We start from the raw sequence: 1,153,433 nt of genomic DNA on the forward strand, positions 1-1,153,433 counted from the left end.
TTGCGCCTCTCCTTGCCAACCTCTTTCTTATTGCGTATGAGTTGGAGTTCCTTCATGCACTTGTCAATAACAAGGAGATTAGTGAAGTCAAATAATTTAATTTCACATTCAGCTATATTGATGGTGTTCCTCCCATTAACAATCCAAACTTTTCTGATTGAGTTCCATTAATATATAATCCGGAACTAGAAATGAAAGAAAAAACTGACACGGCTTTTCACCGCTTCATTGTTAGACTTATAAATCGAATTTGACATTATCAGTCTTCTCAGTGCCAGACTATTTGACAAACGAGAAGATTTTAATTTTGAAATTATAAATCTCCCCAACCTTAGCAACAATTTACTAACTTCCTACTGCATATGTGATATACATTTCTGAACACTTTCGGTATTCAAGAGCTTGAAGCTGTGATTCAGACTTTATAAAACGTTACTAGTGAGCAGAAGGTTGATGAACCAGGATTATATCAAAGAACGTCTCTCCCTTTTTCTAAAAAAGAGTTCATCGAAAAATACCAAGACCTTGTTCATAAATATTCCTTAGCAACTTCACAAATAAATCAGGATGGTCTTGAAGTATATATTCTAGGTACTGGCGTTATTTATCATCTCAATTACGTGGTATAGTTGGTTTTTTTTATTATCTGTCTCTGTATATGTTTACTGATAGGTTCATTTTTGGTAATATCCTTTTGGAGTGGTTCGGTTTTTATACATCCCGCCATAGCATTTATGTGCTATGATTTTTTTTTATTCTTGTCTTTCATATTTCCGTATGTGTTTTGTCTATAGAGTGATTATATGCCATTTTGTTTTCTTTGTTGTCGTAGTTGTTTGTTTTATAGTGATTAAGATTAAAACACTCTGTTGACTGCTGTACCCTAAATTTTGACATAGTTACCCATGCTGCCTGTTTGTTTTGCTCACACATTGTTGTCAATATAATCGAATTATATGCGACTGTCATACACGTGAGATGTTTATCTATTTACAATACCAGGTTTAATTCACCATTTTCGATATAAGGAATTGCCTGTACTAAGGTTTGAGTATGACAGTTGTTTTCCATCCGTTTGTTATCCTTGGAGTTGGTTTTTTTTTTTAATCTCTTTTTAGGTTAACTCTTATACCTGACTATGCAGTATGGGCTTTGATTATTGTTGAAAGCGGTACAGTGACATTTAGATGTTGATTTCTGTGTCATTTAATCTCTTGTGGGGAGTTGTCTCATTAGCAATCGTACCACATTTACTTATTAGTATCTCAAAATGTTTCTTAGCTACTTAGTGAATAATATAAATTCCACCTTCTTTATTCTTTTGTTTATCTTTTGTCAGAAGTATTTCATTTTGTTTTCTTTGACTTATTGTTGCATCAACGCTTTAAATTGAGTCTTTTAAAGCCTCGTTTACTAAGATGAGTCCGTACATGTTGGGGTCTATATAGGTTGCACTCTGTAAATACAGCTGTTTCTCAAACCACGCCTCTTTTTGGGAGATGTAGAATTTTCAGAGAAAATTAATTTTATTTTTATACTGGTTCCCAGTTATGATCTCTATGTTTCATCTCAAAGAGACATGACTTGTGAATGTTACCAGTAAATACACATATGCATAGTGTTTATATTGAAATCTGTGGTAATCCTACAGTCAAGGTAGGGATAGTTAAGAAAGTTAGTGTTAGTTTAAACTCTTAGAAGTTCGGGGCATATAAACGTTGAAAATATGCCGCACAGTCCTATATTTTGACCTTTGAAAAAAATTGTAGTGCACATGAACTTTCCATTCTAGGATATGATTTTTTTCAGAACTTCATAGTACAAGTGGTACAGTTTTAGCCGTAAAAGGAGTTACTATGGGAATTTGCATTGTCAATATTTACAGAAATCAACCTATATGCACCTAAGTCAAAACAGTTCGTTGATAAGTGCAAATATCTGGCAGAAATAAATTCTCAAAAAATCTGTTGAAAATTTTCTTGACTACAACAATCGGGGCAGTAGCACGAATAGACAAGTCAGAAGCAACAACTAATTTATCACATCGACGAAAGGATAAACACACGTCATTGTTTTTTTTAATTTTTGGACCATGTTGATGTTCATAGTGAGTTGAATTAGATTAGAAAAAATGAAGATGTAATATACTATTCAACATAAAACCCATTTCACTATTTAGATTAGAAATATTAGGGTTATACGTGGTTGTGACAAAAGACCAAATATATTGATCACATAACAACTGAGGACTATAATTATAACAGTTTATTGAACAGGCGTCCATATCTAAGTAGTAAATGGACCTCAAAAAAGCGGTCACGATTTTGATTCTTAATGATGACTCCTGGATTTGTTATGTGGTATTTTGTAATATAATGCTTGACTATCAATTATAAGTGCAGACATCACATCTGAACTTACCCAAATGATCAATGAAAGACTTGGAAAAAAATATCTTAGTGGTTTTTTTTTCACATGTAACACCTTTATCAATTGTAGAACTGCATTCTTTAAGAAAATTTACAACCAAAGATTTGAGACTAGCTACTTAAATCAGTCCCGGTTTTGGGTGGGGTTCACGTTGCTTAGTTTTTAGATTTTCATGTTGTTTTATTTGTATATTGTTGTTTGTCTTGGTGTTGTCAGTTTATTTTTTAATTTATGAGTTTATATTTCCCTTTGAGATCTTTTGCCTATCCTTTAAATGTGACTATTCAAACATTTTTTTAGAAAACAAAAAGGTTACTATCATTTTTTTTTTTAAACTAATCAATATTCTATATTCTTCAAATAGCCTGTTACAACTTTTCTTCAAAAGTACAAGCTCCAATGAAGTATCCCTATGAAATGCGTTCTGCATTCTGCGCATCTAGGAAAATACCCAGAATATAATAAAATAAAAACATTTTTAGTTCTAGTATATCAATCCTTTTAAATTGATGAAAACAATATTTTTGAGATACTGTTTTGTTCTTATTCATAATCCTTCATAGTTCGTTTATAAACATATCATACATGTCTTAAAATTTAAATTTTTTTCTTGGAGACATAGTAGGACTTGTAAATACAAAAACACTAAAACTCTCAAAAATAATTAAAACCATAAAACCAAGACTCAGATAGTTTGTATCCAAATACTGTATGTTTTGCTTAAATCTTGTTTTACATCGCATTATTTCCCTTTCCATAACATTATCAGCTACATATAAATGATATTCATGAAGCTTCTTTTTTATTTGGTCACGTGGTTGTATACAATAGTTTATAATAATATTTCATCATTTTCTAAAATGTGTTCCTGATTTGTTGTTTCCTCTTTCATTTCTGAGTGTGTTAATATATTTTTTAATTAGTTGTTTCCAATTGTAACTCTAATTTTTTTTATAGTATTTTTTTTTCATCTTCATTTAATTGTTCATCTTCGTTTATTGGTTCATATCTAAATGTCGTTTCGTGCTATAATTAGCTTTCTAATTGTCGTGTTGTCTCCCATGGTCATTTTGATTTTATTTTACAGTAGAAGATAGGTTCGTCCCTAATTTATATTTTCAGGTTTTCCCATAGTAGACTTATAGATTATAGACTTTCAGACTAGTCTGATTAACTACCCTGTTGATTGTTCTTTTATATTCAATATCTTTCAAGATAAAATTATTTAATTTCCAGAACCCATTGCTTCTTTCAAAAGCACCTATTCGAAAGTGTAACACTATCTATTGATGGTCAGTCTCTCTTGATGCAGCTCAGGTATAATTTACCAATATTTAACAAGAGATTGAAAATTTTTTCCATTTAAAATAAAATATATCTTACTTGCTTTTTGTCTTATCTGTTTTCCTCCATGTAAACTGGTGTGTGCTTTCATATTAAAACACTAAATTCCTTTAACATTATGATTTTTTTATAATAATTTAAGTTTATGAACAGACTCTGTAATTTTGGTATTTTTATTTAAACTTTTCCTATCTTTATTCTTAAACGCTTCATTGAAATCGCCGGCAACCAAAGTGATACCTATATAATTTTCCGTTATACAATATTTACTTTCTTAAAGAAAGAATTTCTATCTGTTGTATATGTTGGCACATACAGACAAACTAAAGACAATATCATATTGTCCATTTTCACATTTGATAAAATGAGCCTTCCGTCATTATTGCAGAATATATTAATGACCTCAGTATCTCTGTATTTCTACTGTATAATTGTATTTTGTGCACTTTTGAAAAAAATAAAATATTGTTTAACATGTTTAAACTAAATTAGATTTCTTTGGGTTTTTTTTTTATGTATCATTGATTTACTGTATCATTGACGCATACTGCAACACTGCTGTTAATCATATTATGATATGTTAAAGTCAATACATTTTCGTAGGGACGTTGGATTACTAAAGGCCACAGCAATATTAAGCACATTTGTTTTTTTTTAATTTAAGAACCTTATTGCTGTTCAGGCTCGCATGCGATTTGGCCATTATATTGTTTTAATTGAGCACCATCAATAAGTCTTATGTAGACTAAGCGCCCATCTGGTGTACCAATTCATGAGCTTTTGCTGTCTTAAATACGTTTTTATTCCATACAAATACAACAAAAATTAAAGCAAGTATACTTATCTTAAATTCGTAATTTTAAATCTGGAAGTAAAAATAGTATCTTTTAGTATCTTATAGTAGCTCCGCTGTGAGCTTTGATGACCTTCTTTCTCATCTTCATCATCCGCTAGGGTTACATTACATTATAACTATTCTTTTTTTTCTGCCTGTTAATTTTCTAACATGTTTGAGAGATTATGCACTTGACAAAGGATGCATAAATACATTTTCTCCAATATACAGACTTGTCAGTCTAATTTGTGATGTAGCTCTTTTCCGTCTTTTTAAACCAGTAAGATCGGAACCTTCACATGAGGAAAAGAGGAAATTCCTTCCTGTTTACTAAACCAATAGAGGAATTGATGCAATCAACATCAGCAACGTTCTACATCACAAGGAGGTAACATCTATAATTCCTATTTATTTTCAAAATCAGTCTGTTCCTATTGTATCCTACAGTTACACCAAAACCATTGCACCCAAAATATTTAACTATAAACAAGCATTACAGGACCTTGATTTAGAACAATACCTAAACAAACCTCTGACATGTGACTGTTCCCACTCGCATTACAATTACGGCCCCTCTGGCCATGTTATTACTGGGGATCTAAACATAATTCACAATGAAAATCTCCGAAAGGTGATTTATCATGGTCCTAAGTTTAGAGAACCCCAACACATCAATTGGATCCATAACTTCAAAATAAATATGGATTCCATTGAGGACTACGCCAGAGCATGGGCTAAACGAGAAGAAGTTCAACAAGACACTTTGCCAGAATGGGTCAAAACAATCAGGTCTCTGATAAAACGTCGAATTCATAAGTTGAAAAACTGAGTAAATGATCGACCAAAGTCCGTTTTCAGAGACAAAGAGGCTGTGAAATGTCTTAACCTGTCTAAAATTCTGTCCGCAGTGAAAGAGGGTCTTCAGAAATACTGTGAAACTCTTTACTCGCGTAGTGGTATTAACCATATGTGGATTCTTAAAAACTCTAAAGAACTTCTTGATAATTTTAAATCTCGGTCTTTTTCTGAAATTAGTTCTATCAAAACTTTTGATTTTTCAACCTTGTATACCACCATTCCCAATGTGAAATTGAAAAACCGTCTAAAAGAAATAATCCACAATGCTTTTCATCATAAAAATGGTAGCATACGCTATAACTTTATTACTTTGGGATACCATAAGGCATATTTTGTTAATAGTGAACAAAAGGGTAAAACATGCTACACAGAGGAACAAGTGATCAGTATGCTGGAGTTTCTTATTGACAACATATTTGTTGTATTTGGAGGTATACTTTTTCAACAAATTGTCGGCATTCCTATGGGAACGAACTGTGCGCCTCTCCTTGTCGACCTCTTCTTATTTTCATATGAATCGGAGTTCCTTCAGACACTTGTCAAAAACAAGAAGATCAAAGAAGCCAGGTTATTTAATTTCACTTTCAGATATATTGATGATGTTCTTTCCATTAACAATCCGAACTTTTCTGATTGGGTTCTATTAATATATCCACCAGAACTAGAAATTAAAGAAACAACAGACACGGCTTCCTCCGCCTCATTTTTAGACTTATACCTCGAATTTGACATACACAGTCATCTCAGTACCAGAATCTATGACAAACGAGACGATTTTAATTTTGAAATTATCATTTTCCCCCACCTTAGTAGCAATATACCAACTTCACCTGCATATGGGATATACATTTCCCAACTTATTCGGTATTCAAGAGCTTGCAGCTCCTACTCAGACTTTGTAAAACGTCACCAGTGTCTGAGCAGAAAGTTGATGAACCAGTGGTATGTCAAAGAACGTCTTGTCCTTTTTCTAAAAAAGTTCATCGGAAGGTACCAATAACTTCTTGATAAAGATTCCGTATCAACTTCACAAATAATACACGATGGTCTTGAAGTATAGATTTTGCGTACTGACGTTGTTTATCATCTTAATAACGTGTTATAGTATTCTTTTATTTATCTTTATTAATATTATTTTTACTGTTAAGTCTGTTTTTTTGAGATATCAATTTGACGTGACTCTGTGCTTATGTATCCCGTCATACTTTGAACGACAAAATTATTTTATTTATTAATATTACTTTTACTGTTGAGTGTGTTTTTTGTTATATACATTTGACGTGACTCTGTACTTATGTATATCGTCATACTTTGTACCACACAATTATTTTATTTTATTTATTAATATTACTTTTACTGTTTAGTCTGTTTTTTTGTTATATCCATTTTACGTGACTCTGTATCTATCCCCTCATACTTTGAACGACAAAATTATTTTATGTCTACCTGTGCGAATTTCAAACGCGCGATTTTCCGCCAGTTCTTAAAACCTTCCATCCGTTATGGGTGGATTTTACATAGATACAAAAAAATCGTGGATGTTAAATTTGATGTATGCCTTTTTGTGCTTCTTCGTTACATTTGTTTGTTTTTTTATAGTGATTAAGATGATAACACAATGTTGACTGCTGTACCCCTGTTTTTGTCATTTTTACCTATTGTGTCTGTTTGTTTTGTTCACGCATCGTTGTCAATATAATGGAATTTGATGCGACTGTCATACAAGTGAAAGGTTTAGCTTGATATACAACCAGGTTCAATCCACCAATTTCTACATAAGAAAATGCCTGTACCAAGTCAGGAATATGACAGTTGTTATCCATTCGTTTGATGTGTTTGTGTTTTTGATTTTGCCATTTGATTGGGGACTTTTTTTGTGAATTTTCCTCGGAGTTCAGTATTTTTGTTATTTTACGTTTTATTACTGAAATGAAAAACCAAATTTAGAAAAAAATGATTATTCCAAAATATGAAATTCTGAAACCTGAATTCTCGTATATTCAACATGTCTAAACTCTATTTCATCTTATATCCCATTAAATTCGTTATACATTATTATATTCTTTTAATCCATGAATTAAAGATATGTTTAACTTATATCATATTGTCATATTGTCTTCAAAATTCTGATGATATTTGAGATATTTATTCTAATTTTTGGACGGTAAATTGGTATTAAATGTAAGTTTAAGACTAGTTTTTCTTAAACTTTTCACAGGTCATTAATGTATGTTGCTCTCGATTGTAAATCGGCTATTTTTAGACCTCTTTCATACAACATATACAAGTGGGAGGGTTGCATCTATACAACTAATGATTTCAAGATAAATACGCAGCTGAATACAAAATAATTTAAAAAGTACAATACTGTTTGTATACACGATCAATGGGACGACGAAGACTATGGATAAACGACTTTGGTATATCATAGTTATATATGGTAAATCCAAATAAAAATATGCAATCATAATAATCGGCTTACATATTCATTTCACCTGGTTAGCAAGTAAACTAACAAAATAAATTGCAAATTTTCTATGCAAATTTCATAATATCTATTTATATTTTTATTCAATTTTAGAAAAATAGTTTTATCAAATATCCATAGGTAGTTTTATTTGTCAACTATACAATGTTTTGTTATGATATACATCGTCTGCTGGTGTGGTGTACAATTGATAAGGCGGATTCGATATAGTTAACGTTGTATTTGATACGATAAACTTTAATTAAATGAAGACTGCACATATACTGTATATGAATCAAAGAAATTCTGTATTGAAGGTTGTTTTTATTTGTTGGTACTGCTTTTCCAGGAACTGCAGATTGCTATACATCTGCGACGAAAATTATAAGTTTTCTGAACAAACCAACAGAAGTTTTCAAAATAACGAATGTTGTATTAAGCATGTCAAACTGAATTAACATTTCTTTTATTTTGCATCTCCTTTCCTATCATTATTGAAAGTAAGTGTCTGTCAATTTAAGTAACAGGGGGGTTTTACTATTATATATGGACTAAAGACAGTTTATATATATCATGAATACACACAGTTTTCGAGATTTTAATAATCTTTTTTACATCAACTGTCCTTCTTTTCGTTTACAATTGATGCGTCATTGTTTTATTTTACTCTTGATTCCGTATTTTAAGTAAAGGACTCCACTTTTAAATGTACGCTACTAATTCGCGAAACTCTGTGCGTTTATCATTTTATCAAAATTCAAAAAGCTCATCATATTCTCTTTTTATACACATTACGACATTTTTTGTTGGCAGCTCTCATATGTGACGGTCGGTGCATCTGAAAATTAGATTGGACAGTTAAAAAAGCCTCAACACAGGTTTATGATGTTAAACACTAAAAAATTATCATATATTTCTAGAGTGTCGCATTCTTATTTAAATTTCAGCAAATGCGTTAGATTTTCATAAACTTTTAAAAAATATATATTGTTGTACATATTTTAAGCAAGCGATTGATTTAAATGTATACATCCTTTTTTTAATTTTACGTACAATTATCTCCAGTATATTGTTTGACATGTTGATATAAATAATATAAGCGACATTATAATGCATGACATTTATACAATTTGAAGAAAGATGCCTTTTCACGAAACAAATAACTTGTATTTTTTTTTTTGCAGGATTATTATTAGTTATACAGGAAAACTGAACAAAGTATTCTAAAAAAGAGAGAATCAAACGGTCAATCAAAGGAAGATAAAAAATAGGGTAAATTGATACCGGGCAACACGAACCTAACCAAGATGCTGTGTGAACCTATATGGCCTGGAAGGGTAAGCAATTTCTGATTCACAAATGACAAGTTTTGAAAGGGTTTCTTGTTCCTTGTTTCGTGTTGAGCACCCCTGATGAGTCTTTTTTTTTTTCTTTCTCATTTTTCATGAATTTGTCGGCATTTGCATGTTTAGTTTTTCATTTCATATTGTTGTCCTATGTAAATCATGCTGTTTAAAATAACATTCGACATATCAACACGGGAACTGCAAACACGGGGTATAATTATAAGCTGGTAAATGTTTCTTTATTTTTCCATTCATTGGCAAGCTTTGACTACCAAATAACTATCTTTTATCATAGGCGTAACTAAATAGATTTTTTTTAATAATTTAAAAAAACAACTTTCAATTATTACATCGTATAGATGTAGCATACATTTCTATAATTTTGATTGGCCGAAGCATTCCATAAGTTATATCTTATGTATAATTAAAAAGCATTTTAATTTTTATAGGGTTATAAAAGCAATGAACGTGCACATAATTTCTTCATGCAGATGTGTTTCGATCAATGCTTTTACAACACAATAAAATTACAAAAATACGCATTCAATCTAACAATAATAGGAATCAAATAGCATAAAAACAGACCACCACACCCTCAAAACACGTATTAGTGAGCTCTAGACCTGTGGTGTTTATTGTAAATTAGGTGTAATGTATTTTGTTTTGAAAACTGTACATCAATAATATTTGGCTTTGTTTATACCAAGAATGCAATTGTAAATTCTGAAATTTAATTTATAATTGAGAAATATACATATGCTAATAGAAATTTCACATAGATGATTTTTAAACATAACGAATTGGTTAGATTTATTTTCCTTTTTAATATTTTAGACAAAACTATGGAATTTCTAACAGTTTGTTCCCAACTCCTAAAGTAGATGGATTCATTGCAATCTTAAACCAAACAAAAGCGTTAAATAAGAAATAAACGCTCTCTTTCATGATCTGCCGTACTTACATTAATTATAAAAAGTGACGTTATGGTCATGATTTTGACATAAAATTGGAATCACCTCGATTTGTTGTCCGACTGTGTCTTGTTGTCCTGTCAATCGCTTAAAAAAGGGTATTCATTGTTGATAACTGGCAACACAAATTTTCAAGTTGACATAATACTACATAGAAATCCAAAGACTGATTATCGCAAACCCTGCCAAACGATGGGGTGATTTCAGTTGACACAGAAAGTTGTACAGATTCTGGTCAACTATTGGCAACCAGTATAATGATCATTCGGTGATAATCACGTCAATTTTAAGAATCAGTCATGATAGATTTCCATTACTTTTATCATTTCGAACAAGACTTGCGATAAACAGATTATGCATATGTGTAACATTGCAATGTAGCTGTGGTAGTGCAGTAAATACTAAGTGTCGAATTGTAATGTCATAAGGGTAAGCAATAATTGTATACCACGTGATAGCAGCATGTTGCAACTGAAGAATCAGAAAAAAATGGCTTCCATTTCAGACAACGCGTTTTTCGGTTGATTGTTTGCCGTCACAGACTTACTTACTTGCGTTTTTGAAATCATAGAGCAATTTTGTTCACATCATTTCATTATTGTACCTTACTGCAGTAATGCAGAATATATGTTAACATACCGGTAAATAACATTTCTCTTTTTTGCCCCGTAACACATGCATACTACGATCCGAATAATCACGCATTTCTTTTAAAACACCACTTTTATTACACGATTTTATAACAAACTTTCTAAAAGTGTCAGTTAATAAATTTTGAAATTATAAGAAACAAAGTTTTCAACTCCTTCAGACAACGTTTATTTTTATTCGTTTTTTTAGGCTTTTACAATCCCTGTACATCACTACCTGACTATGATGTTAAAGGGTTTGATGAATCAAACACTATTTGAAGCACTGACTTCATTGTTTCTACTACTGTGAATATATAGTATATGAATATCAACATTGTGATAAAAAGGGGAACAGAACGACCACACACACATACACACACTCTTACACTTGCGTTAATATAACATACATCAACTTGTGTATTGCGAAAAAAAAATGCTATCTTTGTAAAGATGTGTTCTTTATAAACTGTAAGTTATATTGTTTTTGTTATATCATTTGAATCAAAAGTTATTTTTACTTTTTTCTTTGCTATATAATGTTAATTTCCCTGATATTTTTTTCATTTTTGCTAATAGCTCTTCAATACTTGGTTTCTTTTCATACAATTTACATTTGTATATATAGTTTTTTGCAATTATAATCATCCAATTCAACAGTAAACTCTCATTTTGAAGGCCAAGAAAAATGTGTTTCTTGGACAATGTAAAGTTCGCAAAATATCAATAGTGAAAAAGACTGATATATAAAATGTGTTATTGGACATTCATAAAACAAACGCTCCATGTTTTCATCAGAAGTCTTACAAAATGTACAAAGCTTTGAATCTTTAGGTTTAACTTTATACAAGAACGCATTAGTTGCAATCATTCTATGCAAAAAAAATGCATTGGCAAGTTATTTAATTAGTGTCTTAACATAATTTTCTTAAAATAATATAATATTCTACCCAATCTGCAATTTCAATATCTAGTAATTCCTCTCATTGCAATAACTTATCTGTTTGCAGTTGCACATTTCTGTCAACAAGATCTTTGTATACAAATTTGATCTTTTTGTTACACAATTATCTCTTCAAAAAAGTGTCAGTACAGTAAAAAATGTCTAAATTTACATGAGCAATGTTCTCTTTAATATGTTATCTCAATTAGACCATAATACTTCAAGAAAATATTTGTTTGAAGTCTTAGTCCCATCTGACTAAAATTACAAAAATCCTTAGTCTCTAGGTTAACAAGACCAAACAAAGACTGCACTTCCTTTCTTTGCCACTGAATGAAGTAAAGAAATTCAACTGGAGATGCGAAATTTAAAATATCTAATGACAACATATCTTGAAAAGAAATATTGGTAGTAGGCTTTACTACATGAAAAAAATACATCTTTCCAAACAGGATTTTTCAGACTATCTGAGATTTCTCTGAGTTTCTCTTTTGGAAAATGCAATACTCTTTCCCCAACATATTGTTCAAAGCTTTTCCATAACAATGATTGCCAATTAACATATAAATTGGACCAAAATAGCTTTATCCAACCAATCTTAAACCATATATATATTCAATCAATGTATATTGATCTTATTTAAACCTCCTAGTGGAATATCTCCAATATAAAGAACTTGGTCTTTTTTTATCAGGTTTTCCATTCCATACGAATTGAAAAAATTAAATTTAATATCATTTAATTTTGACTCTGGCAAGTTGGATAGTGCAGTTAACAGGTGCATAATTTTGGAGGCGCCAAAGTCTTGATAACAATAATCTTTCCCATTATGGTTGATTTTCTATTTTGCCAATTATTTAGATTGCCTGACACTTCCTTTTACCTTTTTGGAGAAGTTAATTTCTGGCATACTGTCAAAATCTAAAGAGAAATCAATTCCAAAAAAAATTTAAATAGCACCACTGAAGTTTTTATTCGGGACAATGAATCATATCTGAATACTTTTTGTTCCCAACCCACACAGATTTAGTTTTGGAACAGTTAATCTTTAACCCAGATACTTTTATGGAAAGAATCAAAACATTTTAAAGTCTCCCTCAATGATGTTTCCCTTCCATCTAGAATAAGGAAAGTGTCGTCAGCATATCGACTTAGAATTGTTCCCTTTATATTGGGGTTTGACCATTTTTGCATAGAAAGTAACTCAACAGCTAGAACAAAAAGGTTAGAGGAGAGGGGTCTCCTTGTCTACAGCTTCTCTCCAAATTCAAGAAAGTTGATATATGACCATTATTTATAACACAACGTAATACTTTCATATAAAATACCTCAAACCATCTGCAAATAGATGATTCAAAATTGAAATTCTTTAATCCCCCTTCGATGGAGTCAAACGCCATTTCAAAATATACAAGTAGTGAAAAACCAGCTTTGTTATGTTTTTTCAAATTGTGCATCAAATCAGGCAAAGTTTACCGCTGATGGATTTTGCTTTTTTTAGGCCTTTTTTGATTATATAGCTCCTCAACTGTTTCGGTTTTTATACATCCTTGGCTATTAAAAACTCAGGTTTGAGAGTTCTTGATGCAGTTGAATCCAGAAAAATGCTTCGCACGGATGAGATGTATATCGTGTTGTTTTCATTGTTTTTGTTTTAGAAGTATTGTTGTTGTTGTAAATTATTTTATTTACTTGCTTATAATCGGATGTACAAATCAGTATTATGTAGTCAACATAAGTTTTGTGATCATGCCGTAGAGAATCACATTCATACCAGGAAAGCTCTGTGTAAAAGCCACTAATAATGATTCAGGTTTGAGTAACAATTCTGAAGCTTATCGGAAACCTAATTTCATGTCAACTTCATGAACATTTTAAACATTATGATGGATGAAACTCGACGTTCTTCTATTTACTGTCGCGTATCATGTTCTTGCAAGATCATGTCATTTATTTTTTTCAACCCCGAACCTGAGATGCTGAAGGCTCGAGATAACCTGTTATTGTTCAAATCTTTGTTCTTTGGTCTATGCATAGTTGTTTCATTGACATTAATTCCAGATTTTCCTTATTCTTATATGGTATTTCCACAAACATTTTAAGTCCCCTTTTCCTGAATGTGACCTACTGAATTAGACTTATTACCGGGTTGGTACACTCATGAGCAACAGGACGGGTGACACATGTAGACCAGGATCTGCTTACCCTTCCAGAGTAACTGAGCTCATCCCCAGGGTTTTATGGGGTTCAAATTGCTCATTCTTTAATTTTCTATGTTCCGTTTTGTGTACTAATGTTTGTCTGTTAGTCATTTTCTATTTTAGCCATTACGTTGTCAGTTTATTTTCGACTTATGAGATAGAATGTCCCTCTGGTATCTTTCGCCACTCTTATACTCGTATTTTTAATGATGCTAAGGTTTTTTGCAATACATTTATGTGTTGTTATATTAGAATAGCCACTGATTTAACAAAATAATGCTATACTCATTATGATATGGGAAATATAATATTTGAGGTTAATCCAAAATCAGTCAGCTTACGATTAAAAATATCTAGATGTTAAAATATTTTTAGAATCATTAGACATGTGTTTAAGCATTTGTCGGACTTTAAATAAATCCGATTCGAAACAGCTTGTGAACAAATTTAAAACAAACTATCAAAAACGGGCATCAACAATATCAAAATAACAAAAATACCCTTACTACGTGCCTGGCTCAAGACAGAAACATGGATATGTGGCGCTGTTAATCTTTTTTTCGATCTCAAAACCATCTGGTTTTTATTTTGATTAGTTATTTTGTTATTACCAACATTTGATAACGTATGTACAAAATTTCAACGGAAGACATACCTCACTGTAATTTTACATTTAAGTTATTGTTAGCATATTTAACGTATCCTTAACTATAATATATTTTACTATTATATATTATCAAATCAGTGTTCAAAATGGACTTACATTTAAAAGAGACAATTTTATCAATATTAACGGTACCATTTTTTCTACACCAGATGCGCATTTTGACAATAATATCTTCCGTGATACTCTAACTTTTTTAATTTAAAAGTCAAGACACACAAAACCAATCATTATTATATGTTAGAATGCTGTCGATCAATGATCAAATGAAATAACTCGATCTTAAAAATATAAAAATACGCTATAATTTTGAATGTCAATTAGAGTGTTATTATGTAAAAATATTTGTAAAATAAATGTCTCTGTTGTGTTATTTTATAAATTATATGCGCATATTCAAATTACTGTTTAATTGTATACTTAAATAGACGAAGCGCATCTAATTCTTATGTTGATTTGTTGACTTATAAACGTTATATGTGTATATAAACATACAATGAACTTCAGTAAAATAAGAACAGCTATATCATTGCTAACGCTATGTTACAAAACAAAAAGACAGAATAAACAAAGCGATTGTGAATGAAAACAAAACTACTAGTATACGTACTTGTCCCGGGTATATGAACCCCGTCGTCATGGAAAGTCTAGAATATAAGAAAAGCAATAGACACAGTGATCAGGACACGAAGTTGGTGTATTGTCTTGAATAAACCTGCGAAGAACGTCAATGAAGAAATAAAAGGAACATTTTGTAATGCTTAAATGTGAATATTGAGGATTGCTGATAATAAAACGGATACTAGACGCTATGATTGAATACCGATATAGTTCATGACCTAAGTTCTTTATACATATCAGTAGAAACAATCAATAATAATGGACGTGTAGATCTTTAACATGCTCTCTTTGAAAAAAAAACATGCTATCTTTGAAATTAACATGATATCTTTGAAAATGATTTTACCGTTCAAATCAGGATGTTTTATTTTTAAGTAACGTACTTTTCGGTAATCTCAAAGAATTGAATTATAACGCGATAATGTTAATTGCAGCATTTTTCTCAAAGTTCTACGGTGTAGGCAGCGCTTTTATATGTTTATAACTATTCCGGATGACTTGACTTCAATCTCACTGACTATGTAAATTCGTTTACATACTGAAGCTTAATTTGTTAAAGTATATACATCATATATGCGTGTATATGTGTTAATTTGCGGAAGTAAATTTATCTGTCAATTTTCAAATGCGCCATTACGATGCATCATAAAGTATTATTAAACAGTTCAGTTTGTGTTTCATCAGTTATTTCTTTTCTGAATGGTTTAAACTTCTTGCTGTATTTATAAAAGTAGGTACCATATATATTATATTACTGTTTGTTAACGCAGATAGGAGGCGGTAAAGTAATTTAAAAGTATTTCAAAATCATTACTCACAGTACAATCATAGGTCTTAATTCGCCCATCTTGATTCTGTTGCTTCCTTTCAAACTTATGAATCTTTTGCTGGCGTCGTTGCAGTAATGTCGTCGATCCATCCATACATCAATGAGATACGCTAAAATGTAAAAAAATACCATTACTTATACAGTAATATGACTTATATATAAATATGAATATGAAACCTTTGATTCATAACAAATTAATAACAAAGCAACAAGCAATTCAAAATACTAATATACAAGTTTTAAATCAATATAGGAAAGCTAAAGCTATAAATACAACATGTATTAAAATGTATCAAAATGTTAATACAAAAGTTAGGTAATTGTATATCATACTAATTTAACTATTTCACGGTTTAATATATCAAAGCACATACTGTATTTAACGAATTTGCGATTGTTTAAATATCTTACTCGGTACATTTTTTGTGTGGCTTATATAGCGGTTTATCCAACAGAGTTCATAATGGATGTCACTAGGGGACGAGTTTTATACATTTGAAGATCAAATATTTTGCTTGAGTAAAGTCTTGTTGCACTTTGAACGCGTATCCCTGTATTTATTATAAAACTATTTCAACCTCATATGAACTTAGTTCAACGAAAATATTAAAAAATCATTCCGAAAATATATTTTTCTTTGTTTAATTTAAGGAGTTTGTTTTTCTCAATGTTTTTAACTGTTGTTTCTTTATTGTTTTGCATGTCCGTCTTTTACGTCTGGTTTTTGTTTGCCCTGTTGGAATCGATTGTCCCTTTTATATGTTTTTTTTTTCAAGTATGGTGTTATTTATAAGTTTTGACCCCAAAGGCATGCAGGTGTCAACATCTGATATTGGTAATTGTTGTAAGTACTATTTCATGGTTATTTACATACGTTTTGAAATAAACGCATGTATGCTGTTTATATTGCTTGTGTCGGTATATAGAACAGTGGGGCCTGATTCTCTCCCTCATGATTAACTGATTGTTATTATCAGCATAGTATATGTAACTACCCAATACACCTATAGCATCGTATTGGTTAGAAAGAGAATTTGTTGAAATAATTGTTTTAACATCAGAACCATCCACATTAACAGATTTTATTTCACCATCGAAATTCATCAAATACAGTCTTTGTTCAGTCAGGTCTAACAAAATATTGAAACATGTTCTTTAACAATTAAAAACCAATTGAGAACAATTGAAGGTCTTTCCACATCAATTTTCAAAGTTATTGAAAAGAAGCTAGTTTCGGTTTACTCAAAATTAAAATTGGTATCCACTCATAAGTTTCTACAAATATACTTTTGAGTGAAATAAGGGAGACAATGTGGTACTTCCGGTGAGGTAAACGTCACTTCCGGTCTCATTTGATAGCTTATTTTACACTGATTCCAAAAATATATAGTTTCTATATACTTTTGCATGTAAAACAGGAGATAATTGGCCACTTCCGGTTTATCGAAAGTCACTTCTGGTCTTATGTGATAAGTTTATGTATTTATATTACAAAATATATAACCCGAATAATTCAGTCGTTATATTCCACTGCTCTACGATGGCTACATTAACGCCTGAAGGCCTTGTTACAAAATATATGGATTCTGAGTACTTTTCCATGAAAAAAGTGCATACAAGGCTACTTCCGGTTTTCTCAAGGTCACTTCCGGTTGACATTTTTCAAGGTCATTTGTCAACCAACCTTTTATAAAAGGTCATATGACTTTATAATGAACCAAGTTGAAGTAATAATCAATTAACCTTATAATTAGACATTTCAGGGGCACTAACTCCTATAAGATGCCATCAGATTGTTTTAAACCAAATGTTACATATCTTCATTACAATAAAGCAAACATTTTGCACTTGTTTTTTCATATATATCTTTAAAAGTGTTGGAGAAAATGCAAAAACAAGGTAAAGTCAAAAGTAAGAACTTGACCTTGACCTTTGACCTTGACTTCATTTTCTAAGTTAGGACCTAGGGGCCTCAAATAAAAACATTCCAGGGTTATACGGTTAACGGTCGATGAGTTAATAACACATACCGACAAATTTATTTCTTAAAGGTAGATAAATCCTATAAAATTTCATCGAATCGCTTCGATCCAAATTAGCCAAAAATTCCTGAGAATGTAACAAGCAATTTGTAAAAAGAATTTTGTGATATCTTTTTTTTGTTACAAAGGAGATGCACACAGATGATAAACAGTGAATAGGGAGATAACTCTTGCAAAGAAAATGGTTCGGCTTAGCGGGGTGAAATTTAAAAGCGCAGAAACTATACGATACAATATAAGAAATATCTAAGCGACATATTGCGAAGCAAACATTTATTGCAAGAACAAAATTTGGCGGAAGAAAAAAAAAATAATAATAATAAATATAAATCAATTGTTTTAAAAACAATTGTTAAACGGTCTTTCCCCTCCGAAACATGATTAATTGTTTTTTTTGGTTGGTTGGTTGGTTGGTTGGTTGGTCGGTCGGTCGGTCAGTCGATTGATTGATTGATTGATTGATTGATTGCATGGCACTTTTTCTGTGCGACGCAACTAACTTAAATAACGCTTATATTCTGACCGAACGTGACTGCGTACTTTATACATCCCACACAGCCAAACGGACGCCTGAGATGTCCTCATAAAAATTGATCCTAGCATCATTCGTTTATAAATTTTCTCTAGTTTCTATGTTACCTCTGACTTCCATTTTTCTTCTATTTGTTGTGTATGCGTTTTGATTGAATTTGTAGGAAAACGGAGTAAAATTTAATTTTGGAAGTTTTATTTTCCTTATTTGGATATGGAATGTTTTATTCTACATTTAGGTCCGCGCGCGAGATGGTGTTGTGAAGTCACGTGACCCTCGAATATATATATATGTCTGGAATAAGAATATTAATTTCTTTTCAGGGGAGACCGTTGAACAGAGCACATGTGTACTGATCGGACAAACATGATCACTTTTGGTTTTATTATTTACAGGTCATTGATGAGGGATCATGCATGCATCTTACGTACACATGTTTACGGGAGCACAGATTTGTGTTTCAATACATGATTAAAAAATTTGATTGTAGGATTTCAGCAATATTTACGATTTTTCTACGTCATGGAATTTTATTTCTCAATCAAGCGGACCGCGTCTAACGGGAACATGAATTGGAGCCGATTTTTGCAGGAATGAATTTCTATTTAAGAAGTTTGTACATCAGAAGGATTGCATTTTTACAGTCAAATGTACAGGACTGAACTTCAAGGCGAAATGGGATTCCTCAAAGTAGAAGGAAAAAAAAGGGGGGGCTAGAGGTGGAGGATGGTGCACCTTGGTTGATAAATTAAGATAAGATGCATGTATACATCATGATAGCTGCAAAGTTTGAGGCTATAATTAGTTCATTGTGTTCATTTTACTATTTCAGTGGCATGGAACCCCTAAAACAATGACGCGTACCATTTTGACAAAAACGTTCCAGTTATATCAAGTCGCGACTAACATTTTGGTCAAATTTTTTTCATACGGCTTACGGTTTCCGTGTTACAAAAACATAAGGACAAATTCATTTGGTAAAGGCAGATAACTCCTTTAAGATCTCACTGGATCGCTTCGATCCAAATTAGGCAAAAATTCCTGAGGATGTAACAAACAATTTAGAAAAAGAATTTTGTCGATATCTTTTTTTGTTACGAAGGAGATGCACACAGATGATAAACAGTGATTAGGGAGATAACTCTTGCAAAGAAAATGGTTCGGCTTAGCAGGGTCAAATTCAAAAGCGCATTAACTATACGATACAATATGAGAAATATCTAAGCGACATATTGCGAAACAAACATTAATCGCAAGAACAAAATTTGGCGGTAAAAAAAAATAATAATAATTAAAAACCAATTGTTCAGAGAACAATTGAAGGTCTTTCCACATCAATTTAAAAAGTTATTGAAAAGAAGCTAGTTCCGGTTTACTCAAAGTTAAAATTGGTATCCAATCATAAGTTTCTTCAAACTGATGCGATAAAAGAATGGTTTCTATATACTTTTGAGTGAAATAAGAGAGATAATGTGCTACTTCCGGTGAAGTAAACGTCACTTCCGGTCTCATGTGATAGCTTCTTTTACACTGATTCCAAAAATATATAGTTTCTATATACTTTCGCATGTAAAACAGGAGATAATTGGCCACTTCCGGTTTATCGAAAGTCACTTCTGGTCTTTAGTGATAAGTTTCTGTATTTATATTACAAAATATATCGATTCTGAGTACTTTTCCATGAAAAAAGTGCAAATAAGGCTACTTCCGGTTTTCTCCAGGTCACTTCCGGTTGACATTTTTCAAGGTCATGTGTCACCAAACCTTTTGTAAAAGGTCATATGGCTTTATAATGAACCAAGTTGAAGTAATAATCAATTCACCTTATAATTGGACATTTCAGGGGCACTAAATCCTATAAGATGCCATTAGATTGTTTCAAACTAAATGTAACATATCTTCATTACAATAAAGCAAACATTTTGCACTTGTTTTTTCATATATATCTTTAAAAGTGTTGGAGAAAATGCAAAAACAAGGAAAAGTCAAAATTGGAAACTTGACCTTGACCTCTGACCTTGACTTTATTTTCTAAGTTAGGACCTACGGATCTCAAACAAAAAGATTCCAGGGTTATACGGTTAAAGGTTTATGAGTTAAAAAAACATACCGACAAATTTTGTTTGGTAAAGGTAGATAACTCCTATAAAATTTCATCGAATCGCTTCGATCCAAATTAGCCAAAAATTCTTGAGGATGTAACAAACAATTTAGAAAAAGAATTTTGTCGATATCTTTTTTTGTTACGAAGGAGATGCACACACTTGATAAACAGTGAATAGGGAGATAACTCCTACTAAGAAAATGGTTCGGCTTAGCAGGGTGAAATTTAAAAGCGCATAAACTATACGATACAATATGAGAAATATCTAAGCGACATATTGCGAAACAAACATTTATCGCAAGAACAAAATTTGGCGGAAGAAAAAAAAAATATATAAATCAATTAAAAACCAATTGTTCAAAGAACAATTGAAGGTCTTTCCACATAAATTTTCTAAATAATTGATAAAAAGATAATTCTGGTTTACTCAAAGCTACTATTGGCGTCCAATCAAAGGTTTCTTCATACTGATTCAATAAACATGGTTTTTATAGACTTTTGCCTGAAATAAGGGAGATAAGTGTCAACATCCGGTTTAGAAAATGTCACTTCCGGTCTCATATGATAGCTTTATTTACACTGATTCCAAAAATATATGGTTTATATATACTTTTGCCTGTAAAGAGGGAGATAATTAGCTACTTCCGGTTTAGAAAATGTCACTTCCGGTCTCATATGATAGAGTTATTTACACTGATTCCAAAAATATATGGTTTATATATACTTTTGCCTGTAAAAAGGGAGATAATTGGCTACTTCCGGTTTAGAAAATGTCACTTTCGGTCTCATATGATAGCTTTATTTACACTGATTCCAAAAATATATGGTTTATTTATACTTTTGGCTGTAAAAAGGATGATAATTGGCTACTTCCGGTTTAGAAAATGTCACTTTCGGTCTCATATGATAGCTTTATTTACACTGATTCCAAAAATATATGGTTTATATATACTTTTGCCTGTAAAAAATGATATAATATGCTACTTCCGGTTTATAAAATATCACTTCCGGTCTCAAATGATAGAAAAATGTATGACATTCAAAAAATATATGGTTTTTATGTACTTCTACATGAAATAAGTGCAAAAATGACTACTTCCGGTTCACTCAAAGTTAAAACAGGTTGACATTTTTCAAGGTCATATTTTCACCCAACATTTTGCAAAAGATCTTATGGCTTTATCATGTACCAATATGAAGTAATCAATTTACCTTAAAATAAAACATTTCAGGGGCAATAACTCCAATAAGATGTCGCTGGATTGTCTCAGACCAAATGTATCATATCTTCATCACAATATAACAAACATTTTGCACTTGTTCTTTAATATATAACATTAAAATTATCGGAGAAAATGCAAAAACAAGCAAAAGACAAAATTCAGAACATGACCTTGACCTTTGACCTTGACCTCATTTTCGAAGTTAGGATCCAAGGACCTTAAATAAAAAGACTATATGTTTAAACGGCTTACAGTTTATGAGTAACAAAAACATAACGACAAATTTATTTGATAAAGGTAGATAACTCCTATAAAATTTCATCGAATCGCTTCGATCTAAATTAGCCAAAAATTCATGAGGATGTAACGAACAATTTAGAAAAAGAATTTTGTCGATATCTTTTTTTGTTACGAAGAAGATGCACACACTTGATAAACAGTGAATAGGGAGATAACTCTTACAGAGATAATTGTTCGGCTTAGCAGGGTGAAATTTAAAAGCGCATAAACTATACAATACAATATGAGAAATATCTAAGCGACATATTGCGAAACAAAAATTTCAAAAGTTGGCGGAAAAAAAATAAAAAATAATAATAATAATAATAATAATAATCAGAACAAATACAATATGTCTTTCCACAGAAAAGTGGAAAGACCTAATAATAATCAGAACAAATACAATAGGTCTTTCCACAGAAAAGTGGAAAGACCTAATAATTAGAACACATACAATAGGTCTTTCTACGGAAAAGTGGAAAGACCTGATTATAATTTATTCATCAATTATGAATACATAAGTTCAGTTTGATAATACAATGCAATATTTAGTCTTATTGCACTTTGCACGCGAATATTTCTATCTAATAATTTATTTATTTATCTATTTATTTATTCATTTATTTATTTGTATATCTATTTATTTATGAATCTATGTATCTATTTATTTATTTGTATATCTATTTATTTATGAGTCTATGTATCTATTTATTTATTTCTATATCTATTTATTTATTGGTATATCTATTTATTTATGAATATATGTATCTATCCATTTTTGTATATATTTATTTATCTATTTATTTATTCATTCATTTAATTATTTTTATATTTATCAATTTGTGGATGTATTAATTAGCTTATTTATTTAATTATTAGTTTATTTATTGTCTTTTATTCATATTTTTATTCATTCATTTATTGATTCCTACATTTGTTTATTTATTTATTCATTCATCTATTTTTTTTTTAATTAGTTTATTTATTTATATAATGCGGTTTAAAGTTATATCAGCATAAACGTTAAACATCAATCCACAAATCAATCAAATGTATAGTTAAGAAGTGGCAATAATAAATCTGACAATCAATGATCAAATTTGACGAAATTTCAAGTAAATTTCCTGTTTTGAAACGCTGACCTGTGGTATATATGCATTATATTTCCCAACCACATGTTCTTAAACGTGTTTAACAAAACTTATACAGTCAATGTATACAATTCTAAACAGTATCTGTAAATAAAAAAAAAGTGACTGATTATTCGTATATCTAGCTGGCTATACATTTTATCTTATTTTTTCTTGGCTAGATCATCAACTAAATAGTGAGTTCCAATATGTGAAAATATGCTTGTCCATCTTTACTGTATACCGATGATGACTGAACGTTTTTTTTTCGGTTTATTTAAAACTGTTACGGTTGACTCCACCATTTGTCTTGAACTGTTTTTGACAAGATCTTTAACAAATGAGCTACCTCTGATAGAAGTCAATCTTAAGCAAATATAAAACTTTGATTGTTTATAGAACATTCAAATACGAAATAAAAGTTAAATTTTGTTCTGTTATGAAGGGTTCTTTCTCGTTTCAATTATTAACGCGTAATATAACAACATGACTTATTCACATATATATACAGTACACAGATATTTATGTCGTCCTATTGAACAGTCAAAGGTAAGAAATCAATTTTTTTATCGTTCTTCAATTTTACTATTTAAATTAAACTTGACACTTTATATTGGGTGTTTTTTTTTTTAATTTAGAAATTATTACGAAAAAAAGTTTCAGCTTCCTCAAGCAAAGTTGACTATAGATGGAATTTGCTATCATTTGAAGGTTCCTTTTGGTCATTTAGCTTTTTACTCATGTCGGTTCTTATACATCCATGTCTTTCAAACATTTGGCTTTGAGTCTTCCTGTTGAAGGTAATTCATGGAAAGCGCTTCGGACACATACAATTTACAAAGTGATATTTTCATTAGTTTTTTTTTTTTTTCAAACATAATCACGTGTAAATCGTTATTTTTGTTTAAACCTGCTAATAAAGCAAGCTATTGTTTTTATTTAGTTCCACTCCTTCTTACAATCATGCAAAAGGTAACTCATGGTTGAAAACAATTACACATTTTTTTATGTATTTTGTTTAGAATTAAAAGTTAATTTCAAAACTATCCATTCTGTTATAGATAATGCATATTTTAAGGTTTTCTTGTCGTAGAACATACCGAGGGGTATCAGGATTGTTCAAATGAAAGACTGACCGTAGAGAGGTCTTTCTTTGGGCAATCCTGATACCCGAGGTGTGTTCTACGACAAGTAAAACCTTGACATATGCATTATCTGACTTATATACCGCCTACAAAATATTATTTTCTACAAAGGTTTGCAGAATTAGCATCCTACTTTACCGACCACACTTTAGTGGGATATTCCTTTATGATGCGTTCAGGTTTTAATACGCCCTAAGGCTCAGTTAGAATGTGAAATAAACTCACTAATTAATCTAGATATAAACGTTATAAATCATTATTCAGACACAATAAAAATATTACTGTAACTATATGAAGTGAGACACACATTAAAAGTGATAACAACCAGTATGAGAAGAATAATCATTCACTTCATGGATATACACTAATTATTAAGTACCATATCACAATTGAATATGTTGACTCATTCGAATAAATCATATTTGTCATTGGTTTGATGATTAGTAATATGAAATACAACTCAATTTGTTAAGGACGTTAAACACACCGAAATGACAAACAAAGAAGTTCATAGCTTTTCAAACCTTTGTGTGTGATTTTGATTCCTAAAACATTGCGGTATTGTATTGGTTATCACATATGTAAATATACTACGATAGATACATTCCGTTTGTTTTTTTTTTTAATCTTTTTTCATCGATTGATCAACATCAACATGTTTTTATATGTATGCTATCTTTTTATATTTATACATACATAGAAGAGAACTAAAAGATACCAAAGGGACATTCAAACTCACACATCGAAAATAAACTGACAACGACATAGCTAAAAATGAATAAGACCAACAGACAAACAACAGTACACAAAACACAACGTAGAAAGACTGTGCAACACGAACCCACCCAAAACCTGGGGGTGATATCAGGTGTTCCGGAAGTATAAGCCGATCCTGCTCCACATCTGGACTTGGATATTCCTTTATTATAGTAACCTATATACATCCATCTGAAAGATAATGGAGATCCGTAAAAATGGTATAACATTTGTGTGTGTGTGTGTTAGAGAATATGTTATTACCTTATGTAATGTGGTACGTTTGCAGGAATATACATAAACATGCAGATCTAAAAAAAAAATAAAAGAGGTACTTGTCATTTTGTGTATTTTATCCTCAAATCATATAAGCAAAATATTTAGTAGCTTTATACTTATATATCACGATTTTAGGAATTACTGTAAGACAAAGTATACAAAAAATATAATTCCCGATATCCTATTGGAACACTCAAGTTGATCACAAAAACAATTATTATACATTTTCGAACTGTATTTAATTAAACGAATACAAACAATATACTCGCCAGGTCAAAAATCGAAAATAAGTTTTTTATCTACACAAAAAGATGAAAACTATAAAAACCAATAAAGAATCGCATTAACTCATAAATAGCAGGACCAATTATGTTGACATGTTAAGCGTCTCTTTCTATGCAGGATCATTCACCAAGCAACTTATAACTCGGTACAAATGTGAAGATATGGATAAGGAAATAATTGGTGTGTCGACTATTCTCATAGTTCTAATATTTGAAAGACGATGAGCTCACGTTTCTCCTCAGTTAAGACATATATACGTCGTAAAAAATTCAACCAGTGGGAGTGCATTATTAGTTCTTATTTGATTGACGACAGTTTGCTGAAATAGCTTTCAATCAAGTTCAAAAAATATTTTGTCGAACAACGAGTCTATCATTTTAATAAGATTGCATTTGTGGAATTTGTTGTAGGAATCCGGTTTTGTTTTATTTAATAGCACTGTTCAATAAGAGCATACAATTGATATGCTATTGATCAGTAGTTATGTTTGTGTGTTGGTTGTGCCAATGTCGACAGCATTCCTAGAACTTTTATCTACGTTTCTGTCAATTATAAAACGTCATAAGTGAAAAAGTCCTACAAATATCACTAATTAACAGATTCAACAAATCAGACGAGTACAAACATAAGAGTCATCTCAGTCACCATCAACTGACACATTTAAGACGGTCAGTTGATCTCAAATTATGTTCGGCAAAATAAGCATCCATCCTGTAAATTAAAATGAACGAAATATCTAGTTGGGCTTTTATACAATTATTATTGCTGTATCATAGTTATATGCTCTAATCATTCAAAGAATAACGAAAATTGTGCTAATGTATCAGTCAAAAAACCAAGGAAGAAAAAACAGAAAAACGGTTAACACCCAGTACAAAAGTAAATTGCAGAACATACAGACCACAGACCATATTACACTACATAAGAAGCTAAACACAAAATAAAATGTCCAAAGTGATCTAAATTGAAAAGTTACTTCTCAACTGAATGTTCCGATCAGGTTAACAATGGCCTTCAATGACCTTTGACCTTTGACCTAAAACTCTAATAAACATTAACAACAAAAAATGCTACAAACATATTAATTTTAATACCTGTTTGTAACATCTAGTCGTATCATAAAAGTGCTACTCAAACCTGTGAATACAACAAGTACGTTTGTTCCATCCGATTTGCATCTTGAAAGTGTGTTACTATTACGATTAATCCAGTAGACATGATCATTGGCGGATAAAACAGCTACACCTACCGAATTGGATGATGTTGTCACAACATGTTGCAAAGTTATGTTCTGTGATGGATATGGAAATCTAGAAAAAGAAATATGTTTTATTAAGCATATTTAATGAAAGCTGATAAGTGTGTTTAAAATGTCGAATAACAGAGCACGGGTCAACTTGTAAAACATGCATCATTTCTTGAGTACTTATTATATTTTATTATCAAATAACATTTCGCAGGTTTTTAAGTTTTATATTCATGATTAAAATTACTGCATACAGCAATAATCGCTTATTGTGCTTGTCTTTTTTTGTTTTTAATTTATATACAACCCTGTTCTTCTACAGCACACAGTGATGATCCCCCTTTTGGACATTAAAATATATCTAATAGTTTTTAACATTTTTTTGTTGTTATCTATATCTGAATTTGAAAAATAGGTCGAGTATTATCATCAAATATTCACACATCGTAAAAAGATTAAACAGTGAAGGTAATTACTGAGTTTGCTATGAACGGATATCCTGATGGTGGTATTGTATATCGAGTTCTTACTAAAGAAACGTCAACATTAAGTGACGTTATCATAGAAATAGTGTAGCTGGAATATTGCAGACACTCTTTCTTATTAAAATCACGTTTTACCATGACAGTGACTTTGAGAAACATTATACATTAGGTAACTCGCTTAATATGATTTTCACAGATTCTGAGAGTTGAACGAAGGAAGTTTCCACAAATACTGACTTTGATCTGCAAAACGAAAATAGTTTATATATTCGAAAATGGGAAGAAAACAAATGTACTGTTAGTCAATTGGATGTACGTAATAATTCCGTTTATCCGAGTGAACAGTCTGTTATTTGCAGTGCTGAATCAATTGAAATGAAATCTGAGGAATTTTGTGACATTATTGAGGCAACTAAAGTTGACGTTGCAAAATTTTCAGACCAAGAGATAGCTACCTTGGAACTTCCACGCGTAGAACAGAAGACAGTGAGTTCTGGTGTAACAGAGGTTGTTAGCATTCGAAAGTTTGAATTGAAATATAATGAACTTAGTGACATTGTTGAAGCAACCAAGGTTAAAGTTGTGGTATTGTATGCTCCGGTTGATCGTCTATGTTATCTAAGACGAACTGGAAGAAACGATTGTTAACGAACGAATAGAATAGCTGGAATGGTGTGAACTGTCGGAGTGTATGCCGTGTATTTAGTATTGTATATGTTAACTTGTAATGTCTGTATGATACATGCAATGGGAATTAATGTTGTTAGTTTGGTGTTTACGTATGTTAATTTATATAATGAATGCTCAGATTTCTACGATTACAACAACAATATGGATATCCTAGACCCGACCAACAAGTGTTTTATGACCATTAATACGCATTCCATTAAATTAAACCGTATTATACACGATTCGTTTTCTTTTAATGATATTTCATAATATCACTGCTGTCATTCTGCAAATCGAGAACAAAAATATCGTGAACGGTACAGTGTCCAAATATTGCGATAGAATCGTGAAAATTCTGGTACCGGCCGATCGTGCAAACAAATGAATACAAATCAACTGCAAAATCTATGACAATATGCGTTGTAAATTAAACTGGCGATAAAGAAAAGAAATATGTTAGTGAAAATGGTTCAATTTTCTTAATAATACTGTTCACTAAGGTAAAAAAACAATATGCAGCGCTTTCTAAGAAAACACAAAAGGCAAGCGACACATAACCTAATTTGACTCATTAGAAAACAACACGTTTTGGGATATATAATGGTCACATTCAAATAAATATTTTTATATTTGAAAGTAAATCTTTTTATTGTCAAAACGTACAGTAAACATTTTTTTAATTTTTAATCAAAATTGATCATGAAAGAGATAGCGTTATTTTCATCGTGAAAGCAATACGTAACAAAACAATATTGAAGAAGATTTGCTCGTTTTTTAAGGCCGTACAGGGAATTATACATGCTCTCATTTACATCAGTTAGTCTCTAATGGATTGTTGTCTCATTGGCAACCATACCACATCTTCTAATTTGTTATGTTTCATTTGTATTTATAATTAGAACATCAGATATTATAACTAGTGAAGTAATGGTATTCACTGAAGAGTTTGATATCTTAATAAGAAGGTCAACGTTACATTTGTTTTTTTAATTGACCAACGACAAATATAATTTTCTATAAAACCTTTTAAAAATTAATTCAATTAAAACATATTCATTACATCTATAATAACATATTACAATTACTTCCAAGCATGGTCATTAACAGAAGAAAAATAAATTACAACAAATATTTAAAAAATCTCTAATAAAAACAAGTATTTATACAAAAATTATATAACCACATGTGTAGACCTGCTTTTACTTACGATGCAAACACAACTTGACATCCGATATAAAAGGCCTCGCAGAAGCCTACAATGTCAGAAATAAAAGGGAGGCGAAAGATACCGAAGGGACAATAAAACTCATAAGTCGAAAAGAAACTGACAACGCCATGGATAAACAAGAAAAAGACCAAACGACAAACAGCATTACACAAAAAACAGCATAGGAAACTAAAGACTGAGCAATATAAACCCCCCAAAAACTGATGGTAATCTCAGGTGTTCCGGAAAGGGTTAGCAGATCCTGCTCCACATGTGGCATCCGTTGTGTTTCTCATGTTAGTTTAAACTAAGCTTTAGTTCGAATTCAGTAGGTCAGATTCGGGGAAATGGGGAAATAAGTATCTTTGTATCTATTATGTTTTTTGAATTTGCAAATGTGCGACGCAAGATGTCTAGGGGTTCTCCCTAGGGATACATTTGATATTGTGATATCTATTTTTTTACACCTTTTTGCAATCGAAACTTTGAATCTGAGATTTAATCTGGAATCCCATCACAATAAAATATGAATTACTGTTTTACGACATCACATACAGATGAAATTCATACTTAATCATATAAACAAAAACGACAAGAATCTTCCTTTTATAGCTATGAACGCTGTCTATAAACAATGTTAAAATCAAAGGAGGCATATTTTACTGAAAATTATGATATAAAAGTGTTGCCGGACGGTCAGAAATACAGTGATTGCTTTTTGGCATACGAACTTGTCGTCATAGTCATATTCAAAACCAGAGCAATGACATTGAACAACTATAGACTAACAGAGTATTCCCCAACAAAAAGTATGACATAAAGTCAGAAAAGCCCTTCGTTTTTGCTATACAAATAACATAATAAATTTTTATATAATTTCAAAACTTTTTGCAATAACAATAAAGGATACCATATCTTTCACGATCTCAGGAAAGAAGTACCCGAACTTAAATCGTCTTAAAAATAAAACATAATGTTATCAGTATTTCCAATTTGGAGTACCTTCTGTTTAAGTTACTTCAGATTTGTATCTTTTAGGCATTTGACAGATACATCTTTTTTTTCAGTTTCTAGCGATCCTTCAATTATTGAAGATTATACGCCGGGCGTCAACTATAAATTGTTTCATAATGTACAAGGTAACCAGAAAAAAAGAAACAAAATCATAAATCAAAATAATGTATCTACATTTGAAAAATAACTTTTACAAATGTAGATAAAACCATATACATTTGATAGCATTAATAGTTAGGGGTAGACAATAGGGATGAGAGCAGATTCTGAGATCATACTCTTGAATCACTATTTGTTGTGGCAGATGATTCCAATCTATAACTGTACGCGGATACGATGAATATGTATAACTGTCTATAGATGTTTGTATTTGCCTTAATGAGTGTGGATAGCTATGTGATATTGTCTAGTGGGATCAACAGGCTAAATGTAGGGACTGCAACAATTTCGTGTATAATTTTGTAAAATACAACAAGTCTGTATCTTAAACGCCTAGTTTCAAGTGTGTACCAGTTTAAGTCTGTCATCATTTCAGTAAATGAGCTGGTGTAATGGAAGCGGTTGCATGAGAAGTGGGCTGCTCTTCTCTGAACTTTTTCAATTCGTGAATAAATATGACATTATACAAAACATAGTCATTTAGTAATTATATAATGAAATAAATCATGGTTGTTTACATTTTTTAGGTAATTGAAATGTTATAGAGTAATCTGTCTTTTATAATTTTGTAAAAAGTTGATCTTTAAACTGCGATTTTCTAAGATATTAATCATAGTGTGAATCATTGTATGATGGCGTTTTATTTTGTTGAAAATTTTTCCTCATATCTCAATAAATTAGACCAACTTTTCATCTTGCATGTGTTTTTCTCCTCGATCATATAACAATATTTAAAGCACGCACGACGGGTGTTACATGTGTAGCAGGATTTGCCTACCCTTCGTGAGCTCCTGAGATCAACCCTGTTGCATTAAGGTTTCTACATTGTGTTTTGTGTACTATTGTTTATTTGTTTGTCTTTTTCTTTTTCAGTTTATTTTTGACTTGTGAGTTTTAGTGTCTCTCTGGTATCTTTTGCCTCTCTTTTTTTGCCCCTCCCCCTTTCACGTATTCTTACACGACCTTATACTAAATATAACGAATGATAGTCGTGAATATATCCACAGCTGTACCATTTGTAATACAAAGAAAAACAGCTCTTTTCACGGATGCTTATATTAAAATTGATAACTAATTACCAGATATTATTTTTTTATTGTTTGACTATTATAATATACAATTCTGAAACAATTGATTCTGAATGTACACTCAAAGAGTACTATAACACGCAAGTAAATAGTGCACAATATGTGTGTAATCCTCAAAACACGGTCAATATAATGCATCAATTCGTGTGTGCCTATGCGTATTCCACATATGATTCAATGCCCGAACAAGGCTTCTAGCTTCTCTGGTTAACATTGATGTATACATGTGGAATAATACAATATCTAATGCATGACATATTGAAATGTTGTGTTCGTGAATCTGACGGTTAATGTCGAATCACTATAGAATGACATATCAGAAATAAATATACCAATCTTCATATTCAATTTATGTGACAAAATGTTAAATATCTCTTCAAACTTGAGTCCCGTAACTCCAGAAAAACAATCCGGAAAATTGTAAAAATTTAAAGGAAAGTTCACTGAGTCAATATTAGCAACAGTTTGAAGTGGTCAAGTAATGAATGCAAGCATATTGGATTAGTGCTTGATAGATGGAAAAGAGAAAATCGATTGACTGACAATGTCTCTTCTCTCAATTCTTGGAAATTAAACGTATTTGTTTTCGTAATCGTAGTCCAAAGACATAACATAAATTCCCCCATAGACGAACAAACTACGATAATACTTCATGTTTAAGAGGGAAGTTTGATTATACACAGAGGATCATATAAACCAAATAGCAATATAATACGTTTGCCCCGAACTTAAACAACAACATAAACCACAGCTAACTAAAATTATGATACTGCGAAGCACTTAACAGTACATATCTTGAAAAGACATAACAACGTACAAAAGGTATAATACTATTATATCCTTTTGTCTAATTAGTTAAAGCATTGATGCAATCAAAATTTCTAAGAGATTCCAAGCATTTTTCGTATTATATATGAAATGTACAATGATTAACATATCGCACAATATCTCCTCTCTCAATTCTTGGAAAATAAACGTATTTGTTTTCGTAATCGTAGTCCAAAGACATTACATAAATTCCCCCAAGCCCAACAAGTTCAGTCACTCTTTGTGTGTCAACATCAACTCCCATAATTGATTGAGTAGTTGAAAAAAGAAGTTTTCCACGTACAGCTGAAAAGGATTGTTTAAACAATTACTCATTCTACAATCTAAAAGCAATGAAAAAATAACAGGACTAGTTGTTGTGAATTTCACTTATATAGTTCAAGGTCATTGCTATTTAGATGTATTTACGTGTTATTGACAAATGATAATGAATTATCATGGACGCAACAAAACTACTTGATAAAACTAATATCAGTTGATAGTGGCTACTAAGTTATTTTTATTTTATACATATTTACGATCAGAACACGGCTTAAGTAAACAAATGTGAAACAAACAACCATAATGTCCGGATGTATGTAATTACATTCAATACTATTATAGTAACACTTAAAAGAATAATGAGAATGTGAAGAACAAATATGGTTCCATTATATAGTGACAATTGTCGAATATATGAAAAAAAAGAGAACTGTAGGAATGCCGTTAATACATATTTATACGTTTTACAGATATATAGTATAACACCAATCAAGTGTACGACATTTTAAAGTTACGAATATCAATTCTGCTTGAGAGGAAATGATTTCGTTGCCAACTGCATTAAATAGTCGCTTTATTCATAATACAATTTGACATTGACATAGAATACATCTTATATATGCAATCTAGTAAGGTTAACAACGAAAAATTTCCAAAACAATTACATAGTGCAAGTCATTCACATTTCTATATTCTGGCTAATTAGTTTTTACAATTAATAAAACTGAATATTATTACTATATGTATAGTGTCAAATAACAACAATCAACTTTCAATATATGTAGGCGTGGATCAGTTTGAAAATAAACTGATGCAGTCACTGAATTGGATTATATGGATGCCTAAGAATGCAACTTGAACATGCGAATGAGTGTTAAAAAAATAATTGTTATACTTTATAAATTAACGCATTATTTCGCTAAAACAAAATAGCTTCATCAGGCGAGTTTGGCCATCCAGATGAACTCAGATGATGTTGCGAAATGCGTGCAGTTTATCATTCATGTCCTTTAGATATATTTTGCAGCTTGTAGTAAACAGCGTTAACTAAATCAAAAGCAAATAATTATGTAAGTTAAATAGTATGATGATCAAAATTATATTCCTTGGTTTTTACAAACATCAGGCTTAATAATCACCGATCATTTTATACCAAAGGAAGAAACTGCCCAATCACATGACACCTCTTAAGAACAGGACATACTTTCACACATAAAGACAAAAACAAAAATTCGTGATATAGAAATTATCACAACCACATCTTTCTTCCAATCTTCAAATGTATGTCACATGTTTAAAGGGGCAATACACCTTTCGACTATTCACTAGTATGCCCCGCCCCCTTAGCAACACATGGTAACCCAGTATACTAGGTCAAGCTAATCAACACAATGGCGGTTATTATGAACATTGAATAACAACAAAGTGTAGAATTTGTAATAGCAATTATAAATAAAGAGCTACATTTTGTTCATATATTCGCTTTTGTGTCACACAGTTAATAAGAATAATTATTTATGAAGGATTGAAACAAAATGTAAATTGATAACATGATGTCATCTTAAAGAAAAATTGTCCATTTATTTTTTAGATCGTTGACTTTAAAATTTTCGGCTTTGAATGTTTATGATGAAGGTAAATCCAGAAAACCACTTCGGACACTTGCAATTTATTACGTGTTGTTTTTTTTTTATACTAAATAAAGGAAGTAATTGAAATATTACAGATGTGAAGCTACTGAATTACGCCAAGAAAATGTGGTTTAACAATAAGACATACATTTTCTAGAATACATTACATAAATAATAGATTATATGTTTTATTAAGCATATTTAATGAAAGCTGATAAGTGTGTTTAAAATGTCGAATAACAGAGCACGGGTCAACTTGTAAAACATGCATCATTTCTTGAGTACTTATTATATTTTATTATCAAATAACATTTCGCAGGTTTTTAAGTTTTATATTCATGATTAAAACTACTGCATACAGCAATAATCGCTTATTGTGCTCGTCTTTTTTTTTTTTTTTTTTATTTATATACAACCCTGTTCTTCTACAGCACACAGTGATGATCCCCCTTTTGGACATTAAAATATATCTAATAGTTTTTAACATTTTTTTGTTGTTATCTATATCTGAATTTGAAAAATAGGTCGAGTATTATCATCAAATATTCACACATCGTAAAAAGATTTAACAGTGAAGGTAATTACTGAGTTTGCTATGAACGGATATCCTGATGGTGGTATTGTATATCGAGTTCTTGCTAAAGAAACGTCAACATTAAGTGACGTTATCATAGAAATAGTGTAGCTGGAATATTGCAGACACTCTTTCTTATTAAAATCACGTTTTTACCATGACAGTGACTTTGAGAAACATTATACATTAAGTAACTCGCTTAGTATGATTTTCACAGATTCTGAGAGTTGAACGAAGGAAGTTTCCACAAATACTGACTTTGATCTGCAAAACGAAAATAGTTTATATATACGGAAATTGGAAGAAAACAAATGTACTGTTAGTCAATTGGATGTACGTAATAATTCCGTTTATCCGAGTGAACAGTCTGTTATTTGCAGTGCTGAATCAATTGAAATGAAATCTGAGGAATTTTGTGACATTATTGAGGCAACTAAAGTTGACGTTGCAAAATTTTCAGACTAAGAGATAGCTACCTTGGAACTTCCACGCGTAGAACAGAAGACAGTGAGTTCTGGTGTAACAGAGGTTATTAGCGTTCGAAAGTTTGAATTGAAATATAATGAACTTAGTGACATTGTTGAAGCAACCAAGGTTAAAGTTGTGGTATTGTATGCTCCGGTTGATCGTCTATGTTATCTAAGACGAACTGGAAGAAACGATTGTTAACGAACGAATAGAATAGCTGGAATGGTGTGAACTGTCGGAGTGTATGCCGTGTGTTTAGTCTTGTATATGTTAACTTGTAATGTCTGTATGATACATGCAATGGGAATTAATGTTGTTAGTTTGGTGTTTACGTATGTTAATTTATATAATGATTGCTCAGATTTCTACGATTACAACAACAATATGGGTATCCTAGACCCGACCAACAAGTGTTTTATGACCATTAATACGCATTCCATTAAATTAAACCGTATTATACACGATTCGTTTTCTTTTAATGATATTTCATAATATCACTGCTGTCATTCTGCAAATCGAGAACAAAAATATCGTGAACGGTACAGTGTCCAAATATTGCGATAGAATCGTGAAAATTCTGGTACCGGCCGATCGTGCAAACAAATGAATACAAATCACTGCAAAATCTATGACAATATGCGTTGTAAATTAAACTGGCGATAAAGAAAAGAAATATGTTAGTGAAAATGGTTCAATTTTCTTAATAATACTGTTCACTAAGGTAAAAAAAACAATATGCAGCGCTTTCTAAGAAAACACAAAAGGCAAGCGACACATAACCTAATTTGACTCATTAGAAAAAAACACGTTTTGGGATATATAATGGTCACATTCAAATAAATATTTTTATATTTGAAAGTAAATCTTTTTATTGTCAAAACGTACGGTAAACATTTTTTAATTTTTAATCAAAATTGATCATGAAAGACATAGCGTTACTTTCATCGTGAAAGCAATAAGTAACAAAACAATATTGAAGAGGATTTGCTCGTTTTTGAAGGCCGTACAGGGAATTATACATGCTCTCATTTACATCAGTTAGTCTCTAATGGATTGTTGTCTCATTGGCAACCATACCACATCTTCTAATTTGTTATGTTTCATTTGTATTTATAATTAGATCATCAGATATTATAACTAGTGAAGTAGTGTTATTCACTGAAGAGTTTGATATCTTAATAAGAAGGTCAACGTTACATTTGTTTTTTTAATTGACCACCGACAAAATATAATTTTCTATAAAACCTTTTAAAAATTAATTTAATTAAAACATATTCATTTCATCTATAATAACATATTACAATTACTTCCAAGCATGGTCATTAACAGAAGAAAAATAAATTACAACAAATATTTAAAAAATTTCTAATAAAAACAAATATTTATACAAAAATTATATAACCACATGTGTAGACCTGCTTTTACTTACGATGCAAACACAACTTGACATCCGATATAAAAGGCCTCGCAGAAACCTACAATGTCAGAAATAAAAGGGAGGCGAAAGATACCGAAGGGACAATAAAACTCATAAGTCGAAAAGAAACTGACAACGCCATGGATAAACAAGAAAAAGACCAAACGACAAACAGCATTACACAAAAAACAGCATAGGAAACTAAAGACTGAGCAATATAAACCCCCCAAAAACTGATGGTAATCTCAGGTGTTCCGGAAAGGGTTAGCAGATCCTGCTCCACATGTGGCATCCGTTGTGTTTCTCATGTTAGTTTAAACTAAGCTTTAGTTCGAATTCAGTAGGTCAGATTCGGGGAAATGGGGAAATAAGTATCTTTGTATCTATTATGTTTTTTGAATTTGCAAATGTGCGACGCAAGGTGTCTAGGGGTTCTCCCTAGGGATACATTTGATATTGTGATATCTATTTTTTTACACCTTTTTGCAATCGAAACTTTGAATCTGAGATTTAATCTGGAATCCCATCACAATAAAATATGAATTACTGTTTTACGACATCACATACAGATGAAATTCATACTTAATCATATAAACAAAAACGACAAGAATCTTCCTGTTATAGCTATGAACGCTGTCTATAAACAATGTTAAAATCAAAGGAGGCATATTTTACTGAAAATTATGATATAAAAGTGTTGCCGGACGGTCAGAAATACAGTGATTGCTTTTTGGCATACGAACTTGTCGTCATAGTCATATTCAAAACCAGAGCAATGACATTGAACAACTATAGACTAACAGAGTATTCCCCAACAAAAAGTATGACATAAAGTCAGAAAAGCCCATTGTTTTTGCTATACAAATAACATAATAAATTTTTATATAATTTCAAAACTTTTTGCAATAACAATAAAGGATACCATATCTTTCACGATCTCAGGAAAGAAGTACCCGAACTTAAATCGTCTTAAAAATAAAACATAATGTAATCAGTATTTCCAATTTGGAGTACCTTCTGTTTAAGTTACTTCAGATTTGTATCTTTTAGGCATTTGACAGATACATCTTTTTTTTCAGTTTCTAGCGATCCTTCAATTATTGAAGATTATTCGCCGGGCGTCAACTATAAATTGTTTCATAATGTACAAGGTAACCAGAAAAAAAGAAACAAAATCATAAATCAAAATAATGTATCTACATTTGAAAAATAACTTTTACAAATGTAGATAAAACCATATACATTTGATAGCATTAATAGTTAGGGGTAGACAATAGGGATGAGAGCAGATTCTGAGATCATACTCTTGAATCACTATTTGTTGTGGCAGATGATTCCAATCTATAACTGTACGCGGATACGATGAATATGTATAACTGTCTATAGATGTTTGTATTTGCCTTAATGAGTGTGGATAGCTATGTGATATTGTCTAGTGGGATCAACAGGCTAAATGTAGGGACTGCAACAATTTCGTGTATAATTTTGTAAAATAAAACAAGTCTGTATCTTAAACGCCTAGTTTCAAGTGGGTACCAGTTTACGTCTGTCATCATTTCAGTAAATGAGCTGGTGTAATGGAAGCGGTTGCATGAGAAGTGGGCTGCTCTTCTCTGAACTTTTTCAATTCGTGAATAAATATGACATTATACAAAACATAGTCATTTAGTAATTATATAATGAAATAAATCATGGTTGTTTACATTTTTTAGGTAATTGAAATGTTATAGAGTAATCTGTCTTTTATAATTTTGTAAAAAGTTGATATTTAAACTGCGATTTTCTAAGATATTATTCATAGTGTGAATCATTGTATGATGGCGTTTTATTTTGTTGAAAATTTTTCCTCATATCTCAATAAATTAGACCAACTTTTCATCTTGCATGTGTTTTTCTCCTCGATCATATAACAATATTTAAAGCACGCACGACGGGTGTTACATGTGTAGCAGGATTTGCCTACCCTTCGTGAGCTCCTGAGATCAACCCTGTTGCATTTAGGTTTCTACGTTGTGTTTTGTGTACTATTGTTTATTTGTTTGTCTTTTTCTTTTTCAGTTTATTTTTGACTTGTGAGTTTTAGTGTCTCTCTGGTATCTTTTGCCTCTCTTTTTTTCCCCTCCCCCCTTTCACGTATTCTTACACGACCGTATACTAAATATAACGAATGATAGTCGTGAATATATCCACAGCTGTAAAATTTGTAATACAAGGAAAAACAGCTCTTTTCACGGATGCTTATATTAAAATTGATAACTAATTACCAGCTATTATTTTTTTTATTGTTTGACTATTATAGTATACAATTCTGAAACAATTGATTCTGAATGTACAATCAAAGAGTACTATAATACGCAAGTAAATAGTGCACAATATGTGTGTAATCCTCAAAACACGGTCAATATAATGCATCAATTCGTGTGTGCCTATGCGTATTCCACATATGATTCAATGCCCGAACAAGGCTTCTAGCTTCTCTGGTTAACATTGATGTATACATGTGGAATAATACAATATCTAATGCATGACATATTGAAATGTTGTGTTCGTGAATCTGACGGTTAATGTCGCATCACTATAGAATGACATATCAGAAATGAATATACCAATCTTCATATTCAATTTATGTGACAAAATGTTAAATATCTCTTCAAACTTGAGTCCCGTAACTCCAGAAAAACAATCCGGAAAATTGTAAAAATTTAAAGAAAAGTTCACTGAGTCAATATTAGCAACAGTTTGAAGTGGTCAAGTAATGAATGCAAGCATATTGGATTAGTGCTTGATAGATGGAAAAGAGAAAATCGATTGACTGACAATGTCTCTTCTCTCAATTCTTGGAAATTAAACGTATTTGTTTTCGTAATCGTAGTCCAAAGACATTACATAAATTCCCTCAAGCCCAACAAGTTCAGTCACTCTTTGTGTGTCAACATCAACTCCCATAATTGATTGAGTAGTTGAAAAAAGAAGTTTTCCACGTACAGCTGAAAAAGATTGTTTAAACAATTACTCATTCTACAATCTAAAAGCAATGAAATAATAACAGGACTAGTTGTTGTGAATTTCACTTATATAGTTCAAGGTCATTGCTATTTAGATGTATTTACGTGTTATTGACAAATGATAATGAATTATCATGGACGCAACAAAAGTACTTGATAAAACTAATATCAGTTGATAGTGGCTACTAAGTTATTTTTATTTTATACATATTTACGATCAGAACACGGCTTAATGTAAAACAAACAACCATAATGTCTGGATGTATGTAATTACATTCAATACTATTATAGTAACACTTAAAAGAATAATGAGAATGTGAAGAACAAATATGGTTCCATTATATAGTGACAATTGTCGAATATATGAAAAAAAAGAGAACTGTAGGAATGCCGTTAATACATATTTATACATTTAACAGATATATAGTATAACACCAATCAAGTGTACGACATTTTAAAGTTACGAATATCAATTCTGCTTGAGAGGAAATGATTTCGTTGCCAACTGCATTAAATAGTCGCTTTATTCATAATACAATTTGACATTGACATAGAATACATCTTATATATGCAATCTAGTAAGGTTAACAACGAAAAATAATTTACAACTTCAGATTTCCAAAACAATTACATAGTGCAAGTCATTCACATTTCTATATTCTGGCTAATTAGTTTTTACAATTAATAAAACTGAATATTATTACTATATGTATAGTGTCAAATAACAACAATCAACTTTCAATATATGTAGGCGTGGATCAGTTTGAAAATAAACTGATGCAGTCACTGAATTGGATTATATGGATGCCTAAGAATGCAACTTGAACATGCGAATGAGTGTTAAAAAAATAATTGTTATATTTTATAAATTAACGCATTATTTCGCTAAAACAAAATAGCTTCATCAGGCGAGTTTAGCCATCCAGATGAACTCAGATGATGTTGCGAAATGCGTGCAGTTTATCATTCATGTCCTTTAGATATATTTTGCAGCTTGTAGTAAACAGCGTTAACTAAATCAAAAGCAAATAATTCTGTAAGTTAAATAGTATGATGATCAAAATTATATTCCCTGGTTTTTACAAACATCAGGCTTAATAATCACCGATCATTTTATACCAAAGGAAGAAACTGCCCAATCACATGACACCTCTTAAGAACAGGACATACTTTTGTAATGTCACCTTTCAAATAATAGAGATCAACCAAAATTGGAACACCCAAAGTATAAAAAAGAGAGTTAGATTTTGGATGCACCAGCTACGTATTCTTGAATCTGATGGACAAAATGAGAGAGCTTAACAACAGTTTTATCAAAAAACAAAGGGTTTATATAATTTTTCGAACTTTCTTACTTTCAAACTTCGAGTCATCTGGGTCAATTTACATTCATTCTACATCGATTGGACAATGAAATTTACTCAACTTAACCAAGAATTGGAATCAACCGAGTTCACCTCATTCGAGGTTAAAATGCATTGATCGAACAAACATTTACCTAGACTGAGACATTGTTCGACACATCCGAGTATTGACACAACCGTGTTCGGCACAACGGGATTCGACTGTACCGTATCATATTGGTATATGTAAAATCGACATGTGAATATTATCCGGTTGGAAGCCAGTTTCGTTGATGTGTTCAACAACAGTGACACATTATGTTCTTCCAGTCACGGCAAAAACAAATTTAAAAAATTCAAAGGTAAGTTTTAAAAAAAATAATTCCAGAAAATTAACAGATATCAGTAAATTAATCAATTCAAACTATTTAACATTTAGTGCGCAAAGTTCACACTTTATTAAAAACACTGGACCTGAAGGAATATCAGTCCCCGTGGATATAATCAGCTCAGTAGTATGTACTGGCCATGCTGCCATTATCTATAACACACCTTTCCTGAATTGTCCGTTTATAAATTTATAAATAAACGGAAAATGTTCAACTACCCCAACCAAACAGACCTTAGATAGATTTGGCTATTATTTTCATTTATTCCTTGGTCATAAGGCTATTCAAGTGTTTAGGTTCTTATGTATTCGAGGCTTTCACACATTTGACTTTGATTGTTCCTAGTGAAATTGAGTCCAACATAGCGCTTCGGCCGAACACACTTCATACAGGTTTTTGTTTATTCTTTTTTAATATAATTCGATGACTTCATTTCAGTGGGTGATTAATGAAGCGCAGATTCTAAAAAAAAAAAAATACACGATACATAAATAGGCTGACGTCATCGCAGATATTTTAAGTATTAATTAATAACAAGAAAAATAAAAAATAGTATTGTAGAGAAAAAAGAAAAAAAATCATGTTATATGCCCTTTTTAAATTTCGGTTTAGTCTTTTTGTTTCCTTCATATCTGTCTTGTTTGTTGCCCCGTTGTAAAGTGATGCTGATGCATATTACATAGTTTGAGCGTCCGTGTTTTGTCACTGTATGGGTCGTCTCGTCAGATGGAAAAGCACTTCAAGATATTTAATTTACTCTTCAGGATTCCAAACCTTTCTGCCTAAAAAATAAAGTTGTTTAAAGTGATAGTGATAACAACAAAAATATAAACTATGGAATTATCCGTAAATTGTTACTTTTAATCCTTTAATACTTTGTTTACATCAAAACTGAAACCCAAACCACTTGCACCTAAAACGGATGTTCCTCTAGTCGTCTTAGACATTACACGTTTACAGCTAATTTAAATCCAGATAAAAATGATATACAAGCATAAAAATTGCTGCCAATGAGAGAACTTTCTATAAAAGTTCAAATAAAGTGGATGTAAGCAATAATAAGTATCTGTACGGCCTTCAAAAATGATAAAAAAAGTCGGTTATAAAAGGTCCCGAAATGAAATATATGAAACAATTTAATTGAGAAAACTAAAGGCCTAATTTATTAAACAAAATTAACCAAAAAAAATATCACAGACATGAACCAACGACAACCATTGACCTACAGGTTCCTGACTTGGTACAGGCATTTACATGTGAAGAATAAGGCGGGGTTAAACATGTGTGTGAGAGCTCAACGCTCCCATTACCTTGGTCAGTGGTGTAACTGCACAGCATACAAACAAACTATAAAAATCAGTTGAAAAGGCCTTAACTTATCAGTTCGATACAAAGATACTTAAAAATAGATAGGAAATAGCTGGGTATATATCCAACCATCATCCCTAACAACAAAAAAGACAATAGATACAGATCTGATAGTACTCGTAGTTACTAACAGCTAGTCCGAAGCCAATTACAACTAATAAAAACAAAATCATGTATCTAAGAGTAAAATATCAATCAGTACACATCCAGCATCCAATGGATATAGTGTAAAGACGTCATTAACAGTCAGAGACAAAGATGACATTGTGCAATGCCAAAATATAGGTATCGACGGATTGAAGTACCGTGAAGGTACATGTGTGTAATATTTAGAACGGTTTTAAAAGATTTGTTATAACGACTTCATTGATTTTTTTATATTAACAGGCCATTTTAGATACAGAAAAAAAAGAAAAGGACACCAAGTGTAAATTCAAATTTCTAAACGATACACACAGTTATAAGCACACCAATTGACAGAATGTAAATATGCATACATGTAGCAGCGGTGGGAACAATGTGTTTTTCTACAATTTGCATGCACTGAAGAAACTGTTCAGACTATTTCACATTAAAGTCACCTAAATAGACTTTATATGTTGCAGTTCTGCAAATTTAGATAATTATATTTCCCGTGGGAACTCCTTTTACGGCTAAAACTGTACCATTTTTACTATGAATTTCGTAAACAATCATATCCTAGAATGGAAAGCGCATATGCACTACTATGTTTTTCAAAGGTCAATATATCGGGCAGTGCGGCATATTTTCAACATTTATATGCCCCGAACTTCTAAGAGTTTAAACTTATACTAAAATTCTGTATTACCCCTCCCTTTCCTTTGGGTCTTCCACTGATTTCAATTTGTCAGCTACTCATGTATGTTTATACTGGTAACATTAGCAAGTTATGTATCTACGAAATGAAACATAGACATGATAGCGATCATCTCTGGGAACCAGTAGGTAAACAAAATAAAATATCTATGAATATAATATCTCTCACCAAAAAAAAGGCGTGGTTTTTGAAACAGCTGTGTTTACAAAGTGCAACATAAACTAACATTCATTTAAATAGAATAATCTTGAAAAAAAAAAAAATTCTCACATCAAAAGTCATTTATCAGAATCATAGCCTAAATGAAATGACTGCATATGCTCTTACTTTTCTTTTACAGCACATGTTATACCCCTCCCCCTGTTTCAATTAGAAAAAAAAACATTGAAAACAAGACTTAATAAATGTCAGCTTACATTATATGGATGTTTTCTGACATGAGATGCCTTGGCCCTGTATAAAACTATTCTGATAACAAATTGAAAGCATTTCAGAATACTATTAATGTAGAGTTTAGTAGTTAATCATTACAACATTCAAGATTATATAAAGTATCCAATCCTGCCTCTGTCTTCAGTCCACATCTTACTGTATATAGATATAAGAAGATGTGGTATGAGTGCCAATGAGACAACTCTCCATCCATGTCACAATTTGTAAATTTTAAAGTAAACCATTATAGGTCAAAGTACGTCATTCAACACGGAGCTTTGGCTCACACTGAACAGCAAGCTATAAAGGGCCCCAAAAATGACTAGTGTAAAACCATTCAAACAGGAAAACCGACGGTCAAATCTATACAAAAAACGAGAAACGAAAAACACTTATGAACCACATCAACAAAGGATAACCACTGAACATCAGGTTCCTGACTTAGGACTGGCGCAAACAAATGCAGCGGGTTAAAACGTTTTAATAGGCGCCAACCTTCACCATACCCTTTAACAATAGTGTAACGTCACAACATAGAAAGACACACTATAAAATATCAGTTTTAATGGCTTAACTCAATCAAAAGACATATTAACAAAAACAAGTGAACATACACTGAACGAATAGATTAAGATCTATGACACAATGTAAATACAAAATTAATAAACAAAAAAGGGGGTTAGATGTAAAACAATATCAGAAAAACAACTATAATCTTGGACAAAATGCCGCCAAATGAAATAACGTACACAGGTAAATGAAAATGATTTTGCTGTAAACAAGATCCTTTCTTAAACTTTCCTTTTGCCAACAAAGATCTCGATGCCATCAACCTTTGCAATATACTTCATAATAAATAAGCTAACTCGAAAATACCTTCCTATTTTAATGATCAGTCTGTACCAATCATTTCTTATACCTATAACAAACCAATTGCAAATATGATTTTCAATTAAAAACACGTGTAAGAGGATCTTCATATTGACAACTGACAAACCTCCTGATTGCACCTTTGCTAGTTCCCCATTAATATATAATGAGGATGGCCACGTTATTACCGGAGACTTAAATATTGTCAAAAACACTTCCCTGCGAAATGTGTTATAATCCAAAGGCCCGAAATACAGTGAGCCTAAATCCACCAATTGGAAATACAACTTCAAAATTCTGATGGATTCAGTCGAGGATGATGCCATGCAATAGGCTAAACGCAAGAAAGAAGACGTAGATACTCTTTTTGAATAGATTTAGGAAGTGAGGTCGTTTATACAAATCAGAATTAAGAAACTGAATGGGTCTATTAATACTCATGCTACATCTATCTTTAAAGACCTAAATGTTGCAAAACACTTGTCCTACCTATATAACAAATATAGTGTTGTCCCCGCAGATAAAGCCCCAAACAACATCGTGTTTGTGTATAATCATATTACATAAACTGCTTGATTAATGAATGATGTATTGATAATTCACTCATACATATACCCCGCGACATTTCCTGAAGAGGAAATCCTGGATAAGTTTGTTCTATGTTCTTTTGGATCTTTCATGACTGTATACGATACCTAAACTACATAAGTGTCCTTACAAACAATGCTATATTGTTTGGTCTTCCAAGTGCTCCACGAAACCGCTTTCTAAATTATTAGCATCAATTCTATCAGCAACAAAGCCGGGCTTTAAAGTTATTGTGACACTACATATCGTAGAGGACACGTGAATCAGATGTCGATACTTAAAAAATCCTAAGATCTTTTAAAATACAAACAATCTAAGACTCTCTCATCTTGCAATAGTATAAAAAAAAATACTTTTCTTCACTTTACACAAGAATTCCCCATTCCAGACTAAAAGATAAATTGAAAGAGTTGGCCCCTGCTTTGTTTCATTAAAGAAGAATGGCCAACGTAGAAACAATTATATTGTCTTAGGGACGGACAAATCCTTAAATCACCCTGATTCAAACAACAAATTTTCTGAAACTGATATTATCAAGATGTTTGATTTCTTGATTGACAACATATTTGTTACGTTTGGAAGACGTGTTTTTCAACAAACAATCGGTATTCGAATGGGAACACATTGTGCCCTCTTTTTGTCGAATTGTTCCTTTATTCATATGAGGATGACTTCATGCAGGAAGTTCTTATGAAGAAAAGAAAAGAAGTTTGCAGTATCCTATAACTTTTCTTTCCGCTGTATAGATGATGTTCTCTCATTAAATAATTCAAAATTTTAAGACTTTGTTGAACGCATCTATTCCATAGAACTTGAGATAACAGATACAACGGATACAGCTTTGTCTGTCTCATATCTGGATTTACATCTGGAAATTGACAATGAGGGTCGGTTGAAAACAAAACTTTACGACAAAAGAGATGATTTCAGTTTCTCAATTGTGAACTTTCCAATTGTATATAGCAACATTCCAGCAGCAGCTGTATACGGAGTATATATCTCCCAGTTAATACCCTATTCCAGTGCTTGTATTTCCTAACATGATTTCCTTGATACAGGGTTGACCGTTATGAAATATCTTTCTCACATATGATAACGGATATGTTCCTAATGTCGTAACTACAATTCCGTCCTCTTTTCCAGACTTTGACCTACGGAATAAGACTTATTACAAAGTTTGTACTACCATGAACAGCCACATGTGTAACAGGATCTGTTTACCCTTCCGGAGTACTCGAAGTCACTCCCAGTTTTTGGTGGGGTTCGCGTTGTTGTTTTTAGTTTTCTATGTTGTTTTTTGTGTAATATTGGTTGTCTGTTTGTCATTTTCTTATTTAGCCATGGTGTTGTCAGTTTTTTTTTTTTTTTGACTTCTGTCATTAACTGCATTCTTCTTTGGACCAAGATTTGTGTCTAGGAGCTATAGTTACTCCTTTGGCACGCTTCTCCCTGATTTGGAAAATCGAGCGTTAGCCAGATGATATTGTGTTTTTCTTCAAAATAACCAAATATGCTTTGTAACTGTATCACAAGCCGTGGATTTTATGCCATCCATGTTCGAAATGTATGCCACTTATGTGGTATTGTCAGTAAGAACTTTAACATGCTTATTTCTGATCAAAGGAAGAAAAGATTTTAATGTAAGAAATATCGCAAATATTTCTTAATAGTTTCTTCAATTTTGTGATTATTACTTGTTCGTCTACCTCCAACTGTATTATCATTGACTATTCCGCCCAATCCTAATAATAAGCCATATGTTTGTACAACAGTTTGTGGACTGCCATGGCGTGTATTTCTCTATTACGTAGACACATTTGCAATCCACTATTCTAATTTTCTTTTCATCTGATTCGAAATATGCATGCTTTGTTCAAATTGTCCGTTTGATTTTTTTTTTCAATGCAAACATGTTCTTATTTTCTATGAATCTATGGAAAAAACTGACAAATTCAGCAGCAGAAAAAGAAGATAACATAAGTTGAAAACTTAATTACTTTTGATGTTCCTCAGCAAAAGTAACACTATAGTAAGCATGTTACAAATCAATCAAAGCCATAACTCATTTGTTCAAGCCCTTGGATGGTGTAAACTTCCAATAAAAACGTGTATGGTGTAATGGTGTATGACATATGGTGCAATAGTAGAAGGTTTATGGTGCTATAGTGTATGGTGTAAGGGGAATGGTGTAATGGTGTAACGTGCGATCGGGAATGGTTTGAATGAATGTGTACGACATTTAAAACTATGCAAAATATTGATTTTTAATTTTATACATTAATTTACAATATTGTGATCAAAATTCGTTTTTTAAAATAAATAAAAAAATTTGTAGTCGCACGCTTTCTTTGAAATTAAATTGCATTATGGTGTAATGTGTAAGGTGTATGGTGCAAAGGTGTAACGTGTAAGGTGTAATGGCACAGGGTGTATGGTGTAATGGTGTATGGTGAATGCTGTAATTGTGTATGGTGTAAGTGGGAAGTTTACACCATCCAAGGACTTTAGTAACTGGTTAAATGGCACTTTCAAAAGTTTCCATGTTAAAATGATGATACTCAATGTTTTCATTTAAATATTTCAAGTTTAAAACAAGTCTAAATTTTTTATTTTTTTAAGGGGAGGGGGGTTAAACAGATATGCGACAGAAAATGGTCTTCGATTGGTTGAACTTCATTTTTTAAACCAATTATCAATAAGTTTCTGATTTCATTTGAAACAATTTCACTTTCTGTTGTGTTAAACACAGACTTTCCATTTAAAATGGGTTCCTTTGGTTAAAAAATATTCATGAATTATATATGACAATGGCTTAATATACCTTAGATTAGGTTGTCAGACGTAATTTTTCTCCATTCATTGAAACAAATTTTCATTAAACAAGCTATAAAATGTTAACTCACTTCATTTGATGTAACAAAAACTTGTTCTGTAGATTCCCTCCTCGTGAGGAGTTTTTGCAAATTGACCTAAACCTCGGCCACCTCTTCCAGTTCAGAAGCCCCCTCGACCCACTTAAAAGTCTCATCTGAAGCCATATCTAGGATCTCTTTTTACCACCTGAAAAAACCACGGTCTCGGCCAATTTTCAGTTGAATTCCAACCTTGGATCATAATTTCTGGCTTTTAAAAATGTCTTCTTGTCATATTAACATGTCTGTTTGCATAACCCAATAACGCCAACAAGTCATTACAGTTATCAATGTGCTCTCCTGTACCGGAGTTACCATTATATGATTATTGTTCTCATCCTGTGTCATCTTATTGACATTCAATGCACTGCATGCTCTTATGAACAATCTGAACTGATATATAATTAACGTTCCAAAAAAGTTGGTTTATCCTATCACAGTTTTTAGGCCAAGCATTATTTTAATGCTTAATTACATGAAGGAACTGGTATTGTTATTCGTTCATACTATTTGTAGATTGTTCTTAAGTCATGCATTTACATTATTTGCCTAAAGCTCAACGATTATAACGTCACAAACTTTCTTGACCCGACATCTGTTAGACATTAAGAGCAACTTTGTGACCACCAACCATTTCATATAGGTGGAAAAGGGAGGGGGAATTGTACGACTGGCAGAGTCACCGGTTTTCCTGAAACTTAGTCTAAACATGTACTGTAATTAGGTGAAAACGTAAGAAAAATGCCCCCTCCCCCTCCAAATGCTCATCGATCTAGGTTGCCATGGTAACCAAGTCAATGAGTTTTCCCGTACATCTTAAGGAATTTAGCATTGAAAAACAAATAACTACTATTAAGTCATTTGGAAGCAAAACCAGAATTTATTTCATGATATTTGTTAATATTTTTCAGAATCATGATATTTAACAGACAAAACAACAATGTCATATATAGAAAATATTTTTTTCTGAATAATGTCCCAATTGCAGGAGCAGAGGTAATTTGTCATCGTATTTGTGGAGGCAAATTATACACATAATAAACAATATACATTTTTGCATCCACCTCAATTTAAGCTTTTTTAATACATAAAAAGTATCACTGTTTCTAGTCAATAAATTATAACGAAATATTGGGATTTAGGGTGTAATAGTAGCTATGGAAACCAACATGTGTCATTTTTGCCTTTTATATTACTTTTAAAGTTTGACCATGTTCTTAAAATAATCTCAAAAAAGTAATAATTATTGAATGACTATGAAGTGCAAACTATTGGCAATTAAATTACCATAAATTTGACCCAAGGTCAACGGTCATTGATGACCTTGACCTTTGACCTTATGTAAATTAATTAAATTGTGTAAGAAAAGATAATAGAAAGAAGGAAACAATGCATGGGGAAAATGTACAAGACGTTTAAAGTCACTATTTTGTTAACAGATCAACATTTAGAAGTCGAGGTCAACCAATCTTATTTGAAAAAAAACAAACTTTTGTGTAGTAATTGCGTAATGAAAAAAATAAGCATATTTTTTCAATGACCTGCCTGTTCAAATGTATTCCAATCCCAATGTTTTGCTTTTATCTCATCCATGCTTTCGCATGTTTCGGGAAAGCTGAATTGTGTTCATGATTAGTATGCTGTATTTCTAACATTATATACATGAATATATTTTATTATATCATGTCTTGCATCAATTTTCGTCTCTGATGTTTCAATGGGTCAATCTAGAATCTAATTTTCTACTCACAAAATTGTATGTTTGAAAATGCGTTTTCAGTTAAGCAACATTATAATGTGTAATTAGAACAAATATGTTAAAACATGTTTTTTCTTTCAGGCGATTTTGCAATTTCACATGGGGAATTGTGGTATACAGGGTTGAAAAATCAAAAGTTTTGATAGAACTAATTTCAGAAAAAGACCGAGATTTACAATTATCCAGAAGTTCTTTAGAACTTTTAAGAATCCACATATGGTTAATACCACTACGCGAGTAAACAGTTTCACAGTATTTCTGAAGACCCTCTTTCACTGCGGACAAAATTTTAGTCAATCTATTGGACAATTTTGTAATGGAACATGCAGATGAGCCGGCAATATACCGTTGTTTGTACTGAATTTGGTGAAGCTTAAGTATCCAATACAAACAAAGTAAGTCCTCCGATTTGTTGGTTAATGTAATTTGTTCATTGAAGCCATGAAGGACTTATGATTTGCAAAAATCTCATCCTTGTCAAATGATATGTTTTTGTATGTGGGATTACCTGAGTGCTCATTTATTCCTAATTCTTTTACAAGACATTCGTAGTAAAACGATTTACATACAAAGACAATATTATTTGAAGCTTTGTCCGCAGGAACAACAACATACTTATCATGAAGAGATGATAGACATATGCATTTCACGGCTTCTTTGTCTCCAAAAACGGACTTTGGTCGATCATTCACACAGTTTTTCAACTTATGAAAGCGACGTATTATCAGAGACCTGATTGTTATGACCAATTCTGACAAAGTGTCCAGTTCAACTTGTTCTCGTTTAGCCTATGCTCTGGCGTAGTCCTCAATGGAATCCATAATTATTTTGAAGTTATGGTTCCAATTGATGTGTTGGGGTTCTCGAAACTTAGGACCATGAGAAATCACCTTTCGGAGATTTTCATGTTGAATTATGTTTAGATCCCCAGTAATAACAAGGCCAGAGGGGCTGTAATTAAATGGCGAGTGGAAACAGTCACATGTCAGAGGGTTTTGTAGGCATTGTTCTAAGTTCAGTGCTGAAATATAACTGTCAAAATGATGAAAGATTAGTTATCATATTTTTAAATCACAAAATTTAAACTAACAATGGTAAGTTGGAACTCACAGGAAAGGCCCCTTTTTCAAAAATAATTGCAATATTTCTTACTTTTGCTTCTCTTCACAATTATTCTTATATATAGTAAAAAAACAACGTCAAAATCAAATACATTACAACTTTCATAATACTTGAACGGTTCAAAATTATTTATTTTTTTTTTTTGTGGAAGGGGCGCTGCCACTGGCATTAATTTTCTGTTATTTGTATTGGAAAACAGACGAATATAATTTTGTTACAGCATATTTGCTGAAACTTTTGCGGGTAAGTAATGGATTTGTGTTTCGTACTTTAATCAATGTATATTTTTATGTATTGTATGTGTCTCTGTGAAAACTAAAGCTCTAATTTCTGCAACAAAAAAAAAAAACAATAACCCAAAATTTTGCCTATGTTTGATTCTTGGCGGAAGCAATTGCATTAATTATTAACTCACAAACACAAATCTAGAGAATTGAATTTACCTTGTCGAAAGAGTACATACAGACAGCCTCATAATCCTACCTGTTGATGGTTCATTTTAGTACATCAAACTATGTTTTGTGTTTTTTTAGTCCTGTCTGTTAAGGAATGAATAAAATATCTTTCAATCAATAAAGCAATCAACCAATCAATCAATTATGTAGAATTGAAATGTCTGTTTTTTTAACCATAACATTTGTTTTTATTTTACTAGTACCTGTTTTATAAACATATTATGAATAACAAATTATTATCCGTTAACTAAGATCTAATACCAGGAAGTACATGTGTTGGTAGTTTGTCCATCTGAAATCTATGATACTTCTTTCTGTTCTATCAATAAGTTACTTGTAAACACAATTGTTTTATGGTTTAAAGTTATAACATGGATCTGCAGTAAGAAAACTAACAATCTTAGTCAATAAGGAATGTAGTTGAATGCACTTGCCCTGTTGCCATGTGCGGAACATGAACTCACAATCTCAGTGTTTGTAGGCTAGTTATACAGTAGTTCGACAATTTATACCATTAGCAACCGAGGCCTCTTGTTTTAAGTATGTGTCTGTACTTTGATGTATAAATATATGTCATATACATTTTCTACATAAGGAAATGCCTGTACCAAATAAAAATAAAAAGATGTGGTATTATTGCCAATGAGACAACTATCCACCAGAGATCAAAAGGACAAAGAAATTATCAGCTATAAGTCACCGTTCGGCCTTCAACAATGAGAAATATCCATAGACAGCTATAAAACGTCCGTGAATAACAAATGTCCAACAATTCAAAGAATAAAACTAACGCCTGCTTTATGTATAAAATAATTAACGACAGCAACACATGATATACAACCACACACACGACAACCGCTGAATTACATGCTCCTGACAAGGGAAAACAGAATGAGAAACTACTTTAAAGGCGCGCCAATCTCGTCCTAACCCTGGACAATGGTGCAACAGTTCAACATAAAACCGAACTATGAAAAACAGGACCATAATAAGTCAGGAATAGGTCAATTGTTTTCATTCGTTTGATGTGTAAAAATAAAATTACAAAAATATCGAGCTCCGAAGAAATGGCAAAATCAAAAGCTCAAACACATCAAACGAATGGATAACAATGTTGCGAATACCGCGAGACCGGCAACGTCTCGAATTACATTTGTATCCAATGTCGACGTGGCTTTAAAGAAAAGTACATGTAACAAAAATACAGAACACCGTGTCAAATTCAAAACGAAAAGTCCCTAATTAAACGGCAAAACCATGAGCTTTAACACACCATACGAATGAATAACAACTGTCATATTCCTGACTTAGTAAAGACATTTTCTTATATAGAAAGTTGCGGATTAAACGGATAAAAACATCTTGTCACGAATCAATCTTAACGCAAAATAGAAGACTTGCCCACGCTCTGCTTATGAGGAACTGACATCACTATCTTCTAAATTTTGCTCTCACAATTGATACATCAGGAAATGAAATTTTAGCTCACCTCCCCTAAAGAGCCAAGTGCGCGTTTTTAAATGCCTTCGCGTCCGTCATTAGTTGTAGTCCCTTGTAGCCCGCCCTCAGTTTTCTCTTCATTCTTCTACAATCTACTTCCCCTAACAATCAAAAGGTCAAATTTAACCAAATTTATCCACAATCATCATTGTGCTATCTAGTATGAAAAATGTATCTACTAATCACATTACCGACAAACATGGCAGACATTGCTTAAAAAAGAACATAGTGGTAATATACAATGTATTTTATTTTGAAAAGCACGATGAATAGAGAAAATCTAATGAGGCAGAATGTTGAGATTTACCTACTGTCCGTTAACATTTAGAACCTGCAAGACAATTATTCGTTGGAGTTGTTTGTTCCTAAATGACAATTGTTTCCATTTTTGTTCATTTTTGCATATTGTCTTGCGAACTAAAATAGAAAGAGAGAATCTTGTAAAGTCATTAAGATCAACAATCCACGATCAAATAAGCCTATGTTCGACACCGTCTGACGACTTCTCATTGAAAGGTTTGCCCTCACATGGTTATTGTGTACCATTTTTTTGTGTGTTTTGCCTATCATCTATGAAACTATAATAGACAGATAGATACGTCTAACAGCAACAGTGAGCAGCAAGACAAGAACTCCAAATGAATTAGTGAATAAAATCGTCAGTCGACAACTTATTTTAGTAACTGATTTTAAATGATGTTTGTAACAACTTTTTTGTGTTTAAGTCCATTGTTAAATATGCACATATATATATATGAGCGACACAGCATATTAATATCCATTTATATATGATAGGTATCTTTCTCCCTTTACTCTGGCTTATTGGATAATAAAGGAAACATTTAATGTAAAATTATAGTATAAACATGATAAAGAACTGTAAGAATAATCAGTAAATAGTTTTTTACTGGCATGTTTAACCCCGCTGTGTTCTGTGTGCGCCTGTCCCAGGTCAGGAGCATGTGATTCAGTAGATTGCCGTTTTTTGTTGTGTTACATATTTGCTTTTCGTTTATTATTTTGTACATTGATAAGGTCGTTTGTTTTGTCGTTTGAAGTGTTTTACATTGTTCATTTCGGGGCCTTTTTATTGCTGCCTATGCGGTATGGGCTTTACTCATGTTTGATGTCCGTAGGGTGACCTATAGTTGTTAATTTCTGTGTCATTTTGGTCTATTATGGAGAGTTATCGCATTGGCAATATACACCCCCAGTTTTTGGTAGGGTTCGTGTTGCTTAGTCTTTAATTTTCTATGTTGTGCCATGTGTACTATTATTTGTCTGTTTGTCTTTTTCATTTTTAGCCATGGCGTTGTCAGTTTATTTTCGATCTATGAGTTTGACTTTGCTCTGGTATCTTTCGCCCTTCTCTTTTACAACATCTTCTTATTTTTTTATAGGAATAAGAAAACGTTCTGATCAATAAATAATTATATAGGTTCTGCCATTATAGCCCTTGATACAGCCTTCATTTTCAATGCAAGTATTGTTGAGCATTTTAACAAAACGAAACAACATTCATCAAACTTGGAAAACTATTGTTCAATGAAAAAAACAATTAATACAACTTTGCTTTGTGTAAAACGCAAGATCAACTGCTAAGCTTACAAAATAATTTCTGAAAGAGGCAAAAGCTATCAAAGGCATATCCAAACTCATAAGTCAAAAGTAAACTGACAACGCCATGGTTAAAAAAGAAAAGGACCAACAGATAAACAATAGTGCACCAAACACAACATAGAAAATCAAAGACTGATCAACACACACCCCACCAAAATTTGCGGTGAAGTCAGATGATCCGGTGGGTAATCAGATCCTGTTCGATATGTGTCACCGTCGTTTTGCTTATGTTAGTACAAAGGCATCAGTACAATGTCTGGTGGCAACTAAGCGAACAATGTTACACGAAGGAAAGTGTAATCATTGTACTTCACGATATATTATAATATGGGAATGGAACATTTTTTTCTTTCGACTGACAATTCTGAAGATGACATGAAATTAAATTTTGGCAGAAAAATCACAAACAACAGTTTTACCAACGGGTGTTTATAAAATAATGTTCAACAAAACAATAAACGTAGATGTTAATATAGCATAATAAACAATACATTACTCTGATAAACCTTGACGACATCGTATTGTTGACGTCAGAAAACGTCAACAAAGCTGCATTTACCGCCAATTAATGGCAATTACATACAGGAACATCTATGTATTTACGTTAAAGGAAAAAATTGTAAGGTGTGCATGTCCATCTGGCAGGTGTCATCTGACCTTGAGCTCATTTTCATGGCTCAGTGGTCAAAGTTACATTTTTTTAGTTTTGGTCTTTTTGTCTAATACTATATACAATAGTTCAACTATATTTGGTGTATGGAAATACTTTATGATGTACATGACAGTCTCGCAGGTTTTATTTGACCTTGACCTCATTTTCACGGTTCATTATTCAGTGTTAAGTTTTTGTGTTTTGGTCTGTTTTTCTTAAATTATAAGCAATAGGTCAACTATATTTGTTGTATGGAAAGATTGAAAGCTGTATATGTCTGTCTGGCAGGTATCATCTGACCTTGTCCTCATTTTGGTGGTTCATTGGTCAATATTAAGTTTTTATGGTTAAGTTTGTTTCTTAGATACTATAAGCTAAAGGTCAACTATATTTAATGAATAGATCAATTGAAAGGTTTACATGTCTGCCTGGCATCGTTCATCTGACCTTGACCTCATTTTCATGGTTTATTGGTCAATGCTTAGTTTTATAGGTTAAGTCTGTTTCTTAGAAACTATAAACAATAGGTCAACTATACTTAGTGTATTGAATGATTGTAAGGTTGAGATGTATTTCTCGTTTGGTTTATCTGACCTTGATCTCACTTTCTTGGTTTATGTTCAGTTTATGTGATAGTTGTAGTAAAGATTTTCATTTAGGACTATCAACATAATCTCAATGGTTAGTAAAGAAGGCGAGACATTTCAGCGTGTGCACTCTTGTTGTGTGTTGGTCTGTTTCAAGTACAAAAGAAATAGGTCAACTATATTTTATGTATGGAATGACTTTAAGATGTATATGTTTTATGGCAGATATCATCTGACCTTGACCTCATTTTCATGGTTCATTGGTCAATGTTATGTTATTTATATGTTTTTCAATCATCATAAACAATAAGTGATAGGTTAACTATACTTATTGTAAGGTGGTGTATATGTTTGTCTGCCAGCATTTATCTGACCTGCTTTTAAGTTATGCTTTTAGTTAAACCTTTTGGTTGCCGTTTATACTCTTTCCCCGACCTTGAAGACTTTTAACACAACATCAATGGTCAGGAAATAGTTATTAAAAAAACATATAAATTTGATACGCCAGACGCGCGTTTCGTCTACATAAGACTCATCAGTGACGCTTAGATCAAAAAAGTTAGAAAGCCAAACAAGTATAAAGTTGAAGAGCATTGAGGACCCAAAATTCAAAAAAGTTGTGCCAAATACGTCGAAGGTAATTTATGCCTGGGATAAGAAAATCCTTAGTATTTCGAATAATTCATACTTTGCAAACAGTAAATTTATTAAAAATGACAATATAATTGATATTCATGTCAACACCGAATTGCTGACTACTGGGTGATACCCTCGAGGACGAATCTTCCACTAGCAGTGGCATCGATACAGTGGTGTAAATAGTTTTTAAAGGTACCAGGCTTATAATTTGATACGCCAGACGCACGTTTCGTCTACATAAGTCTAATCAGTGACGCTCCGATCAAAATAGTTAGAAAGCCAAACAAGTATAAAGTTGAAGAGCATTGAGGACCAAAATTCATAAAAGCTGTGCCAAATACGGCTAAGGTAATGTATGCCTGGGATAAGAAAGTATAAATAGGTGAGGCATTTCAGCGTGTGCACTTAACGCCTATTGATTATTCCTAAGGGGTTATAGGTGTTTACATTGTTTTTCATTTGCCTTTGAATTTATCAAAATATATATCAAAACCAAAAATATATGATGAAAAAACTCATCAAATTTCATAAGTTTATGTTTGTTTACACCAGAGCAAGGTTAAGTTAAAATATGAAATTGTATGACATCTATAAACTGATTGTATAGAAATCGTTTCTAATGAGATACCAGGTTGAAATAAAATATTTTTCAACCTGGTATCTCATGTCAAAAGTTTTCTAGACAGTTAAATATTATCGATTGAAAATACATGTCAAGCCTTTAGTTAGAAATTTGAAAATCTAAATGAAAGATGTAGAGATATGTTTCAAAATAGATGCGGAGTTTACAGCCGATTGCATTGAGTGTGTAGATAAAGGTAATATATTTGGTTGCTAGCTGTTGGAATAACTGGGGATAAAGTTTTGTTAAATTTCTATTTGTTATGGCAGAATTCGTTAACTTTGTTAGCAATTTAAGATATGATACACATTCAAAAATATTACAGCCGATTGCATTGAGTGTGTTTACCTAACCTTATAATGACTTCGCGGTTCACATTTAGAGGATCTAGTTGAAATAATGAATATCTTATGTGTACTGCTTATATTATTTGTGTATGTGCTAGCATTATTTGCAGTATGTTTTCTATGTTGTGTCTTCTGTACTATTATTTGTCTGTTTGTCTTTTTTATTTTTAGCCATGGCGTTGTCAATTTGTTTTCAATCTATGAGTTTGACTGTCCCTCTGGTGTCTTTCGTCCCTTTATGTTATAGAACGAACAACTACTGATAAGCTATTGTTAATAGATATAAGAAGATGTAGTATGAGTGCCAATGAGACAACTCCCCATCCAAGTCAGAGTATGTAAAAGTAAACCATTATATGTCAAAGTACGGTATCCAACACGTAGACTTTGCTCACAATTTACAGCAAGCTATAAAGGGCTCCAAAATGACTGGTTTGAAACCATTCATATAGGAAAACCAACGGTCTAATTGATATAAAAAAACAAGAAATACTTATGAACCACATCAACAAACGACAATCACTGAGCCATGAATACACAGACTACAGGTTGGTGCCTCTGCAGAAAATGGTGCTAGCGTTAGGTATTTCTTAACGTTTATGTTCTTAATCTTGTTTATAGGATTTGGTGTTCAAAACAGATCCTTTTTAAAATCTTTACATGTATTGCTACATAAAGGATACCACAGGAAAGATGTGTTTAGCCAGTGAACTTAAAAAGTTTGAAAAAGAAACGAAATTAATGTTATCGAGTTACTGCCCATACACATATATGATATGAGCCAACGGAAAGGAAGGGACCATGAAACGCTTTTCACTTATCTCATTATCATCTCTTGTTGTGAAATGCCATTATGGCTTTTTGGCTAATATGTTATTGAAACGTCATTATGAAATACTTGTATCAGATAATACATTAAAGCCCGAATATTAATATCTAAAATGTACTCAAGTCAAAGCCAAGTAATGATATGCAGTAGAATGTTCTAACATGATTGATTCGCTTGTTTTCAGTTATTCAGTTGAAAACATTCGAATGTGACACAAAGTATCAGTCCTTTCTCTGATTTTCCTAATGTGACATAACTATGTAAAGTGACACTGTATGCTAACGTGTCTCAGAGGGGAATACCCATTTTGTTGATCATTTAAAAGGAAAGTACATATTTGTTTATGTATCGTTAATATATCTTATATGATATGTCTCATATTTCAACCTGGTATCTTATGTGAAACTTTTTCTATTCAATCAGTTAGATAACATCAATGAACACATTATGACATTTAAATATTATCGATTGAAAATACATGTCAAGCCTAAAATTTAAATATACGTTGTAGAGATATTTTTCAAAATAGATTGAGGAGTTTAATCTAAATGAATTTGTATCATGTCTTAAATTGTCAAAAACATTTATTGCCAACAATTTTAAACAATTCTGCCACAACAAATAAACATTAAACAAAAAAGGATCTCCAGTTATTCTAACGCATTTAATCAAAATTATAAAACAGTATTGAAGGTCCAATCAAAATAAAACCTATCAATATAATAAACAAGACAAAGTAATCTCCTCGATCATTTAAAAAAATATCATCTACCGGTTATATTATGTAACTACAAAAATGATTAAAACGATTACTAGATTAAACACACAGTGTGATTATTACAATATGGGCTTCCTGATGTTTTCTCTATGTGTCAATTTTTTTTTATATTTCAATAATGATAATATACCTATACACAATGTTATTGCACTAACATTCGTAATTCCACTTACTGGTCTTTCTTATAACATGATTGATTGATTGTTGGTTGCTTAACGTCCAGTGGCAAATATTTCATGCTCTTATGACATGAACAATAGTAGTTACTCTTTTATAGATAAAACATATACATTTAAATACATCATTTGTACATGTAATTGGTCTTTATATATTTTGCAATGAATATCATTAAACAAATCTCTTTTCGCATTAATAAACAGACCATTCCAAAAAGAAATCTAGATGTTTATATAGACTAACAAACAATGCTTTGCGTCAAGTCCTCTTTTTTTCAATATTGTGTCAACCTTCTTTAATTTGATAAACTTTGACCACATCGTATTGTTGACGTCGGAAAACAATATAAAAGTTGCATTAACTGTGAATTAACGACAATCACATTGTAGAACATCTATGTTTTTACGATAAAAGAAACAATGTTAAAAGAATAAAATTGATGAAATTTAATGTTTTAAATACTCTATATTACTTCGTAAACTGCAGCATGATTATTGCTTTCATTGCATACTAATAGTTCTCTCCTTTCTCTATTGAAATGTATTGCTTTAGGTTTAACTAGATTGTCTCCTTTCCGCATTAAGATCTTACTATCTTTTCCATCGCATCTTATAACTATAACATTGTTTAGATTTGCTACATGATACAAACACGTCAAGGTTGCTAGCTACAGCTAAACCACAAGGTTCAACAATAGATTGATCTCGATAGACCCAAATTTCTTGACCTACTGTATTCAGACAATGAACAGTGTTATTTTTTCTGTTAGTATAGTATATCCTGTCTTTAAAGACGACAACTTTCCGACCTTTTTCAGTATCTATTGATATGGTATCTAAGGCTTTGCCTGATGTGTCGAGGACGACTATTCCAACTTTTTCAACCATCACATAAAGTTTATTGTCCCAGTAAGATATTCCGAAACAATGTTCTGTTCTAGAATGATTCTTAGCAAGTTGTTGAGTTTGAATCTCCTTTTCTACAACACCTGTACTAAGCTTTATAACATTCAGCATATTAGTACCAGAACTTCCATATGTAATAGCAATATGGTCAGGCTCTATCATTGTTAAATCATAAGGATATCCAGGAATTTTAATGTAGTTATAGTAACTACCAGATTTATAAGGTTTCAGTACTATGTTTGTATCCCAATGATCGGCAATAAGCATATATCCGTTTGCTAACAAATAACAACCGGTAACGACAATCTTCAAGCTAGTTTTTTCCAATTTCAACTGTTCTATCAATTGCAGTTCCTGTACGACATTAACGAGTGGCAAAGAAACTTGCATTTGGGCTTGATTTAATTTTGTTTCCTTAAAACGCAAATTCGCATTGTTTTCTTTAATTGATATGCTACCTAGGTGACTAACATTGTCTAAAAATGATGAAATGTCAACATCGAGTTCAAGGTTTATTTCATATGACTTTGCGGCATTCAATATGGCTTTCATGGAATTAATCTCTTGTTCAACAACTTTGCATATTTCTCGCGTTCCTAGAAATATTTGCTCAGCTGACGCAATTCGTTTCAGGCTTTCGGTATCCTTTTTTAACTTTGCTAACTTGTCGTCTCTTGAGATAAGTTGCTTTATTGTATTTGCGTATACAGTTTTACAATTTGCAGATTTCGTTGAAAAATCTGAGGACAATTTCTGCTCCATATCATCTAAATGTTTATTTAATATTTCTCGCGTTTCCTTTATGTATTTCTTAATATTTTCCTCTTGTTTATCGAATGCTTTAGCAGATGACTTAATATCTATAATATTTTTTTTACTATTATGTAGCGCTCCATTTATCGTATCTTCTAAGTCCGTAAATGCAGTAGACTCTTTTATATTTACAACAGCTTCGATCAGTGGAATGACTTCACAACAGGATTTATGCTGAGCAACGCAGGCGATACATATTGCGTTGTCGTGTGTAGGACAGTACAACTCGTAACTTTTCCCATGTTGCTCGCATGAATGGCTTACCAGCACATCCTTTATTTGTTGATAATCAATAATGGAAATGATGTTGTGGGTTCTGGTATTTTTGTTAGATCTATGTACTATTTCACAGTCCTCACAAAGTCCTTCTTCACAATTTGCACACCATTGCCTTGCATCTCTGATAATAATATCATGATAACATATAACACACACAACTTTGGAAGTCATGTTAAAGTTTCTGTAGACAAAAAGAATACATCTAAGGTCATATCGAAATAACAAATAATTCGTAGTAGACATTTTAGGACAAATTTTCAATAAAATATGAAAATGAAAAGAACACTCTCAATTTGGAGGTGCTATTTCTGTTTTATATCAACAAGAACGTTCAAACCCCAAATATGAACGCCACAAATGTATACCTTACTGACACGTGAGAAGCTTTATGATGAAACGACCTTCGATGTCCCTTAAACAGAAAAGCTAAATCCATGTATTCAACTTTACCTGAGAGAGTTGAATTCATATTTTCTATAAAACCTCTGACCTGATGCCATCATGGGTGCGATCCAAAAAGTTAACCAATAGAGTAAGGTACTAGTTTATAACGTTGACAGATACAAAAATGTAGCAGTGACTAATACAAGCATTGAAAAACAATGAAATTAAACCCGATCAGCCCCGGCTTGCACATCTTGTAATACAAATTGAGTGTTGCGTAAGATAATTAAGTATTCGTTACAGTGTATCACCTAATCAAATATTTATATAGATGTTTTCTTCTTCCAAACATTTACAGTTCGCAAAAAGTTTACTACAGTAACTTAGACATTGATCAAATTAATGTACTTATGCAAATTGAACTTAGTCATTTACAAAATATTATTTTAAAGGCCAAATACATAGAAATTCAGGCAATATAAGACAGATAAAACGAAAAAATTAACAACCTTCTAAAAAAAAATAGAAAACTAAAGACCACCAAAGGGTTGATATTGTACAGATTGAACAGATCGTTGGTTGTCTTTAAGACTGCTATTTCAGTAGATGAACGCATACTCTACATCTAGTTTCAGTGAGATTTGACAAAGAATTCGAATGAGAACCATATGTTTTTGTTACATTTTGCACTCACAAAGAAAAATGTGTACTCAGTCACAAAGTCACGCAAGGAATAGTCCGCAATCCGAAAATTTATTGATCATACTACTTGTGTTTTCTATAAATATATGGGTTGACATGGCAAACAAATATTAATCAGATCATGAGCTGCCTCTTGCTCTTTCACTATATCGGATTTTATTGTTTTATTGAAATTTATTTTGTTAATTATGATGCATTATTCACAATTGTACATTTACGCAATTCTTGGCACATTATAAAAGGCGCAGAGCTAGCAATTGTAGCGATAGGATCAATAAAAGGTGTAACGGCAGTTGTTGCATTTCAGATCTTTTTTTTAAGCATGTATAATTGATTGAATTTTATACTAATTTAAGAATAACACTTTTTTCAAGCTATACTACCGCAATAAATGAAAAAAAAAGAAAATAAGAAAACCACATTAATTTTACCAGATGTGTCGGATAGCTGTTTCAGAAAATGAGGCCATTTTAAGTAATTTTCCTATCAAATAATTTAAATCTGTACGCATTCAATCCACCTTTATCATAGGTTTAAACCTGTTTACAAAAGGTTCTCAAAAAGACAAAGATATATATAAATAGTAATTTCACCATGACCCTATAGTAGGCCAAGGATGTCTTAAAAAGGTAGAAAAATCGTATGCTTAACCGTATTTTCTGACCATTTAACAGAACATTTATAAAATATAAAATTATCAAACCATTAACTTGAAATTGACACCATATTTTGCCTTTTAAACGACGTTAAGGGTATGCGATATAACTCACAAAATTAAAACTACTTATGGATTCAAAGAATGGTTCGGTGGAACTCCTAGATAAAGCCGTTTTTGATTTTTTTTTCAAAAATAAATACAAGATCTCTTAATTCTGCATCTGTACACAATTATTATCATTTTTTTTTATGTGGAAGGGGCGATTCCACTGGCACCAATTTTCTGTTATTTGTATTGGAAAACAGACGACTATAATTTTGTAACTGTATATTTTCTAAGGCTTTTGCGGGCAAGTAATATATTTGTGTTTCGTACTTTAATCAATGTATATATATATATATATATATATGTATTTTTTGTGTGGTTGTGTAAACTTATACTCGAATTTCTGCACACCAAAAAAAAAAAAAAACCCAATGTTTTCTATATTTGAATCTTTGGCGGAAGCAATTGCATTACTTAATAATTAACTCACGAACAATAATGTAGAGAACTGCATTTACCTTGTCAAGAGTTCATGCAGAAATCCTAATAACCATATCTGTTGATGGTATATTTTAGTGCAGTAAACTATGTTTAGTGTTATTTTTGTCCTGTCTGTTAAGGAATGAATAAATTATCTTTCAACTAATTAATCAATCAACCAATTAATCAATTATGTAGATTTGAAATGTCTGTTTCTTTTCTTACCATGACATTTGTTTCTATTTTGCTAGTACCTGTTAGAGGCCTCGGTGGCTGAGTAGTCTAAGTAGTTACTACTGTAATCAATAGCCAGTCAACACTGAGGTTTTGACTTCGAACCCGGCTCTTGCAGGTCCACTTGACAGGTGCACTCGACTCCAATCTTAATTGACTAGGATTGTCAGTTTTCCTATCGAAGGTCGGTGGCTTTCTTAGGGCACTCCAGCTTCCTTCACAAATAAAAACTTACCGCCCCGAAATAGCCTAAATGCGGTGCTACAAAGCGGTGTTAAGACAACAACAATTAATCAATCAATCACTAGTACCTGTTTTATAAACATATTATGGATAACAAATTATCATCCGTTACCAAAGATATAATACCAGGAAATACATGTGTTGTAAGTCCATCTAAATTCTATGAGATTTCTTACTATTCTATAAATAAGTTACATGTAAACACAATTGTTTTATGGTTTAAAGTTATACATTGGCCTGCGGTGAGAAAACTGACAATCTTAGTCAATAAGGAATGAAGTAGAATGCACTTGCCCTGTTGCCATGTGCGGAATGCCAACTCACAATTTCAGTGTTTGTGGGCTAATTATACAGAAGTTCGAAATGTATTCACTAGGCAACTGAGGCTTCTTGTTTTAAGTATATGTTAGTACTCTAATTTATAAATATATGTCATAATTCTACATTTTCCACATAAGGAAATGCCTGTACCAAATAAAAATAAAAAGATGTGGTATGATTGCCAATGAGACAACTATCAACAAGAGATCAAAAGGACACATGAATTAACGGTTATAAGTCACCGTTCGGCCTTCAACAATAAGTAATATGTATAGACAGCTATAGAAGGCCCGTGAATAACAAATGTACAACAATTCAAAGAATAGAACTAACAGCCAGCTTTATGTACAAAATAATTAACAGCAAACATGATATACAGCAAAACACGACCTCCGTGGAATTACAGGCTCCTGACTTTGGACAAGGGAAAACAGAATGAGAAACTACTTTAAAGGCGCGCCAACCTCGTCTTAAGTTTGAACAATGGTGCAACAGTTCAACATAAAACCGGACTATATAATACAGGACCAAACCAAGTCAGGAATATGACAGTTGTTTTTATTCGTTTGATGTGTAAAAAATTAAAATAACAAAAATATCGAACTCCGTAGAAATGACAAAATCAAAAGCACAACCACATCAAACGAATGGATAACAAAGTTAAGAATACCGCGAGACCGGCAACGTCTCGAATTACCTTTGTATCCAATGTTGACGTGGCTTTAAAGGAAAGTACATGTAACAAAAATACAGAACACCTTGACAAAAAAGACAAAAACATTAGCTTTAACACTCCATACGAATGAATAACAACTGTCATATCCCTGACATTTTCTTATATAGAAAGTGGCGAATTAAACGTATTAAAACATCTTGTCACGAATCAATCTTATTGAAAAATAGGAGGCTTGCCCAAGGTTTGCTTCCGAGGAACTGACATCAGCAATCGAAATTTTAGCTCGTCTCCCCTAAAGGGTCAAGTGAGCTTTTTAAATCACTTCGCGTCCGTCATTAGTTGTAGTCCGTTGTCGCCTGCCGTCAGTGTACTCTTCATGCTTATACAATCATCTTCCTCTCACAAAAAAAGGTCAAATGTAACTAAATTTATCCACAATCATCATTGTTCTATCTAGTATGGAAAATGTATCTACTGATAACATTTCAGACGAACATGGCAGAAATTGCTTAAAAAAAGAACAAAGTGGTAATGTACAATGTATTTTATTTTAAAAACCACAATGAATAGAGAAAATCGAATGAGGCAGAATTGTTCAGAATGTTGAGTTTTTCCTACTGACCGTTTACATTTAGAACCTGCAAGACAATTATTCGTAGAAGTTGTTTGTTCATAAATGACAATTGTTTCATTTTTTGTTCATTTGTGCATATTGTCTTGCGAACTAAAATAGAAAGAGAGAATCTTGTAAAGTCATTAAGATCAACAATCCACGATCAAATAAGCCTATGTTCGACACCGTCTGACGACTTCTCATTGAAAGGTTTGAACTCACATGGTTATTGTGTAAATTTTTTTGTGTGTTTTTGCCTATCATTAATAAATCTATAATAGACAGATAGACACTTCTAAGAGCAACAATCAGCAGCAAGACAAGAACTCCAAATGAATTAGTGAATAAAATCGTCAGTCGACAACTTATTATAGTAATTGATTTTAAATGATGTTTGTAACAACTTTTGTGTGTTTAAGTCCATTTTTACATATGCACATAGATATATATTTAGCGACACAGCATATTTCTTTGCATTTGTATATGGTAGGTATCTTTCTCCTTTTCCTCTGGCTTATTAGATAATAAAGGAAACATTAAATGTAAAATTATAGTATAAAGAACTGTTAGAAGAATCAGTAAATAGTTTTTTTACTGGAATGTTTAATCCCGCTGTGTTCTGTGTGTGCCTGTTCCACGTCAGGAGCCTGTAATTCAGTAGATTGTCGTTTTTTGTTGTGTTACATATTTGCTTTTCGTTTATTATTTTGTACATTAATAAGGTCGTTGGTTTTGTCGTTTGAAGTGTTTTACATTATTCATTTCGGGGCCTTTCTTTGCTGCATATGCGGTATGGGCTTTGCTCATGTTTGATGTTCGTAGGGTGACCTATAGTTGTTAATTTCTGTGTCATTTTTGTCTATTATGGTATATTATCGCATTGGCATAATGCACCCTCAGTTTTTGGTGGGGTTCGTGTTGCTTAGTCTTTAGTTCTCTATGTTGTGTCATATGTACTTTTATTTGTCTGTTCGTCTTTTTCATTTTCAGCCATGGCGTTGTCAGTTGATTTTCGATCTATGAGTTTGACTGTCCATCTAGTATCTTTCGCCCCTCTCTTATACAACATCTTCTTATTTTTTTATAGGAATAAGAAAACGTTCTGATAAATAAATAATTATATAGATTCTGCAATAATAGCCCTTAATATAGCCTTAATTTCCAATGTCCCGTCGAGCAGTTTAACAAAACGAAAAAATATTCATCAAAATTGGAAAACTATTGTTTAATGAAGAAAAAAATGAATACAACTTTGCTTTGTGTAAAACGCAAGCTCAACTGCTAAGCTTACACAATAATATCCGAAAGAGGCAAAAGCTATCAAAGGCATATTCAAACTAATAAGTCAAAAGTAAACTGACAACGCCATGGCTTAAAAAGAAAAGGACCAACAGATAAACAATAGTACACAAAACACAACACAACTTATATACCTATATGGAGTTATTTTCTTTCAGAACGATAGGTCATTCTTTCGAAGAATCAACCCGGACGATACCATGTTTCAATGAAATATGCTCCAAGGCATAAAATAATGACCTGTGTGAGGTCATTATTTTCCTTGATAAAAATGCAAACTATAATTTACTTCAAAATTATATTCGTCTGATAGTTTCTGTTGCCGATTTGGGAATTTATTTTTTAAAGTTCAATCTATGATAGGTGTAAAAAAAAATCGTCATTATCAGAATTTTAATTTTAGAAACAAATAATGTAAAGTTTTTTTAATTTATCGCTACAATACAGAGACATTATCATATATGCGAGATGAATTTTAATGTAAAACTTTCATAACACTTTAAAATAAAGCCAGATTTAACATATTCGTGTGTAAGATTTTGAAAATCTTATTGATTCATACTGATTAGGTTGATTGATTGATGGTTACTAAAGTCCAGTGGCAAATATCTCATGCATGTTCAGGACGATACACACTGAATAGGAAATCATACTGTGACCTACTTGTATTGATATTCGTTTTCGTGGAACATGTACATGTATCACGATTTCGTGCCCCCTTCGTGTCAGTTCTTAACTTTTTTACATTTATGTATACCTTTTACTCTATCAAATGATTAACTGATAAAATATTCTTATATTCTATTGAATATCATTCATGTACCTCACAATGAGGTCGGGTGGGGGGAGGGTATATAATTATATCCTGATTAGCTGTATTGCTATTCAAACGAAAATTATTCTGAATATTTCATTCGATTCAATTCAAATTGTTGAATCACTTTTCCGCGATAAAATGTCATTACAAATCGAAAACAAAAACATAGCACCTCCCCCTTTCCATAAACTAAGTTGGTACAATAAATACTTACCTCGGGGTGTCAGGATTGCCCAAAGAAATAAATACTTACCTCGGGGTGTTCTACAACAAGAAAAACCTTAAAATATGCATTACCTATAACATAGAAAATGAAATTAAATTTTGTCAAAAAAATCACAAACAACGGGTGTTAAGAAAAAAATAAACTTAGATTTTTTTATAGCATAATAAACAATACTTTACTCTAATAAACCTTGACGACATCGTATTGTTGACGTCAGAAAACGTCAACAAAGCTGCATTCATCGCGAATTAATGACAATTACATAGAGGAACATCTATGCATTTGCGTCAAAGGAAAAAATTGTAAGGTGTGCATGTCCAACTGGCAGGTGTCATCTGACCTTGAGCTCATTTTCATGGTTCAGTGGTCAAAGTTAAAACTTTAAGTTTTGGTCTTTTTTTTCCAATACTTTATACCTCATTTTGACGGTTCATTACTCAGTGTTATGTTTTTTTGTGTTTTGGTCTGTTTTTCTTAAACTATAAGCAATAGGTCAACAATTTTTTTTGTATGGAAGGATTGTAAGCTGTATATGTCGGTTTAGCAGGTATCATCTGACCTTGACCTCATTTTGCTGGTTCATTGATCAATATTAAGTTTTCATGGTTAAGTTTGTTTCTTGGATACTATAAGCAATAGGTCAACTATATTTAATGCATAGATTGATTGAAATGTTTACATGTCTGTCTGGTATCGTTCATCTGACCTTGACATCATTTTCATGGTTCATTGGTCAATGTTTAGTTTTATTGGTTAAGTCTGTTTCTTAGAAACTATAAGCAATATATATTTAGTGTATTGAATGATTGTAAGGTTGACATGTATTTCTCGTTTGGTTTATCTGACTTTGATCTCATTTTCTTGGTTCATGTTCAGTTTATGTGATAGTTGTAATAAAGCTTTTCATTTAGGACTATCAACATAATATCAATGGTTAGTAAAGAAGGCGAGACATTTCAGCAAGTGCACTCTTGTTGTGTTTTGGTCTGATTCAACTACTATAAGAAATAGGTCAACTATATTTGATGTATGGAATGACTATAAGATGTTTAGGTTTTATGGCAGATATCATCTGACATTGACCTCATTTTCATTGTTCATTGGTCAATGTCGTTTTATTTATATGTTTTTCAATCATCAAAAACAATACATGATAGGCTAATTGTACTAATTGTAAGGTGGTGTATATGTCTGTCTGACAGCATTTATCTGACCTGCTTTCAGTTATGCTTTTAGTTAAACCTTTTGGTTGCCGTTTTTACTCTTTCCCTGACCTTGAATACTTTTAACACAACATCAACGGTCAGTAAATAGTTATCAAGTCTTATAATTTGATACGCCAGACGCGCGTTTCGTCTACATAAGACTAATTAGTGACGCTCAGACCAAAATAGTTAGAAAGCCAAACAAGTATAAAGTTGAAAAGCATTGAGGACCAAAAATTCCAAAAAGTTGTGCCAAATACGGCTAAGGTAATCTATGCCTGGGATAAGAAAATCCTTAGTATTTCGAATAATTTATACTTTGCAAACAGTAAATTTATAAAAATGACAATATAATAGATATTCATGTCAACACCGAAGTGCTGACTACTAGGCTGGTGATACCCTCGAGGACAAAACGTCCACCAGCAGTGGCATCGATCCAGTTTTGTAAATAGTTTTCAAAGGTACCAGGCTTATAATTTGATACGCCAGACGCGCGTTTTATCTACATAAGACTAATCAGTAACGCTCAGATCAAAATAGTTAGAAAGCCAAACAAGTATAAAGTTGAAGAGCATTGAGGACCAAAATTCCAAAAAGTTGTGCCAAATACGGCTAAGGTAATCTATGCCTGGGATAAGAAAGTATAATCAGGTGAGACATTTAAGTGTGTGCAAGTAACGCCTATTGATTATTCCTACGGGGTTATAGGTGTTTACATTGGTTTTATTTGCCTTTGATTTTATCAAAATATATATCAAAACCAAAAATATATGATGAAAAAACTCATCAAAATTCATAAGTTTATGGTTTATCACACCAGAGCAAGGTTAAGTTAAATTATGAACTTTTATGACATCTATAAACTGATTGTATAGAAATCGTTTCACATGAGATATCAGGTTGAAATATGATATAATTCAACCTGGTATCTCATGTCAAAAGTTTTCTATACAATAAGTTAGATGACAGTTAAATATTATCGATTGAAAATACATGTCAAGCCTTCAGTTAAAAATTTGAAAATTTAAATGAAAGATGTAGAGATATGTTTCAAAATAGATGCGAAGTTTACAGCCGATTGCATTGAGTGTTTAGATATAGGTAATATATTTTGCTAGCTTGCTTGCTAGCTGAACCGTGAAGTCATTATTAGGTTAGGTAAACATACTCAATGCAATCGGCTGTAATCTTTTTGAATGTGCATCATATCTTAAATTGCTGACAAAGTTAACGAATTCTGCCACAACAAATAGAAATGTAACAAAATCGTATCTCCAGTTATTCCAACACATTTAGAGGTGCTAGTTGAAATTATGAACATCTTCTGTGTATTGCTTATATCATTTGTATATGTGCTAGCATTACTTGCAGTATGTTAGAGAAAGAACAACTCTTGATAAGCTATTGTTTATAGATAAAAGAAGATGTAGTATGAGTGCCAATGAGACAACTCCCCATCCAAGTCACAGTATGTAAAAGTAAACCATTATAGGTCAAAGTACGGTATCCAACACGGAGACTTGGCTCATACCTAAAAGCAAGCTATACAGGGCTCCAAAATGACTGGTGTAAAACCATTCAAATAGGAAAACCAACGTTTTAATCTATATAAAAAACAAAAAAATACTTATGATCCACATCCACAAACGACAACCACTGAACCTTGAATACACAGACTACATGTTGGTGCATCTGCAGAAAATAATGCTAGTGTTAGCTATTTCTTAAAGTTTATGTTCTTAATCCTGTTTATAGGATTTGGTGTTCAAAACAGATCCTTTTTTAAAATCTGTACATGTATTGCTACATAAAGGATACCACAGGAAAGATGTGTTTTGCCAGGGAACTTAAAAAGTTTGAAAAAAACGAAATTAATGATATCGAGTTACTGCCCATACACATATAAGATATGAACCAACGGAAAAGAAGGGACAGTGGAAGGCTTTTCACTTATCTCATTATCATATCTTGTTGTGAAATGCCATTATGGCTTTTTGGCTAATATATTATTGAAATATCATTATAGAATACTTGTATCAGATAATACACTAAAACCCGAATATTAATATCTAAAATGTACTCAAGTCAAAGCCAAGTAGTGATAAGCAGTAGAATGCCCTAATATGATTAATTCGCTTGTTTTCAGTTGTTCAGTTGAAAAAATTCGAATGTGACAAAGTATAAGTCCTTTCTCTAATGTGACATTACTATGTAAGGTGACATTGTATGCTGACGTGTCATAGAGGGAATATTTATTTTGTCGATCATTTAAAAGGAAAGTTCATATTTGTTTATGTATCTATAACAAATCTTATATTTTATGACTCATATTTCAAAAAGGTATTTCTTGTTAAAACTTTTCTATACAATAAGTTAGATAACATATTATGACAGTTTAATATTATCGATTCAAAATACATGTCAAGCCCTTAGTTAGAAATTTGAAAATTTAAATGTAAGGTGTAGAGATATGTTTCAAAATAGATTGAAGAGTTTAATCTTTTTGAATTTGTATCATATCTTAAATTGCTAACAATGTTAACCAATTCTCCTACAACAAATAAAAATTAAAAAAAACTATTCTCCAGTTATTCCAAATCATTTAAAATCAGTATTGAAGGAATGATTGAATTAAAACCTACCAATATGCTAAAGCAAGATAGAGTAATTCCCTCAATCATTTAAAATATATCAATTACCGCTTATGTTATAAAATGTAACTACAAAAATATGTTCAAAATTTACTACTATACAATAACAATGTGGTTACCTTCCTGATTTTTGTCGAGCCTTCGACTTTTGTCGCAGAAAGCTCGACATAGGGATAGTGATCCGGCGGCGGCAGCGGTGGTGTTAGCTAACTTCTTAAAAGCTTTATATTTAAGAAAATGGAAGACATGGATGCTTCATACTTTGTATATAGATGCCTCATGTCATGAAGTTTCCGATATGTACGTAGCTTGCAAGGTCCTTATGCACGTCAGACAGTTTTCACTTGACCAGGACCTCATTTCATGGATCAGTGAACAAGGTTAAGTTTTGGTGGTCAAGTCCATATCTCAGATACTATATGCAATAAGTCTACTATATTTGATGTATGTAATGATTGTAAGGTGTACATGTCTAGCTGGCAGGTGTCATCTTACCTTGACCTCATTTTCATGGTTCAGTGGTCAAAGTTAAGTTTTTGAGTTAATGGTTTTTTTTCTAATACTATATGCAATAGGTCAACTATATTTAGTATATGGAAATATTTATGATGTACAATGATGAAAACAATAAAAAAAACCTTCATTTACCGCGAATTATTGACAATCACATTGAAGAACATCAATGTATTTACGATAAAGGAAACAATGTTAAAAGAATAACATTTTTTAAATTTAATGTTTTAGATACTGTGGATTCAATTTGTGGATACCAATTTTCGTAAATTTCGTGGTTTGAGGTGAACCACGAATTAAAATGTTCAACGAGGTACAAATTATGTTTAGGCTTGTATGAAGACTTTGGTAAAACCACAAAATCAAATATCCACGAAAATACAATATTTCCACAATAAAGTACTCTATATTATTTTGTAAACTGCAGCATGTTGGTTGTTTTCATTGCATACTAATAATTCTCTCCTTTCTCTATTGAAATGTATTGCTTTAGGTTTAACTAGATTGTCTCCTTTCCTCAATAAGATCTTGCTATCTTTTCCATCGCATCTTATAAGTATAACATTGTTAGATTTGCTACATGATACAAACACGTCAAGGTTGCTAGCTACAGCTAAACCACAAGGTTCAACAATAGATTTATCTCGATAGACCCAAATTTCCTGACCTACTGTATTCAGGCAGTGAATAGTGTTCTTTTTTCTGTTAGTATAGTATATCCTATCTTTATAGACGACGACTTTCCGACCTTTTTCAGTATCTATTGGCAGGGTTTCTAAGGCTTTGCCTGATGTGTCGAGCACGACTATTCCAACTCTTTCAACCATCACATAAAGTTTATTGTCCCAGTAAGATATTCCGAAACAATCTTCTGTTGTAGAATGATTCTTAGCAAATTGTTGAGTTTGAATCTTCTTTTCAACAACACCTGTACTAAGATTTAGAACATCCAACGTATTACTACTAGTTCCATGTGTAATAACAATAAGATTATGATCTATCATTGTTATATCATAAGGAAAATCAGAAATGTTAATGTATTTGGCAGGTTTATCAGATTCATTTGATATCAATACGATGTTTCTATTCCAATGATCAGCAATTAGCATATCTCCGTTTGCTAACATAATGCAACCGGTCACGACCATCTTCAAGCTAGCTTTTTCTAATTTAAACATGTGTTTCAATTGGAGTTCATGTACGACATTAACGAGTGGCAGAGAAACTTGCATTTGGGCTTGATTTAATTTTTGTTCTTTAAACTGTAAATTGACATTTTCTGCTTTAACTAATATGCTGCCGAGGTGACTTACGTTGTCTAAAAATGATGAAATGTTTGCATCAAGTTCAAGGTTTATTTCATATGATTGAACAGCGTTATAAATGGTTTTAATGGAATTTATCTCTTTTTCAACCACTTTGCCAATTGCACGCGTTCCTAGGAATATTTGCTCATCTGACGCAAATCGTTTTATGCTTTCAGTTTCATTTCTCAACTTTGTTAACTTGTCGTCTGCTGAGATTAGTTGCTTTATTGTATTTGCGTATGCAGTTTTACAATATTCATATTTTGTTGCAAAATCTTCGGTCAATTTCTGCTCCATTTCATCTAAATGTTTATTCAGTTCTTCTCGCACTTCCTTGATGCATTTCTTAATATTTTCCTTTTGTTTATCGAATGCTTCAGCAGATGACTTAATATCTATGATATTTGTTTTACTATTATGCAGCGCTCCATTTATCTTATCTTCTAAGTCCGAAAGTGCAGTAGACTCTTTTATATTTACAACAGCTTCGGTTAGTGGAATGACTTGAGAACAGGATTTATGTTGATCGATGCATACGATACATATAGCGTTATCGTGTGTAGGACAGTACAAATCGTAACTTTTCCCATGTTGCTCGCATACATGGCTTACCAACACATCCTTTATTTCTCGATAATCATCAATGGAAATGATTTTGTGGGTTCTGGTATTTTTGGTAGATCTATGAACTTTTTCACAGTCCTCACAAAGTCCTTCTTCACAATTTGTACACCACTGTCTTGCATCTTTGATAGTATCATCATATTGACATATACCACACTCAACTGTGGAAGTCATGTTAAATTTTCTGCAGACAAAGAATAAACATCTTAGGTCACATAGAAATAGAAATAAACTGTAGTAGACACCTGTAGTAGGGCAAAATGTTTTTTAACAAAATAAGAAATTGAACAAAACGCTTTTAATTTGTTGTGATGGAAGTGCTTTTTTTTTGTTTTATCTCATCAGGAATATTAAAAAACAAAATGTGAAAACCACAAATGTGTACAAAACTGACACGTGATAAGCTATATGATCTAATGACATTACATGTCCCTTAAACAACATAGCTAAATACCTGTAAGTCAGTTTCACCTGAAGGATAAAATTGAGAATGGAAATGGGGAATGTGTCAAAGAGACAACAACCCGACCATAGAACAGACAACAGCAGAAGGTCACCAACAGGTCTTCAATGCAGCGAGAAATTCCCACACCCGGAGGCGTCCTTCAGCTGGCCCCTAAACAAATATATATACTAGTTCAGTGATAATGAACGCCATACTAAACTCCAAATTGTACACAAGAAACTAAAATTAAAAATAATACAAGACTAACAAAGGCTAGAGGCTCCTGACTTGGGACAGGCGCAAAAATGCGGCGGGGTTAAACATGTTTATGAGATCTCAACCCTCCCCCTATACCTCTAGCCAATGTAGAAAAGTAAACGCATAAGAATACGCACATTAAAATTCAGTTCAAGAGAAGTCCGAGTCTGATGTCAGAAGATGTAACCAAAAAAAAATAAACAAAATGACAATAATACATAAATAACAACAGACTACTAGCAGTTAACTGACATGCCAGCTCCAGACTTCAATTAAACTGATTGAAAGATTATGTCTTCATCATATGAATATCAGGCACAATCCTTCCCGTTAGGGGTTTAGTATCATACCATCATAACATATATGAGAAGAACATAACCCGTGTCATGCCAACAACTGGTTTTTAAATAAATGTGTTTAGTGCCGATGCAAAGACCCTATAAGTGAATCAATATTAACGCCAAAATATGCAATCTTTAATGAGTTGAATTCTTATTTTATTCATAATTTATGACCTTATGCACTAGACCAAAAAGGTTAACCGATAGAGTAAAGTATATAAAGTGGACAATCACATACACGTAAATTTGACCAGAACAAGCATTAGCCATGTATTGTAAACAATTAAATAAAACAACCCAACCGAGGCCCGCGTATCTTTCAATATTTCAATTGTAATTCAATGTTGATTAAGTATTCGGTACAATGGATCATCTAGTCAAATAACCATATAACTATTTTCTCCTCACAAATATTTTCTGTTCACATAAAGTGTATCTATTACAGCAGCTTAGACAGTGATATAAGCAATGTAATATCGTGCAAATTTATTTCTATCATTTAAAAATAATGACCACAAAGGGTTGATATTGCTTAGGTTGAACGGAATGTTGGTTGTCTTTAAGATTGCTTCTGCATTAGAAAAATGCATCCTAAATAAAAAGAAAAAAAAAGAGCCTGTTGAGCCTGTTCCCTTTTGATATTTTTTTTGAAGCTTTTGGGTCGATGCTACAGCTGAAAAGTCTGTGTTAACATGGCAAAAGTTGATGCTATCATTCAGAAGTTTACACATCGCTGGAATTTCGAAAAACCAAGGATTGTCTAAACGTATTTTGCATATTGTATTTGATTTGTTAGTTTTCAATCCCTTTCAGCTTCGAATTTGATTTGACTTTTGATTATTTTGATTACAGTGCTACTTACAAGACTTATGTAGACAAAATGCGCAATTGTCACATTGAACATAGTCGACAACTGTTCATTTACGCATTCCTTCACTCATTGTAAAAACTATAATGCGTTCAGTCAAGCAATTGTTAAACGCCACATTTTTTTAAACATTTTGTGTATGCATGTGTCATTGATGTAATTATTTCATATATATTATTCTATTCAAAGAGTTAAACTCTCTTTTATACTGCGACTAGTTGTGTTTATTTCCTAAATATAGTAACACAGCTATAGTTTGTGCAATGTCACGTCAATTTCATCATGGAACACCTTTTTTTCCACAATCAGGGGTTCATGAAGTAATGAAAATAAGTTTGAAATTTGAGTTACAATTTAAATAGCTATATATCAATGTATTAATTCAAGTTGCAGTTTTAAAACAATATAAGATCGATGTTATAAAAATATAAGCATTTTTGTATTCAGCACAAAACCTCGCTCTTCCCCATGTTCTCAGCCTCATATGAAAATGTTTATATTTTTCTGAATTTGACCTAATATTTTATATCTATGTATATAATCTATACTACGGCAAAACATGATAAACACAAAACTTACCCCCACGAACTGACCAGGTGTGCCGAATATATATATAGCTGTTACAGAAAATGAGATCAAATTCAGTAAATAAGCCTTTCAAATAAATGACACTGATGCACTATCAATCTACCTGAGTTAAAAGTTTACACCTGTTTAAAATCAAAAAGCTCTCAATACGACGGAGATAGTTCTTCATTCAGTGTATCTGTTATAGGTCAAGGATAAACACATGTGTGCTTACCTGTACTTTGTAAAGATTAAGCTTAAAATTTACAACATAGAAATATTAAGGTTAATAAACACGTAAATATGACACCACTTTTGTTGTTAACTTCTTCCTATTTAATACGGGTTTTTTTAAACACTGTTATTAAATAAACTCATCATAGATACCAATATTGAAATTTTATATTTCCGCCAGACGCGCGTTTCGTCTACAAAAGACTCATCACTCAATGACGCTTGAATCAAAAAATGTAAAAGGCTAAATAAAGTACGAAGTTGAAGAGCATTGAGGACCAAAAATTCGTAAACGTTTTGTATTAAAGCGATATTTCAGATGAAAGATATGAGAAGATGTGGTATGAGAATACATATTTTGACTTTTAAACGACTATCGGCATAATGAAAATATGGAATATAACTGTCAAATAAATGAAGACAACATTATTAATTGAGGTATTGCAGTGCACGATGTAGTGACGATATCGCCGATATTGTCAACTTCGTTCATGATTTCATACCAGCACGCAACATTGTCTTACTTGTTGATATAGCCGACATCGTTCTTCTTGCTGTCTACATCGTTCACAACGCCAATATCGCCAATATCGCTATGTTGACACTATCGTAATGACATCGTCTACATCGTCCCCTTTCCTGTCTACATCGTTGACATCGCCGACATCGTGATGTTGACAACATCGTGACGACATCGTCTACATTATCCCCCTTTACTGTCTACATCGTTAACATCGCCGACATTATGATGTTGACATTATCTAGACGACATCGTCTACATCGTCCACCTTTCCTGTCTACATCGTTGATTTCGCCGACATCACGATGTTGACAACATCGTGACGACATCGTCTACATCGTTTTTCTTGCTATCTTCATCGTTGACATCGCCGATATCGCGATGTTGACAACATCGTGACTACATCGTCTTCATCGCCTCTTTTCAGTCTACATCGTTGACATCGCCAACATCGTGATGTTGACAACATTGTGACGAAATCGTCTACATCGTCCCCTTTCCTGTCTACATCGTTGACATTAATTTTCGGATTTATGTAATTATTTCATAAAGGCATAGCATAAATAATTTGATAACTGATAAATGTAAAATATGTCAAAGCAGTTGGTTGTTAAGAAGTGTTTAGTTTATCAATTTCAATTTTTTCAAATAATGTATTTATATTACGCCTGTGTCGATGTTCTTAATAGTAGAACTTATTTGGACATTTCTTTAATGTTTGCAAATCTCTACCCTCCTCTCCTCCTCCTCCTCCTCCTCCTCCTCATCATCATCATCATCATCATCATCATCATCATCATCATCATCATCATCATCATCATCATCATCATCATCATCATCATCATCATCATCATCATCATCATCATCATCATCATCATCTTTGTGATGTTGACATAATAGATTACGTTGTAAAATAGTGTTTTGACATTGTCTTTTTTCGCGATGTCGGAAATGCCAACCATGCAGAGACAAGATGATAAAAACAAATCGACAAAGTAGTACAACACCATGTCGACAAAGTTGTATTCAAAACTAACAATGTAAACACGAGTAATGTGTTAGCGATATCGGCAATGTCAACGATGTAGACAAGAGTATAAAACGATATCGACAACGTTGTACACTATCGTGTTGACATTGTCTACTTCGAGATATCGTCAATGTCAACGTTGTAGACAAGAGTATGAAACAAAATCGACAACGTAGTACAATATCGTGTCAACATTGTCTACCTCGCGATATAGGCAAGGTCAACGATGTAGACAGAAGTATGACACGATATCGACAACCTTGTACAACATCGTGTCGACATTGTCTACTTCGCGATATCGTCAATGTCAACGATGTAGACAAGAGTATGAAACGATATCGACAACGGTGTACCATATCGTGTCGACATAGTCTACGTCGCGATATTGTCAATGTCAACGATGTAGACAAGAGTATGAAACGATATAGACAACGTTGTACAATATTGTGTCGACATTGTCAACTTTGCGATGTCGACAATATCGGTACTACTTTGTACACTGGACATGAATGGAGGAATTTCATTCATCCGAAGTGCTTCTCTGGATTAACCTTCATCAGGAACGCTCAAAGCCAAATATTTGAAAGCCGTTGATGTATAAAGACCAAAACAGTTGAAATGCTGTCAATATGATCTGATGATCATTTAACAACAATGGTATAACAAACATCAGGAGAGTTGAGAATCCAAAGTTATGGCTTTATTGGTCTGTTTATTTAAAAAAAAAAAGAAGAAAATTACAAAAATATTGCATCTTTTCACAATTAATATCATGATAAAAAAAAACGTAAAAAATGAATAAACGGAGAATATATCACGTATAAGTTTAAGAGTCGAGACCTTGAAACATTCCTCAACAACTTCTTGGTTTTAAACTGTACGTTGCATGTGCGCCACATCTCCAACCTCTTTTTATTATTTATATCGTATATCAAACCATTATTTAAATGATCATGTATTCTTTGTGTTTCAGTGTAAAATGAATGCTTAATTTAGTATTTGTATATTTAGTAGGGATGGCAACGAGTACTCTAGTACTCGAGTATCGCTCGGTAGTACCGAGTATCGATTACCAAAATGATACTCGACTAATCGGTGTCCTGTTAGAATGTTGTTGCTTTCTTACATTCAAATAAATATTTTTATCGAGAGCGCTCGAGTATCGCTCGGTAAATCCAACGAGTAATCGATTAGTAAATCTTCACCGAGTTGACATCCCTAATATTAAGTTAAATGCAAAAAACCTATATTTGTTTTTGTTTTTTGGTGGATTTGAATTTTATGTTGAAGTAATTTTATTGATTAATTACTTATGAAAAATCGTAGAGAGAATTCATGGATAGTTTATTTTGATAGAGCAACATATATCCTGTGTTATTGTTGTCCTGTCTTGTGAAAATCACAAAATGTCATTCAAACCGAGAAATCATTTAACCAATCAATCAGTCAATTAATAACACAGATCTGAATATAAAAACGTTATTCTCTTTAATCGCCACATTCCCCAATTTTATCAATGGGTGCATTGCAAAGTAATATTCAACAAGTCAGATAAAGTCCAAATACATCAATGATAAATAAAGTCCCGTATCTGCTATTTGCTAGTACAAGATTTAAAACATTTTACAAAAATACATGAACAATCATATCTGGAAGTATGCAAATACAATTTTATATTATATCAGTTGGTATACTCATAATTAAACGAGACAGTTTGCAGATACATATCGGAAAAAAATGTAGTTATAATGTAATAAAATTGAGAATGGAAATAGGGAATATGTCAAAGAGAAAACAACCCGACCAAAGAGCAAACAACAGCCGAAGGCCTCCAACACATCGAGAACATTTAGCACCCGGAGGTGGTCCTCAGCTAACCTCTAAACAAAATTGTGTACTAGTTCAGTGAAAGTGGACGTCACACTAAACTCCAAAACATATAAAAGAACTAAAATTGCGGCGGCGTTTAACATGTTTTGTGAGATCTCAACCCTCCCCCTATACCTCTAGCCAATGTAGAATAAAGAATCACATAGCAATACGCACAGAAAAACTCAGTTTAAAAGAAGTCCGAGTCCGATGTCAGAATAGGTAACAAAAGAAACAAAGTAAAATACATTAACAAAGGACTACTAGCAGTTACTGACATGCCAGCTCCAGACCTCAATTAAACTGATTGAAAGATTATGTCTTACTTATATGAAAATCAAGTACAATCCCTCCCGTTAGGGGTTTAGTATGATACCATCATAAAACATATGAGAAGAACATAATCAATATCATGCCAACAACTGGTTTTATAATAAATGTGTTTATTTCCGATGCAAAGACCCTATGAGTAAATCAATATTAATACCAAAATATGCAATCATGAAAGACCTGACATGTCCTTGTACCAATGATAGAATTTAGTAAATGTTTTGACTAGTATGTGATATCGAAAACCCTGGTGTAATAATTTTCAGTAATACAGAGATTTCTTTCGTTGAATTCAAATACGTTGTTACATACACGAGCAAATCAAACAAGTTGAGATATATAAGTATGCTTTAAATATATCACTTTGTAAGCATTCAAATGATGCGGAAATTCAATAAGTATGTTTATCTTTTATAACATTTCTATTTTCATGTCAATGTTGCATAGAATAGTTATCCCATTGGACATGTTAGATATTCTATAATCCACATTGCTTTCGAATATCATTTCCATTAGACTCGCAAATAAGCCGAATATAATGCTCATGTGGTGTTTTTGAAATTAATATGGTGCAAATATTCCCTAGGCACTCTTAAAGCATAAACCATATGCATTCAATGAATATGTTGAAGTAATGACTTAAGGACTGTAACAAAAACTGAATGAACCTTCCCAACCGAAGAACTCTATCAGTCGATGTCTTTTATTACATCAATGCTGTTTTTCTTTATATGTATGTAGTTTATGGATATTTGATGGGCAGTATTTGCTTTAAAAGTAATTGTCTGTCTATCTAAAGTCTGTGTAATATAGAACCTGACATATAGTATAGATATTTATATACCTTTGTCTATACAAATCAAACGATATACTTAAGCATGCTGTAAAAAGTATTCCATACATGATCATTTTGATTAACCTCGCCATAATCATTTTTTTTTTTCTTTTATGTGTTCTTTTTGTTCAAGACGCATACGGAGACGCAGGATTGTCACTTACAGTACTTTTTAAGAACAGTCCAAAAAAAAATGATAAAATTATATAATATAAACAAATAACACCTCATGTATTCAGATTTTCAGAACACAAATTCTTAAAAAAAAATAACCCAACTATGTCTATCGAAAAAATATGCATTTCTTAGTTTAAATTCATCTACCGCTTCACAGTAAGCACCTAATCTACGACTTTTTTTTTGGGGGGGGGGGGGGGGTAAGTTTTGTGTTTATCATTTTTTGCCGTAGTATAGATTATATAAATAGATACACACTATTAGGTCAATGCCAGAAAAATATAAACTTTTTCATATGAGGCTGAATACAAGTCAGGAATATGACAGTTGTTGTCCATTCGTTTGATGTGTTTGTTCTTTTGATTTTGCCATTTGATTAGGGACTTTCCGTTTTGAATTTTCCTCGGAGTTCAGTATTTTTTTTATTTAACTTTTGAGTATTTTGATAAGCGAACATAACATATGGCTAGGTAAGTATTATACTGCACAAACACGTCGACAAAAATTTCTATTTAAAATGTAATATCTAGTTTTGCTGTTTATTTTGACATGTCTGTGATATGAGACAAGTGATGATCACAGTTGTATCTATAATTATATTCTTTAATATTTATGAGATAATATATTATACATATTAGTTTGTTAAGCATGCTAAGGTTACGTAATTTCCATTTATATTTTTTTTCATAACAAAAGACACGATCGATGATTCTCTTTTTGACGCTATGCACTCAAAACTCTTTGGAAAAGTGTGTCATTTTACAGGAAAACAAGCTGCATCTAGTTGAGTGCAAGTACATGAAGCGTGAAAATGTAATGAATAACATTTTGATTTCGACAGGAGAATAGTGAACCCAGTTTCTCTTTCATAAGCTAAGTTATTATGAATTCGTGTAATCCAGGATAAATTGAAGGTGAAATTTACGTGATCTGTGTGTTAATAAAACCGTTCCAATAACTCTTTGTTGGGTTCATACTTTGTCTGTCGTTGCGTAAAATGTTTTCAACTTTCCAATTTTCCAGTTGTAGTCTTAATTTAAGCCCTTCCTTCCTGTGCGTCTGACTTACTTAATTAAAAATCTGGTTTCTTTAATGAGTTTGTTTTCTTAGTAATACATATTAAGACAATCAGAATTCACAAAAATCAAAAAAAAGATAAAAGCGTAAACTGTTTAATGAACGAGTTATAAAAAAAATACAAATACAAACAATAAACTGAAATAAAGACAAATCATATCCTTGTACGAATGCTTGCAATTGATAAACTACCGTTTAAGGTTACCAAGTTTACGAATTTTAACATTAACTAAAAGTTCTTTATCTGCTGAGATGAAATCGTCCCGACCTACATGTTTATATTGTTTGAAGTACCTAAAGATATGATGTTTCACATCCAAGAATGTTACTCAAACATAATATATTCGCCCAAAACTTCAATGCATAAAACAACTGTAGCATTTACTTGTGGCGTTAGATTATAAATTAAGGAAAGTTGTTGTTAAAAAAATACCTAACACAATGATTGGACAACAAAGTAGAACCTCATTAATAAGTAAATTAAGGTAAAAAAGTTAAACACAGAACAGACTAATTACAAAATTTATGAAATGGTATAACATCAAACTGTTATCAATATTATATATAAAATGCCATAATAACCCAACGACTTAGTTGGCGACATCACATCTGTACGACAACACGGAGATTCTCCCAGGTTTTTGGTGGGGTTCGTATTACTCGGTCTTTAATTTTATATGTTGTGTTTCGTATACTAGTACTGTTGTTTTCAAGCTGTTTCCACGCTTCAGGATGTAACCAATTTTGACAAACAAAATCTTAAGGTGAAACATGCGAGTGTCTTGTATATTTTGTTTACAGAAATCACAAAGTGCCGTTGCTGAGGAACAAATTCATCATTGACCTAACTAATACTCACTAGAAATATCGCAATATCGTCACACAGTGCGTATTGCTTATTTACATCACACTCCGTTCAGAGTGAGATGAGATATACAATGAATAGCATGCCACAACTATATGATAAAATTTTTTACCAAAGTCATGACCAAGAGTTCATGTGTTGGATAGGATAGTTTGGAGTTCAAAAAGACAAATACATTTTGTATAAATTTTGTGTCTGTTTATATCCTAGGTTATTCCAATAAAAAGGAATCAACAGTTTTAAACATGCCTTGCTGTTCGATAAAATATTCCTTTTGTTTTTAAAAATCACATGATTTCTGATGCTTAGAATAAAAACCTAATACTTCTGTCTTCGGCAGTGACATACATGCTAACGACAGAAGAAACATCCAACACATGCCTTTTTTCCAGCGTAACTTTCAGTGTAGTATTTCCATCCGTCTTCAGTAGGTTTGGAATCATCTATTAAAGGGTACGTCCCAAAGGACAACAGCTCACATCTGTCAATATAGCAAACAGAAAGTAGAATATATTTAACAATTTCAAAATTGTACTTGTATTATTGTTTAAGAAATCATTCATGACAACCGTAGATTTTCTTCATTTTACCATGTGTAGGGCGTTTATGTTCGTTTTTATTTTATCCCGAACAATAATGAATTCGAATACAGATGCCGAGCCGAAGGTTGAATTTTTTAATTTGGCAACCGTGAAAGCCTTATAAAAACGAAAGTGTTTTTTGCTGTTCCGTTGTACCCCCACACTCTCCCCACCCCTTATATGATAATATTACATTATGAAAAAAAAAAAAACAAAAAGCAAACTCATTTGAAATATTCTTTTGTCTAACTTTATGACATTATGAGGCGTTCAAGAAGCATTAGCACGTCCGATTTGAATATTTGACGCCAAAATCAAACATATGAAGTCACCTTATTTATTTGTCAAATGCGATATTATCATTTCACGGAAATTTTGTTTCATGAAACATTACATCAAATTAATATCTGAAATGGACTATTTTTTTTTCATTTTGCATTATAATAAGAATAACCTTATTGCAGATACAGTTTTAACAATTACAAGACTTTTGCAGAGATTAAACCAACTACATCAACTGAAAATGACCCTGTTAGTATGAAATAACGAGCATTATTGCTGCTGGTATCTCGGGTTTTCAGAAAATATTTACCAAGACACAGTGAGAAATAGTTTTCGCCAACAAGGAAGACTTTTTATTGGATATATTGAGACCAAAGTACACACACGTCATGCAGTGCGTGTTTTGACTTTGATGAACTTGTGTCCAATTTTTTGTTCAGCTATGAGTGTTCCGATCTACCTGTGAGACGGATATTGAAAATTTTTGCTGGGGAAGCGTCATTATTTGGACATTGATATAATAAAAAATGAGTGTCCAAGGAAATTGAACGATTCAGTGTTATAAACACGATTTTTGTAGCAGCATGTAAAAGATGTTACCGGCAAAATTGATATGTTTTAGCATGATGCTGCACGATCCCATAGAGCAAGGCGTATTTACCTTGATATAAAAATCGCCGGATTTTAACTTTATAAAATATCTTTCGGACGGCAGTTAATCATTGCAACATAAATGGCAAAATAAACCACAGATTTAATACAAAATGTAGCTCAGTCCATGCTTATGAAAGCAGACAAGTTTAAGCTGCACATGGTGGTCACAATCTATACCAACTTTAACGTCATCAGATATTATTTCAAATCGTTGTTCGGTTCCTTTTGTACATTTTTAATTTTATTTTTTTTTTCAATGTAACAAACAATGGTTGTTATATACAGATTTGAAACGCATTTTAAACCATGGATCATATGCTTCGATTTTGCACAGTAAATGATTACGTAAATGTAAATATGAAAATGTCATAGAATGTCTGTCGTTTTTGTATTTATATCGATATCCTTTTGACGTTAGGACATAAGAACGATAGCATTCGTAAACAAATTATCTTTAAACGGTAAATGATGAGCAAATAAATTACCTTTTGTCCTGGCTGTGGTATTTAAAAACTGCACATGCGTTAAGTTGTGAACACATCGCAGCACAAAGAAGCTCCGTTGAGAAGAAATTTCCCAGACTTAAAAGTACAACTCTTTTATCCGGATCATGACAACTGTTAAAATACCCGATTGAGTTTCCTGGAACTTAGATTTTAATGAGTTTTTATTCAAGAAAGCATGAAAAAATTCGACTTCCTGATAACTCTTCATAGTTCAACTGTATCAATATACAATTTGGAAGTTAAGAAGTTAAAAAGCAGATTAAGTTCGTGCTATAATGTTGTCTCTGTTTTTAAATTCAGTTAACATGTTTTTTCCAGAACTTGTTTACTGTATGTGTTCACTTCTGATTGTGACATTTTAACTGAGTGTGTATTCACGTAGCGATAAAAGCATGCAAAGCATGGGATAATTACACTTTCGACGCACCTGGTCTTGCTTATATTTGAATGCATGCGATTCCCAAAGTGTTGGATTATTTACCATTTTTACCTGCTTTTCTTTTTACTCGATTAATGAGATATGAACATTGGTTAAATACTGTTGCCTTAATTCATTTTCTTATTACTCAAAAGTTCAACTCAAAACATTTGGCCTACACCAAAAATATTTTTAATGTATATGTTTACATTTCGGGTACACTAGGATAACATTGATTTCGTACTCAATAAACTGATGGCAAATTGTACATATAAAATACTGGCTTTCAATATTTGGCTTTGAACGTTGCTGATGAATATATTTATAAAAAGCCTCGAACACATGCAATTATTTAGCGTTATTTTCATTTTTATTGTTCTTTATATCATATATATTTAACGACAGTTCCTTTGTGTAAATGTCCTCATAATACATAGATGAAATGTTTTAGTTCATATTTTTGTACATAAATTAGGCCGTTAGTTTTCTCGTTTGAATTGTTTTACATTATCATTTCTGGGCCTTTTATAGCTGACTATGCTGTATGGGCTTTGCTTATTGTTGAAGGCCGTACGGTGACCTATAGTTCTTAATTTCTGTGTCATTTTGTCTCTTGTGGAGAGTTGTCTCATTGGTAATCATAACACATATTCTTTTTCTTGTTTTTTTATATCAAAAGCAAAACTATCATGATGGTGACGATAAGTTTGTTTTAATGTTTTCTGTTATCAAATTGAATCTTGACGGACATTTACTGACTTAAGTCATCAACTGTTACAGTGTACCTACTCGTGCACATAATTAAAGAGACACAAAGAAAAAAATGTCAACTTTTGAGTTATTTCACCTTAACCATAGCATTGTATAGGTAATTAAAACTTGATGCTTTATATGTTATATAACTAATACTGATTGTTTTCCTAATATTTTCCATTTTAATTTGAGAGCCAATAACAATGTTTTTAGGAATATGAACTCCCAAGATCTTTATATTAACACGAAAGACCTAAATCGGTTGGTGCAATATTTTGTGGTCCCTGCAGTATACACCCTTAGTAGTGTCGAAGTAGTAAACAAAAAACAATAGCGAAGAACATATAAAAAAATCGAAATTGGTGCGATTTGTCAATGAATTTCAATATGAGGTTTTTGTCAATAATGGTCCTGTTCACCTATTTGTAGGTTATATTTTTCCGTTAAGCTCTGTTGCTTTTTTGTAAAGATTTTTCTATCTAATAATAACCAAGCTATACTTTTCCTTGTCTGTGATGTTACTATATTTTTTGTGACATACGTTTCTAATATTTATTTGATTGGTAAAACGGTGTATTACCCCAGGACAATAAGTTGTGTAACAATAAAGATTTCATCTGACCTTGACCTTGAACTGCACTCTCAAATAATTCATTTTTCAGGAATAAACCTGAGTTCACACAACACGCACAAAACCTACAACATATGTCATTGCTTGTTATGACAAGCTTTTTTCTTAGCGTCAAAGAAATGCAATCACCGTAAATACACTTGGTATCCTATCATATATGTTCTTGTAATTCTTTGAAGGCATTGTTCTCATTTTTTTTTAATGTACAAAAGTGTTGCAGCCATCGTTAACTGATTTTAAACATTTATAATTTGTCGTTATTTCAATATTTCAAAAGTATTTACAAAATTTGATTGCAGATATCTATTCATATATACTTACGATTTTGACATCTGTCCCCATGATAGCCATTGGCACAGTTGCACGTGCCTGTGGATCCGGATGGAACACAATCCCCGCCATTTTGACAGTTGACCCCGTCACAAGGAGATATTGCTTCACAAACAAAAAAGAAAAGAAAAGAAAAACAGGTTTTTATTCTATTTATCAATTCTCAAATCAGATAGAATGATTTACGCTCACTCAATAAAAAAAATTACCCAGGTAATGTAGCTCTACACGATGAGCAAGTATGAATTCGTTTAGTAACAAAGTTGTTTTGAAAAATGTGAAAACGGACAGCATATATCATGTTAATATTTTAGTTGATGGCAAAATGACATAAACATTACTTACCAATGAACACTGGCGTATAAATACATGGAATAAAGATAACATCAATAAAAAAAAAACAGTACTGTTAAACTCTTACCAAAAGGTAAACCCAAAGCTGCCCTTGTATTGGGTATTGATTGCGATGTCATGTAGCCACCACATCCTCCCATGTGCATCTCCCAATCAAAATAAAATTCTGCACCCATGTTTCTATTCGAAGCTAACACGGATGAGCGATCAACCCATCCAGTCATGAAAGGGTTGGAAATACCCACGATGTCTGTGCAATATTAAAAAAAAATAAAATAATTTATTTTGGAGTGCTCAGAAATGACGTTTCTTTATTACTTGTAATATATATGACGAAGTAATATCTTCTGAAGGATGACAACAAACATATTGGTAAACTTTAGTCCTTTTAGTTATATATATAAGTTTAGCAGCAAGTACAAAACAGGATAATATTCATATTACATTAACATTTAACATGTATATTAATTTTCTGGTGGACGTTAAGCTGCCATCCATCATCATCATCATCCAAATTGTCATATTCTTTTGTACAAAATTGTTAAAAAAAGAATTTTCAAAGAAAGACGAGCATGATGATTTCACTTTTGTAGTAACTTTTTCAATATCGCCTACGAATTGTTATTAAAAAATTATTCATCTTGATAAGTATTGATCTTAAGCTTTTATTATGAAACAAGGATGCCATGTTGTGTTTCTATAATTATTAAGAAATCTTACTTTGAAAATTCAACCATTTTAATTTAAATCGATATACATATTTATTCTACGAAATAGTCTGCAGAACAGAATGATTTCTTACAAATGACATAATAGGGCGGAGTGTTTGCGATTTCTGTTTTTAAACATTTATTGTATATATCGTATTTCAAATGTGTACCATTATTTACCAGGGTATGTATTATCCGGGTTATAATAGAACGTAATGTAGCTGTTTGGATCAGTATTACAATTTTTAAACGTGTAGTCTACTCCAGCAGTTCGGTATCCTTGTGTATTGTAGTTTGTGGCTAAACTCATCGGTAAGAATCCAAGAAAGATGTATGGTGACATAATGTTCACATTTGTAATCTCTGGGCCCATGTAATTCGTATTACTGTTATAAGCGAAGTAAAGAGTAGTCGAACTTTGATATGATAACAAGTTTTCTACGGTAACTTCTTTCTGTGTACCGCTACTCAATCGTATACGAGTTTTGGCAAACCTTCTAGTCGAGTACAACTTTGACATGTTAACTGGTGTTCCATATGATGCCTTTGAAATATAGGTATACCCCCAGCTTTCTTCAAAAGAACAGTAAACTCTGATAGATTTATCACTTTGATAAACTGTGTATTCTCCACTCTGATATCGATTGTTCGCCTGGTATATCTCCTGACATGAACCTAGAATGTTTAAATATTTGAAAATTAAATACAATGTCTACATAATAAAGTTCATTTTTGGACATTATATAAATAACTATGGGTAAATGTAAGAACTTACAAAACGAAACTGATAATCATAATAAGCTAAAGTAAGCTACAAAACGCATGGGATGACAACATTTGAAAGAACTCAGGAAAAGCCAACGGCCTGAATGTTACGACAGGTAACATGATTTTAGCTAACGTTATATGATGTTTCTATTTCTTTGTAGCATCATTCCAGCAGCGCCTCCGTATCAGGCATGTATCTAACAGTTGATACGATATGTCGGAGCTAACATTTCTTATTTTGATTTCCTTAATTGAGAGTTTTCAAGAAATCAACTTGAAGATGTTGTCATTTCTTAGATGTTTTACTATTTTTGAATATCTGCTTCACATGTCGACGGATATGTTCAAAAAGAGAGACCAACGATACCAAAGGGACATTCAAACTTATAAGTTGAAAATAAAGTGACATTGCCATGACTTAAACAGACAAAAAGACCCACAACAGTACACAAATTATCGTGACCACATGCCTATTTATTTTACTCATGTATCTTACCGAAGTGGAATTGATACCAGGTTTGAATTTACAAGAGCAACTCAACGAATTCCACACTGAGCAGGATTCTGTGAGCCTTTTGCAGAACTATAGATCATCTTGATTATTCGTGCGGTCATATCTTAACATACCTTTTGATTATTTATAGGAATAATTTCTGGATGTATCCTGACGTTGATTCACACAATTTACTAGATTTCTAACATTGCATTGTCAGTTCGTTTTCGAGTTAAAATATCCTTTGGTATTTTAATCCTCTGAGTTTTAAAATGTATCACTCGGTGGGTTGTTTAATGTTCAATTAACCATAAATGTTAACTTCCTTATATTTCCATTTAAAGATATATAAAGGGGTCTTCTCTTGTATAGATAAAAAGGAGCGGCGCTTATTCCGACGCCATTGTAATTTGGTTTTTAGGAAATCAACGTCTAAGCGTTTATTTCATGACAAGGATTTGATTAATTGATTGTTTTGCTGTTGCTGATAAACGTCATTTTCAACACGTTTGTCTTTAAAACAAAGAAATACTCACTATATCCTTCTGAATACTGTAGGATAGCTGACATCATGCATTTAATAACCAACAATAGCGAGAGAAACATTCTTAAGATTAAAGGCCTTTACCTGAAGAAAAAATAAATAAAATAAGCGATGAAAAATAATTTAAGAATCACAATAAATAACAGTCAGTACTGCTTAAAATTAATCATTCGTCATTAAATCAGTAGTATAACTGTCGGCGAAATTCTCACGATAACACACAATATATGGTTGTTGTTTGCATTATGACAAGTGGCAAACAATTAATGTTTGTTCAGGAAGACTAATAGAAATGATATTACAACAAACAATATGACAACAACACATTTTCCAAATTCAACATTAACTATATAATTAGGAGATTAACGGAGAAAAAAAAAAGTGAACACATGTTTTACTATTTTGTAAAATGATGATTTACAAACAAACAAACACCTATCATCCTGGTACACGCATGCACACAAAGGTGCTGAGCTTTGATATTCGCATTGCATTTCTAAATTGTTCTTATTTTGATGTCATTCTTCCACTTTTTCATGAGGGATTGGGGTTCAGCAATCAACTTTGTGTTATAATCCTAATAACTTTGAAAACAAACAACTATGTCAATAGATATAGGAAGATGTGGTATGAGTGCCAATGAGACAACTCTCCATCCAAGTAACAATTTATAAAAGTAAACCATTATAGGTCAAGGTACGGCCTTAAACACGGAGCCTTGGCTCACACCGAACAGCAAGCTATAACGACCCAAAATATTACTAGTGTAAAACCATTCAAACGGGAAAACCAACAGTCTAATCTACATACAAACTTAGAAAAACAAAATAGCATATCGACACTCTATAGACAAAGTTCATAAGCAAAGATGAAAGACAAGAATACACGAAATGACCATGTATGTTTTAAAGTGTATCCCTCGTTGCAACATAAATCTCATCAACGATACAAGGCTTTTGATTTTGTATGCAAGACACACGTTTTGCTAACAAAAGACTAATCAGTGACGTAAGAATAAAAAAAGTAAAATAGTCAAATAAAGTGCCAGTTGAGTAGAAAAGCACCCGAAAGTCCGATAGGTTTCGATAAAGACAACTGTGGTAGAAAATCTTTAGTATTGTAAATGTTATGTAATATGCGGTAGGAAGTCACTTTGAACAAGGCATTCAACATAAAAAGGGACAGATGGATAGGATTGCAGCTAAACTAAACATAGTGTTAATTATCTTTGCTGGTACCTGCAGGAGTCTTAAAATTATGTTTCCCTTTCAAAATTATGTTATTAATGTCTATTTTAAAAAAACATGAAAAAGACGGATGGATTAGTGTGACTTATATTATATGAATATTGTCATTACAAAATGATAAATTTAAAAATTTTGGGGGGGACTTTCAACGATTTGATCATATATTATAAAAAAATCATGATAAATGCAAGGTATCCAATTTAATTCAACACTTCTTTGTGTAAAAGAGAGACAAAAGTAAGCAGAGGGACAGTCAAACTCATAGATTGAAAATCAGCTGAGAACGCCATGGCTAAAAATAAAAAGACAAACAGACAAATAATAGTACAGAAGACACAACATAGAAAACTAAACGACTAAGCAACACGAACCCCACCAAAAACTGGGGGGTAATCTCAGGTGCTCCGGAAGGGTAAGCAGATCCTGCTCTACATGTGGCACCCGTCGTGTAAGTATATATATATATATATATATATATATATATATATATATATATATATATAAAAGTCTAAATTGAAAACAACGTTCAAACCTATGATTGCGTTGGATAAAAACCGCAATTTTTATACGTGTGCATGTAAAACAAATTTCTTGGTAGAGGGGTCTAAATACAGCACAAACAACAATTTCCAAAAGACCAAAAAAAAGTGAAAAAGTCTATTTTAACAAAACGCATTTGACTAACAGGTCGAACAACTGATGTTCTTAAACCCTGCTGACTGCCATTGGCGATTGCTAAATAAATGGATCACCAGATCTAACAAAATGGATCTTAATATTAATATATATATATATACATATATATATAAATGTTATATATAAACTCGACTTGTATAAAAAGAGAAAAGTGAAAGAGAAAAAAAGAAAGAGAAACAGTGGTATGAACCGAGAAAAGATTGCGTCGCTAGTATGCGTTTTAAATCCTGTTATAAGTTTTTATTTAAGTAAGTGGGTGTGCATTTTTAGAAAAATTCCACAGATAGGTTACGGTATTCTGTATAACGTACAACATGACGCAATTTGAAAGAAATAGGCATAAAAAGACTAGGCATCTTAACAAAAAGAATTAATTATATTCATTTTACTTTGTAAAACACTTGCGTTCAAGAGTCCAGTTTTGGACAAATACATATTAAGACCTTCAATTACAAAAAATAAAATGGTTAAAAAGTTTCACGTAAATACATATGATTTTGATTTATGAACTTTAAAATACAATTATGTTTTGCCATTTGTAGTAAAAAATCTGCTGTATCGTAAGTCCAATTTCATTCGTAGTTTATAATAATGCTGACATTTCAATTGTTTAGATTCTGTCATAAACTCGAGTATTATCTGTTCAATTCAATAAATTGCTACTCTAAAAGTCGTGTTTAACCCGTGTTTATCTGTTGATGGTGCACCCTGTTTGCAAAGGGGCATAACTACTTACACATTTGTTACACTCTGGAAGTTTCAAGCTGTGTGTGGTTGTATGCTGTTAGTCCAATAGAAAGTTCAATTTCTTTTATAAAAAAGAAATTTGATTTAAACACAAACGTTTTGAGCTCTTTACGGATGATAAAATAATACATTTAACCCCAAACATTCATTTAAATGATAAACATAAGTACATGTAAATCTCAATTCTGCATATTTGTAAAGAATAATGTAGAAATTCTCGATTTGATAGATATTGCAACCGAATGTGACTTTGAATGTTAAAATGTGTTTTAATTGTTATAATTAATTGTACTGCAGATGTTACTATTTTAACGACTTTAGCTAACTTGAAACATAAACAGCTGCATAAAAAACGAAATTATATTTCTGCAACATTTAAAAACGTGAAAGTCGGTAATTTTAAGTCGGTAATTTCAAGACAGAATTCTGCAATTTATGACGACTTTATGTGCATTCTCTGCTTCTGACACAACAACTATTGTCGGACATTTATAAATAGAACAAAATAAACAGTCGTTAATTTTAATTTTCAATTCTTTCATATCTTTGAAGTATTTGTATTGTAAGCAGACGATATAATGTTTACGATATTACTGGATGGTTCTATTCATAAAGTATATTGAATGAATTTGTAGAGCATTGTACACAATTCCAATTAAGACTAAATTTTCGAAAAACAAATTTAATGATATTTTAAAGGTGATGAAGTATATTAAGCCCGAAATAATGTTGATCTAGAGAATGTATGGATATTTATTTAATACATTTGTTGATTTGAACTTGTTCATCCTTTTTCAACCATGCATCTGAAATGGTTATGATATTACAAACCCTCAGCATAAAACTTGTTGATAAAACTCAAAATCAATCCTGAATTGTAATTTTTGTCTAGACAATATTTCCGCGAAAAACTTAAATTAAGAGAGATACTAAATATATATAAAATACGTGTTTTTATCATTAATATGAAACGACTATAGCAGTAATTACATTCGTACTCGATCGAAACCGTGCCTAAATAACTAATTTCAATCAAACAACGTTATTGCCTTGCCTTACGTAAGATGTCCGACATAGAGAACTAAACTTCATACAATTGGGTTTATCGGAATAGGAGATCATGGGCAAACATTTAGGGTAAAGTACTTATAGGGTATTCAAATGAAGTACCAAAAAAAAAAAAAACTCATGACTAGGCGTATAGTTGTGCACAAAAAAACCCCGAAAGTTTCGAAAACATTTGGCCACAGTTAAGGCGATCTATAACATGTGGAAGAAAAATCTGAACTTTTGAAAAATGAAATAAATCAAAAAGAGTAAATACAGAAAATGAATATGTATGGAATGTATATATTTTTATAAACGATGATACATGTGTCATCTCAAGACATATGCAACTATTCCAGTGATAATCCTGTTCGATAACACTGCATGTTACTGGTTTAAATAGGATTATGTAAACATTACTGGTTACCCGTATGATGATTTAGAAAATTAAAAAAATATATAAATATTTCACCTCGGTTACCAGCCATTCGAGGTTTTCTTTTATTGATATGAAATAATATCATAAAATAATTGCATTAAGAATCAGAATACTAATCTACACTGATCAAGTTGATGACTTAATATCTTCTTTAATCTAGCTATATCCTTGGGTATTATTAGAGTGACAATAACGTGTCATATTTAATTGAAATTATATTGAATTATTTGCACGGGCAAAAATAGTGTCAAAAATCTTCTACGTTTGAAAATCATTTGGTCGCCGTTTTTGACGTACTAACTTCATAATTTTATCAAAACAAACAACATGGATCCACTTTTTAAAGAAAACGCATGCATCCAGCATTTATTTGAATTTAATCATAAAAATCTAACAAAATATATCAACAGTTGCTTGACAAGGCTAAAATGCCTTCACTGCATATTACAAGACAAAGATAAATCGCAATTGAAACTTTTAATATAGTTAATAAATTATCACCTGTCTGTTAACATGATCTATAAAATGTAAAAGATTGTAAATATTCTTTCAGATATGATAATATACTGGATATATCACATGTAACAACTAAACAGTTTGATAAGAAAAGTTTTAAATTTGCATCTGCTACTCTGTGGAACAGCCTACCTGGCCATTTCAGGACTGAGAACAGTTTTTTTCTCAATCTAAGAGCCTTATGCAGTCCTGGAATGGTTAAAAGTTCTGTTGTTCTGCATGTAGATAAGCTTTTTCATACTTGAGTAATTGCTTTAAATGTTATTATGCATTACATGTTGGATGTTTGCTATATTTTTATTTGTGCTTATATTTTATTCATGCTTCAGTTTTGGCATGTTTAGATATGTATTTTAGATGTGCTTTGCATCTATTTCAATTTGCCTGTGCTGTCATATATCTTGTCTGCATGTTGTGTGTTTTAATGTTGTGTTTATGTTATTATACATGTTATATATTCGGTAAAAGGCTCTGAAGAGCTTATGTTTGTATTGTTATATGTAAACCGAATCCAAATAATACTTTTGAATTCGTATTCGTATCTTGACAAGCCGGCCCAAGTTGTCTGTGAATATAAACAGTCATGGTTGATGCATATATATCTCTATTTTGAGCTAGAGATAGATATATATTAAAGTAAAGGTGAAGTATGCAATTTATTAAAAATAATGAGACCCACTTTCATGAATATTTAAAGTAATACGTTTTAATTAATAACTAGATGAATACATGTAGTGTCGTTGTTTACTTCCGACAGCGGCCGCCATTTTAAAAATATTGCTAACGAATGCAAAAATTCTTTTCAATCAAAATTTGAAGCAAAAAGTTTGTTACCTTAATTGATTTGGTTTTCGATTTCATTAAACATGTTAAAATGAATTTGTTGTCAATCTTTTTTATGTTGATAATAAATAAGATGTGAAAATTGACAATTTAAGAAGGTCCCATTGCCATTTAGTCGAGTTTTAACGAAGAAGTCAATGGAAGCTGTGAAGATATATCACCTCTATTTTCAAACCTATTTTGAACCAAGAAAGCATATTTCTGAACTAAAACTTAAATCATTTTAATTGTTAAAATAAAATAACTGTAAAACGCGGGGTTGGAAGGTAAATTACTCTATGTAACAAAAATGTTATGATCGTTTAATCTGTGTAGCCTTTTCATTTTCATAGATAAGCAATCGGCCATTAATGATATACAACTGAACTGTAAAAGTCACTTGATGACTGCGATAGTTGGATACGGAAAAAACACTCTATGTGAACAATTAATTGTACCATGCTATGCTCTGTTAAGGTAGCACAATACAAAGATTTTTCATCCCCAATCAGACAACTTTAAACTGATGTAATCCTCTCATTCTTCTTTAAATTTTATAAATGAGGTACCAAAAGAAAGAAGAAGGATTAATCTTTCAAATTGTGATAATTTCATTATGACACAGTTTTGGAGGTCAAGCTGTGTTGTACAAGAATCCATGAAATATTTTGGGATGCTATGAATAACAAAGAAGCTAAATTCATTCAAGTATGGGTATCACAATACAGCAACTAATTACATAACAATTAATTATGTAATAATTATGTCATAATGAAATTATCACAATTTGAAACATTAATCTTTCTTCATTCTTTTGGTACCACATTTATTAAATTTAAAGGAGGATGAAATGAATTACATCAGTTTAAGGTTGTCTGATTAAGAGTGAAAAAATCTTTGTATTGTAATACCTTCAAAAGAACTTTGGGTCATGGAGTCACTGCTTTGGTACTGGCATGATGTAGTCCGATGACGGTTACACCTAGGAATGCAGCTCTTCGGACGCAAGCAATTATTAACTAATAAATCAATCATTAAAAACGTTAATTTCTTACCTTTTACAAGAATAAACCAACTTTCTGAATCAACAATAATGGGACGGATCACGAATAAAATGTTGAAGCTTAGTTGAACCTTTTGAAGAATAATAAATCCTAAAATCCTTTGTACAACAAGACAGTAAGTGAGAATGATCGTATTCACTGTCGCTAGATCCTATCATATCATATCAATAATTTACTTTACTAGGTTTATATAAAATTAGTTTTTAAAGAATTATGCTTGTCGTTTTGCTCAGATAGGCACATATATAAATGGATCAATGGGACTTAATTAAAAAAGCATGCTTTTTACAATATGACAAAGAAACAATCATTGGAAATATTTATGCCTAATTTAACTGAACACAAAGGGCAATCATAGTATATATATAAGTTAAAGCACATGCTAGTAATGCACTAAACGAAATAAGAAAAACAGATATTTTCAAAATTAAACGACAAATTGTATATGACTTGATTGACGTCACATGGTGATCCTAAACCCAAAAACAAAAAGTGTTTGAAGCGGGCAGAATATAAGTTAAAATTCAGAGAAATTAAAATACTAGTACACAATATTTTCCTGTTATACTAATCCATGGGTATCATTCAAACAAAAGCAAATGACTCAGTATTGGTATGATCAAAAGGGCTCTCGTTTGTTTTCATGTGGATTCTTTTATTTTCTTGCGTACCAATTTTCGTAGATTGAGACAAACTAATATGTTCGTGGATATTTAATTTCGTGGTTTTGCAGAAGTCTGCATACAAGCCTATAGACAATTCGTTATTCGTTGAACAGCTATTTCCGTGGTTCACCTGTTACCACGAAACCCGCGAAAATTGGGATCCAATGATTAATAATGATTCCACAGTAGATGACTTAATTATTTATTTGTGGAAACTTTTGATTTTAAACGCATTGAGTTAACATTAAACGTAAACGCATTGAGTTAAAATAAAACGTAAACGCATTGAGTTAACATTAAACATAAACGGCTTTGATTGTTTTCTTTTATATTCTTGATGTCCCTAATATAGAAAGATTTTTATCATTTTTATTACGGGTTGAGTGAAATCAACTCATCATAGATACCAGAATTGAAATGTTGTATTTGCGCCAGACGCGCGTTTCGTCTTCAAAAGACTCATCAGTGGCACTCGAATAAAAAAAAATTAAAAAGGTCAAATAAAGTACGAGGTTATACCGGGAGTGAATTTACATTGCTGTACGACGTGTCTGGGTTTTTGTACATCCAACATTCATGTATTTATTTTTGATGTTTTTGGTATGATTCCGGTTAAATAATGTGTTATGTCGTATCGTTTGTTGTCCAAATAATTATAAAATTGCCTTTCAATACCACCATTGTCATATTCCCGAATATAACTGTTATACTGAATGTGAATTTGCATTGCTGCTGTGCAGCGTGTCTCGGTGTTTTGTAGTCCAAATAGTTATAAAATTGCCTTTCCATACAACCATTGGTATGAACAATTTTTTTGGGACTAATATTGTAAAATATTTGTATAAAGTTCGAGATTGCATGTGAGTTACGTAAGCGCGTCACTGTTATTAATATCCTGTGGTCGTTGATGGAATATGTTCGTTGTTGTTCTGCAGTTTGCATGTTGTGTTGACTATTATATTATTTGTTTGTGCGTTTCTCTGTTATGAATGTTCTTGCGTGTGCTTGTGTTGTATTTCTGTCACGTAGTGTTTAAGCAATATTTTTAACATTGTCATAAAGCGGGAGATTTGGCTTGCCATTAAACCAGGTTCAACCCATCATTTTGTCTTAAAATGACCTGTACCAAGTCAGGAATATGACAGTTGTTATCAAATAGTTCGTTCCTATGTGTGTTGGCGTTTGTTTTGTTGCACTTCGGTGTTCCTGTTGTTCCTCTGTTTTCCTCTTATAGTTGATGTGTTTCCCTCGGTTTAGGTGTGTGTTTTTCCCAATCGATTTATGACTTTTGAACACCGGTTTACTACTGTTGCCTTTATTAAGTCATAACATTATTATTCCGTATATCAACACAAGTCTGAAAACAATCAGTATTCATTGACCTACAACGTAGTGATCCCGTACTCATAAACGTAATAGTCATAATCTATACAAATACCAATCTTCATTTAATTTTAAAGTATAGTGGTCAGTCATAACATTACTATTCCGTACATCAACAAGAGTCTGAAAGAAATCAGTATTCATTGAACTGCATCGAAGTAAGACAAGACTCGTCAATATTATAGACATTTATCAATCTTCATACAATTTCAAAGTATCTAATAGTAAGTGTCAAATCCTGGGATAGAAATTATCGTTTAAGATGTTAAATGGACCATAGTGAAAGCATGTGATCAGTGAAAAATTAATGAAAAAATACGATAGATTACCTTGCTTTGACACTCACAAAACATATTTAAGTAGTATGCTTCCCTGACCAAGATTGCTTTGATGGTCCTTTGGGATGAAAAACCATGGGTTCACTGATATGTTGATGCCATCAAGTACATGTTAAATGTTGTGTTTGGTAGCATAACATATATGCCTTATACCAAATCAAATCTATAACTCAGATATTTTATCAGATTATCTTCTAGTATTAGATTAGTTTACGTTGATCCATGTTGTTGAGAGTTAAATGAAGTGTTGTTTCAATAATTCTACCACTTGGTCGATGTCAAAAGGCATCATCAGATCTGTGGGTAGTACTGCGTTACTGACATTATTTATTGCTTAATGAAAGACGAAAGATACTAAAAGAACAGTCATTTGTCGTAAATAAACTGACAACGCCATGACCAGAAAGGAAAAGGACAAAAAAAGAACAAAAAAAAAACAACAGTTAACAAAACATTACAAAGCACCGGGGTTGATTTGGGCAAACAGTTTATTGCAATTGGATTGCATGTAACTTTGCTCTTCTTTGTAGGTTTGTCATATAGCTCATAGTATATTCAAACTCAAGTATGTGGCTTTCCAGTAATTGTAATAGAGCTTTCCTGATAAAAGCGAAAAAAAAAGTGTTTTGGACTCAACACGTCTTTGAGTAATAAAGTCATATTCTAGCACAGTGTTGATATTGTTGTTTTTGGCTTTCCATTCTCCGAGATTAGCACCAGCTATGAAGTAAGTTCATCAGTACCGACATGATTTATAACATAATTTGTGTAACTATCAAATTTTTCGAACACTCCTAGGCAAATTTATCATTTAATGGATTTGCCATTGTTTTTGGGTCCTTTTTGCTCATCATATAGCTCACACCGAAATCAAGCGCTCATGCTTCTAGTCTTTCATCTTTTTCTTTTTGTTGTGGTTAAGCGGGTTTTTGATGAATATATATCAAGAAAAGAACTGTAGACGCACCACAGTTATTAGAATGTTTTTTTCATTTTATAACGCTGCTGTTGGCCTGCCAATCTAAGGAAGTATCATCAGCTTAACAGTCAGTGCTTTTGTACTGACATTATTCCCAACATTCATTTTATTTAATTATCCGATGATTAATTGACTGAAGTCTCGATTTACTCAGGCAGATTTCATTTTTCATAGTTTTGAAAGTAAAAAGAACACTTAACAAATTGCATGCGTCTGAACCGCTTTTCTTAATTTACCTTCATCAGGAACAGTTAAAGCCGAATATTTGAAAGGCAAAGATGTATTAGAACACAAACAGTTGAAGAGCTAAAAGACCAGCAACAACTTCCAACTTCATCCAAGGTCAACTTTGCAGAGGAAGTTGCAACCTTAGTTTCTGAATAAGCAGGCATGGGGCGAATTACATTGCAATGCAATGCATAATATAACAATTACTTTGACAAAACGATGTATTAAATTACAATTACAATTACATGCATTTATCAAAGTAAGGCATCCTTTAGGCACATTCTACCCGGCCTTAACTTTCAAATGATATTTCTGAATACCCGACTGTTTCACAAAACCTATCAAAGTTGATTGGTCTTCTATGTTTGGTTTTAATGTTTCAAGATATACATCTCTGCGTTTTCTCTAAAAAAGAAATTACAGAGATGAAGTTTGATACTTTTTTTAAGTTAATGTTTACTTTACTTTTATAAATATACATTTGTTTGTTTTTTAACTATTTCAATCAAAATGTTTACTCAGATGTTCTTTCCTAATTATATAATAAACAAAGAGCCTAATCTATGACCAAGTGTCAAAATGGTGAAAATATTAATTGTAAAACAAATTAATAAGTGTTTTATGACAATGTTCAATTATCAGTTATTTAATCATGACAAGGTATGCATTGATCTTTGGACAACAATGGAACACTTTTACAGTAATGCTTTTTCATAAAAATCTTCTTCTAAGGAAAATGTATGAAATACAATGAAATAAAAAAAAAGAACTCAATCTCATAAACAGTGGTGTGTTATTCAATCAAGTGATTTATGTAAAGTGTGAAAAACAAATAGAAAATAGATGATTTTGTTCTTAGTTAATCAAGAAATCTTAATTTCTTTTTTAGCTAAATCTTCAACAATCTGTTAAAGATATATAGTATTTGAAAAAAGTAATGCATGTAATGCAATTTATTGCATGAAATTACACAACTTTTTGCTGAAGTAATGCATTAAATTACAATTACATGTAATGCAACCACTGCCTTATTACACATTCCATGCAATTACTTGAAAACATGTAATTCATTAACAGGCATTATAATTACAAATTTGCATTACCCGATGCCTGTCAATAAGTATCATTGTAGTTTTCATTTTCAAATAGACGTTTTGTTTGTACTGTTATATTGTACATGTTGTAATCATGGTAATAAAAAAGAAATGAGAGATGATTTTAAGGTTACAGGTACGTATATCACGGATTTAAGTGAAGTTTCGCTAGCATCTAGAACATCAGGAACTGCATATGAATATCGAAAAAAACCCAGATGTTATATCGATAGGTCAAAACGTCTCTAGGTCACGACTACTCTTTGCCTTCTTTGCGACCTTTCCACGTCAATGCAATGAATTCAATAAAATATATACATGTCAATTAATAAAGTAAAACTTCAGTAGCAATAACATGAATAACTACGTTAAAAGAATATCGTTCGACAGCATTTCGAAATATATTGATTTAAGGTCAATATAACTTACCCTTTTTTTAACGTGTTTCTACTTATTTGCACTACTATGTTTCGGATATTTAATTAACTGTATCTCAGAGAGTATATGCAGACTATGTAAACATACTTTTAAGTGCCCATGTGCAGTTCCGCAGGATCTAATTTGATGCAACATTTTATAAAATTCCACGCAATCTCATATTTACGTACCTTTTTCCTTAGCAACGTATACATTATTCTGTCCTTCAGTGTAACGATTATAATACCCAAGTCTCCTTTTGGGTTTCTCTTTGGGTCTCCCTGTGCGTCGCATATCGTTTAAAGATTAATTGTTCATTCAGTCGTTAACAATCACTGTTGGATCGCTATTAAATTGTTTGGCGATACAGTTTTGTTTGCAAGTAAAAGTTTGCAGTAAATACTTATTCATACGTAAGGATGTTGTGGATAGCATCCGAATAAAACAAAATAATTTAGGCCTCAAATGTTTTACGAGATTTTACTGCACCTTTCAGTAAATTATATAAATAAAGCAGTCGGTTAATAACCTACGTTTTTGGTGTTAAAAATTCTTATACCTACTATGTATATGTACAATAATGGTGTAGCTAGTTGGATATACCCAAGGAGACTTAATATCGACGTTTATATTGGTGTAATAATTAGAATAGAAAAAATATCGAGCTCCAAACAAATTCAAAACGGACAGTTCCTTATCAAATAGTAAAATCAAAAGCTCAAACAAATCAAACAAATTAAAACAATGTGAAAACAACTATCATAGTCCTGACTTTGTAAAGGCATTTCATTATGTAGAAAATAGTGGATTAAACCTGGTTATATAGCTCGCTGAACCTCTGACTTTTGTGACAGTCGCAAACAAATCCTTTGTATTGACAACAATGTGTGGACAGACATATTAGGTAAAAATGTCAAAAATAGGGGTACAGCAGTCAATTTTGTATTATATTAATCACTATAAAACAAACAATTATTTCAACAAAAAAGGAAATAAATAGCATACAGACAAAACACATCAGCAAAAATAAAAGACAATGATACAAAAAAATCTCCATTGCATGGTAACACAAGGGCTGGATGTATAAGTACCAAGCCACGTCAAAAGTATATTACTAAAATTGACTAAACAGTTAATGTTAATTATTTACAAAGATAAATAAAAGAATACTATAACACGTAATCAAGATAATAAACAACGTCAGTACCTAGAATCAATACTTCAAGAGCTTTGGAGTTGATAAGGAATATTTATCAACAAGGTCTGATATCTTTCAATGAACATTTTTTAGAAAAAAGGACATAAGCCTGGTTCATAAAATTTCTGCTCAGACAATGGTGACGTTTTGTAAAGTCTGAGTAGCAGCTGCAAGCTCTTGAATACCGAATATGTTGGGAAATGTATATCCCATTTGCAGGTGAAGTTGTTATATTGCTACTAAGGTAAGGGAAATTTGTGGTTTCAAAATAAAAATTGTCTCTTTTGACATATATTCTGGTACTGAGATGACTACGTATGTCAAATGCGAGGTATAAGTCTAATAATGAGGCGGAGGGAACCGTGTCTGTTGTTTCTTTAGTTTCTAGTTCTGGAGAATATATCAATAGAGCCCAATCAGAACATTTTGGGTTTTTAATGGAAAGAACATCATCGATATATCTGAATTTGAAATTAAATGTTCTGGATTCTTTTATCTTCTTGTGTTTTGACAAGTGTCTTAACGAACTCCGATTCATATATAAATAAGAAAAGGTCGGCAAGGAAAAACGGCCAGTTCTTTCCAATAGGAATGCCGACAATTTGTAGAAAAATTTTACCTCAAAATGCAACAAATATGTTGTCAATAAGAAACTCAAGCATACCAATTAATCACGTGTTCCACAGTGTAGCATATTTTACCTTTTTGTTAACTATTAACAAAATATGCCGTATGGTATCCAAAAGTAATAAATTTATAGCGCATGTTACCATTTTTATATTGAAAAGCATTGTTGATTATTTCTGCTAGACGATTCTTCAATTTCACATGAGGAATGGTGGTATACATGAATAAAAAATTAAAGATTTCAGAGAAAGATCGAGATTTAGAATTATCCAGACGTTTTTATACAGTTTTTTTTTGGAATCCACATATGATTTATACCACTACACGAGTAAACAGTTTCACAGTATTTTTGAAGACCCTCTTTCACTGCGGACATATTTTTAGCAAATTATAATTCCTTGACATATTGTGTTAATGTTGCTGTAACAGTAATTGATTGGTGGGTAATTGTCTTTTATTGTTATTAACCATACGACAGCTATCAAAACGACCAGCAAATTTATCTGAAACTGAATTCTAATTATTCTTTATTTTTGTCCTCAAAACAATGAAATTGACAACTTGTCATTTAATTTGGTGATAAACGGACATCACGTGATGAAATATAACATGCATAACGTATATAATTGTATGATGACAAACTTTTAATTTGTATTTGATAATCTATATAGTAGTGTCATTCAAAAAGCAATCATAAACCTTAAATGATATCATACTTTATTAATTTCGTGTGTGTGAAGCATTTATCTAAATTCATCGGAAATTCTCAAACTAAAAACAATTATAGTCCATGATATACTAGACCCTTTAGCGTGAATAGTTATATGTCAAAAAGGGTTTAAAAATAGTCAAAATGATCTGAGTTCAATGTCGCACGAGGGAGTTAAATTTTGAATGAAAAAAAACATATATATTTACATTACCTTCTATTTGAATTGTTCAATCCCGTGTCAGAAAAACTTGTATAAACTCCAATCCCTTTCACTGCAAACTGATTCGTACTGATCCAACTATCCAACGTATTTTCAGCAACGACAAGGCCATTTCCATATGTAATTTTTCCACCGGCCCAACTTATCCAAAATGGAAGATACACATTGCAGTTAAGAATATTCCGGGAATTTAGATATTGCATATATCGACTTCCAGCGTCTAGCGAATCGTTTATTCGATATAAAATACGCAACTTCTTGTTGAAGCTTTTACCAAATTGAATCTCATACAATGGTTTTGATGAATTTTTGACATCGGAATTTGAAAGAAGAACAAATGCGTTTTTATATGACTTTACTTCGTACATCAGGGACGTTATTCCACCAAGGTCAAGGTTATACTTATTGATGTATGTACTATACTTCATAATAGCATGTGTTCTTCGTGAAGATATTCCATGGCCACTATTTGGGGTCGATACAGTTTTCAAGATATGTACACCTACAATATATACAAGTAAAGACATTAGAAATTCACAGACCTTGTCGGTCTTCGAATAAAAAAAAATCTACCATAAAGTGGCGCCCTCCCACAGATAAAATCTATCAAAATGAACTTGAAATGAAGGATACCATATATTCAATTTAATAAGGATTAATTTAGGTTCGTGGGTTCAAATTTCATGAATTGAGAAAAATCAGTATGTTAACGTGGCTATTCAATTTCGTGGTTTTGTCAAATTCTGCATACAAGCCGGTAAAAAGGGTGTACGTCATTGAACTTATAACTTCATAGTTGACGATAGTTAGTATGAAACAAATGGTAAAATTTGAAAAAATATTCATATCTAAACCTCCAGAAATTGACAATAAGGATCAGTTGAGTATTTTACTTTTCGGTATTAAGTTATGAACGAACCCTTTTCGAGTATAACATTCCGGCCACTGATACAAATTAGTTTATTGCACTCAGTTGAAAATTATCCAACATTTGTAAAGATTTTTGTGAAAGTTTAGAAAAAAAAAGAATGGAGAAATAGCTGAAGTTTACCTTTCGATTTGTTTGTAAATGAGAACATAATGACACGAAGGACTTGGTTGAACTTTGTCTATGGCATACCTGTGTCTCGTATGACCATGGACACGTTCGACTTGTTAAAGTCTCTATTGAAGAACTATTCGGTACTCTATTCCTCGATTTTGACATCACACGATTCGACTGATACGACTTGACAAACTTAATGTTAACCAACTAATTTTCGCGAGCGATTTATTTTTGCGACTTTCGCGAGAAGAAAAATAACGCAAATAAATCGTCGCGAATATGTAAAACTGGGATTTTTCCATACTTGTCTAAATCAAGTAAAATTGAGAATCGCAAAATCAAATTCGCCGCGACATGGGTCAAAAATGGCTATAAGCGAAATAAAATATTTGTGAAAAGAAATTGGTTTACAATATTTCTATTAGACAAGAAATAACGATTAAATGACAAAATATCATTAAACATAGCACACGACTTCGTAGATGACTATAGTCTATTTCGAACAAATATACCTGAGAGCTTTCAATTCCTTTAGGTGTGCGTTTCCCTTATAAAGGTTATAGAGACAGGTGCACCGGACCCTACAAATGTGTTATTTGCAATCAGTGTAACATAAACTTCCACAAAGCAGACATTGTAAATTTGAAATTGGCAACGGTTCCTGTTTGCAATTTTACCGTCAAGTTTAAATACCCAATAAAAAAAGCCTTCCATGCCGACAGGTCTCTAAATACCAACATTTAAATGGTTAAAAGATAAACGCCTGCTGATACTATATTTACAGAACGAAATTCACGTTTAATTAGCATAACGTTTACTTCATATGAAAGTATAGTATAAAGCAAATTATTACCAACTATTAAGCTAAATCCGGAATTTTTATTAAAAACAACTCGTGGAAGATACCTACTTTCATTTTGTTTCCAATGTTTCGCAAGAAACACATTCCGTTAAAAAAAATCCTAAAAATTAAAAGGTAAAACTAAATACGAAGTTAAAGAGTAATGAGGACAAACGATTGCAAATGATTTGTATGTGAAGCACGAACGCAAATATTCAACCAAATACAAGTTATCTACCTGGCAGTGTACAAACTTTGATAAAGCCTTGAAATAAAGATAAGATGTCCACAAAAAACACAGAAATCGTCCACAATACAAAAATAAATAGCCACGAAAATGAATGAAACCACCATGTTTGAAAATGGTCTTACCTCTAGTGGTAAAAACATGTAGGTATAACATTAATATTTCTGTATGCAAAACCATCTTAAACACCAAATTCATAAAATCCTGTGCTCATTTGATGACATGAAAAAAAAAATGAACAATTCATTCATTTTAAACATTTGACTTTTTAATAAAAAAATTAAAAACATTATAATTATCCGATAATTAAAAAAAATCAATGAATATCCATATTTGCATAACAATGTTTTCACCATAACACCAAGAATAAATATATAAATATATCCGAAGATATTTATCAAATTATTGTATTGTAATAGTTTTAACAATGAAAAGTATGTACATAAAATATTAACCCCTTCCAGAGCGTCGTGAAGATTGTTTTTATTTTATACATTTACTCATACATTAAACAAGTAGTCAACCTTTAAAAGCCCGTACAGTTCTTTGTGTGTTCGATATTATCAATACATATACCCATGATTACATATCTTTGTACACATGATTACGCTAAGATTAATATGACAAACACATTTGAAGACATACTATATCAATTTGAAGTATTTCAAAAGTTTGGATAGGGACAACTCTGTAAATATATAGTACTGCCCTTATTATATGCGTTGTTAATATTGTTTGAAACAATGCATTAATTTTGTAGTTTAATCTTATATAATAATTATTTAACAAGCTACATGTTACCTTTGATAGATTTCTTAAAGAAATAAAGTTAATATGGGTCAAAAAAGGAGATATTTAGGTTTTCGAACCGTCGTATACTTTTTTTTTAAACCAAACCTTACGAAACAAGTCATAGACTATTTCTCAAAAGAGATAAATGCAGTCTAATTAATCCAAAGCCGCAACTACAATTATAATGGGAGTTTTTGGACATAGAAATAAAGGTTACTTTGTATTGCTAAAATGTTAGACAACTTATAATTCAAACAAGCTGATGATTTCCTTGGTTTGAAATTAAAAAGGAATTCCCAATCAATTTGTAATAGAATAAATGTTTTTATGATTATAAAGTAAATGCATTTCAAATTAAATAGATAAAAGTCATTCAATTCATTAAGTAGAAAATAACTTTGTCGACTTCCGCATTTCATATTCTCGTCAAACTAAACATCATATTTCAATGTTTTTTTTTTATTTTAAGTTTTGTGACTTTAAATTGATCTTCACATGACATAAGCTCTGCTGTACTCGATTGTGAATTGGCAATATTTAAACAACTGTTACACAAGTGGTAGGTATGTATATATCTATTTAATCATTTTAACACATATAACCTACATATTTCATGCCTCTACCAAGACAAGAAAATGACAGTTGTTTTCCATTCGCTCCTTTGATGATAAAGTCGACCATTTGATCTTTATAAAGGTTATTGACCTTTGACTTTTCTTATTTACCTTGGACTTCGGTAGTTTTGTCAAAACATTTGTTTTACAAGATAAGTGAAAGGGTACCCGTTTAACATTTTTAAAATGTTCTTTTGAAATAATTTCGTATAATCGAAGGTAGAGATTTGATAAATAAATAATGTCATAAAAACAATATATTTTCCCCCTCACTACTACAGAAAACAAGATAAAGTTGATAGGTTGCTAGTTGAATACCGCCTCTCAAAAAGGAAAAAAAAAAAGAAAAAAATGTCCCTAACAAGTTTTATGAAGTATCATCAAAATTTATTATTTAAGATTTTAGTCGACAAAAAATGTAACACCAACATTCACAAAAATGTATGATTAAAATGTTTTTTAAAATTAATGCAAGGTTAATACAAAATATTTACACCAACTGAACAATACCTTTATTACAAAAGTTGAAGATGACCAGGAGGACAATTGATTGACCGTCTAAGATCACGAGGTTAAATCCTATTTATAATTGCCTAATTCGCATAAAAAAAATGTAAAATAGATGATCGGCTGTCATGTTTTTTTTTTCCCAGCGCTTTTCATCTGGTCTGCTAATAAAGAAACAAAATAAATTACAAATTTGCTATGCAGATTTTATGTTTTCCATCTGTAGTTTTCTATTACATCAGTAGGCAGTTTTATCTATCAAATGTTTGGTATATGAGATAACTGACGAGTCGAAAAATGTAAAGGTAAATAGTAGTACACATTTGAAATAAGGAATGTATGGGAATACACCGAATGAAACAGATAACCAACATGGCTACACAATTTTGAAAAGATATAAACAATATGTGTTTGAATTAATCAACTCAAAAATAAAAACATTCTACATTGTAAAATAGTAGATCATCAAGTAATCTATATAGTTTTAAATCAAAATAGCAATTTTTTTGTAAAGATATTATTATTTTTAATCTAATAATCAAATTCTTTTAAATAATAAATGCTTTATATAAATGATTATCAAGTTAGATGCTTGAAAAAAGCCTTTGATATAAATTCAGGTGTAAATCTGAAAATCTACACATAGTTACTACAGGAATACAACTAATTACAAAAGAACAATGACTTATTTCAAAATTGAAATCATCCTATTCGTCGTAAGGTTTTTCTTTAAACTGTTCTGTTGTCTGTTTCTACATGTACGTATGAATCTGAAAATTAGGAATGCTAGTTTACAACTTCGCCCTTCAAAAGTGCTTAAACTGAAGGAAACACAAACGTTGCGCACGACGATGTAGGTCTCATGTTTATATGAACATATTTGGGAAATACAGTTGAAATCAAAATCTATCCTTATATTAATAAACACATGTAACGTTGTGCGGACTTCGTTATGGAACTTCTATTGTAAGTTATTCTACCATGTGGTTGTTACTCTATACCTCAATGGTGATACACCTTACGACTTTTGTTTTCTTCACAATATTATAGTGCCATGACTGCTGGAACATGTCTACAAACTTAAATAGAACACGTTCGGGACAAAGGAGCTCTCTCACAAAGCTTTTTTGGAGATTTGAGGATGTGAAATCTAACGAAGAATTCTTAAGAGATAAACTTTCGATCCTTTTTTATTTCATTATTGATAAGCACAGATTTTTATCGGATTTAAACCCTGCGATTATCATTTAATTATCGGAAGAGGAACTTGAGTATGCTATAACTTTAGAGACGAAAATACAAAAGATGCGTAAATTTCTAGAATCGACCGCCCGTACTAACTATTCACTTCCGATAACAGACAGTTCACCTAACCCTTTAGCCCACAAGTTTGATGTCAAAAGAAACTAAATAGCACCGTTCGATTAGCAACAGGTGCACGCTCCTCATATGTCAAACAGAGGTAGCCAATTTTACATATCACAAGAACATACCCGCGGTCCGTGACTGAATTAAAGTACCAACGCCTATTTTTTAGCCTGGATTTTTAGTATTCGTATTGTCACTTGATAAAGTCATGTTGATTATAAGGTGCACATTTTACTCTGCTTTCAAATTCTATTTTTTTTCCCGTCCTGATTTTCTTGCTGCAACTTTATCCCTTAAATTGTATGTAATTGTTTTTATATTTTTTCATTTTTTTATATTTTGAGGATGAGCGAATCAGGCGAAAGTATGTTCATATATTTTATTGCATTGTACTTTGGAAGAGGTTAACTTTTTAGTAGTTAGACCCGTCAAGTCCAGGCTGGAAAACTGGAAAGGAAAAATTAATGCTTACATTAAATATGTACCGTCCTTTACACCATACCCCATGGTGATACTCCTATCAAAGGAGCAAGATACATAACATACATACAACCGGAAACTACATGTGACATATACTATTGGTATCGGTATCGGATTCGACCCGGAACTTGTTAATTATTGGTAATGTTAATTCTGTGGAAAACAAAAGGGCCTGGAATGGTGTAATTTTTAATCAGCACCATTGTCGTATATTAGTTATATATAAAGTTGAATTCTTTGATTCGTCGTTTTTAGTCAAGCCGGCTACCAAATTGGACCTCGTTATTTTAGTATTATAGATGAAAGTTAGAACTTTCTAAATTCTAAAGGGGCTTTGACTACAATTTCAAGATTTGCACTTACAAATTTAAACTACAGTAAAGCTATAGAATTTTTACACCAGCGTTTCGGACAAACTAAAAAAAATCACACAGACGTACATGCAGACTTTGTTAGCTCTACCCGCACCCGATAGTACAGTACATTCATGCCAAATATTTGATAACAAGTCAGAAACACCCAAAAGAGGACTAGACTCACTAGGGAATCGTATTGAGCATCACTTATACCTAATATGCTAGATAACTTTCCAAGTAGAAATAAGGATATAAAATCACCCGTGAACATGGTTTAAAACAGTTGTCACTTGATGAACTCGGACAACGCTTATTAAATGAGATAAGTATTCTAGAAATCTGACAAAGAGTTAATTAAGAATCCGTTGAAACATAGTATAGCACAATGTATCTTGCAAAAATTTATACGCAAAATGACAATTACAAAAAGCCTTATGGAATTGAGGTAGACGCTAACAATCGAAAGCCATGCATTTATTGCGAAGAGTCTCATAGCCCTAATATATGTATACACATTGTTAATAAAAAATCACGCCTAGAAGTCAATCAATGATGAACATTCAAATTGCACACAAAGAAGAGGAATATGATTTAGAAAATGTCTTGAAAATCGAGTCATTGGGAATTACAGCAAAATTACCATCGGAAGACGATCATGAACCACTACCGTCCAACATCGACAAACTAAAAGCTAGACGTAGAACAGAACATGTAATACAAAGACTCAGAAACGATCCATTTTTTTCTCAGAAAATATGGCGAGATTATTACCGATCAGGAAAAGAGAGGTTTTATTGAATAGATATACAATCCAACAACAAAGACGGAACATGCACATAATATCCCTCACCATTCAGTCAAGAAAGATTCAACGACGACACCAATCCGACTGTCGTCGATCACAAGACACGCCTAGTTTGAATGAATGTTTGTGCAAGGACCCACCGATCTTAACTTACATATCTACACTATTGATACGATGTTGAGAGAATAAATATGCTGTTGTCACCGATATCGAGAAGGCGTTTCTTCAAATCACGCAAGACGAAAAAGACAAAGATTTGACGAGATTTTTCTGGCTAAAGGACTCAACAGACCCTAAATCAGAGTTGATTGCATACAGCTTTAAAGCTATACTAATCGGTGTAACTTTTTCACATTTATAGTATATGCGACATTACTGAAACATTTACGTGAAAGTCGTCATATATCAGAAATTTTCATATAGGGATTATACGTCGACAACATAATTGCAGGCTTGCTGAGGGAGTTGTGACCTTAGTTTCTAAATTAGTATGCTAGTAATCATTTTCAGATCGACGTTTAGTTCGTAATGTTATTTTGTAATAGAAACATTTGTAATATAACATGATAAATGAGAGATGATTTTAAGATAAAAGGTACGTATCTCACGTAAATAAGTGAAAATTTTGCAAGCATCTAGAACATGTGGAACTGCATGTGAACAATTCTAGTGTTATATCTTAGAAAATAAGTCTCACGTCCCGACTTTTTTTGCCTTCTTTATGCGTTTTTCACGTTGGGACAACAAATTCGGTGACACATATACATGTCATATCAATAAAACTGAAATTTCAGTAGCAATAATATATCACTTTAAAAGAAAAATCGTAAGACATCAATTCGAGATACATTGATTTTAGTCGATATTTCTAACCTTTTTTAACGGTATTTACGTGTTTCTACACATTTGTATTACTATGTTCCAGATACGTAATTAACTGTATCTCAGAGAGTAAATGCAGAATATATATATACATATACTTTGAAGTGCCCATGTGCAGTTCCGTAGGATCTAAATGCATGCACAATTTTAAAAAACTTCAGGAGATAATATTTACGTACCTTTTACCTTAAGTTTAATGCTCAGCAAAATATACATTATTCTGTCCTTTTTGTTCTTCAAGTCACAATGATGCTATATAGAAGGATATAGAAATAGGACACATTGGTGTTTTTCCAACCGGTAGTTGAACTCTCGCCAAAGTAGCAAGTCTGTTAAGATTTCTGTGATGTATAAATTCGCATCACTGTTTGGTTAGAATGGGGAGGTTAAATTGGATGCCTCACGTAGAGACATTGACAAATTCTATACACGTAAAATAATCCCAGCATCAACGCATTTGATGAGTTTGTAGGTGGACACTATATTATTCTGCCCTCTTAAATCATATCGTTAGTGGCGGCTCAAATTTCCATTCCTTCATTCCTGTTGCCCTACAATACAGATCCATCATCCCAGGTTTTGTATCAATTGTTTAGAGTGTCTCGGTCTGAATATGCTTAAATAGATCACCAATGTCAGATACGCGTGTTTTCGAACATTTAAGATCTTTTACCAAAATGTCATTATAATTATATATAATACCCAAGTCTTCCTTTGGGTCTCGCTTTGGTTTTCACATTCCATGTCGTTTATAGATTGATTGCTCATATAGTCACTGTTAAATTGCTAGCAAATCTCTCGGCTAAAAACTGTTGCTTGCAAATACAAGCGTGTTAGATGTTTTTTGTCTACGTAAGAATTTTGTGGAAATGATCCAAAAAAGACAAAATCACAGCCACCTCGGATGTTTTACGAGATACTAAAAGAGATATATTTGATGAACACTTAAAACAGCTTTCTTAGACACACCATGCACACTGCACCTTTCAGTAAATTAAATACCGTTAATATTATTTAAAAAAATTACATGAATGATCAGGCGATGTTCAAATTTTGACATAGAACAGATTAGGTCTACTTGACTTAACGCTTTAAAGATAGGACGGAGATTGATATGGTAACCGATCTGAACACATATACTCAAACGGTTTTCATCAAGGTTTTAGAAACCAGATTGAAGTGATGTTAGCTCTGAAATATTCTTCGTATTAACTGAAATCATCGGGTTTTATTTATGAACAAAAAGAAATTCGTGGTTTTTTTTTTCGCTAGCGTTAGGTTCGGGGACGAGACTTTTGAATTAAGCAAACATGAGTTCATCACATGTTTTTACAGATTCTGTCAATAAACTCATTATGTATCCCAGGATAAAAATGTTCTACGCCAGATGTGTGTTTTGTGCACAACAGGCTTATAGGAACGATAGAATAAAACAAGTTAAAAAGGTGTAATAAAGTACAAATTTGAAGACAAATGAAGATCTAATATTCTAAAAGGATTTGCCAAATCAGCGTAGGTAAAACGTAAAATAAGAAAAATAACGAACTCCGAGAAAAATACAAAACGGAAAGTCCGTAATCAAATAGCAAAATCTAAAGCTCAAGCAAATCAAACGAATGGATGACAACTGTCATATTCCAGATTTGGTACAGGCATTTTCTTATGTAGAAAATAGTAGGTTAAACCTGGTATTATAGCTTGCTAATTAGCCTCTCAGCTATTGCATATTTGATAACGCGTTTGAGTTTTTGATTTTGACATTTGATAAGGACTATGGTTTTTAATTTTCCTCGGATTTTGGTATTTTTTGCTATTTTACCTTTTCCTTAGGAAAATATCTTTAAAGGGGCACTACCTGTCAAATTCATGTTCACCGATATAACTCAAATTCTCATACTTGATTTATAACAATGTTAAACATTTATCAAAATTATAAATAATCTAATAAAGAATATACAGGGCATGGGCTCGATAATATGTATCTTCGTTTCATGTGTATTTTATTCTAGACGCCATCTAATTAACTATAGAGTTGACCTCCGAAGACTTCCGATGGTCACATAAATGATATAAACATAAATGTACAGATATAAAAAGAAAGAAAACTCGTGCAATTGGATTTTTGTTTAGGTCTGTTTAATTTCATATTATAGATTAAAAATATATGTTGATCATCGTTTTTACCTGTATCAGAATGATTTTTTGTGGATCGAATAAATCAATCAAATGATTTACCTTTGTTTCACTTTCAATGTTGACATTCTTTCCTGAAAAAACTTAACACGCACAATTCATGCGTTATCCATCTCTAGCTAAGGGGTTAAATAAAGTTTACATGAATACGTATTCAATGAGGTCGAATTATTCACTCGAAGTAAAAAATTCATCATCAATGTTTCTTACCGTATACTTTGGCAACATTGAACAATACTGGCTGCCTAAATCGAACGATTATTTCACTATTTCAATTTCATTAATGAGTGAACAAAAAAAATCATATTTTAGATTTTTTATATATCTCGTATCTAGTGCTCCTTTAATATTTCGCAAACGTTTTTTGAAACAGTAAGTTAATTTGTCATGACTATGTCCAGCCGTTGTCTTTACGTCATTCATAGAGCTGTGACGAGAACAAGTCTTGATAAGGATCTAAATAAGTCATTATTTGCTGAAATTATTCCACGTACCTTAAAAAGGAATAGCTCTCATCTTAATTGTTAAGCAGCACTATTTCAATTCGGTCTATGTCCGACTAAGAACTACTCGATACCATTTCAAAATTCTGTTAAGCTATACCGCTCGGGAACTGCTTGCTAAAGTATCTTGAGACATCAAGGTATGGTAGTCTACACATCATGTGTCTGCACTTATCCGATAATGCCATATTTCTGTCAAAGATATGCGGCTAGCACAGTCACGATTTTTAAGCAGCATGGCATCCATTTGACGTGGCGCGGTACTTCCAGTCATATTATTGTGCTATGGTAAATTTTTGTATTCTTGTCTTTCATTATTGCTAATATGTTTTATCTATATGCCTTTTGTGTTCCTTTCTTGACATTTTTTTTATAGTGATTAAGATCATATCACTATGTTAACTGCTGCCCTTTTTTGACATTTTTTCCTATTATGTCTGGGTTTATTTGTTCACAAATCGTGGTCAAAGAGGTGTATTTTTTTATTTGACTGTCTTACAACATTGTACAAGTGAGAGGTTTAGCTAGTTATAAAACTAGGTTTAACCTACCATTTTCCACGTAAGAAAATGTCTACCAAGTTAGTGATATGACAGTTGTTTTCCATTCGTATGATGAGTTTGAGCTTTTGATTAGGAAATTCCCGTTTTAAAGTATCCTCGTAGTTCAGTAATTTTGTTGTTTCACTGTATAATTTGAGAACACACTACTGTATATCGGTTTTTTCGAGTCGGAATCTTTTCGCGATTAGATTATACAATGGGATTATATTTTCAATTTGTTTAATGTTTCGCTGAAGTGAAAAATACTTGCGAAAAACACTGTATAGAGACCATATACACATGTATAAACTGTCAGATAATCGATTGTTTAAAGACTACATCAGATCTATAGAATTTTGGGGTATCAATTGTATTTGATTTTAATCACAGGGCTTAGGGAAGTGCTAAGCTCCTTATCTTGTGAATTTATATATACAATTTCGATATGCATCAGTATTTTGTGAAACGACAATTTTAACATTAACTTTTACTTTTCCTCTTGCGTAGTAGATTTTAAAAATACAGCACTTTGATTTCATTTCTGATGTCAATATTGCACTAGTGCAAATATCAGTTGCAATTGCACGCTTATATTTACTAAATGTTTGTGATAATAATTGAATTGGAAGATCGGTATTTCAATACAGATAGCATAATGTTTTGATTCAAATGGGTTCAATTATCATAAACAAAACTAACAAATATCGTAAAAAATAAATCAATGAACGGTACAGTAATCAAATATTAAGTGTAGCTTTTTTTTCAGAAGAAAAATCATACAATGGCAATAAAAATTGACATATGTCATATATTCTGGAGGATAATACGCTTGAAATATGAATACCAGTTGTTAAATGAAGTTATTTTTATAAATAAGAGCTTTTGGCATGTCAAAATACTCGTGTTTTCGAAACAGTAAAATACAGCTCGAGTTAAAAAAATGACTTGTCATAATTTGCATTAACTAACATAAAACGTTTTCGATACATTTTTGTATATAAAATGTGTACAAACATAAGCTTTGTTTTATAATTAAAAAATATTGCACCACTGAATTCGTTGTTGTTTTGTCGCTTCAGAAAACATACCAGAAATAAACTTTAAGGCGGTTATACTTCGTTGAAACCCTCTCAGTCAATGAAATAACAAAGCATGTGATAAAAGGCATAACATACAAAATAGCACACGAAAGGACAAATATAAATCGATGAACGGTACAGGAAAAAAATAATAAGAGCTTTTTTCTAGAAGAAAAATCATACAATGACAATACAAATTGACATATGTCATATATTCTGGAGGATAATACTCTTGAAATATGAATACCAGTTATTAAATTAAGTTATTTCTACTAATTATGAGCTTTTGGCTTGTCAAAATACTCGCGTTTTTTAACAGTAAACTACAGTTCGAGTTAAAAAATGAATTGTCATAATTTGCATTGACGACTTAACAGACATAAAATGTTTTTGATACATTTTTGCATATAAAATGTGTACAAACATAAGCTTTGTTTTATAATTTATTATATATTTTTTAAAGCATTCGATAAAAAGCATACAATACAAATAAGCACATAAAAGGAACTGAATTATACATGAAATACAGCATCGTCAAATTCATAACAGGCGAACTCCATCTTGCTCATACATAAGAACACATCATTTCATACAGGAAAAAAAAAACAATACGTATTTTCCTTTCATCTTATTATTGACAATGGAGATATAATTGATCCCAAAAGCATGCAAATAAATATTGAGTAACAACATTCATGACATTGGAATTATAAAAACAATAAATCAATATTTCAATGCATTAAAACAAACGTCAGGTCAAATGTCCAAAATTGTTATACAATGTGAAGGATTCAGAAATGATTTGAAAAAATGTCAAATGCATGAAATTATACACTATACACTGACATATGTGTACTTATGTGAGAATTGCACACGTTATTTATATAATGAATATGCTTTTAATAAATAGAAATTCAAAGTAACAAAACTCCCATATTTGATGCTTAATAAATCCTTATTTGAAATTATTTATTGTGAATTGGTGGGTCTTCATTATATATGAACATCACTGATTTCTATTAATTCGAACGACTTGAACATTTCAATGTATTGTACATAATTTCATGGAATAGAGATTTGTTCTACAAAAATATGTTTATGATTTTACTAATTCATGACTCAGAGTTTATTGCCTTGTTGGTACATGCAAGTTGTAATTGACTACAATGAGGCAACTGTAATATACTGCTTTTTGGTCAAGTATTTGTTTAAAACAATTTTTTTTTCTGATATTAAACTAGTTCTATAACCTGAAATGTTTAATATACAAGGCCTTCAATCGGCGGTATGCTTAAAAAACAAACAAAAGAAAACTTCTACATTAGAATAAACACGATTAAGTCAGAAGAAACACCCAACACATTCCTCGTTTTCATCATAACATTTGGTGTAATATTCCCATCCGATTGTTATAACAGTTGGGAAATCTGTAAGAGGGTCCATTCCAAATGACACAAGTTCACATCTGTAAAATGAAATATTCAGGAAGAATATATTAACTACTTTAACATTTTTGTTTAGTAAACATGATAGTATGTATTTTTTTTCAACCTAAAAATTGTACAATTTTAACGTTCCACATAACATGTTCGTAAAATTAATAATAGTCCTAGCAATACTCTTTTCGATTGTTCTTTTAAAGTATATCTCAAATGTCGTATATACTGTTTCATATTATTTTTATTAAATGTTTCCCAATTGTTTTTTTTTAAATAAGAATTGAAATAAACCACCGACAACTGTAATAGAAAAACAAAGGATATTGGGTATCCGTCAATGACACAAATTTAATTACATGAGCTATAGTTCCTTTTAATAATCAAAGTAATTTTGGTTCTGGTTGGGTATAATTTCGTTTGCAACCATTCAATTTTTTTTTATATATCTCTTTTAATTATTTTAAAAGGGATTTTACCTCTTATCCTGATCATGGTAATTAAAAACTGCACAACCGTTAGTTGTGAACACAACATAGCACAGCGTAATTTCGTAGAAGAGACAACACCCAGGCTCAAGAGTACAGCTCTTTTATTATGATCTTGACAATTGTTGAAATGCCCAGTGAAGTTATCTTGAACTAAAATATGTAATAGCCAATTAGTTCAGCAACTGTTAATACATTATTGTAGCTATGCAGTGTGGTAATTATTCAAATGCTGTGCATATAATTTAAGAGAATAACCATCAGTACGGATTGAGGAAAGAATGCTATCAAATACTACATGTATTATAAGGACATTAAATAAAATTTCATAGAATTAGGACTCGTCTTTGAACTTGATCGAATCAATATTTTAACCAGCTAGGTCGCAAGTTTACTATTGACAGGCAGATATGTCTTTTTTCTTGAGACATTACTCTGAATCCGAACTGATCAAACTCTACTCCTACTCTTTTGCGAAGAATCAGCAAATATCAATGTTTATCTTAGGCCTGCGACACAATGTTGTAACATCCTGAAAGTAAACGCGTGAATTATGGTAACAATTAATAAACAAATTGAAATTGATGGAAGTACGAAATAATCACTAAGATATTCATTTGTTTGGGGTAGACAAATGAAAAATTACTGGTTAGCATAAGTAAAGCATATTGTTTACAAAGGGTAATTTGAATTAAGAAAAGCTAGACTACGCTTGAGGTTAACAAATTTATCGGATTGTCTGCATCACTCCACTCAGACCTTCATTAGATTACATACTAGGAGGACTTTGCGACGTCAAGTGCGTCGACCCAGTATTGATATCATTGACGCGAATTATACTCCGACGTCATCATATTTTAGCTGAATTACGAATGTTTAAATAGTCATTAATAAGTTTAAATTGAATTTTCAAAGCCTCTTCTGGTATACTTTTAAAATAAGGAAATACTCTTTAGCGCGTTTTTCAAAACCACACAAATACAATCCGATAAATCGACATCCGGATTTTCATCATAATGATGTAAATATAAAGCCTTTTGGAATATGTTCGTTATGCTCACTCGACCAAAAAAATGCATATTCTGACTCGTAGCTAAAATCTTACAGTATCTTATAATCGGTTTATAGTATGTTTACATTTTTTACCTGTTTTTTAAACGTTGTACGTGTACGTAAATACTTCAAATACGACTTTTATATACAGGTAGTATCCTTTCATTTTTTTTCGATGAATCATGTTCTCTTTGTCAATTTACATTTCTATCAACATTGTCGAACGTAGTTGAAAGTGTCATGTATAACTCACCAAGAATAAGAGGCTTATGATTTTGTACGCCAGCCGCAATTTGCCTACATAAGACTTATAAGCGAAACTCGAATGATAACATTTGGATTTCAAATACAATAACGAAGTTGAAATGCATTGAACATGTTGAACACCAAAACTTCAGAAGAAAAGTTTTTCAAATGTGGTCATTCTGTCTTACTTTTCGAATGATATTAGGAAGGATAATTTTGGTTTTCATTGCACGAAAACTTGAAGTGACTGCAATTGCAGATATTCAAATACTTTTATCTGATCTAAATTGCTTGAAAAATAAATACTTGTTTCAATTTCTAAAGTTCTTATATGTGGTACTGGGTTATGACGCGACGTTGCATAATTTAAAAATAAAATTTAAAAAATCTACAAACACTGAATATATGTATATATATCTAAATATTGACACAGCACTACTGACGAAAAAACATTGTATTTAAATTGATACAGATACGTTAATATAAACGTATTGACACATATTTCGGCTCAACAAATGAGATATTTTGTGTTCATCTGTTCCCAATTACAATGATACAGTTTGAAAGTTATTGGCGTTATATTGCAAAATGGATATTTATCAACTGATTCGTGATATTTGATGTCATAGAACAAAAACTGTCAACAATGAATGCGTAGTTGTTCATTTATGCAACTCAAACTGGCAAAGTATAATAGTCCATGCGAAAATTTTTTCAACAAAATTGATTATTGTTGTGTCTTTAAGATTTCACTGGTAAATCGAGATTGAACTGAAACGGTCAGTTTTATACGAAAAAGTAGTGAACAATGTAACAATAATACATGTTCAGGCAAATGTCAATTTTCAGATATATTCACTGTGTAACGTATAGTAGTTTCTGACTAGTCGCTTGCGGAGAGATAAGTTCTTTTTATTCAATGTTCAGCTGTCGAGTCATTAAATTCGTTTTTTACATTATATATGTACTGAATTTATGATCAGCTACTGAACAAAACTGGATTTACTGCAAGATATATATCTTGAAATACTAAATTTGCAAACAGGTCACAGCTTAAAAAAATCTCTCAACAAGACATAACGTTTAAAAGGTTTTTCTTTTATAAAAAAAGGGGTGTTCAGACTAACATTCATTTACCATGTTTACTTATGTTAAAGAACATATTTGTATACATATACACGTTTTGATATCTTGTGTTAATAATGATTTGAAATAAAAGGTTTCTCTGTAAATTAACGTTTTATGAAGCATTCTTACCTGATATAAACAGCTTCCAGTGTCCAACTGTATCAGCTAATGTGGTAACTCCGAAACATTTCACTATTAACGGATCCTGATCTATTCAGCTTGCTGTTACAGATTCGTTGACAACATTTCCCGAACCAATCATTATGTTTCCTGCCTCCCAAGTAATCCAGAAAGGTCTATAGTTATTGCAGTTGACAATGTTTGGAGTATTAAATATTTGGGTAACAATTGAACTCGGCTGCAATGATGCGTCATTCCTGCGTCTGATCAGTAGACCCATATTTTGATGTGAACCGATTGTTATTTCATAAAAGGGTTTTGCTGAATCCAGTGTGTCAGAACTTGAAAGGTACAACACCACCTGATTACATGCTTTCACCTCAAAGATAAAGGATCTTGATAAAACACTGTTCATACCATAAGGCCGAAGGTCAACCATGTAGTCCAGAATGTTTGCTTCAGACGAACTGCTTTGGACGCTTACATTTTCTGTTACGATTTTGTATTTAACAGATAATGCTGAAAAAAAAGAATATATATTAAATTTAAGGAAAAGTCGATTTTGTTTTAAATGTAAAATAATTTCTAATAAAATAAATCAGTTAAAAAACTCGTTCACATGTCTGATGTCAAAACATACTTTTATGTTTGATATATATTTCTTAAAGTTTAGGCAGATAAAAATGTGAAAATGAACATGAACCAAATTTTGAAAAAAATACTGAAGTCTAACAAAACAAAACAAACCCTGAAATCTTAGTTATAAAAAAAATAAAAATTGAAATCTAAGTGATAAATCACTTGCATTTAAACCTGTGACTTAAACGAAAGGATACGAAATATATAAAAATATATTTGCATTTGAAAAGATGTATATTATATATTACTTTTTTCTAACTTCATAAAAGTTTTATTTAAGTTTCGGATTATCTAACAGAGTGTTTGTTGTATAGTGCTTTGGACGCAAAAAATTTATAACGTGTTTTTTTCACTTTGTATACATATTTGTCCGAAGTCAAACTGGCATTTTCAGTTAAGTAGCTATCCAGGTGATGAAATAAATAACTTATATAATTTTTGGCAGTTTATTCTACATTTCGTACAAGCAAAGTGCTGTGTTAACTTAACTGACTTAAGATTTTTAGTTTGTTTTATGATAGAACTGTTTATGTGGTCAGATCTTTTTCAACGGCCAATATTATAAAAAATATCAAATCTAAATTGTTGTGCGATTTCTTGAACTTGTATTTTGAGTCGTACAACGTAGTAATAAACACCCTAGTAGCATCTTTATCAATATCAGTGTCACCGTTTGTCAATTTTTCAGAATTACTGAAGCGACTTGGTTTCGTCCGAAGTATGTTGAATATTAGACTTTTTTCCGATTCCATTTTTTTTTTTAAAACTAATCACATCCAATCAAGACATTAACGCTCGTCAGAGTTACCGTGACATCTTGGTCAAGAAAACGGCGTGAATTGAGATAAATCATCTGTTATCTTAAAGCTACCAATTAAACCAGTCTGAACTCAATATTTCTTTTTTTTACGCATCAAGTAGAAATGTACAGTTAAAAGAAAAGCATCAGTATTATCTTATTTGTTAACAATTCTACCCTTGACGCTATTTCCACCAAACATACCATCAGCGTGAAAAGCATGAACATTTATTGTAGTTCTGCCTCGATTGGTTACAACCCCTAGTAAAAACAAATTGGTCTGAAAGTCTGAACAATAAATTATTGAGTCATGTTCAATCTTTCGGTTAATTTTCAGATTATTGACTGCGGTAAAGTCAGTACTGTTCAGACGATTCGCTTACAGTCAATTAAGTACTGTTCAGTAGCTTTTCAAACAACTCAGTAAATTGTTGATCTGTACCGGTAAATAACAACTACTGAACAGTCTGAACATAGACTGAATAGATTTTAATTGACTGCAATTGAATGGTCTGCACAGTACTAAATTTACTGCACTAGTTAATTCTGAAAATTTACTGAAAATACTGAAATTGTCGTAATTATTTATTGTTCAGTCTTTAAAGAGCTGTTCAGATCAAAATGACCGTTTCAGACCATTTGTTTTACTAGTGAACGTAGAGTCGAACAACTGATAACACAACTTTTTTGGCGCATTTTCCGATTTTGCTTTAAATTGATGGTCTTCGAGGCTTTAAAGAAGTCCCTAATAAAAATGTCTCTTCTATATAAAATGCTCGATTTACCTAGTCCTTGTTGAGCAAAGAACACTATGGCATCCTTGTAGTGTTTCTGGGGTTTAACCCCGAGTTTAGAGAAATTACAGTAGGTCTTATTGATGCTAATTAGTGAGAAGGATTGTTTGTCACGAATACTGTCTTTGTCTATAATATCAACGCATATTTGTCAGTTTTCTTGCAAAGTGTACCCGATGTCTCGAGAGGGTCAACATTACTTTAACCAACAAAGAATTGGTTAAATCTTGTTCATATCTGGTGCTCCTTTTTAAAACAAAGAATATGCTTCTGATTTCAAAACAAATTATGTCTACTTGTGTATGGTGGAATCAGTTTCTGCCTCACTACAGATCTTATTCGACTAGGTAAATATATCATCACGTTTCGTTGCTGAAGCATTTATCATACTTTTCCTTCCAGGTTCTGTTGCTTGACTTAATCAATTTGTAAACTCCAACTTTAAAGCGCATTTTAAATTTTAACGAACTAGTATTATTTCCTTTTACCTGAATATACAACATATCGAACACACCTGAAACCCAAACGCACCCTACAATCATTGTTTCTTTCACGGTTAAATTCAACAAACACTGCTAAACAACAAAACCTAACAACATAAATATATCAGAAAACTTAGAATTTCTAATGTGAACATGAACTACATGTGATAGTAACTGCAAAAGACCTTTGAAAACTTATTAGCCAAATAGTTTGCTTCTTACAAATGCATCTCGAAAAGTCAATCGGGTCGATAGAAGTAATATACGGCGGCTTTACGGTTGTAATCTACACCTTAACTACACGTGGAAATAATTGCTAGGTGAACATGGTGATTTTTAGGTATTATTTAAGAAAAATTTAAGATGCTTTTTGTTTACATAAAGGGCTTGTAATAAATCTATGGAGTCATAGACAAAGTCTATTGTGTTTTATGAAATTCAGGAGTAAGCATATTTACCAATTTCAATCAACAATCATGTTTATAAAGTGGTTTCTTATGAGATTAATCTACCAAAACATCAGTGGGGTTTTTGATGAAAATTGGGATAATGCCATTTTCAACATCATTGGCATATATATCTTTCAAAAAAAAAACGTTTAGTAACCTTTGCTATATCTATTTAAAATCAGGTAAAATATGCGGTAAATTTAAATACAAATTAATTGGCACGCGTTATAATTGAATAAATGATCACAACTAATTTGTAATAAACGAAATGTATATTTGACCCTTTGACTATTCAATAATTGATCACATTAGCATTTGAAATAGATAAAAATGCATACATGAATATATTACAATCAAATAAACATAAGCCAAGCATTGACCAAGCATAAAACAAAAGTGATCGAGTGCAAAGATTTTAATCAGATTCAAATTCATCAAAGAAGATTAATACTCTTAATAATAATTGTTTGTAAGGAATATAGATTGAAAAATTCATTATAAAATTCCTGAAATAAGAATAGAATCTTTTATTTCATATGCGAACATTAAGAGAGTTGTAAGTCTTTGAAATAAAACAATTTCGATGCAGACATATATAACGGACGAAAATTTCTGAAACGTTCTTTGGTGTTTAAAAAAACTTAATTATTCAAACAAATACTAATTAACAAAAGTTAACATTATGAAATTCGATTTTTTGTAACTAACAGTAACTAGTTTGTATTTGTATTCTTTTGTTAAACTGCCTTATTGTGAATCGCTTTTAACTAGTACCTAGTTTTTGTCTTTCGTTTTTACTTTTCACTTTTATACCCTTTACATATGTATTCACAATTCCAAACTTTAAGACAGCATTATCATCCGTGCTTGGTTTCATAGAAAAGGATGGCCAAGGTAGATACAGGTATCTTGTCTTAGGGAGGGATAAATCATACTTTGCAAAATAAGCATTGATTCAAAACCAACTTCTCTGGAACTGACAAATCAAGATGCTTGATTTCTTGATGCACAATTTGTTTGTTTCGTTTGGATGACGTGTTCTTACAAAAAAACTATCCATGTTCCCATTGGAACCAACTGTGCTTCTCTTCTTGTCGACTTGTTCCTTTACTCATATGAAACAGACTTCATACATGAACTTCTTTGGAAGAATGAAGAGAAGATAGCATCATCATTTAACTTCACGCTCCGCTATAAATATGATGTTCTCTCACGAAATAATTCAAAGTTTGGTGAACTATCCAACTATTGAACATCAAACAAAGGATACAACTGATAAAGTGTAGTCTGTTTCATATCTTGACTTACATCTAGAAATTGCCAATGAGTGTCGATTGATATGATTTCAACTTCCTAACTGTGAACTTTCCATTTCTATATAGCACCCATCCTCTCTTCTTAAATTAAAATGCCACATGTAAAGTAAAATCTGCTCACCCTTTCATAGCATCCGAGGTCAACTCGGTTTTTGGTGGGGTGCATGTTGTTCAGTCATTTTTTTATATGTTGTTTCTTGTATACTTTTGTTTTATTTTTCTCGATTTTCGTTTTTGCAAAGCATTTCATTTTTATTTCGACTTGTGAGTTTTAATGTTCATTTGGTATCTCTCGACTCACACTTGAAAGTTTTGCGTGACTGTCGATGTAGTATAAAGGCAAATAGATAAAAAATTTCGGTGGAATAATAAACAACCAATGTCCCTTAATTTCGAGGTTTAATTTATATGACATCACGGTAATGGAATTTAATCCAAAGCAGCCATTTGAATAAAAACAAAATTTCGCGATGTAATCGTCAATCCAGTAGTCATTGCTTCGCCTCTGTCATGATTTATCAAACACATCTCAGAAATCTGCAGGTGATACACTTAACAATTATTACAATGCATAACGATCGTACGCTTAATATCGCCTCGATAACATTCGGCATTGATGTTTAAGCAATTCTGTTCACCAAGTCAATTTTGTCAATAAAGTGCTTAAGTATTTATACGTCCTCGGCTTTCAAATTTTAGATTATGAATGTTCCTGGTTAAAATGAATGAAAAATGCGATACAGATATACCAGTTTACAATGATATTAATATTTGTTTCAAAGAAATTAATGAAAAACAAGAATCGAAAAGAAAAAACCGCACACCAAAACAGACTACATCAACCACTAACATCTGCTAAAACAATATAATGACGATGTTGAAAGGGTATGATGTATTTTACTTTTTTTGAAAAGTAGTTGGTATTGTTTAAGTGTCATGATTCAATAAAGATGAATAAATAAATGAAATTGATATACCATGTAACATAAGCATGTGATAAATATGAAACGAGGCTAATAATTTTACCGAAAACATATGTTCTATGTTAAGAATATTACTTTCTTACCTTTTACAATTTGGAAGAAAATTTGCAAATGAAATATTGTTGAATACATCTCGAACTAGAAATTTTAACTTTTATGTACTTTTGTTAAATGATGATGATTAACACTTATAAACCAATATACAATCAATAAAAGTACACATGCGTGCTGCAGCTGGCGTTTTTTACTAGTCGTATAACCAATCATATTGTATGCTTTCTGTTTGTTCTAACTTCAAGATTATTAAACCAGGTTCCTTTTCTGTCTATTCTTTTTTTCTTTAAAAGAATTAAGTTATTCTATTTCTAATCCAGATATGTATAAAAAAACTGCGGCATAAAGGAAGCATAATCCAATTAAATTAAGGAGCCTTTAATTTGCAGGAGATAATGGAAACGGTAACCAGCAGATTAATATGGATCAACACAATGCACAGGACTACATGATAATCATAATTAGTAGAGGAAAAAACGATTGACTACTTAATACAGCAAACAATAATACACAATTCCCTATCAATTACTTAGCTATATGATTCCATGATCCGGGTAATTTACCTACTGATATGGAATCGTAGCGTCTTCAGTAATGAAAAGACAGTATCCAGTTAAAGATGTAAAAAACACATTCACAAAAAATGATTCAAAGATCAATGGTATAAAGCTTGATAGATTTTTGTTTTCTTTGCACCAAATACATAAATCCAACTACTTAATAAAAAAAACAACAAAAATATATGTGTGTTCCTTGGCTCGACTACTGTATATTATAAGCTGTCGATTCAATTAGACAAATGAATAGTATGAAAAATACAATATACACTATACAATATCAATTCAATAATACAGACTAGAAAGATAATCTCAGGTTAAATTTTTGTATTTGAAATACTGAAGAACTTCACTACAAAGTTCCGTGTCTGATCAGGAAAAACCTATTTTAGGAATCATGTGTCCTTACATCAATACCAGCGAAACGCTAGTGTAGGATCTCACTAGGGAAATGAAGAAAAAAAACATAATTCTGTTTGTAAATATGAAAGGAAAAACATATTGTCACTAGTTGCGGCTATAATATAATGGCTACACCAATCGCATTACGATTATTATTGTATAATCATTCCACTTTAAACATTATTGTATCCATCAAAATACAAATTTATCCAAATTTTTGTTCGTTAATTATCATTAAAGAAATACGATGTCTACAATACGGAGTACAGACTAGAATTGTTAAATACATAAAGCAGTCGCTTTACAGTCTTATTTTTGGAGCTGAAAATTCTTACGCCTATCATGTCCATGTATTACACATGCGCAAGAAGACAATGTTATCCAATGATAGGTATTTGCCTTCGGATTTTTTTATATGCCTAACGGCAAGTGGTAAATATTTTAAAAAAATAGAAGAAGTTAAACAACGATTCAAATAAGTCACCCTCTTAAATTAATTGAATGATATATTAATACATGTTGTTTATTTAACTTTAAGGACAAAACAGGACACTTTAAAAAGGTTCAATCGTTCGGTATGGTATCGAGCACATTGAGTGAATGGTCATTAAATATACAAATGCTGTTTGCATCAATATGTTATACCATTTTATTTAACTATCATTCTCTGAATGTACCTTCCACTCAGTTGCAATCGTTTTGTATTAATAAAATTGATAAATAATTAAACATTGACATGATTGAGTTTCTAGTTTATTGCACTATTGTATTGTGCTTAATCTGATGATGCAATTCTTTTGGACAAATATTACGGCTTTGGTTGACCTAATAAGATTGTTTTTGTTTAAAAATATATAAATCTAATATAAATTTGATTTTCAAACAATTGATCCTGATTTTACCTGCCATGTATCAAACAATTGTTGACCTTCTTACTTTAATAAACCTTTATATATAGTACAGGTGAAGCTAAGCGAAAATAGAATTAGAGATAACTTTTTTCTTAATTTCATTTTCCAAATTAAACAATTGCAAACTACATCATGACTTATTAAATACTTTTTTTTCCGTTTATTTCTGTTTAAAAGTAACAACCAAGACATGCGGTGTCCCCGTTGTAGCATTTACTATAAAATATCCATCCGGCCTCGGTGTGATGTGGTATGTCAGTTACAACTTCTCATTCAAATGCCAGTATCGCACATCTGAAATGGACAAATAGGCTATTTTGCTGAATAATATGGTAAGTTTAAGGTATAATTATCGGTGTGTCTACGTGAACTTTTTGTACGAACCATGCAGTTCTACATCTTCGAAAATACAAAAAATATTGGAGTGTTTCAAACGTTAAGTAATCCCATACTTTACCAAACTAATGTAAGTTCACCTGTCCACCAGGATCTCAAAAAAGATGATGATGTGAACATCTATATGACAATTGACGATTTTTACAATGAGCAATTTATTCAATATTTTCGTTTTCAGCTATAAGAGTATTATCTTGAAGATATTTAAATTAAGACAATTTACAGCTAGTTAATATGTGGAGAAACGTTTCTATTGTTGTAGATTGTTTGTTAAAACATGATCAAATATATTCATAAAAAGAATAATTAGTATAAGATATAACAGCAAATTGAATAAAACAACAATAATGACTAAAAATAATTCAATAGGAAAACATGTCTATGAAGATCATAGACTTTTTCATTTTTAAAAAGTACCCTCAATTTTAAATTTGTTTATTTTTTGAAAGATGAAAAATTTCAGGATGATGTAAAACACGTGAAGAATGTGAGAAAGTGATTAAATAATGAATTTATCTAGCTCTTGTTTAAAACAAAAATTGAAGCTGTTAATTTTTTCCTTGATAATATTTATGAACGTTTTGACAATAACGTTTTTTTTCGACAAGTTGTAGGTATTCCTATATGCACCAATTGCACCCCTTTAATAGCACATTTGTTCTTGTACTAATATAATAACTTTTTACGACCAAACTCAATAAAGACAAATCTAAATAGCATTCAACTTTACTTATCACTTCAACAACCCTTACCGTTATCTTGATGATATTTTTTTTTGAAAGTATCAATAATTTTCAAAATAAACTGCCGAAGTTTAACCAAAGGAGCTTACCTTAAATACATTAAATATAAACTGTTATAACTGTCCTTTCCTAGATTTAGATATTTCGGTTTTACACTTGAAACTACACTAAATTTTACGACAAAAAAGGACGATTTTTCGTTGCATATTCTTAATTTTCGTCTTTTGGAAAGTGATGTTCCTTTGGCACGATCGTACGGTATTTATTTATCAAAACTAGTACGCTATGCCCGTGTATATTGTGGCGTTTTAAATTTCAATGAAAGTAATCTATATATTACTGGTAAATTGTTTAGTCAGAGATTTCGTTACCACAAATTTCTTAAAACCATTACTAAATTCTTCCATAGATAATAATATTTGGTGTGCAAATTTGGTTATACCTGTAGAATACTTATTTTGAATGAAATACCATATCTTATTTTTACGGAGATGTTGTTTACCGAGCCCGAATATTTAAATGAAATCCGGGTAAACTTATCGATCCGTTCAATAAACTTATTTTAACAGGATACCAATTCAACAATACAATTAGATTTTTGAATATTGTTTTTATTGGTATTAATATTGATTTTGTTATCAGTAAATGAAAATCAAACTAAATATTATGTTTATATACATATGCACTTTTATGGCTCTACAATCTGTCGATACGTGTATCTTGGCATTGCACAAGGTCATATTTTTCTCGTAATGCCAATGACGTCTTTACACTAAAACCATTGGATGTTGGATTTTTTTTATTAGTTGTTAATGGCTTTGAACTAGCTGCCAGTAATTGTTAGTACTCTCAGATCTGTAGTTTGTGTCTTTTTGTTGTGGGGATGTATAAGTACCCTGCCACGTCCATTCTGAGTTTATTTAGACATGTTAAAAGTAATTTTGCTTTGTATCCATCTGATGAGTTGAGCCGTTTTCAACTGTTTTTATAGGTTGTTCTTATTTTGTACAGTTACACCACTGTGTCAGGTTAGGGGAGGGCTGGCGCCTTCAAACTACTTTATACCCCGGCATATTATATATGTGCCTGTCCTAAGTCAGGAGTCTGCAATTCTATGGTTGTCGATTGTTGCTGTATGTCATATTTGTTTGTCGTTCATCACTTCATACTTAAATGATGTCGTTAGTGTTCTCGTTTGAATTGTTTTACATTTGTCATTTCGAGGCGTTTTATATCCGACTATGCGGTATGGGTTTTGCCCATTGTTTAAGGCCTTACGGGAACCTATAGTTGTTAATTTGTTTGTGATTTGGTCCAGTTAGTAGAGTTGTCTTATTGGTAATCATACCACATCTTCTTATTTGTATATAGACAATTCCATGCCTAACGGGCAAAAACAAGTTCATAACAAAATGTTGTTGAAAACACCAAATTCCGATTGATTTCATTCACAATCAGGTCCGGGAATTACGCGGCGAAAGCTTCGTCAAACTAAATATTAATTCCGACGAAATATTGGGTGGAATACACATATGATTTAATAATATAAACCATTTGACATTGACTGTTTTTCTATTGAATTTGGTGAGAAACGTCAAAAAAATTGATTATAATCTCTACATATGTATTAATCAAATCCAACGTTACGAAACAACTTTCACGCAGGAATTAAAAGTAGAGGGATCCAGGAAGCATCATTTACTTTTAAGTGTGATGCTATCTTCTATTTATAAAATACGATTGCAACCACATTTACTCCAGATCAATGTAGATTATAAATTAACAACAATACGTAATCTTTCATGCTGCTTATTTTTTCTGCGTTTTCAATGCATAAGCTAACATAACAAAACAGTATTTTGAGGACAATAGAATAACATTGATATTTTCGTTCATTCATAAATAAAAATAACGCTTATATGTAGACATCATTTGTTTTGAACAATAACACCTAATAAGAAATCAATAGACAATGTAAGAGATTGTGTTGACTTATTGTGAGATCTTACTATGACAATTATTCCTTGTTGTTTACAGATCTATCTATCTACATACACGTATTATAGTTTAAATTATTTACACATGTGCATACATAGGACAATGTTGTCTTTAAAGGGCGATAACATGCTATAGGAGATCATCAATAATTTTAGTTATTTTTTTGTTGGTTTTAAGTGTCATTTGTTGGTCATTATGTTTGTATGAAGTGTCAATTTTCTTTATAGAATTCACTAAAGATACATTTTCCTGTATACAATTTTACGGACAAGTTTATATACCAAATGAAAGAAAGCATTAAACACTAAACAGTTTGCTACATACTAACAAGTCATGTTCAAAAGAAGAACTTAAGGCAAATACATTATTATATACCACCAGGGGGCACTTTACATGCAGTCATAGTGTCATACAATATGTGCATGGCTAAATGAATAATAACTTAATGAATTTTAGTCTAATCAAGTCTAGTACTCATTCAATAAATCTTGAAGCCAGATGAGAACTACCGTTGGTACTAGCGATAAATTGTGTAATAAAATTACCATCCCTGGCATAAGTATATTGCAATTCCAGTCGACTTTTAACAGACCATGAGCTACACGTTTTTCATGATAATTTGAAGTTATTAAAAATGTTTTTCTTTGACTTCAAATAGTCTTAAGACCATCATATTGAACAATTTTTTGTTAATTGTTGTTTAATTCTTCCCAAGTCAACCGAACGATTAGGTGCCGCACATATTTTTGATTAAAAAAAAACAGAAAATGTAATATAAGTTTTCGTTTTATATTCATGTAAATGTATTTTTCAAAGCTGTGTAAAACATGTACAAGTATTAACACATTGAATTTACTAAGGAAAGTGACAGTATCAACACAAACTGTAGAAAATCCATGAAAAATTAACAAATATAGTTACCTTTATTTTGTAATTTAAAATAATAATACTACATACAATTTGAAATGGCGCTTCATATATTTTCAAGTGAGTTATTTGTTTTGGGAAATAAAACATCACATAAGAGATCATTTTAAACATTATCAAAAAAATATATTAATTTCATCCATATTGATTATTTGATGGTATAAAATTCATACAAACTTCATTTAGCATATCATCTTCTAATTAATCGGACTTGGTTTAATCCATCGACAAATGCGAGAACCAGACAGTTGCACCACATGCCCAAAGATATCGTGAGAGATTGTAAAAAACATCAATAATTGTGTGTAGAGGGGGCAAATCGTTGATACGCTAATGTATTCGCAGTATATTCAAGTGTGATGATTTTTCCGATTTCAATCAAATTATAATACACATATCTGTAGTTGCATATATGTGTTCACATGGTTATAATCAAACTAAAAATATATTAACAGAATTATATAATAGCAATTTGCAGTGTTGTTATGTTGTAGACATAAGCAGTCTATTAAATTAATATTCACCCTTTGTGTGGGTCGTTACAATGGTTTGAAACAATGCCAAGGTGTTCAATTTGTAGTTTCATTTAACACAACATGTGGAAAACCAGGCATTCGTTGATAAAAAAGCTACTGTAAATTTATTATATTATTTTTTTTTTATTTCGTGGGTAAAGGTTAACCACGATGTAATATTCAACAAAGTACACATTTTCTGTAGACTTGTATACAGACATTGGTAAAACCAGAAAAATGATATATCCTCAAAAATATTTTTTTCTGCAATCCAAAAAAATTAATAACCACGAAAATTAATGAATCTACAATGTTTGAAAATGATTTTACCTTCAGTCGTTGTAACATGTAGATATAAAATTAAGATATCTAAATTCAGGACCATCTTACACACACTATTCACTCAATCCTATATTCATTTTATGACACGTATAAAAATGAACATTATATATACTTAAACAGTTAATTTCAGGCATCCTAATTGTCCGATATAAAAATATATCAATAAATACCAGTATTGACATAACAATGTCCACATCATTACAACAATATTAAAGATATACATATCCGAGGACGTATATCAATTTGGTGTATTGTAGTAGTTCAAACATACACTAGTATGTACAGAAAGTATTAACCTTTGTGAGCGTTGTTTAAACAACATAATCATCAATTCCTGGTTATAGTTACTTATACGTCAAACAAATAATCAAACTTTATGAACTCGTACAACTAGTTACTTGTCCGAAAAGAAAAGTCAATGCATGAACCCGTAATTGCATATCTTTGTCTACATGATTAAATAAAAATTGATAATATAAATATACAAAAAGACATATATCATTTTGTTGTTTTCTAAGTGTTTAGACAAGGAAAATCGGTTAATATGGTATTAATTCTCTGTGTGCATCGCTAATATTGTTTTAATCCCATATTCCTAAAATCATGTATCGTTTGCCACTTGAGACGTTTGATAACATGCCAATAAAAATTAAAAAAATAGTAATCAATTTTTGTTTTTGCAAATGTTCACCTGTTCATTAGTTGTAGAGAAGTTTAAAACAATATATAAAGGCAACAGTAGTATACCGCTATTGGAAAACTCATAAATCGATAGAGATGAAAACAAATCCGGGTTACAACTAAAACTGAGGGAAACGCATCAAATATAAGAGGAGAACAACGACACAACAAAAACACAACATTAAAATGTAACACACACATTTATTGTCCAATAAAAAAAATTAAATGCAAATACCTTACAAAATATCTTTTTCACATGATAACACTCAGATTGAAGACATAGATGTATTTCAAATAGGGATGGGCACGATTACTGTCAATTCTAATCGACTTCTTTTCTTATGTAATCGATTAAACGATTACACCTATTTATGTGTGTAATCGATTACAATCGATTACTTTATCAAATGTAATTACACTACTTTTCGATTACTGTCAATTACATGCTACAAAAATAACTAAAGAAAGATAACTTCAATTATACAGGGATCATCTGATCAGAAAAGCTAAGAAGGCAATTAAGAATGCTTTATACCGATTTAAATATATAAACACTATATATTTGTATTGTCAAAATTGGATACTTATATATGTATCTCATTTACTTAACTAAAATATGAATGCATTAGTTCATTGTCAAGATGACTTTGTAACCTTTCCTAATTCTTTGATCATCACATTACATTATGGACCAAAGGTTTATCGATTCCCAGATAAAACCCAATTTCTTATTGATACTATTTTTGAATGTTACACATTATGTTACACTACTGACTCAGTTTAGGATAAAGGTTGGCGCCTGTTAAAGAAGTTTAAACCCTCTGCATTTTTAAGCACCTGTCCTAAGTCAGTAGCCTGTTGTACAGTGGTTGTCGTTTGTTGGTGTGGTTCATAAGTGTTTCTCGTTTCTCGTTTTTCAAATAGATGAGACAGTTGGTTTTCCTGTTTGAATTGTTTTGCACTAGTCATTTTGGGCCCCTTTATAGCTTGCTGTTTGGTGTGAGCCAAGGCTCCGTGTTAAGGGCTGTACTTTGACCTATAATTGTTAACATTTTAAACATTGTGACCTAGATGGAGAGTTGTCTCATACCACATCTTCTTATTTATATTTAAGAAATTTTAACACAATCAAGCTGTTTCCTTCAATGTTTATGTAGTACATAACATTACTTAAGATATTTTCTATTTTTCATTTATATGCATATTAAAGATCCTTAAGTATTTTCAAGTATATTATGTCATTCATTCTGTTTTAAAAGCTGGAAATACAGTATTGTAATTTGTCAGGGAAACTGATGGAACAAAAGGCAGCTTTGAGGCAAAAATAAAGTCGACCGTTTAATTTTGTCAGGTTTTGTGGACCTTCTTCTTTTCAGTATTTCTATTTATTCATTGTTTCTAATTATAATAAAATTAGGACACCTATTTGACTGTTCGAAAGTAATCTTTGAAAGAATTTTGTAGTTTTAAAGGTAGATAGATAGATAATGTCATAAGTAATAAAAGTGTGAATTTTCTCCTCACTAGTACAGGAAAAAGAGAGGCGAAAGATACCAAATGGACATTCAAACTCATAAATCAAAGATACACTGCCAACGCCATGACTAAAAAGGAAAAAATCAAAAGACAAACAAACAAACTTACAAACTAACAAGCAGACAAACAACAGTACACAAAAAACCAATATAGAAAACAAAAAAACTGAGAAACACGAATCCAACCAAGATGGAATGATATCAGGTGCTCCGGAAGGGTAAGCAGATCCTGCTCCACATGTGGCAGCCGTCGTGTTGCTCATGTCAGTACACACCTGGTGATAAGTCTAATCGGTGGGTCACATTCGTAGAAAAGGGGACGACATAGTATCATCTGTGAATCAGATATTCCATAACGGTCGACCAACTTGAGATGCCGGCCGTAACATTTACGAAGGAATGATTTCAACTTCATTAATTGGATCTCTTGGTTCAATAGCTTCCTTGTAAGCAGTAACCCATTATCAAAGAAATCATGATAGAAAATACAAGCCTTTTTTTGATTATCGTATCAACTGGAAGCTATATGATACGTATGCAGGCGCTGCTGGAATGAGGCTTCAGAGAAATGGAACGTTCACAATGGGGAAGCTGAAATCATTTCTGTTGTCGCAAAGTTTTGTATTCTACCGACCCTCATAGCCAATGTATAAAGGTAGGTCAAGATATAGGGCAGACTCAACTGTTTCATTTATCTCAAGTTCGATGGGATAGATGCGTTCAACATAGTCACCAGATTCCGAATTATTTAGTGAGAGAAGATAGGTAAAGTTGAAACCGCTTTTACTTGAATACCACCGCTAAGACAACAACAACGGAAAGATCGCCCTTTAAAGGTTTATGAATTATCATCAACAGTTTTAATTCTATCAAAATTTAAGTGGACTAAAAAGTTGCACCACCATTAACAACAAACACGAAAAAGTGTAACTGAAATGTTTCCAAAATGAATGCTCAGCTTAATACAAAATAAGTATAACAGATGTTCATTACCTCAACTGCATACGATCAGGGAGACGTCACGCAAGGGTATATCATAGTTTTATATGACAAATCCAAATAAAAATATGCAAACATAAATAATCGGCTACCAGGTTCTTTCAGCTGGTCAGCAAATAAAGAAACAAAATACATTACAAAGTTGCTTTGCAAGTTTTATTATACCAATAAATAGTTTTATTCAATTTAAAAAAAAAAGTTTGATGTAATATCAATAGGAAGTTTTATCTAATACCAATAGGTTGTTGTATTTATCAAAATATTAGTTGATGAAATTAAGGACGAGGTCGTGGGTGGCTCTGACTTGTCCTTATATACGTTTTTGTCTGTTTTGATATGACATACGTCGTCTGCTGGTGTGTATTGAAATAAAAAGGCGGACGGCTATAGCTAATGTTGTTTTTGATTTCCGTTGATTGAAGAACAACCTGACAACGAAGCGATACGATCGGTTGAATGTATCAAAAATTTAAAAATTTGAATAGATTTACCTTCATTAGTGCGACAAGAAAGATCCATTCTAAGTTTGACATTAAAGGAGACTGCATATATACTGCATATGAATCAAAAAGGTTAATGTATTTGAGGTTGTTGTGGAACAATGATGGATTTTTATAATTTTGCATCATGTTCTATAATATAAGAAGTTCGCACTTATTGAGACAAAACATTTGTTGGAACTGATGTTTTTGGTAATGCAGATTGCTATATATCTGCGTCGAAAAAATTAGGAGTAATTTGAACGAACTAACGCAAATCTTCAAAAAAACTTTTTTTATTTACATTAAGCATCTGAGACTGCATTACTATTTCTTTTATTTTATATCTGTGCCTTACTCATTATTGAAATTTCGCGTCTGTCAATATAAGTAACAGGGATATTAAATCACTATATATAGACTAACCACAAATTAAATGAAGCATCAATATACATAGTTTGAAACATTTTAGTCATCTTTTCTTAAATGTCAACTATTTTCCTTTACTTTTATAAACGACGCATCATTGTTTAATTGTACACTTTAAACTGTCCTCTAGTAAGGTAGTTCACTTCCCAGTCTAGGCTAATAGATGCAGACTGCAATGTTTTATTTCCTTGCGAAACTCTGTTCGTTTGTCTTTTTATTCACAAATAAAAAAGGCTGACCATTTTTCAATTTCCTCAATTTTATATAGTGTGATTATCAGCATTATGCCATCTAATTTGACAGTTTGTACATCTGAAAATATAAATAAACCTATAAAGAAAAGCATTGACACAGGTATATTATGTTCAAGAGGAGAGTCTCCAGTCCTCTCTTTAGCTGTCTTTAATTTTTAGAGCGTTGCTTTTCATACTTTAATTTCAGTAATTTCGTCAGAACTTTACAAAATTCTTAAAATATATTGTTCTATATAGTATTGTGCAAGCAATTGATTCTTTATATGCACAAACTTATCGTTTTGTATTGTGAATCTTGGTTACAATTATCCCCAGTGTATACTTTGTCATAATGACAAAATAATATAATTGACGTAAGCATTTGAATGAATTTTCCTTCATTAGTGCGACAAGAAAGATCCATTCTAAGTTTGACAGTAATGAAACTGAACAATATTATGGTATTTCCCAAAGAGATTGAGGGAGCAGGATTGCTTATTTATACTAAAGGACGTACGTCCATGCAAATTCTGGTTAAATAAATAATATGTCATTAAATAAAAAAGAAGCTACTGATTTTACAACAATTTACCGACTAGTTTTTGAATACTAATCCAACTAATTATCTGGTATTCGAAGCGTTACGTTATAGTATTCTAAAATACGACTTTGAGAACAAAAGAAAATAATTACATAGCATACACGTTTTTTACGATTCTGTTATTTTGATTGGCCAATGCACTCTAAATTTATATATCATTTCACGTTAAAAGGCGTGATCTATGACTGCACTTGCTATATTATTAATGTTAATACAATGCACATAAAATCACAAAAAAAAACCTGATTTAACACGTAATTTTATAGCTGTGGTATCAAATGTAATAATAAGAATATAATGGTTCTTTTTGTTATCTTATACAGTTGTAAAAGCGTTGAACGTAAGACTATTGTTGCTATGAAGCGCTTCCACGCTTAGTTCAAAATGGGATTCGATCGACGCTTTAAAACCCCAATACAATTTAAAAAAAATGTTACATTCATGTCTTAGATAAAATAAAACAAAATGCATAGAAGATAGTCCAGCACACTATCAATATATGGAAATTGGTGACACTTGCTTCTGAAGGCTTTTGTAAATTAGATGTTATCCATTGTGTTTTCGAAAACGATTATTGCTGAACATCAATCACAATTTTGACTATGTTTTGCTAAGAATGCATTGATAACTTCTGCAATATAATTTATGATTTAAAGTATGTATTTTCTAGAGAAAAATTGTGCAATAATGGTTTTTAGACATAACGAATTAGTTTGATATTTGTTTTTTATTTTTCTTATTTTAATAAACTTATGGTATTTTCTAAAAGTTTTGTCGCAACTCTTTAGATTAAAGAATTCCATGTAATCTAAAACCAAACAAACACCTTCTTCCATGATATTCTGTACTTACTTTTGATTATCGAAGTGACGTAATGGACTTGTTTTCTAACATAATGATATAAACAGATAGTCTCACACTCCCTCTGTATCTTGTTGTCGGTCAACCGCTGAAAAAAAGCGGAGGATACACCATTCTATATTTAAGTAAAATTAAAAGACAAATTAACAGTGTAGTCTATGCTTTTGTTTTGTATAAGAAAGGAGTGAAATATATCAAAGAGACATTCAAAACTCACGAAGAAAAACTCCGTGGTAATTATCGAAAGACGACCATTTCACACAATACGACATAGAAAACAAAAGACTGAACATCGCAAACCCTACCAAAACAAAGGGAGATTTCAGTTGACACATCATGTTGCTTATGGTAGATACACATATGGTGATCAGTTTGATTCCGAGAGTGAGTACGTGCATTTAAAAAATCAATTATGACAGGATCATTTTACTTGTGATAATTTTACTAACACCTCTAATATACAGATAATGTATATCTGATACATTGCTATGTAATTGAAAAAGTGCAGTACACACAGAACGTATAATTTGAACATGTTAAGAAAACATAATGATAGTAGCAAGTTCTGCCAACCGTATGATCTCAACCTTGCAATTTAAAAATTAACAAATATGGCATCAATTTGAGAATTTATGACGTGACAACCTCACTTATGTACGTTTATGAACGCATACAGCTACTAATGTTGCTACGTATTTTCATATCCAGGGCTTGCTAATGCTTGGATTGTACGTACCTGATACATATAGAACAAAACGCTTATTGCTTGACTTCATCACGGTAAATTATTAGGTGAGCCCAAAGGACGAACCAGATATTATATCATGAAAAAGGCCGTGTATCAAAACAAAAAGTCCTTTATTGGTTAAACATGTAATTAAAAAAGAAAAATTACTTGAAAAAAGTGAAAATAACAAACGAAATACTTTATTGCGTCGAATCGCGAAAAAAATATACCTAACGTCAGTTTGCATCACGTCATTCAGAATCTAGTCACAGTGTAGTACACATGGTGTACCTTTACCAGAAACATGGCGAAAAGAATGAAACTTGATAATTCTTTTAACGTTTCATTATTTCTTTATTTTGTGTAGGTTTCTTTCCCATAGCAGATTGTGATACGATCCGAATAATCATACATTCATTATAAAATACCACTTTAATAGAATATTTGTCATTGTTTTAGTAGTTGTAAAATCTTTAACTTACTTGATCATAATCAGATTGACAATCTGTTTGAAAATCATATTTTTCTTTTCTTTATAAGTTCTGTAATCATGTCGAAGGAAATTCCTGTGTAAAAACAAAACCACTATCAGTTATTCAAATTTGAACAACGAGTCTTTTTACTATTGTTTATCGTTTTCTTGCAAGATAATGTAATTTGTTTCACACTGAACAAGGAATAGTGAACATTGAAGGCCCACAATATTCTGTTATTGTTCATATCTTTGTTCTTTTGTCGATGCGTAGTTCTGACATTGGCATTTATTCCAGGTCTCTATATTGTTATATTGTACTTCCAAAAGTATTATACTCGTATTGTTACTGATAACAAGATTTTTGCAATTTTATTTGGTATAACTTAATGCCCACTGATTTAATGCGTTAACCATGTAATCAAAACCATCCGTTAGCTGACTATGCGGTATGGGTTTAGTTAATTGTTAAAGACCATACGGTGACCTATTGTTGTTTAATTTTATGTTATTTGGTATATGGTGGATGTCCCATTGGCAACCATACCCCATTTTGTTATTTGTATCTATCAATTATAATATAATAATTTGGGCTAATTCCAAATGAGACAACAACCTAATGAATCGCATCCATCTAGATGTTAAATCATTCATAAATCTATAGACGTTTTAATGTGTTTTCAGAATTTTCAAGCTTTAAATAAGTCAAAGATCGGACATTTACCATATCCAAATAAAAATTGTACCCTAAAGACGTGTCAGGCTAAGGACAGACACATGCACATACAGCGTTGTTATATTTTCTTCGATCTCAAACCTGCCGATTTTAATGTTGATTATTTTTTTTATTGTTATTAAATTTATTTTATCACATGTACAGAATTTCATCATAAGACATGACCCACTGAAGATGAACTTTTTATTTACAGAGTGTTTAGTAGTAAACCTTCTTTATTAGTAAACAAAAATCAAATCCATCTAGAAAATAATAGTTAACAGTTAATGTAAAAAAATAAATCATATTGAACTTATCCCCAGCGAAAATAGATTAATCAATTATGTTTTTGAAAAATAGTGTTTTCCAAATCAACTGAAATTCATTGTAAACTGTATTCAAAACAAGACAACTCTAATAACATACACGATACAAATTTGTCATCACCAGATGCGCATTTTGACAATATATGTCTGTTCATCGATGCTCAAACTAATTGAATTAAAAAGGTTAAAGACAACCAAAACCAACCAATAATTCATGTTAGAATGTTGTCCATTAAAGATCAAAAGAAATAACTCTATCTTAAAAAAATAAAACTACCGTATCATTTTGAATGGCAATAAGAGTGTTATAATGTAAAACTAATTGTAAAATAAAAGTCTGCGTACTGTCATTTTATAACCAATATGCCCATTTCGATGCATTTTATAATAGCATTCATGCATAGACGCAATGCATCTAATTCTAATTTTAAATAGTTGACGTATACGCGTTATATAAACTAACATACTATAAATTTCAATAAGATAAAGACAGTTATATGTATGCTCATGCTATATTATAAAACAAAATGACAGGCTAATCAAATCGACCGTTATTGAAAACAAACTACTAGTATACGTACTCACCCCGTGTATTTTGAATCCAAGAGTCCTAACAACCATGTCGGAAACTATGATGCAAAGTCTAGATAATGAATAACAATGGATACAGTTACACGATTTTAGTATAGTATTCTGAAAGCACATGCACAGAACGTCAATACAGAAGCATAAAAAGAAAATGTAGTTTTGTTTAAATGTGAAATTTTGGATTGCTAATCATAAAATGGATACCAAACGGACTGGTTGAATAACGGTATAGTGCATGAACTAATTACCTTTATATATAGCAATAAAGATTGGAAATTCTAAAGGACCTTGCATTTGGTCTCTGGTGGAGAGTTTTCTCAATGGTAATTATATCACAACTTCTTATCTTAATATTGTAGGTCTTTGACATGCTTGTTTTGATATATAATTAACGTACTAATATCGATGCTTTTTTAAATAACGTATTTTTGTATCATTACAAGTAAATGAATTGTTATCAGCTAATGTTGATTGCTGCATTTTGACAAAAAGTCTACGGTGCAGGCAGCGTTTTATATGCCATTATAACTATTTCCGGGTGACTTGATTTCAATCAAGATGATGACTATGTGATATCTTTCACAAAAGTTTATTTCTTCAAGTTTATATATGCGTGTATTATTTCATAAGTTATTTCTTTCTGAATAATTTTTCTTCTTGCTGCATGGATAAAAGTACATATATACTTTTAATATAGTATAGTTTGCAATCGCAGGTAGGATGCGGTTAAAGTAATTCAATATTACTTCAAATTTCTTGATCAATTTTAGGTCGCAATTTGCCCATTTTTAGATCTGGTGTTTACTTCAAAATCTATGCATCTTCTTCTTGAGTCATTCCTGTATTAAAGTCGATCCATTCATACTTCGGTGAGATGCGTTAAAATGAAATGAAAACCATTATTGATCTAACCTAATTAAATGTTTCATTTGTTTTGGCTGCGACTCTCGAAACTTCTAACTTTGAAAGAAAATACTCCTTAAACAATTATTCAATAACTGTTCAGCAAATATGGAAATATGTGTAGTGATTTGAATTTTGAAACATACTTATAATTCTTTTAGAAAACCGGTAGTGGCACAAAAGGTCTGAACGAACGTGATAATAGTGTAGTGACTAAAATTAAAGAAATGTATTATTACTTACCGCATGTAGAACAAAATAAAAATACCGTTGTATTTCATTTAAAACACTAAAAAACAAACCTTAATGTACAGTTTTAATGATCCTCAAATGTTATCATAAAACGAACACAATACTTTTTGTAACTATATTACATGTTACTGATATAAGGAAGTCAAATTCTTAAACAATATTACTTTAAATATACTTACTGAAGTGTATACATACACTTATTGATTTTAAATAAATACAGTACTTTTCATTGGCGTTTTATGTTAAACAAAAGTATAAAGCTGCTGTTATATTAATAGCTAGAAGAGTTAAAGTCGATAATACAAAAGCAAAAAGAGTTATATGATTGACAAATATTTAATAAAATTGAATACTATAAAAAAGCAACAAGCAGTTCGCAGTGATTCTGTTAAAAATAAATATAGCAATGCTAAATTTATTTATACAACATACATAAAAACAAAATTCAAAATATGAATACATAAGTTAGATAGTTTAAATTCACCCTAAGTTAACTATTTCACAGTCTTATGAAATCAAAGCACATACGAAACGTCACAATGAACTTGCAATTGATAAATTTTTACATTTTGTTTTGTCGTGCATTTTTGGCATAACCGTTTATTACATGTAATTATAATGGATATAACTACTGGACATTTTACTTCAGTAAGATATCCCTTTTTATATAATGTATCAACCTCCTTTTGTTTATTTCAAAGTTAATTTTAGTACATTATCAAACAAATCCTTAATATGTTCTTCCTAGTTTATTTCAGGGGTTCGTCTTGCTCGATGTTGTTTTGACTGTTGTTTATTTTTTTTACTTTTCTGTTTGTATGTCTTTCTTTGACTTCTGGATTTTGTTTGCGTTGTTGGAACCTTTTACATACAATGTATTTATTTTATTTTTCAAGTTGACCTCATCAATAAGAGTTCACTCCAAAAGCATGCATGAGTCAACTTCTGATATTGCTGTTCGTTGTAGTTAAGGCTATTTACATACCTGTTGTTTTAAACACATATATGCTATTAATATCCCTAGTGTCGGTATATAGAACAGTGGCTGCTGATTCTTTTGATTTATTCCTCATTATTAACTGTTTGTTATTATCAGCATAGAAAATGTAACTACCAAATAAACCTATAGCATCGTATTCATTAGAATGAAAATGTGTTGAAATGATTGTTTTAACATCAGAACCATCCAAATTAACTGATTTTATGTCACCATCGGAATTCATCCAATACAGTCTTTGTTCAGTCAGGTCTAAAATATATTGAAACAGTTTCTTAAACACTTATAATTATTTATTCATCCGTTAACAATATATAGCTGTACAACGTTCAGTTAAATAAGGAATGGACTATCCACTCTTGTTGCATTATGCACGCATATATTTATATTTATCTATTTGTATATCTTTTTATTTATTTATTTTTTTTTTTTTATTTATTTATTTATTTATGTATTATTTATTCATCATTTTATTTATTTATTTATGTATTCATATATTTCATTGATCTATAGATATAATGCGGCTTAATGTTATTTCAGCGTAAACCGCTTAACATCAATTTACGAATCAATCAAATGTACATTTAAAAAGGGGCAATAACAACATTTAAATCAAGTTTCAAATTTGACAAATTTCAATTAAACTTTAAACAGTATTTGTAAATACAAACAAATGTGACTACGTATTTGTATATCTAGCTGCCTCAAAATGCTATCTTATTTGTTCCTTTGCTTGATCATCAACTAAATAGTGAGTTCCAAAAATGTGCAAATAGGCTTATCCATCTTTACTGTATACAAATGATAACTGGACGTTTTTGACACTTTAGATATGCCGGTTTTTTTTAGCTAGAAATTATTATGGAAAAAAAATTTCAACCCCCTCAAGCAAAGTCTACCTTAGATGGAATTTGCTATCATTTGAAAGTCCGTTTTGGCATATAGCTTTTAACTTATCTCGGTACTTTTACATTCCTGTCTTTCAAATATTTGGCTTGGAGTCTTCCTGATGAATGTACTTATATAGAATGCGCGTCGTACGCATAAAATTTACAAAGTTGTTTTTTTTTTCATTTTTTATTTAATATTTGTTAAAACATCATGAACATGTCAAACATAATCATTTGTTTACATGTTAACGAAGCAAAATATTGTTTTCATTTAGTTCGACTCAACCTAAGATGCATGCAAAAGGTAACTCATGGTTGAAAAATATGCACACAATTTATTTTTTGTTCAGAGTGAAAAGTTATATTCAAAACTATCAATTCTGTCTACTTTACTCATGCACATGTGATATATAATTTAATAAGCATGCAATTCGAAAAGCCTGGAAAGTGATATTACACCACAATTTGCAGTGCCTTTCATTCAAAAGATAAAGTCAATGTTCTGTCATGATCAATCAAACAAAATAATCATCCGTTTCATCGGTACATACTACTTATTAAGTCCCATATCACAATTAAATAATTTATGTAGTTTCATTCTTGTAAATCATGTTTTGATTGATTTGATGATTGTTACTACATACTACTTGATAATATCAAAAATACTACTCACGTTATAAAGGACGTTTAACACCATGCAATGACAAATAAAGAAGTCCATAGTTTTTCAAACCTTTGTGTGTGATTTTGTTTCCTTAAATATTGATTTTTGTAATCATATATGTGAATATACTACGTAATATTTGCATACACTAGGATACATTGTTCGGCAGACTATAGAATTTTTTTCGTTTTTTTTTTGTTTTTGGTAATCCTTTGCGTTGATTAATCAACATCAAAATGTATTTATTTGTATGTTATCTGTTTATATTATTACATTCATAAAAGCGAGGCGATAAATACCGAATAGATCGGTAACAAATAACAATGACAAACAGAAAGGCATGTGGTCTCAACATTAATAGGTTTTAATATATGTTTTATATACATAAAAAAAGGCAGATATATAGAGTCATAATGAATGGATGGATGGCAAGGTTGGATGGTATTTACCGCCCCTGGTATTTACTGGTGGTATTTTCCGGTATTTACCCTCCCGGACAGAACTCCTCAAGTGATCAATACTGGCAAATACTGGCCAATTTAAATTTTCATGGTGTTTTTTATTATTTTTTGAAATAAAAACTAGAAAAAAGTAAGATATATTTTTATCTTTTATCATGTTTTAGGTGATATAAATGAATGAATCTGATATGTTTTATTCATTTTTAACACTTATACCTTCTAATTTAGTCCTAATAAATTATGATATTCCATATTTAAGATATATAAAGAATTGACATATTAATTATTTCAACATTTATAAATCCAATTATTTTTTTTTTATTGAAAACGCAAAATTTGTACAGGTAAACGAAGTTACAGGTGTCTTATTACCTATAACCTGACATTGCTAGGTGTGAAAATTTAATTACTAAAATAACAGCCCCCCCCCCCCCCCCCCCCCCCCCAATAAATGATGTCAAAACATGGGTTGAAAGTAATAAAAGTGATATTTGAAGATACCCTCAAACAATAAAATATTTCCTGTTTATTCAACTGTGCGACAAAAATCATCTTTCTGCTGGTAATGGAAGGTATGAAGGACCTCTTATGGCTTCTGTAATTTATACTTTAAACCAAAAAATCTATAATGTGGTATATATTTTACCTTTACATAATCAATTGTTACATACACACAGTACAACCACATTGATCTTAAGCACCAAAATGAATCCTAAAGACCGTATTAGGAACTTTTATACAATATTAGAAGACAACAATAAAACCAGTGCAAAATGTAATGATTACAATGCTATAGTCAGTGCAAAAGCCACATGACGAGTTCCCTTGGTAGGGAAGAAACAGTCTTTATCTTTTGTAAAAAAAAAATCATTGTAAATCACTGTTTATTAAGAACGTACAATAGAAATAGAAATGAGAACATTTAAAACGACTTTATCTTGGGACTTTTTATAGCTGACTATGCGTTATGGGCTTTGCTCATTGTTGAAGGCCGTACGGTGACCTACAGTTGTTAATTTCTGTGTCAATTGATCTCTTGTGAAGAGTAGTCTCATTGGCAATCACACCACATCTTCTTTTTTAAATCTAACCACTTAAATTATTTCATTACTAACAGTAATTGACCAAGTTGAGAGTGGTTTTTACAGTAATGTCCACTCAAAATTTCAATCGACCAGTATTTGCCAGTATTTGGCAGTATTTCCCGGTATTAACCGCCGGCATGGTCAATACTAGTATTAGACACTTTTTTGACAACCTTGATGGATGGAGAGAGAGAGAGAGAGAGAATTTAATTTAAACTTGTAAGTATACATTAATTTGCACACAAGACAACTATTCTTGATTTATACCTATATCCATACAGAAAACCTGGATGTTGGATGTAAAGTTAGCTATCATACTAATGTCAGTTAAATCGAATCTGGACTTGGATATTCCTTTATCAATGTAACCAATATACATCCATCTGAAAGATAATGGAGATCCGTAAAATGATATAACATTTGTATGTGTATGTGTGTGTGTGTGTGTGAGTATATTTTTTCCAAATGTTATTTGGTACTTAATCAGGTATATATGTAAGCATGCAGATCTAAAAAGAAAGGAGGTACCTGTCAGTTCATGTCAGTTTGTGTATTTTGTCCTCAAATCATTTAAGCAAAATATTTAGTATCTTTATACTAATTTATCAAGATTTAAGGAATTACTGTAAGATAAAGATAAAAAATATATTACATATGATATTCTGTTGGTACACAATGGGCGTTCACATAAACAATTATAATACGTGTTTGAACTGTATCTGTATTTGATTAAACGAAAAAAATAAGATATTCGCCAGGTCAAAAGTCGAAAATTATGTTTTTTTTCTACAAAAAATGATAAAAACTGAAAAATCAATTAAAAATTGCAATAACTCATAGATATCAGGACCAATTATGTTAAAATGTTAAGCATCTCCTTCTATGCATGTATCATTAACCTAACGATTCCAAGTTCGGTAAGATTGTCAGGATATGGGACTAGGAAATAATCGGTGAGACGAAATTATCATTGATCTAATTTTTCAAGATAAATGAACAGGAAAACATGTTTCTCCTCAGTTAAGACATATACACGTCATAATACAATCAACCAGTGGGAGTGCACTATTATTCGTATTTTATTAACGACAGTTTGTTGATATACCTTTCAATCAAGCCCCAAAAGTATGCTGTCGAGCAACCCAGTCTATAATTTTCAAAAAATTGTATTCGGTGCATTTGTTCTTGGAATCCTTTGTTTTTCTTTTTTTACATAAATCATTAAATTTATGTCTTCTTATTCCTTGATTTATTTTAGAAAAGAGAACTGTTAAATCAAAACATATAGTCGATTTGTAAACGGTCATAACTAATGCTTGTGTGAAGTGTGTAAAAATCTAAACTTTTGATATTATTTCCAAACTGTAATGATTGTAATCAAACATTTTGGAGTAGATCTTTAGAATCTATGATAACTTTCTTTTCTTATACAGCTTCGAATGGATAACAACTGTGTTTGTAATCAGACTTCCAAAGACTATTTGATTTAAGTAAAAATCTTCGTGTTGAAGTAATGTATAGAGAGTGGAAATTTAAATGGTCATTACGACTCGTCATTAACCTATATATACCAAAAAGGAGTTTTGTTTGACATTCCAGAAATAGTTTTTAAAAATTCGACTTGTTTCATACGCTTTATTACGAATTTTAATTAAAAGTTCTTCAATAGTAATCAAAAAACAATCAACATTGGTTAACAAAAAAGAAAATGGAGGAATGGAAACTAACGAACAACTACATTTTCAGAAAAGATACTACATTAGACGGAGATACATCAGTATTTGTGTTCTATACATGTAGTTCATAATTTTATCAATATTCAATTAAAACCATTGATTTGATTCTTTTGTTTGGCATTGTTCCGTTGTTATTTGCTAGCTGTGCTAACAACATGTGTCTTTGAAACCTAATTCTTTTCGAACACCATGCCCCCCCCCCCCCCCCCAGTCCATGATTTGCTTAGTGAAACTCCAAAAAGATTTCAGATGGAATAAATACTAGGTAGGAGGGGCAAATGGCAATATATGGGTACGGTAAAATTCGCAACTGTTTGACTGACCTTTAAATCAATATAAAATTGAGAATGAAAATGAGGAATGTGTCAAAGAGACAACAACCCGACCATAGAACAGACAACAGCAGAAGGTCACCAACAGGTCTTCAATGCAGCGAGAAATTCCCGCACCCGGAGGCGTCCTTCAGCTGGCCCCTAAACAAATATATATACTAGTTCAGTAATAATGAACGCCATACTAAACTCCAAATTGTACACAAGAAACTAAAATTAAAAATAATACAAGACTGACAAAGGCTAGAGGCTCCTGACTTGGGACAGGCGCAAAAATGCGGCATTGAAAGCTAAACTTTGCTTTATGAACCATTAAAAAATATTGTTATGATCAAGTTAATATGCAGACAAACATCTACATCTACAAACGATTGTGTGGACCACGGAATCCAAGCTTAACACTTGTTGTTGATCAATGATCGAATAGAATAAGGTCAAAGTCAGGGAATACCTGCCAGACTAATATGACGACTGCGACAAATGCATCTCAAAGCGGTATTATATATATCATGAAGAATTAATCAGTATTTGACAGGAACAAAGAAATTATCACAGGCAAAAGTCCTCATGCGTTTAACATGAGGTCAAAATCATCTAATAACAGATGTGTAAGCCTTATGAATAGTTTAGCGCTATAGAGTGATACCCTATATCACTATGTTAACAAATATCATTCGTGTTTTTTTCAGTGTCAATTTCGACAGCATTACTAGCACTTTTGTCTACGTTTCTGCCTAATATGATACTTCAGCAGTGACTAGTTCTACAAAGATCACTTACTAACAGTTTCCACAAATCAGAAGAGCCGCAAGCAGAAGAGCGAACTCAGTCGCCATTAAATGACAAATTTAAGTCAGGCATTTGATCTCAAAGTGTGTCCAGCTAACTTTACTAGGTCAGTTGATTTCGTGCATCAGCAAAATAAGCATTCATAAACTTTCAAATCAGAACATAAGATTCTCCGGTAAGCTTATACAATTCTCCGGTAAGCTTATACAATTCTCCGGTCAGCTTATAGAAGAAACTACGGATAAAGAGATACAACCCGTGATTGGGAAATCAACTGCTTCTCAAAGCCTACACTGACAATTTGAAACCGTGCATACGTAGAATTCAAAAATTGGAACTGAGCAACGTAAATAGCAACGACATTGACAACCTTTCTGAATATAATCAAATGATACTCAGCACTAAAATACAACAAGGCTTTAAAAGATATATAAATATCACTTTAGAAATGCGTTTACTTAACATGATAGATGTGCCTTAAATACAGATGACAAAGCTTTAAAATAGAACAAACAACACCCCGAAATAAAAAAAAAACAAAAAAAAACCAGAGCAATATCTAACCTTTACAGCTATTGCTTGGCGGTTAAGGGCAAATTAATATATTGCAAAATAAACTTGTAACCGTTGACGAAAAAATTCCGGTGTTTTATGCTTTCTTCGCACCACTTGGTTTATCACTATTTTTGTTTGTGGACAAAGAGCTGTGACAAAATTACATATAAAAACAAAAACAGTATTGAAGTCAATTGATTGTGTATCTTAGAATTATGTGTTGTCGTTAAAATTCACTTTCTGATTAGCATGCATTTACAAAAAAAAACTCATTTCGTTCATACACGGTATCTTGCCATATTGCCATAACAAACCTTAAATGGTAAGAACAAACTTTGTAATAATAAGGAATTTTTCATGGGCGTTTTATCTTTTGAAATTCCCAGGTTCTGCTGGGACAGACTGATTTTTATAAATGCTTTGCTTTTCATGTAGCCAATATATCATTTGATAACTGTTAAACAAAGGCGAACTAAGTACAATCCATCCATATACTGGACATATAAAACTAGTTATGTCATTACCATGACCGAAATTAAAGAAAAGAAATAAAAATAGTTGATAAGGCTATATCATGTATATGATCAATAAATACACATGATAAATGTAAATTCAATTGTTGATTGCTGTACATTAATCTAACATGTGGTACACTCGAAGCTTAAAATTGATAAGATAATAAAGTATTCATATCAACTGTGTACAATACACGGCTTTCCGCAAAATAGATTGACCAGGGGACAAATAATTAATAGTCTGGGTGTTATTTGAATTGTATTTAATAATCAGATATAAAAAAAGTGTCATTGAGAAGTGAAATTATGGTATTGTTGATTAGTATTAGTTACTTTACAATTTATTAATTAAGCTTTATTGTATAGTTTTTTGGAATTCTGTGAAATGATGAAAAGTCCTATTATGTAACTATTATACAGCAATAATAATTTTTTAAACACAATTAGATATAACTGTTTATAAGATTAATATTGCTGTATCATAGTTATATATTCGTATCATTAAAATGAAAAACAAAACAATGTTCTAATGAATCAGTCAACCTAGTACAAAAGTAAATTGTTGAACAAACAGAGCACATATCATATTGCACTACATAAATAAAGGCAACAGTAGTATACCGCTGTTCGAAATTCATAAATCGATTGAGAAAAAAACAAATTCGGGTAACAAACTAAAACAGAGGGAAACACATCAAATATAAAAAGCTAAAAATTCAGCAAATGTATTTCAGCAAAAAAAAAATGGCCGAAGTGATTTAAACGAAAAAGCAGTTATTTATCAAATGGTTGTTCCCATCATGTTAACAAATGACTGGTCGCCTTTAAATACCTTTAACCCTTAACCTCTGATAGAGATTTACAAAAGACATTGCTACAAATATATTAATGTATAATACCTGTTTGTAACATCTAGTCGTATCATAAAAGTGTTACTTAAACTAGTGGATACAACAACTACGTTTGTTCCATCTGATTTGCATCTTGAAAGTGTGTTACTATAATGATAAACCCAATATACATGACCATTGGCGGAATCAACAGCTATACCTGTTGGTTTTGGTGATGTTGTCACAACATGTTGCAATGTTATGTTCTGTGATGGATATGGAAATCTAGAAAAAAATGAGCTTTAATGCACTAACGATGCCTTTTTATTTGTTATTTGTAGTATTTCATAATATCACAACTGATAATGATTTATATCACAAAATTAGAACACATTTAACCCTCTACGAAATGAAGCATGTAAAATATTAATTGACGAAATAAGAATTTAAACATGAACAACTGTGTTCTAGGAAAATATACCTTAAATTACAGTCAAACGCACGTTTTATATGTTTACGAAAAATTATTTTCCAGTTGTAGTTATAAATATCAATTGTAAAATACGCTAAAATAAAAAGAGTCAGTTATGAGGTTTTTTCCTATTTTAAATAAGTTTAGTGATAACATTTGTTAGTGCGAGAATACAAAAAAAAAAAAAAAAAAAAAAAAAAAAAGAAATTCTGCTTTTTATGGGGGATATTTTTACTACATAAAATAAATTTAAAAAATTTTGTTTTCCTAAAACAATTTGCCAAAAGTTAATAAAATACAGAGCCTATCAACGATTGTTATGCGGACCATTTTATTGAAAATTAAAACTGATATTTATGGAAATTTTTTTAATAATTTGTAAAGAAAAACTGGAAATTGAATAATAATCAACACTAATATAAATATTTTAAATCTTTGGAAGTCAAACATGATGAAAGAACCGAAATATGTACCCTGATTTATATCTAAAACTATAGACAAAACAGATTAAACACATTGATCAATCAGTGATTATAAAGTGCGAATCCTGAAATACCATTTTTTACTGTATCTGTCATGTATGTCTGATGTAGAATGATAAATAAACAGACGAAAAAATGTTGATTTTTTAATTAAATAAGAAATAATATATCAAATGTATTGTATATATAAAATTCATGATACAGGTACGAACATGTAAGAGATGCACACTGGTCTATATCGTGTCTACAGCCACGTAGGTAGAAAATCAATACACAAACAAGTAAATATTAAGAACCTTTTACGAATAGAGCGTGCAGGAGATTCAAAAGCAGCATTAAAGCTTTATTGTCAGAAAAATACACAATAAACATAATTATTAATGTGGTATAACTTAAAACAGGCTTTGTTAATCATTTTGTTTATTGAGCAAAATTCCAATATGCTGCTTTTGATATGCGATTCAAGTTTACTGTCGAGTAATGATACACTACTTTGATTTTCACTGTAGGAGCGATTCATTTCTATAGTGTAGGTAATGAATGAAACCTGAAATATGTACCACTGATAGATAACACAAAGATTGTACGAAATTGATAAAAAAGGGCATATCTGTCTGTCTTAAATCAGTAGTACCTGTTATTGTAAATTTTACTACTGTTGGAAGACAGCTCATCAAATGTGAATATAACATTCTAAGCGTTGGGATACATTAATTTTTATATTTCTGGATGAGTACTCGTCATATGAGGTGCTCCTTCATTAGAGGAAGATTCGATTTACAATTACAGGACCAGTGTGCTCTTATATGCAATTGAGAGTAATTTAGACGAAAAGCTATAGTTACCATATGCAACAAACAGTTATTGATATATATTTTCTATTCTTTTATTCTAAACGTGAATTGCATTTGTTTCGCTCTGTATATAATATACATTGTTTAACATTTCTTACCGATATAACATGTTACTTTTATTATTCTTCCATTAGTTTATTTATTTTGTATTTACATTGTGTCATAGGTCAAATTTATTTGTTCAGTGTATGTTCAATGGTGTGAATATGTCCTTTGATTGAGTTAAGCTATTTCAGTTGATATTTTATAGTGTGTCTTTCTATGTTGTCCAAATATTTATAAAATTGCCTTTCAATACCATCATTGTCAAATTCCCGAATATGACTATTATACTGAATGTGAATTTGCATTGCTGTGACGCGTGTCTCGGTGTTTTGTACATCCAACATTAATGGATATATTTTGATGTTTCTGTTATTGTTTCGGTTGGATAATCTGTTATGTCTTCTCGTTTGTAGTTCAAATAATTATAAAATTGCCTTTCCATACCATCATTGGAATGTAAATTGTTTGGACGATTATTGTGAAAATAATTGTATAACGTTCAATATTGCATGTTAGTTATGCAAGCGCCTCACTGTTTTTGATATCCTATAGTGTTTTTCTTTGTTGGAATATGTTCGTTGTTGTTCTGTGGTTTGCATGTTGTGTCGACTATTATATTATTTGATTGTACGTTTCTCTGTTATGAATGGTGGTGCGTGTGTTCGATCTGTGTTTCTGTCACGTAGTGATTTAGCGAAATGTTTTAACATTGTCATAAAGGGGAGGTTTGGCATGCCATAAAACAATGTTCAACCTACCGTTTTTTCTTAAACTTCTTAAAATGTCCTGTACCAAGTCAGGAATATAGCAGTTGTTATCAAACAGTTCGTTTCTATGTGTGTTGGCGTTTGTTTTTGTTGCACTTCAATGTCCTGGTGTTTATTTGTTTTCCTCTTATAGTTGATGTGTTTCCCTCGGTTTTGGTTTGTTACCCGGATTTGTTTTCTCATAATCGATTGATGATTTTTAAACACAGGTATACTACTGTTGCCTTTATTCAGCATTACTGTTATATCAAGTTGTCTTTATAGTATTAAGATGTGTCATTATGATATAGTAATCTGTCAGAATAGCATAGTGAGGTTTTAAGATAGTATGAAAAGATGGCTCCATATAATATCAAGATGTCTTTGTAGTATACGACTTTATCGTCGTAAGATAGTAATATGACAGAATAGTATAGTAAAATGACAAATCAGTATGAAAAGGTAACCCCATGTTATCTTAAGATGTCTTCGTAGTATTAAAGATTATCTTCATATGACAAAGTATATTGACAAAATAGTATGATAAGTTAATTCCATGCTAAATCGAAACGTCTTTAAAGTATATAAACTTATCTTAGTGATATAGCAAATTGACGATGTCGTTATAGTATACATTTTGTACCATTTTTTCTTCAAATTATATCTCAACCATTAAGATATGATTATCGTTATCATTAGGCAGCGGTGGCGTTCCATAAAAAAAATGAAAAAAAAATGGTGAAATATAATGTTGAAAACTGTATTGTGAACAAAAAGATAAATGAAGGAATTCGGCAAATAAACGTTGAAACATTAGACATATAAATAGTATAGAGTCAATTATTTCAAGACCCATTTTCATTTTTCTTGGATTCATTTGGTTTAGTTGTACCTATGCTATAATGAAAAGGATACCAAAATCCCCCAAATAAAGTGTTTTCTCTTTATTTGATAAAGTGTGTTTCTTGTATGTAAAACTATTACAGTATTTGTGATGCATTCAAAATAATACATGTAGAAATTTATTCTTTTTATAAGCAACCAAGACTTGACAAATCAATGAATATATATTAATGTAATTAGCTTGGCATATTTGTTTATGATCTTGTACCATTTATCAAGATAACTATGCAATTATTCATGACAGCACATCAGTACTGTACCCAATTTCGTTTTATATACGAGTATTGACAATTCGTCTAAACAACAGCCCAACAATGTAAGATCTGTAAGTTTGCGGAAGCAATATGTTTGTTCTTCCATGCCCGGGATTCGAACTCATGCTACTGAGATATCGTGGCACCAAATCGCCTTGCACTATGCCCGACGCGCAAGACCACTCGACCACCTAGGCTCTATAATAATAAAGCTTTCGGTGGCCGGGTGTTACCTTTCCTCGTCAGTTTTTATCTAGCGTCGTAACATAGTACATGATATATAAGGCATGAAGATGTAATTGTTACAGATCAAGTGCATTATCTATTGTAAAGGATCCTACAAATTAATGTTAGATGCAGTCACAGAAATATTCATATTATAAGTACGTGTGAACCAGTGACAACTCTACAACTCTATATATATATATATACATTTTTTTTAAAGAATATATCTAAAAAAATACATTTATCAACACAACCTTATATATGTAAGTACTTTTAGTTCGATTCTTAACAAGAAGTCAATATTAGCAAAATAAGTTGTTTTGCACCTTTTTTTTAATTTTATTTCATGTCACTTTGCAGACCATTTGTTGTGCATCGCCCGATCGCATGAATAGTAACCCGTACACACCGATAGGCGGCGCAGTGTATGATACTATGAACATATATATTTTGACAGCTGGTTTTTAGTTTTTCGATTGTGGCACCATTAAACTGAACATACGACTGGATTACGATTAGTGTCATAAAACTTTTTTAATGTATCAAAAAAAAAAAAGCTTTGTTTGAATCGATTTTGCGTGTGTTCGTGTATTGCTGAACGTAAGTAGATATCTAGAATTCCCCATAGTTAAACGCATGAATATATACATTTTTTAATTTAACGGATGAGAAATGTTTCCCTAAAACATGTGTTAAAAGCCTTTTTTTTGTAAGCATTACCGCAAGTTGGTTTCCATAAACAACATAAAAAGGAGTAATATTGTTATTAAACCTTAAATTATAATTCAGGTATCAACATGTGGACCACGCCTGATTGATATGATTGTTGTGTGCATTGCACATTGCGGTTTAACAATGCCAATATAATAAAGGTTATATTATACATATGATTTTAAACATTATTATTATGTCTCTCAAACATGTGCTATAAGACTGTCAAATTTGCAATGAGATGCACCTTTTACATTTTGATTGATTGACTAGTTGATTGGTGTGTCCACGCCACTTTCAGCACTATTGGGCTATTTAGTGGCGGTCAGCTTGTATTGGTTGAGGAATCCGGTGGCAACCAAAGGACGCCAGAGTGCCCGGAGTGAACCACCGACTTTCGGTAGGAACACTGACAATCATATTCAAATAAAGTTGCAGTCAAGCGCACCTGACACGTGCAGGGCTCGAACTTACAACTATTTGGAGACTGAGCCTCCCTTGAAGTTTGAAGGTTTCTTTGTGGCTATGATCTAGAAAAAAACAGCATGAAAAGCGCTGTTAATTTGCTTTTGGTGTCGTCATATACACGCTGTGATTTTGTGTAATGAATGTAAACATCATATTCTTTGGTTTTATTATGAAAAGACATACAATATCTGTTTACAAGTTTCACTTCTACGTTCATTTAGACAAACATTGTGATCCAGTGAACTCAAATAGACAATATGCTAGCTTCGTTATTAGATATCCACTCCTGATAGTTAAAGTATCTAGCAAATTTAGAAACGTAGACACAAGTGCGGTAAAATTATTCACATCTAAAGTGAAAGTGTTCAAATTTAAAAGCATTTGATAAAACATAATCATGATAGTATTCGGTATGTTTAGGTTATATATACATACACTTGTTAACCCAAATGCCGCAGCTCACACATGATAAAGTATTAAACATATGCTGAACCAAACTCGTACGTTCAAGATTCTCTATATGTTGTGATTCAATGAGGAAGATGTTAGGGTTTTGCAAACCGTTTTTAGATAAGAAGTTATCAAACATTACTTCTGATAAAGAATTGTAAAACAGGACGTGTTGACAAATAAAATTTAAAGTCACACTTTGCAGAGGTCCAACAATAAAAAAAGGAATAAAGAATAATTCTTTGTTTTTATTTTTTTTCTGAATAAAACTTTAAAGATTTTAGCAATCATTTAAATGAATTGTAATGATTCAATATATGACGAAATGGCAAGTTATCATTAACTATATTTTTTTTTGACTATTCACAAAAGGACAGATTAGAACGGACGACCATTTTACAGAAAGTTTTTTTTTTAATATCAAATACCTATTTAATCCAAAAATGTATTTCCAAACTAATTATTAAAGAAAGCAGGACTACAATAAAACAAAACTCTATGTTACATATGCAAGCATCATAACAAATTATTGAAACATAAAATCCAAGTTTCTGGTACGTTTAACTTTTTATATTTTACTGCACAATATGTGCATTTGGTCAAACAATGTTTACATAAATATTAAACAATTAAAACCTTCAAACAACTGTTGCAGAACTTATAAAACCGAATAGTATGGGTAAACCTGGACACTAGATAAACAGTAACATTGACATATAATGTTTTGAAATGCATACAATCATGAATTATAATTGAATTAAATCAGATTTTTCGCTGTCATTAAATTAAAGAAAACTGCAGAATTTAACATTTCCATTAGGGATATATCGTGTGCATTAATGAAACAACAAACATAATGTAGAAAAAGCTTTATCATACTTTTTACATATATCAACAAATAGTAAAGTTTTTATATTTGGTGCGCACATACTGTTTTCAGTCTCTTATACACCTGGAATGTTCAACAAGGAAAATCTTGTAATTTTACAAAATAAATAAAATTCGTCATATTTTGTTGCCATGGAACTCGTTAAATGAGAAATCTGACTTAAATATACATATTGCATCAAAGTCACAAAAACAAACCTGATTACACTGAATTCATTCAGAAATAGTTCCATGTTCAATTATAAGTTAAAAGGAAGACTGAAAACGGCAGATAAAAAAGTGATTTTGTGCCAAGATTTTTTACACCATATATCTTTTTTTAATCTAACAAAGCTATGCAATATCAGTTGTAAATTAACATCTAGGCAAACATTTGGACCGAGTGGAATCAAAGTGAAAAGATACAAACACTGTCAATGCATATCAGCAGCTTCTGACAGTTAAAGTATATAGCCATTTGTGAAACGTAGGCACTAGTGCGATAGAGTTATTTTCCTCTAAGCTGAAACATCAATATTGGCCAAAAAATAAAAAAATGAAAATTTTAAATCTTGTGAGAATACACAATCTTGCATATTTTTTTTTTTATTTTGGAAAGGAGGGGGGATTAAATACACATATACTAGTAAACTTACATGCCGCAGCTGGCTTATGATAAAGTATCAAACATGTGCTGAACAACACTCGCACGTCCATGTTTCTCTATATGTCGTGAATTAATGAGGAAGATGATAGGATTCTACAAAGAAACTGTTTACAGATAGTAAGTTATCAAATATTACTACTGATAAAGGATTGTTCAAACAGGACGTGCAGAAAATTAAATGTAGATTTACATTCGGGAGAGGTCCTACAATAAAAATACGAATTGAGAATCAATCTTTTTTTAGGCTTTTTTAAATGAATCTTTTAAGTCTTTAGCAATCATTTAAAAAGTAAAGTAACAAACATACAAAACTCCAAGGACAATTCTAAACTGAAAGTCCGTATTCATATTGTAAAATCAAAAGCAAAAACGCATCAAACGAATGGATAACAACTGTCATATTCCTGACTTGGTACAGGCATTTTCTTATGTAGAAAATGGTGGATTAAACCTGGTTTTATAGCTCGCTAAAAGTGTCACTTGTATGGCAGTCGCATAAAATTCCATTCTATTGACAAGAATGTGTGAATTAAACAAACAGACATAATAGGTAAACATGTCAAAAATAGGGGTACAGCAGTCAACATTGTGTTATAATCTTAATCACTATAAAAAACAAACAAAAATGTCAACAAAGAAAAACAAAAACGCATATAAACAAAGCACATAAGCAAACATGAAAGACAGGAATACAAAAATTTACTGTAGCACATCAACACAATGACGGGGTGTATAAGAACCGAGCCACATCAAATGGATTTTACCAAATATAGACTCAACAGTAAAAGTGAATGAAGTGTACTGATACAATATATGTGTTGCGTTTAACTGTAATGACATACATTTGTTATGTTATCAATTCAATAATTCAAAGTTTGGTGACTATCTTAAGCACATTTATCCCACTGTTGAACTTTAATTAATGCAAATTTTAAAAAACAATTTATAAATTTATTAAACTCAAAACTTTCATACAACCGCCAAGGAACGTATATACCCAAACAGTATGTTGAAACATTTTTTGCAACATTTATTTGTAGTATTTGTATTTTTATCCATCTGATGAGTTAAGCCTCTTTCAACTGATTTTTGTAGATTCTTATGTTGTACTGTTACACCACTGTCCAAGGTTAGGGGGAGGGTTGGGATCCCGCTAACATGTTTAACCCCTCCACATTCTGTATGTTTGTGCCTGTCCCTAATCAGGGGCCTGTAATTCAGTGGTTGTCGTTTGTTTATGTGTTACATATTTGTTATTCGTTCATTTTTTGTACATAAATTAGACCGTTAGTTTTCTCGTTTGAATTGTTTTACATTGTCATTTCGGGGCTTTTTATAGCTGACTATGCGGTATGGGCTTGTTGAAGGCCGTACGGTGACCTATAGTTGTTAATTTCTGTGTCATTTGGTCTCTTGTGGAGAGTTGTCTCATTGGCAATCATACCACATCTTCTTTTTTATATTTACTGCAGTGTTATTTTGGTCTCTTGTGAAGAGTTGTCTCATTGGCAATCATACCACATCTTCTTTTATATATTTGTTAGTCTAGTCATGGTAGTCATGTTTCCTTATTTTAGTTTCTATCAATTAAATACAGTTTTAATATAGTAGGCAAACATGCATAAAATAGGAAAGGGAACGTAGTTTTTAACAAAGAGAAAACCTGGCAGTCCTAAATTAATTTTGAAAATCTTATAATCATCAGTGATATTATTTCATTTTCTAAAATGTATATGTTTTATTTCATGTTTAGCAATGATAGGATTTGTAGCCTGTATTTCAATTTGGCTTGTATGAAACATTTACAGATATAGTGCGTTTTATAGATAAAGGATGTCACCAGTATTATCAGAAAATGACAAAATACAGTAATATCATGTTTAATCTGATTATAGTCCTCATCTTTATACTATATGCACTTCGAATTCACATAACTTAGTTATCAACAAACGATGCATCAATTAAATTATTGTTATCAATATTTCCTGTACATAAAGCAGCAACAAATAGAACAAGGAAGTTATGTCAACTGATTGATAACAGATATTTAAAATTACGATGTTTCTGACACGACACAATACTTCCTTTAAACAACACCCCATCATGAATTGTCTTGAGAAATATAAATGATGTAACTCATATTTTTCTTATTGCTTGCAAACGGAATATAAGGTGATAAGATCCTTAATATTCGGTGGAGAAAGAATATAAAGGGATCTAATTAATGCATTGAAGAGCAACTCTTTGTCCACTTGGGCCTTTTTTAAACAAGGACCTTAACATACAAACTCCATTATAGAGAAAAACTCCTAGCTCAATATCTGTAATATGCCGTAAATCAAAATGTACGATTTGTGCATAGATGAGATCCAAATATTCATAGTATTACAAGGACAATACGATGATGACTGCTGTTTATCTTTTAGTCGTTTATCTTTTGATAATGTTGTTTATTTTTCAACTTGTGGTTTTGATTTATCCCATGGTATCTTCCCTTCTATGTTGATGTCAATATTTCTCGGTTGATATAAATGCTTTTTTTGCAACAAAGGCCAGGACAAAAAATATTCATGACAAACAAATATTATACAGGGTATGTCAAGGTCAACGAAAATGTATACAGGATTATAATTTAATACGCCAGACGCGCGTTTCGTCTTCATAAAACTCATCAGTGACGCTCAGATCAAAATAGTTATAAAGCCAAACAAGTACAAAGTTGAAGAGCATTGAGGACCCAAAATTCCAAAAAGTTGTGGCAAATACGGCTAAGGTAATCTCTTCCCGGGATAAGAAAATCCTTAGTTTTTCGAAATATTCAAAGTTTTGTAACAGGAAATTTATAAAAACGACCATATAATTGATATTAATGTCAACACTGAAGTGCTGACTACTGTAAATGTATTGTTTTAATGGTAACAAAATATCCTTTTAGAAACACGGATAGAAACCACAAACAACTGGAATGTTTCTGTTTTTATAGCGATGACGTGTTTTTCTTTACAATACGTATTTCAAGATTTATGTTTGTTTCATAAAAATAGAAAATAATTTGTTATTCGTATTCGAAGTTCACTCATATATATATTTTTTTTATAAAATATGCATTTACAAAATTAAAAGGATTAGTGGCATTAAGGCCTGGTATGTTTTGTAAAACAATTTCAGATTTGCATAATATACTGTTTTAAAATGTATAAAATCATAAATTGTGAATGAATGACATCATATTTTTAAGACGTCATAATTACGTTTTTGTATTCACAGTTGTCATGACATCAAACAAAACTGCAGCAATTTTGCCGCTTTCCATCGTAATATCCATTTTGGAAACATCGTGCGTTGATTAGAATCAACAAACTAATTTAACATATTTATGAGACACTATATTATATATTATATCTATTGACATAATCTCCACAAATACAAAGTTGTTTCGTTGCTACGTACATTCATTTCCAATATGTCATATAATCATAATTTGATGTAATAACATTAGCGGTACCAATTTTACTGCACCAGATTTGCATTTTGACATTAAATGTCCGTTCAGTAATGCTCGAAGCCAACATATTTGAAAATCCGAACTTCCAAAAAAATATTAAGAGCTTATCACCATATACATGGTAAAGGAAACCAAAGTATAGGCAAATTAAAACTAGAAGATGTGGTATGAGTACCCGGGAGACAACTCTCAAAAAAAGAGACCAATTAACGTAGAAGTTAAAAACTAAAGATCACCGTATGGCCTTCAACAATAAGCAAAACTCATACCGCAAGGTAAGCTGTAAAAGACTCAGAAATGACAAACCCTCCTTCTAAGACAGTGGTGCTACAGTACAACTAATAAAAAAAGCTATGACAATCAATTGAAAATGGCTTCAATGGCTTCGTCAGATAGATACTGAGATCAGAAATACAACTCACAAAAATCCTGACCGGACTTGGCAGGAAATTGTTACATCCCCCACAACAAAAAAGACACAAAGTACAGATCTGAGAGTAATCGCAGTTACAGACAACTAGTTCATAGCCAATAACAACTTGTAAAAAAAAAAAATATAAAAGACTTAAATAGCAATTAGTACACGTCATTGACAGTCAGAGAACAAACATGACATTGCGCAATGTCACAATATAGGAATCGACATAATGCAGAAGTGTTAATGTTCATATGCGTGTAGCAGCAATTATATGCAGCATGATTTTAATTAACTGATTAAAATGAATATAAATAACAGTAGAAACAATATTTAAAAATCTAATTACAGTGTTTAATTGGTAACCTCTTATATTGAGTTTATCAAAAGGATTGGTTGGTTTACTCGGATAGTATCTAAATTTCAGGGATCGCCGTACAAATTAGGATGGGCTATACCGTTTTAGATAAGTATTCTACAGTCAAACTTCCAAACCACATTTGTATCAATAGAATAATTTAGTAAAGCTTTTAAGTAATTTGTGGTGACTAAATAATTTACCAGTAATACGTATTTTATTAAAATCTGAAAATGACACTACAGAAATGGACATATCGAACGATTTGGGTTATATAAACATCGTAAGACGGTGTCAAAGGAACATCACCGTTTAAAAAAGTGAAAATTAACAATACGGAATGAAAAATCGTCCCTTTTGTCGTAACTTTTATTTTGGTAGAGTTTCCAATGTAAAACTGCAATATATAAATCTAAGAAAGGACAGTTATTGCGTTTAATATTTGATTTATTTCAAGTAAGTTTGTTAGGTACATTTCGCCAATACGTTTAATTATATCGTGATTATTTTACGAAAAAAAATATCATTAAGATAATATAAGTGTTGTTGAATTAATCAATTAAATGGAACACAAAGGCATATTTACTTAAACTTGACTAGACCATGACCAAATGAACGTCATTTTTTTTTTGAAATGCACAAAATAACCGAAGCATGTTATAAAAACTAGATGCTCTAAAGAGCCTGTGTTGGTCACCTAGGTCTATGTTCATCATCAACAATTGACACTTTCCATCTTTGTGGACTAGAATAGACTTCATGACAAAAATCTTTTCTTTGTTATTCTAGTCTTGTTGGTCATGTTTCCTTATTTAAGTTTCTATCCATTAAATACAGTTTTTAAGATAGTAGGCACACATACATAAAAAAGTAGAAACCGTCGTTAAAGGGCAATAACTCAAATAAAGAATCGTCAAACGATTTCAACTATTTTTGACTGAACTGTAGATCTTGTCTAAATAAATACATATTTTGTTTTAGAGCTGCTGAAGTTTTCTGTAATTTTAATATAATATGTACAAAAAAGTAGTACATCACACTATAAAAATATTTTTGAGAAAGCGCTGATTCGATTTTCTAAATCTTTTTAAATTTTAATCTATTGACTAAAAGAAATGCATTACGAAATAACTATGTTCTCGGGACAGATAGTGCAATTTCGTAATCAATCGACGGCCATAACTTGACGACAAAAAGCGAAATTCGTCAATACCAAAAAAAGAAAGATATTTGAAAGTATTGGTTGAGTAGATCTTATGCCATTGCACGACGACAGCTGGAGTCGCCCGCCAACCGAACAACTAAAACTCATTATAAAAATTCTCCGCTAGAGAACAAAATACAAATTCTTCCACAATTAAAATCCAGAGAATGATAAGAAGTAATATTTTAAAACAAAGGAGTATTGCTCTCCCACCTGGTTTTGCTTAAATCACGGTTTGGGGGGATTCAAGCATATGAAAGTTTGAATTATTTACTTTAAAAAGATAATTTTGAATCAATGTCCCCAAATATTTTATTTCCGTTGTCTTCAAATGTCAACTATCGCTTAAAATTACGGTTGAAGTCAATTTTGAAGGTGTATGGACCATTAAGTGTACATGTTCAATAAACTATGCCTCAACGAACCAAATCATTGAAATGTGTGTGTGTCCAGTAATAAAGAGTTCGTGCATTTTTAAGAAAATATCAAATAAATGATTATAAGTATATCTGAAAGACCATTCCAAATGTTTGCAATTAGATACTATTACATGTCTTATTCCACACGTAACAGTTAATCTTTTGTAGGTGAAACGCGCGTCTGGCGTAAATACAAAATTTAATCCTGGTATCTATGATGACTTCATTTACAACCACTGGGTCGATGCCACTGCCGGTGGAGTTTTAATTCCCCGAGGGTATCTCCTGCCCAGTAGTCAGCACTTCTGTGTTGACATGCATTATCATTGATATGGTCATATTTATAAATCAACTGTTTACACAAATTTTGAAATTTTGAAATACTAAGGCTTTTCTACCTCAGGAAAAGATTACCGTAGCTGTATTTGGCAAAACTTTTAGGAAGTTTGGTCCTCAATGCTCTTCAACTTCGTGCTTTATTTGACGTTTTTAACTTGTTTGGATTCGAGCGTCACTGATGACTCTTTTGTAGACGAAACGCTCGTCTGGCGTAAATACAAAATTTAATCCTGGTATCTATGATGAGTTTATCTTATATCAATGGTTTGTCTATCATGTTGGATGACTGAATTTCAACTTTGTGTAGTATTTTTGTAAAGACCTGCCTGTTCAAATGTATTCCAATCCCAATGTTTTGCTTTTATCTCATACATTCAATCGCAAGTTTCGGGAAAGCTGAATTGTGTTCATGATTAGTATGCTGTATTTCTAACATTATATACATGAATATATTTTATTATATCATGTCTTGCATAAAAGAGGGACGAACGATACCAGAGGTACAGTCAAACTCATAGATCGAAAACAAACTGAAAACGCTATGGCCAAAAAAAAAGACAAATAGACAAATAGTAGTACAGATGACACAACATAGAAAACTAAAGACTATGCAACACGAACCCCACCAAAAACTGGGGATGATATAATGTTCTTCTCTGCAATTTTAAAATAAAAAAACAAAGTGTCTTTTTCAATGGATCAATCTGGAATCTATTTTTCTGCTCTCAAAATTGTATGTTTGAAAATGAGATTTCAGATAATCAACATTATAATGTGTAATTATAAAACATATGTTAACAAAAAAAAAAAAACAAAAAAAAGGGCATATAGGCATAGAAAAAAAAAACAAAACAAAAGGTCATATAGACATAGCAAAAATAAAAACAAAAACAAAAGGGCATATAAACATAGCACATAATAAAAAATGAAAGACAAAAATACAAAAAAAAAAATGGCCATAGCACAATAACGCAATAACGCAATGGCGGGATGTATAAGTACCGAACCACGCCAAAAGGATATTGCGTGGAAATGGACTAAACTGTAAAGGTTTATAATTTACAAATACAAATTAGAGAACACTATAACACCTTATTTACAAAATAAACAACGCCCATTCCCTAAAAGCTATACTTCAAGACCTTCAAAGAAATAAGAAGAAGTAGTGTGAGTGCCAATTAAAACAACTCTCCATCGAAGTCAAACAAAAAAGTAAACAATTATAGGTCAAAGTACGGCTTTCAACACGAAGCATTGGCTAACACCGAACAACAAGCTATAAAGGACCGCAAAATGACTAGTGTAAAACAATTCAAACAGGAAAACCAACGTTTTAATCTATATATAAACCGAAGAAAATGCACGAGACGTCAACTTTCTGCTCAGACACTGGTAACGTTTTACAAAGTCTAACTGGCACCTGCAAGCCCTTGATGAGTTGGGAAACGTATATCCCATATGCAGGTGAATTTTGTATATTGCTGCTGAGGTGGGGATATTATTTATTTTAAAATTAATATCGTCTCGTTTGTCATTGATTTTGGAACTCAGATGACCGCTAATGTAAAATTCGAGTTAAAAGTCTGAACATGAGCGGAGGAAGCCGTGTCTGTTGTTTCTTTAATTTCTAGTTCTGGGGGATATATTTATGGAACCTAATCAAAAACATTTGGATTGTTAATGTAAAGAACATCATCAATATATTTGAATGTAAAATAATAAATGATCTGGTTTCTTTGATCTTCTTGTTTGTGACAAATGTCTGACGAAATTCCGGTTCATATGAAAATAGGAAAAGGTCGACAATGAGAGGCGCACAGTTCGTTCGAATAGGAATGCCGATAGTTTGTTGAAAACGTCTACCTTCAAATGCAACAAATATGTTGTCAATAAGAAACTCAGTTTTAGTGAGCTTGTTTGCATTAAATATGTTCCATAAACGAATACATTGTATGTCAAAATTTATCAATGTTGTGATCGTTTGCATATTTCACAAAATTCTAATTAAATATGATAATTACTATATACTTTACAAAGAAACTTTTAAATTCATAAGTCGAATAATAGTTGACAACACAATGATAAACTACAAAAACGACACAAAAAACCCAACAGTCTACAATACGCAATATAAAAAAGAAGGAATGAGAAACCCTAGCTGACTAAAAAAGGGGGCTGATCTCAGGTGCTCCGGACGGGTAAACAGATTATCTTCCACCTGTGGCAGCCGTCGTGTTCCTCATGTTAGTGCAAATTATCAGATGTCAACTTTGTCTTTGATTTGTCTTTTAAACTGATTCAAGTGGCACTGATGACTCTTGCATAGACAAAACGCGCATCTGGTAAACAAAAAAAAAAGAAATCTTGTTTCTTTAGAGAGATTTTATTTACACCAATTCTTTACTGTTTAACTTTCCAAGTAAACAAAATCATGGAAAATTATTTGTTCAAAATAAAAATACTGGTATGAATTTGCCGTTGACATTTTGGAAAAAAAATCTATTAATACTTTTGATTTAATGACGGTAAACAATTAATTTTAAACAATCAATAAAAACAGTTAATCATTGTAACGACTTAAAGAGTGGCATCTGCAGATATTTAAACTATTTTCTAAATTGAGGACTAAACTTTATACAAAATAGTTACACCCAATGTACAACAGCTGTAGCAAGTCGTACTACCAGTACAGTTGGCAGACTGTTTTGGCAAACTTTTATGGTACTTTGCTTGCTTATTATCGTCTTTTTTACCCCTTGCCACTGGTTTTTTTCAAAAAACTAGTAAGTAACGTTTCTAATTTCAGGATATTAGTTTGTTTGGCATTCAAAACGCATCAGTTAATTGATAAGTCTTTGTTTCCTTGCATTGTTGTTTGAGATTTTGCCGCATGCCATTTAAAAGGAATGGAATGTATGACGAATCAATGAACGAATATGAAAGATGATCAGAATAAAAAGACAAAAGTTAAACCACCAAAGGAGACACTGACATCGAGAAGTCGATGGTCAGAGGCCATTGTTATATATTATATCACTATTTTACAGTCAAGTGGTTGACAAGATCTTGTATTGTTTCGGGTTGGCCTTCTTCTATTACTATCGGTGTTGCTGTGATATACATTATCTGCGGCTGTGCTGTCTGATATTTAAGGTGACTGCGTTAGCAATTGGAGTTTGCATATGGTTGAAGTTTAATGAAGAAGTATTCGACAACAAGGCAACAGGAAAAACAGACTTAAATGCCACTACGTCGATATTATATATTGATTGAAGAAGTGATGTGGTTTAGGTTGTTGCTGAAACTAACAAGAAGAAAATGTTAAAGCTTCATTATATGATGAGGAGTTGGCAGGTTTTGACTAATATTGGTTAAGACGGCTGTTTCTAGTGCGTTAGTTGGCTATGCATCTACGTCGAAGAATTTTGACGATGACTTTGTTTAAAAAAAGAAATATTCTCTACAGTATCTGTGTTTTAATGTTGCTCTATTTTCGTTTCCTCTGAATTTTCTGTCGTTTTTTCGAAGTTCGATATTATAATTGTGTGTAATAGTTGTGATTTTTCCATTATATTTAGGCGTAAAAAAATGATGCTGCAGCAATTAATTTGGTTTGGAATCTGTTATTACATATATTTTACGTGAATTTCATTACTTTCAACAACGAAGCATTATTTTGTAATTTGTACTCTGAGAACTACTTTGTTTTATGATAAGGGACTTACCTTTAAAACGTTGATTATAAATGGATGCCGTCAATGTTTTCCGTTTTGTTTTTCTTTTAGCAAATTAATATAATTCAGCATGGCTCACTTTTTTCCTCAGAGTATTACTTTTGTCGTTGTCAATCTTATTCCCTATTATTGAACAGTTTTTTTTTATTCTGGAAAATTAAGATGAATCAACGCTTTTTTTTGTGTGACATGTAAAATATATCAAAACACTGTAGGATTTCAAACAATACGGTTTGCCTAAAGGAATCTGGATCTCTTGTCAAATACCAACATTTTCAACAAGGTTTAAATGTTTCAAATAGGTTGTCCAAGCTGTCAGATATAATGAATTTGAGCCATTAATTATACCGGAGGGAAATTAGTCTATCTTCTTATTTCTATTTTTTTTTCTCTTAGATATGACTACTGAATGTTACATACATACATGAATTACTATATCAGCCTTCATACAACCAAAGACATACATGTACATTGCATTAGTAGCATTAGGTGTCAACTTTTGAAAATTTTTACTTTTTCGTGTATTGGACTTAGCGCCATGTATTTTCGAAACGCGCATGGCGTACTAATATTACAGCCTGGTACCTTTATGATAATGTAACTGTGATTAATTGTTCTTTTTCTTAAATTCGCAGACATTTGCATTTATTATCTTCATCAATCATTTGTAAACATGTGTATAGTATGGTGATCGATACTGCTTTGTGCAGAACATTTGATGAACGAACAAATGTGGGATCTTAAATTGTTCTTTATCTTTCCATTTTCATTTCGTCTTTATTCACATCGCATGAATATTTTTTTTTTATTTCTCCTTGTGTTGTTTTTTTTTTTGAGTGATTTTGTTGAGGCGAAGGGGTTAAGATATATTCGAAGTCATACAATATTGAAACGTATGGTAATACTTAAAGTGATCGAGTATCATTAAATTAAGACGTACATGTAAGGTGCAATCACTATGTTCTCTCCGATTAAAATTCTAAAATAAGTAGTTTTTAAAAGATGAAACAGAATATACTTCAATGACTTCTGCATAAAATTCACACTTTAGAAATATGTGTTTTGTTGCTATAATGTTCATAAAAAAATTATCCAAAGTAACGTGATAGACTTGTATACTGTCGGTAATTCATTGAAGAGCTAATTATTTGTAAATGTATCAATATATTCCAGATTTAATATCAATCATACTGAAGAAATTTAAACCCAGTGAATGAACTTTAAATCAATTTATCATGCATAGTAAAAAAACTGTACCTTTCTTGATTTGGATAGCTCAGTTTTCTGAGGGAAAGTCGGCAATAAAGCATATAAGTTCTCGTTCTGTATTGTCCATTTTCCTATTGAATTAATTGATGACGGTAATGTTCTTAATGCCCGTTCTTACAATGACATCTACAGAACTAAAATAAAGAAAATAAAAAAAAAATAAAATTACATTTTAACCCGTTTTTAGTTAAGAAGTTTAATGATTTATGACAGTTAAAAGTATATCTGATGCAGTTATTATAGGTCTTTATAAATGCTAGCTTTAAAATATAAATTAACTAAATATATGGGTGTTTTTTTCTATATCTCATGAAATGTGTATGTAAATAAGCATTTGAACTGTTGCCACATATTACTGTTGATTGCAGCATTGCTGTTGTAATGCATGATGTAATAAGCATTTCACAGATGCCATTATAACTATTCAAATGACTTGAACTACAACCCGCTAGTTTAAAAGATATTTTACAAAGTTTTGTTTTTTCAATGATATATATACGTGTACATGCTTCTGTTAATATCTGGGGGGAAAATGAGAACAACACATTAAATGAGATCATGCGTTCGAAGCACTTTTCTGGATTCACCTTCATCAGGAACGCTCGAAGCCGAATATATGAAAGCCGAGAATGTATAAGTGCCGAATCATTTGAAGAGTTTTATGACAAAAAAATATACCTAAAAAATAGCCAAATCAATCTAAGATCAACTTTGCAGGAAGGAGTTGAAACCTTAATTTCTTTCTAAATTCAAAATTTAAAAACGGACATTTTTAAAAAAGGTTTGTTATGAATCATGTCAGTACAGAAGTACTGACTACTGAGCTGATGATACCCTCTGGGACTGAAAGTCCACCATCAGAGGTATCGACCCAGTGCTGTAAAAATGAGAACAACACACTAAATAAGATCATGCGTCCGAAGCGCTTTTTCTGGATTTACCTGCATCAGGAACGCTCAAAGCCGAATATATGGAAGCCGAGAATGTATAATTATAAATAAATAATTTTAACTAACTATTGACTATATATTTAGACTTAATTTTTGATTGTATTTGAACAATATGTTTTAAAGTTGGTATTTTATTTACAAAACATATTTTTCATTTCTGAAAACATCTTTTTCTGCATATAAAGTGTCTGCATATTTACAATTTCATATTAGACAATTTATGTGAATGTTAGAAACTTTTTTTTTATCAATTCGCTTCTTCAATAAACTGGTATTGCACAATCAAAGGTAAGCAATCTTTTTATTTTCCTTCACCTTTTCCATTTATTATGTAAGTACCCTTAAGACTTTTAATTGACAACTTTACGCTTCAGATTGACCGTTTTTGAATGCAGAAATTAATAAGAAACGTAGCTTTCAGCTCCCTTAAACGGATATTACTATTTGATTTTAACGCTCTTTAGTTATATCAATTCTAATACAGCCTAAAACAGGTCCAATAAATATTAGGCTTTTAACGTTGCTGAAGAGGGTGAATCAATGATAGTACTTCGGACTCAAAAAATGTACTCATTTTTCTAAGCTTGTTCCAATTTAAGAAAATTAAGACACAACTATCATAACTTTTTTGATAAAATATTTGTAAAATGTTAATGCAGCAACCTATCTTTTCCTACTTCACCTTCGAGGCTTGCAACAGGTAATTCGTTTTTAAAAAAACGCAATCTATCCATTCTATCTACTTTGCCAATGGTTATGAGGAAATGATTACATACAAATGCAATATGTATGTATGGAAAGCGAGATTTCTCCATAATCTGCAGTGCATTCCACTTAAACGATCCAGTCAATTGTCTTAAATGATCAAGCAATATGATACGAATAATTATCCATTGCATAGCATATACTTATGAGTAAGTACTATATTACAATTAAAGTTGCAATCTTTTTTGAGTAATACTTATTTTTCCTAAATTCGATTATTGGTATGGGGAATACTACTAAAATTGTTGTATAGGACGTTAAACACAAGAAATAACAAACATAGAAATGCATAGTTGTTCAAACGTTTTATTTTGTGTGACTTTGAATATTGCTTGTTATTTGTCATTAAACTGTGAAGTGCCTAATTTACCTAACTTTTACCTACATTGAAGATACATTGATAGGACATCTATAGTGTTATCTTAGTTTTTGTTCTTGGCAGTGATCAATCAATGTTTAAATATAGTTGTATGTTATATGTTGATAATATACGCGCCTCCATATATAGATATATTTAGTTGTGGCACACAGGCAGGCCTGTCAGATGGTTAAAACATTTTGAATCAATAAACAAACTAGAATACACTTATTCATTACACATACCGATATCCATACAGACTGCACGTACTTTTATGTTGGATGTAAAGTTAACAATCATACTTATGTTAGTTAAATCAAATCTGGATTTGGATATTCCTGTTTCGAAGTAACCGATATACATCCAACTGAAAGATAATGGAAATCCATATATAAGGTCAATCATTTATGCTAATATCTAATGTCAGGATACCTACAAGATATAGATAAACATGCAGATCTGACAAAATGGTCTTTGTTAGCGTGTACAGTGTGATCACTCATCATTTCAGCAATAAACACAAAATATTATCATGTATGAATATACATGTCGAAATAAATATTAGATAAAAATCTAAAGGATACAATCTCTGATAAACTGTTAAAAAACAAGAACACTATAACATTAAATAATAACATAAACGATGCGAATACATTTTCAAACTATAGGATTAAACAAACACAAACAAAACATTAGGTAAGCCGACTATACTGGTATTTAAAGAAAATCAACAAGAGAAAATGTTACAGGACGTATCTGTCAACCGATTCATAGAAGTGACTGTCAAACTTGTATGTATGTAGTGTTTATATCAGTCTTTCTTTCAATGCGATTCACCTCATATCCTTGAGTGAGAAGTTTTGTTATTTTTGGGAACAAACCCCACAACGACAGGACCTCCTAACTATAACTACGTGAAATTTATAAAACCTTAGAATATTATTACTTTGTGAAGGTTAATGATAAACACTTCTGGGGTGCCAAACATTTCTAGAATTAACCTGATTGTTGAGTTTTTATGACTGTAAAAAAATAGTTGTTGAATAAAAAATCATATAGTGGTGCATTTCATTTTTTGCTATGGCCCTTTGAAAGTACCAAATTTTGATGATTTTTCCATTTTTCAGCAATTTTTACCTATTTTTGGGCTATTATCGTGAAAAAATAACAGTTCCATAATTAAACTTTTTTTTATACTTTAAATAAAGATGAAGTGAACCAATCTGAGTAAATGTAACTAAAAAATATAGGTAGGTGTTAATATAAGAAAGTTTTATCATATTTTGATCCTTTTTTGTGCCAAATTTACCTTGCTGTCAATTTTGTAAATTTGTTATTTTTCTCAGTTTTAAGAACGAAATGCTTTTTTTTTCAATTTTTTTTCTTTTAAATGTTTGAAAAAATACATATCTAAGAAATTTAAAAAGAAAAAATGATATGGGATGTACATGATTCTTGTTAAATCATTTCTTGTACCTTTTACCCATTTTTTCAAAATTTTGGCTAAAAGGACTGACTTGATTGGTCATAAAATTTGCAAAATTGATTACTCAAAAAAACCACTCATTGTAAATACAAATTATTTTCACAGAGTTGAGTCTGAACTCATTTGATTAACAAAAGTCTGTCGACAAATTTTGCAACCAAAATCGACATTTATGGCTGTAAGCAAAGAGTGCAGCATTACAATAAGTTCGCATGTGATACATTTGTTGTTGTTTTGTTCAAAACCAGAATATAAACCCATTTTTGCTGGATTTTGTTGCTTTGAAAGAACTTTGTTCAATAAATACATAGTATCGGGTGTAGTTCATATTGTAGAAAAATCTCAAGTTATGCTAATATTGCCGAACTGAAATAATTTTCAATGAACATTTTGGAGTATTTTAAGGCTCTAAGTTATGTATCATTGTCATAGTAAGATGAGCCTTAACATGGGAATACAGCAGTTGTGCTTTATTCAATTTACAAAAGACTAGTTATTCAAGTCAAAATATTCAGTGTGACAAAGTCCTGTAAAAGTTAACTGTGGAGAGTAGAATTCCCAATTAAATTAAGAGTCATTAAAGCACATAATTAATATAAAACACAGGTTTGATTACACAACTTAATATTGATAAGGTCGTTCAGAGTAGTCATGGAACAACTTGCTTTCCAAATGTAACATTGGTATTTACGTTTTAAAGAATTTTAAATAAATAGTTTTATTTAAAAATATATCTGTATTATAATATCCGGAAATATATAAGAGAACTATAAATAATGTGTGTGTATGGTTTAACTTAATAACGTCGTAATAAGATAACTTGTATAAATATTGAAGTGTTTTTAATATATGGGCCTTTCGATGATTACTTAGTCATTTTGGCTTGATAAAATTGTTTTTTTTTTAAATTGAAACAAAACACTTACGTCGGCAATACCTCAACCTTTAATATGTGTAAGCAAAAAAAAAAAAACAAAAAAAAAACGTTTAAAGATATTAAAGTATAGGAAACAAATAAACAATTACGAAATCATACAAGGTACATATTTGGCGAATATAGATCAGTAAGTATTTCTATATTTCATTATGTTCTCGATTTTCATGTGAAACCAAAGAATTTATACGAGTTTGAAGAAAAAAGGTTTTTACAGTAACAAGTATGTTTAAATGTTCCCTCGTTTGTTTCCATATACTATTGATATTGTTAACTGTAGCATTTTGACTGGAAATGAAAGGCTAACGACATATTCCAAAAACTCTTTGTCAATAAACATTAAGAATAATTTGAGAGTGAATTTGCAACTGTTTAAACATATAACAAGGACAGATACATCATGGCATAATTGTGAAGATCGAGTTACATAATCATCACTACCTTATGTTGATCAATGATCGATAACACTAAGTTCGGGTGCGAAAGCTCTGACATATAATCATTAAAAAGCCAAATTCCCTTATTTCTGTTTGTGAAACTATTATCTTAACTCTAAGAAACTGCATACAATAAGTAGATTAATGTTAGCAGGTAATGGAACAGCTAATTCACTATTGTTTATTTGGGATCAAAAACCCACATTTCAAGATTATACTGGGTATTTAGGCGAGTGGCATTTTTCAAAAAGACGCCTAGTTAACGACTTTAATGCATCCTCCTAACATACGGCTATATTATATATCATTCGAAAGCTTATTACCTGTACTTTCTGATTGCCCGGTCGTCAATATTTCGTACGGTGTAATTTTTGTCAAATCAAGGTCAAAGGTTAAAATTGAACATTCCTAAATTTTGCCACAATTATACAAAATGCCATTTTCTTGTACTTGTATGGATTTTTTTTCTTCTAAAAATGATCTAAACCTTAAAAAACAAATTACCATAATTCCAAATCAAATGCAAACGTAAATGTTGATGGCGCTTTATTTACAGAAAATTGCATTTATAAAAAAAACTTCCAAAAATCATAAAATTGCAATAAAATCTAAATATTTTCTGAAGTTTGAATATTTGTATGTCAAAAATACAATAGATTTATCGTTTATAGGCCGAGGGAATTTTTTTCATCATTTTAAACTGCAACTAATATGATATTGGTCAAAATGCAGCCTTCTAATGACGCTTTTGCAGTTGCCCTTAAAAACACATCTGTAAATGGGGATCATTTTGATTTTATTGGCTGGATAATATTGCCAATATCGGCAGATAATCATCAACCATATCTAAAAGAAAGGGTAATGGAAGAACTTTTATGAACAAAAAAATGTATAATTGATAAAAAAATAGTTTTCCGATTTGGAAAGACATGTAACTAAGATTATTCTCGTTCAATGTTCGAATGCAAACTGTTTGTACCATGCGCTTTTTAATATCAAATCCGGCGAATTCCTTTTAATGTTAGACTATTATTATATACTTTACTAGTTATTTTATTAAATTTGACTGAAAATTAATTATTCAGACTAATTAAAACCAAATACCCTTCATGAGCAACTGTAATCACCATACTGGTTTATGTAGTGTTCGCACATTTCGGTATAGTATTTTAAAAAGTTTTGTGTGTCTGTCCTACTTTTTCGCCTTTGTCATGCTGTCATCTGTTTTTCTGCGACTATAGTTTGAGACTGCCTCCTTGTCATTTTATTTCTTCTTTCAACCAAAGAAAAGAAAACCATAAGGTTCAAAGCTGAGCGAAACAAAGACAACATAACTTAAAATTCAGATATCGATGCAAAATATAAAAAGTAAAACAGCAAAAATTACCGAACTCCAAGTTAAAATTCAAAACGAAAAGTCTCTTACCGAATGACAAAACCAAAAGCTGAAACACATAAAACGATTGGATAACAAAAAATTGTAATGAGCAATATTCCTCCAACATTGCTTGGTAGAATTAAGGAAGTTCAAAATACACATATGGAGGTTATACGTGAAGGAATTTGTTTAATAATAGACATATTCAAATAGAGTTAAAAATAGTTATCTCTTAAAATTTACCAGAACATACCTGATTTCAAGCAATCTCATGAAGTTAAACCCAATCTTATTAAAATGTAGATCTCTAATTTCGTTATTCTCATACAATAAATGAGCAGGCGAGTCGTGAACGATCTGAATTTTAGTCAGATTGTTTTAACCCATGTTTTTTACACTTATACATAACATTTTGTACGGTTTTTTTCATGAACTTATAAATCACCTATTATTGTTGTGAGATATTCGCACCAATAGAAACCCGAACGGAAAAATATGAAAATAAAGTGAGAAAAGCACCAAAAGTCTCTGTCAGATCAACAACAGAGGGCTCAGTACAAAATAGATGTCCAAAAACATAATTTAAGATTAGATGACATAAACCCAAGTAAAAAACTGGATAAATAAAGGCAACCGTAGTATACTGCTGTTCGAAAGTCATAAATCGATTGAGAGAAAACAAATCCGGGTTACAAACTATAACCGAGGGAAACACACATCAACAATAAGAGGAAAACAAAGAAACAACAGAAACACTGAAGTGCGACAAAAAAACAAAAAACAAAGAAACGACAATGCAACATACATAGAAACGATGAATAAGATAACAACTGCAACTGGATAAATTCAACCACAATTATAATTTCTCCCAATTGTATTGATATTTTAGAATAAAATAACTTCATTTTAACCATATTTATTCTTAATGTACATGTACTATCTTTAGGTTAATATGCCAATGTCCAACCAATGCTTAACAGATGATCTACTAGAATAGTGCTATTTTTTCTAAATGCCTTAAAATATTGTGTGGCACATCTAATTTAAAATTGTAATGCAAAATCATGGCCAATTAAATTTGAAACAAAAATGGTTCAAATGCATTTACATTTCTGTTTCTATTACGCAACATTACTTGTAACACTAGCTGAAGTAAAAATCAATATCAAACCTGCTTTGATTTGTAAGAGGTTGCATACTGTTACAAAAGGTAATTGATGCTGATTGGTAGATTTATGTAGTGACACATACACAGTAATTTCGTTCTTGATACTAATAACTATAACTTATGTTTTGTTGATGGGGATTGCCAGTTTTCCTGCCGATGGTCGGTGGTTCTTTTGGTACTTCGTGGGCCTAAACCAATAAAACCTGATCGCCGCTAAATACTTTAGTAGCTAAAAGTGCTGAACCGAAAATTGCGTCAAACAACAACAATTCATCAATCATTTTTATATTATAATTTATGTATATGTAAACTATTCAGGGAGTGTATGTACTGTTATTGCGAATTGCTAGAATTTCCATCTAAAAATTAATGTAAGGAAATATAATTGCGAAAGTCTCAATTTATTTACAAGAATAACGTAGTTTGATAAGCTTAAATACCTTGACCAGGCATAAAGAACATTTCAGTGGCTAGCTTATAGTAATTTTTTACCTCCTAAGTCAATGCAAGATGCAGTATAAGCAACCAAGGAAACATATGAATATTGAAATATTGAAGTATCAAAGTTTCACTCCAAAACTTTCCCCTAAAAGCATGAATGACCTGTGTATTCTGTCCTTTAACATATTTGCACTTTTAAGATTTGTGTTTTTCAACCTGATATCGACTACATACAAATTGTTTTAACAAAGAACAGCTAAAAAGTTATCTTTTTGCAGATGGCGTAATTTTTGGCAACTGCATGGTTGTTATAATTGGCTGTTTTACTAAAAAGAAGCGTAATTGCAGTAATCAAATTATGTCAAAAACATCCTTTGCACTAAATCAAGTTTGTTATTTGGTTTTATGGTGAATAACAGTTGAATCACAGACAAAAATTTTGGTTTTCATGCATTTTTGTCATTTTCAATAGAATTTCTGGAAAACGGCGCTATGCATTAAAAATCCGACATTAATATTCCAAAGTGCTCTTGATAAGTTACTATTAACATCTGTTCTAACAGAATTCTATATGTCCATACAAAATATTATTATTCAGAAGACAGAATATGCATAAATGCCGACATCTTGTAAAATTAGAAGTTGTCTGTCCTCGACCTTTCGTTGTGATTTGACGGAAACTGCACCATACGAATTGTTGACGACCGGTCAAAAAAGAAAGTACAGATGTTGTGCTTTCGAACGATATATGATTTAGCCGTATGTTAGGTGGGTGCATTAAAAATAAAATGTTATGGTTAATTTCAGTCGTGTAATTTGTGTATTTTTGTCTTTAATTTTTATTCATATTCTTAGTCTTTATGCCATTTTTTGCATCTTTGTTACATATTTGTTTGTTAGTGATTAAGATTAAAACACAATGTTGACTGCTGTACCCCTATTTTTGACATATTTACCTTATATGTATGTTTGTTTTGTTGACGCATCGTTGTCAATATAATGGAATTTGATGTGACTGTCATACAAGTGATAGGTTTAGCTAGCTATAAAACCAGGTTTAATTCACCATTTTCTACATAAGAAAATGCCTTATAAAGTCAGGAACATGACAGTTGTTATCCATTCGTTTGATGTGTTTTATTTTTTGATTTTGCCATTTGATAAGGGAATTTACGTTTTGAATTTTCCTCGGAGTTCAGTATTTTTGTGATTTTACTTTTTGTCACGCCTATGAAATAATAGCTTAACTCGGACATCATTTGTGCCTTTGTCAGATCTCAATATCTTCAAATCACTCTGCACTTACAACTTTTAAAAACAAATTAACTTGTCATTCAAATGATCGAAATCATATCAACACAGCCTTCACATGGAACTAACAGCATCCAAAAATACAAAGTAAGATCTAGTGTGTACAGCTATTGCTTGGCTTCAAAGGGTAAATATACATGTATGCTTTCTCAGCACAAGTTGGCTAATTTCTGCCTAATGTCTGCTGACAAAGAGTTGTGACCAAATAACTTATTGAATTAATGAAAAGAATTTTATTTAAAGTCAAATGTTTCAGTGTGTATCTTAGAAATATGTTTTGCCATTAAAAAATCGTCTTTGAAATTAGCATGCATTTACATGACATATGTAAACAATTTCGTATATATACAGTATTTTGCCTTAACATAGCATGAACAGTTAGGTTATAAATGTAAAAGTATGTTATTTCTTTTTACTTTTGGACGTTCCAGTGCGACACACATTTTCATTACTTCTGTGCTTTACCTATAGCGAATATATTATAAGTTTACTATTAAACAAAATGTAACAAAGATATTGTCGTCCAAGACACGGCCATATAAAACTATTTATTCCAGTAACGTAACGTGCAATAAAGAAAAAGAAGTAAAACTACAGTTGGGTGCAGACCAAGCATTACATGTGGAAGGGCGGAAAAAGTTAACGCGGCGTTTCATGTAAACGCCGAGTTAACTGTGCGTTAACTTCGAAATTTCAGTAGACATAAACAGTAAACGGGCGTTTTACTTTCGCGTCTAACTCCGCGTTAACGTGAATGAAAGTGCGTCTTCTATTTTCGTCAATAGCAAACGCACGTTAACTGTTGGTAGTAACCGCGCGTTAACGCAGATTGTCACCGTATCCTGTAATATGAAAAGTTTCAAAGCCTGACAGCACATAGATAAATAAATGTTGCATCCATTTTGTGTTTTAAAAAGTGACAACATTTAGGAAATTTGATGAAGAATTTTGGAGGGACAGTCAAAGTCTTAGATCAAAAATAAACTCACAATGCAATGGCTAAAAAAGAAAAAGACAAACAGAAAAATGCAGAGTTATACATGTATTTAGAAAGAAACTGTTAAGAATGGAGAACGAAGCAACGTAGACCATAATGTTTATATTTCATCATATAAAAATATATTTCCGATGCGTTAGATAACCTTTCTATCCGCCTTCTAAAAAAACAAATCCTTTGTTTTATGATAGCTACATGTATATTTGTTGATCAGAAGTGTGTAATTTTATAGCCGTTATTTAATGTGTATAAGAATATGAAATGAAAAAAGAAAATGTTTTAATGTGTACAATATCTATACAGGGTATAACGAGTATAGTAATTTGTCCATAGGTCTGGTCAGGAGCAGACTTGTCAATAGGTCTGCAGAAAAAAACAGACATAAGTCTGGTCTACCAATTACTAAGTTAAGTGGCTTGTCTGCTTAAAATGTCTCAAATTAACTGCTAAAACTGGCAAAATCATTACTGAAGTTAGAGCTGAGTTTTGCACGATCAGATAATGCTCAAGTTCCTAGAAAGAGTTTATATTCATTTTAACGACGTTTCCGTCAAAGTGGAAACAGAGACTTTCGTATTATATGTCTTTTGTAAAAATATTTGTGTGAGTCGATATTTGTACATGTAACTTTTGAAAAGAAAATATAGACAATCTGCTACTTAAACTTATTGGAACTGATTTTTGCAAATATTAAGAATATATATTTAGAATTAAAAATGTTTTTGAATTGTCTTGGTTTTAAACACATATACGTAAAATATACAGATGAAAGTCGTCTAAATAAAATAAATTAAATGTACAAATGTAAACGAAGTTTATTCCATAATTAACACAATCAATTAACGCGAGAAGTAAACGCGCGTTTACTTTCAAAGTGCACGTGAAAATACACTTGTGAAATCTGTAGTAAACAAAACAAGTTTACTACTGACTAAACGCGCGTTTCCTCGGGTAAATTTCAATTTTGACCTCGTTAACGTAATTATAGTAAACGCGAACATTGATGTTAACTAACGAAATATGTACATGCGGCGTAAACGTGCGTTTGCGTTATGTAATGCTTGGTCTGCACTCAACAGTAGTTGATAAGGCTTTGCTATCATCAACATAAACACATATGAGTAAAATCAAGTGTTGATGGCATATCATGAATCGAACATATGGTGCACTCAACGTTAAAAATTAATTATATTTTAAAGTATTCTAATTAACAGGGAACAAAACACGGATTTCCGAAAAATGAATCTAGTAGCTGATTTAAATTAAGTAGTTTGGATGATATTCATGCTGTTTTGATTACTAGTAATCATACGTGATAAAACGTTGTGGCCGCGAAAAGGGAAGTTGTTGTATTTTAAATTTATATTAATGAACCAGTTAAAAACAAGAAAAGTAAAAAAAAAAGACTAACACTAAGTACAAAAGACATGCAGAGAGAAACAGACGATAGACCACAATAAATTTAATCCTGGTATCTATGATGAGCTTAATTATACACTACGCAAAACGCTATTCATTTAGGAAATGCATTCGAACTAAAAAATTAAACGAGTCTGAACTCATGTAATCAAAAAATGAAAAACTATTATTTCTCAATCGGTTGGACAGTAATGTTTGCAAATAAAAGGTCTGATTTAATAACTGTTGACAATAAATCTGCAATAGATTAGATATACGCACGAACATTTTACAAATCAATCAATATATTGTACCTGTTTAGAACATCTAGTCGTAGCATTACAGTATGACTTATATTTGTGAATAAAACAACTACGTTTGTTCCGTCTGATTTGCACCTTGAAAGTTTGTGACCACCATCATCATTAACCCAGTAGACATGATCATTCGCTGGATCAACAGCTATACCTGTTGGAACAGTCGTTGTACTCACAACATGTTGCAATGCTATGTTCTGAGAGGGATATGGAAATCTAAAAATTAAAAATTACTGTAAGGCAATAACGATACTGATTAAAAATGATGTTTTGTAGTTCATTAAATCATACCTCACTGAATTATGATTTTCATCACAAAATCAAGACACCTTCAATACTCCATGAAATTGGGCTTTTACTAATGTTGCATACGAAAAGAAATTTTACAGGATAATATTTGTTCCTTAAAATATATATACCGTTATTTGCAACTAAAGTCGACAGTTTATAGTTACGGCAAATATTTATCCAGGGGTTTGCCTAAATAAAGATATGAGCGGTTTTTTTTCCCCTATTTTGAAAAAAAAATAAAATTGAATGACATTTAGAAACCTTTATGTTCCTCAAATATTAAAAGGGAAAAAAAATGTTTTTCGATATTAAATAGATATAGAAATGTTTAATGTTTGTATAAAGAAATATATCCACACGATACATTTGTACTACATGGTTACTATAATTGAAAATCATTGTAAAAGATAATCACGACATTTTCTTTAGCTACAATCCATCCTATATTTCTCTATTAAGATATGATCGAATGCAACAGATTACAAAAAAACCCACATTGCTTGCCATGAGTGACAAGAAAATGCATCTGAGTTCCTCTCCGGTTTTAGTTGAATACATGTACCTGTAATGTAATCTGAATTATCTGTGTAGAACTTGTTAGTTGTTCTTTTGGGCTATGGTATTATCTGGTTTTTTTCAAGTATGAGTGGTATTTGCGAATTCGACCTCCTCCTTTTCTGTTTATTTATTATATTCTAATAATACGTGACGTAATTACAAATTAGAAACTTTTTAAACACTCTTGTGTTCTCTGTTTTATTGATTTCAAATTTCGTGAATAATAAAGTACATCAAATAATAAACATAAATATAACAGAATAACATGCAATTAATTGTCATAAATATTGTACATCAGTTCTTTTGTTAATTCTGTAAAATCAAATAAGACAGCTTTATCAATTAATATCGACATGACCAGACTAAGCCTTCATTGAGAGAAATATTTGTCATTATCAAAGGCTGAATTCAACTAAACAGAAAGTTAAATCACTTGTGAGGGCACGGTAAGAAGTAACACAAACAAAGAAGTACATATGTATAACATATTAATTCCTACTAAAGTCTATAACGGTCAAAATATGTCAAAAACATAAATAACATAAGCATTACATAAAAGCTGACATAAAAACCCCTGAGTGAAATCAAGTGTTGATTGCAAATCATTAATCGAAAATATGGTGCACTCGCGTTGAAAATGTATTATTTTCTAAATATTCAAATATTACTTATTGGGGCACGGTCAGAAATAACATAAAGAATTAAATATAGATATATTTGTAACATATAAATTTCTACAAAAATCGATATTATAAATAACAAAAACATGCATGCAATTAAAAAAGAAGGGCATATTTTGTCTATTACAAAAAAAGAAGAAGTGAATATTAAAGTACTTCAGAACCAGTGTGCTCTTATGTGCACCTAAAGGTACTTTTAAATCTTTTTACAATAAATAAAAGAAACATTATCATTTATCGATTGAGAAGATACGCATAAAGGTGTTAAAAAAATATTAAAACAAATTAAAGAAATATCATTAACTTCATAACCTATCAAAACCAGACACGTCGACACCCACTAAGTACGAGAAATGCTAAGGATGACAAACATAAGAAACAGTTAAAGGTACTTATAACACCATTCCTATCACTTAAATTCAACAGAAGACACACTTGCTACTAATGTTTGAAATTATAAAAATCTACATATTAGAAAACAACGAAGCCACGCATTAGTTGTTTTATGACTCCATGACGAGGACCTTCAATTTTCCATCATGTATGAGGAAGACCGTTCTTTTACCTATATTGGTTTATTTTTACAAATGGTGACCTGGATGAGAGAGTTGTCTCATTGGCACTCATGCAACATCTTCCTTAATCTATATACATGTTAGTTCACATGTTTTCTACAATCATTTGCGCTATTGTGCTGTTGTGATTTTGTTATTATATGTTTTACATTTTTCTGATGTAACTACGGACAATGAAAGCAGATTATAATGCATAAAGAACAAGATGGTACATTTTCTTGGACAAAAAAAGCGTTTGCAATTTAGGCTTCTCGAACATTTAGTTCAGGTATTCTCTATATCTCCATTTTAACACAATGTAGTATACAGTTATTATAGCCATATGCATGTCAATTTCACATACATAAGGGGTGATGACAAAAAAAATGACACACTTTTAATTATAGTACACATCATTTTGGTAAATTATGATTGTTGTGTAAAGTTATCAGTTATGTCTTGAAAAAAATACTTTGTAAAACCACTTTTGATTTTGTTGTTCAATAGCATACGGAAAATATCTAGAATAGACTTTTTTTTATTTTACCACAAAAAGAGGAATATAGTATGTTCATCAGTGTAACATATTGAGCTTTCCTTTAAGTAAACGGAAAAAAAAAAAAAAATAAAAAAAATTCTAGAAATTAAAAATAAGATTATATTCCAACTGCATCATTTTCAAAATGTTATGTTTAATTGTTTCACAGGAAAATGCTTCAAAGCTAAGCACTGTTGGTTATCATTTTGTCATATTTTCAATTGAAAAAATGAATACTGAAAATGTGAGCAACGTTAAAAACACTCATAATGTACAATATATTTTACTTACATTTTTGAATAAGATTAGTAAAATATCATGAACATGAAAAATTGTTTTCAATTTAGGAAAAAGTATGTCAATGTTATGCGAATAAAACTTTTTATATTTTCTTGCAACATTAAATTATAATGCTTTCCCCCCGTCAACATGGTATATAATTTACGAAAAGTCAATTTCGTTAGCACATTTTGCACTTTTATCAACGGACTGAGTTATCCAAATCTACTCTTCAGTCTTAAAGTTACTGTAAATAAAAAAAAAAACACTTTACTATATCTATTTACCATATTAAATACAGACAAATCTCGTATTTAAATACTAACAGATTCCCAAAGCTCGTCTGCTTTGTTGTTTTCAATTCGCATTTTGGACATTTTATTTATGGCGACATGCAAGACCTGCAATGTTGTTATCTCATTTAATTCTTTATAACTTTGTGAGGTATTCTATACATGTGTTGAAGTAGACTTACCGCACAATGTCACTCAAATCAATTCTTGGAAAATAAACGTATCTGTTTTCATAATCGTAGTCCAAAGAATACACACGACTTCCTCCATGACCAACAAGTACAGTCACATTGAGTGTATCAACATCAACTTCCATAATAGATTGAGATTGGGTATTTGCAAACAGAAGTTTTCCACTAACAGCTGAAAAACATTGTTCATGGGGTTATTCAATCTACCATTTTGTTAAAAAAAATACACTATCAGTTGTGCCAAAGTCAAAATAGCCTGTCATAATATACTGAACTTTCGACCCATGCAGTTCTTTAAATAGTGTAAATGCCAGAAAATGAACGGTATGACAAATTATTATATTATGCATTATATTTTTTAGAATATAGTTGAGGGTTAATTTTAGCTTTATGTATTATTTGTTATTCACACATTATAACGATACAAGGACACAACATAATTAACTGAATAATGTCAAATTACTTATTAAAACACCTAATTTGTTTTGCCTACAATCGTGGGTACATATTGTGAATTGATCATATGGCTGATATACTGTGTTGATACTAGTATATTGCTGCAAACTAGTCAAGTAGTCAAACAAGATATGTAAGATATGTGACCTTTAAATGTTTCGTGAGAGTTAAAAGTCCTTTTATTACGCCATTACATGTAACGGCTGTTTTTTGTTTTTTTTTTTAAAATCGATCTAGTCATCCTGGTCATTTAAAGGAAATTATCAGTTGAATCAAAACAGTGACGATGAACGCATTCCTGAAATCGTTTAAAACCCCGAAGTTAGTAGGAAAGATGAAATAGAAATATTTATAGCATAGCAATTTTCTAAGATAAAAAGTGATTAGTTTTGTTACTAAGATATATTTTAGCAGACTTCAGATTGAGATGACTATCAAAAAGGCGGGACGTTTAGTGATTCCCATAATATTATGACATTTTTCTAATTTAGTCTGTATTATAAAAATCCGTAATATTTTGATATCGAACACAATATTTCTAGTAATGCATGAAAGGACTGCAAATTTATTTGAACTTAAGTCAAACAAGTCATTATAGCTTGAAATTGGAGATTGTAACAAAGAAAGTAATAGGACTATGAACTAGCGGTTTTATTTTTATCACTGAAAGTCATGTAAAATTCAAATTTAAGAAAGCATACCCATTACAATGAGAATTTGTCACATTTGTTGTTAGTAATCATATTATGATTTTGTTTTATGTAGCAAGTATGATTGTGTCAAATTACAACCCTGAAATTGCTTTATTATGATATTTCAGCTTATTTTAGTTATTACGCATGCATAGATTGAATACTTAGTATTAAATTTGAATGCTTGTATTATTTAAAACTTAAATTCAGGATACATGCATATTATGACAGGTTTATAGATAAGTGTAGCTTATCTAGTGAATTTTCATTTTGTTTTCTAAGGAGATTGGTATACCTACACTCAAAACATCTGACTTTAAATGAAATGTTCAACCAGTTTATTAAGCTGTTTAGCTAGGAAATAAATAAATAGTTTTTGTTAGTCCATATTTTTACAAGTAGGATTTTTACAAAAATACACTCCTTTTCAAACATGTAGAAAAAACGGGTTATACAAAAATGACAACTCGTGTCGCATTATACACCATTATAAGCCACATGTTTATTAAGGCATAGACACGCTTGGTTGTTAAAATCTCAGAATATATTAAAACAATTTATTAACAAAACAAGCGTTACTTCCTAAGGATTTGCATTATTTTCGCAAATGTTTGCGCTATTTCCCAAAGATTTGCATTATACGTAAAATATAGCTTGAAATAAAAGAAAAGTTCGTGTGGCTCTTACACGCTAACGTATTTTTTTTTATAGGATTCATTAATCTATTTTCTTGTGTGGATCTCATAAGGAACTCCATTATTGACCCTTTTACGTAAATAAAATATATACGCACATCCAATCAAATAAGTCTGCTATCCTTCAAAAGTTTGCAATCTCATTTGTAGTTTTTGAGAATTGATATGACGATTTTTAATTAAGGTACACGTAAGGGGCAACAAGAGGACGTAGTATTAGAACTACAATATGTACAAGCAATTGTGAATTTCAACAAAACTTTGTATTACCGTACAAATGTGACTTGCCATGACATTACCATTTTGAGAAGAAAAACTTCTTAATCTATGAAGTAATGGCTTATTGGAGTATATTTTATAGCTAGCTAACAAACAATTATAACCCCGCAACTTAACGTATTCGCCTGTCCCAAGTGGGGAGCCTGCAGAAAAGTGGTTGTCGTTGGTTCTTTTCTGTCACATTTTTTTTTTCGTCAATTGTTTTGTTGTTTATAAGGCTGTTTTTATCTCAACTTAATTGTTTGATATTTTTTTCTGTCTGTGCCTTTTATAACCAACTATACGGTATGTTTTTTTTTCTCATTATTGAAAGTAGCTCGGTTATTTATTGTCTAAATTTTAAATGTTTGTTTTGTTTTTGACTTTCTTATTTTCTCTATTTTTTATACCATAGAAAACATTCTTGTAATTTTAACCAACATTTTACTTGCTTATATTTGAAATAAAAAGTATTTTTTTTACTGAAGAGTAGCACCTGCATATATATTCAAATCAGTCACTTTATTTATGAGACTGTAAAAAGTCAAGAGCCTTAAACTATTTTGTTGTCATCAATGTTTTCTTTTTGTGTCTTTTTGTGTCTTTTTGTGCCTTATGTTTTTTTTTATTTTTATTGTTGTATTATAGAAAGGTGGCAATTACATATTTTGCACTAGGAATAGGACTTACATAAGAGTTTTCTAACTGGATATTCTGACCAGCTATATCTAAAAGTATTATATTTAAATAATGACGCAAAGTGAAAACAAAAGATGTATGACTGGTGACCCATACAACGATACTTTCTGTGTGAACCAATGGAATGCGTGTGAAATTGATCTTACTATTTCTAAATGTTCATGTACTATTGGCTGGTTTTTTTTATTGTATGGATTACTCTAAAAGATATCTGAAATTTCCCATAATTAGAACATATGTACACTTGTTATGGGATGAGAAAGTGGTTTCAGAAAAGAGTTTTTTGTTCGAATAACCGTACGTATCATTGAATATACAATAGAAAACAAATAAGAAAAAAATGCTAATGTAAAATAACAATGCTGGTCTTTTTCGAAAACAATGCATGTTTGAAAGAATGTGTGCAAACATTACACGTTGTGTTTAAGAATACAAGTATTTCTGATATATCTATTAACTTTGAATATCGCATTTAAACATAATAATAACTTTACAATTATTTTACCTTTGAAACAAACATCTTATATTTCGCTTGGATATGCAACCTTTGATTATTTATCATTATGTTGAGGGATCTTTTTACATGTTTTATATACATAATGAAAACACAAAATGGAGGTTATCTACAGAGTATAAATGAATATCATATGCTATGAGGTACAAGATTTATATCAGGATAAACATGTCAGACACGCAAATTTTCTATTATGTAACCGTAGACTTTTGTTATTTCCCTGTATTTAGGTAACCAAATTAAACCAGTTCATGTGGAACATGCAAATTAGACAAGATATCATAATTATTACAGCATGATAACATCCCATGTATATGTAACATTGTAGTTTGGAGTTGACATGGAAAAGTTAGGTTCGCAACATCGAAATTTTTGAACAGATGTCTGGCTAGAGTTTAAACCACCTCTTATATATAAAAGACCTACTCATTCATATATTTCATAAAAAAATAACAACCCATATATATTTCCCAGCTATAATAACATCTTATTTAGAAAAACATTTTTTTTACAAACATCTTAACAGAATATAAACATTTGAGAAATAGAAAACAAAGTGCAAGAAAAACAAAAACAAACTCACAGTGTATGCTTACAATCGGTAAAACTATTGTTTCCATCTACTTCTTTAAAATAAATCAAACATGTAAAAAGATTGAAATCAATCAGCTTACCGTTCCAATTAAAAAAAAAAAACGCTCATTACTAGTACCGTCCAAAATTATATTATTATTATAAGAAAGGAAGAACATAATCGTATGTTCAATGTAAAATAGGAAATGTTGAATTTTGGTTTCAATTTTAAAAAGTCCAGGTACAACTAGACCTGCATTGGAATCGAATAAACTTCAAATGAAAAATTACTAGCTTCGCTAATAAATAATCAACATCTTCATGCACGGATAATTTACCGACAATGCGGTAAAAAACAATGTTGCGTATCCTAAAACAAATTTCAACAAGCGAAAACAAAAAGATGATGATGTAAACAGTGGCTATATTGGAAGATCGACAGTTACACATATTTAGTCAGTTTAGAAACTGGTAACAGCAGTGAATTTAACGGACAGCATTAGTATCGTTATTGGCATCAAAAGAGAATATGAAAACAAATTTTAATAATTGACAAAATATAGCACTTTTTGGTTTATGTTTAAATTTGTTTTACGTTAACTTACATTCCTCAGCTGAACTATGATACAATATCAGACAAATGATGAACCACATGTGTACGTCCATTACGTTCTGTATAATGTGATATAATAATGAAAATAAATATTAAACAGTTTTGCCAAGAATAGGATACCATTTATAGAAAACCAGTTTTTAAACAAACAATGGACAGAGTCATGTTCAAGAAACATGATAAGGTCGTGTCAATGATATAATATAAAAATCTATTGTGTAGATGTCAAGCACTGAGACACTTTTCTCAACATCTGTAAGAAAGTGTCTTGTATGATTATTTTTACCTACTTAGTGCAAAGACTTTATTTTAACATTGTACAATTTATTGCATGAACCCTGAGTGTTGTGCTCTTTTATTGAATATTTGACTTGATTGTGATATTGTGTGGTAATATTTACAAATTCTGGAAAATACCAGATTTGTATTGATGGTTTTTTTTATAATTGTTATATAACTAAAAAGATATCTGAAATTTTCAATAATTGAATCATTTTGACTCTTGTTATTACTAGGAATGAGAAGTTCTTCTCTGAACAGAGTTATTTTTTGTTCAAATTACCGTGTGCATGATTGAGTATACAATAGAAAAATAATTAGAAAAAAGTTAATCTGAAATTTCAATTCTGGCTAATTTCGACATCAATACATAGTTGCATGAATTCAAGAATTCGTGTGTACATTACACGTTGCGTTTTAAGAGTACACGTATTTTTCATATATATTTTTAGATTTTAATGTAGGTATTATGCTAATTATGGTTTAACAGTTATTTAACCTTTTAATCAACAATCATATGTATTTAAAACTCAGAAACATACAAGTGAACCAAAATTAAATAAAAACACACAAGACTAACATAGACAGGAGGTTCATGACTTTGGACAGAAACAAAATAGCGTAGGAGTTAAACATGTTTTGTGAGATCTCAAACTTCTCCCTATAATTCTAGCCAATATGCAATGAAAAAACAAACAGCAAAACGCACAGTAAAACTCAGTTTAAATGAAGTCGGTGACCAATGCTATAATGGTTAACAGAAGAAACTAATCAAAATGACAATGGTATAGATAAAATTTACTAGGGACTACTACACGTAGCAGTTACTGACATGCAAGCTCCAGACTTCACAATTGAACTGGTTACAAATCTTCATCATATTAACATCGACCACAATCAATCCCGTTATTGGTTAAGTTCCATGTCATCCTACATTATACTAACAGAACATAACACTTATCCTGCCCACAAGCGGTTATAGAATACATGATTGTTTTTTTTTCGATGCATTTTTCGGTTAAAACGTTTGGTAAGCTTTTGAGGTAAATAACAATATCGTTGTGCCCTATCTAGAATATTACTAGAAACAATTAAATGTGAAATACCCGAACGTATGAGATGTCTGCACGTTATCTATATTTACGAATGGTGTTTTTGTAGTGATCATACAATTTCGAACAGATTCGAAAGTACTTATCTGAGCATTCAATTTATCAAGTACATGTACTTTCAACGAACTTTGAATGACCAAGAATGATATTTATTATGTTTCTATTTCTAACCTGTATTGTGTCATCTTTATCTAGGGAACAAAGACTGGCGTCAAAACATGAGCTATCATACAATTATCGAAGCAAGTAAAATGTAAAAATGTAAGGCGTAAGACGTTATGCGCTATATGTCATCAAGTACCGACACTATACGTAAACTACACAACCAGAAGACAAAAGACAGGGTAAATCAGGGTATTGCCTGACGTCTGACTAAAGAGAAAAATGAGGCTGAACTATGAAATATGATTTCTAGATAAACATATCTAAAGTAATGAACAAAAAAACATTTTCGTTCGGACACCCACTCCATTATAGTGTATATTATAGGAGCATAAACCTTAAGCACGGGGAGGCATTTTACTGTCTCCACACCGAAATAAATACAAACACCAGTATAACATGTATAAAAAGGTGGATAACTGGGAAGCTAACCTTCGCATGTATTTATAACATATGTGAACAAGCACAAGCGTTACACAGTATCGTATGGAAATTAAATTCTATGTTCAATAAAACAAGTATTCGGATCGGATGAATTCAAAATGAAAACAATGTAAAAATGTCAAAAAGCAACAAAAACGGAACAAAGTCAATATTCATATGAACTTGTAACCAGTGATCATATTGAGAGTGTAAGAGACATTGGTAACGTTAAGCTTTGACAACAATATTGCAAACAAAGGTTTAGATGTAAAGTCTGTATTAAAATAAAATGTGTTGAGTATCATTTTGTTTATATATGTTTATATTAACTTACATTCCGTAGCTGTCACATAATAAAATGTTAAACAAATTTTGAACCACACTATAACATTTATACCCCTCTTCTTTAAATTGTAAGCTAACATAGAAAATGAAAGAATAGGACACCGTTTTTTTTGGAAAACAAATTTTTAAATAGACTTTAGCTAGTGACAGAGGAATGTTCAACAGACCGTTGGAACAATATCATTTAAATACCATTGTGAAGCGTGCAAACACAGTAGTTTTAATATTTAACTTTATAACATACATTTAAATGAGAATTAATAATACAATAGATATGTGTCTCGCGTTACTGATTCGACATATCATTTACTACATTTTTGTAAGTACTTTATGTGCAATAGGAATGAAAAGGAAGGACGACCATTTTACAAGGAAATCGATTTCAGAATATGAATATTTTCATTTCATTCCCCCTATACAAAAATATGTTCATGACTCATTATTTGAGAAAGCAGGACAAGAATAATAAAAACTATAAAACGTACAATATGTTTAACATTATGACCTGTTTTAACTTGCTTACTCGTCAAAGCATAACAAATCATATTTATTTATATAAATTAGAATTTGCAGGTCCCATAACAGTTAATACATCAAATAACCGGGTACATTTAACTATACCGATTTTAATCTACCAGATGCAGATGCAGTCAAATAATTTAAAATAGATATTCGAAAATGCTGTGTTTATACATGCGTTGTCAGTTAAGCAACATCATAATTTGGTACATTATTTCTGTCTTGAAATAATGTAAGAAATAAGAATCAGATTTGACCCACAGAAATGTTCAACATACCATGGGAACAATACCATTTAAATACACTTTCTGTAGATTCAAACAATGTAGTTTTAATATATAAATTTATAACATACATTTAAATGAGATTTAATAATACAATAAATATGTGTCTCGCGTTACTGTTTCGACATATCATTTACTACAATTTTGTAATGATGTGCAATAGGAAAGAAAAGGAAGGACGACCATTGTACATGAAATTCAATTTTAAAATATAAAATTTTCTTTTCATCTTACCTAAACAAAACTATGTTTATAACTCATTATTCGAGAAAGTAGGACAAGAATAATTAAATCCATGAAACTTACACTATGATTAACATAATGACCTGTCCTAACTTGCTTACTCGTCGAAGCATAACAATTACCAAATATTCATATAAATTAGAATGTGCAGACCCCCAAAAAAGTTAATACATCATATCACCGGGTACATTAAACTATACCTTTTTGTAAGTATGTGGCATAGGAAAGAAAAGGAAGGACGACGATTTTGAAATTTTCATTTAATCCTCGCTCAAGTGAAATAAATATTTTCATATAGTCGACCAACACTGTTTATAGAAAAAACCCTATGTATTTAGAATTGTAATGACAATTGCGCTTTTTGTCACGATAAAAGCTGAGATAATTCAGTCCTCTGTCGTTTCTTTGAAATGAAATGAATTAAATATGGTTTTCTTATTGTATATTCGACATGTATCGAATTCGTTGAAATTGATTTTTTTTCCATCATAAGTAAAACAAGAAGGATTGACATTTACTCAGCACATGTGCTCATCAGATGCTGGATTTCAATATCACATGTTCCATTATTCCCATCGACTATTTAATTGTTTGTTTATACCACATACTTACATTGATAGCTCAGGTCATATTGTCTAACCTAGTTTTGAGTGAAATTGTCAATTCTGTAAAAAACTATTTTTATTATCCTTACTGAAATACAAGGTCCAGTAACTCGATGCAATATTATTTTAAACTTTGAAATGACGTGACCGGAATGTTATCAAAAAAGAGGGAAGGACGGATACTTGTCAACAAAATGGAAAAGACTTCAAGGTCTTGATTTTGATCTAGAAACATAATAATCAGTATTGTATGGAAAAAAAATAGTGATACAAAAGTATACATTTGGATATCAAACATGTCTGAGTATTATTACTTTAGCTATTTGAAAACAAAATATTACTAACTATATGTAGAATTTAATATTTAAGTCGTTGCATGTCATTTATAGCACATTAACTCTTAATAATTATTCATATTCAACTATCTCTTTAATGAGCCTTTTTTTAAGTCTTAGAGTCATGATCTTTTTAATTAGTTGTTACTGGCTTTGAACTAGCTGTCAGTAACTGCGAGTACTCTCTGATCTGTATTAAGTGTCTCTTTGTTTAAGTGATATATAAGTACCCTGCCATGTCCTCTCTGTGTTTTTGTTACTTGTTTTCGCTTTGTATCTATTTGATGAGTTGATGGGTTAAATCCTTATCAACAGATTTGTATAGTTTATTCATTTGTTGTACTGTTACGCCACAGTCCCAGGTTAGGGGGAGGATTGGGCGCTTGCTAACATTTTTAACCTTGCCACATTATGTATGTACCTGACCCGTCTCAGAAGCCTGTTATTCAGTGGTTGTCGTTTGTTGATGTATGTCACATTTTTTTTAAAGCTGAATATGCGGTATGGGCTTTGCGCATTGTGGAAGGCCGTACAGTGACCTTTAGTTGGTCATTTCTGTGTCATTTGCTCTCTCGCCAGTGGCCACATGTGGTTCTCCTCAAAATAATCTTACTATGTCATATTTCAAGTCAAATCCTAAAACATTTTATTAGATAAAGGTACTGAAATGCAGACATACACTTACTGAGTTAGGATACAATAGCTGTTTTATTGCCACTATACTTTAACAAAATATTAGGCCGCCGTTATATCAAAAGCTAGAGAAGGTTAAGGCGAAAATGAAAAAGCAAATATAGTGATATGGATAAGTAAATAACAAATACAGTAGCAGCACAACTAGCAATTCACAGTACACATATTAAAAACAAGAAAGCCTCAAAAACAACTTAAAACAAAATACCAATACAAACAATATATCGTTTTTATCATCCTTAATTAACTAAATCACAATAAAGTAAATTCAAAGTACATACGAAACCTAATAACGAACTTCATTTTTCTTTGTTGTGCATTTCGTTTGTTGGCTGTCGTAACCATGTACACCACCTAATTTTCAGAAACATTGCTCTATAAACAAGTTGTACTACTGATCTATATCAAACACTGTGGTCCTTGTTTTTGTAAAAATATAATGTGAAAGTTTACTTCTATCACAATTCAATACTTACTGTTAATTAACGAAACTTATAAAGTCAGTATGTTTAATTTAAAATATTATTTATATATTGACATAACTTTCGATATTTTTATATTTCAAGCTTAATGTTACGTTTTTCATATTTTCTTATATTTAGTTTTCAATGATTTTTTTTTGGACTAAATAAAATGTGTATTAGCTTCATCTTCGACTTAATGTTAAACTTCACACGTAATACACATTGTTTTTATGTTGGCATCTTATGCACTTCGTTCAGACAGCGTTGTGCTATTGGTATTGTATGAACTGTAATGGTTTATAATATCATTCAAAATATTTCTTTGTATAGATCAAAGGTTCGCTTAGGGTATGGTTTATTATATTTCTAGCGTACGTAATCTGTGTTTGCGCTTCGTTAGGCGGAAGATATTGTTCCTTAGTATACAATCTTATTGAAGTGCAAAAAAAAACTATAACAAAAATAGCGATCTCCAAAGCAAAAAGAGGAAGTCCATAAAAACTGACAAAATCAAACGCTATATACATGATAAAATCAACGGAACAATGACAAAATATATGCCATATTTCTGACTTGGTACAGGCTTTTTCCGAAGAAATGTGAAATCTGAATGTAACATAGTTAAGAACATATACAAGAAGCAACATGAACAAGTAGCTAAAATATATAGGAATACAATCAATTGTAAAGATATCAGATATTAATATCAAACATATCTGTGTGGTAGTAGTAACTAGTATGCCATTGAGATTTTTTATCTATCCAATGCAAAAGTGTATTAACGTAAATAACAATTAATACATTAAAAATCATTCGTTAGACCTTAATTCTATATAAACTGACCAAACAGAAAAAATCATAATTTATACAGGTTTTGAAATAAATATTGATAATTAAAAGTTAAAAGTAAGCTACGTAAATATGGAATTGGGCATAACTGTGTTTTAGGTTGATGCTTTGCTTGGTGTCAGTGGTGTCAGTATACATTGCAAAATTTACTTTTTTAAAACACACTACTAAAAGAAAGTTTTTCAAAACTTCCATTGGTATTAATGGGAATCAAACTATGAGGTCTCATTTTTTGTACGCAGGTAGGTTAATGCACTTTAAACACAAAATTGGCAGAGAATATTAGTATTTGCATCAAAATCTAAATCTGACGTCGTTAACCAAACTACGCGGAATCTGATTGGTTAAATCGTTTCATCGACGTCAATGTTGAGCTTGCACGTCACGTCTTACTTCGTGATCTTAGCTGATCGGACACCTTGTCACGTAAAGACACGTTTAAAAGATGGATATTGCTATTATTTTGAGGTAAGTTTGTTTTATATAATCATATTCTTTTACTATCAAAGCCCGTTCTTTTACCGTCAAAGGCCGTATATTTCATTTCATTGAAGAAAGATAAGACATATTGACAGAAGGGGGTGTTAAATTGTACACTGACACTGTCACTTGGCGTTGTTCCGTCTATTTAAAAACGGCATAGACGAAAGACAGAGTTTCTAGAAAATGAAAATAGTATGTGTAACTTACTTGGCTGTGTAAAAAAAAATAATGTGGGTGTTTATGAAAAGTGCTGTCAAACTGACATGCCATGGTCATATTATGAAGGAAAACACTTCTGTATATTATGAGCATAAATCTTCAAATTTCTCTTAATGCACATGATTATGTCCCATTTTCTCTTAGATATTTGAGTCGTATTATCATATACATATAACAAACACAAAGAAGGGGTCAACGAAAGAAAAAGAGAATATAGTAAAAAATATGCATGTACATGTACATTGAACATTGGAATTTTTTTTAGCTGCATCATGGCACACTGTGTGCAATCATTCCAATAGTTTGTCTGAATTTAGTAAATTATCATAAGTAGGACTTTTATATAAAAAAATAACTAGTTTTTAAAATTATTTAGTATGATGTGAACATTTTTCAAACACAATAATGATTTCATTCATGTTTTAAAATCTCATATTAAGATTTAATTCGTCTCTTTTTGTGTTTATACATAGAAAAAAAATGATTTATTGATTTATTATACTTTAAAAGGTGATATAAACACATTAGTGTTATATTGATTAACTATCAAAATTGACAAACGGTCTGTCTGTTGTAACTATGGTGTCTAGTACAGATTAGAATCTTGGAATGTGCAGAGAATTTATGGGTATCCAAATTTTCGCATTTCTTTAGCTGCCGCAAACAAAGCAAAAATTAAACACAAGCGAGAGAAAATAAAAATATACAGTATCACATTTATCATACATGTATCATGTATTGTTGAATATATTTCATGTGGTTCGTGTCACCTGTGGGTTGCAACCAATGTGTTTCTATTCTTAGTTTGCAATGTGACAGAACTCAGTGAAATATATGCCGTGAGAAAAGATATACTCTGGCTTTTACACAGTGTGCCATTGCTTGGGTAGTTAAATTTTGTTATGGCGTCAATTTACATTGATTATATGTTAACTTTTCATTCAAGACCCTTGTGAAGTTATTGGAATGTAGCATGTTGCACTTTAACACCCACATATTCGGTACAATGAATTAAAAATTTTACATCATGTTTTATTACAATAATGTAACGACTTAGTAGCCTTAGTATGCGTTATATATTTCATACCAGACGTGAGCAGCCACAATTATTCAACAAACGACTTTTTTAATTGGTAGTGAGCATATAATTGTAACTCTGCAATTAACTTGTAGGTTATTAATAAGTGATCTGGGGTCTATTTTATTTTATTTAATAATTAGTTTATCCTACATCTAATAAGATATACAGTAACCAGCTGATTTAACTGGACCATTAACATGAATAGAACAAAATTATTTTTTTCAGTTTAGAAAAAAAACTTTCCTTTTTGGTACAGCGAACTTAGAATTCCCTATATTATATCAAACATTAAGCTTAATTATAGCAAGATGAGAGTAATTTACCTTCTAATATGAAATTTTGCCGTCTTTTTTTTTTTTTATAAAAAGACATTATAAAGTCCTCACTCTGACTTCACTGAGACTTTGAGATAAAGAAATAATTTGATTGAATGCGGGTAACCTGAAAATAAAATGAATAAAGTTTTGAATCTGACGGGAGAATAGTGAAACCTTTTTTCTTCAAAGGTATAACTAAAACAAGTTAATGTAATATGCTAGGTCATCCATGATGAATTGAAGGGGAGAACTACACCAACTTCATGTGAACCAACCATTTCTTCGGCTCTTTGGTTGGTTTGTACTTTGTCTGTCGCTTAGTAAAATTTTCTTCGTCCATCGAAAATAATTTCTTTTCAAATTTGAGTTTAAATGTACCGCCCTTTCCGTGCATCTGACGTACCAAATTAGATATCTGGTATCTGAAATGAGTTTTTTTTCTTCTTAAAAACAAATATTAAGATACTACAATCCACCAAAATAGAAAAAAAAGTCAAAAGTTTTATACTTTTAAAAACTTCACCTACGTAATGAAAACATGCGAAGACAACGCGTTCTATATAACAAATACAAAAATAAATTGATATTAAGACATCTTATGTCATTGCAACGAAGGATCGCAGTTATTATCAATCATTTAACGTTAGAAAGTTTAAAACTTTTAAAGTTAGCCAAAATGTGTTTACCTTCTGATATTTAAATTATCCCGCTCTATACCCTAAAATCAATGACTGTACTTCAATTTTGATATAAAACATTGTCGGTTTATATCCTGCATAGAGTGAGATACGAAAAAGTAAAACGAAAATCTGCTTAATTTTGATTGGCTTATCTGCATCACAAGACGACATTGCGGCATTTCCATTCTCTCTTCGTTATGTCATTGCTGACTTTCAAAGGTTACGACAATGAACATTTCGTTCATGGCAATGGCCATCAGTGATTTCTTCAATAATATAAAAAAACACACACACACACACATTTCACCTGACAATCTTCTTTTTGTAAATTTGTATTACATTATGAAGCTAACAAAAAGTCTAAAAAAGTCTGATGTTCAAGTTTGACACCGGAAAAAGACTTGAATGTGCAAAAGACTAGATCAATATTTCGCTAAATTTTTAATTTAACACATTGCGAGTGTTGACCATAAGAGAATTAGGTTTAAGTATTTGTGAAAATTGGATATTGCTTGATATCAACTCTCGGTATTTAATTTAAAAAGTAATAATATATATTGAAATTTAATAACGACAGTTGATATCAAGCGATATCCCATTCTCACTCGTTATGGATCCTATAAGTATCAACAAAAAGAATTATAATATCAATGAAAAACCTAAAAATATAACAAAAGCTTTATTTTTTAATTTCAGATATCAACACAACATACAATTTGAGATGGTGCTTTATACATTTTCAAATACATTATTAAATGAAGACGATTTGTTTTGGGAAATAAAACATCGCATGCATGAGAGATAATTTTAAAAAATATAAAAAATATGAGGTTTGTTTTCATCCTTGTTGACTATTTGATGGAATATAATTTATACTTAACTTTATCAACTTATCATTTTTTTTATCATTTTTTTATTAATCAAACTTGGTTAAACCACTCGACAAATTCGAGAACCAGATAGATGCACCAAATGCACAAACATATCCACAGACGATAGTTTGTATAAAACATCAATAATTATCTGTAGAGCGAGCGAAATCGTTGATGCGCTAATGTATCCACTGATACATTGACGTGTACCTTGTACATTATATGCAAGAGTGATTGATATGTTCAATTAAATAATTATACATATGTCTGTAGTTGCATATATGTGTTCACATGGTTATAATCAAAATAAAAAAATATAAACATATTTATATGATAGCTAATTGAATTTCAGCAAGGATGTAGACATGAACAGTCTATTCAATAGACTATGTACTATATAATTATACAACAGGTCACCTTTTCTGTGGTAGAACATTCTGGTACCTAGTCAAGTGAGAGCAAGGTAAAGAAGTAAAATCAAGCTTTTAATCGGTACTATTTTTGGGGAAATTTAACTGCTTAACATTTTCTTTACATGACAAAATCATCGGAAAACAGGTAGTAAACTTTTCCCTAAAATTACACCTATTATTTGATTTTACTTATCTTCGTTGCTCTTACTTGACCGAGTTCTAGGATGTCCTAACCCAGAAAAGGTCGCCTGTCAACAAATTTGAAGTCAGAAGTCGGTAATATGAAAACAGTATATTAATACTAGCCCTTTGTTTGCGTTTTTAAAATGGTTTGAAACAATTCCAAGGTGTTCAATTTTTAGTTTGATATAAGGATGTTAACATCTGAGGAGCCAAACATTTTTAGAAATAAATTTGTTTTCTTAACCTTAATTTTGGGTTCATATGACTGTAAAAAAGTAACTTACGAAGAAAAAATCATATGGTGGTTCACTTCTTTTTTTGCTACGACCATTTGAAAGTACCGATTTCTTATGATTTTCCCATTTTTCATCATTTTTACCCATTTTTTGGCTATTATCATGAACAATATTATAATTTCACAATTACACTTTTTTTCTACTTTCAATAAAAATAAAGTGGACCAATCTGGATAATTTAACTAAAAAAATCTATAGGTTGGTGTTAATTTTACGAAGTTTCTTAAATTTGTGTTGCTTTTTTTTGTGTAAAATTGACTATGCTGTCGATTTTGTAAATTTGTGATTTTTTTTCTTTTTTAGAACAAAAAGCATATTATTTCAACTTCTTTGTTATAAACGACTTAAAAAACAAATATCTAAGAATTTCGAAATGGAAAAAATTGATATGGGATGTACATACCTTTGGTAAAATCATTTTATTGTACCCTCACCTATTTTTCTCATAATTTTGGCTGATTGCAATTTAAAAAATGTATTACTAAAAAAATACTTATTGTAAGTACACAATGTGTTCACAGAGTTTAGTTTGATTATGATATGTTTTATATTCATTCATATTTCCACTTGTATCACATGTTTTGGAAATAATTCCCAAACGAGATTTCAACGAGACTGAAACCTCAAAAGAATACATCCTTAACAAAACATGTGTGTTGAACCAGATATTCGTTGATAAAAGCTACTAAAAATTCATTACTATTCGTGGAATACTACTTTTATTATTATTTCGTGGGTATAGTCGAACCACGACGAAAAATATTAAACGAATACTAAATTCTCTGAAGACTTTAATGCAGATTTTGACAAAAATAGAAAATGGAAATATCCGCAAAATAAAAAATAAAAGGTTCTGCAATCCACGAAAATTGAAAACCACGAAAATGATAAAATATATTTATTTATACGTAAAACAAATAATGAACCTTTATGAACTCGTAAAGCTAATTATTTGTCCAAAAAGAAATATCAATACATGTACCCGTAATTGCATATCTTTGTCCACATAAGTAAACATCAACAATATAAATTTACCCGAAGACATATATAAATTTGTTGTATTCTGATTGTTTAGAAAATTCTGTTAATATAGTATAATTCTTTGAGTGCGTCGCTAAGAAAGTTTTAACCCCATATTCCTAAAATCCGGTATCGTTTACCACTTTTGACGTTTGCTAACACGTCAATACAAATAATAAAATAGTTATCCATGTTTTGGCAAACGTTCAACTGTTCATTAGTTATTGAGAAGTTTAAAACAAACAAATTATTGTCCGATCTTAAAAACATAAATACAAATACCCGTAATAAACATATTTTTGTCCACGTGACAACACTAAAATTGATGACATACATGTAGATATATCCGACAACTTATCAATTACATGCATTTTAACATGTCTACCTTTTAAGACAGGGACAATTTGGTATATAGTATTTACCCTTTGTATGCTACTGCAAACTTGTTTCTAAACCATGTTTTCATGTCACAAATTCGAAGACCAATTGATTTGTTGATAAGAACACATTTGAAAATATTTTGCTCTAAGCTGTAACAGGAGTGATTGAGGTTTTTGCTCCTTCGTGTTTCTTTTTTAAAAACCTAACTTAACCAGTTACAAGCTCGATTAAAAAAAAATTATTCGCAGTCTCAGTACGCGAAAACCTGGACTGAAATTGTAATGCTATTTTTTAAAGCAAATAAATGTTTCAATTTACATTCTATTGATCTAGAAACAGAACACCAAAAGTTAACCAATTATCATTCATCTCATTCATTCGTATATTAAATGAAGATAACACTCTTTAAATTGGGTGCGTCCGAAACGTTTTACTGTATAAACTCCATAATATTCAGAAATATCAAACCCATGGTTGTGTCATTGTAGCATACTTGCATTGAGTGCGGGATGTCGTGGGTTCAATGCCCAGTCGGGTCACACCAAAAACTTGAAAATAGGTATTTGCTTCCTCTACGCTTGCCAAGCGGCAGTTAGGTTAAAAGGACAAAAACTGATCGGCAAGGGATCTGAATAATTTGTCCGGTTACAGTGACATGTCTTCAATTGCTTTGTTACCTTGTGACTTAGCCCGATAAAAATCCTATTCAGCGTGTAGGTCTAGTACAAAATAACGTTTATATTCATATTAACATTTTATCATCCTGAATATGAATTTAATTTGCCACTAAACGTTACACAGTCATAAATATTTATAATCCAACAACTTAAACACTCTATAGGATGTAAAAAAAACCAATATGTAGGAAACTATGAACATACCACATTGTAAAAAACAGAATATCGCTGATTATGTCTAAATGTCATTTTATGAAATGAAAATAGAAACCTGTATGTGAATAATGTGCTTTAGGTTTCATTTATAATGTTTGCCGAGTTGGAACACGGAAACACAATACTTGACAGTACTCTTTATACGTACTTAACCAGTCATAAACTATTCAAAGGCTGTTACAATCGAAGAGTTTTGAAGCTCTAAATGTCTATAAATGAAAAAAATAAATATCTGTATGTACAGGTCATCGACTTTCAATGAAAAGAGTTTTGACGGCTTTGAAAATTTGCAAAAAGAATAAGAGCTACAAAGAGGATTAACATGTATTTTTTGTTAAATTCAGCAGTCTTTATTATTTCTTTTAGTTGACGTTTGAAGAAATTTTTTCGTAGGTCAACCATGTAATAGTATTCCCAGTGATCTTAGATGATGGTTTCCAGTAGAGTAGTGTCTGTACTTTACGAACGAAAAGACGGGAAATCCAGAACTGATACTCCAAACTCAATATACTAACTTCACCTGCGTATGGGATATATATTTCCCAACTAATTCGGTATTCAAGAGCTTGCAGCTGCTACTGAAACTTTGCAAAACGTCGCCAGTGTCTGAGTAGAAGGATGATGAACCAGGGGTTTGTCAAAGAACGTCTCGTCCTTGTTTCTAAAAAAAGTTCGTCGGAAGGTACCAAGACCTTGTTGATAAATATGCCGTATCTACTTCACAAATAATACACGATGGTCTCGAAGTATAGATTCTGTGACTGACGTTGTTTATCATCTTAATAACGTGTTATAGTATTCTTTTTTTTTTCTTTATGAATATAACTTTTACTGTCTAGTCGGTTTTTGGTTATATCCATTTGACGTGGCTCTGTACTTATACATCCCGTCATTGTGTTATTGGGTAATGGTAAAAAAAATGTATTCTTCGCTTTAATTTTTGTTAATGTACTTTGTCTATATGCACTTTTGTGTTTCTTTGTGACATATGAAGTGGCTGTGTACTTATACATCTCGTCATTGTGTTATTGTGCTATGGTCAATTTTTGTATGCTTGTCGTTCAATTTTGCTAACGTGCTTTGCCTATATGCCTTTTTGTGTTTCTTTGTTTCATATTTGTTTGTTTTTATAGTGATTAAGATTGTAATATAAGTTAAACTACTGTACCCCTATTTGTGACATTTTTACCTATTACGTCTGTTTGTTTTGTTCACACATCGTTGTCAATATAATGGAATTTTATACGAATGTCATACAAGTGAGAGGTTAAGCTAGCTATATATAAAACCAGGTTTAATCTACCATTTTCTACATAAAAAAATGCCTGTACCAAGTCAGAAATATGAGAATTATTATCCATTCGTTTAATGTGTTTGAGCTTTTAGATTTTGCCATTTAACTACGGACATTCCGTTTTGAATATTCCTCGGAGTTCGGTGTTTTTGTTATTTTACTTTTTTCTCCTTAGTTGAATAGAAACCGACAAGACCATCATGGCCATTGCAAAAAAAAAACGACGAAAAGAGAATCAGGTGTCTACAAAACAGTGCACAAAACAATAAAAATAGAGAAACACGAACACTTAAAAAAAAATTAGATTGACCAAAGGTGAACCGGGAGGTTAATAAAATCTTGCTCTACATGTTGTTCATGTTGCTCGTCAAATTACATCGTAACTGGTATTGATTCATCCTCCGTTTTATTATATCATATCGTGTATAATGAAAATGTTTTCCTATAGTTCCAAGTTGACTGTTTTCATTCTTTTGTTGACATTTCTAAGTTCCATGTTATCATTTCACAGCTCCAAGTTCATTTTCCTTAGTTTTAAGTAGACAGTTTCCGGTTTCATGTTGAAATTTGGAAGTGGGAATTGTAATATTGGAACTGCAAAATGTAAACTTTAAAGTGAATATCGATCATTTCTAAATAAAATTTCTTAGTTCAATGTTAACAATTCCTATCTCAATGCTAGATCTGAGAAATTTCAATATGGAATTATCAATATCTTATATAAAATCTCTCTATAAATTCTGCTCCATTACCATTAGTGTCTGTTTGAATTCACTCTGGCTGCTGAAATATCAATCTACAAGACACATCAAATGTGGTGTCGATCAATAAGTTGGAATTTAGAAGTCTACTGTTCAAAGTCTAAATGTTTATCAATGTCAGTGCAAGATTATTGGCCCTCTTCAAATTTCAAAATTCAAATTTCAAGAACAAACAAACTGAAAGCAGGATAACATGTAAAAGATTATAAACCTCAGAAAACCCTACTAGAAATGATTACTCAAGCGAGTAGCAATCGGTTATTAAACACAAACATATTCAGTGATCTTTTTACATGTATTATTCAAAAATCTTACAACGGAATAAACTATGCAAGAAATGAAAAATGTACCTTTTTCTTCATCATATTTAAAAAAAAAAACGAAAGATTTACATGCACTTGTTCGAAGATCTGTCGCTTAAGAACTGGATTTTGAAATATCATTTAATATTACAATTAGGAGTGATATGATTACCAATGAGACAAATATCAACCAGGGATCAAATGACGAATATAAAAGCAATTATCGCTGACCCTACGACCTTCCAAAAAGAGAAAAACTCATACCGTAAAGTCAGCTATAAAAAGCCCCTTTTATGAAAAATATGAAAATATTCAAACAAAAAAAAAAAACGGTTTAATCTATACAGTACAATTTACGAAAAACAAATATGACAAACAAAAAAACAACGACAGCCACTGCATTAGAGACTGCTGACTTGATATTGAATGTGGTGTGGTTGAAAAAAGTAAATTGTTTGCGACAACTGTTTGATTTGTCTTTCCTGAATTTTGTGAGTTCATCATATCTAATACAATTTCTTATTCAAATACTAGTAAACATACTGAAATTCAAAGAAAATTAGGTGAAAAAACCGGCACCATGTTCTTTAAAATTGTGAATTCACCTGACAAGATGTTTATTAAAAATGTAAGGGATTATACCTTTAACCTATAACATGTATAATTTTGTCAGAGTTAAAATTCTTATCTGCACTTTTTCTGAACAAATTATGATACTCGTATTAGTTTGGACAAACTTGAAAGATATTGTTCCGAAAACAGATAGAAAGTGTTTTTCGCGCTTCAAATAAAAATTCCGGGCATGCACAATTATAGTTTAATATATTCGCTGGTAAATTGTTGATTAAAATGTTCCTTGTGTTTTGACGGTATATTCTTGTTCGTTTAATAACTTTATTCTTGAATTAAACTGTACTGGTGTACCTTTGAACGAAGTCATATTTACGGTCATATTCTCAGAACAGATTCATTTCTTTGTGACATTAACCAAGCTGATTTTAAAATGTAATGTAAGCAAAATTTAAGTATTAACATTTTGTATTGCAGCATAAATATAAAATACATGACAGTGGACAGTAAGTCACATATCTTTTCACGTTTTAGGTACTTATACATCTTTGATTTCCGAATAAATGGCTCTTGTCTTACCCGATTGGTAAAAAAAGGCGCTAAAACGCATATCAAATGAAAAGTGTTATTAACATGTTTTACCGAAAAATCAAAGATTTATTTTTCCTGGGTAAACATGTGTCTTTAATGTTAGCAGAAGGATGTCTTGGTTGTAAACAATGGAATTAATTATTGTTCTGCTTAGATATTTTTTGTGAGATGAATATTCACCTTGCACCGCCTCATGTCGCATGACTATTTTTATGCTTTTATTCTAATTTTGTGTACCCTTTTTTATTTGTTTTCCGAAATATGTATTTGGTTGGGTAATGTCTATCTGTCATTATTATACTGTCAATAACAAAACCATTTGTGTTTATTCGATTTAATTTATGCTTGTTTAGATTAAGCAAACAAATAATTTGTTCATGTATGTTCGTACAATTTTAACAGCAAAATGCCGATTATTACCACGTGAACCAATTCTTGCTGTTTCGGTTGATAACAAAATTTCGACAATATAACGAGACTGTCTTACAAACAGGAGGTTAAGCTATATCATGTACATGTAGCTACGAGAAACGGTTTTACACACCATTTTCTTCGGGAAATGCCCGTACCAAGTCGGGATTATGATAATTGTAATCTAGTTGTTCCTTTGGTGGACATAGTCAAGCGTTTACTTTTGTCAGTTTAAACATGACTCTTGAAGATTTTTTTGTAATATTTTTTGTTCAACCAGACAAACTTTTATTGATGCCGAGACTTTATTAATATTTCTGTCTTTTTAATGATAGTACAAATTAATGTTTGGGGATCTTCTTTATCGCCTAATTCCATTTTCTCATACCGAATGCCGTCGAGTGAATCTGAAATATTTCAAACACTAACTTCATGTCGTTGCAACTTCGATAATAAGAGAATTTATCGCAGAATGTTGGAAACAATCCGAGTCTTTCAAACCTTATTAAGGTTAATGACCACACTGAATTATATAAAATGTATTCTGCAAATTGATAAAGGATCGCCTTATTATACTACCGGTAACACAGTTCAGGGTACAACAAGGATTATTGGGTATGATTGCAAATGAGACAATTACCTATCGAAGAATAACCAGCGCATATATATATGACTTTTTTTTTTATTTCTGTTGATTTTTGAAAACAGATTTATTAAATTTGAGTTGTAATATTTTCCGTAGAACTCTAGAATTGTCACGATTGTGATGTCTGAAAAACGTTAATTTGAGATAACAAAAATATGATAAACATTATTAAACATAAAACACATGGACAACACAATGTCATGCGCACACAAATGCTTAATGTTGACATGTGCGTAAAATCAAGCAAACATAAAGATACGGGAGTAAGTATTAAATGATACGTTTGAAGGGATTATATGAACAAAATTTCGACTATTCTACACATAAACCTTTTAGGATGCATAGTTATTTTCTTCTCAATTGTATATAGTGATTGTGTACAAATTATATTTTGTTAAATATTTTCATCAATAAATGGTATCAATATGTTCATTTAAAAGTAATTATTTCATTGAAACTCTCAAAATCGTTAATATCTATTTACAGGAACTAAACATTAGCTATTTGATTAATTTCTCAGGATATCAGAATTGAAATTGTTATTAACTTTTTCAAATAATGCTAATGAAATATTCTATTACTCAAAACCTTCTACGCCAAGGAATGGATGGCTGGAGCCAAATTTAGCACAACGTTTTTGTTTTTGGAATTTAAGAACTAAATTGTTATTCAGCTTCGTATGTGATATGCCATTATGCTGTTTTGATTGAGCATCATCAATGACTTTTATGTAGACGAAACGCCCTTCTTGTGTATCAATGCATAAGCCTTTGCAGTCTTCTGGTGTATCAATGCTGTGTTGAATGCGTTCTTCCTATACAAATACAATAAATATTAAAGTTATGAAGCAAGTAACTTATTTTTATAACTTTTTAATTTTAGCTTTTTATGGAGGGGGTGCAGTAAATTGGAAAAACATTTTTAAAAAAGACTGTAAGAATATATATTATCTTTAATTGCTGATGATTTCTTTCCTAATAATAGTAAAATTATCTGAAAGAATACCTATTTGACAGTTTGAAAGTAATCTTTTGAAAGATTTATTTCGTAGCATTGTCGGTAGGGACTTGATAGATAGATAATGGCATAGATAATTAGAGTTGAACTTTCCTCATCACTGCTATAGGAAAAATAGAGGCGTGACATGTCAATGGGACATTTAAACTCATTAGTGTAAAATAAACTAAAAAAGCTAAAATAGATAAAGATCAGCAGACAAACAATAGTACACAAAACAAAATATAGAAAGCTAAAGACTGACCAACACGAACCTACCAAAAACTTGGGGTGATCTCAGGTGCTCCGATGGTTAAGAAGATCCTACTCAACATGTGGCAACAGTCGTGTTGCTCATGTTAGTACAAACCCGGTGATAAGTCTAATTTGGTAGGTCAAATTCGTGGAAAAGGGTACGGCATTGTAATTGCAAAGATTGGAACATATACATTGTCATTTGTGAAACGGATATTCCATAAAAATCTGCCAACTCACAATGGCGGCCGTAAAATTTATGAAGTGACTATTTCAACTATATAACTTGGAGCTCTTGGTTTCAAAGCTATTTTATGAGCAGCAACCTTCTATCAAGGAAATCATGATAAGAACTACAAGCCCTGGAATATCGTATAAATTCGGATATATGTAGTTAATATGTAGGCGCTGCTGGAATGTTGCTACATAGAAATGGAAAGTTTACAAATGGAAAGCTGAAATCATCTCTTTTGTCGTAAAGTTTTCTTTTCAACCGACCCGCATTGCCAATTGTTAGATGTAAGTCAAGATATGAGGCATACTTGACTGTATCTGTTGTATCCTTAATTTCATAAGTTCGATGGAATAGATGAATTATTTAATGAGGGAAAAAATAGGTAAAGTTGCTATCGCTTTTACTTGAAAACTACCGTAAAGGAAAGATCACTCATAAAACTTGTTTGAATTATCATCAATAGTATTCATGATATCCAGATTTTAGTGGACAAAAAAGTTGCACCAGCATTTAGAAGAGACATAAACAAGTGTAACTGATTTTTTTTTCAGAATGAATGCTCAACTTGATACTAGATAATTACAACAAAGGTACATTACTTCAACTGCACATGATCATTGAGACGACGAAAACAATAGATAGACGGGCAAGGATATATCATAGTTTTATATGACAAATCCAAATAAAAATATGGAAAAGCAAGATATAAGCTTGCTGTTCTTTTTAGCTGGTCAGCAAATAAAGAAACACAATAAATTGCAAAGTTGTTATGCAAATTTTATAATATCAATAGATAATTTTACTTAATTTAAAAAAAAAATACTAAAAAAAATGCACAATGCAATATCAATGGGAATTTTTATCTTATATCAATAGATTGTTGAATTTATCAAAATACTAGTATACTAGTATACAAAATGAACCACGAGGTCGTTGGTGGTTTCGACTTGTCCTCATATCCGTCTTCATCTGTTCTGCTACGATATACGTCGTCTGATGATGTGGTGTACAATAAATTAGGCGAACGGGGAAGAGCTTACGTTGCAATTGATTTTTATTGATATCAGAATAACCGGACAACGAAGCAATATGATTGACTGAATTAAAAGGATTGCATATTTACTATATATGATTCACAGAAGTTATGTACCTGGGGTTGTCATGGAACCATGATGGACTTTTAAAATTGTGCATCATATTTAATAATGTAGTTAGTTCGTTGTTTTTGAAGAAATATTTGTTCGAACCGCTGCTTCTGGTACTGCAGTTTGCTATACAGTTGTGTCGAATGACTAGGAGTAATCTGAACGAACCAACACAAATTTTCAGAACAACGAATGTTGTATTTAGCATCTAAGACTGAATTAATGTTTTTTTTTATTTTATTTCTCTGCCTTCCTTTCATTATTGAAAGTAAGCTTCTGTCAATTTAAGTAACGGGGGAATTTTACCATTATATATAAACTAAAGAAACATAGGGTGTAGCATCAATATACACAGTTTTAAAGATTTAATGCTTTTATTGTAGGTCAACTGTCCTTGTTTACATTTATAAACGATGCGTCGGTGTTTTATTTCACTCTGGGATTCGTATTTTTAGTAAAGGGCTCCACTTGTTTTTAGTGTAGACTACTATTTTGAAACCAATGTTTCCTTTCCTTGCGTTTGTCTTTTTATTCACAAACCAACAAATTTACATTATTACGTTTGTGGTTAGCAGCTTATGCCCTCTTATTTGACAGTTTGTGCATCTGAAATAAAAATGAACCTTAAAATAAAAGCATTAACACATGTTAATGATGTTAAGCATACCATTTTATAACATACTTTTAGATTGTTGCATTATGTTTTAATTTTAGTGACGTTGTAATTCATGATATTTTTTTAAATTTGAAGTCAGACTTTTAATGAAACCAGTAACTACTAACGGATCATTAAGTGTATTTTGTTGCAAGATTTGTATTGTAAATACATATTCACCATATATCAAAAAGGAAAAAAAATAGTCATCAAATGAACAATTGAAAAAAAAGAGAAACACAAATAGTAAACTTATTGTAGGCAACACGAACCCAAACAAAATGCTGATTGAACTCATATGGTCTTGAACGGTAATCGATTCCTGATTTACATATGACAAGTTTTGAAAGAGGTTTTTTGTTCCATGTTCAGCCAACTAATGAGTCTTTATATGCAAAATGTCTCTTTGAAGGATTTAATTTTAAAGCAATGTACTGTGATGACATTATTTTTGTGATTAGATGCTAATTGTTTTTATAAATTTGTCGACATTTGTATTTTAGTTCTTTTTTTGGTATCATATTCCTGTATATAGCATGGTGTTCGAAATGACATTTGTATGAAATCATGTAGCATAGAAGATTGATCAGAACACAATCAAAACCTGAATAAGTGAGCTAGAGACTTGTGAAGGTTATTGTAAATTGGATGTTAAAAGTGAAATAATAAAACGACTGAATTCCAAGGAAAATTCAAAATGGAAAGCCTTATCAGGAAAAATGGTAAAATCAAAAACACAAACACATAAAACGAATGGAAAACACCTGTACAGCATTTATCTTTCAAAACTGAACATCAATGACATTTGTACCAAGAATACAATCATCACTTTTGAAATGCCATTCATAATTTAAAAATATGAATTTACTTTATGAAATCTTTCAAAAAATGGTGATAATATAATTGGATGTTATTTTAATTTTGTGTACATTTTTATGGAATTTTCCAACAATTGAACGCAAATCCTGTAATTAAGGGATTTCCCGTAATATAAAAACTGAACAAAACATTAATTGAAAGTTTAGCGCTCTGTCCCATGAACTCCCGTACTTAAATTAAGTATGCAATATGACGTTATGAGCATATTTTCGACATTTTTACATAAACGCGCAAATCGAAAGACATATTTTAAATGACATGGTAGTCTGTTCTTATTTTTTTTTTATAAGAAGAAGGGAGAGATATCAAAGGGATAATCATAACTCATTTTTCAAAGAAAAACTGACCGTGGTAATAAACGACTAACGACAAAAAGAACAATAAGTCAACATAATATATATAGAAAAACTACAGAGTGAGCATTGCGAACCATTCCAAAACTGAAGGGTGATCTCAGTTGACCTTATTGTGTTGTAATGTGATTGATGTTGTACATTAGATGTAGAGCTTAGAATTGTTACATGTCAGGGAAAGCAATACTAGTAGCGAATCCACATGAACCCAACCTTGCGTTTATGAACTCATATAGTAATTTTGTTCACATGATTTCCTTTGTGTACCAAACCTGATATCTGTTGACAAGCAAACCTTAGAAATTGCAAAATAATAATCATTTGATTTTCAGATGATAACTATTCATTTCGATCAAATTATATTTCCGTTGCTAAATAATTTATAAAAAAATGTTGAAACACAAGAAAAATGTACATAGGAATATTTACCATATTTAAATATGAAATGTATTTTCTTTTACATCAGTATGTTCATGTCATTGAGGAAATCAACTAAGTAGCCATTGCTTCTGGTCTGACACGATTAATCATGTTTTATAACATAATTTGTTTGAAATTCCCTGCAGACAAATTTCAAAATATTAAGAAACTAAAGTTCAAACTGAAAGTCCTTTATTTTTTTTTATCCAGGATTTAAAAAAAGGAGTATAAAAAGCGGAAAAATATCAACGGAATACTTCACTTCGTTGAATCACACCTAACGTCATAGGCTGCATTGCGTCCTATAAAATGTTATCACGGTTCCAGTGAACATGGCGTTTCGTTTACCCAAAGAATGTAAAATTAATAATTGTTGAAACGTTTTATTATCCAAAAGCATAGTATGATTTATCATTGTTGTAGAAGTATTGTCATAGTTGTTAAACTTTTGAAGGCCCACAAAAACCTGCTTTTGTTTGCATCTTTGTACTTGTGAATATGCATAGTTGTCTCATTGACATTTCTAACAGATCTCCTTGTCTTATATAGTAGTGAATTAGACTTGTATTGTAACTGATGCCAAGGTTTATTTGCAATATTTGTTTTATATTTTAAATGTCTCTGATTTAAAACCATAATGATATGTTAATTATAATGGGGATAATATCATATTAGACAACAACGACTCACATAGATGTTTTTTGAATCAATAGACAGGTGTTTAAATATTTGCCAAGCTTTAGATAAATCCGATTGAAAACAACGTGTGAACAAATTTAAAACACGCTATCAAAGATCAGACATTACCAATATCAAAATGACAAAAACGTTCCTGGCCTAGGACACACACACGAACATGTGATACTGTTAACCTTTTTTAGATCTCAAACTTAACGATTTTAATGCAGTTTTTCCCCTTTTTTATTATAAATAAAGTTGTATTACATATGTTCATAATTTCATCATAATACATACCTCAATGGTGGCGAGTTTTAAATTTACATAGTGGATAGTAGTAAACCGACTAAAAAATAAAATTCATCTGGAAAATAAAAGTTACAAGTTACTGTAAAAAAATGTAGCGTATATAACTTATACCCAATTATAATAGATATGTCAATTATCTATTTAAAAAAAAACTTGTAGTTTTCCAAATCCAGTAGACTTCATTATATACTTCAATCATAGCAAGACATTAATAATAACATTAACGGAACCAATTTGTATGCACCAGATGCTCATTTCGACAATACATTTATCTTCGATGATGCTCAAACTTATCCAACTTCGTAAAGTAAAAAACGAATACCAATCAATAATTGACAGTGGGATGTTGTCGAGCAAATATCGAACGAAATAACTTCATGGTAATAAATTAAACTACGAAATAATCATTTTGAATGTCAATAAGATCGATATTAGATAAAACTATTTTTAACATAAATGTCTTTGGTATGTCATTTTTTGCTAAATATATGTATTAATTTTATTGATGAATAGACGAAATGCATCTGATTTAATTTTGAATAGTTCTAAACGTTACATTAACAAACATTCTATAAACATAAGTAAATAAAAACAGATAACTCTATGATAACGCTATAATACAACACAAAAACACAGAACAAACTAAGCGATCGATATCTAAAACAAAAGATACGTACTTGACTTGGGTATATGGAATCTTACGACCTACAATATTCACGTCGCTAGCTGTAATCCGGAGTCTATATTATAAATAGCAATGACACTAGGGATTAGAACACAGTTGTAGTGTACTGTTCTAAAAAAAAATTGCACGGAAAGACAATGGAGACACATGATAAGAACATATTATGGTTAACTGTAAATTGGGGGTAGCTAATCATGAAACGAAAACAAGACGTAATGGTTGATGTCCCGTTTGATCAATGCATATGAGTGTACAGGTCTCTGTATTAAATGGTGCGTGTATCTTCGTTGTGCCAACTTTCACAAACGCCATTACAATATCTCATATATTTATTTTGTACACTTCATTTCATTGGCTATTTCAAAAGATATTTCTTTTCTGACTAGTTTATTATATATGCTGTATTGATACATAGATCTATACATTTAATATAGTAGTGTTTGGTAACGTAGATAGGATAATGTTAAAATATTGAATATAACATCAAAGTTTTCGATCAGAGTAATTACAGAGGTTGCAATTTTATCACTTTTAGTTATGTATCGTCCTTCAAAATCTATGCATATTGGTTTTGAGCCGTTTAGTGTATTATTACATCGGTAAGACATATTGAAATGCCATAAATGCCATTACTTATCTAACCTACTTATCATGTTAATTTGAATTGTCATTCGTTTTGGGTATCACTATCTTTACTTTTAACTTTGAACAGAACATGCATGAAAAATAATAATGTTAAAACTGTATAGCAAATATGGAAAAACAAAGACTTTAATGATTTGAATTTTAATTTACAGCACAAATAAGATTTTATTCACAAAAGGGCTAAGTGATAGTTAAAATAAAAAAGAAAATAGATAGAAATATAATACTACTTAACGAATGTAGAAGTAAATAGTTATGTCGCTGTCTTCATTGAAAGCACTAATTACTTAACTTATTCTACTGTTATACTGATGCCTAATCGTTATTAAAAAGTAGTGCCCCATAACAAACACAACCACAATACTGCTGTATTTTTTTCCTAATTATATTAATTTTTTCTAGTATAAGGAAGTCAAACTCTGAAAAATAACTTTAAAGTAACGTATCAAAAAGACATAACATAAGTGCCTTGATACGAATACAGAATTTTAATGACGTAATATGTTGCAAAATAATAAATCGTCATCATTTCAATAGCTAAAGAAAGTAAAGTAAAATACAATATCAAATACTGTAATATGAATAAAAAGTTTGTTATAGTATTGAAAACAATAACAAAGCAGCAAGCAATCCGCAATACACAAGTTAAAAAATTTATATAGGAAAGATGAAGCTATTAATACAACAAACATCAAATTTTATTAGAATATAAATACATCAGTTAGATAAATTTGTATCATCTTAAATTTACTATTTTACAAGCTAATGCATACAAGCACATATGAAACCTAACAACAAACTTGCGATTGATGCAATCGTTTAATTATCTGTGTCATTTTTTGTTTGTTATGGTTTTTCATAATTATTGTTGTAAGTCTTATTTGATGGTTATTTACATACCTGGTGATTCAAACACATATATACTATCAATATTGCTGGTGGCGGTAAATAGAACAGTTGGAATGGATCCTTGAGATTTATTCCTCATAACTAATTGATAATTATCAGCATAGTAAATGTAACTACCCAATACACCTATAAAATAGTAGTCATAAGAAGGATAATTTGTTGAAACGATTGTTTTAATATCAGAACAATTAACATTAACTGATTTTATGTCACCATCGTAATTCATCCAATACAGTCTTTGTTCAGTCAGGTCTAAACAGATATTGAAACAGTTGTTGAAAAAATTATAATGTATTCATCAATTAACAATCGATGGATATATAGCGTTCAATTCGATCATATACTGTTAGATTCACTCTAGTTACATTCTGCACACATTTGGATTAATACATTGATTTATTGATTTATTTATTTTGTGAATGAGGCTTAATGTTACATTACCGAGAAACGTTAAACATCACGCAAGAAATCAACCAATCGTAAATTTATGCAGAGAGCAGCAAGAATAAACCTCACTATAATTTATCAAATTTGACGATAATTTAAAGACAATTCCATATGTGGATTCTAAAAAACTCTAAAGGAATTCTGGATAATTTTAAATCTCGATCTTTTCTGAAATTAATTCTATCAAAACTTTTTATTTTCAACCCTGTATACAACCATTCCCCATGTGAAATTATAAAATCGTCTAACAGAAATAGTCCGCAATGCTTTTCAATATAAAAATCCTCTCATACGCTATAAATTTATTACTTTATGATACCATTCGGCATATTTTGTTAGTAGTGAACAAAAAGGTAAAACATGCTTTACAGAGGAACAAGTGATCAGTAAGTTGAAGTTTCTCATGGACAACATATTTGTTGAATTTGGAGGTAGACTTTTTTAACAAGTAGTCGTCATTCCTATGGGAACAAACTGACCGACCTTTTTTATTTTCATATAAGTCGGAGTTCCTTCATACACTTGCCAACAAAAAAAAAACAAGAAGTAGATCAAAGAGGACAGATCATTTAATTTCACATTAATTCTATAAATATTGTTGATGCTCTTTCTATAGACAATCCAAGTTTTTCTAATTGGGTTCCATTAATATATCCTTCAGAACTAGAAATTAAAGAATCAACAGACACAGCTTCCTCCGCCTCGTATTAACACTTATAATTTGACATAAGCGGTTATCTCAGTACCAGAATCTATGACAAACGAGACGATTTTAAATTTTAAACTATCAATTTCTTCCACTTTAGTAGCAATATAACAACTTCAACTGCATATGGGATATACGTTTCCCAACTTATTCGGTATTAAAGAGGGTGCCGCTGCTACCAAGACTTTATAAAACGTCACCAGTGTCTGAGCAAGTAGTTGATGAACCAGGGTTATGTCAAAGAACGTCTCGTCATTTTTCTGAAAAAGTTCATCGGAAGATACCAAGTCCTTGTTGATGAATATTCAGTATCTTCACTAATACTACGTTATGGTCTTGAAGTATAAATTGTTTATCAACTTAAGTACGTGTTTTAATGTTCTTTTTATTTGTTTTTTGTTAATTATTAACCTTTATTGCGTAGCCCATTTTAGGTAATATCTTTTAAGCGTGACTCGGTCAATGTGTTATACTGTGGTCATTGTTGTATTCTTGTTTTTAATTTTTACTTATGTGCTTTGTCTATATGTCATTTTGATTTTCTTTGTTGACATATTTGTTTGTTTTTACAGTGATTATGATTATTACACAATGTTGACTGCAGTACCCCTATTTTTGACACTTTTACCTAGTATGTCTGTTTGTTTTCTTCACATATCGTTGTCAATATAAAGGAAATCTATGCGACTGTCATACAGGTGAAAGGTTTATCTACCTATAAATCAAGGTTTAATCCGCCATTTTCTGCAAAAGGAAATGCCTGTACCAAGTGAGGAATATGACAGTTGTCTTCCATTCGTTTGATGTGTTTGAGCTTTTGATTTTGCTATCTGGTAAGGCACTTTACGATTTGAATTTTTGAATTGAAATTTTCTTGGAGTTCGGTATTTCTGTTCTTTTTCTTTTTTTTTTCAGAAGATATTTGCATTTGTATCCAGCAATGCGAGTGTTAATCAAATGTGCTGACCAGCTATTGTAGTTTACACACTTTTAAATTGTAAATAGTCATGTTTTCTTTTATTTACAAGCTTTTGTTTTTTTAAATTGACATTTTCATCAACCATATTTCAAAATCAAATGGTATTTTACGAAATTTATGCCATCAACATATACAATTTCAAATAGTATCGATATATAAAATCATTTGTTACTACTTATTCAATTATCTAGCTGCCTATGAGTTTATCTTAATTTTTCAACGCAATAATGTTTCTCTTAGCTCGATCATCGACTTACTCGTTGAGTTCAAAAAATGATCAAATAGACCTGTCTTTTTTTACTGTATAACCATGATAACTTTTTATGTTCAAATCGGTATATTAAAAACTGAAACAGCTAGCTCCAACATTTGTCTGTTATTGATAATATCTTTTAAGAATGTGAATAAAAGTATCGATGTCATATTTTTTATTTACATCTAGAAATTGACAATGAGAGTCGTTTTAAACCAAACTTAATTATTGAAGAGATGATTTTAGCTTCTTACAGAGAAATTTCTATTTGTATGTAGAAACATTCCAGCGGCACCCGTATATTGAGTATATATTTCGTTTAGTTTGAAACGATATGACAAGTTTTCATTTCTTAACATGATTTTCTAGATAGAAGGTTGTTGCTAGCAAGGAATCTATTGTACAAAGTCAGAAATATGACACTTGTTTTCCATTCGGTTGATGTGCTTTTGATTTTGCCATTTGATTAGGGACTTTCCGTTTTTAATTTTCTCGGAGTTCAGTATTTTAGATATTTTACATTTAAATTCAAAGTAAGTGATGAAGTTGAAATCAACAAATAGCTAACATTTAGAGGATTAAAATGAAAATAAATTACATCTGATATTATTATTGATTAAGGCCGTGTGGTTAAAGTTATGCCAACGAGACGGCTAGGTATGAGGTATCAAAGGCCTGGAACGTAAACAACAGTACATCCATTAAATATCTTTGGATAGACTTAAACATGTTAAATGCTTTATAAACTGACCAAATAGAAAACAATCCATAACCCATGCAATTTTTGTTTTGAAATAAATTGTATAAGTCAGTTACGCAAAAATGAATTTGAGCAAAACTCGACGTTTTGCTTATTATCAGTTTAGCATAAACGTTTAAGACTAATTTGATGTATACAACCCAAAGTAAACAACTGTTGGAGAGCTAATGTAAACCTAGCAGTAAGGTTTATCAGAACACGGAAACACAGTCCTGTGGGCAAACAGTAAAATTGAAGTATTTTAATATCCTAACGAAAAATACTTCTAATCTTCCTTCATATTGTCATAATTGTTTCATCATCAAAAATTTATGTTTTAAAAAACTGATGATCATCAATACAATAAATTTAGACTGTTGTAATGTTCGTTAAATCAATACGATGGGTGCAAAAAATTATCTTTTGCCTTTCATTTGGACCACATCATTTATACTACCTCATATATAAAAGCTACAGCAACGACTTTGCAATTACAAATAAAATTCACAGTGTTAGTCCAAAGAATAGGTATTTTGTTTTCTGCTTTTCATTTAAACAATATCTTTAAACAACTGAATCAATAAATTACACTCAACTAATTTTTATGAAGGAAAATAATATATGCCTTTTGCAATTATAGTAGTCATTAGAAAAATTTGTGTTCAAAATTTTAATACAAAATATCAAGGCAGTCTCTTGCATATACTGTTTTAATGAAATTGCTGTTACTGACTTTTTTTTTTCAAATTGGAAGTAAATAATTTGTCAAAACATATCAACTCGAACCTATATCAAGTTGAACACTATATCTGGCATTGTACTCACATGTAAGTGTCCGTGAAATACATTATGTATTCAGGAGACGCAGGGGTGTGTTCCTTATACAAATACTTCTCCAACAGAGTTATGAGAAAACTGGATCTTTAGATACAAGAACAGTAATCTAGCATGACACTATAATTGTAAAGCTTTAATATCAATACTCGCAACCAAAGCTAAGTTGTAAAATATATATTACAATACGTAATGCATGTAGTGTATAGTAATTTTAGCTTATATATATGCATACTTATTGATTATAACTCACACGTGCATTCTGCAGCTGACATATGATAAACTATGAAACATATACTGAACCTGTCCCGAACGTTCATTATTCTCATTGTTTTATTTCAAGTAAAAACATATGTGTCCAGTTATTCTTTCCAAGGGCAGGAAACAATTTGTGGAAAACCAGTTTTATATAGACTATACATTATGACAAAGGAATGTTCAACAATAATGTGTCGATGATATAATTCAAAACGTCATTGTACATGTTTATAGGCAAAAGACGTAGAACAAAGAGTATCAATAATTATACTGTTATCTGTACTTTTGATCATGCAACGTCTAAGTTTATATTAACAGTTAGATAACGATTCAATATGCATGTGCAGCTATTACTTATTTTAATATAATGATGAGTTATCATTAAGCCATTTTCTTTCCAGCTTGAGTGAATCGAAACAAAGGGAGGTACGATTATTGACAGTGAATTCGATGTAAAAATATTAAATACCAATTCAATTTAAAAATAAATTCCCTACCTCATTATCAGCTTAAGGGGGGATGTAATAATCCTATAATTAATACATGTGCAGTTGCTATAAAACATTAGTTTAAACTTGAACGTACACAAATGCAATTTCCCATAGGAACTCCCTTTGCGGCTAAAACTGTGACACTTTTACTATGAAGTTTTGTGAAAAATACTATCACAGAACGGAAAATTTATATGCACTACTATTTTATTCAAAGGTCAAAATATAGGGCTGTGTGGCATATTTTCAACATTTATATGCCCTCAACTTCTGAGAGTTTAAACGTATACTTAAATTCTATACTACTCTTACTTCCATTTTTGGACCTCTTAAGAATTAAAATTTAGGCGCTACCATGTTTTTCTATACTGGTTACATTCCCAAGTGATGTCTCTATGAGCTGAAACACAGAGATCATATCTGGGAACCAGTATGTTAAAAAATGAACATATTATATATCTCCCCAAAAGAGGCGTGGTTTGAAAAACAGCTGAATTTACAAAGTGCAACTTATACAAACATTTATTCAAATAGAAAACTCTCTAAAACACTTTTTCTCACAACAATACTTATTTATCAGAATTATAGCCTTAAAGAAATCACTGCATATACCCTAAGTTTCCTTTTACAGAACATTTCATACCCATACCCCTTTTTCAATTTTTTAAAGAATTTGAAAACAAGACTTTAATTATTGCCAGCTTTTCCTATGTGCATATTTTCTGAACTGTCTAAAACCTGTTTGAAACTATTCTAATAATAAATTGAAACCAGTTTAGAATACTATAAATGTAATGTTTAGTAGTTAATCATTCCAACATTCAAGATTATAAAAAGTATCCAATCCTGCCTGTGTCTCCAGTCCACATCCTTCTGTATGCCTATTTTTCAATGAAAGTTCACAATTTCTGCCTCAAATGGTCTGTTTAGAACTCTTGTCACAACAGTCTTATCCCTAACCATATATGTAACATAAGTTAGTTAATATATGAACTAGAAGTGTTTAAACAAAGCCATATTTGCAAGAGTTGTATTTATGAAGATATCAGTCTGGTGTATAAATTCACTAAAAGATTGATAGAAATGACCGTTTACATCTGATTTTTGCATAACTTCCTAGCACAAATAATGTTTTCTTTACAAAAGACCTTTAAAATAATAAAATCATAGCATTTACAAGTTAAATTATCTGTTTGATGACCAAGGGGTAGGCATGTTTCTCTTTTTTTTACCCTGGGGCCTCACATTTCCTATTTTTGTTCCCTGTTTCTAGCATTGTAGACTATTTAGTACATATTAAGGATAGAATACACTATTGTAAGTTTTATTGAGGTCTTTTTTAATACGAACTTGTACTTTTTTATGCCGCAGTCACAAAAAGCACGTTAAGGTGTTACGGCTTACTTTTGGGTTATCGACAGGACAAAAACATCCCACCAAAAATATTCAAGAAGGAACAATGAGTTGCAATGACTGCGAAGAGTAAATATAAGCACTTCTAAACGTTTTAGATTACAAATATGCATATATTATGAATCTTTTTTGAATTCAGGGCTTTAAGTAAATCATGCATACTGTAAACTGTGAATTTATGCTGAGTCATCTTAGTTAAGGCCCAGGATTTTCTCAATCTTCATGAAATATTTAAAAACCTTCATATTTGAGTTAAATTCTTAAAATCTCTGAGATAAACCAGATTTTGTGAAATTCTGTATGTTCTATTTTTTAACCCTATATAGGTTGCAATTCTGTAAATATAGACAATGCAATTTCCGATAGGAACACCCTTTGCGGCTAAAACTGTGACACTTTTACTATGAAGTTTCGTGAAAAATATGCCCTGAACTTCTGAGAGTTTGAATTTATACTAAAATTCTAGACTACCCTTATCTCCATTTTTGGACCTCCTAAGAATTAAAATGTAGGCGCTACCATGTTTTTCTATACTGGTTACATTCCCAAGTGATGTCTCTATGAAATGAAACACAGATATCATACCTGGGAACGAGTACGTTAACAAATTAACATATCTATGAATATTATATATCTCCCCAAAAGAGGCGTGGTTTGAGAAACAGCTGTATTTACAATGTGCAAACTAAAGCTTAGAACTATCAGGTAAATTAAACATAATCGATTGTAATCAACTAGTTGTCTTCGGTGTTACTTAACGCCGAAACACTTGAAAAAAACCTTCAAACAATTGTTGAATATCATTTCAAATATATTATGAAGGTTAACCAGACCACGGAAATAGAGTTCTATAGACAAGCAGTCTTTAAATATGTAAACGAACAATAATTATAATCTTAACATCGTTTCAATGTGCACAATGCATGCTATCAAAATGATATAATCAACACTGAAATCTTTTTAGACTGTATCAATGTTAGCACAATCAATACAACTGTTGCATTGTAATTATACTTAGTACCTCAATTGCATTATGTTTATGCCTCCTCACTACATGTATAAAACCTTAAGGTGGCTCACCCCAATAAGGACCCCCGATAGAAATTTTTTATTTTCACATATTTTGTAGATTTTTTTATGCTGAATCCAAAAATGCAAAGAAAAAAGGGGGTCACCAGGCTCGTTTTCCCCTCAAATGGAAGCGAAATGTGCGATTTTGACCCTATTTCAAAACGTTTACACCCTTTCAACAATAACGACTACATCAAATTCAAATACTTTTAGAACCATGTCAGTATGATTATTATGTGAAAAAACAATTAATTTTGAAATGTAAACGTTCCCCTTGGTTGTTTTAGACTTAAAAATCTTTTTATTTTCAGATTTATGTCTAAATTTGGCATTTTTTAATTTCAGTTTAAGGCTAAAAATATTGGTTAAATCGATTTTTCGTAATATTTCCCCGGTAGATTTTTTTTAAAAACGGATATGTCAAAGCTATGAACTTTTCGAGCATTTTAAGGTAAAATAAAATGGGTGTTACCAGGCTTTTAAAAAAGTTACGAGCTTTTGTTTAACCCCTCTACCCCATGAGGTCTGATTTCAATGCACTCCATTAATTACTTTATTGTGATTTTTTTATTAATGTCTTTAAATAAATAATGTTTGTAATTATATCAATGGACGAAAGCTGAATATAAATGTGATGAACATTTTACTGTTTGTTATAAAAAAGCGAAATTTTTATTATTTTGTTGAAATACGGTAATTTTGTCTGGCGCGAGTTGCTTCCCTCTAATCTGGCGCCATAATCGGACAACAGAAATTTCAGGGTCGCCATTGCTGAGCAGCATACTGCACTGATAAATACGACCATGTGCATGAATAACAGACATAGTGGCGAATAGACAACGATGAAGGTAGAGTCATTACATAAGAAAACATAGATTTTAATATATTAGACAGCCAAATGTTATCAGTATCACGTAAAATACAAAGTGGGGGGTTATCTCAAAATACTCGATACTGTAGAAAATCACTGCGGCTGAAACCTTGCATGGGCTAAATTTCTGTTCTATGTATTATCGTTATGGCTGGTATCTTATTTATGTGTTTACTTGACCCTTAACCTGTTAACTGGCAAGTTGTGAACATGTATAGCCTGTTTTGAAATATCCGTGTCAAAGAGAAGGGGATGGTCATTTTCAGCATCTCATGATCATGATGATCTGCGCTATCGTTAGCGTCAAATAAGTCTTGATTTTATATCGTCATTCGTAAAATCTAATTCGTAGCCACGTTAGGGAGCTTGCATTTGATTTTCATCCTGCCTTTTTTTTTTACTCCAAACTGCTGTCCTGCCTTTTTTTCCAAATTTCATCCTACCCCCCCCCCCCCCCCCCCCCCCCCCCCCCCTTCATAAAAATCAAATGGTAGCTCCCTTAGGGTCAAATGAAGTTAAATATTTATCGTTAGCGTCTATAATGACTAGTAAAACAGGTTGGGAACAAACCCTCTACATGGTGTTTATACCTGTAAACTGAGAGGAATAATCCTTCTATAGAGGGATAAACGAGGGGTATTTTTGTGTAGACTGGATTTAAAGCAAAATAGGGCAGAATGGCATTTTCTAGTTATATTTTATTATAATCTATAGCACTATATATGCATCAATTATTGCACTTTACTGTATTCTGTATTTCTTTACCAAAAAATGGCCTGGGATGCCCAGTTTTCTGCTAAAGTGACAGAACTTGCAATCTATTGTATACCTATCTGAACACCTGATCAACAACAAAAGGGACATGCAGTTGACCTTTAAATTTTATGTTAAATCTAACAATAGAAATTCTGTTCAGTGAGGCATATAACTGAGTGGAATTTACCTGATCATCACAGCTTTCAATTATGGTGTACAATAGATTGTATATTCAGTCAGTTTAGCAGTAAACTGGGCATGTGAAATGAAATTAAGTACATCAATTGGTGCATCAACTGTAGCAGGTTACTGCCATTATAAGTAGAAAATGCCATTCTGCCCTATTTTGCTTTAAATCTAGTCTAAACAAAAATTCCCCTCTATAGAAGGATTATTCCTCTATACAGGTTTAAACACCAGTGGCAGATCCAGGGGGGGGGGGGGGGGGTTTGGGGGGTTGGAACCCCCCTTTTTTTTGACGATCAATGCATTTGAATGGGGACATATAGTTGGAACCCCCCCCTTTATCCTGGGTTAGGAACCCCCCCCCCCTTTTTATAAATGGCTGGATCCACCCCTGAAAACCATATAGAGGGTTTGGTCCCAACCTGTAAAATGAGGTACCCCATAACTTCCCTCGGACAGGGGTTCATGATTACCACTCCCTATCCCCAACTCCCATTTCTCTTCCCTTTTACTCTAAAATTTTCTCCCCTAACTTCTACTTCCATTCCCCTTGCTCCCAGACAAAAAAATAGCAAAATATATTTCCCAGATTATTCATCCCCCCTCTTTTCGAATTCTTGTCCTTTCACCCAAAATCATGTTCGCTCCAGTATACGTTCATCCCTTTTACATTCCCACCCTGAGTCTGTTTGTATTCTTCCTTTTATCTAAATCATGCTTTTGTTAGTATAGTTCTATAACAATAAAATAAAGATATATTAAGTTTATTTTTATTGTTTAAAAAAAAAGTGACTCACACGAGATCTAAGGTTTTTTTTCTATTTATAATCTTCATAAGATTTACTTCTACCAAATTGGTTACTTTTATTTTCACTCCGACCAGGCTAATTAACGGTAATGGACCTGCACATGATACCCCCTTTTCTCGCTTCCTGATCCCTCATTCCCATGTTCCCTTATCCCTGTCCACCCGCTCAAGTAATACTATAATATATGAACTCGGGGGCATTATTTTCTATTTCTGTTTTCTTTTTTACTGATTTTGCTATTTTTCTTACTTTTTTTTTTTATTGTCAATGTGCCTCCAAAAAAAAAATGAAAATATCAGCATGAAAACGTTAAATAGTGAATATATAATGCGAAGGCATATATTATAGGACTACCCGCTCAAGGGGTTCGATTGTTTCGTTTGTTTTCTTGAGAATATATAAATGGCCTGATTTGTAAATTATAACCACTACAGTACGAGGCAATACATTTTATTGATGGATTCGTCTTGATCACAATTTGTTTACAATTAAACACCCCCCCCCCTCCCCCCTCCCCCCCCTGTCTCTCTTTTGTATAACACATTTCATAACGTCAAGTATCAGGTTTAAACATACACGTAGGGCTTATCTTGTTTACCAAATAACACATACATTTGAGTTGAAAAATTCATTATTGTTTTGTGCTTAGTATTTTTAAACACAAAATTTGTTTATCCCATATTCCAAACAGGTTACAAGACACCTCAGCATAATTTGGTTGACGAGGAGTACAAATGTAGCTCAGCTGCATTTTAGAATTTTTAGGCATAGAAATAACTTGTCCCTGGCATCGAAACAGCATGCCCTGAGAAGTCTGTATTCAACATATATATAAAAACAAAATCACTATTTACACTTGCTGTGCATGTAATTTTATTTTGTTTGCTCATTATTGTTGCCACAAATTCTTCATTTTTTTACGCCGTAGTGGAGTGGGCATTAAGTTTTACCCTTGTCTGTCTGTACGTATGTCCCAAAATTGGTGTCCGTTCTCTAACTTCAGTTTGCCTCAACCAAATGTTATGAAACTTATACACAATGCTTATTACCAACAAACACAGAAGTTTGAATTTTTTTTGGTGGTGTCACTTTTACTGTTCTAGAGTTATGCCCCTTTACAAATGGAAAAATTGCTGAATTTTTTGTTTCTGTTCTCTAACTTTAGTTTGCCTCATCTAAATGTTATGAAACTTATACACATTACTTATTACAACAAAATTCAGATCAAGTAAAACTTTGGGTAGTGTTACTCTCACCGTTCTTTAGTTATGCTCCTTTATAACTTTATATGCAAGTGGGGGCATCATCTGTGTCCCATGGACACATTCCCCATTTATTTAAAATATGAACTACATTATGCTTTTAAATGTCAATCATGGTTGATTTTCTGACAGAATTACTCTGACATTTAATTTCAGGCTTCAAGTACATGTAAGAGGAAGGAGTGATTTGTTGTGAAAGATCCTGGAATGTTCAACTTTCCTTGGAAACTATTGGCAAAGAACTGACAGAATTTACACGAGAAGCCAGTATCATCTTGTCTTGCAATTGGGAACTATATGTAAAGTGCAGAAACTTAAGAACAACATTAGAAGCCAAGATCAACAATACTTAGAACTACATGTATAATCAAAGTACTGTCAGAATCCATATGAGAGAACCCAAGATCATCTACACTTGGTGTCTATATGCAAAGTGTTGTCAGAATCCACTTAAGAAGCCAAGATCAACTATAATTTGGAACTATATGCATTAGTGCTGTCAAAATCCATAAAAAAAAAATCCAAGATCAAAAGGACCTACTTTACCTACCTGTCCCAATGATGAATACAGATTATTGAGTCTTATAAAAAACACTGATGAAGAATATTGATATAAAAATAATGAAAATATAGAGCTGATCAGCTAATGATTGTACATGTACATGATGTATACATGTCAACAATTACTAGTATATTGAAATTTACAATGCTAATAAATGTTTTATAAATTTGATCTCATAGACATTTTAGGAATAAAAATCAAAAATGTTTCAAAAAATGAATTTTAATAGAGCTTTTTTGCTGGCTGTAGTGAATTTTGCTGCAAACACAATTCATGATATGCAAACTGCAATATATGCAGTTGTCTTTAATACAGAAGGTAGCTATGAGATTTGATAATTTTGGAAATCATAATACCAAGTGGCAGTTGTGGTAAATGCACATCCCTTTGCCTCATCTTTTACCTCGCCAACCCCTGACCTAAATGGCCACTTGAATTATTTTACATCATTTGGCATTTGTTTTCCATCCATATGCTATTCAGTTTCTATTTCAAAAGTTATATTTTCTGGATAAAAGGAGAAATAAAATACAGTTTTGTTCAATGAGACAGCAACCAAACAAAACAACCAAAAGAATTATATATTGTCTGGGAAAACTTGTGTCTCACTATTAACTGACAACATTTTCACCTACTGTAAATTCAGAAATTATTGCGTGCATTTATTATTGCGATTCTTGACGAATGGACTAAATTGCGAGTTTAATTATTGCGATTACAAAAAAAATCTGCATAAAGATCTATAATTCATTTATCAGAATGCAAGTTCTTATTATAATTTTTGCGATATTCACCCTGTCGCATTATTTGCACTTATAATAACCTCACAATAATTTCTAAATGTATAGTATCACAATAATCCAGATTAATTTTGTTTTGTAAATTTAGATATGCACTCAAATTAATACAGATTGCTACAAAGATCTCAAGCACATTTCATGGATCAGTGATCAAGGTTAAAGTTACCTGATTAGGGTTGTTTATCAGACACTGTAAGCAATAGGTCATTTGTCAATGTCATGTTTTTGTGTTTTTGTCTGTTTTTCTCTAATACTAAAAGTACATGTAATAGATACACTATATGTATGCAATGATTCACAAATGTAAGGAGTACATGTCTGTCTGGCAATTGTCATTGACCACATTTGCATGGTTCATTGGTCAATGGTAAATCCTCTTTTAACATGCTACATTGTGTAATCAATGGGTTATTATATTTGGTGTATGGTATGATTATTAAATGTATATATTGAAATATTAAGTAAAAAGATGTGATATGATTGTAAATGAGACACTCCACAAGAGACCAAATGACACAGAAATAAACAACTAAATGTCATTATACGACCTTCGACAATGAGTAAAACCTATACTGCATAGTTGGGTATAAAAGGCCTCCAAATGACAAATGTACAATTTAAAAATATTCAAATGAGAAAACTAATGGCATATTTATGTACAAAATAATGAATGAAAAACAAATATGCCTGTCTTGCAGGGTCTATCTGAACTTAACCTTATGTTCATGGTTTTGTCTGTTACTGGCATACTATATATATGTTTAAAATATTTGGTTGATGTTGTGATTGTAACAGAGGCGGATTTAGGGGGAGGCCCATTGGTTGATTATATAGGGAATCACTTAAGCATGACTGGAGCAGGCCTCTCTTAGACAGTCACCCCCCCCCCCCCCCTTTCATGAAAAATTCTGGCTCCGCCACTGTGTAAGGCTGGCTTGGATTGGTTTATCTGATCATTTTCATGATCATTGATAATATTAAGTTTTTCTGATACTTGTAGTGAAACTTTATCTTTAGGAATATCAACATAAAACCAATCATGAATGATGATTAGTAAAGCAGGTGAGACATTTCAGCTTGTGCACTCTTGTTAACACAAAAATTATATGGACTGTCGCTAGAAAATAAATGGACAATGCATGCTTGGTATGGACAAAAATTCCTCCTTTTTACCATACGAGGCTGCGTATTTATCTCGGGTGGAGGTGGGGGAGGGGGCACTTCCTATATTCAAGGTGATAGGACGTGCCGTTGGAATAGGTCACCTTTTCAAGCTTGAAAATATGTGAAAAGGTCGGGAAAACTATCAAACATATATGATAAGGTCAATAAAGTTTCCTTAACTTCTTCGTCTGTCATCTTTCTTGGTGTTCCCGGGTGTGATTTTATCAACCAAATTTTCTCTTTTAAGACTTTGGTATTCTAGTCTTACATTACACTACATGAAACCCAAGCATAATAGGGAAAAGGTTACATTTTTACCTACGCAATATATGAAAAGGTATACATTTTTGAAATATAAATTTTTGAAAAAGGTGGGCCCCAGCGGCACCCCTTATCAATTAAGTATTGAAGTGCCCCCTCCTACCACCCCCCCCCCCCCTCGGAGGTATTTAAACATCCAGCTGTATGAACACCCTGCCATAGCAAGGGATTATCTGTCAGATTAGGGAAGTCATATTTCTATACCCTACGATATGAAAATAAGGAGATGTGGTATGATTGCCAATGAGACAACTATCCACCAAAGTTCAAATTTAAAAGTCAATAATAAAAAAATTGCATCTCCATATTATCATCATAGGCCGATAATTACGTTTCTTTGCAGCTAGCAGGTGGGTCAAACCAGTGTTCACACATCATTAAAAAAGTTGTCATGCATATTTCTTGCCGCAATGACACACTCCACTTTAATTTTTTTAAATCAAGAACTTTCCTTATTAGCTTCCCTTTTGAAAAAAACGCATGTCAAAAAGTAATACAGAAGTTAAAGTTTGCCAATATCACCGACTATTATAGCGTCCCTGTGTACTGGGCGGAGTTTTAAAATTACAATCCCAACTTTTCCTAAACCTAGTAAGTAGTATAGATTTTGTGTATATATAATGTCTTTAACTGGTAGTGTTTGGAACTGCCCGATAGACTGCGGATGTGTGTCCTAGGCAAAATCCCGACTTGGTCAAGCCAAATATTTTGCGCCGCAAAGCATGTGGTATTGAGGGATAATAGCATATACCGATATATAAGGCCGGAATACTAGTAAGGTCCCGGTTGCTATTGACCAATTGTCTTTCATCTACATGATCAAAGGTTGAAAACTTCAAATTATTGAAATGTCCGGTTTTTTTTCTGCGTAAAACAAAAAATGTGTTGCTCGAGTTCCGTTAGTCTTTTATAATAACTCATTCTTAATCAATTATTTAAGTTTTTACGCTGATATTTCCTCTTTCTTTTTTTAATGCGAACTCTGTTGGCATATTGATAGATACAACAGAAAATAGAAAATTAACAAATAGCAAAATAAGTAAAAGGAAAATATTATAAATAGAAAACATTGGCCCCGAGGTCTCATGTTATAGTACTAGAGTTCCAAATTTCATAGAATCATGATACGAGAAAATTTGTTAGATATTTTCGTGCCCATTATTTGATAAAGTATATAAATGTTTAAATAAAAATGTTATGTGTGACTGTCAAGTATTTAGTCTTTGTTTGAAAATTGAAATGTCCAAAAAAAAATTTGGAAAATAAAAAATACTTAACTATTATAAAAATTTTGCAGTGTTAAAATACTTCCCATACTCCGGTTTTGTTATGTTCAAAAATATTTGGCAAATAAAAAATACGTAACTATATATATTATCAAAATTTTGCAGTGGGAAAATATTTCACATACTCCGGAATAAGACCCCAGCAATACTTGGAAATGAAGATATTTCAAGTAAAAAATAGATTTATGACAGTAACAAAATGTTAAAAAAACGCCAAACGGATAAAACGGTTAAAAGCTTATTAGAGCTTATGTTGACTCTGTTTGTACACTTTGCCGACTCTAAATAAAGCTTATTTATTATTTTTTTATTTCTTTATTATTTATAGCGTGCAGATGAACCACGATGCCGTTATACTATAGCATACTATATGGGTTTTACTTGTTTTTGAAAGCCGAAAGGTGACATGCAGTTTACATCGCTATCCTTTGTTTACGGTTAAACATTGCGTCATTGGCAAAATATTTTCATATATATACTAATACATCTAAAAGACATCTTTTGATATATTCAACCAGTATTTAAATGAAAATAGGGTGCGAACGGATCCAAGGGGCGAACGTGTAGGGTGAGAATGTGTTTTTGGAGCGAACGTACCAGATACCGTCGTACAAGTCAATATTTATATTTTCTTTTTTTAAATGTTATGCTTTAATATATCATGTATAATTCTGTCCTTTTTATGTGAAAAATGAACAAACCACTCTGTAGTCCTGACCGTACGTATTTCCTGTTTTGTGGCTTTTGTAGAACGTTTTGCATGGTTTGTTGACATCGGGAAAGGGTTCTTTCATACACGCCCGCGTTCCAATGTCGTCAAAACTATTTTTGAGAAAACCCCTCAAGGCGACCGTTTCCAAGGCGCTCGTCGTCAGTAACATGCGTTAAAATATGCGCACTGTTAAAGGGCCGAGCCACCTTAAACAGAAACAATGCAATCTACCACAGTGTTTGTCCAATCTACATGTAATTTTGTTTTCTGTTTTTCAAAAGAGACATGATCTTTATACACTTTGATACATAAGTTGCACTCAATGAATATTTATGCTGAAAAAAACATATGTGTCATGTGCAATTATAGTAGTCACTTGAAAATGTATGCTCCAAATCTTAATATAAATTTTCAAGGTAGTCTCTGGCACATCCTTTTATGAAGAAATTCTTTTTACTGAATTATTGTGATTTCTTTAATCAGAAATCACAAGATTGAACAGTAAATAAACGATTTACCCGAACACATTCTTTCAAAAGTATATCAAATAGGATACTATCTGTAAAATTTTATAAGAATCTGTGAAATACCTTAGCTATTCAACTACATTTCCGTGGTGTGCTCTTTAAACAAACACTTTTCCGACAGAGTTGTAAAGAAAAACAACTGAAATCGACACTACATCAATTATACGGCCCTACGATGAATCAGTAATCTGAATCTTAATGTTAAAATAGCAAGTATCAATTTAATTAAAATCTGATCACACACCTTATCAACGATAGGAGGAATGGAATAATTATATAATGAATACATGTATAGCTACCCTACAAAACATAAACGTATCAGGTAAATCATACTGAACCGATTGTATCTCTTATTTGGACAAAAAATATTTCTTTAGTTTTGTTCAATTCATAAATAGTTGAAGAAAAACAAAGCGTCAAAAAACTGTTTAATCTCTTACAAAACCACTCAGAAAGGTTAATCAGAACATGGAAACAGAGTACTTTAGGCAAACAATAAAACTGAAGTTTTCTTTGATATTTCAAATAACAATACTTCTAATCTTCACATCGTTTTACTATACAAAATTCATGTTAACAAAAAGTGACGATCAACAATGATACAATTAAAAGCTCTGTTTGAAATTTGTGTATATCTTGTGCATTTTTATTTCTAATTTTGTTTCCATTTAAAAAATAGAAAATATATTTATACAAACTTGGTAAATGAGGTAAAGTCAATTCATACTGATGACACAGACAAACATGTGAATTGTGTGCAATCATAGCAGTCATTAGAAAAAATGTAGGCACAAAGTCTTTATAGATATTATCAGAACAGTCTCTGGCACATCATTTTCAGGAAAACACTTTTTACTGATTTGTTGTGTTTTCTAATTTATACTGAAATAAATGATTTGCCAAAAAAATATTCAGTGTTCAGTTATTCTTTCCAATGGAAGGAAACAATTTGTGGGAAACCAGTTTTTATATAGACTTGTAGTGCTGACAAAACAATGTTCAACAAAAATGTATGAACAATATAGTTTAAAATAAATTCATTGTGTATTGACAAAATTATTGAACAATGAATGTTGATAATACTACATTTGTCTGTACTTGTTATCGTACACTATCTAAGTTTGTAATATACACTCAACTGGCATTTTTGTTAAAATGAATGTTTCCAATATTTTAAGGTTACGTCAAATGGGAAAAACCCAGGCTCTGAAACATTATGAAGTGTTGTTAAACAGCTCTACCTCATAAGGTCTGATTTGAAATCATTTCATTAACGTTTGAATTTACCATTTGCCGCCTCATCACAATACTGTGTATAGTTATATCTATGGACAATATCTAACAATTTGTTTAAAGAGGCAATAGCTGTCAAAGTCATGTTTCTCGATTTGAATCAAATTGTCATATTTGATTTATGACATAATAAAACGTACATCTTACTATAAAGGGTCAATTTACGCTGCATGTGTTCGATGACATGTTGCAGCATTTCGTGTACATTTTAGTCTTGACGCCATCTAATTACCACCTATGTGACCTCAAATGACTAATAACGGTCGTATAACCCGATATAAACATAAACCTAGATATAATAAGATAACACACTCGTGCAATTAGATTTTTTAGGTCTGTTTGATTGTATATAATAGGTAACAAAATATGTTAATCATCGTATCAACCTCCATAAGAATGACCTTTTGTTGATCGAATCAGTCAATCAAATGGTTTACCCTTGTTTCATTTTCATTGTTGACTTTATTTTCCTTTTATAACTGAACACGCCTAGTTCATGCGTAATCAATCTCTATTTAAGGGGACAAATTGAATGTAACATGAACACGAATTAAATAAGGTCGCTTTATTCAGTTGCAAATTCAACGGCAATGTTTCTTGGCTCATATTGACAGAAGTGTACCAAACTTGCTGCTAAAAGCAAATTAATATGTCACTATTAACTATTGAAGAAAGACATCTTATTGCTTTACATCTCGTAGCTAATGCCCCACAAATGTATAATTGTTGGTATTTTAAAAGCGAAATTTAGTTATTTTGGTGAAATAAGGTAATTTTAAGGTATTGTTTATTTTAACGAAAATGTGTACTAGTTCAATGAAAATGGACGTCACACTAAACTCCGAAACATATAAATGAATTAAAATTAAAAAAAAAATATGCAAGACTAACAAAGGCCAGAGCTTCTAACTTGGGACAGGTGCAAAAAGGTGGCGGGGTTAAACATGTTTTGTGATATCTCAACCCTCCCCGTACACCTCTAGACAATGTAGAAAAAACTAATACATAGCATTACGCACAGTAGACATCATTTTAAGAGAAGTCCGTGGCCGATGTCAAAATGGGTAACAAAAGAAACTTAGCAAAATGACAATGATACATAACTTAGCAAAGGACTACTAGCAGTAACTGACATGACACATCCAGACCTCGACTAAACTGATTGAATGATTATGTCTTCAGCATATGAAAATCAAGCACATTCCTTCCCGTTAGGGGTTTAGTATCATACCATCATAAAACATATGAAAACAACATTACCCGTACCATGCCAACAACTGTTTTAAGAACAAATGTGTTTATTTCCAATGCAAGGACCCTACGATTGATTCAATATTATTATTAAAATATGTCATATTTTATGACCTGACAACAGTATCATAGCTATAAGACTTCTTAAAAAGTCTGTTTAAAGATTTGTTTAGCTTTTTAGGTGAATGATTACAATTGTGTGCTTTGAAAAGAATATTACAAATGTACCATAACAGATCTGTTGTGAAATACATGTATAAGATGTCTGCATGTTTATTTATATTTACGAATGATGTCCTTGTACCGTTGACAACATTTATGTATGTTTTGACTAGTTTGTGATATCGAAAACCCTGGTGTAATAATTTTTCAATAATAAAGAGCTTACTTTCGTTAAAATCAAATATGTTGTTACAAACACGAGCGATTCGAACAAGTTGAGATATATAAACACCAAAAGATTGGGAACGTCACCATATAAAAACATATAATTAACAATAGGAAATGAAAATCATCTCTTTTATCATAACAATTGATGTTAAGCTTCCCGTTAAAGATATAGATATCAATATCCAGGAAAGGGCAGTGTTCATTGTTAGTATTACCTTTTATTAGAGTCAGTTTAGCAGATTAAATCACTTGAGTGTACACACTGAAGTCGTCATTATTGAGAGACAATATGTCATCTAAATATTTAAAAATGTTATTAAATTTGTGTATCATATGTTGTTACCATGGGTTTTTGCAGATTTTAGTCATTAATTGTTACGCATAACAATATATAGCGAATATAGCGAATACAAATGTTATATAGAAAAATTCAAGGGCAGTTTTAGTATCAAAGCAGGTCCAAATAACACATTTCTTTTGTTTGTTGTTACGAACAAAAATGCCTAAAGAGTTTGAACACATATATTCGAATTCTGACTTTTTTTTAAAATGCCAATTCAATTACGTGTGTGAATTTTTTCTTGATAAGGTTATGAGGCAAAGTTGTATATAGGGAAGAAAAATCAAAACTTGCATGCAATTTATCAAGTACTCCAACAAATTTTTGACACTCCAAAAGTAATTACATCCACTATGTTTAAAAGCCTCATTCATCCCAAAAGCTTACCAAACCTTTAAACAGACTTATTTAGTAGTGATATAGTTACGATACTGTTGTCAGGTCATTAAAGATGGCATATTTTGGTATTAATATTGATTCACTTAAAGGGTCTTTGCATCGGAATAGCATATATATTCTATAACCAGTTGTTAACATGATACGGGTTATGTTCTTCACATGTATTTGATGATGGTTGAATACTTAACCACTAACAGTAGGGTTTTGTTTCATTTTTATATGACGTAAACGTAATCTATCAATCAGTTTAATTGAGGTCTTAAACTAGAATAATAGTAACTGCTAAATGACTTTGTTAATGTATGAGTTATTGTCATTTTGCTTAGTTTCTTTTTTTATCTATTCTTAAATCGAACTCGGACTTCTTTTACTGTGCTTGTTTCTGTGTGTTTGTTTATTCTACATTTGGTAGAGGTAAAGGGGAGTGTTGAGATCTTACAAAACATGTTCAACCCAGCCGCATGTTTGCGCCTGTCCCAAGTTAGGATGCTCTGACTTTTGTTTGTCTTGTATGTTTTTATTAATTTTAGTTCATTTATCTGTTTCGGATTTTAGTGTGACGTCAGCCTTCACTGAACTAATACACATTTTGCTTAGGGACCAGCTGAAGACCGCATCCGGTGCGGGATTATCTCGCTGTGTTGAATACCCATTGGTGGCATTTGGCTGTATGTTTTCTGCCAGTTTGTCGGGTTGTTATCTCTTTGACAAATTCCCCATTTCCATTCTCAATTATATACATGTATGTTTGTAGTTATTGCAAGTAAACCAACTTTTTATTGACTGCAAGAGAAAATTCTGAACAGTACTGAAATAACCACAGTAGATCAATCAGACTTTAAGGGTGATGTTAAGAACAACACGACCGTTTTAGACTAGAATTAATTTACTAGACTAAGTATATGTAACTCAAATAATTCCCTTGAACTCATCATGATGGTTGTATGCGTCATAATCCTTGTGGCTGATCAAGTTGCAAGTATCATTGCGTTATTCATGTTATCAGTTTGCACAGAGGATAAGTCCGCTACTTCCAGTTCCTAATTTCGAAACAAAACATCAGGGGTCTTTCTAAAGCATAAGGAACTTTTGAAGCCAATATGACTTCAAATCAATGTTGTAGAGTTCATATCTAAACAGTAACATAGCAAACATACCGAACTCCAAGGAAAATTGAAAACAAAAAATCTTTAATCATATGGCAAAATCAAAAGCTCATACACATCAAACGAATGGAAAACAACTGTCATATTCCTAGACTTGGTACAGGAATTTCCTAATGTAAACAATGGTGGGTTAAACCTGCTTTTATAGCTAGCTAAACCTTTCACTTGTATGACAGTCATGTAGTATTCCATCATATTGACAACAATGTGTGAGCAAAACAATTAGACATAACAGGTAAAAATGTCAATATTCGGGGTAGAGAAGTAAACATTGTGTTTTAATCTTAATCACTATGAAAACAATAACCATTTCATAAAAGAAAGTCGACTGTTTTATATTGTCAGGTTTTATGAACCTACCCCCTTTTTAGTATAATATATTAATTTATCTATTCTAATTACAGTGAAATTTAGAGGAAGAATACCTATTTGACAGTTTGAACATAATTTTTTAAAATAATTATTTCGTTGTATTGTCGGTAAGGACTTGATAGATAGATAGTGTCATAAATAATAAAATATAAAACAAAAGATGTGGTATGATTGCCAATGAGACAACTCTCCACAAGAGACCAAAATGACACAGAAATTAACAACTATCGGTCACCGTTCGGCCTTCAACAACGAGCAAAGCCCATTCAAAAGATTGAATTCCTCCTCACTACTTTATGAACAATAGAGACGAAACATACTAAAGGGACGTTCAAACTCATTAGTGGAAACTAAACTGACTACGCCATGGCTTTAAAGGAAAAAGATCTTCAGACAATCAATAGTACACAGAAAACTAAAGACTAACCAACACGAACCCCATCCAACACTTTGATTGAACTTAGGTGCTCCAGAAGGTTGAACAGATACTGCTCCACGTGTGGCACCCGTCGTATTGCTCATATTAGTATAAACCCGGTGATAGCATTCTACCAACTCGTGATGGCGTCCGTAAAATTTACGAAGGGACAATTTCAACTTCAACACTTGGAACTCTCGGTTTGATAGCTTTTTTGTGAGCAGCAACCCATCACGATATGAAATACAGGCCCTGGAAAATCGTATCAAATGAGATATAAATACTTCGTATGCAGGCGTTGATAGAGTGTTGCTACATGCAACGGGAAAGTTCACAATTGGGAAGCTGAAATCATTTCTTTCCTCGTAAAGGTTTCTTTTCAACTGACCCTCATTGTCAATTTTAGATGTAAGTACAGATATGAAGCAACTTGACTCTATCTGGGCTATCCTTAATCTCAAGTTCGATGGGATAGATTAACTATTTATTGAGAGGAGATAGATAAAGTTACTTCCGTTTTTATTTGAATACTACCGCTAGGAAAAAGATAAGAATAAAGCAGCTAACAGAACACCCCTTGTACTCACTTACCATCCTGATTTTAAAAATGTGTCTTCCATTGTTCAGAAGCATTGGAAAATTATAGAAAATGATTCAAATCTTAAAAAAGTATTTTCCTCACCACCAGTCATGGCCTTCAGAAGACCTAAAAACATCCGTGACAAATTAGTGACATCTGTATTAGCAAAGCAGCCTACTCCATCTCCCGGTTGCTACAAACAATGTGGTCGAAGGAACTGCTTGTGTTGTAAAGCTGCCAATACAAGCAGTTCTTTCATCAGCTCCGTTACTAAACAAAATTATACCATCTACTCAAATTCCAACTGTAAAACGGAGAACTCAATTTATATATTAACATGTGACACATGTGGTATTCAGTATGTGGGAGAAACAATGGACAAATTTAATATTCGGCTCAATAACCATCGTTCATGGTACAAAACCAACAAAAACTGTCCTCTCACAAGACATCTTCGTTCAACGAAACATTCTTTTGATAATGTTACCTTCCAAATCATAGAAGTCAACACCGAGTGGGACACCACGGCGAGAAGGAGAAGAGAAAATTTTTGGATCCACCAACTCCACACTTTATAACCTGATGGTCTTAACGAAAAAGATGAGAAAAGATACAGGAAAGATAAAGAATAATTTAGTACACAGCATCGTCCTTTTTATCCTTTAATATTGGCCAATGGACGTTGCTAACTTCAACTACCAATTTTGTAAAAATCTTGAACTTCATCCAAATTATGTATAATTTTCAAGGCAGCTAAATTCAAGTGCAACATATACATTGAGCTGCAATCTATAATTTTATTTGTGTAATTGAATTAATCTCTGTACTGATTAATCCACACTCCCATAGATTTGTATGTCATGTGCTGCTATTTATAGGCACTTATATATATATATATATATATATATATATACAAGTCTAAATTGAAAACAACGTTCAAACCTATGATTGCGTTGGATAAAAATCGCAATTTTTATATGTGTGCATGCAAAACAAATTTCTTGTTAGAGGGGTCTAAATACAGCACAAACAACATTTTCCAAAAGACCAAAAAAGTTAGAAAGTATATAGTATAACAAAACGCATTTGACTAACAGGTCGAACAACAAATGTTCTTAAACCCTGCTGACTGCCATTGGCGATTGCCAAATAAACGGATCCCCGATGTAATAAATGGGTCTTAATTGTCAATTTAATACTAAACAGAAAACAATAAACTTGCGGAAAAGATGGTATACCGCAAACAAAAGGTGCAAAGGTTTTTGTACACCATATCCGGATTTCGACAATTAATGTCTCTTCAGTGATGTTAGGAATCGAAACGGTATTTCGAAAGCCATACAATTTACCTCAATTTAGGATAGACTCTTCAATTTTGAGGAGTCAAAATAGGATGAACGGATCATATAAACCCGAATACTGTCAGCAATGGCAGTCAGCAGGGTTTAAGAACATCCGTTGTTCGACCTGTTAGTCAAATGCGTTTTGTTAAAATATACTTTTTCACTATTTTGGTATTTTGGAAAATGTTGTTTGTGCTGTATTTAGACCCCTCTACCAAGAAATTTGTTTTACAGGCACACGCATAAAAATTGCGGTTTTTATCCAACGCAATCATAGAATTGGACGTTGTTTTCAATTTAGACTTGTTTATTATTTTTTCGTTTTGTCTTGTATTATATTTGCCTTCGGGTTTATGTGATCCGTTCATCCTATTTCGACTCTTTAAAATTCAAGAGTCTATCCTAAATTGAGGAAATTATATGGCCTTCCAAATACCGTTCCGATCCCTAACATCACTGAAGAGACATTTGTTGTCGAAATTCGGATATGGTGTATACAATTTTTGCACCTCATGTTTGTGGTAAACCATCTTTTCTACAAGTTTATTGTTTTCTGTTTGGTACTTAATTAATATAAAGATCCATTTTGTACTGGTGATCAATTTATTTGGCAATCGCCAATGGCTGTCAGCAGGGTTTAAGAACATCCGTTGTTCGACCTGTAAGTCAAATGCGTTTTGTTAAAATATACTTTTTCACTATTTTGGTCTTTTGGAAAATGTTGTTTGTGCTGTATTTAGACCCCTCTACCAAAAAATTTGTTTTACAGGCACACGCATAAAAATTGCGGTTTTTATCCAACGCAATCATCGAATTGGACGTTGTTTTCAATTTAGACTTGTTTATATTTTTTCGTTTGGGCTTGTATTATATCTGCCTTCGGGTTTATATGATCCGTTCATCCTATTTCAACTGTTTAAAATTCAAGAGTCTATCCTAAATTGAGGAAATTATATGGCCTTCCAAATACCGTTTCGATCCCTAACATCACTGAAGAGACATTAGTTGTCGAAATTCGGATATGGTGTATAAAATTTTTGCACCTCATGTTTGTCATGTTTGTGATAAACCATCTTTTCCATACGTTTATTGTTTTTCTGTTTGGTACTAAATTAATATTAAGATCCATTTTGTACTGGTGATTAATTTATTTGGCAATCGCCAATGGCAGTCAGCAGGGTTTAAGAACATCCGTTGTTCGACCTATTAGACAAATGCGTTTTGTTAAAATATATTTTTTACACTATTTTGGTCTTTTGGAAAATGTTGTTTGTGCTGTATTTAGACCCCTCTACCAAAAAAATTGTTTTACATGCACACGTATAAAAAATGCGGTTTTTATCCAACGCAATCATAGGATTGGACGTTGTTTTCAATTTAGATTTGTATATAATATTTTTCAAAAGACCAAAAAAGTGAAAAAGTATATTTTAACAAAACGCATTTGACTAACAGGTCGAACAACAAATGTTCTTAAACCCTGCTGACTGCCATTCGATTGCCAAATAAACGGATCACAGTTGTAACAAAATGGATCTTAATTATTAATTTAATACCAAACAGAAAACAATAAACACTGCATGAACGCATGCATTTACTGAAATTTATTTTTTCAATAAATTCATTTCTACTTAAGTTTAGAAATATACATGAAATTTAAGGCAAATTCTACTACAAGTTTGTCAGAAATTACTGAATTACTTAGATCTGAAAATTAATTCACATTAAAGTAAATTTACAATACAATATATTTCAAGTTTATCAGAATTTATTGAATGTTTTACAGTTGGAATTTAATAACGAATAACGCGAATCTAAAATATTTTCTACTTCTAACTTAAGAGAATTTATTCTGTTATGTTTATTTGCAATTAAAGTCTTGTTAGATCACATTTAACCCCATCTTTAATGAGATTTATTTTTTATAGTATACATATAGTTAGGAGTAGTTTAAAGGAAATTAGTTTCAGATAATACTTTATTTCATATAAAACCGGTTTCTAATTACGTTTGAAAAAAATGTATATGTTTGAGAAAGTATAATATTTCTACCCTACTTTAAAGAAAATAAAGCATTAATTTTGTACTCCAGTTATTCTAATCTTTTTTTTCATTGTTCACTGAATTATCCGATTATGAGGAAAGTTACTATGACATGACTTTTTGTATGATGTTTAATAGACCTTTGAGTTGTATATGATCAGAGACTACAGTGTTGTACAGTATATAAGTCTCAGGTTTAATTTATCGGCTAATGAATCATTTATTAAAGAAAACATTTTGTTTTTGTCAGATTTCAAGAAGTTGATTATAATTCTTTACTCCCTTATCCATCCTAACATAACTTATTTTACATTCAAATTCCTATTTTCCTCGTACATAATTTAACATTCTTGAGGGTTATCAAGAAATTAGGCTCTTAGTTTTCTCAATTGAATTGTTTCATACCAATACCGTATAGACGTCTACAAAGGTCCCGACCTGAAAACTTGTTTCATAGTTTTCAGGTCGTGGCCTTTTGTAGACGTCTATACGGTATTGGTTTTTTTTTTCATTGTTAAAGTCCGTACGGTTGCCTATAATTGCTTAAATCCACTTCATTTGAACGTTGGTGGATAGTTGTTCATCGGCAAATATACCACATCTCCTTATTTTTATATACATCAAATATGCTGTATTATGCAATTAAACTGTTTAATCAGGTATTTATCATTCGTACATTCGTTATTATTTGTATTGTTTATACTCATTTGCATTATCTATATAGCTAGGGTTTTTACTTTTTGCAATAAAGTTATTATATATTGTAAATGTTTAGCATACATCTACAACTAGTCTAAGACATTGTACTGAGTTTGCCCATTAGGATCCTCAATCGTATCTTTATGTTCGTACAGTTTACCTCCCTTTGATTGCAAAAGATGTGTTCAGGGGGAACTAACTGCGCTGCATTTACAGCAACTTTTTAGTTGGTTATTCTTAAATATAAACTATTAGCTAATTGGTTTATTTCCCGTTTCCATCTTTCTGTTTACGAGCACAACAACGCCAGCACATACAAGATTTTGTTATATGATCAAGGTTAAAAAAATTAAAAAGATGTACAATACCTAAAAAATGTTAAGGGAAAAGGCTATTTTCTAAACAAATTATATATTTATTTATTTATGTAAATAATACAATTGGAACAGTCTGGCCAATCCTTGTTTTAAGAAGCAGAAGAAAATTGAAAATATGAAGCAAAAACTACGAGATGAAGAAATGCGTTCTTTTTTTATTTTCGATATCTTATTTTATTCATGTCGTATCTGCTAATACATTTACTGTAATTGCAAACAGATTCCCTTATGCAAGTTTGTGTGACAATCTTTCCATGATATCAATACACATATGACCATGATTCTAGGGAAATCTCAGTGTAATGGTTATGTTGACATGATGATATGTTAAAAAAAATATTGCTTTCTATAGATTTTTATTATCTCACAATTAAAAATAAAAAACCGATTTTTACAAGAATTAGGATGAGACCTAAATCCACCAGAGACCAACAGACATGGATTCACAGCATGACCGTCACCAATGAGCTAAACTCATACATTGTATATAAATAAATAAATATATAAATAAATAAATAATCTTTATTTCAAGAGGATAATCCCATTAGTTAAAACTAATCTTCCTGAGAGTCCTCAAAATAATAATAACATATTAATAAAGTATATGCAATATTATAATGACAATATTATAATGATATGTACACAATATACAATTGTATATAGATATTAAAGAAAAAGCATATTAATTTGCACAATTTATGAAAAATTTGTAACATTTTGTTTTAAAAGATACAAGTGTATTACTCATCTTTATTTCTTGTGGTAAACTGTTCCATATTTGAGAACCAGAATATGTAAATGTTTTCTTCAAAAACTTAGTTTTTGGCTCCGGAAGATTTAATAATTTTTCATCAGCTGAACGTAAATTATAATTTTGATAATCAGTAAAATGAAAGTTTTCTTGTAAATAGTTAGGAACCATATCCTTCAATGATTTAAATACATTGTCAGGTATTGCCTTTTGATATTGAATTCGTTTTTCAATATTTAACCAGTTTAAACTATTAAACAATAAACTGGAGGATGTCATTATGTCAGCTTCTACTATAACCCTAGCAGATTTCTTTAATAACTTATTTATAAGTTTATTTATTCCACTTTCATAACAACTACCCCATATACTGCAACAATAATCAAACAATGGCAGAATATAAGCATTGAAATAAATAATACTGTAATGGTATATCGTATGGTAAGTCATCAATGAAAAGCAATTAAAACAATATAAAACAATTAAAAATTAAGGGAAATCAAAACGGTGCGTAAACAATAAACTAAGAGCAAACAAGAAAGAAAAACCGACGACAACTACTGAATTACGGGCTCTTGACTTGGGACAGGAACATATAAAATGAGGCGGTTTAAACATGTCTGTTAGCGCACAACAATCCGCTTAACTTGGACAGTGGTGTAACAATCGCCGATGTCGGATTTAGGACAATGACTGCTCAAAACTTCACTGATATAAAACATCAGGTGCTTGTTTCTGATTGTTCTTACTATGAATAATATCTTAATCAATTTTTGTAATGATTTATGATTGCAATCATACTTGTAACATAAAACGTCTTTACGTCAGAATATTTATTGGACTGTCCATAAAAAGTAGATATGTTGGGTAGAAGTTTCTTCTTACAACATGCCTCATTCCGACCACTCGCAGAATTTTGCCAGAAGAGTTATAAAGCGCGAAAAAGCGTTTAACTCTATTTATAAGAAGAATCAGATTAATTTCACCTTCTGACTTCACCATGCTTTATGTGGTTGCATATTTACACATTTCGCACGGTATTTCCGGGCATCGCCTAGACATGCATTATAAACATGAAAGCAGGCTAGGTTCATCCTAGTCTTACCTATCCGTATATGCAAACTATAGTGTTGAAATGTTAACCGCTTCGTCGACAGGATACCCTATTGGGTTTTTAAATATTTAGAACTAAATCTTATAGTATATCTGCATTATTGTACTGAAATCTTTGTAGCATGCTCTCTGCAAATGTGAAAGGTCGTGTATTCAATCCCCGACAGTATCAAACAAAAGACTTGAAAATAGTGTGGCAGTCGAATCACAAAGCATGGTACATACTTATATTGTGTATACTGATCAGAATATAAATTTACTGTATATTTGACACTGAAATTGAAAAAAAAACGTCGATCCTTCCTGAACGTATAAAAGGTGTTAATCTAAAAACAAATATATATAGACCGCTTGCTTCTGTTATAGAGCCTAGAAAAAAAATTTCAAGAAAAAAAATCGTCCCCCTCCCTTAAATTTTACAGTAGATGACTGAAGAACAACATATCAGATTGATGTGGTCTTACTGTTGCTGTTTAATCTTTTCCAAGCTTCAATCTTTGACACGGGCATCGTACCCATCTTTACGCACCTAGTTTAGATTGTCATCAAAACGAAAGAAGAATACGTGGGATATTAAAAAAAGTATAGTCCTTTAAAAACTTTCAAAACCTTGATCCGTTGTGATTTCCTTGCTTAAATCAACAAAAAAGTGAAAGTGTTGTTGAATATGCTAGATGTGTATCTATTTTACCAATTGCAATCAACGAATCTTTGAATCCTGCATGACTGTGCATGTTTGTGTCATGTAAGATTAAGTGTGTGTGAAATGTGTTTCAGGAATAACTATTGACTTGAGCATGCGAAGCATCCGCTTCTATTTGCATATCATATGAGAAAGGCGAGCTGTAAATGTTATTGTAATATTGTTTTTTGTTTGGTAAATGAAAACTAGACAAGCTTGCACAAATATTTGAAAACTTAAGTAGTGAGTTTATAACAATTTTAACCGATGACGAAAACACAATTCCCCTCCCAATATTACATTTTGACTTTTAGCACTTCTCCGTATATTCTCTACATGCAGGTTGTCAAATACCACAGAATTTAATAATCTGGCTAAAATTAGTTCAAGATGTTATTGTATGAAAAATTTCTAACCTTCAAACCTAAAGTCTAATTCATTTTGATATAATGTCACACGAACTCAAAGGTAGAAACCGAGAACTTTTTTAGAGTACCAATATCATGAACAATTTAGATTGGCAAAGACATTACATCAACTCCTTTAAAATCAAGTCACAAAGGTTAAGTCAAATGACTTTATTTGGACAGGTAACTTCAATATGAATAATGCGACATTGATACTTTGACATTGAGATCAAAATTAAAGGTAATATACATTTTGTACAAGTAATGATGACAGGCCCCACATTATCGTATGTACATAGGTCTTCTTCAAAAGGAAAGCGTTTTTTTACAAGAGTACTTCCACACAGGAAGAATGGCACACATAATATACCAACCTTATTTGAAAGAGCGGTTATAAATGAAAGTCTTTTACCTGAAATATCCTATACAAATGTTGTTGCTTTTGATTAAGTTCTAGTTAACTCTAGATTAATTTTTTTGTATAACCACATCGGTAGTTTCACGGTAGCGTGTATTTTCCCCAAGAACAGGCCTAGAGGTCGTGGGTTTGTCCAAATCGAAATAAAACCAAAGACTTTACAAATGGTATTTGTAGTTATCAGCAGTATAAGAGCAAATACTAAGTCTTGTCAAAATATTAAACAATGAGTTCTTTTTCGGACTGTTAACATGTATAAACATTAATAAAGTTTTTCTTTGTGTATATGTGGGAACGACCTTTTGATATTTTGGGAGGGGGTTATTTAATGAATCTTCTGGCCTTGTTATACATGTCCCTGAAAAAAGACAATTTTAGATAAATAAGCCGGCTTAGCAAAAGGGGAAAATTAATATTCTCTACCCGAAAATCATATACTGCCCCCTCTCCTCCAACAATTACGTAGTCATCCCCTTAACAGTACGTAGAAAATTATATTGATGGTCAAAATTCAATAGAAAATTAATTTTACTCCCAGTTGTAAGAGTACATTTCCACCATACCTATCGTTTCGTCGTTCAGTGGCAAATATTACAGATATATCTAAGACGAACCACATTCAACAAATGCTATCCATTTTAAAGAGTTTCAACCTTGATATAGAATATTCATTTATCATATGTAAACTGGAACTGTCGATATGTGTAGGGAACTAGATTGCCGAGTGGTCTACGTAGTACTTAAATGGCCACTAGCGTGTCAAAACTGACGCTGTGACTTTGGTTATTTCTTCGGCAAAGTGTGTTTGGCTTAGATCTTTAAAAATAGACAGGCGGTTCTTGTTTTTCCTGTCGAAGGCCGGTGGTTTTCTCTGGCTTTCTCCACTGGCATGGAAAGCCAGCAAACAACTAATTATTGATCGATATTTTGACCTTGCTGAAGTGCGTTAACTCGTCTGTATACGATGATAATCGATTTATAATTTGACAACTTGCAGTTTTTAAGTTTTTTATTCACATAAGTTTGAGTTCAGTACAACTTGAATAACAATAACTCGTCATACATTTACGAATCTTTTCCCTTACCAGTAAAATGATTTTATCTCAGTTTGGACCATTTTTCAAGACAAAATTGCGCAAACGTTTTCCTTCACTTTCAGATACTGCACTTCTGAGAACCCTAATTGTGCGCCTATCCCTGAGAACAGATATACTATATGTTTTGCCCAAAATATTGAATAAACCATTTTAATTTCGGATGTCTTAAATGTTATCATTGATACCAGAGAAGGTATGCCATTGTACCATTCAGGTTTGTTTTTAATGTACACAAAAGATTTCCGACGGTCAACACAGAGTCCAATGAAGTAAAATTTCGATTACGACAGTGAAGATGAGGATGTGGAAGGGGGGGGGGGGGGTCCCCCTTATTGAATTACATATTTATCTTTGATAAATGCATTGACTTTGTAGAAGTATCGTCCAAACGTTGGCTAACTAGCCCCCCACCCCCCCCCCCCCCTTTTTTTCAAAGTGGTTTATCATTTTCGGACAAAATGGGTGACAGATCAATGAGATGTCGGAATATATGGGCAATCGCACCTCACTCCAATCTATAGAAAGAGAGAATTCTTAACAGAAGGTCTTCAAGTAATCAGTTCTATCTGCTATGGTGTGTCTTTGTATGTACATTTATATTTTCTCTTTTAGTATCATAAAAAGGAAGATGCAAATGTGGTTCAATGGAATCTTTTGTGTAATCATTACAGCTATGTTTGTTTACCAATCACAGTTTCTATTATACAGACAGATGTGGCATATAAAATTTGGTATACATTGGCCTTATGTATTAAAGCAGAGTTCAAGATTAAGATAAAGCAAAAGTTAAAGGATATGAAATTTTACAGAGGTACGGAAAATTTCTCCTGTATTTGTTGCACTACCGTGTCCAAATTTTTAAACTGCAAAAATCCTAAATATTTATTGGATAAAGCACATATGATATATGATAATATAACAATGCGCAATCCAAGTGTACAACATATACAACATGATAGATAATTATATAAAACATTTTACTACAAGTGAAAATTAAGTATATGCTTTAACCACAAGTCTATTATATTGGAAGGTAAAATATAATCAATAATCTCCAGCTATGTACTTAATGCTAGCCTAACGAATGGACACCAAGAATATTTTTCAAATTCAAACTCTGAACCTTTTCAAATGCAGTGTCTAGGTATTTATTAAAATCAAAGATCCAAATTTCAAAAAGTTTCTCAAATTAAACAGTCTATATATATATATATATTAAAGGTCGTTACTTAAGTGTATCAATTATTATTCAATAAGGAGTTTAAAACTCTCCTACGATTTAAATTGCTAAGAGGTAAATAAATCACTAAAAATTTTCAAATATCTGTCAAAATTACAGTCTTATGCTATCTGAAAACATTTTAATAGTTTAAAGCTCACCTACATGTACGATTTAAATTGCTTAGGGATATCCAACAGATCATTGTTTTAATAAATACTAAAAAATTGCAAATATCTGTCAAAATTGCAGTCGTGTGCCACCTTACGGAATTTTAATAATTACACATGTTTAAGAAGGTCACATGTCCGAAAATATATATACAAAAATATGTTTTAATCTAAAAATACACATTTGACACTATGACTTTTAATTTTAAAATAATGGAGAACTTTTTAAATTGGTCTTGGTGGAATGAAATTTAGGGGAAATTAGCTCCACCGCTTTCCATCTTAATATTGATTTTTATTTTATCAACGCCTGACTTTTAATTAGTTTCTGACCCTAACTTTAAACTGTAATGTAAAATCTGGCAGATATTTTCACATCCGTAAGAACAAATGTTTCTTAGTAGGGTGCATTTTCTAATAAAGGATCAAAGGATGCCCATGGTATTCTATTATCAAACTTTCACTACATCAGGATCGTGGCGTTCCTTATCAATTAGCTTAATGGGACGTGTTAAATTATTACATAATAATTTGAACTCTTGACGGTCGCTTATCTTTGAAATTAAGAAAATCGACATTATCTTAACAATGTAAAGTTCTTTCTATGTATTTACCCATGTAGATGGGTGTTTAGATAATAAATAATATAAATGTACATGCATGATACTATATATATATCATACACTTTTTCTCTTACTTTTATTTATTTTTGCACCCTGTATTAATAAACTAAAAGGAAATATGTCTACCTAGCTGAAAAAGCTTACAAGAAAGGCGATGTAAAAACAAATAAATTATATTCTAATATATGAGTTAACCATTTGTTGGCAGCAAATACATTTTATAATGTCATAACGTATTCTACAGTATACAGGTTTAGACAAGGAAAACATTTTTTTTTTGTATTGATCCTTTATAGAATTAAAAAAAAAAACGCATAATAGTTTTTAATTGTTTGTTTATATTTTACTATTTTTCGAAACATATTTCATCAGAGATATGAACCTGAATAATTAAATCATGAATAAACCTTACTGAACTGTTTTGTGTTTGCATACATGTACATTCTTGTGATGACAGGTAAGAGATGTACTACGAATCAGATGTGGATACAAAAATATTCCATAGATTTTTTAGTGTACATTTTTTCTCTTGCAATCCAATAGAGATTTTTTACTTTTTTACACAAGTATCCCATTTTAAACTTCCAACACAAATTGAAAGAATGTTTTCAATTTTGCTAAGCCAACGAAGATACAGATATCTTGTTTTAGGGAGGGAAAAATCATACTTGATAAACGACCCCAAGGGTTGACCGGGATTTAGAAATATTGTTCGCCTTGGACTTCTCTCGTTCCGGCAGTAAAATCCTTGCTCCAGTCGGGGGCTTCCATTTGGCTGTTTGGGATACAAAAGTATAGGTAGTCGTGCCCTTCCCGAACACACATGAACTATTTGCCACTGAACATTAAGCAATTAACAATAAATGCAGTTGGTGACTTCCTCGAACGCATCGATCTATCGCATAAAACTCGAAACAAAGAATACCACAGTTAAGTTTGTCTCTCATCTTGACTTATACATCTAGAAATTGACCATGATGGTCGATTTCAAACAAAACTTGACATTAAAAAGATGATTCTAACTACCTTATTTTTAATTTCTATGCAACCGTATCCCAGCAGCTCTCGTGTATAGCTTCCGTTTGATACGATATTTCAGAGCGTGTATGTCCTATCATGATTTCTTTGATAGATTTATTGCTGTTTATTAACGTCCAGTAGCAAACGTTTCATGCATGTTCAGGACGAGACAAATAAAAAATGAATACCGTGAATAGTTAGGTCCTGCAATAGGGGGTTGATCGGGATGACGCTGAAAATTTGGAATGTCAATTGAAAATGTTGGTATATGGAAAAAGGGACAGAAATTAAGCCTTGCAACTGGCCAACGCCCGTCCTCTCGCAGGATTTTGCAAGATTTTATACCATGAAAAGAGCACCGGCATCGGAGTTACGTTCTCATTCTGACCGGACGTGGCTACGAATTTATACATCCCACACAGCCCAACGGACGCCTTTATTTTGGATACGGTTTTCTGCCATCGAAAGAAGACCAAGGGGTGATCACGTTTCTAGACCCCTGTCAACCCATGGGGTCTTCTTGATAATTAAAAGGAAGCTATTAACCCATGGGTTTCACGTGATATAGTTACAGTTATCCTTTCGAAAAAGTTACGGACGCCATCACGTGTTGGTTACAGTTCAGTAATATATGTGTCACAGATTACCACCGATATGTTCATTAGAGTATTGTCTTGATCACAACTCGTCCTGTTTTCCTCGAATGTTACATCACGGAATGAGACTTTTTATCGAATTTGTTCATAAATGAACAACACGACGGGTGTCATATGTGAAGCATGATTTGCTTATCCTTTAAGATCCGGAACAGTTTAAGTTCCTTTCTTTGAAGCGCATCGATAACTTTTATACGTATTGTTAGTTGAAGTTTATGTGAATTTATGGTACAAAATCGTTTCTGTCGATAAGAATTGCAAAACTGTTGATGGGCCGTGATAATGTTGGCTTGTCGGGGCCTTTTATTGCCGACTATGGGTTTTTCTCATTGTTGAAGGACGTACGGTTGCCTATAATTGTTTAAATCCACTTCATATGAACTTTAATTGATAGTAGTCTCATTGATAAGCATACCACATCTCCTTAATTTTATATTGTGTTCATCGTTAAGTTAATAAATTTTCTTGGAGAATATGTTTTCATGACAATTATGATTTGTATCCTTCATTCTCCGTCCGAATACTTTCCTAGCAACATAAAAAGAAGCAAGGGCATGCGATAAAGAACACGGCAGAAAAAAACTATTTTAATATACGGCAGAGAGGTCACGTTAACATTGCTGGCACCTTTTCCTGAATAAGTTAAACAATATTAATGTCTTTATATTTCAAGCATTATATGTGCTAGCTCATACTATAAGTTATATGGTTTGATACTGACCCCCTAGTCCCCCTTTACGGATTCATCCCCCTATTGAATTTTACAAATACTTTCTGGATCCGTAGGAGGTCAGTACCCATGATGCTGGCAGATCTGCATAATACCATTAATTTAATTGATGAAGAATTTTAATATGAATATATTGATACATATATAAATAATTTTTATATTTGATAATATAAAAGTAATGCATCTTAGGATGACCATCAATGGCTTTAAGTTCCAGGGGCGTAGCTGCCGTTGGTCACTTTAGGCACGTACGTGCCTACACATCATTTTTTTCACAAATATTTTTTTGGTATTAAAAAAAATAATGACAACATTATCTGTAGATGCACATGAAGTCGTCAAAATTCTTTTATTATCAAATGTCATTTGTACACTAGTCTATCATCCTTAGTGAATGGAGTATTGGGTAGATGTACATTTTATTCCACCTTATATAGAAACTAAAACTAGAACTTTGGTTCACATCATTTCACTTCTACCAACAAATACTCGAATGAGCCTTAACATGGTCAAAACCCTGATATTTTTTTCTTAGATACATGATTTTTTTTATTAGTTGTTGTTGGCTTTCAACTAGCTTTTTTCCACTTTGTCTTCATCCGATCTACAATAAAACCCTTGTCAAAGACTTTAGTGGGGCGTCTGCTTGTCTGTGCGGGATGTATAAATACGCAGTCACATCTGGTCAGAATGGGGACGTTAACTCATGCCTAGTGTAGAGAGAATGCCACGCTCTTTGCACGTTAATAACACTTGCAACAACTCTATGAGGGGTCCGTAGGTGGTCTGCTGAAAGGCAAAATTTTTGTCTCTATTCTATAAACCCTGGCATTTTCAAATTTTCAGACCTTCATCCTGGACGACCCCTATTACAGGACCTAGTGGACACCTGTTGTATTTATTGTAAATTTCTTTTTGTCTTGAACATGCATAACTATTTGCTACTGGACGACAAGTTAGCAATCAATCAATCAACTAGCTTTCAGTAACTTCGAGTACTCTCAGATCTACGTGTTATGACCATAATTATTCAAATTCTTATGCAGGTATGGATTTTACAGTAGAGGATATAAGAAAATATGAATTTCTTGAATTTTGTCACGATAGTATGAATAGAACCGAACTTCTGCACTGGGCATTTACTATGTGTGTGTATGTGTTTGTGTGGCCGGGGTGAAGGTTAAAGAATCAAAAGATGGATGGTCGATGTCTAGCCCAAAGGATAGTATAAGTATATATAGTAGTCTCAGTGTTTATGTGTCTATTCTTTTAATGAAGTATCGTCTATATGTACTATCAATTAACGTATATATCAACTATCCGCAGTCAGAAATGAATAGATATGAAAATACTAAACAGGATGTTTTGCTTAATTAAAGGGCTACGCTGATCTATGCTGGGCAATGCATATTGTAAATAAAAAATATACTTTTTTAAGAATTCCGATCGTACTGCGCTAATTCACCAGTGAGATGATATTGTAAAATTATTTATAATTCTTCGAACTTTTCTTCGTGTATATTATCATGATAAAATAACCAGTAAATTTAATTTTTTTTGTACACAAAATTTTGCAACTAAAATGCTGAAAACCGTTTTCCGTCAGGGGGCTTCGCCCCCCTGAACCCTCTACCAGGGCTCTGCCCTGGACCTGCTGGGGGCCTTAGTCGACCCCCAGACCATCTGCCGCAATTTGTGCATACAGTTGATTACATACTTAGTTACGCCCCTGTTAACTGCAGAAACACTAAAATAGTGTCGGCCCATATTAGGCTATATGGGATGTGTGGATTATAGGCGTTTTATATTAACAAATAGAGAAAATATCAGCCTATCAAAAGCTGTTAATTAACGTAATTTTAAACTTCGGTGGAGATCACATGTTCATTTGATATTCCGTGCATCCGAGTGGTGGGATTAAATCTTTCACCTAAATATCGAAGAACTATAGATATGGGGGTTTTAAAAAGACATTATTGGAAATCTTTTTGGCAGCTGTATATGTACAAAAAGGGGGGTTTAACTGAAAAAAGTCTGATACTGCATATATTTACATAGGTTTTAATTTGCAATTCGGCAGTATACAAGTGTTTTATAAGTCAGGTTCAAGAATGTAATTTGAATTAAGATGTCGGATAGGAGAAGTTGAAGTACATTGTTTATCAGGGGCGGATTCACAAGGCGCGCGCCTCCTAGCGACAGAAAAAAAATATATTTTATAGGTGAAATTACAGTCATTTTTTTCTCCTCTCATTCTCAGGGGCACCCCAACTCCCCCTTTACATCAAATCCTGGATCTGAGCCTGTTTATTGTGCTTATTTGTGAACCTAAACATCTATATATATCTGAAAGACACTGGAATCTTGAAATTGAATTAATATTTTTTTCTGATTTCTGTCCATTTATAAGTGTTACTAATGTTAAGTGTTCAAAGGAATTATCACAAATAAACACAAATGCCGTATTGAATGGCAATGAATCCGCAGTCAAACCACTTGAGGTAGGCAGTTTGACATCCGAATTCAACTAACATTAGATTTGAACCTAGAATAAATATACGTGATGACGCAAATGCATGATATTTTTTTCCAGAATATCAGTGTGTATGCTAACCATTTACTATTTCTTGCGCAAGAAAAGTACGTGCATGCATAAACATTGATTTCATTCGTCGAAGGTGATTTTTTTTGCATTTCTTATCTATGTTGTTTTTTGTGTACTATTGTTTGTCTAGATCTGTTGGTCTTTTTCGTCCGTTTTGCAGAATTGAGAATTGGAATAGGATTAGGTCTTTGTATATAAAACACGGAGAAATAATGATGTACAATCCCAAGTAATAAATAAAATAGTCAAGCCTTAAAAGGTATTTTCAAATGGTAATTGTACACAATTTTCTATTTACAACTAAAATCCAGCAATGATTTTAATTGACTTGTGCACGAATCTACACACAATAACATATTTTCAATAAAGGTAATTTAATTTTTTTTTATTACCTCATTCTATCAACAGTCATTTATTTCAAATCAAAAGCAAAAATAAATTCAGCAAAAAATATTTGGTGACCAGTCAGTGGTCTCGGGTTCACGTGTTGCTTTTCTTTTTTTTTTAAAGAAAGCAACTTGTTTAAGTCTGATAGGTAGTTTTTCGTGATGTTTTTTTCTGATACATATATACGTGTCTATGGAAGATGAAAGCCTTCATCTACATTACTATTCATCTGGCGAAGATGAATACAGCAGCAAAAGTCAGAAAGGGGAAACAACAACCAGTGATAATATGGCAGGAGCATGTGGCGGGACAGAGGATATACCCGATGAGTCCATGAGTCTTTTGGAATGCAGTAGAGTAACAGTCAGTCGTTCTAGTACACCGTCAATTCGAAGTTATTCTAATACCCCAACCAACAAGTACACCATGTTCCAGCAGGACAATCATTCCGACTTTCCTAAGAACACCTTTATCTGGAAAAGTTCGTTCTAGCAGGTCAACTACTCCTGTCACAGAGGGTATATCAAGAAAAGAACAGACTACAGCATCAGCAAACAAGGTAAAACTTTAAAAAATCGATGAAAATTCCAACAATGAAGTGTTTCTTAAGTGTAATATGTTATGATTTAATTTTGTCTATCTGTCTGCTTACAACGGATACGTTTTTGTCAAAGGTACTTGGGGACAGGACACTTTTTTTTTAGCCCGCCCCCTTTTTTCCTTAAATTTGTTATTTTTTGTTTTCTGTTAATTTCAATTATTTTCTCATTTTTTTTTTTTTGTATTACATGAACATAAATGTACTAGAAATAACTTGTATTTGCTATTATCTATCAATTCCAAGTTTACTTTAGAACTGATATACAATTGCAAATAAAAGTTATTTCTTGTATATTTATGTTCATATGAAATAGAAAAACGCGAGAAAAAAATGAAATTATAAGAAAACCAAAAAAATAACAAATTACAGAAAAAAGGGGGAGGGCTAAAACAAAAGTGTCCTGTTCCCAAGTACCAAGGGTTTTTGTTAGAACAGTGTTAGACAAGTGACCATCATAACACACATTGAAAAAAAAAATATTTAAAAACAAAATGTTTTTGTGTGTAAAAAACTTTTCCCTTTAAAGGTTCAAACATTTTTTTTCACATTTCCGGGACAAATATTCTTTCGTGTATCTTTTGTTTTAAAAACTAGCCATTTATAACTTCGTTTTCTTTAACAATGATGCCGCATTTATCATTAAAGCCCTTTATTATTAAAGCTGTATATATCAATACAATGACTGTCACAAAATTGCTTTAGTAAATGTTTATTAAAGTTAAAATAACCGAATCAAAATAAAACTTTCGTAATCGTATACATTTGTATATCAAGTCGAGAATTGTTGCAAATGTAACTAATATTAGTTATATGGCAGTTACCTCAGCTAATAGCTAGATGATGTGTCTGCACGTCTGCTTAAATAGAATTGTTTGCATAAAACGGCCAAAAGTAAACCATTGTATTATATGTCTCTGATAGCTTTAATACTCATTTTGTTTTTGGTTAACGATGTTCCTGTATATTTTTTTCTTAAGTTTTCATATCTTCATAGGTTTTAATTACTGCCTGATTTCGAAACCAACGGTATGCAAAAATACAGGATAAAATGGTCATTAATTCGTTTTGCAACTAAATTCAAATTAACAATACTGATATTTGAAATCTGGACAAATCAATTATATATAGTGAATGAAAGTATATATTTATCTACTTCATTGATATAAGATGTGATGACGCATTCCTGGTAATTGAATCTGCTCAGAAAATAATTCCACGAAGATAAAAAGAAACGAAATCTCTTTTACAACTTGTCCTGTACGCCTAGAAATAATTTAGTCTATCATATTAAAGAAAAAAATGAAAGCGCCTCTGAGTCGGACAATTGACATATAGATATACTTTGTCTTCTATTATGGTGAAATACTGCTTCTATCAATTAATGAATAAATAAAAAAGCATTTAAGGTTAAACATCTTAAAACAATTTCTTTAAGTTATCTTTGAAAAGTAAATGATAACATATGTACAGGTGTTAGTTATCCTTATTCTTTTGTGATCTATATTTTGTCGGTTAGCTGTTCTTTTTTCCGTCTTAATAATTATGAACTTTCAATTCTTAGTTAAATAAAAAATAAATAAATTGATTAATGATTTTTGAAACAATGTTTTAAAAAAAAGAAGTCATATCATATAACTGAATGAATAAAAAGCAATAACACTTCATGCCGATTTTTTTAACAGTAATTTTCTATTTTCAGTAAAACCACTTTTCTTTATGTTACCACGCTTCTTTTTTCTCTTCATGAACACATGTTTTATCATCGTCTCTGATTATTGTTGTGCACACATGTTCATTATTTTCAAAATTAGCAAAACATTTAAAAGAAAATGGAGACCAATCATTCGCGCTTTTACCATATTGTCTTAATAAACTGTTGCAAAAATCAATAGTTGTACAATATTTATCAATCAGTCAATTGATCTTTCGATGAGTAACTAGAACTAATAATTTTTATTTGTCAATTTCAAATCAAAAAGGAGGCAAAAGCCGCTAATCGGATTTTCGTTTACGCGTGTTCTTTATCTATGCTTATTGTAAAATTGAAACTATGGCCACAATTGAAAATGTTCTTCATTTTTACCATATATTTCATTAAAATTGTGATGGTATCCGTTATTTTGCATTATATTTATGTCACTGATCACATTGGTTTATAGTAAATTAATCTCCTGTTAAATCTTAACATTTCCATCTGTTCCAATGGGACCATTTAAAAGCTCTGCTCCGAAAGAAGAAACAACAGTTTCACATTTTATCTAAAATTTCACCTGATAGACTTTTCATAACATTTTTTTTTATATATATATATATATATATATATGAATCGACGATTTGCCGATGGGAAATATGTTATCGTGACAAAAATCTAAAAATGAGTACACAAATATCATACTTTATATACGAAATGTACTATATGAAAAGCACTTTAACCTTTACAAATTTGTATTGCGTTTTGAATAATAAGTACTATAATGATTAAAAATTGTTATGTCCTATTTAATCAGCATATCTTATATGATATTTTCACCAAAACAGTATTTTTAAGCTGAGTTTTCAACTTTTATTTCTCAGTTTACAACTGAATTATTTAATTTAAAATTGAGAATGGAAATGGGGAATATGTCAAAGAGATAACAACCCGACCAAAGAGCAGACAACAGCCGAAGACCACCAATGGGTCTTCAACGCAGCGAAAAAATCCCGCACCCGGAGGTGGTCCTCAGCTAGCTAGCTTGACCCTAAATAAAATTGTGTACTAGTTCAGTGAAAATGGACGTCACACTAAACTCCAAAACATATAAATGAACTAAAAAAAAAAAAAAACATAGAAGACTAACAAAGGCCAGAGGCTCCTGACTTGGGACAGGCGCAAAATTGTTGATTATATATTAATCGCCAGGTAAATTTTATATGTTGCTACAATCATGTCCTGTTGTTCGGAGCGCCTTAAGTGCCATATACATATACAATTTTCGTTCGCCCGAGATTTAATCTGGTGCACATCAGTTTGAAAAATCGTGCGCACCACTTTGAAACTAGTGCGCATGAAAAGTCGTGTGTACCATTTATGAAAGTCGTTCGCATTATTTTAAAAGTCCTACACACCATTTTTGAAAGTTTCGCACCAGTTTTTGAAATGACATGCGCATTAGTTTCGAATTCTTACGCACGATTTTTGAATTTCGTGCGCACCAGTTTTAAAATCCAATGATTTGTATTTCAACAACTAAAGTTTCACGTGTCGGGTGTAAATTGCAGGATAAAAACAATATATGTACATTGTCGGAAAATATTAAATGTATTTGTACTCGCTGCGAAACAGAAGAAAAACTCGGAGAGCCTCGCTTTTCGTCCTGTTTCTAGAGCTCGTACACATACATCTTATATTTTCCGACAATGTACATACATTGTATATAATATATGTTATGCTTTAAATCTGTTATATACACCACTTGTATACATCGGTGAATGTCATAAATTTAGGTGTTTTTTTTTAGGTACATATATATTCTGAATGACGGATTGATTTTAATTTAATAGTCTTTTGGTTTTTTAAAAATGATGAACTTCATATTGAGTTTTGTAATTCATGTATTTTAAATGGTTTAGTTATAATTGTTATTTTTAGATTGACACTTTAACAAAGAAGTCATCTAAATGAAAAGGCAACTGGTAAAAGTGCAAGAAAAACAAATTAATGTTGAAAAGAAAGTGGATATTATGATTCAAATACTACAATCAAAAACAAATGAACGAAAAAAGGGAAGCCAAAAGATTAACGTCTAAGTAATTATTCATTGTTCAACTTTTATTTAACCTTTTCAAAATATTGCATATTGTACATGAAGTAGGGGATAGCTTATACAATTTTCATTTTTATGTATTGTATCATAACAATATTCACTAAGTTTGCGAACCTAAAAATTCAATACTTAGCAAAATGTCATTTATTTCCTTTTTTCACGGATTACAATTTTTTTTTTCGGACTATGTACAAAGAAGTAATTGTGGTCGGCACAAGATTCGAATACATATTGCACACTTACATTTTGTGTTTTAATTGTATAAATATTGCAAAATTTTACACACTTTGATTACATGTTGTCGTGTTTTAATTAGAACGTAATGAAGTCGTGAAGTTAAGAATGTACATGTATATATATTTTATGTTTGCGACTTTCTACACATATAATTATATAACTTCGATCAGTTCTCAGTTGTTCTTGATGCATGCAATTTAAATGCTTAAGAGCGTATCTTTTTCCTTTCAGCAATCAAGAAGGGATGGTTATCAGCAGGGTATTACTGAAAAGGATTTCATCTGGAGAATAAAGAACGAAACTGGCAGTATTTTAAAGTATGTATATGAAATTAAATGATTTAAAAGTTTCCTTGGAAATTGAAAAAATCTCATGGTTTGTTATTCAAACCAATGTAATTTAATATGTTATGTATGTCCACATTCATCATTAAACGATACGGTTTTAGTAAAAATGCTCGATTACTTGTGATTTACGACACAGATTTAATTTTGATCATATATCTACTTTGAATCATTAATTATGAAATTCTACTTATTCGAGTATAAATCTTAATTTTGTACACAGCTTTTGGGTCAATTTAAGTGAAAAGTTTGCAGGATATATATGTGTATTTGGTAATCATAGTTCTATTCAGATTCAAACAACATTTTAGCACAAATTAATAATTTTACCGACATTTGTTACACTCTTATTTAAGGAAGTTTTGATTTACAGTAAGATTATTTTTCAAATTACTTTTTTTTAGATATAATTCTGCAGAGAACAAAGAGAAGTCTGGATTCATCATAGAATTTGTAAAAGGCCCAATATCCTGATGAAGTGGAGGGTGTTGTTAGAGGTTTGAGCCCCCCCCCCCCCCTAACCCCCAAAAACAAAATAGTCGAAATTGCAGCTCTGCAATACAATTGCTTAGCCTAGAAGGCATGTTTAACTGTCATATTAAGAATGACATCTAAAAAGTTAAAAGTAGTCAAATTCAGTTGATACTTTTTTTTATTTTGGAAAGTAGTGTTACGTTACTGAATAAATCCTAGCTTATGTTAACATTACATTGATACTGTCGGCTTTTTTTTACAAGAGGGTATTTTTGTTGTGCTGTTTTAGGGAGTAACCATTTAACTTTAAGGGGGGGAGGGGTATGAAGCGCGAACATTTTTTTTTGCAAAATTTAACACTATAAGGTATGGGGGAAATCTGGATTCAGAATATTTTTTTAGGAAATAACCATACCCCCCTCCCCCCTCTTTGAAATCACATGGTCGATCCCTTGTTGCTACACACCTGTATCTGACCTCTTTTTATTTCGAAACATGACGTTCCAAATTACCATTGAATTCACTTCATATGATTTCGGACCAAGTGTTGAAATGAGTAATCCCATTACCAGGGGCATGTTTTTCGAAAGTATCTTATGACTAAGACATGTCTTATGATGGTCTTAGGACATGTCATAGTCGTAAGATATGTTTTCGTAAGTGTCCCAAGTTACGATATATCATAACTTTTGTCGTAAACTTAAGACACTAGCTCGCGACATGACTTATGATGGTCTTATGATTATCAACTAGAATTCTAATTACTTTTCATGTATAATTTCATGTACAATGTACATTACAATAAAAATAATAGTTGTGTTGCTCAGTCGGCAAAATATTTAGATTTATTCTTCTCCATTTTGCATTCAAACTTTTTGAATCTCCTGCGACGTAAAATTTGGACTCCCTTTCTTACTCATGATTTTGAAAAATAAATATACATATTATTTCTTTCCTTATATATTACTTTATTTACGCATTTGCACGGGCATATAAGCAGACACTTTCAATAATATTTTGAAACGCCATATAATTTCCATATTATAAATAAGTTTTATGTTAATGGATCACATACTAGCAAATGCATACTATCATATAACTTTAATAGATCTATTTTGATTTCGATCATATCACATCAAAACATTCTACCATGGACTAACCAAGTGACACTGTTTAGTCTCAAATGGAGACAAGCAATTGTATGTTAAAAAAATATTTCTTTTAAATTGCCTTAAGTAGATTTTTTTTGTAGAAGGGATAAAGACAAATTTTGAATCGTTCAAAGCAAAGAAACGAAGAGACGAAACTGGTAAACAAGAAGAACATAACAAGAAAACGGCTGTGTACAGCAAGATGAGAAGAGTAAGAACTGATTTTTTTATTATGGTGAACAATTCAGATATAACAGTCAACATAAGAAGCGGATTTAGACGGGAGTTTTATTTAATATTATATACTTATATCACTCAAAACAGGGAACCCCCTTTTAACTTCATTTTTTTTTTTGCTTTTCACTAAATTCCTTTTGTGACGCTACAATAAAAAAAGGAAAAAGGTGACCATATCTAACGACGTAACATATATATATTAATTACACCTTATATAAGAATGCCGGATTTTGATTGGTTGTTAGCCAGTGTATTTTTCGCATATTCTAACATTTGTTCTCATTTCATACGAATTTGCCTCAAATTCCCCTCTTTGCCGTGGTATTTGCCATTTTGGATATTCCTTTTTTACCCTCGCGAGCCAGTCCCGCCAAAATTATTCGGAACCTTTCTCACTTTATCCTGACAACATGGTTAAGCACTATTGATTGAGTTAAACCGAAAACTGTCAGAAATATACATGTAAAGAGGGAAAAAAATGTCTATACAAATGAACGATATAATGATGGAATAACAATGACGTTTACACATATAGATACCATGACGTTACAAAAAGACAGGACTTACGCGTATAAGTACATGTATAATTCCCGCGGTACTACGATTTCCCTTCACATGTACAGACAGTTTCAATCAAAATCTATTCGGTGTGATTAAACAGATATATCATGTTATGGAGGGGTATTTGCGAAAAATACCAGTCTTGGGACCAAATTTCCCTCGCCTAGCGGCTTGGGAAATTTCACGGTCCCTTGACTGGTATTTTTCGCAAATACATCTCCATAACATGATATATCTGTTCAATACCTCATTTTGCAGATCAGTGAAAAAGTTTGTCTACGTAACGTCTAAAAATCAAAATAGAAACAGAATCCAACACCGAATCTCGTGCAATATAATATTTCTCCACTCTCGACAATTGAATTTTCAATACTCAAAAAGATTGGCAGGCCTTCACTTGATGTAGCGGTAGAATTTCTCTCTCCCTCTCTCGCCGGCCGGGCTTTTCAAGAAAGAGAGAGAGAAATTAAATGCTAGGAATTGAGTGTTCTGTTGGATTATATTATATTCATAAATAATATACAGCATGCTTTCTGTCACAGTAATCACTAGTATTGTTTTTACAGACTGCTTTTTGTGGAGGTTATAATAATAATAATAATAAAAATAATAATAATAATATTGATAATAATATCTTTATTGTAAGAGAGTTATTACGGCATTTATGGAATCTATTTGACATGTATGTATTCAAAATGAAATTCAAGGAATTTTGATTTGAGCTTAATTCTCTTTTATTTTAGAAATTAAACAACAGAAAAAGGCCCTAAAAGTAAAAGTCTAGTATACCAGAGGAACAAAAAGAAAAGGGCTCGAAAAGCCTTGTGGTGCAGAACATGTCTTATGAACAAACAGATTCATAAGACGAAGGATCGTTTATCGTCAGACCTCTGCCTTGGAGGTCCGACGATGTTGATAAATTAGTAAAAAAAACTAGGCCAAAAACATGATGGTCAACTAACCAAGAGAAGCAGACGGCAGCACCATAAACGAGAGGTTGGGGCAGTTTCCTCAAGGATAAAACCAGAAGTCGTGCCAGGACATGAATGGGTGTTTAAATAGTTTTAAAATAATGTCAATGATTAAACTTTATTCGTTTTAAGTATGCAAGTTTTACCGACCAAAGTAAATGCTACATGTAATTGTTAATAATTTTTACACAATTATTTGTCCCAAACTAAAAAAAAAAAATCTGATATATCGTTCTTTTTTTATATCAACATATTTCAGTCATCACGAAATCAAATAGATGCGAACAGAAAGAGAAAAAATACATCTTCATGTCGGATCTCAACATACCGTCTTCAACAACAACAAGCGGTTCGAAGGAGAACGTTTTTGATAAAAAATAGTAAAGAAAAGTGCTTCTTGAAACAACAGTATTGTCGTAATGGGCAAAACTATTTAAAAATAACACGAACAATGGACATTTCATTGGCAAAACAAAATATAATAACTTTTTTGGTTTGTAACCTAGCATCACGGAAAATAAATGTTCAAAAAATATTTTTTTATAGAATCTTCATTTTTAGATGGAAAATCTTGGTTTTTTTTAAATATGGAAGTGATACCGAGAAAATAAGCAGTGTATTATTTGCACATAGTAGTAAAAAAAAAGAAGACAAAATGGTAGTTCTTCGAAATACAAAATGTAGTAAGAAACTTGGTATATATTAAATTTCAATGTTTTAAATATTTCTTTTGTGCGTAATTATACAATATAAACAAGAAAAAGCTAGATAGCAGTAAATTTTATCTGGTACCCTGATGTAAGCAATCATACAATGCATGTATACAATTGTTGGTTTTACATTTAAAATCCTTGTTTTAGTGGTGAAGCTCTTCATTGTGTATTTTTTATATTATATTGATGTCCACGCGGGCATAATCAAATATATATTTTGAAATTAATTGCACTGATAAAACATATAGACATGTAACTGGGATCTTATATGTGAATCTTTTTTCTTTCTTCAATTGATTAAAAACAGTAAGCAATGAAAGGGAAACAACTCTTGTTAAAATAAGAATATTTTTCGTATCTTTAAAAATTGAAGAAATTTGTTGTTTTTTTTTTAGCTTAAAGGTTTACACGTTTATAATTATTAATATTCTTATAAAAAATAGGTATTAAGATCTTGAAAGAAAGGGGTTGTATATAATTGGGTGCTTGTTAAACCCTCCAAATTACGTTGGATTTTATTATTCAGCTCGAATCTTTGTATTCAAAGGGAAATAACTCTTTCTATTAAAATAATTAGGTAAGACAATCAAAACAACCACAACAAAAAGGATTCTGCAAATATGTTACTGCTTATTATATTTAAATACTCAGTCATTTTACATCATGAAGTTGATATGTTTTTGTTCCTTAAAAACAGTGCTAGCTTTAGCAAAAACAAACAAAAATGCACACAATTAGAGTTTTATAATTTTGTTATGTATGTAGGTGTTTTTTTTTTAATTATTATAGAACGGAATGTTAGTACTTTATTTTGTCATGTATTTGTAAATTGAAAATAATGAATAAATTTAGCTAAGATTCTAGATAATTGTTTTTTTTTATTCAGGATTTCGCCATAGTCTAGATCTCCATTACGAGCAGCTTTTTTATGAATTTCCAGTTGCTCCTCTCACTGTAATATCTTGTATTCTGAGGCAATCATTAGTGTTTAATTCGAATTATGGGTTGTGGCAACTTAGGGTGTACAATTATGGCTTTGTTTGTTATACTGAAGTATGTTTGTATAAACAAAGATATCTTGCATTATAATAGGGTTCGATTGTAAGAACTGTTACTGGTCATATGTGGATGAAAGCTGCAAATATATACTGTTTTCTGTCGTGAATTTGCAGGTCAATTGGCATATATTTGGTGCACCAAACACGGAGATTACAAAGATTTTCGATAGTAAATGGAGTCAAAATGAGTTTAAATTTGAAGTAAATCAAGTTATTTCACACATTAAATCTTTAAACGTGATGTTGAATTTGATTTCAATTTGCATTTTTATGAAAGTTTATCGTTGTATTAAATTTGTAACTCGATGTTGAATCAGATTTAAAACCACAGTAAACGGCTTACTGTTTGGAATATTATTGACTTTAATTTGTAGTAAATCATGTTTTACAGATTTTCTCTACATTAAATTTGATGTTGTATGTATATTAAACTTTGTTAAATTCGAAAATTACTGGACAGTAAATCAGGTGTCAATTCATGAACTTACTGCGTCCAGTAAACTATTTGTAAACTACTATTAAACATTGCGTTTACTTGAACTATAAACTACCAGAAAAAAAATAAACTCGGAAATTACGACTGATTTTCAAGTAGTTTATTGATACCTTAAATTAATACTTTCATGCAGTGAAACTTGCGGAAAAGATGGAAAACCGCAAACAAAAGGTGCAAAAAATTTTGTACACCATATCCGGATTTCGACAATTAATGTCTCTTCAGTGAAACGGTATTTGGAAAGCCATACAATTTACCTCAATTTAGGATAGACTCTTGGATTTTGAGGAGTCAAAATAAGATGAACGGATCATATAACCCCGAAGGCAAATATAATACAAGCCCAAACGAAAAAATATAAACAAGTCTAAATTGAAAACAACGTTCAAACCTATGACTGCGTTGGATAAAAACCGCAATTTTTATACGTGTGCATGCAAAACAAATTTCTTGTTAGAGGGGTCTAAATATATATATGTAGGACTCTTAAGTGCGATGGGGACGCTAAAACGCGATGGTCACGCTAAAGTGCGATGGTCTGTGCTATTAAGTGGAACACGCTAAAGTCCGATGGCTCAATACGCTAAAGTGCGTTTTTCCGCGAAAGTGCGTTTTTCGCGAAAGTATGGACGTTTGCAACGATACTATCATTATGACGTTATAAGCCTTTTGTACAAACAAAAAATGGACTTGCCGTTAAACCAGGATTTGTGTCCAGATGAAGGGTTTATACGTGACAAAAAAAGAAAGAAAAGAGAAACTAATGATCCTAATCCGGAACATTTTTGGTCGGTATTGAAAGAGGTAAATTTGATATGCAAAAAGAAATTTGATGAAAATAGCTGGGGTGCTTAAAAAAGTAAAGGAGGAACTAAACTTACGAATGGGAGATACAAGTGTTAGAAAGTATTTGGCCAACTTTCTGTATGATGACCATACTTGTTCATTGTACCACAGAAGTACAAAGGTAGGAGACAATCATAGAAGAGTCTTATCTAAAGAAGAAATGATAGTGGAAATTAACAACAATCATAAAATTGATCACCGCAAAAGTGACGCTATTTATGAAACATTAAGGAAATGATATTTTCCCGCAGTTCGTGAAAATACTAGATTACTGTTTAAGCAACATGTAAAATGTTCGCAATGCCTTGCAGCGGTTGATTTACCAAAGACACAAATAACTAGAAAACCAATACCAGCTACCTATTCCAATAGTAGGTGGCAAATGGATTTAAAGAAGATGCCTCCATGTAAAGGATATAATTACATATGTAATATTGTTGACTGCTACAGCCGCTTTGCCTTTGGTGGACATCTTAAGCAGAAGACAGCAAAGGAAGTTTCCGAATTGCTCCTAAAATGTATCTATATATTTGGTCCACCTCGGATTCTCCAGACGGATAACAGGAAAGAATTTAATAATGCAGATCTTTGTGCAGTGATAGATGAGTTTAAAATAAGAAAAATTAATGGTCGTCCGTACCATCCTCAATCCCAAGGTTAGTTAAAAAAAACTGAATTGTACTATAATATCAAATAATAATTTAGTATCACCTATTCATTACAATAGAAAAAGCAATAGAAATATATATTGCCTTTACATTATGTCCAGGTTTACATCTTTAACAGGCTTTTTTTAAAACTTTTTTATGAATATTTAAATGGGGACGCTAAAACGTTATTTTGTAATTTGTTTATACCTTTAATGTAGACAAACGGTATACCTATAAATTACTAAACTAAACTATTATCTTCAAAATGCTATATTCATTAAAAATATAATTTAAAACAATGTTATAACACTTTTTTACACCATAATTTCAGGACGTATGGAAAGATTTGATAGGACAGTTTGTTGACACAAGAGGTTGGCCAAGTTTACTTGGAGAGTTTTATTACAAATATAACAACAGAGTGAACAAATCTACTAGACCAATGACACCCCATCAAAGATTTTTCAAGAGACCAAACTTTCAATGGCATTAGAAGAACAGGTAAATTATATAAACTTTTTTAATTATAAATAAGAAAATGAGGTATGATTGCAAATAGGACAATGTTCAATTAAAACACAAATCACATATATAAAAACAAAAAAAAAGAGGTTGCAATACGATTTTTGATAATGATAAAACCCCACACTGAAAAGTACAGTTTAAAAGATCATCTTATAAACACAATTTTATACACGAAGCCAACGGTTATATTTAAGTATAAAACGTTACACCAAGTTTAAAGTTTGTGTTTATTATAAAATATAAGTAAATAATTTTATTATTTCTGGTAATTTCTTCAAGTTAACACAGTGAAAAATGATTTTTGCATGTTGAACGTACAGTGACAAATATTACATGCATATACTGGACAATCACACTCAACGTTTTGTTTATTTATACTTGAATAAATTTATTTATTGTACTGTTTTTTGAGGTTGCAAAGTGTAATCTAACTAAAGAGGAAAAAGAATTTCTAGAGATGGCTCACGTGGATGTAGAGGAAGATGATGACGACAACAATAACTTGACATTAAATGAAAACTTAAAATCAGAGAAAATTAATGGAATTACTGATGCAGAACCCGGGGTTGTTAATCAGGTATTAAAATAGTTGCTTGTTTATATAAAATAAATTAAAAATAATGGAACTTGTAAAACAAAATATTTCACTAAAGAGGGTTGTCAATTGCACATAAGTCGTAAAAAAGAAAATGTAATGAAATTACAATATTATTTTTAAATATATCTATTACTTGTTAGCTTATATTGTACCAGTGTATTATAAAGATTTCACATGAAAAATGTCTTTGTAGAAAAATAATGAAGACCAGCAGTCTGAGATTATAGATAATACATTATTCACTGATTCTGCAACAATTGGTGCATCAGGTACAAATTCTGAGGTGAGTGCGAAAACCTTGTTCTATTTAAAAGCTCATTAATGAAATAAATATTTCTATTAAACAACAAATTAAAACATTGCATAACATAAATTTGTATGTTTAAAAAAAGTTAAAATTCCTTCTTGTTACAATACTTGATTTAAAAAACATTTTAATTGCATATTTATAGATTAACAGTGAAAGTGTGCATAAAAAAGCTCAAGAAATTGCCGGAATGGATGCAGAAAATGATTATCAGGAATTTGTTGAGTCGTTGTGGAACACAAGAATTACCAACATGATCAATGAAAGTGAATCGGTATGATACATAACTGTTTATTTTAATTGTTTTTAAATTAAGTCATTTCATATAATCATAATTTAATTGTAATAAGGTTACACAAAATTGTAATGGAAGATAATGTACTTGGAATTTGTGTACATAGTACTTGTTTGTGAATGATTATTTGTTTTCTTTACATTTCAGGTAATAATAGGAAATGAAAATATAACTAGCAATGTGCATTATATGCGGCCCGAAAATGGCGTCGAAAATGTCGAGGTAAGTATTGCTAAGATGTTTTGATCACTATGAAACGTTTAGATTGGGTAATTGGATTACATTTGAAATTTTAATTCTGAAAACAAGTTCAATTGGTCACAAAATATTGTAAATCTTATTATATTTTTAAAATTAATACCCTATTCAAAAATACAAATATTTTTGTCGTTTAAGGTAAATAATACCGTACAGACTTCTAACAGATCGAATGAAATGATACCGTTACAACAGCAGCTCCAAATGTCTCAGCCACTGCAAGATATCACAAATTCACAAATGATGCGCAATACAAGTTTACATCAAGTACGTAAATTTTATAACTTCTAAAAAAGTAGCTCTTAAAAATATAGCCTAAACACTATCAATTTCAATGGTATTTTTAAACGAAATGTATTTCTATATTACTGCATGGTGTGTGTTAGGTATTACGAGTAATTATTCAAACACTTTACACAAATGTAAATAACTATTTATTCATGCGTACTAAGCGTTGTAAATAAGCAGCTATACTTACTTAATAATTAATTTTGTTTTAAGAAGTTAGAATACAAAAATAAGAAGATGTACTTTGATATCCAATGAGACAACTCACCACTAAAGACAAAATGATATAGAAGTTTACAGCTATTGGTCATCGTACGGCCTTTAGAAAAGAGTAAAACCTATACAGCATTGTCAGCTATAAAATGTCTCGTAAAACAAATGTAAAACAAATCAAAAGAAAACACTAACGGCCTGGTTTGTGTACAAAATGTTATGAACGCTTCAAAATTATAGAATATTATTAAACCATTTCTTATTTGCTTTCAGTCAGAAGTTAGCCCATATTATAAGGACCTGTATGCAAGGAGATTCATACAACATACTGATTCTGGTATGCCAGGCTTTGAACGCCGTCACTTGGAAACCGAAATTTATATGTCTGAAGTAAGCAACTTATTTATTGTGACAAAATATAAATAATAATCAAGGTGAACGAACAGAGTGTAATCTATTATTTGTTGGTTACGTACTATTGAATGCTAAATCAAAGTATTATGACACTTTTAAGCAAAAAAAAAACATAATATTTGCATTAATAGCGATTTTTTTTAATTTTAATTCATAATCACTTGAACAATTTTTTTAATGATTGTTTCAATTTGTTACATTTGTTATTTTCATGCTTTGATTAAATGTTATATTTTATTGTAACTTTATTTTTACGCTTTTCAGAATCGTGAAGAATGGGACAGTAGCATGTATCCGGATGAGTTGTTCCCCAAAAAAGTATCCAAAATTACAGAAATGCAAACCTTTCATCTTGCAGTTAATGAAATTATTGACTTTAAACCAAATTCAGCTCTATCAGCGGGAACACACGTTTTTCTTTCAGGATATTAGAAGAAAGGACTTGTTATAAACATTGAAAATGACGACAGTAAGGGGAAGGTATATACCATAAAAGAGCTTGAAAATGGCAAAATTCATCAAGTTTCGAAATATCTAAATCGTCCAAATTTGAGTTAGACAATTTTTTTATGAATTCCATGTCATTTAGTTGTGTCAAATAAAGTCTACTTTTTACTTTATAAATTAATTATTTCATAAAATATTTTTTATAACAATAGGTTTTATTATACAGATATTAGAAGATGTGGTATGAGTGCCAATGAGACAACTCTCCATCCAAGTCACAATTTGTAAAAGTAAAAGTAAAAGTATGTTTGTTAAAGAGATTCATATTCGCAAATAAGACAGTAACTTAAAAACTAGAGGTGTATTATCATAATATGATTGCCAATGAGACAATCTCTATCCAAGGCGAAATGTCATTAATTCTAAGTAACTATAGGTTTCCGAATGGCTAACCCCGCAGATATTAATCTATAACAACCAAAGGGTATTAAACGACAATTGAAACGGTCTGATTTATTTACAAAACAAAAAACAAAAACAAATGTGGTGTACTTGTCAACGAAACAACTAAATTTCGTTGGTGTATGCACCTTATTACATTATGACCTTCAACGTGGAGCATTAAATAAGGCTATATAGGACAACACAATGACTAGTGTAAAACAATTCAAAAGACGGCATGATTTATAAATAATACAATAAAAGAAAAACCATTATAAACACATAAAAAACAAAAACCATTTCATTAACTCCATTCCCGTTTCACAATCGGATTAATGGTGTGTTATACCAACGCACTTTATCGTGTCATATACCATCGTACTGTTTCATGCCATACCATCGCACTTCAGCGTGTTATACCATCACACTTTAGATTGTCAAATACGATCGCATTTTAGAATGCCGGACCATCGCACTTTAGCGTGTTATACCGTCGTATTTTAGCGTGTCTTATACCATCGCACTTTAGCGTGTCATACCATCGCACTTTAGCGTGTCATCTATTTTCACTAAAACAAAGAAACAAACAATCGTACTTTAGCGTCTATCACCATCGCACTTTAGCGTAGACCATCGCACTTTAGCGTGACCATCGCAGTTTAGAGTACCATCGCACTTTAGAGTCCTACATGTATATATACAACTCGTCTGAACATCAGCCCAACAATGTTAGATCTGTAAAATTAGCTTTGCCTCGCCGGGATTCGAACTCATGCTACTGAGATACCGTGACACCAAATCGCCTGCACTGTATCCAACGCGCTAGACCACACGACCACCTAGGCTTCAAAAATAATAAAGCTTTCGGTGGCTGGGTGTTACCTTTCCTCGTCAGTTTTAACCTAGCGTCGTAATACAGTACATGATATATAAGGCATGAAGATGGAATTGTTACAGATCAGCTGAAATATCTATTGTAAAGGATCCTACAAATTAATGCAAGATACAGTCACAGAAACAATTATATTAATAAGTACGTCTGAACCAGTGACAACTCTACAACAGATTTATCCATCGGATCACCAGCAGTGATGGTGATACATGGCTGTGTACATTCTGTATATACAACTCGTCTAAACATCAGCCCAACAATGTTAGATCTGTAAAATTTGCTTTCTATACAAGTCTAAATTTAAAACAGCGTTCAAATCTACGATTGCGTTGGATAAAAACCGCAATTTTTATACGTGTACATGCAAAACAAATTTCTTGTTAGAGGGGTCTAAATACAGCGCAAACAACATTTTCCAACAGACCAAAAAAGTGAAAAAGTATATTTTAACAAAACGCATTTGACTAGCAGGTCGAACAACGGATGTTCTTAAACCCTGCTGACTGCCATTGGCAATTGCCAAATAAACGGAGCTCCAGATGTAACAAAATGGATCTTAACTTTTAATTTATTACCAAAAAGAAAACAATAAACTTGCGGAAAAGATGGTATACCGCAAACAAAAGATGCAAACATTAGTACATTATATCCGGATTTCGACAATTAATGTCTCTTCAGTGATGTTAGGAATCGAAACGGTATTTGGAAGGCCATATAATTTACCTCAACTTAGGATAGACTCTTGAATTTTGAGGAGTCGAAGTAGGATGAACGGATCATATAAACCCGAAGGCAAATATAATACAAGCCCAAACGAAAAAAATATATAAAAGTCTAAATTGAAAACAACGTTCAAACCTATGATTGCGTTGGATAAAAACCACATTTTTTAAACATGTGCATGCAAAAAAAAATGTCTTGGTAGAGGGATCTAAATACAACACACACAACATTTTCCAAAAGACCAAAAAAATGAAAAAAGTATATTTTAACAAAACGCATTTGACTAGCAGGTCAATGTTTATATATATAAACATGCAGATAAAAAAAACTTTTCAGTTTACACATTTTGTCCTAAAATCCATTAATCAAAATATTTCGTATTGTATGACTTATATTTCAAGAATTTAGGAATTACTTTTAGATAAATATTAAAACTTTATAATAGCCGACACCCTGTTGGAACACCCAGAATAATCAAATTATAATAAATGTTCCAATTGTATTTGTTTAAACGAATGCATACAAGATACTCGCTAAGACAAAAAATCGAAAATTATATTTTTTTATAGAAAAAGATAACAACTATCAAATCAATAAAAAATCGCTATTACTTCTATATAGATAGACTAATTACGTTGACAGCGTACGCGTCTCCTGCTTTTCATGCATCATTCACCTAGAAAATACAAACTCTTTAAAATGTCAAGATATCGGCTAGGAAACAATCGGTCAGCCGACTTTTCTAATAGTTCCAGTATTTTAAGATAAATGAACATTTTTCTCCTGAGTTGAGACATATACTCGTCGTAAAACAATCCACCAGTAGGAATGCACTATTTGTTGTACATTTTTTTTGGTAATTTGAAAAACGACAGTTTGATGAAATAACTTTCAATCAAACTCCAAAAAAATATGTTTTTGAATAACAGTAGATCAAAATTTCATTAGAGAGCATTCGGTGCTTTTGTTTTTTTGTATCCGTTTATCAACATTAATCATTAAGTTTATGTCTACTTCTCCTTTGATTTGTTTTTTAAAAGTGCAATGTTCAATAAGAAAATGTCGTCAATTTTAATCGATCATTGCAAATGGTTGTGTAGAGTGTATACACATCTAAAGTGTTGATATCATTTTCAAACTGTAATAATTGTGATTGAACATTTTCGACTAGATCTTCAGATTCTATAATAACTTTATTTTTCAAAGAATGCTTCAATAACAACACCAACTTTAATTAGACTTCGAACGACTAGTTGATTAAACTAAGAATCGCCGTGTTGGTTGTGTGGAAGTATATATAGAGAATAAATCTGAATGAAATTGAAAAGGTAAATAAAACTCTGAATTTACCTTTAATATCATAAGTGTTGTTTTTTTACACTCCAAAACAAGTTTGCCTAGTTTCATATGCTTTACAACAAATTTTAAAAGACGCGGTATCCAAATATAATCTTAAAACGTGGTTTATCGGACGTAAATACAGACATATTTTTATTTTTCAAAAAAATATAAGACAAAGTTTCAACGCGTACATCTGAGTAAAACCTGATTTCAATTTCTAATAATAACTTTCAACTGAAAAAATAAACCTTTTCACTCAATATAACAAAATCCTATGAGCACCTTAAAATAGAACAAAAAACACCTCAACCCACCCTCTCCCAGAAAAAAGTAAAATTTAGCTTTTATAGCTACTGCTTGTTGGCAAATTGGAAATAACTATACTTCATTATCAATATGTTACCGTTGGCTGGTAAATTCCCAGCACCAGTTTTAATAATCACTATTTGTATCTACAGACAAAGAGTTGAAACGAAATTTCTTATTCAAATATAAAGAGTAATATTGATAATGTTCAAGCATGTTTTTTGAGAATAATGTGTTGCTGTTTAAAATTGTCTGTTAAATTAGCATGACATATGAAAAAAAAACTTTCTTTTTCGTACATACACGTTATCTTACTTTAACGTAGCTTCATCACGTTAAATGGTAAAGACAAAGATGTAAATACAATTGTTTTTTTCAAATCTTATTTTTTCGTAATTTCCGGTGCAACAGACTTTTTTTTATAAAAAGAATGTCCTTTAGCCAATTCATCATTGGATAAAAAAGAGAATGAAACCCGTGTTTGTGTCAAAGAGGCAACAACCCGACGAAAGATCTGTTACACAAAGTTGAACCAAATAAAACCCATCAATAAAACGGACCTATAAAACTATTAATGTCATTATCGTGAATGAAATACAAAAAATATAATAAATGTTAATAAGGTTATCATGATTATAACAACGACAAATATAAGCACAATCAATTGCTGATTCCAATTCATTAATCGAACATGGGGTGTACCAGAAGTTGAAAATTATATGAACTATATGAATATAAAGTATTCAGATCAACTGGGGAAAACAGAAGAAAAAATAAGAAGGTGATTGATACATTTTGTTTTAAAAAAATTTGTTTGATAAAAAGTTTGGTCCTTGAAAATTGAAAATTTTCGTATTAATGTATATAAGTTACTTAATTTATTTATAAAGCTTCATTATGTAGATTTCGAATCCGTTGAAACAATTAAAAGTTTCAATTACAGTATCACGTATCTTGATAATTGTTTTATCGAAATGTGTATTGTTTTTGTTTTTTCGCTGTATGAATAATATAATATACACTTATTGACTGGTTCTGAGAACTTAACACTTGCTATTGTCCTCATAGTAATCAAATAAGTGCTTAATTATACAGAAAGACACTAGAATACATGTATATATACATATGTTGTTTGTGTTGTTTTTAGATCCCTCTACAAAGAAATTTGTTTTGCATGCACACGTATAAGAATTGCGGTTTTTATCCAGCGCAATCATAGGTTTGAACGTTGTTTTCAATTTAGACTTATTTATATTTTTCGTTTGGGCTTGTATCATATTTGCCTTCGGGTTTATATGATCCGTTCATTCTTATTCGACTCCTCAATATTCAAGAGTCTATCCTAAATTGAGGTTAATTATATGGCCTTCCAAATACCGTTTCGATTCCTAACATCACTGAAGAGACATTAATTGTCAAAATTCAGATATGGTGTACACATTTTTGTACGTCATTGCATACCATATATTCCGCAAGTTAATTGTTTTCTGTTTGGGATTAAATTAATAATAAAGAACCATTTTGTTACATCTTGTGATCCGTTCATTTGGCAATCGCCATTTGCAGTCAGCAGGGTTTGAGAACACCCGTTGTTCGACCTGTCAGTCAAATGCGTTTTGTTTGAATATACTTTTTTTACTTTTTCGGTCTTTTTTTTAAATGTTGTTTGTGCTGTATTTAGACCCCTCTACCAAGAATTTCGTTTTGCATGCACACGTATAAAAAATCATAGGTTTGTACGCTGTTTTCAATTTCGATTTATTTATGCATATATATATATATATATATATATATATATATAATATTTCAAAACAATGCATATGTATGCTCCTTATATTGAAACTGTTATATCTGTTTTAAATGAAATATTTTGGGTAAACCATCATATTTTAATTTGAAGCACACGACTTAAAAATTCCGCGAAACAATATCCTGTATTGACGTCATAATGATTTCACTGCGCAAATAGCATAGTTGGAAGATTCGGGAGACTAGTGAATTCAAACGATACAAAAAGAACGAGAAAAATTCCCGTAGAAAGGCTTAATAGTCTATTTCAAAGAATTTTGTAAAAATAGCTGATGTAGTTCTCTATAATTCTATGAGGGAAATACACACTGAGGTAAACTAATGTTGTCTGTTCTATGGTCGGGTTGTTGTCTCTTTGACACATTCCCCATTTCCATTCTCAATTTTATTATTAATATAATTAAGCTACGAATTCAATAAGAAATTAATGTATTTGTAAATCATTTTTTTGTAATAGCAAGATACATAATGCATTTTTCGACAAGTACAAAGGTAAAAAACAGAAAAAACAGACAACAGACACTAACAACAGAAAAAAGCTATAAACTAAGCAATTGCATCCCAGCAAAATGACGGGTTGAACTCAGGTGATTAAGAAGGAAAAGAAATCATTGCACAATTGTTTGCATCCGTAATATTTGCAAATGACAGATTGCATTCGGTAACGTTTGTCATTTTACCTCTAATAAAGATATACATAGGACAATGTAAAAAAAGATGTTAGTACATAATACCTGTTTTTAGTATCTAGTCGTATCGTAACAGTACCACTGAAACAATTAAATACAACTACGTTTGTTCCGTCTGATTTGCATCTTGAAATAGTGTTACCAGCATCAGTAACCCAGTAGACATGATCGTTTGCGGAATCAACAGCTTTACCTACTACTATACCGAATGATGTATTCACAACATGTTGCAATGTAATGTTCTGTGAGGGATAATGAAATCTAGAAAAGAAATGGAAAATACCTGCCCGGATTAAGATTATAATTCAAAAATCAATAAACATTTAACTCTCCATTTAATGGTGCATTTCAAAACTTAATCTTAAAAAAATAAAAAGTTCAACATGACCCACAGTTTTCAAGCAAATAGCCTTAAGTTTCAGCCAAAATATTTTTTTAAAATGTATGCCATTTAGTTATCAAGAAAATAAAAATTGTATTGCTAAGAATGATTTGAAATTTTCAATTTTCTGAAAAGAACATGAAAGATGAAAATGCCCCATAGTGAATGTGGAAAACGCTGAAAACATAGACATATTTTTTTTATTACGATTGTGTATAACAGTGTCGGAATTTAAATGAAGTAGTCAGATTGTTTTGATACATTTGATGTATTTGCTTGACTTGATTCTCTAAACACTTATAATTGTATGCTTTTAAGTTGTTATCTATATCTAAATTTGAAAAAAGGTCGCGTATTATCATCAAATATTCACACATCGTAAACAGAATTAATAGTGAAGGTAATTACTGATTATGCTATGAACGGATATCCTGATGGTGGTATTGTATATCGAGTTTACACTAAAGAACCGTCATTATTAAGTGACGTTATCAAAGAAATAGTGTAGCTGGAAGATTGCAGACAATCTTTCTTATTAAAATCACGTTTCACCATGACAGTGACTTTGAGAAACATGATAAATTAGGTAACACGCTAAATATTATTTTCACAGACTCTAAGAGTTGGGCGAAGGAAGTTTCCACAAATACTGACTTTGATATGCAAAACGAAAATAGTTTATATATACGGAAATTGGAAGAAATCAAATGTACTGTTAGTCAAGTGGAGTACGTAATAATTCCGTTTATCCGAGTGAACAGTCTGTTATTTGCAGTGCTGATTCAATTGAAATGAAATCTGAGGAATTTTGAGGCAACTGAAGTTGACGTTGCAAAATTTTCGGACCAAGAGATAGCTACCTTGGAACTTCCACACGTTGAACAGAAGACAGTGAGTACTGGTGTAACAGAGGTTGTTAGCGTCCGAAAGTTTGAATTGAAATATAATGAACTTAGTGACATTGTTGAAGCAACCAAAGTTAAAGTTGCGAAAGTTTCGGAGGTATTGTATGCTCCGGTTGATCGTCTATGTTATCTAAGACGAACTGGAAGAAACGAAATATATAGACAACTACATTGTTACGTCAGCACGTTTATTGTTTATCAGCAGACCGTAATTCATGTTGCAACACGGGCTGTTCCCTTCCGATAATGGTTATTCTTTGACCAAGGTGGCATTCAGTTTCATACGTCTAAAAGTATTGGTGCGATTAATAATAACGGACCTACAGTTTCAACATATACTGGTTTATTGACACTAGTATATAGAAAGGACTACACATTTAATGAAAGTTATTGTTAAAATGTGAAGTTTACCCAATTCAGAGATAGCAACATCTATCAGCTAAAACGTAATTGATGCTCCGGTTGATCGTTTATGTTACCGGAGACGAACTGGAAGAAATGCAATTTGTCTTGATTTATTTTTAATTTTGAGGACAAAATATTCCTGAAAAGTGGGGGTAGTGTGACTGTGACTTTGTCTACGTGTCTACGATTACGTTATATAGTGTTGACGTTGATTCCCGTGTGTTGACGTTGATTGATAGTGACATGAGACAATAATGACGTTTAGATGTAACTGTTAACGAACGAATAGAATAGCTGGAATGGAGTGAACTGTCGGAGTGTATGCCGTGTGTTTAGTATTTTATATGTTAACTTGTAATGTCTGTATGATACATGCAATGGGAATTAATGTTGTTAGTTTGGTGTTTACGTATGTTAATTTATATAATGAATGCTCCGAATTCTACGATTACAACAACCATATGGGTATTCAAGACCTCACCAACAAGTGTTATTATAATCATTAATACGCATTCCATTAAATTAAACTGTATTATACACGATTTGTTTTCCTTGTAATGATACTTCATAATATCACTGCTGTCATTCGGATAATCGAGAAAAAAATATCGTGAATGTAACGGTACAGTGTCCAATTATTGCGATATAATCGGGAAAATTCTAGTACCGGCCGATCGTGCAAAACAAATGAATACAAATAAACTGCAAAATCTATGAAAATATGCGTTGTAAATTAAACTGACGAATAAGAAAAGAAATATGTTAGTCAAAATGGTTCGATTTTCTTAATAATACTGTTCACTAAGGTAAAAATAAAATGCGAATCATTAGAAAAAAAACATGTTTTAGGATATATAGTGGTCACATTCAAATAAATATTTTTATATTTTAAACTCAATCTTTTTATTGTCAAAACATACGGGAATCATTTTGTTAATTTTTAATCAAAATTGATCATAAAAGATATAGCGTCATTTTCATAGCGAAAGCAATACGTAACAAAAGAATATTGAAGAGGTTTTGCTCGTTGTTTAAGGCTGTACAGTGAATTATACATTCTCTCATTTACATCAGTTAGTCTCTAATGGATTATTGTCTCATTGACAAGAAAGAAGAAGGTCAACGTTACATATTTTTTTTTACTTCCAAGCATGGTCATTAATAGAAGAAAAATAAATTACAAAAAATATTTTAAAAATTTCTAATGAGAAAATATATTTATACAAAAATTATGTAACCACATGTGTAGACCTGTTTTTACTTAAGATGCAAACATAACTTGACATCCGATATAAAAGGCCTCGCAGAAGCCTACAATGTCAGAAATAAAAGAGAGGCGAAAGATACCAAAGGGACAATAAAACTCATAAGTCGAAAACAAACTGACAACGCCATGGATAAACAAGAAAAAGACCAAACGACAAACAGCATTACACAAAAACAACATAGGCAACTAAAGACTGAGCAATATAAACTCAACCAAAAACTGACGGTAATCTCCGGTGTTCCGGAAAGGGTGAGCAGACCCTGCTCCACATGTGGCATCCGTTGTGTTCCTCATTTTAGTTTAAACTAAGCTTTAAGTCGAATTCAGTAGGTCAGATTCGGGGAAATGGGTAAATTAATATCTTTGTATCTATCATGTATAAAGAATTTGCAAATGTGCGACGCAAGGTGTCTAGGGGTTCTCCCTAGAAATACATTGGATATTGTGATGTTTTATTTTTTTTTTTAATTGCAATCGAAATTTTGACTCTGAGATTTAATCTGGAATCCCATCAAAATCAAATATGAATTGCTGTTTTATGACAGCACATACAGATGAAATTCATACTTAACCATAAAAACAAAAACAAAAAGGATCTTCCTTTTATAGCTATGAACGCTGTCTATAAACAATGTTAAAATCAGAGGAGGCATATTTTACTGAAAAGAATGATATAAAAGTGTTGCCGGAAGGCCAGGCATACAGTGATTGCTTTTTGGCATACGAACCTGTCGGCATAGTCATATTTAAAACCAGAGCAAAGACATTGAACAACTAAAGACTTACAGAGTATTCCCCAACAAAAAGTATGACAAAGTCATAAAAGCCCTGTTTTTTTGCTGTACAAATAACATTATAAATGTTCATATGATATCAAAACTTTTCGCAATAACAATACAGGATACAGTATCTTTCAAGATCTCAGAAAAGAAGTTCCCGAACTTAAATCGTCTTAACTATAAAACATAATGTAATTAGTATTCCCAATTTGGATTAACTTCTGTTTAAGTTACTTCAGATTTGTATCTTTTAGGCATTTGACAGATACATCTTTTTTCAGTTTCTAGCGATCCTTCAATTATTGAAGATTATTCGCCGGGCGTCGACTATAAATTGTTTTATAATTTACAAGGTTACCAGAAAAAAAAGAAACAAAATCATAAATCAAAATAATGTATCTACATTTGAAAAATAACATTTACAAATGTAGGTAAAACCATATACTTTTGATAACAAAAATAGTTAGGGGTAGACAATAGGGATGATGAGAGCAGATTCTGAGATCATACTCTTGGATCACTATTTGTTGTGGCAGATGATTCCAATCTATAAATATACGTGAATAAAATGAATATGTATAACTGTCTTTAGATGTTTGTATTTGCCTAAATGAGTGTGGATAGCTATGTTATATTGTCTAGTGGGATCAAAAGGCTGAAAGTAGGGAGTGCAACAATTTCGTGTATAATTTTGTAAAATAAAACATATCTGTATCTTCAACGCCTAATTTCAAGTGAGTACCAGTTTAAGTCTGTCATCATTTCAGTAACTGAGCTGGTGTAATGGAAGCGGTTGCATGAGAAGTGGGCTGCTCTTCTCTGAACTTCTTCAATTTGTGAATAAATATGACATTATACAAAACATAGCCATTTAGTAATTTATATAATGAAATAAATCATGTTTGTTTACATTTATTAGGTAATTGAAATGTTATAGAGTAATCTGATTTTTATAGTTTTGTAAAAAGCTGATATTAAAACTGCGATTTTCTAAGATATTGATCATAGTGTGAATCATTATATCATGGCGTTTTATTTTGTTCAAAATTTGTCCTCATATCTCAATAAATTAGACCAACTTGTCATCTTACATGTGTTTGTCTTCACGATCCTATAACAATATTTGACGCACACACGACGGGTGTTACATGTGTAGCAGGATTTGCCTACCCTTCGGGAGCTCCTGAGATCACCCCTGTTGCATTTTAGTTTCCTACGTTGTGTTCTGTGTACTATTGTTTATTTGTTTGTCTTTTCTTTTTTCAGTTTATTTTAGACTTGTGAGTTATAATGTCTCTCTGGTATCTTTTGCCTCTCTTTTTTTTGCCCCTCTCCCCCTTCACGTATTCTTACACGACTTTATACTTAATATAACGAATGATAGTCGTGAATATATTCACAGTTGTAAAATTTGTAATACAATGAAAAACAGCTCTTTTCACGGATGCTTATATTAAAATTGATAAATAATTACCAGCTTTTTATTTTGTATTGTTTGACTATTATAGTATACAATTCTGAAACAAATGATTCTGAATGTACACTCAAAGAGTACTATAACACGCAAGTAAATAGTGCACAATATGTGTGTAATCCTCAAAACACGGTAAATATAATGCATAAATTCATGTGTTCCTATGGGTATTCCACATGTGATTCAATGCCCGAACAAGGCTTCTGGCTTCTCTGGTTAGCATTGATGTATGAATGTCGAATAATACAGTATTTAGTGCATGGCATACGGAATGATGTCTTCTTGAATCGGACGGTTAATGTCGCATCACTCTAGAACGACATCAGAATTAAATTAAAAAATAGAACAGCATCTCACTGTCACTATTCCAAACAATTTTAAGGAGTTTCAAATAAACCAAAGCTCACTCAATGTATGTGACAATATGTTAAATATATCTTCAAACTTGAGTCCCGTAACTCCAAAAACAGTCCAGAAAATTGTAAAAATTTGAAGGGACCTTCACTGAGTCAATATTAGTTTTAAGTGTTCAAGAAATAAATGCAAGCATATTGGATTAGTGCTTGATAGATGGAAAAGAGAAATCCGATTGACTGATAGACAAACAGACTACGGTAAACCATAATACTCCAAGTTTAAGAGGGAAGTTTGATGATACAATGAGGATCATATAAACCAAATAGCAATATAATACGTTTGCCCCGAACTTAAACAACAACATAAACCACAGCTAACTAAAATTATGATACTGCGAAGCACTTAACAGTACATATCTTGAAAAGACCTAACAACGTACAAAAGGTATATTTATGTTATATCCTGTTGTCTAATTAGTTAAAGCATTGATGAAATCTTGAAAAATTCTAAGAGATTCTAAGCATTGTCCGTATTGTTATGAAATAGACAATGATTAACATACCGCACAATGTCTCCTCTCTCAATTCTTGGAAAATAAACGTATTTGTTTTCGTAATCGTAGTCCAAAGACATTACATAAATTCCCCCGAGCTCAACAAGTTCTGTCACACTTTGTGTATCAACATCAACTTCCATAATTGATTGAGTAGTTGAAAAAAGAAGTTTTCCATGTACAGCTGAAAACAGATTGTTTAAACAATTACTCATACTACAATCTAAAAGCAATAAAATAATAACAGGACTAGTTGTTGTGAATTTCACTAATGTAGTTTAAAGTCATTGTTATTTTGACGTATTTATGTGTTATTGTCAAATGATAATGAATTATCATGGACGCAACAAAAATTTCTGATAAAACTTATATCAGTTATTAGGGGCTACTAGGTTATTTTTATTTTATACATATTTACGATCAGAGCACGGCTTTAGTAAACAAATGTAAAACAAACAACCATTATGTCCGCATGTATGAAATTACATGCAATACTATTATAGTAACACTTAAAAGAAAAATGAGAATGTGAAGAACAAATATGGTTCCATTATATGTTGAGAACTGTCGTATATATAAAAAAGGAGAACTGTAGGAATGCCGTTAATACATATTGATACATTTAACAGATATATAGTATAACACGAATCAAGTGTACGACATTTTAAAGTTACGAATACCAATTCTGCTTGAGAGGAAATGATTTGGTTGCCAACTACATTAAATAGTCGCTATATTCATAATACAATTTGACATTGACATATAATACATCTTATATATGCAATCAAGTAAGGTTAACAACGAAAAATAATTTACAACTTCAAATTCCAGAAACAGTTACATAGTGTAAGTCATACACATTTCTATATTCTGGCTAATTAGTTTTTACAATTTATAAATCTGAATTTTACTACTATACGTAAAGTGTCAAATAACAACAATAAACTTTCAATATATGTAGACGTGGATCAGTTTGAATATAAACTGATGCTGTCAGTGAATTGGATTATATGAATGCCTAAGAATGCAACTTAAACTTGCGAATGAGTGTTATAAAAATAATTGTTATATTTATAAATCAACGCAATATTTCGCTAAAACAATAAGCTTCATCAGGCGAGTGTAGCAAACCAGATGAAATCAGATGATGTTGCGAAATGCGTGCAGCTTATTATTCATGTCATTTATATATATTTTGCAGCTTGTAGTAAACTGCATTAACTTAATCAAATCAAATAATTATGCAATTTAAATAGTAAGATGCTCAAAATTATACTCCTTTGGCTTTTACAAACATCAGACTTAATAATCTTCGTTTATTTCATACAAATGAAAGATACTTCCCAATCAAATGACACTTCTCAAGAACAGGACATATACTGACGGACTTTAAAAATGCAACACTTAATTATTCTTTTGTATTCCCATTTTCATATAGGCAGTTTTCGTAAAATAAATGTATACACATCAATTTTATTCATTTCTTAATTGTCTGAAACAATTTTGCAGATCACAATTTGAACTCATAACGTCGTTTTTAAAGTACAAATCATGTAGTGCATGTATGCACTGAAACCCTGGTTTTCTTTTTATTAAAGGAAAATGTCACGGTCGAAGGCAATGATTGCCTGCAACCAACGTCAAAATGATTGTAAAAAGGTCAACTAATTCTGTGGGGCATGTTTTGAGTTCTGTTTTGACCTTTCTGATTTTGCCTCTGTCCAATGCATTACAGTGTATTATAGCAATTAGGTGGTTCAAACTTTAGAGCTTCAAATATTTTTGTGCAGTAGATTATTTGGCATTTCAGTATATTGGAAACATTTTTGGTATGAATCGGTCTGCCATTGCATTCGTCGACCTGATTAGCAGTTGATTTTGAAGCCGTAGATAGGTCTCACAAATGCCGTTACATATTCATATTTCATTGACGTTGCGTTGTCATTATCTATTGATCCGGTCATGGATAGTCATGCCCGTCTGCCTGTACCGTTGTTGCATGGACAGTAAAACGAGTTTCAGACGTGAAATTGTCTGAAAACAGCACGTTCACGTATTCCTGCCCGCAATATTCAGATTTGTATTGCTCAGGCTCGGAAATATGGAGATGTGACATTTTTTTAATGATTCAAGTGTGGGTATGGATTGGAAGAATTGTTTCACAAAAAAAAAAACTTAAAAAAATCATTGTTGGGTTTCAAGTTTCGCTTAAAAAAATTCGTGCGACTTCAGTAGTCCGATATGTTCCCACTGCACGAAAGTATTAATTTAAGGTATCAATAAACTACTTGAAAATCAGTCGTAATTTCCGAGTTGATTTTTTTTCTGGTAGTTTATAGTTCAAGTAAACGCAATGTTTAATAGTAGTTTACAAATAGTTTACTGGAGGCAGTAAGTTCATGAATTGACACCTGATTTACTGTCCAGTAGTTTTCGAATTTAACAAAGTTTAATATACATACAACATCAAATTTAATGTAGAGAAAATCTGTAAAACATGATTTACTACAAATTAAAGTCAATAATATTCCAAACAGTAAGCTGTTTACTGTGGTTTTAAATCTGATTCAACATCGAGTTACAAATTTAATACAACGATAAACTTTCATTTAATGCAAATTGAAATCAAATTCAACTTCAAGTTTAAAGATTTAATGTGTGAAATAACTTGATTTACTTACAATTTAAACTCATTTTGACTCCATATACTATCGAAAATCTTTGTAATCTCCGTGTTTGGTGCACCAAATATATGCCAATTGACCTGCAAATTCACGACAGAAAACAGTATATATTTGCAGCTTTCATCCACATATGACCAGTAACAGTTCTTACAATCGAATCCTATTATAATGCAAGATATCTTTGTTTATACAAACATACTTCAGTATAACAAACAAAGCCATAATTGTACACCCTAAGTTGCCACAACCCATAATTCGAATTAAACACTCATGATTGTCTCAAAATATAAGATATTACAGTGAGAGGAGCAACTGGAAATTCATAAAAAAAGCTGCCCTTAATGGAGATCTAGACTATGGCGAAATCCTGAATAAAAAAAAAACAATTATCTAGAATCTTAGCTAAATTTATTCATTATTTTCAATTTACAAATACATGACAAATTAAAGTACTAACATTCCATTCTATAATAATTTAAAAAAAAAAACATCTACATACATAACAAAATTATAAAACTCTAATTTTGTGCATTTTTGTTTGTTTTTGCTAAAGCTGTTTTTAAGGAACAAAAACATATCAATTCCATGATGTAAAAGGACTGAGTATTTAAATATAATAAGCAGAAACATATTTGCAGAATTCTCTTTGTTGTGGTTGTTTTGATTGTCTTACCTAATTACAACTAACAACTATTTTAATAGAAAGAGTTATTTCCCTTTGAATACAAAGATTCGAGCTGAATAATAAAATCCAACGTAATTTGGAGAGTTTAACAAGCACCCAATTAAAAACAACCCCTTTCTTATTAAAATAAAAAAATCAAGACCTTAATACTTATTTTTTATAAGAATATTAATAATTATAAACGTGTTAATACTGGTTCTCTGTAACTATTTAAACTATTACATAGGGAGTGTGGCACACATGGTCATCGATTTTCTTCAAACTTCACACACTTCCTAGTCTTGATGAAACAAACAAAAAATGGCAAAATTTTGGTTGCTATGCATATCGGTTGCCATAGCAACCGATGACCAGTTTTACCTGTTCTGGATATCTATGATTTAAGCTGAAAAAGGCTATTTTCAACATAATTTTTCATAGTAAATAAATAAGTGAAAGAATAATTTTTTATAATTTTATTAAATATATGCATTTTATTAATGTAATTTAATAACTGATATTTTTATATCAATTTTCAATCATAACCACATATACCCCCCTTTTTATGTGGTTTGCATTAGGTAAAAAATACCCTTTTGAAGTCATTTTTGAATGCTCACCAAATTTTTTTGCGGACACCTGGGTAAAAGTCAACCATGAATTCATAAATACAATAGTCTTATCTTAGCAATGACGCGAAAAAGTCATGGGGAAGTATGTCTCATTATTTTGTTACCATGGATACAAAATGCTTAGTTTTAATTTTTTTCAGAAAAAAAAAAAATTGAAAAATTTTGAAAAAAAATGTTTTTAAACCTAATTCTGCAGTCAGAAAAAATAAATATATATACAATTTGTAGATATTATTGTAATCATCAAAATTTTAAACATATTCATAGATAACGGTATTATAGTTTAAACTGTGTTGCTATGGAAACAATTTCATGATGATACACAAGTTTAAAACAATTTTGAAAAAGTTTCAGTTAGTTCTTAAATGTGCACAAAAGTAGGAAAACTAAAACACTTATCAAGTTTCATTGTATACACACATGTGTATATAATAATAATTTTGCTAGTATAGTATATCGATAATGGTGTTACCACTTGAAGGAAACAAACACAATTTCTCTAATCTGGATAAAAGTGCTGATTATGAAGAAATTTCAGTATAATTTCATGATCATGAAAAATATACAAGAAAAACATTTACTTAATCTAGAAAAAACAAATAAAATCATTTAAAAAATTATATATATTCAATTGTGCAATACTTGCCATTGAATTCGTTGCCATGGAAACAAGCAGTCCATTTTCAAAATTACGGATGAGTGCTGATTTTTACAAATTCTGTAAGTTTTCAATTTAATGCAGTGTCAAAATACGATGGTGTTTATAAGTCAGTCCATCAACCATAATTATTCAAATGCTGTAGTGAAGATAAAAGATCAAAGACTTGGTGTTGAGTTTGGAATTATAGCTTCTAGCTCCTACCTATTTATACATAATATTAAGAAGATACAATCAGAAAATTGACAGTTCAAGAAAGGCCAAGCTTAAAATTGTGTGTGTGAGGCACAGAAATAAATGCTTTTCACAAATGAAAAAAATCTATATCGTTGGGGTTTGTTTTTTTTTGGGGTTTTTTTTTTTGGGGGGGGGGGGGGGGGGGGTAAGATTTTGTAAAAAAGAAATGATCGATTAGTTGTGGTTTGCTTTATGTCCAGTGTCAAACATCTCATGCATATTTCAGAAGAGAACAAAATCATTTAATTTAATAGGAACATTGTAGGCCCTGCTAGTCTAGTGACCAAAAATTAATTAAAGGTAATAATTTGATGCAATTCAACACAATAAAAAATAGAACAAAAAGAGTCAGACGTTGATCCTCTAAATAAATGATAATTGCCCATCTAACCTTCCTTTGTATAAAGGAAAAACATACCTACATTATGAGCTGTTTATTTTCTTATTCATTCTTAAACTCAATGTTGAAATGGCAAAGCATGCATAGCTATACGTTTTGAATAATATTTGTATTATTGGATGATGAGTATCTATATGAAGATAATTTTTGAGTTAAGTTGAAAAACAAACAATTTCAGAAAGGTCCTGCAATAGGGGTAGGCTTGGATGAACGCGGACAATTTGAAATATCACTGGAAATTGGGATCAATTAGACAAGGACAGAAATTTCAACTGGTCAACTAGGGAGCCCCTAAAATAATTCATGCAAGGGTTCTTTAGCAAACAAATGGCGTAACCAGCCAGGTCGGGTACAGTCAACCGTCGATCCGACGGTCCCTGCTATCCATCCGACATATTTCTTGTTTGCCGTTCTGGCCGGGGAGGAATTTTTGAGATTTATTCCCAAAAGTCCATTTCCCAACGAGGACCCACGGAAAATCTGTCAGCGGGCAGCTGCGGGTCTTACGACGAGCAGCCAGGGGGGGGGGGGGGAATATAACATCTAGACAATTTTCATATAAGGGGTCCCACTGACTGCCTCAAGAGAGGGCCCGCTACATACATGCTTCAGTGATTCCATATGCTATCAAGCAAATGTTTCCAATGAAAGGCGGGGGTAGGTCCTTCGGGCCCCCAGGATCCAACTAAGGTAGCATTATCTTAACATTAGTAATAGGCATTGGATTATTCAAATTTGAAAAATAACGATTATCTTTATGGATTTTTAGCAGCAAATTAAAAAATATTGACAATATGAAAACTTAACACAGGGTAAAGTTAAAAGAATTATATACATGTAGCTGAAGGAAGCCTCCGGGTGCGGGAGTTTCTCGCTGCATTGAAGACCCATTGGTGGCCTTCGGCTGTTGTCTGCTCTATGGTCGGGTTGTTGTCTCTTTGACACATTCCCCATTTCCATTCTCAATTTTATGTACATATAATTTGATTTTCACTGAAAGCCCATTACAGAAAGATGTTTCTCAAAATTAGTATATTGGCTTTCTTTTAACAAAAAAAAAATAGATTTTACTATGAAACAGAACTCAATGCTTATAACATATTATACATGTTACTTTTTGTCCGTGACTTTTTGTCTGTGACTTTTTGTATGTGACTTTTTGTCTGTGACTTTCTGTCCTACATTCTGACAGTTATCTTGACCAGGAAAAATGACTATATACCTATTTATATGTAAAAGGCTTTGCATCAAATTTATAGAAACACTTAGATTGAACCATTAATTTTATCAAATAAGAAAATATAAAATGATTTTCAAACATATTAGCAAACGATAAATGTATTGACTTTCGGATACATTTAAACTAAGGCAAGGCTCTTGCATACCTCAAGTTAAGTCCGCGAATATGTTTACTTATATTTTATGAAAATATTTTAAACTACCAAGATATCGTGCATACAGGGGCTCAGGCATACCTCAAGTAGTCCTCAAAATGTTTTTTTGTTTGTTATGAAAATATTTAAAACTACCAAGATATCCTGCACAAGGCTCGGGCATGCCTTAAGTAGGACGTGGAAATAATTATTTACTGTTAAGAAAATATTAAAAAACAAACTATATTGGAATTATCAACTTACATGTATTTGTGGCCTACTTCACACCTTTTTTGTGTTACTTTATATTTGTGATCAAACTTGTCAAATTATAACCGGTAATATACGACATGATTTACAACACAGTAAAATACAATCTACTACTCAATACTATAAAAAGTTTTAATAACCCCGTGCTCGTCACAGTACCCTTAACTGTTTTCCCCAGGTTTTTTTTATTATTTGATAAAGACTTTACCATTCAATCTTAATGTTGTTTTTTTATAATAAATTTTAAACAAATCCTATAAGATATAAATAAGTATTAGGTAGTACAACATTCAGGACACAGTCAACGTTGGTCAGGTCAAGTTTTTTTACCCCAAAACATATATTTTTCCTGTATTTTTTTTTAATAATATAAAATAACACAGAAAGTTTCATCGGTTAGGTCATTGATGTTGTTAGTCAGTTTATTGTCAACGTTAGAAAGGTCACTTTTTCGGAATTTTTTATAAATTTTTCCTATATTTATATATTAAATAATGAAATTTTATTATTATTTCAAATTTAACATAAATCTTTTAAGAAATCTAAGAGGTTATTAGCATATTCGTTTGGTCCTGTCATTGTTAGCGTTGGTCAGGTCAAGTTTTCTGAAGATTTAAAGAAGTTTTCAATATGTTTTCTTATATTTATGTATTAAATGGTCTAAATTTATCACAATTCAAATTTGACATGAATCCTTTGAGAAATAAAAAAGTTATTGGCATTTTCGCTTTGGTCCAGTCATTAGAGTAACCCACCAAAGGGAGATAATTCGTATTGTGAGGCATATTGCACATGATCATTTTTTAGAAATTAATTTCACATGTTTCTAGGTAGATTCCCCATAACTTTTTTTGAATTTTGATAAAAACAAGAATGAAATTAATTGTTTTTGTGTTTCTTTTTAATAGATGTAGCTGCATAATTTCACAGCACTACACCAAATATTGTATTTTTCTAAAAAATCCCAACTTTCTCCGCTGATACCATGGTAACCAACCAATATATATATCGGTTGGCATTATTTTTCTGACTAGGCTTATAGGATCTACATATCAGCCAATTTTCAGAAAGATCGGTGACTATGCGTGCCGAAAAAGTTTAGTGGTTACAGAGAATGAGTATTAACCTTTAAGCTAAAAAAAAAACAACAAATTTCTTCAATTTTTAAAGATACGAAAAATATTCTTATTTTAACAAGAGTTGTTTCCCTTTCATTGCTTACTGTTTTTAATCCATCGAAGAAAAAAAAAAAGATTCACATATAAGATCCCAGTTACATGTCTATATGTTTTATCAGTGCAAATAATTTCAAAATATATATTTGATTATGCTCGCGTGGACATCAATATAATATAAAAAATACACAATGAAGAGCTTCACCACTAAAACAAGGATTTTAAATGTAAAACCAACTGTTGTATACATGCATTGTATGATTGCTTACATCAGGGTACCAGATAAAATTTACTGCTATCTAGCTTTTTCTTGTTTATATTGTATAATTACGCACAAAAGAAATATTTAAAACATTGAAATTTAATATATACCAAGTTTCTTACTATTTCGAAGAATTACCATTTTGTCTTCTTTTTTTTTACTACTATGTGCAAATAATACACTGCTTATTTTCTCGGTATCACTTCCATATTTAAAAAAAACAAGATTTTCCATCTTAAAATGAAGATTCTATAAAAAAATATTTTTTTAACATTTATTTTCCGTGATGCTAGGTTACAAATAAAAAAAGTTATTATATTTTGTTTTGCCAATGAAATGTACATTGTTCGTGTTATTTTTAAATAGTTTTGCCCATAACGACAATACTGTTGTTTCAAGAAGCACTTTTCTTTACTATTTTTTATCAAAAACGTTCTCCTTCGAACCGTTTGTTGTTGTTGAAGACGATATGTTGACGTCCGACATGAAGATGTATTTTTTCTCTTTCTGTTCGCATCTATTTGATTTCGTGATGACTGAAATATGTTAATATAAGAATAGAACGATATATCAGATTTTTTGTTTTTTTAGTTTTGGACAAATAATTGTGTAAAAATTATTAACAATTACATGTAGCATTTACTTTGGTCGGTAAAAGTTGCATACTTAAAATGAATAAAGTTTAATCATTGACATTAATTTTAAACTATTTAAACACCCATTCATGTTCTGGCACGACTTCTGGTTTTATCCTTGTTGAAACTGCCCCAACCTTTCGTTTATGGTGCTACCGTCTGCTTTTCTTGGTTAGTTGACCATCATGCTTTTGGCCTAGTTTTTTTTACTAATTTATCAACATCATCAGACCTCCAAGGCAGAGGACTGACGATAAACGATCCTTCGTCTTATGAATCTGTTTGTTCATAAGACATGTTCTGCACCACAAGGCTTTTCGAGCCCTTTTCTTTTTGTTCCTCTGGTATACTGGACTTTTACTTTTAGGGCCTTTTTTCTGTTGTTTAATTTCTAAAAAAAAGAGAATAGAGCTCAAATCAAAATTCCTTGAATTTCATTTTGAATACATACAAATAGATTCCATATATGCCGTAATGACTCACTTTCAATAAAGATATTATTATCATTATTATTATTATTATAACCTCAGCAAAAAGCAGTCTGTAAAAACAATACTAGTGATTACTGTGACAGAAAGCATGCTGTATATTATTTATGAATATAATATAATCCAACAGAACACTCAATTCCTAGCATTTAATTTCTCTCTTTCTCTCTCTCTTGAAAAGCCCGGCCGGCGAGAGAGGGAGAGAGAAATTCTACCGCTACATCAAGTGAAGGCCTGCCGAGCTTTTTGAGTATTGAAAATTCAATTGTCGAGAGTGGAGAAATATTTTATTGCACGAGATTCGGTGTTGGATTCTGTTTCTATTTTGATTTTTAGACGTTACGTAGATAAACTTTTTCACTGATCTGCAAAATGAGGTATATATATATATGTGACGTCGTTAGATATGGTCACCTTTTTCCTTTTTTTATTGTAGCGTCACAAAAGGAATTTAGTGAAAATAAAAAAAAATGAAGTTAAAAGGGGGTTCCCTGTTTAAAGTGATATAAGTATATAATATTAAATAAAACTCCCGTCTAAATCCGCTTCTTATGTTGACTGTAATATCTGAATTGTTCGCCATAATAAAAAAATCAGTTCTTACTCTTCTCATCTTGCTGTACACAGCCATTTTCTTGTTATGTTCTTCTTGTTTACCAGTTTCGTCTCTTCGTTTCTTTGCTTTGAACGATTCAAAATTTGTCTTTATCCCTTTTACAAAAAAAAATCTACATAAGACAATTTAAAAGAAATATTTTTTTAACATACAATTGCTTGTCTCCATTTGAGACTAAACAGTGTCACTTGGTTAGTCCATGGTAGAATGTTTTGATGTGATATGATCGAAATCAAAATAGATCTATTAAAGTTATATGATAGTATGCATTTGCTAGTATGTGATCCATTAACATAAAACTTATTTATAATATGGAAATTATATGGCGTTTCAAAATATTACTGAAAGTGTCTGCTTATATGCCCGTGCAAATGCGTAAATAAAGTAATATATAAGGAAATAAATAATATGTATATTTATTTTTCAAAATCATGAGTAAGAAAAGGAGTCCAAATCTTACGTCGCAGGAGATTCAAAAAGTTTTAACGCAAAATGGAGAAGAATAAATCTAAATATTTTGCCGACTGAGCAACACAACTATTATTTTTATTGTAATGTACATTGTACATGAAATTATACATGAAAAGTAATTAGAATTCTAGTTGATAATCATAAGACCATCATAAGTCATGTCGCGAGCTAGTGTCGTAAGTTTACGGACAAAAATTATGATATATCGTAACTTGGGACACTTACGAAAACATATCTTACGACTATGACATGTCCTAAGACCATCATAAGACATGTCTTAGTCATAAGATACTTTCGAAAAACATGCCCCTGGTAATGGGATTACTCATTTCAACACTTGGTCCGAAATCATATGAAGTGAATTCAATGGTAATTTGGAACGCCATTTTTTCGAAATAAAAAGAGGTAAGATACAGGTGTGTAGCAACAAGGGATCGACCATGTGATTTCAAAGAGGCGGGGGGTATGGTTATTTCCTAAATAAATATTCTGAATCCAGATTTCCCCCATACCTTATAGTGTTAAATTTTGAAAAAAAAAATGTTCGCGCTTCCCCCTCCCCTCCCTTAAAGTTAAATGGTTGCTCCCTAAAACAGCACAACAAAAATACCCTCTTGTAAAAAAAAGTCGACAGTATCAATGTAATGTTAACATTAGCTAGGATTTATACAATAACGTAACACTACTTTCCAAAATAAAAAAAAGTATCAACTGAATTTGACTACTTTTAACTTTTTAGATGTCATTCTTAATATGACAGTTAAACATGCCTTCTAGGCTAAGCAATTTGTATTGCAGAACTGCAATTTCGACTATTTTGTTTTTGGGGTTGGGGGTTTTTATTGGAGGGGGGGGGGGTATGGGGGGGGGGGGGGCTACAAACCTCTAACAACACCCTCCACTTGATCAGGATATTGGGCCTTTTACAAATTCTATGATGAATCCCGACTTCTCTTTGTTCTCTGCAGAATTATATCTAAAAAAAAGTAATTCGAAAAATAATCTTACTGTAAATCAAAGCTTCCTTAAATAAGAGTGTAACAAATGTCGGTAAAATTATCAATTTGTGCTAAAATGTTGTTTGAATCTAAATAGAACTATGATTACCAAATATACATATATATCCTGCAAACTTTTCACTTAAATTGACCCAAAAACTGTGTACAAAATTAAATTTGTACTCGAATAAGTAGAATTTCATAATTAATGATTCAAAGTAGATATATGATCAAAATTAAATCTGTTTCAATGTCGTAAATCACAAGTAATCGAGCATTTTTCCTAAAACCGTATCGTTTAATGATGAATGTGGACATACATTACATATTAAATTACATTGGTTTGAATAACAAACCATGAGATTTTTTCAATTTCCAAGAAAACATTTAATTTCATATACAAAATGTACATACTTTAAAATACTGCCAGTTTCGTTCCTTATTCTCCAGATGTAATCCTTTTCATTAATTGATAGAAGCAGTATTTCACCATAATATAAGACAAAGTATATCTATATGTCAATTGTCCGACTCAGAGGCGCTTTCATTTTTATTTAATCTGATAGATTAAACTATTTCTAAGCGTACAGGACAAGTTGTAAAAGAGATTTCGTTTCTTTTTATCTTCGTGGGGAATTATTTTCTGAACAGATTCAATTACCAGGAATGCGTCATTACATCTTATATCAATGAAGTAGATAAATATATACTTTCATTCACTATATATAATTGATTTGTCCAGATTTCAAATATCAGTATTGTTAATTTGAATTTAGTTGCAAAACGAATTAATGACCATTTTATCCTGTATTTTTGCACACCGTTGGTTTCGAAATCAGGCAGTGATTGAAACCTATGAAGATATGAAAACTTAAGAAAAAAATATACAGGAACATCGTTAACCAAAAAAGAAATGAGTATTAAAGCTATGTATCTTTTGGGTACAAACAATATATCCAATTTGGTTAATGATGTCTTGCTGTGTGCAATTTCATTTTCTCAGTTTCAAAACATTCGCCTTTGGTTTTCTTTTGGCCGTTTTATGCAAACAATTATATTTAAGCAGACGTGCAGACACATCATCTAGCTATTAGCTGAGGTAACTGCCATAAAACTAATATTAGTTACATTTGCAACAATTCTCGACTTGATATACAAATGTATACGATTACGAAAGTTTTATTTTGATTCGGTTATTTTAACTTTAATAAACATTTACTAAAGCAATTATGTGACAGTCATTGTATTGATATATACAGCTTTAATAATAAAGGGCTTTAATGATAAATGCGGCATCACCGTAAAAGAAAACGACGTTATAAATGGCTAGTTTTTAAAACAAAAGATACACGAAATAATGTTTGTCCCGGAAATGTGAAAAAATGTTTGAACCTTTAAAGGAAAAAGTTTTTTTACACACAAAAACATCTTGTTTTTAAATATTTTTTTTTCAATGTGTGTTATGATGGTCACTTGTCTAACACTGTTCTAACAAAAACCCTTGGTACTTGGAACAGGACACTTTTGTTTTAGCCCTCCCCTTTTTTCTGTAATTTGTTATTTTTTTGGGGTTTCTTATAATTTCATTTTTTTCTCGCGTTTTTCTATTTCATATGAACATAAATATACTAGAAATAACTTGTATTTGCAATTTTATATCAGTTCTAATGTAAACTTGGAATTGATAGATAATAGCAAATACAAGTTATTTCTAGTATATTTATGTTCATGTAATACAAAAAAAAAAATGCAAAAATAATTGAAATTAATAGAAAACAAAAAATTACAAATTTTAGGAAAAAAGGGGGCGGGCTAAAAAAAAGTGTCCTGTCCCCAAGTACCTTTGACAAAAACGTATCCGTTGTAAGCAGACAGATAGACAAAATTAAATCATAACATATTACACTTAAGAAACACTTCATTGTTGAAATTTTCATCGATTTTTTAAGTTTTACCTTGTTTGCTGATGCTGTTGTCTGTTCTTTTCTTGATATACCCTCTGTGACAGGAGTAGGTGACCTGCTAGAACGAACTTCTCCAGATAAAGGTGTTCTAAGGAAAGTCGGAATGATGTACTTGCCAAATTGGTTGGGGTATTAGAATAACTTCGAATTGACGGTGTACTAGAACGACTGACTGTTACTCTACTGCATTCCAAAACACTCATGGACTCATCGGGTATATCCTCTGGCCCGCCACATGCTCCTGCCATATTATCACTGGTTGTTGTTTCCCCTTTCTGACTTTTGCTGCTGTTTTCATCTTCGCCAGATGAATAGTAACGTAGATGAAGGCTTTCATCTTCCATAGACACGTATATATGTATCAGAAAAAACATCACGAAAAACTACCTATCAGATTTAAACAAGTTGCTTTCTTTAAAAAAAAGAAAAGCAACACGTGAACCCGAGACCACTGACTGGTCACCAAATATTTGTTGCTGAATTTATTTTTGCTTTTGATTTGAAATAATTGACTGTTGATAGAATGAGGTAATAAAAAAAATTAAATTACCTTTATTGAAAATATGTTATTGTGTGTAGATTCGTGCACAAGTCAATTACAATCATTGCTGGAGTTTAGTTGTAAATAGAAAATTGTATACAATTACCATTTGAAACTACCTTTTAAGGCTTGACTATTTTATTTATTACTTGGAAGTGTACATCATTATTTCTCTGTGTGTTATATACAAAGAACTAATCCTATTCGAATTCTCAATTTCTGCAAAACGGACGAAAAAGACCAACAGATCTAGACAAACAATAGTACACAAAACACAACATAGATAAGAAATGCAAAAAAGAATCACCTTCGACGAGTGAAATCAATGTTTATGCATGCACGTACTTTTCTTGCGCAAGAAATAGTAAATGGTTAGCATACACACTGATATTCTGGAAAAAAAAAATATCATGCATTTGCGTCATCACGTATATTTATTCTAGGTTCAAATCTAATGTTAGTTGAATTCGGATGTCAAACTGCCTACCTCAAGTGGTTTGACTGCGGATTCATTGCCATTCAATACGGCATTTGTGTTAATTTGTGATAATTCCTTTGAACACTTAACATTATTAACACTTATCAATGGACAGAAATCAGAAAAAAATATTAATTCAATCTCAAGCTTCCAGTGTCTTTTAGATATATATAGATGTTTAGGTTCACAAATAAGCACAATAAACAGGCTCAGATCCAGGATTTGATGTAAAGGGGGAGTTGGGGTGCCCCTGAGAATGAGAATAGGACAAAACTTTAACAAACAAAAATTGGCTGTAATTTCACCTATAAATTACATTTTTTTTCTGTCGCTAGGAGGCGCGCGCCTTGTGAATCCGCCCCTGATAAACAATGTACTTTAACTTCTCCTATCCGACATCTTAATTCAAATTACATTCTTGAACCTGACTTATAAAACACTTGAATACTGCCGAATTGCAAATAAAAACCTATGTAAATATATGCAGTATCAGACCTTTTTCAGTTAAACCCCCCTATTTATACATATACAGCTGCCAACAAGATTTCCAATAATGTCTTTTTAAAACCCCCATATCTATAGTTCTTTGATATTTAGGTGAAAGATTTAATCCCACCACTCGGATGCACGGAATATCAAATGAACATGTGATCTCCACCGAAATTTAAAATTACGTTAATTAACAGCTTTTGATAGGCTGATATTTTCTCTTTTTGTTAATATAAAACGCCTATAAACCACACATCCCATATAGCCTAATATGGGCCGACACTATTTTAGTGTTTCTGCAGTTAAAGCCATTGATGGTCATCCTAAGATGCATTACTTTTATATTATCAAATATAAAAATTATTTATATATGTATCAATATATTCATATTAAAATTCTTCATCAATTAAATTATTGGTATTAGGCAGATCTGCCAGCATCATGGGTACTGACACCCTACGGATCCAGAAAGTATTTGCAAAATTCAATAGGGGGATGAATCCGTAAAGGGAGACTAGGGGGTCCGTATCAAACCATATAACTTATAGTATGAGCTAGCACATATAATGCTTGAAATATAAAGACATTAATATTGTTTAACTTATTCAGGAAAAGATGCCAGCAATGTAAACGTGACCTCTCTGCCGTATATTAAAATAGTTTTTTTCTGCCTTGTTCTTTATCGCATGCCCTTGCTTCTTTTTATGTTGCTAGGAAAGTATTCGGACGGAGAATGAAGGATACAAATCATAATTGTCATCAAAACATATTCTCCAAGAAAATTTATTATAACTTAACGATGAACACAATATAAAATTAAGGAGATGTGGTACATGCTTATCAATGAGACTACTATCCATTAAAGTTCATATGAAGTGGATTTAAACAATTATAAGCAACCGTACGTCCTTCAACAATGAGAAAAACCCATAGTCGGCAATAAAAGGCCCCGACAAGCCAACATTATCATGGCCCATCAACAGTTTTGCAATTTTTATCGACAGAAACGATTTTGTACCATAAATTCACATAAACTTCAACTAACAATACGTATAAAAGTTATCGATGCGCTTCAAAGAAATGAACTAAAACTGTTCCGGATCTTAAAGGATAAGCAAATCATGCTTCACATATGACACCCGTCGTGTTGTTCATTTATGAACAAATTCGATAAAAAGTCTCATTCCGTGATGTAACATTCGAGGAAAACAGGACGAGTTGTGATCAAGACAATACTCTAACGGTGACATATCGGTGGTAATCTGTGACACATATATTACTGAACTGTAACCAACACGTGATGGCGTCCGTAACTTTTTCGAAAGGATTACTGTAACTATATCACGTGAAACCCATGGGTTAATAGCTTCCTTTTAATTATCAAGAAGACCCCATGGGTTGACAGGGGTCTAGAAACGTGATCATCCCTTGGTCTTCTTTCGATGGCAGAAAACCGTATCCAAAATAAAGGCGTCCGTTGGGCTGTGTGGGATGTATAAATTCGCAGCCACATCCGGTCAGAATGAGAACGTAACTCCGATGCCGGTGCTCTTTTCATGGTATGAAATATTGCAACAAATCTGTGAGAGAACGGGCGTTGGCCAGTTGCAAGGCTTAATTTCTGTCCCTTTTTCCATATACCAACATTTTCAATTGACATTCCAAATTTCTAGCGTCATCCCGGTCGACCCCCTATTGCAGGACCTAACTATTCACGGTATTCATTTTTTATTTGTCTCGTCCTGAACATGCATGAAACGTTTGCTACTGGACGTTAATAAACAGCAATAAATCTATCAAAGAAATCATGATAGGACATACACGCTCTGAAATATCGTATCAAAAGGAAGCTATACACGAGAGCTGCTGGGATACTGTTGCATAGAAATTAAAAATAAGGTAGTTGGAATCATCTTTTTTATGTCAAGTTTTGTTTGAAATCGACCATCATGGTCAATTTTTAGATTTATAAGTCAAGATGAGAGACAAACTTAACTGTGGTATTCTTTGTTTCTAGTTTTATGCGATAGATCGATGCGTTCGAGGAAGTCACCAACTGCATTTATTTTTAATTGCTTAATGTTCAGTGGCAAATAGTTCATGTGTGTTCAGGAAGGGCACGACTACCAATACTTATGTATCCCAAACAGCCAAATGGAAGCCCCCGACTGGAGCAAGGATTTTACTGCCGGAACGAGAGAAGTCCAAGGAGGACAATATTTCTAAATCCCGGTCAACCCTTTGGGTCGTTTATTAAGTATGATTTTTCCCTCCCTAAAACAAGATATCTGTATCTTCGTTGGCTTAGCAAAATTGGAAAAATTCTTTCAATTTGTGTTGGAAGTTTAAAATGGGAATACTTGTGTAAAAAATTAAAACATCTTTATTGGATTGCAAGAGAAAAAATGTACACTTAAAAATCTATGGAATATCTGATTCGTAGTACATCTCTTACCTGTCATCACAAGAATGTACATGTATGCAAACACAAAACGGTTCAGTAAGGATTTATTCATGATTTAATTATTCAGGTTCATATCTTTGATGAAATATGTTTCGAAAAATAGTAAAATATAAACAAACAATTAAAACTATTATGCGTTTTTTTTTTTAATTCTATAAAGGATCAATACAAAAAAAAATGTTTTTCTTGTCTAAACCTGTATACTGTAGAATACGTTATGACATTATAAAATGTATTTGCTGCCAACAAATGGTTAACTCATATATTAGAATATAATTTATTTGTTTTTACATCGCCTTTCTTGTAAGCTTTTTCAGCTAGGTAGACATATTTCCTTTTAGTTTATTAATACAGGGTGCAAAAATAAATAAAAGTAAGAGAAAAAGTGTATGATATATATATATAGTATCATGCATGTACATTTATATTATTTATTATCTAAATACTACATGGGTAAATATATAGAAAGAACTTTACATTGTTTAAATAATGTCGATTTTCTTAATTTCAAAGATAAGCGACTGTCAAGAGTTCAAATTATTATGTAATAATTTAACACGTCCCATTAAGCTAATTGATAAGGAACGCCACGATCCTGATGTAGTGAAAGTTTGATAATAGAATACCATGGGCATCCTTTGATCCTTTATTAGAAAATGCACCCTACTAAGAAACATTTGTTCTTACGGATGTGAAAATATCTGCTAGATTTTACATTACAGTTTTAAGTTAGGGTCAGAAACTAATTAAAAGTCAGGCGTTGATAAAATAAAAATCAATATTAAGATGGAAAGCGGTGGAGCTAATTTCCCCTAAATTTCATTCCACCAAGACCAATTTAAAAAGTTCTCCATTACTTTAAAATAAAAAGTCATAGTGTCAAATGTGCATTTTTAGATTTAAACATATTTTTGTATATATATTTTCGAACATGTGACCTTCTTCAACATGTATTATTATAAAATATCATGCATTTGCGTCATCACGTATATTTATTCTAGGTTCAAATCTAATGTTAGTTGAATTCGGATGTCAAACTGCCTACCTCAAGTGGTTTGACTGCGGATTCATTGCCATTCAATACGGCATTTGTGTTAATTTGTGATAATTCCTTTGAACACTTAACATTATTAACACTTATCAATGGACAGAAATCAGAAAAAAATATTAATTCAATCTCAAGCTTCCAGTGTCTTTTAGATATATATAGATGTTTAGGTTCACAAATAAGCACAATAAACAGGCTCAGATCCAGGATTTGATGTAAAGGGGGAGTTGGGGTGCCACTGAGAATGAGAATAGGACAAAACTTTAACAAACAAAAATTGGCTGTAATTTCACCTATAAATTACATTTTTTTTTCTGTCGCTAGGAGGCGCGCGCCTTGTGAATCCGCCCCTGATAAACAATGTACTTTAACTTCTCCTATCCGACATCTTAATTCAAATTACATTCTTGAACCTGACTTATAAAACACTTGAATACTGCCGAATTGCAAATAAAAACCTATGTAAATATATGCAGTATCAGACCTTTTTCAGTTAAACCCCCCTATTTATACATATACAGCTGCCAACAAGATTTCCAATAATGTCTTTTTAAAACCCCCATATCTATAGTTCTTCGATATTTAGGTGAAAGATTTAATCCCACCACTCGGATGCACGGAATATCAAATGAACATGTGATCTCCACCGAAATTTAAAATTACGTTAATTAACAGCTTTTGATAGGCTGATATTTTCTCTTTTTGTTAATATAAAACGCCCATAAACCACACATCCCATATAGCCTAATATGGGCCGACACTATTTTAGTGTTTCTGCAGTTAAAGCCATTGATGGTCATCCTAAGATGCATTACTTTTATATTATCAAATATAAAAATTATTTATATATGTATCAATATATTCATATTAAAATTCTTCATCAATTAAATTATTGGTATTAGGCAGATCTGCCAGCATCATGGGTACTGACACCCTACGGATCCAGAAAGTATTTGCAAAATTCAATAGGGGGATGAATCCGTAAAGGGAGACTAGGGCGTCAGTATCAAACCATATAACTTATAGTATGAGCTAGCACATATAATGCTTGAAATATAAAGACATTAATATTGTTTAACTTATTCAGGAAAAGATGCCAGCAATGTAAACGTGACCTCTCTGCCGTATATTAAAATAGTTTTTTTCTGCCTTGTTCTTTATCGCATGCCCTTGCTTCTTTTTATGTTGCTAGGAAAGTATTCGGACGGAGAATGAAGGATACAAATCATAATTGTCATCAAAACATATTCTCCAAGAAAATTTATTATAACTTAACGATGAACACAATATAAAATTAAGGAGATGTGGTACATGCTTATCAATGAGACTACTATCCATTAAAGTTCATATGAAGTGGATTTAAACAATTATAAGCAACCGTACGTCCTTCAACAATGAGAAAAACCCATAGTCGGCAATAAAAGGCCCCGACAAGCCAACATTATCATGGCCCATCAACAGTTTTGCAATTTTTATCGACAGAAACGATTTTGTACCATAAATTCACATAAACTTCAACTAACAATACGTATAAAAGTTATCGATGCGCTTCAAAGAAATGAACTAAAACTGTTCCGGATCTTAAAGGATAAGCAAATCATGCTTCACATATGACACCCGTCGTGTTGTTCATTTATGAACAAATTCGATAAAAAGTCTCATTCCGTGATGTAACATTCGAGGAAAACAGGACGAGTTGTGATCAAGACAATACTCTAACGGTGACATATCGGTGGTAATCTGTGACACATATATTACTGAACTGTAACCAACACGTGATGGCATCCGTAACTTTTTCGAAAGGATTACTGTAACTATATCACGTGAAACCCATGGGTTAATAGCTTCCTTTTAATTATCAAGAAGACCCCATGGGTTGACAGGGGTCTAGAAACGTGATCACCCCTTGGTCTTCTTTCGATGGCAGAAAACCGTATCCAAAATAAAGGCGTCCGTTGGGCTGTGTGGGATGTATAAATTCGCAGCCACATCCGGTCAGAATGAGAACGTAACTCCGATGCCGGTGCTCTTTTCATGGTATGAAATATTGCAACAAATCTGTGAGAGAACGGGCGTTGGCCAGTTGCAAGGCTTAATTTCTGTCCCTTTTTCCATATACCAACATTTTCAATTGACATTCCAAATTTCTAGCGTCATCCCGGTCGACCCCCTATTGCAGGACCTAACTATTCACGGTATTCATTTTTTATTTGTCTCGTCCTGAACATGCATGAAACGTTTGCTACTGGACGTTAATAAACAGCAATAAATCTATCAAAGAAATCATGATAGGACATACACGCTCTGAAATATCGTATCAAAAGGAAGCTATACACGAGAGCTGCTGGGATACTGTTGCATAGAAATTAAAAATAAGGTAGTTGGAATCATCTTTTTTATGTCAAGTTTTGTTTGAAATCGACCATCATGGTCAATTTTTAGATTTATAAGTCAAGATGAGAGACAAACTTAACTGTGGTATTCTTTGTTTCTAGTTTTATGCGATAGATCGATGCGTTCGAGGAAGTCACCAACTGCATTTATTTTTAATTGCTTAATGTTCAGTGGCAAATAGTTCATGTGTGTTCAGGAAGGGCACGACTACCAATACTTATGTATCCCAAACAGCCAAATGGAAGCCCCCGACTGGAGCAAGGATTTTACTGCCGGAACGAGAGAAGTCCAAGGAGGACAATATTTCTAAATCCCGGTCAACCCTTTGGGTCGTTTATTAAGTATGATTTTTCCCTCCCTAAAACAAGATATCTGTATCTTCGTTGGCTTAGCAAAATTGGAAAAATTCTTTCAATTTGTGTTGGAAGTTTAAAATGGGAATACTTGTGTAAAAAATTAAAACATCTTTATTGGATTGCAAGAGAAAAAATGTACACTTAAAAATCTATGGAATATCTGATTCGTAGTACATCTCTTACCTGTCATCACAAGAATGTACATGTATGCAAACACAAAACGGTTCAGTAAGGATTTATTCATGATTTAATTATTCAGGTTCATATCTTTGATGAAATATGTTTCGAAAAATAGTAAAATATAAACAAACAATTAAAACTATTATGCGTTTTTTTTTTTTTTAATTCTATAAAGGATCAATACAAAAAAAAATGTTTTTCTTGTCTAAACCTGTATACTGTAGAATACGTTATGACATTATAAAATGTATTTGCTGCCAACAAATGGTTAACTCATATATTAGAATATAATTTATTTGTTTTTACATCGCCTTTCTTGTAAGCTTTTTCAGCTAGGTAGACATATTTCCTTTTAGTTTGTTAATACAGGGTGCAAAAATAAATAAAAGTAAGAGAAAAAGTGTATGATATATATATAGTATCATGCATGTACATTTATATTATTTATTATCTAAATACTACATGGGTAAATATATAGAAAGAACTTTACATTGTTTAAATAATGTCGATTTTCTTAATTTCAAAGATAAGCGACTGTCAAGAGTTCAAATTATTATGTAATAATTTAACACGTCCCATTAAGCTAATTGATAAGGAACGCCACGATCCTGATGTAGTGAAAGTTTGATAATAGAATACCATGGGCATCCTTTGATCCTTTATTAGAAAATGCACCCTACTAAGAAACATTTGTTCTTACGGATGTGAAAATATCTGCTAGATTTTACATTACAGTTTTAAGTTAGGGTCAGAAACTAATTAAAAGTCAGGCGTTGATAAAATAAAAATCAATATTAAGATGGAAAGCGGTGGAGCTAATTTCCCCTAAATTTCATTCCACCAAGACCAATTTAAAAAGTTCTCCATTACTTTAAAATAAAAAGTCATAGTGTCAAATGTGTATTTTTAGATTTAAACATATTTTTGTATATATATTTTCGAACATGTGACCTTCTTCAACATGTATTATTAAAATTCCTTAAGGTGGCACACGACTGCAATTTTGACAGATATTTGCAAATTTTAAGTATTTATTACAAAAATGATCTGTTGGATATCCCTAAGCAATTTAAATCGTACATTTAGGTGAGCTTTAAACTTTTAAAATGTTTTCAGATAGCATAAGACTGTAATTTTGACAGATATTTGAAAATTTTTAGTGATTACCCCTTAGCAATTTAAATCGTAGGAGAGTTTTAAACTCCTTATTGAATAATAATTGATACACTTAAGTAACGACCTTTAATATAAATATATAGACTGTTTAATTTTGGAAACTTTTTGAAATTTGGATCTTTGATTTTGATAAATACCTACACAGCATTTGAAAAGGTTCAGAGTTTGAATTTGAAAAATATTCTTGCTGTCCATTCGTTAGGCTAGCATTAAGTACATAGCTGGAGATTATTGATTATATTTTACCTTCCAATAAAATAGACTTGTGTTTAAAGCATATACTTAATTTTCACTTGTAGTAAAATGTTTTATATAATTATCTATCATGTTGTATATGTTGTACACTTGGATTGCGCATTGTTATATTATCATATATCATATGTGCTTTATCCAATAAATATTTATGATTTTGCAATTTAAAAATTTGGACACGGTAGTGCAACAAATACAGGAGAAATTTTCCGTACCTCTGTTAAATTTCATATCCTTTAACTTTTACTTTATCTTAATCTTGAACTCTGCTTGAATACATAAGGCCAATGTATACCAAATTGTATATACCACATCTGTCTATATAATAGAAACTGTGATTGGTAAACAAACATAGCTGTAATGACTACACAAAAGATTCCATTGAACCACATTTGCACCTTCCTTTTTATGATACTAAAAGAGAAAATATACATGTACATACAAAGACACACCATAACAGATAATACTGATTACTTGAAGACCTTCTTTCCCCTTTCCACATCCTCATCTGGTCACTGTCGTAATCGAAATTTTACTTCATTGGACTCCGTGTTGACCGTCGGAAATCTTTTGTGGACATTAAAATCAAACCTGAATGGTACAATGGCATACCTTCTCTGGTATTAATGATAACATTTAAGACATCCGAATTTAAATTGTTTATTCAATATTTTGGGCAAAAAATATAGTATATCTGTTCTCAGGGATAGGCGCACAATTAGGGTTCTCAGGAGTGCAGTATCTGAAAGTGAAGGAAAACGTTTGCGCAATTTTGTCTTGAAAAATGGTCCAAACTGAGATAAAATCATTTTACCGGTAAGGGAAAAGATTCGTAAATGTATGACGAGTTATTGTTATTCAAGTTGTACTGAACTCAAACTTATGTGAATAAAAAACTTAAAAACTGCAAGTTGTCAAATTATAAATCGATTATCATTGTATACAGACGAGTTAACGCACTTCAGCAAGGTCAAAATATCGATCAATAATTAGTTGTTTGCTGGTTTTAACGCCACTTTCATTACATTTGGCTTTCCATTCCAGTGGAGAAAGCCAGAGAAAAACATCGGCCTTCGACAGGAAAACAAGAACCGCCTGTCTATTTTTAAAGATCTAAGCCAAACACACTTTGCCGAAGAAATAACCAAAGTCACAGCGTCAGTTTTGACACGCTGGTGGCCAGTTTAAAAGTACTACGTAGACCACTCGGCAATCTAGTTCCCTACACATTTCGACAGTTCCAGTTTACATATGATAAATGAATATTCTATATCAAGGTTGAAACTCTTTAAAATGGATAGCATTTGTTGAATGTGGTTCGTCTTAGATATATCTGTAATATTTGCCACTGAACGACGAAACGATAGGGATGGTGGAAATGTACTCTTACAACTGGGAGTAAATTAATTGTCTATTGAATTTTGACCATCAATTTAATTTTCTACGTACTGTTAAGGGGATGACCATGTAATTGTTGGAGGAGAGGGGGCAGTATATGATTTTCGGGTAGAGAATATTAATTTTCCCCTTTTGCTAAGCCGGCTTATTTATCTAAAATTGTCTTTTTTCAGGGACATGTATAACAAGGCCAGAAGATTCATTAAATAATCCCCCTCCCAAAATATCAAAAGGTCGTTCCCACATATACACAAAGAAAAACTTTATTAATGTTTATACATGTTATAACAGTCCGAAAAAGAACTCATTGTTTAATATTTTGACAAGACTTAGTATTTGCTCTTATACTGCTGATAACTACAAATACCATTTGTAAAGTCTTTGGTTTTATTTCGATTTGGACAAACCCACGACCTCTAGGCCTGTTCTTGGGGAAAATACACGCTACCGTGAAACTACCGATGTGGTTATACAAAAAAATAATCTAGAGTTAACTAGAACTTAATCAAAAGCAACAACATTTGTATAGGATATTTCAGGTAAAAGACTTGCATTTATAACCGCCCTTTCAAATAAGGTTGGCATATTATGTGTGCCATTCTTCCTGTGTTGAAGTACTCTTGTAAAAAAAACTCTTTTCTTTTGAAGAAGACCTATGTACATACAATAATGTGGGGCCTGTCATCATTACTTGTACAATATTGAAGTTACCTGTCCAAATAAAGTCCTTTGACTTAAGCTTTGTGACTTGATTTTAAAGGAGTTGGTGTAAATTCTTTGTCAATCTAAATTGTTCATGATATTGGTACTCTAAAGAAGTTTTCGGTTTCTACCTTTGAGTTCGTGTGACATTAAATCGAAATGAATTAGATTTTAGGTTTGATGGTTAGAAATTTTTCATACAATAACATCTTGAACTAATTTTAGCCAGACTATTAAATGCTGTGGTATTTGACAACCTGCATGTAGAGAATATACGGAGAAGTGCTAAACGTCAAAATGTAATATTGGGAGGGGAACTGTGTTTTCGTCATCGGTTAAAATTGTTATAAACTGACTACTTAAATTTTCAAATATTTGTGCAAGCTTGTCTAGTTTTCATTTACCAAACAAAAACGATATTACAATAACATTTACAGCTCGCCTTTCTCATATGATATGCAAATAGAAGCGGATGCTTCGCATGCTCAAGTCAATAGTTATTCCTGAAACACATTTCACACACACTTAATCTTAGATGACACAAACATGTAAAGTCATGCAGGATTCAAAGATTCGTTGATTGCAATTGGTAAAATAGATACACATCTAGCATATTCAACAACACTTTCACTTTTTTGTTGATTTAAGCAAGGAAATCACAACGGATCAAGGTTTTGAAAGTTTTTAAAGGGCTATACTTTTTTTAATATCCCACGTATTCTTCTTTCGTTTTGATGACAATCTAAACTAGGTGCGTAAAGATGGGTACGATGCGTGTCAAAGATTGAAGCTTGGAAAAGATTAAACAGCAACAGTAAGACCACATCAATCTAATATGTTGTTCTTCAGTCATCTACTGTAAAATTTAAGGGAGAGGGACGATTTTTTTTCTTGAAAATATTTTTTTCTAGGCTCTAATAACAGAAGCAAGCGGTCTATATATATTTGTTTTTAGATTAACACCTTTTATACGTTCAGGAAGGATCGACGGTTTTTTCAATTCCAGTGTCAAATATTCAGTAAATTTATATTCTGATCAGTATACACAATATAAGTATGTACCATGCTTTGTGATTCGACTGCCACACTATTTTCAAGGCTTTTGTTTGATACTGTCGGGTATTGAATACACGACCTTTCACATTTGCAGAGAGCATGCTACAAAGATTTCAGTACAATAATGCAGATATACTATAAGATTTAGTTCTAAATATTTAAAAACCCAATAGGGTATCCTGTCGAAGCGGTTAACATTTCAACACTATAGTTTGCATATACGGATAGGTAAGACTAGGATGAACCTAGCCTGCTTTCGTGTTTATAACGCATGTCTAGGCGATGCCCGGAAATACCGTGCGAAATGTGTAAATATGCAACCACGTAGAGCATGGTGAAGTCAGAAGGTGAAATTAATCTGATTCTTCTTCTAAATAGAGTTAAACGCTTTTTCGCGCTTTAGAACTCTTCTGGCAAAATTCTGCGAGTGGTCGGAATGAGGCATGTTGTAAGAAGAAACTTCTACCCAACATTATTACTTTTTATGGACAGTCCAAATATTCTGACGTAAAGACGTTTTATGTTACAAGTATGATTGCAATCATTAATCATTACAAAAATTGATTAAGATATTATTCATAGTATATAAGAACAATCAGAAACAAGCACCTGATGTTTTATATCAGTGAAGTTTTGAGCAGTCATTGTCCTAAATCCGACATCGGCGATTGTTACACCACTGTCCAAGTTAAGCGAATTGTTTTGCGCTAACAGACATGTTTAAACCACCTCATTTTATATGTTCCTGTCCCAAGTCAAGAACCCGTAATTCAGTAGTTGTCGTCGGTTTTTCTTTCTTGTTTGCTCTTAGTTTATTGTTCACGCACCGTTTTTATTTCGCTTAATTTTTAATTGTTTTATATTGTTTTAATTGCTTTTAATTGATGGCTAAATGCCTTACTACACGATATACCATTACAGTATTATTTATTTCAATGCTTATATTCTGCCATTGTTTGATTATTGTTGCAGTATATGGGGTAGTTGTTATGAAAGTGGAATAAATAAACTTATAAATAAGTTATTAAAGAAATCTGCTAGGGTTATAGTAGAAGCTGACATAATGACATCCTCCAGTTTATTGTTTAATAGTTTAAACTGGTTAAATGTGGAAAAACGAATTCAATATCAAAAGGCAATACTTGACAATGTATTTAAATCATTGAAGGATATGATTCCTAACTATTTACAAGAAAACTTTCATTTGACTGATTATCAAAATTATAATTTACGTTCAGCTGATGAAAAATTATTAAATCTTCCGGAGCCAAAAACTAAGTTTTTGAAGAAAACATTTACATATTCTGGTTCTCAAATATGGAACAGATTACCACAAGAAATAAAGATGAGTAATACACTTGTATCTTTTAAAACAAAATGTTACAAATTTTTCATAAATTGTGCAAATTAATATGCTTTTTCTTTAATATCTATATACAATTGTATATTGTGTATATATCATTATAATATTGTCATTATAATATTGTATATACTTTATTAATATGTTATTATTATTTTGAGGACTCTCAGGAAGATTAGTTTTAACTAATGGGATTATCCTCTTGAAATAAAGATTATTAATTTATTTATATATTTATTTATTTATATACAATGTATGAGTTTAGCTCATTGGTGACGGTCATGCTGTGAATCCATGTCTGTTGGTCTTTGGTGGATTTAGGTCTCATCCTAATTCTTGTACAAATCGGTTTTTTATTTTTAATTGTGAGATAATAAAAATCTATAGAAGGCAATATTATTTTTAACATATCTTCATGTCAACATAACCATTACACTGAGATTTCCCTAGAATCATGGTCATATGTGTATTGATGTCATGGAAAGATTGTCACACAAACTTGCATAAGGAAATCTGTTTGCAATTACAGTAAATGTATTAACAGATACGACATGAATAAAATAAGATATCGAAAATAAAAAAAGAACGCATTTCTTCACCTCGTAGTTTTTGCTTCATATTTTTGATTTTCTTCTGCTTCTTAAAACAAGGATTGGCCAGACTGTTCCAATTGTATTATTTACATAAATAAATAAATATATAATTTGTTTAGAAAATAGCCTTTTCCCTTAACATTTTTTAGGTATTGTACATCTTTTTAATTTTTTTAACCTTGATCATATAACAAAATCTTGTATGTGCTGGCGTTGTTGTGCTCGTAAACGGAAAGATGGAAACGGGAAATAAACCAATTAGGTAATAATTTATATTTAAGAATAACCAACTAAAAAGTTGCTGTAAATGCAGCGTAGTTAGTTCCCCCTGAACACATCTTTTGCAATCAAAGGGAGGTAAACTTTACGAACATAAAGATACAATTTAGGATCCTAATGAGCAAACTCAGTACAATGTCTAGTTGTAGATGTATGCTAAACATTTACAATATATAATAAATTTATTGCAAAAAGTAAAAACCCTAGCTATATAGATAATGCAAATGAATATAAACAATACAAATAATAACGAATGTACGAATGATAAATACCTGATTAAACAGTTTAATTGCATAATACAGCATATTTGATGTATATAAAAATAAGGAGATGTGGTATATTTGCCGATGAACAACTATCCACCATCGTTCAAATGAAGTGGATTTAAGCAATTATAGGCAACCGTACGGCCTTTAACAATGAAAAAAAAACCAAAACCGTATAGACGTCTACAAAAGGCCCCGACCTGAAAACTATGAAACAATTCAATTGAGAAAACTAAAAGCATAATTTCTTGATAACCATCAAGAATGTTAAATTATGTACGAGGAAAATAGGAATTTGAATGTAAAATAAGTTATATTAGGATGGATAAGGGAGTAAAGAATTATGATCAACTTCTTGAAATCTGACAAAAACAAAATGTTTTCTTTAATAAATGATTCATTAGCCGATAAATTAAACCTGAGACTAATATACTGTACAACACCGTAGTCTCAGATCATACTACTCAAAGGTCTATTAAACATCATACAAAAAGTCGTGTCATAGTAACTTTCCTCATAATCGGATAATTCAGTGAACAATGAAAAAAAAAGATTAGAATAACTGGAGTACAAAATTAATGCTTTATTTTCTTTAAATTTGGGTAGAAATATTATACTTTCTCAAACATATACATTTTTTTCAAACATAATTAGAAACCGGTTTTATATGAAATAAAGTATTATCTGAAACTAATTTCCTTTAAAATACTCCTAACTATATGTATACTTTGAAAAATAAATCTCATTAAAGATGGGGTTAAATGTGATCTAACAAGACTTTAATTGCAAATAAACATAACAGAATAAATCATCTTAAGTTAGAAGTAGAAAATATTTTAGATTCGCGTTATTCGTTATTAAATTCCAACTATAAAACATTCAATAAATTCTGATAAACTTGAAATATATTGTATGGTAAATTTACTTTAATGTGAATTAATTTTCAGATATAAGTAATTCAGTAATTTCTGACAAACTTGTAGTAGAATTTGCCTTAAATTTCAAGTATATTTCTAAACTTAAGTAGAAAGGAATTTATTGAAAAAATAAATTTTAGTAAACGCATGCGTTCATGCAGTGTCCATAACCTGAGGTAAGTCATGTATTGAATTTTTCTGACCAAAAAGAAGTATGGTAAGCACGAATAATAGTTCTATAAGAATCAATCATGATTTGGTAAACAAAAATTACCAAAATGTGTTATGCGTTTCTAAAGTCCGTCAGTATTCTTTTGATAATGTCACCTTTCAAATAATAGAGACCAACCAAAATTGGGACACCAAAAGTATAAATGATAAATAAACGAGAGTTATATTTTTGATGTACCAGCTACGTAGACTTGAACCAGATGGACTAAATGGTTTTATCAAAAGACAAAGCGCATCGGCCAAACACACTTTATACAGGTTTTTGTTATTTTTTTTAATATAATTCGATGACTTCCTTTCAGTGGGTGATTAATGAAGCGCAGAATCTCGAAAAAAAACACGATAAATAAATATGCCGACGTCATCGGAGATGTTTTAAGTATTAATTAATAACAAGAAACATAAAAATATTATTGTACAGAAAAAAAAATCATGTTATATGCTCTTTATTAATTTCGGTTTATTCTTTGAATAAATAATGCTTTTCACTGTATGAGTCGTCTCGTCAGATGGAAAAGCTCTTCAAGATATTTAATTTACTATTCAGGATTCCAAACCTGTCTGCTTAAAAAATAAAGTTGTTTAAAGTGACAATAACAATATTTTAAACTATGGAATTATCCGTAAATTTTACTTTTGATCCTTTAATACTTTGTGTACATTAAAGCTGAAACTCAAACCACTTGCACTTAAAACGGATGTTCTTCTATTCGTCTTAGTCATTACACGTTTACATCTAATTTAAATTCCAGATAAAAATGATATACAAGCATAAAAAGAATAAGGGGATGAGGTTTTGTTGCCAATGAGAGAACTTTCTATAAAAGTTCAAATAAAGTGGATGTAAGCAATAATAAGCCGCCGAACGGCCTTGAAAAATGATAAAAAAAAATAATACCATACCGTATAGTTGGTTATAAAACATTGTAAATGGTCCCGAAATATATATATGAAACAATTCAATTTAGAAACTAACGGCCTAATTTATTAAACAAAATTAACAAAAATAAATACGACAGACATGAACCAACGACAACCACTGAACTAGGTTCCTGACTTAGAACAGGCAAATATATGTAAAGAATGTGGCGGGGTCAAACATGTGTGTGAGCGCTCAACCCTCCCATAACCTTGGACAGTGGTGTAACAGCACAGTATACAAACAAACTATAAAAATCAGTTGACAAGGCCTTAACTTTTAAGTTTGATACAAATATACTTACACATAGATAGGACATAGCTGGGTATATATTCAACCCTGATCCCTAACAACAACAAAAAGACAATAACTACAGATCTGATAGTACTCGTAGTTACTAACAGCTAATCCAAAGCCAACAACAACTAAAAAAAAATCATGTATCTAAGAGTAAAACATCAATCAGTTAACATCCAGTTTCCAATGGATAAAGTGTAAAGACGCTTTTAACAGTCAGAGACAAACTTGACATTGTGCAATGCCAAACTATAGGTATCGACAAATTGTAGTACTGTAAAAGTACATATGTGTAATATTGAGAGCGGTTTTAAAAGATTTGTGAAACGAGAAAAACTTATGAACCACATCTACAAACGATAACCACTGAACATCAGGTTCCTGACTTAACACTGGTGCAAACAAATGCAGCGGGTTTAAACGTTTTAATAGGCGCCAACCTTCACCCTACCCTTAAACAATAGTGTAGCATCGCAACATAGAAAGACACACTATAAAATATCAATTGAAATGGCTTAACTCAATCAAAAGACATATCAACACAAGTGAACATACACTGAACGAATAAATTTGATCTCTGACGCAATATAAATACAAAATTAATAAACAAAAAAAGGGAAATAGATGTAAAACAATATCGGAAAGACAACCATAATCTTGGACAAAATGCCGCAAAATAAAATAATGTACACAGGTAAATAAAAAAAAAATTGCTGTAAGGTATACATGGAGTACGGAAATACATTTTACAAAATAAATAATTGTGTTGTTCATAGTAGGAAAACCGAAATGAAAATTTATCGTCATACCAAATACTTATCAAAGGGGGTATATATTAAAAATAGTGAGACGAGAAACATAAAACTAAATAAGTAAACATTAAAAAACGAAAATGCATTACAAAGTGATAAAACAAATCCATGATTACAAAAATTGTATGCATGAATTAACTAGTCTGATATATAAATACAAGCCGTATATTTATACTGGTAACTATCTCAAGTTATTTTTCTACGAGATGAAACATAGAGATAATTTCTGGGAACCATTTGGTAAACAAAAACAAAACATCTATGAATAGTATGTGTCTCTCCAAAAGAGGAGTGGTTTGTGAAGCTGCTGTATTAACAAGGTGCAACCTTTTAAAATAACAAATTCCTATCATACATTCAATAATTCTGAAAAAAAAAATATATACGAAATGATTTTCCAGTAAGGAAAGAAAACATATTTAACATTGTTGACGACGTAAGCATGTACGGAGTGCAATAGACGCCCAAATGTACATACATATATGCCATGGTAGTATTTTACATTTAAACAATTTGTTTTTCAAATAACTTATTTTAGAAGTATAACCAGCCAATTGTATTTATTATTATTAGTTTTTTAATTGGAAATAGTCCGCTAAAGGAGTAGGCCCGGTTAAACCACTTTTCGGTCCAAAAACATAGCATTTTTACAGTTTAAAAAAGTAAACGTAAAACTATTTATTCGATTGGAAAGTAGAATACCATTGTTCCCTAAATATGTTGTTTCTTTTGACAATACATGCACCAGCTATTAGCATCATACCATACATTCATGTAAAGTTACTTTAATCTTTACAATTTTAACATTTGCGCTAATTTCTAGACGGTCTTTGTCTAAAATAGAAGTGGCCGCATTTATGGTCAGTCTTTGTATTTGTAGAAATGTTGTGTTTTATGATAATTTAAAACATATATAGTTATCAAAGGTAACAGGATTATAATAATAGTTAAAACTGAACATGAATGTATATATAAATAAATTTTATTGCTAAAATTGTGATTTAATGATCAATTCATTATATTTATAGCTTATTCCTCCTTTTATAAATCGATGGCACATGAAAAACAATTTACAGAAGAAAATGCCAATCTTTTATTAAAATGAGTAATTGATATGTTTCATTATCTCCGCAAACGCCGTCTATTTCGAGAAATAAATATGCAATTTTCATTTGTTTATACAATTCAAATAAGTATAATTTCCTTTCATTAAGGAACAATTCAAATCAAAAGTGAAAGCCGTAAAATCAATCATGCATTACAATCCATTAATACCGTTAAAATCGGACACACAATAATTTTTGACAGGGTTGCAAATAAAGCTGTTATTTGAAAATTTATTAAACGAATGAAAAAGAAAGGCATAAATAAAACGTTTTGATAACGGTAACATTTATTCCGATAAATTTAATAAATCAGCATATTATTTATAACCACTTGATTGATTCGTAAAATGAACTTGACCCCCACCACTCATTTTATAAAAATGTTAGAACTGGCTTACAACATTTTACAAAAACCTGCCGACTGCACTTCCCAAGATTGGCGGGACATGATTTAACTGTTAACACGAGCGATTTAAATAACCAGGGTCAAATGAGAGTAACAATTGATAGAGAAAAACGTAATGCCAGAACAATAAAATAAACGCTATTTCTTTAGAACTGATTAAATTTCCGAGTGTTGATTAAGAATCATTCATTCATGTATGACAATAATATCGAAAATAATGAAGATGAAAGGAATTGGTCAATTTCGAAGTTTGTCTTAAGAGTTTCCTTTTAGAAAGTTTAAAAATCCAACAAAAAATTAATATCCGGTTTCGTTTTTTTTTCCGTGATTTTCTTCATAACGATAGTGAAATAAATTACCTGAATTTATCATCCGCACAATTGATTTGGATGACCAGAGTCAAAATCAAGCAATGATTGACACGAAAAAATAAATAAAGAGTCTCTTATGGGGAACGTGGTATCAAAAGAAAAATGAAAAGTTTATTTTTTAGAACTGATCAATTTCCCGAGTGTTGAATATATTGCAGTTTATTTGTCCTTGACTAATAACTTGAATATTCAAATAAATTAAGTATAAATGAAATACACAATACCGAAGTTATTTTTAATAATTTATTACAACAGCCACTCGTTTTTTTGTTTGTTTCAACTTCACTTTGTAGATCGTTATGCTGTACTGCTAGGACGGGTACTCTATATCCCGTAGACATGTATTCAGTTTTTTAGCATTGTTTTACACAATTCATTTGTTTTTATTGTTTCTTTGTAACTATGCATATCGTGTTTGGTGTTTTATTTGGACGCGTACTCAATAACATGCACACATTTGTAACATTTAAAACTTAAGCAGCCGTTTTTAAAACAAGTCTAAGCGTAAACTCATCAATCTTTCTTTCTATATCAAGAGGAGTTAAACAAGAATATTCTAGAAGCCCCTATTTATGTAATCTTTTTTTAAATGATATATTGAAAGTGAAAATATTAATAATCCTCACTTTAGTTTAAACAGTATTTTTTATTCAAACAAATTGAATTGGATTCGGCAACAGGCAAAGCCTATGTAAGTCCTCTCTATAATTCAACACTAGTTTCTTCTTAGGTTACATTGTCTTATGTTTGTGGTCAATTTTCTAGTTTTATCAGACAATAAAGAAGATTTGCAAAATAGCTCAAATAATTTTGAAGACTCTTGTGATAAATGCCAACTTACATTAAATGTAAACTAAAACTATGATTTTACAAAAAAAAAAAGCATGAAACTAGAAAATTTTCGTATTTAATATAAAAAGAAATAGATTTAATAAATGTTACTGAATGTCCAATTTTTAGGTTTGGAAAAAAGACTTAATATCACCTAGTATAGATTAATTAATTCTAGTTTACTGATTAAAAAAAAGGAGACACCTAAGATTTCACAGAGGAAAATAATGTGACTGGGTGAAACGTGTTTTGTGAGATCAAAACAATACCCTTATAAATCTAGCCAATGTAGAATAAACAAACACACAGCAAAACGCACAGTTCAACTCAATTTAAAAGAAATCCGAGTACAATGTTAGAGTAGGTTAGCAGTTCTAGCAGTTACTGCCATGCCAGCTCCAGACTTCACAATTGAACTGATTTAAACATTATATCTTCATCACATTAACATCAACCACAATCCCTCCAGTGAAGGGTTAAGTACCATGCCTATATAAATTAAATTAAATTAAGAACATAACCAAAAGCATGCCAACAACTGATTTATAATCAATGTGTTTATTTCCTATTTTAATATCCTATTCGATAATTAATAATATTTATTTAAAATGCCAACTTTAATGACTTGACAACAATTTCGTTACTATATCCCTTCTGAATAAATCTGTTAACAGGTTTTGATAGCTTTTGTGGCGAATAAAGACATCTTTGTGCTTTGTTTAGAATATTTCTATAATAGATGGGATGTGTAATACCTAAAGTATCAGATGTCTGCACGTTAAACTATATTTACGAATGATGTTCCTGTAGCGATGACAAAAACAAGTGAAAGTTATGACTTAAAAAGTGTATGATATCGAAAAACCTGGTGTGATAGTTTTTAAGTAACTAAAACATTTCTTTAGTTAAAACCAAAGACGTTGTTACACACACCAGTTAATCGAACACGTTGGTATACATAAACACCATATGATAATGTCAAGGGAACGTCACCATCTTAAAACGGATAAATAGCAATAGGCAATACAAAATCCTCTCTATTAACGTAAATTTTAGTATTAAGCTTCCCGTTAGAGATAAAGATATCAAGATCCAGGTTAAGGACAGTGTTAATTAGTAAGATTACAAGCTTCATTTAAAGTAAGTTCAACAGGATTAATCGCTGTAATGTACATACTGAAGTCGTCATTGCTGAGAGCAAAATTATCATCCAAAAACTAAAATTGTAATTACATTTTTGAATCAGATGTTGTTTCGATTGGTCTGTACATACATATACATTGGGAATCGTAACTATACAGATAAAGGTTCACAATTAGTGATTCATAGTCCCAATTGCAATTCAGATAACCAAGTGATATACATAATCTCCATAAAGAACACAAATGTTATGTTGTAGACATTCAATTCCAATTATCATACAAACGACAGGTTATATCGGGCATATCGGGATAGCACTTGACGTCTCCCTAAAAACAAGAATAGGGCTGCACAATGAAATGTGAGTTTTAGAGAAATATGCCATAAGTAATGAACAAAGAGAATTTATAGCTCGGAAGCACACTTTATTTTCTTGTAAATTATAAAAGCAAATACCTTATTTATAGAGAAGGGCACTTTACTGTCTCCATGCGGCACTTAAGACAAATTCTGTACAATCAAGAATAGATAATGGAAACAGGGGAATGTGTCACAGAGACAACAACCCGACAAAAGAGCTGAAAACAGCCCAAGGCAACTAATGATCTTCAACGAAGCGAGAAAACCCTGCACTCGGAGGTGGCTTCAACTTGCTTCTAAACAAAATATGTTTTTTTCAAATGAACGCTACGCTTAACTCCGAAACATACAAGTGAAACACAATAGAAAACACACAAGACTAACACTAATCGTGTACATTACTTTTTAACTTAATTTGTGATTAAAAGTAAACGGATAAAGTGGAGATAACAAGGACATAACTTGTCATACATGAAACGTATACTATTATCTGGTTTTGTATTATTGTCAAATGAATATCGCAAAATATTCAGTGAATTATTGAATTGAAAGAAAGCAGGTTGTTTGCATTGTAACTATTGTAAATAAGATTAAAATGCAAAATGAATTATAAATGTAAATAGCAGATTAGATTATTTTTGTCGCCATTTATTATACAGCTATCAAACTTATTTATTACTGTATTGCTTATTATTTTATATTCAATATAATTTTTACAATAGTCCACGAGAGATTACAATTATTTTCCAATTAAGATACACTCTTTTTTACTTGCCTGTGTCTTATTGTTTTACCTTCATGCATACTGGAGTGTGCTTTCATGTAGAAAACCCAAAATATTAATGAAATTATAATTTTTCAGAAAAAAGTTTTTTACAGGCTCTGTGAAGTTTATATTTTTATTTTAACTTTTCCTATCTATATTCTTTAAAGCGTCATTGAAATCACCGTCTTCCAAAGCAATGCCTATATAATTTTCCTTTTTAAAATTGTTTAGTTTCTTAAACATGTTAAAGAAAGAATTTCTATCTGTGTTATTATTTTGCGCATAAAGACAATGCAACATGTATTACGTTTAACTCACTCTATATCTATTAATATTTTTTTTATTTATTTTGTTTGCTTTTAATATTATGTGTATATGAATTAATTTTTTACATGATATCGGTAGTTCCAAAAGTAAATTAATTTCGTTAACTTAATGTATCATGTGTATCTATACGATTTATTGCAAAGTTAATATACAAATATTCTATCGATCATAGGTTAACATTTGTGACCTTATTTAACCTCGTGTCAGTTTTAAATTATGAGGTACGGGTGTTTCAGCACATTTCAAATATTTATATTACATATTATTCACTAAACTTTTATCCATTTTTCGAAATGTCATTTTTATGTATTGTATTTTAAATGTTATTGACTTGTAAGTTATTGATATTGTTCAATGAAATTTTAACTTCAAAAGGGCCATGATTGCTTTATAAAGAATTTTTAGTTCTTATAATTTTCTCGTGTTAATGTTTTTTTTTTTTGTTTTCTTAATGTATAAACAAATCAGAGTATTTGATATATACTTGCCTCTGAGAACTTTAAAGCGAAGATCAAATAACATAATATAAGAACTGTGAGTTCTTTGCAAATACAATTATTTTGAAATTGGTTGATATGAAAAAGTAGTCATAGTACTTATATAACTCTATAGTTGTCAAATAGTTTATTGATTTTTACACCACATTCATTTATTTGTCTCTTGCAATCATGTGCATGGGGCAATAACTACATAAAAAGGTCAGATTGACATGATATTTAAAACAATAGTATATATCACATTTAGCCTAGAGAAGATGACGGTCTGTTAGTACAATATACATTCAATCATCTATTTTATTTTTCCTGATTGGAACGATTACACGAATTTGTGTTTTATATGATGTTATTTTTGAAAGTCATCTAGAGTTTAAAAAAAAATATTATAAGACAAGGAATCAGCATTTTCTTTTGAAAACACTACTTACGCATTTTAGAATAAGATAATTGCATTGTACATTGCTTTTACATAATACACATACAAATAAAATTTCTTTATGTTTAAAGTTGGTGACTATGATAAACGCATATAATAACTCACTGTCTTTATCAATGCTACCCTGACTTTAGACTTGAAAAGTGACATGCAACTTCGCCAACAAATGACTATATATTTTTCGAATGATGTTACTTGGGAGCTAACATATGCAAATTATTTTATAAATGTTTCAAATTCAGGTAGTTATTCTCACTTAAAATTAAGCTTTTTCTGAATAGAATTAATTTATTCAAACCTCGTATAAAGAATCATTATGCTGTAGTAAGGATATCTTGTCTAACTTGCTTGTTCCACATGAAAATTTGGTCACACAAATAAGAAAATCAATACGTTGGCTATCCGGCATGACGGTTTGAGGGCACAATGACAGTCTGAGATAACATAAAGGACAATTAAGGTAATGTGCTTATATCACATAAATAATCCTGATATAAATCTTGTATGTTATAAAATATGATGCTCATTGATAATCTGTATTCACATTGTTATTTTTGTGTTAACTGTTAACTAAAAAATAACACTCAAAATAATCTGCTGCAATTATAGATATATCCAAGCGAAATAAATATGATATTAGAAGGGGTTAAATAATCGTGTAGTCATTATTATTTCTAAGTCGATATTTATATACACCTTTATCACGAGAGGAAGCTGACTTTACTGTCTCCAAGCGGCACTTTAGAAAAAAACTATTTACAAACTGCAATAAAAAATAGACAACAACCCGACCAAAGAGTGAAAACAGCTCAAGGCCACCAATGTGTCTTCGACGAAGCGAGCTAACCCTGATCCCGGAGGCGGATTCAGTTTGCTTCTAAACAAAAATGTTTACTAGTTCGGCCAACTGAATGACACACTTAACTCCGAAACATACAAGTGAAATGAAATAAAAAAAAAACAAAAAGACTCACAATAATCGTGTACATAAAATTGAGAATGGAAATGGGGAATGTGTCAAAGAGACAACAACCCGACCACAGAACAGACAACAGCAGAAGGCCACCAACAGGTCTTCAATGCAGCGAGAAATTCCCGCACCCGGAGGCGTCCTTCAGCTGGCCCCTAAACAAATATATATACTAGTTCAGTGATAATGAACGCCATACTAAACTCCAAATTGTACACAAGAAACTAAAATTAAAAATAATACAAGACTAACAAAGGCTAGAGGCTCCTGACTTGGGACAGGCGCAAAAATGCGGCGGGGTTAAACATGTTTATGAGATCTCAACCCTCCCCCTATACCTCTAGCCAATGTAGAAAAGTAAACGCATAACAATACGCACATTAAAATTCAGTTCAAGAGAAGTCCGAGTCTGATGTCAGAGGATGTAACCAAAGAAAATAAACAAAATGACAATAATACATAAATAACAATAGACTACTAGCAGTTAACTGACATGCCAGCTCCAGACTTCAATTAAACTGATTGAAAGATTATGTCTTCATCATATGAATATCAGGCACAATCCTTCCCGTTAGGGGTTTAGTATCATACCATCATAACATATATGAGAAGAACATAACCCGTGTCATGCCAACAACTGGTTTTTAAATAAATGTGTTTAGTGCAGATGCAAAGACCCTATAAGTGAATCAATATCAACGCCAAAATATGCAATCTTTAATGACCTGACAACAGTATCGTAACTATATCCCTTCTTAATAAGTCTATTTAAAGGTTTTGTTAGTTTCAGAGGTGAATACTGACATTTTTGTGCTTTATAAAGAATATTTCCATAAAAAATTGGATGTGAAATACCTGAACGTATAAGAAGTCTGCATGTTGAGCTATATTTACGAATGATGTCCTTATACCGATGATAAAATTTAGTAAATGTTTTGACTAGTTTGTGATATCGAAAACCCTGGTGTAATAATTTTTCAGTAATACATACATTTCTCTCGTTAAAATCTAAAACATTGTTACATACACGAGCGAATCGTACAAGTTGAGATATATAAACACCGTAAGATGGTGACAGGGGAACGTCACCATCTAAAAATGGATAATTAACGATAGGAAATGAAAAATCATCTCTTTTATCATATATTTTAGTATTAAGCTTTCCGTTAATGATATAGATATCAAGATCGAGGAAAGGGCAGTGGTCATTGTTAGTAACTTTTTGTACCTAATTTTTGATTAAAAGTAAACGAACGAAGTGGAGATAACAAGGATGTGACTGATCATACATGACAGGTATACTTTTGTCGGGTTTTGTATTATTATACAATGAATATTGTGGAACATTCAGTGAATAACTGAGTTCAAAGAATTCATGTAATTTGCATTGTTACTGTTGTAAATGAGAATATACTGTGAACTAGAATATACATATAAATAGCATCTTTGGATTATTTTTTTTAGGATCCCGTTGTAAACTAAGTTATATCAGTGTGATCAGTTCCCCACAAAAAGAAACAGAAACATTATGAAACAATGATCACAACATAGATTCCTAAGACGGGACCAATTTTCAACTTAATAATAGTTAAGGCAGTCTTCTTTTGATAACACCGAGTGCAATTTAAATGAATATCATTAGGATGACAGCGTTGTTTTTTTTTTTTTTTTCGTTGCAAATAGCTGCATATACACATGTATTTGCAGGTTCTACATGTATAAGCTTCGTGTTTTTAGTACCAAATAAAAACCAAACACGTATCATATGGAATATATATAAGCTATGTGTTATATCATTGGTTCACTCTCCTTTTTGAAACCCAATAAAGCATGTAAAAGATGGAAGTTTGAGGAGTTTACCTTTGCAATTATATTTAAACAGCATTCATCACCAGTCTTGTGTAAAACAAAAGTTCAAGAGTTTGAAAGGATGAATAACTGAATCATATGTTCAATGTGAACAATCACAGTAAATGTTAGTCGGAAAATCAAAAGTACAATTAGACAATCATTGGGATCTTGTTAACTATACATACAAGGATATCAAATTCGTCGATAGATAATCAACTACTGAATGCATAGATACCTCCCCGAGGATGCGACCAAAAAACCATATTAAGTATTCACAAACACATTTCAAATATCGACAAAAACACAACGAAGTAATAACTTATATGAAATTGTATACAGTGATCATATTGGATATGTGACATTTAAACATATTTAGTCTGTTGAGAAACGTGTTAGAGAAGTGAATAGAGCTTCAAGCATTAACATTTATGTATAGTTATAAGTTTTAATTAAATTACATTCCGCAGCTGATATATGATAAAATATCAAACATATATTGAACCATACTCGGACATCCATTATTTTCTATATGTTGTAAGATAATGAGGAAAACATGTTTATCCGTGTATAGAAAACCGTTTATGGAAAACCAGTTTTAAACTGACTGCTTAGAGTGTCATATTCCTTAGGTAGAATAAAGACGTGCCTATAATATTATTATAAACCCATTACAATCTACTGACAGAGTCATGGTCATAAAGCAAATAAGGACGCGTCTATAGTATAACTATAAACCCATTGTGTAGATGTCAAACACTGATACACTTTTCTCACACCATTGGCGATACAAATTAATGTATTTTGAAAAGTTATTCAATATAATGGACAGCTGATCATTTTTTTCTTAATTGCTGTGATTAATATATAACATACATTTAAATGAATTTAAAAAGGAATTATAATCAAGTGTATGCAGCTTTTAATATTATTTCGAGAATATGCGAAAGGTAAAGGGAGAGACGACCATTGTAATGTTACTTTTATTTGAAAATACCAATTATCCATGTAATCTAAAAATAAATTATATGACAATTTATCAAAGGATAGAAGATATAAAATGATACATTTAATAATACACATGCAAGCACAATACACAGTTAGTTCCAGAGTAAAGTGAACGCTATCAATTAACCTCGCAATTCGACACATAATCATGATAATGTATCTTCAGTGACGCTCTAGGACGAAATATTTGAAAATCCAAACATTCAAACAACTGTCGAAAAGCTTATAGAACCTAACAGTATGGCCAAACCTAAAAATGGGAGCAGAGACTTAGACGACCAGTTAAACTAGCGTCCTAAATTATTCCAACGACCTATACTTCTAATGACACATCTTTTTATATTACAAAATGTATATTATCCAGAAGTAATGATCAACAACGAAAACAGTTTAGACCTCATTTTAGTTTTGACTAAAACATTTCAATAGTTGCTTATATTTTACATCTAAATTGCACGATATCATGTATATGCAACTTCTCTATATGCAAAAAAAAAAGCTTTTGCATATACAGTGGAATCACCTTTGTAATGCAAATGTTTGTCCACTATTATCATCTTGTATTTTTGTGTATTGTTTTGTCATTTCCAACTTAATAAATAAGGTGCCCTCGAGAATTAGTATGTGCAATATGCAATCAAAGTAATGATTGACAAGTTAATGCACTTAAGGATGTACACTTCTGAGGAGCCAAAAATTTCAAGAATTAAATTTTTTTCTTAATCTGATTTTTAGGTTTATATGACTGTTAAAAAGTAATTGGTAAAGAAAAAATCATATGGTGGTGCACTTCTTTTTTTGCTACGGCCTTTTGCAAGTACTCAATTTTCACGATTTTCCCATTTTTCATCATTTGTTGCCTACTTTTGGGCTATTATCGTGAAAAAAATCACAGTTCCACAATTAGACTTTTTTTCATACTTTCAATAAAGATGAAGTGGACCAATCTGAATAAATTTAATTTAAAAAAACTATAGGTAGGTGTTAATATAAGAAAGTTTTATCATATTTTGATTCTTTTTTGTGTCAAATTAACCATGCTGTCAATTTTGTAAATTTGTGATTTTTCTCTGTTTTAAGAACAAAATGCATATTATTTCAACTTCTTTGTTATAAATGATTGAAAAAATACATATTTAAGAAATTTGAAAAGAAAAAAGTGATATGGGATGTACATGTTTCTGGTAAAATCATTTCTTGTACCCCTCACCCATTTTCTAAAAAATTTGGCTAAAAAGAACGACTTGATTGGTACTAAAATTTGAAAAATTGATTACTCAAAAACTACTCATTGTAAATAAGCAATTTTTTTTCACAGAGTTAAGTTTGATTATGACATTTTTTAAATTCATTGATATTTTCTACTTGTATCACATGTTTTGGAAATAATTCCAGAACGAGATTTCAACGAGACTGTAACGTCAGAAGAATACATCCTTAATATAAGTTGTCAAGTCAACAGTTTTGCACTTCTTCTAAAATCTATTATTGTTACAGTAGGGAGTTTGCAAAGGAAACTCGGAAATTCGTTAATACGGTATTACATAAGTTAAAAAGTAAAATATGATATTGAGCGGACTCTAAAGAGCCTGGTTTTAATATTTTTAATCGTTTGCATACAGTATTTTATTCTTTAGTAAATTTAAGCAACATTATTTTAAAATATATATTGGTTAGTTTTAATATTATTGGTGGAAAAGTTTCATTTCAAGTTTATCTTTTAACGTTTAGATTAATATACATTTGCCTTTGAATCTGATATTGTAGTTCATCTTTACTGTAAAAGTTTGTCTATAAAATAGAATTGAATAGGGACACGTTTGGCAGTTATTATATAGTTTCCTAATTGTCTTTGAACTGATAAAAAACAATTCCGTTAAGGTATAAACTGTATTTCAATGTTAGTTATTATTCAGGATATATCTCTATAACTGGTAAAGTATCATTTATACCATAGAATAATTTGTCCGATTGAGGTCTTCCGACAAGTTCTCTTGAAATAATACTCTATTTTTTAGTAAGTAATTTTTCTCAGGATTCCGCTTTTGTAAATTTTTCAAACATACCAGCATTCAAATATTTGTTATAACAATGGTTTGATTTATTCAATACCTCTTTTAACAGCAACGCAGAACATATCGTCGTGTACATGTTAACAAGATGTTCCTCTAATTTTACTATATTGTTGTAAATGGAATATAAAGCTGTAAGCGTTGGAATTGACCTCCGATAGATAAGCAGTTGTTATTTGATATGTGGCTACAGTTGTGTTGCTCAAGCAATTAACATTTCGGTGATCAGTTGTTCGTTTTCGGTAATGTCACAACGATTAAAAAGCACTGGATAGTGGTAACGACAAGTTGAAGGTATCCATGGTGATATGTGACACAAATTTATAAAACGGCCGTGAACATCGTGATTCGTCTTCAAAACTTTAAAGAATGACTTCCACTTTACCATTCGAAACCTTTTGATGTAAAAGTTTCCTGGTAATCATTTATCATGAAAGAAACTCAGGCCCTAAAAAATCGTAACACCTTTGAGATATACATATACTGATGCAATATTGTTACATAACAATGAAAGGTTTACAATGTGAACATTTAAACTACCTCTGTTGTCGTATGGTTTCATATAATTCCGTACAAACAACAGTACATTGCCGACTCATCTGCATGTTCTACAAAGGTAGTGTCTATTGGATTGACAAAAATTATATCCGATGGGAAATAGTTTATTCAGAAATACTGAGAAACTGTTGACTCGCATAGTGGTATTAACCATGTGTTGATTTTAAAACACTCTAACAAACTTCAGGATAATTTTGAATCTCGATCTTTCTCTGGAATTAATTAATTGTCAAAACCTTTTATGTGTCAACCCGTTATACCACAATTGAAAATCGTCTATAAGAAATACTCAATTATGCTTTTCAATATAAAAATTGTAGCATACGCTATACATTTATTCCTTTTGGGATACAAAACGACATAATTTGTAAACAAAAAGGCAAAGCATGCTACACTGAGGAACAAGTGATCAATATAATGTAGTTTCTTATTGACAACATATTTTTTGCAATTGGAGGTAGTCTTTTTTAACAAATTGTAAGCATTCCCTTTGGAACGAACTTTGCGCCTCTCCTTGCCAACCTCTTTGTTATTGCGTATGAGTTGGAGTTCCTTCATGCACTTGTCAAAAACAAGGAGATTAGTGAAGTCAGATAATTTAATTTCACATTCAGCTATATTGATGGTGTTCCTCCCATTAACAATCCAAACTTTTCTGATTGAGTTCCATTTATATATAATCCGGAACTAGAAATGAAAGAAAAAACTGACACGGCTTTTCACCGCTTCATTGTTAGACTTATACATCGAATTTGACATTAGCAGTCTTCTCAGTACCAGACTATTTGACAAACGAGAAGATTTTAATTTTGAAATTATAAATCTCCCCAACCTGAGCAACAATTTACCAACTTCCTACTGCATATGTGATATACATTTCTGAACACTTTCGGTATTCAAGAGCTTGAAGCTGTGATTCAGACTTTATACAACGTTACTAGTGAGCAGAAGGTTGATGAACCAGGATTATGTCAAAGAACGTCTCTCCCTTTTTCTAAAAAAGAGTTCATCGAAAAATACCAAGACCTTGTTGATAAATATTCCTTAGCAACTTCACAAATAAATCAGGATGGTCTTGAAGTATATATTCTAGGTACTGGCGTTATTTATCATCTCAATTACGTGGTATAGTTGGGTTTTTTTTATTATCTGTCTCTGTATATTTTTACTGATAGGTTCATTTTTGGTAATATCCTTTTGGAGTGGTTCGGTTTTTATACATCCCGCCATAGCATTTATGTGCTATGATTTTTTTTTATTCTTGTCTTTCATATTTCCGTATGTGTTTTGTCTATAGAGTGATTATATGCCATTTTGTTTTCTTTGTTGTCGTAGTTGTTTGTTTTATAGTGATTAAGATTAAAACACTCTGTTGACTGCTGTACCCTAAATTTTGACATAGTTACCCATTCTGCCTGTTTGTTTTGCTCACACATTGTTGTCAATATAATCGAATTATATGCTACTGTCATACACGTGAGATGTTTATCTATTTACAATACCAGGTTTAATTCACCATTTTCGATATAAGGAATTGCCTGTACTTAGGTTTGAGTATGACAGTTGTTTTCCATCCGTTTGATGTTTAAGATTTTGATTTTGTAAGTTGATAAGGGACTTTCTGTTTCTCCTTTGTTATCCTTGGAGTTGGTTTTTTTTTAATCTACTTTTAGGTTAACTTCTGACACTGAATGTCATTTATATACATTGTTAGGCAATCTATATATATATATATATATATATATATATATATATATATAGATTGCCTAACAATGTAATTTTAACACACTATTTAGTATGTAAATATAAGAATGTTTAAAATATTTACAAAATGATGAAAATAAACGCAATATTTCGCTAGACTAACTAGCTTTATCAAGCGTGCATCTATCCAGGTGAAATCGGATGTAGATGATAAGAAACTTTTGCAGCTCAATGTATATGTTGCACTTGAATTTAGCTGCCTTGAAAACAATACATAATTTGGATGAAGTTCAAGATTTTTACAAAATTGGTAGTTGAAGTTAGCAACGTCCATTGGCCAATATTACAGGATAAAAAGGACGATGCTGTGTACTAAATTATTCTTTATCTTTCCTGTATCTTTTCTCATCTTTTTCGTTAAGACCATCAGGTTCTAAAGTGTGGAGTTGGTGGATCCAAAAATTTTCTCTTCTCCTTCTCGCCGTGGTGTCCCACTCGGTGTTGACTTCTATGATTTGGAAGGTAACATTATCAAAAGAATGTTTCGTTGAACGAAGATGTCTTGTGAGAGGACAGTTTTTGTTGGTTTTGTACCATGAACGATGGTTATTGAGCCGAATATTAAATTTGTCCATTGTTTCTCCCACATACTGAATGCCACATGTGTCACATGTTAATATATAAATTGAGTTCTCCGTTTTACAGTTGGAATTTGAGTAGATGGTATAATTTTGTTTAGTAACAAATGAAAGAACTGCTTGTATTGGCAGCTTTACAACACAAGCAGTTCCTTCGACCACATTGTTTGTAGCAACCGGGAGATGGAGTAGGCTGCTTTGCTAATACAGATGTCACTAATTTGTCACGGATGTTTTTAGGTCTTCTGAAGGCCATGACTGGTGGTGAGGAAAATACTTTTTTAAGATTTGAATCATTTTCTATAATTTTCCAATGCTTCTGAACAATGGAAGACACATTTTTAAAATCAGGATGGTAAGTGAGTACAAGGGGTGTTATGTTAGCTGCTTTATTCTTATCTTTGTACTCTAGAAGTTCTTGGCGACTAGTTTTGTTTGCTCTTTCGAAAGCGCTATCAATGATGTTGTTATTGTATCCTCGAACAACTAGATGTTTACGTAGTTGTCCAAGTCTAGCATTTTGCGTATTTTCAGTAGAGCATATTCTCTTGATTCGCAATGCCTGGCTGAATGGGATGCCACGGGAGCAGTGTTTAGGATGGCAACTTTTAGGAGAAAGGAATTGATGTTTGTCCGTTTGTTTGGTATGAAGGTCCGTTATAATGGTTCCGTTCTTGATGTAACTCGTAGTGTCGAGGAAGTTTATTTTCTCCATAGATGATTCATATGTAAATTTTATTGAATGGTGGAAAGAGTTACAGTGTCCTAGAAATTCATTAAGATGTTCTTGTGAATCTGTCCATTTGAAATCAATATCGTCAATGAATCGGAACCATGATAAGGGCTGGTGTGGGGCACTAGCCAAGAGGCGTTTTTCAAGTTGGCCCATAAATATGTTGGCATATGACGGGGCCATTTTTGTGCCCATACTAGTACCGTCTATCTGGAGATAATGTTTTTCATTGAAAGAGAAGTTGTTGTTCTTTAGCACTAGTTTCAGAAGTGTAACAAGGCACTCAGTTGGAGGATTTTTTTCACTACGAGTGTTCCATACCTCTTCACACGCTGCTATTCCTTCGTCTTGTGGAATGTTGGTATATAAAGAAGACACGTCCATGGATGCAAGTATAGTATTGCTTGGTAGAGGATTGAGGCTTTCCATTTTCTTTAGATAATCAGTCGTATCTTGGATGTAAGAGGGTAGTTCTTTCACATGAGGTCTTAGATGATGGTCTAAAAATTCTGATATCTTTTCAGTTGGATGACTATTTGCTGAAACAATTGGTCGACCTGGATTGCCCGTTTTATGTATTTTAGGCAACATATAGAATCTTCCGGCCTTTGCTTCGTTCTCAAGAGGTCGGAGATAATCAAAGGTGTCATTGTCTATATACTTTTTGTCGAACATCTCTTGAAGGATGGTGTTGATCTTTCGAATATTATTTAGTGTTGGATCTGTGGTTAATTGTTTATAAAAAATGGAGTTTAAAAGTTGGCGATTTCCCTCTGCTATGTAATCTGTTTTATTCATGACAACCACGGCGCCCCCTTTGTCGGCAGGTTTTATTACGATATCCTCTTGATCTTTTAAGGGGGCGCTGTGGTTGTCATGACCATCCTGATTTTAAAATGTGTCTTCCATTGTTCAGAAGCATTGGAAAATTATAGAAAATGATTCAAATCTTAAAAAAGTATTTTCCTCACCACCAGTCATGGCCTTCAGAAGACCTAAAAACATCCGTGACAAATTAGTGACATCTGTATTAGCAAAGCAGCCTACTCCATCTCCCGGTTGCTACAAACAATGTGGTCGAAGGAACTGCTTGTGTTGTAAAGCTGCCAATACAAGCAGTTCTTTCATCAGCTCCGTTACTCAACAAAATTATACCATCTACTCAAATTCCAACTGTAAAACGGAGAACTCAATTTATATATTAACATGTGACACATGTGGCATTCAGTATGTGGGAGAAACAATGGACAAATTTAATATTCGGCTCAATAACCATCGTTCATGGTACAAAACCAACAAAAACTGTCCTCTCACAAGACATCTTCGTTCAACGAAACATTCTTTTGATAATGTTACCTTCCAAATCATAGAAGTCAACACCGAGTGGGACACCACGGCGAGAAGGAGAAGAGAAAATTTTTGGATCCACCAACTCCACACTTTAGAACCTGATGGTCTTAACGAAAAAGATGAGAAAAGATACAGGAAAGATAAAGAATAATTAAGTACACAGCATCGTCCTTTTTATCCTGTAATATTGGCCAATGGACGTTGCTAACTTCAACTACCAATTTTGTAAAAATCTTGAACTTCATCCAAATTATGTATTATTTTCAAGGCAGCTAAATTCAAGTGCAACATATACATTGAGCTGCAAAAGTTTCTTATCATCTACATCCGATTTCACCTGGATAGATGCACGCTTGATAAAGCTAGTTAGTCTAGCGAAATATTGCGTTTATTTTCATCATTTTGTAAATATTTTAAACATTCTTATATTTACATACTAAATAGTGTGTTAAAATTACATTGTTAGGCAATCTATAATTTTATTTGTGTAATTGAATTAATCTCTGTACTGATTAATCCACACTCCCATAGATTTGTATGTCATGTGCTGCTATTTATAGGCACTTATATATATATATATATATATGTATATATATAAGTTTATAAAGAAATGAATGAGGGAGACACGTTTAACAAGAAGAAAATAGAATGTCTTAATACTATCCCACACTGATATCTAGACACACTGTTGACATGCTCTAAATCCGTGTGGAATGTTTCAATTTGTCTGTAATTGACCTAAAGTTTGGTATTTTTAGATGTTTAATAAATTATAAATAACGTTATGTACATACATTTGGCCGTTAGCTTTCACGTTTGAATTGTTTTACATACGTCATTGCTGGGCCTCTTATACCTGACTATGCAGTATGGGCTTTGATTATTGTTGAAAGCGGTACAGTGACATTTAGATGTTGATTTCTGTGTCATTTAATCTCTTGTGGGGAGTTGTCTCATTAGCAATCGTACCACATTTACTTATTAGTATCTCAAATTGTTTCTTAGCTACTCAGTGAATAATATAAATTCCACCTTCTTTATTCTTTTGTTTATCTTTTGTCAGAAGTATTTCATTTTGTTTTCTTTGACTTATTGTTGCATCAACGCTTTAAATTGAGTCTTTTAAAGCCTCGTTTACTAAGATGAGTCCGTACATGTTGGGGTCTATATAGGTTGCACTCTGTAAATACAGCTGTTTCTCAAACCACGCCTCTTTTTGGGAGATATAGAATTTTCAGAGAAAATTAATTTTATTTTTATACTGGTTCCCAGTTATGATCTCTATGTTTCATCTCAAAGAGACATGACTTGTGAATGTTACCAGTAAATACACATATGCATATTGTTTATATTGAAATCTGTGGTAATCCTACAGTCAAGGTAGGGATAGTTAAGAAAGTAAGTGTTAGTTTAAACTCTTAGAAGTTCGGGGCATATAAACGTTGAAAATATGCCGCACAGTCCTATATTTTGACCTTTGAAAACAATTGTAGTGCACATGAACTTTCCATTCTTAAATATGATTTTTTTTAAAACTTCATAGTACAAGTAGTACAGTTTTAGCCGTAAAAGGAGTTACTATGGGAATTTGCATTGTCAATATTTACAGAAATCAACCTATATGCACCAAAGTCAAAACAGTTCGTTGATAAGTGCCAATATCTGGCAGAAATAAATTCTCAAAAAATCTGTTGAAAATTTTCTTGACTACAACAATCGGGGCAGTAGCACGAATAGACAAGTCAGAAGCAACAACTAATTTATCACATCGACGAAAGGATAAACACACGTCATTGTTTTTTTTTTTTTATTTTTGGACAATGTTGATGTTCATAGTGAGTTGAATTAGATTAGAAAAAATGAAGATGTAATATACTATTCAACATAAAACCCATTTCACTATTTAGATTAGAAATATTAGGGTTATACGTGGTTGTGACAAAAGACCAAATATATTGATCACATAACAACTGAGGACTATAATTATAACAGTTTATTGAACAGGCGTCCATATCTAAGTAGTAAATGGACCTCAAAAAAGCGGTCACGATTTTGATTCTTAATGATGACTCCTGGATTTGTTATGTGGTATTTTGTAATATAATGCTTGACTATCAATTATAAGTGCAGACATCACATCTGAACTTACCCAAATGGTCAATGAAAGACTTGGAAAAAAATATCTTAGTGTTTTTTTTTTTCACATGTAACACCTTTATCAATTGTAGAACTGCATTCTTTAAGAAAATTTACAACCAAAGATTTGAGACTAGCTACTTAAATCAGTCCCGGTTTTGGGTGGGGTTCACGTTGCTTAGTTTTTAGATTTTCATGTTGTTTTATTTGTATATTGTTGTTTGTCTTGGTGTTGTCAGTTTATTTTTTAATTTATGAGTTTATATTTCCCTTTGAGATCTTTTGCCTATCCTTTAAATGTGACTATTCAAACATTTTTTTAGAAAACAAAAAGGTTACTATCATTTTTTTTTTAAAACTAATCAATATTCTATATTCTTCAAATAGCCTGTTACAACTTTTCTTCAAAAGTACAAGCTCGAATGAAGTATCCCTATGAAATGCGTTCTGCATTCTGCGCATCTAGGAAAATACCCAGAATATAATAAAATAAAAACATTTTTAGTTCTAGTATATCAATCCTTTTAAATTGATGAAAACAATATTTTTGAGATACTGTTTTGTTCTTATTCATAATCCTTCATAGTTCGTTTGTAAACATATCATACACGTCTTTGAATTTAATTTTTTTTCTTGGAGACATAGTAGGACTTGTAAATACAAAAACACTAAAACTCTCAAAAATAATTAAAACCATAAAACCAAGACTCAGATAGTTTGTATCCAAATACTGTATGTTTTGCTTAAATCTTGTTTTACATCGCATTATTTCCCTTTCCATAACATTATCAGCTACATATAAATGATATTCATGAAGCTTCTTTTTTTATTTGGTCACGTGGTTGTATACAATAGTTTATAATAATATTTCATCATTTTCTAACATGTGTTCCTGATTTGTTGTTTCCTCTTTCATTTCTGAGTTTGTTAATATATTTTTTAATTAGTTGTTTCCAATTGTAACTCTAATTTTTTTTATAGTATTTTTTTTTTCATCTTCATTTAATTGTTCATCTTCGTTTATTGGTTCATATCTAAATGTCGTTTCGTGCTATAATTGGCTTTCTAATTGTCGTGTTGTCTCCCATGGTCATTTTGATTTTATTTTACAGAAGAGGATAGGTTCGTCTCTAATTTATATTTTCAGGTTTTCCCATAGTAGACTTATAGATTATAGACTTTCAGACTAGTCTGATTAACTACCCTGTTGATTGTTCTTTTATATTCAATATCTTTCAAGATAAAATTATTTAATTTCCAGAACCCATTACGTCTTTCAAAAGCACCTATTCGAAAGTGTGACACTATCTATTGATGGTCAGTCTCTCCTGATGCAGCTCAGGTATAATTTACCAATATTTAAAAAGAGATTGAAAAATGTTTCCATTTAAAATAAAATATATCTTACTTGCTTTTTGTCTTATCTGTTTTCCTCCATGTAAACTGGTGTGTGCTTTCATATTAAAACACTAAATTCCTTTAACATTATGATTTTTTTATAATAATTTTAGTTTATGAACAGACTCTGTAATTTTGGTATTTTTATTTAAACTTTTCCTATCTTTATTCTTAAACGCTTCATTGAAATCGCCGGCAACCAAAGTGATACCTATATAATTTTCCGTTATACAATATTTACTTTCTTAAAGAAAGAATTTCCATCTGTTGTATATGTTGGCACATAAAGACAAACTAAAGACAATATCATATTGTCCATTTTCACATTTGATAAAATGAGCCTTCCGTCATTATTGCAGAATATATTAATGACCTCAGTATCTCTGTATTTCTACTGTATAATTGTATTTTGTGCACTTTTGAAAAAAATAAAATATTGTTTAACATGTTTAAACTAAATTAGATTTCTTTGGGTTTTTTTTTATGTATCATTGATTTACTGTATCATTGACGCATACTGCAACACTGCTGTTAATCATATTATGATATGTTAAAGTCAATACATTTTCGTAGGGACGTTGGATTACTAAAGGCCACAGCAATATTAAGCACATTTGTTTTTTCTTAATTTAAGAACCTTATTGCTGTTCAGGCTCGCATGCGATTTGGCTATTATATTGTTTTAATTGAGCACCATCAATGAGTCTTATGTAGACTAAACGCCCATCTGGTGTACCAATTCATGAGCTTTTGCTGTCTTAAATACGTTTTTATTCCATACAAATACAACAAAAATTAAAGCAAGTATACTTATCTTAAATTCGTAATTTTAAATCTGGAAGTAAAAATAGTATCTTTTAGTATCTTATAGTAGCTCCTCTGTGAGCTTTGATGACCTTCTTTCTCATCTTCATCATCCGCTAGGGTTACATTACATTATAACTATACTTTTTTTTCTGCCTGTTAATTTTCTAACATGTTTGAGAGATTATGCACTTGACAAAGGATGCATAAATATATTTTCTCCAATATACAGACTTGTCAGTCTAATTTGTGATGTAGCTCTTTTCCGTCTTTTTAAACCAGTAAGATCGGAACCTTCACATGAGGAAAAGAGGAAATTCCTTCCTGTTTACTAAACCAATAGAGGAATTGATGCAATCAACATCAGCAACGTTCTACATGTTCTACATCACAAGGAGGTAACATCTATAATTCCTATTTATTTTCAAAATCAGTCTGTTCCTATTGTATCCTACAGTTACACCAAAACCATTGCACCCAAAATATTTAACTATAAACAAGCATTACAGGACCTTGATTTAGAACAATACCTAAACAAACCTCTGACATGTGACTGTTCCCACTCGCATTACAATTACGGCCCCTCTGGCCTTGTTATTACTGGGGATCTAAACATAATTCACAATGAAAATCTCCGAAAGGTGATTTATCATGGTCCTAAGTTTAGAGAACCCCAACACATCAATTGGATCCATAACTTCAAAATAAATATGGATTCCATTGAGGACTACGCCAGAGCATGGGCTAAACGAGAAGAAGTTCAACAAGACACTTTGCCAGAATGGGTCAAAATAATCAGGTCTCTGATAAAACGTCGAATTCATAAGTTGAAAAACTGAGTGAATGATCGACCAAAGTCCGTTTTCAGAGACAAAGAGGCTGTGAAATGTCTTAACCTGTCTAAAATTCTGTCCGCAGTGAAAGAGGGTCTTCAGAAATACTGTGAAACTGTTTACTCGCGTAGTGGTATTAACCATATGTGGATTCTTAAAAACTCTAAAGAACTTCTTGATAATTTTAAATCTCGGTCTTTTTCTGAAATTAGTTCTATCAAAACTTTTGATTTTTCAACCTTGTATACCACCATTCCCAATGTGAAATTGAAAAACCGTCTAAAAGAAATAATCCACAATGCTTTTCATCATAAAAATGGTAGCATACGCTATAAATTTATTACTTTGGGATACCATAAGGCATATTTTGTTAATAGTGAACAAAAGGGTAAAACATGCTACACAGAGGAACAAGTGATCAGTATGCTGGAGTTTCTTATTGACAACATATTTGTTGTATTTGGAGGTAGACTTTTTCAACAAATTGTCGGCATTCCTATGGGAACGAACTGTGCGCCTCTCCTTGTCGACCTCTTCTTATTTTCATATGAATCGGAGTTCCTTCAGACACTTGTCAAAAACAAGAAGATCAAAGAAGCCAGGTTATTTAATTTCACTTTCAGATATATTGATGATGTTCTTTCTATTAACAATCCGAACTTTTCTGATTGGGTTCTATTAATATATCCACCAGAACTAGAAATTAAAGAAACAACAGACACGGCTTCCTCGGCCTCATTTTTAGACTTATACCTCGAATTTGACATACACAGTCATCTCAGTACCAGAATCTATGACAAACGAGACGATTTTAATTTTGAAATTATCATTTTCCCCCACCTTAGTAGCAATATACCAACATGGGATATACATTTCCCAAATTATTCGGTATTCAAGAGCTTGCAGCTCCTACTCAGACTTTGTAAAACGTCACCAGTGTCTGAGTAGAAAGTTGATGAACCAGTGGTATGTCAAAGAACGTCTTGTCCTTTTTCTAAAAAAGTTCATCGGAAGGTACCAATAACTTCTTGATAAAGATTCCGTATCAACTTCACAAATAATACACGATGGTCTTGAAGTATAGATTTTGCGTACTGACGTTGTTTATCATCTTAATAAAGTGTTATAGTATTCTTTTATTTATCTTTATTAATATTATTTTTACTGTTAAGTCTGTTTTTTTGAGATATCAATTTGACGTGACTCTGTGCTTATGTATCCCGTCATACTTTGAACGACAAAATTATTTTATTTATTAATATTACTTTTACTGTTGAGTGTGTTTTTTGTGATATACATTTGACGTGACTCTGTACTTATGTATATCGTCATCTTTGTACCACACAATTATTTTATTTTATTTATTAATATTACTTTTACTGTTTAGTCTGTTTTTTTTTGTTATATCCATTTTACGTGACTCTGTATGTATCCCCTCATACTTTGAACGACAAAATTATTTTATGTCTAGCTGTGCGAATTTCAAACGCGCGATTTTCCGCCAGTTCTTAAAACCTTCCATCCGTTATGGGTGGATTTTACATAGATACAAAAAAATCGTGGATGTTAAATTTGATGTATTTTTTTTTGTGCTTCTTCGTTGCATTTGTTTGTTTTTTATAGTGATTAAGATGATAACACAATGTTGACTGCTGTACCCCTGTTTTTGACATTTTTACCTATTGTGTCTGTTTGTTTTGTTCACGCATCGTTGTCAATATAATGGAATTTGATGCGACTCTCATACAAGTGAAAGGTTTAGCTAGATATACAACCAGGTTCAATCCACCAATTTCTACATAAGAAAATGCCTGTACCAAGTCAGGAATATGACAGTTGTTATCCATTCGTTTGATGTGTTTGTTTTTTTGATTTTGCCATTTGATTGGGGACTTTCCTTTATGAATGTTCCTCGGAGTTCAGTATTTTTTGTGATTTTACGTTTTATTACTGAAATGAAAAACCAAATTTAGAAAAAAAATGATTATTCCAAAAAATGAAATTCTGAATCCTGAATTCTCGTATATTCAACATGTCTAAACTCTATTTCATCTTATATCCCATTAAATTCGTTATACATTATTATATTCTTTTAATCCATGAATTAAAGATATGTTTAACTTATATCATATTGTCATATTGTCTACAAAATTCTGATGATATTTGAGATATTTATTCTAATTTTTGGACGGTAAATTGGTATTAAATGTAAGTTTAAGACTAGTTTTTCTTAAACTTTTCACAGGTCATTAATGTATGTTGCTCTCGATTGTAAATCGGCTATTTTTAGACCTCTTTCATACAACATATACAAGTGGGAGGGTTGCATCTATACAACTAATGATTTCAAGATAAATACGCAGCTGAATACAAAATAATTTAAAAGGTACAATACTGTTTGTATACACGATCATTGGGACGACGAAGACTATGGATAGACGACTTTGGTATATCATAGTTATATATGGTAAATCCAAATAAAAATATGCAATCATAATAATCGGCTTACATATTCATTTCATCTGGTTAGCAAGTAAACTAACAAAATAAATTGCAAATTTTCTATGCAAATTTTATAATATCTATTTATATTTTTATTCAATTTTAGAAAAATAGTTTTATCAAATATCCATAGGTAGTTTTATTTGTCAACTATACAATGTTTTGTTATGATATACATCGTCTGCTGGTGTGGTGTACAATTGATAAGGCGGATTCGATATAGTTAACGTTGTATTTGATACGATAAACTTTAATTAAATGAAGACTGCACATATACTGTATATGAATCAAAGAAATTCTGTATTGAAGGTTGTTTTTATTTGTTGGTACTGCTTTTCCAGGAACTGCAGATTGCTATACATCTGCGACGAAAATTATAAGTTTTCTGAACAAACCAACAGAAGTTTTCGAAATAACGAATGTTGTATTAAGCATGTCAAACTGAATTAACATTTCTTTTATTTTGCATCTCCTTTCCTATCATTATTGAAAGTTAGTGTCTGTCAATTTAAGTAACAGGGGGGTTTTACTATTATATATGGACTAAAGACAGTTTATATATATCATGAATACACAAAGTTTTCGAGATTTTAATAATCTTTTTTTACATCAACTGTCCTTCTTTTCGTTTACAATTGATGCGTCATTGTTTTATTTTACTCTTGATTCCGTATTTTAAGTAAAGGACTCCACTTCTAAATGTAAGCTACTAATTCGCAAAACTCTGTGCGTTTATCATTTTATCAAAATTCAAAAAGCTCATCATATTCTCTTTTTATACACATTACGACATTTGTTGTTGGCAGCTCTCATATGTGACGGTCGGTGCATCTGAAAATTAGATTGAACCGTTAAAAAAGCCTCAACACAGGTTTATGATGTTAAACACTAAAAAATTATCATATATTTCTAGAGTGTCGCATTCTTATTTAAATTTCAGCAAATGCGTTAGATTTTCATAAACTTTAAAAAAAAATTATATTGTTGTACATATTTTAAGCAAGCGATTGATTTAAATGTATACATCCTTTTTTTAATTTTGCGTACAATTATCTCCAGTATATTGTTTGACATGTTGATATAAATAATATAAGCGACATTATAATGCATGACATTTATACAATTTGAAGAAAGATGCCTTTTCACGAAACAAATAACTTGTATTTTTTTTTTTGCAGGATTATTATTAGTTATACAGGAAAACTGAACAAAGTATTCTAAAAAAGAGATAATCAAATGGTCAATCAAAGGAAGATAAAAAATAGGGTAAATTGATACCGGGCAACACGAACCTAACCAAGATGCTGTGTGAACCCATATGGCCTGGAAGGGTAAGCAATTTCTGATTCACAAATGACAAGTTTTGAAAGGGTTTCTTGTTCCTTGTTTCGTGTTGAGCACCCCTGATGAGTCTTTTTTTTTTCTTTCTCATTTTTCATGAATTTGTCGGCATTTGCATGTTTAGTTTTTCATTTCATATTGTTTTCCTATGTAAATCATGCTGTTTAAAATAACATTCGATATATCAACACGGGAACTGCAAACACGGGGTATAATTATAAGCTGGTAAATGTTTCTTTATTTTTCCATTCATTGGCAAGCTTTGACTACCAAATAACTATCTTTTATCATAGGCGTAACTAAATAGTTTTTTTTTTTAATAATTTAAAAAAAACAACTTTCAATTATTATATCGTATAGATGTAGCATACATTTCTATAATTTTGATTGGCCGAAGCATTCCATAAGTTATATCTTATGTATAATTAAAAAGCATTTTAATTTTCATAGGGTTATACAAGCAATGAACGTGCACATAATTTCTTCATGCAGATGTGTTTCGATCAATGCTTTTACAACACAATAAAATTACAAAAATACGCATTCAATCTAACAATAATAGGAATCAAATAGCATAAAAACAGACCACCACACCCTCAAAACACGTATTAGAGAGCTCTAGACCTGTAGTGTTTATTGTAAATTAGGTTTAATGTATTTTGTTTTGAAAACTGTACATCAATAATATTTGGCTTTATTTATACCAAGAATGCAATAGCAAATTCTGAAATTTAATTTATAATTGAGAAATATACATATGCTAATAGAAATTTCACATAGATGATTTTTAAACATAACGAATTGGTTAGATTTATTTTCCTTTTTAATATTTTAGACAAAACTATGGAATTTCTAACAGTTTGGTCCCAACTCCTAAAGTAGATGGATTCATTGCAATCTTAAACCAAACAAAAACGTTAATTAAGAAATAAACGCTCTCTTCCATGATCTGCCGTACTTACATTAATTATAAAAAGTGACGTTATGGTCATGATTTTGACATAAAATTGGAATCACCTCGATTTGTTGTCCGACTGTGTCTTGTTGTCCTGTCAATCGCTTAAAAAAGGGTATTCATTGTTGATAACTGGTAACACAAATTTTCAGGTTGACATAATACTACATAGAAATCCAAAGACTGATTATCGCAAACCCTGCCAAACGATGGGGTGATTTCAGTTGACACAGAAAGTTGTACAGATTCTGGTCAACTGTTGGCACCCAGTATAATGATCATTCGGTGATAATCACGTCAATTTTAAGAATCAGTCATGATAGATTTCCATTACTTTTATCATTTCGAACAAGACTTGCGATAAACAGATTATGCATATGTGTAACATTGCAATGTAGCTGTGGTAGTGCAGTAAATACTAAGTGTCGAATTGTAATGTCATAAGGGTAAGCAATAATTGTATACCACGTGATAGCAGCATGTTGCAACTGAAGAATCAGAAAAAAATGGCTTCCATTTCAGACAACGCGTTTTTCGGTTGATTGTTTGCCGTCACAGACTTACTTACTTGCGTTTTTGAAATCATAGAGCAATTTTGTTCACATCATTTCATTATTGTACCTTACTGCAGTAATGTAGAATATATGTTAACATACCGGTAAATAACATTTCTCTTTTTTGCCCCGTAACACATGCATACTACGATCCGAATAATCACGCATTTCTTTTAAAACACCACTTTTATTACACGATTTTATAACAAACTTTCTAAAAGTGTCAGTTAATAAATTTTGAAATTATAAGAAACAAAGTTTTCAACTCCTTCAGACAACGTTTATTTTTATTCGTTTTTTTAGGCTTTTACAATCCCTGTACATCACTACCTGACTATGATGTTAAAGGGTTTGATGAATCAAACACTATTTGAAGCACTGACTTCATTGTTTCTACTACTGTGAATATATAGTATATGAATATCAACATTGTGATAAAAAGGGGAACAGAACGACCACACACACATACACACACTCTTACACTTGCGTTAATATAACATACATCAACTTGTGTATTGCGAAAAAAAATGCTATCTTTGTAAAGATGTGTTCTTTATAAACTGTAGTTATATTGTTTTTGTTATATGATTTGAATCCAAAGTAATTTTTACTTTTTTCTTTGCTATATAATGTTCATTTCCCTGATATTTTTTTCATTTTTGCTAATAGCTCTTCAATATTTGGTTTCTTTTCATACAATTTACATTTGTATATATAGTTTTTTGCAATTATAATCATCCAATTCAACAGTAAACTCTCATTTTGAAGGCCAAGAAAAATGTGTTTCTTGGACAATGTAAAGTTCGCAAAATATCAATAGTGAAAAAGACTGATATATAAAATGTGTTATTGGACATTCATAAAACATACGCTCCATGTTTTCATCAGAAGTCTTACAAAATGTACAAAGCTTTGAATCTTTAGGTTTAACTTTATACAAGAACGCATTAGTTGCAATCATTCTATGCAAAAAAAATGCATTGACAAGTTATTTAATTAGTGTCTTAACATATTTTTCTTAAAATAATATAATATTCTACCCAATTTGCAATTTCAATACCTAGTAATTCCTCCCATTGCAATAACTTATCTGTTTGCAGTTGCACATTTGTGTCAACAAGATCTTTGTATACAAATTTGATCTTTTTGTTACACAATTATCTCTTCAAAAAAGTGTCAGTACAGTAAAAAATGTTTAAATTTACATAAGCAATGTTCTCTTTAATATGTTATCTCAATTAGACCATAATACTTCAAGAAATTATTTGTTTGAAGTCTTAGTCCCATCTGACTAAAATTACAAAAATCCTTAGTCTCTAGGTTAACAAGGCCAAACAAAGACTGCACTTCCTTTCTTTGCCACTGAATGAAGTAAAGAAATTCAACTGGAGATGCGAAATTTAAAATATCTACTGACAACATATCTTGAAAAGAAATATTGGTAGTAGGCTTTACTACATGAAAAAAAATACATCTTTCCAAACAGGATTTTTCAGACTATCTGAGATTTCTCTGAGTTTCTCTTTTGGAAAATGCAATACTCTTTCCCCAACATATTGTTCAAAGCTTTTCCATAACAATGATTGCCAATTAACATATAAATTGGACCAAAATAGCTTTATCCAACCAATCTTAAACCATATATATATTCAATCAATGTATATTGATCTTATTTAAACCTCCTAGTGGAATATCTCCAATATAAAGAACTTGGTCTTTTTTTATCAGCTTTTCCATTCCATACGAATTGAAAAAATTTAATTTAATATCATTTAATTTTGACTCTGGCAAGTTGGGTAGTGCAGTTAACAGGTGCATAATTTTGGAGGCGCCAAAGTCTTGATAACAATAATCTTTCCCATTATGGTTTATTTTCTATGTTGCCAATTATTTAGATTGCCTGACACTTCCTTTTACCTTTTTGGAGAAGTTAATTTCTGGCATACTGTCAAAATCTAAAGAGAAATCAATTCCAAAAAAAAAATTTGAATAGCACCACTGAAGTTTTTATTCGGGACAATGAATCATATCTGAATACTTTTTGTTCCCAACCCACACAGATTTAGTTTTGGAACAGTTAATCTTTAACCCAGATACTTTTATGAAAAGAATCAAAACATTTTAAAGTCTCCCTCAATGATGTTTCCCTTCCATCTAAAATAAGGAAAGTGTCGTCAGCATATCGACTTAGAATTGTTCCCTTTATATTGGGGTTTGACCTTTTTTGCATAGAAAGTAACTCAACAGCTAGAACAAAAAGGTTAGAGGAGAGGGGTCTCCTTGTCTACAGCTTCTCTCCAAATTCAAGAAAGTTGATATATGACCATTATTTATAACACAACGTAATACGTTCATATAAAAACCTCAAACCATCTGCAAATAGATGATCCAAAATTGAAATTCTTCAATCCCCCTTCGATGGAGTCAAACGCCATTTCAAAATATACAAGTAGTGAAAAACCAGCTTTGTTATGTTTTTTCAAATTGTGCATCAAATCAGGCAAAGTTTACCCTTGATGGATTTTGCTTTTTTAGGTCTTTTTTGATTATATAGCTCCTCAACTGTTTCGGTTTTTATACATCCTTGGCTATTAAAAATTCAGGTTTGAGAGTTCTTGATGCAGGTGAATCCAGAAAAATGCTTTGCACGGATGAGATGTATATCGTGTTGTTTTCATTGTTATTGTTTTAGAAGTATTGTTGTTGTTGTAAATTATTTTATTTACTTGCTTATAATCGGATGTACAAATCAGTATTATGTAGTCAAAATAAGTTTTGTGATCATGCCGTAGAGAATCACATTCATACCAGGAAAGCTCTGTGTAAAAGCCACTAATAATGATTCAGGTTTGAGTAACAATTCTGAAGCTTATCGGAAACCTAATTTCATGTCAACTTCATTAACATTTTAAACATTATGATGGATGAAACTCGACGTTCTTCTATTTACTGTCGCATATCATGTTCTTGCAAGATCATGTCATTTATTTTTTTCAACCCCGAACCTGAGATGCTGAAGGCTCGAGATAACCTGTTATTGTTCAAATCTTTGTTCTTTGGTCTATGCATAGTTGTTTCATTGACATTAATTCCAGATTTTCCTTATTCTTATATGGTATTTCCACAAACATTTTACGTCCCCTTTTCCTGAATGTGACCTACTGAATTAGACTTATTACCGGGTTGGTACACTCATGAGCAACAGGACGGGTGACACATGTAGACCAGGATCTGCTTACCCTTCCAGAGTAACTGAGCTCGTCCCCAGGGTTTTATGGGGTTCAAATTGCTCATTCTTTAATTTTCTATGTTGCGTTTTGTGTACTAATGTTTGTCTGTTAGTCATTTTCTATTTTAGCCATTACGTTGTCAGTTTATTTTCGACTTATGAGATAGAATGTCCCTCTGGTATCTTTCGCCACTCTTATACTCGTGTTTTTAATGATGCTAAGGTTTTTTGCAATACATTTATGTGTTGTAATATTAGAATAGCCACTGATTTAACAAAACAATGCTATACTCATTATGATATGGGAAATATAATATTTGAGGTTAATCCAAAATCAGTCAGCTTACGATTAAAAATATCTAGATGTTAAAATATTTTTAGAATCATTAGACATGTGTTTAAGCATTTGTCGGACTTTAAATAAATCCGATTCAAAACAGCTTGTGAACAAATTTAAAACAAACTATCAAAAACGGGCATCAACAATATCAAAATAACAAAAATACCCTTACAACGTGCCTGGCTCAAGACAGAAACATGAATATGTGGCGCTGTTAATCTTTTTTTCGATCTCAAAACCATCTGGTTTTTAGTTTGATTAGTTATTTTGTTATTACCAACATTTGATAACGTAATTATGTACAAAATTTCAACGGAAGACATATCTCACTGTAATTTACATTTAAGTTATTGTTAGCATATTTAACGTATCCTTAACTATAATATATTTTACTATTATATATTATCAAATCAGTGTTTAAAATGGACTTACATTTAAAAGAGACAATTTTATCAATATTAAAGGTACCATTTTTTCTACACCAGATGCGCATTTTGACAATAATATCTTCCGTGATACTCTAACATTTTTAATTTAAAAGTCAAGACACACAAAACCAATCATTATTATATGTTAGAATGCTGTCGATCAATGATCAAATGAAATAACTCGATCTTAAAAATATAGAAATACGCTATAATTTTGAATGTCAATTAGAGTGTTATTATGTAAAAATATTTGTAAAATAAATGTCTCTGTTGTGTTATTTTATAAATTATATGCGCATATTCAAATTACTGTTTAATTGTATACTTAAATAGACGAAGCGCATCTAAATCTTATGTTGATTTGTTGACTTATAAACGTTATATGTATATATAAACATACAATGAACTTCAGTAAAATAAGAACAGCTATATCATTGCTAACGCTATGTTACAAAACAAAAAGACAGAATAAACAAAGCGATTGTGAATGAAAACAAAACTACTAGTATACGTACTTATCCCGGGTATATGAACCCCGTCGTCATGGAAAGTCTAGAATATAAGAAAAGCAATAGACACAGTGATCAGGACACGAAGTTGGTGTATTGTCTTGAATAAACCTGCGAAGAACGTCAATGAAGAAATAAAAGGAACATTTTGTAATGCTTAAATGTGAATATTGAGGATTGCTGATAATAAAACGGATACTAAACGCTATGATTAAATACCGATATAGTTCATGATCTAAGTTCTTTATACATATCAGTAGAAACAATCAATAATAATGGACGTGTAGATCTTTAACATGCTCTCTTTGAAAAAAAAAACATGCTATCTTTGAAATTAACATGATATCTTTGAAAATAATTTTACCGTTCAAATCAGGATGTTTTATTTTTAAGTAACGTACTTTTCGGTAATCTCAAAGAATTGAATTATAACGCGATAATGTTAATTGCAGCATTTTTCTCAAAGTTCTACGGTGTAGGCAGCGCTTTTATATGTTTATAACTATTCCGGATGACTTGACTTCAATCTCACTGACTATGTAAATTCGTTTACATACTGAAGCTTAATTTGTTAAAGTATATACATCATATATGCGTGTATATGTGTTAATTTGCGGAAGTAAATTTGTCTGTCAATTTTCAAATGCGCCATTACGATGCATCATAAAGTATTATTAAACAGTTCAATTTGTGTTTCATCAGTTATTTCTTTTCTGAATGGTTTAAACTTCTTGCTGTATTGATAAAAGTAGGTACCATATATATTATATTACTGTTTGTTAACGCAGATAGGAGGCGGTAAAGTAATTTAAAAGTATTTCAAAATCATTACTCACAGTACAATCATAGGTCTTAATTCGCCCATCTTGATTCTGTTGCTTCCTTTCAAACTTATGAATCTTTTGCTGGCGTCGTTGCAGTAATGTCGTCGATCCATCCATACATCAATGAGATACGCTAAAATGTAAAAAAATACCATTACTTATACAGTAATATGACTTATATATAAATATGAATATGAAACCTTTGATTCATAACAAATTAATAACAAAGCAACAAGCAATTCAAAATACTAATATACAAGTTTTAGATCAATATAGGAAAGCTAAAGCTATAAATACAACATGTATTAAAATGTATCAAAATGTTAATACAAAAGTTAGGTAATTGTATATCATACTAAATTAACTATTTCACGGTTTAATATATCAAAGCACATACTGTATTTAACGAATTTGCGATTGTTTAAATATCTTACTCGGTACACTTTTTGTGTGGCTTATATAGCGGTTTATCCAACAGAGTTCATAATGGATGTCACTAGGGGACGAGTTTTATACATTTGAAGATCAAATATTTTGCTTGAGTAAAGTCTTGTTGCACTTTGAACGCGTATCCCTGTATTTATTATAAAACTATTTCAACCTCATATGAACTTAATTCAACGAAAATATTAAAAAATCATTCCGAAAATATATTTTTCTTTGTTTAATTTAAGGAGTTTGTTTTTCTCAATGTTTTTAACTGTTGTTTCTTTATTGTTTTGCATGTCCGTCTTTTACGTCTGGTTTTTGTTTGCCCTGTTGGAATCGATTGTCCCTTTTATATGTTTTTTTTTCAAGTATGGTGTTATTTATAAGTTTTGACTCCAAAGGCATGCAGGTGTCAACATCTGATATTGGTAATTGTTGTAAGTACTATTTCATGGTTATTTACATACGTTTTGAAATAAACGCATGTATGCTGTTTATATTGCTTGTGTCGGTATATAGAACAGTGGGGCCTGATTCTCTCCCTCATGATTAACTGATTGTTATTATCAGCATAGTATATGTAACTACCCAATACACCTATAGCATCGTATTGGTTAGAAAGAGAATTTGTTGAAATAATTGTTTTAACATCAGAACCATCCACATTAACAGATTTTATTTCACCATCGAAATTCATCAAATACAGTCTTTGTTCAGTCAGGTCTAAAAAAATATTGAAACAGGTTCTTAAACAATTAAAAACCAATTGAGAACAATTGAAGGTCTTTCCACATCAATTTTCAAAGTTATTGAAAAGAAGCTAGTTTCGGTTTACTCAAAATTAAAATTGGTATCCAATCATAAGTTTCTACAAATATACTTTTGAGTGAAATAAGGGAGACAATGTGGTACTTCCGTTGAGGTAAACGTCACTTCCGGTCTCATTTGATAGCTTATTTTACACTGATTCCAAAAATATATAGTTTCTATATACTTTTGCATGTAAAACAGGAGATAATTGGCCACTTCCGGTTTATTGAAAGTCACTTCTGGTCTTAAGTGATAAGTTTATGTATTTATATTACAAAATATATAACCCGAATAATTCAGTCGTTATATTCCACTGCTCTACGATGGCTACATTAACGCCTGAAGGCGTTGTTACAAAATATATGGATTCTGAGTACTTTTCCATGAAAAAAGTGCAAAAAAGGCTACTTCCGGTTTTCTCCAGGTCACTTCCGGTTGACATTTTTCAAGGTCATGTGTCACCAAACCTTTTGTAAAAGGTCATATGGCTTTATAATGAACCAAGTTGAAGTAATAATCAATTAACCTTATAATTGGACATTTCAGGGGCACTAACTCCTATAAGATGCCATTAGATTGTTTCAAACCAAATGTAACATATCTTCATTACAATAAAGCAAACATTTTGCACTTGTTCTTTCATATATATTTTTAAAAGTGTTGGAGAAAATGCAAAAACAAGGAAAAGTCAAAAGTAAGAACTTGACCTTGACCTTTGACCTTGACTTCATTTTCTAAGTTAGGACCTAGGGGCCTCAAATAAAAACATTCCAGGGTTATACGGTTAACGGTCGATGAGTTAATAACACATACCGACAAATTTATTTCGTAAGGGTAGATAACTCCTATAAAATTTCATCGAATCGCTTCGATCCAAATTAGCCAAAAATTTCTGAGAATGTAACAAGCAATTTGTAAAAAGAATTTTGTAATATCTTTTTTTTGTTACAAAGGAGATACACACAGATGATAAACAGTGAATAGGGAGATAACTCTTGCAAAGAAAATGGTTCGGCTTAGCGGGGTGAAATTTTAAAGCGCAGAAACTATACGATACAATATGTGAAATATCAAAGCGACATATTGCGAAGCAAACATTTATTGCAAGAACAAAATTTGGCGGAAGAAAAAAAAAAAATATAATAATAAATATAAATCAATTGTTTTAAAAACAATTGTTAAACGGTCTTTCCCCTCCGAAACATGATTAATTGGTTTTTTGGTTGGTTGGTTGGTTGGTTGGTTGGTCGGTCGGTAGGAATTTGTAGGAAAACGGAGTAAAATTTAATTTTGGAAGTTTTATTTTCCTTATTTGGATATGGAATGTTTTATTCTACATTTAGGTCCGCGCGCGAGATGGTGTTGTGAAGTCACGTGACCCTCGAATATATATGTCTGGAATAAGAATATTAATTTCTTTTCAGGGGAGACCGTTGAACAGAGCACATGTGTACTGATCGGACAAACATGATCACTTTTGGTTTTATTATTTACAGGTCATTGATGAGGGATCATGCATGCATCTTACGTACACATGTTTACGGGAGCACAGATTTGTATTTCAATACATGATTAAAAAATTTGATTGTAGGATTTCAGCAATATTTACGATTTTTCTACGTCATGGAAATGTATTTCTCAATCAAGCGGACCGCGTCTAACGGGAACATGAATTGGAGCCGATTTTTGCAGGAATGTATTTCTATTTAAGAAGTTTGTACATCAGAAGGATTGCATTTTTACAGTCAAATGTACAGGACTGAACTTCAAGGCGAAATGGGATTCCTCAAAGTAGAAGGAAAAAAAAGGGGAGCTAGAGGTGGAGGATGGTGCACCTTGGTTGATAAATTAAGATAAGATGCATGTATACATCATGATAGCTGCAAAGTTTGAGGCTATAATTAGTTCATTGTGTTCATTTTACTATTTCAGTGGCATGGAACCCCTAAAACAATGACGCGTACCATTTTGACAAAAAGTTCCAGTTATATCAAGTCGCGACTAACATTTTGGTCAAATTTTTTTCATCCGGCTTACGGTTTCCGTGTTACAAAAACATAAGGACAAATTAATTTGGTAAAGGCAGATAACTCCTTTAAGATCTCACTGGATCGCTTCGATCCAAATTACGCAAAAATTCCTGAGGATGTAACAAACAATTTAGAAAAAGAATTTTGTCGATATCTTTTTTTGTTACGAAGGAGATGCACACAGATGATAAACAGTGATTAGGGAGATAACTCTTGCAAAGAAAATGGTTCGGCTTAGCAGGGTCAAATTCAAAAGCGCATAAACTATACGATACAATATGAGAAATATCTAAGCGACATATTGCGAAGCAAACATTTATTGCAAGAACAAAATTTGGCGGAAGAAAAAAAAAAAAAATAATAATAAATATAAATCAATTGTTTTAAAAACAATTGTTAAACGGTCTTTTCCCTCCGAAACATGATTAATTGGTTTTTTGGTTGGTTGGTTGGTTGGTTGGTTGGTTGGTCGGTCGGTCGGTCGGTCGATTGATTGATTGATTGATTGATTGCATGGCACTTTTTCTGTGCGACGCAACTAACTTAAATAACGCCTATATTCTGACCGAACGTGACTGCGTACTTTATACATCCCACACAGCCAAACGGACGCCTGAGATGTCCTCATAAAAATTGATCCTAGCATCATTCGTTTATAAATTTTCTCTAGTTTCTATGTTACCTCTGACTTCCATTTTTCATCTATTTGTTGTGTATGCATTTTGATTGAATTTGTAGGAAAACGGAGTAAAATTTAATTTTGGAAGTTTTATTTTCCTTATTTGGATATGGAATGTTTTATTCTACATTTAGGTCCGCGCGCGAGATGGTGTTGTGAAGTCACGTGACCCTCGAATATATATGTCTGGAATAAGAATATTAATTTCTTTTCAGGGGAGACCGTTGAACAGAGCACATGTGTACTGATCGGACAAACATGATCACTTTTGGTTTTATTATTTACAGGTCATTGATGAGGGATCATGCATGCATCTTACGTACACATGTTTACGGGAGCACAGATTTGTATTTCAATACATGATTAAAAAATTTGATTGTAGGATTTCAGCAATATTTACGATTTTTCTACGTCATGGAATTTTATTTCTCAATCAAGCGGACCGCGTCTAACGGGAACATGAATTGGAGCCGATTTTTGCAGGAATGTATTTCTATTTAAGAAGTTTGTACATCAGAAGGATTGCATTTTTACAGTCAAATGTACAGGACTGAACTTCAAGGCGAAATGGGATTCCTCAAAGTAGAAGGAAAAAAAAGGGGAGCTAGAGGTGGAGGATGGTGCACCTTGGTTGATAAATTAAGATAAGATGCATGTATACATCATGATAGCTGCAAAGTTTGAGGCTATAATTAGTTCATTGTGTTCATTTTACTATTTCAGTGGCATGGAACCCCTAAAACAATGACGCGTACCATTTTGACAAAAACGTTCCAGTTATATCAAGTCGCGACTAACATTTTGGTCAAATTTTTTTCATACGGCTTACGGTTTCCGTGTTACAAAAACATAAGGACAAATTAATTTGGTAAAGGCAGATAACTCCTTTAAGATCTCACTGGATCGCTTCGATCCAAATTAGGCAAAAATTCCTGAGGATGTAACAAACAATTTAGAAAAAGAATTTTGTCGATATCTTTTTTTGTTACGAAGGAGATGCACACAGATGATAAACAGTGATTAGGGAGATAACTCTTGCAAAGAAAATGGTTCGGCTTAGCAGGGTCAAATTCAAAAGCGCATAAACTATACGATACAATATGAGAAATATCTAAGCGACATATTGCGAAACAAACATTTATCGCAAGAACAAAATTTGGCGGAAAAAAAAAATAATAATAATTAAAAACCAATTGTTCAGAGAACAATTGAAGGTCTTTCCACATCAATCAAAAAAGTTATTGAAAAGAAGCTAGTTCCGGTTTACTCAAGGTTAAAATTGGTATCCAATCATAAGTTTCTTCAATCTGATGCGATAAAAGAATGGTTTCTATATACTTTTGAGTGAAATAAGAGAGATAATGTGCTACTTCCGGTGAAGTAAACGTCACTTCCGGTCTCATGTGATAGCTTCTTTTACACTGATTCCAAAAATATATAGTTTCTATATACTTTCGCATGTAAAACAGGAGATAATTGGCCACTTCCGGTTTATCGAAAGTCACTTCTGGTCTTTAGTGATAAGTTTCTGTATTTATATTACAAAATATATCGATTCTGAGTACTTTTCCATGAAAAAAGTGCAAAAAAGGCTACTTCCGGTTTTCTCCAGGTCACTTCCGGTTGACATTTTTCAAGGTCATGTGTCACCAAACCTTTTGTAAAAGGTCATATGGCTTTATAATGAACCAAGTTGAAGTAATAATCAATTAACCTTATAATTGGACATTTCAGGGGCACTAACTCCTATAAGATGCCATTAGATTGTTTCAAACCAAATGTAACATATCTTCATTACAATAAAGCAAACATTTTGCACTTGTTTTTTCATATATATCTTTAAAAGTGTTGGAGAAAATGCAAAAACAAGGAAAAGTCAAAATTGGAAACTTGACCTTGACCTCTGACCTTGACTTCATTTTCTAAGTTAGGACCTACGGATCTCAAATAAAAAGATTCCAGGGTTATACGGTTAAAGGTTTATGAGTTAAAAAAACATACCGACAAATTTTTTTGGTAAAGGTAGATAACTCCAATAAAATTTCATCGAATCGCTTCGATCCAAATTAGCCAAAAATTCTTGAGGATGTAACAAACAATTTAGAAAAAGAATTTTGTCGATATCTTTTTTTGTTACGAAGGAGATGCACACACTTGATAAACAGTGAATAGGGAGATAACTCCTACTAAGAAAATGGTTCGGCTTAGCAGGGTGAAATTTAAAAGCGCATAAACTATACGATACAATATGAGAAATATCTAAGCGACATATTGCGAAACAAACATTTATCGCAAGAACAAAATTTGGCGGAAGAAAAAAAAATATATAAATCAATTAAAAACCAATTGTTCAAAGAACAATTGAAGGTCTTTCCACATAAATTTTCTAAATAATTGATAAAAAGATAATTCTGGTTTACTCAAAGCTACTATTGGCGTCCAATCATAGGTTTCTTCATACTGATTCAATAAACATGGTTTTTATAGACTTTTGCCTGAAATAAGGGAGATAAGTGTCAACATCCGGTTTAGAAAATGTCACTTCCGGTCTCATATGATAGCTTTATTTACACTGATTCCAAAAATATATGGTTTATATATACTTTTGCCTGTAAAGAGGGAGATAATTGGCTACTTCCGGTTTAGAAAATGTCACCTCCGGTCTCATATGATAGAGTTATTTACACTGATTCCAAAAATATATGGTTTATATATACTTTTGCCTGTAAAAAGGGAGATAATTGGCTACTTCCGGTTTAGAAAATGTCACTTTCGGTCTCATATGATAGCTTTATTTACACTGATTCCAAAAATATATGGTTTATTTATACTTTTGGCTGTAAAAAGGGAGATAATTGGCTACTTCTGGTTTAGAAAATGTCACTTCCGGTCTCATATGATAGATTATTTACACTGATTCCAAAAATATATGGTTTATATATACTTTTGCCTGTAAAAAGGATGATAATTGGCTACTTCCAGTTTAGAAAATGTCACTTTCGGTCTCATATGATAGCTTTATTTACACTGATTTCAAAAATATATGGTTTATATATACTTTTGCCTGTAAAAAATGATATAATATGCTACTTCCGGTTTATAAAATATCACTTCCGGTCTCAAATGATAGAAAAATGTATGACATTCAAAAAATATATGGTTTTTATGTACTTCTACATGAAATAAGTGCAAAAATGACTACTTCCGGTTCACTCAAAGTTAAAACAGGTTGACATTTTTCAAGGTCATATGTCACCCAACATTTTGCAAAAGATCTTATGGCTTTATCATGTACCAATATGAAGTAATTATCAATTTACCTTAAAATAAAACATTTCAGGGGCAATAACTCCAATAAGATGTCGCTGGATTGTCTCAGACCAAATGTATCATATCTTCATCACAATATAACAAACATTTTGCACTTGTTCTTTAATATATAACATTAAAAATATCGGAGAAAATGCAAAAACAAGCAAAAGACAAAATTCAGAACATGACCTTGACCTTTGACCTTGACCTCATTTTCGAAGTTAGGATCCAAGGACCTTAAATAAAAAGACTATAGGTTTATACGGCTTACAGTTTATGAGTAACAAAAACATAACACCAAATTTATTTGATAAAGGTAGATAACTCCTATAAAATTTCATCGAATCGCTTCGATCCAAATTAGCCAAAAATTCATGAGGATGTAACGAACAATTTAGAAAAAGAATTTTGTCGATATCTTTTTTTGTTACGAAGAAGATGCACACACTTGATAAACAGTGAATAGGGAGATAACTCTTACAGAGATAATTGTTCGGCTTAGCAGGGTGAAATTTAAAAGCGCATAAACTATACAATACAATATGAGAAATATCTAAGCGACATATTGCGAAACAAAAATTTCAAAAGTTGGCGGAAAAAAAAAAAATAATAATAATAATAATAATAATCAGAACAAATACAATAGGTCTTTCCACAGAAAAGTGGAAAGACCTAATAATAATCAGAACAAATACAATAGGTCTTTCCACAGAAAAATGGAGAGACCTAATAATAAGAACACATACAATAGGTCTTTCTACGGAAAAGTGGAAAGACCTGATTATAATTTATTCATCAATTATGAATACATAAGTTCAGTTTGATAATGCAATGCAATATTTAGTCTTATTGCACTTTGCACGCGAATATTTCTATCTAATAATTTATTTATTTATCTATTTATTTATTCATTTATTTATTTGTATATCTATTTATTTATGAATCTATGTATCTATTTATTTATTTGTATATCTATTTATTTATGAGTCTATGTATCTATTTATTTATGAGTCTATGTATCTATTTATTTATTTGTATATCTATTTATTTATTTGTATATCTATTTATTTATTTGTATATCTATTTATTTATGAATATATGTATCTATCCATTTTTGTATATATTTATTTATCTATTTATTTATTCATTCATTTAATTATTTTTATATTTATCAATTTGTGGATGTATTAATTAGCTTATTTATTTAATTATTTGTTTATTTATTGTCTTTTATTCATATTTTTATTCATTCATTTATTGATTCCTACATTTGTTTATTTATTTATTCATTCATCTATTTTTTTTTAATTAGTTTATTTATTTATATAATGCGGTTTAAAGTTATATCAGCATAAACGTTAAACATCAATCCACAAATCAATCAAATGTATAGTTAAGCAGTGGCAATAATAAATCTGACAATCAATGATCAAATTTGACGAAATTTCAAGTAAATTTCCTGTTTTGAAACGCTGACCTGTGGTATATATGCATTATATTTCCCAACCACATGTTCTTAAACGTGTTTAACAAAACTTATACAGTCAATGTATACAATTCTAAACAGTATCTGTAAATAAAAAAAAAGTGACTGATTATTCGTATATCTAGCTGGCTATACATTTTATCTTATTTTTTCTTGGCTAGATCATCAACTAAATAGTGAGTTCCAATATGTGAAAATATGCTTGTCCATCTTTACTGTATACCGATGATGACTGAACGTTTTTTTTTCGGTTTATTTAAAACTGTTACGGTTGACTCCACCATTTGTCTTGAACTGTTTTTGACAAGATCTTTAACAAATGAGCTACCTCTGATAGAAGTCAATCTTAAGCAAATATAAGACTTTGATTGTTTATAGAACATTCAAATACGAAATAAAAGTTAAATTTTGTTCTGTTATGAAGGGTTCTTTCTCGTTTCAATTATTAACGCGTAATATAACAACATGACTTATTCACATATATATACAGTACACAGATATTTATGTCGTCCTATTGAACAGTCAAAGGTAAGAAATCAATTTTTTTATCGTTCTTCAATTTTACTATTTAAATTAAACTTGACACTTTATATTGGGTGTTTTTTTTTTAATTTAGAAATTATTACGAAAAAAAGTTTCAGCTTCCTCAAGCAAAGTTGACTATAGATGGAATTTGCTATCATTTGAAGGTTCCTTTTGGTCATTTAGCTTTTTACTCATGTCGGTTCTTATACATCCATGTCTTTCAAACATTTGGCTTTGAGTCTTCCTGTTGAAGGTAATTCATGGAAAGCGCTTCGGACACATACAATTTACAAAGTGATATTTTCATTAGTTTTTTTTTTTTTTCAAACATAATCACGTGTAAATCGTTATTTTTGTTTAAACCTGCTAATAAAGCAAGCTATTGTTTTTATTTAGTTCCACTCCTTCTTACAAGCATGCAAAAGGTAACTCGTGGTTGAAAACAATTACACATTTTTTTTATGTATTTTGTTTAGAATTAAAAGTTAATTTCAAAACTATCCATTCTGTTATAGATAATGCATATTTTAAGGTTTTCTTGTCGTAGAACATACCGAGGGGTATCAGGATTGTTCAAATGAACGACTGACCGTAGAGAGGTCTTTCTTTGGGCAATCCTGATACCCGAGGTGTGTTCTACGACAAGAAAAACCTTGACATATGCATTATCTGACTTATATACCGCCTACAAAATATTATTTTCTACAAAGGTTTGCAGAATTAGCATCCTACTTTACCGACCACACTTTAGTGGGATATTCCTTTCTGATGCGTTCAGGTTTTAATACACCCTAAGGCTCAGTTAGAATGTGAAATAAACTCACTAATTAATCTAGATATAAACGTTAGAAATCATTATTCAGACACAATAAAAATATTACTGTAACTATATGAAGTAAGACACACATTAAAAGTGATAACAACCAGTATGAGAAGAATAATCATTCACTTCATGGATATACACTAATTATTAAGTACCATATCACAATTGAATATGTTGACTCATTCGAATAAATCATATTTGTCATTGGTTTGATGATTAGTAATATGAAATACAACTCAATTTGTTAAGGACGTTAAACACACCGAAATGACAAACAAAGAAGTTCATAGCTTTTCAAACCTTTGTGTGTGATTTTGATTCCTAAAACATTGCGGTATTGTATTGGTTATCACATATGTAAATATACTACGATAGATACATTCCGTTTGTTTTTTTTTTAATCTTTTTTCATCGATTGATCAACATCAACATGTTTTTATATGTATGCTATCTTTTTATATTTATACATACATAGAAGAGAACTAAAAGATACCAAAGGGACATTCAAACTCACACATCGAAAATAAACTGACAACGACATAGCTAAAAATGAATAAGACCAACAGACAAACAACAGTACACAAAACACAACGTAGAAAGACTGTGCAACACGAACCCACCCAAAACCTGGGGGTGATATCAGGTGTTCCGGAAGTATAAGCCGATCCTGCTCCACATCTGGACTTGGATATTCCTTTATTATAGTAACCTATATACATCCATCTGAAAGATAATGGAGATCCGTAAAAATGGTATAACATTTGTGTGTGTGTGTTAGTGAATATGTTTTTACCTTATGTAATGTGGTACGTTTGCAGGAATATACATGAACATGCAGATCTAAAAAAAAAAATAAAAGAGGTACTTGTCATTTTGTGTATTTTATCCTCAAATCATATAAGCAAAATATTTAGTAGCTTTATACTTATATATCACGATTTTAGGAATTACTGTAAGACAAAGTATACAAAAAATATAATTCCCGATATCCTATTGGAACACTCAAGTTGATCACAAAAACAATTATTATACATTTTCGAACTGTATGTGATTAAACGAATACAAACAATATACTCGCCAGGTCAAAAATCGAAAATAAGTTTTTTATCTACACAAAAAGATGAAAACTATAAAAACCAATAAAGAATCGCATTAACTCATAAATAGCAGGACCAATTATGTTGACATGTTAAGCGTCTCTTTCTATGCAGGATCATTCACCAAGCAACTTATAACTCGGTACAAATGTGAAGATATGGATAAGGAAATAATTGGTGTGTCGACTATTCTCATAGTTCTAATATTTGAAAGACGATGAGCTCACGTTTCTCCTCAGTTAAGACATATATACGTCGTAAAAAATTCAACCAGTGGGAGTGCATTATTAGTTCTTATTTGATTGACGACAGTTTGCTGAAATAGCTTTCAATCAAGTTCAAAAAATATTTTGTCGAACAACGAGTCTATCATTTTAATAAGATTGCATTTGTGGAATTTGTTGTAGGAATCCGGTTTTGTTTTATTTAATAGCACTGTTCAATAAGAGCATACAATTGATATGCTATTGATCAGTAGTTATGTTTGTGTGTTGGTTGTGCCAATGTCGACAGCATTCCTAGAACTTTTATCTACGTTTCTGTCAATTATAAAACGTCATAAGTGAAAAAGTCCTACAAATATCACTAATTAACAGATTCAACAAATCAGACGAGTACAAACATAAGAGTTATCTCAGTCACCATCAACTGACACATTTAAGACGGTCAGTTGATCTCAAATTATGTTCGGCAAAATAAGCATTCATCCTGTAAATTAAAATGAACGAAATATCTAGTTGGGCTTTTATACAATTGTTATTGCTGTATCATAGTTATATGCTCTAATCATTCAAAGAATAACGAAAATTGTGCTAATGTATCAGTCAAAAAACCAAGGAAAAAAAAACAAAAAAAACGGTTAACACCCAGTACAAAAGTAAATTGCAGACCATACAGACCACAGACCATATTACACTACATAAGAAGCTAAACACAAAATAAAATGTCCAAAGTGATCTAAATTGAAAAGTTACTTCTCAACTGAATGTTCCGATCAGGTTAACAATGGCCTTCAGTGACCTTTGACCTTTGACCTAAAACTCTAATAAACATTAACAACAAAAAATGCTACAAACATATTAATTTTAATACCTGTTTGTAACATCTAGTCGTATCATAAAAGTGCTACTCAAACCTGTGAATACAACAAGTACGTTTGTTCCATCCGATTTGCATCTTGAAAGTGTGTTACTATTACGATTAATCCAGTAGACATGATCATTGGCGGATAAAACAGCTACACCTACCGAATAGGATGATGTTGTCACAACATTTTGCAAAGTTATGTTCTGTGATGGATATGGAAATCTAGAAAAAGAAATATGTTTTATTAAGCATATTTAATGAAAGCTGATAAGTGTGTTTAAAATGTCGAATAACAGAGCACGGGTCAACTTGTAAAACATGCATCATTTCTTGAGTACTTATTATATTTCATTATCAAATAACATTTCGCAGGTTTTTAAGTTTTATATTCATGATTAAAATTACTGCATACAGCAATAATCGCTTATTGTGCTTGTCTTTTTTTATTTTTAATTTATATACAACCCTGTTCTTCTACAGCACACAGTGATGATCCCCCTTTTGGACATTAAAATATATCTAATAGTTTTTAACATTTTTTTGTTGTTATCTATATCTGAATTTGAAAAATAGGTCGAGTATTATCATCAAATATTCACACATCGTAAAAAGATTAAACAGTGAAGGTAATTACTAAGTTTGCTATGAACGGATATCCTGATGGTGGTATTGTATATCGAGTTCTTACTAAAGAAACGTCAACATTAAGTGACGTTATCATAGAAATAGTGTAGCTGGAATATTGCAGACACTCTTTCTTATTAAAATCACGTTTTACCATGACAGTGACTTTGAGAAACATTATACATTAGGTAACTCGCTTAATATGATTTTCACAGATTCTGAGAGTTGAACGAAGGAAGTTTCCACAGATACTGACTTTGATCTGCCAAACGAAAATAGTTTATATATACGGAAATTGGAAGAAAACAAATGTACTGTTAGTCAATTGGATGTACGTAATAATTCCGTTTATCCGAGTGAACAGTCTGTTATTTGCAGTGCTGAATCAATTGAAATGAAATCTGAGGAATTTTGTGACATTATTGAGGCAACTAAAGTTGACGTTGCAAAATTTTCAGACCAAGAGATAGCTACCTTGGAACTTCCACGCGTAGAACAGAAGACAGTGAGTTCTGGTGTAACAGAGGTTGTTAGCATTCGAAAGTTTGAATTGAAATATAATGAACTTAGTGACATTGTTGAAGCAACCAAGGTTAAAGTTGTGGTATTGTATGCTCCGGTTGATCGTCTATGTTATCTAAGACGAACTGGAAGAAACGATTGTTAACGAACGAATAGAATAGCTGGAATGGTGTGAACTGTCGGAGTGTATTCCGTGTGTTTAGTATTGTATATGTTAACTTGTAATGTCTGTATGATACATGCAATGGGAATTAATGTTGTTAGTTTGGTGTTTACGTATGTTAATTTATATAATGAATGCTCAGATTTCTACGATTACAACAACAATATGGATATCCTAGACCCGACCAACAAGTGTTTTATGACCATTAATACGCATTCCATTAAATTAAACCGTATTATACACGATTCGTTTTCTTTTAATGATATTTCATAATATCACTGCTGTCATTCTGCAAATCGAGAACAAAAATATCGTGAACGGTACAGTGTCCAAATATTGCGATAGAATCGTAAAAATTCTGGTACCGGCCGATCGTGCAAACAAATGAATACAAATCAACTGCAAAATCTATGACAATATGCGTTGTAAATTAAACTGGCGATAAAGAAAAGAAATATGTTAGTGAAAATGGTTCAATTTTCTTAATAATACTGTTCACTAAGGTAAAAAAACAATATGCAGCGCTTTCTAAGAAAACTCAAAAGGCAAGCGACACATAACCTAATTTGACTCATTAGAAAACAACACGTTTTGGGATATATAATGGTCACATTCAAATAAATATTTTTATATTTGAAAGTAAATCTTTTTATTGTCAAAACGTAGAGTAAACATTTTTTTATTTTTAATCAAAATTGATCATGAAAGAGATAGCGTTATTTTCATCGCGAAAGCAATACGTAACAAAACAATATTGAAGAGGATTTGCTCGTTTTTTAAGGCCGTACAGGGAATTATACATGCTCTCATTTACATCAGTTAGTCTCTAATGGATTGTTGTCTCATTGGCAACCATACCACATCTTCTAATTTGTTATGTTTCATTTGTATTTATAATTAGAACATCAGATATTATAACTAGTGAAGTAATGTTATTCACTGAAGAGTTTGATATCTTAATAAGAAGGTCAACGTTACATTTGTTTTTTTAATTGACCACCGACAAAATATAATTTTCTATAAAAACTTTTAAAGAATTAATTCAATTAAAACATATTCATTACATCTATAATAACATATTACAATTACTTCCAAGCATGGTCATTAACAGAAGAAAAATAAATTACAACAAATATTTAAAAAATTTCTAATAAAAACAAATATTTATACAAAAATTATATAACCACATGTGTAGACCTGCTTTTACTTACGATGCAAACACAACTTGACATCCGATATAAAAGGCCTCGCAGAAGCCTACAATGTCAGAAATAAAAGGGAGGCGAAAGATACCGAAGGGACAATAAAACTCATAAGTCGAAAAGAAACTGACAACGCCATGGATAAACAAGAAAAAGACCAAACGACAAACAGCATTACACAAAAAACAGCATAGGAAACTAAAGACTGAGCAATATAAACCCCCCAAAAACTGATGGTAATCTCAGGTGTTCCGGAAAGGGTTAGCAGATCCTGCTCCACATGTGGCATCCGTTGTGTTTCTCATGTTAGTTTAAACTAAGCTTTAGTTCGAATTCAGTAGGTCAGATTCGGGGAAATGGGGAAATAAGTATCTTTGTATCTATTATGTTTTTTGAATTTGCAAATGTGCGACGCAAGGTGTCTAGGGGCTCTCCCTAGGGATACATTTGATATTGTGATATCTATTTTTTTACACCTTTTTGCAATCGAAACTTTGAATCTGAGATTTAATCTGGAATCCCATCACAATAAAATATGAATTACTGTTTTACGACATCACATACAGATGAAATTCATACTTAATCATATAAACAAAAACGACAAGAATCTTCCTTTTATAGCTATGAACGCTGTCTATAAACAATGTTAAAATCAAAGGAGGCATATTTTACTGAAAATTATGATATAAAAGTGTTGCAGGACGGTCAGAAATACAGTGATTGCTTTTTGGCATACGAACTTGTCGTCATAGTCATATTCAAAACCAGAGCAATGACATTGAACAACTATAGACTAACAGAGTATTCCCCAACAAAAAGTATGACATAAAGTCAGAAAAGCCCTTCGTTTTTGCTATACAAATAACATAATAAATTTTTATATAATTTCAAAACTTTTTGCAATAACAATAAAGGATACCATATCTTTCACGATCTCAGGAAAGAAGTACCCGAACTTAAATCGTCTTAAAAATAAAACATAATGTTATCAGTATTTCCAATTTGGAGTACCTTCTGTTTAAGTTACTTCAGATTTGTATCTTTTAGGCATTTGACAGATACATCTTTTTTTCAGTTTCTAGCGATCCTTCAATTATTGAAGATTATACGCCAGGCGTCAACTATAAATTGTTTCATAATGTACAAGGTAACCAGAAAAAAAGAAACAAAATCATAAATCAAAATAATGTATCTACATTTGAAAAATAACTTTTACAAATGTAGATAAAACCATATACATTTGATAGCATTAATAGTTAGGGGTAGACAATAGGGATGAGAGCAGATTCTGAGATCATACTCTTGAATCACTATTTGTTGTGGCAGATGATTCCAATCTATAACTGTACGCGGATACGATGAATATGTATAACTGTCTATAGATGTTTGTATTTGCCTTAATGAGTGTGGATAGCTATGTGATATTGTCTAGTGGGATCAACAGGCTAAATGTAGGGACTGCAACAATTTCGTGTATAATTTTGTAAAATAAAACAAGTCTGTATCTTAAACGCCTAGTTTCAAGTTGGTACCAGTTTAAGTCTGTCATCATTTCAGTAAATGAGCTGGTGTAATGGAAGCGGTTGCATGAGAAGTGGGCTGCTCTTCTCTGAACTTTTTCAATTCGTGAATAAATATGACATTATACAAAACATAGTCATTTAGTAATTATATAATGAAATAAATCATGGTTGTTTACATTTTTTAGGTAATTGAAATGTTATAGAGTAATCTGTCTTTTATAATTTTGTAAAAAGTTGATCTTTAAACTGCGATTTTCTAAGATATTAATCATAGTGTGAATCATTGTATGATGGCGTTTTATTTTGTTGAAAAATTTTTCCTCATATCTCAATAAATTAGACCAACTTTTCATCTTGCATGTGTTTTTCTCCTCGATCATATAACAATATTTAAAGCACGCACGACGGGTGTTACATGTGTAGCAGGATTTGCCTACCCTTCGTGAGCTCCTGAGATCAACCCTGTTGCATTAAGGTTTCTACATTGTGTTTTGTGTACTATTGTTTATTTGTTTGTCTTTTTCTTTTCCAGTTTATTTTTGACTTGTGAGTTTTAGTGTCTCTCTGGTATCTTTTGCCTCTCTTTTTTTGCCCCTCCCCCCTTTCACGTATTCTTACACGACCTTATACTAAATATAGCGAATGATAGTCGTGAATATATCCACAGCTGTACAATTTGTAATACAAGGAAAAACAGCTCTTTTCACGGATGCTTATATTAAAATTGATAACTAATTACCAGATATTATTTTTTTATTGTTTGACTATTATAGTATACAATTCTGAAACAATTGATTCTGAATGTACACTCAAAGAGTACTATAACACGCAAGTAAATAGTGCACAATATGTGTGTAATCCTCAAAACACGGTCAATATAATGCATCAATTCGTGTGTGCCTATGCGTATTCCACATATGATTCAATGCTCGAACAAGGCTTCTAGCTTCTCTGGTTAACATTGATGTATACATGTGGAATAATACAATATCTAATGCATGACATATTGAAATGTTGTGTTCGTGAATCTGACGGTTAATGTCGCATCACTATAGAATGACATATCAGAAATGAATATACCAATCTTCATATTCAATTTATGTGACAAAATGTTAAATATCTCTTCAAACTTGAGTCCCGTAACTCCAGAAAAACAATCCGGAAAATTGTAAAAATTTAAAGAAAAGTTCACTGAGTCAATATTAGCAACAGTTTGAAGTGGTCAAGTAATGAATGCAAGCATATTGGATTAGTGCTTGATAGATGGAAAAGAGAAAATCGATTGACTGACAATGTCTCTTCTCTCAATTCTTGGAAATTAAACGTATTTGTTTTCGTAATCGTAGTCCAAAGACATTACATAAATTCCCCCATAGACGAACAAACTACGGTAAACTATAATACTTCATGTTTAAGAGGGAAGTTTGATTATACACAGAGGATCATATAAACCAAATAGCAATATAATACGTTTGCCCCGAACTTAAACAACAACATAAACCACAGCTAACTAAAAATTATGATACTGCGAAGCACTTAACAGTACATATCTTGAAAAGACATAACAACGTACAAAAGGTATAATACTATTATATCCTTTTGTCTAATTAGTTAAAGCATTGATGCAATCTAGAAAAATTTCTAAGAGATTCCAAGCATTTTTCGTATTATATATGAAATGTACAATGATTAACATATCGCACAATATCTCCTCTCTCAATTCTTGGAAAATAAACGTATTTGTTTTCGTAATCGTAGTCCAAAGACATTACATAAATTCCCCCAAGCCCAACAAGTTCAGTCACTCTTTGTGTGTCAACATCAACTCCCATAATTGATTGAGTAGTTGAAAAAAGAAGTTTTCCACGTACAGCTGAAAAAGATTGTTTAAACAATTACTCATTCTACAATCTAAAAGCAATGAAATAATAACAGGACTAGTTGTTGTGAATTTCACTTATATAGTTCAAGGTCATTGCTATTTAGATGTATTTACGTGTTATTGACAAATGATAATGAATTATCATGGACGCAACAAAACTACTTGATAAAACTAATATCAGTTGATAGTGGCTACTAAGTTATTTTTATTTTATACATATTTACGATCAGAACACGGCTTAATGTAAAACAAACAACCATAATGTCCGGATGTATGTAATTACATTCAATACTATTATAGTAACACTTAAAAGATTAATGAGAATGTGAAGAACAAATATGGTTCCATTATATAGAGACAATTGTCGAATATATGAAAAAAAAGAGAACTGTAGGAATGCCGTTAATACATATTTATACATTTAACAGATATATAGTATAACACCAATCAAGTGTACGACATTTTAAAGTTACGAATATCAATTCTGCTTGAGAGGAAATGATTTCGTTGCCAACTGCATTAAATAGTCGCTTTATTCATAATACAATTTGACATTGACATAGAATACATCTTATATATGCAATCTAGTAAGGTTAACAACGAAAAATAATTTACAACTTAAGATTTCCAAAACAATTACATAGTGCAAGTCATTCACATTTCTATATTCTGGCTAATTAGTTTTTACAATTAATAAAACTGAATATTATTACTATATGTATAGTGTCAAATAACAACAATCAACTTTCAATATATGTAGGCGTGGATCAGTTTGAAAATAAACTGATGCTGTCACTGAATTGGATTATATGGATGCCTAAGAATGCAACTTGAACATGCGAATGAGTGTTAAAAAAATAATTGTTATATTTTATAAATTAACGCATTATTTCGCTAAAACAAAATAGCTTCATCAGGCGAGTTTAGCCATCCAGATGAACTCAGATGATGTTGCGAAATGCGTGCAGTTTATCATTCATGTCCTTTAGATATATTTTGCAGCTTGTAGTAAACAGCGTTAACTAAATCAAAAGCAAATAATTATGTAAGTTAAATAGTATGATGATCAAAATTATATTCCCTGGTTTTTACAAACATCAGGCTTAATAATCACCGATCATTTTATACCAAAGGAAGAAACTGCCCAATCACATGACACCTCTTAAGAACAGGACATACTTTTGTAATGTCACCTTTCAAATAATAGAGATCAACCAAAATTGGAACACCCAAAGTATAAAAAAGAGAGTTAGATTTTGGATGCACCAGCTACGTATTCTTGAATCTGATGGACAAAATGAGAGAGCTTAACAACAGTTTTATCAAAAAATAAAGGGTTTATATAATTTTTCGAACTTTCTTACTTTCAAACTTCGAGTCATCTGGGTCAATTTACATTCATTCTACATCGATTGGACAATGAAATTTACTCAACTTAACCAAGAATTGGAATCAACCGAGTTCACCTCATTCGAGGTTAAAATGCATTGATCGAACAAACATTTACCTAGACTGAGACATTGTTCGACACATCCGAGTATTGACACAACCGTGTTCGGCACAACGGGATTCGACTGTACCGTATCATATTGGTATATGTAAAATCGACATGTGAATATTATCCGGTTGGAAGCCAGTTTCGTTGATGTGTTCAACAACAGTGACACATTATGTTCTTCCAGTCACGGCAAAAACAAATTTAAAAAATTCAAAGGTAAGTTTTAAAAAAAATAATTCCAGAAAATTAACAGATATCAGTAAATTAATCAATTCAAACTATTTAACATTTAGTGCGCAAAGTTCACACTTTATTAAAAACACTGGACCTGAAGGAATATCAGTCCCCGTGGATATAATCAGCTCAGTAGTATGTACTGGCCATGCTGCCATTATCTATAACACACCTTTCCTGAATTGTCCGTTTATAAATTTATAAATAAACGGAAAATGTTCAACTACCCCAACCAAACAGACCTTAGATAGATTTGGCTATTATTTTCATTTATTCCTTGGTCATAAGGCTATTCAAGTGTTTAGGTTCTTATGTATTCGAGGCTTTCACACATTTGACTTTGATTGTTCCTAGTGAAATTGAGTCCAACAAAGCGCTTCGGCCGAACACACTTCATACAGGTTTTTGTTTATTCTTTTTTAATATAATTCGATGACTTCATTTCAGTGGGTGATTAATGAAGCGCAGATTCTAAAAAAAAAAAAAATACACGATACATAAATAGGCTGACGTCATCGCAGATATTTTAAGTATTAATTAATAACAAGAAAAATAAAAAATAGTATTGTAGAGAAAAAAGAAAAAAAATCATGTTATATGCCCTTTTTAAATTTCGGTTTAGTTTTTTTGTTTCCTTCATATCTGTCTTGTTTGTTGCCCCGTTGTAAAGTGATGCCGATGCATATTACATAGTTTGAGCGTCCGTGTTTTGTCACTGTATGGGTCGTCTCGTCAGATGGAAAAGCTCTTCAAGATATTTAATTTACTCTTCAGGATTCCAAACCTTTCTGCCTAAAAAATAAAGTTGTTTAAAGTGATAGTGATAACAACAAAAATATAAACTATGGAATTATCCGTAAATTGTTACTTTTAATCCTTTAATACTTTGTTTACATCAAAACTGAAACCCAAACCACTTGCACCTAAAACGGATGTTCCTCTAGTCGTCTTAGACATTACACGTTTACAGCTAATTTAAATCCAGATAAAAATGATATACAAGCATAAAAAATAAGGAGATTAGGGATTGCTGCCAATGAGAGAACTTTCTATAAAAGTTCAAATAAAGTGGATGTAAGCAATAATAAGTATCTGTACGGCCTTCAAAAATGATAAAAAAGTCGGTTATAAAAGGTCCCGAAATGAAATATATGAAACAATTTAATTGAGAAAACTAAAGGCCTAATTTATTAAACAAAATTAACCAAAAAAAATATCACAGACATGAACCAACGACAACCATTGACCTACAGGTTCCTGACTTGGTACAGGCATTTACATGTGAAGAATAAGGCGGGGTTAAACATGTGTGTGAGAGCTCAACGCTCCCATTACCTTGGTCAGTGGTGTAACAGCACAGCATACAAACAAACTATAAAAATCAGTTGAAAAGGCCTTAACTTATCAGTTCGATACAAAGATACTTAAAAATAGATAGGAAATAGCTGGGTATATATCCAACCCTCATCCCTAACAACAAAAAAGACAATAGATACAGATCTGATAGTACTCGTAGTTACTAACAGCTAGTCCGAAGCCAATTACAACTAATAAAAACAAAATCATGTATCTAAGAGTAGAATATCAATCAGTACACATCCAGCATCCAATGGATATAGTGTAAAGACGTCATTAACAGTCAGAGACAAAGATGACATTGTGCAATGCCAAAATATAGGTATCGACGGATTGAAGTACCGTGAAGGTACATGTGTGTAATATTTAGAACGGTTTTAAAAGATTTGTTATAACGACTTCATTGATTTTTTTATATTAACAGGCCATTTTAGATACAGAAAAAAAGAAAAGGACACCAAGTGTAAATTCAAATTTCTAAACGATACACACAGTTATAAGCACACCAATTGACAGAATGTAAATATGCATACATGTAGCAGCGGTGGGAACAATGTGTTTTTCTACAATTTGCATGCACTGAAGAAACTGTTCAGACTATTTCACATTAAAGTCACCTAAATAGACTTTATATGTTGCAGTTCTGCAAATTTAGATAATTATATTTCCCGTGGGAACTCCTTTTACGGCTAAAACTGTACCATTTTTACTATGAATTTCGTAAACAATCATATCCTAGAATGGAAAGCGCATATGCACTACTATGTTTTTCAAAGGTCAATATATCGGGCAGTGCGGCATATTTTCAACATTTATATGCCCCGAACTTCTAAGAGTTTAAACTTATACTAAAATTCTGTATTACCCCTCCCTTTCCTTTGGGTCTTCCACTGATTTCAATTTGTCAGCTACTCATGTATGTTTATACTGGTAACATTAGCAAGTTATGTATCTTCGAAATGAAACATAGACATGATAGCGATCATCTCTGGGAACCAGTAGGTAAACAAAATAAAATATCTATGAATATAATATCTCTCACCAAAAAAAGGCGTGGTTTTTGAAACAGCTGTGTTTACAAAGTGCAACATAAACTAACATTCATTTAAATAGAATAATCTTGAAAAAAAAAAAAAATTCTCACATCAAAAGTCATTTATCAGAATCATAGCCTAAATGAAATGACTGCATATGCTCTTACTTTTCTTTTACAGCACATGTTATACCCCTCCCCCTGTTTCAATTAGAAAAAAAAACATTGAAAACAAGACTTAATAAATGTCAGCTTACACTATATGGATGTTTTCTGACATGAGATGCCTTGGCCCTGTATAAAACTATTCTGATAACAAATTGAAAGCATTTCAGAATACTATTAATGTAGAGTTTAGTAGTTAATCATTACAACATTCAAGATTATATAAAGTATCCAATCCTGCCTCTGTCTTCAGTCCACATCTTACTGTATATAGATATAAGAAGATGTGGTATGAGTGCCAATGAGACAACTCTCCATCCATGTCACAATTTGTAAATTTTAAAGTAAACCATTATAGGTCAAAGTACGTCATTCAACACGGAGCTTTGGCTCACACTGAACAGCAAGCTATAAAGGGCCCCAAAAATGACTAGTGTAAAACCATTCAAACAGGAAAACCGACGGTCAAATCTATACAAAAAACGAGAAACGAAAAACACTTATGAACCACATCAACAAAGGATAACCACTGAACATCAGGTTCCTGACTTAGGACTGGTGCAAACAAATGCAGCGGGTTAAAACGTTTTAATAGGCGTCAACCTTCACCATACCCTTTAACAATAGTGTAACGTCACAACATAGAAAGACACACTATAAAATATCAGTTTTAATGGCTTAACTCAATCAAAAGACATATTAACAAAAACAAGTGAACATACACTGAACGAATAGATTAAGATCTATGACACAATGTAAATACAAAATTAATAAACAAAAAAGGGGATTAGATGTAAAACAATATCAGAAAAACAACTATAATCTTGGACAAAATGCCGCCAAATGAAATAACGTACACAGGTAAATGAAAATGATTTTGCTGTAAACAAGATCCTTTCTTAAACTTTCCTTTTGCCAACAAAGATCTCGATGCCATCAACCTTTGCAATATACTTCATAATAAATAAGCTAACTCGAAAATACCTTCCTATTTTAATGATCAGTCTGTACCAATCATTTCTTATACCTATAACAAACCAATTGCAAATATGATTTTCAATTAAAAACACGTGTAAGAGGATCTTCATATTGACAACTGACAAACCTCCTGATTGCACCTGTGCTAGTTCCCCATTAATATATAATAAGGATGGCCACGTTATTACCGGAGACTTAAATATTGTCAAAAACACTTCCCTGCGAAATGTGTTATAATCCAAAGGCCCGAAATACAGTGAGCCTAAATCCACCAATTGGAAATACAACTTCAAAATTCTGATGGATTCAGTCGAGGATGATGCCAGGCAATAGGCTAAACGCAAGAAAGAAGACGTAGATACTCTTTTTGAATAGATTTAGGAAGTGAGGTCGTTTATACAAATCAGAATTAAGAAACTGAATGGGTCTATTAATACTCATGCTACATCTATCTTTAAAGACCTAAATGTTGCAAAACACTTGTCCTACCTATATAACAAATATAGTGTTGTCCCCGCAGATAAAGCCCCAAACAACATCGTGTTTGTGTATAATCATATTACATAAACTGCTTGATTAATGAATGATGTATTGATAATTCACTCATACATATACCCCGCGACATTTCCTGAAGAGGAAATCCTGGATAAGTTTGTTCTATGTTCTTTTGGATCTTCCATGACTGTATACGATACCTAAACTACATAAGTGTCCTTACAAACAATGCTATATTGTTTGGTCTTCCAAGTGCTCCACGAAACCGCTTTCTAAATTATTAGCATCAATTCTATCAGCAACAAAGCCGGGCTTTAAAGTTATTGTGACACTACATATCGTAGAGGACACGTGAATCAGATGTCGATACTTAAAAAATCCTAAGATCTTTTAAAATACAAACAATCTAAGACTCTCTCATCTTGCAATAGTATAAAAAAAAATACTTTTCTTCACTTTACACAAGAATTCCCCATTCCAGACTAAAAGATAAATTGAAAGAGTTGGCCCCTGCTTTGTTTCATTAAAGAAGAATGGCCAACGTAGAAACAATTATAATGTCTTAGGGACGGATAAATCCTTAAATCACCCTGATTCAAACAACAAATTTTCTGAAACTGATATTATCAAGATGTTTGATTTCTTGATTGACAACATATTTGTTACGTTTGGAAGACGTGTTTTTCAACAAACAATCGGTATTCGAATGGGAACACATTGTGCCCTCTTTTTGTCGAATTGTTCCTTTATTCATATGAGGATGACTTCATACAGGAAGTTCTTATGAAGAAAAGAAAAGAAGTTTGCAGTATCCTATAACTTTTCTTTCCGCTGTATAGATGATGTTCTCTCATTAAATAATTCAAAATTTTAAGACTTTGTTGAACGCATCTATTCCATAGAACTTGAGATAACAGATACAACGGATACAGCTTTGTCTGTCTCATATCTGGATTTACATCTGGAAATTGACAATGAGGGTCGGTTGAAAACAAAACTTTACGACAAAAGAGATGATTTCAGTTTCTCAATTGTGAACTTTCCAATTGTATATATCAACATTCCAGCAGCAGCTGTATACGGAGTATATATCTCCCAGTTAATACCCTATTCCATTGCTTGTATTTCCTAACATGATTTCCTTGATACAGGGTTGACCGTTATGGAATATCTTTCTCACATATGATAACGGATATGTTCCTAATGTCGTAACTACAATTCCGTCCTCTTTTCCAGACTTTGACCTACGGAATAAGACTTATTACAAAGTTTGTACTACCATGAACAGCCACATGTGTAACAGGATCTGTTTACCCTTCCGGAGTACTCGAAGTCACTCCCAGTTTTTGGTGGGGTTCGCGTTGTTGTTTTTAGTTTTCTATGTTGTTTTTTGTGTAATATTGGTTGTCTGTTTGTCATTTTCTTATTTAGCCATGGTGTTGTCAGTTGTGTTTTTTTTTTTTTGACTTCTGTCATTAACTGCATTCTTCTTTGGACCAAGATTTGTGTCTAGGAGCTATAGTTACTCCTTTGGCACGCTTCTCCCTGATTTGGAAAATCGAGCGTTAGCCAGATGATATTGTGTTTTTCTTCAAAATAACCAAATATGCTTTGTAACTGTATCACAAGCCGTGGATTTATGCAATCCATGTTCGAAATGTATGCCACTTATGTGGTATTGTCAGTAAGAACTTTAACATGCTTATTTCTGATCAAAGGAAGAAAAGATTTTAATGTAAGAAATATCGCAAATATTTCTTAATAGTTTCTTCAATTTTGTGATTATTACTTGTTCGTCTACCTCCAACTGTATTATCATTGACTATTCCGCCCAATCCTAATAATAAGCCATATGTTTGTACAACAGTTTGTGGACTGCCATGGCGTGCATTTCTCTATTACGTAGACACATTTGCAATCCACTATTCTAATTTTCTTTTCATCTGATTCAAAATATGCATGCTTTGTTCAAAATTTCCGTTTGATTTTTTTTTTCAATGCAAACATGTTCTTATTTTCTATGAATCTATGGAAAAAACTGACAAATTCAGCAGCAGAAAAAGAAGATAACATAAGTTGAAAACTTAATTACTTTTGATGTTCCTCAGCAAAAGTAACACTATAGTAAGCATGTTACAAATCAATCAAAGCCATAACTCATTTGTTCAAGCCCTTGGATGGTGTAAACTTCCAATAAAAACGTGTATGGTGTAATGGTGTATGACATATGGTGCAATAGTAGAAGGTTTATGGTGCTATAGTGTATGGTGTAAGGGGAATGGTGTAATGGTGTAACGTGTGATCGGGAATGGTGTGAATGAATGTGTACGACATTTAAAACTATGCAAAATATTGATTTTTAATTTTATACATTAATTTACAATATTGTGATCAAAATTCGTTTTTTAAAATAAATAAAAAATTTTGTAGTCGCACGCTTTCTTTGAAATTAAATTGCATTATGGTGTAATGTGTAAGGTGTATGGTGCAAAGGTGTAACGTGTAAGGTGTAATGGCACAGGGTGTATGGTGTAATGGTGTATGGTGAATGCTGTAATTGTGTATGGTGTAAGTGGGAAGTTTACACCATCCAAGGACTTTAGTAACTGGTTAAATGGCACTTTCAAAAGTTTCCATGTTAAAATGATGATACTCAATGTATTCATTTAAATATTTCAGGTTTAAAACAAGTCTAAATTTTTAATTTTTTTAAGGGGAGGGGGTTAAACAGATATGCGACAGAAAATGGTCTTCGATTGGTTGAACTTCATTTTTTAAACCAATTATCAATAAGTTTCTGATTTCATTTGAAACAATTTCACTTTCTGTTGTGTTAAACACAGACTTTCCATTTAAAATGGGTTCCTTTGGTTAAAAAATATTCATGAATTATATATGACAATGGCTTAATATACCTTAGATTAGGTTGTCAGACGTAATTTTTCTCCATTCATTGAAACAAATTTTCAATAAACAAGCTATAAAATGTTTACTCACTTCATTTGATGTAACAAAAACTTGTTCTGTAGATTCCCTCCTCTTGAGGAGTTTTTTCAAATTGACCTAAACCTCGGCCACCTCTCCCAGTTCAGAAGCCCCCTCGACCCACTTAAAAGTCTCATCTGAAGCCATATCTAGGATCTCTTTTCACCACCTGAAAAAACCACGGTCTCGGCCAATTTTCAGTTGAATTCCCACCTTGGATCATAATTTCTGGCTTTTAAAAATGTCTTCTTGTCATATTAACATGTCTGTTTGCATAACCCAATAACGCCAACAAGTCATTACAATTATCAATGTGCTCTCCTGTACCGGAGTTACCATTATATGATTATTGTTCTCATCCTGTGTCATCTTATTGACATTCAATGCACTGCATGCTCTTATGAACAATCTGAACTGATATATAATTAACGTTCCAAATAAGTTGGTTTATCCTATCACAGTTTTTAGGCCAGGCATTATTTTAATGCTTAATAACGTTAACATGAAGTAACTGGTATTGTTATTCGTTCATTCTATTTGTAGATTGTTCTTAAGTCATGCATTTACATTATTTGCCTAAAGCTCAACGATTATAACGTCACAAACTTTCTTGACCCGACATCTGTTAGACATTAAGAGCAACTTTGTGACCACCAACCATTTCATATAGATGGAAAAGGGAGGGGGAATTGTACGACTGGCAGAGTCACCGGTTTTCCTGAAACTTAGTCTTAACATGTACTGTAATTAGGTGAAAACGTAAGAAAAATGCCCCCCCCCCCCCCTCCAAATGCTCATCGATCTAGGTTGCCATGGTAACCAAGTCAATGAGTTTTCCCGTACATCTTAAGGAATTTAGCATTGAAAAACAAATAACTACTATTAAGTCATTTGGAAGCAAAACCAGAATTTATTTCATGATATTTGTTAATATTTTTCAGAATCATGATATTTAACAGACAAAACAACAATGTCATATATAGAAAATATTTTTTTCTGAATAATGTCCCAATTGCAGGAGCAGAGGTAATTTGTCATCGTATTTGTGGAGGCAAATTATACACATAATAAACAATATACATTTTTGCATCCACCTCAATTTAAGCTTTTTTAATACATAAAAAGTATCACTGTTTCTAGTCAATAAATTATAACGAAATATTGGGATTTAGGGTGTAATAGTAGCTATGGAAACCAACATGTGTCATTTTTGCCTTTTATATTACTTTTAAAGTTTGACCATGTTCTTAAGATAATCTCAAAAAAGTAATAATTATTGAATGACTATGAAGTGCAAACTATTGGCAATTAAATTACCATAAATTTGACCCAAGGTCAACGGTCATTGATGACCTTGACCTTTGACCTAATGTAAATTAATTAAATTGTGTAAGAAAAGATAATACAAAGAAGAAAACAATGCATGGGGAAAATGTACAAGACGTTTAAAGTCACTATTTTGTTAACAGATCAACATTTAGAAGTCGAGGTCAACCAATCTTATTTGATAAAAAAAAAACTTTGTGTAGTAATTGCGTAATGAAAAAAATAAGCATATTTTTTCAATGACCTGCCTGTTCAAATGTATTCCAATCCCAATGTTTTGCTTTTATCTCATCCATGCTTTCGCATGTTTCGGGAAAGCTGAATTGTGTTCATGATTAGTATGCTGTATTTCTAACATTATATACATGAATATATTTTATTATATCATGTCTTGCATCAATTTTCGTCTCTGATGTTTCAATGGGTCAATCTAGAATCTAATTTTCTACTCACAAAATTGTATGTTTGAAAATGCGTTTTCAGTTAAGCAACATTATAATGTGTAATTAGAACAAATATGTTAAAACATGTTTTTTCTTTCAGGCGATTTTGCAATTTCACATGGGGAATTGTGGTATACAGGGTTGAAAAATCAAAAGCTTTGATAGAACTAATTTCAGAAAAAGACCGAGATTTACAATTATCCAGAAGTTCTTTAGAACTTTTAAGAATCCACATATGGTTAATACCACTACGCGAGTAAACAGTTTCACAGTATTTCTGAAGACCCTCTTTCACTGCGGACAAATTTTAGTCAATCTATTGGACAATTTTGTAATGGAACATGCAGATGAGCCGGCAATATACCGTTGTTTGTACTGAATTTGGTGAAGCTTAAGTATCCAATACAAACAAAGTAAGTCCTCCGATTTGTTGTTTAATGTAATTTGTTCATTGAAGCCATGAAGGACTTATGATTTGCAAAAATCTCATCCTTGTCAAATGATATGTTTTTGTATGTGGGATTACCTGAGTGCTCATTTATTCCTAATTCTTTTACAAGACATTCGTAGTAAAACGATTTACATACAAAGACAATATTATTTGAAGCTTTGTCCGCAGGAACAACAACATACTTATCATGAAGAGATGATAGACATTTCACGGCTTCTTTGTCTCCAAAAACGGACTTTGGTCGATCATTCACACAGTTTTTCAACTTATGAAAGCGACGTATTATCAGAGACCTGATTGTTATGACCAATTCTGACAAAGTGTCCAGTTCAACTTGTTCTCGTTTAGCCTATGCTCTGGCGTAGTTCTCAATGGAATCCATAATTATTTTGAAGTTATGGTTCCAATTGATGTGTTGGGGTTCTCGAAACTTAGGACCATGAGAAATCACCTTTCGGAGATTTTCATTTTGAATTATGTTTAGATCCCCAGTAATAACAAGGCCAGAGGGGCTGTAATTAAATGGCGAGTGGGAACAGTCACATGTCAGAGGGTTTTGTAGGCATTGTTCTAAGTTCTATGCTGAAATATAACTGTCAAAATGATGAAAGATTAGTTATCATATTTTTAAATCACAAAATTTAAACTAACAATGGTAAGTTGGAACTCACAGGAAAGGCCCCTTTTTCAAAAATAATTGCAATATTTCTTACTTTTGCTTCTCTTCACAATTATTCTTATATATAGTAAAAAAACAACGTCAAAATCAAATACATTACAACTTTCATAATACTTGAACGGTTCAAAATTATTTATTTTTTTTTGTGGAAGGGGCGCTGCCACTGGCATTAATTTTCTGTTATTTGTATTGGAAAACAGACGAATATAATTTTGTTACAGCATATTTGCTGAAACTTTTGCGGGTAAGTAATGGATTTGTGTTTCGTACTTTAATCAATGTATATTTTTATGTATTTTATGTGTCTCTGTGAAAACTAAAGCTCTAATTTCTGCAACAACAAAAAAACCAATAACCCAAAATTTTGCCTATGTTTGATTCTTGGCGGAAGCAATTGCATTAATTATTAACTCACAAACACAAATCTAGAGAATTGAATTTACCTTGTCGAAAGAGTACATACAGACAGCCTAATAATCATACCTGTTGATGGTTTATTTTAGTACATCAAACTATGTTTTGTGTTTTTTTAGTCCTGTCTGTTAAGGAATGAATAAAATATCTTTCAACCAATAAAGCAATCAACCAATCAATCAATTATGTAGAATTGAAATGTCTGTTTTTTTAACCATAACATTTGTTTTTTTTTTACTAGTACCTGTTTTATAAACATATTATGGATAACAAATTATTATCCGTTAACTAAGATCTAATACCAGGAAGTACATGTGTTGGTAGTTTGTCCCTCTGAAATCTATGATACTTCTTTCTGTTCTATCAATAAGTTACTTGTAAACACAATTGTTTTATGGTTTAAAGTTATAACATGGATCTGCAGTAAGAAAACTAACAATCTTAGTCAATAAGGAATGTAGTTGAATGCACTTGCCCTGTTGCCATGTGCGGAACATGAACTCACAATCTCAGTGTTTGTAGGCTAGTTATACAGTAGTTCGACAATTTATACCATTAGCAACCGAGGCCTCTTGTTTTAAGTATTTGTCTGTACTTTGATGTATAAATATATGTCATATACATTTTCTACATAAGGAAATGCCTGTACCAAATAAAAATAAAAAGATGTGGTATTATTGCCAATGAGACAACTATCCACCAGAGATCAAAAGGACATAGAAATTATCAGCTATAAGTCACCGTTTGGCCTTCAACAATGAGAAATATCCATAGACAGCTATAAAACGTCCGTGAATAACAAATGTCCAACAATTCAAAGAATAAAACTAACGCCTGCTTTATGTACAAAATAATTAACGACAGCAAACATGATATACAACCACACACACGACAACCGCTGAATTACATGCTCCTGGCAAGGGAAAACAGAATGAGAAACTAGTTTAAAGGCGCGCCAACCTCGTCCTAACCCTGGACAATGGTGCAACAGTTCAACATAAAACCGAACTATGAAAAACAGGACCATAATAAGTCAGGAAAAGGTCAATTGTTTTCATTCGTTTGATGTGTAAAAATAAAATTACAAAAATATCGAGCTCCGAAGAAATGGCAAAATCAAAAGCTCAAACACATCAAACGAATGGATAACAATGTTGCGAATACCGCGAGACCGGCAACGTCTCGAATTACATTTGTATCGAATGTCGACGTGGCTTTAAAGTAAAGTACATGTAACAAAAATACAGAACACCGTGGCAAATTCAAAACGAAAAGTCCCTAATTAAACGGCAAAACCATGAGCTTTAACACACCATACGAATGAATAACAACTGTCATATTCCTGACTTAGTAAAGACATTTTCTTATATAGAAAGTTGCGGATTAAACGGATAAAAACATCTTGTCACGAATCAATCTTAACGCAAAATAGAAGACTTGCCCACGCTCTGCTTATGAGGAACTGACATCACTATCTTCTAAATTTTGCTCTCACAATTGATACATCAGGAAATGAAATTTTAGCTCACCTCCCCTAAAGAGCCAAGTGTGCGTTTTTAAATGCCTTCGCGTCCGTCATTAGTTGTAGTCCCTTGTAGCCCGCCCTCAGTTTTCTCTTCATTCTTCTACAATCTACTTCCCCTAACAAACAAAAGGTCAAATTTAACCAAATTTATCCACAATCATCATTGTGCTATCTAGTATGGAAAATGTATCTACTAATCACATTACCGACAAACATGGCAGACATTGCTTAAAAAAGAACATAGTGGTAATATACAATGTATTTTATTTTGAAAAGCACAATGAATAGAGAAAATCTAATGAGGCAGAATGTTGAGATTTACCTACTGTCCGTTAACATTTAGAACCTGCAAGACAATTATTCGTAGGAGTTGTTTGTTCCTAAATGACAATTGTTTCCATTTTTGTTCATTTTTGCATATTGTCTTGCGAACTAAAATATAAAGAGAGAATCTTGTAAAGTCATTAAGATCAACAATCCACGATCAAATAAGCCTATGTTCGACACCGTCTGACGACTTCTCATTGAAAGGTTTGCCCTCACATGGTTATTGTGTACCATTTTTTTGTGTGTTTTGCCTATCATCTATGAAACTATAATAGACAGATAGATACGTCTAACAGCAACAGTGAGCAGCAAGACAAGAACTCCAAATGAATTAGTGAATAAAATCGTCAGTCGACAACTTATTTTAGTAACTGATTTTAAATGATGTTTGTAACAACTTTTTTGTGTTTAAGTCCATTGTTAAATATGCACATAAATATATATGAGCGACACAGCATATTAATATTCATTTATATATGATAGGTATCTTTCTCCCTTTCCTCTGGCTTATTGGATAATAAAGGAAACATTTAATGTAAAATTATAGTATAAACATGATAAAGAACTGTAAGAATAATCAGTAAATAGTTTTTTACTGGCATGTTTAACCCCGCTGTGTTCTGTGTGCGCCTGTCCCAGGTCAGGAGCATGTGATTCAGTAGATTGCCGTTTTTTGTTGTGTTACATATTTGCTTTTCGTTTATTATTTTGTACATTAATAAGGTCGTTGGTTTTGTCGTTTGAAGTGTTTTACATTGTTCATTTCGGGGCCTTTTATTGCTGCCTATGCGGTATGGGCTTTGCTCATGTTTGATGTCCGTAGGGTGACCTATAGTTGTTAATTTCGGTGTCATTTTGGTCTATTATGGAGAGTTATCGCATTGGCAATATACACCCCCAGTTTTTGGTAGGGTTCGTGTTGCTTAGTCTTTAATTTTCTATGTTGTGCCATGTGTACTATTATTTGTCTGTTTGTCTTTTTCATTTTTAGCCATGGCGTTGTCAGTTTATTTTCGATCTATGAGTTTGACTTCGCTCTGGTATCTTTCGCCCTTCTCTTTTACAACATCTTCTTATTTTTTTATAGGAATAAGAAAACGTTCTGATCAATAAAATTATATAGGTTCTGCCATTATAGCCCTTGATACAGCCTTCATTTTCAATGGAAGTATTGTTGAGCATTTTAACAAAACGAAACAACATTCATCAAACTTGGAAAACTATTGTTTAATGAAAAAAAAAATTAATACAACTTTGCTTTGTGTAAAACGCAAGATCAACTGCTAAGCTTACAAAATAATATCTGAAAGAGGCAAAAGCTATCAAAGGCATATCCAAACTCATAAGTCAAAAGTAAACTGACAACGCCATGGTTAAAAAAGAAAAGGACCAACAGATAAACAATAGTACACCAAACACAACATAGAAAATCAAAGACTGATCAACACACACCCCACCAAAATTTGCGGTGAAGTCAGATGATCCGGTGGGTAATCAGATCCTGTTCGATATGTGTCACCGTCGTTTTGCTTATGTTAGTACAAAGGCATCAGTACAATGTCTGGTGGCAACTAAGCGAACAATGTTACACGAAGGAAAGTGTAATCAATGTACTTCACGATATATTATAATATGGGAATGGAACATTTTTTTCTTTCGACTGACAATTCTGAAGATGATATGAAATTAAATTTTGGCAGAAAAATCACAAACAACAGTTTTACCAACGGGTGTTTATAAAATAATGTTCAACAAAACAATAAACGTAGATGTTAATATAGCATAATAAACAATACTTTACTCTGATAAACCTTGACGACATCGTATTGTTGACGTCAGAAAACGTCAACAAAGCTGCATTTACCGCCAATTAATGGCAATTACATACAGGAACATCTATGTATTTACGTTAAAGGAAAAAATTGTAAGGTGTGCATGTCCATCTGGCAGGTGTCATCTGACCTTGAGCTCATTTTCATGGCTCAGTGGTCAAAGTTACATTTTTTTAGTTTTGGTCTTTTTGTCTAATACTATATACAATAGTTCAACTATATTTGGTGTATGGAAATACTTTATGATGTACATGACAGTCTCGCAGGTTTTATTTGACCTTGACCTCATTTTCACGGTTCATTATTCAGTGTTAAGTTTTTGTGTTTTGGTCTGTTTTTCTTAAATTATAAGCAATAGGTCAACTATATTTGTTGTATGGAAAGATTGAAAGCTGTATATGTCTGTCTGGCAGGTATCATCTGACCTTGTCCTCATTTTGGTGGTTCATTGGTCAATATTAAGTTTTCATGGTTAAGTTTGTTTCTTAGATACTATAAGCTAAAGGTCAACTATATTTAATGAATAGATCAATTGAAAGGTTTACATGTCTGCCTGGCATCGTTCATCTGACCTTGACCTCATTTTCATGGTTTATTGGTCAATGCTTAGTTTTATAGGTTAAGTCTGTTTCTTAGAAGCTATAAACAATAGGTCAACTATACTTAGTGTATTGAATGATTGTAAGGTTGAGATGTATTTCTCGTTTGGTTTATCTGACCTTGATCTCACTTTCTTGGTTTATGTTCAGTTTATGTGATAGTTGTAGTAAAGATTTTCATTTAGGACTATCAACATAATCTCAATGGTTAGTAAAGAAGGCGAAACATTTCAGCGTGTGCACTCTTGTTGTGTTTTGGTCTGTTCCAAGTACAAAAGAAATGGGTCAACTATATTTTATGTATGGAATGACTTTAAGATGTATATGTTTTATGGCAGATATCATCTGACCTTGACCTCATTTTCATGGTTCATTGGTCAATGTTATGTTATTTATATGTTTTTCAATCATCATAAACAATAAGTGATAGGTTAACTATACTTATTGTAAGGTGGTGTATATGTCTGTCTGCCAGCATTCATCTGACCTGCTTTTCAGTTATGCTTTTAGTTAAACCTTTTGGTTGCCGTTTATACTCTTTCCCTGACCTTGAAGACTTTTAACACAACATCAATGGTCAGGAAATAGTTATCAAAGGTACCAGCTTTATAATTTGATACGCCAGACGCGCGTTTCGTCTACATAAGACTCATCAGTGACGCTTAGATCAAAATAGTTAGAAAGCCAAACAAGTATAAAGTTGAAGAGCATTGAGGACCCAAAATTCAAAAAAGTTGTGCCAAATACGTCTAAGGTAATCTATGCCTGGGATAAGAAAATCCTTAGTATTTCGAATAATTCATACTTTGCAAACAGTAAATTTATTAAAAATGACAATATAATTGATATTCATGTCAACACCGAATTGCTGACTACTGGGTGATACCCTCGAGGACGAATCTTCCACTAGCAGTGGCATCGATACAGTGGTGTAAATAGTTTTTAAAGGTACCAAGCGTATAATTTGATACGCCAGACGCACGTTTCGTCTACATAAGTCTAATCAGTGACGCTCCGATCAAAATAGTTAGAAAGCCAAACAAGTATAAAGTTGAAGAGCATTGAGGACCAAAATTCATAAAAGTTGTGCCAAATACGGCTAAGGTAATGTATGCCTGGGATAAGAAAGTATAAATAGGTGAGGCATTTCAGCGTGTGCACTTAACGCCTATTGATTATTCCTAAGGGGTTATAGGTGTTTACATTGTTTTTCATTTGCCTTTGAATTTATCAAAATATATATCAACACCAAAAATATATGATGAAAAAACTCATCAAATTTCATAAGTTTATGTTTTTTTACACCAGAGCAAGGTTAAGTTAAAATATGAAATTGTATGACATCTATAAACTGATTGTATAGAAATCGTTTCTAATGAGATACCAGGTTGAAATAAAATATATTTCAACCTGGTATCTCATGTCAAAAGTTTTCTATACAATAAGTTAGATGACAGTTAAATATTATCGATTGAAAATACATGTCAAGCCTTTAGTTAGAAATTTGAAAATCTAAATGAAAGATGTAGAGATATGTTTCAAAATAGATGCGGAGTTTACAGCCGATTGCATTGAGTGTGTAGATAAAGGTAATATATTTGGTTGCTAGCTGTCGGAATAACTGGGGATAAAGTTTTGTTAAATTTCTATTTGTTATGGCAGAATTCGTTAACTTTGTTAGCAATTTAAGATATGATACACATTCAAAAAGATTACAGCCGATTGCATTGAGTGTGTTTACCTAACCTTATAATGACTTCGCGGTTCACATTTTGAGGATCTAGTTGAAATAATGAATATCTTATGTGTACTGCTTATATTATTTGTGTATGTGCTAGCATTATTTGCAGTATGTTTTCTATGTTGTGTCTTCTGTACTATTATTTGTCTGTTTGTCTTTTTTATTTTTAGCCATGGCGTTGTCAATTTGTTTTCAATCTATGAGTTTGACTGTCCCTCTGGTGTCTTTCGTCCCTTTATGTTATAGAACGAACAACTACTGATAAGCTATTGTTAATAGATATAAGAAGATGTAGTATGAGTGCCAATGAGACAACTCCCCATCCAAGTCAGAGTATGTAAAAGTAAACCATTATATGTCAAAGTACGGTATCCAACACGTAGACTTTGCTCACAATTTACAGCAAGCTATAAAGGGCTCCAAAATGACTGGTTTGAAACCATTCATATAGGAAAACCAACGGTCTAATTGATATAAAAAAACAAGAAATACTTATGAACCACATCAACAAACCGACAATCACTGAACCATGAATACACAGACTACAGGTTGGTGCCTCTGCAGAAAATGATGCTAGCGTTAGCTATTTCTTAACGTTTATGTTCTTAATCTTGTTTATAGGATTTGGTGTTCAAAACAGATCCTTTTTAAAATCTTTACATGTATTGCTACATAAAGGATACCACAGGAAAGATGTGTTTAGCCAGTGAACTTAAAAAGTTTGAAAAAGAAACGAAATTAATGTTATCGAGTTACTGCCCATACACATATATGATATGAGCCAACGGAAAGGAAGGGACCATGAAACGCTTTTCACTTATCTCATTATTATCTCTTGTTGTGAAATGCCATTATGGCTTTTTGGCTAATATGTTATTGAAACGTCATTATGAAATACTTGTATCAGATAATACATTAAAGCCCGAATATTAATATCTAAAATGAACTCAAGTCAAAGCCAAGTAATGATATGCAGTAGAATGCTCTAACATGATTGATTCGCTTGTTTTCAGTTATTCAGTTGAAAACATTCGAATGTGACACAAAGTATCAGTCCTTTCTCTGATTTTCCTAATGTGACATAACTATGTAAAGTGACACTGTATGCTAACGTGTCACAGAGGGGAATACCCATTTTGTTGATCATTTAAAAGGAAAGTACATATTTGTTTATGTATCGTTAACATATCTTATATGATATGTCTCATATTTCAACCTGGTATCTTATGTGAAACTTTTTCTATTCAATCAGTTAGATAACATCAATGAACACATTATGACATTTAAATATTATCGATTGAAAATACATATCAAGCCTAAAATTTAAATATACGTTGTAGAGATATTTTTCAAAATAGATTGAGGAGTTTAATCGAAATGAATTTGTATCATGTCTTAAATTGTCAAAAACATTTATTGCCAACAATTTTAAACAATTCTGCCACAACAAATAAACATTAAACAAAAAAGGATCTCCAGTTATTCTAACGCATTTAATCAAAATTATAAAACAGTATTGAAGGTCCAATCAAAATAAAACCTATCAATATAATAAACAAGACAAAGTAATCTCCTCCATCATTTAAAAAAATATCATCTACCGGTTATATTATGTAACTACAAAAATGATTAAAACGATTACTAGATTAAACACACAGTGTGATTATTTCAATATGGGCTTCCTGATGTTTTCTCTATGTGTCAATTTTTTTTTATATTTCAATAATGATAATATACCTATACACAATGTTATTGCACTAACATTCGTAATTCCACTTACTGGTCTTTCTTATAACATGATTGATTGATTGTTGGTTGCTTAACGTCCAGTGGCAAATATTTCATGCCCTTATGACATGAACAATAGTAGTTACTCTTTTATAGATAAAACATATACATTTAAATACATTATTTGTACATGTAATTGGTCTTTATATATTTTGCAATGAATATCATTAAACACATCTCTTTTCGCATTAATGAACAGACCATTCCAAAAAGAAATCTAGATGTTTATATAGACTAACAAACAATGCTTTGCGTCAAGTCCTCTCTTTTTCAATATTGTGTCAACCTTCTTTAGTTTGATAAACTTTGACCACATCGTATTGTTGACGTCGGAAAACAATATAAAAGTTGCATTTACTGTGAATTAACGACAATCACATTGTAGAACATCTATGTTTTTACGATAAAAGAAACAATGTTAAAAGAATAAAATTGATGAAATTTAATGTTTTAAATACTCTATATTACTTCGTAAACTGCAGCATGATTATTGCTTTCATTGCATACTAATAGTTCTCTCCTTTCTCTGTTGAAATGTATTGCTTTAGGTTTAACTAGATCGTCTCCTTTCCACAATGAGATCTTGCTATCTTTTCCATCGCATCTTATAACTATAACATTGTTAGATTTGCTACATGATACAAACACGTCAAGGTTGCTAGCTACAGCTAAACTACAAGGTTCAACAATAGATTGATCTCGATAGACCCAAATTTCTTGACCTACTGTATTCAGACAATGAACAGTGTTCTTTTTTCTGTTAGTATAGTATATCCTGTCTTTAAAGACGACAACTTTCCGACCTTTTTCAGTATCTATTGATATGGTATCTAAGGCTTTGCCTGATGTGTCGAGCACGACTATTCCAACCTTTTCAACCATCACATAAAGTTTATTGTCCCAGTAAGATATTCCGAAACAATGTTCTGTTCTAGAATGATTCTTAGCAAGTTGTTGAGTTTGAATCTCCTTTTCTACAACACCTGTACTAAGCTTTATAACATTCAGCATATTAGTACCAGAACTTCCATATGTAATAGCAATATGGTCAGGCTCTATCATTGTTAAATCATAAGGATATCCAGGAATTTGAATGTAGTTATAGTAACTACCAGATTTATAAGGTTTCAGTACTATGTTTGTATCCCAATGATCGGCAATAAGCATATCTCCGTTTTCTAACAAAATACAACCGGTAACGACAATCTTCAAGCTAGTTTTTTCCAATTTCAACTTTTCTATCAATTGCAGTTCCTGTACGACATTAACGAGTGGCAAAGAAACTTGCATTTGGGCTTGATTTAATTGTGTTTCCTTAAAACGCAAATTCGCATTGTTTTCTTTAATTGATATGCTGCCTAGGTGACTAACATTGTCTAAAAATGATGAAATGTCAGCATCGAGTTCAAGGTTCATTTCATATGACTTTGCGGCATTCAATATGGCTTTCATGGAATTAATATCTTGTTCAACAACTTTGCATATTTCTCGCGTTCCTAGAAATATTTGCTCATCTGACGAAATTCGTTTCAGGCTTTCGGTATCCTTTTTTAACTTTGCTAACTTGTCGTCTGTTGAGATAAGTTGCTTTATTGTATTTGCGTATGCAGTTTTACAATTTGCAGATTTCGTTGAAAAATCTGAGGTCAATTTCTGCTCCATATCATCTAAATGTTTATTTAATATTTCTCGCGTTTCCTTTATGTATTTCTTAATATTTTCCTCTTGTTTATCGAATGCTTCAGCAGATGACTTAATATCTATAATATTTTTTTTACTATTATGTAGCGCTCCATTTATCGTATCTTCTAAGTCCGTAAATGCAGTAGACTCTTTTATATTTACAACAGCTTCGATCAGTGGAATGACTTCACAACAGGATTTATGCTGAGCAACGCAGGCGATACATATTGCGTTGTCGTGTGTAGGACAGTACAAATCGTAACTTTTCCCATGTTGCTCGCATGAATGGCTTACCAGCACATCCTTTATTTGTTGATAATCAATAATGGAAATGATGTTGTGGGTTCTGGTATTTTTGGTAGATCTATGTACTATTTCACAGTCCTCACAAAGTCCTTCTTCACAATTTGCACACCACTGCCTTGCATCTCTGATAATAATATCATGATAACATATAACACACACAACTTTGGAAGTCAGGTTAAAGTTTCTGTAGACAAAAAGAATACATATAAGGTCATATCGAAGTAACAAATAATTCGTAGTAGACATTTTAGAACAAATTTTCAATAAAATATGAAAATGAAAAGAACACTCTCAATTTGGAGGTGCTATTTCTGTTTTATATCAACAAGAACATTCAAACCCCAAATATGAACGCCACAAATGTATACCTTACTGACACGTGAGAAGCTTTATGATGAAACGACCTTCGATGTCCCTTAAACAGAAAAGCTAAATCCATGTATTCAACTTTACCTGAGAGAGTTGAATTCATATTTTCTATAAAACCTCTGACCTGATGCCATCATGGATGCGATCCAAAAAGTTAACCAATAGAGTAAGGTACTAGTTTATAACGTTGACAGATACAAAAATGTAGCATTGACTAATACAAGCATTGAAAAACAATGAAATTAAACCCGATCAGCCCCGGCTTGCACATCTTGTAATACAAATTGAATGTTGCGTAAGATAATTAAGTATTCGTTACAATGTATCACCTAATCAAATATTTATATAGATGTTTTCTTCTTCCAAACATTTACAGTTCGCAAAAAGTTTACTACAGTAACTTAGACATTGATCAAATTAATGTACTTATGCAAATTGAACCTAGTCATTTACAAAATATTATTTTAAAGGCCAAATACATAGAAATTCAGGCAATATAAGACAGATAAAACGAAAAAATTAACAACCTTCTAAAATAAAATAGAAAAACTAAAGACCACCAAAGGGTTGATATTGTACAGATTGAACAGATCGTTGGTTGTCTTTAAGACTGCTATTTCAGTAGATGAACGCATACTCTACATCTAGTTTCAGTGAGATTTGACAAAGAATTCGAATGAGAACCATATGTTTTTGTTACATTTTGCACTCACAAAGAAAAATGTGTACTCAGTCACAAAGTCACGCAAGGAATAGTCCGCAATCCGAAAATTTATTGATCATACTACTTGTGTTTTCTATAAATATATGGGTTGACATGGCAAACAAATATTAATCAGATCATGAGCTGCCTAAATGCTTGCTCTTTTACTATATCGGATTTTATTGTTTTATTGAAATTTATTTTGTTAATTATGATGCATTATTCACAATTGTACATTTACGCAATTCTTGGCACATTATAAAAGGTGCAGAGCTAGCAATTGTAGCGATAGAATCAATAAAATGTGTATCGGCAGTTGTTGCATTTCAGACCTTTTTTTTAAGCATGTATAATTGATTGAATTTTATACTAATTTAAGAATAACACTTTTTTCAAGCTATACTACCGCAATAAATGAAGAAAAAAGAAAATAAGAAAACCACATTAATTTTACCAGATGTGTCGGATAGCTGTTTCAGAAAATGAGGCCATTTTAAGTAATTTTCCTATCAAATAATTTAAATCTGTACGCATTCAATCCACCTTTATCATAGGTTTAAACCTGTTTACAAAAGGTTCTCAAAAAGACAAAGATATATATAAATAGTAATTTCACCATGACCCTATAGTAGGCCAAGGATGTCTTTAAAAGGTAGAAAAATCGTATGCTTAACCGTATTTTCTGACCATTTAACAGAACATTTAAAAAATATAAAATTATCAAACCATTAACTTGAAATTGACACCATATTTTGCCTTTTAAACGACGTTAAGGGTATGCGATATAACTCACAAAATTAAAACTACTTATGGATTCAAAGAATGGTTCGGTGGAACTCCCAGAAAAAGCCGTTTTTGATTTTTTTTTTTCAAAAATAAATACAAGATCTCTTAATTCTGCATCTGTACACAATTATTCTCATTTTTTTGTATGTAGAAGGGGCGATGCCACTGGCACCAATTTTCTGTTATTTGTATTGGAAAACAGACGACTATAATTTTGTAACTGTATATTTTCTAAGGCTTTTGCGGGCAAGTAATAGATTTGTGTTTCGTACTTTAATCAATGTATATATATATATATATATATAGAAGTCTATAAAAAGGACCAACCAGCAAATTTACTATGTACCGGATCGTCTAGAATAGACGATACTGTGCAGATAAGGAAACAAATTATATAAGTCTAGAGATTTGCACAACGATACTAATATAAGATGGTATTATACGAAGATGTTGTTAATAAATCGTGTTGACAAATATTTCGGCTTAACAAATAGCCTTCTTCGGTGTCAATTATTTTAACAATACTGATAATATGTATAAAAATAGCTCAATAATACAGGTAAGTTTTGGTCTATTGATTTAATCCAAAATCCTGAACATCATAATATAAAACAAAACTCAATACTCAAATATACGTGACTGTGTATATTTACAACCCAAAATGAGTGAAAAATAAAACTTAGTATTTTTTATTGATGCCGTTTGGATGATGTACATTTAGTTCCTTTATCCAAAAGCTTTCCCGAACCTGTCGCTGGGCATCACTCCAGTGAATGTTCTGTTCAATCACTAGGATCTTCATGCGGTTAAAGTCATCAAGTGTGTGACCAGACTGTCTGAAATGCTGAGAAACTGGGAGAAGTGGCTTCTTAGAGATATCACTCCTATGGCCATTGAGGCGTTTGTGGAAAGGCTGCTTTGATTCAAGTATATATATATATATATGTATTTTTTGTGTGGCTGTGTAAACTTATACTCGAATTTCTGCACACCAAAAAAAAAAAAAACCCAATGTTTTCTATATTTGAATCTTTGGCGGAAGCAATTGCATTACTTAATAATTAACTCACGAACAATAATGTAGAGAACTGCATTTACCTTGTCAAGAGTTCATGCAGAAATCCTAATAACCATATCTGTTGATGGTATATTTTAGTGCAGCAAACTATGTTTAGTGTTATTTTTGTCCTGTCTGTTAAGGAATGAATAAATTATCTTTCAACTAATTAATCAATCAACCAATTAATCAATTATGTAGATTTGAAATGTCTGTTTTTTTTTCTTACCATGACATTTGTTTCTATTTTGCTAGTACCTGTTAGGGGCCTCGGTGGCCGAGTAGTCTAAGTAGTTACTACTGTAATCAATAGCCAGTCAACACTGAGGTTTTGAGTTCGAACCCCGCTCTTGCAGGTGCACTTGACAGGTGCACTCGACTCCAATCTTAATTGACTAGGATTGTCAGTTTTCCTATGGAAGGTCGGTGGCTTTCTCAGGGCACTCCAGCTTCCTTCACAAATAAAAACTTACCGCCCCGAAATAGCCTAAATGCGGTGCTACAAAGCGGTGTTAAGACAACAACAATCGATCAATCAATCACTAGTACCTGTTTTATAAACATATTATGGATAACAAATTATCATCCGTTACCAAAGATCTAATACCAGGAAGTACATGTGTTGTAAGTCCATCTAAATTCTATGAGATTTCTTACTATTCTATAAATAAGTTACATGTAAACACAATTGTTTTATGGTTTAAAGTTATACATTGACCTGCGGTGAGAAAACTGACAATCTTAGTCAATAAGGAATGAAGTAGAATGCACTTGCCCTGTTGCCATGTGCGGAATGCCAACTCACAATTTCAGTGTTTGTGGGCTAATTATACAGAAGTTTGAAATGTATTCACTAGGCAACTGAGGCTTCTTGTTTTAAGTATATGTTAGTACTCTAATTTATAAATATATGTCATAATTCTACATTTTCCACATAAGGAAATGCCTGTACCAAATAAAAATAAAAAGATGTGATATGATTGCCAATGAGACAACTATCAACAAGAGATCAAAAGGACACATGAATTAACGGCTTAAAGGCACCGTTCGGCCTTCAACAATAAGTAATATCTATAGACAGCTATAGAAGGCCCGTGAATAACAAATGTACAACAATTCAAAGAATAGAACTAACAGCCAGCTTTATGTACAAAATAATTAACAAAAGCAAACATGATATACAGCAAAACACGACCTCCCTGGAATTACAGGCTCCTGACTTTGGACAAGGGAAAACAGAATGAGAAACTACTTTAAAGGCGCGCCAACCTCGTCCTAAGTTTGAACAATGGTGCAACAGTTCAACATAAAACCGGACTATATAATACAGGACCAAACCATGTCAGGAATATGACAGTTGTTTTTATTCGTTTGATGTGTAAAAATTAAAATAACAAAAATATCGAACTCCGTAGAAATGACAAAATCAAAAGCACAAACACATCAAACGAATGGATAACAAAGTTAAGAATACCGCGAGACCGGCAACGTCTCGAATTACCTTTGTATCCAATGTTGACGTGGCTTTAAAGGAAAGTACATGTAACAAAAATACAGAACACCTTGACAAAAAAGGCAAAACCATTAGCTTTAACACTCCATACGAATGAATAACAACTGTCATATCCCTGACATTTTCTTATATAGAAAGTGGCGAATTAAACGTATTAAAACATCTTGTCACGAATAAATCTTATTGAAAAATAGGAGGCTTGCCCAAGATTTGCTTACGAGGAACTGACATCAGCAATCGAAATTTTAGCTCGTCTCCCCTAAAGGGCCAAGTGAGCTTTTTAAATCACTTCGCGTCCGTCATTAGTTGTAGTCCGTTGTCGCCTGCCGTCATTGTACTCTTCATGCTTATACAATCATCTTCCCCTCACAAAAAAAAGGTCAAATGTCACTAAATTTATCCACAATCATCATTGTTCTATCTAGTATGGAAAATGTATCTACTGATAACATTTCCGACATACATGGCAGAAATTGCTTAAAAAAGAACAAAGTGGTAATGTACAATGTATTTTATTTTAAAAACCACAATGAATAGAGAAAATCGAATGAGGCAGAATTGTTCAGAATGTTGAGTTTTTCCTACTGACCGTTTACATTTAGAACCTGCAAGAAAATTATTCGTAGAAGTTGTTTGTTCATAAATGACAATTGTTTCATTTTTTGTTCATTTGTGCATATTGTCTTGCGAACTAAAATAGAAAGAGAGAATCTTGTAAAGTCATTAATATCAACAATCCACGATCAAATAAGCCTATGTTCGACAACGTCTGACGACTTCTCATTGAAAGGGTTGAACTCACATGGTTATTGTGTAAATTTTTTTGTGTGTTTTTGCCTATCATTAATAAATCTATAATAGACAGATAGACACTTCTAAGAGCAACAATCAGCAGCAAGACAAGAACTCCAAATGAATTAGTGAATAAAATCGTCAGTCGACAACTTATTATAGTAATTGATCTTAAATGATGTTTGTAACCACTTTTGTGTGTTTAAGTCCATTTTTACATATGCATATAGATATATATTTAGCGACACAGCATATTTCTTTGCATTTGTATATGGTAGGTATCTTTCTCCTTTTCCTCTGGCTTATTAGATAATAAAGGAAACATTAAATGTAAAATTATAGTATAAAGAACTGTTAGAAGAATCAGTAAATAGTTTTTTTTACTGGAATGTTTAATCCCGCTGTGTTCTGTGTGTGCCTGTTCCACGTCAGGAGCCTGTAATTCAGTAGATTGTCGTTTTTTTGTTGTGTTACATATTTGCTTTTCGTTTATTATTTTGTACATTGATAAGGTCGTTTGTTTTGTCGTTTGAAGTGTTTTACATTATTCATTTCGGGGCCTTTCTTTGCTGCATATGCGGTATGGGCTTTGCTCATGTTTGATGTTCGTAGGGTGACCTATAGTTGTTAATTTCTGTGTCATTTTTGTCTATTATGGTATATTATCGCATTGGCATAATACACCCTCAGTTTTTGGTGGGGTTCGTGTTGCTTAGTCTTTAGTTCTCTATGTTGTGTCATATGTACTTTTATTTGTCTGTTCGTCTTTTTCATTTTCAGCCATGGCGTTGTCAGTTGATTTTCGATCTATGAGTTTGACTGTCCATCTAGTATCTTTCGCCCCTCTCTTATACAACATCTTCTTATTTTTTTATAGGAATAAGAAAACGTTCTGATAAATAAATAATTATATAGATTCTGCAATAATAGCCCTTAATATAGCCTTAATTTCCAATGTCCCGTCGAGCAGTTTAACAAAACGAAAAAATATTCATCAAAATTGGAAAACTATTGTTTAATGAAGAAAAAAATGAATACAACTTTGCTTTGTGTAAAACGCAAGCTCAACTGCTAAGCTTACACAATAATATCCGAAAGAGGCAAAAGCTATCAAAGGCATATTCAAACTAATAAGTCAAAAGTAAACTGACAACGCCATGGTTAAAAAAGAAAAGGACCAACAGATAAACAATAGTACACAAAACACAACACAACATAGAAAATGAAATTAAATTTTGTCAAAAAAATCACAAACAACGGGTGTTAAGAAAAAAATAAACTTAAATTTTTTTATAGCATAATAAACAATACTTTACTCTAATAAACCTTGACGACATCGTATTGTTGACGTCAGAAAACGTCAACAAAGCTGCATTCGTCGCGAATTAATTACAATTACATAGAGGAACATCTATGCATTTACGACAAAGGAAAAAATTGTAAGGTGTGCATGTCCAACTGGCAGGTGTCATCTGACCTTGAGCTCATTTTCATGGTTCAGTGGTCAAAGTTAAAACTTTAAGTTTTGGTCTTTTTTTCCAATACTTTATACCTCATTTTTACGGTTCATTACTCAGTGTTATGTTTTTTGTGTTTTGGTCTGTTTTTCTTAAACTATAAGCATTAGGTCAACAATTTTTTTTGTATGGAAGGATTGTAAGCTGTATATGTCGGTCTAGCAGGTATCATCTGACCTTGACCTCATTTTGCTGGTTCATTGGTCAATATTAAGTTTTCATGGTTAAGTTTGTTTCTTAGATACTATAAGCAATAGGTCAACTATATTTAATGCATAGATTGATTGAAATGTTTACATGTCTGTCTGGTATCGTTCATCTGACCTTGACATCATTTAATGGTTCATTGGTCAATGTTTAGTTTTATTGGTTAAGTCTGTTTCTTAGAAACTATAAGCAATATATATTTAGTGTATTGAATGATTGTAAGGTCGACATGTATTTCTCGTTTGGTTTATCTGACCTTGATCGCATTGTCTTGGTTCATGTTCAGTTTATGTGATAGTTGTAATAAAGCTTTTCATTTAGGACTATCAACATAATATCAATGGTTAGTAAAGAAGGCGAGACATTTCAGCAAGTGCACTCTTGTTGTGTTTTGGTCTGATTCAACTACTATAAGAAATAGGTCAACTATATTTGATGTATGGAATGACTATAAGATGTTTAGGTTTTATGGCAGATATCATCTGACCTTGACCTCATTTTCATTGTTCATTGGTCAATGTCGTTTTATTTATATGTTTTTCAATCATCAAAAACAATAAGTGATAGGCTAATTGTACTGATTCTAAGGTGGTGTATATGTCTGTCTGACAGCATTTATCTGACCTGCTTTCAGTTATGCTTTTAGTTAAACCTTTTGGTTGCCGTTTTTACTCTTTCCCTGACCTTGAATACTTTTAACACAACATCAACGGTCAGTAAATAGTTATCAAGTCTTATAATTTGATACGCCAGACGCGCGTTTCGTCTACATAAGACTAATCAGTGACGCTCAGACCAAAATAGTTAGAAAGCCAAACAAGTACAAAGTTGAAAAGCATTGAGGACCAAAAATTCCAAAAAGTTGTGCCAAATACGGCTAAGGTAATCTATGCCTGGGATAAGAAAATCCTTAGTATTTTGAATAATTTATACTTTGCAAACAGTAAATTTATAAAAATGACAATATAATAGATATTCATGTCAACACCGAAGTGCTGACTACTAGGCTGGTGATACCCTCGAGGACAAAACGTCCACCAGCAGTGGCATCGATCCAGTTTTGTAAATAGTTTTCAAAGGTACCAGGCTTATAATTTGATACGCCAGACGCGCGTTTTGTCTACATAGAACTAATCAGTAACGCTCAGATCAAAATAGTTAGAAAGCCAAACAAGTATAAAGTTGAAAAGCATTGAGGACCAAAATTCCAAAAAGTTGTCCCAAATACGGCTAAGATAATCTATTCCTGGTATAAGAAAGTATAATCAGGTGAGACATTTCAGTGTGTGCAAGTAACGCCTATTGATTATTCCTACGAGGTTATAGGTGTTTACATTGGTTTTATTTGCCTTTGAATTTATCAAAATATATATCAAAACCAAAAATATATGATGAAAAAACTCATCAAAATTCATAAGTTTATGGTTTATCACAACAGAGCAAGGTTAAGTTAAATTATGAAATTTTATGACATCTATAAACTGATTGTATAGAAATCGTTTCACATGAGATATCAGGTTGAAATATGATATAATTCAACCTGGTATATCATGTCAAAAGTTGTCTATACAATAAGTTAGATGACAGTTAAATATTATCGATTGAAAATACATGTCAAGCCTTTAGTTAAAAATTTGAAAATTTAAATGAAAGATGTAGAGATATGTTTCAAAATAGATGCGGAGTTTACAGCCGATTGCATTGAGTGTTTAGATATAGGTAATATATTTTGCTAGCTTGCTTGCTAGCTGAACCGTGAAGTCATTATTAGGTTAGGTAAACATACTCAATGCAATCGGCTGTAATCTTTTTGAATGTGCATCATATCTTAAATTGCTGACAAAGTTAACGAATTCTGCCACAACAAATAGAAATGTAACAAAATCGTATCTCCAGTTATTCCAACACATTTAGAGGTTCTAGTTGAAATTATGAACATCTTATGTGTATTGCTTATATCATTTGTATATGTGCTAACATTACTTGCAGTATGTTAGAGAAAGAACAACTATTGATAAGCTATTGTTAATAGATAAAAGAAGATGTAGTATGAGTGCCAATGAGACAACTCCCCATCCAAGTCACAGTATGTAAAAGTAAACCATTATAGGTCAAAGTACGGTATCCAACACGGAGACTTGGCTCATACCTAAAAGTAAGCTATACAGGGCTCCACAATGACTGGTGTAAAACCATTCAAATAGGAAAACCAACGTTTTAATCTATAAAAAAAAAACAAAAAAATACTTATGATCCACATCCACAAACGACAACCACTGAACCTTGAATACACAGACTACATGTTGGTGCATCCGCAGAAAATAATGCTAGTGTTAGCTATTTCTTAAAGTTTATGTTCTTAATCCTGTTTATAAGATTTGGTGTTCAAAACAGATCCTTTTTAAAATCTTTACATGTATTGCTACATAAAGGATACCACAGGAAAGATGTGTTTTGCCAGGGAACTTAAAAAGTTTGAAAAAAACGAAATTAATGATATCGAGTTACTGCCCATACACATATAAGATATGAACCAACGGAAAAGAAGGGACAGTGGAAGGCTTTTCACTTATCTCATTATCATATCTTGTTGTGAAATGCCATTATGGCTTTTTGGCTAATATATTATTGAAATATCATTATAAAATACTTGTATCAGATAATACACTAAAACCCGAATATTAATATCTAAAATGTACTCAAGTCAAAGCCAAGTAGTGATAAGCAGTAGAATGCCCTAATATGATTAATTCGCTTGTTTTCAGTTGTTCAGTTGAAAAAATTCGAATGTGACAAAGTATAAGTCCTTTCTGTAATGTGACATTACTATGTAAGGTGACATTGTATGCTGACGTGTCATAGAGGGAATATTTATTTTGTCGATCATTTAAAAGGAAAGTTCATATTTGTTTATGTATCTATAACAAATCTTATATTTTATGACTCATATTTCAAAAAGGTATTTCTTGTTAAACCTTTTCTATACAATAAGTTAGATAACATATTATGACAGTTTAAAATTATCGATTCAAAATACATGTCAAGCCCTTAGTTAGAAATTTGAAAATTTAAATGTAAGGTGTAGAGATATGTTTCAAAATAGATTGAAGAGTTTAATCTTTTTGAATTTGTATCATATCTTAAATTGCTAACAATGTTAACCAATTCTGCTACAACAAATAAAAATTAAAAAAAACTATTCTCCAGTTATTCCAAATCATTTAAAATCAGTATTGAAGGAATGATTGAATTAAAACCTACCAATATGCTAAAGCAAGATAGAGTAATTCCCTCAATCATTTAAAATATATCAATTACCGCTTATGTTATAAAATGTAACTACAAAAATATGTTCAAAATTTACTACTATACAATAACAATGTGGTTACCTTCCTGATTTTTGTCGAGCCTCCGACTTTTGTCGCAGAAAGCTCGACATAGGGATAGTGATCCGGCGGCGGCAGCGGTGGTGTTAGCTAACTTCTTAAAAGCTTTATATTTAAGAAAGTGGAAGACCTGGATGCTTCATATTTTGTATATAGATGCCTCATGTAATGAAGTTTCCGTCTGTCACATGTCCATTGTCCTTGGCCTCATTTTCATGGTTTAGTGTTAAGATTTTTTGTAATGTTAATGTCTCTCTCAATATGAGTAATATGATAACTATATTTGGTATGTACGTAGCTTGCAAGGTCCTCATGCACGTCAGACAGTTTTCACTTGACCAGGACCTCATTTCATGGGTCAGTGAACAAGGTTAAGTTTTGGTGGTCAAGTCCATATCTCAGATACTATATGCAATACGTCTACTATATTTGATGTATGTAATGATTGTAAGGTGTACATGTCTAGCTGGCAGGTGTCATCTGACCTTGACCTCATTTTCATGGTTCAGTGGTCAAAGTTAAGTTTTTGAGTTTATGGTTTTTTTTCTAATACTATATGCAATAGGTCAACTATATTTAGTGTATGGAAATATTTATGATGTACAATGATGAAAACAATAAAAAAAACCTTCATTCACCGCGAGTTATTGACAATCACATTGAAGAACATCAATGTATTTACGATAAAGGAAACAATGTTAAAAGAATAACATTTTTTAAATTTAATGTTTTAGATACTGTGGATTCAATTTGTGGATACCAATTTTCGTAAATTTCGTGGTTTGAGGTGAACCACGAATTAAAATGTTCAACGAGGTACAAATTATGTTTAGGCTTGTATGAAGACTTTGGTAAAACCACAAAATCAAATTTCCACGAAAATACAATATTTCCACAATACAGTACTCTATATTATTTTGTAAACTGCAGCATGTTGGTTGTTTTCATTGCATACTAATAATTCTCTCCTTTCTCTATTGAAATGTATTGCTTTAGGTTTAACTAGATTGTCTCCTTTCCGCAATAAGATCTTGCTATCTTTTCCATCGCATCTTATAACTATAACATTGTTAGATTTGCTACATGATACAAACACGTCAAGGTTGCTAGCTACAGCTAAACCACAAGGTTCAACAATAGATTTATCTCGATAGACCCAAATTTCCTGACCTACTGTATTCAGGCAGTGAATAGTGTTCTTTTTTCTGTTAGTATAGTATATCCTATCTTTATAGACGACGACTTTCCGACCTTTTTCAGTATCTATTGGCAGGTTTTCTAAGGCTTTGCCTGATGTGTCGAGCACGACTATTCCAACTCTTTCAACCATCACATAACGTTTATTGTCCCAGTAAGATATTCCGAAACAATCTTCTGTTGTAGAATGATTCTTAGCAAATTGTTGAGTTTGAATCTTCTTTTCAACAACACCTGTACTAAGATTTAGAACATCCAACGTATTACTACTAGTTCCATGTGTAATAACAATAAGATTATGATCTATCATTGTTATATCATAGGGAAAATCAGAAATGTTAATGTATTTGGCAGGTTTATCAGATTCATTTGATATCAATACTATGTTTCTATTCCAATGATCAGCAATTAGCATATCTCCGTTTGCTAACATAATGCAACCGGTCACGACCATCTTCAAGCTAGTTTTTTTCTAATTTAAACATGTGTTTCAATTGGAGTTCATGTACGACATTAACGAGTGGCAGAGAAACTTGCATTTGGGCTTGATTTAATTTTTGTTCCTTAAACTGTAAATTGACATTTTCTGCTTTAACTAATATGCTGCCGAGGTGACTTACGTTGTCTAAAAATGATGAAATGTTTGCATCAAGTTCAAGGTTTATTTCATATGATTGAACAGCGTTATAAATGGTTTTAATGGAATTTATCTCTTTTTCAACCACTTTGCCAATTGCACGCGTTCCTAGGAATATTTGCTCATCTGACGCAAATCGTTTTATGCTTTCAGTTTCATTTCTCAACTTTGTTAACTTGTCGTCTGCTGAGATTAGTTGCTTTATTGTATTTGCGTATGCAGTTTTACAATATTCATATTTTGTTGCAAAATCTTCGGTCAATTTCTGCTCCATTTCATCTAAATGTTTATTCAGTTCTTCTCGCACTTCCTTGATGCATTTCTTAATATTTTCCTCTTGTTTATCGAATGCTTCAGCAGATGACTTAATATCTATGATATTTGTTTTACTATTATGCAGCGCTCCATTTATCTTATCTTCTAAGTCCGAAAGTGTAGTAGACTCTTTTATATTTACAACAGCTTCGGTTAGTGGAATGACTTGAGAACAGGATTTATGTTGATCGATGCATACGATACATATAGCGTTATCGTGTGTAGGACAGTACAAATCGTAACTTTTCCCATGTTGCTCGCATACATGGCTTACCAACACATCCTTTATTTCTCGATACTCATCAATGGAAATGATTTTGTGGGTTCTGGTATTTTTGGTAGATCTATGAACTTTTTCACAGTCCTCACAAAGTCCTTCTTCACAATTTGTACACCACTGTCTTGCATCTTTGATAGTATCATCATAATGACATATACCACACTCAACTGTGGAAGTCATGTTAAATTTTCTGCAGACAAAGAATAAACATCTTAGGTCACATAGAAATAGAAAGAAACTGTAGTAGACACCTGTAGTAGGGCAAAATGTTTTTTTAACAAAATAAGAAATTGAACAAAACGCTTTTACTTTGTTGTGATGGAAGTGCTTTTTTTTGTTTTATCTCATCAGGAACATTCAAAAACAAAATGTGAAAACCACAAATGTGTACACAACTGACACGTGATAAGCTATATGATCTAATGACATTACATGTCCCTTAAACAACATAGCTAAATACCTGTAAGTCAGTTTCACCTGAAGGAGTTGAATTCTTATTTTATTTATAATTTATGACCTTATGCACTAGACCAAAAAGGTTAACCGATAGAGTAAAGTATATAAAGTGGACAATCACATACACGTAGATTTGACCAGTACAAGCATTAGTCATGTATTGTAAACAATTAAATAAAACAACCCAACCGAGGCCCGCGTATCTTTCAATATTTCAATTGTAATTCAATGTTGATTAAGTATTCGGTACAATGGATCATCTAGTCAAATAACCATATAACTATTTTCTCCTCACAAATATTTCCTGTTCACATAAAGTGTATCTATTACAGCAGCTTAGACAGTGATATAAGCAATGTAATATCGTGCAAATTTATTTCTATCATTTAAAAATAATGACCACAAAGGGTTGATATTGCTTAGGTTGAACGGAATGTTGGTTGTCTTTAAGATTGCTTCTGCATTAGAAAAATGCATCCTAAATAAAAAGAAAAAAAAAGAGCCTGTTGAGCCTGTTCCCTTTTGATATTTTTTTTGAAGCTTTTGGGTCGATGCTACAGCTGAAAAGTCTGTGTTAACATGGCAAAAGTTGATGCTATCATTCAGAAGTTTACACATCGCTGGAATTTCGAAAAACCAAGGATTGTCTAAACGTATTTTGCATATTGTATTCGATTTGTTAGTTTTCAATCCCTTTCAGCTTCGAATTTGATTTGACTTTTGATTATTTTGATTACAGTGCTACTTACAAGACTTATGTAGACAAAATGCGCAATTGTCACATTGAACATAGTCGACAACTGTTCATTTACGCATTCCTTCACTCATTGTAAAAACTATAATGCGTTGAGTCAAGCAATTGTTAAACGCCACTTTTTTTTAATCATTTTGTGTATGCATGTGTCATAGATGTAATTATTTCATATATATTATTCTATTCAAAGAGTTAAACTCTCTTTTATACTGCGACTAGTTGTGTTTTTTTCCTAAATATAGTAACACAGCTATAGTTTGTGCAATGTCACGTCAATTTCATCATGGATCACCTTTTTTTCCACAATCAGGGGTTCATGAAGTAATGAAAATAAGTTTGAAATTTGAATTACAATTTAAATAGCTATATATCAATGTATTAATTCAAGTTGCAGTTTTAAAACAATATAAGATCGATGTTATAAAAATATAAGCATTTTTGTATTCAGCACAAAACTGTAAAAACCTCGCTCTTCCCCGTGTTCTCAGCCTCATATGAAAATGTTTATATTTTTCTGAATTTGACCTAATATTTTATATCTATGTATATAATCTATACTACGGCAAAACATGATAAACACAAAACTTACCCCCACGAACTGACCAGGTGTGCCGAATATATATATATAGCTGTTACAGAAAATGAGATCAAATTCAGTAAATAAGCCTTTCAAATAAATGACACTGATGCACTATCAATCTACCTGAGTTAAAAGTTTACACCTGTTTAAAATCAAAAAGCTCTCAATACGACGGAGATAGTTCTTCATTCAGTGTATCTGTTATAGATCAAGGATAAACAAATGTGTGCTTACCTGTACTTTGTAAAGATTAAGCTTAAAATTTACAACATAGAAATATTAAGGTTAAACACGTAAATATGACACCACTTTTGTTGTTAACTTCTTCCTATTTAATACGGGTTTTTTTAAACACTGTTATTAAATAAACTCATCATAGATACCAGGATTGAAATTTTATATTTCCGCCAGACGCGCGTTTCGTCTACAAAAGACTCATCACTCAGTGACGCTTGAATCAAAAAATGTAAAAGGCTAAATAAAGTACGAAGTTGAAGAGCATTGAGGACCAAAAATTCCTAAAAGTTTTGTATTAAAGCGATATTTCAGATGAAAGATATGAGAAGATGTGGTATGAGAATACATATTTTGACTTTTAAACGACTATCGGCATAATGAAAATATGGAATATAACTGTCAAATAAATGAAGACAACATTATTAATTGAGGTATTCCAGTGCACGATGTAGTGACGATATCGCCGATATTGTCAACTTCGTTCATGATTTCATACCAGCACGCAACATTGTCTTACTTGTTGATATAGCCGACATCGTTCTTCTTGCTGTCTACATCGTTCACAACGCCAATATCGCCAATATCGCTATGTTGACACTATCGTAATGACATCGTCTACATCGTCCCCTTTCCTGTCTACATCGTTGACATCGCCGACATCGTGATGTTGACAACATCGTGACGACATCGTCTACATTATCCCCTATACTGTCTACATCGTTAACATCGCCGACATTATGATGTTGACATCATCTAGACGACATCGTCTACATCGTCCACCTTTCCTGTCTACATCGTTGATTTCGCCGACATTACGATGTTGACAACATCGTGACGACATCGTCTACATCGTTTTTCTTGCTATCTTCATCGTTGACATCGCCGATATCGCGATGTTGACAACATCGTGACTACATCGTCTTCATCGCCCCCTTTTCAGTCTACATCGTTGACATCGCCAACATCGTGATGTTGACAACATTGTGACGAAATCGTCTACATCGTCCCCTTTCCTGTCTACATCGTTGACATCGCCGACAACGTGACGACATCGTCTACATTGTTGTTTTTTTTTTAATTTTCGGATTTATGTAATTATTTCATAAAGGCATAGCATAAATAATTTGATTACTGATAAATGTAAAATATGTCAAAGCAGTTGGTTGTTAAGAAGTGTTTAGTTTATCGATTTCAACTTTTTCAAATAATGTATTTATATTACGCCTGTGTCGATGTTCTTAATAGTAGAACTTATTTGGACATTTCTTTAATGTTTGCAAATCTCTACCCTCCTCTCCTCCTCCTCATCCTCCTCCTCCTCCTCCTCCTCCTCCTCCTCCTCCTCATCATCATCATCATCAGCATCATCATCATCAACATCATCATCATCATCATCATCATCATCATCATCATCATCATCATCATCATCATCATCATCATCATCATCATCATCATCATCATCATCATCATCATCATCATCATCATCATCATCATCATCATCATCATCATCATCATCATCATCATCATCATCATCATCATCATCATCATCATCATCTTTGCGATGTTGATATTATAGATTACGTTGTAAAACAGTGTTTTGACATTGTCTTTTTCGCGATGTCAGCAATGCCAACCATGTAGAGACAAGACGTTTATCAATTTCAATTTCAAATAATGTGTTTATATTACGCCTGTGTCGATGTTCTTATTAGTAGAACTTATTTGGACAGTTTTTTAATGTTTGAAAATCTCCTCCTCCTCCTCCTCCTCCTCCTCCTCCTCCTCCTCCTCCTCCTCCTCCTCCTCCTCCTCCTCCTCATCATCATCATCATCATCATCATCATCATCATCATCATCATCATCATCATCATCATCATCATCATCTTTGTGATGTTGACATAATAGATTACGTTGTAAAATAGTGTTTTGACATTGTCTTTTTTCGCGATGTCGGAAATGCCAACCATGCAGAGACAAGATGATAAAAACAAATCGACAAAGTAGTACAACACCATGTCGACAAAGTTGTATTCAAAACTAACAATGTAAACACGAGTAATGTGTTAGCGATATCGGCAATGGCAACGATGTAGACAAGAGTATAAAACGATATCGACAACGTTGTACACTATCGTGTTGACATTGTCTACTTTGCGATATCGTCAATGTCAACCTTGTAGACAAGAGTATGAAACAATATCGACAACGTAGTACAATATCGTGTCAACATTGTCTACCTTGCGATAAAGGCAAGGTCAACGATGTAGACAGAAGTATGACACGATATCGACAACCTTGTACAACATCGTGTCGACATTGTCTACTTCGCGATATCGTCAATGTCAACGATGTAGACAAGAGTATGAAACGATATCGACAACGGTGTACCATATCGTGTCGACATTGTCTACGTCGCGATATTGTCAATGTCAACGATGTAGACAAGAGTATGAAACGATATAGACAACGTTGTACAATATTGTGTCGACATTGTCAACTTTGCGATGTCGACAATATCGGTACTACTTTGTACACTGGACATGAATGGAGGAATTTCATTCATCCGAAGTGCTTCTCTGGATTAACCTTCATCAGGAACGCTCAAAGCCAAATATTTGAAAGCCGTTGATGTATAAAGACCAAAACAGTTGAAATGCTGTCAATATGATCTGATGATCATTTAACAACAATGGTATAACTAACATCAGGAGAGTTGAGAATCCAAAGTTATGGGTTTATTGGTCTGTTTATTTAAAAAAAAAAAAAGAAGAAAATTACAAAAATATTGCATTTTTTCACAATTAATATCATGATAAAAAAAAACCGTAAAAGATTAATAAACGGAGAATATATCTCGTATAAGTTTAAGAGTCGAGACCTTGAAACATTCCTCAACAACTTCTTGGTTTTAAACTGTACGTTGCATGTGCGCCACATCTCCAACTTCTTTTTATTATTTGTATCGTATTATCATACCATTATTTAAATGATCATGTATTCTTTATGTTTCAGTGTAAAATGAATGCTTAATTTAGTATTTGTATATTTAGTAGGGATGGCAACGAGTACTCTAGTACTCGAGTATCGCTCGGTAGTACCGAGTATCGATTACCAAAATGATACTCGACTAATCGGTGTCCTGTTAGAATGTTGTTGCTTTCTTACATTCAAATAAATATTTTTATTGAGAGCGCTCGAGTATCGCTCGGTAAATCCAACGAGTAATCGATTAGTAAATCTTCACCGAGTTGACATCCCTAATATTAAGTTAAATGCAAAAAACCTATATTTTTTTTTTTTTTTGGTGGATTTGAATTTTATGTTGAAGTAATTTTATTGATTAATTACTAATGAAAAATCGTAGAGAGAATTCATGGATAGTTTATTTTGATAGAGCAACATATATCCTGTGTTATTGTTGTCCTGTCTTGTGAAAATCACAAAATGTCATTCAAACCGAGAAATCATTTAACCAATCAATCAGTCAATTAATAACACAGATCTGAATATAAAAACGTTATTCTCTTAAATCGCCACATTCCCCAATTTTATCAATGGGTGCATTGCAAAGTAATATTCAACAAGTCAGATAAAGTCCAAATACATCAATGATAAATAAAGTCCCGTATCTGCTATTTGCTAGTACAAGATTTAAAACCTTTTACAAAAATACATGAACAATCATATCTGGAAGTATGCAAATACAATTTTATTTTATATCAGTTGGTATACTCATAATTAAACGAGACAGTTTGCAGATACATATCGGAAAAAAATGTAGTTATAATGTAATAACATTGAGAATGGAAATAGGGAATATGTCAAAGAGAAAACAACCCGACCAAAGAGCAAACAACAGCCGAAGGCCTCCAACACATCGAGAAAATTTAGCACCCGGAGGTGGTCCTCAGCTAACCCCTAAACAAAATTGTGTACTAGTTCAGTGAAAGTGGACGTCACACTAAACTCCAAAACATATAAAAGAACTAAAATTGCAGCGGCGTTTAACATGTTTTGTGAGATCTCAACCCTCCCCCTATACCTCTAGCCAATGTAGAATAAAGAATCACATATCAATACGCACAGAAAAACTCAGTTTAAAAGAAGTCCGAGTCCGATGTCAGAATAGGTAACAAAAGAAACAAAGTAAAATACATTAACAAAGGACTACTAGCAGTTACTGACATGCCAGCTCCAGACCTCAATTAAACTGATTGAAATATTATGTCTTAATTATATGAAAATCAAGTACAATCCCTCCCGTTAGGGGTTTAGTATGATACCATCATAAAACATATGAGAAGAACATAATCAATATCATGCCAACAACTGGTTTTGTAATTAATGTATTTATTTCCGATGCAAAGACCCTATGAGTAAATCAATATTAATACCAAAATATGCAATCATGAAAGACCTGACATGTCCTTGTACCAATGATAAAATTTAGTAAATGTTTTGACTAGTATGTGATATCGAAAACCCTGGTGTAATAATTTTCAGTAATACAGAGATTTCTTTCGTTGAATTCAAATACGTTGTTACATACACGAGCAAATCAAACAAGTTGAGATATATAAGTATGCTTTAAATATATCACTTTGTAAGCATTCAAATGATGCGGAAATTCAATAAGTATGTTTATCTTTTATAACATTTCTATTTTTATGTCAATGTTGCATAGAATAGTTATCCCATTGGACATGTTAGATATTCTATAACCCACATTGCTTTCGAATATCATTTCCATTAGACTCGCAAATAAGCCGAATATAATGCTCATGTGGTGTTTTTGAAATTAATATGGTGCAAATATTCCCTAGGCACTCTTAAAGCATAAACCATATGTATTCAATGAATATGTTGATGTAATGACTTAAGGACTGTAACAAAAACTGAATGAACCTTCCCAACCGAAGAACTCTATCAGTCGATGTCTTATATTACATCAATGCTGTTTTTCTTTATATGTATGTAGTTTATGGATATTTGATGGGCAGTATTTGCTTTAAAAGTAATTGTCTGTCTATCTAAAGTCTGTGTAATATAGAACCTGACATATAGTATAGATATTTATATACCTTTGTCTATACAAATCAAACGATATACTTAAGCATGCTGTAAAAAGTATTCCATACATGATCATTTTGATTAACCTCGCCATAATCATTTTTTTTTTCTTTTATGTGTTCTTTTTGTTCAAGACGCATACGGAGACGCAGGATTGTCACTTACAGTCCTTTTTAAGAACAGTCCAAAAAAATGATAAAATTATATAATATAAACAAATAACACCTCATGTATTCAGATTTTCAGAACACAAATTCTTAAAAAAAATAACCCAACTATGTCTATCGAAAAAATATGCATTTATTAGTTTAAATTCATCTACCGCTTCACAGTAAGCACCTAATCTACGACTTTTTTTTTGGGGGGTAAGTTTTGTGTTTATCATTTTTTGCCATAGTATAGATTATATAAATAGATACACACTATTAGGTCAATGCCAGAAAAATATAAACTTTTTCATATGAGGCTGAATACAAGTCAGGAATATGACAGTTGTTGTCCATTCATTTGATGTGTTTGTGCTTTTGATTTTGCCATTTGATTAGGGACTTTCCGTCTTGAATTTTCCTCGGAGTTCAGTATTTTTTTTATTTAACTTTTTGAGTATTTTGATAAGCGAACATAATTTATGGCTAGGTAAGTATTATACTGCACAAACACGTCGACAAAAATTTCTATTTAAAATGTAATATCTAGTTTTGCTGTTTATTTTGACATGTCTGTGATATGAGACAAGTGATGATCACAGTTGTATCTATAATTATATTCTTTAATATTTATGAAATAATATATTATACATATTAGTTTGTTAAGCATGCTAAGGTTACGTAATTTCCATTTATATTTTTTTTCATAACAAAAGACACGATCGATGATTCTCTTTTTGACGCTATGCACTCAAAACTCTTTGGAAAAGTGTGTCATTTTACAGGAAAACAAGCTGCATCTAGTTGAGTGCAAGTACATGAAGCGTGAAAAAGTAATGAATAACATTTTGATTTCGACAGGAGAATAGTGAACCCAGTTTCTCTTTCATAAGCTAAGTTATTATGAATTCGTGTAATCCAGGATAAATTGAAGGTGAGATTTACGTGATCTGTGTGTGAATAAAACCGTTCCAATAACTCTTTGTTGGGTTCATACTCTGTCTGTCGTTGCGTAAAATGTCTCCAACTTTCCAATTTTCCAGTTGTAGTCTTAATTTAAGCCCTTCCTTCCTGTGCGTCTGACTTACTTAATTAAAAATCTGGTTGCTTTAATGAGTTTGTTTTCTTAGTAATACATATTAAGACAATCAGAATTCACAAAAATCAAAATAAAGATAAAAGCGTAAACTGTTTAATGAACGAGTAATAAAAAAAATACAAATACAAACAATAAACTGAAATAAAGACAAATCATATCCTTGTACGAATGCTTGCAATTGTTAAACTACCGTTTAAGGTTACCAAGTTTACGAATTTTAACATTAACTAAAAGTTCTTTATCTGCTGAGATGAAATCGTCCGGACCTACATGTTTATATTGTTTGAAGTACCTAAAAATATAATGTTTCACATCCAAGAATGTTCCAAGAAGAATGTTACTCAAACATAATATATTCGCCCAAAACTTCAATGCATAAAACAACTGTAGCATTTACTTGTGGCGTTAGATTATAAATTAAGGAAAGTTGTTGATAAAAAAATACCTAACACAATGATTGGACAACAAAGTAGAACCTCATTAATAAGTAAATTAAGGTAAAAAAGTTAAACACAGAACAGACTAATTACAAAATTTATGAAATGGTATAACATCAAACTGTTATCAATATTATATATAAAATGCCATAATAACCCAACGACTTAGTTGGCGACATCACATCTGTACGACAACACGGAGATTCTCCCAGGTTTTTGGTGGGGCTCGTATTACTCGGTCTTTAATTTTATATGTTGTGTTTCGTATACTAGTACTGTTGTTTTCAAGCTGTTTCCACGCTTCAGGATGTAATCAATTTTGACAAACAAAATCTTAAGGTGAAACATGCGAGTGTCTTGTATATTTTGTTTACAGAAATCACAAAGTGCCGTTGCTGAGGAACAAATTCATCATTGACCTAACTAATACTCACTAGAAATATCGCAATATCGTCACACAGTGCGTATTGCTTATTTACATCACACTCCGTTCAGAGTGAGATGAGATATACAATGAATAGCATGCCACAACTATATGATAAAATTTTTTACCAAAGTCATGACCAAGAGTTCATGTGTTGGATAGGATAGTTTGGAGTTCAAAAAGACAAATACATTTTGTATAAATTTTGTGTCTGTTTATATCCTAAGTTATTCCAATAAAAAGGAATCAACAGTTTTAAACATGCCTTGCTGTTCGATAAAATATTCCTTTTGTTTTTAAAAATCACATGATTTCTGATGCTTAGAATAAAAACCTAATACTTCTGTCTTCGGCAGTGACATACATGCTAACGACAGAAGAAACATCCAACACATGCCTTTTTTCCAGCGTAACTTTCAGTGTAGTATTTCCATCCGTCTTCAGTAGGTTTGGAATCATCTATTAAAGGGTACGTCCCAAAGGACAACAGCTCACATCTGTTAATATAGCAAACAGAAAGTAGAATATATTTAACAATTTCAAAATTGTACTTGTATTATTGTTTAAGAAATCATTCATGACAACCGTAGATTTTCTTCATTTTACCATGTGTAGGGCGTTTATGTTCGTTTTTATTTTATCCCGAACGATAATGAATTCGAATACAGATGCCGAGCCGAAGGTTGAATTTTTTAATCTGGCAACCGTGAAAGCCTTATAAAAACGAAATTGTTTTTTGCTGTTCCGTTGTACCCCCACCCACCCCCCCCCCCCCACCCCTTATATGATAATATTACATTATAAAAAAAACAAAAAACAAAAAGCAAACTCATTTGAAATATTCTTTTGTCTAACTTTATGACATTATGAGGCGTTCAAGAAGCATTAGCACGTCCGATTTGAATATTTGACGCCAAAATCAAACATATGAAATCACCTTATTTATTTGTCAAATGCGATATTATCATTTCACGGAAATTTTGTTTCATGAAACATTACATCAAATTAATATCTGAAATGGACTATTTTTTTTTCATTTTGCATTATAATAAGAATAACCTTATTGAAGATACAGTTTTAACAATTACAAGACTTTTGCAGAGATTAAACCAACTACATCAACTGAATATGACCCTGTTAGTATGAAATAACGAGCATTATTGCTGCTGGTATCTCGGGTTTTCAGAAAATATTTACCAAGACACAGTGAGAAATAGTTTTCGCCAACAAGGAAGACTTTTTATTGGATATATTGAGACCCAAGTACACACACGTCATGCAGTGCGTGTTTTGACTTTGATGAACTTGTGTCCAATTTTTTGTTCAGCTATGAGTGTTTCGATCTACCTGTGAGACGGATATTGAAAATTTTTGCTGGGGAAGCGTCATTATTTGGACATTGGTATAATAAAAAATGAGTGTCCAAGGAAATTGAACGATTCAGTGTTATAAACACGATTTTTGTAGCAGCATGTAAAAGATGTTACCGGCAAAATTGATATGTTTTAGCATGATGCTGCACGATCCCATAGAGCAAGGCGTATTTACCTTGATCTAAAAATCGCCGGATTTTAACTTTATAAAATATTTTTCGGACAGCAGTTAATCATTGCAACATAAATGGCAAAATAAACCACAGATTTAATACAAAATGTAGCTCAGTCCATGCTTATGCAAGCAGACAAGTTTAAGCTGCACATGGTGGTCACAATCTATACCAACTTTAACGTCATCAGATATCATTTCAAATCGTTGTTCGGTTCCTTTCGTACATTTTTATTTTTTTTTTTTTTTTTTCAATGTAACAAACAATGGTTGTTATAAACAGATTTGAAACGCATTTTAAACCATGGATCATATGCTTCGATTTTGCACAGTAAATGATTACGTAAATGTAAATATGAAAATGTCATAGAATGTCTGTCGTTTTTGTATTTATATCGATATCCTTTTGACGTTAGGACATAAGAACGATAGCATTCGTAAACAAATTATCTTTAAACGGTAAATGATGAGCAAATAAATTACCTTTTATCCTGGCTGTGGTATTTAAAAACTGCACATGCGTTAAGTTGTGAACACATCGAAGCACAAAGTAGCTCCGTGGAGAAGAAATTTCCCAGATTTAAAAGTACAACTCTTTTATCCGGATCATGACAACTGTTAAAATACCCGATTGAGTTTCCTGGAACTTAGATTTTAATGAGTTTTTATTCAAGAAAGCATGAAAAAATTCGACTTCCTGATAACTCTAAATTTTACAGTTCAACTGTATCAATATACAATTTGGAAGTTAAGAAGTTAAAAAGCAGATTAAGTTCGTGCTATAATGTTGTCTCTGTTTTTAAATTCAGTTAACATGTTTTTTCCAGAACTTGTTTACTGTATGTGTTCACTTCTAATTGTGACATTTTAACTGAGTGTGTATTCACGTAGCGATAAAAGCATGCAAAGCAGGGGATAATTACACTTTCGACGCACCTGGTCTTGCTTATATGCGATTCCCAAAGTGTTGGATTATTTACCATTTTTACCTGCTTTTCTTTTTACTCGATTAATGAGATATGAACATTGGTTAAATACTGTTGCCTTAATTCATTTTCTTATTACTCAAAAGTTCAACTCAAAACATTTGGCCTACACCAAAAATATTTTTAATGTATATGTTTACATTTCGGGTACACTAGGATAACATTGATTTCGTACTCAATAAACTGATGGCAAATTGTACATATAAAATACTGGCTTTCAATATTTGGCTTTGAACGTTGCTGATGAATATATTTATAAAAAACCTCGAACACATGCAATTATTTAGCGTTATTTTCATTTTTATTGTTCTTTATATCATATATATTTAACGACAGTTCCTTTGTGTAAATGTCCTCATAATACATAGATGAAATGTTTTAGTTCATATTTTTGTACATAAATTAGGCCGTTAGTTTTCTCGTTTGAATTGTTTTACATTATCATTTCTGGGCCTTTTATAGCTGACTATGCTGTATGGGCTTTGCTTTTCAACAGGTGACCTATAGTTCTTAATTTCTGTGTCATTTTGTCTCTTGTGGAGAGTTGTCTCATTGGTAATCATAACACGTATTCTTTTTCTTGTTTTTTTATATCAAAAGCAAAACTATCATAATGGTGACGATAAGTTTGTTTTAATGTTTTCTGTTATCAAATTGAATCTTGACGGACATTTACTGACTTAAGTCATCAACTGTTACAGTGTACCTACTCGTGCACATAATTAAAGAGACACAAAGAAAAAAATGTCAACTTTTGAGTTATTTCACCTTAACCATAGCATTGTATAGGTAATTAAAACTTGATGCTTTATATGTTATATAACTAATACTGATTGTTTTCCTAATATTTTCCATTTTAATTTGAGAGCCAATAACAATGTTTTTAGGAATATGAACTCCCAAGATCTTTATATTAACAAGAAAGACCTAAATCGGTTGGTGCAATATTTTGTGGTCCCTGCAGTATACACCCTTAGTAGTGTCGAAGTAGTAAACAAAAAACAATAGCAAAGAACATATAAAAAAATCGAAATTGGTGCGATTTGTCAATGAATTTCAATATGAGGTTTTTGTCAATAATGGTCCTGTTCACCTATTTGTAGGTTATATTTTTCCGTTAAGCTCTGTTGCTTTTTTGTAAAGATTTTTTCTATCTAATAATAACCAAGCTATACTTTTCCTTGTCTGTGATGTTACTATATTTTTTGTGACATACGTTTCTAATATTTATTTGGTTGGTAAAACGGTGTATTACCCCAGGACAATAAGTTGTGTAACAATAAAGATTTCATCTGACCTTGACCTTGAACTGCACTCTCAAATAATTCATTTTTCAGGAATAAACCTGAGTTCACACAACACGCACAAAACCTACAACATATGTCATTGCTTGTTATGACAAGCTTTTTTCTTAGCGTCAAAGAAATGCAATCACCGTAAATACACTTGGTATCCTATCATATATGTTCTTGTAATTCTTTGAAGGCATTGTTCTCATTTTTTTTAAATGTACAAAAGTGTTGCAGCCATCGTTAACTGATTTTAAACATTTATAATTTGTCGTTATTTCAATATTTCAAAAGTTTTTACAAAATTTGATTGCAGATATCTATTCATATATACTTACGATTTTGATATCTGTCCCCATGATAGCCATTGGCACAGTTGCACGTGCCTGTGGATCCGGATGGAACACAATCCCCGCCATTTTGACAGTTGACCCCGTCACAAGGAGATATTGCTTCACAAACAAAAAATAAAATAAAAGAAAAACAGGTTTTTATTCTATTTATCAATTCTCAAATCAGATAGAATGATTTACGCTCACTCAATAAAAAAAATTACCCAGGTAAAGTAGCTCTACACGATGAGCAAGTATGAATTCGTTTAGTAACAAAGTTGTTTTGAAAAATGTGAAAACGGACAGCATATATCATGTTAATATTTTAGTTGATGGCAAAATGACATAAAAATTACTTACCAATGAACACTGGCGTATAAATACATGGAATAAAGATAACATCAATAAAAAAAAAAAACAGTACTGTTAAACTCTTACCAAAAGGTAAACCCAAAGCTGCCCTTGTATTGGGTATTGATTGCGATGTCATGTAGCCACCACATCCTCCCATGTGCATCTCCCAATCAAAATAAAATTCTGCACCCATGTTTCTATTCGAAGCTAACACGGATGAGCGATCAATCCATCCAGTCATGAAAGGGTTGGAAATACCCACGATGTCTGTGCAATGTTAAAAAAAAATAAAATAATTTATTTTGGAGTGCTCAGAAATGACGTTTCTTTATTACTTGTAATATATATGACGAAGTAATATCTTCTGAAGGATGACAACAAACATATTGGTAAACTTTAGTCCTTTTAGTTATATATATAAGTTTAACAGCCTTTGTTGTCTCGTATCAACGTGTTTGTCTCGAGTGCAGGAGGTCAAGGAACGAAACCCCGGCCATGTCAAACTAAAGACTTTAAAATTGGCATTTGCTCCTTCTCCGCAAAACATGCGACATTACAGAATAAGAGCAAAGTCAGAATAAAGTGTTAGAGGTAGTTGACATGTCCGTCTTCTTGTGGACTGTTACCATGTGAATTTGCACGTTCACAATCCAGTTCAACGAGTCAGTCTAGTACAAAACAGGGTAATATTCATATTACATTAACATTTAACATGTATATTAATTTTCTGGTGGACGTTAAGCTGCCATCCATCATCATCATCATCCAAATTGTCATATTCTTTTGTACAAAATTGTTAAAAAAAGAATTTTCAAAGAAAGACGAGCATGAGGATTTCACTTTTGTAGTAACTTTTTCAATATCGCCTACGAATTGTTATTAAAAAATTATTCATCTTGATAAGTATTGATCTTAAGCTTTTATTATGAAACAAGGATGCCATGTTGTGTTTCTATAATTATTAAGAAATCTTACTTTGAAAATTCAACCATTTTAATTTAAATCGATATACATATTTATTCTACGAGATAGTCTGCAGAACAGAATGATTTCTTACAAATGACATAATAGGGTGGAGTGTTTGCGATTTCTGTTTTTAAACATTTATTGTATATATCGTATTTCAATTGTGTACCATTATTTACCAGGGTATGCATTATTCGGGTTATAATAGAACGTTATGTAGCTGTTTGGATCAGTATTACAATTTTTAAACGTGTAGTCTACTCCAGCAGTTCGGTATCCTTGTGTATTGTAGTTTGTGGCTAAACTCATCGGTAAGAATCCAAGAAAGATGTATGGTGACATAATGTTCACATTTGTAATCTCTGGGCCCATGTAATTCGTATTACTGTTATAAGCGAAGTGAAGAGTAGTCGAACTTTGATATGATAACAAGTTTTCTACGGTAACTTCTTTCTGTGTACCGCTACTCAATCGTATACGAGTTTTGGCAAACCTTCTAGTCGAGTACAACTTTGACATGTTAACTGGTGTTCCATATGATGCCTTTGAAATATAGGTATACCCCCAGCTTTCTTCAAAAGAACAGTAAACTCTGATAGATTTATCACTATGATAAACTGTGTATTCTCCACTCTGATATCGATTGTTCGCCTGGTATATCTCCTGACATGAACCTAGAATGTTTAAATATTTGAAAATTAAATACAATGTCTACATAATAAATTTCGTTTTTGGACATTATATAAACAACTATGGGTAAATGTAAGAACTTACAAAACGAAACTGATAATCATAATAAGCTAAAGTAAGCTACAAAACGCATGCGATGACAACATTTGAAAGAACTCAGAAAAAGCAAACGGCCTGAATGTTACGATAGGTAAAATGATTTTAGCTAACGTTATATGATGTTTCTATTTCTTTGTAGCATCATTCCAGCAGCGCCTCCGTATCAGGCATGTATCTAACAGTTGATACGATATGTCGGAGCTAACATTTCTTATTTTGATTTCCTTAATTGAGAGTTTTCAAGAAATCAACTTGAAGATGTTGTCATTTCTTAGATGTTTTACTATTTTTTAATATCTGCTTCACATGTCGACGGATATGTTCAAAAAGAGAGACCAAAGATACCAAAGGGACATTCAAACTTATAAGTTGAAAATAAAGTGACATTGCCATGACTTAAACAGACAAAAAGACCCACAACAGTACACAAATTATCGTGACCACATGCCTATTTATTTTACTCGTGTATCTTACCGAAGTGGAATTGATACCAGGTTTGAATTTACAAGAGCAACTCAACGAATTCCACACTAAGCAGGATTCTGTGAGCCTTTTGCAGAACTATAGATCATCTTGATTATTCGTGCGGTCATATCTAAACATACCTATTGATTATTTATAGGAATAATTTCTGGATGTATCCTGACGTTGATTCACACAATTTACTAGATTTCTAACATTGCATTGTCAGTTCGTTTTCGAGTTAAAATATCCTTTGGTATTTTAATCCTCTCAGTTTTAAAATGTATCACTCGGTGGGTTGTTTAATGTTCAATTAACCATAAATGTTAACTTCCTTATATTTCCATTTAAAGATATATAAAGGGGTCTTCTCTTGTATAGATAAAAAGGAGCGGCGCTTATTCCGACGCCATTGTAATTTGGTTTTTAGGAAATGAACGTCTAAGCGTTTATTTCATGACAAGGATTTGATTAATTGATTGTTTTGCTGTTGCTGATAAACGTCATTTTCAACACGTTTGTCTTTAAAACAAAGAAATACTCACTATATCCATCTGAATAATGTAGGATAGCTGACATCATGCATATAATAACCAACAATAGCGAGAGACACATTCTTAAGATTAAAGGCCTTTACCTGAAGAAAAAATAAATAAAATAAGCGATGAAAAATAATTTAAGAATCACAATAAATATAAGTTCAAGTCAGTACTGCTTAAAATTAATCATTCGTCATTAAATCAGTAGTATAACTGTCGGCGAAATTCTCACGATAACACACAATATATGGTTGTTGTTTGCATTATGACAAGTGGCAAACAATAATTGTTTGTTCAGGAAGACTAATAGAAATAATATTACAACAAACAATATGACAACAACACATTTTCCAAATTCAACATTTACTATATAATTAGGAGATTAACAGAGAAAAAAAAAGTAAACACATGTTTTACTATTTTGTAATACAATGATTTACAAACAAACAAACACCTATCATCCTGGTACACGCATGCACACAAAGGTGCTGAGCTTTGATATTTGCATTGTATTTCTAAATTGTTCTTATTTTGATGTCATTCTACCACTTTTTCATGAAGGATTGGGTTTCTGCAATCAACTATGTGTTATAATCCTAATAACTTTGAAAACAAACAACTATGTCAATAGATATAGGAAGATGTGATATGAGTGCCAATGAGACAACTCTATATCCAAGTAACAATTTATAAACGTAAACCATTATAGGTCAAGGTACGGCCTTAAACACGGAGCCTTGGCTCACACCGAACAGCAAGCTATAACGGCCCAAAATATTACTAGTGTAAAACCATTCAAACGGGAAAACCAACAGTCTCATCTATATACAAACTTAGAAAAACAAAATGGCATATCAACACTCTATAGACAAAGTTCATAAGCAAAGATGAAAGACAAGAATACAAGAAATGACCATGTATGTTTTAAAGTGTATCCCTCGTTGCAACATAAATCTCATCAACGAAACAAGGCTTTTGATTTTGTATGCAAGACACACGTTTTGCTAACAAAAGACTAATCAGTGACGTAAGAATAAAAAAAGTTAAATAAAGTGCCAGTTGAGTAGAAAAGCACCCAAAAGTCCGATAGGTTTCGCTAAAGACAACTGTGGTAGAAAATCTTTAGTATTGTAAATGTTATGTAATATGCGGTAGGAAGTCACTTTGAACAAGGCATTAAACATAAGAAGGGACAGATGGATAGGATTGCAGCTAAACTAAACATAGTGTTAATTATCTTTGCTGGTACCTGCAGGAGTCTTAAAATTCTGTTTCCCTTTCAAAATTATGTTATTAATGTCTATTTTAAAAAAACATGAAAAAGACGGATGGATTAGTGTGACTTATATTATATGAATATTGTCATTGCAAAATGATAAATTCAAAAATTTTGGAGGGGACTTTCAACGATTTGATCATATATTATAAAAAATCATGATAAATGCAAGGTATTCAATTTATTTCAACACTTCTTTGTGTAAAAGAGGGACAAAAGATACCAGAGGGACAGTCAAACTCATAGATTGAAAATAAACTGACAACGCCATGGCTAAAAATAAAAAGACAAACAGACAAATAATAGTACAGAAGACACAACATAGCAAACTAAACGACTAAGCAACACGAACCCCACCAGGTGCTCCGGAAGGGTAAGCAGATCCTGCTCTACATGTGGCACCCGTCGTGTAAGTATATATATATATATAGAAGTCTATAAAAAGGACCAACCAGCAAATTTACTATGTACCGGATCGTCTAGAATAGACGATACTGTGCAGATAAGGAAAAAATGATATAAGTCTAGAGATTTGCACAACGATACTAATATAAGATGGTATTATACGAAGATGTTGTTAATAAATCGTGTTGACAAATATTTCGGCTTAACAAATAGCCTTCTTCGGTGTCAATTATTTTAACAATACTGATAAAATGTATAAAAATAGCTCAATAATACAGGTAAGTTTTGGTCTATTGATTTAATCCAAAATCCTGAACATCATAATATAAAACAAAACTCAATACTCAAATATACGTGACTGTGTATATTTACAACCCAAAATGAGTGAAAAATAAAACTTAGTATTTTTTATTGATGCCGTTTGGATGATGTACATTTAGTTCCTTTATCCAAAAGCTTTCCCGAACCTGTCGCTCGGCATCACTCCAGTGAATGTTATGTTCAATCACTAGGATCTTCATGCGGTTAAAGTCATCAAGTGTGTGACCAGACTGTCTGAAATGCTGAGAAACTGGGAGAAGTGGCTTCTTAGAAATATCACTCCTATGGCCATTGAGGCGTTTGTGGAAAGGCTGCTTTGACTCACCAACATATTGGAGGCCACAAACCGAACATTCTAGAATGTAAATAACATTTATACTTTTGCAGTTAAAATTGCAAAATATCTTATAGTTATTTTCGGTTGCCTTACTGTGAAAAGTTGATGAGTGATGCATCTGTAGGCAGCATTTGCAGCGTTTTTCATCACACGAACGACATTCTCCAGAAGTACTTCTATTATCAGACACTTCAGCCCGCACCAGCAGGTTACGCAGACTATTGGGTTGCCTAAAAGCTATCATGGGAGGCTCGGGAAAAATCTTGGATAGTTTGGAATTCTTTTCAACTGTTTTCCAATGCTCACGAATGACACCGAAGCTGTTTTTGAGAGATGGGTGGTAAGTAAGAACACATGGAGTCCTTTTATTCTTCTTTTTATATTTGTATTCTAACAGTTTGCTCCTTCGAATAGTTTCCGCTTTCTGAAAGCCTTTTTGGATAGTTTTGTGTTTGTAGCCCCTTCTCTTCAAGCGGGTTTCGAGTTGACGTAGTTGTTTTTTAGTTGTTTCTGAGTTGGAACATATTCGCTTGACTCTGAGTGCCTGACTGTACGGGATGCTCTTAGTACAATGAGCAGGATGGCAACTTTTAGGGGACAGATATTGGTGAGTGTCAGTAGGCTTATAATATAGATCAGTGGATATGATGCCATCTGTGAGCGAGCTGGAGGTATCGAGGAAGGTGATTTTGGATTTAGATTTCTCATGAGTGAATTTGATACTTGGATGTATGTTGTTGGCATGAGTGATGAATGTATCTAAATCCTCGTCACTTTTATTCCATTTCATATCCACATCATCTATAAATCTAAACCAGGAAAGCGGTTTATCGATGGAAGATTCAAGGAGTTGTTTTTCTAATTTGCCCATAAATATGTTGGCATATGATGGAGCCATTTTGGTGCCCATAGCAGTTCCATTAACTTGCAGATAATGGTCTCCATCAAAAGTGAAGTTGTTGTTTTTAAGTACCAGCGTGAGCATTTTGACCAGGCATTCAGTAGGTGGATATTTCACTGGTCGGGAATTTCAAACTTCTTTACATGCATCAATGCCATCTGCATGTGGAATATTCGTGTAGAGGGAGGTGACGTCCATAGAGACAAGTGTCGTGTCGGAGGGGAGTGGATTTAAGGCCTGCAATTTTCTAAGATAATCGGTAGTATCTTTGATGTGAGATGGTAAGTCCTCAACATGTTGACGAAGATGGAAGTCAACGAATTCCGATATTTTTTCCGTCGGATGACCGTTCGCTGAAACTATAGGTCTTCCTGGGTTGTTGGCCTTATGAATTTTAGGTAAAAGATAAAATCTGCCCGGTTTTGGATTTTCTGGTTTCAAATATTCTAGAGTCTTTTCATCGATGAAACCATCGTTGTGCATTTCTACCAAACTATCAGTTATTTCTCTGCTAAAAGATGTTGTAGGATCAGAGTCTAGTTTTTGGTAGAACCTTGCATCGCCAAGTTGTCGTTCAGCCTCTTGAATATAGGCAGATTTATCCATGACAACCACTGCACTGCCTTTGTCTGCAGGTTTAATGACGATATTGTCGTTAGATCGTAAGTTTTTCAGTGCAGTTCGTTCTTCATTGGTAAGATTGTCAAAAGGTTTATTGTTATTTTTAGTATTTCTAATAATGTCCGACTTAAAATTGTCAATAGATGATTCCAAGGTGGCATTTTTGCTCGGTTTAGGGATCCAAGTACTCTTTTTTATAAATTTGTAGTTGTTTTCGTCTTCTGAAATTTCTGAGTCGCTATCCGAGCCTCTGTTGTTGTCTCCTTCGACGCGAAATATTCCTTAATGCGTAGACTTCTGGCAAAATTGTCAAGGTCTTCCGACAATTTAGTTTCATTGACAGGGGCAGGTAAAGGACAGAAATTTAAGCCTCTCGAGAGAAGAGATGTTTCAGCTTCCGTTAACTGGTGTTTGGAAAGATTGACCACAATGTTGGAGAGCGAATCCGTCTCTAGTGACCTACGTTTAAAGCGCCTTACTCGTTTTCTCTTTTTTTCAGATGGTAAAGAAGGATTGATATGTTCGATGCCATCCCTACGGAATGTTCTTTTCTGCCTTTCACTTAAATTTTGAGATTGTATGGTTGTTATGTCTTTAAGGCGAGCACTGATAGCATCACAATTGTCAGATGTGAGATCTTTTTTGCAGCTATTTGAAAGGGTGTTAAATTCGCCAGTAAGAGTTTTCAGATATTCTTCGCAGTGTTGTTTGAGGAGGACCATTAACCGCTTGGAACAATGGTAGAGGGTTTGATCCCATTTGCGAAGTAATGTGTTGGATAAATTGCCAGGTGTTTGTGGCATGAGCTTGATTTGTAGTCCGTTAGGAATACTTTCATTATACACATAATGGGTTAAATTAGATAAGTGGTGTTCAGTTCTAATTTGTTTTTGTTTAATAGCTCTAAGTTGTTTAGAATAATCATTGATGTTCATGATATAAGAGCTGAAAACTTAAATTCACTGGGATTATGTGAATAACATAATACAGGTCATTCAGAGGAAAATAATATAGAAGTCTATAAAAAGGACCAACCAGCAAATTTACTATGTACCGGATCGTCTGAAAAACTGAAAATCTTACGATCTAACGACAATATCGTCATTAAACCTGCAGACAAAGGCAGTGCAGTGGTTGTCATGGATAAATCTGCCTATATTCAAGAGGCTGAACGACAACTTGGCGATGCAAGGTTCTACCAAAAACTAGACTCTGATCCTACAACATCTTTTAGCAGAGAAATAACTGATAGTTTGGTAGAAATGCACAACGATGGTTTCATCGATGAAAAGACTCTAGAATATTTGAAACCAGAAAATCCAAAACCGGGCAGATTTTATCTTTTACCTAAAATTCATAAGGCCAACAACCCAGGAAGACCTATAGTTTCAGCGAACGGTCATCCGACGGAAAAAATATCGGAATTCGTTGACTTCCATCTTCGTCAACATGTTGAGGACTTACCATCTCACATCAAAGATACTACCGATTATCTTAGAAAATTGCAGGCCTTAAATCCACTCCCCTCCGACACGACACTTGTCTCTATGGACGTCACCTCCCTCTACACGAATATTCCACATGCAGTTGGCATTGATGCATGTAAAGAAGTTTGAAATTCCCGACCAGTGAAATATCCACCTACTGAATGCCTGGTCAAAATGCTCACGCTGGTACTTAAAAACAACAACTTCACTTTTGATGGAGACCATTATCTGCAAGTTAATGGAACTGCTATGGGCACCAAAATGGCTCCATCATATGCCAACATATTTATGGGCAAATTAGAAAAACAACTCCTTGAATCTTCCATCGAAAAACCGCTTTCCTGGTTTAGATTTATAGATGATGTGGATATGAAATGGAATAAAAGTGACGAGGATTTAGATACATTCATCACTCATGCCAACAACATACATCCAAGTATCAAATTCACTCATGAGAAATCTAAATCCAAAATCACCTTCCTCGATACCTCCAGCTCGCTCACAGATGGCATCATATCCACTGATCTATATTCTAAGCCTACTGACACTCACCAATATCTGTCCCCTAAAAATTGCCATCCTGTTCATTGTACTAAGAGCATCCCGTACAGTCAGGCACTCAGAGTCAAGCGAATATGTTCCAACTCAGAAACAACTAAAAAACAACTACGTCAACTCGAAACCCGCTTGAAGAGAAGGGGCTACAAACACAAAACTATCCAAAAAGGCTTTCAGAAAGCGGAAACTATTTTAAGGAATAAACTGTTAGAATACAAATATAAAAAGAAAAATAAAAGGACTCCATGTGTTCTTACTTACCACCCATCTCTCAAAAACAGCTTCGGTGTCATTCGTGAGCATTGGAAAACAGTTGAAAAGAATTCCAAACTATCCAAGATTTTTCCCGAGCCTCCCATGATAGCTTTTAGGCAACCCGATAGTCTGCGTAACCTGCTGGTGCGGGCTGAAGTGTCTGATAATAGAAGTACTTCTGGAGAATGTCGTTCGTGTGATGAAAAACGCTGCAAATGCTGCCTACAGATGCATCACTCATCAACTTTTCACAGTAAGGCAACCGAAAATAACTATAAGATATTTTGCAATTTTAACTGCAAAAGTATAAATGTTATTTACATTCTAGAATGTTCGGTTTGTGGCCTCCAATATGTTGGTGAGTCAAAGCAGCCTTTCCACAAACGCCTCAATGGCCATAGGAGTGATATTTCTAAGAAGCCACTTCTCCCAGTTTCTCAGCATTTCAGACAGTCTGGTCACACACTTGATGACTTTAACCGCATGAAGATCCTAGTGATTGAACATAACATTCACTGGAGTGATGCCGAGCGACCGGTTCGGGAAAGCTTTTGGATAAAGGAACTAAATGTACATCATCCAAACGGCATCAATAAAAAATACTAAGTTTTATTTTTCACTCATTTTGGGTTGTAAATATACACAGTCACGTATATTTGAGTATTGAGTTTTGTTTTATATTATGATGTTCAGGATTTTGGATTAAATCAATAGACCAAAACTTACCTGTATTATTGAGCTATTTTTATACATATTATCAGTATTGTTAAAATAATTGACACCGAAGAAGGCTATTTGTTAAGCCGAAATATTTGTCAACACGATTTATTAACAACATCTTCGTATGATACCATCTTATATTAGTATCGTTGTGCAAATCTCTAGACTTATATATATATATAAATATATATATATATATATATATATATATAAAAGTCTAAATTGAAAACAACGTTCAAACCTATGAAACCGCAATTTTTATACGTGTGCATGCAAAACAAATTTCTTGGTAGAGGGGTCTAAATACAGCACAAACAACAATTTCCAAAAGACCAAAAAAAAGTGAAAAAGTCTATTTTAACAAAACGCATTTGACTAACAGGTCGAACAACTGATGTTCTTAAACCCTGCTGACTGCCATTGGCGATTGCCAAATACATTGATCACCAGATCTAACAAATGGATCTTAATATAAATTAAATACCAAACAGAAAACAATAAACTTGTGGAAAAGATGGTATACCACAAACATGAGGTACAAAAAATTGTACACCATATCCGGATTTCGACAATAAATGTCTCTTCAGTGATGTTAGGGATCGAAACGGTATTTGGAAGGCCATATGATTTACCTCAATTTGGGATAGACTCTTGAATTTTAAAGAGTCGAAATAGGATGAACGGATCATATAAACCCAAAGGAAAATATAATACAAGCCCAAACAAAAAATATAAAAAGTATAAATTGAAAACAACGTTCAAACCTATGATTGCGTTGGATAAAAACCGCAATTTTTATACGTGTGCATGCAAAACTATTTGTTTGGTAGAGGGGTCTAAATACAGCACAAACAACAATTTCCAAAAGACAAAAAAAAAGTGAAAAAGTATATTTTAACAATATATATATATATATATATAAATGTTATGTATAAACTCGACTTGTATAAAAAGATGTTCTGAGAAAAGTGAAAGAGAAAAAAAGAAAGAGAAACAGTGGTATGAACCGAGAAAAGATTGCGTCGCTAGTATGCGTTTTAAATCCTGTTATAAGTTTTTATTTAAGTAAGTGGGTGTGCATTTTTATAAAAATTCCACAGATAGGTTACGGTATTCTGTATAACGTACAACATGACGCAATTTGAAAGAAATAGGCATAAAAAGACTAGGGATCTTAACAAAAAGAATTAATTACATGTATATTCATTTTACTTTGTAAAACACTTGCGTTCAAGAGTCCAATTTTGGACAAAAACATATTAAGACCCTCAATTACAAAAAATAAAATGGTTAAAAAGTTTCACGTAAATACATATGATTTTGATTTATGAACTTTAAAATACAATTATGTTTTGCCATTTGTAGTAAAAAATCTGCTGTATCGTTAGTCCAATTTCATTCGTAGTTTATAATAATGCTGACATTTCAATTGTTTAGATTCTGTCATAAACTCGAGTATTATCTGTTCAATTCAATAAATTGCTACTCTAAAAGTCGTGTTTAACCCGTGTTTATCTGTTGATGGTGCACCCAGTTTGCAAAGGGGCATAACTACTTACACATTTGTTACACTCTGGAAGTTTCAAGCTGTGTGTGGTTGTATGCTGTTAGTCCAATAGAAAGTTCAATTTCTTTTATAAAAAAGAAATTTGATTTAAACACAAACGTTTTGAGCTCTTTACGGATGATAAAATAATACATTTAACCCCAAACATTCATTTAAATGATAAACATAAGTACATGTAAATCTCAATTCTGCATATTTGTAAAGAATAATGTAGAAATTCTCGATTTGATAGATATTGCAACCGAATGTGACTTTGTATGTTAAAATGTGTTGTAATTGTTATAATTAATTGTACTGCAGATGTTACTATTTTAACGACTTTAGCTAACTTGAAACATAATCAGCTGCATAAAAAACGAAATTATATTTCTGCAACATTTAAAAACGTGAAAGTCGGTAATTTTAAGTCGGTAATTTCAAGACAGAATTCTGCAATTTATGACGACTTTATGTGCATTCTCTGCTTCTGACACAACAACTATTGTCGGACATTTATAAATAGAACAAAATAAACAGTCGTTAATTTTAATTTTCAATTCTTTCATATCTTTGAAGTATTTGTATTGTAAGCAGACGATATAATGTTTACGATATTACTGGATGGTTCTATTCATGATTAATAAAGTATATTGAATGAATTTGTAGAGCATTGTAAATAATGCCAATTAAGACTAAATTTTCGAAAAACAAATTTAATGATATTTTAAAGGTGATGAAGTATATTAAGCCCGAAATAATGTTGATCTAGAGAATGTATGGATATTTATTAAATACATTTGTTGATTTGAACTTTTTCATCCTTTTTCAACCATGCATCTGAAATGGTTATGATATTACAAACCCTCAGCATAAAACTTGTTGATAATACTCAAAATCAATCCTGAATTGTAATTTTTGTCTAGACAATATTTCCGCGAACAAATTAAATTAAGAGAGATACTAAATATATATAAAATACGTGTTTTTATCATTAATATGAAACGACTATAGCAGTAATTACATTCGTACTCGATCGAAACCGTGTCTAAATAACTAATTTCAATCAAACAACGTTATTGCCTTGCCTTACGTAAGATGTCCGACATAGAGAACTAAACTTCATACAGTTGGGTTTTTCGGAATAGAAGATCATGGGCAAACATTTAGGGAAAAGTACTTATAGGGTATTCAAATGAAGTACCAAAAAAAACCTCATGACTAGGCTTATAGTTGTGCACAAAAAAAACCCGAAAGTTTCGAAAACATTTGGCCACGGCTAAGGCGATCTATAACATGTGGAAGAAAAATCTTAACTTTTGAAAAATAAAATAAATCAAAAAGAGTAATTACAGAAAATGAATATGTATGGAATGTATATATTTTTATAAACGATGATACATGTGTCATCTCAAGACATATGCAACTATTCCAGTGATAATCCTGTTCGATAACACTGCATGTTACTGGTTTAAATAGGATTATGTAAACATTACTGGTTACCCGTATGATGATTTAGAAAATTAAAAAAATATATAAATATTTCACCTCGGTTACCAGCCATTCGAGGTTTTCTTTTATTGATATGAAATAATATCATAAAATAATTGCATTAAGAATCAGAATACTAATCTACACTGATCAAGTTGATGACTTAATATCTTCTTTAATCTAGCTATATCTTTGGGTATTATTAGAGTGACAATAACGTGTCATATTTAATTGAAATTATATTGAATTATTTGCACGGGCAAAAATAGTGTCAAAAATCTTCTACGTTTGAAAATCATTTGTTCGCCGTTTTTGACGTACTAACTTCAAAATTTTATCAAAACAAACAACATGTATCCACTTTATAAAGAAAAGAAACAATGTTTAAATCTATGCTGCTTTAAGGTGAGACAATTACTGAAAACGCATGCATCCAGCATTTATTTGAATTTAATCATAAAAATCTAGCAAAATATATCAACAGCTGCTTGACAAGGCTAAAATGCCTTCACTGCATATTACAAGACAAAGATCAATCGCAATCAAAACTTTTATTATAGTTAATAAATTATCACCTGTCTGTTAACATGATCTATAAAATGTAAAAGATTGTAAATATTCTTTCAGATATGACAATATACTGGATATATCACATGTAACAACTACACAGTTTGATAAGAAAAGTTTTAAACTTGCAGCTGCTACTCTGTGGAACAGCCTAACTGGCCATTTCAGGACTGAAAACAGTTTTTTTTCTCAATCTAAGAGCCTAATGCAGTCCTGGAATGGTTAAAAGTTCTGTTGTTCTGCATGTAGATAAGCTTTTTCAAACTTGAGTAATTGCTTTAAATGTTATTATGCATTACATTTTGGATGTTTGCTATATTTTTATTTGTGCTTATATTTTATTTATGCTTCAGTTTTGGCATGTTTAGATATGTATTTTAGATGTGCTTTGCATCTATTTCAATTTGCCTGTGCTGTCATATATCTTGTCTGCATGTTGTGTGTTTTAATGTTGTGTTTATGTTATTATACATGTTATATATTCGGTAAAAGACTCTGAAGAGCTTATGTTTGTATTGTTATATGTAAACCGAATCCAAATAAAACTTTCGAATTCGTATTCGTATTGTATTCGTATCTTGACAAGCCGGCCCAAGTTGTCTGTAAATGTAAACAGTCATGGTTGATGCATATATATCTCTGTTTTGAGCTAGAGATAGATATATATTAAAGTAAAGGTGAAGTATGCAATTTATTAAAAATAATGAGACCCACTTTCATGAATATTTAAAGTAATACTTTTTAATTAATAACTAGATGAATACATGTAGTGTCGTTGTTTACTTCCGACAGCGGCCGCCATTTTGAAAATATTGCTAACGAATGCAAAAATTCTTTTCAATCAAAATTTGAAGCAAAAAGTTTGTTACCTTAATTGATTTGGTTTTCGATTTCATTACACATGTTAAAATGAATTTGTTGTCAATCTTTTTTATGTTGATAATAAATAAATGTGAAAATTGACAATTTAAGAAGGTCCCGTTGCCATTTAATCGAGTTTTAACGAAGAAGTCAATGAAAGCTGTGTAGATATATCACCTCTATTTTCAAACCTATTTTGAACCAAGAAAGCATATTTCTGAACTAAAACTTAAATCATTTTAATTGTTAAAATGAAATAACTGTAACACGCGGGGTTGGAAGGTAAATTACTCTATGTAACAAAAATGTTATAATCGTTTAATCTGTGTAGCCTTTCCATTTTCATAGATAAGCAATCGGCCATTAATGATATACAACTGAACTGTAAAAGTCACTTGATGACTGCGATAGTTGGATACGGAAAAAAAAACTCTATGTGAAAAATTAATTGTACCATGCTATGCTCTGTTATGGTAGCACAATACAAAGATTTTTCATCCCCAATCAGACAACTTTAAACTGATGTAATTCCTCTCATTCTTCTTTAAATTTTATAAATGAGGTACCAAAAGAAAGAAGAAGGATTAATCTTTCAAATTGTGATAATTTCATTATGACACAGTTTTGGAGGTCAAGCGGTGTTGTACAAGAATCCATGAAATATTTTGGGATGCTATGAATAACAAAGAAGCTAAATTCATTCAAGTATGGGTATCACAATATAGCAACTAATTACATAACAATTAATTATGTAATAATTATGTCATAATGAAATTATCACAATTTGAAACATTAATCTTTCTTTTTTCTTTTGGTACCACATTAATAAAATTTAAAGGAGGATGAAATGAATTACATCAGTTTAAGGTTGTCTGATTAAGAGTGAAAAAATTTTGTATTGTAATACCTTCAAAAGAACTTTGGGTCATGGAGTCACTGCCTTGGTACTGGCATGATGTAGTTCGATGACGGTTACACCTAGGAATGCAGCTCTTCGGACGCAAGCAATTATTAACTAATAAATCAATCATTAAAAACGTTAATTTCTTACCTTTTACAAGAATAAACCAACTTTCTGAATCAACAATAATGGGACGGATCACGAATAAAATGTTGAAGCTTAGTTGAACCTTTTGAAGAATAATAAATCCTAAAATCTTTTGTACATCAAGACAGTAAGTAAGAATGATCGTATTCACTGTCGCTATATCCTATCATATCATATCAATAATTTACTTTACTAGGTTTATATAAACTTAGTTTTTAAAGAATTATGCTTGTCGTTTTGCTCAGATAGGCACATATATAAATGGATCAATGGGACTTAATTAAAAAAGCATGCTTTTTACAATATGACAAAGAAACAATCATTCGAAATATTCATGCCTATTTTAACTGAACGCAAAAGGTCAATCATAGTATATATATAAGTTTAAGCACATGCTAGTAATGCACTAAACGAAATAAGAAAAACAGATATTTTCAAAATTAAACGACAAATTGTATATGACTTGATTGACGTCACATGGCGATCCTAAACCCAAAAACAAAAAAGTGTTTGAAGCGGGCAGAATATTAGTTAAAATTCAGAGAAATTAAAATACTAGTACACAATATTTTCCTGTTAGACTAATCCATGGGTACCATTCAAACAAAAGCAAATGACTCAGTATTGGTATGATCAAAAGGGCTCTTGTTTGTTTTCATGTGGATTCTTTTATTTTCTTGCGTACCAATTTTTGTGGATTGAGACAAACTAATATGTTCGTGGATATTTAATATTGTGGTTTTGCAGAAGTCTGCATACATGCCTATAGACAATTCGTTATTCGTTGAACAGCTATTTCCGTGGTTCACCTGTTACCACAAAACCCACGAAAATTGGGATCCAATGATTTATAATGATTCCACAGTAGATGACTTAATTATTTATTTGTGGAAACTTTTGATTTTAAACGCATTGAGTTAAAATTAAACGTAAACGCATTGAGTTAAAATAAAACGTAAACGCATTGAGTTAACATTAAACATAAACGGCTTTAATTGTTTTCTTTTATATTCTTGATGTCCCTAATATAGAAAGATGTTTATCATTTTTATTACGGGTTGAGTGAAATCAACTCATCATAGATACCAGAATTGAAATGTTGTATTTGCGCCAGACGCGCGTTTCGTCTTCAAAAGACTCATCAGTGGCACTCGAATAAAAAAAAATTAAAAAGGTCAAATAAAGTACGAGGTTATACCGAGAGTGAATTTACATTGCTGTACGACGTGTCTGGGTATTTGTACATCCAACATTCATGTATTTATTTTTGATGTTTTGGTATGATTCCGGTTGAATAATGTGTTATGTCGTATCGTTTGTTGTCCAAATAATTATAAATTTGCCTTTCAATACCACCATTGTCATATTCCCGAATATAACTGTTATACTGAATGTGAATTTGCATTGCTGCTGTGCAGCGTGTCTCGGTGTTTTGTAGTCCAAATAGTTATAAAATTGCCTTTCCATACAACCATTGTTATGAACAATTTTTTTTGGGACTAATATTGTAAAATATTTGTATAAAGTTCGAGATTGCATGTGAGTTACGTAAGCGCGTCACTGTTATTATTATCCTGTGGTCGTTGATGGAATATGTTCGTTGTTGTTCTGTAGTTTGCATGTTGTGTCGACTATTATATTATTTGTTAGTGCGTTTCTCTGTTATGAATGTTTTTGCGTATGCTTGTGTTGTATTTCTGTCACGTAGTGTTTAAGCGATATTTTTAACATTGTCATAAAGCGGGAGATTTGGCTTGCCATTAAACCAGGTTCAACCCATCATTTTGTCTTAAAATGACCTGTACCAAGTCAGGAATATGACAGTTGTTATCAAATAGTTCGTTCCTATGTGTGTTGGCGTTTGTTTTTGTTGCACTTCGGTGTTCCTGTTGTTCCTCTGTTTTCCTCTTATAGTTGATGTGTTTCCCTCGGTTTAGGTGTGTGTTTTTCCCAATCGATTTATGACTTTTGAACACCGGTTTACTACTGTTGCCTTTATTTAGTCATAACATTATTATTCCGTATATCAACACAAGTCAGAAAACAATCAGTATTCTTTGACCTACAACGTAGTAAGACCGTACTCATAAACGTAATAGTCATAATCTATACAAATACCAATCTTCATTTAATTTTAAAGTATAGTGGTCAGTCATAACATTATTATTCCGTACATCAACACGAGTCTGAAAGAAATCAGTATTCATTGAACTGCATCGAAGTAAGACAAGACTCGTCAATATTATAGACATTTATCAATCTTCATACAATTTCAAAGTATCTAATAGTAAGTGTCAAATCCTGGGATAGAAATTATCGTTTAAGATGTTAAATGGACCATAGTGAAAGCATGTGATCAGTGAAAAATTAATAAAAAGAATACGATAGATTACCTTGCTTTGACACTCACAAAACATATTTAAGTAGTACGCTTCCCTGACCAAGATTGCTTTGATGGTCCTTTTGAATGAAAAACCATGGGTTCACTGATATGTTGATGCCATCAAGTACATGTAAAATGTTGTGTTTGGTAGCATAACATATATGCCTTATACCAAATCAAATCTATAACTCAGATATTTTATCAGATTATCTACTAGTATTAGATTAGTTTACGTTGATCCATGTTGTTGAGAGTTAAATGAAGTGTTGTTTCAATAATTCTACCACTTGGTCGATGTCAAAAGGCATCATCAGATCTGTGGGTAGTACTGCGTTACTGACATTATTTGTTGCTTAATGAAAGACGAAAGATACTAAAAGAACATTCATTTGTCGTAAATAAACTGACAACGCCATGACTAGAAAGGAAAAGGACAAAAAACAAAAACAAAAACAAAAAACCAACAGTTAACAAAACATTACAAAGCACCGGGGTTGATTTGGGCAAACAGTTTATTGCAATTGGATTGCATGTAACTTTGCTCTTCTTTGTAGGTTTGTCATATAGCTCATAGTATATTCAAACTCAAGTATGTGGCTTTCCAGTAATTGTAATAGAGCTTTCCTGATAAAAGCGAAAAAAAAGTGCTTTGGACTCAACACGTCTTTGGGTAATAAAGTCATATTCTAGCACAGTGTTGATATTGTTGTTTTTGGCTTTCCATTCTCCGAGATTAGCACCAGCTATGAAGTAAGTTCATCAGTACCGACATGATTTATAACATAATTTGTGTAACTATCAAATTTTTCGAACACTTCTAGGCAAATTTATCATTTAATGGATTTGCCATTGTTTTTGGGTCCTTTTTGCTCATCATATAGCTCACACCGAAATCAAGCGCTCATGCTTCTAGTCTTTCATCTTTTTCTTTTTGTTGTGGTTACGCGGGTTTTTGATGAATATATATCAAGAAAAGAACTGTAGACGCACCACACTTATTAGAATGTTTTTTTTCATTTTATAACGCTGCTGTTGGCCTGCCAATCTAAGGAAGTATCATCAGCTTAACAGTCAGTGCTTTTGTACTGACATTATTCCCAACATTCATTTTTTTTAATTATCCGATGATTTATTGACTGAAGTCTCGATTTACTCAGGCAGATTTCATTTTTCATAGTTTTGAAAGTAAAAAGAACACTTAACAAATTGCATGCGTCTGAACCGCTTTTCTTAATTTACCTTCATCAGGAACAGTTAAAGCCGAATATTTGAAAGGCAAAGATGTATCAGAACACAAACAGTTGAAGAGCTAAAAGACCAGCAACAACTTCCAACTTCATCCAAGGTCAACTTTGCAGAGGAAGTTGCAACCTTAGTTTCTGAATAAGCAGGCATGGGGCGAATTACATTGCAATGCAATGCATAATATAACAATTACTTTAACAAAACGATGTATTAAATTACAATTACAATTACATGCATTTATCAAAGTAAGGCATCCTTTAGGCACATTCTACCCGGACTTAACATTCAAATGATATGTCTGAATACCCGACTGTTTCACAAAACCTATCAAAGTTGATTGGTCTTCTATGTTTGGTTTAAATGTTTCAAGATATACATCTCTGCGTTTTCTCTAAAAAAGAAATTACAGAGATGAAGTTTGATACTTTTTTTAAGTTAATGTTAACTTTACTTTTATAAATATACATTTGTTTGTTTTTTTACTATTTCAATCAAAATGTTTACTCAGATGTTCTTTCCTAATTGTATAATAAACAAAGAGCCTAATCTATGACCAAGTGTCAAAATGGTGAAAATATTAATTGTAAAACAAACTTATAAGTGTTTTATGACAATGTTCAATTATCAGTTATTTAATCATGACAAGGTATGCATTGATCTTTGGACAACAATGGAACACTTTTACAGTAATGCTTTTTCAAATATAAATCTTCTTCTAAGGAAAATGTATGAAATACAATGAAATAAAAAAAAAGAACTCAATCTCATAAACAGTGGTGTGTTATTCAATCGAGTGATTTATGTAAAGTGTGAAAAAAAAGAAAATAGATGATTTTGTTCTTAGTTAATCAAGAAATCTTAATTTCTGTTTTAGTTAAATCTTCAACAATCTGTTAAAGATATATAGTATTTGAAAAAAGTAATGCATATAATGCAATTTATTGCATGAAATTACACAACTTTTTGCTGAAGTAATGCATTAAATTACAATTACATGTAATGCAACCACTGCCTTATTACACATTACATGCAATTACTTGAAAACATGTAATTCATTAACAGGCATAATAATTACAAAGGAGTAGGCTCAGTAAGAGCCCTTTTTGGCCCCAATATATAGCAGTTTTTCAAAATTGTTAAAATGTAAATTTATTAGCTATTTATTGGAAAGAAGAATACTTCTGCTACATAAATATGGGCTGTTTTTGACAATACAATGCACATGTATCGGGAACTAGCATCATTAAGTAATGCTAAATTACTGAAATCTTCGAAATTTTAGCATTTTGGTTAATTTTTAGACGGTTTCCGTCTGAAATGGAAGTGGCCGCATTTGTGTTCATTCTTAATATTTAAATGTAAGTTGTATTTGATGATAATACATAACATATATAAAGGTTGAGAATGAACACGGATGCGGCCACTTTCATTTTTGACAAAAACCATCTGAAAAGTGACATATTATGGCATACTTGATAGATTTTTCATATTTAAGCTGGAATTTGAGCGTCTTTAATGACTAAATCAGTTCAAATCTTTCACTTAAACGAATTGAATCGACTGAAGTAGACACTTAAGTGTTTAAAAAGTGTCCAAAATCTTTCATCAGATGAACCTGAATTTTGAGGCCAAAATCAGCCCTTACTGGACCTACTCCTTTGCATTACCCGATGCCTGTGAATAAGTATCATTGTAGTTTTCATTTTCAAATAGACGTTTTGTTTGTACTGTTATATTGTACATGTTGTAATCATGGTAATAGAAAAGAAATGAGAGATGATTTTAAGGTTACAGGTACGTATATCACGGATTTAAGTGAAATTTCGCTAGCATCTAGAACATCAGGAACTGCATATGAATATCGAAAAAAACCCAGATGTTATATCGATAGGTCAAAACGTCTCTACGTCACGACTACTTTTTGCCTTCTTTGCGACCTTTCCACGTGAATGCAATGAATTCAATAAAATATATACATGTCAATTAATAAAGTAAAACTTCAGTAGCAATAACATGAATAACTACGTTAAAAGAATATCGTTCGACAGCATTTCGAAACATATTGATTTAAGGTCAATATAACTTACCCTTTTTTAACGTTTTTCTACTTATTTGCACTACTATGTTTCGGATATTTAATTAACTGTATCTCAGAGAGTATATGCAGACTATGTAAACATACTTTTAAGTGCCCATGTGCAGTTCCGCAGGTTCTAATTTGATGCAACATTTTATAAAATTCCACGCAATCTCATATTTACGTACCTTTTTCCTTAGCAACGTATACATTATTCTGTCCTTCAGTGTAACTATTATAATACCCAAGTCTCCCTTTGGGTTTCCCTTTGGGTTTCCCTTTGGGTCGCATATCGTTTAAAGATTGATTGTTCATTCAGTCATAAACAATCACTGTTGGATCGCTATTAAATTGATTGGCGATAAAGTTTTGTTTGCAAGTAAAAGTTTGCAGTAAATGCTTATTCATACGTAAGGATGTTGTGGATAGCATCCGAATAAAACAAAATAATTAAGGCCTCAAAAGTTTTACGAGATTTTACTGCACCTTTCAGTAAATTATATAAATAAAGCAGTCGGTTAATAACCTACGTTTTTGGTGTTAAAATTTCTTATACCTACTATGTATATGTACAATAATGGTGTCGCTAGTTGGATATACTCAAGGAGACTTAATATCGACGTTTATATTGGTGTAATAATTAGAATAGAAAAAATATCGAGCTCCAAACAAATTCAAAACGGACAGTTCCTTAAATAGTAAAATCAAAAGCTCAAACAAATCAAACGAATTAAAACAATGTGAAAACAACTATCATAGTCCTGACTTTGTAAAGGCATTTCCTTATGTAGAAAATAGTGGATTAAACCTGGTTATATAGCTCGCTAAACCTCTGACTTTTGTGACAGTCGCATACAATTCCTTTGTATTGACAACAATGTGTGGACAGACATATTAGGTAAAAATGTCAAAAATAGGGGTACAGCAGTCAATTTTGTATTATATTAATCACTATAAAACAAACAACTATTTCAACAAAAAAGGAAATAAATAGCATACAGACAAAACACATCAGCAAAAATGAAAGACAATGATACAAAAAAATCTCCATTGCACAGTAACACAAGGGCGGGATGTATAAGTACCAAGCCACGTCAAAAGTATATTACTAAAATTGACTAAACAGTTAATGTTAATTATATACAAAGATAAATAAAAGAATACTATAACACGTAATCAAGATAATAAACAACGTCAGTACCTAGAATCAATACTTCAAGAGCTTTGGAGTTGATAAGGAATATTTATCAACAAGGTCTGATATCTTTCAATGAACTTTTTTTAGAAAAAAAGGACATAAGCCTGGTTCATAAAATTTCGGCTCAGACAATGGTGACGTTTTGTAAAGTCTGAGTAGCAGCTGCAAGCTCTTGGATTCCGAATGTGTTGGGAAATGTATATCCCATTTGCAGGTGAAGTTGTTATATTGCTACTAAGGTAAGGGAAATTTGTGGTTTCAAAATAAAAATCGTCTCTTTTGACATATATTCTGGTACTGATATGACTACGTATGTCAAATGCGAGGTATAAGTCTAATAATGAGGCGGAGGGAACCGTGTCTGTTGTTTCTTTAATTTCTAGTTCTGGAGGATATATCAATAGAGCCCAATCAGAACATTTTGGGTTTTAAATGGAAAGAACATCATCGATAGATCTGAATTTAAAATTAATGTTCTGGATTCTTTTATCTTCTTGTGTTTTGACAAGTGTCTTAACGAACTCCGATTCATATATAAATAAGAAAAGGTCGGCAAGGAAAAACAGCCAGTTCGTTCCAATAGGAATGCCGACAATTTGTAGAAAAATTTTACCTCAAAATTCAACAAATATGTTGTCAATAAGAAACTCCAGCATACCAATTAATCACGTGTTCCACAGTGTAGCATGTTTTACCTTTTTGTTAACTATTAACAAAATATGCCGTATGGTATCCAAAAGTAATACATTTATAGCGCATGTTAACATTTTTATATTGAAAAGCATTGTTGATTATTTCTGTTAGACTATTCTTCAATTTCACATGAGGAATGGTGGTATACATGAATAAAAAATTAAAGATTTCAGAGAAAGATCGAGATTTAGAATTATCCAGATGTTTTTATACAGTTTTTTTTTTTGGAATCCACATATGATTTATACCACTACACGAGTAAACAGTTTCACAGTATTTCTGAAGACCTCTTTCACTGCGGACATATTTTTAGCAAATTATAATTCCTTGACATATTGTGTTAATGTTGCTGTAACAGTAATTGATTGGGGGGTAATTGTCTTTTATTGTTATTAACCATACGACAGCTATTAAAACGACCAGCAAATTTATCTGAAACTGAATTCTAATTATTCTATATTTTTGTCCTCAAAACAATGAAATTGACAACTTGTCATTTAATTTGGTGATAAACGTATATAATTATATGATGACAAACTTTTAATTTGTATTTGATAATCTATATAGTAGTGTCATTCAGAAAGCAATCATAAACCTTAAATGATATCATACTTTATTAATTTCGTGTGTGTGAAGCTTTTATCTAAATTCATCGGAAATTCTCAAACTAAAAACAATTATAGCCCATGATATACTAGACCCTTTAGCGTGAATAGTTATATGTCAAAAAGGGTTTAAAAATAGTCAAAATGATCTGAGTTCAATGTCGCACGAGGGAGTTAAATTTTGAATGAAAAAAACATATATATTTACATTACCTTCTATATGAATTTTCCAATCCCCTGTGTCAGAAAAACTTGTATAAACTCCAATCCCTTTCACTGCAAACTGATTCGTACTGATCCAGCTATCCAACGTATTTTCAGCAACGACAAGGCCAGTTCCATATGTAATTTTTCCACCGGCCAAACTTATCCAAAATGGAAGATACACATTGCAGTTAAGAATATTCCGAGAATTTAGATATTGCATATATCGACTTCCAGCGTCTAAAGAATCGTTTATTCGATATAAAATACGCAACTTCTTGTTGAAGCTATTACCAAATTGAATTTCATACAATGGTTTTGATGAATTTTTGACATCGGAATTTGAAAGAAGAACAAATGCGTCTTTATATGACTTTACTTCATACATCAGGGACGTTATTCCACCAAGGTCAAGGTTATACTTATTGATGTATGTACTATACTTTATAATATCATGTGTTCTTCGTGAAGATATTCCATGGCCACTATTTGGGGTCGATACAGTTTTCAAGATATGTACACCTACAATATATACAAGTAAAGACATAAGAAATTCACAGACCTTGTCGGTCTTCGAATAAAAAAAAATCTACCATAAAGTGGCGCCCTCCCACAGATAAAATCTATCAAAATGAACTTGAAATGAAGGATACCATATATTCAATTTAATAAGGATTAATTTAGGTTCGTGGGTTCAAATTTCATGAATTGAGAAAAATCAGTATGTTAACGTGGATATTCAATTTCGTGGTTTTGTCAAATTCTGCATACAAGCCGGTAAAAAAGGTGTACGTCATTGAACTTATAACTTCATAGTTGACGATAGTTAGTATGAAACAAATGGTAAAATTTAAAAAAAATATTCATATCTAAAACTCCAGAAATTGTCAATAAGGATCTGTTGAGTATTTTACTTTTCGGTATTAAGTTATGAACGAACCCTTTTCAAGTATAACATTCCGGCCACTGATACAAATTAGTTTATTGCACTCAGTTGAAAATTATCCAACATTTGTAAAGATTTTTGTGAAAGTTTAGAAAAAAAAATGGAGAAATAGCTGAAGTTTACCTTTCGATTTGTTTGTAAATGAGGACATAATGACACGAAGGACTTGGTTGAACTTTGTCTATGGCATACATGTGTCTCGTATGACCTTGGACACGTTCGACTTGTTAAAGTCTCTATTGAAGAACTATTCGTTACTCTATTCCTCGATTTTGACATCACACGATTCGACTGATACGACTTGACAAACTTAATGTTAACCAACTAATTTTCGCGAGCGATTTATTTTTGCCACTTTCGCGAGTAGAAAAATAACGCAAATAAATCGTCGCGAATATGTAAAACTTGGATTTTTCCATACTTGTCTAAATCAAGTAAAATTGAGAATCGCAAAATCAAATTTGCCGCGACATGGGTCAAAAATGGCTATAAGCGAAATAAAATATTCGTGAAAATAAATTGGTTTACAATATTTCTATTAGTCAAAAAATAACGATTAAATGACAAAATATCATTAAACATAGCACACGACTTCGTAGATGACTATAGTCTATTTCGAACAAATATACCTATCTGAGAGCTTTCAATTCCTTTAGGTGTGCGTTTCCCTTATAAAGGTTATAGAGACAGGTGCACCGGACCCAACAAATGTGTTATTTGCAATCAGTGTAACATAAACTTCCACAAAGCAGACATTGTAAATTTGAAAATGGCAACAGTTCCTGTTTGCAATTTTACCGTCAAGTTTAAATACCCAATAAAAAAAAAGCCTTCCATGCCGACAGGTCTCTAAATACCAACATTTAAATGGTTAAAAGATAAACGCCTGCTGATACTATATTTACAGAACGAAATTCATGTTTAATTAGTATAGCGTTAACTTCATATGAAAGTATAGTATAAAGCAAATTAATACCAACAAGTAAGCTAAATCCGGAATTTTTATTAAAAACAACTCGTGGAAGAAACCGACTTTTATTTTGTTTCGCATGTTTCGCAAGAAACACATTCCGTTAAAAAAAATCCTAAAAATTAAAAGGTAAAACTAAATACGAAGTTAAAGAGTAATGAAGACAAACAATTGCAAATGATTTGTATGTGAAGCACGAACGCGAATATATAATCAAATACAAGTTTTCTACCTGGCAGTGTACAAACTTTGATAAAGCCTTATAAAAGGTAAGATGTCCACAAAAAACACAGAAATCGTCCACAATACAAAAATAAATAGCCACGAAAATGAATGAAACCACCATGTTTGAAAATGGTCTTACCTCTAGTGGTAAAAACATGTAGGCATAACATTAATATTTCTGTATGCAAAACCATCTTAAACACCAAATTCATAAAATCCTGTGCTCATTTGATGACATGAAAAAAAAAATGAACAATTCATTCATTTTAAAAATTTGACTTTTTAATGAAAATTTTAAAACATTATAATTATCCGATAATTAAAAAAAATCAATGAATACCCATATTTGCATAACAATGTTTACACCATTACACCAAGAATAAATATATAAATATATCCGAAGATATTTATCAAATTATTGTATTGTAATAGTTTAAACAATGAAAAGTATGTACATAAAATATTAACCCTTCCAGAGCGTCGTGAAGATTGTTTTTATTTTATACATTTACTCATACATTAAACAAGTAGTCAACCTTTAAAAGCCCGTACAGTTCTTTGTGTGTTCGATATTATCAATACATATACCCATGATTACATATCTTTGTACACATGATTACGCTCAGATTAATATGACAAACACATTTGAAGACATACTATATCAATTTGAAGTATTTCAAAAAGTTTGGGTAGGGACAACTCTGTAAATATATAGTAACTGCCCGTAATATGCGTTGTTAAAATTGTTTGAAACAATGCATTAATTTTGTAGTTTAATTTTATATAATATTTATTTAACAAGCTACATGTTACCTTTGATAGATTTCTTAAAGTTAATATGGGTCAAAAAAGGAGATATTTAGGTTTTCGAACCGTCGTATACTTTTTATTAAACCAAACCTTACGAAACAAGTCATAGACTATTTCTCAAAAGAGATAAATGCAGTCTAATTAATCCAAAGCCGCAACTACAATTATCATGATTATAATGGGAGTTTTTGGACATAGAAATAAAGGTTACTTTGTATTGCTAAAATGTTAGACAACTTATAATTCAAACAAGCTGATGATTTCCTTGGTTTGAAATTAAAAAGGAATTCCCAATAAATTTGTAATAGAATATATGTTTTTATGATTATAAATTAAAGTAAATGCATTTCAAATTAAATAGATAAAAGTCATTCAATTTATTAAGTAGAAAATAACTTTGTCGACTTCCGCATTTCATATTCTCGTCAAACTAAACATCATATTTCAATGTTTTTTTTTTTTTATTTTAAGTTTTGTGACTTTAAATTGATCTTCACATGACATAATCTCTGCTGTACTCGATTGTGAATTGGCAATATTTAAACAACTGTTACACAAGTGGTAGGTATGTATATATCTATTTAATCATTTTACCACATATAACCTACTATTTCATGCCTCTACCAAGACAAGAAAATGACAGTTGTTTTCCATTCGCTTCTTTGATGATAAAGTCGACCATTTGATCTTTATACAGGTTATTGACCTTTGACTTTTCTTATTTACCTTGGACTTCGGTAGTTTTGTCAATACATTTGTTTTACAAGATAAGTGAAAGGGTACCCGTTTAACATTTTTAAAATGTTCTTTTGAAATAATTTCGTATAATCGAAGGTAGAGATTTGATAGATAAATAATGTCATAAAAAACAATATTTTTCCCCCTCATTACTACAGAAAACAAGATAAAGTTGATAGGTTGCTAGTTGAATACCTCCTCTCAAAAAGGAAAACAAAAAGAAAAATATGTCCCTAACAAGTTTTATGAAGTATCATCAAAATTTATTATTTAAGATTTTAGTCGACAAAAAATGTAACACCAACATTCACAAAAATGTATGATTAAAATGTATTTTAAAATTAATGCAAGGTTAATACAAAATAATTACACCAACTGAACAATACTTTTATTACAAAAGTTGAAGATGACCAGGAGGACAATTGATTGACCGACAAAGATCACGAGGTTAAATCCTATTTATAATTGCCTAATTCGCATAAAAAAATGTAAAATAGATGATCGGCTGTCATGTATTTTTTTCCCAGCGCTTTTTATCTGGTCTGCTTATAAAGAAACAAAATAAATTACAAATTTGCTATGCAGATTTTATGTTTTCCATGTGTAGTTTTCTATTACATCAGTAGGCAGTTTTATCTTTCAAAATTTTTGGTATATGAAATAACTGACGAGTCGAAAAATGTAAAGGTAAATAGTAGTACACATTTGAAATAAGGAATGTATGGGAATACACCGAATGAAACAGACAACCAACATGGCTACACAATTTTAAAAAGATATAAACAATATGTGTTTGAAATAATCAACTCAAAAATAAAAACATTCTACATTGTAAAATAGTATATCATCAAGTAATCTATATAGTTTTAAATCAAAATAGCTATTTTGTTGTAAAGATATTATTATTTTTAATCTAATAATCAAATTCTTTTAGATAATAAATGCTTTATATAAATGATTATCAAGTTAGATGCTTGAAAAAAGCCTTTGATATAAATTCAGGTGTAAATCTGAAAATCTACACATAGTGACTACAGGAATACAACTAATTACAAAAGAACAATGACTTATTTCAAAATTGAAATCATCCTATTCGTCGTAAGGTTTTTCTTTAAACTGTTCTGTTGTCTATTTCTACATGTACGTATGAATCTGAAAATTAGGAATACTCATGGATCACTATAAAAATAACGTAGTTTTTTAAAGACTGTTATAAATTGTTATAAATATAATGTAACATAAAAAGCAGAACAAAAAATTATTTTAAGAAATAAGTCATTATAAATTTTGCTGAAATTGATTCTTTCTAGATTTTCTTTAATTTGACATTGGCACCATTTTTTTTTTCTCAAGTGCTAATAAACAATACCTAGTATTCGTAAAATGTTTTTGTTAACTATATCAACATGTTAGATAAAATCATGAAAAGAAAAGTAGGGTTAGCGGGCAAATTTTTGATGACACTACATGGATAAAACAAGAGGATTCCGAATATCTGACAAAGAGTCAAAAACAAGTCCAACGAACATCAACAAAGATTCTTTAGAGAAATAATGTTAAGTAATCTACGACTGTGTGATGTTTTATATGTCATAGTCATAGTCGGTAGTTCCATTACTTTCATGACAGAATGGATTGATCGTTCTTCCTCATAACCTTCCTTTAAAACATGAGTTCTGACTTTTGTTTTGGGAGATGCACATGGGTGGTTGTAGTGGTCTCATGACATCGAAGTCAGTATCAAATATTAGAACAGCTTTGGGTTTACCTTTTTGTAAGCCCTTTACAATCCTCCTCAAAATCGTTAGCTTTTGCTTTGATACTTAAATGCCTCGTATCACCGATCAGTTTTTCATATATATTTACCATTTACCGGCAAATGTATAAAAGAAGACGCTGTGGTATGGTTGCCGATGGGGCAATTATCAATCAACGATCAAAGGATGAACAAAAAAAACCTTACTACATATGAATAAAGCCCATACCGTAAAGTGACCTGAAGACACCAGCATGACAAAATTTCAATCAGTTCAGAAAAGAAAACATACAGCCTGAATTCTTCTAAAATCAATAAATGAAAAGCAAATTTTCCAAATAGTAACAAACAGCAACAACTGAATTACAAGCTACTAACTACATTTAGAGACACGTGCAGGGGCTATTTCAGGGTTAAACATGCTTGTGAGTGTCCAATAGAAATGTTATATTCCGTATGTCTAAATCAAATCTATGTATCTATGGATGAATTTAGTAAATGTTTTTAGTTATTTGTGGCAACAAATTCTCTTCGAATTCATTATTTACAAGTTATACAAAGAATACCGGGCGTCTTTCCGTTTGTCCGTCTGTGTGTCCTTCCATCTCTGTGTTCGTCCGTCCGTCCGGTCTCACGGGTACATTTCTTTCCAGATTTTTATAAAACTTATTTTATTTTAGTTTTGTACTGAGCACTATATAAAATTTAAAGATATGTTAAGGATGAATCAGTCTTATGGGAGTTGCTAGTATATAGTTCATGATGCCTATAGATTCTATTTTACACTTTAAAGCTCTGTTTTACACATATCACCACAAACCTTTATTTACTTAATTAAAATCAATGTTGCTACGTTTACAATAACCAAGTAAAAAAGTGTATGTTCTATATTTAGACTTTTCTCTGCTAGAAAAATTACCGATTTGACCTTTACGCTCACAACTACCAAAATAGTAGCCCGTTGTACGAGGTTTTTTTTATGTATACACAGCAATCATTTATAAAATTCATATTTTAGTGTTAAGACTGTGGAAAATCAGAGTTAGTTTAACTGTTTACAACTTTGCCCTTCAAAAGTGCTTAAACTGAAGGAAACACAAAAGTTGCGCACGACGATGAAGGTCTCATGTTTATATGAACATATTTGGGAAATACAGTTGAAATCAAATTATATACTTATATTAATAAACACATGTGACGTTGTGCGGACTTCGTTATGGAACTTCTATTGTAACGTTATTCCACCATGTGGTTGTTACTCTATACCTCAATGGTGATACACCTTATGACTTTTGTTTCCTTCACAATATTATAGTGCCATGACTGCTAGAAAATGTCTACAAACTTAAATAGAACACGTTCGGGACAAAAGAGCTCTCTCACAAAGCTTTTTTGGAGATTTGAGGATGTGAAATCTAACGAAGAATTCTAAAGAGATAAACTTTCGATCCTTTTTTATTTCATTATTGATAAGCACAGATTTTTATCGGACTTAAACCCTGCGATTATCGGTGAATTATCGGAAGAGGAACTTGAGTATGCTATAACTTTAGAGACGAAAATACAAAAGATGCGTAAATTTCTAGAATCGACCGCCCGTACTAACTATTCACTTCTGATAACATACAGTAAACCTAACCCTTTAGCCCACACGTTTGATGCCAAAAGAAACTAAATAGCACCGTTCGATTAGCAAAAGGTGCACGCTCCTCATATGTCAAACAGAAGTAGCCAATTTTACAAATCACTTGAACATACCCGCGGTCCGTGACTGAATTAAAGTACCAACGCCTATTTTTAGCCTGGATTGTTAGTATTCGTATTGTCACTTGATAAAGTCATTCTGATTATAAGGTGCACATTTTACTCTGCTTTCAAATTCTATTTTTTCCCGTCCTGATTTTCTTGCTGCAACTTTATCCCTTATATTGTATATAATTGTTTTTATATTTTTTCATTTTTTATATTTTGAGGATGAGCGAATCAGGCGAAAGTATGTTCATATATTAAATTGCATTGTACTTATCGTTTTGGGGGAGGTTAACTTTCTGGTAGTTAGACCCGTCAAGGCCAGGCTGGGAAACTGGGAAGGAAAAATTAATGCTTACATTAAATCTGTACCGTCCTTTACACCATACCCCATGGTGATACTCCTACACTACAAACCAGTAAAAGTCTGAAATGGCCTATATCTGTACTCGACTGAACTGATTTTTACTCGACCAGTCTGAATTGGTCTGAAATTTACTTGATAATACTCGACTGTAGTCTGAACCATACTTAACAGTCTGAACTTGTACTTGACCAGTACTTAACCATTTTATACGCGTCTGAACCATGCTCGACCTAGTCTGAACCATACTCGACCTAGTCTGAACCATACTCGACCTAGTCTGAACCATACTCGACCAAGTCTCAACCAACCTAGACCTATTTTTTGTATCTATCTATTGTATTTCATCAATTTAGGAACTGTTTTTAACAACAGCTATTTCCCCTGGCTAGAAATTTGAACAACAACTTGAAATTAAAAATGTATTCAATATAGCATTGAAACCAAAATTTCACAATAAACATAATATAACTTCATCACCATATTCATCAACACTTATATACATACATATATATCACCTTCAAAATAAAAATAAAACAAGCTGATCAAATAATCTCAAAACTGAATTGTGACTAATATTTTCAATGTTATTTAAAATTTTTTGAATGTTTCAGATATATTTTATGGTTACTGGACAATTTTCACCATTAACTTAAGCCTCGTATAGATTTATGGTGTCAGTTGAGTTTAGTTAATAATGCAGTGAACATTTTTTTTATTAAAATATATATAAAATAGCATATAAAGCAACTTAATAAATTTAAAAAAATGACACCTTTGTTTTGTTAAACCAAGAACTTAATATAATCATGATAATAGAACTTCCATAGTAATCCTGTGATAAACTTTTAAAAAAGGAAATGTGTTCCAAAGTTACAGTAAAAATTTATTTCAATTAAATTTAAATAATTTTTGTCAAAATTAGAAATGGCATACAAGAAGCACTTAAATAAGGTTTAATTACCTCAGTACATGTGTGTTTTACAGGTAAAAAGAAAGCCCTATGTTTCTTAAACTCGTGTATTACTTATCTAGTGAATTCAAAAGGCCTTGCGATTTAAGTGTCACAGGATGTTGCAATTTTGAATGAATGTTATTTAGAATTTAATTAATACTCTCTGACCAGGTGTGATCTTTTTCATGAGTTTGCCCCAAGCAGGAGGTATTACTTTATACTTCACCACTAATCAGAAGAACAATTTTATTAATTTCTTTAATTTTTATCCCTTTTTGATATATATTGTATATAATATATCCCAAATTATAATAATAGATATATTTCTAAAATAAGGTTAAACAATTTCAGTGATTTTGTTGGCTGTTGTTACCTCATTAAAAAGATAATTATATAACTATTGTACATTTTTTGTATGTAACCATGAAACCTATGTAGTTTTTATTTAGGAATTTAGGAAAATTAATTAAAAAAAAAAACACATGCAAAACAAGAAGCACCTTAATAAGGTTTAATTACCCTCAGTATAGGTGTGGTATTAGGTAAAAGAAATCTTTTTTTAACAAAACTCTAAAACGTTAAAATTAATATAATTAAATTATTATATAAGATAATTTGATTTAACTATCTCTATTCGATAAATCTGAGAATCATGTAAGAATGTAAAAATCTGTTTTTATAATATATCTTTATTTTATTGTGGCTGTTGTCATGTCAGTTAAAAAGAAATTTATTTTAACAGTTAAAATTTAGAAAAAGTAGAGGTTATTTGGTCAAGTATGGTTCAGACTGGTCGAGTATTGTTCAGACCTTTGGTCGAGTATGGTTTAGACTGAAAAAAATAGGTCGAGTACAGGTCGAGAATGGGTTAAGACTATTTCAGACTGGTCGAGTAATAGTTCAGACTATTTTCAATGGCAAAGATAAGGGTCAAGTACAAATCAGTACAGTCGAGTATGGTTAAGACTGGGGTCGAGTAATGTCGAGTAAAATTCAGACCAATTCAGACTGGTCGAGTAAAAATCAGTACAGTCGAGTACAGATATAGGCCATTTCAGACTTTTACTGGTTTGTAGTGCTATCAAAGGAGCAAGATACAGAACATACATACAACCAGAAACTACATGTGACATATACTATTGGTATCGGTATCGGATTCGACCCGGAACTTGTTAATTATTGGTAATGTTAATTATGTGGAAAACAAAAGGGCCTGGAATGGTGTAATTTTTAAACAGCACCATTGTCGTATATTAGTTTTATATATAGTTGAATTCTTTGATTCGTCGTTTTTAGTCATGCTGGCTACCAAATTGGAACTCGTTATTTTAGTATTATAGATGAAAGTTAGAACTTTCTAAATTCTAAAGGGGCTTTGACTACAATTTCAGGATTTTCATCACTTATACCTAATATGATAGATAACTTTCCAAGTATAAATAAGGATATAAAATCACCCGTGAACATGGTTTAAAACAGTTGTCACTTGATGAACTCGGACAACGCTTATTAAATGAGATAAGTAATCTAGAAATCTGACAAAGAGTTAATTAATAATCCGTTGAAACATAGAATAGCAAATGTATCTTGCAAAAATTTATACGCAAAATGACAATTACAAAAAGCCTTATGGAATTGAGGCAGTCGCTAACAATCGAAAGCCATGCATTTATTGCGAAGAGTCTCATAGCCCTAATATATGTATACCCATTGTTAATCAAAAATCACGCCTAGAAGTCAATCATTGATGAACATTCAAATTGCACACAAAGAAGAGGAATATGATTTAAAAAATCGAGTCATTGGGAATTACAGCAAAATTGCCATCGGAAGACGATCATGAACCACTACCGTCCAACATCGACAAACTAAAAGCTAGACATCAGATCATGTAATACAAAGACTCAGAAACGATCCATTTTTTTCTCAGAAAATATGGCGAGATTATTACCGATCAGGAAAAGAGAGGTTTTGTTGAATAGATATACAATCCAACAACAAAGACGGAACATGCACATCATATCCCTCACCATTCAGTCACGAAAGATTCAACGACGACACCAATCCGACTGTCGTCGATCACAAGACACGCCTAGTTTGAATAAATGTTTGTGCAAGGACCCACCGATCTTAACTTACATATCTACACTATTGATACGATGTAGAGAGAATAAATATGCTGTTGTCACCGATATCGAGAATGCGTTTCTTCAAATCACGCAAGACGAAAAAGACAAAGATTTGACGAGATTTTTCTTGCTAAAGGACTCAACAGACCCTAAATCAGAGTTGAATACTTACAGCTTTAAAGCTATACTATTCGGTGTAACTTTTTCACATTTATAGTATATGCGACATTACTGAAACATTTACGTGAAAGTCGTCATATATCAGACATTTTTATATAGGGATTATACGTCGACAACATAATTGCAGGCTTGCTGAGGGAGTTGTGACCTTAGTTTCTAAATTAATATGCTAGTAATCATTTTCAGATCGACGTTTAGTTCGTAATGTTATTTTGTAATAGAACCATTTGTTATATAACATGATAAATGAGAGATGCTTTTAAGATAAAAGGTACGTATCTCACGTAATTAAGTGAAAATTTTGCAAGCATCTAGAACATATGGAACTGCATGTGAACAATTCTAGTGTTATATCTTAGAAAATAAGTCTCACGTCACGACTTTTTTTGCCTTCTTTATGCGTTTTTCACTTTGGGACAACGAATTCGGTGACACATATACATGTTATTTCAATAAAACTGAAATTTCAGTAGCAATAATATATCACCTTAAAAGAAAAATCGTAAGACATCAATTCGAGATATATTGATTTTAGTCGATATTTCTAACCTTTTTTAACGGTATTTACGTGTTTCTACACATTTGTATTACTATGTTCCAGATATGTAATTAGCTGTATCTCAGAGAGTATACGCAGAATATATATTGACAAATTCTATACACGTAAAATAACCCCAGCATCAAGGCATTTGATGAGTTTGTAGGTGGACACGAAATTATTCTGCCCTCTTAAATCATATCGTTAGTGGTGGCTCAAATTTCCATTCCTTCATTCCTGTTGCCCTACAATACAGATTCATCATCCCAGGTTTTGTATCAATTGTTTAGAGTGTCTCGGTCTGAATATGCTTAAATAGATCACCAATGTCAGATACGCGTGTTTTTCGATCATTTTAGATCTTTTACCAAAATGTCATTATAATTATATATAATACCCAAGTCTTCCTTTGGGTCTCGCTTTGGTTTTCACATTCCATGTCGTTTATAGATTGATTGCTCATATAGTCACTGTTAAATCGCTAGCAAATCTCTCGGCTAAAAACTGTTGCTTGCAAATACAAGCGTGTTAGATGTTTTTTGTCTACGTAAGAATTTTGTGGAAATGATCCAAAAAAGACAAAATCACAGCCACCTCGGATGTTTTACGAGATACTAAAAGAGATATATTTGATGAACACTTAAAACAGCTTTCTTAGACACACCATGCACACTGCACCTTTCAGTAAATTAAATACCGTTAATATTATTTTAAAAAATTACATGAATGATCAGGCGATGTTCAAATTTTGACATAGAACAGATTAGGTCTACTTGACTTAACGCTTTAAAGATAGGACGGAGATTGATATGGTAACCGATCTGAACACATATACTCAAACGGTTTTCATCAAGGTTTTGGAAATCAGATTGAAGTGATGTTAGCTCTGAAATACTCTTCGTATTAACTGAAATCATCGGGTTTTGTTCCATTTATGAACAAAAAGAAATTCGTGGTTGTTTTTTCGCTAGCGTTAGGTTCGGGGACGAGACTTTTGAATTAAGCAAACATGAGTTCATCGCATGTGTTTACAGATTCTGTCAATAAACTCATTATGTATCCCAGGATAAAAATGTTCTACGCTAGATGTGTGTTTTGTGCACAACAGGCTTATAGGAACGATAGAATAAAACAAGTTAAAAAGGTGTAATAAAGTACAAAGTTGAAGACAAATGAAGATCTAATATTCTAAAAGGATTTGCCAAATCAGCGTAGGTAAAACGTAAAATAAGAAAAATAACGAACTCCGAGAAAAATACAAAACGGAAAGTCCGTAATCAAATAGCAAAATCTAAAGCTCGAGCAAATCAAACGAATGGATGACAACTGTCATATTCCAGATTTGGTACAGGCATTTTCTTATGTAGAAAATAGTAGGTTAAACCTGGTATTATAGCTTGCTAATTAGCCTCTCAGCTATTGCATATTTGATAACGCGTTTGAGTTTTTGATTTTGACATTTGATAAGGACTATGGTTTTTTATTTTCCTCGGATTTTGGTATTTTTTGCTATTTTACGTTTTCCTTAGGAAAATATCTTTAAAGGGGCACTACCTGTCAAATTCATGTTCACCGATATAACTCAAATTCTCATACTTGATTTATAACAATGTTAAACATTTATCAAAATTATAAATAATCTAATAAAGAATATACAGGGCATGGGCTCGATAATATGTATCTTCGTTTCATGTGTATTTTATTCTAGACGCCATCTAATTAACTATCGAGTTGACCTCCGAAGACTTCCGATGGTCACATAAATGATATAAACATAAATGTACAGATATAAAAAGAAAGAAAACTCGTGCAATTGGATTTTTTTTTTAGGTCTGTTTAATTTCATATTATAGATTAAAAATATATGTTGATCATCGTTTTTACCTGTATCAGAATGATTTTTTGTGGATCGAATAAATCAATCAAATGATTTACCTTTGTTTCACTTTCAATGTTGACATTCTTTCCTTAAAAAACTTAACACGCACAATTCATGCGTTATCCATCTCTAGCTAAGGTTTTAAATAAAGTTTACATGAATACGTATTCAATGAGGTCGAATTATTCACTTGCAAGTAAATAATTCATCATCAATGTTTCTTACCGTATACTTTGGCAACATTGAACAATACTGGCTGCCTAAATCGAATGATTATTTCACTATTTCAATTTCATTAATGAGTGAACAAAAAAAATCATATTTTAGATTTTTTATATATCTCGTATCAAGTGCCCCTTTAATATTTCGCAAACGTTTTTTGAAACAGTAAGTTAAGTTGTCATGACTATGGCCAGCCGTTGTCTTTACGTCATTCATAGAGCTGGGACGAGAACAAGTCTTGATAAGGATCTAAATAAGTCATTATTTGCTGAAATTATTCCACGTACCTTAAAAAGGAATAGCTCTCATCTTAATTGTTAAGCAGCACTATTTCAATTCGGTCTATGCCCGACTAAGAACTACTCGATACCATTTTAAAATTCTGTTAAGCTATACCGCTCGGGAACTGCTTGCTAAAGTATCTTGAGACATTAAGGTATGGTAGTCTACACATCATGTGTCTGCACTTATCCGATAATGCCATATTTCTGTCAAAGATATGCGGCAAGCACAGGCACGATTTTTAAGCAGCATGGCATCCATTTGACGTGGCGCGGTACTTCCAGTCATATTATTGTGCTATGGTAAATTTTTGTATTCTTGTCTTTCATTATTGCATATATGTTTTATCTATATGCCTTTTGTGTTCCTTTCTTGACATTTTTTTTATAGTGATTAAGATCATATCACTATGTTAACTGCGGCCCTTTTTTGACATTTTTTCCTATTATGTCTGGGTTTATTTGTTCACAAATCGTTGTCAAAGAGGTTTATTTTTTTATTTGACTGTCTTACAACATTGTATAAGTGAGAGGTTTAGCTAGTTAAAAAACTAGGTTTAACCCTACCATTTTCCACGTAAGAAAATGTCTACCAAGTTAGTGATATGACAGTTGTTTTCCATTCGTATGATGAGTTTGAGCTTTTGATTAGGAAATTCCCGTTTTAAAGTATCCTCGTAGTTCAGTAATTTTGTTATTTCACTGTATAATTTGAGAACACACTACTGTATATCGGTTTTTTTGAGTCGGAATCTTTTCGCGATTAGATTATACAATGGGATTATATTTTCAATTTGTTTAATGTTTCGCTGAAGTGAAAAATACTTGCGAAAAACACTGTATAGAGACCATATGCACATGTATAAACTGTCAGATAATCGATTGTTTAAAGAATACATCAGATCTATAGAATTTTGGGGTATCAATTGTATTTGATTTTAATCACAGGGCTTAGGGAAGTGCTAAGCTCCTTATCTTGTGAATTTATATATACAATTTCGATATGCATCAATATTTCGTGAAACGACAATTTTAACATTAACTTTTACTTTTCCTCTTGCGTAGTAGATTTTAAAAATACAGCACTTTGATTTCGTTTCTGATGTCAATATTGCACTAGTGCAAATATCAGTTGCAATTGCACGCTTATATTTACTAAATGTTTGTGATAATAATTGAATTGGAAGATCGGTATTTCAATACAGATAGCATAATGTTTTGATTCAATGGGTTCAATTATCATAAACAAAACTAACAAATATCGTAAAAAATAAATCAATGAACGGTACAGTAATCAAATATTAAGTGTAGCTTTTTTTTAGAAAAATAATTGACATCTCTCATATATTCTGGAGGATAATACGCTTGAAATATGAATACCAGTTGTTAAATGAAGTTATTTTTATAAATAAGAGCTTTTGTCATATCAAAATACTCGTGTTTTCGAAACAGTAAAATACAGCTCGAGTTAAAAAAAAATGACTTGTCATAATTTGCATTAACTAACATAAAACGTTTTCGATACATTTTTGTATATAAAATGTTTACAAACATAAGCTTTGTTTTATAATTAAAAAATATTGCACCACTGAATTCGTTGTTGTTTTGTCGCTTCAGAAAACATACCGGAAATAAACTTTAAGGCGGTTATACTTCGTTGAAACCCTCTCAGTCAATGAAATAACAAAGCATGTGATAAAAGGCATAACATACAAAATAGCACATGAAAGGACAAATATAAATCGATGTACGGTACAGGAAAAAAATAATAAGAGCTTTTTTCTAGAAGAAAAATCATACAATGACAATACAAATTGACATATGTCATATATTCTGGAGGATAATACTCTTGAAATATGAATACCAGTTATTAAATGAAGTTATTTCTACTAATTATGAGCTTTTGGCTTGTCAAAATACTCGCGTTTTTTTAACAGTAAACTACAGTTCGAGTTAAAAAATGAATTGTCATAATTTGCATTGAAGACTTAACAGACATAAAATGTTTTTGATACATTTTTGTATATAAAATGTGTACAAACATAAGCTTTGTTTTATAATTTATTATATATTTTTTAAAGCATTCGATAAAAAGCATACAATACAAATAAGCACATAAAAGGAACTGAATTATACATGAAATACAGCATCGTCAAATTCATAACAGGCGAACTCCATCTTGCTCATACATAAGCACACATCATTTCATACAGGAAAAAAAACAATACGTAGTTTCCTTTCATCTAATTATTGACAATGGAGATATAATTGATCCCAAAAGCATGCAAATAAATATTGAGTAACAACATTCATGACATTGGAATTATAAAAACAATAAATCAATATTTCAATGCATTTAAACAAACGTCAGGTCAAATGTCCAAAATTGTTATACAATGTGAAGGATTCAGAAATGATTTGAAAAAATGTCAAATGCATGAAATTATACAATATACACTGATATATGTGTACTTATGTGAGAATTGCACACGTTATTTATATAATGAAATATGCTTTTAATAAATAGAAATTCAAAGTAACAAAACTCCCATATTTGATGCTTAATAAATCCTTATTTGAAATTATTTATTGTGATTTGGTGGATCTTCATTATATATGAACATCACTGATTTCTATTAATTCGAACGACTTGAACATTTCAATGTATTGAACATAATTTCATGGAATAGCGATTTGTTCTACAAAAATATGTTTATGATTTTACTAATTCATGACCCAGAGTTTATTGCCTTGTTGGTACATGCAAGTTGTAATTGACTACAATGAGGCAACTGTAATATACTGCTTGTTGGTCAAGTATTTGTTTAAAACAATTGTTTTTTTTTCTGATATTAAACTAGTTCTATAACCTGAAATGTTTAACATACAAGGCCTTCAAACGGCGGTATGCTTTAAATACAAACAAAAGAAAACTTCTACATTAGAAGAAACACGATTAAGTCAGAAGAAACACCCAACACATTCCTCGTTTTCATCATAACATTTGGTGTAATATTCCCATCCGATTGTTATAACAGTTGGGAAATCTGTAAGAGGGTCCATTCCAAATGACACAAGTTCACATCTGTAAAATGAAATATTCAGGAAGAATAACTACTTTAACATTTTTGTTTAGTAAACATGATAGTATGTATTTTTTTTTCAACCTAAAAGTTGTACAATTTTAACGTTCCACATAACATGTTCGTAAAATTAATAATAGTCCTAGCAATACTCTTTTCGATTGTTCTTTTAAAGTATATCTCAAATGTCGTATACACTGTATGATATTATTTTTATTAAATGTTTCCCAATTGTTTTTTTTTTAAATAAGAATTGAAATAAACCACCGACAACTGTAATAGAAAAACAAAGGATATTGGGTATCCGTCAATGACACATTATAATTACATGAGCTATAGTTCCTTTTAATAATCAAAGTAATTTTGGTTCTAGTTGGTATAATTTCGTTTGCAACCATTCAATTTTTTTTGATATATCTCTTTTAATTATTTTAAAAGGGATTTTACCTCTTATCCTGATCATGGTAATTAAAAACTGCACAACCGTTAGTTGTGAACACAACATAGCACAGCGTAATTTCGTAGAAGAGACAACACCCAGGCTCAAGAGTACAGCTCTTTTATTATGATCTTGACAATTGTTGAAATGCCCAGTGAAGTTATCTTGAACTAAACTATGTAATAGCCAATTAGTTCAGCAACTGTTAATACATTAGTGTAGCTATGCAGTGTGGTAATTATTCAAATGCTGTGCATATAATTTAAGAGAATAACCATCAGTACGGATAGAGGAAAGAATGCTATCAAATACTACATGTATTATAAGGACATTAAATAAAATTTCATATAATTAGGACTCGTCTTTGAACTTGATCAAATCAATATTTTAACCAGCTAGGTCGCAAGTTTACTATTGACAGGCAGATATGTCTTTTTTCTTGAGACATTACTCTGAATCCGAACTGATCAAACTCTACTCCTACTCTTTTGCGAAGAATCAGCAAATATCAATGTTTATCTTAGGCCTGCGACACAATGTTGTAACAGCCTGAAAGTAAACGCGTGAATTATGGTAACAATTAATAAACAAATTGAAATTGATGGAAGTACGAAATAATCACTAAGATATTCATTTGTTTGGGGTAGACAAATGAAAATTTACTGGTTAGCATAAGTAAAGCATATTGTTTACAAAGGGTAATTTGAATTAAGAAAAGCTAGTCTACGCTTGAGGTTAACAAATTTATCGGATTGTCTGCATCACTCCACTCAGACCTTCATACTAGGAGGACTTTGCGACGTCAAGTGCGTCGACCCAGTATTGATAACATTGACGCGAATTATACTCCGACGTCATCATATTTTAGCCGAATTCCGAATGTTTAAATAGTCATTAATAAGTTTAAATTGAATTTTCAAAGCCTCTTCTGGTATACTTGTAAAATAAGGAAATACTCTTTAGCGCGTTTTTCAAAACCACACAAATACAATCCGATAAATCGACATCCGGATTTTCATCATAATGATGTAAATATAAAGCCTTTTGGAATATGTTCGTTATGCTCACTCGACCAAAAAAATGCATATTCTGACCCGTAGCTAAAATCTTACAGTATCTTATAATCGGTTTATAGTATGTTTACATTTTTTACCTGTTTTTTAAACGTTGTACGTGTACGTAAATACTTCAAATACGACTTTTATATACAGGTAGTATCCTTTCATTTTTTTTTCGATGAATCATGTTCTCTTTGTCAATTTACATTTCTATCAACATTGTCGAACGTAGTTGAAAGTGTCATGTATAACTCACCAAGAATAAGAGGCTTATAATTTTGTACGCCAGCCGCAATTTGCCTACATAAGACTCATAAGCGAAACTCGAATGATAACATTTGGATTTCAAATACAATAACGAAGTTGAAATGTATTGAACATGTTGAACACCAAAACTTCAAAAGAAAAGTTTTTCAAATGTGGTCATTCTGTCTTACTTTTCGAATGATATTAGGAAGGATAATTTTGGTTTTCATTGCACGAAAACTTGAAGTGACTGCAATTGCAGATATTCAAATACTTTTATCTGATCTAAATTGCTTGAAAAATAAATACTTGTTTCAATTTCTAAAGTTCTTCTTATGTGGTACTGGGTTATGACGCGACGTTGCATAATTTAAAAATAAAATAAAAAAGATCTACAAACACTGAATATATGTATATATATCTAAATATTGACAGAGCACTACTGACGAAAAAACATGGTATTTAAATTGATACAGATACGTTAATATAAACGTATTGACACATATTTCGGCTCAACAAATGAGATATTTTGTGTTCATCTGTTCCCAATTACAATGATACAGTTTGAAAGTTATTGGCGTTATATTGCAAAATGGATATTTATCAACTGATCCGTGATATTTAATGTCATAGAACAAAAACTGTCAATAATGAATGCGTAGGTGTTCATTTATGCAACTCAAACTGGCAAAGTATAATAGTCCGTGCGAAAAAATTTTCAACAAAATTGATTATTGTTGTGTCTTTAAGATTTCACTGGTAAATTGAGATTGAACTGAAACGGTCAGTTTTATACGAAAAAGAAGGGAACAATGTAACAATAATACATGTTCAGGCAAATGTCAATTTTCAGATATATTCACTGTGTAACGTATAGTAGTTTCGGACTAGTCGCTTGCGGAGTGATAAGTTCTTTTTATTCAATGTTCAGCTGTCGAGTCATTAAATTCGTTTTTTACATTATCTATGTACTGAATTTATGATCAGCTACTGAACAAAACTGGATTTACTGCAAGATATATATCTTAAAATACTAAATTTGCAAACAGGTCACAGCTTTAAAAAATCTCTCAACAAGACATAACGTTTAAAAGGGTTTTTTTTTTATAAAAAAGGGGTGTTCAGACTAACATTCATTTACCATGTTTACTTATGTTAAAGAACATATTTGTATACATATACATGTGTTGATATCTTGTGTTAATAATGATTTGAAATAAAAGGTTTCTTTGTAAATTAACGTTTTATGAAGCATTCTTACCTGATATAAACAGCTTCCAGTGTCCAACTGTATCAGCTAATGTGGTAACTCCGAAACATTTCACTATAAACGGATCCTGATCTATTCAGCTTGCTGTTACAGATTCGTTGACAACATTTCCCGAACCAATCATTATGTTTCCTGCCTCCCAAGTAATCCAGAAAGGTCTATAGTTATTGCAGTTGACAATGTTTGGAGTATTAAATATTTGGGTAACAATTGAACTCGGCTGCAATGATGCGTCATTCCTGCGTCTGATCAGTAGACCCATATTTTGATGTGAACCGATTGTTATTTCATAAAGGGGTTTTGCTGAATCCAGTGTGTCAGAACTTGAAAGGTACAACACCACCTGATTACATGCTTTCACCTCAAAGATAAAGGATCTTGATAAAACACTGTTCATACCATAAGGCCGAAGGTCAACCATGTAGTCCAGGATGTTTGCTTCAGACGAACTGCTTTGGACGCTTACATTTTCTGTTACGATTTTGTATTTAACAGATAATGCTGAAAAAAAAAGAATATATATTAAATTTTAGGAAAAGTCGATTTTGTTTAAAATGTAAAATAATTTCTAATAAAATAAACCAGTTAGAAAATCGTTCACATGTCTGATGTCAAAACATACTTTTATGTTTGATATATTTTTCTTAAAATTTAGGCAGATAAAAATGTGAAAATGAACATGAACCAAATTTTGAAAAAAATACTGAAGTCTAACAAAACAAAAAAAAACCTGAAATCTTAGTTATAAAAAAAATAAAAATTGAAATCTAAGTGATAAATCACTTCCATTTAAACCTGTGAATTAAACGAAAGGATACGAAATATATAAAAATACATTTGCATTTGAAAAGATGTATATTATATATTACTTTTTTCTAACTTCATAAAAGTTTTATTTAAGTTTCGGATTATCTAACAGAGTGTTTGTTGTATAGTGCTTCGGACGCAGAAAATTTATGACGTGTTTTTTTTCACTTTGTATACATATTTGTCCGAAGTCAAACTGGCATTTTCAGTTAAGCAGCTATCCAGGTGATGAAATAAATAACTTATATAATTTTTTGGCAGTTTATTCTACATTTCGTACATGCAAAGTGCTGTGTTAACTTGACTGACTTAAGATTTTTAGTTTGATTTATGATAGAACTGTTTATGTGGTCAGATCTTTTTCAACGACCAATATTATAAAAAATATCAAATCTAAATTGTTGTGCGATTTCTTGAACTTGTATTTTGAGTCGTACAACGTAGTAATAAACACCCTAGTAGCATCTATATCAATATCAGTGTCACCGTTTGTCAATTTTTCAGAATTACTGAAGCGACTTGGTTTCGTCCGAAGTATGTTGAATATTAGACTTTTTTCCGATTCCAATTTTTTTTTTTAAACTAATCACATCCAATCAAGACATTAACGCTCGTCAGAGTTACCGTGACATCTTGGTCAAGAAAACGGCGTGAATTGAGATAAATCATCTGTTATCTTAAAGCTACCAATTAAACCAGTCTGAACTCAATATTTTTTTTTTTTTACGCATCAAGTAGAAATGTACAGTTAAAAGAAAAGCATCAGTATTATCTTATTTGTCTACCCTTGACGTTATTTCCACCAAACATACCATCAGCGTGAAAAGCATGAACATTTATTGTAGTTCTGCCTCGATTGGTTACAACCCCTATTAAAAAAAAATTGGTCTGAAAGTCTGAACAATAAATTATTGAGTCATGTTCAATCTTTCGGCTAATTTTCAGATTAATTGACTGCGGTAAAGTCAGTACTGTTCAGACGATTCGCTTACAGTCAATTCAGTACTGTTCAGTAGCTTTTCAAACAAATCAGTAAATTGTTGATCTGTACCGGTAAATAACAACTAATGAACAGTCTGAACATAGACTGAATAGATCTTAATTGACTGCAATGGAATGGTCTGCACAGTACTAAATTTACTGCACTAGTTAATTCTGAAAATTTACTGAAAATACTGAAATTGTCGTAATTATTTATTGTTCAGTCTTTAAAGAGCTGTTCAGATCAAAATGACCGTTTCAGACCATTTGTTTTACTAGTGAACGTAGAGTCGAACAACTGATAACACAACTTTTTTGGCGCATTTTCCAATTTTGCTTTAAATTGATGGTCTTCGAGGCTTTAAAGAAGTCCCTGATAAAAATGTCTCTTCCATATAAAATGTTCGATTTACCTAGTCCTTGTTGAGCAAAGAACACTATGGCATCCTTGTAGTGTTTCTGGGGTTTAACCCCGAGTTTAGAGAGATTACAGTAGGTCTTATTGATGTTAATTAGTGAGAAGGATTGTTTGTCACGAATACTGTCTTTGTCTATAATATCAACGCATATTTGTCAGTTTTCTTGCAAAGTATAACCGATGTCTCGAGAGGGTCAACATTACTTTAACCAACAAAGAATTGGTTAAATCTTGATCATATCTGGTGCTCCTTTTTAAAACAAAGAATATGCTTCTGATTTCAAATCAAATTATGTTTACTTGTGTATGGTGGAATCAGTTTCTGCCTCACTACAGATCTTATTCGACTAGGTAAATATATCATCACGTTTCGTTGCTGAAGCATTTATCATACTTTTCCTTCCAGGTTCTGTTGCTTAATCCATTTGTCAACTCCAACTTTAAAGCGCATTTTAAATTTTAACGAACTAGTATTATTTCCTTTTACCTGAATATACAACATATCGAACACACCTGAAACCCAAACGCACCCTATAATCATTGTTACTTTCACGGTTAAATTCAACAAGCACTGCTAAACAACAAAACCTAACAACATAAATATATCAGAAAACTTAGAATTTCTAATGTGAACATGAACTACATGTGATAGTAACTGCAAAAGACCTTTGAAAACTTGCCTAATATAATGTGAATTTATAACTAGAAACCAAAACCGTGTCGGTTCATGCGTGAGAAATATCCAAAATTGAAATTCAAATAACTAATTAGCCAAATAGTTTGCTTCTTACAAATGCATCTCGAAAAGTCAATCGGGTCGATAGAAGTAATATACGGCGGCTTTACGGTTGTAATCTACACCTTAACTACACGTGGAAATAATTGCTAGGTGAACATGGTGATTTTTAGGTATTATTTCTTAGGTAAAGAAAAATTTAAGATGCTTTTTGTTTACATAAAGGGCTTGTAATAAATCTATGGAGTCATAGACAAAGTCAATTGTGTTTTATGAAGTTCAGGAGTAAGCATATTTACCAATTTCAATCAACAATCATGTTTATAAAGTGGTTTGTTATGAGATTAATCTACCGAAACATCAGTGGGGTTTTTGATGAAAATTGGGATAATGCCATTTTCAACATCATTGGCATATATATCTTCCAAAAAAAAACTTTTAGTAACCTTTGTTATATCTATTTAAAATCAGGTAAAATATGCGGTAAATTTAAATACAAATTAATTGGCACGCGTTATAATTGAATAAATGATCACAACTAATTTGTAATAAACGAAATGTATATTTGACCCTTTGACTATTCAATAATTGATCAAATTAGCATTTGAAATAGATAAAAATGCATACATGAATATATTACAATCAAATAAACATTAGCCAAGCATTGACCAAGCATAAAACAAAAGTGATCGAGTGCAAAGATTTTAATCAGATTCAAATTAGTTACTTGTCCGAAAAGAAAAGTCAATGCATGAACCCGTAAATGCATATCTTTGTCTACATGATTAAATAAAAATTGATAATATAAATATACAAAAAGACATATATCATTTTGTTGTTTTCTAAGTGTTTAGACAAGGAAAATTCGGTTAATATGGTATTAATTCTCTGTGTGCATCGCTAATATTGTTTTAATCCCATATTCCTAAAATCATGTATCGTTTGCCACTTGAGACGTTTGATAACATGCCAATAAAAATAAAACAAAATAGTAATCAATTTTTGTTTTTGCAAATGTTCACCTGTTCATTAGTTGTGGGGAAGTTTAAAACAATATATAAAGGCAACAGTAGTATACCGCTGTTGGAAAACTCATAAATCGATAGAGATAAAAACAAATCCGGGTTACAACTAAAACTGAGGGAAACGCATCAAATATAAGAGGAGAACAACGACACAACAAAAACACAACATTAAAATGTAACACACACATTTATTGTCCAATAAAAAAAATTAAATGCAAATACCTTACAAAATATCTTTTTCACATGATAACACTCAGATTGATGACATAGATGTATTTCAAATAGGGATGGGCACGATTACTGTCAATTCTAATCGACTACCTTTTTTATGTAATCGATTAAACGATTACACCTATTTATGTGTGTAATCGATTACAATCGATTACTTTATCAAATGTAATTACACTACTTTTCGATTACTGTCAATTACATGCTACAAAAATAACTAAAGAAAGATAACTTCAATTATACAGTGATCATCTGATCAGAAAAGCTAAGAAGGCAATTAAGAATGCTTTATACCGATTTAAATATATAAACACTATATATTTGTATTGTCAAAAATTGGATACTTATATATGTATCTCATTTACTGAACTAAAATATGAATGCATTAGTTCATTGTCAAGATGACTTTGTAACCTTTCTTAATTCTTTGATCATCACATTACATTATGGACCAAAGGTTTATCTATTCCCAGATAAAACCCAATTTCTTATTGATACTATTCTTGAATGTTACACATTATGTTACACTACTGACTCAGTTTAGGATAAAGGTTGGCGCCTGTTAAAGAAGTTTAAACCCTCTGCATTTTTAAGCACCTGTCCTAAGTCAGGAGCCTGTTGTACAGTGGTTGTCGTTTGTTGGTGTGGTTCATAAGTGTTTCTCGTTTCTCGTTTTTCAAATAGATGAGACAGTTGGTTTTCCTGTTTGAATTGTTTTGCACTAGTCATTTTGGGCCCCTTTATAGCTTGCTGTTTGGTGTGAGCCAAGGCTCCGTGTTAAGGGCTGTACTTTGACCTATAATTGTTAACATTTTAAACATTGTGACCTAGATGGAGAGTTGTCTCGTACCACATCTTCTTATTTATATTTAAGAAATTTTAACACAATCAAGCTGTTTCCTTCAATGTTTATGTAGTACATAACATTACTTAAGATATTTTCTATTTTTCATTTATATGTATATTAAAGATCCTTAAGTATTTTCAAGTATATTATGTCATTCATTCTGTTTTAAAAGCTGGAAATACAGTATTGTAATTTGTCAGGGAAACTGATGGAACAAAAGGCAGCTTTGAGGCAAAAATAAAGTCGACCGTTTAATTTTGTCAGGTTTTGTGGACCTTCTTCTTTTCAGTATTTCTATTTATTCATTGTTTCTAATTATAATAAAATTAGGACACCTATTTGACTGTTCGAAAGTAATCTTTGAAAGAATTTTGTAGTTTTAAAGGTAGATAGATAGATAATGTCATAAGTAATAAAAGTGTGAATTTTCTCCTCACTACTACAGGAAAAAGAGAGGCGAAAGATACCAAATGGACATTCAAACTCATAAATCAAAGATACACTGCCAACGCCATGACTAAAAAGGAAAAAATCAAAAGACAAACAAACAAACTAACAAACTAACAAGCAGACAAACAACATTACACAAAAAACCAATATAGAAAAAACAAAAAAACTGAGAAACACGAATCCAACCAACATGGAATGATATCAGGTGCTCCGGAAGGGTAAGCAGATTCTGCTCCACATGTGGCAGCCGTCGTGTTGCTCATGTCAGTACAAACCTGGTGATAAGTCTAATCGGTGGGTCACATTCGTAGAAAAGGGGACGGCATAGTATCATCTGTGAATCAGATATTCCATAACGGTCGACCAACTTGAGATGCCGGCCGTAACATTTACGAAGGGATGATTTCAACTTCATTAATTGGATCTCTTGGTTCAATAGCTTCCTTGTAAGCAGTAACCCATTATCAAAGAAATCATGATAGAAAATACAAGCCTTTTTTTTGATTATCGTATCAACTGGAAGCTATATGATACGTATGCAGGCGCTGCTGGAATGATGCTTCAGAGAAATGGAACGTTCACAATGGGGAAGCTGAAATCATTTCTGTTGTCGCAAAGTTTTGTATTCTACCGACCCTCATAGCCAATGTATAGAGGTAGGTCAAGATATAGGGCAGACTTAACTGTTTCATTAATCTCAAGTTCGATGGGATAGATGCGTTCAACATAGTCACCAGATTCAGAATTATTTAGTGAGAGAAGATAGGTAAAGTTGAAACCGCTTTTACTTGAATACCACCGCTAAGACAACAACAACGGAAAGATCGCCCTTAAAAGGTTTATGAATTATCATCAACAGTTTTAATTCTATCAAAATTTAAGTGGACTAAAAAGTTGCACCACCATTAACAACAAACATGAAAAAGTGTAACTGAAATGTTTCCAAAATGAATGCTCAGCTTAATACAAAATAAGTATAACAGAGGTTCATTACCTCAACTGCATATGATCAGGGAGACGTCACGCAAGGGTATATCATAGTTTTATATGACAAATCCAAATAAAAATTTGCAAACATAAATAATCGGCTAACAGGTTCTTTTCAGCTGGTCAGCAAATAAAGAAACAAAATACATTACAAAGTTGCTTTGCAAGTTTTATTATACCAATAAATAGTTTTATTCAATTTAAAAAAAAGTTTGATGCAATATCAATAGGAAGTTTTATCTAATACCAATAGGTTGTTGTATTTATCAAAATATTAGTTGATGAAATTAAGGACGAGGTCGTGGGTGGCTCTGACTTGTCCTTATATACGTTTTTGTCTGTTTTGATATGACATACGTCGTCTGCTGGTGTGTATTGAAATAAAAAGGCGGACGGCTATAGCTAATGTTGTATTTGATTTCCGTTGATTGAAGAACAACCTGACAACGAAGCGATACGATCGGTTGAATGTATCAAAAATTTAAAAATTTGAATAAATTTACCTACATTAGTGCGACAAGAAAGATCCATTCTAAGTTTGACATTAAAGGAGACTGCATATATACTGCATATGAATCAAAAAGGTTAATGTATTTGAGGTTATTGTGGAACACTGATGGATTTTTATAATTTTGCATCTTGTTCTATAATATAGGAAATTCGCACTTATTGAGACAAATATTTGTTGGAACTGATGTTTTTGGTACTGCAGATTGCTATATATCTTCGTCGAAAAAATTAGGAGTAATTTGAACGAACTAACGCAAATCTTCAAAAAAACTTTTTTTTATTTACATTAAGCATCTGAGACTGCATTACTATTTCTTTTATTTTATATCTGTGCCTTACTCATTATTGAAATTTCGCGTCTGTCAATATAAGTAACAGGGATATTAAATCATTATATATAGACTAACCACAAATTAAATGAAGCATCAATATACATAGTTTGAAACATTTTAGTCATCTTTTCTTAAACGTCAACTATTTTCCTTTACTTTTATAAACGACGCATCATTGTTTAATTGTACACTTTAAACTGTCCTCTAGTAAGGTAGTTCACTTCCCAGTCTAGGCTAATAGATTCAGACTGCAATGTTTTATTTCCTTGCGAAACTCTGTTCGTTTGTCTTTTTATTCACAAATAAAAAAGGCTGACCATTTTTCAATTTCCTCAATTTTATATAGTGTGATTATCAGCATTATGCCATCTAATTTGACAGTTTGTACATCTGAAAATATAAATAAACCTATAAAGAAAAGCATTGACACAGGTATATTATGTTCAAGAGGAGAGTCTCCAGTCCTCTCTTTAGCTGTCTTTAATTTTTAGAGCGTTGCTTTTCATACTTTAATTTTAGTAATTTCGTCAGAATTTTACAAAATTCTTAAAATATATTGTTCTATATAGTATTGTGCAAGCGATTGATTCTTTATATGCACAAACTTATCGTTTTGTATTGTGAATCTTGGGTACAATTATCCCCAGTGTATACTTTGTCATAATGACAAAATAATATAATTGACGTAAACATTTGAATGAATTTTCCTTCATTAGTGCGACAAGAAAGATCCATTCTAAGTTTGACAGTAATGAAACTGAACAATATTATGGTATTTCCCAAAGAGATTGAGGGAGCAGGATTGCTTATTTTTACTAAAGGACGTACGTCCATGCAAATTCTGGTTAAATAAATAATATGTCATTAAATAAAAAAGAAGCTACTGATTTTACAACAATTTACCGACTAGTTTTTGAATACTTATCCAACTAATTATCTGGTATTCGAAGTGTTACGTTATAGTATTCTAAAATACGACTTTGAGAACAAAAGAAAATAATTACATAGCATACACGTTTCTTACGATTCTGTTATTTTGATTGGCCAATGCACTCTAAATTTATATATCATTTCACGTTAAAAGGCATTATCTATGACTGCACTTGCTATATTATTAATGTTAATACAATGCACATAAAATCACAAAAAAAACACCCTGATTTAACACGTAAATTTATAGCTGTGGTATCAAATGTAATAATAAGAATATACTGGTTCTTTTTGTTATCTTATACAGTTGTAAAAGCGTTGAACGTAAGACTATTGTTGCTATGAAGCGCTTCCACGCTTAGTTCAAAATGGGATTCGATCGACGCTTTAAAACCCCAATACAATTTAAAAAAATGTTACATTCATGTCTTAGATGAAATAAAACAAAATGCATAGAAGATAGTCCAGCACACTATCAATATATGGAAATTGGTTACACTTGCTTCTGAAGGCTTTTGTAAATTGGATGTTATGCATTGTGTTTTCGAAAACGATTATTGCTGAACATCAATCACAATTTTGACTATGTTTTGCTAAAAATGCATTGATAACTTCTGCAATATAATTTATGATTTAAAGTATGTATTTTCTAGAGAAAAATTGTGCAATAATGGTTTTTAGACATAACGAATTAGTTTGATATTTGTTTTTTTTTTTTTTATTTTAAAAAACTTATGGTATTTTCTAAAAGTTTTGTCGCAACTCCTTAGATTAAAGAATTCCATGTAATCTAAAACCAAACAACACCTTCTTCCATGATATTCTGTACTTACTTTTGATTATCGAAGTGACGTAATGGACTTGTTTTCTAACATAATGATATAAACAGATAGTCTCACACTCCCTCTGTACTTGTTGTCGGTCAACCGCTGAAAAAAAGCGGAAGATACACCATTCTATATTTAAGTAAAATTAAAAGACAAATTAACATTGTAGTCTATGCTTTTGTTTTGTATAAGAAAGGAGTGAAAGATATCAAAGAGACATTCAAAACTCACGACGAAAAACTCCGTGGTAATTATCGAAAGACGACCATTTCACACAATACGACATAGAAAACAAAAGACTGAACATCGCAAACCCTACCAAAACAAAGGGAGATTTCAGTTGACACATCATGTTGCTTATGGTAGATACACATTCGGTGATAAGTTTGATTCCGAGAGTGAGTACGTGCATTTAAAAAATCAATTATGACAGGATCATTTTACTTGTGATAATTTTACTAACACCTCTAATATACAGATATTGTATATCTGTTACATTGTTATGTAATTGAAAAAGTGCAGTACACACAGAACGTATAATTTGAACATGTTAAGAAAACATAATGATAGTAGCAAATTCTGCCAACCGTATGATCTCAACCTTGCAATTTAAAAATTAACAAATATGGCATCAATTTGAGAATTTATGACGTGACAACCTCACTTATGTACGTTTATGAACGCATACAGCTACTAATGTTGCTACGTATTTTCATATCGAGGGCTTGCTAATGCTTGGATTGTACGTACCTGATACATATAGAACAAAACACTTATTGCTTGACTTCATCACGGTAAATTATTAGGTGAGCCCAAAGGACGAACCAGATATTATATCATGAAAAAGGCCGTGTATCAAAACAAAAAGTCCTTTATTGGTTTAACATGTAATTAAAAAAGAAAAATTATTTGAAAAAAGTGAAAATAACAAACGAACTACTTTATTGCGTCGAATCGCGAAAAAAATATACCTAACGTCAGTTTGCATCACGTCATTCAGAATCTAGTCACAGTGTAGTACACATGGTGTACCTTTACCAGAAACATGGCGAAAAGAATGAAACTTGATAATTCTTTTAACGTTTCATTATTTCTTTATTTTGTGTAGGTTTCTTTCCCATAGCAGATTGTGATACGATCCGAATAATCATACATTAATTATAAAATACCACTTTAATATAATATTTGTCATTGGTTTAGTAGTTGTAAAATCTTTAACTTACTTGATCATAATCAGATTGACAATCTGTTTGAAAATCATATTTTTCTTTTCTTTATAAGTTCTGTAATCCTGTCGAAGGAAATTCTTGTGTAAAAACAAAACCACTATCAGTTATTCAAATTTGAACAACGAGTCTTTTTACTGTTGTTTATCGTTTTCTTGCAAGATAATGTAATTTGTTTCACACTGAACAAGGAATATTGAATATTGAAGGCCCACAATATTCTGTTATTGTTCATATCTTTGTTCTTTTGTCGATGCGTAGTTCTGACATTGGCATTTATTCCAGGTCTCTATATTGTAATATTGTACTTCCAAAAGTATTATACTCGTATTGTTACTGATAACAAGATTTTTGCAATTTTATTTGGTATAACTTAATGCCCACTGATTTAATGCGTTAACCATGTAAACAAAACCATCCGTTAGCTGACTATGCGGTATGGGTTTAGTTAATTGTTAAAGACCATACGGTGACCTATTGTTGTTTAATTTTATGTTATTTGGTATATGGTGGATGTCCCATTGGCAACCATACCCCATTTTGTTATTTGTATCTATCAATTATAATATAATAATTTGGGCTAATTCCAAATGAGACAACAACCTAATGAATCGCATCCATCTAGATGTTAAAGCATAAATCTATAGACGTTTTAATGTGTTTTCAGAATTTTCAAGCTTTAAATAAGTCAAAGATCGGACATTTACCATATCCAAATAAAAATTGTACCCTAAAGACGTGTCAGGCTAAGGACAGACACATGCACATACAGCGTTGTTATATTTTCTTCGATCTCAAACCTGCCGATTTTAATGTTGATTATTTTTTGTATTGTTATTAAATTTATTTTATCACATGTACAGAATTTCATCATAAGACATGACCCACTGAAGATGAACTTTTTATTTACAGAGTGTTTAGTAGTAAACCTTCTTTATTAGTAAACAAAAATCAAATCCATCTAGAAAATAATAGTTAACAGTTAATGTAAAAAAATAAATCATATTGAACTTATCCCCAGCGAAAATAGATTAATCAATTATGTTTTTGAAAAATAGTGTTTTCCAAATCAACTGAAATTCATTGTATACTGTATTCAAAACAAGACAACTCTAATAACATACACGATACAAATTTGTCATCACCAGATGCGCATTTTGACAATATATGTCTGTTCATCAATGCTCAAACTTATTGAATTAAAAAGGTTAAAGACAACCAAAACCAACCAATAATTCATGTTAGAATGTTGTCCATTAAAGATCAAAAGAAATAACTTTATCTTAAAAAAATAAAACTACCGTATCATTTTGAATGGCAATAAGAGTGTTATAATGTAAAACTAATTGTAAAATTAAAGTCTGCGTACTGTCATTTTATAACCAATATGCCCATTTCGATGCATTTTATAATAGCATTCATGCATAGGCGCAATGCATCTAATTCTAATTTTAAATAGTTGACGTATACGCGTTATATAAACTAACATACTATAAATTTCAATAAGATAAGATAAAGACAGTTATATGTATGCTCATGCTATATTATAAAATAAAATGACAGGCTAATCAAATCGATCGTTATTGAAAACAAACTACTAGTATACGTACTCACCCCGTGTATTTTGAATCCAAGAGTCCTAACAACCATGTCGGACACGATGATGCAAAGTCTAGATAATGAATAACAATGGATACAGTTACACGATTTTAGTATATTATTCTGAAAGCACCTGCACAGAACGTCAATGCAGAAGCATGAAAAGAAAATGTAGTTTTGTTTAAATGTGAAATTTTGGATTACTTATCATAAAATGGATACCAAACGGACTGGTTGAATAACGGTATAGTGCATGAACTAATTACCTTTATATATAGCAATAAAGATTGGAAATTCTAAAGGACCTTGCATTTGGTCTCTGGTGGAGAGTTTTCTCAATGGTAATTATATCACAACTTCTTATCTTAATATTGTAGGTCTTTGACATGCTTGTTTTGATATATAATTAACGTACTAATATCGATGCTTTTTTAAATAACGTATTTTTGTATCATTACAAGTAAATGAATTGTTATCAGCTAATGTTGATTGCTGCATTTTGACAAAAAGTCTACGGTGCAGGCAGCGTTTTATATGCCATTATAACTATTTCTGGGTGACTTGATTTCAATCAAGATGATGACTATGTGATATCTTTCACAAAAGTTTATTTCTTCAAGTTTATATATGCGTGTATTACTTCATAAGTTATTTCTTTCTGAATAATTTTTCTTCTTGCTGCATGGATAAAAGTACATATATACTTTTAATATAGTATAGTTTGGAATCGCAGGTAGGATGCGGTTAAAGTAATTCAATATTACTTCAAATTTCTTGATCAATTTTAGGTCGCAATTTGCCCATTTTTAGATCTGGTGTTTACTTCAAAATCTATGAATCTTCTTCTTGAGTCGTTCCTGTATTAAAGTCGATCCATTCATACTTCGGTGAGATGCGTTAAAATGAAATGAAACCATTATTGATCTAACCTAATTAAATGTTTCATTTGTTTTGGCTGTGACTCTCGAAACTTCTAACTTTGAAAGAAAATACTTCTTAAACAATTATTCAATAACTGTTCAGCAAATATGGAAATATGTGTAGTGATTTGAATTTTGAAACATACTTATAATTCTTTTAGAAAACCGGTAGTGGCACAAAAGGTCTGAATGAACGTGATAATAGTGTAGTGACTAAAATTAAAGAAATGTATTATTACTTACCGCATGTAGAACAAAATTAAAATACCGTTGTATTTCATTTAAAACACTAAAAAACAAACCTGAATGTACATTTTAATGATCCTCAAATGTTATCATAAAACGAACACAATACTTTTTGTAACTATATTACATGTTTCTGATATAAGGAAGTCAAATTCTTAAACAATACTACTTTAAATATACTTACTGAAGTGTATACATACACTTATTGATTTTAAATAAATACAGTACTTTTCATTGGCGTTTTATGTTAAACAAAAGTATAAAGCTGCTGTTATATTAATAGCTAGAAGAGTTAAAGTCGATAATACAAAAGCAAAAAGAGTTATATGATTGACAAATATTTAATAAAATTGAATACTATAAAAAAGCAACAAGCAATTCGCAGTGATTCTGTTAAAAATAAATATAGCAATGCTAAATTTATTTATACAACATACATAAAAACAAAATTCAAAATATGAATACATAAGTTAGATAGTTTAAATTCACCCTAAGTTAACTATTTCACAGTCTTATGAAATCAAAGCACATACGAAACGTCACAATGAACTTGCAATTGATAAATTTTACATTTTGTTTTGTCGTGCATTTTTGGCATAACCGTTTATTACATGTAATTATAATGGATATAACTACTAGACGAGTGTTACATCTTTGAAGATCGAACATTTTACTTCAGTAAGATATCCCTTTTTATATAATGTATCAACCTCCTTTTGTTTATTTCAAAGTTAATTTTAGTACATTATCAAACAAATCCTTAATATGTTCTTCCTGGTTTATTTCAGGGGTTCGTCTTGCTCGATGTTGTTTTGACTGTTGTTTATTTTTTTTACTTTTCTGTTTGTATGTCTTTCTTTGACTTCTGGATTTTGTTTGCGTTGTTGGAACCTTTTACATACAATGTATTTATTTTATTTTTCAAGTTGACATCATCATTAAGAGTTCACTCCAAAAGCATGCATGAGTCAACTTCTGATATTGCTAATCGTTGTAGTAAAGGCTATTTACATACCTGTTGTTTTAAACACATATATGCTATTAATATCCCTAGTGTCGGTATATAGAACAGTGGGTGCTGATTCTTTTGATTTATTCCTCATAATTAACTGTTTGTTATTATCAGCATAGAAAATGTAACTACCAAATAAACCCATAGCATCGTATTCATTAGAATGAAAATGTGTTGAAATGATTGTTTTAACATCAGAACCATCCAAATTAACTGATTTTATGTCACCATCGGAATTCATCCAATACAGTCTTTGTTCAGTCAGGTCTAAAACATATTGAAACAGTTTCTTAAACGCTTATAATTATTTATTCATCAGTTAACAATATATAGCTGTACAACGTTCAGTTAAATAAGGAATGGACTATCCACTCTTGTTGCATTATGCACGCATATATTTATATTTATCTATTTGTATATCTTTTTATTTATTTATTTTTTTCTTTTTTATTTATTTATTTATTTATGTATTATTTATTCATCATTTTATTTATTTATTTATGTATTCATATATTTCATTGATCTATAGATATAATGCGGCTTAATGTTATTTCAGCGTAAACCGCTTAACATCAATTTACGAATCAATCAAATGTACATTTAAAAAGGGGCAATAACAACATTTAAATCAAGTTTCAAATTTGACAAATTTCAATTAAACTTTAAACAGTATTTGTAAATACAAACAAATGTGACTACGTATTTGTATATCTAGTTGCCTCAAAATGCTATCTTATTTGTTCCTTTGCTTGATCATCAACTAAATAGTGAGTTTCAAAAATGTTCAAATAGGCTTATCCATCTTTACTGTATACAAATGATAACTGGACGTTTTTGATACTTTAGATATGCCGTTTTTTTTAGCTAGAAATTATTAAGGAAAAAAAGTTTCAACCCCTTCAAGCAAAGTCTACCTTAGGTGGAATTTGCTATCATTTGAAAGTCCGTTTTGGCATATAGCTTTTAACTTATCTCGGTACTTTTACATTCCTGTCTTTCAAATATTTGGCTTGGAGTCTTCCTGATGAATGTACTTCATAGAATGCGCGTCGTACGCATAAAATTTACAAAGTTGTTTTTTTTTTTCATTTTTTATTTAATATTTGTTAAAACATCATGAACATGTCAAACATACTCATTTGTTTAAATGTTAACGAAGCAAAATATTGTTTTCATTCATTTCGACTCAACCTAAGATGCATGCAAAAGGTAACTCATGGTTTAAAAATATGCACACAATTTATTTTTTGTTCAGAGTGAAAAGTTATATTCAAAACTATCAATTCTGTCTACTTTACTCATGAACATGTGATATATAATTTAATAAGCATGCAATACGAAAAGCCTGGAAAGTGAGATTACACCACAATGTGCAGTGCCTTTCATTCAAAAGATAAAGTCAATGTTCTGTCATGATCAATCAAACAAAATAATCATCCGTTTCATCGGTACATACTACTTATTAAGTCCCATATCACAATTAAATAATTTATGTAGTTTCATTCTTGTAAATCATGTTTTGATTGATTTGATGATTGTTACTACATACTACTTGATAATATCAAAAATACTACTCACGTTATAAAGGACGTTTAACACCATGCAATGACAAATAAAGAAGTCCATAGTTTTTCAAACCTTTGTGTGTGATTTTGTTTCCTTAAATATTGATTTTTGTAATCATATATGTGAATATACTACGTAATATTTGCATACACTAGGATACATTGTTCGGCAGACTATAGAATTTTTTTCGTTTTTTTTTTGTTTTTGGTAATCCTTTGCGTTGATTAATCAACATCAAAATGTATTTATTTGTATGTTATCTGTTTATATTATTACATTCATAAAAACGAGGCGATAAATACCGAATAGATCGGTAACAAATAACAATGACAAACAGAAAGGCATGTGGTCTCAACATTAATAGGTTTTTATATATGTTTTATATACATAAAAAAAGGCAGATATATATAGAGTCATAATGAATGGATGGATGGCAAGGTTGGATGGTATTTACCGCCCCTGGTATTTACTGGTGGTATTTTCCGGTATTTACCCTCCCGGACAGAACTCCTCAAGTGATCAATACTGGCAAATACTGGCCAATTTAAATTTTCATGGTGTTTTTTATTATTTTTTGAAATAAAAACTAGAAAAAAGTAAGATATATTTTTATCTTTTATCATGTTTTAGGTGATATAAATGAATGAATCTGATATGTTTTATTCATTTTAAACACTTATACCTTCTAATTTAGTCCTAATAAATTATGATATTCCATATTTAAGATATATAAAGAATTGACATATTAATTATTTCAACATTTATAAATCCAATTATTTTTTTTTATTGAAAACGCAAAATTTGTACAGGTAATCGAAGTTACAGGTGTCTTATTACCTATAACCTGACATTGCTAGGTGTGAAAATTTAATTACTAAAATATCAGCCCCCCCCCCCCCAATAAATGATGTCAAAACATGGGTTGAAAGTAATAAAAGTGATATTTGAAGATACCCTCAAACAATAAAATATTTCCTGTTTATTCAACTGTGCGACAAAAATCATCTTTCTGCTGGTAATGGAAGGTATGAAGGATCTCTTATCGCTTCTGTAATTTATACTTTAAACCAAAAAATCTATAATGTGGTATATATTTTACCTTTACATAATCAATTGTTACATACACACAGTACAACCACATTGATCTTAAGCACCAAAATGAATCCTAAAGACCCTATTAGGAACTTTTATACAATATTAGAAGACAACAATAAAACCAGTGCAAAATGTAATGATTACAATGCTATAGTCAGTGCAAAAGCCACCTGACGAGTTCCCTTGGTGGGGACGAAACAGTCTTTATCTTTTGTTAAAAAAAATCATTGTAAATCACTGTTTATTAAGAACTTACAATAGAAATAGAAATGAGAACATTTAAAACGACTTTATTTTGTGACTTTTTATAGCTGACAATGCGTTATGGGCTTTGCTCATTGTTGAAGGCCGTACGGTGACCTACAGTTGTTAATTTCTGTGTCAATTGATCTCTTGTGAAGAGTAGTCTCATTGGCAATCACACCACATCTTCTTTTTTAAATCTAACCACTTAAATTATTTCATTACTAACAGTAATTGACCAAGTTGAGAGTGGTTTTTACAGTAATGTCCACTCAAAATTTCAATCGACCAGTATTTGCCAGTATTTGGCAGTATTTCCCGGTATTAACCGCCGGCATGGTCAATACTAGTATTAGACACTTTTTTGACAACCTTGATGGAGAGAGAGAGAGAGAGAGAGAGAGAGAGAGAGAGAGAGAGAGAGAGAGAGAGAGAGAATTTAATTTAAACTTGTAAGTATACATTGATTTGCACACAAGACAATTATTCTTGATATATACCTATATCCATACAGAAAACCTGGATGTTGGATGTAAAGTTAGCTATCATACTAATGTCAGTTAAATCGAATCTGGACTTGGATATTCCTTTATCAATGTAACCAATATACATCCATCTGAAAGATAATGGAGATCCGTAAAATGATATAACATTTGTATGTGTGTGTGTGTGTGTGTGAGTATATTTTTTCAGAATGTTATTTGGTACTTAATCAGGTATATATGTAAGCATGCAGATCTAAAAAGAAAGGAGGTACTTGTCAGTTCATGTCAATTTGTGTATTTTGTCCTCAAATCATTTAAGCAAAATATTTAGTATCTTTATACTAATTTATCAAGATTTAAGGAATTACTGTAAGATAAAGATAAAATATATATTACATATGATATGCTGTTGGTGTACAATGGGCGTTCACATAAACAATTATAATACGTGTTTGAACTGTATCTGTATTTGATTAAACGAAAAAAATAAGATATTCGCCAGGTCAAAAATCGAAAATTATGTTTTTTTTCTACAAAAAATGATAAAAACTGAAAAATCAATTAAAAATTGCAATAACTCATAGATATCAGGACCAATTATGTTAAAATGTTAAGCATCTCCTTCTATGCATGTATCATTAACCTAACGATTCCAATTTCGGTAAGATTGTCAGGATATGGGACTAGGAAATAATCGGTGAGACGAAATTATCATTGATCTAATTTTTCAAGATAAATGAACAGGAAAACATGTTTCTCCTCAGTTAAGACATATACACGTCATAATACAATCAACCAGTGGGAGTGCACTATTATTCGTATTTTATTAACGACAGTTTGTTGATATATCTTTCAATCAATCCCCAAAAATATGCTGTCGAGCAACCCAGTCTATAATTTTCAAAAAATTGTATTCTGTGCATTTGTTCTTGGAATCCTTTGTTTTTCTTTTTTTACATAAATCATTAAATTTATGTCTACTAATTCCTTGATTTATTTTAGAAAAGAGAACTGTTAAATCAAAACATATAGTCGATTTGTAAACGGTCATAACTAATGCTTGTGTGAAGTGTGTAAAAATCTAAACTTTTGATATTATATCCAAACTGTAATGATTGTAATTGATAATTTTGAAGTAGATCTTTATAATCTATGATAACTTCTGTTCTTATACAGCATCGAATGGATAACAACTGTGTTTGTAATCAGACTTCCAAAGACTATTTGATTTAAGTAAAAATCTTCGTGTTGAAGTAATGTATAGAGAGTGGAAATTTAAATGGTCAATACGACTCGTCATTAACCTATATATATCAAAAAGGAGTTTTGTTTGACATTCCAGAAATAGTTTTTAAAAATTCGACTTGTTTCATACGCTTTATTACGAATTTTAATTAAAAATTCTTCAATAGTAATCAAAAAACAATCAACCTTGGTTAACAAAAAAGAAAATGGAGGAATGGAAACTAACGAACAACTACATTTTCAGAAAAGATACTACATTAGACGGAGATACATCAGTATTTGTGTTCTATACATGTAGTTCATAATTTTATCAATATTCATTTAAAACCATTGATTTGATTCTTTTGTTTGGCATTATTCCGTTGTTGTTTGCTAGCTGTGCTAACAACATGTGTCTTTGAAACCTAATTCTTTTCGAACACCATGCCCCCAAAGTCCATGATTTGCTTAGTGAAACTCCAAAAAGATTTCAGATGGAATAAATACTAGATAGGAGGGGCAAATGGCAATATATGGGTACGGTAAAATTCGCAACTGTTTGACTGACCTTTAAATCAATATGCATTGAAAGCTAAACTTTGCTTTATGAACCATAAAAAAATATTGTTATGATCAAGTTAATATGCAGACAAACATATACATCTACAAACGATTGTGTGGACCACGGAATCCAAGCTTAACACTTGTTGTTGATCAATGATCGAATAGAATAAGGTCAAAGTCAGGGAATACCTGCCAGACTAATATGACGACTGCGACAAATGCATCTCAAAGCGGTATTATATATATCATGAATAATTAATCAGTATTTGACAGGAACAAAGAAATTATCACAGGCAAAAGTCCTCATGCGTTTAACATGAGGTCAAAATTATCTAATAACAGATGTGTAAGCCTTATGAATAGTTTAGCGCTATAGAGTGATACCCTATATCACTATGTTAACAAATATCATTCGTTTTTTTTTCAGTGTCAATGTCGACAGCATTACTAGCACTTTTGTCTACGTTTCTGCCTAATATGATACTTCAGCAGTGACTAGTTCTACAAAGATCACTTACTAACAGTTTCCACAAATCAGAAGAGCCACAAGCAGAAGAGCGAACTCAGTCGCCATTAAATGACAAATTTAAGTCAGGCATTTGATCTCAAAGTGTGTCCAGCTAACTTTACTAGGTCAGTTGATTTCGTGCATCAGCAAAATAAGCATTCATAAACTTTCAAATCAAAACATAAGATTCTCCGGTAAGCTTATACAATTCTCCGGTAAGCTTATACAATTCTCCGGTCAGCTTATAGAAGAAACTACGGATAAAGAGATACAACCCGTGATTGGGAAATCAACTGCTTCTCAAAGCCTACACTAACAACTTGAAACCGTGCATACGTAGAATTCAAAAATTGGAACTGAGCAACGTAAATAGCAACGACATTGACAACCTTTCTAAATATAATCAAATGATACTCAGCACTAAAATACAACAAGGCTTTAAAAGATATATAAATATCACTTTAGAAATGCGTTTGCTTAACATGATAGATGTGCCTTAAATAAAGATGACAAAGCTTTAAAATAGAACAAACAACACCCCGAAATATAAAAAACAAAAAACAAAAAACAGAGCAATATCTAACCTTTACAGCTATTGCTTGGCGGTTAAGGGCAAATTAATATATTGCAAAATAAACTTGTAACCGTTGACGAAAAAAATTCCGGTGTTTTATGCTTTCTTCGCACCACTTGGTTTATCACTATTTTTGTTTGTGGACAAAGAGCTGTGACAAAATTACATATAAAAACAAAAACAGTATTGAAGTCAATTGATTGTGTATCTTAGAATTATGAGTTGTCGTTAAAATTCACTTTCTGATTAGCATGCATTTACAAAAAAAAAAAAAACTCATTTCGTTCATACACGGTATCTTGCCATATTGCCATAACAAACCTTAAATGGTAAGAACAAACTTTGTATTAATAATAAGGAATTTTTCATGGGCGTTTTATCTTTTGAAATTCCCAGGTTCTGCTGGGACAGACTGATTTTTATAAATGCTTTGCTTTTCATGTAGCCAATATATCATTTGATAACTGTTAAACAAAGGCGAACTAAGTACAATCCATCCATATAATGGACATATAAAACTAGTTATGTCATTACCATGACCGAAATTAAAGAAAAGAAATAAAAATAGTTGATAAGGCTATGTCATGTATATGATCAATAAATACACATGATAAATGTAAATTCAATTGTTGATTGCTGTACATTAATCTAACATGTGGTGCACTCGAAGCTTAAAATTGATAAGATAATAAAGTATTCATATCAACTGTGTACAATACACGGCTTTCCGCAAAATAGATTGACCAGGGGACAAATAATTAATAGTCTGGGTGTTATTTGAATTGTATTTAATAATCAGATATAAAAAAAATGTGTCATTGAGAAGTGAAATTATGGTATTGTTGATTAGTATTAGTTACTTTACAATTTATTAATTAAGCTTTATTGTATAGTTTTTTGGAATTCTGTGAAATGACGAAAAGTCCTATTATGTAACTATTATACAGCAATAATAATTTTTTAAACACAATTAGATATAACTGTTTATAAAATTAATATTGCTGTATCATAGTTATATATTCGTATCATTAAAATGAAAAACAAAACAATGTTCTAATGAATCAGTCAACCTAGTACAAAAGTAAATTGCTGAACAAACAGAGCACATATCATATTGCACTACATAAATAAAGGCAACAGTAGTGTACCGCTGTTCGAAATTCATAAATCGATTGAGAAAAAAACAAATTCGGGTAACAAACTAAAACAGAGGGAAACACATCAAATATAAAAAGCTAAAAAATTAGCCAATGTATTTCAGCAAACAAAAATGGCCGAAGTGATTTAAAGGAAAAAGCAGTTATTTATCAAATGGTTGTTCCCATCATGTTAACAAATGACTGGTCGCCTTTAAATACCTTTAACCCTTAACCTCTGATAGAGATTTACAAAAGACATTGCTACAAATATATTAATGTATAATACCTGTTTGTAACATCTAGTCGTATCATAACAGTGTTACTTAAACTTGTGGATACAACAACTACGTTTGTTCCATCTGATTTGCATCTTGAAAGTGTGTTACTATAATGATAAACCCAATATACATGATCATTGGCGGAATCAACAGCTATACCTGTTGGTTTTGGTGATGTTGTCACAACATGTTGCAATGTTATGTTCTGTGATGGATATGGAAATCTAGAAAAAAATGAACTTTAATGCACTAACGATGCCTTTTTATTTGTTATTTGTAGTATTTCATAATATCACAACTGATAATGATTTATAACACAAAATTAGAACACATTTAACCCTCTACGAAATGAAGCATGTAAAATATTAATTAACGAAATAAGAATTTAAACATGAACAACTGTGTTCTAGGAAAATATACCTTAAATCACAGTCAAACGCACGTTTTATATGTTTACGAAAAATTATTTTCCAGTTGTAGTTATAAATATCAATTTTAAAATACGCTAAAATAAAAAGAGTCAGTTATGAGGTTTTTTCCTATTTCAAATAATTTTAGTGATAACATTTGTTAGTGCGAGAATACAAAAAAAAACCAAAAAAAAACAAAAGAAATTCTGCTTTTTATGGGGGATATTTTTACTACATAAAATAAATTTAAAAAATTTTGTTTTCCTAAAACAATTTTCCAAAAGTTAATAAAATACAGAGCCTATCAACGATTGTTATGCGGACAATTTTATTGAAAATTAAAACTGATATTTATGGAAATATTTTTATTAATTTGTAAAGAAAAACTGGAAATTGAATAATAATCAACACTAATATAAATATTTTAAATCTTTGGAAGTCAAACATGATGAAAGAACCGAAATCTGTACCCTAATTTATATCTAAAACTATAGACAAAACAGATTAAACACATTGATCAATCAGTGATTATGAAGTCCTGAAATACCATTTTTTACTGTATCTGTCATGTATGTCTGATGTAGAATGATAAATAAACAGACGAAAAAATGTTGATTTTTTAATTAAATAAGAAATAATATATCAAATGTATTGTATATATAAAATTCATGATACAGGTACGAACATGTAAGAGATGCACACTGGTCTATATCGCGTCTACAGCCACGTAGGTAGAAAATCAATACACAAACAAGTAAATATTAAGAACCTTTTACGAATAGAGCGTGCAGGAGATTCAAAAGCAGCATTAAAGCTTTATTGTCAGAAAAATACACAATAAACATAATTATTAATGTGGTATAACTTAAAACAGGCTTTGTTTATCATTTTGTTTATTGAGCAAAATTCCAATATGCTGCTTTTGATATGCGATTCAAGTTTACTGTCGAGTAATGATACACTACTTTGATTTTCACTGTAGGAGCGATTCATTTCTATAGTGTAGGTAATGAATGAAACCTGAAATATGTACCACTGATAGATAACACAAAGATTGTACGAAATTGATAAAAAAGGGCATATCTGTCTGTCTTAAATCAGTAGTACCTGTTATTGTAAATTTTACTACTGTTGGAAGACAGCTCATCAAATGTGAATATAACATTCTAAGCGTTGGGATACATTAATTTTTATATTTCTGGATGAGTACTCGTCATATGAGGTGCTCCTTCATTAGAGGAAGATTCGATTTACAATTACAGGACCAGTGTGCTCTTATATGCAATTGAGTAATTTAGACGAAAAGCTATAGTTGCCATATGCAAGAAACAGTTATTGATATATATATATATATATAGCCTCTGAAAGGCTTAAGCCTAGGTGGTCGAGTGGTCTAGCGCGTCGGATACAGTGCAGGCAACTTGGAGTCACGATATCTTAGTAGCATGAGTTCGAATCCCGGCGAGGGAAGAACAAAAAATTTGCGAAAGCAAATTTACAGATCTAACATTGTTGGGCTGATGTTTAGACGAGTTATATATATATATATAATACATTCAATGTCACTATATACAATTATAAAATGAAATGGCCACGAAGGCTTGAAATTACCAGGTTAAACAAAGAAAGCAATGGAGCCATGATTTTTTAGTTCTACATTGCATTACACAATGACGAGTTCGTACGTAGCTTAGGTATAGAATATGCTCCACAAGGGACATTTCGGTTATTTTTTTTCTTTAATTTTAAGCAAAAAAGGAATCCTTTCTAGTGGAAAAATTTTCATTTCATTTTTCAGAAATAGTAAATTGGATAACATGCTTACAGTAAAAAAATCAAAAATCTATTTCAAATTGTTTCCCAGAAAATTGAAAATTATTTTGTTAAATTGAAAATACAAAATGCTACACATACTAACCAAAAATATAAATCACTAAAAGATTAACATATTCTTACTAACAATTTCAAATGAGATGGATAAAAAATGTGATGAAAACATCATGAACATAGAGAAATGATAATCAATTAAGAAAACAATAATGCCAAACGAAATTTTATCTGCAGATATGCAAATATATTTTCTATTCTTTTATTCTAAACGTGAATTGCATTTTTTTCGCTCTGTATATAATATACATTGTTTAACATTTCTTACCGATATAACATGTTACTTTTATTATTCTTCCATTAGTTTATTTATTTTGTATTTACATTGTGTCATAGGTCAAATTTATTTGTTCAGTGTATGTTCAATGGTGTGAATATGTCCTTTGATTGAGTTAAGCTATTTCAGTTGATATTTTATACAGTCCTTGGATGGTGTAAACTTCCCACTCACACCATACACCATTACACCATTCACCATACACCATTACACCATACACCTTGTGCCATTACACCATACACGTTACACCTTTGCACCATACACCTAACACATTACACCATACACCATTCCCCATTCTATCTACACGATCCGAAATTACCCATAATGCAATTAAATTTCAAAGAAAGCGTGCGACTACAAAATCATTTATTTGATTTAAAAAACGAATTTTGATCACAATATTGTAAATTAATGTATAAAATTAAAATCTCCGTGGTCATGCCTATGATGGTTATATAAACAATACAGATTAAATATATATACATGTATTTGTAAATAAAGTACGCATAAAACTTTGCTTGTAATGCAAATTTATCCGCGATCTGCCCATCTATAAATTAAAAACGATATTGGTTACAATGCTATTATTATCGGTTTTAACATGTATCGTAAATCTTATGAACTTGGTTTTCAGATAAAATCGACAAACAATGCCAAAAATGAATACTTCAGGATGACTGGTACATGTACAACATGTACAACAAAATTATTTTAAACATCAACCAAAACTGACCATATTTGCATTTATAATTATAAAATTGAGAATGGAAATGGGGAGTGTGTCAATCTGTTAGTTTATATAGGGTTAAAAAATTTGGAAATATTTTTGCCCTCCTTTTATTAAAAATATTGTCTCGCTACAAAATTTCAGTAATTTTGATACCTCAGGCTGACTCATATAACAAAAATATTTAACTCATCAACCAAAACTGACCATAATATTTTCACTTTATTATATAGATCTATATAGCCGCATGGTAAATCAGCAATATTTTGATGTCAGGGTGGATTGTATAATACAAATGACAGCAACATTGCAAAACAACATGTACAATGACAAAAATTTGTCCCCATCAATCTAGATTGCCAGCATGTCCTCTTTTTATTCAATATATTGTCTCGCAACAAAATTTCAGTAGTTTTGATACCTCAGGCTGACTCGTATAACAAAATTATTTTAAAGCATCAACCAAAACTGACCATATTTGCACTTTATTATGTATATCTATAAAGCCACATAGTAAATCAGCAATATCTTGTTGTCAGGATGGATTGTATAACACAAATGACAGCAACAGTGCAATACAATGACAACAAAAATTTGTCCTGATCAATCTAGATAGCCAGCATGACCTCTTTTATTCAAAATATTGTCTCGCAAGAAAATTTCAGTAGTTTTGATACCTCAGGCTGACTGGTATAACAAAATTATTTTAAAGCATCAACCAAAACTGACCATATTTGCACTTTATCATGTAAATCTATATAGCCGCATAGTAAATCAGCAATATTTTGATGTCAGAATGGATTGTATAATACAAATGACAGCAACATTGCAACACAATGACGACAAAAAATATACCCATCAATTTAGATAGCCAGCATGTCCTCTTTTTAATTAAAATATGGTCTCGCAACAATTTTTCAGTAATTTTGATACCTAAAGCTGACTAGTATAACAAAATTATTTAAACGCATCAACAAAAACTGACTTTTTTGCACTTTATTATGTATATCTATATAGCCGCATAGTAAATCAGCAATATTTTGATGTCAGGATGGATTGTATAATACAAATGACAGCAACATTGCAATACAATGGCAACAAAAATTTGTCCCCATCAATCTAGATAGCCAGCATGTCCTCTTTTTATTCAAAATATTGTCTCGTAAGAAAATTTCAGTAGTTTTGATACTTCAGGCTGACTTGTATAACAAAATTATTTTAAAGCATCAACCAAAACTGACCATATTTGCACTTTTAATATTATGTATATCTATATAGCCACATAGTAAAGCAGCTATATTTTATTGTCAGAATGGGTTGCATTATACAAATGACAGCAACATTGCAACACAATGACAACAAAAATTATCCCCATCAATTAAGATTGCCAGCATGTCCTCTTTTTATTCAAAATATTGTCTCGCAACAAAATTTCAGTAATTTTGATACCTAAGGCTGACTAGTATAACATAATTATTTAAACGCATCAACAAAAACTGACCATATTTGCACATTATTATGTATATCTATATAGCCACATAGTAAATCAGCAATATTTTGATGTCAGGATGGATTGTATAATACAAATGACAGCAACATTGCAATACAATGACAACAAAAATGTATTCCCATCAATCTAGATAGCCAGCATGTCCTCTTTTGATTCAAAATATTGTCACGCAACAAAATTTCAGTAGTTTTGATACCTCAGGCTGACTTGTATAACAAAATTATTTAAACGAATCAACCAAAACTGACCATATTTGCATTTTATTATTATGTAAATCTATATAGCCGCATAGTAAATCAGCAATATTTTGTTGTCAGAATAGATTGCATTATACAAATGACAGCAACATTGCAACACAATGACAACAAAAATTTGTCCCCATCAATCTAGATTGCCAGCATGTCCTCTTTTTATTCAAAATATTGTGTCACAAGAAAATTTCAGTAGTTTTGATACCTCAGGCTTACTCATATAACAAAACTTTTTTAAAGTATCAACCAAAACTGACCATATTTGCACTTTATTATGTAAATCTATATAGCCGCAGAGTAAATCAGCAATATTTTGATGTCAGGGTGGATTGTATAATACAAATGACAGCAACATTGCAAAACAACATGTACAATGACAAAAATTTGTCCCCATCAATCTAGATTGCCAGCATGTCCTCTTTTTATTCAATATATTGTCTCGCAACAAAATTTCAGTAGTTTTGATACCTCAGGCTGACTCGTAAAACAAAATTATTTTAAAGCATCAACCAAAACTGACCATATTTGCACTTTATTATGTATATCTATAAAGCCACATAATAAATCAGCAATATCTTGTTGTCAGGATGGATTGTATAACACAAATGACAGCAACAGTGCAATACAATGACAACAAAAATTTGTCCTGATCAATCTAGATAGCCAGCATGACCTCTTTTATTCAAAATATTGTCTCGCAAGAAAATTTCAGTAGTTTTGATACCTCAGGCTGACTCGTATAACAAAATTATTTTAAAGCATCAACCAAAACTGACCATATTTGCACTTTATCATGTAAATCTATATAGCCGCATAATAAATCAGCAATATTTTGATGTCAGAATGGATTGTATAATACAAATGACAGCAACATTGCAACACAATGACGACAAAAAATATACCCATCAATTTAGATAGCCAGCATGTCCTCTTTTTAATTAAAATATGGTCTCGCAACAATTTTTCAGTAATTTTGATACCTAAAGCTGACTAGTATAACAAAATTATTTAAACGCATCAACAAAAACTGACCATTTTTGCACTTTATTATGTATATCTATATAGCCGCATAGTAAATCAGCAATATTTTGATGTCAGGATGGATTGTATAATACAAATGACAGCAACATTGCAATACAATGGCAACAAAAATTTGTCCCCATCAATCTAGATAGCCAGCATGTCCTCTTTTTATTCAAAATATTGTCTCGTAAGAAAATTTCAGTAGTTTTGATACTTCAGGCTGACTTGTATAACAAAATTATTTTAAAGCATCAACCAAAACTGACCATATTTGCACTTTTAATATTATGTATATCTATATAGCCACATAGTAAAGCAGCTATATTTTATTGTCAGAATGGGTTGCATTATACAAATGACAGCAACATTGCAACACAATGACAACAAAAATTATCCCCATCAATTAAGATTGCCAGCATGTCCTCTTTTTATTCAAAATATTGTCTCGCAACAAAATTTCAGTAATTTTGATACCTAAGGCTGACTAGTATAACATAATTATTTAAACGCATCAACAAAAACTGACCATATTTGCACATTATTATGTATATCTATATAGCCACATAGTAAATCAGCAATATTTTGATGTCAGGATGGATTGTATAATACAAATGACAGCAACATTGCAATACAATGACAACAAAAATGTATTCCCATCAATCTAGATAGCCAGCATGTCCTCTTTTTATTCAAAATATTGTCACGCAACAAAATTTCAGTAGTTTTGATACCTAAGGCTGACTTGTATAACAAAATTATTTAAACGAATCAACCAAAACTGACCATATTTGCATTTTATTATTATGTAAATCTATATAGCCGCATAGTAAATCAGCAATATTTTGTTGTCAGAATAGATTGCATTATACAAATGACAGCAACATTGCAACACAATGACAACAAAAATTTGTCCCCATCAATCTAGATTGCCAGCATGTCCTCTTTTTATTCAAAATATTGTGTCACAAGAAAATTTCAGTAGTTTTGATACCTCAGGCTAACTCATATAACAAAACTTTTTTAAAGTATCAACCAAAACTGACCATATTTGCACTTTATTATGTAAATCTATATAGCCGCAGAGTAAATCAGCAATATTTTGATGTCAGGATGGATTGTATAATACAAATGACAGCAACATTGCAATACAATGACAACAAAAATTTGTCCCCATCAATCTAGATAGCCAGCATGTCCTCTTTTTATTAAAAATATTGTCTCGCAAGAAAATTTCAGTAGTTTTGGTACCTCAGGCTGACTCGTATAACAAAACTATTTTAAAGTATCAAACAAAACTGACCATATTTGCACTTTATTATGTAAATCTATATAGCGGCAGCCGCATAGTAAATCAGCAATATTTTGATGTCAGGATGGATTGTATAATACAAATGACAGCAACATTGCAATACAATGATAACAAAATCTTGTCTGCTTTAATTTAGAGTGCCAGCATTTCATCTCTGTATTCGTTATATAAAACTGTCACTAAAGTCAGTATCAGTATCTGTATTTCCCACTTCCATGACTTCTGAATATGGACGGGTACATCACAGATTCCTTTTGGGCTATTGTGTGACGGGTTGGTCTGCGCATAAATTAGTCGTGCTTGCTGAGGTGTGATGATTTAAACTCAGTAGTTCAGGATGGTTTGTATAATAAAACTATTCCACCTCATCATCCAACAGTGTGACTGACATGACAGATTTAATTTGTACTTTATAATGAAAAGTATGAGAAGTTCTCTTCTAGGAAAAGTATACTGTTAGTATATTATGTCGGTTGGTTGATTTTGATGGTGGCTAAATATCAAGTGGCAAATATTTCATTCCGTTTCACATAAGTATATTTTTTCGGACGTTCATCAAGATATCATTTATAATCCGTAAAGACAAATCTAACGAAATTGACGAGATTGTTCATAATTATACAACACCTTATGTGCAATAACACTGTACAATTTTCCTTTGAACATTTTTTGGAAAACAGAATCGTAAATCCAAGGCAAACATAGGTGAATGACGATAAGATATTTATAAAGAGACTGTCAAAAGTGGGGAACGAAGCAACTTTAAAAATGATGTTGATAACCCGTGATATAAAAATACTGTTCCGATGCGTGGATAACCTTTCTATCCGCCTTCTAGTTTAAATAAAATCCTTTCTTTTATGATAACTGCATGTGATCACAAGTGTGTAATTTTAAAGCCATTGTTTAATGTAAATAAGAATATGAAAAAAAAAGATTTTTTAATATGTGTATATTAAATATATCATAGAGTTTAACGAGTAAAGTAATTTGCTTTACTGGGAAAAAAGAACAATAGGATTATTATTATTGTTTATGTTTACAATCCGAAAAATTAAAATAAAATGAACTTCGGTTTCAACCAATGAAATGTCGTACACCATTCATTCACACCATTCCCGATCGCACGTTACACAATCACACCATTCCTCATACACCATTACACCATCCCCCTTACACCATACACCATAGCACCATACACCTTCTACCATTGCACCATATGCCATACACCATTACACCATACACGTTATTTTGGGAAGTTTACACCATCCAAGGGCTGTAGTGTGTCTTTCTATGTTGTGATGTTACACTATTGTTTCAGGAAAAGGGTGAAGGTTTGGTACCATTAAAACGTTTAAACCCGCTGCATTTGTTTGCACCTGTCCTGAGTCAGGAATCTGATGTTCAGTAGTTGTCGTTTGTTGATGTGGTTCATAAGTGTTTCTCGTTTCTCGTTTTTTATATAGATTAGACCGTTGGTTTTCCCGTTTGAATGGTTTTACACTAGTAATTGTTTCAGGCCCTTTATAGCTTACTGTTCGGTGTGAGCCAAGGCTCCGTGTTGAAGACCGTACTGTGACCTATAATGCTTTATTTTTATAAATTTTGACTTGGATGGAGAGTTGTCTCATACCACATCTTATTATATCTATAGAGTCAATTTCCATTAATAAGTGTTGCCTTTTTTTAAGGGACTTGATTATTCACAGATATGCAATAGTCTTCAAGTAACTTTAACTTAAAATCATCGAAAAGGTGTATTTACCGTATCTAAAACAATCTTATTTGCACACAATGGTGTGACAACCCGCCATTCGACTTACTGTTTTGAAGACCTTTCGGGATCATTTTGTGTTGGCGTAATGTTATACAAAAATTGAAAGCTGCATTTTCGTTGGCTTGTGTAATTAATACCAGAACAGAAAATATAATAGAACATTGTCAGATCCTTGTAAGTTATGCGTGGACACATAATTTGTAATTCAATTTAATTGTGTTTAACATGTTTAATACAGAAATAAATCTGCAGTCAAAGATGCACGTTCGCATCAACCTGTCAAACTCGTCGAATTTCGAATATATTTATGAATTTTCCACTAAGGCATGATTGCAAATGTTCAAACAGGACCAAAGCGCGAAATTTTCGACAGTTTTCATTTTGGACATTTCTTTTATTTATGGCGTCATTGGAAACCTTCAATTGTATCTAACTGGATTCAAAATAACTTTGTTAGGTATTCTATCATTGTATAAAAGTAAACTTACCGTACAATGTCCCGCACGTTATATCTAGGAAAATAAACGTATCCGTTTTTGAAATCATAGTCGAAAGAAAACACGCCAAAACTTTCTCCATGTCCAACAAGTACCGTCACATTGCGTGTATCAACGTCAATTTCCATAATTGAATGGGTACTTGCAAACAGAAGTCTTTCACGTAGAGCATGTAGAGCTGAAATCATTTTTCAAACGATTATCTCAACTACTGTTTAAATAAAAAAAAAACATGATAACTTTGTCAAATATCACAATAGTCTGTCATAGTGGACCTCATATTCATGCAATTCGTCAAATAGTTCAATTGCCAGAAGTTTTATATCTGATGACAGATTAATAATGCAATGACAATTTAAAAAAATGAATTTTCTGGAACATGGTATGAAATTGATGGTGGCTTTGCGTTTTACCTGTTGTTCTAAAACACTAATAATTCATAATGGGAACTACAAAATAACCCGATGTTTGTCATTTGATTTAGAAGTGTCTTCAAAAGTTATCAAAGTTATTTTTATCTTTGGTATGCATAGAATAAACAAAGCAAGACTCACACATTTGTTTAGTAACATAACAATGAAAAAGGAATAATTGCGCCTTGTTGATATTCCTTGGACATTTTTACCACGCCTATGATTGTGGTTTAACATCTATGTCCTCTGCCTGCTAAGTACCGAACTTGACCTATTTCCAAATATGACTGTTAAACCGAGAGTTAATTTACATTGCTGTACGACTTGTGTCGGTATTTTGTACATCCAACATTCATGCATTTATTTTTGATGTTTTTGTAATGGTTTCTGTTGAATAATGTGTTATGTCGTATCGTTTGTTGTCCAAATATTTATAAAATTGCCTTTCAATACCATCATTGTCAAATTCCCGAATATGACTATTATACTGAATGTGAATTTGCATTGCTGTGACGCGTGTCTCGGTGTTTTGTACATCCAACATTAATGGATATATTTTGATGTTTCTGTTATTGTTTCGGTTGGATAATCTGTTATGTCTTCTCGTTTGTAGTTCAAATAATTATAAAATTGCCTTTCCATACCATCATTGGAATGTAAATTGTTTGGACGATTATTGTGAAAATAATTGTATAACGTTCAAGATTGCATGTTAGTTATGCAAGCGCCTCACTGTTTTTGATATCCTATGGTGTTTTTCTTTGTTGGAATATGTTCGTTGTTGTTCTGTGGTTTGCATGTTGTGTCGACTATTATATTATTTGATTGTACGTTTCTCTGTTATGAATGGTGGTGCGTGTGTTCGATCTGTGTTTCTGTCACGTAGTGATTTAGCGAAATGTTTTAACATTGTCATAAAGGGGAGGTTTGGCATGCCATAAAACAATGTTCAACCTACCATTTTTTCTTAAATTTCTTAAAATGTCCTGTACCAAGTCAGGAATATAGCAGTTGTTATCAAACAGTTCGTTTCTATGTGTGTTGGCGTTTGTTTTTGTTGCACTTCAATGTCCTGGTGTTTATTTGTTTTCCTCTTATAGTTGATGTGTTTCCCTCGGTTTTGGTTTGTTACCCGGATTTGTTTTCTCATAATCGATTGATGACTTTTAAACACAGGTATACTACTGTTGCCTTTATTCAGCATTACTGTTATATCAAGTTGTCTTTATAGTATTAAGATGCATTATGATATAGTAATCTGTCAGAATATCATAGTGAGGTTTTAAGATAGTATGAAAAGATGGCTCCATATAATATCAAGATGTCTTTGTAGTATACGACTTTATCGTCGTAAGATAGTAATATGACAGAATAGTATAGTAAAATGACAAAAATCAGTATGAAAAGGTAACCCCATGTTATCTTAAGATGTCTTCGTAGTATTAAAGAATATCTTCATATGACAAAGTATATTGACAAAATAGTATGACAAGTTAATTCCATGCTAAATCGAAACGTCTTTAAAGTATATAAATTTATCTTAGTGATATAGCAAATTGACGATGTCGTTATAGTATACATTTTGTACCATTTTTTCTTCAAATTATATCTCAACCATTAAGATATGATTATCGTTATCATTAGGCAGCGGTGGCGTTCCATAAAAAAAATGAAAAAAAAATGGTGAAATATAATGTTGAAAACTGTATTGTGAACAAAAAGATAAATGAAGGAATTCGGCAAATAAACATTAGCAAAATAAGTTGTTTTGCACCTTTTTTTTTTAATTTTATTTCATGTCACTTTGCAGACCATTTGTTGTGCATCGCCCGATCGCATGAATAGTAACCCGTACACACCTATAGGCGGCGCAGTGTATGATTCTATGAACATATATATTTTGCCAGCTGATTTTTAGTTTTTCGATTGTGGCACCATTAAACTGAACATACGACTGGATTACGATTAGTGTCATAAAACTTTTTTAATGTATCAAAAACAAAATAGCTTTGTTTGAATCGATTTTGCGTGTGTCGTGTATTGCTGAACGTAAGTAGATATCTAGAATTCCCCATAGTTAAACGCATGAATATATATATTTTTTAATTTAACGGATGAGAAATGTTTCCCTAAAACATGTGTTAAAAGCCTTTTTTTTGTAAGCATTACCGCAAGTTGGTTTCCATAAACAACATAAAAAGGAGTAATATTGTTATTAAATTATAATTCAGGTATCAACATGTGGACCACGCCTGATTGATATGATTGTTGTGTGCATTGCACATTGCGGTTTAACAATGCCAATATAATAAAGGTTATATTATACATATGATTTTAAACATTATTATTATGTCTCTCAAACATGTGCTATAAGACTGTCAAATTTGCAATGAGATGCACCTTTTACATTTTGATTGATTGACTAGTTGATTGGTGTGTCCACGCCACTTTCAGCACTATTGGGCTATTTAGTGGCGGTCAGCTTGTATTGGTTGAGGAATCCGGTGGCAACCAAAGGACGCCAGAGTGCCCGGAGTGAACCACCGACTTTCGGTAGGAACACTGACAATCATATTCAAATAAAGTTGCAGTCAAGCGCACCTGACACGTGCAGGGCTCGAACTTACAACTTTTTGGAGACTGAGCCTCCCTTGAAGTTTGAAGGTTTCTTTGTGGCTATGATCTAGAAAAAAACAGCATGAAAAGCGCTGTTAATTTGCTTTTGGTGTCGTCATATACACGCTGTGATTTTGTGTAATGAATGTAAACATCATATTCTTTGGTTTTATTATGAAAAGACATACAATATCTGTTTACAAGTTTCACTTCTACGTTCATTTAGACGAACATTGTGATCCAGTGAACTCAAATAGACAATATGCTAGCTTCGTTATTAGATATCCACTCCTGATAGTTAAAGTATCTAGCAAATTTAGAAACGTAGACACAAGTGCGGTAAAATTATTCACATCTTAAGTGAAAGTGTTCAAATTTAAAAGCATTTGATAAAACATAATCATGATAGTATTCGGTATGTTTAGGTTATATATACATACACTTGTTAACCCAAATGCCGCAGCTCACACATGATAAAGTATTAAACATATGCTGAACCAAACTCGTACGTTCAAGATTCTCTATATGTTGTGATTCAATGAGGAAGATGTTAGGGTTTTGCAAACCGTTTTTAGATAAGAAGTTATCAAACATTACTTCTGATAAAGAATTGTAAAACAGGACGTGTTGACAAATAAAATTTAAAGTCACACTTTGCAGAGGTCCAACAATAAAAAAAGGAATAAAGAATAATTCTTTGTTTTTATTTTTTTTCTGAATAAAACTTTAAAGATTTTAGCAATCATTTAAATGAATTGTAATGATTCAATATATGACGAAATGGCAAGTTATCATTAACTATATTTTTTTTGACTATTCACAAAAGGACAGATTAGAACGGACGACCATTTTACAGAAAGTTTTTTTTTTAATATCAAATACCTATTTAATCCAAAAATGTATTTCCAAACTAATTATTAAAGAAAGCAGGACTACAATAAAACAAAACTCTATGTTACATATGCAAGCATCATAACAAATTATTGAAACATAAAATCCAAGTTTCTGGTACGTTTAACTTTTTATATTTTACTGCACAATATGTGCATTTGGTCAAACAATGTTTACATAAATATTAAAAAATTAAAACCTTCAAACAACTGTTGAAGAACTTATAAAACCGAATAGTATGGGTAAACCTGGACACTAGATAAACAGTAACATTGACATATAATGTTTTGAAATGCATACAATCATGAATTATAATTGAATTAAATCAGATTTTTCGCTGTCATTAAACTAAAGAAAACTGCAGAATTTAACATTTCCATTATGGATATAGCGTGTGCATTAATGAAACAACAAACATAATGTAGAAAAAGCTTTATCATACTTTTCACATATATCAACAAATAGTAAAGTTTTTATATTTGGTGCGCACATACTGTTTTCAGTCTCTTATACACCTGGAAATTTCAACAAGGAAAATCTTGTAATTTTACAAAATAAATAAAATTCGTCATATTTTGTTGCCATGGAACTCGTTAAATGAGAAATCTGACTTAAATATACATATTGCATCAAAGTCACAAAAACAAACCTGATTACACTGAATTCATTCAGAAATAGTTCCACGTCCAATTATAAGTTAAAAGGAAGACTGAAAACGGCAGATAAAAAAGTGATTTTGTGCCAAGATTTTTTACACCATATATCTTTTTTTAATCTAACAAAGCTATGCAATATCAGTTGTAAATTAACATCTAGGCAAACATTTGGACCGAGTGGAATCAAAGTGAAAAGATAAAACACTGTCAATGCATATCAACTTCTGAAAGTTAAAGTATATAGCCATTTGTGAAACGTAGGCACTAGTGCGATAGAGTTATTTTCCTCTAAGCTGAAACATCAATATTGGCCAAAAAATAAAAAAATGAAAATTTTAAATCTTGTGAGAATACACAATCTTGCATATTTTTTTTTATTTTGGAAAGGAGGGGGATTAAATACACATATACTAGTAAACTTACATGCCGCAGCAGGCTTATGATAAAGTATCAAACATGTGCTGAACAACACTCGCACGTCCATGTTTCTCTATATGTCGTGAATTAATGAGGAAGATGATAGGATTCTACAAAGAAACCGTTTACAGATAGTAAGTTATCAAATATTACTACTGATAAAGGATTGTTCAAACAGGACGTGCAGAAAATTAAATGTAGATTTACATTGGGGAGAGGTCCTACAATAAAAATACGAATTGAGAATCAATCTTTTTTTAGGCTTTTTTAAATGAATCTTTTAAGTCTTTAGCAATCATTTAAAAAGTAAAGTAACAAACATACAAAACTCCAAGGACAATTCTAAACTGAAAGTCCGTATTCATATTGTAAAATCAAAAGCAAAAACGCATCAAACGAATGGATAACAACTGTCATATTCCTGACTTGGTACAGGCATTTTCTTATGTAGAAAATGGTGGATTAAACCTGGTTTTATAGCTCGCTAAAAGTGTCACTTGTATGGCAGTCGCATAAAATTCAATTCTATTGACAAGAATGTGTGAATTAAACAAACAGACATAATAGGTAAACATGTCAAAAATAGGGGTACAGCAGTCAACATTGTGTTATAATCTTAATCACTATAAAAAACAAACAAAAATGTCAACAAAGAAAAACAAAAACGCATATAAACAAAGCACATAAGCAAACATGAAAGACAGGAATACAAAAATTTACTATAGCACATCAACACAATGACGGGGTGTATAAGAACCGAGCCACATCAAATGGATTTTACCAAATATAGACTCAACAGTCAAAGTAAATGAAGTGTAATGATACAATATATGTGTTGCGTTTAACTGTAATGACATACATTTGTTATGTTATCAATTCAATAATTCAAAGTTTGGTGACTATCTTAAGCACATTTATCCCACTGTTGAACTTTAATTAATGCAAATTTTAAAAAACAATTTATAAATTTATTAAACTCAAAACTTTCATACAACCGCCAAGGAACGTATATACCCAAACAGTATGTTGAAACATTTTTTGCAACATGTATTTGTAGTATTTGTATTTTTATCCATCTGATGAGTTAAGCCTCTTTCAACTGATTTTTGTAGATTCTTATGTTGTACTGTTACACCACTGTCCAAGGTTAGGGGGAGGGTTGGGATCCCGCTAACATGTTTAACCCCGCCACATTCTGTATGTTTGTGCCTGTCCCTAATCAGGGGCCTGTAATTCAGTGGTTGTCGTTTGTTTATGTGTTACATATTTGTTATTAGTTCATTTTTTGTACATAAATTAGGCCGTTAGTTTTCTCGTTTGAATTGTTTTACATTGTCATTTCGGGGCTTTTTATAGCTGACTATGCGGTATGGGCTTGTTGAAGGCCGTACGGTGACCTATAGTTGTTAATTTCTGTGTCATTTGGTCTCTTGTGGAGAGTTGTCTCATTGGCAATCATACCACATCTTCTTTTTTATATTTACTGCAGTGCTATTTTGGTCTCTTGTAAAGAGTTGTCTCATTGGCAATCATACCACATCTTCTTTTATATATTTGTTAGTCTAGTCATGGTGGTCATGTTTCCTTATTTTAGTTTCTATCAATTAAATACAGTTTTAATATAGTAGGCAAACATGCATAAAATAGGAAAGGGAACGTAGTTTTTTAACAAAGAGAAAACCTGGCAGTCTTAAATTAATTTTAAAAATCTTATAATCATCAGTGATATTATTTCATTTTCTAAAATGTATATGTTTTATTTCATGTTTAGCAATGATAGGATTTGTAGCCTGTATTTCAATTTGGCTTGTATGAAACATTTACAGATATAGTGCGTTTTATAGATAAAGGATGTCACCAGTGTTATCAGAAAATGACAAAATACAGTAATATCATGTTTAATCTGATTATAGTCCTCATCTTTATACTATATGCACTTCGAATTCACATAACTTAGTTATCAACAAACGATGCATCAATTAAATTATTGTTATCAATATTTCCTGTACATAAAGCAGCAACAAATAGAACAAGGAAGTTATGTCAACTGATTGATAACAGATATTTAAAATTACGATGTTTCTGACACGACACAATACTTCCTTTAAACAACACCCCATCATGCATCGTCTTGAGAAATATAAATGATGTAACTCATATTTTTCTTATTGCTTGCAAACGGAATATAAGGTGATAAGATCCCTAATATTCGGTGGAGAAAGAATATAAAGGGATCTAATTAATGCATTGAAGAGCAACTCTTTGTCCACTTGGGTCTTTTTTAAACAAGGACCTTAACATATAAACTCCATTATAGAGAAGAACTCCTAGCTCAATATCTGTAATATTCCGTAAATCAAAATGTACGATTTGTACATAGATGAGATCCAAATATTCATAGTATTACAAGGACAATACGATGATGACTGCTGTTTATCTTTTAGTCGTTTATCTTTTGATAATGTTGTTTATTTTTCAACTTGTGGTTTTGATTTATCCCATGGTATCTTCCCTTCTATGTTGATGTCAATATTTCTCGGTTGATATAAATGCTTTTTTTGCAACAAAGGCCAGGACAAAAAATATTCATGACAAACAAATATTATACAGGGTATGTCAAGGTCAACGAATTTATATAGGATAATAATTTAATACGCCAGACGCGCGTTTCGTCTTCATAAAACTCATCAGTGACGCTCAGATCAAAATAGTTATAAAGCCAAACAAGTACAAAGTTGAAGAGCATTGAGGACCCAAAATTTAAAAAAGTTGTGGCAAATACGGCTAAGGTAATCTCTTCCCGGGATAAGAAAATCCTTAGTTTTTCGAAATATTCAAAGTTTTGTAACAGGAAATTTATAAAAACGACCATATAATTGATATTAATGTCAACACCGAAGTGCTGACTACTGTAAATGTATTGTTTAAATGGTAACAAAATATCCTTTTAGAAACACGGATAGAAACCACAAACAACTGGAATGTTTCTGTTTTTATAGCGATGACGTGTTTTTCTTTACAATACGTATTTCAAGATTTATGTTTGTTTCATAAAAATAGAAAATAATTTGTTATTCGTATTCGAAGTTCACTCATATATATTTTTTTTTATAAAATATGCATTTATAAAATTAAAAGGATTAGTGGCATTAAGGCCTGGTATGTTTTGTAAAACAATTTCAGATTTGCATAATATACTGTTTTAAAATGTATAAAATCATAAATTGTGAATGAATGACATCATATTTTTAAGACGTCATAATTACGTTTTTGTATTCACCGTTGTCATGACATCAAACAAAACTGCAGCAATTTTGCCGTTTTCCATCGTAATATCCATTTTGGAAACATCGTGCGTTGATTAGAATCAACAAACTAATTTAACATATTTATGAGACACTATATTATATCTATTGACATAATCTCCACAAATACAAAGTTGTTTCTTTGCTACGTACATTCATTTCCAATATGTCATATAATCATAATTTGATGTAATAACATTAACGGTACCAATTTTACTGCACCAGATTCGCATTTTGACAATAAATGTCCGTTCAGTAATGCTCGAAGCCAACATATTTGAAAATCCGAACTTCCAAAAAAATATTAAGAGCTTATAACCATATACATGGTAAAGGAAACCAAAGTATAGGCAAATTAAAACTAGAAGATGTGGTATGAGTGCCCGGGAGACAACTCTAAAAAAAAAGAGACCAATTAACGTAGAAGTTAAAAACTAAAGATCACCGTATGGCCTTCAACAATAAGCAAAACTCATACCGCAAGGTAAGCTGTAAAAGACTCAGAAATTACAAACCCTCCTTCTAAGACAGTGGTGCTACAGTACAACTAATAAAAAAAGCTATGACAATCAATTGAAAATGGCTTCAATGGCTTCGTCAGATAGATACTGAGATCAGAAATACAACTCACAAAAATCCTGACCGGACTTGGCAGGAAATTGTTAAATCCCCCACAACAAAAAAGACACAAAGTACAGATCTGAGAGTAATCGCAGTTACAGTAACTAGTTCATAGCCAATAACAACTTGTAAAAAAAAATATGTATCAAAGACTTAAATAGCAATTAGTACACGTCATTGACAGTCAGAGAACAAACATGACATTGCGCAATGCCACAATATAGGAATCGACATAATGCAGAAGTGTGAATGTTCATATGCGTGTAGCAGCAATTATATGCAGCATGATTTTAATTTACTGATTAAAATAAATATAAATACCAGTAGAAACAATATTTATAAATCTAATTACAGTGTTTAATTGGTAACCTCTTATATTGAGTTTATCAAAAGGATTGGTTGGTTTACTCGGATAGTATCTAAATTTCAGGGATCGCCGTACAAATTAGGATGGGCTATACCGTATTCTACAGTCAAACTTCCAAACCACATTTGTATCAATGGAATAATTTAATAAAGCTTTTAAGTAATTTGTGGTGACTAAATAATTTACCAGTAATACGTATTTTATTAAAATCTGAAAATGACACTACAGAAATGGGCATATCGAACGATTTGGGTTATATAAACATCGTAAGACGGTGTCAAAGGAACATCACCGTTTAAAAAAGTGAAAATTAACAATACGGAATGAAAAATCGTCCCTTTTGTCGTAACTTTTTTTTTGGTAGAGTTTCCAATGTAAAACTGCAATATATAAATCTAAGAAAGGACAGTTATTGCGTTTAATATTTGATTTATTTCAAGTAAGTTTTTTAGGTACATTTCGCCAATACGTTTAATTATATCGTGATTATTTTACGAAAAAAAATATCATTAAGATAATATAAGTGTTTTTGAATTAATCAATTAAATGGAACACAAAGGCATATTTACTTAAACTTGACTAGACCATGACCAAATGAACGTACTTTTATTTTTTTTAAATGCACAAAATAACCGAAGCATATTATAAAAACTAGATGCTCTAAAGAGCCTGTGTTGCTCACCTAGGTCTATGTTCATCGTCAACAATTGACACTTTCCATCTTTGTGGACTAGAATAGACTTCATGACAAAAATCTTTTCTTTGTTATTCTGGTCTTGGTGGTCATGTTTCCTTATTTAAGTTTCTATCCATTAAATACAGTTTTTAAGATAGTAGGCACATATACATAAAAAAAGTAGAAACCGTCGTTAAAGGGCAATAACTCAAATAAAGAATCGTCAAACGATTTCAACTATTTTTGACTGAACTGTAGATCTTGTCTAAATAAATACATATTTTGTTTTAGAGCTGCTGAAGTTTTCTGTAATTTTAATATAATATGTACAAAAAAGTAGTACATCACACTATAAAAATATTTTTGAGAAAGCGCTGATTCGATTTTCTAAATCTTTTTAAATTTTAATCTATTGACTAAAAGAAATGCATTACGAAATAACTATGTTCTCGGGACAGATAGTGCAATTTCGTAATCAATCGACGGCCATAACTTGACGACAAAAAGCGAAATTCGTCAATACCAAAAAAAGAAAGATATTTGAAAGTATTGGTTGAGTAGATCTTATGCCATTGCACGACGACAGCTGGAGTCGCCCGCCAACCGAACAACTAAAACTCATTATAAATATTTTCCGCTAGAGAACAAAATACAAATTCTTCCACAATTAAAATCCAGAGAATGATAAGAAGTAATATTTTAAAACAAAGGAGTATTGCTCTCCCACCTGGTTTTGCTTAAATCACGGTTTGGGGGGGATTCAAGCATATGAAAGTTTGAATTATTTACTTTAAAAAGATAATTTTGAATCAATGTCCCCAAATATTTTATTTCCGTTGTCTTCAAATGTCAACTATCGCTTAAAATTACGGTTGAAGTCAATTTTGAAGGTGTATGGACCATTAAGTGTACATGTTCAAAGACAAATAGACAAATAATAGTACAGATGACAAAACATAGAAAACTAAAGACTATGCAACACGAACCCCACCAAAAACTGGGGATTATATAATGTTCTTCTCTGCAATTTAAAAAAAAAAAAAACAAAGTGTCTTTTTCAATGGATCAATCTGGAATCTATTTTTCTGCTCTCAAAATTGTATGTTTGAAAATGAGATTTCAGATAATCAACATTATAATGTGTAATTATAAAACATATGTTAACAAAAAAAAAAACAAACAAAAGGGCATATAGGCATAGCAAAAAAAAAAAAAAAACAAAAGGTCATATAGACATAGCAAAAATAAAAACAAAAACAAAAGGGCATATAAACATAGCACATAATAAAAAATGAAAGACAAAAATACCAAAAAAAAAATGGCCATAGCACAATAACGCAATAACGCAATGGCGGGATGTATAAGTACCGAGCCACGCCAAAAGGATATTGCGTGGAAATGGACTAAACTGTAAAGGTTTATAATTTACAAATACAAATTAGAGAACAATATAACACCTTATTTACATAATAAACAACGCCCATTCCCTAAAAGCTATACTTCAAGACCTTCAAAGAAATAAGAAGAAGTAGTATGAGTGCCAATTAAAACAACTCTCCATCGAAGTCAAACAAAAAAGTAAACAATTATAAGTCAAAGTACGGCTTTCAACACGAAGCATTGGCTCACACCGAACAACAAGCTATAAAGGACCGCAAAATGACTAGTGTAAAACAATTCAAACAGGAAAACCAACGTTCTAATCTATATATAAACCGAGAAACGAAAAACACTTATGAACCACGTCAACAAACGAATACCACTGCACAACAGGTTCCTTCATGCATTATTTGTGAAGTTGATACGGAATATTTATCAACAATGTCTTGGTATCTTCTGATGAACTTTTTTTAGAAAATGCACGAGACGTTCTTTGACATAACCCTGATTCATCAACTTTCTGCTCAGACACTTGTAACGTTTTACAAAGTCTTACTGGCACCTGCAAGCCCTTGATGAGTTGGGAAACGTATATCCCATATGCAGGTGAATTTTGTATATTGCTGCTGAGGTGGGGATATTATTTATTTTAAAATTAATATCGTCTCGTTTGTCAATGATTTTGGAACTGAGATGACCGCTAATGTAAAATTCGAGTTAAAAGTCTGAACATGAGCGGAGGAAGCCGTGTTTGTTGTTTCTTTAATTTCTAGTTCTGGGGGATATATTTATGGAACCTAATCAAAAACATTTGGATTGTTAATGTAAAGAACATCATCAATATATTTGAATGTAAAATAATAAATGATCTGGTTTCTTTGATCTTCTTGTTTGTGACAAATGTCTGACGAAATTCCGGTTCATATGAAAATAGGAAAAGGTCGACAAGGAGAGGCGCACAGTTCGTTCGAATAGGAATGCCGATAGTTTGTTGAAAACGTCTACCTTCAAATGCAACAAATATCTTGTCAATAAGAAACTCAGTTTTAGTGAGCTTGTTTGCATTAAATATGTTCCATAAACGAATACATTGTATGTCAAAATTTATCAATGTTGTGATCGTTTGCATATTTCACAAAATTCTAATTAAATATGATAATTACTATATACTTTACAAAGGAACTTTTAAATTCATAAGTCGAATAATAGTTGACAACACAATGATAAACTACAAAAACGACACAAAAAACACAACAGTCTACAATACGCAATATAAAAAAGAAGGAATGAGAAACCCTAGCTGACTAAAAAAGGGGGCTGATCTCAGGTGCTCCGGACGGGTAAACAGATTATCTTTCACCTGTGGCAGCCGTCGTGTTCTTCATGTTAGTGCAAATTATCAGATGTCAACTTTGTCTTTGATTTGTCTTTTAAACTGATTCAAGTGGCACTGATGACTCTTGCATAGACAAAACGCGCATCTGGTAAACAAACAAAAAAAAGAAATCTTGTTTCTTTAGAGAGATTTTATTTACACCAATTCTTTACTGTTTAACTTTCCAAGTAAACAAAATCATGGAAAATTAATTGTTTAAAATAAAAATACTGGTATGAATTTGCCGTTGACATTTTGGAAAAAAAATCTATTAATACTTTTGATTTAATGACGGTAAACAGTTAATTTTAAACAATCAATAAAAACAGTTAATCATTGTAACGACTTAAAGAGTGGCATCTGCAGATATTTAAACTATTTTCTAAATTGAGGACTAAACTTTATACAAAATAGTTACACCCAATGTACAACAGCTGTAACAAGTCGTACTACCAGTACAGTTGGCAGACTGTTTTGGCAAACTTTTATGGTACTTTGCTTGCTTATTATCGTCTTTTCTACCCCTTGCCACTGGTTTTTTTTTCAAAAAACTAGTAAGTAACGTTTCTAATTTCAGGATATTAGTTTGTTTGGCATTCAAAACGCATCAGTTAATTGATAAGTCTTTGTTTCCTTGCATTGTTGTTTGAGATTTTGCCGCATGCCATTTAAAAAGAATGGAATGTATGACGAATCAATGAACGAATATGAAAGATGATCAGAATAAAAAGACAAAAGTTAAACCACCAAAGGAGACACTGACATCGAGAAGTCGATGGTCAGACGCCATTGTTATATATTATATCACTATTTTACAGTCAAGTGGTTGACAAGATCTTGTATTGTTTCGGGTTGGCCTTCTTCTATGACTATCGGTGTTGCTGTGATATACATTATCTGCGGCTGTGCTGTCTGATATTTAAGGTGACTGCGTTAGCAATTGGAGTTTGCATATGGTTGAAGTTTAATGAAGAAGTATTCGACAACTAGGCAACAGGAAAAACAGACTTAAATGCCACTACGTCGATATTATATATTGATTGAAGAAGTGATGTGGTTTAGGTTGTTGCTGAAACTAACAAGAAGAAAATGATAAAGCTTCATTATATGATGAGGAGTTGGCAGGTTTTGAATAATATTGGTTAAGACGGCTGTTTCTAGTGCGTTAGTTTGCTATGCATCTACGTCGAAGAATTTTGACGATGACTTTGTTTAAAAAAAGAAATATTCTCTACAGTATCTGTGTTTTAATGTTGCTTTATTTTCGTTTCCTCTGAATTTTCTGTCGTTTTTTCGAAGTTCGATACTATAATTGTGTGTAATAGTTGTGATTTTTCCATTATATTTAGGCGTAAAAAAATGATGCTGCAGCAATTAATTTGGTTTGGAATCTGTTATTACATATGTTTTACGTGAATTTCATTACTTTCATCAACGAAGCATTAATTTGTAATTTGTACTCTGAGAACTACTTTGTTTTATGATAAGGGACTTACCTTTAAAACGTTGATTATAAATGGATGCCGTTAATGTTTTCCGTTTTGTTTTTCTTTCAGCAAATTCATATAATTCAGCATGGCTCACTTTTTTCCTCAGAGTATTACTTTTGTCGTTGTCAATCTTATTCCCTATTATAGAACAGTTTTTTTTTTTATTCTGGAAAATTAAGATGAATCAAATGAGAATAAGATTGGTACAAGTTCATGATTTCAAACATCAAGGTATCAAATCCCCTCCACCCTTTTTTTTAAGGGTCACATTTGCGTTTTAATTTTTGAATTGAGAACGAATTGAACAAAGTTTTTTTAACCTCTAAAAAAACATATTTCTCAACATATTAGGCACTGTTGTTTTATTTTTATTTGCACATAGTTCATGTAGCTCTTATATTTTTTAATTCACATTTTGAATCTTTTGTGTAATTATCTGCCTTTTATATTTTGTCAAATTGTGAAAGCTAAAAAAAAACGATATGAATCTAAATATTTAATACACTTGGAAGCAAGATAACTTTTCTGATAAGGAAACACTATACGTGCGACTTTATGGAGCTTTTGGTATATTTTAACAAGTTTGAAACTGTATATACATGTATTTTATTGTATAAACGACAACTATGTAGTCAGGCAATATTAGCTGTAAAGCAATATACAAAGATTGTTGATCGGAATGCGGCCTGATTGATAAAGAGCATGTGTACTTTGAACGCATAAATCGTGTAGTAAACTATTTTCAAGGACTGATAAAATATATCGCATATAGTTTTCAACCTTCGTGATGTATTAATTTTTTATTAGTTATTTGTGAAGTGTGCTGCATGTCTGTCTACTTTATTATGCTAATGCAATTTCAAGGTTATAAAATTTACGGGTAATACAATTTGTATCTGCCTTTAAATGAAAATTCCTAAAATGTTTAATATAGCACAAATCTTTGTTTTTATAATGATATATTCACGAGACGACACAACAGTATTGATGCATATTGATGTCATCATTTAAACAGCAATTCATGCTAATAAATGATATTCTTATATTAAATTCTTATTTAATTGAATGTGAAATTATGAATAGCTTTTTTTTCTTTTCGATACGGTTCCTGAAACCATACCTACCTGTAATAAAGGTCTTTGCATTTTATATTTTATAAATAGTTTCTCAACGCTGAAAATAGTATTTGATCCATGGATGTGTGATATTTACGTACACTGCATTAAGAAGAAAAATATTGCTTGTAACTTTAATTCCTTTGTTGTTGTGGTATCTAGTTGGCGTAGTTGTCATAGAAACTTCTCTTTCATTGCCAGTTCTTTTTTTTTTTGTGTGACATGTAAAATATATCAAAACACTGTGGAATTTCAAACAATACGGTTTGCCTAAAGGAATCTGGATCTCTTGTCAAATACCAACATTTTTCAACAAGGTTTAAATGTTTCAAATAGGTTGTCCAAGCTGTCAGATATAATGAATTTGAGCCATTAATTATACCGGAGGGAAATTAGTCTATCTTCTTATTTCTATTTTTTTTTTCTCTTAGATATGACTACTGAATGTTAAAATTGAGAATGGAAATGGGGAATGTGTCAAAGAGACAACAACCCGACCACAGAACAGACTTACATACATACATGAATTACTATATCAGTCTTCATACAACCAAAGACATGCATGTACATTGCATTAGTAGCATTAGGTGTCAACTTTTGAAAATGTTTACTTTTTCGTGTATTGGACTAAGCGCCATGTATTTTTGAAACGCGCATGGCGTACTAATATTACAGCCTGGTACCTTTATGATATTGTTACTGTGATTAATTGTTCTTTTTCTAAAATTCGCAGACATTTGCATTTATTATCTTCATCAATAATTTGTAAACATGTGTATAGTATGGTGATCGATACTGCTTTGTGCAGAACATTTGATGAACGAACAAATGTGGGATCTGTACTCGTCAATTGTTCTTTATCTTTCCATTTTCATTTCGTCTTTATTCACATCGCATGAATATTTTTTTTTATTTCTCCTTGTGTTGTTTTTTTTTGAGTGATTTTGTTGAGGCGAAGGGGTTAAGATATATTCGAAGGCATACAATATTGAAACGTATGGTAATACTTAGAGTGATAGAGTATCATTAAATTAAGACGTACATGTAAGGTGCAATCACTATGTTCTCTCCGATTAAAATTCTAAAATTAAGTAGTTTTTAAAAGATGAAACAGAATATACTTCAATGACTTCTGCATATAATTCACACTTTAGAAATATGTGGTTTGTTGCTATAATGTTCATAAAAAAATTATCCAAAGTAACGTGATAGACTTGTATACTGTCGGTAATTCATTAAAGAGCTAATTATTTGTAAATGTATCAATATATTCCAGATTTAATATCAATCATACTGAAGAAATTTAAACCCAGTGAATGAACTTTAAATCAATTTATCATGCATAGTAAAAAACTGTACCTTTCTTGATTTGGATAGCTCAGTTTTCTGAGGGAAAGTCGGCAATAAAGCATATAAGTTCTCGTTCTGTATTGTCCATTTTCCTATTGAATTAATTGATGACGGTAATGTTCTTTATGCCCGTTCTTACAATGACATCTACAGAACTAAAATAAAGAAAATAAAAAAAAAAAAAAAATTACATTTTAACCCGTTTTTAGTTAAGTAGTTTAATGATTTATGACATTTAAAAGTATATCTGATGCAGTTATTATAGGTCTTTATAAATGCTAGCTTTAAAATATAAATTAACTAAATATATGGGTGTTTTTTTTCTCTATATCTCATGAAATGTGTATGTAAATAAGCATTTGAACTGTTGCCACATATTACTGTTGATTGCAGCATTGCTGCTGTAATGCCTGATGTAATAAGCATTTCACAGATGCCATTATAACTATCCAGATGACTTGAACTACAACCCGCTAGTTTAAAAGATATTTTACAAAGTTTTTTTTTCAATGATATATATACGTGTACATGCTTCTGTTAATATCTGGGGGAAAAATGAGAACAATACGTTAAATGAGATCATGCGTTCGAAGCACTTTTCTGGATTTACCTTCATCAGGAACGCTCGAAGCCGAATATATGAAAGCCGAGAATGTATAAGTGCCGAATCATTTGAAGAGCTTTATGACAAAAAAATATACCTAAAAAATAGCCAAATCAATCTAAGATCAACTTTGCATGAAGAAGTTGAAACCTTAGTTTCTTTCTAATTTCAAAATTTAAAAACGGACATTTTTAAAAAAAGGTTTGTTATGAATCATGTCAGTACCGAAGTACTGACTACTGAGCTGATAATACCCTCTGGGACTGAAAGTCCACCATCAGAGGTATCGACCCAGTGCTGTAAAATGAGAACAACACACTAAATAAGATCATGCGTCCGAAGCGCTTTTTCTGGATTTACCTGCATCAGGAACGCTCAAAGCCGAATATATGGAAGCCGAGAATGTATAATTATAAATAAATAATGTTAACTTACTATTGACTATATATTAAGACTTAATTTTTGATTGTATTTGAACAATATGTTTTAAAGTTGGTATTTTATTAACAAAACATATTTTTCATTTCTGAAAACATCTTTTTCTGCATATAAAGTGTCTGCATATTTACAATTTCATATTAGACAATTTATGTGAATGTTAGAAACGTTTTTTTATCAATTCGCTTCTTCAATAAACTGGTATTGCACAATCAAAGGTAAGCAATCTTTTTATTTTCCTTCACCTTTTCCATTTATTATGTAAGTACCCTTTAGACTTCTAATTGGCAACTTTACGCTTCAGATTGACCGTTTTTGAATGCAGAAATTAATAAGAAACGTAGCTTTCAGCTCCCTTAAATATTACTATTTGATTTTAACGCTCTTTAGTTATATCAATTCTAATACAGCCTAAAACAGGTCCAATAAATATTAGGCTTTTATCGTTGCTGAAAAGGGTGAATCAATGATAGTACTTCGGACTCAAAAAATGTACTCATTTTTCTAAGCTTGTTCCAATTTAAGAAACTTAAGACACAACTATCATAACTTTTTTGATAAAATATTTGTAAAATGTTAACGCAGCAACCTATCTTTTCCTACTTCACCTTCGAGGCTTGCAACAGGTAATTCGTTTTTAAAAAAACGCAATCTATCCATTCTATCTACTTTGCCAATGGTTATGAGGAAATGATTACATACAAATGTAATATGTATGTATGGAAAGCGAGATTTCTCCATAATCTGCAGTGCATTCCACTTAAACGATCCAGTCAATTGTCTTAAATGATCAAGCAATATGATACGAATAATTATCCATTGCATAGCATATACTTATGAGTAAGTACTATATTACAATTAAAGTTGCAATCTTTTTTTGAGTTATACTTATTTTTCCTAAATTCGATTATTGGTATGGGGAATACTACTAAAATTGTTGTATAGGACGTTGAACACAAGAAATAACAAACATAGAAATACATAGTTGTTCAAACGTTTTATTTTGTGTGACTTTGAATATTGCTTGTTATTTGTCATTAAACTGTGAAGTGCCTAATTTACCTAACTTTTACCTACATTGAAGATACATTGATAGGACATCTATAGTGTTATCTTAGTTTTTGTTCTTGGCAGTGATCAATCAATGTTTAAATATAGTTGTATGTTATATGTTGATAATATACGCGCCTCCATATATAGATATATTTAGTTGTGGCACACAGGCAGGCCTGTCGGATGGTTAAAACATTTTGAATCAATAAACAAACTAGAATACACTTATTCATTACACATACCGATATCCATACAGACTGCACGTACTTTTATGTTGGATGTAAAGTTAACAATCATACTTATGTTAGTTAAATCAAATCTGGATTTGAATATTCCTGTTTCGAAGTAACCGATATACATCCAACTGAAAGATAATGGAAATCCATATATAAAGTCAATCATTTATGCTAATATCTAATGTCAGATACCTACAAGATATAGATAAACATGCAGATCTGACAAAATAGTCTTTGTTAGCGTGTACAGTGTGATCACTCATCATTTCAGCAATAAACACAAAATATTATCATGTATGAATATACATGTCGAAATAAATATTAGATAAACATCTAAAGGATACAATCTCTGATAAACTGTTAAAAAACAAGAACACTATAACATTAAATAATAACATAAACGATGCGAATACATTTTCAAACTATAGAATTAAACAAACACAAACAAAACATTAGGTAAGCCGACTATACTGGTATTTAAAGAAAATGAACAAGAGAAAATGTTACAGGACGTATCTGTCAACCGATTCATAGAAGTGACTGTCAAACTTGTATGTATGTAGTGTTTATATCAGTCGTTCTTTCAATGCGATTCTCCTCATATCCTTGAGTGAGAAGTTTTGTTAGTTTTGGGAACAAACCCCACAACGACAGGACCTCTTAACTATAACTACGTGAAATTTATAAAACCTTAGAATATTATTACTTTGTGAAGGTTAATGATAAACACCTCTGGGGTGCCAAACATTTCTAGAATTAACCTGATTGTTGAGTTTTTATGACTGTAAAAAATAGTTGGTGAATAAAAAATCATATAGTGGTGCACTTCATTTTTTGCTATGGCCCTTTGAAAGTACCAAATTTTGATGATTTTTCCATTTTTCAGCAATTTTTACCTATTTTTGGGCTATTATCGTGAAAAAATAACAGTTCCATAATTAAACTTTTTTTTATACTTTAAATAAAGATGAAGTGAACCAATCTGATTAAATTTAACTAAAAAATATAGGTAGGTGTTAATATAAGAAAGTTTTATCATATTTTGATCCTTTTTTGTGCCAAATTTACCATGCTGTCAATTTTGTAAATTTGTGATTTTTCTCAGTTTTAAGAACGAAATGCTTTTATTTCAATTTTTTTTCTTTTAAATGTTTGAAAAAATACATATCTAAGAAATTTAAAAAGAAAAAATGATATGGGATGTACATGATTCTTGTTAAATCATTTCTTGTACCGTTTACCCCATTTTTTCAAAATTTTGGCTAAAAGGACTGACTTGATTGGTCATAAAATTTGAAAAATTGATTACTCAAAAATACCACTCATTGTAAATACAAATTTTTTTCACAGAGTTGAGTCTGAACTCATTTGATTAACAAAAGTCTGTCGACAAATTTTGCAACCAAAATCGACATTTATGGCTGTAAGCAAAGAGTGCAGCATTACAATAAGTTCGCATGTGATACATTTGTTGTTGTTTTGTTCAAAACCAGAATATAAACCCATTTTTGCTGGATTTTGTTGCTTTGAAAGAACTTTGTTCAATAAATACATAGTATCGGTTGTAGTTTATATTGTAGAAAAAACTCAAGTTATGCTAATATTGCCGAACTGAAATAATTTTCAATGAACATTTTGGAGTATTTTAAGGCTCTAAGTTATGTCTCATTGTCATAGTAAGATGAGCCTTAACATGGGAATACAGCAGTTGTGCTTTATTCAATTTACGAAAGACTAGTTATTCATGTCAAAATATTCAGTGTGACAAAGTCCTGTAAACTGTAGAGAGTAGAATTCCCAATTAAATTAAGAGTCATAAAAGCACATAATTAATATAAAACACAGGTTTGATTACACAACTTAATATTGATAAGGTCGTTCAGAGTAGTCATGGAACAACTTGTTTTTCCAAATGTTACATTGGTATTTACGTTTTAAAGCATTTTAAATAAATAGTTTTATTTAAAAATATATCTGTATTATAATATCCGGAAATATATAAGAGAACTATAAATAATGTGTGTGTATGGTTTAACTTAATAACGTCGTAATAAGATAACTTTTATAAATATTGAAGTGTTTTTAATATATGGGCCTTTCGATGATTACTTACAGTCAGTTGGGCTTGATAAAATTGGTTTTTTTTCAAATTGAAACAAAACACTTACGTCGGCAATACCTCAACCTTTAATATGTGTAAGCAAAACCCCCCCCCCCCCCAAAAAAAAAACGTTTAAAGATATTAAAGTATAGGAAACAAATAAACAATTACGAAATCATACAAGGTACATATTTGGTGAATATAGATCAGTAAGTATTTCTATATTTCATTATGTTCTCGATATTCATGTGAAACCAAAGAATTTATACGAGTTTGAAGAAAAAAGGTTTTTACAGTAACAAGTGTGTTTAAATGTTCCCTCGTTTGTTTCCATATACTATTGATATTGTTAACTGTAGCATTTTGACTGGAAATGAAAGGCTAACGACATATTTCAAAAACTCTTTGTCAATAAACATTAAGAATAATTTGAGAGTGAATTTGCAACTGTTTAAACATATAACAAGGACAGATACATCATGGCATAATTGTGAAGATCGAGTAACATAATCATCACTACCGTATGTTGATCAATGATCGGTAACACTAAGTTCGGGTGCGAAAGCTCTGACATATAATCATTAAAAAGCCAAATTCCCTTATTTCTGTTTGTGAAACTATTATCTTAACTCTAAGAAACTGCATACAATAAGTAGATTAATGTTAGCAGGGAATGGAACAGCTAATTCACTATTGTTTATTTGGGATCAAAAACCCACATTTCAAGATTATACTGGGTATTTAGGCGAGTGGCATTTTTCAAAAAGACGCCTAGTTAATGACTTTAATGCATCCTCCTAACATACGGCTATATTATATATCATTCGAAAGCTTAATACCTGTACTTTCTGATTGCCCGGTCGTCAATATTTCGTACGGTGTAATTTTTGTCAAATCAAGGTCAAAGGTTAAAATTGAACATTCCTAAATTTTGCCACAATTATACAAAATGCCATTTTCTTGTACTTGTATGGATTTTTTTTTCTAAAAATGATCTAAACCTTAAAAAACAAATTACCATAATTCCAAATCAAATGCAAACGTAAATGTTGATTGCGCTTTATTTACAGAAAATTGCATTTATAAAAAAAACTTCCAAAAATCATAAAATTGCAATAAAATCTAAATATTTTCTGAAGTTTGAATATTTGTATGTCAAAAATACAATAGATTTATCGTTTATAGGCCGAGGGAATTTTTTTCATCATTTTAAACTGCAACTAATATGATATTGGTCAAAATGCAGCCTTCTTATGACGCTTTTGCAGTTGCCCTTAAAAATACATCTGTAAATGGGGATCATTTTGATTTTATTGGCTGGATAATATTGACAATATCGGCAAATAATCATCAACCATATCTAAAAGAAAGGGTAACGGAAGAACTTTTATGAACAAAAAAATGTATAATTGGTAAAAAAAATAGTTTTCCGATTTGGAAAGACATGTAACTAAGTTTATTCTCGTTCAATGTTCGAATGCAAACTGTTTGTACCATGCGCTTTTTAATATCAAATCCGGCGAATTCCTTTTAATGTTAGACTATTATTATATACTTTACTAGTTATTTTATTAAATTTGACTGAAAATTAATTATTCAGATTAATTAAAACCAAATACCCTTCCTGAGCAACTGTAATCACCATACTGGTTTATGTAGTGTTCGCACATTTCGGTATAGTATTTTTAGAAGTTTTGTGTGTCTGTCCTACTTTTTCGCCTTTGTCATGCTGTCATCTGTTTTTCTGCGACTATAGTTTCATTTTATTCCTTCTTTCAACCAAAGAAAAGAAAACCATAAGGTTCAAAGCTGAGCGAAACAAAGACAACATAACTTAAAATTCAGATATCGATGCAAAATATAAAAAGTAAAACAACAAAAATTACCGAACTCCAAGTCAAAATTCAAAACGAAAAGTCTCTTATCGAATGACAAAACCAAAAGCTGAAACACATAAAACGATTGGATAACAAAAAATTGTAATGAACAATATTCCTCCAACATTGCTTGGTAGAATTAAGGAAGTTCAAAATACACATATGGAGGTTATACGTGAAGGAATTTGTTTCATAATAGACATATTCAAATAGAGTTAAAAATAGTTATCTCTTAAAATTTACCAGAACATACCTGATGTCAAGCAATCTCATGAAGTTAAACCCAATCTTATTAAAATGTAGATCTCTAATTTCGTTATTCTCATACAATAAATGAGCAGGCGAGTCGTGAACGATCTGAATTTTAGTCAGATTGTTTTAACCCATGTTTTTTACACTTATACATAACATTTTTTTTTATGAACTTATAAATCACCTATTATTGTTGTGAGATATTCGCACCAATTGAAACCCGAACGCAAAAATATGAAAATAAAGTGAGAAAAGCACCAAAAGTCTCTCTCAGATCAACAACAGAGGGCTCAGTACACAATAGATGTCCAAAAACATAATTTAAGATTAGACGACATAAACCCAAGTAAAAACTGGATAAATAAAGGCAACCGTAGTATACTGCTGTTCAAAAGTCATAAATCGATTGAGAGAAAACAAATCCGGGTTACAAACTAAAACCGAGGGAAACACACATCAGCAATAAGAGGAAAACAAAGAAACAACAGAAACACTGAAGTGCGACAAAAAAAAAACAAAGAAACGACAATGCAACATACATAGAAACGAAGTATAGGATAACAACTGCAACTGGATAAATTCAACCACAATTATCATTTCTCCCAATTGTATTGATATTTCAGAATAAAATAACTTCATTTTAACCATATTTATTCTTAATGTACATGTACTATCTCTAGGTTAATATGCCAATGTCCAACCAATGCTTAACAGATGATCTACTAGAATAGTGCTATTTTTTCTTAATGCCTTAAAATATTGTGTGGCACATCTAATTTAAAATTGTAATGCAAAATCATGGCCAATTAAATTTGAAACAAAAGTGGTTCAAATGCATTTACATTTCTGTTTCTATTACGCAACATTACTTGTAACATTAGCTGAAGTAAAAATCAATATCAAACCTGCTTTGATTTGTAAGAGGTTGCATACTTTTACAAAAGGTAATTGATGCTGATTGGTAGATTTTTGTAGTGACACATACACAGTAATTTCGTTCTTGATACTAATAACTATAACTTATGTTTTGTTGATGGGGATTGCCAGTTTTCCTGCCGATGATCGGTGGTTCCTTTGGTACTTCGTGGGCCTAAACCAATAAAACCTGATCGCCGCTAAATACTTTAGTAGCTAAATGTGCTGAACCGAAAATTGCGTCAAACAACAACAATTCATCAATCATCTTTATATTATAATTTATGTATATGTAAACTATTCAGGGAGTGTATGTACTGTTATTGCGAATTGCTAGAATTTCCATCTCAAAATTAATGTAAGGAAATATAATTGCGAAAGTCTCAATTTATTTACAAGAATAACGTAGTTTGATAAGATTAAATACCTTGACCAGGCATAAAGAACATTTCAGTGGCTAGCTTATAGTAATTTTTCACCTCCTAAGTCAATGCAAGATGCAGTATAAGCAACCAAGGAAACGTATGAATATTGAAATATTGAAGTATCAAAGTTTCACTCCAAAACTTTCCCCTAAAAGCATGAATGACCTGTGTATTCTGTCCTTTGACATATTTGCACTTTTAAGATTAGTGTTTTTCAACCTGATATCGACTACATACAAATTGTTTTAACAAAGAACAGCTAAAAAGCTATCTTTTTGCAGATGGCGTAATTTTTGGCAACTACATGGTTGTTATAATTGGCTGTTTTATTAAAAAGAAGCGTAATTGCAGTAATCAAATTATGTCAAAAACATCCTTTGCACTAAATCAAGTTTGTTATTTGGTTTTATGATGAATAACAGTTGAATCACAGACAAAAATTTTGGTTTTCATGCATTTTTGTCATTGTCAATAGAATTTCTGGAAAACGGCGCTATGCATTAAAAATCCGACATTAATATTCCAAAGTGCTCTTGATAAGTTACTATTAACATCTGTTCTAACAGAAATCTATATGTCCATACAAAATATTATTATTCAGAAGACAGAATATGCATAAATGCCGACATCTTGTAAAATTAGAAGTTGTATGTCCTTGACCTTTCGTTGTGATTTGACGGAAACTGCACCATACGAATTGTTGACGACCGGGCAAAAAAGAAAGTACAGATGTTGTGCTTTCGAATGATATATGATTTAGCCGTATGTTAGGTGGGTGCATTAAAAATAAAATTTTATGGTTAATTTCAGTCGTGTAATTTGTGTATTTTTGTCTTTAATTTTTATTCATATTCTTAGTCTTTTTGCCATTTTTTGCATCTTTGTTACATATTTGTTTGTTAGTGATTAAGATTAAAACACAATGTTGACTGCTGTACCCCTATTTTTGACATATTTACCTTATATGTATGTTTGTTTTGTTGACGCATCGTTGTCAATATAATGGAATTTGATATGACTGTCATACAAGTGATAGGTTTAGCTAGCTATAAAACCAGGTTTAATTCACCATTTTCTACATAAGAAAATGCCTTACCAAGTCAGGAACATGACAGTTGTTATCCATTCGTTTGATGTGTTTTATTTTTTGATTTTGCCATTTGATAAGGGAATTTACGTTTTGAATTTTCCTCGGAGTTCAGTATTTTTGTGATTTTAATTTTTGTCACGTCTATGAAATAATAGTTTAACTCGGACATAATTTGCGCCTTTGTCAGATCTCAATATCTTCAAATCACTCTGCACTTACAACTTTTAAAAACAAATTAACTTGTCATTCAAATGATCGAAATCATATCAACACAGCCTTCACAAGGAACTAACAGCATCCAAAAATACAAAGTAAGATCTAGTGTGTACAGCTATTGCTTGGCTCCAAAGGGTAAATGTACATGTATGCTTTCTCAGCACAAGTTGGCTAATTTCTGCCTAATGTCTGCTGACAAAGAGTTGTGACCAAATAACTTATTGAATTAATGACAAGAATTTTATTTAAAGTCAAATGTTTCAGTGTGTATCTTAGAAATGTGTTTTGCCATTAAAAAATCGTCTTTGGAATTAGCATGCATTTACATGACATATGTAAACAATTTCGTATATATACAGTATTTTGCCTTAACATAGCATGAACAGTTAGGTTAAAAATGTAAAAGTATGTTATTTCTTTTTACTTTTGGACGTTCCAGTGCGACACACATTTTCATTACTTCTGTGCTTTACCTATAGCGAATATATTATTAGATAACTATTAAACAAAATGTAACAAAGATATTGTCGTCCAAGACACGGCCATATAAAACTATTTATTTCAGTAACGTAACGTGCAATAAAGAAAAAGAAGTAAAACTACAGTTGGATGCAGATCAAGCATTACATGTGGAAGGGCGGCGTTTAATCGCGTGCACTTCATGTAAACGCCGAGTTAACTGTGCGTTAACTTCGAAATTTCAGTAGACATAAACAGTAAACGGGCGTTTACTTTCGCGTCTAACTCCGCGTTAACGTGAATAAAGGTGCGTCTTCTATTTTCGTCAATAGCAAACGCACGTTAGCTGTTGGTAGTAACCGCGCGTTAACGCAGATTGTCACCGTATCCTGTAATATGAAAAGTTTCAAAGCCTGACAGCACATAGATAAATAAATGTTGCATCCATTTTGTGTTTTAATAAGTGACAAACATTTAGGAAATTTGATGAAGAATTTTGGAGGGACAGTCAAATTCTTAGATCAAAAATAAACTCACAATGCAATGGCTAAAAAAGAAAAAGACAAACAGAAAAATGCAGAGCTATACATGTATTGGAAAGAAACTGTTAAGAATGAAGAACGAAGCAACGTAAACCATAATGTTTATATTTCATCATATAAAAATATATTTCCGATGCGTTAGATAACCTTTCTATCCGCCTTCTAAAAAAACAAATCCTTTGTTTTATGATAGCTACATGTATATTTGTTGATCAGAAGTGTGTAATTTTATAGCCGTTATTTAATGTGTATAAGAATATGAAATGAAAAAAGAAAATGTTTTAATGTGTACAATATATATACAGGGTATAACGAGTATAGTAATTTGTCCATAGGTCTGGTCAGGAGCAGACTTGTCAATAGGTCTGCAGGAAAAAAAAAACAGACATAAGTCTGGTCTACCAATTACTAAGTAAAGTGGCTTGTCTGCTTAAAATGTCTCAAATTAACTGCTAAAACTGGCAAAATCATTACTGAAGTTAGAGCTGAGTTTTGCACGATCAGATAATGCTCAAGTTCCTAGAAAGAGTTTATATGCATTTTAACGACGTTTCCGTCAAAGTGGAAACAGAGACATTCGTATTATATGTCTTTGGTAAAAATATTTGTGTGAGTCGATATGTGTACATGTAACTTTTGAAAAGAAAATATAGACAATCTGCTACTTAAACATATTGGAACTGATTTTTTGCAAATATTATGAGTATATATTTAGAATTAAAAATGTTTTTGAATTGTCTTGGTTTTAAACACATATACGTAAAATATACAGATAAAAGTCGTCTAAATAAAATAAATTAAATGTACAAATGTAAACGACGTTTATTCCATACTTAACACAATCAATTAACGCGAGAAGTAAAAGCGCGTTTACTTTCAAAGTGCACGTGAAAATACACTTGTGAAATCTGTAGTAAACAAAACAAGTTTACTACTGACTAAACGCGCGTTTCCTCGGGTAAATTTCAATTTTGACCTCGTTAACGTAATTATAGTAAACGCGAACATTGATGTTAACTAACGAAATATGTACATGCGGCGTAAACGTGCGTTTACGTTATGTAATGATTGGTCTGCACCCAACAGTAGTTGATAAGGCTTTGCTATCATCAACATGAACACATATGAGTAAAATCAAGTGTTGATGGCATATCATGAATCGAACATATGGTGCACTCAACGTTAAACATTAATTATATTTTAAAGTATTCTAATTAACGGGGAACAAAATACGGATTTCCGGAAAATGAATCTAGTAGCTGATTTGAATTAAGTAGTTTGGATGATATTCATGCTGTTTTGATTACTAGTGATAAAACGTTGTGGCCGCGAAAAAGGGAAGTTGTTGTATTTTAAATTTATATTAATGAACCAGTAAAAAACAAGAAAAGTAAAAAAAAAAACTAACACTAAGTACAAAAGACATGCAGAGAGAAACAGACGATAGACCACAACAAATTTAATCCTGGTATCTATGATGAGCTTAATTATACACTACGCAAAACGCTATTCATTTAGCAAATGCATTCGAGCTAAAAAATTAAACGAGTCTGAACTCATGTAATCAAAAAATGAAAAACTATTATTTCTCAATCGGTTGGACAGTAATGTTTGCAAATAAAAGGTCGTAATTTAATAACTGTTGACAATAAATCTGCAATAGATAGATATACGCACGAACATTTTACAAATCTATCAATATATTGTACCTGTTTAGAACATCTAGTCGTAGCATTACAGTATGACTTATAGTTGTGAATAAAACAACTACGTTTGTTCCGTCTGATTTGCACCTTGAAAGTTTGTGACCACCATCATCATTAACCCAGTAGACATGATCATTCGCGGGATCAACAGATATACCTGTTGGAACAGCCGTTGTACTCACAACATGTTGCAATGCTATGTTCTGAGAGGGATATGGAAATATAAAAATTAAAAATTACTGTAAGGCACTAACGATACTGATTAAAAATTATGTTTTGTTGTTCATTAAATCATACCTCACTGAATTATGATTTTCATCACAAAATCAAGACACCTTCAATACTCCATGAAATTGGGCTTTAACTAATGTTGCATACGAAAAGAAATTTTACAGGATAATATTTGTTCCTTAAAATATATATACCGTTATTTGCAACCAAAATCGACAGTTTATAGTTACGGCAAATATTTATCCAGGGGTTTGCCTAAATAAAGATATGAGCGGTTTTTTTCCCCCTATTTTGAAAAAAAAATTAAATTGAATGACATTTAGAAACCTTCATGTTCCACAAATATAAAAAGGGACAAAAAATGTTTTTCGATATTAAATAGATATAGAAATGTTTAATGTTTGTATAAAGAAATATATCCACACGATACATTTGTACTACATGGTAACTATAATTGAAAATCATTGTAACAGATAATCACGACATTTTCTTTAGCTACAATCCATCCTATATTTCTCTATTAAGATATGATCGAATGCAACAGATTACAAAAAAACCCACATTGCTTGCCATGAGTGTCAAGAAAATGCATCTGAGTTCCTCTCCGGTTTTAGTTGAATACATGTACCTGTAATGTAATCTGAATTATCTGTGTAGAACTTGTTAGTTGTTCTTTTGGGCTATGGTATTATCTGTTTTTTACGAGTATTAGTGGTATTTGCGACTTCGACCTCCTCCTTTTCTGTTTATTTATTATATTCTAATAATACGTGACGTAATTACAAATTAGAAACTTTTTAAACACCCTTGTGTTCTCTGTTCTATTGATTTCAAATTTCGTGAATAATAAAGTACTTCAAATAATAAACAGAATTACATGCAATTAATTGTCATAAATATTGTACATCAGTTCTTTTGTTAATTCTGTAAAATCAAATAAGACAGCTTTATCAATTAATATCGACATGACCAGACTAAGCCTTCATTGAGAGAAATATTTGTCATTATCAAAGGTTGAATTCAACTAAACAGAAAGTTAAATCACTTGTGAGGGCACGGTAAGAAATAACACAAACAAAGAAATACATATGTATAACATATTAATTCCTACTAAAGTCTATAACGGTCAAAATATGTCATATACATAAATAACATAAGCATTACATAAAAGCTGACATAAAAACCCCTGAGTAAAATCAAGTGTTGATTGCAAATCATTAATCGAACATATGGTGCACTCGCGTTGAAAATGTATTATTTTCTAAATATTCAAATATTACTTATTGGGGCACGGTCAGAAATAACATAAAGAATTAAATATAGATATATTTGTAACATATAAATTCCTACAAAAATCGATATTATAAATAACAAAAATATGCATGCAATTAAAAAAGAAGGGCATATTTTGTCTATTACAAAAAAAGAAGAAGTGAATATTAAAGTACTTCAGAACCAGTGTGCTCTTATGTGCACCTAAAGGTACTTTTAAATCTTTTTACAATAAATAAAAGAAACATTATCATTTATCGATTGAGAAGATACGCATAAAGGTGTTAAAAAAATATTAAAACAAATTAAAGAAATATCATTAACTTCATAACCTATCAAAACCAGACACGTTGACACCCACTAAGTACGAGAAATGCTAAGGATGACAAACGTAAGAAACAGTTAAAGGTACTTATAACACCATTCCTATCACTTAATTTCAACAGAAGACACACTTGCTACTAATGTTTGAAATTATAAAAATCTACATATTAGAAAACAACGAAGCCACGCATTAGTTGTTTTATGACTCCATGACGGGGACCTGCAATTTTCAATCATGTATGAGGAAGACCGTTCTTTTACCTATATTGGTTTATTTTTACAAATGGTGACCTGGATGAGAGAGTTGTCTCATTGGCACTCATGCAACATCTTCCTTAATCTATATACATGTCAGTTCACATGTTTTCTACGATCATTTGCGCTATTGTGCTGTTGTGATTTTGTTATTATATGTTTTACATTTTTCTGATGTAACTACGGACAATGAAAGCAGATTATAATGCATAAAGAACAAGATGGTACATTTTCTTGGACAAAAAAAGCGTTTGCAATTTAGGCTTCTCGAACATTTAGTTCAGGTATTCTCTATATCTCCATTTTAACACAATGTAGTGTACAGTTATTATAGCCATATGCATGTCAATTTCACATACATAAGGGGTGATGACAAAAAAAAAATGACACACTTTTAATTATAGTACACATCATTTTGGTAAATTATGATTGTTGTGTAAAGTTATCAGTTATGTCTTTAAAAAAATACTTTGTAAAACCACTTTTGATTTTGTTGTTCAATAGCATACGGAAAATATCTAGAATATACTTTTTTTTTATTTTACCACAAAAAGAGGAATATAGTATGTTCATCAGTGTAACATATTGAGCTTTCCTTTAAGTAAACGGAAAAATCAAAAAAAAAATCAAAAAAAATTTAGAAATTAAAAATAAGATTATATTCCAACTGCATCATTTTCAAAATGTTATGTTTAATTGTTTCACAGGAAAATGCTTCAAAGCTAAGCACTGTAGGTTATCATTTTGTCATATTTTCAATTGAAAAAATGAATACTGAAAATGTGAGCAAAGTAAAAACACTCATAATGTACAATATATTTTACTAACATTTTTGAATAAGATTAGTAAAATATCATGAACATAAATAAATGGTTTTCAATTTAGGAAAAAGTATGTCAATGTTATGCGAATAAAACTTTATATTTTCTTGCAAGATTAAATGATAATGCTTTCCCCCCGTCTACATGGTATATAATTTACGAAAAGTCAATTTTCGTTAGCACATTTTGCACTTTTATCAACGGACTGAGTTATTCAAATCTACTCTTCAGTCTTAAAGTTACTGTAAATAAAAAAAAAAAAACACTTTACTATATCTATTTACCATATTAAATACAGACAAATCTCGTATTTAAATACTAACAGATTCCCAAAGCTCGTCTGCTTTGTTGTTTTCAATTCGCATTTTGGACATGTCCTTTATTTATGGCGACATGCAAGACCTGCAATGTTGTTATCTCATTTAATTCTTTATAACTTTGTGAGGTATTCTATACATGTGTTGAAGTAGACTTACTGCACAATGTCACTCAAATCAATTCTTGGAAAATAAACGTATCTGTTTTCATAATCGTAGTCCAAAGAAAACACACGACTTCCTCCATGACCAACAAGTACAGTCACATTGAGTGTATCAACATCAACTTCCATAATAGATTGAGATTTGGTACTTGCAAACAGAAGCTTTCCACTAACAGCTGAAAAACAGTGTTCATGGGGTTATTCAATCTACCATTTTGTTAAAAAAAATACACTATCAGTTGTGCCAAAGTCATAATAGCCTGTCATAATATACTGAACTTTCGACCCATGCAGTTCTTTAAATAGTGTAAATGCCAGAAAATGAACGGTATGACAAATTATTATGCATTATATTTTTTAGAATATAGTTGAGGGTTAATTTTAGCTTTATGTATTATTTGTTATTCACACATTATAACGATACAAGGACACAACATAATTAACTGAATAATGTCAAATTACTTATTAAAACACCTAATTTGTTTTGCCTACAATCGTGGGTACATATTGTGAATTGATCATATGGCTGATATACTGTGTTGATACTAGTATATTGCTGCAAACTAGTCAAGTAGTCAAACAAGATATGTAAGATATGTGACCCTTAAATGTTTCGTGAGAGTTAAAAGTCCTTTTATTACGCCATTACATGTAACGGCTGGTTTTTTTTTTTTTTTTTTTTATAATCGATCTAGTCATCCTGGTCATTTAAAGGAAATTATCAGTTGAATCAAAACAGTGACGATGAACGCATTCCTGAAATCGTTTAAAACCCCTAGGTTAGTAGGAAAGATGAAATAGAAATATTTATAGCATAGCAATTTTCTAAGATAAAAAGTGATTAGTTGTGTTACTAAGATATATTTTAGCAGACTTCAGATTGAGATGCCTATCAAAAAGTCGGGACACTTAGTGATTCCCATAATATTATGACATTTTTCTAATTTAGTCTGTATTATAAAAATCCGTAATATTTGATATCGAACACAATATTTCTAGTAATGCATGAAAGGACTGCAAATTTATTTGAACTTACGACAAACAAGTCATTATAGCTTGAAATTGGAGATTGTAACAAAGAAAGTAATAGGACTATGAACTAGCGGTTTTATTTTTATCACTGAAAGTCATGTAAAATTCAAATTTAAGAAAGCATACCCATTACAATGAGAATTTGTCACATTTGTTGTTAGTAATCATATTATGATTTTGTTTTATGTAGCAAGTATGATTGTGTCAAATTACAACCCTGAAATTGCTTTTTTTTTTATATTTCAGCTTTTTTTAGTTATTACGCATGCATAGATTGAATACTTAGTATTAAAGTTGAATGCTTGTATTATTTAAAACTTAAGGTAAGTCATTTGAATACCACCGCGCATAAAACTTGCGCAACTACGATCCGAAGACTGTCAGATGTTGAAATATTATTTGGGGATTGATTTATGAAAATATGTTTTTTCACTATTAAAGAGGTAATTTATTTATTAATAAATGATCAAAAACTTAATCATTATTTTATAAAGATCCTTTTCCAACGCATTTTATATTTACGACTTTCTACCGGAAACTCGAAATTCTTCAGCGTCGATCAACCGGAAAATGTAAATATCAACACTCCAACGATTTGAAATGGTATTTTTAAAATTTAAAAAGGGTAAATTTTCGACAAACAAATTAATAAGCAAATCTGCGTCGTTTATGAAAATCAGACATCAGAAAAGTCAGAGTAATTCAAATTTGGCATCTGGAATAAGAGAGGAACACGATTATTGTGTTACTGTTAGTGACAATTTAAATGTAATAAAACTTGTATCAAATATCGCCGGAGGCAGAAGTGATGAAGAAGATGAACTTATATATGATAGAACTGATATACTACCAGACAACCTAGTTCCTTTAAATTTTTGTAGATTTATTATTGAAATTGATCTGATTATTCAAGGCCTTGAGTCATGTTCAAATTGTATGAAACACCTTCATCTGAAGGATTCATTAGGTGTTTTACCAAGAGGGTTAGGAGGATGGCTTTACATAGAATGTAAGCAATGTATTCGAGTTAAGAAAATCCCACTGTCAAAGCGTCATTTTACAACACCGAGCAAAAGTGGTCCAGGAGTTTTTGATGTAAACACCAAAATTGCAACAGGTACATGAATGGCACTCTGAAAAATTATAACTGTATTTTTGTGTTACTTTTTCATTTTTGTTATATATGTGATCAATAAATGATTTTTTTTCTTCAGGTTTAATTCAGTCATGATTTGAAGATAGAAAAATATTAACATGCATATACATGTAACCCTTTTCTTGGTGGGTCATGGAGAAATTTGGCTTAAACAGTTACCCCATTGTAAATTGTGTTTGACATAAATCTGTTTTAAAGGCCTTAAAATGCAGTACTGTTATATACATGTATGACATTGACAGCCAAAAAGGAAAGGGATATCAGAAATTGATTTTGGTGAACTGATTAAAATGATGCATCCACATGTACATGTCATGCATGTACAATAAAAACAACATAAATAAAGTGGATGTAAGCAATTAAAGGCAACCATAATACTTTCAACAAGGAGAAAAATTGATGTCATGGCATAGTCAGCTATTTAATACCTGACATGAAAAATATAAGACAATTCAATTATGAAGACTATAGACAGACTAATTTAAAACCAAGAAATTGATGAAAAACCTATATGACAGACATGAACCAACAACAACCACTGAACTTGATTGTACAGTCTCCTGACTTGGGACAAGCACATTAAGAATGCTGATGGGTTAATGAGTTCGTGAGTGCTCAATTCCCCTAACAGCTAGGACTGTGCATTGTGAAAGAAACTAGTAAATCAGTTGATTTTCTTTCCTTGCCATGCTGGTTTCCGTGTCAAATGGTGGAATCTGAAGAGAATAGTTTACCATTTGTTTAATCTGTAATTTTAAATTGAACTGATGGAAACCTGAAGAGAATGATGTACAATATGTTTTGCATGGACATTTCAGAGAAGACTGTTGATTGTTTTATTTTCATTGGTAAGCATTTTTTGAGATCAGTACATGATATATTTAAACTAGTGTCAAAGATTAAATAATGTAAAATATTTTGTAGATACAGAAGTGCTGTCTACTTAATTAAGGACTGCTTACTAAATTGTTAATTACAATCAGCTTGTTTATTTATGTCAACTGTTTGTAATTCTTTGTTATTAAGCAGCTCCTATAAACACTTTATAAAATTGGAATGGCTCCATGTGTGGCAAAAAATTGTTTGATAAATTAGGTAAAGTATAAATAATATAATAAACAATAACCATGCATAATTACAGCTATTTCATGTACTGATGTCAGAGGTCTTCCAGATTTGTGTTAATTTCATTATACTTTTTCTTTTTCCTATATTTAAAATTTTAAAACACAGACATATTGAAAGAAACATATATGGGTTTGAAATTACAAATTTTAGTAAGATCAGCATAGGAGTTTATATATATATATCTATTAATAAGATTTGTATTGAAAATAAATTAATATTAAACATGTTAAATTACTTGTACACTTTACTCACAAGTTAAACTATTTTTTAAATATAAACCTACTAAATACACTATATACATGTACTTAACATACACAAATTATAATTTATTATATACATGTATTAACTTACATGTACTTTACACTAAGTCTATACACACACCTTATACTTTTTTATACATTTGTTTGCAATACACTTCATGTATATACACAAGTTATACTACTTTTTTGTCATCAGAAGAAGCATTATCAGTGATCTTTAAATCAAATATTTATTGCTGGTACTAAGGAAGTTTGTACTTTAATTCATTTTTAACATGTATAATACAAATCAATGCAATAATTTCATTTTCAACAGGAATGCTTCACGTAGGCCTTGGTGAGACCCAACTTAGTAATCTGTTGGCTTCGGTGAATCTTCACTATTTGAGCGTATCTGGGTTAAAGACGAGAGAAGAAGAAGTTGGGGCAGCATTGGATTCATATGCTGAAGAATCCATGATAAAATATCTAAATATGGAGTCTAATTTACAGGAAAATACTCATGGTTTGTTGTAACTTAGGCATGTTTTTTTGCTCGTTATTCATGGTAATTATCGAGTTTTACAAACTATCCAGAAATTCTTAAACTATATCATGTCATCTAAGTAGTGGGTAGGAGGCCAATCAGCATCAATTATTAACTTTTGACCCTTACCGTCAATATACACATATTATTTTGGGGTCCTCTTTACAAAAGTGCCAGGTGTAAATTGCAGATTAAAAACAATATAAAAAAAAAAGATATATTATAATTGCCAATGAGACAACTCTCCTCAAGAGACCAAATGACACAGAAATAATAGGTCACAATATGGCCTTTAACAATGAGCAAAGCCCATACCACATTATCAGCTAAGAAAGGCCTTGAAATGACAATGTAAAACAATTCAAACAAGAACAGTGGCAGATCTAGAAATTTTCATAAGTGGGGCCCACTGACGACATAAAAGGGGGCCCACTTCATTCATGATTCAGTGATTCCCTATAAAATCAACCAATTTTTTACCAGAAAAAGGGGGCCCAGGCCCCCTAAGCCCCCCTCAGTAATTCCCTATACAATCAACCAATTTTTACCAGAAAAAGGGGGCCCAGGCCCCCTAAGCCCCCCTCTTAATCTGCCTCTGAAGAAAACTAACAGCCTAATTTATGTACAAAAAAATGAACGAAAAACAAAAATGTAACACCTAAACAAACAACAACCACTGAATGTAAGGCTCCTAATATGGGACAGGCACATACATAAAGAATGTGGCGGGTTTTAACATGTTAGCGGGATCCCAACCCTCCCCTAACCTGGGACAGTGACAGTGGTATAACATAACAATATAAGAACAAGTGGTGTAACAGTACAATATAAGAACGAGGTATAAAAATCAGTTGAAAAAAAGACTTAACTCATCAGATTGATAAAAATACAAATATATATTTACATTGTCTGAAATATAAAATTTATTTGTACTCTCTACAAAAGCCAGAAAAGCTTAACAAGTCTCACTTTTAGTCCAGTTTATACAGCTCATACAAGTTATTTATATTTTTTCTCATAATGTACAAAGTAAATATTGTATATAACTTGGGATCAATTTGCTATTCTGTGCAATTTTTTGTATACATGTTTTTTTTATTTTATCAATAGATTCTGATGACAATGGAGAAAACAAAGGGATTGCAGTTTCCACCGATACCTGTTGGCAAAAAAAAGGCTCCGGGAAATCCTATAATAGTTTGTCTGGTATAGTAACACAATTAACACTATATAAATTAGTATTTGTTATGTTTAAAAAATTGAAGAATATTATTTTGAAGTATCAATTGATGTTCAACTCAAATAATAAGTTTTACACAAATTTTTAGTCATGCTTTGAGATAGTAATTTGATGATTGGTGTAGAGTCTTATCATGACAAGTTACAGATCAAGTTCAGTTTTGGTTTGGTCTAATGATTTTGTAGAGAGTTATGGTCCTTGTACTTAGGAAATTCACTCACTTAATCAGTTTTCCTCATCTTTTCTTCTTGCTTGAAGATATTTATTTGAAAATTGGTATATAGTATTATCATGACAAGTTAAATATCAAGTTCGAATTAAGTTCCAGGCTGATTATTTTGTGCAGAGTTATGGTCCTTGGACATAAAAAAATTCACTCAGATAATAAATGTTCAAAATTTTTTTGTTTATCTGTTTTGAATACAATGACTTGATATTTGTTATATAGTTTACACAATGACAAGTTATAGTTCTGGTTAACATTTTGTTCTAGTACAATGTAATTTTAATCTGTTAGGGGACTATGTATTGCCAGGAAATGCTCACAGAATGCTTGTTATTATCCTATTGATAACATGCACAAAATATATCATGTTTCTATACTAACAACATTAAATCTTTTGATATGTTATGCATGTTTTAGGATGTGCATCACTGATTGGACAGAAGACCGGGAAGGTATTGAATGTAAAAATAAAATCAAAAAATTGCAGGACTTGTGATGTTGCCAAAAGAAAAGGTATAGTTCCAAAAGAGCACAAATGCAGCAAAAACCATACAGGCTCATCTAAAGGCATGGAGCCAGCTTTAGTGGTTGATATGATAAAAGATGTAATAAATAAGGGTGTCGATATTAAAGAAATTGCTGGTGATGATGACACTACAGGTTTTCAAAGGGCACAAAACGTTCTTAAAATAAAACTTAAGAAAAGATCGGACAAAAACCATATCAAGAAAAACATATCAAAACAGTTATATGCAATAAAAAAGAATTACAAAGAATTGTCACAAAGGGTCATCAATTACATCATGCAGAATTTTTCATACATGGTTGCGCAAAATAAAAAAAACACAGAAGGTGTAACAACTGGCTTGAAAGCAATGGTAGGACATATTTTTGGTGACCATAGCTTCTGTAATACCAAGTGGTGTGTCTTCCTTGAACACCCTTTGGCAAAATTTAGTAAGTTACCATACGGCAAACCACTTCAAAATCCAGAGCTGAGGAAGGAACTGGATAGAATTTTTATTAAAAAATTATCAATTCAAGCAGAAAAACTTGCAAATCTTGCTAGCACTCAAACAAATGAAAATCTCAACCAAATGTTAGCAACAAAAGCACCTAAATATAAACATTATTCTGCATCTAACAGTCTAAGTTACAGGTTTAGTGCAACAGTGGCACAGAAAAATGAAGGCCACAGATATGTGCATGAGGTAATTAAATGAACTATTTAGAACAACATCTGTAATTCTTTATTAAATATTTTTCTAAAGTTGTATCCAGACTTTGACAGAACCACAACATCACATTCACATAAACATGGTAAACCCAAGGTTTCAGAAATTCATGAAATTTGCTACCCATCAAAATAAATGAATCCTCAATATTATAATATTTTAATAATATTTATGTAGAGTCGGCAAGGTATACAAACAGAGACATATATCGTCTTCAAATTTTAGTCATAACATTTCAGTCAGTGAGTGTGTGTACAATATTAAGATTAAAGTTGAGAAAGGCACATGTATACTGTTGTAATTATTAAATATTTTTTCTGACATGCATTTTAACAGGTTCATGAATCAATGGGGCTCTCACCAGGCAATTTTACCATAAAGCGTGCTGCCTTCATGGATAAGATCAGAAGAAAGTACAGTAAATTACAGAAGACGAGGAAATATAAAAGGAGAAGAATTGAGCTAAAGTCGGAGAAATGTAACAGCAATGGTATAGCAGAAGTTCTAGAGGGAACAACTTATGAAACCAATATTGGTACATGCATCTTCTTTCTGTTTTTATACGACCGCAAAAAAATTTTTTTGGTCGTATATTGGTATGACGTTGGCGTCGTCGTCGTTGTCGTTGTTGTCCGGCGTCGTCCTGCGTCGTCCGAAGACACATTGGTTTTCGCACTCTAACTTTAGTTTAAGTGAATCGATCTCTATGAAATTTTACCACAAGGTTGATTTTGGGGGTTATGGTACCAACAGTAAAGGAATTAGGGGCCAAAAAGGGGGCCAAAAATAAGCATTTTTATACGACCGCAAAAAAATTTTGTGGTCGTATATTGGTATGATGTTGGCGTCGTCGTCCTGCGTCGTCGTCTGAAGACACATTGGTTTTCGCACTCTAACTTTAGTTTAAGTAAATGGATCTTTTTTGAAATTTGACCATAAGGTTAAATACCACAAAAGGAAGGTTGGGATTGATTTTGGGGGTTATGGTACCAACAGTTAAGGAATTAGGGGCCAAAACGGGGCCAAAAATAAGCATTTTCTAGTTTCCAGACAATAACTGTGGAATGGTGTATAGATCTCTCTGAAATTATACTACAAGTTTCCATACCACAAAGGGATGGTTAGGATTTGCTTTGGGGGGTTATGGCTCAAACCGTTTAGGAATTAGGGGCAAAAAAGGGGGAAAAACAAGGTTGTCCTGGTTAATGGACAAATACTTTAGTACAAAACATAATTTAAAGCAGTGTAAGGGAGATAAATCAAATACATCATTGAAATTATCTCCCTGACACTGCTTTTAAATTATGTATAAAGTAATGGTTAATGAACAATAAAGATAATTTAAAACAGTGTAAGGGAGGTAATCCAAATACAACGTTTTGGTTACTTCCCTTACACTGCTTTTAAATTATGTTTAAAGAAATGCATATTTATAAAGGAAGACCAGTAAAAATATCTGCAAATGTTGCATCTTATTTTTTTACAAAAAAATCCATATGAAAGATTTGACACTATATTTATTAATTCTATTATAAAATAGATTAAGTTAGCACTATGGTAAATGGGTAATTATGGTTGCCAACTCCATTGGAAATTTGAATTGAGATTATGACCATATCTTGAGGGAAAGAATTTTTTGGGGGAAAAAAGGGGGGGGGGGGATAAAAAGAAGTTGTGGGGGGTCAATTTTTCTCATTTCAGATTTCAGAAATTAAAAAAATTATTCTTCAAATATTATTTTTTTTTCAAATTTCAAATATTGAAAAATTTCAAGAAGAAATTTTTAATTGCACAGTATGGCGCATTAGATTTGTAAAATCTTTGATCACATTTATTTATTTGTTATGCCGAATCCAACAGTGTATTTAGATTTTTAATTTTGGGTCCAGTTTTCAAATTGGTCTACATTAAGGTCCAAAGGGTCCAAAATTAAACTTTGTTTGATTTTAGCAAAAATTGAATATATGAGGTTCTTTGATATGCTGAATCTAAACATGTGTTTAGATTTTTGATTTTTGGCCCAGTTTTCAAGTTGGTCCAAATTGGGGTCCAAAATTAAACTTTGTTTGATTTCAACAGAAATTGAATATATGGGATTCCTTGATATGCTGAATCTAACCATGTATTTAGATTTTTTATTTGTGGACCCCGTTATCAAATTGGTTCATATTGAGGTCAAAAGGGTCCAAAATTAAACTTTGTTTGATTTCATCTAAAATTGAATTATTGGGGTTCTTTGATATTCCAAATCTAACCGTGTATTTAGATTTTTAATTTTGGGTCCTGTTTTTTAAATTGGTCTACATTAAGGTCCAAAGGGTCGAAAATTAAACTTAATTTGATTTTAACAAAAATTGAATTCTTGGGGTTCTTTGATATGCTGAATCTAAACATGTGTTTAGATTTTTGATTATGGGCCCAGTTTTCAAGTTGGTCCAAGATAGGGTCCAGTATTTAAACTTTGTTTGATTTCAACAAAAATTGAATATATGGGGTTCTTTGATATACTGAATCTATACATGTATTTAGATTTTTGATTATGGGCCCAGTTTTGAAGTTGGTCCAAATTGGGGTCCAAAATTAAACTTTGTTTGATTTCAACAAAAATTGAATATATGAGGTTCTTTGATATGCTGAATCTAACCATGTATTTAGATTTTTTATTTGTAGGCCCCGCTATCCAATTGGTTCATATTGAGGTCAAAAGGGTCCAAAATTAAACTTTGTTTGATTTCATCAAAAATTGAATTATTGGGGTTCTTTGATATGCCAAATCTAACCGTGTTTTTAGATTTTTAATTTGAGTCCCGTTTTTTAAATTGGTCTTCATTGAGGTCCAAAGGGTCCAAAATTAAACTTAGTTTGATTTTAACAAAAATTGAATTCTTGGGGTTCTTTGATATGCTGAATCTAAACATGTGTTTAGATTTTTGATTATGGGCCCAGTTTTCAAGTTGGTCCAAGTTGGGGTCCAAAATTAAACTTTTTTTGATTTCAACAAAAGTTGAATATATGAGGTTCTTTGATATGCTGAATCTAACCATGAATTTAGATTTTTTATTTGTGGGCCCCGCTATCAAATTGGTTCATATTGAGGTCAAAAGGGTCCAAAATTAAACTTTGTTTGATTTCATCAAAAATTGAATTATTGGGGTTCTTTGACATTCCAAATCTAACCGTGTATTTAGATTTTTAATTTTAAGTCCCGTTTTTTAAATTGTTCTACATTAAGGTCCAAAGGGTCCAAAATTAAACTTAGTTTGATTTTAGCAAAAATTGAATTCTTGGGGTTATTTGATATGCTGAATCTAAACATGTGTTTAGATTTTTGATTATGGGCCCAGTTTTCAAGTTTGTCCAAGTTGGGGTCCAAAATTAAACTTTGTTTGATTTTAACAAAAATTGAATATATGGGGTTCTTTGATATGCTGAATCTAACCATGTATTTTGATTTTGGACATTGGACCATAATAGGTAAATTAAAAAAATTCAAGTTCTTAGACCACATTCTTTCTGTGTCAGAAACCTATGCTGTGTCAAATATTTAATAACAATCCAAATTCAGAGCTGTATCAAGCTTGAATGTTGTGTCCATACTTGCCCCAACTGTTCAGGGTTCGACCTCTGCGGTCGTATCAAGCTGCGCCCCAGCAAAGCATTTTATTGTAACTTCCAGACATAACTTGTGTGTTAGTGTATGGATCTCTCTGACATTGTACCACAAGGTTCCATATCACAAAAGGAATGCTGGGATTGATTTTGGGGGTAATTGCCTCAAAATTCTAGGAATTAGGGGCCAAAAAAGGGGCAAAAAACAAGCATTTTTCTAGTTTCATGACAATAACTTGTGTGTAAGTGTATGGATCTTTCTGAAATTGTACTACAAGGTTCCATATCACAAAGGGAAAGCTGGAATTGAGTTTGGGGTGTAATTGCCCTAAATGTTAAGGAATTTGGGGCCAAAAAACACATTTTTCTAGTTTCCAGACAATAACTTGTGTTCAAGTGTATGGATCTCTCTGAAATTGTACTGCAAGGTACCATACCACAAAGGGAAGGCTGGGATTGAGTTTGGGGGTGATGAATCATAAGGGGGTTCAAAAAATTTGGGGGGGGGGATTTTTTTTTTTTTTCCTTTTTTTTTCTTTTAAAATTTTCCATTTTAAGTTGGTTATTTCTGATTTATATTTAAAAGCAAATAATAATGATATGGTAGGAGATACACACCAAACAGGATGTGTAAATTATTATATAATAAGTATTGCGCAATAGCAAGAAATTTTCAATTGCACAGTATTGCACAATAGCAAGAAATCTTCAATTGCACAGTATTGCACAATAACAAGAAATCTTCAATTGCACAGTATTGCGCAATAGCAAGAAGTATCCAATAGCACAATATTGCGCAATAGCAAGAAATTGTCAATTGTACAGTATTGCGCAATAGCAAGAAATATTTAATTGCACAGTATTGTGCAAAAGAAGATACTTCATATAAATTGCTTATTTCTTGACCAATTTCAATGGGGTTTTATTCTTGAATTCTTGGGGTTCTTTAATATGCTGAATCTAACCATGTATTTAGTTTTTGGATTTTGGGCCCCGTTTTTAAATTGGTCCACATTGAGGTCCAAAGGGTCCAAAATTAAACTTTGTTTGATTTCATCAAAAATTGAATTATTGGGGTTCTTTGATATGCCGAATCTAACAGTGTATTTAGATTCTTAATTTTTGGTTCCGTTTTCAAATTGGTCTACATTAAGGTCCAAAGGGTCCAAAATTAAACTTAGTTTGATTTTAACAAAAATTGAATTCTAAGGGTTCTTTGATATGCTGAATCTAAACATGTATTTAGATTTTTGATTATGGGCCCAGTTTTCAAGTTGGTCCAAATCGGGGCCCAAAATTAAACTTTGATTGATTTCAATAAAAATTGAATATATGGGGTTCTTTGATATGCTGAATCTAACCATGTATTTAGATTTTTGATTTTTGGGCCCCGTTATCAACTTTGTCCACATTGAGGTCAAAAGGGTCCAAAATTAAACTTTGTTTGATTTCATAAAAAATTGAATTCTTGGGGTTCTTTGATATGCTGAATCTAACCATGTATTTAGATTTTGGATATTGGACCGTAATAGGTGAATGTCCAATTTAAAATTTTCAAGTTCTTAGACCACATTCATTCTGTGTCAGAAACCTATGCTGTGTCAAATATTTAATCACAATCTAAATGCAAAGCTGTATCAAGCTTGAATGTTGTGTCCATACTTGCCCCAACTGTTCAGGGTTCGACCTCTGCGGTCGTATCAAGCTGCGCCCTGCGGAGCATTTTATTAAATATCATATTTGACACAATTACAATACAGGAGCATGCCACTTTTCATTTAAAGCTCACCTTGCTGGATGCAATGGTGAGGTAATACCATCATTTTGCATCCATAGTCATTTTTTATTCATTCACGTTTCACATTCAGTTTTTCCTTTGAAAAGAAACTCATGCCTTACCTATCATTATATTTTAAATCAAATTTTTTCATTCATGTCACAGTTAATCCAAATAAGCCCTAGCAAACTTCTCAAAGCTTCTGGTTATAAGCCAAATATAATTCTAATACAACATTGTTTGCAACAAATATATAACAGTTTATAATTGCCAATGAGACAACTTTCCACAAGTTACAAAATGACATATAATAACTCTTTCTTTAACTATTATCCTCATTAGCACAATTAACTAAAAAAAAATAAACCAAATGTAAAGCAATAATCAAATAACAAGAATAATTATCATGATATAGAGTAATTTCTCGCAATTTGATTACCTGATATTGGTTTAATAAATTTCAGTACAATTTTCTATTACATAAATTGGAATTATCTCCCTTATACCATTGACATAATGAAAAAAAACCAAGAAAAATTAGTGGTTTTAAATTCCTAATACTTATTTTTCAAATTTAAGATTAAATGTCTAAATATATTTCGTTGGTATTGTCCAAATAATTGAATATGAATATAATAATATGTAATATAACAAAATCAGGAGAAATTCTTTACACATGTGCAATTGTCCTAATATGGAATTTATTTTGTGAATAAAATTCATATCGGGTTTTGCTTTGCCTCAATGAATATGAATTTTATTCACCTGATAAATTCTTGTATTAGGACAATTACACACTGTGTAACTAATACTATTTTGTAGACATTGAGGATGATATAACTGACCAACTAGAAGAAATTCCAACTTGGAAACAGATAACAGCTGAGGAAAACTTTCCAATTTTAGTATTTGATCTTGAAACTACAGGCTTGTGTATGTATTCCTATAGAGAAATTTATGTGTATCTGAGACATAATCAATCAAAATTTATTGGTGTAAACAGCTTCATTTTTACATGAAATTACATTTCTTAAAAATGTATACTTTTGCTGGCTAACAAAAATCACAAAGAATTCAAAAATATCTTTCTTTTCTCCAAAAAAATACAACATTCATAAATGTGTGTGCTTCCCATGACAATGTCACAAGGTCCGGGTACACAGTTATCGTCCTTTGATTTTCGTTGTCCACGAATATAGTCCCTAGTGTGGACAGTGTGTTACTTGTCGATTTTTTTGATACCCCTTCCGAATTTATTTCTCCATGTTTTATGACTCAAATAGTAAGTAGGGGGTGAAATGACACTGTAAAAAAATTTGGGTCATGAATTTTAAAGTAAAGTAGTGATTTGGTCCAGCTGAAAAATGTTAAAAATTAGCACATCGGAAACTGTCAAAAGATTTGAAGACCCCCTTAGCATGAAATTGTCCATATTTTGAGTTAGAGCCGATGAAGTTTTCTATAATTTTGATATAATTTGTCCCAAAAGTAGTACAACACACTGTAAAAATATTATTGAGAAAGCGCAGGTGGGATTTTTTTAATTTTCATTTATTGTCTAAAAGAAATGCACTACGAAATAACTGTGTACTCGGACCACAATGATGCATGGGAAAAGAACAAAATCGTGATATTACTCATTGGGTGGTAGCTTAATAATATAATTACAAGAATTGAATGCTTCTTTTTTGTAATAGTATTGGGTATATTCTCACAATAAAATATTCTAATTATTAATTGATTCCCCAATGAATACTAAATGTGCCTAAGTCATTGCTATTACACAACAATAAAACTCTGATATATACAGAACCATCCTTGGCATTTTCAGTTGTTCCTGTTTTGAAGTTATCATAATGATTATAAAATAAGAAGATGTAGTATGGTTGCCAAATGAGACAATTCTCTACCAGAGACTAAATGGCAAAGAGGTTAACTATAGGTTACCATATAGCCTTTGACAATGATCAATACTCATACCACACAGTCAGGTATGGAAGGCCACAAAATGACAAAACCAGAAAAAAACTAACCACCTGATTTATGTACAAAACAATTACAGAAATACAGAGGTTAATTTTATTTTTTGAAAAATTAACCCTTTTATTTCATAAATTTAAGAATAAATTCATTTACCTGATGTTCCGAAGCTGGAATTGAGTTTTGGGGTAATTGCCCAAAATGTTTAGGAATAAGGGGCCAAAAAGGGGCCAAAAATAAGCATTTTTCTAGTTTCCAGACAATAACTTGTGTTCAGGTGTATGGATCTCTCTGAAATTGTACTGCAAGGTACCATACCACAAAAGGAAGGCTGGGATTGATTTTAGGGGTAATTTCCTCAAAATTTTAGGAAAAAAACAAGCATTTTTCTACTTTCAGGACAATAACTTGTGTGTAAGTGTATGGATCTTTATGAAATTGTACTGCAAGGTTCCATATCACAAAGGGAAAGCTGGGTTTGAGTTTGGGGGTAATTGCCCTAAACGATTAGGAATTTGGGGCCAAAAAGGGGCCAAAAACAAGCATTTTTCTAGTTTCCAGACAATAACTTGTGTTCAAGTGTATGGATCTCTCTGAAATTGTACTGCAAGGTGCCATACCACAAAGGGAAGGCTGGGATTGAGTTTGGGGGTGATGAATCATATTGGGGTTCAAAAAATGTTGGGGGGATTTTTTTTCCCCTTTTTTTTCTTTAAAATTTTCCATTTTAAATTGGTTATTTCTGATTTATATATAAAAGCAAATAATAATGATATGGTTTGAATAGGTAAATTAAAATTTTTTAAGTTCTTAGACCACTTTCATTCTGTGTCAGAAACCTATGCTGTGTCAAATATTTAATTACAATCCAAATTCAGTGCTGTATCAAGCTTGAATGTTGTGTCCATACTTGCCCCAACTGGTTTTCAGGGTTCGACCTCTGCGGTCGTATCAAGCTGCGCCCCAGCAGAGCATTTTATTAGCTTGTAGTTGGGTGTGAACTAAGGGTCCATATTAAAGGACGTACTTTGATCTATAATAGTTTACTTTAATAAATTGTGACTTGGATGGACAGTTCACTCATACCTCATCTTCTTATATCTATTGAGTTTGATTAACAGATCATTTTAAAAATTTCAGCTCGTCAGTCAGATATTGTACAGATAGCAGCTTTAACTGAGAATGAAACTTTCTCAGCCTATGTTATGCCATCAAAGAAGATAACACCACAGGCATCTGATATAACAAAACTTGCATTCTTTGATGGGCAAATGTACTATGATGAAGTTCCTTTGGAAAGTTCACCACCATTTGAAGTCTTTACTAATCTTATTGCTTTTTTGTCCAAGTTTCCTTCTAAACCAACACTTGTTGGACACAATATAAAAACGTTTGACTGCCATATACTGTATAATCAATTGAATAAATTGAAGATGTGGGATGAATTTTGCCTGTATTTTAATGGGTTCATTGACACAAGAATATTGTTTAGGAGTGAATATCCAGGTCGTCAAAGTTACAAGCAGTGTGATTTAGTGTCAGATTTTTTTGGGGGAAAGTTATGATGCACATAATGCTTTGTATGACTGTAAATCTTTATTTAAACTGGTGCGATCACATGGAAATTTAGCTTCTCATTTCTGTAAGTATACATTTGATGGAATGTACCCAAAATATTGCCAAAATGACTTATCTTTCAAAGCTCTTGTTGAAAATAAAGTAATGTCAAAACAATTAGCCAAAAAGGCAGCTTCAACTGGGTTGTGCAAGAAGCATTTTATTTTGTCAATTCAAAGAAATGGTATTGATGGACTGAGGGCACTTTTGTCTCAAAAAAATAGTTCAGGTGTAGTACGTGTTACAACATCAAAATCTATCATTCAGAAGGTGTATGATTTTTTTGTTATATGAAATGAAGAGTAAATTGTTTTAGATTCCATATGAATCTGATTATATATACATTGTAGAATTTAAATGGAACATATTATGGTGAATGCTACTAGAGATTAACAGAAATTTTAATCTACAGACATACTTGCTTCTGTGACCAAGCTTCTATTATATCAATTAGCAATAATTGTTATTATCAAAGAAACCTACTTCTTAGGATGCTAAATCTTTGACCTTATGGAGAATCAGGTCAATATATATAATATAAAGATTTAAATACTACATTGCACCATAAATGTTAAAGTTAATATTTGTTTGTGAGCTAAATTTTTGGATAAGAGATTAGAAAAATTTGACTGGTCCTGTAGTCTACTACGCATACCTTATTTTTTAGCAATTTGATTGATCCGTCCATGCTGAATGTCAGGAAATAGAATTTTAGTAGTAAAATGTTTTATAAAATTTTATAATGTTGTCTATAGTTCTTTAATTGTATGAAGGATTTAAAGTCAAAGATGACATTTTGTTTTACCACAGTAAGAATGATCATATTGTGTACCACACATATGTTGTGTGATCCATATTAGTGAATGTAATTTGTTAGACTTGAAAAAGACCACTTAAACTTATATCTACCTGATATATAGTTTATAACATGTTTATAATTTGTACTGTCATTGTATAATATCACTACTTATTTAAGGATTTGTGAGCTGTTGCCATCAGTTTGTGTCAATTCTTGTCTTCTGTTCACATTTCATATCTTAATTTAGGAGGCAAATTTCAATTAATTAAAAATGGAATATTCTATCTTGTTACCACACTTGTTGGTAAAATTTTATCCAAAATTAACATGATTATTAACGAAATATGTAAAATAGATATTTTTTCAGAATGATACTATTAAATAATGACTTGTGAGAATGATTTGTTATAAAAAAATGTTTTAAAGAAAATTTATAGAAAAATTATATGAGAAAATACATGTTCATGTGAGTATCTGGTTTGTTATTTGACCAAGCTTGTACATGAAGGGTTATGATGTAGTACTGTTCTTGCATATATGTTTGTTAATATGTGCTGGAATTTATTTTGCCTTTTATCATTTTATCAAATAAAGAATTCAAACACTATGCAAAGATCAATAAGAGTTGATGTGGTTTAAATTTTATACAGGTTGCAAATATTTTTCTTTTCATTAACAAGTTTTATCAGATTTATCTTGACTGGTGGTTTTTAAATTTTACTGTTCCTACTGACATTTTTGTTTTCAATATGTAATACAATAAGTGTTTGTAACAACTGTGATAAAAAAAATAATGAAAATTGCAAATCTTAATTTGGATTCAAACATTATATATTCATATATATATATATATATATATATTTACAATATGATACATAATGGACTAAATTACCAGTCTATTAATTAATAAAAATTGCTTATAGTTCATGCTTGTATTTCTTTCTGTATATTGTGCAACAGAATAAGTGCAATATTATATATGTCTTGGATACATAATACAGATCCCTTTCATCAGATTGAGCTCATGTGTTTTCTTCAATTTGTTTTAAATTTGGCATGGATGCAAAGGATAGGGAATAAAAGTCAACAAAGCCATTTGACATCTTTCTTTCTAGCAAACAAATTTTAATTTTAACCTTTTAATCTCTTTTTTACTCAAATAATGAATTTCAATTTATGTGTCTAGTAGAAGCTGCAGTTTACTGATTGACATATAGAGGACCCTTTCAAATTATTGATCAACCTGTAAAAAGAATGTGTGTTCAGCAAAATAAAAAGATGTGGTTCGATTGCCAATGTAACAACTCTCCTTTAGAGAACAAATGACGCAGAAACAGCTATTGGTAACCATCAAGTCTTCAACAATAAGCAAAGCCCATACCACATGGTCAGCCATAAGTCTTTATTTGCTTTCTTTTGTGAAAATGTTTAAATGTATACATTAATTAAATTTGTATTGTAAAAATAAGAATGTGTGATATCTTTGACAATGAGACAACTATTCAGGCGTAGAAGTCAGCTACTATAGGTCACCTTATGGCATTTATCATTAGCAAAATGGCTTGTACTAAAATCTGTAACATGGTAAAAACGGTAAGTTGGTGACTAGTACTCAAAATATGTTTTGGTCAATTGTGCAAAAAGAGATAATAATCCTCAAAATCCACATATTGTACATCAAAATTAGCATTTTCCCTCAAAATACATGATAACGAAAACTGACATGAAAACAAGGTAAAAAGATGACAACTAGAAAACCACTTGCACATTTTTATGAGACACACGGAGAGATTGATGCACGCAGAAAAAAAAGGGGGGTTGGTTGATTTATATGTAGGTAATCACTGAAGCATGACCAGTGCAGACCCCTACTTCTGGATCTTCCACTGCATGCATGCCTCTAGAGCAACTCCACTTTACGGGATCAGAAAGTTAGTTTTTTACAACATATTGAAACTTTTTGACATCTGGATATGATTTTGAATGCCTAACCCTACCTGTACGTCATTGTTCAAAATTTGTGATTTTTTTTTAAACCGAGAAGAAGAATCTACAAGATCAAAATAATTGTTGGTGTATAAAACCAAGTTTTGATAACATTTTCTAAATTGTATATAAATTTGGTTGAAATTCAAGTACAAAAATTAGTTTCTCAAAATTTGTGATTTTGTGTTAAAAAAATTGGATTTTACCCAAATTTTGGTCCAGATATCTCAAAATAACTTATAGGCATTCCTTTAATATAATTTTGCAGAGAATAACAGATTGTGAAATCAATTTAAGCAATAAAGACTTATAATTTGTACTACATAAATATGCTCAAATTTACATGTTTCTCTATGTTCTAATTTCCAAGTGCATAAATTGATTTATTTGGTTGCTATGGAGATATCATTGGTTATCATGGATTTTTGTAGTAGAAATCTGTAACACAAAAGTGTTTCAAATAATAATAAGGACCTAGAATTTACCTAATTTAGTTCTATTAGTAATGAGTATTTATATTAATCTTTTCCCGGGAAATCTGGATACAGTTATCTCCCCTTCCTGAAAATCTGAAAATATTCAAGCAAATGATGAAATATTTCTTTAAAATGCACGGTGACCCTATGTTTTTTTATTATTTTTTTTTTCATCTATATCTTTGCTACAATTCTAGAGAAAATAAGAAAAATCTGTCTCATGGATTTTTTTTCTGAACTAGGGAAAATTTACAAATGCCGATTTCCCTGTAATATCTATGTAAAAAACCTCGAAAATACACAATACTTTGGATAAGGGTACTGACCAAACAAGCACGGTGACCCCTATTTTTTATTGTTTTTTTCAAAAGAGTATTTTATAAACTGCATTTACACAAAATATAAAAAAATTCTGTCTCAAGAAATATTTAGTGTTGATCCACCTTAAATTCAGGATACATGCACATTATGACAGGTTTATAGATAAGTGTAGCTTATCTAGTGAATTTTCATTTTGTTTTCTAAGGAGATTGGTATACCTACACTCAAAACATCTGACTTTAAATGAAATGTTCAACCAGTTTATTAAGCTGTTTAGCTAGGAAATAAATAAATAGTTTTTGTTAGTCCATATTTTTACTAGTAGGATTTTTACAAAAATACACTCCTTTTCAAACATGTAGAAAAAACGGGTTATACAAAAATGACAACTCGTGTCGCATTATACATTATTATAAGGCACATGTTTATTAAGGCATAGACACGCTTGGTTGTTAAAATCTCAGAATATATTAAAACAATTTATTAACAAAACAAGCGTTACTTCCTAAGGATTTGCATTATTTTTCGCAAATGTTTGCGCTATTTCCCAAAGATTTGCATTATACGTAAAATTAAGCTTGAAGTAAAAGAAAAGTTCGTGTGGCTCTTACACGCTTACGTATTTTTTTTTTATAGGATTCATTAATCTATTTTCTTGTGTGGATCTCATAAGGAACTCCATTATTGACCCTTTTACGTAAATAAGATATATACGCACATCCAATCAAATAAGTCTGATATCCTTCAAAAGTTTGCAATCTCATTTGTAGTTTTTGAGAATTGATATGACGATTTTTAATTAAGGTACACGTAATGGCAACAAGAGGACGTAATATTAGAACTACAATATGTACAAGCAATTGTGAATTTCAACAAAACTTTGTATTACCGTACAAATGTGACTTGCCATGACATTACCATTTTGAGAAGACAAACTTCTTAATCTATGAAGTAATGGCTTATTGGAGTATATTTTATAGCTAGCTCACAAACAATTATAACCCCGCAACATAACTTATTCGCCTGTACCAAGTGGGGAGCCTGCAGAAAAGTGGTTGTCGTTGGTTCTTGTCTGTCACATTTTTTTTTTCGTCAATTGTTTTGTTGTTTATAAGGCTTTTTTTTATCTCAACTTAATTGTTTGATATTTTTTTTCTGTCTGTGCCTTTTATAACCAACTATACGGTATGTTTTTTTTTTCTCATTATTGAAAGTAGCTCGGTTATTTATTGTCTAAATTTTAAATGTTTGTTTTGTTTTTGACTTTCTTATTTTCTCTATTTATTTATACCATAGAAAACATTCTTGCAATTTTAACCAACATTTTACTTGCTTATATTTGAAATAAAAAGTATTTTTTTTACTGAAGAGTAGCACCTGCATATATATTCAAATCAGTCACTTTGTTTATGAGACTGTAAAAAGTCAGGAGCCTTAAACTATTTTGTTGTCATCAATGTTTTCTTTTTGTGTCTTTTTTTGTCTTTTTGTGCCTTATGTTTTTTTTATTTTTTTGTTGTATTATAGAAAGGTGGCAATTACATATTTTGCACTAGGAATAGGACTTACATAAGAGTTTTCTAACTGGATATTCTGACCAGCTATATCTAAAAGTATTATATTTAAATAATGACGCAAAGTAAAAACAAAAGATGTATGACTGGTGACCCATACAACGATACTTTCTGTGTGAACCAATAGAATGCGTGTGAAATTGATCTTACTATTTCTAAATGTTCATGTACTATTGGCTGTTTTTTTTTATTGTATGGATTACTCTAAAAGATATCTGAAATTTCCCATAATTAGAACATATGTACACTTGTTATGGGATGAGAAAGTGGTTTCAGAAAAGAGTTTTTTGTTCGAATAACCGTACGTATCATTGAATATACAATAGAAAACAAATAAGAAAAAAATGCTAATGTAAAATAACAATGCTGGTCTTTTTCGACAACAATGCATGTTTGAAAGAATGTGTGCAAACATTACACGTTGTGTTTAAGAATACAAGTATTTCTGATATATCTATTAACTTTGATTATCGCATTTAAACATAATAATAACTTTACAATTATTTTACCTTTGAAACAAACATCTTATATATTTCGCTTGGATATGCAACCTTTGATTATTTATCATTATGTTGAGGGATCTTTTTACATGTTTTATATACATAATGAAAACACAAAATGGAGGTTATCTACAGATTATAAATGAATATCATATGCTATGATGTACAAGATTTATATCAGGATAAACATGTTAGACACGCAAATTTTCTATTATGTAACCGTAGACTTTTGTTACTCCTGTATTTAGGTAACCAAATTAAACCAGTTCATGTGGAACATGCAAATTAGACAAGATATCATAATTACTACAGCATGATAACATCCCATGTATATGTAACATTGTAGTTTGGGGTTGACCGGGAAAAGTTAGGTTCGCAACATCGAAATTTTAGAACAGATGTCTGGCTAGAGTTTAAACCACCTCTTATATATAAAAGACCTACTCATTCATATATTTCATAAAAAAATAACAACCCATATATATTTCCCAGCTATAATAACATCTTATTTAGAAAAACATTGTTTTTACAAACATCTTAACAGAATATAAACATTTGAGAAATAGAAAACATAGTGCAAGAAAAACAAAAACAAACTCACAGTGTATGCTTACAATCGGTAAAACTATTTTTTCCATCTACTTCTTTAAAATAAATCAAACATGTAAAAAGATTGAAATCAATCAGCTTACCGTTCCAATTTAAAAAAAAAAAAAAAAAAACGCTCATTACTAGTACCGTCCAAAATTATATTATTATTATAAGAAAGGAAGAACATAATCGTATGTTCAATGTAAAATAGGAAATGTTGAATTTTAGTTTCAATTTTAAAAAGTCCAGGTACAACTAGACATGCATTGGAATCGAATAAACTTCAAATGAAAAATTACTAGCTTCGCTAATAAATAATCAACATCTTCATGCACGGATAATTTACCGACAATGCGGTAAAAAACAATGTTGCGTATCCTAAAACAAATTTCAACAAGCGAAAACAAAAGATGATGATGTAAACAGTGGCTATATTGGAAGATCGACAGTTACACATATTTAGTCAGTTTAGAAACTGGTAACAGCAGTGAATTTAACGGACAGCATTAGTATCGTTATTGGCATCAAAAGAGAATATGAAAACAAATTTTAATAATTGACAAAATATAGCACTTTTTGGTTTATGTTTAAATTTGTTTTATATTAACTTACATTCCTCAGCTGAACTATGATACAATATCAGACAAATGATGAACCACATGTGTACGTCCATTACGTTCTGTATAATGTGATATAATAATGAAAATAAATATTAAACAGTTTTTCCAAGAATAGGATACCATTTATAGAAAACCAGTTTTTAAACAAACAATGGACAGAGTCATGTTCAAGAAACATGATAAGGTCGTGTCAATGATATAATATACAAATCTATTGTGTAGATGTCAAACACTGAGACACTTTTCTCAACATCTGTAAGAAAGTGTATTGTATGATTATATTTACCTACTTAGTGCAAAGACTTTATTTTAACATTGTACAATGTATTGCATGAACCCTGAGTGTTGTGCTCTTTTATTGAATATTTGACTTGATTGTGATATTGTGTGGTAATATTTACAAATTCTGGAAAATACCAGATTTGTATTGTTGGTTTTTTTTATAATTGTTATATAACTAAAAAGATATCTGAAATTTTCAATAATTTAATCATTTTGACTCTTGTTATTACTAGGAATGAGAAGTTCTTCTCTGAAAAGAGTTATTTTTTGTTCAAATTACCGTGTGCAGGATTGAATATACAATAGAAAAATAATTAGAAAAAAGTTAATCTGAAATTTCAATTCTGGCTAATTTCGACATCAATACATAGTTGAAAGAATTCAAGAATTCGTGTGTACATTACACGTTGCGTTTTAAGAGTACACGTATTTTTCATATATATTTAGATTTTAATGTAGGTATTATGCTAATTATGGTTTTACAGTTATTTAACCTTTTAATCAACAATCATATGTATTTCACTTTGATAGACGTAATCTATGATTTATCAGATTATTCTAAGTTCCATTTATATGTGAATAGTAGAGTCATCAAAAGGAAGATTAAAACAAATTATTAAAAAGCACCATATTTTACAATATACAAGATTTATATCAGGATAATTCATGTTACAGTCCTTAGATGGTGTAAACTTCCTACTAACACCATACACCATTACACCATTCACCATACACCATTACACCATACACCCTGTGCAATAACACCATACACGTTACACCTTTGCACCATGCACCTTACACATTGCACCATAATGCAATTTAATTTCAAAGAAAGCGTGCGACAACAAAATTATTTATTTATTTTAAAAAACGAATTTTGATCACAATATTGCAAATTAATGTATAAAATTAAAAATTAGTTCTTATCAATATTTTCCATAGTTTTAAATGTCGTACACCATTCATTAACACCATTCCTGATCGCACGTTACACCATTACACCATTACCTTACACCATACACCATAGCACCATACACCTTCTACCATTGCACTATATGCCATACACAATTACACCATACACATTTTTTTGGGAAGTTTACACCACCCAAGGGCTGTATCATCCCAAATCACTTGAATTCTTCATTATGTTATCATAGACATTTATCCTTTCCCTAAACAATCATATCGGAAAGCCAACTGGTTTATTTTGTGTTTTGAGTAACACAATTAAATCAGTTTAGGTGGAGCAAGTAAGCAAGTAAGATGATATAGCCTTACTACAACAAAGTGATAAATTATACGAGGTTCAGACACATCAACCATGTTAATGTTGTTTAGAAAAAGTTCTTCATACGACATGTGCTTTCATCAACGCTGTTACGTTACGATAGAATTATAAAAAGAAGCATTCAATTATTAAATATGTGTTAATTCAATGTTAGAAAATAGATTTAAGAAGGTTTTTTTCAAGAATCTGAAATAATTTGTGAAAAACCAGTTTTTAAACAAACTGCTGATAGTCATGTTCAAGACGCATGAAACATAAATGTCAATGAAATAATTAAAAACACCAATTGTGTACGAGTAAACATTGAGACACTCTTCCCAAAATCTTTAGAAAAGTGTAGTGTATGATGATATATAGCAATTGTGTGCGTGATCTCCATATTCAATAGTCAAAAAAATTTAAAAAAAAATAGATAACTTAAATAAGTATCTTTCGCATATCTTTTATACTCAATTCAGGTTTATTTCTAGAACAATACAACGGTGGATTTGAAACGGGGAATGCTTCAAACATTTCTCAAAGAGACAACAACCTGACCAAATAACAGAAATCGATCGACCTAATGCCTCCAATGGGTCTTCAACGCAGCGAGATAATCTCTCATCATAGCAGGGCTTAAGCTAGCACCTTAATGTATGCTAGTTCAGCGAAATGGACGCCAAATTAAACTCAGAAACATACAAGTGAACCAAAATTAAATAAAAACACACAAGACTAACATAGACAGGAGGTTCATGACTTTGGACAGAAACAAAATAGCGTAGGAGTTAAACATGTTTTGTGAGATCTCAAACTTCTCCCTATACTTCTAGCCAATATGCAATGAACAAACAAACAGCAAAACGCACAGTAAAACTCAGTTTAAATGAAGTCGGTGACCAATGCTATAATGGTTAACAGAAGAAACTAATCAAAATGACAATGGTATAGATAAAATTTACTAGGGACTACTACACGTAGCAGCTACTGACATGCAAGCTCCAGACTTCACAATTGAACTGGTTGCAAATCTTCATCATATTAACATCGACCACAATCAATCCCGTTATTGGTTAAGTTCCATGTCATCCTACATTATACTAACAGAACATAACACTTATCCTGCCCACAAGCGGTTATAGAATACATGATTGTTTTTTTTCGATGCATTTTTCGGTTAAAACGTTTGGTAAGCTTTTGAGGTAAATAACAATATCGTTGTGCCCTATCTAGAATATTACTAGAAACAATTAAATGTGACATACCCGAATTACACCTTTGCACCATGCACCTTACACATTGCACCATAATGCAATTTAATTTCAAAGAAAGCGTGCGACAACAAAATTATTTATTTATTTTAAAAAACGAATTTTGATCACAATATTGCAAATTAATGTATAAAATTAAAAATTAGTTCTTATCAATATTTTCCATAGTTTTAAATGTCGTACACCATTCATTAACACCATTCCTGATCGCACGTTACACCATTACACCATTACCTTACATCATACACCATAGCACCATACACCTTCTACCATTGCACTATATGCCATACACAATTACACCATACACATTTTTTTGGGAAGTTTACACCACCCAAGGGCTGTATCATCCCAAATCACTTGAATTCTTCATTATGTTATCATAGACATTTATCCTTTCCCTAAACAATCATATCGGAAAGCCAACTGGTTTATTTTGTGTTTTGAGTAACACAATTAAATCAGTTTAGGTGGAGCAAGTAAGCAAGTAAGATGATATAGCCTTACTACAACAAAGTGATAAATTATACGAGGTTCAGACACATCAACCATGTTAATGTTGTTTAGAAAAAGTTCTTCATACGACATGTGCTTTCATCAACGCTGTTACGTTACGATAGAATTATAAAAAGAAGCATTCAATTATTAAATATGTGTTAATTCAATGTTAGAAAATAGATTTAAGAAGGTTTTTTTCAAGAATCTGAAATAATTTGTGAAAAACCAGTTTTTAAACAAACTGCTGATAGTCATGTTCAAGACGCATGAAACATAAATGTCAATGAAATAATTAAAAACACCAATTGTGTACGAGTAAACATTGAGACACTCTTCCCAAAATCTTTAGAAAAGTGTAGTGTATGATGATATATAGCAATTGTGTGCGTGATCTCCATATTCAATAGTCAAAAAAATTTAAAAAAAATAGATAACTTAAATAAGTATCTTTCGCATATCTTTTATACTCAATTCAGGTTTATTTCTAGAACAATACAACGGTGGATTTGAAACGGGGAATGCTTCAAACATTTCTCAAAGAGACAACAACCTGACCAAATAACAGAAATCGATCGACCTAATGCCTCCAATGGGTCTTCAACGCAGCGAGATAATCTCTCATCATAGCAGGGCTTAAGCTAGCACCTTAATGTATGCTAGTTCAGCGAAATGGACGCCAAATTAAACTCAGAAACATACAAGTGAACCAAAATTAAATAAAAACACACAAGACTAACATAGACAGGAGGTTCATGACTTTGGACAGAAACAAAATAGCGTAGGAGTTAAACATGTTTTGTGAGATCTCAAACTTCTCCCTATACTTCTAGCCAATATGCAATGAACAAACAAACAGCAAAACGCACAGTAAAACTCAGTTTAAATGAAGTCGGTGACCAATGCTATAATGGTTAACAGAAGAAACTAATCAAAATGACAATGGTATAGATAAAATTTACTAGGGACTACTACACGGAGCAGCTACTGACATGCAAGCTCCAGACTTCACAATTGAACTGGTTGCAAATCTTCATCATATTAACATCGACCACAATCAATCCCGTTATTGGTTAAGTTCCATGTCATCCTACATTATACTAACAGAACATAACACTTATCCTGCCCACAAGCGGTTATAGAATACATGATTGTTTTTTTTTTCGATGCATTTTTCGGTTAAAACGTTTGGTAAGCTTTTGAGGTAAATAACAATATCGTTGTGCCCTATCTAGAATATTACTAGAAACAATTAAATGTGACATACCCGAATTACACCTTTGCACCATGCACCTTACACATTGCACCATAATGCAATTTAATTTCAAAGAAAGCGTGCGACAACAAAATTATTTATTTATTTTAAAAAACGAATTTTGATCACAATATTGCAAATTAATGTATAAAATTAAAAATTAGTTCTTATCAATATTTTCCATAGTTTTAAATGTCGTACACCATTCATTAACACCATTCCTGATCGCACGTTACACCATTACACCATTACCTTACATCATACACCATAGCACCATACACCTTCTACCATTGCACTATATGCCATACACAATTACACCATACACATTTTTTTGGGAAGTTTACACCACCCAAGGGCTGTATCATCCCAAATCACTTGAATTCTTCATTATGTTATCATAGACATTTATCCTTTCCCTAAACAATCATATCGGAAAGCCAACTGGTTTATTTTGTGTTTTGAGTAACACAATTAAATCAGTTTAGGTGGAGCAAGTAAGCAAGTAAGATGATATAGCCTTACTACAACAAAGTGATAAATTATACGAGGTTCAGACACATCAACCATGTTAATGTTGTTTAGAAAAAGTTCTTCATACGACATGTGCTTTCATCAACGCTGTTACGTTACGATAGAATTATAAAAAGAAGCATTCAATTATTAAATATGTGTTAATTCAATGTTAGAAAATAGATTTAAGAAGGTTTTTTTCAAGAATCTGAAATAATTTGTGAAAAACCAGTTTTTAAACAAACTGCTGATAGTCATGTTCAAGACGCATGAAACATAAATGTCAATGAAATAATTAAAAACACCAATTGTGTACGAGTAAACATTGAGACACTCTTCCCAAAATCTTTAGAAAAGTGTAGTGTATGATGATATATAGCAATTGTGTGCGAGATCTCCATATTCAATAGTCAAAAATTTTTTTAAAAAATAGATAACTTAAATAAGTATCTTTCGCATATCTTTTATACTCAATTCAGGTTTATTTCTAGAACAATACAACGGTGGATTTGAAACGGGGAATGCTTCAAACATTTCTCAAAGAGACAACAACCTGACCAAATAACAGAAATCGATCGACCTAATGCCTCCAATGGGTCTTCAACGCAGCGAGATAATCTCTCATCATAGCAGGGCTTAAGCTAGCACCTTAATGTATGCTAGTTCAGCGAAATGGACGCCAAATTAAACTCAGAAACATACAAGTGAACCAAAATTAAATAAAAACACACAAGACTAACATAGACAGGAGGTTCATGACTTTGGACAGAAACAAAATAGCGTAGGAGTTAAACATGTTTTGTGAGATCTCAAACTTCTCCCTATACTTCTAGCCAATATGCAATGAACAAACAAACAGCAAAACGCACAGTAAAACTCAGTTTAAATGAAGTCGGTGACCAATGCTATAATGGTTAACAGAAGAAACTAATCAAAATGACAATGGTATAGATAAAATTTACTAGGGACTACTACACGTAGCAGTTACTGACATGCAAGCTCCAGACTTCACAATTGAACACGTTACAAATCTTCATCATATTAACATCGACCACAATCAATCCCGTTATTGGTTAAGTTCCATGTCATCCTACATTATACTAACAGAACATAACACTTATCCTGCCCACAAGCGGTTATAGAATACATGATTGTTTTTTTTTCGATGCATTTTTCGGTTAAAACGTTTGGTAAGCTTTTGAGGTAAATAACAATATCGTTGTGCCCTATCTAGAATATTACTAGAAACAATTAAATGTGACATACCCGAATTACACCTTTGCACCATGCACCTTACACATTGCACCATAATGCAATTTAATTACACAGAAAGCGTGCGACAACAAAATTATTTATTTATTTTAAAAAAACGAATTTTGATCACAATATTGCAAATTAATGTATAAAATTAAAAATTAGTTCTTATCAATATTTTCCATAGTTTTAAATGTCGTACACCATTCATTAACACCATTCCTGATCGCACGTTACACCATTACACCATTACCTTACACCATACACCATAGCACCATACACCTTCTACCATTGCACTATATGCCATACACAATTACACCATACACATTTTTTTGGGAAGTTTACACCACCCAAGGGCTGTATCATCCCAAATCACTTGAATTCTTCATTATGTTATCATAGACATTTATCCTTCCCCTAAACAATCATATCGGAAAGCCAACTGGTTTATTTTGTGTTTTGAGTAACACAATTAAATCAGTTTAGGTGGAGCAAGTAAGCAAGTAAGATGATATAGCCTTACTACAACAAAGTGATAAATTATACGAGGTTCAGACACATCAACCATGTTAATGTTGTTTAGAAAAAGTTCTTCATACGACATGTGCTTTCATCAACGCTGTTACGTTACGATAGAATTATAAAAAGAAGCATTCAATTATTAAATATGTGTTAATTCAATGTTAGAAAATAGATTTAAGAAGGTTTTTTTCAAGAATCTGAAATAATTTGTGAAAAACCAGTTTTTAAACAAACTGCTGATAGTCATGTTCAAGACGCATGAAACATAAATGTCAATGAAATAATTAAAAACACCAATTGTGTACGAGTAAACATTGAGACACTCTTCCCAAAATCTTTAGAAAAGTGTAGTGTATGATGATATATAGCAATTGTGTGCGAGATCTCCATATTCAATAGTCAAAAAAAATTTTAAAAAATAGATAACTTAAATAAGTATCTTTCGCATATCTTTTATACTCAATTCAGGTTTATTTCTAGAACAATACAACGGTGGATTTGAAACGGGGAATGCTTCAAACATTTCTCAAAGAGACAACAACCTGACCAAATAACAGAAATCGATCGACCTAATGCCTCCAATGGGTCTTCAACGCAGCGAGATAATCTCTCATCATAGCAGGGCTTAAGCTAGCACCTTAATGTATGCTAGTTCAGCGAAATGGACGCCAAATTAAACTCAGAAACATACAAGTGAACCAAAATTAAATAAAAACACACAAGACTAACATAGACAGGAGGTTCATGACTTTGGACAGAAACAAAATAGCGTAGGAGTTAAACATGTTTTGTGAGATCTCAAACTTCTCCCTATACTTCTAGCCAATATGCAATGAACAAACAAACAGCAAAACGCACAGTAAAACTCAGTTTAAATGAAGTCGGTGACCAATGCTATAATGGTTAACAGAAGAAACTAATCAAAATGACAATGGTATAGATAAAATTTACTAGGGACTACTACACGTAGCAGTTACTGACATGCAAGCTCCAGACTTCACAATTGAACTGGTTACAAATCTTCATCATATTAACATCGACCACAATCAATCCCGTTATTGGTTAAGTTCCATGTCATCCTACATTATACTAACAGAACATAACACTTATCCTGCCCACAAGCGGTTATAGAATACATGATTGTTTTTTTTTCGATGCATTTTTCGGTTAAAACGTTTGGTAAGCTTTTGAGGTAAATAACAATATCGTTGTGCCCTATCTAGAATATTACTAGAAACAATTAAATGTGACATACCCGAATTACACCTTTGCACCATGCACCTTACACATTGCACCATAATGCAATTTAATTTCAAAGAAAGCGTGCGACAACAAAATTATTTATTTATTTTAAAAAACGAATTTTGATCACAATATTGCAAATTAATGTATAAAATTAAAAATTAGTTCTTATCAATATTTTCCATAGTTTTAAATGTCGTACACCATTCATTAACACCATTCCTGATCGCACGTTACACCATTACACCATTACCTTACACCATACACCATAGCACCATACACCTTCTACCATTGCACTATATGCCATACACAATTACACCATACACATTTTTTTGGGAAGTTTACACCACCCAAGGGCTGTATCATCCCAAATCACTTGAATTCTTCATTATGTTATCATAGACATTTATCCTTTCCCTAAACAATCATATCGGAAAGCCAACTGGTTTATTTTGTGTTTTGAGTAACACAATTAAATCAGTTTAGGTGGAGCAAGTAAGCAAGTAAGATGATATAGCCTTACTACAACAAAGTGATAAATTATACGAGGTTCAGACACATCAACCATGTTAATGTTGTTTAGAAAAAGTTCTTCATACGACATGTGCTTTCATCAACGCTGTTACGTTACGATAGAATTATAAAAAGAAGCATTCAATTATTAAATATGTGTTAATTCAATGTTAGAAAATAGATTTAAGAAGGTTTTTTTCAAGAATCTGAAATAATTTGTGAAAAACCAGTTTTTAAACAAACTGCTGATAGTCATGTTCAAGACGCATGAAACATAAATGTCAATGAAATAATTAAAAACACCAATTGTGTACGAGTAAACATTGAGACACTCTTCCCAAAATCTTTAGAAAAGTGTAGTGTATGATGATATATAGCAATTGTGTGCGAGATCTCCATATTCAATAGTCAAAAAAATTTTTAAAAAATAGATAACTTAAATAAGTATCTTTCGCATATCTTTTATACTCAATTCAGGTTTATTTCTAGAACAATACAACGGTGGATTTGAAACGGGGAATGCTTCAAACATTTCTCAAAGAGACAACAACCTGACCAAATAACAGAAATCGATCGACCTAATGCCTCCAATGGGTCTTCAACGCAGCGAGATAATCTCTCATCATAGCAGGGCTTAAGCTAGCACCTTAATGTATGCTAGTTCAGCGAAATGGACGCCAAATTAAACTCAGAAACATACAAGTGAACCAAAATTAAATAAAAACACACAAGACTAACATAGACAGGAGGTTCATGACTTTGGACAGAAACAAAATAGCGTAGGAGTTAAACATGTTTTGTGAGATCTCAAACTTCTCCCTATACTTCTAGCCAATATGCAATGAACAAACAAACAGCAAAACGCACAGTAAAACTCAGTTTAAATGAAGTCGGTGACCAATGCTATAATGGTTAACAGAAGAAACTAATCAAAATGACAATGGTATAGATAAAATTTACTAGGGACTACTACACGTAGCAGTTACTGACATGCAAGCTCCAGACTTCACAATTGAACACGTTACAAATCTTCATCATATTAACATCGACCACAATCAATCCCGTTATTGGTTAAGTTCCATGTCATCCTACATTATACTAACAGAACATAACACTTATCCTGCCCACAAGCGGTTATAGAATACATGATTGTTTTTTTTTCGATGCATTTTTCGGTTAAAACGTTTGGTAAGCTTTTGAGGTAAATAACAATATCGTTGTGCCCTATCTAGAATATTACTAGAAACAATTAAATGTGACACACCCGAATTACACCTTTGCACTATGCACCTTACACATTGCACCATAATGCAATTTAATTTCAAAGAAAGCGTGCGACAACAAAATTATTTATTTATTTTAAAAAACGAATTTTGATTACAATATTGCAAATTAATGTATAAAATTAAAAATTAGTTCTTATCAATATTTTCCATAGTTTTAAATGTCGTACACCATTCATTAACACCATTCCTGATCGCACGTTACACCATTACACCATTACCTTACACCATACACCATAGCACCATACACCTTCTACCATTGCACTATATGCCATACACAATTACACCATACACATTTTTTTGGGAAGTTTACACCACCCAAGGGCTGTATCATCCCAAATCACTTGAATTCTTCATTATGTTATCATAGACATTTATCCTTTCCCTAAACAATCATATCGGAAAGCCAACTGGTTTATTTTGTTTTTTGAGTAACACAATTAAATCAGTTTAGGTGGAGCAAGTAAGCAAGTAAGATGATATAGCCTTACTACAACAAAGTGATAAATTATACGAGGTTCAGACACATCAACCATGTTAATGTTGTTTAGAAAAAGTTCTTCATACGACATGTGCTTTCATCAACGCTGTTACGTTACGATAGAATTATAAAAAGAAGCATTCAATTATTAAATATGTGTTAATTCAATGTTAGAAAATAGATTTAAGAAGGTTTTTTTCAAGAATCTGAAATAATTTGTGAAAAACCAGTTTTTAAACAAACTGCTGATAGTCATGTTCAAGACGCATGAAACATAAATGTCAATGAAATAATTAAAAACACCAATTGTGTACGAGTAAACATTGAGACACTCTTCCCAAAATCTTTAGAAAAGTGTAGTGTATGATGATATATAGCAATTGTGTGCGTGATCTCCATATTCAATAGTCAAAAATTTTTTTAAAAAATAGATAACTTAAATAAGTATCTTTCGCATATCTTTTATACTCAATTCAGGTTTATTTCTAGAACAATACAACGGTGGATTTGAAACGGGGAATGCTTCAAACATTTCTCAAAGAGACAACAACCTGACCAAATAACAGAAATCGATCGACCTAATGCCTCCAATGGGTCTTCAACGCAGCGAGATAATCTCTCATCATAGCAGGGCTTAAGCTAGCACCTTAATGTATGCTAGTTCAGCGAAATGGACGCCAAATTAAACTCAGAAACATACAAGTGAACCAAAATTAAATAAAAACACACAAGACTAACATAGACAGGAGGTTCATGACTTTGGACAGAAACAAAATAGCGTAGGAGTTAAACATGTTTTGTGAGATCTCAAACTTCTCCCTATACTTCTAGCCAATATGCAATGAACAAACAAACAGCAAAACGCACAGTAAAACTCAGTTTAAATGAAGTCGGTGACCAATGCTATAATGGTTAACAGAAGAAACTAATCAAAATGACAATGGTATAGATAAAATTTACTAGGGACTACTACACGTAGCAGTTACTGACATGCAAGCTCCAGACTTCACAATTGAACTGGTTACAAATCTTCATCATATTAACATCGACCACAATCAATCCCGTTATTGGTTAAGTTCCATGTCATCCTACATTATACTAACAGAACATAACACTTATCCTGCCCACAAGCGGTTATAGAATACATGATTGTTTTTTTTTCGATGCATTTTTCGGTTAAAACGTTTGGTAAGCTTCTGAGGTAAATAACAATATCGTTGTGCCCTATCTAGAATATTACTAGAAACAATTAAATGTGACATACCCGAATTACACCTTTGCACCATGCACCTTACACATTGCACCATAATGCAATTTAATTTCAAAGAAAGCGTGCGACAACAAAATTATTTATTTATTTTAAAAAACGAATTTTGATTACAATATTGCAAATTAATGTATAAAATTAAAAATTAGTTCTTATCAATATTTTCCATAGTTTTAAATGTCGTACACCATTCATTAACACCATTCCTGATCGCACGTTACACCATTACACCATTACCTTACACCATACACCATAGCACCATACACCTTCTACCATTGCACTATATGCCATACACAATTACACCATACACATTTTTTTGGGAAGTTTACACCACCCAAGGGCTGTATCATCCCAAATCACTTGAATTCTTCATTATGTTATCATAGACATTTATCCTTTCCCTAAACAATCATATCGGAAAGCCAACTGGTTTATTTTGTTTTTTGAGTAACACAATTAAATCAGTTTAGGTGGAGCAAGTAAGCAAGTAAGATGATATAGCCTTACTACAACAAAGTGATAAATTATACGAGGTTCAGACACATCAACCATGTTAATGTTGTTTAGAAAAAGTTCTTCATACGACATGTGCTTTCATCAACGCTGTTACGTTACGATAGAATTATAAAAAGAAGCATTCAATTATTAAATATGTGTTAATTCAATGTTAGAAAATAGATTTAAGAAGGTTTTTTTCAAGAATCTGAAATAATTTGTGAAAAACCAGTTTTTAAACAAACTGCTGATAGTCATGTTCAAGACGCATGAAACATAAATGTCAATGAAATAATTAAAAACACCAATTGTGTACGAGTAAACATTGAGACACTCTTCCCAAAATCTTTAGAAAAGTGTAGTGTATGATGATATATAGCAATTGTGTGCGTGATCTCCATATTCAATAGTCAAAAATTTTTTTAAAAAATAGATAACTTAAATAAGTATCTTTCGCATATCTTTTATACTCAATTCAGGTTTATTTCTAGAACAATACAACGGTGGATTTGAAACGGGGAATGCTTCAAACATTTCTCAAAGAGACAACAACCTGACCAAATAACAGAAATCGATCGACCTAATGCCTCCAATGGGTCTTCAACGCAGCGAGATAATCTCTCATCATAGCAGGGCTTAAGCTAGCACCTTAATGTATGCTAGTTCAGCGAAATGGACGCCAAATTAAACTCAGAAACATACAAGTGAACCAAAATTAAATAAAAACACACAAGACTAACATAGACAGGAGGTTCATGACTTTGGACAGAAACAAAATAGCGTAGGAGTTAAACATGTTTTGTGAGATCTCAAACTTCTCCCTATACTTCTAGCCAATATGCAATGAACAAACAAACAGCAAAACGCACAGTAAAACTCAGTTTAAATGAAGTCGGTGACCAATGCTATAATGGTTAACAGAAGAAACTAATCAAAATGACAATGGTATAGATAAAATTTACTAGGGACTACTACACGTAGCAGTTACTGACATGCAAGCTCCAGACTTCACAATTGAACTGGTTACAAATCTTCATCATATTAACATCGACCACAATCAATCCCGTTATTGGTTAAGTTCCATGTCATCCTACATTATACTAACAGAACATAACACTTATCCTGCCCACAAGCGGTTATAGAATACATGATTGTTTTTTTTTTTCGATGCATTTTTCGGTTAAAACGTTTGGTAAGCTTCTGAGGTAAATAACAATATCGTTGTGCCCTATCTAGAATATTACTAGAAACAATTAAATGTGACATACCCGAATTACACCTTTGCACCATGCACCTTACACATTGCACTATAATGCAATTTAATTTCAAAGAAAGCGTGCGACAACAAAATTATTTATTTATTTTAAAAAACGAATTTTGATTACAATATTGCAAATTAATGTATAAAATTAAAAATTAGTTCTTATCAATATTTTCCATAGTTTTAAATGTCGTACACCATTCATTAACACCATTCCTGATCGCACGTTACACCATTACACCATTACCTTACACCATACACCATAGCACCATACACCTTCTACCATTGCACTATATGCCATACACAATTACACCATACACATTTTTTTGGGAAGTTTACACCACCCAAGGGCTGTATCATCCCAAATCACTTGAATTCTTCATTATGTTATCATAGACATTTATCCTTTCCCTAAACAATCATATCGGAAAGCCAACTGGTTTATTTTGTTTTTTGAGTAACACAATTAAATCAGTTTAGGTGGAGCAAGTAAGCAAGTAAGATGATATAGCCTTACTACAACAAAGTGATAAATTATACGAGGTTCAGACACATCAACCATGTTAATGTTGTTTAGAAAAAGTTCTTCATACGACATGTGCTTTCATCAACGCTGTTACGTTACGATAGAATTATAAAAAGAAGCATTCAATTATTAAATATGTGTTAATTCAATGTTAGAAAATAGATTTAAGAAGGTTTTTTTCAAGAATCTGAAATAATTTGTGAAAAACCAGTTTTTAAACAAACTGCTGATAGTCATGTTCAAGACGCATGAAACATAAATGTCAATGAAATAATTAAAAACACCAATTGTGTACGAGTAAACATTGAGACACTCTTCCCAAAATCTTTAGAAAAGTGTAGTGTATGATGATATATAGCAATTGTGTGCGTGATCTCCATATTCAATAGTCAAAATTTTTTTTAGAAAATAGATAACTTAAATAAGTATCTTTCGCATATCTTTTATACTCAATTCAGGTTTATTTCTAGAACAATACAACGGTGGATTTGAAACGGGGAATGCTTCAAACATTTCTCAAAGAGACAACAACCTGACCAAATAACAGAAATCGATCGACCTAATGCCTCCAATGGGTCTTCAACGCAGCGAGATAATCTCTCATCATAGCAGGGCTTAAGCTAGCACCTTAATGTATGCTAGTTCAGCGAAATGGACGCCAAATTAAACTCAGAAACATACAAGTGAATCAAAATTAAATAAAAACACACAAGACTAACATAGACAGGAGGTTCATGACTTTGGACAGAAACAAAATAGCGTAGGAGTTAAACATGTTTTGTGAGATCTCAAACTTCTCCCTATACTTCTAGCCAATATGCAATGAACAAACAAACAGCAAAACGCACAGTAAAACTCAGTTTAAATGAAGTCGGTGACCAATGCTATAATGGTTAACAGAAGAAACTAATCAAAATGACAATGGTATAGATAAAATTTACTAGGGACTACTACACGTAGCAGTTACTGACATGCAAGCTCCAGACTTCACAATTGAACTGGTTACAAATCTTCATCATATTAACATCGACCACAATCAATCCCGTTATTGGTTAAGTTCCATGTCATCCTACATTATACTAACAGAACATAACACTTATCCTGCCCACAAGCGGTTATATAATACATGATTGTTTTTTTTTCGATGCATTTTTCGGTTAAAACGTTTGGTAAGCTTTTGAGGTAAATAACAATATCGTTGTGCCCTATCTAGAATATTACTAGAAACAATTAAATGTGACATACCCGAACGTATGAGATGTCTGCACGTTATCTATATTTACGAATGGTGTTTTTGTAGTGATCATACAATTTCGAACAGATTCGAAAGTACTTATCTGAGCATTCAATTTATCAAGTACATGTACTTACAACGAACTTTGAATGACCAAGAATGATATTTATTATGTTTCTATTTCTAACCTGTATTGTGTCACCTTTATCTATGGAACAAAGACTGGCGTCAAAACATGAGCTATCATACAATTATCGAAGCAAGTAAAATGTAAAAATGTAAGGCGTAAGACGTTATGCGCTATATGTCATCAAGTACCGACACTATACGTAAACTACACAACCAGAAGACAAAAGACAGGGTAAATCAGGGTAGTGCCTGACGTCTGACTAAAGAGAAAAATGAGGCTGAACTATGAAATATGATTTTTAGATAAACATATCTAAAGTAATGAACAAAAAAACATTTTCGTTCGGACACCCACTCCATTATAGTGTATATTATAGGAGCATAAACCTTAAGCACGGGGAGGCATTTTACTGTCTCCACACCGAAATAAATACAAACACCAGTATAACATGTATAAAAAGGTGGATATCTGGTAAGCTAACCTTCGCATGTATTTATAACATATGTGAACAAGCACAAGCGTTACACAGTATCGTATGGAAATTAAATTCTATGTTCAATAAAACAAGTATTCGGATCGGATGAATTCAAAATGAAAACAATGTCAAAATGTCAAAAAGCAACAAAAACGGAACAAAGTCAATATTCATATGAACTTGTAACCAGTGATCATATTGAGAGTGTAAGAGACATTGGTAACGTTAAGCTTTGACAACAATATTGCAAACAAAGGTTTAGATGTAAAGTCTGTATTAAAATAAAATGTGTTGAGTATCGTTTTGTTTATATATGTTTATATTAACTAACATTCCGTAGCTGTCACATAATAAAATTTTGAACCACACTATAACATTTATACTCCTCTTCTTTAAATTGTAAGCTAACATAGAAAATGAAAGAATAGGACACCGTTTTTTTTTGGAAAACCAATTTTTAAATAGACTTTAGCTAGTGACAGAGGAATGTTCAACAGACCGTTGGAACAATATCATTTAAATACCCATTGTGAAGCGTGCAAACACAGTAGTTTTCATATTTAACTTTATAACATACATTTAAATGAGAATTAATAATACAATAGATATGTGTCTTGCGTTACTGATTCGACATATCATTTACTACATTTTTGTAAGTACTGTATGTGCAATAGGAATGAAAAGGAAGGACGACCATTTTACAAGGAAATCGATTTCAGAATATGAATATTTTCATTTCATTCCCCCTATACAAAAATATGTTCATGACTCATTATTTGAGAAAGCAGGACAAGAATAATAAAAACTATAAAACGTACAATATGTTTAACATTATGACCTGTTTTAACTTGCTTACTCGTCAAAGCATAACAAATCATATTTATTTATATAAATTAGAATTTGTAGGTCCCATAACAGTTAATACGTCAAATAACCGGGTACATTTAACTATACCGATTTTAATCTACCAGATGCAGATGCAGTCAAATAATTTAAAATAGATATTCGAAAATGTTGTGTTTATACATGCGTTGTCAGTTAAGCAACATCATAATTTGGTACATTATTTCTGTCTTGAAATAATGTAAGAAATAAGAATCAGATTTGACCCACAGAAATGTTCAACATACCATGGGAACAATACCATTTAAATACACATTGTGTAGATTCAAACAATGTAGTTTTAATATATAAATTTATAACATACATTTAAATGAGTCAACCATGTAATAGTATTCCCAGTGATCTTAGATGATGGTTTCCAGTAGAGTAGTGTCTGTACTTTACGAACGAAAAGACGGGAAATCCAGAACTGATACTCCAAACTCAATATACTAACTTCACCTGCGTATGGGATATATATTTCCCAACTAATTCGGTATTCAAGAGCTTGCAGCTGCTACTGAGACTTTGTAAAACGTCACCAGTGTCTGAGTAAAAGGTTTATGAACCAGGGGTTTGTCAAAGAACGTCTCGTCCTTGTTTCTAAAAAAAGTTCGTCGGAAGGTACCAAGACCTTGTTGATAAATATACCGTATCTACTTCACAAATAATACACGATGGTCTCGAAGTATAGATTCTGTGACTGACGTTGTTTATCATCTTAATAACGTGTTATAGTATTCTTTTATTTTTCTTTATGAATATAACTTTTACTGTTTAGTCGGTTTTTGGTTATATCCATTTGACGTGGCTCTGTACTTATACATCCCGTCATTGTGTTATTGGGTAATGGTAAAAAAAATGTATTCTTCGCTTTAATTTTTGTTAATGTACTTTGTCTTTATGCACTTTTGTGTTTCTTTGTTACATATGAAGTGGCTGTGTACTTATACACCCCGTCATTGTGTTATTGTGCTATGGTCAATTTTTGTATGCTTGTCGTTCAATTTTGCTAACGTGCTTTGCCTATATGCCTTTTTGTGTTTTTGTTTGTTTCATATTTGTTTGTTTTTATAGTGATTAAGATTGTAACACAAGTTAAACTACTGTACCCCTATTTGTGACATTTTTACCTATTATGTCTGTTTGTTTTGTTCACACATCGTTGTCAATATAATGGAATTTTATACAATGTCATACAAGTGAGAGGTTAAGCTAGCTATATATAAAACCAGGTTTAATCCACCATTTTCTACATAAGAAAATGCCTGTACCAAGTCAGAAATATGAGAATTGTTATCCATTCGTTTAATGTGTTTGAGCTTTTAGATTTTGCCATTTAACTACGGACATTCCGTTTTGAATATTCCTCGGAGTTCGGTGTTTTTGTTATTTTACTTTTTTCTCCTTAGTTGAATAGAAACTGACAAGGCCATCATGGCCATTGCAAAAAAAAAAAACGACGAAAAGAGAATCAGGTGTCTACAAAACAGTGCACAAAACAATAAAAATAGAGAAACACGAACACTTAAAAAAAATTTAGATTGACCAAAGGTGAACCGAGAGGTTAATAAAATCTTGCTCTACATGTTGTTCATGTTGCTCGTCAAATTACATCGTAACTGGTATTGATTCATCCTCCGTTTTATTATATCATATCGTGTATAATGAAAATGTTTTCCTATAGTTCCAAGTTGACTGTTTTCATTCTTTTGTTGACATTTCTAAGTTCCATGTTAACATTTCACAGCTCCAAGTTCATTTTCCTTAGTTTTAAGTAGACAGTTTCCGGTTTCATGTTGAAATTTGGAAGTGGGAATTGTAATATTGGAACTGCAAAATGTAAACTTTAAAGTGAATATCGATCATTTCTAAATAAAATTTCTTAGTTCAATGTTAACAATTCCTATCTCTAAGCTAGATCTGAGAAATTTCAATATGGAATTATCAATATCTTATATAAAATATCTCTATAAATTCTGCTCCATTACCATAAGTGTCCATTTGAATTCACTCTGGCTGCTGAAATATCAATCTACAAGACACATCAAATGTGGTGTCGATCAATAAGTTGGAATTTAGTAGTTTACTGTTCAAAGTATAAATGTTTATCAGTGTCAGTGCAAGATTATTGGCCCTCTTCAAATTTCAAAATTCAAATTTCAAGAACCAACAAACTGAAAGCAGGATAACATGTAAAAGATTATAAACCTCAGAAAACCCTACTAGAAATGATTACTCAAGCGAGTAGCAATCGGTTATTAAACATAAACATATTCAGTGATCTTTTTACATGTATTATTCAAAAATCTTACAACGGAATAAACTATGCAAGAAATGAAAAATGTACCTTTTTCTTCATCATATTTAAAAAAACGAAAGATTTACATGCACTTGTTCGAAGATCTGTCGCTTAAGAACTGGATTTTGAAATATCATTTAATATTACAATTAGGAGTGATATGATTGCCAATGAGACAAATATCAACCAGGGATCAATTGACGAATATAAAAGCAATTATCGGTGACCCTACGACCTTCCAAAAAAGGAAAAACTCATACTGTAAAGTCAGCTATATAAAGCCCCTTTTATGAAAAATATGAAAATATTCAAACGAAAAAAAAAACGATTTAATCTTTACAGTACAATTTACGAAAAACAAATATGACAAACAAAAAACCAACGACAGCCACTGCATTAGAGACTGCTGACTTGATATTGAATGTGGTGTGGTTGAAAAAAGTAAATTGTTTGCGACAACTGTTTGATTTGTCTTTCCTGAGTTTTGTGAGTTCATCATATCTAATACAATTTCTTATTCAAATACTAGTAAACATACTGAAATTCAAAGCAAATTAGGTGATAAAACCGGCACCATGTTCTTTAAAATTGTAAATTCACCTGACAAGATGTTTATTAAAAATGTAAGGGATTATACCTTTAACCTATAACATGTATAATTTTGTCAGAGTTAAAATTCTTATCTGCACTTTTTCTGAACAAATTATGATACTCGTATTAGTTTGGACAAACTTGAAAGATATTGTTCCGAAAACATATAGAAAGTGTTTTTCGCGCTTCAAATAAAAATTCCGGGCATGCACAATTATAGTTTAATATATTCGCTGGTAAATTGTTGATTAAAATATTCCTTGTGTTTTGACGGTATATTCTTGTTCGTTTAATAACTTTATTCTTGAATTAAACTGTACTGGTGTACCTTTGAACGAAGTCATATTTACGGTCATATTCTCAGAACAGATTCATTTCTTTGTGACATTAACCAAGCTGATTTTAAAATGTAATGTAAGCAAAATTTAAGTATTAACATTTTGTATTGCAGCATAAATATAAAATACATGACAGTGGACAGTAGTTTGTGACCTTAGATGGATTTGGTTACTATTTCTATTTCCCTTTAAGTCACATATCTTTCACGTTTTAGGTACTTATACATCTTTGATTTCCCAATAAATGGCTCTTGTCTTACCCGATTGGTAAAAAAAGGCGCTAAAACGCATATCAAATGAAAAGTGTTATTAACATGTTTTACCGAAAAATTAAAGATTTATTTTTCCTGGGTAAACATGTGTCTTTAATGTTAGCAGAAGGATGTCTTGGTTGTAAACAATGGAATTAATTATTGTTCTGCTTAGATATTTTTTGTAAGATGAATATTCACCTTGCACCGCCTCATGTCGCATGACTATTTTTATGCTTTTATTCTAATTTTGTGTACCCTTTGTTATTTGTTTTCCGAAATATGTATTTGATTGGGTAATGTCTATCTGTCATTATTATACTGTCAATAACAAAACCATTTGTGTTTATTCGATTTAATTTATGCTTGTTTAGATTAAGCAAACAAATAATCTGTTCATGTATGTTCGTACAATTTTAACAGCAAAATGCCGATTATTACCACGTGAACCAATTCTTGCTGTTTCGGTTGATAACAAAATTTCGACAATATAACGAAACTGTCTTACAAACAGGAGGTTAAGCTACATCATGTACATGTAGCTACGAGAAACGGTTTTACACACCATTTTCTTCGGGAAATGCCCGTACCAAGTCGGGATTATGATAATTGTAATATAGTTGTTCCTTTGGTGGACATAGTCAAGCGTTTACTTTTGTCAGTTTAAACATGACTCTTGAAGATTTTTTGTAATATTTTTTGTTCAACCAGACAAACTTTTATTGATGCCGAGACTTTATTAATGTTTCTGTCTTTTTAATGATAGTACAAATTAATGTTTGGTGATCTTCTTTATCGCTTAATTCCATTTTCCCATACCGAATGCCGTCGAGTGAATCTGAAATATTTCAAACACTAACTTCATGTCGTTGCAACTTCGATAATAAGAGAATTAATCGCAGAATGTTGGAAACAATCTGAGTCTTTCAAACCTTATTAAGGTTAATGACCACACTGAATTGCATAAAATGTATTCTGCAAATTGATAAAGGATCGCCTTATTATACTACCGGTAACACATTTCAGGGTACAACAAGGATTATTGGGTATGATTGCAAATGAGACAATTACCCATCGAAGAATAACCAGCGCATATATATTTGACTTTTTTTTTTTTATTTCTGTTGATTTTTGAAAACAGATTTATTAAATTTGAGTTGTAATATTTTCCGTAGAACTCTAGAATAGTCACGATTGTGATGTCTGAAAAACTTTAATTTGAGATAACAAAAATATGATAAACATTATTAAACATAAAACACATGGACAACACAGTGTCATGCGCACACAAATGCTTAATGTTGACGTGTGCGTAAAATCAAGCAAACATAAAGATACGGGAGTAAGTATTAAATGATACGTTGGAAGGGATTATATGAACAAAATTTCGACTATTCTACACATAAACCTTTTAGGATGCATAGTTATTTTCTTCTCAATTGTATATAGTGATTGTGTACAAATTATATTTTGTTAAATATTTTCATCAATAAATGGTATCAATATGTTCATTTAAAAGTAATTATTTCATTGAAACTCTCAAAATCGTTAATATCTATTTACAGGAACTAAACATTAGCTATTTGATTAATTTCTCAGGATATCAGAATTGAAATTGTTATTAACTTTTTCAAATAATGCTAATGAAATATTCTATTACTCGAAACCTTCTACGCCAAGGAATTGATGGCTGGAGCCAAATTTAGCACAACGTTTTTGTTTTTGGAATTTAAGAACTAAATTGTTATTCAGCTTCGTATGTGATATGCCATTATGCTGTTTTGATTGAGCATCATCAATGACTTTTATGTAGACGAAACGCCCTTCTTGTGTATCAATGCATAAGCCTTTGCAGTCTTCTGGTGTATCAATGCTGTTTTGAATGCGTTCTTCCTATACAAATACAATAAATATTAAATTTATGAAGCAAGTAACTTATTTTTATAACTTTTTAATTTTAGCTTTTTTTGGAGGGGGTGCAGTAAATTGGAAAAACATTTTAAAAAAAGACTGTATGAATATATATTATCTTTAATTGCTGATGATTTCTTTTCTAATAATAGTAAAATTATCTGAAAGAATACCTATTTGACAGTTTGGAAGTAATCTTTTGAAAGATTTATTTCGTAGCATTGTCGGTAGGGACTTGATAGATAGATAATGGCATAGATAATTAGAGTTGAACTTTCCTCATCACTGCTATAGGAAAAACAGAGGCGTGACATGTCAATGGGACATTTAAACTCATAAGTGTAAAATAAACTAAAAACGCTCAAAATAGATAAAGATCAGCAGACAAACAATAGTACACAAAACAAAATATAGAAAGCTAAAGACTGACCAACACGAACCTACCAAAAACTTGGGGTGATCTCAGGTGCTCCGATGGTTAAGAAGATCCTACTCAACATGTGGCACCAGTCGTGTTGCTCATGTTAGTACAAACCCGGTGATAATTCTAATTTGGTAGGTCACATTCGCGGAAAAGGGTACGGCATTGTAATTGCAAAAATTGGAACATATACATTGTCATTTGTGAAACGGATATTCCATAAAAATTTGCCAACTCAAAATGGCGGCCGTAAAATTTATGAAGTGACTATTTCAACTATATAACTTGGAGCTCTTGGTTTCAAAGCTATTTTATGAGCAGCAACCTTCTATCAAAGAAATCATGATAGGAACTACAAGCCCTGGAATATCGTATAAATTCGGATATATGTAGTTAATATGTAGGCGCTGCTGGAATGTTGCTACATAGAAATGGAAAGTTTACAAATGGAAAGCTGAAATCATCTCTTTTGTCGTAAAGTTTACTTTTCAACCGACCCGCATTGCCAATTGTTAGATGTAAGTCAAGATATGTGGCATACTTGACTGTATCTTTTGTATCCTTAATTTCATAAGTTCGATGGAATAGATGAATTATTTAATGAGAGAAAAAATAGGTAAAATTTGCTATCGCTTTTACTTGAAAACTACCGTAAAGGAAAGATAACTCATAAAACTTGTTTGAATTATCATCAATAGTATTCATGATATCCAGATTTTAGTGGACAAAAGAGTTGCACCAGCATTTAGAAGAGACATAAACAAGTGTAACTGATTTTTTTTCAGAATGAATGCTCAACTTGATACTAGATAATTACAACAAAGGTACATTACTTCAACTACACAGGATCATTGAGACGACGAAAACAATAGATAGACGGGCAAGGATATATCATAGTTTTATATGACAAATCCAAATAAAAATATGGAAAAGCAAGATATAAGCTTGCTGTTCTTTTTAGCTGGTCAGCAAATAAAGAAACACAATAAATTGCAAAGTTGTTATGCAAATTTTATAATATCAATAGATAATTTTACTTAATCTAAAAAAAAAATACTAAAAAAAATGCATTATGCAATATCAATGGGAATTTTTATCTTATATCAATAAATTGTTGAATTTATCAAAATACTAGTATACTAGTATACAAAATGAACCACGAGGTCGTTGGTGGTTTCAACTTGTCCTCATATCCGTCTTCATCTGTTCTGCTACGATATACGTCGTCTGATGATGTGGTGTACAATAAATTAGGCGGACGGGGAAGAGCTTACGTTGCAATTGATTTTCATTGATATCAGAATAACCGGACAACGAAGCAATATGATTGACTGAATTAAAAGGATTGCATATTTACTATATATGATTCACGGAAGTTATGTACCTGAGGTTGTCATGGAACCATAATGGACTTTTAAAATTGTGCATCATATTTAATAATGTAGTTAGTTCGTTGTTTTTGAAGAAATATTTGTTTGAACTGCTGCTTCTGGTACTGCAGTTTGCTATACAGCTGTGTCGAATGACTAGGAGTAATCTGAACGAACCAACACAAATTTTCAGAACAACGAATGTTGTATTTAGCATCTGAGACTGAATTAATGTTTTTTTTAATTTTATTTATTTCATTATTGAAAGTAAGCTTCTGTCAATTTAAGTAACGGGGGAATTTTACCATTATATATAAACTAAAGACACATAGGGTGTAGCATCAATATACACAGTTTTAAAGATTTAATGCATTTATTGTAGGTCAACTGTCCTTGTTTACATTTATAAACGATGCGTCGGTGTTTTAATTTACTCTGGGATTCGTATTTTTAGTAAAGGGCTCCACTTGTTTTTAGTGTAGACTACTATTTTGAAACCAATGTTTCCTTTCCTTGCGTTTGTCTTTTTATCCACAAACCAACAAATTTACATTATTACGTTTGTGGTAAGCAGGTTATGCCCTCTTATTTGACAGTTTGTGCATTTGAAATCTGAAAACCATTTTATAACATACTTTTAGATTGTTGCATTATGTTTTAATTTTAGTGACGTTGTAATTCATGATATTTTTTAAATTTGAAGTCAGACTTTTAATGAAACCAGTAACTACTAACGGATCATTAAGTGAATGTTGTTGCAAGATTTGTATTGTAAATACATATTCACCATATATCAAAAAGGAAAAAAAAAATAGTCATCAAATGAACAATTGAAAAAAAAGATAAACACAAATAGTAAACTTATTGTAGGCAACACGAACCCAAACAAAATGCTGATTGAACTCATATGGTCATGAAGGGTAAGCGATTCCTGATTTACATATGACAAGTTTTGAAAGAGGTTTTTTGTTCCATGTTCAGCCAACTAATGAGTCTTTATATGCAAAATGTCTCTTTGAAGGATTTAATTTTAAAGCAATGTACTGTGATGACATTATTTTTGTGATTAGATGCTAATTTTTCATAAATTTTTCGACATTTGTATTTTAGTTTTTTATTTGGTATCATATTCCTGTATATAGCATGGTGTTCGAAATGACATTTGTATGAAATCATGTAGCATAGAAGATAGCTCAGAACACAGTCAAAACCTTGATAAGTGAGCTAGAGACTTGTGAAGGTTATTGTAAATTGGATGTTTAAAGTAAAATAATAAAACGACTGAACTCCAAGGAAAATTCAAAATGGAAAGCCTTATCAGGAAAAATGGTAAAATCAAAAACACAAACACATAAAACGAATGGAAAACACCTGTACAGCATTTATCTTTTAAAACTGAACATCAATAACATTTGTACCAAGAATACAATCATCACTTTTGAAATGCCATTCATAATTAAAAAATAGGAATTTACTTAATAAAATCTTTCAAAAAATGGTGATAATATAATTGGATGTTATGTTAATTATTTGTACATTTTTATGGAATTTTCCAACGATTGAACGCAAATTCTGTAATTAAGGGATTTCCCGTAATATTAAACTGAACAAAACATTAATTGAAAGTTTAGCGCTCTGTCCCATGAACTCCCGTACTTAAATGTATTATGCAAAATGACGTTATGAGCATATTTTCGACATTTTGACATAAACGCGCAAATCGAAAGACAAATATTAAATTACATGGTAGTCTGTTCTAATTTTTTTTTATAAGAAAGAAGTGGGAGATATCAAAGGGATAATCATAACTAATTGTTCAAAGAAAAACTGACTGTGGTAATAAACTACTAACGACAAAAAGAAAAATAAGTCAACATAATATACATAGAAAAACTACAGAGTGAGCATTGCGAACCATTCCAAAACTGAAGGGTGATCTCAGTTGACCTTATTGTATTGTAATGTGATTGATGTTGTACAGTAGATATAAAGCTTAGAATTGTAACATGTCAGGGAAAGCAATACTAGTAGCGAATCCACATGAACCCAACCTTGCGTTTATGAACTCATATAGTAATTTTGTTCACATGATTTCCTTTGTGTACCAAACCTGATATCTGTTGACAAGCAAACCTTAGAAATTGCAAAATAATAATCATTTGATTTTCATTTCGATCAAATTAGATTTCCGTTGCTAAATAATTTGGAAAAAGTGTTGATACACAAGAAAAATGTACATACGAATATTTACCATATTTAGATATGAAATGTATTTTCTTTTACATCAGTATGTTCATGTCATTGAGGAAATCAACTAAGTAGCCATTGCTTATGGTCTGACAAGATTAATCATGTTTTATAACATAATTTTTCTGAAATTCCCTGCAGACAAATTTCAAAATATTAGGAAACTAAAGTTCAAACTGAAAGTCCTTTATTTTTTTTATCCAGTATTTAAAAAAGTAGTGTAAAAAGCGGACAAAAATAGCAAACGAAATACTTCACTTCGTTGAATCACACCTAACTTCATAAGCTGCATTGCGTCATATAAACTTTTTATCACGGTTCCAGTGAACATGGCGTTTCCTTTACCCGAAGAATGTAAAATTAATAATTGTTGAAACGTTTTATTATTTCTGCTTGTAACATGCTTAAAATTATGCAAAGTATATGTTAACATACCGATAAGTAAAGTTTCATGTTTTTTTTTCAAAAGCATAGTATGATACGATCCAAATACACATGCATTGCTTTAAAACGCTTCTTTTTATTTAAGATTTATCATTGTCGTAGAAGTATTGTCGTAGTTGTTAAACTTTTACCTACATGTTCATAATCGAATGGATAATTTGTTTAAACATCACAAGTATCGTGTCACTATAAGTTCTGTGAGTAGGTCGAAGACGATTACAGCCTTTCAGGGAAATCCCTATGTAAAAGACACTTTTAATTATTCAATTTAGAGCAACGAGTCTGTAGTTTATTGGAAACCTCATTTCGTACCAACTACATCATTATTTCAAAGATGTTAAAAGATGTAGCTGAACTGTTTATTGCCGCGTATCGTGTTCTCTCAGGACCATGTCAATTAAAGTTTCAACCCGGAACAGAATATGAAATAGTGAAGGCCCACAAAAACCTGCTTTTCTTTGTATCTTTGTTCTTGTGAATATGCACAGTTGTCTCATTGGCATTTCTTTCAGATCTCCTTGTCTTATATGGTAGTGAATTAAACTCGTATTGTAATTGATGCCAAGGTTTTTTGGCAATATTTGTTTTATATTTTAAATGCCTCTGATTTAACACTATAATGATATGTTAATTATTATAGAGATAATATAATATTTGACAACAACGACTCACATAGATGTTTTTTGAATCAATAGACAGATGTTTAAATATTTGCCAAGCTTTAGATAAATCCGATTGAAAACAACGTGTGAACAAATTTAAAACACCCTATCAAATATCAGATATTACCAATATCAAAATGACAAAAACGTTCCTGGCCTCAGACACACACATGAACATGTGGTACTGTTAACCTTTTTTTGATCTCAAACTTAACGATTTTAATGCGGATTTGTTCCCCTTTTTATTATAAACAAAGTTGTATTACATACAGATGGGTGCGGTCCTAACCAGTACAAAAGTTAACTTTGAGCAGACTTGTTGACTGCTTTTCAAGTTAACTTGTGAAATTTTAAGCAGACAAGCAAGTTAACTTTGTCGTTGGTAGACCAGACCTACGGTCTGCTTTTTTATGACTGCTGCAGACCTATTGACAGGTCTGCTCCAGACCAGACCTGTGGACAAGTCTGCTTTTGACCAGTCCTGAGGACAGGTCTGCCCCAGACCAGACCTGTGGACAGGTCTGCTCCAGACCAGACCCGTGGCCAGGTCTGCTCCTGACCAGACCTGTGGACAAGTCTGCTATTGACCAGACCTGGGAACAGGTCTGCTTATGACAGATTATCGTGTTTAAGACTTTTGTTTTAATATGTTAACAATAATTGCATTGTTCTTTTTACCCAGTATAGCAAATTACTTTACTCGTTAGACTCTATCGATATTATACACATTAAAAAAAATATCTTTTTTTCATTTCATATTCTTATATAAATTAAACAATGACTATAAAATTACACACTTGTGATCACTTACAGCTATCATTAAAGAAAGGAAAGTTTTTTATTTAATTAGAAGGCAGATAGAAAGGTTATCCAACGCATCGGAACAATATTTTTATGTCATGGGATATCAACATCATTGTCGACGTTGCTTCGTTCCCCATTTTTTACAGTCTCTTCCTTAAATTTAACTTTATGCATTACATGGATATTTCATCGTAATTCACCTTGTTTGCCTTGGATTTACGATTCTGTTTTCGACAAAATATTCTAACGAAAATTGTACAGTGTCGGATACATAAGGTGTTGAATAATTATGAACAATCTCGTCAATTTCGTCCGATTTGTCTTTACCGATTAAAAATGATGATATGGGACTTCCAAAAAATATACTCGTTGTGCACATGAATGAAATAGTTGCCACTTGAGGTTTAGCTACAAACAAAATCAATCAACTGACATGTATACTATTCCCAGAAGAGAACTTCTGATACTTTTCATTATAAAGTAAAAATGAAATCAGACATGTCAGTGTTGGATGATGCTGTCAAATAGTTTTGTTATACACACCATCCTCATTTTGATCCTGAACTACTAACTTTAGTGATGGTCTAATATTATGAATACAGAGATGAAATGCTGACAATCTAAATTGATGCGGAAAAGATATTGCATTCGTTGTTTTCCAATATTGCTTTCATTTGTATTATAATACAGTACATCCATGACATCCTGACATAAAAAAAATTCTGATTAAATATAATGCAGCCATATAGATTTACATACTAAAGTGCAAATATGGTCAGTTTTAGTTGATACGGTCAACAAATTTTGCTATACTAGTCAGCCTGAGGTATCAAAAGTGCTGAAGTTTTGTTACATATCAATATATTGAACAACAGGAGGACATGCTGGCACTCTAAATTTATGCGGGCAAAATTTTGTATTCATTGTGTTCCAATATTACTGTCATTTGTATTATACATTAAATCCTGACATAAAAATATTACTGAATTATTATGCGGCTATAAGGATTTACATAATAAAGTGCAAATATGGTCAGTTTTGGTTGCTACGGTCTAATAATTTTGCTATACAAGTCAGCCGGGGGTATCAGAACTACTGAAATTTAGTTACGTATCAATATATCATGTATATTGAACAAAAGGAGGACATGCTGGCACTCTAAATTTCTGCGGACAAAAATTTGTAGTTGTTGTGTTCCAATATTGCTGTCATTTGTATTGTACATTAAATCCTGACATAAAAAATAGTTGCTAATTAACAATGCGGCTATATAGTTTTACAAAATAAAGTACAAATATGGTCAGTTTTTGATGATGCGGTCAAATAATTTTGTTATAGGAGTCAGCCTGAGGTATCAAAACTACTAAAATTTTGTTGCGAGACAATATTTTGATTAAAAAGAGGACATGCTTGCAATCTAGATTTTTACAGACAAAATTTTGCATTCACATTATGTTCCAATTTTGCTATCATTTGTATTATACAGTACATCCTGACATAAAATATTACTGAATTATTATGCGGATATATAGATTTATAAAATAAAGTGCGAATATGGTAAGTTTTGGTTGATACGGTCAAATAATTTTGCTATACGGGTCAGCCTGGGATATCTAAACTACTGAAATTTTGCTACGTATCAATATATTGAACAAAAGGAGGACATGCTGGCACTCTAAATTTATGCGGACAAAAATTTATAGTTGTTATGTTCCAATATTGCTGTCATTTGTATTATACATTAAATCCTGACATAAATATAGTTGCTGATTTACAATGCAGCTATATAAATTTACAAAATAAAGTACAAATATGGTCAGTTTTTGATGATGCGGTCTAATAATTTTGTTATAGGAGTCAGCCTGAGGTATCAAAACTACAGAAATTTTGTTGCGAGACAATATTTTGATTACAAAGAGGACATGCTGGTAATCTAGATTTATACGGACAAAATTTTGCATTCACATTATGTTCCAATATTGCTGTCATTTGTATTATACAATACATCCTGACATAAAATATTATTGAATTATTATGCGGCTATATAGATTTACAAAATAAAGTGAAAATATGGTAAGTTTTGGTTGATACGGTCAAATAATTTTGCTATACGGGTCAGCCTGGGGTATCAAAACTACTGAAATTTTGTTACGTATCAATATATTGAACAAAAAGAGGACATGCTGGCACTCTAAATTTATGCGGACAAAAATTTGTAGTTGTTGTGTTCCAATATTGCTGTCATTTATATTATACATTAAATCCTGACATAAAAATAGTTGCTGATTTACAATGCAGCTATATAAATTTACAAAATAAAGTACAAATATGGTCAGATTTTGATGATGCGGTCAAATAATTTTGTTATAGGAGTCAGCCTGAGGTATCAAAACTACCGAAATTTTGTTGCGAGACAATATTTTGATTACAAAGAGGACATGCTGGTAATCTAGATTTATACGGACAAAATTTTGCATTCACATTATGTTCCAATATTGCTGTCATTTGTATTATACGATTTTGTCGATCATTTAAAAGGAAAGTTCATATTTGTTTATGTATCTATAACAAATCTTATATTTTATGACTCATATTTCAAAAAGGTATTTCTTGTTAAACCTTTTCTATACAATAAGTTAGATAACATATTATGACAGTTTAATATTATCGATTCAAAATACATGTTAAGCCCTTAGTTAGAAATTTAAAAAATTAAATGTAAGGTGTAGAGATATGTTTCAAAATAGATTGAAGAGTTTGTATCATATCTTAAATTGCTAACAATGTTAACCAATTCTGCTACAACAAATAAAAATTAAAAAAAACAATTCTCCAGTTATTCCAAATCATTCAAAATCAGTATTGAAGGAATGATTGAATTAAAACCTACTAATATGCTAAAGCAAGATAGAGTAATCCCCTCAATCATTTAATATATATCAATTACCGCTTATGTTATAAAATGTAACTACAAAAATATGTTCAAAATTTACTACTATACAATAACAATGTCGTTACCTTCCTGATTTTTGTCGAGACTCCGACTTTTGTCGCAGAAAGCTCAACATAGGGATAGTGATCCGGCGGCGGCAGCGGTGGTGTTAGCTAACTTCTTAAAAGCTTTATATTTAAGAAAGTGGAAGACCTGGATGCTTCATATTTTGTATATAGATACCTCATGTCATGAAGTTTCTGTCTGTCACATGTCCACTGTCCTTGATCTCATTTTCATGGTTTAGTGTTAATATTTTTTGTAATGTTAATGTCTCTCTCAATATGAGTAATATGATAACTATATTTGGTATGTACGTAGCTTGCAAGGTCCTCATGCACGTCAGACAGTTTTCACTTGACCAGGACCTCATTTCATGGATCAGTGAACAAGGTTAAGTTTTGGTGGTCAAGTCCATATCTCAGATACTATATGCAATAAGTCTACTATATTTGATGTATGTAATGATTGTAAGGTGTACATGTCTAGCTGGCAGGTGTCATCTGACCTTGACCTCATTTTCATGGTTCAGTGGTCAAAGTTAAGTTTTTGAGTTTATGGTTTTTTTTTTTTTCTAATACTATATGCAATAGGTCAACTATATTTGGTGTATGGAAATATTTATGATGTACATGTCAGTCTCTCAGGTTTTATTTGACCTTAACCTCATTTACACGGTTCATTGCTCAGTGTTAAGTTTTTGTGTTTGGGTCTGTTTTTCTTAAACTATAAGCAATAGGTCAACTATATTTGTTGTATGGAAGAATTGTAAGCTGTACATGTCTGCCTGGCATGGTTTATCTGACCTTTGACCTCATTTTCATGGTTCATTGGTCAATATTTAGTTTTATTGGTTAAGTCTGTTTTCTTAGAAACTATTAGCAATAGGTCAACTATATTTAGTGTATTGAATGATTGTAAGGTGTACATGTATTTCTTGTTTAGTTTATATGATATTGACCTCATTTTCATGGATCATGTTAAGTTTATGTGATTGTTGTAGTAAATCTTATATGTAAGACTATCAACATAATATCAATGATTAGTAAAGAAGGCGAGACATTTCAGCGTGTGCACTCTTGTCTTTCTCAGTGTCAATAATTTCAATAATGAAAATATACCTACACAATGTTTTTGCATTAACATTCGTAATTCCACTTACTGGTCGTTTTCATGACATAAACAATAGTGGGAGATAGGCGAAAGAAACCAGAGTGACATTCAAACTCATAAGTCGAAAACAAACTGACAACTCCATGGCTAAAAAAAAATATTCTCTTATAGATAAAACCTATACATTTGAATACATGTACATGGTCTTTAAATATGTTGCAATGGATATCATTAAACAAACTTCTTATCGCATTAATATACAGACTATTATAAAAAGAAATTTAGATGTTTATTTAGTTTAATAAACAATACTTTGCGTCAGGTCCTATTTTCGTCAATATTGTGTCAACCTTCTTCAATTTGATAAACTTTGACAACATCGTAATGTTGACGACAGAAAACAATAAAAAAAACCTTCATTTACCGCGAATTATTGACAATCACATTGAAGAACATCAATGTATTTACGATAAAGGAAACAATGTTAAAAGAATAACATTTTTTAAATTTAATGTTTTAGATACTGTGGATTCAATTTGTGGATACCAATTTTCGTAAATTTCGTGGTTTGAGGTGAACCACGAATTAAAATGTTCAACGAGGTACAAATTATGTTTAGGCTTGTATGAAGACTTTTGTAAAACCACAGAATCAAATATCCACGAAAATACAATATTTCCACAATACAGTACTCTATATTATTTTGTAAACTGCAGCATGTTGGTTGTTTTCATTGCATACTAATAATTCTCTCCTTTCTCTATTGAAATGTATTGCTTTAGGTTTAACTAGATTGTCTCCTTTCCGCAATAAGATCTTGCTATCTTTTCCATCGCATCTTATAAGTATAACATTGTTAGATTTGCTACATGATACAAACACGTCAAGGTTGCTAGCTACAGCTAAACCACAAGGTTCAACAATCAATTTATCTCGATAGACCCAAATTTCCTGACCTACTGTATTCAGGCAGTGAATAGTGTTCTTTTTTCTGTTAGTATAGTATATCCTATCTTTATAGACGACGACTTTCCGACCTTTTTCAGTATTTATTGGCAGGGTTTCTAAGGCTTTGCCTGATGTGTCAAGCACGACTATTCCAACTCTTTCAACCATCACACAAAGTTTATTGTCCCAGTAAGATATTCCGAAACAATCTTCTGTTGTAGAATGATTCTTAGCAAATTGTTGAGTTTAAATCTCCTTTTCAACAACACCTGTACTAAAGATTTAGAACATCCAACGTATTACTACTAGTTCCATGTGTAATAACAATAAGATTATGATCTATCATTGTTATATCATAGGGAAAATCAGAAATGTTAATGTATTTGGCAGGTTTATCAGATTCATTTGATATCAATACTATGTTTCTATTCCAATGATCAGCAATTAGCATATCTCCGTTTGCTAACATAATGCAACCGGTCACGACCATCTTCAAGCTAGCTTTTTCTAATTTAAACATGTGTTTCAATTGGAGTTCATGTACGACATTAACGAGTGGCAGAGAAACTTGCATTTGGGCTTGATTTAATTTTTGTTCCTTAAACTGTAAATTGACATTTTCTTCTTTAACTAATATGCTGCCGAGGTGACTTACGTTGTCTAAAAATGATGAAATGTTTGCATCAAGTTCAAAGTTTATTTCATATGATTGAACAGCGTTATAAATGGTTTTAATGGAAGTTATCTCTTTTTCAACCACTTTGCCAATTGCACGCGTTCCTAGGAATATTTGCTCATCTGACGCAAATCGTTTTATGCTTTCAGTTTCATTTTTCAAATTTGCTAACTTGTCGTCTGATGAGATTAGTTGCTTTATTGTATTTGCGTATGCAGTATTACAATATTCATATTTTGTTGCAAAATCTTCGGTCAATTTCTGCTCCATTTCATCTAAATGTTTATTCAGTTCTTCTCGCACTTCCTTGATGCATTTCTTAATATTTTCCTCTTGTTTATCGAATGCTTCAGCAGATGACTTAATATCTATGATATTTTTTTTACTATTATGCAGCGCTCCATTTATCTTATTTTCTAAGTCCGAAAGTGCAGTAGACTCTTTTATATTTACAACAGCTTCGGTTAGTGGAATGACTTGAGAACAGGATTTATGTTGATCGATGCATACGATACATATAGTGTTATCGTGTGTAGGACAGTACAAATCGTAACTTTTCCCATGTTGCTCGCATACATGGCTTACCAACACATCCTTTATTTCTCGATAATCATCAATGGAAATGATTTTGTGGGTTCTGGTATTTTTGGTAGATCTATGAACTTTTTCACAGTCCTCACAAAGTCCTTCTTCACAATTTGTACACCACTGTCTTGCATCTTTGATAGTATCATCATAATGACATATACCACACTCAACTGTGGAAGTCATGTTAAATTTTCTGTAGACAAAGAATAAACATCTTAGGTCACATAGAAATAGAAATAAACTGTAGTAGACACCTGTAGTAGGGCAACATGTTTTTTAACAAAATAAGAAATTGAACAAAACGCTTTTAATTTGTTGTGATGGAAGTGCTTTTTTTTTTTTTTTATCTTATCAGGAACATTCAAAAACAAAATGTGAAAACCACAAATGTGTACACAACTTACACGTGATAAGCTATATGATCTAATGACATTACATGTCCCTTAAACAACATAGCTAAATACCTGTAAGTCAGTTTCACCTGAAGGAGTTGAAATCTTATTTTATTCATAATCTATGACCTTATGCACTAGACCAAAAAGGTTAACCGATAGAGTAAAGTATATAAAGTGGACAATCACATACACGTAGATTTGACCAGTACAAGCATTAGTCATGTATTGTAAACAATTAAATAAAACAACCCAACCGAGGCCCGCGTATCTTTCAATATTTCAATTGTAATTCAATGTTGATTAAGTATTCGGTACAATGGATCATCTAGTCAAATAACCATATAACTATTTTCTCCTCACAAATATTTCCTGTTCACATAAAGTGTATCTATTACAGCAGCTTAGACAGTGATATAATCAATGTAATATCGTGCAAATTTATTCCTATCATTTAAAAATAATGACCACAAAGGGTTGATATTGCTTAGGTTGAACGGAATGTTGGTTGTCTTTAAGATTGCTCCTGCATTAGAAAAATGCATCCTAAATAAAAAGAAAAAAAAAAGAGCCTGTTGAGCCTGTTCCCTTTTGATTTTTTTTTGATGCTTTTGGGTCGACGCTACAGCTGAAAAGTCTGTGTTAACATGGCAAAAGTTGATGCTATCATTCAGAAGTTTACACATCGCTGGCATTTCGAAAAACCAAGGATTGTCTAAACGTAGTTTGCATATTGTATTTGATTTGTTAGTTTTCAATCCCTTTCAGCTTCGAATTTGATTTGACTTTTGATTATTTTGATTACAGTGCTACTTACAAGACTTATGTAGACAAAATGCGCAATTGTCACATTGAACATAGTCGACAACTGTTCATTTACGCATTCCTTCACTCATTGTAAAAACTATAATGCGTTGAGTCAAGCAATTGTTAAACGCCACTTTTTTTGAAACATTTTGTATATGCATGTGTCATTGATGTAATTATTTCATATATATTATTCTATTCAAAGAGTTAAACTCTCTTTTATACTGCGACTAGTTGTGTTTATTTCCTAAATATAGTAACACAGCTATAGTTTGTGCAATGTCACGTCAATTTCATCATGGAACACCTTTTTTTCCACAATCAGGGGTTCATGAAGTAATGAAAATAAGTTTGAAATTTGAGTTACAATTTAAATAGCTATATATCAATGTATTAATTCAAGTTGCAGTTTTAAAACAATATAAGATCGATGTTATAAAAATATAAGCATTTTTGTATTCAGCACAAAACTGTAAAAACCTCGCTCTTTTCGATGTTCTCAGCCTCATATGAAAATGTTTATATTTTTCTGAATTTGACCTAATATTTTATATCTATGTATATAATCTATACTACGGCAAAACATGATAAACACAAAACTTACCCCCACGAACTGACCAGGTGTGCCGAATATATATATAGCTGTTACAGAAAATGAGATCAAATTCAGTAAATAAGCCTTTCAAATAAATGACACTGATGCACTATCAATCTACCTGAGTTAAAAGTTTACACCTGTTTAAAATCAAAAAGCTCTCAATACGACGGAGATAGTTCTTCATTCAGTGTATCTGTTATAGGTCAAGGATAAACAAATGTGTGCTTACCTGTACTTTGTAAAGATTAAGCTTAAAATTTACAACATAGAAATATTAAGGTTAAACACGTAAATATGACACCACTTTTGTTGTTTACCTTCTTCCTATTTAATACGGGTTTTTTTAAACACTGTTATTAAATAAACTCACCATAGATACCAGGATTGAAATTTTATATTTCCGCCAGACGCGCGTTTCGTCTACAAAAGACTCATCACTCAGTGACGCTTGAATCAAAAAATGTAAAAGGCTAAATAAAGTACGAAGTTGAAGAGTATTGAGGACCAAAAATTCCTAAAAGTGTATTAAAGCGATATTTCAGATGAAAGATATGAGAAGATGTGGTATGAGAATACATATTTTGACTTTTAAACGACTATCGGCATAATGAAAATATGGAATATAACTGTCAAATAAATGAAGACAACATTATTAATTGAGGTATTCCAGTGCACGATGTAGTGACGATATCGCCGATATTGTCAACTTTGTTCATGATTTCATACCTGATCGCAACATTGTCTTACTTGTTGATATAGCCGACATCGTTCTTCTTGCTGTCTACATCGTTCACAACGCCAATATCGCCAATATCGCTATGTTGACACTATCGTAATGACATCGTCTACATCGTCCCCTTTCCTGTCTACATCGTTGACATCGCCGACATCGTGATGTTGACAACATAGTGACGACATCGTCTACATTATCCCCCTTTACTGTCTACATCGTTAACATCGCCGACATTATGATGTTGACATCATCTAGACGACATCGTCTACATCGTCCACCTTTCCTGTCTACATCGTTGACATCGCCGACATCACGATGTTGACAACATCGTGACGACATCGTCTACATCGTTTTTCTTGCTATCTTCATCGTTGACATCGCCGATATCGCGATGTTGACAACATCGTGACGACATCGTCTTCATCGCCCCCTTTTCAGTCTACATCGTTGACATCGCCAACATCGTGATGTTGACAACATTGTGACGAAATCGTCTACATCGTCCCCTTTCCTGTCTACATCGTTGACATCGCCGACAACGTGACGACATCGTCTACATCGGTTTTTTTTTTAAATTTTCGGATTTATGTAATTATTTCATAAAGGCATAGCATAAATAATTTGATAACTGATAAATGTAAAATATGTAAAAGCAGTTGGCTGTTAAGAAGTGTTTAGTTTATCAATTTCAATTTTTTCAAATAATGTATTTATATTACGCCTGTGTCGATGTTCTTAATAGTAGAACTTATTTGGACATTTCTTTAATGTTTGCAAATCTCTACCCTCCTCCTCCTCCTCCTCCTTCTTCTCCTCCTCCTCCTCCTCTTCTTCCTCCTCCTCCTCCACCTCCTCCTCCTCCTCCTCATCATCATCATCATCATCATCATCATCATCATCGTCATCATCATCCTCGTCCTCATCATCATCATCATCATCATCATCATCATCATCATCATCATCATCATCATCATCATCATCATCATCATCATCATCTTTGTGATGTTGACATAATAGATTACGTTGTAAAATAGTGTTTTGACATTGTCTTTTTTCGCGATGTCGGAAATGCCAACCTTGCAGAGACAAGACGATAAAAACAAATCGACAAAGTAGTACAACACCATGTCGACAAAGTTGTATTCAAAACTAACAATGTAAACACGAGTAATGTGTTAGCGAGATCGGCAATGTCAACGATGTAGACAAGAGTATAAAACGATATCGACAACGTTGTACACTATCGTGTTGACATTGTCTACTTCGCGATATCGTCAATGTCAACGTTGTAGACAAGAGTATGAAACAATATCGACAACGTAGTACAATATCGTGTCAACATTGTCTACCTCGCGATATAGGCAAGGTCAACGATGTAGAAAGGAGTATGACACGATATCGACAACCTTGTACAACATTGTGTCGACATTGTCTACTTCGCGATATCGTCAATGTCAACGATGTAGACAAGAGTATGAAACGATATCGACAACGGTGTACCATATCGTGTCGACATTGTCTACGTCGCGATATTGTCAATGTCAACGAGGTAGACAAGAGTATGAAACGATATAGTCAACGTTGTACAATATTGTGTCGACATTGTCAACTTTGCGATGTCGACAATATCGGTACTACTTTGTACACTGGACATGAATGGAGGAATTTCATTCATCCGACGTGCTTCTCTGAATTAACCTTCATCAGGAACGCTCAAAGCCAAATATTTGAAAGCCGTTGATGTATAAAGACCAAAACAGTTGAAATGCTGTCAATATGATCTGATGATCATTTAACAACAATGGTATAACAAACATCAGGAGAGTTGAGAATCCAAAGTTATGGCTTTATTGGTCTGTTTATTTAAAAAAAAAGAAGAAAATTACAATAATATTGCATCTTTTCACAATTAATATCATGATAAAAAAAAAACGTAAAAAATTAATAAACGGAGAATATATCTCGTATAAGTTTAAGAGTCGAGACCTTGAAACATTCCTCAACAACTTCTTGGTTTTAAACTGTACGTTGCATGTGCGCCACATCTCCAACCTCTTTTTATTATTTGTATCGTATTATCATACCATTATTTAAATGATCATGTATTCTTTGTGTTTCAGTGTAAAATGAATGCTTAATTTAGTATTTGTATATTTAGTAGGGATGGCAACGAGTACTCTAGTACTCGAGTATCGCTCGGTAGTACCGAGTATCGATTACCAAAATGATACTCGACTAATCGGTGTCCTGTTAGAATGTTGTTCTTACATTCAAATAAATATTTTTATTGAGAGCGCTCGAGTATCGCTCGGTAAATCCAACGAGTAATCGATTAGTAAATCTTCACCGAGTTGACATCCCTAATATTAAGTTAAATGCAAAAAACCTATATTTTTTTTTTGTTTTTTGGTGGATTTGAATTTCATGTTGAAGTAATTTTATTGATTAATTACTTATGAAAAATCGTAGAGAGAATTCATGGATAGTTTATTTTGATAGAGCAACATATATCCTGTGTTATTGTTGTCCTGTCTTGTGAAAATCACAAAATGTCATTCAAACCGAGAAATCATTTAACCAATCAATCAGTCAATTAATAACACAGATCTGAATATAAAAACGTTATTCTCTTTAATCGCCACATTCCCCAATTTTATCAATGGGTGCATTGCAACGTAATATTCAACAAGTCAGATAAAGTCCAAATACATCAATGATAAATAAAGTCCCGTATCTGCTATTTGCTAGTACAAGATTTAAAACATTTTACAAAAATACATGAACAATCATATCTGGAAGTATGCAAATACAATTTTATATTATATCAGTTGGTATACTCATAATTAAACGAGACAGTTTGCAGATACATATCGGAAAAAAATGTAGTTATAATGTAATAAAATTGAGAATAGAAATAGGGAATATGTCAAAGAGAAAACAACCCGACCAAAGAGCAAACAACAGCCGAAGGCCTCCAACACATCGAGAAAATTTAGCACCCGGAGGTTGTCCTCAGCTAACCCCTAAACAAAATTGTGTACTAGTTCAGTGAAAGTGGACGTCACACTAAACTCCAAAACATATAAAAGAACTAAAATTGCGGCGGCGTTTAACATGTTTTGTGAGATCTCAACCCTCCCCCTATACCTCTAGCCAATGTAGAATAAAGAATCACATAGCAATACGCACAGAAAAACTCAGTTTAAAAGAAGTCCGAGTCCGATGTCAGAATAGGTAACAAAAGAAACAAAGTAAAATACATTAACAAAGGACTACTAGCAGTTACTGACATGCCAGCTCCAGACCTCAATTAAACTGATTGAAAGATTGTGTCTTAATTATATGAAAATCAAGTACAATCCCTCCCGTTAGGGGTTTAGTATGATACCATCATAAAACATATGAGAAGAACATAATCAATATCATGCCAACAACTGGTTTTATAATAAATGTGTTTATTTCCGATGCAAAGACCCTATGAGTAAATCAATATTAATACCAAAATATGCAATCATGAAAGACCTGACATGTCCTTGTACCAATGATAAAATTTAGTAAATGTTTTGACTAGTATGTGATATCGAAAACCCTGGTGTAATAATTTTCAGTAATACAGAGATTTCTTTCGTTGAATTCAAATACGTTGTTACATACACGAGCAAATCAAACAAGTTGAGATATATAAGTATGCTTTAAATATATCACTTTGTAAGCATTCAAATGATGCGGAAATTCAATAAGTATGTTTATCTTTTATAACATTTCTATTTTTATGTCAATGTTGCATAGAATAGTTATCCCATTGGACATGTTAGATATTCTATAACCCACATTGCTTTCGAATATCATTTCCATTAGACTCGCAAATAAGCCGAATATAATGCTCATGTGGTGTTTTTGAAATTAATATGGTGCAAATATTCCCTAGGCACTCTTAAAGCATAAACCTTATGCATTCAATGAATATGTTGATGTAATGACTTAAGGACTGTAACAAAAACTGAATGAACCTTCCCAACCGAAGAACTCTATCAGTCGATGTCTTTTATTACATCAATGCTGTTTTTCTTTATATGTATGTAGTTTATGGATATTTGATGGGCAGTATTTGCTTTAAAAGTAATTGTCTGTCTATCTAAAGTCTGTGTAATATAGAACCTGACATATAGTATGGATATTTATATACCTTTGTCTATACAAATCAAACGATATACTTAAGCATGCTGTAAAAAGTATTCCATACATGATCATTTTGATTAACCTCGCCATAATCATTTTTTATTTCTTTTATGTGTTCTTTTTGTTCAAGACGCATACGGAGACGCAGGATTGTCACTTACAGTCCTTTTTAAGAACAGTCCAAAAAAAATGATAAAATTATATAATATAAACAAATAACACCTCATGTATTCAGATTTTCAGAACACAAATTCTTAAAAAAAAATAACCCAACTATGTCTATCGAAAAAATATGCATTTATTAGTTTAAATTCATCTACCGCTTCACAGTAAGCACTTAATCTACGACTTTTTTTTGGGGGGGTAAGTTTTGTGTTTATCATTTTTTGCCGTAGTATGGATTATATAAATAGATACACACTATTAGGTCAATGCCAGAAAAATATAAACTTTTTCATATGAGGCTGAATACAAGTCAGGAATATGACAGTTGTTGTCCATTCGTTTGATGTGTTTGTGCTTTTGATTTTGCCATTTGATTAGGGACTTTCCGTTTTGAATTTTCCTCGGAGTTCAGTATTTTTTTTATTTAACTTTTTGAGTATTTTGATAAGCGAACATAACATATGGCTAGGTAAGTATTATACTGCACAAACACGTCGACAAAAATTTCTATTTAAAATGTAATATCTAGTTTTGCTGTTTATTTTGACATGTCTGTGATATGAGGCAAGTGATGATCACAGTTGTATCTATAATTATATTCTTTAATATTTATGAGATAATATATTATATATATTAGTTTGTTCAGCATGCTAAGGTTACGTAATTTCCATTTATATTTTTTTTCATAACAAAAGACACGATCGATGATTCTCTTTTTGACGCTATGCACTCAAAACTCTTTGGAAAAGTGTGTCATTTTACAGGAAAACAAGCTGCATCTAGTTGAGTGCAAGTACATGAAGCGTGAAAAAGTAATGAATAACATTTTGATTTCGACAGGAGAATAGTGAACCCAGTTTCTCTTTCATAAGCTAAGTTATTATGAATTCGTGTAATCCAGGATAAATTGAAGGTGAGATATGTGATCTGTGTGTTAATAAAACCGTTCCAATAACTCTTTGTTGGGTTCATACTTTGTCTGTCGTTGCGTAAAATGTCTTCAACTTTCCAATTTTCCAGTTGTAGTCTTAATTTAAGCCCTTCCTTCCTGTGCGTCTGACTTACTTAATTAAAAATCTGGTTTCTTTAATGAGTTTGTTTTCTTAGTAATACATATTAAGACAATCAGAATTCACAAAAATCAAAATAAAGATAAAAGCGTAAACTGTTTAATGAACGAGTTATAAAAAAAATACAAATACAAACAATAAACTGAAATAAAGACAAATCATATCCTTGTACGAATGCTTGCAATTGTTAAACTACCGTTTAATGTTACCAAGTTTACGAATTTTAACATTAACTAAAAGTTCTTTATCTGCTGAGATGAAATCGTCCCGACCTACATGTTTATAGTGTTTGAAGTACCTAAAAATATGATGTTTCACATCCAAGAATGTTACTCAAACATAATGTATTCGCCCAAAACTTCAATGCATAAAACAACTGTAGCATTTACTTGTGGCGTTAGATTATAAATTAAGGAAAGTTGTTGATAAAAAAATACCTAACACAATGATTGGACAACAAAGTAGAACCTCATTAATAAGTAAATTAAGGAAAAAAAGTTAAACACAGAACAGACTAATTACAAAATTTATGAAATGGTATAACATCAAACTGTTATCAATATTATATATAAAATGCCATAATAACCCAACGACTTAGTTGGCGACATCACATCTGTACGACAACACGGAGATTCACCCAGGTTTTTGGTGGGGTTCGTATTACTCGGTCTTTAATTTTATATGTTGTGTTTCGTATACTAGTACTGTTGTTTTCAAGCTGTTTCCACGCTTCAGGATGTAATCAATTTTGACAAACAAAATCTTAAGGTGAAACATGCGAGTGTCTTGTATATTTTGTTTACAGAAATCACAAAGTGCCGTTGCTGAGGAACAAATTCATCATCGACCTAACTAATACTCACTAGAAATATTGCAATATCGTCACACAGTGCGTATTGCTTATTTACATCACACTCCGTTCAGAGTGAGATGAGATATACAATGAATAGCATGCCACAACTATATGATACATTTTTTTACCAAAGTCATGACCAAGTGTTCATGTGTTGGATAGGATAGTTTGGAGTTCAAAAAGACAAATACATTTTGTATAAATTTTGTGTCTGTTTATATCCTAGGTTATTCCAATAAAAAGGAATCAACAGTTTTAAACATGCCTTGCTGTTCGATAAAATATTCCTTTTGTTTTTAAAAATCACATGATTTCTGATGCTTGGAATAAAAACCTAATACTTCTGTCTTCGGCAGTGACATACATGCTAACGACAGAAGAAACATCCAACACATGCCTTTTTTCCAGCGTAACTTTCAGTGTAGTATTTCCATCCGTCTTCAGTAGGTTTGGAATCATCTATTAAAGGGTACGTCCCAAAGGACAACAGCTCACATCTGTCAATATAGCAAACAGAAAGTAGAATATATTTAACAATTTCAAAATTGTACTTGTATTATTGTTTAAGAAATCATTCATGACAACCGTAGATTTTCTTCATTTTACCATGTGTAGGGCGTATATGTTCGTTTTTATTTTATCCCGAACGATAATGAATTCGAATACAGATGCCGAGCCGAAGGTTGAATTTTTTAATTTGGCAACCGTGAAAGCCTTATAAAAACGAAAGTGTTTTTTGCTGTTCCGTTGTACCCCCACACCCCCCACCCCCACCCCTTATATGATAATATTACATTATAAAAAAAAAAAAAAAAAAAAGCAAACTCATTTGAAATATTCTTTTGTCTAACTTTATGACATTATGAGGCGTTCAAGAAGCATTAGCACGTCCGATTTGAATATTTGACGCCAAAATCAAACATATGAAGTCACCTTATTTATTTGTCAAATGCGATATTATCATTTCACGGAAATTTTGTTTCATGAAACATTACATCAAATTAATATCTGAAATGGACTATTTTTTTTTCATTTTGCATTATAATAAGAATAACCTTATTGCAGATACAGTTTTAACAATTACAAGACTTTTGCAGAGATTAAACCAACTACATCAACTGAATATGACCCTGTTAGTATGAAATAACGAGCATTATTGCTGCTGGTATCTCGGGTTTTCAGGAAATATTTACCAAGACACAGTGAGAAATAGTTTTCGCCAACAAGGAAGACTTTTTATTGGATATATTGAGACCCAAGTACACACACGTCATGCAGTGCGTGTTTTGACTTTGATGAACTTGTGTCCAAATTTTTGTTCAGCTATGAGTGTTTCGATCTACCTGTGAGACGGATATTGAAAATTTTTGCTGGGGAAGCGTCATTATTTGGACATTGATATAATAAAAAATGAGTGTCCAAGGAAATTGAACGATTCAGTGTTATAAACACGATTTTTGTAGCAGCATGTAAAAGATGTTACCGGCAAAATTGATATGTTTTAGCATGATGCTGCACGATCCCATAGAGCAAGGCGTATTTACCTTGATCTAAAAATCGCCGGATTTAACTTTATAAAATATCTTTCGGACGGCAGTTAATCATTGCAACATAAATGGCAAAATAAACCACAGATTTAATACAAAATGTAGCTTAGTCCATGCTTATGAAAGCAGACAAGTTTAAGCTGCACATGGTGGTCACAAACTATACCAACTTTAACGTCATCAGATATTATTTCAAATCGTTGTTCGGTTCCTTTTGTACATTTTTAATTTTATTTTTTTTTTTTCAATGTAACAAACAATGGTTGTTATAAACAGATTTGAAACGCATTTTAAACCATGGATCATATGCTTCGATTTTGCACAGTAAATGATTACGTAAATGTAAATATGAAAATGTCATAGAATGTCTGTCGTTTTTGTATTTATATCGATATCCTTTTGACGTTAGGACATAAGAACGATAGCATTCGTAAACAAATTATCTTTAAACGGTAAATGATGAGCAAATAAATTACCTTTTATCCTGGCTGTGGTATTTAAAAACTGCACATGCGTTAAGTTGTGAACACATCGCAGCACAAAGTAGCTCCGTTGAGAAGAAATTTCCCAGACTTAAAAGTACAACTCTTTTATCCGGATCATGACAACTGTTAAAATACCCGATTGAGTTTTCTGGAACTTAGATTTTAATGAGTTTTTATTCAAGAAAGCATGACAAAATTCGACTTCCTGATAACTCTAAATTTTACAGTTCAACTGTATCAATATACAATTTGGAAGTTAAGAAGTTAAAAAGCAGATTAAGTTCGTGCTATAATGTTGTCTCTGTTTTTAAATTCAGTTAACATGTTTTTTCCAGAACTTGTTTACTGTATGTGTTCACTTCTGATTGTGACATTTTAACTGAGTGTGTATTCACGTAGCGATAAAAGCATGCAAAGCAGGGGATAATTACACTTTCGACGCACCTGGTCTTGCTTATATTTGAATGCATGCGATTCCCAAAGTGTTGGATTATTTACCATTTTTACCTGCTTTTCTTTTTACTCGATTAATGAGATATGAACATTGGTTAAATACTGTTGCCTTAATTTATTTTCTTATTACTCAAAAGTTCAACTCAAAACATTTGGCCTACACCAAAAATATTTTTAATGTATATGTTTACATTTCGGGTACACTAGGATAACATTGATTTCTTACTCAATAAACTGATGGCAAATTGTACATATAAAATACTGGCTTTCAATATTTGGCTTTGAACGTTGCTGATGAATATATTTATAATAAGCCTCGAACACATGCAATTATTTAGCGTTATTTTCATTTTTATTGTTCTTTATATCATATATATTTAACGACAGTTCCTTTGTGTAAATGTCCTCATAATACATAGATGAAATGTTTTAGTTCATATTTTTGTACATAAATTAGGCCGTTAGTTTTCTCGTTTGAATTGTTTTACATTATCATTTCTGGGCCTTTTATAGCTGACTATGCTGTATGGGCTTTGCTTATTGTTGAAGGCCGTACGGTGACCTATAGTTCTTAATTTCTGTGTCATTTTGTCTCTTGTGGAGAGTTGTCTCATTGGTAATCATAACACATATTCTTTTTCTTGTTTTTTATATCAAAAGCAAAACTATCATGATGGTGACGATAAGTTTGTTTTAATGTTTTCTGTTATCAAATTGAATCTTGACGGACATATACTGACTTAAGTCATCAACTGTTACAGTGTACCTACTCGTGCACATAATTAAAGAGACACAAAGAAAAAAATGTCAACTTTTGAGTTATTTCACCTTAACCATAGCATTGTATAGGTAATTAAAACTTGATGCTTTATATGTTATGTAACTAATACTGATTGTTTACCTAATATTTTCCATTTTAATTTGAGAGCCAATGACAATGTTTTTAGGAATATGAACTCCCAAGATCTTTATATTAACACGAAAGACCTAAATCGGTTGGTGCAATATTTTGTGGTCCCTGCAGTATACACCCTTAGTAGTGTCGAAGTAGTAAACAAAAAACAATAGCAAAGAACATATAAAAAAATCGAAATTGGTGCGATTTGTCAATGAATTTCAATATGAGGTTTTTGTCTATAATGGTCCTGTTCACCTATTTGTAGGTTATATTTTTCCGTTAAGCTCTGTTGCTTTTTTGTAAAGATTTTTTCTATCTAATAATAACCAAGCTATACTTTTCCTTGTCTGTGATGTTACTATATTTTTTGTGACATACGTTGCTAATATTTATTTGATTGGTAAAACGGTGTATTACCCCAGGACAATAAGTCGTGTAACAATAAAGATTTCATCTGACCTTGACCTTGAACTGCACTCTCAAATAATTCATTTTTCAGGAATAAACCTGAGTTCACACAACACGCACAAAACCTACAACATATGTCATTGCTTGTTATGACAAGCTTTTTTCTTAGCGTCAAAGAAATGCAATCAGCGTAAATACACTTGGTATCCTATCATATATGTTCTTGTAATTCTTTGAAGGCATTGTTCTCATTTTTTTTAAATGTACAAAAGTGTTGCAGCCATCGTTAACTGATTTTAAACATTTATAATTTGTCGTTATTTCAATATTTCAAAAGTATTTACAAAATTTGATTGCAGATATCTATTCATATATACTTACGATTTTGACATCTGTCCCCATAATAGCCATTGGCACAGTTGCACGTGCCTGTGGATCCGGATGGAACACAATCCCCGCCATTTTGACAGTTGACCCCGTCACAAGGAGATATTGCTTCACAAACAAAAAAGAAAAGAAAAGAAAAACAGGTTTTTATTCTATTTATCAATTCTCAAATCAGATAGAATGATTTACGCTCACTCAATAAAAAAAATTACCCAGGCAATGTAGCTCTACACGATGAGCAAGTATGAATTCGTTTAGTAACAAAGTTGTTTTGAAAAATGTGAAAACGGACAGCATATATCATGTTAATATTTTAGTTGATGGCAAAATGACATAAAAATTACTTACCAATGAACACTGGCGTATAAATACATGGAATAAAGATAACATCAATAAAAAAAAACAGTACTGTTAAACTCTTACCAAAAGGTAAACCCAAAGCTGCCCTTGTATTGGGTATTGATTGCGATGTCATGTAGCCACCACATCCTCCCATGTGCATCTCCCAATCAAAATAAAATTCTGCACCCATGTTTCTATTCGAAGCTAACACGGATGAGCGATCAATCCATCCAGTCATGAAAGGGTTGGAAATACCCACGATGTCTGTGCAATATTAAAAAAAAATAAAATAATTTATTTTGGAGTGCTCAGAAATGACGTTTCTTTATTACTTGTAATATATATGACGAAGTAATATCTTCTGAAGGATGACAACAAACATATTGGTAAACTTTAGTCCTTTTAGTTATATATATAAGTTTAACAGCCTTTGTTGTCTCGTATCAACGTGTTTGTCTCGAGTGCAGGAGGTCAAGGAACAAAACCCCGGCCATGTCAAACTAAAGACTTTAAAATTGGCATTTGCTCCTTCGCCGCAAAACATGCGACATTACAGAATAAGAGCAACGTCAGAATAACGTGTTAGAGGTAGTTGACATGTCCGTCTTCTTGTGGACTGTTACCATGTGAATTTGCACGTTCACAATCCAGTTCAACGAGTCAGTCTAGTACAAAACAGGGTAATATTCATATTACATTAACATTTAACATGTATATTAATTTTCTGGTGGACGTTAAGCTGCCATCCATCATCATCATCATCCAAATTGTCATATTCTTTTGTACAAAATTGTTAAAAAAAGAATTTTCAAAGAAAGACGAGCATGAGGATTTCACTTTTGTAGTAACTTTTTCAATATCGCCTACGAATTGTTATTAAAAAATTATTCATCTTGATAAGTATTGATCTTAAGCTTTTATTATGAAACAAGGATGCCATGTTGTGTTTCTATAATTATTAAGAAATCTTACTTTAAATTCAACCATTTTAATTTAAATCGATATACATATTTATTCTACGAGATAGTCTGCAGAACAGAATGATTTCTTACAAATGATATAATAGGGCGGAGTGTTTGCGATTTCTGTTTTTAAACATTTATTGTATATATCGTATTTCAAATGTGTACCATTATTTACCAGGGTATGTATTATTTGGGTTATAATAGAACGTAATGTAGCTGTTTGGATCAGTATTACAATTTTTAAACGTGTAGTCTACTCCAGCAGTTCGGTATCCTTGTGTATTGTAGTTTGTGGCTAAACTCATCGGTAAGAATCCAAGAAAGATGTATGGTGACATAATGTTCGAATTGGTAATCTCTGGGCCCATGTAATTCGTATTACTGTTATAAGCGAAATAAAGAGTAGTCGAACTTTGATATGCTATCAAGTTTTCTACGGTAACTTCTTTCTGTGTACCGCTACTCAATCGTATACGAGTTTTGGCAAACCTTCTAGTCGAGTACAACTTTGACATGTTAACTGGTGTTCCATATGATGCCTTTGAAATATAGGTATACCCCCAGCTTTCTTCAAAAGAACAGTAAACTCTGATTGATTTATCACTATGATAAACTGTGTATTCTCCACTCTGATATCGATTGTTCGCCTGGTATATCTCCTGACATGAACCTAGAATGTTTAAATATTTGAAAATTAAATACAATGTCTACATAATAAAGTTCATTTTTGGACATTATATAAACAACTATGGGTAACTGTAAGAACTAACAAAACGAAACTGATAATCATAATAAGCTAAAGTAAGCTACAAAACGCATGGGATAACAACATTTGAAAGAACTCAGAAAAAGCCAACGGCCTGAATGTTACGATATGTAAAATGATTTTAGCTAACGTTATATGAGGTTTCTATTTCTTTGTAGCATCATTCCAGCAGCGCCTCCGTATCAGGCATGTATCTAACAGTTGATACGATATGTCGGAGCTAACATTTCTTATTTTGATTTCCTTAATTGAGAGTTCCGTGTTTTCAAGAAATAAACTTGAAGATGTTGTCTTTTCTTAGATGTTTTACTATTTTTGAATATCTGCTTCACATGTCGACGGATATGTTCAAAAAGAGAGACCAAAGATACCAAAGGGACATTCAAACTTATAAGTTGAAAATAAAGTGACATCGCCATGACTTAAACAGACAAAAAGACCCACAACAGTAGACAAATTATCGTGACCACATGCCTATTTATTTTACTCATGTATCTTACCGAAGTGGAATTGATACCAGGTTTGAATTTACAAGAGCAACTCAACGAATTCCACACTGAGCAGGATTCTGTGAGCCTTTTGCAGAACTATAGATCATCTTGATTATTCGTGCGGTCATATCTAAACATACCTTTTGATTATTTATAGGAATAATTTCTGGATGTATCCTGACGTTGATTCACACAATTTACTAGATTTCTAACATTGCATTGTCAGTTCGTTTTCGAGTTAAAATATCCTTTGGTATTTTAATCCTCTCAGTTTTAAAATGTATCACTCGGTTGGTTGTTTAATGTTCAATTAACCATAAATGTTAACTTCCTTATATTTCCATTTAAAGATATATAAAGGGGTCTTCTCTTGTATAGATAAAAAGGAGCGGCGCTTATTCCGACGCCATTGTAATTTGGTTTTTAGGAAATGAACGTCTAAGCGTTTATTTCATGACAAGGATTTGATTAATTGATTGTTTTGCTGTTGCTGATAAACGTCATTTTCAACACGTTTGTCTTTAAAACAAAGAAATACTCACTATATCCTTCTGAATACTGTAGGATAGCTGACATCATGCATTTAATAACCAACAATAGCGAGAGAAACATTCTTAAGATTAAAGGCCTTTACCTGAAGAAAAAATAAATAAAATAAGCGATGAAAAATAATTTAAGAATCACAATAAATAACAGTCAGTACTGCTTAAAATTAATCATTCGTCATTAAATCAGTAGTATAACTGTCGGCGAAATTCTCACGATAACACACAATATATGGTTGTTGTTTGCATTATGACAAGTGGCAAACAATTAATGTTTGTTCAGGAAGACTAATAGAAATGATATTACAACAAACAATATGACAACAACACATTTTCCAAATTCAACATTAACTATATAATTAGGAGATTAACAGAGAAAAAAAAAGTGAACACATGTTTTACTATTTTGTAAAATGATGATTTACAAACAAACAAACACCTATCATCCTGGTACACGCATGCACACAAAGGTGCTGAGCTTTGATATTCGCATTGCATTTCTAAATTGTTCTTATTTTGATGTCATTCTTCCACTTTTTCATGAGGGATTGGGGTTCAGCAATCAACTTTGTGTTATAATCCTAATAACTTTGAAAACAAACAACTATGTCAATAGATATAGGAAGATGTGGTATGAGTGCCAATGAGACAACTCTCCATCCAAGTAACAATTTATAAAAGTAAACCATTATAGGTCAAGGTACGGCCTTAAACACGGAGCCTTGGCTCACACCGAACAGCAAGCTATAACGACCCAAAATATAACTAGTGTAAAACCATTCAAACGGGAAAACCAACAGTCTAATCTACATACAAACTTAGAAAAACAAAATAGCATATCGACACTCTATAGACAAAGTTCATAAGCAAAGATGAAAGACAAGAATACACGAAATGACCATGTATGTTTTAAAGTGTATCCCTCGTTGCAACATAAATCTCATCAACGATACAAGGCTTTTGATTTTGTATGCAAGACACACGTTTTGCTAACAAAAGACTAATCAGTGACGTAAGAATAAAAAAAGTAAAATAGTCAAATAAAGTGCCAGTTGAGTAGAAAAGCACCCGAAAGTCCGATAGGTTTCGATAAAGACAACTGTGGTAGAAAATCTTTAGTATTGTAAATGTTATGTAATATGCGGTAGGAAGTCACTTTGAACAAGGCATTCAACATAAAAAGGGACAGATGGATAGGATTGCAGCTAAACTAAACATAGTGTTAATTATCTTTGCTGGTACCTGCAGGAGTCTTAAAATTATGTTTCCCTTTCAAAATTATGTTATTAATGTCTATTTTAAAAAAACATGAAAAAGACGGATGGATTAGTGTGACTTATATTATATGAATATTGTCATTACAAAATGATAAATTTAAAAATTTTGGGGGGGACTTTCAACGATTTGATCATATATTATAAAAAAATCATGATAAATGCAAGGTATCCAATTTAATTCAACACTTCTTTGTGTAAAAGAGAGACAAAAGTAAGCAGAGGGACAGTCAAACTCATAGATTGAAAATCAGCTGAGAACGCCATGGCTAAAAATAAAAAGACAAACAGACAAATAATAGTACAGAAGACACAACATAGAAAACTAAACGACTAAGCAACACGAACCCCACCAAAAACTGGGGGGTAATCTCAGGTGCTCCGGAAGGGTAAGCAGATCCTGCTCTACATGTGGCACCCGTCGTGTAAGTATATATATAAACATAGTGTTAATTATCTTTGCTGGTACCTGCAGGAGTCTTAAAATTATGTTTCCCTTTCAAAATTATGTTATTAATGTCTATTTTAAAAAAACATGAAAAAGACGACTATTGAAGTTATATTTTTATATAGCGGATGTGGTCGTGTGGTCTAGAGCGCTGGACATGAGGCTAAGCGATTGGTGCTGTAGTGTATCAAAGGTGTGAGTTCGAATCCCGTTGAGGGACAAAAATTTGTCAGCATAAAAGTCTAATTCTAACACTGTTGGGTGTAATTTTCAGACTTATATATATATATATATATATATATATAAAAGTCTAAATTGAAAACAACGTACAAACCTATGATTGCGTTGGATAAAAACCGCAATTTTTATACGTGTGCATGTAAAACAAATTTCTTGGTAGAGGGGTCTAAATACAGCACAAACAACAATTTCCAAAAGACCAAAAAAAAGTGAAAAAGTCTATTTTAACAAAACGCATTTGACTAACAGGTCGAACAACTGATGTTCTTAAACCCTGCTGACTGCCATTGGCGATTGCTAAATAAATGGATCACCAGATCTAACAAAATGGATCTTAATATTAATATATATATATATACATATATATATAAATGTTATATATAAACTCGACTTGTATAAAAAGAGAAAAGTGAAAGAGAAAAAAAGAAAGAGAAACAGTGGTATGAACCGAGAAAAGATTGCGTCGCTAGTATGCGTTTTAAATCCTGTTATAAGTTTTTATTTAAGTAAGTGGGTGTGCATTTTTAGAAAAATTCCACAGATAGGTTACGGTATTCTGTATAACGTACAACATGACGCAATTTGAAAGAAATAGGCATAAAAAGACTAGGCATCTTAACAAAAAGAATTAATTATATTCATTTTACTTTGTAAAACACTTGCGTTCAAGAGTCCAGTTTTGGACAAATACATATTAAGACCTTCAATTACAAAAAATAAAATGGTTAAAAAGTTTCACGTAAATACATATGATTTTGATTTATGAACTTTAAAATACAATTATGTTTTGCCATTTGTAGTAAAAAATCTGCTGTATCGTAAGTCCAATTTCATTCGTAGTTTATAATAATGCTGACATTTCAATTGTTTAGATTCTGTCATAAACTCGAGTATTATCTGTTCAATTCAATAAATTGCTACTCTAAAAGTCGTGTTTAACCCGTGTTTATGTGTTGATGGTGCACCCTGTTTGCAAAGGGGCATAACTACTTACACATTTGTTACACTCTGGAAGTTTCAAGCTGTGTGTGGTTGTATGCTGTTAGTCCAATAGAAAGTTCAATTTCCTTTATAAATAAGAAATTTGATTTAAACACAAACGTTTTGAGCTCTTTACGGATGATAAAATAATACATTTAACCCCAAACATTCATTTAAATGATAAACATAAGTACATGTAAATCTCAATTCTGCATATTGTAAAGAATAATGTAGAAATTCTCGATTTGATAGATATTGCAACCGAATGTGACTTTGAATGTTAAAATGTGTTGTAATTGTTATAATTAATTGTACTGCAGATGTTACTATTTTAACGACTTTAGCTAACTTGAAACATAAACAGCTGCATAAAAAACGAAATTATATTTCTGCAACATTTTAAAACGCGAAAGTCGGTAATTTTAAGTCGGTACTTTCAAGACAGAATTCTGCAATTTATGACGACTTTATGTGCATTCTCTGCTTCTGACACAACAACTATTGTCGGACATTTATAAATAGAACAAAATAAACAGTCGTTAATTTTAATTTTCAATTCTTTCATATCTTTGAAGTATTTGTATTGTAAGCAGACGATATAATGTTTACGATATTACTGGATGGTTCTATTCATGATTAATAAAGTATATTGAATGAATTTGTAGAGCATTGTAAACAATTCCAATTAAGACTAAATTTTCGAAAAACAAATTTAATGATATTTTAAAGGTGATGAAGTATATTAAGCCCGAAATAATGTTGATCTAGAGAATGTATGGATATTTATTTAATACATTTGTAGATTGGACTTGTTCATCCTTTTTCAACCATGCATCTGAAATGGTTATGATATTACAAACCCTCAGCATAAAACTTGTTGATAATACTCAAAATCAATCCTGAATTGTAATTTTTGTCTAGACAATATTTCCGCGAAAAACTTAAATTAAGAGAAATACTAAATATATATAAAATACGTGTTTTTATCATTAATATGAAACGACTATAGCAGTAATTACATTCGTACTCGATCGAAACCGTGTCTAAATAACTAATTCCAATCAAACAACGTTATTGCCTTGCCTTACGTAAGATGTCCGACATAGAGAACTAAACTTCATACAATTGGGTTTATCGGAATAGAAGATCATGGGCAAACATTTAGGGAAAAGTACTTATAGGGTATTCAAATGAAGTACAAAAAAAAAACTCATGACTAGGCTTATAGTTGTGTACAAAAAAACCCCGAAAGTTTCGAAAACATTTGGCCACGGCTAAGGCGATCTATAACATGTGGAAGAAAAATCTGAACTTTTGAAAAATGAAATAAATCAAAAAGAGTAAATACAGAAAATGAATATGCATGGAATGTATATATTTTTATAAACGATGATACATGTGTCATCTCAAGACATATGCAACTATTCCAGTGATAATCCTGTTCGATAACACTGCATGTTACTGGTTTAAATAGGATTATGTAAACATTACTGGTTACCCGTATGATGATTTAGAAAATTAAAAAAATATATAAATATTTCACCTCGGTTACCAGCCATACGAGGTTTTCTTTTATTGGTATGAAATAATATCATAAAATAATTGCATTAAGAATCAGAATACTAATCTACACTGATCAAGTTGATTACTTAATATCTTCTTTAATCTAGCTATATCCTTGGGTATTATTAGAGTGACAATAACGTGTCATATTTAATTGAAATTATATTGAATTATCTGCACGGGCAAAAATAGTGTCAAAAATCTTCTACGTTTGAAAATCATTTGGTCGCCGTTTTTGACGTACTAACTTCATAATTTTATCAAAACAAACAACATGGATCCACTTTATAAAGAAAAGAAACAATGTTTAAATGTATGCTGCTTTAAGGTGAGACAATTACTGAAAACGCATGCATCCAGCATTTATTTGAATTTAATCATAAAAATCTAACAAAATATATCAACAGTTGCTTGACAAGGCTAAAATGCCTTCACTGCATATTACAAGACAAAGATAAATCGCAATTAAAACTTTTAATATAGTTAATAAATTATCACCTGTCTGTTAACATGATCTATAAAATGTAAAAGATTGTAAATATTCTTTCAGATATGATAATATACTGGATATATCACATGTAACAACTACACAGTTTGATAAGAAAAGTTTTAAATTTGCATCTGCTACTCTGTGGAACAGCCTACCTGGCCATTTCAGGACTGAGAACAGTTTTTTTTTCTCAATCTAAGAGCCTTATGCAGTCCTGGAATGGTTAAAAGTTCTGTTGTTCTGCATGTAGATAAGCTTTTTCATACTTGAGTAATTGCTTTAAATGTTATTATGCATTACATTTTGGATGTTTGCTATATTTTTATTTGTGCTTATATTTTATTTATGCTTCAGTTTTGGCATGTTTAGATATGTATTTTAGATGTGCTTTGCATCTATTTCAATTTGCCTGTGCTGTCATATATCTTGTCTGCATGTTGTGTGTTTTAATGTTGTGTTTATCTTATTATACATGTTATATATTCGGTAAAAGGCTCTGAAGAGCTTATTTTTGTATTGTTATATGTAAACCGAATCCAAATAATACTTTCGCATTCGTATTCGTATCTTGACAAGCCGGCCCAAGTTGTCTGTAAATGTAAACAGTCATGGTTGATGCATATATATCTCTATTTTGAGCTAGAGATAGATATATATTAAAGTAAAGGTGAAGTATGCAATTTATTAAAAATAATGAGACCCACTTTCATGAATATTTAAAGTAATACGTTTTAATCAATAAATAGATGAATACATGTAGTGTCGTTGTTTACTTCCGACAGCGGCCGCCATTTTAAAAATATTGCTAACGAATGCAAAAAATTCTTTTCAATCAGAATTTGAAGCAAAAAATTTGTTACCTTAATTGATTTGGTTTTCCGATTTCATTAAACATGTCAAAATGAATTTGTTGTCAATCTTTTTTATGTTGATAATAAATAAGATGTGAAAATTGACAATTTCAGAAGGTCCCATTGCCATTAAGTCGAGTTTTAACGAAGAAGTCAATGGAAGCTGTGTAGATATATCACCTCTATTTTCAAACCTATTTTGAACCAAGAAAGCATATTTCTGAACTAAAACTTAAATCATTTTAATTGTTAAAATAAAATAACTGTAAAACGCAGGGTTGGAAGGTAAATTACTCTATGTAACAAAAATGTTATGATCGTTTAATCTGTGTAGCCTTTTCATTTTCATAGATAAGCAATCGGCCATTAATGATATACAACTGAACTGTAAAAGTCACTTGATGACTGCGATAGTTGGATACGGAAAAAAACTCTATGTGAACAATTAATTGTACCATGCTATGCTCTGTTAAAGTAGCACAATACAAAGATTTTTCATCCCCAATCAGACAACTTTAAACTGATGTAATTCCTCTCATTCTTCTTTAAATTTTATAAATGAGGTACCAAAAGAAAGAAGAAGGATTAATCTTTCAAATTGTGATAATTTCATTATGAAACAGTTTTGGAGGTCAAGCTGTGTTGTACAAGAATCCATGAAATATTTTGGGATGCTATGAATAACAAAGAAGCTAAATTCATTCAAGTATGGGTATCACAATATAGCAACTAATTACATAACAATTAATTATGTAATAATTATGTCATAATGAAATTATCACAATTTGAAACATTAATCTTTCTTCTTTCTTTTGGTACCACATTTATAAAATTTAAAGGAGGATGAAATGAATTACGTCAGTTTAAGGTTGTCTGATTAAGAGTGAAAAAATCTTTGTATTGTAATACCTTCAAAAGAACTTTGGGTCATGGAGTCACTGCTTTGGTACTGGCATGATGTAGTCCGATGACGGTTACACCTAGGAATGCAGCTCTTCGGACGCAAGCAATTATTAACTAATAAATCAATCATTAAAAACGTTAATTTCTTACCTTTTACAAGAATAAACCAACTTTCTGAATCAACAATAATGGGACGGATCACGAATAAAATGTTGAAGCTTAGTTGAACCATTTGAAGAATAAGAAATCCTAAAATCCTTTGTACAACAAGACAGTAAGTAAGAATGATCGTATTCACTGTCGCTAGATCTTATCATATCATATCAATAATTTACTTTACTAGGTTTATATAAAATTAGTTTTTAAAGAATTATGCTTGTCGTTTTGCTCAGATAGGCACATATATAAATGGATCAATGGGACTTAATTAAAAAAGCATGCTTTTTACAATATGACAAAGAAACAATCATTGGAAATATTCATGCCTAATTTAACTGAACACAAAGGGCAATCATAGTATATATATAAGTTAAAGCACATGCTAGTAATGCACTAAACGAAATAAGAAAAACAGATATTTTCAAAATTAAACGAAAAATTGTATATGACTTGATTGACGTCACATGGTGATCCTAAACCCAAAAACAAAAAGTGTTTGAAGCGGGCAGAATATAAGTTAAAATTCAGAGAAATTAAAATACTAGTACACAATATTTTCCTGTTAGACTAATCCATGGGTACCATTCAAACAAAAGCAAATGACTCAGTATTGGTATGATCAAAAGGGCTCTCGTTTGTTTTCATGTGGATTCTTTTATTTTCTTGCGAACCAATTTTCGTAGATTGAGACAAACTAATATGTTCGTGGATATTTAATTTCGTGGTTTTGCAGAAGTCTGCATACACGCCTATAGACAATTCGTTATTCGTTGAACAGCTATTTCCGTGGTTCACCTGTTACCACGAAACCCACGAAAATTGGGATCCAATGATTAATAATGATTCCACAGTAGATGACTTAATTATTTATTTGTGGAAACTTTTGATTTTAAACGCATTGAGTTAACATTAAACGTAAACGCATTGAGTTAAAATAAAACGTAAACGCATTGAGTTAACATTAAACATAAACGGCTTTGATTGTTTTCTTTTATATTCTTGATGTCCCTAATATAGAAAGATTTTTATCATTTTTATGACGGGTTGAGTGAAATCAACTCATCATAGATACCAGAATTGAAATGTTGTATTTGCGCCAAATGCGCGTTTCGTCTTCAAAAGACTCATCAGTGGCACTCGAATAAAAAAAAATTAAAAAGGTCAAATAAAGTACGAGGTTATACCGAGAGTGAATTTACATTGCTGTACGACGTGTCTGGGTATTTGTACATCCGACATTCATGTATTTATTTTTGATGTTTTTGGTATGATTCCGGTTGAATAATGTGTTATGTCGTATCGTTTGTTGTCCAAATAATTATAAAATTGCCTTTCAATACCACCATTGTCATATTCCCGAATATAACTGTTATACTGAATGTGAATTTGCATTGCTGCTGTGCAGCGTGTCTCGGTGTTTTGTAGTCCAAATAGTTATAAAATTGCCTTTCCATACAACCATTGGTATGAACAATTTTTTTGGGACTAATATTGTAAAATATTTGTATAAAGTTCGAGATTGCATGTGAGTTACGTAGGCGCGTCACTGTTATTAATATCCTGTGGTCGTTGATGGAATATGTTCGTTGTTGTTCTGCAGTTTGCATGTTGTGTCGACTATTATATTATTTGTTTGTGCGTTTCTCTGTTATGAATGTTCTTGCGTGTGCTTGTGTTGTATTTCTGTCACGTAGTGTTTAAGCGATATTTTTAACATTGTCATAAAGCGGGAGATTTGGCTTGCCATTAAACGAGGTTCAACCCATCATTTTGTCTTAAAATGACCTGTACCAAGTCAGGAATATGACAGTTGTTATCAAATAGTTCGTTCCTATGTGTGTTGGAGTTTGTTTTTGTTGCACTTCGGTGTTCCTGTTGTTCCTCTGTTTTCCTCTTATAGTTGATGTGTTTCCCTCGGTTTAAGTGTGTGTTTTTCCCAATCGATTTATGACTTTTGAACACCGGTTTACTACTGTTGCCTTTATTAAGTCATAACATTATTATTCCGTATATCAACACAAGTCTGAAAACAATCAGTATTCATTGACCTACAACGTAGTGACCCCGTACTCATAAACGTAATAGTCATAATCTATACAAATACCAATCTTCATTTAATTTTAAAGTATAGTGGTCAGTCATAACATTATTATTCCGTACATCAACACGAGTCTGAAAGAAATCAGTATTCATTGAACTGCATCGAAGTAAGACAAGACTCGTCAATATTATATACATTTATCAATCTTCTTACAATTTCAAAGTATCTAATAGTAAGTGTCAAATCCTGGGATAGAAATTATCGTTTAAGATGTTAAATGGACCATAGTGAAAGCATGTGATCAGTGAAAAATTAATGAAAAGAATACGATAGATTACCTTGCTTTGACACTCACAAAACATATTTAAGTAGTATGCTTCCCTGACCAAGATTGCTTTGATGGTCCTTTGGGATGAAAAACCATGGCTTCACTGATATGTTGATGCCATCAAGTACATGTTAAATGTTGTGTTTGGTAGCATAACATATATGCCTTATACCAAATCAAATCTATAACAGATATTTTATCAGATTATCTACTAGTATTAGATTAGTTTACGTTGATCCATGTTGTTGAGAGTTAAATGAAGTGTTGTTTCAATAATTCTACCACTTGGTCGATGTCAAAAGGCATCATCAGATCTGTGGGTAGTACTGCGTTACTGACATTATTTATTGCTTAATGAAAGACGAAAGATACTAAAAGAACAGTCATTTGTCGTAAATAAACTGACAACGCCATGACTAGAAAGGAAAAGGACAAAACAAAACAAAAAACAAAAAAACAACAGTTAACAAAACATTACAAAGCACCGAGGTTGATTTGGGCAAACAGTTTATTGCAATTGGATTGCATGTAACTTTGCTCTTCTTTGTAGGTTTGTCATATAGCTCATAGTATATTCAAACTCAAGTATGTGGCTTTCCAGTAATTGTAATAGAGCTTTCCTGATAAAAGCGAAAAAAAAGTGTTTTGGACTCAACACGTCTTTGAGTAATAAAGTCATATTCTAGCACAGTGTTGATATTGTTGTAATTTGTGTAACTATCAAACTTTTCGAACACTCCTAGGCAAATTTATCATTTAATTGATTTGCCATTGTTTTTGGGTCCTTTTTGCTCATCATATAGCTCACACCGAAATCAAGCGCTCATGCTTCTAGTCTTTCATCTTTTTCTTTTTGTTGTGGTTAAGCGGGTTTTTGATGAATATATATCAAGAAAAGAACTGTAGACGCACCACACTTATTAGAATGTTTTTTTTTCATTTTATAACGCTGCTGTGAGCCTGCCAATCTAAGGAAGTATCATCAGCTTAACAGTCAGTGCTTTTGTACTGACATTATTCCCAACATTCATTTTTTTTAATTATCCGATGATTAATTGACTGAAGTCTCGATTTACTCAGGCAGATTTCATTTTTCATAGTTTTGAAAGTAAAAAGAACACTTAACAAATTGCATGCGTCTGAACCGCTTTTCTTAATTTACCTTCATCAGGAACAGTTAAAGCCGAATATTTGAAAGGCAAAGATGTATCAGAACACAAACAGTTGAAGAGCTAAAAGACCAGCAACAACTTCCAACTTCATCCAAGGTCAACTTTGCAGAGGAAGTTGCAACCTTAGTTTCTGAATAAGCAGGCATGGGGCGAATTACATTGCAATGCAATGCATGATATAACAATTACTTTGACAAAACGATGTATTAAATTACAATTACAATTACATGCATTTATCAAAGTAAGGCATCCTTTAGGCACATTCTACCCGGCCTTAACTTTCAAATGATATTTCTGAATACCCGACTGTTTCACAAAACCTATCAAAGTTGATTGGTCTTCTATGTTTGGTTTTAATGTTTCAAGATATACATCTCTGCGTTTTCTCTAAAAAAGAAATTACAGAGATGAAGTTTGATACTTTTTTTAAGTTAATGTTTACTTTACTTTTATAAATATACATTTGTTTGTTTTTTTACTATTTCAATCAAAATGTTTACTCAGATGTTCTTTCCTAATTATATAATAAACAAAGAACCTAATCTATGACCAAGTGTCAAAATGGTGAAAATATTAATTGTAAAACAAACTAATAAGTGTTTTATGACAATGTTCAATTATCAGTTATTTAATCATGACAAGGTATGCATTGATCTTTGGACAACAATGGAACACTTTTACAGTAATGCTTTTTTCATAAAAATCTTCTTCTAAGGAAAATGTATGAAATACAATGAAATAAAAAAAAAGAACTCAATCTCATAAACAGTGGTGTGTTATTCAATCAAGTGATTTATGTAAAGTGTGAAAAACAAATAGAAAATAGATGATTTTGTTCTTAGTTAATCAAGAAATCTTAATTTCTGTTTTAGCTAAATCTTCAACAATCTGTTAAAGATATATAGTATTTGAAAAAAGTAATGCATGTAATGCAATTTATTGCATGAAATTACACAACTTTTTGCTGAAGTAATGCATTAAATTACAATTACATGTAATGCAACCACTGCCTTATTACACATTCCATGCAATTGCTTGAAAACATGTAATTCATTACCAGGCATTATAATTACAAATTTGCATTACCCGATGCCTGTGAATAAGTATCATTGTAGTTTTCATTTTCAAATAGACGTTTTGTTTGTACTGTTATATTGTACATGTTGTAATCATGGTAATAGAAAAGAAATGAGAGATGATTTTAAGGTTACAGGTACGTATATCACGGATTTAAGTGAAGTTTCGCTAGCATCTAGAACATCAGGAACTGCATATGAATATCGAAAAAAACCCAGATGTTATATCGATAGGTCAAAACGTCTCTAGGTCACGACTACTTTTTGCCTTCTTTGCGACCTTTCCACGTCAATGCAATGAATTCAATAAAATATATACATGTCAATTAATAAAGTAAAACTTCAGTAGCAATAACATGAATAACTACGTTAAAAGAATATCGTTCGACAGCATTTCGAAATATATTGATTTAAGGTCAATATAACTTACCCCTTTTTAACGTGTTTCTATTATTTGCACTACTATGTTTCGGATATTTAATTAACTGTATCTCAGAGAGTATATGCAGACTATGTAAACATACTTTTAAGTGCCCATGTGCAGTTCCGTAGGATCTAATTTGATGCAACATTTTATAAAATTCCACGCAATCTCATATTTACGTACCTTTTTCCTTAGTAACGTATACATTATTCTGTCCTTCAGTGTAACGATTATAATACCTCTCTTTGGGTTTCTCTTTGGGTCTCCCTGTGCGTCGCATATCGTTTAAAGATGAATTATTCATTCAGTCGTAAACAATCACTGTTGGATCGCTATTAAATTGTTTGGCGATAAAGTTTTGTTTGCAAGTAAAAGTTTGCAGTAAATGCTTATTCATACGTAAGGATGTTGTGGATAGCATCCGAATAAAACAAAATAACTTAGGCCTCAAATGTTTTACGAGATTTTACTGCACCTTTCAGTAAATTATATAAATAAAGCAGTCGGTTAATAACCTACGTTTTGGTGTTAAAAATTCTTATACCTACTATGTATATGTACAATAATGGTGTAGCTAGTTGGATATACTCAAGGCGACTTAATATCGACGTTTATATTGGTGTAATAATTAGAATAGTAAAAATATCGAGCTCCAAACAAATTCAAAACGGACAGTTCCTTATCAAATAGTAAAATCAAAAGCTCAAACAAATCAAACGAATTAAAACAATGTGAAAACAACTATCATAGTCCTGACTTTGTAAAGGCATTTCCTTATGTCGAAAATAGTGGATTAAACCTGGTTATATAGCTCGCTGAACCTCTGACTTTTGTGACAGTCGCATACAAATCCTTTGTATTGACAACAATGTGTGGACAGACATATTAGGTAAAAATGTCAAAAATAGGGGTACAGCAGTCAATTTTGTATTATATTAATCACTATAAAACAAACAATTATTTCAACAAAAAAGGAAATAAATAGCATACAGACAAAACACATCAGCAAAAATAAAAGACAATGATACAAAAAAATCTCCAATGCATAGTAACACAAGGGCTGGATGTATAAGTACCAAGCCACGTCAAAAGTATATTACTAAAATTGACTAAACAGTTAATGTTAATTATTTACAAAGATAAATAAAAGAATACTATAACACGTAATCAAGATAATAAACAACGTCAGTACCTAGAATCAATACTTCAAGAGCTTTGGAGTTGATAAGGAATATTTATCAACAAGGTCTGATATCTTTCAATGAACATTTTTTAGAAAAAAGGACATAAGCCTGGTTCATAAAATTTCTGCTCTCACAATGGTGACGTTTTGTAAAGTCTGAGTAGCAGCTGCAAGCTCTTGAATACTGAATATGTTGGGAAATGTATATCCCATTTACAGGTGAAGTTGTTATATTGCTACTAAGGTAAGGGAAATTTGTGGTTTCAAAATAAAAATCGTCTCTTTTGACATATATTCTGGTACTGAGATGACTACGTATGTCAAATGCGAGGTATAAGTCTAATAATGAGGCGGAGGGAACCGTGTCTGTTGTTTCTTTAATTTCTAGTTCAGGAGAATATATCAATAGAGCCCAATCAGAACATTTTGGGTTTTTAATGGAAAGAACATCATCGATATATCTGAATTTGAAATTAAATGTTCTGGATTCTTTTATCTTCTTGTGTTTTGACAAGTGTCTTAACGAACTCCGATTCATATATAAATAAGAAAAGGTCGGCAAGAAAAAACGGCCAGTTCTTTCCAATAGGAATGCCGACATTTTGTAGAAAAATTTTACCTCAAAATCCAACAAATATGTTGTCAATAAGAAACTCAAGCATAACAATTAATCATGTGTTCCACAGTGTAGCATGTTTTACCTTTTTGTTAACTATTAACAAAATATTCCGTATGGTATCCAAAAGTAATAAATTTATAGCGCATGTTACCATTTTTATATTGAAAAGCATTGTTGATTTTTTCTGTTAGACGATTCTTCAATTTCACATGAGGAATGGTGGTATACATGAATAAAAAATTAAAGATTTCAGAGAAAGATCGAGATATAGAATTATCCAGATGTTTTTATACAGTTTTTTTTTGGAATCCACATATGATTTATACCACTACTCGAGTAAACAGTTTCGCAGTATTTCTGAAGACCCTCTTTCACTGCGGACATATTTTAGCAAATTATAATTCCTTGACATATTGTGTTAATGTTGCTGTAACAGTAATTGATTGGTGGGTAATTGTCTTTTATTGTTATTAACCATACGACAGCTATCAAAACGACCAGCAAATTTATCTGAAACTGAATTCTAATTATTCTTTATTTTTGTCCTCAAAACAATGAAATTGACAACTTGTCATTTAATTTGGCGATAAACGGACATCACGTGATGAAATATAACATGCATAACGTATATAATTGTATGATGACAAACTTTTAATTTGTATTTGATAATCTATATAGTAGTGTCATTCAGAAAGCAATCATAAACCTTTAATGATATCATACTTTATTAATTTTGTGTGTGTGAAGCATTTATCTAAATTCATCGGAAATTCTCAAACTAAAAACAATTATAGTCCATGATATACTAGACCCTTTAGCGTGAATAGTTATATGTCAAAAAGGGTTTAAAAATAGTCAAAATGATCTGAGTTCAATGTCGCACGAGGGAGTTAAATTTTGAATGAAAAAAACATATATATTTACATTACCTTCTATATGAATTTTCCAATCCCCTGTGTCAGAAAAACTTGTATAAACTCCAATCCCTTTCACTGCAAACTGATTCGTACTGATCTAACTATCCAACGTATTTTCAGCAACGACAAGGCCAGTTCCATATGTAATTTTTCCACCGGCCCAACTTATCCAAAATGGAAGATACACATTGCAGTTAAGAATATTCCGGGAATTTAGATATTGCATATATCGACTTCCAGCGTCTAACGAATCGTTTATTCGATATAAAATACGCAACTTCTTGTTGAAGCTATTACCAAATTGAATCTCATACAAAGGTTTTGATGAATTTTTGACATCGGAATTTGAAAGAAGAACAAATGCGTCTTTATATGACTTTAATGCGGACATCAGGGACGTTATTCCACCAAGGTCAAGGTTATACTTATTGATGTATGTACTATACTTCATAATATCATGTGTTCTTCGTGAAGATATTCCATGGCCACTATTTGGGGTCGATACAGTTTTCAAGATATGTACACCTACAATATATACAGGTAAAGACATTACGAAATTCACAGACCTTGTCGGTCTTCGAATAAAAAAAAATCTACCATAAAGTGGCGCCCTCCCACAGATAAAATCTATCAAAATGAACTTGAAATGAAGGATACCATATATTCAATTAAATAAGGATTAATTTAGGTTCGTGGGTTCAAATTTCATGAATTGAGAAAAATCAGTATGTTAACGTGGATATCCAATTTCGTGGTTTTGTCGAATTCTGCATACAAGTCGGAAAAAAGGTGTACGTCATTGAACTTATAACTTCATAGTTTACGATAGTTATTATGAAACAAATGGTAAAATTTGAAAAAAATATTCATATATAAACCTCCAGAAATTGACAATAAGGATCAGTTGAGTATTTTACTTTTCGGTATTAAGTTATGAACGAACCCTTTTCGAGTATAACATTCCGGCCACTGATACAAATTAGTTTATTTCACTCAGTTGAAAATTATCCAACATTGGTAAAGATTTTTGTGAAAGTTTAGAAAAAAAAAAGAATGGAGAAATAGCTGAAGTTTACCTTTCGATTTGTTTGTAAATGAGAACATAATGACACGAAGGACTTGGTTGAACTTTGTCTATGGAATACCTGTGTCTCGTATGACCATGGACACGTTCGACTTGTTAAAAACTCTATTGAAGAACTATTCGGTACTCTATTCCTCGATTTTGACATCACACGATTCGACTGATACGACTTGACAAACTTAATGTTAACCAACTAATTTTCGTGAGCGATTTATTTTTGCGACTTTCGCGAGTAGAAAAATAACGCAAATAAATCGTCGCGGATATGTAAAACTGGGATTTTTCCATACTTGTCTAAATCAAGTAAAATTGAGAATCGCAAAATCAAATTCGCCGCGACATTGGTCAAAAATGGCTATAAGCGAAATAAAATATTCGTGAAAATAAATTGGTTCACAATATTTCTATTAGACAAGAAATAACGATTAAATGACAAAATATCATTAAACATAGCACACGACTTCGTAGATGACTATAGTCTATTTCGAACAAATATACCTGAGAGCTTTCAATTCCTTTAGGTGTGCGTTTCCCTTATAAAGGTTATAGAGACAGGTGCACCGGACCCAACAAATGTGTTATTTGCAATCAGTGTAACATAAACTTCCACAAAGCAGACATTGTAAATTTGAAATTGGCAACGGTTCCTGTTTGCAATTTTACCGTCAAGTTTAAATACCCAATAAAAAAGCCTTCCATGCCGACAGGTCTCTAAATACCAACATTTAAATGGTTAAAATATAAACGCCTGTTGATACTATATTTACAGAACGAAATTCATGTGTAATTAGCATAACGTTTACTTCATATGAAAGTATAGTATAAAGCAAATTATTACCAACTAGTAAGCTAAATCCGGAATTTTTATTAAAAACAACTCGAGGAAGATACCTACTTATATTTTGTTTCCAATGTTTCGCAAGAAACACATTCCGTTAAAAAAAATCCTAAAAATTAAAAGGTAAAACTAAATACGAAGTTAAAGAGTAATGAGGACAAACGATTGCAAATGATTTGTATGTGAAGCACGAACGCAAATATTCAACCAAATACAAGTTTTCTACCTGGCAGTGTACAAACTTTGATAAAGCCTTGAAATAAAGATAAGATGTCCACAAAAAACACAGAAATTGTCCACAATACAAAAATAAATAGCCACGAAAATGAATGAAACCACGTCTAGTGGTAAAAACATGTAGGCATAACATTAATATTTATGTATGCAAAACCATCTTAAACACCAAATTCATAAAATCCTGTGCTCATTTGATGACATGAAAAAAAAAATGAACAATTCATTCATTTTAAACATTTGACTTTTTAATGAAAATTTTAAAACATTATAATTATCCGATAATTAAAAAAAAATCAATGAATATCCATATTTGCATAACAATGTTTACACCATTACACCAAGAATAAATATATAAATATATCCGAAGATATTTATCAAATTATTGTTACAGTATTGTAATAGTTTTAACAATGAAAAGTATGTACATAAAATATTAACCCCTTCCAGAGCGTCGTGAAGATTGTTTTTATTTTATACATTTACTCATACATTAAACAAGTAGTCAACCTTTAAAAGCCCGTACAGTTCTTTGTGTGTTCGATATTATCAATACATATACCCATGATTACATATCTTTGTAAACATGATTACGCTAAGATTAATATGACAAACACATTTGAAGACATACTATATCAATTTGAAGTATTTCAAAAGTTTGGATAGGGACAACTCTGTAAATATATAATAACTGCCCTTATTATATGCGTTGTTAATATTGTTTGAAACAATGCATTAATTTTGTAGTTTAATTTTATATAATATTTATTTAACAAGCTACATGTTACTTTTGATAGATTTCTTAAAGAAATAAAGTTAATATGGGTCAAAAAAGGAGATATTTAGATTTTCGAACCGTCGTATACTTTTTTTTTAAACCAAACCTTACGAAACAAGTCATAGACTATTTCTCAAAAGAGATAAATGCAGTCTAATTAATCCAAAGCCGCAACTACAATTATAATGGGAGTATAGACATAGAAATAAAGGTTACTTTGTATTGCTAAAATGTTAGACAACTTATAATTCAAACAAGCTGATGCTTTCCTTGGTTTGAAATTAAAAAGGAAGTCCCAATAAATTTGTAATAGAATATATGTTTTTATGATTATAAAGTAAATGCATTTCAAATTAAATAGATACAAGTCATTCAATTCATTAAGTAGAAAATAACTTTGTCGACTTCCGCATTTCATATTCTCGTCAAACTAAACATCATATTTCAATGTTTTTTTTTTTATTTTAAGTTTTGTGACTTTAAATTGATCTTCACATGACATAAGCTCTGCTGTACTCGATTGTGAATTGGCAATATTTAAACAACTGTTACACAAGTGGTAGGTATGTATATATCTATTTAATCATTTTAACACATATAACCTACTATTTCATGCCTCTACCAAGACAAGAAAATGACAGTTGTTTTCCATTCGCTCCTTTGATGATAAAGTCGACCATTTGATCTTTATAAAGGTATTTGACCTTTGACTTTTCTTATTTACCTTGGACTTCGGTAGTTTTGTCAAAACATTTGTTTTACAAGATAAGTGAAAGGGTACCCATTTAACATTTTTAAAATGTTCTTTTGAAATAATTTCGTATAATCGAAGGTAGAGATTTGATAAATAAATAATGTCATAAAAAACAATATATTTTCCCCCTCACTACTACAGAAAACAAGATAAAGTTGATAGGTTGCTAGTTGAATACCGCCTCTCAAAAAGGAAAAAAAAAGAAAAAAAATGTCCCTAACAAGTTTTATGAAGTATCATCAAAATTTATTATTTAAGATTTGAGTCGACAAAAAATGTAACACCAACATTCACAAAAATGTATGATTAAAATGTTTTTTTAAAATTAATGCAAGGTTAATACAAAATAATTACACCAACTGAACATTACCTTTATTACAAAAGTTGAAGATGACCAGGAGGACAATTGATTGACCGACAAAGATCACGAGGTTAAATCCTATTTATAATTGCCTAATTCGCATAAAAAAATGTAAAATAGATGATCGGCTGTCATGTTTTTTTTCCCAGCGCTTTTTATCTGGTCTGCTAATAAAGAAACAAAATAAATTACAAATTTGCTATGCAGATTTTATGTTTTCCATGTGTAGTTTTCTATTATATCAGTAGGCAGTTTTATCTTTCAAAATTTTTAGTATATGAAATAACTGACGAGTCGAAAAATGTAAAGGCAAATAGTAGTACACATTTGAAATAAGGAATGTATGGGAATACACCGAATGAAACAGATAACCAACATGGCTACACAATTTTGAAAAGATATAAACAATATGTGTTTGAAATAATCAACTCAAAAATAAAAACATTCTACATTGTAAAATAGTATATCATCAAGTAATCTATATAGTTTTAAATCAAAATAGCTATTTTTTTGTAAAGATATTATTATTTTTAATCTAATAATCAAATTCTTTTAAATAATAAATGCTTTATATAAATGATAATCAAGTTAGATGCTTGAAAAAAACCTTTGATATAAATTCAGGTGTAAATCTGAAAATCTACACATAGTTACTACAGGAATACAACTAATTACAAAAGAACAATGACTTATTTCAAAATTGAAATCATCCTATTCGTCGTAAGGTTTTTCTTTAAACTGTTCTGTTGTCTATTTCTACATGTACGTATGAATCTGAAAATTAGGAATGCTAGTTTACAACTTCGCCCTTCAAAAGTGCTTAAACTGAAGGAAACACAAACGTTGCGCACGACGATGTAGGTCTCATGTTTATATGAACATATTTGGGAAATACAGTTGAAATCAAAATCTATCCTTATATTAATAAACACATGTGACGTTGTGCGGACTTCGTTATGGAACTTCTATTGTAACGTTATTCTACCATGTGGTTGTTACTCTATACCTCAATGGTGATACACCTTACGACTTTTGTTTTCTTCACAATATTATAGTGCCATGACTGCTGGAACATGTCTACAAACTTGAATAGAAGCACTTACAAATTTAAACTACAGTAAAGCTATAGAATTTTTACACCAGCGTTTCGGACAAACTAAAAAAAATCACACAGACGTACATGCAGACTTTGTTAGCTCTACCCGCACCCGATAGTACAGTACATTCATGCCAAATATTTGATAACAAGTCAGAAACACCCAAAAGAGGACTAGACTCACTAGGGAATCGTATTGAGCATCACTTATACCTAATATGCTAGATAACTTTCCAAGTATAAATAAGGATATAAAATCACCCGTGAACATGGTTTAAAACAGTTGTCACTTGATGAACTCGGACAACGCTTATTAAATGAGATAAGTATTCTAGAAATCTGACAAAGAGTTAATTAAGAATCCGTTGAAACATAGTATAGCACAATGTATCTTGCAAAAATTTATACGCAAAATGACAATTACAAAAAGCCTTATGGAATTGAGGTAGACGCTAACAATCGAAAGCCATGCATTTGTTGCGAAGAGTCTCATAGCCCTAATATATGTATACACATTGTTAATCAAAAATCACGCCTAGAAGTCAATCAATGATGAACATTCAAATTGCACACAAAGAAGAGGAATATGATTTAAAAAATGTCTTGAAAATCGAGTCATTGGGAATTACAGCAAAATTACCATCGGAAGACGATCATGAACCACTACCGTCCAACATCGACAAACTAAAAGCTAGACGTAGAACAGAACATGTAATACAAAGACTCAGAAACGATCCATTTTTTTCTCAGAAAATATGGCGAGATTATTACCGATCAGGAAAAGAGAGGTTTTATTGAATAGATAATCAATCCAACAACAAAGACGGAACATGCACATAATATCCCTCACCATTCAGTCAAGAAAGATTCAACGACGACACCAATCCGACTGTCGTCGATCACAAGACACGCCTAGTTTGAATGAATGTTTGTGCAAGGACCCACCGATCTTAACTTACATATCTACACTATTGATACGATGTAGAGAGAATAAATATGCTGTTGTCACCGATATCGAGAAGGCGTTTCTTCAAATCACGCAAGACGAAAAAGACAAAGATTTGACGAGATTTTTCTGGCTAAAGGACTCAACAGACCCTAAATCAGAGTTGATTGCTTACAGCTTTAAAGCTATACTATTCGGTGTAACTTTTTCACATTTATAGTATATGCGACATTACTGAAACATTTACGTGAAAGTCGTCATATATCCGAAATTTTCATATAGGGATTATACGTCGACAACATAATTGCAGGCTTGCTGAGGGAGTTGTGACCTTAGTTTCTAAATTAGTATGCTAGTAATCATTTTCAGATCGACGTTTAGTTCGTAATGTTATTTTGTAATAGAAACATTTGTAATATAACATGATAAATGAGAGATGCTTTTAAGATAAAAGGTACGTATCTCACGTAAATAAGTGAAAATTTTGCAAGCATCTAGAACATGTGGAACTGCATGTGAACAATTCTAGTGTTATATCTTAGAAAATAAGTCTCACGTCCCGACTTTTTTGCCTTCTTTATGCGTTTTTCACGTTGGGACAACGAATTCGGTGACACATATACATGTCATATCAATAAAACTGAAATTTCAGTAGCAATAATATATCACTTAAAAAGAAAAATCGTAAGACATCAATTCGAGATACATTGATTTTAGTCGATATTTCTAACCTTTTTTAACGGTATTTACGTGTTTCTACACATTTGTATTACTATGTTCCAGATACGTAATTAACTGTATCTCAGAGAGTAAACGCAGAATATATATATACATATATTTTGAAGTGCCCATGTGCAGTTCCGTAGGATCTAAATGCATGCACAATTTTAAAAAATTTCAGGAGATAATATTTACGTACCTTTTACCTTAAGTCTAATGCTCAGCAAAATATACATTATTCTGTCCTTTTTGTTCTTCAAGTCACAATGATGCTATATAGAAGGATATAGAAATAGGACACATTGGTCTTTTTCCAACCGGTAGTTGAACTCTCGCCAAAGTAGCAAGTCTGTTAAGATGTCTGTGATATATAAATTCGCATCACTGTTTGGTTAGAATGGGGAGGTTAAATTGGATGCCTCACGTAGAGACATTGACAAATTCTATACACGTAAAATAACCCCAGCATCAACGCATTTGATGAGTTTGTAGGTGGACACGAAATTATTCTGCCCTCTTAAATCATATCGTTAGTGGCGGCTCAAATTTCCATTCCTTCATTCCTGTTGCCCTACAATACAGATCCATCATCCCAGGTTTTGTATCAATTGTTTAGAGTGTCTCGGTCTGAATATGCTTAAATAGATCACCAATGTCAGATACGCGTGTTTTCGAACATTTAAGATCTTTTACCAAAATGTCATTATAATTATATATAATACCCAAGTCTTCCTTTGGGTCTCGCTTTGGTTTTCACATTCCATGTCGTTTATAGATTGATTGCTCATATAGTCACTGTTAAATCGCTAGCAAATCTCTCGGCTAAAAACTGTTGCTTGCAAATACAAGCGTGTTAGATGTTTTTTGTCTACGTAAGAATTTTGTGGAAATGATTCAAAAAAGACAAAATCACAGCCACCTCGGATGTTTTACGAGATACTTAAAGAGATATAGTTGATGAACACTTAAAACAGCTTTCTTAGACACACCATGCACACTGCACCTTTCAGTAAATTAAATACCGTTAATATTATTTTAAAAAATTACATGAATGATCAGGCGATGTTCAAATTTTGACATAGAACAGATTAGGTCTACTTGACTTAACGCTTTAAAGATAGGACGGAGATTGATATGGTAACCGATCTGAACACATATACTCAAACGGTTTTCATCAAGGTTTTAGAAACCAGATTGAAGTGATGTTAGCTCTGAAATATTCTTCGTATTAACTGAAATCATCGGGTTTTATTCCACTTATGAACAAAAAGAAATTCGTGGGGTTTTTTTTCGCTAGCGTTAGGTTCGGGGACGAGACTTTTGAATTAAGCAAAAATGAGTTCATCGCATGTTTTTACAGATTCTGTCAATAAACTCATTATGTATCCCAGGATAAAAATGTTCTACGCCAGATGTGTGTTTTGTGCACAACAGGCTTATAGGAACGATAGAATAAAACAAGTTAAAAAGGTGTAATAAAGTACAAAGTTGAAGACAAATGAAGATCTAATATTCTAAAAGGATTTGCCAAATCAGCGTAGGTAAAATGTAAAATAAGAAAAATAACGAACTCCGAGAAAAATACAAAACGGAAAGTCCGTAATCAAATAGCAAGATCTAAAGCTCGAGCAAATCAAACGAATGGATGACAACTGTCATATTCTAGATTTGGTACAGGCATTTTCTTATGTAGAAAATAGTAGGTTAAACCTGGTATTATAGCTTGCTAATTAGCCTCTCAGCTATTGCATATTTGATAACGCGTTTGAGTTTTTGATTTTGACATTTGATAAGGACTATGGTTTTTAATTTTCCTCGGATTTTGGTATTTTTTGCTATTTTACCTTTTCCTTAGAGAAATATCTTTAAAGGGGCACTACCTGTCAAATTCATGTTCACCGATATAACTCAAATTCTCATACTTGATTTATAACAATGTTAAACATTTATCAAAATTATAAATAATCTAATAAAGAATATACAGGGCATGGGCTCGATAATATGTATCTTCGTTTCATGTGTATTTTATTCTAGACGCCATCTAATTAACTATCGAGTTGACCTCCGAAGACTTCCGATGGTCACATAAATGATATAAACATAAATGTACAGATATAAAAAGAAAGAAAACTCGTGCAATTGGATTTTTTTTTAGGTCTGTTTAATTTCATATTATAGATTAAAAATATATGTTGATCATCGTTTTTACCTGTATCAGAATGATTTTTTGTGGATCGAATAAATCAATCAAATGATTTACCTTTGTTTCACTTTCAATGTTGACATTCTTTCCTTAAAAAACTTAACACGCACAATTCATGCGTTATCCATCTCTAGCTAAGGGGTTAAATAAAGTTTACATGAATGCGTATTCAATGAGGTCGAATTATTCACTTGCAAGTAAATAATTCATCATCAATGTTTCTTACCGTATACTTTGGCAACATTGAACAATACTGGCTGCCTAAATCGAATGATTATTTCACTATTTCAATTTCATTAATGAGTGAACTAAAAAAATCATATTTTAGATTTTGTATATATCTCGTATCTAGTGCCCCTTTAATATTTCGCAAACGTTTTTTGAAACAGTAAGTTAAGTTGTCATGACTATGGCCAGCCGTTGTCTTTACGTCATTCATAGAGCTGGGACGAGAACAAGTCTTGATAAGGATCTAAATAAGTCATTATTTGCTGAAATTATTCCACGTACCTTAAAAAGGAATAGCTCTCATCTTAATTGTTAAGCAGCACTATTTCAACTCGGTCTATGCCCGACTAAGAACTACTCGATACCATTTCAAAATTCTGTTAAGCTATACCGCTCGGGAACTGCTTGCTAAAGTATCTTGAGACATTAAGGTATGGTAGTCTACACATCATGTGTCTGCACTTATCCGATAATGCCATATTTCTGTCAAAGATATGCGGCTAGCACAGGCACGATTTTTAAGCAGCATGGCATTCATTTGACGTGGCGCGGTACTTCCAGTCATATTATTGTGCTATGGTAAATTTTTGTATTCTTGTCTTTCATTATTGCTAATATGTTTTATCTATATGCCTTTTGTGTTCCTTTCTTGACATTTTTTTTTATAGTGATTAAGATCATATCACTATGTTAACTGCTGCCCTTTTTTGACATTTTTTCCTATTATGTCTGGGTTTATTTGTTCACAAATCGTTGTCAAAGAGGTGTATTTTTTTATTTGACTGTCTTACAACATTGTACAAGTGTGAGGTTTAGCTAGTTATAAAACTAGGTTTAACCTACCATTTTCCACGTAAGAAAATGTCTACCAAGTTAGTGATATGACAGTTGTTTTCCATTCGTATGATGAGTTTGAGCTTTTGATTAGGAAATTCCCGTTTTAAAGTATCCTCGTAGTTCAGTAATTTTGTTATTTCACTGTATAATTTGAGAACACACTACTGTATATCGGTTTTTTTGAGTCGGAATCTTTTCGCGATTAGATTATACAATGGGATTATATTTTCAATTTGTTTAATGTTTCGCTGAAGTGAAAAATACTTGCGAAAAACACTGTATAGAGACCATATACACATGTATAAACTGTCAGATAATCGATTGTTTAAAGACTACATCAGATCTATAGAATTTTGGGGTATCAATTGTATTTGATTTTTATCACAGGGCTTAGGGAAGTGCTAAGCTCCTTATCTTGTGAATTTATATATACAATTTCGATATGCATCAATATTTCGTGAAACGACAATTTTAACATTAACTTTTACTTTTCCTCTTGCGTAGTAGATTTTAAAAATACAGCACTTTGATTTCGTTTCTGATGTCAATATTGCACTAGTGCAAATATCAGTTGCAATTGCACGCTTATATTTACTAAATGTTTGTGATAATAATTGAATTGGAAGATCGGTATTTCAATACAGATAGCATAATGTTTTGATTCAAATGGGTTCAATTATCATAAACAAAACTAACAAATATCGTAAAAAAAAATCAATGAACGGTACAGTAATCAAATATTAAGTGTAGCTTTTTTTTTAGAAAAAAAATCATACAATGGCAATAAAAATTGACATATGTCATATATTCTGGAGGATAATACGCTTGAAATATGAATACCAGTTGTTAAATGAAGTTATTTTTATAAATAAGAGCTTTTGGCATGTCAAAATACTCGTGTTTTCGAAACAGTAAAATACAGCAGCTCGAGTTAAAAAAAATGACTAGTCATAATTGGCATTAACTAACATAAAACGTTTTCGATACATTTTTGTATATAAAATGTGTACAAACATAAGCTTTGTTTTATAATTAAAAAATATTGCACCACTGAATTCGTTGTTGTTTTGTCGCTTCAGAAAACATACCAGAAATAAACTTTAAGGCGGTTATACTTCGTTGAAACCCTCTCAGTCAATGAAATAACAAAGCATGTGATAAAAGGCATAACATACAAAATAGCACATGAAAGGACAAATATAAATCGATGAACGGTACAGGAAAAAAATAATAAGAGCTTTTTTCTAGAAGAAAAATCATACAATGACAATACAAATTGACATATGTCATATATTCTGGAGGATAATACTCTTGAAATATGAATACCAGTTATTAAATGAAGTTATTTCTACTAATTATGAGCTTTTGGCTTGTCAAAATACTCGCGTTTTTTTAACAGTAAATTACAGTTCGAGTTAAAAAAACAATTGTCATAATTTGCATTGACGACTTAACAGACATAAAATGTTTTTGATACATTTTTGTATATAAAATGTGTACAAACATAAGCTTTGTTTTATAAATTATTATATATATTTTTAAAGCATTCGATAAAAAGCATACAATACAAATAAGCACATAAAAGGAACTGAATTATACATGAAATACAGCATTGTCAAATTCATAACAGGCGAACTCCATCTTGCTCATACATAAGCACACATCATTTCATACAGGAAAAAAAAACAATACGTATTTTCCTTTCATCTAATTATTGACAATGGAGATATAATTGATCCCAAAAGCATGCAAATAAATATTGAGTAACAACATTCATGACATTGGAATTATAAAAACAATAAATCAATATTTCAATGCATTTAAACAAACGTCAGGTCAAATGTCCAAAATTGTTATACAATGTGAAGGATTCAGAAATGATTTGAAAAAATGTCAAATGCATGAAATTATACAATATACACTGATATATGTGTACTTATGTGAGAATTGCACACGTTATTTATATAATGAAATATGCTTTTAATAAATAGAAATTCAAAGTAACAAAACTCCCATATTTGATGCTTAATAAATCCTTATTTGAAATTATTTATTGTGATTTGGTGGATCTTCATTATATATGAACATCACTGATTTCTATTAATTCGAACGACTTGAACATTTCAATGTATTGTACATAATTTCATGGAATAGAGATTTGTTCTACAAAAATATGTTTATGATTTTACTAATTCATGACCCAGAGTTTATTGCCTTGTTGGTACATGCAAGTTGTAATTGACTACAATGAGGCAACTGTAATATACTGCTTTTTGGTCAAGTATTTGTTTAAAACAATTGTTTTTTTTTCTGATATTAAACTAGTTCTATAACCTGAAATGTTTAATATACAAGGCCTTCAATCGGCGGTATGCTTTAAATACAAACAAAAGAAAACTTCTACATTAGAAGAAACACGATTAAGTCAGAAGAAACACCCAACACATTCCTCGTTTTCATCATAACATTTGGTGTAATATTCCCATCCGATTGTTATAACAGTTGGGAAATCTGTAAGAGGGTCCATTCCAAATGACACAAGTTCACATCTGTAAAATGAAATATTCAGGAAGAATATATTAACTACTTTAACATTTTTGTTTAGTAAACATGATAGTATGTATTTTTTTTTCAACCTAAAAGTTGTACAATTTTAACGTTCCACATAACATGTTCGTAAAATTAATAATAGTCCTAGCAATACTCTTTTCGATTGTTCTTTTAAAGTATATATCAAATGTCGTATATACTGTATCATATTATTTTTATTAAATGTTTCCCAATTGTCTTTTTTTTTAAATAAGAATTGAAATAAACCACCGACAACTGTAATAGAAAAACAAAGGATATTGGGTATCCGTCAATGACACATTATAATTACATGAGCTATAGTTCCTTTTAATAATCAAAATAATTTTGGTTCTGGTTGGTATAATTTCGTTTGCCACCATTCAATTTTTTTTGATATATCTCTTTTAATTATTTTAAAAGGGATTTTACCTCTTATCCTGATCATGGTAATTAAAAACTGCACAACCGTTAGTTGTGAACACAACATAGCACAGCGTAATTTCGTAGAAAAGACAACACCCAGGCTCAAGAGTACAGCTCTTTTATTATGATCTTGACAATTGTTGAAATGCCCAGTGAAGTTATCTTGAACTAAAATATGTAATAGCTAATTAGTTCAGCAACTGTTAATACATTTTTGTAGCTATGCAGTGTGGTAATTATTCAAATGCTGTGCATATAATTTAAGAGAATAACCATCAGTACGGATTGAGGAAAGAATGCTATCAAATACTACATGTATTATAAGGACATTAAATAAAATTTCATATAATTAGGACTCGTCTTTGAACTTGATCGAATCATTATGTTAACCAGCTAGGTCGCAAGTTTACTATTGACAGGCAGATATGTCTTTTTTCTTGAGACATTACTCTGAATCCGAACTGATCAAACTCTACTCCTACTCTTTTGCGAAGAATCAGCAAATATCAATGTTTATCTTAGGCCTGCGACACAATGTTGTAACAGCCTGAAAGTAAACGCGTGAATTATGGTAACAATTAATAAACAAATTGAAATTGATTGAAGTACGAAATAATCACTAAGATATTCATTTGTTTGGGGTAGACAAATGAAAAATTACTGGTTAGCATAAGTAAAGCATATTGTTTACAAAGGGTAATTTGAATTAAGAAAAGCTAGTCTACGCTTGACGTTAACAAAGTTATCGGATTGTCTGCATCACTCCACTCAGACCTTCATTAGATTACATACTAGGAGGACTTTGCGACGTCAAGTGCGTCGACCCAGTATTGATAACATTGACGCGAATTATACTCCGACGTCATCATATTTTAGCCGAATTCCGAATGTTTAAATAGTCATTAATAAGTTTAAATTGAATTTTCAAAGCCTCTTCTGGTATACTTGTAAAATAAGGAAATACTCTTAAGCGCGTTTTTCAAAACCACACAAATACAATCCGATAAATCGACATCCGGATTTTCATCATAATGATGTAAATATAAAGCCTTTTGGAATATGTTCGTTATGCTCACTCGACCAAAAAAATACATATTCTGACTCGTAGCTAAAATCTTACAGTATCTTATAATCGGTTTATAGTATGTTTACAATTTTTACCTGTTTTTTAAACGTTGTACGTGTACGTAAATACTTCAAATACGACTTTTATATACAGGTAGTATCCTTTCATTTTTTTTCGATGAATCATGTTCTCTTTGTCAATTTACATTTCTATCAACATTGTCGAACGTAGTTGAAAGTGTCATGTATAACTCACCAAGAATAAGAGGCTTATAATTTTGTACGCCAGCCGCAATTTGCCTACATAAGACTCATAAAACTCGAATGATAACATTTGGATTTCAAATACAATAACGAAGTTGAAATGTATTGAACATGTTGAACACCAAAACTTCAAAAGAAAAGTTTTTTCAAATGTGGTCATTCTGTCTTACTTTTCGAATGATATTAAGAAGGATAATTTTGGTTTTCATTGCACGAAAACTTGAAGTGACTGCAATTGCAGATATTCAAATACTTTTATCTGATCTAAATTGGTTGAAAAATAAATACTTGTTTCAATTTCTAAAGTTCTTCTTATGTGGTACTGGGTTATGACGCAACGTTGCATAATTTAAAAATAAAATAAAAAAATCTACAAACACTGAATATATGTATATATATCTAAATATTGACACAGCACTACTGACGAAAAAACATTGTATTTAAATTGATACAGATACGTTAATATAAACGTATTGACACATATTTCGGCTCAACAAATGAGATATTTTGTGTTCATCTGTTCCCAAGTACAATGATACAGTTTGAAAGTTATTGGCGTTATATTGCAAAATGGATATTTATCAACTGATCCGTGATATTTAATGTCATAAATCAAAAACTGTCAACAATGAATGCGTAGGTGTTCATTTATGCAACTCAAACTGGCAAAGTATAATAGTCCGTGCGAAATTTTCTTTAACAAAATTGATTATTGTTGTGTCTTTAAGATTTCACTGGTAAATCGAGATTGAACTGAAACGGTCAGTTTTATACGAAAAAGTAGTGAACAATGTAACAATAATACATGTTCAGGCAAATGTCAATTTTCAGATATATTCACTGTGAACGTATAGTAGTTTCGGACTAGTCGCTTGCGGAGAGATAAGTTCTTTTTATTCAATGTTCAGCTGTCGAGTCTTTAAATTCGTTTTTTACATTATCTATGTACTGAATTTATGATCAGCTACTGAACAAAACTGGATTTACTGCAAGATATATATCTTAAAATACTAAATTTGCAAACAGGTCACAGCTTAAAAAAATCTCTCAACAAGACATAACGTTTAAAAGGTTTTTTATTTTTATAAAAAAGGGGTGTTCAGACTAACATTCATTTACCATGTTTACTTATGTTAAAGAACATATTTGTATACATATACATGTTTTGATATCTTGTGTTAATAATGATTTGAAATAAACGGTTTCTTTGTAAATTAACGTTTTATGAAGCATTCTTACCTGATATAAACAGCTTCCAGTGTCCAACTGTATCAGCTAATGTGGTAACTCCGAAACATTTCACTATAAACGGATCCTGATCTATTCAGCTTGCTGTTACAGATTCGTTGACAACATTTCCCGAACCAATCATTATGTTTCCTGCCTCCCAAGTAATCCAGAAAGGTCTATAGTTATTGCAGTTGACAATGTTTGGAGTATTAAATATTTGGGTAACAATTGAACTCGGCTGCAATGATGCGTCATTCCTGCGTCTGATCAGTAGACCCATATTTTGATGTGAACCGAATGTTATTTCATAAAGGGGTTTTGCTGAATCCAGTGTGTCAGAACTTGAAAGGTACAACACCACCTGATTACATGCTTTCACCTCAAAGATAAAGGATCTTGATAAAACACTGTTCATACCATAAGGCCGAAGGTCAACCATGTAGTCCAGAATGTTTGCTTCAGACGAACTGCTTTGGACTCTTACATTTTCTGTTTCGATTTTGTATTTAACAGATAATGCTTAAAAAAAAAGAATATATATTAAATTTTAGGAAAAGTCGATTTTGTTTAAAATGTAAAATAATTTCTAATAAAATAAACCAGTTAGAAACTCGTTCACATGTCTGATGTCAAAACATACTTTTATGTTTGATATATATTTCTTAAAATTTAGGCAGATAAAAATGTGAAAATGAACATGAACCAAATATTGAAAAAAATACTGAAGTCTAACAAAACAAAAAAAAACCTGAAATCTTAGTTACAAAAAAAATAAAAATTGAAATCTAAGTGATAAATCACTTGCATTTAAACCTGTGACTTAAACGAAAGGATACGAAATATATAAAAATACATTTGCATTTGAAAAGATGTATATTATATATAACTTTTTTCTAACTTCATAAAAGTTTTATTTAAGTTTCGGATTATCTAACAGAGTGTTTGTTGTATAGTGCTTCGGACGCAAAAAATTTATAACGTTTTCTTATCACTTTGTATACATATTTGTCCGAAGTCAAACTGGCATTTTCAGTTAAGCAGCTATCCAGGTGATGAAATAAATAACTTATATAATTTTTTGGCAGTTTATTCTACATTTCGTACAAGCAAAGTGCTGTGTTAACTTAACTGACTTAAGATTTTTAGTTTGATTTATGATAGAACTGTTTATGTGGTCAGATCTTTTTCAACAGCCAATATTATATCAAATCTAAATTGTTGTGCGATTTCTTGAACTTGTATTTTGAGTCGTACAACGTAGTAATAAACACCCTAGTAGCATCTATATCAATACCAGTGTCACCGTTTGTCAATTTTTCAGAATTACTGAAGCGACTTGGTTTCGTCCGAAGTATGTTGAATATTAGACTTTTTTCCGATTTCAATTTTTTTTGTAAAACTAATCACATCCAATCAAGACATTAACGCTCGTCAGAGTTACCGTGACATCTTGGTCAAGAAAACGGCGTGAATTGAGATAAATCATCTGTTATCTTAAAGCTACCAATTAAACTAGTCTGAACTCAATATTTCTTTTTTTTACGCATCAAGTAGAAATGTACAGTTAAAAGAAAAGCATCAGTATTATCTTATTTGTTAACAATTCTACCCTTGACGTTATTTCCACCAAACATACCATCAGCGTGAAAAGAATGAACATTTATTGTAGTTCTGCCTCGATTGGTAACAACCCCTAGTAAAAAAAAATTGGTCTGAAAGTCTGAACAATAAATTATTGAGTCATGTTCAATCTTTCGGTTAATTTTCAGATTAATTGACTGTGGTAAAGTCAGTACTGTTCAGACGATTCGCTTACAATCAATTCAGTACTGTTCAGTAGCTTTTCAAACAACTCAGTAAATTGTTGATCTGTACCGGTAAATAACAACTACTGAACAGTCTGAACATAGACTGAATAGATCTTAATTGACTGCACTAGTTAATTCTGAAAATACTGAAATTGTCGTAATTATTTATTGTTCAGTCTTTAAAGAGCTGTTCAGATCAAAATGACCGTTTCAGACCATTTGTTTTACTAGTGAACGTAGAGTCGAACAACTGATAACACAACTTTTTTGGCGCATTTTCCGATTTTGCTTTAAATTGATGGTCTTCGAGGCTTTAAAGAAGTCCCTAATAAAAATGTCTCTTCCATATAAAATGTTCGATTTACCTAGTCCTTGTTGAGCAAAGAACACTATGGCATCCTTGTAGTGTTTCTGGGGTTTAACCCCGAGTTTAGAGAAATTACAGTAGGTCTTATTGATGTTAATTAGTGAGAAGGATTGTTTGTCACGAATACTGTCTTTGTCTATAATATCAACGCATATTTGTCAGTTATCTTGCAAAGTGTACCCGATGTCTCGAGAGGGTCAACATTACTTTAACCAACAAAGAATTGGTTAAATCTTGTTCATATCTGGTGCTCCTTTTTAAAACAAAGAATATGCTTCTGATTTTAAATCAAATTATGTTTACTTGTATATGGTGGAATCAGTTTCTGCCTCACTACAGATCTTATTCGATTAGGTAAATATATCATCACGTTTCGTTGCTGAAGCATTTATCATACTTTTCCTTCCAGGTTCTGTTGCTTGACTTAATCCATTTGTCAACTCCAACTTTAAAGCGCATTTTAAATTTTAACGAACTAGTATTATTTCCTTTTACCTGAATATACAACATATCGAACACACCTGAAACCCAAACGCACCCTACAATCATTGTTACTTTCACGGTTAAATTCAACAAACACTGCTAAACAACAAAACCTAACAACATAAATATATCAGAAAACTTAGAATTTCTAATGTGAACATGAACTACATGTGATAGTAACTGCAAAAGACCTTTGAAAACTTGCCTAATATAATGTGAATTTATAACTAGAAACCAAAACCGTGTCGGTTCATGCGTGAGAAATATCCAAAATTGAAATTCAGATAAAATGCAACTAATTAGCCAAATAGTTTGCTTCTTACAAATGCATCTCGAAAAGTCAATCGGGTCGATAGAGGTAATATACGGCGGCTTTACGGTTGTGATCTACACCTTAACTACACGTGGAAATAATTGCTAGGTGAACATGGTGATTTTTAGGTATTATTTAAGAAAAATTTAAGATGCTTTTTGTTTACATAAAGGGCTTGTAATAAATCTATGGAGTCATAGACAAAGCCTATAGTGTTTTATGAAGTTCAGGAGTAAGCATATTTACCAATTTCAATCAACAATCATGTTTATAAAGTGGTTTATTATGAGATTAATCTACCGAAACATCAGTGGGGTTTTTGATGAAAATTGGGATAATGCCATTTTCAACATCATTGGCATATATATCTTTCAAAAAAAAATCTTTTAGTAACCTTTGCTATATCTATTTAAAATCAGGTAAAATATGCGGTAAATTTAAATACAAAATAATTGGCACGCGTTATAATTGAATAAATGATCACAACTAATTTGTAATAAACGAAATGTATATTTGACCCTTTGACTATTCAATAATTGATCACATTAGCATTTGAAATAGATAAAAATGCATACATGAATATATTACAATCAAATAAACATTAGCCAAGCATTGACCAAGCATAAAACAAAAGTGATCGAGTGCAAAGATTTTAATCAGATTTAAATTCATCAAAGAAGATTAATACTCTTAATAATAATTGTTTGTAAGGAATATAGATTGAAAAATTCATTATAAAATTCCTGAAATAAGAATAGAATCTTTTATTTCATATGCGGACATTAAGAGAGTTGTAAGTTTTTGAAATAAAACAACTTCGATGCAGACATATATAACGGACGAAAATTTCTGAAATACTTTGTAAAATAAGCATTGATTCAAACACAAATTTCTCTGAAACTGACAAATCAAGATGCTTGATTTCTTGATGCACAATTTGTTTGTTTCGTTTGGATGACGTGTTCTTAAAAAAACACGATCCATGTTCCCATTGGAACCAACTGTGCTTCTCTTCTTGTCGACTTGTTCCTTTACTCATATGAAACAGACTTCATACATGAACTTCTTTGGAAGAATGAAGAGAAGATAGCATCATCATTTAACTTCACGCTCCGCTATAAATATGATGTTCTCTCACGAAATAATTCAAAGTTTGGTGAACTATCTAACTATTGAACTTGAAACAAAGGATACAACTGATAAAGTGTAGTCTGTTTCATATCTTGATTTACATCTAGAAATTGCCAATGAGTGTCGATTGATATGATTTCAACTTCCTAATTGTGAACTTTCTATTTCTATATAGCACCCATCCTCTCTTCTTAAATTAAAATGCCACATGTAAAGTAAAATCTGCTCACCCTTTCATAGCATCCGAGGTCAACTCGGTTTTTGGTGGGGTGCATGTTGTTCAGTCATTTTTTTATATGTTGTTTCTTGTATACTTTTGTTTTATTTTTCTCGATTTTTGTTTTTGCCAAGCATTTCATTTTTATTTCGACTTGTGAGTTTTAATGTTCATTTGGTATCTCTCGACTCACACTTGAAAGTTTTGCGTGACTGTCGATGTAGTATAAAGGCAAATAGATAAAAACTTTCGGTGGAATAATAAACAACCAATGTCCCTTAATTTCGAGGTTTAATTTATATGACATCACGGTAACGGAATTTAATCCAAAGCAGCCATTTGAATAAAAACAAAATTTCGCGATGTAATCGTCAATCCAGTAGTCATTGCTTCGCCTCTGCCATGATTTATCAAACACATCTCAGAAATCTGCAGGTGATACACTTAACAATTATTACAATGCATAACGATCGTACGCTTAATATTGCCTCGATAACATTCGGCATTGATGTTTAAGCAATTCTGTTCACCAAGTCAATTTTGTCAATAAAGTGCTTAAGTATTTATACGTCCTCGGCTTTCAAATTTTAGATTATGAATGTTCCTGGTTAAAATGAATGAAAAATGCGATACAGATATACCAGTTTACAATGATATTAATATTTGTTTCAAAGAAATTAATGAAAAACCAGAATCGAAGAGAAAAAACCGCACAGCACAACAGACTACATCAACCACTAACATCTGCTAAAACAATATAATGACGATGTTAAAAGGGTATGATGTATTTTACTATTTTTGAAAAGTAGTTGGTATTGTTTAAGTGTCATGATTCAATAAAGATGAATAATTAAATGAAATTGATATACCATGTAACATAAGCATGTGATAAATATGAAACGAGGCTAATAATTTTACCGAAAACATATGTTCTATGTTAAGAATATTACTTTCTTACCTTTTACAATTTGGAAGAAAATTTGCAAATGAAATATTGTTGAATACATCTCGAACTAGAAATTTTAACTTTTATGTACTTTTGTTAAATGATGATGATTAATACTTATAAACCAATATACAATCAATAAAAGTACACATGCGTGCTGCAGCTGGCGTTTTTTACTAGTCGTATAACCAATCATATTGTATGCTTTCTGTTTGTTCTAACTTCAAGATTATTAAACCAGGTTCCTTTTCTGTCTATTCTTTTTTTCTTTAAAAGAATTAAGTTATTCTATTTCTAATCCAGATATGTATAAAAAAAACTGCGGCATAAAGGAAGCATTTTCCAATTAAATTAAGGAGCCTTTAATTTGCAGGAGATAATGGAAACGGTAACCAGCAGATTAATATGGATCAACACAATGCACAGGACAACATGATAATCATAATTAGTAGAGGAAAAAACCATTGACTACTTAATACAGCAAACAATAATACACAATTCCCTATCAATTACTCAGCTATATGATTCCATGATCCGGGTAATTTACCTACTGATATGGAATCGTAGCGTCTTCAGTAATGAACAGACAGTATCAGGTTACAGATGTAAAAAACACATTCACAAAAAATGATTCAAAGATCAATGGTATAAAGCTTGATAGATTTTTGTTTTCTTTGCACCAAATACATAAATCCAACTACTTAATAAAAAAAACAACAAAAATATATGTGTGTTCCTTGGCTCGACTACTGTATACTATAAGCTGTCGATTCAACTAGACAAATGAATAGTATGAAAAATGCAATATACACTATACAATATCAATTCAATAATACAGACTAGAAAGATAATCTCTGGTTAAATTTTTGTATTTGAAATACTGAAGAACTTCACTACAAAGTTCCGTGTCTGATCAGGAAAACCCTATTTTAGGAATCATGTGTCCTTACATCAATACCAGCGAAACGCTAGTGTGGGATCTCAATAGGGAAATGAGAAAAAAAACATAATTCTGTTTGTAAATATGAAAGGAAAAACATATTGTCACTAGTTGCGGCTATAATATAATGGCTACACCAATCGCAGTACGATTATTATTGTATAATCATTCCACTTTAAACATTATTGTATCCATCAAAATACAAAATTATCCAAATTTTTGTTCGTTAATTATCACTAAAGAAATACGATGTCCACAATACGGAGTACAGACTAGAATTGTTAAATACATAAAGCAGTCGCTTTACAGTCTTATTTTTGGAGCTGAAAATTCTTACGCCTATCATGTCCATGTATTACACATGCGCAAGAAGACAATGTTATCCCATGATAGGTATTTGCCTTCGGATTTTTTTATATGCCTAACGACAAGTGGTAAATATTTTAAAAAAATAGAAGAAGTTAAACAACGATTCAAATAAGTCACCCTCTTAAATTAATTGAATGATATATTAATACATGTTGTTTATTTAATTTTAAGGACAAAACAGGACACTTTAAAAAGGTTCAATCGTTCGGTATGGTATCGAGCACATTGAGTGAATGGTCATTAAATATACAAATGCTGTTTGCATCAATATGTAATACCATTTTATTTAACTATCATTATCTGAATGTACCTTCCACTCAGTTGCAATCGTTTTGTATTAATAAAATTGATAAATAATTAAACATTGACATGATTGAGTTTCTAGTTTATTGAACTATTGTATAGTGCTTAATCTGATGATGCAATTCTTTTGGACAAATATTACGGCTTTGGTTGACCTAATAAGATTGTTTTTGTTTAAAAATATATAAATCTAATATAAATTTGATTTTCAAACAATTGATCCTGATTTTACCTGTCATGTATCAAACAATTGTTGACCTTCTTACTTCAATAAACCTTTATATATAGTACAGGTGAAGCTTAGCGAAAATAGAATTAGAGATAACTTTTTTCTTAATTTCATTTTCCAAATTAAACAATTGCAAACTACATCATGACTTATTAAATACTTTTTTTTCCGTTTATTTCTGTTTAAAAGTAACAACCAAGACATGCGGTGTCCCCGTTGTAGCATTTACTATAAAATATCCACCCGGCCTCGGTGTGATGTGGTATGTCAGTTACAACTTCTCATTCAAATGCCAGTATCGCACATCTGAAATGGACAAATTGGCTATTTTGCTAAATTATATGGTTAGTTTAAGGTATAATTATCGGTGTGTCTACGTGAACTTTTTGTTCGATCCATGCAGTTCTACATCCTCGAAAATACAAAAAATAATGAAGTGTTTCAAACGTTAATTAATCCCATACTTTACCAAACTAATGTAATTTGTGCAATTGTTGTAGAGTTAAACATGTTAAATGTTATTTTTTTTGTTCAATATAAAGATAAAGTTCATTAAGCCTGCTTAATACTATCACATACGCAAGTGGTTCTTTTAAGTCATATCGTAATGGTATGGTTGGTTGGATATGCATATGGAAACATGATATGGCCGCGAATAAGTCACCTGTCCACCAGGAGCTCAAATAAGATGATGATGTGAACATCTATATGACAATTGACGATTTTTACAATGAGCAATTTATTCAATATTTTCGTTTTCAGCTATACGAGTATTATCTTGAAGATATTTAAATTAAGACAATTTACAGCTAGTTAATATGTGGAGAAACGATTCTATTGTTGTAGATTGTTTTTTAAAACATGATCAAATATATTCATAAAAAGAATAATTAGTATAAGATATAACAGCAAATTGAATAAAACAACAATAATGACTAAAAATAATTCAATAGGAAAACATGTCTATGAAGATCATAGACTTTTTCATTTTTAAAACGTACCCTCAATTTTAAATGTGTTTATTTTTTGAAAGATGAAAAATTTCAGGATGATGTAAAACACGTGAAGAATGTGAGAAAGTGATTAAATAATGAATTTATCTAGCTCTTGTTTAAAACAAAAATTGAAGCTGTTAATTTTTTCCTTGATAATATTTATAAAGGTTTCGACCAGAACGTTTTTTTCGACAAGTTGTAGGTATTCCTATATGCACCAATCGCACCCCTTTAATAGCACATTTGTTCTTGTACTAATATAATAACTTTTTACGACCAAACTCAATAAAGACAAATCTAAATTGCATTCAACTTTACTTATCACTTCAACAACCCTTACCGTTATCTTGATGATATTTTTTTTTGAAAGTATCAAGAATTTTCAAAATAAACTGCCGAAGTTTAACCAAAGGAGCTTACCTTAAATACATTAAATATAAACTGTTATAACTGTCCTTTCCTAGATTTAGATATTTCGGTTTTACACTTGAAACTACACTAAATTTTACGACAAAAAAGGACGATTTTTTGTTGCATATTCTTAATTTTCGTCTTTTGGAAAGTGATGTTCCTTTGGCACGATCGTACGGTATTTATTTATCAAAATTAGTACGCTATGCCCGTGTATATTGTGGCGTTTTAAATTTCAATGAAAGTAATCTATATATTACTGGTAAATTGTTTAGTCAGAGATTTCGTTACCACAAATTTCTTAAAACCATTACTAAATTCTTCCATAGATAATAATATTTGGTGTGCAAATTTGGTTATACCTGTAGAATACTTATTTTGAACGAAATACCATATCTTATTTTTACGGAGATGTTGTTTACCGAGCCCGAATATTTAAATGAAATCCGGGTAAACTTATCGATCCGTTCAATAAACTTATTTTAACAGGTTACCAATTCAACAATACAATTAGATTTTTGAATATTGTTTTTATTGGTATTAATATTGATTTTGTTATCAGTAAATGAAAATCAAACTAAATATTATGTTTATATACATATGCACTTTTATGGCTCTACAATCTGTCGATACATGTATCTTGGAATTGCACAAGGTCATATTTTTCTCGTACTGCCAATGACGTCTTTACACTAAAACCATTGGATGTTGGATTTTTTTTATTAGTTGTTAATGGCTTTGAACTAGCTGCCAGTAATTGTTAGTACTCTCAGATCTGTAGTTTGTGTCTTTTTGTTGTGGGGATGTATAAGTACCCTGCCACGTCCATTCTGAGTTTATTTAGACATGTTAAAAATAATTTTGCTTTGTATCCATCTGATGAGTTGAGCCGTTTTCAACTGTTTTTATAGGTTGTTCTTATTTTGTACAGTTACACCACTGTGTCAGGTTAGGGGAGGGCTGGCGCCTTCAAACTACTTTATACCCCGGCATATTATATATGTGCCTGTCCTAAGTCAGGAGTCTGCAATTCTATGGTTGTCGATTGTTGCTGTATGTCATATTTGTTTGTCGTTCATCACTTCATACTTAAATGATGTCGTTAGTGTTCTCGTTTGAATTGTTTTACATTTGTCATTTCGAGGCGTTTTATATCCGACTATGCGGTATGGGTTTTGCCCATTATTTAAGGCCTTACGGGAACCTATAGTTGTTAATTTGTTTGTGATTTGGTCCAGTTAGTAGAGTTGTCTTATTGGTAATCATACCACATCTTCTTATTTGTATATAGACAATTCCATGCCTAACGGGCAAAAACAAGTTCATAACAAAATGTTGTTGAAAACACCAAATTCCGATTGATTTCATTCACAATCAGGTCCGGGAATTACACGGCGAAAGCTTCGTCAAACTAAATATTAATTCCGACGAAATATTGGGTGGAATACACATATGATTTAATAATATAAACCATTTGACATTGACTGTTTTTCTATTGAATTTGGTGAGAAACGTTAAAAAATTGATTATAATCTCTACATATGTATTAATCAAATCCAACGTTACGAAACAACTTTCACGCAGGAATTAAAAGTAGAGGGATCCAGGAAGCATCATTTACTTTTAAGTGTGATGCTATCTTCTATTTATGAAATACGATTGCAACCACATTTACTCCAGCTCAATGTAGATTATAGATTAACAACAATACGTAATCTTTCATGCTGCTTATTTTTTTCTGCGTTTTCAATGCATAAGCTAACATAACAAAACAGTATTTTGAGGACAATAGAATAACATTGATATTTTCGTTCATTCATAAATAAAAATAACGCTTATATGTAGACATCATTTGTTTTGAACAATAACACCTAATAAGAAATCAATAGACAATGTAAGAGATTGTGTTGACTTATTGTGAGATCTTACTATGACAATTATTCCTTGTTGTTTACAGATCTATCTATCTACATATACGTATTATAGTTTAAATTATTTACACATGTGCATACATAGGACAATGTTGTCTTTAAAGGGCGATAACATGCTATAGGAGATCATCAATAATTTTAGTTATTTTTTTGTTGGTTTTAAGTGTCATTTGTTGGTCATTATGTTTGTATGAAGTGTCAATTTTCTTTATAGAATTCACTAAAGATACATTTTCCTGTATACAATTTTACGGACAAGTTTATATACCAAATGAAAGAAAGCATTAAACACTAAACAGTTTGCTACATACTAACAAGTCATGTTCAAAAGAAGAACTTAAGGCAACTACATTATTATATACCACCAGGGGGCACTTTACATGCAGTCATAGTGTCATACAATATGTGCATGGCTAAATGAATAATAACTTAATGAATTTTAGTCTAATCAAGTCTAGTACTTATTCAATAAATCTTGAAGCCAGATGAGAACTACCGTTGGTACTAGCGATAAATTGTGTAATAAAATGACCATCCCTGGCATAAGTATATTGCAATTCCAGTCGACTTTTAACAGACCATGAACTACACGTTTTTCATGATAATTTGAAGTTATTAAAAATGTTTTTCTTTGACTTCAAATAGTCTTAAGACCATCATATTGAACAATTTTTTGTTAATTGTTGTTTAATTCTTCCCAAGTCAACCGAACGATTAGCTGCCGCACATATTTTTGATTAAAAAAAAACAGAAAATGTAATATAAGTTTTCGTTTTATATTCATGTAAATGTATTTTTCAAAGCTGTGTAAAACATGTACAAGTATTAACACATTGAATTTACTAAGGAAAGTGACAGTATCAACACAAACTGTAGAAAATCCATGAAAAATTAACAAATATAATTACCTTTATTTTGTAATTTAAAATAATAATACTACATACAATTTGAAATGGCGCTTCATATATTTTCAAGTGAGTTATTTGTTTTGGGAAATAAAACATCACATAAGAGATCATTTTAAACATTATCAAAAAAATATATTAATTTCATCCATATTGATTATTTGATGGTATAAAATTCATACAAACTTCATTTAGCATATCATCTTCTAATTAATCGGACTTGGTTTAATCCATCGACAAATGCGAGAACCAGACAGTTGCACCACATGCCCAAAGATATCGTCAGAGATTGTAAAAAACATCAATAATTGTGTGTAGAGGGGGCAAATCGTTGATACGCTAATGTATCCGCAGTATATTCAAGTGTGATGATTTTTCCGATTTCAATCAAATTATAATACACATATCTGTAGTTGCATATATGTGTTCACATGGTTATAATCAAACTAAAAATATATTAACAGAATTATATAATAGCAATTTGCAGTGTTGTTATGTTGTAGACATAATCAGTCTATTAAATTAATATTCACCCTTTGTGTGAGTCGTTACAATGGTTTGAAACAATGCCAAGGTGTTCAATTTGTAGTTTCATTTAACACAACATGTGTAAAACCAGGCATTCGTTGATAAAAAGCTACTGTAAATTTATTATATTATTTTTTTTTTTATTTCGTGGGTAAAGGTTAACCACGATGTAATATTCAACAAAGTACACATTTTCTGTAGACTTGTATACATACATTGGTAAAACCAGAAAAATGATATATCCTCAAAAATATTTTTTTCTGCAATCCAAAAAAATTGATAACCACGAAAATTAATGAATCTACAATGTTTGAAAATGATTTTACCTTCAGTCGTTGTAACATGTAGATATAAAATTAAGATATCTAAATTCAGGACCATCTTACACACACTATTCACTCAATCCTATATTCATTTTATGACACGTATAAAAATGAACATTATATATACTTAAACAGTTAATTTCAGGCATCCTAATTGTCCGATATAAAAATATATCAATAAATACCAGTATTGACATAACAATGTCCACACCATTACAACAATATTAAAGATATACATATCCGAGGACGTATATCAATTTGGTGTATTGTAGTAGTTCAAACATACACTAGTATGTACAGAAAGTATTAACCTTTGTGAGCGTTGTTTAAACAACATAATCATCAATTCCTGGTTATAGTTACTTATACGTCAAACAAATAATCAAACTTTATGAACTCGTACAACTAGTTACTTGTCCGAAAATAAAAGTCAATGCATGAACCCGTAATTGCATATCTTTGTCTACATGATTAAATAAAAATTGATAATATAAATATACAAAAAGACATATATCATTTTGTTGTTTTCTAAGTGTTTAGACAAGGAAAATTCGGTTAATATGGTATTAATTCTCTGTGTGCATCGCTAATATTGTTTTAATCCCATATTCCTAAAATCATGTATCGTTTGCCACTTGAGACGTTTGATAACATGCCAATAAAAATTAAAAAAATAGTAATCAATTTTTGTTTTTGCAAATGTTCACCTGTTCATTAGTTGTAGAGAAGTTTAAAACAATATATAAAGGCAACAGTAGTATACCGCTATTGGAAAACTCATAAATCGATAGAGATAAAAACAAATCCGGGTTACAACTAAAACTGAGGGAAACGCATCAAATATAAGAGGAGAACAACGACACAACAAAAACACAACATTAAAATGTAACACACACATTTATTGTCCAATAAAAAAAATTAAATGCAAATACCTTACAAAATATCTTTTTCACATGATAACACTCAGATTGAAGACATAGATGTATTTCAAATAGGGATGGGCACGATTACTGTCAATTCTAATCGACTACTTTTCTTATGTAATCGATTAAACGATTACACCTATTTATGTGTGTAATCGATTACAATCGATTACTTTATCAAATGTAATTACACTACTTTCCGATTACTGTCAATTACATGCTACAAAAATAACTAAAGAAAGATAACTTCAATTATACAGGGATCATCTGATCAGAAAAGCTAAGAAGGCAATTAAGAATGCTTTATACCGATTTAAATATATAAACACTATATATTTGTATTGTCAAAATTGGATACTTATATATGTATCTCATTTACTTAACTAAAATATGAATGCATTAGTTCATTGTCAAGATGACTTTGTAACCTTTCTTAATTCTTTGATCATCACATTACATTCTGGACCAAAGGTTTATCGATTCCCAGATAAAACCCAATTTCTTATTGATACTATTTTTGAATGTTACACATTATGTTACACTACTGACTCAGTTTAGGATAAAGGTTGGCGCCTGTTAAAGAAGTTTAAACCCTCTGCATTTTTAAGCACCTGTCCTAAGTCAGTAGCCTGTTGTACAGTGGTTGTCGTTTGTTGGTGTGGTTCATAAGTGTTTCTCGTTTCTCGTTTTTCAAATAGATGAGACAGTTGGTTTTCCTGTTTGAATTGTTTTGCACTAGTCATTTTGGGCCCCTTTATAGCTTGCTGTTTGGTGTGAGCCAAGGCTCCGTGTTAAGGGCTGTACTTTGACCTATAATTGTTAACATTTTAAACATTGTGACCTAGATGGAGAGTTGTCTCATACCACATCTTCTTATTTATATTTAAGAAATTTTAACACAATCAAGCTGTTTCCTTCAATGTTTATGTAGTACATAACATTACTTAAGATATTTTCTATTTTTCATTAATATGCATATTAAAGATCCTTAAGTATTTTCAAGTATATTATGTCATTCATTCTGTTTTAAAAGCTGGAAATACAGTATTGTAATTTGTCAGGGAAACTGATGGAACAAAAGGCAGCTTTGAGGCAAAAATAAAGTCGACCGTTTAATTTTGTCAGGTTTTGTGGACCTTCTTCTTTTCAGTATTTCTATTTATTCATTGTTTCTAATTATAATAAAATTAGGACACCTATTTGACTGTTCGAAAGTAATCTTTGAAAGAATTTTGTAGTTTTAAAGGTAGATAGATAGATAATGTCATAAGTAATAAAAGTGTGAATGTTCTCCTCACTACTACAGGAAAAAGAGAGGCGAAAGATACCAAATGGACATTCAAACTCATAAATCAAAGATACACTGCCAACGCCATGACTAAAAAGGAAAAAATCAAAAGACAAACAAACAAACTTACAAACTAACAAGCAGACAAACAACAGTACACAAAAAACCAATATAGAAAACAAAAAAACTGAGAAACACGAATCCAACCAAGATGGAATGATATCAGGTGCTCCGGAAGGGTAAGCAGATCCTGCTCCACATGTGGCAGCCGTCGTGTTGCTCATGTCAGTACAAACCTGGTGATAAGTCTAATCGGTGGGTCACATTCGTAGAAAAGGGGACGGCATAGTATCATCTGTGAATCAGATATTCCATAACGGTCGACCAACTTGAGATGCCGGCCGTAACATTTACGAAGGGATGATTTCAACTTCATTAATTGGATCTCTTGGTTCAATAGCTTCCTTGTAAGCAGTAACCCATTATCAAAGAAATCATGATAGAAAATACAAGCCTTTTTTTTATTATCGTATCAACTGGAAGCTATATGATACGTATGCAGGCGCTGCTGGAATGAGGCTTCAGAGAAATGGAACGTTCACAATGGGGAAGCTGAAATCATTTCTGTTGTCGCAAAGTTTTGTATTCTACCGACCCTCATAGCCAATGTATAAAGGTAGGTCAAGATATAGGGCAGACTTAACTGTTTCATTAATCTCAAGTTCGATGGGATATATGCGTTCAACATAGTCACCAGATTCCGAACTATTTAGTGAGAGAAGATAGGTAAAGTTGAAACCGCTTTTACTTGAATACCACCGCTAAGACAACAACAACGGAAAGATCGCCCTTTAAAGGTTTATGAATTATCATCAACAGTTTTAATTCTATCAAAATTTAAGTGGACTAAAAAGTTGCACCACCATTAACAACAAACACGAAAAAGTGTAACTGAAATGTTTCCAAAATGAATGCTCAGCTTAATACAAAATAAGTATAACAGAGGTTCATTACCTCAACTGCATACGATCAGGGAGACGTCACGCAAGGGTATATCATAGTTTTATATGACAAATCCAAAAAAAATATGCAAACATAAATAATCGGCTACCAGGTTCTTTCAGCTGGTCAGCAAATAAAGAAACAAAATACATTACAAAGTTGCTTTGCAAGTTTTATTATACCAATAAATAGTTTTATTCAATTTAAAAAAAAAAGTTTGATGTAATATCAATAGGAAGTTTTATCTAATACCAATAGGTTGTTGTATTTATCAAAATATTAGTTGATGAAATTAAGGACGAGGTCGTGGGTGGCTCTGACTTGTCCTTATATACGTTTTTGTCTGTTTTGATATGACATACGTCGTCTGCTGGTTTGTATTGAAATAAAAAGGCGGACGGCTATAGCTAATGTTGTTTTTGATTTCCGTTGATTGAAGAACAACCTGACAACGAAGCGATACGATCGGTTTAATGTATCAAAAATTTGAAAATTTGAATAGATTTACCTTCATTAGTGCGACAAGAAAGATCCATTCTAAGTTTGACATTAAAGGAGACTGCATATATACTGCATATGAATCAAAAAGGTTAATGTATTTGAGGTTGTTGTGGAACAATGATGGATTTTTATAATTTTGCATCATGTTCTATAATATAAGAAGTTCGCACTTATTGAGACAAAACATTTGTTGGAACTGATGTTTTTGGTACTGCAGATTGCTTTATATCTGCGTCGAAAAAATTAGGAGTAATTTAATCTTCAAAAAAACTTTTTTTATTTACATTAAGCATCTGAGACTGCATTACTATTTCTTTTATTTTATATCTGTGCCTTACTCATTATTGAAATTTCGCGTCTGTCAATATAAGTAACAGGGATATTAAATCATTATATATAGACTAACCACAAATTAAATGAAGCATCAATATACATAGTTTGAAACATTTTAGTCATCTTTTCTTAAACGTCAACTATTTTCCTTTACTTTTATAAACGACGCATCATTGTTTAATTGTACACTTTAAACTGTCCTCTAGTAAGGTAGTTCACTTCCCAGTCTAGGCTAATAGATTCAGACTGCAATGTTTTATTTCCTTGCGAAACTCTGTTCGTTTTTCTTTTTATTCACAAATAAAAAAGGCTGACCATTTTTCAATTTCCTCAATTTTATATAGTGTGATTATCAGCATTATGCCATCTAATTTGACAGTTTGTACATCTGAAAATATAAATAAACCTATAAAGAAAAGCATTGACACAGGTATATTATGTTCAAGAGGAGAGTCTCCAGTCCTCTCTTTAGCTGGCTTTAATTTTTAGAGCGTTGCTTTTCATACTTTAATTTCAGTAATTTCGTCAGAATTTTACAAAATTCTTAAAATATATTGTTCTATATAGCATTGATATAGTATTGTGCAAGCAATTGATTCTTTATATGCACAAACTTATCGTTTTGTATTGTGAATCGTGGGTACAATTATCCCCAGTGTATACTTTGTCATAATGACAAAATAATATAATTGACGTAAACATTTGAATGAATTTTCCTTCATTAGTGCGACAAGAAAGATCCATTCTAAGTTTGACAGTAATGAAACTGAACAATATTATGGTATTTCCCAAAGAGATTGAGGGAGCAGGATTGCTTATTTATACTAAAGGACGTACGTCCATGCAAATTCTGGTTAAATAAATAATATGTCATTAAATAAAAAAGAAGCTACTGATTTTACAACAATTTACCGACTAGTTTTTGAATACTAATCCAACTAATTATCTGGTATTCGAAGCGTTACGTTATAGTATTCTAAAATACGACTTTGAGAACAAAAGAAAATAATTACATAGCATACACGTTTTTTACGATTCTGTTATTTTGATTGGCCAATGCACTCTAAATTTATATATCATTTCACGTTAAAAGGCGTGATCTATGACTGCACTTGCTATATTATTAATGTTAATACAATGCACATAAAATCACAAAAAAAACCCTGATTTAACACGTAATTTTATAGCTGTGGTATCAAATGTAATAATAAGAATATAATGGTTCTTTTTGTTATCTTATACAGTTGTAAAAGCGTTGAACGTAAGACTATTGTTGCTATGAAGCGCTTCCACGCTTAGTTCAAAATGGGATTCGATCGACGCTTTAAAACCCCAAATACAATTTAAAAAAATGTTACATTCATGTCTTAGATAAAATAAAACAAAATGCATAGAAGATAGTCCAGCACACTATCAATATATGGAAATTGGTGACACTTGCTTCTGAAGGCTTTTGTAAATTGGATGTTATGCATTGTGTTTTCGAAAACGATTATTGCTGAACATCAATCACAATTTTGACTATGTTTTGCTAAGAATGCATTGATAACTTCTGCAATATAATTTATGATTTAAAGTATGTATTTTCTAGAGAAAAATTGTGCAATAATGGTTTTTAGACATAACGAATTAGTTTGATATTTGTTTTTTATTTTTTTTATTTTAATAAACTTATGGTATTTTCTAAAAGTTTTGTCGCAACTCCTTAGATTAAAGAATTCCATGTAATCTAAAACCAAACAAACACCTTCTTCCATGATATTCTGTACTTACTTTTGATTATCGAAGTGACGTAATGGACTTGTTTTCTAACATAATGATATAAACAGATAGTCTCACACTCCCTCTGTATCTTGTTGTCGGTCAACCGCTGAAAAAAAGCGGAGGATACACCATTCTATATTTAAGTAAAATTAAAAGACAAATTAACAGTGTAGTCTATGCTTTTGTTTTGTATAAGAAAGGAGTGAAAGATATCAAAGAGACATTCAAAACTCACGAAGAAAAACTCCGTGGTAATTATCGAAAGACGACCATTTCACACAATACGACATAGAAAACAAAAGACTGAACATCGCAAACCCTACCAAAACAAAGGGAGATTTCAGTTGACACATCATGTTGCTTATGGTAGATACACATTCGGTGATCAGTTTGATTCCGAGAGTGAGTACGTGCATTTAAAAAATCAATTATGACAGGATCATTTTACTTGTGATAATTTTACTAACACCTCTAATATACAGATAATGTATATCTGATACATTGCTATGTAATTGAAAAAGTGCAGTACACACAGAACGTATAATTTGAACATGTTAAGAAAACATAATGATAGTAGCAAGTTCTGCCAACCGTATGATCTCAACCTTGCAATTTAAAAATTAACAAATATGGCATCAATTTGAGAATTTATGACGTGACAACCTCACTTATGTACGTTTATGAACGCATACAGCTACTAATGTTGCTACGTATTTTCATATCCAGGGCTTGCTAATGCTTGGATTGTACGTACCTGATACATATAGAACAAAACACTTATTGCTTGACTTCCTCACGGTAAATTATTAGGTGAGCCCAAAGGACGAACCAGATATTATATCATGAAAAAGGCCGTGTATCAAAACAAAAAGTCCTTTATTGGTTTAACATGTAATTAAAAAAGAAAAATTACTTGAAAAAAGTGAAAATAACAAACGAACTACTTTATTGCGTCCAATCGCGAAAAAAATATACCTAACGTCAGTTTGCATCACGTCATTCAGAATCTAGTCACAGTGTAGTACACATGGTGTACCTTTACCAGAAACATGGCGAAAAGAATGAAACTTGATAATTCTTTTAACGTTTCATTATTTCTTTATTTTGTGTAGGTTTCTTTCCCATAGCAGATTGTGATACGATCCGAATAATCATACATTAATTATAAAATACCACTTTAATAGAATATTTGTCATTGTTTTAGTAGTTGTAAAATCTTTAACTTACTTGATCATAATCAGATTGACAATCTGTTTGAAAATCATATTTTTCTTTTCTTTATAAGTTCTGTAATCATGTCGAAGGAAATTCCTGTGTAAAAACAAAACCACTATCAGTTATTCAAATTTGAACAACGAGTCTTTTTACTATTGTTTATCGTTTTCTTCCAAGATAATGTAATTTGTTTCACACTGAACAAGGAATAGTGAACATTGAAGGCCCACAATATTCTGTTATTGTTCATATCTTTGTTCTTTTGTCGATGCGTAGTTCTGACATTGGCATTTATTCCAGGTCTCTATATTGTTATATTGTACTTCCAAAAGTATTATACTCGTATTGTTACTGATAACAAGATTTTGTAATTTTACTTGGTATAACTTAATGCCCACTGATTTAATGCGTTAACCATGTAATCAAAACCATCCGTTAGCTGACTATGCGGTATGGGTTTAGTTAATTGTTAAAGACCATACGGTGACCTATTGTTGTTTAATTTTATGTTATTTGGTATATGGTGGATGTCCCATTGGCAACCATACCCCATTTTGTTATTTGTATCTATCAATTATAATATAATAATTTGGGCTAATTCCAAATGAGACAACAACCTAATGAATCGCATCCATCTAGATGTTAAATCATTCATAAATCTATAGACGTTTTAATGTGTTTTCAGAATTTTCAAGCTTTAAATAAGTCAAAGATCGGACATTTACCATATCCAAATAAAAATTGTACCCTAAAGACGTGTCAGGCTAAGGACAGACACATGCACATACAGCGTTGTTATATTTTCTTCGATCTCAAACCTGCCGATTTTAATGTTGATTATTTTTTGTATTGTTATTAAATTTATTTTATCACATGTACAGAATTTCATCATAAGACATGACCCACTGAAGATGAACTTTTTATTTACAGAGTGTTTAGTAGTAAACCTTCTTTATTAGTAAACAAAAATCAAATCCATCTAGAAAATAATAGTTAACAGTTAATGTAAAAAAATAAATCATATTGAACTTATCCCCAGCGAAAATAGATTAATCAATTATGTTTTTGAAAAATAGTGTTTTCCAAATCAACTGAAATTCATTGTATACTGTATTCAAAACAAGACAACTCTAATAACATACACGATACAAATTTGTCATCACCAGATGCGCATTTTGACAATATATGTCTGTTCATCGATGCTCAAACTAATTGAATTAAAAAGGTTAAAGACAACCAAAACCAACCAATAATTCATGTTAGAATGTTGTCCATTAAAGATCAAAAGAAATAACTCTATCTTAAAAAAATAAAACTACCGTATCATTTTGAATGGCAATAAGAGTGTTATAATGTAAAACTAATTGTAAAATAAAAGTCTGCGTACTGTCATTTTATAACCAATATGCCCATTTCGATGCATTCTATAATAGCATTCATGCATCGGCGCAATGCATCTAATTATAATTTTAAATAGTTGACGTATACGCGTTATATAAACTAGCATACTATAAATTTCAATAAGATAAAGACAGTTATATGTATGCTCATGCTATATTATAAAACAAAATGACAGGCTAATCAAATCGATCGTTATTGAAAACAAACTACTAGTATACGTACTCACCCCGTGTATTTTGAATCCAAGAGTCCTAACAACCATGTCGGAAACTATGATGCAAAGTCTAGATAATGAATAACAATGGATACAGTTACACGATTTTAGTATATTATTCTGAAAGCACCTGCACAGAACGTCAATACAGAAGCATAAAAAGAAAATGTAGTTTTGTTTAAATGTGAAATTTTGGATTGCTAATCATAAAATGGATACCAAACGGACTGGTTGAATAACGGTATAGTGCATGAACTAATTACCTTTATATATAGCAATAAAGATTGGAAATTCTAAAGGACCTTGCATTTGGTCTCTGGTGGAGAGTTTTCTCAATGGTAATTATATCACAACTTCTTATCTTAATATTGTAGGTCTTTGACATGCTTGTTTTGATATATAATTAACGTACTAATATCGATGCTTTTTTAAATAACGTATTTTTGTATCATTACAAGTAAATGAATTGTTATTAGCTAATGTTGATTGCTGCATTTTGACAAAAAGTCTACGGTGCAGGCAGCGTTTTATATGCCATTATAACTATTTCCGGGTGACTTGATTTCAATCAAGATGATGACTATGTGATATCTTTCACAAAAGTTTATTTCTTCAAGTTTATATATGCGTGTATTATTTCATAAGTTATTTCTTTCTGAATAATTTTTCTTCTTGCTGCATGGATAAAAGTACATATATACTTTTAATATAGTATAGTTTGCAATCGCAGGTAGGATGCGGTTAAAGTAATTCAATATTACTTCAAATTTCTTGATCAATTTTAGGTCGCAATTTGCCCATTTTTAGATCTGGTGTTTACTTCAAAATCTATGCATCTTCTTCTTGAGTCATTCCTGTATTAAAGTCAATCCATTCATACTTCGGTGAGATGCGTTAAAATGAAATGAAAACCATTATTGATCTAATCTAATTAAATGTTTCATTTGTTTTGGCTGTGACTCTCGAAACTTCTAACTTTGAAAGAAAATACTCCTTAAACAATTATTCAATAACTGTTCAGCAAATATGGAAATATGTGTAGTGATTTGAATTTTGAAACATACTTATAATTCTTTTAGAAAACCGGTAGTGGCACAAAAGGTCTGAATGAACGTGATAATAGTGTAGTGACTAAAATTAAAGAAATGTATTATTACTTACCGCATGTAGAACAAAATAAAAATACCGTTGTATTTCATTTAAAACACTAAAAAACAAACCTTAATGTACAGTTTTAATGATCCTCAAATGTTATCATAAAACGAACACAATACTTTTTGTAACTATATTACATGTTTCTGATATAAGGAAGTCAAATTCTTAAACAATATTACTTTAAATATACTTACTGAAGTGTATACATACACTTATTGATTTTAAATAAATACAGTACTTTTCATTGGCGTTTTATGTTAAACAAAAGTATAAAGCTGCTGTTATATTAATAGCTAGAAGAGTTAAAGTCGATAATACAAAAGCAAAAAGAGTTATATGATTGACAAATATTTAATAAAATTGAATACTATAAAAAAGCAACAAGCAGTTCGCAGTGATTCTGTTAAAAATAAATATAGCAATGCTAAATTTATTTATACAACATACATAAAAACAAAATTCAAAATATGAATACATAAGTTAGATAGTTTAAATTCACCCTAAGTTAACTATTTCACAGTCTTATGAAATCAAAGCACATACGAAACGTCACAATGAACTTACAATTGATAAATTTTTACATTTTGTTTTGTCGTGCATTTTTGGCATAACCGTTTATTACATGTAATTATAATGGATATAACTACTGGACATTTTACTTCAGTAAGATATCCCTTTTTATATAATGTATCAACCTCCTTTTGTTTATTTCAAAGTTAATTTTAGTACATTATCAAACAAATCCTTAATATGTTCTTCCTAGTTTATTTCAGGGGTTCGTCTTGCTCGATGTTGTTTTGACTGTTGTTTATTTTTTTTACTTTTCTGTTTGTATGTCTTTCTTTGACTTCTGGATTTTGTTTGCGTTGTTGGAACCTTTTACATACAATGTATTTATTTTATTTTTCAAGTTGACCTCATCAATAAGAGTTCACTCCAAAAGCATGCATGAGTCAATTTCTGATATTGCTAATCGTTGTAGTTAAGGCTATTTACATACCTGTTGTTTTAAACACATATATGCTATTAATATCCCTAGTGTCGGTATATAGAACAGTGGCTGCTGATTCTTTTGATTTATTCCTCATTATTAACTGTTTGTTATTATCAGCATAGAAAATGTAACTACCAAATAAACCTATAGCATCGTATTCATTAGAATGAAAATGTGTTGAAATGATTGTTTTAACATCAGAACCATCCAAATTAACTGATTTTATGTCACCATCGGAATTCATCCAATACAGTCTTTGTTCAGTCAGGTCTAAAATATATTGAAACAGTTTCTTAAACACTTATAATTATTTATTCATCAGTTAACAATATATAGCTGTACAACGTTCAGTTAAATAAGGAATGGACTATCCACTCTTGTTGCATTATGCACGCATATATTTATATTTATCTATTTGTATATCTTTTTATTTATTTATTTATTTTTTTTATTTATTTATTTATTTATTTATGTATTATTTATTCATCATTTTATTTATTTATTTATGTATTCATATATTTCATTGATCTATAGATATAATGCGGCTTAATGTTATTTCAGCGTAAACCGCTTAACATCAATTTACGAATCAATCAAATGTACATTTAAAAAGGGGCAATAACAACATTTAAATCAAGTTTCAAATTTGACAAATTTCAATTAAACTTTAAACAGTATTTGTAAATACAAACAAATGTGACTACGTATTTGTATATCTAGCTGCCTCAAAATGCTATCTTATTTGTTCCTTTGCTTGATCATCAACTAAATAGTGAGTTCCAAAAATGTGCAAATAGGCTTATCCATCTTTACTGTATACAAATGATAACTGGACGTTTTTGACACTTTAGATATGCCGGTTTTTTTTAGCTAGAAATTATTATGGAAAAAAAGTTTCAACCCCCTCAAGCAAAGTCTACCTTAGATGGAATTTGCTATCATTTGAAAGTCCGTTTTGGCATATAGCTTTTAACTTATCTCGGTACTTTTACATTCCTGTCTTTCAAATATTTGGCTTGGAGTCTTCCTGATGAATGTACTTATATAGAATGCGCGTCGTACGCATAAAATTTACAAAGTTGTTTTTTTTTCATTTTTTATTTAATATTTGTTAAAACATCATGAACATGTCAAACATAATCATTTGTTTAAATGTTAACGAAGCAAAATATTGTTTTCATTTAGTTCGACTCAACCTAAGATGCATGCAAAAGGTAACTCATGGTTGAAAAATATGCACACAATTTATTTTTTGTTCAGAGTGAAAAGTTATATTCAAAACTATCAATTCTGTCTACTTTACTCATGAACATGTGATATATAATTTAATAAGCATGCAATACGAAAAGCCTGGAAAGTGATATTACACCACAATTTGCAGTGCCTTTCATTCAAAAGATAAAGTCAATGTTCTGTCATGATCAATCAAACAAAATAATCATCCGTTTCATCGGTACATACTACTTATTAAGTCCCATATCACAATTAAATAATTTATGTAGTTTCATTCTTGTAAATCATATTTTGATTGATTTGATGATTGTTACTACATACTACTTGATAATATCAAAAATACTACTACGACGTTTAACACCATGCAATGACAAATAAAGAAGTCCATAGTTTTTCAAACCTTTGTGTGTGATTTTGTTTCCTTAAATATTGATTTTTGTAATCATATATGTGAATATACTACGTAATATTTGCATACACTAGGATACATTGTTCGGCAGACTATAGTATTTTTTTCGTTTTTTTTTGTTTTTGGTAATCCTTTGCGTTGATTAATCAACATCAAAATGTATTTATTTGTATGTTATCTGTTTATATTATTACATTCATAAAAGCGAGGCGATAAATACCGAATAGATCGGTAACAAATAACAATGACAAACAGAAAGGCATGTGGTCTCAACATTAATAGGTTTTTATATATGTTTTATATACATAAAAAAGGCAGATATATAGAGTCATAATGAATGGATGGATGGCAAGGTTGGATGGTATTTACCGCCCCTGGTATTTACTGGTGGTATTTTCCGGAATTTACCCTCCCGGACAGAACTCCTCAAGTGATCAATACTGGCAAATACTGGCCAATTTAAATTTTCATGGTGTTTTTTTTATTATTTTTTGAAATAAAAACTAGAAAAAAGTAAGATATATTTTTATCTTTTCGCATGTTTTAGGTGATATAAATGAATGAATCTGATATGTTTTATTCATTTTTAACACTTATACCTTCTAATTTAGTCCTAATAAATTATGATAATCCATATTTAAGATATATAAAGAATTGACATATTAATTATTTCAACATTTATAAATCCAATTATTTTTTTTTTTATTGAAAACGCAAAATTTGTACAGGTAAACGAAGTTACAGGTGTCTTATTACCTATAACCTGACATTGCTAGGTGTGATTACTAAAATAACAGCCCCCCCCCCCCCCCCCCCCCCCCCCCCCCCCAATAAATGATGTCAAAACATGGGTTGAAAGTAATAAAAGTGATATTTGAAGATACCCTCAAACAATAAAATATTTCCTGTTTATTCAACTGTGCGACAAAAATCATCTTGCTGCTGGTAATGGAAGGTATGAAGGACCTCTTATGGCTTCTGTAATTTATACTTTAAACCAAAAAATCTATAATGTGGTATATATTTTACCTTTACATAATCAATTGTTACATACACACAGTACAACCACATTGATCTTAAGCACCAAAATGAATCCTAAAGACCGTATTAGGAACTTTTATACAATATTAGAAGACAACAATAAAACCAGTGCAAAATGTAATGATTACAATGCTATAGTCAGTGCAAAAGCCACCTGACGAGTTCCCTTGGTAGGGACGAAACAGTCTTTATCTTTTGTAAAAAAAAAATCATTGTAAATCACTGTTTATTAAGAACGTACAATAGAAATAGAAATGAGAACATTTAAAACGACTTTATTTTGGGACTTTTTATAGCTGACTATGCGTTATGGGCTTTGCTCATTGTTGAAGGCCGTACGGTGACCTACAGTTGTTAATTTCTGTGTCAATTGATCTCTTGTGAAGAGTAGTCTCATTGGCAATCACACCACATCTTCTTTTTTAAATCTAACCACTTAAATTATTTCATTACTAACAGTAATTGACCAAGTTGAGAGTGGTTTTTACAGTAATGTCCACTCAAAATTTCAATCGACCAGTATTTGCCAGTATTTGGCAGTATTTCCCGGTATTAACCGCCGGCATGGTCAATACTAGTATTAGACACTTTTTTGACAACCTTGATGGATGGAGAGAGAGAGAGAGAGAGAGAGAGAGAGAGAGAGAGAGAGAGAGAGAGAGAGAGAGAATTTAATTTAAACTTGTAAGTATACATTAATTTGCACACAAGACAACTATTCTTGATTTATACCTATATCCATACAGAAAACCTGGATGTTGGATGTAAAGTTAGCTATCATACTAATGTCAGTTAAATCGAATCTGGACTTGGATATTCCTTTATCAATGTAACCAATATACATCCATCTGAAAGATAATGGAGATCCGTAAAATGATATAACATTTGTATGTGTGTGTGTGTGTGTGTGTGTGTATATTTTTTCCAAATGTTATTTGGTACTTAATCAGGTATATATGTAAGCATGCAGATCTAAAAAGAAAGGAGGTACTTGTCAGTTCATGTCAGTTTGTGTATTTTGTCCTCAAATCATTTAAGCAAAATATTTAGTATCTTCATACTAATTTATCAAGATTTAAGGAATTACTGTAAGATAAAGATAAAAAATATATTACATATGATATTCTGTTGGTACACAATGGGCGTTCACATAAACAATTATAATACGTGTTTGAACTGTATCTGTATTTGATTAAACGAAAAAAATAAGATATTCGCCAGGTCAAAAATCGAAAATGATGTTTTTTTTCTACAAAAAATGATAAAAACTGAAAAATCAATTAAACATTGCAATAACTCATAGATATCAGGACCAATTATGTTAAAATGTTAAGCATCTCCTTCTATGCATGTATCATTAACCTAACGATTCCAAGTTCGGTAAGATTGTCAGGATATGGGACTAGGAAATAATCGGTGAGACGAAATTATCATTGATCTAATTTTTCAAGATAAATGAACAGGAAAACATGTTTCTCCTCAGTTAAGACATATACACGTCATAATACAATCAACCAGTGGGAGTGCACTATTATTCGTATTTTATTAACGACAGTTTGTTGATATATCTTTCAATCAAGCCCCAAAAATATGCTGTCGAGCAACCCAGTCTATAATTTTCAAAAAATTGTATTCGGTGCATTTGTTCTTGGAATCCTTTGTTTTTCTTTTTTTACATAAATTATTAAATTTATGTCTTCTTATTCCTTGATTTATTTTAGAAAAGAGAACTGTTAAATCAAAACATATAGTCGATTTGTAAACGGTCATAACTAATGCTTGTGTGAAGTGTGTAAAAATCTAAACTTTTGATATTATTTCCAAACTGTAATGATTGTAATCAAACATTTTGGAGTAGATCTTTAGAATCTATGATAACTTTCTTTTCTTATACAGCTTCGTATGGATAACAACTGTGTTTGTAATCAGACTTCCAAAGACTATTTGATTTAAGTAAAAATCTTCGTGTTGAAGTAATGTATAGAGAGTGGAAATTTAAATGGTCATTACGACTCGTCATTAACCTATATATACCAAAAAGGAGTTTTGTTTGACATTCCAGAAATAGTTTTTAAAAACTCAACTTGTTTCATACGCTTTATTACGAATTTTAATTGAAAGTTCTTCAATAGTAATCAAAAAACAATCAACATTGGTTAACAAAAAAGAAAATGGAGGAATGGAAACTAACGAACAACTACATTTTCAGAAAAGATACTACATTAGACGGAGATACATCAGTATTTGTGTTCTATACATGTAGTTCATAATTTTATCAATATTCATTTAAAACCATTGATTTGATTCTTTTGTTTGGCATTGTTCCGTTGTTGTTTGCTAGCTGTGCTAACAACATGTGTCTTTGAAACCTAATTCTTTTCGAACACCATGCCCCCCCCCCCCCCCCCCAAGTCCATGATTTGCTTAGTGAAACTCCAAAAAGATTTCAGATGGAATAAATACTAGGTAGGAGGGGCAAATGGCAATGTATGGGTACGGTAAAATTCGCAACTGTTTGACTGACCTTTAAATCAATATAAAATTGAGAATGAAAATGGGGAATGGGTCAAAGAGACAACAACCCGACCATAGAACAGACAACAGCAGAAGGTCACCAACAGGTCTTCAATGCAGCGAGAAATTCCCGCACCCGGAGGCGTCCTTCAGCTGGCCCCTAAACAAATATATATACTAGTTCAGTGATTATGAACGCCATACTAAACTCCAAATTGTACACAAGAAACTAAAATTAAAAATAATACAAGACTGACAAAGGCTAGAGGCTCCTGACTTGGGACAGGCGCAAAAATGCGGCATTGAAAGCTAAACTTTGCTTTATGAACCATTAAAAAATATTGTTATGATCAAGTTAATATGCAGACAAACATCTACATCTACAAACGATTGTGTGGACCACGGAATCCAAGCTTAACACTTGTTGTTGATCAATGATCGAATAGAATAAGGTCAAAGTCAGGGAATACCTGCCAGACTAATATGACGACTGCGACAAATGCATCTCAAAGCGGTATTATATATATCATGAAGAATTAATCAGTATTTGACAGGAACAAAGAAATTATCACAGGCAAAAGTCCTCATGCGTTTAACATGAGGTCAAAATCATCTAATAACAGATGTGTAAGCCTTATGAATAGTTTAGCGCTATAGAGTGATACCCTATATCACTATGTTAACAAATATCATTCGTGTTTTTTTCAGTGTCAATTTCGACAGCATTACTAGCACTTTTGTCTACGTTTCTGCCTAATATGATACTTCAGCAGTGACTAGTTCTACAAAGATCACTTACTAACAGTTTCTACAAATCAGAAGAGCCGCAAGCAGAAGAGCGAACTCAGTCGCCATTAAATGACAAATTTAAGTCAGGCATTTGATCTCAAAGTGTGTCCAGCTAACTTTACTAGGTCAGTTGATTTCGTGCATCAGCAAAATAAGCATTCATAAACTTTCAAATCAGAACATAAGATTCTCCGGTAAGCTTATACAATTCTCCGGTAAGCTTATACAATTCTCCGGTCAGCTTATAGAAGAAACTACGGATAAAGAGATACAACCCGTGATTAGGAAATCAACTGCTTCTCAAAGCCTACACTGACAATTTGAAACCGTGCATACGTAGAATTCAAAAATTGGAACTGAGCAACGTAAATAGCAACGACATTGACAACCTTTCTGAATATAATCAAATGATACTCAGCACTAAATACAACAAGGCTTTAAAAGATATATAAATATCACTTTAGAAATGCGTTTACTTAACATGATAGATGTGCCTTAAATAAAGATGACAAAGCTTTAAAATAGAACAAACAACACCCCGAAATAAAAAAAAAACAAAAAAAAAAAACAGAGCAATATCTAGCCTTTACAGCTATTGCTTGGCGGTTAAGGGCAAATTAATATATTGCAAAATAAACTTGTAACCGTTGACGAAAAAATTCCGGTGTTTTATGCTTTCTTCGCACCACTTGGTTTATCACTATTTTTGTTTATGGACAAAGAGCTGTGACAAAAATACCTATAAAAACAAAAACAGTATTGAAGTCAATTGATTGTGTATCTTAGAATTATGTGTTGTCGTTAAAATTCACTTTCTGATTAGCATGCATTTACAAAAAAAAAAACTCATTTCGTTCATACACGGTATCTTGCCATATTGCCATAACAAACCTTAAATGGTAAGAACAAACTTTGTAATAATAAGGAATTTTTCATGGGCGTTTTATCTTTTGAAATTCCCAGGTTCTGCTGGGACAGACTGATTTTTATAAATGCTTTGCTTTTCATGTAGCCAATATATCATTTGATAACTGTTAAACAAAGGCGAACTAAGTACAATCCATCCATATACTGGACATATAAAACTAGTTATGTCATTACCATGACCGAAATTAAAGAAAAGAAATAAAAATAGTTGATAAGGCTATGTCATGTATATGATCAATAAATACACATGATAAATGTAAATTCAATTGTTGATTGCTGTACATTAATCTAACATGTGGTGCACTCGAAGCTTAAAATTGATAAGATAATAAAGTATTCATATCAACTGTGTACAATACACGGCTTTCCGCAAAATAGATTGACCAGGGCACAAATAATTAATAGTCTGGGTGTTATTTGAATTGTATTTAATAATCAGATATAAAAAAATGTGTCATTGAGAAGTGAAATTATGGTATTGTTGATTAGTATTAGTTACTTTACAATTTATTAATTAAGCTTTATTGTATAGTTTTTTGGAATTCTGTGAAATGATGAAAAGTCCTATTATTTAACTATTATACAGCAATAATAATTTTTTAAACACAATTAGATATAACTGTTTATAAAATTAATATTGCTGTATCATAGTTATATATTCGTATCATTAAAATGAAAAACAAAACAATGTTCTAATGAATCAGTCAACCTAGTACAAAAGTAAATTGTTGAACAAACAGAGCACATATCATATTGCACTACATAAATAAAGGCAACAGTAGTATACCGCTGTTCGAAATTCATAAATCGATTGAGAAAAAAACAAATTCGGGTAACAAACTAAAACAGAGGGAAACACATCAAATATAAAAAGCTAAAAATTTAGCAAATGTATTTCAGCAAAAAAAAAAATGGCCGAAGTGATTTAAAAGAAAAAGCAGTTATTTATCAAATGGTTGTTCCCATCATGTTAACAAATGACTGGTTGCCTTTAAATACCTTTAACCCTTAACCTCTGATAGAGATTTACAAAAGACATTGCTACAAATATATTAATGTATAATACCTGTTTGTAACATCTAGTCGTATCATAAAAGTGTTATTTAAACTAGTGGATACAACAACTACGTTTGTTCCATCTGATTTGCATCTTGAAAGTGTGTTACTATAATGATAAACCCAATATACATGACCATTGGCGGAATCAACAGCTATACCTGTTGGTTTTGGTGATGTTGTCACAACATGTTGCCCCCCGGTGGATCGCTATCCTTGCCGTGGTCGGGGGGCTTGCGTGTCTCAGTGACCCCAAGAGCTATGCCAGTTGGAGCTTCGTCTCCTGGTAGGGTTACCCATGCTGGACAGGTCGAAGGGTAGAGACCAGACTAAAGTGATCCGAACATCGTATGAGTTGCCCGATGTTTTAAATAAAATAGGCTCTCCAACCCGTTGGCCGTGGGTTGCTACCCGTGTCGGTGGTTGACGAGATCCTTGCGGATGAGGGCTGTAGCCAGACTTCTTACGGTCAGAAAAATACCCGGACGGACGAGACTATAGTTCAATAAGCTGCTTTGGCTCCAATATCATCTAAACGGGAGGTCGGATGGACCCGGTTCGATCAATCGGCTGGTCATGTCGAGCCCTTCAGTTAATCCTCAACAATAAGCTTTCTTGTAACAATTTTCATTATATACACATGTGTTTTAAATTAAGCTATTCATATTTCGGATAACTGAAGAAGGCGATGGCTCATGGGTCAATCAAGTGGTACGCTTTCTATTTCGCTTAATGGATACGCTCTGCTTGAGTATACTATTCTTGGAACATCTGGTGCTTTCCGCAGTGGATCTTGTGTGCTAATTTTGGGGACCAGCTACGTTATACATGTTATACTTGGAGCTCGTTTTCAGCATTAGCACTTGACCCCGGCTCGCCACGGAAACACAGCATCGCCCTTGTAGGCACTCCGAGGTGGGTGGATGACAAGAATGGTGAATCTTTCTCATTTCCTATGGCACAACAAAACCAACCCTCTAAATCAGCTTTAATACATAAAAAAAGAAAATGTGATGATTCAGTGCCCTGTCAGGAAGATGACAGTTGGCCCAGATTTATTGTAATAAAAGGAACAGATGAAAAACCAATTTCCAAAATATCTCCCTTTGTGATTCACAAACAAATTCAAAGCGTTGCTGGTACTGTAAAAAAAGTTTCAAAAATGAGATCAGGCAATTTGTTGGTTGAATGTTCCAACAAAAGTCAGTCAACAAATTTGCTTACACTGACAACAATTACAAACTTTCCTGTTTCTGCCTCTCCTCACAACAGTTTGAACAGCTGTAAGGGGATCATTCGAGACAGAAGTCAATACCTTGGTGACCTTAACGTGGAAGAAATCTGTGAGGAACTTTCAAGCCAAGGTGTAACTGATGTTGTTAGATTTCAAATAAAAAAGAATGGAAATATAATCAAATTAAATACATATCTTTTGACATTTAGAACTCCAACTCCTCCTCCATCTATTACTTTAGGTTGCTTCGGAATCAGAGTTGACAGGTTTATCCCTAACCCAATTCGATGCTTCACTTGTCAAAAGTTTGGTCATGGAAGCAAACAATGTCGTGGTACGCAGAGATGCTTCAAGTGTTCTGACGAAGGACACGAGGGAACAACCTGTAGCTCTGAATCTTCTAAATGCGTAAATTGTGGTGAATCCCATTTTTCATCATCTAGGGACTGCCCTGTTTACCTTAAAGAAAAAAATATTATCAAAATTAAAACAGAAAGAAACATCAGTTACCCAGAAGCTAAACAGATAGCTTCTGTTTCGAATGATCTCCTTGTTTCGAACAGACCATCGTACGCCAGCAAAGTTGTCCGCTCATTCAGTCACGAGCATACACAAACTCGCATGACCTGGCCAATTGATGCTGAGACATTTACAATGCTGCCTGTTGAAACAGAACCTAACGATAAAATATTAGTTCCAAGAAAACCAACACCTTCTAAAACCAGTACTCAGTCAACTCAATCTTCCTTACAGAGCTCAATGTCATCATCTAAAAATAATGAAAAAAAGAAATCAAATAAAAAAGATACAGTTAAATCAGACAGTTGGGGCGGTGAATCTGTCTGGGATCTTCCCAGTGACATGGATGATTCTTCCATCTCCAATAGTCCTCCTTCATCTGCATCTAATAAAACTAGATTATCTTCTGCATCTAGTACAAAGTCTTCTAAAGCCCCGTCTCCTCTTCGTTCTCCAGAACAGAATGATGTCCCAAAGAAGCCAGCAAATACATCCTCTCAGAAGTCTTCTGATTCGAGGTCGCGGGGTAGGGGTCGAGGCGGAGTAAAACCAGCTGCGCATGGTCCTGGAGATCGACGACTCTCCTCACACAACAGATTTTCAACACTTAACGACGAATCAGAAATGGAAATCGAAAGTGTTCCGCCACCCGAAAGATTACAATCTCAGGGTGAGCGAAATAAGAATGCTGGCAAACTCGATAGCATTCGCCCGTCTATTAAAAAATCATGACTAATATCATCCAATGGAATTGCCGAGGTCTTAAAATAAATCTTCTCGAGTTAACGCTTCTAGTTCAGTCATTTTTACCTACTGCATTTTGTCTTCAAGAAACTCATTTAAAAGAAAGTGACAATGTATCTTTAAAAGGATACAACATGTATAGCACATTTTCTAAGGTAGATGAACGTGCTGCAGGCGGATCATCCATTTTTGTGAAGGACAACGTCATTCATAGCACAGTCCAACTCACCACGGATCTGCAGGCAGTTGCAATTCGTTTATCATTAGATAAAACAATTACATTATGTTCTATATATATTCCACCCAATTCAATTATAGATAAAGCTAAACTCAAAAACCTCACTGATCAATTACCCTCACCATTTATACTTATGGGCGACTTCAATGCACACAACCCCTTGTGGGGAAGCAAGTCTCATAATATCAAAGGTAAGATCATTGAGGACTTTGTCTCTCAAGAAGGATTATGCATTTTTAATAATGGATCTAATACTTATCTTCATCCTGGAAACGGGTCTTATTCTGCTATTGATATCACTATTTGCGATCCCTCTCTTCTTCTGGATTATTCATGGCGTGTTCATGATGATCTATGTGGAAGTGATCACTTTCCAATAGTACTTGAACATCTTTTTACTTCTGCCCAACAGAGAGTACCACGTTGGAAACTTGACAAGGCGGACTGGTCCTTGTTTGAGAATCTCTGTCAAGCGGAACTTCAGTCAAAGATGTTTGAGACTGTACAAGATCCAATTTTAACTTTTAATACAGTTTTTACGTCAATTGCTGACAGAACTATTCCTAAGACCTCGGCAAATCCGAAACATCCCAGCAAACCATGGTTTGATGATGCTTGTGATCAAGCAATAGGTGACCGTAAAAAATCTGAAAGACGGTTCAATCAACAACCAACGACGGAAAATTTGAGTAATTTCCGTGTTTTTCGCGCTAAGGCACGGCGGACTTGCAGGCAAGCACGACGAACGTCTTGGAAGAAATTTGTCTCGGAGATAACATCTCGCACTCCGATGACAAAAGTATGGAACATGATACAAAAGATAAAAGGTAAAAATTCTAAAGCCACAGTTAAACATTTAAAAAATGGCAATGATTTATTAACATCTGAAAAGGATATTGCCAACAAGCTTGGTGAAACTTTTGCGAAATCTTCTTCTTCTAACAACTACAGGGAAGATTTTAAAAAAGTTAAAAAACAAAAAGAAAAAATTAAATTAAACTTTAAATCAAAAAATGGTGAAAATTATAATAAACTCTTTTCTCTTGAAGAACTTAAAACATCTCTGTCAAAAGCCCATGATACAGCTTGTGGGCCTGATAATATTCACTACCAACTGTTAAAACACTTGCCAGATTCCTCGCTGGAAGCTCTTTTGCAGCTTATGAATAACATCTGGGAATCTGGTGATTTACCATCAATCTGGAAGCTTGCAACCGTCGTGCCTATTCCAAAACCAAGTAAAGATCACACGGATCCTATTAATTATCGGCCAATTGCTCTTACCAGTTGTGTCTGTAAAACACTAGAACGGATGGTCAATGATCGCCTTGTTTGGTTCCTGGAATCCAATGGGCTTTTAGCCAATATCCAGTGTGGATTCCGCCAAGGTCGCAGTACTCTTGACCATCTTGTTCGATTCGAATCATTTGTCCGTAATGGTTTTGCGAAAAATGAACATGTAGTGTCGGTCTTTTTCGATCTAGAAAAAGCCTATGATACTACATGGAAGTATGGTATTTTAAAAGATCTGTTTGATATGGGGTTGAAAGGCAATATGCCAAATTTTATTTCGAATTTTTTATCTAACAGACAATTTAATGTTAGAGTAAATTCAACCATGTCTGATCTGTATGATCAAGAGATGGGTGTCCCTCAGGGCAGTATTTTATCTGTTACATTATTTAGTCTTAAAATCAACAGCCTTGTTGAAGTTTTAAAAAGTAATATTGAAGGTTCATTGTATGTTGATGACTTTTTAATATGTTATAGAGGCAAAAATATGAATAACATAGAAAGACAATTACAGTTATGTCTTGGAAGAATTGAAAAATGGGCCTCGGAAAATGGGTTTAAATTTTCCATTTCAAAAACGGTCGGGATGCATTTTTGTAACAAAAGGAAATTGCATCTTGATCCAGAACTCACTTTGTACGGCAACCCAATTAAAATGGTTGATGAAACCAAATTTCTTGGGTTAATTTTCGATAAAAAGTTAACCTTTCTACCCCATATCAAAATGTTAAAATCGAAATGTTTAAAAGCATTAGATATTTTAAAAGTTGTCGGCAGCACCGACTGGGGTGCTGATCGCAACATTTTACTTAATTTATATAGATCTCTAGTTAGATCTAAACTAGATTATGGCTCTATAGTGTATGGCTCTGCAAGGAAGTCCTACATACAGATTCTCGATGCTGTGCATCATCAGGGTTTGCGTCTCTGTCTTGGCGCATTTAAAACCTCACCAGTTGAGAGTCTGTATGTAGAGGCTGATGAGCACTCACTCTCTAACAGACGTTTGAAGCTTGGACTTCAATATGCTGTCAAACTAAAAGCCTACTCAGATAATCCTGCCTACAGCTGTGTTTTTAATCCAATTTATGAAGATATTTTTGCAAAACATGAAAATAAAATTCCTCCGTTAGGTATACGTTTAAAACCACATTTAGCTTCTTTTGATTTAAAATCTGTTGCTCAAGTTGAAACTTGCAAATGTCCTCCATGGGAACTTCCCAAACCAAAAATGATATTTGATCTCCGTGAACACAATGAAAATAAAACAAATCCTCTTTTAATTCAGCAACACTATGCTGAAATCAAAGCCAATTATTCAGATTTTTCAACTGTCTATACTGATGGATCAAAAGATGGTGACAGAGTTGCATCTGCTGCTGTCTTCAGGGACAGAGCTGCAACTCTCCGTTTGCCATCTGATGCATCGATCTTTACTGCTGAAGCAGAAGCAATAATTTTGGCTTTGAAATTTATTGCTTCTTCAGATAAATCCAAATTTATTATATGTTCTGATTCACTTTCATGCTTACAAGCTATACAAAATACTAAAATTAAAAACCCAACAATTCTCAAAATTTTATATGTAATGAGGAATTTAAAAATTCTTCTTAAAGAAATATTATTTCTATGGGTGCCGAGTCATGTTGGAATCCTTGGAAACACAGCCGTAGACCTTGAGGCAAAGAATGCCCTGGGTGACCCTTTATCTAATTGTGATATACCATATACCGATTTTAAATCTAATATTAGAGAATATGTTTTTAATATATTGAAAAATGAATGGAGTAAAAAAGATGGTAATAAATTACATGAAATTAAACCTAATTTATGTAAACCTTTCAATAATTTTATGTGCAGAAAAGATCAGTGTGTTATTTCTAGATGTCGTATTGGTCATACTAGAATAACACACGAATATCTTTTAAAAAATGAAGTAGAACCACAATGTATACCTTGTAACTGCAAGTATACTATTAAACATGTTTTAATCAATTGTATTGACTTTGCTGATATTCGGAAGAAGCATTTCAATGTCAATAATATGTATGATTTATTTAATAATATTCCATTTACAAATATTGTTTCATTCTTAAAAGAAATTGGAATATATTATAAAATATAAAAATGTTGTTATATTTAAAATGATTTTAATTTGTATCACGTTATCTTAGTGTTGATTTTTATTTGTAAATAATCAATTTGCTTTAGTCTAGAATTTTAGTTTATTGAAAGACCTTTTGTCTGATTTTAAAAATATACCTTAAATTGTTATAATATTTGAATTAGCTCTCGCCGCGATATAGCCTTACTGTGCTAATGCGGCGTAAAGCAAACAACAATCAATCAATCAATCACAACATGTTGCAATGTTATGTTCTGTGATGGATATGGAAATCTAGAAAAAAAAATGAACTTTAATGCACTAACGATGCCTTTTTATTTGTTATTTGTAGTAATTCATAATATCACAACTGATAATGATTTATATCACAAAATTAGAACACATTTAACCCTCTACGAAATGAAGCATGTAAAATATTAATTGACGAAATAAGAATTTAAACATGAACAACTGTGTTCTAGGAAAATATACCTTAAATTACAGTCAAACGCACGTTTTATATGTTTACGAAAAATTATTTTCCAGTTGTAGTTATAAATATCAATTGTAAAATACGCTAAAATAAAAAGAGTCAGTTATGAGGTTTTTTCCTATTTTAAATAAGTTTAGTGATAACATTTGTTAGTGCGAGAATACAAAAAAAAAAAAAAAAAAAAAAAAAGAAATTCTGATTTTTATGGGGGATATTTTTACTACATAAAATAAATTTAAAAAATTTTGTTTTCCTAAAACAATTTTTCAAAAGTTAATAAAATACAGAGTATATCAACGATTTTTATGCGGACCATTTTATTGAAAATTAAAACTGATATTTATGGAAATATTTTTATTAATTTGTAAAGAAAAACTGGAAATTGAATAATAATCAACACTAATATAAATATTTTAAATCTTTGGAAGTCAAACATGATGAAAGAACCGAAATCTGTACTCTAATTTATATCTAAAACTATAGACAAAACAGATTAAACACATTGATCAATCAGTGATTATATATGATTGTATAAAGAAATATATCCACACGATACATTTGTACTATATGGTAAATATAATTGAAAATCATTGTAACAGATAATCACGACATTTTCTTTAGCTACAATCCATCCTATATTTCTCTATTAAGATATGATCGAATGCAACAGATTACAAAAAAACCCACATTGCTTGCCATGAGTGTCAAGAAAATGCATCTGAGTTCCTCTCCGGTTTTAGTTGAATACATGTACCTGTAATGTAATCTGAATTATCTGTGTAGAACTTGTTAGTTGTTCTTTTGGGCTATGGTATTATCTGGTTTTTTTCGAGTATTAGTGGTATTTGCGACTTCGACCTCCTCCTTTTCTGTTTATTTATTATATTCTAATAATACGTGACGTAATTACAAATTAGAAACTTTTTAAACACCCTTGTGTTCTCTGTTCTATTGATTTCAAATTTCGTGAATAATAAAGTACTTCAAATAATAAACATAAATATAACAGAATTACATGCAATTAATTGTCATAAATATTGTACATCAATTCTTTTGTTAATTCTGTAAAATCAAATAAGACAGCTTTATCAATTAATATCGACATGACCAGACTAAGCCTTCATTGAGAGAAATATTTGTCATTATCAAAGGCTGAATTCAACTAAACAGAAAGTTAAATCACTTGTGAGGGCACGGTAAGAAATAACACAAACAAAGAAATACATATGTATAACATATTAATTCCTACTAAAGTCTATAACGGTCAAAATATGTCATATCCATAAATAACATAAGCATTACATAAAAGCTGACATAAAAACCCCTGAGTAAAATCAAGTGTTGATTGCAAATCATTAATCGAACATATGGTGCACTCGCGTTGAAAATGTATTATTTTCTAAATATTCAAATATTACTTATTGGGGCACGGTCAGAAATAACATAAAGAATTAAATATAGATATATTTGTAACATATAAATTCCTACAAAAATCGATATTATAAATAACAAAAACATGCATGCAATTAAAAAAGAAGGGCATATTTTGTCTATTACAAAAAAACAAGAAGTGAATATTAAAGTACTTCAGAACCAGTGTGCTCTTATGTGCACCTAAAGGTACTTTTAAATCTTTTTACAATAAATAAAAGAAACATTATCATTTATCGATTGAGAAGATACGGATAAAGGTGTTAAAAAAATATTAAAACAAATTAAAGAAATATCATTAACTTCATAACCTATCAAAACCAGACACGTCGACACCCACTAAGTACGAGAAATGCTAAGGATGACAAACGTAAGAAACAGTTAAAGGTACTTATAACACCATTCCTATCACTTAATTTCAACAGAAGACACACTTGCTACTAATGTTTGAAAAATCTACATATTAGAAAACAACGAAGCCACGCATTAGTTGTTTTATGACTCCATGACGAGGACCTGCAATTTTCAATCATGTATGAGGAAGACCGTTCTTTTACCTATATTGGTTTATTTTTACAAATGGTGACCTGGATGAGAGAGTTGTCTCATTGGCACTCATGCAACATCTTCCTTAATCTATATACATGTCAGTTCACATGTTTTCTACGATCATTTGCGCTATTGTGCTGTTGTGATTTTGTTATTATATGTTTTACATTTTTCTGATGTAACTACGGACAATGAAAGCAGATTATAATGCATAAAGAACAAGATGGTACATTTTCTTGGACAAAAAAAGCGTTTGCAATTTAGGCTTCTCGAACATTTAGTTCAGGTATTCTCTATATCTCCATTTTAACACAATGTAGTGTACAGTTATTATAGCCATATGCATGTCAATTTCACATACATAAGGGGTGATGACAAAAAAAAATGACACACTTTTAATTATAGTACACATCATTTTGGTAAATTATGATTGTTGTGTAAAGTTATCAGTTATGTCTTTAAAAAATTACTTTGTAAAACCACTTTTGATTTTGTTGTTCAATAGCATACGGAAAATATCTAGAATATACTTTTTTTTATTTTACCACAAAAAGAGGAATATAGTATGTTCATCAGTGTAAGATATTGAGCTTTCCTTTAAGTAAACGGAAAAATAAAAAAATAATTAAAAAAAATCTAGAAATTAAAAATAAGATTATATTCCAACTGCATCATTTTCAAAATGTTATGTTTAATTGTTTCACAGGAAAATGCTTCAAAGCTAAGCACTGTAGGTTATCATTTTGTCATATTTTCAATTGAAAAAATGAATACTGAAAATGTGAGCAAAGTAAAAACACTCATAATGTACAATATATTTTACTTACATTTTTGAATAAGATTAGTAAAATATCATGAACATAAATAAATGGTTTTCAATTTAGGAAAAAGTATGTCAATGTTATGCGAATAAAACTTTTTATATTTTCTTGCAACATTAAATTATAATGCTTTCCCCCCGTCTACATGGTATATAATTTACGAAAAGTCAATTTTCGTTAGCACATTTTGCACTTTTATCAACGGACTGAGTTATTCAAATCTACTCTTCAGTCTTAAAGTTACTGTAAATAAATAAAAAACACTTTACTATATCTATTTACCATATTAAATACAGACAAATCTCGTATTTAAATACTAACAGATTCCCAAAGCTCGTCTGCTTTGTTGTTTTCAATTCGCATTTTGGACATGTCCTTTATTTATGGCGACATGCAAGACCTGCAATGTTGTTATCTCATTTAATTCTTTATAACTTTGTGAGGTATTCTATACATGTGTTGAAGTAGACTTACCGCACAATGTCACTCAAATCAATTCTTGGAAAATAAACGTATCTGTTTTCATAATCGTAGTCCAAAGAAAACACACGACTTCCTCATGACCAACAAGTACAGTCACATTGAGTGTATCAACATCAACTTCCATAATAGATTGAGATTTGGTACTTGCAAACAGAAGCTTTCCACTAACAGCTGAAAAACATTGTTCATGGGGTTATTCAATCTACCATTTTGTTAAAAAAAATACACTATCAGTTGTGCCAAAGTCATAATAGCCTGTCATAATATACTGAACTTTCGACCCATGCAGTTCTTTAAATAGTGTAAATGCCAAAAAATGAACGGTATGACAAATTATTATGCATTATATTTTTTAGAATATAGTTGAGGGTTAATTTTAGCTGTATGTATTATTTGTTATTCACACATTATAACGATACAAGGACACAACATAATTAACTGAATAATGTCAAATTACTTATTAAAACAACTTATTTGTTTTGCCTACAATCGTGGGTACATATTGTGAATTGATCATATGGCTGATATACTGTGTTGATACTAGTATATTGCTGCAAACTAGTCAAGTAGTCAAACAAGATATGTAAGATATGTGACCTTTAAATGTTTCGTGAGAGTTAAAAGTCCTTTTATTACGCCATTACATGTAACGGCTGTTTTTTTTTTTTTTTTTTTATATTCGATCTAGTCATCCTGGTCATTTAAAGGAAATTATCAGTTGAATCAAAACAGTGACGATGAACGCATTCCTGAAATCGTTTAAAACCCCTAGGTTAGTAGGAAAGATGAAATAGAAATATTTATAGCATAGCAATTTTCTAAGATAAAAAGTGATTAGTTTTGTTACTAAGATATATTTTAGCAGACTTCAGATTGAGATGCCTATCAAAAAGTCGGGACACTTAGTGATTCCCATAATATTATTACATTTTTCTAATTTAGTCTGTATTATAAAAATCCGTAATATTTTGATATCGAACACAATATTTCTAGTAATGCATGAAAGGACTGCAAATTTATTTGAACTTAAGACAAACAAGTCATTATAGCTTGAAATTGGAGATTGTAACAAAGAAAGTAATAGGACTATGAACTAGCGGTTTTATTTTTATCACTGAAAGTCATGTACAATTCAAATTTAAGAAAGCATACCCATTACAATGAGAATTTGTCACATTTGTTGTTAGTAATCATATTATGATTTTGTTTTATGTAGCAAGTATGATTGTGTCAAATTATAACCCTGAAATTGCTTTATTATGATATTTCAGCTTTTTTTAGTTATTACGCATGCATAGATTGAATACTTAGTATTAAAGTTGATTGCTTGTATTATTTAAAACTTAAATTCAGGATACATGCATATTATGACAGGTTTATAGATAAGTGTAGCTTATCTAGTGAATTTTCATTTTGTTTTCTAAGGAGATTGGTATACCTACACTCAAAACATCTGACTTTAAATGAAATGTTCAACCAGTTTATTAAGCTGTTTAGCTAGGAAATAAATAAATAGTTTTTGTTAGTCCATATTTTTACAAGTAGGATTTTTACAAAAATACACTCCTTTTCAAACATGTAGAAAAAACGGGTTATACAAAAATGACAACTCGTGTCGCATTATACATTATTATAAGCCACATGTTTATTAAGGCATAGACACGCTTGGTTGTTAAAATCTCAGAATATATTAAAACAATTTATTAACAAAACAAGCGTTACTTCCTAAGGATTTGCATTATTTTCGCAAATGTTTGCGCTATTTCCCAAAGATTTGCATTATACGTAAAATATAGTTTGAAATAAAAGAAAAGTTCGTGTGGCTCTTACACGCAAACGTATTTTTTTTTTATAGGATTCATTAATCTATTTTCTTGTGTGGATCTCATAAGGAACTCCATTATTGACCCTTTTACGTAAATAAAATATATACGCACATCCAATCAAATAAGTCTGCTATCCTTCAAAAGTTTGCAATCTCATTTGTAGTTTTTGAGAATTGATATGACGATTTTTAATTAAGGTACACGTAAGGGGCAACAAGAGGACGTAGTATTAGAACTACAATATGTACAAGCAATTGTGAATTTCAACAAAACTTTGTATTACCGTACAAATGTGACTTGCCATGACATTACCATTTTGAGAAGAAAAACTTCTTAATCTATGAAGTAATGGCTTATTGGAGTATATTTTATAGCTAGCTCACAAACAATTATAACCCCGCAACATAACGTATTCGCCTGTCCCAAGTGGGGAGCCTGCAGAAAAGTGGTTGTCGTTGGTTCTTGTCTGTCAGATTTTTTTTTTCGTCAATTGTTTTGTTGTTTATAAGGCTTTTTTTATCTCAACTTAATTGTTTGATATTTTTTTCTGTCTGTGCCTTTTATAACCAACTATACGGTATGTTTTTTTTTTCTCATTATTGAAAGTAGCTCGGTTATTTATTGTCTAAATTTTAAATGTTTGTTTTGTTTTTGACTTTCTTATTTTCTCTATTTTTTATACCATAGAAAACATTCTTGTTATTTTAACCAACATTTTACTTGCTTATATTTGAAATAAAAAGTATTTTTTTTACTGAAGAGTAGCACCTGCATATATATTCAAATCAGTCACTTTATTTATGAGACTGTAAAAAGTCAAGAGCCTTAAACTATTTTGTTGTCATCAATGTTTTCTTTTTGTGTCTTTTTGTGTCTTTTTGTGCCTTATGTTTTTTTTTATTTTTATTGTTGTATTATAGAAAGGTGGCAATTACATATTTTGCACTAGGAATAGGACTTACATAAGAGTTTTCTAACTGGATATTCTGACCAGCTATATCTAAAAGTATTATATTTAAATAATGACGCAAAGTGAAAACAAAAGATGTATGACTGGTGACCCATACAACGATACTTTCTGTGTGAACCAATGGAATGCGTGTGAAATTGATCTTACTATTTCTAAATGTTCATGTACTATTGGCTGGTTTTTTTTTATTGTATGGATTACTCTAAAAGATATCTGAAATTTCCCATAATTAGAACATATGTACACTTGTTATGGGATGAGAAAGTGGTTTCAGAAAAGAGTTTTTTGTTCGAATAACCGTACGTATCATTGAATATACAATAGAAAACAAATAAGAAAAAAATGCTAATGTAAAATAACAATGCTGGTCTTTTTCGACAACAATGCATGTTTGAAAGAATGTGTGCAAACATTACACGTTTTGTTTAAGAATACAAGTATTTCTGATATATCTATTAACTTTGAATATCGCATTTAAACATAATAATAACTTTACAATTATTTTACCTTTGAAACAAACATCTTATATATTTCGCTTGGATATGCAACCTTTGATTATTTATCATTATGTTGAGGGATCTTTTTACATGTTTTATATACATAATGAAAACACAAAATGGAGGTTATCTACAGAGTATAAATGAATATCATATGCTATGAGGTACAAGATTTATATCAGGATAAACATGTTAGACACGCAAATTTTCTATTATGTAACCGTAGACTTTTGTTATTTCCCTGTATTTAGGTAACCAAATTAAACCAGTTCATGTGGAACATGCAAATTAGACAAGATATCATAATTATTACAGCATGATAACATCCCATGTATATGTAACCTTGTAGTTTGGGGTTGACCGGGAAAAGTTAGGTTCGCAACATCAAAATTTTGGAACAGATGTCTGGCTAGAGTTTAAACCACCTCTTATATATAAAAGACCTACTCATTCATATATTTCATAAAAAAATAACAACCCATATATATTTCCCAGCTATAATAACATCTTATTTAGAAAAACATTTTTTTTTACAAACATCTTAACAGAATATAAACATTTGAGAAATAGAAAACAAAGTGCAAGAAAAACAAAAACAAACTCACAGTGTATGCTTACAATCGGTAAAACTATTGTTTCCATCTACTTCTTTAAAATAAATCAAACATGTAAAAAGATTGAAATCAATCAGCTTACCGTTCCAATTTTAAAAAAAAAACGCTCATTACTAGTACCGTCCAAAATTATATTATTATTATAAGAAAGGAAGAACATAATCGTATGTTCAATGTAAAATAGGAAATGTTGAATTTTGGTTTCAATTTTAAAAAGTCCAGGTACAACTAGACATGCATTGGAATCGAATAAACTTCAAATGAAAAATTACTAGCTTCGCTAATAAATAATCAACATCTTCATGCACGGATAATTTACCGACAATGCGGTAAAAAACAATGTTGCGTATCCTAAAACAAATTTCAACAAGCGAAAACAAAAAGATGATGATGTAAACAGTGGCTATATTGGAAGATCGACAGTTACACATATTTAGTCAGTTTAGAAACTGGTAACAGCAGTGAATTTAACGGACAGCATTAGTATCGTTATTGGCATCAAAAGAGAATATGAAAACAAATTTTAATAATTGACAAAATATAGCACTTTTTGGTTTATGTTTAAATTTGTTTTATGTTAACTTACATTCCTCAGCTGAACTATGATACAATATCAGACAAATGATGAACCACATGTGTACGTCCATTGCGTTCTGTATAATGTGATATAATAATGAAAATAAATATTAAACAGTTTTTCCAAGAATAGGATACCATTTATAGAAAACCAGTTTTTAAACAAACAATGGACAGAGTCATGTTCAAGAAACATGATAAGGTCGTGTCAATGATATGATATAAAAATCTATTGTGTAGATTTCAAACACTGAGACACTTTTCTCAACATCTGTAAGAAAGTGTCTTGTATGATTATATTTACCTACTTAGTGTAAAGACTTTATTTTAACATTGTACAATTTATTGCATGAACCCTGAGTGTTGTGCTCTTTTATTGAATATTTGACTTGATTGTGATATTGTGTGGTAATATTTACAAATTCTGGAAAATACCAGATTTGTATTGATGGTTTTTTTTATAATTGTTATATAACTAAAAAGATATCTGAAATTTTCAATAATTTAATCATTTTGACTCTTGTTATTACTAGGAATGAGAAGTTCTTCTCTGAACAGAGTTATTTTTTGTTCAAATTACCGTGTGCATGATTGAGTATACAATAGAAAAATAATTAGAAAAAAGTTAATCTGAAATTTCAATTCTGGCTAATTTCGACATCAATACATAGTTGCAAGAATTCAAGAATTCGTGTGTACATTACACGTTGCGTTTTAAGAGTACACGTATTTTTCATATATATTTTTAGATTATAATGTAGGTATTATGCTAATTATGGTTTAACAGTTATTTAACCTTTCAATCAACAATCATATGTATTTCACTTTGATAGACGCAATCTATGATTTATCAGATTATTCTTAGTTCCATTTATATGTGAATAGTAGAGTCATCAAAAGGAAGATTAAAACAAATTATTAAAAAGCACCATATTTTACAATATACAAGATTTATATCAGGATAATTCATGTTACAGTCCTTAGATGTTGTAAACTTCCCACTAACACCATACACCATTACACCATTCACCATACACCATTACACCATACACCCTGTGCCATTACACCATTCACCATACACCATTACACCATACACCCTGTGCCATTACACCATACACGTTACACCTTTGCACCATGCACCTTACACAACGCACCATAATGCAATTTAATTTCAAAGAAAGCGTGCGACAACAAAATTATTTATCTATTTTAAAAAACGAATTTTGATCACAATATTGCAAATTAATGTATAAAAATCAGTTCTTATCAATATTTTCCATAGTTTTAAATGTCGTACACCATTCATTAACACCATTCCTGATCGCACGTTACACCATTACACCATTACCTTACACCATACACCATAGCACCATACACCTTCTACCATTGCACTATATGCCATACACAATTACACCATACACATTTTTTGGGGAAGTTTACACCACCCAAGGGCTGTATCATCCCAAATCACTTGAATTCTTCATTATGTTATCATAGACATTTATCCTTTCCCTAAACAATCATATCGGAAAGCCAACTGGTTTATTTTGTTTTTTGAGTAACACAATTAAATCAGTTTAGGTGGAGCAAGTAAGCAAGTAAGATGATATAGCCTTACTACAACAAAGTGATAAATTATACGAGGTTCAGACACATCAACCATGTTAATGTTGTTTAGAAAAAGTTCTTCATACGACATGTGCTTTTATCAACGCTGTTACGTTACAATAGAATTATAAAAAGAAGCATTCAATTATTAAATATGTGTTAATTCAATGTTAGAAAATAGATTTAAGAAGGTTTTTTTCAAGAATCTGAAATAATTTGTGAAAAACCAGTTTTTAAACAAACTGCTGATAGTCATGTTCAAGACGCATGAAACATAAATGTCAATGAAATAATTAAAAACACCAATTGTGTACGAGTAAACATTGAGACACTCTTCCCAAAATCTTTGGAAAAGTGTAGTGTATGATGATATATAGCAATTGTGTGCGTGATCTCCATATTCAATAGTCAAAATAATTTAAAAAAAAATAGATAACTTAAATAAGTATCTTTCGCATATCTTTTAAACTCAATTCAGGTTTATTTCTAGAACAATACAATGGTGGATTTGAAACGGGGAATGCTTCAAACATTTCTCAAAGAGACAACAACCTGACCAAATAACAGAAATCGATCGACCTAATGCCTCCAATGGGTCTTCAACGCAGCGAGATAATCTCTCATCATAGCAGGGCTTAAGCTAGCACCTTAATGTATGCTAGTTCAGCGAAATGGACGCCAAATTAAACTCAGAAACATACAAGTGAACCAAAATTAAATAAAAACACACAAGACTAACATAGACAGGAGGTTCATGACTTTGGACAGAAACAAAATAGCGTAGGAGTTAAACATGTTTTGTGAGATCTCAAACTTCTCCCTATACTTCTAGCCAATATGCAATGAACAAACAAACAGCAAAACGCACAGTAAAACTCAGTTTAAATGAAGTCGGTGACCAATGCTATAATGGTTAACAGAAGAAACTAATCAAAATGACAATGGTATAGATAAAATTTACTAGGGACTACTACACGTAGCAGTTACTGACATGCAAGCTCCAGACTTCACAATTGAACTGGTTACAAATCTTCATCATATTAACATCGACCACAATCAATCCCGTTATTGGTTAAGTTCCATGTCATCCTACATTATACTAACAGAACATAACACTTATCCTGCCCACAAGCGGTTATAGAATACATGATTGTTTTTTTTTTTCGATGCATTTTTCGGTTAAAACGTTTGGTAAGCTTTTGAGGTAAATAACAATATCGTTGTGCCCTATCTAGAATATTACTAGAAACAATTAAATGTGAAATACCCGAACGTATGAGATGTCTGCACGTTATCTATATTTACGAATGGTGTTTTTGTAGTGATCATACAATTTCGAACAGATTCGAAAGTACTTATCTGAGCATTCAATTTATCAAGTACATGTACTTTCAACGAACTTTGAATGACCAAGAATGATATTTATTATGTTTCTAACCTGTATTGTGTCATCTTTATCTAGGGAACAAAGACTGGCGTCAAAACATGAGCTATCATACAATTATCGAAGCAAGTAAAATGTAAAAATGTAAGGCGTAAGACGTCATGCGCTATATGTCATCAAGTACCGACACTATACGTAAACTACACAACCAGAAGACAAAAGACAGGGTAAATCAGGGTATTGCCTGACGTCTGAATAAAGAGAAAAATGAGGCTGAACTATGAAATATGATTTCTAGATAAACATATCTAAAGTAATGAACAAAAAAACATTTTCGTTCGGACACCCACTCCAGTATAACATGTATAAAAAGGTGGATATCTGGGAAGCTAACCTTCGCATGTATTTATAACATATGTGAACAAGCACAAGCGTTACACAGTATCGTATGGAAATTAAATTCTATGTTCAATAAAACAAGTATTCGGATCGGATGAATTCAAAATGAAAACAATGTAAAAATGTCAAAAAGCAACAAAAACGGAACAAAGTCAATATTCATATGAACTTGTAACCAGTGATCATATTGAGAGTGTAAGAGACATTGGTAACGTTAAGCTTTGACAACAATATTGCAAACAAAGGTTTAGATGTAAAGTCTGTATTAAAATAAAATGTGTTGAGTATCGTTTTGTTTATATATGTTTATATTAACTTACATTCCGTAGCTGTCACATAATAAAATGTTAAACAAATTTTGAACCACACTATAACATTTATACCCCTCTTCTTTAAATTGTTAGCTAACATAGAAAATGAAAGAGTAGGACACCGTTTATTTTTGGAAAACCAATTTTTAAATAGACTTTAGCTAGTGACAGAGGAATGTTCAACAGACCGTTGGAACAATATCATTTAAATACCATTGTGAAGCGTGCAAACACAGTAGTTTTAATATTTAACTTTATAACATACATTTAAATGAGAATTAATAATACAATAGATATGTGTCTCGCGTTACTGATTCGACATATCATTTACTACATTTTTGTAAGTACTTTATGTGCAATAGGAATGAAAAGGAAGGACGACCATTTTACAGGGAAATCGATTTCAGAATATGAATATTTTCATTTCATTCCCCCTATACAAAAATATGTTCATGACTCATTATTTGAGAAAGCAGGACAAGAATAATAAAAACTATAAAACGTACAATATGTTTAACATTATGACCTGTTTTAACTTGCTTACTCGTCAAAGCATAACAAATCATATTTATTTATATAAATTAGAATTTGCAGGTCCCATAACAGTTGATACATCAAATAACCGGGTACATTTAACTATACCGATTTTAATCTACCAGATGCAGATGCAGTCAAATAATTTAAAATAGATATTCGAAAATGTTGTGTTTATACATGCGTTGTCAGTTAAGCAACATCATAATTTGGTACATTATTTCTGTCTTGAAATAATGTAAGAAATAAGAATCAGATTTGACCCACAGAAATGTTCAACATACCATGGGAACAATACCATTTAAATACACTTTGTGTAGTTTAAAAAAAACAATGTAGTTTTAATATATAAATTTATAACATACATTTAAATGAGATTTAATAATACAATAAATATGTGTCTCGCGTTACTGTTTCGACATATCATTTACTACAATTTTGTAATGATGTGCAATAGGAAAGAAAAGGAAGGACGACCATTGTACATGAAATTCAATTTTAAAATATAAAATTTTCTTTTCATCTTACCTAAACAAAACTATGTTTATAACTCATTATTCGAGAAAGTAGGACAAGAATAATTAAATCCATGAAACTTACACTATGATTAACATAATGACCTGTCCTAACTTGCTTACTCGTCGAAGCATAACAATTACCAAATATTCATATAAATTAGAATGTGCAGACCCCCAAAAAAGTTAATACATCATATCACCGGGTACATTAAACTATACCTTTTTGTAAGTATGTGGCATAGGAAAGAAAAGGAAGGACGACGATTTTGAAATTTTCATTTAATCCTCGCTCAAGTGAAATAAATATTTTCATATAGTCGACCAACACTGTTTATAGAAAAAACCCTATGTATTTAAAATTGTAATGACAATTGCGCTTTTTGTCACGATAAAAGCTGAGATAATTCAGTCCTCTGTCGTTTCTTTAAAATGAAATGAATTAAATATGGTTTTCTTATTGTATATTCGACATGTATCGAATTCGTTGAAATTGATTTTTTTTCCATCATAAGTAAAACAAGAAGGATTGACATTTACTCAGCACATGTGCTCATCAGATGCTGGATTTCAATATCACATGTTCCATTGTTCCCATCGACTATTTAATTGTTTGTTTATACCACATACTTACATTGATAGCTCAGGTCATATTGTCTAACCTAGTTTTGAGTGAAATTGTCAATTCTGTAAAAAACTATTTTTATTATCCTTACTGAAATACAAGGTCCAGTAACTCGATGCAATATTATTTTAAACTTTGAAATGACGTGACCGGAATGTTATCAAAAAAGAGGGAAGGACGGATACTTGTCAACAAAATGGAAAAGACTTCAAGGTCTTGATTTTGATCTAGGAACATAATAATCAGTATTGTATGGAAAAAAAAATAGTGATACAAAAGTATACATTTGGATATCAAACATGTCTGAGTATTATTACTTTAGCTATTTGAAAACAAAATATTACTAACTATATGTAGAATTTAATATTTAAGTCGTTGCATGTCATTTATTGCACATTAACTCTTAATAATTATTCATATTCAACTATCTCTTTAATGAGCCTTTTTTAAGTCTTAGAGTCATGATCTTTTTAATTAGTTGTTACTGGCTTTGAACTAGCTGTCAGTAACTGCGAGTACTCTCTGATCTGTATTAAGTGTCTCTTTGTTTAAGTGATATATAAGTACCCTGCCATGTCCTCTCTGTGTTTTTGTTACTTGTTTTCGCTTTGTATCTATTTGATGAGTTGATGGGTTAAATCCTTATCAACAGATTTGTATAGTTTATTCATGTGTTGTACTGTTACACCACAGTCCCAGGTTAGGGGGAGGATTGGGCGCTTGCTAACATTTTTAACCTTGCCACATTATGTATGTACCTGACCCGTCTCAGAAGCCTGTTATTCAGTGGTTGTCGTTTGTTGATGTATGTCACTTTTTTTTTAAAGCTAAATATGCGGTATGGGCTTTGCGCATTGTGGAAGGCCGTACAGTGACCTTTAGTTGGTCATTTCTGTGTCATTTGCTCTCTCACCAGTGGCCACATGTGGTTCTCCTCAAAATAATCTTACTATGTCATATTTCAAGTCAAATCCTAAAACATTTTTTTAGATAAAGGTACTGAAATGCAGACATACACTTACTGAGTTAGGATACAATAGCTGTTTTATTGCCACTATACTTTAACAAAATATCAGGCCGCCGTTATATCAAAAGCTAGAGAAGGTTAAGGCGAAAATGAATAAGCAAATATAGTGATATGGATAAGTAAATAACAAATACAGTAGCAGCACAACTAGCAATTCACAGTACACATATTAAAAACAAGAAAGCCTCAAAAACAACTTAAAACAAAATACCAATACAAACAATATATCGTTTTTATCATCCTTAATTAACTAAATCACAATAAAGTAAATTCAAAGTACATACGAAACCTAATAACGAACTTCATTTTTCTTTGTTGTGCATTTCGTTTGTTGGCTGTCGTAACCATGTACACCACCTAATTTTCAGAAACATTGCTCTATAAACAAGTTGTACTACTGATCTATATCAAACACTGTGGTCCTTGTTTTTGTAAAAATATAGTGTGAAAGTTTACTTCTATCACAGTTCAATACTTACTGTTAATTAACGAAACTTATAAAGTCAGTATGTTTAATTTAAAATATTATTTATATATTGACATAACTTTCGATATTTTTATATTTCAAGCTTAATGTTACGTTTTTCATATTTTCTTATATTTAGTTTTCAATGATTTTTTTTGGACTAAATAAAATGTGTATTAGCTTCATCTTCGACTTAATGTTAAACTTCACACGTAATACACATTGTTTTTATGTTGGCATCTTATGCACTTCGTTCAGACAGCGTTGTGCTATTGGTATTGTATGAACTGTAATGGTTTATAATATCATTTAAAATATTTCTGTGTATAGATCAAAGGTTCGCTTAGGGTATGGTTTATTATATTTCTAGCGTACGTAATCTGTGTTTGCGCTTCGTTAGGCGGAAGATATTGTTCCTTAGTATACAATCTTATTGAAGTGCAAAAAAAAACTATAACAAAAATAGCGATCTCCAAAGCAAAAAGAGGAAGTCCATAAAACTGACAAAATCAAACGCTATATACATGATAAAATCAACGGAACAAGTGACAAAATATATGCCATATTTCTGACTTGGTACAGGCTTTTTCCGAAGAAATGTGAAATCTGAATGTAACATAGTTAAGAACATATACAACAAGCAACATGAACAAGTAGCTAAAATATATAGGAATACAATCAATTGTAAAGATATCAGATATTAATATCAAACATATCTGTGTGGTAGTAGTAACTAGTATGCCATTGAGATTTTTTATCTATCCAATGCAAAAGTGTATTAACGTAAATAACAATTAATACATTAAAAATCATTCGTTAGACCTTAATTCTATATAAACTGACCAAACAGAAAAAATCATAATTTATACAGGTTTTGAAATAAATATTGATAATTAAAAGTTAAAAGTAAGCTACGTAAATATGGAATTGGGCATAACTGTGTTTTAGGTTGATGCTTTGCTTGGTGTCAGTGGTGTCAGTATACATTGCAAAATTTACTTTTTTAAAACACACTACTAAAAGAAAGTTTTTCAAAACTTCCATTGGTATTAATGGGAATCAAACTATGAGGTCTCATTTTTTGTACGCAGGTAGGTTAATGCACTTTAAACACAAAATTGGCAGAGAATATTAGTATTTGCATCAAAATCTAAATCTGACGTCGTTAACCAAACTACGCGGAATCTGATTGGTTAAATCGTTTCATCGACGTCAATGTTGAGCTTGCACGTCACGTCTTACGTCGTGATCTTAGCTGATCGGACACCTTGTCACGTAAAGACACGTTTAAAAGATGGATATTGCTATTATTTTGAGGTAAGTTTGTTTTATATAATCATATTCTTTTACTATCAAAGCCCGTTCTTTTACCGTCAAAGGCAGTATATTTCATTTCATTGAAGAAAGATAAGACATATTGACAGAAAGGGGTGTTAAATTGTACACTGACACTGTCACTGGGCGTTGTTCTGTCTATTTAAAAACGGCATAGACGAAAGACAGAGTTTCTAGAAAATGAAAATAGTATGTGTAACTTACTTGGTTTTGTTAAAAAATAATGTGGGTGTTTATGAAAAGTGCTGTCAAACTGACATGCCATGGTCATATTATGAAGGAAAACACTTCTGTATATTATGAGCATAAATCTTCAAATTTCTCTTAATGCACATGATTATGTCCCATTTTCTCTTAGATATTTGAGTCGTATTATCATATACATATAACAAACACAAAGAAGGGGTCAACGAAAGAAAAAGAGAATATAGTAAAAAATATGCATGTACATGTACATTGAACATTGGAATTTTTTTTAGCTGCATCATGGCACACTGTGTGCAATCATTCCAATAGTTTGTCTGAATTTAGTAAATTATCATAAGTAGGACTTTTATATCAAAAAATAACTAGTTTTTAAAATTATTTAGTATGATGTGAACATTTTTCAAACACAATAATGATTTCATTCATGTTTTAAAATCTCATATTAAGATTTAATTCGTCCCTTTTTGTGTTTATACATAGAAAAAAAATGATTTATTGATTTATTATACTTTAAAAGGTGATATAAACACATTAGTGTTATATTGATTAACTATCAAAATTGACAAAAGGTCTGTCTGTTGTAACTATGGTGTCTAGTACAGATTAGAATCTTGGAATGTGCAGAGAATTTACGGGTATTCAAATTTTCGCATTTCTTTAGCTGCCGCAAACAAAGCAAAAATTAAACACAAGCGAGAGAAAATAAAAATATACAGTATCACATTTATCATACATGTATCATGTATTGTTGAATATATTTCATGTGGTTCGTGTCACCTGTGGGTTGCAACCAATGTGTTTCTATTCTTAGTTTGCAATGTGACAGAACTCAGTGAAATATATGCCGCGAGAAAAGATATACTCTGGCTTTTACACAGTGTGCCATTGCTTGGGTAGTTAAATTTTGCTATGGCGTCAATTTACATTGATTATATGTTAACTTTTCATTCAAGACCCTTGTGAAGTTATTGGAATGTAGCATGTTGCACTTTAACACCCACATATTCGGTACAATGAATTAAAAATTTTACATCATGTTTTATTACAATAATGTAACGACTTAGTAGCCTTAGTATGCGTTATATATTTCATACCAGACGTGAGCAGCCACAATTATTCAACAAACGACTTTTTTAATTGGTAGTGAGCATATAATTGTAACTCTGCAATTAACTTGTAGGTTATTAATAAGTGATCTGGGGTCTATTTTATTTTATTTAATAATTAGTTTATCCTACATCTAATAAGATATACAGTAACCAGCTGATTTAACTGGACCATTAACATGGATAGAACAAAATTATTTTTTTCAGTTTAGAAAAAAAAACTTTCCTTTTTGGTACAGCGAATTTAGAATTCCCTATATTATATCAAACATTAAGCTTAATTATAGCAAGATGAGAGTAATTTACCTTCTAATATGAAATTTTGCCGTCTTTTTTTTTTTTTATAAAAAGACATTATAAAGTCCTCACTCTGACTTCACTGAGACTTTGAGATAAAGAAATAATTTGATTGAATGCGGGTAACCAGAAAATAAAATGAATAAAGTTTTGAATCTGACGGGAGAATAGTGAAACCTTTTATCTTCAAAGGTATAACTAAAACAAGTTAATGTAATATGCTAGGTCATCCATGATGAATTGAAGGGGAGAACTACACCAACTTCGTGTGAACCAACCATTTCTTCGACTCTTTGGTTGGTTTGTACTTTGTCTGTCGCTTAGTAAAATTTTCTTCGTCCATCGAAAATAATTTCTTTTCAAATTTGAGTTTAAATGTACCGCCCTTTCCGTGCATCTGACGTACCAAATTAGATATCTGGTATCTGAAATGAGTTTTTTTTCTTCTTAAAAACAAATATTAAGATACTACAATCCACCAAAATAGAAAAAAAAGTCAAAAGTTTTATACTTTTAAAAACATGCGAAGACAACGCGTTCTATATAACAAATACAAAAATAAATTGATATTAAGACATCTTATGTCATTGCAACGAAGGATCGCAGTTATTATCAATCATTTAACGTTAGAAAGTTTAAAACTTTTAAAGTTAGCCAAAATGTGTTTACCTTCTGATATTAAAATTATCCCGCTCTTTACCCTAAAATCAATGACTGTACTTCAATTCTGATATAAAACATTGTCGGTTTATATCCTGCATAGAGTGAGATACGAAAAAGTAAAACGAAAATCTGCTTAATTTTGATTGGCTTATCTGCATCACAAGACGACATTGCGGCATTTCCATTCTCTCTTCGTTATGTCATTGCTGACTTTCAAAGGTTACGACAATGAACATTTCGTTCATGGCAATGGCCATCAGTGATTTCTTCAATAATATAAAAAAACACACACACACACACATTTCACCTGACAATCTTCTTTTTGTTAATTTGTATTACATTATGAAGCTAACAAAAAGTCTAAAAAAGTCTGATGTTCAAGTTTGACACCGGAAAAAGACTAGAAATGTGCAAAAGACTAGATCAATATTTCGCTAAATTTTTAATTTAACACATTGCGAGTGTTGACCATAAGAGAATTAGGTTTAAGTATTTGTGAAAATTGGATATTGCTTGATATCAACTCTCGGTATTTAATTTAAAAAGTAATAATATATATTGAAATTTAATAACGACAGTTGATATCAAGCGATATCCCATTCTCACTCGTTATGGATCCTATAAGTATCAACAAAAAGAATTATAATATCAATGAAAAACCTAAAAATATAACAAAAGCTTTATTTTTTAATTTCAGATATCAACATAACATACAATTTGAGATGGTGCTTCATACATTTTCAAATACATTATTAAATGAAGACGATTTGTTTTGGGAAATAAAACATCGCATGAGAGATAATTTTAAAAAATATAAAAAATATGAGGTTTGTTTTCATCCTTGTTGACTATTTGATGGAATATAATTTATACTTTAACTTTATCAACTTATCATTTTTTTTATCATTTTTTGATTAATCAAACTTGGTTAAACCACTCGACAAATTCGAGAACCAGATAGATGCACCAAATGCACAAACATATCCACAGACGATAGTTTGTATAAAACATCAATAATTATCTGTAGAGCGAGCGAAATCGTTGATGCGCTAATGTATCCACTGATACATTGACGTGTACCTTGTACATTATATGCAAGAGTGATTGATATGTTCAATTAAATAATTATACATATGTCTGTAGTTGCATATATGTGTTCACATGGTTATAATCAAAATAAAAAAATATAAACATATTTATATGATAGCTAATTGAATTTCAGCAAGGATGTAGACATGAACAGTCTATTCAATAGACTATGTACTATATAATTATACAACAGGTCACCTTTTCTGTGGTAGAACATTCTGGTACCTAGTCAAGTGAGAGCAAGGTAAAGAAGTAAAATCAAGCTTTTAATCGGTACTATTTTTGGGGAAATTTAACTGCTTAACATTTTCTTTACATGACCAAATCATCGGAAAACAGGTAGTAAACTTTTCCCTAAAATTACACCTATTATATGTTTGATTTTACTTATCTTCGTTGCTCTTACTTGACCGAGTTCTAGGATGTCCTAACCCAGAAAAGGTCGCCTGTCAACAAAGTTGAAGTCAGAAGTCGGTAATATGAAAACAGTATATTAATACTAGCCCTTTGTTTGCGTTTTTAAAATGGTTTGAAACAATGCCAAGGTGTTCAATTTATAGTTTGATATAAGGATGTTAACATCTGAGGAGCCAAACATTTTTAGAAATAAATTTGTTTTCTTAACCTTAATTTTGGGTTTATATGACTGTAAAAAAGTAACTTACGAAGAAAAAATCATATGGTGGTTCACTTCTTTTTTTGCTACGACCATTTGAAAGTACCGATTTCTTATGATTTTCCCATTTTTCATCATTTTTACCCATTTTTTGGCTATTATCATGAAAAATATTATAATTTCACAATTACACTTTTTTTCTACTTTCAATAAAAATAAAGTGGACCAATCTGGATAATTTAACTAAAAAAATCTATAGGTTGGTGTTAATTTTACGAAGTTTCTTAAATTTGTGTTGCTTTTTTTGTGTAAAATTGACTATGCTGTCGATTTTGTAAATTTGTGATTTTTTTTCTTTTTTAGAACAAAAAGCATATTATTTCAACTTCTTTGTTATAAACGACTTAAAAAACAAATATCTAAGAATTTCGAAATGGAAAAAATTGATATGGGATGTACATACCTTTGGTAAAATCATTTCATTGTACCCTCACCTATTTTCTCAAAATTTTGGCTGATTGCAATTTAAAAAATGTATTACTAAAAAAATACTTATTGTAAGTACACAATGTGTTCACAGAGTTTAGTTTGATTATGATATGTTTTATATTCATTCATATTTCCACTTGTATCACATGTTTTGGAAATAATTCCCAAACGAGATTTCAACGAGACTGAAACCTCAAAAGAATACATCCTTAACAAAACATGTGTGTTGAACCAGATATTCGTTGATAAAAGCTACTAAAAATTCATTACTATTCGTGGAATACTACTTTTATTATTATTTCGTGGGTATAGTCGAACCACGACCAAAAATATTAAACGAATACTAAATTCTCTGAAGACTTTAATGCAGATTTTGACAAAAATAGAAAATGGAAATATCCGCAAAATAAAAAATAAAAGGTTCTGCAATCCACGAAAATTGAAAACCACGAAAATGATAAAATATATTTACTTATACGTAAAACAAATAATGAACCTTTATGAACTCGTAAAACTAATTATTTGTCCGAAAAAAAATATCAATACATGTACCCGTAATTGCATATCTTTGTCCACATAAGTAAACATCAACAATATAAATTTACCCGAAGACATATATAAATTTGTTGTATTCTGATTGTTTAGAAAATTCTGTTAATATAGTATAATTCTTTGAGTGCGTCGCTAAGAAAGTTTTAACCCCATATTCCTAAAATCCGGTATCGTTTACCACTTTAGACGTTTGCTAACACGTCAATACAAATAATAAAATAGTTATCCATGTTTTGGCAAACGTTCAACTGTTCATTAGTTATTGAGAAGTTTAAAACAAACAAATTATTGTCCGATCTTAAAAACATAAATACAAATACCCGTAATAAACATATTTTTGTCCACGTGACAACACTAAAATTGATGACATACATGTAGATATATCCGACAACTTATCAATTACATGCATTTTAACATGTCTACCTTTTAAGACAGGGACAATTTGGTATATAGTATTTACCCTTTGTGTGCTACTGCAAACTTGTTTCTAAACCATGTTTTCATGTCACAAAATTCGAAGACCAATTGATTTGTTGATAAGAACACATTTGAAAATATTTTGCTCTAAGCTGTAACAGGAGTGATTGAGGTTTTTGCAGCTTCGTGTTTCTTTTTTAAAAACCTAACTTAACCAGTTACAAGCTCGATTAAAAAAAAAATAGTCGCAGTCTCAGTACGCGAAAACCTGGACTGAAATTGTAATGCTATTTTTTAAAGCAAATAAATGTTTCAATTTACATTCTATTGATCTAGAAACAGAACACCAAAAGTTAACCAATTATCATTCATCTCATTCATTCGTATATTAAATGAAGATAACACTCTATAAATTGGGTGCGTCCGAAACGTTTTACTGTATAAACTCCATAATATTCAGAAATATCAAACCCATGGTTGTGTCATTGTAGCATACTTGCATTGAGTGCGGGATGTCGTGGGTTCAATGCCCAGTCGGGTCACACCAAAAACTTGAAAATAGGTATTTGCTTCCTCTACGCTTGCCAAGCGGCAGTTAGGTTAAAAGGACAAAAACTGATCGGCAAGGGATCTGAATAATTTGTCCGGTTACAGTGACATGTCTTCAATTGCTTTGTTACCTTGTGACCTAGCCCGATAAAAATCCTATTCAGCGTGTAGGTCTAGTACAAAATAACGTTTATATTCATATTAACATTTTATCATCCTGAATATGAATTTAATTTGCCACTAAACGTTACACAGTCATAAATATTTATAATCCAACAACTTAAACACTCTATAGGATGTAAAAAAAAAAAACAATATGTAAGAAACTATGGACATACCACATTGTAAAAAACAGAATATCGCTGATTATGTCTAAATGTCATTTTATGAAATGAAAATAGAAACCTGTATGTGAATAATGTGCTTTAGGTTTCATTTATAATGTTCGCCGGGTTGGAACACGGAAACACAATACTTGACAGTACTCTTTATACGTACTTAACCAGTCATAAACTATTCAAAGGCTGTTACAATCGAAGAGTTTTGAAGCTCTAAATGTCTATAAATGAAAAAAATAAATATCTGTATGTACAGGTCATCGACTTTCAATGAAAAGAGTTTTGACGGCTTTGAAAATTTGCAAAAAGAATAAGAGCTACAAAGAGGATTAACATGTATTTTTTTTTAAATTCAGCAGTCTTTATTATTTCTTTTAGTTGACGTTTGAAGAAATTTTTTCGTAGGTCAACCATGTAATAGTATTCCCAGTGATCTTAGATGATGGTTTCCAGTAGAGTAGTGTCTGTACTTTACGAACGAAAAGACGGGAAATCCAGAACTGATACTCCAAACTCAATATACTAACTTCACCTGCGTATGGGATATATATTTCCCAACTAATTCGGTATTCAAGAGCTTGCAGCTGCGACTGAGACTTTGCAAAACGTCACCAGTGTCTGAGTAGAAGGTTGATGAACCAGGGGTTTGTCAAAGAACGTCTCGTCCTTGTTTCTTAAAAAAGTTCGTCGGAAGGTACCAAGACCTTGTTGATAAATATGCCGTATCTACTTCACAAATAATACACGATGGTCTCGAAGTATAGATTCTGTGACTGACGTTGTTTATCATCTTAATAACGTGTTATAGTATTCTTTTTTTTTTTTTTCTTTATGAATATAACTTTTACTGTTTAGTTGGTTTTTGGTTATATCCATTTGACGTGGCTCTGTACTTATACATCCCGTCATTGTGTTATTGGGTAATGGTAAAAAAAATGTATTTTTCGCTTTGATTTTTGTTAATGTACTTTGTCTATATGCACTTTTGTGTTTCTTTGTGACATATGAAGTGGCTGTGTACTTATACATCCCGTCATTGTATTATTGTGCTATAGTCAATTTTTGTATGCTTCTCGTTCAATTTTGCTAACGTGCTTTGCCTATATGCCTTTTTGTGTTTCTTTGTTTCATATTTGTTTGTTTTTATAGTGATTAAGATTGTAATATACTACTGTACCCCTATTTGTGACATTTTTACCTATTATGTCTGTTTGTTTTGTTCACACATCGTTGTCAATATAATGGAATTTTATACGAATGTCATACAAGTGAGAGGTTAAGCTAGCTATATATAAAACCAGGTTTAATACACCATTTTCTACATAAAAAAATGCCTGTACCAAGTCAGAAATATGAGAATTGTTATCCATTCGTTTAATGTGTTTGAGCTTTTAGATTTTGCCATTTAACTACGGATATTCCGTTTTGAATATTCCTCGGAGTTCGGTGTTTTTGTTATTTTAATTTTTTCTCCTTAGTTGAATAGAAACCGACAAGGCCATCATGGCCATTCCAAAAAAAAACGACGAAAAGAGAATCAGGTGTCTACAAAACAGTGCACAAAACAATAAAAATAGAGAAACACGAACACTTAAAAAAAAATTAGATTGACCAAAGGTGAACCGGGAGGTTAATAAAATCTTGCTCTACATGTTGTTCATGTTGCTCGTCAAATTACATCGTAACTGGTATTGATTCATCCTCCGTTTTATTATATCATATCGTGTATAATGAAAATGTTTTCCTATAGTTCCAAGTTGACTGTTTTCATTCTTTTGTTGACATTTCTAAGTTCCATGTTAACATTTCACAGCTCCAAGTTCATTTTCCTTAGTTTTAAGTAGACAGTTTCCGGTTTCATGTTTAAATTTGGAAGTGGGAATTGTAATATTGGAACTGCAAGATGTAAACTTTAAAGTGAATATCGATCATTTCTAAATAAAATTTCTTAGTTCAATGTTAACAATTCCTATCTCAATGCTAGATCTGAGAAATTTCAATATGGAATTATCAATATCTTATATAAAATCTCTCTATAAATTCTGCTCCATTACCATTAGTGTCTATTTGAATTCACTCTGGCTGCTGAAATATCAATCTACAAGACACATCAAATGTGGTGTCGATCAATAAGTTGGAATTTAGAAGTCTACTGTTCAAAGTCTAAATGTTTATCAGTGTCAGTGCAAGATTATTGGCCCTCTTCAAATTTCAAAATTCAAATTTCAAGAACAAACAAACTGAAAGCAGGATAATATGTAAAAGATTATAAACCTCAGAAAACCCTACTAGAAATGATAACTCAAGCGAGTAGCAATCGGTTATTAAACACAAACATATTCAGTGATCTTTTTACATGTATTATTCAAAAATCTTACAACGGAATAAACTATGCAAGAAATGAAAAATGTACCTTTTTCTTCATCATATTTAAAAAAAAAAACGAAAGATTTACATGCACTTGTTCGAAGATCTGTCGCTCAAGAACTGGATTTTGAAATATCATTTAATATTACAATTAGGAGTGATATGATTACCAATGAGACAAATATCAACCAGGGATCAAATGACGAATATAAAAGCAATTATCGGTGACCCTACGACCTTCCAAAAAGAGAAAAACTCATACCGTAAAGTCAGCTATAAAAAGCCCCTTTTATGAAAAATATGAAAATATTCAAACAAAAAAAAAACGGTTTAATCTATACAGTACAATTTACGAAAAACAAATATGACAAACAAACAACCAACGACAGCCACTGCATTAGAGACTGCTGACTTCATATTGAATGTGGTGTGGTTGAAAAAAGTAAATTGTTTGCGACAACTGTTTGATTTGTCTTTCCTGAGTTTTGTGAGTTCATCATATCTAATACAATTTCTTATTCAAATACTAGTAAACATACTGAAATTCAAAGCAAATTAGGTGAAAAAACCGGCACCATGTTCTGTAAAATTGTGAATTCACCTGACAAGATGTTTTTTAAAAATGTAAGGGATTATACCTTTAACCTATGACATGTATAATTTTGTCAGAGTTAAAATTCTTATCTGCACTTTTTCTGAACAAATTATGATACTCGTATTAGTTTGGACAAACTTGAAAGATATTGTTCCGAAAACATATAGAAAGTGTTTTTCGCGCTTCAAATAAAAATTCCGGGCATGCACAATTATAGTTTAATATATTCGCTGGTAAATTGTTGATTAAAATGTTCCTTGTGTTTTGACGGTATATTCTTGTTCGTTTAATAACTTTATTCTTGAATTAAACTGTACTGGTGTACCTTTGAACGAAGTCATATTTACGGTCATATTCTCAGAACAGATTCATTTCTTTGTGACATTAACCAAGCTGATTTTAAAATGTAATGTAAGCAAAATTTAAGTATTAACATTTTGTATTGCAGCATAAATATAAAATACATGACAGTGGACAGTAGTTTGTGACCTTAGATGGATTTTGTTACTATTTCTATTTCCCTTTAAGTCACATATCTTTTCACGTTTTAGGTACTTATACATCTTTGATTTCCCAATAAATGGCTCTTGTCTTACCCGATTGGTAAAAAAAGGCGCTAAAACGCATATCAAATGAAAAGTGTTATTAACATGTTTTACCGAAAAATCAAAGATTTATTTTTCCTGGGTAAACATGTGTCTTTAATGTTAGCAGAAGGATGTCTTGGTTGTAAACAATGGAATTAATTATTGTTCTGCTTAGATATTTTTTGTAAGATGAATATTCACCTTGCACCGCCTCATGTCGCATGACTATTTTTATGCTTTTATTCTAATTTTGTGTACCCTTTTTTATTTGTTTTCCGAAATATGTATTTGATTGGGTAATGTCTATCTGTCATTATTATACTGTCAATAATAAAACCATTTGTGTTTATTCGATTTAATTTATGCTTGTTTAGATTAAGCAAACAAATAATTTGTTCATGTATGTTCGTACAATTTTAACAGCAAAATGCCGATTATTACCACGTGAACCAATTCTTGCTGTTTCGGTTGATAACAAAATTTCGACAATATAACGAAACTGTCTTACAAACAGGAGGTTAAGCTATACCATGTACATGTAGCTACGAGAAACGGTTTTACACACCATTTTCTTCGGGAAATGCCCGTACCAAGTCGGGATTATGATAATTGTTATCTAGTTGTTCCTTTGGTGGACATAGTCAAGCGTTTACTTTTGTCAGTTTAAACATGACTCTTGAAGATTTTTTTGTAATATTTTTTGTTCAACCAGACAAACTTTTATTGATGCCGAGACTTTATTAATGTTTCTGTCTTTTTAATGATAGTACAAATTAATGTTTGGGGATCTTCTTTATTGCCTAATTCCATTTTCCCATACCGAATGCCGTCGAGTGAATCTGAAATATTTCAAACACTAACTTCATGTCGTTGCAACTTCGATAATAAGAGAATTTATCGCAGAATGTTGGAAACAATCCGAGTCTTTCAAACCTTATTAAGGTTAATGACCACACTGAATTATATAAAATGTATTCTGCAAATTGATAAAGGATCGCCTTATTATACTACCGGTAACACAGTTCAGGGTACAACAAGGATTATTGGGTATGATTGCAAATGAGACAATTACCCATCGAAGAATAACCAGCGCATATATATTTGACTATTTTTTTTTATTTCTGTTGATTTTTGAAAACAGATTTATTAAATTTGAGTTGTAATATTTTCCGTAGAACTCTAGAATTGTCACGATTGTGATGTCTGAAAAACGTTAATTTGAGATAACAAAAATATGATAAACATTATTAAACATAAAACACATGGACAACACAATGTCATGCGCACACAAATGCTTAATGTTGACATGTGCGTTAAATCAAGCAAACATAAAGATACGGGAGTAAGTATTAAATGATACGTTGGAAGGGATTATATGAACAAAATTTCGACTATTCTACACATAAACCTTTTAGGATGCATAGTTATTTTCTTCTCAATAGTATATAGTGATTGTGTACAAATTATATTTTGTTAAATATTTTCATCAATAAATGGTATCAATATGTTCATTTAAAAGTAATTATTTCATTGAAACTCTCAAAATCGTTAATATCTATTTACAGGAACTAAACATTAGCTATTTGATTAATTTCTCAGGATATCAGAATTGAAATTGTTATTAACTTTTTCAAATAATGCTAATGAAATATTCTATTACTCGAAACCTTCTACGCCAAGGAATTGATGGCTGGAGCCAAATTTAGCACAACGTTTTTGTTTTTGGAATTTAAGAACTAAATTGTTATTCAGCTTCGTATGTGATATGCCATTATGCTGTTTTGATTGAGCATCATCAATGACTTTTATGTAGACGAAACGCCCTTCTTGTGTATCAATGCATAAGCCTTTGCAGTCTTCTGGTGTATCAATGCTGTGTTGAATGCGTTCTTCCTATACAAATACAATAAATATTAAAGTTATGAAGCAAGTAACTTATTTTATAACTTTTTAATTTTAGCTTTTTATGGAGGGGGTGCAGTAAATTGGAAAAACATTTTAAAAAAAGACTGTAAGAATATATATTATCTTTAATTGCTGATGATTTCTTTTCTAATAATAGTAAAATTATCTGAAAGAATACCTATTTGACAGTTTGAAAGTAATCTTTTGAAAGATTTATTTCGTAGCATTGTCGGTAGGGACTTGATAGATAGATAATGGCATAGATAATTAGAGTTGAACTTTCCTCATCACTGCTATAGGAAAAATAGAGGCGTGACATGTCAATGGAACATTTAAACTCATTAGTGTAAAATAAACTAAAAACGCTCAAAACAGATGAAGATCAGCAGACAAACAATTGTACACAAAACAAAATATAGAAAGCTAAAGACTGACCAACACGAACCTACCAAAAACTTGGGGTGATCTCAGGTGCTCCGATGGTTAAGAAGATCCTACTCAACATGTGGCACCAGTCGTGTTGCTCATGTTAGTACAAACCCGGTGATAAGTCTAATTTGGTAGGTCACATTCGTGGAAAAGGGTACGGCATTGTAATTGCAAAGATTGGAACATATACATTGTCATTTGTGAAACGGATATTCCATAAAAATCTGCCAACTCACAATGGCGGCCGTAAAATTTATGAAGTAACTATTTCAACTATATAACTTGGAGCTCTTGGTTTCAAAGCTATTTTATGAGCAGCAACCTTCTATCAAGGAAATCATGATAAGAACTACAAGCCCTGGAATATCGTATAAATTCGGATATATGTAGTTAATATGTAGGCGCTGCTGGAATGTTGCTACACAGAAATGGAAAGTTTACAAATGGAAAGCTGAAATCATCTCTTTTGTCGTAAAGTTTTCTTTTCAACCGACACGCATTGCCAATTGTTAGATGTAAGTCAAGATATGAGGCATACTTGACTGTATCTGTTGTATCCTTAATTTCATAAGTTCGATGGAATAGCTGAATTATTTAATGAGAGAAAAAATAGGTAAAGTTGCTATCGCTTTTACTTGAAAACTACCGTAAAGGAAAGATCACTCATAAAACTTGTTTGAATTATCATCAATAGTATTCATGATATCCAGATTTTAGTGGACAAAAAAGTTGCACCAGCATTTAGAAGAGACATAAACAAGTGTAACTGATTTTTTTTCAGAATGAATGCTCAACTTGATACTTGATAATTACAACAAAGGTACATTACTTCAACTGCACATGATCATTGAGACGACGAAAACAATAGATAGACGGGCAAGGATATATCATAGTTTTATATGACAAATCCAAATAAAAATATGGAAAAGCAAGATATAAGCTTGCTGTTCTTTTTAGCTGGTCAGCAAATAAAGAAACACAATAAATTGCAAAGTTGTTATGCAAATTTTATAATATCAATAGATAATTTTACTTAATTTAAATAAAAATACTAAAAAAAATGCATTATGCAATATTAATGGGAATTTTTATCTTATATCAATAGATTGTTGAATTTATCAAAATACTAGTATACTAGTATACAAAATGAACCACGAGGTCGTTGGTGGTTTCGACTTGTCCTCATATCCGTCTTCATCTGTTCTGCTACGATATACGTCGTCTGATGATGTGGTGTACAATAAATTAGGCGAACGGGGAAGAGCTTACGTTGCAATTGATTTTCATTGATATCAGAATAACAGGGCAACGAAGCAATATGATTGACTGAATTAAAAGGATTGCATATTTACTATATATGATTCACAGAAGTTATGTACCTGGGGTTGTCATGGAACCATGATGGACTTTTAAAATTGTGCATCATATTTAATAATGTAGTTAGTTCGTTGTTTTTGAAGAAATATTTGTTCGAACCGCTGCTTCTGGTACTGCAGTTTGCTATACAGTTGTGTCGAATGACTAGGAGTAATCTGAACGAACCAACACAAATTTTCAGAACAACGAATGTTGTATTTAGCATCTAAGACTGAATTAATGTTTTTTTTAATTTTATTTCTCTGCCTTCCCTCATTATTGAAAGTAAGCTTCTGTCAATTTAAGTAACGGGGGAATTTTACCATTATATATAAACTAAAGAAACATAGGGTGTAGCATCAATATACACAGTTTTAAAGATTTAATGCATTTATTGTAGGTCAACTGTCCTTGTTTACATTTATAAACGATGCGTCGGTGTTTTATTTCACTCTGGGATTCGTATTTTTAGTAAAGGGCTCCACTTGTTTTTAGTGTAGACTACTATTTTGAAACCAATGTTTCCTTTCCTTGCGTTTGTCTTTTTATCCACAAACCAACAAATTTACATTATTACGTTTGTGGTTAGCAGCTTATGCCCTCTTATTTGACAGTTTGTGCATCTGAAATAAAAATGAACCTTAAAATAAAAGCATTAACACATGTTAATGATGTTAAGCATACCATTTTATAACATACTTTTAGATTGTTGCATTATGTTTTAATTTTAGTGACGTTGTAATTCATGATATTTTTTAAATTTGAAGTCAGACTTTTAATGAAACCAGTAACTACTAACGGATCATTAAGGTAGATAGGGTGTCTTCCTCCATCTTGGATTTTGTAATACCTGAAAACAATCGGTCTAGATCTTTAATAGAATGTGCAAATTTTGAGAGTAGTGGGTAATTCATGTGTAAGAATTTTCATTTCAATATAGAAAATGACATGTTTTATCATATTTATGGTTGTATTTTACAAAAAACAGAAAACTTTTGTTTGATTCAATTTTTTCCAACTTTGCCACATAAGGGGAGGCAACTCAAATGTAAGGGCAGATAATTCAGATAAAGGTACTTTTACAATAGAATGTGTTAGGAATTTACCTATTTTGTTATGTAGCAAGAAAACGAGTCTGGTGACCCCGTTTTTTCTTTTTCTTATCTAAAAGCATAATATTAAAGCTATCTTCTCATATTTTATCTCAAAATTCTATGGTGTAGTTTTCGTTTTATGGCAGAAAATCGGGTTTTCCATGCATAATCTATACAAAATCTGTTAATTTTGAACAACCTGTAGCGTGAAAATAAGCCCCGTGACCCATTCTTTTTATCATTTTTTTTCAAAAAGCTTGATATAAACTACATTTTGGCAAATTATCAAAAAATTCTATGGATTATAATTTAGACACCCCATCTACCTTAAGTGTATTTTGTTGCAAGATTTGTATTGTAAATACATATTCACCATATATCAAAAAGGAAAAAAAAAAATAGTCATCAAATGAACAATTGAAAAAAAAAGATAAACACAAATAGTAAACTTATTGTAGGCAACACGAACCCAAACAAAATGCTGATTGAACTCATATGGTCATGAAGGGTAATCGATTCCTGATTTACATATGACAAGTTTTGAAAGAGGTTTTTTGTTCCATGTTCAGCCAACTAATGAGTCTTTATATGCAAAATGTCTCTTTGAAGGATTTAATTTTAAAGCAATGTACTGTGATGACATTATTTTTGTGATTAGATGCTAATTTTTCATAAATTTGTCGACATTTGTATTTTAGTTTTTTATTTGGTATCATATTCCTGTATATAGCATGGTGTTCGAAATGACATTTGTATGAAATCATGTAGCATAGAAGATAGCTCAGAACACAGTCAAAACCTTGATAAGTGAGCTAGAGACTTGTGAAGGTTATTGTAAATTGGATGTTAAAAGTAAAATAATAAAACGACTGAACTCCAAGGAAAATTCAAAATGGAAAGCCTTATCAGGAAAAATGGTAAAATCAAAAACACAAACACATAAAACGAATGGAAAACACCTGTACAGCATTTATCTTTCAAAACTGAACATCAATAACATTTGTACCAAGAATACAATCATCACTTTTGAAATGCCATTCATAATTAAAAAATATGAATTTACTTAATAAAATCTTTCAAAAAATGGTGATAATATAATTGGATGTTATGTTAATTATTTGTACATTTTTATGGAATTTTCCAACGATTGAACGCAAATTCTGTAATTAAGGGATTTCCCGTAATATAAAACTGAACAAAACATTAATTGAAAGTTTAGCGCTCTGTCCCATGAACTCCCGTACTTAAATGTATTATGCAAAATGACGTTATGAGCATATTTTCGACATTTTGACATAAACGCGCAAATCGAAAGACAAATATTAAATTACATGGTAGTCTGTTCTTATTTTTTTTTATAAGAAAGAAGTGGGAGATATCAAAGGGATAATCATAACTAATTGTTCAAAGAAAAATTGACTGTGGTAATAAACTACTAACGACAAAAAGAAAAATAAGTCAACATAATATACATAGAAAAACTACAGAGTGAGCATTGCGAACCATTCCAAAACTGAAGGGTGATCTCAGTTGACCTTATTGTATTGTAATGTGATTGATGTTGTACAGTAGATATAAAGCTTAGAATTGTAACATGTCAGGGAAAGCAATACTAGTAGCGAATCCACATGAACCCAACCTTGCGTTTATGAACTCATATAGTAATTTTGTTCACATGATTTCCTTTGTGTACCAAACCTGATATCTGTTGACAAGCAAACCTTAGAAATTGCAAAATAATAATCATTTGATTTTCATTTCGATCAAATTAGATTTCCGTTGCTAAATAATTTGGAAAAAAGTGTTGATACACAAGAAAAATGTACATACGAATATTTACCATATTTAGATATGAAATGTATTTTCTTTTACATCAGTATGTTCATGTCATTGAGGAAATCAACTAAGTAGCCATTGCTTATGGTCTGACAAGATTTATCATGTTTTATAACATAATTTTTCTGAAATTCCCTGCAGACAAATTTCAAAATATTAGGAAACTAAAGTTCAAACTGAAAGTCCTTTATTTTTTTTATCCAGTATTTAAAAAAGTAGTGTAAAAAGCGGACAAAATAGCAAACGAAATACTTCACTTCGTTGAATCACACCTAACTTCATAAGCTGCATTGCGTCACTTAAATTTTTTATCACGGTTCCAGTGAACATGGCGTTTCCTTTACCCGAAGAATGTAAAATTAATAATTGTTGAAACGTTTTATTATTTCTGCTTGTAACATGCTTAAAATTATGCAGAGTATATGTTAACATACCGATAAGTAAAGTTTTATGTTTTTTTTTCAAAATCATAGTATGATACGATCCAAATACACATGCATTGCTTTAAAACGCTTCTTTTTATATAAGATTTATCATTGTCGTAGAAGTATTGTCGTAGTTGTTAAACTTTTACCTACATGTTCATAATCGAATGGACAATTTGTTTAAACATCACAAGTATCGTGTCACTATAAGTTATGTGAGTAGGTCGAAGACGATTACAGCCTTTCAGGGAAATCCCTATGTAAAAGACACTTTTAATTATTCAATTTAGAGCAACGAGTCTGTAGTTTATTGGAAACCTCATTTCGTACCAACTACATCATTATTTCAAAGATGTTAAAAGATGTAGCTGAACTGTTTATTGCCGCGTATCGTGTTCTCTCAGGACCATGTCAATTAAAGTTTCAACCCGGAACAGAATATGAAATAGTGAAGGCCCACAAAAACCTGCTTTTCTTTGTATCTTTGTTCTTGTGAATATGCACAGTTGTCTCATTGGCATTTCTTTCAGATCTCCTTGTCTTATATAGTAGTGAATTAAACTCGTATTGTAATTGATGCCAAGGTTTTTTGGCAATATTTGTTTTATATTTTAAATGCCTCTGATTTAACACTATAATGATATGTTAATTATTATAGAGATAATATAATATTTGACAACAACGACTCACATAGATGTTTTTTGAATCAATAGACAGGTGTTTAAATATTTGCCAAGCTTTAGATAAATCCGATTGAAAACAACGTGTGAACAAATTTAAAACACCCTATCAAATATCAGATATTACCAATATCAAAATGACAAAAACGTTCCTGGCCTAAGACACACACATGAACATGTGGTACTGTTAACCTTTTTTTGATCTCAAACTTAACGATTTTAATGCGGATTTGTTCCCCTTTTTATTATAAACAAAGTTGTATTACATACAGATGGGTGCGGTCCTAACCAGTACAAAAGTTAACTTTGAGCAGACTTGTTGACTGCTTTTCAAGTTAACTTGTGAAATTTTAAGCAGACAAGCAAGTTAACTTTGTCGTTGGTAGACCAGACCTACGGTCTGCTTTTTTATGACTGCTGCAGACCTATTGACAGGTCTGCTCCAGACCAGACCTGTGGACAAGTCTGCTTTTGACCAGGGCTGAGGACAGGTCTGCCCCAGACCAGACCTGTGGACAGGTCTGCTCCAGACCAGACCTGTGGCCAGGTCTGCTCCTGACCAGACCTATGGACAAGTCTGCTATTGACCAGACCTGGGAACAGGTCTGCTTATGACAGATTATCGTGTTTAAGACTTTTGTTTTAATATGTTAACAATAATTGCATTGTTCTTTTTTCCCAGTATAGCAAATGACTTTACTCGTTAGACTCTATCGATATTATACACATTAAAAAAAATATCTTTTTTTCATTTCATATTCTTATATAAATTAAACAATGGCTATAAAATTACACACTTGTGATCACTTACAGCTATCATTAAAGAAAGGAAAGTTTTTATTTAATTAGAAGGCAGATAGAAAGGTTATCCAACGCATCGGAACAATATTTTTATGTCATGGGATATCAACATCATTGTTGACGTTGCTTCGTTCCCCATTTTTTACAGTCTCTTCCTTAAATTTAACTTTATGCATTACATGGATATTTCATCGTAATTCACCTTGTTTGCCTTGGATTTACGATTCTGTGTTCGACAAAATATTCTAACGAAAATTGTACAGTGTCCGGATACATAAGGTGTTGAATAATTATGAACAATCTCGTCAATTTCGTCCGATTTGTCTTTACCGATTAAAAATGATGATATGGGACTTCCAAAAAATATACTCGTTGTGCACATGAATGAAATAGTTGCCACTTGAGGTTTAGCTACAAACAAAATCAATCAACTGACATGTATACTATTCCCAGAAGAGAACTTCTGATACTTTTCATTATGAAGTAAAAATGAAATCAGACATGTCAGTGTTGGATGATGCTGTCAAATAGTTTTGTTATACACACCATCCTCATTTTGATCCTGAACTACTAACTTTAGTGATGGTCTAATATTATGAATACAGAGATGAAATGCTGAAAATCTAAATTGATGCGGAAAAGATATTACATTCGTTGTTTTCCAATATTGCTTTCATTTGTATTATAATACAGTGTCATGTCATGAAGTTTCCGTCTGTCACATGTCCATTGTCCTTGACCTCATTTTCATGGTTTAGTGTTAAGATTTTTTGTAATGTTAATGTCTCTCTCAATATGAGTAATATGATAACTATATTTGGTATGTACGTAGCTTGCAAGGTCCTCATGCACGTCAGGCAGTTTTCACTTGACCAGGACCTAATTTCATGGATCAGTGAACAAGGATACGTTTTGGTGGTCCAGTCCATATCTCAGATACTATATGCAATAAGTCTACTATATTTGATGTATGTAATGATTGTAAGGTGTACATGTCTAGCTGGCAGGTGTCATCTGACCTTGACCTCATTTTCATGGTTCAGTGGTCAAAGTTAAGTTTTTGAGTTTATGGTTTTTTTTTCTAATACTATATGCAATAGGTCAACTATATTTGGTGTATGGAAATATTTATGATGTACATGTCAGTCTCTCAGGTTTTATTTGACCTTAACCTCATTTACACGGTTCATTGCTCAGTGTTAAGTTTTTGTGTTTAGGTCTGTTTTTCTTAAACTATAAGCAATAGGTCAACTATATTTGTTGTATGGAAGAATTGTAAGCTGTACATGTCTGCCTGGCATGGTTTATCTGACCTTTGACCTCATTTTCATGGTTCATTGGTCAATATTTAGTTTTATTGGTTAAGTCTGTTTTCTTAGAAACTATTAGCAATAGGTCAACTATATTAAGTGTATTGAATGATTGTAAGGTGTACATGTATTTCTTGTTTAGTTTATATGATATTGACCTCATTTTCATGGATCATGTTAAGTTTATGTGATTGTTGTAGTAAATCTTATATGTAAGACTATCAACATAATATCAATGATTAGTAAAGAAGGCGAGACATTTCAGCGTGTGCACTCTTGTCTTTCTCAGTGTCAATAATTTCAATAATGAAAATATACCTACACAATGTTTTTGCATTAACATTCGTAATTCCACTTACTGGTCGTTTTCATGACATAAACAATAGTGGGAGATAGGCGAAAGAAACCAGAGTGACATTCAAACTCATAAGTCAAAAACAAACTGACAACTCCATGGCTAAAAACAAATATTCTCTTATAGATAAAACCTATACATTTGAATACATGTACATGGTCTTTAAATATGTTGCAATGGATATCATTAAACAAACTTCTTATCGCATTAATATACAGACTATTATAAAAAGAAATTTAGATGTTTATTTAGTTTAATAAACAATACTTTGCGTCAGGTCCTATTTTCGTCAATATTGTGTCAACCTTCTTCAATTTGATAAACTTTGACAACATCGTAATGTTGACGTCAGAAAACAATAAAAAAAACCTTCATTTACCGCGAATTATTGACAATCACATTGAAGAACATCAATGTATTTACGATAAAGGAAACAATGTTAAAAGAATAACATTTTTTAGATTTAATGTTTTAGATACTGTGGATTCAATTTGTGGATACCAATTTTCGTAAATTTCGTGGTTTGAGGTGAACCACGAATTAAAATGTTCAACGAGGTACAAATTATGTTTAGGCTTGTATGAAGACTTTTGTAAAACCACAAAATCAAATATCCACGAAAATACAATATTTCCACAATACAGTACTCTATAATATTTTGTAAACTGCAGCATGTTGGTTGTTTTCATTGCATACTAATAATTCTCTCCTTTCTCTATTGAAATGTATTGCTTTAGGTTTAACTAGATTGTCTCCTTTCCGCAATAAGATCTTGCTATCTTTTCCATCGCATCTTATAAGTATAACATTGTTAGATTTGCTACATGATACAAACACGTCAAGGTTGCTAGCTACAGCTAAACCACAAGGTTCAACAATCGATTTATCTCGATAGACCCAAATTTCCTGACCTACTGTATTCAGGCAGTGAATAGTGTTCTTTTTTCTGTTAGTATAGTATATCCTATCTTTATAGACGACGACTTTCCGACCTTTTTCAGTATCTATTGGCAGGGTTTCTAAGGCTTTGCCTGATGTGTCGAGCACGACTATTCCAACTCTTTCAACCATCACACAAAGTTTATTGTCCAAGTAAGATATTCCGAAACAATCTTCTGTTGTAGAATGATTCTTAGCAAATTGTTGAGTTTGAATCTCCTTTTCAACAACACCTGTACTAAAGATTTAGAACATCCAACGTATTACTACTAGTTCCATGTGTAATAACAATACGATTGTGATCTATCATTGTTATATCATAGGGAAAATCAGAAATGTTAGTGTATTTGGCAGGTTTATCAGATTCATTTGATATCAATACTATGTTTCTATTCCAATGATCAGCAATTAGCATATCTCCGTTTGCTAACATAATGCAACCGGTCACGACCATCTTCAAGCTAGCTTTTTCTAATTTAAACATGTGTTTCCATTGGCGTTCATGTACGACATTAACGAGTGGCATAGAAACTTGCATTTGGGCTTGATTTAATTTTTGTTCCTTAAACTGTAAATTGACATTTTCTTCTTTAACTAATATGCTGCCGAGGTGACTTACGTTGTCTAAAAATGATGAAATGTTTGCATCAAGTTCAAGGTTTATTTCATATGATTGAACAGCGTTATAAATGGTTTTAATGGAATTTATCTCTTTTTCAACCACTTTGCTAATTGCACGCGTTCCTAGGAATATTTGCTCATCTGACGCAAATCGTTTTATGCTTTCAGTTCTTTTTTTCAAATTTGCTAACTTGTCGTCTGCTGAGATTAGTTGCTTTATTGTATTTGCGTATGCAGTTTTACAATATTCATATTTTGTTGCAAAATCTTCGGTCAATTTCTGCTCCATTTCATCTAAATGTTTATTCAGTTCTTCTCGCACTTCCTTGATGCATTTCTTAATATTTTCCTCTTGTTTATCGAATGCTTCAGCAGATGACTTAATATCTATGATATTTGTTTTACTATTATGCAGCGCTCCATTTATCTTATCTTCTAAGTCCGAAAGTGCAGTAGACTCTTTTATATTTACAACAGCTTCGGTTAGTGGAATGACTTGAGAACAGGATTTATGTTGATCGATGCATACGATACATATAGTGTTATCGTGTGTAGGACAGTACAAATCGTAACTTTTCCCATGTTGCTCGCATACATGGCTTACCAACACATCCTTTATTTCTCGATAATCATCAATGGAAATGATTTGTGGGTTCTGGTAATTTTGGTAGATCTATGAACTTTTTCACAGTCCTCACAAAGTCCTTCTTCACAATTTGTACACCACTGTCTTGCATCTTTGATAGTATCATCATAATGACATATACCACACTCAACTGTGGAAGTCATGTTAAATTTTCTGTAGACAAAGAATAAACATCTTAGGTCACATAGAAATAGAAATAAACTGTAGTAGACACCTGTAGTAGGGCAACATGTTTTTTAACAAAATAAGAAATTAAACAAAACGCTTTTAATTTGTTGTGATGGAAGTGCTTTTTTTTTTGTTTTATCTCACCAGGAACATTCAAAAACAAAATGTGAAAACCACAAATGTGTACACAACTGACACGTGATAAGCTATATGATCTTATGACATTACATGTCCCTTAAACAACATAGCTAAATACCTGTAAGTCAGTTTCACCTGAAGGAGTTGAAATCTTATTTTATTCATAATTTATGACCTTATGCACTAGACCAAAAAGGTTAACCGATAGAGTAAAGTATATAAAGTGGACAATCACATACACGTAGATTTGACCAGTACAAGCATTAGTCATGTATTGTAAACAATTAAATAAAGCAACCCAACCGAGGCCCGCGTATCTTTCAATATTTCAATTGTAATTCAATGTTGATTAAGTATTCGGTACAATGGATCATCTAGTCAAATAACCATATAACTATTTTCTCCTCACAAATATTTCCTGTTCACATAAAGTGTATCTATTACAGCAGCTTAGACAGTGATATAATCAATGTAATATCGTGCAAATTTATTCCTATCATTTAAAAATAATGACCACAAAGGGTTGATATTGCTTAGATTGAACGGAATGTTGGTTGTCTTTAAGATTGCTCATGCATTAGAAAAATGCATCCTAAATAAAAAGAAAAAAAAAAGAGCCTGTTGAGCCTGTTCCCTTTTGATATTTGTTTGAAGCTTTTGGGTCGACGCTACAGCTGAAAAGTCTGTGTTAACATGGTAAAAGTTGATGCTATCATTCAGAAGTTTACACATCGCTGGAATTTCGAAAAACCAAGGATTGTCTAAACGTAGTTTGCATATTGTATTTGATTTGTTAGTTTTCAATCCCTTTCAGCTTCGAATTTGATTTGACTTTTGATTATTTTGATTACAGTGCTACTTACAAGACTTAAATAGACAAAATGCGCAATTGTCACATTGAACATAGTCGACAACTGTTCATTTACGCATTCCTTCACTCATTGTAAAAACTATAATGCGTTGAGTCAAGCAATTGTTAAACGCCACTTTTTTTTAAACATTTTGTATATGCATGTGTCATTGATGTAATTATTTCATATATATTATTCTATTCAAAGAGTTAAACTCTCTTTTATACTGCGACTAGTTGTGTTTATTTCCTAAATATAGTAACACAGCTATAGTTTGTGCAATGGCACGTCAATTTCATCATGGAACACATTTTTTCCACAATCAGGGGTTCATGAAGTAATGAAAATAAGTTTGAAATTTGAGTTACAATTTAAATAGCTATATATCAATGTATTAATTCAAGTTGCAGTTTTAAAACAATATAAGATCGATGTTATAAAAATATAAGCATTTTCGTATTCAGCACAAAACTGTAAAAACCTCGCTCTTCTCGATGTTCTCAGCCTCATATGAAAATGTTTATATTTTTCTGAATTTGACCTAATATTTTATATCTATGTATATAATCTATACTACGGCAAAACATGATAAACACAAAACTTACCCCCACGAACTGACTAGATGTGCCGAATATATATATAGCTGTTACAGAAAATGAGATCAAATTCAGTAAATAAGCCTTTCAAATAAATGACACTGATGCACTATCAATCTACCTGAGTTAAAAGTTTACACCTGTTTAAAATCAAAAAGCTCTCAATACGACGGAGATAGTTCTTCATTCAGTGTATCTGTTATAGGTCAAGGATAAACAAATGTGTGCTTACCTGTACTTTGTAAATATTAAGCTTTAAATTTACAACATAGAAATATTAAGGTTAAACACGTAAATATGACACCACTTTTGTTGTTTACCTTCTTCCTATTTAATACGGGTTTTTTTAAACACTGTTATTAAATAAACTCACCATAGATACCAGGATTGAAATTTTATATTTCCGCCAGACGCGCGTTTCGTCTACAAAAGACTCATCACTCAGTGACGCTTGAATCAAAAAATGTAAAAGGCTAAATAAAGTACGAAGTTGAAGAGTATTGAGGACCAAAAATTCCGAAAAGTTTTGTATTAAAGCGATATTTTAGATGAAAGATATGAGAAGATGTGGTATGAGAATACATATTTTGACTTTTAAACGACTATCGGCATAATGAAAATATGGAATATAACTGTCAAATAAATGAAGACAACATTATTAATTGAGGTATTCCAGTGCACGATGTAGTGACGATATCGCCGATATTGTCAACTTTGTTCATGATTTCATACCTGATCGCAACATTGTCTTACTTGTTGATATAGCCGACATCGTTCTTCTTGCTGTCTACATCGTTCACAACGCCAATATCGCCAATATCGCTATGTTGACACTATCGTAATGACATCGTCTACATCGTCCCCTTTCCTGTCTACATCGTTGACACCGCCGACATCGTGATGTTGACAACATCGTGACGACATCGTCTACATTATCCCCCTTTACTGTCTACATCGTTAGCATCGCCGACATTATGATGTTGACATCATCTAGACGACATCGTCTACATCGTCCACCTTCCCTGTCTACATCGTTGACATCGCCGACATCACGATGTTGACAACATCGTGACGACATCGTCTACATCGTTTATCTTGCTATTTCCATCGTTGACATCGCCGATATCGCGATGTTGACAACATCGTGACTACATCGTCTTCATCGCACCCTTTTCAGTCTACATCGTTGACATCGCCAACATCGTGATGTTGACAACATTGTGACGAAATCATCTACATCGTCTCATTTCCTGTCTACATCGTTGACATCGCCGACAACGTGACGACATCGTCTACATCGTTTTTTTTTTAAATTTTCGGATTTATGTAATTATTTCATAAAGGCATAGCATAAATAATTTGATAACTGATAAATGTAAAATATGTCAAAGCAGTTGGTTGTTAAGAAGTGTTTAGTTTATCAATTTCAATTTTTTCAAATAATGTATTTATATTATGCCTGTGTCGATGTTCTTAATAGTAGAACTTATTTGGACATTTCTTTAATGTTTGCAAATCTCTACCCTCCTCCTCCTCCTCCTCCTCCTCCTCCTCCTCCTCCTCCTCCTCCTCCTCATCATCATCATCATCATCATCATCATCATCATCATCATCATCATCATCATCATCATCATCATCTTTGTCTTTTTTTGCAATGTCGGAAATGCCAACCATGCAGAGATAAGATGATAAAAACAAATCGACAAAGTAGTACAACACCATGTCGACAAAGTTGTATTCAAAACTAACAATGTAAACACGAGTAATGTGTTAGCGATATCGGCAATGTCAACGATGTAGACAAGAGTATAAAACGATATCGACAAAGTTGTACACTATCGTGTTGACATTGTCTACTTCGCGATATCGTCAATGTCAACGTTGTAGACAAGAGTATGAAACAATATCGACAACGTAGTACAATATCGTGTCAACATTGTCTACCTCGCGATATAGGCAAGGTCAACGATGTAGAAAGGAGTATGACACGATATCGACAACCTTGTACAACATCGTGTCGACATTGTCTACTTCGCGATATCGTCAATGTCAACGATGTAGACAAGAGTATGAAACGATATCGACAACGGTGTACCATATCGTGTCGACATTGTCTACGTCGCGATATTGTCAATGTCAACGATGTAGACAAGAGTATGAAACGATATAGACAACGTTGTACAATATTGTGTCGACATTGTCAACTTTGCGATGTCGACAATATCGGTACTACTTTGTACACTGGACATGAATGGAGGAATTTCATTCATCCGAAGTGCTTCTCTGGATTAACATTCATCAGGAACGCTCAAAGCCAAATATTTGAAAGCCGTTGATGTATAAAGACCAAAACAGTTGAAATGCTGCCAATATGATCTGATGATCATTTAACAACAATGGTATAACAAACATCAGGAGAGTTGAGAATCCAAAGTTATGGCTTTATTGGTCTGTTTATTTTTAAAAAAAGAAGAAGAAAATTACAATAATAGTGCATCTTTTCACAATTAATATCATGATAAAAAAAAAACGTAAAAAATTAATAAACGGAGAATATATCACGTATAAGTTTAAGAGTCGAGACCTTGAAACATTCCTCAACAATTTCTAGGTTTTAAACTGTACGTTGCATGTGCGCCACATCTCCCACATCTTTTTATTATTTGTATCGTATTATCAAACCATTATTTAAATGATCATGTATTCTTTGTGTTTCAGTGTAAAATGAATGCTTAATTTAGTATTTGTATATTTAGTAGGGATGGCAACGAGTACTCTAGTACTCGAGTATCGCTCGGTAGTACCGAGTATCGATTACCAAAATGATACTCGACTAATCGGTGTCATGTTAGAATGTTGTTCTTACATTCAAATAAATATTTTTATTGAGAGCGCTCGAGTATCGCTCGGTAAATCCAACGAGTAATCGATTAGTAAATCTTCACCGAGTTGACATCCCTAATATTAAGTTAAATGCAAAAAACCTATATTTTTTTTTTTTTTTTTGGTGGATTTGAATTTCATGTTGAAGTAATTTTATTGATTAATTACTTATGAAAAATCGTAGAGAGAATTCATAGATAGTTTATTTTGATAGAGCAACATATATCCTGTGTTATTGTTGTCCTGTCTTGTGAAAATCACAAAATGTCATTCAAACCGAGAAATCATTTAACCAATCAATCAGTCAATTAATAACACAGATCTGAATATAAAAACGTTATTCTCTTTAATCGCCACATTCCCCAATTTTATCAATGGGTGCATTGCAAAGTAATATTCAACAAGTCAGATAAAGTCCAAATACATCAATGATAAATAAAGTCCCGTATCTGATATTTGCTAGTACAAGATTTAAAACATTTTACAAAAATACATGAACAATCATATCTGGAAGTATGCAAATACAATTTTATATTATATCAGTTGCTATACTCATAATTAAACGAGACAGTTTGCAGATACATATCGGAATAAAATGTAGTTATAATGTAATAAAATTGAGAATGGAAATAGGGAATATGTCAAAGAGAAAACAACCCGACCAAAGAGCAAACAACAGCCGAAGGCCTCCAACACATCGAGAAAATTTAGCACCCGGAGGTGGTCCTCAGCTAACCCCTAAACAAAATTGTGTACTAGTTCAGTGAAAGTGGACGTCACACTAAACTCCAAAACATATAAAAGAACTAAAATTGCGGCGGCGTTTAACATGTTTGGTGAGATCTCAACCCTCCCCCTATACCTCTAGCCAATGTAGAATAAAGAATCACATAGCAATACGCACAGAAAAACTCAGTTTAAAAGAAGTCCGAGTCCGATGTCAGAATAGGTAACAAAAGAAACAAAGTAAAATACATTAACAAAGGACTACTAGCAGTTACTGACATGCCAGCTCCAGACCTCAATTAAACTGATTGAAAGATTGTGTCTTAATTATATGAAAATCAAGTACAATCCCTCCCGTTAGGGGTTTAGTATGATACCATCATAAAACATATGAGAAGAACATAATCAATATCATGCCAACAACTGGTTTTATAATAAATGTGTTTATTTCCGATGCAAAGACCCTATGAGTAAATCAATATTAATACCAAAATATGCAATCATGAAAGACCTGACATGTCCTTGTACCAATGATAAAATTTAGTAAATGTTTTGACTAGTATGTGATATCGAAAACCCTGGTGTAATAATTTTCAGTAATACAGAGATTTCTTTCGTTGAATTCAAATACGTTGTTACATACATGAGCAAATCAAACAAGTTGAGATATATAAGTATGCTTTAAATATATCACTTTGTAAGCATTCAAATGATGCGGAAATTCAATAAGTATGTTTATCTTTTATAACATTTCTATTTTTATGTCAATGTTGCATAGAATAGTTATCCCATTGGACATGTTAGATATTCTATAACCCACATTGCTTTCGAATATCATTTCCATTAGACTCGCAAATAAGCCGAATATAATGCTCATGTGGTGTTTTTGAAATTAATATGGTGCAAATATTCCCTAGGCACTCTTAAAGCATAAACCATATGCATTCAATGAATATGTTGATGTAATGACTTAAGGACTGTAACAAAAACTGAATGAACCTTCCCAACCGAAGAACTCTATCAGTCGATGTCTTTTATTACATCAATGCTGTTTTTCTTTATATGTATGTAGTTTATGGATATTTGATGGGCAGTATTTGCTTTAAAAGTAATTGTCTGTCTATCTAAAGTCTGTGTAATATAGAACCTGACATATAGTATAGATATTTATATACCTTTGTCTATACAAATCAAACGATATACTTAAGCATGCTGTAAAAAGTATTCCATACATGATCATTTTGATTAACCTCGCCATAATCATTTTTTTTTTCTTTTATGTGTTTTTTTTGTTCAAGACGCATACGGAGACGCAGGATTGTCACTTACAGTCCTTTTTAAGAACAGTCCAAAAAAATGATAAAATTATATAATATAAACAAATAACACCTCATGTATTCAAATTTTCAGAACACAAATTCTTAAAAAAAAATAACCCAACTATGTCTATCGAAAAAAATATGCAATTATTAGTTTAAATTCATCTACCGCTTCACAGTAAGCACCTAATCTACGACTTTTTTTTTGGGGGGGTAAGTTTTGTGTTTATCATTTTTTGCCGTAGTATAGATTATATAAATAGATACACACTATTAGGTCAATGCCAGAAAAATATAAACTTTTTCATATGAGGCTGAATACAAGTCAGGAATATGACAGTTGTTGTCCATTCGTTTGATGTGTTTGTGCTTTTGATTTTTCCATTTGATTAGGGACTTTCCGTTTTGAATTTTCCTCGGAGTTCAGTATTTTTTTTATTTAACTTTTTGAGTATTTTGATAAGCGAACATAACATATGGCTAGGTAAGTATTATACTGCACAAACACGTCGACAAAAATTTCTATTTAAAATGTAATATCTAGTTTTGCTGTTTATTTTGACATGTCTGTGATATGAGACAAGTGATGATCACAGTTGTATCTATAATTATATTCTTTAATATTTATGAGATAATATATTATATATATTAGTTTGTTCAGCATGCTAAGGTTACGTAATTTCCATTTATATTTTTTTTCATAACAAAAGACACGATCGATGATTCTCTTTTTGACGCTATGCACTCAAAACTCTTTGGAAAAGTGTGTCATTTTACAGGAAAACAAGCTGCATCTAGTTGAGTGCAAGTACATGAAGCGTGAAAAAGTAATGAATAACATTTTGATTTCGACAGGAGAATAGTGAACCCAGTTTCTCTTTCATAAGCTAAGTTATTATGAATTCGTGTAATCCAGGATAAATTGAAGGTGAGATTTACGTGATCTGTGTGTTAATAAAACCGTTCCAATAACTCTTTGTTGGGTTCATACTTTGTCTGTCGTTGCGTAAAATGTCTTCAACTTTCCAATTTTCCAGTTGTAGTCTTAATTTAAGCCCTTCCTTCCTGTGCGTCTGACTTACTTAATTAAAAATCTGGTTTCTTTAATGAGTTTGTTTTCTTAGTAATACATATTAAGACAATCAGAATTCACAAAAATCAAAATAAAGATAAAAGCGTAAACTGTTTAATGAACGAGTTATAAAAAAAATACAAATACAAACAATAAACTGAAATAAAGACAAATCATATCCTTGTACGAATGCTTGCAATTGTTAAACTACCGTTTAAGGTTACCAAGTTTACGAATTTTAACATTAACTGAAAGTTCTTTATCTGCTGAGATGAAATCGTCCCGACCTACATGTTTATATTGTTTGAAGTACCTAAAAATATGATGTTTTACATCCAAGAATGTTACTCAAACATAATGTATTCGCCCAAAACTTCAATGCATAAAACAACTGTAGCATTTACTTGTGGCGTTAGATTATAAATTAAGGAAAGTTGTTGATAAAAAAATACCTAACACAATGATTGGACAACAAAGTAGAACCTCATTAATAAGTAAATTAAGGTAAAAAAGTTAAACACAGAACAGACTAATTACAAAATTTATGAAATGGTATAACATCAAACTGTTATCAATATTATATATAAAATGCCATAATAACCCAACGACTTAGTTGGCGACATCACATCTGTACGACAACACGGAGATTCACCCAGGTTTTTGGTGGGGTTCGTATTACTCGGTCTTTAATTTTATATGTTGTGTTTCGTATACTAGTACTGTTGTTTTCAAGCTGTTTCCACGCTTCAGGATGTAATCAATTTTGACAAACAAAATCTTAAGGTGAAACATGCGAGTGTCTTGTATATTTTGTTTACAGAAATCACAAAGTGCCGTTGCCGAGGAACAAATTCATCATCGACCTAACTAATACTCACTAGAAATATTGCAATATCGTCACACAGTGCGTATTGCTTATTTACATCACACTCCGTTCAGAGTGAGATGAGATATACAATGAATAGCATGCCACAACTATATGATAAAATTTTTTACCAAAGTCATGACCAAGAGTTCATGTGTTGGATAGGATAGTTTGGAGTTCAAAAAGACAAATACATTTTGTATAAATTTTGTGTCTGTTTATATCCTAGGTTATTCCAATAAAAAGGAATCAACAGTTTTAAACATGCCTTGCTGTTCGATAAAATATTCCTTTTGTTTTTAAAAATCACATGATTTCTGATGCTTGGAATAAAAACCTAATACTTCTGTCTTCGGCAGTGACATACATGCTAACGACAGAAGAAACATCCAACACATGCCTTTTTTCCAGCGTAACTTTCAGTGTAGTATTTCCATCCGTCTTCAGTAGGTTTGGAATCATCTATTAAAGGGTACGTCCCAAAGGACAACAGCTCACATCTGTCAATATAGCAAACAGAAAGTAGAATATATTTAACAATTTCAAAATTGTACTTGTATTATTGTTTAAGAAATCATTCATGACAACCGTAGATTTTCTTCATTTTACCATGTGTAGGGCGTTTATGTTCGTTTTTATTTTATCCCAAACGATAATGAATTCGAATACAGATGCCGAGCCGAAGGTTGAATTTTTTAATTTGGCAACCGTGAAAGCCTTATAAAAACGAAAGTGTTTTTTGCTGTTCCGTTGTACCCCCCCCCCCCCCCCCCCTTATATGATAATATTACATTATAAAAAAAAAAAAAAAAAAGCAAACTCATTTGAAATATTCTTTTGTCTAACTTTATGACATTATGAGGCGTTCAAGAAGCATTAGCACGTCCGATTTGAATATTTGACGCCAAAATCAAACATATGAAGTCACCTTATTTATTTGTCAAATGCGATATTATCATTTCACGGAAATTTTGTTTCATGAAACATTACATCAAATTAATATCTGAAATGGACTATTTTTTTTTCATTTTGCATTATAATAAGAATAACCTTATTGAAGATACAGTTTTAACAATTACAAGACTTTTGCAGAGATTAAACCAACTACATCAACTGAATATGACCCTGTTAGTATGAAATAACGAGCATTATTGCTGCTGGTATCTCGGGATTTCAGAAAATATTTACCAAGACACAGTGAGAAATAGTTTTCGCCAACAAGGAAGACTTTTTATTGGATATATTGAGACCCAAGTACACACACGTCATGCAGTGCGTGTTTTGACTTTGATGAACTTGTGTCCAATTTTTTGTTCAGCTATGAGTGTTTCGATCTACCTGTGAGACGGATATTGAAAATTTTTGCTGGGGAAGCGTCATTATTTGGACATTGATATAATAAAAAATGAGTGTCCAAGGAAATTGAACGATTCAGTGTTATAAACACGATTTTTGTAGCAGCATGTAAAAGATGTTACCGGCAACATTGATATGTTTTAGCATGATGCTGCACGATCCCATAGAGCAAGGCGTATTTACCTTGATCTAAAAATCGCCGGATATTAACTTTATAAAATATCTTTCGGACGGCAGTTAATCATTGCAACATAAATGGCAAAATAAACCACAGATTTAATACAAAATGTAGCTCAGTCCATGCTTATGAAAGCAGACAAGTTTAAGCTGCACATGGTGGTCACAATCTATACCAACTTTATCGTCATCAGATATTATTTCAAATCGTTGTTCGGTTCCTTTTGTACATTTTTAATTTTATTTTTTTTTCAATGTAACAAACAATGGTTGTTATAAACAGATTTGAAACGCATTTTAAACCATGGATCATATGCTTCGATTTTGCACAGTAAATGATTACGTAAATGTAAATATGAAAATGTCATAGAATGTCTGTCGTTTTTGTATTTATATCGATATCCTTTTGACGTTAGGACATAAGAACGATAGCATTCGTAAACAAATTATCTTTAAACGGTAAATGATGAGCAAATAAATTACCTTTTATCCTGGCTGTGGTATTTAAAAACTGCACATGAGTTAAGTAGTGAACACATCGCAGCACAAAGTAGCTCCGTTGAGAAGAAATTTCCCAGACTTAAAAGTACAACTCTTTTATCCGGATCATGACAACTGTTAAAATACCCGATTGAGTTTTCTGGAACTTAGATTTTAATGAGTTTTTATTCAAGAAAGCATGACAAAATTCGACTTCCTAATAACTCTAAATTTTACAGTTCAACTGTATCAATATACAATTTGGAAGTTAAGAAGTTAAAAAGCAGATTAAGTTTGTGCTATAATGTTGTCTCTGTTTTTAAATTCAGTTAACATGTTTTTTCCAGAACTTGTTTACTGTATGTGTTCACTTCTGATTGTGACATTTTAACTGAGTGTGTATTCATGTAGCGATAAAAGCATGCAAAGCAGGGGATAATTACACTTTCGACGCACCTGGTCTTGCTTATATTTGAATGCATGCGATTCCCAAAGTGTTGGATTATTTACCATTTTTACCTGCTTTTCTTTTTACTCGATTAATGAGATATGAACATTGGTTAAATACTGTTGCCTTAATTTATTTTCTTATTACTCAAAAGTTCAACTCAAAACATTTGGCTTCACCAAAAATATTTTTAATGTATATGTTTACATTTCGGGTACACTAGGATAACATTGATTTCTTACTCAATAAACTGATGGCAAATTGTACATATAAAATACTGGCTTTCAATATTTGGCTTTGAACGTTGCTGATGAATATATTTATAAAAAGCCTCGAACACATGCAATTATTTAGCGTTATTTTCATTTTTATTGTTCTTTATATCATATATATTTAACGACAGTTCCTTTGTGTAAATGTCCTCATAATACATAGATGAAATGTTTTAGTTCATATTTTTGTACATAAGTTAGGCCGTTAGTTTTCTCGTTTGAATTGTTTTACATTATCATTTCTGGGCCTTTTATAGCTGACTATGCTGTATGGGCTTTGCTTATTGTTGAAGGCCGTACGGTGACCTATAGTTCTTAATTTCTGTGTCATTTTGTCTCTTGTGGAGAGTTGTCTCATTGGTAATCATAACACATATTCTTTTTCTTGTTTTTTTATATCAAAAGCAAAACTATCATGATGGTGACGATAAGTTTGTTTTAATGTTTTCTGCTATCAAATTGAATCTTGACGGACATTTACTGACTTAAGTCATCAACTGTTACAGTGTACCTACTCGTGCACATAATTAAAGAGACACAAAGAAAAAAATGTCAACTTTTGAGTTATTTCACCTTAACCATAGCATTGTATAGGTAATTAAAACTTGATGCTTTATATGTTATATAACTAATACTGATTGTTTTCCTAATATTTTCCATTTTAACTTGAGAGCCAATAACAATGTTTTTAGGAATATGAACTCCCAAGATCTTTATATTAACACGAAAGACCTAAATCGGTTGGTGCAATATTTTGTGGTCCCTGCAGTATACACCCTTAGTAGTGTCGAAGTAGTAAACAAAAAACAATAGCAAAGAACATATGAAAAAATCGAAATTGGTGCGATTTGTCAATGAATTTCAATATGAGGTTTTTGTCAATAATGGTCCTGTTCACCTATTTGTAGGCTATATTTTTCCGTTAAGCTCTGTTGCTTTTTTGTAAAGATTTTTTCTATCTAATAATAACCAAGCTATACTTTTCCTTGTCTGTGATGTTACTATATTTTTTGTGACATACGTTGCTAATATTTATTTGATTGGTAAAACGGTGTATTACCCCAGGACAATAAGTTGTGTAACAATAAAGATTTCATCTGACCTTGACCTTGAACTGCACTCTCAAATAATTCATTTTTCAGGAATAAACCTGAGTTCACACAACACGCACAAAACCTACAACATATGTCATTGCTTGTTATGACAAGCTTATTTCTTAGCGTCAAAGAAATGCAATCAGCGTAAATACACTTGGTATCCTATCATATATGTTCTTGTAATTCTTTGAAGGCATTGTTCTCATTTTTTTAAATGTACAAAAGTGTTGCAGCCATCGTTAACTGATTTTAAACATTTATAATTTGTCGTTATTTCAATATTTCAAAAGTATTTACAAAATTTGATTGCAGATATCTATTCATATATACTTACGATTTTGACATCTGTTCCCATGATAGCCATTGGCACAGTTGCACGTGCCTGTGGATCCGGATGGAACACAATCCCCGCCATTTTGACAGTTGACCCCGTCACAAGGAGATATTGCTTCACAAACAAAAAAGAAAAGAAAAGAAAAACAGGTTTTTATTCTATTTATCAATTCTCAAATCAGATAGAATGATTTACGCTCACTCAATAAAAAAAATTACCCAGGTAATGTAGCTCTACACGATGAGCAAGTATGAATTCGTTTAGTAACAAAGTTGTTTTGAAAAATGTGAAAACGGACAGCATATATCATGTTAATATTTTAGTTGATGGCAAAATGACATAAAAATTACTTACCAATGAACACTGGCGTATAAATACATGGAATAAAGATAACATCAATAAAAAAAAACAGTACTGTTAAACTCTTACCAAAAGGTAAACCCAAAGCTGCCCTTGTATTGGGTATTGATTGCGATGTCATGTAGCCACCACATCCTCCCATGTGCATCTCCCAATCAAAATAAAATTCTGCACCCATGTTTCTATTCGAAGCTAACACGGATGAGCGATCAATCCATCCAGTCATGAAAGGGTTGGAAATACCCACGATGTCTGTGCAATATTAAAAAAAAATAAAATAATTTATTTTGGAGTGCTCAGAAATGACGTTTCTTTATTACTTGTAATATATATGACGAAGTAATATCTTCTGAAGGATGACAACAAACATATTGGTAAACTTTAGTCCTTTTAGTTATATATATAAGTTTAACAGCCTTTGTTGTCTCGTATCAACGTGTTTGTCTCGAGTGCAGGAGGTCAAGGAACAAAACCCCGGCCATGTCAAACTAAAGACTTTAAAATTGGCATTTGCTCCTTCTCCGCAAAACATGCGACATTACAGAATAAGAGCAACGTCAGAATAACGTGTTAGAGGTAGTTGACATGTCCGTCTTCTTGTGGACTGTTACCATGTGAATTTGCACGTTCACAATCCAGTTCAACGAGTCAGTCTAGTACAAAACAGGGTAATATTCATATTACATTAACATTTAACATGTATATTAATTTTCTGGTGGACGTTAAGCTGCCATCCATCATCATCATCATCCAAATTGTCATATTCTTTTGTACAACATTGTTAAAAAAAGAATTTTCAAAGAAAGACGAGCATGAGGATTTCACTTTTGTAGTAACTTTTTCAATATCGCCTACGAATTGTTATTAAAAAATTATTCATCTTGATAATTATTGATCTTAAGCTTTTATTATGAAACAAGGATGCCATGTTGTGTTTCTATAATTATTAAGAAATCTTACTGTGAAAATTCAACCATTTTAATTTAAATCGATATACATATTTATTCTACGAGATAGTCTGCAGAACAGAATGATTTCTTACAAATGACATAATAGGGCGGAGTGTTTGCGATTTCTGTTTTTAAACATTTATTGTATATATCGTATTTCAAATGTGTACCATTATTTACCAGGGTATGTATTATTTGGGTTATAATAGAACGTAATGTAGCTGTTTGGATCAGTATTACAATTTTTAAACGTGTAGTCTACTCCAGCAGTTCGGTATCCTTGTGTATTGTAGTTTGTGGCTAAACTCATCGGTAAGAATCCAAGAAAGATGTATGGTGACATAATGTTCACATTTGTAATCTCTGGGCCCATGTAATTCGTATTACTGTTATAAGCGAAGTAAAGAGTAGTCGAACTTTGATATGATAACAAGTTTTCTACGGTAACTTCTTTCTGTGTACCGCTACTCAATCGTATACGAGTTTTGGCAAACCTTCTAGTCGAGTACAACTTTGACATGTTAACTGGTGTTCCATATGATGCCTTTGAAATATACGTATACCCCCAGCTTTCTTCGAAAGAGCAGTAAACTCTGATAGATTTATCACTATGACAAACTGTGTATTCTCCACTCTGATATCGATTGTTCGCCTGGTATATCTCCTGACATGAACCTAGAATGTTTAAATATTTGAAAATTAAATACAATGTCTACATAATAAAGTTCATTTTTGGACATTATATAAACAACTATGGGTAACTGTAAGAACTTACAAAACGAAACTGATAATCATAATAAGCTAAAGTAAGCTACAAAACGCATGGGATGACAACATTTGAAAGAACTCAGAAAAAGCCAACGGCCTGAATGTTACGATATGTAAAATGATTTTAGCTAACGTTATATGAGGTTTCTATTTCTTTGTAGCATCATTCCAGCAGCGCCTCCGTATCAGGCATGTATCTAACAGTTGATACGATATGTCGGAGCTAACATTTCTTATTTTGATTTCCTTAATTGAGAGTTCCGTGTTTTCAAGAAATAAACTTGAAGATGTTGTCATTTCTTAGATGTTTTACTATTTTTGAATATCTGCTTCACATGTCGACGGATATGTTCAAAAAGAGAGACCAAAGATACCAAAGGGACATTCAAACTTATAAGTTGAAAATAAAGTGACATCGCCATGACTTAAACAGACAAAAAGACCCACAACAGTACACAAATTATCGTGACCACATGCCTATTTATTTTACTCATGTATCTTACCGAAGTGGAATTGATACCAGGTTTGAATTTACAAGAGCAACTCAACGAATTCCACACTGAGCAGGATTCTGTGAGCCTTTCGCAGAACTCTAGATCATCTTGATTATTCGTGCGGTCATATCTAAACATACCTATTGATTATGTATAGGAATAATTTCTGGATGTATCCTGACGTTGATTCACACAATTTACTAGATTTCTTACATTGCATTGTCAGTTCGTTTTCGAGTAAAAATATCCTTTGGTATTTTAATCCTCTCAGTTTTAAAATGTATCACTCGGTGGGTTGTTTAATGTTCAATTAACCATAAATGTTAACTTCCTTATATTTCCATTTAAAGATATATAAAGGGGTCTTCTCTTGTATAGATAAAAAGGAGCGGCGCTTATTCCGACGCCATTGTAATTTGGTTTTTTAGGAAATGAACGTCTAAGCGTTTATTTCATGACAAAGGATTTGATTAATTGGTTGTTTTGCTGTTGCTGATAAACGCCATTTTCAACACGTCTGTCTTTAAAACAAAGAAATACTCACTATATCCTTCTGAATACTGTAGGATAGCTGACATCATGCATATAATAACCAACAATAGCGAGAGGCACATTCTTAAGATTAAAGGCCTTTACCTGAAGAAAAAATAAATAAAATAAGCGATGAAAAATAATTTAAGAATCACAATAAATATAAGTTCAAGCCAGTACTGCTTTAAATTAATCATTCGTCATTAAATCAGTTGTATAACTGTCGGCGAAATTCTCACGATAACACACAATATATGGTTGTTGTTTGCATTATGACAAGTTGCAAACAATTAATGTTTGTTCAGGAAGACTAATAGAAATAATATTACAACAAACAATATGACAACAACACATTTTCCAAATTCAACATTAACTATATAATTAGGAGATTAACAGAGAAAAAAAAGTGAACACATGTTTTACTATTTTGTTAAACAATGATTTACAAACAAACACACACCTATTATCCTGGTACACGCATGCACACAAAGGTGCTGAGCTTTGATATTCGCATTGAATTTCTAAATTGTTCTTATTTTGATGTCATTCTACCACTTTTTCATGAGGGATTGGGGTTCAGCAATCAACTATGTGTTATAATCCTAATAACTTTGAAAACAAACAACTATGTCAATAGATATAGGAAGATGTGGTATGAGTGCCAATGAGACAACTCTCCATCCAAGTAACAATTTATAAAAGTAAACCATTATAGGTCAAGGTACGGCCTTAAACACGGAGCCTTGGCTCACACCGAACAGCAAGCTATAACGGCCCAAAATATCTACATACAAACTTAGAAAAACAAAAAAGCATATCGACACTCTATAGACAAAGTTCATAAGCAAAGATGAAAGACAAGAATACAAGAAATGACCATGTATGTTTTAAAGTATATCCCTCGTTGCAACATAAATCTCATCAACGATACAAGGCTTTTGATTTTGTATGCAAGACACACGTTTTGCTAACAAAAGACTAATCAGTGACGTAAAAATAAAAAAGTAAAACAGTCAAATAAAGTGCCAGTTGAGTAGAAAAGCACCCGAATGTCCGATAGGTTTCGCTAAAGACAACTGTGGTAGAAAATCTTTAGTATTGTAAATGTTATGTAATATGCGGTAGGAAGTCACTTTGAACAAGGCATTCAACATAAAAAGGGACAGATGGATAGGATTGCAGCTAAACTAAACATAGTGTTAATTATCTTTGCTGGTACCTGCAGGAGTCTTAAAATTATGTTTCCCTTTCAAAATTATGTTATTAATGTCTATTTTAAAAAAAACATGAAAAAGACGGATGGATTAGTGTGACTTATATTATATGAATATTGTCATTGCAAAATGATAAATTCAAAAATTTTGGAGGGGACTTTCAACGATTTGATCATATCTTATAAAAAAATCATGATAAATGCAAGGTATGATGATTTAGAAAATTAAAAAAATATATAAATATTTCACCTCGGTTACCAGCCATTCGAGGTTTTCTTTTACTGATATGAAATAATATCATAAAATAATTGCATTAAGAATCAGAATACTAATCTACACTGATCAAGTTGATGACTTAATATCTTCTTTAATCTAGCTATATCCTTGGGTATTATTAGAGTGACAATATCGTGTCATATTTAATTGAAATTATATTGAACTATTTGCACGGGCAAAAATAGTGTCAAAAATCTTCTACGTTTGAAAATCATTTGGTCGCCGTTTTTGACGTACTAACTTCATAATTTTATCAAAACAAACAACATGGATCCACTTTATAAAGAAAAGAAACAATGTTTAAATCTATGCTGCTTTAAGGTGAGACAATTACTGAAAACGCATGCATCCAGCATTTATTTGAATTTAATCATAAAAATCTAACAAAATATATCAACAGTTGCTTGACAAGGCTAAAATGCCTTCACTGCATATTACAAGACAAAGATAAATCGCAATTGAAACTTTTAATATAGTTAATAAATTATCACCTGTCTGTTAACATGATCTATAAAATGTAAAAGATTGTAAATATTCTTTCAGATATGATAATATACTGGATATATCACATGTAACAACTACACAGTTTGATAAGAAAAGTTTTAAATTTGCATCTGCTACTCTGTGGAACAGCCTACCTGGCCATTTCAGGACTGAGAACAGTTTTTTTCTCAATCTAAGAGCCTTATGCAGTCCTGGAATGGTTAAAAGTTCTGTTGTTCTGCATGTAGATAAGCTTTTTCATACTTGAGTAATTGCTTTAAATGTTATTATGCATTACATGTTGGATGTTTGCTATATTTTTATTTGTGCTTATATTTTATTCATGCTTCAGTTTTGGCATGTTTAGATATGTATTTTAGATGTGCTTTGCATCTATTTCAATTTGCCTGTGCTGTCATATATCTTGTCTGCATGTTGTGTGTTTTAATGTTGTGTTTATGTTATTATACATGTTATATATTCGGTAAAAGGCTCTGAAGAGCTTATGTTTGTATTGTTATATGTAAACCGAATCCTAATAATACTTTCGAATTCGTATTCGTATCTTGACAAGCCGGCCCAAGTTGTCTGTAAATGTAAACAGTCATGGTTGATGCATATATATCTCTATTTTGAGCTAGAGATAGATATATATTAAAGTAAAGGTGAAGTATGCACTTTATTAAAAATAATGAGACCCACTTTCATGAATATTTAAAGTAATACGTTTTAATTAATAACTAGATGAATACATGTAGTGTCGTTGTTTACTTCCGACAGCGGCCGCCATTTTAAAAATATTGCTAACGAATGCAAAAATTCTTTTCAATCAAAATTTGAAGCAAAAAGTTTGTTACCTTAATTGATTTGGTTTTCGATTTCATTAAACATGTTAAAATGAATTTGTTGTCAATCTTTTTTATGTTGATAATAAATCAGATGTGAAAATTGACAATTTAAGAAGGTCCCATTGCCATTTAGTCGAGTTTTAACGAAGAAGTCGATGGAAGCTGTGAAAATATATCACCTCTATTTTCAAACCTATTTTGAACCAAGGAAGTATATTTCTGAACTAAAACTTAAATCATTTTAATTGTTAAAATAAAATAACTGTAAAACGCGGGGTTGGAAGGTAAATTACTCTATGTAACAAAAATGTTATGATCGTTTAATCTGTGTAGCCTTTCATTTTCATAGATAAGCAATCGGCCATTAATGATATACAACTGAACTGTAAAAGTCACTTGATGACTGCGATAGTTGGATACGGAAAAAACACTCTATGTGAACAATTAATTGTACCATGCTATGCTCTGTTAAGGTATCACAATACAAAGATTTTTCATCCCCAATCAGACAACTTTAAACTGATGTAATCCTCTCATTCTTCTTTAAATTTTATAAATGAGGTACCAAAAGAAAGAAGAAGGATTAATCTTTCAAATTGTGATAATTTCATTATGACACAGTTTTGGAGGTCAAGCTGTGTTGTACAAGAATCCATGAAATATTTTGGGATGCTATGAATAACAAAGAAGCTAAACTCATTCAAGTATGGGTATCACAATATAGCAACTAATTACATAACAATTAATTATGTAATAATTATGTCATAATGAAATTATCACAATTTGAAACATTAATCTTTCTTCTTTCTTTTGGTACCACATTTATAAAATTTAAAGGAGGATGAAATGAATTACATCAGTTTAAGGTTGTCTGATTAAAAGTGAAAAAATCTTTGTATTGTAATACCTTCAAAAGAACTTTGGGTCATGGAGTCACTGCTTTGGTACTGGCATGATGTAGTCCGATGACGGTTACACCTAGGAATGCAGCTCTTCGGACGCAAGCAATTATTAACTAATAAATCAATCATTAAAAACGTTAACTTCTTACCTTTTACAAGAATAAACCAACTTTCTGAATCAACAATAATGGGACGGATCACGAATAAAATGTTGAAGCTTAGTTGAACCTTTTGAAGAATAATAAATCCTAAAATCCTTTGTACAACAAGACAGTAAGTAAGAATGATCGTATTCACTGTCGCTAGATCCTATCATATCATATCAATAATTTACTTTACTAGGTTTATATAAAATTAGTTTTTAAAGAATTATGCTTGTCGTTTTGCTCAGATAGGCACATATATAAATGGATCAATGGGACTTAATTAAAAAAGCATGCTTTTTACAATATGACAAAGAAACAATCATTGGAAATATTCATGCCTAATTTAACTGAACACAAAGGGCAATCATAGTATATATATAAGTTAAAGCACATGCTAGTAATGCACTAAACGAAATAAGAAAAACAGATATTTTCAAAATTAAACGACAAATTGTATATGACTTGATTGACGTCACATGGTGATCCTAAACCCAAAAACAAAAAGTGTTTGAAGCGGGCAGAATATTAGTTAAAATTCAGAGAAATTAAATACTAGTACACAATATTTTCCTGTTAGACTAATCCATGGGTACCATTCAAACAAAAGCAAATGACTCAGTATTGGTATGATCAATAGGGCTCTTGTTTGTTTTCATGTGGATTCTTTTATTTTCTTGCGTACCAATTTTCGTAGATTGAGACAAACTAATATGTTCGTGGATATTTAATTTCGTGGTTTTGCAGAAGTCTGCATACAAGCCTATAGACAATTCGTTATTCGTTGAACAGCTATTTCCGTGGTTCACCTGTTACCACGAAACCCACGAAAATTGGGATCCTATGATTAATAATGATTCCACAGTAGATGACTTAATTATTTATTTGTGGAAACTTTTGATTTTAAACGCATTGAGTTAACATTAAACGTAAACGCATTGAGTTAAAATAAAACGTAAACGCATTGAGTTAACATTAAACATAAACGGCTGTGATTGTTTTCTTTTATATTCTTGATGTCCCTAATATAGAAAGATTTTTATCATTTTTATTACGGGTTGAGTGAAATCAACTCATCATAGATACCAGAATTGAAATGTTGTATTTGCGCCAGACGCGCGTTTCGTCTTCAAAAGACTCATCAGTGGCACTCGAATAAAAAAAATTTAAAAAGGTCAAATAAAGTACGAGGTTATACCGAGAGTGAATTTACATTGCTGTACGACGTGTCTGGGTATTTGTACATCCACATTCATGTATTTATTTTTGATGTTTTTGGTATGAATCCGGTTGAATAATGTGTTATGTCGTATCGTTTGTTGTCCAAATAATTATAAAATTGCCTTTCAATACCACCATTGTCATATTCCCGAATATAACTGTTATACTGAATGTGAATTTGCATTGCTGCTGTGCAGCGTGTCTCGGTGTTTTGTAGTCCAAATAGTTATAAAATAGCCTTTCCATACAACCATTGTTATGAACAATTTTTTTGGGACTAATATTGTAAAATATTTGTATAAAGTTCGAGATTGCATGTGAGTTACGTAAGCGCGTCACTGTTATTAATATCCTGTGGTCGTTGATGGAATATGTTCGTTCTTGTTCTGCATTTTGCATGTTGTGTCGACTATTATATTATTTGTTTGTGCGTTTCTCTGTTATGAATGTTCTTGCGTGTGCTTGTGTTGTAGATCTGTCACGTAGTGTTTAAGCGATATTTTTAACATTGTCATAAAGCGGGAGATTTGGCTTGCCATTAAACCAGGTTCAACCCATCATTTTGTCTTAAAATGACCTGTACCAAGTCAGGAATATGACAGTTGTTATCAAATAGTTCGTTCCTATGTGTGTTGGCGTTTGTTTTTGTTGCACTTCGGTGTTCCTGTTCTTCCTCTGTGTTCCTCTTATAGTTGATGTGTTTCTCTCGGTTTAGGTGTGTGTTTTTCCCAATCGATTTATGACTTTTGAACACCGGTTTACTACTGTTGCCTTTATTAAGTCATAACATTATTATTCCGTATATCAACACAAGTCTGAAAACAATCAGTATTCATTGACCTTCAACGTAGTGACCCCGTACTCATAAACGTAATAGTCATAATCTATACAAATACCAATCTTCATTTAATTTTAAAGTATAGTGGTCAGTCATAACATTATTATTCCGTACATCAACACGAGTCTGAAAGAAATCAGTATTCATTGAACTGCATCGAAGTAAGACAAGACTCGTCAATATTATAGACATTTATCAATCTTCATACAATTTCAAAGTATCTAATAGTAAGTGTCAAATCCTGGGATAGAAATTATCGTTTAAGATGTTAAATGGACCATAGTGAAAGCATGTGATCAGTGAAAAATTAATGAAAAGAATACGATAGATTACCTTGCTTTGACACTCACAAAACATATTTAAGTAGTATGCTTCCCTGACCAAGATTGCTTTGATGGTCCTTTGGGATGAAAAACCATGGGTTCACTGATATGTTGATGCCATCAAGTACATGTTAAATGTTGTGTTTGGTAGCATAACATATATGCCTTATACCAAATCAAATCTATAACTCAGATATTTTATCAGATTATCTACTAGTATTAGATTAGTTTACGTTGATCCATGTTGTTGAGAGTTAAATGAAGTGTTGTTTCAATAATTCTACCACTTGGTCGATGTCAAAAGGCATCATCAGATCTGTGGGTAGTACTGCGTTACTGACATTATTTATTGCTTAATGAAAGACGAAAGATACTAAAAGAACAGTCATTTGTCGTAAATAAACTGACAACGCCATGACTAGAAAGGAAAAGGACAAAAAAAAAAACAAAAACAAAAAAACAACAGTTAACAAAACATTACAAAGCACCGGGGTTGATTTGGGCAAACAGTTTATTGCAATTGGATTGCATGTAACTTTGCTCTTCTTTGTAGGTTTGTCATATAGCTCATAGTATATTCAAACTCAAGTATGTGGCTTTCCAGTAATTGTAATAGAGCTTTCCTGATAAGTGCGAAAAAAAAGTGCTTTGGACTCAACACGTCTTTGAGTAATAAAGTCATATTCTAGCACAGTGTTGATATTGTTGTTTTTGGCTTTCCATTCTCCGAGATTAGCACCAGCTATGAAGTAAGTTCATCAGTACCGACATGATTTATAACATAATTTGTGTAACTATCAAATTTTTCGAACACTCCTAGGCAAATTTATCATTTAATGGATTTGCCAATGTTTTTGGGTCCTTTTTCATGTTTTTGCTCATCATATAGCTCACACCGAAATCAAGCGCTCATGCTTCTAGTCTTTCATCTTTTTCTTTTTGTTGTGGTTAAGCGGGTTTTTGATGAATATATATCAAGAAAAGAACTGTAGACGCACCACACTTATTAGAATGTTTTTTTCATTTTATAACGCTGCTGTTGGCCTGCCAATCTAAGGAAGTATCATCAGCGTAACAGTCAGTGCTTTTGTACTGACATTATTCCCAACATTCATTTTTTTTTAATTATCCGATGAATAATTGACTGAAGTCTCGATTTACTCAGGCAGATTTCATTTTTCATAGTTTTGAAAGTAAAAAGAACACTTAACAAATTGCATGCGTCTGAACCGCTTTTCTTAATTTACCTTCATCAGGAACAGTTAAAGCCGAATATTTGAAAGGCAAAGATGTATCAGAACACAAACAGTTGAAGAGCTAAAAGACCAGCAACAACTTCCAACTTCATCCAAGGTCAACTTTGCAGAAGAAGTTGCAATTTTAGTTTCTGAATAAGCAGGCATGGGGCGAATTACATTGCAATGCAATGCATAATATAACAATTACTTTGACAAAACGATGTATTAAATTACAATTACAATTACATGCATTTATCAAAGTAAGGCATCCTTTAGGCACATTCTACCCGGCCTTAACTTTCAAATGATATTTCTGAATACCCGACTGTTTCACAAAACCTATCAAAGTTGATTGGTCTTCTATGTTTGGTTTTAATGTTTCAAGATATACATCTCTGCGTTTTCTCTAAAAAAGAAATTACAGAGATGAAGTTTGATACTTTTTTTAAGTTAATGTTAACTTTACTTTTATAAATATACATTTGTTTGTTTTTTTACTATTTCAATCAAAATGTTTACTCAGATGTTCTTTCCTAATTATATAATAAACAAAGAGCCTAATCTATGACCAAGTGTCAAAATGGTGAAAATATTAATTGTAAAACAAACTAATAAGTGTTTTATGACAATGTTCAATTATCAGTTTTTTAATCATGACAAGGTATGCATTGATCTTTGGACAACAATGGAACACTTTTACAGTAATGCTTTTTCAAATATAAATCTTCTTCTAAGGAAAATGTATGAAATACAATGAAATAAAAAAAAAAGAACTCAATCTCATAAACAGTGGTGTGTTATTCAATCAAGTGATTTATGTAAAGTGTGAAAAACAAATAGAAAATAGATGATTTTGTTCTTAGTTAATCAAGAAATCTTAATTTCTGTTTTAGTTAAATCTTCAACAATCTGTTAAAGATATATAGTATTTGAAAAAAGTAATGCATGTAATGCAATTTATTGCATGAAATTACACAACTTTTTGCAGAAGTAATGCATTAAATTACAATTACATGTAATGCAACCACTGCCTTATTACACATTACATGCAATTACTTGAAAACATGTAATTCATTACCAGGCATTATAATTACAAATTTGCATTACCCGATGCCTGTGAATATGTATCATGATTGTAGTTTTCATTTTCAAATAGACGTTTTGTTTGTACTGTTATATTGTACATGTTGTAATCATGGTAATAGAAAAGAAATGAGAGATGATTTTAAGGTTACAGGTACGTATATCACGGATTTAAGTGAAGTTTCGCTAGCATCTAGAACATCAGGAACTGCTTATGAATATCGAAAAAAAACCCAGATGTTATATAGATAGGTCAAAACGTCTCTAGGTCACGACTACTTTTTGCCTTCTTTGCGACCTTTCCACGTCAATGCAATGAATTCAATAAAATATATACATGTCAATTAATAAAGTAAAACTTCAGTAGCAATAACATGAATAACTACGTTAAAAGAATATCGTTCGACAGCATTTCGAAATATATTGATTTAAGGTCAATATAACTTACCCCTTTTTAACGTGTTTCTATTATTTGCACTACTATGTTTCGGATATTTAATTAACTGTATCTCAGAGAGTATATGCAGACTATGTAAACATACTTTTAAGTGCCCATGTGCAGTTCCGCAGGATCTAATTTGATGCAACATTTTATAAAATTCCACGCAATCTCATATTTACGTACCTTTTTCCTTAGTAACGTATACATTATTCTGTCCTTCAGTGTAACGATTATAATACCCAAGTCTCCCTTTGGGTTTCTCTTTGGGTCTCCCTGTGCGTCGCATATCGTTTAAAGATTAATTGTTCATTCAGTCGTAAACAATCACTGTTGGATCGCTATTAAATTGTTTGGCGATAAAGTTTTGTTTGCAAGTAAAAGTTGCAGTAAATGCTTATTCATACGTAAGGATGTTGTGGATAGCATCCGAATAAAACAAAATAATTTAGGCCTCAAATGTTTTACGAGATTTTACTGCACCTTTCAGTAAATTATATAAATAAAGCAGTCGGTTAATAACCTACGTTTTTGGTGTTAAAAATTCTTATACCTACTATGTATATGTACAATAATGGTGTAGCTAGTTGGATATACTCAAGGAGACTTAATATCGACGTTTATATTGGTGTAATAATTAGAATAGAAAAAATATCGAGCTCCAAACAAATTCAAAACGGACAGTTCCTTATCAAATAGTAAAATCAAAAGCTCAAACAAATCAAACGAATTAAAACAATGTGAAAACAACTATCATAGTCCTGACTTTGTAAAGGCATTTCCTTATGTCGAAAATAGTGGATTAAACCTGGTTATATAGCTCGCTGAACCTCTGACTTTTGTGACAGTCGCATACAAATCCTTTGTATTGACAACAATGTGTGGACAGACATAGGTAAAAATGTCAAAAATAGGGGTACAGCAGTCAATTTTGTATTATATTAATCACTATAAAACAAACAATTATTTCAACAAAAAAGGAAATAAATAGCATACAGACAAAACACATCAGCAAAAATAAAAGACAATGATACAAAAAAATCTCCATTGCATAGTAACACAAGGGCTGGATGTATAAGTACCAAGCCACGTCAAAAGTATATTACTAAAATTGACTAAACAGTTAATGTTAATTGTTTACAAAGATAAATAAAAGAATACTATAACACGTAATCAAGATAATAAACAACGTCAGTACCTAGAATCAATACTTCAAGAGCTTTGGAGTTGATAAGGAATATTTATCAACAAGGTCTGATATCTTTCAATGAACATTTTTTAGAAAAAAGGACATAAGCCTGGTTCATAAAATTTCTGCTCAGACAATGGTGACGTTTTGTAAAGTCTGAGTAGCAGCTGCAAGCTCTTGAATACCGAATATGTTGGGAAATGTATATCCCATTTGCAGGTGAAGTTGTTATATTGCTACTAAGGTAAGGGAAATTTGTGGTTTCAAAATAAAAATCGTCTCTTTTGACATATATTCTGGTACTGAGATGACTACGTATGTCAAATGCGAGGTATAAGTCTAATAATGAGGAAGAGGGAACCGTGTCTGTTGTTTCTTTAATTTCTAGTTCTGGAGAATATATCAATAGAGCCCAATCAGAACATTTTAGGTTTTTAATGGAAAGAACATCATCGATATATCTGAATTTGAAATTAAATGTTCTGGATTCTTTTATCTTCTTGTCTTTTGACAAGTGTCTTAACGAACTCCGATTCATATATAAATAAGAAAAGGTCGGCAAGGAAAAACGGCCAGTTCTTTCCAATAGGAATGCCGACAATTTGTAGAAAAATTTTACCTCAAAATTCAACAAATATGTTGTCAATAAGAAACTCAAGCATACCAATTAATCACGTGTTCCACAGTGTAGCATGTTTTACCTTTTTGTTAACTATTAACAAAGTATGCCGTATGGTATCCAAAAGTAATAAATTTATAGCGCATGTTACCATTTTTATATTGAAAAGCATTGTTGATTATTTCTGTTAGACGATTCTTCAATTTCACATGAGGAATGGTGGTATACATGAATAAAAAATTAAAGATTTCAGAGAAAGATCGAGATATAGAATTATCCAGATGTTTTTATACAGTTTTTTTTGGAATCCACATATGATTTATACCACTACACGAGTAAACAGTTTCACAGTATTTCTGAAGACCCTCTTTCACTGCGGACATATTTTTAGCAAATTATAATTCCTTGACATATTGTGTTAATGTTGCTGTAACAGTTATTGATTGGTGGGTAATTGTCTTTTATTGTTATTAACCATACGACAGCTATCAAAACGACCAGCAAATTTATCTGAAACTGAATTCTAATTATTCTTTATTTTTGTCCTTAAAACAATGAAATTGACAACTTGTCATTTAATTTGGTGATAAACGGACATCACGTGATGAAATATAACATGCATAACGTATATAATTGTATGATGACAAACTTTTAATTTGTATTTGATAATCTATATAGTAGTGTCATTCAGAAAGCAATCATAAACCTTTAATGATATCATACTTTATTAATTTCGTGTGTGTGAAGCATTTATCTAAATTCATCGGAAATTCTCAAACTAAAAACAATTATAGTCCATGATATACTAGACCCTTTAGCGTGAATAGTTATATGTCAAAAAGGGTTTAAAAATAGTCAAAATGATCTGAGTTCAATGTCGCACGAGGGGTTAAATTTTAAATGAAAAAAACATATATATATTTACATTACCTTCTATATGAATTTTCCAGTCCCCTGGGTCAGAAAAACTTGTATAAACTCCAATCCCTTTCACTGCAAACTGATTCGTACTGATCTAACTATCCAACGTATTTTCAGCAACGACAAGGACAGTTCCATATGTAATTTTTCCACCGGCCCAACTTATCCAAAATGGAAGATACACATTGCAGTTAAGAATATTCCGGGAATTTAGATATTGCATATATCGACTTCCAGCGTCTAACGAATCGTTTATTCGATATAAAATACGCAACTTCTTGTTGAAGCTATTACCAAATTGAATCTCATACAAAGGTTTTGATGAATTTTTGACATCGGAATTTGAAAGAAGAACAAATGCGTCTTTATATGACTTTACTTCGGACATCAGGGACGTTATTCCACCAAGGTCAAGGTTATACTTATTGATGTATGTACTATACTTCATAATATCATGTGTTCTTCGTGAAGATATTCCATGGCCACTATTTGGGGTCGATACAGTTTTCAAGATATGTACACCTACAATATATACAAGTAAAGACAATAGAAATTCACAGACCTTGTCGGTCTTCGAATAAAAAAAAATCTACCATAAAGTGGCGCCCTCCCACAGATAAAATCTATCAAAATGAACTTGAAATGAAGGATACCATATATTCAATTTAATAAGGATTAATTTAGGTTCGTGGGTTCAAATTTCATGAATTGAGAAAAATCAGTATGTTAACGTGGATATTCAATTTCGTGGTTTTGTCAAATTCTGCATACAAGCCGGTAAAAAAGGTGTACGTCATTGAACTTATAACTTCATAGTTGACGATAGTTAGTATGAAACAAATGGTAAAATTTGAAAAAATATTCATATATAAACCTCCAGAAATTGACAATAAGGATCAGTTGAGTATTTTACTTTTCGGTATTAAGTTATGAACGAACCCTTTTCGAGTATAACATTCCGGCCACTGATACAAATTAATTTATTGCACTCAGTTGAAAATTATCCAACATTTGTAAAGATTTTAGTGAAAGTTTAGAAAAAAAAAAGAATGGAGAAATAGCTGAAGTTTACCTTTCGATTTGTTTGTAAATGAGAACATAATGACACGAAGGACTTGGTTGAACTTTGTCTATGGCATACCTGTGTCTCGTATGACCATGGACACGTTCGACTTGTTAAAGTCTCTATTGAAGAACTATTCGGTACTCTATTCCTCGATTTTGACATCACACGATTCGACTGATACGAATCGACAAACTTAATGATAACCAACTAATTTTCGCGAGCGATTTATTTTTTGCGACTTTCGCGAGTAGAAAAATAACGCAAATAAATCGTCGCCAATATGTAAAACTGGGATTTTTCCATACTTGTCTAAATCAAGTAAAATTGAGAATCGCAAAATCAAATTCGCCGCGACATGGGTCAAAAATGGCTATAAGCGAAATAAAATATTCGTGAAAATAAATTGGTTTACAATATTTCTATTAGACAAGAAATAACGATTAAATGACAAAATATCATTAAACATAGCACACGACTTCGTAGATGACTATAGTCTATTTCGAACAAATATACCTGAGAGCTTTCAATTCCTTTAGGTGTGCGTTTCCCTTATAAAGGTTATAGAGACAGGTGCACCGGACCCAACAAATGTGTTATTTGCAATCAGTGTAACATAAACTTCCACAAAGCAGACATTGTAAATTTGAAATTGGCAACGGTTCCTGTTTGCAATTTTACCGTCAAGTTTAAATACCCAATAAAAAAAAAGCCTTCCATGCCGACAGGTCTCTAAATACCAACATTTAAATGGTTAAAAGATAAACGCCTGCTGATACTATATTTACAGAACGAAATTCATGTTTAATTAGCATAACGTTTACTTCATATGAAAGTATAGTATAAAGCAAATTATTACCAACTAGTAAGCTAAATCCGGAATTTTTCTTAAAAACAACTCGTGGAAGATACCTACTTTTATTTTGTTTCCAATGTTTCGCAAGAAACACATTCCGTTAAAAAAAATCCTAAAAATTAAAAGGTAAAACTAAATACGAAGTTAAAGGGTAATGAGGACAAACGATTGCAAATGATTTGTATGTGGCCACGAACGCAAATATTCAACCAAATACAAGTTTTCTACCTGGCAGTGTACACACTTTGATAAAGCCTTGTAATAAAGATAAGATGTCCACAAAGAACACAGAAATCGTCCACAATACAAAAATAAATAGCCACGAAAATGAATGAAACCACCATGTTCGAAAATGGTCTTACCTCTAGTGGTAAAAACATGTAGGCATAACATTAATATTTCTGTATGCAAAACCATCTTAAACACCAAATTCATAAAATCCTGTGCTCATTTGATGACATGAAAAAAAAATGAACAATTCATTCATTTTAAACATTTGACTTTTTAATGAAAATTTTAAAACATTATAATTATCCGATAATTAAAAAAAATCAATGAATACCCATATTTGCATAACAATGTTTACACCATTACACCAAGAATAAATATATAAATATATCCGAAGATATTTATCAAATTATTGTATTGTAATAGTTTTAACAATGAAAAGTATGTACATAAAATATTAACCCCTTCCAGAGCGTCGTGAAGATTGTTTTTATTTTATACATTTACTCATACATTAAACAAGTAGTCAACCTTTAAAAGCCCGTACAGTTCTTTGTGTGTTCGATATTATCAATACATATACCCATGATTACATATCTTTGTACACATGATTACGCTAAGATTAATATGACAAACACATTTGAAGACATACTATATCAATTTGAAGTATTTCAAAAGTTTGGATAGGGACAACTCTGTAAATATATAGTAACTGCCCTTATTATATGCGTTGTTAATATTGTTTGAAACAATGCATTAATTTTGTAGTTTAATTTTATATAATATTTATTTAACAAGCTACATGTTACCTTTGATAGATTTCTTAAAGAAATAAAGTTAATATGGGTCAAAAAAGGAGATATTTAGATTTTCGAACCGTCGTATACTTTTTTTTTAAACCAAACCTTACGAAACAAGTCATAGACTATTTCTCAAAAGAGATAAATGCAGTCTAATTAATCCAAAGCCGCAACTACAATTATAATGGGAGTATAGACATAGAAATAAAGGTTACTTTGTATTGCTAAAATGTTAGACAACTTATAATTCAAACAAGCTGATGATTTCCTTGGTTTGAAATTAAAAAGGAATTCCCAATAAATTTGTAATAGAATATATGTTTTTATGATTATAAAGTAAATGCATTTCAAATTAAATAGATAAAAGTCATTCAATTCATTAAGTAGAAAATAACTTTGTCGACTTCCGCATTTCATATTCTCGTCAAACTAAACATCATATTTCAATGTTTTTTTTTTTATTTTAAGTTTTGTGACTTTAAATTGATCTTCACATGTCATAAGCTCTGCTGTATTCGATTGTGAATTGGCAATATTTAAACAACTGTTACACAAGTGGTAGGTATGTATATATCTATTTAATCATTTTAACACATATAACCTACTATTTCATGCCTCTACCAAGACAAGAAAATGACAGTTGTTTTCCATTCGCTCCTTTGATGATAAAGTCGACCATTTGATCTTTATAAAGGTAATTGACCTTTGACTTTTCTTATTTACCTTGGACTTCGGTAGTTATGTCAAAACATTTGTTTTACAAGATAAGTGAAAGGGTACCCGTTTAACATTTTTAAAATGTTCTTTTGAAATAATTTCGTATAATCGAAGGTAGAGATTTGATAAATAATTAATGTCATAAAAAACAATATATTTTCCCCCTCACTACTACAGAATACAAGATAAAGTTGATAGGTTGCTAGTTGAATACCGCCTCTCAAAAAGGAAAAAAAAAAGAAAAAAATGTCCCTAACAAGTTTTATGAAGTATCATCAAAATTTATTATTTAAGATTTTAGTCGACAAAAAATGTAACACCAACATTCACAAAAATGTATGATTAAAATTAATGCAAGGTTAATACAAAATATTTACACCAACTGAACAATACCTTTATTACAAAAGTTGAAGATGACCAGGAGGACAATTGATTGACCGACAAAGATCACGAGGTTAAATCCTATTTATAATTGCCTAATTCGCATAAAAAAATGTAAAATAGATGATCGGCTGTCATGTTTTTTTTTCCCAGCGCTTTTTATCTGGTCTGCTAATAAAGAAACAAAATAAATTACAAATTTGCTATGCAGATTTTATGTTTTCCATTTGTAATTTTCTATTATATCAGTAGGCAGTTTTATCTTCCAAATTTTTGGTATATGAAATAACTGACGAGTCGAAAAATGTAAAGGTAAATAGTAGTACACATTTGAAATAAGGAATGTATGGGAATACACCGAATGAAACAGACAACCAACATGGCTACACAATTTTGAAAAGATATAAACAATATGTGTTTGAAATAATCAACTCAAAAATAAAAACATTCTACATTGTAAAATAGTATATCATCAAGTAATCTATATAGTTTTAAATCAAAATAGCAATTTTTTTGTAAAGATATTATTATTTTTAATCTAATAATCAAATTCTTTTCAATAATAAATGCTTTATATAAATGATTATCAAGTTAGATGCTTGAAAAAAGCCTTTGATATAAATTCAGGTGTAAATCTGAAAATCTACACATAGTTACTACAGGAATACAACCAATTACAAAAGAACAATGACTTATTTCAAAATTGAAATCATCCTATTCGTCGTAAGGTTTTTCTTTAAACTGTTCTGTTGTCTATTTCTACATGTACGTATGAATCTGAAAATTAGGAATGCTAGTTTACAACTTCGCCCTTCAAAAGTGCTTAAACTGAAGGAAACACAAACGTTGCGCACGACGATGTAGGTCTCATGTTTATATGAACATATTTGGGAAATACAGTTGAAATCAAAATCTATCCTTATATTAATAAACACATGTGACGTTGTGCGGACTTCGTTATGGAACTTCTATTGTAACGTTATTCTACCATGTGGTTGTTACTCTATACCTCAATGGTGATACACCTTACGACTTTTGTTTTCTTCACAATATTATAGTGCCATGACTGCTGGAACATGTCTACAAACTTAAATAGAACACGTTCGGGACAAAGGAGCTCTCTCACAAAGCTTTTTTGGAGATTTGAGGATGTGAAATCTAACGAAGAATTCTAAAGAGATAAACTTTCGATCCTTTTTTTATTTCATTATTGATAAGCACAGATTTTTATCGGATTTAAACCCTAAAAAACTAAATAGCACCGTTCGATTAGCAACAGGTGCACGCTCCTCATATGTCAAACAGAGGTAGCCAATTTTACAAATCACAAGAACATACCCGCGGTCCGTGACTGAATTAAAGTACCAACGCCTATTTTTAGCCTGGATTTTTAGTATTCGTATTGTCACTTGATAAAGTCATGCTGATTATAAGGTGCACATTTTACTCTGCTTTCAAATTCTATTGTTTTCCCGTCCTGATTTTCTTGCTGCAACTTTATCCCTTAAATTGTATGTAATTGTTTTTATATTTTTTCATTTTTTTATATTTTGAGGATGAGCGAATCAGGCGAAAGTATGTTCATATATTTTATTGCATTGTACTTTGGGAGAGGTTAACTTTTTGGTAGTTAGACCCGTCAAGTCCAGGCTGGAAAACTGGGAAGGAAAAATTAATGCTTACATTAAATATGTACCTTCCTTTACACCATACCCCATGGTGATACTCCTATCAAAGGAGCAAGATACATAACATACATACAACCGGAAACTACATGTGACATATACTATTGGTATCGGTATCGGATTCGACCCGGAACTTGTTAATTATTGGTAATGTTAATTCTGTGGAAAACAAAAGGGCCTGGAATGGTGTAATTTTTAATCAGCACCATTGTCGCATATTAGTTATATATAAAGTTGAATTCTTTGATTCGTCGTTTTTAGTCATGCCGGCTACCAAATTGGACCTCGTTATTTTAGTATTATAGATGAAAGTTAGAACTTTCTAAATTCTAAAGGGGCTTTGACTACAATTTCAGGATTTGCACTTACAAATTTAAACTACAGTAAAGCTATAGAATTTTTACACCAGCGTTTCGGACAAACTAAAAAAAATCATACAGACGTACATGCAGACTTTGTTAGCTCTACCCGCACCCGATAGTAGAGTACATGCATGCCAAATATTTGATAACAAGTCAGAAACACCCAAAAGAGGACTAGACTCACTAGGGAATCGTATTGAGCATCACTTATACCTAATATGCTAGATAACTTTCCAAGTATAAATAAGGATATAAAATCACCCGTGAACATGGTTTAAAACAGTTGTCACTTGATGAACTCGGACAACGCTTATTAAATGAGATAAGTATTCTAGAAATCTGACAAAGAGTTAATTAAGAATCCGTTGAAACATAGTATAGCACAATGTATCTTGCAAAAATTTATACGCAAAATGACAATTACAAAAAGCCTTATGGAATTGAGGTAGACGCTAACAATCGAAAGCCATGCATTTATTGCGAAGAGTCTCATAGCCCTAATATATGTATACACATTGTTAATAAAAAATCACGCCTAGAAGTCAATCAATGATGAACATTCAAATTGCACACAAAGAAGAGGAATATGATTTAGAAAATGTCTTGAAAATCGAGTCATTGGGAATTACAGCAAAATTACCATCGGAAGACGATCATGAACCACTACCGTCCAACATCGACAAACTAAAAGCTAGACGTAGAACAGAACATGTAATACAAAGACTCAGAAGCGATCCATTTTTTTCTCAGAAAATGTGGCGAGATTATTACCGATCAGGAAAAGAGAGGTTTTATTGAATAGATATACAATCCAACAACAAAGACGGAACATGCACATAATATCCCTCACCATTCAGTCAAGAAAGATTCAACGACGACACCAATCCGACTGTCGTCGATCACAAGACACGCCTAGTTTGAATGAATGTTTGTGCAAGGACCCACCGATCTTAACTTACATATCTACACTATTGATACGATGTAGAGAGAATAAATATGCTGTTGTCACCGATATCGAGAAGGCGTTTCTTCAAATCACGCAAGACGAAGAAGACAAAGATTTGACGAGATTTTTCTGGCTAATGGACTCAACAGACCCTAAATCAGAGTTGATTGCTTACAGCTTTAAAGCTATACTATTCGGTGTAACTTTTTCCAGTCATAGTATATGCGACATTACTGAAACATTTACGTGAAAGTCGTCATATATCAGAAATTTTCATATAGGGATTATACGTCGACAACATAATTGCAGGCTTGCTGAGGGAGTTGTGACCTTAGTTTCTAAATTAGTATGCTAGTAATCATTTTCAGATCGACGTTTAGTTCGTAATGTTATTTTGTAATAGAAACATTTGTAATATAACATGATAAATGAGAGATGATTTTAAGATAAAAGGTACGTATCTCACGTAAATAAGTGAAAATTGTGCAAGCATCTAGAACATGTGGAACTGCATGTGAACAATTCTAGTGTTATATCTTAGAAAATAAGTCTCACGTCCCGACTTTTTTTGCCTTCTTTATGCGTTTTTCACGTTGGGACAACGAATTCGGTGACACATATACATGTCATATCAATAAAACTGAAATTTCAGTAGCAATAATATATCACTTTAAAAGAAAAATCGTAAGACATCAATTCGAGATACATTGATTTTAGTCGATATTTCTAACCTTTTTTAACGGTATTTACGTGTTTCTACACATTTGTATTACTATGTTCCAGATACGTAATTAACTGTATCTCAGAGAGTAAACGCAGAATATATATATACATATACTTTGAAGTGCCCATGTGCAGTTCCGTAGGATCTAAATGCATGCACAATTTTAAAAAATTTCAGGAGATAATATTTACGTACCTTTTACCTTAAGTTTAATGCTCAGCAAAATATACATTATTCTGTCCTTTTTGTTCTTCAAGTCACAATGATGCTATATAGAAGGATATAGAAATAGGACACATTGGTCTTTTTCCAACCGGTAGTTGAACTCTCGCCAAAGTAGCAAGTCTGTTAAGATGTCTGTGATGTATAAATTCGCATCACTGTTTGGTGAGAATGGGGAGGTTAAATTGGATGCCTCACGTAGAGACATTGACAAATTCTATACACGTAAAATAACCCCAGCATCAACGCATTTGATGAGTTTGTAGGTGGACACGAAATTATTCTGCCCTCTTAAATCATATCGCTAGTGGCGGCTCAAATTTCCATTCCTTCATTCCTGTTGCCCTACAATACAGATCCATCATCCCAGGTTTTGTATCAATTGTTTAGAGTGTCTCGGTCTGAATATGCTTAAATAGATCACCAATGTCAGATGTTTTCGAACATTTAAGATCTTTTACCAAAATGTCATTATAATTATATATAATACCCAAGTCTTCCTTTGGGTCTCGCTTTGGTTTTCACATTCCATGTCGTTTATAGATTGATTGCTCATATAGTCACTGTTAAATCGCTAGCAAATCTCTCGGCTAAAAACTGTTGCTTGCATATACAAGCGTGTTAGATGTTTTTTGTCTACGTAAGAATTTTGTGGAAATGATCCAAAAAAGACAAAATCACAGCCACCTCGGATGTTTTACGAGATACTAAAAGAGATATATTTGATGAACACTTAAAACAGCGTTCTTAGACACACCATGCACACTGCACCTTTCAGTAAATTAAATACCGTTAATATTATTTTAAAAAATTACATGAATGATCAGGCGATGTTCAAATTTTGACATAGAACAGATTAGGTCTACTTGACTTAACGCTTTAAAGATAGGACGGAGATTGATATGGTAACCGATCTGAACACATATACTCAAACGGTTTTCATCAAGGTTTTAGAAACCAGATTGAAGTGATGTTAGCTCTGAAATATTCTTCGTATTAACTGAAATCATCGGGTTTTATTCCATTTATGAACAAAAAGAAATTCGTGGTTTTTTTTCGCTAGCGTTAGGTTCGGGGACGAGACTTTTGAATTAAACAAACATGAGTTCATCGCATGTTTTTACAGATTCTGTCAATAAACTCATTATGTATCCCAGGATAAAAATGTTCTACGCCAGATGTGTGTTTTGTGCACAACAGGCTTATAGGAACGATAGAATAAAACAAGTTAAAAAGGTGTAATAAAGTACAAAGTTGAAGACAAATGAAGATCTAATATTCTAAAAGGATTTGCCAAATCAGCGTAGGTAAAACGTAAAATAAGAAAAATAACGAACTCCGAGAAAAATACAAAACGGAAAGTCCGTAATCAAATAGCAAAATCTAAAGCTCGAGCAAATCAAACGAATGGATGACAACTGTCATATTCCAGATTTGGTACAGGCATTTTCTTATGTAGAAAATAGTAGGTTAAACCTGGTATTATAGCTTGCTAATTAGCCTCTCAGCTATTGCATATTTGATAACGCGTTTGAGTTTTTGATTTTGACATTTGATAAGGACTATGGTTTTTAATTTTCCTCGGATTTTGGTATTTTTTGCTATTTTACCTTTTCCTTAGGAAAATATCTTTAAAGGGGCACTACCTGTCAAATTCATGTTCACCGATATAACTCAAATTCTCATACTTGATTTATAACAATGTTAAACATTTATCAAAATTATAAATAATCTAATAAAGAATATACAGGGCATGGGCTCGATAATATGTATCTTCGTTTCATGTGTATTTTATTCTAGACGCCATCTAATTAACTATCGAGTTGACCTCCGAAGACTTCCGATGGTCACATAAATGATATAAACATAAATGTACAGATATAAAAAGAAAGAAAACTCGTGCAATTGGATTTTTTTTTTTAGGTCTGTTTAATTTCATATTATAGATTAAAAATATATGTTGATCATCGTTTTTACCTGTATCAGAATGATTTTTTGTGGATCGAATAAATCAATTAAATGATTTACCTTTGTTTCACTTTCAATGTTGACATTCTTTCCTTAAAAAACTTAACACGCACAATTCATGCGTTATCCATCTTTAGCTAAGGGGTTAAAAAAAGTTTACATGAATACGTATTCAATGAGGTCGAATTATTCACTTGCAAGTAAATAATTAATCATCAATGTTTCTTACCGTATACTTTGGCAACATTGAACAATACTGGCTGCCTAAATCGAATGATTATTTCACTATTTCAATTTCATTAATGAGTGAACAAAAAAAATCATATTTTAGATTTTTTATATATCTCGTATCTAGTGCCCCTTTAATATTTCGCAAACGTTTTTTGAAACAGTAAGTTAAGTTGTCATGACTATGGCCAGCCGTTGTCTTTACGTCATTCATAGAGCTGTGACGAGAACAAGTCTTGATAAGGATCTAAATAAGTCATTATTTGCTGAAATTATTCCACGTACCTTAAAAAGGAATAGCTCTCATCTTAATTGTTAAGCAGCACTATTTCAATTCGGTCTATGCCCGACTAAGAACTACTCGATACCATTTCAAAATTCTGTTAAGCTATACCGCTCGGGAACTGCTTGCTAAAGTATCTTGAGACATTAAGGTATGGTAGTCTACACATCATGTGTCTGCACTTATCCGATAATGCCATATTTCTGTCAAAGATATGCTGCTAGCACAGGCACGATTTTTAAGCAGCATGGCATCCATTTGACGTGGCGCGGTACTTCCAGTCATATTATTGTGCTAAGGTAAATTTTTGTATTCTTGTCTTTCATTATTGCTAATATGTTTTATCTATATGCCTTTTGTGTTCCTTTCTTGACATTTTTTTTATAGTGATTAAGATCATATCACTATGTTAACTGCTGCCCTTTTTTGACATTTTTTCCTATTATGTCTGGGTTTATTTGTTCACAAATCGTTGTCAAAGAGGTGTATTTTTTTATTTGACTGTCTTACAACATTGTACAAGTGAGAGGTTTAGCTAGTTATAAAACTAGGTTTAACCTACCATTTTCCACGTAAGAAAATGTCTACCAAGTTAGTGATATGACAGTTGTTTTCCATTCGTATGATGAGTTTGAGCTTTTGATTAGGAAATTCCCGTTTTAAAGTATCCTCGTAGTTCAGTAATTTTGTTATTTCACTGTATAATTTGAGAACACACTACTGTATATCGGTTTTTTTGAGTCGGAATCTTTTCGCGATTAGATTATACAATGGGATTATATTTTCAATTTGTTTAATGTTTCGCTGAAGTGAAAAATACTTGCGAAAAACACTGCATAGAGACCATATACAAATGTATAAACTGTCAGATAATCGATTGTTTAAAGACTACCGTACATCAGATCTATAGAATTTTGGGGTATCAATTGTATTTGATTTTAATCATAGGGCTTAGGGAAGTGCTAAGCTCCTTATCTTGTGAATTTATATATACAATTTCGATATGCATCAATATTTCGTGAAACGACCATTTTAACATTAACTTTTACTTTTCCTCTTGCGTAGTAGATTTTAAAAATACAGCACTTTGATTTCGTTTCTGATGTCAATATTGCACTAGTGCAAATATCAGTTGCAATTGCACGCTTATATTTACTAAATGTTTGTGATAATAATTGAATTGGAAGATCGGTATTTCAATACAGATAGCATAATGTTTTGATTCAAATGGGTTCAATTATCATAAACAAAACTAACAAATATCGTAAAAAATAAATCAATGAACGGTACAGTAATTAAATATTAAGTGTAGCTTTTTTTTAGAAAAAAAATCATACAATGGCAATAAAAATTGACATATGTCATATATTCTGGAGGATAATACGCTTGAAATATGAATACCAGTTGTTAAATGAAGTTATTTTTATAAATAAGAGCTTTTGGCATGTCAAAATACTCGTGTTTTCGAAACAGTAAAATACAGCTCGAGTTAAAAAAAAAAATGACTTGTTATAATTTGCATTAACTAACATAAAACGTTTTCGATACATTTTTGTATATAAAATGTGTACAAACATAAGCTTTGTTTTATAATTAAAAAATATTGCACCACTGAATTCGTTGTTGTTTTGTCGCTTCAGAAAACATACCAGAAATAAACTTTAAGGCGGTTATACTTCGTTGAAACCCTCTCAGTCAATGAAATAACAAAGCATGTGATAAAAGGCATAACATACAAAATAGCACATGAAAGGACAAATATAAATCGATGAACGGTACAGGAAAAAAATAATAAGAGCTTTTTTCTAGAAGAAAAATCATACAATGACAATACAAATTGACATATGTCATATATTCTGGAGGATAATACTCTTGAAATATGAATACCAGTTATTAAATGAAGTTATTTCTACTAATTATGAGCTTTTGGCTTGTCAAAATACTCGCGTTTTTTTAACAGTAAACTACAGTTCGAGTTAAAAAATGAATTGTCATAATTTGCATTGACGACTTAACAGACATAAAATGTTTTTGATACATTTTTGTATATAAAATGTGTACAAACATAAGCTTTGTTTTATAATTTATTATATATTTTTTAAAGCATTCGATAAAAAGCATACAATACAAATAAGCACATAAAAGGAACTGAATTATACATGAAATACAGCATCGTCAAATTCATAACAGACGAACACCATCTTGCTCATACATAAGCACACATCATTTCATACAGGAAAAAAAACCATACGTATTTTCCTTTCATCTAATTATTGACAATGGAGATATAATTGATCCCAAAAGCATGCAAATAAATATTGAGTAACACCATTCATGACATTGGAATTATAAAAACAATAAATCAATATTTCAATGCATTTAAACAAACGTCAGGTCAAATGTCCAAAATTGTTATACAATGTGAAGGAATCAGAAATGATTTGAAAAAATGTCAAATGCATGAAATTATACAATATACACTGATATATGTGTACTTATGTGAGAATTGCACACGTTATTTATATAATGAAATATGCTTTTAATAAATAGAAATTCAAAGTAACAAAACTCCCATATTTGATGCTTAATAAATCCTTATTTGAAATTATTTATTATGATTTGGTGGATCTTCATTATATATGAACATCACTGATTTCTATTAATTTGAACGACTTGAACATTTCAATGTATTGTACATAATTTCATGGAATAGAGATTTGTTCTACAAAAATATGTTTATGATTTTACTAATTCATGACCCAGAGTTTATTGCCTTGTTGGTACATGCAAGTTGTAATTGACTACAATGAGGCAACTGTAATATACTGCTTGTTGGTCAAGTATTTGTTTAAAACAATTGGTTTTTTTTTCTGATATTAAACTAGTTCTATAACCTGAAATGTTTAATATACAAGGCCTTCAATCGGCGGTATGCTTTAAATACAAACAAAAGAAAACTTCTACATTAGAAGAAACACGATTAAGTCAGAAGAAACACCCAACACATTCCTCGTTTTCATGATAACATTTGGTGTAATATTCCCATCCGATTGTTATAACAGTTGGGAAATCTGTAAAAGGGTCCATTCCAAATGACACAAGTTCACATCTGTAAAATGAAATATTCAGGAAGAATAACTACTTTAACATTTTTGTTTAGTAAACATGATAGTATGTATTTTTTTTTCAACCTAAAAGTTGTACAATTTTAACGTTCCACATAACATGTTTGTAAAATTAATAATAGTCCTAGCAATACTCTTTTCGATTGTTCTTTTAAAGTATATCTCAAATGTCGTATACACTGTATCATATTATTTTTATTAAATGTTTCCCAATTGGTTTTTTTTAAATAAGAATTGAAATAAACCACCGACAACTGTAATAGAAAAACAAAGGATATTGGGTATCCGTCAATGACACATTATAATTACATGAGCTATAGTTCCTTTTAATAATCAAAGTAATGTTGGTTCTGGTTGGTATAATTTCGTTTGCAACCATTCAATTTTTTTTTTATATATCTCTTTTAATTAATTTAAAAGGGATTTTACCTCTTATCCTGATCATGGTAATTAAAAACTGCACAACCGTTAGTTGTGAACACAACATAGCACAGCGTAATTTCGTAGAAGAGACAACACCCAGGCTCAAGAGTACAGCTCTTTTATTATGATCTTGACAATTGTCGAAATGCCCAGTGAAGTTATCTTGAACTAAAATATGTAATAGCCAATTAGTTCAGCAACTGTTAATACATTATTGTAGCTATGCAGTGTGGTAATTATTCAAATGCTGTGCATATAATTTAAGAGAATAACCATCAGTACGGATTGAGGAAAGAATGCTATCAATTACTACATGTATTATAAGGACATTAAATAAAATTTCTTATAATTAGGACTCGTCTTTGAACTTGATCGAATCAATATTTTAACCAGCTAGGTCGCAAGTTTACTATTGACAGGCAGATATGTCTTTTTTCTTGAGACATTACTCTGAATCCGAACTGATCAAACTCTACTCCTACTCTTTTGCGAAGAATCAGCAAATATCAATGTTTATCTTAGGCCTGCGACACAATGTTGTAACAGCCTGAAAGTAAACGCATGAATTATGGTAACAATTAATAAACAAATTGAAATTGATGGAAGTACGAAATAATCACTAAGATATTCATGTGTTTGGGGTAGACAAATGAAAAATTACTGGTTAGCATAAGTAAAGCATATTGTTTACAAAGGGTAATTTGAATTAAGAAAAGCTAGTCTACGCTTGAGGTTAACAAATTTATCGGATTGTCTGCATCACTCCACTCAGACCTTCATTAGATTACATACTAGGAGGACTTTGCGACGTCAAGTGCGTCGACCCAGTATTGATAACATTGACGCGAATTATACTCCGACGTCATCATATTTTAGCCGAATTCCGAATGTTTAAATAGTCATTAATAAGTTTAAATTGAATTTTCAAAGCCTCTTCTGGTATACTTGTAAAATAAGGAAATACTCTTTAGCGCGTTTTTCAAAACCACACAAATACAATCCGATAAATCGACATCCGGAATTTCATCATAATGATGTAAATATAAAGCCTTTTGGAATATGTTCGTTATGCTCACTCGACCAAAAAAATGCATATTCTGACCCGTAGCTAAAATCTTACAGTATCTTATAATCGGTTTATAGTATGTTTACATTTTTTACCTGTTTTTTAAACGTTGTACGTGTACGTAAATTCTTCAAATACGACTTTTATATACAGGTAGTATCCTTTCATTTTTTTTCGATGAATCATGTTCTCTTTGTCAATTTACATTTCTATCAACATTGTCGAACGTAGTTGAAAGTGTCATGTATAACTCACCAAGAATAAGAGGCTTATAATTTTGTACGCCAGCCGCAATTTGCCTACATAAGACTCATAAGCGAAACTCGAATGATAACATTTGGATTTCAAATACAATAACGAAGTTGAAATGTATTGAACATGTTGAACACCAAAACTTTAAAAGAAAAGTTTTTCAAATGTGGTCATTCTGTCTTACTTTTCGAATGATATTAGGAAGGATAATTTTGGTTTTCATTGCACGAAAACTTGAAGTGACTGCAATTGCAGATATTCAAATACTTTTATCTGATCTAAATTGCTTGAAAAATAAATACTTGTTTCAATTTCTAAAGTTCTTCTTATGTGGTACTGGGTTATGACGCGACGTTGCATAATTTAAAAATAAAATAAAAAAAATCTACAAACACTGAATATATGTATATATATCTAAATATTGACACAGCACTACTGACGAAAAAACATTGTATTTAAATTGATACAGATACGTTAAAATAAACGTATTGACACATATTTCGGCTCAACAAATGAGATATTTTGTGTTCATCTGTTCCCAATTACAATGATACAGTTTGAAAGTTATTGGCGTTATATTGCAAAATGGATATTTATCAACTGATCCGTGATATTTAATGTCATAGAACAAAAACTGTCAACAATGAATGCGTAGGTGTTCATTTATGCAACTCAAACTGGCAAAGTATAATAGTCCGTGCGAAAAATTTTTCAACAAAATTGATTATTGTTGTGTCTTTAAGATTTCACTGGTAAATCGAGATTGAACTGAAACGGTCAGTTTTATACGAAAAAGAAGGGAACAATGTAACAATAATACATGTTAAGGCAAATGTCAATTTTCAGATATATTCACTGTGTAACGTATAGTAGTTTCGGACTAGTCGCTTGCGGAGTGATAAGTTCTTTTTATTCAATGTTCAGCTGTCGAGTCATTAAATTCGTTTTTTACATTATCTATGTACTGAATTTATGATTAGCTACTGAACAAAACTGGATTTACTGCAAGATATATATCTTAAAATACTAAATTTGCAAACAGGTCACAGCTTAAAAAAATCTCTCAACAAGACATAACGTTTAAAAGGGTTTTTTTTTTTATAAAAAAGGGGTGTTCAGACTAACATTCATTTACCATGTTTACTTATGTTAAAGAACATATTTGTATACATATACATGTTTTGATAACTTGTGTTAATAATGATTTGAAATAAAAGGTTTCTTTGTAAATTAACGTTTTATGAAGCATTCTTACCTGATATAAACAGCTTCCATTGTCCAACTGTATCAGCTAATGTGGTAACTCCGAAACATTTCACTATAAACGGATCCTGATCTATTCAGCTTGCTGTTACAGATTCGTTGACAACATTTCCCGAACCAATCATTATGTTTCCTGCCTCCCAAGTAATCCAGAAAGGTCTATAGTTATTGCAGTTGACAATGTTTGGAGTATTAATTATTTGGGTAACAATTGAACTCGGCTGCAATGATGCGTCATTCCTGCGTCTGATCAGTAGACCCATATTTTGATGTGAACCGATTGTTATTTCATAAAGGGGTTTTGCTGAATCCAGTGTGTCAGAACTTGAAAGGTACAACACCACCTGATTACATGCTTTCACCTCAAAGATAAAGGATCTTGATAAAACACTGTTCATACCATAAGGCCGAAGGTCAACCATGTAGTCCAGGATGTTTGCTTCAGACGAACTGCTTTGGACGCTTACATTTTCTGTTACGATTTTGTATTGAACAGATAATGCTGAAAAAAAAGAATATATATTAAATTTTAGGAAAAGTCGATTTTGTTTAAAATGTAAAATAATTTCTAATAAAATAAACCAGTTAGAAACTCGTTCACATGTCTGATGTCAAAACATACTTTTATGTTTGATATATATTTCTTAAAATTTAGGCAGATAAAAATGTGAAAATGAACATGAACCAAATTTTGAAAAAAATACTGAAGTCTAACAAAACAAAAAAAAACCTGAAATCTTAGTTATAAAAAAAATAAAAATTGAAATCTAAGTGATAAATCACTTGCATTTAAACCTGTGAATTAAACGAAAGGATACGAAATATATGAAAATACATTTGCATTTGAAAAGATGTATATTATATATTACTTTTTTCTAACTTCATAAAAGTTTTATTTAAGTTTCGGATTATCTAACAGAGTGTTTGTTGTATAGTGCTTCGGACGCAAAAAATTTATAACGTGTTTTTTTCACTTTGTATTCATATTTGTCCGAAGTCAAAATGGCATTTTCAGTTAAGCAGCTATCCAGGTGATATAATAAATAACTTATATAATTTTTTGGCAGTTTATTCTACATTTCGTACAAGCAAAGTGCTGTATTAACTTAACTGACTTAAGATTTTTAGTTTGATTTGTGACAGAACTGTTTATGTGGTCAGATCTTTTTCAACGACCAATATTATAAAAAATATCAAATCTAAATTGTTGTGCGATTTCTTGAACTTGTATTTTGAGTCGTACAACGTAGTAATAAACACCCTAGTAGCATCTATATCAATATCAGTGTCACCGTTTGTCAATTTTTCAGAATTACTGAAGCGACTTGGTTTCGTCCGAAGTATGTTGAATATTAGACTTTTTTCCGATTCCAATTTTTTTTTTTAAACTAATCACATCCAATCAAGACATTAACGCTCGTCAGAGTTACCGTGACATCTTGGTCAAGAAAACGGCGTGAATTGAGATAAATCATCTGTTATCTTAAAGCTACCAATTAAACCAGTCTGAACTCAATATTTCTTTTTTTTACGCATCAAGTAGAAATGTACAGTTAAAAGAAAAGCATCAGTATTATCTTATTTGTTAACAATTCTACCCTTGACGTTATTTCCACCAAACATACCATCAGCGTGAAAAGCATGAACATTTATTGTAATTCTGCCTCGATTGGTTACAACCACTAGTAAAAAAAAAAATTGGTCTGAAAGTCTGAACAATAAATTATTGAGTCATGTTCAATCTTTCGGTTAATTTTCAGATTAATTGACTGCGGTAAAGTCAGTACTGTTCAGACGATTCGCTTACAGTCAATTCAGTACTGTTCAGTTGCTTTTCAAACAACTCAGTAAATTGTTGATCTGTACCGGTAAATAACAACTACTGAACAGTCTGAACATAGACTGAATAGATCTTAATTGACTGCAATTGAATGGTCTGCACAGTACTAAATTTACTGCACTAGTTAATTCTGAAAATTTACTGAAAATACTGAAATTGTCGTAATTATTTATTGTTCAGTCTTTAAAGAGCTGTTCAGATCAAAATGACCGTTTCAGACCATTTGTGTTACTAGCGAACGTAGAGTCGAACAACTGATAACACAACTTTTTTGGCGCATTTTCCAATTTTGCTTTAAATTGATGGTCTTCGAGGCTTTAAAGAAGTCCCTAATAAAAATGTCTCTTCCATATAAAATGTTCGATTTACCTAGTCCTTGTTGAGCAAAGAACACTATGGCATCCTTGTAGTGTTTCTGGGGTTTAACCCAGAGTTTAGAGAAATTACAGTAGGTCTTATTGATGTTAATTAGTGAGAAGGATTGTTTGTCACGAATACTGTCTTTGTCTATAATATCAACGCATATTTGTCAGTTTTCTTGCAAAGTGTACCCGATGTCTCGAGAGGTTCAACATTACTTTAACCAACAAAGAATTGGTTAAATCTTGTTCATATCTGGTGCTCCTTTTTAAAACAAAGAATATGCTTCTGATTTCAAATCAAATTATGTTTACTTGTGTATGGTGGAATCAGTTTCTGCCTCACTACAGATCTTATTCGACTAGGTAAATATATCATCACGTTTCGTTGCTGAAGCATTTATCATACTTTTCCTTCCAGGTTCTGTTGCTTGACTTAATCCATTTGTCAACTCCAACTTTAAAGCGCATTTTAAATTTTAACGAACTAGTATTATTTCCTTTTACCTGAATATACAACATATCGAACACACCTGAAACCCAAACGCACCCTATAATCATTGTTACTTTCACGGTTAAATTCAACAAGCACTGCTAAACAACAAAACCTAACAACATAAATATATCAGAAAACTTAGAATTTCTAATGTGAACAAGAACTGCATGTGATAGTAACTGCAAAAGACCTTTGAAAACTTGCCTAATATAATGTGAATTTATAACTAGAAACCAAAACCGTGTCGGTTCATGCGTGAGAAATATCCAAAATTGAAATTCAGATAAAATGCAACTAATTAGACAAATAGTTTGCTTCTTACAAATGCATCTCGAAAAGTCAATCGGGTCGATAGAAGTAATATACGGCGGCTTTACGGTTGTAATCTACACCTTAACTACACGTGGAAATAATTGCTAGGTGAACATGGTGATTTTTAGGTATTATTTCTTAGGTAAAGAAAAATTTAAGATGCTTTTTGTTTACATAAAGGGCTTGTAATAAATCTATGGAGTCATAGACAAAGTCTATTGTGTTTTATGAAGTTCAGGAGTAAGCATATTTACCAATTTCAATCAACAATCATGTTTATAAAGTGGTTTATTATGAGATTAATCTACCGAAACATCAGTGGGGTTTTTGATGAAAATTGGGATAATGCCATTTTCAACATCATTGGCATATATATCTTTCAAAAAAAAGCTTTTAGTAACCTTTGCTATATCTATTTAAAATCAGGTACAATATGCGGTAAATTTAAATACAAATTAATTGGCACGCGTTATAATTGAATAAATGATCACAACTAATTTGTAATAAACGAAATGTATATTTGACCCTTTGACTATTCAATAATTGATCACATTAGCATTTGAAATAGATAAAAATGCATACATGAATATATTACAATCAAATAAACATTAGCCAAGCATTGACCAAGCATAAAACAAAAGTGATCGAGTGCAAAGATTTTAATCAGATTCAAATTAGTTACTTGTCCGAAAAGAAAAGTCAATGCATGAACCCGTAAATGCATATCTTTGTCTACATGATTAAATAAAAATTGATAATATAAATATACAAAAAGACATATATCATTTTGTTGTTTTCTAAGTGTTTAGACAAGGCAAATTCGGTTAATATGGTATTAATTCTCTGTGTGCATCGCTAATATTGTTTTAATCCCATATTCCTAAAATCATGTATCGTTTGCCACTTGAGACATTTGATAACATGCCAATAAAAATTAAAAAAAATAGTAATCAATTTTTGTTTTTGCAAATGTTCACCTGTTCATTAGTTGTGGAGAAGTTTAAAACAATATATAAAGGCAACAGTAGTATACCGCTGTTGGAAAACTCATAAATCGATAGAGATAAAAACAAATCCAGGTTACAACAAAAACTGAGGGAAACGCATCAAATATAAGAGGAGAACAACGACACAACAAAAACACAACATTAAAATGTAACACACACATTTATTGTCCAATAAAAAAAATTAAATGCAAATACCTTACAAAATATCTTTTTCACATGATAACACTCAGATTGATGACATAGATGTATTTCAAATAGGGATGGGCACGATTACTGTCAATTCTAATCGACTACTTTTTTTATGTAATCGATTAAACGATTACACCTATTTATGTGTGTAATCGATTATAATCGATTACTTTATCAAATGTAATTACACTACTTTTCGATTACTGTCAATTACATGCTACAAAAATAACTAAAGAAAGATAACTTCAATTATACAGGGATCATCTGATCAGAAAAGCTAAGAAGGCAATTAAAAATGCTTTATACCGATTTAAATATATATATTTGTATTGTCAAAATTGGATACTGTATCTCATTTACTGAACTAAAATATGAATGCATTAGTTCATTGTCAAGATGACTTTGTAACCTTTCTTAATTCTTTGATCATCACATTACATTATGGACCAAAGGTTTATCTATTCCCAGATAAAACCCAATTTCTTATTGATACTATTCTTGAATGTTACACATTATGTTACACTACTGACTCAGTTTAGGATAAAGGTTGGCGCCTGTTAAAGAAGTTTAAACCCTCTGCATTTTTAAGCACCTGTCCTAAGTCAGGAGCCTGTTGTACAGTGGTTGTCGTTTTTTGGTGTGGTTCATAAGTGTTTCTCGTTTCTCGTTTTTCAAATAGATGAGACAGTTGGTTTTCCTGTTTGAATTGTTTTGCACTAGTCATTTTGGGCCCCTTTATAGCTTGCTGTTTGGTGTGAGCCAAGGCTCCGTGTTAAGGGCTGTACTTTGACCTATAATTGTTAACATTTTAAACATTGTGACCTAGATGGAGAGTTGTCTCATACCACATCTTCTTATTTATATTTAAGAAATTATAACACAATCAAGCTGTTTCCTTCAATGTTTATGTAGTACATAACATTACTTAAGATATTTTCTATTTTTCATTTATATGTATATTAAAGATCCTTAAGTATTTTCAAGTATATTATGTCATTCATTCTGTTTTAAAAGCTGGAAATACAGTATTGTAATTTGTCAGGGAAACTGATGGAACAAAAGGCAGCTTTGAGGCAAAAATAAAGTCGACCGTTTAATTTTGTCAGGTTTTGTGGACCTTCTTCTTTTCAGTATTTCTATTTATTCATTGTTTCTAATTATAATAAAATTAGGACACCTATTTGACTGTTCGAAAGTAATCTTTGAAAGAATTTTGTAGTTTTAAAGGTAGATAGATAGATAATGTCATAAGTAATAAAAGTGTGAATTTTCTCCTCACTACTACAGGAAAAAGAGAGGCGAAAGATACCAAATGGACATTCAAACTCATAAATCATAGATACACTGCCAACGCCATGACTAAAAAGGAAAAAATCAAAAGACAAACAAACAAACTAACAAACTAACAAGCAGACAAACAACAGTACACAAAAAACCAATATAGAAAACAAAAAAACTGAGAAACACGAATCCAACCAAGATGGAATGATATCAGGTGCTCCGGAAGAGTAAGCAGATCCTGCTCCACATGTGGCAGCCGTCGTGTTGCTCATGTCAGTACAAACCTGGTGATAAGTCTAATCGTTGGGTCACATTCGTAGAAAAGGGGACGGCATAGTATCATCTGTGAATCAGATATTCCATAACGGTCGACCAACTTGAGATGCCGGCCGTAACATTTACGAAGGGATGATTTCAACTTCATTAATTGGATCTCTTGGTTCAATAGCTTCCTTGTAAGCAGTAACCCATTATCAAAGAAATCATGATAGAAAATACAAGCCTTTTTTTGATTATCGTATCAACTGGAAGCTATATGATACGTATGCAGGCGCTGCTGGAATGAGGCTTCAGAGAAATGGAACGTTCACAATGGGGAAGCTGAAATCATTTCTGTTGTCGCAAAGTTTTGTATTCTACCGACCCTCATAGCCAATGTATAGAGGTAGGTCAAGATATAGGGCAGACTTAACTGTTTCATTAATCTCAAGTTCGATGGGATAGATGCGTTCAACATAGTCACCAGATTCCGAATTATTTAGTGAGAGAAGATAGGTAAAGTTGAAACCGCTTTTACTTGAATACCACCGCTAAGACAACAACAACGGAAAGATCGCCCTTTAAAGGTTTATGAATTATCATCAACAGTTTTAATTCTATCAAAATTTAAGTGGACTAAAAAGTTGCACCACCATTAACAACAAACATGAAAAAGTGTAACTGAAATGTTTCCAAAATGAATGCTCAGCTTAATACAAAATAAGTATAACAGAGGTTCATTACCTCAACTGCATATGATCAGGGAGACGTCACGCAAGGGTATATCATAGTTTTATATGACAAATCCAAATAAAAATATGCAAACATAAATAATCGGCTAACAGGTTCTTTTCAGCTGGTCAGCAAATAAAGAAACAAAATACATTACAAAGTTGCTTTGCAAGTTTTATTATACCAATAAATAGTTTTATTCAATTTAAAAAAAAGTTTGATGCAATATCAATAGGAAGTTTCATCTAATACCAATAGGTTGTTGTATTTATCATAATATTAGTTGATGAAATTAAGGACGAGGTCGTGGGTGGCTCTGACTTGTCCTTATATACGTTTTTGTCTGTTTTGATATGACATACGTCGTCTGCTGGTGTGTATTGAAATAAAAAGGCGGACGGCTATAGCTAATGTTGTATTTGATTTCCGTTGATTGAAGAACAACCTGACAACGAAGCGATACGATCGGTTGAATGTATCAAAAATTAAAAAATTTGAATAGATTTACCTACATTAGTGCGACAAGAAAGATCCATTCTAAGTTTGACATTAAAGGAGACTGCGTTTATACTGCATATGAATCAAAAAGGTTAGTGTATTTGAGGTTGTTGTGGAACACTGATGGATTTTTATAATTTTGCATCATGTTCTATAATATAGGAAATTCGCACTTATTGAGACAAAACATTTGTTGGAACTGATGTTTTTGGTACTGCAGATTGCTATATATCTGCGTCGAAAAAATTAGGAGTAATTTGAACGAACAAACGCAAATCTTCAAAAACACTTTTTTTTTATTTACATTAAGCATCTGAGACTGCATTACTATTTCTTTTATTTTATATCTGTGCCTTACTCATTATTGAAATTTCGCGTCTGTCAATATAAGTAACAGGGATATTAAATCATTATATATAGACTAACCACAAATTAAATGAAGCATCAATATACATAATTTGAAACATTTTAGTCATCTTTTCTTAAACGTCAACTATTTTCCTTTACTTTTATAAACGACGCATCATTGTTTAATTGTACACTTTAAACTGTCCTCTAGTAAGGTAGTTCACTTCCCAGTCTAGGCTAATAGATTCAGACTGCAATGTTTTATTTCCTTGCGAAACTCTGTTCGTTTGTCTTTTTATTCACAAATAAAAAAGGCTGACCATTTTTCAATTTCCTCAATTTTATATAGTGTGATTATCAGCATTATGCCATCTAATTTGACAGTTTGTACATCTGAAAATATAAATAAACCTATAAAGAAAAGCATTGACACATGTTATGTTCAAGAGGAGAGTCTCCAGTCCTCTCTTTAGCTGTCTTTAATTTTTAGAGCGTTGCTTTTCATACTTTAATTTTAGTAATTTCGTCAGAATTTTACAAAATTCTTAAAATATATTGTTCTATATAGTATTGTGCAAGCGATTGATTCTTTATATGCACAAACTTATCGTTTTGTATTGTGAATCTTGGGTACAATTATCCCCAGTGTATACTTTGTCATAATGACAAAATAATATAATTGACGTAAACATTTGAATGAATTTTCCTTCATTAGTGCGACAAGAAAGATCCATTCTAAGTTTGACAGTAATGAAACTGAACAATATTATGGTATTTCCCAAAGAGATTGAGGGAGCAGGATTGCTTATTTATACTAAAGGACGTACGTCCATGCAAATTCTGGTTAAATAAATAATATGTCATTAAATAAAAAAAGAAGCTACTGATTTTACAACAATTTACCGACTAGTTTTTGAATACTTATCCAACTAATTATCTGGTATTCGAAGTGTTACGTTATAGTATTCTAAAATACGACTTTGAGAACAAAAGAAAATAATTACATAGCATACACGTTTCTTACGATTCTGTTATTTTGATTGGCCAATGCACTCTAAATTTATATATCATTTCACGTTAAAAGGCATTATCTATTACTGCACTGGCTATATTATTAATGTTAATACAATGCACATAAAATCACAAAAAAAAACCTGATTTAACACGTAATTTTATAGCTGTGGTATCAAATGTAATAATAAGAATATACTGGTTCTTTTTGTTATCTTATACAGTTGTAAAAGCGTTGAACGTAAGACTATTGTTGCTATGAAGCGCTTCCACGCTTAGTTCAAAATGGGATTCGATCGACGCTTTAAAACCCCAATACAATTTAAAAAAATGTTAAATTCATGTCTTAGATGAAATAAAACAAAATGCATAGAAGATAGTCCAGCACACTATCAATATATGGAAATTGGTGACACTTGCTTCTGAAGGCTTTTGTAAATTGTGTTTTCGAAAACGATTATTGCTGAACATCAATCACAATTTTGACTATGTTTTGCTAAAAATGCATTGATAACTTCTGCAATATAATTTATGACTTAAAGTATGTATTTTCTAGAGAAAAATTGTGCAATAATGGTTTTTAGACATAACGAATTAGTTTGATTTTTGTTTTTTTTTATTTTAATAAACTTATGGTATTTTCTAAAAGTTTTGTCGCAACTCCTTAGATTAAAGAATTCCATGTAATCTAAAACCAAACAAACACCTTCTTCCATGATATTCTGTACTTACTTTTGATTATCGAAGTGACGTAATGGACTTGTTTTCTAACATAATGATATAAACAGATAGTCTCACACTCCCTCTGTATCTTGTTGTCGGTCAACCGCTGAAAAAAGCGGAAGATACACCATTCTATATTTAAGTAAAATTAAAAGACAAATTAACATTGTAGTCTATGCTTTTGTTTTGTATAAGAAAGGAGTGAAAGATATCAAAGAGACATTCAAAACTCACGAAGAAAAACTCCGTGGTAATTATCGAAAGACGACCATTTCACACAATACGACATAGAAAACAAAAGATTGAACATCGCAAACCCTACCAAAAAAAAGGGAGATTTCAGTTGACACATCATGTTGCTTATGGTAGATACACATTCGGTGATAAGTTTGATTCCGAGAGTGAGTACGTGCATTTAAAAAATCAATTATGACAGGATCATTTTACTTGTGATAATTTTACTAACACCTCTAATATACAGATAATGTATATCTGTTACATTGTTATGTAATTGAAAAAGTGCAGTACACACAGAACGTATAATTTGAACATGATAAGAAAACATAATGATAGTAGCAAGTTCTGCCAACCGTATGATCTCAACCTTGCAATTTAAAAATTAACAAATATGGCATGAATTTGAGAATTTATGACGTGACAACCTCACTTATGTACGTTTATGAACGCATACAGGTACTAATATTGCTACGTATTTTCATATCCAGGGCTTGCTAATGCTTGGATTGTACGTACCTGATACATATAGAACAAAACACTTATTGCTTGACTTCATCACGGTAAATTATTAGGTGAGCCCAAAGGACGAACCAGATATTATATCATGAAAAAGGCCGTGTATCAAAACAAAAAGTCCTTTATTGGTTTAACATGTAATTAAAAAAGAAAAATTACTTGAAAAAAGTGAAAATAACAAACGAACTACTTTATTGCGTCGAATCGCGAAAAAAATATACCTAACGTCAGTATGCATCACGTCATTCAGAATCTAGTCACAGTGTAGTACACATGGTGTACCTTTACCAGAAACATGGCGAAAAAAATGAAACTTGATAATTCTTTTAACGTTTCATTATTTCTTTATTTTGTGTAGGTTTCTTTCCCATAGCAGATTGTGATACGATCCGAATAATCATACATTAATTATAAAATACCACTTTAATAGAATATTTGTCATTGTTTTAGTAGTTGTAAAATCTTTAACTTACTTGATCATAATCAATTTGACAATCTGTTTGAAAATCATATTTTTCTTTTCTTTATAAGTTCTGTAATCATGTCGAAGGAAATTCCTGTGTAAAAACAAAATCACTATCAGTTATTCAAATTTGAACAACGAGTCTTTTTACTGTTGTTTATCGTTTTCTTGCAAGATAATGTAATTTGTTTCACACTGAACAAGGAATATTGAACATTGAAGGCCCACAATATTCTGTTATTGTTCATATCTTTGTTCTTTTGTCGATGCGTAGTTCTGACATTGGCATTTATTCCAGGTCTCTATATTGTTATATTGTACTTCCAAAAGTATTATACTCGTATTGTTACTGATAACAAGATGTTTGCAATTTTATTTGGTATAACTTAATGCCCACTGATTTAATGCGTTAACCATGTAAACAAAACCATCCGTTAGCTGTATGGGTTTAGTTAATTGTTAAAGACCATACGGTGACCTATTGTTGTTTAATTTTATGTTATTTGGTATATGGTGGATGTCCCATTAGCAACCATACCCCATTTTGTTATTTGTATCTATCAATTATAATATAATAATTTGGGCTAATTCCAAATGAGACAACAACCTAATGAATCGCATCCATCTAGATGTTAAATCATTCATAAATCTATAGACGTTTTAATGTGTTTTCAGAATTTTCAAGCTTTAAATAAGTCAAAGATCGGACATTTACCATATCCAAATAAAAATTGTACCCTAAAGACGTGTCAGGCTAAGGACAGACACATGCACATACAGCGTTGTTATATTTTCTTCGATCTCAAACCTGCCGATTTTAATGTTGATTATTTTTTGTATTGTTATTAAATTTATTTTATCACATATACAGAATTTCATCATAAGACATGACCCACTGAAGATGAACTTTTTATTTACAGTGTGTTTAGTAGTAAACCTTCTTTATTAGTAAACAAAAATCAAATCCATCTAGAAAATAATAGTTAACAGTTAATGTAAAAAAATAAATCATATTGAACTTATCCCCAGCGAAAATAGATTAATCAATTATGTTTTTGAAAAATAGTGTTTTCCAAATCAACTGAAATTCATTGTATACTGTATTCAAAACAAGACAACTCTAATAACATACACGATACAAATTTGTCATCACCAGATGCGCATTTTGACAATATATGTCTGTTCATCGATGCTCAAACTTATTGAATTAAAAAGGTTAAAGACAACCAAAACCAACCAATAATTCATGTTAGAATGTTGTCCATTAAAGATCAAAAGAAATAACTGTATCTTAAAAAAAAAAAACTACCGTATCATTTTGAATGGCAATAAGAGTGTTATAATGTAAAACTAATTGTAAAATAAAAGTCTGCGTACTGTCATTTTATAACCAATATGCCCATTTCGATGCATTTTATAATAGCATTCATAAAATTGAGAATGGAAATGGGGAATGTGTCAAAGAGACAACAACCCGACCACAGAACAGACAACAGCAGAAGGCCACCAACAGGTCTTCAATGCAGCGAGAAATTCCCGCACCCGGAGGCGTCCTTCAGCTGGCCCCTAAACAAATATATATACTAGTTCAGTGATAATGAACGCCATACTAAACTCCAAATTGTAGAAACTAAAATTAAAAATAATACAAGACTAACAAAGGCTAGAGGCTCTCGACTTGGGACAGGCGCAAAAATGCGGAGGGGTTAAACATGTTTATGAGATCTCAACCCTCCCCCTATACCTCTAGCCAATGTAGAAAAGTAAACGCATAACAATACGCACATTAAAATTCAGTTCAAGAAAAGTCCGAGTCTGATGTCAGAAGATGTAACCAAAGAAAATAAACAATATGACAATAATACATAAATAACAACAGACTACTAGCAGTTAACTGACATGCCAGCTCCAGACTTCAATTAAACTGATTGAAAGATTATGTCTTCATCATATGAATATCAGGCACAATCCTTCCCGTTAGGGGTTTAGTATCATACCATCATAACATATATGAGAAGAACATAACCCGTGTCATGCCAACAACTGGTTTTTAAATAAATGTGTTTAGTGCCGATGCAAAGACCCTATAAGTGAATCAATATTAACGCCAAAATATGCAATCTTTAATGACCTGACAACAGTATCGTAACTATATCCCTTCTTAATAAGTTTATTTAAAGGTTTTGTTAGTTTCAGAGGTGAATACTGACATTTTTGTGCTTTATAAAGAATATTTCCATAAAAAATTGGATGTGAAATACCTGAACGTATAAGAAGTCTACATGTTGAGCTATATTTACGAATGATGTCCTTATACCGATGATAAAATTTAGTAAATGTTTTGACTAGTTTGTGATATCGAAAACCCTGGTGTAATAATTTTTCAGTAATACATAAATTTCTCTCGTTAAAATCTAAAACATTGTTACATACACGAGCGAATCGTACAAGTTGAGATATATAAACACAGTAAGATGGTGACAAGGGAACGTCACCATCTAAAAATGGATAATTAACGATAGCAGTGGTCATTGTTAGTATTAGCTTTATTTAAAGTAAGTTCAACAGGATAAATATCTTTAGTATACATACTGAAGTCGTCATTATTGAGAGCCAAAATATCATCCAAATATCTAAAAGTATTATTAAATTTGTGTATCAGATGTTGTTTCGATGGGTCTTTACTGATTTTTGTAATAAATTGTAACTCATAGCAATACAAAAAAGGGTCCATAGGCGCAATGCATCTAATTCTAATTTTAAATAGTTGACGTATACGCGTTATATAAACTAACATACTATAAATTTCAATAAGATAAAGACAGTTATATGTATGCTCATGCTATATTATAAAACAAAATGACAGGCTAATCAAATCGATCGTTATTGAAAACAAACTACTAGTATACGTACTCACCCCGTGTATTTTGAATCCAAGAGTCCTAACAACCATGTCGGAAACGATAATGCAAAGTCTAGATAATGAATAACAATGGATACAGTTACACGATTTTAGTATATTATTCTGAAAGCACCTGCACAGAACGTCAATGCAGAAGCATAAAAAGAAAATGTAGTTTTGTTTAAATGTGAAATTTTGGATTGCTAATCATAAAATGGATACCAAACGGACTGGTTGAATAACGGTATAGTGCATGAACTAATTACCTTTATATATAGCAATAAAGATTGGAAATTCTAAAGGACCTTGCATTTGGTCTCTGGTGGAGAGTTTTCTCAATGGTAATTATATCACAACTTCTTATCTTAATATTGTACATGCTTGTTTTGATATATAATTAACGTACTAATATCGATGCTTTTTTAAATAACGTATTTTTGTATCATGTCAAGTAAATGAATTGTTATCAACTAATGTTGATTGCTGCATTTTGACAAAAAGTCTACGGTGCAGGCAGCGTTTTATATGCCATTATAACTATTTCCGGGTGACTTGATTTCAATCAAGATGATGACTATGTGATATCTTTCACAAAAGTTTATTTCTTCAAGTTTATATATGCGTGTATTATTTCATAAGTTATTTCTTTCTGAATAATTTTTCTTCTTGCTGCATGGATAAAATTACATATATACTTTTATTATAGTATAGTTTGCAATCGCAGGTAGGATGCGGTTAAAGTAATTCAATATTACTTCAAATTTCTTGATCAATTTTAGGTCGCAATTTGCCCATTTTTAGATCTGGTGTTTACTTCAAAATCTATGCATCTACTTCTTGAGTCGTTCCGGTATTAAAGTCGATCCATTCATACTTCGGTGAGATGCGTTAAAATGAAATGAAAACCATTATTGATCTAACCTAATTAAATGTTTCATTTGTTTTGGCTGTGACTCTCGAAACTTCGAACTTTGAAAGAAAATACTCCTTAAACAATTATTCAATAACTGTTCAGCAAATATGGAAATATGTGTAGTGATTTGAATTTTGAAACATACTTATAATTCTTTTAGAAAACCGGTAGTGGCACAAAAGGTCTGAATGAACGTGATAATAGTGTAGTGACTAAAATTAAAGAAATGTATTATTACTTACCGCATGTAGAACAAAATAAAAATACCGTTGTATTTCATTTAAAACACTAAAAAACAAAACCTTAATGTACAGTTTTAATGATCCTCAAATGTTATCATAAAACGAACACAATACTTTTTGTAACTATATTACATGTTTCTGATATAAGGAAGTCAAATTCTTAAACAATATTACTTTAAATATACTTACTGAAGTGTATACATACACTTATTGATTTTAAATAAATACAGTACTTTTCATTGGCGTTTTATGTTAAACAAAAGTATAAAGCTGCTGTTATATTAATAGCTAGAAGAGTTAAAGTCGATAATACAAAAGCAAAAAGAGTTATATGATTGACAAATATTTAATAAAATTGAATACTATAAAAAAAGCAACAAGCAATTCGCAGTGATTCTGTTAAAAATAAATATAGCAATGCTAAATTTATTTATACAACATACATATAAACAAAATTCAAAATATGAATACATAAGTTAGATAGTTTAAATTCACCCTAAGTTAACTATTTCACAGTCTTATGAAATCAAAGCACATACGAAACGTCACAATGAACTTGTTGTTTTGTCGTGCATTTTTGGCATAACCGTTTATTACATGTAATTATAATGGATATAACTACTGGACGAGTGTTACATCTTTGAAGATCGAACATTTTACTTCAGTAAGATATCCCTTTTTATATAATGTATCAACCTCCTTTTGTTTATTTCAAAGTTAATTTTAGTACATTATCAAACAAATCCTTAATATGTTCTTCCTGGTTTATTTCAGGGGTTCGTCTTGCTCGATGTTGTTTTGACTGTTGTTTATTTTTTTACTTTTCTGTTTGTATGTCTTTCTTTGACTTCTGGACTTTGTTTGCGTTGTTTGAACCTTTTACTTACAATGTATTTATTTTATTTTTCAAGTTGACATCATCAATAAGAGTTCACTCCAAAAGCATGCATGAGTCAACTTCTGATATTGCTAATCGTTGTAGTAAAGGCTATTTACATACCTGTTGTTTTAAACACATATATGCTATTAATATCCCTAGTGTCGGTATATAGAACAGTGGGTGCTGATTCTTTTGATTTATTCCTCATAATTAACTGTTTGTTATTATCAGCATAGAAAATGTAACTACCAAATAAACCTATAGCATCGTATTCATTAGAATGAAAATGTGTTGAAATGATTGTTTTAACATCAGAACCATCCAAATTAACTGATTTTATGTCACCATCGGAATTCATCCAATACAGTCTTTGTTCAGTCAGGTCTAAAACATATTGAAACAGTTTCTTAAACACTTATAATTATTTATTCATCAGTTAACAATATATAGCTGTACAACGTTCAGTTAAATGAGGAATGGACTATCCACTCTTGTTGCATTATGCACGCATATATTTATATTTATCTATTTGTATATCTTTTTATTTATTTATTTTTTTTTTTTTTTTTTTATTTATTTATTTATTTATGTATTATTTATTCATCATTTTATTTATTTATTTATGTATTCATATATTTCATTGATCTATAGATATAATGCGGCTTAATGTTATTTCAGCGTAAACCGCTTAACATCAATTTACGAATCAATCAAATGTACATTTAAAAAGGGGCAATAACAACATTTAAATCAAGTTTCAAATTTGACAAATTTCAACATGTTCAATTAAACTTTGAACAGTATTTGTAAATACAAACAAATGTGACTACGTATTTGTATATCTAGCTGCCTCAAAATGCTATCTTATTTGTTCCTTTGCTTGATCATCAACTAAATAGTGAGTTCCAAAAATGTGCAAATAGGCTTATCCATCTTTACTGTATACAAATGATAATTAGACGTTTTTGACACTTTAGATATGCCGGTTTTTTTTAGCTAGAAATTATTATGGAAAAAAAGTTTCAACCCCCTCAAGCAAAGTCTACCTTAGATGGAATTTGCTATCATTTGAAAGTCCGTTTTGGCATATAGCTTTTAACTTATCTCGGTACTTTTACATTCCTGTCTTTCAAATATTTGGCTTGGAGTCTTCCTGATGAATTTACGTCATAGAATGCGCGTCGTACGCATAAAATTTACAAAGTTGTTTTTTTTTCATTTTTTATTTAATATTTGTTAAAACATCATGAACATGTCAAACTTAATCATTTGTTTAAATGTTAACGAAGCAAAATATTGTTTTCATTTAGTTCGACTCAACCTAAGATGCATGCAAAAGGTAACTCATGGTTGAAAAATATGCACACAATTTATTTTTTGTTCAGAGTGAAAAGTTATATTCAAAACTATCAATTCTGTCTACTTTACTCATGAACATGTGATATATAATTTAATAAGCATGCAATACGAAAAGCCTGGAAAGTGAGATTACACCACAATGTGCAGTGCCTTTCATTCAAAAGATAAAGTCAATGTTCTGTCATGATCAATCAAACAAAATAATCATCCGTTTCATCGGTACTTACTACTTATTAAGTCCCATATCAAAATTAAATAATTTATGTAGTTTCATTCTTGTAAATCATGTTTTGATTGATTTGATGATTGTTACTACATACTACTTGATAATATCAAAAATACTACTCACGTTATAAAGGACGTTTAACACCATGCAATGACAAATAAAGAAGTCCATAGTTTTTCAAACCTTTGTGTGTGATTTTGTTTCCTTAAATATTGATTTTTGTAATCATATAATACTACGTAATATTTGCATACACTAGGATACATTGTTTGGCAGACTATAGTATTTTTTTCGTTTTTTTTTTTGTTTTTGGTACTAAGTAATCCTTTGCGTTGATTAATCAACATCAAAATGTATTTATGTGTATGTTATCTGTTTATATTATTACATTCATAAAAGCGAGGCGATAAATACCGAATAGATCGGTAACAAATAACAATGACAAACAGAAAGGCATGTGGTCTCAACATTAATAGGTTTTTATATATGTTTTATATACATAAAAAAGGGCAGATATATAGAGTCATAATGAATGGATGGATGGCAAGGTTGGATGGTATTTACCGCCCTTGGTATTTACTGGTGGTATTTTCCGGTATTTACCCTCCCGGACAGAACTCCTCAAGTGATCAATACTGGCAAATACTGGCCAATTTAAATTTTCATGGTGTTTTTTATTATTTTTTGAAATAAAAACTAGAAAAAAGTAAGATATATTTTTATCTTTTCGCATGTTTTAGGTGATATAAATGAATGAATCTGATATGTTTTATTCATTTTTAACACTTATACCTTCTAATTTAGTCCTAATAAATTATGATATTCCATATTTAAGATATATAAAGAATTGACATATTAATTATTTCAACATTTATAAATCCAATTATTTTTGTTTTATTGAAAACGCAAAATTTTTACAGGTAAACGAAGTTACAGGTGTCTTATTACCTATAACCTGACATTGCTAGGTGTGAAAATTTAATTACTAAAATAACAGCCCCCCAATAAATGATGTCAAAACATGGGTTGAAAGTAATAAAAGTGATATTTGAAGATAACCTCAAACAATAAAATATTTCCTGTCTATTCAACTGTGCGACAAAACTCATCTTTCTGCTGGTAATGGAAGGTATGAAGGACCTCTTATGGCTTCTGTAATTTATACTTTAAACCAAAAAATCTATAATGTGGTATATATTTTACCTTTACATAATCAATTGTTACATACACACAGTACAACCACATTGATCTTAAGCACCAAAATGAATCCTAAAGACCCTATTAGGAACTTTTATACAATATTAGAAGACAACAATAAAACCAGTGCAAAATGTAATGATTACAATGCTATAGTCAGTGCAAAAGCCACCTGACGAGTTCCCTTGGTAGGGACGAAATAGTCTTTATCGTTTTTAAAAAAAAAATCATTGTAAATCACTGTTTATTAAGAACTTACAATAGAAATAGGAATGAGAACATTTAAAACGACTTTATTTTGGGACTTTTTATAGCTGACTATGCGTTATGGGCTTTGCTCATTGTTGAAGGCCGTACGGTGACCTACAGTTGTTAATTTCTGTGTCAATTGATCTCTTGTGAAGAGTAGTCTCATTGGCAATCACACCACATCTTCTTTTTTAAATCTAACCACTTAAATTATTTCATTACTAACAGTAATTGACCAAGTTGAGAGTGGTTTTTACAGTAATGTCCACTCAAAATTTCAATCGACCAGTATTTGCCAGTATTTGGCAGTATTTCCCGGTATTAACCGCCGGCATGGTCAATACTAGTATTAGACACTTTTTTGACAACCTTGATGGATGGAGAGAGAGAGAGAGAGAGAGAGAGAGAGAGAGAGAGAGAGAGAGAGAGAATTTAATTTAAACTTGTAAGTATACATTAATTTGCACACAAGACAATTATTCTTGATATATACCTATATCCATACAGAAAACCTGGATGTTGGATGTAAAGTTAGCTATCATACTAATGTCAGTTAAATCGAATCTGGACTTGGATATTCCTTTATCAATGTAACCAATATACATCCATCTGAAAGATAATGGAGATCCGTAAAATGATATAACATTTGTATGTTTGTGTGTGTGTGTGTGTGTGAGTATATTTTTTCCAAATGTTATTTGGTACTTAATCAGGTAAATATGTAAGCATGCAGATCTAAAAAGAAAGGAGGTACTTGTCAGTTCATGTCAGTTTGTGTATTTTGTCCTCAAATCATTTAAGCAAAATATTTAGTATCTTTATACTAATTTATCAAGATTTAAGGAATTACTGTAAGATAAAGATAAAAAATATATTACATATGATATGCTGTTGGTACACAATGGGCGTTCACATAAACAATTATAATACGTGTTTGAACTGTATCTGTATTTGATTAAACGAAAAAAATAAGATATTCGCCAGGTCAAAAATCGAAAATTATGTTTTTTTTCTACAAAAAATGATAAAAACTGAAAAATCAATTAAAAATTGCAATAACTCATAGATATCAGGACCAATTATGTTAAAATGTTAAGCATCTCCTTCTATGCATGTATCATTAACCTAACGATTCCAAGTTCGGTAAGATTGTCAGGATATGGGACTAGGAAATAATCGGTGAGACGAAATTATCATTGATCTAATTTTTCAAGATAAATGAACAGGAAAACATGTTTCTCCTCAGTTAAGACATATACACGTCATAATACAATCAACCAGTGGGAGTGCACTATTATTCGTATTTTATTAACGACAGTTTGTTGATATATCTTTCAATCAAGCCCTAAAAATATGCTGTCGAGCAACCCAGTCTATAATTTTCAAAAAATTGTATTCGGTGCATTTGTTCTTGGAATCCTTTGTTTTTCTTTTTTTACATAAATCATTAAATTTATGTCTACTAATTCCTTGATTTATTTTAGAAAAGAGAACTGTTAAATCAAAACATATAGTCGATTTGTAAACGGTCATAACTAATGCTTGTGTAAAGTGTGTAAAAATCTAAACTTTTGATATTATTTCCAAACTGTAATGATTGTAATCAAACATTTTGAAGTAGATCTTTAGAATCTATGATAACTTTCTTTCTTATACGGCTCCAAATGGGTAACAACTGTGTTTGTAATCAGACTTCCAAAGACTATTTGATTTAAGTAAAAATCTTCGTGTTGAAGTAATGTATATAGAGTAGAAATTTAAATGGTTATTGCAACTCGTAATTAACCTATATATCAATCAAAAAGGAGTTTTGTTTGACATTCCAGAAATAGTTTTTAAAAATTCGATTTGTTTCATACGCTTTATTACGAATTTTTATTAAAAGTTCTCTACATGTAGTTCATAATGTTATTAGTATTCATTTAAAACCATTGATTCGATGTTTATGTTTGGCATTATTCCGTTGTTGTTCGCTAACTGTGCTTTAGAGCTAATTACAAGTGTCGTTGAAACCTAATTCTTTTAGAACACCATGCCCCCCCCCCCCCCAGTCCATGATTTGCTAAGTGAAACTCCAAAAAGATTTTAGATAAAATAAATACTAGATAGGAGGGGCAATTGGCAATATATGGGTACGGTACAAGGTAAAATTCGCAACTGATTGACTGACCTTTAAATCAATATGCATTGAAAGCTAAACGTTGCTTTGTGAACCATACAAACATATTGTTATGATCAAGTTAATATGTAAGACAGACATATACATCTTCAAACGATTGTGTAAACCATGGAACCTAAGCTTAACACTTGTTGTTGATCAATGATCGAATAGAATAAGGCCAAAGTCAGGAATATCTGCCAGACTAATATGACGACTGTGACAAATGTGACAAATGCATCTCAAAGCGGTATTATATATATCATAAAGAATTAATCAGTATTTGACAGGAACAAAGAAATTATCACAGGCAAAAGTCCTCATTCGTTTAACATGAGGTCGAAATCATCTAATAACAGATGTGTAAGCCTTTTTTTCAGTGTCAATGTCGACAGTATTACAAGCACTTTTGTCTACGTTTCTGCCAAGTATGATACTTCAGCAGTGACTAGTTCTACAAAGATCACTAACTAACAGTTTCCATAAACCAGAAGAGCTACAAGCAGAAGAGCGAACTCAGTCGCCATTAAATGACACATTTAAGTCAGGCATATGATCTCAAATTGTGTCCAGCTAACTTTACAAGGTCAGATGATTTCGTGCATCAGCAAAATAAGCATTCATAACCTTTCAAATCAGAACATGAAATTCTCCGGTAAGCTTATACAATTCTTCGGTCAGCTTATAGAAGAAACTACGGATAAAAAGATACAATCCGTGATGGGGAAATCATCTGCTTCTCAAAGTCTACACTGGCATTTTGGAACCGTGCATACGTAGAATTCAAAAATTCGAACTGAGCAACGTATATAGCAATGACATTGATTTCGGTTCTACAGTCCAAGTCAATATTTACACATATTGTTTTACGCATTTATACAAGAAATTAATTACAACCTTTCTAAATATAATCAAATGATACTAAAATACAACAAGGCTTTAAAAGATATATAAAAATCACTATAGAAATGCGTTTGCTTAACATAATAGATGTGCCTTAAATAAAGATGACAAAGCTTTAAAATAGAACAAACAACACCCCGAAATCAAAAAATCAAAAAACAGAGCAATATCTAGCCTTTACAGCTATTGCTTGGCGGTTGAGGGGAAATTAATTTATTGCAAAATTGATTTGTAACCGTTGACGAAAAGATTCCGGTGTTTTATGCTTTCTTCGCACCACTTGGTTTATCACTATTTTTGTCTATGGACAAAAAGCTGTGACAAAACTACATATAAAACAAAAAGAGTATTAAAGTCAATTGATTGTGTATCTTAGAATTATGTGTTGTCGTTAAAATTCACTTTCTGATTAGCATGCGATTACAAAAAAAAACTCATTTCGTTCATACACGGTATCTTGCCATATTGTCATAACAAAACTTAAATGGTAAGAACAAACTTTGTAATAATAATGAATTTTTATGGGGGTTTTATCTTTTGAAACTTCCCAGGTTCTGCTGGGACAGACTGATTTTCATAAATGCTTTGCTTTTCATGTAGCCAATATTTCATTTGATAACTGTTAAACAAAGGCGAACCAAGTACATGTACAATCCATCCATATAATAGACATATAAAACTAGTTATGTCATTACCATGACTGAAATTAAAACAAGAAATAAAAATAGTTGATAAGGTTAATTATGGTATTGTTAATTAGTATTAGTTACTTTACAATTTATTAATTAAGCTTTATTGTGTATTTTTTGGAATTCTGTGAAATGACGAAAAGTCCTAATTAAAGTATTATGTATCTTGATAGTTCTTTTATCGAAAGGTTATTCCCTGAATGAATGATAAAATATATGTAAGCTTTGAATTCAAAAAAATAAATAACTGTGTTTATAAAAGACAGGAAAATGTTGATTGTCTCTCACAGTCCAAATTTTAACTCAAATTTCTGGTGATTTCAAAAGCTGTAAATTAAAATGAACGTTACATCTAGTTGTGTTGATAAAATTAATATTGCTGTATCATAGTTATATATTCGTATCATTCAAATGAAAAACAAAACAATGTTCTAATGAATCAGTCAAAAACCGAAAGAAAAAAGGGGATAACACCTAGTACAAAAGTAAATTGATGAACAAGCAGACCACATACTATATTACACTACATAAAAAGCTAAAATTTTAGCAAATGTATTTCAGCAAAGAAAAATGGCCGAAGTGATTTAAAAGGAAAAGCAGTTATTTCTCAAATGGTTGTTCCCATCATGTTAACAAATGACTGGTCGCCTTTAATGACTTTAAACCTAAAACATCTAATAGAGATTTACAAAATACAATGCTACAAATATATTAATGTGTAATACCTGTTTGTAACATCTAGTCGTATCATAAAAGTGTAGCTAAAACTTGTGGATACAACAACTACGTTTGTTCCATCTGATTTGCATCTTGAAAGTTTGTTACCATATATATATCATGATTCACCCAGTAGACATGATCATTTGCGGAATCAATAGCTACACCTACTGGATTGGCCGATGTATTCACAACATCTTGCAGTGTTATGTTTTGTGAGGGATATGTAAATCTAGAATAGAAATGAAAAGTTATGTAATAGACTAACGTGTTTTTTATAAGTTGTATTTATTCATAACATCATACCTGACCGGATTATGATATATATCACAAAATCATAAGACATTACACCATTCACGAAATTGTGCATCACAAATATTTTTAAACGAAATAAGAAATAAAACTAGAACATAACTATTTTTTTTATATAAAATATATAATCATTTCTGTATTTTCTCATAAAAGAAAAATCCACTCAAAAGAAAATTTAATAAAAAATGGAAACATAATAATGGTTTTAAAATGTTCTAAAGATGAATAGTTTATTATTTTCGAAGTCAAATGTGAAATTAAAAAGTAATCGACAGTGGAGCATTTTTCAATTTCCTAGTCAAAAAATTGTCTCAAAGGGCATGATTTTGAAATATAATTTTTTCTATTGAAAAATATAAAAGAATATAAATGTCTGTACATGCCTTTGTGGGATGTTAACTTACAATGTGTAGGATTTGGAATCTTACAGTTAAGACAAGAAATTGTTTTATGTTTTCTTTGCAACAAAAAACAAACATTTTTTCAATTCATTCATTTAAATGTCTAAGGGACTGCTTTAAAATCTTGTTGACGGTTATATTTATAAATTATCGTCCTTTTTTCTCCTATTCTGACATCATCGATATATCGATATATCTAAAATATGTTGCTTCCCATTAGTGACAAGGAAAAAATTACCATTTTCTGGTTTGGTGCCTTCCCCGTTGCAACACCTTAGTTTTCTGTTTGACATTTTATTGTTTGTTGATTGTCTTTTCATAGCTGTTCTTTGTGACCGTGGTATATTCTTGGTTTTTTTCTTACGTAATTGTGTCTTATATGCGTATTTAATATCATTGTCATATGTTTGATGTTATGTTCTCAAAAAAAACTTCATAAAGGGGCACTAGCTACGAGATATGAAAAAAAAGGAATATGATTTTGTATGTTTCAATCATTAATAAAAGAGAAATAATGAAATAATAATTCGTTTTTATCAGCCAATTCGGTTTAATTTTGACAAAATAAGCAAAGAAACATGTGTGATGAATTATTCACTTGCAAGTGAATAATTCGACCTCATTGAATCCGTATTCATGTGACCTTCAATTCAACCCATTAGCTAGAGATTGGTTGAGTATGTATAAGTCGTGTTCAGCCATTAAAAGGAAAAGAATGTCAACATTGAAAGTGAAATAACGGTGAATCATTTCGTTGACTGATTCGATCCACAAAAAATCATTCTTTTACAGGTAAAAACGATAATTAACTTATTTGTTAACCTATAACATGAAATCAAACAGACCTACAAAAATCCAATTGCACTAGGTCGCTATCGATTTATATTTATGTTCATGTTTATATCGGGTTATGTGATCGTCCGCAGTCTCCGGAGGTCATTTCGATAGTCAAGTAGATGGCGTCTAGACTAAAATACACACGAAATTCTAATTTATTTTATCGAGTACATGCATTGTTAACTGTTTATTTCAGATTTATTGTAATTTGGATATACGTTTTAGTATGTTATAAATCAAATATGATAATTTGAGTCAAATCGGTCAACATGAATTTAACAGCCAATGCCCCTTTAAATACCATTTTATACTAATAGTTTCAAAATGTATAGCTATAACAGTTTTAAGATAAGGATAAAGTACTTCAAATAGCATACATGGCTCTAACAAAAGAACATACTATTAAATGTTGAGTATGCACCTGTCCTAAGTCAGGAGCCTGTTGTTCAGTGATTGTCGTTTGTTAATGAGGTTCTTAAGGGTTTCTCGTTTCTCGTTTTTTAAATAGATTAGACCGTTGGTTTTCCTGTTTGAATTGTTTTACACTAGTGATTTTGGGGCCCTTTATAGCTTGCTGTTCGGTCTGAGCCAAGGCTCCGTTTTGAAGGCCGTAATTTTACCTATAATTGTTTACTTTTTACACATTGTGACTTGGATGAAGAGTTGTCGCATTGACATTCATACCACATCTTCTTATTTCTATTATCATTGATTATCAGTTTTTGTTAATTCTGTAAATGCTTTGTCAGCTGCATCAGTTTATAGCCTTGCATTTGGAGGAATTTTGTCATTTTCTGAATGCAACTTAATATCAAGGGAAATGACTACTAATTTGGGCACGGCCAGGAATATCATACACATAATAATAAAAGACATACATATTCGTGCTATTTCAAACATACTAGCTCCTAGCTATAACTGTCAAAATATTTAAGTAAAATCGGCATTAAATGAAAGCTTAAATATTAACACCTGATAGATAACAAAAACAATGTATGAATTGAAAAAAACGACATATTTGTCTGTTTCTTAACCAGAAGAACCTGTTATTATACTCCATAACCAGTGCACTCTTATATGCAATTGAAGGTAAGTTAAAGGTTTTAGCTTAAATTAAGGCAATATCATTATCAATCGATTAAGAAGGTAAACATAAAGGAAACAAACAAAATTTAAGAAATCGCATCAACTCCAAAACAAGTGAAACCGAGTGCCTCGACAGAGTAACCCCAAAAAAATACGATTGTTACGACATGGAATGGTTGCAGAATGCAAACAAAAGTTACTGATATATATATATAATACAATGACTGCCACTTTATTTTTACTTTAAAAAATGCCCATGATTGCTTGAAATTACCAGATTAAACATGGAAACAATGACACCATGAATTGGTGATTTTATAGCTCAATGACGATTACGTCAAATTGTCAAACATACAGTGCGTTAACTCAAAACTTTTAGTAGACATGAACAGTAAAGGGGCGTTTACTTTCACGTTTACCTCCGCGTTAACGTGAAAAAGGTGCGTCTTCTAATTTTATTCATAATAAATGGGCGTTTTATTCCGCAATAACGTGAAAAAGACGCGTCTTCTATTTTTATAAAAAGTTGACGCACGTTTACTACTGCATGATGGGTTACAGTAATGACTAGACCAATGACAGGACAATGACAGGACTAAAATGAAAATGCTAACAACCTTTTTATTTATCATAGGATTTATCTCAAATTTGCAATATAATAAGATTTCATCATTTAATATTTAAATATAATAAAAAAAAACAAAAAAAAATATTTTCAAAACTTGCGAAATTGTGACCTGAGCAACGTTGACAATGACAGGACCAAATGAAAGTGCAAATAACCTTTTTTATTTCTCAAAGGATTCATCATAAATTTGAAATATAATAAGCCTGGTAATTGGGTTCTTTTTATACCTCAGAAATAGATTGTTAGACGTAAAAGCGAAGAAATTAAAGTTAGAAATTGCAAAATTTGTTGTCGCATAAAAAAAGTCCCAAAGGTTTCCTCATTGTTAGAATATTATACAATAGCATTAAATTTCTGTTCTTTTGGTCCCTAAGAATGTATAGTTTTACACAAATTGAGAGCTCTATAAATCTACGGTTAATAATATCTATGTTGATAACAATAAAAAGTGACAATGCTGTACTGGCCTGATAATTGAGTACTTTTTTCTACCTCAGATTGGATTGTTAAACATAAAAGTGAAGAAGTTAAAGTTTTAAATTGCAAAATTTGTTGCCGCATCAATATGAGGTGTCAGTATTTACATTTATGTAAAAATATTATGTTACAACATTAACATTCTTTTATTTTGGTAAATAATTAGAGAAATTTTTACACAAATTAGAAATACAAATTGTTGATATTTCTTTTTATATGATTAAAGCTTGTACCATTGTATTTGCGGGATGAATTCTCTTTTTATACCTTAGGATGGATTGTTTGAGATAAAAGGGAAAGAATTATTTCGACGATTTTTTTTTTATTAAAACAGTTTCTTATATCTATCTGTAGGGATGAACAGGTTTAATAACATTGACATTATACATCGTATATATAAATGTTGATCAACTAAATAATTTTTAAATTCAGTAAACCATGAACTACGGCAAATATTATGAAATAAGTGTATTGTCTGAACACAAAGTTTCATAGATCATGTAATGTCGTCTGTTTTATTTCAAGTCTTGAAATATTGCCTAGTTAAATTTATCGTAATGGATATTGTTGTTAACATATAAAACTTTCTTTTTTAAGTTTTGCAGTATTTACCTATCCAATAATTTCTGAATACATTTTTTGCCGATACTTTATTTATTTGTCATTTGCACTATATGAATACGCCAGAAATGCATGTTTATCTCATCTGTTTCATGCGATTATGTATGATATTGTCATGTCTTTGCGTATGTTGTCTAGATATATAATATGATCCACATTGAATCATTTTAACATTTTGTTTTTTCAAACTTTAATTAAAAAAAAATCTTTCAAATTTTTCTTTTCATTTTCTGGAAATTGTTCATTAGATTATACTATATGTGGAACATTTTCTAAATTTTATGTTTATCTGTCAATCTATGATTTTTTTCATTGTAGATTAAACATTTGAAATACTGCAAATGTAAGCATTTTTCATTTTAATGTTTAACCAAAATAACAAATATGACTTTGAATTTAAAAGAAAAGGAAGCCAAATCAAATCTAATCTGTAGAAATGCAAATAATTTTCTTATATATTTTTTCAAGATTGAACTACAATTTCGGCGCTACCTTTATAATATACTAAAAGCCAAATTCCGTTAGTACATTTTGCACTGTATAAAATGACTGGATTAGTCAAAGCTACGCAAAAGTGTTAACGTAACACGCGTAACACAGTGTAACTATTAATGGAAAAAAAAACTTTGAAATATGTACTTACCATATCAAATACAAAAAATAAATCCGCTGGCAAATATGCACACATTAATCGACAAATTATAACAGTCGAACATTTCAATCTGATCGTCGCATGTAATTTGTTTAACTATCCATTGAGTGTGTTCACATGGCAGACACAGTAACATGATCATGAACACTTTATTTTTATTAAGTTACTTGTCATATCGTGTTTTAGTTAGTTAAAGAATGGATGTAATCTTGACATATTAAAAGAGACCAAAAACTCGTGTGTTGCGTTGTTGTTATAATTTTCATTTGAACATTTTTTTATTTATGGTCATGAGACATCTGCAGTTTTATCTTATTGAATTCAAAATAACTTTGTTAGGTATTCTATCAAAGTAAACTTACCGTACAATGTCCCTTATATTATATCTTGGAAAATAAACGTATCCGTTTTGGTAATCGTAGTCCAAAGAATACACATCATTACTGTCTCCATGCCCAACAAGTACAGTCACATTGCATGTATTAACATCAACTTCCATAATTGAATGGGTACTTGCAAACAGAAGTTTTCCACGGACAGCTAAAATACATTGTTCAAACGATTACTCAAGAATACTTTTTAAATGACATACAAGCAATTTTTTATATCTGACTATCGGTATGGGTTTTTCTTATTGTTGAAGGCCGTATGGTTGCCTATAATTGATTATATCCACTTCTTTAGAACTTAGGTGGATATTTTTTTCATACCATATCTCCTTATGTTTATAAAAGAGGGGAGACAGATACCAGAGGGACATTCCAACTCATTTGTCGACAATAAACAGACAACGCCATGGCTAAAAAAGAAAAAGACCAAAAGACAAACAATAGTACACAAACCACAACATAGAAAACTAAAGACTGTACTATAGTTGTTAAATAAATGTCATAATGAACCTACGATCCATTTAATTGTTCAAAAAGAAAGAATATTCTCAATTTCAAGAACAGAGTTAAATGTTAATGGTTGTACCCACTTATTCAAACAGTAATCATTATTGATCATGGACACAACAAAGTTCTGAAGTATGCCATATTATTTATTAAAGTTTCTTAAGATTAGCTTCATCTCTAATATATAAATTTGGAAAGAAGACGGTCGCATCAGACAAGACGAAAGCAAAACAAAAACATTTTTTTTTTAGTAACCGATCCAAAAAAATAAAATTTGTAGAGCTGGTAAAATTTGGTGCATTGCCTAATCGAATGCGTAGCACCTATTAAATATTTATAGATATGCAGTATACAAGAAGGACTGTACAGCTTTCATCTCAATAGCTCTGAAAACTTGACAATGGTAAATCAATTTTGAAAATTAACCGTTAATTTTATCTGAAAATTTCGTTAAACAATGAACAAAACCATATTCAGTCTTTCTGTTGGATTTGTAACATATCTGCAGCGATAAATTCAGTATGTTTACCAAATGTGAGCTCACCAATGGCATTTCGTTCTAATAAATATTATAAAAAGGTAAACAGTATATAGTCAATCTATCTGATCGCCAATTACGGAATACATTTTGGTGGCGAAATGCTAGATTTAGATCAACACAAATGCTTAGCTAAAATTCTAAACTAAAAGACTTCAATGAATTTGCAAGAAAGGTATAATAAATGTTCCGTCACGAAAAACTGACCTGTATGTTTTTCATATCATTAGAGATTATAAACCTGTGTCTATGTGCCATGCATGCACGTATGGTAATTACATCAATTCAACAAACCTGAATTACCTTTTTAATCAATACTTTGGACGAAAGAATAGCGTTACGCAATTATAAGAACGATAACAAATAAAATAAAAAAAATACCGATCTCCAAGGAAAATTCAAATCTGAGAGTCCATTATCAAAATGCAAATCAAAAGCTCAAACACATCAAACGAACGGAAAACAACTGTCATATTGCTGACCTGGGTCAGGCATTTCCTTATGTTGCTAGCTAATCCTCTCACTTGTATGACAGTTGCATACAATTCCATTATATTGACAACAATGTGTGAACAAAAAAAAAACAGACATAATAAGTAAAAATGTCAGAAATAGGGGTACAACAGTCACATTGTGTTCTGATCTTCACCACTATAAAAAAAACATATATGTCTACAAAGAAAAACAAAATGCATATATTCAAAAATGGAAGTCAAGTATACAAAAATGATCACATCACAACAACACAATGGCGGGATGCATAAGTATCGAGCCACGCCAAAAGGACACCACAAATATGGACCAAACAGTAAAGGGGAATAACTTACAAAGAACACTTTAATACGTAATAAAGATAATATACAACAATAGTATATACCTCAAGACCGATACTGAATATTTATCAACAAGGTCATGTTTTTTTCCGATGAACTTTTTTTTAGAAAAAGGCTAGACGTTCTTTGACATAACCCTGGTTCACCAACCTTCTGCTCGGTCACTGGTGATATTTTATAAAGTCTGAGTACATGTACCAGCTGCAAAGGTTCGTTGAAGCCATGAAGGACTTATGATTCGTCGAAATCTCATCGTTGTCAAATGATATGTTGTTGTATGTGGGATTACTTGAGTGCTCATTTATTCCTAATTCTTTTACAAGACACTCGTAGTACTACAATTTACATACAAAAACAACAGTATTCGAAACTTTGTCCGCATGAACAACACATTTATCGCAAAGAGATGATAGACATTTCACAGTTTCTTTGTCCCTGAATACGGACTTCGGTCGATCATTCACACAGTTTTTAACATATAAATTTGACGTTTCATCAGAGACCTGATTATTTTGACCCATTCTGAAAAAGGGTCCAGTTCACCTTCTTCTCGTTTAGCCCATGCTCTAGCGTAGTCCGCAATGAAATCCATAATTATTATGAAATTATGGTTTCAATTGATGTGCTGGGGTTCTCTGAACCTAGGACCATGATATATCGCCTTTCGGAGATGTTTATGTTGAATTATGTTTAGATCCCCAGTAATAATATGGCCAGAGGGGCTGTAAATATAAGGCGAGTTGGAACAGTCACATGTCAGACGATTTTTTAAGTATTCTTCTATATCAAGGTCTTGCAATACTTGCTTATAGTTACATACTTTAGGTATAATGGTTTTGGTGTAATTGTAGGATACAATAGGAACAGACTGATTTTAAAAATAAATTGGAATTTTAGATGTTACCGCCTTGTGATGAAGAACGTTGCTAATGTTGATTGCATAAATTTCTTTAATAAGAAAACTGAATTTGAAAGAATTTCCTCCTTTCGTAATGTAAAGGTTTTAATCTTAATGGTTTAAAAAGACGGACAAGAGCTACATTATAATTTATACTGACCAGTCTGTATATAAAAGACAATGTATTTATGCATCTCATTGTCAAGTGCATTATCTCTCAAACATTTTAGAAAATTTAAAGGCAGTGAACAAAAGAACAGTTCTAATGTAATGTAACTCTAGCGGATTATGAAAATGAGAAAGAAGGTCATCAAAGCCCCAAGAGGGCGATCTTGATTTGGACAATTATAATTAAAAAGGAAGATATAAATTAAAATAATTTCATTTTAGACAGGCTACAATAAATAGCAGACGTTAAAAAAAAACAATTCAATACTCAAGATTACTGCCTATAGGATTTATCAAACATTATTAAAGCAAAAGTGAAAAATATCAGGTCATTCAACATGTTAAATCCTAAAACTACCAAATCAATGTCGACAATATATCATTAAGTTTTTAACAAATGGTTTAAAGGTAAGATATACATATTTACGAAGAATTTATATTCTTAAAAAAAATCGACTTTTTGAAATGGAGAAGTTCAATCAACTACAACATATTGGTATAAATCAATAAAATTTAATTCCACCTTCTGGACGTATTATTTCACAGTTTGGCTCCTTCTGTGAACGTATCGGCCATTGTAAAGATTTGTTTTTCTGATTCCAATAATTAAAAACCAGTCTATATATATATCAGTACATATTTAAGATACTAGATCTTTCTTAAACATCATTGAGAAAATAAACCTACGGCAAATATATGAAGCCTAATTGATTCATCTGAAATAATGTATCAATCGAAAATGTATTATAGAAAACAATGTGTTTAAATTTGATGGGACAATATACATGTACTTTCAAATAATAGGTAATGCAATTCAATACTATTCAGTTGCTTTTCAAACAATTCAGTATGATGTTGACGATTACAGGTAAATAACAAGTATAGAACAGTGTAAACTTATACTGAACATATCTAAACTGACTGAAAGCCAATTTTCTTAACAGAACTGCATTTACCACAGTAGATAAGTCTCAAAATTTACCGAAAAAAATAAAACGACTGAATATTTTTGGTTCAGTTTTTTAAAAGTTGTTTAGATAAAATGACCATTTCAGATAAACAATGGTTTACTAGTGTCTATTAGTGAAGGATTTACATATTCGAATAAAGTGATTGATATATGTGTAAACATCTTTATCTACATTTTTTTTAAAAGTAATAAATCCTTAAATGTCCATCCCAAGCTGTAACTGACGAAATACTAAGATAGTGCTGGGTCATATAATGCAATGCAGGATGCGTGGTTGAGTGGATGTTTAAGAATTACAAAACATAAGCTTCCAGTAAAACACGATCTGTTCAAACTGTGTTCAATGCTAGTTATTTACTTGTACAATATACTGAATCGTCTCTATTGTTTATTAATGAACGGAACTAGATTGATAGAAGGCGAAACATTAATTTGCAGTATTAATTTTTTTTTTAAATTCATAAAACATTTAACAAATAAATAGGTTCAGACGTCGCAGATGACGTGATATAGCATCACTGAATGGACATTTACTGTCGAAATGCACAACCGTTGCAGACAACATCCCTTGCATTAGACGTGATCTTATTGACCCAATAGAAGGGAAATATTTCCAAATGTCTTGATATATGGTTTTGCAAACTTCAACATGTGTACTGGTCTTTACTGAGTTCAACAAATATTGTTTTTTTTTGGTTTTTTTTTTAAACATGTTTTAGGGGTCTTATTATGAAACTTATGTCTAATTATCAACCTTGTACTTTTGGTGAGTTTTTTTAAGCCACTGGGCCGATGCAACTCTTAGTTGACGTTTTGTATCTTTGAAGAGTTTTTGTTCGTCCCAGAGAGTAATACTAGCCGAGAGATAATCACTTCTGTGTTCACAGATAAATATTTCGTAATGTCATTATTATTAATTTACAGTTGATAAACCGAAATTCTTTGAAGTATTTAGAAATGTCTACCGAAGCATAAATACCCTTTTGTCTTAATTGATGAAAAGTTTTATAATTTTAGGTATCTAAATTGCTTTTCAAATTCGTACAGGAAATTGCGATAAAACTATTTTGATTCGAGTGTCACTATGGATGAGTAATGTAGATGAAATGTGCCTCTGACTTACTAAATGATAAGCCTGGTATCTTTGATGAGATTTTACAAGCACTGTTCTGACATCATTGCTGCTTAACGTGTTTTCATCAAGGGTTTCACTGAAGTCAGTACTTGTGTTTGTTTGTTGTTACATTGACATGTTAAATTTCTATTATATAATTTATTATTAATATACAGAATGAACACTAAGGTTTGTGTAAGTTTTTACTTGGATTATAAACTCGCTGGGTTAATTTTACTGCCTGTAACTTTACATTGTGTAAATAAGCAAATCATTCATCTTGTTCAATATACATTAGTATTGATGTGGCTGCTTACGTTACCATTCTTTACCTTTTACATATTTGTTGTACATAATTGAATAAGCAAACTTGAAATAAATAGTTATAAAGAGATCTGGACCGATATTAAAAAAAAAAAAAAAACAGAAACCAGAAACCAAACGACGTTGATGAAGGCAACTACTGGTCACAGTACGGCTTTATATAATAAAAAGAAAAATACCGCGAAGGAAATTGTAAAAGGCCGCGACTGGACAAAATGTAAAACAATTCAATAATAATTTGCCATGTTAATTATGGAACTATTTGTCTAGTCTGTAATTAACATCTGATTTCTACCAAAGCCAAAGAAAGCATTCAAATGAACGCATATCAAATGTGCATTTTTGTCTTATTGAACTACGAAAAGTTAATTTCAACGATGAATGACACAAGTCCGCCAATACACAGATCTATTTCAATCCATTCAGAGGAGAACTAGTAAACATTGAATACTTTAAATAATGAATACAATTAAGTTATATTTGCAGTTTCTTTTGATTACAGAAACAGAGAGAGCAGGTTGAATGTATATAACTATAAAGACAGTCTGTAATTTTCGTTGGTCAAATAACCACATTTCAAGTATTTCAAAAAACCTAAAAGAAATAGAAGGACGGAAAAAAGGTATCATATGATCAATGTCAACATTGCGCTCTCCAAAACATCAAACAAAGAATGTCGTTCAAACCTTTGCCAATGATTGTATTGCAATTGTAGTGAGTTGAGAATTTTGAAGTCTGAAGGCGTCACTGCGTCTTTGATTTGAAGAACAGTAATTAAAGAGCTGTACCTATGAATTTTAACACCATATCTCTTATTTTGATCATACAGAGATATACAATATCAGTTGAAAATTAACATCGGCATTTAGACTAACATTTGGATCGAGTGGAATCAAAATGAAAAGATACCAGTACAGTCAATACATATCAACTCCTGACAGTAAAAGTATCTAGCCAGTTAAGAACCATAGACACTAGTGCGATAGGGTTATTTACCTCTAGGCCTAAACAGCGATATTGGCAAAAAAGGTATTAAAAATGAAAACAAATGTAAAAATATAAAATCATGTGAGAATACACAATGTTGCATATTTTGTTTAGATTACACACACATAAACTAGTTAACTTACATGCCGCAGCTGGCTTATTATAAAATATTAAACCCGTAATGAACCACACTCGTACGTCCATGATTCTCTATATGTTGTAATTCAGTGAGGAAGATGATAGGGTTTTACAAAGAAACCGTTTAAAGATAATAAGTTATCAAATATTAATGTTGATAAAGGATTGTTCAAACAGGACCTACTGAAAATTAAATGTAGATATACATTGTGCAGAGGTCCAACAATAAAAATAAGAATCGAGAATCAAACTTGTTTTACGATTGTTTGCATGAAACTTTTAAGTCTATAGCAATCATTTAAATGAAGTGTAATGATACAATATATGTGAAGTGTTTAACTGTAATGGCATAATGTTATCAGTTCAATAATTCCAAGATGCAGACTATGTTAACACATTTATCTCACTGTTGAACTTTAAATAATGCAAATTTTAACAAACAATTTCTAAAAACATTTTTAAAACTCAAAACCTTCATACAACCGTCAAAGAACGTATACAACCAAATAGTATGTTCAAACCAGAACAAGGGAACGTAGTACTTAACAAAGAGTAAAACTGAAAGTCCAAAATTAATTCAACAAATCTAATAATCATCAGTGACATTATTTTATTATCCAAACTTTATATGTTTTAAATTATGTTCAGCAATGAAAGGATTTGTAGACTGTATTTTAATTTGACTAGAATGAAACACTTTGAGATACTGTTCGTTTTATAGATAATGGATGTCATTAGAGTTATCAGTAAATGAAAAAAATACAGCAATATCATGTTTAATCTGATTATAGTCCTCATCTTTATATTATTTGCACTTCACATAACTTAATTATCAACAAACAATGCATTATTTGAATTATATTTATCAAAATGTCCTATACCTCAAGTAGCAGCAAATAGTACAAGGAAGTTATGTCAACTGATTGATAACAAATACTTTGAACTACGGTGTTTCTGACACGACAAAATAATTCCGTTAAACAACCCCCCATCATACATCGTCTTGTGAATTATATATAAAATGAAGTAACTCATATTTGTCTTAAGTTAATAAACGGAATATAAGGTTGTTAGACCAAATTTGAATCACAATCCCTTTCTTTATTTCAAGTCGTACATGTATGAAACAAAGTTTGCAATTATATCTTGCAAATACATCGTTTAAAGAGGAGATAAATAAAATATAATGCTATTGTGTAATACAATTATAATGTTGAGCTGCTTATTTTACATGATAAAGTTTCAGTAGCGGATCAAACTTAAACTACACAATTTGAGACAACTGGTTACAGTCTCTGTAAACATAATATAATACTCTGGTCTGCTAAGTACCGAACGTGACCTATTCCCGTATATGACTGTTTTGCCGAGTGTGAATAATCATAGGTCTTTCAACCAAAGATGAAAAACTGTTTGACTTTTGACCTTTCTACCCTCTACATAAGCAATTATTATTCCAAACTAAAAGACAGCAGCATTGGTCCTGCTTGGTTCCATAGAATTACCAAGGAAGAAACAAGTATCTTGTCTTATGGAGGGATAAATCATACTTTAAAAAACAATCACTCTGATTGAAACAAAATAATATCTGAAAATGATAAATCAAGATGCTTGATTTCTTGATGCACAACATATGTGTTACGTTTGGATGGCGTTTTTTCAAAAATCAATCGGCATTCCCATGGCAGCTAACAGTGCTCCCCTTATTGCCGACTTGTTCCTTTATATACATGAAGCAGCTTCCATACATGAGCTTCTTGAATGAAAAAAAAAGATAGTATTCCCTATAACATCACGTTCCGCTATATAGATTCTGTTCTCATACTAAATAATTCAAATTTTTGTGACTATAATGAACGCATTTATCCCACTATTGAACTTGAAATAAAGGATACAGTAAAGTCTGTCTCATTTCGTGATTTAAATTTAGAAATTGCAAATGAGTGTCGATTGAGAACGAAACTTTACGACAAAAAGGGATGATTTCAGCTACCTAACTGTGAACTGTGAACTGCGCTTGGACATGGAGTATATATATCCCAGTTGATACGATATTCCAGAGCTTGAATTTCCAATCATGATTTCCTAAATAAAGAATTGCTACTTACAAGGAAGTGGTGAAGTTAAAATCATACGGACGTCCTCATGAGTTGGTTGTCCGTTATGTCATATGTGTTGCACAGCTGACAAAGGATATGTTTGAATTGTCGTAACCACAATCCTTTCCTCTTTTCCACAAATTTGAACTACCAAAATAGACTTATTACTGTTTTTTTTACACGAGTTATACGACGTATGCCACCTGTTGAGCAGGATCTGCTTACCCTTTCTGAGCACATGAGGTCACTCCAGTTTGTTGTGGAGTTCATGTGGCTCAGTCATTATTTTTCATATGCTGTGTATACTATGGTTTGTCTTTTTGTCGATTTTCTTTTTTGCCAAGCATTGTCAGCTCTGATTCGACATATGAGTTTGAATGTCCCTTTTGTATCTTTCGACTCTCTCATAAAAAATTTCTGCGTGGTGTTCGATATAATATAAAGGCAAATATATATTATTTTCGTTGCAAAAATAAAAAGACCAATGTACCTCAATTTCAAGGTTTAATAAAGATGACGTCGCGATAACGGAATGTAATCCATCATAAACATTTGATGGAAAAGAAATATAGTGAGTGCATCGTCAACCCAGTAGTCAGTGCTTCGCCTCTTTTATGCTTATAAAATACATCTGCATTTAAACATTTTTGCAATATGTTTGCTGATATCGCTTCGGTAACATTCAACGTTGATGTTTAAGCTATAATATTTATCAAGTCCATTTTGTTAATAAAGTTCTCAAGTATTTATACATCCTCGGCTTTCAAGTTTTAGATTATGAAATTTTCTGATAAAGGTATATGAAAAATGCTATGCGGATATACCGAATTCAAATGCTATTTATATTTCTTATAAAAAAGAAAATGAAAAACGGAATCACCGAAAAAAAATGCACAGCACAACAGACTGCATCAACCATTAACATCCATAAATAAAGTCAAATGACGATTTTGAAAGCGTTTAATGTATTTTGCTAGTTTTTTAACAATAATTGGTATTGTTTAAGCGTCATGATTCAATAAAAAGCCAAAAAAAAAAACAACTGTTATACCATTTAACATAAGTATAAAACGAGGCAATTAATTTAACTAAAGATATATTTTCTATTTTAAGAATATTACTTTCTTACCTTTTACAATTTGGAAGAAAATTTGTAAAAGAACAATTGTTAAATGCATCTCGAACTAGAAGTTTGAACTTCACTGTAAGGTGTTGAATGATGATGCCTAAAACCAATAAATCAGCATACCATAAACAAAGTTACACATGCGTGTTGCAGCTGCCGTTATTTACTTATTTGCTAACCAATCATGATGTATGATCTACATTTGTTCTAACTTTAAAGAAATCAGGTTTCTTTTTCTGTCGTTTTTCTTTTAAATAATTTTGTTTATTCTTTTTTAATTAAGATATGTATAAACACTGCAGCAATTTTCTAATTAAATTAATTTGCAGTGTTTATTTAAGCTGCAGAACCTTTTATTTTACAGGAGATAATGGAAACGTTAACGGACAGATTTCAGTGGACCAAAAGAATTAACAGGACAAAGTGATATTCATAATCAGAAAAGAAAACAAAACTTTATTCTTTTATACAGCAAAAAAAAAATAATACAGATACCATAGCAAACACTCAGCTAACTGGTAGCAAGATCAGAGTAATTTACTTGATTATATGAAATCGTGCCGTCTTTCAGCAATGAACAGACATAATAAAGTTAAAGATTTAAAAACACATTCACAAATAATGAAAGATCAATGGTATAAAGCTTGATAGATTGTTGTCTTCTTTGCATCAAATACATAAAACCAACTAATTAATGAAAAATAACACAAGTATTTTTTTGTATTTCAAATACTGAAGAACTTCAATACAACATTCCGTGGCTGACCAGAACAAAGTTATTTTAGGAATCATGTGTCCTTTTATCAATGCCAGTTAAACGATAGTGTAGGATCTCACTAGGGAAATGAGAGAAAAAAAACATAATTCTGTTTGTAAATATGAAATGAAAAACATATTGTCACTAGTACAGCGGCTATAACATAATGGGTACAACAATCGCAATACGACTATGAATGTATAACCATTCCACTTTAAAAATTATAGTACCGATCGAAATACAAAACTATCCAAAAGTTTGTTCTTTAATTATCTCTAAAGAAATACGATGTCCACAGCACGAAGTACAGGCTAGAATTGTTACATACATAAAACAGTCGCTTTACAACCTAAATTTGTGGCGCTAAAAATCCATACGCCTATCACGTCCGTGTATTACACATGCGCAAGAAGACAAAGATACGTATGTGTCACTGGATTTTTTTATTCCTAACGGCAAGTGGCAAATATTTCATAAAACAGAAGACGTTAATTATAAAATCAAATAAGTCGCCCTCTTAAATTAATTGCATGTTATATTGAAACATGTAGTTTATTTTCAGGACAAATCAGGACACTTTAAGGTTTAATCGTTTGGTATGGTATCGAGCATATTTAGTGAAGGTTATTTGATATACACGTGTTGTTTGTATCAATATTTAACACCATTTTATTTAACTATCATTCTCTGAAGGTACCTTCCACTAGGTTGCATTTGTTTTGTAATAATAAAATTGATAAATAATTAAACATTGACTTGATTGAGTTTCTAGTTTATAGAACTATGGTATTGTGCTAAATTTGATGATGCAATAACTTCGGGAAAATATTACGGCTTTGGTTGACCTAATAAAGTTATTTTAGTTTAAATATTTATAAATCTAATATAAATTTTGATTCCCAAACGTTTGGTCCTGATTGTACCTGCCATGTTTCAGAAAATAAATGTTTATTCTCTTGATTAGTAAATCTTAGTATATAGTACAGGTAAAATAAAATTATAGAATACTTTTTCTTAATTTCTTTTTTTCCAAATAAAACAAATTACATGACTTATCAAATACTTTTTTCCGTTTAAAAGTAACAGCCAAGACATGCGGTGTTCCCGTTGTAGCATTTACTATAAAATATCCATCCTCGATGTGATGTGGTATGTCAGTCACAACTTCTGATCGAAATGACAGTACCTCACATCTGAAAAGTACAAATTGGCTGTTTTGCTGAATAATATTCTAAATTTGTGGTACATTTCTTTGTATGTCTAGGTGAACTAATTGTACGAGCCATGCAGTTCTGCATCCTCGAAAATACGATAAATAATATAATGTGTCAAACGTTGATTAATCGCATACTTTACCATACCCATGATACCCATGTGTGTTGTGCAATTATTATAGAGTAACATGTGTTTTATGTATTAAGGTAAAGTTCTCTAGGCCTGTTTAAAACTCTCACATATGCAAGTGGTTCTCTTAAGTCATATCGTAATGGTATGTTTAGTTGGATACACATTTGGAGACATAATATAAGACATAATATGACCGCCAATAACACAACTAAAAAAAAATTAATACAATTATCACCCAGAAGCTCAAAGGAGAATGATTTGAACATTTATAAGACAATGTACGGCTTTTAACAATGAGCAATTCATATTTGTTTCGTTATTAGATAAATGATTATGATCTTGAATTTATCTAATACCTGTTTAACAAAGAAAATTTACAGCTAGTAAACATGAGAAGACATGTTTCTTTTGTTGCATATTGTGTATACACTCCTTGATATATTGTGTAAATGTTGCTGTATCACTAATTGATTGATTGATTAATTGTTTCTTTTTTTTTTGTTTATCTCAGTTTGATAATATTTTTTATCAGTTTAAGGAGAACTCTTGTAAAGATGGCGTTGTCTGAATAATACTTTTCTAACACAAACCTGTTCAAAGCAGTGTTGAAATTATAAGCCATACACATTTTCAACAGTCCACAGCGTGTAGCACACTCGATTTGCGATGGACATTGAATGTCATCAACTACAACCATGCCGGCCTTGTTATTATTCATATCACAGCTATCAAAACGGCCAGAAAATTTATCTGAAACTGTATTAAATTTTAATCTTTCTAAATGTTTTTTTTCAATGGAAGAATTAAAAACAAATTATAATTGATGACATTAATAGACAAGAATTTTGTTAGCAGAAAAACATGATCAAATATCTTCATAAAGAGAATAACCAATATAGAATATAACAGTAAAATAAATAAAACAACAAAAACGACTAAAAATAATTCAATACCAAAACATGTCTATGAAGAAAATAGACTCCTTCATTTTTAAAAAGTTCCCTCAACTTTAAATGTATTTATTTTTTGAAAGATGAAAAATTTCAGGATGATCGATGTAAAACAACATGAACAATTTGAGAAAGTGATAAATAATGATTTTTCTAGCTTTTGGTTAAAACAAAAATTGAAGCTGTTAATGTTTTCCTTGATAATATTTATGTACGTTTCGAAAATAATGTTTATCGACAAGTTGTACATGTAGGTATTCCTATATGCACCAATTGCACCCCTTTAATAGCACATTTGTTCTTGTACTGTTATGAATAACATTTTACGACCAATCTCAGTAAAGACAAATCTAAATTGCATTCAACTGTACTGATCAATTCAACAACACTTACCGTTATCTTGATGATATTTGTTTGTTAGATTATCAAGAATTTTCAAAATAAACTGCCGAAATTTAACCAAAGGAACTTACCTTAAATACATTAAATATAAACCTTTATAACTGTCCTTTCCTAGATTTAGATATTTCAGTTTAACACTTGAAACTACACTAAAAGTTACGACATATTCTTAATTTTCCTCTTTTGGACGGTGATGTTCCTTTGGCACTATCTTACGGTGTTTATTTATCAAAGCTAGTACGCTAAGCCCGTGTATATTGTGACGTTTTAAATTTCAATGAAAGTAATCTATGTATTACTGGTAAATTATTTAGTCAGGGATTTCGTTACCATAAATTTCTTAAAACCTTTACTAAATTCTTCCATATATACAAATATTTGGTGTGCAAGTTTTGTTGTACCTGTAGAACACTTATTCTGAACGAGATACCATATCTTATTTTTACGGATATGTTGTTTACCCAGCCCGAATATTTAAATGAAATCCGGGTACACTTATCGATCCTTTAAATAAACTTATTTTAACAGGTTATCAATTCACCAATATAATTAGATTTTTGAATATTGTTTTTATTGGTATTAATATTGATTTTGTTAGCAGTAAATTAAAATCAAACTAAATATTATGTTAATATACATATGCAATTTCATGGCTCTACAATCTGTCGATACGTGTATCTTGGAATTGCACAAGGTCATGTTTTTCTCTTACTGTTGATGACGTCTTTACACTTAATCCATTGGATGTTGGATTTTTTTTATTAGTTGTTATTGGCTTTGAACTAGCTGCCAGTAATTGCTAGAACTCTCAGATCTGTAATTAGTGTCTTTTTGTTGTTGGGATGTATAAGTACCCTGCCACGTCAATTCTGTGTTTATTTAGACATGTTAAATGTAATTCTGCTTTGTATCCATCTGATGAATTGAGCCGTTGTCAACTGATTTTTATAGTTTGTTCGTATCTTGAACTGTTACACCACTGTGTCAGGTTAGGGGAGGGCTGGCGCCTTCAAACTACTTTATACCCCGCCACATTATGTATGTGCCTGTCCTTAGTCAGGAGTCTACAATTCAATGGTTGTCGATTGTTGCTGTATATCATATTTGTTTGTCGTTCATCACTTCATACTTAAATGATGCCGTTAGTGTTCTCGTTTGAATTGTTTTACATTTGTCATTTTTGGGCCTTTCATATCTGACTATGCGGTATGGGTTTTGCTCATTGTTTAAGGCCGTACCGGGACCTATAGTTGTTAATTTGTTTGTCATTTGGTCCAATTAGTAGATTTGTTTTATTTGCTTCGTCAAACTGAATATTAATTCCGACGAAATATTGGATGGAATACACATATGATTTGATAATATAAACCATTTGACATTGACTGTTTTTCTATTGAATTTGGTGAGAAAAGTTAAAAACTTTATTATAATCTCTACATATGTATTAATCAAATCCAACGTTACGAAACAACTTTCACACAGAAATTAAAAGTAGAGGAATTCATCTTCTATTCATGAAATAATACGATTGCAACCACGTTTGATCCAGATCAATGTAGATTATAAATTAACAACAATATGTAATCATTCTTGCTGCTTTTTCTTTTCTCCGTTTTCAATGCATAAGCTAACATAACAAGAACGTTATTTTGAGGACAATAGAATAACATTGATATTTCGTTCATTCATAAATAAAAATTACGCTTATATGTAGACATCATTTGTTTTGAACAATAACACCCAATAAGAAATCAATAGACAAATGTAAGAGATTGTGTTGACTTATTACGAGATCTTACTATGACAATTATTCCTCGTTGCTTACAGATCTATCTATCTGCATACACGTATTATAGTTTGAATTATTTACACATGTGCATACAAAGGAAAATGTTGTCTTTAAAGGGCGATAACATGCTATAGGAGATCATCAATACTTTTAGTTATTTTGTTTTTGTTTCAAGTGTCAATTGTTGGTCATTATGTTGGTATGAAGTGATGATTTTCTTAATATAATTCACCAAAGATTTATACATTATTAAATAAAGAAACACGGAGGTTTACTGTTTAGTCCAGATTGGTCAGGTTGTTTCAGAAGGAATGCATTTTGGAAAAAGTTTACAAGGACAACGACGGACTTTCGAAGTGAACTTGAAATTAATAATACTACTGATACTAGAAGGACTGCTTCAAACCTTGATCTTTTCCTCAATATTGACACAGATGAACGACATCATACTAAAATCTATGACAAACGGGATGATTTTAACTTCCCTATTATCAATTTCCCATTTCTCAGCACTAACATACCCTCTGCCTCATCGTATGGTGTTTACATATCTCAATTGATACGTAATGCTTGTGCATGTTCTTACTATACTGTCTTCATATACAAGAGTGTGCTCCTTACGCAAAAACTCGTCCAACAGAGTTATGAGGAGTAAGCTTAAACATGACACTCTGTAAATTGTATGGACAACATCACGAATTGGTTGATCTATACGATGTGTCTTAGATTGTGCTTTACCATCTACGTCGTCTGCTCTGCTAAGTACTGCACGTGACCTATTCCTGAATATGACTGTTTTTCCGAGTTTAAATTCGCATTGTTATACGACGTGTCTCGGTATTTATGCATCCAATCTGCATGTATGTAGTTTTGATGTTTCGTTTCGTGTACCTGTTTACAATAAAACAAATCTATTATTTTTTTTTAAATATACCTGTCATGACATTAACGTCACAAAAATACGTTACTTTTTTGTGGCGGTGATACATTCGTGTGATGCGCAGTTTATACTTCGTTTGTGGTGTACTGGTGAAGTGTCGTAAATTCATGGGAGGTGTCCGATGTTATTCTGTGGTTTAGATGTTGTAATGTACCATTATATTATTTACTTATGTACTTCACTGTCCTGAGTGTTCTTGTAATGTAATAAAATAAATTACAGGATTTAAAATTACATTAACATTGTTAAATTTCGAAACAAATTAAAGCAAAAATTTAGATCATTAGTTTTATCGATGAAGAAAATCAAAGGAAATACAGAAATAAACATTATTTTCTTTTCAATGTAAACAAAGACAAATATTACACGAAGCACAAATATTAACACTTATTTATCAAAGCGATTCGAATATAAAAATGTAGTACAAATCTTAGCATTGTGTTCACCAACGTTGAATATAATTGATGCTCAAATTTTTCACAAATTTATCAAATGTTGAATACAAAAGTGTAGTAAAGAATTTAACTTACTTTTATCTGGAAAAAATAACAACCATAATCAAGAAAAATTAACTCCTTATATCTATGTATGGTAAGCAAATTAACCACACATTTGATCATTACATGTACTTGTATCGATGTGTGTTGTTGAATAAAAGAGCAAATATTTGTACATTACCTTCTAGTTGTATTTTCCACTCCCCCGTTTCAGAAAAGCTTGTGAATACTTCAATACCTCTCACTTGAAAAGGATTTGTATTAATCTAACTATCCAACGTATTTTCAGCAACAACAAGCCCAGTTCCATATGCAATATTTCCATCGTCCCAACTTATCCAAAATGGTAGATACACATTGCAGTTGAGAATATTCGGATAATCTAAAAACTTCATATAAAAGCTTCCATCATTTAACGAATCGTCTGCCCGATATAATATTCGCGATCTTTGGTTTTGATTATTACCAAGGTAAATCTCATAGAAGTTTTGACGAGATTTTTACATCGGAATTCGAAAGATGGACATACGCATCTTTGCATGCCTTTACTTCATACACCAATGACGTAATTCCACTCAAGTCAAGGTTGTATTTATAAATGTCTGTACTGTACCTCATAATATCAGATACCTTACGTGAAGATATGCCTTGTCCACTGTCTTTGGTCGATATAGTAATTCTGATATGAAAACCTACAATAGATATCAATAAATAAATAAATAAATATTTACTGTTTTTAAAAACCAATTTCATATATATTAGTCATTATCACACAGAGCACATACATACCATTCATGGAATAAAAGTTATCAAATATTTAATCTAGTTTGTTTCATATGTTGACTAAATCAGCAATGCGAGACAGTTGAAAACTTTACTTTACGATATAAAATGTAATTTCTATTTTCCCATTGTCAACATTCCTTCAACATGTGAGAGGTTTAGCTAGCTATAAAACCAGGTTTAATCCACCATTTTCGACATAAGAAAATGCCTGTACCAAGTCAGGAATATGATAGTTGTTATCGTTTGATGTGTTTGGGCTTTTGATTTTGCCATTTGATAACGGACTTTCCGTTTTCAATTTTCCTCGGAGTTCGGTATTTTTGTTATTTTATTTTTCACTGTGTAGCAACATTCCGGCCGTTGATGTATACAAGTTTATATTCTCTTTTATTCAGTCAACCAAATGATTAGGCGTTGGACATTTTGATATTTTCAATTTGGAAAACACAGAAAATATAATATGTTAAGTTTCCGTTTTATATTCAAGTAAATGTATTTTTCAGTGCATATATTGAATATTCTGAGGAAAATGACATTCTCTTACGGTTGTGGCCTGTTATCTATTTATTGCATGAATAGATATTTCTCGTATCACACTATATGGAGTGTGATACGAAAAAGTAATACGAAAATCTGCTTAAATTTGATTGGCTTATCCTGCATCACAAGACAACATTACGGCATTTCCATTGTCTTTTCGTTATGTCATTGATGACTTTCAACGGATAAGACAATGAACATGTCGTTCATGGCAACGGACATAAGTGATTTCTTCAAGAATATACAAAACACACACACATTTCACCTGACAATCTTCTTTTTGTAAAATTGTATTACATTATGAAGCGAACAAAAAGTCTTAAAAAGTCTGATGTTAAAGTTTGACACCGGAAAAAGACATATGACGTCATACTGGAATGTACAAAAGACTAGATCAACATTTCGCGGAATTTTTAATTTAACACAATTAATTTAAAAAGTTATAATATATATTGAAATTAAATAACGAGAGTTGATATCAAGCAATATCCCATTCTCACTCGTTATGGAACCTATAAGTATCAACAAAAAGATATATAATATCAATGAAAAACCTAAAAATATTACAAAAGCTTTATTTTGTAATTTCAGATATCAGCACAACATACAATTTGAAATGGTGCTTCATACATTTTCAAATGAATTATTAACTGAAGACGATTGGTTTTGGGAAATAAAACATCGCATGAGAGATAATTTTAAAAATTATAAAAAATATGAGGTTTGTTTTCATCCTTGTTGAATATTTGATGGAATATAATTCATACAAACTTTATCAACTTATCATTTTTAATTAATCAAACTTGGTTTAACCAATCCACAAATTCGAGAACCAGACAGATGCACCAAATGAACAAAAATATCCACAGACGATAGTTTGTATAAAACATCAATAATTATCTGTAGAGCGAGCAAAATCGTTGATGGGCTAATGTATCCATTGATACATTGACGTGTACCTTGTCCAAGTTCAATCAAATAATTATACAGATGTCTGTAGTTGCATATATGTGTTCACATGGTTATAATCAAACAAAAAATATATAAACATAATTATATGATAGCTAATTTTGTAGTAAGGGTGTAGACATGAACAGTCTATTAGATAGACTATGGATTATATAATTTTTCGACAGGTCACCTTTTCTGTGGTAGGACATCCTGGTACCTAGTCAAGTGAGAGCAAGGTAAAGAAGTAAAATCAAGCTTTCAATCGGTACTATTTTTGTGGAAATTTAACTGCTTAACATTTTCTTTACATGACAAAATCATCGGAAAACAGTAAAAATTTCCCTAAAATTACATCGATTATATATTTGATTTTACTTATTTTGGTTGCTCTTACTTGACAAAGTACTAGGATGTCCTACCACAGAAAAGGTAACCTGTCAAACAAATTTTGTATTCCGGAGTCAAAAGTCGGTAATATGAAAATAGTATATTAATATTAATCCTTTGTTTGCGTTTTTAAAATGGTTTGAACCAATGCCAAGGTGTTCAATTTATAGTTTGATTTAAGGATGTACACCTCTGAGGAGCCAAACATTTTTAGAATTAAACTTTTTTTCTTAACCTTAATTTTGGGTTGATATGTTTGTAAAAAAGTAACTGATTAAGAAAAAGTCATATGGTGGTGCACTTCTTTTTTTGTTTGCTTCGGCCATTTGAAAGTACCCATTTCTTATAATTTTTCCATTTTTCATAACATTTTTTACACATTTATGGGCTATTATCATTATACATATCATAATTTCACAATTAAACTTTTTTTCTATTTTCACTAAAGATGAAGTGAACCAATCTGAATAAATTTAATTAAAAAAATCTATAGTTTGGTGTTAATATTAGAAAGTTTAATAAAATTTTGTTGCTTTTTTGTGTAAAATTAACCATGCTGTCAATTTTGTAAATTTGGGATTTTTTTCTTTTTCAGAACAAAAAGCATATTATTTCAACTTCTTTGTTATAAATGATTGACAAAATACATCTTCTGACATCAGACTCGGACTTCTCTTGAACTGAATTTTAATGTGCGTATTGTTATGCGTTTACTTTTCTACATTGGCTAGAGGTATAGGGGGAGGGTTGAGATCTCATAAACATGTTTAACCCCGCCGCATTTTTGCGCCTGTCCCAAGTCAGGAGCCTCTAGCCTTTGTTAGTCTTGTATTATTTTTAATTTTAGTTTCTTGTGTACAATTTGGAGTTTAGTATGGCGTTCATTATCACTGAACTAGTATATATATTTGTTTAGGGGCCAGCTGAAGGACGCCTCCGGGTGCTGGAATTTCTCGCTGCGTTGAAGACCTGTTGGTGGCCTTCTGCTGTTCTCTGTTTTATGGTCGGGTTGTTGTCTCTTTAACACATTCCCCATTTCCATTCTCAATTTTATATCTTTGAATTTTGAAAAGAAAAAAAAATGATATGGGATGTACATATCTTTGGTACAATCATTTCATTGTACCCTCACCTTTATTTTGGCTGATGACAATTTAAAAAATGTATTACTCAAAAACTACTTATTGTAAGAACACATTTTTTTCACAGAGTTTAGTTTGATTATAATATTTTTTATATTCATTCATATTTTCCACTTGTATCACATGTTTTGAAAATGATTCCCAAACAAGATTTCAACGAGACTGAAACCTCAGAAGAATACATCCTTAACACAACATGTGTATTGAACTAGATATTCATTGATAAAAGCTACTGTAAATTCATTACTATTCATGGAATACTATTTTTATTATTATTTCGTGGGTATAGTCGAACCACGAATAAAGATATTCAAGGAAGTACATATTCTCTGAAGACTTTTATGAAGAATTTGGTAAAACCAGAAAATGAAATATCCGCAAAATAAAAAAAAAAGTTTCTGCAATCCACGAAAATTGAAAACAACGACATTGATATAATCTACAATGTGAAAATGATCTTACCCCCAGTCTTTACTACGTGTAAATATATAATTAAGATATATAAATTCAGAATCATCTTAAGCACACTATTCATATAATAATGTATTCATTTCATGACTTGCAAAAAAAAAAATAACAGTATATATATATATATATATATATATATATATATATATATTATATATGGGAAAATATCCCATACTATTTTTGACTTCAACAGGAGTTAATTCAAAAGTCAATTCCTAGCAGCAAACCATAGGCAGGATGGGAAATATAATCTGTTTTTACATAAATCATGCTAGTTTATCACAGCAAACCATTTTGCAACCTGTAACAACTTCGTAAAAAGATCATCACGTTCAAACTTAATAATAAAATGAACTACCAAACGTACTGCAGTACTTTGGTATTTTCTCGGGTATTAAGAAGTAAATACTAAACTCCGAGGAAGATTCAAAAAGGAAAGTTCCTAATCAAATGGCAAAATCAAAAACTCAAACACATCAAACGAATGAATAACAACTGTCATATTCCAGACTTGGTACAGGCATTTTCTTATGTAGAAAATGGTGGATTGAACCTGGTTTCATAGCTAGTGAAACCTTTGACTTGTATGACAGTCGAATCAAATTCCGTTATATTGACAACGATGCGTGAACAAAACAAACAGACACAATAGGTAAAAATGTCAAAAATAGAGGTACAACAGTCAACATTCTGTTATCATCTTAATCATGCCAATACTATCATGCGTACCTGATGAGATGTTATTATGGTTTTTCTTGTTCTGTTTAAACAAATAATGCATGCACATGATGAAAGCAGCATTTCAGGATTACATTTATTGAATGTTGTTATTTCTGTTTTTCTATCAATTAAATTGAATAAGTGGTTCATCATCATCCCTTTGAAACTGATAAGCTATCACAAGTATCAGATGCCTTTATAAGCTAATAGTTAACTCAAATTTTATATCATAAAAATGTGTCTGTCATTTATTTGTGTTAATATTTTTATAACAGTGTTTATAAATAAGATAAGTATAGAAAATGAATGCATCAAACGTAAGAATATCTCTTTTCTTGCCTCTTTGTATCTTTATTTCTTTTTGTTTTTCCTTTTTTTTTGTGTGTGTGTTCTTTATCATTTTTAGACATGTGTGACCTTAACGTATTTTTATATACATAATTTTAAAAAGTCGATAAATATGAGTATTTCAATCGTCGGTGCCATGTATATTAGATAAGATAAAAATTAAAAGAGTATTTAATATATCTGGAACGCCTTTATCTTCTGCTGATTGTAATTCAATGTGTCTGTTCCTAAATCTGGCTTGAAAAATACGACTCCAGAAAAAAAAATTGTTTATTATTTTTATTTCACAATGCTGGTATCATATAAAAACGTCTCGGCTATGTATCAACATTATATCGATTGATTTTTTGGAAAAAGTGAAACTTAAGCTAACAGTTAATAGTAGAAGTGGCAATTTAAAATCGGAAGTAGCTTAGCAAAGCAAAGAAAAGAACTACAAACTATATTTTGAAATCTGTACAAGAAAAGATATCTTCTTATATCAATTGTTTAACGAAAGTTAAGTTTTGAAATCAAAACGATTTTTTTGAGATCTGTTTAACAATTGATTTGAATCTTAATCATCTTCATCAGAGGAGGAAATATATTCTATTATTATCTGAACAAAAAGGTTTTAACTTAAATATTGATCGGGTGTTGTTTTTTCTTCGTTAAAACAGATGGGTGTGTTGGTATTAGTGGAGATGATGGAAAAAATTACAACTCAATGCATCTATAGATATATACAAAACATATGCTTGCTATACACTTTTGTGGAATAATAGTTTTTTTTTATTTTCTTACACAAACATTCTCAATTCTTATTCTTTGAATTATAAATTAAAACAATTTGTTTAATGACAGTTAGAAAATGTTTTAATTTTCAAAGGAACAAAATATTTAAACTGAATAAGCTAAATTGTTTAACTGTCAATTTCAGTTATCTAATCGATTGTCCCTTAAATAACATTAACCACTAGATATAGTTTTGAAAGGCGCCATTTGTTTTCGGGTTTTGTCCATGGGTGATACAATGTCAAACAAAAGAATGTTAAGTATTCCATTGGCTGGCAAAATTTTTATTTGACATACTGAATTGTCCATTGTTGAATAAAGTATGAGTTATTGCTGCCTTATTCAGTTATATTAAATTAAGATAGTGTATCGAGCAAATGTAAACATAAATAAGAAGGACATTCTTTCATTATATGATGTTATTTTCTCCTGTCCATTATAAAGATGTGATTTGTGTGATAGCTTGATTTTAAAGAGATGAAGTTTTTATAAATAACGTTTTTTGTTTACCAATAAATAAAGAAATATGTGAAGACGAATCGTGAAATTATAAGACTCCATCCTTATTTTTTTCGAATTATGAAAACAATTTGTACAATGACAGTTATTGAAATGTTTTAATTTTGAAAAGACAAAAAAAAATAAACTGAAAAAAGTGAATTGTTGAACTGTCAATTTCAGTTATTTAATCGATTATCCGTTCAATGACATTCCCCACTAGACATAGTTTTAAAAGCGCCATTTGTTTTCTTGTTTTGTCCCTGAGTGATACAATGTCAAACAAAAGAATGACGGATTGATGCCAGTTAAACAAACATGCTTATTTAAGTATTCCATTAGCTGACAAATTTCTATTTGACATACTTAATTGTCCATTTATTGAATAAAGTAAAATGTATTGCTTCCTTATTCGGTCATATCAAATTACGATAGTGTATCGGGCAAATGTAAAAATAAATAAGAAGGACGATCTTTCATTTTATGTTGTCCTTTTCTCCTGTCCATTATAAATGTGTGATTTGCGGTATAACTTGATTGTAAAGAGATGGAGTTTTTATAAATAACGTTTTTTGTTTACCAACAAATAAAGAAATTTGATAAATGATTTTCAACAGTTTTATGATACTTATTGATGACTTATTGATGGCATAACTTGCCTTGTATTATAGCTGAAAAAATCATAAAAAAAAACCGGGCTGATAATCTAAAACAGTAGCCGCACGATTCGTCTACACAAACCTTATTAGTCGAATAAAAACATTTGGTAGGTCAAACACAAAGTTAACTAGCATTGAAGAGCAATTAATACCAAAAAAACATGTGCCAAATCTTGTTACGCCATTCATATCTGACGATTTCTACATTTTGTTAACTCCAGATGTACAGAAAATTACAGTATCGATGATATTTTATGTCAGCGTATGGGCCATGGCTACTGGGTTGGTGAAACCATCGAGACGATGTCATCTCTAGGAGCCATGATAACCTTACCGTTAAATGATTCTTTAGTAGGACTTAGGAATAATTGACTACCATTCAACGAGCAACAAAAATTTTAGCATGTAACAAAAAATAAGTGCCATAAAATAGTCTTCAATGTTTTCAATAGTTTATATTAGAAGATAATGGTTTGGTTGTTTCCTTGTATTCATTATCTTTTTGTCTGCAGTTCAGCAATCGCATATCCTTAGCATTTGTATCAATTAATTATAATGTACACAACTCCAAAATAACAATATGCCATTGCTAAAATTAGAATAGTATCGAACAATGCACAGTGTAGTGAGCTAAAAACTAAATGTATAAACATAAAGCCTCGATGAACATCTGTGCACTATTACCAAAAAAGGAATAAACTGATAAAAAGCCCAAAAAATAGTATTGTACGGGTTGGCTAATATGACCAAGAAGGAATGATCTGGTATAAGAGGGAAAATCATATACTTACAATGTGTGGTTCGATAGATAGATAACTACAAGTCTAACAACAATAAGCACACACAATTGAAAATGATATTAGACGGCACTTACCTCTAGACTCAATGTCCATAATAAAACATATCATTTCTCATATGATACATTTGACGATTCGTGTCTCATCATTTATATAAGCCTCGATCCTTGATACAACTCAATGGCGGATTCGAAAATATTAAGAGAGCGAACGCTCCCCTTTGATTAAAACCATTTTTGAATAATCGTTTTAAAACCCCAAACCCCTTTTTCCTCGAACATAGGTTCCGCCGCTGCGAATAGTTTACAATCCAAAACGTCAACAGCATAAGAGCAGCTAACAAACCGAATTTCACAAACAATAAAGATTTAGCAGTCTGTTGGGTCATCTTTTGTAGTTCTTAAGGGGCTTAAGATCGGTACCAATAACGTAAGGATGTTGTTTTAAATGTTTTCCTTTGTAAAGTGAGAAAAAAATGTTTGAACCAAGAATTGAATGAAGACATTGTTTAGTTCTGGATTAATAAAAGACTTCGGGAACACATTTTGTCCTTTCATGAAAATCCGATAATTTACCCTCTAACTCAAACTATGATATGGGATAACAAATAAGAACTTGAAGTGGTGACCCTTCTGAGGATGAAAAAATCTACGAAAAAATAAAATTGATATGATTATGTATATATATTTCACACCAGCAGTATGAAAGACATGAAATCAGCGAGCAAATACCTTTCGTCAACGTCATTGTAAGATTTATAGTCACTTAAAACATTCTTATTAACGTGTACTATGCATGTCTCTTAATCTGTCATCTAATTTCAAATAGTTATGTAAATTTGTCTTATCTTCTTTAAAGTACACCTTAGACACAACAATTTATTCACAACAGATGAATGCATTGCGATTTTTTCATTAATCAATTAATAGTTATGTCTTGCTTTCAATACTTTCTTAACAATGTTCACTTTATTCTAACAATGCCATATATAACCTGTCTATCACAAACGATATTTCCTTATTTTTTGTACGACACACCATTAATAAAATCAGAAGTTGACAAAAACATTTGCTACAAATACTGTTGTCGGCAAAATGATTAATACATCTGTTTTGAAGTAAACGGAGCAATTTGAAAATGATGAGAACGTATCAGTATGTCATCGGCTCAATGCCATACCGAAACAAATGCGTATAAGGGTACATTGTTTTAAGTAACTTTATACAGGGTTGCAATATAAAGGAATGAACCAACACAATAAAAGAAAAAATTAAATACTTTCAAAAACAGGAGACACATCTAGAGTTCGACATACGATATACCTTAAACAATAAGATATACAATTTCAATCAGAGTGCTTTTCTCTTAATGTTTACAGGTTATTCCTTTAGATGAAGAAAACGCAGAACGATCTATGCATATCACACAATGTTATATTAATGGATCATTTGTAACAATTAACAGATCCATAAAACGATTTACGTATTATTTATATACAGAAAGGTTTGTAAGGCGTAACTGAAATTATATATTTACAAGGACTAATGATCGCCTATGAACAAGGGCGGTATTATGTTTTGTGTGAATTGGTTCATGGACAAGCCTACGTATACAATGTAAATGATGCAAAAATACAATCAATATTATCTGTCAAAGAGGAGGGAAACACCTTGACAAGAAAAAAGGGAGATAATATAACAAAACCCATAATATTAAAGATTTAGCAACATTAACCCAACCATAAAACATGGAGTTACTCAGGAACTGATATAGGTTCTTCGGAAAAATAAGCAGTTACTATTCCCATCATTATGCTTATGACGAAGACAAATACCTTAAAGTAAAATCATATTATGTCATGAACGAGGCATTTTCTTTTAACTCTTTTAATAGAGCGCTACACGAACAACCGTATGAATGTTTTAAGGTATAAGCTTTTTTTGAAAACAAAAAATGCTGGAACATCATCTATTAAGATATCCATGCAATTTCAAAGACTTTGAATCAATCTCTCGTGTCTAAATAGAGGTGTCACGTAATCACTGTTCTAAGAACCGAACCATTTTATTTCGCATTATATTTAAGAAGTCACATTCTACAATAAATTAGTAAATGAATAATAAGACGCACTGTCTATAGCCTTAATTGCTAAAATAAGTTTGCTCTATATATCTTATAGATATTCAGTAACAAGTTTGTCTCTACGGGGAAATCAATACTGAATTTCATAAAAGTAATAAAGCAATATTTAGAAATGTTACTTTGACACAAAAGTGCAACAAGATAGTGGAAATTGGCTCAGTCAATTCTATTTTCCAGAAGAAAATTGATATGAATTAAGTTCGCATGACACGATTTAAGAGTTTGGCATACACCTGTCAAATATTGCTCTCTAGAATTACCAATAAGGAAATGTTGTATTATTGTCAATGCGACCACTACTAATTAGCGACCTAAATAAGACGATTATTTAATCATCACCGTACAGCCGTCAACAATGAGCAAACTAAAACCGTATAGTAGACTTTAAAAGGTCACGGCATGAAAAAATGTATAACATACAAAAACCAAAACCAAAAGCTTGATGTTAAGAAAATCAAGAATCGATTCTTCCCTTACAAACTCTTTTCACATTTTTGCAATAACATTACTTTTGCATATTTTCATAAACACTTCAACATTAAATTCGTATTTTTGCAATATCAGCTTTACTACTAAAAAAAGCAAACTCAGATTGCATCAACAACTTTAGTTGCTACAGGAAATCAATACAAAACAACATGTATTTACCCGGAAGATAGTCATTACCCATTGACATGTCAATCAATGAAAGCACAATACGATACCTACATTACTGAATAAAAAAATAAAATGTGTATCTGAAATGATTTTAAAAATGAAAATAACGTTTTATAAATTGTATGCTTTTCCTTATTAAAAAAACCAAATTTTCATCAGGATATCTCAAAACAAATTATTTAATGTCAAAGATGTATAAGTTCCGAAACACATGAAGCGCTTAATATTGCTAAATGACCAAAAGGGAACTTAATGGAATAGCAAAATGCAGATAAGGAAGCTGACCGGGGGGAATTGGAACAGTTGACACCTTAAATCATTCTTGATTTATAAATTGATAATTTAAAAAAAAAGACAAAGGTATGTTATGAATCATGTCAGCTACAAAGCACTGACTACTGTGCTAATGATACCCACTAGAGGACTTATTTGTCACCAGCACGTGAAGAGCGTGAGTAAATATCATAAGACAGCTTAGAGGGATAAATTTTTAATCAATATAACAATTATAAGTAAGTAAGTAAATTATTTATTATAGTGACATGTGTAAATATGTACAGATTAAGAACATACAATATATTATAAATATTAATATTAATACACCCGGCCCAATGGACCTATAAGTCACCTCAAATGAAATTAAATAATTATAAAACAATTATATGTATTGAATGTATTATAACAAAAGTTTTAAAATGGAAAGATTCAGTGTGAAATCAATCAATATATATTTTAATTATCTTTAAGCGTCATTTAAAATTACACTATGTTATAATTATTATTATTATTATAAAAATTAAATGTTGCAGAAAAAATGGAATGCCAATGGAGATAAATTGAAAAATGTTATTAATTACTACAAAAGTACTAAAATCACTGTGAAATCAATCCTTTACAGCAATCCTCTTTAAGCCTTAATCAAAATGACACACATTTCTTTTGTTTACCTCCATCCTTTCGTCCGTCGTTGTGTCAGTCTGTCCGTTACACGTGTATTTTAGTTTTCATACCAACTGCAAGATATATTATCTTGATTAATGAAAGTAAACCGTATTTGCTTTTAATACGGATTGAAACTTAATACAGTATTTTCTTTCGTGTTTAACGTGTTTGGCAAAAACGTATACTCTTTATTGGAAATTTAAGTATTTCATTATTTTGCTATGTATTTAATACCTTTTCGTGTCTAAGAAAGGCGTCAATTTATTTTTGAAGGCCGTGTGGGGGTGTTGACATTAATTTAGTTTATGTAAACTACTTATGTAACTGTATGCATTGATACATGTACAACTTCGTCTTATTATATATCTGCTAACTTGACAACTTTGTTAAATAATTAATTGTTTTAGCTATCTTCTTACACTATCAGCCTTCATTCTTATTATTTGAATTAAAAAACAATTTCTTCATTGTCAGTGATTGAAATGTTGGAAACATAAAAAGAAAACTAAATAAATAGAATAGGCTCGATTGGTGAACTGTCAGTTTCAGTTATAAATTAGATTGTCAGTTAAGTGACATTTGCCACTAGACATAATTGTGAATGGCGCCATTTGTTTTCTTATTGTGTCCATGAATGACACAATTTCAAAAAAAGGAATGACAGATTAATGCAAGTTAAACAAACATGCTTATTCAAGTTTTCCATTATCTTGCAAATTTCCTATCTGACATACTGATTTGTCCATTGTATGAGGAAATAAGATGTATTGCTTGTTTACGTTAGTATTAGGTTATATTTCCATTAATGTAGTATCGAGCAATTGTACATCTTAAATAAATGATAAGTCAGTTTAATTGTTAAAGATGTTGGCTACTCTGCTTCAAAATAACAAGCTTTTTAAAAGACTGTTATAAATTGTTAGTATTTTAATAAAGGAACTAAAAAAGCAGAAAAAAATGAAAGTCCGTGTGCTTGTTTTTGAGATATAAGCCATTGAAAATTTGGGAAATGATTTTCTGTACATTTTTCCTACATATAACATTGACACCTTTTTTTCTTTCAAAAAAGGCTTTTTAAACTATATGTAATAAAATTATGAAAAGAAAATAGCGGGCAAACATTTTAATGGCATTACATGGATAAAACCAGAGGAATCCGAATATCTGGCAGAAATTCAAAAACAAGAGAAGCGAACATCATTAATGTAGTATCGAGCAATTGTACATCTTAAATATTTCAGGATGAGTTATGAAAACAGCCACTATCTGGTCCCTGAGGCTGAAATAGTACATTTATTCAAATCTTTCAAAATAAATTTAATTTTATTGATAATCAACCGTTTGCTTTAGTCAGTCAGATCAATTGTGATGATGTAACTTTTACATCACATACACATGTTGGAATTTACGAAACATCCTTCAACAATCATAGAACCTTAGTCTGAGAGATATCAGTCACTGTATTAATAGTTTTGAATTGTGTCACACATACTTTCATTCAAGCTTCAAACATAACGACTTCAATGCAAAACTGCAAAAATTATCTTCAATAATATTTCAATAAGGATAAAGGCTCTGTCTAAAACATTTTGTAAAAGGTAAATATGTCTTTTCATATTAATGTATTAAAATGTTTTTGATTGTTAAGCACTTAGTCTTGCTTATACTAATTTTGGCTGCTTCCTATGTGTAAAGTTGCCATTTGTTGTCAAACAAATCAATTTCAAACTGTTTATGACTTCACAATGACATCAAAAGTGGTGCCCGTTTTGCACTTAAGTGTCCAGATTATGGCTACCTGTCTTGCGATGAAATTAACATAGTTTTGAATATTTTGAATTATCATAATACCTTTGCATGATAAGGGCCTAATAAATGGTCTAATCATTACTACTCCTTAATCGAAATTACTGTAACAAAGATCTTGTATGTCAGATCATGAACACTGACTATTGGTCTGGTGATATTCGTGTGGAAGAAACGTCACTGCTAGCATTCGTTTGATATGTTTGAGCTTTTGATTTTGCCATTCTATAAAGGTCTTTCCGTTTTTGAATTTTCCTTGGAGTTCGGTATTTTTGTATTTTTACTTTTTTAGCTACCAGAAGAGTCTTTTGATCTGTAAATTTAACGATTGTGTCCATTCCGACTGTAAGCTTACTGGTGTTAATTTTTCATAGCATTTATTAAAATTACATATTGGACACGTTCAACAAATCATTCACAACGGCTTAATGCCTTGACATTTTTTCACCAATCAATTTATCAGCTATGTCTTGCTTTCTATACTTTCTTAACAATGTTCAATATATTCTAATAATTCCAATTTCACCTATATACCACAGACGATATTTCCTTATTTTTTTACGACACACCATTAATAATATCAGAAGTTGACAAAAACCATTTGCTACAAATACTATTGTCTGCAACAGAATGATAAATACATCTGTTTTGAATAATACAAACCAATTAATAATAAAGTGAACATTGCTGTAGGGGTAAATTCAATAAATAAATATACGTCATTATAAAGACTGCCCAGCTTTCTGGATAATACTGAAGTTCTGTGCATCACTGATTGGTAAATAATGTTTACAATAAATATTTGTTAATAAGATGGATCAAAATTATGGTTAGCGAAATGAATGCTGCATACACTGCTTTTTATATATCAGTGTTGAAAAGAATGGAGGTTCAGTGTAGGAATGTATTGCGAATCTACAGTTTTTGTATACAAGGCAATGCGAATGGTCCAAAAAGTCCGCTTGCCACTATGATTTGGTTATTGAAAAAGATGAGGTAACATTTGTACTTTAATGAATGATAGAAGAAAACTTCTTTCTTTTGGGGGGGAAGAGGGGGAGGGGGGAGAAATCTAGGAATAATAGAGGAGAATTGGTATATACGATTAAGCTAAGAAAATTAAACGATAAAACCGGAAAAACGTCGAGAATACGACACATAGTCTACATTTTACGTGAAGATATTTAATTTTATTCCGAGTGTATTTTCTTTCCTTTTTGAAAATTACGTTCCAGATTTCCTTGATCTTTAGTGGTATATTTTTTTTCTCTTATTTCATGTTTCATAGATAGCCCCACGAGTAAGCCCTGTTGTTCTCTTGGTTATTGCTATTTATAAATACATTTATGAGGGTCTTGATGGGGGTCATTCATTTCTGTATTCTTTATTGTTTTAGGGTAATTTTTATCTTTAAAAATAATGCTTAGTCTGTCAAATTCTAACGTCAACAAAGAGGCGGATGATGCAAATTAAACATTCAAAAGGATAGAAACAAAGTTATCTGTTACGTGTATTATATGATTTCGTTTGTCTTTATATCTTTCATTTCTGTAATCTGTATTGTATCACCTAATTTGTTTTCCCAGTTATTCTTATTTTATTGTTCCAATTTTTCTCTATTCTTTGTTTTTTTATTCTCATTTTTCTGTATTCATTGATTTATTTGTTAGCCATTATTCTCTATTCTGTAAATCCTATTCAGATCCTCATATATAAAGTAATGACACACCCTCTAATAATATATCCGTGTAAATTTTTAGACATCGTATGCACTTGTGGTTAAAGTTACATTAACGGTGTCCATTTTTCTGCACAAGACATAATTCATAATTATGTGGAAAATCATGTAAATATTTTTTCTATTTTTCATTTCCTTTTATTTCTTGACCATCGAATTATCACTTTTTATCTGTTATTTGTTTCTTGTTTTTTTTTTTGGTCTCTAAAACATTTCAATCAAGAAATCCATTGTCGACGAAGTTCTTTGTAATACTTGTTACTTTCTACAATAATCTGATAAGTCGAACGATAATAGAGACTGTCTGCATCATAAAATGTTGAAATATTTATACTCTGTACATCTTATAGATATAGAGCAATTTTGTTGGCTCTGGGGAAAATCAATATTCATAAAAGGAATTAAACAATTTAGAAATGTTGCTACACAATGTTAGTTTACAGCAAGATAAGTAAAACTAACAGTCAAGCAATCCTAGTTTACACAGTGAAATGTATACGAATAACGATATATGACAAATCTATCAAACACACACACACACAGACACACAAAAATACACGTTCGCGACCGAGTGTGCAATTTTTTTTGTAATCGAGATTAGAAGTTAAAGAAAATGAAAGATGGATAAACGTAGTAGGATAAGAAAAAAAATATTGGACGATATTATTTGATTTGCCTATTTCCCGCAAAATCCCCTGCTTTTCATTGCTTATATCTAGGTGCTCCAGGATGTTAAGCAGCTCCTTTTCAATTCATAGCATCCTTCGTGTTGCTCTGATGAAGTACAGTTTCGAAGAAGAATTATATAACATCTTAGAGTTAAATGCCAATGATTGCAAATTCCACGTAAACCAATTTCAATGACAAATTGCTAGCCAAATCATTGAATCAATAGGCAATTATTTACAATAGATGTGACACTTATTAACATGAGTAATTGATTCCAAGGCGTTCGATTATATCACAGAGTTCGGTCGTCCATGAAATGTCATTCATAGTGACTTATTGTCTCTTTTCTGCATTGTGTTTACGACATTTAACGTAGTGACAAAGATATAGAACCTGAAAAGGTTAACAAAGTAAGGGATTGGTAAATGTTTCTTGTCTAAACCTCAGTAATACGTACAAGTCATCTGTTCAGGTCAATTTCCTAACCAGAATACACGTTCGAATATGTTTAGAAGTTTCAAATGAATACAGTTTTACAGGGTACAAACATTTATCCTGCAATTGACCTTTCTACTATATTAATACAGGTGTACAGATAACACGAAGCGATATATGTATACTAGACGTATATAGTCTCCTGGTATCCTGCTCCTGTTGCGAGGGAACGGTTATGTCAAATTACTGCTTACATCACAGTTCAATTTGGGGTCCTCATTGCGGTCCGCGTTTAAGTCATGTCGATTTTCTTTCAAAAACAAATTCAACGATTGGGATTGAAAAAAAATGTACAAATTAATTGCAGGATAAAGACAATAACTGTTTAGTGTCTTCAAATATAGTGTCTTGGCACTAAACAGGAGTAATAGCTCGCTGAAGCTCGCATTACACCTGTTACTTAGCCTCGTGCAAATACAGCTGATATTTAAAGACACTAAACAGTTATTGTCTATGTATATGATGAGCACGGTTGTTATCAATAACAACATAACAGATATTAAGGTGGTACATAACACTACAGTGAGATAACTCTGTAAGAATCAGCTGAACTTTTTAATCACGTTCTATTGTTAAGGAAATAATAAGATTCTCAATTATTAAAATTAGTGTTTGTCAAACTGCTATATATCCAATGAAATTTTTTCTATAAAGTGTGTGGTTCAAGTTTTTTGAATTTTTTATATTTTTGTCAAAAGGTCAAAGTAAATATTTTGTTATAATCTTATTAAAATTAAACGAGCCAAATTAATTTTAGTCAAGATGTTTGGTACCACCTTCAGAATCAATTCATGGACAAAACAGAACATCAAAGCAAAATCATCACGAATCTATTTAAGGCAATGGAAAAAATACTCATTTGGAATATTTAAAAGTCTAACCGCAACACGCTTTTATCTACTTAAACTTAACACAAATACATGGCTTGGTCTTGGTAAAAAAGAGAGCATACCTAGTGAGCAACTAAAAAGAACCTGTTCAATAGAAACAGCTAGATAACACCATCGGAAACTAGAGACACTGAGACTGTGTCGCTCATCTAGGTATATGTGCATCGCTCTCAAAAATTGTGGACTATAAAAGAAAACATAAAAAAATGTCTTTTTCCTTTATCTTGAATTGCTGAAAAAATAAATATGTTTACAGTTTCTCTCGTTCTTCTTACGCTTAAAATTGAATTATTAATTCAAATGCAATGGCTCATATAAGAAGTCTGACAGTTCTCGCGTAAATACACAGTAGGTAGATGTCAATATTTTGAACATTTTTGTCCCTGTAAGATTTTTCCTATCTATGGTGGTTTTCAAGATAAAAAGCAAAACTTGCATTTCACCTTTATGTTTTTAGCCATGTTGGCTATGTTGGTTGACAAGCGGGTCATCGGACACACTTTTTCTAAACACAAGACCTCTATAATCATTAGGGCCAACTTTGTTTGAATTTGGCCACATAGTATAGTTTTAGAGAAGAAGGTTTTCGTAAAAGTAGACGAACGACGGACGACGGACAACGGACGCCCAGTGATAAGAAATGCTGGATCTGGTGAGCTACATGTACATGTAAAAATGAAAACAAACAAAAACAAAAAGTTGTTGAATCGAGATAAAATTGAGAATAGAAATGGGGAATATGTCAAAGAGACAACAACCCGATCAAAGAGCAGACAACAGCCGAAGGCCACCAATGGGTCTTCAACGCAGCGAGAAAATCCCGCACCTGGAGGTGGTACTCAGCTGGCCCCTAAATAAAATTGTGTACTAGTTCAGTGAAAATGGACTAACAAAGACCAGAGGCTCCTGACTTGGGACAGGCGCAGATACATGTATACCTATAATTGAAAATTTGCCTTCAGCCTTATCATATCAAGCATGAGTGTTTCAGGATTGGAAAAACGTCAGAGATTTATTTAAGACAGGGCATCATATAAATTTATAAATTGCATTTTTTTCAACTAAAAAAACATAAGGTGCATTGTTTACCGTAGTGAATAACTAAGCAATGCATATTAACGATATGAATCAAGTCAATTATGAACTGTACAAGTTTAAATCATAATTTCTGATGAGGCATGTGACATACATATTACGTAAGGAAGCAAACGGTATCGACTGGCTGCTAAAACGAATAAATACAAAATGTATCTATTCTGTTGGATCGTTTTTACTTCAAAAATTTGATATATCCAATTATTAAAATCACACGTCGATTTTTTTGTTGCGGGTGATTTTAAGCAGAATATATTACAAATAGTAAACTCGATGTTTCTTTCCTAAATAATTTTATAAATATGTCTACGACAATTCAATTACCCCATTTGTTATTATGGATACTTTAATATTATTTAGGCCGTTAGTTTTCTTGTTTGAATTGTTTTACATTTGTCATTTCGAGGCCTTTTATAGTTGACTATGCGGTATGGGCTTTGCTGATTGTTGAAGGCCGTACGGTGACCTATAGTTGTTAATTTCTGTGTCATTTGGTCTATTGTGGAGAGTTGTCTCATTGGCAGTCATACCACATCTTCTTTTTATACTATAGCACCTTAACATTAAAAACATTTAAACTCAACAATCTCGATGAGATAAATGACATAACGCATGGGTTTATTTCCAGTAATTTGACAGACCACCAAAAACCAGCGAAAAGGTATGATATCTGTTTATTTTTCTTATTTCTTTTTTTTTTTGGGGGGGGGGGGGCGGTATTTATATGTAATTGTAGAATACAAATGCAAATATAACAATTTCGATCGTGATACGCTACATTTTCTACGACTATTTCAGAGTAATGACGAAATAAGTGCACGGGAACATGATGATAGGAGTGACTTGGCTTAATTTTTCATTGGATTGCATACATTGTACGGAAAGAAACGTACAGATCGAACGATGTATAACAGGAGATTGCAAGATAAATTCATTTATATTCTACAAGCCGAGTTTAAGATTTTTAACCGGGGACACTAGTAGTCCATGCCCACTAGAGATTTACAAAAAAAAACTGTTGAATTCCCATCTGACTCCGAATACGAATTACGGAGATGATATAAAAATTTACATAATAGCGTCTGTCATTTATTTCAAGGCTAGCGATTTTTGTTGCTTGAGAACAAAATTTCGAGATTGTGAATATTATAAGATTATTGATATAGTGGTTTTGACAAGTTCTGCATAAAATCCTTAAAAATGTTTGTTGGTTGTTGAACACTTAAATAGAAAATTAAATTTATTCATATATGAGACTACAAAGAAATGCCTACACTTTAAATCATTCGCATTTCATCAAATCCATTTGATTTTTAACAGAGTGCTTCGTGTTTAATAGAAGGGGTTACCATGGGCCAATGAGTCAGTCAATCATACACGAAACTTAAAATGTCTATTGTTATGTATTATCAACGGAAGCATTTTGTTATCTCAAGTCAACTCCTACTCGCTCATTTCGCTTTTGTCATATATGTGTCCTTCAAGATCATGAAGATTATATACAAAAAATAGCAGAAACAACAATATCTCCTAAGCAAATTCCAAATATACAGCAATAATGAAAGGATCATTTAATAAAAAAAAGAGGTGCACGATTTTATTCTTGTTAATCATGCTGTTATGACCAGGTTGTTGGTCACCTCTGTCATATTAATTAGTTTCGGGGGAAACTAGCGGTAGTTTAGATAAAGTCCAAGTCGCTGGAAAGTTTACATATTTATTTCGCATCCATATATTTCAATCATAAAAACATAACTGAATAACAACATAAAAGCAAATATAAAATACAAATTCAAAAGCCTGATTGACATGCGTAAAATGAACCAATCAAAATATCTTTTTATCAAATAATATAAATTCGCGTTTTGCCGAAAGCGGGGATTACGGATTAAAACATGTTTCGTATAAGTTTGTCAAGAATGGCTTTCGGCAGTTATCACTTAGTGTCAATTTATCTATATTCTTTGTTACACAATCTTTTATCATAAAGACGGATATAAATCTTTGATAATTAATTTAAATGAAAGGATTATAGTTAAGTGTAAAATACAAGTAACTTTTGAATAGTGTACTATACAATGAACTATTGAATTATTAAAAACCAATGACGACTCGGAATGATATAAAAAGCATGAATTATAAAAATATACCAAATCCTAAATGTGAACTTTGAACGAACAATAGTCGGGTCATATTAGCCCGTCGCTCCCTATCTGATACTCCCGTATCAGCATGTATAAATTATTAACGAATACTATTTCAAAATGCAAAAAGAAAAATATAAACGAACAATTATATGTACATCTTATTTACAAGCGCGCTATTACGAACATTTGTCGAAATTTCTTTATAAAGTACATGTAATTGAACCAAGTGTGTCTGAATACCAACACAACTTTTTCACGAAGCAATATGTATAAAACGAAAATTTGTCTATATGCAGGTATGTAATATTTGCCACCAAGCAAATAACGAATGAACACTGTCTTTCTCACAGAAATGTGATATTCGAATCTATATAGGAATATAAAAAAATCATTAAAAAACATTGTCATAGCATAAAATCATTGTTCTGTCAAATAAATCTGTTTTCATCACCAGCTCTATTTCCACCTGGAATGAATATTAAGAATATCACGGCGAATCTTTCCAATTTGAACTCTGTTACTACATATTTTAAGTTTCAGGAACATTTGTCCAAACTATCTCTGTAGTACTATATAGATATTTATGTACACATCTTTGTTCTTTCACATTGAATACATCTAATTGAATGTGACCATTTATCAAAATGTCGCTTATACTCGATATCTATTTCAACAAAAACGCAAAGTGTAGATCATTTCGATACTTGAAAAGGCATTGTATGGAACATTGTTGATAATATTGATTTTAAAATTAAAAATATATATTTGCAAGTAAATAAACTCTCAACAAACTCATCTAAAAATATTATGATAACTTGGCTACTAATATGAAATGCTGGTAAAAAAAGGGGGGGGGGGTCAAACTGTTGAACTTCAAATTGAGAAAATAAGAAAATAAGACATAAGAACGAAATACTTATAAAATTCAAGTGTAAAAATCTTTCTGGTTGTATACGTGCTGTGTATTTTTTTTAAAACAAAACAGGTTCTAATGGAATTTTTAAGATACTATTTTGTCTAAATAAAGCAATTCCTACTTATATTATGATAAATGCAAATGACATTGTGTTGTGGTGTTGTTTAAAAAAAAATGCATGTTTTGAAGTAAAATACATGTTTAACAATGGTTTCTTTAAATGCAAAAGCAGTTAAAATGATTTTTCAAGGTTTTATCGTTTCAGCATAGTATCGTCACTCCTATATTGAAACTCCTTTGAACACGAATTGGGTGACGAGTCCAAGTCATGATCGAAAGGGGTCGAAAAAAATGCCAAACGTTTGGTACGACTGTACCCCTTATACCATTGTTAGAACGTGAAAATAACACCAATTTTGTTATTGCTGTTACTTGATGTATGAATTGTCACTGATGTTTGTCTGATAATACGACCATTAACTTGTGTAAAAACACTAGGTCCAAATTTACGACAAATATACTATGACAACCCAATATAAATTTGAATGTTTTTATAATTACATTACCGTTTGAGAAAAAAAAATGACTTGTTTTGTATATAAATTTCTTGATTATGTTAATATCTATCAAACTGTGAGAGAGAAAAACGGCTTGAATGTAAGTTTTGCTATTTGACTTGAAAAGTGATGTGTAATTATAAAGTGTAAATCTACAGAAGAATAAGGAAGGGGGGGGGGGGGGGGGGGCTATTTCTATCTCTTTGATTTACGTGCTTTTATACGTTTAGTTTGATCCATGCGAACTTTAAATTCGTGTCTTAATTCTGGAGGAATATTTTCTTCCGGTTCCAATGAATTGCTTCTGTTACCAAAACCTAACCATTTTATGTAATAATGCTTTGTATTGTTTATACGTTTTGCTTTTACTATCCGTTCTACTAGATACAGATCTGAATCATCGTTATTTCGGTCATCATTTGTGTGCCGTTGTACCTGAGTATCGTTTCGTATAGGGTCATTAGAGTCTGGCTGTGTATCAGTTTGAACAATTTCATCGTCATCTTCAGCATTTTCCTCTTCATTGTCATCATCGTCTGACATTTCGTCGTCAGTTGGAACATCCACATTGTTTGTAGGCCTGTCTTGTGGATCGTAAAACTTCTTTAGTCTGTTGACGTTGATAAGTCCTTTAATGGGTACATCGTCAGAACAGCGCCGCAGTCTATAAGTGCTTCTACCTTTAACTTCGGTTATGTAATACGGGCCTTGCCATTTATTACATAGTTTTCGGGATAACCCAACCTCCGTTTTCTTAGTATCCAGCCATACTTTATCACGAATGTTGTAAGAAATTTCTCTTGCTCTTTTATCGTGCTGTGCTTTGTACTTCTTTTGCGCTTCCAGTGCGTTTTCTCGCGCTATTGCTCTAGCTAAAACTAAGTGTTCATGTACCTTGTCTATATATTGCTTAGCGACTGGTCCGACTTTGGAGGGTTCTGTTAAAACTGTGTCAATAGGCGTTCTGCATTCTCTTCCAAATACGAGGAAATAAGGAGTGTACTGTGTTGATTCGGTGCATACCGACGTGTTCATAGCATGAGCAATACTTGGTAATTTTTCCGGCCAATTCAATTGGTTTGCATCAATGCATGTGCGAAGTTTTTCCGCTATTGTCTTGTTATTCCGTTCGCATGTACTGTTTGTTTGGGGTCTGTAACTACTTGTATTTATCTTTTGGATTTCGAAGATATTGCAAACCTCCTTCAATATATTCGACATGAAGTTTTGTCCTTTGTCTGTCAGGATCGCATCAGGCGCTGAATAACGGCATATCCACTGATTATAAAATAGGTCCGCTACATCTTTCGCGCCTGTATTTTTCATAGGGAGTATTTCCATAAATTTTGTGAATGAATCGACTATTAGTAGAACGTGTGCGTAGTCGCCGGAACTTTTTCTAAATGGTCCTAAGATGTCCATGTGTACTCTTCTAAATACGTCCAGCACAGGAAGTGGCTGCAGTGGTGTCGGGCGCTTATGGGCGTCAGGTTTAGCTCTTTGACACTGTATACACGTCTGTACGTATTGTTGAATGTCATTGTACATACCAGGCCAATAGTACTTATATCGTATTGTATGGTAAGTACGTTCAATGCCATTGTGTCCACCGAGTAAGCTGTCATGGTATGACTTCAGGATATCGTCTCTTAGGGTTAATGGTACTGCCAATCGTTCAACTATCCTATCCGCTCTGTGACCTTTTCCCTTCGGGTAGTATAAATGAAATAATACGTCATCGTCTATAATATAATCTTGTGATTCAATAACAGTTTTTCTCGCTTGTCTGGTCTTATCGGGAAGTTCTTTATCTAATATGTATTTAATGATATCTCTGAAATTTTCGTCTGTCCGTTGATCATTTACGACTTTTTCTTTTGGACTTGTGGTTATTTCGCAAATGGACGCATATGGGTCTAACTCGATGAAAGTGGCTTCTGTCTGTGTTGACGATTCGACTGTAGCTGTTGTAATAGTAACTATTTCGGTATCATATGGTCTTCTACTTAACGCGTCAGCGTTACCATTAGCCGTTCCCTTTTTGTGGATTATTTCATAATCATAGCTTTGTAGGAACATAGCCCATCTAGCAAGTCGGCCTGTGATTTTCTCCTTCGTAAGTTTCTGGGTGTGTAGAAGTGCTTCATGATCTGTATATATTGTGAATTTTCGGCTAGCCAAATAAACATGATATTGTTTAACTCCTTCAACCAAAGCTAAATATTCAAGATCCCTGATACAGTAGTTCTTTTCGGCTCCTCGTAATGATCGTCCACCATAAGCAATGACTTGTTCTCTGCCTTTATGATCTTTTTGTCCAAGTATGTAACCAATAGCGATCTGTGAAGCGTCCGTGTAGAGGATAAAATCTTTTGAAAAGTCTGGAAATGCGAGTATTGGAGATGAAATTAAAAGTTTCTTTATTTCTTCGAATGACTGTTGGCAGCTCTTGTCCCAAATAAATTTAGCTCCTTTTACAAGTTGTCTGTGTAACGGGTTAGCAATTTTAGAAAAACCTTTAACGAACTTCCTATAGTAATTTGCAAGTCCTAAAAATGTTCTGACATCTGTTGTATTTTGGGGAACTGGAAATGTTTTTAATGCATTTGTCTTGGTTGTGTCAACAGCTATTCCATCTTTGGACAAAACGTGGCCTAAAAACTTTACTTCTTTTGCAGCGAAAGTACATTTTGTAGGTTTAAGTTTTAGATTGGTTTCCCGTAGCTTTTGGAATAGAATCGTAAGGTGTTGCAGATGCTCTTCAAATGTTCTTGAAAATACGAGTACATCATCCATGTAGACTAGTGCACTTTTCCAGTTTATACCACGTAAGGCTTCGGACATGACTAATTGAAAAGTGTGCGGACTGTTAGAAAGGCCGAATGGTAGTCGGTTAAATTCGAAGATTCCTTCGTGACATGTGAATGCGGTTTTGTGTTTCGTTCCTGGATCGAGCTTTATTTGATGGAATCCATTGAACATATCGACAGTACTATAGAATTTCGCCTTCGCCTCGCCTAACATATCAACAATATCGTCCATTTGAACAATCGGGTGCACCTTTTTAGTTGTCAAAGAATTCAGGAGTCGAAAATCAACGCAAAACCTATACTGGGGCGTATTGGGTGTTGACGATGCTGACTTTGGACTCTTCTTCAGGACTAAACAAATGGGACTGGCCCATTCACTATGTGACGGTTCTATAATATCGTATTTTAACATCTCTTCTATATGTTTGCTGGCTTCTGCTTTAATGGCTGGTGATTGCCTGTAGAACCTTTGTCTTACAGGTGGCGCGTCGCCTGTTTCAATACGGTGGGGATGGAGATCTGTACAACAAAGTTCGGATAAATTCATAGCAAAAACGTCCCTATTTGTACCTAACATCACCATTAGTTTTTGTTTTTGTTCTGTTGTTAAATCAGAGTCAGAAAAATTGAAATTTAAACTTTTAGCTATTTCGATGTACTTTGCTTCATTATTTTTATTTTGTGTACCCTTATCTATTGAATTTATTTCTATTGTGTCATCGGTGATTTCACTTGAAATCGAGTTCTCTATAATTTCACTGAACTTGCCTATTTTTGTATGCTTCGATAACCGTACTTTGGCATTTGTAGGATTAAGAACTTGTAAAAATGTTTTATTGTTTCTTATTTGTACAAGACACGTGGCACCTACAATATTCTGTTTACCAACCAAGGCTGGGTTCGGTTCAATAATACCTAATTTAGATTTTATACTTTTGTCAACAGTTTGAACGGGGATAATGACTTCTGACCTACTGGGAATTACTTCATCGTTAACTAAAGAAATAAAGCATATACTATTGTCATTAATATCACCATTAGTAAGGGGAACTTCAGTAATACCAGACTGCAGTACAAGGGTTTTGTCATCAAAATTAAGCCTAGCTTTTTGTTGATCTAAGAAATCTAAACCAAGAATAATTGAATGTGCGAAATTTTCAAAAATATGAAAGGTTTGTTGCACGGTTAAACGACCTATTTCTATAGGGACATCAATTGTTCCTATTCCTCTTAAAGATGCTCCACTTGCTCCTGTTGCAAGAAGCGATGCCTTTTTAAGTGTAACCTTCTTATGCAAATTTGCATAATAAAAATCTGCCGAAATTGCGCTAATAGTAGCTCCAGAATCAACCATAGCCATACCAAAATGATTTGCAACCCGAATTTTAATTAAATTTGATACTTTTGTGTTATTTAAACCTGTTGCCGAAATACATTTTGTTGGTTGCGCCAAAAAATGTTTTTGTTTTGATCTACATATTTTTGCTTTGTGGCCTATGGATTTGCATTTATTACATTTTATTCTAATAAAGCGACATTGAGATGGTATATGGTCACACTCACCGCATATGTGGCATGGGTTACGTCTGCGTTGTCGTCTTGGCGTTCTGGTACGATGTTGAACTTTGCGAAAATCAAGAAGAGGTTCCACCATTGTCGGACTTGCAGTAGGTTGCTGGAGCGCTTTGCTGTTTACGGCACTTATTTGTTGTAGCATCTTCTCCATTTCCGGTTGCAGTTTTGTGACGATATTATCCTGCATTCTCTTCTGGTCTTCCTCTCGTAGACATTTGGATGTCGCTTCGACAGAACGAAGTCGATTTTCTGCTTCCGCCACTGTCTCTGGCCATTTACCGAAGGCCATTTGTCGCATAAGCTCAGGTTTACATTCATTCCGAAGTTTCCATAAAGTAAATTGTTCTCCATAATTGTGGTTTTCCGATAAAACATGAAGCCGGTTGATATATTCTGACACTGATTCTTCCTCGTGCTGAGATATGTTTATTAATTCGGTACTTGTCTGAAAATTTTGTCCAGAAGAAAATTCGTATTTCTTTAAAAACTCACACTTTAAATTGTTTCGACATTTTGTAACATCTTCTGACAATCTGTTATACCATATTTGTGCGTTTTCTTCTAGAAATAGTGGAAATGCATTACAAAATTTAGATTCATCGTAATATAAAGAAACGAAGTTTTCGAATAACTTCCACCAACGACTTGGGTTTTCGGTAAAGTCACCTTTGAATTTCGCTAGTATTTTCGTAGGGTCCATTTTGAAATTAGTTGTACAGATCTAGATTATATTATTAAAAGTTCAGCATAGTTATGTATGATAAGAATATGTCCAATGTAAAGAATAACACATTTTTCTCTTCTTCCGTCGTTTCATTTCTCTCGCTGTAATTTTGTTCTATAGCACTAATAACAAAAATCTGTTAATAAAAGTACATTTTGTCCCTCGCTTGGCTTTTGAGGTACTCTTCTGAGATCACGGGTCGAAATCCACCACATATGACCAGGTTGTTGGTCACCTCTGTCATATTAATTAGTTTTGGGGGAAACTAGCGGTAGTTTAGATAAAGTCCAAGTCGCTGGAAAGTTTACATATTTATTTCGCATCCATATATTACAATCATAAAAACATAACTGAATAACAACATAAAAGCAAATATAAAATACAAATTCAAAAGCCTGATTGACATGCGTAAAATGAACCAATCAAAATATCTTTTTATCAAATAATATAAATTCGCGTTTTGCCGAAAGCGGGGATTACGGATTAAAACATGTTTCGTATAAGTTTGTCAAGAATGGCTTTCGGCAATTATCACTTAGTGTCAATTTATCTATATTCTTTGTTACACAATCTTTTATCATAAAGACGGATATAAATCTTTGATAATTAATTTAAATGAAAGGATTATAGTTAAGTGTAAAATACAAGTAACTTTTGAATAGTGTACTATACAATGAACTATTGAATTATTAAAAACCAATGACGACTCGGAATGATATAAAAAGCATGAATTATAAAAATATACCAAATCCTAAATGTGAACTTTGAACGAACAATTGTCGGGTCATATTGATATAGCCGGGTAAAATGGCGTTCCGGCTAAATGGAAATCAAGAAGGAATATTTCGCTCCTTAAACTTTTATTTTAGCAGTCCGGCAAGACCGAACAACAAACTCCAAACCAAATGTAAAGTAACGTACAAACAATAACAATATATATAAGCACAAGCAATTAAAGGATTAAGAAGATTAACATATGCCAAATAGAAATAACAATAGATAAGAAGAGTAATTAATGTCAGACACGTATAAGTAAATTATTGTCTAAACTGTTACAGAGAATAAATAATTAAATGAATAGAGTAAATGAATTTAAGTCCTTTGTCCAAGATTGTGACACATAATCCGTGTAAAACACTTATGCCTAAATTTACGACAAAGTTCAGAATAATAAAATAAATGCAAAACAAGAATATACATTAAAACAATTGAATTCATAAAATGTTGCTTAAAAACTAATTTCACTGCACAGTCCAAATTGTCCGGTCATATATTCCCGCGGCCCTTGAAGACACGACCAGGGTCTTACTGTTCATCTAAAATTGTTCCGAAAGTTTCTTCTGTGATTGTGCCGTCCTCTGTAACGATAGTTTTGGTTTGGATGATTATCTTCTCTTGTATTATTTCGAAAATTGTCCAATTCGTCTTCTAGTTTAGTGATTCGATCCCGCATATGTTCTTTGTCGCGTTGTAATTGGTATTGCTGGTCGATTGCTTCACATCTTTGATCGTAAATCCGAAAATTAGCTTCTTCAAGATCAGTAATGCGTTCCCGTAATTTTTCCATATCTTTTTGGTCATCTGCGTTTTGTTTTTGAAGTTTTTCTAGATTGCTAACAACACTGGTATGCTTTTGATTTAAATCTTTAAATTTCTTTTCATAGTGTACACTTTTGATTTTAAATTTTACTCTCTCTGAATTCACTCGGTCGTGCCTGAGTCTAACGCTATCTATAAATTCCCTATTATAATCTAAGGTTGGAAAGAAGTCCATCAGTTCAATAGTATTGAGTTCCGCACAAGGAAAAATTGACATAGCTTTCTGTTCTTTGAATTTTCTCATTCTTTCTGCGTCACGACGTAACTTGGATTTCGATTTAACCTTAACAACTTTCACATCCGGTTGTCTGTGAAAATTACACATTCTGGCGTAATGTCCAAAACTTCTGCACTTATAGCAAAATGACGTTTTTGCTATACATTGTCTAAAATGAAATTGATTATTCACAGTCTTTCCACAAAACTTACATAGGTAGTTGTCCATATGTTGAAAATTTCTTGTCTGAAAGGTAGTTCCATGATCAGACATCTGGTATCTCCAGTCTCGGCCAAAATTTCTGGTTCTCCGCATATCCATTTTTCTGTTTGCTGGGGATCAGCTTCACAGGTAAAACAAGGTATCCGTTAGATGCGTTGCCCGGATGTCCTAACACCAGATATAGCCGGGTAAAATGGCGTTCCGGCTAAATGGAAATCAAGAAGGAATATTTCGCTCCTTAAACTTTTATTTTAGCAGTCCGGCAAGACCGAACAACAAACTCCAAACCAAATGTAAAGTAACGTACAAACAATAACAATATATATAAGCACAAGCAATTAAAGGATTAAGAAGATTAACATATGCCAAATAGAAATAACAATAGATAAGAAGAGTAATTAATGTCAGACACGTATAAGTAAATTATTGTCTAAACTGTTACAGAGAATAAATAATTAAATGAATAGAGTAAATGAATTTAAGTCCTTTGTCCAAGATTGTGACACATAATCCGTGTAAAACACTTATGCCTAAATTTACGACAAAGTTCAGAATAATAAAATAAATGCAAAACAAGAATATACATTAAAACAATTGAATTCATAAAATGTTGCTTAAAAACTAATTTCACTGCACAGTCCAAATTGTCCGGTCATACTGTCTTCAAAACTAATTTGATAAGATACTCCCAAAATACACGATTGCAAGATTTTGTTTACAAAAACTAAAATATTGAAAACACTATGATATGTGTGACGCGTCTAACACGTTCCGGTCTTTTTGAATTGAAAAAGATTCAAAATCCTTTGTAGAAACAAACATTTAACAAAGCCCTATAAAATATCGCCAACATTATTTTGAGATCCCCTCTCGTTAACTTGTAAGATATAGAGTCTCATTCTCATTTGGATTACAGTTAGTGTTAAGCTATACTAATCGATACTACGATGATAATATACATATAAACAAATTCGTTTGGTTTAATTAATTATGAAAACTCAATAATTATGTAAAACTCAGGTGCTATCTGTTAAAAAAGCAGCCGACGCAAAATCGCTTTAATGCCGGGATGTTCGCTCCTCTTACTGTTTTTGCCAGATATTCGGAATCCTCTGGTTTTATCCATGTAATGCCATAAAAAATTTTGCCCGCTAATCCCTACTTTTCTTTTCATTTCTTTATAACATATAGTTTTAAATGCCATATATGAAAAAATTATAAAGTCCTTGTTATTTTTTCATAGTTTTTGAAGGAAAAGGTGCCAATGTTAATAGTATGAAAAATCTAGAGAATCATTTCCCGCCAAATTTTTAATGGCTAAATCTATAAAACAAGCACACGGACCCTTCATTTTTTTTTCTGCTTCTTTAGTTCCGTTATTTACAAAATGTATATACTATCAATTTATAACAGTCTTTTAAAAAGCTTGTTATTTTGAAACAGAGTAGCGAACATCCTTAATGGATATTGGTCTTGTTATAAGAGCTGAAAGTCTACGACGATAAGCTAATTAAAGTATATGACATATCCAGGATATCATTATGATAGCAGTCTCATTTCAATTTAAAGTCGAACAAAAAAATGCGATACATTTTAACCAAAACATGTTTTTTTTTTCTGACGTCCATTTACAAACTTCCTGGTAAATCTGATTAGAAGAATGTCGTATATTGAATGGAACAATACATAAAAAAAGTGACGAAGCAGAACAAGGCGCCAATTTCATCAAGACTTCATAAACAAACAACCAGACTTTTATCAAATAGTTATTGCTTGTTAAACATATTGTCTTTTTAGATTTACTGTGGGAAATGTTATCAAAAGTACAATAAACCAAAATAGTTAGATTAGAATATGCATTAAAACGTCCTTCAAAACAAATATATCAATTCCAATGCTTTTAAAGTCTTGGATTTTCACCGTCTTTTATTTTTGTGAGTGGTCAATATACTGATATTATTTTATATTTAATGTCGATTGTCAGTCAGGAAAATATTTTACATCATACGAGAGAAAAAAATATCTCAGATGTGTGGCTTTATTAAGGTAAAATAGAATATAGTAATGAACACTTTAAGATTGATAAGTTAACATAAGAGGGTCTAGATGGTGTATGGTTGGGTCTTATTTTCTGTTTCTACATTCTTCCTAGAATTTAGCACCTTTTTTTTAAATTTAGTACCTAATTTTTCTCTTTTATAATAATACAAACATACAATGTATCTCATAAACATGATAAATACTAATTAAAGTAGAGATGACATTTGATATTCATTTAGTATTCAAGAGAAACTAAGTGATACATGCACTATAAAAGAGAAATTAAAATTTTATGATGATGATGATGATGATGATGATGATGATGGATGGCTGCTTAACATCCAGCAGCAAATTAATATGTAAATTCAGGACGATAACATGTTAATGCAAATAAAGGCTAGTTCCGTAGGGTGTCATGTCACCTTACCTGGACACATTATTCTGACTCCCAGCCGACCAGGCTTAAGTTTGCTCGTACTCCTTATTGCCGATTGCTTAGCGGAGAAGCAGCAAATACCAATTTTAAAGTCTTTGCTTTGATCCGACCGGGGTTCGAACCCAAGACCCCCCGCACTCTATGCGAACACGTTACCACGAGATCACCGAGGCGGTAAAATTTATAAGTATACATGTTGTCTGCCATATACACTCCGTAGTAACAAGATGGACACTACCAATTTTACTGTACCACATGCGCACTTCGATAAATATTGTTTATTCAGTGGTACCGAGAGCAAAGTATTTAAAAATCACACAACCTTATAAACATTGGAAGAGCTGATAATACCAAAAAAGACCAAAAGGTAAGCATAATTCGGACAAGAAACCAGAGGATCGCCTTCATGAATGTGCTGACCGTTGTTAAATATCTGAATCACGGATGACCCAAGAAATTTTTTCAAGTCATCGGTTATGGTATCATGAGTTGTTATCGGGTTTCGACTCTACAAAAGGTAGCACAACAAATGTACATAGTGGCGTAGTGAGGTTCGTATTGCTCAATCTTTCGTTGTCTGCAAAGTGTTGTGTAAACTGTTGTTTCTCTGATCAGCATCTTTATTTCGTCTACATCGTCTGTCTTTCGTCAACTTTGTTTTTAAAGTTTCCCCTGAACAACGTCTGTCATTTTCCTAATTTAATCTGAAATTGCAATTTGGTAGATCCTCAGCAGCACACAAAATACGCCGATGTCTTGCTTTTTGGTCCGTAGGCCAAAAATAAGGAGTCGGTAGCTAAAAGTTCTACCTAAATCAAATAAAAGATTGAGTTTTTAAAATATGTTGTTACTTGCTATTTTTTTTTTTTTTTTTGCTTCAACCTTGTAAATTGTATGATGCTTTTGGTGGGAGATTAAGGCAATGTACTCTTTTTTTTTTTTTTTACATCCATTTATCGTTGAAATACGCATTGATTCCTGTTATAATGCCGTTCATTACTATTTGATAGAATTATGCCTATATCATATATAATTGTGTCGATTCCCAAATCACCAATTTTAAAATCGGAAAGAACATCTATCTTTTATTCTTTAATCATGGTGTGTCTCTCTTTGTTATTTGTAGAAGCAATTCGAAAAAATGAATGAGGCGAAACTAAATCAATTAAGGAATGTATTATCTACCCGCCTAAGCGTTAAATTTGATCACATGAAATGCAAATTATTAACAGTTGAGACATTGTTAAAACAATGATACGATGAATTTACCATCAATTTGTATAATCGTGCAAAAAAAGTAATTTGCTTCTTTACGTTATATTTCACACTTACTTAAATCTTTTTTACATGGAAAAGAGACGACAAAGTCAATTGAAAGAAAAAGAAAAAAATGTGAGCATTGTTTAGCCTTTGGGTCATTTTACAAATTGCTGTGATATACATGTACGATGCAAGACTTTTAGTGATGTTTTATCTATGAAAAGGAAAACCAATAAGATAGGCCAAGTGAAAAGAGGAAGTATGATACTAGTGTCATTATTTAGTCTCTGAAATTGTAAAAATAGCACACTATTCAAGCTTTCAAAATCATGTTAATTCAAGTGATATACGAACAGATTGCTTTAATGTGAACTCTTTACTATTGAAAGGTTGCGTATAATGTCACTATGTCTAATCTAAAAGAGGGACGAAAGATACCAGAGAGACAGTCAAACTCATAGATCGAAAACAAACTGACAACGCCATGGCCAAAAATAAAAAGACAAACAGACAAATAATAGTACAGATGACACAACATAGAAAACTAAAGACTAAGCAACACGAACCCCACCAAAAACTGGGGGTGATCTCAGGTGCTCCGGAAGGGTAGGCAGATCCTGCTCCACATGTGGCACCCGTCGTGTTGCTTATATTATTACAAATCCGGTAAATAGTCTAATTCGGTAGGTCACATTCGTGAAAAGGGAAGGGTTGCTAAAATTGCTTGTTAACGAATGTCATTTGTTGAGGAGGATCTGCTAGCCCCTCAGGGGATCTCAGATCACCTAGACTTTTGATGGGGTTCGTGTTGCACTCTTTATGTTTTATATAGTGTTTGTCATTTTGCAATGGAGCTGTCAGTTTCTCTTCGACTTACCGAGTTTTGAATAACCCGGCCCTTGGTATCTTCAATCTCTTATTTAGAAAAAAAACTGTTAAACAAAGAAGATATGAGACAAGGCCTAGCCCTCAAAAGTATTTTACAGAAATAAGTATTCTGGTTTTACAATATTTTTAGATTTTGAATTCATTGGACCTAAAACGGACTCATAATTCCTTCTCCTTTTTTCAGATCTAAGTTCATATGCACTGAGAACAGTTCAAAACGTCTAAAGGGACGATCATTGATAATACAGAGGTGGAAAGGATAATTTTTCCTGACCGAATATTCATTTACACCTTTTAATGCCTTAATACAAAGCCGCGCGAAAAACAAATTCATGTATGTACACATTCTTATCGGTGCAACTTGTTGGGTAAACTTTACATTTCTATTCTGTTTAGGGTAAGAATTTTTATTTTCACTTCTTACCAGCCAATACCAGGCGAGAATATTCACTTTCAAAATCCTCCTGCCCTCCCATTCATCTCAAACCAGAATAGCTAAGGGAGCTACCATTTGATTTTTATGGGGGGGGGAGGAGGGGGCGGGGGCTAGGATGAAAAATTTTGTTCTGCATTTTTTTTTTTAGTTGTAATCTCTGTCCTGCCTTTTTATTTTTCACTCTTTTCGGTCCTGCCTTTTTTTTTTAAAGTTTATCCTGACCTTTTTTTACCTAAATTGTCATCCTGACTTTTTTTTTTTTGCAAGTGTCTCATCCTGCCTTTTTTTTTACTCAAAACTCCTGGCCTGCCTATTTTTTTCAAATTTCATCCTAGCCCCCATAAAAATCAAATGGTAGCTCCCTAATGGTCGTCATCTAATCTTCAATATTATTCAACTTTCTTTTTTTGTTTTAAAATTTACGTTTTTCAGTTGACTCAAACATAAAGTACGCAGGTTGAATTATAATGATAGATTGACTGCTTAACGTCCAGTGGCAAATATTTAATGCATATCTAGGAGGATAACACATTAATTAGAAATACAATAAGGAGGTTATGCAAGGTATTTGTTGACCAGGAAGACGTATGGGAATTTCGACCGTCACTGGAAAAACTGGGTTATGTTGGATGGGGACAAAGAAATTTTGCCTGTCAATAGGTCATCTACGGACCCTTCGATGTGTTGTTTCAATGGTTTTTATTATCCCCCCTTCCGAAAAAAACACACACACACGCTGAAGTGGAAACTGTCGTTTAATTTACAGATTTTTCTGTTTGTATATATGACGTCGACTCCCATAGGAATGTCCTATAAAATTGAATACGCATATTTCTCAAGTAGGTGTATACAATGTATATTTTCACTTTCTAACACAGTAATCAATATGTGTTCACTCTTTATTACTAAATTGCATGTTGCTGTTTAAAATGCTGACAAAGAAGCGACTTAAATAAACACCGTCTCTATTTTATGTTTATATTCCTATAAAAGTCATCAATATTTAATGTAGAAAAATGAGTGTTGTCTAATGCCATACATTTCAACTCTCCCCTGGATTAAGGATGTACTTGGCTGTGTTCAGGTGAAAAACTCAGTCCACTATAGAGTTTCAATAGTATCACGTGAACGCACTCAGTGAGGGTTGGAACCGGGGTAAGAGGGGTTAACTCGAGAGGTTCGAGTAAACTCGGATTGTTGAAACCCGAGTTAGTAAAGTTAACTCTAGAGTTTCAAGTAAGGGAGCTACCATTTGATAATTTTATGGGGGAGGGGGGGTCTAGGATGAAATTTGAAAAAAATAGGCAGGACAGGAGTTTTGAGTAAAAAAAAAGGCAGGTTGAGATTATTTGCAGGATGACAATTTATGTAAAAAAAAAGTCAGGATAAACTAAAAAAAAAAAGGCAGGACCGAATAGAGTGAAAAAATAAAAAGGCAAGACCGAATAGAGGGAAAAATAAAAAGGCAGGACAAAATTTTTCATCCTAGCCCCCACCCCATAAAAATCAAATGGTAGCTCCCTAAACTCGGCCCGAAAGTCAGGTTTAGGAATTTTTATCAAATGTTCGGACTCCTTGGATTTTTTCCTACGATATAGGGTAAAATATTTTGCCCCATAACACTCACTTCTATTTTCATATAAGACTTCAATAGCTCATAAAATGGTCATTACTAGAATTTAAGCAGATTCTAGATTTTTTTTCTTACGATTTGAGATCCTATTAATGCCAATGCTAAATATAAGGTAAAAGTCTGAGTCAGCCTTTTCCCGTCATTTAAAAAAAAAATCAAATATCTCAAAAAGGAATTCCATAACCTATCAATATTTTTAGCTTATTTTTTCCTTAACTAATACTCCTCTGACTTATAATATCAATTTCAAATTCTAGATTTTTTTTTATTTTATCTAAGTACATCTTTAAGTGAACAAATACAATTAAGCTTAATGTTTTAAAGTCTCATTGACTATAATTAACCTAAAACGATGTAGACACCAGTTATTCATATCTAAAAAAATTATCGCACATACCAAAGGAGCTCGTTATAGGGGAAACGGTAGTATTTATCCCTCCATAGGTGACAATAGTTACATTTTCTAAATTCCCCACTTTTTATAGTAAAAGCCTGAACATATAGAATAACCATACATTGTCTCGAAATATAAATTTTATTTGTACAAGGCTTACAAACAGGTAGAAAGCGAGGCTATGCCGAGCATTTCTACCTGTTTTGGGCCGAGTACAAATAAAATGTATATTTCGAGACAATGCATGGTTATTCTTTATATATTGCAACTCCTATAACTGTTCCAAATGAAATATTTAGGGTTGAAAATATCATTTTTTTTAATTTGGAGCGGACGACGTAGAATTTCAGCGAACCTGTATGTTTTATTGACGTCATAAGTAAAACTCTACGGAAACGCATTGTAAACGTCATAAACAAGGTGATATACGGTCAGTGACCAGGACTGTATATCACAAATGAATATACGGTCAATGCAATTTGACGGCGCAAATAGCACAGCTGCAGTATATAATACAGTTATGTGTGATATTAGTACTCTATCATTCCTTATCTAAAAAAAAATATACTTGAGAATCTGGATGGGGTTCGGAGAAAAGTGAATATTGTGTTATATATTATATATATAAGGGAGTATTGACCACAAAATAAATGAAAAATTAATAGAGAAAAATTGTTCAATATTAAAGAATACAAAAATAAGGGACCCCTCCTTTTTTTGCCTTCCCCCTTTCCAAACCAGCATAGTTATATTGAAACAAAATCATGTCATATCACTTGAAGTATACCTCGAACTTCGTTAATGTTCAATGGTAAAAGAGTAAGAGCAAACGACAGTATTTTCATTTTTTTACATCATATACATTCCACCGTGATACATTCAGCACTGCAGTGAAAAAAAATTACACAAATACATTTTATTCATTTTTTCCAAACATTCAACAGTTTTTGAGAGTTAAAAACACCATTCTTTATGTGTCTCAAACTGTATTATACCTCTTTTACTTAAACGTTTTATGTAAATTTCAATGTATGCGATTCGTGTTTCTAAAAAAAGGTCGTCCATACCAAAAGTAGAGGAAAACAAATACCGAAGAAAAAAAAACGTTGGGTAGCAAGCTTAGTAGTCTTAATTAGAAACTTCAACTCATCAGAATTCAACTATCAATTTAATTTGCATTTGAAACAAGGGCATCGGTTGCCGAGTGGTCTAAGTAGTAGAACTACAGTATCACTAGCCTGTCAACACTTAGGTTGTTAAGTTCCAATCTCGCACGTGGCAGATGCGCTGGACTGCAATCTGAATTGACTAGGATTGTCAGTTATCTTACCGCCGGCTTCCTCTAATCAATAAAAACTTACCGCAACGAAAAAGCACAATAGTGCAGAATGTGGCGTTCAACGCCAATCAATCAATCCATTTGTAACACGGCACGCACTGGCCATGATTTGGAAATATACATTTTCACAATAACATTCAAACTAGTAACTGTTATAATAACTCTTTTCAATAGTAAGGTTTAAATTATGTAAAAAAAAACTTTTAGTCATAAAGCTTCTTAAACAATTTATCTCGATCCTTAATCAAAGTATAAAATTACTAATATGGATTTAATCAATAAAAGAACTACGGCATCCATTCATTAACTCCTCTGCTACTTTGAGAAATTGTTATTGGTCAGCTTAAAAGCAAGAAGAACAACACGTCGGGTGTCATTAGGGGAGCACGTCAGTTATGCTGACCTTTCTTGAATATCTTAATTCACCCCGATGTGTCCTTAGGCTGGTCTTGTTCAATCTATTGTTGCGTATGGAGTGTTTTCTTTTTGCTTGTCATTTCGTCTTCTTTTTTTTTTGTCCTTTTTAGTCCATGATGCTTTCTGGTTTTGTTTGACGTATCCCTTGGCATAGTTTCCCTTTTTTTACCTAAGATGCTGTATTTCCCTGTCTTTTTCCTCTCTGATCTTAGCGTTCGTCGTTTAACGTGACTTCATATTTGATACAGCAATTTTGATGTGATAATTTTCTTATTACATATACTAGAGACAATACCGTGATATTTCGCTGCTACATGTAATAACATAAACGGTACCAATTTTTCTGCACCAGAAGCGCATTTCGACAATTAATGTCTCTTCAGTGATGCTCGAGGTTAAAATATTTGAAAATCCAATGCTTGTTAAAAAGATGAAGAGCCAGAAACCAAAAAGGACAAAAAAGTATAGCCAAAGCCGGACAATTGCTTGAAACGGTGTTCTCCTTGTTTAAATTAATTGGTTCACTTGATTCGTCATTAATATCTACATTACACTACTAAGTATTTAACGCCTAGTATTGTTATTTTTCATAAAAGATAGACTAAAAGCAACAATTCCAACTGAACAACACGGTAATAAGTCTAGTATGGATTTAATCGGTATCAGCGAAGTAGTCAGTACCTCGGTACTGACATAATTTATAACAGACCTTTCTATAACTGTACACTGAGGTTGTGGGTTGGAATCCCGCACGTGGTAGGTGCGCTCGACTCCAATCTTAATTGACTAGGATTTCTTACCGAAGGTCGATGGTTTTCTCCGGGCACTCCGGCTTCCTCCACCAAATAAAAACTGACCGCCACGAAATAGCACAATAGTATTGAAAGTGGCGTTAAATTTTGAAGCTATAAGAAACTAAGGTTTCAACTCCCTCAGGCAAAGTTTACCTTAGATGGATACGGCTATTTGTTTGGGTCTCTTTTGGTCATATAGCCCTTCAACTGTTTCGGTTCTTATACATCCTAAAATATTCGGCTCCGGGTGTTCCCGATAAAGGTAAATCCAGAAAATCGCTTTTCATTTTTTAGAATATTTTTTTATCAATATGCTACGTTTTAATTTTTGACATTAGTCTGATAAAGAGCAGACGACTATTATTTTGTCATCTCAATCGAAACATTATGATTTTGCAATATGATATACATTTTATTTCCTCTTATTTTCTTTACCGGTGATTGCTCTATTATTACAATTATTTTTTGGCAATTATAGTATGTCAATCCATGAATACAAAAATGTAGATTCGCTCTTCTTAATTGAATGTGCCTTTTATAATGTTTATTGAGCTTTTCGGAAAGCTAGTAATGGCATCAATTATTTTTAGTATAAATATAAAATCATCGCCTGTCAACAGCAGTTCTATACAAATGGATAGGATATCTTTTGACAGTCTTAAAATGGTGCTATTAATGACTTTCCCTAAGTGTGCATGTGACATACTGTCACTCAAAAATGACAGATGAATTCATGTTGAACAAAAGTGCTGTATTTACATTATTCCACGATAAAGACAGACGAATAATAAAAGAAAAGACAAATTATCAGAACGTTTCCTAAATTTAATGTCCGAACAAGTGTTATTATTGGTGAGGATTTTGTTGTACGTCATAAGGAGATATGCTCTTTAAGTTTTTTTTTCCATAGTGAATGGATCAGAAAGGTTTTTTTTTAATAACTCATTGGCTAATTGGCGTTTCAAATGCAAGCACGTGGAACGCGATATATACTTCAACCATTTCACAATTTCAATGCTATCAATCAGATATTACAATTACCGCAATCGATTGGTTGTGGACGTTTTTTCTGAACAAAAAAATAGGGGAAAAAAATAGATGAACGATATCAAGGAAACATAACATGTCAAAACAGCAACAAAAAAAACACACAACACCATAACCGACAAGAAAACGACAAAAGACAATTGACAGTCCACATAATGTCGCACAAAGACTGAGCAACAATAACAACACCAATAACCGTGGGTGAACTTCTTCTCCGACAGATTGATAGATCCTGCTCTACTATTAGGACCCGTCGTGTTCCTCACTGAAGGTAGAAATTGGGCTTAAGTATCATTTACCGAATATTGTTACGTTTTGTTCATTATAGCACAATGGTGGTCACATACGCTAGATATTCATCGACATAATAGTGGTCACATACGCTAGATATTCATCGACATAATGGTGGTCACATACGCTAGATATTCATCGACATAATGGTGGTCACATACGCTAGATATTCATCGACATAATGGTGGTCACATACGCAAGATATTCATCGATATAATGGTGGCCACATACGCTAGATATTCATAGACATAATGGTGGTCACATACGCTAGATATTCATCGACATAATTGTGGTCACATACGCTAGATATTCATCGACATAACCGTGGTCACAAACGCTAGATATTCATTGACATAATTGTGGCCACATACGCTAGATATTCATCGACAATATGGTGGTCACATCCGCAAGATTTTCATCGACAAAATGGTGGTCACATACGCTAGATATTCATCGACATATTGGTGGTCACAAACGCTAGATATTCATCGACATAATGGTGGCCACATACGCTACATATTCATCGGTATAATGGTGGTCACATACGCTAGATATTCATCGACATAACCGTGGTCACAAACGCTAGATATTCATTAACATAATTGTGGCCACATACGCTAGATATTCATCGACAATATGGTGGTCACATCCGCAAGATATTCATCGACAAAATGGTGGTCACATACGCTAGATATTCATCGACATAATGTTGGTCACATACGCTAGATATTCATCGACATAATGGTGGTCACATACGCTAGATATTCATCGACATAATTTTGGTCACATACGCTAGATATTCATCGACATAATGGTGGTCACATACGATAGATATTTATCGACATAATGGTGGTCACATACGCTAGATATTCATCGACATAATGGTGGTCACATACGCTAGATATTCATCGACATAATGGTGGTCACATACGCTAGATATTCATCGACATAATTTTGGTCACATACGCTAGATATTCATCGACATAATGGTGGTCACATACGATAGATATTTATCGACATAATGGTGGCCACATACGATAGATATTCATCGACATAATGGTAGTCACATACGCTAGATATTCATTGACATAATTGTGGCCACATACGCTAGATATTCATCGACAAAATGGTGGTCACATACGCTAGATATTCATCGACATATTGGTGGTCACATACGCTAGATATTCATCGACATAATGGTGGCCACATACGCTACATATTCATCGGTATAATGGTGGCCACATACGTTTGATATTCATCGACATGCTGGTGGTCAAATACGCTAGATATTCATCGACATAATGGTGGTCACATACGCTAGATATTCATCGACATAATGTTGGTCACATACGCTAGATATTCATCGACATAATGGTGGCCACATACGCTAGATATTCATCGACATAATGGTGGTCACATACGCTAGATATTCATCGACATAAAAGTGGCCACATACGCTAGACATTCATCAACAACATGGCTATAAAGGGTTGGTAATATCAAGACAATATCCTTATAACAGAGATTACAGAAAAAAAAGATAGTATTCAAATAATGTTTATTTAATACCAAGTCGGACTACGGTACACAAATTATCATGTGACTTTCAAAACAATCATCAACAAGGACATTGGATTAATATTTTCGATCAATAACTTTGTGCATAAACTCAACATTTAATAACGGTAGACATTGTTTATGTTGATTGGTTATGTCTTTGTGAATATTGCATTATTATGGGCTTTCATGGTTGTCAAAGTGTATTATATCACTGGATGTAAGCTCCTTTTGGAGGTTTCGGTACTTCTTCAGGGTCAAGGCCGTTTTGCTTCATCTCGATGGCAATTTCAAATAAATAATCATAACACTCGCACCTGAAATTAATAAAAGATATAAACATAAATTTATTAAAGAGAAACGAAAAAGGGCATGCTTGAATTGTTGTACATTTGTCATTTTGGGGCCTTTTATAGCTGACTATGCGGTATGGGCTGTGCTCATTGTTGAAGGCCGTACGGTAACCAATAGTTTTTTATTTCTGTGTCATTTTGGTCTCTTATGGATAGTTGTCTCATCGGCAATCATACCACATCTTCTTTTTATATGTATTATTTTCTGAAAGAAAAGAAAGGCAACTAAGACAAACATTTTTTATTTCAAAATGGCTGGATCTGCGCCTGAGATTAAGATTATATTATGGTAACCATTTTGTAACAAGTGTCTTGTTATTTTTGATATTATCATGATTATGCAACAAAAACAACCTTCATCTTTTAATGTATTGTTGTAATAAACTTATTCTGGAATAATCAGACGGAAAATTTCATACAGCAATACGTCTGGTCTAAAAGAATCGTATATAACAAAATATATACTAGTCAGAAAATGGCTACTAGTCCGAACTTTTCATTACAAAACTCGGAAACAAATTAGTTTTTATATTTTATATAAGTTTTTCTCAGGTTCCTGACGGTTGCATGTTTTGTCCATGATTATTATATATTGAGTAGTTTTTTCGATGCAAAAAAAAAATAAAATTGTAACAGTCCATGATACATATTATAACATCTGCATTAAAATATAGAATGGCACAGACTTATATTTGCATGTGTGTATGTATGTATCTGAGAAAGGTAAACAACAGGTTAGCCTCACAAGTTGCAGACAGGTATATAAAGTCTACATTACACAATTATTCAGGTATTACACAAGAAACGTATGCCAAACCAAATTATCAATACTTGTTATAATCATCCCGTGTACAAGGTTATTTCCAGAGTTTTAAAGTAATCTATTAATTAATATATTTTGATTGGCCCTAATTTGCTAAAATCAGCATGACTAATATGGAATTGAAAAGATCAAGTCATATTAACCATACGTTTAATACGGCTGTTTGGTCGGGTTAATAAGTGTTTCCATACGGACCAGCTGTATCTACTTCCTGTCATACGGACCAGCTGTATCTACTTCCTGTCATACGGACTGGCCATACGGACCAGCTGTATCTTCTTTCTGTCATACGGACTGGCCAAACGGACCAGCTGTATCTACTTCCTGTCATACGGACTGGCCATACGGATCAGCTGTGTCTACTTCTTGTCATACGGACTGGCCATACGGACTGGCCATACGGACCAGTCATATGGACTGTTTTGATTATTTGATACAAGTGTTACTAACTTGCTGATTCTTGTTTTTCCCTGTATTGATTCTCGGTCAGCTGTATTGACCCTTAGCCCTACGGCCCTCGGGACTAATATAGCAGACCCTGAATCAATACATGGGCAAATACAGATTCAGCAAGTTAGTAACACTATAAAACGACATATTTTGCCCCGGGAAATTCTACCGAATCACAATACTGGATAAATATTTATATTTTTCAGCTTCTTAATGTTTTAACATATATATCAATTGTAAAATACATCGATTTTTTAATTTTCTGTTTGTAAAATTTGTCTTTTGATAAAAAAAAAATTAAGCCTAAACTCAATGCAAATGATTTTGATTTTTCTTTTCTTTTCTTTTGGTAATTTTATTTGACAAAGTTTTTATCGAATTTTGACCTAGTGTAGAGAGATAAAGTGCACATAATTAAATGTAAGAACTTATCGATCCTTTACCAGCCGATCTGAACCGACAGAGTTATCGACCCTGATTGTGACTTGTATAGCTGCGTATAGTGAGTTTTACTGATCTGATATTCTATTTAATTTCATGGATTCGTACGGCGCCAAAATAGTATATGTTTTTTCTTTGCTTTTTGGTTGCTGTCTTTGTTTGTATGTATCAAAATTGATTACGAAGCCTGATCGAATTGATTACGAAGCCTGATCGAAGCCCTTTTCAAAACATACATAGTCTTGGCTTTCTCCCATGTTGGTCCCCAAACATAAACTCCATGACGACGAACAAGTACAGCACAGGATTCTGGATAATCTTCCATTGCCAAGGCCATTCTTTTCTGTAAAATATGAAAGGCTAAAAATGTGCAAATTAATTTTTTTAGGGAAATTACGTCAATCTATACGTGTCTACATGCACGATTCACGAGTTGATTTTTTTGTCAATCACGATTCACAGAAAATAAATTTCCATGATCACGGATCACGAAAATATAAAAAAAAAACAAATCTGTAGAAAAACGGATCACGATAGCGAAAATGCGCCGATCACGAAGAACGAAAATAACCCATCAGGCCCCTCATCTATCAGTTCAGGATTTAAAAAGAAAAACATTCGTCATGTTGTGTCACTTCACCCGGGTTAGCTTCGTTTCTGGTTTTATCGATTCCATGCCAATTTTTTTTACTTGGTTTGTTAATTATATGTTTGAATTGGACTTCAGAGGTTTGAAAATCGGTTTACAATTAATTTACCTTTAGATCTTTTTCTTCTGGTGTATTTTCAACAATAGGCACGATCAATTCATCATCATATTTGTAGTTACCGCCTGAAAACAAATCAAATTAAACGAAAATTAAAACACTATAACAACGTAACAACAACAAAATGAGAACAAGCTTGACTTTAGGATAAAGATTTATGTGAACTGTTTACTTATATGTTAGCAAAGCACAAGGTCGTGCGTTTCTCGGACTGTTTATGACGTGTTTAACTAAACCCGTTGGATGTGTAATGATTGATACTTTAGTCTGAGAGTACATGATTGATTTATTAGATGTAATAATTGGCTTTGAACTAGCGTTCTCTAACTGCGAGTACTCTAATTCCGGTGCTTTGTTTCTATTGTTTTTATGTTGTTTGTTTTGTGCCTCGTACCGATCTTTTGAGTTAAGCCAATTTCCACTGATTTTTATAGTTTGTTCTAATGTTTATCTGTTACACCACTGTCCCAGGTTAGGGGAGGGTTGAGCGCCCACAAACATTTTAACCCTGCCACTGACCTGTCCCGATTTCAGTGATTGTCGTTGGTTCATGTCTGTCATATTTGTTTTTCGTGAATTGTTTTGTTATAAGTTAGGCCGTTGGTTTTCTCGTTTGAATAGGTTAACACTTTTCGTGTCGGGCCCTTTTATAGTCGACTAACGGAATGGCTTTTTTCTCATTATTGAAGGCCGTACGGTTGACTATGATTGCTTATTACTCCTCATTTGACCTCTTTTGGATAGTTGTCTCATTGGAAACAATACCACATCTCCTTATCTTTATATTGACGCATTACAATGTAAAAATATTAATTAAGTCAGCTAAGGGAGCTACCATTTGATTGTTATGGGGCTAGGATGAAACATTTTGTCCTGCATTTTTTTTTTTTAGTTGTAATCTCTGTCCTGCCTTTCTATTTTTCACTCTATTCTGTCCTGCCTTTTTTATTAGTTTATCCTGACTTTTTTTACATAAATTGTTATCCTGCCTTTTTGTTTTGCCAAGTTGCTCATCCTTCAGTTTTTTTCACTCAAAACTCCTGTCCTGCCTTTTTTTTTAAATTTGATCCTAGCCCTTCCCCACCCCCAATAAAAATCAAATGGTAGCTCCCTAAATGTATAATTGACTTGCATTTATGATTGATTGACGTTTGTTTGTTCGTCATCATGCGACAAATTTTGATGATACTGAAGACGAAAACCAATTGTACAATTAAGGAACGTTGTAGCACGAGTCCGTAAGATAGATGATATCTAATTTAAGTGCGTACTTTCGGTTACAGACAATAACCTTGTTGTATTAATCACAAACCTGAGTTATGCTTCTGTATTCCTTTGATCATTTCTTGATGAGTTATTCTAAATTCTGTCCCAGGATACAAAAGTGTTGCCATGACAGCATGCTTTGAATGCGTATGTATTACAGCACAGGCCTCTTTAAAAAAAACATTATTCTGCCGTTAGAAAAATGTTCAACAGCAATCTATTATAGCTATTACATTTGCATGTAATAATTGTACCTTATAATTATGTTAAATTTTATGTATGTTCTCTTTAGCTATGTAAAAAAATGTAACTGTAGTTTTATGAGAACTAAACTCATTCCTTCGTAGCTGCTATAGTGGATGAAATTTCACTTAAATATTTCAACTTCAGGACACTGCTTACCTCTCATGGTAAAGGCATTCATGAACAATGGAGTACATTGACTTTTTCGTAATTTTTTGGACGGTGGCGGATGGCTGATATCTTCGCCATGTATTGTCTTAACAAATAAATCTTCCGGCTGAAAAGAAAATTAAGTGAACCAAATAAGACAATATTGCAATAACAGTACAATTGGATCAACAGCTCTGGAATAGGAATTTTATATTATCATCGGTATAAGGACATCATTCGTAAATATAGCTCAACATGCAGACTTCTTATACGTTCAGGTATTTCACATCCAATTTTTTATGGAAATATTCTTTATAAAGCACAAAAATGTCAGTATTCGCCTCTGAAGCTAACAAAACCTTTAAATAGACTTATTAAGAAGGGATATAGTTACGATACTGTTGTCAGGTCATTAAAGATTGCATATTTTGGCGTTAATATTGATTCACTTATAGGGTCTTTGCATCGGCACTAAACACATTTATTTAAAAACCAGTTGTTGGCATGACACGGGTTATGTTCTTCTCATATATGTTATGATGGTATGATACTAAACCCCTAACGGGAAGGATTGTGCCTGATATTCATATGATGAAGCCATAATCTTTCAATCAGTTTAATTGAAGTCTGGAGCTGGCATGTCAGTTAACTGCTAGTAGTCTGTTGTTATTTATGTATTATTGTCATTTTGTTTATTTTCTTTGGTTACATCTTCTGACATCTGACATCAGACTCGGACTTCTCTTGAACTGAATTTTAATGTGCGTATTGTTATGCGTTTACTTTTCTACATTGGCTAGAGGTATAGGGGGAGGGTTGAGATCTCATAAACATGTTTAACCCCGCCGCATTTTTGCGCCTGTCCCAAGTCAGGAGCCTCTAGCCTTTGTTAGTCTTGTATTATTTTTAATTTTAGTTTCTTGTGTACAATTTGGAGTTTAGTATGGCGTTCATTATCACTGAACTAGTATATATATTTGTTTAGGGGCCAGCTGAAGGACGCCTCCGGGTGCGGGAATTTCTCGCTGCATTGAAGACCTGTTGGTGACCTTCTGCTGTTGTCTGTTCTATGGTCGGGTTAATTGTTGTCTCTTTGACACATTCCCCATTTCCATTCTCAATTTTAGTATTTACATCAACGCAAGTTAAAACAACCATGACAACAATCATGATTTTCAAACACTCAAAAATAACACCAAATTAGGCTGTGAATAAATACCAATTAGCAGTAATCATACATAATTAACATTTAATAATTAATCATCAAATCAATTTAAAACTATATTTCATTTAAAAATTCCCGAATTTTTATTTATGAAAATAAAAATATTTTGATATAAACATCTACAAAACATCTAAAAATTTATCAGGTTTTTGAATAAAAAAAAGGGTGCGAACGTGTAGGGTGCGAACGGACCTAGGGGTCGAACGTGTAGGGTGCGAACGGACCTAGGGGGCGAACGTGTGGGATGCGAACGTGTAGGGTGCGAACGTGTATTGGGCGCGAACGGACCCGATACCGTTGACAGCGGAGGTCGACTTGTGAAAATATATATTGTAATATTTTACGATGAAAATCAAAAAACTGTAGGATGCATGCGTTTTCAGTTTTTGTCTTACCTTAAAGCAGCATAGAATCAAATATTTTGTCTTTTTGATAAAGTGGATATATGCTTTTTGTTTTGATAAAATTTCGAAGTTACGTAAAAAAATGGCGACCAAACAATTTTCAAACGTAGACGATGTTCGACACTAATTTTGCCTATGCAAATAACACAATTTTATTTCACTGTTTATATTGCAATTAAATATGACACGTTATTGTCACTCTAATTATAATACCCAAGGACATAGCCTGATTAAGGAGATATTAAGTCATCAACGTGATCAAAGAAAACAAACACGGCACCTAATCACGATGTAATATCATGTAAGTTTCGACAAGACTTATGTAGATTAGTATGGTCAGATTCTTATAGAAATTATTTTATGGTATTATTTTATATTAATAAAAAAAAAAACCTCGAAACCCCGACCGGAGGTGAAATATTTATTTTTTTCAATTTTCTAAATCATTCATCACACGGGTTACCAGTAAATTTGTCATAATCCTAATTAAACCAGTAACATGCAGAGTTATCGAACGTAATTATGACTGGTATAGTTGCATATGCGATATTATTTTGCTAGACCGAATGCCAGTAAAGAGATCTGCAAGGACTTCTACTTTTAAACTCACATAGAGTTATGAATACTTCAATCCATAAATAAACTCGGACTTTTTACTTATATTTATCTTCTTTTGATGACTAATGGTTTTTGTAAACAATAAAAAAATATTTCACAACAACCCTACAAAAATACAGATGTAAAAAAAACATGGAATTCATACATAATTGATACATCTTGAAGTATACTGCCATTGAATATATTATTCTTCATGTTTGTCACTACATTATGATTGTAACACGAGCAACACAACGTGTGCCATATATGGAGCAGGATCTGCTTAAATATTCAGGAGCGCCTAAGATAACCCCCGTTTTTTGTGGGGTTCGTGTTGCTCAGGCTGTAGTTTTCTATGTTGTGTTTTGTGTACTGTTGTTTTTCTGTATATTTTTTTTCTTTTTTAACCATGGCGTTGTCAGTTTATTTTCGACTTACGAGTTGGAATGTCCCTTCTGTATCGTTCGCCTGTATTTGATCCCCTAAAGTCTGTCCGTCCAATCTTATTATCGCACCGCCGGTAAATTATCACGTTGTGATTGGTTTAACGCCATCACGTGGTGACCCCCTATGGATCCGTAGGGGGTTAGTAAATTTCATAGGGGGTTCATGACGTCACGTCTACTGTTAATAGTGACGTCATCTATTAATGTTGTTGTGTTTTATTGTTTTTTTATATTCAAAACACAGCGGAAAAAAGTCTCGCGGGCGATAAATTCATTATACGGTTAACTACTGACCCCCTACGGACCATAGAGGGTGAATAAAATCCATAGGAGATTCGGCCTTCGGCCTCACCCCCTATGAATTTTACTCACCCTCTATGGATCCGTAGGGGGTCAGTAGCGAACCATATAACTTATATTAGCGCTCTTACATATACAATTATTTCCAAATATATATAACGTATAGCATAGGTTAATATCAGTTATGTCTTAGACAAGTTCGAAAATCAGTTCCGATTATATTTTTTCAAAAGAGTTATGCCCCTTGGAAATATTAATGATATGCACAATTGTGTTGTATGCATGTTCAACTCTGGCCAATTTTTTATTAACTTTTTTATAGGTTTATATCAGCCATGTCTTGGATAAGTTCGAAAATCAATGCCGAACAATTATTACTAAAAGAGTTATGCCCTTGGTAATATTGATTATAATTATATGGAAAATTGGACTGTAAAAGCTTTCACGTGTACAATTATTTCCAGAATTCTATGAAGCTTATATCATAGGTTTTGATTAGTAATGTCTCGGACAAGTTAGAAAAATCAGTATTGATCAATTATTTTTAAAAGAGCTATATGCGCCTTGGGAATATTATTAATATCATAATGGAAACTGCATCGCAAATGCTCTCATGTGTACAATTCTTGCCAGAATGCAATGAAATTAATATCAAAGGTTTACATCAGCAATGTCTCGAATAAGTTGTGAAATTTTTAAAAAGAATTATTATCGGTGCCATATAGTTTTACCCTTGTCCGTCATTCCGTAATTCCATAATTCCGTCATTCCGTAATTCCGTAATTCCGCAACAAACCATTATACGGAGTTTTTTCTAAACAACTTCAGATATTCGGCTGATTTTTGGTATGTGAGTTAACCATGATGAGTTGCAGATCAAGTTTAAGTTTTGTTCTGCTCGGCTAATTTTTGCCTTAATTTCGGTTTTTGGGACTTTGATACATTTTTGAAATCACAGTTATACGGACCTTTTTTCTAAATGCTTTCAGATATTAGGCTGATTTTTGGTATGTGAGCTAACCATGATGAGTTACAGATCAAGTTTAAGTTTCGTTCCACTCTGCTAATTTTTGCCAAAATTAAGGGTTTACAATTATTAAATTGTTGAAAATCACAGTTATATGGAAATTTTTCTATATGCCATCAGATTTTGAGCTGATTTTGATATGTGAGACTACCATCATGTTTGTGTCCACATGTGTTATTGAAATTCAAATTGCAGATTTTTCAATTTTTTGGGACGGGGCCATTCGTGTCGCTTTGACACATCTAGTTTTATATAGATTAGACAGTTGGTTTTCCCGTTTGAATGGTTTTACACTAGTAATTTCGTGGCCCTTTATAGCTTGTTGTTCGGTGTCAGCCAAGGCTCCGTGTTGAAGGCCGTACCTTGACCTTTAATGGTTTACGTTTATAAATTGTTATTTGGATGGAGAGTTGTCTCATTGGCACTCATACCACATCTTCCTATATCTATATATATGTAAGGTTTATATCAGCAATGACAACTTCGGAAATCAGTGCCCATGAACAATTTTGAAAAGAATTATGTGCCATCGAAATATCATTGTTGTTTATTTTTTCTGTCTCCTGTTCTAACATCGGACTCCGATTACTTTTTATTTATTTTTTCTGTGCGTTTTGCTGTATGGGTTTGTTTATTTCACATTGGCTAGAGGTATAGGGGCTGGTTGAGATCTCACAATACTTGTTTATCTCATCCGCATTTCTGCGCATGTCCCAAGTTAGGAACCTCTAGCCTTTTCAAGTGTTATGTGTTGTTTTTTTTTTTTATTTTGGTTCATTTGTATGTTTCGGAATTAAAGTTGCGTCCATGTCCTCGAACTGGTATACATTAGTGTTTAGGGACCAGCTGAATTCCGCCTCCAGTGCGGTATTTTTTCGCTGCGCTGTAGACCCATTGTGGCCTTTGTCCGTTTTCTGCTATCTGGTTGTTTTGTATTTTTGACACATTCCCCTATTCCGTTTTGGGGTGCCTTGTATAATTTTGTCTATGGTCCAGATATTACAAGATTATTACATGGCATTTTTCATATCAGTTGTATTATCATTCCAAGGTTCAATTTCAGCCCAAGAGCTTAAGGCTGGAGGGCTGATATTGACCTAGGGCTGAAATCCATCCGATATGAAAAATGAAAAATTACGTATTATAATCTTTTTATTATATATACTTCAACAATGGAGAAAAATAAAAGTTTAACATATAATAGATCCTTTAAAGTGGTTCTCAAGTAGAAGTTCAAAAAGGGAAAAAGTTTACAACGGACGCCAAACGTAATACATTTGATAGGAAATATTTAATCATATGCTCAACAGATAGGAAAAACAACAGTAAAACATATTTCTATATTGACGAATAACCGAGGGGCGATGAAGGTTCTGATATGAAAAAATGCCATGTATTTTATAATATACTTCAGCAGAAAAATTAGTACATACAAAATCTATTTTTTGAACTTTGAAAAAAAATGCATTTTATCGTATCATTTGTTTTGCATTATTCAAAATATATTTTCCTGTTTCCTAATATTTTGTCTGTCCTACCATGGAAGTAATATTTGAATTACTTCCATGGTCCTACTTTGTTATAATTTTCAATAAAATTGTGACTCGCAGCTGATATTTTACATTATCAATGTACAGACAACCTAAAAATCGGTACATATCAGCCCACTAAGCACCATTATGGAAAATAATGAATTTACACAAATTAATGGTTTTATCATACTGAAAAATTTATAAGTTATTTGCTCTAAGCATGGAAGTAATATTGAGAGGAATAACAACGACTAATTAGCATGTATTTATGGCCTGCAGAGCTCTGTACTAAAGTCATATGATTTTATCCAATTATAGTCTCAGCGGCAAGACTCCTTTGGTTACTATCTGTGATACCGCGGTTGTAAAATGGCATCTGGTATTTCTTATCAGTCACGTGATTTTATCGAGTACGGTAATTATAAAGCACCTGTGTGATAAATCCTAGTTTATTAATTAACAAGGAGGCGCTGTATCATATAAAACTTCTACCTTCAAAAAGAAATCGAATGATGTAAAAAACTTAAAAAACGGACGAGAATTGTTTACACTACAGCAGTTAAACATGGAAAATTGTATTTATTTTTGCATATTTTTGCTTTTTACCGTTCGTTTTAAACTGGTCTAAAAGTATTTTCCGATTGAAAGCGGATCCCGAGTAAAACAGGTAATACCGACGAAGCGATCAGGTTTCACATGATGATCATGATGTTTAACAAAATAATGAAGACAAATGAAGACATAGATTTTTTTACTGTTGAAATGTGCAAAGTTTATCGAGATTTAAAAAAGGATATTTAATTACTTTCAAGTATTTTAAATTTATGTATATATGTAATAAATGTCATTGATTACATTATTGAAACTGGACAACTAAAATCGGGATAATAAGTTCGTAAATATCTATTTTTAAAAAGTGTTTTTATACAGTTAATGTATAACACGCTACAGCTAAAATAAAAACAGAGACATATAATACTGTAAAATAAGTTTGACCCTATCTGCATAATCGCAAATTCATTTATACGAATTAGTTTAAAGAATAGAAACGTTTGTGAATATTTTAATTGACTGGTATACACGCATGACTTGGATTATTCATATTTAATAAAAGGGGGTCCAAACATATTTTTTGTACAATCATATTCTTAAATTTTTAAGAAATGGCGTCTTAACTATCTGTAAATATCAAAATTGAAAACGATCCACCCATGTTCTCCAGTTTTTAAGATCGAAATAAACAGAAATAGGAAAATTAGACTAAAATCAACATTGAACGAATTACTCTATTCGGCAGCGTACATCAGCGGAATGTAACGAGTGGACTATTCGGGTTACTTCGCACGTATATACGACATCAACTTGTCTGTTCGTAATTTCCGTGAACACGAAAACGACCGAAAAGTGTCAGTGATTTGATCGATCACATGCCGAGAGTCAATTACCATGCCATATCTTAAACCAATTAACGAGTTATCGAAAGATGGGCGGTAACGCAGATGAAACCTTTGAACTGGCGTTGTAGTTATTACTTTCAATATTACTTCCATGCTCTAAGTATTTGATAAATACATATCTTATCTTTCCCCGTATGTGGACATAAGCAACATGACGGGGCCACGTGTGGAGCTGGATCTTGTTTACCCTTCTGGAGCACCTAAGACACACCCCACCCCAGTTTTGGGTGGGGTTCGTGTTGTTCATTCCTTAGTTTTCTATGTTGTGTTTTTGTACTATTGTTTGTCTATATGTCTTTTACCTTTTTAGCCCTGGCGTCGGTTTATTTTCGACTTATGAGTTTGAATTTCCCTTGGTATCTTTTGCCTCTCTTGTCGTGTTCTGTAGATATACAGTTTTGCGTCCTGAAATAAACTGATCAGTTCTATATTTGAATTAAATGTGAATCTTTGTGTGTAACATCTATACCTACATTATTTATATCAGTTTGTGCTGTCGATTGTAATTTATGAGTTTACAATATGTGAGGTTCAGTAGTTATTTTTCTTCCTCCCTTATACTACATTTGTTTCATTAATGAAGACTACCTGAAAATTGTGTTTTGAAACAACGTTGATTTTTAATGTAAAAGAGCCTAACTGATGGGATTTATGGTTTTACCATATTTTGCAAACATCTATCAAACTTCGATTTTAAAAGGGACTTGACACAATCTTAAACTTTACATGTTAATGTATAAACTTGCATCGAAGACCTTAATAAACACCGCGAAATAGTTTGTATTTGAAAGAGAATGCAGACCCTATAAACTTCTTAAAGAGTTTTTGTTTTTGTTATGAATGATCATCTTTATATAATTAGGAGGGGTTACACAATTTGTTTTCCTAAATGTTTCAAACTTGCGGTGGCGCCATCTTTAAGCATATAATTATAAGTGGTAATTATATGGCCAGAAATATGACATACTGATGCTGCATACTCAAAGTACCGATACCAAGCTTTAAATTTTAGTGTGGATTGAAAACGTTTTAAAAAATGTGTAAGTTTAACAATAACTTCAAGGGAAATGAGCTTTGCGTGGCTTTCTTATCGTTCCCCTTAATTTTTACGACATATATCTAATGAAGCAGGGACTTTCTATATTAAATAGTTTAGAAAGTTCCGGAATGAATCGAGCCTTTTTTGCCGTTTATGTTGTACTGTTACACAAATTTCCAAGGTAAGGAGGCGGGTTAGAGGCTCACAAACATGTTAAACCCGTCACATTCTGTATGTGCTGTCCCAAGTCAGGATTCTGTTGTTCGTTGGTGGTCGTTGTTTGTTGTCTGCCGTAATTGTTTTTTTTTGTAGTGTATAATTGTTTTGTCACAAATCAGGTCGTTGGTTTTCTCGTTAGAGATAATTCACATGTTCCGGATCTTTATAGATTATGCTGAACACACGTGCACACGTTGAAATGTCTCGCCTTCTTTTTTATAATCAAAATTGAAGTATAATAATGCGGTTAAGGTCAAAATTAAGGTGAATTAAACAGCTAAGCCATTTGACAGTTCCTGGAGTTTATGATTTGGTAAAAAAAAGATCAGAAATTCGCCAATATCAGACCAAAGGTGACACCACTGGCATCATGATCGGTAACTTATCTTTCTTCGTTTGTTTGTATATATATCTGACTGTTAGAAGTATTACCAGTTAAGCCAATTTGTTCTCAGTTGTAGAATAGGTTACCCTTTTGTTTGGAAAAAATACCCAAATTAAAATGGAAGTAACAGCTACATATATTCGTCTGTCGCTATGTAAGCAGTAGTCTGTAAAATATATAAAAAAAATCTTTACCCAAGCCTTTACTAATAACAATTAGATACATTATATAAATTAATGTGTTCTGTTTATATGCTCTGTGGTGTTAAAATGTTTTAAAAAAAATGTTCGAGTTATCCCTCTTTGTACATAACAGGTCAACTGACTTATGATTATATTGGTTTCCTGATGAATCATTCCCAATCAGAATGACAGTTGTGAGAATGGATGGATGAAAGTAGTATATCATATGTCTCTCTTTGTTATGATTTATATGCCTGTTTTAGAATTTGAATTATATTGTTTAAAAGTCTTTTCTCACGCTAAGAACCTTAGTCTGTATACTATTCTTTTCTAGAGTTTTTTTATCACAGATTCTATTAATGATTCCATTTTGGCCCCAATATTTTGTTCTAATGTAAACACATTTCTTCACAGGAAAAGGTGTGTTATTCTTTAATTTATTCTATTGGTTTTATTTGTTTTAAAAGTTTTAAGGATTATGGTAGATTTTGGCAAACATTGTAACAAGTTATATTACAAATTCTTCCCACAAACAATTGGTGGCAATTAAGAATGCCATTCTGTATATTATGCTATGATACCCAATAAATTAATTGCATAAAACAGTGACTTGTGGGGTGCACATTTGCAGATAGATATAGCAAGGATTTGTATAGTAAAAGAACCTTTTTACTATACAAATCCTTGGATATGGCAAAATCATTGATATGGACAGACTAAGATAATGGTATGTATATCATATCAGTAGTTCATTAGGACTTCCCTTCATCTTGCTTCAAACTTGGTAGACAATAACATTTAAAAGTCCATTTCCCAATTAAAAATCTATTTCTGTGCAAAGAATATTATCTAGTGGGAGTTAAATTAATATAACAATTCAGTCAGGTCTGCATTCAGCTCAATGTAATTTTCCAGTTAAATAATCATGTCAAAATTTTTTTGGCAAATTTCAGACTACATTAACTTCAAAGTAATGAACTCATAATATGGTTTCTTCATCTCAACAGATAGACAAATGAGTTGATTCACCAAATCATATTTTTTTCAAGAGATTTGCAACCTTTTTAAACCATGTTTTAAGATTTTATATGTGGCACCACCCCTCGCCTATTGAAATTATGGTGAAAACTAAAAAATTTGGTAAATGAGGAATATTCTAACATAAGTATTTGTTGATGTAGGTGGCCACTGTTAATTTTTTTCAAAATGCGGTCATAAATTTTGCAAAATTATGCCAAAAATCAGTTTATAATGAACTTCTCTACATTATCGACATCACAACTACACCACTTATGATGCAATCGATTAAAATCTTCTTTAACAGAAACAATTAGACATTATAACATATGCCTTCATCAAATTATCATCACATTTAAAAATGTTCAGATTTTAGAGCAAAAATAAGGAGTTTTAATAAAAAAAAAATTAATTTCAGACTGATACTGTGTAAATATTCACTGCAAAAAACTAAGTTAATCTATTAGTAAAATACTGAAAAAGCAAAAGATCCCTCTAACATGTTTGACTTTGCCATATTCTGTATGTATGCGCCTGTCCCAAGTCAAGAGCCTGTAATTCAGTGGTTGTCATTTGTTGATGTGTTACATATTTGTCTTTCATTCATTTTTTGTACATAAATTAAGCCATTAGTTTTCTTGTTTGAATTGTTTTACATTTGTCATTTTCAGGGCCTTTAATAGCTGACTATGCAGTATGGGCTTTGCTCATTGTTGAAGGCCGTACAGTGACCTATAACTGTTATTTTCTGTGTCATTTGGTCTCTTGTGGAGAGTTATCTCATTGGCAATCATACCACATCTTTTTTTTACATGACTGAAGGTACAGGGCTGAATAACCTCTTTGAAAATTGTAAATGCCAATACAACTGCATACCAAATACCATTGACTTCTCATATGTAAGTTCCCTTTAAACTGACAAACACAAACTTTAACATCTAAACAATGCAAAAGTTTCCAAGTCAATAAACTATGGGTGGCAGGGCCATATAAGAGGGAATGCTATTACAATTGCATACTAAATATCATTGACTTAGTGTTGTTGGTTACTGTAAAGTCAGAAATTATTGCGAGGTTTTTATTATTGCGAAAAAGTTGTAAACCCAATAATTTAATCTCGCATTTTGAAATATTTTATATGAATTAAACAGGATTTTTCTCAAAATCGTAAAAATTGAAATCGCATTTAAGTCTAAACTGACAAAATCTCAATAATAAATGCACACAATAGTTTCTGAATTTACAGTAATCATAAACTGATCTAATCACAACTTCAAAATGTAAACTATGCAATTTAAAGGACTGAGGGGGCTGGCCCAAAAAAAATGCCATGGAAATGAGATGGATCACCTTGCAGACAATCACAAAACATGTAAATTCAGCTCAAGTTTCTAAGTCAATAGACCATGACTGAAGGGGCAGGGCCAAATAATCTCGATGAACTTGATATGTGCCAATGCTAATACAACTGCATATCAAATACCACTGACCTACCAATTGTGGTTCTCCTTGAATTGACTTATTAGCAAACTTATACATGTAATCTAAGCATAGCTGTTTCATGTGTTGGCTCTCCAATAATTGGGAATCATTCGTTTTTTTTTTGATATATGGAATAATTCAGAATAGCATTTTATATAATACGTAAACTATTGTTGAAATCATACCACAAAAATAGTCTCAATTGTTGTGAAATGTTCCAAAGATACCGTCCTGAAATGAATTACCCTTTATATGTGGACTAACAAATTATTTGGGGTCTTCCATGTATTGATTTACCATATATAAGTTTACTTCCTAGCAAGGTTCTATGTGCGAAAACACTGCTTCTGCACTGCTTTTAGTTTGTTTTCGTATATGTGACCTTGAACTTAAGACATCATATTTGATAGGATCTTTCTCATTAAATAACATATATCCAAATTTAGCTGAGGCCTTGGTGGCGTTGTTGTCGGAGTAGTTAAAACTACTGTATCACTAGCCTTTCAACACAGAGGTTGTAAGTTCGAACCCTGCATGTGGCAAGTGCACTTGACTCATCTTAATGGACTATAATTGTCAGTTTTCCTGTCGAAGGTTGTGGTTCTCTAACGTACTACCACTAGCCAATGAATCCAAATACAGATTAAATTGCAGCATAATTCCTTGAAGTTCCCCAAAAAACCTTTCACTTCCATTTTTGAGCTGTGGCTTTCCACATTTTAACCTCAAACTAGATCAACATACCCTTAATTAATATTCAGACTCCAGCCAACCAGTCTATAAAATAAGATGTGGTAGGATTGCTGATGAGACAACTAGTCTATAGGTGCTCCAAAGTTCAAATGAGGCTAATTATAAGCAGCTAAATGTTGCTGTACAGCCTTCAACAATGAGCAAAATCAATACTGTATACCAGGAAGTTTTCTATATAATCCCTAGGACAAAACACGGGGAGATGATTCAAACAAGAATTAGCAGACTAATTTATAACCAAATAATTTATGAAAAACAAATATGACAGACAAGTACTTCTTCTAAATGGATTGTGTCCTTGGCATTGAAGCTGCAAATACCAGTTTTTATGTCTGACCTAGCCTCAAGGACATAGTCGGTCATCAAAATTGATGAATTATGCTAGGGTCAAGATATTTGTAACAAACTCATACCTTTGAAGAGGAACTAAATAAGGACCTTTCAATTTTTCAACAAACAGAAACATTTCTATGTAATTGTTCTTTATTAAAAAGAGAGACAAACATATGGTAACATAGAAAAACATGCACCCTGCATTAAAAAACCCTATAGGGAAAAAGCATGGGTGTGTGTGTAATTGTAACAGATATTTCAAGAGTACAATTGTCATGAACAAACAGGGTTGTTAGTGGAAGAACTATATATTACATCGAGATTACCACATGTAAAATTGTCATGAAAAAACAGGGGTTATTATCAACAGCAGTGTGAAAGTTCAATTAAATCAGTTTCATGGACAGGGTTTTTCATTTTGTTAGATAAATCTTTGTAAAATAGGCAAAATTTCGTAGCATATAAAATGCAGATATATCTATAGAGGTAAATTTTTATTTTGTATTCGACAGAGCTGATGAAATACTAAACATTTTGAGTTTAATAAAACTTGATCAAAAACACCTTCAAATATTGGAGATTAATCTTGTTACACAGAAATTATTATCTTAATAATTCTGTGACACTTAATTAAAATCAATCAATCAATCATTAATCCCAATAAGAAACCTTAACCTATAACTACTTATTAAAAGGGTGGGGGTGGGGTGGGGTGGGCGACGAAAGGAGGGGTGAATCAAACTTAAAATAAGGGTGTTGACCAAGCTGTCACCATTATTCTGTAGTCATTATATTTGGGACACGAAATTGGGCTTGGGGCAAATAATATCAGATGCATTTTTGTAGATGATGACTTGTAAATAAAATTTGAAATCCCCATGCCAAACCAAACCCCTTAATGCATTATCTAGACCTCTGTTTACAAGCTTTTTTTTTTTTACAGAGCTCTAAAGAATACTTTTATCTTACTTTATATACATCTGATATAACTTATCAAACTTACATTGATTCATAAAAAAATGATATCTTATATATTCTTAATTGTTGACCTTCCGTGCAGTGACAGAATTTACAAGTATGAAGAGAAAAGCAGGGGTAATCCCTCCCCTTACGCCTCAATCTCAGCCTGCTAGTCTCTCCATTCACCAATAAATGTCAGTCAGGAAGGCAACTAAAGCAATTCTGTAAAAAATAACAAAACATTTTATACACAAAAAATATCAGATGCATAAATAAAAAAAAAAAATCATTGTAAATATACCGAAAATATTTAACCCACATTTCATACCACCCAGTTATTATCTAGAACTCGATCTGATTACAATTTTTTTTTTTTCTTTTTCTTTTTCTTTTTTTTTTTACAGAGCTCCAAATAACAACTCTCTTCAAATCGTATACATCTGATATGAACAACATTTGTACAAAACCTTTACCAGGGAACTAACCAGTATGAAAAGATAAGCAGGGGTATTCCCTCCCCTTATACCCATTTCTCAGCCTGCCAGTCTTCCCATTCATCACAACTGGTGTTCCTGATAATTTACAGAACACTATAAAAAAGAGTGTTGTACATCTAGATTGGACATAGTGTGATGATAACTATAAAGATAATATACAGTTGCAGTGCATCCTTAATTTTGTACTATGCTGAATACGTGTAGTTAATCTTCAACTAATTAATCAAATGTAAATAAATACAATTTGAAATTCATAGAATAGCTTCTGTTTTCCCTGTTTGTCCTTCATTCACACAAAAAGAATTTAATAATTTTAATGAAATAATGCAAAACTCTGTCTCAAATAAATGTTTAAACATTTTCCATCCTCATTCTAATGATAATACTTCATTATAAATAGTAATCATAAATGTATTCAAGATTGCATAATGAAACTGTACAAAATACCACAAATTATTTTTTTTGCATTTTTTTTGTCATTCCTCACAGATTTATTCTAATGTAACCAAAACATCTTCGAAAAAAGAGATTTAAACCAATGGCAGCTGCCTGATTGTTTTCACTGGTCACACTAAAGTCCTCTACTTTAACTACTTCATGTATTAACTATGATCATTTAAGGGAGAACTGTAGGCCTCTGAAATTCTAATGTAATCGACATGTCTGGTTAAAAAGACATAAATCTTTACAACTGACTCTCTCTCTCTCTCTCTCTCTCTCTCTCTCTCTCTCTCTCTCTTGATTTTTACAAGAATACTAATACACTATATTGTTTGTCAATAATTGTTTCCAAGTTCATCCACATGGCAAAGTCTCTTCTTCTGTATCAGTTGATTTGTAATTTCTCAAGCTCAGTTAATCTACAAAGAAACAACAAAATGTCAATTAAAGCATGGCAATTAAATTGACAAAATAACATTTTTAATTCTTGATATGTCAGAAGTGATTCATACCATATATACATACATGTATAGGATTGATTGATTGATTGTTGCATGCTTAATGTCCAGTGATCAATATATCATGCATATTTTGAACATGCTTAAGGTGGTATGGTTGTCTTTTGCGATCTTGGATTGTAAAAAACAGAGAATCTAAGGTCCAGATTTTCAATCAAGTTAGCAAAATTAGATGCAGAAATGTAGATAACTTATGTGAATTTGCATTTCAAAGAACAAATTTATAAGATTATAACTCATAAATATTAATATTTTTACAAGATTATTTCTGCTTGAATTTTAATGATTTCAAATTGGCATTTTAAGTGAAGTAACTCTGAAATAGTGCATTTTCTGAAGGAATCTACTTGGAATTTTGCTATTTTGAATTTAAGCCAGATAAAACGCACTGTGACCCTATCTTTTCTTTTGATATTCTCAAAGCATTTTCTAAAAGCTAACTTTTCGTATCCTATTTTACAATTCTATCATTTAGTTTAGATTCTAATCACATAATAATGTTTTTTCCTGTATAATCCATACACAATATGTCATTTTGTAACAACCTGAAGCTTGATCAAATGTGCTGTGACCATACGTTTTTATAATATTTTTGAACATATTTTAATATTTACTACGCTTTGGCAAAGTATTAACAAATTCTATCATTTTTAATTTAGATTCTCCCATACCACCTTAAAGGAAAGTTACCATGCCATTATAATTTTTGCATCACATTTATAAGCATTAAACATAACATATAACTGAGAAACGAGAGTATTTAAACTTGCTAGTATCAATGTTTCTTATCAAAATTTCAAACTTTCAAATATTTTGGTCAAGACTGTGTGGCTCAGGGCTTTGCTCATTGTTGAAGGCTGTACGGTGACCTATAGTTGTTAATTTCTGTGTCATTTTGGTTTCTTGTGGAGAGTTGTCTCATTGGCAATCATACCACATCTTCTCTCTTTTTTTATATTAACAGTATTATGGATAAAAAAGGTATGATGATAATCAAGTTTCCATTGTATAATTGCAGGAGCAATATTTTATAACCATTTTGTTTTTACTGTAAACTTACCTTGAAGTTGGTAATAAAGTACTTCCAGGTCCTACTGTCCTAAGATCTTTAAATAGATCACATACAATTCTTATTTCCTGGATATCTGAAGAAGAAAAAATCATGTACAGTCATATCCTAAAGGATGTACTTAGGTGAGGTTTTGGAATGTGTTAAATGTTCGGACTCCTTGGTGTTTTTTTGATACGATACAAGGTAAAATATTTTGCCCCATAACACCCATTTTTTTTCTTCATATAAGACTTATAATAGCTCATAAAAGGTCATTTAACAAAATTTAAGCAGATTCTTGATTTTTTTTCTTTTTATTTGAGACCCAAATTATACCCATGCAAATGTAAGGTAAAAGTCTGAGCCAGCCTTTTCCTGCCATATTTTATAAATCAAATATCTCGAAAAGGAGCTGCATGACCTATCAATATTTTTAGTTTATTTTGATCCTTAACTAATACTCTTTCAGCTTAAAGTATCAATTTTAAATGTTTGATTTATTAATTTTTACCTTATATCACCTAAGTACATCCTTAAAAATGCTTATATGGAATTTTAATTATAAGTCAAAGTAGGACAATTTTCCACTAAGTACTTTACTGGGCTGTGCAAACTTAAAAGTACTGTTTCAGGTTTTTATTTCTTTTAAGGTTATGCATGATTTTAATGTTACAAGTCAATTTTTGACTTGTAATGAGTAGTTTTTCACAACAGTCGCTACCAGTGGAGTCAAAGCTGCTTATCCTTTATTTTCTATTCAGAGCAAGTAAGTAGATATAAGAAGATGTGGTATGAGTGCCAATGAGACAACTCTCCATCCAAGTCAAAATTTATAAAAGTAAACCATTATAGGTCACAGTACGGTCTTCAACACGGAGCCTTGGCTCACACCGAACAGTAAGCTATAAAGGGCCCCAAAAAATAACTAGCTAGTGTAAAACCATTCAAACGGGAGTGTATATATCCTTCATTGTGGTGGGGTTTGTATTACTAAATCTATTTTCTGGATGAATTTTTTTTTTATTGCTCCAATGCAAAAACTACTGGTGTAAAAAAATTTGGTTGTACACTTTATCAGAATATATTAATGAAGACCTTTGGCTTTATGCATTTATCTTGATAGCTTTTCTGAAAACACAGTGAATTAACACACCAAAAATAAAATAAGAGCTATAAGGTTAATTGCAACATTTAATCAGAGTAATGTTGCCATGTTTTTTTTTAGTATAATTACCTTGTCTTTTGTATGTAACAGCTTCAGACTCAGTTGTGATGTGCCTTTCTGTGAGATTTATCAGTTTATAGTCCACTAGTACTGTCCATCCACATGAATACTGGTCACATCAAAATAAATGTCAATAATTCACTTGCTGGTTTCAATTTTGAATTTTAAGTCTATTAACTTCAGTCTGTTCCATGTTTGAATATTTCATTGTCCACTATTCTAACTGGTCGCATATATCATCATACAATAAGTCCATTAAGTCAAGACATTAAAAAACTGGTTATTATTAGAATATTTCATTATCACTATAGTTGTTACCTATTTGATTCCACACATCTTCTATCCTTGTGCCATTACTGGTATATTTTTTTTAAATAGGCAAAAAATTCAAAAGTGCCTATTTAATGTAATTTTTTCAGAAAATTTAGAAGCTTTTTCAATGTTCATTTAAAAAAGTTTAATTACCAAATAATTTTATTTAAAGAAAGGATAATTTAAATCATAATTTGATGAAAATGTTAACTATCAGCTGTTAGGGAGCTTACAAAGTATACAAAGTATACACAAAATTCACATGAAAGAAAGATAGTTTTTGCAGCCTTGTGGCTCAATCTTTGGTGGATAGTTCTCATTGGCATTCTTACTAAATCTCATTGGCATTCTTACTAAATCTCATTGGCATTCTAACCACATCTCATTGGAATTCTAACCACATCTCATTGGCATTATTACCACATCTCATTAGTATTCTTAGCGCATCTCATTAGCATTATTACCACATCTCATTAGCTTTATTACCACATCTCATTAGCTTTACTACCACATCTCATTAGCTTTATTACCACATCTCATTAGCTTTCTTAGCACATATCATTAGCTCTATTACCACATCTAATTTGCATTCTTAGAGCATCTCATTAGCTCCATTACCACATCTCATTTGCATTCTTAGCGCATCTCATCAGCTTTATAACCACATCTCATTTGCATTCTTAGCGCATCTCATCAGCTTTATAACCACATCTCATTAGCTTTATTACCACATCTCATTAGCATTGTTACAACATATCTTTAGCTTTATAACCACATCTCATTAGCATTATTACCACATCTCATTAGCTTTACTACCACATCTCATTAGCTTTATTACCACATCTCATTAGCTTTCTTAGCACATATCATTAGCTCTATTACCACATCTCATTTGCATTCTTAGCGCATCTCATCAGCTTCATAACCAAATCTCATTAGCTTTATTACCACATCTCATTAGCGTTATTACCACATATCTTTAGCTTTATAACCACATCTCATTTGCATTCTTAGCGCATCTCATTAGCTCTATTACCACATCTCATTTGCATTCTTAGCACATCTCATCAGCTTTATAGCCACATCTCATTTGCATTCTTAGCGCATCTCATCAGCTTTATTACCACATCTCATTAGCATTATTACAACATATCTTTAGCTTTATCTCATTGGCATTTTTACCACATTTCATTTGCATTCTTAGCGCATCTCATTAGTTGTATTAACACATCTCATTGGCATTCTAAGCACATCTCATTGGCATTCTAAGCACATCTCATTGGCATTTTTACCACATCTCATTTACATTCTCCATTGATCACTGGACCAATTATTCTATTTATTTAGAGAATAAACCTTTAACAGATTTTTAAATTGCTTTTCTGAAAATCTTGAATAAGATAAAAGAGGATCTGAGGTATATTTCAATGAGACAGCATGCCAACAACACACTTAACAATATAATTAAGATGGCAAAAATTATATTCTGTGATAATAGGTGTTTAAAAAATTATTAAATGTTGTGGCCAAATAATAAGTATCTGATAATTTTTTTTCTCGTACCAAAAAAGCTTAAGATTATAAAGGTCACTGTTTTTACTTCATATTTTTTATCCAATAAAAGTGTTTTTGGCATGGAAAATTCTATTACAAAGTTAATTAAGTTTCATTTGGCCAGGAGGAGGCTAATTTTGTATTTACAAACTAACAAATCTGAAAGCTGCTTTAAGCATTTACATTATTTTGATGGGTTTAGTATTTTTTTACCATTGGAGAGTTATGTCCCTTATTATTAGAAAAGATTTGTTTTTTTAATTATAAATTTCACAATGTACCACTTTACAAAACTGAAAAGATTTATTTTGGAAGATTCAAAATTTAAAATCTTATATTGTTTCCTTTAAATAAAAAGGGCTTCTGCAACAATTATCTTTAACGTTTGTGCTGAAACTAAATTGGAAATTTGGATATAATTACTTTTTAATCTAAAACATGATAAAGGATGTTTTTTGTTTATTCAGACATCTACACTTTTAATCAGCAATACCTCAAACCAGTACAAACATTTCAACAGAAACTTTGGACAACATTAAAAGACACTGAAGGTCTGTGTTTTTTCAGGTGCCATTTATATGGCTTCCGCCAATAAAAACTGGCAGCCTTGTAATAGCCAGGAGTACTACAAGTGGCGTTGAAACAGTCATATCTTTCCAGAATAGATAAATAGCTTGTAGTTACTGAATTATGACAGGCTAGACTGGCTGTTGTTATACAAATTATTAAGGGAGTTTCCAATGCAAACATTTATTATGCCTCATTTATGGGCATTATGTTTTCTGGTCTGTGCCTCCGTTCGTTCGTCCTGCTTCAGGTAAAATTTTTTGGATGAGGTAGTTTTTGATGAAGTCCAATCAACTTGAAACTTTGTACACTTCCCTATGATATCATCTTTCTAATTTTAATGCCAAATAAGAGTTTTTTCCTCCATTTTCAAAGTCCACTGAACATAGAATATGATAGTGCGGATGGGGCATCCGTGTACAATGGACACAATCTTATATGTCTTTACCAAATAGGAAGGGAGAAAGGGTCCAGGGGAGGAACCAGCAATCTTTAAAAAAAAAGGGGGATCCAACCCAGGAGAAAATGCAGGTTTTAAATATATGTCCCCATTCAAATGCATTATCATTAAAAAAAAAAAGGGGGGGGGGTTCCAACCCCAACCCCTGGATCGGCCACTGGGGTCTCAAAAATTTTACAGACTTGGAAATAATTTTGAAATGTAATAGACCCATTATTTTAAAACAAAGACTTTCAGACTGGATTTGCAATTACCAAAAATAAAAATTGGTTTGTATTCCTACTCATATTGATATTGTTAACAAGAAGTTCTCTTTATAAAAGAAGATATTAAAAACCTATCCCTCTACAAGACTAGTACCTTAAACCCTTATCTGAAAACTCACTCCATCAGTCTCTATTCTCTCTCCCCTATCCCCTCCCCTCTCATTTCTCTCCCTCTCTTGTCTTCCATCCTTCCAACCTATTTAATTAAGTACCAATTGTTAGTAATGGTTAGTGTTGATACTTTAAAGAATAAGATGTTTTTTTATATTAAGATACAACCTGTAGAGGGATGGATAATTTTGCATGGAGACATACTTTTCAATTAAATATTTTTAAACCAAATATAAAAATTTATGTTTTCTGTTACTACTAGGAATTGAACAACAGAATGAGTAACAGTTCATTTTCAAATAAACAAAAATAAAATGAATATGAATATTTTAAAAAGAATACTTTTCACTACCAATTATAACCTCCTCAATGGTCCTGTGCTTGCCTGATGTGTTGGAGGTAAAGGGCTCTATCCCATGTATGGACAAACCAAAGACTTTAAAAGGGGTATTTGCTGCTTCTCCCTTAAGCAAGTAGTATTTAAAAGTAAGAGCAAAGTCTAGTTGACTCTGAGTCAGAATAATGTATCCCGGAAGGGTTGGAGATCTTTCTCAGACTAACATCCTTTACTTTGGGAAATTCCCAAAATTATACTGATAAACCTTGCATTACGAAATTGGTATCTTAAATGTTCTGTTCTGAAAGTTCCTTTAAAAATCTGTAAAATGGTTTCGGAATAGCTAATACATATATGTTCTACGTCTGATTTTTAAGGGCAATTTGATCTAAAATTTGAAAATTTGAAAAATTATTTCACCATTTTTTAACTTTATCTTTAACATCAGACATGAATTATGGTTTTATTAAAATGTAAAGGGAATATATCATTATTCCTTTTCATTTATAAATTTCCATATTATTTTATCTTGAAATTTCCAAATGAAGGACAAAAGGTATTAACATTATTTATCTTTATTTAAAATGTATTAACTAATCTTTTGACGTTTTTTTTGTTTGTGTTGTTGGTTGATGTTCACTTACATATATCAAAAGAATCCTCAGAAATAAAAATGTATACTCTTAATTATATTTAATTCCAGTTAAAAGAATGTATCCATTCCGTATCATGATATAATTAAATCCAAAATTCCAGTTAAAAGAATGTATCCATTCCGTATCATGATATAATTAAATCCTCCAAATTCCAGTTAAAAGAATGTATCCATTCCGTATCATGATATAATTAAATCCAAAATTCAAGTTAAAAGAATGTATCCATTCCGTATCATGATATAATTAAATCCTCCAAATTCCAGTTAAAAGAATGTATCCATTCTGTATCATGATATAATTAAATCCAAAATTCAAGTTAAAAGAATGTATCCATTCCGTATCATGATATAATTAAATCCTCCAAATTCCAGTTAAAAGAATGTATCCATTCCGTATCATGATATAATTAAATCCAAAATTCAAGTTAAAAGAATGTATCCATTCCGTATCATGATATAATTAAATCCTCCAAATTCCAGTTAAAAGAATGTATCCATTCCGTATCATGATATAATTAAATCCCAAATTCCAGTTAAAAGAATGTATCCATTCCATATCATGATATAATTAAATCCAAAATTCAAGTAAAAAGAATGTAATGATTCTGTTTCATGATATAATTAAATCCTCCAAATTCCAGTTAAAAGAATGTATCCATTCCGTATCATGATATAATTAAATCCAAAATTCAAGTAAAAAGAATGTATCCATTCTGTTTCATGATATAATTAAATCCTCCAAATTCCAGTTAAAAGAATGTATCCATTTCGTATCATGATATAATTAAATCCAAAATTCCAGTTAAAAGAATGTATCCATTCCGTATCATGGTAAAACAAGTGAAACTGTGAGCTACTGCCCACTGAGGATACCCCCCAACAAATACTTCAGTACGCAGGAAGTTGTTGAGTTGGGAATCCAAAAACGCCTCACACAGTATAGCTGACTTTTATTAGCCCTGAAACCAAATTTCAGAAATCCTTGTATTGAAGTTCCTGATAAAAAGGTGACGAAAATTTCCACCTTAGCTATCATGTGTAAATGATACAAGTGTTTGGTTAACAGGAAGTTGTTGAGTGATGAATCTGAAAATGCATCCCACAGTATAGCTGCATTTTATCAACACTGAACCAAATTTCAGAAATCCTTGTATTGTTGATGCTGACCAACTGAATGATGGACAGACAGACAGAGGTAAAACAGTATACCTCCACTTTTTTAAAGGGTTTATTTTAATCCCCCAAATTACAGTTAAAAGAATGTATCCATTCCGTATCATGATATTATTAAATCCCAAATTCAGTTTAAAGAATGTATCCATTCTGTATCATGATATAATTAAAACCCAAATTCAAGTAAAAAGAATGTATCCATTCTGTTTCATGATATAATTAAATCCCCCAAATTCCAGTTAAAAGAATGTATCCATTCCGTATCATGATATAATTAAATCCCAAATTCCAGTTAAAAGAATGTATCCATTCCGTATCATGATATAATTAAATCCCAAATTCAAGTAAAAAGAATGTATCCATTCTGTTTCATGATATGATTAAATCCCCCAAATTCAAATTAAAAGAATGTATCCATTCCGTATCATGATATAATTAAATCCCAAATTCAAGTTAAAAGAATGTATCCATTCTGTTTCATGATATGATTAAATCCCAAATTCCAGTTAAAAGAATGTATCCATTCCGTATCATGATATAATTAAATCCCAAATTCCAGTTAAAAGAATGTATCCATTCCGTATAATGATATAATTAAATCCCAAATTCCAGTTAAAAGAATGTATCCATTCCGTATCATGATATAATTAAATCCCAAATACAAGTTAAAAGAATGTATCCATTCCGTATCATGATATAATTAAATCCCAAATTCAAGTAAAAAGAATGTATCCATTCTGTTTCATGATATGATTAAATCCCCCAAATTCAAATTAAAAGAATGTATCCATTCCGTATCATGATATAATTAAATCCCAAATTCAAGTTAAAAGAATGTATCCATTCCGTATCATGATATAATTAAATCCCAAATTCAAGTAAAAAGAATGTATCCATTCTGTTTCATGATATGATTAAATCCCAAATTCCAGTTAAAAGAATGTATCCATTCCGTATCATGATATAATTAAATCCCAAATTCCAGTTAAAAGAATGTATCCATTCCGTATCATGATATAATTAAATCCCAATTTCAAGTAAAAAGAATGTATCCATTCTGTTTCATGATATGATTAAATCCCCCAAATTCAAATTAAAAGAATGTATCCATTCCGTATCATGATATAATTAAATCCCAAATTCAAGTTAAAAGAATGTATCCATTCCGTATCATGATATAATTAAATCCCAAATTCAAGTAAAAAGAATGTATCCATTCTGTTTCATGATATGATTAAATCCCAAATTCCAGTTAAAAGAATGTATCATTTCCGTATCATGATATAATTAAATCCCAAATTCCAGTTAAAAGAATGTATCCATTCCGTATCATGATATAATTAAATCCCAAATTCAAGTAAAAAGAATGTATCCATTCTGTTTCATGATATGATTAAATCCCAAATTCCAGTTAAAAGAATGTATCCATTCCGTATCATGATATAATTAAATCCCAAATTCCAGTTAAAAGAATGTATCCATTCCGTATCATGACATAATTAAATCCCAAATTTCAGTAAAAAGAATGTATCCATTCTGTTTCATGATATGATTAAATCCCCCAAATTCAAATTAAAAGAATGTATCCATTCCGTATCATGATATAATTAAATCCCAAATTCAAGTTAAAAGAATGTATCCATTCTGTATCATGATATTATTAAATCCCCCAAATTCCAGTTAAAAGAATGTATCCATTCCGTATCATGATATAATCAAATCCCAAATTCAAGTTAAAAGAATGTATCCATTCCATATCATGATATAATTAAATCCCAAATTCAAGATAAAATAATGGACCCATTTCTGCATCACGATATAATTAAACCCCAAGCATTTTCTTTCTTTTTTTTTTTTTTTTTCTATTTTTAAAAGAATGTATCCATTCCGTATCATGATATGATTAAATCCCCCAAATTCAAATTAAAAGAATGTATCCATTCCGTATCATGATATAATTAAATCCCAAATTCAAGTAAAAAGAATGTATCCATTCTGTTTCATGATATAATTAAATCCCCCAAATTCCAGTTAAAAGAATGTATCCATTCTGTTTCATGATATGATTAAATCCCAAATTCCAGTTAAAAGAATGTATCCATTCCGTATCATGATATAATTGAATCCCAAATTCCAGTTAAAAGAATGTTCCATTCCGTATCATGATATAATTAAATCCCAAATTCAAGTAAAAAGAATGTATCCATTCTGTTTCATGATATGATTAAATCCCCCAGATTCAAATTAAAAGAATGTATCCATTCCGTATCATGATATAATTAAATCCCAAATTCAAGTTAAAAGAATGTATCCATTCTGTATCATGATATTATTAAATCCCCCAAATTCCCGTTAAAAGAATGTATCCATTTCGTATCATGATATAATTAAATCCCAAATTCCAGTTAAAAGAATGTATCCATTCCGTATCATGATATAATTAAATCCCAAATTCAAGTAAAAATAATGTATCCATTCTGTTTCATGATATGATTAAATCCCAAATTCCAGTTAAAAGAATGTATCCATTCCGTATAATGATATAATTAAATCCCAAATTCCAGTTAAAAGAATGTATCCATTCCGTATCATGATATAATTAAATCCCAAATACAAGTTAAAAGAATGTATCCATTCCGTATCATGATATAATTAAATCCCAAATTCAAGTAAAAAGAATGTATCCATTCTGTTTCATGATATGATTAAATCCCCCAAATTCAAATTAAAAGAATGTATCCATTCCGTATCATGATATAATTAAATCCCAAATTCAAGTTAAAAGAATGTATCCATTCCGTATCATGATATAATTAAATCCCAAATTCAAGTAAAAAGAATGTATCCATTCTGTTTCATGATATGATTAAATCCCAAATTCCAGTTAAAAGAATGTATCAATTCCGTATCATGATATAATTAAATCCCAAATTCCAGTTAAAAGAATGTATCCATTCCGTATCATGATATAATTAAATCCCAATTTCAAGTAAAAAGAATGTATCCATTCTGTTTCATGATATGATTAAATCCCCCAAATTCAAATTAAAAGAATGTATCCATTCCGTATCATGATATAATTAAATCCCAAATTCAAGTTAAAAGAATGTATCCATTCCGTATCATGATATAATTAAATCCCAAATTCAAGTAAAAAGAATGTATCCATTCTGTTTCATGATATGATTAAATCCCAAATTCCAGTTAAAAGAATGTATCATTTCCGTATCATGATATAATTAAATCCCAAATTCCAGTTAAAAGAATGTATCCATTCCGTATCATGATATAATTAAATCCCAAATTCAAGTAAAAAGAATGTATCCATTCTGTTTCATGATATGATTAAATCCCAAATTCCAGTTAAAAGAATGTATCCATTCCGTATCATGATATAATTAAATCCCAAATTCCAGTTAAAAGAATGTATCCATTCCGTATCATGATATAATTAAATCCCAAATTCCAGTTAAAAGAATGTATCCATTCTGTTTCATGATATGATTAAATCCCAAATTCCAGTTAAAAGAATGTATCATTTCCGTATCATGATATAATTAAATCCCAAATTCAAGTAAAAAGAATGTATCCATTCTGTTTCATGATATGATTAAATCCCAAATTCCAGTTAAAAGAATGTATCCATTCCGTATCATGATATAATTAAATCCCAAATTCCAGTTAAAAGAATGTATCCATTCCGTATCATGATATAATTAAATCCCAAATTCCAGTTAAAAGAATGTATCCATTCTGTTTCATGATATGATTAAATCCCCCAAATTCAAATTAAAAGAATGTATCCATTCCGTATCATGATATAATTAAATCCCAAATTCAAGTTAAAAGAATGTATCCATTCTGTATCATATTATTAAATCCCCCAAATTCCAGTTAAAAGAATGTATCCATTCGGTATCATGATATAATTAAATCCCAAATTCAAGTTAAAAGAATGTATCCATTCCATATCATGATATAATTAAATCCCAAATTCAAGATAAAATAATGGACCCATTTCTGCATCACGATATAATTAAACCCCAAGCATTTTTTTTTTCTTTTTTTTTCTATTTTTCTTAAAATCATTTAAAACCATCACCCATGCATATTTCTTTTTTTTTTTTTTTTTCTATTTTTAAAAGAATGTATCCATTCCGTATCATGATATGATTAAATCCCCCAAATTCAAATTAAAAGAATGTATCCATTCCGTATCATGATATAATTAAATCCCAAATTCAAGTAAAAAGAATGTATCCATTCTGTTTCATGATATAATTAAATCCCCCAAATTCCAGTTAAAAGAATGTATCCATTCTGTATCATGATATAATTAAATCCCAAATTCCAGTTAAAAGAATGTATCCATTCTGTTTCATGATATGATTAAATCCCAAATTCCAGTTAAAAGAATGTATCCATTCCGTATCATGATATAATTAAATCCCAAATTCCAGTTAAAAGAATGTATCCATTCCGTATCATGATATAATTAAATCCCAAATTCAAGTAAAAAGAATGTATCCATTCTGTTTCATGATATGATTAAATCCCCGAAATTCAAATTAAAAGAATGTATCCATTCTGTATCATGATATAATTAAATCCCAAATTCAAGTTAAAAGAATGTATCCATTCCGTATCATGATATAATTAAATTCCAAATTCAAATTAAAAGAATGTATCCATTCCGTATCATGATATAATTAAATCCCAAATTCAAGTTAAAAGAATGTATCCATTCTGTATCATGATATTATTAAATCCCCCAAATTCCAGTTAAAAGAATGTATCCATTCCGTATCATGATATAATTAAATCCCAAATTCCAGTTAAAAGAATGTATCCATTCCGTATCATGATATAATTAAATCCCAAATTCAAGTAAAAAGAATGTATCCATTCTGTTTCATGATATGATTAAATCCCAAATTCCAGTTAAAAGAATGTATCCATTCCGTATAATGATATAATTAAATCCCAAATTCCAGTTAAAAGAATGTATCCATTCCGTATCATGATATAATTAAATCCCAAATACAAGTTAAAAGAATGTATCCATTCCGTATCATGATATAATTAAATCCCAAATTCAAGTAAAAAGAATGTATCCATTCTGTTTCATGATATGATTAAATCCCCCAAATTCAAATTAAAAGAATGTATCCATTCCGTATCATGATATAATTAAATCCCAAATTCAAGTTAAAAGAATGTATCCATTCTGTATCATGATATTATTAAATCCCCCAAATTCCAGTTAAAAGAATGTATCCATTCCGTATCATGATATAATTAAATCCCAAATTCAAGTTAAAAGAATGTATCTATTCCATATCATGATATAATTAAATCCCAAATTCAAGATAAAATAATGGACCCATTTCTGCATCACGATATAATTAAACCCCAAGCATTTTTTTTCTTTTTTTTTTCTATTTTTCTTAAAATCATTAAAAACCATCACCCATGCATATTTTTTTTTTTTTTTTTCTCTATTTTTAAAGAATGTATCCATTCCGTATCATGATATAATTAAATCCCAAATTCCAGTTAAAAGAATGTATCCATTCCGTATCATGATATAATTAAATCCCAAATTCAAGTAAAAAGAATGTATCCATTCTGTTTCATGATATGATTAAATCCCCCAAATTCAAATTAAAAGAATGTATCCATTCCGTATCATGATATAATTAAATCCCAAATTCAAGTTAAAAGAATGTATCCATTCCGTATCATGATATAATTAAATCCCAAATTCAAGTAAAAAGAATGTATCCATTCTGTTTCATGATATGATTAAATCCCAAATTCCAGTTAAAAATGTTAAAAGAATGTATCCATTTCGTATCATGATATAATTAAATCCCAAATTCCAGTTAAAAGAATGTATCCATTCCGTATCATGATATAGTTAAATCCCAAATTTAAGTAAAAAGAATGTATCCATTCTGTTTCATGATATGATTAAATCCCCCAAATTCAAATTAAAAGAATGTATCCATTCCGTATCATGATATAATTAAATCCCAAATTCCAGTTAAAAGAATGTATCCATTCTGTATCATGATATTATTAAATCCCCCAAATTCCAGTTAAAAGAAAGTATCCATTCCGTATCATGATATAATTAAATCCCAAATTCAAGTTAAAAGAATGTATCCATTCCATATCATGATATAATTAAATCCCAAATTCAAGATAAAATAATGGACCCATTTCTGCATCACGATATAATTAAACCCCAAGCATTTTTTTTCTTTTTTTTTTCTATTTTTCTTAAAATCATTAAAAACCATCACCCATGCATATTTTTTTTTTTTTTTTTTTTCTATTTTTCTTAAAATCATTCAAAACCATCACCCATGCATATTTTTTTTTTTTTTTTTTTTTTCTATTTTTCTTAAAATCATTAAAAACCATCACCCATGCATATTTTTTTTTTTTTTTTTTTTCTATTTTTCTTAAAATCATTAAAAACCATCACCCATGCATTTTTTTGTTTTTTTTTCTATTTTTCTTAAAACTATATACACATTTGACACTATCCACATTTTTATAAATAATTTTTCTGTTTCCTTCTGAAAATCTTTAACAAAAATATTGAAAAACAGTTTTGAAATGGTCATTCCCCTTTTTACACAAAAATTTGACAACTTAAATATGTTACATTTACAATAAAATTTACAAATTATTTAAAAACAACAAAAGTGTGAAAAGAGATATAGGTACCAAACTTATTTTTCTGAAACATGTGTATCCATTTCTTTGAGTTCAAAGTTCATTGTAAAGCCAATTCTGTCATCAATACAAACTGAACAACTAAATTTGGATTCCAATGGATATCAGATACCAGTAAATTTGGAGCATGCAGTGCACCTATGGATTTGAATTTGATTTTTTGGTGTTTTAACGCCACTTTTAAGCACTACTTTGGCTATTTCATGGCAGCCAGTTTGTATTGGTGGAGGAAGCCAGAGTGCCTGGAGAAAACCACTGACCTTCAATAGGAAAACTGACAACCCTAAGTCAATTAAGATTGGAGTCATGTGCACCCGCACGAGCGGGGTTTGAATTCACAACCTCAGTGTTAACTGGCTAGTGATTACAGTTATAACTACTTAGACCACTTGGCCACCGAGGCTCCCATGTTCCTATGGATACCTTATTTACATTGGTAAGACACATGGGATGTTACTGTGGATACCTTCATTACTTTGGAGAGGAACATGTGATGTTCCTATGGATACCTTTATTTCTTTGGAGAGGAACATGTGGTGTTCCTATGGATACCTTCATTACTTTGGAGAGGAACATGTGATGTTCCTATGGATACCTTTATTACTTTGGAGAGGAACATGTGATGTTCCTATGGATACCTTCATTACCTTGGAGAGGAACATGTGATGTTCCTATGGATACCTTCATTACTTTGGAGAGGAACATGTGATGTTCCTATGGATACCTTCATTACTTTGGAGAGGAACATGTGATGTTCCTATGGATACCTTCATTACTTTGGAGAGGAACATGTGATGTTCCAATGGATACCTTCATTACTTTGGAGAGGAACATGTGATGTTCCTATGGATACCTTCATTACTTTGGAGAGGAACATGTGATGTTCCTATGGATACCTTCATTACTTTTGAGAGGAACATGTGATGTTCCTATGGATACCTTCATTACTTTTGAGCGGAACATGTGATGTTCCTATGGATACCTTCATTACTTTTGAGCGGAACATGTGATGTTCCTATGGATACCTTTATTACTTTGGAGCGGAACATGTGATGTTCCTATAGATACCTTCATTACTTTGGACAGGAACATGTGATGTTCCAATGGATACCTTTATTACTTTGGACGGGAACATGTGATGTTCCTATGGATACCTTAATTACTTTGGACGGGAACATGTGATGTTCTTATGGATACCTTTATTACTTTTGAGGGGAACGTGATGTTCCAATGGATACCTTCATTACTTTGGAGAGGAACATGTGATGTTCCTATGGATACCTTCATTACTTTGGAGAGGAACATGTGATGTTCCAATGGATACCTTTATTACTTTGGAGAGGAACATGTACCGTAATGTTCCTATGGGTATATTAATTGCTGGTAAAAATGGGACATGTTCCCATGGATACTCTAAATTCAGGGAACATCTAATTTACCAAATTTAAAACTTTAAAAAGAAGTTTAGAAAAGGAAGGAGGATCTTTTTATCACTTTATTTTAATTCTGTATCTTGAGGTTTCCATCCCCCTTTTTTCTGTTAAAATTTGTTCTATTTTTTTTTTAAGAGGGGAGGCTATTTCAATTAATCTAAATTTTAAATATTTGGCTTCCTGCATTCTCTGTTTCACTTTAAAATTTATCTAAACGAAGGAGATGTGTGAAACATATAATTTGAAGGAAAATTTAACAGTTATTATAAGTTAATATGAAGGATTTGGTTATTCTGGGTTTTTTATAATTTGTCCTTTGTCTATGATTAATTGAAAATGACTTTAGGGATTATGTTATTGAGACAGCAACTAAACAACACAAAAACCTGGACCCCAGAGGTCAATATAGTCTCCAACAAAAACAAGTTTCTATACTATAGGTCAAGTACTTAATTGTATGTTTTTGTGGTTTTTTTACAACACAAAATTGTTTAAATAGAGTGAGATTTTATTTACTCAATTTTAATGAAAGGAATTCAGAAACACGCATAAATGTTTAAACCAAAGGTTTCTAATTAAATGTTCAATTGATATTTTAAAGTTTAAAAGATACACTTTGGTTCTTGTTTGACAACTTTAAGAAAGACCACTTTAATGGTTAATTTGAACACTGGAATATCTTTATTAAAAACTGAAAGTTTAAACGGGAATATTTTTTCATTATCATTTTTATCCAAAAGTACTGGGGTATTTGTGCTCCACAAACTTCAAAGCAACAATAAAATCATCACAACAATGTGAATACAACATTAACACATAACTTACTTCATTCAATGGACAGCAACTCTTTCCCCATTCCCTCTTTTATCTCCCCCAGTTCACCAGGCCGTGGATGTAACCTTCTCCCTCTTTTATCTCCCCAAATACACCAGGCCCTGGGTTTCCCCTCTCCTTTTATCTCCCCACTTCACCAGAGTCCCTGGGTTTCCCTTCCCCTTTCTTTAAGCCCTAAAATCCCAGGCCAAGGTATTTCCCTTATTCCTCCCTACCTGCCCAAAATCCAAGTCCCAGGTCAATTTTAAATAGATGTTGCTATATTGGGCTAGGGGTTAATTAAATAGAACAATGAAAGAAAACATCAGCAAGCCAGCATAAGCTTTACATGTTAATTTATATATGCAATGCTAATTATCCTATGCAGGTATGCAGGTTTATGCAGATTGTGCAGTGTTAGATACATTGTTATACTTGACTTGCCAGTGTTAACTTTGGATATACTTTATATTTTTGTAAAAAAAGAAATTTTAACCCAGCAAGTTATGTAATAATGTTGTACTCAGACACTATAATAATGCAATATCATTCACATCAAGTTGTTGAAAGCCCAAATCTTTTGCTGAATTAAAAACTTTAAACTTATTTAATTGCAAGAAAAAAGAATTTTTAATTATTTTGCTTTATTATTATTTTTTATTGATATTTAGTTAATTTTGTCTACTCTTTTCTTTATAGATATTTAGTTAATTTAGTCGACTTTTTCTTAATAGATATTAAGTAAATTTTGTGGACTTTTTTCTTTAGATATTTAGTAAATTTTGTGGACTTTTTTCTTTATAGATATTTAGTAAATTTTGTCGACTTTTTTCTTTATAGATATTTAGTAAATTTTGTCAGACTTTTTTCTTACAGATATTTAGTAAATTTTGTCAGACTTTTTTCTTTATAGATATTTAGTAAATGTTGTCGACTTTTTTCTTTATAGATATTTAGTAAATTTTGTGGACTTTTTTCTTTATAGATATTTAGTAAAATTTAGTCGACTTTTTTCTTTGTAGATATTTAGTAAATTTTGTCGACTTTTTTCTTTATAGATATTTAGTAAATTTTGTCGACTTTTTTCTTTATAGATATTTAGTAAATTTTGTCGACTTTTTTCTTTATAGATATTTAGTAAAATTTAGTCGACTTTTTTCTTTATAGATATTTAGTAAATTTGTGGACTTTTTTCTTTAAAGATATTTAGTAAATTTTGTCGACTTTTTTCTTTAAAGATATTTAGTAAATTTTGTTGACTTTTTTCTTTATAGATATTTAGTAAATTTTGTCGACTAATTTTGAACTATAAACACTAAACATATTGTATAGATGCCTATCTTTGTCGAAGACTATGTTGACCTAAAGACGCCTTGTTTTTGTTGTTTGTTATATAAGTATCCCTCATTGATGTATACCAAATGTATTCTTTAATTTATCAGAAGCTGCCAAATTAAGATACAGAAACCTTTTTTAATATTTTTTTAAATTTTAAAAGAGTGGTCAAGGTTAAAATGAACAAATGCGAAATTTTTGGGATGTTTAATAGGAAATTAGTGATATTTTCTTTTTTTGTTTTACTTCTGATCTGCTACTTTTTATAAATGCTCTCAATGAATTATAAAACAGAAGTGGTAATTTTATCCTTTCATCCATTAGTGAAAATTGCTGAAAAAAATTCCTTTATTTAAACTATGAAATTTATGTAGGGGACTTTAATGTTCATTTTCTTTCTAAAGGGTGGTGACAATTTAATGTTTTAAATGAGTCAAAGGAAACATTTTGTATTTTTCATCAAAATTTCAAAAGCTAAATGGAATGTTGCACTGTTATGCTGGATTTTTATGCCCCATTCATGGACATTATGTTTTCTGGTCTAACCCGGTCGTCTGTTTGTTGGTCCGTTCTTTTGTTTGTCTGTTCGTTCGTCTGTCACACTTCGGGTTAAAAGTTACTCTGGTATTAATCATGCAACTTTTAAATTTTAAATTTTAACAGGATGTGGCTATGTATTAACTAAACGGTGGCTAATCTTTGGCAAGCGTTTTACTGCCGGTCAGAAGAAGACCAAGGGATGACCATATTTTTATACCCGTCAACCCTAGGGGAAGGGAGCTATTTTTGTGAAAATAGGTACACATATATTTAAAGCTGTTTAGCAGGAATATGCTTCTTACATGTGCTTGTTGCTTTTAAGCAATTAATCATATCTGTGATCCTGCTAACAGATATAATCATTCTGTAGAAGTAAACATTGACCTTGACCTGACACTGCATGTCTTTGACCTTACAAATAACCATTCTTACAAATAGTTTGATCTTAAATCTAGTAGACCTCTACCCTTTAAAGGAGTAATGAACATTCTATTCTTGTCAATGTTGACCTGAACTTTTAACCTCTAACCTATGACCAAACTTTAAAAGAAAATGTTGACCTGAAATGATTGGATATCTATACTGATTGACCTTGACCGGACTGATAATTATGGTGATCCATTTTGACAGTTGTCCAGCCTGAAAGTTTAACATGTGTTGGATAAATAGAACAGTGGTTACAAAAAGACAGACACACTCTTTATAAATTTCCAAGTTAAGTAAAATAAACATTAAAAACTTTCATTTAAATTAAAACAAAATATTTTCATAAAACTTTAATGATTAAATAGCCAAAATTATTAAAACACTCATTTTGAAGTTTTGAAGAAATTGTGTTAGTTAGCAAAGAATGAAAATCTTTCAAAAATAAACTAAATGACCATAAATCAAAACAAAAATTTCAAGTTTCAAAAAATAGCTTTTCCAAACATTTTTTTTTAAACTAAAACAAAAATTTATACTTTTCCAAACTTTTTTTTTAAACTAAAGCAAAAGTTTATACTTTTCCAATTTTTTTTTTAAAGAAAATATACAAAATGTATATGTATTTATCAAAAATTAACCAAAAAATTAGACAGCTGAGACAGTTTGGTATGAAGTAACAAGGCAGCCTAGCACTCTAGCCACCTGTCTCCACCCAGCAAACCACCCAGCTGCCTCAGGGACAGGAGCAACCTCAACCACTGGAGCAGGGATCACCTCCCAGTCCAAAGGAACACCTACATCATTACCTATAACAACATACGGTGTGACTGGAGTGGCTGGAACCTCAACCTCTTCAGGACCATACCAGACAGTCTCTTCAGCGTGGTTGGTTGTTGCATCCTCATCCACTACCTCCTCGAACACAACAGTCTCCTCCTCTGTTGGCAGGAAAGACACAGTCTCCTCCAGGAACCAGTCGGCTGGGTCCTCCACCGTTGTGTCCATACCACACAGCACAGAGGCCTCCACAGACAGCTCCATGACCTCTTCCTCCTCCAGAGTTGACTCCAGAACCATGAGCTCCTCGCCAGCTAACTCCACCTCAACCATATCATCCTCGTCAATGATAACTTCAGCAGCAATTTGAATAGCTGCTTCAGGAACCATGACAGAGAATAATCGTGCACGAGGTACAACTGCTTCGAAATGTTCAGGTTGATCATTTCTTGGCAGCTCAGGAGAGGCAACTGGGACAAGTACTGGTTCAGGCTCCAACCCTAAAAGACGACGAGAGCATCGTGGTGCCTCTACTCGTGGAGCCACATAGCCGTATGGCATACCAACTCGTCGGAGACGCCTGTTCATCTGGTTGTCCACGTAGGTCCTCACACTGAAGTATAATAAATTGAATATAATACATATTCTGCTTTCCCACTTTTTTTTAACATAACATTCACATGTCAAACTATACAAACTTTGATTATGAATTTAAATCATTGAGATACTGTAAATTCAGAAATTATTACATCAATTTATAATTGTGATTTTTAAAGAAAGTACTAAATTATTCATTTAAAAAAAATATTAACAATTTCTAAATTTACAGTAACAAAGAAAATAAATAGAAATAATTCACTGTTTCAGCTATTATAGCCAAATAAGAAGCAAGTTAAGAACAGGCTTTTTTCAAGTTTATATGCATGTTTTCTTAAGTGTGGACATTTACAAAACAGGAAAAAACAAGAATGTGTCCATAATACACAAGTGCCCCAATCGCACTATTATTTTCAATATTCAGTGGACCTTGAAATTGGGGTAAAAACTCTAATTCAGCATTAAAATTAAAAAGATCATATCATAAGGAACATGTGTACAAAGTTTCTAGTTGATAGGACTTCAACTTCATCAAAAACTACCTTGACCAAAAACTTGAACCTGAAGTGGGACAGACAGAGGAACGGATGAACAGATCAGAAAAAATAAATGGGGCATAAAAATAAGTTGAGAAATCGTCCGGGTTTCCACAACATTAATACAATTGAAAACAGAGCTTAGGGTTCAACATACTTAATATCAAAGTCAGAAAGGTCAATTTGATGTTTAAAGTTCTCTATTGTCAACATACGAGTTGTATTGTCTCCTATCTAATATTGACAAGTTTTCATTCAAGTTTGTTGAAAGTCTGAATTTGTGTTATTTGTGATGTCATGAAAACACTTATACATAAAGTTTTACGAAATTGACATATTTCATTAATCTGGTCATTGATTTAGCTATAATTATAAATCATTGAGTGTGATATGATATTTATCCACTCGAGACAGTTAAATTTTCAAATTTAAAATGCAAGGCTTGCCCGAGCGTTTTTAATATTCAAAATTTAACTGTCAAGAGTGGATAAATATCGTATTACACCAGATTTGTTGGTGGAATCAGTTTCTCTAGGGATTTTTATGCTAAAATGAAGCAAACTTATTCCTTTTTCTCGATTTATCTGAAAAAGATGTGTTCTTTCTATACAACGTCATCAGACATGGTCCCCTTTTTTTTTCTAGATTTATCTGAAAAAGATGTGTTCTTTCTATACAACGTCATCAGACATGGTTCCCTTTTCTAATGACGTCACAATAAGAGATTCAGAGGAAAGCAAGAAAATGTGATGTCATAATCTAAAATTGACCAATGAATGATCTGAGATCAAATGAACCACATGTTGATTAAATAAAAATAATCAACCGGTTTGGAAAACAATAAATCAGTTTAGAATTAGAGAAATATAAATATATATAATAATTGAGTGCTTCATAGTGACAATATATTGTAGTTTAAAATTTTAGTCGTTTTGAAATCTCATCAAACCTCATGCTTTCCCCCGTCTGTACCCAAAATGAAAATACCTCATATAAGTGATTTAGTTTTCAATTGTTTTAAGCTTTATAAGTAGTCGTAATAAATTAGTTTGGTGTAAGCCTTTGAAAATATTACCATGAATGCTTTAGATTCCAGTTTAGAAGGCATGAAATTTTGTAAGTTTAATGGTAATTATTTGACCATCTAAAACTTGAAATTAAAGGATTAAACTGTCAAAAAATCAAGTGTTGTTTTTCAACAAAAAAATCAAGGGGAGATAATTGTATTAAAAGGAGAAGGGGCAATAAGGCACATATTTGGCCCAAAAATTACTGCAAATTTAAAAGTTGTCATACATATTCTAAACTTACTGAAAACTTGACTACGGTACAAGGAAGTCAGAAAAACAAAATAAGTAAGACATTTAACAAGTTTCCATGGCAACAAATCATGACTTAATTTGCATGTTTTGTAAAATTTCGTGATTTTTCTAATTTTTATCAAATTTCAAGTATATTTTAGATTGAAAAAATATGTGCACACCCAAGAAACAACTTTATATTTGGTGAGATTATGTCAATAGTTATAATAAAGCTTCTGTTAATTTTTTTTGTTATTTCTTGGCTGCACACGATTTTTCCACAATGGAAATAAAGATAGAAAACTGCAAAAATTCTGTATTTTTCATTGTTTTTGTGAAAACAGTACATATTATGACGTACAGTTAACTCTCGTTGTCTCGAACTCGGTTGACTCGAAATTTCAGATGAGTCGAAGTTTTCACATGGTCCCGAACTTTGTTCCATATGAATAAAATTGAGAATGGAAATGGGGAATGTGTCAAAGAGACAACAACCCGACCATAGAACAGACAACAGCAGAAGGTCACCAACAGGTATTCAATGCAGCGAGAAATTCCCGCACCCGGAGGCGTCCTTCAGCTGGCCCCTAAACAAATATATATACTAGTTCAGTAATAATGAACGCCATACTAAACTCCAAATTGTACACAAGAAACTAAAATTAAAAATAATACAAGACTAACAAAGGCTAGAGGCTCCTGACTTGGGACAGGCGCAAAAATGCGGCGGGGTTAAACATGTTTATGAGATCTCAACCCTCCCCCTATACCTCTAGCCAATGTAGAAAAGTAAACGCATATCAATACGCACATTAAAATTCAGTTCAAGAGACTACTAGCAGTTAACTGACATGCCAGCTCCAGACTTCAATTAAACTGATTGAAAGATTATGTCTTCATCATATGAATATCAGGCACAATCCTTCCCGTTAGGGGTTTAGTATCATACCATCATAACATATATGAGAAGAACATAACCCGTGTCATGCCAACTAACTGGTTTTTAAATAAATGTGTTTAGTGCCGATGCAAAGACCCTATAAGTGAATCAATATTAACGCCAAAACATGCAATCTTTAATGACCTGACAACAGTATCGTAACTATATCCCTTCTTGATAAGTCTATTTAAAGGTTTTGTTAGCTTCAGATATGAATACTGACATTTTTGTGCTTTATAAAGAATATTTCCATAAAAAATTGGATGTGAAATACCTGAACGTATAAGAAGTCTGCATGTTGAGCTATATTTACGAATGATGTCCTTATACCGATGATAAAATTTAGTAAATGTTTTGACTAGTTTGTGATATCGAAAACCCTGGTGTAATAATTTTTCAGTAATACATAAATTTCTCTCGTTAAAATCTAAAACATTGTTACATACACGAGCGAATCGTACAAGTTGAGATATTTAAACACCGTAAGATGGTGACAAGGGAACGTCACCATCTAAAAATGGATAATTAACGATAGGAAATAAAAAATCATCTCTTTTATCATATATTTTAGTATTAAGCTTTCCATTAATGATATAGATATCAAGATCAAGGAAAGGGCAGTGGTCATTGTTAGTATTAGCTTTATTTAAAGTAAGTTCAACAGGATAAATTTCTTTAGTATACATACTGAAGTCGTCATTATTGAGAGCCAAAATATCATCCAAATATCTAAAAGTATTATTAAATTTGTGTATCAGATGTTGTTTCGATGGGTCTTTGCTGATTTTTGTCATAAATTGTAACTCATAGCAATACAAAAAAAGGTCCGTAATAAGTGGTGCACAGTTAGTCCCCATTGGAATTCCGATAACCTGACGATATACGGAATCTCCAAAGCAAATAAAAATGTTATCTTAAGTAAAAATTCAAGGGCAGATATAGTATCAAAGCATGTCCAATTGACATAGTTTTTTTGTTTATTGCTACTAAAAAATGACCTAAAAGAGTTTGAACATATATATTCACATTCTGACTTTTTAAATGCCCATTAAATTAGGTGTGTGAATTTTTTCTTAATGAGAATGTGAGGCAATGTGGTATATAGGGTAGAAAAATCAAAACTTTGAGCAGATTCAAAATCACCAATATATGCATGTAATTTATCAAGTACTTCCAACGAGTTCTTGACACTCCAAAAGTAATTAATTCCACTATTTTCGAAGGCCTTATTTGAACAATTTATTATCAGGTTTTTGATTTTACCAAGTGTACTGGTAAGAAGAATAGACAATTTAGTAGTGGAACAATGGCTTGAAGACGAAATGAATCTATATTTGTAAGGTGTTTTGTGTAGCTTCGGAAGCCAATACATAGTTGGGACTTTCATTGTATTTGGTTCTGCTTGTAAAGCGGTAGCTAAAAGTTTAAGTTTGTTACAGATGTCGTTTTCTGAAAATGGAGTCAGTTGGAATGTTGGTGAATTGGTGATTTCTTTTTTCAGAATCTCAATGTAAAATTTACGTCAAACAATAATAATATTATTAGCAGCTTTATCGGCCGGGACAAATACAAATTCCTTGGCTAGTTCTTTTAGTTTATGTTTGAAACGAGAAATAGGTTTATTGTGGTTATTGTTAAGAGTAAAATGTTCTTTAAAATGTTGAATACGTATATCAACTATGTTCATTACTGAATTAAAAAAAGAGTCCAAAGATTTTTTATCAGCTTTTTCCCGTTTTATCCATTTCAAACAGTAAGTATGGAGTGAGTCGTGGATGATATTACGACACTCATTCCAATTAATAATTGACGGGGGAAGATATTTAGGTCCTTTACTGAGGAATGATTTTAACTCTCGGTCTTGAACGATGTTAAGATCTCCTGTTATAACATGGGAAATGGGTCCATAAATGTATTCGGAATTACTGCAATTACATGAAGTAGATGTATTTTCACTGATATTAACATCTTTACACAATTGGCTATAATTAAACACAAATTTCCGGGTAGATTTCTTGTAAATATAACAAATAAGAGGGAGCTCAGTATTATCAAAATATCCCGGAATTTGTTCTTTAACAGAATGATCGTTAAAAATACCGGCAATATTTACAAAATCAAAACCTTTATTGACATACTTTATTTTAGTAACTGTTTTTTATGATCTTCAGGGCGATCAATTTTGGGAAACAGTTTAGAATAACAATATGCCATTATAATTTGAACGATTTCATACTTAGGACTGCTATATGAAATTGTGTTGCAATCCTCTAAAATTATATTTAACTTATGAATGTATGTATTTCGACTCCTGATGAGTCGAAATTTCGGTTGAGTCGAACTAAATTTACGGTCCCAAGGTTAACAAAAGCATTCAAAATTCATTATTTATCTCGAACTAATACAAATATGTCAAAACATGACCTCCGGGATTTAAATGGATTGAAGAGTTAATCTGACAAAACACGTGTAATTAAATTTCCGGTCACGGACCACTGTAATTAATTTATGACATGCTATTTCCACGAGTGTTTACTTAAGATATCTTTTATAGAATTTTAATAAATAATTAGTGATACATTGTTAATGTTCATGAAAAAGTATTTAACATGTTTACAAAACAATTAATCGTGATTTACACTAATGAGCTTGGGTGTGTATAAAGTGAGGATTAAGACTTCCGTTGATGATCACCTAAAAACTACTCAATCGGCATCTTTAATCTTGTTGTATTTTCTTTTGAAAAGAAAGAGTGAGATGAAAGAAAATGAAGAGAAATCTAAATTTTCTAAAATCTCTTGTATCCGAGAATAAACAATTTTGTCAACTTTAAACGACCTAAATAACGCTAAGATAGATTGGAAATTACTCTCTCGGATAAAAGCCATAGGAAAAAATTGTAACTGAAACAATTGAATAAGTAAAAATAATGTTATTAAAATAATGAAAGACCATGACATACAAAGACATCGATCTGATACCAGAATATCGATCCTCTTCCCATATTCATCCGGATTTATTTTAGCTTTACCAAGCTAAGCAAGAGTTGTGTCCCTTGGTCTTCGGTTTTCGTTTTAGTCGAACTACGTGTATCTCGAAATAATTCTGTGGTCCGGCTGACTTCGAGATAACGAGAGTCGACTGTAATTGTGACGTCATCAGATAAAAATCTATGTTTTTCATTTATATTTCTTGACCCTATGCATTTCTAAACATTATGTGCCAATTTGAAATAGTTATCTAACATTTTATTTTCTTGGGCCAAAACCAGGCCTTAATGCACCGCCCCCACTCCTTTACAGGACAAATTGAATTCTTCAAAAAAGTAAGGCATGTGACCCCCTTTCATCTTTTTATTTGATATTTTTCTGTGCAATTTATAAAATAAAATAGTCTCATTGAATCATTACCAATTCTATTGTTTAATGTTTCCTCTTCTTCGCTGAGAACAACTAGGTACGCCTGCAGACAGTTGGGGCAAAAATGGAAATAATATTCGAGCCTGATACAGGTCTGAATTTAGATTGTAATTGAATATTTGACATATTATAGGTTTCTGAATAAATGTTACTTAGTCAAAGAAGTTGAAATTGGTTATATGAATTGAATTTATATTCAATTAAAGATTCCTTGCTGTTGTGCAATACACTGTTGCTCAATACTGAGTAAATCTGTTGTCAGACTCAACAAATAAAGTTAAATTTATTCTCAATATCATATTAGAAATTTATAACTAGTGTCGCTCACCTTGGTCTATGTGCATATTTAACAAAGGACACAGATGGATTCATGACAAAATTGTGTTTTGGTGATGGTGATGTGTTTGTAGATCTTACTTTACTGAACATTCTTGCTGCTTACAATTATCTCTATCTATAATGAACTTGGCCCAGTTCTCAGTTACAGTGGAAAATATTTTGTAAAAATTTACAAAAATTTACAAAATTTATGAAAATTGTAAAAAATTGACTATAAAGGGCAATAACTCCTTAAGGGGTCAATTGACAATTTTGGTCATGTTGACTTATTTGTAGATCTTACTTTGCTGTACATTATTGCTGTTTACAGTTTATCTCTATCTATAATAATATTCAAGATAACCAAAAGCTGCAAAATTTTCTTAAAATTACCAATTCAGGGGCAGCAACCCAACAACATGTTACTTGATTGGTCTGAAAATTTCAGGGCAGATAGATCTTGACCTAATGAACAATTTTATTTCATCAGATTTGCTCTAAATGCTTTGGTTTCAGAGATATGAGCCAAAAACTGCATTTTACCCTATGTACTATTTTTTAGCCATATCGGCCATCTTGGTTCTTGGGTGGGGTCATCGGACACATTTTTTAAACTAGATACCCTAATGATGATTGTGGACACGTCTGGTTAAATTTGTCTTAGTTGTTTCAGAGGAGAAGATTTTTGTAAAAGATTACAAAAATTTACGAAAAATGGTTAAAAATTGACTATAAAGGGCAATAACTCCTCAAGGGGTCAACTGACCATTTTGGTCAAGTTGATTTATTTGTAGATCTTACTTTGCTGAACATTATTGCTGATTACAGTTTATCTCTATCTATAATAATATTCAAGATAATAACCAAAAACGGCAAAATTTCCTTAAAATTACCAATTCAGGGGCAGCAACCCAACAACGGATTGTCCGATTCATCTGAAAATTTCAGGGCAGATAGGTCTTGACCTGATAAACAATTTTACCCCCATGTCAGATTTGCTCTAAATGCTTTGGTTTCAGAGATATAAGCCAAAATCTACATTTTACCCCTATGTTCTATTTTTAGCCATGGCGGCCATCTTGGTTGGTTGGCTGGGTCACCGGACACATTTTTTAAACTAGATACCCCAATAATTTGGCTCAGTAGTTTCAGAGGAGAAGGTTTTTGTAAAAGTTAACAACGACGGACTACGACTGACGCGAAGTGATGAGAAAAGCCCACTTGGCCCTTTGGGCCAGGTGAGCTTACATGAATAGATGTAAATAATTCACTTAAGTTTCATAAGAATTGCTGAAAGCATTTTTGAGTTTTTGTGCGAAAACTGAAAAATACCCCTTTTTTATGAATAAAACCCTGTAATCAGAAACTTAAAAACTAAAATTTATAAAAATCGAAAGGGAGCTCACGTCAATAGATATAAACAATTCACCACAATTTCTTGCAAGTTGGTGAAAGCATTCTCGAGTTATTGTATGAAAACTGGAAAATCCCCCTTTTTTTAATTTATAAAACCCCATAACTCTTAAACATATAATCTAAAATTTATAAAAATATATTATATCATGTCAATAGAAATTAACAATTCACCAAAGTTTTATGCAAATTGGTTCAAGCGTATTTGAGTTAATGTCCAGCATGTTGATGAATGACGGACAGACTGACGTACAATGGTATACCATAATACGTCCTGTAAACCAGAGTTCGCGAAAACTTATTTTGATCCGTCGGTCATGGGACCGACAAAGCATGATTATTTGTCAGTCCTACAAAATTTTAGCCAGTCCTACAAAATCTGTCAATTTTATCCTGAAATAAAATTATTAACATATTTTATCGAAAAATAACTTTATTAATATTAATTTTATTCTTCGCACCCACAGGCAAATTAACAATGAAGGACCAGTTCAGGTCTTCTGATTGTTCTTATTTAAAGTCATCTTCACTATCCATTTCATCATCTGAATCACTTTCTCGGCTGTTACAGTATTTGTTTGCTCCATTGTAGGGTTCAATCGCCGATTGTTTGCCAGGGATGGCTCTATGAACAAATTTAGTAGGCCACGAGTAGATCGCCGCTTTGGTTTGTTTATAACAAATCCGTAAACCAGTACCGGAAATTGGCAGCGGGTACATCTGATAACCGATGTAAACACTTATTGGAAACAGTTGTGGTACATTTAATAACCGATGTAAAAAAGTGCCAAAATAAGCACTATAACGGCCGTTTTTACATCGGTCATCGGGACCGGCACTAGCCTTCAAAATACTGGTCCGAGCCTCATTTTGACCGACAGGACCGACCATTTTCGCGAACTCTGCTGTAAACGTGCATATAAAAATTAAGTTTCCCCTATATAAATAAAATAATTGATTTCGTTAATTTCAATGTATCTTGGGGAACACTGGTCTATATTCAGCATATATAAATAAAAAAAATTCAAAGGGTGAACAACAATGAAACTGCAGCAACCCAACAAAACAAATAACTAAAGGACATCTAGAGGTCAACAGTTGTTGATTTCAAAACAGATAAGTGTTTTTACTTTACTTGTTATTTTTGACATTCTGTTGATCCCCATGTCTGCTTATACAAGATATTTGAACACAAAAATTCTACATTAGAATGCCTAAGTAAAGTCACCTTAAGCTTGTACCCAAGAACTTGACTAAAATTAATTTGGCTCGTTTAATTTTTATAAAATTTTGACACAATATTTGATTTGATCCTTTGAAATATAAAAATTTCAAAAATCTTCAACAAGTCACTTTATCGGAAAATTTCATTGGATACATAGCAGTTTGGCAAACTAATTTTGATCATTGAGAAGCTTAATATTTTCTTTAAAACAATACAATGCGATTAACGGTTTAGCTGATTTTACAGAGTTATCTCCCTGTAGTGTTGGGTATCACCTTAATGTCAGATATTTATTCAGTCTCTCTACAGGTCCCAAGTTTATCATCTTATCATAGAATGATAAAGAGGCAAATTGTTGCTGTGCTTTTTTTATTCAATTATTTTATGGGAAGGTTAGTGCATTCAAAAGACTACTTGTAAATCTTGAACTTGATGAATGCTAGAATTATTTGGCATACATTTTCTGATAGGTAAATTAAAATAAACAAAACATTTCGTCTGTATCCTGAACATGATGAAAAAGTCTTTTTGGTTACTCATTATATTGCATTTAGAAAGAAAACAAATTTATAATAATGATATCTATATATGAATACATAAATGTTTAAGACTTTTCTCTGCCCTTCGGGAATATATCTATTTGCAACTTTGAAAACATCTAGTCTGGTTTTTTGGAGACCAAATTTATTCATTTGCATCAATCCATCTCATCTTAGTTGGTTGACAGTCAGAAACAATGCAAAAAAAACTTTATAAAATATTTTAAAGGGTTCCATGAACCCTGTGTTTTGCCTGTTATGTTTCTCTTGCTTCTTGTTAAGATTTAAAGATAATTCTTAAAAGCAAATTTGAGTTTTCCTACAATTTGTGATGACAGACAGATGCACAAACCATGCTGAACAGGTTATTTTTGTTATTTTACTTTTTATCATAGAAAAGCTTCTAAGGGCTGTTCAAAGTTTGTATATATAATAATTGCACAAGTTTTGACAAAGTTATTGATGTCTTAATGAACTATTACCACAGACCGAGTCTTAAAGTTATAATATAGGGATACAGATGGATTATGTAGGATTTCTACATCTATCTTCCACAACAAAATGTTAAAGACTCAACAAAAATTACAGAAAAAATAATTTCCTTATAAATGTTCTCCAAATCATGCATGAAGTATGAAAGCTTCTGTCAACATTTTATAAAATTCTATGATGGTTATTGATGTCTAATTAATTTTAATCCAAGACTTTACCTAAATGTGAACTACAAATAAATGAAGAATGTGTCCATGAAACATAGATGATGTAACGTTATAAAGGGACATAACTCAAGAATGATAAAAGTGATAAATTTGATCAGAGTTTTGTGGTTATAAGCATTGTGTATAAGTTTTATACAAATTGGTTGAGGCAAACTTAAGAGAACGGCAACCAATTTCAGGAAGTACGAACAGACTCGCAAGGATAACACTTAATGCCTACTCCGTTGCAGTATTTTTATTTAAAAGTTATTATATTCCTCTAGATACACACACACAAAATTCATAATGGGTTTGGCAACTGTAAGTGTAATGCTGATCACACAAGCAAATCCATTTACCACTAAAATACTATAAAAAAAAATTCTTAATGTTTTCCTTTGACAAATTGGATGCTTATAGATCTTGAATAACAGACTTGTTATCTCTTAATCATAAAAAAGCTGCCAAAGTTTTATAAATTTCTATGAAGGTTTGACAAAGTAATTAATGTGCAACAAACTTTAACTCCAGACTGTATCTACTTGTAAATTAGTGTAAAAATAAAACAAGTCCATTTATCATGATTTATCAGTTAAATAAGGAAAAAAATATATTTAGAAAAGTTTGCTCTGATTACTGTATTTTGGTCATAACTAAGCTTCTGTCCTTATTTCCATGAAGATTTGACAAAATTATTGATGATTAAAAATCTTAATCTCAGACTGTATCTACATGTTAGTTTTTAAACTAAGTCCATTTATCAGTAAATTACGGGAAAATGAAAATTATTATTTTCAAAATTTTAATTGCTCTGGATTACTGTTTTTTGGTCATAAACAAACTTCTGTCCAAATATCCTAAAATTCGATGAAGGTTTACATAGTTATTGATGAATGAAAAACTTTAACCTCAAGACTAAATCTGAATGTTAACTGTAAAAATAACTAGTCAATTTATCAGTAAAATACGAAAAAAAATCGTAAGGGTTCCGCGGAACCCAGTGTCTCGCCTACTTTTGCTGTTAATCGCACACTCAACAAAAATGAGGAAAACAATCAATAAAAATATTCATCTCGATACTAACTTTTGATTGTAAAAAGCTTCTGTCCAAGTTTGGTAAAAATCCAGATTAGTTTATGAATCTTATAAATGTTTTAAAAACTTTAACTGCATACTGTATGTAATGTTTCTTGGCAGAAAAACTAAGTCCATTTATAAGTAAAATACGGAAAAAATGGAATTTTATTTTTACAAAATTTACTTCTGGATACTATCTTATGATCATAAACAAGCTTCTGTCCAAGTTTGGTACAAATCCAGGATAGTTTAAGAAAGTTATTAAAATTTCAAAAGCTTTAACCACAAAGTGAATATTTGTGGACGCCACCGCAAACAGAATGTAGGATCGCTATGTCTCCCTTTTTCGACTAAAGTCGAAGGCTCAACAAAAATGAACTAGAGGCTCTCAAGAGCCTGTGTTGCTCACCTGACTCTAATTGGGTTTTTGAAATCATATAAAAAAAGATAAAAATCATAACAGATACTTAAACAATGATTGAGGCCAAATTTGGTTCAATATTGCATTCCATTCAGTGGTTCTCTAGAAGAAGACTTTTGTATACATTTCCAATAGGGTCTTATGTTAAACTAAGTCCCACGCTGGCGGCCATCTTTAAAGATAGATTGGCTACAAAGTTACAACACTTGGTGAACACCTCATAAGGAACATTCATGCTATGTTTGGTTTCATTCCATTCAGTGGTTCTCTAGAAGAAGACTTTTGTATGCATTTCCCACAGACCTATGTTAAACTTTATTTCCTCCCCTCCTGGTGGCCATCTTGGATGATGGATCGGCTACAAAGTAACATCACTTGCTCAACACCTCATAAGGAACATTCATAATATGTTTGGTTTTATTCCATTCTGTGGTTCTCTAAAAGAAGACATTTGTATGTATTTGCCATAGGGTCCTATGTTAAACTAAGTCCCCTGCTGGCGGCCATCTTGGATGATGGATCGGCTACAAAGTAACAACACTTGGTCAGCACCTCATAAGGAACATTCAAGCCATGTTTGGTTCCATTCCATTCAGTGGTTCTCTTGAAGAAGTTCAGAATGTAAAAAGCGAACGACGACGACGACGGACAAAGTACGTCAAGTGATGAGAATAGCTCACTTTGCCCTTCGGGCCAGGTGAGTTAAAAATAAATCTTTTTTAAATTTTGTTCTAGATACTTTATTTTTGGTCAATAATAAGCATCTGTCCATATTTCTAAAATTTCATGAAGCAATGAGTTATTGATGTTGAAAAAAACTTTTAACCACAGGCTGATCGAAACCTAAGTGTTGACCCTTCTCACAAAAGAATCTATGGATGCTCTCATGACATAAAAGTTGCAGGCTTGACAAAAAGTGTCAAGTTAAAGATTTGTTGTAAAGTCAATTCATGTTTCAATAAAAGAGGCTATTGTACATCACTTATGACAACAAAAAAATCTTTGAACAAGAAATGATTGTAACAGGATGCTGTTACGAAGTCTCCCAAACGAAGCTCCCATAATTCGTAATTCCCATGGTCGCCTGACATTGGGCAACGTCCAGTGAAAATTGGTTTGGTCCAGTAAAGTTATATGTATTAGTGATGCCTGGGGACTAACCTTGTATAACATTCAAATCATCTTGGCATGACAAACCAGAATATATATGGTTTAGGGGTGGGGATCTCGACCATTTACAAGATACTAGAACAATAGGAGTTGGGGGAACCCCTGGGGACTGACCCTATACGTCATTCAAATGTTCGTTACATGACGAACTGGAATATATATGGTTTAGGGCTGGGGATCTCAACCATTTACAAGATATTAGAACATTGGGGGTGGGGGGAACCCCTGGGGACTGACCGTATACGTCATTCAAATGTTTGAGACATGACAAATAGGAATATATATGGTTTAGGGGTGGGGATTTCAACCATTTACAAGATATTGGAACTTTCTCAAATGGCAGGGGGTCGGGATGACCCCTGGGGACTAACCCTGTATATCATTCAAACCATCTTAGCATGACAAACCAAAATATATATGGTTTAGGGGTGGGGATCTTGACCACTTACAAGATATTAGAACTTTCTTAAATGGCAGGGGGTGGAGGTGACCCCTGGGGACTAACCCTGTATTTCATTTGATGTGCTTTATCATGACAAACCAGAATATATATGGTTTAGGGGTGGGGATCTCAACCATTTACAAGATATTAGAACTTTCTCAAATGGCAGGGGGTCGGGGGTGACCCCTGGGGACTAACCCTGTATATCATTCAAACCATCTAAGTATGACAAACCAGAATATATATGGTATAGGGGTGGGGATCTTGACCACTTACAAGATATTAGAACTTTCTTAAATGGCAGGGGGTGGGGGTGACCCCTGAGGACTAACCCTGTATTTCATTCGATGTGCTTTATCATGACAAACCAGAATATATATGGTTTAGGGTGGGATCTCAACCATTTACAAGATATTAGAACTTTCTCAAATGGCAGGGGGTCGGGGATGACCCCTGGGGACTAACCCTGTATATCATTCAAACCATCTTAGCATGACAAACCAGAATATATATGATTTAGGGGTGGGGATCTTGACCACTTAGAAGATATTAGAACTTTCTTAAATGGCATGGGGTGGGGGTGACCCCTGGGGACTAACCCTGTATTACATTTGATGTGCTTTATCATGACAAACCAGAATATATATGGTTTAGGGGTGGGGATCTCGACCATTTACAAGATATTAGAACTTTCTCAAATGGCAGGGGGTCGGGATGACCCCTAGGGACTATCCCTGTATATCATTCAAACCATCTTAGCATGACAAACCAAAATATATATGGTTAAGGGGTGGGGATCTTGACCACTTACAAGGTATTAGAACTTTCTTAAATGGCAGGGGGTGGGGGTGACCCCTGGGGACTAACCCTGTATTTCATTTAATGGGCTTTATCATTTAGAACATTTTCAATTAAAACGATTGTGTCTATCACAAACGGTTTTCAATTTATAATCATTTCAAAATTTAAAAAAATAAAATCCCATAGGGTTCTATAGTAAAACCCTCTTTTCTTTTTGCCCCTCAAAGTACCCCTTTATAAACCCTATTGCACAAACAAAACCCTGATTGCACCACTAGACATGTTAGTCTAACATATTGTGAAACCCTAAGTTAATCTGACAAGCGGTTTTGGAGAACGGGTGCGGACAAGTTCAAATTTAAAAGCGGCGGAAGAAGAAGAAGAAGAAGAATAATAATAATAATAATAATAAGAACTGAGCAAAAACAATAAGTCTTCCCAAACTTCGTTTGGGAGACTTAATAAACAAGGACCTGAACAATTTGAAATTAAAATATGATGAACATTTTTTTTTCTCACCATTAAGTTTTTATCATTGTGAGTGTTTATAAATTGTTGCATTAGAAAGTGAATGAAAATTGTCTCCACATGCGGATACCCAGTTGAAATTAAACAAGAATGAGTCGATAATACACAGATGCCCCACTTGCACGATCATTAAATTCTATGTTCAGAGGACTGTGAAATTTGGGTAAAAACTCCAATTTGGCATTACAATAAGAAAGATCATATTTTAGAGAACATGTGTACTACGTTTCAATTTGATTGGATTTCAACTTCATCAAAAACTACCTTGACCAAAAACATTAAGCGAGACAGACAGATGGGTGAAGAGAGGAATGAACGGACAGTCACAAACAAATGACACACAGACCAGAAAACATAATGCTCCTAAATAGGGCAAAAAATAGAAATGGAACTCTTTGTAAGAGAGATTAATAAACAGCTGCGCCACGAGTGCATGATACGCCCGGTGTCTTGTGTGTAAAGTTTTATTCAATAATCATAAATAATTTCTGAGATACTGCAAGACATGTGAAAACCCCCCTTTTTTTTTACAAAAAACTCAATAACTCTAAAATAAAATTTTGAATCATCACAAAAAAGTATACAAATCTTAAGAATAATATAACTAAGAAGTGTGTAAAGTTTTAAGCAATAATCATGAATCGTTTTTGAGATACGGCGCGACATGTGAACCCCCCCTCCCCCACCCTTTTATAACAAAACACTCAATAACTCTAAAATAAAATTTTGAATCATCATAAGAAACAACGTTTCATGAAATTTGGATAAGTGGTTATCAAGTTAGAGTGCTGCCACATGTCCACCCTGGACAGACTGACGCCGGACATTTATTTATATACCATAATACATCCTGTCAAAATTTTGACAGGTGTATAAAAAAAAAAACTTGGTATATTTGAATTGTTTACATCTGTTTCTATGGGCTTTAAAAGTTTAATAAGGGTGCATAATTTAGGTTAGGATGTTCTGAATTGCATATATACATGTTTTTACTTAAATCATAGTATGGAGCTTCCAGATATATTGTAACCTTTTATATTATATAAAATTTTCATAAAACAGTCAATTGTTGTGGGTGCAAATACAAATCTTTTTTTGTGCAGAAACATAAATTCCACCAAAAACAATTTCACAGATGACAAACATTACAATTGGATCTTAAAAATACATAACATCAAAAACACTTCTATTTCTTGTGTGTTATCTAGGGATATTAGTGTTCAACCTCTGAAATTATACAGTCTGCCTTTTTACCAAATATTTTAAAAAAAAATTAATGATTTTGAACATTCTAAAATTCCACCTAACAACCGATAAGACAAGTCTTTATTGACTAATTGCAGAAGAGTACATTAAATGATGCTAATAGATACATTTGTCTTTTGATGCCTCGTTCACACGCATGCGAATAATCTGGTTCACACTCTTTTTCTTTAATTCAAATTGATTCGAATTGGCTAAATTACATTATCCAATTCGCAGTAGAAATGCGGTTTTGTTCATACGAATTAAAAGTTAACGTCATTCGGACAGTAAAGCGAGTTTGATATCCATTGCAATTTGAATTAGAATTTTCGTTTGGAAGTAAAACATTTCGAATGCGAATTTATACTAATTCAAATTAGTTACAGCGAATCAAATTTGAATTACGTGTGATTATGCAGCATAAAATATTACTGGCATATATTAGGATCATAATGGTGCTATGTGGATAAATTTATGGGTTTTCAGGAGCTAAATTAGCATCCCTAATTTATTCCTACAATGGCTTCCGTTTTGTCGATTGTAAAAATTAAAGAACCTTAGTGAGCGCGCTCAAATACCCCACGTCCCCACATTGTCACTGGAGAAATAAAATAACTGTAAGAAAAAAAAATTGTATAAGAAAAAAAAATTGAATCATAATTTCCTGTCGATATGCACATCTACATAGTATGTCCTTATTATCTACGAGGTTTCATGAAATTCTGTTGTGTGGTTTCAGAGGAGTTGCGATGACAAACTGTTGCAGAGGTATATTGAAGCAAATAAGTTCAAAGGGGCATAACTCCTAGAAAAAAAATTGAATCGTAATTTCCTGTCGATATGCACATCTACGTAGTATGTCCTTATTATCTGAAAAGGTTTCATGAAATTCTATTGTGTGGTTTGAGAGGAGTTGCGATGACAAAAGCTTGCAGTAATATATTGGGCAAATAAGTTCAATGGGGCGTAACTCCTGGAAAAAAAAATTGAATCGTAATTTCCTGTCGATATGCACATCTACGTAGTATGTCCTTATTATCTACAAAGTTTCATGAAATTTTGTTGTGTGGTTTCAGAGGAATTGAGATGACAAACTTGCAGTAGTACATTAAAGTAAATAAGTTCAAAGGGGCGTAACTCCTAGAAAAAAAATTGAATCATAATTTACTGTCGATATGCACATCTACCTAGTATGTCCTTATTATCTACAAAGTTTCATGAAATTCTGTTGTGTGGTTTCAGAGGAGTTGTGATGACAAACTGTTGCAGAGGTATATTGAAGCAAATAAGTTCAAAGGGGCGTAACTCCTAGAAAAAAACTGAATCGTAATTTCCTGTCGATATGCACATCTACGTAGTATGTCCTTATTATCTGAAAAGGTTTCATGAAATTCTATTGTGTGGTTTGAGAGGAGTTGCGATGACAAAAGGTTGCAGTAGTATATTGGGCAAATAAGTTCAAAGGGGCATAACTCCTGGAAAAAAAATTGAATCGTAATTTCCTGTCGATATGCACATCTACGTAGTATGTCCTTATTATCTAAAAAAGTTTCATGAAATTTTGTTGTTTGGTTTCAGAGGAGTTGAGATGACAAACTGTTGCAGTAGTACATTAAAGTAAATAAGTTCAAAGGGGCGTAACTCCTAGAAAAAAAATTGAATCGTAATTTCCTGTCGATATGAACAACTACATAGTATGTCCTTATTATCTAAAAAGGTTACGTGAAATTCTGTTGTGTGGTTTGAGAGGAGTTGCGATGACAAGAAACAGGACTGACGGACGGACAGACGGATGGGTCAAAAACATTATACCCTCCACAACTCGTTGCGTGGGGTATAATTAGCTGGCATAATGGGGAGATAATTTTGACTAAGTAGAATACTGACTGTCCATTTTTGTATATTTTCAGATTCCTTTTTAGAAGACAAAAGTCGTCACAATTTTATGCAGTTCTTTTTATATACCATACAATTGGATCATGAAGTCAGCCAATTTTGGAAACTAATTATTGACTGGATTAAGTCAATATTTCCATGTCAAATATTTTTTGTTCAACATTAATTGACAAGTTATTAGGAAGACAACCCATGAAACATTCAAACTTTTATATTGGTTCACAAGTCATCAAATTAGCCAATGCTGCTAAATTATCGACTTGAATAAGTCCATACTGGCAACTTTTTTATTTAGGTCAAATATATTTTGTTTAAACAGAGCTCCAGATAAGAATTCACAAATTGGGGTTTTTACCCACCATTTTTTTATGTAATTGGGTGATAAAGTTTTTTAATTGCATTATCAATTCCAATTCACCCCTCAAGCAAATATCAAATTGGGTTTTTCACCACCAAGCTCCTTAATGTATTGGGTTTTTTCATCAACACAATATTGAAAATTTAGGCATGTTATAATCACATTATATCAACCCCAGATGTGTTTCCATCTTAAATGTGTTTCTTTCTTTGTATATGTGCTTAGCTGTTTTATTTGGTTTATTCACTGACGAGCAATTGTACGTTTAATTTGTGTCCCGTTTTAAACGTTCTGTCAGTTTTGTATTTTCTCAAAACTTATGTAAACTGCAGCTGGTGTCACTAGTTGGACAGTAACTAATTGCCTTTCTAGATCCCATATGATCACCCTACAGTTTATAGTTGGGGTAGGTGTGGCTAAGTGTTTAGATTTTTATGTAATATATGTGAAATTTAGGTGCTGTAAGAAAGTTTTGCCAGTCCTTTCACCTATTTGCCAGATCTACTTTTTAATAAAAATAAAAAGTTGTTCCCAGATTTAAGATATACCCCAAAACCTTGAGATTTATAGGGTGGTTTAATGATGGAGACCACATTCAACTTAAATTTACAAATAATTCTGCAACATCAAGTAAATAAATGACAATGTTATACTGCACTTGCCAATAAGACAACTATCTTAAGCATCCAGAACAATTAGATCAAAACAAAGAAAGTGTCAAGCTGCATAATTTGACGTAAAAAACGGATGTGTGTATTCATTCATCAACTAAAATGAAAAAAAAATAATATATAAACTGTTTTTGTTTAATTCAATTTACATAAATCTGGGTTAAGTTGTCCCTTATCAGAACTTTTGGTTTCCGATGCTTTCCAACTACATATCATGTCATAATTGATTTGGCCTTTCAATTTTTCCAACTGATTTCGTTTTTGACAAAACCCCGTGTTTATCGTTCTATAGCAATGTTCTCGTTAAGGTACGCAAACACGCCCGTGCGTTCAATGGACGCTTCCTAAAGTCACTAGCTGAGTCTTGTTATCATCATAACTTTCCCTCAGCTATCAAAAAGGAGCCGAAAACATGCTTCTATTCAATATTTTTATCGGACATTTACTTTCGTTTTAATTCATGTATGTTATGACAAATCCCGAGCAATTCGAAAAAATATGACAGCATGTCACACGCTAATTGGATAAACTTCGAGAAGATCGAAATGTTTTCATAAACACGTGTACCTTTTGAGCAACGGAAAATTCCAACAGGGACCCATTACAGCTACTTGATGCAGGGCTCTATTTTAAGAACGAAAGGACATTTCCAATTATAAATATTATAAAAATAGATTTACGCGACGACTGTTAATCAGATAAGGGTAAAAAACGCAAACGATAGCGAATAAAAGCGTTAAGAACTCATGGTTTTGGCATATAATTGGGTTTTCCTTTGAAATAATTGGGTTATTGAACCCTGCAATGGGCAATTGCATTGGGTTTTTAATTATTTGTATTGCGTGATCACGCAAATACGCAGCTTATCTGGAGCTCTGGTTTAAAATTAAATGACTAGTTAAAGCAATATTTTGTTTAAAGGGGAGACAACAAATGAAACTTACAAATTAAGTCCCCTTATTTTCTAGTCCCAGCAAAATAACATATTTATGTCTGAAATTCCTTTAAATCTTTTAAAACATTTTGTTAAACATTTGATTTTTTTTCAACTTTTACTGTCGAATTGTAACCTATATTGCTTCTTAAATTAAATATCTACATCAAAGAAAAAGTTTGATAGTGAAAACATGTCAAAACTTTTTTCTCTCACTCAATGCTGCCTACACATTAGTAATAAATGCTTTTTTTGGTGAGGCTGGGTGGATTTGTCAAATAAGTTCAGAAGTCTTAACGGTGGTAAAATAGATTTGTAAATTTTGTCTCTGTTTTGAGGTGGGGTTTTTTCATGAATGCCTAATCATGAACATATTTAAAAAACATCCAAGAGTGTCTACCTTAATTTAAAAGTGTTGGTTATAAATTTTTTAGAAATCCAATTCAGTAGAGATTAAACCACAGGACATGCCAGTCAAGACTCAAAGTGAACAAAACGAAATATTTTTGGATTAGGTTATTTAATGTTCTTTTTTTGTGTTATTTTAAAAGGTGCTCTTTTCTAAGTTTAGTTTAAACATATTTAATTAGAGTGGATTGGGAAACAAGTTGTTGCAACTTATATTAATCCCTTTTCACTTTGCGGATGCGAGTGCTGCCATGTATTGGCATTTCTTTTTGTAAAAAGGGGGCAGAATGAAGGACAGTAGCTTTTTAAGGGATTTTCTGAATTTGAAGCAAAATAGAAGGTCAAATAAAAAGTGTGGGCACTGCCAAGACATATAACACTGTATTACAAAGTTCACATGAATTATTTTTTTTTCATCTCAGTTTTACCAATATATTAATAAGGAGAAGTGGTATGAGTGCTCATCAGATAACTTAATTCACCAGAGTTTAAATGAAGTGGATATGTAAATCAATTATAGGCCATCATATGCTTTCCACAGCTAGGCTACCACAAATATTGATTATTCTTTTGTTTATCAAATTATGACAAAGTTGACAATTTGAAATAGCTTCAATTCACTTTTTGGACCTCAGGCCCCACTGACTTAGGTTGGGGCCACATACATGTAGAGTTATCCTCATCTGTCATACTGTTATTCCCCAAATGAACAATTAGACATTTTTTTTATTCTAAATGCTTTCACATATTGATCTGATTTTTAGTATGCGAGTCTACTATGACAAGTTACAGATCATGAATTTGCTATAGAAATTACTGATGTCACATTACACATGACAACATTTTTTGGACGATCCGGCATCTTAAAAGTGGACATGCTTTGGCAGAAAACAATTATTAGACTGATTTGGGCAAAGAAAAAATCTGACCAAGTTGAGTGAAGATAATTGTAGGACACATTTGGGGAAAAGAAATTGTACATGTTTGATCTAGATACCATTTTGTGGACACATTGCAGGGAAATGAACAAGTTTGAGACTGTTACATGTATATATGGATAACTTTTAATCCAGGAACATGTGAAGCCATTTTTTTTCTGGCAAAATACAACAATAAAAGGTCTCCTTTTCTTGTAGAATTTAACCTGAGAATGACCATGGTCCAAACTTCTAGTACAGGGTAACCTGTGTTTATCTGACAAACTGGGGGACCAGAAAAAAATGTCAGATTAAGTAGTGTGTTGGAATACTCCGGTTATTTCTGCTAAGATCGGCATGATTTGGACCAAGACAATATGTCAGTTAAAGGCAGGATGTAGTAATACTCAGGTGTGGGATGTCTGGTTACACTGTATATATTTTGTGTGTTCCTCTAGGGAGGTTATTTTGCACCCTTGAACTAGGTATCAAGAGACCTTACATACAATGTAGCACTCATTTCAGCTTGTCATAATAAATGTGCAATAATCTATTGGTCAGTACCACTTTTTACTTGCTTACTAATTCATTGCGACATTTTTCTATGTTTCTATGAAAAGAGATTGTAAAATAATATAACTTACCGTGGAGCAACTGGAGGTAGGCGGTTCCCCTGAACTACTGCTACTACGTTTAATGCGTTGATTGCCATGTCTTTATGTTATTTGCTTTATGTATTCTCTATGTGGGCTGAAAACAAAAATTGAAACCAATGGTAAAAATTTGTTTACGAAAAAATACAATCTTAAAAAAAATATGAAACAATCCTTAAATGTAACCACTTATTGTTAAGTTTTTACTTTTTTATAACCAATTTATTGACTGTTCATCCCAACTAAAAAATAATTTTCCCACCATTCACCATGCATGCACCCTTAAAAATTGATAAAAATACTAATTTTCTCAAACCCAAAAAGATAATTAATTAATCTTCCCAACCAAAATAAAATATTAGATATTAAAAAAATGAATGTGACAAGATCAAAACTGAAAAGAAACAAAAAATGATTTAAATTCAAGGATTGTTTCTTAAGATTTGACCACCTGACCACTGCATTAATTCAACCAATCATATGGCAGTCCATCCTGTTTTGTTAGCCAAAACCATAGTAACTGAAGAATTAAGGAGGAGAGGAATTCTGTTTACACCAAAAAAAAAAAAATTTCCTCAAAAAAAAGATACCAATAAAAAAATGTCTTCCAATAATTCTATTGACCAAAGTCTTCATATTTACTGAAACAATTGTTAAATAAAATTTAGAAACTATTTTATTACCAATTCAATGACCACAAAATTAGAAAATTAAGAATTCATTGTTTTTGAAAACAATTGCAGATTGTTATAAATAACAAAATTATCAATTTTCCTATAGATTTAATTTTTACAATTTCTGTTTTTATTTTCAAGCATAAAATAAAGGATTTAAATGATACCAAATTATTTATAAAAGAAGTTTTTAAATGAGATATTCCTCCTCCTAAAACTGATGAATATGTAGGCCATGGACAGCAGCTACCATTCACATAGCTTGTCAGTGTCCTCCAAACTTTCTACAACAGCTGGAAACATCTCTAGCCAGTGGTAGTTGTACATGTACATGTTATTCTGCTAATATGCATTATACAAAAAATTATAAAGACAGCGAAAAATAAATATATTAAACACAGTAAAATAGAATTATTTTGCTTGTGTGTATATTTCATTTAACTGTGTGTTTTAAAGACTGAGGTTTCTTTTGCATAGATTTAAGTTTGTTATGTATTGATTTAATATTTCTGTGAATTTGCCATTATTTTGTCTGCCCATCTTCGACTTGTGGTCAGTGATTTTGCATAAAATTTGTCAAGTCTCTCTTCGGCTAGTGGTTGGTGATTTTGACATTATTTTGTCCGTTCCTCTTTGACTTGTTGAGTTTTAATTCTCCCTTTATCTTCAACCTTTTTTGTTTTACGATAACAGTTATCTCATATATATCTCTCAACAACATTACACATGTATATTTCATTTTTTTTATGAATTTTGTGTACAAAATCTGAATATGCTCAATATTTGATCAGTCTTAAAGAAAAACTTATCAAATAATATATTTTTAATCATTGTTGAGGGTTGTGAAGCCAGAAATTAAAGAAAAATATTTATGTCCAAATTGCACAAAACAAATTAAAAGTATACCAACTGTTCATTAAAATTTGAAAATTAATAATAAAAAATTGCATAAAAATAAGTTTCACAACTCTCAATGAAATTTTAAATACCACAGAGAAGGGAAACAAAAAGAAGGGTCTTAAAGAGTAAAACAATTTCCGTTATTACTGACAAAGAACTGTTCTGTGTTTATAATTAAAATATTTCTTTAATTAAGCAACATTAATATGAAAAAGTGTTGCTTGAGATCAAATTTTAGCAAATTTGTGCCAAAGTATTATTAAGCATCAGAAATATTAAAACTGCATAATTTGCTTTTCCATGTCACCCCCCCCCCCCCCCCCCCCCAAAAAAAATATATACACATCCCCAATTAAATTATTTTTTATATAAAATTGAGAATGGAAATGGGGAATGTGTCAAAGAGACAACAACCCGACTATAGAACAGACAACAGCAGAAGGTATATACAATGTACTTTCAAATAAATGTGTATACTAAATACTATATTAATGTACAGATACAGAAATAAGGAGATTACAGTGGTAAAAATATGATTGCCAATGAGACAACTATCCACCAAAGTTAATATAAAAAAGAAGATGTGGTATGATTGCCAATGAGACAACTCCCCACATAAGACCAAATAAGATAGATTTGATATTTTTTTTATTTTCATGTGTATTATATTTTTCCATTTATTTTAACACACAAAAAAACCCTCCTCTGTATGGCATTTAAAACAATATAGAGCTATACTCATGAAATGGATCAAGTAGTCAGCAGTCTAAAATCATGAAGATGTCCACATCTCTGTAGTTTCATCTCTTTACAACACATGTACACATCAACCATATTAATGTTCATTTTTGCATCTACATCAGTTTTACGAAATCGCAAGCATAAAATCAACACAAAAAAATGAACATCTGACCACTTCAACTAACCTATTTTAATTTGCAATGATTTCCGGGCGCGAAATCTCTTTTATACCACGAGATCACATGACCAAAACATTCAGTTTTGGACCGTAAAGTGTATACTTAACAATATACGCAATTAACAGAGTTCAAATTCCACTAAAAAAATCAACAAACAATCATGATAAATAGAAATACTAATCAAAATGTTAATTTCAACCTGTTTGCAAGCAACTTAAAAGAAATGGGTTGCCTCAATCGCAATTGACCTTGAACTTTGTTTGATAACTCAGAAACTGCATATACTCCGATTTTCTAGTTCCCTGCTTTAAAAGGATCGGTGTAACCATAACAAATTGACTGACTCTTGTTTCTTTTTTCTTTTTTTAAATGCTTGAAAGATGCAAGAACGATAATCATAATCTAATCAGTATAGTAAAGAGCAGAACATCAGGAAGACCTCCCCCCCCCAAAAAAAAACAAAACAAAACAACAAAACTACTTTAGTTTTGACAGGAAAGAGAATACCAGTAAGGTCTGTCTATAGATCTCATTTTTCAAGTTAGCGGTTTCGTTTGTTATAATGGTGCACATTTTTGTTTTGTTTGGAATTTCTTTTGGTGTTTTGAGGGGGTCTTGGTAATGTTGCTGTCTCTTTCCATTTTGTAAGTTAAGTATGTCTGGCATTTTGTGCGCGGAGGTATCCATCTTGCAACAAGAGAATCGAAGTTTTAAACAAAAGATGAAATCGCCATTGCAAATAGGAAAAACGACCAAAAGTCAAACAACAGCCCACAAAAAACAAGACACTGAGCAACATGAACCATACAAAAACACTCGAGGAGATCTCAGGTGATACTTAATTTGAATTATATGAACACAAACTGCAAGTACAATTGGACTATGTTATCTAGTCGGTTGATGCAGAGACATACAAATTGTGTTATATATCTCTGGCTGATGTAACCGGCAGTAGTGTCCTTATCAAAAAGCCTTAATTATCATCTAGTTATATTAAAAATATTTGAACTTCAACATCATCGTCATGTTAGGTCAAAGTGTATTGTTATTTTTAATGGACTTTCTCAGGCACACAAAGTGACAAATAACACTTTCAAGAATTACTCTTGTGCTTCGTTTAACGATTCCACCTGTTTTACATCAGTATCATACAAATTAAAATCAAGCAATTAAGATCAGAATCATATGTTTTGTCTTTACTCTTGGCTAAAACCGCTGGATTTGATTTTCCCCTTAATTTTATAGACGTGTATTTAAACAGATGAGATTGAAGTGGTACTGATTGCTTCGGTATATACAGATCTGGCTCAATATTGTTTGTTATAGTTTAATCTGTCTTTTGCAAAGGCATTTCAGGAGATTATTATCTAATTTTGTCTTTTCAATGATCTGTTATCCCTAATCGTTGGGAACCTTTTGCATACAGTTAGCAATCCTGGAATGCGCGTAAAGTATAAAGGATTTCTTAAGGTATGGGCATCACTAAGGTTGCGAGTTCGAAATCAGCAGTGCCAGGTGCGCTCGACTCTAATAATCAGTGGCGTAAAGGGCGTACACCCCCTCTTCGATCACCGAAAAGTTATTTCATAATGTTTTTAACGATTTATATGATGTTTTAGCTTAAATCGTCCAATATTTTACGTATCGATTCGATCGGCGGTAAATAATCTGTTTTATGGAGTTACGAACTCTTTCAAAAATCCTTGATTCGCCCCTGATGTCTGTTGTAGGCTATTCTAGGAATATGTCGTTATCACGAACATCCGTATCCGACGTTTTTATCGTTGAGTCGGAATTTACTCTCCTCCACCAGACACAACCTCGGAGTAGAAGCTCTCTGTTTGGGTTTAACCAGCAACTGAATTTTAAAGGTGAAACCAGTCCTTTTTTTATCGTTATCTATCTATCTATCTATCCTTGTTTACACTAAAAGGTGTGTGGAGTAGGAGGCAAAATTCTGAAAGTGTCAAGCAAAACTAATGTTTCCCAAAGTCTTGTAGTGACATTTTAGATTTTGAATACTAGTTTAACAGATACAAATAAGGGATTTTTCTTGTCCCAAATCACTTTAATAGTTACAAAGATGTAGGAAGTGTGGCTGTACTTGTGGAAATCTGATAAAAGATAGAATAACATATAATTTTGGATTATGTCGGTAAACACTAAAACGCAGTGTTGAATTATATAGCACTGGTCAGTAGAGTTCATTTTCTCTATACTATCTATTTTGTGAAAGTCATCTTCGCTGGCCAAGGATTATGAGGAAGGGACTGTTGGCTAGCGAATATGCTGAAAGTTAAAGATCTTTGTTTTTTTCTTCATCAGTTTTAGGGTTTTTATAGTTAAAACTACACAATGTAATTATGTTTTGTATCTAATCATACGTCTTGTTTATACATAGCTTTGGCATTGCACAAGCTAATGGCTTTCCTGTCATTTCAAGTTAAATATATTCGATTGGTTTGTACCAAATTTACGAATAGACTTTTTAGTCTGGGTGAACATGTTGATTGCAGAGTCTGTTGTTCGTGCTGTATGAATGCTGTAGAATGTGTCCTCATGCTTATAGTGTATGGACTTATATTTAACATATGAGTTTTATACGGTATGGGTTTTTCTCATTGTTGAAGGCTTTACGGTTGCCTGTAATTACTTACATCCCCTTCATTTGAACTGAGATGGATAGTTGTCTCATTGACAATCATATCACATCTTCTTATTCTTACAATCTAATTAAAATTAAATTTCCTCACTCTCGGCGCTTATTTTTTATGCTTGGTCGCTCCCACGTAGCGACCAAGCATAACAAATGAGCGAGTGAGGAGATTTAATTTTGATTAGATTGTTATTCTTATATATATGGTGTATCTATTACTAGTAGTTGAAATTTGGCTTTGAACTACTTCTTAGTAACCAAGTACCGTGACAGTGGGCCAAAGCTTTGAATCTTGTATTTTTGTGATCTGCTTGTTGGCTTAGTAAGTTAGCACAAATCCAATGAAAAAGCAAGCTCTGTCAAACAGATATTTACAGTTTGTACTTGTGTTGATACACCATTGCCCTAGTAGGCTAAGGGAGGGTTGAGTGCTCATCAACATGAACCCCATAACATTCTATACGTGCCTGTCCCAACTCAGAAACCTGCAATCCAGTGGTTGTGTTTCGTGGCTATCAGACGTATTTGTTTGGTGTACATTGTTGCAATATAATCAGGCAGGTGGTTTAGTTTTGGAACAATTGATATTTTGCATACCTGAGCCTTTTATAACTCGCATACGGTGTGGTTTTGGTGGAGATGGTAAATTGACCTGTATTTGTTCACATCTCTCTTCTTTGACCATTTTGGATAGTTGTCTCATTGGTAATCATCTCTCTTCTTTGACCATTTTGGATAGTTGTCTCATTGGTAATCATCTCTCTTCTTCTTTTTTGGATAGTTGTCTCATTGGTAATCACGCCTCATCTCCTTATTTTCATACTTAATATTTACTAGTGGATCAAGGTCAGATGAACCCTATAAGACGGACTAGTATACCGTATCATAATTCTATAAACCAAATATAGATGATCAATTATCTACAGTTTTTGAAAAACTGGTCTCATAAAAAGATTAAGCCATGAAACTGAAGTCAAGGTAAGATCCTAGTTTAAAATGTACAGTGTACAAGGAAAAATGAACCCAGTATATAGGAAGTGAGCCCTGTTAGGCAGAGATATATCAGGCATCATTTTGCTAACAGAAAAAAGTGCGGACTTAGTCAAACTAAAAGTTAAATTACTAAAACAAAATACAGTATGAATTATTAATTAAGTCTAGATTTATTCATCCGCTATTGTTGAAAAGTACAAACGAGATCATGCCTACCTGGAGAAAAATGGAAATAAAACCTCTAATTACTGTGTAACACATATTACATGTACTTATCTTTTGCTGTTCACACTCAACCTAGTTCCTTACGTTTACGAGATAACCACAAAAAAACTATTAAAATTTACATTTCAGGGGCTGCAACTCCAAAACAGTATTCAGCTTTTTACTCGTTTAAATGAGCCCTAATCCTTTCTAGAAAAAAAGCACACAAAATTGGAAAATTGGTATTTCAGGGATAATAATTTCAACAGGTTAACTGATTTTTCTGAAACTCTCAAACCAAATCCTTACGTTTACGAGATAACCACAAAAAAACTGTTAAAATTTACATCTTAGGGGCAGCAACTCCAAAACAGTTGGACAAATTTATGCAATTTTTAAAGAAGATAAATTCAGTTTTTTACTCGTTTAAATGAGCCCCTAGTTTAAATGAGCCCCTATCCTGAGCACACAAAAAAATGAAAATTAGAAAATTGGTATTTCAGGGACAATAACTTCAACAGGTTAACTGATTTTTTCTGAAACTCTCAAAATAGATACATATTGTTTTCCTAAAACAAACTTTTACTATTAAGTCCTACAACATTGATTCATGACAACTTTCAAAACTGGGGTGTGTCGATCAAAATAGATTTTTCAGGGGCAATAACTCCAAAACAAGTTGATTATTTTTTTCCCTGTTTCTGAGTAGATATATCTGGTCATGTGGACCATTAATGCAATCTTCACTTTTAATCTCTGTTGCTTTGGTTTTTAATAAAGATAAGTTAATAAATTGTTGCTTTAACAAGGAAACTATGCAAACCAGTCAAGGCTCATGTACTATAACTAAAGTTGTAGGGCAAAATTACTTCGGGAAATAACACATGGCAATGTTACCTTTAAATATACCTGAACACAAACTATGTGAAAGTTCAAATGAACAATAACGTGGAGGCTGAACCATATACCTGTAATCGCCATGGAAGTGGGATGTGCATATTGGAATTTGATGCGACTGTCGTACAAGTAAGAGCTTTAGCTAGCTATAAAATCAGGTTCAATCCACTATTTTCTACATAAGAAAATGCCTGTACTAAGTCAGGAACATGACAGTTGTTGTCCATTCTTTGATGTGATGAGCTTTTGATTTTGCCATTTGATAGGGGACTTTCCGTTTTGAATTTTCCTCGGAGTTCAGTATTTTTGTGATTTTTACCTTTTACTACTGTAAATTCAGAAATTATTGCGATGTTTTTATTATTGCGAAAAATGTGACAGGGTTATAACAAGGATTTGTATAGTAAGAAATCAGATGATCCCGTTCTTATAAAATTACATATTAACAAGCATTCTGTGAGTATTGCCCGCCCTGAAAACACATAGTCCATTACCCGTTAAAAAATCATTGTACAAGAGCAAAGTGCTATACCTTGTCATGGTGTAAACTATATAACAAATATCCATTCAATATCTTCAAGCATGATGATTAAAAATGTCGAAAATTGATTAATGGAGTCAATTTTTTAAGTCATAGGAGCATAACTATGCATTAAATCATTATACTGGACCAAAATTCGAACTTGATTTGTAACTTGTCCTAACAAGAGTGCACACGCTGAAATGTCTCGCCTTCTTTACTTACCATTGATATTATGTTGATAGTCCTAAATAGAAAGCTTTACTACAACTATTACATAGACTTAAAGGGGCACTAGCTACGAGATATATTAAAAATCTAATATATTATTGTGTTTGCTCAATCATTAATGAAATGCAAATTGTGAAATAATATTTCGCTTTTACTTTTAGCAGCCAGTATGGTTCAATTTTGTCAAAATAAGCTAAAATACATTGATTATGAATTATTCACTTGCAAGTGAATTATTCGACCTCCTTGAATCCGTATTCATGTGAACTTCAATTTAACCCCTTAGCTTGAGATGGATAACACGTGAATTGTATGTGTAAAGTTATTTAAAGGAAAAGAATGTCAACATTGAAAGTTAAACAAAGGTAAATCATTAAGATTTGATTGACTGATTCAATCCACAGAAAATCATTCTTAAATGTACACAGGTAAAAACTTATTTTTCATCTATAATATGAAATTAAATAGACCTAGAATAATCCAAGAGCACGAGTTTGCTTAATCTATTTATATCTATATTTATGTTTACATCGCTTATATGGTCATCGGATGACTTTAGGGGTCAACTCGATAACTAATAAGATGGCGGTCCAGACTAAAACACACGAAACGAAGCTACGTATTTTCATACCCGTGCCCTGTTAATCGTTTATTTTAGACTTTTAATAGTTTGGATAAATGTTTTACATTGTTATAAATCAAATATAAGAATTTGATTAAAATCGGTGAACATGAATTTGACAGCTAGCACCCCTTTAATATGATCCAAGAAAATGAGGTCAAGGTCATATATACCAAGCATGAAATACATTTACAACTTACAATCATTCAATACACTAAATATAGCTAACTTATTGCTTAAAGTTTTTTAGAAACAAACTTAACCAGGAAAACTAAAAATTGACTAATGAACCATGAAAATGAGGTCAAGGTCAGATGATATATGCCAGACAGACAAATACACGTTAAAATCCTTCCATCTAACAAATATAGGTGATCTATTGTTTATAGTTAAAGAAAAACAGACCAAAACACAAAAAACTCAACACTAAGAAATGAACCGTGAAAATGAGGTCAAGGTTAAATAAAACATTTGAGACTGACATGTACATCATAAAATATGTCTTTACAACAAATATAGTTGACCAAACTCAAAAACTGAACTTTGACCACTGAACCATGAAAATGAGTTCAAGGTCGGATGACCCTTACCAGTTAGTCGTGTACACCTTACAATCATTTCATATACCAAATATAGTAAACCTACTGCTTATAGTATCTGATATATGGACTTGACCAATATCTTCAAGCACAAAGAAAAAAAAGTGTGGGAAATTGATTTGTGGACTGACAGATGGACAGACAGACGGAGTGCAAACCTAAAGACTCACTGAAGGGAATGTGGCCAAAGAACCTCCATGGAAATGAGATGTGCCATAGTTCATACCTATAACGCAGGTTCTTCATCAATTAAGCTAATCACAAAAATAATATTGTTGATGCCACTGCTCCCGCCAACTCTGGAAACAGCATGCTCTTGTCTTGTTCCCCCCCCCCCCCCCCCCCCAAGTTAATTTCAGGGGCAATAATTCCAAACAAATCAACATGTTTTTCTAATATATCCAGGTTTGAACAGTTTGTGTAATGAACAGTTTTACCTTGTTAATTTTTTCTCTCCTTGCTCTAGTTATCTATATTTCATTTTCACCATTATATTCTATTTTAAGCCATATTGGCCATGTTTGTTGATGAGTCTAAAAACTTCAAAAACATCCTATAAATGAAGCAGAAAACTTTACTTCAATCTACATACTAGTGTCAGGCAATAGGTTTTAAACAAAATTTCAAAGACAACAAACAACAAGAAATGATTGTAACAGGATGCTGTTACGAAGTCTCCCAAACAAAGCTCCCATAATTCGTAATTCCCAGGGTCGCCTGACATTGGGCAAAGTCCAGTGAAAATTGGTTTGGTCCAGCAAAGTTATATGCATTAGTGATGCCTGGGGACTAACCCTGTATATCATTAAAATCATCTTGGCATGACAAACCAGAATATATATGGTTTAGGGGTGGGGATCTCGACCACTTACAAGATACTAGAACATTGGGGGTGGGGGGAACCCCTGGGGACTGACCCTATACGTCATTCAAATGTTAGAGACATAACGAACAGGAATATATATGGTTTAGGGGTGGGGATCTCGACCATGTACAAGATATTAGAATTTTCTCAAATGGCAGGGGGTCGGGATGACCTCTGGGGACTAACCCTGTATATCATTCAAACCATCTTGGCATGACAAACCAGAATATATATGGTTTAGGGGTGGGGATCTTGACAACTTACAAGATATTAGAACTTTCTTAGATGGCAGGGGGTGGGGGTGACCCCTGGGGACTAACCCTGTATTTCATTTGATGTGCTTTATCATGACAAACCAGAATATATATGGTTTAGGGGTGGGGATCTCGACCATTTACAAGATATTAGAATTTTCTCAAATGGCAGGGGGTCGCGATGACCCCTGGGGACTAACCCTGTATATCATTCAAACAATCTTAGCATGACAAACCAGAATATATATGGTTTAGGGGTGGGGATCTCGACCACTTACAAGATACTAGAACATTGGGGGTGGGGGGAACCCCTGGGGACTGACCCTATACGTCATTCAAATGTTAGAGACATGACGAACAGGAATATATATGGTTTAGGGGTGGGGAAGAAGAAGAAGAATAATAAGAACTGAGCAAAAACAATAAGTCTTCCCAGGGAGACTTAATTACCTGTTGGTCAGACAATGGAGGCAAAGTGGTGGCATTGAAGGCTCACAAGGCCTTTTGGCCAGGCGATGTTAAAATCATGTCCAATTTATACATTGCAATGATTCTATACTCCAAATAAAGTTAATATGTTCTAATAATTTGAAAAATTACTAAATTAAAAAAATATGCAGGTATTGTTTTATGATAATGATGTAAAACTATCTATGCCACATGGAAATTTCAAACCTTTAAGCATCTTATGTCCGACATTCTACCAAATCAGATGCAGGCGATACTTAAAGGACAATAATTACGTCTAGTTTGTATACAATTGAATAGAGATAATGGGTGTATATATCTATGAAACAGCAAACTCAAACAAAAAATGTACAAATGTTTGTATCTTTTTATTTTTAATGAGATAACTGTACAAACAATCGATTCATGGATTTCAACAATATCAATAACAATAAAATATCACCAACAAATCACATGTCGATGATAATAAAAATACGGAAACTATCTTAAAAATATTTCTGTTTAAAAAATACAACAATTTCTGTCTCAAGTAAAAAATAAAATACTTTATCAATTAAATTGTGCTTTGTTACATGTTTTTTAAGTTACTTGTTTAGTGTAATTACTATGGAAAGTTATCAGTAAAAGAATGATTTTGTAACAAGTCATACCAAACAAAGTTAAATATATAGACTAATAGGAATTTTGGTTTCAATCTACTTTTAATAGTTAATGTAATATTTGGAAACACGGATACAAGAAAATTACCACACGAATCCGTTGCCCAATATATATAATAAAACTAGACAGATTCAGACCTAATATGTATTAATCAGCAAAACATAGATCTTTCCTCGTTATGAAATGATATATATGATATGTACAAATGTAGATATATATAATTTGTAAAAAAATCTTGTTTGATATGTTTAACAACTTTAAAATTGTAGAAGGGAAATTATATACATATAAAAAGGTCATAATTTAAAGGAATGTCATGAAAGTGTGAACATCTTTATATCAAACTAATGCAGACATGATTATTAAATACTCCCTTGTTTCTGGTATAAATCTCATTGATTTTGTAAAAAAATCTTTTTGATGATTCAAACTAAAAAAGAAAATATTGTTTCGTTGCTTCCAAAATTTAAAATTTCTCAATTAAGGTAAATCTGGATGATAATAATTTGTGTAACTAAAGTTTGAGATGCAAAGTTAACCTGCATTGAAAACACAGTTCATTCTGTATTGAAAATGCAGTACAATCAAGAGAAGACAAAACTTTAATTACAACATTTCAATGAATTGGTTCCTAAAAATAAATAACACAAATGAGGTATCTATTGTATGCAACATTTGAAATATTAGCAAAATCATTATTTTACTTTATAACTTCATTCTACTTTCAGAAAGGCAGATTTTTGTATTTAGTTTTATAACAATTCTATCTTTAATATTCATCTTTAAAAAAAAGCAGTCTCAACTTGTACGATTCGCTCGTGTATGTAACAATGTTTTAGATTTTAACGAGAGAAATTTATGTATTACTGAAAAATTATTACACCAGGGTTTTCGATATCACAAACTAGTCAAAACATTTACTAAATTTTATCATCGGTATAAGGACATCATTCGTAAATATAGCTCAACATGCAGACTTCTTATACGTTCAGGTATTTCACATCCAATTTTTTATGGAAATATTCTTTATAAAGCACAAAAATGTCAGTATTCACCTCTGAAGCTAACAAAACCTTTAAATAGACTTATTAAGAAGGGATATAGTTACGATACTGTTGTCAGGTCATTAAAGATTGCATATTTTGGCGTTAATATTGATTCACTTATAGGGTCTTTGCATCGGCACTAAACACATTTATTTAAAAACCAGTTGTTGGCATGACACGGGTTATGTTCTTCTCATATATGTTATGATGGTATGATACTAAACTCCTAACGGGAAGGATTGTGCCTGATATTCATATGATGAAGACATAATCTTTCAATCAGTTTAATTGAAGTCTGGAGCTGGCATGTCAGTTAACTGCTAGTAGTCTGTTGTTATTTATGTATTATTGTCATTTTGTTTATTTTCTTTGGTTACATCTTCTGACATCAGACTCGGACTTCTCTTGAACTGAATTTTAATGTGCGTATTGTTATGCATTTACTTTTCTACATTGGCTAGAGGTATAGGGGGAGGGTTGAGATCTCATAAACATGTTTAACCCCGCCGCATTTTTGCGCCTGTCCCAAGTCAGGAGCCTCTAGCCTTTGTCAGTCTTGTATTATTTTTAATTTTAGTTTCTTGTGTACAATTTGGAGTTTAGTATGGCGTTCATTGTCACTGAACTAGTATATATATTTGTTTAGGGGCCAGCTGAAGGACGCCTCCGGGTGCGGGAATTTCTCGCTGCATTGAAGACCTGTTGGTGACCTTCTGCTGTTGTCTGTTCTATGGTCGGGTTGTTGTCTCTTTGACACATTCCCCATTTCCATTCTCAATTTTATTTAACCAAAACAAAATTTAAAATCATAAAATGTCTCAATTCATCCCTTTTAAAAAAATCACTTATAAAAAATGAAGGAGTTTTAAGTTAAAAAATAATGTCATATAGAATTAAAGAAATGTAATTTTTCAAACTGAATCCATAAATTCACTTTAAAAACATTTTATAAATCTTGCATCTATATAGTAAAAAGATGTAAAACTATGTACATTTCAAAATTCAGCACTAAAATCATGTTGGAATTGATTAAAATACTGAAAAAAGTCAGGGAGAAAACCTATTTACAATATATTTGTGATGGTTTTCTGTCATATTCACAAAATTCTCCACTATTGAGTAACAATTAAAAATAGCTCTGCATTTCTTTGTTATACAAGTACCCTGAAACTATGTGTGATAAATTCATTTTGAAATATACTTCAAAGAGAAACAATCTTTATGATTCTAATATTGCTATAGTTTATAATTGTGAAGCTGGATTGTCATAAGCGTAAGCTGCTTTTCCAATGTCTGTTAACTGTGAGTCAGCATTGTATAATTTTTCCTTGGTATTAGGTCCCCAGTCAGCTGTTGGCATTGTTACTATTCTAAGTCTCTGTAAATATAAATAATATGTGGTTAAGTTGATGTTTGATGCAATAATATGTGGTTAAGTTGACGTTTGGTGTAATAATATGTGGTTAAGTTGATGTTTGGTGCAATAATATGTGATTAAGTTGACGTTTGGTGCAATATGTGGTTAAGTTGACGTTTGGTGCAATAATATGTGGTGAAGTTGACGTTTGGTGCAATATGTGGTTAAGTTGACGTTTGTTTGGTGCAATAATATGTGGTTAAGTTGACGTTTGGTGCAATAATATGTTGTCCAGTTGATGTTTGGTGCAATAATATGTGGTCAAGTTGACGTTTGGTGCAATAATATGTGTTTAAGTTGATGTTTGGGGTGCAATCATATGTGGTTAAGTTGATGTTTGCTGCAATAATATGTGGTCCAGTTGACTTTGGTGCAATAATATGTGGTCAAGTTGACGTTTGGTGCAATATGTGGTCAAGTTGACGTTTGGGGTGCAATAATAAGTGATTAAGTTGATGTTTGATGCAATAATATGTGGTCCAGTTGATGTTTGGTGCAATAATATGTGGTCAAGTTGATTTTTGGTGCAATAATATGTGGTCAAGTTGATGTTCGGTGCAATAATATGTGGTTAAGTTGACGTTTAGTGCAATGTTATCTACAGTGGTTATCAAAAATGTAGATTACTGTGAATCAATTATAATTCATGGAGTACTAATTTTTGCACATGATTTTTGCACTTAATTTTCAAATAAACATGATACAGTACATCAGTTACAAAATTCAAACTTATAATAGCTAAAGTTTTTCAAACACACACACATATATATATAGTTCCTTAATTAATTATGTATGATTGTGACATTAATTATTTTATTAAAACATGCAGTTCTATGAATTATTTGTACTTACACAATTACCTATTGAATATCCTATATTATTGAACCAAAATGACTCCTTGATATCTTATATGTGAAATGCATTTTCCAAACACAATCAAACTTGCCGCAAGCTTGCAGCAAAAAGCTGCAATGTTTGCCAGAAGTTTGCAGCTAGCGGCAAACATCTGCAAACACTATTTTCTGTGTTACTGCAAACTTTTTGTTTGCTGCAAGCTTGCAGCAAGTCTGCTGCAAGTTTGCGGCAAACAATTCAGTTCCATAAGGGTATAATGGAGCATCAGATGCAATAAAAGATTTTGTTCGTCTGGACAATCCTTTACTGAAGTCGAACCATGAAATCTCAAACTAATCATAGATGTTATTGTAACTCAAGGTCACAGATTTACAACATATGGCATTCTTGACCTTGAAATACATTTAAAAGAAACAAATGTTCTCAATCTGCATCGAAATAGCTGTCCATCACAGCATGTATTCAAAGGATTTATTAAAGATGAAGCGGCTGATACTGAAACAACAGTGACCATAACAAATTAATACAAATCTAACAAATTTCAGATAGTGGTTATGAATCATTAACGTCAAACATGTTGCTTTAAAAAAAAAAAAAGACAATACGTGAACCTTAGAATTTTTTTATTCTAATTATTAATTCAACTGAATAAGAAATTATATATCAGTGTTATCTTGGCCATGTGTGTGGAGGATAATATTTTCTTTTTATTTTAAATCATTACAATTTTGAGGGTGGTAAAGGGTTATTTTCGTGCAACGTGATCGCCGTTTTTTATTTCACGTTCAACGTGTTTTAACTTTTTTATTTGACGTTCAGTCGTGCAAGACAGGTGCCTCGTTCAACGTGTTCTGCTTATTTAATTTTACGTGCATCGTGAATTTCAAATGCTTATTTTGCGTGCTCGGTATTTTTCAAATAAATTTCAAACACTAGGCAGGGATCGTCAAGTAAAAAAAAATGATTGAATTTTGTTTTTTGATAAAGCAGAAAGGCCTATAATGTTGTTCCTTTATTTGCATTTTAAAAGTTAAGAAGATCGTTATATACTTTTTTAAAAGCCGTAAACCATTTATATCATAAATGTGTATACTTAATCCGGAATATTAAGTAAAACAGAGAGTTTATATATAAAAGAGTACAGTGACTCAGTCACAAAAGGTTCACATTAAAGTCTTTATTTTTCGTGCAACGTTCATGACAGAAATTATTTCACGTTCAACGTGAAATTATGCCTTATTTCACGTTTTTTCCGTGCAAGCACCCCTCCCTTTACCACCCTCAGTTTTGGCATGTTGAGAGAAGTGTTAAATATAAAGCAAGCAGAGAAAAAAAAAAGATTCCCAGACGTATAATTTCTTAAAGAATAATAATAATTCAAAACATGGAGGACACATGTACCTTCTCCCAAAAATTCATAAAATTAATCTAGAAATAAGTAATGAGGCATTGCGAACTGGTCAGCTAGCAGGACACATTAATGTTCGTTACCGACCAATCATCAATAAGTGTAACTCTCCCGCGAGAGATACTTACTTGATCTAATTATAAATATAAAAAAGAAGATGTGGTATGATTGCCAATGAGACAACTCTCCACAAGAGACCAACTGACACAGAAAAAAAAACAATTATAGGTCACCGTATGGCCTTCAACAATGAGCAAAGCCCATACCGCATAGTCAGCTATAAAAGGCCCCGACTGAATGACAAATGTAAAACAATTCAATTGAGAAAATTAACGGCCTAATGTATGTACAAAAAATGAACGAAAAACAAATATGTAACACATCAACAAACGACAATAACTAAATAACAGGCTCCTGACTTGGGACAGGCACAGAATGTGGCGGGGTTAAACATGTTAGCGGGATCCCAACCCTCCCCTAACCTGGGACAGTGGTGTAACAGTACAACATAAGAACGAACTATAAAAATCAGTTGAAAAAGGATTAACTAATCAGATGGATACAAACAGAAATACTACACAGAGTGGACGTGACCGGGTACTTGTATATCCCAACAACAAATAGACACTAAGTACAGATCAGAGAGTACTCGCAGTTACTGACAGCTAGTTCAAAAGCCACAAACAACATTAAAAAAAATCATGCATCTAAGACTAAATTATCAATTAGTACACATCCAATATCCAATTAAAAAACCAATTGTTCAGAGAACAATTGAAGGTCTTTCCACCAGTAAGGATCTATTTTGATATGAAAAATATTAAAATTAGGTTTTAAATGTCAATTCCAGCGTCAAATGACAGCTTAATGTACGCTTATTCCCAAAATATATGGTTTCTATACAAAAAAAAGATAAATAAGGGAGATAATTTTTGACTTCCGGTTTAAAAAATGTCACTTCCGGTATTGTTTGATAGTTTACTTGACACTAATTCCAAAAATATATAGTTCTATATACTTTTACATTAATTTAGTACAATAAATAGCTACTTCCGGTTTACAAAAGGTCACTTCCGGTTGGCTTTTTCAAGGTCAAATAGCTTGCAACCTAATGCAATAAGTCCCATGGCTTTATCATGTATATATATGAGGTAAAAGCAAAGGTCAATATATAGAACGTCGAATCAACCTTTGACCTTGACCCCAATTTCAAGGTCATGAAACAAGGGCTTCAAATCAAAATACCTTAGGTTTCAATTATATATGATGAATGAGTTATATCACCATATGTGTAATTTTGAATATGATAGGGGAGAAAACTCCCATTAAATGTCTCCGTACCCTTTCAACTGAAATTTACGTGTTACAACATGTCGCAACTAACAATTCTGTAAAAAAAATTGTCGATATCTTATAAGATTTCTGAAAATTAGTGATAACAAGCAAAAAACAAAATGTTTTACATGACCTTGACCTTTAACCTTGACCTCATTTTCATTTTTATGGACCAAAGACCTCATATCAAAAGACCCTAGGCCTCTATCACATGGTTTTCCAGTTACAAATACATTTCACATATATCAAATACAAAAGGGGAAATAACTTTCATATGGAGTCTTCGTAAAGCTTCGGTCTAAATAAAACCTAACATCCTGAGGATATAACGAGCAATTTGGAAAAATAAATTTGTCGCTTTCTTTTACGGTTGCGGAGGAGATCTCATAACAAGAAAAACAGTGTTTGGGGAGATAATTCTTACAAAGAAAAGTGTTCGGTTAAACAGGGTCAGTTTCAAAAGCATATAGACTGTATGATATCATATACCAAAAAACTAAGCGACATCTTTTGAAACAAAAATACACCGCAAGAAAAAAATTAGGCGGAAAAAAAAAAAAAAAAATAGAACATCAAATTAAACTTTGACCTTGACCCCAATTTAAAGGTCATGAAACAAGGGCCTCAAATCAAAAGACCCTAGGTCTCAATTATATAAGATGAATGAGTTATATCACCATACATGTTATTTTGAATATAAAAGGGGAGAAAACTCCCATTAAATGTCTCCGTACCCTTTCAACTCAAATTTACGTGTTACGACATGTCGCAACTAACAATTCTGTAAAAGTATTTTGTCGATATCTTATAAGATTTCTGAAAATTAGTGATAACAAGCCAAAATCAAAATTTTTAACATGACCTTGACCTTTGACCTTGACCTCATTTTCATTTTTATGGACCAAGGACCTCAAATCAAAAGACCCTAGGCCTCTATCACTTATGGTTTTCCAGTTACAAATACATTTCACATATATCAAATACAAAAGGGGAAATAACTCTCATATGGAGTCTTCGTAAAGCTTCGGTCCAAATAAAACCTAACATCCTGAGGATATAACGAGCAATTTGGAAAAAAAAAATTTGTCGCTTTCTTTTACGGTTGTGGAGGAGATCTCATAACAAGAAAAACAGTGTTTGGGGAGATAACTCTTACAAAGAAAAATGTTCGGTTAAACAGGGTCAGTTTCAAAAGCGTATAGACTGTATGATATCATATACCAAAAAACTAAGCGACAACTTTTGAAACAAAAATACACCGCAAGAAAAAAATTAGGCGGAAGAAAAAAAAAATAATCAGAAGAAAACCAATAGGTCTTTCCACGGAAAGGTGGAAAGACCTAATTATTGAAGAGACATAACTTTTACATTCAAGATACAAAATATTTCAATAATAAACACGAGGTAAAAAAGTATGCATTCTTATTGACTATGATGTACGTCAATGTACACAAATATGATGATTGATAATTTAGAAAAAAATGTTATCAATGCATTAGAATTTATTGACACACAGGAGAATATACTTTAAAGATTCTCAACAAAATAGATTTAACTGCATTTGTTAAATTAATTCTTAGAAACAATGAATTTGAGTTTAATGGACTGTTATACAAACACATAATAGGAGCGCCCATTGTCACAAACATGCACATATCTGCATCTGTCTGCCCTATTCATTAAAATCTTAGATAAGTTCCAATGGAGAGAAAACATCAAATTACACTGTCAATAGGGATGACGGTTTTATGGTCTTCACAGGCAAATTAGAGCAAGTTGAAGATTTCTTTAACCATGCAAACGAAATTGACCATCTACTTAAGTTCTAATATGAGGTGTCGACATCTAGTATGGCCTATTTAGAGGGTGGTAAAGTGTTATTTTCGTGCAACGTTTTCGGCCTCTTTATTTCACGTGTTTCCGTGTTTCGACGTTTTATTTCTCGTTTTCTCGTGTTTGGTTCGATGTGCGTGCTTCGTGTTTTCCCATAATAATTTTCCGTGTTTCGTGTTGGTACTCTTATTTTCTCGTGCTTGTCCCGCATTTGATTAAAAAGTAAACCGGGACTAATTCAAAGTCAGCCCAAATATTGTTTTAAATTATAAACTTATTAACTGGTCCCAAGATATTTATTAATAGCCTATTGTATTACTATGATAAATCGGATGCAACTAACGGACGCTAAAAGGTGACCACATGCAGGGTCGCCATGTCCATTTATAATGACTGCATGATCTCCAAGAACGGCTGAGTAATAACTTTTGATACTTTTTTCCTTAATATTTACGATTTTATTCCTTGGCTTCGTTTTTCCAGAGTGTTTTTGTTTTCCGTGCAACGTTTTTGCGATTTGTTATTTCACGTGTTTCCGTGTTCAGACCCTCCCTTTTACCACCCTCTATTTAGATACCGAAGTGTACAAAATTTAGTTGACTATCCTGTCACTGTTTGGTGTGCGCTTGCAAACTTAACAAGTCCAAAAATAATTTTAGCAGAAAGGAAATAATTTGTGCTGTACATAACATTTATACATGGTGCAAATAAAAACATGGGACTTGAAATTTAATGTGCATGCAGTAGTCTCTTGAACGAGTCAAGACTTTCTGCAGCGGTCACTGAAATAATAGTGACATCAATGAATTGAATAAACATTTAAATAACTTACAAGATAACTTAATTAATAGAGAATACTGTAAAAAGGAAACAGTAAAAGTTGTAAAAATGTATATTAACGAACAGTCTTTATTTTACTTGTTTTATTTTCATTTGAAACAGATTTTTTTTAATCTGATTTGTCAAAATGACAAGTGTGCATAATGATTTTATTGTTACAAATCAAATCCCAAAGCCCACTATATATATAACTCATTATGTAGAAACCACAGCACTATTTTAAAATATCTCTCTGTGAATATCTATACACAGATGTTTGATACCATAGGTCGTTATAATTAAATCTTGACCATTTAACTTTCACTTGTTTATCAAAGGGTACAACTGTCAACTTTGCTCAAGTCAGTAAACCCTTGCAATGCATAAAATGTAGCTTTACAATAAATATACATGTTTGAAAAGGATCTATAGATTGTTTATTATCATATATCAGATAAATGAATTAGCGATCTGTGAAAATTCTTTATTGCCATGTTTTAAATATCTTAGATACACCGTATGGAGGTGCTCTTAATTGCAGGAAGCTAATACAGATAAGATGAATAGGTGTTCCGAATGAACAATAAATTAGCTTCCGAATATTCCTCCATAGACTATATTTCTAACTAATAAATATGCGTGAACCCTCAGGGGTTCACGCAAAAAGACGAAACTAGTATAATTACATTTGCTTTATTTATTGATTCTGCTGAAATAATGTAGCACAGAAACTTAAATAAGAATATATTCTTTAGTTTTTATAACAAAATATAACCCATATATACGTAAGAAAAGTATAATAACATATTAGCATTTATTGCAGTTTGACGAAGAATGTGGGCACGTGTTTAATGTTGAACCAATAGTTATGTAGGGCAAACACAAAAGTCTAGGGGACATGCCTACTAGATCAAGACTTTTAAAACAAACAATTGACAGTTGGACCCCTGATGATGGCAGATCTGTCATGATGTGTAATGATCATGAATCATTTAAATGTTTATAATTTAACATGTACTAGTATATGAATATTTTTTATATTTGATTGTATCTAAGTCTAAGAGGACCAAACCAAGCTTTAATTGCCGAAATACTAATATAGTGTCGGGTCCTATCAGACGACATTGGATGCAAGGTTGCATAGGCGTTTTATGATAATAAAAAATGTCACGACACGAAAATCTTTTCATTTTAACAATCGATGAAAATACTCGTACAGCCAATTAAATCATCGAGCCCGACTCTCACGAACATATATAGTTCTTTTGATGTTGTTGCTTATCAAAACAAATGAGGAATAACAAATTAATGCAAAACAATTGTGGGATGATATAATTTTAGCCCCAAATGTTTTTGTCCATTAATTTGCATTAAGATTTTAGGGTAAATGTGCTACGAAGTATATTCGTAAAGGTTTTCACAATGTCAGAGGGCTTTTTTTTCAGTCGTTAGCTATATAGTGATTCAGCATCTGTCTCTTAAAGATTTAAACATTGGTTATGAATTGGCATAAAAAAAAATTATACACGAAAAATTTGGGTTATATATGGGTTCTATATGTTAAACTTTAAGTAAAGCTGTTTAATTCAACAATTTAGTTGAATTTGGTTTTGAAATGGTGATATATGAAAGCTAAACAACATTTTCTATAAGTATAATATTTTAGCAACAAAGAAGTCTAGTATTGGTGAAGCTAACCACTGATCTTGTGCAGGTAACTAACATTCATTCGTCAGTTACACAGTTTCTCACCCGAGTTTGTCGTGTTTGTATTTAAAAGACTGGTTTGAGCACATACTGAAGGGATGATAGACTACTGCTTTCTGTATACAAATTACAAATAAATAAAAAAAAAAAAATCGGCGACATAAGACCGTTCCGAATCAGAGGAACGAGTTGTGAATTGTACAAGTGTACGATATGATCTGTAATGGAATCATGCTTTAACGATACCGAATAACGTTACGCCACGAGTTATCGTTCTTGACGTTTTTGAACACCTTTCATATTTCAAAATCTGTCCATATTTCTGTACGGCTGACCTGTGAGGAAAATACGGCTTTATCATCATTTGAATTTTGGTGTCCTGCATAGTGCAAGGTAGATTCTACTACTTGCAGAGGGAAAATAAGGAATAGGTCGGTGGGTTTTCTTGGAAATCGTGCTGAAAGCTCTAAAATGACCCCAAACTGCATGTCCCAACTCCAAAAATACCAAATATCGTATCAAAATAGACATCTTTATAATTACCCAAACCTTACAATTTTCTGTTATAAGATAGAAGTTATTATAAAGGCTTTAAATAGTAGTTGACTATGGTTTCAGATTTATCTTAATGTTTTATAGCGTACTTGATATTTTGTCAACTACATAACGAAAACGTTTTTGCTCGCTATAATATAAATTCTGACACCCCTTTTTTATCTAGCAAGTGCCTCAGCATTAACTCTACATATCATTATAATAATGGAAGCATAAAAAGATAACTGTAAATGGTATCAACAATTATTGGCATTTAAGTAAGTAGAGGTAGCCCCGCATTTTTTAACTAGTCCACTTGGTAACGGGATTTTTTTTCAAGATAACAATGGAACATCACGTCCGTATCGATATCATCATAATCAATGTTCTGTGTTTTATAGAAAAAAAGCACAGTGTTTGTGATGTTGAAGTATCAGTGGCATTAAAAAATGCCCCAAAGTGTGAATATGTCCACTACATAACGGTCAACTACATTACAATTGACCTAATTTTGTTATGTAGTGGACATTTTTGTTATGTAGTTGACCATATCGTTTTGAAGGTGACAAAAAGCAAGAGTCAATATCGTACGTTGAACACTGTAATAACCGAAGTAATTAGAAAAAATAAATGTATCTTATAATATTAATGGAACAGGTCATCATTTATTAATTAGTACTAAACTGGGAAGATCATTTTAAATGCATAATGAGATAACAGAAATTACGGAATTTGTCAACTACATAACGATAGCATTTATGCTGATACCTCAATGTTTAGAACTAATAATTGGAACAGATTACGAATAGAATCAGGCGAAAAAGCCTCGTACAAGCAGACGTTCAAACTCGGACAGAAAATAGTTGTTTAACTTGGTTATTTGGCCGAACAACTTTCCCTGTGTTCCAAGTGTAAACAGTCTCTGCAATTTATTGGACTGTACAGAAGAAATTCCATATAGTTATGAAACAATTTTGCTAGCTTTGTATTCGTATAAGCGTAGTCTAAACAGGACAGCAACATCGGAATGAGGATAAAGTTAACAAAGGCTTAAAATACATGTGCACTTGGTTAGGACGAAATAAAATTAAATAATTCAGATCCCGTTACATATTTTTTTTTTCATTCCCATTCTGAAATTATTTTCTCGAAATTTACAATCAAACGATTCATAAAAAAAAAAATGCGATCCGCAATAAAAGATGATCGGTGCTCTGATGAAAGCAAATCCAGAAAAGCGCTTCGAACGCAAACAAATTATTAAGAGACATTTTCATTAACCTATATTATTCAAACGCGGCAGAAACAAACTGGAAAAAAACCCAGCGAGATCTTAAAATCATTGAGATCTTATATTCATATTAATTTACGCTTGGATATTCGGGGATGGGTGTGTTTTTGGTGTTTTGAGTTGGACATAAATGGCTGTAAATGTATCTAAAACGAAGGCTATATGTATTGGCTCTAAACAGAAGCTTTCAGTTACATCAAATGAAAACATTAATATTGCTATGAATGGACAACAAATTAAAGAAAGTACATGTGAAAAGGTTCTAGGTATTTTTGTTGATGCATCTCTATCCTGGTCTTCTCATATTGATTATATCATAAAGAGGGTTAACTCTTCTTTAGCTTTACTAAAAAGGATAAAGAAATATTTAAATCACAAAGCTAGACACATGTTCTATAACGCTTACGTTTTACCTCACTTAGATTATTGTTGTTCAATATGGGGAAACTGTAATAACTTTCTATTAGATAGTTTACTAAAACTGCAAAAGAGGGCAGCAAGAATAATTTTAGACGAACATGATTACACCAAACCTTCAAGCGAATTATTTCACGAATGTAACATTGTGCCGATTACACAAAGAATACATTATCATAAATCATTACTAATGTATAAGGCAAAACATGGCTTAGCTCCAGAATATATGTCCAGTCTTATTTTATCAGCTTCTGCAAACCAAAAATACAATACGAGATTTTCGTCCTCAGATAATTTTATAATTCCAAAACCAAATACAGAGTTGTATAAGTCTAGTTTCTCGTACAATGGACCAAAAGTATGGAATGCTCTTCCTAATTCAATTAAAAAATCAAACACAGTATTAGAATTTAAACATAACTACAAATCTATGTACTTTTAACATTACCATGATATTTGTACTGTAATGCCATATATAATAATTGTTTATTGTGTTTAAATTGTATTACATCTTTATTTATCATTATTATTGAATAATTAACAGCTTCCATTTGCATTTGATTATTTCCAAATGATCAAATTCTGGATCTGGCAAGTTAAGAGAGAGATAATTTCTAACTAACAACTAAAAGAACGTTGATTTTCAAAGAAGAATTGCCACATGATAGTTATCATTCTGTGTACTGTATTCCTTAGATCTATTTCACTACTAGCATATCTGTTTTACATATTTTAACACTTCTCATAAGCTGTAAACTGTATCCAAATTTTGCTAAGATCCCTTGATTTCTTACCCAAATTAAACTATAGACACTTTAACAGAATTCTGATAAAGTCAAACTATGTATTTAAGAAACAATCATCTTATCAGAATTATGTTTAGAACAATATCCCCACAGAGACCAGCTTAGATGCTACAGACATTAGTATTAGATGCTGCTAACTTATCAGAATTCTGTTAAGAAGGCCATTGATACTAGGTGCTACTAGCTTTTCAGAATTCTGTTCATTGGTATTAGACGCTAAAGACTTATCAGAATTCTGTTAAGAAGGTAATTGATACTAGGTGCTACTAGCTTTTCAGAATTCTGTTAAGAAGGTCATTGGTATTAGACGCTAAAGACTTATCAGAATTCTGTTAAGAAGGCAATTGATACTAGGTGCTACTAGCTTTTCAGAATTCTGTTAAGAAGGTCTTTGGTATTAGACGCTAAAGACTTATCAGAATTCTGTTAAGAAGGCAATTGATACTAGGTGCTACTAACTTATCAGAATTCTGTTAAGAAGGCCATTGGTATTAGACGCTAAAGACTTATCAGAATTCTGTTAAGAAGCCCATTGGTATTAGATGCTACCAACTGATCAGAATTCTGTTAAGAAGGCCATTGGTTTTTGATGCTACTAACTTATCAGAATTCTGTTAAGAAGGCCATTGATACTAGATGCTGCTAACTTATAAGAATTCTGGTAAGAAGTCCATTGGTATTAGATGCTATTAACTTATCAGAATTCTGTTACAGTTTTATTCGAATTCTATTAAGAGCTACATTGGTATAAGATGAAAAAAACTTATCAGAATTCTGTTAAGAAGCCAATTGGTATAAGTTGTGACAATCTCATTAGAATTCTGTTAAGAATACCGTTTTTATAAGATGCGACAGTCTTATCAGAATTCTGTTAAGAAGGCTATTGTTATTAGATGCGACAGTCTTATCAGAATTCTGTTAAGAGGACTATTGGTATGAGATGCGAGTCTTATCAGAATTCCGTTAAGGGTTTCATTGGTACTAGATTCGAGTCTTATCAGAATTCTGTTAAGAATTATATTGGTATCAGATGCGACAGTCTTATCAGAATTCTGCATGTTAAGGACAAAATGCATATTGAAATGTTGGCATATCATTATTCTACAAAAAACACAATGCAGTGTTTTAAGAATTATGTAAAGAACATGAAGAATATTGACATGTATGTCTATCAGAGTTCTGACCAAAAACACAATATAGTGTTAACAGAATTATGTTGAGGACATTATTGTTAACAAGGTAAACAAAACATAGACATATATATATCGTATGAAAAGAATACCGCAATTAATTTTAAAGTAGTATTATAATAATAAATGAACTAACTTAATCGTACTTGGTGGCGTGAAGTGAGGTGAGAGTTGTTGCTTTATGATAAAGTCCTCGTAGAATAACAAATTGACAAATGATTGTAACATTTTTCTGTCCTTTTCATTACAATAACAACAAATTTTGATAAAACATTAATAAACTCTCTTAAGCACATCAAATAAATTTTAATTTGTAGCTACTGTCAGCTTAAAATACACACATACAACAGCAATACTTTTTTTCATATGTGTCCAATTAAAATTAGGAATGCTTACCGAAAGATGCAAACGTAATTGAATTTGACTTAAAGCGTCCGGAAAAATCATCATAAGTGGAATTGTTACTCTTCATAAAATATTATAGTAATGAAGATATTCTGCATATTGTAATTGACAATTTTGTACAACATTTACACTTTTAGGATTTGTTAATATTATCCTCAAATATATATATATATTGTTGATCTTATCCTAATACATGTAATAGCTGATACTCATTGGAGTTATTTAGAGTCCGACACATACTTGTAGAAGCACTTTACTAGTATATAACAGTTTTTTAAATGTTGAAGAGCATTTAGTTTCCTTTCCAACTTCAACTTTTATTTCTCCACCAACAGGTGAACAAATGAGTGGTGTTGTCATAATTGTATATCAAAACATGTACAAACAATACTGGTGTTTCAGTTTTTCTCTGAACCAGGAAATGTTGCCTGAAAAAGAAAGAAAATGAAACTTCAAAACCCTGTTTTAGAGTTTCTTTGATACATTAAGTATGAATAAAAGGAGGAGTGAGGTACATGTAAATGAACAAGCAACCTAACCACATCTTAAATGTGAAAATACCTGTTCAACAAAAGAATGTATAGTTAATATCGTCCGAATTCTAAGCAAAGGAGTATAAATTATGCAAATGAGTATAAATTATGCAAACTTCTGTACATTTGCGCTTAACACCAAAATCTCAAAACAATAAAAATCAATAAGAAATTACAAGAAAAAATGACGAGGTTACTGGTTTGAAGCAGGAATATAAACTTGGGTCGGTAAAAAACAAAATTTTACGTCACCAAGCTTTTATATTAAAATCAAAGACTCTTTAGTTCATAACAAGAAACACAAGCGATCTTAAAGTCAACCGTCTTGAGATTATGTAATACATCACATGCACCGATAATTTGACAGTCACTGATTTGAAGATACATTAGTACACTATAAACACCGAAATCTTGACAGTCACTCATTTTTAGATACATAAAGGCAACACAAGCATCGAGATCTTGACGGACACTTATCTTGATGTATATTGATACACCACAAGCAACAAAATTCCGATAGACACTGATACAGAAATGCACCACAAGCACCGAGAGATCTTGACGACAGTCACTCATCTCGTGATACAATAATGAATCACAAGCATCGAGATCTTGACAGTCACTCATCTTGAGATACAATAATGCCCCACAAGCACCAAGATCTTGACAGTCACTCATCTTGAGATACAGTATAGCATCACAAGCCCCGAGATCTTGACAGTCACTCATCTTGAGAAACAATAAAGCATCACAAGCACCAAGATCTTGACAGTCACTCATCTTCAGAAACCATAAAGCATCACAAGCACCGAGATCTTGACAGTCACTCATCTTGAGAAACAATAAAGCATCACAAGCACCGAGATCTTGACAGTCACTCATCTTGAGATACAGTGTAGCAATACAAGCACCGAGATCTTGTTAGTCACTCATCTTGAGATAAAATAATGAATCACAAGCACCGAGATCTTACGGACAATCATCATGAAAACACTAAAGCAACACAAGCATCGAGATCTCACAGTCACTTATCTTGAGATACAGTAATGCACCACAAGCAACGACAGATCTTGTTAGTCACTTATCTTGAGATACAATAATAAATCACAAGCACAGAGATTATACAGTCAATGATCATGAAAAACAATAAAGCAACACAAGCACTGAGATTTTGACAGTCATTCATCTTAAGATACAATAATGAATCAAAAGCACCGAGATCTCACAGTCACTCATCTTGAGATATATCATCACAAGCCCCCATGTCTTGACAGTTACTCATCTTGAGATACAGTGCGTAAATTAAAACAACACCGAGATCTTGACAGTCACTCATCTTCAGATACAGTAATGAATCACAAGCACCGAGATCTCACAGTCACTCATCTTGAGATACAGTAAATTAAAACAACACCGAGATCTTGACAGTCACTCATCTTCAGATACAGTAATGAATCACAAGTACCGAGATCTCGCTGTGACTGATCTTGAGAAGCAGTAAAGCAACACAAGCACCGAGATCTTTTGAAAGTCACTCATCATGAGATGCAGTAAAGCAGCACAAACACAGCGATCTTTACAGTCACTCATCTTGAGAAACAGTAAAACAACACAAGCACCAAGAACTTGACAGTCTCTCGTCTGGAAAAACAGTAAAACAACACAAGCACCGAGAACTTAACAGTCACTTATCTTGAGACGTGTTCGTACACCACAAACACCGATATCTTGACAGTCACTCAACATAAAGATGTTCATACACCACAAGCATCGGGAACTTGACAGTAACTCACTTGAGATATATTCATACACCACGAGCATCTCGATTTTGACAGACACACATCCTGAGATATTTGCATACACCCTCCACAAGCACCGATATCTTGACAGTCACATATCCTGAAATATTAGCATACACCCTCTACAAGCAACGAGATCATGACGGTCACTCATTTTAAGATACAGTAATAAACCACAAGCACCTTTGCCTGTATGGAAATAGAACCTTTTATTAAAACACATTACTAGATACTAGGCAAGTTATTTTAAAGTTAGTATTGATGGGTAAAGCATAAAGTTTGTGCACACGCAACACTAGTTTACAAAATGTCCTGCCGGTATCAAATTCGTCTATCTAGACCATGTGTTGTTTTCTGCTGTTTGTCTGTGTACATGTATTTTCTCGGCGGGGTCGGGTCTTCGTTGTTGTGGTCTGATGTACGAAGGAAAGCGATATTCAGGTAGCACAATACGATTAATCAACATTTCTTTTCCAGTTGCTTTAGTTCCCTAGTAATATTTTCAATCACAGACGACAAATATGCTTCCATAAATTGCCCTGTTAATGAATTTTGATGATGATCAGTTTCGTAAAAACATTTAGTATCTTACTGCAAGGATTTGTATAGTCTCACTATACAAATCCTTGCTTACTGTTATTTTTTTTTTTAGAAAACAGAATATAAGAATAAAAGAGTTACTATTTAAAGAAATTTATATGTAAGAGCTTCCAGGAAAAAAACAAACAAGAAATTTGGAGCTTTAAAGGAATCACAATAAAAATCTTCAAATATTCAACAAATCTAGTTGTACAATTATAGTTACTATTGTTATAATGTTTTCTGTTTGTTTCCCCTTTTGAAAGTAATTCAATAAGGATTACCTATCTTCTGAGTTCGTTTAGATTGTTCACCTGGTCAGTCTTCTCATCAAAATCATCTTGGTAACCTGAAATATTATATACAATAACTAAATTAATTTAAAACAAGAATGTGTCCATAGTATACGGATGCCCCAATCGCACTATCATTTTCTATGTGCAGTGGACCGTGAAATTAGGGTCAAAACTCTAATTTGGCATTAAAATCAGAAATTGGACTTCAACTTCATCAAAAACTACCTTGACCAAAAACGTTAACCAAAAACTTTAAACTGAAGCGGGCCAGACGGACGAACGGACGAACGAACGGACGCACAAACCGAAAAACATAATGCCCATAAACGGGGCATAAAAAGTGCATGTGATGTATGGAACATGTACACATTTTATACGAGTCACAGAGACAAATAACTAATATTGATTCAAACAAATTACAATGCACATCTCCTTATTTTCATATTAATTCATGTTTCAGGAAACATGAAGGACACATTTTGCGTAAAATACATATAAAATGCAAGAGCTATGTATTCTTTGTGCATTTTTATGAGCCATATAAAAAAATGTGATTTTTCAACTAAAGCAAGCTCCAATTGCTAATTTGACACCGTGAATAAATTTTTGGTAGCATAAATTACTGTCAAACCAATTTTCTGAAATCCTAGTTAAAAAAATTATAATTCTCAAAATTAGTGATTCTTGAATTGATCTTAGTTGAAATCTTTAATACAAAAAGATATTTATCAGAAGAAAAAAATGACTTAACTTTTTACCGCAAATCCCCAAACTTTCATTAACGATTAGTTTTTGTTTTGTTTCCTGGAATCAATCGGCATATATATTGTTGTTAATAATCATTAAATTAATGTTTAAAATTCTACTCCAAAAAGATGTATCTCGAAGTCTATGATAAACAGAAAATATGCCACATAAATTATGCAATACCTGTGGTATAGACTGCATGACTGCCAAACAGTTAACACCTATTTTCAGTGCCCCACCTCCCTTCCCTTTATGAACATTTCTGGATCCGCCACTGCAGGTAATCAAAGAAAATATAAGAGAACATCACTGTAGAGGAAAAAATCTAAAGTGAAGACATATATTTATAGATAAATATTAAGTGTAAGAATAGCTTTTAAAGTCTCTGACACGTGTTCTTTCTAAGGCAAAAAGAATTTGCATCTGAATCTGACAGCGACATTCACAACACTAATTTTTCTAGAGCAAATAACCTTGATTGTAGTGATTTTTTAAAACTTGTTCAATACGAAATTTCCGATTTATTTTTGGAGAGGACAGTAGGTAGTATGAAAATATCTCTTTCTTTATACATGTACATTTTTCGAGACATTTTGAAGTTTCTGTATTCTTGTTTATTTCACAGTACCATTATGTTTGTTTTTAAATATGAATGATAACTATTATTTCATAGTGAGAATGATGTTAAATATTAATTACATGCAGCTGGTCACTTAAACTGGGCCCCTGTTGTGTTCACGTATTGTGTGGTTCTATTGATAAGATAAAGGAATGTTTATAAATAGATTTTGCATTTATATTCAGTTTTTCAGTGAGTTAACAATACAAACATGGGAATTGTGATAAACAGATGAAAATAGAAACTTTATGGGTACCCCCTATGGTTTGACTTGGATAATGTGTTTCTAAATGAATTTATTGGTCTCGAAAAAGATGAAAGATGAACATTATGAGGTTTGGCACCCAGCAGTTAAATCAATATTTCAAAAATCTGAGACATGGTTTTATTGTTTGTGTTTGGTCACTATTAAAGAGATGAAAACAAATGTGTCTTTCCATTTGACGCTATTTTCATCCAAGTTTGGGAGCAAGTTTTTGGCGGATATATATATAATGAGCTGTATAATTATTTTCTTAATTATTCATACCATGGAAGTATTATATTGGGAATGTGCTAATTTTTCGTAGGAGTTCCTGTCAATATAATACTTCCATGTTCATACCAAAAAATAGATTTGCTGTAGATTAAGAAAACGAGTAACATTTCAGCTTGTAAAAACAGTGAATAACAGGTAAATGAAAAACAAGATATTTTCAAAATTTGCTTCAGATTTTGACTCTTGATTATACAACAGCTTCTGTCCAAGCTTCATAACATTCTAGGAAGGTTTGACAAAGTTATTGATTTGAAAAAATAAACTGAAACCAAAATGTTTATATAAATGTTAACTGCCAATTATTTTAGTCCATTTATCAGTCAAATGAAAGGGAAAAATGTCTCTAAATTTTGCTCTGGATACTGTCTTTTGAATATGAGCAAACTTCTGTCAAAGTTCTGTCATAAATTTTCATGAAAGTTTGACAAAGTTATATATGTGCAAAAACCTTTTAACCCTTAAATAGATCTTTTCAATTTGAAAACAAAACTAAGAAACAAATAAAACCAAAATGAAGAATACAATTTTCTGACTGAAACCCTGTTGTGACTATCGAAGTCTTCCATCAAAAACTTGGTCAAAGAAAACCTTCGAAAAGGAAAACTTTGAACAAGAAAACTTTGTCAAAGTCATCTGTTGTCACTATCAAAGTTTTTCATAAAAAAGATTTAAAAAGGCGAGATTTCGATGTTTACTTAAAGAAATATGGCTCTAATAAACTCTTCACTGTGTATTATCATTTTGAGAAGGTGAATTATTAATCGTAAAATAGTAACGAAAACGGGAAGAAGAAACTGGCTTCTAAGAAGAAGGCAGAGTAGTACCGAACAGAATCCCTCAAGAACTTCACAGTAAAGATCTCCGAGGTCGAATTAAGGACCAATTTTGAAATTGACGAAGCGACATTCAATCTGCTTCTTGGAAAGAACACTATGAATGTATGATGAGCTAATTCCCGTCAAAATACAACAAAGTTTCAAGAAAATTCGAATAAGATTCTATTCCATTAAAGTCCGTGAAAGTTTTTGTCCAAAGTATTTTTTAATGTTGTCACTAGAACAAATCTTTCAAAAACGTGGACCAAGTATTCTTGGACAAAGAAAAATTTGATAATGACAACGGGCCTTTAGTAATGATTATTCACGGGATGAATGTATTTAAACATATTTCGTATATATCAACATCCACTAATCAAACTTTGTAAAATAACAATTCCAGTAAGTTAAAATAATACTTCCATGGTTACATACTCATTGTACCAAAAATATTTCAGTAAAATAGGTAATAAAATGCAGGGCGCAGCTTGATACGACCGCAGAGGTCGAACCCTGAACAGTTAGGGCAAGTATGGACACAACATTCAAGCTTGATACAGCTCTGAATTTGGATTGTGATTAAATATTTGACACAGCATAGGTTTCTGACACAGAATGAATGTGGTCTAAGAACTTAAAAATTTTAAATTAGACATTCACCTATTATGGTCCAATATCCAAAATCTAAATACATGGTTAGATTCAGCATATCAAAGAACCCCAAGAATTCAATTTTTGATGAAATCAAACAAAGTTTAATTTTGGACCCTTTTGACCTCAATGTGGACAAAGTTGATAACGGGGCCCATAAATCTAAATACATGGTTAGATTCAGCATATCAAAGAACCCCATATATTCAATTTTTGTTGAAATCAAACAAAGTTTAATTTTGGACCCCAACTTGGACCAACTTGAAAACTGGGCCCATAATCAAAAATCTAAATACATGTTTAGATTCAGCATATCAAAGAACACTAAAAATTCAATTTTTGTTAAAATCAAACTAAGTTTAATTTTGGACCCTTTGGACCTTAATGTAGACCAATTTGAAAACGGAACCAAAAATTAAGAATCTAACGGTTAGATTTGGCATATCAAAGAACCCCAATAATTCAATGTTTGATGAAATCAAACAAAGTTAAATTTTGGACCCTTTGGACCTCAATGTGAACCAATTTAAAAACGGGGCCCAAAATCCAAAAACTTAATACACGGTTATATTCAGCATATTAAAGATCCCCAAGAATTCAAGAATAAAACCCCATTGAAATTGATCAAGAAATAAGCAATTTATAAGAAGTATCTTCTTTTGCACAATACTGTGCAATTGAATATTTCTTGCTATTGCGCAATACTGTACAATTGACAATTTCTTGCTATTGCGCAATATTGTGCTATTGGATATTTCTTGCTATTGCGCAATACTGTGCAATTGAAGATTTCTTGCTATTGCGCAATACTGTGCAATTGAAGATTTCTTGCTATTGTGCAATACTGTGCAATTGAAAATTTCTTGCTATTGCACAATACTTATTATATAAAAATTTACACATCCTGTTTGGTGTGTATCTCCTACCATATCATTATTATTTGCTTTTAAATATAAATCAGAAATAACCAACTTAAAATGGAAAATTTTAAAAGAAAAAAAAAGGAAAAAAAGAAAAAAAAAAGAAAAAAAAAAATCCCCCCCCCCCAAATTTTTTGAACCCCCTTATGATTCATCACCCCCAAACTCAATCCCAGCCTTCCCTTTGTGGTATGGTACCTTGCAGTACAATTTCAGAGAGATCCATACACTTGAACACATGTTATTGTCTTGAAACTAGAAAAATGCTTATTTTTGGCCCCTTTTTGGCCCCCAATTCCTAAACGTTTCAGGCAATTACCCCCGAACTCAATTCCAGCTTTCCCTTTGTGATATGAAACCTTGTAGTACAATTTCAGAAATATCCAAACACTTACACACAAGTTATTGTCATGAAACTAGAAAAATGCTTGTTTTTTGCCCCTTTTTTGGCCCCTAATTCCTAAAATTTTGAGGCAATTATCCCCAAAATCAATTACAGCCTTCCCTTTGTGATATGGAACCTTGTGGTAAAATGTCAGAGAGATCCATACACTTACACACAAGTTATTGTCTGAAAGTTACAAAAATGCTTATTTTTGGCCCCTTTTTGGCCCCTAATTCCTTAACTGTTGGTACCATAACCCCCAAAATCAATCCCAACCTTCCTTTCGTGGTATTGAACCTTATGGTAAAATTTCATGGAGATCCATTAACTTAAACTAAAGTTAGAATGCGAAAACCAATGTGTCTTCGGACGACGCCGGACGACGACGACGACGACGACGACGACGACGACGATGACGACGACGACGCCAACGTCATACCAATATACGACCAAAAAATTTTAAATTTTTGCGGTCGTATAAAAATGAAAACATGTCAAAGTAAAAATGTTAGAATTTGCTCTGTCTTTTTATCATTAACAAACATTAGTGCAATGTCGAAAAATTTCATGTCCGTTCGAAAACGCCTTTATTTAAAACGAGACTGAACCTATGTTTATGGCACCGAAGATATCGAGGACGAGAACGTCCCACAACTGATGGATCGTAGTGTCTCGCTTTTGCGACACTTGTTGCCGTCTCGACAGCAAATTCGTCATCGCGAAACAGTTTATACAAACGCTCTATAAAAACATTAAATACAGTTTATGCAGTATGACCCTATTCTCGTACTGGACATGATGAAATATTTGTCACTAGACGTTGAGCAACCAACAATCAATAAATCACTGATGGTGAACTCATTCATAAAATGTTTTGACATACATTTCCTGCACCAAATTAAACTTAACAGTATTTGAAACGATTAGTGATGCATAAAATAATAACGTTGAAAAAAGATGAAATTAATATGCCTATCTTCTAGTTCAATAATGATAATGATGTGCAATAAAACGTTCAAGTAACTACTCCGTAGAGACGTTCTAACTCAGGAACCTGTTGTTCAGTGGTTGTCGTTTGTTGATAAGGGTTTCTTGTTTCTCGATTTTTATAAAGATAAGACCGTTAGTTTTCCTGTTTCATTTTTAGGGGGGGGGGGGGGGTCCTTTATAGCTTGCTGTTCGGTGTGAGCCAAGGCTCCGTGTTGAAGGCCGTACTTTGACCTCCAATTGTTTACTTTTTACAAATTGTGACTTGAATGGAGAGCTGTCTCATTGGCACTCATACCACATCTTCTTATATCTATATAAGTTCCTCACACATGGCTATGCCAGTTTATGAATTTATTGAAATTGGTTATATGATTTGAATTTATATTCAATTGAAGATTTCTTGCTGTTGTGCAATACACTATGCTGTTGCGCAATACTTAGTAAATCTGTTTTCAGACTATATAAAGAATTAGCAAAATAAGTTGTGACCCCCAATTTTTTTTGGGGGGGTTGATTATTTCTTAAATCTTGAGGGAAAAAAAAGCCCCTCCCCCCAAAAAAAAAAATGTTTTACCCTCCCCCTAAAAATATAACATTTGAAGGAAATTTTCTTTTTGTAAAATGTGGTACAATTTAAGAGACATCAATACACTAAGACACAAATTATTGTTTGAAAACTAGAAAATAGCCTGGCATCCCGGCCCGATCTAGCTGCGCGTCGCAAGGGCCAGGTGGGGAACAAATACCACGTGATCGATTCAGTGCCAGTTGACTCTGAATCTAAAGTGAGGCTGAATAAATATTTGCATAAATTTTGATGTTTGATGTAAACCAGAGATTTCAAACCAATGATTAAGAAACATTGCTTCTGATTCAATACATTTTGCTCTCAGATTGACGAGTCCCCATTGTCAGTAATATAATAAAATAAATATATATTAAACAGTATAAATAAATACTAGTATGTGTAATCAAAAGAAACTTTGAAAAATGTTGTACATTTAATATATATTTTATCAGGAAGGATTATATGGGGTAAGAGTCAACGAAACAACTCTTTATTTATAAAAATCATATTTAATAAATATTGTAATTGTCTAATGTAATTATAATTTAAAATAGATGTACGATGGTGTATCTTCGCACATGTACACATCATTTGAAATGTAACCCCTCTCCCAAAAAAAAAATAACTGCAATTATTGTTGGCCTTTACTTTTTATGTTTTTTTTCCATATATATTTTGCCCTTTGAGATACATGTGTACATGTAAATTAGGTCGTAAAAGTAAAATCCAATTCACACCTTGTTCATGTGAAATCTTAAACTTTTAACTTTCTCACCAGGTGATTACTGATAAGAATTAACCCTTTTCTGCTTACTAATTATCATCACACTAATAATTAGATATGATAACACTGTACATCAATTCATAAAGAAAAATAAATACAGTCTAATTTTTACATCGCGATGACCTTGAGGTCATTCCGATGTATTGCTATCGCCTAGATTTCCATTATGTAAATTAGTTTTGGGTTTGTAACCGATCTATAAACATGATAAATATGCGCACATAAACGAGTGCAAAATAACATTCCTTGTCATTTGATATAAATACTTCTCTTCATTGAATACTGATAAAAATATTTTTGTTTACAACATAAATTAATAATGTGAAAATGTTTTGTAGTTAGATATATATATATAAGTAAAAAATCATTGATAATATCAATGCATACGTACCAAAAAAATTGTGTTAAAGCATGCGGAAGAATATCTCAAAGAACGTTTTGCGACAGGACCGGTAACTCTGTAATTGTTTTTGCGGGAAAATATGAATGCCTACTCGTATCCAATCTTAGAAAAATCGAATTTTTACAGAAAAGTGTCCACCATGCACTTGCATTGCACTATTATTAGAACAGTAGAATAGAATGATATACAAACGGATGCAAATCATATATATATGTAACTGTTATTTTAATATAATATATAACAACAAATCAGTGTATACTGATTTGTATCACTACAATATAATAGTTATTACGGTGAAGTTGAATTTCCTATCATTTATTCATCATACTCGCACGCACTTGTCTAGAAAAAAATATATCTCTGTACATTAACCTCAGTTTCAGGTAAAGAGATATGTTGTTTTTTTTTCTGAGACAAGTGCTTTTGGCCATCCTCAATAACTTGTGGTCATCCGATGTTCAGTACTTCAGTACTTTGATTACTAATTGATGTTAAACAAAAATTGATTGGATACAGATGTAAAACAAACATTGCGCGACAAAATTAGTATTAACCAATCATTGACAGGCAGGACATTGATACACGCCTGGCTATACTGACAGATTAGCCAGGACCCCAGGCTAAACTAGGAAACTGGCCCCTAATCCCTGAACGGTTTAGGCAATTACCCCCAAAATGAATCCCAACTTTCTACATGTGGTATTGAACCTTTTTGTACAATTTCAAAGCAATCAAAATACTTAAACACAAGTTATTGTCCTGAAACTAGAAAAAATGCTTGTTTTTGGCCCCTTTTTGTCCCCTTTTTCCTAAAGAGATGTGACCATCACCCCCATAAACAATCCCAACCTTTCTTCTGTGGTATTGAACCATTTAGTAAAATTTCATAGAGATCCGTACACTTTTAAAGTTATTGTCCTGTTACCAAATGTCTTTGGACGACGACGACGTGATAGCGATATACGAACGCAATTTTTTTGCGGTTTTATAATAACGATAGAAATTCAGTGTAAAACAGCAATCCGTTTTGAGACCTCAAGTTCATATCATTTTTTTCCAGTATGCCGAAGGATTTCTTGGCTAATTGTTATAACTTGAATGCAAACAAAATGATAAGGATTGGCAAATCAGACAAGTGAAAATTCTCAAGAGATTTTATTTTCCTTATCAATAATCAAATAGTGTATATGTCAAGTATTTGCTTTAATACTATAAAAAATTACAATAACAACTTAATGCTATCATATTTTATAATTAATTAATGTTATGTAATGTGATATACATATATTCAATACATAATTCTTGAGCCCTCATATTCTAGATAACATGTAAATACTAGTTTTTAGATTTCAAATTAATATAAAAATTGAGAAACCACAAGCGGTGCGGTAAATACTGTCCATCGATCTAAACAATGATAAACCATAATACTTTTATTTAACCAGTTGGCACTCATAAACCAAAGAATGACTATAATTAATTCATCCCTTAATTTCCAGCCTTCTTTTTATCAACACATTTATTCATTTTAGAAATGATATAATGTTTGAATCTTTTGTCAGATCAATACATAAATACGTTCTTGTTCTTTTTTTTCTCACTTTTTATACGACCGCAAAAATTAAAAAATTTTTGGTCGTATATTGGTATGACGTTGGCGTCGTCGTCGTCCGGCGTCGTCGTCGTCGTCGTCGTCGTCGTCTGGCGTCGTCCGGCGTCGTCCGAAGACACATTGGTTTTCGCACTCTAACTTTAGTTTAAGTGAATGGATCTCCATGAAATTTTACCATAAGGTTCAATACCACGAAAGGAAGGTTGGGATTGATTTTGGGGGTTATGGTACCAACAGTTAAGGAATTAGGGGCCAAAAAAGGGCCAAAAATAAGCATTTTTGTAACTTCCAGACAATAACTTGTGTGTAAGTGTATGGATCTCTCTGACATTGTACCACACGGTTCCATATCACAAAGGAAAGGCTGTAATTGATTTTGGGGGTAATTGCCTCAAAATTTTAGGAATTAGGGGCCAAAAAAGGGGCAAAAAACAAGCATTTTTCTAGTTTCATGACAATAACTTGTGTGTAAGTGTTTGGATATTTCTGATATTGTACTACAAGGTTCCATATCACAAAGGGAAAGCTGGAATTGAGTTTGGGGGTAATTGCCCGAAACGTTTAGGAATTGGGGGCCAAAAAGGGGCCAAAAATAAGCATTTTTCTAGTTTCCAGACAATAACTTGTGTTCAAGTGTATGGATCTCTCTGAAATTGTACTGCAAGGTACCATACCACAAAGGGAAGGCTGGGATTGAGTTTGGGGGTGATGAATCATAAGGGGGTTCAAAAAATTGGGGGGGGGGGATTTTTTTTTTCTTTTTTTCCTTTTTTTTTTCTTTTAAAATTTTCCATTTTAAGTTGGTTATTTCTGATTAATATTTAAAAGCAAATAATAATGATATGGTAGGAGATACACACCAAACAGGATGTGTAAATTATTATCTAATAAGTATTGTGCAATAGCAAGAAATTTTCAATTGCACAGTATTGCACAATAGCAAGAAATCTTCAATTGCACAGTATTGCGCAATAGCAAGAAATCTTCAATTGCACAGTATTGCGCAATAGCAAGAAATATCCAATAGCACAATATTGCGCAATAGCAAGAAATTGTCAATTGTACAGTATTGCGCAATAGCAAGAAATATTCAATTGCACAGTATTGTGCAAAAGAAGATACTTCCTATAAATTGCTTATTTCTTGATCAATTTCAATGGGGTTTTATTCTTAAATTCTTGGGGTTCTTTAATATGCTGAATCTAACCGTGTATTAAGTTTTTGGATTGTGGGCCCCGTTTTTAAATTGGTCCACATTGAGGTCCAAAGGGTCCAAAATTTAACTTTGTTTGATTTCATCAAAATTGATTTATATGGGTTCTTTGATATGCTGAATCTAACCGTGTATTTAGATTCTTAATTTTTGGTTCCGTTTTCAAATTGGTCTACATTAAGGTCCAAAGGGTCCAAAATTAAACTTAGTTTGATTTTAACAAAAATTGAATTTTTAGGGTTCTTTGATATGCTGAATCTAAACATGTATTTAGATTTTTGATTATGGGCCCAGTTTTCAAGTTGGTCCAAATCGGGGTCCAAAATTAAACTTTGTTTGATTTCAACAAAAATTGAATATATGGGGTTCTTTGATATGCTGAATCTAACCATGTATTTAGATTTTTGATTTTTGGGCCCCGTTATCAACTTTGTCCACATTGAGGTCAAAAGGGTCCAAAATTTTACTTTGTTTGATTTCATCAAAAATTGAATTATTGGGGTTCTTTGATATGCCGAATCTAACCGTGTATTTAGATTCTTAATTTTTGGTTCCGTTTTCAAATTGGTCTACATTAAGGTCCAAAGGGTCCAAAATTAAACTTAGTTTGATTTTAACAAAAATTGAATTTTTAGGGTTCTTTGATATGCTGAATCTAAACATGTATTTAGATTTTTGATTATGGGCCCAGTTTTCAAGTTGGTCCAAATCGGGGTCCAAAATTAAACTTTGTTTGATTTCATCAAAAATTGAATTCTTGGGGTTCTTTGATATGCTGAATCTAACCATGTATTTAGATTTTGGATATTGGACCATAATAGGTGAATGTCCAATTTAAAATTTTTAAGTTCTTAGACCACATTCATTCTGTGTCAGAAACCTATGCTGTGTCAAATATTTAATCACAATCCAAATTCAGAGCTGTATCAAGCTTGAATGTTGTGTCCATACTTGCCCCAACTGTTCAGGGTTCGACCTCTGCGGTCGTATCAAGCTGCGCCCTGCGGAGCATTTTATTTAAAATCTAAATAAATTTAACATGGAAATAAAATAGAAAAATAAATATATTCAATGCGGTGACCCTGTAATTAGGTGGAAATCTCAGAGAAGAGAACAAAGAAACTTAAGATACTAGCTAGGTTATACTTATTTACCAAAATGATTTATTCACTCGCAAGATTAATTGCATTTGCTATTTCATGATACAATAAGAAATTTCCAAACAACAGTTTTACTGCTCAATTTCCTCAAAATAATCTTTTGTTATACGAAGTTGATTTTTCATAATATATATAAGTTTTGACGCTAGTATTATGTAAATTATAAATACGACATTCATTTTATTTTCATAACGAAAAACAAAATGCATATTATAATCTCGTGATTTAAGAAAAAATATTAAACTTGATATATTCACAAGTGCCTTAAATTTGTCACATATAGTAATTTGTTCAGTATATTGCCATTCCATTTGCAGACACAATGCGTTTTGGGGGTTGTCTTCTAGGATTTGTTCGCTGTCTTTTTGTCATACACCAGACAAGTTTTGTATTTATGATTTCAAAAAAGCTAGGGGCATATGAATTATGTAGAGATAAATGACACTTCTTATAAACAAAAACTTGTCGATAAAATTTTGGACTTGTACATGAATACATTGATCCCAGGTGAGAAGACCCCATATGCGATGTTTTTCAGAAAATATAAATGATGCACACGCATGATCACTAGTAGAAAAACAGAACTTTAAACTGAAACCATCTGTCGTTATGTGCCAGTGAAAGTTCCTTCCGCTACAACATGACACTATCTCTGGGAAGGCTGGAAACGACCACTCTCGATTAAACAACATAGACTGACGTGTAACAAAGTTACGTCTATATTAACCTTTTCTTACTTTACAAGTAAATATATGTATACAATATTTGTACTCACCTATATCGGATATCTTTGAAACGTCCTCTTCGTAATATACATACTCTATATTGCCTTCCATGACCTGGAATCGAATTTGAATTTTGAACCAATGAAAAAATAGAGATGTAACGGCGCTTATTTTCAAAATTTTCAAACTATACTCTACTTCCGTTCCACTTTAAATGTTTGGATACGTATTGAAATAAAGTAACAGAATATAAAAAATGTTAGTATGCCATATAATCTTAAAACATATATATACATACTGAACATTTGTTTCGGATCAACAAATTACAAATTGAAAATTATTGAAACTTGTGAAATCGTGTAAGTTTCTGAGTCAGTCATACACACATTTTTGGAATATACTGTGTTCTGGAATTTAAAAAAAAAAGCCAACAACAACAACCCAAATATTTATCAACCAGTGTTAATGTGGTGACATCTTTACAAGCAAGTCTTACTTCTTTTTGTGATACATTGGGAAGACTTTACATAATGATGACAGAAGTTCAATTATGGAGACGGGACTAGTCAAAACGGTGAGTGTTTCTTTTATTCACAATGTGTCACTATAAAAATAAATGTTTAATTCTCAAAATATCTAAACTTATACAATACTTAAACCTAGGGTTTTTTGCAGTAAATCATCATTTCGCCCTTTCTAAATTATGTGTACAGTGGCGGATTTTTAAAAGGGGGGTCCAACCCAGAAGAAAGGGGGAAGGGTTCCAAATAAAATTTAATGTTCACATTCAGATGCATTGATCGTCCCAAAACAGGGGCGTCCCCCCTCCCCCTGGATCCACAACTGGTGTAACAAATCCAATATAAATCACACATCTTTTGACTGATAAATTTCGGTTCATATGTCATTTTGAATATCCTTAATTTTTTACTAATATCAGTTTTCTTTGTCATAATACGCAGGGACTTTCTATACTAAGTTAGTATAGAAAGTCCCTGTAATGCGAAATAGTTAATTATCTCATTTTTAGTCCAAAAAGACGTTTTAAAGAGAGGCGAAAGATACCAAAGGGACATTCAAACTCGTAGGTCGAAAAATAAACTGACAACGACATGGCTATAAAGAAAATCCGACAAACAACAGAACACAACCCTGAAGACCGAGCAACACGAACCCCACTACGAGTTAGTTATCATGATTATATAACTTATATATTTTAATATCCTTTATTTATATAAATGAAATTGTAGGTCCAAAAATTATTTAATAATTCAAAAAAAAGGAAGGAAGACAATTAAAAAAACGTCTGCTCTAAGACAGAAATGGAAGAACCAAAATAATCAGTTGATATAAGTATGAAGTCCTGCACTACATGTATGCTTTAAAACTAAAATACTTTCAGCATGTTTTTGTTCACACCATAATCATCATCGTCTATTTTTTGTTATTATCAGAAATAGTATTATTATTATTGTTGTTGTTCTATACCAGACACACTGATGTTAATCATGTTAATATATAATTATTTTTACTTATTCATTTATTCAATTAATACTTATCGAAACTTTAAAACATCTATGAAAATATTATATAGTTAATAAAAAACTATTAAAATACTATCTTCATGAATTTGAATTTGAATGCTAAAAATAGTATATTTTTATACGTACCTCCATTAAGAATTCCAAGAGTATAATAGCTGTGTAAAGGTTTCACAAACAAACCGTGTGCTGTATTTGGCGGGAGACACACACTATAAATTACAATCATCGTTTAGACAGCTCACTGGCTATTAAAACCATATGGTTCATACACATGGATTAAGAGATATAATGTTCTATTAGATATGAGGCATCCAACTGTGAAGTGTTACAACGACATTTCCTATCGGATGAAATACTTGTCAAGAAAGATGTTATATTAACTGCAATTATGGATCTCAAAATTAGGGAAGTCTGAAAAAACTGTGTTTTACACCCCCCCCCCCTTTTTTTGCCAAACATCATTTTTTTTTGGGGGGGGGGGGGGGTTGGAAACAAATGAAAGATGACATGACACTGACTTATTTAAAGTATAGAAACGTTATTAATACAATGCATGAAAAATAACGTCAAATTAACGTTACCAAAATCAACACCAACACCGTACGCAACGTAAAAGTATAACCCAATTTAGCGCATAATGTTTTATCCATTTTAGCGAAAAGTGAAATATCAATATAAAAAAGAAGATGTGGTATGATTGCCAATGAGACAACTCTCCACAAGAGACCAAATGACACAGAAAAATAATCATGATAATGGAATATGTAGACAGCTCTCTCACAAGCAAAATAACCCATACTAAAAATATAAGGGCATACACTACAGGCACGGGGACACATTCTACTGCATCCACACAGCACGAGTAACAAACTTGCAGTAAATATAAAAAAGAAGATGATGCCCATTTTAGCGCAAGATTTGTAACCCGGTTAACGAAAATTTTAATTGTCAAAGATTATTTTAGCGACATAAATTAATTTATAATATAATAATTAATTTTAATATAATCAAGACAGCACAATATAAAAAATATCATGTCCATTAAAAAGTCTAAAAGTCTAACTCAAATATAACAAGTCCGTTTTAGCCTGGAATCTATATACTAATCATTTGCTAACGGACGTACGTATCATGGTAATGGCCTCTTGATATACCTTTTACACTTACCTCATTAAACATACATATTTTCAATCCTGTTAAACAAAATAGTTCTTGAAAGATTATTACTATCGCAATAAACATTATAAATAAAAAAAAAATATATTTACCATCAATTTGTTTACAGTTATTATATAGTCTATTTTGCCTTGGTATATTCCTGAAACGACCAAGAGTCGGTTTCACAAAAAAACTTACGACTAAGATTGATCGTAATTCATTAACAATTCAGTATACTTACGATCGATCTTTGTCGTAAGTTTTTTTGTGAAACCGACTCCAGGCTCTTTTTATTTCTAAATTATGGTCACTGCTTCGAACATTTGTTATAAGTTGTCTACTTTTAATTTAACTTGCTTCATTGAATAGAACTTACTATATGAAATTAAGAATACTTTTGAATATTATTCAAGTTATGTAAATTTTGTAATGTTATATGTTTGAATTTTTCAAAACATTATTCCAATTTGTTTTCTTTAAAACAGATTTATTAATCCCTTGAAAACAAAACAAAACATATCAATGTTTTCATGCTTCTTCTGCTATATCTATATTTGATTCTTCACTTAGATTAGGTGCAAGGGCATACCATATAAACGTAAGCATGGTAAGGCGAAAGTGTGTAATTGCTGGATAAAAAACAATACGTGTACATATAGTCAGAAAATATCAAATTCATTTGTACTAATTATATAATACGAAACATGAGAAAGGCTCGGTAAGCCTCGCTTTTTCTTCTTGTTTCTAAAGCTAGTATATTAAATAATTCTTATATTTTCCGACAATTTACATATGCTGTTTATATCAGTGGGGTATGGGGTATGAAAAAGAAAATGAGACAGCAACCCAATGACACGAACAACAAAAAGACACCTTCAGAGGCCCGAACATACGATTAACAGGAGTCTATACAATCAATCATAATTCAAGTTACATTTTTTTAAAGGTTGTAAATAAATTTAACACAGACTATCAAGTACCTGCTATCAAAACCAAAACTACACATTTACATGTACAAATGACAAAAGACAACTAATGGCGAGCTGTAGTGCAGTTGACGGGATTGAACTAGTTTGTTAAGACCTCAACAACACTAATATTATTTCGACCAATGGACAAAGAAATGTAGAAATATGCAATAATCGGTCAATGTCAGAAAAATATCAACTTTTATGCATGATGCTTAAAAACTGTCGAAGGGCGAGGTTAACCAAGCTGTTTAACTGTTTCGTGCCGAATACAATTAAACAAGTTAATATCTTACGATCCCCAAATTTAGAAGAAAAATGACTTGATCACGTTGTATATAAACTCATCATAGATACAAGGATTGAAATTTTGTATTTGCGCCAGACGCGCGTTTCGTCTACAAAAGACTCGTCAGTGACGCTTTAATCTAAAAAAGGTTAAAAAGGTCAAATAAAGTACGAAGTTGAAGAGCATTGAGGACCAAAAATTCCTAAAAATTTTGCCAAATACAGCTATAACCGCCATACAGTTTATTCCGGACGATGCTGCTTATCCGATGCGAGGTTGATAAGCATTATACATGCAACTATTGACTTTTGATGAGGTTGATAAATCTGTTTATTCCATATTGGTATAGTTTAGTACGTTTTCTCTTTGTGAATTGGATTTTGAATAAAAAAACATATTCACCTGGAGATAAGTGATATTCACCGCGCTGAACGTCACGCGCTTTTAACTGTAATGTTATGGTAAAGTGTTAGATATACAATTGGTTTTAGTAAATATTTGACTTCAAATGCATTGTTTCCCCTGGGAAAATGGAATAAAACAATAACTGTCTTTTGTTTCGGTAAATATGTGGTTTAATTGACTTTTGAAAAACTGATATTCACTTCGGCCGTCGGCCTCGGTGAATATCAATTTTTCAAAAGTCAATAAAACCGCATATTTACCTCATCAAAAGACAGTAATTGTATATTGATAGAACTTTAGTAGGTTTTTCTATATGAATGGGATTTTGAATAAATAAGCATATTCACCTGCGGAAAAAGTATATTCACCGCGCAAAACGTCGCGTGCTTTTACGTGTATTATAACGATACAATGTTTGACGTTTAGTTGGTTTTGGTAAATAACTGTTATTTTATACATATTTTTCTCGCTCGGAACATGGAATAAAACAATTAATGTCTTTTGTTTCGGTAAATATGTGGTTTAATTGACTTTTGAAAAACCTAGTGACATTCACTTCGGCCGTTGGCCTCAGTGAATATCAGTTTTTCAAAAGTCAATAAAACCACACATTTACCTCATCAAAAGACAGTAATTGTATATTATTACATATGGATAAAACTTTAGTAGGTTTTTCTATATAAATGGGATTTTGAATAAATAAGCATATTCACCGCTCAAAACGTCGCGTGCTTTTACGTGTATAATTTTGGTAAAAAACGTTTGATGTGGTTTTGGTAAATAATTTCCATTACATACATTTCTCTCGGAATATGGAATAAAACACCTACTGTCTTTAGTTTCGGTTAATATGTGGTTTAATTGACTTTTGAAAAACTGATATTCACTTCGGCCGTTGGCCTAAGTGAACATCAGATTTTCAAAAGTCAATAAAACCACATATTTACCTCACCAAAAGACAGTAATTGTATAGTATCAAGTCAACAACTGTTTTATTATATGACTTTTTATCCTTCTTCGTTGTTTCTAGTAGTTGCTCAAGATACTTTTGAAATTGCCCCCTTGTTTTACTAAATATATCATCTGCTTTTGCAGTTGCTAATTTTCATTAGCTAGGTCAAAGTCAATAATAACAAATAATAAAAAAAAAACATGTATTTTAGACACAAACGACTCTTGCTCTAAATTCATACCCATCGAATTTGCTAAAACTCTTAAATTTGATGTATTACATAGTTTTAAAGTAAAATGTAACAGACGACTGATGCCGACGACGGACGATGACAGAAGATGGACCCTAAATGATGGGGAAAGCTCACCTGCAAGGGCCTTCGGAATGAATAATTTCAAGTTGACTGAAAAATCCTAAGCATTATAAGAAATGCTAAAGACCATATATGACCATATTTACATACCTAACTTGCTTTAGTTTGAAACAGATATTCTTTGTTTTTTTCAGTCCATACTTGACCTTTCATTGATCATTCATCAAGATGGGGAGCGACAATCAAAGCATTATTCTTTTAATAAATATACGTATTGTATATAAATCCACCAATTTAAACATCCAGTGGCAGATTCACTAAGATATCTATACCACTATATCAATGCATTTTAAATCAACCTTTATACAAAGCTGTTTCGTGGATATTCAACTACATGTATATCTATACCATTTAAAGCTCTATTTACTGCTGGTGATTTTATAGGAGTACACACACATTTTTAATTCTGAGTATTGCCAAAAAATATTCTGTTTCAACTAAGTAAGAAAGCAATGATTTTGTTTGTTTTTAAAAAAGAATATAAATGTGTACATCTGTTGAAACACAAATTTTCCAATAAATAAAAATAAAATAAAAACATTACCCGGTCCCCTTAAAGTTAAACGATTGTTGCCTTCCAACGAATTGCCTTGTTAAAAAAAGAGCCACTCTCTCCCTCTCTGATCACGTTAAAGAACGTTTCTTCTCCTTTAGAATAGGAATGAAATATTTGCCACTGTACGTTAATAAAACTACAAAAATCAAATCAATTTCCTTGGCAAAAAGTTTAATAGAAAAAAAATGCCAATATGCATGATTTGACTAATCGTATTTCGTAAAACAAAACACGAAAAACACACGAATTGTCTTATTGTGATAGCCCTGTTACTTAGTATACATATTTGGCACACTGTTTGTCTCTTTCCACAAAATATCAGAATGCGAGACATAGGGGTGCTAAACTATATGTATGAAGTTTTATATTTTAGTAAAGGTAGAGTACCTGGATGCTTCATACCTTTTGCACATATATATGCATTATCATGGCTAGGTTACGCAGTTTCATATGTCCATTGTCCTTGCCCTAATTTTCGTAGTTCAGCGACTGCTTGAAAACTGTATTTTTTTGTCACATGAATATGAGCATGGAAGTAATATTTAAAAGTTTTAAATATTACTTCCATGATATGAGTAATAGGAAAACTATATCTGGTATGTCGGATCTGGATCAGTGGTCAAGGTTAAGTTTTCTCAGTCAATTTTTTAGCTACTATATGCAATAGGTTTAATATATTTTTGATGTACAACATAATTGTTATGTGTATACTGTCTGGTAGGGTTATCCGACCTTCACCTCATTTCGTGTTTTATTGGTCAATCTTAAGAATTTATGGTTGGGTCTAATTTTTCGATACTATATATACAACAAAAGATCAACTGCATGTACTGTATAAAATTACTGTAAATGTGTGTGTGATACTTGTAGTGGAGCTTTCTTACATTTTGACGAAAGGTACGAACGAACGTAAAGGGGCATTCATTACCTTCTCTTGTTAACACTTAGAGTCTATGTTTTATCCGATAAAGCGGTCTTCTATTCTGAATTTAATGTATCTTTTAAAATGTTAGCGTATCGCAAATAAAACAGGCATTTATTATTTGAAAATAAAGAAAAATAGTTTAATACTGTATATACTTACGTTCCGATATATTACTTATGTTAACCACGATTGCACAAACTTGCGCGGGAATTGTTCAAGCATGTTTTTTTTTAATGTTAAAACATTATTAATGATTGAACCAAACGAAATCATATTCTAATTTTTTTTCATATCTCGTAGCTAGTGCCTCTTTAAAGTTAATATCATAAAAAACTAAAGTTTTTTTTTTAATAAGGCCGCGCGGATGAAAAATTCAGGTTGATTTCTTGCTTCAGAATAACAGAATAACATGATTGATTGTGTTTCACATTACAAATACTTAGGTGTTCACTTAACTGCATCTGGAAGTTTTCATCTAGCTAAAACTGAACTATATAATAAGGCTCTTAAGGCCTATTATAAAATAAGAAAGGATTTTATAAATTTGTCTCCGGGAATAAAATCCTGTGTACATATTTTTGATCATATCCTTAAACCTATTCTGTTATATATAATTCAGTGGAGAGGATAATAACGTTATAATGTTTCTTGCAATAAATTAAATTACAATCTCCATTATTTAATCTTGAAAATATTTATTTAAATCTTCGCTGTGAAAAACTTCATCTCAAGTTCTCAAAATTTATACTTAGTGTACACAAAAGAAGTGTAAATATTGCTGTATTATCGGAACTGTGGCGTTTCGAATTCGCCCTACATTATGATATTGTAAAGTCAATAGTTAAATACTGGTATAGGTATAGATTTGGAAATCTTCAGACTGAATTCAGTCTCTTGAAAGACGCTTATAAATGCATCCAAGACCTTTACAAATCTAACATAACTATTTGGTTCTCATTTGTTGAAAAATTATTCGAAGTTTTGAAAATTAAACAAGAAGTAAAACATTTTGGACATATAAATTTTTGAATATATCTAACAAATTAATTCACACTAAATATATAAACAATATTTTAGCCAAAGTAAAAATGCTCTTGGTGGAAAATTTAGAAGAGCTATTTGTAAATTACGTGTATATCTGCTCGTAAGCTTCAAATTGAATTTGCAAAAATGCTTCTCTGGCTGTGTTGAAGATGAAATCCATTTTTTAACTTCATGTGAAAACTTTAACTCTGATAGAGATGCTCTCTTTGACATTGTTTGCCATAAAATACCTAACTTTATTTTATTAAACAATCAGCAAAAATTCATATATTAATTAAGCTGTGAAGACAATCATGTTCTTAATGCTATTGGAAAGTTTATTTAATTCAATATAAGTTAGATGTATTTATTTCTCATATACATATATTATACACTATAAACCAAGGTTTTTTTTACAGTCTAATTGTATCGTAATTGTGGATGTAAATTCTATGTATCTATTCTAATCAATGTTCTTTTCTCTATATGCCCCTTGTGAGCCCTTAATTGCTAATAAAATATATCTTATCTTATCTTATCTAATGTCGTTGCAGTGTTTTGGTCCTTACTTTGATAACAGACTTGATTAAAATACAGAAATATGTCATATTTATAGAATATTCAAAATGAAGGATCCCTCAAACGGGTCTTATATATATATGATTCGTCCAGTGTACGTGAGTTCCGTCAAATTGTAAGAAAGCTCTAGTAAACCATTTATGTAAAAACTTTATTCTGTGTAGGACTTGCATGTATACACAAATCCAGTCGGCAAAACCGAATTGTAAACGATTTACGTACGACGGATGCCGACGGACACCAAGTTATCGCAAACTTTCAATGTTTGCTTGACATTACAATCCATATGGGCTAAAAAGAAAATATGTTATAAAATTAAAAGATGAATATAATATGTCCAAAGTTTTAAGAGTAACATATGGTTATGTAGGGATCAAAGTGACCATGGTGACCTGATTAATCAGAAGGATGTTAACTGACAAATATTCCTCTGCGGTCAATAAAAGCAGCTGGAATTAATTTGTATATAAACGTTTATTATTCTATGTAACTAGACCCTCCGCTCCCCTTCTTGAAATCTTCCTGACTTACTTTATTAAATACATAATACCTTTGATTATTTGGCCTGAAATTTATAAAATTCATGTATTTATGCTTTATAACAAGGCGATCACCGTGTATTTAGGCACGTGAAAAATAAATAATCAAAGAATAATTCTTATATGGGTAAATAAGAAAAAAAAAAAAAACATTCCAGAGTATTTGCGAGGGTTTGCAATTAAATTGAGGCGTGAGTAGGTATATAAAAATAGTTTGAATCCTAAGCCGCGGTTGCTCACTATTTTGCAAACAAAGATGAAGGTCTTGAACTTTATATCAAATAAAACTTCTAGATAAACACGTTGAAGTAAAACAATATTTTAAATTAAACCAGCACTACAAATTCAAATTAAAATTCTTCATTCATTTGTGTTTAATATACACATGAAATGCTCATTCAGTATGATATTGATGAAAGTAATATGGAAATTATTGTTCTTTTCCTAATAATTTAACACTTCCAAAGTAGTCTTACTGACTCAATTTATCTCGTAATCGGAAATGAGACACCACAAAAACATGTCTTCACATTCATTATTATAGAAGTATATTATCAAAACTCCTGGTGGCATCACAGAGGGCAGATAATGATCCAAGTTTCATCGTTTGAGAGGCGGCGACTCCAGCGCAGGGGTTTCCGTTTGTTTGTGCGAGATATATAAATACACAGTCACATCGGCGCTTGTTATATGAAGATGTTGAATCCGATGCCTCGGGTACAGAAAGCATCACAATGTCGTCGTCTTAAAAATCCATTGTGACAACTCTACAAGGTGTACGTAAATGCCCTGCTGCAATGACTTTATTCTGTTGCTATTAAAAAATCCTTCTTTGAGAAGAGGCGTTGCACACGCAAAATGCCTCCATAGTTTGGCTGTTTTAATTATATAGCAAGAAAAATTTAAACAAAGGAAAACCAGATGGACAATATTGATTTATTTTGTTAAGAATATTCAAAAATATAAAATAATACAAGGGGTGATCTTTTGCTCATTAAAAGATAAAGATATGGTATGGGTTTTTCTCATTATTGAAGGCCTTACAAAAATCTACATTGTTGACATCGTTGTTTAGGTTTTTGTTGGAGAGTCGTCTCATTGGCAATCATATATGTACAAGCCTAACTTGAATATTGAAAATATCGCCTGCTATTAAACAATCCTCCTTTGAGTAGAGGCGAGGCACATGCAAAATGCCTCAATAGTTTGACTTTGTTAATTATAGCAAGAAAAAGTTAAACAAAGGAAAACCAGATGAACAATATTGATTTATTTTATTTAGAATATTCAAAACGACTGAAAGACGATTATCAAAGTTGCCTTTTTGGGGAGAGTTTTATTGCTCACATAAGTGTCAGTAAAAGCCCTAGGGTATTCGCAGTCTTATAAGGAGTTTTTATAACAAGTATACAAGTATGTATGTGAAAAAGGTGTTGAAAGTGTTGGTAATTTTTTGTGTGAATAAATTGAGATGTGAGATATATAACGCAAGGTGCATGGACGGGTATTTTTTTTACTGCTAATTTGTAGTTTTAGTTAAGATTCGTTAGTCCCTTGAAATAGAAAGTTAATAGGTATATTTAGTATAGCAAGTATTAGGTCTATCAAATTATAACATCACATGTTCACAACAATAGCCAGATTTTATTTATCACAGTAGCATATATTGTGTCTCCTAGTACACATTTGTTAAAGTCTAAAATTCTTGTATTTCGGGAGAAAACTGAAACCATTATGAAATAAGGAGTTGTGGTATGATTGCCAATAAGACAATTTTCCACCAAAGACCAAATGATGTAGATGTTAGCTTGCTTACATTGCTACAAATTACCATTCAACTATGAACTATGAACTGCATATATTCAAAAAGATATTTTGTCACCAAATGCCTTATAAAATAGAACATCATCATATATACGCTAATATACATTTTGCTCCCTCGAAAAAATGACAGGAGCATCTTGTTTTACTCGTGTCCGTCCGACCGTCCATCCATTACTTGGTATATAAGGTTTATACGACTAATAAGCTTTAATTTTTTTTAAATTATGTACTTGATGTTACTGCATATACTAAAGGTGTTAATATCGTCAAGATTATTTTTTAAATGACAGATTGTTGAATATGGCATTTTGATAATAAATAAAGACACGCAGAGTACAGACTCCGGCTTACTCCTCCCAAATGTATAATTTCAAGCTGGAACTTTTATGTTGCGCAGAGTGTCTTACTTTTAAAGAGGGTATATATATATTCTCATTTTTTTTTGTATAATTTTCCACGGATGACAGAATGTTGAACTTTGTCTTTTTAAGAGAAATTTTGCATACAGTTTACAAGGTTTGTCCGACTAACTACGCACACAACTCACACGTTTACACAATACAGAGTATACTATATTAATGCCTGTATCAATTCAGGAATATGACAGTTGTTTTCCATTCATTGTTGTGTTTGCGCTTTTTATTTTGCCAGTCGATAAGCATAAGGGACTTTCCGTTTTGATTTTTCCTTGGATTACGGCATTTCTGTTATTTTACTTTTTAGAATGTGTATTTAATCAGGATCTTTATTTTCTTAATAATTTTCACAACAGTATGTTTTACCTTTTTGAACAGTTCATAAAATGTGTCTTTAAGACAAAACTGTTTCAAATTGTTTTGTTTATCGTCCTGAACATGCATGAAATATTTGCCACTGAACTTTAAGCAACCATCAATCAATCCGTTTAAATTGTACTTCAACATCACTGTTTACTGAATCAAATTTTTGGAGCAATTTATTCATGCATGGATGCAGCGGTGGCATCACCATTACCAATATATATAAGAAGATGTGGTATGAGTGCGAATGTGACAACTCTCCATCCAAGTCACAATTTGTAAAAGTAAACCATTATAGGTCAAAGTACGGCAAGTATGGTAAACAAAATATAAAATATGATATTTTTCATAATGTTAACTAGATATGAAAATTTAGATATTATATGAATAACTAATTTGAATTCACGTGAATTTCACGTGTACAAAATTCATGTGATTTATACTATCAGATTATTACATGGCATTTTTCATATCAGATGTATTATCAGCCTAAGGTTCAATATCAGCCCAAGAGCCGAAGGCTCGAGGGCTGATATTGACCGAGGGCTGATAATACATCTGATATGAAAAATGACATGTTATGATCTTTTTATCATATAGCCTGGCATCCCGGCCCGATCTAGCTGCGCGTCGCCAGGACCCCAGGCTATTTATCATATGCTTCAACAATGCAGAAAAATAACAGTTTAATATATTGATCTTTTTAAGTGGTTCTCATGTAGAAGTTCAAAAAGTGAAAAGTTTACGGACGTCGGACGCCAAATGTAATACATTTGTACATCCGAATTGAAATCTTTCTATCATATGCCTCAACATTTTTTTTTTGTTGCTTTTTACATAAGTTTAAATTAATTTTCGTGTTTCCTAATAATTGTTTTGTACCCTACTTTGTTATGTTTTTCACTGAAAACGTACCATTGAGGTGTATTTTCCGGAATTTACAGAGTAACGCCGGAATGCCATGCGATAACGTCACGGAAAGGCATGTGATAATAGCTGCAGACATGTGATAATTTTTTTCTTATCAGCCCGCTAAACACCATTTCCGAAAATATGGATTCACGTAAATTTACAGGGCTGATACATGTATGCATAAAACCACTTAAGTAGTACTAATTTATCGTAGGACATGAAGAAAAATCCGTCTGTTCGGAACAAATCTTAACTTAAGTAGTTTTATGCATATCAACCCAGTTCACGTGAGTTTCACGTTTAAGGTGAAATTCGAGTGGATTTTACACGATAGTGAAATATTCCTGTGTCGAACGAAATAAATTAAATCAGTAGAAATTTATATTGAATAACTATAAAATTTATAAAAAACGACAGGCGAAATGAAACTAAAATAAACACCTGTCAGATCCCGACACATATTTTTTTTCAAAAACTCTGAGTAAGAATAATGCTTTTCTGTATTCAATAAAGTCACTGATACACGTTTTCGGTCAAATTCTAAGCGTATTGATTGATCAACTTTGAAGCAATTTATCTAAAAAAAACAAGGGATGGTGACATTAGTATTTTTATACATGCATGCAATCAGTATACAATCCCGGATATTATGTTAGTCTTTAGTCTTTATCCGTATATAAGAAAATAGCCATACATTGAAAAATCTAAATAGATAAGTCGAAAAAAGGCATTTTCCCTATATATCCATGTAAGCATGGTAAGTTCACGAAGGGTTAAAATTGGCCCTAATACTACAAATATCACATAGAAATAGTTATGATATTACTATTAATACAAAAAAAAAAATTTCATTTTGGCACATCATATTAAATATGACGAAGTATTGACTCTTTAAGTATAATGCATTATATGTGTTGCAACGTCAGTTTTGGTCAAATTTTCAATAATTCTTAACATGTTTTAGCATAATTTACTTTGGCCGCCATCCAAGATCCACAAAGTTTTGTTTCTAGGGATTCAATATCATCATTGGCAACTCTTGGTTACAGAACATTTTGAATCCTAGGTTGCAGCCAAGGGTTTTCTCAAGCTTATAGGTCAAGAAAATTCACAAAATCATCGTAAAAAACTATTTTGACAAAATATAAAAAATGTGCTGATTTTGAAGCAAAAATTACATTCTTTTGAAGAGAATTCTTTTACCAAGGAAGTAAATCTTTTGAAAAAGATCCATTTAAGAACCAAATTCTGGTGATTTTGAAATTTTACGATAAAGCTGAAATTCAGGGCCATATTGGGCCTAAAGTGATCATTGTCTTATGTCCCCAAAATTGACGTTTTCCTATGAAAATTACAAGAAAACAAAAATGGTGACCCCCATTTTTTATTTCATATTCCGATGTAACTCGGATCAAAGTACAAGTGTGCAAAATAATTTAGAAATCGGGAGATACGCCATTCGGTATCGTGTTACTTGTGCCTTCAAATGTATTGTAAACTCCCGTGGGACATTCCATGCATCTATTTTATTACCATCCAATGGTGTTTTGGTTTATAATATATCTTAACCATTTCCAAAGAAACATTTTATTCTCATATATAATTCTGTGAACATTCTTCTTATACTTTTCTGTATGAATAATTAGAGACAGTGGTATACGTCATTTAGACACCAATCGCCAACGACACGAATAACTACTAGACTCTTAGAGGTCACAGTATATGGTTTTTAGTTTTATATCATCACATGAAGGATTCTGGGTTCATGTGATAGTGAAATGTGTTTTACCTTATCAAAAAACCGCTTCTTAAAAATTCAAGTGATATAAATTCAAGAAAATAGCTATTCAGAAATATTCTGCAAATGTATTCTAGTTTAACCCCACCATATTATGTATCTGCCTGTCCCAAGTCAGGAGCCTGTAATTCAGTGGTTGTCGTTTGTTGCAGTGGTACATATTTTTCGTTCATTATTTTGCACATAAATTAGGCCGTTAGTTTTCTCGTTTGAATTGTTTTACATTTGTCATTTCGAGGCCTTTTATAGCTGACTATGCGGTATGGGCTTTGCTCATTGTTGAAGGCCGTAGGGTGACCTATAGTTGTTAATTTCTGTGTCATTTGGTCTCTTGTGGAAGCGCTAAAGGTCTGGAGCTGGCATGTCAGTAACTGCTAGTAGTCCTTTGTTCATTTATGTATCATTGTCATTTTGCTTAGTTTCTTTTGTTACCTATTCTGACATCGGACTCGGACTTCTTTTAAACTGAGTGTTACTGTGCGTATTGCTATGTGTTTCTTTAATCTACATTGGCTAGAGGTATAGGGGAGGGTTGAGATTATGCTAACAAAACATGTTTAACCCCGCCGTATTTTTGCGCCTGTCCAAAGTCAGGAGCCTCTGGCCTTTGTTAGTCTTGTATGTTTTTTAATTTTAGTTCATTTATATGTTTTGGAGTTTAGTGTGACGTCCATTTTCACTGAACTAGTACACAATTTTATTTAGGGGCTAGCTGAGGACCACCTCCGGGTGCGGGATTTTCTCGCTGCGTTGAAGACCCATTGGTGGCCTTCGGCTGTTGTCTGCTCTTTGGTCGGGTTGTTGTCTCTTTGACATATTCCCCATTTCCATTCTCAATTTTATTAAAAAGCCAAAAACAACCAGTACATAATATTGTTTCCAATGTTTTATAAAAAGAATGTACAAAATAAACAATAATTCACAAATCTATCTAGAAAGTATGATATTTAGGAATAAAGAGGGGGGAAATTGAAAATTCTACCACCAGGAAAGCGTCTACCGCGTGGTTATGTCGGCTTAAGTATAAAAAAGGAGATGAGGGCAGGAGAAGAGGGGAAGCTGAGAGGTAAATGAATCCATATTTTTGGTGTTTAATTCATGCAAAGCAATACGTTTTGTCATAAATAAAATAAAGATTGGTGACGTGCAATATAGTGTTATGTGCTATAATATTGCCACGTTCTCAACACTCGAAACATGTGGGCGTTCGTCAAACAATTCTATAAGTTAGGTGGGAATATTTGACCAACATGGGAGGAGTAAGCAATTCAAATTATTGTTTTAACAGGTTAAGCGATAAACGTCATCTATCAATCACTTACTTATTTCTAATAACTAGTTGATTTGTGCATAGACGATAAATTAGAAGTGATTAAGAATAAGAAATAGCGGTTAACCGATAAAATAGCGGTTACCCGATATGTTAATAGCGATTAACCGATAAAAATAGCGGTTAACCGATATATAAATAGCGATTAACCGATAAAAAGCGGTTAACCGACATATATATAGCGGTTAATCGATAAAAATAGCGGTTAACCGACATATAAATAGCGATTAACCGATAAAAATACCTTTTGAACCAAATGGTACACCATAGACCAATCGAAACAACATCTGATACACAAATTTAATAATACTTTTAGATATTTGGATGATATTTTGGCTCTCAATAATGACGACTTCAGTATGTATACTAAAGAAATTTATCCTGTTGAACTGACTTTGAATAAAGCTAATATTAACAATGACCACTGCCCTTTCCTCGATCTTGATATCTATATCATTAACGGAAAGCTTAATACTAAAATTTATGATAAAAGAGATGATTTTTCATTTCCTATCGTTAACTATCCATTTTTAGATGGTGACGTTCCCTTGTCACCATCTTACGATGTTTATATATCTCAACTTGTACGATTCGCTCGTGTATGTAACAATGTTTTAGATTTTAACGAGTGAAATTTATGTATTACTGAAAAATTATTACACCAGGGTTTTCGATATCACAAACTAGTCAAAACATTTACTAAATTTTATCATCGGTATAAGGACATCATTCGTAAATATAGCTAAACATGCAGACTTCTTATACGTTCAGGTATTTCACATCCAATTTTTCATGGAAATATTCTTTATAAAGCACAAAAATGTCAGTATTCACCTCAGAAGCTAACAAAACCTTTAAATAGACTTATTAAGAAGGGATATAGTTACGATATTGTTGTCAGGTCATTAAAGATTGCATATTTTGGCTTTAATATTGATTCACTTATAGGGTCTTTGCATCGGAACTAAACACATTTATTTAAAAACCAGTTGTTGGCATGACACGGGTTATGTTCTTCTCATATATGTTATGATGGTATGATACTAAACCCCTAACGGGAAGGATTGTGCCTGACATTCATATGATGAAGACATAATCTTTCAATCAGTTTAATTGAAGTCTGGAGCTGGCATGTCAGTTAACTGCTAGTAGTCTGTTGTTATTTATGTATTATTGTCATTTTGTTTATTTTCGTTAGTTATATCTTCTGACATCAGACTCGGACTTCTCTTGAACTGAATTTTAATGTGCGTATTGTTATGCGTTTACTTTTCTACATTGGCTAGAGGTATAGGGGGAGGGTTGAGATCTCATAAACATGTTTAACCCCGCCGCATTTTTGCGCCTGTCCCAAGTCAGGAGCCTCTGGCCTTTGTTAGTCTTGTCTTATTTTTAATTTTAATTTCTTGTGTACAATTTGGAGTTTAGTATGGCGTTCATTATCACTGAACTAGTATATATATTTGTTAAGGGGCCAGCTGAAGGACGCCTCCGGGTGCTGGAATTTCTCGCTGCATTGAAGACCTGTTGGTGACCTTCTGCTGTTGTCTGTTCTGTGGTTGGGTTGTTGTCTCTTTGACACATTCCCCATTTCCATTCTCAATTTTATTGTCAAACATATTTCGCCGAGCGGAGCGAGGCAAACATTTTTTTGAAGGGTTTGGGAGCCGCCGAAGGCCCAAGAAGATATAGAACAAATGATGCAAAATCATGCTTTCTGGGTGTGTCCCAGACCCTTTCTTAATCTGAAAATGCAAGTTTTGTTTTAATAATTTTTTGACAATATTTTGGTCTCAAATCAAAAGACCAATATGCATGATAAAGCAAAAAATGGAATTCACATACTAGTAGTTAAGTCTGTGGTTGCTGTTTTTTTTTTAAACTCATGATCAAGTTCATATCAAAATTACTAGATTACAAAAGGAATGCAACACTAACAGAATACAGAGGGGTAATCAATGAACAAAAGACAAATAAATAAGAAACATCGATCACGAAAAATCAGGGCTACGTCTGAGGGAGAACAGAACTTGCTTCTTGCAAGGCACTCGCTGTGAACACAATTTGATATGGAGACAAGCGTTTGGTTTTGAAATTTCCTATACATGAGGCATTTGCCTCATTGTAGTTACGGCCCTGTAAATAAAAGTGAGGTAAGTGTTCCTGAGACAATATTCCTCAAGTTAAATGAAACCAATTTTCAGACATTTCAAGTATATTTAAATAATATTTATACTTTTATTATTAGAAGATTTGGTAAGTGTTTCTCGATTTTTTTGGGGAAAAAAGATGAATTTATGAAGAATCTGGGGCCATCTCATACTTTCGATTAGACCTGCTGAGTTATTTATTTTTAATACATTGCAAGTCAGGTAATTTATTTTCAAACTACCACAGAACAAACCATTTATTTTTGTGATTATCAAATCTGAGTTATTTATTTTCAAAATCCTCCTGACACCCCCCCCCCCCCCCCCCCCCCCCCCAGAATATCAAATGGTCGTCCCCTTAGTCAAATGCGTTTTGTTAAAATATACTTTTTCACTTTTTTGGTCTTTTGTAAATTTGTTGTATGTGCTGTATTTAGACCATTCTACAACGAAATTTGTTTTACATGCACACGTATAAAAATTTCTGGTTTTTATCCAACGCTTTAAAAAATATAACCCAACTGTAAAGCACTGCGCGAATTCGAACTACCTCTTTTCATTTATCCCATTCGGTGCCAAAGTTTTTAATGTTCTTATCCAAAATCTTTCCCGAGTGAGTCTTTCCTCCCTATACCAAGCAGTGTTGTGGTCAATGATTGTACTGGTCAGTCGATTGCAATCTGCCTTAGTGTGGCCAAGGGATCTCAAATGTCGACTGAGAGGGAGGTCTGGCTTGCATTGGTAGTCGCTACGATGACCGTTCATTCGTTTGTGAAACGTCTGTTCTGACTCGCCAACATACATTTGAAGTCTTGCAATTAACATTGCAAAATATGGTGTATTCTGTACCAGTGGAGTGACTGTTAAAAGTCTGGGTATCCAGTATTTGTTTGCAAGTCAGACATCGTTTGTTTCCGCAACCCTTGCAAGAGCCCACAGATGAAGAGCCTTCTTGAGAGGATAAATCAGCTCTCACAAGCAAGTCTTTAAGGCTTTTTGGCCTACGGAAAGCCAGTACAGGTGGCTCGGGATATATCAAATCTATGGTGGGTTCCAGATCTATGGCAAATTCCTAATCTATGGTTCATTTGATCACAAACGTCAAACAAATCATAAATCTATGGCAGTTTTGTTTTTGTTTTCTCCAAATCTATGGCAGATTTCGATAATACGTAATTTTAAGTAACGTCATGTTACGTCCAAGCCATCGCTAACAGTGACGGTTTCGTTATATCGAATGATAAGAAAAGGACAGTTTTCAAGGACTCTAATTCATAAATTAAATAATTTTTCAGAATTCGAAATAACGTTTACGGAAATCACTGCAGATGAGAGAATACGTAGCAGCAAAATCGCGGGTGTAGGCAATTTCACAACAAATGAATATGTTTTTGGTGTTTTCGCTATTTTTGTTTCGTGTTTGTAAATTGATTCTTGTTTCCGCTCCTTGTTTTCTTGTTCTCGTGTTTCCTGTGGTATCCTCACCATTAAATGTACAATTTTTCACTGTGCATTTTTAAAATCTGGAATTTTATAAAAAAAAATCACTAATTAGTTCATTGTTTTTTAAAACTCCTTAAGTTTCGGGGATACTCAACCGTAAAGAAATACACCCGGGGCATATTTACGTTGCTTAGATTCGCTAATTTGATTGGTTAATGAAATGATTTTGTCACGCATGTCAAATTTAACTCTTTCCCTTAATTCGAGAATATTGAGTAAGTTAGACGTGTTTTAAGTTTGAAGTAAAAAAATAGAATTTAAATGATGGCAAATACAAACATTGAATTGACAATGAAATAGTTACAACACAGTTTATAAAAAGATACATCATTTAAATTTAGTACAATTATGAGTGGGTAAAAATATCATAATCTTGAGTACAAATCCCTGAGATTAAAGAGTATAATTATGTATTTCAACTTTTCCTGTGAATTTTATACTGCTGTCGATGTCAATCTCTGTATATGCTATAAGAAATCACCCCTAGACATGAATACATACTTGATGAGTGATAAATGATCCAATAAACGTAAACATCCTAATGTCAGAAAATATAAAATGGCCGACTCTATTACAAAGATCTTATATTTAATTGTTGATACGAATTAAACGTGCTTAAGTTACCAAAGGTGGCATTTTACTGCTATAAAGTCCTTGATTCACAGCTAATTTCAATGTATGTGAAGATCAGTCAAATAAAATAAACTACCATGAAAGATGATTTGGGTGTGCTTGAGTCTTTTTATTTATGCAGGGTACCCAACAATTTTGACTAAAATGGATTTTTGCTCATTTAATTTCCATAAAGTTTTGACAAACATGTTTATTTTGACCTGTTGACAAATATAAGAATTATTCAAGAATATTCATTATTGATCCACACAATTATTTCTCTTTACTATTAGTATGCAATAAAAACTTTCAGCTGATATTTCAAGAGTCAACTCCCCTAGGCAGAGGTGGATTATGGGTAAAGCCCGTGGGTCCCGGCCCTGCCAAACTTTTGAGGGGGAAAATTTGGTTGAATATAAAATGAAGCAACCCTCTTAAGTAGTCAGTGCCCCCCCTCCCCCCCCCCCCCCTTTATGAAAATTCATGGATCAGCCACTGCTAGGTCTAACCCCTTGGAAGTCCAGTGGCAAATATTTTGTGTATATTCAGAACATAATATTGAATTAAGGTGCAATGGTATTACTTGTTAAGTTGAGTTAAATCTGATATGGACACATCAGGTTTTTAATTTATGTATTGTATTTTAGTGTTTGATATTGACAGTGTGTCTTGTGATTCTTTTATCATAAGGCTAAGTTTAAGTAAATGTCAAGTTTGCTAAATATCCATTATATGCCATCTATTTTAACCCCCAAAAAACAAGTTTACTTTGAATTTAATGTTTTTGACTCATCAATCCTCTTCCTGTCAACACAACTTCTCTGAAACTACTAACAGAATTTCAGGCAACTTTGATTCAACTTTTTTCTTGGAGTTATGTCCCTTGGAACTAAGAATTTTTGCATAAATTTACTTAATACTACTGCAGCTGTTTGTCATTGTAACTCTTTTGAATCTGAACTACAAAATTTCATGAAACTTTGCAGATAATTAGGATATACTACATGTACATGATCAGTACATGTGTATGTGTATATATACAGGAATTTATGATTCATTTTTTTTTAGGAGTTGAGCAACTTAAAACTTAGAATTTTGACCTTGATATACTACGGCAATAGTTTGTCATCAAAACTCTTCTGAAACAACACTACAGAGTTTCATGAAACTTTGTAGATAAGGACATAAATATGTAGATTTTAATATCCACAAAAAATTGATCAACGACTTTATTATATTTATACCTGACTGTGGTATGGGCTTTGCTCATTGATGAATGCAGTGGCCTCGGTGGCCGAGTGGTCTAAGTAGTTACTACTGGCTAGGATTGTCAGTTTTCCTATCGAAGGTCGATGGTTTTCTCCGGGCACTAAATAAAAACTGACCGCCACAACATAGCCTAATTGCGGAGCTCAAAAGTGGCGTTAAAACACCAAAAATCAAAAAAATCAAATCATTGATGAATGCTGTACAGTCCTATAGTTTTTCATTTGGTCTCTTGTGAAGATTTGTCTCATTGGCAATCATACCACATCTTTTTTTTAGCTCTCCTATCTTGAAAGGTCAAGTGAGCCTTTCTCGTCACTTGTTGTCAGTTGTCCTTTTACAAAAATCTTCTTCCTTTAAAACAACTGTGCCAAATTTGACAACACTTGGCTGCAATCATTATTTGAATGTAAAGTTTAAAAATGTGTCTTGACACCCTGCCTGCTAACCAACATGGTTGCCATGGCTAAAAATAGAACAATTCTGTTGTCAGTCTCCATAGTGATTGGTAACTTTGCTGTGACAACCAATTAAAAACTAATAATAAACATGGCAAAATCAATTAAAGTTTACTTGATGATCTTTTACCAGTAACTTTTTACAAAAAAAATTATAAAATGTATGTTCATGAAACACCAGCACACTCTAGCTCGTACTTGTTTTAACCTTGAAAACTTAAAATGATAAATGGGTTGAAAGCGGTTAAAATGAAAGGAAAGAATAGAATTTGATCCAGACATATTACTTTAAAAAATATTATTGTTGCATTGTTTCACGATCAATTGTGAACAAAAATATCAGGCGAGCGACACAGCTCTTGGAGCCTCTAGTTATATTATGTGGGAAGTCTGTGAACTTATGAATCTGGTGACTGGTGAGATTAATTGTGCTTGCTCGGTGACAATGTGGGGGGGGGTTGAGTATGTGAGAATGCTGACATAGGTTCTTTAATTGTAAACAAAATAAAAATATTTGAAACAACATGCATCATGTACATTGTAAAATAATTTGAAATTTCTGACATAATGAAAAATTAAATTCAAATACCCTCTTTAATCAGTACAAATTATGGCTTTGTAAGTATCAATGTTGTTACTTCTAAATTACATGTATTTATCATCACTTTAACAAACATGTTAAGTTAAATTATGTTTTTGAATTCACCTTTTACATGATATGGCAAAGCATTCTGGATTTTAATACCACTTATAAAGAAAAGATTCTACACATTTGACATTTACAAAATATCTAGAGTTGCTCTTGAAGTATATCTTTTCGTGGAAGTTATTGAAAAAAAAAATTTTTAATGGTAATTTTTGGTATATATTAACTCAGATAGAATTTTCTGATACATTGCCAGAAGATAGATTTGCTGATGTTTTTTTTTTGAAAAAATATTTAATAAAAAGTATCGGTCAAAACTGCCTAAATTTGCATAGATTATTAAAGAAACACTTTTTTGTGAATAAAATAAAATTTTTGAGATAGAATTTTGAAATAAAATATTAGAAGGTACTAAGGTAATGGCTGAATGCACTGCCCCCAATTTCACATCATGTGTGAACAGCATTTTTATAACATCAATATCAAACATTTCTTGTCGGAAGAAATTTTGCTACACGGTTCAACGGATTTCAGCTACGAACAAAACATTGAAATATTCTTGGCAGTTCAAACATTCATACTCAGTAGCAAAAGATTTGTCATATGATTACAATCATCTTGTTCAACAAGTAAAACTTATATCTTAAATAATTGTGTCCGTTCAGAAACATACACTTTATTGTATATCTGATGTAAAAAAAAAAAAATTTTTTTTCTATTTTGTGTTCACAACCTTATTACATGTATATGTTTTGTTTGTTTTCCATCTAGTGTAACATTGTTAATTTTTTTACACTCTACTCCTTGAGTATTACAATATGAAATGTTCTCATTTGAATTAGGAAACGGATTAATGAGGGGGGCCGAGAGGGGGTCTCATCCCGATTTCCCGGTTTTAATATCAGAAAATCCCGAAATCCCGGACATATTTTGTTAAAAATCCCGATCCCGATAAATTTGTTCCCCAATTTTAAAGTTTAAAGTTTCAATGCTTACGATTTAAACGTCTCGGGTATGATTGATGTTCAAAGTCTTTCAGCGTAACCAATCCGAATATGTATTATCAATATTACCGTGACGTCAAGCTGCATATAAACATTTTTGTTCTCATAAATCTTCAGTAGCCAGTCAGAAAATTGTTACTGTTACATGTACTCTGATCTGGATCTACTCTGTTTCTAGATGCGATTCTGATTGAAGTATAATGAAAATGGCACTTTTATCTGTCCAAGGTACAGTTTTTTTGTCAATCCCGTTATATTTCAACATAAAAATCCCGATTTCCCGTGGCTAAATACGAAGCTTTCCCGTATCCTGATGTTTTTCTATCCCGAATTCCCGATCTTTAAACAAGGCAATCCTGATTTCCCATTGCTAAAATCGGCCGATCCCGGCGTCCCTAAAATGGTCAAGCCCCCCCCCCCCCCCCCCCCCCCTTTAATATAAGCTAACTGCTTGTTTTTGGATCCTATTAATTATTCACTTGTATTAATATGTAAATGCCAATTTGTGTACATTACTTAACCTGAATTTAATTAATAAAATATGTTTACACTAATGGCTGAATGTTGTTTTCTGCTCTATGGTCAGGTTGTCACTTTGATAAATTCCATGTTTCTATTTTTATTTTATTTCAAATTTGCTTTAAGAAAATAAAAATAAAAAATGGTGAATAACTGATCTTGTTTTCTTGCTACAAAAAAAATATGACAATTTCTCTATCATTTCTTTTTAATAAAAATTACCTTTTGAGTTATCTACCCTTCAATTACTAAGTTGACAATTTGAATTTGAACAAACTTATTTATTTGTTTTTTTCATAAATCAGAATAAATCACTTGTTTTACTTTATTCAGATAAACAGTTGAACCCATAAATTGCCAATCTGTCTAAAAATTTACAGATTTAAGCAAAGAACTAGACCTATAGTGACTCATGTGAAGATCCAGCCATTTTCAAAAGCGGAGGGGAGGGGGTTCCAACCATATGTCCCCATTCTAATGCATTGATAGTTTTAAAAAAAGGGGGTTCCAACCCCTGGACCCCCTCTGGATCTGCCACTGGTGAACTGCTATTTTACACTCCAAAATGGTAGTATACTGGTATCTATACTAAGTATTCTGAACATTTTAGTCATGAAAAACATCAAAGATGTAATTCAAACAAAGTTGTGTCACTCTGTTACATTAAAATTCAATAATTCTATTTTTGTCGAGCCTTCGACTTTTGTCGAAAAAGCGAGACATGGCGATCCTACATTCCGTCGGCGTCGTTGCAGGCGGCGGCGGCGTCCACAAATATTCACTCTGTGGTTAAAGTTTTTGAAATTTTAATAACTTTCTTAAACTATCCTGGATTTCTACCAAACTTGGACAGAAGCTTGTTTATGATCATAAGATAATATTCAAAAGTAAATTTTGTAAAAAAAGAATTCCATTTTTTCCGTATTTTACTTATAAATGGACTTAGTTTTTCTGCCAGGAAACATTACATTCACTCTGTGGTTAAAGTTTTTAAAATTTTAACAACTTTCTTTAACTATCCTGGATTTGTACCAAACTTGGACAGAAGCTTGTTTATGATTAAAATCTAGTATCTAGAAGGAAATTTTGTTAAAATTTTATTTCATTTTTTCTGTATTTTACTTATAAATGGACTTAGTTTTTCTTCCAGTTAACATTACATACAGTCTGCAGTTTAAGTTTTTAAAACATTTATTAGATTCATAAACTATCCTGGATTTTTACCAAACTTGGACAGAAGCTACTTACAATCAAAAGATAGTATAGAGAGGAATATTTTTATTAATTTTTTTGTTGAGCCTGCGATTAACAGCAAAAGTAGGCAAGACACTGGGTTCCGCGGAACCCTTATGAATTTTATTTTAAAACACGATCACTTACATACACTTTGTAACTATTAAAAAAAGTGAAACAAAAAATTAAATCCGTAACAAAATAAAATATATATAAAATGGGCCTGGGAGAATAAAGGATACAATAAACTCTACTAATTAAAAATGTTTAATTAATATAAATTCAAAAATTACCATTAGAAAGATTTTGATTTTTGATTTTTTGTGTTTTAACGCCACTTTTAAGCACCGCTTTTGGGCTATTTCGTGGCGGCCAGTTTTTATTGGTGGAGGAAGCCGGAGAAAACCACCGACCTACGATAGGAAAACTGACAATCCTAGTCAATTAAGATTGGAGTCGAGTGCACCCGCACGAGCGGGGTTCGAACTCACAACCTCAGTGTTGACTGGCTAGTGATTACAGTAGTAACTACTTAGACCACTCGGCCACCGAGGCCCCCCATTAGAAAGAAATATTTTAAGAATTATGAAAAAGCATGTTTGAACAAATTAGTTTTCAGTTTTATTCTTAAAACCTTTAACAGAATGAATGTTTTGTAGATCATATTCATGAACTATGTAGTTCTCACTTACCAAATGCCTTCTTTCAATTGAAAAAACTTGACCATTCATGTTTAACATGGTTTGTGAGTATCTTACCTGGCCGTAGACCCCTGATAAGTTGTATCAGTGGCCAAATAATAGGAACAGTAAAGAATGCACTTTAATAATCAGTGCTTATAAAAAGCAACTAATTCGATAGAGCTAATGGCTTTAGTAGAATTGGCTGATCCAAAAATATTCATGAGGGGCACCCACTGACTGCCAAAGAGGGGGCTTACTCTAGTCATGCTTTAAGGATTCCCTAAATAATCAACTAAATTATTTCCCACAAAAGACAATTAGTTACTTTGACTAAGTGACTTTTAGATTAAAAGTTATTCCTTTTTAAGCTCACCTGGCTCACAGGGCAAAGTGAGCTATTCTCATCACTTGGCCTCCGGCGTTGTCGTTGACCGTCATTATCGGCGTCCGTCATTAACTTTTTACATTTTGAACTTCTTCTCGAGAACCACTGAATGGAATGGATCCAAACATGGCATGAATGTACCTTATGAGGTGATGACCAAGTGTTGTTACTTTGTAGCCTATCAAACATCCAAGAGGGCCACCAGCGGAGGACTTAGTTTAACATAGGAACCTTCTAGGAAATACATACAAATGTCTACTTTAAGAGAACCACTGAATAGAATAGAACCAAACATGGCATGAATGTTCCTTATGAGGTGATGACCAAGTGCTGTTACTTTGTAACCGATCCAACAACCAAGATGGCTGCCAGCGGAGGACTTAGTTTAACATAGGACTCTACTAGGATCGAAATACATACAAATGTCTACTTTTAGAGAACCACTGAATGGAATGAAACCAAACATAGCATGAATGTTTCTTATGAGGTGCTGACCATGTGTTGTTACTTTGTAGCCGATCCATCATCCAAGATGGCTTCCAGGGGGGACTTAGTTTAACATAGGACCCTATTGGAAACACATACAAATTTCTACTTTTAGAGAACCACTGAATGGAATGAAACCAAACATAGCATAAATATTTCTTATGAGGTGCTTTCCAAGTGTTGTTACCTTGTAGCTGATCCATTATCCAAGATGGCCGCAAGTGGGGGACTTAGTTTAAGATAGGACCCTACGGGAAATCGTACAAATGTCTTCTTTTAGAGAACCACTGAATGGAATGAAACCAAACATAGCATGAATGTTTCTTATGAGGTGCTGACCATGTGTTGTTACTTTGTAGCCGATCCATCATCCAAGATGGCTTCCAGGGGGGGACTTAGTTTAACATAGGACCCTATTGGAAATGCATACAAATGTCTTCTTTTAGAGAACCACTGAAAGAATGAAACCAAACATAGCATGAATGTTTCTTATGAGGTGCTGACCATGTGTTGTTACTTTGTAGCCGATCCATCATCCAAGATGGCTTCCAGGGGGGACTTAGTTTAACAGGACCCTATTGGAAATAAATACAAATGTCTACTTTTAGAGAACCACTGAATGGAATGAAACCAAACATAGCATGAATATTCCTAATGAGGTGCTGACCATGTGTTGTTACTTTGTAGCCGATCCAACATCCAAGATGGCTTCCAGGGGGGACTTAGTTTAACATAGGACCCTATTGGAAATGCATACAACGAAATGTCTTCTTTTAGAGAACCACTGAATGGAATGAAACCAAACATAGCATAAATATTTCTTATGAGGTGCTTACCAAGTGCTGTTACCTTGTAGATGATCCATTATCCAAGATGGCCGCAAGTGGGGGACTTAGTTTAAGATAGGACCCTATGGGAAATGCATACAAATGTCTTCTTTTAGAGAACCACTAATGGAATGAAACCAAACATGTCATAAATGTTCCTTATAAGATGCTGATGAAGTGTTGATACTTTGTTTCTGATTTACAATTTATTGTGTATCTGCTATATGTTTCATGCCCCTGTCACTCGGCAAAGGGGGCGTTGCATGTCGGTCTCACATTGGTTTCCTTTCTCTAACTGGAGGATGTACTTGGTGAGGTTTTGGAATAAGTGTCAAATGTTCGGACTCCTTGGTTTTTTTTCCATCCAATACAAGGTGAAATATTTTGCCCCATAACACCTATTTATTTTTCAACATAAGACTTAATAGCTCATAAAAGGTTATTTGACAAAATTTAAGCAGATTCTTGATTTTCTTTCTTTTGATTTGAGACCCAAATAATACCAATTGAAATATAAGGTAAAAGTCCGAGTCAGCCTTTTCCTGCCATATTTTATAAATCAAATATCTCAAAAAGGAGCTCCATGACCTATCAATATTTTTAGCTTATTTTGATTCTTAACTACATGTAATACTCTTCCAGCTTAAAGTATCAATTTTGAATTCTTGATTTATTTGATTTTACCTTAGATCACCTAAGTACATCCTTAAGTTTGCCTTAAACATGTGTTTTGGTTGAGAATATAAAATAAAATTAAATAGTTAGTAAAACTATGCTTAGAATATTTTGTGATAATAGCTCTGTTGTATCCTTGAAATCTGGTGCAAATATTGCAAGTTGCTACCTGTTACACAATGAGTACACTGTAATACTGTATTGATAAGTATAAAAATGACAAATGTTATAAAAAAGAAAACAGAAAGTTTGAGATGATCATAATGTTAAGAAGAAAATGCCAATAATAAATAAAAACAAATTATTATTGTGATTAAGAGAAACATATCTAGAGCTCCTAATCAGCTGTGTGTGTTGCATTATTATGTAACAGTTACTAAGAAAACCCAATTCAATTTTCCTCAGTGTTTAAAAACCCAATTCATTCGAAAGAGAACCCAATTATTTATTAAAACTATGCCTTACCAACCCTATTAGCCGCTGTCAAGTGCGTTATTTACCCTAAATAATGAATTATTTTTGTGTAATTTATTTATTTATTGTTATATTTGTAATTTTAAGAAAGATACTTTCGTCATTAAAAGTGAGCACCAATCAAAAAGCAATAGTAACTACTGGGACATTCTTGGTCACTTACATTAACGTTAATGTAACCGAAACAATATGGGTCAAGAAATTACAAATGGCAGAACTGAGTCCTAATATGGATCTTTAAATCATTTGTAACGATAAAAAATCGGCAACAGTTCATAAAATTTCTTTTAATTTACGCCGAATAGAAAATCACCTCTTGTGCCAAAGAGATAGTTATATAAATAACTCAAAACTGACACTTATTCTGAGGAATATAGAAATGTCACCCATATTATTGATTCACTCATGGAGAAAGGAATAACTCTGTGTGCAATGGCACTCAGGTCATTAAATAACCATCCATCATTATGATCATATATTTATAGGGACGGTTTTGTTTACATGGACAATATTTTGGTTTATGTCACTAAAATTGGGTGATTAAAATAACTTTCCATGAATGATGTTAAATTGTTTTAACACATTCACAGAACTATAATATGGCGACATCATACACATGACAATGAATCAACTTTACCCAAACAGAGTAAATGTCTCAATTTGAAAACCATGAGAAAAAAAAAAATACATTCAGGAATAATTGGAGTGAAAAAGCCAATTCAATCTTTGCCTGAGGGGTGAACTTGAACAGATAATGCAAAAGGAAGAAATATTTCACTCAATTACATTAAAAATGATGAGTAAAAACTCTTAATTGTTAAATTTTTAACTGGAGCTCTGCATGTAATCCACTTAGCCAGTGTTCATGCAGAAATACAATAAGATATGACTATCTAATTGAAATGATATTAAAATTGTCTCCCTTGTATATTGTCTATATCAAATTATATAACCAATAATATCTATCAACTGCTTTGGATATTTAATCAAAAACCAATTGCATCAGTTTAATATAAAGATATTAAACTTTTTCGAGTTTTTGCTTAAATTTAATTCAAAGGAGTCAAACCAAAGATTAATGTACTGGATCGATTTTGATGAAATGGGTGTATATATTTAGTTTTTTAGCTCACCTGGCCCAAAGGGCCAAGTGAGCTTTTCTCATCACTTGGCGTCCGTCGTCCGGCGTCGTCGTCCGTTGTCGGCGTTAACTTTTTACATTTTGAACTTCTTCTAGAGAACCACTGAATGGAATGAAACCAAACATGGCATGAATGTTCCTTATGAGGTGCTCACCAAGTGTTGTTACTTTGTAGCCTATCCATCATCCAAGATGGCCGCCAGCGGGGGACTTAGTTTTACATAGGACCATAATGGGAAATGCATACAAATGACTTCTTTTAGAGAACCACTGAATGGAATAAAACCAAACATGGCATGAATGTTCCTTATGAGGTGCTCACCAAGTGTTGTTACTTTGTAGCCGATGCATCATCCAAGATGGCCGCCAGCGGGGGACTTAGTTTAACATAGGACCCTATGGGAAATGCATACAAATGACTTCTTTTAGAGAACCACTGAATGGAATAAAACCAAACATGGCATGAATGTTCCTTATGAGGTGCTGACCATGTGTTGTTACTTTGTAGCCGATCCATGATCCAAGATGGCCGCCATCGGGGAACTTAGTTTAACATAGGACCTTATGGGAAATACATACAAATGTCTTCTTTTAGAGAACCACTGAATGGAATGAAACCAAACATGGCATGAATGTTCCTTATGAGGTGCTGACCAAGTGTTGTTACTTTGTAGCCGATCCATCATCCAAGATGGCCGCCAGTGGGGGACTTAGTTTAACATAGGACCCTATGGGAAATACATAAAAATGTCTTCTTTTAGAGAAAACTCTAAATGGAATAAAACCAAACATGGCATGAATGTTCCTTATTAGGTGCTGACCATGTGTTGTTACTTTGTAGCCGATCCATCATCCAAGATGGCCGCCATCGGGGAACTTAGTTTAACATAGGACCCTATGGGAAATACATACAAATGTCTTCTTTTAGAGAACCACTGAATGGAATGAAACCAAACATGGCATGAATGTTCCTTATGAGGTTCTGACCAAGTGTTGTTACTTTGTAGCCGATCCATCATCCAAGATGGCCGCCAGCGGGGGACTTAGTTTAACATAGGACCCTATGGGAAATACATACAAATGTCTTCTTTTAGAGAACCACTGAATGGAATGAAACCAAACATGGCATGAATGTTCCTTATGAGGTGCTGACCAAGTGCTGTTACTTTGCAGTCAGTCCATCATCCAAGATGGCTGACAGTAGGGAACTTAGTTTAACAAAGGACCTATGGGAAATACATACAAATGTCTTCTTTTAGAGAACCACTGAATGGAATGAAACCAAACATGGCATGAATCTTCCTTATGAGATGCTGACCAAGTGTTGTTACTTAATAGCCGATCCATCATCCAAGATGGCCGCCAGCTGGGGACTTAGTTTTACATAGGACCCTTTGGGAAATACATAAAAATGTCTTCTTTTAGAGAACCAATAAATGGAATGGAACCAAACATGGCATGAATGTTCCTTATGAGATGTTGACCATGTGTTGTTACTTTGCAGCCGATCCATCATCCAAGATGGCCGACAGTGGGGGACTTAGTTTAACATAGGACCATAATGGGAAATACATACAATTGTCTTCTTTTAGAGAACCACTGAATGGAATTGAACCAAACATGGCATGAATGTTCCTTATGAGTTGCTGACCAAGTGTTGTTACTTTGCAGTTGATCCATCATCCAAGATGGCCGATAGGGGGGGGGGGGGCTTAGTTTAACATAGGACCCTATGGGAAATACATACAAATGTCTTCTTTTAGAGTACCACTGAATGGAATGAAACCAAACATGGCATGAATGTTCCTTATGAAGTGCTGACCAAGTGTTGCTACTTTGTTGCCGATTTACTGTTCAAGATGGCCGCCAGGATATTTTATTAAATAACGGGACCAATATTAATCAAAATTTGGCCTCAATCATTATTTGGGTATCTGTTATGATTTTTATCTATCTTTACATGATTTCTTAAACCAAAGTAGAGTCAGGTGAGCGACACAGGCTCTTGAGAGCCTCTAGTTCTTTATACAGTCAAATGTATGTGTTTCATTCTTTCTCATCTTTTATTGCCTTTAAATGATGATTTTTACCCTTTTTGCATTTTTATGGGGGAAACTTGTATAAAATTGATAGAGTCAGAATATTTTGATTGTAAAATTTTCAACAATATTTGATTTTCTTTTACAAATTTTTTAACACTTTTCCAATTACTGCAACAACCACAAGAACAATACTTTATTTTAAGAGGGTTACACAGTTAGCTATATAACTAATATAAAAATTCAAACAAAATGCAAACATATACATTTCATACATTTATGGTATAAAAGTCAAGTATGATAATAATGTTCAATACAACTTGATAAAATGTGATGAAAAAATAAACATGACAATAAGCTCTCAATATATTTTCAACAGGTTGAATTCAATAAATGATCTGTTATTTTGTATTTGAAAGAATTAACATTTGTAATATTTCTAAACCGTATTGGCAAATTGTTTCACAAGAATGGTCCAGAATATACAAAAGATTTTTAGAACAATTCTATTTTTGGTTTAGGGAGTTGATTTTCTGTCTGAAACATGATGAATTTGTTAATAATAAGACATGATGGGGCATTATTTTTGATTCATTTAAATGTCATCAAAAACTTGTGATATTTTATTCTCTGTTCAACTGTCATCTAGTGTTTGAATAAGGGCTCGGAAGGAGCAAAAGGGTCTGTTTCTGGTATTAATCTAGCAGCTCTCTTTTGTAATTTTAATATCCTATTTTAACCCTCACAGCTGCAACTACTCCAAACTATACAACAAAATCAATTAGTGGCAAGATATAAGGGACGACATCAAAAGTTCAATGATGGATAACTGACCCCCCTCTTAACTTAATTTGGGAAAAATTGATTGACCAATATGGATATATGTAAAAATCAATGTCGGATAACCAAAACTTGCAGCAGTTCAACCCCCACCCCCAAACTATTTGATTTCAGTTTGTTATCCTACATTGATCTTTTGATGTCATCCCTAAGTCTTATAGAATAATTTTCTGCAGTCTAGATTTACAAATTTCTTAATCTTTAATAGTAGATATAGCCTAGATGAAATTTTTGAGCATTATTAAGGTATTTAGTTTAAAAATTTGTCTGATGATCCTGCCCACAAACAAAGATGGCAGACATGCCTAAAAAATGAACATAGGGGAAAATGCAGGTTTTGGCTTGTATCTCTGAAACTAAAGCATTTAGAGCAAATCTGACAAGGATAAAAATGCTGATTAAGTTGAGATTTATCCAACCTTAAATTTTCAGCTTAATCAGTCACTTCGTTGTTGGGTTGCTGACCCTGAATTGGTAATTTTAAAGAAATTTTGCAGTTTTTGGTTATCTTGAATATTATTAGAAATAGAAATATACTGTAAACAGCAAGAATGTTTTTCAAAGAAAGATCTACAAAAAAGTCAAATCATTCAAATTGCCAATTGACTCCTAAGGGATGCCTATTTACTGATAATATAAATATTATTCATCACTTTTAAAAGACAATGGTGCTTAAGTTGAAACATTTTTGCAATTGCTTACTAGAATTTCATTGTCAATAATAAATTAATCTGAAAAAACTGAGTTATTTCCCTTTGAAAAAGTATTGTGAAGTCTTGCGTTTGGTTTTAGCTTCCATCTTAATAAAACAACTGTCAACAACACATTTAGACGTCTTATTTCAAAGGTTGGAAACAACTTCAGGAAAAATTCTGTTGAACATAATACCATATAGCGGGTTATTTTTCACGGCGTGTAAGTTTTTGCTTATTTTCGCAGATAGAACAAAATTGCCAATATAAATTCCGCCAATTTAAAAGTGTACATGCATTATAAGTATTGATACAAGTTTTGAATCCGCCAAAATATTTCGTATACCTTATTCAATAATTATCACGCAATTTTACAGTCGCGAAAATAACCTGTTATACGGTATACCTTATTACCAATAACTCTCAAAATCACCAAATACAGCTGAGTGAGTTTCACTTGTTTAATTGAATAATGTGCATGCTCAATTTTGGAATTGAAAGTTGTCATCCTCATTATTTAATGCAGGGGAGTTGGCTGATATAAATGAGATAAAATTTGTCAGGAGTATTAAGATTATTTGCCATTTCATGTTATTTGTTGTAGCTATGAATTTTGTTGGTTTCAAACATTTATAAAAAGGGAATATTGATTAATAATAATTCTCTCTTAGCTCCCAGTTACAAATGTTGTTTCAATTTAAAAAAAGATGGCTCAAAATATTATTGTCTTGAAAGCCAAAAATTCCACCTCATTTTGGTCCATATACATGCAACCTTTGATCAGTTAGTTGCCTATTTTATGTCAAGTGCTTGGTCAAGTGCATGAAATGTATGTCATCTAAAAGAGTAGGGAAGACAGGAAGCAATATGAAGATTTTTACATCAAGATGACCATGAGGTCATTCCGATGTATTGCCATTGCCCAAATTTCAATTATGCAAATTAGTTTTGGGTTTTCAACCGATCTATAAAAATTATAGATCGGTGGACATTATCTAGTGCAAAATAACATTACTTATCGCTTGTTTAAAATTCATTTTTTCAATGGATACTCTTAAAAATTTTTTTTTTTAAACACAATAATATGAAAATGTTTTGTCTTTACACACATATATATATATATATATAAGTAAAAAATATTGATAATATCTATGCACACCTTGCGGAAGAATATCTCAAGCCGTTTACGATAACGTTTTGCGACACTCCCGACAAGGACCGATAACTCTGTAATTGTTTTTGTGGGAAAATATGAATGGCTTCTCATATCCAATCTTTTAGAAAAATCGATTTATTTACAGAAGAGTCACAGTCCACCATGCACTTGCACTGCACTATTATTAGAATAGTAGAATAGAATGATATACAAATGGATGAAAATTATTTATACATGCAACTGTTATATTAATATAATATATCACTGTGTATCATCAGTACAGCGGATATAGGTACTAACCAAGCAAGGTTGGGCGGTATTTACCGCCCCCAGTATTTACCAGTGGTATTTACCGGTATTTACCGCCCCGGACAATACTCCCCAAGTGGTCAATACTGGCAAATACTGGTCAATTGAAATTTTCATGCTTCCTTTGACTGACTTATCTATCAATTCTAGTAAAAAATTGGTTGATGAGGGAAAACTTTATACCTTTGGGATGATTCAGTTTATGAAAATGAATGATATTGGTATGTTATTAATTATTAAAACATTATAAATCACAACTTTAGTTCTTAGGGATAATGATATTGCATACTTTTGGTATACATTTAAAAATTGCTATATCAGTTATTTTAACATGTATAAATCAAGATATTTTTTTCTTGAAAAGGTTTGAATTTTACAGGTAAATAGAATTACAAGTGACTAGCAATATAGATTATCAGAGCATTACCTATTATATGACTTATTAATTAAACAGCTGTCAAAAGTTTAATTACTATGTTACAACTGTCCCCTAATAAATGTTGAATGTAGGACAGAAAGTCACAGGACAAAAAGTCACAGACAAAAAGTCACAGACAAAAAGTCACGGACAAAAAGTCACAGGACAAAAAGTCACAATTCAGTTTTGAGATTATTTTTCTTTTAACAAGGAAACACTAATTTAAAAAATAAAATTTTTGTTTTTTCTTGAACTATTATATATGAAGCAACTTTGTAATTAAAATTTATTCACTATGATAAATATCAATAATGATCAAATAATTGTTATGAAAACAAAATGTCAAAGTGGCTTGGTACTTAAATGGCTTCATTGTGCCAAGAAATATATCCTTTGCATGATTAAAATTTAATAAATTTTCATTTATCAAGGCTTATGAACAATTTCCTAAACTTAAAAATGAATATATGTAATAAAAAGAAAATATATCAAGATTTTTCTCTTATATATTCAAACAACTGTCAACAAATTATTTGTGACTTTTTGTCCTGTGACTTTTTGTCCTATAAAATTTGTGACTTTATGTCCTGTGACTTTTTGTCCTGTGACTTTCTGTCCGTTTACCTAAATGTTGACATAACAGGAAAAAGGTCATAAAAGTGATTTCTGAAGATTGTTTTAAACAATGAATTAATTTCTGACTATTCAACAGCCTGATAAAAATCTTCTAAATGCAGGAAATGTTTTTTTTTTTATAAATGTATAACATACATATATATATAAAACATTTTTTTTTTATTTTTTAATTGCATCTTTCAAAATAACTTAAGAAAACCAGATGTTATTTAGTCTCTTTTAAGTGACTGACTTCATGGTGTTAATGGCTATATCTGTTTTATGATTAAATTAATATTTGATAAATCTCCATTAAACCATGTTCATGAACTGAATAATTGTGACTTTTTGGTCCTAGTACAATGTAGTAAATAAGTGACTTTCTGCCTTGTGACTATATATATCTATCCATTTACCAAGTAATTGACCTGAGGTAGGGACTAGTTTTTATAGTAAAGTCCTATCAAAATTTGAATTGACCAGTATTTGCCAGTATTGACCAGTATTTGCCAGTATTTCCCGGTATTTACCGGTATTAGCCACCGGCATGGTCAATACTAGTATTGACCGCTTTTTTGCCAACCTTGTTAAACCAAGTGGGCATGATCGATTTTGACCTTACACGGTAACGAAAATCTTTGTTTTGCTTTATCAATATTAAATGTACATTTCTCAACATTTGAAATTCCTGCTCCCAAGTAATTTTTGCATCGATTTTCCTATTTATAAAACAACTTTGATATTCTAATAAGAATAATTAACTTGTTCATGCGCAAATAGTTGTGAATTTCAACACCAACTTTCAATTTCGATACAGTTGTTAAAAAGTAATAGTTACAAATCATAAACCTACCTGTGATTACTCATTCCTTGAACTTTTTGGGTAATAAACGAGTATGAAAATAAAGTTTTTGTGTACGGTGTACAGCAACTTAACTATGCACCGTACAGAAGAATTTGTGTGGTCAGCTAAACACCGTACACAACTCTCTTTTCGGAATAAAATATCGAAAAAATAACGTGTACGAAAGATTTCAATGTCAATTATTGAAACAGCTATACTTATTACACACACACAGTGGCCTTCTATCAGAAAAAGAGTTGCAATGAATATAGAATTATATTTGATAAGACCAGCGCCAACTTCTTCGACAAGTATTTGCACAAGTTTTTAGTAATCGTTCTTGTTTTGGGAAAATAATGAGACATGTCTTATCAACCTACGACCAAATCATTTCTTAAAACAACAATTATGTTTGGATTGAAGTACACATTGATCTTTTGTGAACAAAACAAAGATTTTCATTTCCGTGTAAGGTCACTCTGCTTGGTTAGTACCGATATCCGCTGTACGATGATACACAGTGTATATTACAACAAACCGCAGTGTATACTCTGGGACTATTATTATTATTTTAGTATAATAATCCCAGGTATACTGATTTGTATCACTACAATATAATAGTTATTACGGTGCGGTTGTATTTCCTGTCATTCATTCATCATCCACGCACGAACTTGTCTCAGAAAAAAATATATCTCTGTACATTAACCTCAGTTTCAGGTATAGAGATGTGATCTTTTTCTGTGACATGTGCTTTTGACCAACCACAAGAACTTGTGGTCATCCGATGTCAGTACTTTGATTAACTTACTGTGTTATTTGAATCAAATTGAAAAAAATGTTGACCTTACAGATTAGTCAGTTTAGAGACTTTAATATTGCCATTTAAAAATATACAATTCCAAATGACATTGTGTACAATTTTTTTTTTATATCGGCATCACGTTGTCTCTGTCGTCTGCGTTGTCTGAAGACACTTGGTTTCTGGACAATAACTTTAGTTTAAGTGAATGGATCTCTATTGAATTTAAACACAAGGTTTGATACCACAAAAGGAAGATTGGGATTGATTTTGGGGGTTATAGTCCTAACAGTTCAGGAATTAGGGGCCAAAAAGGGGCAAAAAACAAGTAATTTTATATTTTCCAGACAATTACTTGTGTTTTGGTGTATGGATCTTTCTGAAATGGTATTGCAAGTTATCACAACACAAAGGGAAGGCTGGGATTAAATTTGGGGGTAATTGCCTCAAACGTTCAGGAATTAGGGGTCAAAAAGGTGCCAAAAACAAACGTTTTTCTAATTTCCAAACAATTACTTGAGGTCTTATAAGTGTATGGATCTCTCTGAAATTGTACAGCAAGGTATCATACCACAAAGGGAAAGCTGGGATTGTGTTTGTGGGTAATTACTGAAAGGCGGGTTAAAAAAATTGGGGGTTGGGGGTGGGGATTTTTTTTTTCTTTAAATTTTCCATTTTTCCATTGATTTATTTTTCTTGTTTGTATATTAAGGCAAAAAATACTGATATGACAGAAGATTATACACACCAAATATGATGTGTAAATTATGATATAAAGTATTTTAACAGGAATGGTAAATTTTCCTTTGATCTTCTGATGAGTTAACTCGGTTATTTTTATTAGAGTGCGTTAACTGAATGATTTTTTAGTTATTTCACTCTCCAATCCTGCCGTAGAGAACTTCTCGTTTGAAAAGCAAAGAAGTGGTCCAGGAGGAGCTTAAACCAGTGCATTAACTTCCATCTCAAAAGTTGTTAATGCACAGTCTCGCTCCGCCTCCTTGGGGTAGTAATTAGGGAGCAACCATTTGAACTTCAAGGGAGCTATGTTTTTTTTGTGTCTCAGTCGGAAATTTGTTTTTGCACAAAGCGCGATCAATCTTATTTAGTTTTTCAACGCTATCAATCAAATTATTTTTGAGCTCACCTGGCCCAAAGGGCCAAGTGAGCTTTTCTCATCACTTGGCGTCCATCGTCCGGCATCCTGCGTCTGTAAACTTTTACAAAAATCTTCTCCTCTGAAACTACTGGGCCAAATTTAACCAAACTTGGCCACAATCATCATTGGGGTATCTAGTTTAAAAAATGTGTCCGATGACCTGGCTAACCAACCAAGATGGCCGCCATGGCTAAAAATAGAACATAGGGGGTAAAATGTAGATTTTGGCTTATATCTCTGAAACCAAAGCATTTAGAGCAAATCTGACAGGGAAAAATTGTTAATTAGGTCAAGATCTATCTACCCTGAAATTTTCAGACAAATCGGACAACCCGTTGTTGGGTTGCTGCCCCTGAATAAATAATTTTAAGGAAATTTTGCAGTTTTTGGTTATTATTTTGAATAATATTATAGATAGAGATAAACTGTAAAACAGCAATAATGTTCAGCAAAGTAAGATCTACAAACAAGTCAACATGGCCAAAATTGTCGGTTGACCCTTTAAGGAGTTATTGCCCTTTATAGTCAATTTTTAACCATTTTTCTAAAATTTTAGTAATCTTTTAAAAAAATCTTCTCCGACGAAACTACTGGGCCAAATTTAACCAAACTTGGTCACAATCATCATTGGGGTATCTAGTTTAAAAAATGTGTCTGATGACCCAGCTCACCAACCAAGATGTCCAACATTGCAAAAAATAGAACATAGGGGTAAAATGCAGTTTTTGGCTAATATATCTGAATCCAAAGCATTTAGAGCAAATCTGACAGTAGTAAAACTGTTCATTAAGTCAAGATCTAACTGCCCTGAAATTTTTAGACAAATCAGGCAACCCGTTGTTGGGTTGCTGCCCCTGAATTGGTAATTTTAAGAAAATTTTGCAGTTTTTGGTTAATATCTTGAATATTATCCTAGATAGAGATAAACTGTAAACAGCATTTATGTATAGCAAAGTAAGATCTACAAATAAGTCAACTTGACCAAAATTGTCAATTGACCCCTGAAGGAGTTATTGCTCTTTATAGTAAATTTTCAACAATTTCGTAAATTATGTAAATTTTGGTAAACTTTTTTGGTTATTATATTGAATATTATTATAGATAAAGAAAATTGTAAACAGCAAGAATCGTTCAGTAAAGTGAGATTGACAAACACATCATCATGACCAAAACACAATTTTATCATGAATTCTATTCTCGTTTATAATTTGTGTCCTTTGTTTAATATGCTGCTTGCGCATAGACCAAGGTGAGCGACACATTCTCTTTAGAGCCTCTAGTTTCAATATTTAACACACTAAGTTATGGGGAAAATCTGGATTCAGAATTTATTTTTTTTGTCATCTGCTTGACCAGAATAAATAAAACTTTTCATCAAATTGAGGATCAGAATATTATTTAGAAGAATAGAAAACATACCCCCCACATAAAATTCTATTTTTGTATATTGAACAAGCTTCAAACATTTGTCCCTGGACCTTACGTGAATTCAACACACAATCAATTAATTGATCTTCCCCAGTTTTGGGGAATGAAAGAACATTTTGATTTACCTTCATAATTGGTATTAGGGATATGTTTCCTTTTTATCACAGCGTCCTTTGAAACTACAAGTCTTTTTTATGTTTTGCATGATGGCAAATAATCATAGAATAAATTTTTGCATTACCCTGCCCCCCACCACCCCTCCCCTTTTCTCTCCCAACCACAACCCCTTTTTCAAGAATTTTTGGGAAGAAAAAATAAATGACTATCGAGTATGAATCAAACGGCAACAATTCTTTGAATTTTAAACGTACCTTTGTCGGATAAACAAATCCAACTGACATTAATTTTCTGAAATTATATATAGTATCACGCCACTATTTTATTGACGTATGATATCTAAAAGTGCAGAAAAGTTTTATTGTTTAGGGTTTAACCTTTAACATGTGTCATAGCCCATTAATGTTACAAATCATATATAGACACGCCTTACTCATTAACATATTTAATCCACTCAAAGCTACGCTTTTCGTGAATTAAATAAGTTAATTCGTAAAAGGCGTGCTATATATATATAACTTATGCAATAGCAGGAAATCTTAAATTGCACAGTATTGCGCAATAGCAAGAAATCTTCTATTTCACACTATTGTGCAATAGCACAATATTGCACCAAAGCAATAAATCTTCAATTGCACAGTATTGCACAATAGCAAGAAATCTTCAATTGAAAATAAATACAAATATTTCTACCCATTTCAAGTTTTAAAGATTGATCTTTCACCACATTTATTTTTTGTTAGAAACCTATATTATTTCAAAAATTTGATCACAATCCAAATTCAGACAGTATCAAGCTTTAATGTGTGTCCAAACTTGCACCAACTGTTCAGGGTTCGACTACTGGGGTCGTATCAGGCTGTGCTCAGTGAAGCATTTTATTGTAACGTATTGTTGTCTATTAATTAACAAGCATAACTAAGACCATTTTACTTTTCTGTATTTTCAGACAAAACGACAAAAAAAACAAGAAAAATGTTTGGTATACTATGTATGGTGAGAGAGCTTGTCGACTTAGTAGGTCTGTGTCCGTATGGTCCCTCGGTTAGACCATGTGTTGAGCCAGAGAGTAGTTCACCCCAGGTTCAAGGTTTGTGTCGTGATGAGCATGTTCCTTCCCCTGTGGTAGAGTCTCCTGAGCTACCAAGGGCTGCTGACCCCGAGCAGTGTTTGGTGGAAGCACCCCGTGTTGCATTGTTTTCAGCAATGCCATTTGAGGTAGAAGTCATTTCTACTTTGGATGACACTGTTGAAAATGATACAGCGGTGTTTGAGGAGGTAGAGGAACATGAGTTGGTCTTCGACATAGATGATGCTGACCTTTTCTCAACCTGGGAACAGGAGCAGCAGCAGGCTGATGAGTTTTGGGAGGATTTGGAGAGGAGAGTTCTTGAGGTTTCAGAGGAGGTGGAGGCCCTATCCGAGGATTGTGGTGAGGTAAGACACAGGTTGGAGAGTGATGATGAGACTCTGCAGATGTTTGGCGCAAACTTGGAAAGTGAGGGTCGAAATCTGCAGATGCAGTATGTTATCTCCAGGGTTTTACCTTGCTGTGGTCCTTTGGATTTAGAAGAAGGTGTAAGTGATGTGGAGGAGCTGTCTCTAGAGGATGACGAGGTCTTTACTAGTGAGCAGGATAGAGTTGTGATTTGGGACGAGGAAGGCAGAGCAGCTATGAGGAGAGTTTGGTTCAGGAGGCATTTTATGGAGAGTCATGGTCTGAATGGTTTTTGGAGGACTTTTAGAGGGTACAATTTGAGGTGTCGGATGTTTCAGCTTAGTATTGTGTGTCGTTGAGAAGAGTAGGTTCAAATTTGTATTTTTGTTAGTTTTGTCACTTTTGGCCAGTTGCCCCCAAATTACCTGACAAGTAATAAATGAATGACTGACGGTATTGATTGATCCGTTGGTTGATGTTTTAGTGATGATTGTATCTTGAACACTTCATTGACGGTTTGGTCTTTTAATAGGTCATAACAGGTTAGGAATTCTCTGGCAAAAATGAAAACTATAAAAAGATAGAAGTAAACCTGCCCTTAGTCTTACTCCCCGAGTCCCCCCCCCCCCCCCTACCCATGTACTCTACCCTTACTTTCTTTGTATATATATGTATATATGTGTAAATAAAAGCATGAATGTTTACACAATTTTAAGTTAAGTCAGACATTGTATGTTACCAAAGGTAGATGTATAATGTTGTTGTAGTATGTTATCATCATTAGGATATCAGAGACCTTCATATGTACAGTAATCATAGAAAAAGAGTATTAATTTTGTACAGCAAAAACATTCGGAATCACTAGTCATTTCGGTGCGAATTCTGGATTTCACTTTACCCAAGGTAAAACTTGTAATTATCACATGACATCATCATTGAACTCAACACACCTGACTTTATCAGTAATGCACACCTTCAAATTTGATATGGATCAGACTTTGAAAAAAAACCAGCTGAAATTTGGTACCGATCATCAATCTTTGTCAGTCAACATTTTTTGGTGTTGTTTCCCTTTAAATGACCTTTTCTTTACCATATTTTGGACATATACTATTTAAAGATACAAAAAACTATGAATTATAAATAGATAGAATAAACTATAAATTATAATTAGATAGAATAAACTATAAATTATAAATAGATAGAATAAAAACTATTATAGAGAGATAGAATAAAAACTATATTATAGAGAGATAGAATAAAAACTATATTATAGAGATAGAATAAAAACTATATTATAGAGAGATAGAATAAAAACTGTATTATAGAGAGATAGAATAAAAACTATATTATAGAGAGATAGAATAAAAACTATATTATAGAGAGATAGAATAAAAACTATATTATAGAGAGATAGAATAAAAACTATTTTATAGAGAGATAGAATAAAAACTATATTATAGAGAGATAGAATAAAAACTATATTATAGAGAGATAGAATAAAAACTATATTATAGGGAGATGAATAAAAACTATATTATAGAGAGAGAAAAATTTTAAAAGAATTTACAAAATATCAGCAAGACGAGATCTGTTTTGTGGAAAAAAAAACTATATAGAAGATGTAGTGACAATGTACAACTGAAATGAATCAGTAAATGATTGAGATCAGAAAAGTCTCAAATTCCCAAGGTCTTAGAGATAAGAAAAGTCTCAAATTCCCAAGGTCTTAGAGATCAGAAAAGTCTCAAATTCCCAAGGTCTTAGAGATCAGAAAAGTCTCAAATTCCCAAGGTCTTAGAGATCAGAAAAGTCTCAAATTCCCAAGGTCTTAGAGATAAGAAAAGTCTCAAATTCCCAAGGTTGTAGAGATAAGGTTTAGAAAGGTCACATGTTTATGTTCTCCCAGTTATTGTTGCCATCTTACAATATCTTTTTCTTTTTGATAAACATGACTTATTTTTATTTGGATTTTTTCTAAACTATTTTGTAAAATGTAAAATAAAATAACACCTTTCTTAATTAGCTCTTAATGCACCTTACACCTGGAAACCTGGTAAATGAAACTTCTTGTTTAATCATCCCTCCATGTCTAGTACATCAATATAAAACCATTTTATTCACAAAGTATCAGGAACTAACCTGGGTGGGATAACTAACATGATACTTCCTAAATAGGTTGTCTGGAAGATGTGTGAATGAATGAATGAATGAATGAATGAGATAATAATAGAGAGCAGAGAGACAGATATCTTAAGGGTATTGTGTACTGTTCTGTGGAGGGAAGTTATTTAGGAATGTTTATAATTCTAGTAATTTTCAGAACAGTTTGGTATTTCTGAGCTAGGAAAAATTTACTATTCAAAGAAAAATTGGTTAATGTCAAATTTAGAGTCAGATTAAATGTATAACTGTTCCAGTAGATTTTAAAGTCAATATTAATGAATTTATTCAATTTTTGTTTTGTGTTTAGCTTTCATAATTTTTTTTTTTTAATTTTCATAACTTTTTCTTCAGACCAGTTATTTATAGGTTTTTATTTTAGTATAGATGCTGTATTATGAACATCGTTCTGAAGGGCATGACTCTGACCTTGACATCCTTGATCAACCTTGAGGGTCTCCTCTTTGAATATGACCTTAAAAATCATCCCATAGTGCCATACCTATTTACATAGACCATGGTAAATTCTATGAAACCTGGTTAAGTCAAATGGTCCACTCCATGATGACAACCTGGACAAATTAAAAACCAGTGGCATTTGCCTTACTTGTTTCTTTTTATTGACATAATTGGTTAACATTACAATAATTACGACGGAGGAGCCAAAATTGTGTAAACATACAACACAACTGACTTAAAAATTCACACACTAAAATTCACACACAAAAAATTCACACACAAAAAATTCACACACTAAAAATTCACACACTAAAATTTACACACTAAAAATTCACACACTAAAAATTCACACACAAAAAAAACACACAAGCAAAGAAATATGACAGTCACCAACAAAAAAAGTTCTTGGAGTTTACAGTAAAGTAAAACATAATGACATATACACTGGTAAAAAATCATTTTTCCCTACAGTTGGCGCAGTAGATACCTCTGCTTTATCTGACTGCATGACGTCCATACTTGTTTTATTTTAGAACTTACAATTGTCCAGTGAAGGTTATAGTTGTAGAGGTGTTTAGATCTCTTGTTAGTACAAGTTTCAGTACTTATCTGTCACTAGTAATACTGAGAATAAAAGTCACTACAACTGAGCTTTTCCTGCATACGATTGGTTTCCTCACATTACTTGGTATTTTATGCAAAAGTCTATACTTTTTTAATATTTTGGTCAGTAGTTTTTTTCCCTGAAAGCTGAAAGTAACATTTCATTGAGATATTTTATTGGGACTGATTCAAACACAAAACATTGCAAATTTGTGATAAAAAATAACATAAAATTCGTTTTTTATTATTTCATGTTTGTTAATTAATATCAAAAGTAACCTGCAATATATTTAATTTTAATTTGAAGTAATGTGTTGGAAAGATGGTCTCTGATAATTTGGTGGTGACAAACATTCTACTTTTATATAAAAAAAAAAAAAAAAAAAAAAATATAAAAAAAAAAAAAAAAAAAAAAAAAAAAATACACTGTAATAAATATGTATAATAATTAATAGTTTTTTTTCAGGTATTTTAATCCTTTCTTCAGTTTAATTTCAGAATGTTTCTGATAGACTGGATAGTGGTTGAGAAACACGGAACATCATCAGGATTTTGATAAAATAGTGATGAAGTAATGGATACATTATTTTCATGGGAAGGCGGAATTGAATTATATCGTGATGAAGTAATGGATACATTATTTTCATGGGAAGGTGGAATTGAAATATATCGTGATGAAGTAATGGATACATTATTTTCATGGGAAGGCGGAATTGAATTATGTCGTGATGAAGTAATGGATACATTATTTTCATGGGAAGGCGGAATTGAATTATGTCGTGATGGAAGTAATGGATACATTATTTTCACGGGAACTTTCCTTTTAAATATTTTGAATAAAAACATCAAAATTTATTAAATTGTAAACAAAATCACCAACATTTTATTAATTTTAACAATAAAAACAAAATTTGTTAGATTTCAAACAAAATTTGGCAATTTAAAACTTTTTTTTTATTAAATTTCAAACAAATCACTAAAATTTATTAAAGAAGCATTAAAATATATCCATGTAATTGTTGATAAAGAGTAAAAATGCTTTTTTAAAGACATAACTAAGTAATTATCTTTTTCTGAATTAAAATAAATAAATAACTGTTCATTTTTTCCAAATTTGAATAAATAACCATTCCATTTCCTAAATTTAGATATCAAAATTTAGCTCACAATAACTAAATTAGTTTGAAAATTTTAATTTTCAGTGTTTCACTGAGATTTGGACTTCCAACAACTTGAATTTAACAATACTGCATTATTAAAGGGTATGATTGCAATATGAATACATTACTTACTTTTTTTTAAATGTTTAAAAATTGAACACTAGCAAGTCAGTAGAACATTACCTATAAACTAGACATGAAACCCAATCACCATACCCAATCACCATACCCAATCACTATACCCCATCACGATACCTAATCACAATACCCAATCACGATACCCAATCACAATACCCAATCACGATACCCAATCACAATACCCAAGCATGTTCACTTAGCATGACACCCACAACCATTAACACTGTATGGATAGAATAAAAGGTAAAGTTTATACTGGCTTGCTGATGTTTTCTTCTTCGTTTTCTTTAGTTATCCCCTCGCCCCACATAGCAACAGCTTTATAAATAGTTGACCTGGGACTGAGCTTTGGAGCAGGTTGGGTGGAATGAGGCAACGTCCAGGAACTGGAATTTAAGAGCTCAGAGGTCTTGGAGGAGAAGCCTAGGGGTCTGATGAAAGGGAGAGTGAGACTCCAGGCACTTGTATTTAAGGGCAAGGGGGTAGGGGATAGTTAACCCAAAACAAGTCCAGGGACTTATTTTTAAGGGCATGGGGGTCGGGGAGGGTTATCCCATGGGGGTCCAGGGACTTGTTTTTAAGGGCTTGGGTCAGGGAGGGTTACCCCATGGGAGTCTAGGGACTTGTTTTTATGGGATTGGGGGTCAGGGAGGATTACCCCATGGGAGTCCAGGATCTTGTTTTTAAGGGATGGGGGTCGGGGAGGGTTACCCCATGGGAGTCCAGGGACTTGTTTTTAAGGGATTGGAGGGTCAGGGAGGGTTACCCCATGGGAGTCCAGGATCTTGTTTTTAAGGGATGGGGGTCGGGGAGGGTTACCCCATGGGAGTCCAGGGACTTGTTTTTAAGGGATTGGGGGTCAGGGAGGGTTACCCCATGGGAGTCCAGGACTTGTTTTTAAGGGATGGGGGTCGGGAAGGGCTACCCCATTGGAGTCCAGGGACTTGTTTTAAGGGATTGGGGGTCGGGGAGGGTTACCCCATGGGAGTCCAGGGACTTGTTTTAAGGGATTGGGGGTCGGGGAGGGTTACCCCATGGGAGTCCAGGGACTTTTTTTAAGGGTTTGGGGTCAGGGAAGGTTACCCCATGGGAATCCAGGGACTTGTTTTTAAGGGCTTGGGGTCGGGGAGGGTTAACCCATGAAAGTCCAGTGTATTTAAGGGCTTGGAGGTCGGGAGGGCTACCCCATGGCCTAGTGTAATAGAGATGAAGAAGTTGCTGGGTAAGGAGGGGAAGTAAGTAATGTGTTGGTGTTGTAATTTCACACTGTTCTGATACTGTTTAGTTGCTTTAAAGTTTGTGAAGTACAAATAACCCTGTACTTTTGGATGAAATGCATTATAAATTTCAAAATAATGAACACTTCCCTTTTCTGAATTTAAATAGATAACACTTTCTGTTCTGGATTTTAAATTAATAACACTTTCTTTTCTGAATTTAAATAAATAACACTTTCTTTTCTGGATTAAAATAAATAACACTTTCTTTTCTGAATTTAAATATAAATATCACTTTCTTTTCTGGATTTCAAATAATTCCTTTTATAGTTTTTAGATAAATAACCATTCCTTTTTCTAAATTTAAATAAATAAACCTTCCTTTTTCAAAATTTAAATAAGTAATTCTTCCTTTTTTAAAATTATAAATAAATAAACCTTCGTTTTTATTAAATTTGAATAAATAACCATTTCTTTTTTTTAAATTTGAATAAATAACCATTTCTTTTTCTAAATTTAAATAAATAACCTTCTTTTTTCTAAATTTAAATAAGTAATCCTTTCTTTTTTAAAATTATAAATAAATAAACCTTCGTTTTTATTAAATTTGAATAAATAACCATTTCTTTTTTTAAATTTGAATAAATAACCATTTCTTTTTCTAAATTTAAATAAATAACCTTCTTTTTTCTAAATTTGAAATAATGACCCCTTTTTTTTTGTGTGCTGGTGGTGTTACCACAGGTTTGTGTATGCGTCTAGTGTGGTTGGGAGTCATAGACTCTTACACTGCCGCTGGATAGCTTATATTCATAGGTGAAAAGAAAGCTGAGTGTGTAAGTCTTTCCTTCCAGTACATAGCCTCTACACTAACAAGACTTCTACAGTGCCTCCCCGTGACAGCACATGGTAACTAGGATCTAGTGTCCTAGGCTTAACTGTAGAGGATCTCGGAGTAGCAAGGACCCTAGAGATGAAGTGTGTAGGCCGATCGACATGCGGACATCCCTAGCACTCATCAACCTTGCCCCAGTTATGGGTTAAATAGCCGGCTGAATGATGGTCATCAGCCTTGAAAGGATGTCTAGGAGAAGAAAACTCTGATATGAAATTTTTGGTAGATTTGACTCGTCAGCCTTGGTCTGCAATTGATCTAAAGGAAATAAAGCTTGAGTAAAGATTCTCTGGTTCTCCAGGTTTGGGATTGAGAGATATGCCAACAACCTATCCTTGTAAAAAGGAAAAATGATTATATACCAATTAATCTCCCAGATGAGGAACATCACAACCGGGTCTGCATGAAGCTTTAACATTCAAAAGACAAGGTAAATATGCATAGGGTACATATAGTAGATAACTAGTCATTTCATTTGAGTAGTTATGATTTTGATGTATAAATTCATGTCTGGATATAGTATTACATAAGTCCACAAGATAATTAACATGGAGCACCAAAAATATTCATTGATATTCTGTTTTAGTGTAGAAAAGGGATACATTTCTAAGGGAGCAATCTGACACTAACCAGAAAACCAGATTGAGTAAGGAGTCATCCATAATTGTCAACCATTTTCCAAAGTGTACAAAACATACACTTGGGGGGAGGAGGTTAAAAAATCAACATTTTTAAAGTACGCTTTTTTTTATTTATCAAATAAAACAGTCGGATATGTTTCAGTTTATTTTCAATGCAAATTTCTATATTAAACTAAACTATATTAGACTTGATCTTAATTTTTTTTAAGAATGATTGAATCTTGTCTTGAGATCTGAAAATGGTTGATGTACACTTTTTAAGGGAGGGTAGGGGGTCTGAAAAAGTGTATGTTTTGTACACTTTGGAAAATGGTTGACAATTATGGATGACCCCTTATATCAACCCAACAAAATGGAGAATTTTAACAATGGTGCTCCTGAAAGAATAGGAAGGGTACACAGTTCCTGTTCCACAGGTCACAATTAACAGTTATGACCAAAATATGTATTACAAATAAGAATTCATAGGTTGAAAAAAAATCATGCATAAACTAAAAATAAAAAACTATAAAAATTCACGAGAATTAGCCTAGTAAGTTAAGAAGTATTATTATGCCATGTTAATTGGCGCTCATACCACATCTTCTTATATCTATGTATATTTATTAGATAAAATGTTATGTATTAGTAAGTTATAAGTTATTATTTATTATAGTGACATGTGTATCATAACATACATCTAAACAATTACATGTATATACATAGCAATTTGATATTTACACCTGGCCCATTGGACCTATATGTCACTTTAGCAATATTGTATCTAATTTATCTGTATTAACTGCTATGATTAGATGTTGATTAATTGACTAAATTCCATATACATGTATAGATATCGAAATAAGATGTGGTATAATTGCCAATGAGACAACTGACTCCACCAGAGACTAAAAGATATATAAGTTAACAACTATTGGTCAACATACAGGCCTTCAACAAGTGTTTAAAACTATCAAAGTTGATGGATTCAATTTTTTTTCAGTTATCCAGGATATTTTGAAAACACGTAAATGATTTACTGAAGGAAAATAGGACCTGGACGTAAAATAATACCAACTTTAAGGTATGTATGTTGACGGTAACGTTAAATCCTTGTTTCAAGGTAACATTAAAGATAATGAACGGTTCTAGTTTATTGCTTCTATAATAATACAATACCCAATTACAGATATAAAAATATGAAGATGTGGTATGATTGCAATTTTGAAAACTCTCCACAAGAAACCAAATGACATATAAATTAACAGCTATAGGTCACAATTCTGCCTTCAAAAATGATTTAAAACCATACCACATAGTTTGCTATAAATGGGCCAAAAAATGAAAATTGTAAAAAAATTCAATCGAGAAAACAAACTGCCTAATTCATGTCCAAAATAATGAACAAAACAAATATGTAACACAGCAACAAACATTACCACAGCAACAAACATTAACCACTGAATTGCAGGCACATACAGAGTGTGGCAGGGTTAAACTAGTTTGAAGGCATATTGTCCTTATCCATCAAATCTTTGGTTAAATGAAAATTTTTAATCCATGGTGCCTGAAAAAATTGACATGTTTATTTTAAACAAATCTGAAGTAAAATGTAAGTACAATGGTGGCATTTCATACTTAAGATGCCATAAGATTTAATACAGTTCTGAACTGCTTTATATGAAGAATTTCTTTAGCCTCTGTCTCCTGGTTACCCCATATATGGATAAAATGTAAATATCTTCTGACATCAACATTATATATATTATTTTGTGAATTTTAGTTTGTTTTGAATGAAATTTTATTTTCTATTTGTAGACAAAGCGTGCTTGTTAATTTAGAAATCAACTGAAGCAGAAGAATGGATTCTGTTGATCTGAGGAACTTGGAAACACTTATTGACAAAAAAAATATGTAGTAATACAATTATGTTTAAAGAGAGAGATAGAAAGAGGGGGGAGAGCCAGTTGTAAAGATTTATTCTTTTAAACCAGATATGTTGATTACATTCGAATTTCATAGGCCTACAGTTCCCCCCTAAATGGTCTTAGTTAATACATGTACTAGGTGTTTAATGTAAGACTTTGATGTGACTTGTGAGAACAATCAGCTGCCATTGGTTTAAATCTATTTTTATGCCCTTTCAGTTGTGGGGGGGGGGGAGCATATTGTTTTACTCCTGCCCTTACGCTCTACCATCCTATTATAGGTATATAGATATAAGAAGATGTGAAATTGGTGACAATGAGACAACTCTCCATCCAATTCACAGCTATTCCAGATAACTACTCCTAGAGTTTAATGAGTTATCTCCCATATTTGTAGGTACTTTTTGTCTCGCCTTGACGGAGTCAAAAAGCAAGACATAGGTATGCTGTTTCCGGCGTCGGCGGCGATGGCATCAACAATGTATTAGTTTGTGATTAGGTCTAGTTTATGGTGAACCACAAGTGGTATGTCAATCATATTTGGTATGCAGTTGTATAAGCATTGGCACATCTAATTTCCATCGAGATTATTTGGCCCTGCCCCCTCAGTCATGGTCTATTGACTTCGAAACTTTTGCTTATTTTACATGTATTAGTTTGTGACTAGGTCAGTTTATGGGGAACAACAAGTGGTAGGTCAATGATATTTGGTATGCAGTTGTTTAAGCATTGCCATATCTCATTTCCATGGAGATAATTTGGCTCCGCCCCTTAGTCATGGTCTATTGACTTTGAAAATTTTTCTTAGTTATCATGTATTAGTTTGTGATTAGGTCAGTTCAAGGGGAATGATTAGTGGTAGGCCAATGTTAATTGGTAATCAGTTGTATAAGCATTGGCACATCTCATTTCCATGGAGAATTTTTTGGCCTCGTCCCTCAGTCACAGTCTAATGACTTTGAAACTTATCTTAGTTTACATGTATTAGTTTGTGATTAGATCAGTTTAAGATGAACTGCTAATGTTAAGTCAATGATATTTGGTATGCAAATTTATTGGCATTTGCAAGTATTGTTTCCATGGAGATTATATAGCCCCAACCCCTCTTCATGGTTCATTGACTTTGAAACTTTTACATAGTTTACAAGTTAATTTGTATTTAGGTTTGGGAACGACTTATAATAAGTCAATGGTATTTGGTATGCAGTTGTATTAGCATTGGCACATCTCATTTACATGGAGATTGTTTAGCCATGTAACTCAGTCATGGTTCATTGACTTTGAATATTTGCATAACTTGTGTAAGATGTTAAAGTATTGCTATTTTGATTTCAACATTTGCATAATCAAAATTACAAAAAGGCGAGACATATCTCTGTGATAACAGTTTATGATATTTTGATATTTCCTGATAAGGCTAATGCAAATAGAAGATTTAACTTGTTTTTAAATTTAACAAACTGAGCATAAGTTGTGAGGAATGGAAACTAGCAGGCTGAGTTTTAGGACTAGGGGGAGGGAATACACTTGTTTATCTCTTCATATGAGCTAATTTTGTTCACTGCATGGAAGGCCTGCAATAAATTAGAATGTATTAGTTTTATATATAATTGTTATATATTTTTTGTTAGATATGCTATATAAGATGTAAATAAAGTAAGATGACAGTATTATTTAGAGCTCTGTAAATAAAATCGGCTTGTAAACAGGTCTAGATAATGCATTAAGTGGATTGGTCTGACATTGGGATTTCAAATTATATTTACGTCGTCATCATCTACAAAAGTGCTTCCATTCTCAATATTATCTGATATTAAACGCCCCTTCCTCCCAATTATGACTTCATTTTAAGTTTAATGAGTTATCTCCCATATTTGTAGGTACTTTTGGTAACAGTATTTCATGATAAGGCTAATGCAAATAGGAGACAACTCTTGTTTTTTGTAGAAAAGAAGATTTAACTTGTTTTTAAATTTAATGGTAAATCCTGTGACTTCGTAAATTTTTTCTTAGCTTTAAAATAATATTTAAAACCCTGTCCATGAAATTGAACATTGCTCCTCTTGATTTTAGTAAGTGAATTCTTTTGCAATAGTTTAAAAGAAATGTCAAATAGTATTTCATAATGCATTAGAAGGAATGGTATATTTTATAGAATGCTAGTATTGTTTTACTTGTATGTTTAGTGGTCACTAAAAATGTAATATATTATTATTTGTTTTCCTATTTACTATTATCAAGTGGAGTCACATGACCTAATTTCCCTGTTTGCTAGTTCATAACGATTGTAAAGTTAACATGACCTAATTTCCCTGTTTGCTAGTTCATAACGATTGTAAGGTTGAAATTTCTGTAACAATTAAACACCTATGATTCTTCCCTACAATGTATGAGTTTTTTTTAAAGCAGGGTGTATTTTTTTTCAATATTGCCATATTCTTATGTCTTAAGTAGCAGTATTATATAAGGTGATTGCTACATAAATCGTTTCTCATTTTAATAAATAACATTTATTTGAACTTTTTTATGTTTCATTAAAATATTATTTAAATAATATTTTGTTCCGCTTTTTAGAAATAATCTTGTTTCAGTTATTTTGTGAGGAAGAGTTTTGAGTTTAAATCCCTGGCTGGGTCAGACCACACAAGACTAAAAGCTGGTATTTGCTTGTAATAATATTTTAGGTTATATTTATCCCTTCAGAATAATATTTTAGGGTATAGTGATTCTATAGATATAAGAAGATGTGGTATGAGTGCCAATGAGACAACTCTCCATCTGCTGAATTATGTTTTGGGGTATGGCGATTCCTGTCGATTTTGAGGTTCACTTTTAATTCAATGGTAATCATTTCGAATTGTTTTTTTTTCGCTTGTTTTTTTTACATAGATCAGGCCATAATGGTTTCTGCATTTGAAATTGCATCATGTTTTGTTATATTGGCACCTCTTACAACTTGCTTACAGTGACCTATAGTTTTTAACACCTACATCATGAAATAAGTACCTACTAATTTGTACTACTAGTATATAGTAATAACACTGTCTGTCATCTGACATTTGTGTAACCTCCGATCAAGAATATCAGGACCTGTTATGTTTTATGCACAGTATACCTTTAAAATGAAGGTACATTGTCATTAGACAATAATCAACATTTGATAGTTATTTCAAAGCTATGTGGAGGTAATCTGACTAGCATTTGTATGACATAAATGTGACATTTTTCATGCAAAGACTTGCAAGGCAAAAAGAATAAGATACCATTAGTTATTATCGTTTATTGGGAAAGACTGTACTTTGACATTTTCATAGCTTTTTTTTTGGTTTTACTCTATTGTTGAGTTACTGTCACATTGTATTTACCCAAAACGTGACATCTTCTTGGAGCCTTTTGAAAACCTTCAAGGAAACCAACTAAAACTGGACTACTTAGTACATTTGAACTTGTATAAAAAAAATATTTCACTTCTTGCCACAGGAAACTTGGATGCAATGTTTTTATCTTATTATTGTGGTAGGTTTTTCATTAGTTATTTTATAAACATAATATAACTTATCATACTTGATTACATGTATGGGAAGTTAAGTCGCCATCTGTGTTTAGGGTTCACAGATACTATACCTCCCATTTAGGTATAGTAACGTCCCCGCCATACATATCAAGTATCTGCTAGTACTGGTATAAACTGAGGGAGATAGATCGCTCAGTTGGACCCTGACCGTCAGACCAAGGGTGACTTGGTCTAAACCTTTTCCATAGTACCATGCATGAACTGAGAGAGATCGATCACTCAGTTGGACCGTGACCAAGGGTGACTTGGTCAGACTGCGACCGAGTCACAGTCTAAGTACCATACATATCAAGTATCCGCAAGTACTGGTATGAGACCGAGTGGCATGACTTGGTCAGACCGTGTACCATGTATCCGCTTTACTGGTACAAGTTTGGCAGAGCCCCGTGGCTATGTCAATATGTTTTTATCCAAATTTTAATTGGGGATGTTTTTAATTTTTATCCAAATTTTAATTGGGAGAGTTTTTATCTTTTTATCCATATTTTAATTGGGGATGTTTTTATCTTTTAATCCAATTTTTATTGGGGATGTTTTTATCTTTTATTCAAATTTTTATTGGGGATGTTTTTATCTTTTTATCCATATTTTAATTGGGGATGTTTTTATCTTTTAATCAAATTTTTATTGATGTTTTTATCTTTTATTCAAATTTTAATTGGGGATGTTTTTATCTTTTATTCAAATTTTAATTGGGGATGTTTTTAACTTTTTATCCAAATTTTTAATTGGGGATGTTTTTATCTTTTATTCAAATTTTGATTGGGGATGTTTTAAATTTTTATCCATATTTTAATTGGGGGTGTTTTTAACTTTTTATCCAAATTTTAATTGGGGATGTTTTTAACTTTTTATCCAAATTTTAATTGGGGATGTTTTAAATTTTTATTCAAATTTTAATTGGGGATGTTTTTCTCTTTTATTCAAATTTTAATTGGGGATGTTTTTAACTTTTTATCCAAATTTTAATTGGGGATGTTTTTTTTATCTTTTATTCAAATTTTAATTGGGGATGTTTTAAATTTTTATCCATATTTTAATTGGGGATGTTTTAAATTTTTATCCAAATTTTAATTTGGGATGTTTTTAACTTTTTATCCAAATTTTAATTGGGGATGTTTTTATCTTTTATTCAAATTTTAATTGGGGATGTTTTTATCTTTTATCCAAATTTTAATTGGGGATGTTTTTAACTTTTTATCCAAATTTTAATTGGGGATGTTTTTATCTTTTATTCAAATTTTAATTGGGGATGTTTTTATCTTTTATTCAAATTTTAATTGGGGATGTTTTTAACTTTTTATCCAAATTTTAATTGGGGATGTTTTTATCTTTTATTCAAATTTTAATTGGGGGTGTTTTAAATTTTTATCCATATTTTAATTGGGATGTTTTAAATTTTTATCCATATTTTAATTGGGGATGTTTTAAATTTTTATCCATATTTTAATTGGGGGTGTTTTTAACTTTTTATCCAAATTTTAATTGGGGATGTTTTTAACTTTTTATCCAAATTTTGATTGGGGATGTTTTTATCTTTTATTCAAATTTTAATTGGGGATGTTTTTATCTTTTATTCAAATTTTAATTGGGGATGTTTTTAACTTTTTATCCAAATTTTAATTGGGGATGTTTTTATCTTTTATTCAAATTTTAATTGGGGATGTTTTAAATTTTTATCCATATTTTAATTGGGGGTGTTTTTAACTTTTTATCTAAATTTTAATTGGGGATGGTTTTTTTAATTTGTTAAATGGGTCAGGTTTTTTCATTTTGGCTGTATAAGTCATGCTTTAGTCAAATCAGAGACTCTAAAATTGGTACTCCGAAAGGAAGAGACTGGTGGTCACTGCGGCCATTTGTTTCGGTGAACTAGCACCTTAAAGTCCAGATAACCCTCAGGCTAGCTGGCTAGTACATTAGCAGACAGGTACTTTTGTACCATTTGGCATTTTTAAAACTTTTGGCAATTTTTACTTTAGACTATTTTTTTTTTTCATTTTTTTTTTAAATATTTTTTAAATATTTTTTACACCTTTCAATTAAATATATATTTTGGCTGCAAAATGGTTATCCAAGGATAATTTCTTCAAATAAAATTTACATCACACATTTTGGCTTATTGTAACTTTGGCTGTTACCTTAATTTTAAAAATAATGATAACCATTTAATATTGAAATAAAAACTACAACTCCAAATTAGCTCAATATTAAAAAAAAACATGAAAAGTTTAGATCTTCTTTTCAGTATTGAAATTTTTTCATTTTTCCATGCCTGGTACTTCATGATTAAAATCTTTTCATCAACTAACACTTTCATTGGGATATTTAACACACAGAGTAGGCTAATATAGGTGGTTAAGGTTGATATGGATAAGAGAGAAATGGAGGGAGGATGAGGGTAAATAATGAGAGTGGTATGTATGGATATATGTTCTATAGGGAGAAAAAGGAAAAATTGAGTAGATGAGGGTAATATTGAGAGTTGTATGTAAAGTAGTTAGGGAGAGAATGTTAATTTCTTTATAAGGGCTTGATGTACTGGTCTAATGGAAGTGCAGTTTTCTTTTTTCTCTTGTGTAGTTCTTATTTTCTTCAAAAATCTGGAGTAAACATTTTAACTTCTAAAAGTACTGCTGTCAAAAATTAACAAGTTAACAGCCTTTTTTGTTACTGATTATGTGCTGCTTATATATATAAACATTGTAGCACTTCTCAGTGACTTGATAGGGTTGCAGCTTTTCATCAATTTTAACAGCATTATCTTACAGTTATAGATGCAGTGATCAGCACACTTACACTATATTAATGTTTCTTTTATTCTGAGAAAATTTGCTTTCCAGTCTTATATAAATTTCTTGGTCTAATGTTTCTTCTGTATCTTTGCTGTCATGTTTGTAGTTCATTATCATCATATGCGTTTTATCAGTGTTAGAATGCTGAAATTGTGTGTAGGGTGTACTTCACAAGTAACATACAAAATGGGTCACTAAGCCATTCTATAATGGCATACATCATTTTATATCCAAGCCTCTTTTAAACTTTTTAAAAACAGCTTTGGTACTCCCGTCAGTGTTTGAAGCACAGCAAAGTGGAACTAGACTCTAAAATTGGTATATACTGGTTCTTACGCTAAGCATGCTGGTGTTTGGAGTCGAAATATTGAGTCTGGGATAGGGTGACACATTTCCATTAGGACTTTCTTGTGAACTTGCATGTTAAAAAAATTCACATCATCTTTTTAGCTGGGCGAGGTGAGCTTTTCTCATCACTTGGCGTCCTTCCTTTAATTTTACTAAAATCATCTCTGTAACAACTGAGCAAAAGTTAACCAAATTTGGTCATTATTGGGGCATCTTGTTTAAAAAATATGTCTGATGACCCAGCCTACCAAGATGGCTGCCATGGCTAAAAATAGAGCATTGGGATAAACTGAAGATTTTGGCATATATCTCTGTAACCAAAACATTTAGAGCAAATCTGACAATGGGGTAAACATGTTCATCAGGTCAAGATTTATCTGCCCTAAAATTCAGACAAAACTTAATTGGTAATTTTAATTTTTTTTTTCCATTTTTGGTTATAAGCTTGAATATTATTATAGATAGAGATAAATTGTAAACAGCAATAATGTTCAGCAAAGTAAGATCTACAAATAAGTCAACATTACAAAAATTTTCAATTGTCCCTTTATGGAATGTGTGCCCTTTAATGTCAATTTTTAACTTTTTTTTGTAAAATTTTGTAATCTTCTTCTCTGAAACAGATATGACAAATTCGACCAAACTTATCCACAATCATCATTAGGGTATCTAGTTGAAAAAATGTGACCTATGACCTCACCTTCCAACCAAGACATTATTTCATGCATCAATTTTAAACATAAATCAGGTGAGCGTCACAGGCTCCTCTAGTTTACATATGTAACACATAGAAATGTGAACTCCAACCCCACCCCAACTTTTCCGATTCCCCCAAATGTGTCAACATGACATCACTGAACTGTAAAACATGTCTTAATGTAAAAGGGCATCATCATGTTTAGTGATGCCTGTAACCTTAAATTGAAAACTTGATCAACAGTTTATCATTTAAAGAGCTTTTAAAAGAGGGACGAAAGATACCAGAGGGACAGTCAAACGCATAGATCAAAATTAAACTGACGACGCCATGCCTAAAAATGAAAAAGACAAACAGACAAATAATAGTACACATGACACAACATAGAAAACTAACAAGAGTGCACACACTGAAATGTCTCGCCTTCTTTACTAATCATTGATATTATGTTGAGTCCTAAATATAAAGCTTTATTACAACTGTCACATAAACTTAACATTAACCAAGAAAACTAAACATTGACCAATGAACCAGGAAAATGAGGTCAAGGTCAGATGAAACATGCCAAGCAGGCATGTACAGCTAACAATTCTTCAATACAACAAATATAATAGACCTTTTGCTTATTGTTTAAGAAAAACAGACCAAAACACAAAAACTTAATACTGAGCAATGAACTGGGAAATTTGGTCAAAGTCAAATAAAACCTTCGCGACAACATATAGATCATAAAAAATTTCCATACACCAAATACAGTTGACCTATTGCATATAGTATTAGAAAAAAAGACCAAAAACTCAAAAACTTAACTTTGACCACTGATACATGAAAACGAGGTCAAGGTCAGATGACACATATCCAGAAATCAACGCCACTTTGCTTATTTGAATATTATACTAAAGAAATCGGATACGGGTCACGGAAATTATATTGAAATGATAGGGAATTTTGAAAAAAATGTCTGTTTTAACTTTAATTTAAGTGATAGACAGGTTGCCGGGACAGAAAATACAATAATATACACCATTTAAACGAAACATAATGACTGTCGTTGCAAAAATCAGGGTTCCTGAGCTATTTTAAAAATCGAAGCGAGAGGCTTTTAACATTGCAGTATAAAATACAGGCTAAAATGGCTGAAACGTCAAATTTGCAAACTTCGTGTTGAAAATTGGCTTTACAAAAACAGGTTGCCGGGATGAAACTTGAAACTTGAATGTCCAAAGAATAAGCAAGTCCAAACCTTGTATGTGTAGTCGTTGAACTCTAGGTTCCCACGTAAAGTTAAAATGCCCCTATTTCAAGAAGAATAAACTCACGAAAACACGAAAAATTCACTAAATTCGCGTTCATTGTTTTGATTTTGACCGCCTGACAACTTTACGGAAATATCAGAGTGATTATAAACAAGGACTCTGTGACGGGCAACTTATAATATCCGTGTTTTAAAGATTTTAATGATATCAAGCCAGTCCAGTTCAAACTATTATCACGTGGTACAATTCTCATTTACATATTATGAATATTAATTAGCAAAAGTACTACTAATTTCTGGCTATGACCTGCCAGCTAGACATGTACACCTTAACATCATTCCATACACCAAATATAGTAGACCTATTGCATACAGTATAAGAAAAACAGACCAAAACACAAAACCTAACTATAACCACTGAACAATGAAAATGAGGTCAAGGTCAGATGACACCTGCCAGTTGGACATGTACACCTTACAGTCCTTCCATACACCGAATATACTTTACCTATTGCTTATAGAATCTGAGATATGGACTTGACCACCAAAACTTAACCTTGTTCACTGATCCATGAAATGAGGTCGAGGTCAAGTGTAAACTGTCTGACGGGGCATGAGGACCTTGCAAGGTACGCACATACCAGATATAGTTATCCTATTACTTATAATAAGAGAGCATTTAACATTACAAAAAATCTTAGTCACTGAACCATGAAAATGAGGTCAAGGACATTGAACATGTGACTGACGGAAACTTCGTAACATGAGGCATCCATAAATAAAGTATGAAGCATCCAGGTCTTCTACCTTCTAAAATATAAAGCTGTTAAGAAGTTAGCTACTGCCGCCGCCGCCGCTGGATCACTATCCATATGTCGAGCTTTCTGCGACAAAAGTACTCAACATGTGGCACCCGTCGTGTTGCTTATGTTATTTCAAACCCGGTAAATAGTCTAATTAGGTAGGTCACATTCATGAAAAGGGAAGAGGATTGTAGTAACGACGTATGGAATAATCCGATATCATCTGTGAAACGGTTATTCCATAACGGTCAACCAACGCGTGATGGTGTCTGTAAAATTTACAAAGAGATGATTTCAACTTCACCATTTGGAATTCTTGGTTTAATAGCTTCCTCAAAATGTGATGTTTATGACTTTGAGTATGAATGTCCTACAAGTACTGTATTATATATGACATATAAATATATTATAATTCGGCTCAATAACCATCGTTCATGGTACAAAACCAACAAAAACTGTCCTCTCACAAGACATCTTCGTTCAACGAAACATTCTTTTGATAATGTTACGTTCCAAATCATAGAAGTCAACACCGAGTGGGACACCACGGCGAGAAGGAGAAGAGAAAATTTTTGGATCCACCAACTCCACACTTTAGAACCTGATGGTCTTAACGAAAAAGATGAGAAAAGATACAGGAAAGATAAAGAATAGTTTAGTACACAGCATCGTCCTTTTTATCCTGTAATATTGGCCAATGGACGTTACTAACTTCAACTACCAATTTTGTAAAAATCTTGAACTTCATCCAAATTATGTATTATTTTCAAGGCAGCTAAATTCAAGTGCAACATATACATTGAGCTGCAAAAGTTTCTTATCATCTACATCGATCCGAGTTCACCTGGATAGATGCACGCTTGATAAAGCTAGTTAGTCTAGCGAAATATTGCGTTTATTTTCATCATTTTGTAAATATTTTAAACATTCTTATATTTACAAACTAAATAGTGTGTTAAAATTACATTGTTAGGCAATCTATAATTTTATTTGTGTAATTGAATTAATCTCTGTACTGATTAATCCACACTCCCATAGATTTGTATGTCATGTGCTGCTATTTATAGGCACTTACATATAAATATATTAATATATTAATTGTCATACAATGTAATTTTTACACACTATTTCAATATTTAGATGTTTAAATTGTTTATAATGCGATAAAAAAATAAACGCAATGTACTTGCATCTACCAATATCAGTTGGATCCTATCCCAAATAAGTTTATATGGACCCCTGAAGCAATCCATCTCTACATATTAAATAGTAACAGTATAGAGAGTAAAAACAAATTTGAACAGTTTTTGAAATCCACTTTTAAATACTCTGAATCATTAGTAAATTCATTTAATACTATACTATATGAAAATGCTTTCAAGTCTGCTAAACTAATTAAGAAAGTCCCAGTCAGAAATAAAAATCAAAATAGGTCAAAAAGACGACCTTGGTTTTCTGAATCTTGCCGTGAACTTGGTGTTACAGTAAAAAATTATGAAAAGTTAGTTAATAAACATCCCTATAATTCTGAATACAGACATAAATTTTATTCTTTCAGATCTAGACTTAGACGTCTATGTAAATATGAAGAAAATAAAAACAAAAAAGATATATTTTCAGAACTTTATGCATGTGAGAAAGACCCAAAGATGTTTTGGAACATTTTGAATAAATTAAGTAGACAAAAAAGTAATAACCAACAAAACGAATCTTTACCACAAGAAGATTTCATCCAGTTTCAATATAAAAAAATGAATAGCTGTGACATAAACCACAATAGTTTTCACTCTAAAATTATTAAAGATTTTGACTCTCTAAAAGAAAAGTTTAATTTATCACATGTTACAGATGACTTGACTCACTTGAGTTCAGAGATAACAATTGAAGAGATAGTAACAGCTATTCGTTTAATTAAAAATGGCAAAAGCACATCAGCCGACATGATTTCAAATGAAATGTTGAAAAATGCAATCCCTGTTTTAATAAAACCACTTCATAAACTCTTTAATAGCATATTCGAATCTGGTCAATTTCCGAGAATATGGAATGAAAGCTTACTTGTTCTCTTGCATAAGAAAGGGGACAAATTTGATCCAGGGAACTATAGAGGTATATCTATTAATTCCAACCTGGGTAAACTTTTCAATAAAGTTTTATATAAACGTTTAGTAAAATTTATGGATATCAAAAATTTAATAAGTAAAAATCAAATTGGTTTTAAAGAGAAAAGTCGTACAGCTGACCACATATTCACTCTTAAGACCATAACTGATCAATATAGACAAAAAAAAAGAAAAAAGTTTTTGCTGCCTTCATAGACTCATAAAAGGCATTTGATACCGTATGGCGACTAGGTTTATTTTCTAAACTCATAAAACATAATATCCCCCAAAAAATGTTTAATGTTATTTATTCAATGTATACTGATACAGTATGTAGAATAAAATTCTCTAATGGGCTGAGTCCTCCATTCCTATCAGAAAGTGGTGTTAAACAAAGTGATGTATTGAGTCCCCTTCTTTTTAACTATTTTATAAATGAACTAGTAGGTAATCTTGATAAAAAACATACGGATCCAGTTGCCATTGGGGATACCTCTTTGAACATTCTTTTATATGCAGACGATATTGTTTTACTATCTGAAAGCAAATAGGGTCTACAAAAATCTCTTGATATTTTACATGAATATTGTTGATCATGGAAACTACAAGTTAATACTGATAAATCAAAAGTTATATTTAATTCTAACGGCAAGACATTGTTAAACCATTTTACCTATAATAATGCATATCTTGAAACGGTTACAAATTATTGTTACTTGGGTATTGTTTTAAAGTATAATGGCAATCTTTGCCTTGCTGTGAATACTCTAATGGAAAAAGCCAGGAAGCCATACTAGAAGATAAAGAAAACTATAGGTCTCAACAACCCATGAAGACTTCTTGACAAATTGTTTGGTTGTTTAGTTACTCCCATTCTTACATATTGTAGTGAAATTTGGGGGGTGGATTCACATTTTAAAGACTCTGATCCCTTTGAAAAACTTCATGTTAAATTTATCAAGGATATATTAGGGGTTCACTGTAAGGCATCTAATGATGGATGTCGAGCCGAACTTAATAGAATTCCCTTGAAAAATAAAATATTATATTCAATATTCAACTACCTGAACCATATAGTTTCTTCGGAAAATTCTTTGGCATATGATATATTCACTAAATCTGTAGATTCAAACCCTTGGGTCATAAAGGTCAAGGGTCTTTTGAATGGACTTGGAATGTCTTATATCATCAATAACTTTAATTATGTTAAAGGTAATTTAAATTCCATTAAACAAATAATTAATGGCCAATGTTTGCAAGTTCAAAATGCAAATATATTTGAATCAAAAAAGTTAGACTTTTTCAAGAGTGTCTACATAATGGGCAGAAGACCACCCTATGTTGATATATTGAAAAACAGAAGTGACAGAGCTGCAATATGTAAGATCCGTATAAGCGCTCATCGTACTGATGATTGAAAGAGGGAGACATCTAAATATTCCCAGAAATGAGAGATACTGCTCTGTAGGTAATTCTGGTCAAATTGAAAATGAAAAAACATTTTCTTTTACATTGTAAAAAATACTCAACTAAAAGGGCCATATTTTACCAAAAAGTTTCAAATATAATCGCTGATCCTACAAAATTTCAAAAACATGAAAATAATATAATCTTTTTATTAAATAATAATTCATACACAATCCTAAAATTGACTTCCTCTTTCATTTCAGACAGTCTGAACCTGCGTAAAGCAGAACAAACTCTATAAAATTGTCAATATGTCTAATTCATAATCATTGTTTATAATATTACATATTAATATAGTCATTATTTGCAATACTTATTATGTATGATCAACTATGTAATTAATATACCATGAGCCTTAACCATTGAGGCTTGTTTAGGGGGGTATCAATATCCCATATCCCATTAAGTTTTTATCCCAATATCCCATATCCCTATAATGTTTACCCCTAATATCCCAATAAATATTTTATACAAATATCCCATATCCCTAAAACTATTTTGAAATATCCCAAAAAATCATTATAAATTCATTCCCAAACCTATTTTTTTCTCATCATCACTTCTGATGAGGATTTTGGCTCAACCTCAACAATTTTGACTGAAAAATGATCAAATTATATTATTTATTTTCAAAATACTAACATTTGATTAAAATTATATTCCTTGTTGAACTAGAATATAAAGAGAAAAAAAAACTGTGTTAAATGAAATTTACAGTGCATACTTCCATTGTTAAATAAGAAAATGTGTCCAAAAGATGAAGTGTTCCATCTTAGAGCGTTGTACAACAATCACTTTTCATGTGATCATAAACGATCAATTTGGTGTAAGGGGTCTAATTTCAGACATTTTTTTTTAATTGTTCAAACCATGATGTATATGTCTGTAAAATTTCATTTTGATAGCATTCTTCTTTCATTGATAAGAAACTTCATCCTGCACGTTACCTATGTTGGAAAGAACAGAAGGACGCAACCCTGTTTCTAGACCGAGATTGCTCTGACATCCAACGGCTGTTTTGGCAGATAAGCTGAGGCTGTGGGACGTCAGAGCACGCCCATATCAAAAAGTGGATATTCAGCAAGCAAGTTCAAAAACTCAAAATTTAACACAAGAAAGCTTTCTGCTAATGCACGTACATTAAACTTAACTATTGCAATATTTTTACAGCAAGCAAAATTTGCACAGCCATTGTTTTGCAAAGAAACACAAAATTTGACTATGTGATCTTTAACTTTATGAAATTCATAGATCACAATATTTTTGTTACTTATACTAATTTCCTTCCTCAAAACACCAGTAATAGAAGAAAAGATTACACTGATTATTTAGTCCTAATTCTAATTCTAGTTTAACCTTTTAAAAAGCTATTTAAGAGGTAATTTCAAATTCAAACAGGGCATCCATTTTGTACGGCTAAATATCCACTTTTTGATATGGGACGTGCTCTGACGTCCCACGGCCCCAGCTTGTCTGGCAAAACAGCCGTTGCATATCAGAGCAATTACGGACTACCCTTGGTCCATAATCATTGAAACGTATGGAGACCGCTGAAGATCCTCGGCACGTAAAAAATAAGAGGTGAAACACCAGAAAATATCCCGTAATCATATAAAGCATAAAAATAAACAAAAATATTGACAACACTATATAATCTATGATTATTTCAAGAAAATTATCAATGCATATGAGCATATAATATAAAAAAGAAGATGTAGTATGATTGCCAATGAGACAACTCTTCACAAGATACCAAATGACACAGATATTAATAACTATGGGTCACCGTACTACTTTCAACAATGAGCAAAGCTCATACCGCAGAGTCAGCAATAAAAGGTCCCGTAATGACAAATGTAGAACAATTCAAACAAGAAAACTAACGGCCTAATTTATGTATAAAAAAAATGAACAAAAAACAAATATGTAACACAGCAACAAACTACAACCACTGAATTACAGGCTCCTGGCTTGGGACAGGCACATACATACAGAATGTGGCGGGGTTAAACATGTTAGCGGGATCCCAAACCCTCCCCTTAACCTGGGACAGTGGTGTAACAATACAACATAAGAACGAACTATACAAATCAGTTGAAAAAGGCTTAACTCATCAGAAGGATATAAATAGAAAAACATCTAACAAAAACACAGAGTGGACGTGACCGAGTACTTGTGCATCCCATCAACAAAAAGACACTAAGTACAGATCTGAGAGTACTCGCAGTTACTGACAGCTAGTTCAAAGCCAATAACAACTAATAAAAAAAATCATGCATCTAAGACTAAATTATCAATCATTACACATCCAACATCCAATGGCACGGTAAACAACATCTCCGTAAAAATGAGGATGTGCTATCCCGTTTGAAATAAGTTTTCTACAGGTACAACCAAACTTCAAAACCAAATCTTTATATCTACGGAAGAATTTAGTAAAGATGTTAAGTGATTTGTGGTAACGAAATCTCTGATTTAATAATTTACCAGTGATACATAGATTACGTTCATTAAAATCCAAAAACGTTACAATAGACACGGGCATAGCGAAAGAGTTGTGATATACAAACACCGTAAGATAGTGCAAAAGGAACATCACCATCCAAAAAAGGAAAATTAACAATAAGGAACGAAGTATGGAAAGCAAAACAAATACTTTTAAAATTATCAGTACATATGAGCATATAAATATCGAACATAGATTAATACTTTTTGCTTGGGTGGGTTTAGATGACTTTGAAATAAAACGACCATAATTTCATAAACTCCATGAAAATCACAAAGCACTAAAATGACCTTATATACATGTATTAATTTTTTTGGGCAATTTTATCAAGTGAGATGTAAATATTTCTGTACTTAACTTTTAAATTCCACTTATTTTTTTCATGTTCAAAATTCAATATCCTTAAAAATGCATCAATATCCCATATCCCATTTACTTTTAGGAGAAATATCCCATATCCCTAAAATTAAAATTGCAAATATCCCGTATCCAAATATACCCTATACAAGCTCACCATTTATTGTTGATGAGTTTGTGCTAATAAATAAAATATTTATTTATTATCTACCAAAGTGGAATCAGAGCGAAGATGTCTTGTGATGGGATTGATGATTATCTAGCCGAATATTTCTTCCACGTACTGAATTCCACAGATGCTATATGTCAAAACATAAACAGAGTTCTCCGTTTTACAGTTGCAATTTACGTAGATGGTATACATGTAGTTTTGTTTTGTAAGGGAGCTGATGAAAGATCTGCTAGTATCAGCACCTTTACAACGTAAAACTAGAATCTACAATATATATGAGTTAATATATGTCATTATTGTGGCTTATGTAATTAGGTAGACAGGATGTAAAGTACATGTCAAATTAGATGTATAAACCTATGAGGGGCCTGATGGGGGGGGGGGGGGGGGGGTCTCATCACGATTCACGAGTTGATTTTTTTGTCAATTGCGATTCTCGCACCACGAGGATAAAAGCTTATGTGAAGGGTTACTGCCAGTCACCCAACGTCAAAACCGTTGCACTACGAAAAGTGTATACGCAAGTTAATGTAGTCCCAACAAAAAAGATAAATCTAAATATCTAGAAGGAAAACTATTTGAGCATGTATGTGCGGTAAAATAAAAAAGTGCTATGTTTTTTTTATTATCCTCTTTGTAATACGTTCAAAATTACTGTTTCTTGGAAATATTTAAATACCATTTACAGTCGTAGCAGGCAAAATGATAGGCGACTGTAGGTCACATTTACATAGCACCAACTTTTAAAATGTTGTAGATCTGTTCACGTAGGGTATCATGAATTTGCAATTATCTATATGAGGGACACGGAGGAAATTGAAAAACAAGACATGAAGCATGGTTTTCAAAAGTATCTTATGATTAAGACATGTCTTACAATGGTTTAAGGACATGTCATAAGATATGTATTTGAAGGCATCTCAAGTCATGATATTCATAACTTTGATCGTACACTTAAGACACCTCGGGACATTACTTATGATGGTCTTATGATTGTCATAAATGTGACGACATCACACATTTTCTTATTTGCTCATGCAACATGCAGAATGAGATCTAGGATTGTGAAAAAAGGGGGCCCAAACTAGGCATTGTTTGGAGTGATATATGCTAAAAAGTCTATACATAACTATATGTGTAGCTTCATAGGGGGCGAGGCCCTGACCTCTCTTTTAACATCCGTTTCTGCATGCAGCCTCTCTTGCTCTCTTTTTGGCACTATTTATTCTGTCGCTTAATCTACTAAATAGTAAAGATTTATTTTTTCTTCACTTCGTCCTTTAAAATTTGAATCTCCTGCGACGTACAATTTGGAATCCTTTTCTTTGTAATGATTATTTGTAATAAATATTTATGATATTTCTTTCTTTGTATAGTAGTTCATTGACGTATTTGCACAGGCATTCTATGTATACCAAATATTAAAAGCATTCCTAATTAGATAACACTTTATTATAATAATACATGAACGCGAAGTTCTAACCATTAAATTCAAACAAATTTACAACGCAGATTTTAACTCCTATTCATATATAATTTTTATGTTCATCGCGTTCAATATACTGAAAAAAATATGAAATATTCGTATAAGATAAGAATAGTATCAGTTATAATTTTCATAGTAACATATTTTCACTTTTGACTTTCATCAAAGCATCATATGTATGACTATCTTTTGACAGCTATGATTTACATTCTATGACATATCATATGATAGTCATAAGATGGTCATAAAATTTACCTCAAGACAAATCGAAATCAAGCTCGTGGACTGTTAAAAAAATCAACAAAATCAAATGTGTGTACTTGTTTATTTCGGGAAAATAGATATTTGTTTACTGTACAGCAACCGAATTTGGAATCCAGAAAAAATCTACAGAGGCATATTTTTAAGTTAACTAAATCAACAGGTGAACTGAGTTCAAAGGTTTTTTTTAGTTTCCTTTTCCTTCCTTGAAAGTTGCAGTGTTTCTCCCCTCTTTTTAAGGTAAACCATGATGTCAAAGAGTGGCGTCGTGTAAACGGACTTTTAAATTGAATTCGATGTAACTTCTGACCGTTTTACTCCACATTACAGATCTGTTTCTAACCCGTAGTAGTTTCATTGAAAAGGGGGACACGTATGTTTTCAGGTGTGAAAGTCATTGGTGACGTCATTATTCTTTCACATGTTTCAGGTAGATAATTATTCATGACCAGAAATTTCTTTCGTTGCAATTTTGAAAACATCCCATGGAGCAAATTACACAGATGCTACTCAGACTTTGTTAAAAGTCACCAGTGTCTGAGCAGAAAGTTGATGAACGCACTGGGGTATGTCAAAGAACGTCTCGCCCTTTTTCTAAAAATGTGCATCGGAAGATACCAAGACATTGTTAATAAATATTCCGTATCAACTTCACAAATAATACACGATGGTTTTGAAATATAGATTCTAGGTACTGGCGTTGTTTATCATCTTATTAATAATAACGTGTAATAGTATTATTTTATTTGTCTTTGTAAATTAGTACTTTTACATTTTAATCTATTTCTGGTAATATCCATTTGACGTGACTCGGTACTTATACATCCCGTCATTGTGTTATTGTGCTATGGTAACTTTTTGTATTCTTGTCTTCTGATTTTGCTTATGTGCTTTGTCAATATGCCTTTTTGTTTTTCTTTGTTGACATATAAATTATGTTTGAAATTTGATTAAGGTTATAACACAATGTTGACTGCTGTACTCCTATTTGTGACATTTGTAACTATTTTGTCTGTTTGTTTTGTTCATACATCGTTTTCAATATAATACAATTTTATGCGACTGTCATACACGTGAGAGGTTTACCTAGCTATAGAACCAGGTTTAATCCACCGTTTTCTATATAAGAAATGCCTGTATCAAGTCTGACAGGAATATGATAGTTGTTTTTTGTTCGTTTGATGTGTTCGAACTTTTGATTTTGACATCTGCTTAGGGCCTTCCGTTTAGAATTTTCCCCGGACTTTTGCTATTTTACTTTTTCGTACATGGCAGGGGTCTTAGCGACACGCACATGCAAGTAATACATTGATTTGTTGAATATCTAACTACTAATGGGTGTCATAGGAGGTCCACGAAGGTTTTGATTGAACTGATGATGATGATGATGATGATGATGATGATGATGATGATGATGATGATGATGATGATGATGATGATGATGATGATGATGATGATGATGATGATGATGATGATGATGATGATGATGATGATGATGATGATGATGATGGAAGTTTTAAACGACCTTGACTGGCTATACAGCTCTCCCACGGTCGGAAGATTGAACTGTTCGTGTCATGACTAGTATGGTTAGGTGTCAGATCTTTTATATTTTTAATTAATAATTATAATTAGGTTTTGTTTTTCTGCCAATCTAATATTCTATAATTTTACATCAATATGTTTTTAACTACATTTGCATTTGTATAATTACATTATATCAAGGCTCTTGTATAGCCCGATTCAAACAGCTGTTCTGTTCTGAGCTGTATAATGGTAAACATGTCGGGTTAACATGTACCACCGGAGTTACTTCCAGGCACATTGATGAAGCAACCAGATAACAGCATCACAGTACCAACATCTTCATAAATGTTGAACATGTTTACTTTTGTAACATCGGTCCAGGTATAATGCAGTTGACACTAAATACTATAAAACTTTCTTCATTGCATAAAATGCAGATGTCTTTCTGCTCGTCAAATGACAGTTTACTGATTATCGTTCTGTACCATTTCTGAAGGGCCTGTAGGTCACCTTGCTTTTGATATGTACCATAATTCTGAGGTGAATGTAGGTAGCCCTGTTATAGATCTGTACCATGATTATCTGCGGTGCCTGTAGGTCACCCTGTTATTGATCTGTAACATAATTATCTGCGGTGACTGTAGGTCACCCTGCTATTGATCTGTACCATTATAATCTGCGGTGCCTGTAGGTCACCCTGCTATTGATCTGTACCATTATAATCTGCGGTGCCTGTAGGTCACCCTGCTATTGATCTGTACCATTATAATCTGCGGTGCCTATAGGTCACTCTGCTATTGATACGTACCATTATAATCTGCGGTGCCTGTAGGTCACCCTGCTATTGATCTGTCCCATAATCATCTGCGGTGCCTGTAGGACACTCTGCTATTGATCTGTATCATAATCATCTGCGGTGCCTGTAGGTCACCCTGCTATTGATCAGTATTATAATTATCTGAGTTTTCTGTAGGTCACCCTGCTATTGATTTGTACTATAATTATATGAGATGCATGTAGTTCACCCTGTTGTTGATCTGTACCATAATCATCTGCGGTGCCTGTAGGCCATCCTAATATTGATCTGTACCATATTATTTCAAATGTGCCCATAGGTGGCCCTTGTATTGATCTGTACTATATCATATGAAAAGTGCAAGAGGTCACATTGATATTGATCTGTATCATACCCTTTCAAAAGTGCATATAGGTTTCCTTATTTTTGATCGATACCATTTCCTATCAAAAGTGTTGTCTTTTGTAACATCGGTCTAGGTATAATGCAGTTGGCACTAAATACTATATAAAAGAGAAGCGAAAGATACCAGAGGGACAGTCAAACTCATAAATCGAAAATAAACTGACAACGCCATTGCTAAAAAATAAAAAGACAAACAGACAAATAATAGTACAGAAAACACAACATAGAAAACTAAAGACTAAGCAACACGAACCCAACCAAAAACTGGGGATGATCTCATGTGCTTCGGAAGGGTAAGCAGATCCTGCTCCACATGTGGTACCCCTCGTGTTGCTCATTTTATTACAAACTCGGTTTATAGTCTTATTCGGTAGGTCACAATCGTTATAAGGGAACGGGATTGTAGTTACGACATAAGGAACATATCCGATATCATCTGTGAAACGGATATTCCATAAATGTCAACCAACTCGTGATGGCGTCCGTAAAATTTACGAAGGGATGACTTCAACTTCACCATTTGGAACTCTTGGTTTAATAGCTTCCTTTAATAGCTTCCTTTGTTCATTGCATAAAATACATTAAAATGCAGATGTCTTTCAGCTCGTCAAATGACGGTTTACTGATTATCGTTATGTACCATAATTTTCTGAAGGGCCTGTAGGTCACCTTGCTATTGATCTGAGTACCATAATTTTCTGAAGTGCATGTAGGTCAGCCTGTAATTGATATGTACCATAATTATTCGAGGTGCATTTAGGGAACGCTGCTTACAGCTATTGATCTGTACCATAGTTATCTGCGGTGCCTGTGAGTCACCCTGCTATTGATCTGTCCCATAATCATCTGAGGTACCTGTAGGTCGCCCTGCTATTGATCTGTACCATTATAATCTGCGGTGCCTGTAGGTCACCCTGCTATTGATCTGTACCATAATCATCTGCGGTGCCTGTAGTTCACCCTGCTATTGATCTGTACTATAATTATATGAGGTGCATGTAGTTCACCCTGTTGTTGATCTGTACCAAAATCATCTGCGGTGCCTGTAGGTCACCCTGATATTGATATGTACCATATTATTTCAAATGTGCCCATAGGTGGCACTTGTATTGATCTGTACCATATCATATGAAAAGTGCAAGAGGTCACATTGCTATTTATCTGTATCATACCCTTTCAAAAGCGCATGTAGGTCACCTTGTTTTTGATCTGTACCATTTCCAAAGAAAAGTGCTTGTATGTAATCTTATTTTAGTCCCTCCCATATCATATCAAAGTTACTGAAGATTATATGTCTGTTCATTTTCACCATATCCTATTTAATTATCAAAATTGCATGTAGGTCACCCTGTAATTGATATGTACCATAATTATTCGAGGTGCGTGTAGGGCACGCTGCTATTGATCTGTACCATAGTTATCTTAGGTGCCTGTAGGTCACCCTGCTATTGATCTGTACCATAATCATCTGCGGTGCCTGTAGGTCACCCTGATAATGATCTGTAACATATTATTTCAAATGTGCCTATTTGTCAGCTTGCTATTGATCTGTACCATATCATATCAAAGGTGCAAGAGGTCACATTGCTATTGGTCTGTATCATACCCTTTCAAAAGCGCATGTAGGTCACCTTGTTTTTGATCTGTACCATTTCCAATGAAAAGTGCTTGTAGATTATCTTATTTTAGTCTCTCTCATATCCTATCAAAGTTGCTGAAGGTTATATGTCTGTTAATTTTTACCATATCCTATTTAATTATCAAAATTGCCTGTAGGCCACCCTGTTATTGATCTGTACCATATTATATCCTAGGTGCCTGTATATCACACTGCTTTTGATCTTTGCCAATAATTTCAACGGTACTTGTACCTCACCCTGTTGTTTACCATGTCATATTATAAATGCATGTATGTCCCCTCGTTATTTTCCATATCACATTATATGTGCCTGTAGGTCACCTTGTTAATTACAAAATCTTATCACAGGTGCCTGTAGGTCACCATGTTATTTACAAAATCTCATCACAGGTGCCTGTAGGTCACGCTGTTATTTATATTATCTTATCACATGTGTCTGTAGGTCACCCTGTTATTTTACATATCCTATCATAGGTGCCTGTAGATCACCATGGTATTTATCCATAATATCATAATATAGGGGGCTGTAAATCACCCTGTTATTTTACATATTCTTTCATATGTGCCTATAGGTCACCATGTCATTTCAATATCATATTATAATTCTGTTATTTTCTTTTTTCTATCATAGGTGCATGTAAGACACCATGGTATTTATCCATATTGTGAAATAGGATTCAACCTTCATGCACCTATGATACAGATCTATATTGGGATTGGATCTGAAGGCTCCTGTAATATGCAAAAGTGTAGATAAATATCAGTGTAACCTGTAGTCACATATGATGGGCTATGTTAGAGATAAAAGTTGTGTGACCTGCAGACACCGAGTATAGGCTATGTAACATTTACATAGCAATCATGTGACCTGCAGGCTCCTATGATGGGCTCTGGTAAGGATCTATGAGAATAAGACCTGCATGCACCTATGATACAGATCTATGTGACGTGACCTGCAGTCTCATATGATGTGCTCTGGTACAGATACATATCAGTGTGACCTGCAGGTAGTTACAAAAGGCTAATGTTACATAGGAATAAAAGTATGACCTGAAGGCAATGATGGTACAGATAATTTTTGGTTTAACCTGCAGGCACCTATGCTAGGATATAGAACATAAAAAAGCGGTGAAACCTACATGCACCTATAATAAACCTGCAAGCACTATAAAAGGATACAGTACACAAATCAGTGGTGTGACTTACATGCACCCATGATTGGATATAGTACATACAAAAGACTGTGTGACCTACAGGCACTTATGATAACTGGCAGTCATCTATGATGGAATATGATAAAAAAAGCTGTATGACCAACAGGAACCTATGATAGGCTATAGTGCAGATAAAAAGTCGTGTGACCTACAGGAACCTATGATAGGCTATAGTGCAGATAAAAAGTCGTGTGATCTACAGGAACCTATGATAGGCTATAGTGCAGATAAAAAGACGTGTGACCTACAGGAACCTATGATAACTGGCAGTGATCTATGATGGAATATGATAGAAAAAGCTGTGTGACCTACATGCACCTATGATAGGTTATGGTATAAATAAATAGCAGTGTGAACTGCAGGCTACTATGAAAGGCTTAGGTACACATATATGGTGATGTAACCTGTAGGCACTTATGATTGGCTATGCATGGTGCAGATCTATAGTGAAGTGACCTACAAGCACCTATTATAGACCCATGATTGGCTCTGGCGCAGATCTGTGGTTATGTGACCTGAAGGCACATATGTTAGGCTACCGTATAGCGGGTTATTTTCGCGGGTGTAAAATTTCGCGATTTTCATTGAATAAGGTATATGAAATATTTTTGCGGGTATTATTTTAGCGGATTCAAAACTTTTATCAATACAATTGCATGTACACTTTTAAATAGGCGGAATTTATTTTGGCGATTTTGTTCTATCCGCGAAAATAAGTGAAAATTTACACCCCGCGAAAATAACCCGCTATACGGTATGGTACAGATAAAATGTTGTATGGCCTGCAGGCACCTATGAATGGCTATATGCAGTCTATGGTGGTTTGACCTGCATGCAACTATGATAGACTATGGTACAGATCTAAAGAAATGTGACTTGCAGGCACCTAAGAAAGACTATAAACAGATAGATATCAGTATGAACTGCAGGCATCTATGATAGTCTATGGTACACATAAAAAGTTGTATGACCTGCAGTCACCTATAGACTATGGTACAGATGAAACGCTATGGGATCTGCCAACACCTATGATAGCATTTTGTGCAGATATATGTGATGTGACCAGCAGGCACCTATGATAGGATAAGATACAGTTAAATAGCAGTGTGACCTACAGGAACCTATGATAGGCTATAGTGCACATAAAAAGTCGTGTGACCTACAGGAACCTATGATAGACTATAGGGCAGATAAAAAGTCGTGTGACCTACAGGAACCTATGATAGGCTATAGTGCAGATAAACAGTCGTGTGACCTACAGGAACCTATGATAGGCTATAGTGCAGATAAAAAGTCGTGTGACCTACAGGAACCTATGATAGGCTTTAGTGCAAATAAAAATTCGTGTGACCTACAGGAACCTTTGATAGGCTATGGTGCAACTAAAAAGTCGTATGACCTACTGGAAACTATGATAGGCAATAGTGCAGATAAAAAGTCGTGTGACTTACAGGAACCTATGATAGGCTATAGTGCAGATAAAAAGTTGTATGACCCACAGGAACCTATGATAGTCTATAGTGCAGATGAACAGTCGTATGACCTACAGGAACCTATGATAGGCTAAAGTGCAGATAAATTGTCGTGTGACCTACAGGAACCTATGATAGGCTATAGTGCAGATAAAAAGTCGTGTGACCTACAGGAACCTATGATAGGCTATAGTGCAGATAAAAAGTCGTGTGACCTACAGGAACCTATGATAGCCTATAGTGCAGATAAAAAAGTCGTGTGACCTATAGGAACCTATGATAGGCAATAGTGCAAATAAAAAGTCGTGTGACATACAGGAACCTATGATAGGCTTTAGTTCACATAAAAAGTCGTATGACCTACAGGAACCTATGATAGGCTATAGTGCAGATGAACAGTCGTATGACCTACAGGAACCTATGATAGGCTATAGTGCAGATCTGTAGTGAAGAGACCGACAGGCACCTATTATAGACTATGGTGCAGATCTATGGTGATGTGACCTGCATGTACCTATTATAGTCTTTGGTACAGATAAATAAGCAACGTGACATGCAGTCACCCATGCTAGACTATAGTGAAGATTTATGGTGTTGTGACCTTCAGGCACCTCTGATGGGCTAAGGTACAGTTAAAAAGCTGTAAAACCTGCAGACACCCATTATAGGCTTTGCTCAATGGTGATGTGACCTTCATGCATTTATGGTACTAATGCATAACAGTTTGACCCTCAGGCTCCTGTGATAGGCGAGTACTCTCAGATCTGTACTTAGTGTATTTTTGTTATTCGCATTAACAAGTAACCATCAACGTCCACTTTGTGTTTTGTAAGATGTTTTTCTATTTCTATTTATTTGATGTGACCTGCCTTTTTCAACTGTTTTTATAGTTTGTTATTATGTTCTACTGTTACACCACGATACCATGTTATGAGAGGGTTGGCGCCTTCAAGTAGTTTAACCCCGCCACATTCTGTAAGTGCCTGTCCCAATTCAGGAACCGGGAATTCAGTGGTTGTCATTTGTCAGTTGCAAGAAGGAAAGGTAACTTCTAATTTACATTCTGCAGAGGATATGCCTAAAGAAGTATAGACTATATTATTTTCATACTTTGAACGACAATATTATTTTATATCTCTACCTGTGTGACGTTTACATTCTGACGTCAAACGCGCGATTCTACGTTAGAGTCAGTGTTAATCTGGCCATTCGCTCCTAGTACTTAAGATCTTTCAATCGTTAATTGGTGGATTTGACATACTTAAATAACATTCAAATATAAGGGAGCAATGAATGAGGTTGTTAAATTTGATGTGTGCCTTTTTGTGCTTCTTTGTTAAATGTTTGTTTGTTTTTATTGTGATTAAGATACTTGTGCATTTGTGGTACTTGTACATTCTGTCATTATTGTTTATGATACAATTATCTTGTATTATTGTCATTCATTTTTGCTAATGTGCTTTGTCTATATATGCCTTTTTATGTTTCTTTGTTACATATATGACGTAGCTCTGTACTTATACATCCCGTCATCCTGTTATTGTACTATGGTAAATTTGTGTATTCTTGTCTTTAATTTATGCTAATGTGATCGGTCTATATGCCATTTTGTGCTTCTTTGTTACATATTTGTTTGTTTTTTTCAGTGATTAAGATTTTAACACAATGTTGACTGCTGTATTTTTGACATTTTTACCTATTATGTCTGTTTGTTTTGTTTACGCATCGTTGGCAACATAATGGAATTATATGTGACTGTCATACAAGTGAGAGGTTTAGCTAGCTATAAAACCAGGTTCAATCCACCATTTTCTACGTAAGAAAATGTCTGTACCAAGTCAGGAATATGACAGTTGTTATCCATTCGTTTGATATGTTTGAGCATTTGATTTGGCAATTTGATTAGGGACTTTCCGTTTTTGGAATTTTCCTCGGAGTTCAGTATTTTTGTGATTTTACTTTTTGTTGCTGTGTTTCATATTTGTTTTTCGTTTATTATTTTGTACTTATATTAGGCCGTCTATTGTGGAGAGTTGTCTCATTGGCAATCATACCACATCTTCCTTTTATATATATGGTGCAAATCTAAAGTGATGTGCCCTGCAGGCAGCTACCATACAGATATATAAATCAAAGTGTGACATGCAGGCATATATAATAGGCTATGGTACAGATAATAAGCAGTCTGACCTGCAGACTCAAATGATAAGCTATGTTACAGGTCTTAAGTGATGTGATCTGCAGGCACCTATTGTCCAGATACATTTTTGGTGAGACCTGCAGGCACATTTGATACAGATAAAATATGGTGTGACCTGCAGGCACCTATAAAATTGTATATGATCATACGCGTAGATATATGCAGCACTACTTTTTTTATAAGTGCCACATCAGTCAAATCATGTAATTACTGTCTAGTAAACTTATGCCTTAGTACTTCAAAGTCTGACAAAGATGTATAGCTAGTAATATACATACATCCTTGGTCCCTTGCTGTTACCCAGAATAATGTTGATTTTCATCTTTATTTAAAGATGCATATACAATATTATTTTGAAACAATACACTTGCTATCTTGAGTTCTAATTCCATCAACAACTGCCAGTCCATACTTAACCAATGCAATATGACAATTTATTGCCTTTCTTGTTTTCAGCATACTGTAGGTGCCCTTTTTGTTAATTTTCCATACACTGTAGGTGCCCTTTTTATAAATTTTTGCGCGCTCTAGATGCTCTTTTTCAATTAAGTTACCATGTCCTTTTTGTGTGATAGGGGAAACACTAAATTACTACTACTAACCACAGCGTACATGTACATTTTTTAACTGGCCCCTTCCACTATTTCAACCAAGAATGATAACTTTATATGAAATGCTATAGTTTGTGAGACTTTATTTCTATAAGATGTGTGTATTTATTACATTTATAGTTATAAACCAAATCATGTGTGAATTAACCCTTACAACATTTGAGGAAATTTTCTTATACCCGTTCCTATTATGTACAAAAATATGAGAAATGTATGCAATTTATATGACTATTTTCCTTATTTTCAACACATATTTTAAATTGTGACTATCTATAGTTCCGTAACTTTCTATCTGTATAGACCAATGATCAACAAGTGCATATATTTTTGTGGAATAAAAAAAATTATCAGCAATATAATAACTGTGCGAACACAATTTTTACTAAAGTATTATTGTCTTTGGCCTAATAATCACAAACTAGTGTATATACTACAAGCGTCCAGTAAATCTCTTACTATCAAATTATGTAATTATGTAAAAGCTGCATGGAATATTCGATCTAATAAAGTCTCATTATTTTATATGTCGTTGTATTATACTATTGTTCTCTGCTGTCTATTCATGTTTTATATTATGTATTATATGTTGTTAATTTTGCCATAGCATGTCTATGCTTTTGCAATAAAGATTCATTCATTCATTCAACACACTCTCTTTAGAACTGTTAGTTAATGTTAATGTTCAGTTGCAAATACTTCATGCATGTTGAGGACAAAATCGGAGAAATATAGTAACTGGTAAAACTATTCAGGCATCTCCATCTAAAATAGAACAACATGGAATGCTAACTATACTTAAACAAAAACAAAAACACTTATATACGATTTTCAAAGATTTTTTTGTTTTGTTTAATTACAGAATGAACCTTTGTTGCACATGTGTTACAGTACTACTTAAGTCTGTCTGTCTGTCTATTTGTCTGTCTGTCAATGAACTCCTATTTGGATAGCAGCTCGACAGAGAAGAATGCAAACGTATGATTGCGTTTGTAATCTGTTGGACTCATATTTCCAAATTGCCCTTACTTTCAATTACGAGCTGGTTGTATACTTAGCCTCAACACCTTGTGATGTTTGAATTTGCTTCTGATTTTTTCACAGATTAAGTTTTGGTTTAGATTGTGTCACAGTATAACAACCGGGTTGAGTACAGGTTCCCATGATGAGTTTAAACTGGTTTTATTAGACAAATATCCTATAGGATAAACCATATCCTGTAGGAAATGCTTTTATTTGTCCTAAGGGATTTGTTTAGTCCTAAGGGAGAAAATATATCCTGTAGGATATCTTTATTCTCCTAAGGGATTATAAATCCCGTAGGATTTTAACATTCTGTATGATATTAAAAATATCCTATGGGAAAAAATAATATCCTACAGGATTTTGTCACTTTTGTGGATTGTTTTACCTATCCCCAGAGGTACATTATTGCCAAATTTGATGATTCTACCTTAAATAAAAGTGTATTTCCAATTTGCACTCATGAGAAGTGCAAATTAATCCAAGAACATGTTCCAGGCTTTCAAATATTCGGCTTTTGGTGTTCCTGCTAAATTAAATCCAGAAAATCACTTTTCATTTTTTATTAGAATACTTTTTTTTTATAAAATCTGCTACGTTTTAATTTTTGACATTAGTCTGTGAACTAGCAGACGACTATAATTTTTTCATCGCATTCTAAACATGTTGATTTTGCAATATAATATACATTTTATTTCCTCTTATTTTCTTTACCGGTGATTGCTCTATTATTACAATTTTTATTTGGCAAGTATAGCATGTCAATCCATGAATACAAACATGTAGATTCGCTCTCCTTAATTGAATGTGCATTTTAATGAGTTATTCGGAAAGCTAGTAATGGCATCAATTATTTTTAGTATAAATATAAAATCATCGTCTGTCAACAGCAGTTCTATACTAATGGATAGGATATCTTTTGACAGTCTTAAAATGGTGCTGTTAATGGCTTTCCCAAAGTGTGCATAAATTCATGTTGTACAAAAATATTGAAAGAAAAGACAAATTATCACAACGTTTCCTAAATTTAATGCCCGAACAAGTGTTTTTATTGATGAGGCTTTTGTTGTACGTCATTAGGAGATATGCGCTTTATGCTTTTTTTCCATAGTGAATGGATCGGAATGTTTTTTTTTAATAACTCATTGGCTAATTGGCGTTTCAAATGCAAGCACGTGGAACGCGATATATACTTCAACCATTTCACAATTTCAATGCTATCAATCAGCTATTTCAATTATCGCAATCGATTGGTTGTGGACGTTTTTTTGAAGAAGAAAATAGGAAAAAAAGAGGTAAACGATATCAAGGAAACATCACAAGTCAAAACAGAAAAAAACAACAGACAACACCATAACCGACAAGAAAACGACAAAAGACAATCGACAGTCCACATAATGTCGCACAAAGACTGAACAACAAGAACAACACTTATAACTGAGGGTGAACTTCTTCTCCGACAGATTGATAGATCCTGCTCTACTATTAGCACCCGTCGTGTTCCTCACTTCAAGTAGAAATTAGGTTTAAGTATCATTTACCGAATATTGTTACGTTTTGTTCATTATAGCACAATGGTGGTCACATACGCTAGATATTCATCGACATAATAGTGGTCACATACGCTAGATATTCATCGACATAATGGTGGTCACATACGCTAGATATTCATCGACATGATGGTGGTCACATACGCTAGATATTCATCGACAAAATGGTGGTCACATACGCTAGATATTCATCGACATATTGGTGGTCACACACGCTAGATATTCATCGACATAATAGTGGTCACATACGCTACATATTGATCGACATAATGGTGGCCACATACGCAAGATATTCATCGACATGCTGGTAGTCAAATACGCTAGATACTCATCGACATAATGGTGGTCACATACGCTAGATATTCATCGACATAATGGTGGTCACAACAACATGGCTATAAAGGGTTGGTAATATCAAGACAATATCCTTATAACAGAGATTACAGAAAAAAAAATGATAGTATTCAAATAATGTTTATCTAATACCAAGTCGGACTACGGTACACAAATTATCATGTGACTTTGAAAACAATCATCACAGAAGAAGAAGTATACTTAACAACAAAATTATTTTCATTTACCTGTGTATAATATGACGCAGGTTTCTTCAAAAGTGATGATTTTCTATAAATTGTTTGAAATTTCACAGTGATATCATACTTTAACTTTGTTTAAACCTGTTTATTTACTTTTGACTTTAATTATTTATCCCTTGTAATTTTTTATTAACTGTGTATTTGCATTCAGGTGTCACAGGTCAAATTTATTCGTTCATTGTGTGTTAATTTACGTTTTTTGATTGAGTTAAGCCTTCCAATTGATACTTTATAGTGTGTTTTTCTATGTTGTGATGTTATACTATTGAATCAGAAAAGGGAGAAGGTTTGGTACCATTAAAACGTTTAATCCCGCTGCAAATGTTTGCACCTGTCCTAAGTCAGGAATCTGATTACAGTAATTGTCGTCTGTTTATGTAGTTCATACGTGTTTCTCGTTTTTATATAGATTATACCGTTGGTTTTTCCGTTTGAATGGTTTTACACTAGTCATTTTTTGGGGCCCTTTATAGCTTGCTGTTCGGTGTGAGCCAATGCTCCGTGTTGAAGGCCGTACCTTGACCTATAATGGTTTAATTTTATAAATTGTAACTTGGATGGAGAGTTGTCTCATTGGCACTCATACCTCAACTTCTTATATCTATCAACAAGTACATTGGATTAATATTTTCTATCAATAACTTTGTGCATAAACTCAACATTTAATGACGGTAGACATTGTTTATGTTGATTGGTTATGTCTTTGTGAATATTGCATTATTATGGGCTTTCATGGTTGTCAAAGTGTTTTATATCACTGGATGTAAGCTCCTTTTGGAGGTTTCGGTACTTCTTCAGGGTCAAGGCCGTTTTGCTTCATCTCGATGGCAATTTCAAATAAATAATCATAACACTCGCACCTGAAATTAATAAAAAATATAATAATAAATTTATTAAAGAGAAACGAAAAAGGGCATGCTTGAATTGTTGTACATTTGTCATTTTGGGGCCTTTTATAGTTGACTATGCGGTATGGGCTGTGCTCATTGTTGAAGGCCGTACGGTAACCAATAGTTGTTAATTTCTGTGTCATTTTGGTCTCTTGTGGAGAGTTGTCTCATCGGCAATCATACCACATTTTCTTTTTATATGTATTATTTTCTGAAAGAAAAGAAAGGCAACTAAGACAAAAAATCAGAACAGGATACTGTGAATTCATTTATTTTCGTGGGTACCAATTTTCGTGGATTAACCCCCCTCCCCTTTTTTTCAAAATGGCTGGATCTTTGCCTGAGATTAAGGTTATATAATGGTAACCATTTTGTAACAAGTGTCTTGTTATTTTTGATATTATCATGATTATGCAACAAAAACAACCTTCATCTTTTAATGTATTGTTGTAATAAACTTATTCTGGAATAATCGGACGGACAATTTCATATATCAAGACGTGTGGTCTAAAAGAATTGTATATAACAAAATATAGACTAGTCAGAAAAATGGCTGCTATTCCGAACTTTCCATTACAAAACTCGGAAACCAATTAGTTTTTATATTAAGTTTTTCTCAGGTTCCTACAGATAATCATGACATAGAAAAACAAAATCCTTTAACCTGTATATTGACTATTGAGCTGGTAAAAGAAAAATATGTATAAAACATTGTCAGTCCGAAAAAAAATAATCTAAAATAAATTTTGTGTAGTACCAACTTAACAATCTTCATGAACAGAGACATTATATTCTAAAATTGACAAAGCTAAAAAAAAAAAACCAATCAATTGACTTCTACAATAAGTAAATGGTTCAATACTATGTCCAACTAAGTAAGACATCGCGTGACTTCGATGACGCAGCAATCCGCCATCTATAGTAAATTTGTCACATAGAAAATAGGCCTTTCAATAAACTTTTCCCGTTCATCCGACTCGTTTTCTAACTTTTGCAGCTCTTTCCTTTTGTCTTCGAAAATAAATCTTTCTTAAAATGTTGACCCTGGTAGTTAAAATTTAGATGAAATTACGTCCCTGATCATTGTTAATATTCCTATTTTTCTCCACGGCCCGTTGACTGTATTGTAAAACTAACAAACCTTAGACTTCTTATTCATCAATTTCACAAATTCCTTCAAAAAATGTTTAACTTTTCAGCTATGTTGTAATATCTGAAACATACGTCTAGCGCAGCACCCTGTTTTTAACAATTCGTTGGCAAATTACGTCCCTTATCGATTAAAAATCATGAATTTTTCGACGATGTCGGGATTTTTCAAAATGGCGGCTGTGCCATTTTTCGTGTTCATACTTCAGATAAATTTGCCTTTCTCATTATTTATTTGGCATATATCTGAAGGTTAAAATTGAGAATGGAAATGGGGAATGTGTCAAAGAGACAACAACTCGACCATAGAACAGACAACAGCAGAAGGTCACCAACAGGTCTTCAATGCAGCGAGAAATTCCCGCACCCGGAGGCGTCCTTCAGCTGGCCCCTAAACAAATATATTTACTAGTTCAGTGATAATGAACGCCATACTAAACTCCAAATTGTACACAAGAAACTAAAATTAAAAATAATACAAGACTAACAAAGGCTAGAGGCTCCTGACTTGGGACAGGCGCAAAAATGCGGCGGGGTTAAACATGTTTATGAGATCTCAACCCTCCCCCTATACCTCTAGCCATTGTAGAAAAGTAAACGCATATCAATACGCACATTAAAATTCAGTTCAAGAGAAGTCCGAGTCTGATGTCAGAATATGTAACCAAAGAAAATAAACAAAATGACAATAATACATAAATAACAACAGAATACTAGCAGTTAACTGACATGCTAGCTCCAGACTTCAATTAAACTGATTGAAAGATTATGTCTTCATCATATGAATATCAGGCACAATCCTTCCCGTTAGGGGTTTAGTATCATACCATCATAACATATATGAGAAGAACATAACCCGTGTCATGCCAACAACTGGTTTTTAAATAAATGTGTTTAGTGCCGATGCAAAGACCCTATAAGTGAATCAATATTAACGCCAAAATATGCAATCTTTAATTTTGCATGTTTTGTTCATGATTATTATATATAAAGTAGTTTTTTTCGATGCAAAAAAAAAAAATTTTTTAACAGTCCATTCATATTATAACATCTGCATTAAAATATAGAAAGGCACAGACTTATACCTGCATGTGTGTATGTATGTCTCTGAGAAAGGTAAAACAACAGGTTAGCCTCACAAGTTGCAGACAGGTAGATGCAGTCTACGTTACACAATTATTCAGATATTACACAGGAAACGTATGCCAAACCAAATTACTAATATTTGTTATTATCATCCCGTGTACAAAGTTATTTCCAGAGTTTTAAAGTAATATACGACATATTTTGCCCCCCCGGGAAAGTCAACCGAATATCAAATTCTATCACAACACTGGATGAAATATCAGAACATGACAATGAAAAAAAATATTAAATATTTATATTTTCAGCTTCCTAATGTTTTAACATAGTTATTTTTTTTATAAATTATATATCTATTGTAAAATACATCGATATTTTTATTTTCTGTTTGTAAAATTTGTCTTTTGATAAAAAGATTAAGCCTAAACTCAATGCAAATGATTTTTGATTTTTTTTTTTTTTTATAATTTTATTTGACAAAGTTTTTACCGAAATTTGACCTAGTGTAGAAATAAAGTGCACATAATTAAATGTAAGAACTTATCGACCCTTTACCAGCCGATTAGTACCGACAGAGTTAACGATCCATAGTGTGACTTGTATAGCTGCGTATAGTGAGTTTTACTGATCTGATATTCTATTGAATTTCACGGATTCGTACGGCGCCAAAATGGTATACTAATATGTTATGTCTTTGCTTTTCGGTTGCTGTCTTTGTTTGTATGTATCAAAATTGATTACGAAGCCTGATCGAAGCCTTTTTCAAAACATACATAGTCTTGGCTTTCTCCCATGTTGGTCCCCAAACATAAACTCCATGACGGCGAACAAGTACAGCACAGGATTCTGGATAATCTTCCATTGCCAAGGCCATTCTTTTCTGTAAAATATAAAAAGCTAAAAATGTGCAAGTAAATGTTTTTATGGAAATTACGTCAATCTATACGTGTCTTCATGCACCCTTAAGGTACAGCTTTGGTTGCCTTATATGGTAGACTCACGGTAGCATGCTCGAATGGAGGGTGTCGTAGATTAGATACTCAATCGGGTCAATTCATCAATTTGAAAATAGGAAGTTGCTTCTCCTCCACTAGCACGCGGTATTTAGATGAAGTAGCAAAGACTTGTAGGCTTGAAGACAAAATATAGAACCTGTTAGCATGACAGAAAGGAGAAGAAAGTAGACAATACCTTGTGAACTAGCTAGCACATTAAAAATATGACTCATCGTGTTGGTCTGGTAGGATTCGTTATTTTATCAAAAATTACATTATCGTTATGAAATGCATATGGTATTTGCCACTGGACGTTTAAACCAATCCCTTCATTATTCATTTCTATAGACAGAACGAGATTTTTATTTTAGATATTTGTTGGAAATTTTAAGTTGAAAGTGGAAATATTGAACTAAACATAAAATAATCTAATCTATCAGTTCAGGATTTAAAAAGAAAAACATTCGTCATGTTGTGGCTTTGTATACCTTGCTATGCGGTATTGATTTTCCTCGTTGTTGACGACCGTATGGTGATCTACCAGTACTGTTGCGAACATCTTTGTCATTCTGGTCTTTGATGAATAGTAGTATTGCCAATCATATTACATATGCTTATTTCATATTCACTCTTCATAAAGACGCAAATGTTAAGGTGGTTACAAGGAGATAACTCTGTAAAAATCAGCTGAACGTTTTAATTACGTTCTATTGTTATATTAAGCTTCTCAATGATAAAAATTAGTGTTTGTCAAACTGCTATTTATCGAATGATTTTTTCCGATAAATTGTGTGGTTCAAGTTTTTTGAAATTTTTATATTTTTGTCAAAGGGTGAAAGTCAAAATTTTATGAAAATTAAACGAGCCAAATCAATTTTAGTCAAGGTGTTTAATACCACCTTAAACTATATAAGTTATCTTCATAACCGAGTCAGTTCAATAATAAAAATGACTTTATTTGTAACCAGACGAACAGCAGTACAAAACATAACATAGAAAAACTAAAGAATGAGCAACACGAACCCCACAAAACAATTGGTGGGTGATATTAGGTGCTCCGGAAGGGTAATCAGATCCTTCTTCACATTTGGCGCCCGTCGTGTATCTCATGGAAGTACAAATTTGATGTAAATCGGCGGACTTGTATGTCAGATAATGCATGCACAGCTGGAGACGTACACTCATTGTGTCAATTCACCCGGGTTAGCTTCGTTTCTAGTTCTATCGATTCCATGCAATTTTGTTTTACTTGGTTTGTTAATTATATGTTTGAATTGGACTTCAGAGTTTGAAAATCGGTTTACAATTAATTTACCTTTAGATCTTTTTCTTCTGGTGTATTTTCAACAATAGGCACGACCAATTCATCATCATATTTGTAGTTACCGCCTGAAAACAAATCAAATTAAACGAAAATTAAAACACTATAACTACGTAACAACAACAAAATCAGAACAAGCTTGACTTTAGGATAAAGATTTATGTGATCTGTTTATTTATATGTTAGCAAAGCACAAGGTCGTGCGTTTCTCGGACTGTTTATGACGTGCTTACACTAACTCCGTTGGATGTGTAATGATTGATACTTTAGTCTGAGAGTACATGATTTATTTATTAGATGTAATAATTGGCTTTGAACTAGCGTTCTCTAACTGCAAGTACTCTTATTTCGGTGCTTTGTTTCTATTGTTTTTATGTTGTTTGTTTTGTGCCTCGTACCGATCTTTTGAGTTAAGCCAATTTCAACTGATTTTTATAGTTTGTTCTAATGTTGTTCTGTTACACCACTGTCCCAGGTTAAGGGAGGGTTGAGCGCGCCCACAAACATTTTAACCCTGCCACTGGCCTGTTCTGATTTCAGTGATTGTCGTTGGTTCATGTCTGTCATATTTGTTTTTCGTGAATTGTTTTGTTATAAGTTAGGCCGTTGGTTTTTTTTTCGTTTGAATAGGTTAACACTTTTCATGTCGGGGCCTTTTACGGTTGACTATAATTGCTTATTACTCCTCATTTGACCTCTTTTGGATAGTTGTCTCATTGTAAATAATACCACATCTCATTATCTTTATATTGACGCATTAGAATGTAGAAATATTACTTAATTCAGGTAAGGAAGCTACCATTTGATTTTTATGGGGGCTAGGATGAAAAATGTTGTCCTGCATTTTTTTTTAGGTGTAATCTCTGTCCTGCCTTTTTATTTTTCACTCTATTTGGTCCTGCCTTTTTTTTTTTATTAGTATATCCTGACTTTTTTTTAAATAAATTGTCATCCTGCCTTTTTTTTTTCCAAGTTGCTCATCCTGCCGTTTTTTCACTCAAAACTCCTGTCCTGCCTTTTTTTAAATTTGATCCTAGCCCCTCCCCCTATCCCCAATACAAATCAAATGGTAGCTCCGTTAATGTTTCATTGACTTGCATTTATGATTGATTGCCGTTTGTTTGTTCGTCATCATGCGACAGATTTTGATGATATTGAAGACGAAAACCAATTTTACAATTAAGGAATTTTGTAAGCTTTGGAAGGTTGGTTGAATCAGATGTTAGCCAGGAAAACTTAACGGTTATGACAATAGTTTCACATTAGTTTGGATAATAAAAAGAACTTTAAAATATTAAATGAGTATTTATAGAGGTTTCTTTGTATATATAACTTAAGTTAAGTAAATTAAGCTATTTCCCAATATTCCTAGGAGTACTGAATTCTGAAAAAAAAAAATACGCCAGTCAAATTTGTTTTTCGTAAATTGATTTTTTAATTTTAGGAGGTCAGTTTTCTCTTTTGAATTGTTTCACATGTTTCATGTTTGGGCCTTTTATGGTTGATTATACGGTATGGGTTTTTCTCATTGTTGAAATTTAAGGCCGTGTGGTGGCATATACTTGCTTATACAATGTATCAACTAGATAGGTGTCTCATTGGCAATCATGCCACATCTCCTTATTTTGATAATCAGTGATGGCGTATGCGATGTTAAAACGTTGGTTCGTAAAACAGATAGCACGAGTCCGTAAGATAGATGATAACTTATTTAAGTGCGTACTTTCGGTTACAGACAATTACATTGTTGTATTAATAACAAACCTGAGTTATGCTTTTGTATTCCTTTGATCATTTCTTGATGAGTTATTCTAAATTCTGTCCCAGGATACAAAAGTGTTGCCATGACAGCATGCTTAAAATGCGTATGTATTACAGCACCGGCCTCTTTATAAAAAAATTATTCTGCCGTTAGAAAAATATTCAACAGCAGTCTTTTATAGCTATTACATTTGCATGTAATAATTGTACCTTATAGTTATGTTAAATTTTATTTATGTTCTCTTTAGCTATGTACAAAATGTAACTGTAGTTTTATGAGAAATAAACTCATTCCTTCGTAGCTGCTATAATGGATGAAATTTCACTTAAATATTTCAACTTCAGGACACTGCTTACCTCTCATGGTAAAGGCATTCATGAACAATGGAGTACATTGACTTTTTCGTAATTTTTTGGACGGTGGCGGATGGCTGATATCTTCGCCATGTATTGTCTGAACAAATAAATCTTCCGGCTGAAAAGAAAATTAATTGAACCAAATAAGACAATAACAGTACAATTGGATCAACAGCTCTGGAATAGGAATTTTATAAAATCACCGAAATAAGTTCTAGGAGTTTTGTAAAAAAGGGGGGGGGGGGGGTAGGGGTGGTCACGGACATTTTTTTTTTTTCATTTAAAAATGCATTGAAATTAACGAAATCGCAGTTATTTTATATGAGTTAATATAAAGGGGAAATTAAAATGTTTTCTTATTAAGGAAGCATTATGCGATAGAGTTTGTTTTAAAAAGATTTTTCCTGAAATTTAAAAAAAAAACAATTAATGACACTAAATGTTATGATGTTTTAAGTTTTATATTTCAAGCTTTAGATGTTTGGGTTGTTTATTAAATGATAGTTGGTAAAATATTTTTAAACAAAAAAAAAAGTATTTTTTGCAATATGCTCAGAAGGGGAGCTCAGAAAAAGACATCTGATCTACCTTAAATATACTTATTTCATAGACAATACCTGCATTTATCAAAATTTACTTTTTCGTTTGATTTTGATCTAAAGAGGGGAGAAAAAATAGAAAATGTTAGGTATTACCAAAGCAACTGAGGCATGACAAAATGGTCAAGGTGACCTAATTTGGCCTCGTTGGTTACTTATCAATTGAAAGGTCCAATACGAAATTTTTTTGTCAATATAATCTGTTGTCTTTTTATTTTTTTCTTTTAACTATTTTTTTGTGGATAGAAACGACTTTTTATAAGCAGTATATGTACGACTAAACTAGTTTGATTTTCTTGTTACTTTTTTACTGATCAAACATGAAAAATCTACGATGCTAATACTTGACTTGTTTACAGAGTTTGAGTCAGAATAATGTGTTCGGATGAGGTGACATGTCTTCCTGTGGGCTTTTACCATGTGAAATAGCACGTTATTATTCCGACTCGGCGTGTCGGTCTTGCACGAACAGGGCTCATACTTACATCACATTATGATATTCTCGTCCTGATATGCATGTAATACTTGCCACTGGAATATATTGCTTCTGACTCTTTGGCTAGAGGTATAGGGGGAGGGTTGAAATCACACAAAACATGTTTAACCCGCCGCATTTTTGCGCCAGTAAAAGTAAGGAACCTCTGGCCGTTTTTAATCTTGTATGTTTTTTATTTTTATTTTGGTTCATTTATATAAGTTTGACGTCCATTTTCGCTGAACTAGTATACTAATTTATTTGGGGGCGAACTGAAGCCCGCCTCCGGGTGCGGGATTTTCTCGCTGTGTTGAAGACCCATTGGTGACCATGGGCTGTTTTCTCCTCTTTGGTCGTTGTTGTTGTCCCTTTCCTTTCTGAATTCTATCTTCGAATTTTTTTTTCTTCTCTTACGAGGTAATTCATATTACAATTTGAGTTTGATCAGTTATTTCTAACGTTCGATTTATTAAATAGGACAAATTAACCTCAAAATGTTCAGTGTAACTGGCGTAAGGCTTTTTTTCTTTCTTTTTTTTTCAATAAATTATTCAATCAAAACGGGTGTTTTTTTACAAATTCTCTGAAATAAATCAAAATTTCTGTAAAAAATTCTAAATTATTTCATTGATTTCGTAAAATCCATAGTCAAAATCATGGATTTTACAAAATCACTATAATCAGTTTAACGGTTTAACAAAACAACTGAAATTTTAGAGATACAAAATTCCCAATTTTCCAACTTCACTGTAGCATACATAAGTCAACTTGTAGCGTGGCCTTACATTTTCGGTAGGATTGTTGCTTATGTCGTAATAATGACGACAAGTCGTAGAGTTCATTAAGGGTCTATTTGGAAGGTATTTTTGTTCTCATAAAACACAAGCAATTTGAAGGTATAAACCGAGATGTGAAAACGAATCATTACGCCATGTGAACATCAGATTCTGAAAAATACTATTTGAAATTCATGTTCATACTATTTTTTTCAAAGGCCGTTTTGGCCCTAGCATGTGTTTTCCTATTTCTAACTTTTACTCCAAATGATTGTCTATCGTCGATGGTTTTGAAAATCATAAAGACCATAAAATAAGTATAATACTACCTGAGCCAATGGAAGTTAGACAATTATTTAGTAAACGTGTGCTAAATGATCATGTAAAATTGAGAATGGAAATGGGGAATGTGTCAAAGAGACAACAACCCAACCAAAGAGCAGAAAACAGCACAAGACCACCAATGGGTCTTCAACACAGTCAGAAAATCCCGCACCCGGAGGCGGGCTTCAGCTTGCCCCTAAACAAAAATGTGTACTAGTTCAGCGAAAATGGACGTCACACTAAACTCCGAAACATATAAAATGTGCCTGTCCCAAGTCAGAGAACGCATCCTTGTTCATTTTTGTCATGCACTTTTTACATTTTTGATTTGTTTTGTCGTTAGTTGGAAAATGTATTATACACGGCAGATCTTTGATAATCGGTCAACCTCATTCCTTAGTTTTTATATACAGCTTGACATTTGTATAAACACCTATCGTTGATAATCGCCCGGTGACCTGTATATGTCATCAGGATTCTTGTCTCGTTAGTCGTTGTCTGTCTCATTTTTTATTCAAATTTTCTAATAATTGCAAAAGTTTTGGACTCAAGACTGCTGTATTTAATTATACATATATTTACATGAATTCGTTCTTTTTGTACACCCGACGGAGCTATATATATTTCTTCACTGAAAATAAAATGAACAGTTTTGTACTTTTCGTAGAATGATAGAAACAATGTACATGATTATCTAGTTTATATTAATTCCATTCAAATAGATTGAGTGTTAGCTGCTTAACGACCAGTTGCAAATATTTCATGTATGTTCAGGACGGGAATAAACGAACAATGAATACACTACGTAGGTCTTGTTATAGGTGGCTGTCCGGGATGATGGTCGGAAAATTTATTTAACATTGCAACAGCCCACATACAGATCTCCATTCAAATCGGAATTGTTATTAGAGTAAAACTGCTGTAAAAGGGGAGCATTTTTCCTAGGCCAGGCTATGTTTGTTTCAAGATAATAAATGTATTGTTATTTAGTTTTTTTAGCAAACCATATAAAGTACGAACTTTTAATTGTTTCTTATAACCTCCATTTTCGAAGCAGTGTTTCAGAATTAAAAAAAAGAAACATGCATATCGATGCCATGCTCACGGGTAAGCAAATTTTATATTTCTACTACTAATTATACTTTCTAAGCCTAGAAATATACCAAGATGTCAGAAACCATCGTAAGGTACTAAACACCGTTTTATATAAAACTGATTTTCACTAAACTGGTATGGTATGATGCCTTACAACGGATTATGACGTATGAAACAATTTTCACATCATTTGAAAGTTTACATTCTTATTTAGCAATTACAACGTGCCCTCTTGTGGCATTAAAGTGTATACCTGTTTTAGAGGGAATCAACATTTGGTTGTTATGTATTATTGCTCGTGGCCAGTGTTTGTTGTTTCGTTTGTTTTTCTTGTGTACACGTATAAGCTGTCCGTTTTCGAAATCTGGTTTCATATAATTGTTTTTCGGTATATGTAAACAAAAGCTGTTGTGTTGTCATTTCTTAATAAAAGGATCTGCATCAGAAAAACTGTGAGACCTAAGTTCGATATACATAAATATACATACCCTTGTTTGATACTGACACCCCCGCCAGTACCAGTAACCCATCCTAAATGATAAAACTGGTTACACAATTCTGGTATGAGATTACGTGGGTGGTCCTGAAAAATAATAATAAACTATATTTTTCTTGATTGAAATTGACATGGTACAGTTTATCTATTTATTCACTATATTCCAAACTTGTATATAGTCTCTTATGACCTGAACAGTTGTACGTTTACAAAACGTGCATGATTTCTTCACTGTTGTGTAAATGCATACGACAAAACAACAGCGATAAAAAATTGTTTGCTCACATAATTTGGTTTAAACAATATTTTATTCAACACAGAATATCTTGTTACATAAGTTCATAATATATATGTAGGACTCTAAACTGCGATGGTACTCTAAAGTGCGATGGTCACGCTAAAGTACGATGGTCTACGCTAAAGTGCGATTGTGTCAGACGCTAAAGTGCGATGGTTGTTTGTTTTTTTAAGTGCGATCAGATATCACGCTAAAGTCCGATGGTGTAACGGGAATGTGGTTCAGGCAATGGTTTTCTTTTATTGCTGAGTTCCTGTTTCATTTTCGTTCATTGTTTTATTCATATATCAAGCCGTAGTCTTTCTCTTTTGAATTGTTTTACACTGGTCATTGTATAACCCTATATATAGCTTGTTATGCGGCATGGGCCAAGGCTTTACGTTGACGGCCGTATGATTATTAGTTGCATACATGCACGACATTTTGGGTTAGATGGATAGTTCATACTACATCTTCTTATTTTTATTTAAAGTACGATAGTTGTCCAAAAAGTGTAATGATTATATTGGAGTATAGTTAGTATATCCGGAATTTAGTGGAATATAAAAAAAAAGATGTGGTATGACTGCCAATGAGACAACTCTCCACAAGAGACCACATGACACATAAATTAACAACTATAGGTCACAGTACGGCCTTCAACAATGAGCAAAGCCCATACCGCACAGTCAGCTATAAAAGGCCCCGAAATGATAATGTAAAACAATTCAAACGAGAAAACTAACGGCCTAATTCATGTACAAAATAGGACTGAAAAACAAATATGTAACACACAAACAAACGACAACCACTGAATAACAGGCTCCTGACTTGGGACAGGCACATACATACAGAATGTGGCGTGGTTAAACATGTTAGCGGGATCCCAACCCTTCCCCGAACCTGGGACAGTGGTGTAACAGTACAACATAAGAACGAACTATAAAAATCAGTTGAAAGAGGCTTAACTCATTAGATGGATAAAAATACAAATACTACAAATACAAGTGGACGTGGCCGGGTACTTGTACATCCAAACAACAACAAAAAAACACTAAGTACAGATCTGAGAGTATTCGCAGTTACTGACAGTAACTGAAGTCGTTTTTGGTATATGTCATATTTGCTGTTGGTTTGTTGTTTTGTATTTAAATCAGGTTGCTATTTTTCTCGTTTGAATTGTTTTACACTTGTTGTTTTGATGCCCATTGTTCTTTATAGAATAGTATGCTGTGTAAGACAATGCTCCGCGTTAAAGGTCATACTTTAACCTAAAGTTGCATACATCAATAACATTAGGTCATGGATAGAGAGTTGTCGTATTGGAAATCATATAGTATGATGATATTTTTTCGTTAGGTTGCTGTCTAGTTGACTTATATTCATTATTTAACATAAATAACAAACCAAATTGTATTTTTTTTATAGAAATATTCAATTAGATAGTAAAAAAGAAGACTTGTTTTGCACTCCAGCTGTTTTGTTTAAACATCTTTTTACAATTTTACAAATTAAGTTAACCTCTTCCAGCAACGACCAAAACTGTTCCAGATTGTGATCATTTGTTTCTCTCTTCTTTCTTTTCTTTTGAAAAAAAAATCCTTAATCTGGACAAACACTCTCGTCATAATGCTGTCTAACGTTGCTAACGTTGATACCTTTGCGAAAAAACGCACTTTAGCGTGTTCAAATGAATAGCACAGACCATCGAACTTTAGCGTAGGCCATCGCACTTTAGCGTGACCATCGCGTTTTAGCGTCCCCATCGCACTTTAGAGTCCTAAATATGTATATATAGTTTAAGGATTCAGAAAACTGTCTTTAGTGTATTTTATACCGACGAAGCAAAAGCGGTAAATTGAAATTTTTTTTTTTTTTTTTTTTTTTTTTTAATAAAAAAATCAGTTTTCATTGTACGTGCTCAGAGCTCTGATACCTGCTTATTTAATTTCGCTTTCAATAAAATAAACCATACTATATCAGATACTATGTATAAACAAATAGGATCCTGAAACAAGTACTATTTTTTATCTTAGTTAGTTTCCAAAATGTTAACTTACATGTGGGTAATTTTTATCCTTATTCTTCATCGTTGTCCAGTTGTATTGTGTAATATATTCCCACAGGTTATCATGCTTCACCTGCGTGCTTACCGTTTTCTTTATTTCATCTAACTCGAGGTTATGTAACGTATTCATAAGTACATTGAGGTCAAAGTGTAATTTCAAACCTGATACATATCATTCACGTTTTGTCAATAAAATAATAAGAACAATAATGATAATAATAATTATACTTATGAAAACAAAAATAAGTTAGTAATAATAATAATGGTGATAATAGTAAGAAGAAAAAGAAGGATATCAGCACTAATACAATTGATAATAATAATAATAATAATAATAATAATAATAATAATAATAATAAGGATAATAATAATAATAATAATAATAATAATAATAATAATAATAATAATAATAATGATAATAATAATAATAATAATAATAATAATAATGGATATAAATTACGGTTGACAAAGTTCTCAGTCATATCTGCGACTTTTCCCTCTAAATGAAATGCATGTTTTTAAGCCGCAGCCGCGGAGGATTGATATGACTCATTATGTCTTTGCATTCAGTGGAAACAATGAGGAGGTAAGGGAGGCCGAGGCAGAGGAAAGCATGTGTTATCATTAGTTCTGCACTAAATCTCCAGATCTCAAATATTTAACAGTGATCATTTTTTTAAACTTTTATTTCTTAACGACCCATCTCGCACTCTCTTGGCAATCACCATAGTCAGCCGAAAATTCAATAATAAATGTGTTTTATCTTCTCTCAAAAAATAGGTACTTGTGAGAGGCATGTGTTTTACTTCTTCTGCCATTTATACTTTTAGTTAAAAAAAAATCTTTAAACAACCTCCGCCACAACCACTATCTGTAACTTATATGAAATATACCATTTGGCGATCATGTTACTTTTATCCGAGTATTTTATTTATTTTTTAAAATCATTGACTAAAGAAAACTCTTGTTCTGTGACCGGTATGATCATTCATAAACATTGTCCGATGTATTTAGAACTTTCATTTAGTAGAAGCACAACTGAACTACAACTTGCGACAACATTTATATTTAACCGTTTTGGGAAAAAAACCTGTAGTAAGTACAGTTGTTTTCCTTGGAGTTCAGTATTTTTGTTAATATAAATAAGAAGATGTGGTATGAGTGCCAATGAGACAACTATCCATCCAAGTTACAATGTGTAAAAAATAAACAATTATAGGTCACAGTATGGCATTCAACACGGAGCCTGTGCTCACACCGAACAGCAACCTATAAAGGGCCCCAAAATGACTAGTGTAAAACAATTCAAACAGAAAAACCAACGATCTAATCTATATAAAAAACGAGAAATGAGAAACACCTATGAACCACACCAACAAACGACAACCACTGAACAACAGGCTCCTATTGTTTCTTACTTTTCTGTTAACGTAAGTATCGGACGTCGAATCACTACAGTAATGTATATCTAATGTCGAAAGGAACATTACGACAGATTTAAACTGGATTATCTCTCCTTTAACAGAAGAAAAAAAGTAGATTTGCTCGCATTACATAAGATATTTATTAGTATAAAATCCAAACAATAGGATTTCTACAAAGTAACACAAATAAACAATCCACATTTACAATATATAATTCTTACAAATGAAAAAAAAAAGTATTTAAAAAATATATCTAAGTTTGTTTGTTTGTTTGTTTGTTTGTTTGTTTGTTTGTTTGTTTTTTTTTCTTGTTTTTTTTTCTTACTTTTCTTAAATGCTAGACAACATGTTTCTCAAATTAACATGAGACAGGAACCTGATGTTCAGTGGTTGTCGTTTGTTCATGTAGTTTATGAGTGTTTCTCGTTTCTCGTTTTTTATATAGATTAGACCGTGGGTTTTCCTGTTTGAATGGTTTTACACTAGTCTTTTTGGGGCCCTTTTTGGCTTGCTGTTCGGTGTGAGCCAAGGCTCCGGGTTGAAGGCCGTACTTTGACCTATAATGGTTTACTTTTACAAACTGTGACTTGGATGGAGAGTTGTCTCATTGGCACTCATACCACATCTTCTTATATCCATAAAAAATGATTATATTTAGAACAATAAAATGTTCCATTATACATTGAACCTGTATGTGAGATGGGTCAGATCTTTTACTGATACCAGTTATGTAAAAGTTATGGCGCAAATCCGAGCGTCTCTAGTAGTAGTAAGATGATTAAATCTGTTATGTATGCTTATATACCGGTAGTATGTAAGCTTTATTAGATGGGTTTGTACACTATAAAAGGTCATTATATACTGTCAAAGTGTCCACGGATATCAATTTACTATAATCATAGTATTACCTTCTACACAACTTGCCAAAGAAGTAAAGTTTATTAGTGCTTCGGTATTGACATATCTTTCTTAAATTTTCAGTTAAAATTAACAAAAAAGAAACTAAAGTTCCAGCTTACTACTGTTCTTTGTATGTCCCTTTTGGTTATACAGACTGAGAGGCGGATTTAGGAGGAGGAGACCCGGACCCCTTATGAAGCTACATATATGATTAATGCATAGACTTTTTACAAGTATAACTCCAAACGTTGGTTTGAAAAGGACTCCCTTTTTCAATTACCTGAAGGTATTCTTGTAGGTAAAAACTGAACTGAAGCATTTCAAACACACCAAATTAAAAACGTGTTATCTTAAGGAATTGGTTAAATTCTTTTTTAACTTCATATTTTTGTTCTCTCCACCTTATTCTAATTTTGGAGTTAATTGCTTGTGTTTATAAGAAGAAGACAAATATATTAATTAATTAAAACAGAAAAATAATAATGTCAGTTACGAAATCCATATAATTTGCACTTATCACAACATTGAGTTCATGGTAACCTGGGACAGAACGGGAATACACAGAACAGGATGATCTAAACAATCAATAGATGTGATATGAACATGTCAAATACTAGGTTTAAATGTACTCAGTTGACCCATATGATTTATCGTTTTTCTATTTTTAGCAAAAGTTTAAACAAATTTAAAACTAGGTTCAAATGTATCGTTAAAATTGCCGGATATAAGATAAATACGATAAGTTATTTTATTTCCAATAAAGGACCCCTTACGCGAAAATCAGTACAATGATTATTATTATACTAAACAATTACACAATAGGTAATACAAAACAATCCTGGCTCAAATATGGAATATAATATGAGTTAATAATATAGCCATATAAACCATAATGTTCAGTGTTCGTTGACCATGCACCAGAAGCAGCATCCTATTCATTATGAAATTAACTTAGGTGAGTAAAGTCCGCCTAGTGGTCGATGCATATGAACAAATATTATAAATAGTTATCCAAATGGAGTTGTAACCAAAGGGACAGTGGCGGATCCAGGGCCCCGGGGTTGGAACCCCCCTTTTTGTTTGACAACTATTGCTTTTGTAAATGGCATATGGTTGTGACCCCCTTTTGATATGACCAACATGCGTTGGAACCCCCCTCCCCCCCCGTTTTTAAAATGACCAGATACGCGCCTGGGGCATGTGCTAAAAGGACGCTCAAGCATATAAACATATATATGAATATTGAAGCATTTTACAATACATCTATACAAAAATTTGCAAAATGTATTATCTAGTCCTTCTCGTTGCTGATGCACACGGACAAGAATACTAAGCAGTTATCTGATGGCATTAGTCACAATAATGTTCTAGTGTAAAAATTATTTGGATTTAGATGCAGCCTCTAGCACAACTTGTCCCAATGCTCCGAGAAAAAACAAAATCACAAAATCAAAATAACAGACAATGGAACACATTATGGGGATGTTGTATTATTGTTTTATGAAAGCACACATTTCGTACATGATATCATTATTTTCATTAGTCATTAACCAAATAAACGGATCCTTGGTAGTCAACATATCAAAATAAGCACAATATATCCAAGCACACAGTAATAGTTTGATACTTCTATTATTATTTTGTTGGGTGCAATTAAGAAAAAAATGGCATTCATCTTCGACTTCAGAGCTTGAGCATCTGGGACAAGCTCTATCGTGTTGATGCATACCATGATATCTTCCCATTTGTTTCTCAAGAGTGTATGCTGACATACGCAACCTTGTCAAATTATTTTAATATCAACACTTTGGATTACAGATAAAAATATGTTCATAGACACAATTATTTTCAAAAAGTGCATAAGAGCAAAGTTTACTACCACCATGCACTTGTAATGTCTGTTCCCGTAAATATTATAAGATTGATTGAATTATGTGTTTAGCTTGCAGCGATAAACATGTCGCGTATATGCAGGACGAATTACAAGTTGGATAGATAAAATCCCTTTTGAGATTCTGTTCTAGAGCACCATTCGGTACATCAGAAGCAGGTAAGAAATGAAAAGATCACATATTAGCCTTTCAGAATCCGTTACAATTTTGAAAATAACTTCCCGATAAAGGTAGTTATAGATGCATTTTTCCCGAAAAGACTTGTGAGGGTTTTGGTGGAGGTTGGAGTTTTGCACCTGCTTTTGGTCTTAATTTTTTTCCTTCGAGTCTTTCTATATGGCTTCATATGTTTTTGGTAGAGGAAGGGGTTATATTTTGTTGTTTGGTGTTTACGTTTCATGTTTGGCTGCCTGAGTGTCGGTACATCGATTTGTTGCTTGAAGGAAAACTGGGATGGTTTTTTTTTCTGTTTGTATATTTTTAACGTTTAATATTCCTGGGCATTGCACAAGATCGTGTACAGTTTATTATGTTGTTGTATGTAATTTGCTATAATATACAGCCACCAGTATTAGAGTGTAAGACAACGTGATGTCTTAATGTAGCAGATTAAATATGGATATGTTTCTGTAATGTACAGCCACCGATATGAGAATGTAAAACAACACTATGTCTTAAAAACAGATTAAATATGGATTTGCTTCTATAATGTACAGCCACCGATATTAGAGTGTAAGACAACACTATGTCTTAAAAACAGATTAAATATGGATTTGCTTCTGTAATGTACAGCCACCGATATTAGAGTGTAAGACAACACGATGTCTTAAAAACAGATTAAATATGGATTTTCTTCTGTAATGTACAGCCAATGATATTAGAGTGTAAGACAACACGATGTCTTAAAAACAGATTAAATATGGATTTGCTTCTGTAATGTACAGTAACCGATATAAGAGTGTAAGACAACACGATGTCTTAAAAACAGATTAAATATGGATTTGCTTCTGTAATGTACAGCCACCGATATTAGAGGGTTAGACAACACGATGTCTTAACAGCAGATTAAATATCGATTTGCTTCTGTAATGTACAGCCACCAATATTAGAGTCTAAGACAACTTGATTTCACAATAGCAGATTATGTACTTTGAATTTGCTTTAAGTAATTCTGAGCATTCTTTCATACAGTATAATATTGTTAATTTTTGTTTTGTTTGTACATGTGTTTTAGTAGCTATATTAAGCACGCTGTTCATTTAGAGGTCATTGCCTTTTTCTCGATTAATTTTGTTTTGTATTATGTTCATATTGTTAGTCCACCTACAAAAATTAACAAAAGGAAGGGTTTAGATTTCAAGATGCAAAAAAAAGTAGAATAACAAAAATACCGAACTCGAAGGAAAATTCAAACCGGAAATCCCTTTATAAATTGCAAAATCACGTTCAAACACATGCAAATGAAAGCAAATATTGTTTTATTTTGAGGGCAGATCTTTGATAGTCTGTGAAATTTATTCATTTTATCTTGTAATTGACCTTTCTACTATACTAATACAGGTGTACAGATAACACGAAGCGATATACGTATACTAGACGTACATGTATATATATAGTCTCCTGGTATCCTGCTTCTGTTGCGAGCGAACGGTTATGTCAAATTACTGTTTACGTCACAGTTCAATTTGGGGTCCTCATTGCGGTCCGCGTTTAAGTCATGTCGATTTCTTTTAAAAACAAATTCAACGATTGGGATGGAAAAAATTGTACAAAATTAATTGCAGGATAAAGACAATAACTGTTTAGTGTCTTTAAATATCAGCTGTATTTGTACGAGGCTAAGGAACAGGTGTAATGCAAGCTTCAGCGAGCTATTACTCCTGTTTCGAGCCTCGTACAAATACAGCTGATATTTAAAGACACTAAACAGTTATTGTCTATATATTTTCTCGACCTGGAGCGATTAAGAGCCTGACATTTACTGCGGATAACCGCTTAGTGTAAACATTTTTGTGAATCTATTTACACTTGTCATTCAGCTGTTTGTGCTGATGTGTTGCTGCCTCATTAATGTTAACACTTCATCTCCTTTTATTAATGCACCATTCAAAAATTGTATAAACGTCCTTGTAGACATGTTGTTATTCTTAATAAATACAGTACACCTAATAGAAGGGCACAGATTATTCAATCCAGTGCAATATATTTACAGATATATTGAATTGATTGATTGATTGGTTGATGCGTTGTAAACATTTAGCTTCAAATATGCAGATGCAGGACGAGAACAAACTAATAATTCAAATAAAAGATAATACTGCAAATTGGGTTCTTGGATTGTCTCTGGAAAGGGCTCCCTCATGGGGGTCAGACCTATAATCCGACAGTCCCATAATCCGACAGTCCTGTAGTCCGACAGTCCCATAATCCGACAGTCCTGTATAGTCCGACGCTTATAGACATGTAACGTTTGTAAATTGGTATATTTTTATGCCCCCGCCGTAGCGGAGGGGGCTTTAAGTTTTACCCTTGTCCGTCTGTACGTCCGTTCATACGTCCGTATGTCCGTCCGTACGTCCCAAAATTTGTTTCCGTTCTCTAACTTTAGTTTGCCTTCTACCAAATGTTGTGAAACTGATACACAATGCTTATTACCACAAAACTCAGATCAAGTTTGAATTTTGGTGGCGTCACTTTTACCGTTCTAGAGTTATGCCCTTCACAAATGGAAAAATTGATAAATTTTTCGTTTCCGTTCTCTAACTTTAGTTTGCCTCAACCAAATGTTATGAAACTTATACACAATGCTTATTACCACAAAACACAGACCAAGTTTGAATTTTGGTTGCGTCACTTTAACCATTCTAGAGTTATGCCCCTTTACAAATGGAAATATTGCTGAATTTTTCGTTTCCGTCCTTTAACTTAAGGTTGCCTCAACTAAATGTTATGAAACGTATACACAATGCTTATTACCACAAAACTCAGATCAAGTACAAATTTGGGAAGCTTCACTTTTACAGTTCTCGAGTTATGTCCCTTTATAACATTATATGCAAGCGGGGCATCATCTGTGTCCCATTCCCCATTCCTCATTCATTTCACATAGAAAATTATCAATTTAGTCAGTATGACGTCTCGCACTAATCCCATACGAACCGGAAATGAACGCAGCTGGCATAATTCAATCGGCAATCTTCGGATGAATCCGCTAATACCCTTAGACGGTGGAACGGAATCGACCGAGTTTTGACGAATGGGGCTAAAACGGCAAAAGGCCAGTTAATTGATTAATATGACGGTATTTTTTTAGATCAATATTTACGAAAATCCGTTCAAGCAAACTTGAAATATCAAATGACAGAGGAATTTGCGATGTTCATAAACGTACGATTTTACACACGACGTCGTTGACGTGAAAACGTTTAATAAAGTTGCAATGTAGACTCCTGATTGACGGGTGTCATACTGGGGACAACCATTTGAATTTTATGGGGAGGGCAAAGAAAGAAACTATTTTCACTTACATTTGTTCACATCACATTTTTATAAACACAATATTCTTCATATTATAAATAGTCATGGAGGTGAATTTAGATCACCTAAGTGATTTTTTGGCAACATTTTGGGTCCTGCCTTATTATTTCAAAATCCATCTTAGCCCCACAAAAATCGAATGGTTAATATCTTATGTTAACTCAAGTGTCAATTTTATTTGGAAGCACGTTGTGTACTTCTTTAGTGATGGCTGCAAAGGTTATTACGGAGAGGGAAGGTACTAATCTATAATGGATACTAATATAAAAAAAAAAGAACAGACAGATAACCAAACCAATTTATTGTCGCTGCTGGCGCAATTGGTGTAGGGCTAATATAAAACTAATCTATTTCATGTCAACGACCCTCATGCGATTATTCACATTCTCGAAAACAACGAGCACACCCATGAATCAGACGATGCAAGTATTTCAAAGAGCGAAACTTTAAATACAATAAGAGATGCGATAATGGAGGACCCAAACTGTACCTATTAAAAGAGTTTATGATAGAGTAGCTTAGAGATATGAACAGAGGCTGTGGTTATCGGGAGCGCAACCCCGAATTTCATAGAGTTAGAAATGAAATGTCTCGGGCCCATAGTCAGAATCGAACCCAGGACCTTCAGCACTGCAGCCATCGGTCTTAATAACTACTATCTGCTTTGTCTGTTGTGTGTGAATAAGTACTGTCATCACGTCATTGCCTATCTTCGTTCCGTTCTTTTTCACATAATTCATGCAGGTTTTGGCAATTAAACCAGAAAAAGACAAGATAGTACAGCGATTTATTGCCATTCAAAAGCAGTGATAAGTTATCATTTTGATGACAGAAAAATAGACGCAATTTATTAAGATTTCATTCCAAATCCATAACTATGAAACATCTTCTGAAAGTGTTACTGCATCTGGAAAATTTGCGATAATGACAATATTCCTATTTTATTATAACTACTTGCTCTTTGAAGAACAAGAGAAAAGATTTATTTATTACTTCTATGTAAATCAATCCGATGTAGTCGACTCATATCTTTAAACATGTGACATTTCACATTCAACCACATAATACGTTACATGCACGCGCATGCGCTTGTATGTAAACAGACATTCTCGTTATCAACTTCGACATGATGAACAGGAATGGAATCTTAGATTAATTGTTCAAACAGTGTAGGATTTAATTGGATCCCATTACAACGCATTCCACTTTTCCACTGCTCGCGTTTCGACAGTATACTAATAAGCTTATATGAAGACGAGATCCATATCTTTTGCAGCAGCACGGCTTCGTGTCGGACCATCGGACTGTCGGATTAACGGACTGTCGGATTATCGGACCGTTGGACTAACCGACTGTCGGACTATCGGACTACTGGACTGTCGGAATTTCGGGGTGTCGGATTATAGCTACGCTCAAAGTGACGAGTTGTTTAGGACTAGAATGCTGTCATGTTTGACGGCCTTTTTAGGGACTGGATATGGCCGTTCGACGTCAGATTAATATCTGACCCTGACTCCTTACAAAAGTAACGTGCATATACAATGGTACTCTTCTTAAAAGAGGTATCGGAATCAACGAACCAATCCCAACCGGACGAGGCTTAGTATTTATACATTCCTTACAGCTAATCCCGTTAGACTGGTTCTCTTGTCTCGATATATTTGTGCATATTACATATTTCAAATAACAAGGTACTTATACATAGCAGGAACTCAGTCTACTAGTCCCCTCTTTTCGAACGTGGGTGACCACATTTCGATATCCTAGTTAATCTTTGCGGTCTATCAGAATTAGATAAATATGAACTAAGTGTACCAGACTGAAATCCGTAAGTTTATTTACATTGTATATAAAAGTACACGTGTAAGCAAAGTCTGGTCAAAGTTCTGAAACTGTGTGTATACAACATGGTAGATTAATCATACCATTATCATATTCAAATATCAATATTTTTAATTGCTCTTCTTGACCCATTTCTTGTTAATATTTGACATTATTTTTTTATTGTTTTTATTCGTGTCAAACACACATTCAATCAATGAGGAAATAATGAAGAAAGGTACCAGGAGTTGGTGCACCAAACACTATAAGTTATAGAAAACAGACATCATAATCTACAAAAGAAATCTTTACTTTTCTATGTTGTGTTTTGTGTTTTGTGTGCTGTTGTTTGTCTGTTTGTCTTTTTCGATTTTTGCAATGGCGTTGTTAGTTTATTTTCAACTTATGAGTTTGAATGTCCCTTTGATATCTTTCGCCTCTCTTTTAGGAAAAGAGAACAGTTAAACATGTTTAACAAAGACACAGGAAATCAATGATTTTGGCAACACGAACCCCACCAAAACGAAAACCGGGATGAATTCAGAAGGTCAAGAAGAGTCAGCAGTTCATGCTCTCGTTAATTCTTTGTCATACAGGTGTTTGATACGATCAAGTAAATCATGGTATTAATTGTCATCAAACATTTCTAATCGATTAAAGACTTTTAACTTTTCCTTGCGGATCAATAACTTTCATGGAAGGAGTCCATCTTCCTTCAAAGAACGCATATGAATAAGATGTGGGATATGTCAATAAGACAGCAAACCACCGACAAAGGTTACCAAAAGACATCTAGATTGCAACATACGGTCTTCAACAAGAGATAGTTTTCTTTACAAAATGTCATGTGCTAAATCATGCCTAGTGTATAACAGATGCGAATAAATTTAACAGAAACATTAAATGTCTGACATTATCACCATATTGGTCTAAATGTATGATATTTTGGAACATTAGCGATTTCCTCTCGCCAAGCCTGTTCGTGTGGAAACGTTTTTTTTTTGTTGCAAAAAAAGTCATACGCAACATTTTGGAAGCCCAGCAACGATTTGTTGAATCAAATCTCCAATTAAGGTAAACGTAGAAATCACCTTCCTAAAGCTTTGGCAAAAATCAGAAAAGCGACAAAGTTTTATTGGTCGATTTTTTCATCATGATTAAGCACAAAAAAAAAAAAACCACCCACATAATACAAATATGTATTTTAACGCGTCCTGGTTGTCTTCGAACAGACAGTAAGCAGAGAAGATTGCACGGGTCAACAGATGATCGTTACATTTTGTACTGTAAAAGTACTTTATTATAGAGTCCACATTGTGACATGTAGATATAACATTGAAATATTTATCCTGCTGGTCATTTGTTGAATGTTCAAATTACCTCATTACAGCTGGAAATTGTTACCACATCATGTTTTAGATGGTGTCTTTCACTTGATTTTATTTGATTTTAACGAGATAAATCTCTGTATTAATAAAGAACTATTAAACCAGGGTTTTCGATATCACAAACTTGTCAAAACTTTTACTAAATATTATCAGCGCTTTAAGGACATCATCCGTAAATATAAATCAACGTGCAGACATCTTATACGTTCAGATATTCCACATCCCATATTTTATGGTAATATTTTTACGAAGTACACAGATTTGGTTATTCACCTCAAAAGCTAACCAAACCTTTTAACAGACTTACTCAAAAGGAATATAGTTACGATACTGTTGTCAAGTCATTAAATATGGCATTTTTTAGAATTAATATTGATTCACTCATAGGGTATTTGCATCGAAAATAAACACATTTATTCTAAAGACAGTCGTTGGCATGATACGGGTTATGCTCTTCTTGTATAATGTATGATGGAATGATACTAAACCTCTGACGAGAGGAATTGTGCTTGATTTTCATATGATGAAGACGTTATCTTTCAATCAGTTTAAATGAAGTCTGGGGCTGGCATGTCAGTAACTGCTAGTAGTCCTTTGTTAATTCATGTTTATCATTGTCATTTTGCTAAGTTCCTTATGTTACCTGTTCTAATATCGGACCCAGACTTCTTTTAAACTGAGTTTTACTGTGCGTTTTGCTGTGTGTTTATTTATTCCACATTAGCTAGAGGTATAGGGGGAGGGTTGAGATCTCACAAAACATGTTTAACGTTTAAACCCGCTGCATTTTTATGCACCTGTCCTAAGTCAGGAGCCAGTTGTTCAGTGGTTGACGTTTGTTGGTGTGATTCATAAGTGTTTCTCGTTTCTCGTTTTTATATAGATGAGACCATTGGTTTTCCTGTTTGAATTGTTTTACACTAGTCATTTTGGGGCCCTTTATAGCTTGCTGTTCGGTGTGAGCCAAAGCTCCGTGTTGAACTTTGACTTATAATTGTTAACTCTTTATATATTGTGACTTGGATGGAGAGTTGTCTCATTTGCACTCATACCACATCTTCTTATTTATATTAACCTTGCCGTATTTTTTTGCCTGTCCTAAGTCAGGAGCCTCTAGCCTTTGTTAGTCTTGCATATATTTTTTTTAAAATTTTGGTTCATTTGTATGTTTCGAAGTTTAGTGTGGTGTCCATTTCTCTGAACTAGTATACATTATTGTTTAGGGGCCATCTGAAGCCTGCCTCCGGCTTTGGGATTTTCTCGCTGCATTGAAGACCAATTGGTGGCCTTGGGCTGTTTTCTGCTCTTTAGTCGGAGTATTGTCTCTTCCACATATTCCCTGTTTCCATTCTCTATTCTGTTATATTGAGTAAAGAATTGCGAAAATTATTGAAACGGACGGTTCGAAAATTCGATACGTTATACGTGTAATTGAGGGCAAAACGTAATTCTTAAAACTATATTGTACTAGTTCTAATTTATTGATGTTAAATTAAATATAGGCTAGACACCTTACTAAACAAATACACGTAATTCATTGGCTTTTATCTTTTAAAGTGCACTTATCTGTAATAAACATGTCTTACGTCCTTGGTCAATATATATATATACAAAATAGGTAAATCTGAAATAGTATTATCATCTTTAAACACACATTCACATGAGTACCAGAAAAAAAAAAAAAACTTTGGCCTCATAGATAAAGATACGACTACGATCAAAACAATAACACACATTATACGTTTTGATTTATGGATAGTATATTTAATCCTGTAGATTATACCAGCTACTACATTCCATGTCGTACATGTACTATAAAACTCTAAAAAAATGTATTATTGTCGACAGTACATATTTTTTCAGGTAGAATTTTGTATGTACGGAGACACGCCTGTTCAGAATATGGACATTAAATCAGATGCATCGTAAAGAGAGAGTGGCTACGCTTTATGCACGTGAAAAAACAACAACATTGCAACAACTATTTAAGGGGTCCGTTGCAAGACAAGGTTTCTGCCTCCTAGACAACCGACCCTCATTTTCTAATTGTAGTCGAAATTTTCAACCTTCAGCCCGGGCGACCTACTTTAAAAACCAAACCTTAATACATTTAACTGTTAATTTGATCTCTTCTTGAAAATGTATGATTCATTTTACATTTAACAACAAACAATCGATCAAACAAAAAAGTATCCAGTAGATAAACACATGAGTTATCTCCAGTTTTGTAATGATTTCCTGATGTTTTTTATTAATTCATTGTTTGTGTTTGTATTAATTCATTGTTTGTATGTGTGCTTTTTGTGTGTCAACGTCTGTGTGCGTTGTTTTGTATCTTTTATGAAAATAAATGAACCGATAGTTCATGAATCTGATGAAGTTAGAAACATTTACCAATCTGTTATTGTGATGGCATTATAACCTCAAATGGGACATGTAAGACAGAATCCCCCCATCCCCCCACCCCTCCCCCCCCCTAATTATTGTGATTAGCCATGAAATTTCCAGGCTTATGGCGTCCAAAATTTGATTTAATGCATATTTATCAAGAATTGATTGAAAGAAAACACTCTGTCAAGTTATTTCGACAGTTTCGTAAAAATGATGGAATTACGGATCATTTTGAGTATTGCAATTTCTTGAATTCAATGGCCGACGTTTTTCGAATATATTTATTCATAAAGTTTTCATCGGATTTATAAATGTCCAACAGATTACTCTAACAATATTTCTAAGGAGTAAAGACATTATGGCCTAAACATAGAATGTACTACAGTTCAAAGATTACTTTGGCTTTCTGTGTTGTTGGCTTGCTGTCTCCTTGTTATATACCTCACGTTTCATGTTATTCATATTCGTATTAAATTTGAAAAAGAAAGCTTGAATCACATGCCCCAACTGACCTTCATGCAAATGGACTCTTAAAAAAGTATTAGAAAGGTCAAAATGATATTCTCAAAGTTGAGAAAGGAATATAATTAAACATGGCATATCCGACAACTTGGTTATATTGTATAAATGAGCCAGTTCAGTTGTCGAATTGAACAGTAAATATTCAAACCAGTTTGTTATATTGTTATAATTTATTACTATTCAATAAATAATAACTATTTAAGCAAAATGAATATGAAAAATAGAGTAAATGGAGACAATCAGAGAAGGAAAATACTCTAAAAGACATTTTATTTGATCCGAATACAATAGCCTTGAAAATAAAAAGAAAACTGATTTCTGTTTTGTTACGAGTATGGTGAATTAAAACATTGAGAGTAAAGTATGTCACTGGTAAAGATTTAATAAACAAAATAATATTATGTCTTACACAGTAAACTTTGAAATGCGGCTTGCAAAGAAACGGACCAAAATACTTCGGAAGTGGTGATAGTCATGATAACTCGAACATTTTGGAAAAGGGGATACGAATGAACAGGTCCGTAAATCACATGTGTGTTTTAATGATAAAAAAGAACTTAATTCTTTCAAATAGGTAAAAAAAAACATGCAGGGATTTCATTTATTTCTTGTTAAGTCATGTTCTTATTTGTTGAACATGTTTACCGCATAAAACTTAATGAAAGAATGAAGCCCTTCCTCTTAGAATTATTGTATGCAAACGGTTTGCTTCATTAGAAATAGCTATTGAACAATTTTGAAAGTATTTTTACATCTAAATCCACCAGATTTATACAATTGTATATGTGATTATTGTAACATTTTTTTCACGAAGATACATGTTTTGTTAACAGTTGTTTAACATACATGTAATCTAAAAAAAAATGTGATCTCAATATATATTTACATTTTGGCAAAGCTTCCAAAATATACAGTTTACACTTCAGAAAATTCATTCAAGAAGAGAACTCGTACACAATTAATCACTTGTAAAATTTGATATTTATTAAATGGAAATAACTTGATTTAAATAATTTAATTATTGTCTGCCTAGCGACAAATATCACACAAATCGTTTAGTATTAAATCGTTTAACACAATGAAACATATACACAAACATTTTTGGCGGTGATATTTCATATTTGATTCTTAAAAGAATTCACCCTCTAAATCAAATATAGAAATAAACTCGTACGTCCCAATACATAGTGTGAAGTAACGTTTATACATGTAGTTAACAAACATACCACATTTGCATAAACTAACAACTTTTTTATATATACATGTATATATATTTGGCATATAATCAAAACTTACATTCCGACGGTTTCAATATTGCCTGACATTTTAAGTAAACGTCTGCCTATCAAAGTAAAAAATGTAAGATACATTTTTACTGTTTAGAATAAATGCTATTGAAATTAGGATAAGCTAAATAGATCAGGAGGAAAGTATCTAAATACTGTATGTGATGCTTCTTAGAATGTTTGTTTATTTTGAAAATTTGTATCTTTTTTTTTGTACTGAAGTGGAATATTTTAACGAGATTCACTTGTTGTCGAGTATCGAGTTGCGAGTTACAAAAGTTGAGTTGCGAGTTACGAAAGTTGAGTTGCGAGTTAAGAAAGCAGAGTTGCGAGTTTCGAACGTCGCGGTGCGAGCTACGAACGTCGAGTTGCGAGGTACTAACGTCGATTTGCGAGTTACGAAAGTCGAGTTGCGAGTTACGAAAGTCGAGTTGTGAGTTACGAACGTCGAGTTGCGAGTTACGAACGTCGAGTTGCGAGTTACGAAAGTCGAGTTGCGAGTTACAAAATTAGATTTGCGTGAAATTGGGGAAAATTGTTTAAATTTTTTGGTGTACCTTAAACATTCTTGAAAGATGATTGCTTATAGAATTGTATATGCTCTTTGTTGTTTGGACTTCATCTGAGTTTCGTGTAAAAAAAATGAATGGATTGCTTACATAATCACTACGCAAAGTATGGTTATTTTCTGAAGAAACAGATAGCCTTTTGAAATACAGCGGATGGCTTGTAGTTTGATTTTTATTAAATTTCATAGCTAGCACCGTCATATTAAACGTAAAAGGAGACAGCAACTACACAATAGTACATATATGTAAAAGACCCCTTCTGCAGATTTCGTGGGCTCGTTGGGGCAGCTGCAAAGGCAATATTTGTTAGGGACCCCAAAATTTATTCTTTGGCAGTGACACTCCAAATTGTGGACGTTTAAGTTATATATGTCTACATTGGCTAGAGGTAAAAGGGGAAGGTTGAGCGCTCATAAAACCCCGCCGCATTTTTGCGTCTGTCCTAAGTCAGGAACCTCTAGCCTTTGTTGATCTTGTATATTTTTTTAATTTTGGTTCATCTATATGTTTCGAAGCATAGAATGACGTCCATTTTCTTGATCTAGTGTACATTGTGTTTCGAAGCCTTCTCGGGGCTGCCTCTGGGTGTGGGATTTCTCGCTGTGTTGAAGACCCATTGGTGGCCTTGGGTTGACTTGTATATTTTGGTTGGGTTGTTGTCTCTTTGATACATTCCCTGTTTCCATTCTTTATTCTATACATGTAGCTGTCAAAGATACTTTTGCAGAAGAGACAAAAGACGCAGTTTTGGAATATGTAACTTCTTTCTAAAAAACGGGTTAATCATACCCAAATCAATCAAGCTCTTTAGGAATAACATGCTGACAAATACAACTCGTTTAAACTTTTTTTTGACATGAAACTCATTGTGCAGTAGGTAGGAAATTGATTAAATAAAGTTTGAATTGTCTGTATAAAACGTCGAAACATTTTTACATCAATATGAAAAAAGTGCAGTTTTAAAGAGTTGTTAGTTATTTGAAAAGTATTTGAAAAACAGAACAATTCAGAGAAATTCAACATTGACCAATGAACCATGAAAATATGGTCAAGGTCAGATGAAACATGCCAGACATATATATACACCTTACAATCATTCCATAAACCAAATATAGTTCACCCATAATTTCTTACAGTATCTGAAAAACAGACCAAACTTGATGCCATACTTACCCGGGTAAAAATTTTTTCAGGTGCTCTCGTGACAGGCTATGCATGATATTAAAATGAAAAGGAAGCACATATTTTTTTAGAAAAATGTACAATACCCAGCTGATATCTGAAACTACAACATTTGTATCAAGGCTGTATGCAGACTTCCGTGCTCATACCGTAAAAACACACGCCATAACATTCCTTAAAACTCTTCCTTTTATTTTTTGTAACAGCGGTATAGCTTATTGTAGAATAACGTCTTTCCAAATTAAAAAAAAATCCATCCATCTTGATCTCCTATGCAAGGAAGTTACTATAATGCCATAGAAAGACATCTATAGCATGCTTATTTTTGCGTTGTAGTATTCAGATATACATACATTGAACAACTCGATTATTAACTATTTGGTATATATATATATGCACTCTCCGCTTGGGGTTGAATCACAAAGTTAACAAAGTTCAAAATTATTTAATTTATCACATAAAGCACATATCATATCACATTTCTGACTAAATCATGAGATATTTTCCTAAGTTAAATGTGCAATTGTGCCTATATCACCCTAAACCTTTGCGAAAGACGAAGAGTTAGCACTTGGTATTGTAATGAATATCCTTTATTCAAGCGTCACTGATGAGTCTTGTATAGACGAAACGCGCGTCTGGCGTAGAAAATATTATAAGCCTGGTACCGTTGATAAGTATTTTCTTTAGGCCTAACACAGTGCCATATTCTCACTGTGTCTAAACTACCCCGGCAAAAAATGTTTGGACTCGATGGTATCTAATATCCGGCACGGTGACGGAACATCAATAGACAGAGAAAAGGTAGTTTTCTGTTTATTTATTTGTTATTGTTATGATATCGAAGAATATTTATACATATATAACTATTTTCTATTGTGAGATGTAATATTTTCTACAACCGTTCTAGATTAACGGAGAAATTAGTAAAAATGCACGCCAAAATGACGAATTGGGTGAACCTTGCCTCGAATTTGTTTAATTTCTCCTTAAATTGTTCACATGGTACGGAAAGAAATGTACGGAAAGAAAGATATTGACATGGAGATTGCAAAACTAGTCACTTTGAGCACCTCAATACTTGTATTTCTGCGTATGGAACGAAAGAAATGGGTCATGTCAAAATGGAAGCACCCGGTTTTGTCAATGTGTACAACCCGGTTTTGTCCTAGATTTCACAAGGCAGAACCCGGTTTTGTCAAAAAAAAAAAAAAATGCATAATCGCATAACATAATTGAACTTCAGCAATTCAAAGGAGTTTGGTGGCTGGTTATTTATTTGAATCTGTAAACACTTAATTCCTACTTTATTGGAACAAAAATAATTATAATTTTGCTTTGCATTAAAAAAAATAATACTCTAACTGCGAAATAGATAGAAATGAAGGTTAAACCGCAAATTGAGTTTTAAGCCCTCTAAACTTTTTTTTTTTTATGAATTATGTAAATTTTAGTGTTTAAACTTAAAATTAGAGTTTATGGTCTTAAAAATTGAAGGACGCACATTTGATATGTGATTTTCTTGCACACTAGGATGGTTATCTTTATAAGTAATCCAATCTACCTAGGGGTGTAATATTTCCTATGATCGTTTAAAATAACTCTTCTAAAGGCTAAATGTTCATTATAAGGCATGATAATCAAACAAATGTATATATGCTTGCAGAATCGCCATAGAAAATGAATGTTTATGGTGAGAAAAGGATTACAATAATCATGCATTAAAAATCAAATCTATCTATCCCTAATTGTAACTATAATTCTAAGTATAAATTAGTATTATAATAGTCTCAGGCCATCGAGAAAATGCAATAATGATAGTTTATTAATAATTGTATAAATAAACGGTTCTGTTATCTCTCCATCGTGTTATGATTATCGTACATTGATGTTGGTCAAAATATTATTGACAATATATAGGGACGGATTCAGGTTTTTTCAAAGTGGGCGTAATTCAAACAGCTTACATACCGCAGAGTGTAGCAAAGCGAACAATGTTTTGGACGAATTATGCTTAAAAAAATCGTAAAAAAAAGATATATTTTTTTTGGGCCACCAAAGGTGCTTCCATTTTGACATGACCTTTTTCTTTCGTTTCATACGCAGAAATACAAGGATTGAGGTGCTCAAAGTGACTAGTTTTGCAATCTCCATGTCAATATCTTTCTTTCCGTACATTTCTTTCCGTACCATGTGAACAATTTAAGGAGAAATTAAACAAATTCGAGGCAAGGTTCACCCAATTCGTCATTTTGGCGTGCATTTTTACTTATTTCTCCGTTAATCTAGAACGGTTGTAGAAAATATTACATCTCACAATAGAAAATAGTTATATATGTATATATTTTCTTCGATATCATAAAAATAACAAATAAATAAACAGAAAACTACCTTTTTTTCTGTCTATTGATGTTCCGTCACCGTGCCGGATATTAGATACCATCGAGTCCAAACACTTTTTGCCGGGGTAGTTTAGACACAGTGATTCTGTGAGATGTCGATAATTTGCAAGTATATTTCATTTGTCTACATGATTTCTTTTCTTATGCTTGATTTGTTCAGTACGGTATACATTTCGTCCTATATCTACAATATATCCTGTTTTATTTTAGAAAATGAACAATGTCGCTCTCATGAAAGAAATTTAAGCGTGCGTGACTTTGCAACTAATAGACTCTTATAAATAAGTATCACATAAATCTTTTAAATCCTGCAATCAAAATAACGGGACCCTTCCTCATGCAGTATACAACTAAGTTTGGGTACATGTATGCTTTGTTTATTAAATGCGAAGTAAACATGAAAATTCTGTTTCAAAAATCAGACGCAACTCGACTTCCGTAACACGCAACTCGACCTTCGTAACTCGCAGCTCGACGTTCGTAACTCGCAACTCGACTTTCGTAACTCGCAACTCGACGTTCGTAACTCGCAACTCAACTTTTGTAACTCGCAACTCGACTTTCTTAACTCGCAACTTGCAACTCGACGATAAGAAACCCTCTATGTTAACACTTGTTTGAAAGTGAATTGGAAATCAATATTGCGCAAGTGTTTAAATCACTATTTGGCATCGCCTATCGTCTTTTTTGTTTGTTATAACTACAGCTGCGAATATCTTAGTATCTATATAATAAAGCTGTGCTTAGCATTTACAAGGCAAAAATATATCAAGAAGTTGATGGGAGTAAAAAAAAAAAGAAGACGAAAGATACCTAGGGCCATTCAACACTGATAAGCCGAAGAGAAACTGACAACCGCAGGACAATGCCAATAACACTTTATAAAACTTCGGTTTTTTTTTCTTGATTTACCTTCAACAGCACTGGTTAAACCTAAACATTTGAAAGCAAGGGATGTACAAATACGTCACACTAGTTTTCTTAGGGCAAAGTGTGTCTGCATGAAGCTGCAACCTTCATTTAAATGACACAGTTTATACGCTGACAAAGAGAGAGGATATACCAAGGAGTCGATCGAAAATTTACATTTTATGAATATCAAAACCGTATTTGTGTAATTGTGTGTGACATAATCATATTAAGGTGACACTTACTTCTTCGCCTGCTAGTCAATGTTGTAATCGTTGAATTTATCAAAAATATAGCAACACATATCAAAATCCAAATGAATATTTGTAAACTAAATCCACTTTTTCCTGAAAAAATACATATGTAATCATTTTAAGTACTTTGCCTGTACTACATAAATTCGTAAAAATAATAAGATCTCATGTACAAAGGCGAAGTGTTCTGATGTTCAAATGGATTCTTACAATTACTTCTAAAGAAAAAAGGCGTTGAGTGAACATATTTTCAAATCTGTTATAAATAGGTTTAAGTTGTTTACAATGATTTACGCGGACAATTTGAATGAGTGTTAAGTGTAAGAAATATTCAATTATCTCTCGGAAGTTCTTAATGAATATGCTTCAAAACATTTAACATAAAACATATGTACAGTGCATAAAACCAACAGATTTACCAGCTGGTATTGAGAACTGGTGATCATACTCTCCAAACTCATTTCTTAACAAAACTGTATAGACTCCAGACAATCGCTTTACAATGGTGAGGCTAGTCGTGTATCCACGTAGAACCATTGGAACTCCACCTGAGTCTACAGAAATATTATGTCTATGTGTCCTTAACTCAAAATGTGAGGAATTTCCCAACGCTAAGTCGTCTTTTGACCACTTTATCATTATCGCTTGTTCTGATGAATAAAATATAACGGAAAACTTTGTCGGTTGGGTAGTTTTACGAGTTTCAAAAGCTATTGGTGGACCTACAAAAGAATAAATTGCCGATTGATTCTGGTCAAATTTTGTTTTTAAGTTTTTAACATTAGATCTATTTGTTTTTATCACACGTTCATTTTGGAGCTTTATATATATTATACATAATAGATCTGTGAAATCAATATTGTTTTTATTGGTATTAATATTGATTTTATCATCAGTTAACTAAAATCAAAGTACATATTATTTGTATGTACATATGCATATGTATGTCTCTACAATCTGTCGATACCTGTATCTTGGCATTGCACAAGATCATGTTTTTTTCTGACAGTTAATGACAAAAACAGTCTTCTTTACACTAAATCCATTGGATGTTGGATGTGTACTGATTGATATTTTGGTCTTAGATGCATGATTTTTTTTATTAATTGTTATTGGCTTTCAATTAGCTGTCAGTAACTACGAGTACTTTCAGATCTGTACTTAGTATGAGCTGTCTCATTGGCACTCATACTGCATCATCTCATTTATATTAGTGTATTTTTTTTTGTAGTGGGGATGTATAAGAACCCTGCCACGTCCGGTCTATTTTTTGTGAGATGTATTTCTGTTTTGTATCAATCTGACGAGTTAAGCCTTTTTCAACTGATTTTTGTAGTTCTTATGTTGTACTGTTACACCACTGTCCAAGTTTAACACCGCCATATCCTGTGTGTGCCTGTCCAAGTCAGGAGCTTGTTATCCAGTGGTTGTTGTTTGTTGCTGTATATCATACTTGTTTTTCATTCAATATTTTGTACATAAATCAGGCCATTAGTTTTCTCGTTTGAATTGTTTTATATATATCTTTTTGGGGCCTTTTATAGCTGACTATGCGGTAATGGTTTTGCTTATTGTTGAAGGCCGTATTAATAATTGTGATTGTGATTTATAGCTAACGTCTATGTCATTTCATCTCTTATGGAGAGTTGTCTCATTGGCAATCAAACCACATCTTATTTTTATATAAAGGGCGCTTGTCCATTGTAAAATTTTCTGTTAAAGTGACCGCTAAATTGTAGCTTTTGTTATTTATATAAAAATAAGGAGATGTGGTACGATTGCCAATGAGACAACTACAACCAAAGTTCAAATGAAGTGGATTTAAGCAATTATAGGCAAAAATACGGCCTTCAACAATGAGAAAAACCATACCGTATAATCGGCTATAAAAGGCCCAACATGAAAAATATGAAACAATTCAATTGAGCACATTTTGTTTCGTATAAAAATATTTGTATAGATCGGTTACAGTCGTTATGTCCACCTAGATATCCAGTTATAAGTAAAATAAAAAAAAAAGAAAATAAAAAAATGATTTTTTTCAGCTACTGTACAGTAAATCGAATACGGCAACTCACTTCTACTAAGTAGCATTTTTGATTGTAAGATGTATTGCAAGTTTAAAACACATTATTTTCAAGATTAAATTCTGTTTGCGATGTAAGTATTTATTATAATAACCTTACCTTGAAACTTCAGATTAGTTGTAACATTTGCCCAGAATGTTTTATTTGCTATTGTATAACCGGCTTTGCACATATATTCGCCGGAATCCTCTATCTCACAGCTCTCGATGGAAATAGTCGACCTGTTGCCGAGTTGTTTCACTTTCATCTTTTTAATTAATATCCCGTTGTAAAAATGAAACCAGTCATCGTATATCATAGAACCACCTAGTGAATCACATACAATGTCCACTGATGACGACGAATTACATTGAGCATTCTGTTTTATCCTCAGGGCTGGTGGATCTAAAGATTAATTGTGTAGTTTAGTGTAATATCTCTACTCCAAGGGTCTATAAAGAATTACATTCCAAATTGCTTTAGTATTTTTCTAGTGTTGTTCAGAAAGCAAGCAGCATTAAGAATTTTTTTTATATACACATGTCACCATATCTTGACTTTGTAACACTTTTCTTATACAATTTATATGATATAAGAATTCTGCATTGTAATAATAGGTTCACCTCAATTACGCGAAAACCCGTCTTGTCAGGTAACCTTTTTCCCTGTTTCACAGTTCAAAGGTCACCCCTCTAAAATGGTAAGTTTTCTCATGTTCCGAGGGTAAACTTTAAATGAATAAATATACATTAAATAGTGTTATCAACTCCCACTTTGGAAAATAGTGGGACATGATAAACATGCCCAAATTCCTGAACCCAATATTACTAGCGTAAAGTTCCATTACAGGCCATTGACAAAGCGGTGTTAAGTTAGGTTATATGTGCAATGGGAAACAATAGAAGGACAATTCGCACTGTGTAACAAATACAGAAAGGGGGTGCAAATTGTTGAACAAAATCAGAAACATTTGTTCAAAACATTGAAATTACAAACGTAGCGCTCATTAGATTGTTAAAGTATATACAAAATTCCAATTTGCACATATGGCTTGACACAGCCAAATTATTACACTATCTAATCCCGTCAATGATCACCGGTCATAGGAAAAGCTAAGAATGCGAGGAGCACAGACCAGTACATTTAATTCGAATTCTCCGTGGTAAATAAAAGAACAAAACTTATTAAAAATTGTCGATTCTTGTTTGAGGGCTTTCTTTACATTAGGAGACCCGAACCATATGTGGAATAACTAAATGTACTATATCCCTAAAATAGTTCTTACCTATTCCGAACATTGTCCCTAGTCAAACTCACAAAGACGTAACCAATAAAACTAAATGTACTATATCCCTAAAATAGTTCTTACCTATTCCGAACTTTGTCCCTAGTCAAACTCACAAGACGTAACCAAAAATATCTTTGGTTAGTTTTGAAGACAAAGCCATACTATAATAAGTTACTCAAAGACCACCTTAGATAGTTTAATAAGTTACCATAAGCTTAAACATCATAGCTCATTATCTCTGTTCTATTTACTTGGTATGCACATTTTTCTGGACATATATAAAACTATACTCACCATAAATGTCAACAATGATACTATCACTCTTATAAACCTGTTCACCATTTTGAAATTTCATTAAACATAATACAGTCATAGTACTATTTCTTGCTGATGCATTTATAACTAATCCATACTCCTTTCCATCTTTGTCGCAGTGACACACGACATAACTTAGTGGACATCTTGTTCTTAAATGGGCAGAATAGCATCCATTGTCAGTACTCCGCAAACTGGTGTAAGTTATACCATTAACAAGAAAATCAGCAGTTAATCCAATGGGTGTTTGACTTGATGAACACACAACATGTATAGCTTCTTTTCTTTTTACATACTTTGGTCCAGTAAGATTTATCTGATAGGAATAAGTTGGGGCTAAAATACATAGACACCTATTTATTCAAAATTATAGTTGTAATTAAAGGCGAGAGTAGTTAAAATCTCGAAAACGTAAAAAAAAAAAAAAGATAAATCAAGGTAACAGGATTGTATGATATGATCTCAAAAAGGAGAAAGAGTGGATGCGTCTACAAGTTAATAGTCTAATTTTTGCATGCGTCACCCGGAGACACAGTCGGTTACATTACAGATCAGACGACTATACTGGTCTCTTCAGATCTAAGAATGCAAAAACATGTTAGTCAGTTCAGCAAGCGACACATTCTATCGGTCAACCAATTCGTGGTGGAGACCGTAAAGCGTATGTGTCGATTTAAGTTGTTTATCCCAAATGTTCTGCTGAAACACATCTCGATTAATATACTGTTAAATCCTGAGAAAATATTTCAAAAATACCAGTATCTAGGTCTGCGATTTTTGGTATTGCATTTCAATAAAAATAATTGTTTACAAAGCCCGAAAATTTAGATACGATCTATGTGAAAAATTGGATCGTTTGAATAAACTTTTTTTAAAAGTTGTCAATTTAACACAGAAGTAAATTCTTTAAATATAGTTTTTATATGGTATTAACATTGATTATTGTTTTGACAAATTTAACCAAACTAAATATTTATCGCTATATTTGTACAGTTATGAGAACTAATGATCCTACATTTTGTTTATTCTGTTTAATTTTATTTTGCCTTTGCGAAAGGCCAGGACTGTTTATGACGTCTTTACACTTAACTCGTTGGATGTATAATGATTGCTACTTAAGTCTGGGAGAACATGATTCATTTATTAATAGGCTATGTACTATTTGGTCTCTTGTGGAGAGTTGTCTCATTGGCAATCATACCACATCTTCTTACTTTTATGTGAACTAGCTTTCAGTAACTGCGAGTACTCTTATTTCGGTGCTTTGTGTTTATTGTTTTTATGTTAGTTATTTTTGTACCTCGTACCGACTATTTATATAACCCTTTAGAATTGATTTTTAAAGTTTGTTGTTACACTGTGCTGTAACATCACTGTCTCAGGCTAAGGGAGGGTAGTGCGCCCACAAACATGTGTAACCCTGCCACTTTCCTTATGTGTCCAAAGTCAGGGGCATGTAGTTAAGTGGTTGTCGTTGATGCATGTCTTTAATATTTGTTTCCGTAAATGGTTTCGATATACATAAGGCCGTTAGTTTTTTCGATTGAATTTTTTTCACACTTTTCATGTCGGGACCGTTGATGACTGATATACGATGATGGTTTTGCACTTAGTTGAAGGCCGCACGGTTATTTATAATTGCTTACAGTCACTTCATTTGAATTTTGGTAGAGAGTTGTCTCATTTGCAATCAAACCAACCATCCCCTTTTTTATATCTAGAAATGTATAACCACGTTTAATGATTTGAACATAAAGATTTAAAATTGGTGCAATTGGTCATTGGGAGTAGTAGTGTAGATCATCAGAAAATCAAAATAAGTTACCAATTTCGATGAAAATGTCCAAAATATACTATTGATACTAAGTTATAAACGCCTTGATAAGATCGTACGTATATGCCAACAGTTGATATTAACATATTTATTGAAGTTTTCAAAGCTCACCTTGCCATAACAGGAAGTACAGCATGAAAAATGAAATCATATTTTAACAAATAACACGGATAAAACTAATATCTATTTATAAAAACGAATAAGTTTCCGTCCTGTTATTGATATCATTTCTCGAAATGACAATGATAAAATAGAACTTGACATGTGTAATTACTGTAGACTGGACTTCGCGGTTAGCTTTATTTATAAAAGTGGCTTACATATTAACTACATAGTGACGCATCATATGTAAAAACGAAAATAAAAAAAAAAAAAAAAAAAAAAAAACAGAAACATTTTCGTTTTTAGTGAAAAACAGTATCTTATAAAGCCCAAAACCCTTTTTACGTCTAACATATAGAATAACAGTAGACAAATTTATGAAAGTGAAACAGAGTTTACAAAGGACAAAATCAAAATATACCTACATTACGTTACTCATGTTACTCGAATATTAGCAAAATAGCTTGTGATATTGTTAAGTTTATAAATTAAATCACTTGTAGACCGCACTTTACTATGATTGACTTTAAACTGTGATAATTTATGATCAAATCTAAAATGAAAAAAGAGCCTCATTAGTGTCTTATCATACACAGTTAATGGTTGCCAGATTGATTTAGAGAAGTGCAAATCATAGCCCCCAGTATTATGATAATATAGTAGATGTTAAATGAATACTTTTTTAGTTCAAATTGCTCAATACTTCACGGTTTGTGTATGGCCTGTCTGAAGGATGGAGATGAATGATGTATCTGTTTGCAGGATTTGCAGCATTTGATACCACATGAGCGGCATTCTCCAGAGGAAATAATCGGCGTAGACTATTCAGCCCTTACCAGCATATTCATCGGACACATTGGTTGACTGAAAAATATCAGTGATGCTCGGAAAAGGTAACACGTGGTGTGGATAAGTTTATAAATTAAATACTTTTTAGACCGCAGTTTACTAGGATTGGCAATAAACTGCGATTCCGAATAAGTTATGAACAAATCTACAATAAAAAGAGAGCGTAATTAGTGTCCAACTAAATACTGTATTGTCAGAACGTACATAGATGGTATCATAGAGAACATGTACAACTTTAGTCATCTCCTCACATGCACGTACAGTTCCAGTAAGATATGTCGATCGGAATTCTATATTACCAAAATGTACGTCGAATGTGTGTAGAAGAAGGTCAACCACTTTAATCTTATCATCTAGTTCAAATAAGTATATAAAGCATATTTTGTTTTCACTACAGAGGAAGGCTTATAAGGAATGCAGGAAATGAATTTGCCAAGACCTTTTTCAAAGGGCTTCTGTAAAATATCTATCATCTCTTCACGATAATTATGTTGTTGTTCCTGCGGACACAATTTCAAATAATATTTTTCTTGTATGTAATCCGTACTAATACGAATTTCTTGTAAAGATATAGGAATAATTGAGCACTCAAGTAATCCTACATACAAAACCATATAATTTGACAAGGATGAGATGTTTGCGAATCATAAGTCCTACATGGCTTAAATGAACATTACATTGAACAGCAAGTCTGAGGACTTATCTTGTTTTTTTATTTGATACAAAAGCTTCACAAAATTGCGCACAATCAACGATACAGTGCCGTCTCATCTGCATATTCAACAAAGACATTTTCCGTTAGATTGACAAAACAATCTGTAAAAGAAGGTCTTCAGAAATACTGTGAAACTGTTTACTCGCGTATTGATATTGACCATATGTGTATTCTAAAAAACTCTAAAAAAAAAAACTTCTAGATACGCTTTATTACCCATTTTGTTTTTCTTTGTTGACATATTTGTTTTTTTTATAGTGATTAAGTTTATAACACAATGTTGACTCCTGTACCCCAATTTTGACATTTGTACCTAGTATGTTTGTTTGTTTTTGCTCACACATAGATGTCAATATAATGGAATTGAAAGGTTTAGCTAGCTTAAAAGCCAGGTTAAATCCACCATTTTCTACATAAGGAAATGCCTGTAACAAGTCAGTAATATGACAGTTGTTTTCTATTCGCTTGATGTGTTTGAGCTTTTGATTTTGCCATTTGATAAGGGACTTTCCGTCTTGAATTTTGCTAAAAGTTCGATTAAAGTTTGTTATTTTACCTTATAATTGAAATAAAAATCACCTGTCTCTATTTAAACGTATTTACAATAATGTATATTAAAACTTTGTTGCTTTTAGTGAACCTATTACTCTTCATGTCTTGTAGAGATAACAAAGGAAATGCTGAAGTATCATACTACCTTTGGATACCAAATAACATGTTTATGAAAGGGAAACTAACGACAATTGATCATAACCCAAGCCATCAGACGATCTGTTCATTAAGATACAAGTCGTTATCGTTATAATTTCCCATATAAAAGAGAAAAGAGAGATACTAAATGCTGGTGGCATGGACAACAATATCTTAGTGCTGTACGATACACAGGTCATATTGCACATTTCATTCTTTAAATTTTCAAGTATCTGTTGATGATCAACACATAAATGCAACCATCACTGCAAACGATGTACCGGATTGGCAAGTCATGTAATAATAAAAAAAAAATAAGAAGATGTGGTACGATTGTCAATGCGACAACTCTCCACAAGTGAATAAACCCATACCGCATAGTCAACTATAAAATGCCCCGAAATGACAAATGTTAATCAATTCAAACGAGAAAACTAAAAGCCTGATTTATGTACAACATAATAAATGAAAACAAACGTGATATACAGCAACAAACGACTACCACTGAATTACAGTCTCCTGACTCGGGACAGGCATATACAGAATGTGGCGGGGTTAAACTAGTTTGACGGCGCCAACCCTCCCCTAACCTGGGACATTGGTGTAACAGTACAACATAAAAACAAACTATAAATATCAGTTGTAAAGGGCTTAACTCATCGGATACAAAGCAGAAACACATTTAACAAAAACACAGAGTGGACGTGGCATGGTACTTATACATCCCCACAACACAGAGACATTACTTACAGATCTGAGAGTACTCGCAATTACTGACAGCTAGTACAAAGCCAATTATAACTAATACAAAAATCATGCATTTAAGTCTTGAATGTCTATCAGTACACATCCAACATCCAATGTATTTAGTGTAAAGACCTAATTAACAGTCAGCTAAAAACATGACCTTGTGTAATACCAAGATACAGGTATCGATAGCATGTAGATCATTAAATGTGCATACATACATACAAATAATATATAGTTTGATTTTAATTTACTGATAAAAAAATCAATATTAATACCAATAAACACAATATTCAAAGATCTTATTATAGTATTGAATTGGTTTATTTAAAGGATCGATAAGCTTTTGCTCCTGAATGGAATGGTGAAGCGTGGATTAACTGTGTCTATGATGAGTTAGGGATTTACAACAAACACTGCCCACCAATGCCATTAAAACAACTCTCAGGACTATTAAAAATGAAATATGCAGACGACGAACAACTATCGTACTTACAATATTGATAGGGAGAACTTCAAATAAAATGATTTAAAACACCTTATATGAAAACATTTCCATGATTATCTCTCGCAGTCAGTCCCAGATAGAGGATAAAATACTCCCATACCCTTAATTATAACTATATCACCACAGTAATTGGATCATATTTATGTTCTAGTATCGAGCATGTTTTTTTTTTTTTTTTTTTTTTTTTTTTACAGGAGAAGGCTTATACAGGATTCCGGCAAATAGATTTGGCATGTGATTTTTAAAAGGATAATTTTATTAAATAAAAAAACGTCTGTCCCTTTTTGGATTATTCTTAATAAAACTATGCTGCCTGCGGTGAAAATTTCACTCTTGCAGTATTTTAAAACGTACTTAAAGTAATAGTTCTTACGACTGAAACATAAAACTAGAGTTATAATTCTCAGGCACATTTGTTTCATTCATTTGTCCAATTACGGAGACATGATTTTGTTTTAATGTCAATGGTTTAATTTAAATTTGCAAGTTGTTTTTAATTAAAAAAAATAACGCCTGCTCGTCTTAATGAATGGTCGTGTACAAACAACTCAATATACCGGTTTTCATGTACAAATAAAGTGTGCTATAGAGGAAATACATTTTGTATCGATAAAACAGGTTTTTTATTTTTTTTTTGGTTTTTGTTGTATTGATTTGTTCCCAATATCAACATTGCTCATATCAAACGCGTTGATGCTTAGTTCCTATTGCCAAATGTCGTGCTGTACTAATTTTTGTATACCTCTTAATGAACTATTTTGCTATACTATTAGGCAAACAATAAAATCTCAATATAGTAGGCTGTGGGCTCTTCGAAAGTTAGATTTTAAACTTTAAAAAAATGAACAATTATTACCCAAAAAGGGTATTAAAACAAAACAAAAAAAAGTGATTTCACATCATAAAATACGCTGACTCATCTATACAACATTTTAAAACACTTTCTTATATAAAGTAGAACAAAGAGACAGTGGCATATAACTTAACATTGCTATTCTATAAAATGCATAAAGAACTTAAAGCAAATACACACACGTAACATTTGTGACATATGTTTTTTTCTATAAATCCACCTTGAACAGTCTGACAATCATTTTTGGTTTTTTACATCGGGTCAAATGATTATTCTCCGAGAGGGAACCACCTCGTTTACTGTCCACCGAAAATACAAGTTCTTTGTACGTAAATATCATCTACAAAAGAAATAATATAATATTGGTGAATGTTACATCACAAGGAAAAGTTAGGGTTGCCTTATAAATCCAAAGGATTTCACAAAAATCATCAAAAATTTGATTACAAGGTATTCTTGCTGTTTAGAATAAAAACCGTTATATCCGCACCACCTTTCAAAATAATTCTTTTCGGTTTGAAAATGTTATACATTCGCAGAATAAATTAACTTCGTATAGCACATACAAAAGGTTTCTATATCTTATGTCATCACTACAATTAAGACTGTTCTGCATACCAAATATTTATCTGTACAAGTTATCAAGCATATAAATATTTGCTAATATACAAACAAATCCTGTCTATATCCTATATCAGCACGTTAGTGCAAATCCGCTACAGCAGAAATTATTAAACGTGTTGTTTTCAATTTTTTACATCACTGGGTCGATACATCTGCTGGTGGACTATCAGTCCCCGAGGGTATCTTCAGCTAAGTAGTCAGTATTTCGGTACTGACATGATTTATAACAAACTGTTCTAAAATTGTCCGTTTATAAATTTTGAAATTATAAAGAAACTAAGGTTTCAACTCCTCCAGGCAAAGTTGACCTTAGATGAATTTGGCTATTCGCTTTAGGTATTTTTGTCATATAGCTCTTCAACTGTACTTATACATCCCTCGGATTTCAAATGTTTGGCATTGAGTGTTCCTGATGAAGGTAAATCCAGAAAAGCGCTTCGGACGAATGAAATTATTAAACGTGTTGTTTTCCATTTTTTGCAGCCATATATCTCAGTAGACTCACTTTACAAAATATATCAAGAGTGTACATCAACCGATAAAGCAATATGTTTGAATACATTACAATTTACTTGAATTAATCGCTCCTTCTTCTTCTTAATCATTTGCTCCTTCGTCATCAACACAATTTAAACCACTTGATCCCTCGTCAACTAAATCATTTACGTCTGCGCTAACCACCGATATTGTTTCATCAGCTGATCCATTTAACTCTTCTTTGACATCTAAAACATGTGTCGTAATTAGCAAGTTTAAAGCAACAATGGCTAATTATATAATACGGAATACATTATGCGATGAATTGTTTGAATTTAACATTGGTGTAAGTCAATCATACAATTCAAATTGTTCTTACATGATAGCACGTGTTTTTCTTTTTGTTTTGTTTAGTTTTTTGTTTGTATATATATGCACATTTTTTACAAGTATTAATTGTTCGATGAAGAAATAAATAGTCATATACAGTAATATCAAAGATCCAACACACAATTGTGAGTACCCCTCCCCCCCCCTTTTCAAAAAAAAAACAAAACAAAAACCCATGAAATATGCAATATTACCAATTGATTAGAACTTCTTGCCTCCAAATAACTACTTTATTTTCAAAGAGAAAAGTCCTTCATATTAATGAAATACCTTTGATTCTTCTGAGGAACAGGATTAAAAGAGTTAGGCATATTATTATTCCAAAAACAATGAAAATAAACGATCCTGGAAAAGAAAAAGCCAAGTTAATATGTTTTACAAATCGACATGTGTCAATACAATATGTTCAGCTCTCAATCTTACCAAGTCTATGGTGACGTAATCGTGCTTGCCAGTAGACTATTTCTTTCATTACGAAAAGAAAATCAATGTGGTTTTATTGTCCAACGCGAATCCGTTAGTTTGATTGGCTATCAACAGTCGGGCGTCATTCCAAAATTAACCTTCATATCAAAATGAAATGTTACATTCGTGATGACACATGCTGCCACAAAAAAGGAAAACAGGTAAATAAAAGAAAAACTTGATAAAACTTTTTTCGTGGTCTTATTATCATAAAATGTTATTATAAGAAATGAATGCTTCTTTTTGTAATTTTATTGGGGTGTTAAAGTGTTGATCGTGCACATATTTTTAGAAGGAAGGCTTCCATGCTTCATACAAAATGTGCTTCGTTCAACACTTTTACACCCCAATAAATTACAAAAAGAAGCATTCATTACTTAAATGGATATATACATAAAAAATTAATAAGTCATGTTTTGTGATCCGAAAATTAATATTTTTCAACTGTCAGGGGCAAAATAATGACCCTTATCATAGCTTCATCTTTTCAACATATATGTAGGTGTATTTTTTTAACCAAGTTCGAACTATCAAAACTAAGAGACAAATCTTTTTATTTAAATCTAAAAAGTTTTCTAAATTTATCATAATTTATTTCGGGATTTTGTATCAGAATGCATTTACACAATTTCATGGAATGTAACGTGGCAGTTTCTTTGTAACGGAGCGAATTTGTACATCAAGATTTATCTAATTTTTTATCAATTATTATTGATTTTAAAAATCGCAATACGTTTTTGTTTCTCCAAATGGCATTTGACGAAATTTCTTTAATATAATTGAAAAAAAAATGAAATTACGTAGGGCTACGGTCATTGTGTGTACACAAAAAGATACGTTTATTATATTACGTCGGTTAAACGATAAGGAACCCTTTTAGATAATAGTTTTTTTTATTTCATGCGGAATTTGTTTTCCGATCTAATAACATAAAGAATGTTACAGTACTCAAATTGCACAGAGTACCCAAATTGCAAAGAGTACCCAAATTGCACGGAGTACCCAAATTGCACCTATTCAGCAAAAAAAGCAGCGGAAAGATTTCTTTGAGACTAAACAATTCTTATCGTTATGATTTAACTTTATACACGTCTTTCAACATATGTTGATATATTTAGATATTCATAAAACGTTCACAGTATATATCAACAAATGAAGTATTCACTGGAAAAAGTAAAATCTACGGAAACGTCCCATGCGACGTCCTCATTGAAGAAATATAACAATACATTTGTTTTACGATTTTTAAGGATGTAAATTAAAGCATGGATGCAATTTGGTTACTCCTCATTACAGAATCATGGATGGTTTGGAGGTCTGTTCAAACAATTTTTTCTATGATTCATCATGGATTTGAAATTAAATGAGTGTACCTAAATACTAAATAAAATCAGAGTGGAAACGTTTGTCTGGATCATAGATAAACGTAGTTGACAAAACTGTCAAATTAGGTGTAATTTGGTAACCTTCAAGTTAAGTATCCAATTGTTCAAAAATAATTCAATAAAACAAATGCATTTTTGTAAAAGGGTTCAAATTCATTCTTCAATACAACATACCCGAGCATAAATCTTTTTCAAAAACACCAATCAAAGCGCCAGAAACTAGCACCAATAGTACGAAGCTAATGAAAAAAACGATTTTTATATCTGAAAGAAAAGCGCAAAATTATTCATTTGTCAATAATCGTGTAGAGTCATTTGTTATTTAAAGGATATCAACTAAACATAACGTCATGTTTAATTTGTTTTAATGTCTATCGCCGATTTTTTATTACGTGACACGTGTGTTTAGGAAACTCTAGCCAAGAATATTTGCAACATCGGAAGCACCGTGAAAAAATCCCTTTAAACTATTATATTTGCACATTTATTGTAATGCAAACAAGCTAACATTGATTGATGGTGAAAATATTTCATAAATTATGTTTCTTACATGGTTATTGATAAAAGATAGGCGTAAGACACCAAAGAAATATTCAAACGCATAGTTCTGAAAACAAATTGACAACCGTCGTGTTGTTCATGTAAGTACAAACCCGGTGATAAGTCTAACTCAGTAGGTCATTCGAAGATGACCGGATTGCGGTAAAAACAATTGGAACACATATCTGTCGTCATATGTGAACAATATATTTCACAAGGGCCAACCAACTCGTGATGGTGTTCGTAAAATTTTCGAAGGGATGATTTCAACTTCAGCACTTGGAACGCTTTGTTTAATAGCTTCATAGCAAACATCAACCCTCTATCAAGAAAATCATAATTAGGTAATGCAAGCCCTTGAATGTCGAATCAACAGGAAGATATATACTCCATATGCAGGCCCTGATAGAATTTTGTACATAGAAATGAAAAGTTTACAATTGGACATCATCTCTTGTTTCATAAAGCTTTGTTCTCAACCCATCATCGCTCTCAATTTCTAGATGTGAGTCAAAATATTATGCAGACTTAACTGTACCTGTTGTATCCTTTATTTGAAGTTCGATGGAATAGATGCGTTCAATATAGTTACGTATCATAAACGGGTTTACTGTGGATTGATGAATTTCAAGTATATGCAATTTAGCCAATAGGGAACCAATTCAATGAAGCAAGATTTGGTGAAAAATATATAGTTCGTTATGCAGTATACTTACCCTCTAAAAGAACATTAATAAAACTCCCCTTAGAATTTAGTGTTTCATGTTATTTCGTTTAACTTTGTAAATAAGATAATGTTCAGTTTGGTAGTTTATAGGTTTTATACGTGAATTGCTTTATGAATTTTTGTTAATATGGAAAATAATGCAAATGGCCTGGGAAAATTTCGATAAATGATTACTGTGGATTCATTTATTTTCGTGGGTACCAATTTTCGTGGATTGAGGAAAACTTGCATATTCGTGGATATTTAAATTCGTGGTTTTGGCAAAGTCTGCATACATTCCTAAAGAAAATTTGTAATTCGTTGAACATTTAAATTCGTGGTTCCCCGGTACCCACGAAATCCACGAAAATTAGTATCCAACGAATATTAATGAATCCACAGTACCCTTTATTTGTGTTTGGTCTTTTAAAACTTTTGTTATTCGAGCGTCAGTGATGATCTTTCGTAGACGAAACGCGCATCTGGCGTATACAATTCTAATCCCGGTATCTATGATGAATTTATTAGATATATAATTCACATGATACATACCACAAATGTGCAGTACGATACTATAGAATATGCTTACTGTTGACTGAATATTTTTTACATCTCTTTGATTCAAAACATTTGTCTATCTCTTTTGAAAACAATGCTATTCTTTTGAAGACTTCTCCTATGAATATAAAAAAGCGTAATTACACAGACGAAATCATTAATGAAATGAAAATGAAGTTTACTGTGAATTGATCAAATTCAAATATATAGTACAAAAGGAACACACAGACAATGCTGACTATATTTTGCTTTAATTTACGGAAAGTTTTATTGTTGAAATTTATCGTCTCTTGTTTTTTGTTTTTTGTTTTCATTTTTTTCATTTTTTGCGTATTGTAGACTTGTTAAATCTTTTGAATATAACAAAACTATGCACACCTTTTGATTACTTTAAATCAGAAGCATGATGACCTATACTTTTGTCTAATATCCAACACAATCGATAATTTTTCACAACAGAAATATTTATGCTAAAATATTCATGATCCCTATCAATTTATAGCATTATTGATCGTGGACCACAAAGACAATCCAATCATGAAATGTGACGTCAGCTTTGAAATATGAATGAATTTTCTGTTTACCCATTAAAGATTATAGGAGAGGATATTTGATAAACCATACGCATTGTGCACCATGTTAAGGTGGCTGGGCCCTTTAACAGTGCGCATATTTTAACGCATGTTTCTAACGACGAGCGCCTTGGAAACAGTCGCTTTGAGGGGTTTTCTCAAAAATAGTTTTGACGACATTGGAACGCGGGCGTGTATGAGAGCACCCTTTCCCGATGTCAACAAACCATGCAAAACGTTCTACAAAACAGGAAATACGTACGGTCAAAAATACAGAGCGGTTTGTTCATTTTTCAGAAAAGGACAGAATTATAGATGATATATCAAAGCATGACATTAAAAAAAAAGAAAATATAAATATTGACATGTACGACGGTATCTGGTGCGTTCGCCCCAAAAACACATTCTCACCATACACGTTCGCCCCTTGGATTCGTTCGCATCCTATTTTCATTTAAATACTGGATGAATATATCAAAAGATGTCAATTAGATGTATTAGTATATATATATATATATATATATATATATATATATATATATTTAAACAGCTAATTACTCATTGAAAAAGTTCAGACATCATAATTGTCCGATATTTAAATATATCAATAAATACCCGTATTGACATAACAATGTCCACATCATTACAACAAAATGTTCCTTCATCCAAGCATATCTTGGATGTGCAGGATGAAGGACATTCTTTGAAGATGAGCCTGAGGCTCGAAAGTAATGAATTAGCTTAACTTCTCTATGAGGGGTGAAGCTTACATGTAATATCTCTGTTTACAGAAACAAACTATAACCACCAGACCATAGATGGCCAGTGACCTTGACCCTAGTATATAAGCACCTGTTCCATAATAACTTGTCATCATTTAAAGCAAGTTTGTGTCGACCATAACACCCATTGGAAAAGGGTGGGTCTGACTGATAATCCCTAGGGTGGGACTTAATTCCTTTCGAGCCTCAGGCTCATATTCTAAGAATGACCTTCATCCTGCACATCCAAGATATGCTTGGATGAAGGAACATTCTTATTCATATTTCGCCTTCGGTCTCAAGTAATGAATTAGCTTGTTTAAAGTGTAGACACAAACTAAAAACAATTTTTACATAAATGCCACATTTAATAAAGCATAAAAATCACAAAATCATCCAGTAATTACAACTGAAGAAAAGTGTTTTAGTACTGATATTATTCACTTCCCTGTTATTGAACTTATAAAAAGTTCTAGCACATGTCCAGACTAAGCTGTTGCCATAATGTCTTTAATAGAACATCCTGAAGCTAAAGGCACTTATGAAGAGGTTCCTCTAAATGAGTGAACCTTAAAACGTCGGCTAAAATTAGAACTCTCTCTAACTATCTAAACTTTACGAAAAGCTCCATAAAAAATAAACAGACTTAGGTGAATTCCTCACATATTTTGTACACAAAACATAATAAATCATTGTCTTAACAACACAAAGTTTTGGTTTATCAAAACCCTTGAACACCTCATTAGGTAGACTAACAAACAGATCTAGTATTTTTCAAAAGCTCATGTATATGAAAAAATAAATTGCCTTGTCTCTGAATGAAAGACATAGAATGTAAATCTAGAGCTGATAAAGATTGTACTTTGGCAGCTGTAGTCAAGGCAAATAAAGACACAAGTATAAAAGACAGTCTTCAATGTTAAATCCTCCAATGAATATAAAGAACTTAAAAAAGTTAGCACTAAATTCACCTCCCAAGTGGAGTATCTAACTCTTCAATTGCAGATTCAGGTTTAAGCAACCCTTCACATATAGTAAACAAACAAATTTAGTAACATCTACTTCTTAAAGGATCAAGTCTGTTTGAATCAACATAGACCAAGTTAAATTTACATTGAACATGCTGAATATGAAAAGCTTCTGTTTTACAAAAAAATTCAATAATCAATAACATCCTTTTCAGATGGTGATAAGGAATTGGTTCTCCTTTGAACACACCAAATAATGAAATTTCTCAAAAAATATTGATAATGCTTGATCATAGATGCATAGTCTCCAAGATGAAGTGTAAACATATTTTGCAAATGATTCTGAAATCTTCTATTTATAAGTGATTTCTGAATACAATACACATATTTTTTCCCTACCGCACAATCACCACTTCAGGTGTTGGTTCACTTATATTTTTACAATACACACAGTTAAATTTAGTCTCTTCCTGAGGGGAAGGCATTCTTCAGTATGCAACATCGTTACTAATTTTTATGCTTAGCAGTTTAACTGGTAAATAAATTAAAATGGTCTTAGCAAAGAAAACCAACTCTGAGCCGGCCAAAAAGAAATAATAAAAATAGCCTTCTGAACTTCACTAATAATTTTCTTTATAATTATCCCCAACAAGGAAAAAGATGGGAAAATATAAGGTCTTAATTCTGACCATGAAAAGTAAAAACATCTCTGAAAGGAGTTTGTTGGTCAAAAGACAGAGAAACAATTATCTACAGATTTGAAAATGAAAACGTGATAAAAACAAAACAAATATTTCTTCTTTCAATTGCCATTCTGTTGAATCTGTAAAATTTCTAAACATATGATAAGCATCACAATTTTCTTTCCGGGAATATAATGAGCTGTGATAAAAATGTCCTTTCTTGGACACCAAGCCCAAATAATGAAATATTTGTAGTAAGCCTGTCAACTGACAAAGAGGTTATACCTCCTATTGCATAATAAAAGCTACTGAAAATGTAATTTCTGATTGTATAACAATTAACAAGACTCTTTGTGACTAAAAATTTCTCTCCAAAAGAAAAATATAGCCAGCAATCTATATGAAATGAGCCTACGTTCCGAGAAGCTCCATCTACCAACAGAAAATTTTTCTTCAAATTTGGATCCCAAATCCTTCTGATGAGGCATCTGGTCCAATCCAAAAACTTATTTGGATGGGCCTTATCAATTTTCAATTTCTGATTTTAAATTGTTTAAATTTCACCTATTGATGAAAATAATCACTGTAACAACTATTCAGTGCTTCAACATTATTTCTCGCCATGTTTCTGCAATGTAACATTCCCACAGATACCGCATTAAAAGCATGCGCAACAAGACCAATATATGATGCAAAGCATCTATAATACAGTTACACAATTCTATTTAAGAAGAAATTTGCCACTGGACGTTAAGCAACCAACAATCAATTTAAGAAGAACTTCCCAAGGGAGATAATTCTACTATTTTCTCATCTGTCAGAAAAAACTTAAATAACTCAGTATCAATAATGAGACAAAGGAAAATAATGTATTTCCAAGGAATGAGGACCGACTTCTTAAAATTTATTCTGAAGCACAGTTTATCAAGCATTTGCACCATTTTTTCTGTATTCACAGTACAACTATCTAGATCCATAATAATAGAATCATCAATGTAACTTTATCATGTATATACTTCAAGTGACATTTTTTCATAAAAATGCGTAGACAGGTTTAAAAGCCTTAGTAAAAACTCTTTATGCAGAAGCCAATCCAAAAACAAAGAACATAAATATCATATAATGCATTAGTATTAAAAAAAAACAACATACTATAGATTCTTTATCTACGTATTCTTTAAGAACTTAAATAGTTCTCGTTTAACTTTTTTTTTTTTTTTATCTCATTGTTTGTATTGTATTATGAAAAAATTATTGATGTTGTAATGTTTATGCCCTTTGGGGCCCATAATTGGAAATAAAAATATCTTATCTTATCTTATCTTATCTTATAATGTCCTTTCCACATGAATCAGGAATTTTTGATACAATCATTATTGATATTAAAATATGCATCTGTGAGATCTATGGATGTTAGCTATATATATATAGATAATCATCCCTATAAATTACATCTAAACAAATGATAAATGGTCCTTTTAAATAGCTCCCTTAGCTATCAATTTTTAGACTTCTGAAATTATTTCATCCTAATGTAAAGTGAAATGTATTTTATTCAAAAATGATGAACCTTGTGGCACAACATAAAAAATAATTTTATAACCATTTCTTATTAAAACGAATATCAATAGATCATTAGTAATATTTTCCAATTCATAATATTTAAGTTATCTACTGTATATAGGAACTGGTTGAGAATTGTGACCTCTTTGAGATTCTCTGTTCCCTGTTGGGAAACCTCTCCCTCTCAATGAAGGGAATTGCCATACGCCCTGTTGACCGACAGAACCTCCGGAGTTAAAAGACTGATATTGCCTTTCCCATAACTGCTGGGAGTAAAATAATTGCTAGACCTGGAACCTCTTCCAAGGAATCTAGGATTTGCTTAAGAATCTGGTATAATCATCAAGTTTGCTTCATGCAATCATAACTAAAAACGTGATAAATCAACTATCACATCAGAATTACAAATTGGTTTAATCATCTAGATATTTCTGAGCATCTCCTATGCGTTTAACCAGAAACCCATGGTCAAACAAATAGAATTTGACAATAAATTCCTTGTATTATCAAGATCTAATGGCTCATTCTTACAACAAATATTAGCCAACTCAACAATAGGGGTGATGGTCAACCCCTTAATAAAGTATCTCTGGGTTTCCTGCATCTTTGAAACCACAGAGTGGGCCTGTCTAGGCAGTGCCATTTAGATCTATTTATTTATCCTAGGCACACTAGGATTCCCGCAGTTCTCAGGAAGATATTATTACTCCTCTATCAACTTGATATTTTCCTGATTTGATATTTACTGACATGGTAGTATTAACAGTCACAGAAAGTCCAGAAGAAAATTCAGACCCAGTTTTCTGCCTTTTTAAACAATTTTGGGATTTCCCAAGGAAAATCATGATTAAACTGTTCAACAAACAGGCTGAGATACTGGACCATTAATCTCACCAAGAGAAGCCTTAAAGGCTTCTGAAAACCCTAATGCAGGATCAAAAGAAGTATCGAATTCAGCTCTGGCTGGACTATCATCAGCCATGGCACAAACTCCAAAAGGAGGTACATGCACTGTATCATTACAGTAGTTCAGATCAAAATCTAGAACTTAATCTTCATTAAAGTAAGCCTCTAATGGCAAAAATGGAATAAAGCAGCAGGGTTCTCTACAACCTCTGCTTTAGTGGAAGGCAGAGAAACTGTCTCAAACCTCATGGTTCATACAAGCTCTTTACTACATTTAATAATAATGAGTCAATGTATCAATCTACATGCCTATTTTAAATCTCAAGTGTGCTATCTCCTCTTGAGAAATATTCACAAATCTAGGATATTTTGAAGCTATACCAGTAGCACTAGATTTTAAAACTTCCTTTTGACAGGTTTTGTTGCTTTGTCACTTGTCATTCATTTCCAATTGCAATGCCTTTTATGATTTTTTATAAAACTACTAGGTTCTATAACTGTTTAAGAAGAGGATTTATTCAAAATACCTCTAGTTTTCCTATTAAATTTATCATCTTTAATTTCTAAAACAACCCAGAGGTGATGAAAATCAAAGCCATCACCCTCATTAGTGTTAACATCATGCTAAACATCTTGCTAAAGCAATACATCTGCATTATCAAATTCAGCCATTGTAATGAAATAATGTGTACCTGTACAGGTAAAACACGTGCTAATTCTGAAGAGTACTCACGACCTTCATGTAAAAAGAAATACTTTTAAATATCTACCTGTTTAACAAACAGGAGTTAATGAATTTAGTAACACATGTGCCTTACATCGTAGGCAAAAACTTAATGAATATATAAAATTGTCATACATCGTAGACAATAAAATTTTTTTAATTCATTTCCATCAACACTTGTCATACATCGCAGACAAGAAATTTAAAATTCATTTCCATCAACACTTGTCATACATCGTAGACAAGACATTTTTAATTCATTTCCATCAACACTTGTCATATATCGTAGACAATTGAGAAATTATTATGTCTAATTAACATTAGCACTTGTCGTACATCGTAGACAAGTTAACTTAAATTGAAGTAACTTGCCCCTAAATCTTAGATACAAAAAAAAAAAAAAAAAAAAAAATAACTAAACAGAATTCAAGTGAAGTGTTGCGTTCACTTCACACCCTCTAGAAAATAAAATGACAAGTTATTATGGAACAGGTGCTTATATACTAGGGTCAAGGTCACTGGCCATCTATGGTCTGGTGGTTATAGTTTGTTTCTTTAAACAGAGATATTACATGTAAGCTTCACCCCTCATAGAGAAGTTAAGCTAATTCATTACTTGAGACCGAAGGCGAAATATGAATAAGAATTAAAGATATACATATCCGAGGACGTATATCAATTTGTTGTATTGTAGTAGTTCAGACAAACACTAGTATGTGCAGAAAGTATTAACCCTTTGTGAGCGTCAGTAAAATTGTTTTAACAACATAATCATAAATTCATTGATATATTTACTTATACGTCAAACAAATAATGAACCTTTATTAACTCGTAAGACTACTTATTTGTCCGAAAAGAAATGTCAATACATGCATCCGTAATTTTATATCTTTGCACACATGATTAAGTAAAAATTAATTATATAAATATACCCGAAGACATATATGAATTTGTTTTGTTCTAAGGACAAGGAAATACTGTTCATATAGGATTAATCATTTGTGTACGTCGCTAAAAGTAATTGTTTTAATCTCATATCCCTAAAATACTGTATCGTTTACCCCTGTAAACGTTTGCTTACACGTCAATACAAATGATAAAATAGTCATCCATTTTTTGTTGGCAAATTTTTCCTCTGTTCATTATTTATTTAGAAGTTTAAAACGATATAATTGTCCGGTATAAAAAAATAAATACAATATCCATAATAAACATATTTCTGTTCGATAACATACAAATTGATGACATAGATATATCCGAAAACATATCAATTCGATGTATTGTAACATGTTCACCTTTTTAGACAGGGAAACTATTGTATACAGTATTTACCCTTTGTGTGTTACTGCAAAATTGTTTTTAAACTATATTTTGATGTAACAAAATTCGAACAAAAACTGATTTGTTGATAAAAACACATTTGAAAATATCTTTCTCTAAGCTATAACAGGAGTGATTGAGGTTTTTGCAGCTTCGTGTTTCGTTTTTAAAAACCTAACTTAACCAGTTATAAGCTTGATTTAAAAGAAATAATCGCAGTCTAAGTACTTCAAAGCCTGGACTGAAATTGTAATGCCATTTTTTAGAACCTATTTAATAAAGAAAGCAAATAAATGTTTCAATTCACATTCTATTGATCTAGAAACAGAACACAAAAGTTGGACCAATTATTATTTATCTCATGTATTCGTGTATTCAATTAAGATAACTGTTTGTATATTTGGTGCGTCCGTAGGGCTTTCTTGTATAAACTCCATAATATTCAGAAAGATCAAACCCATGGTTGTGTCATGGTGGAATACTCACATCGAGTGCGGGATGCCGCGAGTTCAATCGCCAGTCGGGTCACACCAAAAACTTAAAATAGGTGTTTGCTTCCTCTCCGCTTAACAAGCGGCAGACAGGAGGAAGGACAAAGACTGGTCGGCCCGGAATCAGAATAATTTGTCCGGTAAGGGTGACATGTCTTCCATTGGTTTGTTACCTTGTGAGCTAACACGTTAAAATCCCATTCAGTGTGTCGGTCTAATACAAAACAGGGTTCATATTCATATTTACATTTTCTCATCCTGAAAATATGAATATAACTTGCAACTAAACGTTAAACAGCCATATCTATACATAATCCAACAACTTAAAAACTCCAGGATGTGAAAATAGCTCAATATGTGAGGTACCAAGGACGTTTTGTGAAACAGAGTAACACAAACACAAACAAAACCGAGGATGATTAAAAGTGATACGGGAAGGTAATAAAATCTTGCTCTTCGTGTTGTTCATGTTGCTCGTCGTATGTACAATTCGGAGATGCAAGAAAAGTACAAATTACGTCATCACTGTTGTTAGGTCGACAATGTATCCAGTGTGAGTGTTAAGCCAGCTGTCTTTTTTATTGAATCATTATCCATTTTATTATATCGAATCATGTATAATGAAAATACTTTCTTACAGTTACAAGTTCACTGTTCTCAGTTCCATTTTAACACTTTTAAGTTCCATGTGAATATTTCACAGTTCCAATTCCACATGTTTGAGTTTAAAGTTGGAATTTTCCGGTTTCATGTTGAAATTCGGAAATTGGAACTGTAAACATGGAACTGAGAAATGTAAAGTCGAAATTGAACGTCGATCATTTCCAATTTATATTTCTCAGTTCCAAGTTTACAATTCCCAGTTCCAAGTTAGATCTGAGAAATTTTAGTATGGAGCTAGTAAGAAGGTTCTGTATACATTTTGTAATTTCAGCTGCATCTGAGTACAAAACCATGGCAACCACTAGAATTGCACAATTAGTCCCAATTTGAATATTTACTATCTGCTGAAATATCAATCAACCAGACTCATTAAATGCAGTGTCGATCGAAAAATTGAATTCTAAAATGCACGGTTCAAACTCAAAATGGCTATCAGTGTCAGTGCAAGAGTCAAACATTGATTATTGGCCCTCTCCAAATTTTTTTTTTCAAAAATCAAAAGACTGAAAGCAAGATAATATCAAAACAGATTGTTAACATTAGCACACCCTACTAGAAAAGAATACTCAAGCGAGTAACAGTCAGTATATAAACACAAACATTTTCATTAACAATTTAACATATATAACTTCAAAATCTTGCAAAGGAATAAACTATGCAAGACATGAATATTGTACCTTTTTCTTCTTCATAAAACAGTAAGATTTGCATGTACGTTTGTGAAGATCTTTGCCTAGGAACTGAATTCCGATATTTCATTCTGTATGAAAATTAGAAGCGGTATGATTGCCCATGAGACAATTATCCACCAGGGATCATATGACGAAGATTAAAGCAATTATCTGTAACCGTACGATCTTCAACAATGAGAAAAGCACATATTGTAAAGTCAGCTATAAAAGTCCCCGATATAACAATTTTAAATCATTTCAAGCGATAAAACTAACGACTTAATGTATGCACTAACATTTACGAAAATCAAATATGACAGACCTGAACGAAAGACAACCTCTGAATTAGAAGCTCCTGATACTAAATTTGACGTGGTAAGATATGTTACATTATTATAATGCATGTCAAAATGCAAGATTTAGATTGGTTGATACGAGGGAGACGATTTACTCTATCCCATTGCAAATACTCTATAACCCTTCACGGAGACGCTTGCTCAGGTGTGCGCTTTAATAAATACGAACGCTTGTTATGTACAAGACGTCAAAGTTTATTACTTTAAATAATACATTTTAATTTAAGATATAATAGACAGTAATGATAGAACATTCAGTATAATAAATTAAATAACACATATCTGAGAAGGCGATAGAGCAGATTATTACCCCTCAAAAAGACATCGTCAACCTTGGCTTCGCCTCAGTTGACAATGTTTTCTCGGGGTAACAACCTGCTCTATCACCCTCTCAGCTATGTGTTATTTATATATTGTTTACGACGACTATCTCAATTGTCTTACCTGTGTTTTGTGACAATCTCTAAATCATTATTCATAATAAAAATACAACACAATTAACATGAGTAACTCTCCAACTTTTATTTTAAATTTTAGATTAACTTGACCCGAATTTTTATTTAAATGTAAGGGGGAGAATACCCTTCATCTATATTTTTTAAGAGTAAAAAAATCATTATCTGCACTTTTTTGAACTCAGTAGAACATTCTATTTAGTTCGAGCAAACTTATAAGATATTGTTCCGAAAACCTTCAGAAATTGTTTTCTCCCTTTAGTAATACTCCTGCGCAAGTACAATTTTATAGTTTGATATGTTTTTCGGTAAATCATTCATTAAAATGTTCCTTGTGTTTTGACGGTATATACTTTTTGTTTAATGACTTAATTCTTGAATTAAACTGTACTGGAGTAGCCTTGAACGAAGACATATTACGGTCATAAACTCTCAAACAGATCCTTTTCGTTGTGAATTTAACCAAAATGATTTTTAATTCAATGTAAGGAAAATGTAAGTATCAGCACTTTTTTATGCAATCATAAATATAAAATACATGATATATAAAAAGTAATTGATGACCATAGATGGATTTGGCTACTATTCTTTTTCCCATGTGGTCACATACCTATCAACGTGATCGGTACTTATACATCCTTGACCTTAAAATAAATGGCTCTCACCTTACCTGATTAGGGTAAACCCAGAAAGGCGCTCGAACGCATATCAAATTTAAAGTATTATTTACATGTTGTACAGAGAAATCAAAGAAGTATTTACCTGGGATAACATTACTTTTTGTGTCTTCAACTTTAGCAGAAGGATTTCGATGCTGTAATCAATAGAATCAATACTTGTTCTGTTCAGATATTATTTGCATCGATCGCCTTATGTCGCATGCCAACTTTTTCATGTTGTTATTTTCATTTTGTGTAGTCTCGTATTTATTCTTACTGAATTTGTACTTGATTGGAAAGTCTGTATATGCATTATGTTTATTATACTATCAACGACAAAAAACATTTTGGTTCGTCTATGTTCGATGTAATTTTTGTTTAGATGGAGTATTTGATTTATTAATAAGAGAGTACACATGTGCTAAACCTTATTCCATAGACAGAACAATGTCGTGCACAAACACATTCCTAATATTGACATGTGCTTACAATCAAGCAAAATTTTAAGTTTCGGGATTAAGTATTAAATGATATATTACCAGACATAATCTGAACAAGGTTATATACAACATATAACATATAAACTCTCAAAATCGTTAGTGTCTATTTACAGGAACTAAACTTTAGCTATTTAGTCTATTTTTAATGATATCAGAATTGAAATTGTTATGATCTTATTCAAATACTGCTAAGAAAATGTAGAATTACTCGAAACAGTAAGGATGTTCTATCCCAAGGCATTGATGCATCATCCATATTTAGCATAACTCTCTGGATTTTAAGAATTTAATTGCTCTTTAGCTTCGTATGTGATTTGGCCATTATGTTGTTTTGATTGAGCATCACCAGTGAGTCTTATGTAGACGAAACGCCCTTCTGGTTATCAAATTATAAGACTTTGATGTCTTGAATGAGTTTGTCCCATACAAATACAATAAATATTAAAATCATTAAGGAAGTATACTTTTCTAAATTCTTGATTTTAGCTTTTTTTGGAGGGGGTGGGGGAGGTGGATGTTTGGGGGTTGGGGTGCGGGGTAGGGGGTTGTGGTGTAAATTGGAAAATATTTGAAAAATAAAATTGTAAGAATTTATAGCATCTTTTATTGCTGATGATTCCTTTATTTGAAAAAGAAAATAACGTGAAACCTAGCATACAATATTTCTATTTTATTTGTACATCCTATTTAATTTGTAATCTATCATTATATTCTTTCAATTCATTTAATGAAACATATCTTTAAATAATTTCATATTTCAATATTATCTTCAAAAAAAATAATCATATTTGAGATAAATATATTCTCATTTTTGGGACTGTAAATCGGTCTTAAATGTAATTTGAAAAAACACAAGTTTATCTCAAACTTTGCACATGACACTAATATCTGCTACACTCGAATGTGAATTGGCTATTTTTGAACATATGTCATACAAGTTGTAGGTTTATAGATATCAATACAACCAGGTTTTAACCCACCATTGTTTTTTTTTTCGCAAATTGACTGTTCAAGTACCATATCAGGAATATCGCATGCATTATCCAATCGCTTTTGTTTGATAAAGTCGACCATTTGATTTTATCAGGTTTTATTGACCTTCTCTTTTTCATTATGTTTATTAATTCATCTTTTCTAATTATATCAAAATAAATGAAAGGACACCTATTTGACAGTTTGAAAGTAATCTTATGAAAAAATTTCGTAGTATTGTAGGTAGGGTCTTGACAGATAGATAATGTCATATATAGTAAAATTTTTATTTCCGTACTCACTACTATAAGAAAAAAAAGTCGAAAGATACCAAAGGGACATTCAAACTCATAATTAAAAAATAAACTGACAACGCCATGGCTAAAAAAGAAAAAAGACCTACAAACAAATAATAGTACACAAAATATAGAAACTAAAGACTGAGCAACACGTATCCCACCAAAAACTGGGGATAATCTCAGGTGCTCCGAAAGGGCAAGCAGATTCTGTTCCACATGTGACACCCGTCGTGTTGCTCATGTTAGTACAAACCCGTTGATAAATCAAATTCGGTAGGTCACATTCGGGGAAAAGAGGACGGGATTGTAGATACGACAATTGGAACATATCCGTTGTCATTTGTAAAAAGTATATTCCATACCGGTCAACCAACTCGTGATGGCGTCCGTAAAACTTACGAAGGGATGATTTCAACTTCACCGGTGGGAACTCTTAGTAAATAGCGTCCGTGCGAGCAGCAGCCCTCTATCAAAATAATGACAAGAAATACAAACCCTGGAATATCGTGTCAACTGCGAGATAGATATTCCGTATGCAGGCGCTGCTGGAAAGTTGCTACATAGACATGAAAAATACCCAATTGGGAAGATGATATCATCTATTTGTCGTAAAGTTTTGTTTTCAAAAGACCCTAATTGCCAATTTATAGATGTAAGTCAATATATGAGGCAGATTTAACTGTATCTGTTATATCCTTAATCTCACGTTTGATAGGATAGATGCGTTCAACATAGTCACCAAATTTTGAGTTTTTTAGTGAGAGAAGATAGCTGTCGCCCTAATTGAATATTACCGCTCAGGAAAAGAAAAAGGAAAGGTCGCTCCTAAAGGTTTTATGAATTATCATCAATAGTTCTCATTATAACAAGATTTTAAGATGCACCAACATTTTAAACAAACATCAAAAAGTGTAACTGAAATGTACATTACTTCAGATGCACACTAATGAAGACGACGAGGACAAAAGGTAGACGGGCAAGGCTATATCATAGTTATATATGGAAAATCCAATTACAAATATACAAACATAGATAATTTGCTAAAATGTTCTTTTAAGCTGGTCAGCAAATAAAGAAGCAAATTTAATTGCAAACTTGTTATGCGAATTTTATAATATCAATACATAGTTTTATTCAATTTAAAAAATAAACTTCTATCCAATATCAATAGAATGTTTTATCTAATATCAGTTGGTAGTTGCATTGACCAAATATTGGTATATAAAATGAATGACGAGGTCGTGGGTGACTTCAAAATGTCCTCATATCAGTCTTCGTCTGTTTCGCTATGATATTACGTCGTCTGATGGTGTGTTTTCGATTATTTAGGCTGACGGGTTATAGCTAACGTTGTATTTGATTTTTGTTGATAGAAGAATAACCTGACAACGAAACGATAAGAACAACTGAACTAAAAGAAGACTGCATATAAGATATATACTGCATATGAATCAAAGAAGCTATGTATTTCATGTTGTTGTGGATCACTAATGGATTTTTTTAAAATTTAGCATCATATTTACAATTTGAACGAACCAACGCAAATTTCCGAAAAAAACGAAGGTTGAATTAAGCATCTGAGACTGAATTAATGTTTCTTTTATTTTATTTCTCTGCCTTTCCTTGCATTATTGAAAGTTCTCTATTGTCAATATTTGTAACAGGGGGATTTTACTATTATATATACACTAAAGACACATAAGATGTAGCATCAATACACACTGTTTCAAAGATTTAATGCATCTATTTTAAGTCAACTGTCCTTGTTTTTACTTTTATAAACGACGCGTCGTTGTTTTATTTCGCTCTGGAATCCGTACTTTTTTGTAAGGGGCTCCATTTTTTTAAGTGTAGGATGCTAATTTGAGACCAATGTTTCCTTTCTTCTCGAAACTCTGTTGGTTTGTTTTTGTATCAACTAATCAAAAATGTTGAGCATCGTTCATTTTCCTACACATTATAACTTTTGTTGTTGGCAGTCGTATTCCATTTTATGTGACAGTTTGTGCATCTAAAAATAAAAAAATATAACCTGTCAAGAAAGGCATTACCACTGGCCTATGATGTTGAAGACGAGGACATCTTATCCTCTCCATATTTATATTATAATTCGATAGCGTCGCAGTCATATTTTAATTTCGTAAATTGCGTTAGAATTTTACTGACTTTTTAAGAGATATTGTTCTATATTTTATTTAGAAAGCGATTGATTTTCAATTGTACATAACTGTTACTTTTTAAATTCATATTGTGAATCTTGGGTCCAAATATTTTTAATGTTTACTTTATGATGTTGATATTAAAGCTCATGATATTTATATACTTTGTAGAAAGATGACTTTTCATGGAACCAATAATTTTGATCATGTTAATAGCGACTAATGTAGCGTTTGAAATATTTTTTGAAAGATTATTCTTGCATATGTAAGAACCCTTTATTGTATAGAAAGAGATAACATATCAAAGGGTCTACCAGAAGAAGATAACCTAAATTATTGGTAAACTGAAGACTGAGCAACAACAACCTTACCGAAATGCTAGGGTGAACTCAGGTACTCCGGAATGGTAAGTTCCTGATTCACATATGAAAAGTTATTAAACAGTATGTTATTCTTTGTCTCGATTTAAGCGCATCTGAAAATTCTTTATATGCGAAACGCCCGTTTGCCGTACTTAACATTCAAGCCAGATGCGTTGGTGAATAGTTTATTTTGCATTTTAGGTTTTCATTTAGTATCGTATTCCTATATATGTTATGCTGTTTGAAATAACATTCGACGCATGGAACAAGCTTGGTGTAATGCATGTAGTTTTCAAAACTGAACATCAATAACATTTGACTTTGTTTTTACCGAGAATGCAACTATCAATTCTGAAATTTGATTTATAATTAAGAAATATATATTTATTAATAGAAACTTCACATAAATGATTTTTAAACATAACGAATTGGTTCGATTTATTTTCCTTTTTTATATTTAAAACAAAACTATGGAGTTTCTAAAGTTGAGAAATTTCTTGTGATCCAAAACCAAACAAAAAGTTAATTGAAAAACAAACGCCTTCTTCCATAGTCTCCCGTACTTACATTATTTATGCAAAGTGACGTTATGGTCATGATTTCTAACATAAAGCTGGAAACACCTCTTTTCGCAGTCCCACTGTATCTCGTTGTCGTGTCAACCGCTGAAAAAAGGGTATTCATGTATTCATTTACGGCAAATTTCAACACACATTGTCATTTTTGTTGTCTTTTATTTTGATTATATAAAAGAGGCGAAAGATATTAAAGAAACATGTAAAATTCAATAATCGAAGAAAAATTGACAATTGCGTCTCAGTTAACAAAATTCGACAAAATGTCAAATATGTCGACATCTAACTACATAGAAATCTAAAGACTGATCCGTGCGAACCCTACCAAAAGCTCGGTGGTGATCTCAGTTGACACGGAAAGTTGCACAGGTTCTGCTTACTTAGTAGCACATAGCATATTGATCGAGGTAAGTTCAAATTCGGTGATAATTACGTTTATTTTAAAAATCAATCACGATAGATTTCCATTATTTTTTTTAATTTGAATATGACTTGCGATAAACATGATAAACAAATTATGCATATTTTTTTACATAGGAACGTGGCTGTGGAAGTGCAGAAAATACTAATCTTCGAATTGTAATTTTTTAATGGAAAACAAAAGTTGTTTTAAATCTTCTGCACCACGTGATCTCAACATGTTGAAACTGAAGAATCAGAAAAAAATGCATCCATTTCAGACAATGAGATTTTCGGTCGAATGTATGCCGTAACGACTCTAACTCATCTGCGTTTTTGAACTATAACAATTTTGTTCACATGAAAAAAGATATAACACAAAATTCAGCTACATAATATTATTTACCATAGCCAAGTATGAAACATCTTTTCGTTTTCATAAAAAAGGTCGATACCACTGAGGAGATCAAGGCAGTATTCAGTGCTTCTGGTCTGATATGATTTATAACATAATTTTGTAAAAGTCCCTGTTGATAAATTTCAAATTATTAAGAAGCTAACATTCCAACTGCAAGTCCTTTATTCTTGGTAATTTAAAGAAAATATGAAACGAATAACGACACATCACAACTTATGTCACAGGCTGTATCAATTAACATTTTGTCACAGTTCAGTACACATGGCGTTTTCTTGCCAGAAGAATGGAAAATCGATAATTCTTAAAACGTTTCATTACTTCTGCTTTGAACATGATAACGTAATTTATGTTAACATCCCGCTAAGTAATTTTTTTAAGTTTTCCCCATAACATAGTACATGTATAATACGATCCGAATAATCACGCATTGCTTTTAAAACACCACTTGCATTGCAAGATTTTATAACAAACCTTATAAAAGTGTCCGCTAAAAATTTTGAAATCATAAGAAACTCCCTAAAGCAAAGCTGACCTTAAATACATTTGGTTATTTTTTTAATGTTCTTTTTGGTTATATAGCTCTTCAACTGTTTCGGTTCTTATACATACTTGGTTTTCAAATATTCTGTTTTGAGAGTTCCTGGTGAAGGTAAATCCAGAACAGCGCTACGGATGCATAACATTTATAACGTATTGTTTTCATTTTTAACAGCACTGGATCGATACCTCTGTTGGTGTCAGTTCCCGAGGGTATCATCAGCTTAGTAGTCAGTACTTCGGTACTGACACGATATTTAACCAACCTTTCTAAAAGTGTCCGTTGATAAACTTAGAAATTATATCTTACTGAGGTTTCAACTCCCTCAGGCAACGTGGACCTTAGATGGATTTTGACCTTTTTTAAGGTTTTGTTTTTAGTTTATATAGCTCTGCAACTGTTTCGGTTCTTATACATCCTTGGCTTTCAAATATTCTGTTTTGAGAGTTCTTGTTGAAGGTCAAAGGATTTAGAAGTATTGCCGTAGTTGTAAAATAGTTTGCTTCCTTGCTTATAATCGGATGAAATCTGTTTGAAAATCCCCATTTATCTTGACAATATAAGTTATGTAATAATGTCGAAGACAATCAAATGCATTTCAGACAAGTCCTGTGTAAAAAGACATTTTCATTTATTCAAGTTTGAGCAACGAGTCGGTAGTTTATCGGATACTTCACTTCAAATCGACTTTATCAATATTTCAAACATTTTAATGGATGAAACTCGACTTTATTATATTTACTGTCGCTTGTCGTGTTCTTGCAACATGTGCAAGACCATATCATTTATTTATCAGCCTGGGCCAGTAATATTGAATATTATAGGTCTACGATAACCTGTTATTGTTCACTTCTTTGTTCTTTGGTCTATGCAAAGTTGTTTCATTAACATTTATTAAAGATCTCCTCATTATAATATGCTATTTTCCAAAAAACAAAATATACTAGTATTCTTACTGATGCTAAGTTTTTTTACGATATGTGTTTTGCTATCTAAACGACCACTGATTTAACAAAACAATGATATACCCATTATAATATGGGTAATAGTATAGTTTGGACTAATGCTTATGAGAGAGCAAACTAACAACTTAAATATATCTAGATCGGAATAAGTTTTTTGATCCAATAGACAGGTGTTTGAATATTGCCTAAAAATAAATCCGATTTAAAACAACTTGTGAACAAATTTAAAACACTCTATCAAAGATCGGAAATTAACGAATATCAAAATGACAAAAATACCTTGACGATGTGCCTGGCTTCGGACAGACACATGTACATGTGGTGCTGTTAACCTTTTTTTTCTATCTTCAACCTTCTGATTTTTATTTTTATTAGTTAACTTATCAACCTAAATTGACAGAAAATTAACTAAAAATCTTGATACAATCCATGTAAACTCATTGATTCTTTGGATCTTCGAAAAATTTTTGTCGGAAAATATGACAGTTGTTCTTTGCACGTTCAGTTGATTGATACCGTTTTGCTTGATCAGTTTTTATTGATATCCTCTGATTAATGTACATTAAAGTTTGTTATTTTTGTTATATTCTTTTTAATAAGCTTATAATTTAAGGTTATCAATTCATCACTGTAGTGGAATCTCAAGATAGTGTTTTAATGTACAAATATCATTTTTGTTTTTATAGATTAAAACATAACAAACTAAATTTTGCTATGTATGTTTTAGTATCGCATGATCCTAGCCTCTGTCGATACTGTCTAACTATTGTTGGCCAATGCACAAGGTCATGCGTTTTTTAAGACGGTTTATGACGACATAACACTAAATCCGTTGTATATGTATTTGTTAATAACATTTTTGTTTCTTTTTATAGTGATTAAGATTATAACACAATGTTGACTGCTGTATCCCAATTTTTTACATTTTGATGTATTATGTCTGTTTGTTTTGTTCACACATTGTTGTCAATATAATTGAATTTTATGCGTTTGTCATACAAGTTAAAGGTTAAGCTAGCTATAAAACCAGATTTAATCGACCATTTTTTTTACATGAGGAAATGCTTGTATGAAGTCAGGAATATAACAGCTGTTTTCCATCCGTTTGATGTGTTTGAGCTTTTGATTTTGCCATTTGATAAGGGACTTTCCGATTTTAAGTTTCCTTGGAGTTCGGTTAGTTATTTTATTTTTTGATTGATACTTTAGTCTGGAAAACATGATTTATTTATAAGTTGTAGTGTATATTGAACTAGCTTTCAGTAACTGTGTTACTCTTATATCGGGGCTTAGTGACTAATGATTTAATGTATTTTCGTTTATTTATGCTTCGTACCGACTATTTGAGTGAAGCTATTTGCAACTGATTTATTACCGTTTGTTTTCTTATGTTGTGCTGTTACACCACTGTTCCGGATTAGGGGAGGGTTAAGCGCTCACAAACATATTTAACCCCGCCATATTCTGTATGTACCTTCACAATTTTCGTGTCGGGGCTTGCTAGCTGAATACACGATATGGGGTTTTGTCAATGTTGAAGGCTGTACAGTAACCTATAATTGCTTTAATCTTCCTCGTTTGGACTCTAGTTGATAGTTGTCTCATTTACATTCATACCACATTTACTTATTTTTATATACAATAACCATCAGTAAAATAAAGACACACAATAAACAAAGCGATCAACATTGAAAACTATACGTACTTAACCTTATCTGGAATCCTACCGTCCTGCAATTTCATGTCGAAGCTGTAGTACAAAATCTAGATTATCAAAAATGGCCACATTGATGAGGACAAGATGTAAGTGTATTATCCTGAAAAAAAAACCTGCACAGATCATCAGTGCAAAAAAAAAAAGAACATTTAGTTATGTTGATTGTAAATTGTGACATTGCTAATCATGAAATTGATACCAGACGCAATGTTTGGATGCATGTAACGGTATAGTTCATGGACTAATTACCTTTATATAATGCTATAAACAAAAGAAATTCTTAAGGACCTTGTAGGTCTTTTTTCATGCTTGCTTTAGAATTAATGTAACTAATTATCTAGACGCGTTTGTATCTAACGTAATTTTCTATTATCACAAACAATTGAGTTGTCATCAGCTAATATGGGTTGCTGCATTTTGCTAAAAGGTCTCCGCTTTTACTTGTTTATAACTATTCCGGATGATTTGACTTCCATTTCGATGACTATGTGAATGATTTTACAAAATGAAGCTTTATTAGTTCAAGTATATATATATATATATAAATATATATATAATCCCGGCCAGGGAAGAACAAACAATTTGCTTCCGCAAATTTACAGATCTAACATTGTTGGGCTGTTATTCAGACGAATTATATATATATAACTCTAAATTGAAAACAACATTCAAACCTATGACTGTGTTGGATAAAACCCGCAATTTTTTATACGTGTGAATGTAAAACAAATTTCTTGGTAGAGGGGTCTAAATACAGCACAAACAACATTTTCCAAAAGACCAAAAAGTGAAAAGTATATTTTAACAAAACGCATCTAACAGGTCGAACAACTGATTTCCTTAAACCCTGCTTACTGCCATTGGCGATTGCCAAATAAATTGATTACCAGATGTTACATGGATCTTAATTTTTAATTTTAATACCAAACAGAAAACAATAAACTTGCGAAAAGATGGTATATCGCAAACATGAAGTGCAAAAAAAAAATTTATACACCATATCCGGATTACGACAATTAATGTCTCTTCAGTGATGTTAGGGATCAAAACGGTATTTGGAAGGCCATATAATTAACCTCAATTTAGGATAGAACCTTGCATTTTAAAGAGTCGAAATAGGATGAACGGACCATATTAACCCGACGGAAAATATAATACAAGCCCAAACGAAAAAATATAAACAACTCTAAATTGAAAACAACGTTCAAACCTATGATTGCGTTGGATAAAACCCGCAATTTTTATACCTGTGCATGTAAAACAAATTTCTTGGTAGAGGGGTCTAAATACAGCACAAACAACATTTTCCAAAAGACCAAAAAATGAAAAGTATATTTTAACAAAACGCATTTAAATAACAGGTCGAACAACTGATGTTCTTAAACCCTGCTGACTGCCATTGGCGATTGCCAAATTAATTGATCACCAGATGTTACATTTAGACTCTTGAATTTTAAAGAGTCGAAAATAATGAACGGATCATATTAACCCGAAGGAAAATTTAATACAAGCCCAAACGAAAAAATATATATCTATATATATGCATATGCGTTTACATGTGTTAATTTGTAGACGGATCTCCGTCCGTCAATTTTTAAATGCGCCTTTACACTTTATCATATATTTATATTACACAGGTCATTTTGTATTTCATAAGTAATTATTTTCTGAATAGGAAAAACGTCTTGCTGTAATGATAAAACTAGACGCCATTATATATATTATGTATAATACAGTTTGTTAATGCAGGTAGAATGCGATTTAAGTAATTTAATTTTATTTGCAAATTATGACTTACAATACAATCATAGGTCGCAAATTGCCAATCTTGATTCTGTTTCTTCCTTCCAAACTACTGCATCATTTGCTGAAGTCGTTGCAGTATTGACGTCGATCCATTAAAATGTTTAAAAAAAATACTTAATTATGTTTATTTGAATTTTGTTTCATTTGCTTTTTGCTCTTTACTTCTAACATTGGAAAGAAAATACTTCTAAAACAATGGTTTTGAAATAAAAGTTTAGCAAATATAGAATAGGGACTTGAAGAATTGAATTTGATTATAAAACATACTTATTATTCTATAGAAAAAATGGTTGTGACACAACTGTGCTAAATGACTTATATTAACAGAAATGTAATATTATCTATCGCATTTAGATCAAAATAGTTATGTCGTAGTATTTCATTTAAAGCCCCTAAAACAAATCTTAATTTTACCGTTTTAATGATCCCTTGTCGTTAAAAAAATTAAAAAAAAAATACAAACACAATACTTCTTTTAACTTGATCATATTCTTATTGATATAAGGAAGTCACAGTTTAAAACAACAATACGTTAAATAAATAAAGTCAATAGAAGTTTCCCGCTGTAAATAAACACAGTAAATAAACGTCCTGAAATGCAGCAATTGATTCTAAATAAATACAGTAGTTTTCATTGGCGTTTAATGTTAAAAAAATAGAAGCCGCCGTTATATCAATAGCTAGAGAAAGTAAAGTCGGTAGAACTAACGCATATACAGTAATGTGAATGCAAATTGTTTAATAATATTGAATACAATAACAAAGCAATAGGCAATTCACAATACACATGTTAAGAATAACTATATCAAAGCCAAAGCTATAAGTACAACATGTATCAAAATGTTTCAAAATATGAGTACCAAAATTAGATAATGTTATATCATACTAATTTTACTATTTCACAGTCTAATATAAGCAAAGGTAAATTTGTTCAGTTAGCTTCGTCGTGCATTTTGTTTGATGGGTGTCATAGCCGTGTATTACATATAATTTTTAATGGGTATAACTACGGGACGAGTGTTACAACTTTGAAGATTGAAGATTTAACTGCAGTAAGAATTACCTTTCTGTGATAATGTATAAACCTCATATTGCTTATTTTAAAGTTAATTCAAGTACATTATCAAACAAATGATTCAGAAAATATTTTCCTCTATTAGTAGTTCGTCTTACTCGATGTTTTTTCACTGTTGTTTACATTTTTTTTAACTTTTTTGTTAAGCATATCTTTCTTTGATTTCTTATTTTTTCCGTAATTGGGATTAATTGCCCGTTTTCTCATGTCTTTATATGTTTAGTAGTGTTTTTTGTTTTATTTTTCAAGTATGACATCATCAATTAGTTTTGATTTCAAAAGCGTCATGTCTCAACTTCTGATATTGGTAATTGTTTTAAGTCTTATTTCAAGATTAATCACATACCTGTTGATTTAAATACATATATGCTATAAATGAAGCTTGTGTCTGTATATAGAACAGTTGGTGTGGATCCCTGTGATTTATTCATCATCACTAACTGATTTCTACTAGCATAGTAAATATTACTAAACAATACCCCTACAGCATAGTTGATGTTAAAAGAATGCATTGAAAATATAGTTTTAACATCAGAACCATCCACATTAACTGATTTTATATCACTATCGATATTCATCCAATACATTCTTTGTTCAATCAGGTCTAAAATATATGGAAATAGTTGGTTAAACAATTATAACTCATTCATTTTATGAAAAAAAGGGTCACTCAAATGCTTGATTATGATGTTATTGCACTATGTGCATATTTTGATTGATTGACCGATTGATTTCTGGTTAACGTCATTTCAGGATGAAAGGCTAAACATTAATCTACCAATCAATAAACGTCAAATCTATCAAAAGTGTAGCACGAGTATACCTCATAATCAGTGACTAAATTTGATGACAATTCAATTTCAAACGATAATAGTATTTTGAACTAACAAGCAACTCGATGAAATATAGCCTTAGGTAAATTAGCTGACATAATGTGTCGATTAGCTATTATCATGATTATGGTAGACAAATACTAAATTCTGTTTTTTTTCTGTTTTTGAATACTGACCTGTTCTATATACCAATTATATTTCATAACATAGCGTGGTTTAACGAAACTTATCAGGTCAACATTTGTGTAATTTGAAACATTATCTATATATGTAAATAAGATACAATTTATTCATATATCACACTGCCTATTAACGTTTTTTATCTTTTAATTAATGGAAATGTTTGAACCAAATGAAATTTCTCTGACCTTGATCTTCGACTAAATGCTTAGTTACAAAAAATGGGCAAAAAGCTATGTCCTTCTTTGCTGTATGACTGAAAGTGTTGTTATGAGTATACTGTTACGGTAGGCTACATCATTTGTCTTTTATCGATTTTCATATTATCTTGAACAAAAAATGCCTGAAGTTTTTCTACTGATATTATCGTTTAAAAATTGTTCAAAAGTTTCTACCATAGACCATGGAAACGCACCTCTTTACTAAAAAGGACACAAATTCCGCTCTACATTAAAACAGAGTAGTGTGTAAACGATGTAAACGATGTATCTGCTAATTACAAAAATGTCGTTTATTCTCAGAAAAAAACAATAACATTACTTTTTAAAGTTAAAGTTGTTAGCTAAGCGTCTTTTTGAAAAAAATATCACTCCCCTATACGTAAGAACCATATCACAATTAAATATGTGGCCTTTTGTTCGAGTAAAATCATATGTTTCATAAATTCGATTATTTGTTAAAGGAATAATACTAAAGTTGTTTTGTAGGACGTTAAACACCCAGGCTTATTTAGAAAAGTAATGCTTAGTTTTGTTTTTTTTTAATTTGTTTGTGTGATTATGTTTCCCTTAATATTGTGCTTAATTGGTCATCACATTGTGAATACTTTACGCAATATTTACCGACATTATAGATATATTGTTGGGAAATTAGAGTATTATTTCAGCTTTTTAGTTCATCTTTGCATTAATTAATTCTGTACAAATATATTTGTCTGTTATGTGTCTATATTTATGGGCGCTTCCATGTATAGAAATATATACATAACAGTGGCACACAGGAAGACCTATTGTCTCAGCCTTTAATGTTAATAATAGTGTTTTACATGCATATACACAATACAGAAATACAGACATATATAGAAATATTGATGGAAGGAAGAAGGAAGAGAGCAACTTGTAACTTTACATTAAATTGAACACAAGAACATTTTTCATGACACATACCTATATCCATACAGAGGGTCTGAGTTGAAAAATTTGCAATCATTCTAATGTCAGTTAAATCGAATCTGGACTTGGATATTCCTGTATTGAAATAACCTATATACATCCATCTGCAAGAAATGGAGATCAATAAAAAGGGTTTAACATATGTTTGTGTCTGTGTTAGTGATTATGTTCTTACCTTATATAATTTGGTACTAATGGAGAGATACATATAAACAAAATATTCGGTAGGTCAAAAATCGAAAATTCATTTTGCGTTTTCAAAAAAAAAAAAAAAACCCAACTATAAACAAAATCAAGAATAACCAAAACTCACAAATAGCGAGACAAATTATGTTGACAGGGTTAATCGTCTCCTGAATATAGAAAATCTAAAAATTCAAGATATGGACTAGGGAACAATCGTTCAAACGACTTCTCTCATGGTTTTAGTATTTTAAGATCAATGAACAGGAAAACATGTTTCCCCTTGGTCACCAGTAGGAGTGCACTATTGTTCTTATTTGATGGACGACCGTTTGTTGAAATATTTTTCAATCAAACTCCAAATATATGTTGTCGAACAACGAGTCTGTCATTTTCATAAGATCGCTTTCGGTGCAATTGTTGTTGGATTTTGTTTTTTTAATTGTCATAAATCATTGATTTTATGTCTACTAATTCCTTTATTTTTAATGTTTCTTTTTAGGAAAAGAGCACTGTTTAATAAGAACATGTTGGTGATTTTAATCCATCATTACAAATGAATGTGACGAGTGAATTCAAATCTTAGGTTTTGATATTATTTCCAAAAAGTAACGATTGTGATTGAACATTTTTGAGTAGATCTTTAGAACCAATGATATCTATCTTTTTATACAAGCGATCAAATGGGTAACAATGGGTTTGTAATCAGAATTGAACGAGTATCTGATTTAAGGATGTTCGCTCTTCTTGTTTTTGATTTTTTGTCAGATATTCGGAATCCTCTGGTTTTGTCCATGTTTTTCCATTAAGAAATTTTGTCCACTAACCCCTACTTTTCTTTTCATAATTTTATTACATATAGTTTGAAAAGCCATATTTGAAAATCTTATAAAATCCTTTTTATTTTTTCAATGTTTTGAAAGAAAAAAGGTGCCAATGTTAAATGTATGAAAAGTCTAGAGAGAATCAATTCCAGCTAAATTTTCAATGGCTTATATCTCGAAAACAAGCACACGGACCCTTCATTTTTTTCTGCTTTTTTAGTTCCTTCATTTATATACTATCAATTTATGACAGTCTTTCAAAAAGCTTGTTATTTTGAAACAGAGTAGCGAACATCCTTAAGTAAACTTCTTTGTGTAGGTTGTGTGGAAGTAAAGTATAGAAAATAGATCTCTCAATGAAACTGAAAGGGTAATTACAACTCGTTATTAACCAAAAATATCCTACTTGGTTTGTTGTACATTCAAGAAATAGTCCAATAAAACTTCGATTAGTTTCTTAGCTTTATTACAAATTTTAAAAACAAGTTCTCATTATTTCTCAGTTGGGTACAACCGTCATGTTTGAAAATCACAGGTCGTATTCAGTGACCTTTAACCTTTAACTTCTAATAGAGATTTACATAACACAATGTTAAAAATATGTTTATATATAATACCTGTTTGTAAAATCAACTCGGATCATAAAAGTGTCACTAAAACTTGTGAATACAACTACGTTTGTTCCATCTGATTTGCATCTTGAAAGTGTGTTACCATCACTAACAACCCAGTAGACATGATCATTGGCGGAATCAACAGCTACACCTGCTGGAAAGGACGATGTATTCACAACATGTTGCAATTGTATGTTCTGTGAGGATATGGAAATCTAGAAAAGAAATTAAAAATTACCGTGATGCACTAACAAGTTCATTCGTTTTTATTATTTATAGTGTTTCATAACATCATATCTAACCGGATTATGATTTATATCTCAAAAACAAACATTCAACCCCATCATGAAATAGTGCATTTACAAATGTTCTTTATCGAAATAAGTGGTTAAACATGACCAACAGAATTAACTTTAAATTACAGCTAAAAAAAAGTTTATATTTACGTCAAATATTTTCCTTTTAATTCATAAATAGAAATTGTAACATTCTCTGAAAATACTGAAAGTCGAATACCAGCTGTTTTTTTTTTTTCAAATTTGTTTCGTTGTTTTTTTTAATTTTTTTTTTTTTTTCGATATAAAACAAATAAAAAAATTATTGTATTTTTTCATTAAGAAATCTATCCAGAAGAAAATAGTTGAACAAATATGGTGACCTCATAGTATTTTTCATTTTCACCCAGAAAAATAAAAAAAAAAAAAAAAAAATTTGTTAAATATTTTATAATTATAATTGAAAATTAAATGATAGTCAACAGTGAAGCATTTTTTAATGTTCTTGTTACACTGTTACACATAAAGTAAATTATTTCGCTGGAAATGATTTGGAAATTTTAAATTTTTAAGATTGAAAAAAAAAAGATTTTTGCACCACTATGCACATTGACAATGCTAAAAACATATTATTTCTATTATAGAAAGTACATTCATTTCATGATATGCTTTGATGACTTAAGAGAGGTATAGTTATCTCTGTAGACCTTTGTGTGATGTTAACTAATGATATGTAGGATTGGTGATACAATAAAGAAAACAAATTGTGGAGTTATTCTATTTGCAGCAATCAACTTATATCATTGAAGTCATCCATTCGAACGTTTAAGGGAAGGTACCAAGTTTTGGTTGGCCGTTATTGATTATCTCTGATAGAGATAATCGCGATATTTGCCGACTGACGTAGCCACAACTCCGCCCCCTTTTTTCTGACATCATTGAATACAATATATCACCTCAATATTGCTTGACAAGAATCCTGACAATAGCTCACCATTCCAAAGCACTTGAGTTCTTCTCCGGTTTTGGCGGCAGAGCTGTAGCTAAATTTTAATGTTTTGTGTAGTATTTGTTTGCTAGTTCTATGTTTTCTGTATCTGTTCTTACTGATCATGATATCATCTATTTTTCTTCGAGAAATGGTGTTTTCCATGCGACTTTACTATCGCCTTCCGATATTATTTTTTTATATTTTAACTGCCAGTGACGTAATTTCATATTAAAAACCTTTTTAAGTTCATGTTGTACTATAAACAATGTTTCAAATTACATACATAACTGTAACAAAAGCACACAAAATTAAACGATAATAAGTATTGATCATCAGTTGTTTTTTTTTTATTCTGTACCGGTAAATGTAAATTTGCCATCTTCATCAATTAATACCGACATGAACAGACTAAGTCTTCCATTTTGAGGATGTTTTGTCATTTTCAAAGAATAAACGCAATTAAAAATCAAGGTAAATAGTTATTTATATTGGCACGACCGGGAATAACATACTTTAAAGAAAGACATCTTTGTAACATATTAGTTCCTCTTTAGATATAAGAAGATGTGGTATGAGTGCCAATGAGACAACTCTCCATCCAAGTCAAAATTTATAAAAGTAAACCATTATGCATAGCTACAACTATCAAGATATGTAACATTTCATTTGTAGGTAACGTTAGCATTACACATGTTAAATGGAAGCTTAAATCAGTACCTCTGGTGGATAACAACAAAGATGTTTGAAATTGAAAAAAATGGCATATGTTGTCTATTTTTGTATTAGACAAGTTATCAGAAGAGGTGTAATCGTAAACACGACTATCAACGACCGATGTTAGTTGCAAGTTGATTATCGTTTTCTCGAATAGTCTACCTCTTATATTTTCTCTAGCTTAACCCATTTCTGGTAAACAATAAAACTGTCCTTTTGAAAATAAATCAAGAAAATTACATACGAATAAGTTCATATGTTGTCTATTTGATTCTTCAATCGTAAGATTGTGTTGCATTTATGTTTTATTTAGACAGGTCAAATGTTGAAAGTTATATTCCATGGGTTAACAAAACAAAACCTAGTAAAAAAATGAAAATCTTTTTTTTAAAGAAACGCCATTATACATGTTATACATATTGGATATAAATGAAAGATATTCACTGTCAATGTGACATCAACATATTGTGTGTGTATAAGTAATACCAGGAGTTGTTAATAAAGTGTTTGTAGAATATAAATCATAAGTAATTGTATGTCAGCATTTGTAATCGAGAGGTACCATGCACGGAAGGATGACTATTATTGATTAATGAAGACAACAATCGCATGTTCGAACCTCGAATATGTTGTAAGTTTATGGGAGGAGAGAGTTTGTAAATTAAAAGTTGGAATATAATTTCTAAAATAATGATTAATAACAAAATTAAGAAATCAAAGACGAGCGAAACCGATTGCACCGACGGGGTTACTCCCACCAAGTACTATTGAGATGAAACAACATGGTTGCCAAATGCAAGAAACGGTTACTGATATTCATATTGACTTTATCTAAACCTAAGACAAAATGTCTTATAATGTTTCAAATTATCATATTAAGCATACAAATCAATGAAGCCAATAACTTATGGTTTTATAACTAAATGTCGAGAACATGAAATTGTCAACAATGGATACATATTAACTCATTTGTTTCATACGACGATGTATGCTATTGTCGGTTCGTGCGTCTATAACATGTATAAAGTTTCCTTTGATATACCTTTGCCAAATTATAGCAGATGAAAATATTTTTAGATGTTTCATCTTCTTGGACGATTAACGGGTGATCAATTCAGTAAGAAAATGACAAACAAACCTTTTTTTTACATCGCACAGCATTTCAGTTTCAACATTTTTGGGGTAAATTATGATTGTTATGTAAAGTTATTAATTATATCTTATAAAAGGTACTCTTTACAACCTCTTTTTGTGTTGTTTTTACAACAGTGACAGAAAGGAACTATGTGGAATAAGTTGCTTATATTTTACTGCAAACATAGGGAATAAAAAATGCTTATAAAAGGAACATTTTGAGAATTTTTTTTTTAATTAAACAAAAAACAAAAAATCCTCTAGTAAAACAATTTCATCTCATTTTCTAGAAATTGAAAAGTAGATAAACTTTAAATGGAACAGTTTCAAAATTGTATGTGCAATTGATTCCCAAAAAATGAGAAAAACATACTCTAATGAAGAGCATTGCTTATTTATCATTGTGTTATTGTCAATTGAAAATTTAAATACTGTTTATGTGATCATGTCTTATTTAAATATTTGAATAGTATAAACGTTACCATATTCCTACTAACGTTAAAAAAAATGAAAACAAGATTGATGAAAACATCATGAACATAAAGGATATAAAAATAATCTCTGCGCTCCCTGTCTCATATTCTCACTTTAATTTATGTTAATTTCGCACTTTTATCAAAATACTAGATTCTTAAAAGCTACGCAATAGTCTTAGAGTAACTGTAAATGAACAACAAAACAATTACCATGTTTAATACAGATATAAATCTTATCAGAATTCACAATCGAATCGACCAATCGTAACCTTTGAATTTCGAATCTATTTTCTCAATCTTCTATATCGAGTTAATGTTAGTTAAAGCGTATTTGCAATTTCAAAATATTCAAATATTCTAATATTGTTTTGGATAATTTGCTCTTAGCGTCAAGAGAAACCTACAATTTTATCTTATTGAATTCTTGAAAAATTTGTTAGATATTCTATCAATGTACAAACGTACACTTACCGCACAATATCTCCAAAAGTGTATCTTGGAAAATAAACGTATCTGTTTTCGTAATCGTAGTCCACAGAATACACAATACTTCCTCCATGCCCAACAAGCACAGTCACATTGGCCGTGTCAACATCAAATTCAATCATTGAATGGGAACTTGCAAACAGAAGTTTTCCACGGACAGCTGAAAACAACATTGTTCAACTGATTAACCAAATTAACATTTAGATAAAATAACAAGATACTATTGGGGATACAAACACATAATATCTTGTCATAGATAACTTTTGATATATGCATTTCTTTGAATAGTTCAAATGCCAGAAAATGTAAAGTCCTGATGACAAATAAATAAATAGTCCTTCTATCTGCCGTTAGGGTTTAAGGAACGATAACTGTATATTTCATCAAAAGTTGGAATGCGCAATGCAATCACAACTTTTTTTCACGAGACGCATGCAAATCTGGCAGACACGTATAGAAATAAGGTAGTTTTTTTTGGATTGAACTGTAATGAAACATGGTTTAAAGATAACGGTTACAACAACATGAACAAGTATGAATGTAATTACAAAAATCTTCTAGCTTGCAATGAAATAATTGCATTATAAAAGAAAAACAAGGCAAATTCTACGACCAAATAATTTGTTATCGTGAACAGACCTTAAATATTTGCGTATTTCCATCATTAGTACTGTTATTTTCATCTGTTTTTTACAATAAATAAAGTCGTTTTATTGAACAAAATCATTTCTTTATGTCGCATAATGCATTCTGATGCACGTTGACTGAATATGAAAGTGCATATGTAGTTGTCTCCCTGACTAGTATAATCAATTTCAGAATGTGCATAGCTGGCATTATGATAAAATAGTATTTAATAAATAATTCCAAGCATTACACAACAAAAGACATTAGACATTTACTAAAAATGATAAAAATTGGCTTGATATGAAATGCCATACCCCTCCCCCGCCCCTAATAAAAGCAAATGGTCCATGCCTTACCACATTATTCCTCTAAAATAAGCAATATGGCATGTCACATATTGAGCACCTGCATTGCTGCAAGTGTGATGAACTTCCACTTTTTGACATGGTTTTTATAACTGAAATTAATCCACATCATTGGTTTCATGATAGTATTTTTGCCTTGAGTGCGAAACCCCTAGGAGGTAAACCCATTATGAAATATTTGATGCAAATCCTGCTTACCATGCAGCATTTAGAATTGAGAGCAAATACTGGTAATATAATTAGTTATCAAAGGTACCAGGATTATAATTAAATACGCCAGACGCGCGTTTCGTCTACATAGGACTCATCAGTGACGCTCAGATCAAAATAGTTATAAAGCCAAACAAGTACAAAGTTGAAGAGCATTGAGGACCAAAAATTCCAAAAAGGTTGCGCCAAATACGGCTAAGGTAATCTTTTCCTGGGATAAGAAAATCCTTAGTTTTTCGAAAAATTCAAAGTTTTGTAACAGGAAATTTATAAAAATGATCATATAATTGATATTCATGTCAACACCGAAGTGCTGACTACTGGGCTGGTGATACCCTCGGGGACGAAACTCTAACATGTTTATTTTCTGGCTCAGTGTGTGAATATGATGACTTAGTGCAAAGTACATGAGTTTTCCTGTTTGTATTGTATTACACTAGTCATTTTAGGGCCCTTTATAGCGTGCTGTTCGGTGTGAGCCAAGGCTCTGTGTTGAAGGCCGTACTTTGACCTATTATGGTTTACTTTTTACAAATTGTGACTTGGATGGATAGTTGTCTCATTGGCACTCAAACCACATCTTCCTACATCTATCAATATTCATATCTCATTAGAACATGTTCTCATCCTTCATTTAATACGCCACTGGGTGTTAAACAATGGTTGTTGATGCAGTTCAACTCAATCTGTAGTGTTCTATGCTTTATTTCGGTTTGATTTACATTTATAAGTGCTTTATTTCGGTTTGATTTACATATATGAAAGCTTTATTTCAGTTTGGTTTACATATATAAGTGCATATTTCGGTTTGATTTAAATATATAAGTGCATATTTCGGTTTGATTTACATATAAAAGTGCCTCTTTTGCAACGAGAACCACAAAATATAAGAATACATTGGTTTAACCAAAGCATTGAAACTTTGCTAAACGAAAATATGGTGTGCGATATAAGTGAATCGCTAAATGACCAATAAGCAATCTCTGAAACATGTACTAAAAGGACTCTCACAATAGACAAGTGTTTATAAAATGCTATATAACTTGTTATACATGTAGCAACGTGATTAAGAAAGGACAAATTTGAATAATTATTTCAACTTGAAATAGAAACATTTTTATAATTTCAGCTTAAAGATCAATTATTTGTATTGAATCTGATGTCATCTTTGTATAGTCAATAGAAAAATGGTACAGTAAAATAGTTAATATAAGTTAGTAATTATGTATTGTAAACAACACAAAACAAAGAATAAAATGAAAAAAAAAAAAATACAAAATTACTTGCTGCCAAAATAAAAATTGGTTTTACTTAGGAGGTGAAGTAGTGTTAAAATAAAATTAAATTGAGGTATATGTCATGGAGACAGTAACCAATCAATGAAACATCTGAAAATGGTCATTTACTGTAGACAAGTGTCTATATAACATGTTTTATAAGTAATTATATAAAGGAATAACAAATTTATAATAATCAATTTGAAATGGAAATATTTTTATATTTTCAGTTTGAAGATTAATTATTTGTATTCATCTTTGTACTTCTCCAGTCAAGTTGTTAATTTAGGTAAGTAGCTTTTTATAGTTAAGAAGATAAAAATTACACATCTTCTTATGTTTACATAAAATATGCTTACTAAAGTAGTGCCAGGTATTTTTTGGATATTAATACTGAAGGAAAGCAATTCATAAATGTTAGTGTGAAAATACCTAATGTTTTTGATGAGTTTAACTTAATAATCTTATTATCATCTTATAAGTACTTTCAATTTTGCATTATACCAATATCAAGAATTATGAAAATAAATGATTTCTATGAATTTTAGATAAAAGTGTTCATTTGGGTATGCTAGTTTAATCAATTTAATCATGCATTATCATTGTCATGTATATCACATTGATAATTTCAACCAGTAACATATGCTTTCTACTAAATTTTTCTAATGTCATGTGCATGAACTTCTTTCTCTTTCACTATACACATTCAATGCATGCATGATAATAAGCAAAATATTTATGTTTTGCTTCACAGTTTATGCACCTATTGGTTCTTATTCACCCTCTGCTTTATGCTAGTTGGCTATGTAACATGTAAGCATGGTGAACGGTTATTACACATGTTCGTGTGGACCATTAATCGGGCAATGCAAGTGTTATGTAATCTGAGGGTTCCAGCAAGAACCGTTGAACATTTATTAAGTGTGATCAATAAACAACACTTTTTATTACCACTCAAAAAAATTATCATATTTTGGTGAAGTGGCATAATTAAGAGAAATATGAGTTGATCCAACTCCTGCAAGAAATCATGCATACAATTATAACAATTATTTAAAAGACAATACGGTTATAAATAAAATACAACATTATAAAAAAAGAACAGTCAATGCATGTACCGGAATGAAAATACAATTTCAAGGGAGATAACCATTTCTTTATATGAAGTAATTCCCTTTGTAAATTGTGTAATATGTCCGCATTTTTTTTTTATTAAACTCTGACGAACAAAAACATTTTCACAAATTTTATACAACTTTAAAAAGTAGTTATATATGCAACATGGATAAACAATTCTAAATTTTATACAGATTTAAAGCTATTAGGGGTACCGTATTCTGTCACAGTTATTTTGCACAGCACAGTTATTTGACAGACAAGTAAGTTTGAAACTTAATCTTTGAAATTTGTTTTGAAGCTGATTATGTTGATCTTAATCTATAAGGTTTTTTTTTAAATTTATTACGTCGTAGACATAAATTAAAGTTTGTTGTGAATGAATAAGAAATAAGTTGAATATATTATATAGGCATTTACATTTTTTTCTATTTATTAGAAATAATGTTTTTATACACATTACAGAAATGGCAACAGGTGATAACTTGTCCCTGGATGGTGATTGGCAGACATTTTATAGTTTTTGCCGTGCCTGCGACTTCTGTCTCAGAAAACAAGATAGGGATAGTGATCCAGGAGAGGCGGCACCGGCGGTGCTAACAAACTTATCAAAAGCTAAATATTTCAGAAGACCTAGATCCTTCATACTTTGTATATAGATGCCTTATGTTATGCATATGTCCATTGTCCTTGACCTCATTTTCGTGGTTCGGTGAATACTTGAAAAAAAGTTAAGATTTTTAGTAGTCTTAATTTCTCTCTTATTATAAGTAATAAGATAACTATATTTGGTGTATGGAATAATTGTAAGGTGTACATGTATTTCCAGTTTGGTTTATTTGACCTTGACCTCATTTTCTTGGATCATGTTCAGTTTATGTGGCTTTATATTTAGGACTATCATCATAAAATCAATGGTTAGTAAAAAAAGCGAGACATTTCAGCATGTGCACTCTTTTGATAATTGTTATGCAATTATGTATAGATTGATTAATGGTCTTTTAAATCTGGTTTTATAGCTATCTAAACCTTAAACTTGTACGACAGTTGTTGATATGTCCATTATATTGGCAGAAATGGGTGTACAACCCAAATAGACGAAATAGGTTAATGTGACAATACTAGGGATCCAGCAGCCAAAACATTGCAATAAATGGAGTAAATATCGCAAATATAATTGAAACATTAATAGATAGATAGTATAAAACCGATGATAGAGCGCTTGACATTGTACAGAAACCCCAACAAAATAAGCTAGAGATGAAATGCTTGGGTTGTCAAACGCGAAACAGCTATTGATGTTGATAATACAATAGGCCTAAAATAGTCTAGGGGAAAATTGAGAGAGAATATATTGTATTTTATCAAACATTGACGTATGGTGTAGAAAGAAACATTGTGTGTAACCAGAAGTTTTACACCAAAAATTATACCGTGTTCGTCATGCACTGGACGAAAACTGAACACACTTGAAGCAAATGCGATATATCGTTGTCAAAATCAAACCAAACGTCCCTCAATGTGGTTTTTGCAATACTCCTATCAACGCAGAAATTAATTGCAGTTATGTGAGGCTATATTGTTGTTGGATTTCAATGGCTTTCTTTTTAAACGTCAATTTAAAATAGGTTTTTAAATAAGTTCCCTTTTGTTCACTTCCAGAAGTAAGAAAAAATTATCAGATTATCCTAACAGTTAAATATCGCGCCGTCCGCATATCTTTACAATATTTGCAACGTCGTGTTAAGAACTTGAGGATTAAATACCGTTCACTAATTTACATCAGTCAATTCTTTTCTCGTTCACTCGTTACTTTCAGATCGGCTTGGTGTATTGTTTGGAAGAATGCCCGATTATCCATTACCATCTGCAGAGAAGCGTAATGCTTGATAAAATATACTTATTATGTCTATAGACTTCATTTGGCGATGAATGTTAAGAGCCTTGAGTATTGTCAATAAAGCCAACAGTAGTATACCGCTGTTCAATGTCATATAAGTCATAAATCGATTAAGAGAAAACAAATCCGGTTTACAAACTAAAACCGAGGGAAACACATCAACTATAGGAGGAAAATAACTGAACAACGAAAGCACTGAACTGCAACAAAAACAAACACCAACATACATAGAAACGGACTATTTGATAAAAAAAACTTATTCCTGACTTGGTACAGGACATTTTAAGAAAAAAAACTGGTGGGATGAACCTGGTTTTATGGCTAGCCAAACCTCTCGCTTATATGGCAATGTTAAAAAATGTCGCTAAAATGACAACACTACGTGACAGGAATACAGTACAAACAAACGCAAGAACACTCAGCACAAAGAAATGCATAAATAAATAACATAATGGTACATTACAACATGTAAACCGCAGAATAACAACGGACATATACCATGAATTACCGACAGCACAGGACACTTCAAACTGCGTACCTTTACTGAACATTTGACTTGTTTCTAATGATGTGTCGTAACATATTTTAAGTTTAGAAAATAATAGCTTTGTCTTGATCGTTTTTACATTGCATCATATTTAAATCGCTTGCATATATGCAATCTATGATTTCATCTTATCATTTTGAGGGCTATTTATATGTGAATAGTAAAAATAAAACAAGGAAGCTATATACAGATTATAAATGAGCATCATATTTTACAATTTACAAGATTGATATCAAGATAATTCATGGTATACACGCCACCTACTATCATTTTCCATTATGTTATTTTAGACGTTTGTTATTTCTCTTGACCACCGACTGTTTTATTTTCGTAGAAGAGTAACCAAAGTAAAGCAATGAAAGTCTGATGAGATATTCTCACTTCAGCATACAGATAAATTATATAAGGTAAAGATCAATTAAAATAGTTCAAAAATACTTAATCTTTTTAAAGTCAAGCTGTCAGTATATCAATTTGAATTTGATAATTCATAAATAAATTTGTTAATGTTGGCTTCCAAATAACGCCAATCGAACACTATCTTCTCATTTGCTGGCGAAGTTGCATTTCACTTCTCTAATCTAAATTTAGAGGTAACATTGTTAAGTACTGTAAGTTATGGAGGTTTGTCTTCGTGATGTAGATGTAAATTACATTTATACTTTGTATGGTTTTGGATCGGCTGAAAAAAACTGAACAATACATGTGTAACCCATGTTAATTTTTCGTCTTTTTTAAACATGTTTAGTGCGGTAAATTCAGTACTGATTCAACATTACGGTTCCAGTAAATATAAACTTGTTCAGTTTATGTTCAAACTGACATTTACCTTTTAATTACCTTTTTAAGACAACATCATGCTGAATTGTGTGAAAAACTACTGAACAGAAATGAACTGACTGAAGCCGAAATAATTTAAATTTCTCATATTAGTCTTTATCAGCTTTTTATGTATAAACAGATCTGCAGAATGTAGCATATATCTGTCATGATCTGCAGCATGATATGTGCGTATTGGTCTTTGATTAGTTCAGTATCACCCAATACATATGTTTCTTTAATTAACACATGTTTCACTAGGTTAATAACTTCGTTGGGGACATTGTTACTGTATGTATCATCAAATAAACAACGGATTCAACAAGCTATTGGTATTCGTTCGAGGACAAGTTATGCATTGGTATCCCTTGTGCAATTGCGTAACCAATTTTGAGACTTTTGGAATGTAGTTTTTTTTTCATTGTATTGTGTTTTCAAGGTTGAAATACAAGATAGGAAGAAGTGGTAAGATTGCTATTTGGACAATTATGCACTTATGACCAAAAGATGTAAATGTTAGCAACTATAGGCCAAAATACGACCTTTAACAATATGCAAAACCAATATCGAAAAGTAAGATATAAAAGCTTTCGACTTGACAAATGGTAATATATTTCAATTATTGAAGGGAATCCGAAATGTTCAATATGGAATTGATGTTTTAAGTTTGAATTTTTATGTGTTTTTTTCGAGGCGAAGGAGGAAATTGAAGTTATCCCACATCAACAATGAAATTTGGGTAACTAAATTGTGAACAAGTCAATTAAGCGGCAACGTCACAATTACGTTAAATAAACACACCCAAAATCAGAATCTTAACCATTTAACAATGTTTTAAGGAAAGAATAACTAAAAGTGGATACTTAAAAATAATTGAATGTCTTTCATACATTCATATGCAATCTTCTTTTGTAAACATCAGGTGCAGCTTTAGTGATGATAATCAATGTGTTCTTTTCGCTGTTCAATAGATAGTTACACATATTAAATCTGTGGAGAAAATGGTGAGAGTAGTGAATTTAACTTCAATCATTAAAATCAATATAAGCACCAAAAGTTAAGTTGACAAATCTATATTACAACATAAAGTGAATAGTTTTTTTTTAGTGTATGTATACATATTGTTTTATATCAACTCACTTTAAATTAATACAATATCAAATAAAAGATGAACCACACCCGTACGTCAATAATTTTCTACATGTTGTAATATAATGAGGAAAATAAATGTTAGAAAGTTTTTCCATGAATACGAAACCATTTGTGTAAAACCAGTATTCAAATAAACTGCTTACAGAGGCATGTTCAACGAGCATGATGAAGCCGTATCAATAAAATCATTTTAAAACCAATTTTGTAGAAACCAAACACTGAGACTCTTTTCTCAGCATATTATGGGTCTCGGTAAATATTTTATATTTTTGTCGATACAAATCACATGTATCATGAAAAGCTTTTCAATATAACTGAAAGGTGATCGATTTAGATTTATCTTGTATATATTTATATGAACTTTTGGACGAGTAACCGACAGCCCATTAACAACGTGTTTTACCTTTAATAACATAGTTTTAAAACAGCCATTTGTTTTTCTTATTTCAATAGAACTAAGTCGATCGCGTTTTTTTGGTATTGTTTGGACTAGTACTTGATAACCTGTTGTCAGTTTCAAAAAAAAAAAAATACTAAGATTGATCATAAGTCATGAACAATTCAGTATACTTACGATCAATCTTAGTCGTAAGTTTTATTGTGAAACCGACTCCTGTAAACATCTACAGGGAGGTGAAGTGTATAATATGCGTCCCTTATGTGCAAAGACTTATTGCTGATTTTCACAATGGACTTTGATAACCCTGAGTGTTGTGCCCTTGTATTGAACATTTGACTGGATAATGTGTCGTAATACCTTTTGATTTTAGAAAATAACAGCTCTGTATTAATCTTTCTTTTCAATTGTATGGAAGGCTATACAATATATCTTTAATTTCTCATAGTTAAAACCGATGTATTCTTGATATTAATTGGTATAAAAAATTTTTCTCTGAATCTTGTTTTCTTGTTTGTTTGAATAACCGTATATGGGTTTGCATATACAATAGAAAAATAATTTAAGAAAGCTTAAAATCTAAAATTACAATTCAGGTTCATTCCGACAACAATGCATGAATGAAAAAATGTGTGTGTACATTACACGATGTAGTTTAAGAATACTAACATTTATTATATATCTATGGCTTTAAAATCTACTTTAAAACAATAATAACTTTACAATTATTTAACCTGTGATACACACACTATACGTATTTCGCTTTGATATGTATGCAACCTTTGATTGCATTACATATTTGGGTGGTCTTTATATGGAAATTGTGGAAACACAAAATAGAGGTTAGAATATAGGGAGATGTGGTAAGATTGTTATCCACCAAAGACCAAAAAGACGTGAATGACAGCAAATATAGGTCATAGTACAGCCTTCAATAATGAACAAAACCCATGTCGAAAAGTAAGCTAAAGAAGCTCCGACATGACAAAATGTAAAACTGTTTGATAGTTGAAGAGAATTTGAGGTGTTTAAACTGTTCAATAGCTTTTGTTTACCTTATTGAATTATGTGAAAAGCTTCTGAAGATTGTATGGAATTCATCTGTTAGGTTTGTAGTTTACATATGCTTATTGGGAAGCGATTGAGACAACTGAAGTGATCACATATCAAATGATAGTCTTGGCTTATTAAACTGTGAACACGTTAATTCAGCGGTAATGGCACAAATCCGTGAAATATCCATATTTAAATCAGATTATAAACAATTTAGAGGAAATATAATAAAAACTTACTACTTTCAAAAAATGAATTTTCTTAATGCAGTTAGTTTATATAGAATAAATGTGTTAAGTTTGTAATCTACATGTGCTTATTGCTTATTGCGAATCAAAAAATGAATGTCCTTCATGCAGTTAAATGATATAGGCAGTCTATTTTTAAATCATCGGGTGTACACTTATACAGTAATTTTGTTATGAAACAGTCATTTTGATCTTCAACTTAACACTAAATTATATAAAATCATATTCGGTCTTGCAGTCTATTTTCAGATTTATCCACTTCGATAAATTCAGTACTGTTTAAAAATTTCGATTGCAGTAAATCATGATTCGTTCAGTCATGTTTTGAACTGTTCAGTAGTTGTTGTTAACCTGTGTAAATGTTTACATACTTAATTGTCTGAAATGTGTCTGAACAGCATTGGATAAACTGCAAAAGAACTGTCTGAACAGTACTAAATTATCCGCAGCCTTCAAGATCAAAATGACCCATTACGTCTAAACTTCATTTACTAGTGGCAGTTTGAATGACTATTATCAATGTGTAATTCGCGTTGTTCATTTAACACCATATACACATGTATATGCAGCTGTTGTCAATATCATTAATCCATTTACGAAAAAAAAATTGAAAGAATAGTATAAGACAAATAAACAAACACAAAATGTATGTTAACAATCTGTTAATTTCCCGGTTCCGTCTACTTCTTCAAAAACCAATATAACATGTATACAGTTGGAAATTATTCATTTTACCTTCGAAGTTACTTGTATTTAAAAAAAAACATCAACTGCTAGTGCTGTCCAACACTAAGTTTCTGAAGAAGAAGAAAGGAAGAAAATATCAAATGTTCAATGTGAAAAAAACAAAGGAAATGTTTAATATTGGTTGAAAACTTAAAAGTATAGGCACATTTAGACAAGCTTTAGGATCAAGTGAACTCCAAATGAAAAGATACCAGCTTCGTCGATAGATAATCAACTCCTTCATGCATTTATGCGTCATCGACAATTCGACCAAAAACATATTAAGTATCCAAAAACAAATGTAAAATAGCGAAAAAACACAACGAAGCCATGACTTACATGACATTTTAAACACTGGCCATATGTGATATTTTACGGTTATACATATTCAGTCTGTTGAGAAACAGGTGAGAGCAGTGAATTTAACTTTCAACATTAACATCGTTATTGGCAACAACAGGTAAGTTGAAAACATATTACAATACACAAACTATAGCACTTTATGGTTTATGTTTAAATATTGTTTTATATAAACATACATTCCGCAGCTGAAATATGACACAGTATCAAACAAATGATGAACCACAACTGTATGTCCTTTATTTTCTTTACGATGTGATATAATGAGGAAAATAAATCTTATAAAGAATAGGAAACTATTTGTTGAAAATTAATTTTAAACAAATTGCTGACAAAGTCATGCTCAATAAACTTGATCAGGACGTGTTAACAATAAAATTCAAAACCCATAGTGTAGAAGTCAAACACTGAGATACTTTTTTCAACACAGTATGGGTCTCGGTAAATACTTTGAATTGGCGATACAAATGAAATGTATCGTGAAAACCTATTCAATATAACCGAAATATTTGTATGAACTTTTGGATGCGTACCCGATAACCTGTAACATATTTTTTAGCTTTGATAACATTGATTTACATCATTTACATGTGTTTTGTTGTTTCAATATAACTCAGTAGATCGTTTTTTTGTTGTATTGTTTGGACGCGTACTTGATACACAGTAAACATCTATAAGGATTCTTAGTGTATGAAAATATGTTCTTATATATTTTCACACTGAATTTTAGTAACTCTGAGTGTTGTGTCCTTTTACTGAACATTAGACAATAACAGTTTTGTATTGATCGTTTTGTTTTAAATTGTATGGATGAACTAAAAAAGATATCTGAAATTTCCAATTTTTAAACATATATACGCTTGTTATTACAAGGAATGAGAAGTTCTTCTCGGAAAAAGATTGTTAATTTGAATTACCGTGCGTATGATTAGATATACAATAAACAAAATATTTAAAAATAAATATTAATAGGATTGCAATTCTGATTTATTTCGACAACAATGCATTATGTAAAGAATTTGTTTTGATATTACACGTTGCATTTAAGAACACAAGTATTTCCAACATATCCAATGGATTTAAAAATCGACTTTAAAATAATAAGGACTCTACAATTATTTTACCTTTGATACAAATATCATATTTATTTCGCTTAGATATATGCAACCTTTGATTGCATTACATTTTTTTGGTTAATCTTTATATTTAAACAGTGAAATCACAAAATGGAGGTTACCTACAGATTATTAATGACTATCATATGTTATGAAGTACAAGATTTATATCTGGATAATTCATGTTAGACACGCAAATTTTCTATTATATAATCCTAGACTTTTGTTATTTCCCTTTATCATCATATCAAAGAGCCAGCTGGTTGATTCTCGTGTTTAGGTAACCAAATTAAACCAGTTCGTGTGAAACAAGGACGCTAGACAAGATGTCTTTACAACAACATACTAACAACCTATTTTTGTATGTAATATTGTAGTTCGGGGTTCACCAGGGGAAGAGGGCTGATACATCCAAATTAAGAAACAGATGTCCGCCTTGAGTTTAAACCTCAACTTATTTATTGAATCATGTTAAAAATCCCTACCCATTCATATATTTCATAGGAAAAAAACAACCTATTTTTATACGTTTCCCAGCCATCATGACATCTTATTTAGAAGTTAACACCATGTGATTATTTATGTTACTGAATAAACAGATTAGAACACAATTTTTACAGACATCTTAACAGAAGATAAACATTTGAGACCCATTGACATATACATTAATACCCATTGATATATTCATGAAATTGTATCCTATTGATAAATTTGACACCTCAAAAAAGTTACTCATACCAGCAGGACGCCTGTGTGTACCTTTCACGAGGAAAACACACCCCCCTTTTTTCCTATCTGTATGTGTGTAAGCCTTGTTCAGTTTACGTCGCCAATTAACATATATACCGTAGTTGATTCAGTACTGATCAGACAATTCGTTTGCGGTAAATAAAATATGTTCAGTTTATGTTGAAACTGTTCAATACCTTTTATTAACCGTTACAACAACGCATCATACTGAATTGTATGAAATGCTACTGAACAGGTATTAATTGAATGCAACCAAAATATTTGTACAGTACTAAACTGACTGTAAAAAAATATTTGGATTTTTGCGCATTCGCCTCTATCAGCTGTATACGTATATACAGCTATGCAGAATATACTAGTAGTTTATATCTGCCCTTATCTTCATCTGGATAGATTTGTACTGGTCTATGTTGGGTTTGGCATCACCAAATCAATATATTTCTTTGATTAATACATGTTTCACTTGGTTAATAACATCATTTGGGACAATGCTACTGCGTAAATCCTCAATGGAATTTTTACGACATGACAAAATGTAAAACAATGTTACGGTTTAATAGAATGTGAGAATATAGAATTAATATTTTAAGCTTGTAATTTACATGTGCTTATTGCGAGGCAATAGAGAAAATTGAAGTGAACACACATTAATTAACGGAATTGTTTGGCTATGTTAATGGACGTGGTAATTATATAATTTAAAAGCCCATTGTAAAGAATGGCCGTTGAAGACTAAAATTCATTAATAAGTGTGCAAATGACCCTTTAGAGCAATACAAAGAAGAATGCCTAGTGTTTCGTGAGGTTCGTGTTGCTCAGTTTTTGGTTTTCTTTGTTGTGTGTTGTGTACTATTATTTGTCTGTTGGTATTTATTTTCTTTTTCTGCCATGGTTTTGTCAGTTTATTGTCCTTCTGTTATCTTTCGTCTCACTTTTAAACATTAATTTACATTCTTCTTTTGGTAATAGCAATTTCAACTTTAATGTGTCTTTTTTCAAACAGATCAAGAAACTGCATATAAACAAGTACCTGCCGTTGTTAAAAAATATCGCTGTTCAATTAACGAAAAAAACATTTTTTATGGAAGATTAACACACAAAAAATCTATGCAAATGAACTTTTATAGCATATGTTTTCTTTTCGTCTTGAAAAGATGTATACAAATGGATATTTGATCAGTTTACCTTGGCAGGTATCTCAAAACATCCCAAATAAGATCAGCCCAAAGTTTAATTTCCTGATTACAAGAAAAGAAGAACTGAATCATATGTCAATGCGAACAAACAAAGGTAATTTACAATATCAGCAATAGGAAAATTAAAAGTTTACGTACAAAAAGAGAGAAAACAGAAAAATGACAACCATACGTTTCTCTGTATTTTCTAAATATGCAACATCAAAGTTTGTAACATACATTCATATGAAGTTAAAATGTGTTTGTGCAGCTGTCATTTGTGTGAGATATTGTCAAGTTATGATTAGCTCAAATCTTTTCAATATGTGAAAAGGGAACGAAATCAAGGAATAACCTTTTACAGTGAGTTAGATGTAAAATATCAATTAAAAAACCAATCAAAAAATTAATTCGATAACACATTATTCAATAAAGACGAAATAGAAAAATACAATTGATAATACATATGCAGGCATCAGAGATATTTAGTTAAAACATAAAAGCACTAGGCATATCAAACGGTACAAATGTAAATGCGCATTTCGAAAATGTATTGTCAATGTTGCTCATTCCGAAATATTTAAAAATTCAAAAAATTTTAAATGTTCACAAAACCGTTCAATAGCCTAACAGTAAGGTTAATCGGAAAACGGAAAAAGACAACTTTAGACAAAAAGTAAAACTGAAGTCTGTTTATACTTCATAAATATTTCAACGCACATTACTTCTAATGTTCATATTGTTTAATTATACAAGTTTATGTTTTCAAAAAGAGACGATCATCAATGAACAAAAGTAAGACTTTTTTGTTCATTTTACGCAAAAAAAGATACAATTGTTGCATATCTTTTGCATCTCAATTGCACGATATCATGTCTATGCTACCTCATAACATAACAAAATATATATAATAGCTATCGCATAGACATTACAAACATCCATTTAATTGAAAGTAATTGTCCGATGTACAAATATTTTTATTTCATTTCTGTTTTCCATTTAAACAAGACATTTTCACTACTTTATAAATAAGTACACTCAACGAATAATGATTATAGAAAATTTATGTGGCTTGTTTAATTATAGGTCATGTAGTCAAAACTTAAAAGTACAAGGTAAATAATCATCACAGATGGGTTGACCGATACGATGTTTCTGTGTCGCAACGCACAAGCGACATATGTGTCGCAGTTATATATCATAAGATACTATAATAATCGTCCAATCTGTCGTTTAAATTTGAACCCATGACATCGTTATTCGCAACAAAAGCTAAGTTGTAAAATGTATGTTACAAAACGTATTGTGTAGTATTTTATAGCTTGAATGTTTAATTTATTTAATGCTAACATAAATTTCAAAACTCATTATCAAAGAAATAAGGTATGTAATAATCATCCTATTAATACATATGCAGTTATCATTTAACATTTTATTTTTATTTATTCTTTTCAATTGGACAATATCTTTATTCAACTTTATAAATGAGATGAACTATATGCATATTTATGAGAGAAACTTTATTTGACCTGTGTGCAATTATAAAAGTCATTCGTTAAATGTAGGCACAAAATCTTTATAAAAATTAACAGGCCTCTCTCGAGTTCACCCTTTTCTGACATTTTTTTTTTACTGATGTATTATGTTATTCCAATGGAAATAATTGATTTGCAAAAACACATTCCCTCGAAAGTATATAAAATTAGACCCTATATGTGACATTTTATCAGTGTGTGTAAAATACCTAAACTATTTATGAAACTACATAAGAAAGGGTTTGCTCTTTATACAACCCCTTTTCAGACAGAGATATGAGGCAGAAAGACCGAAATCGTCACTGCATAAGTTTTACGGTCATCATCATCAATTGGGTGATTGATACGATGTATCAGAGACTGTCTCAACTCTAGCGACATATTTTCGCAGTGGGATTTTTAGATGCTACAATGGTCATCTAATCTCTTATTTTAATTTAAAGTCTTAACATTGTTATTTGTAACAAAAAATTAGTTGTAATATTAATATTATAATATGTAGTGTACAGTATTTTGAAGCTTGTCTATATACATAATTATTCCTAATAATGTGCATTCCGCAGCTGACATATGATGGAATATGAAAAAAGTGCTGAACCAAACTCGAACGTCCGTTATATTCTTATATGTTTTAATTTAACTACGAAAATACGTGTCCAGTTATTCTTTCCAATCATAGGAAACAATATTTGGACACCAGTTTTTAAATAGACTTGCACTGCTGACAAAGGAATGTGTGACAAGAATGTTTTAACAATATAATTTAAAAATCTTGTGTATAGGTATACGCCTTAGAATAAGATATTGATAACCATTCTTTTCTCTGTACTTGTTATCATGTAATTTCTTACATGTCTTAATTTGTTATATACATTGAAATGAACATTAAATATGTATGTGCAGGTTTTAACTTTTTAAGTTAATGGTCAGTCAACATTAACCCATTTTTTCCAGTGTGTACGAAAGCAAACAAAAGGATTAGCGATCATTTACGCTAACAATATGCAATTCGATGTAACAATATCAAGTATGAATTTGATTCGAACATAAATTTTATTATTCATAATCAAAGAAAGAAGGAATGTAATAATCAGAGTATCAATACATATTCAGCTACCATGCAAAACCAGTTTAAAGTTAAAGTACAAGCTCAATTAAAGGAAACAAATTTAATTGTGCATTTTTACAAATAGTGTATCTTCAGTGTTGCTCAATGTCGAAATACTTGAAAACCGAACCTTCAAACAACAGTTAAATAGCTTATAACACCTGGCATTAAGGTTGACCAGTACATGGAAACAGTAATATAAGCAAACTGTAAAACTGAAGTCTTAAAATATTTCAGGGAACAATACAATTGCTGTAATATTTATCACTCAATTGCACGACATCATGCCTATGCTACCTCACTGCATGTTTAAAAGTTGTAGAAAAGACAATGCGATCATACATTTAATTGAAAGTAATTATCCACTGTATAGCTATTATATTATTTTCTGTTTTCAATTTTGACAATATCCTTAAACAACCGTATTGATAAGGTGCACTCAATGCATATTTATGAGACAAAAACATGTTTGCCTTGTTCAATCAAAATTAATGCTCAGAATCAAAAATAGAAATAATTAAGGCAATCTCTGGCTACATCCTTTTTTAAAGAAATTCTTTATACTGATATTTTGTTTTCTGAAGAAATAGAAATAAATGATTTTCAAAATACATGTTCTCGAAACTATATCAAATTGAACACTGTCTCTGGAATTTTATAAGTGGCTGTGAAATCCCTAAACTATTTAGTAAACTATATTACCAGGGGTTTGTGAGAAAAAAGAATACAATCGACATTGCATCAGTAAAATTTATATTAAAATACGTAGTGTGAAATATTTTTTAGCTTGTCTATAAACATATTTATTTAAGGTTACTTAAATTCCACGGCTAACAATTAATAAAATATTAAACAATTTGAACCACACTCGGACGTCTGTTATTTTATTTAGTTTTAATCAACCTAGAAAAATAAATTTCAAGAACTTCTTTCCAATAATAGGAAACAATGTGTGGATTGTTTTCAACCGATGACAAAAGAATGTTGAACAAGAATGTGTAAACAATATTATTTAAAAAAAAACTCATTGTGTATAGATCAAAGCCTTAGAACAAATGGATATTTATAATTATACTTTTCTCTGTAATTTTATCATGCAACGTCATACATTTGTTATGTACATTTAAAGATTAAATATGTATGAACAGCTTTTAACTGTTGGGCATACTGGTCAGTCATCATTAACCCATTTTTTTCCAGTGCGTTTGAATGAAATTATATAGAAAAGAAACGATAATTTACAGTGAATTCGATGTAATATATATCAAGTATTAATTTGATCCAAATTCAAATTGCATTACTCATTATCAAAGAAAGAAGGAATGTTACAATCATATTAAAAATACATATGCAGTTACCATAAACAATCTGTTTAAACGTAAAAGTACAGATAAACTGAATGGAACCACAAACAGTGTATCTTAAGTGTTGCACCATGCCTAAATATTTGAAAAACTAAACCTTCCAAGAACTGTTGAAAAGCGTATAAAACGTACCAGTAAGGTTAACTAGAACACGGAAACAGAGAAATGTAAGCACACAATACAATGGAAGTCTTTAGATATTTCAACCAACAATACCTCTATTCTTCACATCGTTTCACTATAAAAAAAATGCATGCTATCAAAATGTTATGACCAACAATGATCGATTTGTAAATGTATTTTATTGTAATTCAAACAATACAATCGTTTCATATCTTTTGCATGTCAATTGCACGACATAATGTTGATGAGAGAGAAAATATATGACGTGTGTGCATTTATAGTAGTCATGCAAAAAATGTTGGCACAACCTCTTTATAGAAATTGATCAAGATAATCTTGTTACTAAACTAAAAAAAGCTATGTCATCAATCACATCTTAGATTCAAAGCTGTTTTATTTTATTTCTTCTTCATTTAGACAATATATTTATACAACCTTAAAACGAGATTATCAATGGGCAATGCGTATTTATGAGAGAAAATTATGTCATGTGTTTTCTTGTTTAAATGAAAATAAAAGATTTGTCAACACACATTCACTCGGAATCATATCAAATTGAACACTAATTATGACATTTTATAAGTTTCTATACAATACCTTAACTATTCATTAAACTATATTGGCAGGATTATGCTCTTTATACAACCACTTTTCCTGCAGATCTTCAAAGAAAAAAGACTACAATAGACACTGCATAAGTTTCACGGCCATCATCACAAATTGGATGACAAATAAGATGTATCAATGTCTCAACTCACTAGTAACATATTTGCTCAGTCTTGGATCTTAATATACTATAAAAGTCGTCTAATCAAGACTTATCATCTTTATTCGCAACAACAAATTAGTAGGTTGTATAAATAGGTTGTCTAAATAGGGAAACACGCCATAGTTGTAAGAGAAATATTACAATATGTAGTGTTTAGTACTTTTTAGTTTGATTAAATACGCATGTGCACCTTTTAAATATTTTGACATGATGATGAGTTATTATTAGTGTGTGAGTAGAGTCAAAAGGAGGAACTATCATTTACAATGTAATCGATGTAAAAAAAGAAAGTATCAATTAATTCCAAAAATAAATTCCGGAACTCATTACATAAAAAAGAAGGGATGTAATAATCATCAGTATATATGCACTTAACATACAAATTCAGTTTACACTTACAAGTACCAGCTAAATCAAACGGAACAAATGTAACGCACATTTCGACAAATTGTGTATCTTTAGTGTTATTCAATGCCGAAATATTAGAATCAAACAAACCTTAAAAAACTGTTAAATAGCTTATCAATCCTTACAGTAAGGTTAACCAGAACACAACAAAAAGGATATCTAACAACAAAAAGTAAACCGAAGTCTTCAAATAGTTCAACAAACAATGCTTCTTATCTTCACATCGTTTCTGTGTCCAAAATATATGTTTTCAAAAAGAGATAATCAACAATGAAAGATTTTTAGACTGTTTCAATGTTTGCTAATTTATTATAATTGTTGCAGAATAATTATCTTTTGCATCTCATTTGTACCACATTATGTCTATCCTACCTCACTACATGCATAAAAACTATCGCAAAGGCAGTGTAATCATCAATTAGATTCACAGTGTTTGTCCAATATATAGGTGATTTGTTTTCTGTTTTCCATTTAAATGGTTTAGACATGATCTGTATACAACTGCATATATAAGTTACACTCAATCAATATGGTTTAGTCTTGTGCAATTATATTAGTTTTCAAAAAATGTATGCCTAAAATTTTTGATAGAAATTAGCAAGGCAGTCTCTGGCACATACTTTGTTGAAAAAATTGCATTTACTGTTTTTTTGTGTTTTCTTATCAAAGGGAAAAAAACTGATTTGTAAAAACGTATTCACTCGAAACTACATCAAATTAAACGCTATTTCCGCCATTTTATAAGTGAAATACCTAAACTATTTAGTAAACTTCATTAGCGGGGGTGTGCTCCATATACAAACATTTCTCGGACAAATTTATGAGGTGAGTAGAAAGCTTAAAATGGACACAATAAACGTTTTACGGCCACCATCATGAATGCGTATGACTTGTCTTTGTCTAAACTCAATAGCAAAGTAAAATCGCAGTTTTAGATCTTAAGATACTAGAAAAGTTGTCTTATCTGTCATTTCAATTTTAGGCATTTACATCAATATTGGCACTGAAAGCTAAGTTGTAAAATATATATTACAATACGTACTTTATTTGATTATTAGCTTGTCTATATACATATATATTTATTTACTAACATGTGCATTTCGCAGCCGACATATGATAAAATATAAAACATGTACTAAACCAAACTCGACCATCCATTATTCTCTATATGTTTTAATTCAACTAGGAAAATTAATTTCAATATATCATTCAAATAAAAGGAAACAATGTGTGGAAAACCAGTTTTTAAATAGACTTTAACTGCTGACAAAGGAATGTGCAACAATAATATGCGAACAACTCATTGTGTATGGATCAAAGACTTTAAACAAAGAATAATAATACTGTTCTCTGTTATTTTTTATCATACAACGTCTAAGTTTGTAATATACCTGTAAATGAAGATTAAATATGTGAATGATGTATGTGCACCTTTTATTTTTTTCTAACATCATGGTAAGTTATCATGAAGCCATTGTCTTTCCAGTGTGTGTGACTTGAGACAAACATATCATTTACAGTGAATTTGATATATAAATTCCAAGTACTAATTTAATCCGGAAAAAAAATCCATTACTCATTATCAAAGAAAGAAGGGATGTAACAATTATATTTTTCAAAACATTATGCAGGGTTTGATGATAAAAGTACCAAATGTGGCATGGTAGTTGTTCCGGGTGTTTCAAACAATTTAAGCTATGGACCCACCTTGAAATTCCAAAATGGCCGCCATAAAATACAAAACATCAACATATATCACCTATATAAGATCACATTTAAGGTTATGTTTGGCATGGTAGTAGTGCTGGTGTTTACAAAAAAAATATGAGCTAATGAACCCACCTTGAAATTTCAATATTGCGGCTTTTTCCAAGATACCCGCCCCAAAATATCATAATCAGACAAATATCCCTTACATTAGTTCAAATTTGTCATGTTAGTAGTGCTGGATGTTTCAAATAATGTAAGCTATGGACCCAAATTGAAATTTTAATATGGCAGCTTTTTTCCGTATATCCCGTATAGAAGGATACAAGGATACATTTGTTTTGAAGTACCTTCAGTAAAACAAAGTTGTCTGTGGAAAGAATAGAAAATCGTAACTACGGTACCAGTCTTGCAGAACAGTAGTCTACAACAAGAGATTACGTATAAACACTGGCGTTATTCCAATATTTAAGCTTGACTTAATTAAAACGTATACTTCTCAACTCGAACAGTTTTCATTATGATCAACTGAATGAGGACATAGTAATGATCTTAAACTTTGCAGTAATCTCAGGCTTGCCAGGCCACCCTATATGATATGTTTATGTCTCAACTCAATAGCGAAATATTATCGCAGTCTTAGATCTTTAGATACTAGACAAGTTGTCATTTCAATTTTAGGCATTAACATCAATATTGGCACTTAAAGCTAAGTTGTAAAATATATATTACAATACGTACTGTATTTGATGATAAGCTTGTCTATATACATATTTATTCATACATTTTTGTAATGACTAACATGTGCATTCCGCAACCGACATATGATAAGAATTGAGGCAAATACGACGCTATCCATTTCAAAGCTTCTTCTGTTTGTTTTATTTATTCTTCTTTAATGTTACATTCAACTGAACTAAAACCATCTCTTAATGTATATAGGCCTTCTTTTGGATGCTAGGACTAGGAAATGAGGTACAAAATGACCAAATGTACTGTTTACGTTTGTCATTCGTGATTGATCGAATTATCCATATATCTACAGTACTAGGAGATTTCATCTATGAATCATTCAACATTGAATACTAGTATGTGGTTCCTCCTTCAAATCCTGGAAGTTTTACAACAGCAGCCGTGCACATTATTGACAACAGCAAGAGTTCAACTTTGGCTAAAGAATCATAACATAACATAGTATGACACTTTTAATATTTCAGCATTGTTTTAGTCTATCTTGGCAAATTCGTCATTACCTTATGCTTTGAAATATATGCATTTCCCTTATTATCTCCTTTATGTCAACCAATATATATTACGCCAGCACAACTGTTCGTATTATTGATATAAATTAGTATATGTTACTATAGAATCAGATATTTCCTTAATACTAACCAAATATAATCATGCGTTTCATACTTACATCTAATACTTACCGTGTTATAGACATGCACTCTGTCAATTGTTTCTTTTTTTTGTTGCAAAATGGGAACAGTGAAACTGGGTAAACATATTTCTAGCAGAACAATACATGGTTTTGTATTAGGTTTTCATTTGCATGATATAGAAATTGCTTCGTTGAGAACCTTATGTGATTGGTTATAAAACTGGTTGAATAAGTGTTCGATCAAGGCAACTTAGTAATTCATGAACAGAAGTTTCTTGTTAGAGGCTCTCATGCATCAGGAACAAGACATTTCCATGAGGTTACAGTAGGTGTACTTCTCGTTCGTATGCAAAGATTCTAACATACCTTCAGGATGTATAAGAATCCCATTATACTGCTTATTCTTTAGGTCTTTAGCCATCCAAGTTGTGGCTTCCAGTTTCCGTGCGCAATATTATGCCATTTAACCATACAGTTTAAGTGTCGCAAACGTAATTTGGAAATAGTAAATGTGACTCAAGCCAATGAGAAGAATTACATTCTTGTAAAAGGATAAGATGGGGCAATCATATTGACCATCAAAATCGCACAACTAAAGAATTAATTAGTGTTTTGTCTAGAAAATGTAGTAGTTTCAATCCACCTTTGAATTAATATAACTTGATCAAGTAAACTACATGATGTTCTACATCAGGAACGGTTTAAAACGTGATGTTCTACACCAGGAACGGTTAAAAAGCAAACACTCACCATTCTCAAATCATGTGAAAGCTTTAGACAAGAGAATGTTTCAGCCTTTTACCTCTGCTACTTCGAGTAAATGTGAATGCCATATACCCTATTGGACATTTATCAGAAAGGTATCAGTATTTGGTATTGAGCTAATAAAATGTGGTTGGCAGATATAAAACGGACGTCACTGTAAATGAAAATGCGCAAGGACAATAATGTTCTGTACAGTGATGTTACAAATGTGGTGGGGAGATAAGAAAAAGGACAAAAACGCAAAATAAGACTTACAGCAGTCAAAACAATCACGTCACGAAATTCTAACAATTAGGCAACACCAACCCCTCTAAAAACCGGGGATAATTACAGGTGCTCAAGAAGATTCAGCAGTTCTTATTCCACAAGACTATTATTTTTATTGACAACTGCCCTGGTGCTCTTGTTTAAATCTATTGATACAAAAACCTAACTTTCTAATAACTGTTGAATAGCGTATGAAACCTAACAGTAAGGTTAACCAAAACACGAAAACAGAGTTCTTTATGCAAACAATAAAATTAAAATCTTTAACTATTAAAACAAACAATACTTCTTTTCTTCACATCGTTTCACTATACAAACTGCATGTTATCAAAAAGTCATGGCAAACAATGATAGAATGTTATTTTGAATTTTAATGTTACCTAAAACAAATCCATTTTTATATATCTTTTGCATTTCAATTACACGACATCATGTCTATGCCTCTTCACTTAATGTATTAAAGCTATAACATCAACATTGCATTCAAATAATAAATTCAAGGATGTTTTATTTTTAATTTTTGTTTCCATTTAGACAATATATTTATAGAAACTTATCAGAAGGGTATCAGTATTTGGTATTGAGCTAATAAAATGTGGTTGGCAGATATAAAACGGACGTCACTGTAAATGAAAATGCGCAAGGACAATGATGTTCTGTACAGTGATGTTAAAAATGAGTTCCAAATGATGAAGTTGAAATCATCCCTTCGTAAATTTTACGGACGCCATCACGAGTTGGTTGACCGTTATGGAATAACCGTTCACAGATGATATTGTATATGTTCCTTATGTCGTAACTATAATACCCTTCCCTTTTCACGAATGTGACTTACCGAATTAGACTATTTACCCGATTTGTAATAACATAAGCAACACGACGGGTGCCACATGTGGAGCAGGATCTGCTTACCCTTCCGGAGCACCTGAGATCACCCCCAGTTTTTGGTGTGGTTCGTGTTGCTTAGTCTTTAGTCTTTAGTTTTCTATGTTTTGTCATCTGTACTTTTATTTGTCTGTTTGTCTTTTTATTTTTGGCCATGGCGTTGTCAGTTTGTTTTCGATCGTATCTTTCGTCCCTCTTTTATAAATGAGTTGAGGTCAATACATAATTATAAGGTAGAAAAATATATGACTTATGTGCAATTAAAGTAGTCATTCTAAAAAATGTAGGTACACAATCTTAATCAAAATTATCAGGGCAGTCGCTGGCACATCATTTTTTGAGAAAATTTTTTTTCTTACTGATTTATTGTTTTTAATTTAAACGGAAATAAACGATTTGCCAAAGCACATTCACTCGAAATTATAACAAGTTGAAGACTGACATTTTTTAGTGTGTGTGAAATATCGTGCTCTTAATAGAAATAGTTCTCCGACTGAGTTATGAAGAAAAAAGACTGAAATCGGCACTTCATAAGTTTCAAGGCCATTGTCACGAATTGTGTGACTGATATGATGTATCATTGTCTCAACTCACTAGCGACATATTTTTGCAACATCTGTTCTTTAGATAGGAAAATAGTCGACTAATATGTCAGTTTAATTTTAAGCCTTAACATTTTTATTCAAAATAATATCACAGCAACAAAATGTATATAACAATTAGTAGTTTATAGCGAGTATCAATTAATCCATAAACAAATTCAATAACTCATTATCAAAACAACAAAAAAAGAGATGCAATTATCATATTATAAATACATAAACAGTTAACATACACATTCAGTTTAAACTTGAAAGTACCAGCTAACCTTAACCGAACAAATTGTACTTCGCATTTTGACAAATAGAGCATCTTTAGTTTTGATCAATGCCGAAATATTTAAAAAAAAAAAGTTCAAATAACTATTGAAAACCTCACAACAAGGTTAATCGCAACATGGGAACACAACTTAATAGACAAACAGTAAAACTGTAAGTCTTTTTATAACATTAACGAGACCAATGCTGATGCAAGAGATGCGAACTGTGTCAAATAATGTCTCTTCAGTGATGCTCGAGGTCAAAACTATATGAATATCAGATATCAAATACAAATGGTGAGGAGCGGATCAAACCAAAAACGACCTGAAGTATAGCTAAATTGGGATTTCAAAGAACATATTCTATTGTTCACATATTTGAGCTATAAAACAATTATGTTTTCAAAATAGATGATCAACAATAAAAGGAATTTAGACTGTTGTGATGTTGGTTATATTAATATATTTGTTGCATAACGATTATCTTTTGCATCTCAAGTGTACGACGTAATTACTATGCCACCTCACTACGTGTAAACAAGTTATCGAAAAGACAGTGCAAGCACCCATTTAAATCACAGTGTCCGATGTATAGGTATTTTTTTTTTTTTGGGCTGTTTTCCATTTTATAAATACGTTCCACTCAATAAATATTTACGAGAGAAAAAAAAATACGTGCTTGGTGCAATTATATTATTCATTATAAAAATGTATGCTCAAAATTTGTATAGAATTTTTCAGTTAGTCCCTGGCACAAGGTAAAATAACAAAAAAATCGAATTCGAAAGAAAAATTAAAACGGAAAGTACTTTAACACTTCGCAAAATCAAAAGCTCAAACCCATCAAACGAACGAAAAACAATTGTCATATTCCTGACTTAGTGCAGGCATTTCCGTGTGTAGAAAAACGGTGGGTTAAACCTGGTTTTATGGCTATTTAAACCTCTCACTTGTATGACAGTCGTATAGGATTCCATTATATTGACAACTGTGTGAGCAACATAAACATACATAATAAATAAACATGTCACAAATTGGGGTACAGCCGTCAATATTATGCTATAATCTTAATCGCGAAAAAAAGTTTGTTGAAGAAATGATATCTACTGATTTATTGTATTTTCTCAACAAAGGGAAATGATTTATTTTTCAAAACATTTTCTCTCAAAACTATATAAAATTGAACACTACATGTATTTCTGGCATTCAATAAGTGTCTGTGAAATACTTAAACTATTTATTAAACTTTGTTAGCGGAAGTGTGCTACTTATACAAACACTTCTCCGACAGAGTTGTGAGGCAGAACGATTAAAATTGACACTACATAAGATTTACGACCACAATCATGAAATAATTTAAACCATATGTATGTGTCTCAACTCAATCGCAATGAATTTTCGCAGACTTGGATCTTTAAATATTAGAATTGCCGTCTAATCTGTCATTTCAATTTTCAGCCTTAACATCAATATTCGCCACAACAGCTTAGCTGTAAAATATATATTACAATTCATACTGTATCTTAATTTAAGCTTGTATCTTTACTTAGTTTTTATAATGACTCACATGAGCTTTCCGCAGCTGACATTTGATACAATATGAAACATACGCTGAACCACACTCGAGCATCCATTATTATATAACGTCATATATTTTTTAATTCAATAAGGAAAATAAGCTTCAAGATATTCTTTCCAATAATATGAAACAATTTGTGGAAAACCAGTGTTTAAATAGATTTTAACTGCTGATAAAATAATGTTCAACAAGAATGTATGAACAATTTAATTCAAAAACTCATTGTGTATAGGTCAAAGACTACAAACAAAGAATATTGATAATAATACTTCTCTCTGTACTTTTTATAATACAACGTCTAGGTTTGCAATATGCATTTAAATCAAAGATTAATTATGAAAATGTTGAATGTGCAGCTTTTAATTATTTTGACATAACGGGCAGTCATCATTTACTCATTGTTTATTCATTGATTAATTTCATCAAAAAACGAATTTCATTATTTATTGTCAAAGGAAGAAGGAATGTAATATTCATATAATCAACACATATGCAGTTAAAATGCACAATCGGTTTAAACTTAATAGCAACAGCTTAATTAAACGGAATACATTTGACTCCGCATTTCGACAAATGTTGTATCTTCAGTGTTGCACAATGCCTAAATATTTGAAAAACCAAACCTTTATACGATTTTTGTATATCGTATCAAACCTACCAGTAGGGTTAACCAAAACACGGAAACAGAGTTCTATAGGCAAACAATAAAACTGAAGTCTTAGAATGTTCCAAGGAGCAAGACGTGTAATCGTCACATCGTTTCATTACACACAATTCGTGTTATCAAAAAGTGATGATCAAATTTGATAATATTCTATACTGTATTTTAATTTTGGCTAAAACAATACAATTGTTGTATATCTTCTTTATCTCAATTGCACGCCATCGTGTCTATTATCCATCACAACATGTATAAGAGCTAAAGCACCAACATTGCAATTACATATCAAATGTATAGCTGTTTTATTTTATTTTTTCTACTTAGACAATATCTGTATACAACCTTCAAAATCAGGTGACTTCAATACATATGTATGAGAGAAAATGTACGTGACTTGTGAGCTATTCAAGTAGTTAAGCAATTTTTATCAAGATTATCAAGGCAGTCTCTGGCACATAACTTTCTGACAAAAGACACTTTACTGATTTATTAAGTTTTTTTTTTATTTGAAAGTAAATAAATGATTTTCAAAAACACATCCCCTCGAAATTATATCGAATTGAACACTATCTGTGACATTTTATAAGTGTTTATTAAATACCTAAACTATTTAGTAAACTACATAAGGAGGTTAGTGCTCTTTATGCATACACTTCTACGACAGAGTTATGAGACATAAGACTGAAATCGACTCTGTATACGTTTTACAGCCATGAAGTGGTTAACTGATAATTGGATCAGTGTCTCAGCTCACTAGCGATATATTTTCGCAGTCTTATCACTTTAACATCGTTATGTGCAACGGAAACTGTGTTGTAAAATTGATATTACAATATCTAGTGTATTGTTTTTTTAGCTCGTCATTATAGATATTTTTCATAATAACTGACATGTGCAGTTTGCAGCTGCCATTTGATAAAATATGAAACAAATGCTGAACCAAACTTGAACATCCATTATTCCTTATATGTTTTAATTCAACTAGAAAAATAAATGTCCAGTTATTCTTTCATGTGGTAGGAATGTTTAACACGAATGAGTGAACACAATTATGTAAAAACTCATTGTGTATAGGCAGAAGACGTAGAACAAAGATTATTGATAATTATACTTTTCTATGTACGTTTTATCATGCAACGTATAAGTGTGTTATATACAATTAACTGATTTTAAATATGTATTTGGAGCTGATAGGTTGCACTTGTGTAAATGTTGAAAATGCAATTTACCATACATCTATGAAGTCCGTTTACGACTAAATATTTGCCTCTTTTATCGGGAGGTGTTTTCAAAAGATTATTTTCTGTAATGCTGATAGTTCATATGCACTACTATTTTTGCAAATGTAAAAATATATGGTTGGTTGGCATTGTTTTATCATTTATATGCCTTGAACATTTTAGAGTTTAACTTATACTCAAATTCTGTACTACCCCTCCTTTTAATTTCAGTCTTACTCACAAATCAACTTGTCCGCTATCAAACAGTATTGATACTGGTAAAAATCCCTGGTTGTGCTTCAATAAGATGAAACATGGAGATCATATTTGGGAATCAGTTGGTAAAATAACAAAATATATATGAATACTAAACAAAAGAGGCGTGGTTGTAAATCGGCTGATTATTTTTACAAAATGCAAATTTGAATATGTGTACACAATGGTCATTTATCAGCAAGGTGGCTCATCCCAACAAGGAGCCCAGTGGAGAATTTCTATTTCACATATTGTTTTAGATCTTTTAATGTTGAATCAAAGAGAGAAATGAAAGAAGGAGGTTTCCAAGCTTGCGTATCTTCAAATGAAAACGAAATGTGCGATTTTGACCTTCTTTTTTTTAGTATTTCCATCCTTTCACCAATAAGGGCTACATTAAAGACATTAGAACAAAGGCAGTCTGATTATTTACGCCGGTTGTTTTAGGCTTAAAATTTCGTTACTTTAAGATTTATGTCCAAAGTCTGCAATTTTCATTTGCAAAGCATCGAACTTTTCGAAAATTTCAAGGTAGAATAAAATAAGGGTCACCAGGCTTTTAAAAACGTCATGGAGTCTTGTTTTACCCTTCTACCCGATAAGGTCTGATTTCAAAGAACTACATTAATTACTTTGTTGTAAATTCTCGATTGATCGCTTTATTAAAATAATGTGTGCAATCTATCGACGATATATGAATGTTTATCAGACTTATAATTGTTAGAATTGTCACAATGACATTTTGATTATTTAGGTGAAATTGGTTAATTTTTTCAGGTGGGAATTGTTTCCCTTTAATATTGAGCAAACACCAAACGACAAAAATAACAAGGTCGCTATTGTTGTTTAACATACACGTCTGCTGAATGCGACCATGTACCTCAATAACAACTATAGTGGTGAATTGAGAACGATGAAGATAAAGCCATCGCAACATAGATTTTAATATCTAAAACAGTCAAATGTTATCAGTTTCGCAAAAAAAAAAAAATGGGAGATTTTCTCACAATACTCGCTACTGTAGAAAAATATCTGTGGCTGAAAACGTCCTTGGGTTAAAACTTGAATACCGTTGGAATAAAATTGAGAATGGAAATGGGGAATGTGTCTATTTTTGATATTCTGTGTTTTATCATAATGATTTGTACTTCCTAAAAACTAAGCAGTAAAGAATCAAACGGTCATTTTATTTGCAAGTTTTCAAAACTGTTGATAGAGTTGTATTTTGCATATGAGCAGTCACCCCATTGACATTCCTAAATTTCCTATTACAAGACGGGTTTATTTTAAGTGGTATTTTAATTTTAAGTTGTTTTAAAGACAATTGCAGTCTTTCATTATTATGAAAAGTCGACTTTACAATTCCTTGTCACCATATGTCAATAGTTACTCAATCGGATTACTTTTTTTCATCATAACAGTTTGTACATTGCAATGCCAAAATCCACATAACGTATAAAAAAAAAAATGGGACATTTTCTCACAATACTCGCTACTGTAGAAAATATCTGTGGCTGAAAACGTCCTTGGGTTAAAACTTGAATACCGTTGGAATAAAATTGAGAATGGAAATGGGGAATGTGTCAAAGAGACAACAACCCGACCAAAGAGCAGACAACAGCCGAAGGCCACCAATGGGTCTTCAATGCAGCGAGAAACTCCCGCAACCTGAGGCGTCTTTCAGCTGGCCCCTAAACAAATATGTATACTAGTTCAGTGATAATGGACGTCATACTAAACTCCAAATTATACACAGGAAACTAAAATTAAAAATGATACAAGACTAACAAAGGCCAGAGGTTCCTGACTTGGGACAGGCGCAAAAATTCGGCGTGGTTAAACATGTTTTTTGAGATCTCAACCCTACCCCTATACCTCTAGCCAATGTAGAAAAAAACAAACGCACAACAGTTCGCACAGTAAAACTCAGTATAAGAGAAGTCCGAGTCCGATGTCAGAATAGGAAACAAAAGAAAATAAACAAAATGACAATAAAACAAATAAAAAACAACAGACAACTAACAGTTACTGACATGCCAGCTCCAGACCTCAATTAAACTGATTGAAAGATTATGCCTTCATCATATGAATATCAGGCACAATCTCTCCTGTTAGGGGTTTAGTATTATACCGTCATAAAATATATGAGAAGAATATAACCCGTGTCATGCCAGCAACTGGTTTTAGAATAAATGTGTTTAATTCCGATGCAAAGACCCTATAAGTGAATCAGTATTAAAGCCAAAATATGCAATCTTAAATGACCTGACAACAGTATCGTACCCATATCCCTTCTTAATAAGTCTGTTTAAAGGTTTTGTTAGCTTTTGATGTGAATACTGACATTTTTGTGCTTTGTAAAGAATATTGCCATAAAAGATTGGATGTGAAATACCCGAACGTATATATTCTAAATTTCTGTTCTAAGCTTTATGTGGTATATTCGTTATAAATGAGTATCAGTTTTTTTTACCCTAATCAGACAAGCATGGACACATGGTGGCATAATATCGGTTCCATAAGGTAAGATTGATTAATTTGTAAACAAGGATAAAGATGGCCTAATTTGTTAATTGTAACTACCCTTATAGTTAGAAATATTTCTTATGGATCGATGAGTCAAAATAGTAATTTCTTAAACAGTTTTTTTTCGGATATACAAACACGTACATACAACCATTAGGTACAAATATATGACTAATCTTATTTACCATGCATCACATAGATATGAGTTTACGGTTGATCTTTAAATCTCACAATTCAATATGTTGCCAGTTTTTTTTTTTTTTTTTTTTTTCGCTCACTAAATACTTGTGTATCCTATATCCAAAACAGTGTGTTATAAACCATTTTGATGACTGTTCACTGCAAATTATAGACGGCCCATAGCACTAGCATAGCATGTATTTCTTGGGACAAACAATGTGTTTTAACTTTATTAAACAGATTCAGAACTATACTCAAATTTGCTTAATTTCATATTTTTATCACAGTTTTCATTGTGAAACCATTTAAAAAAAACCATTTAATCAGGAAAAAAAATAAACTATTACATGCCTCCTTTTAAAAAATGAATTCTCAGGCCAAAAAAAAAGGTGTGGTTTCTGTTACCTTCAAATAAAAAAATATAGTACATTGGACATCAAAAGTAGGCAGGTTGTTTTTAATGAGAAAATAACTTCAACATTGGTAGATAGGGAGTAGCTGCATTTTAGAATTTATGAGAGAAAATACTTGTCTTTGGAAGCCAAACAGCCCGGCCTGATAAGTATGTTGAGGTGTTTGTGATATAAAATATAACTATATAAATAAGAAGATGTGGTATGAGTGTCAGTGAGACAACTCTCTATCCAGATCACAATGTATAAGAAGTTAACAAATATAGGTCAAAGTACGTCCTTCAATACTGAGCCTTGGCTCAGACCGAACAGCAAGCTATAAAGGGCCCCACAATGACTATTGTGAAGCAATTCAACATGTTCAAACAGGAAAACCAACGGTCCAATCAACGTAAAAAACAAGAAACGAGAAACGTCTATGAATCACACCAACAAACGACAACCACTGAACAACAGGCTCCTGTTTGTATTCATACATGCTATTCTATTTTGTTGGTTTATTTTTGATGATCATAACTTTTTATTGTTAAAAAGCAGTGCATTTTCGTTTTTACATGGATGATAAATACGTCATCATATAAATTGAGACAAATTGGTAATCTTCTTCTATTTGTGATATTCTGTGTTTTATCATAATGATTTGTACTTCCTAAAAACTAAGCAGTAAAGAATCAAACGGTCATTTTATTTGCAAGTTTTCAAAACTGTTGATAGAGTTGTATTTTGCATATGAGCAGTCACCCCATTGACATTCCTAAATTTCCTATTACAAGACGGGTTTATTTTGAGTGGTATTTTAATCTAAAGTTGTTTTAAAGACAATTGCAGTCTTTCATTATTATGAAAAGTCGACTTTACAATTCCTTGTCACCATATGTCAATAGTTACTCAATCGGATTACTTTTTTTCATCATAACAGTTTGTACATTGCAATGCCAAAATCCACATAACGTATCAATATCCATATTGAATAAATAAACAATCCATTATAATAGTTCCAAAACAATGACAAAATGACGGTTTTTACGCAAAAGAAAATAATAAATTGGATTTTAAACTATTCCGTATACATCGAAATGCTCGTTACGAAATCGTTTTTCTGCAGTCAGATGCGTTTGTGAAAAAGATATGTCCTGGCCAATTGAATCATTAATCAAGTGTTTTTGATATACTATAAAGGAGGTTTCGGAATATACGCGTCAATAATAAAGGCTTTGTCGGTGATGCAACTGTAAAGGCCATATAAATGTACACATTATATATAGATTGTTACATTGTTTTTGTAATAATCACTAGTAAATTAATTTTGATCTGAAATGTTCATTTTGAAAAAAATCTGAAAGACTAAACAATTAATGAGCATGATAAGTAAGTTATTTTCAGTCTCTCAGACAATTTTCAGACATCACCACTACGGTAGATTTAGTACTGTTCAGACAATTTGCTTGAAGTCAATTCAGACTGTTCAGTAGTTGTTGTTTACTTGTACACGTGAACATCATACTGAATTGTCCTGAGAGCGCCTGAACAGTTCTGAATTGACTGATGATGCTAAGACCAAAATAATCGTTTCAGACGAAAATTCGTTTACTAGACGTATAATTGTTAACTTCAATGTCATTGGGTCTCTGGTGGAAAGCTACCTCATTGGCAATTATACCACATGTTCTAATTTTTATATGTAACACGATTAATTCACTTGAACTCATCATGATGATTGGATGTGTAACTAACCCTCTGGCTGTTAGGGTGCAATTAAAATTGCGTTATAGTAATGCATGATTATACGCAGAGGATATTTTCGCTTTTTCCTGTTGCCAATTTCGAAACAAAAACTATTGACATTTCTGACGGCTTAGTACACGTAGAAGCCAAATATGACTTTACATTTAAAGAAAAAACAGAAAACTGCTGTACAATCCATATCTTTATGTCAGGATACATTTGTAGTACTTCCAACCGGTTATGGAAAGTCCTAAACTTATTTACATTTCTATGTTACCAACGCCGTATAGAAAATTTCATTTTGATTAGGCATAGCATAAAACATTAAAAAAAAAAGGATATAAATAAGAAGATGTGGTATGAGTGCCAATGAGACAACTGTCCATCTAATTCCAAATGTGTAATAAACATGTGAAAACTCTCTCACAGGCAAACAACCCAAAATTGTCAAATATAAGGGTATACACCACATGCACGGGGACACATCCACACAGCACGAGCAACACACCCTGCAGTCAATATAGATAGGAAATAATAATATAAATATATAAAAATGTATACAAAACAAAAACAAAGAGCATCATGCACATATAACAACAATAAGAAAATCGTTGTAAACTCGCCCTTATCCGACGTCTCGACCGCCCGAATAGTTCAAGTGGTCATGCTTAAAATGAAATATAAGCAAACAGCTGATTAATTACGTAAGTTGTTAACCCATGCATAGTCAAATTATAACTCAGCCTCTGGCTGTTAGCATTTCTCTTTACATAAAGAAAAAAAATTAAATTAAAGAAAAAAAATGTTCAAACAAAAGTACGAAGTATAATAAAATGTCGGCAATTTAAATTTTGATTTCTGCCAAAGGGAAATAACTCGAAATAATCTTTTTTTAAAGATAAATCGAAATACCGATCTGTTCGTTATAGAATTCGACGGAAAAGGGCTATGGCGCCAATAATTTCCAAAAAAAAAACGATAAAGCGCCACACCATGCCAAAACTTCCTGTAGGACATACTATAATATTAGGATTTCATATCGAAATAAATAATAACCATATGAAATGAACACATCCAGACTTAATTCTTAACTGTGCATTATGCATAACTCGTCATGCACATATATTTATACATGCGTAAACCAATAAAAAAAGTTATAATATTGTTACAAAAACGTCAGTTGATTTTAGAGGATGTGACTCTTCTATCCAGTCAGGAAACCAATTACGAATAGTTGATATTTCAAATGTCTTAGGAAAATCTTTAGACAGGGAAAATGAGATACATGTACGTATTTTAAACAGTTTTAAATCTAATATATTTTTTGTTTTATTTCTGAACGTTTTGTATGGATTTTACCTGCCATTTTTGAAACAATAATAACTGTTGCTTGTCTTAAACATGTTAAACATAACTAAGTTTGCAATATAAGTGCAGTTTAGCTAAAAAAGAATTACATTATGCTTCTTATGATTGATATATTTTTTTTTCAAATAAAACCAAATACATTTTCCGTTTTTTTTTTTTTTCTGTCTTAAAGTAACAGCCAAGAAATGCGGTGTTCCCGTTGTAGCATTTACTATAAAATATCCATCCAACATCCATGTGATGTGGTATGTCAGTCACAAATTCTGATCCAAATGACAGTACTTCACATCCAAAATTGAAAAATTGGCTGTTTTGTTGAATAATATTCTGAACTTGTGGGGCATTTATCGGTGTGTCTAGGGGAACTATGTGTATTAGCTATGGAGTGCTATATCCTCAAAATTCAATGAATAAATGTAATCAATATTCCTATGTTGTATCTGGTCCTCGATGCTTTTCAAATTCGTACTTTATTTGGCCTTTTTAACGTTTTTGATTCTTTGATTCGAGCGTAACTTATGAGTCTTTTGTCGACAAAACGCAAGTCTGGCGTACAAAATTTAAATCCTGGATTCTGTGATGAGTATACTGTAGAGATAAATGATTTGTCTGTAATTATTTTAATATGTGTTTTATTTTATGTTTGTCTACAGAGCCAGCTGCAAGTAAAGTTCCCTAGGCCTGTTTTACACTTTCATATATGCAAGTGGTTGTCTTAATTCGTATCGTATTGATATTGTTAGTTGGGTATACATAAGGAGACTTAATATGACTGCCAATGAAACAACTATCTACCAGAAGCTCAAGGAACGCTACATGGACCTCAACAATGAGTAACTTATAGTTGTTTCTTTGTCAGATATATGAATACTATGATGAATTTGTCTAAAACTTGTTTTGAGCTATGTAACATGTGAAGACATGTTTCTGTTGTTACAGATTGTATGTAAACTCCTTGATATAGTGTGCTTATGTTGCTGTATCACTGATAGATTGATTGATTTATTGTTTCTTTTTTAATCCCAGTTATATTTGTGATCAGATCACGGAAAATACCTATAAAGATGGTGTCGTCTGAATGATAGTTGTTTTACACAAACCTGTTCAAAGCACTGTTGAAATTATAACCCATACACATCTTCGACAGTCCACAGCGCGTAGCACACTCTATCTGTGATGGATATTGAATGTTACCAACTAAACCATGTCAGCTTTGTTATTACCCTTGACACAGCTATCAAAACGACCAGAAAATTCATCTGAAACTGAATTAAATTTCAATCATTCTACACTTTTTTCATAAAGAACAACTAATCAAATTTCTAATTGTATGACATTAATACAAAAGAATTAAGTTTTTTACATGCTAAATTAAAATTTGTTAGTAACACATTATATTCCACAGGACTGTTACATTAGTTTCGGCAGGTTTGGTTTAAGCATAAACAGCATGTAAAATTGTAATATTCTGAAAATTTTGGCGAAGTTTGATGCACTGTTGTTAGTAACATACCACGGTATTCCGAAATTATAATGGAAATAGTCCCTTTATATGTTCAGCTAAAATGTGTCAATATAATTCAAATGTGATCATTTAACACCGAGGACCAGAATTCCATTTTCACGTTTAAGCTGAGTTACTGTTTGTAAGACAGGAGTTTGATAGCAAGACATAATTTACACCAAAATGCTTCATGTTAATCCGTTTTATACTGCATCTCTAAAATCCATTACTTGAAAGGACAGCAGCATTTAATTTAGATATTGGTATATAAGTGTGTATTCTCACATACATATACACCTCTCGCCAGGAGGTTCCGGTTCGGGGCACACTACAAATGAAGGAGTTCAATATTTATTCTATATTAAATTGACATTAAAATAATTAAGGTAAGAAAAAACAAAATATTTATTACAACAGCAAACATGATCAAATAGATTGATAACGATCGAGAATAATCAATATAAAAAATAGAAAAATGATAAAAACGATAAAAACAGCAAAAACGAAGCAAAACATGCCTATAAAATCATAGATCCCTTTATTTAAAAAAAGTATCCTCAATATTAAGTGTATCTAGTATATGAATGCTGAAAATAGTTTAGGCTACTGAAAAACAATGTGGAAAAGAGATAAAAACGATTTTTGCAGTTTTATATCAAAAAAAAAAAACGACGGGTGCCACATGCGGAGCAGGATCTGCTTACCCTTCCGGAGCACATTATATATCCCCAATTTTTTTATTGGGCTCGTGTTGCTCAGTATTTAGATTTCTATGTTGTGTTTTGTGTACTATTGTTTGTCTGTTTGTCCTTTTCTGTTTTAGCCATGGCGTTGTCAGTTAATTTTCGACTTATCAGTTTGAATGTCCCTTTGGTATCTTTCGCGTAACCACATTTGATCCAGACTGATGTAGATAATAAATTAAAGAAAAAAAAATAATGTTTACTGTATCTTATAGTTTTCAAAGTATTACCCAACATTACAAAAGCGTATTTTATAAGAACAATACGTATACCAGGATTATATTGACATTTACATCGTATCTACATACACGTAGTATAGTTTTTATGTACTTTGCGAAAGTGCATAGATAGTTTAATGTTGTCTTCAAAGGGCAATAACTCATTAAACATGTAAATGGAGATCATCAACGACTTCGGTTACTCTGTCTTTGTGTAAATTGACAATTGTGGGTCATTATTTTGGTGTAGAGCTTATAAGAAAAAGTTCCTATGCGTTTTTTGTTTTATCTATGTACATTGTGATAATGTCTATTGATTCCAATCTAGTTTAGCTAGAAAAAGAATCACACAAGGGCTTTATCGTTCACTGTAGAAAAAAATTAAATCAACATTTGGATCATTTATTTTAGCGATGTGGAGAATCAAAAGAAGCACAGAATGAAATATTGTGTTTGTTTCAATGTAACAAAAAAATTAAATTAAGCACCAATTTGAACACTTATTTATCAATTTGAAATATTAAAATGTAAAACACATTGTAACGTTGATCAACCTGGAATATAATTGATGCTCAAATCTTGACATTAATTTATCAATCATTGATTATGTTAAATACAGAAATGCAGTAAAAAATTCAAGTTCTTTTATCAATTTAAAAAAAAAAGAGCACTTAATTTATATTAAATTGAATGTAGAATGAACAAAATAATAATAACATTCCTTATATTTATAAGGAATAAACAAATTAACCACTCGTTTGACCATAACATGTACTTAAATCGTTGTTGAATAATAAAAGCAAATATTTTTACATTACCTTCTAGATATATTTTCCACTCCTCTATTTCAGAAAAGCCTGTATACTTCAATATCTCCCACTTCAAAGGGATTCGTATTTATCCAACTATCCAATGTATTTTCAGCCACAGTCCCAGTTCCATATGCGACATTTCCACCGGCCCAACTTATCCAAAATGGAAGATATATATTACAGTTATAATATTTGGATTATTTAAAAATTACATATAATAGCTACCAGCATTTAACGAATCGTTTGGTCGATATAGAATTCGCGACCTTGTGTTACGACTATTACCAAGATGAATCTCATACAATGGTTTAGACGAATCTTTTACATCGGAATTCTAAAGAAGAACAAATGTATCTTTACATGCCTTTACTTCATACATCAATAAAGTTATTCCAGTAAGATCGAGGTTATAGTTACTGATGGCTGTACTGTACTTCATAATATCAGGTGTCTGACGAGAAGATATACCTTGTCCAATGTTTGGGGTGGATACGTTATTTATGATATGTATACCTACAAATAATATATACAAATAAATTAATAAAAACATCAAGGGTATTGCCGGTCCTTTTGAAAAAAAGAATTTGCATTCTGTCGTAATGATTATGACTTTTTCCAGATCACGTATTTCCCGTTGAATTTTAAATGAACGGCACGACATCTGCCATGTATATATGCAGTTAAGTCTGTTTTGAACATATCTTGATTAGAAATCGGCAGTTATCTTTAGTTGGAGGATAAAAAGTATTATTTCTATTTTCCCTTAAGTTTGGGAACGTTTCCTCTCTGTGAATATCACTCAGTTGATACAATACCCAATATTTTACGTTAACTATCAAGATTTCCTTTAAGAAATAAGTTATTCAGACTGTAATTTTTATGGTACAGTTAAAGACACTTCGTCGAACATTTATGGACACTATAATGACTTGGTTGCCTTTTTCAGTTTGAAACTGGTATCTCGTAAGCCCATGTATTGATCTATTTTTGTTGTTAAGTGCCACAGTTCAGAACTACATGCCTATTCTTTTTAATGACCAGACAGAACAACAGAACTTGGGAGAGAAAACTGGCAATCGTAATCAATTAGGACTCACAATATCGGTGTTGACAGATAAGTGATTGCTGTATATAAACTAATTAGACTTTTCGGCCACCGATGACCCGTATATACCATTGATAAGTTCGATCTATTCAAGTAACTGACTTCGTTTCCTCGTTCATGAAATCATCAAATGGCACAGAACAAGCCAAGAAAACGGAAACAAAACACCAAAGGTCATTAACCGGAAACTAAAGATCAATCAAAACTACACACAAATAAGTTTGACACAAATCAAGTAGAATCCGATATCCTTTTATCTAAGTTCGACCCCTCCCAATCTTTTCTTCTGTATTTTGTTCTTAAACAGTTCTTTATGTTATCGTCGTTTTTTCTACTGGTCAATGCATATTTATTTGCATTCCATAAATGGTTTGTTAGTAACTTCTTTCTATCTCCTCTACTGTTCATCTAGTTAACGCTGACTTAGTTGCATCAATGTAATAGCAGACGTGTTCTTGATCTTTTGTTTTTGTTTTGTTTGTGGCAAAACTTAGTAAAAGTTTTATTGCTTTTATAATAGTTTACAAATTACCTTAACCGTTTTTTTTATGATATTTTGGCTCTTAATAATTAATTAACTTTTTAACATAAATTTTCCCAAATGGAACTTAATTTCAATAATTCTTATATTAACAACGATAAGTATCTTTCTACATAAGGGTATTTAGATTTCACACGTGAACATCAAAACAACAAATAACGATTGCAATGAGACGTTTCGTTTCTTTTTGTTAATTTTTCTATTTCTTACTTTGATGTTTGTTTGTTCCCTTTTTTAAGGTGTGTATATTATCCAACTTATTCGGTATGCTCAAGTCTGTAGTAATGTTTAAGATTTTAAATAAACCTAATATATGTATAACTAGTAAATAATGAAGTCAGGGATTTCAATACAACGAATTACTAAATAATTAGACGTTAGAAATATTTGGCTTTTTTTTTGGAGAAAAAGCAATACAGAAATTGCATTATGTTTGGTGGCCATTTTATGTCAGTGTTGTAATTTCTTTCAAAGCTTTGTACTATAATGAGCGCGTTGAATTGTCAATAGAGTTCCAATTTACACTGAAAGATGTATAACATCCAAGAAAAGGTTACAATGTTTAACACAGCATGTGTAGATCTAGATATAGTTTGATGAAAACATATTTGCAAATGATCTTACCTCCAATTTTAACAACATGAAGACATAAAATTAAGATTTCTGAATGCAAAACCATATTGAATATTATATCAATAATTTCCTGTATAAAAATATGACCACTTATATCTTTTCTCAACAGTTCATTGCTTTTCGAAAAGTTTCAAGCATAATAATTGTCGATATTAAAAACTATCGATAAATAACTGTCCACATAATTACAACAATATTAAATACATAATATCCATAGACATTTATCAATTTGTTGTAATAGTTCAGACATAGACTTCATGTATTACGTACAGATAATATTAACCTTTTATGAGCGTCGCTAAAATTGTTTTAACACCATTAATATCAATACCCGTAGATATTTACTTACACGTCAAACAAATAATGACATTTTATAAACCCTAACACTTCGTTCCGTGTCCGACAAAAATGTCAACACATGTACCCGTAATTACTTATGTTTGTCCACATAATAATGCTTAAATTGATAATATTATTATAACCGAAGATATTTATCGACTTGTTGTATTCAAAGTGTTTAGACCGGGAAAGTTCTGTAAATAGAGTTTGAGTTGATAATATAGTTTGAAGAAAAAAAAACGCATCGATGTTGCGGTTAAATTTAACATAATATTTGTACAACTACTGTTCCAAACTGTCGATAACGTAAATTAAAACAAAGTGAATTTTACAGGAGTCCAACTGGAGTGATTTAGGTTTTTGCAGCATTGAAATTTTCGTATTAATACAAGTAACAAAAAAAGTTAAAGGGATTCTCACAGTCTAAAATACTTCAAAGTTGTGACTGACATTATCATAGAGGTCTTAAAGGGGCATTAACTACGAGATACATAAACAAATTAAATTGTGATTTTTTTTTCTTCAATCATTAATGAAACTGAAAAAGTGAAATAATAATTCGCTATTAGCAGCCAGTATAGTTCAATTGTGTCAAAATGAGCTGAGGAATTTCGATAATGCATAATTCACTTGCAAGTGAATAATTCGACCTCATTACGTCCGTATTCATGTGGACTTCAATTTAACCCCTTAGCTAGTGATGTATTATGCATGATTGATGTGTGTTAGGCTATTGAAAGAAAAAATATGTCAACACTGAAAGTGAAACAAAGGTAAGTCATTTGATTGACTGATTCGATCCCAAAAAATTCTATCTTATACAGGTAAAATCGAATATCACTTATTTTTTTAACCTTTAAATTGAAATCAAACAGACATAGATAAATCCATTTGCACGAGGTCCATATATCTTTTTATATTTATGTATATGTTTATATCGTGTTTAGTGACAATCGGATGTTTTCATGGTCATTTCGATAATTATTAAGAAGGCGTCTTGAATAAAATACACATGAAACGAAGCTACATATTATCGAGCCGTTGCCCTGTTAATTTTCTATTTTAGACTTTTTATAATTTGGATAAATGTTTTACATTGTTATAAATCTAATATGATAATTTGAGTCAAATCGGTGAACATGAATTAGACAGCTAGTACCCCTTTAAGGCAAACAAATACATAACGATCAAATGCAGTCTGTGATAGTCTTGAAACGAAACAAAACACTGCAAACCAGTTGGATGACTATGACAATTCTGCTTCTATTCGTACTAAATTGATAAAATTAAACCAGAATTGACTCCACGATACTTGTTTTTGAAACCGTAGTTGTGAATGAAATACATTCAGTCACTGCCCGTAGACGTAGTGTAAAACTATAGGTTACGAATAATGTATATATGACATGTGAATTTGTGTGCAGAAAAACAAAACTCTGGCATGTTCGTTTTTAGTGCAATTGAAAAATTTGAGGACATGATTTATATTCATATAAAAAGTGAAAGGATACCAATGGTATAATCGACCACTACAGTGCATCATTTACAATTATAAGACGAGGAACAAAGACAACAAGAACAAAAAAAAAAACACCACTAGATTCAGACCACAAAACTAAAAATTGAGCACTCTAATATTGATCTCAATAAAAATAAAAAACTATGTAATTCAACTCTTAGTTTTTAACTTTATCCTTCAACAGATAAAGAAAATATAACAGGTGTCTTATACTCCGTCCGCAATTTTTGGGGGAAAATCAAGAACACGCTATTTCTGCTTTATCAAATTCCAATGTCGATAGGATAGCGAAATTAGTTTTCTTTTATTGTGCTTTTGGTTATCTTTCCAAAGTAGTGAACGCAATTTTGAAGTATTTTATTTCCCTCAAGTCTCAATTCAAGATATAATGACTAAATAGAGCATAAAGGGCCAAATATAATAATGTTACACTTGTAACTGCAATTTGATATTTAGTGGAATGTGAGAAGAAATGCGTAACGACTCCTACAAGACTCCTGATAGCATGTTAAAGACTGATTGTTTTAATCTAAAAGCCAATTGTATCCAATTTTCATAACCTCTGCAGAAATACTGTCAAATTCTATGTTTAACGAACTTGATTATACATGAGGATCTCACACGGTCAGCTCTATTCTTTCATCTATTGATTCTTTGCATCAATAGATTCGTCGTTTATTTTTAAATCTTATTTCATTTTTTTTTTATCTGAGGACCAACAAGATAAAATTAAAATATAAAATATCTGCCGATTTTTATAAATTTTCGCTATGTATCAATTGTATTTTTGGCGTCTTATGTTAACGTGTTAATTTCAACAGCTCGTATTTCAAAAACAAAACCAATTGCCCCTTTTTTATTTTATTTTGCCAGAAAATGACAAACCTGATCGAGATTATCTTCTGATAGTACTGTCAGGTCAATAGTGAACTCGAGAGCTTTTTCGCTTTCTCTTCTTGTGACATTACATGAAAAACTCAAAGCCTCATTTATCTGGTTACATGAACAAAGCCAAAGTGTGGTATACAATATGAAGGACAAACAGGACGGGAGTTTTTTTTAAATGAACACAGGAATACCTATACCGCTTCTGAAAACCTACGAAATTCAAAAGTATAATTAACCAACATTTAGGTAAACACAACCTTATATTAAATGTATAAGATTTCAACCGCTCAAACAAACAGAAACAACAATAGCAGACTTGTTTTTGTACTGTTATGAATCACAATTTATGACCATGCTCAGTAAAGACCCGTCTAAATTGCATTTTATTGACCAATTCAACAACACTTACATTTATGTTGATGATATTTTTCGTTAAATAAACAAGAATGTTTTCAATATAGTGCCGAAATTTATCGTAAAGGAACTTATTTTAAATAAATCAAATGTAAACGGTAATATCTGTTCTTTCCTAGACTTAAATATTTCGGATTTACGCGGAAACTCCAGTCTAAAATTTACGACAAAAGGGACGATATTTCGTTCTCTATTGTTAATTTTCCCGTTTTGAATGTTGATGTTCCTTTGGCACCGTCTTACGATGTTTATATTTCACAACTAGTTCGCTATGCCCGTGTCTTTAATCTATGTATTACTGGTAAATTATTCCAGGGATTTCGTTACCACAAATTACTTAAAACCTTTACTAAACTCTTCCATATTTATAAAGATTTGGTTTTGAAGTTTTTTTGTATCTGTAGAAATCCTATTTCCTCATCCTCATTTTTACGGAAATGTGTGTTTACCGTTCCCGGAATTTTTGAAACAATCCTGGTAAACTGATCGATCCTTTAAATGAACTTATTCTAAACGGTTACCAATTCAACACTGTGGTTAGGTCATTGAATATTGTTTGTATTGGTATTAATATAGATTTTGTTATCAGTAAACTGAAAGCAGACTAAATGTTATTGTTATATACATGTGTACATATACACATTCATGGATCTACAATCCGTCGATACCTATATCTTGGCATTGCACATGGTCATGTGCTTCTCTGACTGTTTATGACGTCTTTACGCTAAATCCATTAGATGTTGGATGTGTCCTGATTGATAATTTAGTCTTAGGTGCATGTGTCTTTAGTTGTTAGTGGCTTTGAACTAGCTGTAAATAACTGCGAGTACTCTCAAATCAGTACTTAGTGTCTTTTTGTTGTTGGGATATACAAGTACCCGGCCACGTCCACTCTGTGATTTTGTTAGATTTATTTCTTTTTGTATCCATCTGATCAGTTAAACCATTTTCAACTGATTTTTATAGTTCGTTCTTATGTTGTACTGTTACACCACTGTCCCAGGTTATGGGGAGGGTTGGGATCCCGCTTACATATTTAACCCCGCCAAATTCTGTATGTATGTACCTTCCCCAAGTGAGGAGCCTGTAATTCAGTGGTTGTCGTTTGTTGATGTGTTACATATTTGTTGTTCGTTTATTTTTTGTACATTAATTAGTCCGTTAGTTTTCTTGTTTGAATTGTTTTACATTTGTCATTTCGGGGCCTTTTATAGCTGACTATGCGGTGTTGGCTCTGCTCATTGCTGAAGGCCGTATGGTGACTTATAACCATTTGACGTGGCTCTGTACTTCCTGTCATTGTGTGTTATTGTTCTATGATAATTTTTACATTCTTATCTTTCATTTTTACCAATTGGGTTTTTCTATATGCCTTTTAGTGTTTCTTTATACATATTACGTATCTCTGTACTTATACATCCCGTCAGTGTTCTATAGTTTGTTTTGTATTCTTGTCTTTAATTTTTTCTAATGTACTTTGTCTATATGCCTTTTTGTGTTTCTTTGATACAGATGACGTGGCTCTGTACTTATACATCCCGTTATGTTATTGTGCTATTGTGAATTTTTGTATTCTTGTCTGTCATTTTTGCTTATATGCTTTGTCTTCATGCCTTTTTGTGCTTCTTTGTTACATTTTGTGTATAGTGGTTAATATTATAACACAATGTTAACGGCTGTACCCAAAATTTTTAACATTTTTACCCATTTTGTCTGTTTGTTTTGTTTACACATCGTTGTCATTATAATGGAATTTAATGGGACTGTCATACAAGTGAAAGATTTAGCTAGCTTTATAACCAGGTTAATGTAATCCACAATTTTCTACATCAGAAAATGCTTGTACCAAATCAACTCAAGTTGTTATCAATTCGTTTTGATATGTTTGATTTTTTGATTTTCCCATTTGAATAAGGACATTCCGTTTTAAATTTTCCTCGGACTTCAGTTTTTTTGTGATTTTACTTTTTGTGATCCTTACTAATTAAAAATTGAAGGCGAACGCGCATTCCTTGTGTAGGGTGTGAAATCAAACTCTATTTTTTCCTGGCTAGCGATATAATAGATGGAATAATTTGGGCACTCGTAAACGAGCTAACTGTTACAAACATTAAGCACATGTTTTTTTGTATAAGGCGATAAAAGTGACGTGATACTCACATAAGCTGACGATATGTTACTAACAGAAGGTTGCCTGTTACTAATATACGGCGACGTTTTGTTCACATTAGCCGACGACATGTTGCTAAAAGAAGGTGGCTTGTAACCAATATATTGCCGTGTGTAAACTACATGTATATAGGGTGGGCACATGATGCTAAAATATGGTTAAGTTTATGTTGAGATTTATAATCAACAACAAACAACTCTTATAGTTTATTTTTATATCAACTCTTCACAAATGTATTACAGATTCATTGGTAACTACTAAAACGTATTATTTTGTGCCGACCTCATGAGAATTGTCATTTCCAAATGATTCAAACAGTTTGTTCATATTTAAGCTAGATCTATTTTATCAGTATAACATGATGTGTACCCAACGACTGTGCTTTATGTGCTCCTAATATATCATTACCATGATTACTTCCCTTATATTCATTTCCGGCTGTAAATAGAAACAAAAGATAAACATATATAACTGCATAGATTTGGTTCATTATCAATTATGAAAAGCTCAGACATGTCAATATCTTATAAAGTATCAACATGCACATTAATCAAACTTAGATTGCAACATCTAACAAGCATGAATAAAATATAAAAATTATGTAATACTAGATACACACAAATCTTATTAACTCTTTAGTAATTCAATAAACAAATATGGATATTAGCGTGTTTTTACTTGCAGCGTTTTTTTAAAATCTTGCTTTTCCCGGTCATAATTTGTTTTCATTTGTTGAGTTCTTGTATTATATGTTTGAGTTATAATATTTTAATATTGTTGAAATATGTGAATTTCATATTTCGCAGTCTTTTTATATACATTTCAATGTGTGATTCAATTTTGAATATTGTATTTAAAAGAGTATTGACCATAATAGTGAACACTTTGACATCCTTGATCTTTTTTTGTACTTTCCAACCATCCTCATATTTGTTAAAACACTCATTTCTTCACACCTTTTCTTGTTTATATGAAAATAAATTTTAATTTCGTTCGGTGTCTTTCAGATCTCAAAAATAAGACTGTTCCTCTGGTATCTTTGGCCCCTCTTTTTCTTGTTTTTGCATTGCCTTACTAAACACCGATTGACTTCTAGACCAACCGTCGTACTCATTCATAAAAAAATATCAATCAGTCTACAATTAAATGACGTCATTCAACAATCGATTATCACATGGAGGTTATTACATAAGCATTGTGACTGGAAATGAGCGGGAAAATAAACGAATGTCATGGTAGTCTATGATATTATTCTAAATATGTTTTCTATAAATAGATAATTCTACAAGCTTCAATACATTTCGAAATATATGTATATACATGTAAGGATATGAAAGATAAAATTTACCTGATTTATACATACAGTCTATCCTATGCGACCAAGAATAAATTGAAGGAAGAAAAGCATGACTGAAAAAGAAAAAAATACAATGTATAGTAATGATTTCCATGGACGATTGTACTTCTACAATGTTCTAGTCCATACTACAGATTTTTTAGTTAGATATATATGAATACAGAGAACAAAAATCGTCACGTAGGAACCATCCCCGCTTTTGGAATGGACCCCGTCCTCTTTTTTCTAAATATCTATTTTCTAAAGTAACTATTTTGAAATATTTTAACCTATTTTCACTAATTCAAAGTGTTCTTGCTGTTATCCATACGATTTTCCATATTTAGCTTCATAAAAACTTTGTCGTGTACCTAAAACGTTAACTGAATAGCATGAATAATTTATTGATGAAAATAGTAATCTAAGAATATTTCGGTTTAAATAATACAATAATAATAATAATAATTAGAATAATACCTAGTATGTTGTAAAAAAGAGGTGAAAGGTACCAAAGAGATATCTAAACTCATAAGTCGGAAACAAACTAGCAATGCCATGGCAACACGAACCCCACCAACAATGGGTGTGATATTAGGTGCTCTGGAAGGGTTAGCATAAGCCGGCACCCGTCGTGATATTATGTAGTAATAATATACAGCAGTTTTTATAAACATATAATGTCTATTCATTCCTGAATGTTATGAGGGTCTGGATGGGCCATTGGGCGTCGTTCCTTCATTCCTTTTATTTGTTTAATTACTTTTAAGACCATTTTCTCTTTTCTTTATTTATTTTGTCCATTTTCTCTATTTTGTAAACCTTATCTAGAACCTCGGAGAGAATACATATTAAATATATACGTGTAATGGAACTTACTGATCAAATTAAAAACGCTTTCGAATCCACCTCCACCACCTCCGAAAAGACCTCCTCCAAATCCACCACCTCCACCTCCTCTACGCCTTCCTCCTGTTCTTGCAATTATGGCTGGAGTAACTCTCCCATTTCCTCCTCCTTGTCGTCTTCCACCTACAAAGTAGGGTACCGGGTAGTAATAAGGGTAATACAAGGTACCGCCCCCACGCCTAGTAGGACGATAACCACCGCCTTTTCCGTAACCGCTGTATCCACTTCCGCCGTATCCTTTGCTGTATCCTCTGTTGGATCCACTGCCGTATGATGCAGTACGTCCATAAACACCTCTTCCATAACTTCCTCCGCCATAACTACCTGCTGATCTTACGCCGGCAATGCATACTGCCGCCAGGGCAACACAAACACACAATTGAATCTCCGTTTTCATTGTCATTCGTACCTACGAAATAAAGTAGAATAAATTCATAAGTAATATGAAAAGTTTTAAAGATAAATTATGATAGAAATGACGAATTTTTATTTTCTATTTGAGCGATTTAATATATTTAATAATAGTACGGAAGCACATGTGTTAGTTTTGGTAAAACACGTGTTTTTGTTTTCATCGACACATGTTTTAGAATACCTGTAATGTTTACAATGGTTTTCCATTGGATGAAATTTGTTTCATTGCTAATTTAAACAGGTATTCTATGTATCGTATGATTTTGGCTCGTGTTTCTCGTACTTGTTGTTTGATATAAATTAAATGTAATCAATGTAATTTATAATGTTATTATTCGAAGTTCTGCTGACGAGAAAAGACTTCCTCAAGCTGAAAGCAGAGCTTTCAAAACCATCAAGGAGAAGAAAAGTCGTACTGAACCTTACGCTAAGCCTTCAGCTGCTGTTTCCAGACCTCCTACTAATACTGAAGATATACCTCATCAACAGTACAACCAGCCGCCCTTTCGTAGGAATAGTCGACGAGAGGCGACTTCCTATGACATGTGTTATGAATGCCACTAATTGGAACACTGGAGGACAAACTGTCCCAATAGAAGCAACAAGCAATTTATACCAAGGAACAACCCAGCAACATAAGATAAAAGATAAGTATCTTAATTTAGTAGACAAATATTTGCTGCATGGGCACATGAATATACTTTTTCGAAAATGTCATTACTACACTGAACTAGTGACAAGTTCAGAGATAAATTATTAAACTTTTGTACGTGAAGATTTTGTACTTCGACAGCGAGATTTTCAATTTTTGTGTATTTCCTTCGAGTATAAATCTGAACAGTGATTTTAACTGCATATAAGACCATGTTTAATTTGATGAATATTTTTTCTAATGTCTCGAATCTTGAAAAAATCAGGTATTATCATATACATAATTTTAGAACCCGTAATTTTGACTTTAAGTTACAAAATAAAATTGTTTTAATGTCAGCGTGGTCAAATTTTAAATTACAGTACCTAAAACTATCTATTTGTTTTCCGAGCTTTAAATGTAATAGTAATACTTATTAACTTACAGAGATGGAGCTGTGGTAAGTGGTTGTTTTCACACAGTAATCCAGATACCTATCGTCACTTATATATAAGCAAATATCTATATCAACAACCAATCAAATTGCTTAAAATACGTGAACATGGAAATGAACCATTTTTAGTATTTCCTTTGCCGCTAGAGAGTTGTACTTGTCTTTCGTAGTAACGATTAATATCCGACAGCTGACATATCTTTTTTTTAAATTAATTGAGACATCACCATGTTGTGTTATATATGAAGAGAATTTAGACATTTTACATCTGAATTAATACAAGAACAGTTTAATGGGAATATGCAGTTCAAAACAATTCCTGTTATGAACTAACATTTAATTTGCGTTTGACTGACATAGTGACCTATTCTGCTAATATGTATATGTTTTATTTGGAAAAATGCACACCAGTCTCAAAGAGAAAATTCATATCGACGACAAAAACTGAAACCATCTCTTGTATTGCCAAGTATGTATGTAAGTGTCCGCAGTTAGTTTTGGAGGTTTCGATGACATATATGTGTCTTATTTCTTAATATTGAAGCTACGGTTTTAGATGTTTGTGTGATCACTGTATATTTTCTCCTAGTCATACAAATAAACAATTATCTATCATCAATTTGTTCATGATGCAATTTATCTATTATGTTTGTTTTGTTTGTTTGGGATTTTTCGTTATGGATATTTGTCATTAATCTTTGTAAGAAGCGTGATTCTGTTCGTGCTATGGTGGACCTTTTTGTTCTGAATTTATAAACCTCTCATTGTGTAAGTTTTCATTCGTATGCCTTTTTATTCTTGTTAAATAAAAATAACACAACAAATTTCATGCGTCCGCAGCTTTTTCCTGGTTTTACCTTGATCAGGAACGCTCAAACCTAAACGTTTGAATGTCAGGGATGTAGAATAAGTAGAAATGTTAGGCGCTTTATGATCAAAATGAACCTAAAAAGAAAGGCTTATTTTATTTTAGGTCAAATTTGCCTGAAGGGAGTTGGACCATACGTAAGTTTCTTAGTAACGTTTATAAATCTCTTTATTAATCAAGATATATATATATATATATATATATATATATATACAGCACAAACAAAAGACCAAAAGAGTGAACAAGTATATTTTAACAAAACGCATTTGACTAACAGGTCGAACAACAAATGTTCTTAAACCCTGCTGACTGCCATTGGCGATTGCCAAATAAACGGATCACCGATGTAATAAATGGATCTTAAATATAAATTTAATACTAAACAGAAAACAATAAACTTGCGGAAAAGATGTTATACCGCAAACAAAAGGTGCAAAGGTTTTTGTACACCATATCCGGATTTCGACAATTAATGTCTCTTCAGTGATGTTAGGAATCGAAACGGTATTTGGAAAGCCATACAATTTACCTCAATTTAGGATAGACTCTTGAATTTTGAAGAGTCAAAATAGGATGAACGAATCATATAAACCCGAATTTAATACTAAACAAAAAATAATAAACTTGCGTTTAGTATTAAATTTATATTTAAGATCCATTTATTACATCGGTGATCCGTTTATTTGGCAATCGCCAATGGCAGTCAGCAGGGTTTAAGAACATTTGTTGTTCGACCTGTTAGTCAAATACGTTTTGTTAAAATATACTTTTTCACTCTTTTGGTGTTTTGGAAAATGTTGTTTGTGCTGTATTTAGACCCCTCTAACAAGAAATTTGTTTTGCATGCATACGTATATAAATTGCGGTTTTTATCCAACGCAATCGTAGGTTTGAACGTTGTTTTCAATTTAGACTTGTTTATATTTTTTCGTTTGGGCTTGTATTATATTTGCCTTCGGGTTTATATGATCCGTTCATCCTATTTTGACTCTTCAAAATTCAAGAGTCTATCCTAAATTGAGGTAAATTGTATGGCTTTCCAAATACCGTTTCGATTCCTAACATCACTGAAGAGACATTAATTGTCGAAATCCGGGTATGGTGTACAAAAACCTTTGCACCTTTTGTTTGCGGTATAACATCTTTTCCGCAAGTTTATTGTTTTCTGTTTAGTATTAAATTTATATTTAAGATCCATTTATTACATCGGAGATCCGTTTATTTGGCAATCGCCAATGGCAGTCAGCAGGGTTTAAGAACATTTGTTGTTCGACCTGTTAGTCAAATGCGTTTTGTTAAAATATACTTTTTCACTCTTTTGGTCTTTTGGAAAATGTTGTTTGTGCTGTATTTAGACCCCTCTAACAAAGAAATTTGTTTTGCATGCACACGTATAAAAATTGCGGTTTTTATCCAACGCAATTTTAGGTTTGAACGTTGTTTTCAATTTAGACTTGTTTATATTTTTTCGTTTGGGCTTGTATTATATTTGCCTTCGGGTTTATATGATCCGTTCATCCTATTTTGACTCTTCAAAATTCAAGAGTCTATCCTAAATTGAGGTAAATTGTATGGCTTTCCAAATACCGTTTCGATTCCTAACATCACTGAAGAGACATTAATTGTCGAAATCCGGATATGGTGTACAAAAACCTTTGCACCTTTTGTTTGCGGTATAACATCTTTTCCGCAAGTTTATTGTTTTCTGTTTAGTATTAAATTTATATTTAAGATCCATTTATTACATCGGTGATCCGTTTATTTGGCAATCGCCAATGGCAGTCAGCAGGGTTTAAGAACATTTGTTGTTCGACCTGTTAGTCAAATGCGTTTTGTTAAAATATACTTTTTCTCTCTTTTGGTCTTTTGGAAAATGTTGTTTGTGCTGTATTTAGACCCCTCTAACAAGAAATTTGTTTTCCATGCACACGTATAAAAATTGCGGTTTTTATCCAACGCAATCGTAGGTTTGAACGTTGTTTTCAATTTAGACTTGTTTATGTTTTTTCGTTTGGGCTTGTATTATATTTGCCTTCGGGTTTATATGATCCGTTCATCCTATTTTGACTCTTCAAAATTCAAGAGTCTATCCTAAACTGAGGTAAATTGTATAGCTTTCCAAATACCGTTTCGATTCCTAACATCACTGAAGAGACATTAATTGTCGAAATCCAGATATGGTGTACAAAAACCTTTGCACCTTTTGTTTGCGGTATAACATCTTTTCCGCAAGTTTATTGTTTTCTGTTTAGTATGAAATTTATATTTAAGATCCATTTATTACATCGGTGATCCGTTTATTTGGCAATCGCCAATGGCAGTCAGCAAGGTTTAAGAACATTTGTTGTTCGACCTGTTAGTCAAATGCGTTTTGTTAAAATATACTTTTTCACTCTTTTGGTCTTTTGGAAAATGTTGTTTGTGCTGTATTTAGACCCATCTAACAAGAAATTTATTTTGCATGCACACGTATAAAAATTGCGGTTTTTATCCAACGCAATCGTAGGTTTGAACGTTGTTTTCAATTTAGACTTGTATATATATATATATATATATATATATATATTGCATATTAAATCAATACTAAAGATCTATTTTAAGTTTTACTAAAACATAATTTTCTAATACATGCGATATGAATTACACATGTAATTATATATATATATATATATATATATATATTATCTAAATAATTTTTAAAATATCTTAATTCATAGAAAGTTCGTAAGATAACTCAAAGGTAAACCAATCATATCTATATTTTATTTGTTGTTTAGACTTTCCACAGATTACATCTAAAAAAAGGTCAGGAAAGTTTGCTGGGGATTTTGTAGTATTGTCATGCATTCATATTATATGCCCAACTTCCTAGTTTAAGTCAATCACATATATAGAAAGTATTTCCAAAATGTATATGTCAATGAAATGTACAATCTTCCTTAAAATGTATGTCACTTCCGACATGTATAGCCTTATTAACATTTATGACCTTTCTGAAATTTATAACCTTTCTGACACATTTACCTACACAATTTTCTAAGAATACACAACTAACTATGTTTGGTGTCTCTAAAAACAACTTACTTTAATTCCAAACGATACATATTTATTGACTTTGCTCTTTCATGAAGGCTATATAGTGAACTACATGGTTCACATCCATGTCATTTGGTCTCTGGCGGATGGTTAGAAATCATACAAAATGTCCTTATATATATATACATTTTTGTAATTTCATTACAGTGCTTATAGTTGTAGGAGATTTTCATAGTTACGTTTATTCTTAAACTTTCACAGTTTTAACATAGAAATTGAATTGTGATTTTGTAAATGAATATTTATATTTGCCTGTAGAATTATACTTTCGTTATGTTATTGATTTAAACTTTCACAAAGTACCTCAGGGTTGACTAGGGTTTACAAATATGATCACCTAGGTCTCTTTTGTTTACTAGCTGTAAAAACCTTTGCAAAGTGAACCATCCGTTTGACTGTGTAGATTGTTTAAATAAGAGGTCATGTCCGATTATCACACCGAATCTAATTCTTCGTTTAGACAGTGCTACGCTCTTTGGACGTTAAAGAACTGTTTTCCACTTGAAGTTCAAATTCCTTCGCAATTGATCATTTCGTCTAATCTTGAACAGATAGTAGAGAGAGAGAGAGAGAGAGAGAGAGAGAGAGAGAGAGAGAGAGAGAGAGAGAGAGAGAGGGAGGGCACACACCATATCCAATTATCTCCGTCATCATGTGACTTTTACACTTCAGTTTTATATCATTAATTGCCAAATGATTATCAATGGACGGGGGACATATATAATAAACGGTCATAACTTTTTTGTTACATTGAGTATTTTACCTCCCAGCCCGCATTTTACAGTATATTCATTTTAAAATCAAAAATGTTTTAAGTTTCAGTTCAGATAAATGATTTCTTGCTTAAAAAATAAGTTTGAAACTTGAGGTGACACAACCACACAGCCTCCGTTGACTTCTTCGTTAAAACTCGATAAAATAGCAAAGAGACCTTCTTATATTATTAATTTTCTCATCGTATTTATTGTTGCTTATATCCTCCCAACCCCTAAACAGATCGACAACATATTCATATAAATGAAATCGAAAACCATATCTGTTTAGGAATCAAAATTTTTGCTTCAGAATTTGATTGAGAAATTCACATTTTTGCATTCGTTAGCAATATTTTAAAAATGGCGACTGCTGTTGGAAGTAAACAACGACACGACATGCCGGTATTCATTTATTTTTAAATAAAAAAGTTATATTTCAAATATTTCTTGAAGTGTGTTTTAATGTATTTAAGAAATATTTAATTTCACCTTTTTTTAATATGTTTATTAGAAACAGTTTCTCTCACTCAAAATAAAGATTTATATGTATTTATAAGATTTTTACGATGGAAATCGAATAAATGTTGGATGCATGCGTTTTCACTAATTGTCCTACCTTAAAGCAGTATGGAATCAAACATTTTGCTTCTTTGAAAAAGTAGATACATGCTGTTTGTTTTGATAAAATTTCGAAGTAAATAATTCAATTTGATTTCACTGTTATATTGCAATTAAGTATGACACGTTATTGTCACTTTAATAATACTGTGAATTCAGTAATTGCGTGCATTTATCATTGCGATTTCGTCATTTTAGACTTAAATGCGATTTTAAATTTTACGATATGGAGAGTAATTTTTTTTTTAATGCGAGTTTAAATTATTGCGATTATAACCCTGTCACTTTTTTCGCATTGATAAAAACATCGCAATAATTTCTGAATTTACAGTGCCCAAGGACATAGCTAGATTAAGTAGATATTAAGTCATCCACTTGATCAAAGAAAACAAAAATGGCACCTAATCACGAGATAAGTTTAAACAAGACCTGTGTACATGTAGATTAGTATTGTTCGATTCCTAATGAAATTATTTAATGTTATTATTTTATATAAAAAAAAGAAAACTTTGACTTAATGGTAACCGAGGTGAAATATCTATATTGTTTAATGTTCTAATCATCACACGAGTAACCAGTAAATTTGACATATTTCTTATTTAACCAGTATCATACAGGGTTATAGAACGTAGTTAGAACTAAAATAGTTGCATATGAGACAGACAGACCACAGACAGACAGACAGAGAAATCTTTACGATTGTATACGCCAAACTCTATTAAATTTAGTTAAAGATCCGTCCTAATTCCTTTTAATTGATGAATTTTACAAACATATATTGTTACCTTTGTGATAATTTCACTTTATACAGCCGAGAATATTCTAATTATACTGTAGATTTTAATTAACTGTAAATACATTAAACAAAACAGTAATACTTGTCGTATTCTAGTTTTGATATATCAGTGTTATAATGGAAACTCTTCTCCATTGTCAATTTTCCTTTTGGATGGTGATGGTCCTTAGCACCTGTCTTAGGATTTGTATATTTCACAACTTGTACGCTATGCAAGTGTTTTAATGACCTTTTAGATTTCAATGAACGTTATTTGTATAACTGATAAAATAATAAGTCATGTTTTTTGTTACCATAACATACGTAAAAGCTTGTCAAATTCTGTTATACATTGTTGATACAAAGATTTGGTTTGGAATTCTAGCTGCTCCAGTAAAAACCTTATTTCAAACAGGATATCTCATCCAAATTATCACGGGGATGTTGTTTATTGAGACTGTATATTTAGGTACAACCAATGTAATATAATTGGTCCTTTGAATAAACCTTTTCTTAAAGGTTACTATTAAACATTTTGCTTTTGTTTATCTTGGTACTTAAACATTAATGTTGTTATAATAATACATTATATATTGCTTTACACGTTATTCGTCCCGTTTATACTTTTATTTTGGCATCGCATCAGTTCATATTTATCACAGACTGTTTATGGCGTCAATATACTAAATATGTTGGATGTGTCATGATTGATATTTTATACT

The 1,153,433-nt window shown here is 31.8% G+C and overlaps 7 protein-coding genes and 7 long non-coding RNA genes across 25 annotated transcripts; 5 read left to right on the forward strand and 9 right to left on the reverse strand.

Moving 5' to 3' along the window:
* Nucleotides 1-73,063: 73,063 nt before the first annotated feature.
* LOC127706089 (uncharacterized) lies at nucleotides 73,064-77,454 on the reverse strand. Its single transcript, XM_052210544.1, has 2 exons — nucleotides 77,282-77,454; nucleotides 73,064-74,974 (listed from the first exon to the last, which is right to left on the reverse strand). Exon 2 carries the CDS (start codon nucleotides 74,962-74,964, stop codon nucleotides 73,264-73,266), a length of 1,701 nt encoding a protein of 566 aa, XP_052066504.1. The 5' UTR covers nucleotides 74,965-74,974; nucleotides 77,282-77,454; the 3' UTR covers nucleotides 73,064-73,263.
* Nucleotides 73,064-703,384, reverse strand: LOC127706097 (E3 ubiquitin/ISG15 ligase TRIM25-like). Of its 5 annotated transcripts, XR_007984211.1 has the most exons (3): nucleotides 581,036-581,219; nucleotides 400,788-401,975; nucleotides 73,064-73,787 (listed from the first exon to the last, which is right to left on the reverse strand). XR_007984211.1 is itself a non-coding variant. In XM_052210561.1 (2 exons), the coding sequence occupies exon 2, from the start codon at nucleotides 401,963-401,965 to the stop codon at nucleotides 401,015-401,017; it is 951 nt and encodes a 316-aa protein (XP_052066521.1). In that variant the 5' UTR covers nucleotides 401,966-401,975; nucleotides 581,036-581,219; the 3' UTR covers nucleotides 399,932-401,014. The 5 variants fall into 5 exon arrangements, 4 of the variants coding, with proteins under 4 accessions (XP_052066521.1, XP_052066522.1, XP_052066519.1 ...); XM_052210561.1 differs by lacking the exon at nucleotides 73,064-73,787 and having other exon boundaries at nucleotides 399,932-401,975; XM_052210562.1 differs by lacking the exons at nucleotides 73,064-73,787; nucleotides 581,036-581,219 and adding an exon at nucleotides 403,585-403,768 and having other exon boundaries at nucleotides 399,932-401,975.
* Nucleotides 225,127-229,314, forward strand: LOC127706108 (uncharacterized). Its single transcript, XR_007984222.1, has 2 exons — nucleotides 225,127-225,496; nucleotides 228,689-229,314. It is a non-coding gene; the product is annotated as an uncharacterized LOC127706108 (long non-coding RNA).
* On the forward strand, nucleotides 261,296-263,242 carry LOC127706115 (uncharacterized). The gene is made up of 3 exons (XR_007984229.1): nucleotides 261,296-261,414; nucleotides 261,846-261,938; nucleotides 263,168-263,242. It is a non-coding gene; the product is annotated as an uncharacterized LOC127706115 (long non-coding RNA).
* Nucleotides 270,726-271,802, forward strand: LOC127706117 (uncharacterized). Its single transcript, XR_007984231.1, has 3 exons — nucleotides 270,726-270,848; nucleotides 271,356-271,472; nucleotides 271,761-271,802. It is a non-coding gene; the product is annotated as an uncharacterized LOC127706117 (long non-coding RNA).
* On the forward strand, nucleotides 523,981-538,783 carry LOC127704364 (uncharacterized). The gene is made up of 6 exons (XM_052208396.1): nucleotides 523,981-524,428; nucleotides 526,172-526,360; nucleotides 528,265-529,058; nucleotides 529,419-529,617; nucleotides 535,291-535,401; nucleotides 537,589-538,783. The coding sequence occupies exons 1-6, from the start codon at nucleotides 523,981-523,983 to the stop codon at nucleotides 538,011-538,013; spliced, it is 2,166 nt and encodes a 721-aa protein (XP_052064356.1). The 3' UTR covers nucleotides 538,014-538,783.
* Nucleotides 524,262-529,070, forward strand: LOC127705474 (uncharacterized). The gene is made up of 4 exons (XM_052209789.1): nucleotides 524,262-525,315; nucleotides 526,172-526,360; nucleotides 527,492-527,587; nucleotides 528,265-529,070. Exons 1-4 carry the CDS (start codon nucleotides 525,252-525,254, stop codon nucleotides 529,068-529,070), a joined length of 1,155 nt encoding a protein of 384 aa, XP_052065749.1. The 5' UTR covers nucleotides 524,262-525,251.
* A 128,554-nt stretch (nucleotides 703,385-831,938) lies between the features above and the next one.
* LOC127706333 (methylthioribulose-1-phosphate dehydratase-like) lies at nucleotides 831,939-836,206 on the reverse strand. The gene is made up of 4 exons (XM_052210870.1): nucleotides 836,096-836,206; nucleotides 834,775-834,848; nucleotides 834,253-834,359; nucleotides 831,939-832,266 (listed from the first exon to the last, which is right to left on the reverse strand). The coding sequence occupies exons 1-4, from the start codon at nucleotides 836,175-836,177 to the stop codon at nucleotides 832,161-832,163; spliced, it is 369 nt and encodes a 122-aa protein (XP_052066830.1). The 5' UTR covers nucleotides 836,178-836,206; the 3' UTR covers nucleotides 831,939-832,160.
* Nucleotides 836,207-850,995: 14,789 nt separating this feature from the next.
* Nucleotides 850,996-856,130, reverse strand: LOC127706336 (uncharacterized). The gene is made up of 3 exons (XR_007984431.1): nucleotides 853,542-856,130; nucleotides 852,317-852,401; nucleotides 850,996-851,157 (listed from the first exon to the last, which is right to left on the reverse strand). It is a non-coding gene; the product is annotated as an uncharacterized LOC127706336 (long non-coding RNA).
* An 8,674-nt stretch (nucleotides 856,131-864,804) lies between these two features.
* On the reverse strand, nucleotides 864,805-867,206 carry LOC127706335 (uncharacterized). 8 transcript variants are annotated; one of them, XR_007984425.1, is made up of 3 exons: nucleotides 866,953-867,206; nucleotides 866,396-866,610; nucleotides 864,805-866,352 (listed from the first exon to the last, which is right to left on the reverse strand). It is a non-coding gene; the product is annotated as an uncharacterized LOC127706335 (long non-coding RNA). The 8 variants fall into 8 exon arrangements; XR_007984426.1 differs by having other exon boundaries at nucleotides 866,396-866,653; XR_007984427.1 differs by having other exon boundaries at nucleotides 866,396-866,696.
* Nucleotides 867,207-1,017,958: 150,752 nt separating this feature from the next.
* LOC127706334 (methylthioribulose-1-phosphate dehydratase-like) lies at nucleotides 1,017,959-1,031,075 on the reverse strand. Its single transcript, XM_052210871.1, has 8 exons — nucleotides 1,030,976-1,031,075; nucleotides 1,028,631-1,028,725; nucleotides 1,027,630-1,027,678; nucleotides 1,024,874-1,024,991; nucleotides 1,024,520-1,024,642; nucleotides 1,022,750-1,022,823; nucleotides 1,021,213-1,021,319; nucleotides 1,017,959-1,018,177 (listed from the first exon to the last, which is right to left on the reverse strand). The coding sequence occupies exons 1-8, from the start codon at nucleotides 1,031,003-1,031,005 to the stop codon at nucleotides 1,018,072-1,018,074; spliced, it is 702 nt and encodes a 233-aa protein (XP_052066831.1). The 5' UTR covers nucleotides 1,031,006-1,031,075; the 3' UTR covers nucleotides 1,017,959-1,018,071.
* Nucleotides 1,031,076-1,061,509: 30,434 nt separating this feature from the next.
* LOC127705348 (uncharacterized) lies at nucleotides 1,061,510-1,065,026 on the reverse strand. The gene is made up of 4 exons (XR_007983845.1): nucleotides 1,064,943-1,065,026; nucleotides 1,063,189-1,063,263; nucleotides 1,062,624-1,062,776; nucleotides 1,061,510-1,061,767 (listed from the first exon to the last, which is right to left on the reverse strand). It is a non-coding gene; the product is annotated as an uncharacterized LOC127705348 (long non-coding RNA).
* A 15,527-nt stretch (nucleotides 1,065,027-1,080,553) lies between these two features.
* On the reverse strand, nucleotides 1,080,554-1,093,154 carry LOC127706939 (uncharacterized). Its single transcript, XR_007984663.1, has 7 exons — nucleotides 1,092,959-1,093,154; nucleotides 1,091,329-1,091,438; nucleotides 1,088,067-1,089,753; nucleotides 1,086,257-1,086,368; nucleotides 1,083,037-1,083,157; nucleotides 1,082,224-1,082,321; nucleotides 1,080,554-1,081,146 (listed from the first exon to the last, which is right to left on the reverse strand). It is a non-coding gene; the product is annotated as an uncharacterized LOC127706939 (long non-coding RNA).
* A 42,426-nt stretch (nucleotides 1,093,155-1,135,580) lies between these two features.
* LOC127705558 (ctenidin-1-like) lies at nucleotides 1,135,581-1,145,503 on the reverse strand. Its single transcript, XM_052209885.1, has 3 exons — nucleotides 1,145,071-1,145,503; nucleotides 1,143,228-1,143,296; nucleotides 1,135,581-1,135,759 (listed from the first exon to the last, which is right to left on the reverse strand). The coding sequence occupies exons 1-3, from the start codon at nucleotides 1,145,501-1,145,503 to the stop codon at nucleotides 1,135,581-1,135,583; spliced, it is 681 nt and encodes a 226-aa protein (XP_052065845.1).
* Between the last annotated feature and the right edge of the window lie 7,930 nt (nucleotides 1,145,504-1,153,433).

Source organism: Mytilus californianus, unplaced genomic scaffold, assembly GCF_021869535.1.
Source record: "Mytilus californianus isolate M0D057914Y unplaced genomic scaffold, xbMytCali1.0.p SCAF_6, whole genome shotgun sequence".
NCBI classification, from domain to species: domain Eukaryota; kingdom Metazoa; phylum Mollusca; class Bivalvia; order Mytilida; family Mytilidae; genus Mytilus; species Mytilus californianus.

Excerpts from the sequence above, each read along its gene's own strand:
- LOC127706089 (XM_052210544.1), bottom strand. The coding sequence starts at position 74,964 with ATGACTTCCACAGTTGAGTGTGGTATATGTCAATATGATGATACTATC.
- LOC127706097 (XM_052210559.1), bottom strand. The coding sequence starts at position 579,415 with ATGACTTCCACAGTTGAGTGTGGTATATGTCATTATGATGATACTATC.
- LOC127705558 (XM_052209885.1), bottom strand. The coding sequence starts at position 1,145,503 with ATGACAATGAAAACGGAGATTCAATTGTGTGTTTGTGTTGCCCTGGCG. Across the intron at positions 1,143,297-1,145,070 it reads AAGCGTTTTTAATTTGATCA|CCGGAAATGAATATAAGGGA; the intron begins GTAAGTTCCATT and ends TTCTATTTACAG. Across the intron at positions 1,135,760-1,143,227 it reads ACATAAAGCACAGTCGTTGG|GTATACATATCATAAATAAC; the intron begins GTACACATCATG and ends TATTATTTGTAG.
- LOC127706333 (XM_052210870.1), bottom strand. The coding sequence starts at position 836,177 with ATGGCAACACTTTTGTATCCTGGGACAGAATTTAGAATAACTCATCAA. Across the intron at positions 834,360-834,774 it reads CAGAAGAAAAAGATCTAAAG|AAAAGAATGGCCTTGGCAAT; the intron begins GTAAATTAATTG and ends CATATTTTACAG. Across the intron at positions 832,267-834,252 it reads TGGGAGAAAGCCAAGACTAT|GTGCGAGTGTTATGATTATT; the intron begins GTATGTTTTGAA and ends TATTAATTTCAG.
- LOC127704364 (XM_052208396.1), top strand. The coding sequence starts at position 523,981 with ATGAAAATCAGACATCAGAAAAGTCAGAGTAATTCAAATTTGGCATCT. Across the intron at positions 529,059-529,418 it reads GCCACAGATATGTGCATGAG|GTTCATGAATCAATGGGGCT; the intron begins GTAATTAAATGA and ends GCATTTTAACAG. Across the intron at positions 529,618-535,290 it reads AACTTATGAAACCAATATTG|ACATTGAGGATGATATAACT; the intron begins GTACATGCATCT and ends ACTATTTTGTAG.
- LOC127706334 (XM_052210871.1), bottom strand. The coding sequence starts at position 1,031,005 with ATGAAGAATAAGGATAAAAATTACCCACAT. Across the intron at positions 1,024,992-1,027,629 it reads TACAAAAAGAACGAATTCAT|CCGGAAGATTTATTTGTTCA; the intron begins GTAAATATATGT and ends TTTTCTTTTCAG. Across the intron at positions 1,022,824-1,024,519 it reads AATACAAAAGCATAACTCAG|GCGGTAACTACAAATATGAT; the intron begins GTTTGTTATTAA and ends ATTTGTTTTCAG.
- LOC127705474 (XM_052209789.1), top strand. The coding sequence starts at position 525,252 with ATGATGTACAATATGTTTTGCATGGACATTTCAGAGAAGACTGTTGAT. Across the intron at positions 525,316-526,171 it reads TGATTGTTTTATTTTCATTG|GAATGCTTCACGTAGGCCTT; the intron begins GTAAGCATTTTT and ends CATTTTCAACAG. Across the intron at positions 527,588-528,264 it reads ATCCTATAATAGTTTGTCTG|GATGTGCATCACTGATTGGA; the intron begins GTATAGTAACAC and ends TGCATGTTTTAG.